The sequence below is a fragment of the Ostrinia nubilalis genome, chromosome Z (assembly GCF_963855985.1).
Source record: "Ostrinia nubilalis chromosome Z, ilOstNubi1.1, whole genome shotgun sequence".
In the NCBI taxonomy this organism is placed as follows: domain Eukaryota; kingdom Metazoa; phylum Arthropoda; class Insecta; order Lepidoptera; family Crambidae; genus Ostrinia; species Ostrinia nubilalis.
The window spans coordinates 25,364,522-26,272,425 of NC_087119.1; the positions used below are offsets into that span (position 1 = coordinate 25,364,522).

The following is a 907,904-nucleotide window of genomic DNA, read 5'->3' on the forward strand; positions in this document are numbered from 1 at the left end:
TACAGGCACTGGTTACGTTACATAACATTACAAATTGAACTTTACAATCTGCCGAAATTAAAGTTCATTTTATAATGAACAAACGACGAAATTGTATTACTTTAATCTTATCATACAAATAATACGAGAATCAAAATCTGCCTCGAATGTAAATAAAAACTACACCTAGAGTAAACCTAACATTCCCTTTTGACGTGGTTATAGTATAGAATATTGTACAAACACGTTTATACAGATCACAATCTTTTATTTATGTTCACTGGAATTTCATCTTGTTAATACTACTTTAGTTTTTGGTGGCTGCTAAATAATGTAAAAAAAACTTTAAAAATAAGAAAGAATACTTATACATAGAGGTAGTTTGCTGATGTTTCATAACTGCCATTCAAGCGCATTAGGACCAGTGGCGGGTAAATTTAACTTGCTCACGTTTCAACACACGAAATAACACGATGCGATAAGACCCTGCTACTTTCAATTTGGAAGACTGATATCATTTAGTCCACAACTGAAAAATTGATACCTACATCGCTTCATGTTGGTATTAAGCCATGTATTCATTAGGCAACATTTGTTGATAAACACTGTTTATAAACTGCTCATAAACAATGTTTCATAATGTTTAATCATCTCTATAAACAGTTTATAAACAGTCCATAAACATAGGTGATGAAACATTGTTTATGACACATGTTGCCGTGCTCCCCGCTATGAGCGGAGAGCAAGTGTGGACGGCCAAGTTTCAGAAACCTGTGTTTATGGTAAACTTGTTTCGCACTAGTCATAAACAGTTTATCAACAAATGTTGCCTAATGAATACATGGCTTTATTTTCATTGGTGGATTTTATAAAATGCATCACTGGGGGGTGGAGGTGTAGTACATATTCTAATACTTATTCACCATAAAATTATGTGTGTGGTAAAACCTTGTATTTTTACGACAGGTTTTAGGAAGTGGTAATGCACCGGCAATATTTCGTGTTTGAACGATGAACGATAATTTGTATTATTATAACATTGTCCGGTATAAATGCACCATAATTTTAACTATTGACGATTAATTATTAAGTATAAAATACATGTGTCATTATTATCTTAATATTGTTTACACACCAATTAACATTATTTGTATCAATTCTGATTATTATTCATTATATCATTTAATAATATGAAAGGGAAGATTCATTATTATCCTAATTATGCTTGCACGCTAATAAAGCGACTAATATATTTAGATAATTCAGATTATTCAGTATAAATAATAAATTGAACTATTGACGATTATTCATACGATCGATACGATCTATTATTACTATAAAATGCTCGCGTATAACTATAATAATGTAAGCATGCCAAATGTACCCGCACCTGGTCACTCAGATCAAAACAACTAAAAATATCTATCACAATTAATTTGAATACAGTATCCTAAAATTGTGCATGACAAGCGGTTGTTGATCGCCGTTAACTTAGTGCTATGAGATCTAAAAATACGTTCTGATTATGGCAAAGACGCCGAGCGCAGATGTCTGCGAGGCAGCCGAGCGACGCGTGCTAAGGCGTTTCGTCATTTGTGGACAGTACCTAGTCGGTTTAGTCTTCTTCTTCTTCTTTTATTTTGGCGACGGCTTGGTTTTGAGAACCATGATTTAAGAATGTCCAATTTGCAAAATGTCAAGTGGTAGCAAAATGTCAAAGTCTCAAAACGTCCAAGTCGCAAAATGTCCAATTATAAAAATGTCCAAGTTGCGAAATGGCCAAGTCTTAAAAGTTCAAAGTTTCTAAAAGAGTTTTACATTTCATAATTGCTTATGAAACTTTGAACTTTTGAGACTTGGACATTTCGCAACTTGGACATTTTGAGACTGACATTTTGCTACCACTTGACATTTTGCAAATTGGACACTCTGAGACTAAAGGGCACCTAGTTGCGGCTAGGCTAGTAAACAGTCGAGTATTAAGTAATTAAGTAGCCAACTGTGCAACGAACACTTCGTAGTCGATCAGAGGGTTTAGTACGAGTTTACATCAAACGTCGTCACCAGTGACTGCGTAAAAAATTACATTAAATGTATGACGGCTTGTATAGCGCCCCTAGCGCAAACTTTCAAGAACTAAAATGTTCATATATTTTTTTACCGCGCTCACTAGTGAGGACGTTTGATGTAAACTCACACTAAGCCCTCTGAAAGTATTTAGTCAATGTTCTATTATTATGTAGACTTAGAGCGAGTGACGCACCCCACTCCAAGAAAACTTATCGTTAGGTCGAATTTATTAGCTGCCGCAAAATGCTGCTTATTGACTTTATATGTTGCAACACGTTCATTTTGCAAAACATTGACTATAGACACTTGTATACCTTTTTGTCAAGGCCTATTTTAGTTACTTAAGTACTCTCCACTAAACTGAATCACTAACTTAGTGCGAACCAAGCAAAAAGAATCGAGGACGAAATTTTCCACCTCAATCCGTACTCGTCCCAAGTAAGGAAACGCGTTAGCAAACGGGTGATATCCGATCTCTTATCTATTTAACTGAAGGCATGTCATTCTTCTTTCTTCCACAGTAAATCGGTAAAGTAATATCAAACAATCTGTGTATGTTGATACTTGCACAAAATGTTGATCAATATTAATTCTGAAATTGTTATGAGACTAAGACGGTTATCACACTGCGCCGCGCTCCGCCGCGGAGCGCGGGGCGACAGATTTAATCATAGTATGCATGTACCTCAGTTTGTATGGAAAACACGCGCGGCACTTCACACTGACAACGCGTCCGCTTCATATAAAAAATCACGCGCTCCGCGGCGGAGCGCGGCGCAGTGTGATAACCGCCTTATGCCCGTTTTCACCATCAATCCCTAATTTTTAAGTGACCCCTTTGAAAACAAAATTCCTGTTAAGTGTTACCATAGAGGTCACTTAAAAATTAGGGATTGATGATGATAACGAGCATTAGTTTGACAGCTGTATCCTGATTTCTGATTTTCTTGGAAGAATGAGAGATATGCTATCAAGTTCTAGAGATAATGATTCGGAAGCGAATTGTTATTCCCGTATTCATAAACATATTTTTGTTTGGGCAAAAATAAGTTATCAATACTGGACCAGTCGCCGAACAAAAATATACAAATCCACAAAGCGCGTCTCAGGTACCTCAGACATGGACGTATGTTATTTACGGTGCAAAAACTACACGATTGGCTCCCAGCGAAAGTTAAGAAACACACATAAGAAACTGTTTTTAAGGCACTATATAAGTTTAATGCTTCCAGGCCCGAACAGGTATCTTTTTAAAAATAATTATACAAAATATGTTATTATTCAAATATTACTACAGACAACAGTTATAAATAACTTGTAAACTGTAAATAAAAAATGTGATGTACAAGCTAATACTATATGATATTTTAATGTTACTTAGTATTCGATAAATACGTGCCTATATTCAATAATTTACTTTAAACAAGTTGTGTTGGTATTTTGAGACCAACACAACAAATATAGTCTTACTTGAGTTTCTAATTTTATTGCGAGCGTTTAAGTCTCAACTTAGCTGCGAGGGGGTTCTGGTGTAGCCTTTGCATCGCAAACTGCGGCTCGGTATTCACAATAACACGATTGCTATAATACGCCTTGGGAATAAACAACTTTTCAAGCCATTTAGATGAAGCACGCCTTGCGAGCGAAACCAATAATTTACTTTAATCAAGTTCAACACATAGCACCGTTTTTTCTGGAGCTGATTTATTACAAACAGTGATATTGATTTGATTGTGGAGACACATGTTAGGGCTTCCGTACCACAACGAAAACTATCCACTGTCCATCTGCAAGCCGGCTGTACATATCTCATGAACAGTCATAGATAAACAGTAATTTTTTTCACAATTTGTATCAATTTACTAACCATGTGGATCATTGTTATCTTTAAATAAATCAATTGAATTGAATTACTCTTTCTTCTAATGAAAATGAAAAGGAATTTTAACGGAAGAACGTGATTTTTTTGTTATTCTTCAAGTTAAAAATTTTAATCAATATACTAAAAATATGGAAGTAAAGTTGTACGGAACCCTTCATGTACGAGTCTGACTCGCACTTGACTGGTTTTTTTTATGAAAATGTTAAATATTGCATCCTCGAACTAACGACTACCAAATGTATAAAAATACACGTCTATTCTTAGGCGTTTATAATAATCATCATACTGCAAATACACGCGTCAGTATAAACAACACGGTAAGTACAAAGCAGCCATGCTAGACCGGGCGGCGGGCATCCGGTAATAGAAATTTATTTACAGTGTAAATGCTCAAAAGTACCGTTAGCGTTACACGTTTCAATTAAATTCCATACAAATGCAAGATACTTTTGAACACTGTGATATTTTTATATCACTATACTCAGTACGAGTTGGCAATGAACTTGATGTGTTCAAATAACCATCATTCTGCTTTAAAAAAAAATTTTGATCTCGAACCAGCGAGACGTATGTAATCAAACTCTTTTCAGAGGAATATCAGTTTCTGATAGAAAGTCCACGCCGAACTTGCCACAAGTTCACAGCGATTTAGTTCTCCCATCGCCCGGTCTATACTGAGTGTTGGTTCAACTCACGACTTAATTTCACTCGTAAAACTAATCGTCAGTTAACCGATGTCGGAATGACGTTCCTGGGCGAGTCTAGTTTGACATCAACTATTGTACATCAGCTGTAACCGAACTTTCAAGGAAATAATAATTTTCTCAGTCGCTGCTAAATGCTAATCGAGACGCGAACGAATAATTTTGTAAATAAAATTAATTATTAAAACCCTCGGCGCCAAAAAAATCGCACCTGCAATCGCTTAAATAATTTTTAGGCGTTTATTTGGCTCTGACGTAGTACGAGAGCCGACATCAAATTTTCGTACCTATCTGATACCACGATGAAGTGCACAATGGTATCCCATAAAAGTTCTGCTGAGTCCGGATCAAATTGTCGCCACGGATAAACTTGCCGGAAGTATGAATGATTCCGTATGTTCGGTGCGAGAAAAGAGTTTTTTACTTTACCCATCTGATACCGAGATAATAGTTAAGGCACGAGTTAGAAATTTACTGATAGATGCAGAAAAACAATGTCTGCCAGTATATCGTTTTGCCGGAAGTACTTGGGAGACGCTCTCAAAGGGGTCTGTGGTACCCATAAATGGACCCACCATGAAACTAATTCCAGTCAGTAGTTATGAACTGACTCTCTTAGGTGTCGACTCACGTCCGAGTATCACATGGGACTAACGGGAATGGAAATCCCAGCAGTCCCATGATAGATACATTGCAATCTTCCGTAGAATATTACGTACGAAATTAATTTCTTGGCGCTATACCGTTGCATGGACTCCAATTCTGTGAGCTGCAGCCGATAATGCGGCCCAATATCTCGGTCTCTTTGTATCCGTTTTTTATAATGCTTATATGCCTTTTTGGCACAAAATATGCATGTATAGTTTTAAGTTCATTTGTTCTGTTTTTTATTTTCTTTTTGTGTCAAATAAAGTTTTTCTTATTCTTATCAACTATGGTACTGTTTTTAGGCTCTGCCTATTCGTTCCCTCCTGGTTTGATGGCGTTGCAGGTTGCTGTAATTGCGTCACCTCTTTTGGTTCCGTGAATCTGACTCTTTTGGGTGGTGGTGTCAATTCTTCGTCGCCGTTTTCGCATTATCCATTGCGCTGTATTCCTTCGCCGCTGTCTTCGCTTACTTGTGACATATACCTCCTTCTAATGTTTACTTCTATTATATCATTTACTTCAGTCACTTCTGTTTCTTAGCTGACGGAGCTGCTACTAGTGTCAACAAGTTTCATGCAAAAATGTAAACAGGTGGTAGTTAGGTAGGACGGGAATTAGTTTCATGGCGGTATCAAATGGGTCCCGAAAAAAAATTATACTGGCGGACATTGTTTTTCTGCATCTACCAGTAAATTTCTAACTGGTGCCATAACTAGTACCTCGGTATCAGATGGGTAAAGTAACACCCCTTTTTTCGCACCGAAAATACGGAATTTTTCATACTTCCGGCAAATTCCGCCGAGGCGACAATTTTACCCGGACTCAGCAGAACTTTTATGGGATACCATTGTGCATTTCATCGCGGTATCAGATAGTACGCACATTTACGGTCGGCTTTTGTACTACAGTCCTTAACCATAACGGTGTCATTTGAAAGTCCAATTATTAAACTTTATTTGTGTGTTAACTTTGGGCTAAACGCTTAACATTATTTTCGCGGAAGTGCGATTTTTTTGACGCCGAAGGCATAAATTTCGCATTAAGAAATCTTAAATTAATTCAAAAATGAAATCATAATATAGAATCAAATAGACATTCGAAATACATAAAATAAATTAGTGGAATTATTTATGATTCTCTAGTCTCCCGGACTATAATAAAAGCCTACTAAAACGTAAAACGATTCGTCCACGAACGTCTAAAGCACACATCGCTGCTTTTGATTGCCAGAAATAGTTCATGCTTGCATCATGACTCGGTACGAAACAATGAAAAATATTTTACACTTCATTGGAGAATAAGTAGGCATTAAGTTCTCGACGTCTAAATTTTCGCACCTCCGCGAAAATAGCTTTGTGTAGGTACACACATCTATTCCCAGTCTCCACCAACATTGGTGTCATTTGTGGGCCCAATATGCAGTTTAATTTCATTAAATAAAAAACATTGCCGTCCTTCTGGCGCAGTCGGGTAAAAAAAGTTGTTATGTACCACAAATGTGACTAAAAACTAATATTGCTCATTTAAAGGACAGTTTGGTGAAGTGGATGGAATTTTGTACAAGTTAATGTATTGGGCATTCAAATGACACCAATATTGATTAGGACTGGGGACACATGCGTGTAGTTGCTACAGTCTGGTCTGCGAGCACGTAGAATTTTGTCCAATGACCCCAAGCTACCCATCCTTATCGCTCGCGCGTAATTATATTGCTGTCGCGACTGTGCGACGGGCGCCCGCAGTGAGTGTGCGAGCGCGACAGCAACATAATTACGCGCGAGCGATAAGGATGGGTAGCTAGGGGTCATTGGACAAAATTCTACGTGTTCACGGACCGGGCTTTAAACGTTTAAAGTTATTTTCACGGAGGTGCGATTTTTCAAACGGTCCGACGCATTCCTGGCGATCAAAGCTAGAGCGTATGCCCGACCACTCGGGCTGCGGTAACTATATACAGGGCTACAACGACATCTGCATGTAGACGTCATAGCGCGGCTGCGGGCGCGAGGGGGGCGGGGCGGGCGGGGCGCACTCCCCGCCCCACTCATGTCACAACGAGTACGACTCGTGCTCCCCCGGCCCGCAAGCCGCGTTCTATTGCATCGTATTAAAGTTCACCCCTAAAATGTTGAGGGGCGAGTTGTGAGGCACGCCCTGGAGAGGAAAATCGATCGGTCGCGAGTCGATGAACGACACCGGCACGGGGTGCGGCGGGCACAGCAGCGCCATCTGCTGCTCGGGCTGCGGCAGCTCCTCCTTGTGCTCGGGCGGCGGCGTGGTGTGCTCGCGCTTGATGCGGCTCTTGATGCTCGGCCGGTTGTTGGGGTAGCCCTTCTTCTTGTACTCGAGCCAGAGCGTCCGGTTGTTGACGCCGAACATTCGCGCCGCCTTGCAGAAGCCGATGCCGCCGAAGCGCACGGCCTCGAGCGCTCGCTGGAAGTTCTCCTCGGACTGCGGGTTGGTGGTGCGGCGGCGGCGCGGCTGCGGCTGCGGCGCGGGCTCCTGCGGCGTCGGCGCCTCGGCCGCGCACGCGCCGGGCGACGGGCCCGCCACGCCCAGCCCCTGGCTGTAGTCCGCCAGCTCCCCGTCCATGTGCGGGTTCATCACGTTGTTCATGTACGACGACATGCCCGGGTCCGGTTGAAGGCCGCCGACGCACGCGTTGGAGTATCGCGGATACGTGTGCTCCATCATACTCCATTGGCCTCCTGGGAAGAGAGATAAATGGTTTTGTAGTACCCGATCATATAAGACATTCGTTTAAGCAGGCGATACTAATGGCTTTATAGAAAACCTAATGATCTCCCTTCCCTGGAAAGTAAAACATGCAACAAGATGCGGGAAAATAGTAAGGTATATTCACATGATTACATAGCGACAACGGGCTGCCCTTACGTGTGCATTCGTATGAGACCGCGGCGAGACCCGCACACACGCCAAGACCGTCTCATACGTCACACGTTCGGGCCGCACGCCAATGTGAACATACCTTAATGTGCCTACACATTTACTCGATTTTATTTATCGCCTTTTGATTAAAATCGAATAAGTGTGGAAGCAACGGACAATCAACGTCAAATTTTAATATCAATAGCCATTGTGAATCGATTTATTTTTGTGGATCAAAATAAAAGTAAAAAGGTTAAACGTTAAATAGTAACCATTTGATTTTTTATAAATCAATATAGTAATCGAGAAAATGAAATCTGTAAACTGTAACTTTATTGATCCACAAAAGATATGGTATCGATCGACAACAGTAAAGTAACAAATCAAGTAAATATGAATTCATCTTTAATATTAAAGATGTGTACACATTTTTTCGAACTTTGTACGTTTATCACGCACAGCAATGTGTATATTATAAATATTCACATTTCTTTAATGCATTATAATAAATATAAAAAATGAAGCCACGATAGCCGAACGGTGAAGGGGTCGGGCTGGCCAACCCGTGATCCGAGGAACTCGGGTTCGAACCCCGCCGCCGCTCGACTATTGTGGTGAGCCTACTCGTAACAAGCATATTTAGCTTACCACGAGGGGTTAACGGGATTATTAGTAATGTATTTACAAATTGAAAACATACTTTTAAAAAGAATGCTTATACTAAGCATAAAGAATTCGTCGCTTGCCTCGCTGACGTATCTGACATTTTTTTTCGAAACTGAGTTATCTACACCATCTTAATCAATTTTTCAAGACGAATCGGTCTGTCTGATCGCCCGAAAATTTTGCTAAATGTCAGTTACGTCAGTTAGAGAGGCAAGCGACGAATTAAACTAGCTGATCAATCCTTTTTGATATTAGAAATGTGACGTAACAGTTTAAAACTAGCTAGCATCACCTAGCATGCAGCACGCATTCATAAAACTTCTTTGATACCATCGTTAGGACCAAAACAGTGTTATCACAAAAAACTTAAACGGACGTTAAACACGTGTTTAAAATGGCATTTCCATACTAAATGTCAATTTAAAAAAGTGTTCAACGCCCGTTTAACTTTTTGTAATAAGCCCCTTAAGGTTTCCATTAAGATGAGTATAGACTAGCTAGAGCATTAACCTGTAACAGAACAACGAGCCGAATACGAACCAAACTGAGCTTTTATGTGTATTGTAAGAACTTGTACCATTCTTAATGCTTCAACCACACTTATGGGTGCAGATCGCCATTGCGCCGGCGCTATCACGGCGCGATCAAAGGCGAATGACAGGTCGCGTGAACTGTCATAGGTCGCGCGACCTGTCATTGGCCTTTGATCACGCCGGCGCGGATGGCGATCTGCACCCGTTGGTGTTGTTGAAGCCTTAGAACGTTACATTGCCTACATAGAAATGCTCGAGGTAATTTTCTAGTCTATACTCGCCTTTATTTAAGTATTACTATTATAACACGATATAAATATAATGCTTTCGATATACATGCATTCCAGTATATTATTATAGTAGACCTTAAAAGAGATCTTAATACTATTAAACATATCGTCCATTTGCGACGACAGTGTGACATCTTCAATTAGATTAACACAGAAGATGTCACGTTGTCGTCGCAAATGGACGATATTGAATACAAAAATTTGCGAACCCACACCGACATATTTTAGGGCTATAAACTTTCCTAGCCTATACCAGCGCATATTGTCAATTTTATCGGTAAAAACATCTCAAATCTTTCATTTTTTTCTTTTCAGTATTCACCTCTTCCTTCAAAAACAATACCTTTTATGACAGTCTGATATGAACCAAATGGCTTTACTTGACTGACACTTTAGAAGCAGATTTTATAGCTTATTTATTTATACTTAAGGTGTCTTAAAGCGGGTATAACAAATTTTGTGGGAACCAGATTACGAAAACTGTTAAAATAAATTTTCGTAGTCAGGTCCCCACAAAATGTGTAATATGCACCTTCATTAGAAATAAAATAAATTAGCTACAAAATGAGGCTTCAAAGGTGTCAATACGAGAAGTTTAAAACATGAAATTTTTAATTTAATAAGTATTAAGTACATTAATTATATTATTAAAGACAACACCCAGACGAATACAAATAGATATGTTCATATGCACAAATTTAAAAATATACTGTTTAAGCTGTTCGGGATCGAATCCGCGACCATTGGCGTGTTATAAGATTCACGTTCCATTTCGACTTAAATAGAAAGACACGGGTCTTAACGCGACATTTATTATTGAGTTACATTATGTATGCAAACGATTGTCATGTACGGTACTTATGTTTCAACGAGTAAGATAACGAGTAAGAATGTACAAGATAATCAGTATGTATTTACAAGAAATTAAATAAAATTCTTAATAATCCCTAGAGCGACGCATAAATGAGAGAAACAGAACATTATCCTATAGTAGCCAATATGATCGAAGTTGATAATGAATTATCTATATATATAAAAGAAAGTCGTGTTAGTTACTCCACTTATAACTCAAGAACGGCTGAACCGATTTAGCTGAAAATTGTCAGGGAGGTAGTTTAGAGCCAGGAGAAGGACATAGGATACTTTTTATCCCGTTCGAAATAAAAAAAAAGTCTGCTTATTCATTGCCATTAAGGCGGAACAAAGTTCGCTGGGTCAGCTAGTTATAACTAAAAGTGCTAAGAACTAAGTTAATTGATAAGAAACGGTTAAATAATAGTAGCTGATCAACCAAGTGACTAGAATAGACCATAGTACCAACATGATGCATTAAACTTTTATGACTATGACTAGTTTTAACCAATACCGCTAAAGAAGAACGGTCATCTGTGACCCAGGCCCGACAGAAACGAGACATACCTCAGTTTTTTTGTCATGTCTTAATTAGTTAAATTATATATTTTTTATATTCGAAATCTATGTATAACACCAAAATATTACCCTTTGTTTTTGTTCAGGCGTTATACAAAAACTAATACAAAATGCCTATTTATCACCAAAATTGGTAAATGTATGTACCTAAATGTCTATTACAGCTGCTATGGAATGTATGTAGGTGACCTGGAGATACAGCCGGATTATACAGGGTGGAAACGAGAAGTTACAAAATCCAAAAATTCAATGTTACCAGCTTCCATAATCTGTAACCTATTATTGGTACCATTTGAAAGAGCTCGTGAAGCACTTTCAGAATCAGTAACTAGTTTTTCGATATCTTGTATAGTTTAGAAATATTCGAATGAGATCACTTATCGTTCCATAATTATGTATAACCACCCTGTATAATCCGGCTGTATCTCCAGGTCACCTAGATACATTCCATAGCAGCTGTAAAAGACATTTAGGTACATACATTTACCAATTTTGGTGATAAATAGGCATTTTGTATTAGTTTTTGTATAACGCCTGAACAAAAACAAAGGGTAATATTTTGGTGTTATACATAGATTTCGAATATAAAAAATATATAATTTAACTAATTAAGACACGACAAGAAAACTGAGGTATGTCTCGTTTCTGTCGGGTCTGGGTTTTTTTTGTATGGGGCGTGACCGTTCTTCTTTAGTGAAAATAATAACTATTGAAAAAATTCAAAGCTAGTCAAAATTTATTTACGATTAAAAACTAATGAGGGTTTTCGCTAATGAAAAATCCGCCAGATGGCAATACGTAGACGCGAGGTCCAAATGCTGCTTGATTGGTTATTTTTGACATGACATTGACAGATATGTCAAATTCCACCAATCACGCAGCAGTCAGACCCCACATCCACGTCCCGCCATTTAGCGGATCTTTCATTCGCGAAAACCCTCATTACTTAGGGCCCCTCGCCCACGGCGACTTTTTAACCGACTTCAACAAAATGTTCTCAAGTCGGTTGTTATTTTTGGAGTCAGTGCCGGTAAAGTTAGTACGTTTCTTGAGCTTGGCATTTGGCAGACTGGCACCTACTCTGAGAATATCAATCATGGTCATAATATATTTCGTCGGCGTCGTCGAACAACGACGTATCTGCAAAATGTTAAGTTTCCAGGAGAGCGTTTTGAAGTTTTGGAACCGGTTTTTTGTGTCTACAAAAAAAACTACTTGGCTGATCGGTTTCAAATTTGGGGATGTTATAAACATAAAGATGTTATTTTATATAAACTATGTACCCATCTCCAAATATACTTAGTTTTTTGTAAAAATCACATGCGTCATTGTTCTATGGACAATTTGAGGATGTATGTGATAAATCGTCGTTGTACTGCGAATTTTTTTAATCAAATATATGACGTATGTCACTTTTAGTCATTATTCTACGGAACTTCTGCCATGAGTACCCGTCGGATGATGAAGAAAGTTGGAGGAAATAAATATAAAACATTGTTTATTAGGTTTCATTATTAATTAATTTATAAATAAAGACAATGGGTATCAAAGAAAATTAACAAAAATCAAGGATAGATAAACCACATCCATATACTGCGGCAGGTTATGCAGAAGATCGAAGAGTATAACTTGCCACTATGCTTGGAGTTCGTGGACTATGAGAAGGCCTTCGATTTGATCGAGATTTGGGCAGTGCTGCAATCTCTCCCTGCACCGCGGCCGTATTGACTCTCGTTACATCGAGGTACTGAAGTACTTCTACATGACATGAACGCACCAATCCGGCCCGAATACAGAAGCAGAGCACGAGCGCGATTCCACTACAGCGAGGCGTAAGGCTAGGAGATTTTATACCTATTTCCAAAACTGTTCACCTGTCCAACTCCTTGAATGAAAGGATTCGGCATAAATATCAACGACGAGTACAACACTCACCTTAGGTATGCCGACGATAATATTATGGTCATGGCAGAATCTTTGGAAGACCTCGACACAATATTAAAGACCTTAATCGAGTATCCCAACGGGGCCTTTGGATGAACATGGAAAAAATGAGCTTATGTCGAATGTCCATGTTGCACCCTACCCAACTTCGGTTGGGATCTCAATTCTTGAGATTGTTGACAAGTAGGATGTCTACCTTGGACAAAAGATTTAGCTAGGTAGGTCCAACTTCGAGAAAGAGGTCACTCGACGAATCTACCTCGACTGGGCAGTATCCGGAAAACTAGACATCTTTTCGTCCAAAATCCTAAAGTGCCTAAAGACGAGAGTCTACCATCAGTGTGTGTTACCCTATTATAGGTCCAAAACGTTGGCTCTCAAAGAAGCTCAAAGTTGCACGGCGTGCTATAGCAAGGGTTATGTCAGTGTTTCTTTACGAGATCAAATCATAAATGAGGGAGGTCCGTAAACAAACTAAAGTCGATGACATATCCCGACAGATTAACATGCTGAGTGACAATAGGCAGGACACATAGTACGCAAAACTTACTGTCAATGGGGCACCAAGGTTCTGGAGTAGGCTGCATACCGAAAAACGAAGCGTGCGACATCCACCCACAAACCAAGGCGGAACGATAATCTCATAAAGGTAGCATTAAGGCACTGGATGCAAAAACTATCACCTATAAGATCTTGCATTTTTTGAATAATGTTGGGATCTGCTTGAAAGGGTAAAGGGGGCATTGATTTGACGGTGTAAGTGCTACTTAGAAATGAATAAAATAAATAAGTATAAAATTTAACTTAGACGAAAAGCTTTCTAAGCATACCTATACTTACAGGGTGACGTGTAATAAGTGAACATCCTTGTAAGGGATAAGAGGTTATTGTAACCAATTTATTTATGTAGGTATATGACTAGGCAAAAGTCAAGCATTTCTCAGTTTTAATAGGGACATCCTAACATGGTGTTCCGATAAAAATTGAGCGGGCGCCCCTTTATCACACTTTTTTCTTTTATTTTATTACTTTTATGTTTTACTGTGTGTTTAATAAAGTCTTTTATTATTTTTATTATTTATAGTTTGGGCTTTTTCTACCTTAGCTTAAAAGCAGGAAAATTTAAAATCAGCTACGGGATATTAATTATTATTATTTAGATTTTTTGTATGGAAAAATTACATTGTGTTTTGCGTAGGCAAATACTTATCCAATTTGATTGCAAATGACATGCACTATAATCCTTTACAAGGATGTTCACTCATTACAAGATGTCATCCTGTATACGCAAAAAAAAAACTTTATTTTTAACACAATGTTTATTTGGAGTAACAAATCATCAAAAAGAAACACATTAAAATCGAATTATTGTAGTCTCAAATTTTTATTTTATTTTTTAAGCAATTTAAAAAATAGAACAAAGACGCAATTGGAATACCCGTCCCTAGTACAAAGTCGGTTGTGTATATCCGACGTCAAAATTACCAAACTTTACCGAAGTACAACGATGGTTCTGATCAAACGTCAAACAAAAGTCCTTAGAACAATGTAAGTTCAGTACATCCGCCACCAAAAACAATTATTTTGTACCAAACATTCTTAATGTTTATACTCGTCAATCTACCTACAAATACCATAAAATAAAAACAAAAGGACACTGTTTCTTTTATTTTCAAACTTTCTAGTACAACGACGGGTGTGTACGTACGTCACAGTTTTTTTTTCTCTGACTTCCCTAGTAAAGAGATGGTTGTGACTTTCAGTCATCAAAACGATAAAGTGTCCAAACTTATAGATATAAAGACGAAATTCGAGATACATTCAATATCAATAAGAATACAAATGTATAAGCTATTCCAACAAACGATGTGCAGTCTTCCGAAGTACAATGACGCTTGCACAAACACGTCTCTGTACTGCGTTTGAATAATCACATCCGTCGGTGTTCGATTCTGTATCTTCGATATTATTACGAATTTTGAAAAATTAAAAAATTTGTTTATAAAGGGGCTATTTTAGAGTAGTTTAATGCAAAAAAACAGATTTTGACGGTTGCGATCATACGACGTTGTTCGACGACGCCGACGATTTGTCCTAATTAAATAACGTAAATATTTTGTACTTTTTGAAACGGCTTAGTTTTAATCTTTTTTTTTATGCTAGACAAGGCAGGTATTTGACCGCAATCGCACCTGGTGTTAAGTGAGATGCAGTCTAGGATGGTACATATCTGCCCTGTAAGTGCCTATTTACTCTCGCCTTGATAACGCCCGGATTACGGAAACGGTCGTTTTTTAAATGCAGTTCTTTTTGTAGCGATGCAGTTGCGATTCTGTCACGTTTTCGCATCGATACAGTCGCCATGCGGTCTTCTGTCGCGCTTTCTAAATACAACGCGCGTTAGTAGCGATGCTGTCGGTCCTTCACGAAACGCGCGACAGCATTACTACAAAAAGACGAGGGGCCTTAAGTTTTTGGGCTAAAAATTATGGTTTTTTAGAGAAGTTTTGTCTGAATTAATTGTTTAAGCTGCCAAATGTCCGATACAATATTACGTCATCAGTTGACATATTTGAAATAAATACGGCAGCATTGTCGTCAGTCCGTGCACATGTGTGGGTGTATAAGAAGCAGAGCAAAAGCAACATCAGCCCACGCGTCTAAATGAAACATTCCTACGACTAGAAAAAAGTATTTGAAAGAAAGCCGTTATTTATTTTCGCATAATTAAATATGTTATATCATGTATTATTATTTGATTACGAAATCCGTAGAAATATGAATCCAGTGTAATCAACTGAAACGGCAATCGAGGTTTTTTGTATTGATATATTTGATAATGGTAGTGATGGTGATAATAAACTTACGTTCAACCAAATAACGTGATTTGGTTGAATGCATATTTTTAAATCGAACACGAGGTGTATTCGAATTACAAACACCATTTGAACAGCGGTACTGACTTAAAATGACCATGATTTAAAATTTCAAAAAAGCGATTTCAGTCGGATTTTCGGATGATTTAACTGAAGACAGTTTTATAAATTTTAGCACCTTTTCACGAATTCACAAAACATTAAATATTGTAGCTGAAATGTTAATAAGTTAGGTCGTTATATCGGAAAATGTGTTCGGAGTTAGAATGTGTGTGTATTGTGTTAGTAGCAAGAGTACATTCTGTGTGTGTGTCACGCATGCGTCGACTCACCCTGCGTGAGAGCCGCGCCCGCCTGACTGGTGTCTATCGCCATCGGCTCCACATTCATGTGTGGTTCGGGATTCTGTTGACACGAAAAAAAAACGTCCATGTTTAATATTGTAATATTAACTCACTTGTTGCTGCTTTCCGGCTTGGGCTGGTGAATGGTAGCAGACCTCGGGGCGCCTTAGGTCGGGTTATGTAGGACCGAACGGAAGGACAATATCGGGTATTCTTATGGATGTGGTGTATGCGTTCCTCAAGGATCCTTGTGTTAAGACATTCACACAGAACAAGAGAGTTCCTGGTGACGGTCAAATGCACTCAGGCCGGCTAAACCAAGCCAGAGAGCAGCGTTAGTACTGCAGATCGTCATGGAATATAATGTTGATATTGTATCGACGATACCACATCGCTAAACACTGTCGCATCTTTGTAGTTTTGATAAGTGCTGCTTGCAGCTTGCAGCATACTCAGCCTGCTGGTAAATCCGCCACTGATTGGGAGTAGCATAGCCCGACGGATTAGCAAGCTGAAGTGGCAATGGGCAGGGCACATAGTACGCAGAACTGACGGCCGATGGGGCAGCAAGGTTCTGGAGTGGAGGCCGCGTACCGGAAACGCGGCGTGGGACGTCCACCCACAAGGTGGACCGACGACATCATAAGGGTAGCAGGAAGGCGCTGGACGCAGGCCGCTACCAACCGGGCAACATGGAAAGCATTGGGGGAGGCCTATGTTCAGCAGTGGACGTCCTATGGCTGAGATGATGATGGATTGGGGTTACGGGCATACTAACTACAAATGAGTAGGTCATTCGGCGCAACCACGACTGGGTCCCCGCTAATCCACGCTAAATTTTGTCAGTGTGTGCGTGCGCGCCGCATACATATTGGCGCGCTCACATACAAACCGCGCCCGGTGCGTTTCTATGAAGATAACCTACTTATTTGTATTTAGGTACTCTGGTACGGGTTAGTATTGAGTACGGGAACAGAATAATAATAAGTACTACGTACAGAAGTTTTACTTCGCGAAAGTATTTAAAAAAATGTATGCTCAATGTCATTAACAATATGGTGTAATTTAGCTTGTCTCAAGAGTCAAGCACTATTTTGTTGACAAACGTCAGTGATCGGCACTGCGCCGATGCTATAGGGCTGACTTCGGTAAAATGATGTGACGTGAGGTGCCAAACTGCAGAAAATGGCGGAGGAAATACATGATTTAGCATGAATTATCATGAATAATATTAACTACTTATTTACCTCTCAGTGTCTTGAGGCAACTTAAAAAAGTACATTATGTGTTTTATTATTATTTAGGCAGTTAAATACTGCACAGTATTTAGTAACCATTTTCTTTATTTTTTCCATCATACACAAGAATACGCGTGCGTGAGTCAATGTTCGCTCGTATGTGAGGCCTTGTCGAATAGTAATCCTGTAGGTGGCCATCGTGCGTGTTTTGTTTTCGATGTAAACTCGCGGAGATGAACAGGCCTGGTAGGGTGAGTTGGGGGCGACCGAACCATGGATACCTGGTGGGCGTCTGGCGGGCGCTCGTCGTATTCGCGCCGGCGCTGCGGCGGCAGGCTGCTGAGCGTGATGCTCTCGCCGCGGATGAGGTCCACCGACGGCCCGTCCTCCTGCCGGTTGTCGTCGCCGACCATGTTCACCGACGTCGACCCGGTCGAACTCTTCCTCCTTCTGCGAAAAAGCGACCGGAGTGTAGTTGGCTGGTTACCGCGGCACTGTCCACAGCGGCGCAACGCACTAGATGCGTACACCAAGCGTACAAAGACAAATACGCGTCTAGTACGCTCCGCCGCCGTGAACGGTGACGCGTCGTTGAAAACGTCTAAAGCCTGGTCCGTGAGCACGTAGAATCCCGTCCAATGACCCCAAGCTGCCCATCCTTGTCGCTCGCACGTAATTATGTTGCTGTCGCGCTCGCACACTCACTGCGGGCGCGCGTCGCACAGTCGCGATAGCAATATAATTATGCACACGGACGAGGCTTTAGAAACGTCGTTTGTAATTTTGGAAGTAGATAAAAGGCATGAACGTTTGAACGGCTCGGAACGGAACACACCGAATATACGGCTCAGAAACGTGGCCTCTCACTATGGGCATTATAAATAAGCTCAAAGTTGCACAGCGTGCTATAGAGAGGGCTATGCTCGGTGTTACTTTACGTGATCGAATCAGATATGAGGAGATCCGTAAACGAACTATAGTTGCTAACATAGCCCAACGGATAAGCAAGCTGAAGTGGCAATGGGCAGGGCACATGTACGCAAAACTGACGGCCGAAGGGGCAGCAATGTTCTGGAGTGAAGGCCACGTACTGGAAAGCGCAGCGTAGGACACAAGGTGGACCGACAACTCATAAAGGTAGCAGCAGAAAGGCGCTGGCCGCTATCAACCGGTCATTATAGAAATCATTGGGGGAGGCCTATGTTTAGCAGTGGACATCCTATGGCTTAAATGATGATGATGAACGTTTGATATTAACACGACTGGCGAAATTCATTAGAGTGGTCATTTGGGCCGCCATATCCCAGGCCTGAGGTGGAATTGTGTAAAGCAATCGTAATCATTTGACAGTTCATAACGTACGATTATTCTGTCAAACGCTTTGTATAACTGACATTATAGTACGTTATGAACTGTCAAATGATTACGATTGCTTTACACAATTCCACCTCTGGTCATAAACAAAATAAGAAGCATGAACGATGTGTATTGTAGCGTTACATATCACCTTTTGATATGCACAGAACAAGTCGTGGGTAGTTAATATTAACTAAATAATATAAAGACAAGCTTCCGATCGATTGTAACCAGAATAAGAAAAACACAGCCTACAGAGGGCACATTAGCCTCTCAGTCCGATCGCGTCATGTAGGACTGACTGACTGACTGACTCACTAATCACGAAATCTCAGAAACTATAAGTGGAGTACTAGGAGTCTCAAATTTTGCATGGTTCATTTTAGAACGTAGGTGCTCACTAAGACGGGATTTTACAAAATTCAACCCGTAAGGGGATAAAACGGGGTCCACGCGTACGAAGTCGCGGGCGGCCGCTAGTAGCTTATAATGTACATAAGTATTGACCTCCACTTAGTATAAATAATGGGACGGACTTCACCTCTTTTTCCCATTGCTGCGACTCATGCATAGCCAAGATCTACAGTACCTCTAATGAAACACAACCAATGAAGGTGAATGAAGGTGAATGAACATTAAACATACAAGGTATATAAAAATGAATGAAGTTGGAACGTGGCACTTACACGAACCTTTTTCGCTTGTTATTGTTGGGCGAGGCGGCGGGCGAGGCCGAGTGTCTCTGCGAGTCGGGCTCGCCTGGCGACTGGAAGTCGGCCGAGGTGCCTTGCGAGCGAGTCAACGAAGTCGTCTCCGGCATTTCTGTGAGTCCTTTGATTTTCAGGAGCTTCGCTGTATCCAGAACCTAAAAGAATTACAAATAGTCAAGCGGCTGTGGGGAAGCTCAATACATGCACAGACAACACCAATTGACAGGGTAACCAATAGGCGTGACGACAGTATAAAAAAATCGTCAATTTAATATTTGCTTTTGGGGAAAATTAGTATTTAAAAAAAACTCCGCTGTCGATACTGTCATTCACTGTGTTTTGCTACTAATTACCCATTTGGATTGAGTTTTTATTAGTTTACGTGTGGGGTTCTATATCCCTTTATCCCTAAAGTCGAATTACCAGTTAAATATCATACTTGGAACGAAACTTCTCCTGAGTGCTAACAGGCAAATGGTTTGCTCAGTTTTCAACCTCATGATCTTACCAACCATTGCAATTTGGGGCCGTAAAAACAATGTTTAGCAGCATCACTAACAATGAGAGAGTTGCCACTTTCAATAGTGTAAATAATCTTTTAAACTTACCTCTTATAAACACTATCAGATGTAGCAAATGAAAAAAAGAAATTATTAATTTTTCATAATATTACAACTTTCATTTTATGTATATTACCAATTCATCAATAAGTCAGGATTTTGTGACCGTATCGATGTGATGTGACGCGTTTTTATTTTAGGAGTCCGGAAAACAGTTGATCGAGAGCGTCAGAAAGGCGACTTTTATACTGCGATTGGCGGTGTCTTAACGAATGTAGATAGCACGAAATTACTAAAAGTCTATGTACATATTTGGTCTGTCTATAAGCCCCTGAGGTTAGTTGTAGCTATGTAGATCTCCATATAAAATTTCTTAAGATAGTAAATTATCTATATCAGTTTAAAGCTTTCAAGAATTTGAGGAACCCTCTAACATTGTAAAAGATGGCATAGCGAATTAAAACTTGTTTAATAACCAAAGCAAAGCACAGATGTCATTTGCCAATGCCATCTATTCCAATAGATTACTAAAGCCAAAGTTGGCATACAAAGCTCAGTTCTTGAGTTGCGTCTGATAAAATCCTTAAGAGTAGGCGCACACCGTTGATTTTTAGTTGGCCGATAGTTGTGCCCGATATTAATTTGTATGAAGAATCAGCCAAATCGAATCGGCGTAGTGTGCGCACTCCCATACATGCCCATACTGATCAACTGCCCGACTAAACTATCGGCCGACGAAAAATCAACGGTGTGCGCCTACTCTAAGACTGCATCATTATCTTTAGCAAATGTAAAAAAAACTTACAACATTAATGTCACACACCTCCTCCTACCACCTACCTCGAAGTCAATTTGAAAAACTATATTTACTAGTTATAGCCCGACCAGGAACATAAAAACCCTCGCCATGTTGCGGAAAACTAATGGTACTAATTTCCGCAGAATACCAGTGGTCGTGACGTGCTCTCTGCCGTCACGGCTTATACTGAGCAGATGCCATTTTGGTGCGTGTACTCTGTTTTTAGTGTTTAAGTTGTTATTTATTTGTAACGCTTTTAATACTCGCATCAAATAAACACTTTCTTTCTTTCTTTCTTTCTTTTAATGGCAACAGTAACTGAAAACTTCATTGACATGTCACCTTGCATGTCAGTCTATTGCTGTCAAAGTGTAAACAAACTTTATTTTAAATGTGCGCAATTGATATTGTTAATTAAATTGCTAAAATCTTTTTATAGTCGTGAAAGAAAAGTGGTTCACAATGTGCTAAAGTATTTGTCGAAGAGAAATACTAAGGGTTCGGACAATATTTTCATTGAATAATGTTTCCGACAAAGGTTGTCAAATTGACTGACATGTTTATCGTATAGTACAGTCCACTATGAAAATTAGCTGTGGTTTGTTTCAACTACCTATTTTAAAGATTTTTGTCACTTTCTAAGTGTTGAATTTTATGGAATTGGGAAAGAAGTACCGAGTTTGAAGCGTTCATGAGCATACATTGCAGTTGAATATTCAAGTTCTGAGTTTGATTATTGATGAATAATAAAATAAATCCTACTAGCTCGATTGATGGTTTCATTTAATTTATTTAAACCAGGTTACCTTTAATAATATTTTTTCGTTAATTTATGAAAATATCAAATTAGCCCATAATCCTGAATCCTGATACATAAAGTTAGCCTATTAATTTAACACAGGTACGACTGTACTCAGTGTTGCACTATCAAATGCAATTGACGCGCCTCTATGCCAGGGTTTTTATGTTCCTGGTCAGGCTATACTACATTATTATACTATGCCACTACTAAGGCTGGGTTTCACAATCTTACTTTAACTTTGATAAACGTCAAAAATCTGTCAAACTCCATACAAAAAGCACCGGTTATCGTCATAGATACCGTTATACTTAGGTGGTACAACTCAGCCTAAGTTCAGTACTCAAGTAACATCAGATAACTTTTGTTGACTATGATCCAGTCACAAAATATCTATAATAATAGAAACACACACACATACATAATATCTCCAGTTTTCATTTAAATCAAAGCTTTAACATTTAAATAAACAAACAGCTCCTTATATCAGTCTGTAACCGAACGCTGGCATGCCCAAATCAGTACTAAAGCAGCATCAGATGATTTCAAATGAGTGCAGTTAGGTAGATAGATCTTTCATTACAGTAACTAAATACTGTCATGTAACTTATTATTCCATTTATGGATAGACTAGCTTTCCGCCCGCGGCTTCGCCCGCGTGGAATTTTGTCTGTCACAGAAACACTTAATCGCGCGCGTCCCTGTTTCAAAAACCTGGATAAAAACTATCCTATGTCCTTAACCAGGACTAAAACTATCTCTATGCCAAATTTCATCAAAATCGGTTCAGTGGTTTAGACGTGAAAGCAAGACAGACAGACAGAGTTACTTTCGCATTTATAATATTACTAGTAGGTATAGACTATAGAAGTATAGATATTAGTATAGAAGTATAGATCAAGAGGTCAATCTAAAAACTAACATTGGTATTACTAAGCCGAGTACTAAAGTAGCACCTGATACATTTTTTTTTTAATATTACCTACATATTTTAAATAAAAAGAACTACATATAATAACTTCATACTCATACACTTTGCTCCCTGTTTTTATTTTAACCACAATCATAAGAAATGAACAGTTCCATAGGATAATCCACAGCTCTACGCTGGCCTGTTCAACTCAGTACGTACTAGGCAACGTCTAACCCTATGTGTACAGTTAAGCAGACATTATCTTTAATAATGGTAAGTAACCCACAAACATCACTTCAAACCAACAGCCCTATAGGCCACTTGCAAGCCAACGCCTACTACTCTAAGTATTTGATACAGATGCTGATTAAAAGAGTCGTTAGGTTACAGATATGTTTAAAAACAGCATCAGTATAATACTGATCTAGAATTCACACTTCACTTCTGAACTATTTTAACTTCACACAGATACTCACACATTGCTCCCTAATTTTATTTAGCATATAAACCATTCTTCAGTGCTAACCGTCTTAGCTCAGTATTAATGGTGCATCTGATTTCTATAAAACAAGTGTGTTTAGTAATCATTGCACCACATTGTAACACTTTTTATTTCAATTTACTATACAATTTACAATAGTGGGGATACACCCATTTAACTGCCTAGCTCGCATCAATACTATGACTATGTATATTTAAAGACTGTAAACCCTTGAAAAGGAGGCTGACAACAGTGACTGAGTTTCTTGCGTTGCTATTTCTCAGAACTTGTCCATTTATTGTCCCGGAGCAGTGGTAGGGTTAATACTAGGATATGTAAAAGTGCTTTTTAAAAGCCTATTTGCAAAAATAAATGAGTTTTATCTGTTTTTAATTAAATTAAAACCTTACCTGGGGCAACTGTTCCTCTGTTACATTGACTTCTCCGTAGTACATGAAGTCTACCATCGTACGGAGGTCGGCGAAGGTTACATCTTTCAAGATGACGATGGGGTGACGCGATGGGTTATCGACGAAAAGCGCCTGAAACAAAAAAGCTTTAAATAAAACTGGCACTGTACAAATATACATGTAAAGAGGAATAAGGGCCATCAAAAGCAACAATCACCCATATGGTGTGATTCAACAACACATAGAAATGTGTAAGTGGTGTGGATATAAATAAACGAAATAATAATTAGATAATTTTATTTACAATCATTACTCATGAATATCTTGAGATCTCTTTTTACTGAGACTGTAATTGAACTTGCAATGCAAATGGCGTTTTAATTAAAAATCGATAATGTGCACAATTCTATGCTACTATTATAAAATTGGAGAACAAGCTGTGAAAACACTTGAAAAATTAATCTAATCACTACTAGAAATGTACATCATTGGTAGATGAACCTTAAATACGCATAATGTAGTCCACACAGGCGAAGCCGGGGCAGAAAGCAGAATCTAGTACACATACAGACCTGAAAATAAGTGCTACAAGCCGAGAGCACCACTTTGTGTGCCAATAAGTGCTTGCCTTCCGCAGCCAGGGTGACGTCGACCAACGTCTGCGTGTTGAGGAGCGTCGTGAACATTGAGATGAAGTTCGGCTGGTGGTTGTTCCACCGCAGACTGTACTGCTGCGACATCCCGGCTATCTGCGGGGAAACAGTACACAAACAACTTACCAATAGAAGCACAAAAGCCACGAAGCCTCCCACGAATCCACTAGTGCACAAATGAATCACTGTAGATATCATGAGTTTGTAATAACTTTGACACACGCCGTTAATTAATCTGCCGGGGTACGCGTACAAAATGTCTGACTGCACGCATCGATCGAAGCCGCCCGGCGACCTCAGTTCGTCCGAACTGTCAATCAGACAGTACGCGGCACTTTTGAACTGCCTAGTGGATGAGGCTTTATGTCTCATGTAAACAAGCTACCTGTTGCAGCATTAAGACACCAATCTTTTCTCAATATCTACGGCGCAATTTACGAGTCGGTTGGATTCGAAACACTGTAAATTACGTATTCTCTAACCATTCGAATCAAATCTGCATAATCACGATAGGTAAATTATTTCGTAAAACGGAACATGGATTAAAAAGTTAACGTAAATAGATAACATGGATGTTATGGATATCCGCAACCGTAACCGAAACTTTCGGATACCCGAAATAAAAAAATATCCGAAACCGTAACCGATTCAAAAGTTTCGGATAGTTTCGGATGTAGGCAGTTTAAATTGTTTTGTATAGCATTTTATGTAAAGGCTTAACAGCCTGATTTACCTTTATTATAATGCCATCTAGTATGTGGCCATGAATGAACCGTGTAGGACAACTATTGCAAATTGCATTCTAAAGCACAGATATCCGTAACCGAAACTTTCGGATATCCGAAATCAAAAAATATCCGCAACCGTATCCGGTATAACATTATTCCTATATCCGTAACCGTATCCATAACCGAAACTACATAGTACATATTATCCATAACATCCTAATAGATAACAGTTTGAAAGTTCAGTCGTTCAGTGATTAGAATCAAAATTTTAATAAAAAACTAGCTGACCCGGCGAACTTTGTTCCGCCTTAATGGCAATAAATAAGCAGACTTTTTTTTTAATTTCGAACGGGATAAAAAGTATCCTATGTCCTTCTCCTGGCTCTAAACTACCTCCCTGACAATTTTCAGCTAAATCGGTTCAGCCGTTCTCGAGTTATAAGTGGAGTAACTAACACGACATATATATACAGGGTGTTAGGTAAATGGGTATATGAGCCGACACTAGCCCATGTTAACATGGGTATATAAATGGTATGGTGAAGTCAGAAAATTGATATCTTCATTTTAATTATTTTAATTTTCATACAAATCGGATTTTATAAAATTAATTTTGTATGTAAATAAAAAAAAATTAAATGATGATATCAAATTTCTGACTTCACCATACCATTTATATGTCCATGTTAACATGGGCTAGTGTCGGCTCATATACCCATTTACCTAACACCCTGTATAAGATGTTTTGTTTTTAAAGAAATCAATGACAATGTTGAACATTACCCTCTGCTTTCTATTTTGTTAAAACTACCTACATTATTTAAAGTTTTACGACCAAAATGACGTGATGTCTGCATAATAAATTGTATAATAAGGAAGATGCAAATTATGTAATATTTATGTACGAAAAATAATAGACATAAAAGAAATGCATGCAAATATTAACACAAAGCCTAACTGGCAGAGATTGCCTTATTTCATTAAGTTTAAGCCCTATGTACCGATTTATATGGCATCAATGATTAAAGAAATAAATAAATACATGAAATTACAAGCATTTGCTAATTCTTTTTATAATCTAGTTTTTTAAAATAAAGCTGACCATTTCAGCCATAAGAAAATTGGTCTGATTGTACCAAGAAATAGGTAACAACTTTTTATTATGTCATTTTGACTTCTATATTATGTACTGCTGTCGGATAAATCGCAAATTACACATGCAACCAGGCTTACTTGCTACATAACAGACCAGATAATAATAGTAAATGGAACTCTTTATTGCACAATTTGCACACCACAACAAGATTATGAACAAAAAAAGAAACACACGGACAAGTACAATTAGGCGGTCTTAACGCTATGAAGCAATCTCTTCCAGACAACCTATGGAGAGGACAGATTTTAGGTAGTTATCATAAATTATGTTCTTCAAGACATTACAACTTAAAATATGATATGACAGGAAATGTTCAAAATAGCTAGAAAATAACCATGGTGATTATTTGCAGCCATGAAGTTGCTCTTTTCAGCAGAAACTTATTGCAGGAATTTGCCCAATCATCAAAACCAATTGTAAATTGTATAGTAAGCGCGATACGACGCCGAGAGGGAAAACTAATTTGTAAATGCCAATAAATTCACTTTAATGAAGAGGATGAGATTACAGGAAAGAGAAATGCATATTTAAGGAGCTGATGTGTTTTTCACTATGCTTAAAGGCAAAATGCCATGCGATCTAAAACATAAATTAGATATCTATCTTAACAGTAAATTACATACCAATATAAGTCTAGCATTCACATTTAATTGCCACAGATCACAGTATTGAATTCTATTGTCTTGATATGCTGGTACTTAAAGGGTAGTTGCACAACAAAAAAATCAAAAAATTTTTAATTGTTATTGCAAGAGAAATTTCATTGGCTTAACAATATTGTGTCCCTCATCTCATAAAAAGGATATTTAACCAAAGGGAAAGTTAATTATGATTCTAGGAACTAAATAATCTTTAAATAGGTGAGACACTTACCAGACGGGTATTGCAGTATATCTTTCAAAAACTTTAACCTCTGAGACTATTTATTCAAGACTAGCGGCCGCCCGCGACTTCGTACGCGTGGATCTCGTTTTACCCCCCCTTCATCTATCTTACGCGGTTCAGATTTTTTCATACAATTTTTTTTCCCGCTAGCTCCCGTTCCCGTGGGAATTTTGCAAAATCCTGTTGTAACTAAGCTTTAAGTTTACTAAGGTACCTGCATGCCAAATTTCAAGCGTCTATCTTACGCGGTTTAGATTTTTTCATACAAATGTTTTTTCCCGCTAACTCCCGTTCCCGTGGGAATTGTGCAATATCCTGTTGTAACTAAGCTTTAAGTTTACTAAGGTACCTGCATGCCAAATTTCAAGCGTCTAACTTAAGCGGTTTAGATTTTTCATACAAATGTTTTTTCCCGCTAACTCCCGTTCCCGTGGGAATTTTGCAATATCCTGTTGTAACTAAGCTTTAAGTTTACTAAGGTACCTGCATGCCAAATTTCAAGCGTCTAACTTAAGCGGTTTAGATTTTTCATACAAAAGGATTTTCCCGCTAATTCCCGTTCCCGTGGGAATTCCTAAGTATCCTATAACCTGCCCAGGAGTATGAAGAATAATTGTACCAAGTTTCGTTAAAATCCGTCGAGTAGTTTTTGTTTCTATAAGGAACATACAGACAGACAGACAGACAGACAGACAGACAGACAGACAAAAATTTTACTGATTGCATTTTTGGCATCAGTATCGATCACTAATCACCCCCTGATAGTTATTTTGAAAATATATTTCATGTACAGAATTGACCTCTCTACAGATTTATTATAAGTATAGATATTGAGGACACAAGTAGGTGATCTCAGTCATTCATAAATCTGAATGCTCCGGGCCAATATAATGCAAGATCTCAACAAAGAATATGGAATCGGGCCACTTAACATAATATATTTACAAGTGATTCAATTCTCGATAGTGCCAACAAAGAAAATCTCCTTTGTGGTGTGCGTTATTGTAATAAATTTGAATTCATAATGTACTGACCTTTTTTATTTGCAGACAGTTACTTGTAGAGATGATTTACTGAAAAGAAACACATAATGTATATTAAAAATTATTGTGATCAATTACATGTAATGCAAGAGGATCCTAAATGAGAAAATTCGCACTGCCACTATACACTAGCATATAGTAATCTTTTACTGCTCTTACATCAAATTAAATAAACATATTTTTCACTAAGATTTCAAAACAACACACAAGAATTAAATTAATTAATTACAAGACTTGCAAGAATTTTAAAATGACCCAAATGGCCATAATGTGATTTTTCAACCACACCCACTTGATTAGAATGTCCCATACATTCATGGGTAGCAAAAAAAATTACTATGTTATTCACACTATTTTTCGGCCACACACACTTCTCTTTATCATTTAATTTGAATATAATTTATGAGGGTTCCTAAAATTACTTCAGTCACACATCTAATTACAAAATAAACAGCCATGCAAACATTCGAATGCTTTTAAAGTTGGATAAAAAATAATTCGCAAAGCATCTGATATCAAAAGAAACAGAAACATTTTTATAAAAAATTGTTTTGATAGCATGAACATGGAATTTTAAAACGCAGTATAGCAGCCACAGCTATGAACTATGTTTTTTCTTTCTACTTTAAGATACTTTACACACTGTTTTCCCTGTTTATTATTGAGTAAGTTAACCCTTTCTGTATGGGCTCTTGGAAATAAAAGTGAGCCTCAAACTATGGGGATTTTCAAGCTGTCAAAATTTAATAACTAAATCTTTCATTAATTCAGTTTATACACACAAACAACATACTTTTATAATTAATATAATAAACCTGTGGGACTATTCACCTGTTACAATTACAGAGTACAGGTGAAAGAGGTCTAAGATATTTCAAGCTGAGAGAAGTACCTACCAATATAGCTAGGAGTAATTTGATTTGATTCCCACCAATTAACTTATTTTTAAATACCTGCATATAGGTTATCTCTTAGGTACATAGAACTGCAATCTTTCAATGATAAACAAAACAAAACAAAATTTATTTTACAAAAACGTATCGTTAATTTCTCAATTGAGCAAGACACGCAGACATATGAGGCCAAAAACATAACCATACCTCTTGAATATCAGGCTTTTACTGCTGCATACAATGGAAAGGGCTGAGCCCACTGTCTCCAATATTTAGCTTAATGTTAAACTTCCAGCCACTATTTAATTTTATTACTTAAGTCATCATTTCATTGAATCATCGCCAAGCGTCCTACTCCTCGCTCCAGCACAAAAATAATGCAGCTGCACAAATAATAAATAAAAAAATAATTCACTACTCGCACGGACGGACCACCCCGGCCCAATGACATCAATCAATAACAACGCGCAAAGAGTAGACACGTAGCACTGATTTATTAGAAACATAGGTACTCACCCATACTGCAATTTGTGTTTGTATTATTACTTTATTAGTGCACTTTTTTATTAAAAATTAATTAACAATCAACCCACGCTAACAATATTCACCAAAAACCCACGCCGACCAATGTTGCCATATAAAAAAATTAATGGCTATGTACTACACAACGCGAAATAAATATGTAATTACCCAACAGCAGAAAAAAGGACTATGTTTTACTTCCTGTTTAGTATGATAAATGAATGTATTTCTAGCAAGTTTTAATATTATATCGGTATTAAATTATTTTTGATCGAAATTATGGATTTGAGATTCATAATTATTTATGTACTGCTCGCACTGCCTGCCCCACTAGACACACAAGTGGGAAAACATGACAGTTGTAATTTCAAAATACCTTCGCTTCGGCGTTTTTTTGTAGTTACTTTTCCTCGTGAAAGAGTTTTTTTATCGACAAAAAATCAAACATTATTTGCCCACAGTGTTCTATACACAAAGTACCATCATTAACGTACTATCATTACGTTTGTGATACAAGCATAATTAACAACTCTTAGTATATAATTTTTTTGCTGTGTGCCATATTGTGCGTGTCATGAATGATGATGATGAGCCAAACTTTAACTCTTATCATTAGCTTAGAGCATTTTACATTCTACGTGAATTCTAGTCGTCCAGTTCTCTATAAACCTTAGTCAAACACTTTGGTCAAAATGAGTGGCATCCGGGCTGTTTCGTTGCTTAAATAAAGGCCCCTGACCAACACGCTTCTTCGTTTATTCTTTGACTCTCATTACTAAATCATGAAGCGTGAAGTGAAATAATTTTCCATTGCAAATAATCTGGTGGAAAATTGTAGCGTTTCTTTAACCGATATAAGTTGTGGTGGGAATAGCGCGGCGCCGACTACCTACACAGAACAAATCATCACGCCATTAATTAAGTCATTTAAAAACAATAGTTAGTAACTTATTACTTTACTTATCCCATAAATGAATAAATAATAATTATATCCTACTTGGTCGGGTAACTACTAGTCGTGAAAAATGGTGGTCCTCGTGAGTTTTAGTCATTGTTACATTTTAGAATGTCATTTTTTTTATTTCATATTCATAAAATGACAAGCAAAGCAGGGTGAAGAACTTGTATCATAGTAAAAGCTAGTCAATTTTCTGGAAAAAACCATAGCCTGTACTGAACAATGGGAAATTATTTCCCACTTTTAATTAAATTTTGCATGCTATCCCAACTATCCCAACTATCCCAACTATATCCCAACTATCCCAACTATCCCAACTATCCCAACTATCCCAACTATCCCAACTATCCCAACTATCCCAATTATCCCAACTATCCCAACTTCCCAACTAATATTATAAATGCGAAAGTAACTCTGTCTGTCTGTCTGTCTGTTACGCTTTCCCGCTTAAACCTCGCAACCGATTTTGATGAAATTTGGCATAGAGATAGTTTGAGTCCCGGGAAAGAACATAGGATAGTTTTTATCCCGGTTTTTGAAACAGGGACGCGCGCGATAAAGTTTTTCTGTGACAGACAAAATTCCACGCGGGCGAAGCCGCGGGCGGAAAGCTAGTTATGAATAAAGAGACATTATTTCCCATACAAAATCCCCCTTCCCCCCACTTTTGGTTTACGAACCGATGTAAGTTTGTTTGTTTTTAACTCTAAATTTTTTTCCATTTGAATAAGGCTTATATTATTATCTTTCTTTTATTTTGACAATAAAATGAACCTACCAAAAACATTCGTGACGGTTTTAATTTCGAAATCGCTAAAGAGCAAGTATCATAACTACTTTTGGTATAAGTAGGTACATACAAAAAAAACCGTAGAGAAGCGATTTTCAACTCAACGTCACGACCACAACGACGTTTGTTACTTTTTGGGGCTTGGTGGTGGGGGCATTCGTAAAAAAGGGTCGGGTTTTCTGTGTTGCCAGAATATTAAAGTCGCTTATTTACACGCAGAAACTGTTCTTAACATCTATCATTGAACAAAGAGCCGGATTATTGGTTTGGATTTACGGAACGCTTACTGTCAAATCATATGACGTCACTCTCGCATCAAGTCCTTGTAAATAAAAAAGTGAATTAAAAAATTCTGAGCAAAGTAGACGTGCCGATATACAAAGTGCGTGAACTTCAATTTACTTCAGGTAATTTTCACAATTTTTGTATCAAGCTACTAGACACTGACGCTCAGTGTATTCAGAGTAAGTTTATGTTATATTGTACCTTGTAGAGTCGCATTCCTTTATGTAATGTTCAGTATCTGTGAACATAGCGAAGGTATTTCTAATCGATCGCTGAATATTTTTAGGTGTTTTTGTGATTATTTTCATTCATGGCTAGTTCGTGAGGGCTTTTTGGGTTTATGTACGTCGCATGACCTTCGCGATGAAGAAGGTCGCGGTATAGAGATGTTTATATAATTGCTAGTCGTACATGTTTTGGCCACTCGATGGTGGTGTGACCGCGGCAGTGCTCGTCGGCCCCTTGTTTACAGTGTCTCGTGATATTCAACACGCCGTGTTACAGTGTTATCACAATTTTCAGTACACACTATTTTTAGACCATTGAATTACATACAAGGTGGACTTTAGCTTTCATGTGGGCGATTGCTAGTTTTAACGAGTGTTTTTACGTGAAAAAGTTTTAACCTCGCCTTATTGTTATTGGTGAGACAAAAGGTAACTCAAGAATTGATAATAAACTACATTTGGTAGGTTAATTCATTTAAAAAATCCTTTTAAAATCATTGGTCTTTTTTTTGAAAACATTATTAATCTAGGTAGAGAACAACTACGTACCTAGGCCTATTTCCTAAATATTTATTATATTGATATTGGCAATAACATAATTTGGTTAATTTATAAGGAAAATGGAAGTTTTTATGTGATCAAATGGGAACAAACAAAGAGGAAATCCAACTCTAACAAAGAAGATTTTATTCAATTGTTTCTCTTTATCAATGTAAAGAGGAACTATGTTTTCTTTGTACAAATACCTAACAAATGCTATTCCTTTATTGTTCTGTTATTTTGCCAATTGTTTTGGAATTCAGATTATTGTATGAAAGATTTTTTGATTCTAGCTTCAGAAATATCAATGATACTGTAAAATCTAGTTACTTGTAACTCTTTCATGAACAATTTGTCTATTTCCTCAAAATAATAACGTAAAAAAATAATTGTTAATAACATTTACATTGTTATCAGTGCACAAGTCCTGATAGCACTCTATTAATGAGCCAAGTGCTCTACACTCAGTATTCCACTTAAAAACACATTTGTTTTCATCAAGTTGATTGGCTCAGTATTCTGTTTCATTCTGTAGCACATCATCAGAAGATTGTACAGATGTCAGGCCATTAAGCTAAATGAGTAGAGTAATACCCCCGCCATATTTCTGCTTAAATATAGTTTTTTTTAATTAGGAATATATAATTTAAATTGTCAAATAAGTATTTATTTATTAAAATCTTTATTACAAATAAATTGAAGTAAAGGCGAACTTTATGCCGTTTGTATGTATCTACCAGTTAACCTTTGGGCCATGATAAGGCTAATAAAAGTAAAATATGAGCTAGAGTGAACTCAAATAGCAAGATGTCTAGAAAATTGTCATTGAATTGTTTCAATGAAGTTCAGAGGTGCAAATACTCCTACTGGACTCTCCATTCTCTACAATGAACCTTATTTATAAGTATTCCTTAAAGTTCCAATTCCAGAATTAGGAAGACACTCATAATTCAAGTCAATTAAAAGGTTTCTTGTATGTTGGATCTAATTTTGATCTTACATCCACTTCTGGACAAAGGCCTCCCCCAAGGATTTCCACAAAGACCAGTCCTGCGCCTCTCGCATCCAGGCACATCCCGCGACCTTCACCAGATCATCGGTCCACATAGTAGGAGGCCTGCCTACGCTACGTCTTCCGGCTCGTGATCGCCACTCAAGAACTTTTCTGCTCCTCTACGAGCTATGTGCCCCGCCCACTTGATTTTAGCGATTCTGCGGGCATTTTTCATTAATATTTTTCAATTTCACATCTTACAAAGACATAAAAACGTTTGTGTGGTACCAATACTACTGTATGCAATTTATTTGTGTATTGTTTATGAACAATTAATAGTTGCTCGTCCAACAGATAAGTTAATTATTTTCCCATCTTGCCAGGGGTCGTTTACCATGTCGGTGATAACAATCAACCCGATAACTTATCTTTACGACTTTTATGTACTGAGAATGTACTGCTGTCGGCTTAATATAGAATGATAGGTCAATATAAATAACTCCAATCGTGGTAGTGATAAACACGGCTTTTTCGGGTAATTTAAAATAGTGAGTGAGACTAGGTGTAGTAGTGATACACATAATACGATAAAACTATACCATCCGAGGCCCGTGGCAAATTCTGTGCACGGGGCCCATGGCGTATCTTAGGTCTTGGGATTAGGGTCTTGGGCCGGGGCTCCCTCGGGTCGGGGGCCCGTGGCATTCTGTCAGCCCTGCCACCCTATAGTTACGCCACTGGAGCTAGTTCTACCACCCTGTGTGGGAGAAAATGCGACAGACTAAATTCGCATATCATCTTACATCGTGTGCCTACGAAAGGGATTCATTTTAAGAACGTTCGCATTTAAAATGCATACGGATCCTTCGATAACAATGCTATAAATGAGAAATTTGCAAAAGTAACTCTGCCAATCTGATAAGTTTTCATTTAAAAGAAGAAATCAACTGAAAATAACTACTAACTTTTACAAGTCCCAGTTAATACCATTGCTTCAGTTCAAAACAATGAGGGCCAAAGAGCAGCTTCTTCTTGTCGTGTCGACAACAAACACTGGGCTGACAGTTGACACTAGCCCAAAACTTCGCTAAAATAGTGGCGTTGTCAGTAGCATTAGCATTCATTATTTTTCTGCGTGCAGTTGTTTGGGCACGGGCCACACTTTTAAAAGAGCATCTGCGCAAGAAACTCACTCAATATTGAGTAAGAAACGTTGGTCTGTCTTTTGTTGCAGAGTCAAGATGAGCAAGCTGTGCAGGCAAGTGTCGATAGAGTCGCCGGGGCCGACGCTCAAGGAGTGCGTCTTCAGCTTTGATGTCCCGGTCCCCGACGTGCCCATGTATGGCGCCAGGATCAGGGTAAGTGAAGGCCATAGAGATATAGAGAGATGCCGACTAATGCGCTGAGTTCGAAACTCAGTGTCGCATTAGAAATTCACACACACAGAGTAATCAAAATATGTGCTCATTATCCACTGCGGTATCAGCACTCAACGTTCGAATAATATTTAGTACTACGCAAGCAATGTAAACTGTGTACACTATCATTGCTTTCACGAGCAATGTGTACTGTTTTTGGGCATATTGCTGCGTCACCGGCCCGCCCCCTTGTCACATCTCCCTTTAGTTTCTGTGATCTGTGGTGAAGGCATTTTCAGCACCAAATCGAATCAAGTCTTTGTCTCGTTAATTGAAAGGAATGTAAGAGACAAAACGGTCAGTAATTACGCGTCAAGAAACTATGCCTGCGGAGTCTTTGGTGGAAACATCCGATTAGATTAAATGACATTACGTTGCTTGTTGAATTAATACAAACTCCGAAAGCAATATTGAGCTTTACTAGTTCTAAATAAGATCCTGAGATTGATTAATTTTTAACATTACATTCAGCATGGTTTTGCAACTATTCGTAATTCTTGATTGGTTACCTATTCTTCCTGGGAAACCAATGGGCTATGTGAGGCTCTATAGTCAGCGGGGCTACTTCGAAAAACGTTATCCGAAAATTCGAACGTTGCCATCCCTGTCATGCAAAGAGAAATGCCAGCATGAGCGACGGTGACAGATAGACCTGAAACTACGTAAACGGCTTTTGGGAGTAGCCCTCCAGGTATCTGCTCGCGCTTAGTGAGACAAGTCGAGAATGTCACATGTGTACCACCCAGCAACGGCCGCGAATTCGCAATGAGCTATCTAGGGACTCTCACGAATAATCTCACTCCTTACATAGAACAGCACCATAGCAATAGTATTGAGAAGCTTATGGCTATTATGATACAACTAGCGGCCTCCCGCGACTTTTTACCCCCTTCGTATTCGCTAAGAAAGGATTTTCGTACTCCACCCAGTTTCGTAAAATCCTTTCTTAGCGGATGCCTACGTCATAGCATCTATCTGCATGCCGAATTTCAGCCCGATCCATCCAGTGGTTTGGGCTGTGCGTTGATAGATCACTATGTCAGTCAGTCAGTCAGTCACCTTTGAGTTATTATATTTAGAAGATCTCCTTGACTCCTTGGACAAACTCTCGAACTGATACACAAATATTTGTCCTTAGCGAGATACCTAGCAGCTGGTGTTTTAGTCACGCGAGAATAGTATCTAAGGCCGTATGCCGTATACAGAAAGAAAGCTGGAAACTTATAAGCGCTTACCGGCGCTTGTCAGCGCTGGTCCGTTCGTTCACAAAGGAAGCAAGTTGAATGGCATTTTATATGGCAGCGTCCAGAGCTGACCAGCGCGTGTTGAAACTTGTCGGCGCCGTTCAGTGCTTATCGGCGCGCGTTCATACATTTTCCTGCGTGAGTTACCAGCGCTGTCAAGCGCCGGTAAACGCTTATAAGTTTCCAGCTTTCTTTCTGTATACGGCCTTATGTTCACAACTTAAAACTCAGGTGGTGTACGCCGGCGCCTGCTACCGCGCCAACAGGACCCGCTCTGCGTCTGTGTGCAGCACATCTTCCATCTCATCCGTCGGCAGCCTGTCGGGCGAGATGGAGAGCTTCGGCATTCACGTGGCCACTCCTGCGCACATCGGCTTACGCGATGGCGCGCTGTTCCCCGGTGAGTTTGAAGAATTTTAAAGGTCAGGTCCAGGGTTTGAAAGGATAATTTTATCAATGATAATTTGCAACATTCGCAATCAGAAATGAAACAATATGACAAAATGTGTCTTATACTGTTGATAATTATCTGATAATTATCATGAAGCGTAATTATCTTGATAATTTCGAACCCTGGTCAAAGTAAACGCAGCCCGCATCATGCACGAACAACATTGTCGGTCTCTATACATTTTGTATTGATGCATGCAATCTGATCTGACAGTGCTCATGCAAAGAACGCGAATTGTAACGTGCGGATTGCGTTCATTTGACCTGACCGCAGACCTCAGAACGCATCCAGTGTGATGCTTTAATCGTGGTTTCCAAAATCCGATTTTTGGCATATTTTAACACCAATAATTTTCACTATTGTTCTTATGACGTCACTGTTTTTTTAAGTCGACTGAATGACTAGAGATTTCTTAATTAAGTAGGTAAAGATAGACATTAAATGAAAATAAACACTTTATACGTAGATTGGCTGTTATTACTTCAATGTTACATTCCTATTTTGCAATTAATTGTAACTATAAGTGGTGTCAATATCTCTATTGACCCACATTTATTGCTGCCCACTTTAGATTTTGTATGGAATTTGTGTGCAGTGACGTAACTTTGCGCTGACGTATTGAAAAGTCAAATGAATGCACAGCGAACTGCTCTATTACACTTACAGCGAACATTCGCCATGCGAGTTTTGTTTGCGAACATTGGTATCGCGAACGTTGGTTATGTATGTTTTCTTTTATACTGGACTAGCTTTTGCCCGCGTGGATTTTAAGGCGATTAGAGTCCTCAATGACCTTGGGCGTTTGACGCGGATTGAGGACTCTAATCGCCTTAAGCTTCAACCACACCAACGCGATCAAAGGCCAATGACAGGTCGTGCGACCCATGACAGTACACACGACCTGTCATTTCCCTATGATCGCGCCGGCGATGGCGATCTGCACGCGTTGGTGTGAATGAAGCATTAGGCAATCGCGCGTGTCCCACTAGCAAAAACTGGAACACTAAGGCCCAGAAAAGACGGTGAAACGCAATTGCAACGAAACTGCAACTTTCTGATGATTCTTATGAATGAAACTGAAACTGAAAGTTTTCCAAACTGGTCGCGTCATGTGTGGTCTCTCAACGGATGCTATGACAGAAACTTAGATGCAACTCAAAAGTAACTAGCAGTTGCAGTTTCGTCGCAGTTGCGTTTCACCGTCTGTTCTGGGCCTAATCGTTTTTCCCTGTACTAACCATCAGTAATGTTCTCAGGATACGAAGTGGCTGGCGTGGTGGACGCTATTGGCAAGGCGGCGGACTGTCCCGCCGGCATGAAGGAAGGCTCCAGGATAGTGCTGTACCCTTACGAGGGCGTCCCGCACGGCTATGCGGACTACATCGTGGTGCCCGACTTCAAGTGTCTCGTCCCGGTGCCGGACATCTTGCCTCTAAGCGTGGCGGCCATGTTACCCACTGGAGCTCTGCTCGCGATGAATACTGTTTACACTGCTGGTGAATGCCTGAAGAGGGTCTTGGAGGGACCCAACCATAAGGTAAAATTGCTATTGTAGTATCGAAGTTGTTTAATTACTTGCCTTCTTTTATCTTGTAGGTTGTAAACGCTGAGGTGATAATTATAATTCAGACAGATGCAGCTTCGTTCGTTACAGCCAATGGACGTCCGTAAAGTAGCCGTTATAGATCGTTTCATCCACGAAGACGCGCCCCGCCATTCTTCCGATAATGTTTGAGTGTTATCGGTACACGCTAAATCATCCATGAGTGCACACGCACACTACAATAGTGTCGCGTGGTGGTTCTCATTTGCGAGGTACTATCATGAGCGTAAAGTTATTTAATCATCATCATCATTTCAGCCATAGGACGTCCACTGCTGGACATAGGCATCCCCCAATAATTTCCATGTCCACCTTTATGATGTCGTCGGTCCACCTTGTGGGTGGGTGGACGTCCAACGATGCATTTTCCGGTACGCGGCCTCCATTCCAGAACCTTTCTGCCCCATCGGCCGTCTGTTCTGCGTGCTATGTGCCCTGCCCATTGCCACTTCAGCTTGCTAATCCGTCGGGCTATGTCAGCGACTTTAGTTCGTTTACGGATCTCCTTATTTCTGATTCGATCTCGTAAAGAAACACCGTAACTCGTAACGTTATTTAATCTGCATTGTATTAAAAAATATTTATGGTACATTTTTTTCATTACATGTTTATATTTTTTTAGTTTTTTCATAATAAAGTTTTTTTCCGTAGGTGTAGGTACCTATAACCAAGTTATTTATAAAATGGGTTTTCAAATGGTTGGAAAATTTTCCATTACAAGTCAATATTTTTTATGCAAATGCTAAATGTATTTTTATTTGTTTCTTTTTAAGTTGAAATGATACCTAAATCATAAGATCAAAGTTATTTTAGACTCTGCCACAGTTATTATAAAAATTCGTGTCCATTTTCATCGTTGGAAAATGTTCCATTGCTATCAATATTTTATGCAAATCCTCTATTTGTTTTATTAACCATCAAATTAGTATTTTTATTTTAGTTTGAATGGCTAATAAATTATGAATACCTAATGCTACACACGTTTTATCCGCATGTCAGTAAATGCGTTGTTGCGAATAAAATGTAAACATTACGTGGGCATAAGTTATCATAAGTTGAGTTATTTGGTATACCTAATATTTATAAAGACTTATTTTATTAAATATTTGTATTGTGAGCCCGTCCCGATCTGTCCCATCAGGGAGTTTGTTCAAGCTGAAACTTAGCTCTTATAAATAGTAAGGCCAAAAGTAAATACATATATGAATATAGGCCCAGCATAGTTAAGGCTTGGTATTTCTGCTAAAGTAGGTATTTCGCGCTGTCAAAATCTGCGCGCGTAATACTTCGCCGAAGACAGCGCGCCAAAGAGCTCTCGCGGCTACACAGTATAGAAATACGCAGTTTAGAAATACGCAGTTGGTTAGGTTAGGTTGACTTCCTTCCGTTCAAGCGTCACACTCACAGCACTTTCTAATACAAATCATATCCAAGTGATACAAATTAAAACAACTTTCAAAATTTTTGGGAATATATTTTAGAATCGAATAAATATAGAATATAACTGCCAAAGTAAACACGGTTCAAAGAGGCGTGGCGTCACCCGACCTTCCGGAAGTTCCGCGCCGGCTAAAAGAATTCCAAGATTACGTCACCCGACCTATCGGTAGATCCTCGGGAGCTTGAGCGATTGGAAAAACATTTTATGATCAGTTACTCGTAGTAGCGATTATTTAGAGCTTGGATAATAAATTATAGTTGTTGCAATTCACAAAGCTTTGCATGTGGTTAATTACATTAATCAGTACACGCATCAATGTTGTTCAATCTTTTTGTTTATTAACACTAAAATTGCATACATATTTGTTTGTATTGGTCTGGGTGTTTTCTTTCCATAATTTATGTATAACGTATGTACCGGGCTCTGTATCGAAAATCACTATGAGCAATGAGCATCACACACTGTTACCTGGAGTGCATTACCGCAGCAAATTTTTTATAAATGTTGTGCTTTAGAGAGTCGAGAGTATAGCAGATAATTAGTCCATCGTGAGCAGAAATTTGTCCACTAATAGCAAAATTCGTTCAAATTATAGTTTTAAAGTTATTGGCTAGAAGATTATTTTATCTTGCAGCTTAGACCTTTAGCTACAGACCTTATACAGTATTTTTGAAACATTCTTACGCATGGTGGAGGAAGGGACGCTCGAGAGCAGTGGTTCTTAACCGTTGGTCCGCGGACCACTGGTGGTCCCTGGAGGCATTCCAAGTGGTCCACGATGTGCACTTGCACACCTTGGTCAAAACCACTTTTAACTAATTTTTGCAGTCAAACTGGTTTTGACCGATTATGAGGTGGTCCCTGACAAGACAGAAATTTGGTAAAATGGTAAGAACCACTGCTCTAGAGACTCAAAACTACAAGGATACACATGAACTCCAGTTTTAAATCCGTTGATATCTGCTGCATCTGCCATGTTTTTGGCTATAAGATTCTTCTATCTTACGGCTTAGACCTTTAGCTACAGACCTTAGACAGTATTTTTGTGAAAATTCTTACGCATGGTGGAGGAAGGGACGCTCTAGACACTCAAGTCTACAAGGAGTCACATCAACTCCAGTTTTAAATCCGTTGACATCTGCTGCATCTGCCATATTTTTGGGTAGAAGATTCTTCCATCTTGCAGCGTAGACCTTTAGCTACAGACCTTAGACAGTATTTTTTTGAAAATTCTTACGCATGGTGGAGGAAGGGACGCTCTAGACACTCAAGTCTACAAGGAGTCACATGAACTCCAGTTTTAAATCCGTTGACATCTGCTGCATCTGCCATCTTTTTGGCTAGAAGATTCTTCTATCTTGCAGCTTAGACCTTTAGCTACAGACCTTAGACAGTATTTTTGAAACATTCTTACGCATGGTGGAGGAAGGGACGCTCTAGAGACTTAAGTCTACAAGGAGTCATATGAACTCCAGTTTTAAATCCGTTGACATCTGCTACATCTGCCATCTTTTTGGCTAGAAGATTCTTCTATCTTACAGCTTAGACCTTTAGCTACAGACCTTAGACAGTATTTTTATTATTTATTTGTGTCAGTGTGCTCTTCTAAAGAGTGTAAGACGATTGTATGTAGGTACTATTAAATGTAATTTTAACTCATTGGTTTTGTCTCATATTTGAGGAATGTACTATGTATGTATCATGAGTAGAGTCTTCGTTTAAAAGGATGCGATCGATTTAAATTTCAATAGGTAGACAAAATTGATAATTCTTAATTATCAAAAATTTAAGCTTTCTCCAGTAACACTGATATTATTATACTGTGACTCATCAAAGTCATCATTGACAAAAATATTGACAAATCGCGAACTGTCACGGCCAAAAAACTGACACGCGTCCGTCCTCCGTAAGCGCTACCGCGCGACTGATTGAGATTGTCCAAGCCGTCATCGACGATTTTTTCCACATTTTTTAACATTGTAACTAAATAAGACGCAATATAAAAATTTCATCCGTTAAAAGCCCTCAAGTTATTTCTGAACTTTAGTTTAGTAAAAGATTTAGAACCTCAAATCGCTTATTTTAAAAATAAAACCATAAATAGAAAACGAATAGAGGTAACTTTGGGAATATATTCTATCGAGTCAACTTCATCAAATCGTGTTTCCATCCGTTAATAGCCCTAGAAAATATCCTCAACTATGCCCAATAAAAATCTTAGCCTTTAATTTTACTGTTTAGTACCTCAAAAATGAAAAATGAAAACCTCATTTTCGCCATTTTCTCTGCTACCCGGCCTTAATTTGCTGAACAATGACACTTTTTTAAAGTTCTTGAATCTATGGTTGAGGCTTTCCATTGATTTAATTATTCAGATCAATCACGGAAAAAATCTAAGACTAAGAAAGGGTTAATCTAGTTGTGAGCCTGGTTTTGTGTTAGAGACTTTAGTATAATACCAATTTGCGTATTCATAACTCTCTCGTATTCACAAACGATACTTGCTTAAGTGAAGCAGCAAATCGAACGCACAGCGTTGAATAGAGCACTGTGATTGGTTCGTGTGTCACCCTGTGCGTGTACGCGCACTGTGAGACCTCATAGTAATGTTTGTGAATAGTGATGTAATGTTAGAGACGCCCTCTCTCTTTCTCTTGAGACTTAGGCCCAGAACAGACGGTGAAACGCAACTGCAACGAAACTGCAACTGCTAGTTACTTTTGAGTTGCATCTAAGTTTCTGCAATAGCGTCTGTTGAGAGACCACACATGACGCGACCAGTTTGAAACTTTCAGTTTCATTCATCAGAATCATCACAAAGTTGCAGTTTCGTTGCAGTTGCGTTTCACCGTCTGTTCTGGGCCTTACTGATTGATCGATTCGTGTGTTCGATTACCTAAACAATTTAACGGTCATGTTTACGATGTCGATTGATAGAGCGTTTTCTCTTTCTCTCCTAGGATAAGGCCACAATCCTGATAGTTGGCACCGGTGGGCTTGCGTTGTGGGCCTTGAGGGTGGCCACCAACTACTTCAAGCACAGCCCCCTGCACGAGAAGATTAGTATCACCGTGGCTACTCTGAAAGACGAGGGGTTCATCTTGGCGCGGGAGTGCGATGAGTGAGTCCCAGCAGTCTTTCCTTCAAACTAGAGGCGTAAAGCCCAGAAAAACGGTGAAACGCAACTGCAACGAAACTGCAACTGCTAGTTACTTTTGAGTTGCATCTAAGTTTCTGCCATAGCGTCCGTTGAGAGACCACACATGACGCGACCAGTTTGAAACTTTCAGTTTCATTCATCAGAATCATCAGAAAGGTGCAGTTTTGTTGCAGTTGCGTTTCACCGTCTGTTCTGGGCCTAATGGCGCAAGTACACTATGCGGGAAATTGTCCGAGACTGTAGTGTGAACACCATCTCGGTTACTTTCTCCTTGCCCCAACCGTGCGTCACCCATACTTCGGTGAGCGATCTAGCGCTTCGTCTCGGTCAATTTTCCGCAGTGTACTTGCGCATAAGGGAGCGTTGCGTAGTGCCACTGTGCACCACTCAAGTTTTCATACAATGAGGGTTTTCGCGAATGAAAAATCCGCCAGATGGCAATACGTAGACGCGAGGTCCAAATGCTGCATGATTGGTTATTTTTGACATGACATTGACAGATATGTCAAAATCCACCAATCACGCAGCAGTCAGACCCCACATCCACGTCCCGCCATCTAGCGGATCTTTCATTCGCGAAAACCCTCATTTCAAAAAGCGCAATTTCATATCGATATCGATAGATCGAACTGTCACAGTGACAGGACTTCATTGGATTAGAACAGGCGCAATAAACAAAAAACAACATTACAGTATTGCGATGTATTTTAATTGCGTTGTTTATCTTCCGAAGGACTAAAAACAAAAACGAGTTTCGCATTCGACCTTCAACGGGTTTATTGCTCTTTATTATTCGTGTACCTTTTATCGTTCGGTTTAATGTAGAATTTTACGCTGTCATCTAGAAGCTACTCCGTCGTATCTGGTAGGTACTAACGTGTTAAGGACTTGCGGTCAGGTCAAAGTGAACGCAGCCCGCATTTTATACAGGGTGGAATTTTGTAATGCCACCTGGAGGGAAAGTACTCTTAAGGGTTCTTACACACGAACAGCAATTTGCTGTCGACGCATGTAACTGCAGTCGACGTCAGAAGGCGACGGCTAGCTGTCGACATGCCGCCGCCGTGCTGTCGACGCGTTCGCGGCTGCCGCCGGCAGGTGGCGACAGCTAGCCGCCTCCGCCATTTTGAAGGTCAACTGTCAGTAGTCCAGGAGCTTACACGCACACCTAATGAGTTCCGAACAAATTGATTCGGAATTGCTGAAAAATTGCTGTCAAAAACAATGAAATAATATGGAACTCGAATTTAGAAGGCTACCATAATAAAACATTAAAAAATAGAGCATGGGCGTCGGTGTGTGTAGTCTCGTTCTCTATTCAATAACATTAAACCCACAATGACCGGTTCTTTCTCTTTCGTCGACGACGACGGAGTAAAAGCAACAACAGTGTTTCTTCAATGAAATCCATTTTCATTCAACTGGCTCCTATACAAAGACGTATCCTATAATAAGACCGATACGGTCGTCGCAGCAAGCTGTCGACACGTCGACGGCAGACGTCGACGTATCGACAGCTTGCTGCGGGCACGTCGACAGCTTGCTGCGGGCACGTCGACAGCTAGCTGCCGACAAGTGACGACGACTGCGGTCGCTTTTGCTGTCCTTAAATGTGCTGCTCGTGTGTAAGAGCTCTAATATTGTAGATAGAATTTTTTTCTCAAAGAAAACATTCTATTATTTTTGGAAGATAGAAGTTCATTCAAAGATTTCCAAAAATTTGCTTGACACACCCGGGAATCGAACCAACTAAAATGTTTTAAAAATTACACCCTGTATTTTTATTACATCGATCGTTAGGGTTGAGTATAAGGATGAAATCTCTCTAACAAACTTGATAAATCAAATGAAGGGAAAACCATGAAATCTTAAATTATTTTAATTATGTTACAGAAAATTTTATGGTATGGTAAGTGAATTTTGGAAAAATCTTTGAATGCAGTTCTCTTTCTTTTCAAAAATAAAGGAATGTTTTCTTTCAGTAAAATTTTCTATCTACAGTATTAAGAGTACTTTCCCTCCAGGTGTCATTACAAAATTCCACCCTGTATGAACATAATAATATTGTCGGTCAGGGCAACGGTCAGCGGTCCGCGCAAAACAATCTGTCAGCGGTTGTGACAGGGCCGTCTGTCAGCGGTGCGACTTGCGTTCTGTGCCCGTGCGGATCGCATCGATACAAAATGTATAGAGACTGACAATGTTCACCTAAACGCTGACCGCAGAACGCATGTAGCGTGGAAAATCCTCTAGCATTAATATCGAGCAATCTAGGTAGTTTGCTATTTTCAACCGACTTCAAAAAAGGAGGAGGTTCTCAATTCGACCCGTATGTTTTTTTTTTTTTTTTTTTTTCTATGTTTGTTACGCGATAACTCCGCCAATTATGAACCGATTTGAACAAATCTTTTTTCGGCGTATAGGTAATACCTCAAGGGTGGTCCCATTTAAATTTAATAATAAAAAAAACAACCCCCAAGGGTGGAAAATTGGGGATGAACTTTTTTATACGCAATATCTCCGCCGATTATAAACCAATTTTAACGATTATTTTTTTGTTGAATAGGTATTATCAAAAGGGTGGTTTCATGCGAATTTGAAGAAAATATTTCACCCCCAAGGGTGGAAAATTGGGGATGAACTTTTTTATACGCAATATCTCCGCCGATTATGAACCAATTTTTTTGGTCTCAGTGTACTGCCTACCTTCAGTGGTAACATCAAGGTAATAATTAGTTAACTAAAAAGCAAGAAATAAGTAAAATTTTATATAAAAAAAATAAAACCGACTCCAAAAAACCTACACTAAAATGTAGAAAAATAATTACTAATTACCTACTTATTTATTAGGACGAATTATTAATATTTATGTAGGTATACCATGATTGATACTTTTGGAGTCGGTGCAGGCAAACTTTACATGTTTCATAATCTTGGCACCGACTCCAGAAGTATCAATCATGGTATACCTACATAAATATTAATAATTCGTCCTAATAAATAAGTATTTAGTAATTATTTTTCTACATTTTAGTGTAGGTTTTTTGGAGTCGGTTTTATTTTTTTTATATAAAATTTTACTTATTGTAGTTATGAAACTAGTTCAGTGATAACCAAAAAAGAAGAAACTACCAATAGCTTTAAAATATACATAACCTATATAGTAATCAGCCTGAAAGTTTTTAATAAATGAACACCCACAAAATCTCCATCTAAAACACCGCATTGCAATTGGAGTAAACCGTTAGCACGAGTTGCAAGTGCATTTCAGTAGCACTAATATAAAAAAAAACTAGTTCGGTGAGTAGCAAATGTATAATAACCTTTGCCCGCAGCTTCTCTCGCTTGAATTTCAGTCCAGTCATCCAGTATGCGTACGCGCAAACTAAATGACCTACATTGGCGTAGCAGTCATGACGTTAGTTGCCACTAAAATGTTTGAATGAAAAATTATGTTTTGTTCCACAAACCATCTAAAACAATATTTTTATGTGGCATTTCCATCCCTATACATTTATTTTATTACCAGGCGTCATGAAAAACAGTCATTTCGATAATTTGGCTGTGAAATATCGCCAGCTGCCAGTTACGTGTCCAAGGTTATTGAGTCCATCAAAGCAAATATTTGCTGTTAACTCAGGCATTTTAATTTGAAGTGTTAACTTGCTAACCGAAGCTTTTCCTACATACTTAGTGGCTAACCTCGGCCCGCGGCTTCGCTTGTGAGGATTGCTTTAATCTAGCGATCATAATTTATTATTGATTTTTTTACTATATCCTTTGAGGCATTGTCTAAATGAGAATTTATTTTGTATCCATGTCCTTCTAGGGTCCATCAATATTACCGTAAAATTGGTGTGAGCTTGTGCAAACGTAAAAGACATACTACAGAAATATGTTTCGCTATTATATTATATTTTTAGTAAATGCACACCAACGTAAACAAATATGAGACAAAATATAGCCTACTAGCGGCCGCCCGCGACTTCGTACGCGTGGATCCCGTTTTACCCCCTTCATCTATCTTACGCGGTTTAGATTTTTTCATACAAATGTTTTTTCCCGCTAACTCCCGTTCCCGTGGGAATTTTACAATATCCTGTTGTAACTAAGCTTTAAGTTTACTAAGGTACCTGCATGCCAAATTTCAAGCGTCTAACTTAAGCGGTTTAGATTTTTCATACAAAAAGATTTTCCCGCTAATTCCCGTTCACGTGGGAATTTCGGGAATTCCTTTCTTAGTGCACCTCTACGGTACCTAAGCTACGTCCCTTCCAAATTTCAAGTGCCTATGTTTAGCCGTTTAGGCTGTGCGTTGATATGTCACTCAGTCAGTCAGTTTCTCCTTTTATATTTATTATTATATATTTAGTAGATTCGTGTGGCTTGAACCCGCAAGCAAGATAATGTCCCTATCGTTGCACTCTAGAAACGGCTGATAGGTATGTGAGCCTATTTTTAAGTTTGTTTTATCATAGCAGTCTATTTGTATACAGATACTAGCTTTCCGCCCGCGGCTTCGCCCGCGTGGAATTTTGTCTGTCACAGAAAAACTTTATCGCGCGCGTCCCTGTTTCAAAAACCGGGATAAAAACTATCCTATGTTCTTTCCCGGGACTCAAACTATCTCTATGCCAAATTTCATCAAAATCGGTTGCGAGGTTTAAGGCGATTAGAGTCCTCAATGACCTTGGGCGTTTGACCTTCACGCCGCGCGAAACACCCGCGCACCCCGCACGAAAACTCCGATTTGACACCGATCAAAATTACACGGGCATAGGTAGATACAGAATAGAAGCTCTTTTTTCATGACATTACTGCCTATTATTTTAAACTTGAATTGATGAACCTTAATGTCGGTGTCATTTAACTCTGGCGTAAAGGTATTTATAGCCTGACCAGGAACATAAAAACCCTCGCCATGTTGCGGAAAACTAATGGTACTAATTTCTTTTAATGGCAACAGTAACTGAAAACTTCATTGGCATGTCACCTTGCATGTCAGTCTATTGTTGTCAAAGTGTAAACAAACTTTATTTTAAATGTGTGCAATTGATTTTATGAATTAAATTGCTAAAATATTTTTATAGTCGTGAAAGAAAAGTGGTTCACGATGTGTTAATGTATTTGTCGAAGAGAAATACTAAGGGTTCGGACAATATTTTCATTGAATAATGTTTCCGACAAAGGTTGTCAAATTGACTGACATGTTTATCGTATAGTACAGTCCACTATGAAAATTAGCTGTAGTCTGTTTCAACTACCTATTTTAAAGTTTTTTGTCACTTTCTAAGTTTTGAATTTTATGGAATTGGGAAAGAAGTATCGAGTTTGAAGCGTTCATGAGCAGACATTGCAGTTAGGGTATGCAAAACCGAAAGTTAATCAAAAACCGATTTTTTTTTCGGTTTCCAAGAAAAAAAACCGGTTTTCGGTTTTTAATCGGTTATTATCGTTCTATTTTATTTTTTTTCAATCAACTCGTAGTTACATACAGCGATTTGTTACGTCCTGTCCGTTTTGTGTTAGATTACATTATTTAATTTTAAGAGAGGGTTATAACAGTTTTGATAAATTTAGCTTATTCATTAGGCATTATAGGCACATAATACATAATGAATAAGCTAAATTTAACTCAAGGGATGGTAGTTTATCTCCATTGCAATTGTACGTAATAATTGTCAACGAATGCGTTTTTAAAATTCATTACTCTGTCGGTTTAGTATTTTGTTAATTACCACCATGTACCTACGTAATGTACATCAAAAATGTATTTGTTTACAATTACGATTGATATAAGAAATATCTTAAATTAAAAAGTAGAATAAAATGTAAAAAGCTTTATTTGTGAACGTTAGGTGGTATTTCTGTCAAATATACACTAAGTACCTATTACAGTGATAAGCTTCTGCAGATATCGCAAATAAATGAGATTCAATGTTCAAAACAATTCAGAAATAAAAACTGTTCAATTCACTCACACATAGGTTAATTATTCACTGCAATAATCACCAACTATCTGAATCGCGGGGTGGGTCATGTCAGGTGGCGGCAGTGGTCTCGAACGTCAATGAGCCAAATCGGTAGAGTTGCCAACTAAAAATCGGTACATATGTACCTAAAATCGGTATATGAAAAAAAATACAATTTTCAATCAAATTGCTATATTTACCAAAAAAAGTTCACTTATTATTGTAATATAACACCATAAAAATCAACTTATAACATAAAAAGAGAAGGTTTAACATAAAAAATAGCGTAGAGATTTGATTGGGCACAAAAAACGGAGATCTTACAAATTAAATTATTTATCATAATGTTTCGGATCGTACCAATATTCTTTGGCCATAGCCGCAGTCATTTTTAAATTAATTTCTAAGTCATAACAATTAGCATCCATGAAAAGTCGTTTTGAATGCGGTTATGCGGAAGTAGGTTAGTGATTGACTCAGTAGACAGCCTATTTCTCTGTTTTGTTTTCATTCATTCTTGCTGTAAGGTAATTCCCCGTAACATTAAACGTAAATAAAAAGGGTTGCCAGCACAATTTTGTGAAATCGGTAGAAAAATCATTGCATTTCGGTATTTCGGTAAAACGGAGTCCATTTCGGTAGAAATACCGAAAAATCGGTAGGTTCGAGACCACTGGCGGGCGCGGGCGGTATGAGCACAGTATATATATTTATCTACTGTGGTATGAGTCTTAATAAAAATTATCGGGAATTCCCCGTTCAAAGGTAAACGACGGAGTAACCAAGTGACAATGTTGCCAAGTTATAAATTGTAAAATAACCAAATATTCGTCAAATATCAAAATACCCAGGTTATCCCAACTATAATATTATAAATGCGAAAGTAACTCTGTCTGTCTGTCTGTCTGTCTGTCTGTCTGTTACGCTTTCCCGCTTAAACCTCGCAACCGATTTTGATGAAATTTGGCATAGAGATAGTTTGAGTCCCGGGAAAGAACATAGGATAGTTTTTATCCCGGTTTTTGAAACAGGGACGCGCGCGATAAAGTTTTTCTGTGACAGACAAAATTCCACGCGGGCGAAGCCGCGGGCGGAAAGCTAGTATTATAATAAAATGATATTGCTTATTTATGGAATTTGTTACCTGTATACAGAGTTACAGACAGAAAAACCGATTTAAATCCGGGTTTCGATTTTTAAAACCGGTTTTAGAATTCGTCGAAAAAGGGCGGTTTTTCCGATTTTTCGGTTTCCGATTAACCGGTTTTGCATTCCCTAATTGCAGTTGAATATTCAAGTTCTGAATTTGATTATTGATGAATAATAAAATAAATCCTAATAGCTCGATTGATGGTTTCATTTAATTTATTTAAACCAGGTTACCTTTAATAATATTTTTCGTTCATTTATGAAAATATCAAATTAGCCCGTAATCCTGAATCCTGATACATAAATTTAGACTATTATTTTAACACATGTACGACTGTACTCAGTGTTGCACTATCAAATGCAATTGAAGCGCCTCTATGCCAGGGTTTTTATGTTCCTGGTCAGGCTATAATAAAAATAACACAATCCATGAACATTTTGTACGGGATATTTTTTTTATATTTTTTCGTAAATTTTCTAATGTTTTTGTCGGTTCAGCCGTTCTCGAAATTTGAACATGTATTATGTAGGTAACTTCGGGTGGAATCTTGCAAGCTGAATTTGTTAGACCAACTTCCTGACTCGACGACAACTGTAGGTATTGGAACACATAGTAGTATTGTCTATGGTTTAAAAAAGCAAATGTTTCTTCTTTTGTCTATTGTCATTCTCTTTGTGTCACTTATGAAGAATAAACTGAAAATGTGTTTAATCTCGTCTTTTTATTAGAAATCCTTCAACAACTGATTGAGTTAAAATTTTGGATATACATGTAATTCGTATGACAATGCAATATTGTGATGACATGGAGTCGATCTGATGATAGAGCTGGAATGCCAGTGACCCCATAGCAACTCCGGGATTAAACGATTCCATCGAGTTTAGGCTCGTTTGATTTGTATTTATTTATTTATATAAATATAAGTAAGTAATATTATGTAAGTAAGCTACTGTCCAGCAGTGGACGTCATTTGGCTGAAAAGAAGAAGAAGAAGAAGCTACTTTAAAAATCACGAGTACCTACCTACTTCAATTCTTAAAGGCAAACAGGGTCTGATGATGGAGCTGGAATGTGGCCGTAGGAATAGGCTAGTTTCTTAAAAAAACACTTTTAGTCCGTCAATTACACTATCAAAAAATATTGGATACGGGATATTTTTATTTGTCAACAAACAAGTAATTACGAAGTTATTATGCGATGAAATTCCGCGTGACGTCACAAATCGCAACAATTTTAAGCACGCCTTAACGTCATGCATGGGCCTCTTCTGAACTTTGGCGCGTTTTATCTCTTTAAATTTTCATAAGTTTAAAAAAGTGAAAAATACATTTAAAGTATTTTTTTGGTAAGTTGACCGACGGACTAATTCAAACTCTTGCTTTACCCAGGAAACATCCCTATTCTTCGAAATTATTACGAGCTACATAATGAAAAATCTTTGCTACTACGCCGCAGCAAATTCCGCATCATAAATAAAAAAAAAATTAAAAGAAAAACCTTTTTTTTCAAACAAGTTTTTGTATGCTAATAATTTTAGTTTCATGATATGCTCCCAAAATTCATCATCTTATAAGAGGATTTCAGTTTTTATCGACGAAACTTTTTAATTATTATAGCCTATAGGTACGTTTCATGGTTAGGTAATTTAGGGAAGTTTATTTGCACTTAACATGAAAAATATGGTATCAATGTACTGTGTACCTATGCACCTTCAGTGGCAACAACAAGGTCTATTGATAGTCTACTAAAGGCATGAAATAAATTAATTTTCACCAAAAATTAAAAACAACTCCTAAACGAATCACCAAAAGGTAGGCTGTCACCGACTCCGAAAATATCAATCATGATATACGGGCATTTGTAATCAGTATCCACATTTTTTAATAAGCTCTATAGAACAATTTATCAATACCACTTTATCTTATTTTTTTTAACTGTGGTATTTTCGCGAAGCCTAAGTATGAAAAATATAAATTGTTTTCTTCACGTAAATCGATTAAGTTACTGATTCTGACTCGCTCCTAATTTGGATACTGATTGCAAAGGCCTAGTAAATAAATAACGGAATATATTTTCAACTTTTACTTATCTAGTGCCGTTATTTTTTGGAGTCGATTTTTTTACACTAATAGATTCTATTTAGGTAGATAATAGCGTCCGAGCATGCCTTAATTCAATCGTATCGTCTGACTGAACGTGCTCTATGAACAACTCTGACATAAAAACTATTGTCAAACAAAGACTAGGTTGCACCATCTTATTTTAAATTTGACAAAGGTCAAAAATCTGTCAAACTCCATACAAAAAAACACCGGTTATCGCCAAAGCTACGGTCAAAGTTAGGTCACGTCAGGTGGTGCAACTCAGCCAAAGAAAAAATTCATTTTGATCGCTAATGTCAGTTTGCAGCGAGTGACACAACCTCCCCGCCTGAAGGCCAGCGGCCGACTGCCGCCCGCACCCCGCGAAGGCCCCCTCAACAGCAAAACGTTCGGAATTTATCAAAAGTAAAATTTATGAATGAAAGTAATGTTCGATTGAAAAACGCAACGTGTCATTTAAAGATTAAAGAATTCCTAATCTATTCGTGCAAAAATCTTTTAAATTAACATAGCCGTTTTGGAGGAGTAGGGAATTGAAGTAAAAAATCGATGTCCCGTATTTATTTTTTTAATCCAAAACAAAGAGACGTAGCGAAAATTCAAACGTCACAAATGTAGTCCTTGAACTGTTGTATAACATATATTTTTTTCAACTATTTCTGTCCAGCAGTAAAAGAGGAGTAGGCTTTACAAAATGCCCATTTGACGCGGATTGAGGACTCTAATCGCCTTAAGCGGGAAAGCGTAACAGACAGACAGACAGACAGATAGACAGAGTTACTTTCGCATTTATAATATTAGTTGGGATATTAGTTGGGATTAGTTGGGATTGATAAAACGATGTAGCAAAAAGGTCTTTGTTTCCCAATATTTCTTAAAATAGGTAACAAATATTGTTTACGGTTGCAATATTTCATTTTTGCTGATTAAAAATTCAAAGTCTAAGGCTGAGTTGCACCACCTAACTTTAACGGTAACTATGACGATAACCGGTGCTTTTTGTATGGAGTTTGACAGATTTTTGACGTTTGTCAAAGTTAAAGTAAGATGGTGCCACCCACCCTTAGTTTTGGATTGTATTTGCGCGAACTCAAATTTTGTTTTTGTATCAGCATTCGAAAAACGTCTACGTAGGTCTCGCAAACAATTGAAAACTGACTACGTCGACAGTCGTACGATCTATTTTGTGTTAAGGTTACTGTAAACATTTACGTACGCCCGTATTCACAAACGATGCTTGCTTAAGTGAAGCAGCAAATCGAACGCACAGCGTTGAATAGAGCTATGTGATTGGTTCGTGTGTCACCCTGTGCGTGCACGCGCACTGAGACCTCATAGTAATGTTTCTGAATACGGGCGAGTCTCTACGAATAGTGAATGATGAAATGTTGCTATGAATGTGACTGCATTTTACAAGATTTTATGTAGCTTACTGTCTCATTATTATTAATTTATGAGTAAACAAACATATCCTAGAACTTAATTTAACCCTTAATTTAGCCGTTATTCAAATGCACTCTTTGTATAGTCCAGTGGTTCCCAAACTTATTTAGTCTACTGCCCACTTTGAGAATAAATTATTTTTTAGCGCCCCCCCATTTTTGTAGTCAAGAGTCGAGCTCAGTCGATGTCTAAGAGTCCTCCTAGTAGATGACGCCTCCCAAGCCTCTACACAACGTCCCGATTTTTTTTCTGGGTCTCTTACCGCCCCCCTTTAAGCCTGCAGCGCCCACAAGGGGGCGTTATCGCCCACTTTGGGAAAGACTGACTATAGTCAATTACAACTGCACAATGCAACATTAGAGTGACTTGCACAACACTACACTAAATACAATAATATTGTTTGAAATAACGTTCTATTTCTGACAACTGTATGAAGTTATTGGAAAACGAAGGATGCTTTGATTTCATTATGAACATTGTTACTAATGACTGGGCCCTAGTCGCTTCCCTATTTGTGTGGGGTTAATGTTTATTTGCTAACATGCCGATTCGTCCCACTGACAATAGTGACTGAGTTTCTTGCGCTGCTTCTTCTCAGCACTGGCCCATTTATTGTCCCGAAGCAGTGATAGGGTTAATACTGGGACGTTTAAAAGTGCTTTTTAAAAGCCTATTTGCAAAAATAAATGATTTTTTTCAGTTTTTTACTTGTAAGTTCCATACATTGAAAGTTATAAGTTTGAAATTATGCGTATCAGGTCGCCACAATGAAAAGCGGTCTATTCCACTGGTGACTGTGAAATCATCTGGGTGCCTACACTTTAGTGTCCTTTGATAATCTAGGACCTAGGTGCTCAAGGTCGACTCCATTTAAATAGGCTAGTTGCCTAAAAAAACTTAGTCCGTTATCAAAAAATATTGGACACGCGTTGAAGTTCCGCGTTACGTCACAAAGTGCTACACTTTTAAGCACGCCTTGACGTCACGGACCTCTTCTTTTGAACTTTGGCGCGCTTTATCTCTTTCAATTTTCATTAGTTTGAAAAAGTGAAAAATACGTGTCGAGTATTTTTTGATAAGTTAACTAAAAGACTAATTCAAACTCTAGCTTTTTTACCCAGGAAACATCCCTCCTTCGAAGGAAGAATTTTGAAATTCGAGATTTCTTTTGGTGATTGTTTTCTAAAATGTAAATGTAATGTTTTCTGAACATGCGTAACATTTTCGCCAGGATCAACGTAGTTCAGTGGAACGAGGATCTGTATGAGAAGCAGCTGATTGAACGCACGACCGACGCGTGCGGCGGCCCCGTCGACGTCGTCATGAACTTCGGCACCGCCTCGCGCTCGTTGCACCGCTCGCTGCAATGCCTAGCCCCGGTATGTAACAGCTCAGTATAAAGCCCGATCTGCGAGCACGTAGAATTTTGTCCAATGACCCCAAGCTACCCATCCTTATCGCTCGCGCGTAATTATATTGCTGTCGCGACTGTGCCACGGGCGCCCGCAGTGGGAGTGCGAGCGCGACAGCAACATAATGCGCGAGCGATAAGGATGGGTAGCTTGGGGTCATTGGACAAAATTCTACGTGCTCACAGACCAGACTATAGATCGTTTCATCCACGAAGACGCGCCCCACCATTTTTCCGCTCATGTTTGAGTGTTATTGGTACACGCTAAATCATCCATGAGTGCACACGCACACTACAATAACGACGCTCGGATTGCTCGGACCAAACTCCCCGCACCTCGCGCTTTCCTCAACCAAAAATTGGTGGGGCGCGTCTTCGTGGATGAAACGATCTAATATGTATAACTCAGTTACACCATGCGCGAACTTGATCGAATTATGTGAGAATTATTTGATTCACATTTAATATCTCAAAATCAACAAGATCATTTGGCCTTAACTTCGATAAAAAGAAAACAAATCGTTGTCAACATGAAAAAATGACGTCTGAATTCGAGGAAACTAATAACTAAACATTAGCAATAATTTGAATTTAAATGTTATGTGTGTATGTACGAACGGCCTGCTATATGCGAAATGATCTCACGCATCGCCTGAAGGGCGGCTCAAGGTGGTAGGAATATGCGATCAAACGATGAATATATTTTCTTATGTTTTGTTTCGTATTGACTCAATCATGTTGATCTAGATAGTGTTCCGTTTAATGCATAATTCACATGTCTGAATGTAGACTTAAGCCTCGAATACACTAGTGTGAAGAAGTAATTACCTACTTCATCTATTGTCTGGTCTGCGAGCACGTAGAATTTTGTCCAATGACCCCAAGCTACCCATCCTTATCGCTCGCGCGTAATTATGTTGCTGTCGCGCTCGCACACTCACGCGAGCGATAAGGATGAGTAGCTTGGGGTCATTGGACAAAATTCTACGTGCTCACAGACCGGGCTATATCTATCATGATAAAGTATGAACGAAGTACAACTACGGAGCCCTACACTGCGCGTGGCACGACACGCACTTGTTATACAGGGTGTCCCAGAATGGGTGAATCAAACTGATAGGGGAGGTAGCTCTACTAATGTACTATCCCTAAAAAATATGAAAAAAAAATAAAGCGCATAAGGAAATATTTTTTTTTTTTAAAAAGTGAAAATAAATCAGCTTTGCCTAAGTATCTGGCTATAATTGCTGCGGTTGGAGTTTATTTGTACTTTTTTCTTACTAATATTAATTGTACATGATCGCTTCGTTTATCTGTAAACAAACTTTTGAAAATAATGACTAGATTTTAAGATTAGAGCACTTTATTTAAAAAAAAATTCCGCACTCAATTTTTTTTCATATTTTTTAGGGATAATACATTAGTAGAGCTACCTCCCCTATCAGTTTGGTTCACCCATTCTGGGACACCCTGTAGATATGACGTTGCCTGTTGGCAGGGAGGTGTGGTCCTGGTGACGGAGGACGTGGGCGAGAAGCTGCTTCCCAAGTTCGCCAAGAAGGCCGAGGAGCTGGGCGTGAACATCGTGATCGTGCCCAACGGCTCCATCGAGCAGCTGCGCGAGCTCGTCCGCCTGGTCGCCACCGGCGAGGTGAGATCCAACTGTAATTCTTTCGTTCGTTTCAGCCAAATGACGTCCACTGCTGGACAAAGACCTCCCCCAAGGTTTTCCATTTTGAAGCCACGATAGCCGAACGGTGAAGGGGTCGGACTGGCCGACTCGTGGTCCGGGGAACGCGGATTCGGTCCCCGCCGCCGCTCGACTATTGTGGTGAGCTCACTCGTGACACAAGCATATTTAGCTTAGTACGAGGGGCTAACGGGAGTATTAGTAATTTGTGTAGTAACAAATTACTAATAATCTTTAAAAAAAAAAAAAAAAATGAACGGTCCTGCGCTGCCTGCATCTAGGCTCTTCCCGCGACCTTTACCACATCGTCGGTCCACCTAGTAAGAGGCCTGCCCACGCTACGTCTTCCAGCCCGTGGTCGCCACTCGAGAACTTTTTTGCCCCAACGGCCATCGTCTCTACGAGCTATGTGCCCCGCCCACTGCCACTTGATTTTAGCAATTCTGCGAGCTATGTCGGTCACTTTGGTTCTCCTGCGGATCTCCTCATTTCTGCTTCGATCACGCAGGGTAACTCCGAGCAAATCTCTAATTCTTTATTATTTAAAAAAATATTTTAGTAGGGGAAAGTAGTACGAGTTGATCCCCTGGGGTAAGATGATCTTTCGCGATTGTGCTGAAACCACTAACGTCATTTAGTTTCTTTCACTGGTAAAACATAGCTCTGGACACATCCCCGCCTCAGTCAAATCGTAATGGTGGCGTGAGCGATACATCGAATTTGACGAGAAAAAAGAAAAATTGTGTACTTCTGATCTAAAATAGGCATGACTTTGAGCTTATGTTACTTTTATTCAAACAATGTTAAATGTAATTACTGTTGTCGTTAGGCTTTCTATTATGTTTAATTTTAATATTTTGGCCATAAAAACGTAGCCGCGTACTTGTAGATTATTTTAGCAAATATTTAACAAAAAGTGGGACTTGGGTCAAGATGATCCCTTCCTATATGTACGAGATGATCCCTGGGAATTAAAACAAAAAAGTCAATGGAGTAGGTAAAGGGAAGTGAAATAAAAGAAAGAGAACTTCATATAACTCACCTGAGTCTGAAGGAGATGATACTGAGTGGCTGTACTGAACAGAAAAGTTTTCAAGCGATACCAAGGGTGAAGGATGGATAAAATGTTATGCATGTGGAAAATAGGGCCATAAAGCATGTGCTGGGGTAGAGGGTGATGAAGCAGGTGAATTTATTTGTAATATATTCAACACAGCTCCAGCCAAAAAGCGTTTCAATTATTTAAACGCTTTTTAGCAGGTACTAAGAAAGAATCAGTTATTTTCGTTATTTAATTCGTAAATGTTTTTCTTTTCTAACTTTTTAACGATTTGTTGGCATAATTAAGTACTCCGAAAGGAATATAACCAAAAAAGAATAGATCAATAGAACAGAATCATAGGGATCATCTTACCCCTACCTGGGGATCATCTTACCCACAGGGGTGTACAAGATGATCACTTTGTAAGGTTTTGCAAAAAATGAAATATTTTAATGAAACCTCAATTAATTTCTGGTTTTGAGTATAAGGAAAGTTGGATAGATAAATATACTAGTAGTAATCGTCTTTATTTTTGGTTTACCTTGAAAAATATGTATTTTACAGCGATTCCCGCTTAAGGGGATCATCTCGTACTACTTTCCCCTAACTAGTTTATGACAACGTCGACATAATTATAGACATACAGATCCTCGTTCCACTGAACGACGATGATCCTGGTGACAATGTTACGCATGTTTAAGCAAACATTTTAGAAAACTATCTCAAAAGCAAGTCGTTTCATATCGAAGTTCAAAATTCGTTAATATAAGATTTTTTTACTTTGGATTTGGATAAACCGGTCGTTCCAACGTTCGTTTTTCATTTGTCATAGTAATGATATTGACAGGTTAAAATGTCGTTATTAGTTACTTTAATCTGTAAAATATAAATATTATGACAGATAGCATACGAACTTGAATCGGCCTGTCGCACGGCCCGGCAGCGTGCCAACTCAGACGGCCGCGACGAAGCGTTGAACTCTACAATACCTAATTTCAATAACTTACGCCAAAATAGACGAACTCAAAATAACGTTAGAGAATTCAGAACAATTGCACGATTATGCCGGCTTTATTACTGCAATCAACGACCAGGGTGGGCCATGTCCAGATGTTTCACTGTCTCTCAAACTCAATTTTTTTTCGATTTTTTCATGAATGAAACTAAAAACTGTCAAAGTACGAGTATTTTTACGTACTCGAAAAAATGCGATAGCCTTCGAATTCAACGATAATGTGACGATCTCGACTGTTAAAATTAGTTTCGTTCTACCATTTCTCATACTGAGTTCACTTTAGGACATGTTCACAGGGGCGCTGTTAAGTTTTCATACTAAATTTTTTGATGGCGATTCGAATACACAAATGATGCGAAGTCGCAAGATTTTCGTGCTAGAGGTACTACTGTTGTCCAATGTGTCTGTTTATGCAAAACTCTCTTTGTACGTACGTATCTTTGTTCTTGGGTGACTAATAGTCATACATAACGCCCAAGTCATCCGGTGTTCACACATTTTCGACTCACACGACACATGTTTGCTCATACGTAGTATAAAATAACTGTGTACTTGCTCATTGTGTATTTAGTTCAGACAAAATCGAGTTAAATCAACTTCTTTGTTTCATGATTCACAGCTCCAAAGGCTTTCCGATAATATAGAGGGCAAGTTAAGACGTCAATTGGGTCATGTCAATCAAGTCTTTCACTATAAAATCTGAGCTCAGATAGTTTAGCTCACATAATCGATAAGTTTAAATGTTTTTTTACGAATACGTTCTGTATTTTAGGCCCTAATAACAAATAGCAGTTAAAACACCAGTCATAAGTACCTACGCGATTATAACAGTGAACATGTCTAAAAATACAACACAGTTTAACTTGCAGTTATGATTTAAAGCGGGTTACAGAAGCGAATGTTTCTAGAACACGCTGCGCCGGCGCACTGGTACTATCATATTAATCTTTATCTTTACATAGTTATAAAACAAAGTAGCTCCCGCTGTTTTTTCACTTAGATCTTTTAAACAACGCAACAGATTTTTCTATCTAGTACAATTAAAACGCAAAAGTTTGTATGGATCTGATCTTTATTGTCTAAATCCAAATATCGATTGCATTTTATCGAGTTTAATGACTCATTTACTTATTACAAGACTACCGGCCGCCCGCGACTTCGTACGCGTCGATCCCGTTTTACCCCCTTCATCTATCTTACGCGGTTTAAATTTTTTCATACAAATTATTTTTCCCGCTAACTCCCGTTCCCGTGGGAATTCCTAAGTATACTATAACCTGCCCAAGAATATGAAGAATAATTGTGCCAAGTTTCGTTAAAATCCGTCGTGTAGTTTTTGTTTCTATAAAGAACATACAGACAGACAGACAAAAATTTTACTGATTGCATTTTTGGCATCAGTATCGATCACTGATCACCCCCTGATAGTTATTTTGAAAATATATTTCATGTACAGAATTGACCTCTCTACAGATTTATTTTAAGTATAGATAGATATAGATGTTTGTTTACTGACACACTGCGACATGACAGAGACCGCTCGACCCAATTCAAGGGGTGACGCAGAAGAATGTTTAAATCCGCTCAATCAGAGGCGAACAGTGCAAAGTGGTCGGAATTGGCCACGATTGCACAAACAAAACGATTGATCCTTTAGTGGAAGGTCATGAACATGCGTACGCGGCGTACGAAACTATTTACGCGCGTAGATAGATCGTTGTACAATGATTGACTTCCCGCATTATTATAAAAACAATTATCCTACTAATATTATGAATGCGAAAGTTTGTATGGATGTTTGTTACTCTTTCACGATTATGAATAAAAAATTATCCTAATAATATTATAAATGCAAAAGTTTGTATGGATGTTTGGATGTTTATTACTCTTTCACGCAATAACTACTGAACGGATTTTGTTGAAACTTTACAGTATTATTCTTTATAATCCAAAATAACATATAGGCTATAATTTATGACGATATGTGATAAACTTTTCAATAAATAAATAAGACGTGTGTAAAAAGCGCCATCTATCGTCATTGGTTAAAGGCGCTGTAGACAGCGCTGGACAAAAATTTTGCCGTGCCGTGAAACGCCATCTATCGAGGTCCACGCGTAGGAGTCGCGGGCGGCCGCTAGTTAGGTAATAATTTTGACTCCAGTTCGTTCACTTATGCATGGCCTGTTTACCTCTTCAGATCGAGCCGCCGCCACATTCCGTGTTCCCAGCGCAAGAGGCGCAAGAGGTGGTTCGGAAACTCTGCAACTCCGAGATCAAGGGCCGGGCCATCCTGAAGTTCCACGACATCGATTAAGGCGGTGAGCTGAACCAATTGTCAGCCTCTGATCAAACTGTCAATTCGGCGTTACCTTCTTCTTGTTCAAGGCGTGATAATATACAAGGCGGACTTTTGTAATGCTACCTGTAGGCCTAAGATGTGCGCCGTGATAACTTTTATCGACGTCAAAATGTATGGGCAAAATCGATAAAATTGCGTGATAGCCGCTTATCGCGGCGCGCATCTTAGGCCTACTGGAGAGAAAGTACTGTAGATAGAAAATAGTACTCAAAGAAAACGTTCTTTTATTTTTGATAAGAAATAGAACTACCTACGTTCAAAGATTTCCAAAAATTTGCTTCTCACACCTGGGAATCGAAGCAACTAAAATGTGTTAAAAATTATAGCCTGACCAGGAACATAAAAACCCTGGCATAGAGGCGCGTCAATTGCATTTGATATTGCAACACTGAGTACAGTCGTACCTGTGTTAAATTAATAGGCTAACTTTATGTATCAGGATTCAGGATTACGTGCTAATTTGATATTTTCATAAATTAACGAATAAAGATTATACTGGTTTAAATAAATTAAATGAAACCATCAATCGAGCTAGTTGGATTTATTTTATTATTCATCAATAATCAAATTCAGAACTTGAATATATTCAACTGCAATGTCTGCTCATGAACGCTTCAAACTCGGTACTTCTTTCCCAATTCCATAAAATTCAATAGTTACAAAGGGACAAAAAGCTTTAAAATAGGTAGTTAAAACAAACCACAGTTAATTTTCATAGTGAACTGTACTATACGATAACCATGTCAGTCAATTAGTCAATTTGACAACCTTTGTCGGAAACATTATTCAATGTAAATATTGTCCGAACCCTTAGTATTTCATATCGACAAATACTTTAACACATTGTGAACCACTTTTCTTTCACGACTATAAAAAGATTTTAGCAATTTAATTCACAAAATCAATTGCACACATTTAAAATAAAGTTTGTTTACACTTTGACAGCAATAGACTGACATGCAAGGTGACATGTCAATGAAGTTTTCAGTTACTGTTGCCATTAAAAGAAATTAGTACCATTAATTTTCCGCAACATGGCGAGGGTTTTTATGTTCCTGGTCAGGCTATACACCCTGTATTTTTATTGCATCGATCGGTAGGGTTAAGTATAAGCATGAAATCTCTCTAACAAACTTGTTAAATTAAATTAAAGGAAAACCACGAAATCTTAAACTATTTACAAAAAAAAAAAATTGGTATGATGGTGATTTTCGCAAAATTTTTGGAAATCTTTGAATGCAGTTCTCCTTTTCAAAAATAAAGGATTTTTTAACATTTTCTAATAAGAGTACTTTTTCTTCAGGTAGCATTACAAAATTCCACCCTGTTTTATGGCGCTACTTTCGCTCGCTTAATATTTTACCTGTGACAACTTCATCTCATACAATAGATGGCGTTCCAATCGCGTATTAAACTAGCAATCGTCGGATTGACACTTTGACAAACAAAGAACCGTACATACGGTAGGATAGCGGCGTTTTTAAATTACAGTTTTTGTGACGGAATATTAACGTAGGTACGTTTACTACTATATACAGGGTGTTAGGTAAATGGGTATATGAGCCGACACTAGCCCATGTTAACATGGTCATATAAATGGTATGGTGAAGTCAGAAATTTGATATCATCATTTGAATTTTTTTAATGTTCATACAAAATAAATTTTATAAAATACGATTTGTATGAAAATTTAAATAATTAAAATGAAGATATCAATTTTCTGACTTCACCATACCATTTATATGACCATGTTAACATGGGCTAGTGGTCGGCTCATATACCCATTTACCTAACACCCTGTATAGTTGACGTCACAAAACGACTAATACAAAAACGCAAAGACTAGAATTGTAAATGCCTACTTGTGTTGGAGTTTACAATTCATTACAGATGGCGCTTAGTTCGTTAAATGTGAGCTTAAATGTAAGATATCACCTGGGTGATATCAAAATATATTTTAAATATGTGTATTCTTACGTAGGTATTTATGTGATTTATTTGATGTCAAGTATTCTGAACAATCGTGATTTAATTTGTTTGGATAAGATTGAATCTGTCTGCTAATCGTTTTAGCAGACCAATTTGGGGTCAGAAGTGGCCAGTGTTACCGAGACCGTGTGGCGAAAGGCAGAGAGGGACTTAAATCAATTGATACAACTCGCTTAAATAACATTTTCTATCGATTAAATTGGATTCCTTCCCCGGAAGTCTGCTTTCCCCGCAACCTCGGTTAAATGCTGTAAATGGTTTTCTTAAATACTTACCTACAATTTGCAAAGGATACGTCGGGAAATCATCGCGAGGTAACGTAGTGTAAATAACGATTCATATGCGGCTATTTATATTACGTTATGCTTATTATGTAAAAATATTTTCCTACGATACATATTATATTTAAACTTTTGCATCCTGTATGTAAGTTATATTATGTTCGTTAAAATCCACTAATCGGTTAAAAATTGTTTTTGTTAATTTGTACCCTCTAAAATATTTTTTGTTGTTGCATTGGATTTTGAAATTATAAAATATATCATAGTATGTATGTATGTAATCATAAAAATTAAGCATTAACTAGTTAGGTTAATAGGTGTAGGTGATTTTTTCGTTTTTAAAACTAGGTGTCTATGTATATCAAAGAGTTAGTGTTAAGTGTGCAGTTATTATTAAGTCGTTTAGTATGTTCATGTTATTGTTTGGATTTGTGATTTGCGGAATGGGTAACGTCAATTTCTGTACGAGGTCGTGAATAGTTACGTGATAGCAACGATAAGGCTCGTACACTGTCGTCCTGGCTTGATTAGACCAGGTGACCTTTGATAAGGCCAGGTGACCTTTGATAAGACCAGGTGACCTTGTTTGACCTTTGTACTGTTGCCACTAACTAGACTTGGGCGCGATTGATTGATATTGTGTTTTCGATTGAGATGTATCCATCCTATGATGATTGATGCGAGTGGCATAAGGACGGTTTTCTAATCATTGGGTCGTGCTGTAACACACAGCTTGCTATTTCTATGTACGTATCTACGCATGGCACTTATATAACAAGCATTTTGTCAGTTGAGTTTTGGTTTAAGAGCTGATTTCGCACGATCGCTCGAGAAATAAATGCAGTCTAGGAGCAAGGTGACACTGTCGACAACCTGGCGAGTAAAGCACGTATAATTTTGTCCAATGACCCCAAGCGCCCGCAGTGAGTGTGCGAGCCAGTCGCACAGTGGCGACAGCAGCATAATTACGCGCGAACGATAAGGATGGGTAGCTCGGGGTCATTGGACAAAATTCTACGTGCTCGCAGACCAAACTATAGTGGCGGACATGTGCGTACTCTCACGTAGGATTAAATTATCAACTGTCTTTCTATGATCTCTTGAGACAATGATACAAACTTAGTCTTGCAATATTTATGTTGAAATCTCCTTGTATTGAAGCAAATTTCTGTTGAAAATATATGGCTTCGTTTATAAAACTGCTAAAGCTTATAAATTAAGTTCCGCAACGAAAACTGTACCCCCATTAAATAGTTTTTACGAATTTAAGACCTGCCATTCAACTTTGACTTCAAGTAAGGTACAAAACGTCAGCATTGACATCAGTTCTATTGTTTTCCGTGTAAACTAAACAAGTTAGGTAGGTAATTGTTTTTATTTTATTTTCAGTAATATTCTGATGTGGTTGGCAATGGAAAATAATTAATTATGAATATATCACCCTCATGATTGTTTGCAAATTATTTACTTCTACCTACTTTGATTGAATTACAATATATGTTTGGTACGCTGTCAAAATTAGGTCAAAATACTGATTTGAAGTTTCGTCCGGTCAGGAAATTCGGTCGAAGCCCAATTCTTCTTAAAAATCGGCGTTAAGTAAACTCCTTAATAATTGTTATTTGCTATACAAACCTAATTGGATGTACTTGTTTGTTCGCGTATATCTAAAAATAGACTCGTTCAGTAACAATGCCCTCTTTCAATGTCAAATGCCCGAGAAAAGTATATTATTTTATGTCGGTAGGACTGCTTGGGCCAGCACTGTACGAGATAGTAATCTACCCTCAACATCTGCATAAAGTGTCAATACTTTACATCTACAGGGTGTCCCAGAATGGGTGAATCAAACTGCTAGGGGAGGTAGCTCTACTAATGTACTATTCCTAATATGAAAAAAAAAATTTTGGGTTCGGATTTTTTTTTTAAATAAAGTGCTCTATGTTCCATGTAGCCATTCTGACAAGTGCTGTTATGGGACTCAGCAAAGTGCTCATTTGTTGTAGGATTGCTTCAAATTTTTGTGTTTGGGCTGCAAGTATTTTTTCTATTGTATAATTTTTCGATCTTTCTGATTTTTTTTCTGTGTTCTGATTGTCATTGCTGTGTGGTTTATGTGTGTTTTCTCTATTTTCCAATTTACAGTTTTGTCGCGGGGGTAGTTTCGGCCATGCCTCCGTTTTTGCTGGATTAACTATAGCTACGTCCTTGTTAACATAGTTCACCTTGTTTTTCCTCCGTATCATATGAGAGGGGGCTGACTTCCTTGAAATAATTTCTTGGTTGAAAGTGATTGTGTTTCCATAGGCCCGCAAATATCAGAATGGACCAGCTCAAGAACCTTTTTAACTTTGGAGCCCTCATGTTTAAAAGGTAGTCGTGTCTGTTTACCTTCTTTGCAAGTTAAACATGTCACCTTCTCTGGTTTTGCCGAGAGAACTACATCTTCAGTGTTGGATATCATCTTCTTTAAACTGTAGAAGTTTAGGTGCCCCATCCGTTGATGCCATAAGTAATTATCTTGTCCTTCAACATCTGACATGCATGCATAGCCTTTTGGCATATTCAGCCGGTACATGTTGTTGATGAGACTTGCTGTGACAACAATTTGGTTCTTGCTGTTTAAAATAGTGCAGCCAGTACTATTGAATTTCACTTGGCCACCACTTTTGAATATCTGGCTCACGGACAACAAATTGGTTGCCAGATCTGGGAAATACAGTACATTAGTAAACAGTACTTTATTTTCTTGTCCTTTATGATTATAGACATCTAAGATCACTTGTCCTGCACATCTGCAGCTCTTATTTAACACCGGAAACTGTTTGAGTCAAAAACAAGTTCTTGTGTTTTGTCATGTGAGCGGACGCACCGGAATCCACATACTGGATGATTCCATAAACACAGCAGCATATGAAGACTTCGTAGAGTTCGTAGACTTCTATGCATTATTCTTTGGTTTGGATTTGCACTCGGAACTCTTGTGTCCATACTTGTTACATGTGTAACATCTAGGTCCTTTAGATTCTTTCTTGTGAAACTTCTTAAAATTTTTGTTCACCGCAAAAGCGTTTTAGGGCTTACTGGGACAATAACCTGATAAATTATAAAAAAATTATATATATATAAATTATAAATTATAAAGTCTTTATCGAGGAAATAAATGTGAATTTATTAACACCAAACAATTACATGTTAACTAGCAGTTTTCAAAGTTAGGTTGACTTTTTCTACCAACCTAACTAAGAAACTAACAAGGGTACCAACATAACAGAAAAATAGTGAGGTACCATACCCAATTGGGCATTAATCGATACATCGAACTCGATTTGATTGGACATCAATCGATACATCGAATTTTGATATCGATTTGTTCGGTATTATCGTCAAAAATATTTTATAGGTACTCTAGTGATAAAAGGAGGCAATTTAATCCAATACAGCAACGAAATAAATGAATAACATATTATAACCTGCTCTTCTAATGATGCTGTGAATGGATATTGCCTACTTTTTAAAAATAAATAGTAATGAATATTATTGAAGATTATTTAATGAAAGTCAACTATTTTGGCAGGAATACTATGCTTTCCATTTTCGGGCTGTCGATTGGGTCGATTTTCTCGGATACTTTTTATTTTTTTAGGATTGTATGTTTTGTTGCAATGTTGACGACCAAAGTTAACTTACCTTGTTTTGTATGGAGTGGCGACAGCCTGGATCAGAGAGTAGAACATAGGGCAAAGTAATACATGAGTAGAAAGGTGACAGCGCGTGGTGACAGAGTTGTCATAGACAAAATAAAAAGTAAAAATACGGTCAAGCGTGAGCCGCATGTAAAAGGTGCTAAATTTAAAAAAATGTTTTGTTGTGTCCTTATGCGCTTTATTTTTTTTTCTTCATATTTTATAGGGATAGTACATTAGTAGAGCTACATCCCCTAGCAGTATGATTCACCCATTCTGGGACACCCTGTATATACTTCGTTGTTGCATTTCCTTTTATAACGCTGTTGGTAAATAAATAATAAATGCACAGAACCTAGCGACACACCGATAGCTCTGACAGCGTATGTTCATGGGTTCGATTACAATCTGAAGCGCAAGATTTTTCAAGTGATAGATTTGTTTAGTATTGTAAATGATAGAAATTGCCTCTTCATCATGACACATAAATAGTTGCTACAATGAATGTTACTTGGAAGTTATTTCTAATTCATGATACGGCCTAAAAGGCATCTTTTACTTTAGTTTAGTTAAAGCCTGGTCCGTGAGCACGTAGAATTTTGTCCAATGACCCCAAGCTACCCATCCTTATCGCTCGCGCGAAATTATGTTGCTGTCGCGCTCGCACACTCACTGCGGGTGCCAGTCGCACAGTCGCGACAGCAATATAATTACGCGCGAGCAATAAGGATGGGTAGCTTGGGGTCATTGGACAAAATTCTACGTACTCACGGACCAGGCTTTAGTAGCCGTACTAATTCTATCTGTAAATCGTTATTCTTTCCTCCACAGGACAGGCAATGCCTAGTGTGGAGGTCTGTCTTTTAGTTATTGTATTGTTTGAATCTGGCAATAAATATTTTCATTTTCAGTTGACCAACCACTTGCTTTGATAGGAAAAAACCTTTTAGGTATTTAAGTATGTTTATGGATGACGGTGTAGTGTATTTTACTTTTAAGATTTCAAAAATAGCACAAGATTTATGCTCAAATGTTACGACACTTTTACAATAGTTTTGTGTTTAGTGCTTCTTGTTGCTGTAATGCTGTACGTATTTCTTGTATAATGTTATCTGCCATTTTAACCTCCTAGTAACTTTTGTGCTACTATGTGTTTATAACGTGATTATTTTTGATAATAGTATATTTTAGTAAAATCATGTGCGTAATTGTGTTATTCTTGAAATACATTTTGAATGTAAGTTCTTATTATATAAAAAACAGTTAGTTTTGGGGATACATATTCTGTAGAATATATTTTACTAAATAATTAGCTTAGGAATTAATGATTAATCAGTGTTTTGCCAACAAAAGCCATAATATTAATATCTAGTCAAACTCGTGAATCATTTTGGTTATATTCAAGCCACTTAAAACTTCTGAAATCGTATTATGTAGTGGTAAGAAGTCAAATATTTATTAGTTTAAGATGGTTACATTTATGTAATTTGTTTACTTACGTGTACTTTAATAAATAAACGAGATGACATTAATGGAATTGTGTATTTTAATTTATACAAACATAGCTTTACTCTTTGTTATGTTCTAACTGTCAAATTATCTTACCATTTTCTTGGAAAAAAATAATAATTTGTGTTCTTTCTAATGTAAGTGCCGTGTTATCAATCACCAATATTGATTTTTAATTTAAAGATGTTTGTTTGAAGACAAACATTACGATTTGATTTTAAATCTATTGCAATTAGGGTTGCCAGGCGTCCAGCGTAAGTAGATAACTCAGCGCAGTCTAAGCGGAGTTACCAATAGGAATAAACTTATACAGTGTTTGATTATAGGGATCGAAAACATTTCGTAACTCAATGGAACTACTTATCTGGACACAGCCGAGAAAAAATCAAACATTTCCTAACTTATTAAGCAATTTATGGATTATCTTAATTTTTAACATAGTTTAGATATTAGAATATTAGCATACAAAACCTAGTAATTTAATATTCTAAAAAATCAACTTAAAAAAACATCATTTATAAAATGAAATAAATAAAGTGCCCAATTAGTAAATAAGAAATTTCAAACTAGGTATATATCTCAATAGACCTATAAAAATGTACAAAACCTAATTTGTACCTATTTTGTACAATAAAAGTCCCAGAAGAAAACACTTAAAATGTATTTTTAATCCAAGAAGTTAAAAAATTACGATACAAAAAGAAGACACTGAAGTACACAAGATTGATATGATTTTGCTGTCAGTACCCCCTATTGTGGTGTACGGCTCTTAATTTTCCGAATAGGTATAATGATTTCAAGTTTTTTATGTCCTTTGAGAAAGGCAGCGCCTTTTTCTTCGGGGCTGGGGCTTCGTCTTTAGTTCCCCACACGTCGATCACCGAGCGGATTTCCTGGTTTGTGTCCGCGTGAAGGACTATTAGGACGGTTGATGTGCCGATGCCTCCCATCTTGATGGTAGCGCTGGCGCCGCAAGACTTGATCGCCACGTTGTCAACGTGGATGTACTTGATCGTGTATCCTGGGAAGTAGTTGTCGTACACGTACACTTGGCCTTCGGTGATGGACACAGGCTTGTTCTCGACCACAGCGGAGTCCATATGCTGAAGGTCGTGCCGCCACACGCCCACTTCTAGAGGCAGCTTGGTTTTCTCACAGAACATTCTGGCGTGAATGTGCGTTAGGAATAAGGCTAGTATAACGTACTCCATAGTCCAGGAGTTAGGTTCGATTGAGCGCAGAACAGGTGGGCCATTGTGATAACTTACAATGAGAGCGATAAGGTTTTTGTTTTGTTCACCATTATGTTAGTCGGGTGAATGTGTGCATTATTAAGTTTCAAATTAATCACTTCGCTTAAGTACTAGATCTACTACTACTCTGTGTTGTTTTGTTTAAGAAATACCCCTACGCACTAGCAGTTTTTTGTTTCTGATTTCTCATGTTGCTTTATAAAAGATACCTAGCTTTTGACTTATTACGACTTACACGTGAAATGACTTACTCGTGAAATTTAGCTGGTCACATCCATGGACCTATAAAAAAAGGCGGACGGAACTCGCGCTACAACAAAACTGTGACGCAAAATTTTGGCGTTTGTCTATTGTGTGAGTGAATTTAGGGATGCCATGTTAGCCAAAACATTTTACCCATTTATTTTAAGAAAAACATAGATCGGCAGATGGTACTTGGAAATGACAGAATTATTCCGGGCCATTTTAAAAGGATGAAAGGTGGAAGGAATGCGTTGAGGTAGGCGCGAAATTTTCAATGTTCAAATTTTCTTACTTTGATTGCAAGTCAGTGTGTCAGGGTATGTACAATATAATGTTGATCAAAAATGATTCACGCAGTTACAAATTACGAATCTTGTGTACATTATAATCATAATCTTATGCATCATCAATATACATATTATTATTACCTCTGATAGATTTTTTTTAACATACATTGAATTTCGCAGTTCCACATTTTTGGGAAGGATCAAATTTGCCTATAAAAATATTATATCCCATTAAAACACAATTATTATGATAAATTATTTTATTTCCATAGTATGCGTAATAAATAACTAAAAAGTCCTAAAATTATTATTAATTTCCCATATTTCGGGTAATTTTCCCACGTAAATAACTGAGAAAACTGGTCTTTGACGTATTATTTTTTCGAGTGAATGACGTTTGATTTCAATGAATTTCAATATTTTAATGTCGGGAAATAAGTGATTGGATTATTATTTTGCCTGTGAAATGTGATTCCTTAATTTTTGTTTGTTCGAACAGAACGGTTTTTACACAATTTCATCACACAAGACATATCGTATTCGTGTTGTTTTTTCGCTGCTTAAATGTGTCAACTGTGTGAAGTTTGCACTCGAAGTGGTGTATCAGGGTGTGAATGTGTGCGTGCCGGCCTGTACGTACAGGCAAGCTGGTGTATCCTAATGTCACAGTATTTTGTTGATGAGAATCCGTCCGACTTTTTTTATAGGTCCATGGTCACATCCTACTAATATTATAAAGGCGAAAGTTTGGATGTCTGGATGTCATGATGTCTGGATGTTTCTTACTCTTTCACGCAAAAACTACTGAATGGATTTTGTTGAAACTTTACAGTATTATTGTTTATAACCCAGATTAACATATAGGCTATAATTTATGACGATATGTGACAAATACATTTCGATAAATAAATAAGACGTGTCTAAAAACGCCTTCTATCGTCATTGGTTAAAATCTACAGGGCTGGACAAAGTACTGTTTGACGTTCGTAAATATTCATGGAGGGAGCCGTGAACGCCATCTATCAACATGATATCTAATGGGGGTAAAACGAGGTCCACGCGTACGAAGTTGCGGGCGGCCGCTAGTATAGGTAATATAACTTGCTTATTTATTACCTATATGTATTGAGTTACCTATTACTCGTAGATGCATACAACCGGTCAAAATATATTTTACTTAGTAATCATAATCGTAATCATAATAAAAGGTGGCCCAGAAGAAAATTCACTTTTGAAAATTCAAGGAAACGAAAACTATACATTTTTATAGAACTTTAACTATTGCAATTTAAAGGAAATTTAATGCAATTTATTTTTAAATTTACTTTTATTCAATTACATCGCCAAGGAGATTTCCTTGACGCTTACAACATTCGATGTAGGTATACTATTAGTATAAATTAGTGTGCGAATTGAAATTCTAGTGCACGTGTTATCAAAGACTAACAGAATTTGGAGCACGAATAAAAATCGTTCTCGTTATGTTGTGGTAAACGTCAATTTTGTATGAAAAACAAAGCAGCACTGCTACGGTTGTTTAAGGAGTTTGATTACTTAACGATTATGAGTTATTGTGCTCAGGGTCAAAACAATCTAAGTGATAATGATTTCTTGTTAGGTGATGTGTGTTTCCGTGTTGTGTGTGTATGTGTGTGTGCGTAAGGTAAAGCAGAGGTTGTTAATTTTCTCGGGTATAAGTTGAAGAAAGAAAACATTTTATTCAACGGCACAATTTATTGTAGTCTTTTGATTTACATCTGGTCCCTAATAATACAAATTTATACATTATTTATTTCAATTGGTACACCAACAATAAAATACTTCAAAAGTTACATTACGAATAGCGGTGATTCGAATTGCACAGTAAGTACCAAAGTCAATCCAAACGCAAAAGATCGATTTATTTTAAGACGAATCATCTGAAGATTCATTTGCGAATCGCGCGAGCATAGGATGGAATGAAAATAAACAGCTCTCGCTCTTACATTATGACGGACGAGCGAGACAGCCGATACTTTTCAGTCCTATCCTGCGCCTGCGCCGCTTGTACATTACTTTCCGAAGTTCTTTGGTGTTTAATGTTCACAAGATCGAAATGATATTACATGAAAATTACAAATTAATTAAATACGACACTACAAAATAATATTTTATATATAATATCACCTATATTCGTATAAAATACCTTAACTAATTCAACCGAAGCATGATTCTGGTCAAGCGTGCACTCCGTACACTCAAATCCGTCATAGCTAGTCCCGTAAGGCAATTTTCTTAATAAATGTATTCAAAAAGAGCATTCAAAATGAATGATCATCGGATTACGTCATTACACTATAAACAACAATAATATTATCAAAACCTCATTAAAATTATCATCAATCACGATGCTTATTGATAGGGACGGACAAAACTATGCAATAATCGAAAATCTCATGCGACCCAGTGACATAGATATATAAATTATAAACATTTTGAAATATATATTTTTAAATGCTGCAGTACGCGCGCATAAGCAATATTTACTTTTATTGACCCACGGAACTTCAAGGCACTAATATTCATATTTATAATTTTCAGTTCATTCATAAAGTAATAATATAATTTTGTATAGAAAGATCATTAGTTCAATATTGACTTTTAAGACGCCGTTGATGTATGACGTACGCTTGGATATTAAAATTGGAAGTCAGCAGTCATTAAGTCGAGGTTACAGTCAACATCATAATTTTACAGAATCAGACTAAACTTGGGTTCTCGGCAATTGGATTTAAGGCTTGATTTCCTCCTACGCTGACGTCGGTCACCGATGTCAGCCTAAAAGGAAATCAAGCCTAAGTTTTATTGCATCAGAAAGTTTGATAGCTGCCTATGCATATTATGCTAGCTATACCTTCATTTGTCTTGAATTCGATATATTTCCAGCGGTAACAAACAAGATTGCGTTAGTTCTGGCTCGCATTTGATAAGGGAACTTGAATAGATACGGCCAAAAAGACGGCAGTCTCTGTTTCACCGAAAGAAAATGCAATGGACGAAACTTACAACAGTTGAGTTTAGACTATGCGTGCCAGAACCAACGCCACCGCAGAAATGTCTAGTCCGGGGTCACACCAGACGTAAACGTAAACTTACACATTAACTAACAAATATTCGCCAATAGCGTGGTTCGTAGTTGGTAGCAAACAAAATAATATTGAATAAAAAAATTACTGTTGCGTCTGCATGTGAACTCAGACCTATAGTCAATATTGAACTTTGTAGAAATGATTTGTTTGTTAACAAGCGTAAATAAATGATTACAAATATAAAAATGCAAAATATTTTTATAGAATATACATAGATTTAATCGATTTAAGTAGAGATCAAAAATTTTCTACATAATATATTAATATAATTTCACACATACGAACTATTGCACACTTACGAACGCACAGACTTGACCGCAGTTGTACATTGACCTTTAATCCCTACTCACGCTGCTGGTGGGCGCTCTAATACTTATATTAGTACGAGAGCCGACCGCAAATATTCATACCTCGATGAAGTGCACAATGGTATCCCATAAAAGTTCTGCTGAGTCCGGATCAAAGTGTCACCACGGCGAAACTTCGGTGCGAAAAATGGGGTGTTACTTTACCAATCTGATACCGAGATAATAGAAATTTACTGTTAGATACAGAAAACTAACTTATTGACAAATGTTACTAAATGAATACTTTACGGACATATACAATAAATTCTCTTAACTCTTAGAAGACTTAACGCAATTTTTCTTCGCCCTCCTGGTTTGAATGCAATGCAGCTTGCTGTGATTGCGTCACCTTTGTTGGATCCGACGAACTGAATCTGACTGAGGCTCTTATAGTTTTAAAATTAACCATATTATTTAAAAAATTGCGTTATGACTCTCATCTCTCTGCACTAAACTGCACCATTACTAATCAAACGAGCCCAAACTCGATGGGGTTGTCATTTTATAGCAGTTCCTATGGTGAGCTGCATGTCATCGTAATATTGCATTGTCACAGGGACAGGTGAAACTAAACAAAACTCACCTGTAGATATTTTTATCACACATAGAACTTCATAAGCCTTGGCAGACATATCGCACCATGAGAATAAAAGCGACTCATTTAAAAAGTAAGTACAAACAAAAGTAACAACCCTTTTTCCTCACCAAAAATACAGAATTATTCATACTAACCGGCAAGTTCCGTCGTGGCGACAATTTGATCCGGACTCAGCATAACTTTTATGAGATACAATAGTGCATTTCATCGCGGTATCAGATAGGTACGAAAATATGCGATCTGCTCTCGTACTATCTAAGCTGATTCAATAGAACTCGTCATTTATTACATTTGTAGTTGTGTCAAAAATAAAAAGTCATATTTGCATTAAATTTTTCGTACCACCGAAAAAAATGTTAATTGACATTTGACACAATGGTCGTATTTGTTAATTGACAAAACAAGACCGAGGGCAATTAAAAAGCAATTGTCATAAAATCATATTGTTAAAGTTTTATAGCATTATTTTTTCTATAAATGCCATTATGTTATTGACCCACCAGCGGCAAATCTTTCTATTCGCACACTTGTTCCTTTTCGACGTACCCAGATATGTTTTAATTGATTTCGTTGAAAATTAATATTAGTTTAATAAAATAAATGCCTAAATGGAATATGTATTGTTGAGGCACTATCATTTCACCCTCATTAAAGGTGTTTTTTGCGAGGAAGAGATAGCGGGCGGTGTGTACCGCGTGACAAAAAGGTATGAAGCAGACGAAAGCACCGGAGGCCAAAGGGGTTGGTGAGGCTTGATGTTCCCTAATGCAGCATAATTATCATCGACAGCCGGTTCAGAAACACTTTCTGCAGTAATTAGTGATATCCAAATTACTAGAGGAGGCTAGGGCTTGAAGCTTCCCTGACCAACAGGTCCGTAACCCGTACTTACAGGACCAGAACACGGGTCCACCCGAACCATCCAAGGCAGTTGGTAATTTCGTTATTAACCGACCAACTAGATGATTGAGTAATAAAAAATAGTATACTTTCATCTGCTGTATTCATACTGATTCGTCACACGTATTACGTTCATTTATACTAGTGAAAAATGATAACGAAGCACTTAACATAGGGTGATAAAAATCTTATATCGAAGGTGAGATTTTTTTTTACAAAATATGTTGGTACAGTAAAATTCAATAATCGTTACAAAATCGTGCATTTGGAATGGTTAAGGCTGGGTTGCACCATCTTACTTTAACTTTGACAAACGTCAAAAATCTGTCAAAACCCATACAAAAAGCACCGGTTATCGTTAAAGTTACGGTAAAAAATAGGTGGTGCAACTCGGCCTAAGACACGTTAGCACACACATTCTATTTTGAACTTCAATTAACAGTTACCATTAATTTATCAAGATTGACCTTTTAGAATTGTCTGCATTATGGTAGTAGATCGTAATTGTACACGGTGAAGGTAAATACTGAATATTATTTACCCGGTTGTGATCAGGTAATACCCAGTACTACGATATATAATTGAATATGGTTGAGTTTACCGTGGTCTGGGTACGCGACTGCGGCGTGCGTTACATGTGGATGGTGGCGGCGGTGTATCGCGCCTCGCCGCGGCGCCAGCTCCATTGCGATGGCCGGTACTGCGGACATAATACCACAATTAGGGCTCGATTCAACAGGTATTCATTCGGTTTTACATAATAAACTATGTGTAATAAAAGGTTAAGGTTAAGGACCGATGTATAAAAAGGTTGCTAGTTACTTTCTGAGATATCAGAGACCTGTGAGATCGAAAGTAGTAGTTTAAATACTTATCAGGGATTGGGACTTATCAGATTATTTAGTCCAAGCTGAAACAGGCTCTTAGTTAAGTTCTTACAACGTGTCTCAATAGCTTCTCTCTATTTTCAAAGTTCTTAAAACGCTGACGGCGCCGCCGACGGCTGAGTGGTTTCGTGCTGTGCTGTGGGTGTACCTTGATGAGCAGCTGGCCGCTGCGAGTGTACCTTGAGGAGCGGCTGGCCGCTGCGAGTGTGCGGGTGTACCTTGATGTGCGGCTGGCCGCTGCGAGTGTGCGAGTGTACCTTGATGAGCGGCTGGCCGCTGCGAGTGTGCGAGTGTACCTTGATGAGCGGCTGGCCGCTGCGAGTGTGCGAGTGTACCTTGATGAGCGGCTGGCCGCTGCGAGTGTGCGAGTGTACCTTGATGAGCGGCTGGCCGCTGCGAGTGTGCGAGTGTACCTTGATGAGCGGCTGGCCGCTGCGAGTGTGCGAGTGTACCTTGATGAGCGGCTGGCCGCTGCGAGTGTGCGAGTGTACCTTGATGAGCGGCTGGCCGCTGCGAGTGTGCGAGTGTACCTTGATGAGCGGCTGGCCGCTGCGAGTGTGCGAGTGTACCTTGATGAGCGTCTGGCCGCTGCGAGTGTGCGAGTGTACCTTGATGAGCGGCTGGCCGCTGCGAGTGTGCGAGTGTACCTTGATGAGCGGCTGGCCGCTGCGAGTGTGCGAGTGTACCTTGATGAGCGGCTGGCCGCTGCGAGTGTGCGAGTGTACCTTGATGAGCGGCTGGCCGCTGCGAGTGTGCGAGTGTACCTTGATGAGCGGCTGGCCGCTGCGAGTGTGCGAGTGTACCTTGATGAGCGGCTGGCCGCTGCGAGTGTGCGAGTGTACCTTGATGAGCGTCTGGCCGCTGCGAGTGTGCGAGTGTACCTTGATGAGCGGCTGGCCGCTGCGAGTGTACCTTGATGAGCGGCTGGCCGCTGCGAGTGTACCTTGATGAGCGGCTGGCCGCTGCGAGTGTACCTTGATGAGCGGCTGGCCGCTGCGAGTGTACCTTGATGAGCGGCTGGCCGCTGCGAGTGTACCTTGATGAGCGGCTGGCCGCTGCGAGTGTACCTTGATGAGCGGCTGGCCGCTGCGAGTGTACCTTGATGAGCGGCTGGCCGCTGCGAGTGTACCTTGATGAGCAGTTGGCCGCTGCGAGTGTACCTTGATGAGCAGCCGGCCGCTGCGAGTGTACCTTGATGAGCAGCTGGCCGCTGCGAGTGTACCTTGATGAGCAGCTGCCCGCTGCGAGTGTACCTTGATGAGCAGCTGGCCGCTGCGAGTGTACCTTGATGAGCAGCTGGCCGCTGCGAGTGTACCTTGATGAGCGGCTGGCCGCTGCGAGTGTACCTTGATGAGCGGCTGGCCGCTGCGAGTGTACCTTGATGAGCGGCTGGCCGCTGCGAGTGTACCTTGATGAGCGGCTGGCCGCTGCGAGTGTACCTTGATGAGCGGCTGGCCGCTGCGAGTGTACCTTGATGAGCAGCTGGCCGCTGCGAGTGTACCTTGATGAGCAGCCGGCCGCTGCGAGTGTACCTTGATGAGCAGCTGGCGGCTGCGAGTGTACCTTGATGAGCAGCTGGCCGCTGCGAGTGTACCTTGATGAGCAGCCGGCCGCTGCGAGTGTACCTTGATGAGCAGCCGGCCGCTGCGAGTGTACCTTGATGAGCAGCTGGCGGCTGCGAGTGTACCTTGATGAGCAGCTGGCCGCTGCGAGTGTACCTTGATGAGCAGCCGGCCGCTGCGAGTGTACCTTGATGAGCAGCCGGCCGCTGCGAGTGTACCTTGATGAGCAGCCGGCCGCTGCGAGTGTACCTTGATGAGCAGCTGGCGGCTGCGAGTGTACCTTGATGAGCAGCTGGCCGCTGCGAGTGTACCTTGATGAGCAGCCGGCCGCTGCGAGTGTACCTTGATGAGCAGCCGGCCGCTGCGAGTGTACCTTGATGAGCAGCTGGCGGCTGCGAGTGTACCTTGATGAGCAGCTGGCCGCTGAGAGTGTACGAGTGTACCTTGATGAGCGGCTGGCCGCTGCGAGTGTGCGGGTGTACCTTGATGAGCAACCCAGAAGCCTGCCTGAAGCAGAACTTGGCGTAGGTTAGGTTAGGTAGGGGCTGTGGTAGAGAAAGCTTTGTCCGGAAACCCACAGTCTCCTCCCACTTATGGCGAGTGACGGAGCACCGGGGTCTTTTTAGTGGGTATGCCCCGTCCTTCTGACTTGGTGAGCCCCACATAACCTACCCTGTCCCCGCAGGGTAGGTATGCGATTCAACGCATTTTTTCCCCGTAAAAAAAAAGGTTAGGTGACCCCCCGATCCCGAAACCTCCGAGGCTCCTCGATTGGCTCAGTGTGCTCCGAATACGATCTGTGGGACGGCTGGCATACCTCAAAGGTGATGAGGCGATGGTCAGAAGTGCTGGCCTCCACTCTCCATTTGGAGATGCGTACTCCTCTTGTGGACAAAGTGAGGTCCACGTTTGACTCACCATTAGCAGTGCTAAATGTAGCAGGTTGGTCACTTGTGTTGTGCAGTAAAGCCCGGTCCGTGAGCACGTAGAATCCCGTCCAATGACCCCAAGCTACCCATCCCTATCGCTCGCGCGTAATTGCGACGGGCGCCCGCAGTGAGTGTGCGAGCGCGACAGCAACATAATTACGCGCGAGCGATAGTGATGGGTAGCTTGGGGTCATTGGACGGGATTCTACGTGCTCACGGACCAGGCTTTAGCAGTTCAGTACCTTGATGAGCAGCTGCCCGCTGCGAGTGTGCGGGTTCTTGAAGGCGTACAGCGTCCAGGCGGCGAGCGCGCAAACGATCGTGACCACGAGAATGGCGCTGACGGCGCCGCCGATGGCCGAGTGCGTGTCTTCGTCCTTCGCCGGCTCGCGAACCGGCGCCATGAAGGGAGAATTCTCGGCGCCGCTTTTCGGCGGCGGCAGCTTGGGGGTAGACGGCTCGTTTGCAGGCACTGGGGATTTAATATAAATCAAATGCAAAGCTTGTCAAACGACAATTTACCATTTTTACCAAGAAACTGTTTATACAGGGTGTTTCCTGTAAGGTGTCAAGCAGGCGCGGGGTGATAGGTGAGGATACTAAGGTGTGGATACTTATCGATTAACCCCCATGTAATTTGAAAAAGTTACAGAATTTATGTTAACTCCTAAATTGACGCCTTACAGGAAACATGCGCTGAGTTCGAAACTCAGTGTCGCATTAGAAATTCACACAGACAAAGTAATCAAAATAATGTGCTCATTATCCACTGCGGTATCAGTACTCAACGATCGAATAATCTTTAGCACTACACAAGCAATGTTTACATTATGACGTCGCTGCTGTCATCATTGCTTTCACGAGCAATGTGTTCTGTTTTTGGGCATATTGCTGCGACACCGGCCACGCCCCCTTGTCACATCTCCCTTCTTCTTCTTTTCGTGTCGACAACAAACCTACACACTGTCAGCCCAAAACTCCGCCACAAGAGTGGCGTTGTCAGCAGCACTCATCAAATCCTCCTGAGTGCAGTTGCTTGGGCACTCAGGGCACGACATCAGGTGCTTCATCGACTGGGGAGCAAAACCGCACCTGCACATCTCCCTTTAGTTTCTGTGATCTGTGGGAAACACCCAGTATAATAGAAGTGGAGAGGGCTATGCTTGGTGTTTCTTTGCGAGATCGAATCAGAAATGAGGAAATCCGTAAACGAACTAAAGTCGCTGACATAGCCCGACGGATTAGCAAGCTGAAGTGGCAATGGGCAGGGCACATAGTACGCAGAACTGACGGCTGATGGGGCAGCAAGGTTCTGGAATGGAGGCCGCGTACCGGAAGGCGCAGCGTGGGACGTCCACCTACAAGGAGGACCGACGACATCGTAAAGGTAGCAGGGAAGCGCTGGACGCAGGCCGCTACCAATCGATCAACGTGGAAAGCACTAGGGGAGGCCTATGTTCAGCCATTCTGGGAGTGGGTAGTCAATGCGAAAAAACGCTCAACGGTTGGAATGTGCAGGTGTCAAAATGTCCATACGGACCGGCTGTTAGTGTGGCAAAAAGTATGAACGTCAAAAAGTCCCAGTGTCAAAATGTACATTATTACCATGGTTACAATGGTTTAGTGACAAATGGTACACATCACAAAATACAAGTACAACAAAAGGTGTGATAGATAAAATGATCAACTGATATATTTGTGCTCATGATTAAATTAATAAAATTAAATGTCAAAATGTTCAATGTTCTTGTAGTCCAGTCATAGAGTTTTTTTTTGACATTTTTACCTTGATGCATTTAAGCACGTATTCACGTTAGCTATTATACAATAAGACGCTTGTTCGAATAAACCCGAAGACATTTTAACTTCAGATCATTTTAACCATTGCTCATTTCGACGTTCATACTTTTTGCCACACTAACAGCCGGTCCGTATGGACATTTTGACACCCGCACATTCAAACCGTTGAGCGTTTTTTCGCATTGACTACCCACTCCCAGAATGTGTTCAGCAGTGGACGTCCTATGGCTGACATGATGATGATGATGAGAGGTATACTCACGCGTGTTGACGACAGCCTGGTGGCGGCCGCTGGATTGCGCGTCGGTGACGTAGGTCGACCCGTCTTGCGCGGGCGCCGGCGCGCTCGCTGGGCACATGCTTGCGTTCGTGAACAGCGACTTGTCGCAATCTGAGGCGGGACACGATTGGTTACTCTTTAACCTTTTCAACGCCAATGACCGTAATGACATAAGTGGGCTGAGTGTGTTTAAAAAATGTATGAAAATTTTAATTTTTGAACGTTTCCCGCTAAGGGCGCAGTACAATCCGTCATACATTTAGAGTAGGCGCACGCCGTTGATTTTTAGTTGGCCGATAGTTGTGCCCGATTTTAAGAGTAGGCGCACACTGTTGATTTTTAGTTGGCCGACAGTTGTGCCCGATTTTAATTTGTATGAAGAATCGGCCAGATCGAATCGGCGTAGTGTGCGCACTCCCATACATGCCCATACTGATCAACTGCCCGACTAAACTATCGGCCGACGAAAAATCAACGGTGTGCGCCTACTCTTAATGTCATTTTTTGACGCGCTCACTAGTGAGAGCGTTTGATGTAAACTCACACTAGGCCCTCAGGTTGACCGCCAACGACGGATTAATCCGCCTTAAAAATGATGTCAGTAATAGGCTAATTGAGTATTATGTAAACTGAATAATAATGAATACAATTAAATATTGATATCATTATTTATCAAGCGTGGCGTCAGAGTGATGGTTTTTGTATTTGACGTGGCGCTGAAAAGGTTAATACTTTAGTCAAACCCTCAGGGCAGAAACTGCGTTATGCGGGCGCCCGCGCGGTTTCATACAAAGTGCCCGACTTTCATATGAAACCGGTTTTAGACCTAAGGCCTATGTGCACTTCATTTTTAAACGCGTCGACGACGCGTGTTTGTAGCGATACAGACGCGTGTGTGTGTATCGTTCCGAATTCCAACTTTGCGACCTCTTGTGATTGCCGCGTTCGCCACCATATTGGAAAATTAATTATGCAGAAACAAATAAGACAAAATTTCCTGCATTTGATGATTACATAACTGTTTTGTGAAATCAATAGTTTAGGAGCAGGAGCATGTATGGCCTGCTTTGCACAGAGCCGTTCGATTAAATATTCAAAATACGCAAATGCGTAACTACGCGCAACTAAATAGAAGCAAAAGCACTTACTTCTGAGCTGCCAATCTTGCTTGTTGCGATCCGTGCCACTCGAGCATTTCATAAGATTTTCACACCACGAACACTGCAAACAAACATATCTAAGTTAGAGGATGCATCTCTTTAAATACGACATAGGGAAGGAGGCTAAAGTCTAAACTATCGCGATCAGTAGACACGCACGAAAGAAAACGACCACGTGACAGCTTCATTTAAACGAAGGTCAGGCACCTAATGCAGATCAAAAAAACCTAAGCCAGAACACAGAAGACCACGAGCACAGATGGCACGTGCTTTAACGGCACGTGGTTTTCATAAAGACCGGTCTTCTATAGATTAGGCAAGAGCACAAATTTTCATAAGGCGTGCATTAAAAGCGATGACAATTGAAAATTACCTAAAAATAAACGTGCGAAATCGGATGGAAAAAGCAGTGATGAAATTTGAAGGTAGTACAAAAATCTAGCTTTACAAATAATTCTAGAAGTTATTCATGCACGTGTTCATTAAAGAATGCGGTTCTACAAAAAGAGGCAGCGCCGTCAGCCGCAGCACCGTGTAGTTTTCGATCATTGAGGTACTCACGTCGAAGCCGTTGTTGTGGTTGAGGTACTCACGTCGAAGCCGGTGTTGTGGTTGAGGTACTCACGTCGAAGCCGGTGTTGTGGTTGAGGTACTCACGTCGAAGCCGGTGTTGTGGTTGAGGTACTCACGTCGAAGCCGGTGTTGTGGTTGAGGTACTCACGTCGAAGCCGGTGTTGTGGTTGAGGTACTCACGTCGAAGCCGGTGTTGTGGTTGAGGTACTCACGTCGAAGCCGGTGTTGTGGTTGAGGCACTCACGTCGAAGCCGGTGTTGTGGTTGAGGCACTCACGTCGAAGCCGGTGTTGTGGTTGAGGCACTCACGTCGAAGCCGGTGTTGTGGTTGAGGCACTCACGTCGAAGCCGGTGTTGTGGTTGAGGCACTCACGTCGAAGCCGGTGTTGTGGTTGAGGCACTCACGTCGAAGCCGGTGTTGTGGTTGAGGCACTCACGTCGAAGCCGGTGTTGTGGTTGAGGCACTCACGTCGAAGCCGGTGTTGTGGTTGAGGCACTCACGTCGAAGCCGGTGTTGTGGTTGAGGTACTCACGTCGAAGCCGGTGTTGTGGTTGAGGTACTCACGTCGAAGCTGGTGTTGTGGTTGAGGTACTCACGTCGAAGCCGGTGTTGTGGTTGAGGTACTCACATCGAAGCTGGTGTTGTGGTTGAGGTACTCACGTCGAAGCCGGTGTTGTGGTTGAGGTACTCACGTCGAAACTGGTGTTGTGGTTGAGGCAGCCGTCGCAGGTGCTGTACTGGAGGCAGGTGGGCAGCGCTGTCAGTCGCAGCACAGTGTTGTTGCCGATCTCGTAGTGCTTGAACGTGACGCGGTGGTACTCGTAGATGGTCTTGCGGCGGACGTCTAAAGAACATATTTTGTTTGTAACACACTTTATCTGTACTCGGAATAGTAGGGTACAACAAACTAGAAGTTAGACGGGATCTAAGCCTGGCTACGTATTTGTTCAAATTAGTACGGGGCGGTTATGCAACCAGGTCATACTGCAGTCGATAAGGCTTTGTGTGCCGGACCGGTACGTATGGACGTACATTTTTCACAGCTTCAAGGGATGCTATTTGACGTTAATTACGAGCTGATACAGACAGAAAGAAGGACAGAAAAATGATACTGGGAGTACAATTTTTTCTTCTGAGTGGTAACGAAACCCTAAAAAGGGATTGGGAAGGAGTGGTACTCACAGAATATGACCCTATCAGTGAGATAGGCGTCGCTGATTCCAATCTTGACAGGATGCGCCGAGTCGTCGATGTCTTGCACGCGAAGTGGAATGGCCTTGTATGCAAACACTATATCCCCGTTCTTGTACAACGTCACGGCGAATGTAAACGGCTTGTCTGGACTCTCACGCAGCGTAACGTTCTCCCAGAAGGCAGTGAATTTCTCCCCTGTGGACAAGGTGATTGGGTTTATAGTTGCTTGCTAGAATGATCACTGCATTAGGATAGACATCGTCATCATATCAAATCAAATATATTTTATACAATTTAGACCACTGGTGGCACTTATGAACGTCAAATATAGTAAATAAAAAAAAAAGTAGCCCTTATGGGGCACTTTACATGTCTCCTTATCTTTTGGGTCCTACCACCGCTTCGAGACAAACATATGGCAAGTGCTGAGAAGAAACGCCGGAATAAACTCAGTCATCATCATCATCTCAGCCATAGGACGTCCACTGCTGAACATAGGCCCCCCCAATGCTTTCCATGTTGCCCGGTTGGTAGCGGCCTGCGTCCAGCGCCTTTCTGCTACCTTTGCGATGTCATCGGTCCACCTTGTGGGAGGACATCAAATGCTGCGTTTTCCGGTACGCAATTAGGATAGACATACTGTTCCAACAACTCAACCAAAGTCAAAATTTATAGTGCTTACAAATCGTCAAATATTTTGCTCTTAAGGAGCCTCTACATGTCTAATAATCTTTATACCCTACCAGGGCCTCGAGACCAACATTTGGCAAGAGCTGAGAAGAAGTCAAACCATTTTATTAAGTGTCTATAGAATTAAAAAAGTTATGTTCGACTAAGTTACATGCACTAAATAATTTGAATTTACTAAAAAAATAGCTTAATTAGTAAGCGACTCTATTCCTACTTTTTTCAATACTCAATCGTTTATTGCATGACCACATTAGCACATTCACATTAGGTCTTACAATTTAGACAAACAATAAGTTGTAACTAACTAAGAGTACAGAATATAATAATTCACTGTTTATTTTATTCAACGAAAAAATTGAAACATTTATTGTAAAGGGTAAACACAAATCACCTACAGTCATCAGTCATTAAAATAAAATTGGTTCATAAAAATTCATAAAATTAAAATAAAAATAAAAATTAAAATAAACGTGACTTGATATCAACGCATCACAATAATTATATAGGTTATCAGATCTATGTCAAATATAATCCAAAATGTTGAAATTTCCAGAAATGGTTACGCTTTTCCGAATAAAACATATCCAAACCCATATCAGTGCATTTACTATTTACGGTCTAACAATATGTTACGGACAAACTAACTCCTGGTATGTTATTAGTTAGGCAGTGCATTATTAGCTATCATGGCGATAGTATCAATTTGGGTTGGTAACAACACTTTGTCCATTACATTTTATGCCACTGTGATGGGTCCTACCAAGAATGCGGCGGTCCAATTGCAGTTCGTTGAACTATTGGACTGCCAATTTAGTATTGATGGGTATGCCAGCGTAATCAATAGCTGTGCGCCGCAAATTGAGTTTGCTATCGTGTAGCAAAGGATTGGCGAGGCCGCATTTTATTCGATAAATTCATACAATAATTCGAACACTACAGGGTGTTGATTTCAATCCTCGCCATATTTATTTAGATGATCTATTATCTACACTTCTACACTAATATTATAAAGAGGAAAACTTTGTTTGTTTGTTTGGTTGTAATGAATAGGCTCTGTGGTGGACTGCAGTGGACTGTATGCGTTTGTGTGTGTTCGAGAGCGCTGACCGGACGATGATGACTGCCGTTGAGAGCTTGCCCTTACTATGTCAGGCGTAGTGGGTGCTACTTGCAGGAATAAAACCACTATTTCACTTGCTGAGACTTCTCGCGTTTATTATTCGCTTCCTTTTCTCAGTTCTTGCTTCTTCAGATCACTTGTTGCTTGCTCAACTTTAGGCTCAAAAACTATTGGACCGTTTTTAAAAATTCTTTCACCATTCGAAAGCTACATTATCCACGAGTAACATAGGCTAAATTTTATTTTAGAAAATAACAGGGTTCCGTAAAATATGTAGATAATGTAGTCCACGCGCGCGAAGCCGCGGGCGGAAAGCTAGTAACTTATATAAACGAATTTTCCACCACCAAGCTTATAGCAGAAAAAAAGAGGAATAAATTCCATGAGCGATTATTATTAATTTAGATTATTTTTTCCGTTTTAGTACAACTGCATTTTAGAATAAAAGCTTGTTTTTAAAAACAGTTTTTTTTTCTTGGCGCTTGTGCTAAAAGCAGTGGTGTTGTCGAAAAAAACACGAACGGAAATATTAATGTCTCCACATGAAAATTATACCATTCATCAGACAATTCGCTCCACATAGCACTAAAATGTATATGTGTATTTACACACTGAATTATGTATTTGAACACATGTTTTCACGGCCAATTTAGTAGGTAGCATAATACTTTTTACTTTAAAAATACGCTCGTATGAAATACAACGAAACGCTTGAGTAACCTCGTAGCAAATAGCAATAATCATGTTATTACGTAATAATATGTATTACAAACAACTGTATGATACTTTACGAGGCGTCAAGCAGTAATTTATAAAATAGGAACAATTTTCATTATTTATAAGTATACTTACATTGTTTCATTGTTATATGAAATGGGACGCGGTAAATTGTAAATACATACGATGAAAATATTATTTACTTTCTGTGAGAATTCATACTCCCACATATTTAAAACTTTAAGGTGTCTTCAAGGATGTGCCTATATACCGAATGTATAATATGGGGCAGCAAACAAGGCTCAACGTAAGAACTCACGCCCGTATTCACAAACGTTACTATGAGGTCTCACAGTGCGCGTGGATGCACATGGTGACACATGAACCAATCACAGAGCTCTATTCAACGCTGTGCGTTCGATTTGCTGCTTCACTTAAGCAAGTATCGTTTGTGAATACGGGCGTCAGTCAGTACAGCAGCTTTACAGTGAATTCATGTTCACTCTACAGTCAATATTATAGCTTCACATCGACAGTTCGACAAGGGTGCTGTTATTCACTAGCTAATAAGCTTTGACAGCATAGTTGCGCCTACAAAGTTAGTTCCCGCCCGTGATTACCGTGATATTGTGTATGCAAGATGGGCCCGCCCGTGGCTGCCGTGATGTTCTGTATGCAGTCACTCGCGACGTGTGCCTGTAGACAGCGACTCACCGTCGTCCGACAGCTTGACGATGCCGTCGTTGTTGAGCGAGGTGTCGAAGTTGGCCATGAGCGGCGCGATGTACTGCGTGGCGGCCAGCCAGGCGTGCGTGTGCTCGCCCGTGAAGATGAGCCCGCCCGTGGCTTCCGTGATGTTCTGTATGCAGTCACTAGCGACGTGTGCCTGTGGACAGCGACTCACCGTCGTCCGACAGCTTGACGATGCTGTCGTTGTTGAGCGAGGTGTCGAAGTTGGCCATGAGCGGCGCGATGTACTGCGTGGCGGCCAGCCAGGCGTGCGTGTGCTCGCCCGTGAAGATGAGCCCGCCCGTGGCTGCCGTGATGTTCTGTATGCAGTCACTCGCGACGTGTGCCTGTGGACAGCGACTCACCGTCGTCCGACAGCTTGACGATGCTGTCGTTGTTGAGCGAGGTGTCGAAGTTGGCCATGAGCGGCGCGATGTACTGCGTGGCGGCCAGCCAGGCGTGCGTGTGCTCGCCCGTGAAGATGAGCCCGCCCGTGGCTGCCGTGATGTTCTGTATGCAGTCACTCGCGACGTGTGCCTGTGGACAGCGACTCACCGTCGTCCGACAGCTTGACGATGCTGTCGTTGTTGAGCGAGGTGTCGAAGTTGGCCATGAGCGGCGCGATGTACTGCGTGGCGGCCAGCCAGGCGTGCGTGTGCTCGCCCGTGAAGATGAGCCCGCCCGTGGCTGCCGTGATGTTCTGTATGCAGTCACTCGCGACGTGTGCCTGTAGACAGCGACTCACCGTCGTCCGACAGCTTGACGATGCTGTCGTTGTTGAGCGAGGTGTCGAAGTTGGCCATGAGCGGCGCGATGTACTGCGTGGCGGCCAGCCAGGCGTGCGTGTGCTCGCCCGTGAAGATGAGCCCGCCCGTGGCTGCCGTGATGTTCTGTATGCAGTCACTCGCGACGTGTGCCTGTATGCAGCGACTCACCGTCGTCCGACAGCTTGACGATGCTGTCGTTGTTGAGCGAGGTGTCGAAGTTAGCCATGAGCGGCGCGATGTACTGCGTGGCGGCCAGCCAGGCGTGCGTGTGCTCGCCCGTGAAGATGAACCCGCCTGTGGCTACCGTGATGTTCTGGATCCAGTTGCCGTAGAACGGGAATTGGAAGCTGAGCTGCACCGTCTGCGGATAAGGGAAAACATTGGCTTGTTAGCTTAAGCTCATTCGTCGACTTTCTTTTTAGCCAAATGACGTCCACAGCTAGACAAAGCGATAAGGCGATTATCACACTGCACCGCGCTCCGCCGCGGTCCGCGTGGCTACATATAAAGAATTCCGCGCGCAGACGCGTTGTCAGTGTGTTGTGCCGCGCGTGTTTTCTATACAAACTGAGGTATTTGCATACAATGATTAAATCTGTCGTCCCGCGTACCGCGGCGGAGCGCGGTGCAGTGTAATCGCCTAACGTCGCCACTCGATAACTTTTCTGCTCATTACGAAGAAGTTATTATTCATCATCAGGTCAGTCAGGTCCTTTAGTTTCCACTACAGGAGGATGACAAACCGCAAAAATACTTGTTATTAGGCTCTGTCATTTGCACAACATCAGATTAGTAAGTAGCAGATAATGGGAGTAATATGCATAGGGTAGGTACGAGTACACACCCACTTTGAATTCTTCTTCTTGATGTACAGACATAATATGTTTTTATCTTTACCATACATTTTTATTTTTATTGATAGTGACAGCACTTACCGCTAAAAGAACGCCATTTTTTTTTGCTATTGCGCTGGCGCTATTTTTCCGACAGGCGCCCCCATTTATTATTGTTTGATTTGAATTTATTTCATAATTTTTGTTCCTAATTTATCGACTACAACGCCCCCTATTGCGCGCCCTTATTGCCAGTAGACTGACCTAGCTCACTGTGACATCAGATTGTAACTCGCCTTTAAACCTGTCTGACACTGTCTGATCAAATTGTCTCGACCACAGGTCTCGACCAGAAGGGCCCGCAACACTCATCACGCATTGGTTCCCGCGAAAACCAGCTTCTCGGCATGACGTTTGTGTCATGTCGCATATTATTTTATTTATTGTTTATGTTTACAAGAGTAAAGCAAGAGCTTTGTATACCATATATTGTGCTGAATAAAGAGATTCTTATTCTTATTTTACAGTTATGCTGAACTATTTAAGCTCAGTGTCCAGTTTGGTATGACGTACAAGGTACACAGCAGAGTGTGCCTTTGTTTTCAGCCTCGTGATCTCACCGTAGCCCTGCTTCTTCTGCGTGGATCTTGGACTTGGAAGATGGTGATGTTGGCCCAATATTTAGCCAAAATAATATGGTTGAACTACTTAGTTCCTTGCAACGCAACGCCTGTAAACCTTAGGTTTGCCCAGCTTTTAAGTTAATGGAACCATGCCATTTCCTGGAATTGTGAGGTACATAGCACGATGTCTAGGTTTTTAGCTTGGTGATCTTACCGTGGATCTGCAGTAGGAGTTGGAATTGAAGTGGATGATATTGGCCCAATATTTGGCGAAGAACGTCTGGTAGAACAGTATACCTCTTCGATAATACCAGTAAACCTGTAGCTTGCCTAGTTTCGCGTATTAATGAGGTTTTACCAAGGCTTGCAAATGCGAGTGCACATATTCTGTGCGTATTATATTGATCGTTTTATCCACGAAGACGCGCCCCACTATTCATCCGCTAATGTTTGAGTGTTATCGGTACACGCTAAATCATCCATGAGTGCACACGCACACTACAATAATGACGCTCGGATTGCTCGGACCAAACTCCCCGCACCTCGCGCTTCCCTCGACCAAAATTGGTGGGGCGCGTCTTCGTGGATGAAACGATCTATAGCAGTACATTTAACTGTGTTTAAGTCTATAGTCTGGTCCGGGAGCACGTAGAATTTTGTCCAATGACCCCTAGCTACCCATCTTTATCGCTCGCGCGTAATTATGTTGCTGTCGCGCTCGCACACTCACTGCGGGCGCCCGTCGCACATTCGCGACAGCAATATAATTACGCGCGAGCGATAAGGATGGGTAGCTTGGGGTCATTGGAATAAATTCTACGTGCTCCCGGACCAGACTATAGCTATCTTACCGTGGCTCTGCGGTGGGAGTTGCTGAGCATTTGGTGGACGTCGGACTTGGAACCGGTGATGTTGGTCCAGTGTTCTGCGAAGTACGTCTGGTTGCTGATGAACGAGCTGTTGTAGAAGTCGTGGTCTTCATTCTGATGGCAAAAATAAAACTGTTTTAAAAGAAGTCCGAGACATTTTGTTGGAGCTCATTAGTCTTGTCTAAAATGTTCCTAGTTTCGAGGCCGTAAGAACCCTGATGTATTTATTTATCTTCTTTCTAAATAAAGATTCGGGCCTAAGGCTGGTTTTAGTGTCACGCGGACCGTCCGGTGCGGACCCGCTCCGCACGGCCAATCTGTATGAACTTCTAGGGAGCGTTTTAAAGTAATGCGGTCCGGAGGAACCGCTCCGCTCCCTAGCAGTTCATACAGATCGGCTGTGCGGAGCGATCCGCACAGCCGTTATAATAATATTCTTGAAATTAATCTCGTTACATTAATATGGCTAATTACAATGGCTGGAGTTGTAAAAAATAGTAAAAATGAAAATAGCTCAACGGTATCGATGTCGGATTGCCGATTACAGGATCGTAGTGTGATCCCAGCCGACAGCTGGACTCTCGTGAATCCCATATTTGTCTTATATGGAATTTCAAAGTTCAAAATTTACTTATACCTAAAAACAAGGAAGGTGTTTGTATTTTTTTAATTATGAGTCTATAAAAAACTTACATAAGTCAAATTGCCTAAATGGAACTGGCTGTTGATCTGCTCCGGAGTCTCGAAGGCGTCAGTATTGATATCTGAAAAAAGATATTAGTAAATTAGTAGAAATCCATCTGAGAAAGCATAATCACACGAATTAGTATTTAAAAATTACACGCCTTATAAATCCTTTAGCCCTTAGACAACGCTCTGATCAAATCTCTAGTTTGCTATGGCCGCAACTGTAGTATCAAACTATTTGTGCTACTATCAAACTAAAGATGGTTTAATCAAGCTAGAGCGTCTTAAACAAAAGTTTACGACTTTAATATGTCTTAACCAAGTGTTTAAGTAGGAGCGTAAATGTTCTGCTCAAAATGTCACATTACACACGCAATCGCTAACAGTCGGTTCGAACTCATGCGTCATTAACGAGCGTATAATTATCCATCGGGATTACGAGCCGACCATATAACAGTTGGATACGCTTCGCATTATTACTATAAACCGTGAAAAACGAACTTGACTTTGCTGGTTATATAAGTGTTATATTGAGAATGGAAGGTTTCGTTGATTTTTACCCGTCTGCGCCAGAAGGAGGGTTTTGTTTTTTATATAAAGAATCCCTATTAACGAGCAATCAGCCTGTGTGTAAGGCCCAGTACACACGGTGAAACGCAAACGGTCGCGTCATGTGTGGTCTCTCAACGGAATCTATGGCAGAAACTTAGATGCAACTCAAAAGTAACTAGAACTTGCAGTTTCGTTGCAATTGCGTTTCACCGTGTGTTCTGGGCCTAACGCGAAGATTTCAATTGAAATCATTTCGCTGTAATTGTTTCGCGGCTGTGTGTTACAGGCGTTATAATTATTTCCTAGATCAATTCGAAAATACAACAACAGACTTGCCAATTAATGCGGAATTATGAAATACGACTGAAAATAATTACGTGCACGACTTAATTTATTATTAAAAAAATAAATTTCACTTTAAATGTTTTATAATATTCTGTTATGTACGTCAATAAATATTGTTTGTTACAGGTCATATTTGGAGTTGGTAATTCAAATATTGGAATTCTAATGAAAATGATAAGTACTCAGGTAATAATCTCAAAACAATGCCAAGGTTTGACCTTTGCATTAACCTGGATTAGAAAGGAATAATTTCATGCTTGGGAGTGTTGTAATAAAACCATTATAAATATAACCACCTACACACTACTCGACATTAGGCAGTATCATAAAAACAGTTGCATGTACTTAGGAAGTCAATCCCCCAATGCAATGGTCTGACACCAGGATTTGTTTTGGGACACAAAACAGAAGAAACTGTGTGTAGTGAGCTTTCCACTAGGTGTACCGACGATCTGGTGAAAGTCGCCGGAAGTACCTGCATATGGACAGCGCAGGACCGGTCGCTTGGAAATCCTTGGAAGGCCTTTGTCCAGCAGTGGACGTCATTTGGCTGAAACTAACGAACGACAGAAGAATCAGAAGAAGGGGCAGATTTTTCTGTTCGGTTTGGTTGGTGGTAGGGCTTGTTCTTAGTCCGCCTGGCTAGCTACCACCATCTTACCTACGTCTGTCGCCATAACAACAATATTAACAGCATTGTTGTGTTCCGACAGAGGTAAGATAGCCAGTTCCTCCGTGGTTGAGGATTCCGGGTGAAGCTCGTTTCCACCTTCGGCCTGATCAAAGTCAAAGTCAAAATTTCTTTATTTGTATAGACTATTAAATAGTTCTTACAAATCGTCAAATATTTTGCTCTTAAGGAGCCTCTACATGTCTCATAATCTTTTTACCCTACCAGCGCTTCGAGACCAACATTTGGCAAGATCATCACTTACCATCAGGTGAGATACAGGCCAAGAGCTTCCTCGTTGTGGATAAAAAAAATCTCTGAAGCTGTGTAGATCAGGAAGTGTTTTTGTTGGTGTCATAGCAAAGCGCGCGTGACACTCCGCGAATCAATCATGATGAACTAGGCAAATAAGTGAGCTACCTTCATTAGCCGCAAGCAAGCCAAAAGGGACTTTATTTCATGATGAACAACACCTAAAGTGCGTAGAGGATTTGAATTAATGTTTTCCGATGTTTGACACGGCATGATTACAGTGGTATAGTGAAAGTTTGCTTATTTTACGCAAATCAGAAACGCTTATCGTTGTGAGTACAGTCGACAGCATTTATTATGCATTTTTGTTGTAAAGTAGCACATATCTAAATATACTATAACCACAGTGTACTACGCTATAACTCAAAAGTGACTGACTGACATAGTAATCTATCAACGCACAGCCCAAACCACTGGACGGATCGGGCTGAAATTTGGCATGCAGGTAGATGTTATGACGTAGGCATCTGCTAAGAAAGGATTTTAGAAACTGCACTCCTAAGGGGGTAAAACGGGATCCACGCGTACGAAGTCGCGGGCGGCCGCTAGTAATATAATAGATACAATTTTAAGCAGAACTAGCTGCAAACGAATGTTTTTTCTGCGTGCCTTCATGTCTGAACAAACTGTATTAATTTATAATAATGACTGCTGCCATTTCATACAAACGTTTATTTTGTCAACAAACTACATTTTTATATTCTGTTCGTGTCAACGTGAACGAGCAATTAGCGGATCGTGTAACATCATTGTTAACTTTATTCGCATAAATTCGTATAAAACTCAACAACTTCGTTCGTTCGTTCGTTTTCAGCCAAATGACGTCCACTGCTGGACAAAGGAATTGCCAAAATCAAGTGGCAGTGGGCGGGGCACATAGCTCGTAGAGACGATGGCCGTTGGGGCAGGAAAGTTCTCGAGTGGCGACCACGGGCTGGAAGACGTAGCGTGGGCAGGCCTCCTACTAGGTGGACCGACGATCAACAACTTAATCGGTATAAAATATGAGATCAGAGGAGTGTTTTATTAAGTTTATTATATGTATATTATAATAATCAAAATCCATCAAAAATGTAATAGACAGACAGAGTACTCATATTTTAAACATTCAAAGATTCAAAGTCAAAGTCAAATTTTCCTTATTTGTATTATAGTGCTTACAAATCGTCAAATATTTTGCTCTTAAGGAGCCTCTACATGTCTCATAATCTTTTTACCCTACCAGCGCTTCGAGACCAACATTTGGCAAGTGCTGAGAAGAAGCGCCGCAACAAACTCAGTCACCACTATCTGCCGGTTAATATAAATAAATAGAAAAAGCAGTAGTAGGTACATTTGATTCAGGAGCAGTTCACTGAATATACCACGCATTCTTGTATTGTATCTTATAAGAATGGATATTAGCATAGAGCCATTAATGCTTATCTTGCATGACTGTTGGTTACTGCATAACACTTTTAATTGATCGTGATGCCAGCAAGGACAGACTACGGTTCTTGACCTCTGATGTCCGATTCAATCGTAAACATGCTAACTATGCAAATAAAGTGGACGCGATTTCGGCACGAAGGTAAACAAAGCAAATTATGATAATCTGCTTTTATACATTTATAATTAAAAACTCGAACTTTGCAACTAAAAATAATGAAATCGACGTGATTTATAAATATTAAAATAATATTCAGTCCAAATGCTTTCCTGGTGTAATTTCCTTCATGAGTTTAGAATATAAGCTACTTTATGCGAATTGAGCAAACCGGTATGCAATTTACGATTCCATTGCTACAAAAATGCGTGTCGTTTCATCCCACGTTTCGCTTCGAGCTCCGCGTTAGCACGACCGTGACGTAGGCGCCATTTTACGTACACAAAATAGTTACTTACTGTCATCAGCTGATATGGGGTCGCTGACCTTCGGCGTGTTGGTCGCGTTGGCCCACCGCTGGCCGGTGCCGTTGGCCCCCAGAATGGGCACTTGCGTTACGGTAGCCGTGTGGTTGATGGGAGCTGGAAAACAACAACATAATATTATGTGAGGACATCCAAAGATCTCAATTACGAGTAACTATAGTAAACATTTGAGAAAGGTGTGATTCAACAGCGCAAACGATATCAGTATAACATAAAGATGCTGCGGTATTACCCGCGGCATAAAATAATATGCGGCATGAAATATTCCTAAAATGCTTGCCGAAAAACAGCGTTTTTTAAAGTTTCGGCTTAAAAGCATAAGGTCAACAACGCAAAATGACAAGTACTTAGATCTTCTAAACGCCTACAGCTCGCCTCGGAATAAAACAGAATGGTCGTCTGACATCTCGTAAAATAAGGAAGTAGTTCCTTACTTCGAAACTAATGGGAAAGATGTGATGTGCGTTTATTTATTTACTTAAATGTTGAAGTAATAAAAAATTATAATACAGGTTACAGGATAGTATGAATTCGCGCCGGCGCCATTTAGCTAATAAAATTCATGAATATTGTAAAATAAAAAACATTTTCTTTGTAAACGCATTTAACAACATGTTACAGTTCGGCACTTTTAACTGTAGTATATTTATGATATTGATGCTATTATTACTGTTTGTTACACAAGCGAAAGTAACATTCTTGATAATTTAATACACAAGAGAGAATAATGAAATATTATCTAATTTAAAAACAATAAAAAAGTAAATCAGGAAATATGTAGTTCGCTATTAGCTCATTATAAACGCGTTACTTACAAAGATGTTACCAAGCAATTAAATTATAATAAAAAATAATTAAAACCACACGTCATTAACGTGAATGCAACTCAAATTAAGCAGACAGCATACAACTAAAGTAAGTAAAATAATACAATTATAATAATTGAAAATAATAAACATTGTTCGTTCGTTCGTTTCAGCCGGATGACGTCCACAGCTGGACAAAGGCTTCCCCGAGTCGTTGTCAGCTAATAATAAAATAGTTCGAACTTAAAATACGTTTATTGCTTCATATAATAACACTCGGTATATTCTTAGACTGTTGATTTCAAAGCTTATGTTAGTCGCAATTGGAGTGGAAAAGTTCCTACTTCAGCTAGTTGCCAATCAGCCAATAACTATTGTAGCCTGTGCTTGCGCATCCAACACAATATGTCAATCTGGGATAATTTGTATTGTGCGAATGAATGGATGAATACTACTCTTCCATGCCGTTGATTTGGCAACAATGCAATAGTCGTTGCATTCAGTTGCACATCCTCATAATCCTGCCCGGTGCAATGTACGATAATCGGAACTTAGCTAACTGCCACTTAGCTCGGTCAGTGACTTGTTAACTGCTCTCACTGGCACTATCACCAGAATTAAAGCCAAACATTTTTATAACATTATCAAGTAAGTTGCGAGGTTTAATCGGTCGGATATGCACTGCAGGCAGCTGCGCAAAGGCGAAGTGTGGAAGATTTTTCTAAAAGCCTGTATTTTAAAATAATAATCATTAGCATAATGACGTACGTACATAATCGTATCGAATCTAAAATACATACAACCCTCCATTTTGCTTTGGAACTAGTGGAACAAACAGAAATGCAATTTAAATAAATACAAGAGACTTCAATAACAGATATTGTCATTTAAATACAAAATCAATGTTATAAACTCGGAAGTCGGAATTAACAAGTGAAGTAATATATTATAATTCTGTTTTACTAATATAAAGTTATTCACGATATTATTCCAAGTTTTTTCTCCACTTTCAGTGAATTAATACTTCGAGGATGAACGCGCAGTTAATCACATCCGATTGCTGCGCAGTTGACTATCTTGTTAACAGCTCATCAGCCAATCGCAGCAGTGAATGCGTTGTTAACATAACAATTGCTTAACGAGGCGTCGTTAAAACTGCTCGCCGCCTGACCCGGTGGTTCATGGATCGGCCTGTCAGTTATGGTTGCTAGTTCGAATCCCGCTGGGATGAGCATAGGGTTGCCAGGGGTTTGGCTTTAGTCAGACATACATATTTAGCTTTTTACGGACTTTCCGGCTTTTGTTAGCCTTTTTATGTGGCTGCCGCGCCAGTCGAAAGTAGAGCAACAGAATAATATATAGCACAAATCGTCGTACCCGACGAAAACTGCCCTAATTGCAAAACAGCAACTTTTCAGGAGAGACATTTTTGTGTTTATTTTATAAAGTAATCACGGTAATGATAATTTTTCGATATGATAGTGTGTATGGACCTCTTATTGACTTGTTAGAACTAAAGTATTGTAATAATTATTTTTATTTTAACTATGGCGAATTATTTTGTATAAAAAATAAGTCGAAAAAATTCGTAATTCTTTGAAGTAATCCTATTATACCCTAGAGTTCCACGAAATCAAAAAGAGCAATTTGTATACAAATAGAGTAAAAAACTAATTCAATTACAACTAACGCCATTGTGGCTCCTTGTTTTCCATACATCGAAAAAATCGAGCGCCAATTATTTCCCTGGAATATGGCCCCATAAGGGCCATATTCAGGTTGTGGCTTTTTTCCACGGGAGATTTTGTAGGTATGAGATTGTGGCTTTTGCATAAAGTCGAATATCTAAATAAGTATTGAACTTTTTAATACAATTGTTTTACTGAAAGGTGTATTAAGGAATGTAGTATTTAATAATGAAATAAAAGAAAAAAGCCCTAATGATCATTGGGGCAGTCTTCGTCGGGTACGACGAAATGGGCGTATCAGGATGTTGGGCTAACGATTCGAAGATGATAGTCACTCATGGCGCTCACTCATGAGGTGTGATAATATCATACTAATTGCACATTGCAAAAGATATGTCCGGCTTTTAAGGTTAAATGTCAGGCCAAATTATGCACCTAGTAATTGGGAGATATGGACGTTTATTGATAATACCTACATTAATTATAATTTGTTGTCTCGTCACCTAGACTAGATAAGAAATCATTTTAGTAGCAATAATAGGCAAACTTGCAAATTACTCGCGACCTACAATGATACCGACTTTATTGACCCCAATAATGTAATGTGATTAAATATTTCAACTTTTTTATTTGGTTTTCCATACGTTTCGCTGAATTTCTCTGAAATACGAGTATAACATATGAGACATAACACACTAGTATTGTTAATTTTAAATGGCAGATCCAAAAAAAAGATGAAAAAATTTAATCACTCATTTATTTTGACAAAACCAGACAGCTCAATTTTTGCGGTAAAACAACCATAATAAAATTAGTCACTCCCGACTGTTTTCTTTTATTGCAAGTATTCGTCATATAAAAACAATATTCGTTCTGAATTATGATTTACGTCAATAAGACCATCCACATTAGTTTCTAGCGAAACATTTTCATTTGTGTAGGTAATTTTAAAATAATTAATTCAAGTGCCATCGACTACTGTTATCCTGCGATTAGAACACTAATGAAGAATGTTCACTAATTTTGTTTTTTAGCTTTCTGTATTATCTGTTAAAAATAAAAAATACACGTGAAAGAATTATTTCGATACGTCAATTACTTTCCAAGATATTGAATTTTAAAAGTGCGGGCGGCAGCCAGCCCGCCATTTTATGCGCGTGACGTCATATTACAGTGACTGGCTCATATTTGTATGGGTGGAATCTTGCAAGCTGAATTAAGACCCACTTCCAGGCAACCGATTAAGCTGAAATTTCGCAAACACATGTGATTTGGATGACCATGCAATATTATGATGACATGGAGCTGATCTGATGATGGAGCTGGAAGGTGGCCATAGGAACTCTATAATAAAACGACTTAAATCCATCGAGTTTGGGCTCGTTCGTTTTGTATTGATGAGTACTTTAATTCTATATAGTAATCAGGGTCTAATGATGGAGCTGGAAGGTAATTCGCAAAAACACGACACAATCGCATCAAGTTTGGATTTGGTTCAATTTTAATTTCTGTGATGGGTCTGGGTGTTAATATGTATAATAAGTTTGTATTTACAAAAAAAAATGTATTTAAGTATGTTTATATCCGTGTTCTAGTGAGTGGACACTGTGAATGTACGTCACGCGGGGTCACGTGACCGTCGGCGCGACTCAATATTTAAGCGAACTTTGAATGCCTATAAAATCATAACTACTGGGTATTTTTGAATGAAATAAAAACTAATGTATTTGTAAATGTAAAAGCTTAACTGTAACATAGGTTTCAAGTGATTTTGCATACCTAGTAACATTCTCAAATTACCGCCGGAACGCAAACACGAGTGTTATTCTCGATTTAAACGATAATCGATGAAACTGTAAACTTTTTATCTTTACATTCGAAACTTTATCGATTTAAAATGCGTAATCGAATGGATGTCTACACCTACGGGGTCACAAATACGATCCAGACGGCCCTCAATGGGAATGCTCGACGTTCTTCGCAATGAGTGTGTTTGTGGACGCTGGAAGTTTCGATTGGAAAATGTACAGCTACACCGAAAAAAATCCGTTTTTATTTGTTATGGGATAAAAGACATTATTATCCACTTGATCCGAAGCCCCACGAGTGTCAGCTAGTGATATGGTGCGGGTACACCATGCGGGAAATTGACCAAGCCAAGTCAATTTGAACACATAGTTGATAAGAACTCGACAAGTGCGCCCAAGTCAACTTGGCGAACTCCGCGCTACCAGCTACTGAGTTATTTGCCAAGTTGTCCAAGAGTGGAAACAATATTATAGTCATCATGTCATTGTATACGGTTCTATGGATGACATGGATTTCGTCCAAAAATATTTTTACTAAAGGGACATAAAGGAATTAAGACTGACATTGTGAAAATGAATTTGCTCGTTTGTGTAAACTTTAGTTACGTTCCCTTTTTCTTACTATATTGTTCGTTCCATCAATGAAACTTCCAAAGGTTCTGTTTAATTCAAGGTTTATGAATAGGTAAATCACTTCTATGAATAATTGAATAATTAGAACTGAAATTTGACGCCACGCGCAAAACAAAATTCTGCTGCTCCTAAATTAACGTGTTTGTGAAAATTTAAGTAAATATTTACGTACGACTCTTCTGAATGGCCTTGTATATTATTTAGCGCAGAATGATGTGACACACAATATTTTTTTGTTGAAAAATAGGTCTTATTATTATTAGCCATATAATAAGATAGTGTTTAGGTTGATATACCGTCGTTGGAATTGTTGGCGCAAAAGGTGATTCAGTGCGCAGGGATGTCATAAGTATGAGTAATTCCATAGTTTTGTTTATCAACCGGCGAAACAAAAGACTGTTTTTCCCAACGAATAAATTCAGCTGCTTGTTTTCTATTATAATAGATTTTACAAAAGTAAAAAAAATGAATAATCAATATTGAAAAAATGTTTTTTATAACTTGCTCGCTGCTGTCAGATAAAAATTAGAACGCATCACATAAACGTGCTGATGCTGTTCTGATTTTTCTGATGCAAATAGGTAAAGTTTTAAGAAAGTTCCTATTAGCTGGATTTATGAAAAGTACAACAAAATAACAGTTTATGTACCTAGGAGCCAAATCCCTCTAATATTGAGCAAAGTGGCTTCATGCTGGCATGTGATGATGTGACGTAGACAAACGTTTAAGACGTGTGTCGATGATATCATGAGCCGATGGATACTGATGAATCGGTAGATTATTATGTATCGATGCAATCATGCAATTGCATTTAGGATGATGATGACGTCGTTGCTAATTCGTAATCGTATAGGTTTCAATAAGATGGCAATATTAATTAGTATTAGAGTAGGCGCACACCGTTGATTTTTCGTCGGCCGATAGTTTAGTCGGGCAGTTGATCAGTATGGGCATGTATGGGAGTGCGCACACTACGCCGATTCGATTTGGCCGATTCTTCATACAAATTAAAATCGGGCACAACTATCGGCCAACTAAAAATCAACGGTGTGCGCATACTCTTAGCCTAGGCGCAGACCATCGATTTTTCGTCGGCCGATAGTTTAGTCGGGCAGTTGATCAGTATGGGCATGTATGGAAGTGCGCACATTACACCGATTCGATTTGGCCGATTCTTCATACAATTAAAAATCGGGCGCAACTATCGGCCAACTAAAAATCGGTGGTCTGCGCCTGGGCTTAAAGTAACAAATTGTACATTATTATGAGATCATAAAATTTGTTTAACAGCTTTAGTTTTGCGAGTGTCATTGCTGATTACCAAGTTTTTTGCGTCAGTTAAAATAATCCACATCCTAAACCCACTCCATCCGTTGTAATCAAAATAACCTTGGAAGTTTGTTAATATTTGCGTTTTGAGAGCTCATAAAACACACGAATGTTGGACATCCAACATACAACATTTCTATAACAGGTTCTTCCCTACTGGCATATCGCACTTCCCAAAAGTAAACAAAAGCACAGCGAGACATAACAATGTAATTAAATTCGCAAAGATATACATACATAAAGCATATATCAACATTAGCAATATAAACATTTAGTTGAAGTCGTTTCTTTTCTCAGTCAAGGTCAAACGAAGGAGATAGATAACACAATCGCAAGATGTGAACACGACAAGATAAATAAAAAACAGCATATAAAAATAGCGTGTAATCTAGCTAAAAAGATCGTTTAATCATAGCAGTTGATAGCCTGCCAGACTGGCATCATCATAACTTCGAAGTAACGAAGTTTATCCTGTCTGAGACGGCATCATACAGATTTCTGGCGGGGGCGGTTCTCTGCACACCAATTTGCTAAATTGACCAGTTCAGGAATCGAACCGGACTACATCTTTACCGTCTGCGTAAACCACATTCATCGTCACATCCTCCAACGCTCCTGGAATGTGGACTCAGCAAATAGTGGAATTTTCATGTCTTCAAGTGTGCTATTGTCAAGCATTATAGTCAAACTAACTTTATGTAAGACTAGCTTTCCGCCCGCGGCTTCGACAGAAAAACTTTATCGCACGCATTCCTGTTTCAAAAACCGGGATATAAACTATTCTGTTCTTTCCCGGGACTCTATGCCAAATTTCACCAAAATCGGTCAGTGGTTTAGGCGTGAAAGCGACACAGACAGACAGACAGAGTTACTTTCGCATTTATTATATTATGTATTAGTATTCGACAAATTCGCCACAGCAGTAACAATGCAATATTATGAACACTTATGATGTGCCAATGACACTGTAGACTTAACAAATAAAGACAACAGTATACACAAGTTTATTCGCAATGCAAAATCAAATGGCACAAGATTGTAAGAGAAGGCGCACACCGTTGATTTTTCGTCGGCCGATAGTTTAGTCGGGCAGTTGATCAGTATGGGCATGTAAGGGAGAGCGCACACTAGGCCGATTCGATTTGGCCGATTCGTCATACAAATTAAAATCGAGCACAACTATCGGCCAACTAAAAATCAACGGTGTGCGCCTACTCTTACAGCTTACGTTGCTGTAACTTCGTACGTGTGACATTTACATTTTAATGTTCACCCTTAAGATATACAAAAACAACTCCAATCGATAATAGGAAATCCCCGAACGGTAAGGGGAGGCCCCTTCATTCAACCAACATACGTACTTTTGATTCTACGAACGGCAATACAAAACCATGTTATGTCTATCACGATAATAATTAAAAACTGTGTTCAAGATAATAATTATTATAAAAGAAAGATGACATGTTGGCTTCAGAGCAGTATAATACGACTCGAGTTGTGTATAGTAGAAAAATAAATAACTAATGCCCGTTTTCACCATCAATCCCTAATTTTTAAGTGACCTCTATGGTAACACATCCGCACATCCGGAAAACGCAGCGTGGGACGTCCACCCACAAGGTGGACCGACGACCTGATAAAGGTAGCGGGAAGGCGCTGGATGCAGGCCGCTACCAACCGTGCGATGTGGAAGTCATTGGGGGAGGCCTATGTTCAGCAGTGGACGACCTGTGGCTGAAATGATGATGATGATGGTAACACATAACAGGAATTTTGTTTTCATAGGGGTCACTTAAAAATTAGGAATTGATGGTGAAAACGGGCATATGTCTATTGTCTATCAAGAATGATGTATGGCATGAGATGACTTGCATTATTTTCCATTTTCTAAGACAAGACAGCAATGGCCTTGCCTTTTTCAGTTCGGTATGATCACTTTAATTTGTAAGTTTATTAATAATAAACGTCAAGTAGCAGTTACGTTAACCACAAGATAAAAGCCATTACGATAACGAATGCTATCGATTTTCAATTGTGTCCCTACACGAATGTCCTTTAATAATGTAACACCCTAATTAATTAGCGCTGTGATAGTCACGTGGAAATGTTGTCATAATAGTGATGTTTCCTGGGTAAAAAAAGCAAGAGTTTGAATTAGTCCGTCGGTTAACTTATCAAATAAACGAAATAAAACCGACTTCAAATGCGTGAACACAAAAAAAACTAAAAATTAAAAATATTGCGTATAGAGATGGGCCGACTAGTCGCCGACTAGTCGGGAAAGCCGACTATTCGGCATCATTTGTAGTCGGCCGACTAGTGACGACTATTCGGCAAAACATGCCGATTATAATCGGCGCATTACAAAATTAAATATGTGAATGAAATAAACTGATAATCACCAAGATAATTATGAGGTAGAACAAGGGCGTTTATTTAAACCACTTTTAACTGCATAAAAACATTAAAAAGTGGTTTCACCTGATTTAAAATTTTGGTAATCAGTCTAAATTCATACAAAGTTAAGATTAGTTAAAATTACCAGAAAATCATCAAAAACGTGTAAAGTTTATGTAATTTGTCCAATGTCCATATAAAATTATTATGACACTTTTATTTTGGGGAAAAAATGCATGGAATTGCATACCTATCCCGTGGGAAAGTAGTAGATTATGTGGGGCTCCTCTCATCGGAAGGATGAGGAATAGTGTGAAGAACTATGGGAATCCGGACAAAGCCATCAACTATCACAGTCCGTCCCGCCAATTGCCCACCTGCATGGCGAGCCCTGCCTATCCGACGGTGGTGGTAGTCCGTGCTATTCAGGCGGGGTACCCCCACGCCCCCAGCTCGCTGATCATCACCGTGGAGGGTGGAGAGGAATCAGTGGGCCATTTTTCCCATACATTTTGATATCGATAGGTAAGTAAGAATAATATCCCGGCGCGCATCCTAGCCCAGCAGGAGGCGATCATATTGTCACCTCCGCCGTCGAAAATTATGACATCTACCTTAGGTACCTGTTAGGTGAATGTAATGTTGCTTTTTATTTTTTCTCATATTAAAGAAATCTCATTTCTCAAGAAGTTATATTTATCTCTTTAGAAATCTGGATATTCATATTTCTTTGAGAAAATCTAGATATTATTCTTCGGACAAGTAGGTATTAGAATGATCGGCATTGCCGATTAGTCGGCCGACTAATCGGCAATTTGAAAACCGATTAGTCGGCTAGTCGGTTAGTCGGCAAAGACCATAGTCGGCCCATCACTAATTGCGTATAAAAAAGTTCATCCCCAATTTTCCACCCTTGGGGGTGAAATATTTTCTTCAAATTCGCATGAAACCGCCCTTTTGATAATACCTATTCAACAAAAAAATAATCGTTCAAATTAATTTATAATCGGCGGAGATATTGCGTATAAAAAAGTTCATCCCCAATTTTCCACCCTTGGGGGTTGTTTTTTCTATTATTAAATTTAAATGGGACCACCCTTGAGGTATTACCTATACGCCGAAAAAAGATTTGTTCAAATCGGTTCATAATTGGCGGAGTTATCGCGTAACAAACATAGAAAAAAAAAAAAAAAAACATACGGGTCGAATTGAGAACCTCCTCCTTTTTTGAAGTCGGTTGAAAATACTCGACACGTATTTTTCACTTTTTCAAACAAATGAAAATTTTAAGAGATTAAGTGTGCAAAGTTCATAAAAAGAGGCCCGTGATGTCAAGGCGTGCTTAAAAGTGTACTTTGTGACGTCACATCTTGAGACAAGTACTCGTAGGTATACGAGTAAATTGCAATAGTGATAATTAAATGCCATATACAATTTGTCACGTTTTTTAGCATGCCAGGCGCTAATAACCCCTCGAATGTTGTTTCAAACAAGCGTCACTAATGAGAATGCAAACACGTACAGTTGTAAATGTTACAGTCGTAGTATCTTCTAAATATATCTAATATATAAAAGGAGAAACTGACTCACTGACATGTCAACGCACAGCCTAAACGGCTAAACGTAGGCACTTGAAATTTGGAAGGGACGTAGCTTAGGTACCGTAGAGGTGCACTAAGAAAGGAATTCCCGAAATTCCCACGGGAACGGGAATTACCGGGAAAATCCTTTTGTATGAAAAATCTAAACCGTTTAAGTTGGCATGCAGGTACCTTAGTAAACTTAAAGCTTAGTTACAACAGGATATTGCAAAATTCCCATGGGAACGGGAGTTAGCGGGAAAAAACATTTGTATGAAAAATTCTAAACCGCGTAAGATAGATGAAGGGGGTAAAACGGGATCCACGCGAACGAAGTCGCGGGCGGCCGCTAGTTAAGTCTTATTTTATTCTGGATGGGAGTTTAGTATAAGAATAGCAACGTACAAAAGAAATCACACGTATTCTTTGCTTTTCTCTCTCTCTCTATCGCATGATCTTATAATTACACAATATTGCCAAATTCTATTTATACTGCTTATAATATCACTTCTACCACTTTACTGTTAAAATATTAACCCCATGGGTCAAACAATAAAAATCGATAGACCTCGTTTGTATATTATCCAATTCATGACGAAATATTAATTACTATCCCCGAACTAGCAAACGATCGTTCTTTCTTTATAAACGTTTAGCTATTAGTTGATGGTAAAGTCCAATTTTAAACCAAACCGGTAAAACACTATTTAAGATAATTAGTAAGTGACTCAACCACGAGTGGATTAAAATGGACTAAAGTTGCTCATTAAAAATACAGTTATGTACTGTACATATTTTCCTTTTTGTACCTATACAACTGTTGAAACAGAACCGGCAAGTTACATTGATAAGCATACAAATACGTACACACAAACGGTATTCCAAAAATATTATACGGTGGACATTACTTTGATAAAACGTCATCGCATTTGCCATACAAAAGCCACCTTACAAAACGAAATACTATGTAATGAATCATATAAAATGTAGATAATAAACAATAATATCATTGTTTAATACTTAAGATGGGATGTGTGTTGAGTGTTTTATAAACACCGTCGCCTTTCTCTCGTCATGCCATTTCAAATAACATTTACGTAACGTCATCGCATCGCAGTTGTGTCATATGATGAACTAAGGAATAACGTTCTGGGAATCAAATGCAATAAGGCCGCGTCTACGCGTGCGCAGCTGAAAACTGGACTGAAAGAGGTACTCGTTCGCACTTTAAACCAGGGTTCGAAAATATCCTTATGATATACATTATATCCGATATATATCGGGTGACGTTGAATTACGGGACACCCTGTATATCTGATAAATATCAGATATTTTCGAACCCTGCTTTAAACTGGACCCGTGAGATGAATTTTACAGAATTTTATATTGTCAAATGAGTCTGAAGTCATAGGGAAAAAAATTGTCAGAATTTACAAACGGGTGACGTGCCCCTGGTGGCATGCATCTAGGAAGTCTCTTATTATTATTATTTTGTTACTTTCTTTTTGTTGTTTTTGGTTTAAATTCAAAGTTGTAATTAGGTAGGTGCTATATTATGTTATTGTATTGTGTAAAGTTCACGGGTTGCTCACATTATAATATTATGCATGCTGTGGTTATCGTTTGTGTGGGAGCAGTTAGCTAGAGACCTTTGGCTTTAATTGTGTTTAATGCTGTATCTCATGTTGATAGCCCAATAAAATAAATAAATGCAAGTACTTTTACAAGACTACAAACTGTAGATATTGGCTGTACAGAAGTTGCAGTGTTGGGAAAAGGTGGGAGTATTCCCGTAGTACCTCTTATTAATGAAAATGTTCAATATTATTTTCAAAGAAAAGAGACAAAGCTGTTTTTAGCAACAGCTAGTGAAATTCAGTTTCGCGTCGCATTTTGAGCACCAATCTGAGTGTGTGAACGCAACCTAAGGTTTGATGCGAACTTTTCGCCTTAAATCGTGAGAAAGATATTTTTTCCACGAAATTCGATATGAGGAATATGTATAAAGAAGCATTATGAACCACATGCGAAACTAAATAATGTGAAACCAGTTTAGGTATGTCTGGTAGTATTTTTAGTTTCCTACTTTTTTATATTTTTAAACCGGCAGACAGTGGTGACTGAGTTTGTTGCGGCGCTTCTTCTCAGCACTTGCCAAATGTTTGTCTCGAAGCGCTGGTAGGGAAAAAAAGAATGAGACATGTATAGGCTCCTTAAGAGCATTTGACGATTTGCAAGAACTAATTTAATTAAGAAAATTTTGATTTTGATTTTAGTCACTTTGAAATAAAATATTGCCTACTAGCTTTTGCCCGCGGCTTCAGCCGCGTGAGATTCAGTGTGTCACATATTTAATCGTCATAAATTATAGCCTATAAGTTATTCTGAGTTATAAACAATAATACTGTAGAGTTTCATCAAAATACATTCAGTAAGTTTTTGCGTGAAAGAGACAAACATAGCATACACCCAACAGACATCCATCCATCATCCAAACTTTCGCATTTATGATATTAGTATTGCAGTGATGTTGTCTTTTATTGCTGTACAAAAGAGGTACTCCTGGGAATTGCGTTTTGACAGTTCCTGAAAATACGTTAATTATGTACTTTGATTTAATTTCATGTGAGATCCGATTCACGAACCAATCTTGAATCCGATTAACCGATACATTAAAAACGAAACGCAAATGCAACTAATTAAGCAATGCTAATGCGTTATTCTTCCATGTGCGTGACGGATTGGTTGTTATTTAAGCATTACTTATAAAAATGCATATAATCGCTTCAACCGAAGGTCGACTAACAAAGAAGCGCGTTATGTACCTACCCGTCTCACACGGGTGGTATGTATTATGTATTATGTATTATTGTCTCAAGCAAGTATAAAGAAGTAAATAAATATGCGATGTATGATGAATGACTGAGTTTCTTGCGCTGCTTCTTCTCAGCACTGGCCCATTTATTGTCCCTAAGCAGTGGTAGGGTTAATATGGGACGTAAAAGTGCTTTTTAAAAGCCTATTTGCAAAAATAAATTACTTTTATGACTTTTTATGACGGTATTCGTATTGACTCCAAGTAATAGTCTTGTAACCAATACACCAATGTGTAGATCGGTCTTTTGGACTTATTAATGAATGTCTAAAGATACGATTACGTTTTGTATTTGAATTTTATCAAAAACTAGCTGTGACCGCGACTTCGAACGCGTGAAAACCCGTTTTTGCAACATTTTTCATTGTTGCTCTGCTCCTATTGATCGTAGCGTGATGTTGTATAGCCTATAGCCTTCCTCGATAAATGGGCTATCTAACACTGAAAGAATTTTTCAAATCGGATCAGTAGTTCCGGAGATTAGCGCGTTCAAGTAAACAAACTCTTCAGCTTTATAATATTAAGTATAGATAAACGAATACCTTTGTGATTTTGTCAGTTATGGGGTATGGATGGACACTCGATCATCGAAATGTTGATTGTAACGGACGATGAACGGTTTCGGAAACCGCGTAGAATCGCCATTGTTGTGACATGGGCGAGTGAAAAGCGCCATTTCACTTGCCACTTGCCCCATACGTCACGGCGGAACTGCGCGTGAGTGGTCACCCAGTGAGTCATTGCAACGATTGCGCGCTTCGATGTACAGACGACAGTATGACCAGCTAAACACAGTGGCCTCTTATGAGCTAAGTAATAGAGGCTATTTTAAAATGTATGGTTTGATGCTGTCGTCTGTAATCAACAACACATCTGACTATTTTTGTTGCAAAATCGTACCTGTTACAGCGATATAAGATGCTACTGTATTTAGCTTCATGTGCTGTTTGCTGTCAGTGCTCGTATATGGTCGCCTCATGCGCAACTCCATCCGTCACTTGTCGGATGAATAGGTTTTCCATGTTAAGTTTGTTAATGCATTTTATATACAAACAATGGGTTCTTTTCAGACCTACTATGTACTAGTTCATAGAGGAACACAAATCGCGAGTAATTCACCAACTCAGACCACAAGTGCCACAAGCCTACGGCCCATTCGGGACGAGTTGCGGAAAATCAAAATTATTTAATATTTCATTCGTCAACTCGTCCCATTTACTTTTTTCGTAAAACTTTAAACTTTATCAACGTCTGTGATTGAAAAATATCTTTAAAAAAACACATTTTCTTAAACAATTTTACTTCTGATTGTATCTACCTTTATTTATATCGATAGTAACGTGGGACGAGTTGATGAATGAAATATTAAATAATTTTGATTTTCCGCAACTCGTCTCAAATGGGCCGTAGGCTGGTGGCCCGAGTTAGTGAATTACTCCATATCGTCGTTCATATTGCAATTTGTTCAATGACAAAAAATTCAAAATTAAAAAACAAAAAGTTCAATGAAAAAAATAATTAAAAAAACATAAATTATTTATGGAGACTTTTATATTTATATTAAAAAGAACAAACTGCTTAGGAAACATTAGTTAAAAAACTCAGATCATAGAAAAAACATTTTGGTGTCTTAAAAGATTTTTTTCCCGTACGCTGTTTTTTTACTCTCCTGTAAACTTGTCATTTTTGACATAGGACAAATTGCAATATGAACGACGATATAGCATATACGGTACCATAACGTATGTGCGATAGGTATTTTAAATTAAAAAATGTTACACACTATAAGCAGACAAATTGCACTATCAGGTCTGCACTTCCTAAGAGTCAAGGGCAAGGCCAATGCAGTTGCTGGGACGAGACTCGTTTCGTCCAATCACATCAGTTACAATAATTGGTCAGCTACAATGTGAAGTTGGATAACAGGATAGAGAAGAATTAAAGGAGCGCAATTCTTAAAATCATTTATGAAACGACTTTGTACGTATTAGCCCAGCCTTTCCCAAAGTGGGGCGGGGGGCCAACTTGATTAGAGAGCAAGGTAGACTTAAGATCTACAGTTTACTAACGAAACCCTGGGCGATCTACCACTTACATACTTCTTGAAATCTTAAATGAAACAGTTTAGTTTAGTACACAATCATGTAGTATTTTTTGCCTTGCCACGATCGACTGGACTGATAGTCGCGATCGACCGGTTTGCCACCCCTGGCGTAGAGACTTGGGAGGCGATTTGTAATTTAATCTACCAAGTGGACTCTTAGCACCGACTGAGCTCTCGACGTGTGTCGACTCTCAATACAGGGGTTACTAGGGACTACAAATGGGGGCGCTAAAATTATTCCCAAAGGGGGCAGTAGACAAAATAAGTGTGGGAACCCCTGTGTTGGGCGATAACCAATGAGCTTACGCATTTGCATCAGATCAGTCATATACCAACTACTAGTATGTTTCTAAATGCAATGGAGAGGCGCGGAAAGGATAGGTACATCTAACGTATTTACTATTATCAGAGGGTGTTTAGTGTCAGTTTACATCAAACTAGTGACTGCGTAAAAAAGTGACAATAAATGTATGACGGATTGTACAGCGCCCCTAGCGGAAACTTTCAGGAACTAAAATTTTAATACATATTTTTAACGCAGTCGAAGTCGAATGCGTTTGATGTAAACTCACACTACGCCCACAGAACATACGAGTCATTTTAACCATTAGACTTATCCATATCTTATCTATTGCTGAAAGAAATGTCTTTGGATGCTCAACATATTTTCGGTATCTTGTCGCGGAAAAACTGTTAGGACATAGACGAATAGTTCATTTAATTAGTGTTACCATTATTATTCTGTGGCCAAACACCGAGTATCAGCCGATGTGTCATTTTAGCTTAAACATACTTTAGCGGTCTACAGCGGTTCTTTGAAAACATCCTACTTAATATTATAAATGCGAAAGTTTGGATGTCTGGATGTTTGTTACTCTTTCACGCAGAAACGACTGAACGGATTTTGATGAAACTTTACAATATTATTGTTTATAACCCAGAATAACATATTATAGGCTATAATTTATGACGATCTGTGACAAATTAAATTTCACGCGGGTGAAGCCAAGGGCAAAAAGTCTATAATTTTTATGACGATCTGTGACAAACTAAACACGCGGGTGAAGCCGCGGGCAAAAGCTAGTATTTCATAAATAAATGTCGTACCTTTGATGCTCGGTTCGTATTTTTATTAATTTCCTGTCAAAGTTTGCCTCTAATGGTGCGTCCAGACTGGGCGAATGGACTCGCGCGGCAAACTCAACATCCTGCTCACTCAAGAGCAGAGTGAGCAGGATGACAAACGTGCCGTGCGAGCACATTCGCCCAGTGTGGACGCACCATAACAGCATCGACTGTTGCGTGCGCGTAAACAGAAACGGATATTTTAGTGGAGACGAACGATATAAATAAAACAAACTTTTCCAAGGCAAACAGCGACGTCGCGCGGATGATCTTCCATCGAAATAAATAAATCTTCCATCATAGGGACAAGAAGAAGAAGTTAGGACTTGATAAAACTAAAAAATACATAACCCTCCTTCTGGCGCAGTCGGGTAAAAAGTATAATCTATTCAAGCTCTTTTGTCTGGCTCACACCGTGCGTGCTCATTAGAAAAGATAAATAATTATTTGTGGTTAGTAATTTTCCTGTCATTGACCGCAATATTATTTCTTATTTAAAAACTAATTAATGTGACCATTTAGAAACTTTGGTGCGAATATTGATATCGCTGCAACAACGTGCAAGAATTCTCATGGGAAAAAATTCTGTATAAATGAAAAAATAAGTCTGAAATTTTTCAAATTGACTTTATTGAATTCAACCTAGGATTAACTTACATTATGTCGCATAAGTGGGGTGTAAAAAAAGCTGCAATCATAGAAACGACTCCATTGACGATATAATGGACCTGCATAATTATTATTGCGACTACAAATACAGTGGAAATTGATAGAACCCTACAGAACTTCCATTGACTTCATTATGAACCACAGGTATGTAGCAGCAAGTAAGTACTTATTCTTTAGTAAGCGACTTAAAATACATATAACCGAGGTTTTATCACATTCGGGTGGGTGGAACCAGAGTGAGAGATACAGCTTGACCTCACCGTAGTACTAACCTATATTAATGAAGAGGTCATTTAAAATTATGGTTGCAAGCATAGGCTGTACTGCCATAAAAACTATTGTGGACAAAATCTACCTTAAAAATATCATCTGGAGGTTCACCTAGAAGATATTCCAGCCAGCTCTCCGTACAGTATGAGGTAACGCATCCGACACTGGTTATTGCTAATAGCCTAAGTTTAAACCTGCAAACTTCGATTATGAAACCTGTCCCGGACTGGTTTGGAACGCTGTTGACAGGTTTTAGCATATAGGCATATGATGAATACAGGCAGTAGGCCCGTTGTCTGATATCGGTATAGTTTCTGATGATAGATACTGCAAAAGGGGCAATTTATACGAAGGCAAAACATTATGTTACTAAACAAAGGCATAAAGGTAACTGCTGACACTCCTAAAACTGACTATATACGTTGAGATCCTAATATCAACTGCTAAAAGAAACAGACTTAGATTACGGGCGCTTTTTTTTTTGAGAGAGAGTGGAATAGTTTCTCGCAATTTTGGCAAACTGTAAGGTACGTGAGACAATATTTACAAAAATGATGATGATGATGAACCAATACACTGAACTGTCTCACCTGTGACATTGACAGGGGAGCGCCACCGTCAATACCGGATCGCTGGTTCCGATTTTTGCCATGTTGGAAACTATACATATAGTTGAACGATGGTGGCGCCCCCCTTTGAATGAGTTTGGTGAGACAGTTCAGTGTAGGTCATCTATATTTAGACCAGCCCCCCTAGACAAAACGCACTTTTTGATCGAATCGAAAATCGAATCCGTCAAAACTCCATACAAAAAAGGGGCTTTTCGACCACTTTTCGACTGGTTTGCGATTATAATTTGCACTTTGTCTAGACCCACAGACGTTATCAGTAGCAGCCATCTGACAAGGATGTCAGGCTACTGGCTAAGATCTCTTTGCTTAATGATCCTACCGTATTCAAGCCTTTTTGCCCACACAAAAGATGGGATTTTTTGTAGGTTTTGTTTTGCGGTGGACAACTTTTTGTGATGAAAGCAGGATTTGCAAATAAACTGATTAGGTATAAAAAGGCTCAATGACTGCAAGATATATTTTTTTGATAACATAGTTAGTACTTGGTTGACTTTAATTACTTCGTTAATACAGTTTAGTTAATTGTAGGCAATCAAATTACTATAATCATGTTAATATCTACAATTAGACTTGTTGGACAAGAAAATAAATCCTCGAGTAAGTGAATCCTGTGCGTTTTTGTAGCTACGTGCTGGATTTTTACATGAGATGTGGCCTCAGGTACACACATCATAGAATATACCTGTATGTTCACATTGTACCTACCTACGAAATGAGTGTTGCGTGCCTTTTTGAAAAATAATCTAAATGACATACGAGTATTAACAACGCTACTTAAAGCGACGCTACTTCGCCACAAACGATTACTTTAAAGAGCGTACTCCTATACAGGCAAATTATTATTAAATATTCTGTCGAAGAGTGCAAACTAGCGAGAATTCTTGAATTATAATTAGCAACAACTGTATCTACATAATGGAAAAAGATAAAGTATTCTCAACATTCTCAACATCATACAATTTAATTTTTCGGGTTTGGAATTTTCGTGTGAAATTGCATCGTTGCACAACAGTCACGCCTTATTTTGTCTGATGCCACGTCATGTGGTTGAGGATTCTTAGTAAAGTTCGCTTTCACTTTTGGCCTGATCATCACTATTAGGCGAGATGCAGGCCAAGAGTGTGCCAAGAGCTTCATCGTGGGTGAAAAATAGAACGTCATGATGACAGTTGACACCGAAGAAGTGAACCGTTTCATTCAGCCATTGGAGATTCCTACTGACTGAACTTATCCATTGTGGCGCGTATGCGCATATTGCCGGAGTGTGTTCTTTGTTCCTAATACGTTGAGGTTATCATTTTAACCCGAAATCGCATGCAAGGCATTATACCTACAATCATATACAAAGTGCTTGCTAATACAATAGATGCATGCAATGCACATAATTATTGTAAGCTCACGTAGAATGGATGAGTGGATCGATTCTCGCTTTTAGTTTAGGGTTACTCCGCATGAGTTCAAATTTCATACATACCTCAATCATATTGCATCATTTATTTATCATATCGGTAAAGAATAAGATAAAAACAGCACATACATAATTCCACCGCGCCCATCATGCGTTTAGCATAAAAATAGGTAGGTATTAGGACAAATCAATAACATGATGTTAATTTCAATCTACCACTAATCATACAATTCTAGTCATTAACTAAATAATAATTAACTTCATTTACATTGAATAGTGTTGCCGATAAAATATTATTCATTTATGTTAATTAAATAAAGTTATCGTAAGCGAATGCGTCAGATAGAACATCATCATCAACACAATCATAACTTGACTGCCACCTAAACAGTGATCACGGGGATGAACAAAGGCATGTTCGTTCATATTACTTGTGCGAAGGATGATCCAGGATTCTAATAAATCGGTGATGGCCAGCGGGCCGGGGGCGTGGGGGCGCCCCCGCCTGCATTGCACAGGCCACCACCACCGTCGGACGGGAACAGCTGTGTGCTTCCAGTTGCTCCTGTCGCCCCCCGTCCTGGGGGGGGGGGGGGGGGGGGGGGCTTGTAGGCAATCGCCGGGAGGGGCTGTAGTAGAGAAGGCTTTGTCCGGAAACCCACAGTTTCCTCCCACTTATGGCGAGTGACGAAGCACCGGGGTCTTTTTAGTGGGTATGCCTCGTCCTTCTGACTTGGTGAGCCCCACATAACCTACCCTGTCCCCGCAGGGTAGGTATGCGATTCAACGCATTTTTTCCCCGCAAAAAAAAAGGATTCTAATAAATGATGTAATGTAACAATACCTAAATTAAACTATCTTATAAGTGGCAACGTCACCAATTCTCAATTTAGCCTAAGCGCAGACCACCGATAATTGGGTTGGGCTGTTAATCAGTATGGACAACAGCGCACATTACACCGATTTGGTATCGGCTGATTCTTCATCCAAAATTAAATCGGGCCCAATTAACTATCAGCCAACTAAAGTCGGTGGTTTGCGCCTAGGCTTAGACTGCTTTGACAGTAAAGGGAAATTAAATTAGATAAAGTACATCAATGCTTTCTACAGCTGATGGGGTAACTAAAGAATTTGTTAATGTATATTTTGTTAACTTGAAACTCAAGTTCGTCAAACATTATTAAAGTCAAAGTCAAAATTTCTTTATTTGTTTAGACTATAAATAGTTCTTACAAATCGTCATTTTGCTCTTAAGGAGCCTCTACATGTCTCATAATCTTTTTACCCTACCAGCGCTTCCAGACCAACATTTGGCAAGTGCTGAGAAGAAGCGCCGCAACAAACTCAGTCACCACTGTCTGCCGGTTAATATAATATTAGGATAGGAAGTAGGTATTAATAATTCACCGTAGCAATGACAGTTCCAATCTTGTCGGTGTCAACCGTCATCCGATGACCTTATCCGGAATATATCATCATTACCGTCAAGCATACGACTATAAATAAATGTGGTCAGCATATTTAATGTCATTTTTATCGCGGCGGATCAAAATGTCGTGTCAAATTAAACGCTCGGGTCAAACAATGGTCTGATAACAATGGCGTCGATTCCGAGTTTCACTCTTACTAAAATAACTTCCAGAAGTAACTTGTTCTCAGGAAATGTAAAGTGTAGGTCAGACAGATCGTTTCATCCACGAAGACGCGCCCCACCAATTTTTGGTCGAGCGAAGCGGGGAGTTTGATCCGAGCAATCCGAGCGTCATTAATGTAGTGTGCGTGTGCACTCAAGGATAATTTAGCGTGTACCGTTAACACTGAAACATTAGCGGAAGAATGGTGGGGCGCGTCTTCGTGGATGAAACGATCTATAGTATCTTTGCCTCTGTTAATCCTTTTTTCCTGTGACGCAGATTTCGGCACGCATGCGGATCTCGTCTCTTTAAAATGCTTGTAGCTCGCGTAATAGAAAAAACATGTATGAAATAATGAAATGGGGACCATCACAGGTCACTTAAATTGCATAAATCCAACTCTTGTCTCATTCTTACGGTCCCTTAACATGGCACATGTCAATTATTTTCTAAGAAGACTCACTGAATAATAAATAATACAAGTAATACTAATAAAAAGAACAATATTTTTCTTACGTAGATACTACAGAAACATGTTGGAATAGACGATATATCTTATGTATTGTTGCTTCGTGTAAACAGTATGTAAATGCGAGATATTGTTAACGTGCCCAGCTTGAACAGGTGTAACCAATAGCTACCACAAGCTATACATGCAAGTATACCTCAAAACTTAACATTAAAAATGTAAAAAAATTGTGAATTTGCGATGTATCTGCTTGGTTACCAACTATTTTGGTAAGAAATGTGGATGAAAAGTTGCTGGAATATGCGTACTTATAATATTTGAATAATGCATCAAATAAATATGACTCCAGTTTACATTGCGCGCATATTTATAAATAGTTCAAACAAATAAATAACGTCATTTTATAATTATCTCCTTACTTAACCGGTCAAATGTTAAGTTAATTTCAACTTTTATCGTTAAATAACGTATTTTAGACGTTCAGTAACTTAAAAATCGGTTATCATACTCGTAAATAAAATACATCTTTAGACAATTTCACACAGCGCCAGCTAGCTCTAAAGAAACTCATATGCTTGGGTTATGGGTGCTAGTTTAACGGATATAACTACTTGTATATATTTTTTTTAAATACATACATATTATACATAGTAACACCCAGACCCGTCTCAGAAATTAAAATTCATCATTTCAATTGTTGAAACAACATTTAAAAGTTTGGATAATACCTATGATTTTATTTACAGTTACCAGCGATGGTGACGAATCTCAATTTAATAATGATTAATGCAATTAATATGCGGTCATACCGCATTATTTGTTTAAATAAACAACTCGGCATCGGCTTCTTGGAATGCATCCGAAATAACTTGGTAAAAACAACATTTCATAATAATAAGAAATATGCTTGATAATATAATAGGTACATAACTAGAAACGCGAAACTTTGTGCGCTGAACTGACATGGATACGGGACTATTCCAACCGCTGCAACTCCTGTGTAGCCAGGTCCAGGATCTACAGCTTGACCGCCAATAAAAACCCAACCAGTGAAGGCCAAGTTTGTCCCGGGGGAAAGTTAAACTGTCATAGGACCCGCAACGAAATCAATCAGAAGAACATTAGGAGGAGTTCGAAGTAAAGGTGAACTGACCGATGCTACAACCACTCCGACTACTTCTACACCTGGTATCATAAATGAAATATTCTTTGGTATAAGTATCATTGCCGGCCACCGTGTACAAAAAGGAAAATATGATCCTAATGTCTTAAAGTTTTATCTTGGGTTATCCCCAAGTGCTTATCGTTGAACTGGTTTGTCCGACAAAGAAATCGAACGTGTGACTCAGGCATGTTGTCTTGAACCTTAGTCTTCGATCAACAACCAACTAGATATCGTGTCATCGCAAAAAATACGTCTCGGAAAATAAGAGCGCACTTGAGAAGTTATTTTATTGTAATTCATCTCCTTTTTCGTCTGCCATCAATTTAAGTTAATATTTTACAGCCTGTATAATTCCCAGCTCCACCCCGCTACTAACTGTGAGTTGGCGTTAATTAAGTAAGAAATCACTTTCAAGTGCGCTGTTATTTCGAACTATACTCCCGATTCTTAAAACTATTTGTTCAGAATCAGTAATAGAATCCATCGCAATATTTTTTATATCATTTTTTTATGTGACAGGCAGACGGATCACCTGATGATAAGTGATTACCGTCGCCCATAGACAAACTTAACAAACATTGCGTTGTCAACACTCGCGTGCGGATAATGGGACAACAAAAAAAGCTTGGAACTTCGTGAGTTTTCAAGGTATCATTTTAAATTTTTTTATACTGATTCTAAAGATTGAAATACGTGACACGTGTTTCGGCTTTCGTGTATACAAAAAATAATTATGTAGAATTGTTTTTATGTTTTTAAATAAAAATAAAGTAAAATGAAATTAAGTGAACTTATTCATATGATTTCATTTGTTTTGTTTGTTGTAGAGCGAGTAACATCAAAACTACTTTTATGATATCTAAATCATACGAGTTGTTATTAATTATATTTATTAGTTACTAGAAGTTTGATGTGACAATAAATATGAAACAATCAGTTAATACCAATGTTCGCTATTAAAGAAATAATGTATGTTAATTGACTCATTAGTAAATCAATATTCGATTAAAAATTGATTAAAAACGGATTTCCTACAGTTCACAGACTTTCAACAAGATTAACAATGTTAATAATAAATCATTTAACAATTATATTGTATAACTTTTACGTTGTGTGCTTGGTTCTGTGTAGTCGAGAAATATTAGTTTTATTTTAGACACCTTCATAAATAATCCGAAGGCTACACGAAATCCGGATACAGGCCGATCAGTGCATATAATATCCGGCTTAGCTGGTCTTAACTCAATACGGACTGATATTTAAAGAAGAAAGAAAGAAATATTTATTACGATGAACATCACTTAGAGAACAAAGAAAGTATACGGAAAAAAAGACAGATATTTCAAATCATTTACTACTTACCGTCCTAAAAACATCCCAATAGTAGGCGCAAAAAGATAAGGAGACATGTAAAGTACCCCTAAAGGACTAGCTCTTATTTAATTATTTTTGACGTAAAAAAGTGCCAAAATACAGGTCAAAATAGAATAAATATTTTTAATTTTGAATAGCGTAAATATAGACCTGCCCCAATATTATCTACCACAGCATTTCATATGAATAATTTCCACGATTTCGATTGTTGTTCCCATAAGTTGCTGTGTATCAGGTGTTAATTACGATGTTTCAAGGACTTGGCGTGTACTGTACACCCTGCATAATTAAATATGAGGTCAAGGAATACCATATATCGGGAGAAAGGTCACTGACTGACTCACTCATTACGAAATATCAGAAACTATAACACCTACAATCTTGAAATATGGCAGGTAGGTTCCTCATAGGGTGTGTAGACATCCACAGGCCTGGCTCACTCCGCGCGGTACATCCGATAATTACCTACAGCGAAGCGCCCCGCCGGCGGGTATTATATTAGTCGAGTGTCACGCGCGCGCCCGTCAGGACGCTGGCGTGCGTTGTAGTACCTAATTCTATGATCGAAGTATTATTTAAAAATGGACATAAAGAGAAAGAAATATTATTGTGCGGCGTTCGGGTGTTTAAATTCGAAAATAAATCTACCGGATTTATCATTTTTTTCGCTTCCCAAAGATGCTGAAAGGTATGTTGGCCATGTAGGTAATCAATAATTCTTAGGATAGTATACGAACCTAACCTACCATGACTACTGCTCAGAATGCGTTCGTTCGTTTCAGCCAATTAATGACGTCCACTGCTGGACAAAGGCCTCTCCCAAGGTTTTCCATAATGAATGCGTACTTACCTACATACGTACCTCATTACAAATAAGTAGATTAATTATTTTTTTACTAGACACTCCTAGACAGCAACCCTAACAGCGTAAGAAGAGTTCAGAGGCACGCGATAGAAAGAGACAAAACTTGTAGGTGAATAAAATTGTAGGTACGTAGTGCTGTGCGAGCTGAATTCCACTGTATCGCGTCGTAGCAAGACTCGCATTTATTTAAATCGTCTAGCGGAGTAATCCTTCTGTACCTGTACTATTACTTATTCTGTGACATCCACTAAGAACGGATTTTACGTTCGACTACAAAAGAGGGTACTCGTACGTTAGCATTGATCATGTATAATCCAATTAATTTGACCTCATTTAAAAGTATAATCTGTTTCTCTATTAGACGTGAGTTTTTAACGATTTGGATAATTATGTCGACATTTCGACAATATGTCGACAGGTAAATGATAATAAATTATTTTAGAATTTTTTCCTAAAATTCAAAGATAATATGCTCGACGTCGTATAAGTTTTATTTAGAAAGTAAATTATTATGACTTGACGATTTATCTTTAATTTGTTATTGTTCTTGTTGTGGTGTCACAATAAAGTAGTGTGCAATAAAGAGTTTTTTTTATTATGTTCCTGCTCCGTAGTGCCCAAACTATTTCTATAATGTATAAAAGACCTTTAGTAATCATTAGATGACGAGATAGAAATGTTTCGTGAATCGCATTTTGTGGTCGTTCGTAGAATCGTATGAAAATCCAACACATCGGCTACAATTTTTAACTATCAGTTGTTACTTACCTGACACGTTCGTAGTCCTGTTATCCGCATCAGGGGGCACCGGGGTAGATTGGTTGGAGGCTGCGGCCGAATCAGGGGTCGCGGGGGGCGCAGCGGGCGAGGGGGGCACAGCGGGCGAGGGGGGCACGGGGGCCACGGGGTCGGCGGCCCCGCGCCTCACCCTGGCGTGGTCGAGCGTCACAATGTGGGGCCGCAGCCCGCTGAACGATTGCGCATCCATCACATATTCTGGCTGGTGGGCTGGAAACAAGGTCGCTGGTTAGGAAACTGGCACTTGATAACGGTTTTGTCTCATTAACTAGATGCGCGGTGTTGCCCGCGGTAAAACGTAGCCTATGTGTTAGCCTCCAAATTTTATTAAAATCGCTCCAGCCGTTTAGACGTAGTGTGATTAGAGGATTTCCAAAACCTGATACAAGTAGAGTCACAGAATAAGTAATATGTAGTACCAAGTAGTCTGGTATATTGTACCGGCTGCTAAATAGTACTATATTGGGACGTGTAAAAGTGCTTTTTAAAAGCCTATTTGCAAAAATAAATGAGTTTTATGAGTTTTTTTTATGACTGACATAAACGAAATTAGTTATGTATCGCTGTGTCGCCGTGTTGCAACAATGTAAAGAATATTCCAGGAAATATTATGGTGGTGCCATTTAGCAGCCGGTCCAATATACCCGACTTTCCCCTACGAATCAAGAACGAGACAAGACAATATTGTTTAATTTTTAAATGCATCTACTTATTTATGTTTATTAGACGTTTAGTCGCCATAATTGCGAGCTTAAATCCCGGTCTGTGAGCACGTAGAATTTTGTCCAATGACCCCAAGCTACCCATCCTTATCGCTCGCGCGTAATTTGGGGTCATTGGACAAAATTCTACGTGCTCGCAGACCAGACTATAGTAAATTATATCAAGGAATAATCTTCAGAGAAAAACCGGTCTGATAATAACTGTCCGCTATCTAGGAGAACCCGAATGCTCGCAAAGTTTAGTATTGCGTGCAGTTCTGGGATACGATCGTCAGAGTACAGTCAGCGTCAAATAGTTCGTGACACCAGAGTAAATACAAATGAGTATGTCATCTTCATAGAAACGCACGGGCGCGGTTTGTATGTGAGCGCGCCAACACATATGCGGCGCGCACGCACACACTGACAAAATTTAGCGGGGATTTAGCGGGGAGCCAGTCGTGGTTGCGCCGAATTTTGTCAGCGTGTGCGTGCGCGCCGCATACGTATTGGCGCGCTCACATACAAACCGCGCTCGGTGCGTTTCTATGAAGATGACCTACTCATTTGTATTTACTCTGGTGACACCCAAAGTAGCCAATAAGTTCGCAATCGCACGTCTTTGTTACAATTGGAATAAGATTGTCAACTTCTTGGCCGCTTTGGGAGTCACGAACTAATTTGACGCTGACTGTAGGTACTACGTTCACAAGATTGCTAAATTCGAGCTGGCAGGAGCTTTCGCAACGCAGGTTGTGGATTACCGCAAAATGTACGTGGTATGATTAACACTAACATATTATATTGCTATAACTTTCTTCACGTTTAAAGGATAAGCAGCAAGTATTAGAATCATCTGCTTTTAAGAACAAACGTCGCTCTGTGGGTCATGATGGGCACCAAGACAGTTAGCACTTTCGGATCTTTTCTGTAGGTCAATCAAATATGGTTTTAATGTCAGTAGCCAACCCTCAAATTCACACGACTTAAAAGTTATGCAAGTCATAAAGACATTTTCCTAAGTTTTTTTGTAAATGTGTTATCTATTTTCCTAACTAAATAGATTTTCCGAAAATGATATAATTTCCGAGTATGCTAAGTTCGATAAAAAATTAATTACTATACTATGTAGATTGTTGGATCCTTATAATGAAAATGCGACAAATCGCAGCCATTTACTTGAAGCTAAACAACGAGCTAAAATCATCATGAACTCCATGCTCATTGAATTACGGCTTAGTTTGCTTGACGGTTACAAAAAGTAGTCTGTAGAGACGATAATAGAACTGTGAACGTAACGAATAGTGTCGTATGCGTTACTACATCAATCAACACTCGTCACAATAACGATGGTTATTGGATTGTTGCTACTCGTATATTCGTTACTTTGATACAATCGAGAAGTAGGTACGTACATCGAGTGAGTGGAGCAGCTGAAGTCACGTCTCAAAAGTTCCTAAGTCGTATCGTTTGTAATTAGTAACTTTGTAGGGTTTATGTGCAAGTTCACCAATACCAGCCTGTTCCAGTTTGTAGTTTCGAGTTATAGGTCAGTTCTAAACTACACAGGGTGGAATTTTGTAATGCCACCTGAAGGGAAAGTGCTCTCAATATAGTGTACGTACAATACGTACATATTTTCTATCTACAGTATTAAGGGTACTTTCCTCCAGGTGGCATTACAAAATTCCACCCTGTATAAAATGAATATCAAAAGAGCAGTGCTTTGTTCAGAGTTGGAATACTCAAGTATGACGGTAAGTGTAATGCCCTAGTTACTGCGCAAAACACTGAACAAAAGGACAAAATGGTGTCGCGCAAACATCGGGTCGTTGATGCCTCTGTCTATTCTATCGAAGTAACAGTAAACGATACGAGATGAAACAGATGTGAGGTTACGGGCTACTGGGACCGCAATTAACTGGGACCGCGGTCCCATTCGCTGGATACATAAAAATTTAATATTTTTCTTCCAGCGACTAGGACCACTCATAGATAACTTAGAAAAATATATTCAAGCTAAAATCGGTACAGTACTAAAATGTTAGTGGTCCCAGTCGCCAGAAGAAAATTTTTTATTTTTTACGGATCCGGCGATTGGGACCGCGGTTCTAGTTAATTGCAGTCCCAGTCGCCGGAAGCCTCCATATGTTAGTACTATGTTTTTACATTCGGTGTTCAATGCGCGTTGTCACACAAAAGTACCTACTTTTAATAATAATTAATCATACATAGTAGTAAAAAAATATCTTTATATGTCTGTGTTTTGGTTCCCACCATCACTATCGCACGTGTTAGAATCACGCTATGAGTAAGAAAGATAGATAGCCTCGAAAATACAGCGTCAGGGATTGACCAGATGAGTTCATAAACATTCATGAGATAAAGAGAGAATGTGACTTCTCTGAATCAATTTGAGGAAGACCGATAAATAATAATTTTATTATCACACTAGCTTTCCGCCCGCGGCTTCGCGCGCGTGGACTACATTATCTACATATTTTACAGAACCCTATTTTTTTCCAAAATAAAATTTAGCCTATGTTACTCGTGGATAATGTAGCTTTCGAATGGTGAAAGAATTTTTAAAAACGGTCCAGTAGTTTTTGAGCCTATTCATTACAAACAAACAAACAAAGTTTTCCTCTTTATAATATTAGTGTACAAAACATAATTGTCGGAATTTTCCCGTATGCCTTCATCAATCTTATCACAGAAATCCTCAGCTCAGAAAAGATTTTATTTTGGTAACCCAAATTATTACAAAATTATTGAAGTTTTATTTTTTCTTACATTTTATTCAGATCAGTAAATATACTCGTAGTTTGACCTCGGTACGGGAGTATTCTCACCTCTCGTTCCCACCGCTGCAACTCCTGTGTAGCCAGGATCTACAGCTTGACTGCCAATAAAAACCCAACCAGTGAAGGTCAAGGTTGTCCCGGGGGAAAGTTTAATTGTAATCAGATGTACTTAGGAATTCGAAGTTAGGGTCCAGTGTCCTCCAGAGTCCAGTGCAAAGCGGTAGTAGACCTCGATAGTGGACCCAGTTCCACATAAACAGAGGTCTTCGTTAACTGGCCGATTGACTGGCAAACGATCGGTGTACGTTGTTATGTAGCGTTTATTTAACGTGAGCACGACGAAGTCTCTGCGCGAATATTCGTATTTTTACTTTTACAACTATTCGTATTTTTACTTTTACAACTAAGTTTATATTTAGTGCAGCGAGTGAGCGACGAGTTCACACGGTTTGCTCTAAAAATAAAGTCAATTCTCGCTGTGACACTTTCTTCAACAGATATTAACACTTCAAAGGTCGAATTGGAACAGTTTTATTTTTTGATACACAATGAGTGCATCTTATTTCTATTGGGGCCTAGGTAGACCGTAAACTAGAACAAAATGGACGCAATCTCATACAAATATAAAATCATCGAGAAAAATTGTTTACAATACACGTAATTAAACGTCAATCGATTGAAGAAAAACAATTTCGTTTATCATCCGAGTGGGTTATTGTAGTGACCAATTAATACAGGAATGGGGAATGGGGATGCCCCCCAACGTCAATCGTTGAAGAAAAACAATGCGGCGAATCGTCCAATTTGGTGGGTGGCAAATGGCGACCAATACTGCAATGGCGACGGTAACGTCAACTTCTAACCTTTCCAAGGCGCGTGGCCTCTAATTTTCCTGTCAACTAAAGGCACGTTTTTGGGGGCTTTACATCTTGCGACACGATTTACCTTTTGAATCCTTGGTTTTGTTACATTTTAAAATAAAACCCTTTCAACAAACGAAGCTCTTGTTCGTCCTAATTTATAGATTCTCCTTCAAAAATCAAATTCAAATTCATTTATTCACAGAAATACACGTCCATTAGATGTTTGTAAATAATCAATTTCGTTACAGTGTACCTTGCCATGACTGGCATGTGAAAGTTAATTAGGAGAACATGTCAAAATATTAATAATCTTATGAAAAGTCATTTGATAAAATCATAACAATGTCAACAATCCAATTATACTAATCATTACAATTAAATGTCAATTACATAAAATAACACAACCAATATTAATACATAAAATTTCACAATTATTTAATTCTAAAAAAACTCATTTACAGAGTAGAAACATTTATCGAGCAGCCACTTGTGCAATACATTTCTAAATTCAGGCATAGAAGCTCCCTGTATATAAGCTGGCAGTTTATTGAAAACTCTTATAGCCATACAAAATACATTTCTTTTATATAACGTTAAATTAATTTTAGGCAAATACAATCAATTTTTAAAGGTTAAAAAATATACAAATGTCTTTCTTTACGACAATTTGTGTAATGGAGTTTGACTTCACTCCTGCTCTCTCGCTCCACAATCGCTTTATCCAAAAATATTTTACATAATCTGTCTAAAAACAAAACGAAAAATTTACTTTTTAGTTGATATTGGCTAAACAATTTGAGTCCATGAATGACAAAGAATTAATGATTTCTATTTTTGTTTAATTAATGTTTTGGGCTGACACTGTGTAGGTTTGTTGTCGACACGAAAAGAAGAAGAAGAATGATTTCTATTAAATCATCGATACCATCACAGTTGCTATCATCACAGTAATTGAAGAAACTAATCGTGACTGAGCTATAAAAAGAGCCTTATCTTTGCTCTTCTGACAAAATGAGTGAATTGGCAAAGCCCTGCAAATACAGACAGTAATCAATGTCATGGAATACCAACCAATCATGTCTTACGTAATATCAATCTCTGGTATAGTCAGCTTCAAATAAAAAAAAAATCAATCTCATAACATTTTGATTGCTTTGAATAATCGATAAATAACTAATACATACTTATTGACCTCCATTTACGTTTACGGCGAAATATAAATCGCACCGTGTAAATACCGGACAGCTAAGCCTACCTCAGTCACGTACTCATTGTGATACCTGACTACAGCATATTTATTAGCTTTTGTCCACTGCTGCATGCACTCATGTGGAAAATGTGCCGTGGTACTCGTACGTTACTACGTAATTTGAATTTTCATTCATTAGATTTTAACAAAGGCGCATTTAAGCTTATTGCATTTATAATGAAAAATATTATTAATATTATTATGTAAGTACATAAAACATAATTTCTCATACATATATAATAGTCCAATAAAATAAACTTTGGGCTTCACAGGTCTTGGATAGATATACCTGGGTACTAGCCTCGTAAGACCGAAGAGTAAATTGTGTCGACTTCTAAGTATCGCCGAATGTGCTTTCAGAAGAACGAATAATTTGAAGTAGTAAACGCCGAGCACTTCGAGTAAAAAAATTTCTATGTTAGAGATTTTCTTTTGCATTCATATTTTCAGGGGCTCTATATAATAGTGCATAGAGCTTATTTTAGGTGAAAAATAATAAAAAAATGTTTTCTCTTAAAAGAACATTCGGTATTACAGACTTTAAAAAGGAAAAGTAAATAAATTGTATTTTATACTTTAAAGTAAAACATAAATGTAACCTTCTTAATAAATTAATACTACATAAAGATACAATAACGATATTAATAAATGTAACTGAAAAGGAACAACGGTTTTAATTTTATTTAATGTTTCATAATTAGTACTTTTAAAAGTACTATCGGTTTTATAACATACACTAATGATAGGTTAAAATGTACAAGAAGTAAAGTGAATATTCATGTTAATTATAATATATACTAAACTAAAAATCAGAACGTTCTTATGGTAAATTTTCTCAATCATATCATAATTTTAAAAGACCAATACTCAATGCCATCTCAATAGAAAAAATATACAAAAATAAAACTTTCACCATCAAGACCGAATGTTCCTTGCAAAGAACTTTTATTTTCAAACGAAAAAAAATCTTACAAAACTACTTCAAATTGGGAAAAATAATTTTTTTGCTTGTTTAGCAGTATTTTAACTTAAATTATACTGGTCAGTTTTGCAACTAAACTACGTTTACGTGAAGAAAAAAAATTAATCGTACATCATGTCTTCTCGGACGAACCACCTTGTCAAAGAAAAATGATAATTTGACAGAGACATTTTGTTTTTTTTATATAAATAAGTTCGGATACCTGATTTTAAATACTTTAAGCCATAGACTATCACTCTTTTTTTTCGATAGGCGCGAATTTTCGAACTTAAATTTATCGCTAAAGTTTTAGTTCCTCTGAAGGCACATCCGGCGATACTTCGAAATCACCTCCGAAAATGTCTCGGCGTTACTGACTACAAAGTTTCAGTTCCTTCTGAGGCACATCCGGGCTTACGAGGCTAGGGTAGATGAGTCATTCTGAAGTTATCTTATCAGTAACTTATGTTTGTTAGATAAGTATCTATTGTTACATGACCGCGTATTTATCAGAAACTGGGAACTAAAAATGTTGAAAATTAAGATATTTTTGATGATAAAGAAAGCCTATTAAAGTCTACTCGATTGTCATTGATTGCAGAGTAAATACAAATGAGTAGGTCATCTTCATTTACTCATTTGTATTTACTCTGCAATCAATTCTGGCATGTCGTGCAACAATAGTAATGTTATAGTGTTTAAATTAATGCCCCACTTGCATGTATAAAGACAATTAGGCCCGATTCTCACGAGCGTTAAACCCGTATTATAGCGTTGACATGTTTTATTGTTAACCGCTTTAGGTTAACGAGATAAATTCATCTATACTAATATTATAAAGCTGAAGAGTTTGTTTGTTTGTTTACTTGAACGCGCTAATCTCCGGAACAACTGGTCCGATTTGAAAAATTCTTTCAGTGTTAGATAGCCTATTTATCGAGGAAGGCTATACAACATCACACTACGATCAATAGGAGCAGAGCAATAATGAAAAATGTGCGAAAACGGGTTTTCACGCGTACGAAGTCGGGCACAGCTAGTTTAAGTGATATTATTCAACTTGAGCGAGGATTAGACTAGCAAATGACACTTGCAGAAGTTGACTTCTGCAAGCTATCATCACTATGTAAAATGTAAATCTTGCAGAAGTTGGCTTGCCACAGCTATTTGTGGTTAACAGCTTGCGGAAGTCAACTTCTGTAAGTTTTATTGCTAGTCTAAACCTCGCATTGTAATTATTCTAAATAGTATCGCTGAAAAATAATTAGACAGACACCGCTTTTTTCCAATTGGCTATTTATTTTTTAATTAGGTAAATAATAATAAGAGCCCTACGTCAGCATTACCGACTTCCGCCATCGGGATACGACAAGGATATGTAAAAAATCATGCAATCTAGTTAATTAATTTGACATGTATCATTTTACTGTTTCGGGTACCATGTCACATTTTTATTCTTAGGATAAAAATGAAATGGCCATAGAAAAAAACAGAAGTTGTAATTTTGGCCAATCCGAATTTTGAATCGCATACAATATTTATTTTCCCAATTCGCATAATAATTTTTATTACTTCCTATGCGCATGATGATATGAATTGAAATTCTAATGAACTAATAAATACGTGCAAACGACTGCACATCAGACTATATTATATTTGTTGCAAATTCGCCCGTATTACAAAAAGATAAGAAGCCCCGGTGTTTAGCCGTCATGAATTTTTTACTCAAATGTCTTTCATTATTAAAATGATGCCATTTTAATTGATTTATAAATATACATCCTGAACGACCTTCCCACTTGAAGTTCTAAAATTAGCGTCTACCCACATTTTACCCTAAACACACGCTAGTAAAAGGCAGCTTAGTAAGACTCGGTTTCCACCAGGGTTGCATGATTTAAATCACGATTTTTATTACATGATTTTTAAAAAAAAAATCACTGATTTAAACCAATGACCGAAATTGGAATTAATGAAAGGCTTGGGAGTTTATTTTTTATATTATTCAACTGCAATGTTCGAAAACAATGTTAATATTAGGTATGAAATTGTCGTTTTGTATGGAGAATCAGAAAAATTAATTTTTTCATACAATCATAATTCCAGCTTTTAACCCATATAGATAACCACATAAATTTTTTTGGCGGTTTTGCCAGCTCTATACATCAATTCTACGTAAATAATACACTAGATTAACTTTTAAAAAAAATAAAACCGACTTCAAATGCGTGAACACAAAAAAAAACTAAAAATTAAAAATATTGCGTATAAAAAAGTTCATCCCCAATTTTCCACCCTTGGGGGTGAAATATTTTCTTCAAATTCGCATGAAACCACCCTTTTGATAATACCTATTCAACAAAAAAATAATCGTTCAAATTGATTTATAATCGGCGGAGATATTGCGTATAAAAAAGTTCATCCCCAATTTTCCACCCTTGGGGGTTGTTTTTTCTATTATTAAATTTAAATGGGACCACCCTTGAGGTATTACCTATACGCCGAAAAAAGATTTGTTCAAATCGGTTCGTAATTGGCGGAGTTATCGCGTAACAAACATAGAAAAAAAAAAAAACATACGGGTCGAATTGAGAACCTCCTCCTTTTTTGAAGTCGGTTGAAAATACAAATGTTTTCCGTACCAAAAAGTAAAGAAATGATCGCAAAATGTAATAAAAATCAAATTAATAAAAAAATCTGATTATTTTGATTAAAATAAAAAAACATGTTTTTTTTCCACCCTGATTTCCACCAAGGCGGAGCGGAGCGGATCAGAGCGGAGAAGTGCCTTGGTGGAAACCGGCCCTAAGACTGACAAATTGTTGAGGATGTCTATGTCAGCCAGCTATTAAGCCGGTCACTCATGATTATTTTTAATTGAAATGCAGGAAATAACCGTTCAGTGTACTGGCAATTCGCTGTATGGACCAGTGGCACTAGGAGGCAGTCGCGGGTTCGATTCCCTTCAGGAGCTGCGCTTATCTAACCAGAGTCGTGGTATTAAAGTACTCATAAAAACTCATTAAACTCATTTATTTCTGCAAATAGGCTTTAAAAAAGCACTTTTACACGTCCCAGTATTAACTCTACCACTACCTTCAGGACAATAAATGGACCAGTGCTGAGAAGAAGCAGCGCAAGAAACTCAGTCACTAATGATTCATGCAGCATTCATAATATTTTCATACGGTATTTCGGTTGACGTTAGACTTTATGGGATTTCATAAAATGTGTGAAACTTTTTAAGATACCAATCTTGATGATGGAGTTATAAATATTTTACAATAAAAGTGCCTATTAAGTATCATATAAAGTAACATTTTAAAAACACCCTAAAACCTATTTATAGTACACTAGCTTTCCGCCCGCGGCTTCGCCCGCGTGGACTAACTACATATTTTTTTCCAAAATAAAATGTAGCCTATGTTACTCGTGGATAATGTAGCTTTCGAATGGTGAAAGAATTTTTAAAAACGGTCCAGTAGTTTTTGAGCCTATTTATTACAACCAAACAAACAAAGTTTTCCTCTTTATAATATTAGTGTAGAGGTAGACAAATTGATGTAAACATGTAAACTAATGAGATTTCAACTTAATTTATATTATGATTATAATTTTTACTGACTTGATAAAAAGGGAATTTTTACGTTTAGGTAAATTGTAAACTTCACAACTTTAGTTACATGTAAATACGTTTGATATTTAATTTCGTCGGATGGGCAATTTAGCTAGGAATCGAATACAATTGTAATTTAAAAACAATTTGATGCCGTTTTTTGCTCATTGCAACAATAGCATTTGTTTCTTGTTTGCGAATTGCAATTTAACACCATGAGAACAATTTTTACCCTACTGCAGAAACGAGGGTCATGTTTGTTTGTTCTGAACTTGTGAGGATGAAATATCAAATATTTAGTGACGTTCTGATTAAAATAGGGCTGGGAATTTACAAAGTATATAATTAGTGGATTTAACAACACCGTATCTGATTTTAACTTCCAATAATAGTGTGTTTCGTGTGCGTTGATAAATATATTATGTAATATGACAGTCATTCGGAATACATGTTTTACCTATCAATACCTAAGCATAAAGAACTACATAATATGTAGTTTATTAATCGTAGATAGCTTGTCAATGAGACTCCAAACAAACATATTTGTCTTTTTTATTTGACGTGTACTGTACACTGCTTATCTGGTCAATATATTATGACATTGGACGTAAATACGTACTTCTGTTCGCGCACGAGCGAGCGATATTGATACTACTGTTCAATGATAATTCTATACCAATATAAAATGCCTGCAATTCTGTCTATTACGTATACGCATAAACAGTTGAACCATTGATTAATTGGTATCAAATTACCGTGAACGTTGTCACAATTTATACAATAACACTCAATATTCTTATTGATTTTCGGAGTCCGTTAAGCAATTGACAGTTGAAGATCAGTTAGCTACATACAGACAGATATAGCTAAGCAAAATACCTAAAATTTGTGACTTTCAAAGTTCCAGAGGTAACTGTCCTCCATACCACACCAAGGGCTGACCTTCCACCAACCTTCGAAAGGCACTAATTAGATTCCTGATCTGTGACACTAAAAACTTCTTCCAATTGCAACGATTAACGCCAGATCCCACAGTGTACATGGACACGGTAAGCTTATCTTTTAAAAAAGTAAGACGTTGGATATAGTCTGGTCTGTGAGCACGTAGAATTTTGTCCAATGACTCCAAGCTACCCATCCTTATCGCTCGCGCGTAATTATGTTGCTAACAATTCGACGTGCTCACAGACCGGGCTTTAGATGATTAAACTTTATTGAAAGGTAATAAGGTATCTAATTCAGCAAAATGAGGCTAAATTGGGTTTCGGAGAAAGTGGTCTACCTAATGATATCGAAAATATTCTCGAGTTCCACAAAGCTAAGAAGTAGCAAACAAAACAAACTCAGTCAGTGGCAGTGCAAAGTGTCATTTCAAGATGTTAGGTACAGGAAATGTATGGTACGATGTCAGTTAAAATAAATAAATATATTATATTAAATATGCTTTGGTGGCCTTTTTGAGTCGGTCACAAAACCGGTTAAAAATACACAAAAGATATTTAACTGGAATAGTGTAACTATTTAGATTTAAAATGGCAATAGTATATTTTGTTTTATCAAAGAAAGCCATATTACATATTTTTAAATTAAGAGATGCAAATCTAATCGTTGTGTACCTACGCACATTTAAGACTGGACCTACTCCATCAACTTCAACTGTGTACTAAACAGGAAAACAACATAAGAATCCAACGCAATCAGGTTTTATTGTTGACGCATTTCAAATAATCAACTTTTTTTGCATCAACAAAAAACTTACACCAGTTTTTGCAAGAATGCAAAGTTGTAACTTAACAATTTAGTCTCAGATAAGTGAGAGCTAGCGAAATATTATGAGTTTACAAACTTAACAACACGCTAGGCAAATATATGGTTTATCACTTTGTCAAAGTCTCAATTTTATGCCCGAAGTCTAAACAAACTGAGATACAGCCGCTCGGGCGTGCGGAAATAAGAAAATATCTTCGGTTTAAAATGAAGATGTATTTCTGCGTTAAATGCCCAGACGGCTATCAAAACATAATTATGTACCTACTTCCAAAGTAAAAACAAAAGGTAAAAAAGGCAAAAAGAGTATGAAAACATAGACAAAAATATCAAAACCGGTTCCTAACATCCTCCAATTTTTGGTTATGAATCGAAACTCAAGTAAGTATAACCACACATCACCCATGATTATCCCTTGAGAATTGGTTCAAGCCAGTGTACCTATTTATCTCGAGATGGAATCGAGAGGGAAGACCCATTTTCAGCAGTGGCAGTAAAGTTACAAGTTGGTATGGCCGATAATTATGAAGTTCAAAGGTCACACTTTGCCATGAGGTGAACACGCAAGTACCTACCTACCTAAAAAACTTGAGACGATATCAAAAAAGTGATGTCTACGACTCCAGAAATAGTTATCTGTAAGCGATAATTCATCCAACAATCACCAGAAACGCCCCTTACTTAGCTACTGTGTGGACACTAGATAACGGGCAAACATTCTGAAGTAGGTACCTACATTAAGTGACTCAATACAAAAACTTTCCCTTATCAGAGCCCTTAATGGGTCGCGATTTGCTACTGATAAGTGGAGGTATGTACAAGTTCGATAAGTACGAGATTCTTTTCTTTGGGGGTACCGATAAGTTATCTATATCTGAAAGAAAATAGATGGTCTCAAAATTTATCTGTAATAATACAGATAAATTTAAGGTATCCGATACATGTATAATCCTGGTAAAATTTGGGACAAAAGCTTTGTTATTGTGAAGCTAAGTTTGGGAAATAATGAACTGAAAATTCTTTGTACTTTTCTAGATGCGTCCCCCAGACTGGACTTCTTGTCTTTATTGCAATACTGGTGATACTGGTTTCGATACTTAGTTTTCAAACGTATGTATGTAATGCGTATGTTAAGGTCGTAAAGATATCGAACGAAACCGTCTCCATTATGTTGTTTTATTTTTATGAACTTGTAATGTCGCGGTTTAAGTAACCACCTTAAAGGTCGAACCAGACGGATGATCTTGGCGTAAAGCCCATAAGGAAAATAAGTCGGAAAGCCTTAAGACTCTATTACATAGGTTGGTGAACAAGCACGAGTATATAAAGCACTATTTATGTCTCAGATTTACTTTGCTCACCGCCCCGGAACAACTATACCGCTGCTAGTGTGGAGAAGCAACACAATTATTTAGTTGCTTATAAGTGCATTTCATTCGATATTCTCGAATTGTCGGGTTGCCAAGTCCAAAAATACGAAAGCCGGACTCTGTCTGTGCTTCATTTGGCCGGACATTTTACAATAAAAGCAATTAGTGACGTAGTTCACGAGAGAGTACTATCATCTCATTATCGGTTGCCCAACCAACATCCTGATGCGTGCCGCCTAATATTATTCTGTAGCTCGACTTCTGCCTGGCGCGGTAGCCACATAAAAAGCTTAACAAAAGCCGGACAGGCCGGACAAGACAATATTTGGCCAGACCAGACCGGCCAAAGCCGGACACCCGGCAACGCTATTCTCGAACTTATGAAAGTGAAAAGTCACTGATAAGTTAAAAGAATAAACTTAATCAGACGATCATAAATGGTACGTAGGTAGTGTAAACTTGGGTAGGAGTCCTCTGTGGTTGAGGATTCCGGGTGAAGCTCGCTTCTACCTTCGACCTGATCGTCACTTACCATCAGGTGAGACACAAGCCAAGAGCTTAGTCGTTGTGGATATAAAAAAAAAGAAAAGAAGTAGGAGACCATGATAGCGCGACTGCGCGAGCTTACCCAGAAGACCTGACTAGTATTCACTCTTCACCATATGGTTTTATCGCCCGTATACACCAACATTACTATGAGGTCTAACAGTGCGCGTGGACTCACAGGGTGACACACGAACCAATCACAGAGCTCTATTCAACGCTGTGCGATCGATTTGCTGCTTCACTTAACCAAGCATAGTTTGTGAATACGGGCGTATGAATTCATATAAACAGGCAGGGACTACCATTCCTTGACTGGGCATTGGCGCTCGACTCAAATAGCTACTTTAACCAACATAATCATGAGATCTAAAATGTAGACCAGTCAAACTAGATTTCGATTCCAATTAAGTTTTCGCCATGTTATAACGGTGACAGATTCTGATGTGAATGCTTTCTAAATTTGTGATGATGCTATGCATGGTTGGCTTCATGCTGCTACATCCGTCGAGGAGTCTGTCGTCTGACATACAAATTACAGTGGAATTTTTGTTTTAGTGATCTTGTTTTCGTTCCATATTGATGGGAAGTACGATAACCCGCAGAAAATATAGTCCACGCAAACAGAAAGACTAACATTAGTAATATTAATACAGGTCTGTCTATATCCCCGTTGAATAAAACTCTAGATTGCAAAGCGATGCAGTATAACATCATGAAGCATCTCTATGACAGTTCTTTATCAGTTCTTAGTTAGCTTACTTACATAATTACCTTAAAAGTCCATAGATAAGAGCTGTAGTTTGTTCTTTTAGTGCCCGAGAGTTAAATCCTCTGCCTACACAACTACATAATTATAAAAAACTAGCAGCCGCCCGCGACTTCGTACGCGTGTATCCCACCCCTAGGTGGAGTTTCGTAAAATCCTTTCTTAGCGGATGCCTACGTCATAACATCTACCTGTATGCCAAATTTCAGCCCGATCCGTCCAGTGGTTTGGGCTATGCGTTGATAGATCACTATGTCAGTCAGTCACCTTTGAGTTATTTTAGATTTGATGCGTGTATCTTCATTCCTGAGTAAAATAGGGAACAAAGGCCAGTCAATACGACAATTGGTGCGTAGCCTCATCAATGCGTAACCATTTATGTTTTGATACACAAGGGCCCAACATTTCGTAACAACGCATTGTCACGGGCGTAGTTCCGAGAACACATCATTATGTACAGACACATCTGACTATACACATTTTTGTTGCAAAATAGCCCGTATTGCAAAGGGGTAAGACAACACTGGGTTTAGGTTGATGTGCTGCCTGCACATGGCATGTATAGAGCGGTAACCCAACCACAATAATTAAGAGCTGTGAGCATGTGACGTGTTAACGAAGCTATTACCCATTCGGAAACAATGTTCTAAGCGGACTGGATGGGTTAATTGATAGTTATCCAGTAAGTACATGCTTACTAGCTAGTTAAAATGAAAAACTTGATGAAGATTACCAACCAACTAGGGTTCCGTTCCGGTAAAGTACAATGGATGCTCGTCGTCATCAATAAAGGGAGCAAAAATAGTTATCTGACTATACTATGATCCTTTCAGTAAATAAACACTACTGTCACGGGAACTGCATAGCCTTTCGATCCAAAAACACGATTTGTGTAACAAAATGTAATTATGAGCTTTAGTTATAACTGAGTCTGATTGCAAGCCTGACCTTCAGTAACCGTTTCATTAGTCTTATCTTTTAGCTAGATTATAATAATTAAAACAAACGGTCGTGTTTGTAACCGAATTCAATGTTAAATTCTCGCCATCTCGACGAACCCCGTTGGACAAAGGCTCGAACAATTGTTCTAGAAAACAGAAGATATTGGGATATTGGTTTCAAGCATTGTAAAACTAAAACGAAAGATAGCGTGACGATTTCAATGATAGTACAAGGTTATATTTTCTAAATTGGCTTGCCTACGTCAAATCCTATCAACGAATTCAATGTTGTCGAGGTGCCGATAGTCATTGATGGCGCAGTGATCAATGAGAGTTTAACTTTTCGTAAATAAGGCGGGAAAGCATCAAAAGCTGAGACAGTAGAAACCACAACCGCCTGCACCAATGGCATCAATCTTAGATGAAAAAAAAAAATTTTTGCATTTATGTATTCATTTCATTGTGTTTGAGTCTACATAGTGCATCATTTAGATCGTTTCCTATTACTATAAAAAAAAATAACTATAAATACTTTCTATTCTAATGAAAAATGGGCGTGTTCTGTTCCCTTCTGTAGCAGAACGTGGGAACAGGGAAGTTCCTTGATACTTAATAAAATTAGTCTTTAAATAATAGAGAAAAGATGACCTATTTGGAGTAATTTTGCTGTCTTGGACCTCATAACACAAAATCCAATTTAAACAACTAAAAAGCATTAAAAGCTGTTTTAGCGGCTGCAATATGTATTAGCGGCGAATAATTAAGTAATTAATGGAAATCCGATCTAGATTTATTTTCTAGTCTAGCAAAGTCGCCGCGCGCGTCTAATAGGCTAATCTTTAAAACCTGATTTTACACGGCTTTTCACAAATTCATTGATTTACGAATTTTACGAGAAGTTTCGTAATATTACGTATCTGAGGGAAAGCCAATGATTTGTCATACCTACCGTAAAATATACGAACATCGTGAAAAACCATTAAGCCATTAATGCTTAAAAATTTATAGGACCACGATTATACAAATTAGATGAATAGAAACTAACTTTAAAAACAGACCAGACTAGTCTTACAGAATATTAGTATCAAGGATCATTTAAATTACCACAACTAAGATAAAAGGGTAAAATACTCTTTCCTTCATTATAATACTATGATTATATCATGAAATATGATGATGGTCGTTTTGGACAATATTTCGGACATCATATCTAACTAAACCAATGAATGATCAACTCAACCCCTCGTAAAGATAATTTAAATATCAATGAAGCAGCGTAAGTTAGATGGACATTTTTACACCTAATGTTTATGTCAGCTCACAGAAAATGTGGGTGCAGTTTGATATTAAGTTATGCCAGCTGATTAGAATGTTCAGATTCATTATTAAAATTAGTTTAAATGAATGAATACAATGAAAAATTAAATATAAAATGTCTAAGGATAAGGTATTATTAATGAGTTTATCATCTATTAAACTTAGTTCTTGAGAAATAAAACTTTATTATTTTCTCTTGCACCTCTAAGGCTTGTAAGTTTATGCTTTTCATTATATTCTTTCCATTATTTTTTTATTGCCATGTTAACTAACACAGATGATTCATAATGAATGAATTATGTTTACTTAAGAGAAACTGTCATGACATGATTTCTACGAACACTAAGGGCATGGGGTTAAATGTTAGTAGGAGTACATAACCCTTGATAAGATAGGATAATGCGGTGAAGTGATTGTCACCGTGTCACGAAACAATGATAAAACCATATCAAAAATAGTGTGTTATAAAGGCATAAAGTTTTAACATAGGTGTCTTAGTTAATTCTTTGTTGCAATTATTTTTTTCTGTTAATAAATAATGTAAGAAATATACTAACTACAGACAATCACTAAAAAAAATACTGTAGTGTTTAATTTACACCCAGATGTGGAAATGATTGAAAAATCACACAGCAATTTACCACAGTTAATCACATTATGAATGTGTATTCCACTATTCCAAGAATTGCATTAAAAATCAATGAATCATATCAATAAGTTGGAGAATTACTAAAACTAGTTTAAAACTTTAAAAAAGTTGCCTTGCATGACTTTGACTTTTAATTTAACTGCAAGATGAACACACAATTTGAATAAAACAGATGTTTCTTATATTATCTGAATATCATAGGATCTAGAACCATCTTTAGTAAGTAACAGATGTGTACTACACCTAGAGGTAAATGTAAAGTTCACAAACTGAGTTGCAAAATAACTAGTTTTGAACTTATACTAGAAAATGGGGTAATCTAATAATTATGAAATATTCCATAACGACTTTTACAGATACGAAGGCTGTGCAAACAAAAGAGCAAGCATACGTGATTATAAAATATAGCAACGGGTATGTGGCGCGATTCGTGGTACTCTAGCCAAAACATATTTACTTACAGATAGTACTTAGAACTTTTTATAGAAAACAAGTCGTGACCTAGAAATATTTTGTAAGGTTGCTAGGCTTCGAGAAAACTCGAACAACAGCCTTAAGTCCACGCTAATTGTTAAACTGATTATTTCTTCATACACATCTCACGATCCTACGTCATCGCCGAGTAAAAGCCAAGTTTTAATAGGGCTCAACTTCCAAGACTGTCTCTGGGAAAACGATACTTTGTTTTTAATGCGTGTGGGTTAAACTCACCTTCTGAGCTGAAGCTAAAATAAACTAGCAAAATAACTGCGACCTGCAACGATTTCATCTTCATTTTCACACGAAAGATATCCATGGCACTGTCTTTGAACAAAAACTAACTTAGTTTCGCGTACAAATTACAAGTCACTCAAATGACGAGCACGGTTTATGTTGAGCGGACAGCGAACGAACGAACGAACGAAGCAACGGTTCCACACTGCCCCACACGTTTCTTCCACATCTATTCGCCGCCGCGCTGTTCAAGTGTAGTGTTTGTGTTCGCGGCGAGCTAAAGGGTTAACGGGTAATGGCAACACAATGCAATAATATTTAATTAAAGCTGCGTGTACATTCATACAAAGCTATCGAATAGAATCGAATACTATTAAATAACATACCTACTATACAGTGTCTCCGGTCATCAGTGTCCGACACGTTAGGGCGCAGTAATATGATCAATGTTTTTGACAAATCCACTGGAATAAAACATTTTATCCCTACTATTAAAAAATTATAGCTATTTTAGTTTTCTGAGTCCGGATGGATTAATTTATTTAGCAAAGTTGACATCAAAAAGTTTACCAAAAGCTCCTATTTAAATATCTCATAAACACTTGAAACATAAAAAATAAAGTAAGAAATTATGCTTCTTTTTAAATTTACAAAACAAAACAAAACCGGTCTAGTTTTTTTATGAAAAATAAAAAAAAAACATCATTTTTATGTTAAAAGCATAGGTTAAAAGTGTTTCATAAAGATTTTAATGGGAGTTTTTGGTACTACTACGAGTAGGGTAGGAGGGCCACCTTTGAATGAAGTTCTATTAAAATTAAAAAATAAAGGAATATTTTCTTCGAGTAAAATTTTCCATCTACAGTATTATGAGCACTTTCCCTTTATAGCCAGAGCCCCGATTACTGTAACTTTTAACGTCTACAATCCAGACACGCTTCTCGATTCTGCGATACGATTGGTCGTTCAACAGCGTACGTCAGCTGTTTTGACCAATCGTATCGCAGAATCGATGAAGCGTGTCTGGATTGTAGACGTTAAAAGTTACCGTAATCGGGGCTCTGACCAGGAACATAAAAACCCTGGCATAGAGGCGCGTCAATTGCATTTGATAGTGCAACACTGAGTACAGTCGTACCTGTGTTAAATTAATAAGCTAACTTTATGTATCAGAATTCAGGATTACGGGCTAATTTGATATTTTCATAAATTAACCAAAAAATATTATTATAGGTAACTTGGTTTAAATAAATTAAATGAAACCATCAATCGAGCTAGTAGGATTTATTTTATTATTCATCAATAATCAAATTCAGAGTTTGAACATTCAAATGCAATGTTTGCTCATGAACGCTTCAAACTCGGTACTTCTTTCCCAATTCCATAAAATTCAACACTTAAAATAGGTAGTTGAAACAAACCACAGCTAATTTTCATAGTGGACTGTACTATGCGATAAACATGTCAGTCAATTTGACAACCTTTGTCGGAAACATTATTCAATGAAAATATTGTCCAAACCCTTAGTATTTCTCTTCGAAAAATACTTTAACACATTGTGAACCACTTTTCTTTCACGACTATAAAAAGATTTTAGCTATTTAATTCACAAAATCAATTGCGCACATTTAAAATAAAGTTTGTTTACACTTTGACAGCAATAGACTGACATGCAAGGTGACATGTCAATGAAGTTTTCAGTTACTGTTGCCATTAAAAGAAATTAGTACCATTAGTTTTCCGCAACATGGCGAGGGTTTTTATGTTCCTGGTCGGGCTATAAGTGGCATTACAAAATTGAGAATGTTACTAGGTATGCAAAATCACTTGAAACCTATGTTACAGTTAAGCTTTTACATTTACAAATACATTAGTTTTTATTTCATTCAAAAATACCCAGTAGTTATGATTTTATAGGCATTCAAAGTTCGCTTAAATATTGAGTCCCGCCGACGGTCACGTGACCCCGTGTGACGTACATTCACAGCGTCCGCTCACTAGAAAACGGATATAAACATACTTAAATATTTTTTTTTTGTAAATACAAACTTATTATACATATTAACACCCAGACCCATCACGGAAATTAAAATTGAACCAAACCCAAACTTGATGCGATTGTGTCGTTTTATTGCGAATTACCTTCCAGCTCCATCATTAGACCCCGATTACTATATAGAATTAAAATACTCATCAATACAAAACGAACGAGCCCAAACTCGATGGATTTAAGTCGTTTTATTATAGAGTTCCTATGGCCACCTTCCAGCTCCATCATCAGATCAGCTCCATGTCATCATAATATTGCATGGTCATCCAAATCACATGTGTTTGCGAAATTTCAGCTTAATCGGTTGCCTGGAAGTGGGTCTTAATTCAGTTTGCAAGATTCCACCCATACAAATATGAGCCAGTCGTTGTAATATGACGTCACGCGCATAAAATGGCGGGCCGGCCGCCGCCCGCACTTTTAAAATTCAATATCTTGGAAACTAATTGACGTATCGAAATAATTCTTTCACGTGTATTTTTTATTTTTAACAGAGAATACAGAAAGCTAAAAAACAAAATTAGTGAACATTCTTCATTTCACCCTCAAAAAACTACACCTTCCTGTGAGAGTCAAATTTGTCAAAATTTGACTCTCACAGGAATCTCGGTTAAAAAGAGTATAGTTCCAAAATACTGGACTGTCCTGTCGATGACATTGACAGTGGGGCGCCACCGTCAATACCGGATCGCTGGTTCAGATTTTTGCCATGTTGGAAACCATATAGTTGAACGATGGTAGCGCCCCCCTGTCATTGAGTTTGGCGGGACAGTTCAGCGTGGGTCATCTATAATAAAATTTTGTAATACACGCGTTAGAGAACCGGCTTAAGTTTGCAATGTTCATCGAAAATATCGATAAAAATTATCTCAAGATAAAAGTTTCATGTCTGTCGTGTCCTGGAGCATCACTAGTTAATGACACTGTAATCTGTGGTCATGAAGCTATAGATAAAAATGGAGGCCACACTCCGAATACCTACTTGAAGCACAAACTATGTATCACTATCTCGCTCTCTGTGGGCAGACTCTCTTTCTAAATAAACAAAAAATATAAATTTGCTCAAATTCAATGAAACTCAATGTAAAATCTTTATTTCTTGACATAGGTATCATTAAATGATAAGTGTAAATACTGGTAAAACGTTTTAGGAAGAAATTACTGTAAAAAATATGAAAAATGTTTACAATGTCGGAAATCACGAAATAAACACTTACGCGTGGAATCTTATGTCACTTCCAGGACACCACGTACTACCGCAACCACGCACTACAAAATTTTGCACCATTTCTTGTGATAAAACAATGATTATTTCCTGTAAACAATCTCAAACGAAATTAACTGCATAATGAACAAAATAGTAAACAACGCCATGATGGGCCGGATTGGGCCGATGTTGCCACATGTTACCGATTCCCCAGGAATTGGGATTGTAATTCCCTGATTCGCCAACACATTAAACCTAAACGGCCGACAATTTTGTGATTTTTAATTCAACTAGGTAATCGTAGTTCAAATATTTAATTATTTATTTGTTTAACTTCTGATTTGGTTAGTGAATTGGCTATTTCGAAGAATTTACTAGGAGATTTAAATCAGGAGATAGCAATACTACAGTCCACACTAAAAAGAGAGGTCGGCCTACAGAGAGCGAGATAGAGATAAGTAGGTATTTGACTCAAGTTTTTGTTCCAAGTCTGGCCTCCATTTTTATCTTTAGCTTCATGTCTGTGGTTGTTAGTAGTAGTGACACTGACTTTATATGGAAAAAAAAAATAGTGACACTGACAGATGATGTTGTCAAAATTAAAAAGAAAAGTCAATTTCTGAATTTCTCTTCTTCAGCTTTTGTTGATTGACTGACTGATTGACTGTGCGTCTGTGCGTGCAGACATTAGAAACAAAGTTTTGGCCGAATATTTTCCATACAGTAAACTGCTTACGCAGTCACAAACCCTCAAGCTGTTGACAGAAAATGTCTGAAGACGAAGTGGAAAAATGGACGAGGGAGGTGAGGACCAAAGGTAGATAAAACCCATCTTATGGTTGAAGAATCCTTTGCTTGAATAGTTTGCTCCTAGGTATTTACTTTTATTTAGGTATTTAGGTACCTACTTACAAACTGCTGGTAATGGTGTTAATGACAAACTTACACGTAAACAAAACTTGTAGACTCAATACATACCTTAAACATATTCAAAAATAATATGTTTATACATATAGGTCTTTAAAAATGAATATGTGAACGCGAAATTGTGAACTTCGTCAGTTTATAATATAACTCGTGAGATTGTAAACTAACAGTGGGTTAGGTTAGGTTAGATTGTAATTTAACTACGTTAGATTATAATCTGACGGAATTCACAATATTATGGTGACAAATATATGCTATAATTTATGACGATCTGTGACAAATGAAATTTTATGCGGGTGAAGCCACGGGCATAAGCTAGCTGAATATATTTGATTAAAAATTAAATTTTGAATGGCACAATTGGTTGTGTCACAGGGATTTAATAGTATGTATCAGTGCTACTGGATGATATTGATGGAGAGCTTAATTATTTGTCTTTAATTTTGTTCATAAAGGCATACAAAATCAGTATTCATTTTCTTCTAATTCGTAATGCCATTTCTGATCACTTACTATGGTATAAAATACAATGTTAATAAATTGACTTGGTAAATAATAATAAAAGAAATGTTTATATGTAATTTTTTAAAAGTTAAGTTCATTTAGAAGTAATTTAGCATTCTTTGAAAATGTTATTATGTGTTTTTCCAGAGATACAAATGTCGCCAAGTTGTTCGAGCTTTGAAGTCTTGGACCCACACGACCCCATCATCAGTCGGCTTGCAACGCAGCTGTTCAAGCGCACCAATGACTACTTGCAAGGAGAAATGTCTGCTGGACAGGTACGGAATTAAATGTTTAGCCATGACTGTAGAATATCAGTTGAAGCGAAAAATACTTGTAAATCAGTTCACAGGGTTCATGATTTAAATATAATTATGTATTTCAGCATTGGATTCGCGAATATCAATAAGTACTCTTTGTAATCTCCTTAATGCTGAGGTTAGACACATCGTAACTTTTACCAAAGTAATAAATTGTCTGCCATATGGTTTCCCAAAAGATGTTTTATGCTTAATAAATAAAATAAAAATGAGCAATTTATTAAATAATAATTAATTGATAATTATTGTTAGGAACACTACAACTTGTTGGAGGACATCAACAGGCTGACCATCACCAAGTACACTGACCTCAGGAACTTGGCAGTCAACCTGAACAAAACTCTCACGGAGTACAACGAGATGTGTGAGTTGAAGTTTTATTATAAAAGTTAATTCTTTGCATATCTTCGTCTTCGTATCAGCCCAAAATGTTTTTTTAAACCAAAAGATAATAAAGGTTTGCCCATGAGAAAGTGGTGCATAAATGGTCATAAGCGAACACAGACCATAATACATAAAGGCCTCTCACTCGATAGAGCCATGTGGAGGATCGGATTCAGGATTGTGGCCTTAAAGCCAGCAGTGGCCATCTTTTGGTTAAAAGTTGAACAAATAAAAAAAACTTAAGCAAACTTAAGCTTAATTTTTAAATAAGTGGACAGTGATGCTAAGTGAAATCTATTTCTATCTATAAAAGCGAAAGGTCACTGATTGACTGACTCACTCACTCATCACGAAATCTCAGAAACTACAAGTGCTAGGAGTCTCAAATTTTGCATGGGGGTTCCTTTTAGAACGTAGGTGCTCATTACGACGGGATTTTGTAAAGTTCAACCCCTAAGAGAGTAAAACGGGAGCCACGCGTACGAAATCGCGGGCAGCCGCTAGTAATTCATAAAATCGATTTTATATGCACTATCTATTATTTTATTACCCAATTTTAAATTTCAGATCAACAGCAGATCAAGCCGCTCCTCATGCAGATTGACCAGATCGACGCTCAAGTGTCGCAGTTCGAGGTGACCGCTTACCGGCTTGACAGTTACACCAAACAGCTGAAGGCCCGATTCAAGGAGGAGGAGAAGTAATGATCAAGCATTCGTCACACAGGATGCGGTTAAAGGTAGCCTTTCGAACTAAGCGTCACAGACGCAGTCTTTAGCTTTGGTCTTGTGCCACCAACGCCGCGTCACTAACTCGCTTCCAAAGGCTACCTTTAAGACCAAAGCTAAAGACGCTGCGTCTGTGACGCTTAGTTCGAAAGGCTACCTTAAGTGGCGTAGTGTGAGTTTACGTAAACGCATTCGATGTCGACTGCGTAAAAAGTGAAGTAAAGGGAAAAAGTGAAAGCGCCCCTAGCGGAAACATTCAAGAACTAAAATATTCATATATTTTTTAACGCGCTCGCTAAACTCACACTAAACCCTTAGGTCAATGAACGTCATCATCATGAAATGAAGTCTATGCTATGTTATATACCTAAGGCCTCAGCCTCGAATTTAGCGGGCAGTCGAGCGGGGCGGGCAACGCAGACCCGTTCTCGAAACAAGCGGGCAGCTCGCGCGGCGCTTTAGCGGCGAAGTGTTGTGTTCGGGGTTGTGTTGTCGAGATATTTGTTTTTATTCGCAAATGAAATGTCTGAACAACGGCGACAATTTTATTTCGATTCAAATTTATTCCTAACGCTCGATTTATTGTGGGCAAAACAAGGAGTGCGCTGCCCGCTCGTTGCCCGCTCCCGCGCCGCTGCCCGCTCGTTGCCCGCTCCCGCGCCACTGTTTTCGAGAACCGGTCTATTTGATTTTACGCATAAGATCCTGCCGCTACCGCCGCCGCCCCGCTACCCGCTAAATTCGAGGCTGAGGCCTAAAGGTTCAGTCAAACCAACGCGATCACACGCGATCAGCCGGCGTGCAGCGATGGCGATCAATGCATTGTAAGTCTCTTCGCTGGTTTTGTTTACAGCTCGTGGTTGTTGCTCTATTCCAAAGGAATATTAAGTTTATGAGCTAAATACTGAGGCACCATAAGTAGTTGCAATGGGTGCGATGTTGCAATAAAACTTAATAGTCTGACGTGCTGTTGACTGTTTTCGAGAGCTATTAATTAGGTACTCGAAGCGTGTGCAATTCTCTATAATGTATTAGAGCTGGTCCAGATGCAAAACATCTTGTAATTTTATAGGCAAAACGCGGGACTATATGTGAATAGAATGTATGAACCTCTACTCGTCGTATCACAATAATAATATCGTGCGAGTAAAAATGCGTCAGATCCAAAGCACACGATGCGTAAGGCCTCAGCCTCGAACTTAGCGGGCAGCGGGGCGGGAGCGGCGGCGGCGCGGGCGCGGGGCGGGCAACGCAGACCCGTTCTCGAAACAAGCGGGCAGCTCGCGCGGCGCTTTAGCGGCGAAGTGTTGTGTTCGGGGTTGTGTTGTCGAGATATTTGTTTTTATTCGCAAACGAAATGTCTGAACAACGGCGACAATTTTATTTCGATTCAAATTTATTCCTAACGCTCGATTTATTGTGGGCAAAAGAAGGAGTGCGCTGCCCGCTCGTTGCCCGCTCCCTCGCCGCTGCCCGCTCGTTGCCCGCTGCCGCCCCGCTGCCGCGCCGCTGTTTTCGAGAACCGGTCTATTTGATTTTACGCATAAGATCCTGCCGCTCCCGCGCCGCCGCCGCCGCCGCCCCGCTGCCCGCTAAGTTCGAGGCTGAGGCCTTACGGTCCCGGAGCGACGAAGGAGCGATGTCGCTGCGTCGTCTTACATAGAAATATCTGTGGCTCACATTTAGACCAGTTCTTAGAATAAGTAGTAAATCGTTTAACCATTCCTTGTTAATGTAAAATCACTGTTAAATACAGAGCAAGTACATCAAGCTAAATAAGCATCTTTGTATTTGTAACATATTATGTTATTTGCAATAAAAAGTGTAGTTTAATGTGCTTGTGTATAGTTGTAATCAAATCAATCCACAAATGAAGTAGAGTAGTTATATACACTCGGCGTCAAATTAATCGCACCTCCCGCGACAAACACTTTCGAACGTATGCATCCCCACTTTCCACCAATATTGGTACCATTTGAAAGCCCAGTTCTAAACTCATTTCATTAAAGGAAAGGTTTTTTTTACCCCAAAAATGAGTCTTTAGAAGGATCCAGAGTCTCTTCTAAAAGCGACAGGTAGTTACGTTTGAGCCAACTTTTATGGTTATAAAACTGTTAAATTGGGATTAATCGCTATCCATCTGTTAAAGAGGACATGTGAGATCATTATTTGGTATTATAACCCCAAAAATTGGTCTAATTGGTCCCAGATGTGATCCCCAACATTGGATTTTTAGGGTTCCGTAGCCAAATGGCAAAAAACAGAACCCTTATAGATTTGCCATGTCGGTCTGTCTGTCCGTCCGTATGTCACAGCCACTTTTCCGCAACTATAAAAACTATACTGTTGATACTTGGTATGTATGTAGATGTATTCTGTGAACTGAATTAAGATTTTTACACAAAAATATAAAAAAGTAAAGCAATAAATTTTGGGGGTTCTCCATACATAGAACTGATTTCATCATTTCGACTTTTTCACGTGGATAGGTCTTCAAAAGGTTCCTAATATCATTTTTTTCTAAACTGAATAGTTTGAGCGAGAGACGCTTCCAAAGTGGTAAAATGTAGTCTAAAAATTGGTTTGAACGAGATCTAGTAAGTAGTTTAAAAAAAAAGTTACTACCCCTCAAATACACAGGTCTATTCTATAGTACTACCTTTAAGTTGTAACAAAATCAAAGTTATATACCTACAGGTTTGTACGGAACCCTCGGTGCGCGAATCCGACTCGCACTTGGCCGGTTTTTCAAGTCAAATTTATGGTACCTGTTAATTGTTTATAAAAAATTGCATGTGTTTTTCTTTAAGTTTATTTATTGGGCTTTTTAAAATAACACGAATATTGGTGGAGCACCATAATTGTGTCAGAAGAAAATCTTCAAATTATTGTCGCGGGAGGTGCGATTTCTTTGACGCCGAGTGTATTTTCAAATATTTCACAAATATTTAAATAATGAAATATTATTTCAATCAATAAATTGTTATAGGTATACACATTTTTTAAGTTAAGATGCATTTTATAAATACAAATAAATGAAATAATATTAATATTTTATTTTATTCAAATAAAATAAATAATATGTATTACAAACCCTACTATCCTTTTTTCCTATCCTACTATCCTACCTTCCTACTTTCATATTTTGGATGTCGGGATGTCTGGATGTTTGTTATTCTTTCACGCAAAAACTTCTTGACGGATTTTATGAAACTGCAGTATTATTGTTTATAAATAAATAAAATAAATAAAAATCATTTTTTTCAGACAAAAGTAGTCCATAGTTTATATTATAACCCAGAATAACATATTATAGGCTATAATTTGTGACGATACTTTTGCCCGCGGTTTGAAATTTAGTTTGTCACAGATTGTCGTAAGATAGCCTATTTATGTTATTCTGGGTTATAAACAACAATACTAAAGTTTCATCAAAATCCGTTCAGTAGTTTTTGCGTGAAAGAGTAACAAACATCCAAACTTTCGCATTTATAATATTAGTAGGATGTGACAACTAAAGAATTTTGAGTTGCATCTAAGTTTTTGCCATAGCGTCCGTTGAGAGACCACATGACGCGACCAGTTTGAAACTCTCAGTTTCAGTTTCATTCATCAGAATCATCAGAAAGTTGCAGTTGCATCTAAGTTTCTGCCATAGCGTCCGTTGAGAGACCACACATGACGCGACCAGTTTGAAAGTTTCAAACTGAGCCCCGATTACGGTAACTTTTAACGTTTCCAATCCAGACACGCTTCTCGATTCTGCGATACGATTGGTCGTTCAACAGCGTACGTCAGCTGTTTTGACCAATCGTATTGCAGAATCAGAAACGCGTCTGGATTGGAAACGTTAAAAGTTACCGTAATCGGGGCTCTGGTCGATCACGGATTGATTATTAATCGATAGTGACTAACGATTTATCGATTAACGATTCGTTTAATTTATTTTATTGATTACCAATCATTACTTTTTTTTTATTGTTAGTTTGATTCCTTATTTTCAGCAATATCATCTATTATTGCAATCGAATAATAATCGATTATGATTTATTCGGTATACCTACCTACCTACCTACATGTATTACCATAGAGTTATTAATAACTCTATGTGTATTACCCACTTACTTAATCGATAGAATCGATAATAAGATATGATACAATACTATCAATATAATCGATACAAGTAATTTTATTGATATGTACTATTTTTATTGCCCTACCATGAAAACTTTGCATATTCAATGACCTCTATCTCCGTATCCCCGCGTGTTTCAGGATTGTTGTCATACTATGAAATTAACTAGTAAGTACCTAGGTATTAAGCTTTAATTTTAGTATAGGTACTTTTTAACGCCCAATATTCTTTCACTAAATAAATATTGATGTATTTTACTACCAGCAGCACTAACCTTACTATGTGGCTGAGTTGTTGCACCATCTTACTTTAACTTTGACAAACGTCAAAAATCTGTCAAACTCCATACAAAAAGCACCGGTTATCGTTATAGTTACCGTTAAAGTTAAGTGGTGCAACTCAGCCTAAGTAGTTAAAATAATAGAACAGACAGAATTTAGACTCATTTAATCGAAAATCATAATCAAGAAATGATACACACAATTAATATTCATAATAATAACAAAATGAAATTTTAAAATTAAGATTAGCATTAGTATTACATTCAGGTACCTAATTGTTTTAATAAATCATTAATAGAATGACCCAATGAGTTTAATTTAGCCCATTTGACTAATATTAAGGAATACACAGAGTACACAAAGGAGATGTCCCAATTTCGGCCCAGAGGTTGTACGCCATATCAAAAATCAAGAAAAATCTACTGATTAAGGGAAAAATATAAATAACTAAATCTAGCATATAATTTAGCCGCTCAAAATCAAAAACTATTCATGAATTATCATTCTCAAATGCATACACAAGATGGCGTATGGCGTCAGATAAAAAAAAAAAGATGAACCATAGACTAACTAAACGTCAGTCGCTGTCAGATTTCATCTGTCACTCTCCACCAAGATATAGTTCCAAAATACTGAACTGTCCTGTGCATGACATTGACAGTGGGGCGCCACCGTCAATACCGAATCGCTAGTTCCGATTTTTGCCATGTTGGAAACCATATAGTTGAACGATGGTAGCGCCCCCCTGTCATTGAGTTTGGCGGGACAGTTCAGCGTGGGTCATCTATACGACTTAATGTCAAAAGTGACAGATGTCATCAAAATGACATTCGTCCACCATGATGGTTTTTGTGGTTGAGTATTGCTATTTTCTTAACAATCTTTTGTTTTAAGCGAATAAACTAAACCATTTAAAAGAAATTGAATAATAAGAAACTGTTGTACATTTAAAAGCCCTTCTTTTTGGTAGGTGTACAGGTTGTGGGCCTAGGCTCCATACATTTTGGGACAACTCCTTTTAAACATAAAACAGGTGAAGTAGCGCCCTCTATCGACAAGTAGTTGTAACAGCAATTATAATAATTTTATTTTAACGAAAGCAAAATTTTTATTACAAAAAAAATGGGCAGTTTTAGAATCACATTTCAAAATATACCAAAACAATTATGTTAGTTTTTTTTGCTGTTACAATAAAAGAAACTTAATATAATTACTTAAAACGCTATAAAACACTGGCTTGTAAGGCGACTTTCACTCTAAATAGTGAGTATTTCGAATTAAAAAAGACAATGTCCGGTAGTTTAATAATAGACATTCGCTTCCTTACCTCATCTCACATCGAGTGAGACGGCGGCTTACATGCTAGTGCACCCCCATATTCTTAGTAGGTATTTGGTATATAGCTGTAGCAACTGATGACAACAACAAAATTAAAGTAAAAAGAAGCTGAACATTATTATACAAATGGTGCAATGAAAACTATTTTTAATTTAATTTATTTCCTGTTTGAACTTCCCAAAAGTGATCTAATTGATTTACCGACTAAAATAATGGAACAATTTGACGTGCACTAAGTCTTTGCTAAGGGATCGTCTAAAAATACGGAGGTAAGTTAAGGGTGAACTGATAAGAGAGGATTTGTTATTTGGCCCAGTCGATGGAGTTGTCCACCTTGGATAGCAAAAAATGCTCTGTGTGGCACTGCGATGGTTTCTGGATGGTGTAACGTTGACACACTAGAAATAAATATACAAATCGTTACAGACAAAATACAACTTTTATACAGGCTGTTCTAAAAAGGAGTATCAATTCTGTGCCCAGAGGTAGAGCAACACTAGGGCTTGATAGTTTTCGAGTTACCTACAGAATTTTTAACGTTTTTAGTTTACAATCGTGTTAGTTATTATAAAAAAAAACAGGCATGTAACTTGACTATTCGCGCTTCAGTGACCAAAAAAGGGGTCCGTGGCCGAGTCCCCCAGTATTCGACGCACCCGTGGTTGAAGCCCCCGATTTAAATAAATTTAATATCATATTTTTTTCGGCTTTTGCACTAAGTACAGTCAACGAAACCCATGCATGATTGACGCTATTTAAAATGATGTATTTAATTTTTTGTTAAAAATACTTAAAACTTTTATTTGTAGTTAGTTAAATGTAGAGAGAGTAGAGTTATTTTAAAGACTGATTGTTACAATTATTTTGATTAGGTAAAACGATTTACATGTTATTATAGGTAAATAAAACCTATGATAAAATATGATAGGTTAAAATTAAACCTATTATATTTTTAGGTATCACTATGGTAAAAATTAATATTTAACATTTATTTGTACGATCAGTATAAATATTTATTCGTTTAATGTACAGTCAACATTTTATTAAAAATTGCAGGGGGACTCGGCCACGGACCCAAAAACGTGCCTAAGCACAGAAAAACAATCATAACTCGAAAACTATTAAAAATTGCGGAACATACATAGGGGTGATTCGGGTAGCCCTACAGTTGCTCTACCTCTGGGCTTTAACTTGACACTACTTTTTGGGTCACCTATATCAATCTTCGATTTTTTTATAAATACTTTACTAATCTTTAGCAGTACATGAGCTTGTGTCGCCCTCTAGTAAGGAGTAATTATTATTCAAGAATTAAGACTACCACGCCATCTAAGTAAATAGCTAGAACTAGCATTTGAAAGTTTTTACTGCCACCTTGTAGTGAGTAGTATAACTAAGTACTAATGACAGAGCAAAATCTAGCGGCTATGATTGAAACTAGTGGTGGTGCACATCATGGTGGGTACTAGGTAAGGTATGCAAATAGCGCCATCTATTGTTTAGTGGTAAAGCTACATTGTTTAGTAAGTGCCATCTAGCGATACATCTTAAAACTCTTTGATTGATAAGTATTTTGGAACGCCATCTAGTATTAAGTAGTACGTGAGTTTTGTTAAGGGTGCCATCTAGCAGCAACTAAAAAATATGAAAAGAATAAATAGTCCAGTAGAACTAGATTTTAAATCGGAAATAATTCCTACAAAAGATTTTATTGCTTTAATGGATTCATTGATTGCCCATTAAGACTCTTCTAGGTTTTCGACTTCGACGGAGTTGTGCTTAAGTGGTGGGGGCCCCCGAAAGGGGCGCTTTTTAGGTTTTCCGGTTACACCGCGTAAAGGACTTACTCTATCGAAAAGTGGTCTTCCTGACGGTTGAAGGGCATTTAATCCTGCATTAAATAAGACCAAATTCATATGTTTTGGACAAACCGTTCTCGTGCAAATGTTCGGCAAAATAGAAAATATGTGTATAATAATTAATGACCCTCTCCACGTCCTATAGCTCGCCTCCCGTAAGCTCCCAAGCCTTCTAAAGGGTCGCCTTAACCAGCGTATCCCTGTCAAGGCTCACGAGTTGGATTCGCTTATCCTTGTTCGTCCCAGCCGTTCCTTAACTGCGGTTGCTGCACCTCTCCCTGGCACTCTCCTGAACGACTCTGTGTTACCTAATGTGGCCGCCCCTCTTCCTTGTACCCTCCTGTACGATTGCATTGCTTAGCCATATGCCTGGTCCAAGGTTAGACGCCACAAAATCAACTTCGTACGCGTGAAAATAGTTTAAATCTGGGGGCACGGCAGTGCCCCCACCAAGTCGAGCAAAAAAGCGGCATACTATTTTCCGTGCTTGCAACATTTTTCTTTACTGCTTCGCCTCTATTAGTCGTAGAGTGATTGTATATACCCTATAGCCTTCCTCAATTTATGAGCTATTCAACACAAAAATAATTATTTCAATCAAACTAGTAATTCTTGAGATTAGGGCGTTCAAACAAACAAACAAAAAACTCTTCAGTGTTTTAATATGAACTTGTTGTTGTTGATTTTTGGCGTCGAACCTTAGACCAGGCATACGGCTAGGCAATGTAGTCGTGCAGGAGGATACAAGGATGAGGGGCAGCCACAGTAGGTAACACAGAGTCGTTCAGGTAAGTGCTAGGAAGAGGTGCAGCAACCGCAGTTAAGGAACGGCTGGGACGAACAAGGATAGGCGCATCCAGCTCGTAAGCCTTGATAGGGTTACACTGGTTGAGGCGCTCCTTTTCAAGACTTGGAAGCCTGCGGGTAACGAGCCTTTGGACGTGGAGAGGGTAATTAATTATACACATATTTTCTACTTTGCCGAACATTTGCACGAGAACGGTTTGTTCAAAACATATGAATTTGGTCTTATTTAATGCATGATTAAATTCCCTTCAACCGTCAGGAAGACCACTCTTCGATAGGGTAAGTCCTTTACGCGTTATAACCGGAAAACCAAAAAAGCGCCCCTTTCGGGGGCCCCCACTACTTAAGCACAACTCCGTCGAAGTCGAAAACCTAGGAGAGTCTTTATGGGCAACTAATGAAGCCATTAAAGCACTAAAATCTTTAGTAGGAATTATTTCCGATTTAATTCATTTTTGTGTTTAATTCTACTGGCCTAAAACTGAGATCCTAATTTTATAGTTTTCACATTTCTAAAAAAAAGTATCGGCAAAAAAGTTTTACTTACCCCATTTATACCAGGGGTTGAGATTTGAGTCAAACGCCCCACACCTCTGCAGTAATGCACACCACACGCACTGAAAAAAGGAGAATGCACCACTAAAATATTTGTAGGTTTCGGAACTGCAACGAAAAGTATAAAATAATAATTTGAGAAGTTTACTCATGGTTACTCGATGAGGTTAATTCGATTGTGCATTGCATTGACTAGTAAAATTAAATAATAAATAATAAATAAATAATATTATCATCCTGGGCGAGCTACTAAAAGAGCAGTTTATTACTAGACTACACATGGTTGGACGTATGTACCTATAAGGTACGAGTATATTCTAAGGTAAAAAAAACTTGGGAGTTAGAAGGTTATTGAACCACTCGCTTCTTCCTCCTCCCTGGTGGTGGTTGGAGGCGTGAGGGATGCTTCTCCTGCATTGCATATGTCACTACCGTCGGACAGTCCCGGCTAATCCCGGCTAATCCCGTCGGCCCCCATTCGTTGAGGGGGGCGTTGTCCTGGCACTAACTAATACTTAAGGCGCCGACCACTAACTGGCATAGGGAATACCCTAGGTTTTTAGTGAGTTACACATAATACCCTCCCCCTCCCCCCCGGTATTAGTCTCGAATCGCTGGTAGGGCCCAAAGGATTAAGGAGACAGTCATGTAAAAAGGGCTACCTTTTAGTTTCAATATGTCTGTCTATCTGTCTGTCTGTCTGTCCGAGGTTTTGCTTGGAAACTGTTGGCACTAGAGAGCTGTAATTTTGTGGAGGTACTTATGTTTTTACTAAGTACTTACGTTCAAGTTAGAGTCAGCACTGACGCAGCTTCGGCAGTCGGAGTGATCACTGCAAGTTGGAAGCCGTTCCAGTTTGATGACAGTCTTGTTCTTGATGTCGTAGTTGATGAAGGAAATGCTGTTGTACGTTGTGTCTGTAGAATCATCGGCTGTAAAAAAAATACTATTTAAAAAAAAACGATAATTGACGTTGCAAGTTCCTCTGTGCTTAAGGATTCCGTGTGAAGCTTGCTTCTATTATCATCTGGTGAGATGTCTGCCAAGAGCTTCCTCGTTGTAGATAAAAAAAATTAAAAAACGGAGATACCTACTATAGGTAAAGGTACCTTATCACATCTTGTTTGCTGAAGATGTTCCTAACATTAACTATTTTGAAGGTTCTTGAGGATTATTTGACTTAAAAATCACAAAACTTATTGGACAAGCATCAAAATTGTTTAATCTACTTACACTTGGGATTCTCGAAGTAGGCGGTAAACGCGTCGCTGAGTCCGACTTTGACTGGTGATGTTGCAATAGATTTAATTGGCTTGGGAACCTCTTTGTAAGAAAAAGCAATGTCATCGTTGTCGTAGAGAGTGATTGCAAATAAAAACTGGGTGTTCGGATCATCCGGGGTAGCCATGTCCAGCCACACAGCGGTGAACTTCTTTTCTGAAAGAATAGTAAAAAAATGCAAGTGATGAAGCAGCAAAAAAGATTCTGTAGCTACCTAGGGACTTTATGATTTTGATTGTAAAATCTTTTGTTGGCAGTTCCTGTCTTGGCAGGAAGCTTAAAAAGCTTGTTTTTGCAGCAACTGCTATGTTTTACTTAATTTAAGGGAAACGATGAAAAAAATTAAAATTGATGATTGATATGGTTGGTCACCATGATTGTAGTAACGGTGCGTCCAGACTGGGCGAACGGGCTCGCGCGGCACGCTGGTCATCCTGCTCACCCTGCTCTTGAGTGAACTGGATGTCGAGTTTGCCGCGCGAGCCCGTTCGCCCAGCCTGGACGCACCATAAGTCTAGTGTGTTGTATTCACCTCCGTTGCAAATGTAGTATCTCCTTGGACCCTCGAAGGGGGCCATAAGGGGTGCTGCGTACTGCGTGGCGGCGGGGTTAGCCAGTCGATCCTTGCCGATGCTGAGGAAGCCGTGCGGCGACACGTGGACTTGCGAATAGCTCCGGCCGAAGAAAGTGAAGTTGAATTTAAGGTGGAAGGGCTGGAAGATAATTACGTAGAACAAATTACACCGAAAATCTGTGAATTTGTTATTTAGGTAGGTAATTCTTGGCCGTTTGCTCTGCCTTGGGCAGTATATTGGTGTGTCTAGACTGGGCGTACGGGCTCACGCGGAAAACTCAACATCCTGCTCACTCAAGAGCAGGGTGAGCAGGATGACCAGCGTGCCGCGTGAGCCCGTGCGCCCTGTCTGGACGCACCATATCACAAACCTATAAGGAGGCTAACATGGGAGCTGTTTTTTGTTTGAATTGGTTTATTAATTGACTGAAGGTCACGGGAAGCACCTGGATGCGGGCAGCGCAAGACCGGTCGAGGAAATCGAGGCCCTTTTTGTCCAGCAATGGACGTCCTTTGGTTGAAACAATACGATGACTGAGAATTAAGAATTTAGTTGATATGTCAAAAGTGATTCTGTCAGATCCTGAATTAATGAACAATATGGCAACAAAATTAAATAATAGACTTACGGGATCGAGTCCACTGTCCTTGGTGACTATGAGCGGGAAATAGCCGCAAAGACTGTTCCAATGCTTGTCGAAGTACTCGTCGTTTCCAATGAAAGAACTCCTGTAGAATCCATGATCAGCCTGCAGGAGTAAAATAATAACAGAAAATGATGACAACAAGACAGGTTTACTTCTTCAAATTGCTTGGGAATTTTATTAAATTAGTGAATTAAAAATAATACTCACGTATTCAATGTTGTTGACATCAGGCTGAGGGCTTCTTGTGGTTTCTGCAATATAGAAACCAATCATAAGCATCATTACCCAAACCATGAAGTCACTGCAGCAGACCCTGTCTAATTCCACAGGGAATGGAGGACAAAATAGAAAATATTTATGAAAAAAATACCTAGGTACTGTTGCTAAAGCACACCTTAGGTACCTCTACCATGTTTGAATATCATAAACGCATTAAAATCATTTATGATGACCACCATCTGATGATGGTTGTTGTTATAAAAACAACAGAAGTCATTCAAGGTTTGAATAAGACATTACTAAACGGGTTTGCAACGCGGTACTCCTCAATACGATTCAAACGAGTCCAAACTCGATGGTATTGCATCGTTTCGTTACTGAGTTACTATGGCCACCTTCCAGCTCCGTCATCAGACCCTGGTTACCATATATTATCAAAGCTCTCGTCAATACGATTCAAACGAGCCCAAACTCGATGGAGCTGCACGTTTCATTACGGACTTCCTATGGCCAACTTCTAGCTCCATCATCAGACCCTGGTTACCACTTAAGAACAAAGTACTCGTCAAGTTCGATATAACGCACATAGGTAGCCCTTAGTTGGGTAGTAGGGGTATCATATGGGATGATTACGTCAGCAAACAGAATGATCGCTTTGCACTTGAAGGTAGTTAATTTTTCCCACTGTTCCATTAAAGGTAGTTGACTTTTTCCCAAGATATGCGATTAGCCCATGATGGTAACTTATTTTTTTTTTGCCAAAAGTGCGTGAAAATAATTTGAATAATATTTCCCATTTTTGCAACATTTTTCTTTACTGCTCCCCTATTGGTTTTAGGGTGATGTTATATAGCCTAAAACCTTCCTCGATAAATGGGCTATCCAACACAAAGGCTAATATTTCAAATCGGACCAGTAGTTCCTGAGATTAGCACGTTGAAGCAAACAAACAAACTCTTCAGCTTTATAAGCAAGAAGCAGAAGAAAAAGATGATCCAGGAACCAGAGCAGAAGTGGAAATCTTCCGCGTTGCAGGCAAGCAAATCTCGGACTAGGTCTAGAGCAGTCTTTCCCAAAGTGGGCGATAACGCCCCCTTGTGGGCGCTGCAGGATTAAAGAGGGGCGGTAAGAGACCCAGAAAAAAAATCGGGACGTTGTGTAGAGGCTTGGGAGGCGTCATCTACTAGGAGGACTCTTAGACACCGACTGAGCTCGACTCTTGACTATAAAAATGGGGGGCGCTAAAAATAATTTATTCTCAAAGTGGGCAGTAGACAAATAAGTTTGGGAACCACTGGTCTAGAGGTTCACTCAGTCAGTGCTTGAGGTATAGGAGCGGCACGGAAGGGGTGACATTGAGAGGATTCCGTCAACTGGGACCGCAATTAACTGGGACCGCGGTCCCAGTCGCCGGATGCGTAAAAATTAAACAATTTTCTTCCGGCGACTGGGACCACTCATGGATTTTAGTACTGTACCGATTTTGGATTGAATAATATTTTCTTTTCAGTTATCTATGAGTGGTCCCAGTCGCCGGAAGAAAAAATTTTTTTTTTATGGATCCGGCGACTGGGACCGCGGTCCTAGTTAATTGCGGTCCCAGTCGCCAGAAGCCTCACATTGACATTATTATGATGTGAACAATTACGAGTAATTAATATGATGCATATTTGAAGTCTCGCTGGCGTTTGAAGTTCCCTAACACCCTCTCGTGCCTACCGATAGGTATAAAATGAATTCGATATCTTGTAATTGATTAAGTACCTTTTGCTCTACTTCGTGGATGCGACCCCACGTGTAAGCGATATATTTGTATATCTTATTTACATGGCTGCCAGGTTATCTTCGGCCAGGTCAGGGCTCGAGACGTTAATTTATAAATAAACAAGGAAATTTAGATCTGTTTACTTTGTATCAGTGTTTGTTTGCAAATTATATCAGTAACTTACGCGACTCTAATTTCAATTAATTAAGTTGGGTATACCTGAACATGATCTTATAGCTGAAATGACGATGATGATGGGTATAGGCTAGATTTGTAAAGAATCTGAAAGATTCTTTTTCTGCAGAACATTAACTCGTCCTATCTACTCGTTTTTGTACAACTTTTCTTGATCAGAGTGATTTGGTTCGTTGGTTCCGAATGACGTCCACTGCTGGACAAAGGCCCTCCCCAAGGATTTCCACAAGGACCGTTCTGGGCCGCCCGCATCCAGGCACCTCTCGCGATCTTCACTAGATCGTCGGTCCACCTAGTGGCCTGCCCACACTACGTCTTCCGGCTCGTGGTCGCCACTCGAGAACTTTTCTGTCCCAGCGGCCAACAGCTCTGCGAGCTATGTGCCCCGCCACTTGGGCTATGTAAGTCACTTTGGTTCTCCTGCGGATCTCCTCATGTCTGATTCGATCACGCAGAGAAATTCCGAGCATAGCATCGCCATCCTCCTCTATCGCTGTTTGGGTGACCTTGAGCCTTCTTACGAGGCCCGTAGCAAGCGACCACGTCTCAGATCCTTGAGTGATTTGATAAAGACATAATTTTTCCTCTTAGAACTGACCTATATTATCAAGCAGTGGGGGGTAAAGTGTGCATGGGACGAGTGTTGTTGAGCTTATCTAGACTTTCGTCTTAAAGACGAGTACCTACTAAGTAAGTACTTACACTATCAATGGTAGGTATTCGTTATCGGCCAAGCCTTCGGAAAGACAACTTGGTAATCAGCTTTATATGTGTCGCATTATTCTATTTTAAGCTGTAATTGGCTATTAATTTAGATAAAACGTTGATGAAATTAATGTCTTTAAATGATTAAAATGCTAGATTGTCTAGGTTCTCTTGAAGGTCGTCTGGAACTGTACAGACATCAGACTATACCTACATTTTTATCGGAAAATAGCCTGTATTACAACGAGATAAGATGCTACCTAATGTTTGTCTAGACGAGTTTTTTTATCTCTCAGTATAATGGCAACGGAGACTAAGGGCTTTTATGTATTATAATAAAGTATGCCATCATGGTCTCCCCGCTATACAGGGTGTTAGGTAAATGGGTATATGAGCCGACACTAGCCCATGTTAACATGGGCATATAAATGGTATGGTGAAGTCACAAAAGTGATATCTTCATTTTAATTATTTTAATTTTCATACAAATCGGATCTCATTAAAATTATTTTGCATGAAAATTAAAAAAATTAAAATGCTGATATCAAATTTCTGACTTCACCATTCGATGGCTCCTACGTATAAAGGCGAAACTGCCGTTTACGCCTTTTTCCAATTTTAAGCAATGATTTCCCTTTGCTCTAATCTATAACATCAGCAAGAAAAAAAATTTTTTTTCCATTAGATACAAAATAAAATTTTAGGCAAATAGGCGTATGTGCAAAAATACGCAACGTATAAAGCCCGATCATTCGATTCTCCCATCTATTCGAGTAGTTGCTTACATAAATATATATTTTTTATAATCTTAATCTTAAATAAAGCCATGAAAATATTTAGCAAATTGTTTTATTTATAAATTATGACACATTATATAGTTATTTAATTTTTAGCGTTAAGAGTCGCATCTCAAAGTAATTTGAAAATTATAAATAACTTAAAAAAATCGAACTGCCTAAGGCATCGTGGGTTCAATTCCCGCCTTAGGCAGTTCGATTTTTTCAAGTTATTTATAATTTTTAAAAATATGACACATTATGTTAAAAGACCTAACTAAATCTCGAACACAGTATATGGGTGTATTTGCGTTAAAACGTAATAACGATACATTAAACAACTTTTTCTAACTGATTTATTATTGATAATAGCACATGATAACAATAAAACAATTACATGCATAAATAAAGAGGGTAATCGCTTAAAATAATTATATTTACGTTGTCATTTAAGTCTCTTTACGTTGAACAATAAATAAAATAAAAGTGCCAATGTGTAAAATCTCAAAATATACAAAAAAATTATATAAATTGATAACAGCAGTAGCAAAAGCATAACATGTTAAGACTAAATGTGAAATTTCATTAAATTCGTTTTAGTAGGTCAGAAGATAATTATGACCGAAAAATATGGTTCTGGCTACTTAAATGGCTCTCCTGTAAAATCTATTTTTTTCACTTACGCCAGTATACGTAGGAGCCATCGATTTATAATATATGCCCATGTTAACATGGGCTAGTGTCGGCTCATATACCCATTTACCTAACACCCTGTATACGCGTATCTTTACCGTGCTTCGTATTTTTATACCCCTTTTAAAAATCGGGATAACATTATCCTGTTTTTTCCTGGTTCTCTACACATCTCCACACTTTTCGTCTTAGGCCCGATTCGACCAAACTTTTATCCGAGAATAAGTAACTCCTGGTATAACTGACACATTGACAGTTTCAGTATGGGAAATAATTATGTCAAAATGACAAGTTTATTCTGAGATTAATATTTACTCTTGTTTGGTCGAATCCACCCTTAATCAGTTTAGGCGCGATTCGACCAAACTTTTATCCGAAAATAACTCCTGGTATAACTGGCACTGACGGTTTCAGTATGGGAAATATGTCAAAATGTCGAATAACTGACGATTTATTATCAGTTTCGTAGTTTCGTTATCGTAAAAGAGATTTTTTTATTTTATTTAATAATTCATACAGAGATTTACATATTAAGTAGGTACATGCATTTTTATATTTTACCTTTATCCTAAGCTTTTTAGTCCAGTCAATAAAGCATTATAGATGGAAATCCGTGGAACACAATTTTTGACTTCGGGACTTTATTTAGACTACTTAGGAGGTGAACATAGTAAAAGTCCCCGCCCTTAGCCCTTGAGCCGGCGGGGAGAAGGGGGTTTAAAGGTACCACTTTTCGTTTTTCGCTTAATCCTCGGAAACTATGCGTCCTAGTGACATGACTACTATGAACCAAAAAAAGCTTATTTAATTTGCTACAGGTGAGATAGTCAAGTTTTTCTATATCTTGTATAGTTTTCGCGGCATCTGCTCTAGAAGGTCTGTAATATTGGAAATTTTATTTTTGTCTTACATGTTTCCATCAGGATAAAATCGACTAAATCAACATTGAGCTAATATTCTAGACATGCGGGAGCATGTTAAGCCTAGTTCCAGGGAGGGGACTGCAACGTGCGTATATTTAGACGAACCAATTGGAGCCACTTTTGACTCCTCATCACTCAAAAAGTACTGTGCATTAACACTTCAAATTTGGCTCATGTGTTGAGACTAGCAAGATAAACATCAGCTTTAAATTTCATAAATATACCTCAAACGGTTCTTTAGGTATTGACGTCTAAAAATGTACATGGCTGACCTATAAGACCAAATTCTAACCACTTCCAGATGACCTTGAAGGTTCAAATTTGGCATCCAGATAGGTAGCTGTGTAAATACAAAGGAACAAATAAAAAACCAGTAAATTTTAACATTTCACAGGTGATAGATAGATTTTAGTGTCCTGAATGTCGATTTTTGAACGTCAATACCTAAATAACCGTTTGAGGTATATTTATGAAATTTGAAGCTGATGTTTATCTTGCTAGTCTCAACACATGAGCCAAATTTGAAGTGTTAATGCACAGTACTTTTTGAGTGATGAGGAGTCGAAAGTGGCTCCAATTGGTTCGTCTAAATATACGCACGATGCAGTCCCCTCCCTGGAACTAGGCTTAACATGCTCTCGCATGTCTATAATGTTTGCTCAATGTTGATTTACTCGATTTTCTCCTGATGGGAACATGTAAGACAAAATTAAATTTTTCAAAATTACAGACTTTCTAGAGCAGATGCCGCGAAAACTATACAAGATATAGAAAAACTTGACTGTCTCACCTGTAGCAAATTGAATAAGCTTTTTTTGGTTCATAGTAGCCATGTCACTAGGACGCATAGTTACCGAGGATTAAGCGAAAAACCGAAAAGTGATACCTTTAAACCCCCCTCTCCCCGCCGGCTCAAGGGCTAAGGGCGGGGACTTTTGCTATGTTCACCTCCTAACTAGTCTAAATAAAGTCCCGAGGTCAGAAATTGTGTTCCAGGGATTTCTTTCTACACCGTCGTTAAAGCATTCATTGACTGGACTATTTGTATGTTCTCTTGCACACGTTTCTCGTGAGTTTTCTTTTAGAAATAGTGTTAATAAGACTGACCACTTAAGTTTCTTACATACAATCAAGTTTACTAAGCAAAGTAACTGATGGCTGGTTTACACGTATTAAGTAGTTAAGTAAGTAAGTAACTTTAATTTAATTTTAAGGGATCAAATTGCATCGTAAGCCTAGGCGCAGACCATCGATTTTACGTCGGCCGATAGTTTAGTCGGGCAGTTGATCTGTATGGGCATGTATGGGAGTGCGCACATTACACCGATTTGATTTGGCCGATTCTTAATACAAATTAAAATCGGGTCCAAATATCGGCCAACTAAAAATCGGTGGTCTGCGCCTAGTCTATCTAAATTTTAATGTAAGTCCAAACGTCAAGCTTTTGTTTACTATGAAACTGCTTGTCAAACAAAACGTGTCAAGTGGCAAGCCCCGCCCACCAACTTGACAGAAAAATCAAGTAAATATTTAGTTACCTACTTATGTACATAACACGTGTAAATCTAAATATAAAAATAACTTCATGGACTCTTCTAAATAAACTGTTGCTCAGTCTTCTAATGTTAAGCTTTGCCTGGGTTTTGGAACTAAAAATTCGTAGCTACTTAGGGTGGGTTGCACCATCTTACTTTTACTTAACAAACGTTAGAAAATCTGTCAAATTCCTTACAAAAAGCACCGGTATTCGTTATAGTTACGGTCAAAGTTAGGTGGTGCAACTCAGCCATACTGCTAAACAAAATTAACTCATGTATCGGTAGTACGTACCTTAATTAAAGAAAAAGCTCAGTCTGGATTGTTTTTACTTGCGATTCATTTTATTCTGCTATTTATTTGTATTCTATACTATATTTTTAAGTAGGTAATCCGATAAGAATATTTAATTAAATAACCAAATTGATAAATATTAAATATTCCACACTCATTCATTGCACACTCACTTTTCTTTGTAAACAAAATACAGAGATATGACACTATCAAAAATGCATTCCGATGCCCCAATTACCAATATCTATAAATACATCAGTCCGTGCTTGACTCACGGCGTAAAGTCAAATTAATAATGCTGGTCGTACAGCGGAAATATGTACCTATTTTATCAAATTCGGAATCAAAATAACATCTTTTATGCAGATTAATAAGACAAAGAATAAATATAAAACAACACAACATTTAAAAAAATAAATACTGATCCTACTGATAATTTGAAAATAATCACACTTATTTACTACGTACGTCCTAGACCTACTTACGAGGACATGGATATTTTATATTAATGAACACTCCTATAAATGGTTTAGAATAAATACCGTTTCGCTAAGGAACCAGATATATTTTTAAAGTATTTTAAAATCCGCAGCAGAGCTTTTAAAATAAAACTTAAAATAAATTCTCGCTTTGCCTTCCTAACACAAAATAAATCTAAGATTCCAGCCTTTGTCAACTTAAAAAGCTTATCTAATAAGATTAGAACCAAATACTTTTTCGTGGATCCAACAAAGACAATAAAATGTGTTTCAAATGTACCAAACACAGTGAAAATAGGACAATATTGGCATATTTTGTTGTATTTGCAGATGTTTAAATGGAAATTAAATCAAAAATACATACCTTTCCCGAGGCTGGCCCCAAGGAAGACGCAGAGGAGCGCAATCAAAACAAATACGTTCATCTTGGTTGATGCAATTACTCAATCGGACGTCACTCGTTGCTGGCCGTCCAGAGACTGGGACAATGGAAGGGCTGCCTCCTCTTATATACCCCAATAATTTATCTAATTCGATCCGACGGATGGGTCAAAGAGGCTCTATCTACCAACGCAGGTCGACGGGTCGGATACGTAGGTACTTAGCAAAGTAAACTTTTCCTATAATCGCAAGTAGGTAAGCTATGGTGATCAGACAGCGGGTAGACATACAAATGGTACTGTTATCATCCCATAGTTTTGTCTTTTGCGGGATTCGAACCCGTATGGCGTGGTGGTAGCTGAGTCAACCAATTTCGGAAGCTGCAATCACATATAAATCTTAGTCCGATATCTAAATGTACGACCTACTCTTTTTATGCTATTTTACTAATAATAAGTATTAATGTAAAGTTTGTGAGCAAGAATGGATGTTTGTAACTGTTTCACGCAAAAACTACCCAAGTAACATTTTACTCCATTTAAGAGTTCACATTTAGTTCCAATGTGTACTTAAAGCATTAGTACAGTTCACTCGTGATGTATAAGCTGTATTATTGCAATTAATTACACCTATACCTGTCTAAGGGACTTATTGGAGTGTAGACTAGTGTAGAGTTATACTTTTATACGATTGTTGGTGTTATAATACTCTAACAACTATCCTTTAGTCAGCCATCTGACTAAGAGCATTATAGGAGGGTAGAGATACGGCAACCGCTGTTTAACGGCCTACTTGTACGATGTTATAGAGCTAGCATTTTAATAGAACACACGTGGTCATTTATAAAGCCAAAGGCTGTTATGTTTACTTGTTTTAGACTGTTATACAGCTAGTAGCTGTAGTAGGACTTGTTTGTGATAATTAAAATAACCTTTTTTTACTATCTGTACAAAAGTGTTTCAATGGTTCGCATGTACACTGTAGGCTGTTAAAAGGACTATATGTGTTGTCCATTAACATCAATAGCAGTTTATTTGTCCACAAGTACTACTCTTATTTGCTTTAAGCTGAACACGAATGTGAATGTGATATTCTATTACACATTTCCCCAAGCCTGTTTTTAGTTGTTCATGGTGGTTCTGTACATGATGCAGAGGAAAATATTATGCCTGAACCTGAAATTTCCCTTCAAAATATACCAGATATCAGAGTGTGATGATTGCAGTTCTTGTGATAGTGAATACCATTTTGATTTGGACAATTATTTAACCTTTCGCAAAAAAAAATAAGAACATGGGCTATTGAAAATCGTATTCCTCATTCCGCTTTGAATAAATTATCAAGCATAATAAACGAATTTAAACCGGGAACACTACCGTCTGATGCTTTAGGTATTTATACTTGACTATTAGTACCTGGGCTAGGCGATTTAACGGACATTAATAATTTTTATTGCGGATCTCTAAAATTTCAGTATTTGAAAGAATTAAAGATACACAATTGACCTGAACTAGGTACATCTTAAAGCTGTACATAAGTTCACATTAGAATAAATTTATAGACATTAGCGCTGTAGTGGTACAAATGTGGAACTTCATATAGATAACAGCATTCTAACAGAACACCATGTGAACCTAATATACGCTCACCGCATTAAATTGGAGTTATAACAGTTCACATAGCCGTATTTCATTTCCACCATTTTGTTCTACATAACCTAAAATATTTACCAAATAAATCTCCAAAATTAATGCAGATTTATCACAAAATTCGCAGATAGAGCGATTGAGTTTTGGTTTCATGTTATAATTAATTACCGTAATATAATTATAAAGCCAATCCAATATCAAAAACTGAAAATTGTAGATTTCCTCTCAGCCAGTTTTAAATATTTTAAAATGAATATCGCGTTTTTACAGAGGCGCGTAAATATTTTAGCTGTAAATATGTATAAATTTCACGATAAAGTTGCATTCCCAATGGCATTAACATTATTAAGTATTTAAAACCCGTGTTATTATTTGCATAAATGATTATCCGCCCGAGTTGTTTCCCTCTTGGCACTCACGTACAAATACCAAACTAATATTAAAATGTGGAAATAATTTAAGACACACGTGAACTTTAGGTAGCATTGGAGTACTTTTGTCGGACTTTATAACTTTGAAAGCTGTGCATTTAGCTACTTGTTACTCTTTATTGTCCTCACGTACGTTGTATGGTTCACACTGCGTCCCATATAGTGCCGTAAGTCAGCCTTAAGTACGATGTTACTACTTAAACTGCTATTATAATGCTATTATACTGCTAATGTACAGCCATAGTGAACTTAAAGCTGTCTAATTTGTGCCCAAACTGGTTCTATAAAAGCATTATAGCAAGCTATACAGCTCGTATACAGCTGACATACACAGCTTGTGGAGTACATGTGAACGACTATTGAACTCTTAAATGGAGTAAAATGTTACTTGGGTACAGATACAATTTTGATGAAACTTTGCAGTATTATTGTTTACTAGCTTTCCGCCCGCGGCTTCGCCCGCGTGGAATTTTTTATGTCACAGAAAAACTTCATCGCGCGCGTCCCTGTTTCAAAAACCGGGATAAAAACTATTCTATGTCCTTTCCCGGGACTCAACCTATCTCTATGCCAAATTTCATCAAAATCGGTTCAGTGGTTTAGGCGTGAAAGGTAGGCAGACAGACAGATCGACAGAGTTACTTTCGCATTTATAATATTAGTATAGAAAATATAGTATTAGTAAGATACATTAGGAGTAGCATTATAGGCTTGCTATTTCAAAGTCAAAATTTCTTTTTGTATAGAATATTTAAATAGTACTTACAAATCGACAAATATTTTGCTCTTAAGAGCGTTTACGCCGTTTGGCGCAAAAACAGTACTTTTTCAACTCGTTACAATCATTAACCAGTAATACTACAAATATGTTATAGGCATAAATAGTTAGGCAATTTCGTCGTCTAAATAGTTAATTGAGAAAATATTGCGATTAGTTTAGTATTTAAGAATTCTATCAAGATAAGTCCACACAGGTTTTGTAAATTTCCACTTTAGCTTCAGTTTACAAGCTGAAATTTTTATAAAAATACTGTGAATACGATTTAACAAACATTTATATCCTATAGCATAGATCCTTGGGCAAATAGTTATCAGAGAAAATTTTTAGATTTAAGCATTTTACAATAAGAAATCACAAATTAAAAGAACGTGAAATACCCAAAAATCAAAGTGATTTTTTCACCAACATTCTTCCTTTATCTATATATATAAAAGAAAGTCGTGTTAGTTACTCCACTTATAACTCAAGAACGGCTGAACCGATTTAGCTGAAAATTGTCAGGGAGGTAGTTTACAGCCAGGAGATGGACATAGGATACTTTTTATCCCGTTCGAATTAAAAAAGAAGTCTGCTTATTTATTGCCATTAAGGCGGAACAAAGTTCGCCGGGTCAGCTAGTTCAACATAAAAATAGCTTAATATAATAAAACAACATCTTCTTTAAAATATTTACTTTGAAACGATATTTAATTCATTGTTATTGTTTTGCTATAAACATTTGAAAACTATTAAAAAACGCCGCGCGCGAATCATTTCCAATGATGCCCCTTGAAACGCCGCGCTTCGCGTAAACGCTCTTAAGAAGCCTCTACATGTATCATGTAAAAGTCGCGGAAAGAGCCTGGATGCGGGCAGCGCAGGACCGTTCATTATGGAAAATATTGGGGGAGGCCTTTGTCCAGCAGTGGACGTCATTTGGCTGAAACGAACGAACGAACGAACATGTCTCATATTCTTTTTACCCTACCAGCGCTTCGATACCAACATTTAGCAAGTGCTGAGAAGAAGCGCCGCAACAAACTCTGCCACTGTCTGCCGATAAATAAATAGAATAGCAGTAGTAGGTACATTATTGATTCAGGAGCAGTTCTCTGAATTACCATGCATTCTTGTATGGTGTATCTTAAACAAAAATGGGTAATACAAGATTGCGTAGTTTATTAAACAAGGCAGTGACGTGCTGATATCTAGACTTACAGATATTTGTCGAAAAAGCACCTGAAAATGCCACCAAAAACATTTGCATGCAAAATCCTGCTCCGACAAGACCATAATGGCTTGCATTGTGAGCCAGTTGTAGATCTCACGTAGCCCAGCTTCTAAATCTAGACGCCCTAACTCTGCTTGGCCTAGTTAGTTAACAAACTACACCTTAGGGCTCGTTCGTACGATCCTGTTTTGTGCTATCCAGTAAGTAGTCCAGGATTCCGTAAAACTGGACAGTCGTGTGAACACACGGCATGTGTTTGAAATTAAAACAAATTCGAACAGACCGGTTTTTTCCGGGAAAATGCAACCTGGATATTCATGTGAACGTTAATATTATAACACGGATATTATTAAACGGGATCCTGCAAAAAGAGTTCCTGAAAAAAACGGGATGTCTTCGTAGGAACACTTAGGGCATAGCTGTTAAAATCGGATGTTTTGGGATAATAAATACTAGGATAGTTTTGAAAATGTGACAGACTACGAGTAATTTAGTCTACACACCAAACCCATCGACTCGCCGACATGAGTCGCCGACTATTGATCGACGGTTGTCGGTGAGCTTTAGTCCAGTCAATGAATTAGAGATTTTTATAAAACTCTATCTTTCACTAGTAAAATGTTAAAACTTACTGGTTTTTTATTTGTTCCTTTGTATTCACACAACTTAGGTAGTTAGTTGTGAGCTTTCTAGGTCATCTGGAAGTGGTTAACATACTCCCGCATGTCTAGAATGCTTGCTCAGTGTTGATTTAGTCGATTTCTTCATGATGGGAACATGTGAGACAAACATGATTTTTTCCATATTACAGGCCTTCTAGAGCAGATGTGTCGAAAACTATACAAGATATAGAAAAACTTGACTAATGCCCGTTTTCACCATCAATCCTTAATTTTTAAGTGACCATTATGAACACAAAATTCCTGTTAAGTATTGCCATAGGGGTATCTTAAAAATTAGGGATTGATGGTGAAAACGGACATAAGTCACCTGTAGCTTTAATTAGCTTTATATGGTTCATAGTGGTCATGTGTCTAGCTCGCACCGAAAAATGGGACTTTTAAACCCCCCTCTCCCCGCCGGCTCAAGGGCTTATTTCGGGCGGGGACTTTTGATATGTTCACCTCCCCCTAACTAGTCTAAATAAAGTCACGAAGTCAGAAATTGTGTTCGCCATATTTCTCTCTATAAAACTTTATTAACTAAGTCGGCCGTTTGGTGTAGTGGTTCAGAACGGACTACTATGCCGAGAGGTCCCGGGTTCGATTCTCGGCCGGGCAGTAATTGAAATGATTTTAATTTATGTGACGGGTCTGGGTGTTTTCTATGTATAATATGTATGTATTTACAAAAAAAAAGTATTTAAGTATGTTTATATTCGTCGTCTAGTACCCATAGTACAAGCTTTGCTTAGTTTGGGACTAGAGGCGCAGTGTAAAATGTCCAAGGATATCTATTATTTATTTATTGACTGGACTGCTTGGTGTGTAGAGTTCTTAATAAAAGAGACAATTCTCTGCGCTCAATTGACTAAACCTTCAACCTTGGATGCTGCGCCATTCATCATCATCAACACAATTTCAGCCAGAGGTGCACTACTATGTATGTGGACATAGGTTTCCCTTATGATTTTCAGATTGGCTGGTTGGAATTGGAACCAGCCTGGGACCAGCTGAATTGTCAATGATCAGGGTTTAAAAGTAACTAAAGTAAAGTAAAGTAAAGTAAAGTAATGTTTATTTTTCACCAACATAACAGATAATATTATGATAACAAACAATCAGGAAAAACAAAGTAAGAATGTTGGTGGGTTGATACCTGAACTAGGAAGATTCCTGTGTCTCAGGTTACCAACCCTCCACCCCATACAATGGTCTATGTTATAAAGGTTTTAGAAACCCTTTAGTTTGGACCATTTCGTAGCCAGATTTCGTAGCTGGCTACAAAAAGTTCCATTAAAAGAGATTATTATCTAAAAAATTATCATTTCGAAGCGTAGTGAGGGAAATGTATCTATTATGTGCAATAAATAAATAAATAAATAAATCCACCAATAATAAAGATCGAGAGGCCTCAATTTTATTAGGCCTCTTATGCCTCTCAATCATAAACATGATATGTAGTCCAGTCAATAAAGCATTATAGATGGAAAACTGTAGAACACAATTTCTGACTTCAGGACTTTATTTAGACTAGTAGGAGGTGAACATAGCAAAAGTCCCCGTCCTTAGCCCTTGAGCCGGCGGGGAGAGGGGGGGTTTAAAGGTACCACTTTTCGGTTTTTCGCTTATTCCTCGGAAACTATGCGTCCTAGTGACATGACTACTCTCCCTGCCGGCTCAAGGGCTAAGGACGGGGACTTTTGCTATGTTCACCACCTAACTAGGCTAAAGTCCCGAGGTCAGAAATTGTGTTCCACGGATTTCTCTCTACACCGTCGTTAAGGCATTCATTGACTGGACTAATGAGGTCTCACAGTGCGCGTGGACGCACAGGGTGACACATGAACCAATCACAGAGCTCTATTTAGCGCTGTGCGTTCGATTTACTGCTTAACTTAATTAAGCATCGTTTGTGAATACGGGCCTAATATTCTCTTTCTTTAGGTACTTACCCTACAATGCCTCGTTCATAGGCATATTTTCCTCATTATACTTTTTTATTGTTTACAAAAGAATAATACATAAATACATAAAAATATACTTGCCAAGTTAACTTATGAGTAGCCCGTATTTACAAACAATGCTTGCTTAAGTGAGGCAGCAAATCGAACGCACAGCGTGGAATAGGACTCTGGTCTCTGTGATTGGTTCGTGTCACCCTGTGTTGTGCTCTGTGCGTCCACGCGCACTGTGAGACCTCATAGTAATGTTTGTGAATACGGGCGTTACTAGCCATCTCTTGCAGCCAAATGGAAGCTTTTTGGTTATTCGTGCTCAGGGTCCGTATCATTACAGAGATAAAGGTGCATCCAGATTGCTAACTTTGACAACTATCAATATCGAGCCTAGAAGGTAAGTCTCTGTGTCCCGATATTCCTCAGAATATTCAAGGAATTCATTAGAGTAGTCCTTTAGTAATCAAAGCCTTATTTAAACGAATGCTAATTAATATTTTCGGGGTATTAGTAGTTCAACATACTCGTAGTCGTAGATAAGAACTGCGAATTTCGTGTATAGTATAAAAAAGTAGGTAGTAAATTAGTTCAATGCTACAGTCCCACACAATACATTATTTTGAAAATATTATACGCTCATTATTACAAAAACATACATATAACCTCCTCCTTTTTTGAAGTCGGTTAAAAATGAATGAAATGGTCAGCACAATATAAAATAGACGATTAAAACGGTAGGTATTATTTTATTACATCGCAGCTTCATACTTACTTATCCGATTGCGCCAGAAAGGAGGGTTATGTTATTGTTACCTAGTAGGTAAAGTCCACTCACAAGGTGGACTGACGACCTCATGAAGGTAGCGGGAAAGCGTTGGATGCAGGCCGCCACCAACCGGCCATGGTGGAAATCATTGGGAGAGGCCTATGTTCAGCAGTGGACGTCCTATGGCTGAAATGATGATGATGATGAGGTAAAGTAATGCGCGATACCACCCTGAGAATCTAATCTTTTCAATTGTTGTCTAATAAATAATCAGTGCCTTATATATTATTTTATCGTATTTGAGATTGACCTAAAAAAAAATTACTAATTTGTCCCATTATAACTTAAATTAAATTATGTACGAGTGTATGTATGCTTGTGTTATGATTGGTAACACACAATAGTCCAGTAGCGGCGAGATTCGAACCCGCGTTCGGGACTCGGCAAGTCTGATCCATTGGACATAGTCTATTGTAAAAAAAAAACACTATATCCACATTGAAACGTCTTTTTAATCTCGCTAGGTGAGACAGGTCAAATAGTATCTCAAATGACAAAATGTTGTTCAAGTAACATCAGCTTCGCTTTGTGTGCTTAATGCTTATCAGTAATTGGTACTTTCGCCGATAGATCCAGTGATTCTGAGAACTGCAAAGTGCAGTCCACCGGTGACCTTGATGTTTTATTGCGGACTTTGAAGACGAGTTGTAAACATCCGATAGGATAGAGGTGAAAGAATAGTACCTACAGACATACAGTACCCTGATTGTGAGTTAAAACAAAGTAGGTACCGACTAGTAGTTATCTGATCTCACACAAGTTGCATCAGTACATTGCAGATGACTGCATGGATTCAATATCCTTATCAGAAAAGACAGCGGCGGTTTCTAATTTTTGTGTAACTAGTGGCCGCCCGCGACTTCGTACGCGTGGATTCCGTTTTACCCCTTTAGGGGTGGAGTTTCGTAAAATCCTTTCTTAGCGGATGCCTACGTCATACATAATATCTACCTGCATGCCAAATTTCAGCTCGTCCAGTGGTTTGGGCTGTGCGTTGATAGATCACTATGTCAGTCAGTCAGTCAGTCACCCTTGAGTTATATAGATTTAGATTAATCAGGTTCTAATCTGTGGACAACGTACTCGTAGGTACCTACTAACTACGTAGGTACTCGCAGAAATCGCATGACGTCCTTCGGATCCAATATAACAACGGGTTCAGGGCGCTATTGGGCTTGCTCAGTGTGTTGAAATTGCTCAGTCGCATACTTTGATGTACTTGAATTTGGTTATAGGTACTTTTTTTAATAATGACTAGATATTAGTGATGACTGAGTTTATTCTGGCGTTTCTTCTTAGAACTGGTCTGTCATAATATGTTTGTCTCGAAGCGCTGTGGTAGGGCCTAAAAGATAAGAAGACCTGTGAAGTGCCGCTTTAGGGCTAGCTTTTTTTAAACTACAAGTATTTTTGGTCTGATACTGGTCAAAACTGAATAAATATTTTTTTGATTTGAATTGATTGACTGATGGCATCTTTGCACCTACGCAAAAAGACTTCCTCGTTGCTCTGTAGCATATGAGCGAGCTCCAACAGCATCTTGAAGACTGGTGGAAAGGTACGACTCTCCCATTATCTGTTTCATTACATTTCTATCGGTTTCTGACCACACAGGCTGGATAAGTATTTACTACAATTAGGATTGGATATCCTACTAACATAGTTCTTTAATGGCATTTAGTAACCTTATTGTGATCTTTAAATAAAGAAATTGAATTGAATTAGGTCAGGCTTGTGCTCTACTGCCCCTTTAGCACTCAATTTTAAAGGCTGAGGATAAGGCTTTAGTCTATACTGTAGGGTGTGCAATTGAAAAAAAGGATTCAGGAATAAAAGAGTGAATTAAATCAAGGCGTTTATTTTTATAGAAACAAAGTAAAAACCAATGCTTTTTGAGCCATCCGACCGATTTCGGCCATGGCGACCACTCCGAATCCTAGTTGTCTTGGCGGCGCTGGTGTGCTCGAAGATGGCTTACGTAGCCGATCTTCGCGGAAGACCCCCTCGCACATTGAGGGCATCTGAGCACGCCGCCAACTTAGTTATAGTGAATGGCGGCAGATGGACGGGCCTCTTCATAATTTCCCGCCATTCTGGACGCAGTGCTGCCAAACCTTCCCACTGAGAGGGCTGTGGCTACATTACATATACAATAACAATATATTATAGAGTTCAATAACAGCATAACAGTTTTTATTGTGGTTTAAATACTTCAAGGGCCTAATTTCCGAATTGTGCGTTGAGTACAATTTATACATCGTTTTCAAAATCAAAATCAAAATCAAAATTATCTTTATTTGTTTAGACTAATTAAATTAGTTCTTGCAAATCGTCAAATGCTCTTAAGGAGCCTATACATGTCTCATTCTTTTTTTGCCCTACCAGCGCTTCGAGACAAACATTTGGCAAGTGCTGAGAAGAAGCGCCGCAACAAACTCAGTCACCACTGTCTGCCGGTTTAAAAATATAAAAAAATATAAAAAAGTAGGAAGTTACATACATTCAGAAGCAAGTTACTTACCACGCGCTCCCGTTGATAGAAGGTGGCCTTTAAGACGCCCATCTAGCACGAGACCGCGTGGCAGTTTTGAATATATTTCTTTAGTGCCGTGCTAATTTCTAGGTTATTGTTGCGTTTTGATACATGCGTTTTGAAAATTACATCACATTTCAAAAAAATATACAGTGTGTTAGGTAAATGGGTATATGAGCCGACACTAGCCCATGTTAACATAGTCATATAAATGGTATGGTGAAGTCACAAATTTGATATCATCATTTTAATTTTTTTAATTTTCATACAAAATAAATTTTTATAAAATCCGATTTAATATTAATATTACAATAAAGTGAAACATTTTCTTAATAAGTCAATAAATTTTAAACAATTGCAATAATTAAAGTATTAACAGGTTTAAAACAACGGAGATTCACTCCCTCTCCTGTAGAAATGAGTTAAGATGTAATTTAAATAGAATATTTGAAAACACGAAGAGGGGAGTGATTCTACCACTGCTAATTCTGTACTGTGGCTCAATTAGAGTGGATATTTATAAATACTGACCGCACATCTAAATAATCCATATCCCTTATCAATTTTCAATTAAACAAATTGACATTTTAGCCTTTGTTATTATTAAACGGAATATTTTTATATAATTTTTAATGCATGGTTACAATCATAAAATTACTAAATAACAAAATTTTATCTCCACAAGCCCACATCTAACATTGTCAAACTTTTTATTGCTAAGATACAATAGCATTAATATAATAACAACACAATGCATACTATCAAGAAGAAAATAAACTTAACATGAAAAACAATTTGCACGGGCGTTTAAAAACTCCTCCAGCGTTTTATTGCTATCCTCATAAAATACACATAGTCGCTTTGCAAAGAAAGTCGAGATTTGACAAATCTATAATAATATTTGCCCGTGCTAAGTGACATAAGAAAAACTGTTTACAAAGTTATGCCTACCTACATGAAAAGAAGAAACAAAGCAACAACCTTGCCGCAACTCAAAAACCCTCAAAAAATTTGGTCCAGAAAATTACAACAATTTGTCAATCTCTTACACGTTCGTATCTAAACTTCTGAACAATCGAATACAAATCGATATAATCAAAGACTAATACCTAATACGGATTGTTGTTTCAATCGAGGTATATCGATGCACTTAATGACCTTGGGTCTGCAGAAGCGCTGCTTTATCGATGTTATTGTGAACTCTAGAGCTCACCTCACTATCTTTTTATAGGTGTAAAAGCTATTAAATATGTTAATTTAATATATTCTGGTGTAAAAGTATTCCTCGATGCTTTTGGCGTATTATATACCTAGAGGTAACTCGGCTTCCTCCTACTGACCGGTTTGGTTATTGGATTACTATTTATGGTCAGGGTATCTATCTTTTCACATTACTGCATAATTATTTGTACTAAATATCAAGTCCATTACACTATTTATTAGAATTGCTTGTGAAATACGGTAAATTTGATAAAACGTGCCTGATCCTGCCGTGTAAGACGTGGCGTAGTAATATATTTGAATATTTGCGTTCGAAATATTAATTCTAGAAAATAATGTAAGAACAATAAGGCTCGGCGCAATGGGTCACCTTAATTGGCCTTGACTTAGTTACTTGAAACATTTTTTAATAATTTATTTCAGTTGTGCAATTGTTTTTAGCACGACAAATCTCAAACATTTAACGTCTAGCAGAACAATAGGTGTCAAACCTTTGTTATATAAAATTGAACAACACCCATAATATTAAGAAATATTGAAAAGAAAAAAAGAATATTAGAAAATACAGAAAAATATGTACGAGAATATGAAACCTCACCTACGTCAGGCGCAGGAAAAATACGGCCCACGAATGACGATCGCAGCCATAGAATGATAACGCCTCTATAAAAAGGATAGGTCCATGAACGGATGAAACTAATCTAGATATGAACATATTAATAATATTCAGCAGCCCACGAAGGACCATTGTGAAACACTTTAGCGACCAAATGCAAGAATGCTTAGCTCGCCCATTCGCGGAATGGGTCAGAACGAGCTCAAAGCGAGCATAATGGCGAATGTAGTAGTTATCGAAATCTTGGAAATTGGACATTATATCGAAATGTCCACAAGCAAGACCGAAAAGCATCAATAATAGTAACAAGAATGTGAGATAATATTACAGCACAAAATATTTCAACTTGATCCTAAGCTGTACATATTCTTAGCTCACACGATAAATGTGAGACAGAATACATAAGTAACATAGTAAAAAGATTGTAAGACATGTAAAGGCTCCTTAAGAGCAAAACTTTAAGGTGTTTTATCAGTGTTTTTATAATAAAAAAAGTTTGATGACTTCATAATTTCATCAATTAAATGAGTGACACTTTGGCAACCAAATGCAAGAATGCTTAGCTCGCCCATTCGCGGAATGGGTCAGAATGAGCTCAAAGCGAGCATAATGGCGCCTCATTGTCAAGATCGCACAGTCTGCATTACAAAGCGAGAACCGCGACTTAATAAACACTATGCATAGTTTGATGACGTCATTTCATCAATTAAATAAGTGACACTTTAGCGACCAAATGCAAGAATGCTTAGCTCGCCCATTCGCGGAATGGGTCAGAATGAGCTCAAAGCGAGCATAATGGTGCCTCATTGTCAAGATCGCGCAGTCTGCATTACAATGCGACACCCACGACTTAATAAACACTATGCATAGTTTGATGACGCCATTTCATCAATAAAATGAGTGACACTTTAGCGACCAAATGCAAGAATGCTTAGCTCACCCATTCGCGGACAATAAGGCTCGGCGCTAATGGGCCACCTTACTTGGCCTTGACTTTGTTACTTGAAATATTTTTTTAAAATTTATATCATTACACCCAGATGTTCAACATAATTATCCGATTAAAGAAATAGATTGTTAGACATGTAAAGGCTCCTTAAGAGCAAAACTTTAAGGTGTTTTATCAGTGTTTTTTTATAATAAAAATAGTTTGATGACTTCATAATTTCATCAATTAAATGAGTGACACTTTGGCAACCAAATGCAAGAATGCTTAGCTCGCCCATTCGCGGAATGGGTCAGAACGAGCTCAAAGCGAGCATAATGGCGCCTTAGTGTCAAGTCCAACAATGGGACCAAATATTATAACAGATAATAATTCATCAGCGAATAATTCCAACTTGAGCCATCATTTCCTCGCGGCTTCGGCCGCGCAACAACGACCAATTGCCTGTGTGATAAATGTGAGACAGAATACATAAGTAACATAGTAAAAAGATTGTAAGACATGTAAAGGCTCCTTAAGAGCAAAACTTTAAGGTGTTTTATCAGTGTTTTTATAATAAAAAATGTTTGATGACTTCATAATTTCATCAATTAAATGAGTGACACTTTGGCAACCAAATGCAAGAATGCTTAGCTCGCCCATTCGCGGAATGGGTCAGAATGAGCTCAAAGCGAGCATAATGGCGCCTCATTGTCAAGATCGCACAGTCTGCATTACAAAGCGACAACCGCGACTTAATAAACACTATGCATAGTTTGATGACGTCATTTCATCAATTAAATAAGTGACACTTTAGCGACCAAATGCAAGAATGCTTAGCTCGCCCATTCGCGGAATGGGTCAGAATGAGCTCAAAGCGAGCATAATGGCGCCTCATTGTTAAGATCGCACAGTCTGCATTACAATGCGACACCCGCGACTTAATAAACACTATGCATAGTTTGATGACGTCATTTCATCAATAAAATGAGTGACACTTTAGCGACCAAATGCAAGAATGCTTAGCTCACCCATTCGCGGACAATAAGGCTCGGCGCTAATGGGCCACCTTACTTGGCCTTGACTTTGTTACTTGAAATATTTTTTTATAATTTATATCATTACACCCAGATATTCAATATAATTATCCGATTAAAGAAATAGATTGTTAGACATGTAAAGGCTCCTTAAGAGCAAAACTTTAAGGTGTTTTATCAGTGTTTTTTATAATAAAAATAGTTTGATGACTTCATAATTTCATCAAATTAATGAGTGACACCTCGGCAACCAAATGCAAGAATGCTTAGCTCGCCCATTCGCGGAATGGGTCAGAACGAGCTCAAAGCGAGCATAATGGCGCCTTAGTGTCAAGTCCAACAATGGGACCAAATATTATAACAGATAATAATTCATCAGCGAATAATTCCAACTTGAGCCATCACTTCCTCGCGGCTTCGGCCGCGCAACAACGACCAATTGCCTGTGTGATAAATGCGAAACCGACAACATAAGTAACATAGTAAAAAGATTGTAAGACATGTAAAGGCTCCTTAAGAGCAAAATTTTAAGGTGTTTTATCAGTGCTTTTTGCAATAAAAATAGTTTGATGACTTCATAATTTCATCAATTAAAATGAGTGACACTTTGGCAACCAAATGCAAGAATGCTTAGCTCGCCCATTCGCGGAATGGGTCAGAATGAGCTCAAAGCGAGCATAATGGCGCCTCATTGTCAAGATCGCACAGTCTGCATTACAAAGCGACAACCGCGACTTAATAAACACTATGCATAGTTTGATGACGTCATTTCATCAATTAAATAAGTGACACTTTAGCGACCAAATGCAAGAATGCTTAGCTCGCCCATTCGCGGAATGGGTCAGAATGAGCTCAAAGCGAGCATAATGGCGCCTCATTGTCAAGATTGCACAGTCTGCATTATAATGCGATACCCGCGACTTAATAAACACTATGCATAGTTTGATGACGTCATTTCATCAATAAAATGAGTGACTCTTTAGCGACCAAATGCAAGAATGCTTAGCTCGCCCATTCGCGGACAATAAGGCTCGGCGCTAATGGGCCGCCTTACTTGGCCTTGACTTTGTTACTTGAAAGTTGAAATACTTTTTATAATTTTTATCACTACACCCAGGTTTTTAATATAATTATCCGATTAAAGAAATAGATTGTCAGACATGTAAAGGCTCCTGAAGAGCAAAACTTTAAGGTGTTTTATCAGTGTTTTTTTATAATAAAAAAAGTTTGATGACTTCATAATTTCATCAATTAAATGAGTGACACCTCGGCAACCAAATGCAAGAATGCTTAGCTCGCCCATTCGCGGAATGGGTCAGAATGAGCTCAAAGCGAGCATAGTGGCGCCTCATTGTCAAGATCGCACAGTCTGCATCACAGTGCAGCACCCGCGACTTAATAAACACTATGCATAGTTTGATGACGTCATTTCATTACTTAAATAAGTGACACTTTAGCGACCAAATGCAAGAATGCTTAGCTCGCCCATTCGCGGAATGGGTCAGAATGAGCTCAAAGCGAGCATAATGGTGCCTCATTGTCAAGATCGCACAGTCTGCATTACAATGCGACACCCGCGACTTAATAAACACTATGCATAGTTTGATGACGTCATTTCATCAATAAAATGAGTGACACTTTAGCGACCAAATGCAAGAATGCTTAGCTCACCCATTCGCGGACAATAAGGCTCGGCGCTAATGGGCCACCTTACTTGGCCTTGACTTTGTTACTTGAAATATTTTTTTATAATTTATACCATTACACACAGATGTTCAATATTATTATCCGATTAAAGAAATAGATTGTTAGACATGTAAAGGCTCCTTAAGAGCAAAACTTTAAGGTGTTTTATCAGTGTTTTTTTATAATAAAAATAGTTTGATGACTTCATAATTTCATCAATTAAATGAGTGACACTTTGGCAACCAAATGCATGAATGAATATAAACTTTCCGTTTTACAGAGCCTTTACATGTAAAGGCTCGCTAAGAGCAAAACTTTAAGGTTTTTTATCAGTGTTTTTTTCTTAAAACATTTGATGATTTGTAAGTATTATTTGAATAGTCAAATTTTGACTTTGAAATGTACGAGCCGCGAGCTTTGAAGCTTTGATAGCGCCTCTATAAACGGATAGACAGAAGGAAATTTAACTTCCTCAAGGGACGAGCCGCGAGTTTCAGGCCTCAGCCTCGAATTTAGCGGGCAGCGGGGCGGCGTTGGTATCGGCGCGGGAGCGGCAGGATCTTATACGTAAAATCAAATAGACCGGTTATCGAAAACTGCGGCGCGGGAGCAGGCAACGAGCGGGCAGCGCACTCCTTCTTTTGCCCACATTAAATCGAGCGTTAGGAATACATTTGAATCGAAATAAAATTTTCGCCGTTGTTCAGACATTTCGTTTGCGAATAAAAACAAATATCTCGACAACACAACCCCGAACACAACACTTCGCCGCTAAAGCGCCGCGCGAGCTTCCCGCTTGTTTCGAGAACGGGTCTGCGTTGCCCGCCCCGCTCCCGCGCCGCCGCCGCTCCCGCTCCGCTGCCCGCTAAATTCGAGGCTGAGGCCTAAGAGGCTATGAAAGCGCTTCTATCCAACGGAAACGACGGAGGCAAGGAAATGAATCAGAAGCTCTATTGAAGTCACAGTTCAGGCTCAGTACCGGCACAGTGCGAAATATTCTTTCTCATACAGTTTCTATAAACGCATCCCCACTTGTCAGTGTCAGTGACGACACAGTGCTTTCAGTGTCAGTGCCGACACCAGCAATCACGGACGTATTTTTTGTCGGATCACGGACGCCGCCGTGGCATCAAAAACAAAATAACTTACTTCATAGTCTCTGAACAAGAATATTGAAACAACTCTCTGACATTTTAAAATATTCAAAATATTTCACTGACGCAACTGATACTGAACTGAGCGGACACTGTGACGGAACTGTGGCTTCACTAATATGTGTGAATCGAGCTTTAGGGTTTTCAAACGAATAGACAGGGGCAGTCCTTGATTTGTTAAATAGTAACAGAGATGTTATATAAGCTTTGACAGGCGATTGAACGATAATATTCAAATATCAAATAAATGAATAAAAGCCCTGAAAATAGATATTTGACCAAAAGTGTAACCAAATAACCAACGTAATATTATTGGAGAAAGTAAAATTACTCAATTTAACCAGTAACAACGAATTTGTGTTTCAAAATTATGATTAAATTAACTTCAGTTTATCTTTATACATTCACTATATAATATAGAATATGGATTATAATATTCATTGCTACAGGTTACAAATTACTAGCTACTGACTCACCAATTATGAAGAGCAGACTGGACAACTGATGTTCTGAGACTTCAGTCTGGGTTGACATCCACCAGTGCAGCATAGCAGCATAGATTTCTGCAGGCTTTGCAGACCGCACACTTGGCAGCTTAAAATCTATGTCACATTCATATTACGAAAACACCGCTAGTTTTTGAGTTATGACAATGTTGTTTCTTGGATGACGATTTTTATTAATGATCATGGAATAACTTTATTATTCAAATACTAAGAAATGCATACCTGCATTATAGATATATATATAATTATAGATTATAACTTCTAATAGTATGTGAAGTGTACATCCTTATTAAAAACTAATTTATTTCATAATTTTGGGCTGATGTAATTTAAAGGCTATTTTAAAGTATTAATAAGATGAATATTCATTTGATCTGTTATTGTTATGCTTTATATAAACTAAAGACGAAACTACAAACTATTGATTGTAGAGTACACATACATTGAGTAAAGGTACGTAAATTCAAATAAACGTTACAAATATAGCTTGCCCTATCACTACTTCGAGATAACAAATTCACAAAACTACAACACCTACTTCTACTTCGGGACAATAAATGGAATAGTGTTGAGAAGAAGAAGCGGAATAGAAACTCGTCACTATTATGTGTCAATACATAATAAGCCCTTTCTGATATTAATGACACTTTTGAATGGCAAATTAAAATGCATTAATTAGTACTTCACAAAATGAGTTGCATATCTTGTCTTATAACATGTGAAGAATGCTAGAAAAATATAGATTTACTAGGTTGACCTTTTTCTTCATCATTAACCAATTCCGATTTCTATCTTCTCAGTAATATCACCATCTTCCATAATTTCTGCATGTCGGTTTATAATTATGAAATGCTTCTTGGTGTTGTTGATGACAAATCGTTGTCAGCAGTCAATGTTTCGTGGTCGAAAATACTTCCAGATGATGTGTGTGTTGATGACGTCTTGTACTTGACCCCTCAGGTTGACCCATGCTAAAGGCAGTTCAGCACAATGAATCCTCTACGCCTCTTCCCTTGTTTCTTTATCAATATCATCATCATTTCAGCCATAGGACATAGCGTAGTTCCAATCGCCCTTTTGTGGGCGATGGATGGTTCTCCAGTGAGTTGTAGTGACCTTACTCATAGGAAAGAGTGGACATTGAAGCATATTGTGAAGATATAATCAGCGTGTTGTGTCATAAACCTTTTCCATCTGTTGTAGGTGGTGACGTCACTGATTCTTCTGGGCAAGTCTTCAACGACTTTAGCTTGCTCCTTTTCAGTTTCAATCGCCCTTTTGTGGGCGATGGATGGTTCTCCAGTGAGCTGTAGTGACCTCACTCATAGGAAAGAGTGGGCATTGAAGCATATTATGAAGATATTCAGCTAGTAGTGTCTTAAACCTTTTCCATCTGTTGTAGGTGGTGACGTCACTGAATCTTCTGGGCAAGTCTTCAATGACTTTAGCTTGTTCTTTTTCAGTTTTAATCGCCCTTTTATGGGATGTCATATGGTCGACAATATTTCTTTACTGCATTGTGTCAGGTGCTTTGCTGACCACGATCTAGGCAGTTTAAGCTCGCTGTGATTTACTGTGCCATTTCCCACCTTGCTTTGTATCAGACCTTTTGTCGGCGACAGATGGTTATCCGGTGAGTTGTAGTGACCTTACTCAGTTGAAAGAGTATTATGAAGATATTCATTCAGCGCACAATATGTAGTGCGTGACTGAATTAACGACACTTGTCAACTCTTGTGGGTAGATAGTCTCATCTCTGAATTTTGCATGTAATACGCCTCAGCCGCTGCATGCCCGTCGTAGTAAAAATGACCTGGAAAAAAAGACAATAATATTTATATTATTTATTGAAACGATTGAAACGCTCAAAAAATTAATAGAGTTTAGGGATTTGCTATCAAATTGCAGTGTCTGTTCATCTCTCTACACAAACTAATTCTAGAGGCAAAATGATATCTATATTATGTAGATTGACCGTTAGTCTTGATTAATTAATAAGGCGTTGACAGTTAATTAATTTAATACTTGAACCACCACAATTGTGGATAAACGATGACTCTGATTCTGATTCAGTAACGAAAAGACATGAAGTTAAGGCTCACCTCATAATGATGCTGTCGTTGCGGCTGTTGCTGTCCCCGTGGATTGGCTGCTTTGTCTGGCTCGTCTTCGTGATTCAGGGCACCTCTCAAGGAATGGAAGAGAAGAGGTGTCCAAGTATCTTGAGTTAGCTCGTTTCTGTAGCAACTGTCTTCTATTATGGTGATCCACTTCGACTTCTTGGTGGCAATTGTCTTCAAGTTTTGTTCTTGCACCCTTACATTGTTTGCTTCACTCTTCAGGATAAAAGTTGAGTCGTACTTTGCTTACATTTGATCTAGGCAGACTTGCGCACTGAAGTTATAACAGTGACGTCTATTGTGTCACTGAATCTTCAACGACTTTAGCTTGCTCCAAAGGTTTCATTTCAGTTTCAATCGCCCTTTTGTGGGCGATGGATGGTCTCCAGTGAGTTGTAGTGACCTCACTCCTCAGAATACAGAAAAACCTCACTCATAGGAAAGAGTGGGCATTGGAGCATATTATGAAGATAAGATTCAGCACAGTTTCTTAAAACTTTTCCATCTGTTGTACGGAGTGACGTCACTGAATCTTCTTGGCCAGTCTTCAACGACTTTAGCTTGCTCCCAAGGTTTCTTTTCAGTTTCAATCGCCCTTTTGTGGGCGATGGATGGTCTCTAGTGAGTTGTAGTGACCTCACTCCTCAGAATACAGAAAAAGCTCACTCATAGGAAAGAGTGGGCATTGGAGCATATTTTGAAGATAAGATTCAGCATAGTTTCTTAAAAAATTTCCATCTGTTGTACGGAGTGACGTCACTGAATCTTCTTGGCCAGTCTTCAACGACTTTAGCTTGCTCCCAAGGTTTCTTTTCAGTTTCAATAGCCCTTTTGTGGGCGATGGATGGTCTCCAGAGAGTTGTAGTGACCTCACTCCTCAGAATACAGAAAACCTCACTTATAGGAAAGAGTGGACATTGGAACATATTATAGAAGATATTCAGCTCGTAGTGTCTTAAGCCTTTTCCATCTGTTGTACGTAGTGACGTCACTGAATCTTCTTGGCCAGTCTTCAACGACCTTAGCTTGCTCCCAAGGTTTCTTTTCAGTTTCAATCGCCCTTTTGTGGGCGATGGATGGTTCTCCAGTGAGTTGTAGTGACCTCACTCCTCAGAATACAGAAAAACCTCACTCATAGGAAAGAGTGGGCATTGGAGCATATTATGGAGATAAGATTCAGCATAGTTTCTTAAAACTTTTCCATCTGTTGTATGGAGTGACGTCACTGAATCTTCTTGGCCAGTCTTCAACGACTTTAGCTTGCTCCCAAGGTTTCTTTTCAGTTTCAATCGCCCTTTTGTGGGCGATGGATGGTCTCCAGAGAGTTGTAGTGACCTCACTCCTCAGAATACAGAAAAACCTCACTCATAGGAAAGAGTGGACATTGGAGCATACATTATAGAAGATATTCAGCTCGTAGTGTCTTAAGCCTTTTCCATCTGTTGTACGTAGTGACGTCACTGAATCTTCTTGGCCAGTCTTCAACGACCTTAGCTTGCTCCCAAGGTTTCTTTTCAGTTTCAATCGCCCTTTTGTGGGCGATGGATGGTTCTCCAGTGAGTTGTAGTAACCTCACTCCTCAGAATACAGAAAAACCTCACTCAGAGGAAAGAGTGGGCATTGGAGCATATTACGAAGATAAGATTCAGCATAGTTTCTTAAAACTTTTCCATCTGTTGTACGGAGTGACGTCACTGAATCTTCTTGGCCAGTCTTCAACGACTTTAGCTTGCTCCCAAGGTTTCTTTTCAGTTTCAATCGCCCTTTTGTGGGCGATGGATGGTCTCCAGAGAGTTGTAGTGACCTCACTCCTCAGAATACAGAAAACCTCACTTATAGGAAAGAGTGGACATTGGAACATATTATAGAAGATATTCAGCTCGTAGTGTCTTAAGCCTTTTCCATCTGTTGTACGTAGTGACGTCACTGAATCTTCTTGGCCAGTCTTCAACGACCTTAGCTTGCTCCCAAGGTTTCTTTTCAGTTTCAATCGCCCTTTTGTGGGCGATGGATGGTTCTCCAGTGAGTTGTAGTGACCTCACTCCTCAGAATACAGAAAAACCTCACTCATAGGAAAGAGTGGGCATTGGAGCGTATTATGAAAATAAGATTCAGCATAGTTTCTTAAAACTTTTCCATCTGTTGTACGGAGTGACGTCACTGAATCTTCTTGGCCAGTCTTCAACGACTTTAGCTTGCTCCCAAGGTTTCTTTTCAGTTTCAATCGCCCTTTTGTGGGCGATGGATGGTCTCCAGTGAGTTGTAGTGACCTCACTCCTCAGAATACAGAAAAACCTCACTCATAGGAAAGAGTGGGCATTGGAACATATTATAGAAGATATTCAGCTCGTAGTGTCTTAAGCCTTTTCCATCTGTTGTACGTAGTGACGTCACTGAATCTTCTTGGCCAGTCTTCAACGACCTTAGCTTGCTCCCAAGGTTTCTTTTCAGTTTCAATCGCCCTTTTGTGGGCGATGGATGGTTCTCCAGTGACTTGTAGTGACCTCACTCATAGGAAAGAGTGGGCATTGAAGCATATTATGGAGATAGTCAGCTAGTAGTGTCTTTAACCTTTTACATCTGTTGTACGTAGTGACGTCAGTGAATCTTCTTGGCTTCTTCAACGACTTTAGCTTGCTCCCAAGGTTTAAGTAAACGGCCTGCGAGCAGACGGTAGTGTAATCTGGTGCTCGAGGAGTTAGACTCATAATCTTGATGCTTTAAAGTCTTCAACCAATTTTCATCTTCAGCGCAGTCGAAACTTGTGTTCTGTGATATTATGGGTGATGTACTTTTTTATATTTCTCTGAGTTTTTTTTAACTTCTAAACTTCGAGGTAGTGTGGGAGATTCTTCTTTTCTTCTTCGATAGTGGCCTTTGGGTTGGTAGATAAATCCTTCCCAATCTTGTGGTCTTGGTAACTGTGCTATTCCCTTTCGGCGCCGATTAAGACCAGTTTGTTAAAGTAGATTGTTGCAGCTGTGTCGATCTTCCATCTGTTACAGTGGGATGAGTGGTTCCATTATCATGGCTTCTTGACTAATAATCTTGATGCTCTGTACTTTATGTTGCACCCTTGCATTGCTGGCTTGCTTCGCTCTTCAGGATAAAAGTAAATGAGTCGTACTTTGCTTACATTTGATTTAGGCAGACTTGCGCACTGAAGCTCTGTGACTTTGGTGGGTTGAAGTTATAATAGTGACGTCTATTGTCACTGAATCTTCTTGGAAAGTCTTCAACGACTTTAGCTTGCTCCAAAGGTTTCATTTCAGTTTCAATCGCCTTTTTGTGGGTGATGAAAGAAGAAAGAAAAGAAAATACATTTATTTGGCACACTATGGATGGATTGGTCGATGGATGGTTCTCCAGTGAGTGGTAGTGACCTCACTGCTCAGAATACAGAAAAACCTCACTCATAGGAAAGAGTGGGCATTGAAGCATATTATGAAGATAATCAGTGTGTACCCTTTCCATCTGTTGTGATTCTTGAGTTGCCTCGTTTCTGTAGCAACTTTCTACCATTATGGTGATCCTCTTCGTTTTCTTGGTGGTGGTGAAACTTTGCTTGTTTGCATTTCCCAAGTGTCTTCAAGTTTTGTTCTTGCACCCTTGCATTGTTTGCTTCGCTCTTCAGGGTAAAAGTTGAGTCGTACTTTGCTTACATTAAATCTAGGCAGACTTGCGCACTGAAGGTCTGTGACTTTGGTAGGTTGAAGTTATAATAGTGACGTCTATTGTGTCACTGAATCTTCTTGGCAAGTCTTCAACGACTTTAGCTTGCTTCAAAGGTTTAAGTAGACGGCCTGCGAGCAGACGGCAGTGTAATCTGGTACTCGAGGAGTTAGACTCATAATCTTGATGCTTTAAATTCTTCAACCAATTCATCTTCAGCGCAGTCGAAACTTGTGTTCTGTGATGTTACGGGTCAACACCCGTAAAATCTCAAAAAAAAAAGATTTTCTAAGAAACTTGTGAGCTTCAAGGTTGTGTGGGAGATTCTTCTATTCCTTTTCGATAGTTGGCCTTTGGGTTGGTAGACCCTTCCCAATCTTGCGGCCTTGGTAACTATGATATTCCCTTTCGGCGCCGATTAAGACCAGTTTGTTAAAGTAGATTGTTGCAGCTGTGTCGATCTTCCCTCTGTTACAGTGGGATGAGTGGTTCCATTATCATGGCTTCTTGACTGATAATCTTGATGCTCTGTTCTTTTTATTGTCATTCTTTGAGCAGTTTTCAGGTTTTATCTTCTTCAATGCAACATAATTATTGTTAAAGGTTAGACCAGACCAACGCGTGCAGCCGGCGTGCACGATGACGATGGCGATGGCGACCAGACAGCGTGTATGAAAATAATTGAGAATGTACATGTCTGCAGCTTTCTCAAAGGCCCTAGAGCAATTCTAAGTATGCCATAAATAAAAACCTAATTAGAGTCATCAATAGTCTCAGTCATTAATTTAGTGCCACTAGAAACACCTAGTTGATCAAAACTGATGTCTTTTTGTATTTTTGGGTTATTATTAAAGACAAAAAAGATATTTGGACTATTATGTACTATGTGGTTTGGGTGCATAATGTAATTTCCTTTGCCTTAAAAAAAGTAGGTAAATGTCAAGATGACTATTGCACCAAAAATGAAAATGAAAATTGATTTTGATAGATGTTGTGTTGAGTTCTGTGTAGTTTTGTGCGATTTAACGATAAGAACGACAATGGTAAAAGATAATGGGGGCAGATTTTTTCCCTCAAGGAAAAAGATGAATTGGTTATAATCTTACTTGCCCACAAGGATACTGTACGAGCACGTCAGCATCGACCGCGACCTACAACATGCTTGGCCGACTGGCCCATGAACCTGAATGAACTGTCGGTGTAGGCACTCTACACCGACGGCACATTGGACTGGACACATTGAATTGTGTACATTTACATTATGTAAATCTTGTATATAGCAATAGCATAACAGTAATAAACCAGATATCAACCATCCACGTTGTGTTTCATTTCCCCCACTGAGGCCAAGAAAGCCTTAGTGCAGTCCTCCTTCCTATCAAACCTTTCTTTAAATCTAATTAAAAGGTATTGTTAGGGCTCTAGGGACTACAAACGAAGCCAGAAATATAGCTTGGTTATGAGTAACCAATACCTACTACCTATACCGCATGTCTCATTCTATAATATATGGCCGCCTGAATAAACTTGAGTGAAAAAGTGTTTCCAGTCTCAATTGCATCAAAAGCTCCAAACAAATCATTTAATTCAGTTTCCATTTTGCCGAATAGGCGTGATTGACAATATGCGTGACAGTTGTGGTGACAGTGACAACCTGCACGCGCAGTGATCGCCATCGCGGTCGCGGCAGTGTGAAACAACTTTTGCACGCGCAGTGGTCGCCATCGCCATCGCCATCGCTGCACGCGTTGGTTTGTCCGAACCTTAAATGTAATGTGTAATGGATATTTTTCAGAGTTTCTTCTTATCAGGTTCTATCTGACGGATCCTTGTTTGCTCTGTACTCCTCGACGCAACACAACACCGTCCTCAGCGCGGTACAAGCCTGCCGGATGAGACCCACTGGGGAGGTCCAGCAGACGGCCAGCGAGCAGACGGTAGTGTAATCTGGTGCTCGAGGAGTTAGACTCATAATCTTCATGCTTTAAACTCTTCAATCGATTCATCTTCAGCATAGTCGAAACTTGAGTTCTGTGATGTTAAGGGTGATGTACTTCTTTATATTTCTATGAGTTTTTCTAAGAAACTTTGTAAACTCCGAGGTAGTGAAGGAGATTCTTCTTTTCTTCTTCGATAGCCTTGGGGTTGGTAGATCCTTTACGATCTTGTGGTCTTGGTAACTGTGATATTCGTTTTCGGCTTTGATTAAGACCAGTCTTCCAGGAGCCAGTTTGTAAAATTAGATTGTTGTAGCTGCGTCGATCTTTCATCTGTGGTTATAGTAGGATGAGTGGTTTCATTGTCATGGCTTCTTAACTGATAACCTTGATGCTTTTTTTTATTGTCATTCTTGGAGCAGTTTACAGGTTTTATCCTCTTCAATGCAACATAACACCATCTTCAGCACAGTAGAAACTTGTGATCTTCGAGAGATATGGTGCTGGATATTTTTCAGAGTTTCTTCTTATCAGGTTCTATCTGACGGTCCCTTGTTTGCTCTGTACTCCTCGACGCAACACAACACCGTCCTCAGCGCGGTACAAGCCTGCCGGATGAGACCCACTGGGGAGGTCCAGCAGACGGCCAGCGAGCAGACGGTAGTGTAATCTGGTGACGAGGAGTTAGACTCATAATCTTGATGCTTTAAACTCTTCAATCGATTCATCTTCAGCACAGTTGAAACTTGTTTTGTGATATTACGGGTGATGTACTTCTTTATATTTTTCTGAGTATTTCTAAATAACTTGTGAGCTTCAAGGTTCTGGTGCTCGAGGAGTTGTTCAAGTTCTTCTTTGACGAGTGATTCTTCGAGTGACGATAACTGTAGCTCTTGAGGCACAGGGCAAAAGGCAACGATGGCGGTTGAGTCAGAACTAAGTAGTTACTCAGCTCGTGGGTTCTTGACTTCTTGGGTTTGTTAGGTCTTCTAGCTCTTCCAGCTCTTTATGATTAAACCTGCTCAATGCAGTGGTCTTCTTCTATGATATTGATGGCGGAACCGTAGGTCTTCATGTTGTATCTTCAGTTGTTGACGGATGGTTGGCCTTCATGTCAGAGGCTGTATCTTCTATGACAATTTCTTGGTGTGTCTGAAGTATTGATAAGCCAAGCAGAACTTCGCTGCTTTGGTTTCGCAACAACGACGGCCCAATGCCTTGCAGATCACTTGCTTGACATCTGCAGTTCTTTCTCTGTCGCTCTTTTAGCTCTAGATCATTCTGCAATCATACAGTTGATAAGTTCTCTTTTACCAAATCATGGTTTTGATATTATTTTGCGTTTGTCCCCAAGTCAAGTTGTTTGTCATTAGTCAGTTCGAAAAAAAATAAACAATTTGGAAGTGTACCTATCTTATCAATATGACTTGAATTGAGATTCAATTGCAAATGTTAATGTGAAATTTTAAAATGTTACTTTTTAATTTAAATTTGAGAAAAATAAAAATTTGGCATAAATAATTAACATAATTAAAAATATACAAAACAGTAAAATATTCGACCTTAAAATCAGACCAACTCGTAAACTTATCAATGCTGTAAGATTAAACCTTAATGCATTACATAAGTCTGGTTAATGAAAATTTCTCACAGTATACTGACAATTAGATCGCATAAAGATAACAAAAGTAACAAAACATTATACTTAACCAACTTAAAATTAAAAAACATAACAATAACAAAAATAACATAATAACAAAAGTAGGTACCTAATGTACAGTGTAAAGGAGTATTTTTAACATTACATTACGAAGGCTAAAGGCTTAAAAGTTAAAAACAACATCATCAAATAAGTATTTAAACAACATCACGAGAGAGAATCACCAATTTTGTGGCCTTTTCGCTGTCCATAATGTTATAATGTTAATTTTAAATTCAATTCGAAACAATTTATAATTTTTAAACATTTATTTACTGAGTATTACATACATTATAGTGCCTAATGCATAAATTTTAAAACACGTAGAAGATTGATAGATTTGTAAAATTATAACAGTATAAAATAGTTAAACTTAAGTTACTTTTAAAAATAGTCATACAATTCCCATTTGAACTCAACGATAGTAATAAGTAGAACTCAACAGTTAGTAGTAACAGTAGTATTTAAATTAACAATACAATTCTCCAAGAAGAAGTACGATAGAAGATATATTGAGTCCTCATTATTATATTGGATTAAGCATTACAACATTGAACAGATGCACACTTGAAATAGGGGAACATACAGAATGAGGTATCTTACCAAATTTTGAAGATTATAGTCACTTTGCTTTTTCATTTTTGTTATTACCTTCCAATTACAATCCAGTTCAAATCTGCCAATGTTCAATTTAATAACTAGAATACAGTTTCAATCACAATTCTTTTTGTTTCAGTCCAATACATCTCTCTCATAGCCTGAAAGGCTCAGTCGTCTAACTCCTGCGATTAGATTTAATCTGAATTACAACACTCTTCAACAAACTATGCCGTATTCAAATTATTAAGTTTGCAAACATATTTGAAAGAGACCTAGACATGCTAAAGCAGATTTAACCTTATAGGAGCCGCTTTACCAATGATTAAATTTCTTTCATAAATGTTCGAAGTGCACTCCAAGATCATATCTTTAAAACGACAATCAACATCCATCTTTATTTCCATAACAATGAGATGGTATCAACTCTTAAACAAACCATAACGATTCCAAGCTTTAACATACTCGTACATTAAATGATCCGTTTTAAGAACAATGACAAAAGTGGTTCAGTATAAGTTCTGCCCTGACACGGTACTGCTTTACTGGATGGTTAGAACGGACAAACACAAATTCACACGAAAGTATCGCATCTTTAGCATCCATCAGATTTCCTCAGGTCTATGCCAAATCAAATCACATTCAGCTAATAAATTCGTTGCTTGATGATATCGCAACAACTTTGACAAACTCCCAACTCTCCCTTCACAACCCCTAATGCATTAAAACTCCCTACTGCCCATTTTCGACCCCGTTTTTCTGTTCATCCAATTTCCACAGACCCTCGAGAAGGGAGCTCAACCCTTAACGCATTAAAACTCTCTACTCTCCCTTCTCAACCCCTAATGCATTAAAACTCCCTACTGCCCTATTTCGACCCTGTTTTTCTGTTCATCCAATTTCCACAGACCCAGCCAGATCACACCAGATCAACGGTAACCAGTTCCCAACACACCCTCATTAGAACTCCCTGCTCTCCCATTTCGACCCCGTTTTTCGTTTCATCCAATTGCCACAGACCCAGCAAGTTCCATCTAGATTATCTGATCACCAGTTGCCCTACGTTGGATATAATCAATAAGTCCCAACACACCCCACTAGAACTCCCTACTCTCCCATTTCGACCCCGTTTTTCGTTTAATTTAATTGCCACCGATCCAGCAGATTAACTATATCACCGATCCGGCCCGGTCCGGTTGATATAGTCAATATGAGATCCGACACACCTACTGCCATGCCCTTCGCATACGCATACGAACGCACTAGGACACCCTACTCTCCCATTTCGACCCTGTTTTTCTGTTCATCCAATTTTCACAGACCCAGCAAGTTCCATTTAGATTATCTGATCACCAGTTGTCCTACGTTGGATGTAGTCAATAAGTCCCAACACACCCCACTAGAACTCCCTACTCTCCCATTTCGACCCCGTTTTTCGTTTCATTTAATTGCCACAGATCCAGCAGATTAACTATATCACCGATCCGGCCCGGCCCGGTTGATATAGTCAATATGAGATCCGACACACCCCACTAGAATTCCCTACTCTCCCATTTCGACCCCGTTTTTGTTTAATTTAATTGCCACCGATCCAGCAGATTAACTATATCACCGATCCGGCCCGGTCCGGTTGATATAGTCAATATGAGATCCGACACACCTACTGCCATGCCCTTCGCATACGCATACGAACGCACTAGGACACCCTACTCTCCCATTTCGACCCCGTTTTTTGTTTCATTTAATTGCCACCGATCCAGCAGATTAACTATATCACCGGTCCGGCCCGGCCCGGTTGATATAGTCAATATGAGATCCGACACACCCCACTAGAATTCCCTACTCTCCCATTTCGACCCCGTTTTTGTTTAATTTAATTGCCACCGATCCAGCACATTAACTATATCACCGATCCGGCCCGGTCCGGTTGATATAGTCAATATGAGATCCGACACACCCTACTAGGACACCCTACTCTCCCATTTCGACCCCGTTTTTCGTTTCATATAATTGCTACAGAGCCAGCAAGTTCCATCTAGATTATCTGATCACCAGTTGCCCTACGTTGGATGTAGTCAATAAGTCCCAACACACCCACTAGAACTCCCTACTCTCCCATTTCGACCCCGTTTTTCGTTTCATTTAATTGCCACCGATCCAGCAGATTAACTATATCACCGGTCCGGCCCGGCCCGGTTGATATAGTCAATATGAGATCCGACAAACCTCACTAGAACTCCCTACTCTCCCATTTCGACCCCGTTTTTCGTTTAATTTAATTGCCACCGATCCAGCACATTAACTATATCACCGATCCGGCCCGGTCCGGTTGATATAGTCAATATGAGATCCGACACACCCTACTAGGACACCCTACTCTCCCATTTCGACCCCGTTTTTCGTTTCATATAATTGCTACAGAGCCAGCAAGTTCCATCTAGATTATCTGATCACCAGTTGCCCTACGTTGGATGTAGTCAATAAGTCCCAACACACCCACTAGAACTCCCTACTCTCCCATTTCGACCCCGTTTTTCGTTTCATTTAATTGCCACCGATCCAGCAGATTAACTATATCACCGATCCGGCCCGGTCCGGTTGATATAGTCAATATGAGATCCGACACACCTACTGCCATGCCCTTCGCATACGCATACGAACGCACTAGGACACCCTACTCTCCCATTTCGACCCTGTTTTTCTGTTCATCCAATTTTCACAGACCCAGCAAGTTCCATCTGGATTATCTGATCACCAGTTGCCCTACGTTGGATGTGGTCAATAAGTCCCAACGCCCCCCACTAGAACTCCCTACTCTCCCATTTCGACCCCGTTTTTCGTTTAATTTAATTGCCACCGATCCAGCACATTAACTATATCACCGATCCGGCCCGGTCCGGTTGATATAGTCAATATGAGATCCGACACACCCTACTAGGACACCCTACTCTCCCATTTCGACCCCGTTTTTCGTTTCATATAATTGCTACAGAGCCAGCAAGTTCCATCTAGATTATCTGATCACCAGTTGCCCTACGTTGGATGTAGTCAATAAGTCCCAACACACCCACTAGAACTCCCTACTCTCCCATTTCGACCCCGTTTTTCGTTTCATTTAATTGCCACCGATCCAGCAGATTAACTATATCACCGATCCGGCCCGGTCCGGTTGATATAGTCAATATGAGATCCGACACACCTACTGCCATGCCCTTCGCATACGCATACGAACGCACTAGGACACCCTACTCTCCCATTTCGACCCCGTTTTTCGTTTAATTTAATTGCCACCGATCCAGCAGATTAACTATATCACCGGTCCGGCCCGGTCCGGTTGATATAGTCAATATGAGATCCGACACACCTACTGCCATGCCCTTCGCATACGCATACGAACGCACTAGGACACCCTACTCTCCCATTTCGACCCTGTTTTTCTGTTCATCCAATTTTCACAGACCCAGCAAGTTCCATCTAGATTATCTGATCACCAGTTGCCCTACGTTGGATATAATCAATAAGTCCCAACACACCCCACTAGAACTCCCTACTCTCCCATGTCGACCCCGTTTCTCGTTTCATTTAATTGCCACCGATCCAGCAGATTAACTGTATCACCGGTCCGGCCCGGTCCGGTTGATATAGTCAATATGAGATCCGACACACCTACTGCCATGCCCTTCAACCAACGTGTACAAAGACCAAGTCTCTGTACTCTTTTCTTTACACCCCTCTCGCCCAGTCTACGCCTGATGATGCAATCAAAATACGCTCTTGTTACTTCCAACGCTTCTACCGAACTTCACACAGAAGCACAGCTACTCTACGCCGTTACCCAAACCGATCCAATCAGCACTAGGTGAAATCAAACCTCATATCTTTATACCCTACGCTACACCATGCTCAATCAAGAAATAATCATTGTTGTTAACATTTCTGTCTTAGTTATTTATCCGCGGCTAAGCACGCGTTCACTACTGTTTTAAACCCCTTTCAAAATACAAATTTTCAAACCCCGTTTTCCAAAAGTTCTTTCTTCTCAGAATGTTTAAGTGGAAACATAGCCCTTGAGCCATGCGCAATTAAGACGCAATGGCTTTCCACCCATCTTCTCAAAATCAAGAGAAATAAAGTAATTGTAACTCCATAATAATAAAAATATATCCCAAAATCGGCTAGCTCACTAACAATGGACAAGTCACGAGCCTGTCCTACCCCCAACCCCCTTCTAGCCTTTTAGCAAATAAGTCGCTGTGTATAATTTAATGTTTTTGATTTGTTCGCAATCACAGCGGTCCTCATTCTAGCGGTAAGCCTGTCAATACAAGCTATAGCGCTGTCAAAATCAGTAGCTCCAAAGCTGCGTCACAAACAATATGCAGCTCAAAACCCAAACCATTTCAAACCAGTGCTTGTAATAAGCTAGTACGAGATGCAAAGAGATTCAAACATTTTTGTGCTGAAAAGTTGGCAACAGAAATGTAACTACCTCTCTGAAGCCGTGCGTTAAGATGAACCCTGACTATCTTCTTACAGCTGCAAAAATCTGCCATGGTGTTGTCCAAACGACAAACAGACAAGCTGTCTGTTTGCATTCCAAAACAATAATTCCTATCCAGTAACACAACTAGCCAAGTCCCTATCAACCGCGATCGAAACAATCACCCAAAGCCTTTCGGCTAACTTTAAGCTTGGCTACTCATTCACTCGTAAGCGTGCGGTTGAAACCCGCACTGATCCATATCGGAACGCCCATGGCTTTTCATTCGCCCACCATATCAAAGCGTAGATCTTGTCATTGCAACATGTCATTCAATCTAACCCCAAGGGCCAACCTCACTGCTTGCCTTAACCATCTTAGGACATGTTGCACCACGCTCGTCACTATTCCTACGTTACTAACCCCACACACGCTTCGCCGAAGCGTCGCGTCATTTCGTTACCAACTGAGCATCCCAGGTTGTTCAACCATCTTGTCCCAGACAAAACCGATCTTTTTGTTTCACACGTCCCTTCTCCAGACAAGAAGATCTAAGAATTGAAGCAGTTCGTCTTGATTCGATGGTCTTAGGAAAATTGGAGACTGATTCACTCTTTTTGGAACCCCGGACGTATTCCATTTGCGTTAACTTCTAAACCAAGAAAGTCATCTCTTTCATAATTTGTACATCATGTGACATTCCGATTAAGTCAAATCCGGTAATTGTTAGACATTGTCATTGACACTGTCTAAATAGGTAAGTCAAGTTTTAGAACAGTTCCAACGGATGATGATGATACAACCGTTTAAACATTTCCAATTGTTTAACTTCAGGGTGTTAACTAACATTCCACTCACACGGGCGACACATTCGCGGCAACTGTCACTGCCTTGATATTTATGATGTTATGGGGCAAGTCAAACTCTAAAGAACCACTTTTGGTACAACAGATGACACCAGCATCAAACATTTCTTTCAATCCAACAACAATTTAGTTTCATATCTAAACGACAGCTTCTTATGTCAGAGCTCCACCACAATCACATCAGATCAACGTAAAAACTGTATTCAATATTTTTTGTCCAAAAGAAAGACATTAGCAAATAGGCAAAATATCGAAATATTTTCACCCTACCTACCAATTTGAAAAATTTTACCCTACTCGTCCGTGAAAACGACGTCCTATCTACCCTTAAATACTCAGTCCATTTTTATAATAGTTTATAATACAAATAAGAAATGTTAAACAATAATAAATATTTGAAAGCCTTCCCCAAGTAAGAAATAATAAAAACAGCTTTTGTTAACCTGCATCCGTTTATACCCACATACGGTTAACATATCTACCATCGCTGATAAGATCTGATATCTAATCTAACGGTTAGCAACTTGCAAGTTGTAAAAATACCAACCGAATCTTGATATATACAATGCAAGATTTGCCCGCCGTTAGTATTATATTTCAAGCTTGGAACTTCACCTGGTAGGTGTCGGGTGATCAAAACTAATTTAATTACCAACGGTAGGGCTGTGTTTGATAATGCCTCGACAAGATATTAAGCTAAACCGTGTGACCCTGCCAGGTGAAAAACTTGTTAAAGAAAAGGTTATTAAAATGTCATTCAAAAATTAATTTAACTTTACAACCGTTCACGTGTAAGACGTCTGTCATTCTGTCAAAGTTTAGTGATATAAAAAGACAACCGAAATATAGTTACATTAGTTTTATTTTCACGATCGCGTTCCGAATATAGTACGAAATTACAAGGTCAATAGAGATATAGAGATACGACAGGTTTTGGGAATGACGGGGATAGAATAGATAGATAGGTGTGAGACTTTCTATATCGATTATATGGACACCAATTGGACACAGGGACAAGGACGCACATCGATTGGAAACAGGGATGGGGTTACATTGCAGGGACACGAGAATACATGGGGATTGTGGGGACACTGAACATTTATACGAGTAGTATTTAAGATACTACAAGGCGTGAGACGTTTAGTTGTCGTTGGGCACCTGAGCGGGTGGCTGCACCACGTGGACCTCGAGCTCGAAGGCCGGCTTCACCTTCCTCTTGGGAATGCGGATGGGGCGGCGCTTCTTGAACTCCTGCTTGCGCACGTTCTGGCCGTTCTCGTTCCCGAAGTAGGTGGGCTGGCCAGGCTTCGCCATCTTGCGCCTCTTCTCGTGGTATCGCATGAGGCCCTCGACCACTTGCATGCTGTTGATGCGGATCATGTACCTAAAAGCACGGATAGCTGTCATGCATATGCACATGAGGTAACAATGAGGGGGGGACTCTATCTCTGGATCCGCTGATGGCGGCTTCGGGATATTTCACCGGTAAAAGGGGCACTACTATTGTCTGCTAAGACTGCTAGGTTTCCAATGGGTATAGTACTTTTGCCTGGAAAAATTATCCCACGCTTGTTGTGTCAATAACTCTATCAAATCAAACCAGTGAAGGTTCGATATCTTGAAGTGTCGAAGTCATTTCTGAAAACACTGGAGTGATGACGCAGCCACGGTTCCAATGGTGTTACACATACAGTCATTTTCATCATCATTTACACTCGTCCATGATGTAAGTATGTAATATTCATGAAGGGACTCGATGAAAGTCTAATAGTAAATGTGCTTGAACAATGCTGGAAAAAATACAAATACCTACACGTAAACAGCCATGAATCTGACTCTGGCGCCTTCAACGAAAGGATGTTAACACATTGATAAACATCCGTAACCTCGGGTGCTGCTCATCCATACCCTTAATCTTCTAAGTATAATAATATAACTCAAAGGTGACTGACTGACTGACATAGTGATCTATCAACGCACAGCCCAAACCACTGGACGGATCGGGCTGAAATTTGGCATGCAGGTAGATGTTATGACGTACGCATCTGCTAAGAAAGGATTTTACGAAACTCCACCCCTAAGGAGGTAAAACGGGATCCACGCGTACGAAGTCGCGGGCGGCCGCGTGTATGAGTATAACATAGCTCTAACACCTAACCCTGGCCGGGTTTCATCGTTTCGCTACAAGTTCCCATGGCCAACTTCCAGCTCCATCATCATCTCAGCAGCTTCATGACATCATTGCGCATAAAAAAATCACGTGTGTATACAAAATTTCAGCTTAATCGGTTGCCAGGAAGTGGGTCTAATTCAGCTTGCGATATTTGACCCAATAAAAGCTTGGATTAAAAGGGTTAAATGAAAAAAATACTTACTGATCGATGTTCTGATCCTTCTGCAGCTGAACCGTGTTCAGGTACTCCATGAACTAGAATAAAAATACTGTTTAATTACAATTCAAATTAGCAGGCTTATGTGGTCCTGAAATGCGAAGGGGAAATCTAAAACAGAGTATCAATTTGATGGTAGTTCTCCAACATCATCTATAGCATCATCATCATTATCATCATCATCATCATCATCATCATCATCATCATCATCTTCACTGCAGGAGTACGACTCTCTCTAATGTACGTATGTACAAGCGGCAAATGGAGAATTTCGCCTGCCCTCCTCACGCTGGCCCTTTGGTTGGGTATTAGGCACTCCACAGCTTAAGGTATTTGTAGGTTGCACTGTTCGATGTTAAAAGGTAACATTTCTAAAATGCCTATAAATGAAATCTTCCAATTGCTCGTCACCATTCCCTGGACCGAACTAAGTAGATGTTGTACTAAGCTGTTGGTATGAAGTACCAATTTGCCTCCCATAATATTCGAACTTGCAACCTCGGCACACTGCAGTCTGCTGCAGTCATAACTCCTTCCTAAAAGTGTGAACACATCCATGATCGCTGGTAAGAAGTACCTATTAGTTTGCCTCCAACAATAGTCGAACTTGCAACCTCGGCACACTGCAGTCTGCTGCAGTCATAACTCCTTCCTAAAAGTCTGAACACCTTCATAATAGAGATTACCAGTGGAAATCACCTATCAAATTGAATGGCTGCTTATTAATATTACTCGCGCTTTAGGCCTCAGCTTTGAGTTTAGCGGGCAGCGGGCGGGAGCGGCGGCAGCGCGGGAGCGAGGCGGGCAACGCAGACCCGTTCTCGAAACGAGCGGGCAGCTCGCGCGGCGCTTTAGCGGCGAAGTGTTGTGTTCGGGGTTGTGTTGTCGAGATATTTGTTTTTATTCGCAAACGAAATGTCTGAACAACGGCGATAATTTTATTTCGATTGAAATTTATTCCAAACGCTCGATTTATTGTGGGCAAAAGAAGGAGTGCGCTGCCCGCTCGTTGCCCGCTCCCGCGCCGCTGCCCGCTCGTTGCCCACTCCAGCGCCGCTGTTTTCGAGAACCGGTCTATTTGATTTTACGCATAAGATCCTGCCGCTCCCGCGCCGCCGCCGCTCCCGCCCCGCTGCCCGCTAAACTCGAGGCTGAGGCCTTAAACCCGTCCAGAAATATGGAGTTCTGCGTAGACTGTTGGTGACTGCAACAATTATATTAATACTATGCGCGAAGTTGATCGAACACAAGCGCGAACACACGCACGGAAGTATGGACAACGCACGGCGAACTGAACTGTATATATTTCGATCAACTTCGCGCATAGTGTAACTGCGCCATGTGGAAATATTACGTACCGTCTCTACGTCGTGGGGGGCGACCCTAGACCTGGACCCAATGCGGGCCATTTCTGGGTCCACCTGTAAAGAAAGAGAAAACGTTGTTACAAGTCGAAGAAGAGACTCAGTAGCATCCCATAGATCTCGATTTGTCGACCTCTATCTTTCAAATAATGCGAATACTCGTATACTGTGATTTTTCTATTGCATGCATATAAATTATCGAAACATTTACCTGTATCGACGTTATTGTGCATAATGAGATAAGTAATTAAAACTATAATCAGGAAAACGATGGTTAAAAAGATTGTGATAAAGGACATCAAAGCTATCGATATTATTTCGGCAACCACTGCCATAATCAGGAACTTCAATCTAGCTTGGCGCCTCAGAATGTAAGAATGCGCAGTATCCATTATTCTAACGTATGGTAAGTGCTAGGAAAAAGAAATTAATAAATCAACTTGTGCACAATGTAACAATGGTAAATGTATCCAATATTACATCCTATTTTAATCGATGAAATATCGTGTTACAAGTGAGCTTTTAAACTATGTATTTTTGTCCCTTGGTAAGCCCCAACATCAAGATGTTACTGGTATTACAGAAAAGTTTAATGGAAGGCGCAGGTGATGGGAGAGAATCAATCAATCCTTTACAGGGCATGCGCGTACCTATTCCGGGCGAGTGGGCGCCATTTTTACAGTGTTAAGTCAATGTCATTGTTAAATTTTTATCACAGCAGTACGAGTAGGTATATAACAGATAAGAAGATTGAGATGAAAACGACCATTCATGTTTGACGATCCTATATTCTTAGTAAAGAACTAACACTTTTCTTAGGCTAGGCACGGGCGCCATTACAATTTGCCATCCAGTTTAATCGATGGAGCTGAACGAACATGCACGGTTGTTTCGAGTAGGGGGTTGTACTGGGTGGTGGGTGGGGGTTGGGGGTTGGGGGATCAGTCGTTTACAGCGCAGGTGCGGCACACCTGGGCAGATTTATTGATTTTCACCCGGTCCGCCATTTTGAAATCCAACTGGGATACATTATTTTGGACTTTTCACTGAAGAAAGTTAGTATGTACATTTTTATAGAGCTAAATGGTGGTCAAATACCAATCAAGCAGACTATTATCAAGACAAGAGAGACATAATTAATTTGGTAAAGATTACATACGCCATAATCAATCAGCACCTGCATGAGGCCGGGGACTGACTCTTCCTCTAATTTAACCATTATGTTCAACAACAGAACTGTTCACTTGTATTCTTAAGGAGACGACCGAACGTCGAGATGAAAACCGGAGAACTGACGCGCCCCAGCAGAGGCTGCGCGGTTGGACCGGGTGGGGGGTGGGGGGTGAGGGGATGGCTCAGACAATTATTGCGCAGGTCTGTACCCGGGCGTATTTATTGATTTTGCTATGTGGGCTGAAGACGGTCCGCCATTTTGAGAGCCATGATAAATTACAAGGAAGAATGTGGAACGTGTTAAAACTTTATTGCGCAGGTGCGACACCCGGGCAGATTTATTGATTTTCACCATATCGGTACGCCATTTTGGAAACCAACTAGGGATGACTTTATTTTTACAGCCGAATTTAACGATAAAACTAAATTTGATGGTGGAAAATGGTTGCAGAATTTGAAAAAAAAAACCATATTTTGAGCAAACAATAATAATTAATCTATTAAGACAAGATAGAAATGAATAATTTGATAAAGGTTACATACTCCATAGTCAATCAGCACCTGCATGAGGCCGGGGACCGACTCTTCTTCTAATTTAACCATTATGTTCAACAACAGAACTGTTCACTTGTATTCTTAAGGAGACGACCGAACGTCGAGATGAAAACCGGAGAACTGACGCGCCCCAGCAGAGGTTGCGCAGTTGGACCGGGTGGAGGGTGGGGGGTGAGGGTATGGCTCAGACAATTATTGCGCAGGTCTGTACCCGGGCGTAGGATTTATTGATTTTGCTATGTGGGCTGAAGACGGTCCGCCATTTTGAGAGCCATGATAAAAGGTGGGACGTGTTAAAGCTTTGTTGCACCTGGGCATTAGAATTATTGATTTGGTCTGTACCCAAACCAAAATGGTGGCAGACTTTGTTCACAAAGTTATAATAATTATTATGAGTAAACAAAAAAATCTACCGCCACCGCCATGCCGCTCCGCCGACCGCCATTTTGAGAGCCATGATAAATTACAAGGGAAGAATGTGGAACGTGTTAAAACTTTATGCGGCACCCGGGCATAATTATGATTAAATTTATTGATTTGGTCTCTAACTTATAGGTCCGCCATTTTGGGAACAAAAATGGTGGCAGAATATGCAAACACATATTTTGAGCAAACAATTAATCTATTAAGACAAGATAGAAATGAACAATTTGGTAAAGGTTACATACTCCATAATCAATCAGCACCTGCATGAGGCCGGGGACCGACTCTTCCTCTAATTTAACCATTATGTTCAACAACGGTTCACTTGTATTCTTAAGGAGACGACCGAACGTCGAGATGAAAACCGGAGAACTGACGCGCCCAAGCAGAGGCTGCGCGGCTGAACGGGGTGGGGTGTGAGGGGATTGTTCAGACACTTATTGCGCAGGTCAGAACGGCACCCGCGCTTATTTGTTGATTTTGCTATGTGGGCTGAAGACGGTCCGCCATTTTGAGAGCCGAAGCTGCGCAGGTGAACCGGGTAGGCAGTAGGGGGGTGCACGAATGGCTCGAGACACTTATTGCGCAGGTCAGAACGGCACCCGGGCGTATTTATTGATTTTGCTATGTGGGCTGAAGACGGTCCGCCATTTTGAGAGCCATGATAAATTACAAGGGAAGAATGTGGAACGTGTTAAAACTTTATGCGGCACCCGGGCATAATTATGATTTATTGATTTGGTCTCTAACTTATAGGTCCGCCATTTTGCAAACACATATTTTGAGCAAACAATTAATCTATTAAGACAAGATAGAAATGAACAATTTGGTAAAGGTTACATACGCCATAATCAATCAGCACCTGCATGAGGCCGGGGACCGACTCTTCCTCTAATTTAACCATTATGTTCAACAACTGTTCACTTGTATTCTTAAGGAGATGACCGAACGTCAAGATGAAAACCGGAGAACTGACGCACCCCAGCAGAGGCTGCGCAGTTGGACCGGGTGGGGGGTGGGGGGTGAGGGGATGGCTCAGACAATTATTGCGCAGGTCTGTACCCGGGCGTATTTATTGATTTTGCTATGTGGGCTGAAGCCGGTCCGCCATTTTGAGAGCCATGATAAATTACAAATTACAAGGGAAGAATGTGGAACGTGTTAAAACTTTATTACGCAGATGCGGCACCCAGGCATCAGATTTATTGATTTTGTCTGTACCCCGTCGGTCCGCCATTTGCCGAACCATGTACGAATAAATTTGCAAGGAAAGAATCTAATGAGTATTGGGCATTGGCACACCATAATAGGGCCATGGGTAAAATAAATATGTGACTACGGTATAGACAATGGACATGTTATTAGATCAATGACAAGTATTAATGCAACACATACCCCTTAATCAATCAACACTTGCATGAGTCCCGGCACGGACTCTTCCTCTATTTTCACCTTTATGTTCAACAACTGTTTACTTGTATTATGAGGAACCTACCAACAGTCGAGATGAAAACCAGAGAACTGACCTGCCCAACCCTGTTGGAACCCGAGGCTGCGCGGGTGAACCGGGTAGGCGGTAGGGGGTGCAGGAATGGCTCAGACACTTATTGCGCAGGTCAGAACGGCACCCGGGCTTATTTATTGATTTTGCTACGTGGGCTGAAGACGGTCCGCCATTTTGAGAGCCATGATAAATTACAAGGGAAGAAGGTGGGACGTGTTGAAACTTTATTGCGCAGGTGCGACACCCGGGCATAATATGATTTATTGATTTGGTCAGTATCTTATAGGTCTGCCATTTTAGGAACAAAAATGGTGGCAGACTATGTGAATAAATATATTGAGCAAACAATTAATCTATTAAGACAAGATAGAAATGAACAATTTGGTAAAGGTTACATACTCCATAATCAATCAGCACCTGCATGAGGCCGGGGACCGACTCTTCTTCTAATTTAACCATTATATTCAACAACAGAACTGTTCACTTGTATTCTTAAGGAGACGACCGAACGTCAAGATGAAAACCGGAGAACTGACGCGTCCAAGCAGAGGCTGCGCAGTTGGACCGGGTGGGGGGTGGGGGGTGAGGGGATGGCTCAGACAATTATTGCGCAGGTCTGTACCCGGGCGTATTTATTGATTTTGCTATGTGGGCTGAAGCCGGTCCGCCATTTTGAGAGCCATGATAAAAGGTGGGACGTGTTAAAGCTTTGTTGCACCCGGGCATTAGAATTATTGATTAGGTCTGCATCCAAACCAAAATGGTGGCAGACTTTGTTCACAAAGTTATAATATTATGAGTAAACAAAAAAATCGATTAAGACAAGATAAAATGAATAATTTGGTAAAGGTTACATACTCCATAATCAATTAGCACCTGCATGAGGCCGGGGACCGACTCTTCCTCCAATTTAACCATTATGTTCAACAACAGACAACAGAACTGTTCACTTGTATTCTTAAGGAGACGACCGAACGTCGAGATGAAAACCGGAGAACTGACGCGCCCCAGCAGAGGCTGCGCAGTTGGACCAGGTGGGGGGTGGAAGGTGAGGGGATGGCTCAGACAATTATTGCGCAGGTCTGTACCCGGGCGTATTTATTGGTTTTTCTATGTGGGCTGAAGACGGCCCGCCATTTTGAGACCCATGATAAAAGGTGGGACGTGTTAAAGCTTTGTTGCACCCGGGCATTAGAATTATTGATTTGGTCTGTACCCAAACCAAAATGGTGGCAGACTTTGTTCACAAAGTTATAACATTACGAGTAAACAAAAAAATCGATTAAGACAAGATAAAATGAATAATTTGGTAAAGATTACATACGCCATAATCAATCAGCACCTGCATGAGGCCGGGGACCGACTCTTCTTCTAATTTAACCATTATGTTCAACAACTGTTCACTTGTATTCTTAAGAAGACGACCGAACGTCGAGATGAAAACCGCACAACTGACGCGCCCAAGCAGAGGCTGCGCGGTTGCTTCGGGTAGGGGGTTGTGCTGGGTGGAGGGTGGGGGGTTGGGGGTTGGGCGGTCAATCGTTTACAGCGCAGGTGCGGCACACCCGAGCAGATTTATTGATTTTCACCCGGTCCGCCATTTTGAAATCCAACTAGGATACGTCATTATTTTGCACTTTTGACTGAATAATATAATGTCTACAGTGTTTTTTTATAGAGCAAAATGGTGGTCAAATAATCAAAAATCTATTATCAAGACAAGAGAGACATAATTAATTTGGTAAAGATTATACATACGCCATAATCAATCAGCACCTGCATGAGGCCGGGGACCGACTCTTCCTCTAATTTAACCATTATGTTCAACAACAGAACTGTTCACTTGTATTCTTAAGGAGACGACCGAACGTCGAGATGAAAACCGGAGAACTGACGCACCTAAGTGGAGGCTGCGCAGTTGGACCGGGTGCGGGGTGGGGGGAGGCGTTACAGCTTTATTGCGCAGGTGTGGCTCCCGGGGTGGGGGGTGGGGAATGGGTTAGAGCTTATGGCGCATTGCGGCACCTGGGCAGATTTATTGATTTTATGTATCCCTAGGTGCGTGGAATCGGCCCGCCATTTTGAGTACCATGTACAGATACATTTTGCAAGGAAAGACTTTACTGACAATGGCAATCACACAGCCATATTTATGGTAAAAATTCCATAACTTGAATATGATATGATAGTAACATTTGGCATAACAAAAAATCAATTAAATACAATACGTACGCCATAATCAATCAGCACCTGCATGAGGCCGGGGACCGACTCTTCCTCCAATTTAACCATTATGTTCAACAACAGAACTGTTCACTTGTATTCTTAAGGAGACGACTGAACGTCGAGATGAAAACCGGAGAACTGACGCACCTAAGTGGAGGCTGCGCAGTTGGACCGGGTGCGGGGTTGGGGGAGGCGTTACAGCTTTATTGCGCAGGTGTGGCTCCCGGGGTGGGGGGTGGGGAATGGGTTAGAGCTTATGGCGCATTGCGGCACCTGGGCAGATTTATTGATTTTATGTATCCTTAGGTGCGTGGAATTGGCCCGCCATTTTGAGTACCATGTACAGATACATTTTGCAAGGAAAGACTTTACTGACAATGGCAATTACACAGCCATATTTATGGTAAAAAATACATAACTTAAATATGATATGATAGTAACATTTGGCATTACAAAAAATCAATTAAATACAATACATACGCCATAATCAATCAGCACCTGCATGAGGCCAGGGACCGACTCTTCTTCTAATTTAACCATTATGTTCAATAACAGAACTGTTCACTTGTATTCTTAAGGAGACGACCGACAGTCGAGATGCAAGTCAGAGCACTGGAATGAGAACGGTCGGGCTCTGCGAGAGGGGGGGGGGGGGATGGGCGACCACACCCAAGCGTTAAATTATTGATGTACTCGTAACATGGGACGGACGATCCGCCATTTTATGAACTATGGAGGGATCAGTGGCGGGGCAAGACCTAAATTTGATGTGGGCAAGACAGATTTCGCGAGGCCTTGTTCTGTGGCGACCTGAAGACGGATTTTATGAAATAATAAAAAAAAACGGGTCAATGGTCTATTCATTGACAGTTTCTGATTTCTTGATTCAGTGATTATTTTTAAAGGAATTTTGCGCCAAAGAATAATGTTTGTCACTTAAAACCGTGTTGTTGCTTAATTTTGTGTCTGATTATGGCTGAATTTGTTTGGAAAAAAAAATTTTAACTACATTATTGTTTAGCTATCAATAATTTATATTTAATAGTCAATGTCTATTCGCGCATCGCTTGCAGATGGACGTGCCATCTGCTATTATTGTTTAATAAATTAATTATTACAATGCAGACAACAAAATCTGTGTTAAAATAAAACTGTGCCGGCGCATGCACTGTCATGCACTTATGACACACTTACCTAGTGCAGTGTTGTTAATTGAATTTTAATTAAAAATGGAAAGTCCCTTTAATCGAAGTACAATGACCAGCCGAAGCCCGCCTCCACCACAGAGAAGACCAACTGAAGAAGATTCTACTCCGGCGACATCAATAATTGAAGTTGTATCGACCGAAGAAATCCAGAAATGGATATCCTCCATTGAGAAATGCCTTAACGACATATGCTATACATCAGGAGAAGGTAAACTGAACACAGAACAGAAGCTGAGAATCAGCAACACAAGCAGAAACGTGTTGGGTGGTGTCTCTCAATTGGCTGTGCAATATCAGTCACTAAAACAGAAATATATCTCAGACCAATCAATGATCAAAACATTAATTGATCAAAAGGAGTCATCTACCGCACTAGGAGATCAGATCGAGGACCTAAAAGTATTTATTCGCTCTACCCCAAAGGTTGAACAACCGAATGTATCTTTTGCCGACGTGCTGAGAACCAGTAAGAGCTCTATAGTAAGACCACCAAGCACCAGTAACATTGATATTTACCCAGCTAGCAAAGATAAGACCAGTGAAGAGACTAAGAAACTTATTCAGACCATCATCAAGCCGGAAGAATTAAAACTGCATATCCGAGGGATGAGAAAAACCAGAGGTGGGGGTATTATAATCAGCGCTGAAGGCAAAGATGACCTTGAAAAATTGAAAAAATCAGAACTGCTGAAAACATCAGGTCTCAACGTAGAAGAGACCACAAAACGAAGGCCCAAAGTGATTTTGTTAGTAGTGCCCACCAACACATCTGAGAAGGATGTTTTTGAATGTCTCTACGAGCAAAACATCTCGGGTAAATATCAACACATTGACCGCAATTCTTAAGTTCTATTAAACTAAGCCACAAAACTGGCAAAAAAGACGGGCCCTACTGCAACTATGTGCTAGAACTTACTTCAGAACTGCGAAAAATTTTCATAGACCAGGAGAGAGCATACATTAATTGGACCTCCTGTCCAGTTAGAGACTATGCACTTGTTACAAGGTGTTACAAGTGTCATCAATATGGTCACTCAGCAAAATTCTGCAGAGAAACTGAATCCACTTGTGGACACTGTGGCTGTGCTGGACACACAATCAAGGAATGCTCAAAATTACTAGCACCTTCGACCTGTGCCACGTGCCGGCGCTTCAATAAACCAAGCCAGCACAATACGGGAGCAGAGAGCTGCCCTGCAAGAAAAATTGCTGAAGCAAGATACATGAGCTCAATTGATTATGAGGGCGCATAGGGCGCCGCAAAGGCCGTTTACTTAACGCAGTCCAAAGATGTGCAATTACACTCTTAGGAATATTTAGTTATATGACTCGCGATCGTATTATTTGTTTACACACAGAAACTATTTCAATTGTAATAATTATTTATTTTAAGAGTAGGTCAATGTAAAAATAATGCTTAGTAAGTAAGTAGTTAAGTATAGCAGTAAATGTAACCTACTTATTCTGAGTTTGATAATCTATTCCAATATTGTATAGTCAGCACTTTTTAAACAGATACCTAAGATACAGGCAATAAATTTTGCTTAGTTTAGGTAGGGTAAACCAGAGAGTGATTGCCCACTGGTAGTGATTGCCCACTTTAAGAATAATATTGTCAGGTGCTGACTTTGAATCACTCTAGTTAGATTTGAATTTACTAAGTAGATGGCTCCGAGATCAATGTACAGTAGATTTAAAATGTACAATAGGAAACACTAAAAAAAACAGTTATGGCAGATTTTGTCAAGACGGGTGAAAATGTTACTCAAACAGGTTAAGACTTTAACAATTTTATTAAGGAATTACTTGCTTAGAGGTAAATTCTTTTTTGTAAGTTATTTAATATTCAACTAATGGTGTATAGTCATGATGAAATTATAAGTGTTTTCTCCATTATCAATGAAAATATCTGATAAAATTTGATTTCTAACGGTCATTTTAACGGTGGGTAATAACTGTACGTAAATCTGCATATTTTTAGTTATTGCCCACCATCATTTCAGTTATTGCCATATGTTAATGTATAGTTATTGCCCAGGGCAATTATTATTAGAGTGTTGCCACCATGCAGTAGCAGTGTTTAAATTGCTCATTGCTAGACTTGTTTTGCAATTTACAGGCATAAGTATTGAAATGGCATTTAATGTTTCATTTCCAGTATGCCAAAGACACCAAAAGTTCAATATAGCAAAGAAAATTTCCAAAAAGCAATCGAAGCTGTACAAATGTATTCAACAATTTATTTACAAGATAAATTGAGGAAAAATATGGTTTGGCTTGAAAAAATTGATAAAAATTCAAACGCAAATACAAAAAATGAAAATCCTACGTTAAATCTACTAGTGAAAATGTTATTTGTAAGGAATTAGTTACAACTTTAGGGAAGAATAACCAACAGCTAATTGAACATTCTGAGCAAACACTTGAACTGTGATATCAAAGAAGATAAAAAAATAAACATATAAAATTTTCATTTTTGTGTCATCTTTATTTTGAAGTAAATGATTCTGTCTCTACTGATTCTGACTCATCAACATCAGCTCAAGAAATATTTGATAATATAGTTAATAAAGCAAAAGGTAATTTATTTTGAAATTTTGAAGACTGTACTACTAGAATTTAAGTTTAATGTTTTGTTTTGTTTATTTAAAGCCTATTTTGTCCTTTTAAAATTGATTATTTTGTTTTAAGATAATGGGCAATTACTGTGCTTTGATGTGGGCAATTAGTGTAAGTAGTGGGCAATGACTGTACTTTTTGGAGGATTTTAAATTTATTTCAATATTTTCTAAGTTATGTAAGTTTTAACTAAAAACTGTTAATATTCTGTTTAACAGTTTATTGGGTTATAAGAAAAAAGTTATAAATGGTCGACAATTAAAATACTTTCTTTAATTTTGCATGTCAAAGTGTTTGAAATCTTTAAGTGGGCAATAGCTATACGGTTTACCCTATCATTAGTTACTTACGCACACTAACCTTAATTTTATCGAAACCAAACTTGTACGTGTTTAGGCTAAGTTTTTATACAGTAATAAATTTATTCTTAATGTTTCAAAATTTTTGATGCGCGAGGCCCCTTGTTCCGCGAGGCCGTAGGCGGTGGCCCACGTCGCCTACGCCTTACGCCGCCTCTGGGAGGGATAATTTTATATTTTTGAGTATGGAATCCAACTTTTAGTATGGTGCAAGAGAGTAATAAAAGATGTCAAACGGTCATGGATAAAAGAATGAAATGGTCAATGCGTGAAGCAATAAAGAATTTGAATTTGCCACTATGTAATTTTAAATGGGGATGTTATTAAAATCATTATTATTTATCTACGTTCAAAATACCTACACACCCTTTACTCAATTAATGCTTTTCTAACACAATGTACAGTAGTCATTTCAATTTATTGAACATTATTCATTCAGTATTATTCAAAATGGCTGCCACTAATCGATATGACAATCTAGTGGCCATATTTTAAAGCAGACCGAGCATGCGCGGCTGCGCAAAATAGGGGGAGTTGGGGAAAACCTTGAAGGAAATAGTCACTGCGCATGTGCGCACCCTGGCTACAACGTTATTGATTTTTGTTTGTCCGCCATTTTATAAGCCGAGATTTTTTACAGATAGATTTCAGGCTTTGGGTAAAAGAATGTGCTAAACTGCACATTCTTTTACCCACCGCAGTGCTGTAAACTGTTGTAGGTACTGAGAGCAGAACTGCCTCGTCCAGACAGCGGACTGAGCCTGCGCGACTCTGCCGAGTGGGGTCGGGGGGTGGTTCTGAGATCTATTGCGCAGTTGCGGCGTCTTAGCCCTGATATTATTGATTTTATATGGGCCCTTTCGTGTGGACTACGGACGGTCCGCCATTTTGAGAATACTGAAGTGATTATTTTTACTTTTAAAGAATGAATAAAAACACTTTTTTTTTCGAAGACGGTAATGCTGACTTGACTATTTGATTAGGAGGACATTTTAAACAGAAAGCTCTATTATGAAGAGAGCTAAAGTAAGTATAAATGTCATCATTTCAAAAGGGGGTATTATAATTTATTTATATAGCTACTTTTGGTTAGTATAAAACTGACTTGTGTCAACTTTGACATATCAGATGGAACGTGCGTGGTGGTACGGGGTGGGTTGAGCTTTATTGCGCATGTGCACATTTGCGTAACATTATTGACTTTATGTGACCCGTCCGCCATTTTATGAGACTATTTTGTAGATGTATGGAACAATAACGATAAAACAATATGTGGAGGACATAATATTTTACTGCTTATCCATTTCAAACTATTGCGTTAGTGATACTTACTTTTATTTGACAAGCGAACTGACTTGTCATTTTTGACAACTCAGACGGAGCATGCGCAGTGGTACCGGGTGGGTCTAAGATTTATTGCGCATGTACGGAACAGGGGCATAAGATTTTTATGTTGTATATGGTGAACTGGTGACCCATCCGCCTTCTTGAGAGACAATTTTGTAGACACATAAGGTAGTTATGAAACAATAGCGATAAAACAATACGTCGAGTACATTATATTTTACTCCTTATCCATTTCAAACTGTGGTTTTAACAATTATTTACTTTCATTTCGCTAGCGAACTGACTTGTCAACTTTGACAGATCAGACAGAAGATGCGCGGTGGTACCAGGTGATTTATTGCGCATGTGCGCCCTGTCCGCCATATTGTGTCACGAAGAGACAATTTTATGCACGTATTCATAAAATTAAACGTAGAACGCAATACGATATAATACCTTTAAAATAATAAGGAGTCAGTGGCTGGTTTGTGAGTTACATTAACAATTTTAATTACTTTTATTTAGCTAGCGAACTGACAGATCAAATTTGACAGAACGGAACATGCGCGGTAGTACCGGGTGGGTCTGAGATTTATTGCGCATGTGCGGAACATTATTGAATTTGTATGTGACCCGTCCGCCATTTTGAGAGACAATTTTGTAAATATGGAACAAAAATGAATAACGGAAAAAGGTTACAACGTGAATGAAACTATTAATGGCCATCTTTTAAAGACATAAAGGGACATAAAATAGTTATGACTTGACACCTGTCACAATAGACAGAGAACGCGCGGTTGTGTTGAAATTTAATGCGCAGGTCACCACAACCGAAGTGACTTGTCAACTTTGACAAAACAGATCGAGCATGCGCGATGGTACCGGGAGGGTTTGAAATTTATTGCGCATGTGCGGCACACGGGCTTAAAAATGATTTTATGTTGCCCATCCGCCATTTTGAGAGAAAATTATGTACACATTCTTGTAAATAGATAGAAATACGACAGGATAGCACTGCTCAGTTCACTTTTTATTTCCTTGTAATATTTATGTGCTATTTCTATCTTTTTTTTCTGTATACGTTCTATGTCCTTAACTAAGTGATGTTCATCGTAATAAATGTTTCTTTTTTTCTTTCTTTCTTTCTAAATATAGTAAAAAAAAGATAAAGTAATATTATGTGCAGAGCATTATTATTTCAAACCTACTAAACCCGGTACTAAATCAACACTTTTCTTAGACCAGACATAGACTCCTTATCAATTTCTACTAAAACTATTGCTTCAACCATTTTTTCTTTTATTTAGCAAACTGACTTGTCAACTTTGACAGTTAAGACGGAGCATGCGCGATGGTACCGGGTGGGTTTGAGATTTATCGCGCATGTGCGGTACGCGGCCATAACATTATTGATTTCATACGTGACTCGTCCACCATCTTGAAAAACAATTTTGTAAACGTAGGATTAAAGAACTATAACGATAAATTAAAATAAGGACGACATACAATTTTAAGACAAAAACAATAAGTCTGTTCAGATAAGAAAGAAATGATCAGTGACCATCATTCATATTACAGATAAGTAGACACTGACTTGTCATCTGTCAGATCAGGCAGAGCAGTCGCGGTTGTAGTGAGATCTAATGCGCAGGTCACGTATTTAGCTAGCAAGCCGACTTGACAACTTTGACAGTTCAGACGGCGCATGCGCGATGGTACCGGGTGGGTCTGATGTTTATTACGCATGTGCGGTACGCGGGCTAGCATTATTGATTTTTAGTAACCGGACCGCCATTTTGAGAGGAAATTTTGTACACATTTTAAACTATGCAACGAAAACGATAAAATGTTGGACATTTTAGCAGCAAAGATTTTTTTAAGACAGTACAAAAATATCTTAATGATACGGGTAATCACTTATGGAGCATTATAAACAGTCAACCCATATCCAATCAACACGTTTCATAAGCCATTTTCATTTCAAACTATTACTTCAACAATTATTTAGCCAACGAACTGTTTTGTCAACTTTGACAGATCATGTGACAGAGCATGCGCGGTGGTACCGGGTGGGTCTGAGATTTATTGCGCATGTGCGCGCGGAACTTGGGTTTATTGATTTTATATGTGACCCGTCCGCCATTTTGTGAATCTGGAAAAGACAATATTGCATACATACTTGTAAATGTAAAAGGTAAAAAACTACATGAAAATAATGTGGAGTATATTATTTTCCGCAGACAATTAAAAATTATGAAAGGTAGCTCTTTATGGAGCATACTCAATCAACACGTCCCTTAGACCGGGCACAGACTCTTCTTCCTCTATTTTAACCATTACATTCAACAATTTAACTACTGTTTAGAAGATGATCAAGTCACAATGAACTGACAGAAGAACTAATGCAGTCGATAAAACAGCCCGAGGATGCGCGGATGCAAAGTTGGGGGTGGGGGGATGCGGCAATCCCAATACGCATGTGCTGCACCCGGGCAGCATTATTGATTTTATGCAGCGTCCGCCATTTTGTGAACCGTATGGGAAATGGGTAATTATTAACAAAGAACTTTTATGCAAAAATGATCACGATTACAATACATTTGGTAGCTCAGAAAGGCAAACTTATAAATGTAGCATTATTAATTTCGCGTAAGACGTACTTGCATTTAAAGATTTTATGAAAAAAAAAAGGATTATGATAAAGTTTTAAGAAGTGAGCATAAATCCGGACCAATTGAATCAAGAACAAGCAAGCGCGACAGAAAAGGGGTTGGGGGATGGGTCATCCGTTCAGAAAAAATATCACTGTCGATAATTTAAAATTACTTACGTTAAACGAAACGAGGACCTTCCCCTCAGGCACCACCCTGCCTGGCATTGGATGGATATACTTTATTGCTGTTCACACTATCAAAGTGGCCACCACCAATGAGGATGCGCGACGGAGGACGACTAGCGGAGTCCTCCGATTGCTACAGCGGGGTGGGAGGACTGGGGGTCGGTGGCGCAAACCCTTACTGCGCAAGTACGGGCACCCGACCCCCTGAATTTATTGATTTCACATGGTACACTGGTGTGTGGCCTGTTTTATACGCCATTTTGAGAACAGCGATTTTGCACTTTTGAGATGATAAAGAAAAATCATTTTTAGTGCAAGAAGATATTAAACTCTGTAAATTGGTATACTTGTGTATTGGTCTTGACAAAACAAGAAGGGAAAAATCTCATTGGACTGTAAATGAACAAATTTAATTACATTCGAAAGAAGAACAGGACTCTATGCTTGACCGCAAAAAGACGAGGCGTACATTGTAAAAAGGGTTACTAGCTTTCATACCCCCAGAAACTCTAATAGGTTTATGTATGGGCACAACTCCCATATTCACGGAAAAGTGGATTTAAAGTGTTGATTTTTTGATTTATTCGTTTAAGTTGTCTGAACCAATTGATATGGTAACTAAACTGCATCTGCATGGGAACCAATCGTTGCCAAGTTATTGGTTGTACAGGTTTCCATTTGTGTTTATTGATTTAAGCGCATAATATTCGCCAGGCTAGGCCGCCATTTTGTTGAGACTACTTGAGACACGCCTGAATTGTCTATGATTCGGCGAAACTCAGAAATACGAAATTATACTGCACTTTAAATCAGTAGAAAGTTAAATTAACTAAGTAGAGATCTATAATTTGTAAACAGTGTGAAAAGTCAATAAGCTATAGTATCATAATATTTGTAAAAAAAAAGAAACAAGATGTAAAAGTCAACCCTTCTGAAAGCTAAAAGCTTGATAAGAATACAATAAGAATTCCTAACAATATGAATTGGAATAGAATAAGTAGTTGCCGATAAAAAAACGAGTCTAATGACATCAATGATTGATACTTGAGAAGAAAAGTAGAGAGGATCTAATAACATTAGTGACTGGGACGAAATAATGACTAATGACAAATTGCAAATGATCGCTAAGGATTTTTAAGAATATTAGAAGTTTGATGAGTTAAAATAATAAAAGGCATAGTAATTAATTAATTACACACCCTAATGAACTCCAGTAAGTTAAGATTTTAAAATGACACTTGAAAGCTTCAATCGTAGCTTTTTTATTGAAACTTTTATTAAAATCTATAATTAACCTTGCGACGTTGAAAGCAACAGAACTACTTATGCTTGTAGGAAGAAACTGAGAAGAGAGAGTTGCTAGTCGTTCAGTAATAGTGCGCATGTGCGTTGATTCGTATTGCACATGCACAGGTCACGCTTCGGCCGACGGCCGCCATTTTGTGAAAATGCCGAAATGTTTTCATGAAAACTTTACGACGCCTTCATTTACGAAGGATAAACTACGTAATCTAGAAATTAATTATGTAACTTAGTAATATCTACGCTAATTGTAGTTCAATTGGGAATCAATTAGACCCGGTATAAGGTTAGTGGGGTGAAAATTTTAAGTTAAAGTTAACCTTTTAATCTAAGAAGTTAACGAAGACATCATTAGGTTAGGTCGAAAAATTTATAATTCAAATTCAAATTCAAAATGAGCTAAAATTAGCAAGTCTGACAGCCGAAACAAAATGGGCATGCGTAGATGTAACGAGACAAGGGGGAGGGGTGCTGCGGGAGGGGTGATTTATTGCGCATGTGCACATTGTAATAATATCGATTTAACGCCATGTTTAGGACAAAACAGGCAGCCATATTGTTTAAAATGTACCTACTTATTTTATAGTTTTTACAAGAATTCAGCAACGTCGTTTAGCAACAAAACGAATTTAACAACGACTGAGAATAATTATTATGTATTGGGTGATGGTGAGACCAATGTCAAAGGGATGAAATGGAAACGAAGGAGGTTATGTTTAGTAAGATTGAGGTTAGTTATAGAGATTCAAATTACATACCCCCAGAAACTCCAACAAGTTAAGAACACACATTTTAAGAACACTTGAAAGCTAACATAATTTAAATTGATTCCAGTTTCCAAGTCTAAAGAAACGAACACGTCTGCTAATAGGTTACAGGCGAACAAAGACAGATTTTGACATGCGTACATGTAACGAGACGCGGGGAGGGGGAGATGGCGGACCAATCAGCAAAGAGTATTTATTGCGCATGTGTATTCGATTTATTGATTTTTCATACGCGAGGTTGAGGTTAGCGTCTGTCGCCATTTTGTTATGGTGTTATGCTGGGATACAGAATTTAGAGATTCAAGAAAGATTTATTTTAAATGCATCACACGTTTAAACGATTCATTACCTATTTATTTATTTAGGTTAGCGTCTGTCGCCATTTTGTTATGGTGTTATGCTGGGATACAGAATTTAGAGATTCAAGAAAGATTTATTTTAAATGCATCACACGTTTAAACGATTCATTATCTTATTTATCGCGATCTCGTGTAGGCACAGAATGTTAGAAGTGAAGCAATAACATAAAAAAACGAAGTAGAGTTATGGGGATGTCAAATCAAATCAAGGCAATCATACACCGTTTATAAACAATCACGCTCATATGAATTCAATGTCAATTTACTGTTATATTCAAAATATTTCATCGATTAAAATGTGTTTGAATTGTTCATTGGCACAAGCAGGTACTAACATTTATAAAAATAATAGGAACAACATCATTGCACGATGCAATTGTGCCACTCAGAAATCTCTTATGGATTTTACATGCGCCTACTACTTGAATGCGTTTCTTGCGCCTGACGCCATTTTGGCTTCGATGCGCGTGGGATGCGCACAAATTTTCACCATTTTTTTTTTGCTTTTTTAGCTCCTTTAAAAACACAATAACACCTTGCCTTTGTCTTTTAATTTCGAGGCAAGTGAAACATATTACAACTCGTTTTACTTTACGGTTGGGTAACAAAGACTTCGTTGTTAATTTCATTGCATGAAATTTTCGGAAAATTAGCTGAGCACTCGTCTAAAGCTTCATCGATATTAACACTCAAAATCACTGCACTTATTGGATGCGACGTTGAGTTTACCATAAAAGGGCTTAAATTTGTATAAAAACTTAAACTGAGGTCACCAGAGGGGTTTTTAAGACTAGGATGGTAATAAATGGGAACTGAGACACTTTGGTGTTCACTGAGCAACAGGTGTGTGCCGTACTAAATGATGAGGATCGGGAGACCCGCGCAGAATCTAGGTACCCCGCGCCCCTCCAACCTAAATTTTAAGTATGGATTTTCCTGTCTGCGGGGTATGAAGGCAGGGGCATGGAAACTGGGGATGCTGCAGTATGGACCTTAAAGTTCACAATAATACGTTTTAAAAATCCATTAATGTAGGTATTTTTATTACAAAAACGATTTTTAAAAGTTTATGTAGTTTTTGTAACATGCATCGAATCGTGTGAGCATAAAATTATTACCACTAAAAACTACTTATAAGCAGTTACTATCATTAAAACCGATATATTTTATTATGTACATACATAAAATAATCGTAAAGTTGAATGTTAAAACAAGATCATTTATTAAATAATTACTTTCGCGTGTGTTCAGTTTTTAATAATGATAATTAACTATACCTAATGTACCTACTCGTATTTTGAAACTTGGAAAATCATATTATCATTTTTTTAAATCGCATATAGTTTACACATTCGTGATACTAATTTAAAAATCAGCTTTGCATTACGACACAATAAAATATTATTTTGACCTACCTACTTAATTAATGTGTTTTTATGCATTATTTGTTTTATTTTAAGTAATTAATTGAGGTGTAAACGTCAAAACCTCAAAGAAATATTTTTTCGTATTTACTTTACTTTAAATAGAAAAAATCTATGCATTTTTTTAATAACTTTTTAGTCTTCTAATTAGTTCGGTGGACACGTCATTCATTTTTCAAAAAATTTAATAAATTTTCAGTTGAAAAAAAAAACCTCGTTTAAATACAAAGCAACAAGTGTTGCATTGTTTTAACATTATTCTGATGCATAAAAAATTGGGAAATAAGACAAGGTAATAAATAACTCTTTATTTGGTGGGTTAAAATGAAACGGTTAATGCTTGTGGATATTTATTTTAGTTTTCAATAAATACAATATAAATAAATATGTTACTGTAATCTTGAATCTTCTGCTCTCGATAGGGCCAGGGTCGCCATCGCCAAAGAATTGATTCCATGTAGGTAAGTAACACATAAAATCACATATAAAAAAATATTCACCACTTTCACATCACAATAACTACCTAGATAATAATTGTAGGTATTTCAACAAACACATAAATATTACACATTGTTATCACAAAACAGTAATTAACAATAAAATTAAGTGTAAAATCACTCACTTATCACTATAAAACCGTATGTTTATTATAATAATTAAATCTACCGAACCAATTGTAGGATAAATTATTTAAACTTAATGCGCAATATTTTTAATATTTTATTTTGGTAACAATATTATTTTGTATTTAGGTAACAGGTAGGTAAGTGCTGTCGCCGTTTTGGATTAGAAAAATTACAGTATGCATAATCACAATGTAATAAAAATTAAAAGGGGGAATATAAGTACATTAAAAATTGAAAAATATTACGTATTTTAATCAATTTATTTAGCTTAAAAAAATGCAAAAAGGCTTTGGGCCAGTTGAAATAAAAACGTATATTCCCTCTTTAAAAAATAAACGTAAAAAACGACTTACCTCTAGAATTGCCGCACAGCTAGGAACGCCCTGCGCCTCATCTTCTAGATGAAAACCAAAAAAAATCCATACAACTGAACGTATTCAATTGCATGGTATTTCTTTAGTTTCCATCTAGCTGCAGGTCTTCCACGGCAGCTCTCCCCTGAAGAAATGGCCGAGTCTACTTCGTCCCTTCTTTATATAGCCTTGAGAAATCTGGAAAGATTCTGGTTTCCTAGGCGCAATCAATAAAGCTGATTCTGCGCACTAAATCATTCAATACAAGTAAGTACCAGGCAGACAAATTGGGCCTTTTCGTAGATATTCTAGTTATTTCTTATTGTTACTGGCCAGTTTTAGGTTCGTTATTGTAATTAATGTGCCTTAGAATATAGAACTTTAATTATTAATCAAAGCAATATGTATTTCTTGCAAAATAATCAATACCTCGGCCCTATACATGGGGTGGGATACCAATATTTATGTGTCCCTTTTTGGGTTAATAAGAATGTACTTATAGAGGCGTATGGCACAGAAAAAATAGTATGGTTGCTCTTTGTTCATAAAGATAATAGTTATTTTGTAAATACTTCTAAATACTGAATATTAAATCAGTTCTTTATAGCCTGTTCAGCATTACTTCGACCAGTTTAGCAATATTCTCAATCAAAATTATGTACTTTGCTTAAAACAACGTAAATCGTTAACTTTTCATGGGAATTTGCATCATGAAGTTATGGAAAAATTCCTTTGAGCATGTTACTTTACTTTTTCCATCTTTAATAAATTACGTTTTTAGAATAGTAATCTAGAAGTAATATTCACATAATAAAATTATGCTATTTCTAAAAATGGGAGGGTAGATAATGAAAATGACAAATAATTTTTAAATCATACATATTTTATTTATACAAACATATGAAAGTCAACCAACTTAAAATCTATTTTATAAAAATATTCCTTATTCATAGTATTAACTTGCAATCTCCAGTACCTACAAATTTTATCTATACTAATACAGTAAAAATAAAATTAATAACATTATAAAGAATGTTTGCGAGCTCAGTTTGTGATGATGATCCATCCGATCGATTTCGGCCATGGCGACCAGTCCGACTCCTAGCTGTCTTGGCGGCGCTGGTGTGCCCGAAGATGGCTTAGTTTGTACATAGTTACAAGCCCATTTAGAGTAAGTATGCGCACACCGTTGATTTTTCGTCGGCCGATAGTATAGTCGGGCAGTTGATCAGTATGGGCATGTATGGGAGTGCGCACACTACGCCGATTCGATTTGGCCGATTCTTCATACAAATTAAAATCGGGCACAACTATCGGCCAACTAAAAATCAACGGTGTGCGCCTACTCTTATTTTTCAAACTTAACTTGTCCAGCTTGCAATTTTTTCGACCATTTTTACCTTGCAATGACTTGATTTTATCTATATTTATACTAATAGTTCTATTACATTTTTTTATATTTGCACCTACCTACTTCCTGAACTTCTTATTGCAGGCAACGAGTGCTCAAGAAAGGTGCTGTCGTAGTGCCGTATGTCACTGTGTTCAGTAAATATTGTAAATTATTCTCTTGCTAGTATTTCAAAGCTAAATAAGGCCTTCATGTGATTGTTAATCAACAACCTTTTTTTTTGTATCTATCACATAGAAGTTTCTACGCTGCATTGTAATTGTCTGCACAAAACTTAATAGATTTAATAACTAATGCAGCGCTGCCTTCCAGTGAAGATCTGTACTGTACAGTACAGGTGATGGAATAGATGGCGCATTTCTTGTCAAACGAATCAGTTTGGCCATTCAGCGCGGAAATGTAGCCAGCATTCAGGGCACCATGTCGCGTTGTTTGGACAGCGATTTGGGACATATTTTTTATTTGTAAATATTTAGTCTATGTAGGTACGTTCATTATTTGTATTATGTAATATTCACCGTACGTTTGATGATTTGCAGAATTTTTCCAATTGGCCGGGAAAGAGAATGAAGCCGCCAAGAAAAAACCGAACACTGCCGAGCGCGCCCGATCGTCAATCTTTGGCTGCCTTCACCGCTCTTCGTTCGTTCGTATTTTTTAGGCGCGAACACTATGTTTTCTAGCTAATTCAAAACCTGCGTTAATTTTGGGTAAACATACTCGTACGAGTACACTATAATGTATATTATAATAATTATGACTCTTGCAAGCTGTATACTGATGTCTACCAACTCATTTCATGGTTTTCTTACCCTGAAATGCCCCAAATAGGGTGAAAAACCTAACAAATATGACAAATATATACAAACATACTACACTAAGTTAAACTATAATAGATCGGCGCACGGTGGTCCCGATTTAATAAAACATGGACATTGATGCTAGAAGCACGAAATTTTTTTTGATGGTTACTGCTATGATAACTAATAAGGCAAAAAAATATTACAATCCTACGACGTCTATTTCGTAGTAAAAAAAAATATATAGATATTTTTTGTATGGAAGAAATTACGTTTCTGTCAATTTTTCGAAATTCTTTTACGATGTCAAGATGCCGATCACACATGTTATAAAACAAGTGATTCTGAGTATTTCATGCGAAGATACTTGTTACTTATCTCTGCGTACTTTTGAGTTATCGAGGGTTGAAAAATCGATTTTTTTATATTAAATATTTCCACGAAACATTGCCAAAATTACAATATGGTGTATAAGGGACACCTTTGATGACACATAATAACGACTCGCACTCGCGCGCGCTCGTATGCATCAGCTTTTAATAAAATAAAATAAAAAATTAAGGGAAATACTTAATACAACGTTGTATGTATAGGTCCGCTGGCCGTCAAAAAGTAGCTTATACGAGAGGTTGCCCAATTTACAATATGTCCATCATTGATAACTCACACAAATATCATCTCTCTGTGAAGGATAACAAGTTTTTTTTGTTTCAAGAAGCTCTTGACAGGATGGAAGCCCATAAATACTCTCTGAAGTGAGAATGAATCTCAAATTGCGATATTGCCATTTTGACAAATTACATGATGTAACTAGCGCTAACGTTTATCTTCAGGTAGACACAGTTATAAGTTAAAAGATTGTCTACTATTTCACACTGTTTTTCGTTTTGGAACAGTTCTTTGATTATAGGTAGTCGCTAATTTCGTTTTGTTAGACTCTTTCGGTTTAGCACATTAAGCGTAAACTAATTCCTCCTCAGAATGATCTAAAAGTGTTAGAGAGCGCCTCTTCTTCTGCAGAAGAAGAATTTTGCATAAATCTTCAAAAGGTTTTTTATTTATACCAGAAGTCGATGGTTGCACATCTACTTCCGCAGTCTCATCAACTGGAGCGTCTTCCTCGGTGTTAACGTTGTCTATGCGTTGTGTTAACTCGGTAAAAAAACATTTTTTAAATCTATATTTTTACATTTCGGCCAGACCATTTCAGACTAAAATGACGAACGTATTGGCATTGAATTGTCTTCCGAAGATTTGAGTAATTATCAAATAATTAAGTCGTAATTTTACACATTTTTGCACCAGAATTCGCATTGGCTAGACTCTGAAATTGTCTGGCCGAATTGTAAAAATATAGATTTAAACAATGTTTTTTACCGAGTTAACACAACGCATAGACAACGTTAATACTGAGGAAGACGCTCCAGTTAATGAGACTGCGGAAGTAGATGTGCAACCATCGACTTTTAGTATAAATAAAAAACCTTTTGAAGATATATGCAAAATTCTTCTTCTGCAGAAGAAGAGGCGCTCTCTAACACTTTTAGATCATTCTGAGGAGGAATTAGTTTACGCTTTATGTGCTAAACTGAAAGAGTCTAACAAAACGAAATTAGCGACTACCTATAATCAAAGAACTGTTCCAAAATGAAGAACAGTGTGAAATAGTAGACAATCTTTTAACTTAAAACTGTGTCTACCTGAAGATAAACGTTAGCGCTAGTTACATCATGTAATTTGTCAAAATGGCAATATCGCAATTTGAGATTCATTCTCGCTTCAGAGAGTATTTATGGGCTTCCATCCTGTCAAGAGCTTCTGGAAACAAAAAAAACTTGTTATCCTTCAGAGAGAGACGATATTTGTGTGAGTTATCAATGATGGACATATTGTAAATTGGGAAACCTCTCGTATAAGCTACTTTTTGACGGCCAGCTGACCCATACATACAACGTTGTATTAAGTATTTCCCTTAATTTTTTTTTATTTTAATAAAAGTTAATGCATACGAGCGCGCGCGAGTGCGAGTCGTTATTATGTGTCATCAAAAGTGTCCCTTATACACCATATTGTAATTCTGGCAATTTTTCGTGGAAATATTTAATATAAAAAAATCGATTTTTCAACCCTCGATAACTCAAAAGTACGCAGAGATAAGTGACAAGTATCTTCGCATGAAATACTCAGAATCACTTGTTTTATAACATGTGTGATCGGCATCTTGACATCGTTAAAGAATTTCGAAAAATTGACAGAAACGTAATTTCTTCCATACAAAAAATATCTATATATTTTTTTTTACTACGAAATAGACGTCGTAGGATTGTAATATTTTTTTGCCTTATTAGTTATCATAGCAGTAACCATCAAAAAAATTTTCGTGCCTCTAGCATCAATGTCCATGTTTTATTAAATCGGGACCACTGTGCGGCGTCCCAGTTCTTGTGTTAGTCGTTCTTGCTTAGCTTTGGCTTCTTTACCTACAAAAGGTAATTATCACGTCATTTGATATTCATATGTATTATTCATCATTTGTTTTATTTTATTTTATTGTCTGAGCCAAGTTGCGCGCAAAATATGTAAGCGCTAATGCGTATAAAGCTTAGTAAATAATCTAAGTAACGTTAAAACATCCATAGTCATAGTCATAGTCATAAATGTTTATTATAATGTTTATTTATCGATATCCCTTATATCGTTTTGTTTCGCACTCTGTCCTTCGTATAGGACTTTAGTGTCAAAAACATATTATGTCCTACTTCTACTTAATATATTTAAAAACCAATAACATGTTAGAAAGAAGGAAAGAAATTGGTACATTTACATCTATAAAAGCGAAAGGTCACTGAATCACTCACTCATCACGAAATCTCAGAAACTACAATTGCTAGGAGGCCCAAATTTTGCATGGGGGTTCCTTTTAGATACGTGGGCGTTCACTAAAACGGGAAATTCAAAAATTCAACCCGTAAGAGGGTAAAACGGGATCCACGCGTACGAAGTCGCGGGCGGCCGCTAGTAAAACAATAAAAATACTACACTCGCGAGCAAAACTATGGAATCACTTACATGAAGTTGTTTCCACGCGATCTTGTGTACTAACGAATTTGTTAGTAACAAAAAAAGTGGCACCATTTTAAAGATTTAACTTTTACCTTTTAATTGATACCAAATTCATTTAAATCACACCGGTATTTAAAAAGATATCCCGGCTGATGTGAAGAAGTAAGGAAAAAGACATGTATCAACTGTTTGATACGTCGCGAGTTGCGGCCTACTTACCCCCTATAAAAACACGTGTTTTCGTATTTTTGCTTTCACACGTTGATCCATACACATCTCCGCTTTTTTTGTCACTTTACCTGCGATTCTACACCTACAGAAGCAGCACAAATCGTTGCACTATTGCAAAAAGGGCTCAGCCAGCAGGCTGTCGCACGTCAGTTCCACATTTAAGCCAGTCCTGGGTTTCGAAAGTTTTAAGACGCTTTCGGGAGACTGGTGGCTTTATCCCGAGACCAAGTTCTGAACAGCGCCGGTGCATATCGCAGAGGGATGACCGTTTTTTCATGTCAACCTCTCTATGAAATCATCATTTGAGTGGTATCGACGTCCAGCAAGAGCTCAGAAATGTTCGTAGGATAGCTGTTAGCGTGTGGACAGATCGTCTAAGATATAAGCAATAGAATTTGACTCCAAAAAGGCCTGCCACAGGCTCGAAACTGACGGCAGGTCACCGACAAGCACGCTTTCAATTAACTCGCACTTATTTTGATGGGTAGGCGAGTAATGGAGGCGAGTTTTGTTCTCCGATGAATGCAGACTGTGTTTGCAGTGCAGCAGTTGAAGAGGTCGGGTCTATAGGCAGCCTGGGGAGCGATTTGTGCAGTGCTGGTTCGCTGAAACAGTGGCTTATCGGGGTGGCTTGCTCGACTTCCCATCGAGATGTGTACGAGCAAATTGAAAGCGTGCTTATCGGTGACCTGCCGTCAGTTTCGAGCCTGTGGCAGGCCTTTTTGGAGTCAAATTCTATTGCTTATATCTTAGACGAACTGTCCACACGCTAACAGCTATCCTACGAACATTTCTGAGCTCTTGCTGGACGTCGATACCAGTCAAATGACGATTTCATAGAGAGGTTGGCATGAAAAAACGGTCATCCTTCTGTGATGTGCACTGGCGCTGTTCAGAACTTGGTCTCGAAAGCGAAAGCGTCTTAAAACTTTCGAAACCCAGGACTGGCTTATGTGGAGCTGACATGCGACAGCCCGCTGGCTGAGCCCTGCTTGCAATAGTGCAAGGATTTGTGCTGCTTCTGAAGGTGTAGAATCCCAGGTAAAGTGTCAAAAGAAGCTGAGATGTGTATGGATCAACGTGTGAAAGCAAAAATCCGAAAACACGTGCTTTTATAGGGGGTAAATGGGCCGTAACTCGCGACGTATCAGACAGTTGATACGTCATGTCTTTTTCCTTACTTCTTCACATCAGCCGCGATATCTTTTTGAATACTGGTGTGATTTAAATGAATTTGGTATCAATTTAAAATGGTGAATTTGGTATAAGTTTAATCTTTAAAATGGTGCCACTTTTTTGTACTAACAAATTCGTTAGTACACAAGATCGCGTGGAAACAACTTCATGTAAGTGATTCCATAGTTTTGCTTCCATAGGTTTATATATATTGGGTTGGGGACCTTTTTATAACTTTTATCGTTTCGTTTTCTTATTTTTTTAACTATGTTTTTCATTGCGAAATGAAATTATTTTCAATCTTCTTCTTTCTAAAAATCAAATCATTAAAAATCCTTATGTGCTCAATATGGGTCATACAGACAGTACAGTAGTTTGGAGAAGTAGGTAAATGTTTCACCTTATTGCCTACCTATCACATTAAGTATGCAAATATATTGTTTATACAGGGTGTTAGGTAAATGGGTATATGAGCCGACACTAGCCCATGTTAAGATGGGCAAATAAATGGTATGGTGAAGTCAGAAAATTGATATCTTTATTTTAATTATTTAAATTTTCATACAAATCGGATTTTATAAAATTTATTTTGTATGAAAATTAAAAAAATTAAAATGAAGCTATCAATTTTCTGACTTCACCATACCATTTATATGCCCATGTTAACATGGGCTAGTATCGGCTCATATACCCATTTACCTAACACCCTGTATAGGTATAAAAAATTACAAACATTTGAAAATTAAATATTAATTAAATCTGCACAATATTACTTACTGTTAGCAGTAGCAAACATCGGGGTAGCAATTTCCCATGAAAAGGTACTCGCTCAGTCCCTTTCTATCCGTTTCATGGAGACGAAATCGACGCGGGCGCAGACAACTCTACTCCCCCTTCGTACGCTGAAATGGGGAAAAATTGTTAGCATTTGTAGAACAAGACATAATGATAGAATGTTCACAATGTGTTTTGTTAGTTTATGTTTTATTGCTTGGAAACTGTCGAACGATCTTGTAGTTTTGTGTTTTGTTACAAAAAATGTAAAATTTTATAAAAGTTTTGTGTTTCGAGATATTGTTTTATAAAATTTCTGAGTTGTCTCACTTCGAAAGCTATCATTTGAAGGGTTTCTCTGAAAAATTCCGAACAAAGTTTGCGTAAACTTGACTAATTCTTTAAGAGTATTACAGTGAATTATTAAGGAAAGACGTAATTATTTTGCGCACAGAGTAAAGAAGAAAAATGAGACAAATCCAAATTTTAATTATCTTATTTACCTACCTATTCTTAATTTATATTTATTAAAGGGCTTAAGTTTGGGGTTAATTTTTTGGATCGTATATAAAATAAAAGTTTTGAACCTAAATCTTAAAAAATAAATAATAATATTATTGCACAATAAAGTTTTTCTTTAAAAATACATTTTTATTCACGAATCATGACCTGTTTTCGAAAAAATATTTTTTGGCTCGCGCTTCCGATGCTTTTAATTTAAAAAAAATTAAAGATAAAATTATTGCTTAAAGATGATCGCATAATCATACTAGTAACTTAAAAGTGCATTAGCTTCGTTGCACAAAACAATCTGTCAAAGTAAAATTATTTCGCTAAAGTCATACAAGTGCTAGAATAAGGGAGCGTCGCTGGCCCGATCGATATACACGCCTTAAAGCGCCACCTAGCAGGGCGGGCGTGGGCGGGCGGTTCTAAGCGCGGGTAGGTAATGCAGTATTTAATTGAAAATTTCGCTTATGCTTCAAAAACACTGCTAATTCGAAGCAATGGTAATTATTAGGCATTAATTAGCTTTGTACAACTTCAGTATCACTTTTGTATGAATAATTCGCACATACTGCCTAAAGAGACAAAGGCGCGCCATTTTGGAAATCGATACCATGACTTCAGCCGTGCAATGGTGACGCAATTCGAGTTGCATAGAATACAGATTTTTACAACAAAAAATACATTTAAGGAGCTAATATTTTATGATTTTTCAAATATGAAAACAGGTAATGATGACAAAAAATAATTCACAAAAATAAAATAAATTAAAAAATACTTACCAAGGTCTAATGCGACTGCTTATTTTTCTTTATTCTTCTTTTTCGGCAGGAATTACTGTCACTGACTTCAAAATTGTATTTTAATGGAGACATTTTGTTTAATATTTTGCTGTTACTTTGAACGTGCTCACGTATATAGAGTCAGTTAGTAACTGTGCGCGTCGTCCCCTCTCCTGCCCTTATATACCCTGGCCGACCCCCAAACTTTTGGGAACAAAGGGACGAGATGATTAGCGAGGGCTTTATGAGGGAAGTACCTTGCCCAGACAACTGTATTGATTTTTAGGGTGGTTAGACCCAAAATCCTTGGAAAGGGACAAAAGATTGAATATACTCGTTGGAGAGTCAGATAGCATGGCGGAAATTACTGAAGAAAAAATAGACATAATAAATCTGGAGATTTTTCGCGTATTAGATTTGTTAGACTATCGTATGTACATAAATCCTAAAAACAAATAACGCTACTTGTACGTGCTTGTACTCAGATAGCCGATACGGCGACGATATCTAAAGTCATTTGTTTTCAATAATACTGGACAGGGTGTTTGGCGGAAGGTTAGACAAACTTCGTGGGTGTATAGGTAAGGTCATTTTAAGAATACAAGTTCGCCCATTTGACCCTAAGTGAGCTACTGTTCTTTTAATTGATTTTTTTGTTTTTATTATATTTTTTTCCGTTTGACATGAAAACTGCTTTAATTTTTATGCTCGCATGTTTTCAACCGATTTTTTTATTTGATATTAATATCGAATAGGTCTTAAATAAAATAAAATAATTTCAGATCCAGATAATGATTGGATAGCTAATTACGATCTGTCAAAGTTTAACAAAAGTACAAACCACGATAAAAAAATCAACTTAGAATTCGTTTTAAAAAAATGAATGGTGATAATGAATTGCCAATGTTCTAAACATCTCTAGCTTCTCTTCATTCCAATGATATATGATATCATATAAAAAATGCAAGACTGGTATGTATTTGATTTCGATGACGTCATAAATAAGTGACTACAAGATCAAAAAATCAAAATCAAAAATATTTTATCAGTTTAGACTACAAGTGGCACTTATGAACGTCAAAATGTAGTAAAAAAGAAAAAAGAAAAGGTAGCCCTTATGGGGCACTTTACATGTCTCCCTATCTTTTGGGCCCTACCAGCGCTTCGAGTAGTAACTTATTAGTAACGTGTGCTACTATCTATACATAATTGACTTATAATTATTTGGATATTATGTATTTTATTACTGACTCTACTATGACTTAGTTCTTGTATCTCCAAAATATGAAATTATGAGTTTGATGTGTGATTTTTCCAACAAAAGGTAGCCTAAGTTTGTCTCTCAGAGCCAATCCATCTCTAAATTTCTAAATAATAAAATAAGGGCAGAGTTTTAAGTGATGTTTAGTATAATTGTCTGACTGAATAAGAGGGTTGTTTATTTTTAGAACAGGTGTAAAATCATAACATAATTATACAAGCAATTTTCTTTTATCTTTAAAACGAAATCGCTCATATAGCGCCCGTGCAAAGTTGCCCTGGCTCTTTAGTTTCAATTATTTAATTCTTTTTATTTTACTTTTATTTTCTGTAAATATTACTTTTGTATATAGTTTTGATTTTTTTTTATTTCACTATAGATTAATTGTAAATAACTGTAAATGTTCAAATATTAAAATGAAACATTTTTTGAAACTATTAAGTATTTTGTCAATGCGCAAGTCTACGTAAAATGTTGACCGCTGGTACACTGCAGCTGGCCTTTGACCATCTGTTCCCATGATAATAATTTGGAAACACTTATAATACCTGCATCTTTTGAAGTCTGGTCTAGAATTCAGACCCTATTTTTATGTCAGTTAGCCTTAACGGCATTCTAAGGGTCTCTTTCAATACTGGTTATAATAAAGGGTCTTTTTAAATACGTCATTGAACAAGGATTATCTCAGACATAATATTTTTTTTTATGTGATAGGAGGCAAACGAGCAGACGGATCACCTGATGGTAAGTGATTACCGTCGCCCATAGACACCCGCAGACCCAGGGGCGTTACAGGCGGTAATATCAGTGTGTTACAATGGTTATTACATTTTGTAAGGGCTCTGTGAAGTACTGGGTGAAATATTGTAGTGGAGAGTATAAAAAAAGATCTTTTGAAACTGTAATTGTACGCTTGGATGATGATTTTTAATAATCGTTTAAAGCTGCAGCCGCACTCCGCGTTTGGGATTAAGAAATATCTTTTAAATCTTTATAAATAATCCGAACAATAGATAACAAATGTTATCCCCGGAATAACTGTTTTAATCTCGACTTAAACTAGATTTAGAGCAATCGTAAATATTTTCCCTATTCATTATTATGATCTAGAATTTTAGTGATATTTTTCAAGCTCAAGTAAGTGCATAATTCTATTGTTACGGCCATCTAATTAGTTAAAATAAATAGCTGGATGAAGAAACCAGGAGACTTAAAAAAGTAATTTTCTCTACTAATCTCTACATTTACATAGACCACCTTGTCTTGATTTCTGTTCCGTAAAAATACATAATTAATGTATTGTCCTCGAAAAATCATACGCTTGTATTCACAGACATTACTATGAGGTCTCACAGTGCGCGTGGATGCACAGGGTGACAAATGAACCAATCACAGAGCTCTATTCAAAGCTGTGTGTTCGATTTGCTGCTTCACTTAAGCAAGCATCGTTTGTGAATACGTTCGATAGAGTCAGATCACAGAGTCGTCTACTACTTGTAGTAAGGCCACACCTGTGAAGATGAAACTCATAGCAAAGGTTTTAGGTTTTATACAAAAGGTTACCAATGTTGTTATTTTTGTTTTTTCCCATATGAAGTAAGTGACTATTTTCTTCCATTTTCTGATTAAAATTTAGAGATAGGTAATACATTTTTTTTAAAATTAATAATTAGAAAATTGACGGATCTGGGGACACTTTTTAAGATGATACCATTGTAACTTTTTATTTATTTGTTTTCCTTTTTTTGTAAATATTTATCTATTAATATACATTCATAGATTTAGAAAAAGCTAAATTTCTTTGTTGCGCTTCCTGCCACACCCTTAATAAGGATGATGACTGGGTAATGAAATCGAAATTCTATTCAGTCCGTCAGACAATTTTTTCCATAATCGATTATTTACAGTATTAGGTATATTGAGTTGAAATGTCGCGTGACGTCACTTCTACTCAAGCGTGACGTATCGCGCCATTTCAACTCGATGTAGCACTGGTATTATTTAATTATGAAAGAAAATAAAAAATATAGTTTAATATTTTCTAATTATCTGTATGACGGACAAATAATTGAAATTTTGTCATCTAGCCTATTATAGTGTGCGCATGCATGAAACTATTGATCCAGGTGGCTGGGTGTACCACCTAGGCTAGGTTTCAGTGTCCCATGAAGTTACATTTTTTACAAATTGTGTATTTCTGTTGCAGCCATAACATACATAATTCACGATAATATTCTATATTGGCAATGAGAATGAGATCTTCTACGATGACTGTAAATTTTAGACTCTAAACTTACTTTAGAAATCTAAAATCTTTAAGGATCTTGTACTTTGTTTTCAGGCCCCGAATAACCCACTTTTTTCTTAAAATGGACTTTCAGGCATCAAAATACATTCCTATACCTAAGTATTAATTTCTGCGAAAATTCTAAAATCTGAATTTTTAAATTGTTTACTTTGTTTTAAATACAGCCCGCCATTTTATTGCTAGAAACTTCTTCAGCCTGAAGACGCTACGCATGCGTAGGTGTGTCATAGCTTTTCGACCTTATATTAAGCGAACAAGGTTTAAATTATGGTGACAGTATTTTCGACAAAGCGCTTGTGCAAGAGTATTGATCAAGGTTGCTTGGTGAGGGTGGGTGTACTGCAGGGAAAGTCTAAAGGTGGATTTATATTAGTCTGGCGAGTTGTGTCGTGACGCATTATAACGGTAGCAGAATGCAAATGTTTAAACTAGAAGTGTTGTGTCGTGGTGGCTTCTGAAATGTATGAAACCGATTCAGTTCTGATGCGTCACGACATGACATGTCAGACAGATATAAATACACCTTAAGATCCTCATCCAGCTCCTCACCTGACACGGAGGCTTATTATGTATGGCTCGATATAATGCATGAGTTGGCAGAAACCTTTAGATCCTAGGTCTAAATATTGAAATTCAGCCTTTATCTACGGTTGAAATAAAGTAGAGTTATGTCTCGTTCTCTAATACTCACTTTAGTAGGGACCCTCCGAGCTGGTCCGCCATGCATGTGTGGATCAAATGCTCCACGCCACAGACAGGGGTTTTTTTTACGCCCTTGTTCATAAAAACTCAATTATCTTCGGTTATATTAGGATCTAAGCCATGATATTTTTACAGAATACTCTGTATTAGTTTCTTGACCTAATTTAATAAGTTTTTCCAACAGAAATGTTATAATAAAGCTTGTATACTACACCAAATAATTGCAACGATTTAAACTTAGTTTTAAGAATTATAGAAATAATAACGAATATTTGACTGTATTATGTATTTAATTTAATCCCCAACACATATTTTAACAGATCAGATACAAAAAAACCAACCCTCTTCATACAAATTTCATCAACAAAACATGTTTGAAACTTTCATAGAAAAACTCAGTACTCAGAGTACCATAAAAACTGAGCTCGACAAAAAATATTTATTTATTGGGACCAAAGCTTTAGAGTATTGAAACAGATGTTTACAGTAACTTGAGTACCTATATCAGTGGACGAGGATATAAGTGGTTCATGTGTAATCACAATGGAATTTGAATGAGAGATAAACAAAAAAGGGTTATTTTTTTGCTTACAAATCGGCAGTTACAAGACATGGATTTCTGCATGTTTAGAACTGATAGTTTAAACAAAAGTTACATTTTCCAGAAACTTGATTTAACTAGGTTTAATTTGAACATAACATCTTGCAAGGTTTCTAAGAAAATTTTTGAGATAAATGCTAACAAAAACAGACAAAAATGGCCAAAATGGGTCAAGGTAGTATGGAAATTTATTTTATTAAAAAGGGATGTTAGAAGTATATCTATTGGTATAAGTGTATTGATATAATCAGATGATCCGTCTGCTCGTTTGCCTCCTGTCACATAAAAAAAAAACTAAAAAAATATTGCGATGGATTCTATTAGGTACTGACTAGCTGACCCGGCGAACTCTGTTCCGCCTTAAAGGCAGTAAATAAGCTACCTACCCTGGACTACAACAAACACTTTAAAACCAAAATCAGCTCAATCGACCCAGCCGTTATCGAGTTGTAATCAGACTAACGAACAGCAATTTATTTTTATTTATATAGAAGATAGATAGAAGATAGATTCTGAACAAATAGTTTTAAGGTTTCGTATATACTAAAAATAACCTTGTATACTTAGTAGGTTAATAAAATGAAAATCCATCCACTAATTTATTATGATTTTTATTTATTGAAAGAAATAGTTAACATCACAGACAAGAAATATAAATCAAACATAAACAAATTCTTCAATTAAATTTTTATCAGCTTTTACCTAAGGTTTTAATGTTATTTATTCAACATCTTAAACTAAATTAAAAAACAAAGAAATACCTACTGTATTCTTCTACAACAATCTATAAATAATATTTTTTATAACATTCATAGATATTATAACAATTACAGTTAACACTTTATACAAACAAAAACAAATATTCTCCTTAGAGATTGTACCGAAAAATCAATGCATAAACAAACAAAAAAATATTAACACGCAACATGGACATAATGTAAGAACATGAACGAATATTTCTTGCCTTTAAAGTAATCTAAGAGAACCACTGGAAAAGTAAAACCAGGCCTGGCTCACTCCGCGCCGTACATCCGCTAAAAGAAGTACCTACAGCAAAGCGCCCCGCCGCGGCGGGTATTATCAGTCGAGTGTCACGCGCGCGCCCGTCGGGACTTGATGTTTTGCCTTTAATAAATAATTTCTTTTGAATACAACTTATTTTTACTGTTACGGCTAAAGATAGATGTGAACATAAACTTAAGATTAGCCGGCTAAACTTAAGTTTATCTTCGACGAGGTGTTAATGTTAGTTTCTTCTATCTTTAGCCGGCTAAACTTAAGTGTAACCGCAGGCCCTTGGCTAAAAATGTAGAAGGAAATGGAAAAGGAAACAATGTAATAATGTTTACTATTTTGACACGAAAACTTTATTAAAAAATAATCACTTTCATTACACATACTTTTATGTACCTATGTAGGTATTCAAAATTACAATTATTACAATAACAAAATATTAATTACTTAAAACAATATCTAGGTAAAATAATAAGGAACCATTTGGTCATTACAGAATCTTCTGTAGGTAGGTATTTAAAATTACAAAATAAAACTTCTTCAGTGTTAATTACTTAAAAAAATGTCTAGTCACAATTGTTAAATAATATGGAGCTATTCGTTGTCTCCCCACCGCCCCCTCAAGCCCTCCGCCGGCCTGGCGCGCCCATCGAATACATTTTTAGCCGTATCGTTTTGGCTAATGTGCACATTAGCCGGCTAAAGATGGAATATCATGACGCAAACTAACATGTTATCGAACTTTAGCTGCTTCTCGAAGCTAAACTTAAGTTTAGCCGGCTAATCTTAAGTTTATGTTCACACCTATCTTTAGCCGTAACAGATACACCAAATTACGACAAGCTAGTTCTTATACCATAATGCATAGGTACCCCAACAATATTCAGTAAAAAATAAATTGTTGCCAAAGTACAGCGAGTAACATTAGATTAAAGTGCAAAGCCAAATACAAATATGATTTTCGGGTGACGGACGCCTCTCGTTCTAGGATGTAGCCGTTTCGTGTTTGTGCAGTAAGTAGGTAGGTATGATGTAATTCTTTCTTCAGTGATAGTAGGTATGTTTAAATTATTTGTCTTATGTTAAAATAGGAATGAATCAAGACATTGTATTAAAATAAGTGGTTTTTTATCCTCAGTAGGTATATCTAAAATGTTATTTTTACAAAGGTAAAATAACACTAATACTTACCTACATACGTACCTCATTACAAATAATTAAGTAGATTAATTCTATTTTTTCACTAGACAGCATAGCAACCCTAACAGCGTAAGAAGAGTTCAGAGACACGCGATAGAAAGAGACAAAACTTGTAGGTGAATAAAATTGTAGGTACGTAGTGCTATGCGAGCTGAATAACACTGTATCGCGTGGTAGCAAGACTCATATTTATTTAAATCGTCTTGCGGAGTAATCCTTCTGTAGGTACTACTATTATTTATTCTGTGGTAAAACGCTGCTGCAATGGAAGGGGACGATTCACTACACGCTACACTTCAGTCTGCAAAAAAAAAATTACAATAAGCTTCTGTACGATAGGCCTCTTCCTTCAAATGAAATGTAAATGGAGCTATTTAAAGTATTATCAATTTATCGTTATAAAAAAAACAAAACTAACTGTGCCCACGGCTTCATACGCGTAAAGATAGTTTGAGTATTTTTTTCCGTTTACGCAACAATTTTCATTAATGCTCTGCTTCTATTGGTCGAAGCGTGATGGTAAAGTCATTCCACTATATAAAATGGGCTATCCGACAAAAAATAAATAAATCCCGAGATTTACCAACCAAACAAAACAAACTCTTCAGCTCTATAATATTAGTATATTACTACCTACATTAAATAAAAGGAGTAATAGAAAATGTATTGCAAAATCTTAAAATGTCAAAGGCTTACCCTTTTTAATAATAAATTTTGTATTCCGTCCACTTATTCTCGCCCGGCTGGCTGACCAGGCGTATTCGATGTGGCGGCTCTACAATTTGAACGTGCTCGCCGGGCTCGTCAAAATCGACGAACTCAATGGGCTCGTCGAACTCGACGGGCTCGGAGGGCTCGTCTATTCGATGTGGCGGCTCTACAATTTGAACGTGCTCGCCGGGCTCGTCAAAATCGACGAACTCAATGGGCTCGTCGAACTCGACGGGCTCGGAGGGCTCGTCTATTCGATGTGGCGGCTCTACAACTTCAACGTGCTCGCCGGGCTCGTCGAACTCGACGGGCTCAACGGGCCCGACGCGCTCAATGGGCTCAACGGGCTCGTCGGGCTCGTCGGGCTCGTCGAACTCGGCGAGATATGGCTCTGCAAAAAAACAACAATATGTAGCAAAAATATGTTGAAAAAACTTCCACTTTAAGCGTAGGCGCACACTAGGCAACAAGACAGCGACAACTCGGCGACTAAGAGTAGGCGCACACCGTTGATTTTTAGTTGGCCGATAGTTGTGCCCGATTTTAATTTGTATGAAGAATCGGCCAAATCGAATCGGCGTAGTGTGCGCACTCCCATACATGCCCATACTGATCAACTGCCCGACTAAACTATCGGCAGACGAAAAATCAACGGTGTGCGCCTATTCTTAGACGCGACGATAGGCTAATTCTAGAATAGGCGTATAGTCGCCGAGCTGTCGCTGTCGCGTGTCGTCTAGTGTGTGCCTATACTAAGCAAAAAAAGACGCTACCGTTCAAGATCGTGACGACACGGGTCCATAGCACCTCGCCCGGCCGTCTCACCGTTATCATCGTCATCCCCATGCATCTATAGCGCACTTTCATTGCGTCTCTGTAAGAAAAACCATTACGTTTACATCTACAACACATGTGATTTATTTAGAATAGAGACGTGCTCAAAGAGAATTATCATTTATTAGTCGCTCTGAAAGAAACATCAGGTTTAAACAGGTCATAGGTATAATCCTACTAATATTCAATTATAAGAGGGGTTGACTTCCAGTTTATACAGACTTAAAAAAAAAGAAAAAAATTTGTGTGCATCATGAAAGTTCTAGTACATTTAAATCAAATTGTTGAATAAACAAAAAACCCAACTGCGTAAAAATGAACTAAAAAGATAAAAACAAGACAACTCAGCCTTAGTGTTCAGAATTGCAGTCGGACGCATCAAATCTTGTTTTTATCTTTTTAGTTCATTTTAAACGCAGTTGGGTTTTTTGTTTATTCAATAATCATTTTATTTTAATATTTTTAGTTAAATAACACACATTTTTGTAAGCTACTTAAAAAGCCCTTTATTTTGATACCCCACTCGATAGGTTTTGAGATTTTTTTTGTAGGCATTATGGCCCCTAAAATCCGCCATTTTGGATTTTTTTTTTCAATTTTAAAATAGTGTTACTCTCACGATAAAGACAAATCTAACGACACCTCTTACGCTAAAAACGGTCAAGCCGTTTAGGCTGTAGGCCGTGCCAAAGAAATATACATACATACATTACACTCGAAAAACATAACTTTACAAACTTTCGGCAATAACTTGACTTTCTGCTCAACAGATGCTTAAAGATTGGCCGGGGCAAGGTCTCCTTGTTGCTGAACCATCGTTTAAAACGCACAGATTTAACTCGTCTATAAGCTCCACAAGATCATTACCAAATGAATCATTGACTGGTGCACCCCAAAGAGAATGGTGTGCATTAAAATCACCTAAAATTAACACAGGCGCAGGAAGAAATAAGATTACTTAAAATCGGAATAACAGATGAATCTTTGCAAGAAATGTATACAGACAGTACTGAAATATCCCCAATTTTTGCAGCTACTGCATTCAAGTGATTATTATTGTAGGAAGGAAGTGCTAGTGATGTAACCAAGTAATGCTTTTTAATCAGTAGAGCGGCACCACCCCACCCATCATCTCTGTCATCTCTCAAGACTGAATAACCACGAACTCTAAGGTTATAGCCTGGCTTCAGCCAGGTTTCGGAGATAGCTATGGCAAATGGCTGGTGTTGGTTAATTAATGTAATGAGTTCAATTGCTTCAGACGAAATGCTTCTACAATTCCACTGGAGGATTTGATCCATTTTTGGTAATAATAGATAGAGACTGACAAGTTGTTAATATTAAAGAAATGGCAACGAAGTACGGAATGCAGAGTTAATTACATAATTATTATAATATTAATCAATGAAGACAGTAGATTATTTAGATCCCGAGAGGAGACAGAGTGAGAGTCCCCCGCAGATGAGGGCTCAGACAAGAAACCACAACCATTTTGTGGAGATGGAATATGATCAATTAAAGACTCGTGTGCTTTCTTGTCATAGCCTGGTGGGAGCTGAGAAATCCTTTTCCTATTAAAATTTATAAACTGTCTTTTTGTATGAATTTTGTTCTGTTACAGGTTTTGAAGGTGAAGGTGATTTGGGAGAACTAGCTGTGACATCTGAGTATGACTTAGTGAATGGAAACTGTTTAGAGGCTTCTAGATATGATACTGTGTTAACTGACATAATATAATAGTTTATGTTTTTTGTCGTGTAAATTCGGGACAGGTTTGTTCATTTGCTTGATGTGTCCCTGCACAATTAATGCAGGAAACACCTGTCTCGTCGCAATTAGAGCCTGAGTTGTCCCCGGTGCATTTAAAGCACCTGGGTTTGCTTCTGCATTCAAATCATCCAAAACGACAATAGTTAAAACACTGAATTGTTGGGAATATGTACTGGTCAACAGGCAGTGAGGAAAAAAAGGAATAAATTTGGGGAGGAAGAGCTTGACCATCGAATGTAAGGACTACCGTCTGAGTGGGAAACCATTTAGGGCCTTCAAGTGATGTAACTTTGAGGCTAAGCCGGTGAGACCGAATGATTAGGCCAAAGCCTTCAGGAACTCTCAAATTTCCAACAATCTCTTCGTGCGACCATTCGCAGGGAATGCCTTTGACAATGCCCATCTTGGTGATGTTGTATGTTGGGATAGATAAAACATGTTATATAATTGTATTACACAAAAATGAGTTTGCCGCACCAGGTGTTTTGAATGTCACTGCCAATCGATTTTACCCTATTCGTTTAATGCCATCATCCAAAATATTTTTTAAATTATTTCTCAACAGAAAATTCCCAAATTTGATGGGGTGAAGAGTGGAGCCAGAGTTGGGAGTTTCTTTTTGTTGGACATGTACCAGAAAAGGACCTGCATCCTGATCCTGGTAATTGTTTCTGCCTATTTTATGGTTATTCTGTTGAGAATGTTGGATCACCGGAGCTGGAGGAGCTTTCGTGAAAATCTCTTGAAAAGCAGTGGTAATATGCATTTTAGGAGAGGATTTGGTCTTCAATAAATGTTTGTTAATTTTTTTTTGAGTCATTCTGTTTGTGACTAATTTAAATGACTCAAACTCTTTTACTTGTTGGTTAGATATGTAGAATTAGATATGAAATTGTCAGCCTCTATTAAGGTCAATAAAGGATTTTGTGGAGTGGCTGGGGGAGGATCAGGGTCAAGAGCTGGTTCCGTCTCCATACTTTATAAATAGGCAAATGGACTTACCCCTATATAATATATACACTAAACACACTATATTACTATATTTACAAGAATTTTTTACAAAATATACACAAATTAACAATAAAATACGAATTAAATAAAAACAAATAGACCGCCCTTTTCAACTTCCCGCCAAAAAGTCTCAACGTAGTCTATTCAAGGCGACAAGTAGGCAAATGGGCGGAATGAAAATAGAGTAACTTTGATGACAGATACCTTTTTATTTTCCTTCGAGGCCGTGACCAAAGCGTATGTTATTATACAGCCAGGTTCGTCAGGAACGTACTGTAAAGTACTGCCAACTAGCAGCGATACGAAAGGTCGATACGACTGTCGAGTTGACAATAGGGTTGCCAGGCGGCTTTAGCCGGACATGTTTGGCTTTGGGAGTGGGACTTGTCCTGCCAAAATTTCTCTTGTCCGGCCTGTCCGGCTTTTGTTAGGCTTTTTATGTGGTGGCCGCGCCAGTCGTCACGTCAGCACACATGCGCATTCAGGATGTTGGGCAACCAATTCGAAGATGATAGTACTCACTCATGAGCTATGACTAATTGAACCCCCCCCCCCCCCCTGTGGCATGGTAAAAAAGGCGTCCGGCTTTTGTTTTTTTGGATCTGGCAATCTTGTGTATTTGTCGTAATGTCTCGTTCTCCCGCCAAAATATGTGAAAGTCAGACGGGTTCGTCAACATTCGGATATACATTTTAGTATACCTACATAGTTGTTGCAATAAATTCACGAGTGCGAATCTGTTACTTGTCGGTTCTTATTTTATTATTTCAATATATTTAAGTCTCTATGAAAAAGAGATAAGCCTGTTTGCCATACACCGGTCACATTGAGAGGCAGAAATGTATTATTATTCTCGTTATTTAATTTAAATCTACATAAATTATAACACAATCAAAATTAAATAAAACATCTATTTTTATGGTTTGCCAGATATTTTTAAAAACTTTAATATCTACCTATTAAAAAGTTATGCACCCCTGCCATGACCATGACCATGACATTGGGTTTGTTTACATTTGGTATCGCTTCTCGTTGGCCGTACTTTAGTAATCTTAATGCAATCAAAAAAAAAATGAGCGTGTTGTGCCGCTGCAAATGTGAACCCATGTTGTGTTGGATCATATGCTCCACGCCACAGACGGGGCCATTTTGATGTTGGACCATATAGTTACAAAATACTGAACTGTCCTATCGATGAAATTGACAGTGGGGCGCCACCGTCAATACCGGATCGCTGCTTCCGATTTTTGCCATGTTGGAAACCATATAGTTGAACGATGGTAGCGCCCCCCTGTCATTGAATTTGGTGGGACAGTTCAGCGTGGGTCATTATGCTCCATGCCACAGTCAGGTGGTTGCTACTCTTACTCACCACCATATTTCATCCATAATTTTCAAACAAATGCCTTCTTTTTCTATCGTACGAAAGATATAGCTGAAGTGTTTCAGCTGAGTATTGGTTAGTCTCTATTAATGAGTTCATTTAGTTCAATCAAACTGTAGTTATTAAAATTTTCTAGCGTTAAGATTCGCATCTCCTACCGTAAGCAATTAGATTTTTTCAAGTTATTTTAAGAATGAAACTATAAACAATATAAAGTAACTTTAAATGATTTGGGAATCGAACCCATAACTTAGAAACAAAATAGAGTCACTAGGTCATGAATAAGATAGTGTTCTGATTGGTACGAGGTGTTAAATGAAACGCGATTTTGCTACTAACATTTAATCGAAACATCAAAAGACCCAAGTGGGATTAAAACGTACATACTAGAAGATATGAATGTCGTGAGCGAACATCAGACCAAGTACAAGCAGATGTTGAAACATGCCCCAAACTGTGCTAGACATGGCTAGACTCAAACTTCCCATCAAACCATTGCCTAATCTTTGCAATTTCAATTTGCTGTCCGCCCATGACTGTTAAATACATCGAAAGAGACTTTCAAACCTTAACTCGTACTTATAAATAAGCTCCAATACACTGGAATGCCCATTAGTCCAGTCATTTAAGCTTAAATTAGGTAAGAATCTCGGAATTAGAGATACCCAGCTGTAAGTCTGTAAATACTTGTATATTGACACCCTAAAAGTTGTCTCAAAACCTACATATGGTAGGGTGTAAGCAACTATTAAATTTTAAGGTCAAAGGTCACAAAAATCGGTTTTTTGCGCTTTTTTTGGAAATATCTCATTTCCTATGGGTTTTTTGCTATTTGTATTTATTATCAATATTGTAGAATACTAAATTCTCTACAAATTTTGTTTTAAAACTTTTTTTATACGGTGAACCGTTTTCGAGATAGAGGGCGGAGAGCGCGCGGTCACTGCATCACTTCAGGTCAACTTAAGCGGTTTAGGTTTTTCATACAAAAGGATTTTCCCGCTAATTCCCGTGGGAATTTCGGTAATTACTTGTTGTAAATAAGCTTTAAGTTTACTAAGGTACCTACATGCCAAATTTCAAGCGTCTAACTTCCGTTAAGCGTTTAGATTTTTCATACAAAAGGATTTTCCCGCTAATTCCTGTTCCCGTGGGAATTCCTAAGTAAACTATAACCTGCCCAGGTGTATGAAGAATAATTGTACCAAGTTTCGTTAAAATCCGTCGAGTAGTTTTTGTTTCTATAAGGAACATACAGACGGACAGACAGACAGACAAAAATTTTACTGATTGCATTTTTGGCATCAGTATCGATCACTAATCACCCCCTGATAGTTATTTTGAAAATATATTTCATGTATAGAATTCTGTCCGTCTGTATGTTCCTTATAGAAACAAAAACTACTCGACGGATTTTAACGAAACTTGGTACAATTATTCTTCATACACCTGGGCAGGTTATAGTATACTTAGGAATTCCCACGGGAACAGGAATTAGCGGGAAAATCCTTTTGTATGAAAAATCTAAACGCTTAACGGAAGTTAGACGCTTGAAATTTGGCATGTAGGTACCTTAGTAAACTCAAAGCTTAGTTACAACAAGGAATTCCCGAAATTCCCACAGGAATTAGCGGGAAAATCTTTTTGTATGAAAAATCTAAACCGCTTAAGTAGACCTGAAGTGATGCAGTGACCGCGCGCTCTCCGCCCTCTATCTCGAAAACGGTTCACCGTATAAAAAAAATTTTTAAACAAAATTTGTAGAGAATTTAGTATTCTACAATATTGATAATAAATACAAATAGCAAAAAACCCACAGGAAATGAGATATTTCTAAAAAAAGCGCAAAAAACCGATTTTTGTGACCGTTGACCTTGAAATTTAATAGTTGCTTACACCCTACCATATGTAGGTTTTGAGACAACTTTTAGGGTGTCAATATACACGTATTTACAGACTTACAGCTGGGTATCTCGAATTCCGAGGTGAACTTACTATAATGACTGGACTACATTAATGATTAATGCAAACACAACGAGATCTCACTGTACGGAGTAGCTAGAGTCATTTCAAGGTCTGCTGAAATTTCAAAAGTCCAGGTTCATTTTCAAACTCGCTTTCGTGCGTGGAGCACTACTATTCAGTACATTGAGACTACACTATGTAAGAACAGCTTATATCTAAAGGAGAACGACTAGTTGGTCGGTTTTGGCTAACCACGCTTGTCAGGGTGTTAAATGCATAGTATGTGATTTTAAAATGTACTAAGCGTGGTTAGTAGGAGGATCTTAATATTAGTGAGGGAGACACAAAGCCATCGGCGTCATTTGGTCTATAGCCGACGGACGAATAGAGAATAAAATAGATATGTATGTGTCCCATTAGCGACGCTACCGGTGCAAGTCGAGTGCATAATATAGCTGCCTCTATTGCTGCCAATGGGAGGTCCTCAACGTGGCGTTTACATGGCGTAGTTGAAGATACGGTGGAAAAAGCTGAGACGCGGCAGGGTGTCGTTATCCTCGGTGTTGTTGGAGCACTTGTTGTCGAAGTCGCAATCTGGAAATAAAGAGCGCAAGGTTTACAAAATGCACATTGCAAGGACATAGCTACGGCGTATCAACCGTATCAATAATACGGGGCCCCCAGGCCACACAATTAAAAGTAATTTGAGGCCCCCAACAAATGATTCAGGGACCGTCTACGGCACGCTTCACCACTGGCAGAATGATGATATTATAGTCATCGTCTTCAAAGTTGCAAAATATGGTAAAGGTACGATGACAGTTTTTTGCTGGCAATCAAAAAGTCGTTAAATTAACCAGAACAGGATGTGTTGTCAGGTCAGATCAGATCAAGCCGCTTGCTTTTGTAAAGCTTAAAGATCAGTTATTATCCAGTAATACTCGTATTTGGCGTGTGATCTTTTTGTGGAACCCTCTTTTCCTGAGCCAAGGTCACTATGTCTTCATTTCAGGGTCTTCTGACCCTCAAAGGGGTCAGTCAAAAAGTTAGGAGCTTTTAAAGTTCCCCTTATTGAGACTATTGTAAACCTTTGTGTTGGCCTCCAGTCTGCTGTATAACGGCCATATTATAGCCACTACAATGGGAACTGGTTGTCATGTTATGTGATTTTAGTTGTGATTTCTGATAAATACTACTTTTAAACGTCTGTTAGCTTCACAAGATCTTTATTCGATGAAATCGGCTATGACAAAAACTTTTTATACAACCCGGTCAAGTTAAACTGCGCACATAACATGGCAGCCGCAGAGAGAGCATTTCAGCAAGGTGCGCAGTTAGCTCAATGGGGTCATTCTGACTGTATCTGTGTAAATTCAATTCTAATATTATTTCTATAACTTGCAACATCTTGTATTAAATGTCCTTGAATGATGTGTGTGTATGACAATAGCATTAAAATAGTAGCCATTGTAAAGTACAAAGTTGAACCGTTCTTCTATCATTGATTCCGTTGATTGATGTACGTATATTTTTACCCGATTGCGCCAGAAGGAGGGTTATGTTTTTCGAGTGTTTGTATGTATGTGGGTATGTATGTATATTTCTTTGGCACGGCCTACAGCCTAAACGGCTTGACCAATTTTAGCGTGAGTGGTGTGAAATATTCATTGATGCCTCCGACTGCATTTGTGAACACTAAGTTGTCTTGTTTTTATCTTTTTAGTTCATTTTTACGCAGTTGGTTTTTTTGTTTATTAATTTGGTTATTAACGCCCGTATTCACAAACGATTCTCATTCTGGGAGTGGTTGCTTAAGTGAAGCAGAAATCGGGCGCAGAGCGTTGAATAGAGCTCTGTGATTTGTTCGTGTGTCACCCAGTGCGTCCACGCGCACTTTGAGATCTCATAGTAATGTTTGTGAATACGGGGCGTGTATGGAACGTGCAATTTAAGATATTATTTATTAACTTACCGGCAACATAGGGTCGGAAGAAGTCAGCGCCGCTGGTGCACTTATGCAGAGACTCGCACCAGATGCACTGAAATTACAATAGGAGGAATGTTAGTTTTGTTATTAGTAGTATTGTTAGTTTTATTAGCCTTTATTAGGAATAGACGTACTTGATCTTCATGGGCGTTTAGGAGAGTGTCCAGATCACTGTTTAATATGAGAGAATAATTTTATTAATAAAAATGAGATCCGCAAGAAAACCAAAGTGAAATGGAGCTCGCAGAATTGCTAAAATCAAGTGGCAGTGGGCGGGGTACATAGCTCGTAGAGACGATGGCCGTTGGGGCAGAAATGTTCTTGAGTGGCGACCACGGGCTGGAAGACGTAGCCCGGGAAGGCCTGCTATTAGGTGGACCGGCGATCTGGTAAAGGTAGCGGGAATAACCTTGATGCGGGCAGCGCAGGGCCGTTCCTTATGGAAAGCCTTGGGGAAGGCCTTTGTCCAGCAGTGGACGTCATTTGTCTGAAATGAACGAACGAACAAATGAATGAATGACTGACCTTGAAGGAGTCGTACTTTTCCTCGTGGGCCACGCAAGCCTCGCAGGTGTTGTACATGGGGCACGAAGGTTGGGCAATCAGCTGGAGCACGGAGCCGCTGGTGATGTTGTAGCCGTAGAACGGGATGCGGCTGTAGTTGTGAAGGGTGCGGCGGTTGACGTCTGCAAACAATCATCATCATCATCAAAAAGTCAAAATCGTTATCATCATCATCGTCACCATCAGCTATTTTGATCTCCGCAGAAATACTAATTCACTAAAAGTAAATACAGGATGGGACACATAGCTCGTAGAGCTGATGGCCGCTGGGGCAGAAAAGTTCTCGAGTGGCGACCACACGGCATGCCTCCCACTAGGTGACCGACGAGCAGATGAAGGTCGCGGGAGGTGCCTGGATGCGGGCGGCGCAGGACCGGTCTTTATGGAAAACCTTGGGGGAGGCCATCAGGAGTGGACGTCTATGAAGCGAACGAAATAGAGGATGTCACATATACTCCCCCTCCATGCTGCCAAGACAGGTTGGAATCTGCTGACGTTCGCGTATAGAGGTAGAAGAAAATGCAGGATTTGGCCTGCACCTTCCACCCTGGCTAGACGGATTGGGAAGACCTGAAGTTCGCATATTTGACTCTTAGTCCCCTTTATCGACGCGGTAGACGGGAAGAGTGGAGGTGGTCTTATTAAAGTCAACTGGAACCGCATGCCTTAACATTAACTTTTAGAATACTTAACTAATATTTTAGTCAAGTAAACGGTAAGATACTGATGATACAGGCTGCTATGCATGACTAGTCTAAAGGTTCGGCCAAACCAACGCGATCACACGCGATCAGCCGGCATGCAGCGATGGCGATCAATGCATTTAAGTCTGGTCGCCATCGCTGCACGCCGGCTGATCGCGTGTGATCACGTTGGTTTGGCCGAACCTTTAAGTTAAATTAATGATTTTTGATTGATTCACAGCTACTTTCGTATCATACTTACAGAAAGCGACCTTGTTCATGAAGTACGAATCGGCCAAGCCAATGAACACGGAAGCGCGGTCGCCAATGGACTGGATCTTCATCGGGACCTCCTTGTAGGCGAAGTAGATGTCGCCGTTCTTGTAGATGGTCACGGCGAAGGTGAACTTCAGGTTGCGGCGCTCGCGCAGCTTCATGTTCTCCCAGACGATGGTCACTTTGTCGGCTGAAAGTTTATGCGTCTATTTATTTTAAGTATCTAAAAAGTCTGCGACATTGTTTGCGACGAAATAAAAAACTAGTGAACGGATTTTCATGTGGTTTTCACCAAAAGATTTATTTAGGTTATTCATGGATTTAGTGCCACAACTGTTATGATTGTGTCCTCCTTATTTTAAATGAAAAATTAAAATGAAATATCTTTATTGCTACACTTAAACTAAATTCCATGTGGATGGGTCACGTAATTATAAAAGAAAAGATCCATTGTAAGCTTCAGCCAAACTAATGCGTGCGCAGATCACGTCTGAGATGGCGATCACTGCGCGTGCGTTGGCCAATAACAGGACGTTTTCACCAGACTGTGTTAAATCTGGTGCCCACTAGAACTACACTGCCGTGTTCTTTGTCGATTGGCTATATTACAGCTAAATTTATCAAGTAATTCGATTCTCTGACTAACTGAATTTCACGCGGACTAAACTGCGGGTAACCCCCGGAATAAACTTGACCTTCACTGGTTGGGTTTTTATTGGCGGTCAAGCTGATCCTGGCTACACAGGAGTTGCAGGGGTGGGAACGAAAGGTGGGAATAGTCCCGTATACTATTAAAGAACCCTACCTTCTTCAAACAGTACGATGCCGCTGGTCTCGTCGAGGGTCAGGTCGAAGTTGGCCATCAGCGGCGAGATGTTCTGCTGCTGAGCATACCAACGGTGGTTGCTGGGTCCAGTGAACACGTATCCTCCAGTACAGATGGTGATGTTCTTGAGGTAATGCCCATAGAACGGAAAATCGAACGGCATCCTCATCTCAAATGAAAAGTCGCGCTGCGAAGAATTATGATGTTAGGTATTAGTTTAATTGAAATAAAGGTGGGAAAAGCTATTCAGCAAAAATATTAAATGCAGCCAAGATACTTGCCTTTATAATTTTACACTTAATATATTAATTATTAAATAATGATTTGTTATAACAAACCAATCAGTCTTCATTTTTATTATTGTGTACCTATTTTGATTGACCTACAGTTTTGGTCACTGAAGACCGGGCTGAAGTAAATTCTTAAGCAGAGAAGCGAAAGTAGGTACATAATCGTACTTTATGTCACGGAGCAAACCTAGGGCTAAACTTGGAGTTTTGACCCACTCACACTCAGGAGTTAAATTTTTGTTGTTGTTCATCTTTCAATCTTTTTCTTACTTTTGTGAGTGTAATAACCCCACAATAGTGAAGTCAACTGTAATGCCTAGTAAGTTGTTTAAATGAGCCTGCTGACTGACTCTGCTCTACAATCAAATAATATTCTTAAATACTAAGCTTTTTTTCTTGCGACTCAGTCTTTAATAAGATGAATCTGAAATGTTTGTAAATTAATGATGAAAAGTCGTTGATCCGATTATTTTTGGAAGTGTGAACTGTAATAGCTCTGATTTGGAAATTCCACCTTCGAGACTGCTGTGGGCGAAAGTGTATCAAATCAAATGAAAATATTTATTTCAGACATATTTAGGTAGGTATCTATTTAGAATATCTCGATCATTCAGACTACAGTATACTTACCAATGTGCTATAAACTAAATGTAGGCTTATACATAGTACACACTCGTACATAATATGATGTTCTAAGGATACTGTCATTTATGATGCTTACGATGCTATTTCTTGACGTTGAGCCAGTGGTGATTAGAAGTAAGTAAGTTACGAGTACGAGTTAATATTAAATGCACACGGCATCAAAGATTTTTCTCATCGAAGAGATGTATGTACTCGTATATGTTTGATTGATAAAAGACTGTTCAAAGAATTGTTGAAAGTAAGATCCAGCTCTGCTAATGCGATTTGTATTTCAAAGTCTTCCCCAAAACTACTTTATACTCGAATGACCTAACGAAGGTTTAACTCTACAATAATTTTGGAAATTTAAGCGAAGGCAAAGAAAAACGTAATGAAACATTATTTTATACTTACATAGGCGTGAGGGGTGGCCATATTTTTCAGGGATGGGCGTACGATGACCCGGTTAGTGCCGTTGGTGACATTCGTCCAGTGCTCGTTGAAGTAGGTCTTGTTGTATACCAGTGCGCTTTTGTAGAAGCTATGGTCAACCTAACAAAGTACGGGGTACATCACTGCAAGTCTTTATCTTTAACCTAATTGACTATGTTTATTATGATGAATGAATATAATTTTAATAATTCCAAAAAATCTATAAGCAGCGCAAAACTTAATCACTGCCGCAAGCTTGACAATATTTTAGTGCCAAAGTTAGTGAACCTATCGCTAATAAAATCATTTTACAAAAATAAGTCGTAGTGCTAAATGAATCTAAAATAATATCTATTCCAAAATAATATAAGAGGTAGTTAATATGCTTGTGCGTTTGTAACATAATTAGAATAATAATTTGAACGTAAGCTCAGCTGCCGAGCGTCATAGAGCTTGCGCAGAAGCTTTTAAGGCCCGAGGTAAAAGCTAAATCTACGCGTGCGGAGCCGCGTTAAGAGCTAAAGCTAAAAATATGTACAAATTGAACTTAAACTATTAATTGGTAAAAGACTTAGTTGAATAAAATCTAAGTTATACACAATATTTGATCAAGTAACAACTTCGTGGAAAGGTCAAAACACAAGCAATCTTAAATGATTAGATGCAGTATTGTAGTTATTGATTTGTTAGGTCTTTTCTTATCACAGATTTAATGGTTTGTTTACAGTTTTTAAACTTTTGTGTTCAAGACATGGTGAAGGGAAGGGTGGGAAAAGATATAAAAACAAGAACATCTTACGCTAAAGAGGGTTTAGGGATAGCAGGGTGCATGACTTCTCGGTTACAAAGCAGAAGACAACCGTTAAGAAGTTTAGAGGGATAGTGTTTGGTTTTACGATTCTAGCCAATGTGTTGAAATCACTGCATTGTATAAAGTTTGGTGACAGTTCGTGCTAAATAAGACCTTTCCATAAGTACAATATAGGTGATAGTAGGTCTTAAGGTTTGCTCAAGCTGAGGCGAACCCCGCGCGAAACTCACAGAGATCTCGAGCTAGGAAACTTGAATTCTGGATTGTGTTTATTGAAATATGTTTTGTATTTTAACCTGTAATCAGTCCAATAATCTATAAAGTCCAAGTCGCGTCAATTTTATGATCTATTGAATAGTGTTACTCTCGTTTCACTCGGGTTTCGCCTCAGTTTCAACAGTGGACTCTACAAGCGGAGACTAGGCGCATATTACGAAACGTCACTCAAAACTAGATCCAGACTCAAGTATCGATTCAAGTATGCTTGGGCCAATGACTGACGTCAATTTATTCTGGAGTCAAGACTGGTTTTGTGATTTCGAAATCTGAGCCAGCGTTCATGCAAAAGAGGAGCTTGGCGAAAAATGTGTGATTAAGTGAAAAAACGTTGTTGTGGGAAAGCTTGCCTTACATTGTCACTAAATTGTGTCTGTGTAATCATGATATAATTTCTTCATTGTAATGGAAACCATCAGAACTTTACGCCATTTTCTTCTTAAGCACGAACGCTTACAGAAACAAAATAGTCCTCTCCACGTTTATTCTGGTCTCAACATGAAGACCGCATTGAAGATTAATACATTAAGATTATTTTGTCATTTACAGGAACTTAATAAAATTATCACAATTTTAGGAACATAATTAGTTAGTGTTGTGTTTGTATCTAATTACAGTATAGGATGACAGGCAATAGGCAATATTTAAGGGTAGTGCAAAGATCTTTAATTAGACCGCACTGCGTTAAGCTTGACCCAACAACACGCACACACTTGCAAAATATAATAATATACCTCAACTGATATAGTTAAAGGAAAAATCTCTTAGGAGATTTTCACAAATGTAACAGTCAACCGGAAAATGTTCAATTTTCAGAAAAAATGGCTCAAAAAGTCTGTTTAAGCTAGAGAAGCTAATTACTACTAACTACAAAATAATGTATCTAAAAGCTTGTAAATATCTACTAAGATCATTTTCCAGAAGCTATGTAGGTATTACGGGTTATGGTAGGTACTGGCGCTTACTGCCCCATCGTAAAAACGAATTTGAAAAGTAGAATTAATTGTTAAGCTACCGCTGAAGGCAGTGGACGGGCTAATAAAATAAAATAATGTTTAAATTTGATTTATTATTACAGTTTCTTGATTTGCTTCACATAATTAACGGTATCTATACAACACAAAATTCAGGATTAGTATGACCAAGTCGTAGATATTTGGACTGTTGTCCATATACATGGGCCAAGATCCAATCACCTAGCAAACCAAAAAACATTGTTATTATGCGGTAGTGGACCAGAACTTCGCTTGGTGCCACACGGGATTCGGGCAGCACGGACTTCAGCCGGGCTAGGATGCGCGCCGTGATAAGATAAAATCATATCGATGATTTTAGACGACAAATGTTTGGGCTTATCACGTAATTTCGATAAAATGGCGTGATAAACGCTTATCGCGGTGCGCATCCTAGGCCTACTGAACGCGTTTAGGGTTACCGTCCAACTAGATAAGTGGACATAATCCGATAAGTCGGGCCTTGACCGGTTTTGGTAAGAAAAATCTCCGTGATAATACGAAACTTTTGAAAGCTGTTTCTAATGGACAAAGACATAAGCTGATTTGTAGATAAGCAATATTATATATTTGTTTTATTTAAAAGGAAAATTGAAAACTTGAATCCGGTTTTCCGAGTAATTTTCATGGTAACTCTAAACGCTCCATTGGGGCATGCAGCTAGGTGCTAGGTGTCAACTGGCTGTCAAATCGCCATTTAGAAGTCGGAGAAGCATCAGCGTGGGTATTGCTATGGTAAAATATGCCTTATAGCTTGTCAACTAGCACATAACGTAGCTTTAAGCACCAAGCGAAGCTCTAATGGGATTAAAGAGCTATAAAGAATTACTTGCCGAAGTTCCTTTAGCTATTCTTATACATACCTATATCTTATTATGTATATTATCTTTATCATAAATAAAAAAATCACACTAGTTCCTTTAGAAAACTAAAAGACCTAGTACGAAAAAGAGGCTAAGGAACAACTGCGAACAATCGGAGTGGGTTACACTTCAGTGCAAAAAAACGGACTTCATTCAAAAGCCTGGGGCCGATTCATGCGGTTAATTTAAAAATAGAAAACGTCATGGTAAAGTGTAAAATTAACTGGAAGCATGCAGCGTGTGTGTGGAGTTATTAGAAAAGGTGTAAGTTATTGATATTATGTAGTTATTAACTGTTATTAATAAGTAAATTACTAATTTAATTGGTTACAAATTGAAATTGGCAATTTAATGCTCAAAGTAACACTACAGCTTTAAGGCACTAACAGGAATGCACTTCATACTTTATTTAATAATAATATGTTAAAAGCAAATTAAGTATTATTTGTAAGATATTAATAACTACTAACGCGTCAGTATTTGATTAATTATTTATAACTACTGACAGTCGATTGATTTGCACGCAAGTGGATATAAATACACGCTTTTGAAATATTTAAGAATACAGGGTGGTCCTACATAAAGTGCTATAAATTCAATTTTGTTGAAAGAAAATATCTTAGCAACCAAACTACAAGATAATTGTTTTGACAATAGTATTTTAATATTTTATCGTCGTGATGTTATTATTTTCAGTACAATTACCCTTTTTGCTTACGCACTTTATGCTGGACTTAGGTATGCTTAGAAATGAGTAAGTATTAGAAATACTTACTTCAAGTTACTGATTGAATTAAAAACATTTGAGATGACCGTCGTGATCAAAGCAAATTATTTGGTAACTCTACAGTTTTTTGCTCTAAAAAGTATGTAATTTTATGAGATTCTAGAAGTAGTACTTCTAATACTTCTAAAAATTATTTTAAAATCTTTTGAGTTAGTATTGTAGAAGAATGTCATTATTAACCCTCCGTGTACGAGGTGACTAAAAGTTACGTCCCGTACCAGGTGGGGTATAACACACCCCAATATACAAAGTGATAAAATTATCATTCAAAATTTTTTTAGGTGGAATTTAATATTTAATATTGATGATTTACGTATGCTAATTAGGTTTAAGAAATGCTCTGAGCTGAAAATATGTATTATAACATTTTTATCATAAAAAAACAAAAAGACACAATTTCCGTTGTTCTTGTAATTTAGGAATCAGTTTCCTATGTATAATTTTTAATTAGTGCCTTTAATTATGACAACCGTTTTTATTTAACAAAGTACAAGTATTTACTTATAATTTAAAAGTAAATTAAAAACTGGAAGGGTATAAATTTGTTTTGATCATCAGTTTTCAATTTACCACAATTCTGATGAAAGAAAATGAGTATGCTCAATGCATAAAATGGGAGCGTAACAATTTTATTTATTTATAAAATATGTTATTCCATTTCAGTAGCCCATAAATTGTATCACCAAGTATAAATTGTAGCCCATAAGTGAATATTCACATACATCTTCGGATCTCAGTACTAAACTTCCAGATTCGCAGTAAAAGTCATCTAATTTGACTAAAAGTGCTTGAAAATTTCAGATACCGTAAAAATCACGAAAAATAATATTTGTATTGAATTTTATTCAATTGACAAAGCTAAAATATATAAATTACACCAAAACTGTTAGATTTTTTTTTTAAACTTTTTAACAACGTCCCGTACCAGGTGGGGTGTGTGACACCCACACGCACTTTAAAGGCATGTAACTCAGTTGGTAGTCACCGCTGGACTGATTTTGCAACGCTGATCGAAGCAGCAGTGTCATAATTCCAGCTACTGAGAATTTCAAATTCAGCACTTGCAAATTTTTAAAACTGTGGCTATTTTTAAAGGACTGGGGTGTGTCACACCCCACCTCGTACAGCGAGGGTTAAACAGACATTTATTTATTCATTTAGGTGCTATTTAAACACTAAAGTTTTTTTTAAATATTATTTTCGATAAACCTCTGCAGTCAAAATGCAATACATTTTTATGTGTAATCTGTTGCAAAAAAGAGGTAAACTTATTTTTATTTCCAAATAACTAATTAATTAATTTGATGACTAAATAGAAACATATAGTAACTATACCTATCACATAATATTCAGGAGTTGTACTAGTAGGTACTTAATTACTTAAACAATAATTTAAACTTTGGCTCTATTACGGCTTTAACTTATCTTTATCATTATGTGTATTATTTAAAAGTCAATTGGAATGAAATTGACATGAGTATTTTATTTTACTACACATGCATACTGTGCATGTATTCTACTTCTAGTCACAAACATGATAATTTTTTTTTTTTATTTATTTATTTTCACCAACTTAATGATAATGATCGTAGACAAGGCAAGTACTCCGTAGTACCTTTATCTAAGATCAAATCTATGTGTTAATATTACTCATCAATGCGTCCTTTACATAAGTAAAGATCTCAAAATTTTTGTTCATAAGATATTAACGCGTATTCACAAACATTACTATGAGGTCTCACAGTGCGCGTGGGTGACATACGAACCAATCACTAGCTCTATTTACCGCTGTGCATTCAATTTACTGCTTCACTTAAGCAAGCATGTTTGTAAATACGGGCGTAAGTAGATTCTATGGAGACCTTTGTCACGGACAGTATTTCACGTTAAAATAAAAAAAACTTGCGTTTTCGTATTTTGCAACAGATTACAAAATCACTATAAACCGGTGGTCATTCTCATCTATCAATTCAATCACATTGTATATATCGAAATAAATTAGTATGTCAATAACCGTGATGAGTTCTTCGTAAAAGATTATTAGTAAGAGGATGGTGAAAGTAAAGCCACTCACATAGCTGAGCTGTTGTGGGTCTTCCTCGCCGGCCACCAGTCCATTGACCACCTTCGGCTGAGTACGGAATGGGTAAGCTAGAAAAAAATATAATTTTCAACAACAAGCATTTTCTGTTGGCTATTTCCCTGCCACTAATTGTACAGTAGTGTGGTAGTGAGAAGCAGAAGTTAGCCATATTATTTTATGTTTATTTCGTGCATCAATATTTTGTGACCCATTTACAAATATTATGTTCTCCGTGGCATTAATAACAAGTTAAATATTATGATGTCTGTTAGTTCACACCACAATACAATTTAAAATCGATTTGTGTACAGCTTGAAGACACTTGCAAATACATAGTAGTCAATTGAATTGAATACCAATAAACATTTGTGTAATTTTAAAAAATAAATGATATTGTGTGTTACATTTTAGTTATTTTTTTGGAATAGCTGGTTATGGTACTAAGTGTCATTTCAGTTCCAAACATAAATAGATAAAGAATGATCGACTTTTAACTGACAGTAGGTCTAGTAAAAATGTGTTTGAAATTGACTTACATGGTTTTGTGGGCTGTTCAGTGGTGGTCTTCGAATGGCTATTGATCTTTTCATCCACCTTGGCTGTAGAAGCAGTCGCCAAGTTATCAGGGGTCTCGGTGGTCTTGGAGGCCTTGTCTGCCTTACCATCGTTGGGGGTAGTTCCTTTGGGGGTGGTGGTTTCAGGGAGAGTCTCAGCTACTTTTCCTATCACTTCTACATGCGACCTGAGCTGGGTTTGTGCTTTTAGGTTCGTGGTTTCCACGTTCTTCAGGACGTCTTGAGGGTGGGCATACTTTTCTTTTGGGTTTTCGCCATAACAATCATCTCGCACTTCCATGTAAGGCTTTAATTTCTTCTTCGATGTTGATGTTTCTTGGCCTGCTGGAAGGAAACATGTAATATTACTAACATTCGCGTATGCAGAACTTAAAATACACACACAGAGCATAATACCGAAAAAGACTGACAGAACGCAGCGGAAAGGAATAAAAATTGTTCCTGAAATTGAGCCGATCTGCACCAACTTATTTTACCATAATTAACCGGTGCTTTTTGTATGTAGTTTGACAGATTTTTGACGTTTGTTAAAGCTAAAGTAAGATGGTGCAAGTCAGCCTTATACGAGTACGTCCAATCCCTACTAATATTATAAATGCGAAAGTAACTCTGTCTGTCTGTGTCGCTTTCACGCCTAAACCACTGAACCGATTTTGATGAAATTTAGCATAGATATAGTTTAAGGTCCGGGAAAGGACATTTTTTATCCCGAAGAAAAAATATTTATTTGGTACTAAATGATACATATTGATTAACTACAAAGATTAATGTCCTAGTTAGTAAGTCAAGCTCGTAGATCGAAGGCTAATTTTTGCTACTCTATCAATCCCAACTAGGGATTGCAAATATTCGATAGTTTTCTATTTCGAATATTCGAATATTTTTTCAGTGATATTCGAATATTATTCGAATATTCGAATACTTTCAAAAAAATAAAATGTACTTAAATTATCGATGTTTTATTGCTGGTTTTGTTGCTTTAGGTACTATATTTTAACTAATTAACAATATAGTTTTTAAAACAGTTATAAAATTCTCAACATCATCATCATTTCAGCCATAGGACGTCCAATGCTCAACATAGGCCTCCCCCAATGACTTCCATAATGACTGGTTGGCAGCGGCCTGTATCCAGCGCCTTCTCCCGCTACCTATATGAGGTCTTCGGTCCACACGGTCGGTAAAGATGTTGTATAGTTTCCCGAACGCTGCCCAGCCGAGTTGGATTCGACGATTTACCCTTTTCTCGAAATTTGATCTACCTAGCCGAATCGTTTGTCAGAGGTAGACATACTTGTCAACAGTCTCGAGAATCGAGCTCCAACCGAAACATGGACGTTGGACACTTGGACATAGGCTTCGTTTTGTCCATGTTCATCCGAAGGCCTGACTGTTGAGAGACTCGATTAAGGTCTTCGAGCATTGTGCCGAGGTCTTCAAGCGATTTTGCCATGACCAAAATATCGTCAGCAAACCGAAGCTGAGTGATGTATTCGCCATTGAAAGGTTATGCCGAATCCTTTCCATTCAAGGAGCTTGAAAGCGTCTTCCAATGTAGTGGTCAACGGTTTCGGAGATATAACATCTACCTACCTCACGCCTCGCTACATAGGTATCATCCTCGTGCTTTGCTCCTGTACTCGGACCGACATGGTAGCGTTTCTGTACAGGCATTTCAGCACCTCGATATACCGATAGTCGGAGAAACTGCAGCACTGCTTAAGTCTCGATCGAATCAAAGGCCTTCTCATAGTCCAAGTAGAGCACCACCACGCTTCTATCCCATGCCTCTGGCGTTGTGCCCTGGAGTAAGACGGAGTTTCTCTGAACGAGTTTCGGTGTTCCACCTGCGTCTAGAAGCTCCGAGGTTATTCCGTCATCACCTTGTGCCTTGTTGTTCTTTAGCTGTTTGAGAGCCTTCCTAATCTCGTATAGTCTTCCTAGCTCTTGCGTCTGTTGCTGAGCTATGAACAGGTTTAGTGGTATATAGCTGTCCATAAATCTTTTCGATCTCACCCAGAACCTCGGCTTTTGTAGACGTTACCGTCCGCCGTCTTCAGCATTAGTCAGCTGACTTTGCTCAATAGAGTTGTCTCTTTCAAGTTATTTGAAACCTTGGTTTCGCTATATTTCCTCTTTTATACTATTTGTATTAAAGATTCGAATAATAAAAATATGATTGACAAAACAAAAAACGCAACTGCGTAAAAAAGAACAGAAAAATCGAATTACATATTATAAATACAATAAAATAAAAGATAGAAACAAGACAACTTAGTCGGAAGCATCAATGACATTAGTTGGTGATATTTATTTGATGCCTCCGACTGCATTTGCAAACACTAAGTTGTCTTCTTTCTATCTTTTTTGTTTATTTTTGTAATATTCGAATATTCGAATACATGTAAATTTACTATTCGAATACTAATTTGAAATGAAAATTCGAATATTCGAATATTCGAATATTCGATTGCAACCCCTAATCCCAACTAATATTATAAATGCGAAAGTAACTCTGTCTGTCTGTCTGTCTGTCTGTCTGTCTGTCTGTCTGTTACGCTTTCCCGCTTAAACCTCGCAACCAATTTTGATGAAATTTGGCATAGAGATAGTTTGAGTCCCGGGAAAGAACATAGGATAGTTTTTATCCCGGTTTTTGAAACAGGGACGCGCGCGATAAAGTTTTTCTGTGACAGACAAAATTCCACGCGGGCGAAGCCGCGGGCGGAAAGCTAGTTCCATATAAATCCGACCCAGCTGTTTTATTCTAATAGTGTTTAAAAGATGTGTTAATATTTTTGAGAGAGATTATGCTTAACTAATAGCCCGCAGAATCGCTAAAATCAAGTGGCAGTGGGCGGGGCACATAGCTCGTAGAGCTGATGACCGCTGGGGCAGGAAAGTTCTTGATTGGCGACCACGAGCCGGAAGACGTGGCGTGGGGAGGCCTCCCACTAGGTGGACTGACGATCTGGTGAAGGTCGCGGGAGGTGCCTGGATGCGAGAGCGCTGGACCGGTCTTTGTGGAAATCCTTGGGGGACGCCTTTGTCCAGCAGTGGGCGTCTTTCGGCTGAAACGAACGAACTTTCTAGATGTTTCATTCGATCCTGGATATCATTAATGATGAAAAGTCTTTCGAATAATTCCTACCTCGCCGTGTTCTTCGTCAATTGCTTTTTCATCAATTTCTGGATTCCGTATAAAAACATTTAAATAGATCTCGAACGACGGGAGTGTGTCAGCAATTTTGGTTCCTTCATCAGACCTAATCAATGCATGTAGTGAAGAACTTTTAGAGACAACGAAGACAACTCCCAGTCAATGGGTTTGGCTCTAAACTTAACAAAGAACTCTTTTTTTAACCCTACTACGAGTATTAACTCAATTAAAAACTGGAAAACAACCTTTCGGTTCCAATTCTACAGACATGGTTGATTGTTTCATTTTATTATTGATATTAGGTCAGATGTCATGTATTGCGAAGACAACGAGACATCTGTAGTGGTGTTTACTTGGATGAGGAGACGCGACAGTAGACGACCAGCTGAATCTATGACAATGATCGAGGCAATGCTTCAAACAAAGGGGAAGGCAGGGCATCTAAGGACTCATAGAGCCGGACCCTCTAGACTGACGGAGACTGATGTATAGACCAACTTTGGTCTGTGAAAGAACAGACAGACATGACGAATCTATAAGGGTTCCCTTTTTTGCCATTTGGCTACGGAACCCTAAAAAGCGTGAAGACGCACATGAATAGACTTTTGTTAAATTTAACTGTGAATGGGGTAATTATTTGAAAGGGGTTGATGTATGAAATGACTCTACAGGATTTGCATATGAGAAACAGATGAAATATTTGGGATTTTTTTTATTTTATTAACGTGGGAAAAAATGCATTGAACTGCATACCCGTGATCATGGGTATGTGGGGCTCCCCCCTCCGGAAGGGAGAGGCCTACCCACTAAAACAACCCACGGGCAAAGGAGAATTGGATATTTACTTTGACTGTCTGCTTGCTGGTCTCTTTTGAAAATAGTTTTAGGGATGTGTGAAGCAGTTTTATAAAATTACTATTTAATCTATTTGCCGTCAGTCTAACTAAATATGTAGGCATGGAACCGAAAGGTGATTTTTACTTTTAATTTTTGAAACAATAAAATGTGTTTACTTTTTTTTTTGGCACCTTCCCCCAAGACAGCGGATTAAAGGATATTTTTTATTTTTAAGCCATGTATTTTATTTTATTTTTTAAATTAGGTTTAGTTTAGGTTAATTAAGTAGTTATCTATAAAAATGTAGTTTTAAGCCCAACAATAAAATGTGATTATGTGAATATACAAATACACGCTTTACGATATTTCGTATGAAAAACATCTTAAGTTTCAGCCAAAGCAACGCGTGCTACAGCCTGCGTGCGCGATGGCGATCAGCACCTCAGATGGTAGCGATGAATTCGTTCTGTATTGGTCGCCGCGATCTATGCACGCGCAGTGATCGCCATCGCCATCGCCGACGCGATCCGCAGGTGGACGAATTAGGTGGGACGAAAAGACTACTACCATCGTATCCTAAATTTAGAATAAAATTTAGCTTTTACATAATATAAACTTTATTTTTCCCTACGGACGATCGATACCTGCTCTACTCGTAGTATTATAGGACGATCAAATCAATTAAAAATGCTAAAGTTTTTGGATTGATCGACTGATTATATTATTGCTGTCACGAGCAATGAGAGTTTTTGGGCATATTGCTGCGACACCGGCCCCGCCCCCCTGTCACATCTTCCTTTAGTTTCTGTGAGTTCAAAACAGTGAAATAATCCTGACAACTGACACACAAATGACATCTACACTCGCGAGCAAAAGTATGGAATCACTTACATGAAGTTGTTTCCACGCGATCTTGTGTACTAACGAATTTGTTAGTAACAAAAAAAGTCACACCATTGTAAAGATTAAACTTTTAACTTTAAATTGATACCAAATTCATTTAAATCACACCAGTATTTAAAAAGATATCTCGGCTGATGTGAAGAAGTAACGAAAAATACATGGTATCAACTGTTTGATACGTCGCGAAACGTCGCGAAGCGAACAAATAAACGGAATGAAATGGTAATACATGTGAAGTCCATACGGACGAGTCGTACAGACAGAGAATATGTTACTTCTTAGTACATAGTAGTGATAGTTGTATCTTAGGTTAGAACAGTAAACAGCAACATTTTGTAGCAAAAAAAGATCCATCTTTTAATACCAGCAGTCTTAAATTATAGTATTATTAAATATAGTATATATTTTTAGCTTTTAAGTACCTAGTTCAACTCTTAGGTTCAACTAAAGTGTGAGTGGATTTTCAAACGGGAAAAATGAGGAGGTCATCAGAATTTTGGAAGCGCAGCAATTGTAGATCTAAGGTAAAAGGTGAAGTTAAAAAAATGATTTTCTTCTCTTAAGAAGAATGAAGTTGTGCCAACTATTTAAAATTCAAGACAAAGCACTGACGTATTATAACGTCAATTTCGCATAGCAAATTATAAAGTACAAACAAAATCTGCTAAAGGCAAAGTCTACTGGACCAGAATCGGAGCGTGCGCAGGGTTGTTGATTTAAGGTCATAGCACACTTAGCAACCCGGAAAGGGATTGTCAAGGACAGGAATTAATAACAAAATAAAGATGTCAGACTTTCGAACAAACGCAATACGGCTTTTTATTTTTGCTCTCTTCGTAACTTTATGAAGAGAATCAGGGATCAACGCCATATCGAATTTTGCCATGAACTTGTTCCGAGGCGAGGCGTTTACGTTACGATGCGGATAAGTGTGTGTTACGGTACGCAGTTTCATACAAAGAATACAGATCACTTCGAGTTGATACGGTTGCGATCCGTTTCCGGGCTAATAAGTGTGCTCCGCCCTATATGCAACTGTGTTCACTGCCATCCAATGATTTAAATGTAAACGGTATCAATAAAAGGTCACAAAATACGAGTAAACTGGATCTATCCGAAAGTTCAATGTTTCCAGTATCCATACATTAAAATTTACAGCCACAGAGATACTGTTTAAAATCACTGAAATAGGTACTGAAAAACATATATTATGCACTTGTTAATAATATACATAGATTCTGTGACATATAATTGACACCGTTTGATAGAGTTCGTGAAGCACTTTCAGGATCAGTAACCAGTTTTTCGATATCTTATTAGTTTAGAAATAATCGAGTGATATCACTCATCCTCCATCGTTTCCACCCTGTATTGGGTAGTTGATAAATTAAGATGCCGCTTAGAATTTAAGTAACTACCTTACGCTCGTATTCACAAACATTACTACGAGTCCTGACAGTGCGCGTGGACGCACAGGGTGACATACGAACCAATCACAGAACTCTATTCAATGCTGTGCGTTCGATTTGCTGCTTCACTAAAGCAAGAATCGTTTTTGAATACGGACGTAAAAGTGCATCGTAGGTAGTTAAATAATAAAGTATCGATATCAATGATGTATGCTGTACAACACACTAAGGCTGAGTTTCACCACCTAACTTTGACCGTAACTATAACGTCCGGTGCTTTTTGTATGGAGTTTGACAGATTTTTGACGTTTGTCAAAGTTAAAGTAAGAAGGTGCAACTCAGCCTAATAATTATAAAGGCTTTATGAGTAGGCTAGTAAGGCTTTTATGAGTGTCTTAGTGTGTACGTTTGTTACTTCTAATCTTCACGTCTAAACGGTTGGAGCGATTTTAATAAAATTTGGTATGGAGTTAGCTGACACCCTGGATTATCACATAGGCTACGTTTTACCGCGGGTGACACCGCGGGGCACAGCTAGTAAAAGATAAATAATGAATCCCCTAGCGCACTATCCGATTAAGATCCAGTAGGCTCTGCCGTATCTATGTGCAACTTAATGAAATTCTAAAATTGTGACTAAGAATAAAGCACTAAAGAATATTTACGTGCACAGGTACATGCGTCTATATTATTAATCAATTTCTTTTTAAAATATGAGTTTAGAAGTTGTAACTTTTAAATATCAGAAATTCTGAAAAATAGTCTTAAAATTTTGCACATAAAATATGAATTTAGCAGATTTTGATGTCCGTGTGAACCACGGAATGTTATATTTTAAACTCAGCAGACGATATATTTATGAATCGTTCGAATTTAAACTCGCATACGACTCTACGTTCTAGACTGCATCTACTCTATCCATTATATTAAAAATGTTATGTGAGATTTTTGTCATAAAATGATTATTGTGCAAGCAAACTCGTATGCGAATTCAAATTGAAACCTGTACCTCTAGTAGGAAAAACTTTCGAGTTCGTTTCGTTGCGTATTCAAAGTGTCATCGAAAAATTTTTTATGAAAAATTAAACAGCGCCCCCTATATTATAGCCGCCCTAGGGGGCGCTGTTTAATTTTTCATACAAAATTTTTCGATGACACTTTGAATACGCAACGAAACGAACTCGAAAGTTTTTCGTACTAGAGGTACTGTATTCAAGTCTCTATTTTTTTGTCAGAACTTATTTTTTACCGATTTATCAGACTACTTACTCTCATATTTGATGACGCGCAGCAATTTCTGAACTTAAAAGCTCATAATTAATTAAGCGCAGCATCTTAAAATTAGTTACTACGAGATTACTTCTGAGTATTTAAATCTTTAAATATTTATTTTTACTTATTTATGTAAGCACTTAGTTCTACATAAAACGCAGCTCCTTTTAAATTAGGTATAATGAATTCCCACGAATTCTATAAAAGTATTATTAGTGATATCAGTGATACTTGCACGATTTAAAAATAAATAAATATTAGCGAAATATACATATTCACTACGTATTTTTAGGCATCTTATCTTAAAAAATAATAGAAAAATTTAAAAATAAATAAAAATATGGATACTCAGCATAATAATACTACTTATTTACAAAATTTAAATAATTCTAATCGTAATGATAATAAATCAAATAATTGATGGATATTTTTAGGGTTCCGTAGTCCTGACAAGAAACCCTTGTAGTTTCGCTATATCTGTCTAGCTGTCTGTCTGTCCGAGGTTTTGCTTGGAAACTATTGGCACGAACGACGGACATGACGAAACTATAAGGGTTCCTTGTTAAGACTACGGAACCCTAAAAACTGCGTTTGGAAAAATAAGCTTCGGCCTTAAAATAAAATTTTGAAAGAGCTCTTATTCACAAAGGAAATACTTGTTTGAATAATATTCATCCAAGTGAACATCAACCATCAATGACTAGAGTCATGACTAGGACTGCCTGACTGTCACGAGCAGTAAATCCCCTCACACCACTGTCATTTAACTTAACATACGGCCAAAAGGCCTTACGATAATCAGTTTAACTTAAGAAATAATCCCCTCACACCACTGTCATCTAACTTAACATACGGCCAAAAGGCCTTACAATAATTATAATCAGTTTAACTTAAGAAAAAATCCCCTCACACCACTGTATAGGACGTAATAGGAACGAACGTCAATCCGGATGCTCTATAAAATTGATTGATGTAATGTAGCGCATGATTATGATTCCCAAAATCTAAGGGAAAAAAATTAGAAAAAATTATGGAATAGGCAAACTCCTAATTTTTAACTTGCGCTACATGGAATAAAATTTAAAATTATTTGTAATAAGCTGTCCCTATCACTATAACTTCTTCTAGCAATTTACTTTCTTAAAAGTGGGTGATTTTTTAAATTTAATACTTGGTTTTTCTGCTGAGTCTGTACCTGAAAGAAAAAAAACAACCAGGAGAATGGGTCTTCTTCTAAATATTTACTAACGAATGTTTAGAAAAATGAAAAGAAGAAAAAATAAATGGTTGCCATTTAAAAATTCGGCTATTCGGGATAATAATATCTATACTGATTTTCGATGAACTAATTAATAGATTTAAATGAGCTTACGATAATAATATGAAAACAAATCGATATTTTGACCATTTGATGTTTTGACTTTTCGATGAATACTGTTCGATAATTTGATTTTCGATCGATTGGTATTCGAAATGGCGGAGTAAACCGTAAACCCTGTTTTAAACTCTATGTTTAGCTGATGTTGCATTATTTGCAATATTGAAAGCTAAAAAAAATATGTTTTGTATCTTGTTAAATATCTTATACATTAATATATATCTGAAAAAAATCCCCTGGTTCTACTGCCTTTGACCTACTGATCGGACCACAATGAACATTTTTTTCTAGTTAGTTCGATTAATCGGAGTATAGCCCGACCAGGAACATAAAAACCCTCGCCATGTTGCGGAAAACTAATGGTACTAATTTCTTTTAATGGCAACAGTAACTGAAAACTTCATTGACATGTCACCTTGCATGTCAGTCTATTGCTGTCAAAGTGTAAACAAACTTTATTTTAAATGTACGCAACTGATTTTGTGAATTAAATTGCTAAAATCTTTTTATAGTCGTGAAAGAAAAGTGGTTCACAATGTGTTAAAATATTTGTCGAAGAGAAATACTAAGGGTTCGGACAATATTTTCATTGAATAATGTTTCCGACAAAGGTTGTCAAATTGACTGACATGTTATCGTATAGTACAGTCCACTATGAAAATTAGCTGTGGTTTGTTTCAACTACCTATTCTAAAATTTTTTGTCACTTTCTGAGTGTTGAATTTTATGGAATTGGGAAAGAAGTACCTAGTTTGAAGCGTTCATGAGCAGACATTGCAGTTGAATATTCAAGTTCTGAATTTGATTATTGATGAATAATAAAATAAATCCTATTTGCTCGATTGGTGGTTTCATTTAATTTATTTAAACCAGGTTACCTATAATAATATGTTTTCGTTAATTTATGAAAATATCAAATTAACCCGTAATCCTGAATCCTGGTACATAAAGTTGGCCTATTAATTTAACACAGGTACGACTGTACTCAGTGTTGCACTATCAAATGCAATTGACGCGCCTCTATGCCAGGGTTTTTATGTTCCTGGTCAGGCTATACAAGAAATTGTAATTCCACTTTGACATTTAACTTTGTCTGTAGAATGGTCTGTGGGCTAAGTGTGAGTTTACAAAAAAATGTATGAAAATTGTAGTTTTTGGAAGTTTACCGCTAGGGGCGCTGTACAATCCGTCATACATTTAATGTCAGTTTTTGACGCTACTCTCTCACTAGTGAGCGCGTTTGAAAAAAACTCACACTAGGCCCTCTGTAGGTTAATTTTAAAGATGCATCATATTACAAAGTGTAAGTACTCTAGTTGAACTCTAGTTGAAATTGTAATTTGTATGAAAATATCATTTTATCCAGTGTTCGTCCCGGGTTTAACTTCTCTTTGTAAACCTCGGACGCGTCGCGCATCAGGGAGGGAGGTGGAGAAGGTTCACGAAAATCAATACTGGACGCCATTTTACAAACATGGACACGCCCCTGTTACCAAGTTATGGTTCACAACCACACCGCAGATGGCGCGCCAAACGCCCAACTAGATAGTAGTTCCATAAACCACCGCAGATGGCGTTGCAGTGCAGCAAGTAGTTTCGCTAGTCAAGCTGAAAGCCACACATGCCACAGAGGGCGCGCCAAACACACAACTAGATAGCAGTTCATAAACCACCGCAGATGGCGTACCAAACAACCAAATAGATGGTAGTTTATTTTAGTACCACAGATGGCGTTGTGCTGCTCTCTCCGCTAGGCGGTAAATTTAGTACTCGACTACGAATATAGATGGCGCACTGCTGGTTCCTACTTTACCCGCTAGGGGTTCCTGTAGTTCCACCTTCGGCAGATTGGTGGCGCTCAAAGCGTTTCACTAAAATGAATTCTAGCTAGCAAGTTGCGCACTACCCGTGGCTCCCGATTGATAGTAGTTCCACCAAGTACTGCAGATGGCGCTGCAGTGTGGCAAATAGTTTCAATCCAAAGGATAGAGGGCGCTCTGCTAGTCAAACTGAAAAGTTCAACACATGCCACAGAGGGCGATAAAAACACCCAACTAGATAGTAGTTCCATAAAGCACCGCAGATGTCGCTGCAATGCTGAAAATAGTTTCAATCCAACAGATAGAAGGCGTTCTGCTAGTCAAACTGAAAGGTTCAACACACATGACACAGAGGGCGCGCAAAACACCCAACTAGATAGCAGTTTATTTTAGAACCACAGATGGCTCTCTCCGCTAGGCGGTAAATTTAGTACTCGACTACGAATATAGATGGCGCACTGCTGGTTCCTACTTTACCCGCTAGGGGTTCTTGTAGTTCCACCTTCGGCAGATTGGTGGCGCTCAAAGCGTTTCTCTAAAATTAACTCTAGCTAGTGAGTCGCGCGCTACCCGTGGATCCCGATTGATAGTAGTTCCACCAAGCACTGCAGATGGCGCTGCAGTGATAAAGGATAGAGGGCGCTCTGCTAGTCAAACTGAAAGGTTCAACACACATGGCACAGAGGGCGCGCAAAACACCCAACTAGATAGTAGTTTATTTTAGAACCACAGATGGCTCTCTCTATTTAGTACTCGACTACGAATATAGATGGCGCACTGTTGGTTCCTACTTTACCCGCTAGGGGTTCCTGTAGTTCCACCTCTTCAGATTGATGGCGCTCAAAGCGTTTCACTAAAACGTGCTCTAGCTAGCGTGTGGCGCGCCACCCGTGGCTCCCGATTGAACTACAGACCCCTACCCCACTGCCACCCGCCACCCCTTGCATTTCCGGATTGATCTACAAGTGGGTGAGGTGGGTCCCGCTATGAACCGGCAGGCACATTACAGAGGGCGCTACATGGCTCAGTTTTAGGTCATCCAGGATGCCCTTTGAACTATCAATTCAAAATGGCGGAATTTATCAATTGGCGAGAAATATGCAAATTTCTGATTTATGAGCTCAAAATTGCGAATTTACGGGATTTGATATAAGCATTTACAATTCATCGATAACAACATTGACAGTTTGATATTAAAATTTGTTTGATGGAGGGAATCTATTTATAGCTTCAAGTATTGATCTACACTAAAAGAAAATGCGCAGTAGTGACCAGATTACCAGAAAAAACAAATAAGGCTGGATTTTAAGCCCAGCAGAAGGCCAAATGACACTACTTATGATAATTGGTCTATACTATGCCCAACCATGGGCTATATGGGTTTGTGATGAAAATTGTGCATTTTAATAAAAATCATTACATGACAATCTTAGCTCAACGGCGAGCAATGAGATAGGCCCAACAATGAGCTGAAGTTATAAAAGTGCCAAATTATGAGAAAAAACGGATTTCTTAAATTTTATGATTATGCGATTAGATTACGTACAAAATAACTCGCGGTCGCGATAATCAGTCGCATTAAGCCTAATCACTTAAGAAGCCCTCCGCCTAAACATCGGAAAAAGCTAGCGCGAGCCAAGACAATCACTTACCTGCCGCCAAGCAGCCAACGGTGAGGATGAAGAAGAACACTAACTTCATCTTGAAGTGATAGTTAAGAGACATAAATTCAAATTTATGCAAATGTCGCGAAACGGGTTCAGTCAACGAGGTCTGAGCTATGACTGGGGCTCCCGTTCGATGCACAAATCTAGCTACATCTAGGCTTCCCAGATAGATGCAGGTCAATAAATTGGTACCTGCGTTCTGTGCGCCCGATCGGTGCATGTGTGTACTTGTTGCAAGCATCCCCCTGCCAGTTTAGGGGCCCGCTGAAAAACGAGTTAGCTGTGAAACGGATCTGAAATAACTTTAAAATATGAAAATTTGGTTTAGGTTCCTATTTCAATGGAAACAAGCTTCTTTTTAGCTCAGCTTTGTGCAAAGAAAATCTTTTTCCAAAATGTGCATTACAATAAATTGCATTTGAATTTGGCAGAAATATCAACCATAAGAGTTATTTCCGATTACATAATACTATCTAAAGTAATATCCCAAATAATTCTACAATTTTAAATACAGAAATAATTAGGAAAACTATTAATATTTCATTTAAAATGATATTAAATGAAATCTCGTTAATACCTCTATTGAAATTGACACAAATTCCTTAGTAAAAGAAAGTAATTTCGTCAAAAACTAAGCAAACAAAACATTCTTTCCAAACCATTAGGTCTGCCAACAATTTTTCATTTCAATCACGAAGCATAGCTCTAACACTAACAACTTAGACCCCCCGCAAGAGAAATGTCTCCCCTTACCCTTCGTCTTCAAAGTTGCCCATTAAACGGCAATAAATTTTGCACCCGATGTTACCTGAAAACGTATTCTGGAAGGTAGGAGCGAAACACACCCTATCGGCAGCAACCTATCTCTATCGAATCCTGTAAATTGGAAAGGAATAGGGCATCATTATTGCGAGGTCACCATCTGAATCAAATCCTCATGCACACATTCGCAGTGCCTAATAGATACACGCAATATACCTATCTCACTTTTCAATAGGCGTGTTCGTTGTCGGAGAGGGACGGGTAGCTCAATCTGGCCGGGGCCGGAGCGTCGATGCCACAAGTGGTTCATATCAGATAATATTTTCCTTAGGCGAATGTTTTAAAGATTGAATACATTAAAATTTGAACACGCTCTCGTGTTTTAATAGCATACTGGAATTGATGAAATCTTGGTGATTCTTGGTTGCAGCAAAAAAGTTAGTGTTGAAAATGCAATTCTCTGGAATGATTCAGTTGTTTTTGTAATTTATAATATTATTATATTAAGATCTGGTTTTCACGCCATCTACTCTCTCGAGAGTGAACTACGGAAAAATTAGTACTTAAAACTAAACCACAAGCACACAGACAAAGGCAGGTAGAATATCCAGCCATGGTTAGATGGCTCATAATTTATCTTATGGCGCAGTTACAATATGCGCGAAATTGATCAAATCAGATATTGCAATGTAAACGCACCGATTGCGCAAAAAAATTTCAACTGTAACGCGACTGGACGACGATCGAACTACAGCTGTTTGACAAATGCGTATCGCGGTGTCGTTTTGACAGCTAGTTCAAACGAGGCTGTAATGTAAACGGAACGTTACTGCGCATCTGAGTAAAAGCTGACAGAATGCTACTTTTTCTTACACGCAAGTAATTTTAGTTTAAAAAACAAGGTGTTTAGAATTTTAATGGAAAGTGCATAAATCCGTTGTTTTGTCTTTGTTTGCGCGTGAACTTTACCTTATAGCCACGATAGCCGAACGGTGAAGGGGTCGGAGTGGCCGACTCGAGATCCGAGGAACGCGGGTTCGAATCCCACCGCCACTCGACTATTGTGATGAGCCCACTCGTAACACAAGCTTATTTAGCTTAACATGAGGGGCTAATGAGTCTGAGAAATTGTTAATAATCTTTAAAAAAAATGTATTACACATAAAAGACAATAAATTATTATCTTATCTTATCTACTACGTAGCACACTAGTATTATATTATCTGTGGTAGCACGACGCGACGTGGTAATTATGAAAATGGAAACTTCACATGGTGAAAGCGCCATCTATCGTTGGGGAGGTGAACTATAACTACGAATGCTATTTAAAGCCAAAACGAAACAAAATCATCAAGTGTATTAATACCTGAAGCCGCCGGCAGATGACTCAAACTACTATAAAGTAAAACATTCCTATAGCAATTCCTATAGCATAAACGCGTCATACTAGCTAACTATTCTAAAACACACACACACACACCACACACAAACACACACACACACACACACACACACACACACATAATCGTTCGTTCTCACTACCATGTTGGATTATATAATTTTAAATAATACAATTTTTATGTTATTGTTATTAGTTTTTCCAAACCAAAGCTATGTCATGTCATTAATATTTGTTTAGAACAGTTTTATATATTTTAACACATTATAAATGTTAAGCCTATTTAACTAGTATAAACATGTCCGTCCTATTAAGACCGATGTCATTATTTTTAAGGTAATTGTTCGTATTGGCCGCTGCGATACAAGCTTTCCTGCTTAGTGCAGAGACCGCCAGAATAATTTGTACAATGTGACATCTTTTAGTAATAAATACTTTTTTACTTTTTTTTTTTTTTTTTTTTAGCAGTTTTTAATTGAGAATGTTACTAGGTATGCAAAATCACTTGAAACCTTTGTTACAGTTAAGCTTTTACATATACAAATACATTTGTTTTTATTTTATTTAAAAATACCCAGTGGTTATGATTTTATAGGCATTCAAAGTTTACTTAAATATCGAGTTCCGCCGACGGTCACGTGACCCCGCGTGACGTACATTTACAGTGTCCGCTCACTAGACAACGGATATAAACATACTTAAATACATTTGTTTTTGTAAATACATACATATTATACATATTAACACCCAGACCCATCACAGAAATTGAAATTGAACCAAACCCAAACTTGATGCGATTGTGTCGTTTTATTGCGAAGTACCTTCCAACTCCATCATCAGACCCTGATTACTATATAGAATTGAAGTACTCGTCAATACAAAACGAACAAGCCCAAACTCGATGTAGTTAAGACGTTTTATTATGGAGTTCCTATGGCCACCTTCCAGCTCCATCATCAGATCAGCTCCATGTCATCATAATATTGCATGGTCATCCAAATTACACGTGTAAGCGAAATTTCAGCTTAATCGGTTGTCCGGAAGTGGGTCTTAATTCAGCTTGCAAGATTCCACCCATACAAATTTGAGCCAGCCGCTGTAATATGACGTCACGCGCAAACAATGGCGGGCCGGCCGCCGCCCGCACCTTTAAAATTCAATATCTTGGAAAGTAATTGACGTATCGAAATAATTCTTTCACGTGTATTTTTTATTTTTAACAGAGAATACAGAAAGCTAAAAAACAAAATTAGTGAACATTCTTCATTGTTACCAAGCTATTCGAGTGCTGAAAGAAAGAAAAAAAATGTGCATCTATTTGATAGATGTGATTATATTTTTTAAATATAAGTAATTAGCATTGGTTGTTGTAGTTCATTCATTCTAAGGTAGATGGCGCTTTCTGTAAATAAGAAATATGTGCGGAAACTTTAATAAAATCTTTTAATTTAATGTCCGACAGAATATTATTTTAATCAATCCCATCGAAAACATAAAATGTGTAATGAAAGCCAAGTTTAATAACAAAGTTCAGTCCTAAGGCTTTTTGTTGATTTTCATTCATTTTCTTATGCTAGATATGAAATCATGAATAATTCGGTCAAATCATAAAATAGACTGGTTGACTGCAGCCATTAAAACTATTCATTTACCAACCGGCCTTTGTGGCAATCACGGCTAACCTCTAACCTACACCACTATGAGAAGTACTTCAGATATTCGATCTTTTGCAAATCACGGGGTCTTTTTCAATGGCCTCGTACAAACTTTACTAAATTCCTTGCTGAGTTTTACCAGCTTCTCAACTTTCCAACCAAATTACCAACAAAGCCTTAAAAAATCACAATTTGGTTTGCTTTTAAAGGTACCAACAAAAGGGCTAAGCAATGTCGTAGGTTTCTTTTTTCAGGGTTCCGTGACACACCTAATTAATGTCTTTTTAGTTTTTTAACTGCAAAGAAGATCAAACCCGCCGACCCGCCGACAAGAGTCGTCGAATTTTGACATGTTGATAAAAGTCATACAAAGAACAATTAGAGTAGGCGCACACCGTTGATTTTCGTCGGCCGATAGTTTAGTCGGGCAGTTGATCAGTATGGGCATGTATGGGAGTGCGCACACTACGCCGATTCGATTTGGCCGATTCTTCATACAATTTGAAATCGGGCACAACTATCGGCCAACTAAAAATCAACGGTGTGCGCCTACTCTTAGGCTGGGTTGCACCATCTTACTTTAACTTTGACAAACGTCAAAAATCTGCCAAACTCCATACAAAAAGCACCGGGTATCGTCATAGTTTCCGTTATAGTTAGGTGGTGCAACTCAGCCTTAGTCATCGACATGATTCTTTTGCTGTTGGAGCAAAAAGTTCTCGAGTGGAAACCACGGGCCGGAAGACGTAGCGTGAGCAGGCCTCCCACTAGGTGAACCGACGATCTGGGATGGTCGCGGGAAAAACCTGGATGCGAGGAGTGCAGGACCGGTCCAGGATGGAAAGCCTTGGGGGAGGTCTTTGTCCAGTAGTGGATATCATTTAGCTGAACCGAACGATGATTGTTTTGAAATTTATAAAGCCGCCGACACCAAGGCTGGGCTCTGGGCTTGTTGTGATTTAGATTATTATTAGAGTCCTTTAAAACGATTGATTGCGGCCAAAGAGGCATGGAAACTATGCGTAAGCCTGTAGTACGAGTACGAAACCCTCATACGCAATTGCTTCGTTGTACTAAAAATATTATTTTCGTCTACGAAGTTGTTTCACCTGTACTATACCAAGCACATTGTCAAACTTTGCTATTGTTTGACGAAGCCGTTGAAACTAATGAACAATTTCTTTACAGTGAAAAAGAAGAACGGTCATTTGTGACCCAGGCCCGACAGAAACGAGACATACCTCAGTTTTTTTGTCATGTCTTAATTAGTAAAATTATATATTTTTTATATTCGAAATCTATGTATAAAACCAAAATATTACCCTTTGTTTTTGTTCAGGCGTTATACAAAAACTAATACAAAATGCCTATTTATCACCAAAATTGGTAGTATATCATTTGAAAGGTAATTTTGTTAGCTTTCAAATGATATCGAAAAGATTTAAATAAGTTTCTTACCTAAATTTAGGAAAATATTGCAATAGGTCGAAGGATAAATGGACGAAAACTAATCTACAGGAATAGCTAATTTTGGTTTTCGTCCACCCCAGTGCTTGCTCATGACGTCATGGACGAAAACACAACAACGTTTAAAGCTGTTTTTTGTTTTCGTCCACATCTTTTTAACGGTTTTTATGGGTTTATCACTGTTAAAAAGTGGACGTAAACTAAAATGTTTAATGTAATAGCAATAAAGATCATATTGGAAGAAAAAACATTGTATTTTGTAGGTCCATTGAAGTAAAATGATTATTAAAAATATTAACTAGGTGTCAGGGTTTCCGTCCACGTGGAAGAAAACCAAAATCTTGCAAAATTGTTATGCTAGTATTAGTCCACTTAATTATCTAAGATTTCTATACAAAAACTTTAATAAACCCTTAAAATAGTGTTTATTATGCTAATAATTAGACATACGTGCCAAAAACATTACGTAAAGTAGCTAAAACAGTAATCAAACATATCATGAAAGTTCCCTACTGGCACGTTTTTTTTCTAATTTGACGACGTTTTCCATTCACTTGTGTGCAGCAGCAACTTTCGTAGATTTTTTTGGAGTTATTACTTGTCAAATTACATTTTCATGCAGACAGAACTGTTACTTAGATATTATAGATTGTAACAAGTCCAAACTTGCACGGAAAGTTAGGTTTGTATTCTAATTTTCCGTATTTGTTTGTGGCAAGTCGGTCAAATGGACGAAAACAGGAGCTGGACAGAAAACCGGCGCAATTACCCTATTAAGTATAGATTTCCTTTTCAATATGACGAAATTCCTTGCCAAATATGAACCATTAGAATTTTAAAGGCTCATGCATGAGATTTACGCCCGTATTCACAAACTTTACTATGAGGTCTCACAGTGCGCGCGTACGCAGAGAGTGACACACGAACGAATCACAGACCTCTAATCAACGCTGTGCGTTCGATTTGCTGCTTCATTTAAGCAAGCATCGTTTGTCAATACGGGCGTTAGAATACTAAGGCTGAGTTTCACCATCTAACAGTAACTTTAACAATAACCGGTGTTTGACAGATTTTGACGTTTATCAAAGTTAAAGTAAGATGGTGCAACCCAGCCTAAGTTACCAGAGTACATCAATACACTTAAAGTTAGGTCAGGTGTGGAGCGAAGTATCGCCGCCAATCATGGCTGCAATCAGGGGGCTGTTGCCAAGATTGCTTCCAGGAACCACGATTGGGAAGGGCCAGCTCACACAACACGGAGAAACAGTATTGTACTTAACATTTAAAGGAAAATTCCCAACATACACTATCAAGAGCACAAACATTACTATGAGGTCTCACAGTGCGCGTGGACAGGGTCACACACGAACCAATCACAGAGCTCTATGCAAGCATAGTTTGTGAATTACGGGTGTTTTCGTCATGTGCTTGCCAGGCCAGGCTTGGATTGAATCCGCAATTTTTAGCCTAGAAATTCAAGTCAAGTTCTATTCAAGTTGTATAAGACTAGCGGCCACCCGCGACTTCGTACGCGTGGATCCCGTTTTACCCCCCTTAGATGTGGAGTTTCGGCAAATCCTTTCTTAGTGGATGCGCTACGTCATAAGATCTACCTGCATGCCAAATTTCAGCCCGATCCGTCCAGTGGTTTGGGCCGTGCGTTGATAGATCATTAATGTCAGTCACGCCCGTATTCACAAACGATGCTTGCTTATGTGAAGCAGCAAATCAAACGCACAGCGTTGAATAGAGCTCTGTGACTGGTCCATGTGTCACTCTGTGCGCCCACGCGCACTGTGAAACCTCATAGTGATGTTTGTGAATACGGGCGTCAGTCACCTTTGATTTACATATGTATTTAGATTTATATTTTTCAAGTTAGCCTAGAAGTAAAAGACAAGGCAACACAGGGCGAGAAAAAAAAGTACTTTCTAGGTCTTGGTGTGAAGTACGCCTTACGTGGTGCATGCGAGCAAAGTTACTTGATGAGGAGTTAGCGCGGACTTAAACACACTTGGTGAGCCCCGTTAGACTTGCCGGCATGTCACGATCACGGTTCACGGTTGTAACGTGTACATGTTCGTACGTTGGAGCACATCAGAATAATATTAAGTACTTCGAAATACTGCAATAAACTAGGTCTATAACCATGTGCTATAACTATACCTAGAGGGAAGAGGGGTTTCCTCTCTCCATCATAGTAATTATTTCAGGAAGGCTACAAAGAAAACGGAATTCAAAATGAGGGTAGGCACTAAAACGATGTGTATGTAATGGAATCACGAACGATAGATTTAACACAATATTTCATGCAGTCAGATGTAGGTATACGGTTTTTAAATATTATGTAGTTATCCAGTAAATCTAACTTAAAACCGTTGGGAGTGCAGGTAGTACCTAGTATTGGATGGAGCAAAAGATTCCATATAATATCTCTATCGGTAGCTATAAGTGGAAAAAAAAATCCTAGTTTCGCTACCAGTACCAGCTACTAATGTCAGTAGGGATATGTGGAATAGGGGAATACTCGATACTCCGTCCTATCCGTAATAAGATCGATACATCTAAGCAACAGTTGCGATTTGCTAATAGCAGCTGTTCAATCGATTGCAATACTATCGATTTGCATAAAGGTGAGTACAGACTTGAGCATTTCTATGTAATGTAACGTTCTTGCGAATGGTCATTACAGGTGTTTAAGACTGTGTTTAAGATGACCTAAACTGAACTGTGCTCCCTTTTGTACCCTTTGCACCACCGGCCTGCACCACTGGTGGTGCAAAAGGTATTTTTTAATCCCTTTTGCACCACCAATAGTGCCGCCCTACCATTAACTGTAAGATGATTATCTATAATCATATAATATTAATATTATAAAGAGAAGATTTGATTGTTTGTTTGTACTGAATAGGCTCCGAAACTACTGGACAGATTTGACAACATAACATAAAAATTAATAACAACCATTCATACCTACATACAACGAATAATTCCTAAAGTACCAGGGCAACATAATCATAAAGGAGCTATATCAAATTCTTCTTGGTTGACCCGAGAAATAAACATGTATCATAAAATAGCTCCTTTATGGTTATGTTGCCCTGGTACTTTATTCGTTGTATGTAGGATGTAGGCCCGGGGTATCGTGGGTCTGAAGTGAAATGTTTATAGGCACTTACACACACACAAATTAAAACTTTTAGGTAGGTTTTGATTTATTTATAACAATTAAATTATTAAGTATTTTACAGTCTACTACTAGTTTTACAGTCGATGGTAGCACAGCACTATTTGTTGGTGGTGCAAGAGGGATTTAAAAAATTATAATAAAAAAAACTTTTTTAAAAACAAGCTTTATCTAAATGCAGATGTACTAAAACGAAAAAAATAATTGTATGCTTGGTTCAAAGAATTTCAAAAGCTTGTATCGCGCATGGAATTTATTCCTCTTTTTTCTGTTTGCGCTACAAGCTTTCGAAATTCTTTGAACCAAGCATACAATTATTTTTTTCGTTTTAGTACATCTGCATTTAGATAAAGCTTGTTTTTAAAAAAGTTTTTTTTATTATAATTTTATTTTACACTTTTTAGTTGTACCTATCTCAATCTCTGGGTCATTATTTAGCACCAAAGTGCTCGAGAAGTCGAATCCAACGAACCCAAACTCGATAAGATTCCGCCGTTAGGAGTTCCTATGGCCACCTCCTGACTCCATCATCAGGACCCTGGACATCATCTAGCCACGGCCTGAGCCGAGGTCCGAGCCTACCGTGGCGCCCTCAGGCCGCATCCGTAGTCCCCCTCGATCGGGCCCACTAGAGTGAGCCCACCGTAGGCTGGACTTTGGTCCAACACCGCGGTGGGAAACCCTCTATTTGGGTTCGCCACTGATCGGGCGCTTTATGCGCTCAATACGGCCCGATCGCGAACGTCGGTCTGCGACCGACGATCGCCAAACGGCTAGAGTACCTTCTGTACCTACTCGCCATTCTGCCCGGTAAGCTGGAAAAGCTCTTCAAGCTACCAGCGCGCGTCCCTTCAAAAAAAAATCATCTAGCACTAAACTGCTTGAAAAGACAAATCCAACGAACCCAAACTCGATGAGTTTCTGCCTTTTCCTTTAGGATTTCCTATGGCCAGCTCCCAAATCCATCATCAGGACCCTGGACATCATCTAGCACTAAACTGCTTGAAAAGACAAATCCAACGAACCCAAACTCGATGAGTTTCTGCCGTTTCATTTAGGAGTTCCTATGGCCACCTCCTGACTCCATCATCAGGAGCCTGGACATCATCTAGCACTAAACTGCTCGAAAAGAAAAATCCAACGAACCCAAACTCGATGCGATTCCGCCGTTTCGTTTAGGAGTTCCTATGGCCACCTCCCTAATCCATCATCATGACCCTGGATATCATCTAGCACTAAACTGCTCGCAAAGACAAATCCAACGAACCCAAACTCGATGCGATACCGCCGTTTCGTTTAGCAGTTCCTATGGCCACCTCCTGACTCCATCATCAGGAGCCTGGACATCATCTAGCACTAAACTGCTCGCAAAGACAAATCCAACGAACCCAAACTCGATGCGATACCGCCGTTTCGTTTAGGAGTTCCTATGGCCACCTCCTGACTCCATCATCAGGAGCCTGGACATCATCTAGCACTAAACTGCTCGAAAAGAAAAATCCAACGAACCCAAACTCGATGCGATTCCGCCGTTTCGTTTAGGAGTTCCTATGGCCACCTCCCTAATCCATCATCATGACCCTGGATATCATCTAGCACTAAACTGCTCGCAAAGACAAATCCAACGAACCCAAACTCGATGCGATACCGCCGTTTCGTTTAGCAGTTCCTATGGCCACCTCCTGACTCCATCATCAGGAGCCTGGACATCATCTAGCATTAAACTGCTCGCAAAGACAAATCCAACGAACCCAAACTCGATGCGATACCGCCGTTTCGTTTAGGAGTTCCTATGGCCACCTCCTGACACCATCATCAGGACCCTGGACATCATCTAGCACTAAACTGCTCGAAGAGAAAAATCCAACGAACCCAAACTCGATGAGTTTCTGCCGTTTCGTTTAGGAGTTCCTATGGCCACCTTCCTAATCCATCATCATGACCCTGGACATCATCTAGCACTAAACTGCTCGAAAAGACAAATCCAACGAACCCAAACTCTATGCGATTCCACCGTTTCGTTTAGGAGTTCCTATGGCCACCTCCTGACTCCATCATCAGACCAGCTCAATGGTACCATAACATTGCATTGTCATCGTACTTACATAAGTATACCAAATTTCAGCTTAATCGGTTGAGGAGAAGTGGTCTTAAATTCAGTTGCAAGATTTGTCCCACACATACTAACAAGTGAAGTCAATATAAAGCTTGTAATAAAAAATACCCTTTGCACCACCAGTGGTGCAGGCCGGTGGTGCAAAGGGTACAAAAGGCTGTCCCACTAAACTCATCGACAGGGGGACGCCACCATCGTTCAACTTTAAAGTTTCCATTATGGCAAAAATGGAACCAGCGATCCGGTATTGACCCTTCTGACCCACCGCACTACCAAACCACACTACCAGTAGTGTCGTGGGGAATATTTATTCCCTTCTGCACTACCAAGCCAGTAGTGTCGTGGGTAACATACATCTTCATTCCCATCGACACTACTACCATAACTAAATGTAAAATTTGTAAAATTTTGGATTGTTTTATAATAAATTATGTTTATATGCAACCCTAACCTCGGTACAAATTTGCAGTTTGACGGAATTTACTGAAAAAAAAATATTACCTAAAAGGGCTTATACCTATATAACTTTGCGTGAAAGAAAAACAAAAATTAAATTATTTTTACCCGACTGCGGCAAAACAAAAGGAGGGTTATGATTTTGACAGGCTATGTATGTATGTATGTTCATCTATTCCCTCGTAACTTCTAAACTACTTATCAGAATTCGAGAAATGACATATCATTAGAAGCGTCGTAATTGTCCGCTGGTTATAGGCTCTATGGGGTTTCACAAAATCTAATGTGGCGCCCTCTAGCGGACAAACCATACAGAGTAAAAAAATAAAGTTAAGATAAATATGCCGTGTTTGGTATCATTTGAAAGCGCTTTACTTGTACATTTACCGTAACATGTACATAAGCCCTTTTAGGTAATATTTTATTTTCAGTAAATTCCGTCAAACTGCAAAATTGCACAGAGGTTAGTGTTGCATATAAACATAATTTATTACAAAACAATCCAAAATTTTACAAATTTTACATTTAGTTATGGTAGTAGTGTCGATGGGAATGAAGATGTATGGCCCTTAAAAATTACCCACGACACTACTGGCTTGGTAGTGTAGAAGGGAAAAAATATTCCCCACGACACTACTGGTAGTGTGGTTTGGTAGTGCGGTGGGTCAGAAGGGGGTATTGACGGTGGCGCCCCGCTGTCAATGTCACGGTCTTAAAAATTGTATGACATTTGGTTCGTGCGTGACAGGGTGAAACAGACATTTCATAGAGCGGCTCGTTCTGTACACGTACCTAACTGCTCTAGTCTATACTCACCTTTAGAATCGATTGCAATACTTATCGATACCTACCTACATAGTTTGCAAAAGAGGGCAATGTCTAAAACCGATCGATAGCAAATTGTCCGGAACACTAGGGGATGTGTGTGAAGCGTTTTAATATTTGGCCTACTGTGAAGGGTTTAGGAGGTAAGTGTAGAAAAAACCAAATTGCAAAAGTCACTTTCAGAATTTATTTGGCAGCCACCAAACTACATTACAATCAGAATAATTAAATTCATAATAATAATAACAACATTTTAGACCTACGAGAAATGAAAAATAGTCCTAAAAATAAAACGTACAAATTGTAAAGTTAATATTCCTCGCCGCCCTCGCCCTCTCCCTCCCCGGAGTCCATCCCGACCTCCTCGTAGTCCTTCTCGAGCGCGGCCAGGTCCTCGCGCGCCTCCGAGAACTCTCCCTCCTCCATGCCCTCACCCACGTACCAGTGGACGAACGCGCGCTTGGCGTACATCAAGTCGAACTTGTGGTTCAACCGCGACCAGGCCTCCGCGATCGCCGTCGTGTTCGACAACATGCACACCGCTCGCTGCACCTTCGCCAAGTCGCCGCCCGGCACCACCGTCGGCGGCTGGTAGTTGATCCCCACCTTGAAACCCGTCGGGCACCAGTCCACAAACTGGATCGTACGCTTCGTCTTAATAGTCCCGATGGCCGCGTTCACGTCCTTCGGCACCACGTCGCCTCTGTACAGCATGCAGCACGCCATGTACTTCCCGTGCCTCGGGTCACACTTCACCATCTGGTTCGCCGGCTCGAAGCACGCGTTCGTGATCTCCGCCACAGACAGCTGCTCGTGGTACGCCTTCTCCGCCGAAATCACCGGCGCGTACGTCACCAACGGGAAATGGATGCGAGGGTACGGCACCAAGTTCGTTTGGAACTCGGTCAAGTCCACATTCAGGGCTCCGTCGAATCTCAATGAGGCAGTGATAGACGACACAATTTGCCCGATCAGTCTGTTCAAGTTAGTGTACGTCGGCCTCTCGATGTCCAAGTTACGTCTGCAGATGTCATAGATGGCCTCGTTGTCGACCATGAACGCGGCGTCGGAGTGCTCCAAGGTCGTGTGCGTGGTCAGGATAGAGTTGTAAGGCTCGACCACTGCAGTGGAGATTTGCGGGGCGGGGTAGATCGCGAACTCCAATTTGGATTTCTTGCCGTAGTCCACGGAGAGGCGCTCCATGAGCAGCGAGGCGAAGCCGGAGCCGGTGCCACCTCCGAACGAGTGGAAGATGAGGAAGCCCTGCAGGCCGGTGCACTGGTCAGCGAGTTTGCGAACTCGATCGAGCACGAGGTCGACGATTTCCTTTCCGATGGTGTAGTGACCTCTCGCATAGTTGTTTGCGGCGTCTTCCTTGCCTGTGATCAGCTGCTCCGGGTGGAAGAGCTGACGGTAGGTGCCAGTGCGCACTTCATCTACTACGGTGGGTTCTAGGTCTATAAATACAGCTCTGGGGACATGTTTGCCGGCTCCCGTCTCACTGAAGAAGGTGTTGAAGGAGTCGTCTCCGCCGCCGACGGTTTTGTCCGAGGGCATCTGTCCATCGGGCTGGATGCCATGCTCAAGGCAGTAGAGTTCCCAGCACGCGTTCCCGATTTGAACGCCGGCCTGTCCGCCGTGTATGGATATGCACTCACGCATTTTTCACTTGTCTGAACTTAAAAATAAAATATTTCTCTACAATACAAGCCGATCCAACTCGAGCAGCAACAAACTTCAAACTGAGAGCAAAACAAAAACTTCGAGAGTTCCGCGTTCCATCGTCTTAATTCAAATTTGAATTTATTTTTCACGTATGATGTTTTCCGACATGATTGCGCGGAGTCTGAAAAAAGTTTTCATTTTGATTCAGTTTGGCATTGGGATTGAGATAATTATATTTTACAAGTAAGTACCTACTTAGGTACCTAAGTATTCCTTTAATAAATGATATCCCCTAAAATCGAACTGGGACTGCAAGATTAATTATAACTATTTCTAAATAAACCGCTGTCGTTTCGTTTAGGGCATGTAATATCGGAAGGTTTTCAATTCCGATATTGATTTCCGATATTAGATCTCAATATCGGAGTTCCGATATTAATATCGGAATTGAGTTTGTGTTATAAGTTGAATACATATTTATTATTTTCGTAACATTTCTTAATTGTATACAGTAATATCTTTAATTTGGTACAAAACAGCACATCCTAAAATTATAAAATTGAAGTATTTAAAACCATTTTTGTATGTTATGGGTATCCAATTCCATTGCATTTGGTTACTGATATTAGGCCAATATGGACTAGCAAAGAATTTAAGTGTTTTTGTAAAACAGGTATCAAACAAACTTTTACTTCATCAACCAATACTGGCGGAACGATTTGTAGAGTCATTCAAGTCAAATGTTACAAAAATTTTAGGTAGTGGTAAAAAAACTTGAATATCCTTGTAATTTGTTCCTTTTTGATTATCGATGTACAACTCACAAAACCACGGGCCATCATCATCATCATCATTTCAGCCATAGGACGTGCACTGCTGAACATAGGCCTCCCCCAATAATTTTCACAATGCAAATGGTTGGTTGGTAGCGGCCTGAGGTCCACCTTGTGAATGGCAGTCCTACTCTGCGATTTCCGGTACGTGACCTCCACTCCAGAACCTTGCTGCCCCATCGGCCGTCAGTTTTGAGTACTAGTGCGGAATCGCTGGAAGACCTCGGCACAAAGCTCGAAGACCTTAATTGAATCTCCCAACAGGTGAGTTGAGATGTCGTTTTTCATCGCTAAGACCAAATACGGCAAGTATTAAAATTTTTTAGAACAAGTAAAATTAACCATAAATATTTGCAGTGGGACAAAAAGTGATGGTGAGAGACATGAGAAAATCATTAGTCTTTGCCAATCATGTGCTTTGGGCTTTGTAGCAGGTTGTGGCGCGTTTAAACGCTTTGTTTAAAATCTCAATTAAAACCTTTATCTGATTCCGATATTACGATATTGGGTCGCTCAATATCGGAATTGTAATATCGGATCTCGTACTCCGAGATTCCGATATTACGAGATTCCGAGATTCCGATATTCATGCCCTAGTTTCGTTATTAAACCAACATTTTAATAAACTCTTTTCACAAAATAAGTAAACGAATTCCGTGCAGCGTCTCCATCTTCGTTAGGATTTTTTAATGTTTTAATTACCTAATCAGTCGGTAGACATTTTCATTAAGAGTTTCACTTCATGGCTTCCTCCAGTTATTAATTTGTTAAGGCGTGTCTTGCTAGCCTCTGCGATTCCAGGGAAATTGGGGCGAGGCCCTCATGCAGGTACTATGAAAGAGAATTTTTGAAAATATTAAAGCGGCGTGTTTTAATCTGAAGCTCCGCAGTGCTAGTTACGATAGCTTTAAGCTCATAATGTTTGAAAGCTCATACAAAGGTGTAACTTAGCCGACTAAACTTTTGTATCTACACATTCGGTAGATCTGTGAAATAATAAAATATGTACACTTGTACAGGATGGCCAGATTGGCCAAGGAGTTGACGTTCAAAGCTAAAATTTAGATTTCATACATCAAGGTGTATCTAAATCACACTCGTATGGTCTAAAGAAACATCGAGCATAGCCCTGGGCAACTTTGAGCTTCTTTATGAGGCATATAGTGAGAGGCCACGTTTCGGAGCCATATGTCATCACTGGTAACATATGGTGAGCGGCCTATGATAAATAAAAAAATAAAATAAGAACTTTGACAAAATAAATGAAAAATGATAACAAGAGGTAAGGAAAATTCAGTTAAACTAACGAGCGACCTAGCAAGGTATAAAAATGCTCATTACCACACACGTTGGCGGGAACTGTTCTATGCTACCAGTGGGGGGGTGGGGTTTGGGGTGGATAGTGCAATTACTCCGCTTGTGGTATTAAGAAATTACGAGCTTGTGAAGTTTTTTGATTAACTTCCTTTGATGCACTGGAAGCAGTCTGCACAAACTGGGCCAAACGTACTTAGTAGGTTTCATATTAGGCGACGCTACTTAGTTGCACGAGTAAGTAATCTATATATCTATATATATGTTACGGTTAATGTGATAAATTTAAAATTATTAATAATAACCGGTTATTATGAATAATTACCGACAGTCGCGGTAAAAGTGATAAATTAATCACATTTAACAGTGATTATTTAATAATTCAACCTTAGTACTAACAAATTTCTTAAAAGAGAACAACATCTTGTGTACGTGCTCGTGTACAGCCAAACTTTTGAACGTTTTGATATCATATATTAATATAATTTGGCATAATGAGTTTGGAATGTTTCTTGCATAATATTACTTTTCCATGATGCCTATAACATAATGTTTTGATTTAAAGTGAAAAATAGGTTAAGGTGCGGCGGGGGTGGCCCTTGGGCCACCCCTAAGCCGCCTATTTAGTTTTATACACACATAAATGACCTCATATTAATCACATTAACCAAATCATGCGGTAATTATTCATAATAACCGGCGATTATTCATAATTTTCACATTTATCACTTTGACCGTAACATATATATCTATATATATAAAAGAAAGTCGTGTTAGTTACACCACTTATAACTCAAGAACGGCTGAACCGATTTAGCTGAAAATTGTCAGGGATGTAGTTTAGAGCCAGGAGAAGGACATAGGATACTTTTTATCCCGTTCGAAATTAAAAAAAAGTCTGCTTATTTATTGCCATTAAGGCGGAACAAAGTTCGCCGGGTCAGCTAGTAAGGGATAGAAAATAGCGAGTTTTTTCTTTAAAAAACTTAGGGTGGGTTGCACCATCTTACTTTAACTTTGACAAACGTCAAAAATCTGTCAAACTCCATACAAAAAGCACCGGTTATCGTCATAGTTACCGTTAAATTTAGGTGGTGCAACTCAGCCTTAATGTTAAATAATCCACGGAAATGAAATTTTTTATGGACTTGTTGAATTCACCCGTGTATAAAATAATTTAATTAAAAAAATTAAAAATAATGAGTAGGAACATTCCATTAACTTTCAACAGCCTGAATTTATTATAATCAATCACTGATACAATGTTTTCATGCTACAAATAGTTTTAAGTACTACAATTAAAATATTTTACGTATTATTTTCTAAAAAGCAATATAGTACCTGGGTCTACCTATATTTTTTTCTTCTCGAACATAGCCATCTACATTTTTAGAACGACGTTACAAAATAAACATTAACAAAACATGACAAAAAAAGTTTGCATTTCCACATTATTGTAACCAACATTTTCCGGAAAACACAGCTGAAAGGACAATGTAGTACCAACACCCTTCGCTAGATGGCACTACTCGTTCTGAATATCAACTCGCGAGACATAATTTCACTTTCACCCGTGCCCTTGAAATGGCTCTATGGGCAATCCAGCTTAGTTTTGTGGGCAGACGACTGCATCCCATTCTTTGAAGGAACGGTTTTTCGCGGTACGGTTTGCAAAAAAAATTATGCTGGAAACTGATTGTAGGAATACTTTTATTAAACAAGTTGTAATTAAAATGGACCCTGTTTTTACTGGTCCAGTTTAATGACAAACCTGAATCCCAAATTCGAACGGATCGGATTTTTGTGAGACATTGCAAATGGGATATTAGTGTGAATGTTTAGTATTCAAATATCTATACTGCTAAACGGGATCCTGCAAAAAACAGTACCCTGCATAAACGGAATGCCTCTATGGGAAAGTGCCCTAAGGTATAGAGGCAGGCCCTAAAAGGTCCTCAAAATGGTGTTGTTATGGAGATTATCTGTTTCCTTTACTCACAATTTTTTTTCTTTTTTTTTAAAGATTATTAGCAAAGAAGACCGGTCATCTGTGACCCAGGCCCGACAGAAAAAAGACATACCTCAGTTTTTTTGTCATGTCTTAATTAGTTAAATTATATATTTTTTATATTCGGAATCTATGTAGGTATTACATCAAAATATTACCCTTTGTTTTTGTTCAGGCGTTATACAAAAACTAATACAAAATGCCTATTTATCACCAAAAATGGTAAATGTATGTACCTAAATGTCTATTACAGCTGCTATGGAATGTATTTAGGTGACCTGGAGATACAGCCGGATTATACAGGGTGGAAACGATAAGTGATCTCACTCGATTATTTCTAAACTATACAAGATATCGAAAAACTAGTTACTGATTCTGAAAGTGCTTCACGAGTTCTTTCAAATGGTACCAATAATAGGTTACAGATTATGGAAGCTGGTAACATTGAATTTTTGGATTTTGTAACTTCTCGTTTCCACCCTGTATAATCCGGCTGTTTCTCCAGGTCACCTAGATACATTCCATAGCAGCTGTAATAGACATTTAGGTACATACATTTACCAATTTTGGTGATAAATAGGCATTTTGCATTAGTTTTTGTATAACGCCTGAACAAAAACAAAGGGTAATATTTTGGTGTTATACATAGATTTCGAATATAAAAAATATATAATTTAACTAATTAAGACATGACAAAAAAATTGAGGTAGGTGTCTCGTTTCTGTCGGGTCTGGGTTTTTTTTGTATGGGGCGTGACCGTTCTTCTTTGTAGTGCACAAATTACTAAGTCCCGTTAGCCCCTCGTGTTAAGCTAAATAAGCTTGTGTTACGAGTGGGCTCACCACAATAGTCGAGCGGCGGTGGGATTCGAACCCGCGTTCCTCGGATCTCGAGTCGGCCAGTCCGACCACTTCACCGTTGGGCTACTCTGGATTAAAATAATATTTCCATACTAAATGACAATTTATGCCAGAGTTCAACTAGGGTGTAACTATTATTAATAAGGGGGATTTTCTTAACCTGTAGTTTGAATTTGTGAATGGTGAGTGAGAGTGAAGCGGAATTTGGAAGATAATTTTGAGCGCTACAAATCAATGCTGTCGCATCACAATTTCATACTAACTTTCGAACACTTTAAATTGAAGAATCCTGTATAAAAGGTAGCAACTCAGAAACCACGGAATGAAATAAAACAAGCACCGAACAGTAAAAGTCGGGGCTTGGCTCAAAGTTTCAAGCAGTGATAAAGTAAGGAAACGACGAATATAGCCCAGTAGTTCGCTAAGTAAAGTTTAGCCAATATTTCTTCCGAGATAGTTCTGAAATGGAAGGTAGTGCAAATTAAAATCACATTGCTTTATTATTGTGGGCTCAAGAGCCGAGGCTTCTGCGGGCTGCCGGGAAGAGGCGATTGAAACGTCGTAAGTCATTTATTTTTGCAATTTAGACTTAAAGAGCTCCTTTAACAATAAGAACTGGTGAACGCCAGACCTACGTTATTTTATAAAAGCTGAAAATTTGTCAGCGTATGCTCCTAACATAGGTAAGACCGTTGATGCATCATACGCGCGATGAGCTAGTCTATACTAATATTTTAAAGAGGTAAAGTTTGTGTTTGTATATTTGTTAAATTGTAAGGGGTAATTTCGGGATCTATTGAACCGATTTTAATAATTCTTTCACCAATAGAAAGCCACATTATTGCTGCATAGGTTATACAGGGTGATTGGAACTGAACCCGCCATAGCTAATACGCGTATAGAGGAGGTCATTTGCTAATTATTGAACCTTACTTTCTATGGCTAAAGTTTTATAGTTTAGGAGATATGTAAATTTTTATACTTTTTTCAGATTTTTTCGAAATTTGACCTAAAAACTGCTTCAATTTTTTTTCTCGCGTGATTTTAACAGTTTTTTATTTGATATTAATATCGAATAAACCTTTAGTCAAATAAAATAAATTTCAGATCCAGATATTGACATAATATGTAAATAATGACATGGGTTCAGTTCCAGTCACCCTGTATAAAAAAATGAAAAATTCCACGCGGGCGTTGCCGTGGGCGGAAAGCTAGTATGGTATTAAAGTATGATATCAAATAGGCAAGTCTAATAGTGTAATATCTATTTTTCTGACTCTGTAGAGACTGAAATACGTTGGGATGTTGGGATTCCTGAAATATGGGACTTTTGGAAGTTAATTTTTATTTCCAATATTGAATCGACCTGGGTCGGAGGCTCCGAGAGTTCTTATTGAACTTTATTTTAAAACTACAGTCGGTAGGATTCTACCAACAGATGTATTTGTTATTAGTGCACACTTAGCGCGCGTATAAACAGTGCAAAGGCGCGGCGACGGCGCGGCGGCGGCGCGGTACCGGCGCGTCGTGTGCAGGAGCGCTTAGTCTTCATAATTTCAGCCATAGGACGTCCACTGCTGAACATACGCCTCTCCCAATGCTTTCCATGTTGATCGATTGGTAGCGGCTTGCAGCACACTTAATAGGTATATTTTCAATTTTGTGTCTTTTGTGTGTGGAAGGAATTTTGAGAATTAAACTCTTTTTTTTTTGGAGGAGGACTGAAATAAATGAATAAATGAAAATTCCGTTCAGTAAAATTCGTGCATACAAGATCTGTGGTCCCATTTTAACATAATAAACAATAAAATAAAAAAAATCACAACGGAAATATTTCAAAAGAGAAAATCCAGCTTTAAAATATTACAAAAAATTATTGCAAGTGGCACAAGCAGCAATTATAAAACATTTTATTTTACAATTTCAATAGGTTTTAATCAAAATCGTTTGCAGTAGCTTAAAGAATAATAGACCTTGTTTTTCACTACTGCTAAGTGTTTTTGCAGACGGCTCTTTTGTTTTGTTCCTTTTATGAAAACGTCGAGACGCCTTTTAATTGAGCTAGTCGTGCTCGTGTTAGATAATAGTCAAATAGGTGTTGCATAAAATAAAAAATAGCTCTATTTTAAACATTTTTGTGTAGAGTCACACAAAAATGTTTATTTCTTATGTGCCCGTCAAAACTGAATTTTTTGACAAAAACTAAAATTCGTTAATTTTTTTTTAAGTTTCTTGCTCATTATTTTTCATTTTTGTCTTTTTTTAATGACACATATCTTCGTCGAACTTATCTGTAAAACGAGCCCATAAGAAATACAAACAATTTTTATGTAGAGTCACATACAAAATAAATTTAAAAAACTAAGCCCCCCCCCCCCATTCCAAGAGGAGGGGGGTGGGCCCTTTTATTTATGGGGGCATTTTTGTCGATAAAATTGACATAATAACATCGCCTAAAATTTCGCTAGGCATATCCCAAACACTGTATCGCTTAAAGACTTCCTCGATATAATAACATAAGCTATCTAACACAAAAATATTTTTCTAAATCGGACCAAGTGCATGTAATTTGGTGCCAAATAAACATTTTTTCTTTCTTTCTTTCAATAGTTCCCGAGATTAGCGCTTCTTTATTAATAAGTAGGTACAGATTAAATACGCAAACCTATCTGCACTTAATATTATTATGTTGCCTCAGTGATCCATCACTGTATCACTCTAATATACTATAACAAATCACTATAATACGCTGTGTGACAGTTCTGAAACTGTAACCTTGTTGTTGGTTTTGTCTAGACAGGTAACATGTTATGCCTGTTAGTAGGCTGTATACATCGGACTAATGTCTCCCAATTTGATTTATATTTTACAAAAAGGATCAATATTCATTCATGAAAACTATTTTCCAGGAGTCTTTACCTTACTAATAGGATTTTATGCCTCTGGTCAGGCAGAAATCATGTCGTACAAGCTGAATTTGACCCACTTTCGGAGTCCAATTGAGCTGAAATATTTCGTTCATTGAATAGAAAGGAATAGAATTACGTTTATTTTGCTGCCACATGAATACACATACATACATAAGACAAACAGTCACATTACAGAATCAGTCAAAATAATTAATAATCAAGAATAATTAAAATAAATCGGATAAGTTACTTAGGCGGCGTTGCAGCAGCAAAAACGTCCCTGTCTCAGCTTGTGTCAAGTGCATACCACATGACGCTGATTTTCAGACGGCCGTGCCGCGCAGTGGATAATGAGCACATATTTTGATTATTTTGTGTGTGTAAATTCCTAATGCGACCCTGAGTTTCGAACTCAGCGCAAAAGTTGGCATCTCACTAGGTATATCTCTATTAAAACTCATAAAACTAATTTATTTCTGTAAATAGGCTTAAAAAAAGCACTTTTACACGTCCCAGTATTAACCCTGCTTCAGGACAACAAATGGGCCAGTGCTGAGTAGAAGCAGCGCAAGAAACTCAGTCACTATTAATCAAACCATACTTGCGCGGGCCACTTAAAATTATTTCGCGGGCCACACTGTGGCTCGGGGTTGAGCAGCCTTAGGGTTAAGCTATGGGGTTAAACTTTCACTTCAGTGGCTGATAAAGGTACACGTCTAACTCAATAAGGAGAGTTCTGTTGACTGCGCGTCCGAGTGAGACAGCGAGCGGATCGCAATTGCATCTCATCTGATCACCTGTTTGCACTTGTCCACTTGTTTCCTCGTTGCCTATTGCAGTTTAATATGTCACCGTAAAATTGTGAATTCCGTCAGATTATAATCTGACGTATGTAGTTAGATTACAACACAGAATAATAATAAGTACTACGTACAAAAGGTTTTCTTCGCGAAGCTATTTAAAAAAATGTATGCTCAATGTCGTTAACAATATGGTGTAATTTAGCTTGTCTCAAGAGTCGAGCACCATTTTGTTGATAAACGTCAGTGATCGGTACTGCGCCGAAGCCATAGGGCTGACTTCGGTAAATGATGTGTGACGTGAGATGCCAAACTGCGGAGGAAATACATGAATGAGCATGAATATATTTTGTGTTTCTATTATTATTCAGGAAGTTAAAATACTGCACAGTATTAATTATACCACCGTTTTTATATACATAGTTTATTGTCTTTACAATGCAAATGGGTGAAGAATACACGTGCGTGCGTCAATGCTCGCTCGTGATTGTCCTGTCGATTAGATATCTCAGGAGGTGTTGTCGCGCGTGTTTTGTTTTCGATGCAAACTCGTGGAGATGAACAGGCCTGATTACAATTTAACATATCCAAACCCACTGTTTGTTGCTTACAGTCTCACGCGTCATTTTATAAACTGACGGAGTTCACAATTTGACTTTGACATAATAGATCAACCCCTGTCCAGCACTCATAAGTGTGGGGATAAATAGAGCCTTGTAAACCTAGGTTCAAACAACAGATGTTAATTATATAAAACTAGCGACCCACCCCTGCTTCGCACAGGTACAATGTATTATACTTAAAAACCTTCCTTTTGACTCATTCTATCTATTAAAAAACGCATTAAAATCAGTTGCGTATTTTTAAATATCTAAGCTACTTTGTTTTATAATATGTAGTGATATAGAAAAAATATATAAGAGAATAAATCCTCTTTAGTTGTTTTTTGTCTTATAAATATTATATTTTTTATGTTAAAGTTAATGTCATATTTTTATCTTAAAGTTAATCCACAAACTTTCAGCTATCAGTGGCAACACTAACATAAAATATCCAAATACGTTTTCTCCTCCCTGCAGTTGTGAAGCAGCGGCATGCATAATATAACGCGAGACATTCTAATAACAACTTGAATGCGATTCGCATTACGAAGGAACGACATTATCAAAATGTAATACGAACTCTACGCCTGAACGTGTTAGCCAATATAGGCCACACCCCTCTGCCTCAGTTTATAGCGAGCGGCTACAGGCGTCCGCAAATCGAATGTATTTCCTGCTATTCTACACTAGTAGTTATAAGGCTGAAAATAGCGTGTTGTTTTACTGGTGCAGACTGTACCCGATGTTAGGATAGAGACCGATGTAACTCCAGGCTCCGGCCGTTTATAATGCATCACAATTCGAGCCGCACCTACGGTAGTGGTGTGACCGTTCACACCTGGAATCGGACGAAATCGATTAATACTCGTATGTACGATTGCATTATTGTTTAAATCTTCGCAACGCTCATACGGGGCGTTATGTGAGACTTTTCACTTTTAACGCCTATGTATTTTATACATGAAATCATTTGAATAACGGTCATTAATCGATCTTTGATTTAAACTTGATAGCATGGTCATAATGTTTTGTTGCATCTTGTTGATCATCAGTTAGATCTTTTAGTACGGTTCAGAAATATAACATAATAACAATCATTCTACCTATTTCTATTGTCAAACTACATTTTAGTGGAGCAGAGCAAAATATGGACAGACTTCAAAGAAGAACAAGTAGACAACTTTGTCCTTGGAATACAGTAAGTGCCAAATCTTGGCTGAATCTGAAAAATATTCGTAAATATCCTTTACGTCTGCAAACTCGATATCAATTCGATTCGGGAATCGATTTAGATATTACGTCATACGATACTGAAGCACTCCGCACATCACTACTGTAATAACACGAGAAATTGTTACTGTATAACCTAGATTTAGAGTAGGCGCACACCGTTGATTTTTCGTCGGCCGATAGTTTAGTCGGGCAGTTGATCAAATCCCACCACCACCCATGGCCATACCAACCTCGCGGTTATTGTGGCCGAATCTTGAGAGATGCGCGCGGAATTGCGGCTGCCTACGGCAGATTGCACTCCACCGCGCGCAATTCTTGACTCTCTACAAGTTCTTTAATCTTTGGCAGTTGATCAGTATGGGCATGTATGGGAGTGCGCACACTACGCCGATTCGATTTGGCCGATTCTTCATACAAATTAAAATCGGGCACAACTATCGGCCAACTAAAAATCAACGGTGTGCGCCTACTCTTAAGGTTGAAAATGAGACCGTGGTGATAATGAATGACCTTGTACACTTTGAAGGTAGATGTAGATTGTAGAGCGCGCCAGTAGAAAGAGACGGATGCAATTGGAGTAGGATGAAAGCTTTTGGTTGGAGCATTCGTAGCGAGCGTTGTTAGCAATGCATATTATTTCGCGAACCGAATATTTTAGTGATTTCAAACACATAGATAAACTTGACCGCTAAGGCGACAATGTCCCAACGGTTTTGTATCGGATTACCGGATCGGATATTTAAAAGGTTATGTTATTTTGTGGTGGCCATTTCTAATCATCATCATCATTTCAGCTATAGGACGTCCACTGCTGAACATAGGCCTCCCCCAATGCTTTCCATGTTGATCGATTGGTAGCGGCCTGCGTCCAGCGCTTCCCTGCCGCCTTTATGATGTTGTCTGTCGACCTTGTGGGTGGACTTCCCACGCTCCCATTTCTAATACAAGAATTATATTTAGCTTACCCTAGAGATAATTACGCGAGAGTTGACAATTAGCTTTTGTAATAAAAAATAAGAATAACAACGTGCTCGCGTCACAAACGCTCGCTCGCGAATGCTTGCAAAGCGAATGCTCGACCAACCTGTCCACAAGCCTGCCAATCTGCTTCGGCTTTGGCTCCGCATGATTTCAATTTCGGCTAATGTATTTCGCACTTGACTCGACTCGTTTGATCGGTGCCAGTTTGCATATATAGCAGTATTTGCATAAATTAATAATAATGAGCTTTTCTCTACAATACTAATTTATTGCTACGCTCTCAATGGAGTTGTGACGTTAAGTTAAGCTCGATCATGAATAATACGGGCCATGCGATTGAAGTGTTTAAAAATTAAATAGGCGTTTGTCTCAGGATAAAAGTTTCTTATTGTTTGTTTCTACTTGGTAAAAGAGCTTTCAGCATCGATTTAGAGGCTCTATTGACATCTTAAAAACAAATGTAGCTTGTTATATGTTACAGTGTGTTTGGGATAGGGCTAGCGATAACAACCCACTTGTTACTAGCGTTCTTTTAAAAGGCGCACCACTTTTACATAAATATTTTTACTAATGTGGGTAGTGTAAACAATTTTTATGTGCAACATTTGAAAGATGAGTCGTGTCGCAGTACTGTCCAAGTCTTATAAGTACACTGACGTAAATAACTATAAAGTTTTGGAGCGATTGTTTTGAGATATATTTATCATGACTGATTTAAGGTAAGTGATAAAAAAGTGAATTCCGTAAGAAGTGGGGGCGATGTTGTGATGTCAATTTTATCGACAAAAATGCCACCCTGACAAACCTACCCCCGCAAAATTTTTTAAATTTATTTTTTATGTGACTACATAAAAATTGTTTGTATTTCTTATGTGTCACAGCAGGCATGCATGCTACTTTTTTTAGCATCGGCGATAGGCGATCTTGCGACTGAATTAAAGCAGCAGCATCGCGACGACTACATGCGTTGGGAATCGCGCGTTTTAGCGACTGCGCAACTCTGTCGCGACGATAAGCTTAAAGAAATTAAACAAAATAGGCGTCTAGTTGCTGCGTCTAGTCGCCGCGTTTGGCGTTTTTAAGTCTGCGGTGTAGAATGTGTTGTCTGCTTCAGCTCCTATAAAACTGCTAAATCGCAATCGCCGATGCTATAAATAGCATGTGTGTTGTGGCTATTAAGTATTCTGCAAAATAAAGACCATTAGGAAGTCTGTTGTACTAACCACGGCCACCACAGTACAGATGAGAAACTGGAAGTTTCCAACTTCGAAGAAACCCCGAACGAAATAAGGGTGCGCGTAAGCCGAGAACATGCGACGCAACGATGAGTAATTGTGTCGCGATTTGTACCATATATCGTGGGCATAAGGTATGACTTTTAAGTCGAGGGTGCCATGGTCATGTAGATTAATTCCCCTAAGAAGTCCGGGTCAGGTTTCAGTAAAAGTGCCACATCTTTATTGAAACTACAGTGATAGGGATCCCCCCATCATCTCATGTATCTTTTCCATTATTCCATTAATTGAATATCATTTAATGCTTGACATTACGATTTTATTGATGTGAGTGAGCTATATAAGCCTATGTTAAAGCTTCAACCATACCGTGCAGATCGCCATCGCCGGCGCGATTATAGGCCAATGACAGGTCGCACCAACTGTCATGGGTCGCGCGACCTGTCTGCGTTGATGTGGTTGAAGCTTAAGAGTGTGTTCAACACGTAATGGACCAGCGGCGACGGGGTTCCGACCTTCGTTCCTCGTCAGATCTCGATTCGGCCAATCCGACACCGACACCATTGGACTATGTCATAAGTCTACACGAAAGACAGTAGAGATATTATTCTAATTGGAAACTCGCTAGTTTGTCTGGAAGAGAGCTTTATACCGATAAGACCACCTGGATTTCTTTCCTCTGCTCTATGTATTCCTTTTTTTTAAGATTATTAGCAATTTGTATTGCACAAATTACTAATAGTCCCGTTAGCCCCTCGTGTTAAGCTAAATAAGCTTCTGTTACGAGTGGGCTCACCACAATAGTAGAGCGGCGCGGTGGGATTCGAACCCGCGTTCCTCGGGTATCGTGTCGGACAGTTCGACCCACCCATTCACCGTTCGGCTATCGTGGCTATCTTTCCTTCTTGTTTTCTGTGTGTGTAAAGAGTGAAAGTGCTTTATTTATTGGTATTGTGTCACCATCTCAGCATACGCGTACCCTAAACTGAACTAAACGGAGTTGCTAAGACTTAGGCCGAGTTGCACCATCTTACTTTAACTTTGACAAACGTTAGAAATCTGTCAAACTCCATACAAAAAGCACCGGTTATTGTTATTGTTACGGTTAAAATAAGGTGGTGCAACTCAGCCTTAACCATTGAATTTCGGTGTCGTGGCAAAGTGCAGCGGTACGCTTTGAGTCTCGAGTTCCAATCTCGATGGGTCTGGGAATTCAAATCAAATCAAATAAAGTAAAACATAGTTGACGGAATACAAGTGGTACATAATAGTGATTAGAGCTCTATCATGCTAAACATTTTTATTGCAAAATCTCTTGTTGCATCTCAAACTAAATTGTAAAATAAATGACTTGAATAATTTCCCGCCTTAGGCAGTTCGAATTTTTCAAGTTATTTATAATTTACACATATAAATAGTTAAAATAACTCTCAATAATGCTAATTTTTGTAAGCTACATATAAGCTTAATTTATACAATCACTTGAAACAACAATGAATACCAATTTCCGCTTTTGCGGTAACTTATTCGTAGGTATACGCTGTCGTAAAATGATTAGAGTATTTTTTGTGCATAAAAATTTGTGTAAACCTTAGTCAAATGTCATCAAGTTTTACTTCTACAGATATCTACCAAGTATTAAAGCCAATACCAACGTGGAACGTGCCAAAGTGAGTCGCGATAAACCAAACATGGCCGGAACGCTCACCCATATTTCACAGCAGCCGATTTTATAATATGGGGTCAGTGGTCAGTTGGTCAGTGCTATAAAATAAGGGGCCGTTACACAACTTGCTGATAAGTCCCTGATAGTTTATCAGGAACTTATCTGACAGATACAGTACCACTAATAAATATGTAGTTTATTAATAAGTAGTTTTCTCGGCTTTGGATAGAAATATCTGGTAGATAAAGTCACTAGTAAATACCTTTAATTAGATTACATTATAAGTAAGCGCCAGAAAGCTATTTTTTATTAGGGTACTTCCTGATAAAGTCCCTGATAACCTATCACATGCTTATCTCTCAGATAAATCTCATCTTTCGGTTCCACAGCTCTCGAATAAAAATATTTATGCATTTGGCAGCGCAGGACCGTTCATTGTGAAAATCCTTAGGGAGGCCTTTGTCCAGCAGTGGACATCATTTGGCTGAAACAATCGAAAAAGAAATATTGAAATTTTGTGTTTTATCTACACAAGATTTTACACATTTTTTGTTCATAAACTATCCAGTATGCAGTCAAAGTATTTACTTTGTTGGAGGTTTATTTTTTATGAACAATTTATTGACTTAATTGAGTCATCTATCTCCAGCTTCCCAGGAAGTTAAATTAAGCAATCTCTCCCTTGCGCGAGAATATTTAGTGAACATCGTTTAACTGGTTTAACTGACTCTATCGGAAATCGACTCTAGGACAGCTTGGTCTCTATTCGATTACCACTGAGCTGCTGAACTGAATTTGACTCATTTAACTAATAATAACGAAATGGGCGAATTTGTATTCTTAAAATGACCTTACCTAAACACCCGCGAAGTTTTTCTAACCTTCCACCAAACACCCTGTATAATTTGAGAATTTATTATTGAAAAATTGTTTAAACACTTTAAAAACTTAATCGAAAAAATGTTCACGTTGTCCATCGTTATTTTCCTACTAACAAACAAAAAGGCTAGTTAAACAATAAAACTTTTCTTAAAAAATATTACAGCCAAGTGAGATCTGCCCCTTACTTTTAGAACAAACACAAAAACGAGAGTAGCTAGCAAATAAGATTGCTTGGAATTGTAGATTTTGTTTAAGTGGATAAGTCTAGAGACACTCTACTACATTATCTGTGTCAAACAAATAAAGTAATGTAACTTGAATATTTATAGGCATTGAGAGCGTTTGCACTCATTGGATCTATAAAGCGAGGGGACGAGACGTTTGACACGCAAATGTCCCGTCAAGCTCGCTGAGAACGCGGGTATTGAAGCCCAAGTCATAGTTACGGGACGGTTGTATTATTCCACCCTCGGTAATCATAAAATAACGGTAATTTTCCTTCCATAAATACCAAAAACGTCTCAATCGAGATCAAATCATCGACGTTATTCGTATGTCAGCAACAAAAGCCAACACAAGAACTTCAACTTTTGAAAGCATTTCAGCAGGCCCGAGCCGGAGCTGTGACGAGCGATCTTTTAAATAATTAAACGCATTAAAATTTGACAAGTGGCGAAATCGCGCGCCGATCCAGGTCAACCCCACTCGTTATAGACCCGAGAATACAAAGCAGGCAAAGAATCACGGAACGACGTGCCCTCGCGTGCTGCCCCCAGTTCGATTCGAATAATATAATTTATGATCGAGTAGCCGTGCGACGAATGCTCATGCGAACATATTTCCGAGCGAATTTAGGTTAGGCTGGCTTGTTTACCACGGGCGTTTGCGTGGCATCCAGCGCTGCGAGCGCGCTGCAGTTGCAGTTTGCGCGCGCTCAATTTTGATTATGACGTAGTGGCTGCACGTCATCATATAAATAAGGGAGCCGCGTACAGCGGGCGGTTCGCGCCGCAGCGGAGAGCGCACGCGTATCGATCGTGCGCGTGGGATGCGCACCGCGCTGGGCCCGGGGCCGCCGTTAGTCATGCGCGACTCGTGTCCACCGCAGCATCGACCGGAGTGCACGCGCTAGGCGCGCACCGAAGCGCGGCCGCTGACTCATGAGTGCACGCATCGATCGCGACATGCCCAGCCACTGACTGCCCATGAGACAGCCCTCGCGCCACTGACACACCAGGTACGTCCTTGCCGCATTCCGTAATGCACCACGAATCAGTCAGGATTTAGGAACGGGAGCAATGTGCCGCGGCTTCCGGGGCGCGAAGGTCAGCCGTCTACTGCAGGACGGCTTGAAACTTTAATGCGAGGAGACGCCGGAGGCAGCTACGGAGAGCGGCCCGCGGGACGGTTACTGTTAGTGGCTCTGCGTCGCTGTGCCCTCTAATCCTAAGCTGGCAACACTGCGAATGTTTTAATCTAGCGAAATGTATGAGGCCTTTCGGTCCGCCGTCGATGGAACCGATTTGGCATGTCACGTAACACCCTGGAGGGCCTTAACTAGGTCAGAGTATATCGCAGTGCGAATGCATAATAAGACTTTGTTTCATCATTATTTATTTTATTTGACGCTATGTATCATTAAAGCTAAGCTTCGACGACACCCGAAACGGTTATACAAAATACAGTTGATATTTCGAAAACAATGACTTCAATTTGTACGTGGCACCCACGCCACACTTTCGATCCAACACGAAAACCGCCCAAAATGCAAGTTTCTACAAGATTGAACCGATTGTACGCAAGCGAGCCTTTACGAGACACCTTTGTTTACATAACGTCCATTTGTTAAGGAATAGCTGTCTTTTCTTATCAAATATATGATCACTAATCAAATATTAACAATGTTTAATTCATGAAAAACGGCTCCGAAAGCTGGTTTTCCCAAATTCTACGCCCGCAAGAACTTAAAAGCAACTACAGCGGTCAACCCCGCTACCTTACACAAAGCGCTCTGACGTTAACCTATTTCATGTCGAACTCAATGAGAATTCTATTTAACTACTCTCAATACTAAATTCCTAATAAAATAGAAAAAAAACGGTAATCACATCGATATTTACATCCCCCAAACCATTAATTAATACGTTTAATGTACTACGAGATGAATCGTCGAAGCTTGGCTTCAAATATAATCATACTTTTGGTTATAATTTAAGGACCTAATTCACCAGCTAAAACATCCAACCACAAGTTCGTTAGTCCGTAAATATATGATGCATCCGCCAATTACCTTGTGGATAGTTTAATCAACCATGGTGGATTGGGTTCTGTCATTATTCATTTGTTTTGCTCTGTCTGTTTTTTTTAGCTATCATTTATACGCAAACAAGTAAAGTACAACCTGAACTAACAAAAACGATCTAAAATAGACTTTTCATGTCTTTTTCAAACCTTTTTATTGACTGAAGATATAAACAATTTGAAGAGTATACCAAAACGAAAGATAATCATTAGACATTTCATTGATTAAACTCAAAAACAATGTAAAATGAACTGTAAAACGCGGGCCGCCTGAAATGCACGAAACGCTGCCTCCGCTCCACTGCAGTTTCCACGGGCTAAAGACATCAACGAACTAAACCTTTCAGCACGCGGTAGTTTCATAAACACTGTAACTGAAAGTTGCATGTTACAACATGACTAAAACTTGTTTAACTGAACAATGTTAACAAAATATACCTGCGCATTGACCACACAAAATCACTGCGCACCAACTGTGTTTTTAAAGCACAGATTTTTCGCGGGCACTTGATTAACAACTCAACACATGTTGAAAAACGAAGCTAACATCAATAGACTCCGAGCTGTGGACTGTGCAACTTTCTGAATGCTGCTAGTGTCACTTGTCAAAGCTGTTGGTCGACCAAAAAAGTTAGGGGAGTTAGCAATGGCCGACGCGCGTTGAAATGTTCGTAACATCATTTTATCTCGCTTCACGCTCACCATAAATGATTCTGAAAGCAGTTTAATTTTCACTAAGCGTTTTTGGCGGGAAGTAATCTAGCTAATAAATATATCAATTTTGACACCTATCGTTCTCATAGATGTACCTACTTATCTATACTAATATTATAAAGCTGAAGAGTATGTTTGTTTGTTTACTTGAACGCGCTAATCTCAGGAACTACCGGTCCGATTGGAAAAAATATTTCAGTGTTAGATAGCCCATTTGTCGAGAAAGGCTATATATAGGCTATATACCATCACGCTAAAAGTGAATAGGTGCAGAGTAAAAATGAAAAATGTTGCGAAAACGGGTTTTCACGCGTACGAAGTCGCGGGCACAGCTAGTCCATGTATAAAACAAAAACATATTCACTCTTGATATAATTTTATGGCCACATCGTAGAAGGATAATACATATATGCCATCTCGTTTTATGATTGGGCCATTCGCTCAATAGTCCAGTCAATGAATGCCTTAACGACGGTGTAGAGAGAAATCCGTGGAACACAATTTCTGTCCTCGGGACTTTATTTAGCCTAGTTAGGTGGTGAACATAGCAAAAGTCCCCGCCCTTAGCCCTTGAGCCGGCGGGGAGAGGGGGTTTAAAGGTACCACTTTTCGGTTTTTCGCTTAATCCTCGGAAACTATGCATCCTAGTGACATGACTACTATGAACCAAAAAAAGCTTATTCAATTTGCTACAGGTGAGACCGTCAAGTTTTTCTATATCTTGTAGAGTTTTTGCGGCATCTGCTCTAGAAGGTCTGTAAAATTGGAAATTTTATTGTTGTATCTGACATCTATGTGTTTGCTGCGAGCTTGATAGACATCAGAACCTGAAATGCTAATGGCACTTTGATTATCACAGTACATAGTCAAAGCCCCTAAAGTATTTTGACAGATGTCCTTTTCCAATTGTTGAAGCCAGAGTGCTTCCTGCACAGCAGAAGCCAGAGACATATACTCAGCCTCGGTGCTGGAGAGGGCAACTGTTGTTTGCTTCTTTGAGTTCCAGCTTATACATGCGCCTTGAAAAATAAATAAATATCCAGTACAAGATCTTCTGTCTAAAGTGTCACTCGCCCAATCGGCGTCGCAGTAGCCAACCATGTTCTCATCATTCTTTTTGAAAGTTAATTTCATGTTCATTGTTCCTTTGAGATAACGGAATATTCTTTTCACAGCTGTCCAGTGTTGCATTGTAGGACTGTTATTGAATCTACTTGCAGTGTTCACCGCATATGTTATGTCTGGGCGTGTGCCTTGCGACAGATAAAGAAGGCAGCCAACAGCTTCTTGATAGGGAATATTCTGTAGAATTTCACTTTCATTTTCAGCCTTTTTTAATTGTGTTCCAGCTTCAAATGGTGTTGGTACTGGTTTGCAGTCAAACATTCGAAATCTGTGTAAGATTTTCTCAATATAAAGTGATTGATCCAAAGATATTTCATCTAAATCTTTACTTTGTGAAATTTTCAACCCAATACATTGTACAGCCTTGCCAAGATCCTTCATTTGAAATTTTTCTTGTAATTTTTCTTTCACAAATGATGCAGTTTTTTCATTATTGAAGAAGCAGAGTAAATCGTCAACATACACTGCTATAAGGAGTATATCATGTTCATTATTAAGTCTATAGTATATACAAGGATCCATAATTGATCTTTTCAATCCAATCTCCAATAGTGCAGCGTTGAGCTTTTTGTTCCATTGACGACTGGCTTGTTTTAAGCCATACAGAGCTTTGTTAAGTCTGCACACTTTGTTTTCGACTTCATAACAAGGCGGCGGCGACATGAATATTTCCTCTTCAACATCTCCCTGTAGAAAAGCTGTAATAGCATCCATTTGATGGATTTCCAGTCTGTATTTTGTTGCTAAGCCAAACAAGTATCTTAATGAAGTCAAGCGGACCACATGAGCATAAACATCGTGATAATCAATACCTTTTGTTTGTTTAAACCCCTTGATGACAAGACGAGCTTTGTATCTTACTATTTCTCCAACATCATTTCGCTTAGTTTTGAAAACCCATTTGCATGGTATTAACTTTTTGCCTGCAGGTAAGTCTACTACTGTCCAGGTGTTATTATCTAGTAATGATTGATATTCAGTATCCATAGCCATTTTCCACAGGTTAGAATCTTCTCCATTTAGTGCTTCAATGTGACTTTGTGGCTCATTATCTAAAAGACTCATGGTAGACTCAGAGTTAGAACATAAGAATGAATTAAGTTCTGTATCATTACTTTCATCCTCATGTTGTAAATTTTCTTGCAGGTTTTGTCGACGGGGTCTTAGGTTTACATGGTATGTACTTTCTGGAGAACTCAAACTATCTGAAGGTATGTAACTCTCATCTTCCAGGTCTTCGTATGTGCTTGAATCTGAGTCATTATATCTTGTTTCATTATTCAATTCTGCATTGTTAGAATTATTTTCAGGTTCAATTTGAATATGTGTACTATTAGACTCATGACAATCATTCCTCTGATTTATTTCTGCCTTATGTGTGTTTTCATTTTCATTCAATATTTTAGAATTATGAGATTCGCAAACATTCTGGCTTATACTGTTTTCAAGAAATACTGCATCTCTACTCATCACAACTTGTTTACTTTTCTTGTCAATGAAGCGATAACCTTTGGTGCAGTCACTGTATCCAATAAAAATCAACTCACGAGATTTGGGATCTAATTTCTGACGTTTTTCCTTTGGTATATGTACCATTGCTCGGCATCCAAATATTTTCAGGTGGCTGAGGTCAGGCTTGCATCCAGTCCAACGCTCTTCAGGAGTGACATGTGGCAGTGATCGATTTGGCGAACGGTTGACGATGTAGGCAGCAGTTGCTATGGCTTCTGCCCAATACTCCTTCTGCAAAGAGGCATTGAATATCATACACTTAGCCTTTTCAACTAAAGTACGGTTCATTCTTTCACTTACACCGTTTTGTTCAGGTGTGTATGGAGTACTTGTCTCATGTTTTATGCCAAAATGCTTCAGACATTTATCAAACTTATGATTTTTGTATTCTGTCCCATTGTCACTTCTTAATGTTTTAATTTTACAGTCCAATTCATTTTCAACTTTATTTTTAAATTCTATAAATTTCTCAAAAACCTCTGATTTTTGCTTCAAAAAATAGACAAACACCTTTTTGGAATAATCGTCAATAAATGTTAAAAAATACCTTGCGCCTCCGATAGACTGGTTCTCCATTGGCCCACATACATCGCTGTGGATTAACTCCAATAATTTTGATGCTCGGGAACCTTCATGCTTGAATGGTTGTCTGGTCAGCTTGGCTTGCAGACATGGAGTACATGTCACATCTTTATTGTCTTGAGATAGTTTCACACCCAGAGTACAATTGGGGATCTTCTTCAAATCATTGAAGTTGAGATGTCCGAGTCGTTGGTGCCATATGTACCTGTCTTCAGCTATGACAGACATAGCCCTTCCACTGTTGCATGTTAATAATTTGTATGTATTATTCACTAGTTCCGCATTGGCCACTACATTTCCTTCCTTGTTTGTTACTGCACATCCATTTTCATTAAACTCAACTCGGTTTCCATTGGAAATTATTTTGCTCACTGACAGCAAATTTGTGGATAGACCCGGCACATATAAAACATCATTCACTTGAATGCAGTCCACAGTCCCAGTGTCTTCATTCTTGACTTGAATAGTGACTGTACCACAGCTCTGAACACGAAGTACTGTATTGTCAGCAATTCTGATGGTATTTACAGATGGTGCTTTTTCATTCTCAAGCCAGTGGCCATGCATTGTCATGTGAGCAGATGCCCCTGAATCCACATACCAGTTGGTGCTGTCATTCAGTAAAGAAGCAGAGAAAGCAGCAACAAAACTATTCTTTGTATCTTCATTTTCCTCCTTTTTTTATTTTTAAACCAACAATATTTGCTAACATGACCATGTTTATTACAGTTAAAACATCGGGGTCCTTTAGGCTGATTGGGTCGAGAGTAATTACTAGATTTGACATAAAAAGCAGTAGTAGTATCTGATTTAACTTCTTGTAGCAATTTGGTTTTAATCAGATCGGCACTAATCTTTATTCCACAGCTCTCAATCCCCATAATCATAGGCTTGTACTCTTCGGGGAGGCCGGCCAGCATTAAAGTGCCAAGCCACTCATCATCAACTCCGAAGCCTATGGCTCTCAACTTGTGTGCTGCTGACATTATTTTATTGATGTAATCTTCTACATTTAAACTTGAACTGAGATTTGTATTTATTAGATCTCTTAAAAGACCAACTTTACGGAGTAGGCCCGAGTCTTCAAATGCTTTAGATAACTTGTCCCATACCATTTTCGCAGTCGTGGCGTCTTGAACATGCACATAGAGCTGTGGGTCTATTGAAAGTATAATCTTGGACTTAGCTTTGATGTCTTTCTTCGTGTCTACAGAGTCCACGGAGGTTATACACTCCCACAGTTCTTCATGTTGTAGATACGCTTCCATTGCGAACTTCCACGTCGAAAAATTATCTCTTCCAGTTAGCTTTTGTATGGACAAGGTGTTCGAAGCCATATTTATTGACTTTATAGCAATATAATCTGAAATTGCTGAAAGAGAAAATGTGCTGCACGCGGTCTGTGAGGTTATGTTACTGAACTTTACTTTACTTTACTATTTACTACATTCTTACTGAAACTATTGCAGGATGGGACGGCCCATAACCTGTTGTTATAAATTAAAGCACTGATTTAGATAAATAGACTTTTATTTTTAACTAATATTACAAATCATTCGACCGATAAACGATACGTCAGAGCACAGAGAGAGGAGAGACTTCTAGGGGGCGCTGCTGTTTGCGTCAGTGCTCTGTGGTTTGCGTTTTACTCCAACAGTTGTCTTACATGTTCCTTTCAGGAGAAAATCGACTAAATCAACATTGAGCAATCATTCTATACATGCGGGAGCATGTTAAGCCTAGTTCCAGCGAGGGGACTACACCGTGCGTATATTTAGACGAATCACTTTGAGCCACTTTTGACTCCTCATCACTCAAAAACTACTGTGCATTAACACTTCAAATTTGGCTCATGTATTGAGACTTGCAAGATATACATCAGTTTCAAATTTCATAAATATGCCTCAAACGGTTCTTTAGATATTGACGTCCAAAAATCTACATGTCTGACCTATAGACCAAATTCTAACCACTTCCAGATGACCTCGAAGGTTCAAACTTGGCATCCAGAAAGGTAGTTATGTAAATACAAAGGAACAAATAAAAAAACCAGTAAATTTTAACATTTCACATGTGATAGATAGATAGTAGTGCTCTAAATATCGATTTTTGAACGTCAATACCTAAATAACCGTTTGAGGTATATTTATGAAATTTGAAACTGATGTATATCTTGCAAGTCTCAATACATGAACCAAATTTGAAGTGTTAATGCACAGTAGTTTTTGAATGATGAGGAGTCAAAAGTGGCTCTAATTGGTTCGTCTAAATATATGCACGGTGCAGTCCCCTCCATGGAACTAGGCTTAACATGCTCCCGCATGTCTATAGTGTTTGTTCAATGTTGATTTAGTCGATTTTCTCCTGAAAGGAACATGTAAGACAACAATAAAATTTCCAATATTACAGACCTTCTAGAGCAGATGCCGCGAAAACTATATAATTTATAGAAAAACTTGACTATTTCATCTGTAGCAAATTGAATATGCTTTTTTTGGTTCAAAGTAGTCATGTCACTAGGCCGCATAGTTTCCGAAGATTAAGCGAAAAACCGTAAAGTGGCACCTTTAAGCCCCCCTCTCCCCGCCGGCTCAAGGGCTAAGGGCGGGGACTTTTGCTATGTTCACCTCCTAACTAGTCTAAATAAAGTCCTGAAGTCAGAAATTGTGTTCTACAGTTTTCCATCTATAATGCTTTATTGACTGGACTACAAATGCGATTCTGACTTCACAATCCAATGGCCATTATCAAAAGTTTTAAACCTAACTTGTTAAAAGGAAAACGTAATAACATTGTCGTTTTACAGAGTATTGAACGATGGAATTTTACCGGACACAATATTCTGAAAAAAAAAAAATTACCTGTTACGACTCGGAACCAAACTTTGGACTTAGTTAAAAACGCGCCACTAAGCCATTGCAATTGCAATAGAAATGCAATTTTCATCGTTTTAATAAAAATGAAAATTGGGTAATGATTAATTACTTTTTAATTTAATTACTGTTTTGATTATGTACTCATTATGTATCTCTGGTTTCAACTTTTCTTATAACTTACGGAATATTTTAGGCCGAGTACCATCTTAATTTAACTTCAACAAAATTAAGGTGGGTTGCACCACCTAATTTTGACAGTAACTATGACGATAACCGGTGATTTTTGTATGAAGTTTGACAGATTTTTGACGTTTGTCACAGTTAAAGTAAGATGGTGCAACCCAGCCTAAATGTCAGATATGTGTCACCAACTTACTTTAACCGTAACTATAACAACATCCGGTGATTTTTGTATGGAGTTTGATAGAATTTTGACGTTTGTAAAGTAAGTTGCTGCAATCCAGCCTTAGTGTTTTATCAATTAAATTTATTGTTGCGCAACCAATCCCAGATTTCTAATTTTCGATTTATTAAAACTCCGACTTTCATCATGAAAAAACAAAGGGTACAATTTACTATGCATGCTGTAGTATCAATCAATCTAGAAACTTAATAATATACAGTTGCACTTATAAAACGTAAAAAGTACTTCAAAATATTAAAAGACAAACAAAACCAGAGATAACAGCTGACCTGGCCCATAAACCTTGAATTTCTAATAAATAATGCGCACTACTGTATGTTTATGTTTTGATAAGTGCACTTCAAAGTAAATAAATGCATTCAAATAATCGACTGCAATTAAAAACAACCTTTAAAGTACACCTACTAATGTACACTTAAAACTCACTTTCAAATTACCCCTACAAAAACTATAGAACCAAAACATACCTACAACAAAGAATAAACTTTAACCCTTAAACACCGCGGAGTACCAATAAATTCCGCGGTGTACCAATAAATTTCCCGGTGCACCATCAATTAAAATGTTGCACGATCGGGATATTTATCATGACAACTATAGACGAACTTCGCAACTAAGCGGTTACCCATCGCACAGCATGCGCTACACAAAGCAACCAATCACGACGGGGCTATTCAAACAAGTGATCGAAACGAGTTACATTTAACAGGTGAATGGAGAAATAATTTATTTTAAAGAATTGTCGAGAATTTCTCGAGTTAGTCGCCAAATGGCTCTTTGATTTGCTTTGTCGAGGGTTAAGAATGCAAAAACTAAAGGGATTCAGAATTGAGCAAATTGTATTACACTGACAATGGGACAGGTTTTAATAAAAACTTGTAAAAAAATATTAACATTTGATCTCTTACAGATAACGGGAAAGATAGAGTTTGGTGGGTAGGTAATTGATTTTTATTAGCTGCTTTTCGGTAATGACATCATCAGCAGTACCAGCTTAATCAGCTCATACAGAGACCAGCTTCATATGTCGTAGTATGCAGTTGCAGGAATTTACAGGTTGTATCATTGAAATGATGGTAGTAGCTCATAAAGCATTATTTTTCATGACAACTTGACTTTAAATTTTAAAAAGGCTACGAAGGAAACGTGATTCATTAAACTGTGGTGGGTGGTCATTTATTTGGTTTTATAGCTATGTCAGAAACTTAATCAGTCAGGTTTGCGTGTTGTTACAATTTACATGATGGAAGAATCGTTATGAGCAAAATTGGCTGTAAGACTATTCAATTATAAGTCAGTCGTATCACATACGTCGGTCTTCGTCGGACTCGTTTGATATAAATGACCTTTCGACATTAAGCCTCAGCCAAATTACCCGTTCTCCGAATTGCAAACTTAGAGTAAGTAAGAGCACTTAGCGATGCTTTAACATTTTAATTTATAATTTAATCAAATATTGCTCTTGGAATAATATTCGTAAGCAATTTAAATAGTTGTTTGAGAGGCTGGATGGAGTTCACCTTCGATTGATCTTTTGCCCTTACTTAGAGCGTTTTACGTGGGATACTTAAAAACGTAGTAAACATACTTAAAGTTAATAGCGTCTTTGAGTTTATTAGTTCAAAATAGCCTTGTTATTCGTAAGCGGATTATTACAAAGTGCGTCATTAAGGTATCAGAGATCAAACGTGGATAAAGGAATTATAGATGAAACGTTTTGGCAACGTAACTAGTAGGGGTATGTACCTTTATGTAATATGATACGCGCTTGTAATGTTACATAAGTTCTGTCTAAGTCATAGGTATTTGGGAACCATAAATTTAGACTGATAGGAAGATTCTTTTGTTTTGTTTAGTCTGCCCATGTGTGTCTATTTGTCAATGAGCAATCAAATCCTGAAATTGAATTTGATTACCAGGTCTGAAACTTTTTGAACTCGGATGACAATTCAATATCATGGTGTAGGTTAGTGTAATAGAAGGCTAGCTATACTTAAACTTTTCCTGCTCCATACATATTAATTTTAACTACTTACTAAGGTTGACTAGACCAGAAATAGAGATTAATAATTAAAAAGTATTTGACTCATTGCAAAGAGTTCGAGAAAACTATAAATTGACTTTTTGTTATACAGGGTGGCCAAAACAGTGAGGTCTAAAAGAAAAATTTAGATTCCTTACATCAAGGTGTACCTAAATCACCCCCATGTATATTATACGATTGTGCTTAGTTTAGGAGATAGAGTTAATTTTGTGATATTTTAAAATTTTATGACCTAGTAGGCTTTAAACATTTTTATCTTTTTTTCGGGTTGACTTTTTTCAGATTTCTTTTTTTCGACAGATTTGTTATGAATTGCAGATGTTTGAAAAAAATAATCACCTTTCTATCTTTGATTCAAGATACAAAAGTTTTGCTAGAAACATTAAAACTATGCTTTTATCAGAACACTATCAAATTTTCAACTTAAAAGTTTAAGTAAAAAAAAAGAACTTCCATAGGTCCAAAACCATTTTAAAAACTGCGCCGTTTCCTGAACATTCATAATAATACAAAAAAAGATCTACTTAATAGGCCACTATTTCCTGTAATCGGTCCACTAAAGTGGTAAGTCGGAGATTCCGTTACATGTTTTTGACTTTCTTAGAGTGAATTAATATTGGGAATCCTCTAAGTTTACATTACGTAGAACAGATTTAGAGCAGTAACTGGACAGAACTTGTTTTTATTCTCAACGAGGAAGCTCTTGCCCTTCATCACACCTGGTGGAAACTGATGATTATGCTGAAGGTGGAAGGGAACTTCAACTACAAAGGAACTATGGCTTCCTACCTCCAAATTCCGGAACACATTGTTATTTTAAGTAAGTTTTGATGAACATAAACCAAATATCCCTCCTTCTTCTTCTCACTGTAGTAGATATTTCAAGGGTAATAGTAAAATGTAACAACTGCCTCTGTCTCCAAGTGGTAAGAGGTAAGCTTCAGAGGTCCCGGGTTTGATTCCCAGTGGAGGTGAAATTTTCTGCTCGGTTTGGTTGGTGGTAGGGTTTGATCTAAGTCTGCCTGGCTAGCAACTCTATTTTCCTAAGTCTGTCACTATAGCAATAATGTTAAAAGCATTACTGTATTCCGGCATTTGGAGGTAGGAAGCCATAGTTCCTCTGTAGTTGAAGTTCCCTTCCACCTTCAGCCTAATCATCAATTTCCTCCAGGTGTGATGAAGGGCAAGAGCTTCCTCGTTGAGAATAAAAACATGTTCTGTCCAGTTACTGCTTTAAATCTGTTCTACGTAATGTAAACTTAGAGGATTCCCAATATTAATTCACTCTAAGAAAGTCAAAAACATGTATAGGAATCTCCGACTTACCACTTTAGTGGACCGATTACAGGAAATAGTGGCCTATTAAGTACATGTTTTTTTATATTATTATGAAAGTTCAGGAAACGGCGCAGTTTTTAAAATGGTTTTGGACCTATGGAAGCTCTTTTTTTTACTTAAACTTTTAAGTTGAAAATTTGATAGTGTTCTGATAAAAGCATTATTTTAATGTTTCTAGCAAAACTTTTGTATCTTAAATCAAAGATAGGAAGGTGATTATTTTTTTCAAACATCTGCAATTCATAACAAATCTGTCGAAAAAAAGAAATCTGAAAAAAGTCAACCCAAAAAAAAGATAAAAATGTTTAAAGCCTACTAGGTTATAAAATTTTAAAATATCACAAAATTAACTCTATCTCCTAAACTAAGCACAATCGTATAATATACATGGGGGTGATTTAGGTACACCTTGATGTAAGGAATCTAAATTTTTCTTTTAGACCTCACTGTTTTGGCCACCCTGTATAAATAAGAAGATCAGCCACCACGTTTAGTACTTAACCAATTTTTTTATCCACAACGAGGAAGCTCTTGGCCTGTATATCACCCGGAATCCTCAACCACGGAGGAACTGGCTATCTTACCTCTAACTGCCGGAATACAATAATGCTGTTAACATTGTTGTTATGGCGACAGACTTAGGTAATATGTGATGGTGGTAGCTAGCCAGGCGGACTTAGAACAAGCCCTACCACCAACCAAACCAAACAGAAAAATCTGCCCCCACTGGGAATCGAACCCGGGACCTCTGCGTCTGAAGCAGGTGGTCTAACCACTAGACCACTAGGCGGTTGTAGTTTAATAAACATAGTTTTTATTTTATCGACATTTAAATCCTCTTTCGGTGTTTCATTCAACGCGTGATCAAAACCTAGGGGCATTAGAAGAATGGAGTTAGCTGTCATAATAATCTATCGGGCTAGCAAGTTAGAAAGGGCGTGTCCTGCAGTTCTTTCAGCAAACTAATCTGCTAGAGTGTGGACAGGTACCACGAAGAGGGGGGGCGGAGGTACGGCTAGCACGAATCGTTTGCGAATCGACAAAATTCGATACTCACTCTTCGAATCAAACGATAACGTAACAATTTTGATTCTCAAAATAAGTTTCGTGCAACCATTTCTCATACTAAGTTCACTTTACGACACGTTCACAAGGGCGCTGTTGTAGTTTTCGTACTATATCTTTTGATGGCGATTCGAATACTCAAACGATTCGAACTCGAAAGTTTTTCATGCTAGCCGTACTGTCTGAAAAGTAGCCCTTCGATGTAGCTATTGGATCTGAAGGCTGAGTGTTAGCTTACATCAAAAGTCCTCACTAGTGAGCGCGTCAAAAAAAAAATGATCATTTTAGTTCTTGAAAGTTTCCGCTAGGGGCGCTGTACAATCCGTCATACATTTAATGACATTTTTAAAGACTAAGCCCACACGGGCGCGTAGTAGGAGCGGAAATGCAATCGTTTTGGCCATGTGGGTAGACGCGATTATAGCCATAGAGAGTAATATTTTAACAGATAATAATTCCAGTATCACGGAGTGAAGTAGAAAATACGTTAGGGCGTAGTGATATCACGTAGTAACTCTGTCTAGGGGGCCTGGTAGAATATTGTATTGTAGGCTATTGTAACTTGGCATGATGTTGGTGTAGTAATGCTGGTTTTCTATATTCAATCCTAATCCAAATCCGTCCGTCAACTTTCAGTTTTCTATATGTTTTTGGCCAAAACATCTACGGTTTTGGATGTTTTTACATTTACATAATATACATTGTGTCCGGTCATTTAGCGGACAATTTGTTTCGATGAAAATACTTCAAATAATCTTCTTATTCTTCAATCTTTGTGACGAATTTACAAATCGTGGTTAGATTAGCCCTAAGACTCCCCGCCACGCTGTCTTCCCTGGAGGGTAGAATAGAAGGTGTTTCAATGTCTTACAACTTCATAGTATACGCATGAGTGGGTAGTGTAATATTAATATGTTCAACGAAGTGGACCAAAATTATATCGCTTGTACACTCAGCTTCGGAATTTATGACGTTGAGGCTAACTACACTAACTAGTTACAGATTTAGTAGGTGAACGATTATCCTCTAGATAGAAGAATATTAGTTTAGTCTTATACTAGCTATGCCCGCGACTTCGTACGTGAAAACAAAGGACTTTCATACTTTCCAAACCCCGTTTATCTTCTTTATCGTAAGACAATAGAGGATAACTCTGGCATACAAAATTCGGGTACAAAGAAATTTAACGGTTTTAATTTAGTGCATCAAAATGTACAAGGCTTCTCCGGCAAAGACTTGGAAATTGAGTTATTTATCCAAGAATTGAATATTCATGTCTTATGTTTAACGGAACATTGGCTCAGGCAATATGAACTAATGCTGAGCATTAATAATTATAAGCTTATTAGTTCATTCACTAGAGAGTTAGCTATTCGTGGAGGGTCACTAATATTAATCAATGATAAATTAAAATGTAAAGAACGTAAAGATATTGTATCTCTCTCTGTCGAGCGAACTATTGAGCTGTCATGTGCAGAACTGGACGACTATGTTATTGTATGTGTATATAGACCCCCATCTAGTAACTATGAATTATTTGAAACCACAATGGAAGAGGTACTTAGAAGAGTGTGTAATAGTTCAAAGAAAGTAGTTGTATGTGGAGACTTTAATATTAATATAATAGAAGATTCCTCTCTTTCAATACGGTTTTTAAATTTATTCAAATCTTTTAACTTGTTAAATCTTTTCTCTGAACCAACTAGGGTGACTCCAACATCAGCTACTTGCTTAGACAATATATTCTGTAACTGCTTAGTGCTAGAGAAATCAATAATAAATTTTGTTAATTCTGATCATTGCGGTCAAATAGTGTCATTTCAACACCATTTTGTGCCATCGAGCAAGGAAATAGAATATAGACCAGTCACTGCATCCCAGAAAGACAAATTTAAATCTCAAATATCTAATAAGGTCCCACTTTTGCATTATTTTAACTGTAGTATAAATATTTTATATGAGCAATTATTTGAATTAATTAAAAATGAGTTCAATAAAACTTTTCCTAAGAAAACAATTATTATTAAAAACAATAAAACTAAATTCAGTGACTGGGCTACAGTAGGTATTTATATTAGTAGGAAAAAAATGTTTGAATTATATGGTAGAAAAGCCTATAGTAGCGACCCGGACTTTATAGAATATGTAAAAAAATACTCAAAAGTTTTTAAACAAGTTTGTACCATGGCAAAATCTATTTACATACGTGACAAAATTAAAAACTCTGGCAACAAAATTAAAGCTACTTGGAATTGTATTAATAAAGAAACTTGTAGAATTATATCTCGGGATGACACATTCGCATTAAAAATTGATAATAAGTATATTAAATGCAATGATAAGGTAGCAAACGCATTCGAAGGTTACTTCTCAAATGTACCAATCATAACAACAAGCAATCTTAATTCATGTTCATATCAGGCAATGTCTCTTCTCGAGGGTTGTGTTGATGTTTGCAATAGCCCATTAAAATTTAGACAAATAGACCCCATAGTTATTATAAAAACTTTCAAAGAACTAAATATAAAAAAGACAGAGGATATATGGGGCATATCAACAGACATAATAAAACCCATCATTCCTCTTATAGCTCCCCATTTAGCTCATATCTTTAATGAATGTATTAACGAAGGTCAGTTCCCTACCCTGATGAAACATAGTAAAATCATACCATTATTTAAAGCAGGAGACAAAAGTGACCCATCCAACTTTAGACCTATATCGATACTACCTGCGCTCAGTAAAATATTTGAAAAAATTATTTTCAATCAACTACTGTCTCATTTTAACTTAAATAAACTGTTTCATGAAAAACAATATGGGTTCACAAAAGGGAAAAGTACGACCGATGCAGGGGTTGCTCTTATCAAACACATTTTCGATGCTTGGCAGGAGAAAAAGGATGCTATTGGTGTATTTTGTGACTTATCGAAGGCGTTTGACTGTGTTGATCATCAAACTCTGTTATTTAAGCTAGAACATTATGGCGTATCAGGCAAGGCCTTAAGCCTATTACACTCTTACCTCTCAGACAGATTACAAAAAGTAAATATTCACGGAACTAACTCTTCGGGCGCCCCCCTAAAAATGGGAGTGCCCCAAGGCTCAATACTGGGACCATTGCTCTTTCTGATTTATATAAATGATCTACCTTTTTATTCAAAGGACCTTTGTGAGATAGTATTATTTGCTGATGACACTTCTTTAATTTTTAAAACTGACAGGCGTCAGGAAATATTTGACGACGTGAATAATGCTCTTTCCAAAGTATTAGACTGGTTTACAACTAATAATTTGCTATTAAACGCAAAAAAAACTAAATGTTTAAAATTCACTATGCCTAATGTCAAACAAGTTAATACAAATATTACAGTAAATAATGAACGCATTGAACTGATAAACTCTACTGTCTTTCTAGGTATTACCCTAGACTGTAAATTACAATGGGGCCCCCATATTGCTGCCTTGGCGGGAAGACTTAGTTCAGCTGCCTTTGCGGTGAGAAAGATCAGAAACTTGACTGATGTTGAAACAGCAAGGCTTGTATATTTTAGTTATTTTCATAGTATTATGTCTTATGGTCTTTTACTGTGGGGCTCAGCAGCAGACATAGAATCAATTTTCATTTTACAGAAAAGAGCTGTTCGGGCAATATACGGTCTTAAACCACGTGACTCGCTTAGAGAAGTTTTTAAAGAAATCAATATATTGACTGTGGCTTCGCAATACATATTTGATAACATTATGTATGTCCGTAAACATATACATTTATTTACTAAGAAAAGTGACGTCCACTCATTTAACACGAGACATAAGAATAAACTTGCTATTCCATCATTCAGGTTGCATAAGATAGGTAATTCATTCTTGGGGAAATGTATTACCATATTTAACAAAATACCACACAACCTTGTCGAATTGCCAATAAACAAATTTAAGATACATATAAAAAATACCCTTATGTCCAAAGGGTACTACAAGGTTCGAGACTATATTGATGACAAGGATGCGTGGTCAGTTCAGTCTGCACATATTTGATGTACTTAAATTTGACTATTCTTACCGTTAGATAATTCCTGGCAATAAGTGGTGACTGAGTTTGTTCCGGCGTTTCTTCTCAGCACTTGCCATATGTTTGTCTCGAAGCGCTGGTAGGGCCCAAAAGATAAGGAGACATGTAAAGTGCCCCATAAGGGCTACCTTTTCTTTTTTTTATTATTTTCTATTGACGTTCATAAGTGCCACTTGTGGTCTAAACTGAATAAATATTTTTTGATTTTGATTTTGATTTTGATTTTCTTAGGAGTGGAGTTTCATAAAATCTAAAGTTAAGTAAAATATAAAGTATTTTGGTGATATACTTTCTGAGATTTCGTGATTAATCAGTGAGTGGTAGGTATTTTGCTTTTAAAAAAAAGTATAAAACAAGATTTTCAGAATACTGAACTGAACAAAGTTGCTAATGTAGTTGCATAGTAATTTTCATGTTTGGAAAGGCGTAGTCACACGTTACATATACCTACCTACCGTAGCACTTTGACAACGCGTGACTGCGGTTTTCCAAACATGATAATTACTATGCAACTACATTAGTAACTTTGTTCAGTTCAGTATTCTGAAAATCTTGTTCCATACTTTTTCAGTGTCGTTTTTTGTCGTAGTTGGGTTTTTTACTTTTGTAAAATCCATCATCACAAACTTTTATATTTATAGGATAATAGTTGGTATTAATTGCATTTGTTGTTGCACACACATACACACGCTCAAACAATGACACTAAGTAGAATACGAGTATATAAATATTCTGTATAATCATCTATTTCAAACAAGTGTAGGTAATGTTATAAATAAATCGACAATACAAACCTAAATAGCGCCACTTAGCGTGTGAAAATATCTATAATTGCTTAGTAATAAGCGAGAAAACTCATTCGCTCACACCTGGTTGAATCTATTTTAGTACCGGCGGCACATCAAGGTGAATACTGCGGTGCCTTATGTACTTATGATAGGGTTTATTTTGCAGTAAAAATGTGTAGGCTGACGTACTCGACAGTACAAGTGCGGTGCCCCAATGTCTGCCGTAGCGCGGACGGCGTAGCCTCGTAGACAATGGACTACGGACGCCTACAGTGCTACGAATAGAACGTTTTATAAATAATCATAATCATTTTCCAACTTAATTAGAATCTACTTCGTGTACGCGCATTCTGATATTTATAAACAAATTGGCTTCTGGCAGAAAGACTAACTTACCTACTTGTCACATATCTTTATTTAACTACATTTTATTTCAATTTATGTAGCTACATATAATAATAATGAAATGTTTTCAAAAACCTTTTAAGCTTCAACCACATCAACGCGTGCAGATCGCCATCGCAGGCGCGATCATAGGTCAATGACAGGTCGCGCGACCCATGACAGTCCGTCCGTTAGAGAATGTTATAGGATCTGAGAATTAAGGGTATACTCTCAAAATAAATAATAAGCAAGTATATTACTTTGATTCCATAAAGAAACACCAATAAATTCAATAAATTCAATAAGCAAATTTTCTGTGTGGCTACCCTACGTAAATATTTCATTGTAGTAGTAGCAGATACTACGCGGCTCGTAGCCGCTGCGTCTACGATGTTTACTACGAAACAATTCTACGGAGCTACGCCGTAGCGGTGTCACTCATTGTGTAGTCCGCTTATAAATAGGCGCGAGTTGGAACCTTATCTAAGTAAGCGATCAAATTAAAACCTACCAGCCCTTTCTTTGTGTAGTAAACATTGTTCTCGTTAATAGTTTCAACGATCTTTTATTTTATTACCGTTACATATTCATTTAGTTTTACATTAGTGCTTGAAGATCCGCGTGACAACTAAAAAATAATTTTCTTAAGTTTTGAATTACCCGTGCCTAATTTTAAGTCTTTATGAATATGCCTACATCAGATTTGAAGGCTGATATCATATGATATATATGATTTTTGACCACCACCACTAGGGTTCACCACCTTAATTCACCACTGTTAATGTGAACTGTGAACTTTATTAGATATTAGCGCTAAAGTACGAGTAGAGACAAACTCTAGTTTTAGAACATTTTACGCGGAAATCATAAACACTGTCAAACAAAGTTAAAAATATTTTTCACGTTACGAGGTTATTAAGTCAATAAAGTTAGTCAAACTTCAAAACTTTTAAATACTACGTATCGGTACGCCAATCGTTCAGCAAAGCCTTTCAATTCACTAGAGCTGTCGCTTCGTTGTGGCGAATTTCAGGATTTTCTGCGTAAAACGGAAAAATACGTGTATCGACTGAAAGGTTGAATAAGACTGAGACTGAGTGGCGCCTGTGCAGTTGGGCCAGACACGTTTCAAAATCACCATTTTGGCTCACAGAATAGAGTCCAATTTTATTTGTTACCGTTTCAGTGGTGTCGGGGAATCTACTGTACAAATACATCAAAAGCTGATGTATTTGAACTGAATCTTTCTATTGGATCGACGTAAAAACCTTTTATAATTCTGACTACCAATCAGAGATTTTGTTTTCATCAATCATTTGAGTTAAATTGTAAATAAAATGAGGCATTGTTGATATTCGGTATTACAATAGAGTATGAATTTATTACCGTCAAATATCATCCATCCAATGTTACGCAAAATATCTTCACTTTCCGATGCGGGCAACGCGGATTACTGCAATTAAGTATTCAAACAAATAGGGACCGAATAACCATGGGCATAAGTTGCTTATTTCGCCGAACCGGGTTCAAGCAGCAGTCGGGCAAAATTAATACGGGTATTGGTCAGTGAAATGTGCACTGTGTGCGTAGGACATTGGGTCTTTATTTGGTTGATCAGGCGGGCACCAGGCTAGCGGGCTCTTAGGGCTGTCATCAATAATGGTAGGACTGATTGTTGCTTTCCATTTGTTGTTTCTATCGGGAGAGGCGGGAAAAAGCGGAAAAACCGTGTATGGACTAAGGCCGCATACAGAAGGAAAGCTGGAAACTTATAAGCGCTTACCATCGTTCACAAAGGAAGCAGGTTGAATGGCATTTTATATGGCAGTGTCCAGCGCTGACCAGCGCGTGTTGAAACTTGTCGGCGCCGATCAGCGCTTATCGGCGCGCGATCATATTATTTTTCTGCGCGAGTTACCAGCGCTGACAAGCGCTGGTAAGCGCTTATAAGTTTCCAGCTTTCTTTCTGTATGCGGCCTTACATACCTAGAGCAGTTAACAACAATAACAATGAAGTAAGTTAGTATTAAAAATGTTAATCCCTATTAACATTTTGTAGGACATTTTAAATCATTAAAGAAAGCATTTTTTCAATACTAATCAAATACTTCATAATTTCGAAAGTATTAATCATGGAATATTAGCTCTATCCGCGAACTTCGTACCACAATAAAAAGTTAAACAGCAAATTGTCGACTAACTTTTTTGAAAATATTTCGTTTTTTTGGAGTCTAATAGTGCAATCGCATAAAAAGTGTTAATTAGTCAGACATGCATATTATTTTAGTAAAAAAAATACTAATTAAGTGCAAAGATACATTTTTGCTCTATCAAAACAGAACGGTTTCAACGGGCCGCATATCCGATGTGATTCGCGACAGGCCTCGAGAGCGAGAGAGCACGCGTGGGACAGAGAGGCAAAGAGTGATGACGTAGAGACGGCGTCATAAATTCTAGAGCCCGCATTTGAAACGATTCTAGTATGAATTTGCTATCAAGAATAGTAATTTGTAATTGGTGTAACACTTTCATTTAACTAGTACCAAGTTTTATGTTTTAATTTAATATTAGAGATTAGAGTTTTATTTTACAACTAGCTTTTGCCCACGGCTTCGCTCGCTTGAAAATTTTTTTTTAATATTCTCCAGTCTTTTGGAAATAGTTGTTGCATTTAAGCAGAGAATCAATCCTTCTTGTTTGAACAACTATAAAAATAACACACAGTAGGTACCTAATAAGCTCGCTTCAACCTTCGGCCTGATCATCACTTACCATCAGGTGAGATACAGGCCAAGAGCTTTCTCGTTGTGGATAAAAAAAAAGACAACAACATACAGTTGAACTTTATCGCTGTTTTGTAAAACTCAAGAAACTTATTTATTTTTCGCAAGAAGGCTTTTAAAAAACACATTTACACGTACTACTTTAGCCCTACTATAGCTCGCTCTAGACAATATTCAGATAGTGCAAACACAAACGTTCACAAACGATGCTTGCTTATGTGAACCAGCGATCCAACGCACAGCGTTGATAAGAGCTCTGTGATTGGTCCATGTGTCACTCTGTGCGTCCACGCGCACTGTGAAACCTCATAGTAATGTTTGTGAATACGGGCGTAAGTCACTATTGTCAGCCGCATTTTCAAGGGTTTACAAAGCTTCTTGTTATAAAATTAATATTATTGATGCGAGCTAGGCATTTAAACATTCCAAACATTTTTATCATTTGTTCATAGCTTCAGTGGCATCACAACGTAGAGATAAACTCAATGAGGGTTTTCGCGATTGAAAAATCCGCCAGATGGCAATACGTAGACGCGAGGTATATTTGATAATAGTTATTTTTGACATGACATTGACAGATATGTCAAAATCCACCAATCACGCAGCATTTGGACCTCTTGTCTACGTTTTGCCATCTGGCGGATTTCTCAATCGCGAAAACCCTCATTGTGTTTTGTTCAAAGTTACAGAGGTCGTAGTGCGTAGCGTCGGTCGAGTTCAATAGTCTTTGGCTCGATTCTCGTTTTGCGCACCCCCTTGCCACCTAACTTCGTGGGTACAACGTTTGGCGTGAAGTGCGATTGCTTAGTTCGGAGTCCTGCCGCCAGAGGGCGCGCGCCGACGCGCCTTTTTGGCTCCTTTATACTTCTATTACGGACAAGATTTACAATTGTGATTTGGTCAATAAAGTCTGTGTTTGTATCAGTTGTGATTAAAATTTTAGTGTTTAAGTGATCATAATATGCCGCAGTTCGATATGGGTGACTTTTTCGACCACAATCAGTGATATTTATTTAAACGAAATGACTCTAGCCTCTCCAGTATTTGAACGGTACGTAATTTTATTGACATCGTCCGATATTTGACGTTATCGGTGTTGTTCGTTGAATTCTATTCGCAGGTCTAGGCGGACTAGGTCTATGACAGCTGGCGTTGTCTTGCCCCCTCCCCGGGGCTTGTAAACCTTCCCACTGGAACCGTACAGCTTGCAGTGGGTGGGACTTATTCAGGGATACCTCCGTTACTACGCTGCGCTATCAACCTCCGATCGACAAATGCCCGATTAATGAAACCATTTTCCTCAGTCTGAAATCGGTAGAAAATATTTGAAAATGCAAAAAAAATCAACATCTTCTTGCTGATGTTATAAATAACATTCAATTTACTGTCTTTATATCGCACATCTTCGTGAACAAAGAAGACTCAGCCATATTTAACCCAATCGTAGTTTCGGTAACAAACCGCCGCAAATAATGTATTTATAATGGTAATCAATTTTTATTTTTGCTATTTTGACGTTAACTCAATGGAAAAGCTATTTTTACACTTTCATGCTCCAATTTCAGTGTAATCTAAATTAAATTGCCCAGCAAACCGTACGCACGAGAAACTCGAACGCTACACCCGAACTTTCGCCCGATGCTGTGTTCGCTTGATGGGCGTCCTTGCGACCGCCCTGCCCGTTGGCGCCACTACGCATGCGCGCCCGGTGTCAATGTCAGAGGAAGAGAACTGCCCTTCGGAATTAGGCCGCGCTGTGTTTATGTTCTGTGGACGGGGCATGATAGCGTGAACTATTGCGTTAAATATTGCGTTTGTGATGCAATGGACAAGTTTCCAATTTTTTTCTTTTAATAATATAATCTTGAAAATATAAGTAAAACTAATAATAATTGTGAAAGAATCATGAAAATATCTCTACAAATACAAAAGTTACAGGGCCCTAAAGTTGCGCATAATAAATATTCGCGCCATTTTGATCGGTGTACTCACGACAGTCATTCGGAGTACAAACAGTAAATCACCTCTGGTCCAGTGCTGTTGACTGGTCTATTTTTTAAAATCTAACAGTTTTTAATCTTTCAGCCATGGTCACTCAATATTCTTTCTTAGTAAATTTTTGTAACCTTTTTTGACATATCCAAGACCTGACCATCTTCTTCTTCTTCTTCTCCTTTATGGCTACTGTGTTTCCACGTTTGCCAATGTCACGTGAGCATAGCCATTACACGGTATATGAAGTTATAAACCTTGGGGTTGAGTGCTATTAGGTATAGTCTAGCGTGCACACCTAAAACAGACAAACACAACGGCACAAATAAGACAACACAGTTAGTATATACATAATAAAATCACAAAAAAAAACACGAGAACAGACAACAAGTAAGTGAGTAGTAGGACAGAGGAAGGGAAATAAAATAGAGTTAGTGGAGAGGGGGAGACGTGAGACCTGACCATGTTTAAAAAGAAAAAGAAGACTTTGACACTATAGTGTCATTCTAGACAATGCGTTAGCGATGGTAAGCATTGTGATTAAAACTTGAACAGGTGGCCTGACGTCACGGCACCGCCTATGTTTAAGTTCCACGCGAAAATATGGAGGTAATTTAAATAATTAATTTCTCAGCCATTTGAAGGATTTCAAAAATAACTTCACCGGCTTTTTAGTTTTGGTCTATATTTTAATCACATTCAGTGAAATCTAATGTTTTCAACATCACGAAACTTCTCCATTAAACTTTCTTGATAGGTTTGATTCAATACTAACACGAAATTGCGAGGGAATCTACAATAATCTCCCTAACTATTATTCATTTAATTAGGCATACGTTTACGGTACGTTCAGCTACGGTTATTTGAATTTGAAAAATACAGACTTAATTGGAATGCTACCCACACTAACTGGGTTTTTAAATTTATTTAAAAGTGAAACATCTTATTAAATTATTATGTAATATCAATATTATTAATAATAAGTAATCTATTGTGCCCCATAAGGGCTACCTTTTCTTTTTTTATTATTTACTATATTTTGACGTTCATAAGTGCCACTTGTGGTCTAAACTGAATAAATATTTTTGATTTTGATTTTTGATTTTATTCAACCTGTTGTAATAAAACCGATGATGCCGTGCCGTGTCAATCGAGAGGTGGAGTTAATTGGCGGGTGGAGTTTAAGTTATTACAATTTTGTTGCAAAATAGCGCGTATTGCAACGTAATAAGACGCCGCTGTGCTTAGTTTGATGTGATGTCGACTGTACTTAACCTTGCTGGGTGCAAAAATAAACAAATTAAAAGAAAGAGGAAAGTGGTGAAACCTTAGATGAAATAAACAAACAACGATTACTTTAAACCGTTAAGAGTGATTGGTTAAATTCTAAACAAGTAAAATTATAAATAAACAACTTTAAAAATTGCCGCTGGGGCAGGAAAGTTCTTTAGTGGCGACCACGAGCCGGAAGACGTAGCGTGGGCAGGCCTCCCACTAGGTGGACCGACGATCTGGTGAGGGTCGTGGTCGTTTGTAGAAATCCTTGGGGGAGGCCTTTGTCCAGCTGTGGACGTCTTTCGACTGAAACGAACGAATGAACTTGAAAAAATCGTGTAAATCTTGAATCGCGGGTTCAATTTCTCGTATACTCAAACTCGATAAGATAATTTAGCTTGAGAAGCGACTCTAACGAAGTAAATATAATAAGTATTAATAAGTTATTTTTATCTTTGGTTAATATGACACACTACACTGTCTACCAATCCAGTTTTAGTTGAGAAAGAGGCTGACAAAGGTGACTGAGTTTCTTCCGCCACTTCTTCTCAGCACCAGCCCATATGTTGTCCCGAAGTGGTGGTAGGGCAAGCTATATATGGAACGTGTATAAGTGCCCTAGTGAGGGCCTATTTACTGAATAAACAATTTGAATTTGAGTTGAGATGGTGTAATTATTTGTATTATTTATGTAAAAGTTTCGAAGTTAATATGTGCTTATGGCGGCACCTATAAAACGGACTAGACGCTTTTAAATGGCTGATTCAATTATTTACTTGCTAAAAATTCAAACTTCGTGTGTTTAAGCAAAGATTTATGTTCATCTTTCATCTCTACACTAATTCTTGCCCACGGTTTTGCCCGCTTTCATACATAATTTATCACCAACAAAAGTAGTAGTCATTGATGCCTCCGACTGCATTTGTGAACATTAATTATTTCGTGAGTCTTGTTTCTATTATTTTCTGTTAATTTTTACGCAGTTGGGGTTTTTGTTTTTTAAATAATTAAACGTTAATTTTGGGTCCAGCTACGTCATAAACATAATATACAGGGTTAAATGTGAAATGGAATCAATGTGCATATAAATAAAATACAAAATGCAATCTCAATACCACATTGGGCCATCATGACACTGCTTATCAGCTGACATACTTTTATTACAGTTTGATAACAGTGTTTAATGTACGTATGTATGTATGTACATTCTATGTTTATTTAGAAAGTAAATCATAACCTACTGTTATAAATGTGAATAATTTTGGGTATGGATGGTTCTTGTTACTCTATCACGCAAAAACTGCTGAACGGATTTTGGAGATATTTTACAGTTTTTTTAACAGATTCGGGAATCAATCAATAGGCTACTGTCAATTATTATTATAAAAAAAATATTGAACACGTCCTATTTTTTAATTTGTCAATCAAACAAGTAATTACGAAGTTACAAAGCGCTATATTTTTAAACACTCCTTGACGTCACGGCACGGGCCTCTTCTTTTGAATTTTACACGCTTATTTCTTTCAATTTTACAGTCTGAAAAAGTGAAAAATACGTGTAGATTATTTTTGATAAGTTAACTGACGCAGGAAACATCCCTAGGTTTTAAAGATAAACCGAGAAAAATCGAGTGTATAATCTTATTAGATTCGAGAAATAAACGAAACCCACAAATAGAGTAGCAGTCATTGTACACAACTAATATAAGTCTAGATATTAGCACGTTACTACTTTGTTTAATATACCACGCAATTTTGTATACCCATTCTTATAAGATAGACCATACAAAAATGCGTGGTAAATTCAGTGAACTGCTCCTGAATCAAATGTACCTGCTACTGCTTTTTCTATTTATTTATATTAACCGGCAGACAGTGGTGACTGAGTTTGTTGCGGCGCTTCGTCTCAGCACTTGCCAAATGTTGGTCTCGAAGCGCTGGTAGGGTAAAAAGGTTATGAGACATGTAGAGACTCCTTAAGAGCAAAATATTTGACGATTTGTAAGAACTATTTAATAGTCTATACAAATAAAGAAATTTTGACTTTAAATTTGACAGTTATTCGCTTCTTTGAAATATTGCTAGTTTTTATTTCCGTAACTTATGGAAATAATCAACGTTTCTTAAAATAAACATACTCGGTCAAACGTCGTATTGTATTAAAATGCTCCGCAGTCCAGCTTTAAAACTTGCGATAAATCAGCTCTGTGTCGACGGAGAACTAAGAGTAAACAAGATTAATACCCTCAGCTTTAAAAATGCATGGAATTGCAAGGAACAAAAGAGTTCTGGTGCACAAACACATTATTTTTAAACGAATAGCCACCGTTAACTGTAATGTTGTAACTGCGTTTCTATTAAAGAACTTCGTACGCGTGCATCCCGTTTTACCTCCTTAGGGGTGGAGTTTCGTAAAATCCTTTCTTAGCGGATGCCTACGTCATAACATCTACCTGCATGCTAGATTTCAGCCCGATCCGTCCAGTGGTTTGGGCTGTGCGTTGATAGATCACTATGTCAGTCAGTCAGTCAGTCACCTTTGAGTTATATGCAATATTTAAATGATGAAACAAAGAGTAGTAACGTCACTATCTTAGTCAACTGATAACTTCCAATTTAATTCCCATTAACACTTGATAATTTAGAAAAACTTTCTTAAGATTAAAAAACAAACATAATAAGCATTTTGTTTTCAGTGATACTGGAACAAGTTTTGCTTTAATTACATTAATAAAATAAGTAACCAAATTAAAAACGCGGTTTTCCATCGCGTGCTGTTGTGTCACAGATTTGTTGTCAGACATTTAGAGGCGCCAGGTCGTCTGACATGGTTAAATTGGAACAATCGTTCCGAAACATGGGCTCATATTACTGGATCCAACCCCACTATTTACAAAGCATGAACAATTACTAAAAATATTATCTAGGATGATTTATTTCAGTTTCGTAATAGGAGAAAGAAAAATAGATAATAAGGTAATAAATTTATTTATTTATTTATTTATTTATTTATTTATTTATTAGGTACACCAACAAAGTCACATACATAATACAGTTCATAAATTTTAACATGGTTTAACACATGATACGTATATGACCTCAATTACAGGTATACACAGCATTTCTTTTTGCAATGTTAGGGTAATTATACACTAGTAAAAACAAAAATCAATTGAATAGAGTCTAGAGTTTAAGCACCGAACAATATAAAGGATTTAGTAATTGTTCATTTTGTTCGGTGCAATAATAATATAAAGTTAGCAAAGAATAGTTCCCAAGCTACTTTCGCGACTACAAACCGCTAATCTGTGGGATTAGCTGCGACTTCGGTGCTGCTGTGATTGTTAATTCAATTGCAAGTATAAGAATTAAGGTTACTTTCTTCATTCCTCAGTTTATTCTGACTATAAAATAATTTTTATGTAGGGATGTAGCCGAAAATAATCGTAACCGCGGGCCGGGCGTTAACATTTTGTTCAGGCGGATTTAAAATTGTTTTGATGCTAGTGAAAATAACTGTGTATTTCCTTCCAATAATACTTATTTTTTATTCCCACGCGGATTAAAATTTCCCATGATAGTCAGTTAAACTGATACGGAAAAAAGGTAAACGAAAAATCGTCGAACTTATTTTCCACGCCATGTCGACTCCCTATCATTGGATCAGCTGCAAAATTCATCATCGACGTGTAATCGAATCAGGACGCGTGAAAAATGCAGTTAGCGGTGAAAATTCAAACGAAATTTCGATTTAAACCGTTTAAAACGGCCGTGAGTGACGGTGCGCCATTTTGAGTGCTCAAAAGCAGCAAAGGTTCTACGGTCTGCCCAGTTCGATGGCGGAAATTGGCACGGGCCTTTGAGGGTTGCGTCGACACCAAAGAGTGTTTGTATGACGGTGTGTGGGGCTGGTTTGTTTGTTACCTGAACCTGAACGATTTGACGCTTGGACTTCAATTCCGATTATGAAGTGCGTGTCGATTTTGCGATGTGATGCACTCCGGTGATTTTGCTTACAATATTTGAGTATATTAGAGAGAGGAAGTGTAATGTTATTTTATTTTTGACACTATTGAACAGCCTAAACGCCCGAATTCACAAACATTACTATTAGGTCTCACAGTGCGCGTGGACGAACAGGGTGACAAACAAACCAATCACAGAGCCTATTCAATGCTGTGCGTTCGATTTGCTGCTTCACTTAAGCAAGCAACATTTGTGAATACGGGCGTAAGACACCCCACACTTTTTGCCTTTGCATTAAACGAAGGAACTGAATTACTTCCTACAAATAGATGCAACATAATAATGAGCACGTCGTCTATATTAGCTGCCGTAGGCTCCACCTAGAAGGCAGTATTAAGTTATGCATCATTTAGTTAGGGGCCCATTGGGGCGGGCAGGGCTTCTGAAACCTTATTAAGTACTGCAACCAGAGGCCTGGAGATGGGACCATTTTACGGAAAATAAATCAAATCAAGAAGCAACGAAATAGGTACAGAAACAACTCAGTTACGAGGTCTTGGAAACTAGAAAAATAGTGGAGTTAAGAGAGTTTTTTTAAAGAAATATGGTTACAAAAATATTAACTAAGTCTCCTTAATCCGTCCTACTAACATGTTATGAGTGGGTTCACTATAAAAGTCGAGAAACGTCGGGATTCGAACCAGCGGTCCTCGGATCTTGGGTATCCCTTTATGTTTCGTTCGTTTCAGCCGAAAGACGTCCACTGCTGGACAAAGGCCTCCCCCAAGGATTTCCACAAAGACCGGTCCTACGCCGCTCGCATCCAGGCACCTCCCGCGACCTTCACCAGATCGTCGGTCCATCTAGTGGGAGGCCTGCCCACGCTACGTCTTCCGGCTCGTGGTTGCCACTCAAGAACTTTCCAGCCCCAACGGCCATCAGCTCTACGAGCTATTACCCCGCCCATTGCCTTTATGTTTATAGAAGTTGGATGGTTAAAAACTGTTAAGTAAATGGCAGTAATGCCTAGCTCACATAAATATTTATAGCTATGTACATATATTTTAAAGTCTGTAAACCCTTGAAGAAGAGGCTGACAATAGTGACTGAGTTTCTTGCACTGCTTCTTCTCAGCACTGGCCCATTTATTGTCCTGAAGCAGTGGTAGAGTTAATACTGGGGCGTGTAAAAGTGCATTTTAAAAGCCTATTTGCATAAATAAATGAGTTTTATGAGTTTAACTTATTACTTTATAGTAAAATGGCCACGCCACATGTTTAAACTTACGTGTAAGTTAGGGCGAGTAGATTAAGGATGAGTTGCACCATCTTTGACAAACGTCAAAAATCTGTCAGGCTTCATACAAAAAGCACCCGTTATCGTTAAAGTTACGGCGAAAGTCAAAGTTAGGTTAACTCAGCCTAAGAAGCTTGGCTCTACACGAGATCTGATAAATTTTATCACAATGCGAACCATAAGATAACATTTTACATAAAAAATACACTTCACCACAAAGAAAACCTTTGCGATCCGGTGTACTTTTGGTAGTATTCTTAAAGACGCTATAACTACATCAAATAAATCGCACCTCCCGCGACAAGCACTTATCAAACGTATGCATCCCCACTTCCCACCAACATTGGTACCATTTGAAAGCCTAGTTCTAAACTTCATTTCATTAAAGGAAAGGTTTTTACCCCACAAATGTGTCTTTACAAGGATCCAGAGTCACTTCTTCAAAAAATAGGTAGTTACGCTATAGCCATTTTTTATGACTATAAAACTGTTAAGTTGGGATTAATCGCTATCCATCTGTTAAAGAGAACACGTGAGATCTTTATTTGGTTTTATAACCATAAAAATTGGTCTAACTGATCCCAGAGGTGAGCCCAAAGTGAGGTCTATTTTCAAGTCACATTTATGGTATATGTTAATCATTTATTTAGAAATGAAATGTATTTTTCTTTAAGGATATTTATTGGACTTTCAAATAACACCAATATTGTTGGGGTACCATGATTGTGTCAGAAAAAAATCTTTAAAGTTCGCGTCGCGGAAGGTGCGGTTTATTTGATGTTGAGTGTAGTAGGTATAGTTTCAAGCATTTAGTATAGTGTTACAGCAATATTATGTCTTACCAGCCATTCAACCTAAGCCCGGTAAAGGCCGTAAACAATGTTTTTCTGAATACAATGTTGCCATGTAGCTGGAAATTGCTTCGTTGCCTTGGCAATATTCCTTGCAGTCCCCGGTGTCGAGTGGCCGGCGAATCTAGTTAGGCCTGTGGCTCGTCGTCTTATTGGCAGGTTATTGCGTTACGGGCTAGTCTGGGAGCCGTAATAGACTTCAAGTGTGCTGGCGATGACGTGGAAGCTACTGTATTTGGAAGCTACTGTAGCTTAGTTGAAAATCACCAACCATTCTAGTCTTACATAGCCGCCGTCGTCCTAAAATAAATATAATAATAATATGACGCTATGAATCACTACATACAATAAAACCAAGGTGGTAGAAACACGTTTGTGAGTTAAATCAAAATTTACTCTAAATAAATAAATAAATAAACCTTTATTGTCACCATAACAAAAAAAAACACATTAACACAGGTTAATTATTAAGAATAAGGTGACAAGGGCATCCGGCTCAGCGCTGTACGGCGCTAGGTCCATGCAGCGCTGGTTTTCAGCCGGTGCCAGTCTTCTGCACAGTAATACAGCGTACATAGGTAGCACCTACCTAGTGATATAAAAAAGAGAAACAAAATTAAAATAAAAAACCCACTCATTTTTCATCACCAGCCACTAAGCCTCTCCCACATCGTCACACCGTCAGCTCGTTAAAAAGAAAATCAAATAAAGGAAGAATTACTTATATGCGACTTCGTTCAAAATTAATTGTTTTTGAATAAGCGATTCCTTTATGGAAGCTTTAAAACTTAGCAAACAATCTTTGCTCTACGCATTTTTATACGCTTTACACCAATAGATTTACCGTCCTCGGTTTAAGTACAAAGTTTGTTAAGAAAAATAGTGTTTATGTACTTAACTAACCGATATTTAGCGGGCAAGAGCTTGTCTACATTCTCGCTAAGTAAACATCAAATAAAAATATAGTGGCAAATCGTTAAACATGGGCTGGTCAGTTGTATCTCCTGAATCAGCAATAGCCGTATTAATGTTCGGAAATGATATGCATACAGTATTAACCTGCCAATTTCGCGTTAATAGCTACAAATTACGTGTAATATAAAACGTACTAAAACATTCATTATTTACACAACGCAAATGGATGAATTTGAACCGAAATTGTGGTATTTATTCGTCTGATTCGATGAACCGATGGATAACTCAAAATTTCAAATTATGTTTGTATTTAGACTGAATTAACTAGTGTCCGTGCGGTTAAAATTTTGTTGCAAATACGATCGACTAATACCTGGAAATTCGGGTTGTTTTCTGAGCAAGTAAAAGCGGTTCAGTAGCTTTAACATGAGTTTACATTTAACGTTATTGTTAGGGAGTACGTCTAAAATCTATGAAGATTTTAGTTCTTGAAACTAACCGCTAGGGCTATTCCGATACCGCGTCCAAACGCATAAAATCGCCAAATCGCGTTGCTGCATCGATCGATACAGTCGCAATATCGCTGATCGTCGATGCCAAAAGTACTCGTAGCATGTGTGCCGTTGCTCTAATGTAAACTCGTGGTATTAAGCACACGGTAGCGTGGCAGCTTCTATTATACGCGTCAGCTGTAGTGATGCGCTTTTTGCGTATGATCCGATTAGCATTTCATTCCGCTGGAGCGTCACCTTTCATAGGACGCGCAAAACCAATTACGTTTCATCGCATCTCCGTTCGTACCATTGCTCCATGCCGCTGTGGTAATGTGCTGACATTCTGTGACAAATCTGAAACAAAAGACAAACGGTTATGGTCGTAGTATGATTAAATCAAAACAGGACATTCGTGAATGATTTGGTAATACATGAATGATCATATTTGTTTGATTGTACAAATCATCATATAGAATTTTTCTTTTCAAAGATAGTACCGGATTTTTGGTAGGATATCTTTTCCTTTTGTGCTAAACACTGTGGTTTAGGTACGGGACTATTCCCACCTCTCGTTCCCACCACTGTAGCCAAGATCTACAGCTTGACCGCCATAAAAACCCAACCCATGAAGGTCAAGTTTAGGTAATGCATAATATGAGGAATAAGTCAATCCTTAAAATAAAAAAACAAAATAAAAATCAAAAATAATATTTAATTTTGACCACTGGTGGCACTTATCAACGTCAAATATAGTAAAAAAGGTAGCCCCTATGGGGCACTTTACATGTCTCCTAGTAGGCTGACAGTAGGTAGTGCTGGGGTTCTTTCAAATAAGGCGATACCGAGAGTTACTCGTAGCGTGCGGTCTTGCAAAAGCACGATGAAGTCTTGCGATGGGAGCCATGATGGGACATTTTCAAAACTCCGTCCGTCTCAATACGGATAAGTCGCATCCCTAGCCATATTAAATGGTACAGTTTTGGTGCGTAAAATCTGACCTATGCGGTTTGAAAATTCGCACCAAACAATTGTACCTGGTCAGATACGTGAGGGCTCAATGCTGATTATAGATCAGCAATTGGATCCCAATAATTGGTGGTTTGCGGGGAATCGAGCGAATGTAAACGAGGAAAATTAGCTAAATTAATATTAGTTGTGAATCCAATAGAGCGTGGATATTTCATTTAAATTATTATTTCGTATTCCGATAATTTCAGCTAATTATCTGCATTAATATGATATTAAAGTAGTGTTAGCATTTAGAGCTTTCTCACCCACAATTCAGTATATTGATAACAGGAACTCGAGCATAAATTCATTTGCTTAATTGTATAAGCCCAAATCATAGTGGGAAAACTGGATAATACTGGAATGTTTTTACATTTTAATGATCATTGATAGATAGATAGATAGATAGATAAAACGTTTATTTGCATAACAGAAACACACATTACAAACAGAAAGTACCAAAAGTAGGACAAAATAGTACCCTCAGGACAATATGACATGGTATGGTAAGACAGAAATAAAAAGAAAAAAAAATCATTATGACATACAATATAGGTACACACTTTATACAGAAATGTGTGTCGCAGCAATGCAAAACGGCAATAGCTCAGTAATTGGTTTACTTAAAAGCAAACCACTGATTTTCAGCTATAGCCTAAGGACGAAAGAACGCGCGTAACACGTCAACGTGACGGTTGGGGTGTGGTGAGTTTAAGTACATAAATATAACTAAATAGATTAAGATATTTATGATAAAGAGGAAAGGAGAAAATACACTGATAAAAATAATATAAAAATAAAAATTATGCAAATTATGCCAGGGTTCAACAAAACAACCACGCATGAAACCACTGGACCAGATCAGAAACCACTACCAAGGCGCAATCAGGTTACAGGTTTTTGCGACTCCAATAATGCAGATTTAAGCAGAGTCTTAAATGCATGCTTTGATTTGGCTGCTCTTATTGGAGGTGGTATATTGTTCCAACACTTAGTAGCCTGGTAGCGGAAACTGCCTGTGAAACCTACAGTTCTGTGCTTGTGCATCGCTAGGGGTACACGGGCAGATCTGGGCAGACCAGGCCCGTAACGCCTATGGAAGTCAGAAAACCTCAGTTTAGCATGCAGGTACTCGGGACTTTCTAGCGAAACGAGATCGAACATAAGGGTGGCCATATGTAGCCTTCTGCGGGATTCCATATTCATAATACATTAAATTGTAGGTACGTCTGCAATGAACAACTGTTGAAACTAACTCAATTATCTATACTAATATTATAAAGCTGAAGAGTTTGTTTGTTTGTTTACTTGAATGCGCTAATCTCAGAAACTGCTGGTCTGATTTGAAAAATGCTTTCAGTGTAAGAAAGCCCATTTATCGAGGAAGGCCCATTTTTCGAAAAATATTGCGAAAACGGGTTTTCACGCGTAAGAAGTCGCGGGCACGGCTAGTGTTTTGTATGTACACAGTATAGATAGACAAAATTCCACTCCTAAAGGGGTAAAACGTGATCCACGCGTACGAAGTCGCGGGCTGCCGCTAGTTTTAAATAAATATATTATAGGTTCTTGAGATCATCGGGTCATCTGTAGGAGGGCAACAAACATTCAATATTTGAGTTCTGAAATTGCTTATGCAATGAACTTTGCTGAAACGCAATTGATCAGAAAATAACTTTGACATAAACTTGTTTACTATCGAATAACTCAATTGAAAGTAACTGCAATCTTCGAGTCGAGTAAACAAATAAAGACCTTTTGAAATCAAAAAATATAATATAAAATGAGCCCATTTTATATTATACACTCATTCAATAAATATTACGGCTTTACCCGCGTGCGCTCAAAGACTGTGAGATACGAGTTCGCAATTGAATATTCTAGCTAAGACCTAGTAGTGCCTTTCAATTTAATTTAATTTTAATCTTAGTAAATTATGTATCGTCTCAGCCAAATGACGTCCACTGCTGGACAAAGGTTTCCCCAAGGTTTTCCACAATGAACGGTCCTGCGCTGCCCGCATCCAGGCTCTTCCCGCGACCTTTACCAGATCGTCGATCCACCTAGTAGGAGGCCTGCCCACGCTACGTCCTCCAGCCCGTGGTCGCCACTCGAGAACTTTCCTGCCCCAACGGCCATCGTCTCTACGAGCTATGTGCCCCGCCCACTGCCACTTGATTTTAGCAATTCTGCGAGCTATGTCGGTTACTTTGGTTCTCCTGCGGATCTCCTCATTTCTGATTCGATCACGCAGGGAATTATGACGTATCATTGAATGTAAAACGGTGTTTTTTGCCCAGGGCTCCACAGGCTTATGGTTTGGGTTGTTTTGGGAACTGAGAAAGTAGTACAACTACCAATGTGAGAGAAAAATACGTACTTAGTACCGAAAGGTTGATAGAGAAGGTAATTTAAATAATTAATTTCTCTGCCATTTCTTGATGGATTTAAAAAAAAACTTCACCGTATTTTTAGTTTTGGTCTATATTTTAAATCCCGTTCAGTGAAATATAATGTTTTCAACATCACGAAACTTCTTCATTGGACGCGCTCCCATTTACCGTTTACTCGTATGTATGTAAATCCCTCCTTATTTTTCAGATAAAGTGGATTTTATTATTTTAAAAAGTCTCGGATAGAGATTATTGGACATCATGCATAGCCTGATGGGCTGACTATAAAGCCTGCAATACACGTTAGCAGAGCTTAGGCCAACGCGAGCGTAGTCAAATTAATACAAGGCAAGTGATACTGCTTCGACGTTTGGCAAGTTTGTCGAATGCCAATGCAAACCGCGTAGACAAACATGTGAACACTATTGGCGGGGGCGCGCGAGCGCCTTTGATTTGTGCTGAAAAACCGACAACGTTCCGAAGTGCGGCAAGTGGTCGCGAGTGATCGCAAGTTGTATCAAGCTACGCCAAATGAGTTCTACAGGGTGTTAGGTAAATGGGTATATGAGCCGACACTAGCCCATGTTAACATGGTCATATAAATGGTATGGTGAAGTCAGAAAATTGATATCTTAATTTTATTTATTTTAATTTTCATATAAATCGGAATTTATAAAATTTATTTTGTATGAAAATTAAAAAAAATAAAATTGATTTCGTTCGCGAGACGTTCACTCGGCGACGCTCGGCCAACATGTATTGCAGGCTTTAAACTACCCGAACAAACAGATACTCATAATATTATTATATTTTGTGAATTTAAATTCCAACCACAGGCTTTGATGAACGTTTAAGTATTTAAAATTATTTCAATTTCGGGCCTCTCTGTGGTGTGTATAATATTTCACATTCGCACGTTAAAACTATGTACCTACTACCGCGGTTAATGCTAAATTAGTATAATTGCTCTCACACTGTAAACGGGATGAGCCGATATCAATATTTGGCACATGAATAAATGATTAATCAATTAGCAAGTGATATTAATACGTGCTGGTTAATGATCTAATAGTTATACCAGGCCTGTTTTAATATTTGCGAGTAGGTATGCATCGAAACAAAACACGCACGGTGTACTCTCCTGGGATGTTTAATCCACAAGGCATTCACGAGGGAGTAGTGAGTGAAGTCTAAGCGCGCGTATTCTTCACCCATTGTAAAAAAAATACTATAGAAATAAGATAAAACACGCGTGTGGTGCGCTAGATGGCGACACAGTAGCTTATTGTAACAGTCAGACCTATCGCACCGGCACTGTACCGATCAAGTCGTCACAAAGGACATTGTCAGAAATGGCCTCAAAAACCAACAAAAAACATTAACCCATAAGAGTAAACTTAATCTTTTGCCCGCTGGTTCACATGCGCTCTGCTACGGTTTTATTCCTCATCCCATTGCCATTATTAAGGCACACTGTCCGCGATCCATCAAAAACTAGGATAATTCTGTCCTTTGTCCTTTCTCGGTCAAAAGTCATTTAAATCGGTTTAGTGGTTTAGGATAACGGCAACAAACTTTCTTTCATAATAAACCTATTAAGTAAAATGTGTTGCTAGTAGACTGTGTACTAAAAAACTCACAAAAATTTTAATGTTTGGACAAATACCTAATGCTGATTTCAAAGTATTACTTGAAGTCCGAGGAAGCTTTAGATGAAGCGAAAAAACGGGAATCCTCAAAAAATAAATACCGAAATCCACGCCATGCATAATTAAAACCGTTCTCAAAATACGGATTTTCATATCGAAAATTAACAAATTAAGAAATTTCTGTTCATTATAAAGCGAGTAACAAATAATTATCGCGTTATTCGAGTCCAAAATCGTCGGTTATGTGGTTTCCACCGCAAACCAGTGCAGTTTGCCGACACCCGAAGGCGATAATTATGGAAAACACGTCCTTTGTGCTATTTAACCGAATAACCGATGGAATGCGATTTGCACAAATTCTAAATTAATGTATCTTATTTAAATGGAAGTTATCTGTAGGACTGTCAATACAAGAAGGCGTGATGTTTGATTCCCAGGAGGAGCAAACTGGATAATTTTTGTGTAGTACCTATTATAACATACTAGCTTTTGCCCGCGGCTTCACCCGCGTGATATTAATCTCATATCGTCATAAATTATAGCCTATATTATGTTATAGCTGGGTTATAAACAATAATACTTTAAAGTTTAATTAAAATCCGTTCAGTAGTTTTTGCGTGAAAGAGTAACAAACATCCAGACATCCATACAAACTTTCGCATTTATAAAATTAGTAGGATATTCTGTGCTTCGAAAAACTTTTCTAACAATAATAAGCGACTAAGGGTGGATTCGACCAAACAAGAGTTTTAATTTCAGAATAAATCGTCAGCTATTCGACATTTTGACATATTTCCCATACTAAAACTGTCAATGTGCCTGTTATACCAGAAGTTATTCTCGGATAAAAGTTTGACCGAATCGGGCCTAAGCCGAGGTGGCCAAGACGGCTCATGGATACTGACAATATGAAAGTAAATATAATGATATTATTAGAACTTTTTTCAGAGTCTCTAATGTTATCTTAACATAAAGCATCAAACTCCAACAATACTAAAAAACCATTACCTTCCTCATGTAATAATCATATTACCGGAAAAATGAGGGAAAAACCCTTGTAAGTTCACATTTTAACTTCCGTAGAAAATACCTAGAACCGAGCAGTCAAACGGCGCGGTCTGAAATCCAGTCTTTACAACCGAACGCGCCGTCGTTTCTACCACGAACCGCCACTGTACTAAGCTCTCCCACTAAAACGATTTTAAAATACGTTCCAAGAAAACGCTAGTTCAATTTTCTCTTCAATTATTACTTTAAAATATTATCGTCAGAACGGGAACTCAAGTAAATGAACAAGAAAAGATGGTAAGCGCATTATAAATAAGAAGTCAACTCTTTTCGATAAAAAGAAACATCTTGGAATATTGCAGTTGCAAAAGCTTCTTATGCACTTAGAATTAATACTGTTTTTCATTTTAGATGCCTGGATTTACTGGAAGAATTTAATAGACGTGGGGCAAACGTTTGAGGATGTTTGCACTTAAATGTGGACTTTTAAAATATAGGAAATATTTTTACGTCGGGATCTGCTTCGGGGTTTAAGTCTGAGGCGCACTTGGAGACAAACGGAGCGACTTGTTGCAGATATTGTGTAATATAGCACATTTATTCTCGACTAGCGGCCGCCCGCGACTTCGTACGCGTGGATCTCGTTTTACCCCCTTAGGGGTGGAGTTTCGTATAATCCTTTCTTAGCGGATGCCTAAGTCTTATCTACCTGCATGGCAAATTTCAGCCCGATCCATCCAGTGGTTTGTGCTGTGCGTTGGTAGATCACTTTGTCAGTCAGTCAGTCACCTTTGAGTTATAATGTTATTTTGTAAAAGTGGTCGCAATATGTTTCTCACCTCAGGCAACACTAACACTAAGACTGGGTTGCACCACCTTACTTTAACTTTGACAAATGTCAAAAATCTGTCAAACTCCATACAAAAAGCACCGGTTATTGTCAATGTTACGGTTAAAATAAAGTGGTGCAACTCAGCCTAAGCAACGCAGACTGAGCATTGCGCGTCCATTATTTTCAATAATTTCAAAAAACTCATCTCTTAACGCGTCTGATCCTCACGTAACATGCTATACAACTTTATAAGCAGCTCATTCCATACAAAGTCCGATTTTTTCTCTTCTACATCACTCGGTTTATCTAAAATTGTTTGAAACAATTAGTACGTATGCATCTAGAGACAATTTCCTACGGGTTGCCCTAGTTTTTATCTTCGTGATGTACTTATTGCTGCAATGTTGCTCAGCATCCATCAATCAGTATGTTGTGTAACATTAGCGAGATCGTGGAACAATGTTGCTAATTCCCACACCAAGAACATGGGCACGTGAGATTTATATTGTCTATGAAACATTCCACGTAGGTTTTGAGCGACATGGGTCGCAACGACTCGCTTTAATATTATGTAGTATCCAGGATATTTTTCATACCTTTTTAGTACAGTTCTCGAGGTAAATATTTTATTTGTAAAGTTCAGTTAAACAAGTTCGTATTCAAAGGAGAGGGAATTTATTATTTTTATTATGTTTTGAAGTTTTATCTTAATGTTTGGTTATATACAATGCTTGGTTCTGATCTGATAAGTGGAAATAATTATTACTTTAAAATATTTGTACTATTAGATCTATTCTCATAAACAAAACACTGAATACTCAACTTTCACATTATATTGCCATAATTTAAATACGTCAACGTCACTATGACAACAGGTCAATGGCTATAACGATACCGTTAATTTAACGTTTTAGATTTTTCACAATTAACAGTTCTTACATATTTATTCCAATTGCATTTCAATCAAAAGTCGATACAAAAATTAACTGACTATTTATAAAATATTGTTAAGAGTGAATGTACAGAGCATTTGAAAAAGAAAAAAAAAGAAATCAAAAGTAACAAGAAAAAATAAACACCGATTTAGTTAGTTAATATTAAAAATATTTTTACAGCTAAGTTCTCAAAATATATCTGCAGTAGGCGTTCAGGATTTACGCAGAATGAATCCGTATTATTCCCGTACTTATTGTGAGCACTTTTATTGCGAAGATATTTTGGTCGACACAATATTAAATTACACACTATTTTCGGCAGTACGAAAATACTTTCAATGTGATATTACGATTTTACTCATCGTTTTTATTCCACGAATAAGTTACATGCGCTCAAGTGAAACTAATCTGTTTGCTCACGTAATAAGCCTATAATATCTACGATCTAATATCTAGGGCAAACGCATCAACAGGTCACAGCATCCTATAAATATCTAGCTCCAATATTCCTGGAAGCGGCTCACAACGACAAAGCTCATTAAGTGCTTCCCGGAGCTACAAAAGCTCTATAAGCTCTATAATCTTTAAAGCTGCACTTTTAACCTTTGAAGACCAATCGGTACAAAGTGGACGCAGTAATTAAGTTCTTTATTAAGTCTCCTGTAGAGACACATTAATATTCTTTTGTAAGCTCGTACGGGGAAGCTTTTTTTCTAGCCGTTTTCGTTTTTCACAGCTTTGGTTCTTTTACGCTCCCATTTTCAATCAAACAACGCTAAGGCCGAGTTGCACCATCTTATTTTAACCGTAACAATAACCGGTGCTTTTTGTATGAAGTTTTACAGATTTTTGACGTGTGTCTAAGTTAAAGTAAGATGTTGCGACTCAGCCTAAGTGCTTAAGCCTCTGTTGACCTTCGTGCTTCATCGGCTACTATAAAGTTGATGATTATATAAAAGATAAATATGTTTGGAATGTTTAACTACCTAGCTCGCATCAATACTTATGACTATAATTTGTATATTTTAAAGACTGTAAACTCTTGAAAAGGAGGCTGACAATAGTGACTGAGTTTCTTGCGCTGCTTCTTCTCAGCACTGGCCCATTTATTGTCCCGAAGCAGTGGTAGGGTTAATACTGGGACGTGTAAAAGTGCTTTTTTAAAGCCTATTTGCAAAAATAAATGAATTTTATGGACCTGTTTGTGAATAAATCGTTTTAAATGCACCGTTATTTCAGCTAGTAGAATGCTTTAAAGGAATTGCTACTTTATGGTTAGTAATCGTTTAAAGTGCATCGATAGTATGTACTTACGAGTAATAGTCAAGGTAAACGCATTTTATGAGGACTTATTGCGACTTTTTAAATAGATAATAGGCAGTAGAGTGGGCACGAGAGTACCTAAAGGGAAAAGTAAACTACCTCCGAGTAAGCCCGATTCGACCAAACTTTTATCCTAGAATAACTCGTGGTATAACTGGCATATTTACAGTTTCAGTATGGGAAATATGTCAAAACTGACAATTTATTCTGTGATTAATATTTACTCTTGTTTGGTCAAATCCACCCTAAGTACTAGTGGTACTAATCTCTATCACACATATGTTCTAAGAACACATTATTTAGTTTAAACTTGAATGCAAAATGACTAATTTATGAATTTAATAGATTAATTTGTAACATTTTCAAAGCAAATAAATTATATTGAAAACTTATTGACTTTTTGAGACGTTGAGTTTTTTGATCTTGACGTTGTAATTTGGAAATACATAGTAGTAAGCGAATCGTGTCAAATACCCTATTGTCTGTCAGTCACCTTCAGAACTTCAATATTATATTTCAGTTCAGAGGGCCTAGTGCGAGAGTTACATTAAGGCTGAGTTGCACCACCTAACTTCGACCGTAACTATAACGATAACCGATGTATTTTGTATGGAGTTTGACATATTTTTGACGTTTGTCAAAGTTAAATTAAGATGGTGCAACCCAGTCTAAATGTATGACGGATTGTACAGCGCCCCTAGCGGAAACATTCAACTAAAGTTCCAACTAAAGTTTCATACATTTTTGAAACTCACACTCGGCCTTCAGATAAGATTCCAAACTTGACCCGACTAGAAATCGAATCTGTATTCACGAATATCACACCGACACACGAATAATCCCGTGACTTCCAGATATTGATTGCCGCATTTGCGGTGCATGCATAGGGTGTTGTAAATTGATTAATTATCGCCGACGCCGAACGCTTATTAAATCATTTCGATATCGATTTTACCGGTCCCGTGCTTCACGACTGCCTGGCTGCGGTTTTCAGAATCCCGTTTGGGATAAATAGCCGATCATTATTGTTTTTGCCCGCGTTAAATTCATAAAAGGCTCAAGTTACTTGACACCTCGTTTGTAACCGATTAACTTTAAGTTGTTCAAATTGACTTTATTTTAATTACGTGTTTAAAGTTTCGTGAAAATAATATGATAAACATACTTTTTGCGTGAATACCAACAAATCAGAGACAGATACTCGTAAAAGCGGTCCAGTCGTTCTTGAGTATAAATATTGTAACTATAGTCTGGTCCGGGAGCACGTAGAATTTTGTCCAATGACCCCAAGCTACCCATCCTTATCGCTCGCGCATAATTATATTGCTGTTGCGACTGTGGGACGGGCGCTCGCGAGCGCGACAGCAATATAATTATGCGCGAGCGATAAGGATGGGTAGCTTGGGGTCATTGGACAAAATTCTACGTGCTCCCGGACCAGACTATAGCACAGCTTTGTTTTATTTAAATTTATGTTTTTCATTATGTTCCGGCAGTTAGAGGTAAGATAGCCAGTTCCTCCGTGATTGAGGATTCCGGGTGAAGCTCGCTTCCACCTTCGGCCTGATCATCACTTATCATCAGGTGAGAGTTCTCGATTACAGCACAAAGGTCAATTCAATAGAATATCAAATGAAGCCGCGGGCAAAAGCTAGTCTTTCATATTTCCTCCAGTATCGCCCCAATCGTTAGCGTGTTGACGGTAAACTAATAAGGGCGCGCATTTGCATTGATGCAGAAACGGCGCCAAATCGATACTCGCGATTATATCGGTATTCGCTACTGAATCGATTATCGTAAGTAGCTACGGCTTTAGCGAAACGCGTAAAGGACGGCGATGTGGATTAGTTCACGGACGATTGTTTGGTAAACTTTTGACAACCAGAATACGGTTACAAGTTAATTCTAATGTGTCAAAACTGAATCAATTCTGAATCGTGATGGGCATTTAGTTTAGGGAAGTTTCGGTTATGGATACGGTTACGGATATAGGAATAATATTATTTCGGTTTCAGTTACGGTTACGGATATCTGTGCTTTAGAATGCAATTTGCAATACTTGTCCAACACGGTTCATTAATGGCTACACACTTCACATCGAATAAAATGTAATAAAAAAATAAAAATTGATACTAGATGGCATTATAAAGGTAAATCAGGCTGTTATGCCAAAAAACAATTTAAACTGCCAACATCCGAAAGTTCCGAAACCATCCGAAACTTTTAAATCGGTTACGGTTACGAATGTTTTTTTTATTTCGGATATCCGAAAGTTTCGGCTACGGTTACGGATATCCATAACATCCCTGTTTAGTATCGTTGGTACGTATAACCACACTGTAGTATAGCTATATTGGCGAAGTTGTCTCGATTTTATCGATAAAAGTCGCCGTGGACAGCTTTTGTCAGCCGTTTCTACTCTATTTTTCGAACGAGCAACACGAGCATTGTTAGCTTTTACGCTGTTTTTAGGTTCTACGAATATAAAATTTCAACGTCATTTCTTCATTAAATTGCTAGCTTTAGAAAAGTTTACTGGTATTTTTAAGCCAGCTTTTTCATTTTAAAATCAATTTGATGTGATTTCACTTTGTAGAGAATAATTCGATTGTTCTCTAAAAGTCCCATTTTATTTTTGCGCCTGAAATTTTAAAGTCTAGTGGGATGAATTAAGAAAAAACATGATACATTGTTCATTTATGTCATCAACTGAAGTGGAGGCACTTGAAATTTTTTAATTAAGTTCTTTTATAACATCGGAGTCGACACATCTTTTTAAACGGACTTGATAAATCAATCGCCAAGCGGCTCTGTACTGCTAGCACGAAAAACTTTCGAGTTCAAATCGTTTGCGTACTCGAATCGCCATCAAAAGATTTAGTAAGAAAACTACAACAGCGCCCTTGTGAACGTGTCGTAAAGTGAACTTAGTATGAGATGTGGTTGCACAAAACTTATTTTGAGAATCAAAATTGTCACGTTATCGTTTAATTTGAAGATTGAGTATCGAATTTTATCCAATACGCAAACGATTCGAAGGCGAAAGTTGTTCATGCTAGAGGTACAGGTCGTTATACACTTACTGATGTCATTGTTGGAGCGAGGGTGATCTTCCCTATCATAGGTAGTTATGCAACTTCCTCCCCCTGAATTCTATGCCTCTCGTAAAGGAAATAGGTGATATTTTTATAATAAAACAAGCTTTAGCCCGCGGCTTCACCCGCGTGAAATTTCATTTGTCACAGATCGTCATAAATTATAGCCTAGATATGTTATTCTGGGTTATAAACAATAATACTGTAAAGTTTCATCAAAATCATTTTAGTAGTTTTTGCGTGAAAGAGTAACAAACATCCAGACATCAAACTTTCGATTTACTCGTATAATATTAGTAGGATAAACGCTGGATTGCGACGGGTTCATCCAGTGTCTAAGTAACTCAGCTGGATGAGCAGTCGCCCGGCAAGCGAAAGGTCGTGGATTCGATTCCCGCCGTAAGTAGTTCAATTTTTTCAAGTTGTTTAAAATTTAAATAACTAAATGAAAAATGCTTACCTATCCTAAATTATCTATTACATTAATAAATGGATAATAGATACAAAGAATATACACCTAACTACTTTATCGTACACCACACTAAACAAATACCAAATCGTAACGGAACAATACAATCATCCGTATGAAAAATGGAAACAAATAGTACAGTGCATACAAATGGTTGTATCAATAATGCATAGCGTTGAAGCCAGCAAAGCTGGTGATTAATACAGGCCGTTCCTGTATTGACTTTTCCGCCTTTATTCACAGTTGCATAATTAAAGCAACTAGAACGCGTTGAACCTTCGGATTTCGGAATTCCCACGGCACGTATGGAGTTTATGCACTAAGAGCCAGTGAATCTACTTACATTACTTATAAGCTGATTTTTGCATTAGAGTGTCTTTTTAAGTATGGATTAAACAAAAAGGATTGATTCTAGTGGTCAAATGCAAATATTCCTCAAGAGAAGTAAGTTCAAATCTTTAAAACAACTTTTCCATACAAATTATCATCACCAAACAGCTGATTTGTATAGGGACGTCAGTATTTCTGTAGGAAAGTTGTTGCATTTGAGTAGTAGTGGTATATGTATGCAGTAGAATCAATCATTTTTGTTTCATCCATACTTAAAAATGACACCCTGTACAATATTTGGGCATTAATTCCAAGATGTTTGATCTCATCAGCTTGATAGTTTTGACAATTCGAAACCCTGGCCAGAAAAGCACCTTAGGGTAGCTGCCAAAGCCACGATGACCCAAACTTCATGATTGTCCAATTATGTTGGAAGCAAGCGCTAACAAATCAGCTTTTATGAAGATCTGGCGTTCACTGGTTCTTTCTCTAAAGGTTCAGCCAAATTAGCGCGATCACACGCGATCAGCCGGCGTGCAGCGATGGCGATTGGCGATTAAGTCTGATCGCCATCGCTGCACGCCGGCTGATCGCGTTGGTTTGGCTGAACCAACGCTTTCATCGTCCGATCGCTTGATTGGTCGGCGCGTTGGCGATTAGCCGACGTGTCGGGCGACAGATCCGGTAGTTAGTAGCGCCTGAGACGGAGACAAGACAGGTATAAACTAATTTACGCCTCCGAGGCTCCTAGCTCGGGCGAGTCCTCGGCTACCCATTAGTGCAGTCAGCTGCACAGAATGTTGTATACGTTGACAGGTGTTGAACTTTATTCAGGTTTAACGTTTCAGGGGACTGTGCAGTTATGACAGTACCAATTTTGGGCCATTCTGCTGTTATTGGATTGGATTTGAATCTCAGGCAAATACACAAATTAATTACAGTAAAATCACTCTTTACTGGAACATGTTAGAGGATGTTATTCTCATTGTAACGCTTGCAAAGTCTGTTTGAGTCATAGGTGAATACATATCGAGCTGGTCTCATAGAACATAGAAACTGATGCACTTCAAATAATTCATTTTTGACTCGTCATACACCACAGTTGCTACACTTTACGGGAATACCAAGTGTCAAATCAATTTATTTGATGTTATTGCTGTCGCATTTATTTTAAACTACTTTTGCGGCGTTCATTTTAAAATGTAAAGTAAAGAATGTCCCGCATTGCTCATTGAACCATAGTGCTCCACTGATAAAAAGAAAATAATTGGAAGCAAGCGACCGGAATACAGCTTGCAGCGGGACAACTCTAGAAGTTCAAATGATTTAAAAAGAGGTGATAGGAACTTACTTTACATTTTATTTTGTCACATTTTATTTTAAGTATTTGTGTATTTTCGCAGTTGGGGAGACCGAGGTGAGTTGTAACAGAGGAGAGTTTTTTTTTTCGGGACTATTCCCACCTCTCGTTCCCACCGCTGCAACTCCTGTGTAGCCAAGATCTACAGCTTGACTGCCAGTAAAAACACAACCAATGAAGGTCAAGTTTGTCCCGGGCTAAAGTTTAACTGTCATTGGACCCGTAACGAAATTACCAGAAGAACATAGGAGGAGTTCGAAGTTAAGGTTCGACTTCCCTCCATTGCAAAGCGGTGACAATCAAAAGTTTAATTAGTAATCTTTATGAAAAGATATGCACCACGGACAATAAACATCAATTAAGGGGACCTATCTTATGAGCTATTAGCTACTACTAATAATTATTATTGGTAGGTAACAAAGGAGAGTTGTGACATTGTCGATTTTTTTAAACTTAGTAACTACTGCAAGCCCGTATCAGTGCGCATATTTTAGTTCAAGTCTCGAGCTAACAAATGCGCACTGTTGATTAACTAGGTATCCATAAATCGACAACGTCACAACTCGCCTCTGTTACAATTCACCTTAGTCTCCCCTTCTTGAACAACTTCAAGTAATAAGCTTGCAATCAATATTAACACCGTACCAAAATAATTTGAGCCCAACCATTTAGTGCCTCTCCTGAAATTTCAATCAGTCTGGCCTCATTAATCATAATTGGACTAACACTAATTGTGACGGCCTATTCAATTGGAACACACAAAATGGAAGCGTGTTTAGATGCGCCACCATTGAGGGCGGACATGCGCGCTTGATTGACAGCGTGGACAACGGCGTTGTTCCGCCCGCTCTGGCAAGCTGGACTGAAAACTAACTGGCCATACGAATTGTCCATGTTTACCAGTTTGACGTGATTTATCAACTCTTATAAGTTGATTTGAGAGTTTTATGATTTTAATGTTTTCAAAGTAGAAATTAAAAAAATATGTAGGCTAATTTCGATCAAAAATTAGTTACTCACCTACCTAAAAGAAGTTTTCATCTTGTACCCTAGTCTTCGTTTTAGCTTTCTTTGTATATTTGACTTGACGTTTAAAAATAAAAATTTTCACAAGTAATATACGAGTATTACGTTTCATGAAATGTGAAAGCAACAGAAGTCAAAACTTTACAAGAGAAATCTGAAGTCCGCGGGGACCAAGTTGCGGGTTATCTGTAGTCAAATATGAATGCAGAATGAAATTCATTTACGGACATTGCATTTACTCCGTTCTTGGGCGGAACGAGTAGCGCCGGCGAGCGTAGTTGTTCCGCCCGCCCAATCAACTTCAGTAAGTTAGCAACCAGTTGGCGGGACTTCTCAGCATCCCAGTCTTATTTTGATGAACTTCGTATTAAAACTTACATAATAAGAGAAAATAGTCAAGAAAAACTTTATAAATATACCTATAAAACTAACAGCTAACTTGAAAGAGAAACTGCCTTGCGTTGTCTTAAAGTTCGAGACGCAGTTAAGTGAGAGCAAACAACAACACTTTATTTGATAAACAACAGAGGTATTTTTAAGAATATTCATTACTGTTCAAGCATAACAATCTTCTGAAGTCCCAGCATATTGATTATCCGTGATTTAAAAAATATTTGTCATAAACTACCCAGATTTTAATAAACTCTTTGATATCATAATGCCTCATGTGAGAACGCCACTACGGCGAATATAACTTGGATTCTGCGAATCACAGAAAAAATACTCACAATGTCTCGCAAATTAAATATCTAGAGCCAACTATTGTGATGTGGAATTCATTGTCTTATTAAGTGTACCGAAATGCGATATCCTTTGTGTGGATACGTGCGATCAAACGTACGTTAGTTACGTAACAATTTTCCCACCTCTCGTTCCCACCACTGCAACTCCTGTGTAGCCAGGATCTACAGCTTGACCGCCACAAAAACCCAACCAATGAAGGTCAAGTTTGTCCCGGGGGAAAGTTAAACTGTCATTGGACCCGCAACGAAATTAATCAGAAGAACATAGGAGGAGTTCGAAATTAAGGTTCGACTTCCCTCCATTGCAAAGCGGATGACAGGTGACAAACAAAGGTTTAAAACCTTACGTAACAATTATGAGCCGAGCGCGTTCAGCGTGCATTTGAACTGACTTTACACCTACATGCCGCCAAAAGGTAATAGGATACTGTTAGGAAATAGTTCCGCCTTCACAGAGATTGGCGTTTGTTGCCGCAGTTGCAATCAAAGCGGTCGTGTGTGGCGGTGAAATACGCTGGCAAATCAAACCCGAGCTGCGAAGCACGTAGCGCCTCTAACGCCGAGTGTGAATATGAATGTGGGTGTAATATTCTGAAACTCGGAACAAGCTTGATTTCAAATTAAGCATTTGTCTTCATTTGTTTCTGTTTTTCACCTGACTCATATGTTAAGTAGGCAGTATTAATATGAAAATAAATTGTATGACTCAAGAAATGTAGATACTTAGGCTGAGTTGCACCACCTAACTTTGACCATAACTATAACGATAACCAGTGTATTTTGTATGGAGTTTGACAGATTTTTGACGTTTGTCGAAGTTAAAGTAAGGTGCAACCCAGCCTTAGAGTTTCTGATAGGTAAATAATAAAGATCAAAGCTATCCAAAGACCGAAAAGAAAATATTTGTAAAAGCTAACGACTTTTTGACTTGTTATACAAAGTCGTATCTCTAGAGGTCGCAACTGCAGCACGTTCTTTTAATCCTACTAAATTGGCATTCGACACAAATTCTCAGAGGGTCTAACGTAATTACGGTCTGCTTAATTCGAAGCTGCATCTCCAAAACTCTGTAAATAAGCAAGGAACACGAGTGCCACTGAGAGTTCAAAACAAAAAGTAAATTTGAAAATAACTCTTTACAAATACTCGACTCTCAACTTAGAGATATGAGATCATGTTGATACTTTTGCTTAGGAATAAAATGAAATGTGAGACTTTCCAACCGATCCAGTACCTCTAGCATGAACAACTTTCGTCTTCGAATCGTTTGCGTACTCGATAAAATTCCGTACTCAATCTTCGAATTAAACGATAACGTGACAATTTTGATTCTCAAAATAAGTTTCGTGCAACCACATCTCATACTAAGTTCACTTTACGACACGTTCACAAGGGCGCTGTTGTTGTTTTCTTACTAAATCTTTTGATGACGATTTGAGTACGCAAACGATTTGAACTCGAAAGTTTTTCGTGCTAGCCGTACTGATTCATTCAGAACAAGCGGGCAGAAGATAGGAACTTGATAAAGCTAATATTTTTCAAATATAATATCAAAATATTGCAAGTCTGCATTCGGTTCAGTAAAGATGAAGATGATCCTTAGTCCAGCGAGCTTCAAGTGAACACATGGCTTGAAGGCCTTTTAAAGAAAGAATAGTCTAATGTTATACTTGCTACGTGACGATAAATATTTTTAATTTTTAAAACAATCCTTAATTTCCCCTACAGCCAGACAGTTTTGACAGTTCCAACTCCATGCCAGACAGTTTTTTTAGGGTCGCTGCCAAAGCCACGATGATCCAAACTTCATAATTCACCAACATTATATCCTATATTGGGAGCATACGCTGACAAACTTTCAGCTTTTATAAAATGACGTAGGTCTGGCGTTCACTAGCTTCGTTTATAACATTTTTATTCATATAGAAATATCAGAAGTTACCACATCACAATGTTTTTCAATACAAGCTTTATTTTTATTTATGCTGTATACACAATATAATTATCCTGTTTCTGAAATCCATTAATTTGCACTGTCTGAACCGAATAAATATACAATAGGAAATTAAAATTCATTGAATGCCAATATGCAAATAGTGCGCGTATTAAAATGTCAATGATTTATTTACGTGTTAAAAATCGACGGCGTTGTTTAAAATATCATACGGACGCGTGTTTATCACAGAGTAGCTACTGCAGCTTTACCATGAGATGCCATGACTTTGTACTTACCATGAGTTTACGTTGTATGCTCGCTAGCGAGTGCGTCAAAAATCTATGAAGATTTTATTTCTTTAAAGTAACCGCTAGGGGCGCTGTACAATCTGTCAGATATTTCATGTAATTTTTTACGCAGTCGCTAAACTCACTGTACACACGACAGCTCGTCAAGCTAATAATTGTGGCTTTTATGCAGTTGTCTTAAGTGCTATTTTGACGTATTTTCTGATGCATTCACAACTGTGCAATACTGTGCATAGCGTGGTTGGTTCATAATAACAATGCTAGTGCCAGAAGTTTTAGGTCACCATAAGCTTTTGGCATGACTGTTACGACCGAGAACTTATGCCGTCTGACGCATGTATCGTCATTTCTTTTCGGACTCACGATGATTCATGTCTGCAATGCTCTAACCAAACTAAGGATGCAAATTAGGTACATTCAGCGTCAAATAGTTTGTGACACCCAAAGTGGCCAAAAAGTTCGCAACACGTCTTTGTTATTTAGAATAAGGTTACGTACTAAACTTTATGGCCGCTTTAGGTGTCACGAAATATTTAACGCTGACTGTACTTAATTTTTTATTCGGTGGCCTGTTTAGGCACTGATCTTAGGACTTCTGAATCATCCTTTTTTGAAAACTAATTTGATTTGATCCCTTTTTATAACCACGGAGGCTTTGAGTATATTGACATAGTGTGCGCAGAGCTTGCGTGGAACGTACGCGGGGGGTTCAAAACCTCTTAAGGCCGGGTAGCAGAGAAAATGGCGAAAATGAGGTTTTCATTTTTCATTTTTGAGGTACTAAACAGTAAAATTAAAGGCTAAGATTTTTATTGGGCATAGTTGAGGATATTTTCTAGGGCTATTAACGGATGGAAACACGATTTGATGAAGTTGACTCGATAGAATAAATTCCCAAAGTTACCTCTATTCGTTTTCTATTTATGGTTTTTATTTTTAAAATATAAGCGATTTGAGATTCTAAATCTTTTACTAAATTAAAGTTCAGAAATAACTTGAGGGCTTTTAACGGATGAAATTTTTATATTGCGTCTTATTTAGTTACTATGTTAAAAAATGTGGAAAAAATTGTCCATGACGGCTTGGACAATCTCAATCAGTCGCGCGGTGGCGCTTACGGAGGACGGACGCGTGTCAGTTTTTTGGCCGTGACAGTTCGCGATTTGTCAATATTTTTGACAATAATGACTTTGATGAGTCACAGTATAATAATATCAGTGTTACTATAGAAAGCTAAAATTTTTGATAAATAAGAATTATCAATTTTGTCTACCTATTGAAATTTAAATCGTTCGCATCCTTTTAAACGAAGACTCTACTCATGATACATAGTACATTCCTCAAATATGAGACAAAACCAATGAGTTAAAATTACATTTTAATAGTACCTACATACAATCGTCTTACACTCTTTAGAAGAGCACACTGACACAAATAAATAATAAAAAATACTGTCTAAGGTCTGTAGCTAAAGGTCTAAGCTGTAAGATAGAAGAATCTTCTAGCCAAAAAGATGGCAGATGCAGCAGATGTCAACGGATTTAAAACTGGAGTTCATATGACTCCTTGTAGACTTGAGTCTCTAGAGCGTCCCTTCCTCCACCATGCGTAAGAATTTTCACAAAAATACTGTCTAAGGTCTGTAGCTAAAGGTCTAAGCTGCAAGATAGAAGAATCTTCTAGCGAAAAAGATGGCAGATGCAGCAGATGTCAACGGATTTAAAACTGGAGTTCATGTGACTCCTTGTAGACTTGAGTGTCTAGAGCGTCCCTTCCTCCACCATGCGTAAGAATTTTCACAAAATACTGTCTAAGGTCTGTTGCTAAAGGTCTAAACTGCAAGACAGAAGAATCTTCTAGCCAAAAAGATGGCAGATGCAGCAGATGTCAACGGATTTAAAACTTGGAGTTCATATGACTCCTTCTAGACTTGAGTCTCTAGAGCGTCCCTTCCTCCACCATGCGTAAAAGTTTTCCAAAAATACTGTCTGAGGTCTGTAATAAAAGTCTAAACTGCAAGATAGAAGAATCTTTTAGCCAAAAACATGGCAGATGCAGCATATATATCAACGGATTTAAGACTGGACTGGCACCACCTTGCAATGTCATCCTCTCATTGTTATCTGTAATGTAAATTATTTTTAAAATGTATTTAAAAAATAAAATGTTCGTTTTATTATTTCAATAATCTGACCTCTCAACTCAACTACACTACACAAACACCTTTGTTCGCAACTGTACTGACGAAACCTCGATATTATACCGTTCATTTAAGATGGCAAGCTTTTTGCTGCGGTAATGCACTCCAGGTAACCGTGTGTGATGCTTATTGCTCATAGTGATTTTCGATACAGAGCCCCGTACATACGTTATACATAAATTATGGAAAGAAAACACCCAGACCAATACAAACAAATATGTATGCAATTTTAGTATGATATTTTTATTTATTAATAAACAAGAAGACTGAAAAAAATTGATGCATGTACTGATTAATGCAATTAACCACATGCAAAGCTTTGTGAATTGCAACAACTATAATTTATTATCCAAGCTCAAAATAATCGCTACTACGAGTAACTGATCATAAAATGTTTTTCCAATCGCTCAAGCTCCCGAGGATCTACCGATAGGTCGGGTGACGTAATCTTGAAATTCTTTTAGCCCGCGCGGAACTTCCGGAAGGTCGGGTGACGCCACGCCTCTTTGAACCGTGTTTACTTTGGCAGTTATATTCCATATTTATTCGATTCTAAAATATATTCCCAAAAATTTTGGAAAGATGTTTTAATTTGTATCACTTGGATATGATTTGTATTAGAAAGTGCTGTGAGTGTGACGCTTGAACGGAAGGAAGTCAACCTTTTTTTTTTTTTTTTTTTTTTAAAAAAGAAGGAAGTCAACCTAACCTAACCAACTGCGTATTTCTAAGTGCGTATTTCTATACTGTGTAGCCGCGAGAGCTCTTTGGCGCGCTGTCTTCGGCGAAGTATTGCGCGCGCAGATTTTGACAGCGCGAAATACCTACTTTAGCAGAAATACCAAGCCTTAAAAAGAGGGTTAACGTGAATAAAACTTATTTGTGTGCTAGAAATTAACAATCATCATAAAACATTACCAAGTCGTAGATTGTTTTTAATTTTAATATAATAGCTTGCATTTGTCGGTGTCTCCTCAAGGGGATGCGCGATGCCAATAGCAAGGCCGTCCGCGGAAGACCAGCTTCTTGACATGCTCGTAAAAATGCTGAGCTGGGAGCCTATTCGCGCAGTGGCTTCGAAAATGAATTCAATGAAAATTATTATTTTTCTTGCTACTACTATAACTAAAACTAAATTACCATGTAGATAGGTAGATATAGACACAGGATTATAAAATAAAAAATGAAATAAAAATATAAACAAAGAAAGGTGTAGCAGGAGCAAAAGGTCCCAGTCTCAGCATAATGCTGACTTATAAGCTCAGCGCTGATTTTCAGACTGGCCCTGCTTTATAATTTTATTATTCTTTGTTTTTATTTACCTTTTATTCTCGTTGTGATGTTATTATTAATATGTTTATGTACTGTGTCAATAAAGTTTCTATCTTATATCATGTCACCTTCTTCATAAACTTTCTCAACTAATTGTACTCATTCAAAGTATATTGTTATAGGTAAAACTCAACCATTGCACCTCCATGCCAGTATAATGTAAGTCACTTTTTTATAACCTGTTTAAATCAGTTATTGTATTGTTCGCTGAAAACTGTACAGCACGTAGGTAAGCCGTACAAATGTAACAGTCGAAATGAAGCTAGAAATTCATGATTAAATTCAATACTGAAAGCAGAATGTTTCACGAAAAGGCTTAACAACACAAATACGTTCAAAATACGTTGTCGGATGTCGCATTCACGTGTATTGTACGGTTCCAGGAACTTGCAATGCATTCTGTATATTTATTCTCGTTATGCATAAATATTTTGTAAAAGCTACTTGTTTGGGCTTTGTTAGTATGTCGATGCTAAAAGCATTGAAGCATTGTACGCGAGATATTAACTCATGTTAAATTACATTATCACTACACTAGCGACCGCCCGCGACTTAATACGCGTGGATATCGTTTTACGCCTTAAGTAGGGGTGGAGTTTCGTAAAATCCTTTCTTAGCGGATGCATACGTCATAACATCTACCTGCATGCCAAATTTTAGCCCGATCCGTCCAGTGATTTGGGCTGTGCGTTGATAGATCACTATCAGTCAGTCAGTCAGTCAGTCAGTCAGTCAGTCAGTCAGTCAGTCAGTCAGTCAGTCAGTCAGTCAGTCAGTCAGTCAGTCAGTAAGTCAGTCAGTCAGTCACCTTTGAGCTATAATAATATGTATTATCACTACATATTATAAAACAAAGTCGCTTTCCTTTCTGTCTCTATGTAGTACATATGCTTAGATCTTTAAAACTACGCAACGGATTTTGATTCACTTCTTTTTAAAATATAAAGTGATGCAAGAGGAAGGTTTTAAGTATAATACATACCTGTGTGAAGCAGGGGCAGGTCGCTAGTCATATTTATAAAACTTTGCTTAATATTAGATAATTCCATGAAGATATAATCGGGGCTATTTTTAGCAAGATTTATTATAATCCTCTTACCTATTTAGTAAAGGGTCTGGATGAAATATTAATAACAAAAACAAGTAATCCGAGATTTTATAATAAGCCAATTTATTAAGAGTTCATCCGATAATTTAGACTAGATGTGCCCGTGGAGTTTACGCGTGGAAATTGTTCTCGGTACTTTGACCGCATGATATACATAAAAAACTAAATTAGTTCAAAACCAAGCCCGTAGACAAGTCTAACTATGTCTAATGATAATTCATTAAAATATGGCCCCCAAAATAAGGTTAGGTATTTTGCTGTCAAATAGTATTATAAGACTCCACTTTGTACTTCTCAAGTGTCCTGTAACAAACACCACCTACACATAAATATATTATTAATATAATAATACATTATTGTGTACCTTTTCCTCAAATATACGAAATCACAATAATTTTACTTATGTAGATTCGTTCTATTCCCATTGAATCGGCTCGTGCCCTGCCCACACAAGGTCTAAATGCGTCCTATTAAAAGCAGGGATGTTATGGATATCCGTAACCGAAACCGAAACTTTCGGATATCCGAAATAAAAAAATATCCGTAACCGTAACCGAAACCGGTATAATAATATTCCTATATCCGTAACCGTATCCATAACCGAAACTACATATTCATAACATCCCTAATTAGAAGTTATAACTCAATAAAAGGTAAAATTCTTATATTAGATATTTAATAACTCCCTTGCTCTATTAAATTGAAATATTATATCCAATTATTCATGCAGATAATAGTTTGGTTACAAACAGGTGTTAAAGTAATTGCATAAGAGTGTCATTAAAGTATTAAAGAGCTTTAAGATTCCAGCACAGACTAACTTGTTGAAAAGATGTACCTAGTCGGAGACTGGGACGAACTCTAACACGCGGTTCTATTGAAAAAATTCGTAGTTAACATTTGCCAGGTTGTACTAAACTTTGCGTCTGAAAAGCTTCTGCAGACAAAGCCGGCAGACAGTGGTGACTGAGTTTGTTGCGGCGCTTCTTCTCAGCACTTGCCAAATGTTGGTCTCGAAGCGCTGGTAGGGTAAAAAGATTATGAGACATGTAGAGGCTCCTTAAGAGCAAAATGACGATTTGTAAGAACTATTTATTAGTCTAAACAAATAAAATTTTGACTTTGACTTTGACTTTCTGCACTAAAGCTTTTGATCTGTTTACAATATGCTTCTCGTGATGAAAGTCACTTTCATCAAAATTTTTAATTTTTCAATATTTTACCCTCTTTAAGACCATTTTTTGCGACATTACGCTGACTGGGTTAATTTTAATTATTTTATAACATCATGACTGTGCTTTACTCTTATGACATTCATAGGAAGGTAGTGATGGTCCTATTCTACTCAAAGCCACACAGATCAGAATGAGCCATCAATGATCGATCAGGTGCCCCAAAAGTTTACAGCTGAGTTGCACCACCTAACGGTAACCGGTGCTTTTTGTATGGAGTTTGACAGATTTTTGACGTTTGTCAAAGTTAAAGTAAGATGGTGCAACCCAGCCACTTTGACCGTAACTATGGCGATAACCGGTTCTTTTTGTATGGAGTTTGACAGATTTTTGACGTTTGTCAAAGTTAAAGTAAGATGGTGTGTGACGCGCCCCGCGACGCATCGACAGCCCTAGCACCGAGCGCGGAGATTTTGACAACCCTACGGCTGCGCGGCCGCACGCCGCACGGACCGAGCTAATATAAGAGACGGCGGCGACCGCGGGCGCCTAGCATTCGCTCGGGAGCCATCGTAACAGCCAGACGATCGCGCGCGCGTCTACGGCTAATTACGCAAGAGTCCCTAGCGAATAGCTGCCTTCACTGTTCCCACTAACCTGGCTCGATAGGACTTTCGGCTCGCGCGGTTTCCGTGACACGAGCGAACCATCGTTGCCTGTATGTATACACGTTCCAATCCTTACCGAGTGCATGCTTTACTCAATCCCGACCTGCGGTAGCAATCCCGCTGCCACCCTTCCTGGATTCCTCCCCACTCGCCACGTAGGTCCTAAGCCTTTTTACCTTTGGTACTCGAACCCCCACTTCGTTGACCTCGGTTACCGATTTGGTGAGCGGACCGTCCTACCCCCTTAGTTTATAAGTATCCAAACTAACACTTGCTAAACCTCGCACAGGGCGCCGCCCCTCTCGCGGATTACGTAAACTAGTCTCGGGACGCGAACCGGGCGCGTCGCTATCCCTCTTGTCATAGTAGATTTGCAATTGTGGAATAACTTACTCATTGTTTAAATAATAGTAATTTAGAGTCAGTGAAACTAGAATAAGTAAACTATTGTGGAACCTGAATTATAAGTGCCATTGTGTTATTGATTGTGCGTTTCCTTGGTCGAATATCCCTGTAGGCATCCTGGATAGGTACACATCCCTCATCGCAGAAGGCGAACTGGGACTTAGTACTAAACAGCGGGGTGTCAGACTGAGCTAGCTAAGACGCCCCGTTGCAATGGCGCCCAACTAAATAACCCACGGAACCTACAGGGAACACCAGATCGCTAGACACAAGCGAAAGACCAAAAGGAAAGCAAAACTTGGCACCAAGTTGATAATCACACATGTCAGAACCGACATCTTGGATATACAAACTCAAGAAGACAGAACTTGAGAACGAGTGCAAAAGAAGAAACATAAAAACGGAGAACAGAACCGTACAAGAACTGAGACAGAACCTCACAGAAGTACTCAGAACCAAGCAGTCCCATCAACCAGTCCAGTCCGCCAGTAAGTCCGCCGAAAACAGTGAGTCAGAAACCGATTTCGAAGACACAGAGATGCACCAAGAACTAGACAACGACAAACCAAACATGTCGTACACCATGGATCAGACCGAAAACATAACATCCAGATGGAACCTAAGTTTCGACACATACAACGACCCGGTGGAGTTCCTAGAGCAACTGGACGAACTAATGTCATCGGGCGAGGTCAAGCCAGATAAAGTGCTCAAAGTGCTACCCAGATTCCTGAAAGGTAAAGCTGTGCTGTGGTATAGAAATAATAAAAACTCGTTTACTACATGGAACGAATTCATAGAACTCTTCAAGTTGACATTTGTGAGCTGTGACAGTGACTTGTTAGCTAAAATAGTGAATTATAGGCAACATTACCGCCAAAAATTCACAGACTACCTCATTGAAATACAAACACTCATGCGCAGATACGCAAAAATGTCAAAAGAGGAAGAATTAACTAGAATCTACGAAAACATGAACGCAAAATACAAGTACTATATCAAGAAATCAGAAGTCGACTCGATAAGCAAATTAATACAACTGGCAAACGACTATGAAAATGTCACAGCAGACCGTCAAACTAGCTTCATACAAAGAGAACCACGAAATGACTACCACGAAACAAGCACAAATTTTAATCAAGAACACAAGGAGACGGCATCATACATACACAATTACAACACAAATACTTGCTGCTGGAGCTGTGGAAAACACGGACACTCCATGAAAGATTGCAGAAGTAAGAAAATACTATTTTGTAACGGTTGTCGCAGGATCGGCAAAATGAGTAAACAGTGTTGTAAGAAAACAAGTGAGTACACACAGTCCATGACAATGAACACAGGTCCGCAACTTAAAGATAATCGTCCCTTCGTAGATGTATCGATACTAGGCGAAAAATATCAAGCACTCGTAGACACCGGCGCCACAAGATCATACATCAACGAACAAGTGTACAAGAAATTCGTGAAAAGAAACTTGAAACCGAAAACAGTAAGCATAACAGCTAGCATGACAGATGGGCACACAACTCGTATAAAAGAAGCACTACACTTGCAAATAAATATAAAGGGAAAAATAATTAACCACCAAGTGTTATATCATCCACAAATCAAGAGCATACTGATAGGCATGGACATATTAAATAGAATAGGAGCCAAAATAGAATGGCCCAAAGATAGTACCAAGCAAGGGGAACAAGTGGGAACAACGTCAAGAAAAACTACAGAAGCCAACATCGTACCTACATACGAAATGGCTGAAACACCGACAAGCAAGAAAAAACACAAGATCAAACTTGAACTCGCACACGAAAAACCAATCAAGAAAAAATACTATTCACGGAACCCTAAAAATCAAGAAGTAATAAATAAACACGTAACACGCTTAACACAAGAAACAAAAAAAGACTGGATCCAAAAGAAAATTCAAGAACTACAGAAAAACAGAAACAAAGATTATAAAATGTCAAATAATAGTTTATACAAGAAAATAACAAATCACGCATACGGACCGAGAACAGAAGCATCACCAGACTGGAAATTATGCATAAACAACAAAGAAAAAGACCAGATTCTCAAAGAAAACCACGATACACCAATCGCAGGCCATCTAGGAACAGCTAAAACACTGAACAAAATATCACAGAGATATTATTGGCCCGGTATGTACAGAGATGTGTCAACGTACGTCAAGAACTGCAAAACCTGTCAAGTCTACAACGCACGCAAAACCTGGAGCGTAGTGTCTACAAACCCGAGTAGACCACTACCCATATCATCAAACCGGTCCACAGACTGGACCGAAATCCTCGATGTCGACACCGTCGACCACCCACAAGACCTGGACTGGCGCGAGTCCGGCCCTGGAGAGGAGCCGACCCGAGCTAAGGACCAGACCAGGAGGCGGCCGGGGAGAAAGAAGAGGCGCGGCCAAATCCAGAACCAGCTGAACAAGGCCAGTAACATTTACTTGTAGCTTAACTTTGTACCTAAGTTAGGTTTCTAATAGATAGATACAAAATACATAGTAATTGTCTAGTCAGTTCTCGTTAAAGTAAATTCATCAATATTAAAAACAAGTCAATAATGTAAAAGTATTAATTAACATTACATAGCAACCCTGCACAATCTAGATCGTTCAGTTGTTGAATTTAATCTCGTCAAATGTCACATACCAATAACCTATAAGTATTAATTAACATTACATAGATTACCTAGTAGCCCTGTATAATTTGAATCGTTCAATTGTCCTATTTAATCTCGTTAAATAACTATTGACGCAAATCGCATTGTTATTTACTCGTAACTCGCAACCTAAACTCACATAAATAACAAACCGGTTTGCTACGCGTCAATAGTACTACCAGTTTCTCGATAACTTTTAAATAGTAAACAAACATTGTAAGAACGATTCACCGAGCGAGCTCATTTGCATATTATCAGAGAAACATGTATTTTTTCTATTCGCCACGGGCGATCAACAGCGCTCGCTTACTAGATGACTCATAACTAGATTTTACCTGCCTAATGTGTGCGCGCCGCGTCAGGCTGCATTCCATTATGAAATAATATTGTTGTAGTTAAAACTTAACCCCTTAACTGCCATTATCTTGTATAACTTTTAATAATTATAGAAATTATTAACATTAATCAGATGCCTATTCTGAGTATAGTAATTTAAATAATGAAACTAGTAAACTAGAAATATTAATAACAAGTGCCATGAATACTATTATTGTATTAAAGAAATATTTCAAGTAATACTCGTAATAACAAATTAAACAACTCGTTTAATTAGCTCATTAGTTAATTGTAAGCAAAAAAAATTAAAGGTATATTAATAACATTGTTTCAAAACTAAGCTAAAATTAGCGTTTAATTAGTTCATTGTAAGCAAAAAATTAAAGGTACCTATCATAACAACATTGTTTCAAAACTAAGTTAGCTTATATTAGCGTTTAATTAGTTCATTGTAAGCAAAAAGTTAAGGGTATCTCAATTACATTGTTTCAAGACCAAGTTAGCTAATATTATTATAAGTAAATAAATGTACTGTCATGTTTTAAATAAAGAGTTATTATTGGGCTAATGATTAAATACAAATTCAGCCATGTTTTACATTTTAATTTATACTCGTTATGAAATTACCCAAAAATAACTTATTACTGACATGAATTTTAGTTGTTCTTAAAGAACCTTTATGTACCAGACTTGTGATTTTTCCAGGTAAAAATCTCCAAAACAAGGGAGGATGTGACGCGCCCCGCGACGCATCGACAGCCCTAGCACCGAGCGCGGAGATTTTGACAACCCTACGGCTGCGCGGCCGCACGCCGCACGGACCGAGCTAATATAAGAGACGGCGGCGACCGCGGGCGCCTAGCATTCGCTCGGGAGCCATCGTAACAGCCAGACGATCGCGCGCGCGTCTACGGCTAATTACGCAAGAGTCCCTAGCGAATAGCTGCCTTCACTGTTCCCACTAACCTGGCTCGATAGGACTTTCGGCTCGCGCGGTTTCCGTGACACGAGCGAACCATCGTTGCCTGTATGTATACACGTTCCAATCCTTACCGAGTGCATGCTTTACTCAATCCCGACCTGCGGTAGCAATCCCGCTGCCACCCTTCCTGGATTCCTCCCCACTCGCCACGTAGGTCCTAAGCCTTTTTACCTTTGGTACTCGAACCCCCACTTCGTTGACCTCGGTTACCGATTTGGTGAGCGGACCGTCCTACCCCCTTAGTTTATAAGTATCCAAACTAACACTTGCTAAACCTCGCACAGGGCGCCGCCCCTCTCGCGGATTACGTAAACTAGTCTCGGGACGCGAACCGGGCGCGTCGCTATCCCTCTTGTCATAGTAGATTTGCAATTGTGGAATAACTTACTCATTGTTTAAATAATAGTAATTTAGAGTCAGTGAAACTAGAATAAGTAAACTATTGTGGAACCTGAATTATAAGTGCCATTGTGTTATTGATTGTGCGTTTCCTTGGTCGAATATCCCTGTAGGCATCCTGGATAGGTACACATCCCTCATCGCAGAAGGCGAACTGGGACTTAGTACTAAACAGCGGGGTGTCAGACTGAGCTAGCTAAGACGCCCCGTTGCAGGTGCAACCCAGCCTAAATGTACCTATACTTACTTCTGTCAGGTACTATGGTACATAATTCAAAACTGTGACTGTCGAGGTGCAACATATTCACGTTTGAAAAGCTTTACTTCAAACTTCGAGAACTCCCCGTTAGTTACCTATATTGCTCTCAGCACAATACATTTTCCAGAAACAACAACCGCTAGTGTTGTATCGGTCATACTGCACACGGCCTCACAAAGGTTGCACAGGATTTCCTGTAGAACTTTACGCAACTTCTGTATTATGAATTTCGCGCGAACATCACGGGAGCCTGCATTCAACGAAGGCTATTATTCCCGAGGATTTAAACCCACATTGTTTGGGAGCTACGAAGTTAATTCAATTTGTTGCTGCCACGTTACGTATTTCATGCAGCCAGCTCTCAATTATTGGAGCTCTTCATTTATTTAGTTTGAATACAAGTTGAGCTGTATCAGATACACGTACTAACGTGAATTTACTTGCATGAGGTACATTATAATTAAGTCAAATGTATGTTCAGCCGTTACGATACTTAATGTATTGATGGCATAATGTCGTATTACTCTTCGTAAGTCGCAGGTTCTAACTCCTTACGAGCCTGAATGAAAATAACAATTCATCATCATCATCATCATTTCAGCCATAGGACGTCCACTGCTGAACATAGGCCTCCCCCAATGCTTTCCATGTGGATCAAATCAACAATCAAATAACAATTAGTAACTAACTAAATTGGTTAGGATGTGGTGAAAAAAAGCACAACAATAGTAGATGCCTGGTAACTGCGCAGTGGCACGGGACTATTCCCTCCTCTCGTTCCCACCGCTGCAACTCCTGTGTAGCCAGGATCTACAGCTTGACCGCCAATAAAACCCAACCAGTGAAGGTCAAGTTTGTCCCGGGGGAAAGTTAAACTGTAGAAGAACATAGGAGCAGTTTGAAGTTAAGATTCGACTTCCCTCCAATGGAAAGTGGATGAAAGGTGACAAACAAAGGATTAGTAACCATTATGAAAATATGCACCACGGACAATAAACATCAATTAAGGGTGCAGCTACCAGCCAATAATATGTCTCACAAAATGGCTTAAAAGCACGGAAATGCGCTGCACTGCGCAGTGGCACTGAAAAACATTTTAAATATATATTACCTACGTAAAATGGAGCAGGTTTCTTTTCGCCTTGACTTCCGAGAAAACTGTTCCCGTGCATTTCATTATGCAGCATCCTTTAGAGTAGCAATAAGGAAATTATATTGCTTCCTTAAAAAGGCTTCCTTTTTAGTCGGCCTCAATCTACCCGCAATTGAGTCAACCCAGGAGACTGCTTATACTCATAGTTGTCGCATCTCGGGGTTTCAGTACAAAACGACTGAGAAAACTGTAACGAGCATTTAAATATGATGATTTCATGCCTTAAAAGTTTCTATGTAGGTAAATATACTCAACAGCACGTTGAATCACACATTTTAATGCAATTTACGATTTATAAGGAATATACCCAGACCCAGGCACAAAAAAGCTCGTTATAATATATGTATTTTTACAAGTAAACAGATTTTAACGAATCTTTACGTTTACAGAATAACGTGCTATAAATACCGATTGATTTTATCCAAGTTACAACTAATTAGTCAAGTAATTCGATCTTTTTGTGACATACTGAATTTCACGTGGGCAAAGCCTCGGGCAAAAACTCTTTACATCTATTTCATCATCATCATTTCAGTCATAGGACGCCCACTGCTGAACATAGGCCTCCCCCAATGGCATCCGCAATGGCCGGTTGGTGGCGTTACATTTATTTAGTTACATAATAAGTACTCCGAATTAGTGCTACGCATCAATTACATGGATGGGGAGGTTGAATGAATTACATTTGGGGGAGGTCTATGTTCAGCAGTGGACGTCCTATGGCTGAAATGATGATGACGATGATCAATTACATTTTCAGGCAGGCGCTAGATACTTTTACATGTAACAGACGGTCGTAATACGGGTCTGACTTTTCCATAATAATTATTATACTTCAACAAACTCTTCAGCATTACATTTGTAAGAAGTGCGCATTTTGCGGAGTGCTCATTTTGCGAAGTGCACATTCTGCGTCAGACCTGCCAGTACAATATTTAGCCATAAGTTAAGTAATATGCGCCACAAGCCTTTGCAATACCTCAATACTGCATATTCAAAGTCTATTTGCTTGAGGGACATATGCCGTTTGATTATCCGTAAAGCTTGCCTGGAAGCTGGTAGCATATACGTCTGACTTTGTTTAGAAGATTAGTCAGTACTTCACAAATACTAATACTAATACTAAACGAGAGGTTTAATGATTACCATCTTTAAAAGTTAAAAGATTTGTCTCCATAATATTGCAATTTATCTGAAAGTGTGTAAAAGGTGGTTGCAATAAAGGACAATCTAAGGCTGAGTTGCGCCACCTAACTTTAACGGTAACTATTACGATAACCGGTGTATTTTGTATGGAGTTTGACAGATTTTTGACGTTTGTCACAGTTAAATTTAGATGGTGCAACGTGCAACCCAACCCGAACTTCGCTAGCGCGCAGATAAAAAAGGAAACTTTAACCACTTTTCATCGGTTAAAAATCGGCAATCGTAAAACGCAGACGGTCTGCTCGCGTACAATTAAAAAAACGTACAAAACTGACAGTTATGACTGTTTGAATAAACACTTAAAAACACACGTGAAACTTCAAAAAACGGAATTGAAAGTCAACAAGGTTGTATTCCATTCCGACAGTGCTCGGTCAAGTGTAAAAAACCAAAAACCGAATGCAAACTCGCAACCGTATTAACTTGAAACGCCTAGAAAGCGGAAAGCAAAATCATACTCGATGGAGAGCTGAGTGCAAAGCGCACCGAGTTATTGGTACGAGGATCGTGGTACGAGGGCAGAGGTGCAAGCGAGGTACCTCACCCCCTCGCGGGGTGCGTCACTTCCATCGCGCCGCTCAGTCAGGGCAGACGTGTCTCGCTCGGGCCGCCTCGGTTCGCTCAATCTTTGTTGGCTCACTAGTCACTAGTTGCTGCTAAACATGGCTCGGTAAGACTTCAAAATTTTTTTTTAGCTTTAATTATTTTTGCTTTTGGATTGATGTTTAATTTATTTTTCTGGTGTTGGAGTTTCTAAAAAAAATTTTTCCGATCCATTATTAATACTTTTTTCTGAATCCGATTAACTGTTTAACTGAAATTAATTTAATTATCATGCGTTTCCCGGAACCAATTAAATCATAAATTGAGTGATTTTATACAATTTTCGTTTTGGGTGATAATTTGTTTCATGGAAGCACTTGTTGAAATAAATTGAACTGAAAAAATTCCTGGTAACGTTTTTCGATTCGTTACCAATAAATGAAAAAGTGAATTACATATTCGAATATTGTTTCCTGTTGCAATTAAAATATTTACTGGAAACGGTGTTTTACTTGGAAAATAATAATTTGGTCCGATTCCCAATTATTTTCGATAAAGCAAGAGAATGTAAATTCATAAAGCTTAATATTTCCGCACATCACTTGCCTTTGGTTCTCCGGCTTTTATTTTTGGCTTTTATTTATTATGTTAACGTTTATTTTAAAATGTGCCGTGTTTCCCGACGATGTTATAAAATCAGTATTGTTTTAAATAATGAACACGTTATTTCGCGACGTTTTTAAATACGAACTTTGAAGCAATTAAAATGGATTGTGCTATAAATTGTGATTAATTAACACGGTTTCATTATAATCTTTCAATACTTTACATTTTATATGAAGCTGTGGTGTTAATTATAGGACAAAGTGTTTTATAAAAGACTAGAATATCTAATCATTGCCATTTAAATAAATTAAATTACTTTAACCTTCTTTAGTCGCATCAAATTCCGAATTTTAAAAACATAACTAAATTAAAATCCAAACAAAATTAAAGAATAAGTAGGTAGTAAAAACTTATTTTTTTGGACTTTTGTGCTATTCTACTTTAGAACTTGTATATCATGCAGCCGCTTATTTCCTTTGGTGTTTCTATATTTTTATGCCACTCTAACAAAATGTTAATTAGTTGTCCGTTGTACATATCTTTTCATAAAGGTTACTAAACCTTTGTCATCTGTCATCCTCTTTGCAATGGAGGGATGTCGAACCTTAACTTCGAATTCCTCCTATGTTTTTCTGATTTTGGTCAGTGATGAAAAGACTTCATTGCGCGCGTTTACCTTTAAGAAATCGGGGTAAAAACTATGCTATATGTGTCCCTGGGTCACAAAACAAACTATATCTATCAGTTCCATGGTTTAAAATAACAAACAGATTCTTTTATCATTCGCTAGCTGTGCTGGCGACTTCGTACGCGTGCAATAGTTTGATTAATATTTCCCGTTTTTACATTTGTCTTTACTGCTCCGCCCCTATTGGCTGTAGGGTGATGTTATTAGCCTAAAGCCTTCCTCGATCAATGGGCTATCCAACACAAAAGTACTTTTTCAAATCGGACTAGTAGTTTCCGAGATTAGCTGGTTCAAGCAAACAAACAAAATCTTCAGTTTTATAATATGAGTACAGATTAGTATTATATAATATAAGTAGGTACGTATCTAAACATATACATATAACTCAAAGGTGACTGACTGACTGACTGACATAGTGATCTATCAACGCACAGCCCAAACCACTGGACGGATCGGGCTGAAATTTGGCATGCAGGTAGATGTAATGACGAAGGCATCCGCTAAGAAAGGATTTTACGAAACTCCACCCCTAAGGGGGTAAAACGGGATCCACGCGTACGAAGTCGCGGGCGGCCGCTAGTTTATTCATAGTGCTATGAGTATTTCGCTGTCACAAATGCCATTTTGGTGGTTAGACTCGTTCACAAATTATATTCAATTCAAAAGAGTGGTTTCATTACAGGCGGGTCGTAAAGGCATTAGTTACGGACTAGCCTGGCTTCCTTGATGTTTATTCACTCACTTTGCTATACTTTTGACACTAATTTCCTACTTGAGTCGAGTCGAGACCGCTTACTAAATTCATGGACATGTTTTAATATAAAATTTAATAAAGGGTTAACTGAAAAATAAATTTTCAAAGTCATATCTTTCGCGACTTGGAAAATTCCAACATTTTTAAGGCGAAGAAGTAAAATCCTTGCGCAAAAATTTACATGTTACACATACGAGTATTTTGGTGTCGTATCAAAAATCTATTTCGTTTATCACGTTGCGTGACTTTTGTATTCTTATGTTAGGTTGCACCATCTTGCTTTAACTTTGACAAACGTCAAAAATCTTGCAAACTCCATACAAATAACACTGGTTATCGTTATAGTTACGGTCAAAGTTAGGTGGTGCAATTAAAGCCTCAGTTAGCGTGTGGCTATGTTATAGATTTTTATTTAACAAAAACATAACGTCACTGGTACATGATCAATATCGGTATTATTAACCTGTTTTGAGACACATCAATACATTATATTCTATTCTATTATGGTAAACGTTTCACGATACATAAAAATAATTTAGAGTAACGTGTACTGTCTAAAAATAAAACTATGGCTCTTTCTTTATTTCTTAATCACCCGTTCTAGGAGTATTTCCCGTAGGCAATAACGCTCGCTCGACAAGCAAGAAACCAGTACCTCTATTACGAAAAACTTTCGAGTTCGTTTCGTTTGCGTATTCAAAGTGCCATCGAAAAATTTTGTATGAAAAATTAAACAGCGCCCCCTAGGGCGGCTATAATATAGGGGGCGCTGTTTAATTTTTCATACAAAATTTTTCGATGGCACTTTGAATACGCAACGAAACGAACTCGAAAGTTTTTCGTAATAGAGGTACAGTACACATAACAAGGATATCAATAATATGATCTTCCAAAGCAAATTCGTTTATTTCTTCGAATGTTATTCTTAGAGCATTCTTAAAAGAATTTTCTGGTTCACAGAGAAACTTATCATTTCAGTTAATAAAAGAACACACGTCAATTCAATTCAGGAATGCTCCTTGATATTTCGTTTCGTTTGAAATCTTTTGGTAGTTGCAACATGAAAATAATTTTACAGTTATTTTTAAGTCTTAAAAGATTTTTGGCGGGACTCATTGTGGACTGGATTTCTTTCTTTTGCCTGCTTTTTCGTGAAATTCTTTTTGTCGTAGAAAGACCGACTTACTTGACACTATCGTTGTATAGATGACACCAAACTCATTGGCAAGGGGCGCCACCATCGTTCAACTATATAGTTTCCAACATGGCAAAAAAGTGTATTGGGTTTATAGCACACATTGTAACAAATTTTGACTGCCGGCCAGACAGGAGGGGCGTTATATCCGTCCAAACAAGCCGTGTCAGAATACCGGCTTTTAAAGTCACCGCTGTGACCTCAGTTGTCAAACCCGGTGGATTGCAGGAAGGAAGAGTGCTTCTATTAATACAGCAGGTCTAGGCTAGCTAGCTATTATAGTTGAAAATCAGTTTCGAGACAAGCCCTGTGGCCTAATTCACGTATTTTGACAGTCAAGATCTCGCTGACGTTCAGAAGTCGGCCCATTGAAAAACAGTTCTAAATCCATATTCACGAGGGTCATTTTGATAGAACGATTACTCGATAGGATCTCAAGTCAGCGATTTGTTGTCATTGAAGTTTTGTTACGTCGTCCCATTGAAAAACAGTTCTAAATCCGTATTCACAAGGTCATTTTGATAGAACGATTACTCGATAGGATCGCAACTCAGTGTTAAGTTAAAGTAGGATGGTGCAGTGCAGTCCAGCCTTATAGTGGTATCCTCGTAATATTCTAAATAATATATAAGTGCAATAGAAATTAAATCGATCAACAAATAAAATAAGACCAATTGTGTTAAGTACACAATTGGACTGGTCAAAGTTAAATTAATACTTGATACTAATGTGGTAGCTTAAATAAATTGATAATAATAATAGTTTACCTTCTAAGAAACGTCTTTACCAACGCGATTATTAAGTATCCCTGGAAACTATTATCGCAATTTACGTGAGTAAACAAAAATTCCAACCACCACGACAATTTTCATAGATTATCTCAAATGTGTACGGCGCCCCTTAGAACCGGCAACGATTTAAATACTCACTAATTTCCTTGTAGACATCTGTATTTTAATTTCCACTCCACTTCAAAGTAAATTGAGTCGGTTTTCCAATATTTCATTTAAAACCAATATCTTGGGTCAGTTTGCATTTGCATTAAAAGTTCAAACGGAAAGTAACTTTGCTGCTGTAAAAATTGAGCTCATTTCCGTTTAATGATTTTCGCTGAGTATACTATCGGAGTTTGGTACTGTTATAAATTGTCCCTCAATTTGTTTGGGGAAGTCTTCATTAGGAGCTGGAATTAATAAAAGACTAGACTTGTGAAGCTTCCCGGAAAGGAATACCTAGTAAAGACTTCATTGCGAGAATAATGTCCGTTTTCACCATCAATCCCTAATTTTTAAGTGATCCCTATGAAAACAAGATTCCTGTTTATGTGTTACCATAGGGGTCACTTAAAAATTAGGGATTGATGGTGAAAATGGGCGTTAGTAGTTTAAAAAATTGGTTTTTGTGAGCGAGAAAGTCGCGCAAACGTCCATTCGCGCTCATGTCTTTTCGCACAAGTGTCCTTGCGCGCAAATGGCTTTTCGCGCTAGTGTCTTCGCGCAAATGTCTTTCGCGCAAGTGTACCAGAAACATGTTCGTTCATACAGACAAAAGTTTATAGTCAACGGGGTGTCTTACCTAACAAAGAACAAGATAAAACTTTCCATCATATAAATGAGAATTAAGGCTTGGTATTTCTGCTAAAGTAGGTATTTCGCGCTGTCAAAATCTGCGCGCGCAATACTTCGCCGAAGACAGCGCGCCAAAGAGCTCTCGCGGCTACACAGTATAGAAATACGCAGTTGGTTAGGTTAGGTTGACTTCCTTCCGTTCAAGCGTCACACTCACAGCACTTTCTAATACAAATCATATCCAAGTGATACAAATTAAAACAACTTTCAACATTTTTGGGAATATATTTTAGAATCGAATAAATATAGAATATAACTGCCAAAGTAAACACGGTTCAAAGAGGCGTGGCGTCACCCGACCTTCCGGAAGTTCCGCGCCGGCTAAAAGAATTTCAAGATTACGTCACCCGACCTATCGGTAGATCCTCGGGAGCTTGAGCGATTGGAAAAACATTTTATGATCAGTTATGTTACTCGTAGTAGCGATTATTTAGAGCTTGGATAATAAATTATAGTTGTTGCAATTCACAAAGCTTTGCATGTGGTTAATTACATTAATCAGTACACGCATCAATTTTGTTCAGTCTTTTTGTTTATTAATAAATAAAAATATCATAATAAAATTGCATACATATTTGTTTGTATTGGTCTGGGTGTTTTCTTTCCATAATTTATGTATAACGTATGTACGGGGCTCTGTATCGAAAATCACTATGAGCAATAAGCATCACACACGGTTACCTGGAGTGCATTACCGCAGCAAAAAGCTTGCCATCTTAAATGAACGGTATAATATCGAGGTTTCGTCAGTACAGTTGCGAACAAAGGTGTTTGTGTAGTGTAGTTGAGTTGAGAGGTCAGATTATTGAAATAATAAAACGAACATTTTATTTTTTAAATACATTTTAAAAATAATTTACATTACAGATAACAATGAGAGGATGACATTGCAAGGTGGTGCCAGTCCAGTCTTAAATCCGTTGATATATGCTGCATCTGCCATGTTTTTGGCTAAAAGATTCTTCTATCTTGCAGTTTAGACTTTTATTACAGACCTCAGACAGTATTTTTGGAAAACTTCTACGCATGGTGAGGAAGGGACGCTCTAGAGACTCAAGTCTAGAAGGAGTCACATGAACTCCAAGTTTTAAATCCGTTGACATCTGCTGCATCTGCCATCTTTTTGGCTAGAAGATTCTTCTATCTTGCAGCTTAGACCTTTAGCTACAGACCTTAGACAGTATTTTTGAAACATTCTTACGCATGGTGTAGGAAGGGACGCTCTAGAGCAGTGGTTCTTTACCGGTGGTCCGCGGACCACTGGTAGTCCCTGGAGGCATTCCAAGTGGTCCACGATGTGCACTTGCACACCTTGGTCAAAACCACTTTTAACAGATTTTTGCAGTCAAACTGGTTTTGACCGATTATGAGGTGGTCCCTGACAAGACAGAAATTTGGTAAAATGGTCCCTCATGACTTAAAGGTTAAGAACCACTGCTCTAGAGACTCAAAACTACAAGAATACACATGAACTCCAGTTTTAAATCCGTTGATATCTGCTGCAGCTGCCATGTTTTTGGCTATAAGATTCTTCTATCTTACGGCTTAGACCTTTAGCTACAGACCTTAGACAGTATTTTTGTGAAAATTCTTACGCATGGTGGAGGAAGGGACGCTCTAGACACTCAAGTCTACAAGGAGTCACATCAACTCCAGTTTTAAATCCATTGACATCTGCTGCATCTGCCATCTTTTTGGTTAGAAGATTCTTCCATCTTGCAGCGTAGACCTTTAGCTACAGACCTTAGACAGTATTTTTCTGAAAATTCTTACGCATGGTGGAGGAAGGGACGCTCTAGACACTCAAGTCTACAAGGAGTCACATGAACTCCAGTTTTAAATCCGTTGACATCTGCTGCATCTGCCATCTTTTTGGCTAGAAGATTCTTCTATCTTGCAGCTTAGACCTTTAGCTACAGACCTTAGACAGTATTTTTGTGAAAATTCTTACGCATGGTAGAGGAAGGGACGCTCTAGAGACTCAAGTCTACAAGGAGTCATATGAACTCCAGTTTTAAATCCGTTGACATCTGCTGCATCTGCCATCTTTTTGGCTAGAAGATTCTTCTATCTTACAGCTTAGACCTTTAGCTACAGACCTTAGACAGTATTTTTTATTATTTATTTGTGTCAGTGTGCTCTTCTAAAGAGTGTAAGACGATTGTATGTAGGTACTATTAAAATGTAATTTTAACTCATTGGTTTTGTCTCATATTTGAGGAATGTACTATGTATCATGAGTAGAGTCTTCGTTTAAAAGGATGCGAACGATTTAAATTTCAATAGGTAGACAAAATTGATAATTTTTAATTATCAAAAATTTAAGCTTTCTCCAGTAACACTGATATTATTATACTGTGACTCATCAAAGTCATCATTGTCAAAAATATTGACAAATCGCGAACTGTCACGGCCAAAAAACTGACACGCGTCCGTCCTCCGTAAGCGCCACCGCGCGACTGATTGAGATTGTCCAAGCCGTCATGGACGATTTTTTCCACATTTTTTAACATAGTAACTAAATAAGACGCAATATAAAAATTTCATCCGTTAAAAGCCCTCAAGTTATTTCTGAACTTTAGTTTAGTATAAGATTTAGAATCTCAAATCGCTTATTTTAAAAATAAAACCATAAATAGAAAACGAATAGAGGTAACTTTGGGAATTTATTCTATCGAGTCAACTTCATCAAATCGTGTTTCCATCCGTTAATAGCCCTCGAAAATATCCTCAACTATGCCCAATAAAAATCTTAGCCTTTAATTTTACTGTTTAGTACCTCAAAAATGAAAAATGAAAACCTCATTTTCGCCATTTTCTCTGCTACCCGGCCTTAAACTAGATTTGTTTCTATAAATTTACAGAGTGCAAATATCGCGTAACGAGTTCATTTGAACCGCTCCATAATAAAACTTTGTGTTTGCACTCATCTCGGCACCGCTTTTTCTGCTACTTAGAATTTACTTTCCGACTTCAACTTCATTGGGCTCGGACAGTCAGTTTCTGTTATTATAATAGCCTGGAGGCCATTTTATGAATTTTATAGCCACTGGACGTTTAAGTCGCGCAGCGAAAGTTGAGGCAAACGCGGTAGATATACTGATAATATTTGCATGTATAAAAACACGCACAAACATTACTCATTCAAATATTGAATACCAGTGTATTCAATGAGTTACCTAGCCACCTTTTAAGATCCACATTGATTGAAATACTCGTAAGTAAAATGAAGTAACCATCCCCAAATATTAAGTTGAATAAAATTTTGGACATGTTTAATTCTAAAATAATATCATTTATTTTTAATTAAATGGACACGAAATATCCGCTATTTCATCAAAGTTAGTGCATCAAATTCTAAGTTTATCTTGAAAAGGGGCAACTACTCGCATAGCGAAAATAGGTTATCTTAATATAACCTTGTAATTCTATCATAATGATGTTACTAGTCGAATAGGTATCACGTGGCATAAAGCATACAAAAGCAGGTGGAGATTATAAGCTTTTGCAAAGCTTTCTGCGAGGAGCTTGCTTTGTCAAGAAATACTATTGTAAAATCTTTTACGGCGCATATTTTCAGCATAAAAGCCTTTGATACTGAAGAAGTGTAGCTTTCATGGTGATAGATTCCAATCACATTTATATTTAATAAAAGATTGGAGTTTTTCAGATCGAAATGTTGTTTGCATTTGAACTATTTGAACAGTTCACTACTTTGCGAGTTTAAATTTGGTAAACAGAATAAACTAAATAAGTTTCGTGGTCGGACAGAGCAATTTCAAATGGATTTTTTCGTGGTCTGACCTTCTTTTTGTTGACTATACGTCTCAAAAGTGTTTTCTTAAGAAATTGACTGGTAATACCGAGCAAATTATTTTCGTTGAGTCAGTGCTTCACGAGTGCTAACTCGATAGTGATAAGTATAGATTACCCAGCTTTAAAGCTCGTTTTTAGGGTTCCGTAGTCCTGACAAGGAACCCTTATAGTTTCGATATGTCTGTCTGTCTGTCTGTCCGAGGTTTTGCTTGGAAACTATTGGCACTAGGGAGCTGTAATTTTGTGGAGGTATGTATATTAATCTTGCCGACAAAATGGTAAAACAAAATTTTGAAAAAAAAAATTTTTAGGGTAGCTCCCCTACATGTAAAGTGGGGATGATTTTTATTTCATCTTCCACCCCATCGTGTGGGGTAACGTTGGATAGGTATTTTAAAATGGCTTAGGGGTTTCTGAGACTATTTTTTCATTTAGGGATCTGTTTGCAAATTATTAAAGTTTAAAGTGCCAATTTTTGTTCGAGTAGGGCGTCCCCTCTAAAAACTAAACTGTTGGCTTGAAAAATCTGGAAAAATTCGTTATAATACTGCTTTTAGATAGATAAATAAAGATATCACGATTGTCACCGCCACCTACATCGGATTCTCTTTCAAAGGTTGAAATTCTAAACACAATAATTGAAGTTGATTTGCGGTGAGAGCTTTTTTATGGCACCTCTTTACTTGAACTCTAAGACTATAGACAAAACGCACTTTTTAGAAAATCGAATCCGTCAAAACTCCATACAAAAAAGGGGCTTTTCGATCACTTTTCGACTGGTTTGCGATTATAATTTGCACTTTGTCTAGACCCACAACTCACAATTGTCATGTCTTTGCTTCAGACATGACGTAATTTCAATACCGAGCTTCATGCAATTTTATTGAGACACCCACATTTTATTTGGAGCTGAAAATAGCGATGCCCGAAACACAATATCACTTGGTTAGGGGTGGCAATTTAAAAATCCTGTCTTACCTAGACATCTGCTTCATTAAGATATATCTCTGGCCGTTCTTGTAATTGGTGTTGAATTAATGAGTGAAATAGGATATTTTTCTTCTTTGTAATAGTGGAAATGGACTTCAAAATTAATGTTAGTGTTATAGGATTCGGATGACGATGATTCAAGATCTGATTGGTAATCTCACGACTGTGTTCACTCTTGTACCTAATTGATGTTATTGTGATCACAACCCACATAATAAAAAAGTTAATTAGAGCCAATTTTGTATCGTGAGTCATCAGCAACTTGTAGTTCGGAAAGAAATTCGTAGACAATACCTGGCAGGTTGTTAAGTTTATATTTTAAAATGAGTGTATGGTCTTAAAACGCCTAATTACGAATTGTCTCGATTAAATCTTGAACATAAAATCTTGCTATCGCGGTTCATCATCATCATCATCATCTCAGCCATAGGACGTCCACTGCTGAACATAGGCCTCCCCCAATGCTTTCCGTGTTGCCCGGTTGGTAGCGGCCTGCGTCCAGCGCCTTCCTGCGACCTTTATGATGTCGTCGGTCCACCTTGTGGGTGGATTATCACGTACATAGGAACTTTGACATATTATCACGTAACAGCATACAAATCTGAAGTCCGCTGACGTTTGACCGTCACAAAATTACCCCCCGAGCCGCTCCCATACCTCAGGCACTGACTGAGTGAAGCGGTAGACGTATATTTAATTAAAATTCGGGACTATTCCCACCTCTCGTTCCCACCACTGCAACTCCTGTGTAGCCAGGATCTACAGCTTGACCGCCACAAAAACCCAACCAATGAAGGTCAAGTTTGTCCCGGGGGAAAGTTAAACTGTCATTGGACCCGCAACGAAATTAATCAGAAGAACATAGGAGGAGTTCGAAATTAAGGTTCGACTTCCCTCCATTGCAAAGCGGATGACAGGTGACAAACAAAGGTTTAAAACCTATATACGAGTACGTACCTGTATACGTATATTTAATTAGGGATGTTATGGATATGTAGTTTCGGTTACGGATACAGGAATAATATTATACCCGTTTCGGTTACGGTTACGGATATTTTTTTATTTCGGATATCTGAAAGTTTCGGTTACGGTTATCTGTGCTTTAGAATGCAATTTGCAATGGTTGTCCAACACGGTTCATTCATGGCCGCACACTTTACTTTGAATAAAAAGTAATAAAAAAATTAACATTGATACTAGATGGCATTATAAAGGTAAATCAGGCTTTTATGCCTTTACATATAATGCTATACGAAAAACAATTTAAACTGCCTACATCCGAAACTATCCGAAACTTTTGAATCGGTTACGGTTTCGGATATTTTTTATTTCGGATATCCGAAAGTTTCGGTTACGGTTACGGATATCCATAACATCCCTGATATTTATCTACATTATGCGTTTTCATAACTCAATCTGATAGAATCCAAGAATCGATTTGAACCTAAGCTTTGAATCTAGGCAAGCTCCATCGAACTATGGCACGGCACGATCATTTGTTATAACTGTTCCATTCGTATTTATTCGAAGACTGTGTACACAACTGAGCTTGTGTTCAGTTACAGGGGCAGTTTGTGTGGCAATTTATATATTATTCTAGGAGCATTTACAGTTTCTTCATGATATAATCCTACTTCTACAATCTTCTAACTAATAGATATGCAAGTTTGTGATGATTTATTGTAATGCATAAAGATATTCCCCGAGTTTAAAATACCAAGAAACTACTTGCCAGTAGTTAAATTAGATATCATGGTACCTTTATAATATGAGCCGCTGGACTTGCAAATTCGTGTGACTACAACTTCAACTGCCGAAGCAGTCCGGCTGTTACTGGAAGCAAAATCAAAATCAAAAATATTTTATCCAATTTAGACCACTAGTGGCAATCGATTTTATCGATTTTGTCCATACATTTTGACGTCGATAAAAGTTATCACTTCGCATCTTAGGCCTACAGATTGCTCGTTTGTAGTTTACTAGCTTCTGCCGATGACTTTTCACGCGTGGATTTCAGGAAACTTTATCATGAGAAAAAATATGGTACAGAAAACTATCTCGGTGATTATAACCTTTGAAAAATCACACTATATTTTTATATTGTATGGACATGAATGTGTATTAAAACAACCCATTCCCACTATATTAGGTTCGCCGTAGTCGGGTGATAACAAAGCCTTCCGCTGTGCTTTTAATTACGTAGGTCATAAAGTATTAACACAGTAGATAAATCAAACAGTACGGAAGCTTCATACAAACGCTCGAAATCAGACTCACGCACACAGACGCACGCTTTACACGAGCTCTAAGCGAACCTCGCAGTCCATCGGTCGCGGGTGTCGCGCGCGTTGTGTTTTTAATAATAATTTTATTGCATGCGCTGTCCGCTGTATATTTAAAAACATGCCACGAGTGTATTGCGTAGTATACGGCTGCTTGAACTCGGCATCTTCAAAACCAGAACTTTCATTTTTTAAACTTCGTAATAATTCTGAATTGTAAAAATGATTAAATATTACTTTTTAAATAAAGTGCTTTACATCTGATTTTGTAAGAATAGAATAGAATAATCTTTATTGCCAAAACTGTGTACAATTTGTAATAGTTCTTTTTAAATTACGTAATTACGCTTTTTAACAATTTATGTGTTCTATTTGATAAAGTAATTTGCTCCCACGCTTTTGTACTAAGTGATGAACTGTATTTAAAATGAGGCTTTAGGTATGTGAAAGTAAGTATCCGGTATTTTATTTATGATAGTAGATCTTCTACCGGCCTCTAATAGTACTTAATCAATTTATTCGATTATGTATTCGATCATTATAGAACCTAATTAACAAAAGAAAGTTTTATTTTTTTGTTAACTACTTAGTCAATTAATTTATTCCATTAGGTATTTGATAATTAAAAAACCTTAATAAACGTTTTAATAAATAAGTAAGTTAGAACCTTATTAATTTTATAAAGATTACGAGTGCCAACCCTAACACTCAGTTGAAGTGTAGGTATTTAACTCGCCGAAAGGGCTAAGTTTCCGTACTGCTTTAGCTCATATATATACTGTGGTATTAACTATCTTCGTAGTAAAATTGCTACGGAGCACTACGGGCTTGCTACGAATACATTTCGTAGCGCGGCCGTAGCTGGCTGTTTGAATTTCGTAGTTCTTACTGTTTACCCATCAATATTTAGTGTTTTTTCAATATTTTATTCAGCTTTAAATTGAAAAAGTGTTTTATTTTTGTATCCAAATAATGCTTGGAGCGTTTCAGTATTTCAAAATTTAAATATTTTGTTATAAACAAACTTGAAACTTAACCAAATAGTTTATTACGTTAATGTTACCAAATATTGGATGGGATTGAAATGGATTATTTAAGCGTTGTGGTTATTTTTGTTTAATTAAATTATATGCGAATTAATGAATTGGCTTGTATATACGTAATAGGTACACAGACACAAACACACTCATCACTAAATAGATACCACAGATTCTACTTGAAATCTAAGGCTGTGTTCATCACATTAACGCGAGATCGGAACGGACTATGCTTTATAGTAAGAGTATAAAATATTTCGTTAATATCTCGGTCCTTTTGTAAGTGAATTCGAGATGATTTATATCGAACTATTCGTGATTATAATTGAAGAAAACATGTCTCGACGATCCGCAACGCAACGACTCTAGCGTGACAATCACGATTGAACTAGCATTCTTATACTGATGGCCTTCGTGCAAAGCGTTTGTCGTAGCGTCTTGTCGCGTCGCGTCGCGTAAATTGTCGCGCGACGTATCGTGTGTACTGTGAACCGGGCCTTACACCACTCAAACCACAATCGCATTGCATATCCGGAGGTCCGTCGACCAGCCCCATCAATTAATGGCAGTGGCTCTGTTTCATTATACTCTGCCTAGCCCGATTCAAGTTGTATTGATACTTGTCCTTACACACCAAAGCGTCTTATAGAACGCATTTGTAAACGTGATTGATTAAATTGAGCTTTGACATCTACAGGGTGTTAGGTAAATGGGTATATGAGCCGACACTAGCCCATGTTAACATGGTCATATAAATGGTATGGTGAAGTCAGAAATTTGATATCATCATTTTAATTTTTTTAATGTTCATACAAAATAAATTTTATAAAATCCGATTTGTCAAATCAAAAATATTTTATTCAATTTAGACCACTAGTGGCAATCGATTTTATCGATTTTGTCTATACATTTTGACGTCGATAAAAGTTATCACTTCGCATCTTAGGCCTACAGATTGCTCGTTTGTAGTTTACTAGCTTTTGCCGATGACTTTTCACGCGTGGATTTCAGGAAACTTTATCTCAAAATCATGAGAAAAAAATAGAAAACTATCTCGGTGATTATTTTGAAAAATCACACTATATTTTTATATTGTATGGATATGAATGTGTATTAAAACAACCCATTCCCATTATATTAGGTTCGCCGTAGTCGGGTGATCAAAGCCTTCCGCTGTGCTTTCAATTACGTAGGCCATAAAGTATGAACTGTCTTCGTAGTAAAATTGCTACAGAGCACTACGGGCTTGCTACGATACATTTCGTAGCGCGGCCGTAGCTGGCTGTTTGAATTTCGTAGTTCTTACTGTTTACCCATCAATATTTAGATTTTTAATGTTCATACAAAATAAATTTTATAAAATCCGATTTGTATGAAAAATAAAATAATTAAAATGAAGATATCAATTTTCTGACTTCACCATACCATTTATATGACCATGTTAACATGGGCTAGTGTCGGCTCATATACCCATTTACCTAACACCCTGTATACTAAATTATAAATGCGAAAGTAACTTTGTCTGTCTGTCTGTCTGTCACGCTTTCACGCCTAAACCACTGAAGCGATTTTGATGAAATTTGGCATGGAGATAGTTTGAGTCCCGGAAAAGGACATCTTAGGTTAGTTTTTATCCCGGTTTTTGAAACAGGGACGCGCGCGATAAGGTTTTTCTGTTACAGGCAAAATTCCACGCGGGCGAAGCCGCGGGTGGAAAGCTAGTGTAAGTATAAATCCTCCATGAGGGATGGGTTAGCTAAAGCATTGGCAACATTTTTATAATACATGGAGGGGAGCTACCCTAAAAAAAAATTTTCTACTAATTTTATTTTACTGTTTTGTCGGCGTGATTAATAATTAAAATCTCAGACGGACAGACAGACAGACGGACATAACGAAACTTAAAGGTTTTGTTATCAGGACTTCGAAACCCCAAAAATTACATGTCCTTACTTGCCTCAAGACATGTCGTCTTGTATAACATTTATTTAATAGAACCTCAAGCAATGCTTTTAAAATTTCCACCACCACGATACGGAGTATGACAGGCGACGTCACTGAAATCCAATATGGCGGCTGACGTTATACAAGATGATAGTTTTGTAAGATTTTACGCCTAAGTGGCACCAACGCAACACATCTACTTACCAATTTTTTTATAAATTTAATAAAGTGATATAAAATATCTGTAGTACACAATCTTTGGAAAATCTAGTACGGTTCACAAAGTTCTTTATTCAGTACTACACTATTTCAAAGTGACAAAGAATACTTTGTGCCTTGGTTCGATTCAAGTGAGTCCTTTGACAAAGTGAAATAATCCATTGGACTTAGAGAAAACAACTTTAGTATTTCTGCCAGGGCTTGTGTTCTTAAATAGATTTGTTAAGTAGGTATTACTTTGTCTGTTTTCTTGCCGTTAAAATGTTTTTATTTTTCTCAATTATAATGAAACTTTCGCATGTGATTACTTAAGAAATAATAGATTTTACACCATCTACTTATTCGATCAAAATTAAGAAAGATTTTAAAGGATATTTTAACCCCTCGTGGTAAGCCAAATATGCTTGTGTCACGAGTTGATTCACCACAATAGTCGAGCTGACGGACAAACTCAGTTTCAAACAGACTTCCACATGGTAATATTTATAAAGTCAGTGCTGCAGACGATAAACTGAGTTTATACTTCTCAACTTCTCATTTTATTTTCGTACATTTATATCATAAGTGTGGAAACACCCACGCGAGAATCAAGTAACGAATAACGATGTGTAATGCGTTGCCGCTCCCGTGATTTGTATTTCCGTAACGATATGTAGTTTAAACCTGAGCTCTCTAGCTCAAATATACTCGTGGTCGAGGATTTCCGCGTTCAAATTGAGACTATTTTATTTTTAGATCTCAACTTATTTTACAGTCTAAATTCTGACAAACTTGTTACAGGTCGTTATAAATTATTCTGATGAATAAATGAAATTGTGAACTCTGTCAGTTTATAATATAACGCGTTAGATTGTAAAACTAATAGTGGGTTAGGTTAGGTTAGATTGTAATTTAACTACGTCAGATTATAATCTGACGGAATTCACAATTTTACGGTGACATAAACACAACACAGCTTTTGCTTCAAAGTGCAACAAAGAACCATTTATGCGCACAAACTTTCCCATTGATATTTACATAAAAGGATCACAAGCCTAATATCAATCAACAGTCACAAATGTAGGATTATTATACTTTTATACTATGCCCTTATATTATGTGCATAAAAGTCCAAAGGATTACATACAACATACACAATTAGTATATCTAGAAAGAATGATCAAAATTACAGGCATGATACATAAAATAGACGTCGAAGGTCTACCCCATAGGTCTCTAAGCAATTCAACGCAACCCCCATTGAATATTCTCCTGCAATTTATGTAAATACCGTTTCTACTAGACAACGTTTTTCACATCAATCTGTTTTTCATAAAAAATGCATCACGAAGCATGAAACCATGCATTCTGCACATCAAATGTGGCAAATGGCTTTTTGTGTCTTTTATGTTGCTCTCAGTCTACCATTGGCCATTATTATTAAAGGTATGAATCCCATGAAATTTTCTTCAAGAATCTATGTGATTTTTGAATCAGTAAGAGTAGGCGCACACCGTTGATTTTTCGTCGGCCGATAGTTTAGTCGGGCAGTTGATCAGTATGGTCATGTATGGGAGTGGGCACACTACGCCGATTTGATTTGGCCGATTCTTCATACAAATCAAAATCGGGCACAACTATCGGCCAACTAAAAATCAACGGTGTGCGCCTACTCTTATAGCGAGTATTGTCTCGATTTACGTTTATGTAAAAAAATACATAGTTTAGTTAACTCCAAACTTGCAACTAAAATTGTCTCGTCTATTTTCTGTTCGAATTTTCATTGTACAATAGACAAAATTAACCTTATGGTTAATTTCGAACTTATTTGGTGATCGTCTACGCTAAAATAAAATTAAGCCGCCAAATTCGTTTCTAATTCTAAATTCTAACTCGAATTTAGAATCGATAAGTGCAAATCTACTCGTCCGACTCGTGTAACAGCCAGCCGCAAAACTCTAAATAATAAATAACTTCCAACTAAAAATGTCCATGCAAAGATTCGCTTGCTTCGCGATTATCGCCCTTAAGATGTTGTATAACCGTCGATACCGTGTTTTGAAGATTGAATGTAACACGGCTTTTATTTTAGATTGAAAATTAAGGGGAATGGTCGTGCTGCATGAAAGGTTGGTTTTGGCGAGTCAATTTACGAAATTGGGGCAAACAAACCTCGTGTGGATAGTGAGTTGGCCAACGTGTACGTTATTTCATAGTGGGATGTACGATATTAGCGATTGGTTTTGATGCCGCGAGGTGGCATTGGTGATCGGTGATGCAAAAACGAGTGATTAACGCATTTGGTAATTAATATTCTGTGGAGCATGAGTGTTATCTGAGTTTTTCGTAATCAATATCGAATTAATCTTTTTGATAGTCAATTAACATGACTAGATATTTTTAAGTAACGTGTTTTCGGCAACCTGTATTATGTTTCATAAGAAAGAAAGAAAAAACGGACGGTATTAGAATACAAATTTTAGGGGGTCGTTAATAAAAGCACTTACGTTTTTGTTTACTCAAAAATAAAAACATGCCCGCGAGGCAAACAGGCGCGGATGCTGGCTGCATTTCCTCACTAGATAGCAATACCATATTATTATTCTGTGGCAATACTAAGCCTTCCTTTAGGCAAGGAAAGAGCCAGCATTCATTCATATTTTCCGAAATTTTAATTAATTTAGGGGAAATGGTCCGAAACTGTATTTTTTTATTCCGTTCCTAGGTCAAACAATGTATATGTTTAATTCCGCCTTAATAAGTAATGTGGCAATAACAGTCACCAATAACTATAATTATCTATACTAATATTTACATCTTTTGTCTTTTGTGATGTCCATGGCAATAAATGTTTCTTTCTTTCTATTATAAAAAGGTAGTTTGTGTGTTTGATTGGTTAAATTGTAAGGGGTAATCTCGGGAGCTACTGAAGCGATTTTAAAAATTCTTTCACCAATAGAAAGCCACATCATTGCTAAGTGTCATAGCTTACATAAAAAACCGAAAAATTCCAAGCGGGCAAAGCCGCGGGCGGAAAACTAGTTATTTATAATACTTGTACGCGCCAGCATTAAAACCTCATACATTTCAAACTCATGTCACACTATTCTATCACTCATTCTGACAGTCCTTTTTCCTATCCTCTCCCTCCCACCTTCAGTCTCGCTCTCGCATCGCAACGCGCCGCTTCGCCTACCTATCTGGGCGTTTATTACTAAATAAGTATCCAAAATAAACCAATTCAAATAAACACAAATCGCGCGCTAAACTCATCTCAATAAAAATTCAAGTGTTTGTGAAAGTGAAAGAAGAACCAAGCTTGGACCGTCCTGTGGAGTCTGCTCAATCGAAGGTATCCCATCCCATTCCTATCCCAATCTCCTACAATACTAATTACTTAAAACTAAAAAATAAACTAGCACTTATAAGGGTCTTAATCAATCTCAATTTACCAGACCCTCAATTTTAAGAAAGATTCCCAAAACCCAAAACTTTAACCCTAGACTACGCTTTTGACCTAAACCTTAAAAATGCTTTAGTCCCTCCATTATCCCCAAACTACATGTTACTATCTAACGTGCAGTTTAACATAATTTAGATTGCATTTTATTCCGCCATTTTGGCTCTACAATTAGTCTTCATTTTAATTACCAATCAGGGAGTCATTTTACCGTACTTGATACTGAAGCTAGGAGGGATTATGCCATTTAGTCTACCCAGCCATGGCTTAATCGGGAACCGAACCTTGCACGTTATAGCAGCCGATAATTCAATTACCCTTTGGTGATAGTATTTTGTTATAAGACTCAGCAGTTTGTGTTTGAATTATAAGTGACGTTGAACATTGGTTGTTTTGTTAAAATAGACGACGTTTGACAAAATTAACCGACTGTCAGAAAAGTTTTTTTTTACTTCAGAGGGCTTTTAAATTAATTTAAAACCCTCCGACCCGCCGACATGAGTCGACACCAAAGTTCTTACTTTAAGCTTGGGGTTTAAAGTTTCTTATTTTTTAAGTTTCACAAGATATTGGTCTATGACTAAAGCAATAACAATCAGTCCAGATTTAATCATTACTCATTCCAGTTCTATCTGACTGCATAATACGACCCACGCTAACACAACTCTGCAGCGAGCGTCATTAAAAATCAGTTCCAACCCGGCATAGCGTCAATTTCGTTTAATTAATACGCCGGCACTATTGCATCGCGGCGGTCTTGTAAATACCGCGGTTAAAAACTAACCGGAAAGTTATCCAATAAACTGGGAACACAAACTTGTGTGAACGCGTGAAAGGGCGGTGACGCGCTGTGGGGCCAATTTCAACAGTGTAAACTCGCCTTTTTGAGTGGAAGTGCACACCATAATGGAATAGCGCAGTCAGTAAGCACGCTCCGCTATATTTTTTTTAAGATTATTAGTAATCATCATCATTAGTAAACAAATTAGTATACCAGTCAAGGTCTAGTAATATTTAGCAAACACAAATGCATGCAGGAGAGTGACATTTCTTGATCTATATACATGTAATGGAATCATGTAGAATATTATGTCACTATGATTCGACGTTATAAAATCACATTCCATCCAAAAACGAAGTTTACATTTTCCTTACTCGAGACATGAGTTCAATAAGTACAGATTGTTTTCATTTTCTAATTACAGTCTCAAGTACACACTCCGTTGTTCTTGATACTCGAGTTTTTCCCAAAACAAAACATATTGTTCGCAGCATCCACTTGATTCTTTTAGACGCCAATTAGCCTTCGTAAGTATAATCTTAGTAAAATATTCTGAACAATAAACATACCGTCTCTAAGCAAATAATAACCTAATGATGTACTTCAATTTAAGCTGTTTACTGATTGGGCGTTTCTTAGAACCATATTCATATGTATATGATAATATGAGTGGAATTAATTCTGTTTGTTTGTTGTTTTTGCATCTAACCGATAATGATAAATTGGTACAAATATTGACTGGGCACGAGGACATGAGATTCTCTTGTAAAAATAATGAGATTTTGATCACAAAACCGAGTCAAGTCATTCTTAATTTTCATGTTTGTTAACAATAGGGCATTTCTACGGAGACGACCGATTGACCTACTGGGGCGAAAAAAGTACCTTTAAAATTGAAGTACGGTCTTGAAAAAAATCACACGTATTTATAGGACTCTTGACTTGATGGAGAGCATATTTAAAAGACCGCCAGGTTTTACATCTCGCCTTAAAAAAATATGAAAGTTCAAAAACGGGCGAAATTTGGCTTAAAATGGAGTGTCCGGTTTCCAGAATTTACTCGTTTTTGCTTCATAACTTTTGAAATAATAACTTCCCCATTATGATACCCACATTCACAGAACAAGGGATAGTTAATAAAGCCATATATATGAGTTTCTTTATTGTAAGTCCTTGGGTTTGACTACAGTAACACATTTAAATTTTGTCCGACGTGTGTGCCTCAATTCCGTGATTTTTACTTTTGTGCTCCTATATCACTAACTACGCACAGTACGAACGCCCTCGACTGATTCCCACAAACTAGCAGTTGCGCCCGAATTTTCGAGTAGTGTAAAAGAGAGATTTGTCGCTTTGAGGAGCATTTTTCAGAGGTTTGAAATCACTAAAAAATTTTGGTCACTGGTCATTTCTCAAATCGGTGTGCGAAATTAATAATGTTCAGGAAGTATTTAATGAGATTACTGCTGAATTAATTGAGTGTTTAAGTGATATCTGCCATTACGTTTTGTAGAAATTGTTGTAATGTATAATATTTTCGAGTAATTTGATGGATTGTGATATTTCCTCAATTCCGTGGATCTCAATTCCGCGGAATATGGGGCATCGAATTGAGAAAACGTATACACCGAATTGATATTAAATGAAAATGGAGACAATAAATTGTTTGTGTATCTTAAAATGTTAATGAAATCAGTCTAACATAATAATAGGATGAACTAGCAATCATTGGGCACTACCAGTCATAAGACAGAAGACAATAAAACATTTTTATTGTGGTTTCTTCAAAAAGAATGCACTGCTACTGCTATCTTATCAAAATAATATAAAACAATAGTTCAAAAAATTTGTAAACGATGTAAGCAGAAGTTTGAAAATATGTACTTTAACTTATCGCAACGATTTTGAAAATAGAATGTTTGTCTATAACATTTTTATATTTTTTTAAAATCTATCTCATTTGCTCATTTCTTTTTATACTAAAGAGTTATTGTATTTTGTATATAATTTAATAATTATTGGTTCCACAAAACACAATAATAAGTTATTGAGTTATGGGTATTTGCTGTCCAATAATTAATAGTTTTTTGTTTGAAAACTAGATAATGGACAGGTAAAACGACAACTCTGTTCATCATAACTTAAAGAGCAAGAGGCACAAAAATAATGGGATATGTTTGAAATCGTTTTTTACTAATTGATAAAATTATTTTCTTTCAATATAATTCATTATTTTATTTTTCGTTCGTTCGTTTCAGCCAAATGACGTCCACTACTGGACTAAGGCCTCCCCAAGGATGTCCATAGCAGCCGGACGTGCGCTGTCCGCATCCAGGTTCTTACCTCGATCTTCACCAGATCGTCGGTCCACCTAGTGTGAGGCCTGCCCACTGGTCCGTGGTTTCCATTCGAGAACTTTTCAGTCCCAACAGCCATCATCTGTACGAGCTAAGTGCCCCGCCCACTGCCACTTGATTTTTGCAATTCTGCGGACTATGTCGGTCACTTTGGTTCTCTTGCCGATCTTTTCATTTCTGATTCAATCACGCAGGAAAATTCCGAGCATAGAACGCTCCATTGCCTTTTGGGCCTTCTTATTAGGCTCATAGTAAGCGACCACGTTTCACATCCATACTCCATCACTGGCAACACACACTGGTCGAAGACTTTTGTCTCGAGACACTGTGGTATTTCAGACGTGAGATCAAAGTTGGACCTACCTATCTGGACTCTTTGTCCCAGATATACACAATTGTCAACAACTTCAAGTGTAGTCTCCAACCTTCAGAGGAGTGGGTGAAACACGGACATTTGACATGATTTTTGTCTTGTCCATGTTCATTTTGAGACCCAATTGTTGAGAGGCTCTGCGGAGGCCATCGAGCATTGTGCCTAGATCTTCCAAGGTCTTAGCCATGACTACGATATCGTCCGTGAATTGGCTCCTTGGTCTTCTGTGTAATCTGCCGTAGCGTACCTGTGTGTGTACCATAATACTAAAGTCTTTTCAGAAGGCTGGAAGTCGTCGAGTCTGCGAGCGAGATGATTCGTAGGGACTCTCGAAAACAGCTTGTAAACACGCCTCAGAAGTGAGATGAGTCTATAATTTTATCACCACACTTTTGTGTCATGCCGAATGCGTTTTTCCTTCGAGGATGACGGAATTGAACTGCTTCTGTAGAGCCTTTAGTACCGGCGAAGCTCAGCCGTGATGCCGTCAACACCCGGTGCCTTGTTGTATTTCAGCTGTTTGAGAGCTATTTTAATTTTATACAAACTGACGTCCGGTATATCTTCGGTATAGTGTCAGGTCAATCTAGCTCTTGGGTTTTGCTATATTTGTTTTATGTTTAAGGTTAAGAATAAATAAACTAAGAGGAGACCCTGTGTTATGTATTTATTTTATTTAAATATAATTTTATTTTTATATAACTTTAATGAAATAAAATAATATATAAAAATTAAGAATGATTCATAGTTCCTTATTAAAAAATTAAACATATTGATTAGGATTTTTGTTTAATTCCAATGGATATTTCAGACAATTAAACCTAAAATTAACCATCTAACTAATAGACCAGCAGTCAGATATCAAAAGTTTTAGGTATTTATTATTTTGATTATTGAAATACATTATGTATTTCTACATAATGTCATCAATTCTAAGTTCACGGAGCGATTTTTAAATTTGGAGATTCATTTCTCAATTCCGTGATTCATTTTCACAATTCGGTGCTCTCTCAATTCGGTGCTTAACTATTCTCATAAACCACTTCACAATATTTAGTGACAATGCTATTTTTACATTCAGAATGGAGTAAACTTTATTTTTTTGTATTGAAACTACTTAAAAAACTAAATATAAATTTTAGCACCGAATTGAGAAAAATAACACCGTGCTGTAGAAATGCCCAATACTTATATTTGTGTTTTCATCTAATCTATAACATAGGAAGGAATTCAGTAGAGGTCATAAAATGCATTAACGTTCCACGCGACATACCTACATTATACATATTGAATCTTCGTACGCAAAATGCGCGACTCCGATGTCACAATCGAATGTTTTAGAATACGATGTATCAAATACTCGTAACAAAGTCGCCTCATTATTCAGTCTGCTGTGACAGTGCGCCGCTGGACGTAATCCGCCACTAAGCACGATCTTTGAGGTCGTCGATCCATCGAGAATTCATGGATTCAAATCACCTACCACAGCTAAAAGTAGCAAGTCTACCGCCCTGTAGTCAGTCCAATAAACCGGTAATCTGCATCGCTCTACCGTTTTTCAGACGATCCATCTTGAAAGTCACAGGCTATTCCGAGCTAAGCTCTAAGTGGGATGGCATTACGTTGTTTACCAACTTTTACAGTCTTCCCACGTTAGATTACGAGTATTACGTTTAAAATAAAGGGCAATTGATCGATCAAAGGTGACCTGCCCTCCGCAAGCGTCTCGATTACATTTTGAATGTCTTAATAAAGCGGCCATGATTGTTATGTAACGCCAATTTTTAATTATCGAAGTTTAGGAGGTGTTGATGAGAGCGATTCATCAGAAAATTACCATTTTAAACTTATTTTAATTTTACGGTCCTTAATAAGATTTATTGGTAAATGTATTATTGACTCTTTATTTGGGTCATATGGCGTACCGGAAAACGCAGCGTGGGACGTCCACCTACAAGGTGGACCGACGACATCGTAAAGGTAGCTGGGAAGCGCTGGACGCAGACCGCTGCCAATCGATCAACATGGAAAGCATTGGGGGAGGCCTATGTTCAGCAGTGGACGTCCTATGGCTGAAATGATGATGATGATGATGATTTGGGTCATAAAAACCAGCGATATTAACTTCACTACATAAAAATTGCACATTATTATCATCATCATCATCATCAACAGCCCTTTACAGTCCACTGCTGGACTATGAGCCTCCTCTACTATGGAGGGTTTTGCCATAATCTCCACGCTTGGCAGGCGGGTTGGAGATCGCAGTTTAAAAGATTGATGTTTTTCAGAGAGCGCTGCTGCCTGTTCTCTGTTTGATGTGTAGTCCCTAAGTCACCCGCGGGAAGAGTAGGGGTTGGTGACATATTATTATATCACTTCCATAACTATTTACCTATATGTTCATTCCTATACCTAATACTAAGCTTATTCCCAGAGCCGAAAAAACTTGTTAGTGCGAGAATAACAGTTCTGTATTCGCGTACAAACAACTATTCATAGTTCCAAACTAGAACAACAAACTAATAATTGAATTGAAATCCTAACCGCGTTGAAATGTCAATACCAGTTGTAATAACTTACTTTCTGGTTGACGTCACAAAAATACAAAATCCAGATTCAACCAGCGGGGTTGTTGTTGTTAATTTAAATGTCAAACATGGCATGGTTCAATTTTGTTTTTAACTACAATTTAATTTAACAAAATTTAAGGCTGTATTGCTCCATCTTACTTTAACAGTAATTATTTCAATAACCGGTGCATTTTGTATAGTTTGACAGATTTTTGACGTTTGTTAAAGTCAAAGTTAGGGATGTTATTGATATGTAGTTTCGGTTATGGATACGGTTACGGATATAGGAATAATATTATACCGGTTTCGGATACTTAGGGTGACATCGAATAAAAAGTAATAAAAAATAAAAATTAATACTAGATGGCATTATAAAGGTACATCAGGCTGTACCTGTGTGTTCCTTTACATATAATTCTATACAAAAAACAATTTAAACTGCCTACATCCGAAACTATGCGAAACTTTTGAATCGGTTATGGTTACGGTTTCGGATATTTTTTATTACGGATATCTGAAAGTTTCGGTTACGGTTACGGATATCCATAACATCCCTGGTACATAAGATGGTGCAACTCAGCTTAATACTTTTTTTAAGTTCTGGTCACTTGTCTAAGTCTAAGGCTGAGTTGCACCACCTTATTTTAACCGTGACTATAACCATAACCGGTGTTTTTTGAGTTTGACAGACTACACATTTGTGAAAGTTCAAGTAAGGTGGTGCAACCCAGCTTTAATATTTGTCTTTAGCAGTAATAATGTGAAAACTAAGTTAACTCTACCATACAAAGTAGAGAATAGGCTATCTATTTACATTTAACAAAGCTAAGAATTGCCCAAGAGACCTTTCATTTTAGGTCAATTTTAGTTAATTAACTTCTTAGCTTACATCAATTATTGTTTTAGTTCCAGAGATTTGGTAAGACGGAGTTAGAAACGGATTTACTTAGTTCTTAGTTTTCTCAGTTACATAAAGGAATGACAATAAAGACTGTTTTACACAAAATCCATTGTTTTGATCAAATATGAAAATTTTATTAAGGGCGTAAGATCATTCATTAAACTTAGCAGGAGGGTAGTAAGTTCAATTGTTGAAATCGTACGAAATGAAATTGAACATTTATACTGATAATGTAGGTACAAACATTAATCGGAACATTTATTGAACAGTCTACTAACTATTAAAAGCCTATTTGCAAAAATAAATGAGTTTTATGAATTTAATATCGAGTTTACCCAAATGCCATTTAGCGATTGTAGATGTCGACTAACTTAGTGTAGGAGATTTGGGATAGGAGTGGGATGGGACCTTCGATATAGCAGACTCCGCAGGACGGTCCACGTTTGGTCGTTTCTTTCTTTTTTCACTCCACAAACATTTGAATTCTTATTGGGTTGGTTATAGCGCGCGAGACGAGTTATTTGAATTGGTATATTTTGGATACTTATTTCGTATTAACGCCCAGATAGGTAGGCGAAGCGGCGCGTTGCATTGCGAGAGCGAGACTGAAGGTGGAAGGGAGAGGATAGGGAAAGGACTGTCAGAGTGATAGAGAATAGTGTGACATGAGTTTGAATTGTTTGATGTTTTAATACCGGCGCATACAAGATTTACTTTCTACTCGTATTTCATCAGTGAAAATGTAAGTAATTTTAACACAGTTGCAACTTTAAATGCAACTCCGAAGGTGCTGATTTTTTTTGATCTTCGATAGGAATCTAATAATAGAAACATCGACTAGAAGCAAGTATTCAGTTGAAGTAGGGCTGTTACTGATACTAATCGCATTAAAACTTGTCTGTATTCCGTTCTTTTGCTGAAAGCTCTTCGAGAGTCGATTTGTTCAACAAGCTTTAGCTAGTTAAGACAAGCTTTCCTATAAGTTCGGTTTAAAGAATCGTTATTCTCATAAGAACAGGGTAGTTCACTTACATGAGATTATAATAATTTACAACAATATTTGTCTTGTGACGAAGCATGCGCAAAGCCCACAAACAAAAAATAATGTAGGTACATAAATAATTATTAACATTATTTCGAATAAGTAAACATCAGATCTGCAACTCCGTTGACACAAAAATAATGGCCCTCAAACTAACTATCATTTACTCAGGACTAGGTAGGTGTGTAGGTTCCCATAAGTTCGAGTAGCGCGGCGAAAATCCTTCGATGCAGTGTCTCAATTTATACAGTTAATTAACTGGAACTAAGGCGTTTTGGGAGGGGTTATTAATATCATAACTAGTTGTTTAGTACATTATAACTCATATTGCTATAACGCGTCTAAATTATTACATACTCTTTTGCCCGCGGCTTCACCCGCGTGAAATTTAGTTTGTCACAGATCGACATAAATTATCTAATAGCCTTTATGTTATTCTGGGTTATACACAATAATACTGTAAAGTTTCATAAAATCCGTTTAGTAGTTTTTGCGGGAAAGAGTAACAAACATCCACCATCGCATTTATAATATTAGTAAGATTAGTAACGGCTTATGACCGCAGTCTGTGGAGGAACACTATCTGTGGTCGCGATCCTCATCAGTGAGGGAACGAGGATGAAGAAGAAGATTAGTAAGAAGTAAGAAGTGTGGTCCGGTGCATAATGCGTTTTCTGCTAGATTTCTAATCTACCCATATCATATCGAGGTTCGTCTTCGAACTTCGAACATAGGCCCCCTCTTCAACCTTCCACCGACTTCTGTCCCTGGCGGGTGGCCAGTTGGCCTCCAGTTTACTCCAGCCTGTTGCCGGATGTCGTCTGTCCACCGTTTAGACGGTCTCTTCTGCCGCGGGTGTTATTGCGGGGTCTCCAGGACCCAGGGGATTTCTAACATAAGAAGTAAAATTAAAATAGCTACCTAAATATTTTCAAATTTTATGTATACAAATATGTATCATATTGCGTAAATAAAACAGGCTGACTAAATAATACAAAATTAAATAATATTGCTATAGATTGCTTTGGTTCCCTTCAAAGTTTAAGTGAGTATCCAAACATATCACTTACAAAGTATGAAAAACAAGTTAACTCAAAATATGTACAAAGGAGATGCAACTTTGAGTGCATAATCAAAAGGTGCCAATTAGCTTTGATCGAGATCTCGCGACCGGAATTTACCGGAAGCATTCAGTGGTGCCTTAATTGGCGACGTGGTTTTGTTTCAGGACGTTCCCGGACTATTTACATTAAGGAGAGAAGCAATTAAAATTTCATAACATCGTTGATTGCAATTGAATATATGTTTTATTAAAGTAAGTAGTATTAATGGACTTACGAGTACCTACATATTTAACACACGTTATAAGTCCCAAAAAATAAAAGATAGAAATATAAAGAAACATAAATGATCGTTTGATTTCGACGAGGTGCGAAGGATTATCAAAAATCAAAATCAAAAATATTTTATTCAAGTTTAACCATTATTTCAATCTACTATAGCTCGCACCATGTTCCTAAATTAGACTTGTGTGCAGTATATTTTTCTCTTATGTAATCTATAGCCGTCAGCCGATCGTTATTGGTGAATATATGTCACTATATTCACCAATAACAGAGTAGACGAAAACAACTCGTAGTGCTTTCATTCGAGGCATACACGCGAATTCTATTGGGGACGTAACAAAGGCACGAAAAACAATACTTTTCAAATATCACTTATAAACCCCGGCGCATCGCAAAAGCTTCCAAAAATACTATTAAAAGCTCAAAGCTTTCAAAGGCGAATCCAACAATAAAACGCGGTACTTAGAATCCGGGCAAACGTTGTCGTATCAGTAAAGAGAATTAAATTCATAAAACAAAAAGGGAAAAAACTATTTTGTACCTTCATCCAAAAAAGAACAAAAGACATGCAGCGAGGATCAGGGGGTATACGATTGCACATAAACACGCTGTGTTAGTAGGAATGGACAAAGGGAAAAATTAAATAAGTTCGTCACACAGCCATAGCTGTATCTGTTAAGCCGAATGAGTCGGGGGTGACTGGGGTCGAAAGGGGGTGGCTTCCACCCTTCCTATCAAACACCGTGTTGAAGCGCTCGGGATGCAATGGGTTAGCAGTACAAAGGTACTAGGTATTAAAATACAGTATCGTTATATGAATTTTTGGATGCGAATGAATAATTTTCGAATGGAATTGGAAATTGGGAATCCTTTATTTGCATATCTCTAGAGCTCAGTGCATCTTTCATCTAGGATTAGCTCACCGGTGGCTTAAAATGTCAGTTTGTGTGCAACTCCGATAGTTTTAAGCTGGTTAGCCTTATCATTGATCAGGTTTACGAAAGCAGACTCGAGGTGTCCGGATCGTTTTGAGATCAAAACGATCCGGACACCTCGAGTCATCAAACATCTGAATATCTACTCAGATGTTTGGACTTTTCACACAACTCGTTCATACAAAAGACATTATGCGAGTAGAGTTTCAATTAACCCTAGTCATATGCATGGTAAGAGATGGACTTGGTCTTTATTGATCCGGAGATTCTGAGTTTTGTTCTCAGATCAAAAGTAGATATACTTAGGTACTACTACTAGTACTACTATCCAATTGTTTATGACATTTGATTCGAAAAGACTACCACAGTGAATAATAATAATTTACAATCACATAAGCACTTACCTACTTTAATAATTTTCTCAAATTCAGACATTTTAGAAAAAGCTCTCTAAATTTTCAATACTAGCGGCCGCCTGCGACTTCGTACGCGTGGATCCCGTTTTACACCTTTAGAGATGCCTACATCATAACATCTACCTGCATGTCTTTCAGCCCGATCCGTCCAGTGGCTTGGGCTGTGCGTTGATACATCACTATGTCAGTCAGTCAGTCAGTCACCTTTGAGTTATATACAGGGTGTTACTTTGCATTCTTGCCATATTTACAGAGTTTACTATATTACTGATACTGAACACAAATCCGTAAAAAAATAATGCCTGAAAAATTTTTTTTTTAATCTTGAGTATTTTATTTTATCGACAATCTGTTAAACACACCACTAATTATCGTAACGCATGCACATCACTTGTTGGCGATGGCGATGGAGACTTTTTTACTTTTTATTGTATTTTTAAATATCTTTTGCAATCTGTTGTCTTTAAAATGTCTTTTTGACACTTGTAAAAAACTGAGAAATCCATCAATCACAAATCACGTTATAAATATAGTCTATCCAATATAGCTTGATTAGAATGACGGCTGTCAAACGAATGTGACTAGTGATGGGTATGTTTCGTACGGTTCACATAGATGTATCGATAAGTTTTCGAAAAAATGATATGAAAAAATGCACCCAATTTTTCTTCATATATCTTTATTCATAAAAATGACAATTATGATTTAAATTTAAAGACAGTAAAATTTAAAATTCATGTCAAGGGTGTACAACCTAAGTCGTAGTCATTATCATCAGTGTTCTTCAGTGGTTTTTTCCTCTCGCTAGAGGGCGGTGGGCATCTCTTCTAGAGCAACGGTGCTATGAATACCCAAAAAATTACCGGTGATTGATTTCCGATGTTTGATTATATTATTTAAGAATGAAATATTTTTTGGTTTTTAATAGTGAACATTTAGAAAAACGCATAACTTGACTTAAATAATGTTAAAAAATGAGTTAGAAAAAAATTTTGTTAAATATGTTAAAAAAATAGTTTTAATTTAATATGACATTTGTCGATATGTCCCAACACTAACATTTTTGTAACTCGAGATAACCTTGTAGAGACGTCGTTAATACTCTAGCTTGATTTTTATAATTTCGAATTACTACTTATTGGTGTAATTTAACGCTGCATTTACACGAAATTATCATTTTTATTGGAAGCACTGTCGTCGAAAATATTGTTTGTAGGTCAGACGTGAATTATTTCTTGTCCGCCAATATTTTGCTCTCATTGATCGCTACTACAAAGTTATGTCGTTACTTTTGATGACAGCTGTCATTCTAATCAAGCTATATTGGATAGACTATAATACAAAAATGACTGAAGTGTATTCAAACAACGAATAATTTAATCAAAATGGTGCTTGGAGTGTCTGCAAGACGTCTTAGACGAAATGCTTGATGACGTACCCTTAGCGTTGCACCAAATGCTCTACTACCAGCAGGATGGTGCTCCCCCACAATAAGGACGTCAAGTGCGCGAATAATACGTTTGGTGAACAGTGGATTGGACGAGGGGTCCAGTAGCTTGGCCACCACGATCCTCGGACCTGACACCAATGGATTTTTGGAGTGACTTGAAACGACTGGTATGCGCAGAAGAGATAAACAGTGTAAACGCGTTACATGAAAGGATTGTTTTAGTGAAACTGTGATACAAAACGTTTATGTGTTGCGAAAACTAAAGCGAAAAACCTACGCTTCGCCGTGCTAGACTGTGCCTTCATCAGAACGGAGGACACTTTGAACACTTGCTTCGCAGTACGTAAACTTTGTAAGTAGGAACTTATGAATAAATAATAATTAATTGTGAATAAGGTGATTTCATTTCATACTTAATTTATTAATTTGTAAAAATAGGGTACAATGTTGTAAATTAATTGAAACCCTATTAATTATTACGTATTTTTGACGGTCCTAAGCCCGTAAAGTAGAAAGGAAAATCTGAAATCAACTGAAGAGTATTTTAAAATAGTTATTATGATTGGATAAAAAGGCTGGTACCCAAAGCCATAAAATTAAGAACTAGGCCACGCCTACTAGGTATATTCCACTTGCACCTGTAGAACGTGCGAGACAAAATTGGTTTATTCCAATTTGTACTGAAAAACCAAATTCACTAAAATCTTAGTGTACTTTCTTTATGGGAGTCTCTTGTTTATCTTAAATAATAGGTATTGTTACCTACTTTTATCTCTGTGAATATGGCAAGAATGCAAAGTAACACGGTGTATATTTAGATTGAATATCAATCTATACTTATAATAAATCTGTAGAGAGGTCAATTCTGTACATGAAATATATTTTCAAAATAACTATCAGAGGGTGATTAGTGATCGATACTGATGCCAAAAATGCAATCAGTAAAATTTTTGTCTGTCTGTCTGTCTGTATGTTCCCTATAGAAACAAAAACTACTCAACGGATTTTAACGAAACTTGGTACAATTATTCTTCATACTCCTGGGCAGGTTATAGGATACTTAGGAATTCCCACGGGAACGGGCATTAGCGGGAAAATCCTTTTGTATGAAAAATCTAAACCGCTTAAGTTAGACGCTTGAAATATGGCAAGCAGGTACCTTAGTAAACTTAAAGCTTAGTTACTACAGGATATTGCAAAATTCCTACGGGAACGGGAATTAGCGAGAAAAAACATATGTATGAAAAAATCTAAGCCACGTAAGATAGACGCTTGAAATTTGGCATGCAGGTACCTTAGTAAACTTAAAGCTTAGTTCATCATCATCATCATCATCATGTCAGCCATAGGACGTCCACTGCTGAACATAGGCCTCCCCTAATGCTTTCCACATTGATCGATTGGTAGCGGCCTGCATCCAGCGCTTCCCTGCTACCTTTACGATGTCGTCGGTCCACCTTGTAGGTGGACGTCCCACGCTGCGCCTTCCGGTACGCGGCCTCCATTCCAGAACCTTGCTGCCCCATCGGCCGTCAGTTCTGCGCACTATGTGCCCTGCCCATTGCCACTTCAGCTTGCTAATCCGTCGGGCTATGTCAGCGACTTTAGTTCGTTTACGGATTTCCTCATTTCTGATTCGATCTCGCAAAGAAACACCAAGCATAGCAAAGCTTAGTTACAACAGGATATTGTAAAATTCCCACGGGAACTGGAATTAGCGGGAAATTCCTTTTGTATGACTGACTCACTGACATACCCACGCACAGCCTAAACGGCTAAACGTAGGCACTTGAAATTTATAAGGGACGTAGCTTAGGTACCGTAGAGGTGCACTAAGAAAGGAATTCCCGAAATTCCCACAGGAACAGGAATTACCGGGAAAATCCTTTTGTATGAAAAATCTAAACCGCTTAAGTTAGACGCTTGAAATTTGGCATGCAGGTCCCTTAGTAAACTTAAAGCTTAGTTACAACAGGATAATGCGAAATTCCAACGGGAACGGGAGTTAGCGGGAAAAAACATTTGTATGAAAAAATCTAAACCGCGTAAGATAGATGAAGGGGGTAAAACGGGATCCACGCGTACGAAGTCGCGGGCGGCCGCTAGTCTAAAATAAATGTCTTTCGATATTTATCTTGTCATGGATCCCAGCCATCGCTTCACAGTACTAAACATCCAAAACGAGATACGAATTCGTGCTATTCCTCGCGGCTTCACAATTCGTGGTGAAAATTTAATATTTTTTTGGCGTCTGTCAATATTTCGTTGGGGCGCTGGTTTTTGCTTCGCCAGCCCATTGGTTTTTTTCCAAACATTGCACATCGGAAATTGAAGCGATAATTTTTAGTTTCGGCATGTTTCGAGGAACGTTCACTGTGTATTTTGGGAACTCAACATAGTTTAAAATTGGGTGGTTCAACTGGTGTTAGAAAAAGTGTAACGAAAAAAGTATTTTTGATGCCGAATAGATTCCAAATTGTTTTTATAAAAGAAAAATAGGTTAATGAAGATTAAACCTAAAACATTTGTAAGTCCATAAGATATAAAATTTTATAGCCTACTCATCTCTATCTTAATTAAAGCATAAAAATGCAAGCCTCATATCCAATAGGTACAGTAACTAAAAACTGCTGGTAGGAGTGATAGACAGAATGCAGCCAATTCAGAAAGTTATTTGAATAGTGGAAAAGAACTGTGGAAGGGAAGCCGTCCAAATGTGTCAGTTTTCTACCATTCTCTTTTTATCATCAGTCTAGCTCGTTTCAAACCATTTTTTTCAAGAACCGTACCTACCTGTTGCGTACTTGCGTTTATTCTGAATACCGAAGGATATCCAGTTTTGACGAACTAACATTTGGTCAATACAATAAAAGTAGATAGTGGTCTGCTCTCTTTTATTACCAAACTAGCGACCGCCCGCGACTTTGTACGCGTAAATCCCGTTTTACCCCCTTAGGGGTGGAGTTACGTAAAATCCTTTCTTAGCGGATGCGTACGTCATAACATCTACCTGCATGCTAAATTTCAGCCCGATCCGTCCAGTGGTTTGGGCTGTGCGTTGATAGATCACTATGTCAGTCAGTCAGTCAGTCACGTCACCTTTGAGTAATATTAAGAAACAAAAAAATAAAAAATTAAAGTAAACATTAATTGAGCTATTGACTTTTATCCTGTTTCATAAAGCTACATTGTAATTTCCGTACTAAGCTATTAATTACCACACCGTTCTACCATTAGCAGCAATATTCTCCGTTATAATGCATCGTACCACGTCTCTGTGCAACGTGGCGGTTCCCACCGCATCAAGGCTACTTTGACAATTTAAATAGAGTTGTGCCCGAGGTCAGGCATTTTTAAGAGAATTTTTGATTCATGATCACAATACAAGCTTTTTATTTTTTTCTCAGTTAAAAAATAAGTTTTAGGTTGATTCAAGAGTGAAATTTTGTGATGAAACTCTATAGTTAAATAAACCCATGTGTTTATTTGCATCAATAACGATGTGATTAATCAGGGTTTTTTTTCTTCCCTCTAATATTCGCCGAGAAAAACGTTAAACAGCTCATAACCGATTTTGTACCCCACAGCGGTACATCCAGATAGTAGCATTTTATAAAATACTTACTTAGTAATCAGTGCAATTTTGACTAAATATATATGGTCTGCAATCTGCATGTGCAATTCATATGTCCTCTTGTAATATTCTTTATCATTAGTAAAAGATGGGTACTTTTATACTTTTTAAAGTATAATTTATTTACATTTTCATCATCATCATCATCTCAGCCATAGGACGTCCACTGCTGAACATAGGCCTCCCCCAATGCTTTCCATGTTGCCCGGTTGGTAGCGGAGTGCGTCCAGCGCCTTCCTGCTACCTTTATGATGTCGTCGCTCCACCTTGTGGGTGGACATTTACATTTTAAAAATTAAAAAAGTTTCCGCCTAATTCCGCTTTCCGCCCAAGAGCGAGAACTGGTCTACAATACGTACTGACTCTATGATATAGGTACAAGTTAATAGTGTATTATCCACCATTCCCAGAACCGCCCATCATTCGTCACGTTTCACCTCATCATTATTGTAAATTGCCGCGACATATTACCATGAACTCTTGGAAAATTTCCTTATGCATTTTGTACGTCAGCGACAAAATGACGGTAGGACATCAGTCGACAATTATAAACGACGTAGACAATGACATCGTAACATATGAACCGTAATTTTCATGCCAACTGGACGTCGAAACGCAAATAGACAGTTAAAATGGAATACTTAAGTTCGTAAATCACTTTGAAATGCTTTGAAACGTTTAAAAGTTTTTACTCGTAACTGCTTCATTTGTTGACAAGTCGTAGAGCTCCCAGTTCGTAGACAAGTTACTTTTGTTTGTAATAATCTTACTTTTTGTGGTAGACAAACTTTTGCGAGTGCTACTCGTGCTAATCTACTCGAAAGTCAACATAATTATGATATAAGAAGAGGAATAAACATTGAAGAGAATCCTTAAAGGGAAAACTATATTGTGAGCAAATCTTTGACCATATTTTCATCAGGCAATGCCGTGCAGAAAAGCTAGTAAGTTACAAAAAAACATAAAAGCTGCTTCCACAAAACCTCAGCACGATCAGACAAATAAACATATTCTTGGAAATTTTTAACTGCGCCGTCCAGTTCCAAAGTAATCTAATAATCTAATACATAACACATTTTAGGTAACTATACGTAGATAAAGAAAACACCCAGATGTTTGTATTGTACGGTGATCGAACCCGCGACTTCTGGCATGGTGGCATAGCTTACACCATCTCACGAACCAATCTTCGCAGTTCCTTTTCGCCCGCACCTGATACAATATTCAAATACAATTGTAGCGTCTGTAACACACCACCCAGTCACGAAACCATGTCAGCAAAACGTTCAGTACACATCTCTATGTTTACTTGGCACTGTTGCTAACGTGGGAAAGTAAACGCAGACGTGTATTGAAATCATGGAACCGGCAATGAGCAGTCGGGATCCATAATTCGTACGACAAGTCTTTTTGTTAACATTCTTCGGCTATTCTTAGTTCGACCTATTCTAAAATTCTATAAACCGAAGCATTGTTCCTTTCAGATTATAGGCGATTGAATTTTGTATCATTTAGATGAATGAGTTTCATTGGAGTCGGAAGAAAAATGTTCTACGATGAAAGTTAGCTTATTGTTCGGTCGGTGCAGATGTTTTTTGTATTAGAAAGTTTTATTGACTCATGGTTTGTTGGGGAAACTAGATGTAATTCAGATATTTAGAAAAAAATGTATTACACGCAGCTGACTGCTTCAAGCGGTCCGTGTATTGCCGGCCTTTGATTCATTTTCGTATAAATTAGGCACACGTTGTTTTCTAAGTTCAGTCCAATGATGATGATGGTGAGCAAATAATATGTACATATTAAATCTGGTATACATATGTATAGCAAAGACAGTTAATTACTTCGCAATCACGAGTAGTGATTGCCTGGCATGTTTATTGGATCGTATTAAGGTACTCGTACGTATACCCCTCACTGTCAATACCACACCGGAAATGATGCGGGCTCTGCAACGATTTTCGAAATTAAACTGCTTTTATCAAATAATTTTTAAACAAATTCATTACTACTTTGACGTTTTCATTGTTTTTGTATAAATTGATACACAACAGAAATGTCTATAGTAGTGAACACCTTTAAAACCAACAGTCCCTTTTGTTATAATGTAAGCTCGTCATATTATTTAAAAAAACCTTAAATTACTTCACCCTAAAATACAGTTATTTATTAGGTTTTAATGTTTTATCCAGAATTTTAAATTAATGTGTGCATTTCTTTGTTTCAGACACGATGTCGTCGATTAGACTGCCATCGGTCGTAGTCAAATGACAATAACTAGATTAAAGGTAAATATCACAATTATTAATACACACTAATCAATTAGGGTTTTCGCGAATGAAAGATCCGCTAGATGGCGGGACGTGGATGTGGGGTCTGACTGCTGCGTGATTGGTGGATTTTGACATATCTGTCAATGTCATGTCAAAAATAACCAATCATGCAGCATTTGCACCTCGCGTGTACGTATTGCCATCTGGCGGATTTTTCATTCGCGAAAACCCTCATTGCACGAGCACGGTGTACCCTACTAAAAGTATCGATTTTGGCCAATGTATTTTGGTAAATTAGTATTGAAAAGTCCTTTGTCTAGCAGTGGAAGTCTTTAACTGAAACGACCGAGTATCAAAAATATTAAATCTCACATTTATAAATACTTCAGACTGAGAAATTCCTCCTCCCAGAGCTTCCTCGTTGTGGATAAAAAAAAAATATAAAGATAAATTTTATTACAATCTTTTTTTACCTATTATTAAAAAAACAGGCCGGTATATACATGGCTGAAACTGGTACTTCTACCCTTGGTTAAGACGACTTAACGAGTGTAGCTTTCTTAGCCGGTGTCTCTGCAAACAGCTAGTTTGGCTGTTTTCATTAGCTTCGATAGTCGCGTGTAGCAGCTTGTGACCCGGTGGACCGATGACCTAGTTAAGGTTCCGAGAAGCTAGTATGCAAAGATATAGAATCGTTCGCAGTGGTGTTCTTTAAGTACTGTTTATTTCTTGTAGTGAAAAGTCTAAAGATGATGATGATATTATGAAGGCGGTTAGGTTTGTTCCGGCGGTGAATGTCAGCACTTGTCAATATTTCTTTCGAAGTGGTAGACCCAGGATAGAGAGGATTGTAAAGAAACTTCATTAGTGTCAAATCTTATACAAAACTAGCTGTTCCCGCGTACAAACGCGTAAAACTAGTTCGAATAATATTTCCCGTTTTTGAAACCTTTTTCTTTACTGCTCCGCCCCTATTGGGTGTAGGATGATGTTATAGAGCCTAAAGCCATCCTGGATAAATGGGCTATCTAATACAAATATATTTTTTCAAATCGGACCAGTAGTTCCTGAGATTAGCGCGTTCAAGTAAACAAACAAACAAACAAACTCTTCAGCTTTATAATCTAAATATATAAAAGGAGAAACTGACTGACTTAGTGACATATCAACGCACAGCCTAAACGGCTAAACGTAGGCACTTGAAATTTGGAAGGGACGTAGCTTAGGTACCGTAGAGGTGCACTAAGAAAGGAATTCTCGAAATTCCCACGGGAACGGGAATTAGCGGGAACATACTTTTGTATGAAAAATCTAAACCGCTTAAGTTAGACGCTTGAAATTTGGCACGCAGGTACCTTAGTAAACTTAAAGCTTAGTTACAACATGATATTGCAAAATTCCCACGGGAACGGGAGTTAGCGGGAAAAAACATTTGTATGAAAAATCTAAACCGCGTAAGATGAAGGGGGTAAAACGGGATCCACGCGTACGAAGTCGCGGGCGGCCGCTAGTATTAGTATAGATTGAATAAAGACATTCATATTTCATGTTGCGACCCACGGTCGAGAACTAATCAGTTCTGCAGGTAACTTGAGATACAACTTAGTTTGTGTTGTATTTGGCTTTATGTACAGTTGGCCAGTCTCAGTCGTTAAGTCAAACAAGCTCAGACTGCGCTTATGAAGTCTCAAGTTATTGCTTTATTAAGGGGCCTTAGTAAGTGAAAACGGCAATATTTACTGTTTTCTATTAGCTGTTACTAATTAATTAAAATGTAATTTTTAATATATACGAGTATTGGCAGAGCGTATGTGTGATGGAAAGCTGTTTCGAAAACAAGATTAGAAAAATTTTGCTCGTTAGAAAAAACCGTGTTGTGAACTTTTTGGCTACTTTGGGTGTCACTATTTAACATTGCTAGTTTTTTGTAAAGGTACATTACAAATTCCATTGAATTTGACCTCGAGGAGTGGAGCGAGTGCAACAATACTCCCCATTGGGATTTGAACCAGCAAACCCATTGTACTTTGTGAATCACTAGGCCGCTGCTCGTCTATTGGACATAAAAAATTCTAACCATTCTGATGATTTGTTTACAAAATATGACTTAATAAATACAGAGGGCGCCGCTACTTACCGGAGATATAATTTTGTAAACGGTGTTACTTTGTTATAAGAATGTATAAATCAGCTTTTGTCCACGTCGAAAACTATTTCTACATCCATCTAAATCAGTGGTTAATCGTAAAACGAATATGGAAGATAGTTAATTTCGGATTAATTACAGTATGGATGAAAATATGATGGGATTAATATGATGAAGTTATCAATCATCACCGTTAATTTCCTGGGAAACTACACTGATTTCCAATTAAGAATCGCAGCGCGAATCCAGTTTAATTTAGTTACAGCATGTATGTACGCAGTTAACTCAATTAAACCATCATTAACGTTAATGAGAGCTTATTAATTAGAGTCTGTCCATCATGGTACGTCCGGCTCTAATTACAGCGACAGTGGATGCTTAGATGAGCTAATGTTAACACTAGTGTTGAGATGTATCTACGAGAAACACATCTCCGTACCACGTTAAGCGATGGTCTAGATCGGCGACAAACGTATTAACAAATATTGAATTAGCTTACTTTTTTGGGATGAGAAAATAAAATGGAAGATAAATTAGGAACGGAATATTACATTCTTATGAAAGAAATCGAGTAGGACGTATCACACCCACAGTCACTCACCTTGGGTTATTTTCCAAACCTTACTACTCAAAAAAGGTCACTGACTCACTCACTCGCTCATCACGAAATCTCAGAAACTACAAGTGTGGTGTCTTTAATTTTGCTTTTAGAATGTAGGTGCTCACTAAGACGGGACTAAGACTCCCACCTCTATCACAATATACATCCAGTATATTCTATACGAAAATTCAGACCGACCAGTTAGGATATCATAATGGTTCGGAAAAATATTTTACGTGCGGGTCCCCAAAAATTTGTAGCCTATGTATTCGCTTCAATTACAAATATATTAATATTGCTTTGGCAAATTGAATATCAAAAGCAAATACCAAACCAATAAAGCTTTTCGTCTATTAAAAAGGCTAGTTAATATTCCCTTTAATCAATCAGTATTGTGATACCTGTATGGCTGCTGTTTTCGACTGATATAAAACGTAAGCCGATTAGTGTGCAATCCCCGCTATACATTTTCCAAATAGCTACAAATTAAATTAAAATCATTTTCGTTGGAATAATTTAAGAATTATGGCTTTGAAATAAGGTGCTTTTAACAGACATTGTTAATTGATAAATTGTACCTACTTTTGCTGCAAACGTTAACAAAAGCTTAAAGCTTTTATAAAAGGTAATTTAATACTTTGTGAGGTATTAAGGTATTAATTTATTGACGACTTAACTGTACATTATATTTTATAATTATTATAAGTATAATTATTTTCATAAGGATCGGCCAAACCAACGCGATCAGCCTGCAATCGCGAACACGATGGCAATCAATGCGTTTAAGTCTGATCGCACGCGTTGGTATGGCTGAACCTTTACGGATTTTCGAAATTTAAGCCTTGATCACACGTACCGAGCAAACGGTGTGTGAACACTACGCCGAGTGCTCGGCCGAGCGCTTGAGTATGTGACTTGCTCACCCAACTGTCTCGACCGAGTAAACATACTGTCTCGCCCGTTTACTCGGTACGTGTGATCAAGGCTATATAATCGCGCAATCTGCCCGTTGTCACACCAATTTACCAAGCTGCATACTGGACACGGCTTGTGCATAGAGGCACTACCTAGATGGGGTATCTAGGTAGTGCCTCTATGCACAAGCCTTGCCACAACAGTGTATTCATAGACGTCCAGACAAAAGCTTGTCACCCCAGTGAGATCCGATACCGCAACCACAATTCCGATAGTCCGAATATTGGAATCACCTGTCCAGTGTCCAGCGTCTTACTTACACAAAGTAGGGCACGTAATACCTTCTGCTAAAGCTCAAAATCCTATGCAGCTGATACACATGAGAGCTCCCATTGAATAACTTCCTTAATAATTTCAATCCAAAATCCAGAGAACAGACGGATTAGTTAAGTGTTTAATCAAACGATGCATTCTTCCTTCGAATGGTCGATGGAAAAAGTTAAAGGACTGAAGTAAGAGACTTGTGACAAGGTGAATGACACAAGTCCCCCTGAGGGTTACAACTTAGCTTTGTAACCTTCAGGGGGGCTCCCCTCTATCTGGCAGAATCTCGTTACGCAGAAACTCATTTGGCATAACTAACTTGGCATAATCTTCTTTAACCGAATATTTATAAGGCATAAACATTGTTAAAAATAATCATCGTTTGGCAGAATGCTTATATACCCGAATTTTCAATGGCATACTTTTAAGATAGCAGAATTTTATTTGGCATAATTTCGATTAGCATAATGATTATTTGGCATAAATAATGGTAGGTATTCCAATGGTGGAATACGGCTAACATTTAGAGTGCCTACCCAACTTTTGGGTTTGCGTGTTTTTTTAGTGAATAGAGTCCAGCCTAGGACGTCCTTTTCTCAGTGTAAGATCGGCATGATCTAGTCTTCAAATTTACCAACGAAGGTCATTTTAAAAAACTTGTTGGACAACAAAGCTATAGGTTAGGTTAGACTTACGACCTTACACAGCGTGAAGGCGAGTGAGCGAGCGAGCGCAGCGAGCGAAGCGAACGTGTCGCGGCAGCGGCCGCCGAGCACTAAGTCTAGAATCGCATACTGAAATAGTTGATTTCCAATAAAAACTACCCAAAAACGCAACTTAACCTCAAAATTTCATTTTCAGTTTTTTCAGAAACTAATTTTTGATCTCCCCCATTCACAGGGGGAGTTCCCCTACCCCCCTCTCTCCCTCCACCTCATCCCTTAAACCCTTAATAATACGATAGAGGAATAAACATTTTACCTTTAATAGTATGCTAAAAGGCTATTCTGACTAACAACTTTCTGCGATGTGATGGTTCTGCTTTTTAATTATTCGGGATACTAAAATTATGCCTAAAGATGATTCTGCCTTACGAAATTATTAGTTTTGAATGTATACCAAATGAGTGTATGCCTAACGAATTTCTGCGTAAAGAAGATTATGCCATCCGTTGTTATGCATAGTAAAATTTTGATTAAAAAAGTTCTGCGAAAAAAGGTAGAACCCTTCAGGGGGCGTAGTGTGAGTTTACGTCAAACGCAATCGATGTCGACTGCGTAAAAAAGTGACATGGCTGGGTTGCACCATCTTACTTTAACTTTGACAAACGTCAAAAATCTGTCAAACTCCATACAAAACACACCGGTGTGTTTTGTATGGAGTTTGACAGATTGATCGTCATAGTTACTGTTAAAGTAAGGTGGTGCAACTCAGCCTTAATGTCTGGCGGATTGTACAGCGCCCCTAGCGGAAATTTTCAAGAACTAAAATCTTCATATATATTTTAACGCGCTCGCTAGTGACGACGTTCGATGTAAACTCATACTAAGCCCTCAGTTGTAACATTTTTTTTATTGACGAATGATGACATTCAGTAGCATTGAAACAACAAGCGACAATACTATAGACCAATGGTGTCGGTGTTGGACTGTCCGCATCGAGATGCGAGGAAAGCAGTTTGGAATCACACCGCCGCTGGACTATTGTTGTGAACTCACTCAAGACACAACCATAACCTGACACGAGGGGTCTATTAGTGATTTGCTTAAAAACAATAAAGCCAATAACATGGTGCTTCATCCTAAAACTAAATTGCTTTAAGTCCTACAAAGGAATTAACAAGAACTTGAAGTAATATCAGAGGTAATGTAACGATCGAATACTCCACTCGTGCGATTATAATACGCCGTGGTACCGATCGAATCCCTTTCGGAACTACCAAAACGGTGACATTCCGAATGCAAAAAAGAAAATCCCCGCCTATACACGGTGCCGTTTGATGTTCGCTTAAACGCGCAATTTGAATACGAAAGTCGAACGTAGAATTCGCCAAACGCGATGCATTAATCGAAATAATCGGTAATCGATTGTGAAACTAACGTCAAGTTTTTGTCACTGGTTTGTCCAATTAGGCAATCCATGCAGGCGACAATGACTATTCGAGGGTCGCTAGTTAAACCGTTGACCACTTAGGCTGGGTTACACCATCTTACTTTAACTTTGACAAACATCAAAAATCTGTCAAACTCCATACAAAAAACACCGGTTGTCGTTAGTTGCGGTCAAAGTTAGGTGGTGCAGTTCAGCCTTAACTTTTGTAGTAAACCCACCCCTAACACAATAGGTATTATTTAGCACAGATGGAAGGGTTTACTTTAATTAGTAATTTGATTATCAAGTCATTTTAGTCTCCATTGCAGGAGCACGACTCTCTAATTTACTTTGGATTTCACTGTGATTTCACCTACTCTCCCTAATGGTTTATTTATTTATTTTTTCTTGTTTTGAGTCGGACATCAGTCGTAGGTTAATAAGAGCGCACACATTGTAATTGAAAGAGCACATTGTCTTTTACGACATTAATCATAAAAGAACTTTTTTTTAAATACCAAGGGAGAATTCCATGTAACATCCATTCAAACTAGATGTCAGAGGTCCCGTGATTTGATTACTCACTGAGGCGACGCAGCCGTGCAGCCGACAGAGGCAATGTTAATGTTTTAACGCAATCGTACATCGTACATTGCATTTGACGTGCATTCGCACTGCAGCCATCCCAGGCGGGTGAGCGCTAACGCGGTGCGACAAGTGTCAATTTGAATCAAGAAGCTTAGTGCCCGCATCGGGTATTGTGGGGAATGACTGTGACGCATTCGAAGCTTCTCGGACTATCACGTTGATTTAATTACACTGTACCCCGTTAGAGAGACCGTTAAGTCAATAACTATCATTTAGCTTAGTATGAACGGGATTGGTAACAAACTAATAAGCAGGTTGTATTAATCTCAATTTCATAATATTGAAGTCCATTTTTTGCATGAAATGTATTCGAAACAACTCTCTTTAAATTCGTAGGATTAGATTTATTGCCTTCGAAACTTTAATACGACGTATGCACGCTATGAGTTTACGTTTTTTGCGCTCGCTAGTAAGTGCATCAAAAAAATCTATGAAGATTTTAGTTCTTGAAAGTAGCCGCTAGAGGCGCTGTACAATCTAACATACACCCCTTTGCAATCTCCAGTACCTACTACGAAAAAGTAGCCCTTACTGTCATAAATCTGCTATTAATTATTAAGCTTTCATATTTATGAGGAGGCATTCGCTGTTTCACCATAACGAATGGCTAGTACATCTGCGAACACATTACCTTCTTTTTGGCATCGAATCCGGGTCATGAGGGTAGTATGCACCCGGCAAATGTCAGTAACCCCATTTTGGGTAAGTTAATGTGCAGATTTATACAGGGCGTGTGTATTCGTTTAAAGTGGAATGGCTATTTTTAAGAATTATTCCAGTTGGTATCAGTGTTTTGCAGCTTTTTAAAATATTGTTAGTTCTTTTGGTGTTCTGTTCTGGAATTAGTACGAGTCGTACTTTGTTTACAGCTAAGTTACTGAAATATATGATATAAGTATGTATTTTAAAAAGGTATGAAAAAAATTACTTAAAAACGACAAAACCAAATCAACGAGCTACAGATGAGCTTATCTTTAAATAGTAATGTCAATAATGTGCTATCATTGACTTCAAAACTCATTATGAGGCATTAAAAAATAGTTTTGATTTCAAAACACACTTTGGTAGAGCATAAAAAAAAACAGTACCTATGGTTTGTGTTCGTGGAAGTTATATTTACATTGCATTTTAAATACATTTATTTTAGCTTGTAGATTTCATAATTTACATCACATTTCAGACACAATTTATTATTTTACAACGACGCTATTTACTACTTTATAGGTCTATCTTAGTGGAAAGACCGCTAGACTAAAATTGCGCATTTTATCATCCTTAAGAAATCACAACTTTTTACTAAAATTGCGCATTTTGTCATCCATAAGAAATAAATAGCACTTTTTACATTTTTTTTTTCTTTACTAATTAACTTGTACCTAAAACGTAAACATATCAGACATCTTAGTTTTTAAATTGAAACGTAACCACTTTTCCTTCCTCAGAATTTCTTAGATGAGGAAGTTTTGACGAGGTAGATTTTAGAACCTCCATTCAAGATGTCGCAATAAGCTAAAATGTAGGCCATCCGCCACATCAGGCGTATTTTCCGATCCAAACGGTTCAAAAGAAAGGCGTCAGTCAAGCTACACCAGCGAGAATCAACCGATGGCTGTAAGCCCCTTGTGAAAGCTCGAAACTCTATTCAAGCTCTATGCATTCAGACTTTTTGGTGGAATTCGAATATTTGGATAAATCACACGCCTGTACATGAGAGCAGGTTTTTAAAACGGACCTTTCGTTTGCAGTTATTTTATTTTTAGGTACTTTAGATACAAGTTTTTCTGGAATTAGTACCTTACACTTTGGGTTAAAAATCCATGGCCTAGACTAGATATTTTAAGGACAACATTTTGAAGGGTTCTATAAATATTTTTTGAGTAATTTTTCTATTTGAATAAGAAAACTAAGCAGTTAAAGCTCTTTTTAACTAATTGAATTGATTACTGGCTATGCAAACTTACAGAACGTAAACAAACGAAGATATTAAGATAAAATAAATAAGAACTTCATCCATTTCATGAACATTATCAGACAATATTTTTAAATTGCCAAGCAATATTTTTATACGATTGAAGGCTTGTTTTCTTTAACATGTAATTTTAATACAGGGTGTATGTTTCTCGTATTTCGGTTTTACTATATTGTGTCAATTCCACGGCATATTTTCGGTGCTGTTTTCTGCTTGTTTAAATATAATTGTCCAAATAAATAGCATTATTGTTTTAATAAGTGCACTTTTTTGGAGTAGGTTTTTTTTATGGACTGTATCATATTAGAATAAGTACGTATTATTTTATTATTGTGATATAATACAGGGTGTATTTTGTCGACAGTGTCGGGAGCGCTCATGAGACAATCGTGTCATCGGCTGCTTGAGCACCAGCAGGCCGGCGGAGACGAACCCCCCCTTTACTCACCAATCGATCAAATTTCAGGTAAAACTTACTTTTACTCACCTTCCATTACACCTCACCATTTAAATTAAATTGCAACTTGGACTTCTTAGGGGCAGAGCAGGCATGCGACTTTTAACGTCGACGATCAGCGATTATGCGACTGTATCGATTCAGCATCGCGATTTCGTGACTTCATGCGTCTGGACTAGGGATGTAATGGATATGTTGTTTCGGTTATGGATACGGTTACGGATATAGGAATAATATTATACCGGTTTCGGTTACAGTTACGGATAGTTTTTTATTTCAGATATCCGAAAGTTTCGGTTACGGTTACGGATATCTGTGCTTTAGAATGCAATTTGCAATAGTTGTCCAACACGGTTCATTCATGGCCGCACACTTTACATCGAATAAAAAGTAAATAAAAAATAATACTAGATGGCATTATAAAGGTAAATCAGGCTGTTCGGCAAAAAACAATTTAAACTGACTACCTACATCCGAAACTTTTGAATCGGTTACGGTTACGGTTTCGGATATTTTTTTATTTCGGATATCCGAAAGTTTCGGTTACGGTTACGGATATGCATAACATCCCTGGTCTGGACGAGGTATCGGAATTGCGCGTTTGATCGATTGCTGTCGCTGCGTGACGCCACATCGAACTTCTGAAAAGCGACTCACTCAATCGCCGCGTTTGACGTGTGCGGTGTTCAATCTGTGGTCACTACAATCAGTTTCTAAAAAGTAGTTATATCACCGATCGCTGATTGTAAAAGTAACATGTGTGCTCATAAAGGCCATGCCTAAATTTTGGAATGCATGTGAATTTGAATCGAATCACATCTAGCTTTTTAAAGTAATAAATTGAATTTAATGAGCTTGTAACTGGTATTTTATTTGTGACAGTGCGTATTTCACTAGACCATTCCAATGTGATAATGATCTTCTAGTTAGATGACTAATTCATATCTAGAAATGCATTATTCCAACCAGACATGGTCCTGTGTCATACGTAGGGTTATTTAATTATTTAAATGCTAATCAGTTTCTTACTAAAAAGACAAAATGCAATACAAAATATTATTCTAACTTGAAAGGGCTTAAATTCCATAATATCAATCTTAATCACATTTTAATTATTTATCACGTTTCATATCACTATCAATCAGTAGGAATATGAACTTCATAATATTAACCAAAACGAAAATTTTCACCCGGTATGCTCCCAGCAATAACTAAGCCTGCTACATCTGCTAGTAAAACGGCCATAAAATGTACAGCCTCATTGTTTTAGAATACCCCACTGACCGTATTCAGTTTACCAGAAGCTTGGCCCGCTTTTTACCCGGTCCGGATCCCTGCCAAGCGGGGACTTATCCCTAGGGTATCAAAACTTATTGCCTTAAGTTTTGGAACCTTGCCACTGGCCGTTGCATTACGTACGCTTCAATAGTACGCTTTGACCCCGTTTTGATATAAATATGACAGTTGACAGCTGGTTCGGTTTCTTAGTATTTACAAACAGAGTAATAGCTATTGACTACTCATGTGAGAAAGCTAGAAAGCTGGACATTCAACAAAAAATAAAAGAGTATGACCCGTGAATCATTAGAAAATACTCAGAAATAGATTCATTTATTTTAATAGACCATTCACAGACACAGAAACCAGAAAATTATGCAGTTATAGTTCTAAGTTTGTTTGAAGATTATTAGTGATACCTATTAGTGAAGAAAAGTCAGTACCTACTACTCATTTCATTATTGTAAGTAATAATAAATATTAATAATGTAATTATAAGTATAATATTTAATAATAACAAATATGGAAGCAATAAATTATTGAGTACATAATAAAGCCGTGAGTACATAACGTAACTCATTAATAAACGTCGCGTTAAGACCCGTGTCTTACAATTTTAGTTGAAATGGAACGCGAAAGTTTAAAATCTTATAATAAATTATTGAGTATGGTATTACAAAACAACGCCAAACATTATATTCTCTTCTAATGATTCATACCAAACAAATTAAATTTAATCGAATTTTGCGCATGGTTCAATCGCAACTAAAAGCAATTAATACCCTTTGAAAACCATTAATTACATCAATAATATTAGTTTACGGAGAACCAAAAGCGCATTGCGAAACTGTAATAGCAGGCGACGTTTGCTTATTCGTAGAATTATTTGGTCTGTTATTTAAGCTATGCATTTGTAGAAGCTATACAGAAGTAATATGGCCAATCCTTACTAATATTATAAATGCGGAAGTAACTCTGTCTGTCTGTGTCGCTTTCACGCCTAAACCACTGAACCGATTTTGATGAAAGGCATAGAGATAGTTTGAGACCTGGGCAAGGACATAGGATAGTTTTATCCCAGTTTTTGAAACAGGGACGTGCGCCATAATGCTTTTCTGTGACAGACAAAATTTCACGCGGGCGAAGCCGTGGGCGGAAAGCTAGTCAGATATAAATTGCTTATTTAAAGAACGCTTCAAGTGAGAAAGATGAACAAAATAAAAGTTCGTAAACAGCAGATGGGGTAAATACTGAACTATCGAAGTTGTTTTAGAGCCCTTTAATCCAGATTTTCGCGCAGACAGTACCTAAGCAGATTTAAATTTTACAGAAAACTTTAGTCCCATTGAACTCACGGATCCCGACTGTCTGAAAGTCTGACCCATTTACGACAATGCAGGATAAAAGATTCCCCCGGCGGACCAACTTTGTGCGTCCACACGCGATTTATTTTTATTTTCATACGCTATTACTTGCACAAATATTTAAGGCTGCATTTTGAAGAGGCTCTCTGGAGTTTAATGGTGCCTTTTTAAGATTCTGTGGACATCTGGAAAGTCCTGGAAAAATTACCTAACTCTGTCACAATTACTTGTCATTTAACTAAGAATAACCATATACAGTGAGTGCTATGTTTTATTAGTATTTTACTATACAGCCTTTATTTGGTGTAAGGATGACGTATTTTGTGTCGATCATCTTTTTTCAGTGACAGTGAACCATCAAAATTGCAAGGTTTACATTTACATTAAAAAAAATCAAAATCAAAAATATTTATTCAGTTTAGACCACAAGTGGCACTTATGAACGTCAAAAAATAGTAAATAATAAAAAAAGAAAAGGTAGCCCTTATGGGGCACTTTACATGTCTCTCCACTATATTTACACCATAAAACTGAGACGGCAAATAACAATCATAGAGCGGACTTTAAAATCAGTCTGGTTTTTACCCAACAGTCCCAGAAGGAGGAGGTTTCTATCCAATAAGTTATAACAATTTTTTTTTTTTAACTTTCGCGTTCCATTTCAACTAAAATAGAAAGACACGGGTCTTAACGCGACGTTTATTAATGAGTTACGTTATGTACTCACGGCTTAACGTTTCGGCTGTGCTATGCTGCAGCCGTGGTCACAAGCAGACTGGCGGCTCGCGGCGTCGTCCGTTCGGGCGGGCTTGAAAATTTTCAACTACCCTCATATTGTCATTTTTACACTACCACTAGTGATGTTACCACGACACACAACTCTCACAGTATCCGTATTCGTACTTGACGGGCGTTAAGACCCGTGTCTTTCTATTTAAGTTATAACAATAAGTTCTAGAGAATCCAACTTGACTTAACGCGGCGAGCATTCCCTAGTCAAAACGTGGCGGCGCTTCTTACTTAGAAACTTGTGGAATTAAACTTGTGCAATTCTATATTGCATCGAAACGCAGCTTACTTGCTGTCCCTATGGGAATTCCCTGTATTAGTTTATTCGATGAATCCGTGGAAACAAACTGGTTGCGGTTTTCCACCGCCATCACTCCACGCTAGCTTGTAGACTTATAGGATTCACTGAAATGCCATAGATTGAATATACCTATAGCTTGAAAAGGCGTAACTTTAAAACAACTCTTGCACATTTGGTAAAGTAAAATCTAACAACTATTTGAAAGTTGACATACAAAACTTGCAAGTTAGTCAACAAAAATGTATGTCGTATCCGCTGCAAATGGCACTCACAAGAATGTTCATTTAACGTAAATCGATAATGGATAAATTTAGTCAGAACAGCATCAACAAGACATTGATTAGTGCAAGCTCATTAGCTTGATCTAGGATTATTAAACGGCTAACAGGTGGTCAGGGTGCCATCTTGAGGTAATTAGACGATCTTAATTGGGGTCATCCGATCGGAAGGTGTCCGATATAGCGCGACAGAGTGGCTAAGGGAGCATCGGCTGGGCAATACGCATGTAAGGCTTTATCATCTGTTAGCATTAAGCATTAAAGATGCAATTTACTGAATTTGGTTAGCGCTTTCATGACAAAAGCATAATGAGTAAAGTTTGACCGTACATAATTAAACGAGTCACTGCATCCGATAAGTTTTTTTCGTATTATTTTACATACAATACAAAAAATACATTAGGAAGCTATGCTAGTAATAAACACCGTTTTCGGCAAGAATGACGACTTGACAGTCAGAGGAGAGCTGCGTAAACGCTCCTTAAGAGCAAATTTTCTAAACTAATTTAATTAGGGCAGACATTTTATATTGTGATTCAAATGTTGGTCCCATAAAAATGTTGTATTTTGCATTGTGCAGGCTTTTTTACATGCTGTATAAGCATTGACTAACTCGTTGTGGCTACAATACAACCTTTACTTCAGGTGGCTATTAAACAAACCGCTCCGGAAAAGGTGGCGATCACCTGCCTGATTTGGCGGAAATCCCTGTTAAGACATCGGGGAGCCATTCGAGGGAGAAATCCGTCCATCGGGGAAACCGGAAATCAATGGTCGAAACTCCCATTAGTCGTTTACCGGACGAATGATGGGCATGACATCATTCGTACTTCAAAAATCTTTAATATTTTGACAGCTAAACTAAAATGAATCAGACGTGTTTCACCCGACGTGTTTTTCACAAAGAATTTCAAAGTTGTGTTTACAATAAACAACCACTTAAAACCTACCTAAACCTCTGTAGTTAAACATTAACCAAACGAACTAACATTATTTATAATCGAAATAAAGAAGACCGACTTTACAAAACATTACAGCAATCATTAAGACTCGCCTGAATCTTTAAAACATCGGTTTTTTAAAGTCGGTTTTATTGATGGATTCTGTTTATTTAACCGATGTGTATTTGTATTCTAGATTTGCTGCCGTTATATAAGTATAAGTATGTTATATTTAGAGTAAGACCCACATTTGTGTTTATGTTCTATATATTGCACTAGTAATGCTTCTTATGTTGTCGGGTATCGCATGTTCATGCACCATCCTGCATCAATGTCCTAAGGCAGAACATTTAAATGTCATAATGAGATGTTATGGGTTTTGCCTATGATGGCATGTGTCATCCCTCCACAAAATTCAATATTAAAAATTAGGTATAACTGCAGTTTACAATGCAAAATACAGCAAATGTTGTATTTTGCATGGTGCAGTTTAGGTACTATAAAATGACTCAGTAAATCAGAGAATAGGAAAAGAAAGTAAAATTAAAAGAGACCTTTTGGCACCACTCAGTGGACACCAAACAAAGTGGTTTTAGATATGAATGCTGCTTATTATGCTCTCGGAACATTTTTTTAATTATTTACTTAGTTTAAATACAACACATAACTTACGATCATGATTGCGAGTTAATGTATATCATCTTGACTCCTTTTACACGCAATTCCGTATTACATAAATTATTGACAGCTAAAAACTAGCCTAAACTAGACTAAAAAAGGCCTATTATAAAGTTGTGGAAACTATTAGTAGGTAACAGTCTATATCAAATAAAGAAACTCCTGTAGATTTTACCCACGCAATGACAATAACGAGAGACGAAAGTGCCTTACAGATTACAATATAATTAAGCTATTTATTCCACTAAGTACCTTTTCTGAAAATGTCTTCGCAAGATATCATTAAAGTAACTCGATATTGCGTGACGTCTATTTTGAGAATAGTAACTCAATCGTCGGCGTTATATAAATCTATTTTTGATCACACAGCTCGAAGCGTGTTTCTAATATTGTATCAACTATTTTATTTTTATTACTTAGCCATGGTATCATTACAAATTAAGTAATCAACCTTGAGCCGATGACCATCAAAGAACGTTGAAGTGGAACAACAAACAATATTTATTATTAGAGTAGATCTACGAGATAGTATGCGCCTACATGAAGTTTCAGTCAGTTTTTTATGAGTGCTTTTGTAACAAACATCTTTACCGCAGATGTAACAACAGATACTAGAATAAATCTAACTCGTACGACTATTACGTAATTTCTTAGATTAGTTCCGAACAAGCCTTATCCCGCAGGCATTAAGTGGAGGGTGGCCCATGTTATCGCAGAACATCATACGCTTGCGCGCAGGTTAGATGCTATCAGAATGGACCTTTATTATCGGTATGTGCCCAGCGAACGCTTATTTTCAAAATTGGTTAGACTGCCTGTCGTGGCCATTGAAGCTAATTGGCGGAGCGGTGGAACACGGCCCGGTGTACACGGCCGAGTTTGTCCGAACATATTGACTGTACGCGAATACGCGATGTAACCGCGGTCTGGGTGCTCGGTTGCTCTGATGTATCAAAAGCTACAGCTCCGAAAAACAAACGCGGATCCCCTTTGATACAGGTTTTAAACGAAACCGAAAATCGCTATTGCATTGGAAATGTAGCGGCTACTGCAAATATAGAACGCACAGATCAAAGCCCGAAACAGGTGGCTCTACATTTTAAAAACTAGTTATATTTAGGAATATTCTCCAAAAGACCACTTAGATAGCATTTCTTATCACAGCACCAAAAGTATTTTTAAAAAACACAAAAATCACCTTAACTAACATAGAAATGATCAACGCGAGAAATTAGCAAACCCGTAATAAAATTAATGAACGAAATACATAAAAATTGTTAGAATATTAGAAGAAAAACGGTTAAAGTGAGAGACTAAAAAGAAGAGTTTTCACACAGTGGTACCTGACCATGTGGGCAGGGACACCGGAGGCAAGCTGACACGATATGCGACGACGGAGGAGGACGAGGCGACACTCAGGGAACTACTACTTAGGTACGTGATACACCCTAGAGAAACGAACGATAGCTTTCCGCCTTTAAAACCGGCTTCATTGCATTCGAATCATACGATGTGTCGATGTGTCCTTCATACACCTGGCTTGGCATCCCAAATATCTTTTATTGCAGATATGATGCGTTACTGCGGTGCTGATCATTTCTCATTTACCACCGGATTTGCACCGACTAGCATCGATGGCCATGACAAAACTATTTGCTATTTTATGAGTCATTCTTCCGCGGACGCTTGCAATTGAGTGGGAAAGAACCCACTAGGACGGGATCGGCTTGCATGTATGTGACTGTCATGTGTTTTTAAGTAGCAATAGTTAAGGTGAGAACCTTAGTCATGATACTAGATACTGTAATTAACGCCCATTAACAACTTTTCACGGTCTCACGGTTATCCATGGCGTCTATAGCACTCTGCTTCGCATCTTTGTATAACTCTATCCACTTTGTTTTATACTTATATTATTAATAATATGTATTATATTTGTGTCTTCAGTTCCGAATATTAATGTATTTTATTGTCTGACAATTCAGCATTCTGGAAAACTTCGAATGAATTTAATGATGTTGAAATATTGGAGCTCTTCTCCTCCTCTTCTAGAAACATGAAATCATTGAACACTATAATAAATGGCGAATTTTTCATATTTACCATAATATAGTGGGCGAATACGATATCATTTTGGCAAATATACTGTACAATACAATTCCATATCTCAGATACTATTATACAAAAGGCTTTTGTGCGCCAGTCACTCGATTGGAAAAGTGCTGATTATTGTATCGAGTACTCGGTATATTCATGTAGGTATAAATTCGAATTACTTTCAAGTGAATTATTCCACAAATAATAAAATGGACAGCCACCGATCTAATAATCGTATATGCCTCATTTAACTTTTTCAAATCATTGATCTGTGATAGAAGCCTTGATAAGAACTACTTATTATTTTATTTATATTTCACAGAGACATCTTGGAAAATATTTTCAACAGACAATTATATGAATAATGTTTAAATTATTGGAATTAACTTATGATAAATAATTATTTAATTTAAAACTGAGAATATAGAATACAGATTGGGAAAGTCATCTATGTAGCAAAATATTTTATAATATTTTTATCAAAATTTATTTTAGACCAAAATTTAATTGCTTAGCATTATTTACTCCATCTGACATTGAAACATATATTACTGTGTACCCAAACTAATTGGTAACATCATATAATGTTGACTCATCAGGTTGGCAGTATCTGATGATAAGCAATAGCCAAGTCGATGATTATAGCGGAAGCGATGAGGTTGGTAAAGCAAAAAGTTTTCAATCTATGTATCTGGGTTTGATGTTGTACTTCCTAAATAGGAAGATTTATATTTAAAGTTTATGTCATTAAACTTTATACTCCAAATTGATTTCCATAAATTTTTACAAGACAGTATATTTGAAATTTTAAATAAACTGGTCTGCAAATAGTTTGATAACTAAACATCTTTTTTTACTATTGATTGATTTTTGTCTTCAAAATACTTAAGCACTTGCGTGTTCTGTGCAGCCTTCAGAGACAGGTGAGCGTGATGAGTATGAACCTCTCCGCTAAGCTGGACGACCTGCAGAGGGGGGACCGGCAGCTCGAGACCACCGTCGCTCTCTGTGAGATCCGGACCCAACTCCAGGAGCTGACTAAGAGTGTGGAGTCATGCCAGAGTGAAGTCTCCGAGGTGAGTTCACTTCTGTATCATAGTATCCCAATATATTACTAGCACACTGCAATCAAACGCCTTTTGAGCTCAGAACTTCCGAAGTTCAATCAACTGTGAGCACTTTGCTAGGTACTTTAACCAAAATCGCAAAAGTGCCGAAGAAAAAGAAACCAGAATAGTGGTCGAATCAGAAATGACGAGATCCGCAGCAGAACCAAAGTCATGGCGGGGCACATAGCTTGCAGAGCTGATGGGCAATGGGGCAGAAAAATTCTCGAATGGTGACCACGGGCCGGAAGTAGACTTAGTGTGGGCAGGCTCCCCACTAGGCGAACCGACGATCTAGTGAAGGTCGCGGGAGGTGCCTGGGTGCGGGCGGCGCAGGACCGTTCGTTGTGGAAATTCTTGAGGGAGGCCTTTGTCCAGCTGTGAACGTCATTAGGCTGAAACGAACGATCCCAATATAACTAAGTTGGTCCGACAGAGTAGAATAGAACCCTCCCCACTCTATCCATGGATTTAGTAGAAGCAACTAAAGGAGAAATATGCTAACATAGAGCTCTTCCTTACCTACATGGCCTGCGTGGGGAGTGGAGATCAAATGACCTAATGATGATAATCATCATGATGATAAGAGCCCAATATAGGTACATATTTGTGCTACAGTTCTTAGTAACACAATTAGCATTATTTACTTTATCTTCTATGTATGTTCTACTATAGTGACAATCTATCCATGAGATAATCTTTCGTCTGAATAATTATTCATTTCTAAAAGAGAAATATAACTTCAATGTTTTCAAGTCACAAGCAAATAGTCAAAGCTATTATCAACAGATAAAAAGACAAATTTAAACGAAGATGAAGAAGAAGTATAACGTGCCTGTTTAAATATAATTTTAATTCCCGAATGCAATTATAGCCTGACCAGGAACATAAAAACCCTCGCCATGTTGCGGAAAACTAATGGTACTAATTTCTTTTAATGGCAACAGTAACTGAAAACTTCATTGACATGTCACCTTGCATGTCAGTCTATTGCTGTCAAAGTGTAAACAAACTTTATTTTAAATGTGCGCAATTGATTTTGTGAATTAAATTGCTAAAATCTTTTTATAGTCGTGAAATTAAAGTGGTTCACAATGTTTTCAAGTATTTGTCGAAGAGAAATAATAAGGGTTCGGACAATATTTTCATTGAATAATTTTTCCGACAAGGGTGTCAAATTGACTGACATGTTTATCGTATAGTACAGTCCACTATGAAAATTAGCTGTGGTTTGTTTCAACTACCTATTTTAAAGTTTTTTGTCACTCTCTAAGTGTTGAATTTTATGGAATTGGGAAAGAAGTACCGAGTTTGTAGCGTTCATGAGCAGACATTGCAGTTGAATATTCAAGTTCTGAATTTGATTATTGATAAATAATAAAATAAATCCTACTAATTCATGTAATTTATTTAAACCAGGTTACCTATAATAATATTTTTTTGTTAATTCATGAAAATATCAAATTAGCCCGTAATCCTGAATCCTGATGCATAAAGTTAGCCTATTAATTTAACACAGGTACGACTGTACTCAGTGTTGCACTATCAAATGCAATTGACGCGCCTCTATGCCAGGGTTTTTATGTTCCTGGTCAGGCTATAACAATGTTAATTGATTCTTGTGTCTCTGGCAGACCCTTTGTTTTAGTGTAAGATTAATTATCGATATGCCATTCCTGTATAGATAGTGCACATAACTATCTTGCAATAGATTCGCTTTGAGGAGCAGGAGCAAATCGGATTGTATGTTTGTTTATTGAATGCCGTGCTCAGTGGATTGGGTTAGCCAGCGCAACAGCATTCGTATTACGGCCGATTACCTCGCAGCATGTAATATGGATTTACCTTTGCAAATGGACACGTTTAAGCTCGTATCATATTCGGTTAATTAATATTGGTGTTAGGATGCATAATTAGCAGCCAGTTGGGTTGCAGATATCGTATGATAACAAGTAGGTAGCAAACATGATTAGGGAAACGGCTATTAATCTTCATGCTTATTACATAGAGGCTTTGATTATAAAATTGTTATCCTACTCGTATGCTATTCAACGTTGTGAGATTGTTTTGTATTAATTAAACTGTCAGTAGCAGTGGTTTAACAACTTTTAAAACTTATCTTAAAATCATCACTGCCCCTTTCACTAAATAAAAAGTCATGTATTTATTTAGTAAAACTAAATGCCAACAAAAATAAAGCATCCAGTGAATCTTTTATAAAATATTTACGATGGCACTTGTTAACCCAAGTTAATCTTGTTGCAACAGAAAAGGAGAGAAGAAGAAAATAGTAGCTTAGTTTTATTAACTGGAAGTTCAACAGGATTTCCGTCGGTGTGTCGTTAAGAATTTTATAAGACGTGTCTCGAACGAACTCCGGAAAGCGTAGGTCGGCCTGACAACCTGTCTGATAAAAGGACTAATCGAATTTTGTGCAGTAATAGATCGTTTTCATTCACGAAGACGCGCCCCACCAATTTTTTGGTCGAGGGAAGCGCGGGAGGCGGGAGATTAATTTTGGCACTTTACTGCTGTGCCCAGGAATCTAAGGGCGTTTCTGACAATGTCCTTTCCTGATATAAGTTAAATGACGGCATAAAAACACAATAGATCGTGCCATCCACGAAGACGCACCAATCTTTGGTCGAGGGCACCGCGCGGTGTGGGGAGTTTGATCCGAGCAATCTGAGCTTCATTAATACACACGCACACTACGTGCGTGTGCACTCATAGATAATTTAGCGTGTACCGATAACACTCAAACATTAGCGGCTGAATGGTGGGGCGCGTCTTCGTGGATGAAAGGATCTACAAAGTGGTTCCCTGTCTACAGGTGAAGCGAGACATGGTCGCCATCAAGCAGGAGCTGGACACGGTACAGCAGGTGAAGGAGGAGATCGAAGAGCTGAGGGAGTACGTGGACCGCTTGGAGGAGCACTCCCAGAGGAGGAAGCTGCGGTTGTTAGAACAGGTTTGTGGACTGTTGTAACTGATATCTTTACTAACTTTATAACTACTAAGGCCCAGAACAGACGGTGAAACGCAACTGCAACGAAACTGCAACTTTCTGATGATGCTGATGAATGAAACTGAAACTGAAAGTTTCAAACTGGTCGTGTCATGTGTGGTCTCTCAATAGACGCTATGGCAAAAACTTAGATGCAACTCAAAAGTAACTAGCAGTTGCAGTTTCGTTGCAGTTGCGTTGCACCGTCTGTTCTGGGCCTAACTGTGCCCGGCATATTTTATGTTCCTAATTGTAGGTATATCTTTTGGGATAGCCCAATATACGATAGGCTCACAGGTATACCCGAAAACTGTCAAAGTTTTATCACAATCTGATCAATAGTTTCGGAACGGATTTGAGGAGAAACTCACGCCCGTATTCACAAACGATGCTTGCTTAAGTGAAGCAGCAAATCGAACGCACAGCGTTGAATAGAGCTCTGTGATCGGTTCGTGTGTCACCCTGTGCGTCCACGCGCACTGTGAGACCTCATAGTATTGTTTGTGAATACGGGCGTTATACAATAAAGTTTTATTTACATAGCTATCGTATAGATAGTTAATTTTATACAGGTCACAACACAACAGATAATTAATTTAAAAAATAAGACAAATTGATGTCACAATACAGCATAGTACCTACCTAGTTGAAACGTATAATTAGTTATGTTTACTTGTACTTTCAAGCTTGCAAAACTTGGTGTCTCCCAATATTTTTCTCTTCAAATTTTAAAATATCACTAGAAATGTTTGCCACCTCAACACGGCTGCTCACATCCTCTCGATAGCCTAGCCGGAAATTCACAACTACCTACTCATCGTTCGTTTCCGGGCTGGTGCCGCCCAGTTTATACGTTCACAACCTACGAGTATATCATGAGCACTATTTTGCCGGGTGGATGTTTACGAATCTACCGACAGACTTATAGCTGCAACATGCGACAGTAATATGTGAACTTTAAATCATCCAGTACTTTTATATTTGGCAATCAATTTAGCTAAATTGTCACGGGGTAGAATGCAGTGGCAGAACAGATAAATTTATTTCAATGTAAGTTACTACCAACTGTAGTCTGATTAATAAAATATTTGAATTTGTAAACGGATTCTCCAATGATTTCCACCACGTCTCAGCTTACGTAGTGTAGGTTGCCTCCCTGCTCGATGGACGGACTATTTCAAGAACTTTAAACTTAGCAGTGGACTGTTAAACTGTCATTGATTAAAATGATGTCTATTTGATCGTCACACAAGATTTTCAATCTTACATGCCGCACAGAACCTGCCTCAGAACATAGACTTGTCGTGTTTTTTTTGTTGCTATTGTGAGTTCAAATCTCGCTGGTGGCAAGTATTAGTGCCATAAATACCTTCTATCAGGCCTCCGTCACTCGCCTATGCCGGCCGAGATAATTACCTACAGCGCGCGACAACTTCAAGTTGCAAATCAGTCAGGGCCGCCACGCGCCTGTGAGCACACGCGTATTTCTATACACGCTCGGTCGATCATCGTCGCAATCAAGGATTATTGTTCCAACAGCACTGTTATTCTTCTTTAATGGAAAATCGTAATAATAATATTTAGGAATAATAATTAACACAGTGATTTAAATAATTTAAAAAACTACACTTTTTAAATAATTTTGAAATACTTATGACAAAAAACTGTAGCAAAAAAATTATTTTAGCTAATAAAAACATTAACTTCTACTACTACTTCACCGTGTCTATTTTCCGACACTACACCTTTTAAAACTGTTTGTCCAATTTCGAATTATCGCAACACTGAAGTTTATTAATAGGTACTTTAGAGATGGTACGATTATACAAACACCACTAGATTAAAGTTTACCAATCGTATATACAATAAATGCTTCTTAAAATTAAGTTTTTATTTATTTTACTTTGCATATACAACCCTGACGCTTGAGCTGTGAGGTAGATCAATTCTGAACACAAAAAAATTGCGCTCTTGTGAGCTAGTAGTAAGGTGCGATTTCGAATGCACCATGTGCGGTGGATATTTTGCATTATTATTATTACCGTTAAAATGCCGGCATCTGATCCTACACAAAGGAGTGCAATTTCTGTTGCTACTATTATGTATTCTGTGCTTCTATCATTTAAACCGTCCACACTCACGCCAGCCGTTCGAAAGTTTGCAACCATCGTTATTTAACTTCAGCTTGTCCTGTCGCGCGTCAAACTTTTCAAACTAAGTTAGCCGAGCTTGTTGGCTTGGATCACATGTTTCCACAATGGCGTTTGCTGAGAGAATGCTATGAATATGTTGTTTCCAGACAATTATCGTGACCTTTAGTGACGGCCGATGATGTAGATAGATAGAGACGTAGAATGTGGTCTGCGGTTTGAAGGAATTCGAACACTCACTCGTACCTAATAGCTATTAGTAAACTGCTAGGTATTAAGTAATTTGTCTTTGTTTCATACAGTTAAGCTATTAACTACAATGGGTAACAGTTTGTGCTACTTCTGGTATTTTTTTTAACTCAACAGATGTAAAGAGTTGAATTAGATATAAATTCAGGTTTAAGTAGACTTTTAGAAAACGACTTAAATAGTCATGGCTACAAATATAAAACAAATCAGAAAATGAATTTACAAAAACTCGCCGAAGAAAATTAGGAATGATTTTCACGCCAAAGTATTGGAAGAAGACTTCTAAATCAGTCGCCATTAACTGAAAACAGCACGCAGTACTCATTACGTCAATTATTACGAAGCTATTAACTTATTGTTTCAATTCTGTCCGTATGCAATACATATTAATGGGTTTAACTGTAACCGGCGATTATGTTGATGTGACTGACGTGAGGGTTAACCGAAGACAATAACCGCATAATGGACCGATTACACGTAGTTTAGGAAATTTGATACATTGTACGTGGTAGCGTCGAGTTACTCGTACCTGCGCGAATATCGTGCGAGATTAGGGTTTTGTAGGAAGAACTATGGAGTATTGTATCTTAATGGAAATGAAAGGATTGTTGTGATCTGGAATGTATTAATTTATGATTTAACCAGCTGTGATTGCGGATTTAGATCCAGTGAGGTTTTGACTTGATGACGACTGACGACGATGAGTGCTGGTGACTGTTCACTTAGGCTGGGTTGCACCATCTTACTTTAACTTTGACAAACGTCAAAAATCTGTCAAACTCCATACAAAAAGCACCGGTTATTGTCATTGTTACGGTTAAAATAAGATGGTGCAACTGAGCCTTAGTTAGTTAGGGTCCGATTATTTACTCTTTTCTTAAAATATTATGTGGAGTTTCTTAGACTCTCAGAAACACACGAAGTAAAAAATACCTTTTTAATATTATTATATCAGAGAAGATCCAATTGCATCTTATAATCCTAAATGAGAATCCTATTCCAACTGCAAGTTGTTTACGGTTCAAAAGGCAGATTCCATATTCGATTTTAGAACCTTGTGCCACTGCTTGTGCTTATAGCACAACTGCAATAAGGCAAGATATGATTGCATTTTATTGAGAGGAAGTTACGAGAGCCTTCAAGGTGCATCGAGGTCCAATCTCGTCCTTAAGTAAGTATTATTGGACTCCACTACAGCAAATAAAAAACATGGAGCGTAGAACGAAAACATATTTTTCAGAGTTGATAATTTATTGCATTTCTGATCTCACCAATTACAGCCGATGGGATTTGAATTCGATTTATTCGCTGCTGTCGTTATTTAAAACGGTTTATAAGAATATTCCGAGCGCTAATCTAAGGGCTGCACTAAAGCTGTTGTTTGATTGGGTTAGCCAGGAGTGGCTTTACGTAATTCAATTTTTCTGCGCGGAATATCGATATGAAAACTACGTTATGCAACTGTGATTGAGTTTACTGTAGAAAAAGAAGAAATATTAAGTTCGATTCAACTAAGTTTTAGTAGCTAGAGTAATGAAAACAATGTTGTAACAACGTTTTACATTTTAAATGTTGTACAAAAAAAAATGGTGAGTTCAGGTAATGTTATTAAATAATTTAAAGTAAGTAATATTAGTTCAGAAGATTTGTTAGAGGAAAGATGTTGTTCGAAATGTGTGCGAGAAGTATGATGACGTCATGAAAGCTTAAATTAAAATGTTTGTCAATAATGTACCAAAATACCAAAATATTCATTTAAATATACCTACTATACCAATAAATGGGATAAAACGTAGACCGTATTCTCCAATCGGTCTGCGTTACACAATAGACCGAGAAACCTTTGTGAAAAGATACTTCACACAAATAATTGTATTTTTCCACATCTCGTACATTTCTTATGAATACTAATTTTACCAATATCACATGAAAGACATACATTAGAAGGACGGTACCACTATGGCGCTTTGTCACTCGCATTTAGTACCATTCGAGATCAATCACATATAGAATTCAATGAGTGAACGGATTTATTTCTTCAAAGACAGCTTGGGGTACAATGGCTACACAGTTAGGGGTACAATGGGTGGCATTTAAATAGTACTATCCCCTGGGCTACAACCTTCGCTGGTAAAATTTTCCGATCACTTAACGGATAATTTATATATAACTAGCTGACCCGGCGAACTTTGTTCCGCCTTAATGGCAATAAATAACGGAATAAAAAGTATCCTATGTCCTTCTCCTGGCTCTAAACTACCTCCCTGACAATTTTCAGCTAAATCGGTTCAGCCGTTCTTGAGTTATAAGTGGAGTAACTAACACGACTTTCTTTTATATAATAGATAAATAAATTAGAAAGGTTTCATTAGAGTTATAATTTTTATCTCTAATATTTAGAACAACGTGTATAAGCCATTTTTCATGGTATGAGACTAAGGAAAGAAGAAAAACCTTATTTATACCGGTTGTGAACGGAATGTGGACTGTATTAAAATTAAATATGCGTTATAAAAGATAAAGAGATGCGAGATCGAACAGAAATATATTCACGAGCTTAAGTTTTCTAAACAAGTCAAAAAGTACAAAAATTACAATGACACAGAGAATTTGGTTTCTACAAATCTATAGGCCGAAAGAGTGTAAAGGTGGAAGGCGGATCGTGCGCAACAATACCTACATTATTTCATAACTGAACTACTGACTGACTACTCGAACGAGAAATGTTACAGGAACTTACACGGGCATTTAAATTTAATTGCTATGTATTTAATTAAGTTGTGTCCAGTATAAAAATAGATACACAAACAACTGAATGACATGACTCACAAATGTGTGTGTGATGAACTATTAATCACTAGTTGTGATACTTGTACATGTATTATAATTGTGAGGGAAAATATTGCAGCAGAATAATGTTAACCATTAATTCTGATATAGTTTGTTATTTTTTTCACTCAGCCTGGGAAAAGAAATGTAAGCGTTATTGAGTATTATTGTGTCAGTTTGTGTATCACTTGTCTCACGCTAGGGCACGGGTATTGTCCAAGTTCAGAGCCGCCAAGACAATTAAGAAAATCTTGAAGCGTTTAAACTGGCCAGTCTTTTTGGGCTGTGTTCAAACAAAACAGCTGCCGACTACGAGCGAATATAGTGCAATTTTCTTCCATGCATATAAAATAATTACACGGAACCGATAACACGATATTACGCTATGCAATGTCGCTGAATTTCAGCAGAATAGACGTTTCTTGTCTTATCGACGCTTGTTAGCTTCGTAGCATCATATTGTCAATATCGCGAGAACGCGGTATGCGTTTACTTTCATGCTAGGGCTCACAGCGAGCGTATGCTCATAGTCAGCGGCTAACAATATGTTTTGTGTGAACGCTGCCTTGGCGACTTTGATATTTGTATATGTGTTTCGCTGGCTTCTTAGAACGGGTTTCACGATCAATCTGGTTTGGTTTCAGGGCCTCACCTTCTTCCTATCCTACGCTATCCTGGCTGCAGTCTTGGGGATGCTGCAGTTCGGATACAACACTGGTGTCATCAACGCTCCTGGCAAAGTAAGTCCGAAGTTCATCATCATCATTTCAGCCATAGGACGTCCACTGCTGAACATTGGCCTCCCCCAATGCTTTCCATGTTGATCGATTGGTGGCAGCCTGCGTCCAGCGCTTCCCTGCTACCTTTATGATGTCGTCGGTCCACCACACAATACAGTTCGAAGTTATTCACATACGAAAGCATAATATTCGATAACATAAAGCCAACAGATCAACAGCACATCGTTGCCTTATTGAGTTAATGCTCGTCGTCTACAAATTACTGCTCCAGACGCCGCCTCTCTGCATGATCGAGTAAATTAAATTCGGTCCTGGTGGGAAAATCGCAGCTCATCAAAATTAGAGGGTTATAAACCACCTGCAGGCGTGTAGACCTGACGCTAATTGACTCGTCACATACTCTCATCATAGTGGATGATCACTATTAGTTAACAACTTGTTACGCCTATTTGAGTATACGATATTGACGTCTATAAGTGTCTTACCAGGCCTGTTCATCTCCGCGAGTTTACATCGAAAACAAAACAAGTACGATGACACCCTACAGGATTACTATTCGGCAAGGCCTCACATACGAGCGAGCATTGACTCACGCACGCGTATTCTTGTGTATGATGAAAAAAAATAAAGAAAATGGTGTACTAAATACTGTGCAGTATTTAACTGCCTAAATAATAATAAAATCACAGAATGTACTTTTTTAAGTTGCCTAAAGACACTGAGAGGTTTTCTGCAGTTTGGCACCTCACGTCACACATCATTTTACCGAAGTCAGCCCTATGGCTTCGGCGCAGTACCGTTCACTGACGTTTGTCAATAAAATGGTGCTTGACTCTTGAGACAAGCTAAATTACACCATATTGTTAATGACATTGAGCATACATTTTTTAAATACCTTCGCGAAGTAAACCTTCTGTACGTAGTACTTATTATTATTCTGTGGTCTTACTTTATACAACTAATATAACACCAACCCGTCTGGCCAGTGTGGAGACTGTAGGCCAAATACCACATTTCCCTCTGGTAAATTAGGGAGAGTCGCCCTCCTGCAATGGAGACTAAAAGACATAATGATGATGATGATGTTTAAATAGTTTAATTGGTTCTAGCGTTTTATTCAGAAACTAGCGGCGGCCCGCGACTTCGTAAGCGTGGGTCCCGTTTTACCCCTTTAGGGGTGGAGTTTCGTAAAATCCTTTCTTAGCGGATGCTTACATCATAACATCTACCTGCATGCCAAATTTCAGCCCGATCCGTCCAGTGGTTTGGGCTGTGCGTTGATAGACACTATGTCAGTCAGTCAGTCACCCATGAGTTATATATATTTAGATAAATAAAATCGACCGAAACATGTCTTGATATCCAATAGACCGAACGTCCTTTTCACACCCCGTTCCACCTTCCAGAACATCGCCAACTTCATGAAGGACGTGTATAAGAATCGGTACGGGCTGGACCTGCATGACGACACCGTGAACAAGCTCTATTCCATCGCGGTCAGCATCTTCGCCATCGGGGGCATGCTGGGAGGCTTCTCTGGGGGGATGATTGCCAATCGGTTTGGGAGGTATGTCCTTTATAGCACCAGCTCTTAAAGACCACTTTCATCTTGTATTCAAGACCATACCATTTTCATGACCAATTGCGACTTCTTTGTCTTTACACAAGACATTGAGGATTCCATTTAACAATCTAAACGAAAATACTCGGAGTCTATTGTTCACCTATAATTTTGATGGGACCGTTGTCCTTTTGTCAATAGGAAAGGGGGTCTCTTGCTAAACAACATTCTGGGCATCAGCGGCGCGAGTCTCATGGGCTTCACAAAGATATCCCACTGCTACGAACTTCTCATCTTCGGAAGATTCATCATCGGAGTCAATTGTGGTATGTACAAGTATCTTTAGTGTCTTTCAGACAGTTAGACCAGCTTTTGACGCGACTAATGGCCGCATTATCATGACATTCATCTTTCGTTCTTTTCTAGGTCTAAACACCTCACTAGTGCCAATGTACATATCGGAGATTGCGCCGCTCAACCTTCGCGGCGGGCTGGGTACGGTCAACCAACTGGCTGTCACCGTCGGACTGCTGCTGTCCCAAGTGCTCGGAATCGAACAGATCCTCGGTACTGATGAGGGGTGGCCGATACTGCTGGGTGAGTTCATCAGTTACAACTGATATCTACTACTTCCTCACACACAGCTAGGTCCTTTTGACATTATACTTTTAATCATCAAACTAGCTCCTCAAGTAAAGCAAGGCATGACACTTTTCTATCATGTTGAACAAGAACATGATGCATAATTATCCAGATTGCTCAACTATAAACGTTCAAAATAATTTAAAACCGATCATGCTGAACCTGGTCTATTTTCCAGGCCTGGCGATCTGTCCCGCAATCCTGCAGCTGATCCTGTTACCTGCGTGCCCCGAGTCCCCACGGTACCTGCTCATCACGCGTCAGTGGGAGGAAGAGGCTCGCCGTGCTCTACGAAGACTTCGTGCTAGTAACCAGGTGAGAGTATCCTTAGATCTTCGGCCGGCAAAGGCCTAGAGCCCTTACAAAGTTTTCCTTCAATAACTTTTGATATCTTGTAGGTGGAAGAGGACATTGAAGAGATGAGGGCCGAAGAGAGGGCCCAGCAAGCCGAGGCGTCCATCTCGATGCGTGAGTTGTTGTGCTCACCCACCCTTCGAGCCCCTCTCCTCATCGGCGTGGTCATGCAACTGTCGCAGCAGCTGAGCGGTATTAATGCGGTAAGAAGTGATGCTTAGTCTCTCTATCTAAGTTGTTAACTCTAAAGGGAACCAAATACCTATAAGGTCTACTAATTAAAATTTCGAGCGTCAAATAATGTGGGGTCGAAATCAGTTGTCGAAGCGCAGTCGCGCAATGCAGGTGGGTCTAAATAAAGCGTTCCCTAGTTCCCTCAAGCCATGACACTGGTAACCCTGACGTGATCTGAACTTGAACATTGAACTGTCAGATTAGATCAGTAAAGTTTCTTTTCAGTCGTTCTTTCTGTTTGTATGATGATGTTCAAGTTCAAATGTCTTTCGCCTCCAGGTCTTCTACTACTCAACGTTCCTGTTCACCTCATCTGGCCTCACGGACGAGTCTGCCAAGTTCGCTACCATGGGCATTGGAGCCATCATGGTGGGAATGACGCTGGTCTCGCTGCCCCTCATGGATCGCACTGGAAGACGGACCTTACACCTCTACGGGCTCGGCGGGATGTTCATCTTCTCAATTTTCATCACCATCTCGTTTCTGATCAAGGTGTGTCCTATGATACAGCGGTGGGTGGAGGAGGTTCGGAATAAATAGAGTGAGAGAATGTGTGAATATGTGGTTAAGGTATACATGGAATGGTATAAGATTTATGTAGGATCGATTGTTAGATTAAAGATTTGAAGAGGTTTGGTCTCAAAATGTATGGTATCTGGTGAAAATTTGAAAGGAATAGAGAAAGAAGTTTTGTCAATGAAATGCAAGGTATCGAGTTGGAAATTGGAAACTTGGATGGATCAAGTTACATTTGGTCTCCAGTTGTTTTTGTATGAAAATAATTTATTGAGGACAGTCATAATTAATGTTATCCTTTTTGTAATATCATTCAACACAATAAGTATTTTCAGTATGTCAAAGTAATGGTTATGGATAATGATATGAGAACGACAAGAGACTAAGGATGAAAATCAGTTTCAGAGAATTCGATAATCATTTTATTAGCGGAATAAGAAAATATTTTATACAGTGATTATTTTTCTAAAATTTTGATACAGGATTAAAATTTTCAACGCCTGATAAACATACAATGAATAATCGACAGTAAAAATTGTTTAACGATTAAATTAACTTTTTTTGAGTTTTAATTTCCCGTAATTATTATTTTATCAAGAGGAGCTTTTAAGGAATGCTGACTTCCGCTCCTTTCATTTACTTTTATACCTTTTGTATTTTGTTCTTAAAACCTACTTCTATGTTAATATCATATTAAGAATTATAGTTATTCATAGTGTAATGCTCGAAATTATTGCAATTTAGTTCCAAAGTAAATTAAAATATTTCAAGCATTACATTATTATATGGTTTTGGTTGACACATTATATAATAGTAAACTTTACAAAAAATATAATTAGGTTACTATATTGTCAACCAAAACCATATTATTTAGTTAAATCTGCTTGCGCACGCTTCTATGACGCTTCCTATCACTTTTTTTATCTTTCTCATCAAACTTCGCCATTTCCATCGATACTTTAATTTGTTCTATCTCCTTTTTTCTACTTACATCAGATTGTGTTTCCAAGAACACAAGTTTCATTTCATTCTTCTAGATTTTAGTTACTACAGTAGCAAGCACAGCAACTGTTTCTTTCCCACAACTTACCATCTTTTGTTTGCTTCGCTTCCGCTAGATCCCCCCCTCAAACTCGACTTTCCTGTACCCGAATCCGGACACTCGGTAGGAAAGCTGTAAATTTTGAAGAAACAAATTCTCAAATATAAATGTTAGTGACATCACTCACACCGCACCACACGTTCTCACAGACATGAGGTTGAATTCGGACTATATCGGCGGGGATGTCTAGCGCACGCATACTTACCGATGCGATATATTTGACTCACACGAACACTGCTCAAAAGCAGAAGGCACTTTCACTATAGCATACGCCTTGATAGACGAGGGTACTTCACTCGCTACGGCACCAGGGGCGACCTGGCACTTGCAGCACGACGTGACACATACGACATGTGTGTGATGTGCATTTATGTTTGTGGGTTTTTTCTTAACCGGAGGGCTACGGGAAAGAGCGTACATGCTATCCCCTGATAGGAGTTCTTTGGCTATGTGCAGGAGATGATCGACTGGATGAGCTACTTGTCAGTGGTGTCCACACTCAGCTTCGTGGTATTCTTCGCGCTCGGCCCCGGGTCCATTCCTTGGCTGATCACCGCTGAGCTGTTCTCGCAAGGACCCCGACCTAGCGCCATGGCGATCGCCGTGTTAGTAAATTGGATGGCCAACTTCGTCGTTGGAATCGGCTTCCCTAGCATGAAGGTACGTGGTAGTGATGACCCCAAATAATATAATGCTAATGGGCCGAATTCGGAGATGTTTACTAACTTAAAAGGTTTTGTCAAATACCGTCATTGATCAATCTACGTAGATGACTCAAATTTTTAAATTAACATTCTCGGTCCCGTTATTATGTACCTACTTGCCCCAAACCAAACAATAAAACAAACGCTTTTTTTCTCAATTACAGGCACTACTGGAAAACTATACATTCCTGCCTTTTAGTGTATTCCTTGCAATTTTTTGGATATTTACGTATAAAAAAGTTCCTGAAACAAAAAATAAGACCTTCGAAGAGATTTTGGCACTGTTCAGGAATTCCAATGGGAGGTAAGAAAGGTTTTTTGTTGTTTCTATTGATTTTTTAAATTATTATTTACAAACGGCACCCGTGTGTCTGTTCACCATTGACAGTCACAGATATCATGTTTTGTCTCACGGCCATATTGCATTACCCGACAGCATAATGGCTGCTAATAGTGTCAACAAAGACTAATTTATGCCAATCCGATAATCACCCACAACTGTTGAGACTATCAACAGCCATAGCTCTATGAATACACCGTGAGCAAGTCATAACCTCATACCATAAGCACGCAAAGCACGAATCGACTTTGTATTTCCTGTATAAAGCATCTGATGAGACGTTAACTAAACAATTTACGTTAAAAGCGGGCTCAATTAATTGTTGGACACTCGCTAATGCCGACGCAAAGTTGGTAATTAATCTGACCAGAGCTAACACGGATAGTACTGTTATTCGAGTTAAATGAAATGAGCAATTATCGTATGCAACCAATGTATTCGAGCTGCGGTTTTCAGTCAGTCCAGTTTGTTGGAAGTATTTTAACGCTTTAGTTTAATTGTTCCTGCCCCGATCGGAACTAACTCGGGGACTTTTCGATGAGCGGGACGGATTCAATGAAATATCATCCCAAGGTTAAACTCGGAGTCTCTCGAGCCAGCAAGCGGAGGGCGCGGAGGAGCGGCGTTTCGGAATTCGGTGGACCGCGACCAATTGTATGTGCTGATAACAAAGCTTCAGTTCGAAGACGGCCGTTCATGATGTCGTGGTGTCAACAGGGACAGTTTTCGAGACAACCGCCTCTACGGGAGCATGATGAACTGCGTGAACGCACTGGAACAACAGCTGCCCCCGCCCCCGCCGCCCGCGCCCGTCGATGAGAAGCACGATTCACGTAAGTCGAATGCGCGGGCGCGTCAGTCACGCTGTGAGGGAGTGGCGCGTCATTTCAAACCGCCGGATTTTAAATATGGAAGCGTTAGGATGTTTTTGCGTTCGTATTTTGTTTTTCTTTTGTCTTCTTTTATAGAACTTCTCTTTACTTGGTTGCCTGTTTTTTTAATTAGGTCTTTTTTGTTTTGGACTTCGTTAAATAGTTTTCTTGCTGTGCGTATTAACAACAATGCGCTAATTAAAATGAGCATTAGGTAGAACATTGGGTACATTTGAATCCGAAAAAATACACCATACATCTGAATATAAACATAATGCATTTGTACAATATTTGCTTTTTTTGTCCTATACTCACTGTCTTGAAAACTACAGGAGTGGGGTTTTAAAAAAATACGATCGGCGTGACTGATGCAGAGGCGGACTCCATCAACGTGACTGACACTCGCGTGACAGTCATCCCAACGATTTTATAGTCACATATGTAAATATGCCGCTAGAAATGTATGTTCCTTTCAATGATCTAGTACTTTTTGAAAAAGTGTGACTATAATATCAGCAAAAGATACCTTTTCGCTATGTTCACGGCTTCATGCTGCCCACTGCCGATCATTGTCAATACGACACCCCAGCAAACACGACGCAAACACTCGAAGGCACAAATACGCTCACGATTATAACATTTTCATGTAAAATGATTACATTTACATACTTGTGATTTCTATAAAAATCTTTATTAACTTTAAAACTCGCTAAATACCTGAGTAACTACAAAGTTTGGCCAAAACTGAAACATTTAACAGGCCACTGTAGAAAACCAATGCATTTTCTCACTTTCAGGAATCAACAATTTTCCTACCTTTATCAAAATATGACATAAAATGGGTGATAGGCGAATAGGTCAAATTAAGTAAAACTAGTCAGCGGAACAGTCCGCCCAAAAAAAAACTATAACAAAACTTAAACTCACAGCATAACATGAAAACTTAGAATAAAATAACATTCCTAAGAAAAATAGGAGAGTCTGAATAAAATCCTTGGACATTAGAAAGAAAGATACCCACATTTATTATAATGGACATCACACAATAACAGGCAATTACATAGACATGACAGTAGCACATAATAATGGAAGAAGAAAAAAAAACAAGAGTAAACTGAGCAGTGCCACCCATTCACCAACAAGATGCCCACTGCAACGGGACCCCACTCAGCATATGCCGTGGCCTACGGTGACGAAGGCCACAGCGCTGGTTTTCAGTGTGCCCCATGCCGAGTGAGGGTCACGGACCATTGGTAAAAATAAATAAAATTATACAACATCTAGCCATAATCTAAGCAAAACGCTTGGACTACGGGTCTCATGAGTTCAAATGTAAACTAAACTATCATTTGAGTGTATTTGTGCCATCACACCCAACATATACTTCAAGACACCAATGTTCGTCTCGTCTATTTTATTATTTTCTTATTTGCTTGTTTAACCTCCTGACAAAAAGAAGGTATACATAAATATACAGTACATAAGACACTGTTATGATACGTAGCCTTTTGCTGTCGTACATGATTCATCTGGTCATCATCATGGCTGAGGTAGTGGAGGCTATGGCTTCTAAGTTATGTTACATGAATAATACAGAGTTACTAGTAATTTAATTGCTGAAGTAAAAACAGCCACGTATGAACGAACTTCAGCGTTCTTTCGTAAATATTTCCAACTTTATATTTTGCCAAGTTTCATTTTGTCATATAGCGAGTCAAATAAACAGATGAAAATATGTAATATTATTTGTAATATTCAATCTTTTGAATTCTTTCTAATCTAAAACTACTATGATACAAAGATACACGTAAAATTACTTATAACTCTGTAAATATCCTTAATTAACTAAATACGGCATGGTCATCTAGTGACGTAACTAGGCTTTGAACGGTTCTAAAATCGCATGACGTCATCTGAAAACGTTAGCCTTAGATTTTGTGGGAAGAGCAAGATTGACTCTGCGAGGTATTTCCCAATTTACTTCTATACTATCTTTCGTAGTCAAAGGATTTCGTCATACATACATATATAGCGTTGTTAAGATTTCTTAATGTAGGTAGATAAAGTTTTCTTGGAGTCTAATGTAAATCTGTAACGCTCCTTACGCAGGAGCATTGAGACTACTAACATTTTTATGAGTATCCTATCTAATTTATGTAATTTTTGTCGATTCCATCTTTCCTAAAGCCCGGTCTGTGAGCACGTAGAATTTTGTCCAATGACCCCAAGCTACCCATCCTTATCGCTTGCGCGTAATTATGTTGCTGTCGCGCTCGCACAAGCACTGCGGGCGCCATATAATTACGCGCGATCGACAAGGATGGTTAGCTTGGGGTCATTGGACAAAATTCTACGTGCTCACAGACCAGACTACAATTAGATTTAGATCCTTTTACCATAGAGTTTATGATGAGTGTGAGTACATGTTTGGTTTCACGTTACAGTGTCGGAACAGTCCTCGGGAGCGGGGGAGGCGGGGCGCCCCCCGCCGCCGCTGCCGCCCCCGCGCTTCCCCGCCCCCGGCAACGTCTGACAATGGCCAGTCCGTGCGCCGGCGCCTCTGGTAGCGCCGCTGAAAGCAGCCGCCAATTTTTTGTTTCGTGGACTCAGGCGCCCGGCGGCCGCTCTCGCTATTACTACCACACAACAAATGTTCTAAATTTATGTGATTAGGCTAAATAGGATAAGTCACGGCGTAATAATAGCTCTTTAGTCTGTCATTTTATGACATAATTTATCGAATGCGAATGCACCTTGTAAAGTGCTGTTGCGTTCTTGTACCCATTTTAAAATAGGTCTTCATGAATTTTCTCAGAAGTGATTTGGGGACTTAAGGCCCTTCTGAACGGTCTACTGATACTCGCTTCTGATATTATTAACGTTATTGATAAGTGCGTTGGAGGGATATTCAATATAAAAATAGTAGATATTTTATCGACTAATAGATCGGATGACATCTGATGACGCCGTCAGTTCACTGCACACGGGTTACATGCCAACTAATTCTATGTAGGGAAATTAAAGTAAAATGGGTACCATGGGAGTGTGGTGCGCCGCCCAGCGCGCGCGCCCCTCGACTTGGACGTGCTGTTCATTTATACAATTATATTATTTTACGAATGTTTTTAGTCTCTTTTACTCATAATTGTTAAACTTAATGATACTTAAAGTCATATCTAAAATGACCGAGATTCTATTATTATATTTGACTTGTAAATTATATTTATCAGATACATTTAATTGCAACCGCGGGAATTGATGAGAAATGCAAATTATTTATTGTAATTAATTGAGGATAATATAAAATAGTTTAAACTGTCTCATTTCACATTTGCTGCGTTATTTTACGGTACACTTGAGTTGTATAGTTGTTTTGTTTGTAGCGTAAGAGATAATAAAGAACATATTATCTTTTTAATTGACGATGAGATGAATAGAGTACGGTAAGTTATACAATTTTGTGAAGACTTTTAAGAATGTGAAGCTTTTAAAACTATACGCCCTAGTGGAAGATCGAGTGTTTACTAACTAATTAGGTAGGCAACTGTAGAACTACTGGATAGGAGGATACGTTCGTCCATGCATGTTTATACTGCTCAAATTTTTGATAAGGCTCGTCGACACGTCGTCCGCACTGCATGGCCTAAAATATATGCATCCAACACACTTGCGACGACTGATCGATATATCATTTAATGTAAAAAGCTCAATAAGCACATGGGTCTGATTAGGTATGGCTGTACGACAAGAGTAGAGGGCGGTCTAGGTCATTCTGTGAGTGATGGAGTAATGGGCGTGTCGCGTGCAGCGTCATTAACAGGTGGCAGGGGGCTATTCGAAATAGAAAACATTTCAAATGAAAATTCGTTGTTTGGAATAAAGTTCAAAGTTGTCTGGCGTTCGCGTAGCTCTGCGAATGAATATCAGCGCTCGATTTGTGTAACTGGTTTTCAGTAACTTTTCTATTTCAAGATGCAAGGGAATAGCCCACCGACCCCGTACCGCGGCCACGCCCCGTCGGTTCCCGCGACACTCCCACGCTCAATTAAGCTGCAAGCTTATTGTAAGCGACGTTAAATTTTGTATCGAAAGTTTCGTCAAACATTCCACGCGAGGCTTCGATACACAGGAGCGAACTATTAATGGATTGGATCGTATTCATATTGTAAACAGTTTTGGTTGATCGGTCGCTGTTTAGTTATGTTTTATGGTTTAGTTTAAGGTATTTTTATATTGGTATGTGGTTTGCGTGGGGCAAAAGATGTTTGTAAGAAGACTTGATGAGGGTCGGTGCATAGGTTCACGTACCCATGCAATGCATAGTATGCATGCTTTCCGCGGTATCATACAAATATCTCCCTGCGTATGCCATGTAAAAATGTGAATATGTCTTTAGTCATCTGTTACTGATCGATTTTCATTATTTGGGCTCTGCAAACCTTACATTTAATGACCAGATATCGTCAAGAGGCTTTCAAAAATGAGCAGTTTTGAAGAAAATTGTCACAGAATAACCTAGACCCGGTCGGCGCTGTGTTTATATGAGGAATCACGCATGAAAATGAACCAAGAAATTATTCTAAATATTTGATAAATGTCTGTAGATGTTGTCATTATACAGTTAATAAAAAGCAAGAGAAACCCGGAGTTTTAGTCGATAAGACTACGAATAGTACAGTCGTCTTATGAAATTTAGAGTAAATTCTACTTGTAGACATTTTAAAGCATTTTTGACGAAATTGTTAATAAAGTTTGCAAGCCTGAAAGCTTTGGTCACCTCACTAACGACGTATGGTAATAATGCGATGAAATTCGTTAACAATTTTGGCAAAAGTGAAGAACGATGCATAGCTTGTAGCTCACAAGCAATTGTTACATAGGTAATCAGAAAAATATTGACCGTTTAGGCGTCTCGCAAGGCTCTTACGAGTGCGCTCTCCGAAGCACAGAATCTGAACAAGACCACGACCTGAAGTCGTCAAAATTATTTTCAATTGTTCCTACCTACTGTCAAAATATTAAATACAAATATACCTAATCACATTGCAAACTTGTTTCATTTTCCAATTTCCATGAATCTAGGATGAAAGCAATTACCATTATATGGAGAAAATAATGGGATAGAAAAAATATTCTCCGTCGTACTTGTGAGCTACAAGACTTGTTAAATATTGAGTTAGTTGACGCCATTGGCTAAAAAAGCACTATAATAGTACAAGTTATTAGTATGTCTACAATGAAGATAGATCATAGATAGCTTTCCCCGCAGTCCTTGGCCTCTTCATGTTACACCGAGCAAAGCCTTCTTCAGGCTATAGTTTACCATATAAAAGCACAACACTACTAAAAACTACACTACTGTAAAATAAATAAATATTTCACAATTTTGTCAACATTCGCCGTAACTAAAAGTACTCTTAAAACCATTAGGCGATTATCACACTGCGCCGCGCTCCGCCGCGATACGCGGGACGACAGATTTAATCATTGTATGCAAGTACCTCAGTTTGTATAGAAAACACGCGCGGCACAACACACTGACAACGCGTCTGCGCGCGGGATTTTTTATATGAAATCACGCGGACCGCGGCGGAGCGCGGCGCAGTGTGATAACCGCCTTACCGATTATCTGAATTACGGTGTAGTGTAAAGAGGCTTTTTGAATACCCTCAAGTGACATTACGACTACCTACAACTTCATTCTACCTTCATTGTGGCATCTCCATGTTAACATAATTTTTGGACAGTATTTTCGCAATAATAGCACGCGATGGCTGTGAGCATAGCCTGGTGCCAATGTATGTATGTTAAATATTAGGCTGAAGGCCCATCCATCTCGTAGAAGACTAGTCTGGCTCTTTCAAAAATCGGCTTATTCCACTATTCCCCGTTGATAATCCCCATCAACGGCGATTAGTGACCTTTTTGTTCACTAATCCCCGTTATCTCCAATTGGAGCTTATAATGGGGAATAATGAACTAAAAAGTTCAATAATCCCCGTTATATTAGGATTTTATTTTTAACGTAATGGGGATTAATGAACTTTTTAGTTCATTATTCCCCATGATAATCTCCGAAACAACAATCAAAGAACAAAACAAACAAAAGTGAACAAAAAGTTCACTAATCCCCGTTAACGGGGATTGTCAACGGGTAATAGTGGAATAAGCCCAAAAATCCCCGGCTTGTAACGCCCATGAGTCACATATGATCCATGATAATTGGCTAAATCACTTACTCTATTAGAACAATGTTTGGTCCTCGAGTCACGTGGTTTTAACTTCTCTTCGCATCAGTGATTTGTAGCTATTATTGTTGTATGACAAGTTATTAAAATATTGTAACACAAATTGCGCAAAAAGACCCCACCACTTCAGAACCTAATATGATAGATGATAATCTGATAATCGTCAAATATTGTATGTGGGTATTAAAAAAATATTAAGCTACACTTATATGAAGATTTAATTGAATATTACAGATTAATCTCTAGCACAGACAACAAAACTAGAACCTACAAATACGTCAATTTTACGGTTATTTCATAATAACATGAGTGTAAAGGTTCTATAAGTTGGATCGGATGGTTCGCCCAAAATAACATTCCCATTCAAAAGACATCAACGCGTTAGCGCCGCAGCCACAGCACACGATTTAAAAATGAGCGAAGCCGAAGGTAAAAGTAAAGTTTTATAGTCTGTGTTGAGAGGATTCAACAGTTTAAGTCAAATTTAATAATTAAATTAAGACCGAAGCTGACTGGCTGACTAATATTTGAATTTATAAATGCATAAAAATCAGTAACTTATCTGGAATGAGTTCAGATTTGTAATTTTTTTTTTATATAATTATGTATCTAGACAATCATGTACATGCCATGAAATAATGAATCACATATGACTCCCAAAACAAGGTTAATAAATTCATTTACTAACCAATCGGGCATGACAGTGATGTGAAAAGTCAAAAATTACTTATTACAATGTGTAATCTTGAATATTTTGTAACATGTTCTTAAATTATTATAAAATAAAAATAAATTAATAATGTTTATTGATATTAATAATATTCATTTAACCATTATAGTTGTATAAATACCTAAACAACTGTCATGACCTCTATATTATGAAACTTAAAGCAATTTCGCCATAAACGCTTTATAAAATTAAATGTTGATTGTATACTGGGTGAGCCCGAGCGTTGATTTAATACATATCTTGGTTTACTTTATATTTGTATGCTTAAATATATAAATGTATAGTTTTAGTAAATAGGCTAGAGCAAATGTTGTTTGAAATTCGTGTTTATTACCTTGGAACTGAGACGATTTTACGCCATTACAACTTATTGCGCCATCGCTAAGCTTCCTCCATTGGCACAAACTGTCGCACAAAATTTTTACGACGCGCACAAATTTATGTTTATGCAAATACTCGTAAGCCGAAAACAACAAATTATTCACCAGAATATTCGGGTAAAATGATATCTAAAAGCCAGCAAACACTTGTGTGTTCACTATAAAGTTTTTTGTGCTTATGACCCCGTTTTTGTAACAGAGATCAAAATAAACAGAGGTGGAATTATTTAACTTTAATTGCTGTGAGAAAGAACAAAATCCTTGAAAAAGTCATCCGAAAAGCTGTTATATTTGGACTTACGAGCATTTGTGCAAAAACAACTAACTTTTAATAAGTCTATCCCCTTGACGTGACTTAATGACAATAGATGTACCGTTTATCAATAAAACACCTTTCATTGCGTGTCCGGGCACTGGACCCGCTGCAAAGATGAATACAAATCATTGACAATAGCCTTATTTTTGCTCGACCATTTGCCCTATTACGTATATCGCGAGATCTTTGACAAAATACACACACTAATGAAAAAAGTATAAATTACCTAACTGTTTCATAGAAACAATCAGTACCTACATTCTTACCAAAGAAACTATCGCAGATATACGTGAAAGGAGTATGGTATCAATAAATTAGCAAACTGCCAATATTATATGTAAATATATTTATTATTCATCATAGTACAACCAGGCACGTAATGCCGTAGGCATTAGTATCGTTTTGAATTGATAGTTTTGCATTACAATCGTTTCTCTTTCAATTTAACGAGACTCTTGATGCAATAAGTAGACTATTTAAAACTCCTTTTTTTATTATAATTTTATTGGCTATTGGAGTACAATTAAATGTGATTAAAAACACGTCTAATAACTGAACTTTGTTATTGAATACAGTACAAACATTAGAAGTAAACGATTGTGATGCAAGTCCTGAAATTCTATTGGAAAGAGGTCGCATTTTGGACGATATACATTGAGTGAAGCAAAACCACAGAGTGGTAAAAAGAACAACTTTAATATCGATATGGGAGGAATTTTACCCGAGATTCGGCTACTTTAAAGTCCCAAATGAAACTTGGTACTTAAGTATACCTACTTTACTAATACAGACAGAAACATAAGTAGTAGTTAACTTCCTCGATAAATAATAATTGAATGTACGATGATGGTGAAGTTCATCACTGAGATATTGATTAAATCAGTTTTTCAGTGACAAAATATGTAACGACATAGACATAAACAGTCATCATAAAAATAATCACACTATTAATGATTATTAACTTGTTTAAATAACCCAGATCTTAAAAAGTTTAGGCAATTGAGTAAAATTCCTCAAAACTATACCGATATAAAAGTGGACTTTCAATTTCAGGTGCGGTCCTTATATTGCGATGTATATAAATAATTTATAGTTAATGTATAAACCGGCCGGGTCACCAACGCTCCGATGTGTACATATTTAGGGCCTGTACTAAAGGATAATATCTAACAGATGACCCGGCCGCCGAGCCCATTGCTATGTACAATCATTATATCAAATGTATGTATGTAGGTATGTACGATATTGTTAAATTAATAATATTTAGATAAGCATAAAGTAATAAATATCGTGATTTAATGTGAAATTCAGATGTAACGGCATATTTACAGTATGTTGTTTAGTTAGTTGAAATATATTGTTTTGATTTGTTTATTGTTGAGGAGATATTATTTTCTTGTGCGCATTGTTGGTAAGGAGAGCCTATAACTGATCCCCAATTAGTAATATTATTTATAGTGCAATCGTCGGAAACTAGTTGTGAAATCATAGTATCCTATTCATTACGCATAATCCATTTTTCTCCAAAGAAATAATGGGAAATCATTTATGAACTGTCAACTGTTATCTGTGAATATCTACTCAATCTTTAAGGTTTAATATTATATTCGTTTGGATTCTTTTTTGTTCAGGGTTAGAACTTCGTAAAGCTCAGGACTGGTATTAATGTTTTGCCGCTTATACGAACTATATTTATATCTAGATTTCCATAAAGAGCACTTTCAATAAAATCACTATTTGGGGTGAAATCTATTTTTATTAATTCATAGTAAATATTACTTTGACCTTGTAAAGTATTCCCAAATGCCCATATCGGGTGTCAAAGTTGTTTTAACTTATGTTATATTTTTGTTTAAAATTGTTTGAAATTTATACCACCTGTTACTAGTTTATTCAATTAGTCCAAATAAGAGAATGTACCTAAAATACACAGCATTATAATCATTTGAATCGTATAATTTTATAAAAATATGAGGTGATTTTCAATGACAATGAAAAGAGAGGTTTTATTAATGTTAAAATTAATATTCAATAAGTTATTGATTATATTATCATAGTTATCGTATTTTTAGGCGGCGAATATTCTAAAATATTACGTAGTATTGTCTTAAGTTTGTAAGTATGCCTTTGCGAATGTTCGCCTCGGAATGATGGGCTATGTTGCAATAATCTAACATATTATTAAGTGAACTAATTGTAAGTGACGCAAGAATTGAGCTACTATACTAATTTCCTAATGTTACTTCGACATCAAAAGTGTAATAAATGAAATTGAAAACTCAGATTTTGTCATGCTTTGAAGTTAATCACAGTTATGTAAAGATTATTAAGATAAAGATTATTTTTTAAACAAAAGTTGAGACCTGTTAGCCGTGATGATCCCTAAGCCATCGAAGTAACTATAGTTTTCTCGTCAATTCGGTTCATTGTAAGTATCTAGCTCAATTTTTATATGCTCAAGAAACCAACTCTGACGAACCACTCACTGTTTAAAAGTCCTAAATCTCAGATCCAAAACGAAGCAATTTTAAGTGTCCATAAGTTATTTATTTTGTCAAACCATCTAAGACAATTAACGTTAAAGTTGATGACAATACAATGATAGAACAATAGGCTGTGACGATTACATCATAATATATAAAAACTAAATATATTTTTCGCAGTTTATTTGTAAATCAAATGACGTCCAAGAAATCTGAGGCAAATATAATGAAACTCTAACCTGCATCCATTTAGCGTGGGTGATTATGGCTGTGACATAATTTTACAAAGATGGCGTTATCTTTTTATATAGTGTTCTGTTCAGTTATTAAAGTGCCTCAATATTGAGTGAATCCACGCGGTATACAGTTGATTTTTCAAAACTGGCACGTCAAATTTGTGTATGGACAGTGGACACGCCCTATATCCTTGTATGTGCTTCCGTCACAAGTTCCCGTAGCATTTAACGCGTTGTTTCTTTTAACTCTAAATGTGCTTAGCGAAAGTAAATGATAAGTATGTGTCTAATTTTGCTCGCTGAACATTCTAAACACGCATCTTATATCAAAAAGTCAATTCTAAACACGCATCTTATATCAAAAAGCTTTTGCCATTTATATTGCCCTTTACTTTACTAGTTAACCAGACGGGTAACTTCTTTTAGTTAAAAACTACACGAAATGCTATTTTCTGAAAATTACTGAATATCAAAATTACGTAATTAAAGTATGGCGTCTCAATTAAATAAAGGCGCATCATTTAATTATTTAACGTTTAAGATTGTCAATTGTGTACCACTTGCAACGAGGATGTACCATATTTGACAGTCGATATGATATCGAGACTGGATTATGAACTTGACTTTACTAAGGCCCGGATTGAAGCTCAAAGTAGCGTGTAGGAATAATTTCCCATGACCATAAGTTTGTTTGCTCAAGCTAGTGAGGTCACGTCTGAGTTGGTTTCCGAATAGTCCGAGGCGAGACGAGCGATTGCATAGTGATGGGCTCGTTGAGCACTATGCATGGACGGACTACCTGTGTCCGAATAATTTCTAAGCACATCCGCAGTATGCAACTACTACCTGACGCGTTTACGTTTCGTGTCTCGGGGATTACTCCGTAATTGTACAAAAGGAACTTGTAAAATTTTATTGGAACTACTTGTTATAAAAACGGAAAAATACATAAGCGTGTTTTATTTATCGAACCCTCTCCAAACTGTAGATTGTAGAACCTAAGTCCATGTTTTTTATTATTTATTACTACTCGTAATGATTCCGTTAGAAGTTTGGAACAATGTAACGAATGTTATTTATACCTAAAATTACAGATTTGATTTCATGAACGCTCTGAACCATACCTACATTCAGTGTTCCGCAAAATTTTTGTATTCAAGGTAGGAAAACGAATTTTTTTGGAGGACACTACAAATAAAAATGAATTTTTAAGTAATTACTTACCTGTTGTTAGGCCTTACTTACTTACTAAAAATAAGTTTTACAAGATAACCTTATTTTTCCGAGGCACACCATCTAATGATCACGGTACACCAGTGTGCCACGGTGAACTCTTTGCAGAACCCTGTTATAATACCAATTATTAGGCTGAGTTGCACCACCATATTTTAACCGTGACAATAGCAATAACCGGTGTTTTTTGTATGGTATTTGACAGATTTTTGGCGTTTGTCAAAGTTAAAGTAAGATGGTGCAACTCGGCCTTAGTAATTTATCTTTTAACAAAAAGATCCAGAACTGATCCTGCAAGATTAACAGCTAAGACAGAAACAAGATTAGAATTTAAACAGTTTTAATAAAGCGTATAAAACGATTCTAATAAAATTTCTCGTTCCCTTATTCGTATAAAGAATAAAAATGACAAAAGGCAGTTAATTTAGAACACTTTGTTAGGTGGTGTGAAACTGTGAACTTGCTGAGTACCCACGCTGGATAATAATATATCGTTCTTGTTCTCTGCCATTTTCACGAGTAGGAATCTGAAAATAAGCAAATAAATAATAAGAATATCATCTGAGATAGATGCCCTAGATAAGTTATGTTACTTATACAGGGTGGATTTTTGTAATGCCACCTGGATGGAAAGTACCTACTCTTAGTACTGTAGATAGAAAATTTTACTCAAAGAAAACATTCCTTTATTTTTGAAAAGAAAGAGATTGTATTGCAACTGACAAGCGTGTCGAATAGGATATTCATAGATATTTTAGTGGTTAGGCTCCTCTCTACGGGAAAAGCCTCACACAAGTTGATAAGCACGTGAAAAGAAGCTTAAAGCTTGTTCAAGGAGAATAATTGTTACTCGGATTCAGGAGATTAGAACTCCCCTATTTTATCAGCTAACGCGAGCTATTTCATGGTCATGTCATCATCAGGTCATTTGGTTTCCACCAGGGCTGTTATGGATATCCGTAACCGTAACCGTAACCGATTCAAAAGTTTCGGATAGTTTCGGATGTAGGCAGTATAAATTGTTTTTTGTATAGCATTATACTTATGCAAAGATATAACAGCCTGATATACCTTTATAATGCCATCTAGTATCAATTTTTATTTTTTTATTGCTTTTTATTCGATGTAAAGTGTGCGGCCATGAATGAACCGTGTTGGACAACTATTACAAATTGCATTCTAAAGCACAGATATCCGTAACCGTAACCGAAACCGGTATAATGTTATTCCTTCCTATATCCGTAACCGTATCCATAACTGAAACTAGATATCCATAACATCAATACCGTGCAAGCAGCACGGACGTAATGTGTAGCGCCATCTATGGTTCTTTATATGAATTAGGTCGTTACTCATGTTAGTTCTGCAAAAAAGTAAGAAATACCATAGATGGCACTTTTCAAACTGTTTCTAGAGATGGCGCTAAACGGGGTGTTGGTTTGGAATAGCTATATTTGGGACGTGCCCTGATAAGGGACTAGTAAAGAAACAGATCGAATCAGAAATGAGGAGATCCGTCAACGAACTAAAGTCGCTGACATAGCCCGACGGATTTACAAGCTGAAGTGGCAATGGGTAGGGCACATAGTACGCCGAACTGACGGCCGATGGGGCAGCAAGGTTCTGGAGTGGAGGTCGCGTACCGGAAAACGCAGCGTGCGACGTCCACCCACAAGATGGACAGACGATAAAGGTAGCAGGAAAGCGCTGGACGCAGGCCGCTACCAACCGGGTAACATGGAAAGCATTGGGGGAGGTCTATGTTCAGCAGTGGACGTCCTATGCTGAGATGATGATGATGAAAGAAACAGATTTGATATAAACCACCGTAAATAAATAACCACCATCATAACTCACCTCCTGACCCACCTGGCCGATTGCACGAGCACCGCTGACATGTGCATGGTCATCCGCGCGAAGATCGTCAGGAACACCACGAAGTTGGCCAGCATGAAGCACATCAGCACCAGGAGATCCCTCAGAGCCTCGTTCATGCAGTTCTTCATGCGGAACCCACGGATTGGGCAGTATCTGTAAAAATATAGAATACTGACAAACACCATTAAATTCAGAGAAACATTTTTAGACTTGTCTGTCCACCTTGTGGGTGGATGTCCCACGCTGCGCTTTCCGGTACATAGCCTCCATTCTAGAACGTTGCTGCACTTGCTGCCCCATCATCCGTCAGCTCTGCGTACATAGCACCCTGCCCATTGCCACTTCTGCTTGCTAATCCGTCGTTAAATAAAGAAAACACAGCGTGGGACGTCCACCCACAAGGTGGACCGACGACATCATAAAGGTAGCAGGAAAGCGCTGGACGCAGACCGCTACCAACCGGGTAACATGGAAAGCATTGGGGGAGGCCTATGTTCAGCAGTGGACGTCCTGTGGCTGAGATGATGATGATGATGATGATTTATAAATATTATGCCTACCTCGTTTCTTTTCAACTTAAAATAATTCTCAAAGTAGCATACTTTAGGTTCACTTGCCAATTTTTTAACCCTAATAAACACTCATTGCCTAAATTAACGTTTTTGTTGCGCACACTTTAAAAATAACCCAGGTTTGGTCATTATATGGCTTTGCTTGGAACTCGGAAAGTTTGGAAGCTGCACAAACTCAACAACAGGGTAAGGCCGCACGTGGCAAGACCCGTGGCTATTGCGAAAGTTCTAGATCATTGGTTCCCAAAGTGGGGGGCGCGCCCCCCAGGGGAGGCGCAAAGACCTTTAAAGGGGGACGCGGGCCATCGTGTACTTAAGCTAAAAAAGCTTGGGACCGCTGAGAGAATGCATTCCAGACTGCTCAATACGACCAATAAATAATCTTAACTGGATTTTTTGTATGGTCGAAAGGGCGTCTCAAATAAGTTTGGGAACCAATGTTCCAGATATCTAACTTGGGACCTCTCACAGGCAAGGTTCCAACAATATTCTTGAAGTTACAAGCAACACATGCTACATCAATGCAGCTAGTAACATAGGTGTAGGTATATCTAAACAATGCTTTAGAGTGCACATTTGAACGAACGCAAATATACCTACAAACCAAACATTCTTGCTAGCACAAAAAGGTGAACTTTGAGATTATCAGTGACCACACGATTATTCCATTTTACACCCACAGGCCAATACAATTATTTCTTAATGTCGGCGCAAATGGCCCACCGACCACAGCCACCGGTGGCCGGTAAGTTCACGCGCAAACAAAGACGAAACAACAGATTTAATCACTTTCCAATAAAAGTCCGTACACCTCATTTTTTTACTAAAAAACAGCAAAATTAAATGTTTAGGAAGGCGTTTAACTTGAGCTTGAGAAAAAGTAGCTTTCTTTCAGCTTTTACACAAAGAAGCAGTTGCGTTTTGTTTTCGTTTGAACTAGCTGTCACGATACGAATTTGTGATTTTCGTTCGTCGTCGTCGTCTAGTCGCGTTGTAGTTGAAAATATTTAGCGCAATCGGGCCCTGGTCAGTCCAGCGCATGGGCGACCTGCCGCGCGCTCTTATGCCTTCAACCTGCATTATGCCTATATTTCCTATGGTGCATGGTTGAGATTAAGTTGTGGATGCTTATACTAAAATGTTTATTCTATTTGTATAGAGAACAATAGTGTCTGGACAAACCTCAAGAGGATTAAAGACATTATTTAGTCAAAGATGTAACGGTTAAATATGTATATGTAATAAATAAAAGCCGAAGCAATTTCGTAAAAAGTGTGTCCCCTCTCCTTCATGACGATCGGTCAAAAGAGAGATGCAGGTTATGACGCGAGAGGGCTGATCTCCCCTGCCCTTTTGTCCCTATGTCTGAGAGTCCCCCACCTGAACATGAGCTCCCCTGTACGGCTAGCACGAAAAACTTTCGAGTTCGAATCGTTTGCGTATTCGAATCGCCATAAAAAGATTTAGTACGAAAACTACAACAGCGCCCTTGTGAACGTGTCGTAAAGTGAACTTAGTATGAGAAATGGTTGCACGAAACTTATTTTGAGAATCACGTGACAATTTACGTTATCGTTTTAATTCGAAGGTTGAGTATCGAATTTTGTCGAATACGCAAACGATTCGAAGACGAAAGTTGTTCATGCTAGAGGTACTGGCTTACCTGGAAGTCTTTAAATAGACTTCGGACGCAGGTTGGCCGTAGTAAGGACAATCTGGTCAGGTGGGAATTCTTGGACTTAAACATTGAGTGCAGGTGCGGTTTTGTTCCCCAGTCGATGAAGCACCTGATGTCGTGCCCTGAGTACTCAAGCATCTGCACTCAGGAGGATTTGATGAGTGCTGCTGACAACGCCACTCTTGTGGCGGAGTTTTGGGCTGACATTGTGTAGGTTTGTTGTCGTCACGAAAAGAAGAAGAAGAAGAATAATATAACATATTTTACATACCTCAAGTTATAACCAGCGCACCTCTCATACACGCACTCAAAGACTCTAATGAAAATGTTGCGTTTCGGCCTCGAAGAGTGGATGCAGCATGAGCTCTCCTTCTGTGCGAGTATCATCACCCTGCTGTTGGCACCATTGGGCATCTGGAAATGATAAAAAATATAGATCACGCTATTGAGTTTTAATGTAGTAGTATAACTTCAATGGCTCAAGCGTAACTACCTGTCGCTTTAAAAAGAGACTGGATCCTTCTAATAACACATTTTGGGGTAAAAACCTTTCCTTTAATTAAATGAAGTTTAGAACTGGGCTTTCAAATGGTACCAATATTGGTGGGAAGTGGGGATGCATGCGAGTGTGTGCGTGGATCCCGTTTTACCCCCTTAGGGGTGGTTTCGTAAAATTATTTCCTAGCGGATACCTACGTCATACATCTACCTGCATGCCTTTCAGCCCGATCCGTCCAGTGGTTTGGGCTGTGCGTGCATTGATAGATCACTATGTCAGTCAGTCAGACAGTCACCTTTGAGTTATATATATTTAAGATCGCACCTGGAAACCCGTACCCAGAAACCTGCACTTGCATTTGTCATATCGAACCCCAGAGCACTTGCAGGGCATTGTGACGAACCCTGGACACTCAGCATTCCATTAGTCAACAGGGTTTACTGCTGCTGCAGGTTAACCTAATTTTCAATTTTAACTGAATGATCTATGATTTAGATTTATATTTATTTTGGTCTTTGACAGGTGATTGATAGACATTAGATGTCGGAGACAGGCCGATTCTAGTCTATGCCATTAGTGCACTGGATAAAATATATTCAGTCATTTAATTATTAAAGAAATAGCCAAGGGCGTGTCGTGCCACGCGCAGTGTAGGGTTCCGTAGTTGTCCGTCGTTACCACAATTATTTATTTCAGAAGCAAGTAATTACTTCATCTAAAGTCACATTTTATATTTTCTTCTAAGGATTTTTTATTAGGTATGAAATTTTATTACACACTAGCGGCCGCCCGCGACTTCGTACGCGTGGATCTCGTTTTACCCCCCCTCCATCTATCTTACGCGGTTCAGATTTTTTCATACAAATGTTTTTTCCCGCTAACTCCCGTTCCCGTGGGAATTTTGCAATATCCTGTTGTAACTATGCTTTAAGTTTACTAAGGTATCTGCATGCCAAATTTCAAGCGTCTATCTTACGCGGTTTAGATTTTTCATACAAATGTTTTTTCCTGCTAACTCCCGTTCCCGTGGGAATTTTGCAATATCCTGTTGTAACTAAGCTTTAAGTTTACTAAGGTACCTGCATGCCAAAATTCAAGCGTCTAACTTAAGCGGTTTAGATTTTTCATACAAATGTTTTTTCCCGCTAACTCCCGTTCCCGTGGGAATTTTGCAATATCCTGTTGTAACTAAGCTTTAAGTTTACTGAGGTACCTAAATGCCAAATTTCAAGCGTCTAGCTTAAGCGGTTTAGATGTTTCATACAAAAGGATTTCCCCGCTGATTCCCGTTCCCGTGGGAATTCCTAAGTATCCTATAACCTGCCCAGGAGTATGAAGAATAATTGTACCAAGTTTCGTTAAAATCCGTCGAGTAGTTTTTGTTTCTATAAGGAACATACAGACAGACAGACAGACAGACAGACAGACAGACAGACAAAAATTTTACTGATTGCATTTTTGGCATCAGTATCGATCACTAATCACCCCCTGATAGTTATTTTGAAAATATATTTCATGTACAGAATTGACCTCTCTACAGATTTATTATAAGTATAGATGAGTTAAACGACTATTACTCTTAAACTAACTGATCTATCTTAACTGTTATAATTTTCCTGGAAAGTTCATAAAAAGCACTATTATTATGGTTTTTTTTCAGATTTTTCAAACCAACAGTTTAGTTTTTAGAGAGGGGGGGGGACGCCCTACTCGAACTTTGGCACTTTAAACTTTAATATTTTGCAAACGGATCCCTAAATCGAAAAATAGTCTTAAAAACCCGTTAGTGCCGATAGTTTCCAAGCAAACCCTCGGACGGATAGACAGACAGACATGACGAAACTATAAGGGTTCCTTGTCAGGACTACGGAACCCTAAAAATGTACTAAAATAATACTGGCCTAATATACTTATCAACGCCGTAAAGTTCTTTCAGAAATTCCCCTTCAAAATTAGACAAAAATCAAAATCGTCAATGACAATTGTAAGCAAAAATATTTACAAAAATATATTTTTAATAAATAAGTATACAATATTGTTTTGTAGAAACTATAAAAGACATAAACATCGGAAGAAATGTAAAAGGAGCGTTTTTCTTTATCCATGAAGGTGGTCGTTGATTACCTTTATTCAGCAGGTAAGAGGCTTAAACTTAGGTGGTATACTTTTGGTACTTTAGGTAGGTACCTACTGTAAAAACAGTGGCTCCGTCCGTGACTTCTTTTCCCAAATAACTTGGTTGCAGGTAAAGCTATAATAGTTTACAATATAATTATCAACGTACCAAAAGATTTACCTATATAAAATGATGTGTAGGGAAATTATAAAGAAAGTGAAACACTTTAAGTAGAAAACTGTTTAACTTGTAGCTATTACTTGTAGAAAAATATTTGATATTATTGGATAATTACTTAAATTGGTTAACAGCATTAAACACGAGTTAAATGGTTTGCGACATCAGTAGGAAAATGAAACGTTCTATTTTAATTTAGGATTGCCCCAAGTTACGGACTATAAAAACTTACGAATCGAAATAACTAAAAATATACGTTTTTTTATGCATAACAAGACAGTTATTTGACCACAATCGCACCTGATGTTAAGTGTGATGCAGTCTGGGATGGTACATTATCTGCCCTGTAAGTGCTTATTCACTCTCGCCTTGAAAAGACCCTTATTATAGTCTTCGTGAAAGACAGCAGCAGGCAGCGAATTCCAGTCCCTAGCTGTTCGCGTTATAAAAGAGTCATCGAAACCTCAGTTCGAGCTGGTGGAATGTAACGTACTAAGCAATAGTTTGCTAATTTATACAGAGATAATAATACATAATATGTTTTTCTTTTTCAGATTGCTGAATCTGACCACAATCAAAATAATTAAAACGTATACCTTAAAAAAATATGTAAATTGAATCAACTAAAATCAATGTAAAGTATTAGTAATAAAAACATTATGGCAGACGATAGCTGGGCTTGTAAATTCACCGAACGAAAATTTTGCTACATTAAAAATACTCGTAAGCGGAACAAAGAATACAGAAGCAAAGAGCTGAAAATATTGTACACAAATGAAAAGATGAAATTTCAACCACCAACCGATTATACTATTACTGAAGAAACAGCGTACAAAAACTATGAAGAGAGTCCTTGTAATGGTTGTGAAAACGTTTGTATATACGTTCACAATAAGAAAGTTAAACACAGGAGGCGAACTAAGTACAAAGTGTACAAATATTCTAAGGAACAATTATTGCTAAATCATGTTAGCTCTTCAAAGAAATCTAGAGATTATTATAATCGCTACAGTATGCCTGATCTAAAATACAGTTGCTCGGGTAAGCCTAAGTTCATTGTAAAGGGCTCCGATATAATTAGACAAAAGTCTTACAACCCTTTTAATACAAATTTCACAGTAAATATAGTGTCTGATTATAACGTACCAGAATGCTTAAAGACGTACAATAACCCCATGATGCAAGCACGGTGGAGGGTGTACAGATGCCAATTTGGTGCTAAAGAAGAAAGTTGTTGCTGTTCGTGTAATTCTGATGCCATGTTTGAAGTAATGAAAAGTCTTTATGACTGCTATAAGAAGAAGAACTGTGATAATTGTAACTGTATACTTTGCGGTCACATGCCAAGGGAAGAAAGACGGTTAGGTGAAATAAGAAAATCCGCCGCAGCTTTAGAAACGGCTAGCGTAAGGGAACGAAAGAAAGAAATAGCTAAAAGAACCAAAGAAGCAGTTGCCGCCATGGAAGGTAAATCACCAGCAGAAAAAGAGAAAATTCTTAAAGACCTAGCGATGTCCGGAGTACCTTTGCCGGAAGCAAAAACAGACTCCGAAAGAGCTCTAATGAAAAAAGTAAGAACCGAACTTGGTTTACCGCCTGAACCACAAACTGCAGCTGAAAAAGAAAAAATGAAAAAGGCAGAGGCTGCCGGAGCTTTAATTCCATTAGAAGGTAAAACTGCAGCAGAAAAAGAAAAAATATTGAAGAAACAAGCCGAACTTGGTATTCAACTTCCAGAAGGTAGGACGCCTTCTGAAAAAGCTTTGATTCAAAAAATCAAAACGGCAGTGGGTGTAGCACCATCTGAAAAACGAGTACCGTCAGAAAAACTGCGTAAAGCTAAGGCTGCTGGCCTGTTGACGCCATTAGATGGCAAGACTAAAGAGCAAAAAGAAAAAATACTCAAAGGTTTGGCAATGGCTGGTATACCTTTACCTGAAGGAAAAACTCCGTCAGAAAAGAAGTTGATAGATAAAGTCAGAACCGAAGTTGGTTTGCCACCACAACCTAAAACGGCAGCCGAAAAAGAAAAATATAAAAAAGCCACAGCGGCTGGTATAATCACGCCACTAGAAGGAAAATCTGCAGCGGAGAAAGAGAAAATATTAAAAGCCCAACATGATATGGGTTTACCATTACCTGAAGGAAGAACGGCTTCTGAGAAAGCTCTTATAGCCAAAATAAAATCAAGAAAACCATCTGTAGCTGTTGGAACACCATCAGAAAAATTGAAAAAAGCCAAAGCTGCAGGTTTAATTACTCCATTAGAAGGTAAAACTCCAGAGCAAAAAGAAAAAATAATTAGAGGCCTCGCCATGCAAGGTTTGCCTTTACCAGAAGGAAAGACGGCGTCAGAAAAGAAACTGATTGACAAAGTCAGAGCAGACCTTGGACTGCCTCCAGAGCCAAAAACTGCTGCAGAAAAAGACAAATATAATAAAGCACTAGCTGCCGGCGTGATAGAACCACTAGAAGGAAAAACACCAGCCCAGAAAGAGAAAATTCTAAAAGCTCAACACGACATGGGAATTCCTTTGCCAGAAGGAAGAACACCTTCAGAAAAGGCCCTGATTGCAAAAATAAAAGCAACACCCCCAGGAGCACCCGTGGGTATTCCGTCTGAAAAATTACGTAAAGCTAAAGCAGAAGGATTGATCACACCACTAACAGGAAAAACACCAGAACAAAAAGAAAAGATTATAAGAGGATTGGCTATGCAAGGTTTACCATTGCCAGAGGGAAAAACGGCATCTGAAAAGAAACTTATAGATAAAGTTAGAGCAGAACTAGGACTTCCGCCTGAACCAAAAACAGCAGCAGCAAGAGATAAGTACAACAAAGCTTTGGCGGCTGGCGTCATAGTTCCACTAGAAGGCAAATCTGGTCCGGAAAAAGAAAAAATATTAAAAGCACAACATGACATGGGCATACCCCTCCCTGAAGGCCGGACACCGTCTGAAAAAGCTTTAATAGCTAAAATTAAAGCAATGCCAAGGGCACCATCCGCCGCTCCAGTAGCGATCCCATCAGAAAAAATGAAAAAAGCAAAAGCAGCTGGATTGATTACCCCACTAGCTGGGAAGACACCTGAACAAAAGGAAAAGATTATAAGAGGATTAGCCATGCAAGGTATGCCATTACCAGAGGCAAAAACAGCATCCGAGAAAAAGCTTATCGATAAAGTCAGAGCTGATCTTGGTCTTCCACCAGAACCAAAGACTGCTGCAGAAAGAGACAAATATAATAAAGCATTAGCTGCCGGCGTGATAGAACCACTAGAAGGAAAAACACCAGCCCAGAAAGAGAAAATTCTAAAAGCTCAACACGACATGGGAATTTCTTTGCCAGAAGGAAGAACACCATCAGAAAAGGCCCTGATTGCAAAAATAAAAGCAACACCCCCAGGAGCACCCGTGGGTATTCCGTCTGAAAAATTACGAAAAGCTAAAGCAGAAGGATTATTAACTCCGCTAACGGGAAAAACCCCAGAGCAAAAAGAAAAGATTTTAAGAGGGTTGGCTATGCAAGGTTTACCACTCCCAGAAGGGAAAACCGCTTCTGAAAAGAAACTTATAGACAAGGTCAGAGCTGATCTAGGACTCCCACCCGAACCGAAAACAGCTGCAGCAAGAGATAAGTACAACAAAGCTTTGGCCGCTGGCGCCATAGTTCCACTAGAAGGCAAATCCGGTCCAGAAAAGGAAAAAATATTAAGAGCACAACACGACATGGGCATACCCCTCCCTGAAGGTCGTACACCATCTGAAAAAGCTTTAATAGCTAAAATTAAAGCAATGCCAAGGGCACCATCAGCGGCTCCAGTAGCGACCCCATCAGAAAAAATGAAAAAAGCAAAAGCAGCTGGATTGATTACCCCACTAGCTGGGAAGACACCTGAACAAAAGGAAAAGATTATAAGAGGATTAGCCATGCAAGGTATGCCATTACCAGAGGCAAAAACAGCATCCGAGAAAAAACTAATCGATAAAGTCAGAGCTGATCTTGGTCTTCCACCAGAACCAAAGACTGCCGCTGAAAAAGATAAATATAATAAAGCTTTAGCTGCAGGTGTTATAGAACCGCTAGAAGGGAAAACACCAGCCCAAAAAGAGAAGATTTTGAAAGCCCAACACGATATGGGAATACCTTTACCAGAAGGAAGGACTCCCTCGGAGAAGGCTTTGATAGCGAAAATTAGAGCAACACCTCCAGGAGCACCAGTAGGAATCCCTTCAGAAAAATTACGAAAGGCAAAAGCAGCAGGATTAATCACTCCGCTAACAGGAAAAACCCCAGAGCAAAAAGAAAAGATTATAAGAGGATTGGCTATGCAAGGCTTACCACTCCCGGAAGGAAAAACCGCATCTGAGAAGAAACTTATCGACAAGGTCAGAGCTGATCTAGGACTCCCACCCGAACCGAAAACAGCGGCAGCAAGAGATAAGTACAACAAAGCTTTGGCGGCTGGCGTCATAGTTCCACTAGAAGGCAAATCCGGTCCAGAAAAGGAAAAGATATTAAAAGCACAACACGACATGGGCATACCCCTGCCTGAAGGTCGTACTCCTTCTGAAAAAGCTTTAATAGCTAAAATTAAAGCGATGCCAAGGGCACCATCAGCTGCTCCTGTAGCAATTCCATCCGAAAAACTTAGAAAAGCAAAGGCAGCTGGATTGATTACTCCTTTAGAAGGAAAAACTCCAGAACAAAAAGAAAAAATACTACGTGGATTGGCCATGTCCGGTTTACCGCTCCCAGAAGGAAAGACAGCATCTGAGAGAAAATTAATTGATAAGGTCAGGGCTGACGTTGGTCTGCCTCCTGAACCAAAGACTGCCGCTGAAAGAGATAAATATAACAAAGCTTTAGCTGCAGGTGTTATAGAACCGCTAGAAGGGAAAACACCAGCCCAAAAAGAGAAAATTTTGAAAGCCCAACACGATATGGGAATACCTTTACCAGAAGGAAGGACCGCATCAGAGAAAGCATTAATAGCGAAAATCAAAGCAGCACCTCCAGGAGCACCAGTGGGGATCCCTTCAGAAAAATTACGGAAGGCAAAAGCAGCAGGATTAATCACTCCGCTAACGGGAAAGACCCCCGAGCAAAAAGAAAAAATTATAAGAGGATTGGCTATGCAAGGCTTACCACTCCCAGAAGGAAAAACCGCTTCTGAAAAGAAACTTATTGACAAGGTCAGAGCTGATCTAGGACTCCCACCCGAACCTAAAACAGCGGCAGCAAGAGATAAGTACAACAAAGCTTTGGCGGCTGGCGTCATAGTTCCACTAGAAGGCAAATCCGGTCCAGAAAAGGAAAAGATATTAAAAGCGCAGCACGACATGGGCATACCCCTCCCTGAAGGTCGTACACCGTCTGAAAAAGCTTTGATAGCTAAAATCAAAGCAATGCCAAGGGCACCATCAGCAGCTCCTGTTGCAATCCCATCCGAAAAACTTAGAAAAGCAAAAGCAGCCGGTCTGATTACTCCATTAACGGGAAAAACTCCAGAACAAAAAGAAAAAATACTACGTGGATTAGCCATGCAAGGTTTACCGTTACCAGAAGGGAAAACACCATCTGAGAGAAAATTGATCGACAAAGTTAGGGCCGACCTTGGCCTTCCCCCCGAGCCAAAAAGTGCCGCTGAAAAAGACAAATATAATAAAGCTTTAGCTGCAGGTGTTATAGAACCGCTAGAAGGGAAAACACCAGCCCAAAAAGAGAAGATTTTGAAAGCCCAACACGATATGGGAATACCTTTGCCAGAAGGAAGGACTCCCTCGGAGAAGGCTTTGATAGCGAAAATTAAAGCAACACCTCCAGGAGCACCAGTGGGAATCCCTTCAGAAAAATTACGAAAGGCAAAAGCAGCAGGATTAATCACTCCGCTAACAGGAAAAACCCCAGAGCAAAAGGAAAAGATTATAAGGGGATTAGCTATGCAAGGCTTACCACTCCCAGAAGGAAAAACCGCATCTGAGAAGAAACTTATTGACAAGGTCAGAGCTGATCTAGGACTCCCACCTGAACCGAAAACAGCGGCAGCAAGAGATAAGTACAACAAAGCTTTGGCGGCTGGCGTCATAGTTCCACTAGAAGGCAAATCCGGTCCAGAAAAGGAAAAGATATTAAAAGCACAACACGACATGGGCATACCCCTGCCTGAAGGTCGTACTCCTTCTGAAAAAGCTTTAATAGCTAAAATTAAAGCGATGCCAAGGGCACCATCAGCTGCTCCTGTAGCAATTCCATCCGAAAAACTTAGAAAAGCAAAGGCAGCTGGATTGATTACTCCCTTAGAAGGAAAAACTCCAGAACAAAAAGAAAAAATACTACGTGGATTAGCCATGTCTGGTTTGCCGCTCCCAGAAGGAAAGACAGCTTCTGAAAGGAAATTAATTGATAAAGTCCGAGCTGATCTTGGTCTTCCACCAGAACCAAAGACTGCCGCTGAAAAAGATAAATATAATAAAGCTTTAGCTGCAGGTGTTATAGAACCGCTAGAAGGGAAAACACCAGCCCAAAAAGAGAAAATTTTGAAAGCTCAACACGATATGGGAATACCTTTACCAGAAGGAAGGACTCCCTCGGAGAAGGCTTTGATAGCGAAAATTAAAGCAGCACCTCCAGGAGCACCAGTGGGAATCCCTTCAGAAAAATTACGGAAGGCAAAAGCAGCAGGATTAATCACTCCGCTAACGGGAAAGACCCCCGAGCAAAAAGAAAAAATTATAAGAGGATTGGCTATGCAAGGCTTACCACTCCCAGAAGGAAAAACCGCTTCTGAAAAGAAACTTATAGACAAGGTCAGAGCTGATCTAGGACTCCCACCCGAACCGAAAACAGCGGCAGCAAGAGATAAGTACAACAAAGCTTTGGCGGCTGGCGTCATAGTTCCACTAGAAGGCAAATCCGGTCCAGAAAAGGAAAAAATATTAAAAGCACAGCACGACATGGGCATACCCCTCCCTGAAGGTCGTACGCCATCTGAAAAAGCTTTGATAGCTAAAATCAAAGCAATGCCGAGGGCGCCATCAGCAGCTCCTGTTGCAATCCCATCCGAAAAACTTAGAAAAGCAAAAGCAGCCGGCCTGATTACTCCATTAACGGGAAAAACTCCAGAACAAAAAGAAAAAATACTACGTGGATTAGCCATGCAAGGTTTACCATTACCAGAAGGGAAAACACCATCTGAGAGAAAATTGATCGACAAAGTTAGGGCTGACCTTGGCCTTCCCCCCGAGCCGAAAAGCGCCGCTGAAAGAGACAAATATAACAAAGCTTTAGCTGCAGGTGTTATAGAACCGCTAGAAGGGAAAACACCAGCCCAAAAAGAGAAGATTTTGAAAGCCCAACACGATATGGGAATACCTTTACCAGAAGGAAGGACTCCATCGGAAAAAGCGTTAATAGCAAAAATTAAAGCAGCACCTCCAGGAGCACCAGTGGGGATCCCTTCAGAAAAATTACGAAAAGCAAAAGCAGCAGGTTTACTAACTCCGTTAACAGGAAAAACCCCAGAGCAAAAAGAAAAGATTTTAAGAGGATTGGCTATGCAAGGTTTACCGTTGCCAGAGGGAAAAACGGCATCTGAAAAGAAACTTATAGATAAAATTAGAGCAGATCTAGGACTTCCACCTGAACCAAAAACTGCAGCAGAAAAAGATAAGTATAACAAGGCTTTGGCAGCAGGAATAATAGAACCTTTAGAAGGAAAATCAGGACCAGAAAAAGAAAAAATTCTAAAAGCACAACACGACATGGGTATCCCATTACCTGAAGGTCGAACACCATCTGAAAAAGCTTTAATTGCTAAAATTAAAGCAATGCCCCGAGTGTCATCAGAAGCTGTGGGTGTTCCATCCGAAAAACTTAGGAAAGCTAAGGCAGCTGGTCTTATCACCCCATTAGCAGGAAAATCACCCGAACAAAAAGAAAAAATTATAAGAGGTTTAGCAATGCAAGGTTTGCCTCTTCCTGAGGCTAAGACACCATCCGAGAAAAAACTAATTGACAAAGTGCGAGCCGAACTTGGCTTGCCCCCAGAACCTAAAACAGCTGCTGAAAGACAAAAGTACAATAAAGCTTTGGCAGCTGGTATAATTGCACCGTTAGAAGGAAAATCCGGTCCAGAGAAAGAAAAAATGTTAAAAGCCCAACACGACATGGGCATCCCGCTACCTGAAGGGCGCACCCCGTCTGAAAAAGCACTTATAGCCAAAATCAAAGCTACGCCAAGAGCTCCGTCAGCGGTTGGAATACCATCAGAAAAGTTACGGAAAGCTAAAGCAGCGGGACTTATTACACCTTTAGAAGGCAAAACTCCCGAGCAAAAGGAGAAAATATTAAAAGGCCTTGCCATGCAAGGTTTGCCGCTTCCAGAAGGAAAGACACCCTCAGAAAAAAAATTAATAGACAAAGTTAGAGCTGACCTGGGTCTTCCACCCGAACCAAAAACAGCGGCAGCAAAGGATAAGTATAATAAAGCTTTAGCAGCCGGAATCATTGTACCATTAGAAGGTAAATCGGGTCCAGAAAAAGAAAAAATTCTAAAAGCGCAGCACGATATGGGTATTCCACTTCCAGAAGGTCGTACACCTTCTGAAAAAGCTTTAATAGCCAAAATTAAAGCAATGCCTAAAGCTCCCTCGGCTGTAGCAATACCCTCAGAAAAGTTAAGAAAAGCTAAAGCCGCGGGATTAATTACTCCACTAACAGGAAAAACGCCAGAACAAAAAGAAAAGATCTTAAGAGGATTGGCTATGCAAGGTTTACCATTGCCAGAGGGAAAAACGGCATCTGAAAAGAAACTTATAGACAAAGTTAGAGCAGATCTAGGACTTCCACCTGAACCAAAAACCGCAGCAGCAAGAGATAAATATAACAAAGCTTTAGCAGCAGGAATAATAGAACCATTAGAAGGAAAATCTGGACCCGAAAAAGAAAAGATCTTAAAGGCTCAGCATGACATGGGCATACCACTACCCGAAGGTCGAACTCCATCAGAAAAAGCTTTAATAGCAAAAATTAAAGCTACACCGAGGGCTCCCTCGGTAGCGCCAGCTGCAATACCATCAGAAAAAATGCGAAAAGCGAAAGCAGAAGGCTTGTTGACGCCGTTAGAAGGCAAAACTCCAGATCAAAAAGAAAAAATAATAAGAGGCCTAGCTATGAAAGGTTTGCCTCTACCCGAAGGCAAGACTGCATCTGAAAAAAAATTGATTGACAAAGTTAGAGCAGACCTCGGCCTTCCGCCGGAACCAAAGACAGCCGCTGAAAAAGACAAGTATAATAAAGCTTTAGCTGCAGGTATTATAGAACCACTAGAAGGGAAAACACCAGCCCAAAAAGAGAAAATTTTGAAAGCTCAACATGACATGGGTATTCCCTTGCCCGAAGGTCGAACACCATCCGAAAAAGCTCTTATAGCTAAAATCAAAGGTCGAGCGCCGTCAGAAGCGATGGCAATACCATCTGAAAAATTACGAAAAGCTAAAGCTGCTGGACTTATCACACCATTAACAGGAAAGACTCCAGAGCAAAAGGAAAAAATTATTCGGGGGCTAGCTATGCAAGGTTTGCCACTACCCGAGGCAAAAACAGCATCCGAAAGGAAATTAATTGACAAAGTTCGAGCAGACTTAGGATTACCTCCAGAACCTAAAACACCTTCAGAAAAACAGAAATATAATAAAGCACTGGCAGCGGGAATTATAGGCCCATTAGAAGGAAAATCAGGACCAGAGAAAGAAAAAATGTTAAAAGCACAACACGACATGGGCATCCCATTGCCAGAGGGTAGAACTCCCTCTGAGAAAGCTTTGATAGCCAAAATAAAAGCCACGCCAAGAGCTCCATCTGCTGCAGGTGTCCCATCTGAAAAACTAAGAAAAGCAAAAGCAGAAGGGTTGTTAACTCCATTAGAAGGAAAAACTCCGGAACAAAAAGAAAAAATATTACGAGGTTTGGCTAAATCAGGCCTGCCTTTACCAGAAGGCAAAACACCATCAGAAAAAGAGTTGATAAAAAAAGTCAGAACAGAATTAGGATTACCACCAGAACCCAAAACGCCATCTATAAAAGAAAGAATGCGGAAAGCTCAAGCAGCTGGAATAATTACCCCTCTTGAAGGTAAGACCCCTTCACAAAAAGAAAAAATTTTAAGAGGCATGGCAGAAGCGGGAATTCCTCTGCCTGAAGGAAGGACTGCTTCGGAAAAAGCCGTAATTGCTCAAATTGAAGCTGAAAAAGGAAAACCTAAAAAGCCAGCATATGTCGGGCCACCAGCATTACCTCCTGATCAGGCCAGGGAGTTGGACCAAAAAACTGCAAAAGTAATGAAAGAAGGCAAGGGGCCTAGCGACGAATGTATATGTCCTTTGTTGACCCCAGAGGCAGAAAGAGAGCCGTCTGCCAAAGCAGCTCGACCATCTGCAAAACCTATTCCATCAGAAAAATTAAAAAAGGCAAAAGCTGCAGGTTTATTGACGCCATTAGAAGGCAAGACGCCGGCAGAAAAAGAGAAAATCATTCGAGGACTAGCACAAGCAGGCTTGCCACTTCCAGAAGGAAAGACAGCATCTGAAAAATCAATGATTCGAAAAATTCGGGGAGAAATGGGAATACCTCCTGAAGCAAAAACTCCATCCGAAAGAGAAGTTATAAAAAAAGCTAAAGCAGAAGGTTTGTTAACGCCACTCAAGGGAAAGACTCCAGAACAAAAAGAGAAAATAATAAGGGGTTTAGCAGAAGCTGGGCTACCAATACCCGAAGGGACAACCCCATCCGAAAAAGAATTAATAAAGAAAATAAGAACTGAAGTAGGTCTTCCGCCTGAAGCAACTCCTTCGGAAAAAAGAAGAGGCATTAAAACTAAAGCAAAAAAACCACCAGAATTTGGGGTAGCTCCTGAGGCTGTTACCCCTTCAGAAAAAGCAATAGTTAAAAAAGCAAAAGCTGATGGTTTAATAACACCATTAACAGGAAAGACTCCAGCTCAAAAAGAAAAAATAATAAGAGGTTTAGTTCAGGCTGGATTACCAATTCCTGAAGGCAAAACTGCATCCGAAAAGGAGTTAATAAAGAAAATACGTACTGAAGCTGGTCTTCCGCCTGAACCTACACCATCTGAAAAAAAGGGTAAAATCAGAACTAAATCAAAAAAGGTGGGAGTAGCTGGAGCTAGGAAAAGTGTTAAAGGTGTTGCTGCTGTAAAATCAAAAGTAGCAGGCATATCGGAAGAATTCCAAGATATAATAAAAACTACAACATGTGATCGAGGCTGTGGGTGTGATAAAAAGAAAATAAGATTCAAACACAGTTACGTCAAAATAAGAGTTACATCCCCAGATATATCTTCTCTTTGCCCATGCCCTGAAGAATGCGTGCCAGGAGTTAAAGGCGGGGTGTTTGTAGATAATGAAGGAATCAAGGTGACTGTTGGAAGAGCTGTAGGTGTTCCATCTTTTTCAATGGAACAATCACGAAAGAAAAGATACGAGACAGCGCAATATTATGGAAACGAAGAAAACTTAGGGTCTATTAATTTATCCCATAAGTCTATTAATAAGAGGAAGGGTATTTACTCACAACCTAAAATAAAAACACATCGCATTAGTCGGAAAAAAGATGACATAGAATATTTATTAAAGTATAATGTTAATTTTACAACTACATCAGAAGAAGATCTTTCCGAAACTTCTGAATATGTTTTTGAAGACACCTCTTTCGATGATATTTATGACTCTTACATAGATTTGCACAGACTTGAAACTGATAATACTTACATCACAGAGTCGTATGACCACTCTTACTGCTTATTTTCTGAAGGTCAAACAACACCACCCATCTTCCAAAGCCAATCGCAAACTACGATTGCTACATCTATCAGATCATCGAGCTACGAATCTATATTCATAGTAAAGACCGATTCTTCAGTGAGTTTATCTACAGGTTCTTATATCGCAGAAGAAGACACCATAAGTGTGGTTTCATTTGTCGATAGTGAATTTTCTTCAGACGCAAGTCATTATTTAATATCTGCACGTGATACGTACAGCGTGCTCACAATGGATGAATCTGGTATAATAACAGACACGCTTGACTACGACACATCGGAAACACTGAAAAGGTACTTTTTAGACAATTTTAATGACATGTTACTTATTTGATGATTTTCTAATTTGTGCTAAATTTTCAGCCACAGTTACATTCGCGATATTCTGATTATTTCCTCTGACGAGTACAATAACCAGCATTGTGAAAAACGCAAGAAAAATAATAAAGATAAAAACGACGTATTAATATTCAGATTGTCTCAAACTGATGCGCCTAAAGATGGAGCAGAAGGAAGTGAAAGCTATAATAGAAAAGACTCTGTCATGGTTATTCATGACTTCAATAGTGATCACAGCATGTTAGATGTCGTGAATGAATTGTTGTTACGAAAGAAATTGCCAGAAGATTCGTCTGTTTATTTGGTAGTGCCAACATCCGACGAATATGATACCGATAGTTCTGTTGATGGAGCAGATTCTACTATTTGCATACAAATATCCGAAAACATATCTAAATGGGACCGGAAAATGAGTCGTTATGACGGTAAGTTACATTGATACAAATAACTCGTGTTACACATAGTAGGTCATAAAATTAAAAGTATGTAGAGAGTACCTACTTTGAAATCAAAACAACATTATTGATGCTTTTACCAATAATATAATAATTCTACTAAATACCTACATAAAAATCATATTACTTGGTTTTTTTTTTCAATGGACATTATGATCAATAGTTTGCAATCGGTATACGAGATAAAGGCAGAATAACAATAAGTACTACGTAATAAAGGTTAGGTATCGATACAAAAGTTAGGTTCTACTACAAAACTTACTTTTGTATCAAAACCCAAATTTTTCCATATTTCTAGCTCCCGGAGGAATAAAACTCAGATCGAAAGGTAAAAGACCACACATTTACGGAGATATATCGAAGTTGGTTGATGAAGAAGCTTTACAGCAATGTATGGAGAAACAAATAAAAAACGATGAAATAACTAGTCACTACGCTAGCGCTACTAAAGAAACTATTACATTGAAGCCAGTAAAACAACTAAGAGCTGTAAGCGTCGATACGATCCGAGACAGACCGTGCTGTTGCACACCGAAAGAACAGAGCACAGAAATTATACCGATAATCGAAGAATGCGTTCCAAGTATTCCAACGATTGCTTCAGAATTAATTACCCCCATAATAGCAAAACAAGGAGCCGCTCAAGGTTATTACTCGGAACTTACAAACATGTCATAAGTTTCAAACACACCAACGCGTGCAAATCGCCATCACCGGTGCGATCAAAGGCCAATGGCAGGTCTTGCGACCTATGACAGTTCACACGACCTGTCATTGGCCTTAGATTTAGATCGCGCCGAAATCGCACCATGCAGCGATCTGCACGCTTTTGTGTAAATTTTTTGGTACCAAATAAATGTTTTTTCTTTCTTTCTTTCTTTCTTTCTAAAGCATTATAAAATATCAGCTTTCAATGTTATAGCATAATAATTTTTGTTTTAGGTTTACATCGTGAAGTGTACGTCAAGTGTCCTCGTAAAAGCTCAAAATCTCTGACATCATCACAGCATAGGAAATTCACCGCCCAGAAAACTCCTATAAGAGTGTGTCGTGTACCGCATAACGCAGCAACCCCTTCTCAATCACGTATGGAAAAAGCGTCACCGCACCCACCACCTCACAAGCCAACAACCTTGCATGTTAACCACCCACCAAAACAATCAGTCAGGATTGAGACATCCATGCATGACAACGGCTGCCCTGCGAGAAGCAAGGCTTGCCCCCCCAGGCTTCCTAAACCAGCACTAAAGCAACCATCAGGTGGACCCGCGTCTTGTCGTATTGCACCGTGCGCTGGGCAAGAAGTATGTCACCAGCCGATGGGCACTCAAGTATCGATCGTCCCTCGAGAGCAAGGCCGATCCGATAACTGTAAATGCGATCCAGACAAATTAAGAGAACTATTCGAAAAAGCTGCAAAGCAAATGGCGTCAATTAGTTGCGGCGACTCAAATCCGAACGCCGCTATACGCAAGCGCAAAGCAACGTTACCTTGTTCTAAAGGTAATTTTTATTATTATTTCTACCATCTAATAAAACAAATCACTCAAGAAATCTTTTGATTAATGAGTAATGATTATGACCAATATCTGATTCCTTCAGTAGGTAATTATTGGTTATACGAGGCGTATCTGTATCAAGTTAGATTGTTTAGATAGACTGATCTAAAATTTTCAATTAGTATTCAGCAGGATCTTATTATTTAATGGAGTAAATAAAATTAAAACATAGTTTTCTTCCTATTTGTTTCAGATGGTGCCAAAGAAGGAAGTAAAGCTTCCACTTGCCTTACAGCACCCAAGAGAGGTGCCTGCCTATGTGATGAGAATGATGAAAAGAAAAAGAAAAAGAAGAGGAAAAAGCAATGCCCATGTCAGCGATTCATCACAGAGTCTAAAGGCTGCCAATGCTGCATTTGCAAAGGAAAAAGTAAAGAAAAATGTGACTGTAACAAAGGAAAGAAAAATGTCTGCGAATGTCCTCCAGCCCCTGCAGATCAAGAAATACTCGACATTTCGAGTTCACCAAAAGAGTTGAAAATCGATTACGAACGACTAAAATATTTGAAAGAAGAATTTGATCAAATCGACAAGCGGGAAATGATGGAGGAACTTAAAATGAAGTCTAATATGACTCAGACCACATCAGGTTTCAGATTCAAGTTCAAGAAGAGGCCTTTACATAGAAAACTGTCATATATGGATTCTGAAGAAATGAGTTTTGAAGATGCGTTGCAGTACTTTGAGGAGCATCCGGAAGACATTCCAACTCCTGAAGAAAGCGATGCGATTCCTATTGAGGATGCTTGTAAGTGTAATGGTCCGCTGCCTCCACTCCCTCCTCCATCGAAGACTGATCCTGATTGCGTCTGCCCGCCCGACGAAACAGCAGGCGGCGCTGGTGGCGCGGGTGGCGCTGGTGGCGCCGCTGGCAAGGCAGGCACCGGAGCGGGAGAAAACACCGAAGGAGCCGGCGGCGCTGCTGCAGGTTCAGAAGCTGAAGAAGCTCTCAAAGGCTTCAAGATAGTCATTGGAGGTAAAGGATCCGGATCTAAAGGACTTACTGGAATTTGCTGTTTTGATCTCGTAGAGATACAAAATATTTCACGTACCTCGTTTAAATAAACCAATCGCCAACATAGTACCATGCCTCACAACAACAAAGCAAGTGTTCCCGACTATCGTCTGTCCATAATGTCCATGTTTGTACAAAAATAATGTTTGGTAAATATATTTTTATATCAAAGACCAACTTTTGTGATTTTCTTTAATCCAATTCTACCACCATTATCTTAGAAAATGTTAGTTTTCAAAAGATACAAGCTACGTGCACACTGTAAGTACCTACTTATATGGTCTGCTTCCATCAGGATATAGCGATGGCTCCTACGTATAAGGGCGAAACTGCCGCTTACGCCTTTTTCCAATTATTTAAGCAATGATTTCACTTTGCTCTAATCTATAACATCAGTAAGAAAAAAAAATTTTTTTTCCATTAGATACAAAATAAAACTTTAGGCAAATAGGCGGATGTGCAAAACTACGCCACGTATAAAGCCCAATCATACGATTCGTCAATCTATACGAGTAGTTGCTTACATAAACATATATTTTTTATAATCCAAATCTTAAATAAAGCCATGAAAATATTTAGCAAATTGTTTTATTTATAAATTATGACACATTATATAGTTATTTAATTTTTAGCGTTAAGAGTCGCATCTCAAACTAATTTGAAAATTATAAATAACTTGAAAAAATCGAACTGCCTAAGGCATCGTGGGTTCAATTCCCGCCTTAGGCAATTCGATTTTTTCAAGTTATTTATATTTTTTTAAAATATGACACATTATGTTAAAAGACCTAACTAAATCTCGAGCACAGTATATGGGCGTATTTGCGTTAAAACGTAAAACGGTACATTAAACGACTTTTTCTAACTGATTTATTATTGATATAGCACATGATAACAATTAAAATAATTACATGCATAAATAAAGAGAGTAATCGCTTAAAATATTATATTTACGTTGTCATTTAAGTCTCTTTACGTTGAACAATATACATGAAATTATAGAAATATGCCGACGTAAAAGGGCAATGCGTAAAATCTCAAAATATATAAGAAAAATATAAAAATTGATAACAGCAGTAGCAAAAGCATTACATGTTAAGGCTAAATGTGAAATTTCATTAAATTCGTTTTAGTAGGTCAGAAGATATGACCCAAAAATATGGTTCTGGCCACTAAAATGGCTCTCCTGTAAAATTTACTTTTTTCACTTACGCCAGTATACGTAGGAGCCATCGATTAGGGACCTTCTTGCTTACGAGTAAATATTATTTGCTTACGAGTATAAAGCTAAGCGTCCACTTGTCGGTATCGTACGCATCGGACGTATCGCACGCAACGGATCGTAGTATTATTTATATTGAAAAAAAGAAAGAAAGAAAGATACATTTATTACAATGGACATCACACAAATACAGGCAATTACATAGACATGACAGTGACACATAATAATGGAAGAAGAAAAAATAAAAACAAGAGTAAACTGAGACTGAGCAGTGCCACCCATTCACCAACAAGATGCCCACTCCAACGGGACCCCACTCTGCAATTATTATGCATATCCGTTTTGTACGATGCGTTCGTTGCGTACGATACCGACAAGTGGACGCTTAGCTTAATAGTAATAATAGGAATATAAGCAACCGGATGCAGCGGGTTTCAAATTTCCGAGATAGGCATTTAAACAAAATAGTCCTTGTTTTCAACATTTCATAATCATTCATTTGAATTAGCTTTATTAATTCGCGGCTTCGCTCGCGTGGCGTCTTTCCGTTCTATACATGGCCAGAACGCACCCATAGGAAACTGCTCGTGTATATTTCGGAGTGCCTGTTTGTAAATCTGTGACTCCAAACTATACACGAATTTTGCGTACTGATCGTGTATAGTTTGGAGGAGCTTAGTAAAAAAAGTCATCTCCAAACTATACTCGATTAGTTTCTACTACACCACTTACACTTGACTAGAGTGTGTTTAGTTGATATTGATTTAGTAAAATTCAGTAAAATATGGAACTATATTTAAAATTACATTTATTTGATATTATTACATAAAATATTATTATTTTACTGAATCTATAATAAATCTAGATTTTTAAAACTATTGTTAGTGGTTTTTGAAATTAAATTGATTAGGTAGATTTCAAATTAAATAACAATTTAATTGATATGAGAGAGAGTGAGAGAAGAAAGTTCAACGCGCATTAAATACAATATTATGCGAGACTTTAAATGCTAGGTTTGTATTGTCGGCCGTTTGGTGTAGTGGTTCGAAGTGGTAGCGGGTTCGATTCCCGCACAGTACAAACATTTGTGTGCATGAACATATTTGTTTGTATTGGACTGGGTGTTTTCTATGTATGATAAGTATGTATTTACAAAAAAAAGTATTTAATTATGTTTATATCCGTTGTCTAGTACCCATAGTACAAGCTTTGCTTAGTTTGGGACTAGAAGCGCAGTGTAAAATGTCTAAGGATATTTATTTATTATTTATTTTATTTATTAACTTTTATCTCAAGAACAAAATCATTTTGACATATTTCCATACCTACAATTGGTGAAATATCAGCCCCAAAATAAATATCTTTTCTATGGCAGAATAAGAAACACAAAAAAATCCTTTATCAAAACAATGACACGTGTCGTAAGATGATTCAATGTTTAAAGTAGACACGCAGATATGAAATAATCTATCTATATAAATAAAAATGAATTGATGTTCGTTAGTCTGATTAAAACTCGAGAACGGCTGGGCCGATTGAGCTGATTTTGGTTTTAAAATGTTTGTCGTAGTCCAGGGTAGGTCTAAACGGTGAGCAAATACGCGCGCGATATTGTTTTTCTGTAACAGACAAAATTCCACGCGAGCGAAGCCGCGGGCGAAAAGCTAGTATGTAATAGAAAGAGAGGTCAATAAGTCAAAATGACTAGCATGCAACTACTCGCGTATAAATTGTAATCACGCACTTATTACAATACATACATGATTAGTCCGTATGCGTACTGGCGATGTATATTTTGGAGGAAGATAATTGACCTAAGTCACTACAAAGTATACGCGAGCAGTACGCAGCGTATGCGTACTGGTCGTGTATAGTTTGGAGGAGCTTAGTAAAAAAAGTCATATCCAAACTATACTCGATTAGTTTCACACCCTTGCGTTCTGGCTATGTATAGAATGGAAAGACGCGCTCGCGTGTAATTCGGTTTTTCGCATACCTAGTTATAAGTTGAAGGATGTAAAATAAGTACCTACACTGTAGTTTCATCAAAATCCGTTCAGTAGTTTCTTTTTTTCGTGAAAGAGTAACAAACATTCATATATAAATCCTCACCAACTTGGGCATTTTTAATTATAAGTAGGATTATTTTTCGAAAAAATCCTTTTAGTTTTTTCTACTTTATTTACTTTAGCATACGCATCCTATTTCGTCATTTCGTCAGTGAAGTTATATTACAAGTTACAACAGTGCGTAGTTAAGTCATTTTGTTTTACAATTTTAAATTTTGATGCCATTATTGGATGAAAAAAAGTCCGCGTGCTTTTTTCCCCGACCAATCTCCTGTAAAATGCACATTTTTTACTTACGCACTGATATTACCTTGGAGAACTTTCTGAGAGGGGGGTTCATGGAACTCATGTCACGACGGAACTAAAAGTCATGGACTATGGACCAAAAATTTAAACTAAATAAGTCTAGGTTAGCGCCACCTACCCACGAGCAAATAAACTAGAACAACAAGTGTTACATGAAAAAACCAGCGCATGAAATGTAACTTAGTACTTTCAATCGCAACCAGATGGCTCTGTTCGATTTTTCGTTTATTATCATTGTTCTATGTCGTTCCAGTGAAACTGTATTTTTTTTTGTTCAAAGAAGAATAAATAAATAAATAATAAATAAATCTTTGGACAATTTCACACAGCGCCAGCTAGCCCCAAAGTAAGCAACTTAATGCTTGTGTTATGGGTGCTAGCTTAACGGATATACACTACTTATATACTTTTTTTTTTTTAAATACATAAATATTATACATAGTATAACAAGGTAACTTGTAATTAATTAGTAAACACCCTTTTAAAAGATTTTAAGGTCATTTCCAATAAAAATTATATTATAACTCAATGTGTAGGATGCCTATTAGAATGTACTTATAACTCGAGAATGGCTGGACCGATTATAATTATTATTATCTCTGGTAAGTTGGTTCTATGAAAAAAGGTTCGGACTTTCGAAAAATAACGGATCCGCAGTATTTAAAAATACTTATAAAAAATATTTCCAATGGTTTTTGTTTTTGGTACATTAAAACATACAGTTATTATAGTGTGGGCACGAGCATACACTTATTGAGATCGATAGGCTGATGATTTCTGTTCCATGCCTCAAATAATTTTGTAAGAACTTAAAAAGACTACTACCTACTATTTTAATTTTATTAAATTTAAGCTATTATATTCCACTTGAATTACATTACATCGAAAATTCAGTTACATTTATTTTTATTTGTTAATAAATTTAGCGTATTTCGATAAAAATAAGAATACCTTGAACTACCGATATCGTATAATAGTCCACGCGCGGGCGTCAAAAACTAGTCATAATTCATCATTTTAATTTTATCCATAGTCCAGCATTTTCCCGCGGCTTCACCCGCGTGTAATTTTGTCACATTATAATCTTAAATTAAAGCCTATATGTTATTCCGGGTTATAAACATTAATACTGTAAGCCTAGGTTTCATCAAAATCCGTTCAGTAGTTTATATTAGTAGGAAGTAGGATTGTTTCCGCTTCTACAACCGATGTGAAAAATGCATAACGCCTCATCGTGACCAAGACCGCTCTGCCAAGTAAGAGCGAAACAAAGTAGGTTAATATAAATAACTATGGTATAATTAATAAATAATTAATTATATATTAATGTATAACGTAACCATGACTGTTATCATTTAAATTTACCTTATCTTAATAATTACTATGGTGACGACAAATACGGTATTTTTATGCACTATCGCATCGAGGTGTTCGAATGCGGGAAGTGCTTCAAAAATTCCTTAGCCTTTTTAGGCTTAGGGAGGCCTATGTCCAGCGGACTGAAACGATGACTTGTGAAAACCGCCCCGGCATACTTATAATCCGGAAAAAATCAAAAAGAATCGCGAGTCAAGTTACAACCACCGCCATCTATGGTTAAAGTTTGACATTACATGATACGATATAACGACACAAAAGTAGGTTCGAGATATAAGAAGTGACAATTCGGCGCTTAAAAAAATGAATATGAATGATTCTGCTGAACTTACGGCCCATCTCGGCTGAACCATTTAAGAACCTAGTAAGTGCAGCGGAGCAAATTTTACAGGAGAGCGAAAAAACGCATTTTCATTTGCCCTGCTAAGATGCTTAAAGATTTGGATAACTTCCGATGTTTATATTAAAGATTAGTTACTAAAGTATACTTTATGGAATAAAAGAATATATTTAGTTAAAAATTGCAAGTTTTATGCTCTTTACTAACACTAAAAATTATTTTTGTGACAAAAGTGCCTCGTAAAAATCAAAATCAAAATCGAATATGAATCAGTACTCATGTAGTCCCCAGATTTTGATATGGTTATCGAGTGTCAGCCAACAGAACTCGAAATAATATTTAAATTACAGTAGCATTTTACCTCTAGTAAGTCACATTGACCATTTTGAAACCTAGTAAGTCCATGCACTTACTAGGTTTTAAATGGTCATTGTAACTTGCTAGGTTTTGATAATGGTTTTTGCAGATTTGAATTGGACTTACTAGGTTTTTGGCAACGCGTTTCTCCGGTGTTAAGTGTAATAGAGCGATTTCTGTCTTCACATCCTGTGGAGACCTTAATTCTAAGGTGATTTATGACAAAAAACGAAAATCTGAAAAAGTGTCCCTTACTAGGTTCTTAAATGGTTCAGCCGATCTGTATCCTTCCCCACATTGCGCAACCTTACAAAATGATACATTCAACATATTTTACTAATTAAACAAATAAAATAAAGTAGTGTGTCATTGGCAAAAATACTAGGCACAAAATCCATAATCGACTGCATAATTTATTTTTTTAATTATTCGACCAATGGCTAGCAGCAGCTAACGGCAGTAACCTAGTCATCCATTGGTTGTTAGATATTACTTGAAAGGCGTTTCCAAGCGTTCATGTGTATTATATTGTCTGTGCTCAGTGGCTGATTTTGCAAATGGTAACATTTTATAGGCAGAGGGCTAGCCTATTAAATCTCATCACCTGCACAAGAAAAAACAGGTAAGTATTTTATAGCAATAAAAAATTTGAATCACTCTGACTGAAATACGACAAAATACATAAATGAACTTATGTGATTTGACTTATTAAGTAATTTAATAAATAAGTAGGTAATGAATTAGATAAACTTAATAAAACTATTATTTTTATACTTAAACGACAACAGTCTGGACAATAAAATTTCAATGATAAAAATTACAATTTATGGTACCTACATATTATTATTATTTTTAGTTAGGCTGTTAGGCCTGGCCTGTATAATAAAATAATGTTAAATTCCATAAAAAGGTGTTCATTTTATGGTTAATAATTGGTAATTAGGAACTTTCGATGCCTCATGCCACTCCTAAAATATAAAAAGTGTGTAAAATATTCATAAAATATTAGGTACTTTCACGAACTTTATCTTACATAAATCCAAATATTTAGTAATAAAGTAAAGTAAGAGTTAAAATGTATTTATTTCTATAAGTACAATTTTAAAATAATAGCGCTCTCTGCACTAAGCGAATGCGTGTACCTATGTATCGCTGTATTCGCAGTAGCCAGACAGAAGACATCGGTCTTAACAGAACGCAAAACTGGACGTGTTAAAATAAATTGCATAAAACTACTTATTATAGATGGTTCTATAGAATCATGTACAAGAGTTTAGAATATAATATTGTCATCATCATAAAAAGATGCTGTTTTTATTTTATTTCTATGCATTAAATGACAAGTACTCAGTCTCCTGGCTCCTCAACATAATTTGAAATAGCCAATAAAATAAAAATTTGTACATAACGCATTGCTACTTTGCCATCCGATGCACGGTCCCAGTGCCGTAAAAAATGTTTTTTTTTCGCGGCATCCCTCCTTCTTGTCACTTTCGTCAATTCGTCAAACGCATAGCATCTGAATTTTTAGATAATTTTTATTAGATTCAATTATTGTTTTGTAACGGTAAGTGTGTTTTTAGTGTCTTACATTTTGTTTTAATCGGAATGTGATATCAAAGTTTTTTTTTGGTGTGTATTAATATCGTATTTATCAAAACATGCACGTGTTGGTCAGTATTTGGGATTCTTTTTTGTAGTTACCGTCTAATAATTTTGTGAGCGAGCGCGTTACGAATAATTACGTGAAGATGTAGTTTTTGTGTTACCTATTCCATTTACTTTGAGAATGTTATAGTTAACAATGTTGTAAAATGTAAAGTTTAGTCGCGGCTATTGTTTGACGAGAATAACGGTTCTCGGGTCGCTCGTGTCTCGTCACCTACACCCTGCAAAGCGAGCCTATTGTCCTATCCTTGTACCTTGATAGTAAGTAAATGTTTTCACTATTTCGTTGATCTACTTAACGTTTTTTGCATTTTATTTACAGTGCTATTCAGTGTTTGTTATTAAATCTGAATCAATAACATTTCCAATATTAAAATATTTTTTTAGACTTCCATTGGCCATGTATGTTGCAATACATGAGACTTGAACTTTGTTTGTATGTATATAAAATCAATAATTTTGTACAGCTACTGATCTATGCGAATGTGTTAAGCATGTTGAGACAAAGTAATTTTTCATGTGTTATTTAGTCATTTGTTTCATTTCAATATTATTAGTGTACCATCTCAAATTTCATTTATCTGCTGTGAGCCTGTGAGTAGCCTCATTTGATTTAGGGCATGTTATTTGATGCTTTGGTAGGAAGCATTTATATTACAGAATTTATATTTTAAAATTGCAATGTAATACAATGCAAGGGCATTGTCAATAAAATGCAACTTCACAACTTTACAAAATCATTAAAACTGCACAAGCTTCAAGTTTGAACTATCATTCATTATTGGTCAAATAGAGAAAAACTTAAATACCTACTACTTATTTTCTGTTATCGCTTCTTCACAACTGGAAAAGATTTTGTGGTACTAGGTGATAAATAGAATAGTTTTGTTTACTCTAATCAACTAGTAATGCAGTTAAATTCAAGGTTTCATAATGCAAACAAACAATCTCCTTGTTATTTGTTTGACATCTCATACAGCCTTAGTACATTAGTAGGAAACCTATTCACCAACCAACTTGCTAGGTTTCTTAATAATGTGATAGTTGATTTATTTATCTTTAATACAGAAAATTAGCAGTTTTATCCATTTCCGGGCAGGGCTTGTCTGGTTGCACATAGCTGCTAAATACTTCTGAATTTTCTTATGGGTATGCAGTTTTGTACCTACCAATTTTGCTTCACATTCTTTGTTGACTTTAGGATTTGATGTCAATGTCAATCCATCTCTATTATGCCCTGGGGTCCGAATGTGTTGATAAATCTAATTATTCCTTTAGCTCTAGTATAGCATGGTTTTTTAATGTCGTGTGATATGTCACAAAAAACTTATTTGACAGTCTTGTCGTCTGCATAAACCAAGATGAAAATGTTTCAAATATCTACACTATTTATATGTCAAAAATTAGTACTCATATTAATAGTAATGCATAAAGCGGTGTTCCTTTCTAATACCAAATACTAATACCAATAGTTTTAGTGTAAATTATTCTGGAGTGTAGAATCTAGACTGAATATGGATTTATTTTCTTTGTCCCTATTATAGTCTTTGGGAAAGATAGTAAGTTTGATACTTACTGTCTTTCCCGAAAACTATAATCCGGGCCTTTTCAAGGCGAGAGTGAATAGGCACTTACAGGGCAGATATGTACCATCCGAGACTGCATCCCACTTAACACCAGGTACAATTGTGGTCAAATACCTGCCTTGTTAAGCATAAAAAAAACAATAAGAAGATTTCAGATTGAATACCCTGTATTGTACTTAATTATGTAATCTGCCTACCTACTTATGTACTCAGGATGCATCCTGGTCCAACAATACCTTTGGACCCTATTGCAAAGCAATAAGATTGAAAATATTACAAATTCTATTTTGTTTATTGGCATGTTTGAGATGTGAAGTAGAGGAGCAAATTTGACTATGAAATTACCTACTTATGGAATTTCTGATAACATGTGGCGACAGATGGGCTCTTTCTTTTGTCCAGAGAATACTGAACATTCTATTTAAAGTTTATCTTAAATCTTCAATTAAACCTTTACTAAGTGATCATATACTATATTGGTAGATTTGTAAAATAACAATCTTACCACAATGAATGGAGGATGGTATGTAAAGAAATAATACCTTTACCAACTTTTTTTTACATTAATGAAGCAGAAAACATTCTGCATTTAGAAGCAGTTTCAAGTTTTATAAATAACTTTGAATTTTGCATTTGTTTTTTCATCATCAATAAATTTATGCGACGTTGACATATCGTTAAGAGGTCAATTGGCAGTGAAATGAAGATCAGATTTTTTAAAAGAGCAGATAAGAGGTATGAAATCTAAATTAGGCATCTTGGATTTTAGAATTGCATTTATACAGATAAAATTAATGAAAGTTAGGATCTTATTCGGAACCTAGCTACGATAGTCATACGGTACGGTGCGGTATGGATCATACCGTATGGTAGGGCCACGCCTAAGCGTAGTGTAGTCGACCTATTGGGATCTTTTATGCTTCAATGAGGGTTTTCGCGTATGAAAGATCCGCTAGATGGCGGGACGTGGATGTGGGGTTTGACTGCTGCGTGATTGGTGGATTTTGACATATCTGTCAATGTCATGTCAAAAATAACCAATCATGCAGCATTTGGACCTCGCGTCTTCGTATTGCCATCTGGCGGATTTTTCATACGCGAAAACCCTCATTCACCGTATTCCCTATCAATTCTATCATCCACAAAGCTGTGCGAGGTTTTGATGTAAATAAATAATAAATAAATGGCTGATGGCGTAGTTCTAAGGCCCGGTTTCCAAGGCGGAGCAGAGTGGAAAAGTCTTTTGAACACCCAATCAGATTTCCTTATTTCCACATCTCCACTCCACACAGAGCGGAACGGTGCAGTCGTGGTGCAGTGTTTCATACACTGCAATAGACTGATATCTGACAGCTACGCACTGCTCACATATCTCTCGTTTCGTCTCCTCTCCGCTCTTCTCCGCTCCGCTTTGGTAGAAACCGGCCTAATACGTAATTGCTAGGCATGAAATTCCACAAATGCTAATATAATAATCCTGAGGTTGACTAGAGGATAATAACGAATGGCATGCGTTCGCACATTCGTTCGTCTCCAAATGACGTCCACAGCTGGACAAAGGCCTATCCCAAGGATTTCAATAACGACCGGTCCTGCGCTGCCCGCATCCAGGCTCTTCCCGCGACCTTCACCAGATCGTCGGTCCACCTAGTGGGAGGCCTGCACACGCTACGTCTTCCGGCCCGTGGTCGTCACTCGAGAACTTATCTGCCTCAACGGCCATCGTCTATATGTGCCCCGCCCGCCAAATGGTATTAAGTCCGCCTTATGTACAGTGTTTTATGTGCATATAATTTTTAAATCTATACTAATATTATAAATGCGAAAGTAACTCTGTCTATCTGTCTGTCTGACTGTCTGTCTTGCTTTCACGACTAAACTTGCTAAACCACAAAACCGATTTTGATGGAATTTGGCATCGAGATAGTTTGAGTCCCGAGAAAAGACATAGAATAGTTTTTATCCCGGTTTTTGAAACAGGGACGCGCGCGATAAAGTTTTTCTGTGACAGACAAATTTCCACGCGCGTGAAGCCGCGGGCGGAAAGCTAGTAAATAATAAAGTAATGCTTAATGTAGGTAAAGTACGGCCAACTAGCAGCGATACAAAAGGTCGATTCGACTGTCGAACTGACAATCTATTCTGTCTCTTCCCATCTTGTGTATTTGTCGTAATGTCTCGTTCTCCCGCCAAAATATGTCAAAGTCATCCCTTAGGCTGGGTTGCACCATCTTACTTTAACTTTTACAAACGTCAAAAATCTGTCAAATTCCATACAAAAAGCACCGGTTATCGTCATAGTTACCGTTAAAGATAGGTGGTGCAACCCACCCCTACTATTCCAAATGACCATGACATTGGGTTTGTTTAAATTTGGTATCGCTTCTCGTTGGCCGTACTTTAATTAATATTTCCACTTTTCCAGCAGCATCATGTCGAGCAACGGCCGCAAGCGCGCCGCGCCAGCTTCGGGGCGAAGCGCCAAGGCACGGAAGCCACGCAAGCCGGTGTCGGAGGACGAGGACAGCAACGACTCGTCGCTGTCCGACCAACAGCCGCCGGAGCCCCCGAGGACCCCGTCGCCCATGGTCGACGAGCCCATGGTCAAGTTGCCGGAGGTAGGATTGTCATTTGTCATTGGCCTTTTATCGTTTTTTTTATCCCCATGGGGAAGCTTTTGGCCTGTATCTCACCTGGTGGTAAGTGATCATCATTATCTCAGCTATAGAACGTCCACTGCTGAACATAGGCCTCCCCCAATGCTTTGAACGATGATCGATTGGTAGCGGCCTGTGTCCAACACTTCCCTGCTACCTTTATGATGTCGTCGGTCCACCTTGTGGGTGGCAGTCCCACGCTGCGTTTTCCGGGACACGGCCTCCATTCCAGAACCTTGCTGCCCCATCGGCCGTCAGTTCTAATTGTCGGAGGTAGGATTGTCATTGGCCTATTATCGTTTTTTTTTATCCCCAATGGGGAAGCTGGCTGGCCTGTATCCTCACCTGATGGTAAGTGATGATCAGGCCGAAGGTGGAAGCGAGCTTCACCCGGAAATCTCAACCACAGGAACTGGCTATCTTACCCCTAACTGCCGGAACACAACAATGCTGTTAACATTGTTGTCATAGCGACAGACTTAGGTAAGATGGTGGTAGCTGGCTAGCTACCACCATCTTACACACACAGTGCCACTGGTCACGAGCCCAGATCTAAACTGTCTCACAATACCTCTAATCAGCAAATCAACATCAATTCAAGTGGCCAATTGCAGAAGATTAAATAATATTTAATGCCAGATACACTAAACTTGACCTAGCCCAGGACAGGCAAAAGTGGAGCAAGATGGAGGAGGCTTTCCATACAGGGTGCCACAAGAATGAACAAAGAAATATTTCTAATTAACTTCATTTATTGTAGCCAAATCTGTTTGTGGAAATAAAAGCTTTTTATAAGCCTCAAACGTTATTATTTACAGGAACTACTGCGGTCGTTTTACAAGACCCCAGGCCGGCTGATGATAGCTGGCATGGTGTCGTGGGACCTGGTCGCCAAGCGCGAGAACAACCCCACCAAGCGGAGCCACCCCAACCTCTTCACCTTCCACAAGTTCACTGATCGCCGGGTAAGTCACCATCATCATCATCATCATCATCATCATCATTTCAGCCATAGGACGTCCACTGCTGAACATAGGCCTCCCCCAATGCTTTCCACGTTGATCGATTGGTAGCGGCCTGCGTCCAGCGCTTCCCTGCTACCTTTACGATGTCGAAATAAATAATATCAAAATAAATTTTATAAAATCCGATTTGTATGAAAATTAAAATAATTAAAATGAAGATATCAATTTTCTGACTTTACCATACCATTTACAGTCGTGGTCAACTAATTAGGGACGTTACATGACTAAAACACAAGATCGTCTCTCCAGTCCGAAAAAAAAATCTTCATGAGGCATTGTAGCTTGTACCTATTAATAACAAGTAATTTGGCTAGTATTCTAAATATTTAAAGGCCAGAAAAGAAACTAGCTAGTTGCGATCAATATTTTTAAAATAAATAAATCATTGCCACCTACACATTTATTGACCTAGGGATGGACAACTAATTAGGGACACGTAACACTTTCACTGTAAATGTAAATAAATTGGAAATTATTTAAGTGTTTATTACATAAAAAGTTTTCATTAATAAATATAGAATACAAAACAAAATCATCAAACGTATTTTTATAACCAATATGGTTGGTTTTGTTGGTTATAACCATTTGACATCGGCGCGGCATGGATGCAATCAAATCATTACAGGTTTCTAAAGAAATGTTATTCCAAACACCATTAAATGCCACGAAATGCTGATTTTTAGTGCCAGTACGTTGAGCTGCAACTTTTTCCTTCGTTTCATACCATAAGCTCTGTAGGGCTTAAGTCTGAGTTGTTTTCGGGCCAATCTAGTACCGTCACTGACTGTTGCGCTAGGAACGATTAAACAGAGTACGCGGTATGTTTTGGATCGTTATCGTGTTGAAATGTTCATGAGACTGGTAAGACTTCTTCAGCATATGATAGCATCGTTTTCTCCAATATTTATTTGTATTGGAATTGCTCAAGTTTAACTTCATTTCTTTTTATAGGTTACACTCTATGTCCAGAAAAACAGCCCCAGATTTTTATATTGCCGCCTGTATGTTTCACCTGCTTCTTCGTTTACTTTGGTATCATTTCGGACTTTACAGGTCGTCGCACGTATTGTCTGTCATCGGATGAAATAAGATTTATCTTGATCTCATCAGAAAACAGCACATTTATCCATTGAGCAAAAGCCTAATGTCCATACTTTCTTGCAAACGCCAATCTTGCTTCTTTGTGTTCCATCTTCAGTAATGGAACTTTTCGAGGAACTCTTCCTACAAGCTTTGCCTCCACCAGTCGCCTTCTGACGGTCCTCGCAGATACTCCAGCAGTCGGTTCTGGTCCAAAAATCTCGCTCTTGATCAGAACGAAACCCTTAAAGGGGTCTCTCTTTGCGAGAGTGACCATTCTGCGATCATCTTGTGGGGTTGTTTTTATTGGCCTCTTCCTTCTAGGCATACTTTCTGTGGTTTCATGATTTTGAAACAAGCCACTGCATCGTAGATTCATGTTTTTGGAACATTTCAGATGATCTGCAATTTACCGGTATGACACTAAAAAACACTGATAAAGATTGATTATAACTTAGCGCATTGTTGCTTTTCTTTCAGCCCATCACCTTTAATAATTTGATGAGTTTTTAACTCGCAAGATAAGAATATCGTTTTTCAAATTGACGCCGAAATTACAAATGAACAGAATAAAAGTTATTACTTTTTATTTTTTTAATTTAGAAGGAAAAACTTAAGCGTCCCTAATTAGGTGGCCAGACCGTCCGTACCATAATTACCGATTCATGTGATTTGATTAAGATTTTTTATTAAGTTAGTAAGTTTTTTTGTTGTTATTGTATTCTGTTAAATAGAGTACTTGATAGTCAATATGTTTACAAAGTAACAGCCAGTAATATTGAATGAAGCTTACAATAATAGGATATGAACACTTAGTATTGCTTAGTATTCTATCTGTCCCTAATTAGTTGACCACGACTGTATATGACCATGTTAACATGGGCTAGTGTCGGCTCATATACCCATTTACCTAACACCCGGTATAAAGATTGTTTTTATCCACTAACTTGTAACACTTAATAACAACAACATCAAATGTATTTTCGAATTGGCAATCACTGTAAGCTCACTTACAATGTAAATAAAAAAGGTATTACGTAAGTATGTACGATAGAATATATTGGAAACTTCTCTCTCTATAACCATTTGGCGTCGTCGTCGGCCGTTTGGTGTAGTGGTTCGAAACAGACTACTATTCCGGAGGTTGCGGGTTCGGTTCCCGCACAGTACAAAAATTTGTGTGCATGAACATATTTGTTTGTATTGGACTGGGTGTTTTCTATGTATAATAGTATGTATTTACAAAAAAAAAGTATTTAAGTATGTTTATGTCCGTTGTCTAGTTACCCATAGTACAAGCTTTGCTTAGTTTGGGACTAGAAGCGCAGTGTAAAATGTCCAAGGATATTTATTATTTGTAACCGTATTCTGGCAAATAAATGATTTTATTATTATTACTCCACGAGTCAAGAAATTGTAATGAGTGCTCAGATTTGGTTATATTTTTGGAAGCGATTCTTTTTTTCGTACTAATTCCTGTAATTTTTGTTCAGTACCGACTGATAGTGAGCGGATGCAGCGCTGGTCACTCCATCCTTATTTCTGATGACGGAAAAGCTTATACATTTGGTAAGTCACCACTCACTCAGTTACTTATAATGTTCGTTTGAGAAACTTGAATTTCTGCATACAAATCCATTTTAAAATATCATTTCCTATGTGGAATGCGATGCATGATGTCGGGGAGGCTGATGATGTATGAACAATAAAAATGTATGACAGAAGAAAGCTTATTAATAGTTGCATGCTGAGGCCTGACAGACAACGTAGAGACTATAACGAGAAGCACTGTTGTTGTTAATATTTTAAAACAATATTGTGGAAATAAACCGTGATTTTTATTTCTCAATATCCCACTATATTGATTTCTAAATACTTTTCCCAGGTCGCAACAACTGCGGGCAGCTGGGTTTCGGCGACACGATAACGCGCAACGAGCCGCAGCTCGTCCCGGGCCTGATGGACCACAACATCATACACGCGGCAGTGGGCAGGAACCACTCGCTCTTCGTCACAGGTGAGACATGGCTTTGTAGCACACACCAATAGAAGCTGGCGTTATCTAGGCCGCTACAACTGCGGGCAGCTGGGCTTCGGCGACACGATAACGCGCTACGAGTCGCAGATCGTCCCGGGCCTGAGAGACCACAATATCATACACGCGGCAGTGGGCAGGAACCACTCGCTCTTCGTCACAGGTGAGACATGGCTTTGTAGCACACACCAGCTAGCTGAAGAAGCTAGAAAGCTAGAAGCTTGCGTTACCTAGGCCGCTACAACTTCGGCAGCTGGGTTTCGGCGACACGATAACGCACTACGAGTCGCAGATCGTCCCGGGCCTTAGAGACCACAATATCATACACGCGGCAGTGGGCAGGAACCACTCGCTCTTCGTCACAGGTGAGACATGGCTTTGTAGCACACACCAATAGAAGCTGGCGTTACCTAGGCTGCTACAACTGCGGGCAGCTGGGCTTCGGCGACACGATAACCCGCTACGAGTCGCAGATCATCCCGGGCCTGAGAGACCACAATATCATACACGCGGCAATGTGCAGGAACCACTCGCTTCTACAAAGCGGTCTTGGTATCTTTAAAATCACTTTACTTACAATCAAAGATGGGTTTAATCATATCGATAGATACGTAATAAGTAGCTCTGATTCAATTAATTGCAATGGCTTTTACCTCATGCATAAAAGTGATCTACGTACAACACTTACACCCGTATTCACAAACGATGCTTGCATAAGTGAAGCGGAAAATCGAACGCACAGCGTTGTATAGAGCTATGTTGTTTCATATGTCACCCTGTGCATTCATGCGCACTATGATATCTCATAGTAATGTTTGTGAATACGGGCGTTAGAAATAGTGTTTTCTTGTACCTTACATGTACCGAAGTATAATCCGGGCGTTTTCAAGGCGAGAGTGAATAGTCACTTACAGGGCAGATATGTACCATCCTAGACTGCATCCCACTTAACACCAGGTGCGATTGTGGTCAAATATCTGCCTTGTCATGCATTAAAAAAAACATTGTGTAGTAAACTCGCAGTGCTACTTATGTAACACGCGTACGTGTTGATCACCAATACCGCACTAGTGACATAATGGAAATGTAATTATAACCAGAAACGAGTTTATCTAAAAAAATAAAAGTACTTATTAGTATTTTTTGTGGAAATAAACCAACTGTGATATAGGTATAAATGAATCTAAAATCGTAAATCTTGGGTCACCCCTGGTTTTATTGATCTTATTATCTGAATAATAAAATTATGTTTCATCATTTGAGTACTTTAGGTATGAAACATAAAATCTTTATTGATTTGCTTCTGTTCTTAGTTGTAGGTATTTTTGTTTTATTGTAAAATAATCGTAAGAAGCGGTTACAAAATATTTCAATAAATGTGTCACATCTTTGAATTGAGTCAAATTGTTCTTCTTTCTTTTTAGCACTTGTCATATGTTTGTCTCGATGCGCTGATAGGGCCCAAAAGATAAGGAGACATGTTAAGTGCCCCATAAGGCTACCTTTTTTTATCTATACTTCTATATTATAAATGCCAAAGTAACTGTCTGTCTTGCTTTCACGCCTAAACCACTGAACCGATTTTGATGAAATTTGGTATAGAGAGAGTCCCGGGAAAGGACATAGGATAGTTTTTATCCCGGTTTTTGAAACAGGGACGCCGCGATGAAGTTTTTCTGTGACAGACAAAATTCCACGCGGGCGGAAAGCTAGTTTACTAAAATGTCGTCTAAATTGAATAAAATATTTTTGATTTTGATTTTGTTGTGTTAAAGTCTGTTCGCCGAGAGTTGATAAATATTATGAAATGTCTTGCAATAGCGACTGTCGCTTAATTATCGCATTCTGTATGGCGGGCGTCGTTTGTCACAACGCGCACTGAGTACCATGGTACGAGCCACGCAGCTGTCGTCAAGCGCCCCGGCCGGCGGGCCGCAATGTGTGAAACGGAATAGATTTATTTTACATAAGACCGAAATGAATAGTATGACAGTGGGCAGGGCTTTGCCCAACATTGGGATACACTATAAGCCACTTGATAGTAATGAAATACTTTTTATCCAACACATGGACGCCACGTGTTTGATCCGTATCCACGTATGCCCTAACCGGAATAATTCCCGTAAATTTAAAAGAGATAATAATGATAATCTACCAACTTTTTCATTATATAGACAAAAATAATTAGCGGGCCGCAATTTATAATGAGTTTAGAACATCTGATATTTAATTTTTTTTATCAACTCTCGGCGAACAGACTATAGACCAAAATGAATGTTTTTATTTCTTGTTTCAGACACGGGCGCGGTGTACGCGTGTGGAGACAACAAGAGCGGCCAGTGCGGCCTCGGCAGCACCGCGCCGCAGGTGCTGAAGCCGACCCGCGTGCGATACAAGTGAGACGAATATACAGTAGGGTGTCCCATAAATGGCTGAAAAAAAATTTTTTTTAGATATTGAAATGCATACCCTCTATTTCTTTTAGTACTACTCAGACATAGTTAAATACAAAATTTCATCTTCCTACGTCAACATTAACCCGTGCCGACTGAGCTCTGAAGATTTTGAAAAATGCTGATTTTATCCCTTTAGTTATGTAGCTTAATCAATTAAAATATTTAAATTTTATAAAATATTTATATAAAGAAGATATCAGACAATATATTTTCCCCCTTGGGTCCCTTTTTTACATTCTGGCTACAGATTTCCATGCTCCTGAATATTGGCCTGATTTTTGCTACACTGTGCGTAGCAAAAATAGCTTTTTCTCTTCCTTTGCAGTGATCAAACAATGAAAATCTTGCATAAGCTTTATAGCTCTCTCAGCTGTATCATTAACTACCCTTAAAGAAAGCACTTTTTTGCTTTTAAATAGGCAACATCTTCATCTCATTTAGAAATGGGTCTCAGGGGAAAATTCTTATCAATTTTCAATGGGAAAAATAAATGTATAGTCTTGACAGACACTAAATCACTCAATGGGTTTCCAGCAACAATAAATAAGGCAGTATTATTATCAATTCATTAAAAACATGATAAAAAAATTAGTACTAGTCCTATTTACCATAGAAATAATCATACCTTCTTCAGATGGAATGTATATCTTCCCAGAATCATACATACACTCTCTTTGTACTTTTACTACAGTATTGACGGTGTTTGTTCATTACCTTCATCATCAAAGAGTGATAAAACGGCAATTTCTTCTGACATGAAGTAACAAAGATGTTGACTAAACTTGCTCAAGGCTGCTTTGGAAATCAATTTGTCAACACTCTCATATACCTTTTGGAAAGTGGATGTCAAGAGTTCCTTAAGGCTTTCATCAGAGCTGGTAAGTTGGTCGTGATGATTAATTGAGAACAAATGAATACGCACCGCTACTGCCGTGCAACATGTTTCGATGCAAGTCGGCACGGGTTAGCGTACTCCAAATAAAGTAAAAATGTATTTCCGAGTGTTTTAGAGGCAAACAAACAAAACTAAGACCTATGCGTTACAAATTTAAAACTTTGAAAATTATGGGACACCCTAATATACAGGGTGGAATTTTGTAATGCCACAGAATAATAATAAGTACTTAAGGCAGTTAAATACTGCACAGTATTTAGTACACCATTTTCTTTATTTTTTTCCATCATACATAAGAATACGCATGCGTGAGTCAATGTTCGCTCGTATGTGAGGGCTTGTCGAATAGTAATCCTGTAGGGGGCCATCGTGCATGTTTTGTTTTCGATGTAAACTCGCGGAGATGAACAGGCCTGGTAATTCCACCTGAAGGGAAAGTACTCTTAATACTGTAGATAGAAAATTTTACTCAAAGAAAACATTCCTTTATTTTTTTAAAGAAATAGAACTGCATTCAACGATTTCCAAAAATTTGCTTGCTACACTCGGGAATCGAACCAACTAAAATCTGTTAAAAATTACACCCTGTATTTTTATTGCACCGATCGTTAGGGTTAAGTATAAGGATGAAATTTCTCAAACAAACTTGATAAATCAAATGAAAGGAAAAGCATGAATCTTAAATTATTGTAATTACAGAAAATTGTATGGTATGGTGGTAAATTTTTGAAAAATTTTCGAAAATCTTTGAATGCAGTAGTCTTTCTTTAAAAAAATAAAGGAATGTTTTCTTTGAGTAAAATTTTCTATCTACAGTATTAAGGGTACTTTCCCTCCAGGTGGCATTACAAAATTCCAACCTGTATGTTAACACATGGACTAATCGGTTCCCTCAGGTGGGATGTCGACCAAGCAAACGATTTTTTCAAGTTTTCAATATTTTGATCGAGATGCAACTCTTTAATTTTCTCTCCTTGTGTCTTGACACTCTTGACAGTAAGCCTAGGCGCAGACCACAGTTTTTGTCGGGCTGTTAATCAGTATGGACATGTATGAAAGTGCGCACATTACACCGATTTGGTATCGGCCGGTTCTTCATTCAAATTAAAAAAGGGCCCAACTATCGACCAACTAAAAGCTGGTGGTCTGCGCCCAGGCTTAAAAGGGCGCAAGTAGCAACTAGTCAAAATGTAAAATGATCGTATGCCAATGACAGGTCGCGTGTACGGTCATGGGTCGCGCGACCTGTCATTGGCCTATGATCGCGCCGGCGATGGCGATCGATGACGCATTGGTGTGATTGAAGCACAGGGTTCGAAATTATCAAGATAATTACGCTCCATGATAATTATCAGATAATTATCAATAGTATAAGATACGTTTGTCATATTGTTTCATAAGAAATTTTGATTCCGAATGTTGCTTTATCTTTTTGGTTGCTGATTGTTGTCAAGTTATCCATCTAGTCTCATAGAGCTTGGAAAATAGATAAACATTTTGACGCTAGATAACTAGTGATCATTGTGGAGCTAAATAGATAGATTTTATAACTTATCTATGTTGATTAACGCCCACCACTAGACACAAGTGAAATACACGTTCGAAAACTTCGAATACAGTTCATTTTCACGAGAGCATTTTTTTTGTTATTATCAACCGATAATTATCCATCTGTTATTATCACGATAATTATCATGATAATTATTCGAACCCTGTTAAAGCATAAGTTATTTTTAAATAGAATAGCACCACTTACAAATATTTGTTTTTCCAGTGGAGCTCCTATTGTGAAGGTCGGCTGCGGCGCCGAGTTCTCGATGATCCTGGACTGCAACGGGGCCCTGCACTCCTTCGGGCTACCCGAGTACGGACAACTTGGTAAGACTTCCATCTATATCTAAAGCCTGGTCCGTGAGCACGTAGAATCCCGTCCAATGACCCCAAGCTACCCATCCCTATCGCTCGCGCGTAATTATGTTGCTGTCGCGCTCGCACACTCACTGCGGGCGCCCGTCGCACAGTCGCGACAGTAACATAATTACGCGCGAGCGATAAGGATGGGTAGCTTGGGGTCATTGGACGGGATTCTACGTGCTCACGGACCAGGCTTTATAAAAGCGAAATGTCACTGACTGACTCACTCACTCATCACGAAATCTCAGAAACCACAAGTGCTAGGAGCTTAGTGAGCACCTACGTTCTAAAAGGCAAAATTTGAGGCTCCTAGCACCTAAACGGGACAATTCCCACCTCTCTTTCCCACCACTGCAACTCCTGTATAGCCAGGATCTACAGCTTGACCGCCAATAAAAACCCAACCAGTGAAGGTCAAGTTTGTCCCGGGGGAAAGTTAAACTGTCATTGGACCCGCGACGAAATTAATCAGAAGAACAGAAGGAGTTCGAAGTTAGGCCCAAAACAGACGGTGAAACGCAACTGCAACTGCTAGTTACTTTTGAGTTGCATCTAAGTTTCTGCCATAGCGTCCTTTGAGAGACCACACATGACGCGACCAGTTTGAAACTTTCAGTTTCATTCATCTGAATCATCACATAGTTGCAGTTTCGTTACAGTTGCGTTTCACCGTCTGTTCTGGGCCTTAAGGTTCGACTTCCCTCCATTGCAAAGCGGATGACAGGTGACAAAGGTTTAGTAACCTTTAAGAAAAGATATGCACCACGGACAATAAACATCATTCATGACTTCTAAAGCCGTTTTAATGTTGAACAGGCCACAACACAGACGGCAAGTACTTCGTGACGTCCACCAAGCTGTCGTATCACTTCGAGACGGTGCCGAAGCACGTGGCGCTGTTCTTTGAGAAGTCCAAGGAGGGTCACGTCTCGCCCGTAAGGGACGTCGATATTGTGGACTTCTCCTGTGGGAACAATCACACGGTAAGAACTCTAAAGGGTTTGGACTTCTGTTTCAGAAAAGCTACTGAATATGATAACATTTTTCATCATCATCATCTCAGCCATAGGACGTCCACTGCTGAACATAGGCCTCCCCCAATGCTTTCCATGCTGCCCGGTTGGTAGCGGCCTGCGTCCAGCGCCTTTCTGCTACCTTTATGATGTCGTCAGTCCATCTTGTGGGTGGACGTCCCACACGTTTTCCGGTACGCGGCCTACTTCAGAACCTAGCAGCCCCATCGGCCGTCGGTTCTGCGTACTATGTGCCCTGCCCATTGCCACTTCAGAATAGACTGTTTGACACCATTCACTCTATAGAATAATAATAAGTACTACTACGTACAAAAGATTTTCTTCGCGAAGGTATTTAAAAAAATGTATGCTCAATGTCTTTAACAATATGGTGTAATTTAGCTTGTCTCAAGAGTCGAGCACCATTTTGTTGACAAACGTCAGTGATCGGTACTGCGCTGAAGCCATAGGGCCGACTTCGGTAAAATGATGTGTGACGTGAGGTGCCAAACTGCGGAAAATGGCGGAGGAAATACATGAACCGGCATGAATTATATTGTGTTTCTATTATTATTCAGGCAGTTAAAAAATACTGCACAGTATTTACACCATCGTTTTTATTGTCTTTACAATGCAAATGGGTGAAGAATACACGTGCGTGCGTCAATACTAGCTCATGATTGTCCTGTCGATTAGGTACCGCAGGAGGAGTAGTCGCGCGTTTTTGTTTTCGATGCAAACTCGCGGAGATGAACAGGCCTGGTAAAGCCTGGTCCGTGAGCACGTAGAATCCCGTCCAATGACCCCAAGCTACCCATCCCTATCGCTCGCGCGTAATTATGTTGCCGTCGCGCTCGCACACTCACTGCGGGCGCCCGTCGCACAGTACATAGTACACAACATAATTACGCGCGAGCGATAGGGATGGGTAGCTTGGGGTCATTGGACGGGATTCTACGTGCTCACGGACCAGGCTTTAGTACTTATTATTGTTCTGTGGCAAAACTAACTAACTGAAGCTTGTGTTCCACAGGTGGCCATAGACTCCAAGAAGCGCGCCTTCAGCTGGGGCTTCGGCGGCTTCGGGCGGCTGGGGCACGCCGAGCAAAAGGACGAAAGCGTGCCGCGCCTCATCAAGTACTTCGACTCGCAGGCGCGCGGCGTGCGTTCCGTGCACTGCGGCGCCACCTACAGCCTCGCCGTCAACGAGAACGGTGAGCAAGCACACGTGCACACAAACAAGCACACGTGCACGTAAACAAGCACACGTGCACGTAAACCAGTGCACGTAAACAAGCACACGTGCACATAAACAAGCACACATGCACATAAACACGCACACGTGCACATAAACACACGTACAGACAGCGTCAAATAGTTCGTGACACCCAATTAAAGTAGCAGGGTTCGAAATTATCTAGATAATTACGATTCTAGATATTATCACCAGTATAAGGGGCCGTCCATTAATAACGTGATCTTTTTTTAAGCATTTTTTAGCCCCCTCCCCTTGGTGATACATGGTAAGGTTTAAGACTACCCCCCACCCCCCACCTGACAGATTTTAGTATCTACAGTTTTTTAGTATCTAAAAAATAATAAAAAATTAATAAATTTTTTTCACGACAAGTTTAATCCACAAGGCATTCACGAGCGAGTAGTGAATGTAATGAGGGTTTTCGCGTTTGAAAAATCCGCCAGATGGCAATACGTAGACGCGAGGTCCAAATGCTGCATGATTGGTTATTTTTGACATGACATTGACAGAAATGTTAATGTGATTTTTAAACGCGAAAACCCTCATTGTAAAAAAATATTCACTGTGGAAATAAGTTAAAAATACGCGTGTGCTGCGCTAGATGGCGACACAGTATCTTCTTGTAACAGTCAGCCCTATCGCTTCGGCACAGTACCGATCACTGACATAAGGGGCATTTCACGCGAAGCGGACAGCGAAAATCAAGTCAGGTTTTGGATTTAGTTCATATTTGGATTAAATGTACTGCTATATGACCTGAATGGATGTGCATCATTATAATTTTTTTATGATGCTTAGTTTATTTTTTATGATCGTTCAAAAAATTGGTAAAATTTTAGGAACAGATTTTTCTGAAGCTATTACTGCTATTATTACATTTGATTAAAAACAAACTGACTATTGGACTTTTGAGAACAAATAACTGTGTTTCTTACTATTTACTACAAATTTGAAATTTCTTTTTTGTTCACATAGAAAACCGGAAGTAAAGTTTTAAAATCGAATTTTACAAAACTTCGGTATTTTTAATTTTTTTTATTTTTATTTTAAAACATACCTAGTAGTCTATAAATAACGTGTGTAAAGTTGTAGAATGGAGTCTGTATTGGTTTTTGATTTAGACGCAGTACAGTGCGAGCGCGCCGCAATGAGCGTCATACTGGCTATCGACATTTGGCTACTGTATAAAAATTATTTGTTCGAAAACACCTGAAACGTTAATATTGTTGCATGCATACTCTTAAACAATTATAATTTTCACTCGGCGAACTTCGTACCGTCTAACAGACAATGATTGTTGGCATTGAGATGATGCGTATTACGTCGCGGACTACCCACATCACATCTTATTGAATAATACACTAAAAACATAATTCTTCTTTTTTAGGTAGTTGGCTCGCTACCACCATATCAAATTTCATCAAAATCTGCCGAACCGTTCTTGACTTATAAATCGTGTAACTAACACGACTTTGTTTTATGTATAAAACAAAGAACGGCTGAACAGATTTTAATGAAATTTGGCATGAAGTTAACTGGCACCCCGGACTAAGATATCCCGACTACCCAAAAAGAAGGGTAATGTTTTAATAGTATTATCCAATAAGTTGTGGGTGGTCTGCGACGTAATACCATCTCAATGCCAACAATCATTGTCTGTTAGACGGTACGAAGTTCGCCTAGTCAAAATTATAATTGTTTAAGAGTATGCATGCAACAATATTAACGTTTCAGTTGTTTTCGAACAAATAATTTTTATACAGTAGCCAAATGTCGATAGCCAGTATGACCAGGCCTGTTCATCTCCGCGAGTTTACATCGAAAACAAAACACGCACGATGGCCCACCTACAGGATACTATTCGACAAGGCCTCACATACGAGCGAACATTGACTCACGCACGCGTATTCTTGTGTATGATGGAAGAAAATAAAGAAAATGGTGTACTAAATACTGTGCAGTATTTAACTGCCTAAATAATAATAAAAACACAGAATGTACTTTTTTAAGTTGCCTCAAGACACTGAGAGGTAAATAAGTAGTTAATATTATTCATGATAATTCATGCTAAATCATGTAATTTCCTCCGCCATTTTCCGCAGTGTGGCACCTCACGTCACATCATTTTACCGAAGTCAGCCCTATAGCTTCGGCGCAGTGCCGATCACTGACGTTTGTCAACAAAATGGTGCTTGACTCTTGAGACAGGCTAAATTACACCATATCGTTAATGACATTGAGCATACATTTTTTTAAATACCTTCGCGAAGTAAAACTTCTGTACGTAGTACTTATTATTATTCTGTGGTATGACGCTCATTGCGGCGCGCTCGCACTGTACTGCGTCTAAATCAAAAACCAATACAGACTCCATTCTACAACTTTACACACGTTATTTATAGACTACTAGGTATGTTTTAAAATAAAAATAAAAAAATTTAAAAATACCGAAGTTTTGTAAAATTCGATTTTAAAACTTTACTTCCGGTTTTCTATGTGAACAAAAAAGAAATTTCAAATTTGTAGTAAATAGTAAGAAACACAGTTATTTATTCTCTAAAGTCCAATAGTCAGTTTGTTTTTAATCAAATGTAATAATAGCAGTAATAGCTTCAGAAAAATCTGTTCCTAAAATTTTACCAATTTTTTGAACGCTCATAAAAAATAAACTAAGCTTCATAAAAAAAATATAATGATGCACATCCATTCAGATTATATAGCAGTACATTTAATCCAAATATGAACAAAATCCAAAACCTGACTTGATTTTCGCTGTCCGCTTCGCGTGAAATGCCCCATAAGTCAAACGAAACGGTGCTCGACTCTGAGACAAGCTAAATTACACCGTATTGTTGACTGCATTGTGTAGACATTTTTTTCGATTTGCAATTCCAGGAGCCCTGTTTCTGTTCGGCCAGACTAAAAGGACCGGCGAAGCCAACATGTATCCAAAGCCAGTGCAGGATCTCACAGGTAATTATTATTTTCGGATTTACACATTTGAAAATACCTAATTGTGCGCCTTATTTTTACTTCTGACAGTTTCGTAATGCGGACTACAGATGTAAATTGTCAAAAACACGTCACGATGGTCAAAATATACCATATATGACCGGTTATTAACTGTCAAATTCAGTCAATTTGACTCTAATATTACTGTACTACCACCGAATAATTTATTTAATTAGGTACCTAATTTATATGCAATTTTATATTACGTTATTATGTATTAAATTAAGAGAAAATAAAACGTCATCAAATTGACGTGCGCGGCGATGCGACATTGCCATTTCACATATAATACACGAATTTACAAAATTACAAACCACTTTTTTATTTCAATTAAGATGTTGTAGACTTTTATCAATCACAAAATCTAAGAAAAACTTAAAAAATTACCAAACTATTACAGAAATCACATTGACCGTTTTTGACCAATTTGACCGTAACGTTTTTGACCAATTTGACCGTAAATGACGGTCAGTCGAATTCAGTTGCTTTTGTAATTTTCAATACTAATGGGGACCGAACACTATTCGCAGGCTGGAATATCCGCAGCGTGGGAACCAGCAACACGTCGATTGTGATCGCGGCCGACGACTCACTCATCGCATGGGGCGTATCGCCCACCTACGGCGAACTGGTAAGTGCGAACAAACGTATAAAGCCCGGTTTATGAGCACGTAGAATTTTGTCCAATGACCCCAAGCTACCCATCCTTATCGCTCGCGCGTAATTATATTGCTGTCGCGACTGTGCGACGGGCGCCCGCAGTGAGTGTGCGAGCGCGATGGCAACATAATTACGCGCGAGCGATAGGGATGGGTAGCTTGGGGTCATTGGACGAAATTCTACGTGCTCACAGACCAGACTATAGAACGTTTCATCCACGAAGACGCGCCCCACCATTCTTCCGCTAATGTTTGAGTGCTATCGGTACACGCTAAATTTTATTATCCATGAGTGCACACGCACACTACAATTATGTATGTGACGACCCCACGCTTCCCTCGACCAAAAATTGGTGGGGCGCGACTTCGTGGATGAAACGATCTATACTGGACTTACAATACCATTTTTCACCCCCTTTTTATAGCGCAATACAGGCTCTTGCAAGACTTAGACTAGGCGCAGACCATCGATTTTTAGTGTGTCCGGGCATGTAGTGATCAAACTTAAAGGGCCTGATCTGTGGACGACAAAAATACTTCAAATTGGGGCTTGACCCACCTCTCGCCAAATTACAAACAAGGATTTAAGTTTTTAATTTTTATTATTCACCTCTTCCTTCAAAAACAAGCGACAGCAGGGGCACTTTGAAAAAAATATTTATTAGTAGAAGTAGAAAACACACAAGCCCCATACCATTATAAGGGGTTTTTCGGTACACCTAAATTTTTGGCCGATATGCATTGACCGAAACTTTTAACGCACAATTATTGTTTAGCCTACCAGTTGTTTTCGCAGTGCACACCCTTTTCAAGGTTTTTTTTTTCATCAAAAAATGCATTTAATATTACGTACCATTTACATGCATTATATTCTTCATTATGTAGTGTTCTAATTAATTTCGTTGGGGGTCCAATGACAGTTTAACTTTCCCCCGGGACAAACTTGACCTTCATTGGTTGGGTTTTTATGGCGGTCAAGCTGTAGATCCTGGCTACACAGGAGTTGCAGTGGTGGGAACGAGAGGTGGGAATGGTCCCTTTACATTTGAGGATCATACCAATAGACATGTTGACACCACCAATCAATTGACGTACTTTTTAAAACTGTCAAAACGAAACTCCCATAGATTTTGTATAACACTACAAGCAAGTGACGTCACTATTTTGTCAACTCAAATACTTTTAAACTACTTTTTTCAATTACAATGCGACCAAAAATCGTAATTTACAGGTAATTTAAAATTAATTAAGTTTTTAAGACCAGAATCAAGTGTTTAGAAAAGTTGTGATCTCGAATTATTGGAGAATGGTGTCAAATTGTCGATTTCTTACCTGCAGGGTACCGGCGAGATCAACAAGTCGACCGCGCGTCCCAAGGAAGTCTCGCGGATGGACGGCCTAAACATCACCCAGGTGGCTATGGGCTACTCGCACACGCTGCTCCTGAGTGACGACACCGCCGACGAGGTCAAGGCCAAACTCGAGAGCATGCCCACCTTCAACCCTTAACCAGCTCACTAAACAGCTTTCATACGACCATGCTGCTCGAAGTTAGAACTGACGGTTAGGACCTTTTAATCCCCACTTAGATCAATGTGAATTTTCGCGAATGAAAAATCCGCCAGATGGCAATACGTAGACGCGAGGTCCAAATGCTGCACGATTGGTTATTTTTGACATGACATTGACAGATATGTCAAAATCCACCAATCACGCAGCAGTCAGACCCCACATCCACGTCCCGCCATCCAGCGGATCTTTCATTCGCGAAAATTCACATTCTCATCCACATACTATGGATCGTTTCATCCACGAAGACCCGCCATTCTTCCGCTAATGTTTGAGTGTTATCGGTACACGCTACATCATCCATGAGTGCACACGCACACTACAATAATGACGCTCGCGCTTCTCTCAACCAAAAATTGGTGGGACGCATCTTTGTGAATGAAACGATGTGAGTGAGTCACGAACAGTGTGAGTCACGTTAAAGTGTACATCTGAAAATAAATGAAACTAGACCTATTTTTATCGACAAAAAAGAGGTCAAAAAATTTTTGAGATTTTTTTTTAATTTTTTATAGATTTTTTTTCTTCCAATTACTTATTGTAAAGAAAACGTAATAACTTTTAAACTAAGCGGTATATCCTGATAAAATAAAAACAGTAATAATGCTAAATAACAGGCGATACTAAAAAAATACATAAAATACACAAAAAAGGCCAACAAATAATAAAAAATGATACTTTTTGAAAAAAATCTGCTTTTAAATTCGTGTTTTTTTGGTTATTTGATAAATTTCTCCAAAAAATGCCCCTATAACCGGTGGTTTTTATTACTTTGTATTATTCTCTATCGTATTACCTTCGTAAAACCAAAAATCGCATGTGTCTATCCCTATCACAACGTTTGCAATGATCGTTTGAACTAAGCCTCTCCGGGCGCGCCATTCAACGCTTCGTTAACAACGAAACTGAAAATGGCTCTAGATTTGTAATTTTGATGAAGACAAATTAGATTTCAAATAAAAACAAAAGATTTCGAAGTAAAATAAACATTTTAGTTAAAATTAAAATTGTCTCTACCTGTAGCGGAGAATAATGTTGTGGCAGGCCTTTGTTCAAACGATCATAGCAAATGTTGTGATAGGGATAGAGACATGCGATTTTTGTTTTTACAAAGATAATACGATCGAGAATAATACAAAGTAATAAAAACTACCAGTTATAGGGGCATTTTTTGGAGAAATTTATCAAATAACCAAAAAAACACGAATTTAAAAGCAGATTTTTTTCAAAAAGTATCATTTTTTATTATTTGTTGGCCTTTTTTGTGTATTTTATGTATTTTTTTAGTATCGCCTGTTATTTAGCATTATTACTGTTTTTATTTTATCAGGATATACCGCTTAGTTTAAAAGTTATTACGTTTTCTTTACAATAAGTAATTGGAAGAAAAAAAAATCTATAAAAAATTTAAAAAAATTCTCAAAAAAATTTTGACCTCTTTTTTGTCGATAAAAATAGGTCTAGTTTCATTTATTTTCATATGTACACTTTAACGTGACTCACACTGTATATGAGCCGACAATACCCCATGTTAACAATTATGCAGATAAATAGTATGGTGAAATCAGAAAATTAATATCATCATTTTAATTATTTTAATTTTCATACAAATGTGATTTTACAAATTTTATTTTATTATGAACATTTAAAAAATTTAAATGATGATATCAAAATTTCTGACTTCACCATACCATTTCTATGCATATGTTAACATCAGCTAGTGTCGGATCATATAACCATTTACCTAACACCCTGTATACAGTTAGCGTCAAATTCGTGACACCCAAAGTAGCCAATTAGCTCGCAACACGTCTTTTTTACAATTGGAATAAGGTTTTGTTGTAAACTTTTCGACCACTTTGGTTGTTACGGACTTTTTGATGCTGACTGTACCTTTTTGATATTGATTTTTATGAAAATAAATTAGTTGTCTGTTGGTTTGTATAAGCCCTTATATTAATAACGCCTGGATGGATAGTCCACATACAAGCGCTTCGTGTAAAGTGAGCCAAAAATCATGTCATCCAAGTTTTTACAAGTGTTTGACTGTCAAGTGTCAGTCAGAACGTATGTGTTTTTTGTCAGTTGTCTAGTTTTAATCGCCTCAGTTTTCTTGCGATTACTTAGATTCTAGGCGTTATTTCTATGTAGGTATACGCTTAAAAACCAACGACAATCCAACTAAGTTTCAATTTCAAGCGGCGTCTCGCTGTAATCATTCCCATCCAAAACACTTTACCTCAAAACCATTTTGGACTCGAAATCTGACCAATCATACAATATTTAATCGTTAATGTTAGTTTCTTTAATCTTACTTTATGTTAAGCCTAGAACTCTCAATGTAAGCAGTGGCGTATAGTGCGATAACGTGATACCTGGCGAGCGGAGTATATTTTACAATAGGGATGATGACTGGGTAATGAAATCGAAATTCTATTTAGTCCGTCAGACAGATAATTAGAATATATTAGACTCATATTTTTTATTTTTTTCCATAATCGAATAATTACAGTATTATATTGAGTTGAAATGTAGCGTGACGTCACTTTTGAGTAAAAATTCTACTCATGCGTGACGTATCGCGCCATTTCAACTCGATGTAGCACTGTTATTATTTAATTATGAAAGAAAATAAAAAATATGAGTCTAATATTTTCTAATTATCTGTCTGACGGACAAATAATTGAAGTTTGTCATCTAGCCTATTTGTTGTTTGAATAGTAAGAACTGTAGCCTCGAAACTAAACACTCGACCGCCACTGCTCCTGAGCTGTTCCTGGATACCACCAACTGTGTAAACCTATAAATTTTCTATATTTTACGCTTATTATTTAAAGCGAACACGTACATATCTTGCGCGTGTCGAACATTACATAGCAAAGCAGCGACATGCATTTTTGTCAAGTATTTCTTTACCGAAGCGTATTTTTGACGGAATAGAAACACGCCAGACATGATGTGGCGAGTGACACCATACACTTTGAACAATATAAAAGCGTGTATGTGACCGCTTTTTGCTCTTTGTGATTTTGTTCAATGATAAAGTAATATTTTAGTAGACAAATCTGTTAGCGTCCGCTATCATAATAGAATTACACGTTCCTCTAAATAGATTTTCAGTAACTTTAAATATGCACATCGAAATAACTTGATTTCTTCCCACTAATCATACTATTACTTGTAATTGAATTTTTAAAATCGTAAACTTATCGTTGTAATGTTAAAAGTAATTTGTATAATGGGAATTTAAAATATACAATTAGAATTTAATGAGAATTAACGATTAATCCATTAAAAATATCTTATCCCAATTTGGAAATATTTAGAGGACCTGTTGTTCTTCGATATCTCCGATTTCATTTTTAGGAATATTATTACTGTCGGCATAAATGTCGAACTCGAATATATTTATGTTATGACATTTCTAATGTACTTCGCCCTAATATGCATGCCTGTATACACCATTTGTCGTGCAAGGTGTAAGAAAAACACACAAAACTAAAAATATGCGGACAACATCACAAAAACTTAGGCATCAACCTGATATAAACAACAATCGCTGGATATTTTATTACTTAGCGATTGGTGAATGACATAATAGACGTGTTGACACCACCAATCAATCGACATACTTTTTAAACTTTTGACACCACAACTTTACGTCAAAGTTGTGGTGTCAAAAGATTGTGTTTTCACAATGGGTAAGGTTAAGTGTTCGGAACTGCGGACGAAAGATAAGAAGGAGCTCTTTAAACAATTAGAAGAGCTCAAAACTGGGTTAACTGATGCATCGAAACTCTCCAAAATACGAGTAGTCAGAAAAGCAATTGCCCGTGTGTATATTGTTTATCATCAGAAAATGAAGGTTAACCTACGCCACCATTATAAAAACAAGAAGTAGAAACCATTGGACTTAAGACCCAAGAAAACCCGCGCCATGCGCAAGGCTCTTACGAAGCACGAAGCCAAAATAAAAACAAGGAAAGAAATAAGAAACAAGTCTATCTTCCCACCCAGAGTGTATGCTGTGAAAGCCTGAATAAAACTGATCAGTAAAACTGTCAAAACGAGACTCCCATAGATTTTGTATGGTAATACCAGGCCTGTTCATCTCCGCGAGAAAACACGCACGATGGCCCACCTACAGGATACTATTCGACAAGGCCTCACATACGAGCGAACATTGACTCACGCACGCGTATTCTTGTGTATGATGGAAGAAAATAAAGAAAATGGTATACTGTGCAGTATTTAACTGCCTAAATAATAATAAAAACACAGAATGTACTTTTTTAAGTTGCCTCAAGACACTGAGAGGTAAATAAGTAGTTAATATTATTCATGATGATTCATGCTAAATCATGTATTTCCTCCGCCATTTTCCGCAGTTTGGCACCTCACGTCACATCATTTTACCGAAGTCAGCCCTATAGCTTCGGCGCAGTGCCGATCACTGACGTTTGTCAATAAAATGGTGCTTGACTCTTGAGACAGGCTAAGTTACACCATATTGTTAATGACATTGAGCATACATTTTTTTAAATACCTTCGCGAAGTAAAACTTCTGTACTAAAGGTTCGGACAAACCAACGCGTGCAGCGATGGCGATAGCGATGGCGACCACTGCGCGTGCAAAAGTTGTTTCACACTGCCGCGACCGCGATGGCGATCACTGCGCGTGCAGGTTGTCACTGTCACCACAATTGTCACGCATATTGTCAATCACGCCTATAGTTCCAAAATACTGGACTGTCCTGTCGATGACATTGACAGTGGGGCGCCACCGTCAATACCGGATCGCTGGTTCAGATTTTTGCCATGTTGGAAACCATATAGTTGAACGATGGTAGCGCCCCCCTGTCATTGAGTTTGGTGGGACAGTTCAGCGTGGGTCATCTATATTCGGCAAAATGGAAACTGAATTAAATGATTTGTTTGGAGCTTTTGATGCAATAATTGAGACAGTGGAAACACTTTTTCACTCAAGTTTATTCAGGCGGCCATATTATATTATTGAATGAGACAGGATTACATGCGGTATAGGTAGTAGGTATTGGTTACTCATAACCAAGCTATATTTCTGGCTTCGTTTGTAGTCCCTAGAGCCCTAACAATACCTTTTAATTAGATTTAAAGAAAGGTTTGATAGGAAGGAGGACTAAGGCTTTCTTGGCCTCAGTGGGGGAAATGAAATACAACGCGGACGGTTGATATCTGGTTTATTACTGTTATGCTATTGCTATATACAAGATTTACATAATGTACACAATTCAATGTGTCCAGTCCAATGTGCCGTCGGTGTAGAGTGCCTACGGTGCACGTTCGTTCAGGGTTCATGGGCCAGTCGGCTAGCATGTTGTAGGTCGCGGTCGATGCTGACGTGCTCGTTCAGTATCCTAGGATTTTATCCAATTCATCTTTTTCCTTGAGGGAAAAAATTTGCCCCCATTACCTTTTACCATTGTCGTTCTTATCGTTAAATCGCACAAAACTACACAGAACTCAACACAACATCTATCAAAATCAATTTTTATTTTCATTTTTGGTGCAACAGTCATCTTGACATTTACTTTTTTTAAGGCTAAGGAAATTACATTATGCACCCAAACCACAGAGTACATAATAGTCCAAATATCTTTTTTGTCTTTAATAATAACCCAAAAATACAAAAAGACATCTTTTGATCAACTAGGTGTTTCTAGTGGCACTAAATTAATGACTGAGACGTTTGATGACTTTAATTAGGTTTTTATTTATGGCATACTTAGAATTGCTCTAGGGCCTTTCAGAAAGCTGCAGACATGTACATTCTCAATTATTTTGTTCTGCAGATAATATCCCAATTTTATTTATGAAGTTGAAGAAGCAGAGGTGGAATTGTGTAAAGCAATCGTAATCATTTGACAGTTCATAACGTACGATAAAGTCAGTTAAACAAAGCGTTTGACAGAATAATCGTACGTTATGAACTGTCAAATGATTACGATTGCTTTACACAATTCCACCTCAGGTTCGTGAGAAAACTAGAATAATTTGTTTATTATAGCCTGACCAGGAACATAAAAACCCTGGCATAGAGGCGCGCCAATTGCATTTGATAGTGCAACACTGAGTACAGTCGTACCTGTGTTAAATTCATCATCATCATCATCATCATTTCAGCCACAGGACGTCCACTGCTGAACATAGGCCTCCCCCAATGACGAATGAGTGTTAAATTAATAGGCTATAATTTTATGTATCAGGATTCAGGATTACGGACTCATTTGATATTTTCATAAATTAACGAAAAAAGATTATAAGGTAACCTGGTTTAAATAAATTAAATGAAACTATCAATCGAGCTAGTAGGATTTATTTTATTTTTCATCAATAATCAAATTCAGAACTTGAATATTCAACTACAATGTCTGCTCATGAACGCTTCAAACTCGGTACTTTTTCCCAATTCCATAAAATTCAACACTTACAAAGTGACAAAAAACTTTAAAATAGGTAGTTGAAACAAACCACAGCTAATTTTCATAGTGGACTGTACTATACGATAAACATGTCAGTCAATTTGACAACCTTTGTTGGAAACATTATTCAATGAAAATATTGTCCGAACCCTTGGTATTTCTCTTCGACAAATACTTTAACACATTGTGAACCACTTTTCTTTCACGACTATAAAAAGATTTTAGCAATTTCATTCACATAATCAATTGCGCACATTTAAAATAAAGTTTGTTTACATTTTGACAGCAATAAACTGACATGCAAGGTGACATGTCAATGAAGTTTTCAGTTACTGTTGCCATTAAAAGAAATTAGTACCATTAGTTTTCCGCAACATGGCGAGGGTTTTTATGTTCCTGGTCGGGCTATACATAAAAATAAATTCTGATATTGATACTTTATTCTAAAACCTTTTTTATTATTCAAGTAGGTCAGACTAGTGGTATGTTATGAATAATTCATTTTTAATTGTGTAAAAACTTTTTAACAGATCCTACTTACTATTTATTACATCGATTTTAAAAAACAGAAACGTCACAGTGTTTAATGTCGCGATGATCGCTGATCGCTGCGTGCAGACGCTGCATAGATCGCCGCGACCAATGACAGGACGCGTTGATGTGAACTCATCGCTACAAATTCATACACGCTGTCTGGTCGCCATCGCCATCGTCATCGTGCACGCCGGCTGCACGCGTTGGTCTGGTCTAACCTTAAAGGTTCGGACAAACCAACGCGTGCAGCGATAGCGATGGCGATGGCGACCACTGCGCGTGCAAAAGTTGTTTCACACTGCCGCAACCGCGATGGCGATCACTGCGCGTGCAGGTTGTCACTGTCACCACAACTGTCACGCATATTGTCACTTTCGCTTAATGTCAATCACGCCTATTCGGCAAAATGAAAACTGAATTAAATGATTTGTTTGAAGCTTTTGATGCAATTGAGACAGTGGAAACACTTTTTCACTCAAGTTTATTCAGGCGGCCATATAGGTATTATAGAATGAGACAGGATTACATGCGGTATAGGTAGTAGGTATTGGTTACTCATAACCAAGCTATATTTCTGGCTTCGTTTGTAGTCCCTAGAGCCCTAACAATACCTTTTAATTAGATTTAAAGAAAGGTTTGATAGGAAGGAGGACTGCACTAAGGCTTTCTTGGCCTCAGTGGGGGAAATGAAACACAACGCGGACGGTTGATATCTGGTTTATTACTGTTATGCTATTGCTATGTACAAGATTTACATAATGTACACAATTCAATGTGTCCAGTCCAATGTGCCGTCGGTGTAGAGTGCCTACGGTGCACGTTCGTTCAGGGTTCATGGGCCAGTCGGCTAGTCACGGTCGATGCTGACGTGCTCGTACAGTATCCTTGTGGGCAAGTAAGATTATAACCAATTCATCTTTTTCCTTGAGGGAAAAAAATTGCCCCCATTACCTTTTACCATTGTCGTTCTTATCGAAATCGCACAAAACTACACAGAACTCAACAAAACATCTATCAAAATCAATTTTCATTTTCATTTTTGGTGCAACAGTCATCTTGACATTTACTTTTTTTAAGGCAAAGGAATTACATTATGCACCCAAACCACAGAGTACATAATAGTCCAAATATCTTTTTTGTCTTAAATAATAACTCAAAAATACAAAAAGACAACAGTTTTGGTCAACTAGGTATTTCTAGTGGCACTAAATTAATGACTGAGACGTTTGATGGCTCTAATTAGGTTTTTATTTATGGCATAGGTACTTAGAATTGCTCTAGGGCCTTTGAGAAAGCTGCAGACATGTACATTCTCAGCTATTTTGTTCTGCAGATAATATATCCCAATTTTATTTATGAAGTTGGAGAAGCAGGTTCTCGACAAAACTAGAATAATTTGTTTATTATAGCCTGACCAGGAACATAAAAACCCTCGCCATGTTGCGGAAAACTAATGGTACTAATTTCTTTTAATGGCAACAGTAACTGAAAACTTCATTGACATGTCACCTTGCATGTCAGTCTATTGCTGTCAAAGTGTAAACAAACTTTATTTTAAATGTGCGCAATTGATTTTGTGAATTAAATTGCTAAAATATTTTTATAGTCGTGAAAGAAAAGTGGTTCACAATGTGTTAAAGTATTTGTCGAAGAGAAATACTAAGGGTTCGGACAATATTTTCATTGAATAATGTTTCCGACAAAGGTTGTCAAATTGACTGACATGTTTATCGTATAGTACAGTCCACTATGAAAATTAGCTGTGGTTTGTTTCGACTACCTATTTTAAAGTTTTTTGTCACTTTCTAAGTGTTGAATTTTATGGCATTGGGAAAGAAGTACCGAGTTCGAAGCGTTCATGATCAGACATTGCAGTTGAATATTCAAATTCTGAATTTGATTATTGACGAATAATAAAATAAATCCTACTAACTCGATTGATGGTTTCATTTAATTTATTTAAACCAGGTTACCTATAATAATATTTTTTCGTTAATTTATGAAAATATCAAATTAGCCCGTAATCCAGAATCCTGATACATAAAGTTAGCCTATTAATTTAACACAGGTACGACTGTACTCAGTGTTGCACTATCAAATGCAATTGACGCGCCTCTATGCCAGGGTTTTTATGTTCCTGGTCAGGCTATACATAAAAATAAATTCTGATATTGATACTTTATTCTAAAACCTTTTTTATTATTCAAGTAGGTCAGACTAGTGGTATCATTTTTAATTGTGTAAAAAATTTTTAACAGATCCTACTTACTATTTATTACATCGATTTTAAAAAACAGAAACGCCTCAGTGACAAATGTCGCGATGATCGCTGATCGCTGCGTGCAGACACTGCATAGATCGCCGCGACCAATGACAGGACGCGTTGATGTGAACTCATCGCTACAAATTCATACACGCTGTCTGGTCGCCATCGCCATCGTCATCGTGCACGCCGGCTGCACGCGTTGGTCTGGTCTAACCTTTAGTACTTATTATTATTCTGTGGTAATACAAGCAAGTGACGTCACTATTTTGCCAACTCAATTAAACTACTTTTTTCAATTACAATGCAATCCAAAAACTTAATTTACATGTAATTTAAAATTAATTAAGTTTTTGAGACCAGAATGACGTCTTTTTATAAAATTTGTGATTTCGAATTATTGGGGAATGGTGTTAAATAGTCTATTTATATTTTGTTTGTGTGCCGCTTTTCTTACACCCTGTATGACGCAGGGCGCGTGCGCGACCCCGCCCCCCACCCGTCGTGCGACGACGCGATAGGCCGGCCACGCACTTGCGACGCGCTAGTATAATGGATAAAATACATCGAAACTCTGGCAGTTCTGTATTTATCAGATTAAGATTCATTATACCGATAGCAAAGACGATTATTTTTCTTTTATTAATTTTATCAATTATATATAGACAGTCAAGGCAAGCTTGTGTACCTTTATTTTTATTCAATAGATAAACCCCAATCATTGCCCCATATTTAACTAGCCCGATATGACAGTATCGTCCGTGCTTCAGCGTAGGTCTGTCCTGGGACTGCCTCGCAGTCGCAGATGTGCGGTCGGTCGCAAAAAAAGACTGTACAAGGAGTTAACTGCTCAATAAACTGTGTGATTCGTCGCAGTCCAAGCGTACACTCTGCCATCAAGCAACTGCTCATATCAATTAGAAACTATTTCTTTCTTTATAGGAGTAAATTAGTATTTCACAACTTTGCTGGCAGTTTGGCCTTTGGACGATTGATTGCGACTAACTTTTCCTGCTTTGACTATGTGTTTCACGTGAAGACTAATCTTATCTATGTAGTTAATGTAAGTCATGGACTCGTAGCGATCTGCAGGGCAGCTTCGCTACAGCTGTGATAGGTTCCGAAGTATTTGAGATATCCTCTAAAATCATAATTTTTACCTCCTTTACAATAGATGTATTTTACTTGCTCTGTTGAATAATAGTTCGCTCCGTTGTAATATTCATATTGTAGCTCGTGAATGTAGAACTAAATAATAATACGACTGAAGTATAAATTGGTGTCTGATTTCTTCCTGGCGTCGAGAATGTTGGCGTATTTTAAGATTTTGTACGCGGTCACAATTTTTATGAGTGGCAATTCTAACGTTTTTTACTGTAATGATTCTTCCATTAGGACTCTTCATCATTAACCCGATTTTAATACATACCTAATATTATTATATTATACTGTATGTTTAGGATAGTTTACAATAACTTTGTAATGTTAAGTTAAAATAGGTAAGTTTTATTGATATTATACATTATCACCATATTGCATCATGTATAAAAATAGACGATAATTTTCTGCATCAAATGTACAAATACTCGAGTCTCAAGCACAACGTTCATCTGTTCTCAGAACTCCGTTCCAACACATTCACATGTTCATTAGTATTTCGTCTCGGATATTCAGAGTATTTAACTAATTGTATCAACTTGATATTTTACTAATAGTGTAACATTTACTTATGAATGTAAAATTTAACGCTTATCCAACAAATATCCATGACTACGGATGCCTCGTACTTAATTATCTTACTATTATGTACCAATTTGAAGTTAGATTTTTCAATTGTCAACCAACTATGTTAACATAAAGTTACATTCAGCAAGTAAACGTTATCTGACCATTGAAAAATCGGCTCTGCTGCCTACTTTTAACACTTATGTTTTTTTTTATGTTTGTGCTGTAGATATCCACTTTTGGACGTTTCCGCCTGGTTTCAGTTGCTTTTTTTATTGCCTATATCCGTTTTATGTCGTCGATGTCATGTACAAACATGTCTTGTTTTTGTGTAGGTTGATTAGGTTAAGTTTGTGTACGTTTAATATTAGGTATGTTCAATGACCCAATACGGTTGATGATGACTCATACTATACGTACCTGCTAGAGTAAAATTAAGATCCTCTCAAACGGGCGGAGATACAGTCCGCGTTTTACATCTATCATCGACGACTTTTAATGTTGAATGTTTATTTTTTCCCATTTATACTATAAGTTGATTTTACTGATTGATTTACGTAAGTGTAGACCGCACGTATTTGATTCATGAATATAATTTGTTTGTTCTTGATTATAATATGACTTAAATGTACCAGCCCCACTGATCTCTATATTTGTTTATACTTCTCAATAATATTTATTGATTTTAATTACACAGGAATAATATTATAGGAACAGAGTTCAAAAACCAATACTTACGATAATAGAGTAAGTAACGAATTGTTTAGCAGAAGCCAGAGTTGCAGCCCACCTCCGTTCAATGTTTTAGTATACGATTTTAGATCTTAATAATTATGATAATGTAGTAAAACCGAAGAATCACTACGATTGCCAGGTTTTCATAGGTTAAGGTTTTATAGATTTTAGTTAGCAACTATCGTGCTAGTTTTATTAATTAATGTTTGTACGTAAGTGTGAAGCTGGAGGTCGCACACTGCGAAGGATTTGCATAATGTTTATTGTTATTTTATTTGCAATTCAGTTAACAAATCCATTCCGTTCGTTGGTTCGGTTGTGTCGACTTCGCTCCTCTCAGGATGCTACAATTAAAGACAGCTGATATCTACATTTTTGTTTGCGATGGTTAAAGTTCTTGCTGTTAAAAATATCTTCGCAGAGTGCGACGAGTCTTTGATATAGTATACATTCCTCAAAACTTCGGTCTGCCTGACTTTTGTATTTTGGGTTTTATATGTATAATGAAAAACGCTTTTGTATTTATCAGTTGTATATGTATAGAGCGCTATCAAAGTAAGGAACAAGTCCTCCCAGTGTTTAGTATTATGTCTCAGGACTCTGCTCGGGATAACGTTTTACTGGTTTAAGGTACAAATACTACATTTTGATTGTCATAATAATTAATTTTTGTCCTTGCCAACGATGTATGACTTGTGATTTGATAAATAAACTTTTCTTTTAACTTTGTAACGCGATTTTATTAGCATCATACCTCACACCACAAACTAAACGCTGGTCACAACAGCTCGACAAATACTCTACATTACATTCGTTCCATTGCCTGAGGCTTCCCTAGGCGTGCGATGGGTGGGCCCAATACTTCACACAACACCGAGAATACTTAGGTCACTTTACGACTGATGGGATTACTGGGAATAATGTTTTGGTAACGCACAGAATGTCGTACGTTAAGGCTCGGCGCAGATGGGCCACCGACCACAGCCACCGGTGGCTGTCGCGCGCTACCGCCAACAATTTTGCTGCTACAATTTCTAAGTGTCAGAAGCGAGCGACAGCTACCGGTGTCTGGCTGGAAGCCGCCACATTTTATAGTAGAGCAGTGCGACAGTGGCGGGTGTCGGCGTTTGTGTGGCACGTAGTGACCACTAGTGGCGAGTTGCGGACACTACTGTAGCGAGTGGCCGCCATCGAATAAACGTGTGCGGCGCGCCAAAATATATTAAAAATGTGTTAAGTCGCTGGCCACCAGTGGCTGTGGTCGGTGGCCCATTTACGCCGAGCATAATTTCAAAATAACACAAACTATAGTTCGTTCGCGTTAAGAATGCAGTGAGTGATAGACAGTGAATAAAATATGATATTTAGGACCAACTTTTAAGTATATTTTTATAAATTCATTCAACTTAATCTTTTAAAATGTAATTTGTTTGAATTTTAACACCTCTGTGAATACACATTTACCACTGATGACAGTGGCGGCGTAGCATGAGTTGGCACCCGGGGCGGTCACCCCCTCCACTTTCATTTTTTAATTTTGTCTAGTACCGACAACACTGTGCGCCGGGCAATGACATATCATAAAACATCTTAGGCGCCGGGTCGACGATCAAAAGTCCTCTTATCACCCTTACAACGGCGAACTGAAACTCCGCATCCGCTAGATGGCACTACGCTGACTTAGCTCGCGGTATAGTTTAATATTTTCCAAATAATAAATTTTTGAAAAAGGATAATAAATTTTTGGAGGCTAGCACGAGTATTTAATACTCGACATAATGCTAGTCTAAGAATATATAGCCTGACCAGGAACATAAAAACCCTGGCATAGAGGCGCGTCGATTGCATTTGATAGTACAACACTGAGTACAGTCGTACCTGTGTTAAATTAATAGGCTAACTTTATGTATCAGGATTCAGGATTACGGGCTAATTTGATATTTTCATAAATTAACGAAAAAATATTATTATAGGTAACCTGGTTTAAATAAATTAAATGAAACCATCAATCGAGCTAGTAGGATTTATTTTATTATTCATCAATAATCTAATTCAGAACATGAATATTCAACTGCAATGTCTGCTCATGAACGCTTCAAACTCGGTACCTACTTCTTTCCCAATTCCATAAAATTCAACACTTAGAAAGTGACAAAAAATTTTAAAATAGGTAGTTGAAACAAACCACAGCTAATTTTCATAGTGGACTGTACTATACGATAAACATGTCAGTCAATTTGACAACCTTTGTCAGAAACATTATTCAATGAAAATATTGTCCGAACCCTTAGTATTTCTCTTCGACAAATACTTTAACACATAGTGAACCACTTTTCCTTCACGACTATAAAAAGATTTTAGCAATTTAATTCACAAAATCAATTGCGCACATTTAAAATAAAGTTTGTTTACACTTTGACAGCAATAGACTGACATGCAAGGTGACATGTCAATGAAGTTTTCAGTTATTGTTGCCATTAAAAGAAATTAGTACCATTAGTTTTCCGCAACATGGCGAGGGTTTTTATGTTCCTGGTCGGGCTATAAATATTGACATCGCTCTATGATGTCGGTAAGTCTTATTTTCTAAGTAGGTATTATTCAGTACTACTGAATCAGTAGGCTTTCATTTACCGGTACTTAATTATTGATAACTTTCACATAATCACATTTATAGCCTGACCAGGAACATAAAAACCCTCGCCATGTTGCGGAAAATTAATGGTACTAATTTCTTTTAACCCTTATTCAAACAAAGGTAGATATATTACCACTTGGTTTACTTTTAAAAAAGGATCCTAATTTTCGATATGGTAATACTTAAAGATATCGTGGTCACTTATTTATATTTTTAAATATATTTTTTAACTTATCTATGCCATATTACTACTTTTCAACGTCATTTGTCACTGTCAGGTAATGTCAAAGTCAACCAAACGGATTTGGTGTGAAAAATTTCATGTTTTTAGCAGGCATTTTTGGTATTTTTGAAACTTTGTTCAACGAAAATTCTGATAAGTGTTTTTTCGATTCAAATTCCTAAACTATAAGATTTATTGTATAATCTCACTTATAGGCAGCGTCTGCAATTGATTTATTCATATAATTTAGACATTTTAAAGAAGTGGTAAATAGTTTACCATTGTCCGATCCCGTCTTGACAAATTTTATTGATATATAAAAAAACTGTTGTTTTTTGTATGTGAACAAATAAAACTAAATAAATATTTGAAGAAATTTTAAGTTATTTTGATAACTATTTACGTAACGTTTTGACTTTACGTAATTAGTGAATTGTTAGTGTCAGACTCAAGGTAAGCATAATAATTGTAAGCATAATAACTAATATTAATAAATATATTGTTTTATAAAAATAATAAATTTATTTCATTCCCAAAATATTTAATAAAATATAGGTAGAACCTAGAGGAAGTCACTAGTCAAGAACCAAAAATAAACCAAAACGGACAATGGTAACTATTTTACCACCAACATTTAATAATTTGTAGTCATGAATGGATAATGGTAAATTATTTACCACCCAAAAAACTACCCCTTCCCCTATTTTTTTATAAATTTTGATCAAAAATATGAAATAAGTGACCCACAATTACCCTAAATCCACTTCAACTTTGCAAAAAAAATGTATACCAGCTCGCATTTGAATAAGGGTTAATGGCAACAGTAACTGAAAACTTCATTGACATGTCACCTTACATGTCAGTCTATTGTTGTCAAAGTGTAAACAAACTTTATTTTAAATGTGCGCAATTGATTTTGTAAATTAAATTGCTAAAATATTTTTATAGTCGTGAAAGAAAAGTGGTTCACAATGTGTTAAAGTATTTGTCGAAGATAAATACTAAGGGTTCGGACAATATTTTCATTGATTAATGTTTCCGACAAAGGTTGTCAAATTGACTGACATGTTTATCGTATAGTACAGTCAACTATGAAAATTAGCTGTGGTTTGTTTCAACTACCTATTTTAAAGTTTTTTGTCACTTTGTAAGTGTTGAATTTTATGGAATTGGGAAAGAAGTACCGAGTTTGAAGCGTTCATGAGCAGACATTGTAGTTGAATATTCAAGTTTAGAATTTGATTATTGATGAATAATAATAAAATCCTACTTGCTCGATTGATGGTTTCATTTAATTTATTTAAACCAGTTTACCTGTTTTATGATATTTTTTGTTAATTATGAAAATATTAAATTAGCCCATAATCCTGAATCCTGATACATAAAGTTAGCCTATTAATTTAATACAGGTACGACTGTACCCAGTGTTGCACTATCAAATGCAATTGACGCGCCTCTATGCCAGGGTTTTTATGTTCCTGGTCAGGCTATACCATTTAGATTGTTCCCCCCCCCCCCCCCCCTGCTTTAGAGGGCTAAAAACTAAACTGTTAGCTTGAAAAATCTGGAAAAAATCGTAATAATACTGCTTCTCATGAACTTTCAAGGAAAACTATAACGGTTAAGATACATCAGTTAGAGTTTAAGGCTGAGTAATAGTCATTTATAGCCTGACCAGGAACATAAAAACCCTCGCCATGTTGCGAAAAACTAATGGTACTAATTTCTTTTAATGGCAACAGTAACTGAAAACTTCATTGACATGTCACCTTGCATGTCAGTCTATTGCTGTCAAAGTGTAAACAAACTTTATTTTAAATGTGCGCAATTGATTTTGTGAATTAAATTGCTAAAATCTTTTTATAGTCGTGAAAGAAAAGTGGTTTGCATTGTGTCAAAGTATTTGTCGAAGAGAAATACTAAGGGTTCAGACAATATTTTCATTGAATAATGTTTCCGACAAAGGTTGTCAAATTGACTGACATGTTTATCGTATAGTACAGTCCACTATGAAAATTAGCTGTGGTTTGTTTCAACTACCTATTTTAAAGATTTTTGTCTCTTTCTAAGTGTTGAATTTTATGGAATTGGGAAAGAAGTACCGAGTTTGAAGCGTTCATGAGCAGACATTGCAGTTGAATATTCAAGTTCTGAATTTGATTATTGATGAATAATAAAATAAATCGTACTAGCTCGATTGATGGTTTCATTTAATTTATTTAAACCAGGTTACCTATAATAATATTTTTTCGTTAATTTATGAAAATAACAAATTAGCCCGTAATTCTGAATCCTGATACATAAAGTTAGTCTATTAATTTAACACAGGTACGACTGTACTCAGTGTTGCACTATCAAATGCAACTGACGCGCCTCTATGCCAAGGTTTTTATGTTCCTGGTCAGGCTATAACTAATGTATTATAAAATTTCTTAACTACATAGTAAAAATTCCTTAGAAGAAAATATTTAAAGTGATTTGCTTCTGAAATATATTGTGTTAACAACGGACAACTACGGAACCCTACACTGCGCGTGGCACAACACGCACTTGACCAATTTTTTTTTAATTTGCGCCGCATTGCCACGTGCTTCTTATCTCTCGAACCTACTTTTGTGCCGTCCTATCGTGTCATGTAATGTCAAACTTTAACCATAGATGGCGGTGGTTGTAACTTGACTCGCGATTCGGTTTGATTTTTTCCAGATCTTAAGTATGCCGGGGCGGTTTATTCCAGTTATCATTTCAGTCCGCTGGACATAGGCCTCTCCAAGCCTGAAAAGGCTAAAAAATTTTTGAAGCACTTCCCGCATTTTGAACATCTCGATGCGATAGTGCACTAAAAAAATACATTAACATCGTCGCCTAAATAATTAGTTAGGGAAGATAATTTTAAATTATAACATGTTACGATTACGATAGAAAATACCTATAGTTTTAATTTTAATTTCCTACTTAAGCTGGCTTGCACCATATTACTTTAACGAACGTCAAAAATCTGTCAATCTCCATACAAAAAACTCCGGTTTTCGTTAAAGTTACGGTTAAATGAGGTGGTGCAACTCAGCCTTACTTGTTTTGCATTTTTCACTTCGGTTGTAGAGACGCACACAATACTCCGCAGGACTAGAGCACGATCCTACTTCTACTAATATTAAAAATGCGAAAGTTTGTATGGATGTTTAGATGTTAACATGTTTGTTACTCTTTCACGCAAAAAACTACTGAACGGATTTTGATGAAACCTTACAGTATTATTGTGTATAACCCCGATAACATAAAGGCTGTTTTTTTATGACAAAATATGACAAACTAAATTTCACCCGGGTCACGCCACGGACAAAGGCTGGTAAGTACTAAGGAGTGTTTTAAAAATACTGCGGATCCGTAATTTTTCGAAACCTCGAACCTGTTTTTTTTAAACGAAGAGTCAAATGGACGTTATTTTTTGCATAGAACCAACTTATCAGATATAATTAAAATCGGTCCAGCCATTCTCGAGTTATACATTAACTAATCTAGGCATCCTTCATTACATTTTTTTGTTGGAAATGACCTATAATAAAATCTCGCAAAAGGGTGTTCCTATTACAAGTTTATAAATCTTCTTTGATGTTGGTAATATTATGTCCCATGGAGCTTTGAGTATCCTTGGACTTAGGGTTTCTTACGGTCCCCCCTCGTACGATAAGCAGTGCCGTATTATCCATAAGGTACTTTAGGCCAGTGCCTAGGGGCCTACTAGGACCAGGGGCCCACTAGGACCAGGGGCCCAGCACTCCTCATTAAAAAATGAAAAAAAAAAACATACCTATGTTAAAGATGATGTATCAGAAAAGGTACATTTTCAAGAAGTTTTAAACGACTTTGTATCTAAAAAAATAGAAGGGTTAATATTTACATTAATAAATAATAACACTTCTTAATCAGTACAATATTTACATTTTTATTTTTTAAATGTTTATGTTAGTCATTCAATTTCGTAATGTAGACAGTAAAAATTTCCAAATTGGTTGTTGTGGTATGAAGAACGGGGGCCCGAAACGAGCTGTGCCTAGGGGCCCCGAGATGGTTAATTCGGCCCTGACGATAAGGTGTAGAAATGAAAAACTTTAACATAAAATATATTATTGTTTAATTAGTTCTCAAATTATCTACGCGTACAAAAGGAGGTACATTGCTTTGTGTAGAACCTTGCATTGGGTATAATCTCAAACATTATAATCTAAGACAAGAAACGTAACCTTAATGGTTTTAATAACGATGTTCTGCTTAATTAACCTAGTGTTACCACGGGAAGCAGTGAGTTCAATAATAACTAAAAATAAAGTCTATAAATCACAAAAATGTGTTTCTTGATTTATATAACAAAATTAACGTAAAAATAACTAAGAGGCTTAAATATTTATAAATTTTGCTAAACTGATACAAAATACTATACTATACCAAATACAGTGTACAAATAAATACATGTGACAAATCGAAATAACTTGTTGTCCTTAAAATAATACAAGGATAGACACGTGTACTGTTGTAACCATACATACGTATAGTGTAACAATGAAGGTGTAAAATGTAACACACACACAAAGCTACCAGTTTATCTGACCGGCTAAGAAACTGGGATCGATCCTAGTACTGTCATCAAAATGGCGAAAAAAGGTCATTCACCGCGGTCAGACAAGCAGGCGGCGCTGTGATCAACAGAAAACATTTATCAAACTTTAACAGGTTGTATGAACATAACAGAGCAATAATAGTTGCAAGAAGTCTACGATATAACAATATTTCGCGAATATGGTTTCGAATGTCAACAGAATGTTTACATGCAATTTCGAGATTATTCAAGCTAGTGCGAATGACCTCTCTTTAAAAGGAAATGCATTTTGTAACTATTAAAAGTATGCTCCATTTAATATTATCAAACCCAACTGTTTAAGATGGTAATTAAAATTCTCTATTTATTTTACTACCAGAAGTAATAGTATTATAATAAATAAAATTGGTTTGATAATAACTTAATGAATGTTTTTAAGTTTTTTAGAGCTAAGCGTAGCATATTAATGAAAATGTGTTTGGCCTGGAAACTGTACGATTTTTCAATATAGATAACTTCAATAGCTTAAGACGCACTTGGTAAATGGGAAACATTTACCGCCTTATTTTCTTGACATCCAGCTTAATTTCGGTCGTTATAAGGTAATGATGTAAACAATCTGTTAAATTACTATAGGATAAGATATTCTTTTCTGATACAAAAATAACTTAAGGTTCGGCCAAACCAACGCGATCAGCCAGCGTGCAGCGATGACGACCAGACTTAAATGCATTGATCGCCATCGCTGCACGCCGACTGATCGCGTGTGATCGCGTTGGTTTGGCCGAACCTTTACTATTGACTATACTAAAGCGTTATGTGACAATGTTATCTAGGAACGATATTATCAATTGTGGATATTGCTATTCGTTTCTGATTAAGGCTCTCGTCGCTATACTGTGTAGGCACTATTATGTAATGTAAATATTGATATACGTTATTGGTGAAGGCGTCGATTGCTATAGTACTTAGTGTATAGATCGTTTCATCCACGAAAACGCGCCCCACCATTCTTCCGCTAATGTTTGAGTGTTATCGGTACACGCTAAATTATCCATGAGTGCTCACGCACACTACAATAATGACGCTCGGATTGCTCGGATCAAACTCCCCGCACCCCGCGCGACCGAGACCAAAAATTGGTGGGGCGTGTCTTCGTGGATGAAACAATCTATAGGCAGGGTTGTTGTTAGGAATTGGGATAGAAAAGGGAAAAATGATACCCAGGCTCAAGGAAGGGAAAGCGATATAATAATAAAAAGATAAAAGGAAGATACAGGATACAGGGATAGAAGAGAGAAAAAGTGACATATAGAAAAATATAAAAGTATAAACCATAAACGCTATCAAAAGAGGCCGTTCGTAACATCTCCGATTTGCAACCTGGAGCTGCCACCGAGGATGCGCCTACCTCTGTGCATCCTGGCCGTTCCTTATCTAAGGTTGCTGCGCCTCTTCCTTCAACTCTGCTGGACGCTGCTTTATTTACGGTTGTCACGCCTCTTCCTTTCTGCACGACGCCTCATCTGTTCACCTGACTGCAAGACTCCACCACCCCCTGACCCGAAGCCAGCACATTTTGAACCACCACGTCACGTCACATAGTTCAATGAACTTTTAACTCTTTTGGTAGCCCACCTTAAGGCCGGTCGTATCAATCTCTCCCGCTCTCTCTCTTTTTTCATGATATTCTTAATCTATCATTGTTGAGAGAGAGGGAGAGATGTTACGAACGGCCTCTTTTGATAGCGTTTATGGTTTATACTTTTATATTTTTCTATATGTCACTTTTTCTCTCTTCTATCCCTGTATCCTGTATCTTCCTTTTATCTTTTTATTATTATATCGCTTTCCCTTCCTTGAGCCTGGGTATCATTTTTCCCTTTTCTATCCCAATTCCTAACAGTTGTTGTAAATTACTATAGCAACATTGTGTGACATTCTATGCGTACGTGTGTACAAAGGTAAGCAGACACGAATTTGAATTGATTTCTGATTAAGGCTTTGATTGCCTCATTACTTTTTTTTAATAGTTCGTAACACGAATATTGTATAGAATGTCATACAACGCTGAGTAGGCACGGATTTGTATTGATCGCCGTTCGTTTCCGGTTAAGGCTTTGTGTCGTGCCATACTCTGTTTAGGCACTACATTGGCTATGTGCATAATTAAATTGTACATATTGTTATGTATTTGTAATATGAATATTGCTTTAAGTTTAGTTATTCAACGGTAATTGTAATAACATTATATTTCTTTAATGATTTAGTCAACAAAGAATAAAAGTGCTTTTACGCCAAATTTACCTATAAAATGTCCAAAACAGATGAATTATCTCATTTGGTATGATATATCTTGAACTGTACAATATCTAGAAACAATACATAGTGTAAAAGTGTGCTATTAATTTAAAAGAAAATATTACAGGGTATTAAATATTTCATACTTAATTTCCTTTTAAATTTTGTAATTCAACTGTTTCAAACTTTTGTTTTATGTTTTGTGAACAGTAAAATCACACCATAAAAAGGAAGTTAAATGGTAAATAGTAAACAAATATACATATAATAATATGAAATATGCTTAGTGATTTTGGTTAGATTTCGTAGGCACTTTCTAATTATTGTTTGATGAACAAGAAAAGTAATTAAAGCTACATGTTATTATGTAAGACGGAAAATCGTGCTATGCTCCTCTCACACGTCACTATAAGAAGCGAGCGAGACATGTTTACAGTAGCCACGATTTAACACCCCAGTCCTGCGCAAGAAGTTAACATAATTTTGATACATAAAACATACAAAAAGTACCATATTACAATACAATGCAAGGTACAATTAAAGTAAATATTAGAAAAAAATTACATATTAGCAAGAAAAGCGTTCAATAGAAACTCAAACAGCTAATGAGGGTTTTCGCGAATGAAAAATCCGCCAGATGGCAATACGTAGACGCGAGGTCCAAATGCTGCATGATTGGTTATTTTTGACATGGCATTGACAGATATGTCAAAATCCACCAATCACGCAGCAGTCAGACCCCACATCCACGTCCTGCCATCTAGCGGATCTTTCATACGCGAAAACCCTCATTGAACGAATAAATTTCCAACCAGTAGTTTGTAAATTTTCTTACATTTGGCTTCTAAAGAGTTGATGACAAATATTGAAAAAGAAACAGCTACAGCATTCCTTCCGTACCACATTAAATCTGATCTGTTCTATCTTATATGTCGATTTGACGATTATGAATAAAATGTCCTCTGCATACACAACCCATTATACATCATACACATCGACATAACATGTATCTGAACAACATCGAATGGTAAATATTATTATTATTAATTATGTATAATAAAATAAGTTCTTTTATGTCTGCAATTCAGCATACTTTAAATTTGGCTGTGTATGTTTATAAACTTTTTTCTGTGTTTTATCTATGTACTCTTCAATGGCAAATGCATATACGAAAGACATTTTTATATTTAAAAATATAGCTGCCATATTCCATCATTTTTGTATACCTAGTTAATTTTTTCTCTAGTCAACTAATAAAAAAATAATGCATGCGATAACACAGTAATCTACAACAAAACACATGATTACAATTAATATTTTTCTTTGTATTAAACGACTTCATTTCGTTTCAAGAAATATGTAATCTCAGATATAAAATATACTTTTCAAACTATCAAAAATATTTACGACCCATCCTTACTACAAAGTAAATGGTGATAATCATCAAATCGACATGGAATCACGTTCTCTACACCGCTTATGCATACAAAAATATATGAAAATGTACACTTCCATATTCTTACGTCTAAAACAACATACAATATAGTATATTGCTTGTGTGAAAGGCCCGAAGTGCGCCTACCTCTCAGTGGTTACAAACATGTATACACCGAGTGTCAAACTTGAACATGCGTACTTATTTTTGGGGAAGTTTAAAGTCATGACTTACGAGGATCTCAAATTATTTCACTGTCAAATAAACAATAACTGATTTGACAGAAATAGATGTCAATTTTATTTAAAAAATCATTCGTAAGCCCTTGTCCAGAAGGGCGAATTCGCCGCGAATGTCTTCGCGCGTAGAATCATACGCACGTTGGCGAGATACCAGCAGCCAATACATTGTGTCCACAAGACACGCGCGAGTTGAAAATTCGCGCGTAAATCGCGCCATACATTACGCTCGCGTTCGCGCGAAGACATTAGCGGCGAATTCGCCCTCCTGGACAAGGCCGAAGCCTCAAGTATTTCGCTTAGTATCACGACAAACGCACGTCCACTCGTAATAAATATAAGTAACTCTAACAGCTGAAAGAAGCTACAAAAAAGTATAGTTTTAATATAAACGATAAATATAAATATGCCAATCAACAATAGTAATGTGTAAATAAACAAGGAGTCACTAAGTTAAATACAACATTCAGCAGTCTATGAGACCCTACCGTGTCCAAGGGCTGTCACAAATTAAATAATTAGTACCTTAATATATATTTTCTACGGCCAGTCAAGTCCACCAGCTGACCACGACAGGTATACAAGAGGGGCTTGTATACAAACACAAAGAAAAACAAATATAATTTATACATGTTGGCCTTCAACACGAAGCTAGATAGCGAATTCAGACAACGAGTACTTTACCTAACTCTATACATTTACAGCAGATATATAACTATACAATAAAAGTATGTAAACTCATTTGGCATATCTAGCACACCGTTCGTACCCTTTTGGGATTTTTAAATATTATTTTGTGACATTTGTATCGCCGAGTCCACCCTCTCGCGAGCGCTGCGATGACCAACTTATAAATTAAATGAGTTTAATTACATTTAACTAATCTAACGTAAAGCTTTGATTACATAATGGGGTCTGAATTTGTTGGTTCTAATTAGAGTCGTAAATGTGTCAAAAAAAAAAGAAAATACATTTTGTGATCAACATTGTCAATTAATTGTACTCGTTTGAATTAAATCATACGATTTAACAAATATGTTAAATTAACGCTGATTACTTGTCTAACAAGGATATTTCTATTTAGAACCATTTTGTTATAAAGTTATATTAGGTAAGTGATATTAATAAACTTTGAATAACAAACGTCAACGTCGTCTGCGAGTATTATAAAAAAAAATGGCATCGCGTTCCAAGTTATATGAGTGTATAAAGCTTTAAATAAAAACGTTTTTCTTACAAACTAATAAACATACGTGCAAAGGAATAAGTCACACGTGAACACGAGTTTCCACACCTATCATTTGTCAATGGAAATCAAACTTTATCATGTGGCGATAGAGCTTGTTTTCAATTTACTTACTAGGCGCGAGCACTGCACTGGACAATGAGGTACGAAAGTAATTTTTCGACAATGTATAGAAAAATTATTCGACATGCTACAAACTGAAATACGAAATATATCAAGTTTATTAGCCTTATTGATTAAATGAAATTTATAAACAATATAAATTTTGATCAGTTGTGTATAAAAGTAAAAAATAAATAAAAAATATCAAATGATTATACACATAATCGCGTCTATTTTGACAAACAATACCAATGATTGAATTCTGCGACAGCACGCCTCTTAAAAACCCAGACTAAAGATGGTCGTGTGACAATTAAACCGAACATCCCTTAAAACTACGTCATCAGTTGCAAATATACAGGGTGTACTTACAGTAGCACTTTTTTGCCCGTATTATAAAACTAAACTCTTAACTCCATTACTTGAGTATGAATCGTATTTGTGTGGTATTAGAATATGAGAACATTTTGAGCACTATATTTTTTCCGTTCTTTTTATCATGTTTCCAGAGAAAATTGTATATTAACAGCTAATCACCCAATTCCAAGGAAATACTCGTTTGACCTTCACCTCCCAAAGATAGAAGAAGCGTGTGATGTCATTGCAGATTTGTAACTATTCCTTTGCACGTACACAAAAGTATAGACTGAACTAAACATTTTAACACACCAATCGGTCATCTTAAACCACCTGGTTTATATGTCGACAGCATGACGATTCCTTCGAATATTTTTAGTTACCAGTTGCTTCTCCGTGGGTGGAGCAATCGCCTGTAGTTGGAAGATAAGAACTGGAGTCGCGGGAAAAATTGAGGGTAGTTTGAGAGAGACTTTTTAGTCGCCAACGCCATTGCCGGCGGCGCTGCGTCTTCTAGAAAGAGAGGAATTTAATTTAAAACGTGACGCCGATAAAATGACAAGAATAAATTATTTCATTTCCTATTTTCGTGTGCATGACTAAAGCCTGGTCCGTGAGCACGTAGAATCCCGTCCAATGACCCCAAGCTGCCCATCCTTGTCGCTCGCGCGTAATTATATTGCTGTCGCGACTGTGCGACGCGCGCCCGCAGTGAGTGTGCGAGCGCGACAGCAACATAATTACGTGTGAGCGACAAGGATGGGCAGCTTGGGGTTATTGGACGGGATTCTACGTGCTCCCGGACCAGGCTTTACTTATAAATAAATACACAACGTGACAAGCTATACAATAAAACTAGACAATAATAGCGCTGGTCACCTAGGTACATAACACGCAGACATAAATATTAGCAAAAATTAAGAATTTACTGGGGGTAAAATCCACTGGGTTACAACTCAGAAGCATGTAATTATCTTATCCAATAAAACTATAAGGTACTGTTAAAATTTTGGCTTTTACTGGTTGTGTATTGGCGGTAAAGCTGGATTCTTAAGGCTGGTTTTAGAGTCACGCTGACGCACGCTGACAGCCGAAATGTATGAAGCGTCAGCGCCGAGCGATCAGCGTCACTCAGGAACGTTCCCTTCAATGACATACATATTGATCTGTCAGCGCCAACGATCAGCGAGCGGTCAGCGCGATTCTAAAACCAGCCTTAGAGAAGACTTGCAGCGGTGGGAGGGAACAGGCGGTGGGTGTAGTCCCATGTTAAGGATTTTAGGCCTTAACACAAAGTTAATATTCCAGCGGAATAGAGCAACAACCACGAGCTGTCAAACGAACCGATTTTGGATGACACCGAATGTCATTTGCGTGTCAGTGGTCAGGATTGTTTCACTGTTTTGTACCATTATTCAATCACCGAACCACGTATCTGAAGCACTATTTCTCTTAAACATCCACCATTTCAGTCACAATAAATCTGAAATAATATCAGAGCTCATATTTTCAGCGTGCCAATGAGTGCTCAGGAACTAACCGTCAAATAGTTGCAAAAAGCGGTTCTGTTGACGTGACGGCGACGGCATCACGCATCTCTTTTTATCACACAGTGTTGCTGCTAGTGTCATCTCGCTCGCTCAGTTCTTTGTTGCTCTATTCCGCTAGGTATATTAACTTTGTGGGCCTAAAGCTAAACGACTTACCTGTCAGCCGCCATAAGCGCTTGGTGCGCTTCTCGCTGCGCTGACACTTGCACTAGCTCAGCCACTGTTGCTGCTTGCTGCTCAGCTGTGGAGATAAAACAAAAAACATGAGCATCATTAGAGTTTAACAACCTTATCAAATATCGTAAGTCTCTCGCTCCAGTAAAGAAAAGACATAGTATAACATTGCAACAAAATCAAAAGTATATTTTAATTCATATTTTTGTAATTTTGATAAGTAAGATGACATTACGTGATAACGAATGCGCTATGAATGATAAACACGAATAAGAAGCTACATTTAATTAGTTACGAATAAATTCTACAAAATAGACATGCGCGTAATGCTGTAAAGTGCATGGGATGTGAGTCACGATATGATTGATATATTAATATAATATTGTAATACACAACGTACCTTTTTTGTTGCTGGCTGCATTTATTTCCTTTTGCATGCTTTATTATGATGTGAATCGTAGATGATGATGTATTTTCTTGGCTGATCCATAAAAACGTAACTTACTTGGTATTGGTCAAAAGGAGACAACAGGATATCAACATAACATGTTGACCTTACCACCACACTTATTTGCTACGCCATCTGAGATGCTGTTACTAAACAATTGTTGTTTGTTGTTCGATGTGCACCTGCCCAAAGCTTCAACCACTACCAGAGCCCGTAGTGTGTGCTTAGTGCGATTTAGCATTGAACGTCATCGCTAACGAGTGCGTCAAAAAAAATCTATGAAGATTTTGTTGAAAGTATCCGCTAGGGACGCTGTACAATCCGGCATGCATTTAAGGTAATTTATTACGCAGTCGCTTGCGAAGACGTTTGATGTGAGAGTAGGCGCACACCGTTGATTTTTAGTTGGCCGATAGTTGTGCCCGATTTTAAATTGTATGAAGAATCGGCCAAATCGAATCGGCGTAGTGTGCGCATACTGATCAACTGCCCGACTAAACTATCGGCCGACGAAAAATCAACGGTGTGCGCCTACTCTAAACTCGCACCAAGTCCCTGGCAAGCTAAGTAAGAATTCACGCGACTCCATCAGCGCGAGCGCGGTTTGTATGTGAGCGCGCCAACACGTATGCGGCGCGCACGCACACACTGACAAAATTTAGCGTTGATTAGCGGGGAGGTGCCCCGAATTTTGTCAGAGTGTGCGTGCGCGCCGCATACGTATTTGCGCGCGCTCACATACAAACCGCGCTCGGAGCGTTTCTATGAAGATGACCTACTCATTTGTATTTACTCTGACTCCATCCCACCACCACCCATGGTTCTTCCTGCCTCACGGCGTGCGAACCGAATCTCGGGAGAGCGCGCGGGTACTTGCTCTGGGCTCTTTTCCCCGGGCGCTTTGACTCCATCCAAGGACCTTCCTGTGCTTCCACAAGAGTTGGGCTCTTTTCCCCGGGCGCTTTGACTCCTTCCAAGGACCTTCCTGTGCTTCCACAAGAGTTGGGCTCTTTTCCCCGGGCGCTTTGACTCCATCCAAGGACCTTCCTGTGCTTCCACAAGAGTTGGGCTCTTTTCCCCGGGCGCTTTGACTCCTTCCAAGGACCTTCCTGTGCTTCCACAAGAGTTGGGCTCTTTTCCCCGGGCGCTTTGACTCCATCCAAGGACCTTCCTGTGCTTCCACAAGAGTTGGGCTCTTTTCCCCGGGCGCTTTGACTCCTTCCAAGGACCTTCCTGTGCTTCCACAAGAGTTGGGCTCTTTTCCCCGGGCGCTTTGACTCCATCCAAGGACCTTCCTGTGCTTCCACAAGAGTTGGGCTCTTTTCCCCGGGCGCTTTGACTCCTTCCAAGGACCTTCCTGTGCTTCCACAAGAGTTGGGCTCTTTTCCCCGGGCGCTTTGACTCCATCCAAGGACCTTCCTGTGCTTCCACAAGAGTTGGGCTCTTTTCCCCGGGCGCTTTGACTCCTTCCAAGGACCTTCCTGTGCTTCCACAAGAGTTGGGCTCTTTTCCCCGGGCGCTTTGACTCCATCCAAGGACCTTCCTGTGCTTTCACAAGAGTTGGGCTCTTTTCCCCGGGCGCTTTGACTCCATCCAAGGACCTTCCTGTGCTTCCACAAGAGTTGGGCTCTTTTCCCCGGGCGCTTTGACTCCATCCAAGGACCTTCCTGTGCTTCCACAAGAGTTGGGCTCTTTTCCCCGGGCGCTTTGACTCCATCCAAGGACCTTCCTGTGCTTCCACAAGAGTTGGGCTCTTTTCCCCGGGCGCTTTGACTCCATCCAAGGACCTTCCTGTGCTTCCACAAGAGTTGGGCTCTTTTCCCCGGGCGCTTTGACTCCATCCAAGGACCTTCCTGTGCTTCCACAAGAGTTGGGCTCTTTTCCCCGGGCGCTTTGACTCCATCCAAGGACCTTCCTGTGCTTCCACAAGAGTTGGGCTCTTTTCCCCGGGCGCTTTGACTCCATCCAAGGACCTTCCTGTGCTTCCACAAGAGTTGGGCTCTTTTCCCCGGGCGCTTTGACTCCATCCAAGGACCTTCCTGTGCTTCCACAAGAGTTGGGCTCTTTTCCCCGGGCGCTTTGACTCCATCCAAGGACCTTCCTGTGCTTCCACAAGAGTTGGGCTCTTTTCCCCGGGCGCTTTGACTCCATCCAAGGACCTTCCTGTGCTTCCACAAGAGTTGGGCTCTTTTCCCCGGGCGCTTTGACTCCATCCAAGGACCTTCCTGTGCTTCCACAAGAGTTGGGCTCTTTTCCCCGGGCGCTTTGACTCCATCCAAGGACCTTCCTGTGCTTCCACAAGAGTTGGGCTCTTTTCCCCGGGCGCTTTGACTCCATCCAAGGACCTTCCTGTGCTTCCACAAGAGTTCTAACCTGACAGAGGGCGCGTCAGTCGCCTCTCAAGCCGGGCCAGGCGGCGGGCGGCGGGCTCGTCGCGCGGCTCCTCGCGGGCTCGCCGTTGGGCCACCAGCCGCGCCCAGCGGGCCTCGAACCACAACTGCATCGCGTCCCGCTCGTCGACGTCACCCGCGCTCGGCCCTAGTTAGCGCAAAGCATGCTCTACGTCAGTGTTTTTCAACCTTTTTCATGACGCGAAAAAAAATTGTTTGCGACCCCCCGACCGTTCGCTTTTTTTTCATGCCTTTTACAAAGATGTTGTAGGGAACGAATTCTTCAATCTACAGGGTGTTAGGTAAATGGGTATATGAGCCGACACTAGCCCATGTTAACATGGTCATATAAATGGTATGGTGAAGTCAGAAAATTGATATCATCATTTTATATTTTTTAATTTTCATACAAAATAAATTTTATAAAATCCGATTTGTATGAAAAATAAAATAATTAAAATGAAGATATCTATTTTCTGACTTCACCATACCATTTATATGATCATGTTAACATGGGCTAGTGTCGGCTCATATACCCATTTACCTAACACCCTGTATACAACATTTATGCATTCGCATAATTAGATTTCGGATAAATCTAGCTTTTAAACTTCTCTGGTTTTTTTACTGAGGTAGTTTTTACGACCTCTCGCAACCCACAGGTTGAAAAACACTGCTCTACGTTAACGCTAATGCGCAGCATGAGTGAGCCACATGACAATAGTGCGACTGGGTCCTTTAATGTCTTTGAAGATTGCGTAAAAAGTACACTTACTGAAATCAAGTCTCCACACACGCAAAATAGGGGGTAACAAGTAATTTACTATACATAAAGAACGCAGTCGTACTTAGGTTAAAACAATATGCGCTGGCGCATGATTATGGCAATATTTGACTGTCATACATGATATTATGACGTGCGTGACGTAAAATAATGCAATGATGCAAATGAAAATGTTAATGCTCTAAATGCAAAATGCTAATACGGATAAAATGCTAAAATGAGGTTGATTGATTTTGAGGGATTATTTGATATATAACATTTTAGACATCCTTTAGCGTGGTCTATTGTATTAATAACAAAAAGGCATAATTCATTTCAAGTGTAGTCCAATCTACAAAATATTATTATTCACGTAGCAAATGAGCAAGTTTCTTAGATTTAATTAGAACCTAAGTTGAAAGACATAAGACACATAATCCACAGATAATTCGTTTTTTTGGGAGATTAATGCGAGTACATTCATTACATAACGCGGTGTTTAGTGTTAACCTTCCTCCGACTAGTTGTAAGTAATAAATGTGTTAGTGCCCATACCTGGCATCCTATGATGGTGCCGGCGTTCTACCGGCGGGCAGTAGGCGGCCGGCGGCGGCGGGACCGGCGGCGCCTCCTGGAGCGCTCCGGTCGACTTGTGCGCGGGCAGCCGTTGCGGCGGCGGCTCCTGTACCAAACTCACACTTGACCGACGACTCTTGGTGTCAGACATCGTTAAAGCTAAAGCCCGGTCTGTGAGCACGTAGAATTTTGTCCAATGACCCCAAGCTACCCATCCTTATCGCTCGCGCGCAATTATGTCGCTGTCGCGCTCGCACACTCACTGCCGGCGCCCACCGCACAGTCGCGACAGCAATATAATTACGCGCGAGCGATAAGGATGGGTAGCTTGGGGTCATTGGACAAAATTCTACGTGCTCACGGACCGGGCTTTACCATCAAACACTATTGGTGATAGCCACCAAAGCTACATGACTCCTGAGTCCTAAGCTAGAAAGTGGATACTCGTCACATTTTAGTAAAACTATGATAAATTAAATAACCTAATAACAACTTATGAGAAAACGAGTAAGACAAAAAACCATTACTTGGTCATTCAGTTATGAACTGCAGTAACTACTAAAAGAATTGATCGAAGAATTTATTGCATGCTGTATGAATGACTATTGATACTAGCTGCACCTAAATATTGCAGATTTTGATGATTTGAACTTTCAAATTTACTTTTTATTTAAAACATATCAACGAGTAGCGGGCTATTTTTAATATTTAAACAATTTCAGTAGACTAGCATGAAGTGCACACACTACAATTTAAAAGGATTAATAAACGAGCAATGCATTTCGTTATTTCAATTCTGTCATTCACAGAATGTTTTCATCTCAAAAACTATTTTTTTTTATTTATTTGATATTATTTTTGTAGAATTGCCTACCTCCATTGAAGATTTTATAAGCCAATTTAAAATGCATAAAAACTGTAAAGCCTAGATTTCTTTAGCCAAAACAAAGATATAAAAGGAGTGTTCAAGGCGACTTCTGTTTTTTTCTAACAGGGTAAAAACTTATCCATCCAATACTGCTTACTGTATTTGCGGTCACTAGTTGTCGCCACTGGCGAATAAAGTCCTGCATTATACTCACCAGGAGGGCGCCACTGTCGAGTAGTCAGTGGCGCCATCTATAGTCTGGTCTGTGAGCACGTATAATTTTGTCCAATGACCCCAAGCTACCCATCCTTATCGCTCGCGCGTAATTATGTTGCTGTCGCGCTCGCACACTCACTGCGGGTGCCAGTCGCACAGTCGCGACAGCAATATAATTACGCGCGAGCGATAAGGATGGGTAGCTTGGGGTCATTGGACAAAATTCTACGTGCTCACAGACCGGGCTTTAGTCAACGCAAACACGGTAGCTCTCTATGTAACCAAATTATCTTTGTACATTTGAACATTCCTTTATAAAGCGATAATTACATGCATTCTCCAAGACATTCTGCTTAAAACTAAGAGACAAATGAACAGTCGGAAGATGGCAGCCTCAGGAAGTGAGATTGTCTGTGGCTAGAACGAACAGCGGCTATGTGGAGGCAATGCTAGACGACACAAGAACTGCGTTGGCTATGGATCATACTCTTGTCGTGTACTTCTTGTCGCGACAAGGAAAAATTTCCGTGCTTTTAAGCGATTTTGTGAAAAATATTATTGGCAGGTAGTTGCTAATTGCTCATAAGATAGGCCCCCTTAATTTAATTTATTGTCCGTGGTGCATAATCTTTTTCTTAAAGGTTTTAAACCTTTGTTTGTCACCTGTCATCCGCTTTGCAATGGAGGGAAGTCGAACCTTAATTTCGAACTCCTCCTATGTTCTTCTGATTAATTTCGTTGCGGGTCCAATGACAGTTTAACTTTCCCCCGGGACAAACTTGACCTTCATTGGTTGGGTTTTTGTGGCGGTCAAGCTGTAGATCCTGGCTACACAGGAGTTGCAGTGGTGGGAACGAGAGGTGGGAATAGTCCCGTTATGGATCATACTCGTGTAGATTATAAAAACTTTATTAATATCCACTGATTTGAGATATTTTGATAGATTTGTGCCATTATATAGGTAGCATAACAGTTGAGGCTAACACATACCCACACTTAAGTAATATTTAAATAGACAATTTGACACCATTCCCCAATAATTCGAAATCACAACTTTTCTAAAAAGACACTTTATTCTGGTCTTAAGAACTTAACTAATTTCAAATTACCTGTAAATTACGATTTTTGGTCGCATTGTAATTTAAAAAAGTAGTTTAATTGAGTTGATAAAATAGTGACGTCACTTGCTTGTAGTGCCATACAAAATCTATGGGAGAATTTCGTTTTGACAGTTTTAAAAAGTACGTCAATTGATTGGTGGTGTCAACATGTCTATTCAGAATATACAAATCAGTCATAATAAAAATAACAAAATATGCAAACGCGACAAGCGTATACAGATACAAATCTTTGCTTGTGTTATAGGCTCAACTCTTGCTGCGCGACCTATACTGTAGTCACAAAGCTTTCACTGAACTATTTTGAATTTGTTCTACTGTCAGTTTATCTGTCACTGTAGTAGTGACGTCTTTGCAAATCTAACAACAACAGTGTAGTGATAGATAGATATATTTTTTGTCAAAAACTATTAAAGTGGTGGGACAAAGACAAGTTCCGATCCAAAGCCAACGATCCGCATGATCGACGCGTGTGCGAGCGAGACACGTACAATAGCTGTTGTGCGGGTGCGAGGGAGATGGTAGCATGCGACTCACGACATGGTACGATTCTCTTACGTGGCGCGACACTGCTGGATCCGAGGCCCACTGAAATTTTCAACTGTTGTTAGTCTACGTTGGGTGTCCACTACGTGAATTTTGATACTATTGAATTCAGACTGTAGCAATCCATATTGATGTTAAACAATAGTTATTTGAAGCACTGCCCTCATCCCAACTGTGGGACGGTGACTGTGACCACACTCAGCTGTCTCCACTGTGGATTTATAAATTAAAAAAGGTAAATAGGAATCCAAATAGTTTTGGTGACTGTCTTTTTCTGTAAGTAATTGAATAAACTTAAATTCAGTAAGTGAAATAAAACTTTTCCTAGCAAACACAAATGAAAATGGATTGTTACAGAATCGTCAGTGCCAAACCCCAAATAAATCTGCCAACTGGACACCCCTACTTTACAAGGTATTATACAACCACCCCCGTTTTAATAACATCGTCTAACTTGGTAACAATTGTATTATTATGTACAGTATTGACATTATGCAAACGATTCATAGTGCAATGTTCATTGCTTTGAAATCAATGGTATGGTATTATGTTGAATGGTGTGCAAAATGCGTTTTTAAGCTGTAAACTTCAAAATGCACTTTGATTCACTATTTGGAAGTATAATTACCTTTTGTCGAGGTCCGAGCCGCCTGTTCAGGTAGTTGGATATGCTCTTCATGATGCTTTTGTTTCGCCTCTCTCTCGCTAGTTCGGGGTCTGAGAAGGACGGGGTGACTGGGAGCGACATGAGCGGCGGCGCCGGTCGCGGCGGCGGCGGCGGCGGCGGCGGCGTGGGTAAAGCCGGCGGCGGCGGCACCGGCGGTGGAACGTTCGACATGGGGGACACCCTGGTCCTCCGCGTCGACTTTCTACTCGTCCTGGGACCGCTGCCGAGCCGCTCCAGCACCAGGCGTCGCACCACCTCGGTCTGCTCCTCACGCTCGCGCTTCAACTCCTGCACCTTGTTGGACGTGTCCACCGGCGGGCTCACGGGCGACGCCGACCCCGAACTCATGTTGATGGTCAGCTCGATGCTCCGCGAGGGCGAGTCCGTGCTTCTAGAATTCGATCTGTTGAACGTCTCGCTCGCCGACCGACAAATCGCCGGCGAGTACAGCCGAATCGTCGGCGCGAACGCGATCGGCGAATTCGTCGAGAATAACCTAATCGTTTTCGGGGTTTCAGGTACTAAAGGCGGGGATGCGGCGTCCGTCGATTCCGATCGAACGTTTCGATCCTTCGACTCGTTGTTGGGTTCCGTGTTGTCGAGCGGCGGCGAGGAGTCCGATATGCTGAGCGACTCCATTTTGAATTGCGTAACTGCGGTGTCTTCTTTACTTTCATTTTCCACTTTGGTGGTGGTTTCGCTTTTCGTGGGGCTGTCGGTTGATTTCTCGCTGGTTTCCTGTTCGATCGATTTGAGCAGCTGGGGCGATTTGAGTTCGTCAGCGGTCGATTCTTCGATATTGGTGTCGGCGACGGGGCTGGGCTCTCGGAACCCGCCGGCGTCGAGGCTGGGCTTGAGCACGGTTTCGGAGAAGCTGCGCTCGATGAAGTTCATGGAGCGGTCGTTGCCGGGCGAGTGCGCGTCGTAGTCGTCGTCGACGAGCTCCATGTAGCCGAGGTTTCGCGGCGTGGCGGGTGCCAGCGCGGGTTGCTCGCCCTCGTCGGCGAACTCGAAGTTCTCGAAGGCGTTGGAGTACACGACGCGGTCGGGGCTGGCGCGGCCGCACACGTGTGCCGCGAGGGACACGTTTTTGGCGTCGTGAACGAGCTTGGGCCCGCTGAGAGCGCGCGGGGACCGGCGCCGGCGCTCGTCGCGGTCGTCGAGCACGCAGTCGGCCGCCCAGTCGGACAGCTCGGTCTCAGTTAGCGCGAGCGTGGTGGCGTCGCGGCCCGACTCGGACGACTCGGACTCGGCGGCGAGCACGGTCGGCGCGGTGGCGGTGGCGGTGGCACTGTCCACCAGCATGAGGCTGTCGAGCTGGATGAGCTCGCCGCCCTCGTCGTGCACTTCAACGCGCGGCACGGGCTGGTTGGGCGCCGTCTCCGTGTGCGACGAGTCGTCCTCCGACAGCGAGTCCGACTCGAGCTCCGGCTCCGGTTCCGGTTCCGGCTCCGGCTCGTTTTTCTCCTCCGTGATCGGCTCGTCGCGCCAGTCTTTCTTGCAGAGCGGAGAGTCGCCTTTCGTGAGCAAGTCGACGGGTGCGATTTCGCACAGATTTTTTATGATGTCCGGCATCGGTTGGGATTTCTTTTCGTCAGTGGTGAAGTTGAAGGTGATGGGTTTCTGGGGTTGCGGCGAGGGGGTGGGGGCGGGGTGGAGCATTTTTTGGAATTCCGTGATGGTGGATCGGAAGCTTTCCAGTTTGGTGTCGATTTGGGAGGTGGAGTCTGATTTCCTGACGGCGGGCGGGGAGGGTTCGCCGAGGAGGTACTTGCGCTTGAGTTCGAGCGCGCGCTTGGTGGCGAGGCCGCCGGCGGAGCGGGTTCGGCTGAGCGGGTAGTCACGTGCCGGGGGGGCTGTGGGCGTGGCTGTGGGCGTGGCAGGGGGCGGGGCGAGGGGCGGGGCGGGGGGCGGCGCGGTCACGAGGATGGCGGGCGGCGGCGCGGCGGCGTCCTCGCGCGCGAACTCGCTGTCGGTGGACACCTCGGTGGCCGACGACACCTCGTCGTCGCTGGACTCGCTCTCCTCCTCCGACTCCACCTGTTTGACGTTCGTTCGTTCGTTCGTTTCAACCAAATGACGTCCACTGCTGGACAAAGGCCTCCCCCAAGGTTTTCCACAATGAACGGTCCTGCGCTGCCCGCATCCAGGCTCTTCCCGCGACCTTTACCAGATCGTCGGTCCACCTAGTAGGAGGCCTGTTTGACATGTGCTCGTAGTATCGGAAGCCAGGCTTCGGATCACATCTCGGATGGGGAAAGCATGGCATTCTATAGACCGATTATGAACTGGTAATCTTGATGAAGTAACCAACAGACCGTAAAGTGCTGTGCTTTCCGCATTCAATACAAGCAAAGACAGGGTGAGAAATATTTTGAACATAACATTCGGTCATTTTCGATGGATAACATGCTTAACATTCAACTTGTAAACCTCTTTAAAATATATTACACACCTTCAACCGGTGAATGGGGAAATTATCAAACAGTAGCAGTTAAACAAATCGAGAATGACTCAGGTGCGCCAGAGTTGACTCCACACTAACTTACCGTCCGAACAATAGATGGCAGACTACTAAGCTCACCTATCTTGAATAATATCCTTTTTTCCATATACATAATATACTTGGACATAATTTGGTAACTAGCGTAAGTTGATAAAATCACACGAATGATATTTTAAAGCAATATTGAAAGTGGGACTTGGTTCTCTAATAATATGATATCACAGACAAAAAATGGATTTCGAGAGAAGGATGCTATTAATACATATAAAGGTGACAATACTTTCTTTTTTAACATTCCAAAAAGGTAATTGAATAAGTATATTATGGAATAAATTACTATTTAAATAAGTAAATAAACTAGAAAACATATCAAATTACGCTATTAAATAAAACATACGTCATATTATACATATACTTAAATATACATATTAGGAAAACACAACCCACAAAAGCAAAAAGTATTATTTACACAATATATTACATAAACATAATTATTAGAGATGGGCCGACTAGTCGCCGACTAGTCGGGAAAGCCGACTATTCGGCATCATTTGTAGTCGGCCGACTAGTGACGACTATTCGGCAAAATATGCCGATTATAATCGGCGCATTACAAAATTAAATATGTGAATGAAATAAAACTCATAATCACCAAGATGATTAAGGTAGACCAAGGGCGTTTGTCTAAACCACTTTTGACTGCAAAAAATCAGGAAAAAGTGGTTTTACCAGATTTAAAATTTTGGCAATCAGTCTAAATTCATACAAAGTTAAGATTAGTTAAAATTACCAGGAAATCATCAAAAATGTGTAAAGTTTATGTAAGGACATCATCCATTTTGGTCCAAAATCCAAAATTATGACATTTTTTTCGGGGAAAATATGCATGGAATTACATACCTATCCTGTGGGGAAGTGGTAGATTATGTAGGGCTCCTCTCATCGGAAGGATGACGAATACCCACATAAATAATAGCCCCTGAGCTCCGTCGATCGCCTTAGTGTGAAGAACTATGGGAATCCGGACAAAGCCATCAACTATCACAGTCCGTCCCGGCAATTGCCCACCTGTATGGCGAGCCCTGCCTATCCGACGGTGGTGGTAGTCCGTGCTATGCAGGCGTGCTATCACAGTGGAGGGTGGAGAGGAATCAGTGGGCCTAAGATGCGTGCCACGATAAGCGCAATTTTGCCCATTTGACGCCGATAACTCTCGAAAACATCTTTTCGTCCAAAATACCTCAGTGCCTGAAGACTAGAGTGTACAACCAATGTGAGTTACCGGTAATGACTTATGGTTCGGAAACGTGGCCTCTCACTATAAGTCTTATACAGAAGCTCAAAGTTGCACAGCGTGCTATGGAGAGGGCTATGCTCGGTGTTTCTTTACGAGATCGAATCAGAAATGAGGAGATCCGTAAACGAACTAAAGTCGCTGACATAGCCCGACGGATTAGCAAGCTGAAGTGGCAATGGGCAGGGCACATAGTACGCAGAACTGACGGCCGATAAGGCAGCAAGGTTCTGGAGTGGAGGCCGCGTACCGGAAAACGCAGCGTGGGACGTCCACCCAGAAGGTGGACCGACGACATCATAAAGGTAGCAGGAAAGCGCTGGACGCAATCCGCTACCAACCGGGTAACATGGAAAGCATTGGAGGAGGCCTATGTTCAGCAGTGGACGTCCTATGGCTGAGATGATGATGATGATGACGTCGATAAGTAAGAATAATATCACGGCGCGCATCCTAGCCCAGCAGGAGGCGATTATATTGTCACCTCCTCAAACCCCTCAGCCGTCGAAAATTATGATATCTACCTTAGGTACTGTTAGGTGATTGTAATGTTGCTTTTTATTTTTTCTCATAAAGAAATCTAATTTCTCAAAAAGTTATATTTATCTCTTTAGACATCTAGATATTCGCATTTCTTTGAGAAATCTAGATATTATTCTTCGGACAAGTAGGTTTTAGAATGATCGGCATTGCCGATTAGTCGGCCGACTAGTCGGCAATTTGAAAACCGATTAGTCGGCTAGTCGGTTAGTCGGCAAAGACCATAGTCGGCCCATCACTAATAATTATATACATTGAAGTTCTATGGCCATATACAGTGTGAGTCACGTTAAAGTGTACATATGAAAATAGATGAAACTAGACCTATTTTTATCGACAAAAAAGAGGTCAAAAATTTTTTGAGATTTTTTTTAAATTTTTTATCGAATTTTTTTTCTTCCAATTACTTATTGTAAAGAAAACGTAATAACTTTTAAACTAAGCGGTATATCCTGATAAAATAAAAACAGTAATAATGCTAAATAACAGGCGATATAAAAAAAATACATAAAATACACAAAAAAGGCCAACAAATGATAAAAAATGAAACTTTTTGAAAAAAATCTGCTTTTAAATTCGTGTTTTTTTTGGTTATTTGATAAATTTCTCCAAAAAATGCCCCTATAACCGGTGGTTTTTACTACTTTGTATTATTCTCTATCGTATTACCTTTGTAAAACCAAAAATCGCATGTCTCTATCCCTATCACAACATTTGCTATGAGCGTTTGAACAAAGGCCTGCCACAACATTATTCTCCGCTGCAGGTAGAGAAAATTTTAATTTTAAATAAAATGCTTATTTTACTTCGAAATCTTTTGTTTTTATTTGAAATTTAACTTGTCTTTATCTAAATTACAAATCTAGAGCCATTTTCAGTTTCGTTGTTAACGAAGGTTTGAATAGCGCGCCCGGAGAGGCTTAGTTCAAACGATCATTGCAAATGTTGTGATAGGGATAGAGACATGCGATTTTTGGTTTTACGAAGGTAATACGATAGAGAATAATACAAAGTAGTAAAAACCACCGGTTATAGGGGCATTTTTTGGAGAAATTTATCAAATAACCAAAAAAACACGAATTTAAAAGCAGATTTTTTTCAAAAAGTTTCATTTTTTATTATTTGTTGGCCTTTTTTGTGTATTTTATGTATTTTTTTAGTATCGCCTGTTATTTAGCATTATTACTGTTTTTATTTTATCAGGATATACCGCTTAGTTTAAAAGTTATTACGTTTTCTTTACAGTTAGTAATTGGAAGAAAAAAAATTCTATAAAAAATTAAAAAAAAATCTCAAAAATTTTTTGACCTCTTTTTTATCGATAAAAATAGGTCTAGTTTTATCTATTTTCATATGTACACTTTAATGTGACTCACACTGTATTATAGAATCAGTTGGGTCGTTATGGGGTTTGGTTATAAACGATAAAAACAGAATATATTGTTATAAATATTTAAAACAAACAAACGGAAGCGCCATCAAAGTTCCGATCGGGTTTACTGTCTTTTTTGTATGAAATTTCTGTAGCTCTTTGCATTATTGAATATTAATGTAAAATAAAAGCAAGGAGTCCTGAAAATTACTTCAGATAATTATTTATTTAAAAGGACATTTACTCATTCTTGTATTAGGTAAATCTGCCTTTATGTTCTTCGAGATCGAAATCTGAGTGCTTAGTGTTTTATCATCGTGGCTTTGGCAGCCATCCTAAAAAAACTGTCTGGCAAAACCAAACTTCATGATTCACCAACATTCTATCCTATATTGGGAGCATACGCTGACAAACTTTAAGCTTTTATAAAATGACGTAGGTCTGGCGTTCACTAGCTCATAGTCTATTAGTCCTCTGAGTAAAATTCACAACAAATAAGACAGTAAGCGCCGACAGACGATAGTTAGTGTGGGCAAATACACTCTTACCGCCGAAGTCGCCGCCCCGAGTTAGCTGCGCATTCGGGCGTGGTTAGTCCGCGAGCCACCGCCACTACCGACGAATTGAACGTTGGATGAACATGAAGCCTCAATGTGTATGTAGGGTTGCCAGGTGTCCGGCTTGAGCCGGACATGTTTGGCTTTTTACGGTCATGTCCGGCCAAATATCGGCTTGTCCGGCCTGTCCGGCTTTTTATGTGGCTGCAGCGCCAGGCTAAAGTCGAGTTACAGAATAATATCAAGCGCACGCATCAGGATGTTAGGCAATCTATGATGATAGTACTCACTCGTGAGCTATGACACTAATTCCGTTACATGTCCGGCTTTTAGGGTAAAATATCCGGCCAAATGAAGCACAGAGTCCGGCTTTTGTGTTTTTGGACCTGGCAACCCTATGTGTATGGGTAAACAATTCAATCAAAGCTGCGCAATGCTCAATGACATATTAATGAGTGAATATCAATTGATATGACATGTGTATGATCGGTGAGTTTTGCATAATATGGCTTCAATGATGTTCGACTTTGTTTTTAATTGACGAACGAATGATGATTGATCTGAAATCAACCTTCGGTCTAAGGTAATAAAGACCGAAATTGTGTACAGGTCAACTTTTAAACTGTTTTAAGAAAAATATATTTCATTCGTTCAAAACTTTATTGCATCGGAATAAAGTTTATTTAGTGGCAACTATTCTATCACCAACGGGAAAAAGACGTTCTAATATCGCGGAAATGATTGGTTGCTTTGTTGAATAATAAGGGCCATACTTCGAAAATGCTTGTTCAAAAACAAACGTCAATGAATGAATACGCGAAACGTTAATCAAACGAACGACACATTCGGTTACACGGCGAATGATTGGAAGAATCACTGAATGAATGAATGATACAGATGAATAGCTGTTATAACGCGGGGGGCGGCGATGCGGCGTTTAGGCACACCTCTTTTGTCTGCGCGTCTACGCGACTACGCAGTTCGTTGCGTCGGTTTTTTTGTTTTTCTGACGCGCGTTGGGTAATACTTGACGCGTGTCAGGTGAAACTTGATGACGCGCATCGGGTACTTGTGGACGCGCCTCGGGTACAACTGGTTCACGCTTTTGGGGTACACCTATCTCCCTTGGCTATGACAGAGAAAATAATGGGAATTTAAAATTACATTTAGTCTGCAGTTTTTATCGGGACTGGTAACATGGTAAAAATGAAATTCTTAGAGTTTCAAAAGATCACTTAATCTTTATAAGTCATGACGAAATAAATAAGATCATTACTATCCGAATCCAATGACTTGCGCGAAAATAGCAAATCAGTTACTAATCAACAGCATTCACATTATTTTATAGAAACTTGATTGATACGAGCAGTCGTCAGCTCTGTCACAGAGCGTATTTAGACAAAACACGACCGATGAAGTAAGATTTTCTTTTAAAATAGAAGTCGATCGCCAAGCTCGAGGTAGCGTTTCACTTGAATGTGGGACAACAAACAAAAGGGCGTTAATTTTAACATAGTACGCGATAAATCAGAACTCTTGGACAGTTCATAGTACAAGAAGTATTCAGTTGTGATTGTCCGATTTCGTGTCAATTTGTTTAATAGGGATGATGACTGGGTAATAAAATCGAAATTCTATTTAGTCCGTCAGACAGATAATAAAAAAATTTTCGACACATATATGATTTTTTTTCATAATCGAATAATTACAGTATTATATTGAGTTGAAATGTCGCGTGACGTCACTTTTGAGTAAAAATTCTACTCAAGCGTGACGTAACGCGCCATTTCAACTCGACGTAGCACTGTTATTATTTAATAGACGTGTTGACACCACCAATCAATTGACGTACTTTTTTAACTGTCAAAATGAAACTCTCCCATAGATTTTGTATGGCACTACAAGCAAGTGACGTCACTATTTTGTCAACTCAAACAAACTACTTTTTTCAATTAAATTGCGACCAAAAATCGTAATTTACAGGTAATTTAAAATTAATTAAGTTTTTAAGACCAGCATAAAGTGTCTTTTTTAGAAAAGTTGTGATTTCGAATTATTGGGGAATGGTGTCAAACTGTCTATTATGAAAGAAAATAAAAAATATGTGTCTAATATTTTCTGATTATCTTTCTGACGGACAAATAATTGAAATTTCGTCATCTAGCCTATTGGCGCGCGTGTGTGTGTGTGTGTGTGTGTGTGTGTGTGTGTGTGTGCGTGTGTGTGTGTGTGTGTGTGTGTGCGCGGGGCGGCGACGCGGCGCTCCGGCGCACCTATCGCGCGTCGTGTGGTCGTGTCGTGTGTGGGCGCGGTACCTCGCTGCTGTCCGTCGGCGGACGGTTGTCGGCGGGCACCTCGCGACGCCTCGCCTCGCGCGCGGCACGCATCCGCGAACACGACTCGTTGCCGGACGATTCGGCGCCTGTTGATGACATTGCATTGAAGTTTGGAGTATGGATACGGTTACGGATATTAGAATAATATTATACCGGTTTCGGTTACGGTTACCGATATGAAATCAAATTCAAATTCAAATTATTTATTTGCAGAATGTGGTACATTAGATGTTACATAATGAAATCATTTCGGATTAACCGAAAGTTTCCGATAATTTCGGTTAAGGATATTATATTATACATTAGATGGTGCCAGGGAATGCCTGACAGTAACAAATATTAAAAAGTATTAAGATTTAGACTCCGCCTCTATCCGAAACTTTTGAATCGGTTTCGGTTACGGATGTTTTTTTATATCGGATATCCGATAGTTTCGGTTACGGTTAAGGATATCCATAACATCCCTGCGGGACCACACTCACCGTCGTCCGAGTAGTCGTCGTAGCCGAAGGAGTCGTCGGATAAGTAGAGGTCGTGGAGGCGCGGCGCCGGCCGGCTCCGGCGACCCGTCCGGCGCGTCGTCGCTGTCTCCGCGTCCGGTACTCGTCCGAGCCACACTCACCGTCGTCCGAGTAGTCGTCGTAGCCGAAGGAGTCGTCGGAGAAGTAGAGGTCGTGGCGCGGCGGGCGCGGCGGCGCGGCGCCGGCCGGCTCCGGCGACCCGTCCGGCGCGTTGTTGTCTCCCGCGTCCGGACTCGTCCGAGCCACACTCACCGTCGTCCGAGTAGTCGTCGTAGCCGAAGGAGTCGTCGGAGAAGTAGAGGTAGTGGCCCGGCGGGCGGGCCGGCTCCGTGTTGTCTCCCGCGTCCGGTACGTGTCCGAGCCACACTCACCGTCGTCGGAGTAGTCGTCGTAGCCGAAGGAGTCGTCGGAGAAGTAGAGGTCGTGGCGCGGCGGGCGCGGCGGCGCGGCACCGGCCGGCTCCGGCGACCCGTCCGGCGCGTTGTCGCTGTCTCCCGCGTCCGTGTACTCGTCCGAGCTCGATTCCTCTTCGTCGCTGCGAAAGACAAGTTGACACGTTACTAGTGTTCACGTCGAACATGAGCATTGGTTCCCAAACTTATTTGAGACGCGCCTCCTTTCGACCATACAAAAAATTTCGCGCGAACAATAAATAATTTTGACTGAAGGGGCTTCAGTCAAGATTATTTATTGGTCGTATCCAGCAGTCTGGATGCATTCTCTCAGCGGTCGCAGGTTTTTTATACTTTAGCCATAGTCCGCGCCCCCCCTTTAAAGGTCTTTGCGCCTCCCCAGGGGGGCGCCCCCTCACTTTGGGAACCAATGAGTAGATGTTCAAAATTATTCCAAAACTAGCTTTCCGCCCGCGGCTTCGCCCGCGTGGAATTTTGTCTGTCACAGAAAAACTTTATCGCGCGCGTCCCTGTTTCAAAAACCGGGATAAAAACTATCCTATGTTCTTTCCCGGGACTCAAACTATCTCTATGCCAAATTTCATCAAAATCGGTTGCGAGGTTTAAGCGGGAAAGCGTAACAGACAGACAGACAGACAGACAGACAGACAGAGTTACTTTCGCATTTATAATATTAGTTGGGATGTACAATAGGCCGCGGTCTAATGTAAATTACGTCGTCTGTTATTTCCATGACAGATGACGTGCGACCTTCGGGGATGGGAATGGGGACCTCACGTAAGAGGGCCTCACGCTGGTCAACGTACCTCAGTCCCCCGGCGCCAGATGTCTCCGAGGCGAGGCAGTTCCTGTCGGTCCACTCGTCCTCGTCGATCTCCCGGGCGCGCCCGTCGCTCAGCCCCAGGCTGGCCTGGTCACGCCGCCCAACGTACCTCAGTCCCCCGGCGCCAGATGTCTCCGAGGCGAGGCAGTTCCTGTCAGTCCACTCGTCCTCGTCGATCTCCCGGGCGCGCCCGTCGCTCAGCCCCAGGCTGGCCTGGTCACGCCGCCCAACGTACCTCAGTCCCCCGGCGCCAGATGTCTCCGAGGCGAGGCAGTTCCTGTCGGTCCACTCGTCCTCGTCGATCTCCCGGGCGCGCCCGTCGCTCAGCCCCAGGCTGGCCCGCCTGTATCACGCTGGTCAACGTACCTCAGTCCCCCGGCGCCAGATGTCTCCGAGGCGAGGCAGTTCCTGTCGGTCCACTCGTCCTCGTCGATCTCCCGGGCACCCCCATCGCTCAGCTCCAGGCTGGCCTGTATCACGCTGGTCAACGTACCTCAGTCCCCCGGCGCCAGAAGTCTCCGAGGCGAGGCAGTTCCTGTCGGTCCACTCGTCCTCGTCGATCTCCCGGGCGCGCCCGTCGCTCAGCCCCAGGCTGGCCCGCCTGTATCACGCTGGTCAACGTACCTCAGTCCCCCGGCGCCAGATGTCTCCGAGGCGAGGCAGTTCCTGTCGGTCCACTCGTCCTCGTCGATCTCCCGGGCGCGCCCGTCGCTCAGCCCCAAGCTGGCCCGCCTGTATCACGCTGGTCAACGTACCTCAGTCCCCCGGCGCCAGATGTCTCCGAGGCGAGGCAGTTCCTGTCAGTCCACTCGTCCTCGTCGATCTCCCGGGCACCCCCATCGCTCAGCTCCAGGCTGATCCGTTCAGGGGTGGGGGTAGGCGCCTCGCTGCGGGGAGGGCCGGCCAGGGCTGCCACCGCGTCCGGCACACTAACTCCGGAGTGACGGAGGCAAACCAGCCGAGTGCCGTAGCGCTCCATTGTGTAGTTTCTGTAGCAGAAATGTATGGTTTGCATTAAAAATTGGTCTGCAAATTGCTTATGGTCTCTGATCACGAGTTGAGTGCAGAGCGTAAGAAGCAGAATGTTTCAAAAAGTTTGCATTCAAGTTGCACGCGAACTGTTCTTTATTTTTATCTTTTCCGCATTTAGACTCCATGACAGTCTTTTGTACGTGATAGAACTAAAGGTATCTCTTATGATGGTCAAAGATGTGTGTCAAGATGTTTGCAAATATTCACAAATATGCAAAGGTCAGTGTTAAATGCAAATATTTTGACTATGTATGTGCAAAGTTGGTCAAGCGTTTTGTTGCGGTACAAAGTTGTACTCATCCATGAAACGGTCGTCCATTATGTGTTCTGTTCTATCTTTGCAAAATCTATAACCATTTGCAAAATGTGTACGGGCAATCGAAATTTAAAAGAGTAACACTTTCCAAACACATTTTCACAAACTTGTACACATACATCTTGACACAGTATGTGACCGGCATTAATCTACATTTGGATGGTGTTAAGCATAAAACACCTACCTATCTAATATTTTTGTTAATATAAACATTACCTATTTCAATAAAATAAGAAAATATGTTCAATTTTAAAGCCTATTATTCTCTGAATTCATAATTTGTCCTTTAGAACCCTTTTGCAAAACCTCGTCTCTTTACCCTCTCAAAGTGTAGGAGCTTCACTCGCGCCCGGAAAATCGATACCACCCCTCCCGACTGTCTGGATATGTGCCGTCTGGCTGAATATTACGCTACGGTTCGTCCTGTATTCCAACCGGCTCGTTGGTCTAGTGGTATGATTCTCGCTTTGGGTGTGAGAGGTCCCGGGTTCGAATCCCGGACGAGCCCCATTCCTTTTTAGGTTTTGAATTATACCTACACAATATTGAAAAACGATATCGTTTCTTTAATACACTGCCTACTCAAGATATTGTTTTTGGTTTGAAGTGCTTGAAAAAAAGAGTAATTTAACAATTTTTAAAAAACATATTATTATTAACAATATTTGCGAAAAGGTATGAGAAATGATGACTTTTGGTGTTTTCAAGACACACCTCAATAAATAGGAATAATGTTCACCATCTTTCTTTATTACTCGAATTAATTTCATCGTATTATTTCGGTAGCATTTTAAAAACGCTGCTAGATTACTTTTTGAAAATCATTTATGGACTTCCCAAAAATGCTTTATAAAAATCGTCACGTACTTATAGGAATTTATTTGACATCTCTAATAAATATTGTTTTTCAAAATGGTTTCATAAATAAGGCTTTGATATTAAAAACTATGTGGCATTTTCATGGTATTTCTATTTTTATTTTGATACTTTTGTTTTGAGCTTGAAATTGAAATGAATCAAGCGTGAGTCATGAAACTAAAAGTTTACTTTTTTATCTGTATTTTATTATAATACCTATTCCAAAATTCTTAAAATAACAGGATCTGTTAGCATGCCTATTGGATTTGCAAAGAGTAAAACATTGCTCAAAGCTTTGTACGAATATGTGTGTATCTTGACAAATATCTGTGCTGTGACGCATCAGCGAATCACATGAGCGTATGGAATGTTGGGATTGCAGAGACTGAAACTTTGCACAAACATATAAACTAATCGTGGGTCGAATCACGAAAAGGCGTATCTAACAAAATGTTAAATACACCATGTTACTAAAAACGTGCATTTTATAACGTTACTGTTCCAAACCAATATTGTATATTTAGCGCCATCTATAAACAACTTTGTAAAGCGCCATCTATGGTTCTTCTTCCGTAAACAGAACTACTGCGATTCTAATCCAGTAAGCCAATTCCTACAAACGACCACAGATAGCGTTACACATCCGAGTGCTGCTTTATCGATTGGTCGCACGGCCATTACTTTTTAATCAAGACACCACTAAACTGCTGCGTGTGAATACAATACTTACCAACGTCTCCTGAGTTTTTCTCCAATACTCACAAAAGATCGTAAGTGTGGGCTGAGTGTGAGTTTGCATCAAACGCGCTCACTAGTGAGCAAAATGTATGAAAATTTTAGTTTTTGAACGTTTCCCGCTAGGGGCGGTGTACAATCCGTCATACATTAAATGTCATTTTTCGACGCGCTCACTAGTGAGTGCTTTTGATAAAAACTCACACTCGGCCCTCTGAATTGTTTGTCAGGAAGCCAGTATTTACAGTTAAAAAGGGCCCGAAGCCCATGTTTTTGTTTGTGACCTCTTTAAAGTCAGTCGTTTGAAATAGATTAAGAAAAAATCATGACAGTTTCTGTCATATCTGCATACATATTTTTGAACACCCTGCCAGCTCATATATAATTGAGAACAGTGTTGCTAAGATTAATTTGACTACTTTGGGTGCCACGAACAATATGCTTACTTTGACTGGTTACATGTATTTGAAATATTGAATATCAGATCATATTGGTTATCTTAAAGCCTGGTCCGTGAGCACGTAGAATCCCGTCCAATGACCCCAAGCTACCCATCCTTATCGCTCGCGCGTAATTATATTGCTGTCGCGACTGTACGACGCGCGCCCGCAGTGAGTGTGCGAGCGCGACAGCAACATAATTACGTGCGAGCGACAAGGATGGGCAGCTTGGGGTCATTGGACGGGATTCTACGTGCTCACGGACCAGGCTTTAGACGCTTCGATTAATCTGACGCTGACTGTAAATAAATGTTGCCAAAGGTAATTCCACTCACCCCGGGCGCAGCACCTGCTTGCAGACGGCGCAGCGGAAGCAGGCGCGGTGGAGCACGAGCCCGTCGGCGCCCACGCCTTCGGCGGCGAACACGCGCGTGCCGCACGCCGCGCACTGCACGCCCGTCGACATCGGCCCGCGCCAGCTCTTCTTTATCTACCACACAACAGCTGACTTGTACCACCTAACTTTAACAGTAACTAAACCCCGGTCCGTGAGCACGTAGAATTTTTTCCAATGACCCCTAGCTACCCATCCTTATCGCTCGCGCGTAATTATATTGCTGTCGCGACTGTGCGACTGGCACCCGCAGTGAGTGTGCGAGCGTGATAGCAACATAATTACGCGCGAGCCATAAGGATGATGGGTAGCTTGGGGTCATTGGACAAAATTCTACGTGCTCTCAGACTAGACTATAACGTAAAAATATCGATCGGGAGGACGGGTTTAAATTGTCACCAGTGTGTGAATCTGGTGATTATTAATCAATGTAAACCGCGGGTTTTGCCGTCAAGTACGAATACGGATATTGTGTGTTGTGTGTCGTGGTAACATCACTAGTGGTGTAACAAATAGCAATATGAGGGTAGTTGAAAATTTTCAAGCCCGCCCAAACGGAAGACGCCGTGAGCCGTCAGTCTGCTTGTGACCACGGCTGCAGCATAGCAGCCGTAACGTCAAGACGTGAGTTATATGAACTAATCGGTTTTTTTTGTATGGAGTTTGACTGACTTTTGACGTCTGTTGAAGTTAAAGTAAGATGGTGCAACTCAGCAAACATAATCTTTACTTTATTCACTTATCATAAGGTCGAAAACCAATGACAATGGTCAATATTATTATGTTGAAAAGGGTCGTTAATGTTGCGCAAATGCAAGATGAAGTTTTGGGACAGATTTTCTCAATTAAATACGTGAATTTATGAATTTTGGAGATGGAACCAGTACTGTTTTAGTTACACAAACACTTCAAATATTAGGGCTATATTTCACCGGGACACCATGGCGGCGCAATCAGTCGCCGGCTACCAACAAAATGTATGCAGCTCTATAGAGAGTTACTCACCTGGTGTCCGTTTGGTTGCGCAAAGCTGCATACATTTTGTTGGTAGCGGCGACTGGTTGCGCCGCCATGGTGTCCCGGTGAAATATAGCCCTTAAGGGGAAAGTATTATAAGATAGTTCCCTTAGGAGTAAAAAGAAACTTTTTGACATTATACCTCACTTACCTCCTCTTTGGGCAGCGGTTTCGGCGGCGCCGCTGGTTCGGCGTCTTCTTTCTTCACGAATTTCGTTGCGAGATTGGCAACCTGGAGACCAATCAAACACAAATATTGCAAATTAGGACTCAAAATGGCAGATATAGATGACCTACGCTGAACTGTCCCACCAAACTCAATGACAGGAGGGCGCTACCATCGTTCAACTATATGGTTTCCAGCATGGTAAAAATCGGAAGCAGCGATCCGGTATTGACGGTGGCGCCTCACTGTCAATGTCATGGACGGGACAGTTCAGTATTTTGAAACTATATTAAACTGCGGCAGTGGATTTCAGTCAAATAAACGGCAGTTTTGAAACCACCATAAAATCATGTCAACACTTTTGACTGTTTCGCAGGCCAATAGGGTGCCGGTTGTACAAAACCTCTTTTTGAGTTTGTCGTTGGACGAAGATTTTATATTTTTTGTTAGTTTGACAAGTGTTTAAAGCTGTCAATAAAATGTCTGCTAAAGTAAATATATCTTTCTTTAGGCCCAGAACAGACGGTGAAACGCAACTGCAACGAAACTGCAATTGCTAGTTACTTTTGAGTTGCATCTTAGTTTCTGCCATAGCGTCCGTTGAGAGACCACACTTGACGCGACCAGTTTGAAACTTTCAGTTTCAGTTTCATTCATAAGAATCATCAGAAAGTTGCAGTTTCGTTGCAGTTGCGTTTCACCGTCTGTTCTGGGCCTTACAATCCCACTTTATTTTCTACAGTCCTTACCTTTTTGGTGCCGTGGTCGGGTCGGCCGGCGTCCCTCAACTTCTGGTCGAGTTTGTTGAGGGTCTCGTCGATCTCCATCCACTTCTCCTCGTTGGCATCACCTTCCTTGAGTCGCCTTTGGCGAACCAGGAACTGAATGAACAATAAAAATTGTTTTTAGCAAAAGCACCTGCCACTGATGGGAGACAATAATGTATAGTTCCAAAATACCGAACTGTCCTATCCATGACATTGACAGTGGGGCGCCACCGTCAATACCGGATCGCTGGTTCCGATTTTTGCCATGTTGGAAAGCATATAGTTGAACGATGGTAACGCCCCCCTGTCATTGAGTTTGGTGGGACAGTTCAGTGTGGGTCATCTATAGGCTAGTGTTGAGGGGTTTGACGCAGACCGTCACATTCGCATTTCATCACAAATTAAAAATTGGTCATTCATTTTGTCCCATTCGCAAAATGGTCACACTCAGATGAAAGTGGTTTAACATTTTCAACCTTGGCTTTAACCTTTATCTGAGTGTGACTATTTTGCGAATGGGACGGTCTGCGTCAAACCCGTGCTGGGAATACACAATAACTCGTATTTCCTCCACTATAACTCATATGTAACAAGGATTTACAACTTGGCTGCTAATAGAATTCAAACCAGTAAAGGACAAGTTTGTCAACAGTTGGTTTGAAATTTAGTTTTTACGATTGAAATGATTGCCCGTTTTCACCATCAATCCCTAATTTTTATGTGACCTCCATAGTAACATAACAGGCATTTTGTTTTCATAGGGGTCACTTAAAAATTAGGGGTAGATGGTGAAAACGGGCATAACATGTGTTCTTTTAGAAAAGTTGATGCAGCTATAGTCTGGTCTGTGAGCACTTAGAATTTTGTCCAATGACCCCAAGCTACCCCATCCTTATCGCTCGCGCGTAATTATATTGCTGTCGCGACCTAGCGACGAGCGCCCGCAGTGAGTGTGCGAGCGCGACAGCGATAGGAGCGAGCGATAAGGATGGGAGCTTGGGGTCATTGGACAAAATTCTACGTGCTCACGGACCGGGCTTTAATTGAATTCTAACCTGTTCTCGGTCCCACTTGGGCACCTTCTCCGCCGCCTTGGGCCCAGGCCGGCCCAGCCGGTTCTCCATGATCTTGCGTTCGATCTCCTTAACGTTCCAGTCGTCCCTTTCTATCTTGCCCACGGAGCGCATCAGGTCCTTCGGCTTGGTGGCCTTGGGGGCCGAGGGGCCGGTGGTGCCTGACAGCTCGGCGGCCAAGCGGGCCACGCGGGCCCCGCCTCCGCTGGTGCGTCCGCCCCCGCCTACTATTCGGCCCTCCTCCTGTGGAGACGGTGGGTTAGAATTTTGTTATGGTATTGGGGATGTCGAAGAGTAAGGCCCAGAACACACGGTGAAACGCAATAGACATGTTGACACCACCAATCAATTGACGTACTTTTTAAACTCAAATAAACTACTTTTTTCAATTACATTGCGACCGAAAATCGTAATTTACAGGTAATTTAAAATTAATTAAGTTTTTAGGACAAGAATGAAGTGTCTTCTTAGAAAAGTTGTGATTTCGAATTATTGGAGAATGGTGTCAAATTGTCCATTGCAACGAAACTGCAACTTCTAGTTATATATAGTAAAAATAGATATTGTTGCAATAAATCCCGTGAAGTGATAATTTTATAACTTCTAGTTACTTTTGAGTTGCATCTAAGTTTCTGCCATAGATTCCGTTGAGACACCACACATGACGCGACCATTTCAAACCGGTTTCAAATGTAGGATCGGTTTAGTAGGCTTATGTCGTATTCTACTCATAAGACTGAAACTCCATATTTTCAAAAATATAGGGAAGGGACAGAGACAGAAGTACGAGAATCGAAGGGACCACATTTGGAGACCATGACCAATTTTTTAAATGGGCACGGAGAAATCACATTTCCTCTCTTCGAGCATCCCTTTCAGCTATCGCTAAGTTAATGTAGTATATTAATGTATCACATTTAATAAGCACATAAGTTAAATCAAGTAGTGAAAAAAGGAAAAATAAATATGTATCACTAGTAATCACAGCAGAATGTACACCTAGATTCTTATCTGTTAGTAAAAACGGTGAAGAAACTACAAACATCACGTGGTTGTTAATGTCTCACTATAAATCCATGCAAACACTGAAAAATTCGTTATTGTTATGTCATCCACGTACTGGACTTTTCAGACAAAATGAACACGCTGATATTATTATATTGAAGGAAGATAGCTAACATAGCCTTACTAAAACATTTGTATTTCAGATGACGTTCAATGTTGTCTATCCTTTCGTTCATAGACATAAATAATCTGCCATACAAAGTTTTACAGCAAGGAGCCACTCTAAAACCTCGAGTAAGTACCTCAACTCGAGCGTGAACACATCGCATGCAACACACATCCCCTCACATAGTGCTGCAGTTGTTTCTCCAGCTTCTTGACGCGCTCGCCGAAGTGTGGCGCGCTGGCGCGGTACTGCTGCAAGCCGCAGTCGTTCTCCAGGTCCACGGACGGCGCAAACTCCATCCGTGGCTCCGTCGCCAGCATCTGAAGACTCTTCTCGAAGCGCTGCCGCATTATCTCCCTTGCCGCCTTCCGTCTCCCTCCACCCTTCGAACGCTTCCCTTCAACCTTCTTCTGCATCAGGTCGGACGCGCGCTGCATGTGGAAAGACATCTCCCCCGATCCTCGGCGCTGAGCTGGCTCCAATTCTAAAGGCCGAGGCCTGCTGCCTTCGATCAGATCCACCATGCGCTGCCTCCGCATCGCCATCTCCGGATTCCCGATCGACTCCGAACGCTTGGTGCGCTCCGGACTCGGCGTGTTCCGCCGTTTGCCCTCGATTATTTCAGCCATGCGCTGCATTCGCAGTATCATTTCAGGGTTGGTCACGGATCCGGAACGCACAGACCTAGATTCGGGACTGGGGGTATGCCTACGTTTGTGGTTTTCAAATAGCTCAGCTATGCGTCGAGTGTTGGCTATTTCTGATGACCCTATTGAGTTGGATCGCGGGTGCGGTTTCAGGACCTCGGGGCTCTGGGAGTGACGTCTCTTTTGGCTGTCGATGACTTCGGACAGTCTCCTTCCTTTCTGCGGCAACGGGATGTCGGTAGATGACGTGCGTATCATCTCCTTTTTCTTGGGAACGTCCATCGACAACGACCTGGCGAACTCTTTCTTGCCGATTTCGATTGACAGCGATCTGTTCGATCTCGTTAGTTCTTTTTTCTTTCTGCTTTCTATAGGGGTGGATTTGGAGGAACTTATCAGTGGTTCTACATCGACGACTGTCGCATCAGTGTCCGCGGATTCATCTTGGAAGATATCGGAGAAGTCTGGTATTTTCATCGTGGAGGGGTCTAGTCCTTTGAGTTTCCTTTGCGGCTTGGGTTCGGTATCTGCGGGCGTGTCTTGGAAGAGATCTGAAAAGTCTGGTACTTTTATAGTGGAGGCGTCGAGGCCTTTGAGTTTGCGGGGTGGGCGAGCGGGTTTTCGTTGGGTCGGTTCGAAGAAGTTTTTGAGGGTGTTGTCGGTGTTGAGTGTTGTTTTGGCGTTTCCGTCGAGGAGTTGGGCGAGGGATTCGCGGAGGAGGGCGGGGTCGGGGGTTTCGTCGGGGTCGAGGAGGGCGAGGATCTGCCGCTGGAGGTCATCGGTCTGCGGCGCGGGCGAGCGGTCGCGGCCGCCCAACAGGCGCGCCAGCTGCGAGATGTCGTCGAGGTCGAGGCGGCCGATCTGGCGCCGTAGGTACTCCGCGGGGTCGGTACTTACTTGGGGCGTGCGAACGGAGCGCCGCTTCTTGCGGTAGCTGGAGTGAGACTTGTCAGCGTCCGCAGCGTCTGCCGATCGAAGCGAAGAGACGTTTTAAATGTTTTGAACTCCATAAATAAATGTTGTGCATGAATTGAATAATGACAAAATTGTTCAATTATGGAGGAAGCCTGACACAGAGATCAAATCAGTTTAAAATCCATGATGTAAACAAAGCACAGCGAGATCATTTATGAAGAGTCAAATGAATTATACACTTGCGTAGGACACGACATCGCTTATATGAAATCGAGATTATGGTAAATACTGTGCCACTCGTTTGATCTTTGCGTGTGCATGAATGATCATATTTCACACCCTTGTTTTGTTTTTACTGAATTAAGCGGGTATTTGCAACAATATGACAAAATAATGATATGTGTGAGTCTGCGAAGTATTTACAATTTTATGCGCACATAAAGTAAACGAAACGAACAAATTCATTTAATTTTGAGACTGTACATGATGAAAAATAAGGCAAATAAAAACGATAACATTGGTTGTAAAATTGTAATTACTTACTTGAGTACACTGAAACTGAGTGTTCCGTCGAATTTCGTACGTGTTTCTCTTTCTGTATACTTTGTTTGATCTAGAAATAAACAAAAAATATATTGAGTATTTATCTTGAAACGAGGAGATTTGTGTGATAAGTTAATGTGTTTGTGCAGACTACCAATGTGTTGCTATTTAAGTTAAGATGTAGTAATAAGTATCGCAACATTATCATTTAGTTCCATATCTGTAAGTTTTGCAAAGAGTAAGGTATCAAATATCTTTTCCATAGCACAGTGTTGCAATAATTTGCACGAACTATGAATCCGACGTTCGTCTTTGTGTATATCGTGTAACAGATTTGTTGAGAGAGTTCTAGAATGTGTTCAACCTTCATACATTGATTTCACTCCTACTGTAGAAAATTTAAGCTAATTAAGGAACTTCGTCCTTGACGCTTAAAATGCCTTTAAGAGACCAGTTACTTTTCGCGTGGCTTTTCAATATTAACGGGGCCCAGGCGTTAAGAGACTCGATTTTTTAGTAATAGCACCCACTGGGTTGTCACGTCCAGTATTTGACAAGTAAACTTGACTTACGGTTGTAGTGATTTTAAGGTTAAATATTAAGCTAATTTATTAACCTACTTTATCCTACGTGCTTTGAAATGTCTCTTATAGCCGAGTATCTTTTCAAGCGTGGATTTTCAATAATAAAGGAGCCCAGGAGGTTGTTATGTCCCGCGGTTAAAAATTAATAAACTTACGGTTTTAGTAACTTTAAGGTAGCCTCGTAGCCTGGTTTATTAAACTGCTAATGTTGCATACTAGATTGTCAACGTTCGAGACAAATACGAGAGCAAAGATAAAACTAGCCTCCAGTTCTTATGTACGAGTTTGAGGTATTGATTTTAGAAAGCCATTAGTTTATATTCATGCCGCCTGTTGTCGCTGCAGGGAGTACAAGGCTCCCCTATTTCATAGACACACACTTGGATGACCTTCAGGCCATTCACTTAAATTTCTAAGATTTTAGATCAAATTCAAATATTTTTTGAATTTGATCTAATTTAATTGATGGAAATTCTAGACTTATATTAGTTAAATGTTGGTAAGTTCTCCAAAAATGACGTTATTTCGAGCGTGAAACTGAATGTGCTGTATATCAATTTGAACACGAATCAACACCTCGTGATTTTACTATATTTTTTAACAGAATACAACTATTTTTGTACGTGAATACCATATTCGACTGGAAGAGGTTAATAGATTATCATTTCTTATTATTATAAATAGTTTGATACCTGATAAATATTTTGGGAAGAAGACGCTGGCTGCAGTGACACAGTTGATACTATTACCACTGACGACGTTAATTTTTTTTCTGCTGCAACTTATTTTATTTTTGTAGCCCGTGTTTGTGATATTATTATCACAACAGAATGTGAACAAATATCTATTATTATATTATACGAACATAGGCAAACGATCAGCAAACATCATAAAGACGTACGATAATGATAGTTAAAGTATAAATATTTGTTGTAAATCAGTAGAATTTTGGTTGATTTTAAACCATTAGCAATATAGTAGCTTTATCTTAGCACTGGCGAAGCGTAAGAATATATTATTACGAGTACGTTCGATGTTTTGATAGAAGATAATGGTAAATTATAAGGTTGGTTTTAGTATCTGTCAGTGCAACGTGCACTGACAGCTAAAATGTATGAAGCGTCAGCGCCAAGCGGTCAGCGTCACTCAAGAACGTTTCCTTCAATTATAGCCTGACCAGGAACATAAAAACCCTGGCATAGAGGCGCGTCAATTGCATTTGATAGTGCAACACTGAGTACAGTCGTACCTGTGTTAAATTAATAGGCTAACTTTATGTATCAGGATTCAGGATTAGGGGCTAATTTGATATTTTCACAAATTAACGAAAAAATATTATTATAGGTAACCTGGTTTAAATAAATTAAATGAAACCATCAATCGAGTTAGTAGGATTTATTTTATTATTCATCAATAATCAAATTCAGAACTTGAATGTTCAACTGCAATGTCTGCTCATGAACGCTTCAAACTCGGTACTTCTTTCCCAATTCCATAAAATTCAACACTTAGAAAGTGACAAAAACTTTAAAATAGGTATTTGAAACAAACCACAGCTAATTTTCATAGTGGACTGTACTATACGATAAACATGTCAGTCAATTTGACAACCTTTGTCGGAAACATTACACTGGTCAACAGTGGTTTTGGTGCCAAGGAACTGTATATATTTTTTGATTGAGGACCTTATGCTGGTTGCTTTAGTAGCAAATTTGTTGATTTCCTACGTGTGGTTTTCTAGATTTTGACGTGTATAGAAAAATACAAAATTTCACCAAAATCAGCGTTTATAATATTTTGAAATGCTTAAAAACTTTATTTTCCACGACTTTTGTGAATGAGGTGTAATGGAACTATCACGTTACATCCTCCAGCAGTAATCAGCCATCATATACCGATCCCATCTGCCTCGGTACCTCTCTTCCAATGGTTTTTAGGTCTTGATAGCATCGCTCTCCCTATTCTTAGCTATAGCATGCCATAGTGACCCAAGATTCTCTGGGAATTGGTCAAAATGACTGTGGAGGTAGTGCTCATTGATAAAAATTATGACATCCTGAGTTTTTAAGGCATTTCTCACAATTTCAGAGTAGTTACTGGACTAGTGTTTTCCGAAAAAAAAATTGTAATTTCAATTAACAAAATCTATGCAAATCGTTCCAAATAGTCCATCGAACTTAAGAAATCAGTATCTTTTATTAATATTGTTATTTATGGACCATTAAAAATTACTTAATAAATTAAGTTAAAAAAAAATTATGCTCAAACTAGGATTTTTTTTTGTTCTTTCCTCACTTTCTCCACTCTGAACTTCATGTTATGGCTTCTTTGACCATTGTAACATTGCCTTAAGTGTTCACAGAAGATTATAAAAATAATTTTGGGTATCCACGGCTTGAATACAACCACAATTTCCGACTTAAAGTAAGAAAAATAAGCACTTTTAATAAAATCTTGCCTGAATTTTTGAACTTTTTAATTGTGTACACACCACCAATGTAACAGAAATACATTTTGATTATTGAGACAACTTCTTGGCAATGTAGACATGATATTAAAATAAATGCATTTATAAAAATGTACCGAGAACACTACAAACTGTGCAACCAAAGTACCGATTAAAGCTAAATTTTAAAACTGAGGGTAGATCCAAAACTACACGTAGGAAAAAAAAAAGAAAAATATTTTTATTATTACTAATACACACCTAATAATAAACTATCAACAGAATCTCGGCACCATTTTCATTTTGATTTTTTGTTGACCAGTGTTATTCAATGAAAATATTGTCCGAACCCTTAGTATTTCTCTTCGACAAATATTTTAACACATTGTGAACCACTTTTCTTTCAAGACTATAAAAAGATTTTAGCATTTTAATTCACAAAATCAATTGCGCACATTTAAAATAAAGTTTGTTTACACTTTGACAGCAATAGACTGACATGCAAGGTGACATGTCAATGAAGTTTTCAGTTACTGTTGCCATTAAAAGAAATTAGTACCATTAGTTTTCCGCAACATGGCGAGGGTTTTTATGTTCCTGGTCAGGGTATACATACATATTGATCTATCAGCGCCGACGATCAGCGAGCGGTCAGCGCGATTCTAAATCCCGCCTAAGTGTATATGAAAAGGCATTTATACTTGATTCCGTTTTTGGTAGTAGCACTAAAATCATCCATTCGAACACTTATCATAAAAACCTGTGTTACTTAACCTGTGCAGGGAAATGTGTATAGGGTGTGAGTATCTTATCAATGCACAGAGTTTCGGAGGTAAAGTCCGGTCGCCGAGCACATAGAATTTCGTCCAATGACCCCAAGCTATTCTTCAAATATAACATCAGTGTGAGTGCGTGTCCGCCTGTTCCGTTGCGTACAGACGCAGTACAAACGCACCTGGTCGTACGCGTCGGTGGCGTGGTGGGGTGCACCTCGCCTTTGAGGGCCGCGTACACACGCAAGAGCAAAGCAGATAGTGTATTTGATATTTGAACTGTAATGTGTTGTGTTCTTCGACTATCACATCAGTGTGAGTGCGTGTCCGCCTGTTCCGTTGCGTACAGACGTAAAGCCCGGTCTGTGAGCACGTAGAATTTTGTCCAATGACCCCAAGCTCTCGCTCTCTCGCTCGCGTGTAATTATGTTGCTGTCGCGCTCGCACACTCACTGCGGGCGCCCGTCGCACAGTCGCGACAGCAATATAATTACGCGCGAGCGATAAGGATGGGTAGCTTGGGGTCATTGGACAAAATTCTACGTGCTCGCAGACCAGACTATAGTACAAACGTACCTGGTCGTACGCGTCGGTGGCGTGGTGCACGTGTGGGACCTCGCCCTTGAAGGCAGCGTACACACGCGCGAGATACGCGCGTAATTTCGCATCGGGCACGTCACGCGTGCTGCCGCCCGCTGCGAACGGCGCGATGCCTGCGAATACACAATTATTTAGGCTAAGTAAAGGGGTCGTTTTGATCTTGAATCTTACGCGCGGTTTAAAACTCCCTTAGTAATTTAAGTAAGTTGCGGTCAAACTAAGGCATTAGCAAGCTGAAGTGGCAATGGGCAGGGCATATAGTACGCATAACTGACGGCCGATGGGGCAGCAAGGTTCTGGAATGGAGGCCGCGTACCGGAAAACGCAGCGTGGGACGTCCACCTACAAGGTGGACCGACGACTTCGTAAAAGTAGCAGGGAAGCGCTGGATGCAGGCCGCTACCAATCGATCAACGTGGAAAGCATTAGGGGAGGCCTATGTTCAGCAGTGGATGGCTGAAATGATGATGATGATGATGATGATGATGATGATGATGATGATGATGCGGTCAAACTTGCGACAAAACGGCGTTGCGCCGTTCAAGTCGTGGTCAAGCGGTGGTAGGGCAAAAAAAGAATGAGACCTGTATAGGCTCCTTGAGAGCATTTGAATTAGTCTAACTAGATAGATAGATATATGGTTTATTTGCAAAACACATTGACACACAAGAAGCAAAAAGTAAGATAATAAACACAGGAGTAGCAGGAAAGATATAGTACATTACAAAGAGTAAATAATTAACTTTTTTTAAAAATTAAACCGACTTCAAATGCGTGAACACAAAAAAAAACTAAAAATTGAAAATGTTGCGTATAAAAAAGTTCATCCCCAATTTTCCACCCTTGGGGGTTGTTTTTTCTATTATTAAATTTAAATGGGACCACCCTTGAGGTATTACCTATACGCAGAAAAAAGATTTGTTCAAATCGGTTCATAATTGGCGGAGTTATCGCGTAACAAACAGAAAAAAAAAAACATACGGGTCGAATTGAGAACCTCCTCCTTTTTTGAAGTCGGTTGAAAAGAAAATCCTGCTCATTTTAGAGCAGTGTCTACACTGAGTAGAGAGCTCAGTGTAGACACTGCTCTAAAATGAGCAGAACACTGATTTACAGCTCTTGCTTGAAAAAAAGACGTACTAAACAAATAAAGATAATTTTGATTTATTTTAGAGGTCCTACCCTTATAATAAATGGTTAATGAATGTCTCACCGAACTCGTGCTGCAGCACGTGGTACACGGCGCGCGGGCTGGCGGCGGCGGGCAGCACGTCGGGCCGGTAGCGGCGCAGCAGCGACGACAGCGCGGCGGGCCCGGCGGCGGCGCGCACGCCAGGCTCTGACCAGCCCACCCATGACACCAGCACCTCGTCGCTGATGTCTGCCTCTGGAAACCACACGGGACACGTCGCCATTTCAAATCAAATTTCATTTATTTGCTTGATATGCGGTACAGCATATGTCCATATAAAAATAGTTCGCACAAATCACCACAACTGGCATGCAAAACGCAATGCTGGAAATTGGCGTCTTTTTTTTTTCGCGCGGCCATCGACCAAACTTTGTTTTTTGATTACAAAATAGTGTAATAAACCAAACTTACTATGACATGTATACCTCTAAACTCAGTCTGAACTGAGTTACGAGCATTAGAAGTTTGATGATTTTCATACTAGATTTGCTTTTTGCGCGCAAAGTTTTCTAACAAATTGCAACAAAATAGTGAGATTGTATGTGTAAAGAAACAATACCATCCATTAAAGGCTCCAGACATCAGTATGGAGCAGAATCAGCGCAATAAAAAAGTAGCGCAATATTTTGTTGCAATTTCTTACAAAACTTGCGCACAAAAAGCAAATCTAGTATGAAAATCATCAAACTTCTAATGCTCGTAACTCAGTTCAGACTGAGTTTAGAGGTATACATGCTATAGTAAGTTTGGTTTATTACACTATTTTGTAATCAAAAAACAAAGTTTGGTCGATGGCCGCGCGAAAAAAAAAAGACGCCACTTTCCATACAAAATCTGGCATTGCCATTTTGTCCAACGTTTAATCCGTGCTGCTCTATGGGTGTGAAACGTGGAAGGTCACCAAAGTCATCTCGCACCAGCTGCAGGTCTTCGTCAACCGCTGCCTTCGCCGAATTCTCGGCATATACTGGCCTGAGAAAATCTCCAACGTCGAGCTATTGGAACGCTGCCACGAAATTCCGATCGACCAGCAGATCAAGCGCCGCAAGTGGAACTGGATTGGCCACACTCTCCGAAGGGATCCCGATCACATCCCCAAGCAGGCTCTGGATTGGAACCCCCAAGGAAAACGCAAGCGTGGTCGCCCCAAGCAAACTTGGCGGTGCACTGTGGCATACGAGGCGAAGAAGATCGGCAAGACTTGGAGCGAGATCAAACACATAGCTCAAGACCGAACGCGATGGAGGACTGTTGTGGACGCCCTCTGCCCCATCTAGGGGACATAGGACCATAAGTTAAGTCGTAAGAGGCGACTTATCTTATCTTATTTAGGGCCGCGCATGGGCGCAGTGCACGTCGACAAATTGGGATCTTTTGTGCCTCCCTATACCTTTATCCCCCCTCATCCGCAAAGATCCTATCCATATAGTGAATTAAGTGCTTGGGTGAGAAGGACTTATAATATTCTGGTATCGGATAAGCCAACCCCAGGAGACCCATTCTAGTTCTAGCTAGCGCGTCGCATTCGCACAGTAGGTGTTTCATGGACTCCGCATGTTCTCCACATGCTCGACAGCTGTCGTCCGGAATTAGGCCCATTTTGTGGACGACTTAGGGACTACACATCAACAGGGAACGGGGAGCAGCGCTCTCTGAAAAACATCAATCTTTTAAACTGCGATCTCCAACCCGCCTCACAAGCGTGGAGTTTATGGCAAAACCCTCCACTATAGTGTAGGAGGCTTATAGTCCAGCAGTGGACTGTAAAGGGCTGTTGATGATGATGATGATGAATGAGGAGATCCGCAAACGAACTAAAGTTGCTGACATTGCCCAACGGATTAGTAAGCTGAAGTGGCAATGGGCAGGGCATATAGTACGCAGAACTGGCGGCCGATGGGGCAGCAAGGTTCTGGAGTGGAGGCCACGTACCGAAAAGCGCAGTGTAAGACGTCCAACTCGCAAGGTGCACCGACGAACTCTTAAAGGTAGCGAGAAGGCGCTGGATGCAGGCCGCCATCAACCGGCCATTGTGGGAATCATTGGGGGAGGCCTATGTTCAGCAGTGGACGTCCTGTGGCTGAAATGATGATGATGAATGAGGGGCATCGTTTTAATACTAACAATTAGCACCACTGGCGATTAACATGTGACATAATCTACAGAAGCGCCATCCAGGTGAGTGCAAATGCGATAGTCCTCTTACTGCTTTAGCGCTTACCAGTTGGCACCAGTGTCTTCGCTACTAGCAAGTGCCAGTAACCTTACTCTACAGTTGTGCCTACTGGAGTCTCCAGTCTGGAGAGCGCTAAAACGATAGCCCTCATTGAAACATTATTAAGACGGCAACGAGACAAGCGACCGAAAGCAGAGACCACGACCTGTACTTGACTTTAGGCACTAATACACCAGTTCTCGAGCGAGACCGAACTTCAGATACCGCAGTAACTAATGCATCGGAGCTTCACCTATAGATCAATGACCCTAGCTTTGTGTTGGCGCGTTGTAACGTCAAAACAAATTAATATGGCGGCCGCTGCTCACTCACTTTCATCTTACGTGCGCGCGCAACGGGCATCGGGCGACTTCGTCGTCTCATTCAACGTGTATAGCAGCACGTCACGACACGTCGTAGTGAGCCGTATCTGCCAAAGGTACCGGCTGCTAGTCTATAATGTTGCATTTGAAGCAAGGTCACCAACCTCATCGTCACTGATAGTCGCCGCGAAATCCGTCAATACCAGTGTCAGTAGGTCATCGACGTATCTGGGTCAACTCTTTTAACAGTGCGCGCGCAGGGTTGAGTATTGCGTTTGTTGACGTTGGTCTACGCCGATTAATACGGTCACCGTTTTTCCCTGACGGTGACCGTAACGTCGAGTAGCTCCTCCCAAGAATCGTGGAATTGCTTCACACTCCACGTCAAGGGGTCACTGAACTCACAGTGAATACCAATTGAAAGTGAGCGAACCGCTACGAGCCTTATACGAATCATGCAAAAAGGTAGATGGTGGTGTAAAATCAACCACTTCATGAACATACAAGACAGACGTCGCGACGGTGCACCCGTCATGGCGTCAAAACAATAACTTCAATATTGCCAATGGTCAATAACTTCACTTTCGCTTTTAGATAATCCGCGCATGCGCGGTCGTGTCTGTCTGCGGTCTGACCCTCGTCTTGATTCGCTAAAACTAACCGACCATCAGCTGTTTCTGCCGAAAATAGTAGCTCGAATCATCGAAAATGTATCAATAATAAAGCGTCACTGATTAAATTGTCAGTGCAGTTGCCCCCACAATGTCAATACGCTAAATATAACAGTGTCAGTAGGTCAATGATATATACAGGTCATCGCTTTTTGAAATGCGCGCGCACTGTCGTCGTCTGATAGTCACGTGACCATCACAGACGATCGTCTGTTTTACCGACTAGGTATTTTGTTTGCGGGTCACTGGCCTCGCTGTCTCGCCTCCCAGCAGACGTGGTTAAACTTGATATGATAAGCTCTTTCAGTGGATCATTTCGTTTGCTGTTTTCTTCAAAGGGTTATTACTTTAAACTGTGTGGTTTAGTAATCGCATCCGCGAATGTTTGTCACGTATTTATACCAAGCTAGCCGAGGCATCACGGCCGCGCGGTTCAGGTTCGGATAACAAGTGTATGTATGTGCCGTAGTGGCTGTGTTAGTGATCGTCAGCTGTTGCCCGCCGGCGGGGATGGGGTCACTGACCTCGTCGCCGCTTGCGCGCGGTGGGCGCGGCGTCCAGCGGCAGCGGGTCGTCGGAGTCGTAGAAGCCGGTGACGCGGTGCAGCGTCACGGCGCGCGGTTCAGGTTCGGATAACAAGTGTATGTGTGTGCTGCAGTGGCAGTGTGTGATCGTCAGCTGTTGCCCGCCGGCGGGTATGGGGTCACTGACCTCGTCGCCGCTTGCGCGCGGTGGGCGCGGCGTCCAGCGGCAGCGGGTCGTCGGAGTCGTAGAAGCCGGTGACGCGGTGCGGCGTCACGGCGCGCGGTTCAGGTTCGGATAACAAGTGTATGTGTGTGCTGCAGTGGCAGTGTGTGATCGTCAGCTGTTGCCCGCCGGCGGGGATGGGGTCACTGACCTCGTCGCCGCTTGCGCGCGGTGGGCGCGGCGTCCAGCGGCAGCGGGTCGTCGGAGTCGTAGAAGCCGGTGACGCGGTGCGGCGTCACGGCGCGCGGTTCAGGTTCGGGTAGCGAGTGTATGTGTGTGCCGTAGTGGCAGTGTATGTCATCGTCAGCTGTTGCCAGCCGGCGGGGGGTCACTGACCTCGTCGCCGCTTGCGCGCGGTGGGCGCGGCGTCCAGCGGCAGCGGGTCGTCGGAGTCGTAGAAGCCGGTGACGCGGTGCGGCGTCACGGCCGCGCGGTTCAGGTTCGGATAGCGCGTGCCCGGGTCAAGCGTGTATGCGCCAAAGTCGCGGTGCAAGTTCTCTGGGGTTGTTTGGGCTGGGGACAATGGAATCACTATTTTAATTACAAGTTATTTACGCAATATTGAGAAATAGTTTAGCATTTGTTGCTGCCACCGCGACGTGGGCATAATGCGTTTTTCGGGCTATGCTATATTTCACCGGGACACCATGGCGGCGCAACCAGTCGTCGCTACCAACAAAATGTATACAGCTCTATAGAAAGTTACTCACCTGGTGTCCGTTTGGTTGCGCAAAGCTGTATACATTTTGTTGGTAGCGGCGACTGGTTGCGCCGCCATGGTGTCCCGGTGAAATATAACCCTTAGGGCCTCCGCTAAAAATCGCGCGTGCGGTCGGCGGTAAAATAGTATGAACAGCGTGGCGAGGTTTGAGCGCACGCCGCGGGCACATGGCTTAAGATCATTATAAAGCCTGGTCCGTGAGCACGTAGAATCCCGTCCAATGACCCCAAGCTACCCATCCCTATGTCAATGACCCCAAGCTATCCATCCCGTAATTATGTTGCTGTCGCGCTCGCACATTCACTGCGGGCGCCCGTCGCACAGTCGCGACAGCAACATAATCACGCGCGAGCGATAGGGATGGGTAGCTTGGGGTCATTGGACGGGATTCTACGTGCTCACGGACCAGGCTTTAGTATATCCAACTCACCCAGCAGCCGGTATATGGACTCCCGCTCGGCGATGACCTCCAAGGGATGCGGCGGCGGGTTCTGTCCCCAAGCACGCACCGCCCACGCGGCGTCCAACGCCGATAGGAACCCGCGCGCGCAACCAGACCCGGTCGGCCAGAACGGTTCCAGCAGACTGTCGCCCACCAACTGGCAGAGGAGTCTTCGGCCGTGGCGCTCGCATACCTGGAAGAAAACGGTATACGTCACAGGATGAAGGCATGACAGGGCGACATAGTATATCGTTCGTTTCAGCCGAAAGGCAGCGTTCGGGAAGCTTCGCGATATTCTCACGTCCGAAATACCGCAGTCTCAAGTCAAAAGTATTTGACCAGTGTGTGTTGCAAGTGATGGTATACGGATCTGAGACGTGGTCGCTTACTACGGGCCTCATAAGAAGGCTCAAGGTCACCCAAAGAGCGATGGAGCGTGCTATGCTCGGAGTTTCCCTGCGTGATCGAATCAGAAATTAGGAGATATGTAGGAGAACCATATCATTCATTTCAAAATACTGTTTTACGAAAATAACATTCTGATTATGGACAGTTTCTTTAACTGACGACGACGTAGGACACCGATTTTTATTATTAAAATGTTATTTGATGTGATGTGACCCATAGCATGCTTCCATATTAAAAATCATTTATAAAATAAAATAGGTATTAGATCATCAGATACACGTTCTTTAGGTTAATTTATCGAAAAAGTAGTTTTCTAGTACCTTGTAGAATATTACATGTACTATCGCCAACAGTGTTAACTGCCCATTGAAAGTCATGTCATCTCGTTCTATCGCAAAGAATCGCCATTTGATTAGAGCGAGAGCAAAAACGGAAATTGATAGTTAACAGTGTGGGCGTGTGTACGTCTACGATTTGATGATAATGGAGATGCTTAGAAGCTTCTCGCGACCTTAACTAGGTTTAGTTACCCTACTAAAGGGCACACTTACCATGCTAGCGTTCTCCGCGGCATACATCGACGTGAAGTCGAACAGTGCCACGTCTGGTTCCCCGTAGTGGTTGAGGGCGAAGTCTCTGAGCGGCAGGCGGCCGTCGGTGGAGAACCGAGCGGCTTCCTGTGCGTACCGCATGAGAGCGCCGCGGTCTACGTTCTCCACGCTCAGTAAGCGGGAGACTTCGGCGAAATCCTGCAAGATGTGGTCGAAATAGTGGTAAGCTTGAGCAGGGAAATTGTGAACAAAGTTGGGAGTTACATTAAAAAAGGAACAGCCAACACACAGATTAAAAGCACATATTAATGACATACCTACTCATAGTAGTGCAATTTCAACTTATAGAATTTTTGAGCGTCGATTCAATATTCTAAAAATGACATTCGCTTGAATGAATGAATGAATTTTTATTTTATGAATTTTATGAATTTTTAACTCTGTTCAAACTCAAACAACCAGTTTGTGCCTGCCTGTGATTCAAACAATTTTTGAAATTATTCAACTTTTTTTTAGTAGTCCTGGAAAAGTTTCTAAAGCGATTGGAAGTGTTCTTACTCGTACTTAACTAAAATTTAATCAACATGACAAGTAATAAATTCGTCTGTCGCCAATGGGTATTTTTTCGATTACTAGATCATAAATCGATTGAAAAGAAACTTCGCATTAGCTTTTACTCCAACCTACATACCTAATTAACACATAAACAAATTCGCAGAGTTTAATTTAAAACGTGTAATAATAAATTACAAAAAAAGATTGTGCACGGCCAATGAACATGGTATGTACAAACCAGGAGCGCTATGTAAATTAATACATGTTTATTTTTAAAATGAATATAGTCCGGTCGCCGAGCACGTAGAATTTCGTCCAATGACCCCAAGCTACCCATCCTTATCGTTCGCACGTAATTGTATTGCTGTCGCACACGTACACTCACTGCTGCCGCCCGTCGCACAGTCGCGACAGCAATATAATTACGCGCGAGCGATAAGGATAGGTCATTGGACGAAATTCTACGTGCTTGGCGACCAGAATTTAGTACATAATAGTACTTACGTTTAGTAGCACCCCTTTGTCGAGCAGGCTGTGCTTCTTAGCGGTCATGACGAAGTAGTGGGTGTCGTCTTTGTAGTACACGATGTTCTCCAGGTCGATGCCTGTCACCTCGTACAGCTCCTTGAAGAACTTCTGGTTAAAAATGAACGCCACGCCGCTTATCTCTGGCACCTGGGGAAGAAAATTATTTCTTTAATTATAATTTAGCTCAAATAAAATATTTAACCTTTATATCGTCGGTCCACCTTGTGGGTGGACGTCCCACGCTACGTTTTCCGGTACGCGGCCTCCACTCCAGAACCTTAGCAGGAAAGCGCTGGACGCAGGCTGCTACCAACAGGGTAACATGGAAAGCATTGGGGGAGGCCTATGTTCAGCAGTGACGTCCTATGGCTGAGATGATGAAAAATATTTAACTGAGTGGAGATTACTGTGTGGACTTTTTCGTTTCAGCCAAATGACGTCCACTCCTGGACAGTTAGTCCCCCAAGGATTTTCATAACGACCGGTCCTGCACTGCCCGCATCCAAGTACTTCCCGCGACCTTCTCTAGATCGTTGGTCCACCTAGTAGGGAGCCTGCCCACACTGCGTCTTCAGTGGTCGCCACTCGAGAACTTTTCTGCTCCAGCGGCTTTTGTTGTTAGCAAAAAACCTTGAATCATCACAATCAAGGTCCACACAGAAAGGCAACGGCGAGTTTATTCAATTTGCTGCATCTAGCAGCTTTCCGCAACTTTAACCAGGTCATAGGTCTACTCGGTCTACCCATTTGGCGTCTTACTAATCAGTGACTACCCGAAAATCTTTTTTTAAAAGGTTATCATTTCTCTTTAAAGAACGAAAGCTAAGTCTCTCGTAAGGAATATACGCCCTTAAGCCGCACCATCATCAAATTAGTGCCAGTAAATTGGTAATGTAAGTAAATGTATATCGTACACGTCCATTACCGCATCTAAGCATATAAATTTCATTCTAAGAATACACACCGGGATATATTTAGAGTACTCGTTAGCTAGTTAATCTTATGTATTAAGTATGCTACTGTAAATTTTAAAGGATGTCGACGATCAGATCATCCTTTGCTCAATCCATGTACGCGGGTAGTACCTACTTAAGCATCACTCTCGTTGTAATCTCGTGCTACACTTCCTTGATTTTAGGCTTAAATTCGTGTGTTAAATTTTTGTTTTTACTTTCTAACCTAAGGAACTCGTAAGCCACCGAGCCGAATTTTATTTTTATGACATTCTGATGAAACATTTTCCATTTTAGAACTTGTCATATTAGTGTTTAGATCTTGAGATGATGCTTGATCCCTCTACAGAAGGTAGTCTTATTAAATGAAAGGTCTTAGCAGAGTAAATACAACCTCACCGCTAATCAACGCTAAATTTTGTCAGTGTGTGCGTGCGCGCCTCATACGTATTGGCGCGCTCACATACAAACCGCGCTCGGAAGTTTCTATGAAGATGACCTACTCATTTGTATTTACTCTGGTCTTAGTGGCTGGAATTAATATTGAGCACTCACCGAGGCCTCCTGCTCCGAATGCCGGTTGATGAAGTTGGCTGTGATGGCCATGGCGAGCTTTCCACGAAACTCTTTCCTCTTGAAGCCGCTTAAGGTGTTCCTTTTGCCGTCAGCGCCCAGGAGTACATCGAACTCGTACTGGCACACGGGGTGGTCGGCCGGCGTCACGCGCGCTCGCCATCCCAATGCTAGGAAGAAATCACTCATCAGAAATGGTTCAATACTTCAGACAGCCTGGAGACAAGAAGATTACTTCAGATGAAGACGCCGATCACTAAGGGACTCCAAAATACACTGGCCCGGATGAAGATGCGGCACTAAAGCGATTCAGACTAAATCTAAATACTGACGAGATGCAATCCTTCAAATGCGCGGGCAGCGAACGCATTATGCACTTACCGGACGAGGCTCCTACACGTCGCCGCATTATACAGTCAAACGCAAAATATGCAATACATTAGGTGTGGTCAGCGAGAATAACTGTAGGTGATAACTGACGTTTTGATTTGAATAACTTTGATGCTATGAACTATTCAACGTTTTATAATGACGGAAAACCAGTGATGTATACAAATGGCAAGATATGAAGATTTTTACGACTACATTTGCTAAACTGACTGAATACTTAGTCTATTTTTTATGAAACAGCTCAGCTTTGTCATATTGGAGTCAGCTGTAGATGACGTTAAACGCATGACAGACGCCTTAAGGTTCGGCCAAACCAACGCGATCACGCGCGAACAGCCGGCGTGCAGCAATAGCGATCAATACATTTAAGTGTGGTCGCCATCGCTGATCGCGTGTGATCGCGTTGGTTTGGGCGAACATTTAGTATGTAATATTTTTCTCAATACCAAAAGAAGGTATGTATTGAGAATAATATTTACAACAATAGCGCTGTAAGTTCGCTTCGCAAATCACCCTTCAGTCCAAGCGTCCAGGCAAGGTCAAACATGAAATTACTAATTTTATTTCGACCCCAAATCTTCTCTCTTCCTTACTTGAAATGATTGCAATCAACGAGCGGAAGTGATGAATCTCAGTGCTAATTCTAATGACCCGCAGGGCGAATCCGCAGTAAATCATTTAAGACGCAAGTGCCTAACTCGCATAATAGACTAAGAGCTGGTGAACGCCAGACCTACGTCATTTTATAAAAGCTGAAAGTTTGTCAGCGTATGCTCCCAATATAGGATATAATGTTGGTGAATTATGAAGTTTGGGTCGTGGTGGCTTTTGAAGCTACCCTAAAAAAACTGTCTGGCAAGGAGTTGGAACTGTCAAAACTGTCTGGCTGTTGGGGAAAATACTTCTAATTATTGCCAAAATATTATACATAAAAATCAGATTGTATAGTATAACGTAAGTCTAACTTTTACGGTGGCTTTTTCTGTATATTCAATAGACTGTAATTCTACTAACGTTATGCCCATGGCATGCCCCGATTAATGCTGAGCGGGCCCCTATTTGACAGCAGGGCACAATGTTTATCTTCTTTATGTAATTTATGTAAATGTCATGTCGCTCTGTTTCGTCAAATAAAACATTTTTTACTTTTTATACCATTAAATCTGATTTTTATGTATAATATTTGGACAATAATTAGAAGTATTTTCCCCAACAGCCAGACAGTTTTGACAGTTCCAACTCCTTGCCAGACAGTTTTTTTAGGGTAGCTCCCAAAGCCACCACGACCCAAACTTCATAATTCACTAACATTATATCCTATATTGGGAGCATACGCTGACAAACTTTCAACTTTTATAAAATGACGTAAGTCTGGCGTTCACTAGCTCTTAGTCTATAACGCAGGAAGATGATAGTTATTCCGCGCACGGGCACCACAATGGCGGTACCGAGTTCAAAGAACTGCGGCCTTATTTGTAACAATATTGCGGCCTGAAAAGGAACCCGGCCTTTTGGGAATGGCGTAGGAAGCAGATAGATGCCCTAGAGAATTGGTGCTGGAGAAAGATGCTCGGGATATCATGGACAGAGTTCCGTACCAATGTATCCATACTCCAGGAGCTCGGTGTCACTCAGCGTTTATCAACCGTAGTACAGTCGCGTATACTGCAATACTTCGGACATGTCTAAAGCGGAATGACAACTCCATAGAATGACTGGTCGTTCAAGGAACCCGATCGCGTAGCAGGTCACCAACGCGCTGGACCGACCAAGTTAAATCAGCAGTGGGAGGCGGCGTATGTGACTGCCCCAGACAGTCTGCCAATAGAGAGAGATGGCGGGAGATCGTGCGGAGAGTTGTATCCGCCTCTACAACCGATGTGAACAACGCCTCAACGTGACCACGACCGCTCTGCCAAGAGCGTAACGAATAAGAAGAAGTAGGAAGTAGGATTTAGCCAGCAGGTTAGATTGGGGAAGGACTAAAATTGCACTATCAGTGACAAAATTGTTAACGACGGATCTGGTAACAACGACGTTAGGCTTTCATCTTTGGGACTCTAGCCTAGCAAAGGTGTAAGTTATCTTGTTTTTGCTTAATTTCGATTACGTTGTTTTCTGTTGGACTTATTTTATAGGATCAAGATAGAATTTAGTTTTACTTTTAACAGCGTTTCTTTTCTGTAGCTAACATACATGTTTCATTGCGGGACTAACTCAACTTACAGAGCCTGTTGTGCTGTTGGGTTATATTTTAATGGCTATAAGACAGGGGTGGCCAACCAGTCGAACGCGATTATTAGTCCAGTCGATCGTGGCAAGGCAAAAAATAGTACATGATTGTGTACTAAACTATGCTGTTTCATTTAAGATTTCAAGAAGTATGTAAGTGGTAGATCACCCAGGGTTTCGTTAGTAAACAGTAGATCTTATGTCTAATCAACTTGGCCACCCCTGCTATAAGATATTGGCTTTACAGGAGATTGAGAGGTTAAAGGTACAGAGCATGACATATTTACTTTTTTGAGTGTAAGAACTATCGCTGTCAAATCACGTCATGCTGTAAAAACCAGTCAATACTGATCGGCAGTACAGTAAATAAAAAAAAAATAACTTCCCATCTCCTCCTTTTATATATTTGTTTAACAATATAACTCATTTGTCAGTCTATCTTCATTCAAGATAAATTTCAGACTGAATTATTATATCGTAAAACATCTATCAATATGATAATAGGGGTCTTGAAATCGCTTTACTAACATACTTTATGAGTTGTTCCAAAAAACGAAATCTGTTTTATCAAGGTCGTTGAATATAAAACGCGACTAAGCCGTGATCTGCCTAGTGTTTGTATTTGAATTATTTGATATATTCAAAGTAGTAGAATAGTGTTAAATATAAATACTAACTTTCTGAATTTTCTGTGACCGTCGGCTCCAACAATTCTTCGAAACTGACGCCTTCGTGAAATTCGACCCCCAGTAGTAACGCCACCTGTAGCAATATTAATTAATATAATGATTATTAATACCAATGAATCAAAGTTCTCAGCGTGGGGAGTGCAGGCCAAATCCGCTCTTTTGCTTCTGGTAAATAAGAAGGTCATATTCCTATAGTAGAGACTTAGGCTAAGAACTTACGGCGCGATTTTCACCCGCGCCCGCGGCGGTTGCGGGCCCGCAGCTTCTGTAGAAATTCTGTAGATACTTATGTAAAAACTAATGCACAACTCACGACGCGGTTTGCGCCTGCAACGTGCGCGGTTGTATGCGGGTCCCGCGGCACCGGCGGGAATAGTAGAATCGCGCGGGCCGCGGTAACCGCAGCCTCTGCGGTTTTAGGCTGCGGTTTTCGCCTGCGCGCTCTACGATCGATTGGCGGGCGACCATTTTGTACAAGTGACTTAACTGCCCGTCTTGCTGCGTAAGCTGCGTTACCGCGCAATTAACCGGTCCCGTGAGTTTTGAAATAAAACCGCAATTCCTGAAAATCGCGCCATGAGTTCTTAGCCTTAGGCCTTGTTCAGACACAGTGATAGTCGTGCGTTTGCTGGGCAGTTCTCCTACATTTGCATCAAGCCGCACGAATACCGCCGCAGTTCCTCGGCGATAAGGACCACCCAGAAACCGCGCGGTTATCGCTGTCTGAACAAGGCTTAATTTCCGAAGAACTTTTTGGCTCCTAACACCCACAGGCGCTGACGACGATGCACAGTGACCTGATGATCATGATCAGTGTTCTCACCTTGAGCAGTATGCACTGCAGCTGCCGGATGCTGATGTGGTCGATGGAGCCGGCGCAGAACTTGCCGAAGAACTTCTTGGCTCCTAACACCCGCAGGCCCTGACGACGATGCACAGTGACCTGATGATCATGATCAGTGTTCTCACCTTGAGCAGTATGCACTGCAGCTGCCGGATGCTGATGTGGTCGATGGAGCCGGCGCAGAACTTGCCGAAGAACTTCTTGGCTCCTAACACCCGCAGGCCCTGATGACGATGCACAGTGACCTGATGATCATGATCAGTGTTCTCACCTTGAGCAGTATGCACTGCAGCTGCCGGATGCTGATGTGGTCGATGGAGCCGGCGCAGAACTTGCCGAAGAACTTCTTGGCTCCTAACACCCGCAGGCCCTGATGACGATGCACAGTGACCTGATGATCATGACCAGTGTTCTCACCTTGAGCAGTATGCACTGCAGCTGCCGGATGCTGATGTGGTCGATGGAGCCGGCGCAGAACTTGCCGAAGAACTTCTTGGCTCCTAACACCCGCAGGCCCTGATGACGATGCACAGTGACCTGATGATCATGATCAGTGTTCTCACCTTGAGCAGTATGCACTGCAGCTGCCGGATGCTGATGTGGTCGATGGAGCCGGCGCAGAACTTGCCGAAGAACTTCTTGGCTCCCAGCGCCCGCAGGTCCTGAATAACGAACGGCCACAGGTGCAGAACGTTGTTGCGAGACATGCGGTCTCTTTTCTCTATCACAACCTGCGAACAAGAAATTATATTCAAGTTCTTTATAGGTATCAGAAATGAGGAGATCCGCAGGAGAACCAAAGTGACTGACAGCCCGCAGAATCGCTAAAATCAAGTGGCAGTGGGCGGGGCACATAACTCGTAGAACTGATGGCTGCTGGAGCAGAAAAGTTCTTGAGTGGCGACCACGAGGCGGAAGACGTAGCGTGGGCAGGCTTCCCACTAGGTGGACCGACGATCTGGGGAAGGTCGCGGGAGGTGCCTGGATGCGGGCGGCGCAGGACCGATCCTTGGGGGAGGCCTTTGTCCAGCAGGCCTTTTTCAGCTGAAAAACCTACCTTAGCAGGAGGGATGTGTGTAATACAAATGGCTAATAATCTTAAAAAGGTATGTTTCTGAATTTATTTTTCTTCCACAGGAAAGCTATTTTTGTCTTGTCATGTCTTGACATCCTACTTAATAGGCGAAAAAGAAAGCGAGCTTCATCTGGAATCCTCAACCACAGAAGAATTAGCTATATTACCTCTAACTGCACAAGTACAACAATGCTGAATACACAACTTAATCTCAACCGAAGGGTGCAGATGAGAATCTGCTGGAGTATCATGAAAGTACAAAGAATCACTAACTATCGGTGTTTTATAGTTGTAAGTTGGTTCTTCGGACGCGTTGAACAATAGAAATGTGAATATTTTAATGAATCACTGGCATAAACGCTAAAAATGATTTAACCACAAATACCCAGCGATTGCTCCACAGTGTCGTCGACCCAGGGTTACGTGCCAACTACGACTTTCTTTCAAATTAATTCTAAAGAAAACAACTGTGTCGTCTACGTATTCCGAAAATTTCCTGAAGCTGTGGCTACATTTTTATACATCAATCGTTTCAAGCAGAGATTTAACTAATTTTCACGTCCACTTTAAGATTCTTTGTTAAAAAATAATCATTAATTAGCAATATATCAATTAGATTAGATGTTTTATTTATAATGACTTCATTGTGCAATTATTCAACGTCGATCATATAAATGGTATTTATTGCGACGGCCTTTATATACAGGGTGTTTGGCGCATCGTGTGCCAAAATGATTTGGCGGAAATAATGGGTCATTTCCTATATTTTCAGCCCCCATAACACGTTCCATGCCAGGCGGCTACTTTTATATTAATTTTTAGTAATTTTACCAAAATACCCAAATCGCATCATTTAATTTCAATTTAAAAAAAAAACTACTAGGCGTAGCCTCAAAGTAAATATTTTGTGAAGTTTTTACCTGCTTTGAACTTATTGTAAAGTAAAAAAAAAGGTTCAAAATTCAAAATTTGAATATCAGTCCGAGTAGAGTCAATGCACTAATTTAAGGAATTTGTGAAGTTGTTGTTATTATTTAAACAAGATTAGTATACCGTTTGAATGGGGATAGACTAGAGAAGTTTCGATAAAATCCGAAGATCGCTATCTCTTTTAATTTTTTTATTATAGCCATGTAAACTTAATTGTTCAGTCCATTTTTAACTTTTCGGAAAACTTCAAAGCTGAATTAAAAAATAACTAGATGATATTTGCCAGTAAATTTAGATTTGATGCAACCCTACATCAATGCACGTCAAAACAAAATATTTACTTGGAGGCTATACCTAGTAGTTTTTTTTAAATCGAAATTAAATGATGCGATTTGGGTATTTTGGTGAAATTACTAAAATAATTCATATAAAAGTAGCCGCCTGGCATGGAACGTGTTATGGGGGCTGAAAATATAGGAAATGACCCATTCTATCCGCTAAATAATTTTGGCACACGATGCGCCAAACACCCTGTATAACTGACTCGCGCAGAAGGAAACATTATTGCGAGAATGCTATTTCCGCAGTAGTAGTTAACAATTAGTTCATGAACTCGATATTTACACTCTGTAACTTAAATAAATTGTACAGAATTTACTTTGCTGACAAATACCGACTAGTTATACTTATTTATGTAATTGGCATACTATGTGATTACTGGAACAGTTTATTTACTTACTTACACATTTATTTTATTTCAGTTAATATTTAAAATAGTCTGAAGGTTTGACTTTCAGACGATGTACTAGAACTATCAAAAATCTACCTTCACTTTGTTCAGTTCAGAATGGTGCAGTCAGAGCCCGTCACAATAATAAAACATGGGCATAAGAAGCGTAGAAGAGACCTTTCAGGCAGATATTGTGGTTCTCTCGTGAGTCTCATATAAATCATTTTTAAGTTTGTGAATACGGGCGTTGGACCCGCTACATCCGGACAGCTCGAGCAGTTAGATATTGATCAGCATACACGGACCACTCTTGCAGTCATAGTCTATATCTAATCAGATTTTTCAATCAACATGTGTACAATGTACATAGAATACTGTAGCTTGGTACTAGCTGCTTTAAGCAGTCCGGTGTATGGCTGGATTCAGATGTAACGTTTCAGTACTCAGAAGTACGCAGAACTGACGGCCGATGGGGCAGAAAGGTTCTGGAGTGGAGGCCGCGTACCGGAAAACGCAGCATGTGACGTACACCCACAAAGTGGACCGACGACTTCATAAAGGTAGCAGGAAAGCGCTGGACGCAGGCCGCTACCAACCGGGTAACATGGAAAGCATTGGGGGAGGCCTATGTTCAGCAGTGGACGTCCTATGGCTGAGATGATGTTGCAGTACTCACCACTTTAGCGCCTAGCAGCTGGCATTCAATGGCAGCTCTCAGTCCACAGGGCCCGGCGCCGATCACCAGCACCTTGCTGGTGGTAGCGGCTCGGCCCTTCCCGTAGACCTTGTGGTTCGCCCGGGCATCGAACTTCTTGAAGAGCGCCTGCGCCTTCCATGAGCTCGCAAGTTTCGCCTGTGAAGTAAAAGCGATATTTGGATAATAAATGTTCACTGAAGAAGTCACAAAATTAAGGAACTGCCAAATATTGGCATATTATTTTGATGTCTCATCAATTTTGGTCACTTTCGTTTGTCCAAAATAAGTGCAGTTTTTCTGGTTCAAACATTTTATATTGTACTTTTATATGTTCACATACAAGCTACATAGTTACGTACTACAGCGAGAAATAATGTTTTTTTACATTATCACGCGACTAACGCTAAGCGGGGAAACGTTATTACATCTTATTGTGTTCTTTGTGTAGAACTTTTTACTGCTGTGACAAGGCAATTCAGTTACACCTGAACACGAGTGCAATTAACTTGCATTGCATGTGCAGCGTAACGAGACTCGTCTGGTGTAGACGACAGATGCGTTGCGCAGTGGCATCGATTGGGTTACCACTTTTGAAAACATACGCAAGCAAAACCGGACGAAACAATGTGTTTTGTGTTATATGATCGCGGTATTTCCTTACACATGTTTTCTTTGAAACAATGTGATTCAATGTAGAATATACTGTTACTACTCCGACATGGGTACCCCCACAGGCAGTGGTAAATTAATTATAGTCGGTAAATACTAGTCACTTAGTTCTAGGACTGATTCTTTGTTAGCTTTGCTGGTAAGAAAACATTTCCAGGTCACATTAATCCAGCCTATGTAAAAGAAACAACTCGCACAGCATATTTTTATCATGAATAACTGACAGATCTGACCTAGTGGACCTACAAAGTCAGAAGTCCCGGGTTCGATGTCCACATGTGGCAAATGCCTGCACAAGGATTGTGCCAGTCATGGATGTGAAAATAAAGATAGTAGAATAATTTCGCAAGCAGTAGTAATGGAACAAATACAAAGATATAAATACATTCTCATACCGTTTTAGCAAAGGCCACTTCGCATAGCGGGATGTTTGGATAAATTCAGCAAACGGTAAACAATTGAGAGCTAAATAAAAATCGCATGCGCTGGCAATTGGAGAACAGAATATGCAACAACATTACGCTTCGGGCGTCAAGTGGTTCGATTCTCCAGATAAGTCCTGGGTTTGACTCCCAGACAGTGGTGATAAATCATTAATCATGATAGGATCTCCTGAATGAATGGGGAATTCTTATAATAATATCCTAGATGTTTTTTAAATATTTTGGTACCTAATGTATAATTGTTGCTTTTATTTATTAGGTGTTTCATTAAAGTAGTTACCTAACGCAAGCATTACGAATTTCCTACTTTCATGATCTTTCATTTGAATCACATTCACATGCCAGGCTCTCCCAACTGAGCTAGACGTACTCTGCGGAAATTTGTAGGGACTTTCGAATACAATAGAATTCTGTTCATCATCAGCCCAATAAACATCATAATCACCACCAGCACTCTCTCAAAAGCATCAAGATTGTTCGTCAGCGTCTTCTCGTTGTTATTACCGGTAAATAATACTTATATAAAAATTACGTCATCAAAAGATTTCCTTCAAAACAAGCACGCGCAAAAAGGAACAATGACACAACCAGCGTAATAACCAAAAAAAGAAACAAAAGCATAAAAAATAACATATTACAACAATCGCGTGCAAAATAGCATCGTATTAAATCATTTTACCCGGTTATTAATTGATGCTATGATAGTATCGAACGGTAACGAGGTCATAAGATATTTAAAATGTGTTTTTTGTTATTATGCACCTAATTGAGTTCCCTTTCCTTCGAGGCGTGAAGATAGAGATAGAAAACTGGAACTGGTTTACTAATTTGTTTAGTAAATGTTGGGCAATATTTTGATGCTATCTTTTTCGAAATAGCTTGATAGTTTTGATAAGTCCTTCCAGGATTGGTTTTATCAAAAAATGCATGCCAATTTACCTGATTAAGTATGTGGATTAAGGCTGAGTTGCACCACCTAACTTTAACCGTAACTTTAACGATAACCGGTGTTTTTGTATGGAGTTTGTCAAAGTTAAAATTAGATGATTCAGCAACCCCGCCTTAATCAGACGGACGAGGCATACTCACTCACTAATGGAAACTTTATTAACCCTGATTCTTCACTCGCCTAAGTGGGAAGAACAATGGGAATTGGGACAAATCTTTTAACAGAGTCCCTCCCAGGGTTGGAAGTTCTTTATTGGAGCTTGGAGAAATTTTGAAGAGTTTGTCCAACATAGTAACAACTCATATAAAAAACATTGATGAAGTGTATCATTCATCATTTGTTTTATGACTACATTCAAGATCACCATTAGATCACGATACCAAACCGCACCTCAACGCGTGAATTAATTAACAACTTGATTATATTATTAAATATGATGACAACTACGTTCATTGTGTAGTATTTGTATGGTTAGGATGTATCAGGATTTTAAATAATAAATAAATATCCTTGGCCATTTTACCATTACACTGCGCTTCTAGTCCCAAATTAAGCAAAGCTTGTACTATGGGTACTAGACAACGGATATAAACTTACTAAAATACTTTTTTTTTTGTAAATACATATTTATTATACATAGAAAACACCCAGTCCAATACAAACAAATATGTTCATGCACACAAATGTTTGTACTGTGCGGCAATCGAACCCGCTACCTCCGGAATAGTAGACCGTTTCAAACCACTACACCAAACGGTCGACAAAATAGGCAATAGTCAGACAACAAAGAAAGTTTACTGTACTTCTTCTATGACATTCATTTTTAACGTCTAGTTGTAGAGTTTAAGTGCAAATGAATGTTAAATGGATCTCCTTTCAGAATCATTGTCAGAACATTTTCGTATCAGTTGACTCTAGACTAACCCCGGAGTTGTTCAAATCAAATCAAATCATACATTTTGCGAAAATGGGTTTACATCAGTAGGTGTGACAACTTACTAGATGCATTCCTTTTGTGAATGTATGTTATACATTGTATACCGAACAGTACCTATACTTACCTTGACTCTCATACAAAAGATGTAGTGGTAACTTAGTAGTGCATTCGCATATTATTATGTACAGCCGACAGCACGTCAAGCTAAAGACTGTAGCACTTACATCGTTGTAATAGGGGCGATATTACAACAAAAATGTGTACCCTGATGTGCTGTGGCCAGTACGTGGAAAGTGTGATGCATTCACAACAAACATGAACACTTTCGCCGTTGCAAATTAGCTGGGGTAATCTTATCTCGATTCGAACGCTCAATTAATTCGATAACGTAAGGATAGCTTTATTGTTTACTTAGGCCGAGTACACACGGCCATCGTCCGTCGATGACAGTGCAGGCAGTAATGCAGTGCCTATCTACGTATACCAATAATAAAAAAACATTTTTTATGGATGACTAGCTTTCCGCCCGAGGCCGCGCCTGCGGTCACAGAAAAACTTTATCGTGCGCGTCCCTGTTTCAAAAACCGGGATAAAACTAACCTATGTCCTTTCCCGGGACTCAAACTATCTCTATGCCAAATTTCATCAAAATAGGTTCAGTGGTTTAGGCGTGACAGCAAGACAGACAGAGTTACTTTCGCATTTATAATATTAGTATAGCTATAGAGTATAGAATATAGATAGTATAGAAAATGAAATGTATTGGGTGGATTTTGACAAATTGTTTATGTTATACATATTATGCTACTTTTTATCAAAATGTACGCGGGAAAAATTGCAGGTAAAAGCTAATTGAGTAAACAGTGTTCATTGAGGAGTCATTTTGTCAAAACGTTGGCTGGCAGATAATAAGTACAATAAAGTAGCGGCCCTCCCGCGACTTTGTACGCGGGGATCCCGTTTTACCCGCTTAGGGTTAGAATTTGCAAAATCCCGTCTTAATGAGCACCTACGTTCTAAAAGAAACCCCCATGTAAAATTTGAGACTCCTAGCACTTGTAGTTTTTGAGATTTCGTGATGAGTGAGTGAGTGAGTGACCTTTCAAGAGCTATGACGCCTATGTCATCTGTCATATCAGCACTTATAAATCGATGTCGTATTATTTTACTACGATAAAATGAGAATCGACAATCATCAGGCACATGTTTGGATAGCAATAAAATGCTATGTATGATATTTTTAACTAGTAAAAGGAATTTGAATGTAAATCTAATGTAGTATGCTAATTTAACATGTCAGATATCGTGTGACCTAGCCTTTAGATCACGTCATACCAGAATCATTCCCTATTAATAAAGGATGACTCACAATGTATACTGTTGCATAATATTTATATTTATTGTTACTTTTGTGGTTATTTTAAAACGATTGTAACGAGCTTGTTTATATGATATTTTTAATTAATAACTACACAATACAATAACGCATTATCCTCCTCATCTACAGCTTGATAGTTAAATGTCCTCTTAATATCTTTTTACTTTGATTTGAACTGGTGTCATATAGGTAATTTAGCTCGTTTAGTGTATTTCAGTTTAGAAGTGAATAATTTAGTTACACAAAATGTTTCCAAAAAGGTAAAGATCCTATAAATTAATAATAATTGTTAGTAAGAAATTATTTACAGTTAGACTTAAATATATTTAATTGTTTACAACTCTATCTCCTGCAAAAGTAATAATAGAAAGCGAACAAGAAATCTATAAAAAACTCCATCACAAAAAAACTAAAACACCGGCCTAATCCAAAAGCAATCTAAATCACTTTCTAATAAGACTTGAAATAAAACACGCAGACGCATTAACTAATTAAATAATAAAAGCTAATTATTTTTATGAAATACAGATGACTGAGTTTAAAATCACATTAATAGAGTGGACCATCACAGAAACGAAATAAGAAGACCCACTCTCTAGTCCAGGGATGGCGAACCTTTTTGTATCAACGTGCCAGTTTTCGGAAAAAAAAAGGTTTGATGTAGTCATAGACGTGCCATCAAATAACACCTAATGCTATCAATGAGGGTTGAGGGGTATAGTACAAGTGGCACCACTGGCGAGTGACAGGACCTTTACTTTACAGTGACACTAACTGATAAGGGAAAATACGGTAGCCTTTATTCAAAACACATCATGTACTATTTTATTTTATAGTGGACTAGCTTTCCGCCCGCCGCACTATGTGACGAAAGGCCGATCTAGATGGACAATATTATTTGACAATATTAATTAGCTTTAAAGGCGGTATCTATTGATGATTTGACTATATATAGCAAAAACAGTCATAATTGCATTCAGTTTTGGTACATTTAACGCTATAATACATAAACCAGTATACGTTGATACACGGTTATAAAGAATTACTACCTGATAGGAGGTCAGCTTAAAATGGACCAGTTTCTGAGAAGAAAAACAAAGCTGAATTCTTTATGGCAATTGAAAATAAATAAAAAGGATGAGTGAATAAAAATATAGAATGCCATGCCAGCCACTTTCCAGCCAATTGTTACAACAAATTCGGGAAATGTTCATTTCAATATTTCATAACTCCTCCGTTACCTCGTAAGTTTCGTATTTTATCGAAATATTCATTCCGCTTATTTTTTTCATTTTTGGGATATTTTATCCATTGTTCGTAGAACTCCCTTCGGGATATAAATATTACGTATTCTGAAAAAAAAAAGAACGAAAAAAAAATTTTGGCATCAGCTTTACAAAAAAAATTGACAAGGTTCCGCACCAGTCCGCACTTTCTAATTTACTTTGAGCAATACAATATGGATGAGACTACAACATATATAAGTTGCAGCCATGGTACAACAAAGTACATGTAGTTTCTGGTCCAACAAACACAAAGTTCGCATTAAAAATGTAATATCCATCACATTCGACAGCTATGTTTTCGGCAACTGTAAAGTTATTTTCAATGTGAATGTATAAAAATTGTAGTTCTTACCATCAACTTCACGATCCATCAATTACTTTAGCACAATTAATTTTATAAACACTTTAAAATAGCGACAGACCAAATGCAGAAAAGTGAAGGATTTCTTCATGAATTCCACCCGTAATGACACTTCAAAAATATTTATTAATTTATTGGAGGGTACTTGCACAAAATTATCACCAGAATCGTGACCTCCAGATTGTCGGCTATCGATTTTGCTAGTATTATTGGAGATTTGAGTTAACCCTTTTTGTCCATCTAGCTCGGCCTTTCGTCACATAGTGCGCCGCTTCGCCCGCGTGGAATTTTGTCTGTCACAGGAAAACTATCGCACGCGTCCCTGTTTTAAAAACCGGGACTCAAACTATCTCTATGCCAAATTTCATTAAAATCGGTTTAGTGGTTTAGGCGTGAAAGCAAGACAGACAGACAGACAGAGTTACTTTCGCATTTATAATATTAGTTTTACAAATAAATGATTTGATTTGATTTAGTATAGAAGATTTGTGATTGGCGGGCGTGCCCTAAATATTGTGGCGCGTGCCATTGGTTCGCCATCCCTGCTTTAGTCTGATAGATGTGAAGTGTTTAGTTTGGTTAGATCAGGTAAAGAACATGACATGACGCCACCTTATTCCAATGTAACAAAGGGGGTTCAAACTTATTGGCTTCTTTGTGTGTCACGAACTATTTGACGCTGACTATACTTGGACAAGTGAACCGTCTCGTCACCAAGTTGCTAACGGAGCTATATTGCACAAAATATAACAGAAGGTAAACTCATGTATGTACCTCGCTTTGCATACCTCTCTCGCTCGCACGCTCGGCCGTCGCGCTAGGGTTGTCTTGTCATGTGTTGCGTTTATTTCGTTATGATAGAAAAATGTTACTCTTAATACTATGCAAGAAAGACAATAACAGATATCCACGTATACTTATTTATATTTAGTACGTTATTATAGTAATAGTTTGCAAACAAATACACGAGAAGGTAGTAGTATTTAGTTGAGTGGTTGACACTATTATCCAACTAATATTATAAATGCGAAAGTTTGGATGTCTGGATGTTTGTTGCTCTTTCACGCAAAAACTACTGAACGGATTTTGATGTAACTTTACAGTATTATTGTTTATAACCCTGAATAACATATAGGCTATAATTTATGACGATCTGTGATAAACTAAATTTCACGCGGGTGAAGCCGCGGGCAAAAGCTAGTTATCCAATAATTCCTAAAACCTCTCTAAAACAATTCGATATTCCTAATAATTGAGTTGGCTTTCAATTTCAATTGAAATTCAAATAAATAACTTACTTACCTCCCCGAATCAACTGGTAATTTAAAAAATGAAAATTCGGTATTTAATGATGAGTTTAAGCAACCAAATACCGAACAATTATAATACGACTTTTTCTGTTCACTCATTTTCGTCAATTTCGCAAAACAAAATAATATCACAGGCGGTTGACCGGCGCGTGACTCAAGCGAACCACAGCGAACGTGTGGCGAACGTCTGTCGCGCCACGTCGCGCTCGCATTCGTCCAAGACAGTCTTGCTAGAGCGGTGTCTATGTGTGCGTGGCTCGAGCGCGTTTAGTTTGGAGTTGGTCTTCTGTTATATTTTGTGTATATTGCCACTACAATTTGACACATGAATGCCAGACGAAACAAAAGTGACCATGTATGGAAAGCCTACCGCGTCCACATACACTGTGGCGCGTTTAATGCTGTTTAAATTGCAATAATTATCATTTACAATGCATAACGTACATGTTCGTATACGGTCGCCAAATTAATTGATTTCTTTCTCCAATTAGAACATTAGTGCTGCCATAACAAATTGAGCTAGCGACAGAATGTACACTCGGACACATTGTCGGACCCTGGTACTGACTTGTTGACAACCCAAAACTGAATTTTACATAAATTATAACTACGATAATAACGTTATCATGTTTCCTAAATTAAGTTACAAAAATACATTCATACGAAAAAATAATTCACAATAAAATATTAATGAGGCACGTTTATTAGGCAATTAAAGAAAATAAAAAAGTGGTATTTAGTAGGAACTGCATTGCAATGCAATATGCTGCGGTCTGACAGTTGTAGATAGATGTTAAGGAATACTTTATCATATACTAACGGGATTGGCAATTTTATTACTTTCATCAGGAATATATAAAACTTAACATTTTATTGATGAAATTAATCGTGGCGTCTAGCTCAAATACTACATAGGCCTATACTATAAATAACTACCACAGCTTTTACTAACCGGTAAGGTTTTATACACATACATACAAACAGTTCATCTCTTCATATTGTGCGATCTAGATTCTTTTTATAATTTTTACATCTATTGTTTTTATTTATTAACTTAATAAATGACGTTTATTAATGTCACTTGCCAATGTAAGTAAAAATCGCAATATACGATATTTTATTAACTTTATAATCGTTTCTCTTTGAAAGAAATGAATCAATCAGTTACAGATTACTAGTAATTTGTGATGTGACTGCTATTAACCCCTCTATTCGCGTGTTTGGGCTGGGTTCACAACAATAGTCCAGCGGTCGACTTTCGAGTAACGTGCGCTCTTAGTATTGAGCTGTTATCGAATAGTTACTGTATCTTATTGAATTGGGAAAAAAAAGATGATTTGCTGCTGCAGACATGACTAGATATCCTTGAATCGATATCCAACTGTACACGTGACGCACAGATTCCTCTCAAGCCAGCGAAGTGAGGTAGTGACTAGTGAGTCCATTCTCGTGCAATGTCACCGATCGTGATGCACCGAGAGCTGACACGAATGTGTATGACGGCGGTTATAACGATTATGCACTTATGTCTATTTGCATAGCGCGACGACAATGTATGATGATTGCGGCTCGAGTCACCCGCTACTGGGTTAATTAGGCGCTGCGCACACGTAGACTATTAATTTAATACACGCGGCAGTCGGGCCCCCGTGATAAAATCTTATCGACGATTTTAGACGACAAATAATGGGCTTATCGCGTAAAAGCTTGCAGCGCATCATAGGCCTTATAAGACGTAGTTCTTCGTTCATGAGTTTGTTTTTGTTGCTTGTTTCTCTTTACAGTTTCTAATTCCAATAGATAAATTTTTAATCTCAGTGCGTGAAGTGGATGGAGCTGGACACTAATAATGACGATGTTTGGGGCTCTGAGCTGGGACTGGTTTTATAAAAAGAAAAAAGTTATATCCAAAGACACAAAGGTGTTAACGTTTGCGCATGGCCTAAAGGAAAACGGGAGAATTCTCACTTGTCGTGTTTAATAGCCAGGATGTGACGATGAAAATACTCAACCAGTGAGTAGAATTAATGCGTCTTTATATGATTTGTTCGTAAGCGGATACTGTTGATTCAAGAATACGTCTCTGGTGGAAGGTGAAGCAAATCAGGAACTGACCACGAGCAGTCTACTAAGAGTGCAGAAGTAACGTTCTCTCCGACTATAGTTATAATCTTAGGACTAAGGCTGGGTTGCAACATCTTAACTTAAAAACAAACGTCAAAAATCTGTCAAAATCCATACAAAAATCACCGGTTATCGTTATAGTTACGGCCAAAGTTAGGTGGTGCAACTCAGCCTTAGGAGTCTTGGGTTAATATACCACTAATTTATTCTTAATCACCTATAATAGCAGGTGTCGCATGCATCTGCAAATATCTATGTGCAGATGTTGTTGAGCCTTATTTTGTCTCGAGCAGATGTACGACTGTTGGTTTATTTATAAAGGGCAATACTTTCACACAACGTGATACTTTAGAAGTAATACTGGTCGGGTAAATTAAGTATTAATTTGATACTTCATTGCCTTAGACTAAGCCCTGCGTTGCCCACAAACCGCAAATAATGGTTATGGTGCCATCAAAATTAAGACAAATGTGAAGTACTAATTAAGGCAAGCTAAAATAAATCAAACTGTATACACAAACAGATACGTTTAAATGTATTAGATACCTACATGGAACGCATCACGTAACATTTGCGCACTTGTGCTATGTCCGTTCCCAAATATCGGGCGCACTTAGGGTTGCCAGGTGTCCGACTTTAGCCGGACATGTTTGGCTTTTACGGTCTTGTCCGGCCAAATATTGTCTTGTCTGGCCTGTCCGGCTTTTTTTTTTTGGTTGCCGCGCCAGGCGAAAGTCAAGCCACAGAATAATATGAAGCGCACGCATCAGGAATCAGGATGTTGGACAACTGAGTACTCACTCGTATCGTGACTATGACACTATAATTACATGTCCTGTTTTTAGGGTAAAAGTACAAATGAAGCACAGAGTCCGGCTTTTGTGTTTTTGGACCTGGCAACCCTAGGCGCACTCCAGCGCTTCCATGCAAACAAATAAATCAGCGCCGGCCGCGTGGCGGCGCACGCGCATATGTGGAGGCAGCCCGCCAAACAGCGTGCCGGCAAATAACCAACTATACCTATTTGCGAATAGATGGGAACACACCAGCTGGAAAAAAATAATTATCCATTTACCAGCTTACTGCGCTTATCCAGGTATATGGAGCGTCTATAGTGCGAGCTATCAAAAATACCCTTATTTATTGGACACGTTACGCCCGTATTCACAAACATTACTATGAAGTCTCACAGTGTTCGTGGACTCACAGTGTGACACATGAACCAATCACAGAGCTCTATTCAACGCTGTGCATTCGATTTGCTGCTTCACCTATGCAAGCATCGTTTGTGAATACGGGCGTAAGAAATCTTTAAATGTCAAAAAGACAAGTCCAAAAATGATAGCTGTGGAGAATTGTGACTGCTGAGGTCACAGCTTGGTGGAAGACTTTATGATCAGTACTAGGCGTCTTACTCAGCTCAGCAGCTCGCTTAATGTCGTTACAATGTCTAAACAAATCTGGGAAAACACACAAAGTCCTTGTAAATAACAAGGAGGGCTCCTTGGGATTCTAATTCAGAATCTCTGAGTCCAATCATTGGAAAAAGCCGTTCGGAGTACATTCTCGTGTATTCCATTTCCCCACCTGTTGCGGTGACGTGACGCGTCTCTAAGAAAGGAGTCGTGGGTGGTGTGAACTGGTGCGATCCCGCATGCGGTGACTCACATGCCCAGTTGCCCACCCGCAAGGAAGCCGCCCGCAGTGGGTCACCGTCATCCAAACACTCATACATCCACAACACAACACATGTCATATTGCCAATTACATAATCACTATCTCAAAGATGTGAGGTGGAAAAATTTATGTGAGTTGGCAATAAGAATGCGCAAATAACAAATGAGAGGTTTTTTTAAATACGGTATTAGTGTTCATTCAGCTCCATCATCAGAACAACTTTATATGACCCAGTGAGCCACTTTAACTTCTTACTAATATTATAAACAAAAGCTAGTTAGCTAGTACATAAATAAACAAAATACTATACTACTACACAAACTCCAAGAAGTAGGTCGCTTTCAAACTCGATAACCCAAGGCAGAAGCACGTGAAACATGTGAACCTAAATAAAAGCTCGTAAAAACCATAGACGATAATCGTTACTTCAGTATTTATTGCTCGCAGCACACGCGTCTGGCATTGACCTTCCCGATCCAGTAATTTGACGCAAGCCATCGTTCATTGATGGCAAACGGCTTGGTGCCTCAAATGGTTACTCAAGTAGAACGATGGTGTACACCAGTTAATGACGGCCCCATTGAAATGGGAGGGCGTGTCAACACAAACACAGGCGGTGCGGTCGCCCCAATGTTTCATTACAGTCAACGTAAAATAGTTCGTGGCTGCCAGAGTGGCCAAAAAGTTGATAACACACACAACCTTATTCCAATTGTAACAAAGACGAGTTGCCAACTTTTTGGCTACTTCTGATGTCACAAACTACTTGACGCTGACTGTGTAAAGTTCAGCACTTGCCTATTGATCGACGGCTTATTTCGGGTAATTATTGTTGGAAAAACTTCTGTAATCGCTGATCGACGGTGTTTGGATTCCGACACAGACCAAAATAGGGCTCGGCTATTACGCGGTTACGTCGAACAATCGATCATCAAATCGATGACTTTAGTCAGCTTAATTGTATTGTTGTAAACGGAAATATTTAATTGGATGATTCTAACTTCAATAATTGTCAAACTAAGAAAGATGATTATAATTGATTGCACAACTACTTTATTTATATTGAAATAGAAATTCAATTTTAAAATAGTGAGAAGATAAACAATTAATAAAACAACGCAATCAAACAAAGCAGAAGTTGCGTTGGTGATAAATTACTGTAAAAACTTCGCGTTCTCACCTTCACCTTCAGGGATGTGTCACACAGGGTGCGTTCTGTGATCATGTTTGTTGGAACAACATTGTTAATCTTTATATATTTTGTATTGATGCGATTTAAAGTGCAAAGAACACAAACTGACAGGTGCGGGCTGCGTTCATTTGCTGTGCAATTTGGTATCGCGGTAAAGTTCACTCGCAAACAAAGACGAAACAACGGATTTAAATCATTTTCCGCTAAAAGTCGGAACATCTTATTTCTTCACTAAAACTCAGCATATTTTCGTAAAGCATTTGACCTTCGTTTGAGAAAAAGTAGCTTTCTGTCAGCTTTTACACAAAGACGCAGTTGCATTCCGTTTACGTTACATGTTTGAACTAGCTGTCAAAGCAACACCGCGATACCGATACGGATTTGTGCAAACAGCTGATTTTCGTTCGTCGTCCAGTCGCGTTGCAGTTGAATATTTTTAGCGCAATCGGGGCGCTGACCGATGACCGCATCGTGTGAGATATGTTTCAAATTCAGTGGTGACAAGTGACGATCATAAAAACTGCTTCGATAACTCACCTTTAATTTAGGGTAGAAGTCGGGCAGCCGGTTGGGTTTCAGCGTGAGCGTGTGGCAGATCTCACGGTACAACGCGAGGATCTGCTTCATGGTGCCGGCGGAGCACAGGTGGTCGAACATTTCGGCCGCCAGCGCGCACTCCGGCGGCGTCGGCTCCGCGCGCGCCCCGCGGTTCATGTCGGGCGGCTGCAACAATGGAACTTATGAGCTGCATCATAACGATCAGAATGGTGTGACTGGAAATCACATCTAGAGACGAAGAGACTTCTACACTGTACACAAGACAAGTGACGACTTGGATTCGAACGGTTCAATGGACGACTAAGTTCAGCAAGGCTTACGGAACTACTCCCACATCTGGTTCCCATCCCCGCAACTCTTATGAGTCACCAATATAAACTAAATCAAAAGCCAAGTTTCTACTTGGAAATCTGAACAAAATAAAACGGCGTCAGCATTCTCTCAAATTCTGATTGCCGGTCTGTGCTGTACTCAGTAAAATCATTTCCAGAAAGGCAGTTCAATTACAGATGTCCGTCATTAACATACCATTTGCCAGATATCTCTGCATATCCAATGAATGCCTAACATTCCTGATCTGCCTGGCAAATTCGTGCTCACAAAATTTTCGCGAAAAAATCGGTTCGGTTCGCGAAAAAATATGACTTGCGTAACCGACGCTCGCGCAACTAGAAGCGAATGCTCCCGTTCAGCAAGAGCTGTACCGTTTCTTATTATAGACTTATCGATACGCGATACTTTAAATTAAATAAAATACATTGGAAAAGTTTAACAGAACAATGAATGAAGACAATTAATAAAAATGTTAACTGACGGATATCTGAAGCAACGCAATTGTGCTACTCCAAATGTTTATCGTTCTATAAACATAAGTCTGTTTTTGCTCATGGCATGGTTTTGATTGATTTACACAATTTATGAGATATATTTTTCCCGCGGCTTATAACAATGTACGTTTTTGTCATAAATAATCGGAGTAATTTTCTATTAGTGTAATAAGAACATTTGTCGGAGTATAGGGGCATAATCAATGAGATGATGCAACGCACACTGCTGGATAAACTCAAGTTAATCACCCCATGTGTTAGTTGACTGAAGTGGCAACGAGCTGGTAGTTTGCAGAACCATTTAGATGAGTGTTGTTACGATCCAGGCTAGACAACGTGCCATTAAGCAAGTGCGTTTGCCCTCAAACAAAGAGACACCCTTACGCGAGTGATAGACGACCCAGGAGTAAGTATCAGTGAACTCAAAGTGACACCAAGGTCGTTATCTGCTATCAGAACGAACGATAATTAAACAGCTATATTAATAACACTATCATAGCAGACGGTTATTTATAACAAGCATACAAAATGTGTTAATTAAGATGATTCGTATGGTTAACCGATGAAGACGATACAAAACCAAACCATAAAGCTAAACTTCTAAAGCACACTTTCCTGAAGGTTGTTCCTAAAATAAACTTAGAAACCGTTCGCTCACATACCCCGGACTGATGTTATCAGGTGAGGGAAAAGTAAGGTATTTCAGGCGATAGATTATGCGCGAGCCCAACTGAAGACTGCCACGATGCGATACCGAGGCAGCCGGTGAGTCCACATTACAGGGTTGCCGGCAGTCGCTTATTTCACTTTAAAAACTATTTTAGTACTAATTTAAGCTTTCGATTAAACGGCAAGAAGTGAAAAAATGCGCTGCTTCGAATAAATGTTAAAGAAAATTAAGTTCAAATCAAGGTATTATTAACTTTATCGTTCAAAATTCAAATGTATTTTTATTTTTTACGGTAGTAAGTCTAAGTACGCATATCAAACGTGCCTTTCATTCTCTTGTGTCTAAGCATTGGACTAAGTTTCAGTTTCAGCTAAAAGTTCTTATCAAAGATTTGAGAAGAATCTTAAGCCCTTTTGGAAAACACTTATATTGGAATGGTTTTGAATTTTCACTCAAACAGACATTACAGTCAATGCATCGCCATACGCCATGGCGATGGCTGCTAGCCCCTAGATATTTATTCTAGCCATCCCTCACTGTTGGGTGATGTGGATCAATAGCTGGCAAGTGATATGTTCGCAGCGAACTTGGACCTTGACATTGCCGGCATGCCTAAGTCGTAGCAGTCGGACTACATTTAGCAACGTCGCTTTAGCCTCGTTTCCGAAGCTTGATGCGGCGTCCAACGGCATTTATTCAATTTCGTCCATTGGCAAGATTGAGCACTTATGGATGGCGAAATGAAGAGGTAGTTCCTCCACTTCAGACGCAGAGATAAACATGTGGAAAAAACCAAGAAGGTACATTAATCAGCCCGGTAAGGTCCAGAACACACGGTAAAACGCAAATGCAACTAAACTGGAACTTCTAGTTACTTTTGAGTTGCATCTAAGTTTCTGCCATAGATTCCGTTGAGAGACCACACATGACGCTACCAGTTTGAAACCGGTTTTAAATGGTCTATGGCAGAAACATAGATGCAACTCAAAAGTAACTAGAAGTTGCAGTTTCGTGGCAATTGCGTTTCAGTGTGGTCTGGGCTTTACTAGTTGTCAGTTGAAGATCCATGAAAACAACTTTCTGAAGAACGCCACACACATGCTATGAAGCATTCATGAAATGAAACGCGAAAATTCACAAATTCGCTACTGCGATTGAACGCAGCGAATCGGCAAAATGAAAAACGCCAAATAGCTAATCGCAAGTCTGCTATGGCTCCAATCGATAAAGATTAATTACGAATGCATCTGACCTTAGTACCCATAATTTTATGGTAGAACTCTAGCTTATTGACCGTGTGATAGACGCATCTGCCATCGCGTGGACATGCAGTCGAGTTTATATTTGACATTGGCGGAATAATGTGCCCTCAGTGGCGAAAAAACGCAAGTTCTTCGCCATAAACCAAAGAAGAAGAGTTTATATTTACGTAAAGGTTAAGGGCAGACTTATTATTTACACTCAGGTAAAGGTCAGAAAAAAGGAAGATGGAAAAAGTTTATTAATAATTTTACACTAAACTTTATATTGCATTAGTATCAGATTAAAGAAAAGGTCACTTATGAGGTTAGAAAAGTTAGAATTGGTACATATTATCTGAGAAAAGCTATATCAATTAGTCAAAAAAAAAATTTGAGAACGGAGGATGATGAACAGTAAAGGTTGGAAAGAGGCTGGAAAAAACATTCAATGTAAGAACGTGTGTCGAGTTAGCTAGTATCTTATACAAATCGAGAACCTTTTAATGGAATATATCGATTAGTCATGTCGTTGATCCTAATATCGAAAACATATCTAAAGGCCTACTGTCTGGAGTCTGGACTGAGTGCATCGAACTCTGTAGATTTTGAGCTGAAGCGCCTAATAAAGGTCGATATGACCTTGAACTTCTATTGCCCGGACGAATAAAACCCTGTCCAGCCGTTTTGGCAAATTGGAATGAACTTGACGGTCATATCACACAGAAAAATAGGGATTTTATGAAGTGGGTGGGACAGTTTAGTCTGAAGATATCACATCTTAACAAGAGTAACAAGTGACTGTTGCGATGCATAGAATTTTCTTAGGTGGTTCTTATTTCTTCTACAAAATAACCCTATTTTAACAAAGGCCAAGATGCTATTGAATTTAACATCGCGTGTTACAAAAATAACATGATACGTATTAATATTCTTACATTTTTTAGATGCAAGCACTGTCAGTGCATACTAGAGTTTTTAAGTCAGTAATCAATCATGGAATTGAAACTAATAGAAATTGCTTATATTACGATCAACAGAAATTTGAGATATCGTAAGTTTAGCAGACTCGCATTAATTGCAGATGTTATGTCAAAATTATTTATGAACAACTCAATTTCAGTAATGAGTGATGTCAGCACATGTATCAATTAGCGTCAGTGTTTTGGCGCATATTAAAAACGAAACCTGATTATGCCACACACATGGTCTGTTACGTTCGCGTGAACACCCTTGTCACACTGAAAAGAGATGCAGTGAGTTTGTTGCCACACTAAAATAATAAAAAGCCAAGTAGGTACATATTTGAGTCGCCGGCGCCTTTACTAACATATTATGGAAAGATAAGGATGTATTTCAACTAGATACAGGCGCACGCGACTTCGGCGTCGACTTTGTTCATTAACTTTAATTTGATCTGGCTCCTTTTGACAGGTGCATACGCCGCGTGCGCGCTAAGAAACCGCCGCGAGCGTGTCGCTTTTATTAATACAATTAGTAGGTAGCTAAATGAATCCATTAAATTAAATCTAACTGAAATGAACAGTCAAAGAAAAACAAATGTCTGGTAAACACTGTATTTTAATTAAAGTAATTAGATTGGTTTTGTTTGACGGCAGTTAAAAATGGTAATAAAATATAATTTCATTTAGGAATGTAGAAATTATTTTTACACGATCGAGCACTAACTTGAGACTGCCGATGTCATCTTGAGATACGGCAGTCACGATCAAGTGTTCGGCGAGCGCGCGCACGCATTCGCATCTGATACACGCTCGCGAAACGCACACGCCGGGCAAGTTGCCTACCACTAGTCCTATTCTACGGGACTATTACCACCTCTCGTTCCCACCACTGCAACTCCTGTGTAGCCAGGATCTACAGCTTGACCGCCACAAAAACCTAACCAATAGTCCTATTCTATGAGCACTCCCAAGAATTGATTAGCCTCATGGCAGGCAGGCATTCATAGGTTGAAGGAGGGAAGCCCTGAGCTTCATTATTAAGGCAGTTACAACACGATAGAGGAGGTCGCGACACGTAGGTAGCCAGCCATGGGTGGAAGGAGGAACTAGTCCTATCACTAGTGATAGTCTGATATCAGGGGAGTAAGGCTGTGGTCTCCTATAACGCCGTAGGCCACTTCACAATGCTAAATGGACACTAATGACGATAGGAGTGTCCAGGAAACCTTCTGGACACACTTTCGCTGCCCATGTGCTCGCCTGTTCGAATGCTCGAAACAAAGACGGCACTAACGAGTACCAGCGGCTGCTCCTGATTAATTGCGGTACAGTCAGCTGAATTTGTGGCTGAATGCTGATTGCTTGCGCTGAGTGTGACCTAAAATAAATTAAGCACAGGAGGGATATGTCTGATTGCACTGTACCCCAATATTTAGATCTTAATTCTGCACTGAAGTTGATGTCATTTATTTGTCAGTCATCTTTCTCAATCAAAAAGTTGGTGCATGTATTTGTGGTTTAGGTACTTTTGTTACTGAAATAGAAACGTCTTTAGACATAGTCTATCAAATGAATAACCCGACTTCGCTTATTCCATACGACTGTACTGTGAAGGCCGGCATCACGCAAGGCCGTAGCCCTCAATTACCGCCAAGTACCACAAATTGGGCCTGTTAGGGGTCAGGTGAGTGCCGACCCTAATTAGTACCGCTAATCTATGTGGGTTTGATATGGCGTACTAACCATCAAATACTAATGAAAACTTGTAATGAAAGGCAACTAAGTTTTAAAAGTTGCAAGAAAAAACGCTGCATTGTCTAGCTAGAGAGACACCGAAATTCTTTATCGCGCGTCTCCTAAATTAGTATTAAAATCACGTGAAAGCTAACTTCTTTAAATCATAATTATAAATAAACGTTTTCATATCCAAGTCCCTAACTTAAAGAAAGGCATCCCATGCGAATGTGCCCAACTCCACCCTTTTTTTGCTACTATTATAAATAGATAGATTTTTATATCAATTTTGTTTTTATTCTCTCATAATTTCTCCCTCTGAGTGTATTCCCTAGTAAAACTCACAGATATCCGGTAAATATTATATTATCTACTACACCATCAAATGTTATAAGTTTTGTTATACCTGTCTTCTCCTTTATTGTTTTATTTAGTGCAGATTATTATAGGCATAAACAGAAGAAAAGCTTGACTGACAGTCCCCAAATGATTCAAAAAGGGTGCAAACACAGATTTAGATCCGTCAGGGGAGCGACCCTTTTGCGCTAATGTACTTCCAAATCCATTAAATATGATTTCATATAGCTTTCCCTACGAAGGGGCATTAAGTACGCGCGTGTGTAGTTGAGGGACTGAGGGACAGTACGGAGTGATTAGAGAATTAGACTAGTTTCACCGGTTATAACTTTTAGATAGTTATCTGAGATTAATGCTATCTAACAAATAAATGTCGCTGGTGCCTTTATATTCCAAATATCTCGAGACCTGTGTAACCAAAAGATAATCTGTTTAAAAAGATGTTACATCTTTTTGGGGTCGAATATTTTTTCTTCACATCACAACTTACATAAATAACCATTGTCTATTTAGGTACATTCCACTTTCAGCTGCAGGATATGACGTGATTTTAATATTAAATGGACTCGGAATGCACTCGTGCGCACAATACTTCTTTAATATCACAAAAAACGGGACATTGCGGAACCAAAACAAACTAGCAATTTCTGAAGAGTACTGATAACACACAATTTCGCATTTCCGATTAGATACCGTTATCTAGTCGTTGTATTGTTCGAAAAGAATTAACGATGCTTGTAAAACTGCAGTATTCTTTAGGGCAATGCATGCTAGCACCGCTAAATACAGGGTGTTGATTTCAATCCTCGCCATATTTATTTAGGTGATCTATTATGACTTATATAAACGCATTATCCACCAAAAAAAAAATTACAAACTAAAGTAGAATTTTTAGCGAATATTTTCCGTGCGACATCAACTGTACTGTGGCTCGTAATACTGCAATACGGTTCAACTGCGGCACCCATCGAGCTACGCGGATCGCTCGCTTATCATGTCTGATAGTCTACTGAAGGAAGCCACGTAATAGGTAGTGTAAATAGGTATTTTTGTTTGACTAACTAAAGTTAAAGTTCGTTTTAAATTAGTTTGCTGTTTCCTATGTGTGTGTGTGTGTGTGTGTATTGGAGCGTACCTACGCGCTTTCCGCCACTACCTACCGCAATCGCGGGAGTATTTTGTACACAAAATTACCAGATTATTTACTCCCTACATTAAAAAAAACACATTCCTTTAAGTTTAGAACTAGGTACCTACTCACCGATGCGACTTCAGATGCGTTTCCACGTGCCCTCCCGTAACAGTAAACCATGTTTACGTACTCACGAGCACTGTACGTATGGTTTGGCATCTTCCTAACACTCACTCACTATTATTACACTCACTATCACACTTTCACACACTAAATACTCAAAACCGCACGAGAAAACAATCAAAAATCGCAAATTTGCAATTAGAAAAGTGCATTCGATGAAATACGTCCATCGAATGTCGTCGTGAATCGGTAGTTATCGTTATTCTTCATTTTCAACTACTTTACGTAATTTTTAACATCAGAAAAGTTTAATTTCGTCAGTTTAGTACAGGAAGTCTATCAACGAATGAGAATGTAAAAGCGGCGGGAAAAATACTTTGTTTAATCTTTGTGAACTAAAGATTCGTCCTATCATTAATGCTCTTAAAGCAAGCTTTCAAAACACTCAAATGCAAATGATTTGTAGATCTTTAATTACTAATCGTTATTATTAAAACGATAAGAATATCAATCAATTTTGGTAGTTATTAAAAATTACATTCATTTAAAATAATCCCGAACATGATGATGAATTATTTTATGTAAGTTATGAAGAATGGAAGTCTAACCTGAACCTAACTAACATTCGTTCAGGGTATTTAAATTAAACGCCGATAGAAATGAAATTACGTTATTACGGTAGTAGGAAGTAATAAGTACTAGAAAACAGTTATCAAGCAGAGAGGAAGAGAAAAGTTGAAGTTACAAGGCAAGAAATAAGAAAATAGCGATTGAGTACTAGGTATTCTAAATACGAGCTAGATTTCGCGGAGCGTGCGCGCGGCCTCTCTGCGTGGATAGCAAAATCGGACTGATGAACAGAGAAAATCGATGATCCACGATTGAGCGCCGGCCGCCCGATGACGCCCGAAACACGAAGATGGGGAAGTACCTATTCCGTGCGAGCCCGATGTCCGTGCCGCGCGCAAGGCGGTGGTATTATTGTATTCAATTACAAGTCACCGCTCCAAATGAAAGATATGAAATTTTCTTTTAAGATATGAAATTTTGTTTAGGTACTGAAATCAATCGAGTTTAAAAACAAAATCTTGTCTTATCTCCTATCGAAAGTGAAGGAACAAGAGTTTGCCAGTGTGTTATTTCTAGGTGTTCAGTTTGCGGTATTAAGTAAGTTAAGTTTTATTTTAATAATTACTATCGTAAAGACGTAAAAGTTATTAAGGTAGAGAGCTGGAAATGTAAGGAATAACGAACCTGTATAAAAGAGCATTATTGTCATCTGTTTACAGTACTTTTGAATGATAAGTAGGTACAAGCTTATCACACACATAAAAGCATGGTTTAATTAAAAAATAATAATAATGTAGGTTCTGTAAAAAAAATTATTTTGCGGAAGGAAGCAAATTCGTGTAAAAGGTTTTTTTATTAATTAAAGAGTACTTAATTAATTAGTTTTTAGAACAACAAATAAACTCGTAACATGATAAGGTGTAAGTAACTAATTTACTTATTACATTTTTAGGGTAGATTTGGATTAAGCTCTGTCCAGTAGTCGTCTTTGAACTCACAGCTGATTGTGGCTGATAGTTGACTGACTCATGGGCGAGCGCGGGTAGTGGGGCGCGGGACGGGGGGCGCAGCGCTTGCCCGGGTCACCGGGTGAGCGCCGCGCGCCGTTTGCGTTGGGGGACTATTCTGCACTGTAGTGGTCGATTATGGAAATCGTAGATATTTAAAAAATAATAATAAAAAATTTGGAAGTCAGTTTTTTTGCTGATTCGTGATCAGAATAAGCTACTTAATCTACTCCCTAAATATGGCGGGTATTGAAATCAACACCCTGTAGAATGTTCTTGGATAAAAAATCCAGTTTAAGCAGTAGAGGTGTGGTGTGAATCTGACGCCCTTATTCACAAAAGATGCTTGCTAAGTGAAGCAGCAAATCTCTGTGATTGATTCGTGTCACCCTGTGAGTCCACGCGCACTGTGAGACCTCATAGTAATGTTTGTGAATACAGGCATGAATCTCTCACATTTTTGGCATGAAGTTTGTGGCTGTTACAGCACAAATTAAGAACATAAAGAGATCCAAAGACGATCTCCACCGTAATCCATATTTCGGGCGAGCATTTCGCCGTAACCGCCGACTAATTATATGCATAGTAATTAATTATGCCAGTTAGACGCAGAAGGTGAAATCGTCCGCCGGCTGTAAGACACCTTGCATACTTGCTTTAAAATGCAAGTTTGTTTTAGAGTATGTACCTACTTAATTTTCCGGCTTTTCAATACGCCAATTCGCGTGGATATGGTGACTCTTAATGTTTCAAAATATTATTCTAGTAACGTCATCAGTCATTGACAATTCTTATCATATCTCATTTGCCAGGTTATCACAGTATGGTCAAATTTTTATAATATGAATCTAAGGTAACAAGAAAAGATAAGAGACAAACGATAGAACTCGTAAAATTCTGAGGTGATGTGAAGCAGCAGTAAAAAATGGTCGATGAACCGATTATTAACGCAAAACCGCAGAACAAATCGCCGACCGTTAAAATTACAATGTGTAGGGGCTCTTAACTCTTACATTTTACCCCAAGTTTTCCGTTTCAGTGACGTGTTGCGTCACGCTTACGTTACATTAAGCGGTACAACACTACGGTGGTTACGAAACTTCCTCAATTAGTTTTTTGGTGCACATCATTTGTTGAGACAATAGATTTTCTTTATCGATCACATCGCAACATGTTGCTCGATAATGTCAATATTTCCGAGCAATAAACATGTCTCGTTTTCCACGATTACTATGTACATGTAATCTCGTGATATGTAGTTGTTCATGCACATTATTATGCATGTAGCGGCTATTATCTTGATCTAAGCCGGTGATTCCCAAAGTAGTTTATATCTGTCACCGTAAAATTGTAAATTCCGTCAGATTATAATCTGACGTAGTTAAATTACGATCTAACCTAACCTAACCCACTGTTATTTTACAATCTTGACATACCCACCCCTAGGCTAGTCGATTTCGACTTCCAAAGATAATAGCGAAATAGAAAATTAGAATAACCTGTCAATTCAAAGATGGATTCATCTGTGGACCCCTTCCACCAGAAACAGTGATAGACAGTCAGAATTTCAAGCATTAAAATTCTTTTGGTACTAAAGGTAGTCTGTCATTTTCCCTTTCACTATTTATCATTTGTCCAAATCCATCAAAATAATGTATTTAGGCTTGAAAAAGATACAATCAAACAAACATTCACTTTCACATAAATGCATACATTTGCAGTTTAATTTCTCCATCAAATGGACAAAGTCCGAGAAATCACAAGATAACTCAGTGAGAGTTAAATCATCTTTCTTTATATGTAACTTGGAAAACTAGTCGATAGACTAGTTTCCTATTACAGCACTTGTCTGTCACAACTCGTTATATCTCGTGTACTAAACACCGGTGCGGGATAGTAAACACCAATCATGTTTATAAGTAGTTATTATAAATATTCCAACGATAATTTCAAAGTTTGAGTCATATGTATCATGGCTTAATTAAAGCACGTAGTCGTATACTTTCTGACAAACAATATAAAGAACATAAATCATAATTTTCTAATAGTAACCACAAATTATTACTTATTAAAAAACATGCCAGTTTTAAAACTTTAGCAAAGTATGACAATAGTGACTGAGTTTCTTGCGCTGCTTCTTCTCAGCACTGGCTCAGCAGTGGTACTGTGGTAGGGACATGTAAAAGTCCTTTTAAAGCCTACTTGCATAAATAAATTAATTTTATGAGTATAATATCCATGCAGTTGCTATTCATAGATCACAATGATAGTCCACTCAAGAAGCAATAAGCAATCAGCGTGAATTACATGTAGTGCACTGGACAATCAGTGCCTGTAACCTATGATACTTAAGAAATGAAGACCAATCAAACAATATCTAACACGTCAATTTTAATCACGCTGGAGAACTGTATGTTTATAATTTCAAATCACACGATGAAAATCATCAAAAAAGGTATACCTCCTATAAAGTGAAATCAAATGAAAGAGTGCATGTATTCAATTACCTGCATAAGTGGCACTTTTGTAAAGGCTGAACAATGGTGAATGAGTTTTTTGATGACTTTTCTATATTAGGCGATGTTGCCCCAAACAGGATTTGATAAAAAATACTGAAGTGTTTAACTTTCAGTTTCATGTAAAGTTTGACTTGAAAAAGTTTATGTTAGTTAATAAAATCTCACAGGGAAGTTCTTCAGTTATTTGTGTATGTGTATAAGACCATACTAAGAGAGGTTCCAAGATAGTAACGTTATGACCCAAAAAACTGGTCGTGCATAAAGTATTGGAGGCCAAGCTAAAGAGACCCTAGGCTAGGCAGGAACTAACTTTACGTTCAGTTTCTTTGAAGGATTCTATTTTCGTTATTGACTTTCAAAATTAACAAAAAGATCTCGTGCTTCGTATATTCGATATTCGTATACTCAAATAAGTCGTGTTTAGTGATCAAACATTAAAAAGAAGAAGTAAGTAGGTATAGAAAGAAGTTCGATGTGCACTCAACCCTGCCGCAAAGATATTGTTGTTCAAAGATCATTGGTCTTTGTCCATATTTCATTATGACAGAATAAAATTATAAAACTGGTCGTAAAACAAACAGCAGTAAACAGTAATCAACAAGAATGCAGACTGCGACAGTCTTGCATTTATTCAGTTAAATAATACTTGTCAGGGCTGTGTTGAGTGAATTGATTTATTTTCATGTATGCTTTGTGTAATAAAAAATTATTTAGAAAAGAAACCGCGCTAAGCGTGTTATAATATCGTGCGGATTTATCTCGGCGGGATTACGGGACAATATTCAAAATTGTCCCGTGTGAGTATTTCACGCATTACAATAAATACTTGTATGAAAAGGACATTTACGTGTGTCACGCATGCGTCCGTGATGAAATCAGCACGATATTAAAAACACCCCTTTTAGGACAGACAGAACCGCGTGGGCAGAAGAAAGTTATGAGCAACAAGTATCCTTTTCTAAATAAGAAAAACAGATTTCGATGTTGTTTCGATAAAGAGAGGCGAACTCTGCATAAAAGGATTTTACATTTGAGAAAATATCAAGTACAGAAAGCTACTTTTTAATCAGAGTTTATTTGCGGCAACTGAATGTATAGTTTTAAAATAAAATACAGACCAACGTGTATAGCTATTCAAGGAGTATCGTTCAATGTTGAGCAACATTCACTCCGCAACGGATGACTGGCCAACCGACGTCCATCGAGATAATAATAGATAATAGAACTATTTTATAATAAATCTTTCTATACATTCTTAATCATTGGATAAATTATTAATATGTGAAGTCTTATGTTCGGTTCGCTCACTAGCAGGTATGTCTGTTGTGAAAAGTAGAGGCAATCAAACGCATCGGCAGGTTTAAAACTGACGACGAAATTAGTCGAATTTATATTTGTCTGACGTGCTGAAGGAATCAAAGTGGATGAGAAGAGATTAGACTATGAACAAAAGACGTGTATGAGCGACTTTTCATGGTTACAATACAAACATAGTGTGGCAGAAACGATAGAAGATTCAAATACATTTATGATTTGACTGGGTTGGGACTAAGAACATCGACTGCTCAGCAGTTTTAGAATCCATACAAAATTACAGCCACAACTGACTAAAAAACACCTATGAGTATGACCTAACACACTTCAATATTTTCTAGTGAATGTAAGTACAAAATCACACTTTCTAGTTTTATTATCATTCGTTTTATTATAGACATTTTAATTTAAAACTTGTCTTACTGCATTTAGAAGTCAGAGTCAGCAAACTAAATATGGTTTCAAAGAGTTGACTCTATCTAATCATAAAACAAAAACAATAAAACGGTCGCTCTAAAACGCAGGGACCTTTACGTGTATGGTAAATAGAGATGTTTTCTGGATAAAAAGGAAAGGAAGATAAAAAGGAAGAGTTTGAATTAGCCCGTCATTAAACTTATAAAAAAATACTCGATACGTATTTTTCACTTTTTCAAACTAATGAAAATGGACAGAGATTACAGCGCGCCAAAGTTAAAACAGAGGACCATTGACGTCAAGGCGTGGTTAAAAGTGAAACATAGTGTGACGTCACGCGGAACTTCAATGCACCAAAACTTCGTAATTACTCGTTTGATTGACAAATAAAAATATACGTGTCCAATATATTTTGATAATATAATAGAAAATGAAATGAAAATAGAAATATTTATTTCCAGATCAACTAGTACAAAAACAAAAAGAAGTCCTGTGGAAGAAGGAATCACGATTTAAAGATAGTATTAGTACGGCTAAGCAGAAGTGATATCTAAGGATGCAAATGTTTCCTTAAAAAAATAATTGATGGACAGAATTATTTTAGGAAACTAACCTATTGTATTTGTTTATGTTTGTTGATTTTTATGCCGCACGCTTTGCCCATTTGGCAACGTAACTGATCGTAAGTCACTAATAAGTATTTACTTACTGTTGTTACATGAAAAACTAACTTGCAAACTTTCACATTTAATCGTTAAATACGATATAACTGCGCAACTGTGAAAACTCGATTAAATTGTTACAAACATAAGTTACACTTCGTGAGTATTAATTGTTATAATAGTTACTTTAAAAGCCAAGGTTTGGGCAATTATTTTACTTTTGCAACCTTACCTAATTAGAATAATTAGTAAATTATGTTAAATAACTAACGTAATTACTTACTTTGTGATTATAAAATGTTTGCTACCTATATTGATAGTGTTGAAGATTATGATTAATTTGAAATATAATAATAATATGTTTATTACATTTAAATATAGATGGATATAATGCGTGATATATAGCTGAAAGGTTGCGTTTCTTAAGCTTTCTTCACCCTATATGTTATGCTGTTAGTTTCAAGTCAACAATATTGATGAAAAAAAAAACGTAGCAACAAAAACTCTGATGTGCTGGTAACTGACACACAGACAACAAAAGACACTGACTATAAGAGTGAGGAATATGTTCGCAGTTTTAAAGCAAGTCTTTCTTTTCTGAAGTTTGTCCATAAAGTTAAGCGTCCACTTGTCGGTATGGTACGCAACGGACGCATCGCACGCAACGGATCGTAGTATTATTTATATAGAAACTCATATAAGTGCGTCCACCTGTCCGCATCGTACGCATCGCACATCCCATACGATCCGTTGCGTGCGATGCGTCCGTTGCGTACGATACCGACAAGTGGACGCTTAGCTTAAAGCTACACTTGTAGTACACCAGAGAGATCAAACATTCTACATGAAATTCTCAAGCAGAACTGTTGATGGCCGAATCCTAATACATTTTCTTTAATTTATCCATCAGCTCTAGTGGTGTCCACGTAATCTTCAAGGTGAGTATAGACTAAAGCATTTTCTCGAGCATTTCTATGTAATGTAACGTTCTTACGAAAATGCACCTAAGACAACAACGGCGTTTGCTTTTCAGCTCGAAATGACAACTTCTTAAAATGTCAACTTCGCTAAAAGACAACTTCTCATAATGTCTATTTCTCACAATGACAAATTCGCATTTGGTCAACTTCACACAATGACAACTCTAGAAGAACTAAAACTCTAGAAATAATGAAAATAAAATATCAACAAGTAGTTGACATTATGCGAAATAGACCAAATGCGAATTTGTCATTGTGAGAAATAGACATTATGAGAAGTTGTCTTTTAGCGAAGTTGACATTTTAAGAAGTGGACATTTTGCGCCCCGGTTGTCATTTTGAGAAGTTGTCATTCCGAGCTGAAACGGACGGACCGTTGTTTGGTTCGTGATAACGCTAGAACATAATATCATAGAGCGGCTCGTTGTTCTGTTACAAGCAAATTCTGTAGTCTACACTCACATGCCTGCCAATCGGGTTACCTACCTACACCATATCGAATTACAAATGATCGAAAATCAAAATATCGAACACGTTTCATCGAACGATCAAAATATCGAATGATCAAAATATCGAACGTTCAGAATATCGAATTTACAAATAATCAAACGACCAAAATATCGAAGGATTAGAATATAGAAAGTCGATCTTACGTTGCATAGTATAATAGGAAGATAAAGGTAAGGGTTCCTTGTTGACTATGGTACCCTAATGTGGGAAATAAAAAAAATGTGTATATGGATCTGTTTTATTTACATTAATCATATGACATTTAATTAAAACCTCTATATTGATTTTTCAATATTTTAATCATTCGATATTTTGATCGTTCGATATTTTGATCTTTCGATGAAACGTGTTCGATATTTTGATTTTCGATCATTTGCAATTCGATATAATGTAGGAAACCCCTGCCAATCGGGTACGAGCTGCAAACGAGTGTGGCACGGACCACGGCGAGATGACGGCTTCCAAGGCGGCTTTCGCCGAGGCCATTAAAGAAAATGTACTTGTAATCGCAATCACTCTCAGCTCTTTGAATTCCATACTGGTTTTAGCACCTGACTATACCGTCTTTGCTGGCTTTTGTTTTTTTTTTATTCACAACGAGGAAGCTCGTGGCCTGTATCTCACCTAGTAAGTGACGATCAGGCCGAAGGTGGAAGCGAACTTCACCCGGAATCCTCAACCACGAAGGAACTGGCTATCTTACCTCGTAACTGCCGGAACACAATAATGCTGTTAACATTGTTGTTATGGCGACAGACTTAGGTAAGACGGTGGTAGCTAGCCAGGCGAACTTAGAACAAGCCCTACCACCAACCACCAACCAAACCGAACAGAAAAATCTGCCTCCACTGAGAATCGAACCCGGGACCTCTGCGTCTGAAGCAGGTGGTCTTACCACTAGACCACAGAGGCGGTATATGATAGGTCAATGGAAATGTGAGATTTTGATTTCAGAGAATAAGAAGTTATACCTTGCAAGAATAACTTTGCCGTTTTGATTTCATGTCTTCACTTATTAGATTTTCCGTAGGTTAGTTGCCAAAGCTTAAAGGTTACTAAATCAAAATCACGTGTAAGCCACATCAGTAAAATTGGAGGAGGCCAAAGGGCTTAGGCCTAAACCAAACCCTCCAAATTGGACGTAAATACGGTCAAGCACGTTTCTTTTGAGATGCTGAACAATGCTACGGTAGTACGAGCAGAACGTTTGTCAAAGTCAAAGCTCTTATTAATATTTAGGCCATTTCCAGGGCGCTTATACAGGGTGTTAGGTAAATGGGTATATGAGCCGACACTAGCCCATGTTAACATGGTCATATAAATGGTATGGTGAAGTCAGAAATTTGATATCATCATTTTAATTTTTTTAATTTTCATACAAAATAAATTTTATAAAATCCGATTTGCATGAAAATTTAAATAATTAAAATGAAGATATCAATTTTCTGACTTCACCATACCATTTATATGACCATGTTAACATGGGCTAGTGTCGGCTCATATACCCATTTACCTAACAACCTGTATACGTCCCAAATATAGCTTGCCCTACCACCACTTCGGGACAACATATGGACTGGTGCTGAGATGTGTGTCTGCGTCTAACTACAACGTAGTTTGTATAAGCACAGACTTTTAGTTCGTCGATAGTTATGCCCGATTCTAATTTGTATGAAGAATCGGCCGATACCAAATCGGTGTAATGTGCGCACTTTCATACATCTCCATACTGATTTTTTAATTTTTTACCGATAAATACATTTTTTATTTATTTATTTATTTGATTAACAGCCCGACCCAACTATCGGCCAACTAAAAATTGGTGGTCTGCGCCTAGGCTAAACCTAAAGACGAGTGACTAATGCCGTTTCCACCATCAATTCCGTATTTTTAAGTGACCCCTATGGTGACAAATAACAGGAATTTTGTTGACATAGGGGTCACTTAAAAATTAATGATTGATGGTGAAAACGGGCATCAGTCCAATTGACAACCCTACGACACCGGCATTGCCTGTCAACGTAAATAAGGAAAAGTATGCTATAATAATTAACATTAAAATATAACCGTAAGATAGCAAAGGTCAGTACCTACACGCGAGGAATCGCCAGTAGATAACGTAAAATAACAAGACCTACTTTGTCTGTTTCTGTTATTACAAATGTTTGTTTGTTCACATATAACATGAATCTAGTCTGCACTAATATTAAAGGTTTTTTTGTTGGTTTGTATTGAATAGGCTCCGAAAGTACTGGACCGATTTGAATTGTTTCACAAATACAATCCTACAATGTTTCTTTTAGGCGGTACGAAGTTTCAATTAAATTAGCTGAAAAATCGCTTAATGTATAATTCCCTGTTTTTAAAGAAAATACATTCTCTTCCATTATTTCTTTTAAAGTAATAGAGGCGTAAGTATAGGAGTTCGGAGCACGTAACGATCTACACAGGGACTAAATTACCGCAATTTTATTCTCATCGACATACGTGGTTATAAACGCATTACTCGTATATGTGTGAAATAGTCGCAACAAGGCTACGTCAGGTTAATCAGTGGGACTACGATATTGTATTTTCGGATCTATCCGCCTCTTTCACACACCCTGAGATGGTTGATGATGTGAGCGAGAACGATAAATAGTCGATAATACGGACAGCACGGAATAGGCCTCCTGATCATTCTTTTGTTTGTAAATATAGGAGAATAACTGGCCAGTGGTGTAGTCAATGGATTTACTAACATCTACGAGAAGAGATTTATCTCTTGGGCACAATTTGCTTAGAAAAAAATACTTTAGCTGTAAGGGCTATATTTCACCGGGACACCATGGCGGCGCAACCAGTCGCCGGCTAACAACAAAATATAGAGCTTTGCGCAACCAAACGGACACCAGGTGAGTAACTCTCTATAGAGCTGTATACATTTTGTTGGTAACCGGCGACTGGTTGCGCCGCCATGGTGTCCCGGTGAAATATAGCCCTTAGGGTAGGAAAGGCAAAGCGTAAAGCTTTGTGGAGTACATTATATTGTGTCATATACATTATACAGGGTGTGGCGTAAATAATAATAATAATAATAATAAAGTGGTCCAAAGCATAGGAGTCGATACACTGTAGTACACTGAGGTACCACATACCAGTAAATACAAATACAATGTAAATTCTATTTAAAAACACTTAAGGGACTGAGCATTTTTTGATGTTATGAAGAATTGAAGTTAAATAGAGACACTTTAGAGCGGATAGAAAAGGTAAACCAACCAAAGTCAAGAAATTTCGACGTTTTAAGGAGTTTGTCGTTAAATCGAGTGACGTTATAAAGACTTTACTTGCTGCTGAGTTTATCTTGGAAATTCGACATAAAACTGGCGTAGAGAAAATCACGATACAAAACAACTACTTCGATAGAGATACGTTTATGAGCGTGGCTTTAGAAATTATTTATTTAGTTGAGACAACACTTCCCAAACCTCCGCTAGCTGAACTCTTACGTCTTCAACGTGGCCCAATTTGCGTCGGCGCACAGTACAGAACGATACCAGTAGTATCACTACTATATTTATAGAGTAAATTGTTATTATTTTCTCGCAAAATAGAACCTATTCCGAGCACATAAGATGCCATAATATTCACATTGATATGCCGTTGTAACGTACATATTTAGTTTTAAATGATAGCCAAAAGTTAAGTTGATTGACATAATACGATTAGATCATACGACTGATGGTTTAGTTAACTTCGTAAAATAATTTGTAAAGTTAGGTCTATCTAATTATTTGTTGCTAGTTACTCTCAAAACTTCTTATATTTCCTACGCCAGAATGGGTTAAATAAATCACATTATAGAAGTCAAGAGAAAGAGTAAAATGCATTTTTTCACCGATGGAATGTTACCTAACTAAGACTGTATGCACTATTAAATAATTAAACGATTAAATTTTAAATACGCACCTCCCGCGACAATAATTTTCTTCTGACACAATCATGGTGCCCCACCAATATTGGTGTTATTTGAAAGCCCAAATAAATAAACTTAAAGAAAAACACATTAAATTTTTTTATGAACAATTAATAGGTACCATACAAGTGACTTGAAAAAAGCCTCACTTGGGGCTCACCTCTGGGACCAATTTGACCAATTTTTATGGTTATAAAACCAAATAAGGATCTCACGTGTCCTTTTTAACAAATGGATAGCGATTAATCCCAATTTAACAGTTTTATAACCATGAAAGTTGTATCAAGCGTAACTACCTGTCGCTTCGAGACACTGGATCCATCTAAAGACACATTTTTGGGGTAAAATCCTTTCCTTTAATGGTTTAGAACTAGACTTTCAAATGGTACCAATATTGGTGGGAACAGTGGGAAGTGAGAATGCACACGTGTGAAAGTGCTTGTCGCAGGAGGTGCGATTTATTTGACGCCGTGTGTATGTATACCGTGTAAGCAAGCATACTACATTCCACGTGCGTTGTGCGTAGGCGGCCTGGATCGCGCGCCAGCCCGGTTGCACTACAATGCGTTGCCCCGTGTGTCACTTTTAATTCGAGATGGCTGATTTAGAACCGATGTGCGCTCGCCGATCGGTTCAAGGACGACTGCTAAGAATTCGGTTGAAGATTATAAATTCTTTTTTTTTTCTGGAACTTACTGGCACTTACTATAAAGAGTCCACCTCTATCTAGAGGTATATGATAATGTTTCATGATAACGTAATAAGAAAAAAAATCACACTATTGGGTAAATGAACTTGATTGGCCCACAATGAAACATAACGAAAGTGAACAAGACGAAGATTGTCGAAAGATCACCGGGCTCAATTCTAATCGGGACACCGTATAGTGATGTACCAACACTGATGTTCAGTGAGAAACTAAAAGGTGCGCACTTTTAGAAATTCGATTCTGGACAAATCTATGTGACTGAATCATATCATACTTAATGAGCAATCTTAATTTAATAATAATTTAAAAACCGATAAATCCATGTTATAAAAATACTGATATAAATAAACTAGCTGAATAAACAATAACTATCATACAATGTTAAATTACAGTGTCTAGAAGATTAACTTTCTACCGATTAATGTTTTATGCGCAGTATTTTACCGGATACGAAGAAAATGTAAACATAGATTTTACTTTCTAGAATCTTATTTGAGATCTAATTTCAGCGCTGGTGTCTATTTTTAAAGAGTCAAAGAACCTGTGCGCGAATGTGTATCCTATTCCTACATCTTTCGCCTGCACACAGATAGACAATTTTTTTCCATTGTACACAATAAAAGTAACTTTCACAACCGAATTAAATTACATTTCAATCTTTCCATCTTGGGAATTTTTACCCTACTGCGTGACGCAAAGGCGGGTTATGTGTTTATTACCTATCTTGTCGATTAACGTCAAACGATTTATGGAAACGAATCCTTCGGCAAAATGTATCATAAGAAATCGCAACCACTTTTTAAAGTGTAACGTGATGTGCTGTCAACGCGCTCAATCATTGCTACGAGTATCACGTTACTGGGTATATTTAACTACCTGTACGCATTTTAAGGAAGTCGTAAGAAATAAAATATTGTGTTTCAGTTAGACAGTTGGAAGCTACTGACTTACTGTGGTCCATTTGTATAAAAATAGGTAAGTTTGAACATTGGACACTTTTAATAATCAATTAACAGAAATCATAATTGTTTAGGATGATGAAACTATTACTATAAAATTCATAAATAAAATTCATAAAATTCATTTATTTTTGCAAATAGGCTTTAAAAAAGCGCTTTTACACGTCCCAATATTAACCCTACCACTGCTTCGGGACAATAAATGGGCCAGTGCTGAGAAGAAGCAGCGCAAGAAACTCAGTCACTATTGTCAGCCTCCTTTTCAAGGTTTTACAGTCTTTAAAATATACAAATTATAGTCATAAGTATTAATGCGAGCTAGGTAGTTAAACATTCCAAACATTTTTATCCTTTATATAATCATCAACTTTATAGTAGCCCTTTTTCATTAAGGTGCTTTTGATATGTGCTTTAAATTTATGAATGGGCAATTCTACAACAGTTTGTGGTAATTTATTGAAAAGTTTAATACATTTCCCCATAAATGAATTACCAATCTTGTGCAGTCTGAAATTTGGAACGGCAAGTTTATTTTTGTTTCTTGTATTGAACTTGTGTAAATCACTCTTTCTAGTAAATTGCTCTATATTTTTGCGAACATATAAAAGGTTTTCATAAATGAACTGTGAAGCTACTGTCAGTATATTAATCTCCTTAAAGAATTCTCTCAAGGAAAATCGGGGTCCAAGGTTATAAATGGCCCGCACTGCTCTCTTCTGCAGAACGAACACAGTTTCAATGTCCGCAGCTGAGCCCCACAACAATATGCCGTATGACATTATACTATGAAAATAGCTAAAATAAACTAGCCTTGCCGTTTCAATGTCAGTTAATTGCCTTATCTTTCTCACTGCAAAAGCAGCTGAACTGAGCCTTGCTGACAAGGTTTCAATATGAGGACCCCACTGAAGTTTAGAGTCTAAAGTGATTCCCAAGAATGTTGTGGAACTTATGCTATTTAATGGTTCATTCTTCACCATCAATTGTGTGGGAACCTGCCTCACATTAGGTAAGGTAAATTTAATGCACTTAGTTTTGTTTGCATTTAACAATAAGTTGTTAACAGTAAACCAATGCAAAACCTGTGAGAGTGTGTCATTTATATCATCAAGGTTTACTTTACCTCTATCAACTTTGAAAATGAGAGATTTGTCATCAGCAAATAACACAATATCACATAGATCTTTTACAAAGTAGGGAAGGTCATTAATATAAATAAGAAATAGCAAAGGTCCCAATATCGATCCCTGTGGCACACCCATGGTAAGAGGTGCTCCAGAAGACTCAGTTCCATTAATAAAAACTTTTTGCTTTCTGCCTGTGAGATACGAGTTCAACAGATCAAGTGCCTCATCCGAAACACCATAATGTCGCAATTTTTTTAGTAAGGTTTGGTGGTCTACACAATCAAACGCTTTTGAAAGGTCACAAAAAATACCAACAGCGTCTTTTTTACTCTCCCAAGCATCAAAGACGTGTTTCAGTAGTGCTACTCCAGCGTCAGTAGTACTTCTACCTTTGGTAAAACCAAATTGTTTGTTGTGAAGTAATTTGTTGAAAATAAAATGAGAAAGAAGTTGATGAAATATAATTTTCTCAAAAATTTTGCTAAGTACTGGTAAAATAGAAATCGGCCGAAAATTAGAGGGGTCACATTTATCACCAGCCTTAAACAATGGGATTATTTTACTTAATTTCATTAAACTAGGAAAGCAACCTTGATTAATGCATGTGTTAAAAATGAATGCAAGGTGAGGAGCTATGGTGTCAATAATTGTCCCAATAATACTGACAGAGATTCCCTAAAGGTCCTCGGTTTTTTTCATATTCAATTCTCTGAAGGTTTTAATTACTGTATTACAATCTATATGCCTGAACTGGAGTAGAGACTGGCACTCGGTGACATTAGATTTTAAGAGAGACTCTGCAAGAATTGGCGATGAATTCAATGCTTTAGTTGTTTCGGACGCAATGTTTGAGAAGAATGTCTCAAATGTGGTTGCAACATCTGTATCTGAATTTATAACTTCATTCCCGACTTTCAGTGAGAAGGTGTTATCCTTCGATTTATTTTTACATGTTTGTTTATTTATTATGTTCCACGTAGCCTTAGCTTTATTATTAGAATTTAAAATCATGTCTCGAAGATGATTCGATTTAGCAGCCACACAAACCTTTTTAAATATTTTCGAGTAATTTTTTACGTATTCTATAACATTCGGATCTTGCGTATCAGCTTTAAGTCTATATGTCACCGTAAAATTGTGAATTCCGTCAGATTATAATCTGACGTAGTTAAATTACAATCTAACCTAACCTAACCCACTGTTAGTTTACAATCTAACGCGTTATATTATAAACTGACAGAGTTCACAATTTCACGTTGACATATATAATGCATACATTTTATTTCTACTCTTGTGAATGCCGGTTGTAGCCCAGTCGTCAAATTTACATTTTATCGAATTTATTCGGATCTTTTTCTGTGGGAATGTGGTTTTGAACTCATCACTCACTACACTGAATAGATCCTCATACATTCGATCAACATTATTGTCATTTATTATAAGTTTATCAATACTATCACAAATGTTTTTCTTGAATTTGTCAATTCGATTAGTTGTTATTGGCCTACAAACAACATCCACTGTACTAGGGACATGATGGTGTTCAAATGTGGCCAATTGTCCACTATGATCTGAACTAAGGCAATTAATTATTGATTTACTTTGAATATTACAGTTACAAAAAATATTATCTAAGCAAGTAGCTGATGTTGGAGTGATTCTAGTAGGCTCATTGAAGAGGTTTAATAAGTTAAAAGATTTAAACAGGTTTAAGAATCTTATTTTATATTGAGTATTATCTAATAAATCTATATTAAAATCTCCACATACAACCACTTTCTTATTTGATTTAAATACCTTTTTTAAGACTTCCTCCATAGTGGATTCGAATAATTGGTAATTTGCAGATGGGGGCTTGTACACACTTATAATTATATACTGCTCTAGCTCTGCACACGCAAGCTCAATAGTTCGTTCGACTGAGAGTGAAACAATATCTTTCCTTTCTTTGCATTTAAATTGGTTATTTAATAGTATGAGTGACCCCCCTCTAATAGCCGACTCCCTGGTGAACGAACTACTACTTTATAATTACCTATACAGTGTGAGTCACGTTAAAGTGTACATATGAAAATAAATAAAACTAGACCTATTTTTATCGACAAAAAAGAGGTCAAAAAATTTTTGAGATTTTTTTATTTTTTTTTATAGAATTTCTTTTCTTCCAATTACTTATTGTAAAGAAAACGTAATAACTTTTAAACTAAGCGGTATATTCTGATAAAATAAAAACAGTAATAATGATAAATAACAGGCGATACTAAAAAAATACATAAAATACACAAAAAAGGCCAACAAATAATAAAAAATGATACTTTTTGAAAAAAAATTGCTTTTAAATTCGTGTTTTTTTGGTTATTTGATAAATTTCTCCAAAAAATGACCCTATAACCGGTGGTTTTGATTACTTTGTATTATTCTCTATCGTATTACCTTCGTAAAACCAAAAATCGCATGTCTCTATCCCTATCAAAACGTTTGCAATGACTGATTGAACTAAGCCTCTCCGGGCGCGCCATTCAACGCTTCGTTAACAACGAAACTGAAAATGTCTCTAGATTTGTAATTTTGATAAAGACCAGTTAGATTTCAAATAAAAACAAAAGATTTCGAAGTAAAATAAGCATTTTAACTAAAATTAAAATTGTCTCTACCTGTAGCGGAGAATAATGTTGTGGCAGGCCTTTGTTCAAACGATCATAGCAAATATTGTGATAGGGATAGAGACATGCGATTTTTGGTTTTACAAAGATAATACGATAGAGAATAATACAAAGTAATAAAAACCACCTGTTATAGGGGCATTTTTTGGAGGAATTTATCAAATAACCAAAAAAACACGAATTTAAAAGCAGTTTTTTTTTCAAAAAGTATCATTTTTTATTATTTGTTGGCCTTTTTTGTGTATTTTATGTATTTTTTAGTACTGCCTGTTATTTAGCATTATTACTGTTTTTATTTTATCAGGATATACCGCTTAGTTTAAAAGTTATTACGTTTTCTTTACAATAAGTAATTGGAAGAAAAAAAATTCTATAAATTTTTTTTAAAAAAATCTCATAAAATTTTTGACCTCTTTTTTGTCGATAAAAATAGGTCTAGTTTCATCTATTTTCATATGTACACTTTAACGTGACTCACACTGTATAAAACATTAATTCATATTTTTTAAGCCAATGTTCTGTTATGCATAATATGTGAACATTGTACTTTTTTAAAAACAATTCTAATTCTAATTCTTTGCCAGCCAGGCCTTGTAAATTTTGATGAACAATATTAAAACCTTTTAAAGACCTGTCTGTTGTCGTCCCTCTCAGTTTAAATCAGAGGTCGTCACAGAAATATTAGTATTTCTACTAATAATATCAAAATGTTTAACAAGTTTTGTGTTAATAACACAGTTAATATTATATGCTAACAAAGTAGCAAGTTTTAATTTCATGCTTTGGGGCAGGTGTAAAGAGCTGCCTGTCATTAAGAACTTATTATTAATAAATTTATTAGTGTCGAAAAAGACAAACTTGTCGCTATGACGAACAGTCAAATTATATAATAAAGTATTCAGTAAGTGAATACTTTTGTTATTATCTGAGGAGCCATTTTGACAGTATGGCAGGAATACTATAATATCTGTTATTGATCATCACCATTACAGGATTACTTAGTCATCACTACACTGTGTACTTAAATAAGTACTTAGTTATAAAACTAATTATGTAGTTACTATTTAGGTGTGTCCAGTGTCAGTTAAATTTAACAAAGGCTGCATGCACCACACATTGTATAAATACAATATTATGTAGTTACGAATAATAACAATAAGAAAATAAAACTATTATTATAAAATTAGAGCACATCAAGCAACTGGTGAGATTTAGGAAACGATAATAAATATAAAACATCTGTTTTGCAGCACAGATGTTTGTAGACCATTGTATAAATATAACAAGGGGATTGACCTCCGACAGAACACTTCAAAGAACTGTGTTATGATTGGCATTTAACAAATTAAAATTAATCATTAATAAAGATATTACATTGCTAATAAAAAATAAGTAAACAACAAACAATTTGTCATTTCTTTTTTAATAATACTAGCTTGAGGAAGTTGTTAAAAGTAGAAAATCAATTAAAAGTAAATAACAAATAGAAAATGAAAATATAAAAATAATTAACTGACCTTTTGGTTGTTATAACTTCAAAATCCAATTGTAAAAAGTCACATAGACTGCACTTTTGTTCATGTCATCATGACAAAACACACAGTTTCACTAAATACAAAACATCACCGTGTAAATAAGTTGTAATGAGTGTTGTGTCCGAAATATATGTGTGAGTAACCTGACTTCACAGTAACACTTGGCAGTGTGCCCAATATACCTGATGCACATAAGTAGGTTAGAACACTAGTGGCAAACGGAGTACCGAATAATACTAGATCTCTTACAATATTGGAATGTGATCCAAAATTTCATCAGTATGTGGGGGTAGGCGGTGGGAAGGGATTGCATATATGCAGATGACATTCAACTATTACGAAAAGTATTTGTTTATTATTTAAAGTAAGTAGGTTTATTAAAAATATTATTTCTAATGGAGCTAATGGTGTATTATTTTGAGTTCTAAGATAATGTTACACACAATATAAAATTACTTTGGCACAATAAAGTTGCGTGTTTGAGTAGAACAGATGTCTACTGGGACTGTTTGGAATGCCATCAATAGAGGACTGTATTAGCCAAGATTTTAATTGTAGTTTATACACACTAGGAGCACTGGTGTTTAGTGTGCAACTTGCATAATACACTTTACAACACAGATAAAACAAAGATGTTAATATTAAGATCACTTTGGAAACACTAAAGTTCACTAAACAATGACTAATGCACTGGTTCACACAGACTCAGGAACTGTAAACAAACTGTACCCAACATCTGAGTAAGCATCTTGAAAACTGCAATTTTGTGCAAATGCAAACAAAGCAGGGTCAAGCAGTTGTCAATTGTGTATTAATTGCTTATGAATGAAACATAAAGAGTTGAGTTACATTTTTAAAATTAAAATAAGTTCAAGAACAATACAACTACTCCAATCCAACATCAGATCATAAGGTGCAATATTGTGTGAAAAGAAGTTTTATGAATATAAAACCTCTATTTTTATAGTAAATTTATCTGCTTCCTAAGGCGATTCATGTGGAGCTAAATGGTTAATTTAACATCTCACTTGGTTAATGAATGAGCTCTGAATGTTTACTGCCGATACGAGAATAACAACATCCTACACGTTCTACCAAGCGATTATTGCAGGCTAGCCGTCGCTTTACGTATCAACACAAAGACCCTAAGATACCACACCTTCTACTTAGTTTAAACTTTAGTAGAGCGTGCTCGTTTGCATTACTAGCTAAATTCGTATTCGGCACGAGCGGAAAACCATAGAAAAGTGTTACACATAGGTGAATGATAGCTCACTGTGTAGGTAATTTTAGAAAAAATATTCACAACACTACTTTGACAAGCGCCGTTTACCACTTACCACCCACATCAGTACATAGCACCCGTGTAAATTACGTCCGCGGATCAACGATTAATGATGCAAAATGAATTTATGTAAATCTCTTTTGATAATTTTGATTGTACGTTCACAGAAAGTAATTTAGTTATGAACGAAACGTAAGTGAAGTCGTGTCCGTAAGCTCTTTCTGTAATGACTTTTAACGCCAGTGTACCAAAATGTACATTTAATAATCACACTTTATATGTAATACAAAAAAGTTTAATACTAATATTTACTGACCTGTATTTCACTAGAAACTTATAAAACACTCCCCTTCTAACGCGACCATTGCTAAATTGCCAGAGAATCATAGACTTTTTATTTTTTTTGGTTCGACTTCTTTTTTTGCAGGAAAACGCAGAGACATTATGCCATACAGCCAAGTCTTACTTATTTACAGTTTTTTTATAACTTGTTTTTTAAACTTAAATTAATGAACAGTGCGACACAAAAGAGTAAAAATTGATTAATTCAGTACCTACAAATCATAAAGTTAGTATATTAGAGGTGTGGTGCTGTGTGGTGTACCAGAATCTCATGGTAAATGTGGAAATTAAAATTTGTTGTGTGCAATACAAGAGTAATGGCAATACTGGGGAAAATGGATTAAACAGTCTTGATACTGTTTAATTTTTATTTTTATGATTTTATAGCCCGACCAGGAACATAAAAACCCTCGCCATGTTGCGGAAAACTAATGGTACTAATTTCTTTTAATGGCAACAGTATAGTTCCAAAGTACTGAACTGTCCTATGCATGACATTGACAGTGGGGCGCCACCGTCAATACCGGATCGCTGGTTCCGATTTTTGCCATGTTGGAAACCATATAGTTGAACGATGGTGGCGCCCCCCTGTCATTGAGTTTGGTGGGACAGTTCAGCGTGGGTCATCTATAACTGAAAACTTCATTGACATGTCACCTTGCATGTCAGTCTAAATATTGCTGTCAAAGTGTAAACAAACTTTATTTTAAATGCGCGCAATTGATTTTGTTAATTAAATTGCTAAAATCTTTTTATAGTCGTGAAAGAAAAGTGGTTCACAATGTGTTAAAGTATTTGTCGAAGAGAAATACTAAGGGTTCGGACAATATCTTCATTGAATAATTTTTTCTGACAAGGGTGTCAAATTGACTGACATGTTTATCGTATAGTACAGTCCACTATGAAAATTAGCTGTTGTTTGTTTCAACTACCTATTTTAAAGTTTTTTGTCACTTTGTGTTTAATTTTATGGAATTGGGAAAGAAGTACCGAGTTTTAAGCGTTCATGAGCAGACATTGCAGTTGAAAATTCAAGTTCTGAATTTGATTATTGATGAATAATAAAATAAATCATTTTATTTATTTAAACCAGGTTACCTATAATAATATTTTTTCGTTAATTTATCAAAATATCAAATTAGCCCGTAATCCTGAATCCTGATACATAAAGTTAGCCTATTAATTTAACACAGGTACGACTGTACTCAGTGTTGCACTATCAAATGCAATTGACGCGCCTCTATGCCAGGGTTTTTATGTTCCTGGTCAGGCTATAATATTGTTGAACATGAAGTACGAATATAAGTAATAATGTTGTTATACAGGGTGGAATTTTGTAATGCTACCTGGAGGGAAAGTACCCTTAATACTGTAGATAGAAAATGTTACTCAAAGAAAACATTGCTTTATTTTTTTAAAGAAAGAGAACTGCATTCTAAAATGTCTTGAAAAATAAGTAAATCGTATATTACTTTATGTAACACATTTTATTAGATAATATCATACTTATTACTTCATTCAGAACTAGAAAAATATTCTAAGAACTCCTCTTGCATTTTTTGTTCTTCAACAAATGATCAAGATAAAGAGGTATTTAATAAAATCACACTTCATTTATTCAATCTTGCTTGATGAAATCGCTTTCAATTTTCTTTACATGGTCATAACACTTTGCCATTCCGCTGCACCAATTTGTGAGATACATCTGAAAACCCCGATATATAGTCTAATAAATAATAATAATAATAAGACTTTGCTGGGACTGGCGTTCTACCTCAGGACTACATGGCTTGTGTCACGGAACGCATTGACTACCTAAAGCAAAAAGTTTATGCGTGGGAAAACCGTATTCGTCGCTACAAAGAACGCGTGAACAGATACTGGTAAAATCGTGTCTTTCAAAGTGACCAGAGGAAAGTATACCGGAGATGGGAGGGAGCTGATCAACAGTTCTTCCTAGCACTGAATCCTCTTAGCACTTTGTTAAAGGATTCAGGGCTTGGATATCAGCTTCCTAGAAGGGGTAAGGTCATTAGTCACCTGCTGTACATGGATGACCTCAAGTTGTTCGCACCAAAACGCCAAGACGTGGTGAAGTTGCTAAAAACCACACAGGTATTTAGCAACACCATCAGGATGGAGTTTGGTGTAGACAAGTGTGCGGTCTTACATGCGGAACAGGGGAGAGTTGTGAATTTACAACTCTCTGAGACAATGACACTCAAATCTCTCTCCGAAACTGATACCTATAAGTATCTTGGTATGTCAGAATCGTTAGGTATATCGGTAGAAGACATAAAAAAATCGGTAAAAGAACGCTTTTGTAGCCGACTGACAAAAGTTCTTAATCGTCTTTTATCTGGCGGCAACAAAGTAAGAGCTTTCAACGGTTGGATGATGCCTCTACTCTATTGATATACTCCTTCGGCATACTAAGATGGACTCAGACTGAACTTGACGCCCTGGATAGGAAGGTACGTCAGCAGCTCACACAACATCGCATGGTAAATCCGCGTTCATCTGTGATGAGACTACATTAATTCACGGACGTGGGGAGGTCGAGGCTTTTTAAATGCCAAGAACCTCAACAACCGTGAAGTGTGTTTTGGGGATTATTTCCTTGCCAATGAGTGCGGAATGCATCGCGATGTTGTGGGAGTTGACAAAGGCCTCACGCCGCTCTCCTTGGCGAACGAGAACTGGCGCAAGCCAAAGGTGCTGAGCGTCGCGGATCGGAAGGACGTATGGAAAAGCAAGGAGCTGCACGGGAGGTGCTATCGGGCCCTTACAGGTCCTGATGTGGGCCTCCTCGCCTCGGTGAACTGGCTACGCTTCGGTGACCTCTTTGGGGAAACCGAGGGTTTTGCTTGTGCAATTGCTGACGAGGTCATGATGACGAACAATTACCGAAAATATATCCTGAAGGACGGTACGGCGGTCGACATTTGTCGACTCAGGCATATAATTTCTGGTTGTTCGCATCTTGCTAATGGTGAGTATTTGCACAGGCATAACCTAGTAGCCAGAATCATCCATCAGCAACTTGCTCTTCAGTACGGCCTTCTTGAATCTGAGACGCCTTATTACCGATACCAGCCGGTGCCAGTTCTCGAAAATGGTCATGCATTGCTCTATTGGGATCGTTATATCATCACAGATAGGACTATTGTCTGTAATAAGCCTGTATATTGTGGTGGTTGACCGATCCCAACGTCGGGCAGTGCTCGTTGACATTACCATCCCGCATGACGAAAACCTCGTGAAGGCCGAGAAGAAAAAGCAAAGCAAATACCTTGACTTGGCCCACGAGGTGACCGCCATGTGGGATGTTGACTCGACGATCATTGTCCCGATAGTTGTCTCGGCAAACGGGCTAATAGCGAAGAGCTTCGACCAACATCTAAAGAAGCTCTCGCTGGATGGTTGGCTCAAGGGTCAGATACAAAAGGCGATGATTCTCAGCACGGCACGCATTGTCCGGAGGTTCCTCAGCCTGTGACCCTGACCACCGGTAGTTTGGACCCTGCTCCACTGCCAGCGGATAAACAACTTTACAGTCCTTTTTCTATAACCCAGAATAACCTAAAGGCTATAATTTATGATGATCTGTGACAAACTAATTTTCGCGCCGGTGAAGCCGCGGGTAAAAGCTAGTATTTTATATTTGTGTTAATTATTATTATGCTACTTTTTAGCTCAAAACATTAGGTGAATTTTAGGCTACTTGTCAGAAAAAAAAATATTAGGCGTTTTATGCTACTCGGTAGGAAAAAATAGGCGAATTGAGTTAGCTGATATCTGGCAACCCTGGGTAGTAGTACGATGCGAGTCGACGGCTGCTGCGTGCTTGAGTTCGAGTCGGGCTCGGGAATTTAATAAATAATGAAATAAATAGTTCGTGCTGTACGTAAAAGTAGATTATATTCTATTTGTTTAGTGTTAATTTTAATTTTGTTATGAATTAAAAACAGTAGAAAGATGTGTGTCTGCGAATTTGATGGACATAAAACTGGTTTCGGAAGCGCGTGCCGCCCGTTCCATGCGTCCCGGACATGAAGATTTATTTTCTTGAGATTTTTCACCGATTAGACCCCAAAGATGAAGCTGTAAGTATTCTTTGTTATTTTGTCAACATTTTGATTGATACTGCTCTTCCAATTTGGAAATGTCTTTGCCAGGTCGAAAGCCATTTTGTGTAATTGTTTCCTACCTACCCACTGTTCCTTGCAAAATGCAAATGCGAGTAATTACGCTTTGATTTTGAAGTGCTGCAAATGCAACGTAGTATAACTGCAATACCTCTCTAGTCCTAAAATAATGCTGAGTACACAATAAAAATATTGGCACGAAGTTTGGTGAAAAATCAATAGTTATGTCTGATACATACCTATCTATGTATAATCCAACTCATACCCTCTTTTCTGATATCCTATAAACATATTTAGATTGTCAAACTGATAACTGTCTTCTGATTGGTCGTCAAAAGGGGTACAGTATATGAGGGAGATAAAATCAATAATGTGATACATTAGGGGTTCCTGCGTAGAGGTAAATTATTTGCAAGCAAATTGGGAAGCTCTATGGAGGCACTACCTGTGAAAACATTTTTATCACATGTAAGTCATAAAACATGCCATGGCCAATATAGCTTTTGCCTTGTTTTGGCAGGGCAGGGTATGTGTATTCAAATTGGAATAGGATTTATGTGATTTTGCCAAATTATGTACCTTTGAGATAGCCATTGAGTTAGACATTAGGAGCCATTTTGATTTGAGACAGAATTGGTGAAGAAGAAACCTATCTGGTAATAATTTTCAGTTATTGCTATTTTATTTGTTTGTTTTCATTAAATGTTTGCCAAGGCAAAGTCACTTCTCAATACAGGTGGCATCTATTGTTGTTTTGGCAAAGTTTATGTATCTTTTAGCTGTATGTTTTTCAAAAGTGTTGAAATACTGTAAGCTACCTTATGAAAAAAAAGTGAAAATTTTTGTTTGAGTGATGATTAGAAGTTGTTTCCACATCAGCCAGATAGTTTTGACAGTTCCATTCCAACTCCTTGCCAGACAATTTTTTTAGGGTAACTCCCAAAGCCACAATGACCTGAACTTCATAATTCACCAACATTCCAACCTTTAATAGGAGCATACGCTGACAAACTAAGCTTTTAAAATGACGTAGGTCTGACGTTCACTAGCTCTTCGTCTATCAGTGTCTTAGATCAGTGTAAGTGTAATGCGCTGTCCACTGTATTTAAATCAATCAACTTGCCTATCTCATGACTATGAAATGCAACAGTCGTTTTAAATTTGAATAGAATAATATTTTAGTAAGTAAGTTTGAATATTTGTATTGATTTGATTTAAATTTTATTCTGCATTTGGCTTCCATTGACATTTGTCATTATGTAAATTTAGTATTGAATGAATGGTAAACTGGTTGCAATGTAGTAAAATACTGGGAACCACTACTGAAACTGTTTTTACTTCGTCTGCTTTACTATGAGCCCTGTTCTGAGCGATCTAAAAAGCGATAAAAGCATAAGCATTAATTCAAATGAGAATAAAACATACATTTTAGATCAGCTATTATTACATTACGTTATGATGAAGCCTAGCTAAAGCGAATTAATATTGTAATCTCTTTGTTTTCAACTATCATACTTGGAAAGATAATTTTTAGAGACTAACTGTAAAAATGTACATTGTACACATGTAATGTACACAAATAAAGAGTACAATGTAGTGCTCATCATGCTCTCTTTGACAAAGGGTCTCAATTGAATTGTTCGTCAAGCGAATATCTTTTGATGCTGTGCTGGTTATGATTTTGCATTGAAACAAGTAACATTTCTTATTGGACTGTGCGAGAAATCTTTTACTGTTTTTTCCATCCCGTCTTTAAGAGACTTCAAAGAAGGAGGAGATTCTCAAGTCTGACTTTTATTTTCAAGTTTTAATGGCAACTTGTACTTTTACAGGAAAGTGCACGCGCAGCGCAAGTTTGCGCAAGGCGCGTTCATACCACCAAGTGCGTCGGCCAACACCGCCGATCGACGTGTGGACGTCACACCATCCAAAGACGAGAATAAAAATGTCTACTTTAACCATATGTCTGCAGTGAGCCTCCTGGACATGGTTGCGTTCAAAAGTGAGTATTTTGGTGGCATTTACATTTTGACACACCATGCTTTTACTGTTATTATTAAATGTTACAGAAGTATGTATGTTATTTTAGTTTGTGGTGGTCGAAGCAGTCCTTCATTAATTTAGTGTTAAACACATTTTTCTCTACAAAGATGGGCGTTTTTTCAGACATGCACACGCACACCGAGCCTGTGGTGCTTTTAGAACGTCTCGAGGAGATCCAGGAGACCATTAAGGACACACCGCTGCCTGAGATCAATGGTGGTGCCAAGATAAGCCCAGGGGCCAAGAATGCTATGCTTGCCCCCCCTACCACCAGAAACAAGCCCGGAAGACCATTCCGTTACTTACAACCGAAGAGGACCGGCGGGTTGAATGTTGTTCAAAGGGTCCAGAGGCCACAGAATATGCATTTGAGGTGAGAATATTCCCAACTAGCTTAAATATCAGTATTAAACAATGTCAGCATTGTCAGCTGCTGTTGCATGTTGTATAAATCCAATGTGCCAGAATTTATGTCATTTAAAACTTATTGTATGCAGTCGCCGCATAGCTTCAGGGATAGTGAGTTGCACATCAAGTTGGTTTGGGTGGTTAGTCAGCCTCTTTTTTACAAGCTTTAATATTGACTTCGCTTGTTTGTTAGTGTGGGGCAAATCTTGCAACTGAATTTAAGACCAGTTCTTCTCAACTGATTGAGCTGAAAGGTACATACTTATGTAAGTACGATGACAATGCAATATTATGGTACCATTGAGCTGGTTTGATGATGGAGGGGGCCATAGGTACTCCTAAACCAAACGGTGGAATCTTTGGGTTCGTTGGATTTGTCTTTTCGAGCACATCAGTGCTAGATGATGATCAGGGTCCTGATGAAGGAGTCGGGAGGTGGCCATAGGAACTTCTAAACGAAACGATGGAATCTTATCGAGTTGGGGTTCGTTGGGTTTGTCTTTCCGAGCACTTTGGCGCTAAATGATGACCAGGGCCTGGGTAGTCACCAGTCTAGATCCCCAATGAAGATGTTTGGAATTCCAGTGGTACAAATTTGTCTTTTATTTCAGGTCTCGTCTGGGATCATCGTTCAAGACAAGACGTCCAGTTAAAAAGAAAAACAGGGATAAACCAAATGCGGTCACTCGCGACCTTCGGAGGCACCGCGTGCCTTCCCCGACTGAGAGTATCTATGCCACTGATGACGAAAAGCCGTTGACATATATCGCGCAAGTGCTACGTCGCACCGTAGCATTACGCAGCGATCGGAATCTACGCAAGAGAATAGGTGAGTTTCATACTTTTTCAGTTTTCCACCGTGGCATAGAGAAGATAGAAGTTTCAAGAAAAGAACAACAGCATACGTCGACTGCTGAACATAGGCCTCCCCCAATGCTTTCCATGTTGATCGATTGGTAGCGGCCTGCGTCCAGCGCTTCCCTGCTACCTTTACGATGTCGTCGGTCCACCTTGTAGGTGGACGTCCCACGCTGCGTTTTCCGGTACGCGGCCTCCATTCCAGAACCTTTCTGCCCCATCGGCCTTCAGTTCTGCGTACTATGTTCCCTGCCCATTGCCACTTCAGCTTGCTAATCCGTCGGGCTATGTCAGCGACTTTGGTTCGTTTACGGATAAACGAACAGCATACTCTCGAGGTACATTTTTGATATTTCACAGCGATACTTCACACATCGGAATACTTGGTGTGTACTTGGTATCTGAAGATTTCCTCATTTATTTTTAAATTTAGACTTCACAGAGCACAGTATTTGCTCATCATTGGTATCATCCTGACTACTTATATATTTTAAGTTGACTAACCATCTTGAAAGACTGTGTCTTTCACAAAGCTATAAGTAAACCTTCAACGTGGGACCAAGTATGTAGGGTTATGCAGTAAGTGATCTAGTGAAGCGTAGAGGTGGAGCACCCCTTCCTACCACACACATTGATGTATATTCTACACTAGGAACATGTTATCTACAGACGCTATGGAGCCTCTCATATCTGCTGATGCCACAAAGGAGTTCTGGATCATAATTAAAATACTAGGAGCCTGGACTTTTATTATCTATACTTATAATAAATCTGTAGAGAGGTCAATTCTGTACATGAAATATAACTATATTTCATATATTTTCAAAATAACTATCAGGGGGTGATTAGTGATCGATACTGATGCCAAAAATGCAATCAGTAAAATTTTTGTCTGTCTGTCTGTCTGTCTGTCTGTCTGTCTGTATGTTCCTTATAGAAACAAAAACTACTTGACGGATTTTAACGAAACTTGGTACAATTATTCTTCATACTCCTGGGCAGGTTATAGGATACTTAGGAATTCCCACGGGAACGGGCATTAGCGGGAAAATCCTTTTGTATGATAAATCTAAACCGCTTAAGTTAGACGCTTGAAATTTGGCAAGCAGGTACCTTAGTAAACTTAAAGCTTAGTTATAACAGGATATTGCAAAATTCCTACGGGAACGGGAATTAGCGAGAAAAAACATTTGTATGAAAAAATCTAAGCCACGTAAGATAGACACTTGAAATTTGGCATGCAGGTACTTTAGTAAATTTAAAGCTTAGTTACAACAGGATATTGCAAAATTCTCACGGGAACGGGAGTTAGCGGGAAAAAACATTTGTATGAAAAAATCTAAACCGCGTAAGTTGGACGCTTAAAATTTGGCATGCAGGTACCTTAGTAAACTTAAAGCTTAGTTATAACAGGATATTGCAGAATTCCTACGGGAACGGGAATTAGCGAGAAAAAACATTTGCATGAAAAAATCTAAACCGCGTAAGATAGATGAAGGGGGTAAAACGGGATCCCCGCGTACGAAGTCGCGGGCGGCCGCTAGTCCCTCATATTTCTCTAGTTTTAAATATCGCCAGGGACTGCTCAATCGTCATTGGTTGAGATTCATTAGTGGCCTGACGATTGATATTGACTCCACAAGATTTGCAAAGGTGAAGAGCCAGCGGTAGCAATAATATCGTGTAGGTACTTACTTTCCCTATCAGAGCTTAAAGGTAAATATACAACGTTTTAATTAAAAAGCGCAAAACCTCAGACACCCCAACTTATTATTATTATAAAAGAATTATGTAAAATATTAAAATAAATTTTCGCGGATTATTTACGAAGATATTCACTCTTTTTGTTTTCGCCCCGCGCACTTGTTATCTCTTTTTTACGCATTTCTGGAAACGTATTGAGATTGACCTTTCACACGCTGATTGCAAGGCATGCATGCATATGAGTAGGTTAGTAGTTTACGTAGATAGTTCATTCACCTCTGATAATAGAATAGAGTTAAGTAACACGGCGTAATTAAAATATTTTTTTGGTTAAAATTTGTTTTTTTTATTAGTGGAATCGATTCTACTCTCGATTCTGAACAAACTAATTTCAGGTTTTGCGCTTTTTCATTAACACGTTGTATAGCTAGAACACCATTTGGAAACTGGGAACATTCTGTGTCTTGTATCATCGGTCGGTCCTGCCAAATGTCTACGCACGGCAGCGGTGACGAGCGGCGGACATTCTGCGAACGAACGAGCAATGTTCAATTCGCGAGCGAACATCCATGAAGAGCACTTTATACAGTCCACTCGCTTTATTTATTCTATCACTGGAAGTACATACAGAGTCGTACGTAACAATAGGTTTAAGTGTTAATGACAGTTGTACTTTTTTCTGGACTGGGGATGACATTCTCAAGTATGGTTTAGCTAAAGACATCAGATGTTGTAAGAAATCGCAACTGGTTGGAGCTGAAAATGGTGATAAATATAATAAGATACATTATTTCCTCTCCTGGTGTTTATTATGTAATTTTATTTTGTTTCCTTGTAGGTGACGAGTTGACTTCGACATCTAAAAGTGAGTACCTACATTAGATGCGTAGCAACTACCGAGTAGCAAGTGAATTAAATTGTATCGGCTTTTAATAAAATAATCTGATACAGAAATGATAATTGATTTAAGGAAGGTTCAATAAATGTCTGAACATGTTTATAGGACGAGCACGAGTCCCCGTCCCGGCTCGGACGCCAAAAGCTACGAAAACCAGTGCACAATCAGGTCTCAATTTGTAAATGACTTTTATTTCTATTAGATAGGTGAAGGGGTAACTTATTACTTTTTCTCTTTAAAAATATGTTCAATCTCAGCATGTTATATTGGTATTCTGGCAACTCAAATAACACTTATTTTACAGTTGTATAAATTCTTAGAAAATAATTCTGAGAGATGTTAGCTTAGTAGTTGTAATAAACTGCTATTTGAACAACGGCTATAACACTGTTGTTAAGACGAAAATTAGGTCTGTTTTATCAACGCCGTTATTGTTCATCGGTAAGGAAGGTCGGGTTAATTTGTCATATTGTTGGATGATTTTATTTTTGAATAAAATAAAATAATAGGTACTAACAATTATAAAGCGTTAGCATTGCATGCTGGGCCACTTACTAAATTAACTATACATAGAACATAATATTATAGGTAATAATTTTAGATTTCCACTTGCTTTATCATGGATTTTAGGAAGTTTAGGCCAAAATAACAATTTTCCCCTTTTAAATTAGAGAGGGTTGTGCTACATGCAGTGGAGAACTAATGACGCAATAATGATGATGGTTGATATATTATGACGACTACACACTATGACAAAAGTAATGCTAATTCTTGATTAAGCGAGTGGACCTTATAGGAGATTCATCATCATCATCATCATTTCAGCCATAGGGCGTCCACTGCTGAACATAGGCCTCCCCTGATGCTTTCCACGTTGATTGATTGGTAGCGGCTTGCATCCAGCGCTTCCCTGCTACCTTTACGATGTCGTCGGTCCACCTTGTAGGTATACGTCCCACGCTGCGTTTTCCGTAGATTGTGGTTTAAAAATGTATTAATTAATATTCGTAAGTTCTGCATGTGATATAATAATACTATTGTAAAATAAATCTGGGGCTGCTTAGGCTTAATGCAGACGAAGCAATTTAACCTCCCGCTTTTAGAATTAACAAGTAGTTGTTGATGACTGTTGGTAACTATAAACAAGGTCGTAATTCATCTACCGACCTACCTAAAATAAATTAGGTTTTTTTTTTTTTATTAGGTCTGCAAAACTGGTTAATAAGGTTAATGTTGATTAAATTAATGTAAGGTTAATGTTGATTAAATTGTACTTATTTAATAAGTTGGTAACTCACGAATCTACGTCCAATTTGTCTCCAAACTTAGATTAATAAAACCTAGATGGATAGTCTTCATACAAACGCTTCGTCAAGAGTGAGGCAAAAATCTTATGTCATTAGTGTCAATTTTGTTGGGGAGTGTAGACAGTGAAGGCGATTTTCCCGAAAGGAGGGAAATTTTTAATACGTTTTTAATTATTTTATAATTAACAAAAACAAAACGCATCATGTACTTACTTATTTATTGAATTCAAAGTACTTACCTAATAACAATAATATAAATCGACTTAAAGTCTCGATTTCATAAAAAAAAGGAAGTGTATTTGTACGGCGAACAATTGGGAAATAAATTTTCTTGTTACTGGTATCATTCCCGTATTTAAATTTTGAAAGCCAAATCCAAGCAAAATACGCTTCGAATTGTAGTACTTACTTATGAAATGTAACACTGGTCACTTTCTTTCGTTTTTCTGATGTATTTTAGACACCCTTTCACAGCACAAACCGTTTTAATTAATTAAAATTCGTCGGACGTGTTTACCAATTTTTCACTTTGACAGTTCATGTGACGTTTACGGGTAAGCCGTGCCGGCTCCCTAAAAACTGCCTCACCTTTCGTGCACTGACTATCTATCTAGGTTTTATTAATCTAAGTCTCCAAAGCATCCTGTTGCCTATGGCGGTGGACAGGCTTTTCGTGTCCTCTGCCTAAATATTTATGTAAATGGGTCTAGACTGACTGCTCTCGACAGAAGCGGGCCTAATCTTGTTATTGCTCTATTTCAGGCCCGTCGTCAAAGGTCACTGACAGGAGCTCTGCTTCGGACTACGACACTGACTCTGGGTCCATACCAAGCACGCCCAAACAAAATGCGACTAAACCAGCCCCCAACCAACCGACCAAACCACCCTCCAACGCTAGCAACGGGTTCAAAGTCAATGAAGGTGAGTGAAATAATGTTTCTTATTAGGTCAAGCTGCAAGGGTTGAGGCAAGCAAAGATTCAACATAAGTAAACATTTGTATTTATTTTATTTATGAAATAAATAAAATAAAAATTTGTATTAAACATGGTATAGGTCTTTTAAAATGACTTATGCCCGTTTTCACCATCAATCCCTAATTCAATCAACTTATCCTTATGTGTACACGCAAGCAGACACGATAATCTTTCAACGATGTTTCAAAAAATGATTTTTGCTTTCGATTTATTATTGTTCCGCCTGAGCCTGAACACTTGACCTGTTTTATTATTTGATAGTACATATTTATTTCATTCTTTTAAGGAATTGAAGCAGTTAATAAGTGCCTGTCGATAAATATTGTAGGACACCAAACATGTTTATTTATTTATTACATATATTTAAAAAAAAATACTGACGGGATTGCTACCATGTACCTTAATTTTGAGTTTCCGATATTTCGGCACTGTTACTGTCACACAAGCGCCATGGTCACGGAGTAACTGAAGAAACTTGCGGGTGAGATGTTATGGGCAATGTAGCAGGGTAGACTCTACCCTCTTTCGCAATCCCGTCAGTAATAATAATTTTGTTAGTGACCAGGAAAGTTTAAAACAATATACATATATTTAACCGTTACATCTTTGATTAAATAGAGGATTTACTCTTGATTAAATGTTTTGTGTTTAGGTGCTGGCACCAGCAAACAATCGGAATCAACCCAGTCGCCCAAAGAAGTAGAAAACAAGTCTACGCTTCAGGAAATAGGTTGGTTTATTTATAATTACAAAATTACTGTATTATGTTTTCCTTAGGAATTGTTAGCGGCCATGAAGTGACGAATTATAATGTGTCAAATGGTTTTAGTAGTCCCTTTTTTGCGTAGTTTTTTCCCGTATCTAAGATCTATGGTTGGGTTGATCTAGTGAATGTGACGGTACATAAACTGTTCCCACACTTTAGAGCGTAATAGCAGGCCTGTTCATCTCCGCGAGTTTACATCGAAAACAAAACACGCACGATGGCCCACCTACAGGATACTATTCGACAAGGCCTCACATACGAGCGAACATTGAATCACGCACGCGTATTCTTGTGTATGATGGAATAAAATAAAGAAAATGGTGTACTAAATACTGTGCAGTATTTAACTGCCTAAATATTATTATTCTGTGGTAATAGTGTCTAATATTAGGTTTTATACAGTTCTTAAGTAATTTGTCTTAATTTCTCACTATTTATTTTATAAAATATGTATAAAATGTTGGGTTCATCGTTACTAAAATAACTATTTCGAATTACGACTGTACGATGTAACTGTCACCCATAAACCTTTAAAACGATTTTTAACATTAAATGATCTGTTTTTAACAGATGGCGGCACACTGAAACCAAAGCCGCTGCCTCCCGTTGCGTCCAGTCCGTCACACACACAGACAAGTAAGCTTAAATTGTCTAGTTTGTTACTTAAATATTTAATTTTTTCTCAAATAGAATCTATATTAAAAGTAGCTATTTACCCAGTAGAAAATTTAAAAAGAAATGTAGACAATTTTACATAAGCCACGTAGTAGGACACGCTGATGCGCTAACTAGTACTTTTTGTTTAAATATCAAACGCGTTCAATCATTCTCTTTTTTTTGTTGTTCAGCTATACAAACGGTATTATTTTAGTCGCTGTTAAAGATATCGCACAATGCGACAACTAGCGCTGATACTTTTACGCTTTATTCCAGCCATCTCCACACCACTGGAACTGGCAAATAATGAGCAACCAGAACAGCCTAATGCACATACAATTTTGAAACTACACAAAGAGACGTCCGAATTTAAATCACCTTTGCCTTATAAAGGTAAATTATACCTTTTGTATGTACCATCGGTACAAAAAGCCGATCTTGAATTAGAACATAGATCGAAATCATCTCATATTGTGGAAAATAAAGCATTTCCACCTAAAGAAAACGGAACAAACCAGACCTCAACTCAAAATAAAAATCTGAAAGAGGTCTCTAATAGTGAGGTTGACCATAGAACTCTCCCAAGGGATATTACCAAATCCAACCAAAATAAACTCAAGATGATTGCACGAGTTCAGTTGACACGCATTGATTGTCCTGATCGCAACCCTGACCAGGATCCTAGCAGTAAAATAATTCCACCAGTTCAAACTGAAAACAATAATAAAGAGAAAGACCAAACAAACAGCTTACGTGATCAGCCAGACGATAAAAACGACAAAAAACTAAAACTTACAGCCAAGTCTAGGGCTTCATCCATCCAACTGAATCAGTGCACTGGTATCACTAGTAGCTCGACGACGCACTCAGCGACTGATAATGGTGAACTTAGTCTTCTTACACCTGACTCGCTAGTAAAGCCGACGAAAAAAGAAACACCACATAACAATAAATGTGGCCTAAATAAACCGAAAGTAAAAACTAAGGCTCAGGCGGCAATCGGTGAAACAAGCTTGCAAGCATTCTCGACAGCTAAAAACTATGAACTAAAAAATGAGTCAAAGAAAGTACTAAGACATTCGAAGGTCAAACCAACGGCACAGTATAGAAAGAAAATTATTAACAATGACAAAAAATTAATAATACCGCACATACCTAATAGTGGAACTCAAATCTGTGTTAAAAGCACCGATTTAGAATGTAATATTGAAAATGACGACAACGGAACATTACGTTTGTCGAAAACATCCCAAGATTCATCGACCAATAATGACAAAATAGGACTTACAAAAGAATGCCCGGCAATGATACAAGATGTTCAACGACGAAAAACACAAAAACGAGTTTGCACTTATTGTTTTGTTAGGTCAAAACAACGTAACGTGCAACGTAAGAGCCGCAAACGTAAAATAAAGAAGCAAGCAGATATTATCTCTAGTAATACAAATGAACTTAATACTGGTAATAAATGTAGCTTACAGCCTAAACAAGCTATTGATCGCAAACGTACACCTGTTTCGATTGCTAAGTTAAATAAAAACAATAGTAATGGAAAAATTTGCATGTGTCAAAAAGCCAGTCTACATTATGAATTGGATTCTAATGCAAACTCTAAGGCTCAGCCTGTAACCCAAAATAATGACATTTTAAGTAAAAACACCGTGCAAACTCGCCTTATGGCAGAAGTTAATGAAGCCCGGGATATTACGCGCATTGAGTCGACTGAATGTAATGCTAACGAAAAAAATGACAATAACACTGGAATGAAGAATGGACTTAACCTCCTAGAAAAGCCCAAATCCAGATGGATTTTGTCTAGCGTAAAAGACCACAAAGAGATAAATGAAATATCCTCGGCTCAGTCTGCACTTTCAAATAATGTACCTGGTGATGGAATAATCCAGCAGGCTCACCTGCCAAGGACGAAGATGCGAGCTATCGACCTTGAGTCTAGGCCAAATGATTTTAACAATAGCTTCGCGGGGACATATTTATTTGACCAAACACCAGTTTTTTGCGATGATGCTACAGAAAGCTTTGACCTCCGTGAGCTAGAGAATAGTTCATATGATACTATACATAAGATGCTAAAATTAAAATTTCAGGGAGTTGAGTTAAGACGGTATAAAAATCCAAGTAGTAGGAACCCAAAACCTAATGCAAATACCAAGGTTCAGCTTATGACCCGAGATAAAGACAGTGGTAATGAAAATGCCTCGCCGGCGACAAAAGCCCTACCATACCCTGCACATACTTCTATAATGCAAAGTAATGAGTCTGTTGGGCGTACCAACAGAGAAACTGAGCGCTTTGAGACAGTACAAGATACTAGTGAAAGCGTAGACGATTACCTACATAGACATGCGCACATTATTTATAATGCACTAAAGAAGCGACGTGAGCTAAAACAACAAACAAGTACTTTTGGTAAGGACCAAGATCTCAGTGCCAAGTTCAATACTCAGCCTATAATCCCAGATATAGACAGTGGTAGTAAAAATTCCGCGCCAGCGACAAGAACTAGTGACCTGGAACATACAGCTGTTTTGCGCGCCGAGCCGACTACCCAAACTACCGATGACAATAAGAAGTTGTTTATTTCGACAATGGAAAGTGATGATACGACCAATAAAGGAATTAAATCGACGACACAAATCAATGATGCCAGAAAAATCTCAAAGTTTCCTCAAACAATTGAAAATAATAACAATGCTTCAGAAGTAAACTTACTTTCTCCAGCGCCAGTGACAAAACCTAGTGAGCATACTTGTAATACGGAGCAAAATCTCAATGCCAAGTGCAATACTCAGCCTATAATCCAAGACATAGACAGTGGTAGTGAAAAAGCCGCGCCGGCGACAAAAGCTAGTGACGTGGAACATACATCTGATTTGCGCGCCGAGCCGACTACCCAACCTATCAATGATAATGAGCAATTGCTTACTTCTAGAATGGAAAGTAATGATACGACCAACAGAGGAATTAAATCGACGACACAAATCAATGATGTCAGAAATAGCTTAAAGGTTACTCAAACAATTGAAAATAATAACAATGCTTCAGAAGTAAACTTACCTTCTCCAGCGCCAGCGACAAAACCTAGTGAGTATACTTGTAATACGGAGCAAAATCTCAATGCCAAGTGCAATACTCAGCCTATAATCCAAGACATAGACAGTGGTAGTGAAAATGCCGCGCCAGCGACACAAGCTAGTGACGTGGAAAATACAGCTGATTTGCACCCCGAGCCGACTACCCAAACTACCAATACTTCTACAATGGAAAGTAATGATACGACCAATAGAGGAATTAAATCGACGACACAAATCAATGATGTCAGAAATAGCTTAAAGGTTACTCAAACAATTGAAAATAATAACAATGCTTCAGAAGTAAACGTACGTGAAAGTGATACCCATGATCACAAGATAAGTTTGCGAGCTAAACTATTGCAAGGCAATGACTATATTGCGTTAGGAACGCGTTCTCGAATGTCAGATAATAAGAGGTTTAAGACAAATATGAATTCCCAATCGGTTGTAATGAATAGCGATGTTGTAATTAATAAGGATTCCAATATTTCACAAGAAATTAAATTCAAGAGTACTTATGTAGATAAAAGTACAACTCGGCGTAAAGGGGAAAATGAAATGAAAAATCTTAGAGATAAATTACCAGCCTCAGATACACACACCAAGGTCAATATTACACACAGTATGCGGTCTCACAAGAATGAAGTCGAACAAAATGTCAATTGTACTACAAAAGTTAGTTATAATGACAACGCTAATGATGATGAATTCGCAGATTCTGATTCTGAATCGCAAAGTCAGATAAATAGTATGGTAACAAATATATTAGAAAATCCTCTTGGAAATCAAATTGATTGTTCAATCGAAATCGAACGCTACGACTCAAAGCCTGCAACCAATAATGATATCGACAATATAAGTGGTTTGCAGGCTCACTCCACCAACTCTACTGAGGATTGTGAAAATAAAGGTAATTTGTTAGATGAGCCGCTGATTCAAACCAACAATGTTCATGACACAGACGTCTCTGAACATTTTATAAATGATCAAAAACCTGTCATAATCGAAAATATTGTTGTCAAACAAAACAACAACGCAGAACATACCATCAATGATCAAACACCTGGCGTGATAAACAATAATGAACAAAACAATGTTTATCATCACACAGAAAACGCGGGATCTCTGATAAATGATCAAACACCTGGCATGATAAACAATAATGAACAAAACAATGTTTATCATCACACAGAAAACGCGGGATCTCTGATAAATGATCAAACACCTGGCATGATCAACAATACTGAAGAAAACAACAATATTTATCATCATATACCACCTACTTATGAAAATAACATAGTGAACCCAAATGTAATGCTTCAAGTTAATGCTCGAACACCAGTCATAGATAATAATGTATATGTCATAACCACTCCACAAGCTCCAGGGATAGCTCAAAACCTTATTGCTAATTCGTGGGCTGGGAATTCGGTTCACAACTATGATTTCAGTCATAGATATAATTCACAATATCCACAAATCATTCAAAGCAATAATATAAATCTTAAAAGTAGCTCCTCGCCTCAGATACAGCTGGTACAAATTCCAGTGCAATTTGCTACTGAGCCAACAATCCTTCACAATGGTGGTGCTTTACTGAGACAGCCGATTGTGCAAAATAATAATTTTGATATTAACGGAAGATTGTTGGGACAACCAATAATTGTCCCAATTAATGCGAGCCCTAATGTTGGAATGCTCGGTCAGTCGACCATACAAAATATCGATCTTATCACAACTGAATCTCTTGAAAATAATGAATCTAATGTTGAATTGGTGGGTCAGACGGTCAATGACCTTGACCCTAATGAGGAATCTGGAAACCAGCTCAGTATTATAGATAATGATGAATGTGTTGACGTTTGTGAAATAAATGATCAGCCAGACAGTGAATTGCTGGGTCAGGCAGTTGGCCAAAGTAATGATGCAGACCTTAGTGGTGGATTTCTAGCAGAACCTACCATCGAAAATACTACCTCTGATGTTATTAACAGCACGCTAGAACAGCCCACGATTCAACATAGCGAACATGACTTAAGCGGCGGAGTCCTGGTTTCGTCGGTTGGTCGGCCTGTAATCCAAAATAATGGGTTTGCTCTCGGAGGCCAGTTAATAGGTCCGGTGACTTACTGTGACCCAAGAAATGTTCAGCTATTCCGTAACACAAATGGAAGACCCGCTTTGTATCCTCAATTTATTGTACAATTTATGCATATTTATGTAAAACCTAGATTACAATTTGATGCCTTTAAGCAAGGATCTATGTTCAGGTCTCTTACTACCTCTAATCGCCACCAAAATAAATCGAGGTTAATGAATCATGACTGGATAAGTCCAACAAGTCGTTACCACCCTTATCAGGGGGAGTTCTCTAGACCTCGCCCAACAATTCGGAATGATGTCCACGTTGGAGGTGGTTGGGTTTTGCGCCAGAAGTTCCTGGATGACAAGTATGACCATAGAGTTCAGATGACGCCTGGAAGGAATGCCAAAGCTCTGAACGACGATGGTCTGGACAAAAGACCCATGAAATTTGTCACAGATAATGCCGAAATCTGGCATTGTAAGTGTAAAATGATACATTGTTTACGTCGTTAGACTGCTACTTGGCTGTCGTAGTATTTTTTTTGCAAATTCCGCAGTAGATGAACGCGTAAATTGGTTGTTTTCATGTTGTAGATAGGATTTCTGATTGTTGCGATGTTTAAAGAAAATATGTCTGTTCTCTTCGATCAGACAACAGGACGCATTGTTATTTCAAAAACGTTTTCAAAAACATTATTGAAACGATTTTTTTTATTTTGAGTTTTTGCATGACCCAGTTGAAGCCTCAAATTTTTTTTTAATTTTCCGTTATATGCTTCTTTGGCGTAATATGCTAGGAATTTGGGATAGGTCGGCTAAACTTGAACAACGAATTCGTTCCACAAGTGTAATTCTACTTGTTTTCGATCAGGATTCATTGTTTATATTTCGCCAACCTGTCACTTCCTAAGTAGAGAAGTATGTTAGAAGTGTGAAGTAATATTTGGAATGCCGTACAAAATGTGTAGGCTTCTATTATGAAATGACGCTCAATTGAAGCTCGACCTAAACTCTACTTAGATTTAAGTTTGTGATTGGGTTGGGATTTAGTTTCGAGGGTGATTCCGTAATAGAAGCATTAAATTATTTTTGTAAACACGACCAATAAATTATGCTTCCTGACATTTTGTATCCCTTAGGGTTGCTATACACATAAGTGGGCGGGGAAAGTCGGTTCAGCAGTATGACGACGAAGAACTGCACTATTCGGCTTTATTTTATAAAATTTAATGTTTTTATAACTATCGGGTTAGCACATAATTTTTTAGTATTTTGTTGAACTACTAAACCGACGTGCCCAGTGTTCGGCTGGCTGAGCGATTTTTTTTTACCGAAAATGCATAAAATTAGATTTTTCCACCAATGGCCGATTAATACAAGCTCGCCTATGTGTGTAGGTACCTATACCAGTTCAATGCGGGATCGGACATTACACGTTGATAATCCTACTTGATGTTATATCCCAGACATAAATAGAGATTTTGTTTTAATAACTTTTATGTAAATTAATCAAATTCCGCAAGTGATATTTGCATTACAACTCCATCGAGGTGCATCATTTTTTAACAGCTTACAAAAATATGTCGGAAGGGATGTTGTTATATTTTTTTTATCAGACCCACGAACGGTCATACCATTGGTGCACTATGGAGCGAAATTGCGATTTATGGACATAGCGATTTTTTTCACAATTTCTATTTGAAAAAAATACCTATCGATAGGTTACGTTATTCTGATGAATAAATGCTGCGTCGTCTGAACGAATCGTCTCGCTCGCAGGCTCGACGACTTCCAGCCTCCCGAACAAGCCGGTTTCCGAAAAGGCTTTAGTACCATAGACCACATACATACGCTACGGCAGATTATACAGAAGACCGAGGAGTATAATCAGCCACTTTGTCTGGCGTTTGTGGACTATGAAAAAGCCTTCGACTCGATCGAGACCTGGGCAGTGCTACAGTCTCTCCAACGGTGCCAAATTGACTATAGATACATCGAAGCGCTGAAGGGCTTGTACGAAAACGCCACAATGTCGGTCCGCCTCCAGGATCAGAACTCGAAACCTATCCAGTTGCAGCGAGGGGTGAGACAGGGAGATGTCATATCTCCGAAACTGTTCACCACCGCCCTGGAAGATGTTTTCAAGCTTCTGGACTGGAGCGGATTCGGCATAAATATCAACGGCGAGTATATCACCCACCTTCGTTTCGCGGACGATATCGTAGTCATGGCTGAGACCGTGGAGGACCTAAACACAATGCTCGATGGCCTCAGTAGAGCCTCTCAACAAGTGGGTCTTAAAATGAACATGGACAAGACAAAAATTATGTCAAATGCCCGTGTTGTACCCACTCCTCTGAAGGTTGGAGACACTACACTCGAAGTTGTTGACAATTATGTATACCTGGGACAAACAGTCCAGTTAGGTAGGTCCAACTTCGAGAAAGAGGTTAATCGTCGAATCCAACTCGGCTGGGCAGCGTTCGGGAAGCTTCGCGAAATTCTTACGTCCGAAATACCGCAGTGTCTCAAGTCAAAAGTATTTGACCAGTGTGTGTTGCCAGTGATGGTGTATGGCTCTGAGACGTGGTCGCTTACTATGGGCCTCATAAGAAGGCTCAAGGTCACCCAAAGAGCGATGGAGCGTGCTATGCTCGGAGTTTCCCTGCGTGATCGAATCAGAAATGAGGAGATCCGTAGGAGAACCAGAGTGACTGACATAGCCCGCAGAATCGCTAAAATCAAGTGGCAGTGGGCGGGGCACATAGCTCGAAGAGCTGATGGCCGCTGGGGCAGAAAAGTTCTTGAGTGGCGACCACGAGCTGGAAGACGTAGCGTGGGCAGGCCTCCCACTAGGTGGACCGACGATCTGGTGAAGGTCGCGGGAAGTACCTGGATGCAAGCGGCGCAGGACCGGTCTTTGTGGAAATCCTTGGGGGAGGCCTTTGTCCAGCAGTGGACGTCTTTCGGCTGAAACGACGAAATGCTGCACAAGTTTTTCTCTAAAACCAATAGTTTGACTGGAAAAAAATATTTTCCATTTTCGTTGTATGGAATGAAACATAAAGTGGTCGATTTCGACTAAGCCTTGACAGATCTTGCTTTGAAACTACTTGAGCCTTGTTCTATGGCTTGTTGACTGTAATCCTACGCTATCAGCGCGCATCCAAAGTTGCCCGTTCACAAGTTATGAGGTTCTGAAAAATTAAAAAAAAGTAAGTAAAAGTGACTTTTTTTTGGAATATCTTTAAAGATTTAACAAAAATATAAAGATTTTATACGTTAATAATGTAAATTAACCTTAAATTACTGCTAAAAACACATTTTAATAAACTTAAAAGGAATTAAATCAGCGATTTATTTTTCACAATTTCTGTTTAAAAAAAATACCTGTCGATAGGGTATGTTATTCTGATGAATAAATATTATGAACGTTTTTCTCTAAAACCAATAGTTTGACTGGAAAAAAATATTTTCCATTTTCGTTGTATGGAATGAAACATAAAGTGGTCGATTTCGACTAAGCCTTGATAGATTTTGCTTTGAAACTACTTGAGCCTTGTTCTATGGCTTGTTGACTATAATCCTAGACTAACAGCGCGCGCACAAAGTTGCCCGTTCAGAAGTTATGAGGTTCCGAAAAATGAAAAGTAAAGTAAGTAAAAGGATCTTTTTTTGGGTATAAATCTTTAAAGATTCAACTAAAACATGATACACATACCCAAAAAAAGATCCTTTTACTTACTTTAATTTTCATTTTTTGGAACCTCATAACTTCTGAACGGGCAACTTTGGGCGCGCGCTGTCAGTGCAGGATTATAGCCAACAAGCCATAGAACAAGGCTCAAGTAGTTTCAAAGCAAAATCGGTTAAGGCTTAGTCGAAATCGACCACTTTATGTTTCATTCCATACAACGAAAATGGAAAATATTTTTTTCCAGCCAAACATTGGTTTTAGAGAAAAACGTTCGTAATATTTATTCATCAGAATAACATACCCTATCGATAGGTATTTTTTTTAAACAGAAATTGTAAAAAAAAAATCGCTGATTTAATTCCTTTTAAGTTTATTAAAATGTGTTTTTAGCAGTAATTTAAGGTTAATTTACATTATTAACGTATAAAATCTTTATATTTTTGTTAAATCTTTAAAGATATTCCAAAAAAAAGTCACTTTTACTTACTTTTTTTTAATTTTTCAGAACCTCATAACTTGTGAACGGGCAACTTTGGATGCGCGCTGATAGCGTAGGATTACAGTCAACAAGCCATAGAACAAGGCTCAAGTAGTTTCAAAGCAAGATCTGTCAAGGCTTAGTCGAAATCGACCACTTTATGTTTCATTCCATACAACGAAAATGGAAAATATTTTTTTCCAGTCAAACTATTGGTTTTAGAGAAAAACTTGTGCAGCATTTATTCATCAGAATAACATAACCTATCGATAGGTATTTTTTTCAAATAGAAATTGTGAAAAAAATCGCTATGTCCATAAATCGCAATTTCGCTCCATAGTGTGGTGGTTTGGTGTTCCTGTAACTAACTACTAACTCTGTCAAACTATTGTTTTAAAAAAATCCTATTTAAAAGGGAGTGTGCTTAGACACGCACGATTGAAGCCATTTTAATAAATATTTATATACCTACCTATTACTTCTATAATCTAATCTTTTGAGTCGATATTGTTTTTGAAATAACTGACCGAAATTTATAATTATTTAAGAACAGATATTGTTATTTAAAAGCTTGTTACGCACGATAAATTTATCTTCTTTCAATGATACTTCCCTGGAGTTAATTGCAATCATCCTTGTTGATTTGTGGTGTCCGGCCCCGTATTGTTGATGTCCCCTTGGTAGTAGGTATAATGACATATCACGGTGTTGTTAGAGTAATTTCATACTAGCTGACCGCGGTAATAGATATATGCCGCGACTAGCAATGACAGATGGTGGCTGTTCAACATCTATTTAAAAAAAATCGTGAATATTGGTGATATTTTAATAAATCAGTGATCAAAATTCGATCCAGCCGTTCTACGAGTTATAAATGGCGTGATTAACTGGACTTTGATTTATGCTTTAAAAATAATATTAAAAGATCTTACCCCCTATCTTCAATGCGATCAAATTCTTCAGCTTTTTCTCACTAATGCGAAACAAAGTTCAATGCATACACACAAATCAAAACAAGTGTGACGTCATAACTAAGCACACCTTATATAATATCACCAATTTCTATCATTGTTGGAAAGGTAATTCTAACACGCCAAACGAAAGATATGTCATTATGTCTTAATGCGTCCTGCATGTAGGTAGGTAAAGCCCGGTCTGCGAGCACGTAGAATTTTGTCCAATGACCCCAAGCTACCCACCCTTATCGCTCGCGCGTAATCATATTGCTGTCGCGACTGTGCGACGGGCGCCCGCAGTGAGTGTGCGAGCGCAACAGCAACATAATTACGCGCGAGCGATAAGGATGGGTAGCTTGGGGTCATTGGACAAAATTCTATGTGCTCGCAGACCTGACTATAGTACGCATTGTTGTTATAGTAATTCGTTATAGGGACGTGTAATTAGAAATACACTTAAAAGGGTTATAGAACTATGTGATATTTTAAATTGATTGTTAGAATTTGATGGCTAAGGTTTTTCCAATCGCATACTTATCGAATTTCAGCCAAACTCTTTAAATGTAATATCTAATTACAAGTTACCTTTAAATGTTTTGCAAGAACTGCGAGTGCCATAATGATAATATAATATCTTTTAGTCATCGACCATCTAAAAATTATTCACCCATGAAAGTATTTCATAAGAATCATGAAGTTTGATCTCAATTCAATATACAGGGTAAAGTTGCAAGGTGTTGCTATGGTTTTTATTTTATTTTTTTCAATAACAAAATAAAGAAAATATCTACGAGTATTTTTCTCTACGTAAATCTAATCGATTACTGATTCAGAGTCGCTTCTAAAAATTTGGTAACACTTTGCAATGTCAACCTGTATGGCTAAGCGTCACTCATATAGTATAGGGCAGACCATGTTAAAGTCGGCAATGTAGTACAACAAACGGAAGGAGCGAAATGGAATGATTCAAGATCTCAAGAAAGAAACTGTTCACCGATGCGCATTAGTAAGGCCAAAGATACAAGCAGCAAGAATGGACAGAGGAGGTACAAAACAAACAAGCAGCGAATGCTCGGTAGCCCAATACATGGTCAAAAAAGGTACGCTGTAGGATTCATGTGAAGTACCGTTCATCTGGTATGCGATATTTGATGGTCGATGTACTATAGGATAGACTATGATGACTAACCAACCACAACTATGGAAACTATACCTAGTCCGTTGTTTTAGATCCACCAAGCACAAGAGCAGACAAAAGCAAATACCAAATGAGGACCGAAGCATTATCCTCTATGAACAGAGCCACAAGGGCTGAAAGAATGATGGCCATTGCAACAGCTGAACGAGGTAAGATTAGATAAGCAAAAAGTAGTTGTACACACGCATGCTATACACACACATTACAGCAGTATTAAACGTGCTAGACAAGGAATTCAGAACAAAAGTCATTATCTGGAATGTATATCCAGAAATTTAATTACACGATTACAGTTTGCTCAAAAATCAGCAAAACGAGGAAGAAAAAAGCGACCGTTACCCTAATTTGTTTGAGTGAGCTAATATAAAATTATTCATCAACATTCACTTAAAAATTAATGCTTTAAACTCTAAACCGAATATATTTTTGTTTTGAGCATTCATTTGAGTAACGATAGGAACCCTAAAATACTTTAATTTTGCGTTATAGTAATTTAAAAAGAATTAGGAATTAGACATTGAAGGCTCTTCTTCTTCTTCTTTTATTTTGGCAACGACTTGGTTTTTGAGAACCATGATTTCGCCAATGTCAGACATTGAAGGTTTATATTGTATTTAGAGCGCCCGATGACACTCGATGACGCGCTGAGGGAGTGCGTGCTGACAGCTCAGGCTGTCACCGCCGCCGAGATGAAACGTAAGTGCTGTCTCTTGTCTGTCAACCCATTGACCGACAGCAATAGGTCACAGGGGGACAGCACTAGCCGTCATTAATGATAAACGTATCAATTAAAAAGCATTACATAATGTACAAAAAAAGATGGTATGTTTTCAATTATACATATTTTGTACATTCTTGAAAATTAAATTAATTATTTGTAAAATCAGCCAGTCGACTGTAAAACGTTTAGACAACTCACAAAAAGTACCTGAAGCAAGTGGTGGTGTTGCCCCTCTAATAGAAACATAATATTTGTTTTGAGCAAAGAATACTAATTATAATATTACGAGTTTTGTCATCATCGTAAATCCTCCGAAGTTTTCAAATTCTTGCAAGAATTTTAAAGCATAATACTTCTTTCTGTCAGTTTATGTAATTTAGTTTCTTCGGTCAATGGGTTTAATATGAGATAGCTCAGAGCGCCATAATATAATTAACATTGTGTGTTTCTTAAACAAGCGTACATAAACCGAAGGATCAAAGAGGAGTACCTTAAAGCTACGCGAAAGCGAAGATTTGACCTGATGCTGGGTGAGAACAGGGCCTTATATGCTGCGAAATTAACGCATTAAGGTTCAACCACACCAACGCGTGCATATCACCATCGCCGGCGCGATCAAAGGCCAATGACAGGTCGCGCGACCTATGACAGTTCTCGCGTCCTGTCATTAGCATTTGATCGCGCCGTTATCGCTCAGGCGATGGCGATCTGCATGCGTTGGTATGGTTGAAGCATTATTGTATAGTTGAATGATTTGTATTTGTTTTTCTTTTGTACTCGTAGAAATAAACTTTTTTACGCATTCTTTTTTATTTTCGTTCTTTTTGTGTTTTGTTTTTGTAAGCAATCTGTAATTAATTATACTCGGCGCAAAGACTCGTGGTAGGTGGTGTAATAATAAAACAGTGCATATCGCGTTTTGTCTCGCATTCACACAGAGGCACTGACACGAGTCTTTGCGTCGAGTGTAGTATATTATGAGGTAGGCACATGAATTTCATGCTTGCAAAACATGACATGGCCAAAACAAAACCGGTCTTCAACATGGCATTTAGTATGAAAATGTCATTTTAATCCAGGGTTCATCCTAGGCGTTTCTTGAGTTTCTCTGAGTTTAACCCGGCGCTTCTTGTCAGCACTTGCCATGTTTGTCCCGAAGCGCTGATAGGGCCTTTGCCTTTTTTATATTATTAGTTTTTAATGTTCATAAATGCCAAAATACTGGTCAAACCTAAATGAATATTTTTGGTTTTCTAACTATAGCCTGGTCCGTGTGCACGTAGAATTTTGTCCAATGACCCCAAGCTACCCATCCTTATCGCTCGCGCGTAATTATGTTGCTGTCACGCTCTCACACTCACTGCGGGCGCCCGTCCCACAGTCGCGACAGCAATATAATTACGCGCGAGCGATAAGGATGGGTAGCTTGGGGTCATTGGACAAAATTCTACGTGCTCACGGACCAGACTATAGTTATGACAATGACAAGAATGTATTTTTGAGCCTGGCATAATTTGGCACCATCAGGTTAAGCTTAACCATTGATAGCCTTTTGCTTCTAGATGAAGATTTATTTTTGTAGTTTCGATTTCGCTTTCCAATATTTGTTCAAATCTAAATAGATTATTATATTTGTACACGCTTTCATATTCTCAAGTAGATAAAATAGAATCTTTTATACCACCGCTACTTTTATTTTGTGCTAAGTTTTGCCCAAATTTTTGTTATTTTCTTGGCCTATGCGACCGTCATTTGTTTTTTGATAAGTCTAACACCATCTAACACCTTTTTTTCTTACAGGAACGCAAAAGCGCCAAGTTATACCGCCGAAGCCACACCAGATATCGGACACCAGTTACCCGTCGCGGCGACATGCCACGATGAAACGCGTACCACACAGTATGTTTCGTTTTTTCTTATAATAAAAATCCAGATTATTGTATGCGAAGATTAAATTCTATGCCAATGAGATTCATTGTAGGTCTAATGCAGCATTGAAATATTTACGGCTGTTGTAAAAAAAACATGTCATGAAGGCGAGTAGGTACCACGTTTCTTAACGAAAACATTTTTTTTTCTGAGTCTGAATATGTCCTGAATTATCCACAGACTATTAGAATTACGGGTCGAAACGCCACATTTTCTATGCATACATAAAGCTTTTTATTTTATCAGGATATACATCTTATTTTAAAAGTTATTACGTTATCTTTACAATAAGTAATCGGAAGAAAAAAATTTCTAAAAAATAAATAAAAATTAAAAATGTTTTGACCTCTTTTTGTCTAGTTTCACTTATTTTCATATGTGCACTTCATTGTGACTCACACTGTATGTATATATTTTATGTCCATGTCCACAAACAAATCGTGAGTCGAATCACGAAAAGGCGTAACTAATTTTTTATCAATTTTACAGGAGCGACGTTTAAAGATAATTTGAAGCATGGAAAAATGCATTTCGGGCCCTTTTTACCTGTCAATACTGGCTTCCTGAAAAATAATTCAGTTACGATCTTTTGTGAGGTTATAAAATGCTTGTTTTTTTTAATAACATGGTGTGTTTAACTCGAGTCAATATTGCAATTTTGTTAGATACGCCTTTTCGTGATTCGACCCACGAAATGCGTGTAAGTTGCTCGTGCGATTTGATGCGTTTGTCCTGTACAGAGGTGACGGTGGAGGAGCTACATCGGGCATTAGAGAAGGCCTGCCAGTCGCCGCCGCCTAGCGAGCTCGACAAGCCTGACGCGGAGGCAGGCCCGTCCAAGCTGCGCAGGAAGAACTGCTCAGAGTCACCACCAGGTCAGTAACACGCGGCGAAGCCCACAGCCAAGCATCATTTTTGTATTGAACTTGGCTCTCCTTTTTGTTTACATTTATCTTTTTGGTGGGTCATGTTCTTCTTTACCTTTTGTATTTTTTTGTTGTCACAAGGTACGCCCGAAGTTTTATAAAATCTAGATTTGCCAGTCATGGGAAAAGTCATAAAATACACACGTATGCATCCCCACTTCCCACCAATATTGGCACCATTTAAAAGCCTAGTTCTAAACTTCATTTCATCAAAGGAAAGGTTTTTACCCCAAAAATGTGTCTGTAGAAGAATCCAGAGTCACTTCTTCAAAAAATAAGTAGTTACGCTTGAGCCAACTTTTTTATGGCTATAAAACTGTTAAGTTGGGATTAATCGCTATCCATCTGTTAAAGAGGACACGTGAGATCATTATTTGGTTTTATAACCATAAAAATTGGTCTAATTGATCCCTGAGGTGAGCCCAAAGTGAGGTCTTTTTTTCAAGTCACATTTATTGTATATGTTAATCGTTTAAATCGTTTATTAAGAAATTAATATTGGGCTTTCAAATAACACCAATATTGTTGGGGCACCATGATTGTGTCAGTAGAAACGAATTTTCCTGTAAAACGTAGGTGGGCCGATTTTTGTGATGACCAGTGTATGTCATTAATTTTAGAGAATTCATCCATATTTGAATATTAAAACATGATTCCAGAAATGGGCAACCATTTCCAGCAGGTTTTACTTTTATTTTCTGTTCAATTGTCAATTGCTAAAACCTTATCTACATTAAAACCTGTGTTAAAACTCAGGAAGAAAAGCATATTTATCTTTTTTTAATATTATAAATATTCTAAACACAAAAAGGGGGTTGGGGCTCGTCCGGGACTCGAACCCGGGACCTCTCACACCCAAAGCGAGAATCATGCCGCTAGACCAACGAGCCGGTTGGAATACAGGGTGAATCGAAACATGATATTCAGCCAGACGGGAAGGGTGGTATCGATTTTCCGGTCGCGAGTGAAGTTAGGCGGTGTCCTAAGTCAGAGACGAGAGCGGGAGCGACAAGCGCGATCAAACCAATGGCATTCCTTGCTTGCGGCCTCGTGCCACATTACTTTTCCAAACTACTATTGCCCGTTTTCACCATCTATCCCAAATTTTTAAGTAACCCCTATACACATAACAGGAATTTTGTTTTCAAAGGGATCACTTAAAAATTAGCGATTTATGGTGAAAACGAGCATATGACTACTATAACACATCCTATGTCATTTACCGATTTTTTGTTTGTTAAATGTCTTCGTGATCTTAATTTTCAAACCTCGAAAGTAATAGGAAGAGTAGAGAAGAAGATATCACTGTCTCATAAATAATGCTAGTGACAGACATGTAACAAGGTTTATACACTCATTGTAATTCCGACTACCAAAGTCATATGTGATTTGCAAATATTAAAATTTATGGAACAGCTTTTGCAAAGATGGAACACAAAGGACGACAGTTTTGTTGATTTGTAATATATTGAATTAAAAACAGGTTAGGTAGGTTATATACACCGTGTTACTTTGCATTCTTGCCATATTCACAGAGATAAAAGTAGGTAACAATACCTATTATTTAAGATAAACAAGAGACTCCCATAAAGAAAGTACACTAAGATTTTAGTAAATTTGGTTTTTCAGTACAAATTGGAATAAACCAATTTTGTCTCGCACGTTCTACAGGTGCAAGTGGAATAAACCTAGTGGGCGTGGCCTAGTTCTTAATTTTATGGCTTTGGGTACCAGCCTTTTTATCCAGTCATAATAACTATTTTAAAATACTCTTCAGTTGATTTCAGATTTTCCTTTCTACTTTACGGGCTTAGGACCGTCAAAAATACGTAATAATTAATAGGGCTTCAATTAATTTACAACATTGTACCCTATTTTTACAAATTAATAAATTAAGTATGAAATGAAATCACCTTTTTCACAATTAATTATTTATTTATAAGTTTCTACTTACAAAGTTTACGTACTGCGAAGCAAGTGTTCAAAGTGTCCTCCGTTCTGATGAAGGCACAGTCTAGCACGGCGAAGCGTAGGTTTTTCGCTTTAGTTTTCGCAACACATAAACGTTTTGTATCACAGTTTCACTAAAACAATCCTTTCATGTAACGCGTTTACACTGTTTATCTCTTCTGCGCATACCAGTCGTTTCAAGTCACTCCAAAAATCCATTGGTGTCAGGTCCGAGGATCGTGGTGGCCAAGCTACTGGACCCCTCGTCCAATCCACTGTTCACCAAACGTATTATTCGCGCACTTGCCGTCCTTATTGTGGGGGAGCACCATCCTGCTGGTAGTAGAGCATTTGGTGTAACGCTAAGGGTACGTCATCAAGCATTTCGTCTAAGACGTCTTGCAGACACTCCAAGCACCATTTTGATTAAATTATTCGTTGTTTGAATACACTTCAGTCATTTTTGTATTATTTATAACGTGATTTGTGTTTGATGGATTTCTCAGTTTTTTACAAGTGTCAAAAAGACATTTTAAAGACAATAGATTGCAATAGATATTTAAAAATACAATAAAAAGTAAAAAAGTCTCCATCGCCATCGCCAACATTAGTGATGTGCATGCGTTACGATAATTAGTGGTGTGTTTAACAGATTGTCGATAAAATAAAATACTCAGGATTAAAAAAAAATTTTTTCGGCCATTATATTTTTACAGATTTGTGTTCAGTATCAGTAATATAGTAACCTCTGTAAATATGGCAAGAATGCAAAGTAACACCCTGTATAAGATTTTTTAGTATTGTAAATAATTCAAAACTTAAAAATTTCTTGGGCTCGTCCGGGATTTGAACCCGGGACCTCTCACACCCAAAGCGAGAATCATACCACTAGACCAACGAGCCGGTTGGAATACAGGACGAATCGTAGCGTAATATTCAGCCAGACGGCGCAATATCCAGCCAGACGGGAGGGGTGGTATCGATTTTCCGGGCATTTGTGTAGCTGCCTACTACGCTTTGTGGGGATTTTTAACAGACAGATATAAGGGGAGAATACACTGCTGTATTAATATCTTAACATGCCGATCACAGACATGACATGTCGAGAGGTATGTGTACATGTTTGTAGAAATGTTTTTGGAAAGTTTTACTCTTTCCAATTTCGACTTATGCTAGACTTTGACAAATAGTTTTGATACAGCTATTGCGAAGATAGGACACATAAAAAACGACAATTTAACGACTTTTTCGTCTTTCCAAACATCTTGACTTGACACATGTCTATGGCATAATTCACATACTATGCTTTTAATTAAAAACGTCAATAAGTTATCATTTTTCTCTGATCAGATAATGTATTGTTGATTTACATAAATAATCATTAATCGGTGATACTATTTAAATGATTGAATACTTTTTTTCCAGATCCAGAAAGTACTTATAACCGCAAGCCAGAGATTGAGTCTGAACCGAGGAGATTCCGATTAGAACCAACGAGACCGTCTGCGATAGCTCGGGATAAATCCGTTTCTCTTGGAGGTGAGATTGTTACTTATAATAGATATAGATAATAATATAATCTGTCTGGATGTTTGTTACTCTTTCACGCAAAAACTACTGAACGGAATTTTATAACTTCACAGTATATATTATTGTTTACTAGCTGACTCGGCGAACTCTGTTCCGCCTTAAAGGCAATCTTTAGTTATTTGCTCACCGTTTAGACCTACCCTGGACTACGACAAACATTTTAACACCAAAATCAGCTCAATCGGCCCAGCCTTTCTCGAGTTTTAATCAGACTAACGAACATCAATTCATTTTTATTTATATAGATAGATAGATAACCTAGAATGTAATTTATGACGATTTATGACAAACTAAATTTCACGCGGGTGAAGCCGCGGGAAAAAGCTAGTATACTATATTTAGGTATAAGTTACTTTATTGTACACCAAAACAAACTCATATAAAAAAAAAACTCTAAATCGAAACGACACAATTTTAGCTGGATGTTATCACAAATTAATTATTATTATTCTTAATAAGTACCTATTTATTATTCTGCACTTTATACCAATATTTCATAACCTTGTCCAACGTGGATGTGGTGGTATTCAACTAAGATGTATTTAACAACAAAAGTTAAGTGTCGTGGATCCAAAACCAATATGGATTGTTACCGTTTACCCACAGAAATGATCAAAGGCAAACGGAACTATGAAAAGTACCCGGTTCCGTTGGACACTCCGCCGCAGTTCTCAGACCCCGAACCCGGGCCGTCCAAAGTCCGCAAGAAGAAACCCTACACGACACCTGATGGTAAATTAAAGACTATTTATTTATTGATAAAGGTACTCCAACAACTTTCTTTCTTTTTTCAGCCAAATGACTTCCACTGCTGGACAAAGGCCTCCCCCAAGGTTTTCCACAATGAACGGTCCTGCGCTGCCCGCATCCAGGCTCTTCCCGCGACCTTTACCAGATCGTCGGTCCACCTAGTAGGAGGCCTGCCCACGCTACGTCTTCCAGCCCGTGGTCGCCACTCGAGAACTTTCCTGCCCCAACGGCCATCGTCTCTACGAGCTATGTGCCCCGCCCACTGCCACTTGATTTTAGCAATTCTGCGAGCTATGTCGGTTACTTTGGTTCTCCTGCGGATCTCCTCATTTCTGATTCGATCACGCAGGGAAACTCCGAGCATAGCCCGCTCCATCGCCCTTTGGGTGACCTTGAGCCTTATTATGAGGCCCATAGTAAGCGACACACCAACAACAATACACATTTAAGACATTCACAGTATAAAACACATATTGGGGTTTCGGTTTATTTATGTTCGAAATTTAATTCAGCTATTGTAGAATTTCGAGAAAGAGGTCAATCGTCGAATCCAACTTGGCTGGGCAGCGATCGGGAAACAACATCTTTTAGAGTGTGTGACGTCCACCCACAAGGTGGACCGACGACCTCATAAAAGTAAAGGTAGCAGGGCGCTAGATGCAGGCCGCCAAACGGGCGATGCGGAAATCATTGGGGGAGGCTTATGTTCAACAGTGGACGTCCTTTGCCTGAAATGATGATGATTGTATAATTACAGTATTAAAGAATCACCTCACAGATAGAGGTGTAGATACGTCTAAGGCCCAGAACAGACTGTGTAACGCAACTGCAACGAAACTGCAACTGCTAGTTACTTTTGAGTTGCATCTAAGTTTCTGCCATAGCGTCCGTTGAGAGACCACACATGACGCGACCAGTTTGAAACTTTCAGTTTCAGTTTCATTCATAAGAATCATCAGAAAGTTGCAGTTTCGTTGCAGTTGCGTTTCACCGTCTGTTCTGGGCCTAATAAGTATAAAAAACTAAGCTAGGACAGTACTCCTGTCACTAGTGTTAACTAAAGTATTTTACGTGTTCAGATATAGCATTGTTTTCCATGTCTGGTAATACGATTTGTTTTTTCTGATCTAGGTCCTGAGGAACCAATTCGGATTTCGCCGGACCGAGATTCGCCCACACCCCTTGTGCCTCCACTTCGCCGCAAGAGAACGTTATTAGGTAAACGGAATTGAAACAATAATTATAAACTATCTCTCAAATTATCTCAGTTCAATTATCGGATAGTTTATTCCTGTCATTCACTTGTTTCCAGAAGTTATCTCTTGAACAGCTCTTTTAGAAGCCTCAACGTAACGTTTGAAGTGTAACTGATGTGACAGTTTTTTCAACTTTCAAAAGCATATGTGCAGTTACTTATCAATCATATCAATCTTTATTTTACTTCCAAATTAAAAGTAGTGTTCTATGGTTTATATTAACACACAACTTTGCGTGTAGGTATGATGCGTATGCGTAAACGTATGAACACGCCGGAGCCACTACGCGACGGCCCTTTCCGCAAATCGCCTCCCAAAGAACGCAGTCTGCTAGGTAAGTCTAATGTGCCTATGCAGCTTTATTATAAAGGTTATGTAAAATAAAAAGATTTGATGAATGATACCTATTTATTAAGTTTGACCTGTCCTTATATCTCAGCCTTCAATTCCTCAGATATAAAATCTCACGACCGGCCACGCGAGCCCACTCAGCGTCAGTTGGATTCAGCGCCCCCGTCAAAATCAGTCGAGCACAAAGCAGAAACGCCCACAAAACCGACTATGTCACGTCTTGAACCGACTATCGAACCAAAGAGCAAACCAGCTGATATCGAAATCCCTGCTGACCGGATAGCGCGGTGCGCCACTTCCCGCAGACCCATCGTCGAAGGCTGGCTGAAGAACGTCTTGTACCAACAGGAAGACGAAAAGAGCCCACACTTCAAAGTCCCTCGCATTCCTGTTGCTAGAAAAAGCTTAGAGCGACGCCCTCTCAAACTCTCAGGGAACGAGAGGGAGTACAACCAAACCTCTGCTGAACCTCACCTTCCTGCCCCCATAGAAATCGAAGATGATCCGATAGAACAGCCTCCGAAACCTGCAAAATTTTTCACAGGACGACCGAGAATCCATGAATTTCCATGCAGGGAAAACCTACCAGAACCTATTATTCAGCCCAAAAACGCCTGCCTATCCAAACACTACACGACAGTACGTTCCATAGTACACGCAACTGATGGTGAATTGAATGATCGATGCCAACACTGCGTCTATTGCAATAGAGTCGACAAAATACGGAAACTGTCCAACCTGGTGCAAAACCAACGCAAGCCTGCTACAGTTCCGAACGAAGTGTACGACTTCGACGCTGATAAAGAGGACTCTCACGAAAACACTAGACTTTACAATTTCAGGCAGAATCGAAAGGCCAAAATTCTTGAACCGTCAAAAGACGGGCCGAAAGACCCCGTCTATTTAGACGTGCTCCCACCAACGAATCCTCATATAATTGAAATAACGTCTGTGCAAATGCCAAACCAAAGCAAACCTATGCTTCGAGCAAGGCTAATCCGTAAAACGGACGCTAATTTGGAGAATGAATTCTCCCTTATCGAGCACGAGAATCTTTTAGATCAGTTGTTGGAAATAAAAATCGCAAACTCTGATCAGACAGCTAAGAAAAACGTTACAGCTCCAGTTGAACAGACGGAAGAAGTGGCAGGGCCGTCGAATGCCGACGCTGTTCAAAGTGATGCGACAGACAACACAGAAGACATGGAATTGAATTACGAGACTGATGATTCAACGGAATTCCTGGCGAGGTTGCAGACGAGACTAAATACTCGAAAGAGGGCTGAGCAGTCGAATGTTCGGACAAAGTTTGGTGAGAAGTCTGGTGAGAGGTCGGTTGAAAAGTCTGGTGGGAAGTCGACTGAAAAGACCACTGAGAAGGTGACTGAAAAGCTCGCTGAAAAGTTGATTGAAAAGCTCGCTGAAAAGTTGATTGAAAAGGCAGGAGAGAAGTCTACAGAAAAGCACATCGAAAAGCCGGCCGAAAAGTCGGCTGAGAAGTCTTCAGACAAGTCGAGTGTGGCAAAGAAATTGCCACGCGCGGAGGCTAAGAAGCCTGAACCTGTGAAAAAGACCAAGACTGGACTGCGAAAGGGCCACGAAGAAACTATGCGCGTCGAGCTGCCCAAGAGCTACATCATGGATCACTTGAACCGCTGCTTCAGGGAAGCGCCGATATTTTACCCGACCGAAGACGAGTTCTTGGTAAGTATCTCTATAATTATATTCTTAATATCTGTCCGTCATTTGAGAATAATCATTCTTTTTTGGGAGAATTTACAACATATTTGTATTCCACCAGGACCCATTAGCGTACTTCGAGAAGATATACCCAGTGGCATCCCAATTCGGCCTCTGCAAGGTGGTGGCGCCCGCTGGCTTCAGGCCGAAGTGTACCATCACCGATGACATCAGATTCAACGTCGCCAACCAGTACATATCGAGGCTGTACTGCCGATGGGGGGCAGCGTCCAGGGAGATGTGCGCTATCAAGGCGTACCTGGCTGAACAGAAGGTCTTCTTCACGAGACCGCCTCTGGTAAGTGACTTATACCTTCACCGATGACATCAGATTCAACGTCGCCAACCAGTACATATCGAGGCTGTACTGCCGATGGGGGGCAGCGTCCAGGGAAATGTGCGCTATCAAGGCGTACCTGGCTGAACAGAAGGTCTTCTTCACGAGACCGCCTCTGGTAAGTGACTTATACTTTATGGCTCAGGGACGAGTTTCATTCATTTGATATATTGCCAGTGTTTCTGGAATAAAGTTGGGCACGTAAGGGCATGGTTATAGGAAAGCACCTCCCTTTTGGTCAGGATATAGGGTGAAGTCATGGTCTTATCCTGCACCTTTAAATTTTCCGAAGGTTATGAACTCAAAACTGGAAACCAAATCTTTGTGTATCGCGTGTTCAAGTGTCTTTTCGCGTTTGTAAAGTTTTTTTGCTGCCTAAGATAACAGCACAGTGTTTTCGTAGTTCTAGTTTAAAGAAAGTGTACGATAACTGATTATCATTGCCCTCAGATCGAAGGCATTGAGTTGAATTTGCCCAAGCTATACCGCACTGTGCAACGGCACGGCGGACTCAAAAAAGTGATTGAAAAGAAACGCTGGGGCCGCGTGGCAGAAGACATGCGCTTCCCGCGCGGACCGCGGTCCGCTAAACGCATCGACCAGCTCTACGTGAAACATCTATTGCCCTATGACACCTTGTCCAGTGGTAAGTCGACTTTTAAGCCTGTATACAGGGTGTTAGGTAATTGGGTATATGAGCCGACACTAGCCCATGTTAACTTAAGCATATAAATGGTATGGTGAAGTCAGAAATTTGATATCAGCATTTTAATTTTTAAAATTTTCATACAAAAACATATTTATAAAATCAGATTTGTATGAAAATTAAAATAATTAGAATGATGATATCAATTTTCTGACTTCACCATACCATTTATATGCATAATTATGTTAACATGGGCTAGTATCGGCTCATATACCCATTTACCTAACAACCTGTATAGTCTGGTCGCCGAGCACGTAGAATTTTGTCCAATGACCCCAATACAGCAATATAATTACGCGCGAGCGATAAGGATAGGTAGCTTATTCTACGTGCTCGGCGACCAGACTTTAGTTTACACTTGTCTTGAATTGATTAGATTTTCACACTAAAAATGTTGTTCTATTAGAGAAGTTTCATGTTGTTCTTTTTATATTGGATTGGAGTTATTTAGTAGCGGTTTTGGCTACCCAATCACTACTGTCATTCCATTCCATTCCTTGGTCTTTCGTAAATAAATAATATAAATTAATAAATAACAGTCATTTCGGCTTTAGTCATCTAGGTAGTTTTGACAGGGCCAGTTATCGGGTGGATATTTTAACGTCTTCTTTCCCTCTAGCCGAACGCCGGGAGCTAATGGATACAGTTGAGAATTCCTGGAACCGTAACTATAAAAAGATGCTTAACCGGGCATCGAACCCGCTGCACCGGCAGAAGCGCCTCATGGGCGAGTCTGAGTCCTCGGACGAAATGGAGGATGAAGACGCCAACTTGGCGTACGCTCTAGCGGAGGCAGAAGATTGCGTCGTCACTGGACGCTGCATGAAGCTTTCGGTCTTCAAGAAGGTAAGTTAAAGTTGACTCCATAAGATGTAATTTAATGGCTGAGGCGGCAGGTTGGGTGGATGCCGTTAAAATATTACTGGAAGTTCTGTCTGCTCGCACGACGTGTATACAACGTGTTAATGAAAAAGCGCAAAACCTGAAATTTGTTTGTTCGGAATCGAGAGTAGAATCGATTCCACTAGTTAAAAATTAGGGTTAAATTTTAACCAAAAAATATTTTAATTACGCCGTGTTACCAGTAGTGACGTCATTTGGCTGAAACAAACAAACGAACGAACGAACTTAACTCTATTATCAGAGGTGAATGAACTATCTACGTTAACTACTAACCTACTCATAGGCGTGCATGCCTTGCAATCAGCGTGTGAAAGGTCAATACGTATCCAGAAATGCGTAAAAAAGAGATAACAAGTGCACGAAAACAAAAAGAGTGAATATCTTCGTAAAAAATCCGCGAAAATTAATTTTAATAATTTACATAATTCTTTTATAATAAAAATAAGTTGGGGTGTCTGAGGTTTTGCGCTTTTTCATTAACACGTTGTAATACGCCACTGTATTCGTCAAGAGACCTTTTCAGCTCTAACAAAGGAAGTTTCTTCAAGCAAGTAATTGCTCAACTCATTGCCATAACAAGCCGTTAACTCCCCCAGGTGGCATCGAATGTGCTTTGCACGTTATTCCCCAATTCGGAGCTGCCGAGTCCCGCAGAGGTGGAAGCCGAATACTGGGCCCTAGTCGCAGGTGCCACGGAGCATGTGTGCGTCAACGCGGCTTCAATCGACACCGGCGAGGAAGGGTACGGCTTCCCGCGCGCCAAGCACGACCCGCTCTCCAGACATCCTTGGAACCTGAAGGTAGGAGACTGTTTACTTTCCCTTAGCTTCTGGAGACATCTGTACGACTCTTAATGGACAAAGGATTCTCGCGGGAAAAGCACGACCAGTACCTCTAGCACGAACAACTTTCGTCTTCGAATCGTTTGGGTATTCGATAAAATTGGATACTCAGCCTGCGAATTCAACGATAACGTGACAATATTGATTGTCAAAATTAGTTTCGTGCTACCATTTCTCATACTGAGCTCACTTTACGTCACTTTCAGAGGGGCTCTGTTTAAGTTTTCATACTAAATCTTTTGATGGCGATTCGAATAATAATATAATTCGTTTTTCGTGCTAGAGGCACAGGGGGCGTAGTGAGAGTTTACGTCAAACGCATTCGATGTCGATTGCGTAAAAAAGTGACATTAAATGTATGACGGATTGTACAGCGCCCCTAACGGAAACTTTCAAGAACTAAAATCTTCATATATTTTTTAACGCGCTCACTAGTGACGACGTTTGATGTAAACTCACACTAAGGCCCAGAACAGACAGTGAAACACAACTGCAACGAAACTGCAACTGCTAGTTACTTTTGAGTTGCATCTAAGTTTCTGCCATAGCGCCCGCGCGTGACTATGACGCGACCAGTTTGAAAGTTTCAAACTGGTCACGTCATGTGTGGTCTCTCAACGGTTTCGTTCCAGTTGCGTTTCACCGTCTGTTCTGGGCCTAAGCCCTCAGTTCTCAAGGCACCCCTGAGACATGAAGATGAGAGAATATGTACTTCTTCAAGCCTTTGGAGATTTCTGCAAGACTCCGTGCTAAAAGACCAGTAACTAGGCATCCGTGGAATCTTGAGGACTATTAATATATCTGTGAGAGAATAAATCTGTAGAATCAACCTGAGCAGACTTTCGCATGACTCTTAGATAATTGGTGAGATGCTCAGATGCTCTGCAGAAGACCCACCACCTTGAGCAGTCATGGCTAGTTCAAATTCAGTTTTACACATCCAAAATATAGCATTCTCTACCGCGACTGCCAGAAGTCAGTGGCCTAATTCACGTATTTTGTAAAAGTGAAAATGTTGTTAATGTTTAGAAGTCGTCCTATTGAAAAACAGTCTTAAATCCGTATTCACGTGTCATTTCGATAAAACGATTACTCGATAGGATCACAACTCAGCGATTTGTCATTTTTTTGGAGTTTTCACTGGCATCCGATACCAAAGTGAATACCTTGGAGGCACGATCGAATACGCATAAAAACGAAATCGAAACAAAATCGGGCGATTAATACGTTAATACGAAAAGTGACTTCAGCGATCAAATCGCTTTCATCTCGTTGAAATTTTGATACGTGAATTAGGCCACAGGTCACTGGCTAAAATAGACTAAGAGCTAGTGAACGCCAGACCTACGTCATTTTATAAAAGCTGAAAGTTTCTCAGCGTATGCTCCCAATATAGGATAGAATGTTGGTGAATCATGAAGTTTGGGTCATCGTGGCTTTGGCAGCTATCCTAAAAAACTGTCTTGCAAGGAGTTGGAACTGTTAAAACTGTCTGGCTGATGAGGAAACTACTTCTAATTATTGCCCTAATCTATACTTATAATAAATATGTAGAGAGGTCAATTCTGTACATGAAATATATTTACAAAATAACTATCAGGGCGTGATTAGTGATCGATACTGATGCCAAAAATGCAATCAGTAAAATTTTTGTCTGTCTGTCTGTATGTTCCTTATAGAAACAAAAACTGCTCGACGGATTTTAACGAAACTTGGTACAATTATTCTTCATACTCCTGGGCAGGTTATAGGATACTTAGGAACGGGAATTAGCGGGACAATCCTTGTATGAAAAATCTAAACCGCTTAAGTTAGACGCTTGAAATTTGGCATGCAGGTACCTTAGTAAACTTAAAGCTTAGTTACAACAGGATATTGCAAAATTCCCATGGGAACGGGAGTTAGCGGGAAAAAACATTTGTATGAAAAAATCTAAACCGCGTAAGATAGATGAAGGAGGTAAAACGGGATCCACGCGTACGAAGTCGCGGGCGGCCGCTAGTATTTTATATAAAAATCAGCTTTTATCGTTAAAAGTAAGCCTAACTTTATCGTAAGTCTATAACAACAGTCATCCTCCACAGATGTTCAGCCAGAACAGCGGCAACGTTCTCCGTTCGCTCGGCCCAGTGCTGGGCGTGACGGTGCCCACGCTTCACCTCGGCATGGTGTTCTCGACCAGTTGCTGGCACCGCGACCCGCACGGCTTGCCCTGGGTCGAATACATGCACCAGGGGCCAGGGAAGATATGGTCAGTCCTGCGGTGATATTTTACGCCCGTCTCCCATATTATTATTCAATCCTTGTCCAAATCCGGATTTCAACTGTCAAATTTAATTTAGTTTTAGATTAAACTAGCTGACCCGGCGAACTTTGTTCCGCCTTAATGGCAATAAATAACGGGATAAAAAGTATCCTATGTCCTTCTCCTGGCTCTAAACTACCTCCCTGACAATTTTCAGCTAAATCGGTTCAGCCGTTCTTGAGTTATAAGCGAAGTAACTAACACGACTTTCTTTTATATATATAGATATCTACAATTTTCGATGCGTTTACACTTTAATATTGTTTAAAGGCTGGTTTTTCTATCGTCAGTATCTTATAACTGAAGAATAACCTTGTCATTTTGATATATTTCCCATATTAAAACTGTCAATGTGCCAAACTTATTCTTCAGTTAAAAGTTATCCGACATTGAAAAATTAGCCTTAAATAGTTTTATAAACAATATGAAAATGTAAAAACATCGAAAACAGCAGATATTTTGACCAAAAACATATTGAAAACAGTTGACGGATTAGAATTGAATATAGAAAACCAGCATTAATGTTTTTGTTGGCTAGGGTAACAACACAAATTGATATTTCTAATTTGAATTCCAATTTAATGTTCAAATGACTTCAAAATCATCTTATCGATTAAAATCCTCGTGTCTTAAAATCACCCTTTCACTACCCTTCATTCCTTTTCTACATTACGTAAAAATATTCTATTATGATTTCACATACAAATTCCAACTTTTTAACAGTGTGATTTTGATGCAAATTAGCGCCTATCACAATATTAGACGCTAATTCTGATTTTATAATCCATGCACTGCACAGGTACGGAATCCCCGACGAGCTCAGCGCGGAGTTCCGGAAGGCAGTCGAGACATTATGCCCGACCTCATGTCAGAACAAATCAATATGGCTGCCGTCTGACATCACCATGATACCGCCGCCATTGCTGCACGCCGCACGCGTGCCGCTTTCGCGCGTGGTACAAAACCCCGGCGAGTTCATAGTGGTCTGCCCCAAAGCGTATTCTTCGTCTATAGCGACGGGGTACACTGAATCTGAAAGCGTGTACTTCGCGCCCACTCAATGGCTTACGGATGTCACAGCTGTTTTCCAGGTTAGTCTATACTAATATTATAAAGCTGAATAGTTTGTTTGTTTGTTTACTTGAACGCGCTAATCTCAGGAACTACCGGTCCGATTTGAAAAAATATTTCAGTGTTAGATAGCCCATTTATTGAGGAAGGCTATAGGCTATATACCATTACGCTACGAGTAATAGGTGCAGAGCAAAATGAAAAATATTGCGAAAACGGGATTTCACGCGTACGAAGTCGCGGGCACAGCTAGTATCAAATTCAAATACAAAAATCTTTATTGTGAATCATAGGTGTTAAGTTGTGAAGCGATGGTCCAAAAAGGGTTCTACAACAGCTGTTCTCACCGCAGGAACTCCGCGCCAGCTGCGAGCCGACCATGTTTTCTCTGGAGCAGCTGCTTCTAGCGGTGGCGCTGGACGAACGCGTGCCCGCGCACGTGTTAGCTGGCGTGCACGCAAACTTGCGCGATGTGGTCTCCACAGAGCTGGCACGCCGCGACCAGCTCATGAAGTACGGCGTTGAGCTGGCTACGCCTGAGGTAAGTGACGTCACCAGTACGGCTAAAGCCCGGTCCGTGAGCACGTAGAATTTTGTCCAATGACCCCTAGCTACCCATCCTTATCGCTCGCGCGTAATTATATTGCTGTCGCGACTGTGCGACTGGCACCCGCAGTGAGTGTGCGAGCGCGATAGCAACATTACGCGCGAGCGATAAGGATGGGTTGGAAGGGTCATTGGACAAAATTCTACGTGCTTACGGACCAGACTATAGCGCGAAAAACTTTCGAGTTCAAATCGTTTGCGTACTCGAAACGCCATCAAAAGATTTAGTAAGAAAACTACAATAGCGCCCTTGTGAACGTGTCGTAAAGTGAACTTAGTATGAGATGTGGTTGCACTAAACTTATTTTGAGAATCAAAATTGTCACGTTATCGTTTAATTCGAAGATTGAGTATCGAATTTTATCGAATACGCAAACGATTCGAAGACGAAAGTTGTTCATGCTACCTCTAGCAACAGGACACGACATCGTCAGGTCCACAGATCACAGAAACTAAAAGAAGTATATCTTCAATACAAATATGTTTTATAACTACTTGAAGTAGATAACTAAAACTCCATCATCATCATCATCTCAGCCACAGGACTTCCACTGTTGAACATAGGCCTCCCCCAATGCTTTCCATGCTGCCCGGTTGGTAGCGGCCTGCGTCCAGCGCCTTCCTGCTACCTTTATGATGTCGTCGGTCCACCTTGTGGGTGGACGTCACACGCTGCGTTTTCCGATACGCGGCCTCCACTCCAGAACCTTGCTGCCCCATCGGCCGTACTATGTGCCCTGCCCATTGCCACTTCAGCTTGCTAATCCGTCGGGCTATGTCAGCGACTTTTCGTTTACGGATCTCCTCATTTCTGATTGGATCTCGTAGAGATACACCGAGCATAGCCCTCTCCATAGCACGCTGTGCAACTTTGAGCTTCTGTATAAGGCCTCGTTTCAGCCAAATGACGTCCACTGCTGGACAAAGGCCTCCCCCAAGGTTTTCCACAATGTACGGTCCTGCGCTGCCCGCATCCACGCTCTGCCCGCGACCTTTACCAGATCGTCGGTCCACCTAGTAGGAGGCCTGCCCACGCTATATAATATCGATGGCTCCTACGTATAAGGGCGAAACTGCCGCTTACGCCTTTTTCCAATTATTTAAGCAATGATTTCACTTTGCTCTAATCTATAACATCAGTAAGAAAAAAAAATTTTTTTTCCATTAGATACAAAATAAAATTTTAGGCAAATAGGCGTATGTGCAAAACTACGCCACGTATAAAGCCCAATCATACGATTTGTCAATCTATACGAGTAGTTGCTTACATAAACATATATTTTTTATAATCCAAATCTTAAATAAAGCCATGAAAATATTTAGCAAATTGTTTTATTTATAAATTCGTCGTTTCAGCCAAATGACGTCCACTGCTGGACAAAGGCCTCCCCCAAGGTTTTCCACAATGAACGGTCCTGCGCTGCCCGCATCCAGGCTCTTCCCGCGACCTTTACCAGATCGTCGGTCCACCTAGTAGGAGGCCTGCCCACGCTACGTTTTCCAGCCCGTGGTCGCCACTCGAGAACTTTCCTGCCCCAACGGCCATCGTCTCTACGAGCTATGTGCCCCGCCCACTGCCACTTGATTTTAGCAATTCTGCGAGCTATGTCGGTTACTTTGGTTCTCCTACGGATCTCCTCATTTCTGATTCGATCACGCAGGGAAACTCCGAGCATAGCCCGCTCCATCGCCCTTTGGGTGACCTTGAGCCTTCTTATGAGGCCCATAGTAAGCGACCACGTTTCGGATCCATATGTCAACACTGGCAACACACACTGCTCGAAGACTTTCGTCTTGAGACACTGCGGTATTTCGGACATGAGTATATGGCGAAGCTTCCCGAACGCTGCCCATCCGAGTTGGATTCGACGATTGACCTCTTTCTCGAAGTTGGACCTACCTAACTGGACTGTTTGTCCCAGGTATACATAATTGTCGACAACTTCGAGTGTAGAGTCTCCAACCTTCAGAGGAGTGGGTGCAACACGGACATTAGACATGATTTTTGTCTTGTCCATGTTCATTCTGAGGCCCACTTGTTGAGAGGCTCTACTGAGGCCATCGAGCATTGTGCCTAGATCCTCCAAGGTCTCAGCCATGACTACGATATCGTCCGCGAATCGAAGGTGGGTGATGTACTCGTCGTTGATATTTATGCCAAATCCGTTCCAGTCCAGAAGCTTGAAGACATCTTCCAGGGCGGTGGTAAACAGTTTTGGAGATATGACGTCTCCCTGTCTTACCCCTCGCTGCAACTGGATAGGTTTCGAATCCCGATCCTGGAGGCGGACCGACATTGTGGCGTTTTTGTACAAACCCCTCAACACTTCGATATATCGATAGTCAATTTGGCACCTTTGGAGAGACTGTAGCACTGCCCAGGTCTCGACCGAATCGAAGGCTTTCTCATAATCCACAAACGCCAGGCAAAGTGGTTGATTATACTCCTCGGTCTTCTGTATAATCTGCCTTAGCGTATGTATGTGGTCTATGGTACTAAAGCCTTTTCGGAAACCGGCTTGTTCGGGAGGCTGGAAGTCGTCGAGCCTGCGAGCGAGACGATTCGTAATGACTCTTGAAAACAGCTTGTAGACATGGCTCAGAAGTGAGATGGGTCTATAATTCTTCAATAAGGTTTTGTCACCTTTTTTGAAGAAGAGTACCACCACACTTCTGTGCCATGTCGTAGGCGTTTTTCCTTCGAGGATGACGGAATTGAACAGCTTCTGAAGAGCCCTCAGTACCGGCGTTCCGCCTGCCTTCAAAAGCTCAGCCGTGATTCCATCATCACCCGGTGCCTTGTTGTTCTTCAGCTGTTTGAGAGCCATTCTAATCTCGTACAGACTGACGTCCGGGATATCTTCGGTATAGTGTCGGGTCAGTCTAGCTCTTGGGTCTTCGGCTAGATTTGTGACAGGTGCACGTACACTCGTGTATAATTGTCCGTAGAACTTCTCGACCTCTTCCAATATCTCCGGCCCCGACGAAATGGCTCTGCCATCCTCTGTCTTCAGCTTGGTCAGTTGACTTTGGCCAACAGACAGATCTCTTGCGAACACTTTAGAGATTTAGATTTATAAATTATGACACATTATAATAGTTATTTAATTTTTAGCGTTAAGAGTCGCAACTCAAACTAATTTGAAAATTATAAATAACTTGAAAAAATTGAACTGCCTAAGGCATCGTGGGTTCAATTCCCGCCTTAGGCAATTCGATTTTTTCAAGTTATTTATATTTTTTAAAAATATGACACATTATGTTAAAAGACCTAACTAAATCTCGAGCACAGTATATGGGCGTATTTGCGTTAAAACGTAAAACGGTACATTAAACGACTTTTTCTAACTGATTTATTATTGATATAGCACATGATAACAATTAAAATAATTACATGCATAAATAAAGAGAGTAATCGCTTAAAATATTATATTAACGTTGTCATTTAAGTCTCTTTACGTTGAACAATATACATGAAATTATAGAAATATGCCGACGTAAAAGGGCAATGCGTAAAATCTCAAAATATATAAGAAAAATATAAAAATTGATAACAGCAGTAGCAAAAGCATTACATGTTAAGGCTAAATGTGAAATTTCATTAAATTCGTTTTAGTAGGTCAGAAGATATGACCCAAAAATATGGTTCTGGCCACTAAAATGGCTCTCCTGTAAAATTTACTTTTTTCACTTACGCCAGTATACGTAGGAGCCATCGATATATGTATAAGGCCTATAGTGAGATAACTAAAACTCCAGCCGTGTTCAAATAATGTATTTGTCCTGCAGCAATACCGGCTGATGAACTGCAACCAGGCGCGGAAGCGACCGGCCGGTGCGTGGAACGTTCGCGAGCAAGACGAGTGCGAGATTTGCCGCACGACGCTGTATCTCTCGAAGGTAGTACCAGGCCTGTTCATCTCCGCGAGTTTACATCGAAAACAAAACACGCACGATTGCCCCCTACAAGAGTACTATTCGACAAGGCCTCACATACGAGCGAACATTGACTCACGCACGCGTATTCTTGTGTATGATGGAAAAAAATAAAGAAAATGGTGTACTAAATACTGTGCAGTATTTAACTGCCTAAATAATAATAAAAACACAGAATGTACTTTTTTAAGTTGCCTCAAGACACTGAGAGGTAAATAAGTAGTTAATATTATTCATGATAATTCATGCTAAATCATGTATTTCCTCCGCCATTTTCTGCAGATTGGCACCTCACGTCACATCATTTTACCGAAGTCAGCCCTATAGCTTCGGCGCAGTACCGATCACTGACGTTTGTCAACAAAACTTCTGACAAACTTGCTTGACTCTTGAGACAAGCTAAATTACACCATATTGTTAATGACATTGAGCATACATTTTTTTAAATACCTTCGCGAAGTAAAACTTCTGTACGTAGTACTTATTATTATTCTGTGGTAGTACTTATTATTATTCTGTGGTAGTACAAAGTATAGCCTGACCAGGAACATAAAAACCCTCGCCATGTTGCGGAAAACTAATGGTACTAATTTCTTTTAATGGCAACAATAACTGAAAACTTCATTGACATGTCACCTTGCATGTCAGTCTATTGTTGTCAAAGTGTAAACAAACTTTATTTTAAATGTGTGCAATTGATTTTGTGAATTAAATTGCTAAAATATTTTTATAGTCGTGAAAGAAAAGTGGTTCACAATGTGTTAATGTATTTGTCGAAGAGAAATACTAAGGGTTCGGACAATATTTTCATTGAATAATGTTTCCGACAAAGGTTGTCAAATTGACTGACATGTTTATCGTATAGTACAGTCCACTATGAAAATTAGCTGAAGTCTGTTTCAACTACCTATTTTAAAGTTTTTTGTCACTTTCTAAGTTTTGAATTTTATGGAATTGGGAAAGAAGTACCGAGTTTGAAGCGTTCATGAGCAGACATTGCAGTTGAATATTCAAGTTCTGAATTTGATTATTGATGAATAATAAAATAAATCCTACTAGCTCGATTGATGGTTTCATTTAATTTATTTAAACCAGGTTACCTTTAATCATATTTTTTCGTTAATTTATGAAAATATCAAATTAGCCCGTAATCCTGAATCCTGATACATAAATTTAGCCTATTAATTTAACACATGTACGACTGTACTCAGTGTTGCACTATCAAATGCAATTGACGCGCCTCTATGCCAGGGTTTTTATGTTCCTGGTCAGGCTATATACAGTAAAGGCACTAAAGTAGAGTCATTTTAATAAAGTACGGCCAACGAGAAGCGATACAAAAGGTCGATTCAACTTTCGAATTGACAATCTATTCTGTCTCTTCCCATCTTGTGTAATTTGTCGTAATGTCTCGTTCTCCCGCCAAAATATGTCAAAGTCAAACCATTAGGCTGGGTTGCACCATCTTACTTTAACTTTGACAACCGTCAAAAATCTGTCAAATTCCATACAAAAAGCACCGGTTATCTTCATAGTTACCGTTAAAGATAGGTGGTGCAACCCACCCCTACTATTCCAAATGACTGACATTGGGTTTGTTTTGTATCGCTTCTCGTTGGCCGTACTTTAGGTAACATTTGACGTCTGTCAGTTTTAGCTTCATAGTGAGGTGACCTGCTTAAAAACATCGATTAAAGTGAATGAATCGATACGGACTTCAAAAATATGTGAATTTTAAAAATCATCAGTCGAATCCCTGTCCAATTTATTTTTTTTCTTTCGTAAAGTTAGGAGCATGCCTTCACATTATAAAAACGCCGCTGCCGCGCTGCTGTCGCGCTTCTAACGCCCTAATGTGAAAGCGCTTTAATAATATTTTGTATAACAACTGAGTTAAGAGGTTGTATTTCTGCCAACTCATTTGACTAAGACCCAGAACAGACGGTGAAACGCAACTGCAACGAGACTGCAACTGCTCGTTACTTTTGAGTTGCATCTAAGTTTCTGCCATAGCGTCCGTTGAGAGACCACACATGACGCGACCAGTTTGAAACTTTCAGTTTCAGTTTCATTCATCAGAATCATCAGAAAGTTGCAGTTTCGTTGCAGTTGCGTTTCACCGTCTGTTCTGGGCCTAACTCTTGATCCCAAAGCTACCAATTTCCAGAGCAACATCGAGGTGTGTTGTGTTTTTGGAATTATTGTTTGTTAAAAAAGTACCCATTCTGCATAATTTGATGGTCGACCTATTTAAACATTTTTAAATGTAAAGTATCGTTTATGAAGCTATTACACTGTATAGGTGACGGGGCTGACGAGCAAGCGGTCGTCTCTCTGCCTGGAGCATGCTCTCCTGCTGTTAGACAAGGACAGAGAACGCTACTTACAAAGCGTGGATGGAGTGGTGGCTACCTTTTTCGTTCTGCACGCCGAGTTGGAAGACGCAGTGCGACGCGTCAAAGAGCGTATGGAGACTTAAAGCTACTTAAAAGTATTCGGTGTTTTATTGTCAATGGATTAAGTCACATTTTACTGTGTATCGGTATACCAAATTTAGAATCAGGTCATATAAGAGTAGTTTTAAAATCTTAAAGACTTATTAATATCGGGTGAAATTAATTTGTTGCTCAATTTTTTTTTTGTAATGTATTATTATTTTGACTTTGAACATAGTCTGACCATTATTATTTAGTTTGGTCGATATTTTTGTTTAACTGCCAATTAGAAACTTAGTCGTATTCATTATTTGAATTAGCTAGTGGACAAAATTTCTATTATTTGTCCGTTAGACAGACAATAAGAAAATATTGGACACGTATTTTTTCTTTTCTTTTAAAATTAAATAATAACAGTGCTCCATCAAGCTGAAACGGCGCGTGACGTCACGCCTAGTTAGATTTTTTACCTAGTAGTGATGTCACGTGAATTTTCAATAAAATATAATAGTGTAATTATTCGATTATGCAAAATAAATACGTGTCCAATATTTTTTTATTATCTTTCTGACGGAATAAATACAATTTAGATTCTCATACCCAGTCCACACCCCTAATGTGTAAATATAAAAAAAACTTACAAATCTGGCCGAATGTACCGTAAAATACAGGGTGACTATTTGTAAGGTACTTAGTGTACTATAGCTGCAGCATTAATTTAATGGCCATCCTGTATATACAAAGTCACTTCATCTTGCCATGTGAAATCTTAAGTTTTTTAGTTTATTGACTAATTGTATTTTTTGGATAGTACTTATACTTAACCCGTAGTTAATATGTAGTAAGTAACAGATTTCATTATTAACTAGTATGAAATTTGACTTTAAATCGTGTGTAGGTATTAGACTTATTATGTAATCATAAGGGCATGAAATAAAGAAAGTATATTTTTCCAATGAAATTCAAAAATGTAAAGAATCGGCTGATTTGAGCAGCTGAAATCAATGGCTTTAATAATACATGATGTACATTTTTGACACATGTAAAAATGTAGTTATACCAAAATTAGATATTACTGATGTTCTACTTATCCGAGTTACCAACCGCGCGGGCGTAAGCGTACATAAGCGTGACTGTAAGGCCCAGAACAGACGGTGAAACGTAACTGCAACGAAACTGCAACTGCTAGTTACTTTTGAGTTGCATCTAAGTTTCTGCCATAGCGTCCGTTGAGAGACCACACATGACGCGACCAGTTTGAAACTTTCAGTTTCAGTTTCATTCATAAGAATCATCAGAAAGTTGCAGTTTCGTTGCAGTTGCGTTTCACCGTCTGTTCTGGGCCTTAAACCACGCTCATACGGACCCACGGTCAAGCTAGTGTCATTAACAAACGGCGAGTATTCGATGCTTTATTTGGGCTAGTTATTGCCGCAGTCAAATGGATATAGTAGAACATCGCCAGTCTTAAATATTTGCGTTATTTCTAGCTTTTGCAACGTAGTTGAAGCGTATTAGGAATACATATACGTCAATTTGATGCTCAACGCCTAAACTCATGGTGCTAATGGACTATGTTCACTTGCAGTCATGTTCTATTGTAAGTCATTTTGATATGATATTATGATGCATCATTGTTGTATTTGTTAATTAACACTCTCACGAATTTCTGTTTTTATGATATCCTGAGTAATTTTAAATTTTCATATGCACCTTTGTCAACGAATATTGAAAAAAAAAGCTGCCTTACTTTTTGGTATTCATTTTAGTTTATTCTGAACATGCCAGTTAGACTGTCAAATTAGAGACACTGTCTTATTTTTTTATTACAGCTGTTCCTGTACTCGTAATTAAATTTCAACGTAACCTAAATTGTTATTAATTAGCCAATCCCTGCTTTCAAGAAGCTTAGCTTGAGCATGAGCTTAAATTATGAATGTATTACAGACTGCAAGTGGACAAAGGTGGGTCCTAAATTAAATGATATAAATGCCGATTTACACGTTTTAAGTAGTTAAGTAGGTAACTATATTTTAACTTCAAATTGCAAGTAATCACTTAAAATTAAGTTAAAATTTAGTTACCTACTTAACACGTGTAAATCAGCCTTTACATCATTGCAGAAAGTGTGTAACTTGATAGTAATGAAATTATGTAATTATTTCTTCTGACAGCTTTAATATAAAAAAAGCCAAAAATTTACATATTATCAACTAAATTTTTAGGTAGTGATTAGTATACTTTGCATTTGTATTACATAACTTATCATCTTCTCTAAAATGAAGTTAACTTATCATTTTGACGAGCTTGTTAGTGTATAATGTTTAAAATCAGTCCTGGGCGTCCTAACTTTTCAGATTGTATAAGTCAGGGGTGGCCAACTTGATTAGACATAAGATCTACTGTTTACTAACGAAACCCTGGGTGATCTACCACTTACATACTTCTTGAAATCTTAAATGAAACAGCATAGTTTAGGACACAATCATGTAGTATTTTTTGCCTTGCCACGATCGACTGGACTAATAGTCGCGATCGACCGATTGGCCACCCCTGGTATAAGTTATCCATCCAATAAGTTTATTATGTTAAGTATTTTTTTCATTTAAGTATAAAAATGTCGCATGCACTGGAATCGGGTTTGTTGCAATATTTCTCAATTTTCGTGTAACGTTGGTACAGTCAGCGTCAAATAGATCGAAGCGTCTAAGATAGCCAAAATGATCTGTTCAATATTATTGATTTTTTTCATAATCTATTTCAAACGACTGACTTCAAAGCGTACACGTGGGATGATGTTAGCTGAGACATTTAAGTTGAAATATTGTATGCCCTTATGAACAAAACATTATAAAACAAAGCAAGATAGACATAAAATATCTATTTGCTTCGTGCTAGCTCAGTTGCCTGATCGTAAAGTTAACATTTAAAACCCGCTTACAAATTGAATGATAAGCTTGTAGACTCGCCCATTGTCGACAATATAAATAAATGACAGCAGGTAGGGTACGTTGTAATGAAACCAAGAAATCCGTTCTTTTCAAAACTCGGAGCGGTCAGACTCGACTCGGGAGTTAACTTAAATGGGGCCATTTTTGGACATCCTTCCGGACGTTGCCAAGGCGAATACTGCAGAGCCAGTGGCTGTTAAATTTCTTATTGCAGAGTAGGTCACCTTGGTAACTACCCGTTACGGGGATTAGTTGTGAACCTTAGAGGGTACACCATCAAGTCGCCAAGACTTTTCGGCGCAAATGATTAATCTACTGTTTGATTTGTTTGAAACTATCTTGATCTCAGTATGCTAAACTCACTATGTTAAGTGCATTTAATTAAGTATATTTAGAGATTAAGATTAAACTTTAGGTTTATAATATATGTGTCTATAATAATATGTATATTTACATATTAGATGTTAGTAATAAATTGCTGTTTTGTACGGAGAATTTAACAAAATTCAATTTTCAAATTAGAAAAGAGTAATTTACTGTTGTTTTGAAGGAATTTATACTAATAAATTAATAATCAGCAATTTGATACTTTACCCCGTAATATAAGAATTAGTAAGACCAGCCTTAGGCAGTTCCCCCTGGCAGGGGATAAAAATTATTGTGATGTAGTTAATATGTGTTAATCTTTTTATATTAGGAAGGCACAACATAAAAATAACATGGATAATTAATGTAGAATACAAACACGGCACATCAAGTTACATAAAAGGTTGCAAAAGTGCGATTTTGCAGCAATGTGTAATCTGACGTGCTATCGACTGAACTTCAATTGTATTATAGTCTTAAAAATTACCATACTACCGAAACAGTAATCATATCAGTATTAATTTTTTTAATATACTAAAATAAGAAGCCATGCCAATTGAGAATGTTACTAGGTATGCAAAATCACTTGAAACCTATGTTACAGTTAAGCTTTTACATTTACAAATATATTAGTTTTTATTTCATTCAAAAATACCCAGTAGTTATGATTTTATAGGCATTCAAAGTTCGCTTAAATATTGAGTCCCGCCGACGGTCACGTGACCCCGTGTGACGTACATTCACAGCGTCCGCTCACAAGAAAACGGATTTAAACATACTTAAATATTTTTTTTTTGTAAATACAAACTTATTATACATATTAAGACCCAGACCCATCACAGAAATTAAAATTGAACCAAACCCAAACTTGATGCGATGGTGTCGTTTTATTGCGAATTACCTTCCAGCTCCATCATTAGACCCCGATTACTATATAGAATTAAAATACTCATCAATACAAAACGAACGAGCCCAAACTCGATGCATTTAAGTCGTTTTATTATAGAGTTCCTATGGCCACCTTCCAGCTCCATCATCAGATCAGCTCCATGTCATCATAATATTGCATGGTCATCCAAATCACATGTGTTTGCGAAATTTCAGCTTAATCGGTTGCCTGGAAGTGGGTCTTAATTCAGCTTGCAAGATTCCACCCATACAAATATGAGCCAGTCGTTGTAATATGACGTCACGCGCATAAAATGGCGGGCCGGCCGCCACCCGCACTTTTAAAATTCAATATCTTGGAAACTAATTGACGTATCGAAATAATTCTTTCACGTGTATTTTTTATTTTTAACAGAGAATACAGAAAGCTAAAAAACAAAATTAGTGAACATTCTTCAATATTATGTATTTTTATGGTTTAGTTCTAATTATACCTCCATTTACTTGTTGTCTTATGATGACATTGTTTTGCACCTAAATATTTGTATTATATTTATCATCTAAATATTTGTATTGTAGTAATAATCAGCATAAAATTATCAATCTTTCTATAAATATGGGTCCATGTTTAACATGGAATAATTTGAGATACCTAGTGAAGAAGCATACTTTACTCATAAAGACTGATTTACACGTATTAAGTAGTGAACAAAATTTTTTACTTAATTTTAAGGCCGGGTAGCAGAGAAAATGGCGAAAATGAGGTTTTCATTTTTCATTTTTGAGGTACTAAACAGTAAAATTAAAGGCTAAGATTTTTATTGGGCATAGTTGAGGATATTTTCTAGGGCTATTAACGGATGGAAACACGATTTGATGAAGTTGACTCGATAGAATAAATTCCCAAAGTTACCTCTATTCGTTTTCTATTTATGGTTTTATTTTTAGAATAAGCGATTTGAGATTCTAAATCCTTTACTAAACTAAAGTTCAGAAATAACTTGAGGGCTTTTAACGGATGAAATTTTTATATTGCGTCTTATTTAGTTACTATGTTAAAAAATGTGGAAAAAATCGTCCATGACGGCTTGGACAATCTCAATCAGTCGCGCGGTGGCGCTTACGGAGGACGGACGCGTGTCCGTTTTTTGGCCGTGACAGTTCGCGATTTGTCAATATTTTTGACAATGATGACTTTGATGAGTCACAGTATAATAATATCAGTGTTACTGGAGAAAGCTTAAATTTTTGATAATTAAGAATTATCAATTTTGTCTACCAATTGAAATTTAAATCGTTCGCATCCTTTTCAACGAAGACTCTACTCATGATACATAAGTACATTCCTCAAATATGAGACAAAACCAATGAGTTAACATTACATTTTAATAGTACCTACATACAATCGTCTTACACTCTTTAGAAGAGCACACTGACACAAATAAATAATAAAAAATACTGTCTAAGGTCTGTAGCTAAAGGTCTGTAGCTAAAGGTCTACGCTGCAAGATGGAAGAATCTTCTAACCAAAAAGATGGCAGATGCAGCAGATGTCAACGGATTTAAAACTGGAGTTGATGTGACTCCTTGTAGACTTGAGTGTCTAGAGCGTCCCTTCCTCCACCATGCGTAAGAATGTTTCAAAAATACTGTCTAAGGTCTGTAGCTAAAGGTCTAAGCTGCAAGATAGAAGAATCTTCTAGCCAAAAAGATGGCAGATGCAGCAGATGTCAACGGATTTAAAACTTGGAGTTCATGTGACTCCTATCCATGTATTTAGTTCCGGGATAGAACGACTTTCAAAAAGAAATTTTGCCAGGGTAATGTTTGAAACGTTACCCCAGCAAAATCTGTTTTTTCCTAATAACTTTAAAACTATAATTTGAACGAATTTTGCTATTAGTGGACAAATTTCTGCTCACGATGGACTAATACTCTCTCGACTCTCTAAAGCACAACATTTATAAAAAATTTGAGGCGGTAATGCACTCCAGGTAACCGTGTGTGATGCTCATTGCTCATACTGATTTTCGATACAGAGCCCCGTACATACGTTATACATAAATTATGGAAAGAAAACACCCAGACCAATACAAACAAATATGTATGCAATTTTAGTATGATATTTTTATTTGTTAATAAACAAAAAGACTGAACATAATTGATGCGTATACTGATTAATGTAATTAACCTCATGCAAAGTTTCGTGAATTGCAACAACTATAATTTATTATCCAAGCTCTAAATAATCAATAAAAATTTCCAATCGCTCAAGCTCCCGAGGATCTACCGATAGGTCGGGTGACGTAATCTTGAAATTCTTTTAGCCGGCGCGGAACTTCCGGAAGGTCGGGTGACGCCACGCCTCTTTGAACCGTGTTTACTTTGGCAGTTATATTCTATATTTATTCGATTCTAAAACATTCCCAAAAATTTTGAAAGTTGTTTTAATTTGTATCACTTGGATATGATTTGTATTAGAAAGTGCTGTGAGTGTGACGCTTGAATGGAAGGAAGTCAACCTAACCTAACCAACTGCGTATTTCTATACTGTGTAGCCGCGAGAGCTCTTTGGCGCGCTGTCTTCGGCGAAGTATTGCGCGCGCAGATTTTGACAGCGCGAAATACCTACTTTAGCAGAAATACCAAGCCTTAAGTGACTAATTGCATGTAAACACAATTTAGTAGCAAGTTAAAATTTAGTAACTAAATTTTAAGTAGCAATTTCTGTTTACATTCAATTTAATCACTTAAAATTAAGTTAAAATTTAGTTACCTACTTAACTACTTAATGCGTGTAAATCAGCCTTATGCGACATAAGATTTTGGGAACCTAATGGAAGTAAAACAAAGAGATCACGTGGTAACTAGCTCATTCATTATGATTCTCATAAAGAATACCATCAAGATATAGTCAAAGGTATTAATTTAATTTATCAATATATTCCCTCCATAGACCTCCCAAGTATGATTTGCGTAATATTCATGTTATTTAAATGTTGTGTCGTAACACGTCTTAATGCATGGAATATTATGGCTCAAGCTGTGGTATTACAAGTGTTCTGACGTCACTTACTTTAGTTACTTAGTATTGTATTAATTAAGAATTCGTAATGCTACACCAACAATTTGTATTAGAGTAGGCTCACACCGTTGATTTTTAGGGTGCAGTCCTGTTGTCCCCCCTGGTTGGCCCCCCTGGGGGAGCCAACAGGATTTCGAAATCCTGTTGTCCCCCCTGGCTAGGGGAGACAACAGGACTGGATTTTCAATCAATGATTTGAGGACTGTTGTCCCCCCTGGCAAATATTGAGTATTTAGAAGCCATATATTTTTATAACTTTTAAGATGAACTGAAAATGGAGTACCTGACTGAATGCCATACTTATTGCCAAACTAAATACCTAAACGTATGTCAAATAATAATTAACATTTTGTTAACGAAAAAAATATAAGTAGGTAGTTGGTACCGGTACTATTTCTGACTATTCCAAAATCTGATTTACTTGCTTTTAAAAAAATCTTAATGAATTATCCCTACTAAATAATATTAAGTAAATGCGAAAAACTTTATCTGTCTGTCTGTTACGAATTCACGCCTAAACCATTGAACCGATTTTGATATTTGGTAAAGAGATAGTTTTGAGTCCCGGGAAAGGACGTGGGATAGTTTTTATGCCAGTTTTTGAAACAGGAAGGCGCTCTTATATTTTTTTCTGTGACAGACAAAATTTTACGCAGACAAAACCGTGCGCAAAAGCTAAGTTAAAGGTATGCTATTCACATGTATAAAAAATATTATCTTCTGTAAAGTTTACTAAAAATCCGTTTAGTAGTTTTTATATACGTGAAAGAGTATCAAACATCCATACTCACAAACTTTGACATTTATAATATTAGTAGATAGGACGCTAAAACTGCACAATTTTAAATTAATCATAATATTCAACACTTGCTCAGTGATTCAACTAGCGGCAGCCCGCGACTTCGTATGCGTGGAGTCCGTTTTACCCCCTTATGTGTGGAATTTCGTAAAATCCTATTATATTCTTCGTATTATTTCATATCCTTAAACCTAAATAGTTAAATAAAATCCGTTCTTGGCAGATGTCTACACTCCATAAGGAACCTACCTGCCATATTTCAAGTTTGTAGGTGTCAGTATCGGCACCAACACCTTATTTTTTTCGTTATCAAAATGGTAATTATTATTTAACAAACGGTTATTCAGTTTGGCAATTTGGCATTCAGTCAAGTACTTCCAGTATTTCAAAAATTAAGGTATAAAAATATATGGCTTTTAAATCATGTTTGCCAGGGGGGACAACAGTCCTCAAATCATTGATTAAAAATCTAGTCCTGTTGTCTCCCCTAGCCTGGGGGGACAACAGGATTTCGAAATCCTGTTGGCTCCCCCAGGGGGGCCAACCAGGGGGGACAACAGGACTGCACCATTTTTAGTTGGCCCGATTTTAATTTGATGAAGAATCGGCCAAATCGAATCGGCGTAGTGTGCGCACTCCCATACATGCCCATACTGATCAACTGCTCGACTAAACTACTGAAAAATCAACGGTGTGCGCTTACTCTTACTGTGTTATACAGTAAAACTGATTACTTTTTGCCATGAAGTTTAATTTTGTCGACCAATCGTTTTCTATTTTATGTAATATGGCCAAGTCGCAAGAACACTTTATGTTAGGCATATCGGCCCTAAGGTATTTTTTGTATTCACGTAGTAACTAATCGTCAGTCTTTAGAAATAAGAACAAGCATGAGATTAAATCAATGTGTCGTCTAAAATTTGTTGTTTCTGTTATACATCCTGGTTTATCTATGAAGTGAGAATAAAACTGACTAAAATAGGGTCTATTCCGCATATCCCTACCGACATAATATCCGCACTGGTAGGGATAATTCATACCAATATTGGTACAGTCAGCGTCAGACAGATCGAAGCGTCTAAAATGATCTGATAAGCAAGGATCACCCAATCAATCCACATGCACATTGCATTGTTTTCTTTCGAAGTCGACAGTGAATCCCAACTAATATTATAAATGCGAAAGTAACTCTGTCTGTCTGTCTGTCTGTCTGTTACGCTTTCCCGCTTAAACCTCGCAACCGATTTTGATGAAATTTGGCATAGAGATAGTTTGAGTCCCGGGAAAGAACATAGGATAGTTTTTATCCCGGTTTTTGAAACAGGGACGCGCGCGATAAAGTTTTTCTGTGACAGACAAAATTCCACGCGGGCGAAGCCGCGGGCGGAAAGCTAGTGTGATAATAAAGGCCTATTCAGACCTAAGCGGTATTCGCTACCGTCTGCGGCAGAGAAAACCCAGTGGGTATGCGGTAATAATACTGTTCAGACCTAAGCGGTATTCGCTACCATCTGCCATGTACCTCTACCCACGGCGGCAGCGAATATCGCTCAGGTCGCTCTAGCCGCGATACTTGATACTAAATACCTGAGCGAAACCCGCGCGGTATGTACCTCTACCCACAGCGGCAGCGAATATCGCTCAGGATTGAATAGACCTTTAATGTGATGTGATGTGTCCCCTATTCCACCTATCTATGGCCATCCCGCCTCGGTGGGAGGAGTGGAACGAGTAGGAGGGTTCTTGCTTACTAGGCTTGGCTCTGCTTTTTGGCAGCAACACAGCATATAAAACAGCGCCCTCTTTCTCAGAATTGACGAACTAGCTTCTAAAGCAAAACCAAAAAGCACATACATTTTCCATGTGGTTGTATAAAAATTTACGTAGAGCCAACGCCCTCATGTATGTAAGCGAAGAAATAATTTAATAGGTATTCTGTAATTTAAAATCACACAACAGACACAGACATCCATATAACTAGCGCCCTCTTATTCGGATTCTAAATACTAACTTCTAGTGTAACAATTTAAAAGCACACTAATTTTGAAAATGTTTGCAGATAAGAATAAGAATAAGAATAAGAATATTTTTATTGATGTAATACACTGTAACATTTTATATTGAAACCCTGGCTCCTAAACTAGTGTAAACTGTATTTCAGGAGCCAGTGTCTTCCCAATAGGTGAATACAGACAGTTGTTAATATATATATTACACATCTCAAAGTACATAATAATTACTCGATTTTTTATTTTATTTCTTATTATGGTGAAGTTAAATTAAATTTAGCAACCCAGTGTGTGTGTGTATGGTGTGGTGTGATGTGGTGTGGTGTGGTATAGTGTGTGATGTGGTGTGGAGTGTATGTAAGTGTATAGGTATAGATTAGTATGTGTGTGTTGTTATTGATATCTAGCGCAAGGGTATTAGTAAATCTTCAATATCATGTGGATCACACTGTAGTAGATATTTAGCAACTAAGTTTTTATATGTATTATTGTTTATACTTCCGTCAATCTTAAGTTTGGTGTTAATTTTAGAATAGAGCGTTGGTGCCATAAGTGAATTTAACGCCCTCTTGAAGATAAACGAAGAAATATCTTTTATTATTATTTTTAAATATCACAACAGATGTCGCTCGGCTATATAGTGACCTATATTTTACACAGCTCCTGACGAAATCATCCGCCATTTTGTGTTTGTGTTGATCATGCATGGGCGAAAAGTGGAACATGCATGACCATCAGGCTATGCATGAAACTTTGATTTCGCCCCGGTCGACTTCATTCGGGAATCAAATCCAGGATACAAGTAGGTTCCTCTTCAGCGAGAGAACTTACAGCCCTTTAGCTACTAAAACACAGTAAAGATGGAAAATATTATCTTATCAACCAGTTTTATTTTAATTTTGTTTTGTACTGATGAGAGATTATGACAGCCTTCCTTGGCGAGATATAACACTATTAAAGTGTTGAACTTACATTAGGTGTCGTACCCACCTGGGAATCGAACGCTGAACCGCCGACTCCGAGTCGAGAGAGTCAAGCTACTCGTACTTCCCTTACTATCTAACATTGGTCAAAGGAGGTGTGTAGGTGGGTTAGGTACTCAAATGAAAAACATGCGGCAAGCTGGGAACATTTTGTTTTATTGACCAACTAAGTACAACTTGTCCTATCAGTGACTTTGACAGGGGGCCACCTTCATTGGATTTATAGATGACCCACGCTGAACTGTCCCACCAAACTCAATGACAGGGGGGCGCTACCATCGTTCAACTATATGGTTTCCAACATGGCAAAAATCGGAACCAGCGATCCGGTATTGACGGTGGCGCCCCGCTGTAAATGTCATCGATAGGACAGTTCAGTATTTTGGAACTATATCTTTTCGAGCACTTTAGCGCTAGATGATTTCCAGCGTCCTAGGTTCATTGGATTCTTTCAGTGCAGTAATAGAAGGGTGTTTTTAGTTTTTTAAACAATTAATTAATGTTATTTAATAAATAGTGATTCAAGAGGGATATTTTTAAGTATAATAATAATACATACCTGTGCGAAGGAGGGGTGGGTCGCTAGTTATTAATAAGAAGAGTCAGTTTTTATCACAAAAATACTTTATTTCTATTAGTTTCGATACAATAATTTGGACAGTCCAGTCGATGCACACGTTCTACAATATTCACTTATAAATAACTGCAAATATTAATGCTCTCTTTATGTCAAAACTTTCAGATTTGGGTCACTGTTCAAGTTTCACCGCACAGTGTTTTATTTTGGCTTAGAAGCGGACATCCCTGTTTTATTAATTAAATCGTTAGATATTACTATTATGTATACAATTGATGAAGGAACTAGTAGTTGTATTTGTTTAGTTTCGAAGAAATATTCGATTATGTGATTTTATAAAAAAAACAGTTTTAGAAGCATATTTTCTAAAAAAATTACATTAAGTCAGAATTTTGTAAATAAATTTACTTATCACTATAACGTCTACCTTTATGCAAAAATAAATGGTTATTGCTGCAGTAATTTAGGAATTATTTAATAATTTATGATTTTCAGAAAACATTTTTTTCTCCGTTGTCCTAGAAAATTGGCAGCTATATTTACTTTATACTGATGCATGATATAATTATCTATAATACCTGAAAATATTACTTGCCTATCCCGTGGAAGTTGGATGATACGACTAGAAAAATTTGTCAAAAGTAATATTGACTAAGGCCATCGGTCAAAACCACTATTAACTGAAATGTGCAGTCAAAAGTGGTTTTGATCGATTATGAGTTTTGACTGCAACATATATATCGATGTTTCGAAAACGATAGGATTTCCAATAAGCCGCCACAGGGCCAACTCTATAATTATCAAACTCGACCAGACAAATTAATAATGGTAAAAGCAATGAATTTCAATAGTTATCTAACAAAGGCATTAAAACCGTATTGTTACGGACGGTATTTAAAAAACTAAAAAATATTTAGATGACAACCCTATTTACATATAAATCTTCTAAACTCATAGAAATTAAAATATCTTCCAACTTCCACGGGATAGGCAAGTAATATTTTCAGGTATTATAGATAATTATATCATGCATCAATATAAAGTAAATATAGCTGCCAATTTTCTAGGACAACGGAGAAAAAAATGTTTTCTGAAAATCATAAATCATTAAAATAAATAATTCCTAAATTACTGCAGCAATAACCATTTATTTTTGCATAAAGGTAGACGTTATAGTGATAGGTAAATTTATTTACAAAATTCTGACTTATTGCAATTTTTTTAGAAAATATGCTTCTAAAACTGTTTTTTTTATAAAATCACAATATCGAATATTTCTTCGAAACTAAGCAAATACAACTACTAGTTCCTTAATCAATTTTATACATAATAGTAATATCTAACGATTGAATTAATAAAACAGGGATGTCCGCTTCTAAGGGAAAATAAAAGACTGTGCACCGTTACTACATAGAACGAACAACTGTATTTAAATAAATATTCAATAGAAGTATTCTTACTAAGTAGTTTCAATAAATCTTCAAAATCTTCAGGTTTTGTAGTTATTACGTTATTACGTGACCCATAATCTTTTTTGTTGAAAATTATCTCTACATATTTTGAGTATAATTAATTTTAGGTAGGTATTCAATTAAAACTCAACTTTTATGGTCAGATAACCACTAAAATTACTGATATCCGGCCTTCTTCAGGGATCAGTTTTTGCCCCGTTTCGTTTTCTAGTGCAAAACTTGAATGCTGATACTTTTTAACTTTATTAATACTTTTATTTCTATATGTGAGTTTCCATTATAAATTATAAATTACTCACGACCACAAAATAACTAATCATCTACATACACTTACGTATTTACAAATAAGAGCTAAATCGTAATAAATAACATATCTCTGGATCGACACTTCAAGTTTGCCTGTTTAATGGCACATATTCATACGTTTTGTTACCGTTTCCATCAAACGAAAGTACGGACCGGTACTCGACTTGTACTTTAAAGTACCGGTTTTAAAAATACTTTGTACCATACGTAGGGTGAGCAAATCTAGGGTGTAAGTAGAGTTCCGGGGAGGCATGGCGGGTGATTGAGAGACAATATTATAATAACTAAAGCCCGGTCTGTGAGCACGTAGAACTTTGTCCAATGACCCCAAGCTACCCATCCTTATCGCTCGCGCGTAATTATATTGCTGTCGCGACTGTGCAACGGGCGCCCGCAGTGAGTGTGCGAGTTAGTCCCTATTGGTGTTAGGCTAGTTAATAGTATATTCACTATGAAACGTTTAATTGTTTGATGTTCAAAACTGTTAAATCCAGTCTTAGTCTTTATTTGGAACCTATATTAATATACATACATACTCTACTTTTTCTGGGACTGGTGGGAAGAATGTACTGTGTATGTTTGATTTATGTACCTTAATAGATTTTTCTTACAGAAGATAGGTAGGTTCGTCCACTAAGGTAAGATGAAAATAGTTCCCGCTGATAGATAAAATATTTTTTTGAATATTAAGGACCAATAAGTAAAGTTTGTTTCAAACGACTTTGCTTCGTCTTTAGCAAAAAACTTCAACATTTCTATGGTTTTAAGATCCACTAATTTCTTCGATTCTTAATTTAAATTGATAGCTCTTTTTAAACCTACCTACTTGACTTGAATGAATTAATTTTAGTTAAAACAATATATTTCTGGAAACAATAACGCCAATCACCCGCCATCTATCAGAAGGCTGTAACACATTTAATAAAACTTCATCATTAAATACATTTTTACAACTTAAAAACTAACTAAAATAATCATGGATATAATTCACAGTCCAATAATTAATAACGTCGTAATTATAACAATTAGAATGAGACAGGAAAGTTAGAGCGCGAACAATGATTATCTTCAATCTAATCTTACGAAAAAATACATAGCAACTATGTACAACACATTATGTAACCGCTTAATTAATAACTACCTACATTTATATGAAAATCAGAATGAAAATGACGTCCCAAATATATCTAAGAAAAGATCAAGGATATCATAGTTAAAGCAATCAAGTCAAGAGTTACTGAAGATTAATAATCTTTGAAACAAAACTATCAAAGATTTATCAGTTACGAAAAATACACCGAAGAAAAAGTCCCATATAAATATCAATACGGGCTATTCTAGTTACAAGTCATGTATTTATTTATAACTACTCGAGATAATATATTTTATAGATTTAAGAATAAACATTCTCTAGACTACGAAATAAATTAAAATGGAAGCTTGCGTAGTTATTTGGTCTATTTAGCATAACACGTACAAAGCTAAATGTAATTTAAAACCACGATCAATGATTTCGATTCGAAGAGATGAAAAAAAGTATGCCGAAATAATTGTACCTACAAATCAATGGGGGTGAATTCATCAGTCATATCTCTTTCACTATAAATACTAGCGTTCAATTAATACATTCGTTGTCACTGGGTTCGGGTAATAAGGGTCCTTCACGTGGTGTCGCCCCTAATACCTGGGTTTGTGGTTGTGGGTGGTGCGGTGGGGCGCGTGCCACTCGGGGTGGCGGGGCTCCCTGTGGTGGTGGTGGTGGTGGCGCCGCTTGTCTCGGGGCGGGGCGGGGTAGACGTCGGACACGACGAGCTCTGATCCGTCCTTGGGGGCTTCCCTGTCGTGCCTCCTGTGTGGGTGCTTGGCGCCGGCGGCTTCGTGCAGCTCCTCCCAGGCCTGCCGGTAGTACCGGTTCAGGCCGCTCCGCGACTCTGAGGACGAGGAGTCGAGGGACGCCACCGTGTTGCAGTCGGGCGACACGTGGTGCCGGTACCGCTTCCCGTCGTGGTGTTTCCTGCTGAATTGGAGGGTATTGTTGAATCTGAGTTTTGGAGTTGCATCGCAAGCGGCGGGTGTAAGATAATGAGCATATTGACAGCTCTTGGAGCCAAGATTTGTCCATTCAGATGATTAGTGTGGAGGAAAATGGATGAAATTCAAGTGCCTGTAAATATGCTCTTGTCTTTGAAATACTGAAAATAGCTGAAAATGAAATACGTGGAGATAGATAAAAAGTATAATATCGGGTGATCGTGGGTGTAGGTACTTCGGTAGCATGTGCAACTGTCGCCGTGCGTTGAGTAGGTACTTATTTACAAACGTGTAGAGCACCGCAAACCTAGACTGTGTGGTGCTAAGGGTCTCCTATGCACTGTTGTCCACCATAGGCGATAGTCAACTAAAGAAGTACATACTTTGTCAAATGGTTTCTAAATTTCTCACTCATTCCAGTGAGACAGACCTCTCTCAGAGAGAATAACTAATTATCGAAACTAATTTTCCCATCCCGCGTATTAATTGCTGCATGATTACATTGATTCGGCCATGGTTCCTTATTTTAGTCTGTCGTCAATGCGAGTAGAAAACTAAATTCTTAATCACAAGTAAGTACATCAATATTTGTTATTATTTACTCAATTCACAGTCGCCTAACTAACGCATACGATGGATCAACACCAGTGAACAGGTACCCATAACGTAGAGCGTCCATTTTGTGAGTGACATCGTGAACAAGATGGCGGTGATTGTCGTGTGCCGTTTTGTTTGTGCGTGTGCGATGCGGAATGGCATAGTGGCCGTATTGACTATTATTAATATTTAAATTGCAGTTTTAATAACGTGGCAAAAAGATACCGGAAACAGCTTTAATAAACTACCCGAGCTTTTGTGACTGCTAGAAATGGTTGTTATAATTTCGTGGGAACTAATTAATGAACTCTTTAACCCTGAATCTAGCAACAAAGGATCTTTTATCAGCATTTATTAGTGTTACGGTTTAATATACGCTTTTACATTCGTAATTTTAAAAGTTGTAAATGTAGCTAATTACCTACATCTCAATTATACTTTGAACAGAAACTCCGTAACATCGCAGGGGTAGTTTTTCATACTGATATTATTATTGTGAATTGTTCTTTAACTAACTTTATTTCATTTGCTTCCGCGAATACCTGAGCGAACGTCCTGAATTAATAAAATTTAATTTGCATGCATAGCTGAGTTCCCTATCTCACCCGAATCGCTGGAAATCCTACTAATATTATAAATGCGAGTTTGGATGTCTGGATGTTTGTTACTCTTTCACACAAAAACTACTGAACGGATTTTGATGAAACTTTACAGTATTATTGTTTATAACCCACAATAACATATAGGCTATAATTTATGACGATGTGTGACAAACTAAATTTAATATAAAAACAAATTACTTTTAACTGAAACTGATTTTTAAAGTTTGCCTTGGCGACCCAAGCTTTTCGTCCATCCTATTTTTTTTCAAGCGATAAACCTAATCGACTAATTGTATAGATAGAGTAGAGTACCTACTTGGTATGTAATTAATTTTTCATGAGATTCTTTGCGTAACTTTATATTACCTATTTACATTATTATTCTGTGCTATTACAAAAATACTTATCTTATCAGGTGGAAATGTCTTTTAGATAATATAATGCGTTTTAAGAATTTGGATAGCTTTTGGGTTTTAATACTTCAAAAACTGGATTTCCATGCATCAGCTCCAGATCCAAAGGTTGATTGGGAAAAATGGAATCTATGGTAATTCAAATTATATTCATGTAGGTACTAGGCAATTTCCGTACTTTAACTTCTTAATACTAACACGAGCGCTTCATAATTAACGTTGTACCGTAGACGTGCATCACAGCCTATTCGTTTCGCTCCACTCGTCTCATTCGGGAATCGAATCTACAATCTTTACAGCCACAACGCCACCCGCTTGTACCTCAAAATATAAACGCACGCTATAACGGGTTGGAGAAATGTCCGGCACGATGCGTCTGGCGGTGCGTGCGCGCAAACTCGCGCCTCCCGACTTGCTGATCCGGGAACGGGAGTGCGAGCAGAGTGTACCACCGCGAGGGTAGCTCGCGCACCGCCGGTGGTCGCTTTTGACCGCCGCTGACGTCATCAAAACGTGTTAATTTGGGGGATTTTGACTTCTAGACTAAGAGCTAGTGAACGCCAGACCTACGTCATTTTATAAAAGCTGAAAGTTTGTCAGCATATGCTCCCAATATAGGATAGAATGTTGGTGAATCGTGAAGATTGGGGCATCGTGGCTTTGGCAGCTATCCTAAAAAACTGTCTGGCAAGGAGTTGGAACTGTCAAAACTGTCTGGCTGATGAGGAAACTACTTCTAATTGTTGCCCTAATATTTTATTTAAAAATCAGCTTTTATGGTATAACGTAAGCCTAACTTTTACGGTGGCTTTTTCTGTATATTCAATAGACTGTAATTCTACTTACGTTAAACCTTATAATCTGATTTTTATGTATAATATTTGGGCAATGATCAGAAGATATTTCCACATCAGCCAGACAGTTTTGGCAGTTCCAACTCCTTGCCAGACAGTTTTTTTAGGATAGCTTCCAAAGCCACGCTGACCCAAACTTCATGATTCACCAGCATTCTATCCTATATTGGGAGCATACGCTGACAAACGTTCAGCTTTTATAAAATGACGTAGATCTGGCGTTCACCAGCTCTTAGTCTATTCTTCTCGATTGTTTTCTATTGTGTCTACTTTGTGGGCAGTGTCATGTGGGCAGTTGGTATTGTGGAGATTATGTGAGAACCTACCTAAACTTTTCTGAATACTGCGGTGTTTAGGTTTGAATTTAAATGCAGAAAGTGTGATTCAAAAGCGAGCACGTAAATATTATGTAAACGGAATTCTAATAAATATTTTTTGAATGTTTTCGATCATCTAGGAATTAGATAGGTAGGTATTAGGAAACTATAATGAAAATGATTTAGCTCTGAAATTAGTTGTGAATTTTTTACGTTCAACCGTGTTTGATTCCTGTTGATGATTCTGGACCGTGTAGGCAGATCGATTCTGAGTAGGCTGTTTGATAGTAACGCCGCCTGTATTCACAAACGATGTTTGCTTATGTGAAGCACCAAATCGAACTAACTAATATAGAAAAGAGCTCTGTGATTAGTTCTTGTGTCACCCTGTGCGTCCACGCGCACTTTAAAGGATCATAGTAGGTAATGTTTGTGAATACGGGCGTAAGTATAGTGTGTTCTAGCTTCTGCGTAATATAATTATTATTATTTTAATGACCTTATTGTATTGGAAATTAGAGCCATTAATGTGTGCTGCAATCTGATAGTGTAATCCTGTTGAACAATACCATTTAATGCATTGGAGTCTATGTGTGTAGTTTAATAGAATTAATTTTGGAATTAAGCTCTGATAATTAAACTAAAGGGTACAGTTAGTAATTAATTATGTTATTGATGATGTGTTTATAGGATAAGATATCTATGTGAAGTATTATAGGCTTACACAATACATTAACATAACAATGGAGAGTAATTTTGGAAACAGTTAATAATTGAAGTTGGATTTGTTTATGAAAGCGTCAGAGGAAGCATTTATATTTTAAGGTACTTTCATACCATAAGAACCTTGGTAAATGAATTAGGGTAATGAGTCTACAATGGATAAAATAAGATGCATAAAGTGTACGGACAATTTTGAGTTGGAGGTTGTATTTTATAGTGTTTATCGGCCATGAAGTGCTGTCTTAGACCTCACCACTTACCGTAAGATTAAGGTCAACCGAATCAGTACCCCGTGAAAGAATTACACAATATACTCAAGTATATTGTGTAGAGGTGTGTGTGTAGAGGTCAACCTCTAACTCAAAAATTTACATACCCTGAACTTCAATATCAACCTTACTTCTTGATAAAAAAATGGACACCAAGAACACTTGAGTTGTATTCCGAGGGTTTATTGCAGTTTATCTTTATGAGAAGGAACCCATAATCTCACCTTCTGGTCGTGATGATGGCGATGACTGAGAATACCAACGCCCCAAGGATATAAGATGCGAAATATTGGACAATTTTGTGTCTCATATCCCAGCCTTTGCTACATTAGTGGATATTCTGCACAATCTTACCTTCTACACTATAAAAAATGGTGATAGTGATAGTAACCACGACTCACGTTCCAAGAACCCCTAGAGCGACCAATATCAATTGGAGTGCTGAGGATTTATCAATGTCTATTCTTAAAACGAAGATATCCTCAACAATCAACAGTCTTACCTTCTGACTAAAGACAATATTAGTGATGATGGCGACCAGGAACACCAGGGCCCCAAAGGCCCCCATAGCGACTACGGCTCAAGAACCTCCAGAGCGACCAACATCGATTGCCTAGGGCCCGTTGCAGCCTAGACCATTGGTTCCCAAACTTATTGTTCGTATCGAGCAGTCTAAAATACATTCAGCGGTCGCAGGTTTCTTACAGATGGCCCGCACCCCCCTTTAAAGGTTTTTGCGCCCCTCACTTTGGGAACCAATGGCCTAGACTGTATAAGAAGACGTCCTCAGCAATCAGTCTTACCTCCTGACTAAGATGACAATAGTAGTGATGATGGCCACCAGGAACACCAGGGCCCCAAAAGCCCCCATAGCGACTACGGCTCAAGAACCTCCAGAGCGACCAACATCGATTGGCTTGCCCAGGGCCCGTTGCATCCTAGACTATATAGGAAGGCGACCTCAGCCAGCAATCAACAGTCTTACCTCCTGACTAAGATGACAATAGTAGTGATATTGGTGACCAGGAACACCAGGGCCCCTAAGGCCCCCAGAGCGACTACGGCTCAAGAACCTCCAGAGCGACCAACTTCGATTGGTTTGCCCAGGGCCCGTTGCAGACTAGACTGTAAAGGAAGGCGTCCTCAGCAATCAACAGTCTTACCTCCTGACTAAGATGACAATTGTGGTGATGATGGCGACCAGGAACACCAGGGCCCCAAAAGCCCCCATAGCGACTACGGCTCAAGAACCTCCAGAGCGACCAACATCGATTGGCTTGCCCAGGGCCCGTTGCATCCTAGACTATATAGGAAGGCGACCTCAGCCAGCAATCAACAGTCTTACCTCCTGACTAAAGACAATAGTAGTGATGATGGTGACCAGGAACACCAGGGCCCCGAAGTCCCCCAGAGCGACTACGGCTCAAGAACCTCCAGAGCGACCAACTTCGATTGCCTAGGGCCCGTTGCAGCCTAGACCATTGGTTCCCAAACTTATTGTTCGTATCGAGCAGTCTAAAATACATTCAGCGGTCGCAGGTTTCTTACAGATGGCCCGCACCCCCCTTTAAAGGTTTTTGGGCCCCTCACCTTGGGAACCAATGGCCTAGACTGTATAAGAAGACGTCCTCAGCAATCAGTCTTACCTCCTGACTAAGATGACCATAGTGGTGATGATGGCGACCAGGAACACCAGGGCCCCAAAAGCCCCCATAGCGTCTACGGCTCAAGAACCTCCAGAGCGACCCACATCGATTGGCTTGCCCAGGGCCCGTTGCATCCTAGACTATATAGGAAGGTGACCTCAGCCAGCAATCAACAGTCTTACCTCCGGACTAAGATGACAATAGTAGTGATATTGGTGACCAGGAACACCAGGGCCCCTAAGGCCCCCAGAGCGACTACGGCTCAAGAACCTCCAGAGCGACCAACTTCGATTGGTTTGCCCAGGGCCCGTTGCAGACTAGACCGTAAAGGAAGGCGTCCTCAGCAATCAACAGTCTTACCTCCTGACTAAGATGACAATTGTGGTGATGATGGCGACCAGGAACACCAGGGCCCCAAAAGCCCCCATAGCGACTACGGCTCAAGAACCTCCAGAGCGACCAACTTCGATTGGTTTGCCCAGGGCCCGTTGCAGCCTAGACTATAAAGGAAGGCGTCCTCAACAATCAACAGTCTTACCTCCGGACTAAGATGACAATAGTGGTGATGATGGCGACCAGGAACACCAGAGCCCCGAAGGCCCCCAGAGCGACTACGGCTCCTATGTTGAGCCGCGCCCCCAGAGTCTCCCGCCTCTCGCCGTCCACAGACAAAGGCACGTTCACACGCGGCGTCTGTTCTGCTCGGATATTGTTGCCGCTGCCGAGGATCTAGGGAAAGAACAAATTAATCAGTTATTTGTGGCAACCATGGGCTGGAAGACATCGCGTGGTCAAGCCTTCTACTAGGTGGACCGATGAAGGTCGCTCTGGTGAAGGTCGCAGGAAGAACCTGGTCGTTATGGAAATCCTTGGGGGAGGCCTTTGTCCAGCAGTGGACGTCAGGTGGTTGAAACCACAGAATAATAATAAGTAGGTACCTACTCTGAAACGAACAAACGAACGATTCAGTTATTTTTGAAAAATGTGGGTTATTTTATGATAAAGGAGAAACTCTTTCTCCTGTTACGAAAGCTCGTAGACTGCTGGACTTGAAAGTTGCTTTGGATTGTACCGGACACGGCAGGGTATACTATACCCTTGCAGTCAGCCCTAGCTAGTATACCCTACATAAGTAGAGCCTACTTTTAGACTTCAGTATCCGACTTTGCTAAACTTGGAAGTGATGCTTTACCTTAAGGGTAAAAACCTTTCCTTTAATGAAATGAAGTTTAGAACTAGGCTTTTAAATGGTAACATAGTATAGTAATAATGGTGGGAAGTGGGGATGCATACGTTTGAAAGTGCTTGTCGCGGGTGGGTCGATTTTTATGATGACCAGTGTATTATGCCGATCGAACTATTGCGGTAGTCTACAACGGACTTAGAGATTAGCATCTAATTATGTAGTTTCATAACTTTGTTTTCCTTTACAGCCAGTATAATGAAGGAAGCACAACGCTGAAAGCCAGTTACAACATAACAGAATGAATATGCACAAAAAATATCGTGCAGCCTTATTACTAAAAAGACGCCGCTGACAACGTGTTAACATCGTTAACAAAAGTGAAACGGTTTAACTCCTTTTATTCTCCCATATTTGGAAAGTAAAAAGTATCCATTATGACGAGTAAGTACGCAACTATCCGTAAAGTAATACCACGGTCACGTATTTAAGTAAACATCATTACAAGTAGGTATACCTAGTAGAGACGAGGGTTCAGTAGGTTCGCGACCCAGTGAAGTTTTATTGCACACAAAAAAAAGAAATGCAGTACAAAAGGCGAACTTAATGCCTTATGGCATTCTCTCCCAGGTGTTTTGTTTTTTTGTAAATCGTCTGAGCTAGAGGTACCTATTAACTAAATTGCACAAATCATAGCTAGGTATATTGTTCTTATTTTACTTGCAATTTGTGATCTATTGTAAGCTACAGTCAGTAGGTAGTAATCCATTCTTTTACTACCGCGCGAGCGTCTGCGCGAGTAAACGCATATTTGTTCGATCCGTGTTTATCTGCCTCAAACGTGTGTAAAAGTCTCGAGTTGCACAGTGAAGTTACACCATCTTGAAGCTTGAGCTGCGAACTTTAAAGTGAGGTGTTCTGTTCTCAAATCGCTCGATTTTTACGCGAGTTCTGAGCCAAATTAGTTCAAAAGTAAATCTATAACGGCCGTGAACGTGACCTACCTCAACAAGGACACTGGTAACGCTCAGCTGTTGACTGCACCCGACTTGACCCGATTGACCGCCGAGCGCGCCCGAGGTTCTGACGCATCGATCGACTCCGGCGCGAGACCCGAGTAGCCGACACAATATTCCGTCCCGATCAACCACGGAGGTTGCCGAATCGATAAGGTCAGTGACCGCTGTTGTAAACTAGATATCGGCTACTATGGCAACGAAATCTATCGTATGTGCGGGATGTCGCAACGAAATTACAAGCAGGAGATATTTAATCTGCAGTATTTGCACTCTGCCGTATGATATTATATGCGCCAATGTGGCTGAAAAGCTGTTTTATAACATGACCAAGGAACATAAAAACGTGTGGAAATGCCCACAATGTATTTGTAAGCAGCCCAAAGTGGGCAACGTAAACACACCACTAAGCACTGCCCATTGTTCCAAAAGGACTGCACGTACCGAGAAACTGAAGGACGCCGTTCCTGTGTCGTGTGACGTCAGTGGCTTTGCCCGTATTGACAGCCCATCGGGGGGCCCTGAGTACGTAAACACAAAGCGGGGCAGTAAAACAAATACTTTTGAGGAGTCATTGGCGGATGATACTTATTGTCTTGATAGCATTCGGTTAATAATGCGAGAGGAACTTCTTAGGGCCTTGGATGAACGCCTGCCAGAACTTACTAGCAAAATTGTCAAGGAGCTGACTGCACCAATGTGTCAGGCGATCACTGAGTTGACCGAAAAAGTTGGAAAGTTGGAATCAAAGGTACATTTATTGGAAAATAAAATTACAAATACTGTTGATGTAGCCGCTCCTGTGCCTATGAGGACCGGAAAACCACCTTCTGTCGCCGGGCGAAGCCGCGTCGGGGCCACGTCTGCCCCTCTGAAGGCAACAGGGCAGCACTTACCAACTGGGAGAGACTCCAATCAAGTCGCTGCGCAAGTTACTTCGGCGGAGCCTACGGATGTTGCTTCTGGCACACTTCCATTGAGCCAAGGCGACGAGGTTTGGACAGAGGTAACTAGAAGACCCATTCGCGTGTCTCGCGTTACACGTGGTACTGCCAGCCCTGGTTCAACCGGGCTTGAACCATCTGAGCGTCGCCGATTTGTGCACCTGTTTTACGTGAAGGCTGGCACCACTGAGGCGCAGGTGCGCGAACATTTGACGTCAGTTTGTGGAGCGGACGTGTGCACCGTAGAAGTACTACAGCCTAGGGGCGACTATGCGTCATTCAAGCTGAGTGTTCCATCAAGACTGGCCGATACTGTCATGTCTCCTGCAAACTGGGCAGAAGATATTTGTGTTAACCCCTGGAGGCAGAATTTTCGTTCCAAACCCAAGGATAACTAAGCGTCAAGTATTAAATCTAGGCGTATATTATCAGAACGTTAGAGGCCTTAGAAGTAAAACTGAGACCTTTTATAATAATATTTGTTCATCAAGCGGTTTTGACTTAATTGCATTAACGGAAACATTTCTTAATAGCTCAGTTGTCAATTCTGAATTGTTTCCTCAGGGATATCTCGTATTCAGGAAAGATCGATTAGGAGATGCTGGCTGGGGGGGAGTTATGCTTGCTGTAAGTGAAACATGCTCAGCTAAATTAGTTACTGACCTTGATGGCCTCACTTGTGATAAAGAATTGCTTTTTGTCTTAGTTAACCGCAAAAATATTAAAATTTTGGTCTGTGTAGTATATTTACCACCTAATTGTAGTGAAGAGCAATATTTGAATGTTTTGTCGTGTATAGAAAACGCTACGTGTAAATACTCTGCTTTAAATCTTTTAATATTGGGCGATTTTAATTTATACTCATGTAATAACTCTGTAAGAAGGCAATTTGAATGTTTTTTAAATTTTTGTAACTTACGTCAACTTAACCCAGTTCTAAATTGTAATGGTCGCGCCTTAGATCTAGTGCTGTCCAATTTGAGGCCTGAGGAGCTGGTGGTGTCTGGTGATGTCGAGCCACTGGTGCCGCCGGACACCCAACACCCACCTCTTGAGATCACTCTAACCATGCCCTGTGGCTCGTTCCCTTGTGGCGCTAGTAATACCGTCCCACTACATACCTGCCCTGCGCCCGAGTGGGATTTCCGTAAAGCCGATTTTCCCAAACTCTATGATAACATCTGTAACATTGACTGGACCCACATGCTAGCGCAAACAAACGTTGATTATGCCACAGAATGTATGTACGATGTGCTCGGGAGGGTTTTAGCCAGTAGTGTACCATTAAAAAATCATAAAAGGTCTCCTCTGAGGTACTACCCTCCGTGGTATACACCAGAGATAAAATATAAATTAAAAATAAAATACTTCCATCACCGTAAATATAAACAATTAGGATTGCAATTTAATCTTGAGGTATTTCAATATTATAGGAGTCATATAAAGACACTCATTCGCGAAGCGTACCTAAGATATAAGCAATCAATTGAAGCCGGTATAAGATCAGACCCAAAAAAATTCTGGAAGTTCGTTGGCGAAAGACGTGCGAGCGGGCGGCAGTATTATAACGATTATCAATATCAAGGTGTCACTATTGCTGGCCAGGATGTAGCTTCTACGTTTGCAAAATATTTCCATTCAGTGTTTTCGAAGGACACTCCGTTGCTTGACGCGGACGCCGCGTCCGCTGTTTGCGGTGCCGGAGGTCAATGTGATTCGGCGAGAATAAATGTTTATCGCATAACTTTAGCTGACTTAAAGTATGCTGTACGTCGACTAAAACCCACGTCCGCCGTTGGTCCTGACCGTTTGCCCGCTTTTCTTGTTAGGGATTGCGCCACGGCTCTTGAGTTGCCTTTGCTCCATTTGTTCAATCTCTGCATAGGAAACTGTAGCTACCCTCTGCAGTGGAAGGTATCCAGGGTAACCCCTGTTTCAAAGAGTGGACAATCGAACGATATCGCTGATTTTAGACCCATAGCTGTTTTGTCAACCTTCGCAAAAATATTTGAGTCAATACTTAATAGACAGATAACTCAACAGCTGAAGGTTTATTTTGACGAATCCCAGCATGGCTTTAGGTCAGCACGATCGACAACTACAAACCATATAGTATTCCTCGACTACATAGTGCCTAAATTGGACCAACATCTGCAGGTTGACGCGGCTTATTTTGATTTTAGGAAAGCGTTCGATGTGGTTAATAACGACGTTCTCTTAAATAAGCTCTCTCTGGTCGGTTTTACTCCGAAGTTGTTGCATTTCTTTGCCAACTATCTTAAAGATCGCAGACAGTACGTTCAAATGAACGGCCAACAATCTGAAGAGTACTATACAAGGTCGGGAGTGAGTCAGGGCAGTACTCTTGGGCCGACCTTGTTTCTGATCATGATAAATGATCTACCCAAAAGGCTCCGACACGCTAATTGCCTAATGTTTGCAGATGATTTAAAACTCTACTTGAAAGTTAGCGAGGAAAGGGATTGCGTATTACTGCAGCAGGACATTCAAGCTGTGCTTGAGTGGAGTGTAGAAAATAAATTGGACCTAAACGTATCTAAGAGCAAAGTTATTACTTTCTCAAGACTTCATGACACCTTGTTTTACTCATATGCCTTAGGAGATCGGCCTCTGGAGAGGGTAGCCCAGATCAGAGACTTGGGTTTGATGATGGACACTGCACTGAATTTTCGCGAGCATATTGTTGCAACTTGCAAAAGTGCTAACAGAGTGTTGGGGTTCATAATGAGGACAGCGTCTCAGTTTAGAACTGTTGGTCTGGCTGTGATGCTATATAACGCTTACGTCCGTAGCAAGTTGGAGTATGGGGCAGTGGTCTGGTCTCCTCGAGAGAAAAAGTATTCAGAAATGTTAGAGAAAGTCCAACGTAAGTTTTCCAGATATCTTTACAAACGAACTTTTGGGTATTACCCGTTTCTGTTTCCCTCCCTTTTTGTATCTGGCATGGTTGGTCTTGATACTCTTGAGCTGAGGCGTAAAGTGTCGGTAGCAATTCACTACTACTTATTGCTACGTAGCAAAATAGAAAATCCTGTCGTGCTTCGTAGTATTAGTTTATTTGTTCCAAATAATTACACACGTACGGGTCGTCGTCAGCACCGCCTGTTCTGTGCCCCCGATGGCCTGCGCACACTGCATGCTAACAACACACCGACTCCCAGGGCACTCTGTCTTTTGAACATGTTTACGCAAACCGTCCAAGACGTCGACATCTTTGCCAACTCCTTAGAATGTTTTGTAAAAAAATTAAGATTGTATTTGTCTACTAACCATAAATAGATATAAGTACTTACTAACATTAAATGTAATTTCAAATTGGCAATGTGAGCGCTTTGGATATAAATCTGTAAGCTCACTTGCATGTTAATTAAATAAATAAATAAATAAATAAATAAATAAATAAATTCTGACACTATAATTCGTGTCGCTATCGCACAAAAAGCGATTAAAAAGTAAACAAAACTGAACTTAATTGCAATAAATTAAAGACTTGTGACTAATCTTCTCATTATTTGTTTAATTTCACACGATCTTTATTTGAAAACGGCCTTTTATCACGCTTTTATTTAATTTCACTTTGGCTATCATGCTGTGTCATCTTGCCTGTTAATTGGGCCGTCTACATCCATATCATTGTGTGTGACATAACCAAGACATAACACGGAAGGTCAGAATAAGAAGAAAATCTTTATAACGGAGATTTTTTTTATTTACAACGAGGAAGCTCTTGGCCTGTATCTCACCTGATGGTAAGTGATGATCAGGCCGAAGGTGGAAGCGAGCTTCACCCGGAATCTTCAACCACGGAGGATCTGGCTATCTTACCTCTAACTGCCGGAAGCTAACCAGGCGGACTTTAAACAAGCCCTACCACCAACCAAACCGAACAGAAAAATCTGCCCCCACTGGGAATCGAACCCGGGACCTCTGCGTCTGAAGCAGGTGGTCTTACCACTAGACCACAGAGGCGGTTAACGTTTAATAACGGAGATGGTGGGGTTTCTGTGTGTTACTTGTTTGTGGTTCTACTTTCTCCCCGAGGTCAACCAAGCCCAATGGGGGATGAGTTGGCCATTTTGTCGCATTGTCGGATTTGATTTGGTGAATAGATCTCGCTTTCGTTCTACTGTGTCGACTATTTACGACAAAGTGATTGCCAATTTTACTTTCATCTTATTTTTCATTAGATCGTTTAAGATAGTTCTGTTGAAGTAAGTTAGTTCGTCCAAATGCATCCACTGCTGGACAAAGGCCTCTGTCGATTCCAGCTGGTAGGGTAAAAAGATTATGAGTCATGTAGAGGCTCCTTAAGAGCAAAATGACGATTTGTAAGAACTATTTATTAGTCTAAACCAATAAAGAAATTTTGACTTTGACTTTGACCAGGTAATTCCTGCAACTTGGTCTCCATTCCAACAGTACAACTTAGATAGGGTTACCAGAGGATAGTGGAGGATTTAACCTGGACTCCTCACCCTGGCCATTTATACGTTGGGCTTGGGGAGTCCAGCAGGGGAGGCCCACACCGCTGTGGGCCAGATGAGTCGAGTTTAGGAAGGCCAGATGTTTACGTGTTTGTCGAGAAGGTCATTCATGAATAAAGAAGAGTGTGTTCACCACAGAGAAGTTCATCCATGGATAAAGAAAGAGTGTGTTCAGCACAAACCACACTAAAAATGACAGTAAGTTAGTAATATTCACCTGATTTTCTCTCGGGTGGCTGGCCACGATGATATGCGGCACGTGGCTGGTCGGCGACTCCTGCGCATCGCCCACCGTCACAGTCTTCCTTTCCGGCGGCCGTTCGTACGCTCGCGTCGTCACTCGCTCGGTGGTCGTCTTCGGGCGCGGACGTCTGGTGGTCTCGGGAGGAGAGAACGGCGTTGGCGACGAGGGCCGAGGCGCAGGACGAGGTCGCGTGGGCAGCAAGCGGGGGGTGGTGGGGAGGGAAGGAGAGGGTAAGAGGGGAGTGGTGGTCGGCAGAGGTGAGGGAGCAGGCGTGGTCGTCGTCGACGTTGTGGTGGTCGTTGAACGTTCTTCAGCTGGAAAGGAAAACCTTTTAGAACTTCTGACCACACATGAGAAATTCTGCGTCTTATCAATTATTACCCCCTTACGTTAATAAAACTTAAACGCTTGTTGAACAGTGTTCGAAAGTGACGTTTAGTATGGAAATGTCATTTTAAAATAGTGTTCAACAAGTGTGTAACTTTTTATTGGTAAGGGGGTTAGAGTTTACTATAACTACTCGTATTACAGATTTAGAGAATTACTTTGCAAATGCATGTATTCCATACTGTCCACACAAATTATTTTATCACTTGCCATGACAGCAAAATCTTCCTCCAAGCCAGTAGCAAAATCAACAGTACTGGCAGCATCTTTACCACACGTCAGTTTTCTACATTTCTGTTGCAAAGTACCAATTACCACTACATAAGCTTGGTATGGTTTCTGACAAGAAGTACCATTTAAAGTCTGTTGCTTACGATGACAGTGGGGGGTGGGGTTGTCCCACAGGCCGGTCGCGAGGCAGGACAGAACCCTGGCGCCGAGCAGCTTATAACCGCGCGCGCAAGCGTATTCAGCCGTAGCGCCGAAGGTAGACGCGTTCTGCACGAGAGTGACTCGCCCGTTCGCAATCTGCAGCGGCGGCTCGCATTGCACCACTGTGGAAAAATAGATATTTTAAAACTTTGTTGATAGACGATGAGTTAACAACAAGTTGACGTTTATTAACATGCGTTCGTTTCAAGACGTCTACTGCTGGACAAAGGCCTCCCCCAAGGATTTCCACAAATACCGGTCCTGCGCCGCTCGCATCCAGGCACCTCCCGCGACCTTCACCAGATCGTCGGTCCATCTAGTGGGAAGCCTGCCCACGCTACGTCTTCCGGCTCGTGCTCGCCACTCAAGAACTTAACATATTAACATGCGTAAAACTGCAAAAAGTTAGGATAAAGTCTAATCTAATCTAAGGAAATTGAGTAATAAAGACAGCACGATAAGAAAAACATGTGGCAATGTGGCATTGTATTTTACTCGTAGTTAGTTATTGTAAATTAGTTGAATCAGCGTGTTTTGTACAGGTGCAAATGAATTTATAATTTATCATCCTCCAACTTCTGTGTTGCCAGAATAAGCTAGATTGCCAATTACCATCCCTACATTGTGGACATTCCACCAGCTCGCACTACGTTTCGATAATTCTTTTATAGTGCGAACAGCTAGGGACTGGAATTCGCTGCCTGCTGCTGTCTTTCCTGAACACTATAATCCGTGCCTTTTCAAGGCGAGAGTGAATAGGCACTTACAGGGCAGATATGTACCTACCATCCTAGACTGCATCTCACTTAACACCAGGTGCGATTGCGGTCAAACACCTGCCTTGTCATGCATAAAAAAAAACAACTAGAAAACCGTTGGCCTAAAACCAAACTATCATAAAATAGGCTTTTGAAAACAAGAGTCGATTTAGCACTTCCTCCTATTCGTAACTACGTCATTAACTTCTCAAACTTCAATTCTAAGTTCAAGTAGGTACGTAGTACTTATTACACTGCGGAACAAAAAAAATAAAAAAATCTGCGGCATCTATTTTGTTAATGGTTTTTGTAAACACATGTATTAGACATAAATGGTGTGTATTTACTTTCTTTGGATTGACTCTGGTTCTTGAGATAAACGAGACGCAAGAAATCAATGAAAAAAATTAAACGACCCTCCCTAAACTTATATTAATTTGATTATACCCCACTAAGTTTTATTTTCTACTCATGTATTAGTGTAGTTGTAGTTACAACAATTTAGTAATCAGCTACTAGACCTTGAAATTATCAGTTTGTGTCTTTTTAATTATTTTTTAAAGAGCTTTTTGTCTCAAAAAATATGAGTTCATTATGAAAACTTTACGTTTACAACCCCAACAGTTTTTGTTAATATTTGGCTTGTAAACTTACAAAAGCAAAGAAATAAGATCACGGAGGTAGTGATAAAAACCTACCAAGCATACCTAGGTATAAAACTTCCATAAAATTATAAATATTGGGGGTCCAATATCGTCTGCAAGCCTTGTGTAGACTCTTTGCCATACTGGAGCCAAGCTGGACGTAAAGGACTTCAATTTGGAAGGCCAAAGATATGAACTGAGCTTTCTATTCACTAAAATGATCAAAAGTCAGCCAAATTAAAGTCCTTTACGTCCTGAAACGTCCGTTTGAATACGGAAAAAATAAATTGAATTGGCCGCAAATCCGTACTCTTATAGAAGACACTGTATTTGTAAACCACATAAGACAAATTGAATCTGAAGCATGGCTAAGCTTTGTTTTAGTAGTCAAACAATATTTGGGGAGGCATAGAGCACCAGACTTTTCACAATTGGTTGCTAAATTGTTTTAAAAAATTTACACATAAGGAGCTAGTTTGAGTATTAATATTTTTTTTACAATAACCATTTGGACAGGTTCTCCCATAATCTGGGTGATTACAGTGAGGAATAAGCAGAACGGTTCTACCAGAACATCAGGATAGTGGAAGAATGATATCCACGGTCAATGGGACCGTCAGATGATGGCTGATTACTGTTGCCATAATTATGGAATTTTCCTGACCAAAACCATAACATAAAAGCTTACAGAAAAAGCTTTTTGTAGTTTTTTTTTCTATTATTTGATGAAAAACAAATATATTTTTAATTTTTATATCGTTCTTAAATAGGATCTTAGTGTAAATATTTTTTTTATACAGATTGGTATTTTTATTTTGGTTTTTTCATATAAATAGTTAATAGTATTTATCTCAAGATCTAGAGTCAATTTGACAAATCTAATATTTTTCTAGTATTCAGCACACTAGTCGCATACAGAATTGACTCTAAACTACCATGCCGCAAAATTACTGTTCCCCAGTGTTATTATTCTGTGGTTCAAGTATCATTTACTAAGCTTCAATCCTGACCGACAAAGACTTTAGTCTTGGCGGTGGGAACGAAAGGTGATAATTATCTCCATAAGCGATTACTTCATAACACTAAAACTGGTAATGCTTAAGAAATCCTTTTCTTTGTGACTCACTGAAAGTTTCTGAATGAAAACATAAACGCGCACATCTTAATGGACGCAGTTCCCACGGAGAGAAATGGTGATTATGTAATGCTACTTAAGCTTACGCCGACTTAACTATTTTTGAGTCTAGAATAGTCAAAGAAATTGTTAACTAATTGTTGTGGATTTGTGTACATCTTTGATAGATAGATACCACATTAGATACGATGATTAAAAGTGTCTAGCTCGATCTCAACTTTCTTAAAGAACACATCGGATTGTTATAATTTGAAACCAAATAGTTTATCATAATATGATAGGCCCGATTCGACCAAACTTTTATCCGAGAATAACTCCTCGTATAACTGGCACATTGACAGTTTCAGTATGGGAAATATGTCAAAACTGACGATTTATTCTGAGATTAATATTTACTCTTGTTTGGTCGAATCCACCCTTTAATCAATGAGGGTTTTCGCGAATGAAAGATCCGCTAGATGGCGAGACGTGGATGTGGGGTCTGACTGCTGTGTGATTGGTGGATTTTGACATATCTGTCAATGTCATGTCAAAAATAACCAATCATGCAGCATTTGGACCTCGCGTCTACGTATTGCCATCTGGCGGATTTTTCATACGCGAAAACCCTCATTAAAAATAACGGCAATATTATACTGATTAGGTAACAACTTTGTGTAGGTTCACAGAGGTTTGGTACTATGAAAAAAAACTTGTTTAGTACAATTTTTGGGCCAGTCTTTCCTACTCGACCAAAATGGCGATGTCCATAAAATATCAATGTCATCTTCACTGCTAAGTACTTGTTACAGCAGTTGACCCAAATGCCAAGTAGACGATAGAAAGCTCAGTTACCACTGTTGCACGTGGAAACCAGTCATTGTTTGTTTCTGTTCACACGAGAGATAGCACGTAATTGTAGCTAATTGTCAGTGGAAAAGCGACGGATAGCATCTGCCGCTCTTACCTATAAGAAAGTTTCCTGCGGGGTCTATGGTACGCTCTATGGTATATGGAATTGTTGTCAAGGGAGGTTTATGTGGTGTTGCCATAGAAATACTATTACTTTGTTACTCAAGCGAGATGTAAATGTAACAATACGAATAATTTAATATCAAATGTTCCTGATTGAAGTTAAATGACGGCATAAAAACACAATAAATAGTGCCATCCACGAAGACGCGCCCCACCAATTTTTGGTCTCGGTCGCGAGGGGTGTGGGGAGTTTGATCCGAGCAATCCGAGCGTCATTATTGTAGTGTGCGTGTGCACTCATGAATAAAATTAGCGTGGACCGATAACACTCAAAAATTAGCGGAAGAATGGTGGGGCGCGTCTTCGTGGATGGCACGATCTAATTTGCCAAAAGCGGTAAAAAAACTAGTAGGTACATCTACCCTACCTAGATTTTTGAATCAACTTTTTGGTGCACAAGGTCGATTTGAAGACACTAGGTGGGCAAATCCTATTAATATAAATCAGAGTCGACTCATTTAATAATCGGACTGTGCGCTCAGAAACTCAAAACCTACCTACGACAGACGAACACGGACAAAATGGATTTTTCCTTTCAAATTGGTCATACATTTCTTTCTTTGTCTTGACAAAACTGTTAGAATTACAACGCTTTATGTGTCGTGTCTTTAACTTAATCTACAATATTTTCTCGTGACTTACGAGTACAAGTAGTAAGCTAATCACAGCGAGGTGCGCGGGCGCAGCGCACCATGACAACGGGCAATTATCACCTGCTAACGCTTCGAGACTTTTCATTAAGACATTACAAACTATTCATTATTTCCAATAACATGTTTTAAATTACCATATTAAATTACAGATATTTTATGTGACAGGAATGTATGTTAGGTCTGTTATTAGTGCAAATCTCATTCTTAGGCTGAGTTGCCCCACCTAATTTTAACGGTAACTATGACGATTACCGGTGATTTTCGTATGGAGTTTGACAGCTTTTTGACGTTTGTCAAATTTAAAGTAAGATGGTGCAACCCACCCTTAGACTGGCTTGCACCATATTACTTTAACTTTAACAAACGTTTGAAGTCTGTCAAACTCTTGAAACACACCGGTTATCGTTACAGTTACGGTTAAAGTTAGGTGGTGCAACTCAACCTTAGATTCTGTTTATGTTTGTTTAGTTGCTCGTATTTTCTGTTGTATCCTGTCAATATTACTTTCATTCGTTGCAATTCTGCAGTTATCCCCTGAGATATTTCTAATTTTCTTGCTAGGCTTTCATTGGACGTCACAGATGTAGATCCAAGCTATAAATAGGTTATGAGTTTTATGTGATTTTCAATAAGTTGCTAAAACTTGTCTTGTGGGCGAACATGCATGCATTGTTATAGCTAAAAACTAAAATAATCTATACAGTATAAGATTCAATATTCAGGGTTACACCCTGTAGCAATATACCTACATATTGCATTTTTGGCGGAATAAAGGTTTAGCCAAACCAACGCGATCACACGCGATCAGCCGGCGTGTAGCGATGGCGACCAGACTTAAATGCATTGATCGCCATTGCTGCATCAATCAATGCGGCTATTCGTTTGTTTTCACATTCTCCCTTTAGTTTTTGTGATCTGTAGTAATATGGCAATTTTTGCTAAAATACTAAATTATTCCTGATATACATACCGTCACATCTCGGCGGCGGTCCGTTCCACCGCTCGTCGATATCGCAAACCAGTCGTGACCGTCCCACCATCTCGTAGCCCGAGTCGCACGAGTACTGCACATGGGAGAGGTACGAGACGGATCCGTTGATTAGCTCGTACGAGCCGTGCTGGATGTCCGCAGGGTAGCCGCATTCAATTCCTGGAATAGGCGAGGGTTGTGAGAGATGTTTTAGCAACTAAGTGGGGGCATGATGGGTCCCGCCGCGTAGGGAGGGACGTCCGCGGAAGGCGCCTTGATCGTTTTTATACCCAAGGCGCCGACCACTATGCGGCAGAGGGAACACTCCAGGTTTTTATTTGGTTCGAGCCCCACATAACCTCATAACGAGCTGTCCCTCGGCGGTAGGTATGGAGGTCATTTACCTGGGTAAAAAGAGATTGTTGCTGTTCTTTCTTACTTAGCCATCGGTTAATAACTTTCTAGGATTTAGGTGGCTGGTTTCTGAACAACAGAGGACAGATCCTCTATTGATGAGTACCAGTAGCTAGCTATTGTTTCCACTGATAGTTAGGTTTAAAAATAAGGTAGGTGGGTTAGGCAGTAACTTTTTGCCACTCTCTCTTCCTCCCTTTTGCATTCAAGAAACTTGATGTCGTGAATTCGTTCCCCGAATGACCTCTAGCGGTCCAGCAATGGCTCATATAAGCGGACTGTCGTAACAATGACTAATACTACAGATATTCTTACTTGGCTACTATTTTCAGGACAACTATGCTACATTTACCTCCTCATAGACTTACGTTTGCATACAGGCGGGAACTCATCGTAGAACCCTGTGTCTAGACAGGTCCTGACGGTGGGTCCGACCAGCAGGTGGCCTTCGTCGCAGGAGTACTCCACGGAGGCCCCGACCTCGAAGCTCTCCGCTGTCATGGTGGAATTCGGGGGCTGTTCTGGCCTGCCACATGCCTTAGGCTCTGCGGGACAACACAGGGGGTAAATAAGGGGAAGATAAGGGAGTATTGGTGACTGGAAGGTAGCATTTGAAGATGCAGTTTATTAGGGTTCATGGCCTTTTCAAATTATGGAGAGAAGTGTTTCGTAGTCAGATCAGTTAATAAAAAGTTATGATAGATGACGGAAGATGACGTCAGCGCTTTGCATTTCATAAACTACCTTCCAGCATCAGCCAAGTGACACATCATTCGCATAGCAGCACTCGCTTGGCAAAAAAATTTCGCTTGGCATAAAACAAAAGTGAACTTACGGTGCTGGCAAATATAGTTCAGTCTGGCTTGGCAGTCGGTGTCGGCCCACAGCCAGCCCTTGCTGCCGTCGAATCGTGCGCAGCCCTCGGTGCCTCCGGGGGCGTTCCAGAACGACACCGTGACGTCATTCCCATTCACCCACTTCCAGTTGGATGAGTCCTGGGGGTCCCGGACTGCCCCCATCCAGTACTGACTACTGCTGTCACTGCTGCAATACAGTCATCTGTGAGTAACGCCGCGGAACAAAGCATAGGGTACGGGAGAATCTGGCGCTATAGATCTTTGAAAAGTCTGTTTAATTTTTTTCGAAAATTACAAACTGCCTTTTTATGAGACTTTTTTTATTGGCATATGACTTACCAACCTACTCGTATATGTGTAGACATAGCTGAATATAGTAGCTATAATATATTGTAATTGTTTTGGATATTTGGCAAAATAAGTTTAAAAAAAATTGAATAATGTTTCACACTAAGCAATGGCAGTGGCATATTAATAACTGATATATGTAGTTTGATAAGTACTTTATTATGTAGCCTACTTTATATGAAAATTTATGGGGCTTCTGTGGACTACGTGTATTTGTGCACACAGCTAATACAATCTCCATCTCTTCAACTAAAATATTTTAGGAACACTTTCGCATTGCAAATTCTGCAAGAGTTAAGTTTAGCGTTAGTCTTAGTAAAATAAAGTAAAATAAATAAAGTTGTACCTATCATCCATCACACATAGCTGGCTCAAAAACATTAGTTTTTACAACCCTGTGCCTAAGTATTGACATTGATTTCGGTTTCGATTCGAAATCGATCACATCACTAGTCATCACCAGCACATCTGAGAATGAACTTAAATTGCAAAATAACATGTATTACAACAGGCCAAGATGTATACCTCCTTATCTATACTTATAATAAATCTGTAGAGAGGTCAATTCTGTACAAGAAATATATTTTCAAAATAACTATCAGGGGGTGATTAGTGATCGATACTGATGCCAAAAATGCAAGCAGTAAAATTTTTGTCTGTTTGTCTGTCCGTCTGTCTGTATGTTCCTTATGGAACGGGAGTTAGCGGGAAAACATTTGTATGAAAAAATCTAAGTCGGGAAAAACGGGGTAAAACGGGATCCACGTGTACGAAGTCGCGGGCAGCCGCTAGTTATTCATATCCTTCATTTTCATACTAAATGACAATTTAAGCCAGAGTTTAACTAGGGTGTAACTTTTATTAATAAGGGGGCAAATGTTTTTAAGAACCAGAGATCAAAATCTTTCTACCAGTAGATCGATGTGCTGTTGTAGTGTTGACTGTACGTGCATGCATGCAATCATAATTAAATTAGAAAATCAAAGCATATTCGCGCAGCAAATATTTTAAAATAAAAAAATATTAGTTGAAGCCGAAATTTTTTCGGCCTACACATGCCTATTAAGTAGGCATTCATATCGATATTTACAAAAGAGTTGGATGAAATGTTTACTGTATGTACAGTTCGGGCAATAATCAAATTAGGTAATTTGCCTTTCGTTGAAATATTTCCCTTTGAAATCGGCATTTTTTCTTCACGATTACAAATTATTATATCAGTCAAGTATCAATATTTCGACCCTAAGAGTACCTACCTACCCAAATAATAATACGGTAGTTACGCCATTTTCACTCGCACGTCTGAATACTTACACGCACCTAAAATAAAATATCCCCTTTCATCCATTTTTCCCTCAAAATACAACAGCTAATACTACCAAAATAGTTAAGTACCTACCTACCTACCAAAACCTCACCGATTTGTTTGTTATAAAACTAAACACAGAGCTGACCGTAATCATCCGTATTCATTTACAAATACCCACGAATACTCAAACAGAAATCCATTTCAACAACTTCCGCACGTCCGCTATAGTGACCATTCTTTTGGTCGAGCCGATGTTGGTTGGGACAACGTTGTAGGGGAGACAGAGGTGGGTTGTAATAGAGGTGGGTTGTAATAGAGGTGGGTTGTAATAGAGGTGGGTTGTAATAGAGGTGGGTTGTAATAGAGGTGGGTTGTAATAGAGGTGGGTTGTAATAGAGGTGGATTGTAATAGAGGTGGGTTGTAATAGAGGTGGGTTGTAGGGTTGTAACAGAGGTGGGTTGTAACAAAGTCAGTTTCACTGAACCTAAGTTTATAGAGCAAGCAACTTCGCGGATTCGTTGCTCATTCGAGGCTCCACAGTTTGCGTTAAAACTTCAGCTCGCTAACTATCATAGGCGCAGAGAAATCGGCTTTGTGACAACTCACCCTGTTACAACTCTCCTCGGTCTCTATTCCGCATACTATTCTATTCATATATTCAACATAGCTTAGGGGAAAGCTATGCTGATTAGTTGTCAACCGAAGAACGCCTCAAAAATCTCTCCCACAGATAATAATAATAAATCTTTAGACAATTTCACACATCGCCAGCTAGCCCCAAAGTAAGCAACTTAATGCTTGTGTTATGGGTGCTAGCTTAACGGATATACTACTTATATACTTTTTTTTTAAATACATACATATTATACATAGTAACACCCAGACCCGTCACAGAAATTAAAATTCAGCATTTCAATTTCTGCCCGGCCGGGAATCGAACCCGGGACCTCTTGCTTGGCATAGTAGCACGTTCTGAACCACTACACCAAACGGCCGACACAGTACACAGATCACAGAAACTAAAAGGAGATGTGACAAGGGGGCGGGGCCGGTGTCGCAGCAATATGCCCAAAACCAATGATGACAGCAGCGACGTCATAATGTAAACAGTTTACATTGCTTGCGTAGTACTAAATATTATTCGAACGTTGAGTACTGATACCGCAGTGGATAATGAGCACATATTTTGATTTCTTTGTGTGTGTGAATTTCTAATGCGACAGTGAGTTTCGAACTCAGCGCATTAGTTGGCATCTCTCTAATATATCTCTATGGTCTCTCCCAAGGATTACCATAGTCACTAGTGCAACGCTGTCAACATCCAGTTACTTTTCACTCACTATAGCATAATATAGGACTATGTATTTTATAAGATGAAATGTTTTCAGGAACAAATCACGTGGACCTAGAATACAATGCATACCTTATAGACAAGATCGTCATCGAAAGAGGCAAGAAACTATGAAATTAATTAAATTGCCGTCGTCGAAACAAAACGTTTTTAGGTACCTCCTCTTCGTGTTCAGTCTATTAATGTCATAATTTTTTTTACTCAATTTACTTGCACTAAAAGTCTTGCTATTATTCCTATTTGTTTTTCAAGCTTGGACAACCCCCAACTTTACAGCACTGTCGGTATGAAATGTGGAGGTCTCTGAAATTTTATGCCAATCCAATCACGCGTCACTGTCGGGCAGCTAATTGAATGGAAAGTGCATCACGTAGGTGCTCGGAAGCCCCAGGGCAAGCCAGTTAGTCCACAAATGAATTGTATACAGACGTAAAGCCTAATTGTTTGTGAAATAAAAAGGTCCTATTCTACGATTCTATGTCGAAATAGGTACCAGTTTAGTTTAGTTTAGTTTCTATCAGTTTCCAGTCGAGTCACAGAAATGGATGCAAATGGCCAATACTGTGATAGGGTTGCGGAATAGTCCCCAGGATTGTATTGATGAATCGAATTAACAGACTCAGAGAGCACATGGTTAATCCAGGCGTGTCAGTGTATATCTATAAATCCTCTGGAACGAGAGATACACAGAATGCGTGTGACAGAAACCTCCATCCAGCCAGTGGGGGCCAGATAATATAATTATCAGTTCCAGATTAGTCGAAAAGGCAAGCACACACCAGGCAACCAGTAGTCGCCGCTAGTGGTCGCCACACCACCACGCATATTATTCTTGGTACATCTAACATGATGTTAATGGCTGAGAATTTGGCGACCTGGCGTGTACGGAGGCCCTAAGGCTCAACCTATCATCTGTAATTAGATCTGCTACAGAGCTGGCACTACCTGTGGGGTGACAAAAACTGCTTGCTGGTGTTGGATTAACAACCATATTTTATGTAGTTGTAGGAGCTATTTTGCTACAGAAATCTAGACTCTACACGTTTTTATAAACTGATGCACAAAATAACGAAGATATAGCGCAAAGTTAGTAAAGGGTTGGAGAAGACAAAATGAAGATCATTGGTGTTTGTTAAGATCTATCCACCAATTTGTAGTCCTGAAAATCGAGTTAGTTTTAAATATTCTAGCCCTTCAAGTAGGTACCAGTGAATCGAGATACAATATAAATAAATTATTACCACGGTCTCATGAGACCACCTAGGGTTCTACGAGGTAATTCGATTTTTAGTGGCTTTGCAATAAATTAACAGTTCAGTCCCTCTTTTTTAATCAATATAAAGATTCAATGAAAAGTTTGTCAATTGCCTAGGGTGTCCACTAATTTATTCCTCCGTGGAAAAAATCTTTGTACAGCAGTGAACTGGACGAAGTGACAGCTATGGTATGTAACATGTAACAGAATACTCAGCTATGGTAATAGTCTATGATCTATGTCTATGAATGTAGATCGAGTATCGCCACTTGCGGTGCATCTCAACCGTTGTTTAAAACGCTGAGTGTTCGGTTCGATCCCGTTTGAGCCAGGGCTGTCAGTAGCAACTTTTTAAAAGTTTGCAACTATGATGGGTTGATGCGAATCGCATTTCATATTCTTAACAATATGTACTTTATAATAAGTCGTATTAATTTAAGATCATTGTATTTCTTGCTTTATTTAGGAACATAGCTTTTCCTAAACAAAGCAAGAAATACAATTTATAGAAAGAGCGAGTCAAAAATGCGACAATTATGTACTTAAATTCATTTATCATTTTGTTTTAAAGCCATACCTGTCGGACTCAACACTACTTTCAAACAATCAGGTGATAAGTTCTCAATATTATATCCACAAATCTTGAAAATGATTTACACCCAATCGAACCTTGAACCAATGGATAATTCAATTATTTAGATCACTATAGCCAAGGTCTTTCAACTTATAGATCGTGTCATCCACGAAGACGCGTCCCACCAATTTTTGGACGAGGGAAGCGCGGGGTACGAGGAGTTTGATCCGAGCAATCCGAGCGTCATTATTGTAGTGTGCGTGTGCACTCATGGATAATATAGCTTGTACAGATAACACTCAAACATTAGCGGAAGAATGGTGGGACGCGTCTTCGTGGATGAAACGATCTATACAGGGTGTCCCAGAATGGGTGAATCAAACTTATAGGGGAGGTAGCTCTACTAATGTACTATCCCTAAAAAATATGAAAAAAAAGTGCATAAGGAAACAAAAAAAAAAATTAAAAGTGAAAATAAATCAGCTTTGCCTATGTATCTGGCTATAATTGCAGCGTTTAGAGTTCATTTGTACTTTTTTCTTACTAATATTAATTGTACATGATCGCTTCGTTTATCTGTAAACAAACTTTTGAAAATAATGACCAGATTTCGAGTTTAGAGCACTTTATTTAAAAAAAAATAGAACTTAATTTTTTTTTTCATATTTTTAGGGATAGTAAGTACATTAGTAGAGCTACCTCCCTATCAGTTTGATTCACCCATTCTGGGACACCCTGTGCAATTAGCGACTATATTTTGGCACACCCCTAGTCAAACATATCGAGCTAGCTGAAATGTTACATCGAGTAACGGTGAGTAATAGAGACGGCATATGGCACTGCACCACCATAATAACATGGCGAAATTGAACGGAATCCGTTGCATTATGGGCGCGGTATTAGACTGTGAAACTACCTAGGATAAAATGATGACGGTGTTTAGTGATGTGAACTCAAAATCAAAATCAAAATAAATAGGTTTTGGGACCAAAGTCTATGCACTAAAACTCATAAAACTAAGTTTATTTTGCAAGTAGGCTTTTAAAAACACTTAGGCTGAGTTGCACCACCTAACTTTGACCGCAACTATAACGATAACCAGTGTTTCTTGTATGGAGTTTGACAGATTTTTGACATTTGTCAAAGTAAGATAGTGCAACCCGGCCTTACTGCTTAACATTTTACTGGTTTATTTATTTGCAATTTCTAAAGGTAGGTAGTTATTTTCATTCATGAATTACGCGTGCTTTAGTATTTTATTTATTTATTTTATTTTATTTTATTTTGTTTTATTTAGAAAACAAAGAGCTTACAAATATATAAATTGCATAGATACAATGTAGTTGTTATGTAATAATTTAAATTATTCGTATCTATTTTTAGATCCTAGTCACAATAAATAATGTGAATTCGCATGTCATTGACTCATTCACGTAAGATGAAATAATCTGTGAAATTAATTAATAAGTTGTTAGAAAGTTGACGTTTGGTTGCATGGAAGTTTTATAGATTTCCTTTAGTTGGATTATGCAACTGATTTTATAACTTTTCTTTTTCTGTATTATGATAGAATTTTATAACTTAGGGGTATACCTAGATAGGTACAGTCACAAAATACTTAACTGTAGTTATGGTTTAAATATCACTGTCAACTTAATTTTTTTGACGGTAGGTAAGTATCTATAGATCATAGTACTCATACATAATATTAATTTGATGTTTTACTATTTAAACTCTAAACTTTGAGCATTGTTTTGAGTTTTCTTTACTATAATTTGCATGCTTAATTCTCTGGCTAAACATGTCTGAAACATTATAAATATTCCATCTTTGTATACCATGTTTACTGGCAAATAAAGATTTATTATTATTATTATGTTTGTACGCTTTGGAGCTCACGGGTCAAAAGTGGCCCGGTCCTTTATAAGGCTTGCGTGGGGATACAGATCCAACACGTAGAGGCCGTTTTAAGCGCAAAATAATCGACAAAAGTGAAAGTGGTGCACATGCTGGATCTAGTCTCTGACTACATCATGGGATGTAGCCAGAGACCATCCCCAGCCTGTGCACAGGAGCTATTGCAGTTATTGAAGAATGGACTAGGGCTATGGATGAAGGATGGAGGGACTGGTTACTGGGCTATGGATGGAGACTACGGGACACCTGCCTGGTTCATAGTCTCTGACTGAAAAAATGGCAGGCGGTGACTAGCCAGCGACTAAATGGGCCCCCCCTGGCGTCATGAGTCGTATAGACCGGACTGAGGGGCAACATTGGCGTCTGCCAGCTCAGGGGTGTAGAGAGGTGTGCTGCGCTTTCTCCGAGGTTACTCGCGGCGTTATGCCCTTTAACACTTCCACCCCTGGAGCATATAGCTCTAGCGACTCCACTCTGGCCGGCCGGTTAAGGCAAGCCAGAGGTGAAAGTCCTGCAGACCCTCTCGGATTCCACTTCGGCAAGCCGAAGACGAGGGTCTTGACCGACTCTCGGGAGCACTCGGGTTAACAACTGGCCCCGTGGTGTCGCTACTCACCAACAGCTCGCCACAAAGCTGCCCTTATTATTATTATTACGTATGCAATTTTATGTATTTATATAGAATAGGTTACATAATTATATTTACAGTACCTGCTCATATTGCTTCTAATCTATAAACATCTAATAAATTATTTACCTTTGTGGTACCTACTCTAAAAATTATCTCACTATTTGATATAACGTTATATTATAATACTTAATAAGTTTTATTGGATAATGAATAAAACTCCAAACATCACATAAAGTATTTTTAACTGTAATTCTATACCCAGGTAGATAGCGAAGGCTTATTTATTTATTGAAAAACAAATCAAAACTCAACGGACTACGCGAAAATATCAGATTGCATTGAAACCTAAAAACTGGCCAAGTGCGAGTCGGACTCCGCAGCAAGGGTTCCGTACAAAAGATATACAAAATTCGCCATTTTTCTTTTATCTGTGCTATAAGACGTTGCTTGGTACAAAATTTCAAGATTCTGAGTTCACGGGCTACCCTGTTAGGTTTTGATTTCCTTGCCAGTTTCGAAAAGTTGCGGCATAAATGACTGTATCTTATTGCGTTGGCTTAGAATTTAGATTGTTTCACAGCTCCAAGGGGCAGTATACCTGAGTATTTGATGAATTACATCTTGATATCACCACACGTTCCTGAGAAAAAGATCTTGACAGACAGACAACTAAGTCATCCTATGATAGCAAGTAACAATTTTGGGGACTGTTTGCACGTATCTGCTGTTGGTATTTGATCTTGTGCCTTGTTATTCTCATTTTCATGTTTGGTGTTTCTGCTTTAATTAAACCTCAGTTGCGTCTTGATTTTTAAATGTTTACCTGCGCGTCTCCACCACTACAATCAGGCGACCACTGAAAACCAGAGTCGTGGTGCACGCACTGTGGCATTATGCTGAGTGTAAGCCTATTTGGCATAATTTAAAATTTTTTTTTTTTAACGTATTAATTCTTCTGTAATTTGTTGTTCTAGTGTGCCAAATAATTTTCTTTTTTTCTTTCTTTCTTCTTCTTTCTTTCCTATAAGAGTTCCGTTTTTTCCTTTTGAGTTACGAGACCCTAAAAAGAAGCCGTACCTATTCGAGCTAGTTCGCAAAATTGAATAATATTGGTGGATTCCAATGATGGGTGTTTGTTTGGTCAAAACGAAAACGTTGATATGCCCTGAGGATAGACGGATGTTGTATGCAGTACGGCTAGTACGAAAATCTTTCGAGTTAGAATCGTTTGCGTATTCGAATCGCCATCAAAAGATTTAATACGAAAACTACAACAGCGCCCTTGTGAACGTGTCGTAAAGTGAACTTTATATGAGAAATGGTTGCACGAAACTTATTTTGATAATCAAAATTGTCACGTTATCGTTTAATTCGAAGGTTGAGTATCGAATTTTGTCGAATACGATTCGAAGACGAAAGTTGTTCATGCTAGAAGTGCAGGATAATGCTCCTTCAATGCGGTGGACGAAATTATTGGTATCCTCTGACAGGATTAGAGAGGGCAGGCTGGGGCTGGAATACAGTAATTTACAGGTTTCAAAGCGACTGAAATTTACAGTTGTAGTGTAGTGTAATTAATTATACTGATACTGATAATGAAAGGCTTAAAGTAGGACGTAAAAAGTTGTGCCTTGAAATGGTGGCAAAGATTTGCGACAATTTCGGTGTGCAATTCATGCAAAAAATAAATTACATAATTCAATTTTAAAATTATGGATAAATTTTAAGAGTACCTAGCCGTACCTACTCTTATAATTTTTCCCAATCAGGAGCTAGCAGCGATTTAAGTTGTATGTAATAAAATTATCTTTTACGAAATTACAATTAACAATTCGCATATGCAATGAAAGTCAATTAGCACAGAGTTTAGTTTACACAGCATAGAGTTCAAAATGTACCTAGCTAGGTACAACGATATCGGCACTGATCGTTATTAAAATTTTATAGCGAATTGAGTCGCTTCTCAAACTAAATTTTAAATAAACAGCTTGAAAAAATCGAACTGCCTAAGGCGGGACTCGAACCCACGACCTTCCGCTGGCCGGGCGACTGCTCTTCCAATTAGACAGTTCGATTTTTTCAAGTTGTTTATTTAAAACTGGCACTGATGTTTTGGTATGGCATAGTACGAGCATAACTGATGATTTTCTGCTGATGGCACAGTTAATGTTATTAATAGAATTATGCAAAAATACTTTGTTATTAAAATAACATCCGTTTTTGTACTTAAAATAAGAGTTGTAAATTAATGAGAAATCCGATGAAGCTGAGGGCCATTGAGAAAGATGGGTTCCAAGTAGAACTCTTAGCTATTATCTCCCTACAACATTATTGATTGAGTGGGTTTAGACGTCCTCAAATATGGGAATAATTATCTCACAAGGAAAATACCGCTCCCCTCATGCTTTTAATATTCTTAACTAGGTAATTGATTTAAAAATTGATTTTAAATTCAGGTTCAAAAATAGTCTCGTACATAAACAGTCAGAAAACAGGTTTTTTTTCATAACATGGTATTTCTTTAAGACGTCATTACATTAGCTACCATCGGATTTCCCATCAGTAATCTCAAGCATAAAAGTGTCAACTCACCGATGCCTCCTCCAAAGTTCCCAGCTTATGAAGCCCTGTAGCGCCGGGTTGCTCTCATCCACCAGGGAGCCTCCTCGAGACCGGCAGAAGCCCAAGGAATCCCTGAAGTTGGCCGGCTGTCTGTCGTAGAAGATGTAGCATTTGCCATTGTACGTGGCTGTGCTGCCAGGGGGCTGGTCTCTGAACTGCGGGCACCGTTCTATAGGCAACGCTTGGTCCGTGTACACAAAAGCTTCGCAAATGGACAACTGGCTCGGGCTTGACGCTTCTAAGTGCACGCTGACGAAAGCACCGGGCATTGGAGGGTTGCAAGGCAAGAAGAGGGGCTGGCCTTCTTCTAGGAAGCCGGTGAAACGGTTGCAGATCGGGTTCGTTCCAAGGTCTGGCCGGTTGTTGCCCACGCGCACCACTATCACAGCTGGCTTGTTGGCGCCTGAAAAAAAACGGAGCTTGAAAATGTATCCACAAAAAACTAATAATAATCTCAAGTCTAGTATTCCCATAGTGTTCCAGCCAAGCGGACCTAGGGCGCGGCGCTCCCCTACGACGATACAAGATTATGCATTAAATGTGCTCCGGTACCAACATACAGATTTAATAGAGAGATGCCAACTAATGCGCTGAGTTCGAAACTCAGTGTCGCCGTGGTGTCGCATTAGAAATTCACACACACACAAAGTACCTAATCAAAATAAAAACTACATCGCGAAGAGTGTGTGTCATGCACACATCGCATTCAGATCTACTATTCGTTCGCTTCGTTCATTTATTTATTTATTTAATAGGACAAACAACAAGACTGTGCAGTCAATGGCCCTGCCGGAACAGGCCGATTGCAGCACTCTGGTTCGCTCGCCCACCACCAATAAACAACCACTTACCGGTGGGAGCAGGCTTTTCTTCCACGTACGAGTGGACAGGGTGGTTTCTTCTGATCCTCTTTTGAAATCTAGCGAGTGCGGTCTGCAGCCACGCGGTTTTCACGCGCAGGTCGGATCCCAGCTGGTAGTCTTCGGATTCAGGTGCAAACGATGGGGCACAGAGATAATTCACCCAGAACACACCACAACACTTCTCAGACGGAAATACAGTCTAAATCTAGCGAAATTGAAAATATTTGCAACAGCAATTTAAACGCTGCAGCTCGCGACGAGGACGGCCATCACACTCGTTTTTTCAGCCAATCAGGATCGACTCCCATCGATATGCTCGTAGGAATCGAGCGTTGCTATTGGTTGATTAGAACGAGCGAAACGAATGAAGTTTTAAACGAATGTTGGCGCGGCATGATTTGAAATAGTTACGTTTACTGTACATACCGCCCACCAAAATACAGCTGGTATTTTCCAGATAAATAACGAAAAGACTATGATAAAATACCGAAGACGACTAACATTGAAATTTATGACGTATAAAAAAAAACGCATGAGTATTAATTACTTCCTACCAATAACTAATGTTAAACTAAGCATATGGGGTTTTTTTTTTTTTTTTTTTTAAATAACGAATTAAATGTCTATGGGAAGAGGACACAGTTTAACAAGCGGTCGCTTGATAATACTGTCTTTAGTTTTAATAGTTGCTACTCGAATGGTTCCATCAGGACCAGGGTGTAACTCGCATACTCTTCCCAAGGACCATTGCAAAGGTGCACGATTGTCATCTTTGATGACTACGATAGAATTAACGGATAACGGATCGGAGACTTTTGTCCATTTCATACGTTGAGTTAAAGAAGTTAGGTATTCGTTCTTCCAACGAGTCCAAAAGCTTTGAACGAAAGATTGAATTAGCTGCCAACGATTAAGTCGGTACAGCGCAACAGAGGAGTAATCCTCGTCAGGAACGCTTGTAAGTGGTTCCAGCGTTAAGAAATGACCCGGGGTCAGTACGTTTAAATCGTTTGGATCAGTGCTTAATGCGCACAACGGTCGCGAATTCAAAACAGATTCTATTTGAACAAATAAAGTGCTAAGTTCTTCAAACGTTAAAACTTGATTTCCTACTATACGATACAGATGCGATTTTGCAGCCTTAATCTGGATCTCCCACACTCCACCAAAATGTGGGGCTGAGGGAGGATTAAAGTCGAATTTAATTTGCTCGAGATGCGAGGCTTGCTCTAGCAATGACAAATAATTGCTGGCACCGACAAAGTTCGTTCCACAGTCCGCATGAATTATACTACATCGTCCGCGACGACCAACGAAGCGACGCAATGCAGCTATAAAACCATCCGTGGAAAGAGTGGACACCACCTCGAGATGGACTGCTTTCGTCGCTAAGCAGACGAACAGACAGAGATAAGCCTTGTCCATCTTTGCACCGCGATGGGTCCCGAGCTTGATTCGGAAAGGTCCGCCAAAGTCTACGCCCACTACTGAAAACGGCTTTACTTGATTTAAACGATAAGAAGGTAGGTCGCTCATAAACGGTTCTAATGGTTTTGGTTTGGTTCGATAACATCGTATGCATTTAGAGAGACAGCGGCGAATGGCGCGTTTTGCGGAGAGAATCCAAAACTGTTGTAAAAGTAAATACTGAGTGGTATTTTGACCTGTGTGACAGTGTTTTCGATGAACAGACTCGATAAGCTTGTCAGTAAATGGGTGCTCACAAGGTAAGAGCGCTGGATGCTTTTGATCAAACTCGAGACCCGCGCGTGAGAGGCGACCGCCCACCCTGAGGATACCTATCTCATCCATAAACGGATTCAATTTTTGGAACGGTTTAGGTAACGATTTATTGGATTTGATATGTTTTATCTCATTACTAAATGATGAATTTTGAACCGATTTTACAATGAGTAGTAACGATTGATGATTTTCGTTTTCAGTTAGAATTGAGCTGCTGAGACGTTGACTCGGATCTTTTGAACGAATGTTATGTAGAAATCTACGGATGTAGGAAACGATACGAGTTATTTTCTCTAACGATGAGAAACGTTTTAATAACATGTCAAAAATTGAGTACTGTTGTTCATCAGTTTTTTGGTTGGTCATCAGTACAATTGAATGGCGCTCCTCAGTACGCACAACTTGCTCCTCACTACATGTCGGAAACCTGCCTTTGGGCCAACAATTAGCTGGTTGTGACAGCCAGGATGGACCTGACCACCACAGTGAATTATGAAGCAGATCGTGGGGAAATTGTCCACGAGAACACACATCCGCAGGATTGTCACCAGATGCGACATGATGCCAGGACTCCGCAGGAATCGTATCCTGAATGCGGCTGACGCGATTTGCGACGAACGTGGTCCAGCGCGAAGAGTGCGACCGAAGCCAAGATAGAACAACAGTCGAATCGGACCAAAGGTGAACTGAATCGATAGGTATTTTGGCCTGATACGTGTCAAGAATGAGTTGTGTGAGGTCTGCGAGCGTTACAGCTCCACAGAGCTCAAGTCGAGGCAAAGAAAGTCTTTTAAGCGGAGCTACACGAGCCTTGGCGCATAACAGCCGAGTATGAATAGATCCGTCAGCGCATAGGATGCGTAGATAAATAACTGCTCCGTAAGCGAGTTCCGAGCTATCACAAAAACCGTGCAGTTCGTATGATATGACATCATCAAAAGTGAGACGACGTGGAATGTTGAGCTCCTTGATTGATGATAGCTGTTGACAGAAAGTCTCCCATAGGTTGATGATTCCTTCGGGAGGTTGCTCATCCCAGGAAATTCCGAGAAGCCAGAGTCTTTGTAACAAACATTTGACTTGAATCGTGAGAGGTGATAGGAAGCCCAACGGGTCGAATATTTTAGCGATCTCACTAAGAATAATCCGCTTAGTGCACGGTCGATTGGATGAGCTCACATCGAATAAAAATGAGTCGGATACTGGATTCCATTTGAGTCCAAGTACCTTGAGTGTAGGATATTGCTCATCAGAGAACGATTTAGAATCCAGAAGACACTCCTCCTGGGAAAGATCTGAAAGCAATCCCGGCGAATTACTAGCCCATTTCCTAAGTTCAAAATGACCTAGTTCGAATAATTTAACGATTTGTGATTTAGCTTCTAACGCAGTGGTCAAGCTTTCACAACCAGTGACGATATCGTCAACGTATATATCGGATGAGATAATTTGTTTGGCTAGAGGGAAACGATTACCTTCGTCCTCTGCCAATTGTTGAATTGTTCTACACGCCAGAAACGGTGCGGATGAAACGCCATACGTTACAGTGTTGAGTCGATACTCTTTAAGCGATTGATCAGGGCCAGACCTCCAAAAGATTCTCTGGTAATCTCTATGATCATCAGAGACCAGAATTTGTCTATACATCTGACGTATGTCAGCCATAAAAACAACCGCGTGAAGTCGATAATGAAGGAGGATCCCAATGATATTGGACTGTAATTTAGGTCCCGTTAGCAAGGTATCATTTAATGAAATTCCTTTAATGTCCTTTGCAGAAGCATCAAAGACGACGCGCAATTTTGTTGTGACGCTATCTGGCCGCAACACGCAATGGTGCGGAATGTAAAATTTACCCTGGTTGAGCTCTGCAGCGTTAACTAACGACATGTGGCCGGATTTCTCATAGTCATCCATGAATTCGCAATATTGTTGGTGTACTATAGGATCACGTGACAAGCGACGTTCGATTGCATGGAATCGCCTTAATGCAACATCACGAGAACCATGAAAGACCGGTTCCACCGTGTCCTTGAAGGGAAGACGAACTCCATACCTACCACGCACATCGCGATAGTGGTCAGCCGCGTAAAGTTGCTCACACAAAATCTCCTCATTTGTGAGAGGTGATGCTTGAGGAACACTGTCCACCTCCCAGAAACGCTGTACGATCGAGGCTAACTCGCTGTCAGCCCTCGAAGAGACTTGTACCAAAGATGAGGTTACAAGTGGCGTTCTACCTAACAGAAGCCAACCAAAGACCGAATTAATTGCTAGTGGCTGATTTGAATTATCGCCCTTTATACGCTGAGAAAGAAGCGACTCAGCAAAAACGTCTGCGCCGAGCAAAACATCGATAGGTCCAGGGATGTCAAAACCTGGATCGGCTAACGGTAACGCATTAATATGAGTCCAACCCGACGTGTTGAGTTTAGCTAAAGGTTGCTCACCACAGATGTGGGTTATAACGTGCATATCTAAATCGAATAACGGGCGATTATTTGACGCAACCGAACAGCGAACAATGCTGGTGACGTCAGCCGCTACACCTCCCAAACCGTTTATATTAGTTGTAAATGAAACTGGATTAAGTTTCAAGAAACCAACTGCCTTTTGGGTAATAAAATTGTTTTGGCTACCGGTATCGAATAATGCGCGAATAGAATGATAATTACCGTCCGAGTCTTGTATTTGTATTATCGCCGTAGCCAACAATACAGTCGTATTTAAGTTATTTATTGAAGGTTTTGAATTCTCTCCTTTAACAAACAGAGAAACCGATTGAGAGTCAGTGGAGCCTTTGTCAACACCAGGTTTGTCCGTACGTTCCCTATGCAATAACGTGTGATGTTTATGTTTACATTTTAAACAACGAAAAATAGATTTACAATCCCTTAATTGATGGGACGACTTGAGACAGTTGTAACACAATTTCGCCTCTGTTGTGTATGACATACGGTCGTCTACGGATTTAGCGAGAAACGATTTACAACGTGTTATTGAATGACAATCAGAACACAATGTGCACTTCAAAACCGGTTTGTTATTATTTTCAGACGTTTCACTTTGACTCCGGTTAGAGTTATTCGTTAATAAAGTATGAGTCACATTGGCGCGCTTTGAATAATTATTAAAAGTCGGCTTTGATGTTAAACGTGTATCTTTGGCCGAGTTAATGGGTTTTGAACTATCAGAGAAATGACTATCACGCAATAATGATTCACACTTTGAATGTAAAAAGTCCTTTAGTTGTAAATACTCAGGAATCTCCGTGTTGACGTATTTTTCTTCGAATTCACGACGCAGTTTTGAGTCTAATTTAGATAAAATGTGATAAACGAGGATAAAGTCCCAATTATGAACAGGAAGATCTTGCTTACGTAAGATGCTTAAGTTTTCGTCAATGCAATCTAACGATCGACGAAACTCAGTTGCGTTATTAAATTTGAAAGAAACGTTTAAAATATCTTTCCAGCAGGTGAAAGATAATTCACGTTTATGTTGATAACGGGCGACTAAGGCCGCGTACGCATCCGAGTAATAATCACCTGTTATAGGAAATTTGCGAATAAGCAGCAGTGGATCGTCGGTTAATGTTGACACTAAATATTGAAATTTCTCCACATCGGTAAGGGAATGACAGTCATGGATCAACGCGTTAAACGTATTGAAATATTCAGGCCATAATTTTATATTACCTGAAAAGGTAGGTAATTGAATTTTAGGTAGCTTTATATGAGATCTAGATGATGAAGACTCTGCCTTAGAATGACTTCTCATGACGTTTGCTTCTGCCTTTTGCAATTGTTTTGCTATTGACATAACTTTGAAGTAAGCATCATCAAAACGCGTTCGAATGTCGTCATCGTCACACTGTTCATCATCATCACTAGACGAGTTCAATAATTCAAGTATTGAATAGTGTGCGAGTTCAAAGTCTGACCTTATATTTTCAACGTCATCGCAATAAGAAAGAAAAAGATCGCATAAACTATCATCTGATTCGGTTTGTGTTGAAATACCGACCTCTAATGCCTTCAACATACGGTTCAAAGCGATAGTACGCTTACGACGTAATGACGGTAAATCGTGTATCGTATACTCTGAACTAGGTTTCGATTTAGATTTGCTAACTTGGCTAAGTCTGCGAGTAGGACGCTTCGGTTTGTAAGACATGATTACAAGTTTAACTACTTGTATCAACAACAATTAAATACGTGTGATTTACTACCAAACCACGTTAAATAGAAAGCTCGAATTAAATAAAACGATTACGCTTCGAGCGAGTGATGCGTACCGATAAGAACGTAAACAACTGCAGAGTAGGTATCTGCAAGTCGCAACAGCTGGCGTATTTTACGTCACAACTTGTAGGTATTTCGCTTCACGCAGGTGAAGGAACCGACTAAAGAAACGTTTGAAAGACGAATAAATATCGATTAATTGGAGTGTGAAACGAATAATTGTCGATATTACAGCCGAATAAATTATACTAAACACTTTGCTTAAGTATGATCTGTAATATAAACAAACGAGTAACACTTGTGTTGTTGTCACAGCCGAATAAATTATAAATACAAGACAAAGTTTATGTTTGTACCTATGATCCGCGACAAAACAACAAGTGGTCAAATCAGAATACGAAATAAACTGAAACACGAATAAGCGAGTGCATAAATTAATGTTGCAAATAAACGAATAAAACTGACAACAGATTGTTTGTTGACAGCTGTTGAGTGAGTTACAAAGGAACGAATGAAATGAACCATACAATTTGACGTCTGAGTGAGTGAAACGTTAACGTAACGAGTGAATATTTTAAATGGAACGAATGAACTCAAAGTACAAAATGGACGAATAATTTTATGGAATGCGCTAGAAGTTTTCACTACCCGAAAATATTAATAAAATTGCAAGTTCACGATTTCGATGATATAATGTTAGAAATGTATTGTAAATTGAACCTAATGTCTTGAGCAACGTTACGAGTTATTATTTGTATGATTTTACGGTAAATATTAGGTAGAAATATTACGGAAAATTCCCAAAAAATACCAGCTATGTTTACGGGTCGGATTTTAGATATCAAAATTAGATCAGGAGCCACCTGTCCCGGGTTTCGGCACCATAAAGATGTGCAGTCAATGGCCCTGCCGGAACAGGCCGATTGCAGCACTCTGGGTCAGAACCCCTGAAAGGAGCCCTGCCAACAAATTTACGAATCGCGGTTCGCTCGCCCACCACCAATAAACAACCACTTACCGGTGGGAGCAGGCTTTTCTTCCACGTACGAGTGGACAGGGTGGTTTCTTCTGATCCTCTTTTGAAATCTAGCGAGTGCGGTCTGCAGCCACGCGGTTTTCACGCGCAGGTCGGATCCCAGCTGGTAGTCTTCGGATTCAGGTGCAAACGATGGGGCACAGAGATAATTCACCCAGAACACACCACAACACTTCTCAGACGGAAATACAGTCTAAATCTAGCGAAATTGAAAATATTTGCAACAGCAATTTAAACGCTGCAGCTCGCGACGAGGACGGCCATCACACTCGTTTTTTCAGCCAATCAGGATCGACTCCCATCGATATGCTCGTAGGAATCGAGCGTTGCTATTGGTTGATTAGAACGAGCGAAACGAATGAAGTTTTAAACGAATGTTGGCGCGGCATGATTTGAAATAGTTACGTTTACTGTACAAAGACATACACTAAAACAATCTTTACAACGTTTTTGACTTAATCTAAGTGCTGCCTTAATTATAGGTTGCCATGGTATGCAATAGTGGACTTTTAATTTAGTAGGAATCGAATCTGCACTAAGTATGTCATCATCGGAGAGTCCACCAAAAATACTGAGCGAGCATCAAACTAGAACAAAGTTCACGACTCCACAATCGTAAAAATCATCGATAATATAAAATACAGTTCTCGATTAGCACAGATTTTCTAATAATTGATTAGGTTTCCGGATTTATGCGCCGTTAGCCATACTGTACCGTATTTATAGCCCATAATTAATTCTTTAATGAGCCATTTAAAAGCCGTTCTATAAAATCATAGAATGTCAATGGCGAAAACGAGAACGGACTGAGGTTACACTTATGATATTCGTTTCAAATTAAAACCGCAACAAATAAAGCCTTTAACATACGGTAAACAGCAGGTTTTGGTTGAGAACTTGAGACTGGGTTTACGGTATTACGCCAGGGGCCGTGAGTTCGATCCCCGCACGGGACAAATACCTACTTATTTGCATGTGTTTTATATATCATTCGATTTAGTAAAATTATACCGGTTGTAACTATGCGGATGTTTATCCACGAAGACGCGCCCCACCATTCTTCCGCTAATGTTTGAGTGTTATCGGTACACGCTACATCATCCATGAGTGCACACGCACATACAATATGACGGATTACTCGGGTCAAACTCCTCGCACCTCGCGCTTCCCTCGACCAAAAAATAGTGGGGAGCGTCTTCGTGGATGAAACGATCTATACTTTTTTATGAAGGTGTAAGAATAACTCACGGGCATATTCCAAGTGAGTATTACCCAATGTGAGTATGTTTGGACTTATCACCAGTCTCCAGTATTGTCAGCCGTGCAGAACAAAGGTACGAGTGCACACTGTAGTAACGTCTCGATGTCGGAAACTCACTTTCTTGTTCAGTCCGACTTTCACTCGTAGGTACTTATTTGAGATCGAGCGGTTTGTCTGCAAGCGCTTGTAATGGCGCTGAGGGTTTGAGCACAATGGAGTCACGGCAGTAGGGCCGCTGAGGCCCGGTATCCACCACAGATCACAGAAACTAAAGGGAGATGTGACAAGGGGGCGGGGCCGGTGTCGCAGCAATATGCCCAAAAACAGAACACATTGCTCGTGAAAGCAATGATGACAGCAGCGACGTCATAATGTAAACAGTTTACATTGCTTGCGTAGTACAAAACATTATACGAACGTTGAGTACTGGTACCGCAGTGGATAATGAGCATATATTTTGATTTCTTTGTGTGTGTGAATTTCTAACGCGACACTGAGTTTCGAACTCAGCGCATTAGTTGGCATCTCTCTGTGTCTCTATGATTTCCACCAAGGCAGAGCGAAGTGCGAATGATTCGGCCAAACTTTTATCCGAGAATAACTGATGGTATAACTGGCACATTGACAGTTTCAGTATAGGAAATATGTCAAAATGACAAGTTTATTTTGAGATTATTATTTACTCTTGTTTGGTTGAATACACCCTTAAAGTCAAATTATGTGGTACGGTCATTTCGCTACCATCACATGGCCATGAATGCATGGGCTTAAGGTGAAAAATTCACTGTTCTATACTTTTCTGTTATTTGTATAGTTCTTGAAGTAACAAAACGGCCAATCTCCACTTCAACCTCACTGCTCCTTAGTTAACTATATTTTAGATGCTATTAATATCATGGAAAGCTGTCTGCGATGCTTCACTGCATTTTTATTAGCGGGTTTGACTGTTTGCGGTAATTTCAGAGATTACCGTTCGACACTTTCCGACAATTTTGTAAAGTATGCCGGAATGGAATTTTCTCGCGTTTAGGTTATTGTAGGTACTTGTGCAATTTTCTAAGAGGCCTAGTTCGATGACTTGGAATAAAGTGGTGATGCGGTAACAATTGCCTTTAGCTCAGGGCTTTAGCGAGATTTGAGCTGTTCGTTTCAGCCGAATTATGTCCACTGCTGGACAAAGGCCTCCCCCAATTATTTCCACAAAGACCGGTCCTGCGCCGCCCGCATCCAGGCACCTCAAGCTTCGCGCGATGTTCTCACGTCCGAAATACCGCAGTGTCTCAAGACAAAAGCCTTTGACCAGTGTGTGTTGCCAGTGATGGCTTATAGATCTGAGACGTGGTCGCTTACTATGAGCTTCATAAAAAGGATTTTTTTTAATGCATAACAAGGCAGTTATTTGATCACAATCGCACCTGGTGTTAAGTGGGATGCGGTCTAGGATGGTACATAACTGCCCTGGTGCCTATTCACTCTCGCCTTGAAAAGGCCCGGATTATATCCGTCTATAGTCTTCGGGAAAGACAGCAGCAGGCAGTGAATCCCAGTCCCTAGCTGTTCGCATTATAAAAGAGTCATCGAAACGCTTAGTGCGAGCTGGTGGAATGTCAACAATATAGGGATGGTACGCTAACCTGCGTCTGGTTCCCCGATGTAGGAAGGGGGCTTTGTGCTGTACTCTGAAATTTCCTAGTTTGTTCAATATTACCAGAGGGGACGTGAATATGTGTGAGCTTTACGTGAGACATCTAAAGATGTGCTGTTCCCAGAAATGCTTCTCAGGTTGGGAATATTTTGGTTAGAATCCCGTTAATGTTTCTAATTAGGGTTTTGCATGTAGAGGTAGGGAATAATTAGTAATATTTTATTGAATGATTAAATGTTCTTGACGTGATTAGCATCCAAACCACGGTGTCCCATTACATCAAAGATAGGAAACAATGATCCCATGTCGCTCTCTTTGACGCTTTCCTAATACTTGAAAGGCTTCAGTGTGAAAAGAATTCCTGGGATCATCCCCATTCCTGTGATTCCTGTCTTTCGTGCGCGCACGCACTAAAGAAATCATAAGGTAAAATGGTGCTGATTAAAAATATTGGAAAGCTTTCTAAATAAAGTCTCAATATACGGTAGGGTGGTAAGAGGGAGGTAATCATCATCCACCAGCGGAGGCCACTCCAGCGGCCATAGCGGAACCATACATAACACCATACACTACTAATCTGTTGCAGAAGCATGACGATGTACGTATTTTCGTACTTCTATTTCTTTCACTCACATTCAGTTGCTATTATGGGTGACAATAACAAATAGTCACCAATGCAAAAGTCTCAAAAGATGGACTATATATCTGTGTCTCATTTACTCTTAACAGAATGCTCGTATGCGTGAGCGAGAAGAGTAGAAGTATCCCAGTCACCTAACCTAGGTATCAAACATAAATTCACGCAGATAAAGTCGTGGGCAGAGACTAGTTATCTGAAATGTAGAAATTAATATGATCGTATCCAGCATTTAATTGGTGACCTAGACATTATTAATACCTATTGATATATTCAAGTGTATTGAAAAAAATTACAATTTTCCATACATTTTTATCCTAATTGCATCTATAAAAAATATGATAAGGTCAATTTCAAGATTAATATTGGCGTATACATTTTTTATTATCTTCTGTACGCTTTCACATTTATTTGTTACCTTGAAAACTACACATCGGACTGTTGTTTTATCGGCACTTCATGGTAATAAAAAACCTAAATGTGTAATTCCGATTATTTCTAAATATTTTAAAAGCTTAATTTTTCTTCTTTTATAGAGTTCATAGTTGACTGGACACTTAAGGTGAACACGGTGGGAGCAAGGTAAGTAAGTACATAGTTAAGAGTGACAGATAAATTAGAGAAAACAGTCAAAATGACGTCTACTGCTGGAAAAAGGCCTCCCCAAAGATTTTCATAAAGACGGGTTCTGTACAGCCCGAATCCAGGTATTTCTCGCGACCTTCATCAGGTCGTCGGTCCGCCTAGGAGGGAGGCCTGACACTACGTCTGGCGGCTCGTGGTCGCCATTCCAGAACTTTTCTACCCCAGCGGCTGGTATTACTCAAAATAATTTAAAAATACGTAGATAATAAGTACAAGTACTAATTCTGTAGCTCTCCACGCTGGTCACGGATGGTAAGTCAAAAACAATGGGTTTCCTTTGAAGCAACTGCAATTTAGACTCAGTCCTTATAGATTAGTCATGTTGTTTCCTTCGAATGACGTCATTATTTAGTCATTAGGACGATTTGGAGGTGAAATAATGTGATTCAAATGTGCATGCAGTGTTGTAATTTGGAAACTATGAGCAGATCAGACTGGACAGTTTTGTTGCGATATAGCCTCTGTCACCGTGTTATAAGATACCACTGTATTGTTACCGTAAATTGCATTTATATTGAGTAACTAGCGGCCGCCGCCAGCGACTTCGTACGCGTGGATCCCGTTTTACCCCCTTAGGGGTGGATTTTCGTAAAATCCTTTCTTAGCGGATGCCTACGTCATAACATCTACCTGCATGCCAAATTTCAGCCCGATCCGTCCAGTGGTTTGGGCTGTGCGTTGATAGATCACTATGTCAGTCAGTCAGTCAGTCAGTCAGTTACCTTTGAGTTATATTTAGATGGTGTAACAAATATCAACCATCACCGGGGAACCAGACGGTTAGCGTAGTTACCATCCCTATATTGTCGACATTCCATCAGCTCGCACTACGCGGTTCGATAACTCTTTTATAATGCGAACAGCTAGGGACTGGAATTCGCTGCCTGCTGCTTTCTTTTCTGAACACTTTCCGGGCCTTTTTAGGCGAGAGCATATAGGCACTTACAGGGCTATCCAACCTAGACTGCTCACTTAACACCAGGTGCGATTGCGGTCAAATACCTGCCTTGTTATGCATAAAAACATGCGTAACATAAATCTGCCATTTGCCTTAAGAAAAGGAAAAAAAAAAACGTAAAGAGTTCTGTAACATTTAGAGCAGAGTTAAGAGCGCTGAAAACCACACAAGATCAGTGTTTCCAGTCAAACAAACATTCAGAATCGAGATGGAAGCTGTGATTTACAGAACATGTCAAATAGGCCTACTGTACGCGCCAGCATTAAAACCTCATACATTTCAAACTCATGTCACACTATTCTATCACTCATTCTGACAGTCCTTTTCCTATCCTCTCCCTCCCACCTTCAGTCTCGCTCTCGCATCGCAACGCGCCGCTTCGCCTACCTATCTGGGCGTTAATACTAAATAAGTATCCAAAATAAACCAATTCAAATAAACTCAAATCGCGCGCTAAACTCATCTCAATAAAAATTCAAGTGTTTGTGAAAGTGAAAGAAGAACCAAGCTTGGACCGTCCTGTGGAGTCTGCTCAATCGAAGGTATCCCATCCCGTTCCTATCCCAATCTCCTACAACTCCTTTCTGGTCCTACCGAGCCGCATGGTTCATTTCCTATCCTTTACACTTACAGAAAATCACAACTACACATTTTCACGCATCCGTCATTTTGACAACTCTCTAGAAAATTCTAGAAAATTCGCTCGTTTGACACATTCTTTCTGGAAAGTTCGATTCGTTTGACATTTGACACATTCTAGAAATTACTATTCGCTCAAACGTCAACTCGTTGTTTGTAAACACGTGTATTTTTTAAATTCAATCTTTTAAAATTTTATTTCAATTCAATTTCAAATTCGCTTACATACGCTACGCATTTTATTTTCCTACTGGATTATAAATAAATACGCACAACTCAACTCATTTTTTAACGCTAGCTCTCGTGCGTGTGTTTGCTCACCTACAATACAATGGAGGGAGTAAAACGCAAAATTAATTTGCTTGAAGCTAAAAAAGAAGCGCTTTTTCAGAGGGTTCAGGAATTATACGACCTCAGCCTAAAGGTCTCCGACCCTCAGATTGAACAAATTTTCATGTCTCGCATGCATTCGATTGAAAAAACAAGATCGGATTTTCTTGATACTATTGACGAACTTAATTTGTGTTATATGAAAAATGATGAGGAACTCAAACCTACATTTGCCGCACTCAACTTGTTTGACGATTTGTACTGTAACATCCTTTCGGTGCAAAGCTCCATCGCACAACTAAAGGCCAACACAGAGCGTCGCAAACAGGATTTCGTAAAAAAATTACCGCCTTTAGAACTAGTCTCTTTCGACGGAGCCCCTTCCAAGTGGCCCGTTTTCTACCAAAATTTTAAAACGCTTATTCATGAGAACACTGGTTTGTCTCCAGGTGAAAAGGCTCAATACCTTATAGGAAAACTTTCCGGAAAAGCACTTACAATTTGCTCGGGTATTCCACCTACTGGTGAGAACTATTACATAATTTGGAACAACCTATTAGAAAAATACCAAGACATAAGAGTACAAGCCTCTATGTATTTGGAACAATTAATAAACTTCAAATCGCAATCTTTAGATGAATTTTTGGAACAGTATTGCTCAGCTGAAGGTGCCTTACGACGTTTACAGATTGATGACCTTTCCGATTTCATTTTGACTCATATTGCTCTCAGTAAATTAGACAAAGACACTCTAAATTTATTTGAACAATCCATTAAGCACGTAAAAATGCCTACGTTTAATGATCTCAAGACTTTTATAAAAGAACAGAATAAAATCCATACTTTACGCTTATGTTTTACGCAGAATAAGCCGTACGTTAATAATAAAACGAATTTCGCATCGCAGTCTAAAAACTCGAAACCGACACAGTCGTTTGTTTCTAATACAGCTTTTGGAGTAAAACCCAATCAACATTACTTCCAATCTCAACCGAATTCGCAAGGCTCATACACTCCATCCGCTGTACGCAAGAATTGTCAACTTTGTAAGACGGAACCTGAACATGCCCTGTTCAAATGCAGTTATTTTCGCTCGAAAAATGCGCCAACTCGCTACTCTCTAGTGAAAAAATGTAACTTTTGCCTCAATTGTTTAGGCTTTCATAATGTTAAATATTGCAAATCTCAAAATCGTTGCTCAGTTTGCCAACGGAAACATCACACTCTTATTCATATAGATAACTTTAACGTGAATAGACCTATGACGTCACAACAGCTGACTTGCAGCGCGACGCTTTCGCCGACCGACGCGTCCATGTCCGCGCCCGGTCCGGTCACGCCGCCGTTGCAATCGATGCCAACCAACAATGTATCTCTCTCTGCAGTCACGCCGTCGATCGCTGATGAATCTAGTACCACGGTCTTATTACCCACCGCGTCAGTGTATACTTATGACAATAATAAGACGTGTCAAAAATTACGCGTGTTTCTAGACACAGGTTCGATGATCAACTTTATCACAAATAAATGTTGTGCGCGACTGAACTTAAAAGTCAATCCGCTACCTACCACTATTAAGGGCATAGGTCAGTCTGAAAGTGTGTCGCTAGGATATGTATCTTTCACAATTGCCTCACGCTTTGATCCCAGGTGTAAATACACTATTAACGCACGCGTCATTGATACAATAACCGATTATTTACCTAATGTAAAGGTTGACATAACCCAGTTATCACATTTACAAGGTCTTCCTATGGCTGATGACAGCTTCGATATCCCTGCTGAAATCGATTGTTTGTTAGGCAATGAGATATTCCCGCTTCTTTTAGGTAGTAATAAAATAACTTCACCGCAATCCTCTGTCATCGCTATCGAAACCACGCTCGGATATCTCGCTATGGGACGCGCTCAGTGTTACTCAGCTCATTCACGCAATGATAATAAAGCATTCTTTTGCAATGTAGACTCGCACTCATTAGAATCACTCACGCAACGCTTTTGGGAGCTTGAAAGTGTACCTACTAAGAGACACATCAGCCCTGACGACGAAATATGTGAAAACATTTTCCAATCAACTCATTCTCGCGACGACTCTGGGACGTATACCGTTTCTTTGCCATTTAAACTCGACCCATCAGAACTCGGCGATTCTTACTTTACTGCTAGGCGTCGCTTCTATAACTTAGAGAAAAAGTTAGACTCAACTCCGGGCTTACGCACTAACTATAATGAAAATATTCAAGACTGTATCGATCGCGGTTTTCTGTCAAAAGTCGAAAACGCATCGAATTCAGAGGAAAATACTCCAAATTATTATATACCTCATCATGCAGTATACCGACCAGATAAACTCACTTCAAAAACTCGAGTCGTTTTAGATGCAAGTTGTAAAACAACCTCTGGAAAGTCGTTAAATGATGTTCTTTACACTGGCCCAAACTTACAAAGTAATATTTTTGATCTTTTAATTAACTTACGCATTTTCTCAGTCGCTTTATCTGCTGATATTGAAAAGATGTATTTCTGTGTGAAGCTTGATCAAAATCACCACCCGTTTCAACGCATATTATTTCGATTTGATCCTGAATCACCGATTGATACTTATCAATACAATAGGGTTTCTTTTGGCGTTTCTAGCTCGCCTTACCTCGCTATGCGTGTCGTTCGCCAACTCGCTGAGGACGAGCGCGCGAATTATCCTATCGCCGCGTCTGAAGCTCAATCCTGTATGTATATGGACGATTATGTCTCATCGATGGACGGGTTAGAAAAAGCTGAACAATCTTACCATCAAATGGTTAAGATGTTCATGGCCGGGGTTTTAAAATGGTTAAGTGGATCTCGAACAACCCTGAGCTTATAAATAAGATTCCCGATTCGCATAAAAATCCACAGCTCGTCGATTTTGACACTGACTCAGAAATTACGACAAAAATCATAGGCATGCAGTGGCTTCCTAATGATGACGTTTTTCTTTACAAAATTAACTCTACTAACTCTGACCAATGCACCAAACGCACGATTCTCTCCGCAACCGCTAGATTATTCGACCCTTTGGGTTTGCTAGGCCCTGTGACAGCGTTTCTCAAACTTTTAATTCAAGAATGCTGGCAGCGCGAACTTGAATGGGATCAGCCAGTTCCAGACTCAATAAAAAATAAATGGAATCGGTTTGATAGTGAGATTAACTATTTATCGCAATTAAAAATATCTCGTCATATAGGAATCACCGCGGGTTGTCACGTCACTATCATGGGCTTCGCGGACGCCAGCGAAGTATGCTACGGAGCTGTAGTTTATGTGCGCGTGAGCTCTGATGCAGATTCACCCGGTGAAGTCTTTCTTATCGCATCCAAATCGCGCGTCGCGCCTTTAAAGAAAATATCTCTTGCGCGGCTTGAACTGTGCGCAGCGCTGCTCTTAACAAATCTTTTGTTATCGGTTCGCGATAGTATAGAGAATCGTTATCCTGTTAACTCAATTTACGCATTTTCGGACTCGACTGTCACTCTCACGTGGATACATTCTCCCGCGTACAAATTTCACACATTTGTTGCGAATAGAATTACTGAAATTAATTCGAAACTCAACGCCAAAATTTGGTATCATGTTAATGGAAATGAAAATCCTGCAGATGTAATATCGCGACCTGTAACTCCTAAAGCATTATTAAATCAATTAAATTGGTTTCACTCTCCTCAATGGACAGCTCAGCCAATCTCGCAATGGCCTATCGAGCCATTTCAAGTTTCATCTAACAGTGTTCGACTGGAAGAGAAAACTATCGCTCTTGTTTCAGAGACAAACTCTCAATCGAACTCTCACTTTTTCGATCGATTAATTGATCGCATTTCCACGTACCCAAAATTATTACGCGCTACTGTGTACGTGTTACGCTTCGCTAAAATACTACGTTCAAACGGAGTGGTTACATCCTCTGATTTAGAACTCGCTGAACTCTATTTAGTACGCCATATACAGGCACTATTTTTTACTCAAGATATGCACGCAATTAAAAATAATAAACCCTTTAACAAATCGCTTCTTAAACTTAACCCTTTCATTGACTCTGATAATATACTTCGTGTCGGAGGTCGACTCACTCACTCTCAACTCAACTATGGACAAAAGCATCCAATCATTCTATCGCCTAAACATCGCTTCACTCAACTTTTAGTTGATTACTTTCATGTATGTAATTTACATACTGGTCCTTCACTTCTACTCAGTCTGCTTAGACAGAAATTTTGGATACTTTCCGCACGTAACTTAGTACGTCAAAGAGTGCATCAATGCAATATCTGTTTTCGTTTAAACCCTAAATCTACAAACCCTCTTATGGGCGACTTGCCATCATTTCGCGTTTCAGAAGCTAAAGCCTTTGTGTATACATCGGTCGATTATGCAGGTCCCTTCTTTATTACTCACATTCGCCGCAGAGGTGTTAAAAGCCAGAAGGCTTATATTTGTTTATTTTGCTGTCTTACAACTAAGGCTCTACACATAGAGTTAGTTTCAGACTTAAGCTCTGATCTATTTCTCGCCGCTTTTCGTCGATTCATTTGTAGAAGAGGCCCCGTTTCCATGATATATAGCGACGGAGGTACTAACTTCATTGGCGCTAAACGCAAGCTTGACGAAATTTACGCTCTTTTGGAATCTGACTCTCACAAAAATTATTTAAGTTCACATTTGGCTGAACAACGCATTAAGTTTCTTCATAGTCCACCATATGGTCCGCACTTTAACGGCATCACAGAGATAAATGTTCGTTATGTAAAAACGCATCTTTATAAAGTTATTGGTCTTCAAGTGTTAACATACGAAGAGTTCAACACTGTACTTGTACAAATAGAAGGCTTATTGAATAGTAGACCATTGTGTGTTCTTAGCTCTGACCCATCTGATATATCCGCTCTCACTCCCAATCACTTTCTCAATATAACTCCACTGAAATTCTTACCAGTAGAGAATGTCTCTGATATTTCTGACAATCGGTTAACGCGTTATCAGTTAGTCAATAAATTAGTGCAAAGCTTTTGGCGTCGCTGGAGTCAGGAGTATTTAACTTCTCTACAACGCCGTGAAAAGTGGAATACGGTGACCAAACCGATAGATGTGGGCTCTGTTGTTGTTATAAAAGATGACAATGCACATCCTCTTTGTTGGCCATTGGGTGTGGTTGTGGAAGTATATCCCGGAAAGGACAAAATCATTCGCACCTTAAAGATTCGCACTGCAACCGGTACTTATGTTCGGCCTGTAGTTAGAGTTTGTCCTCTTCCTTTACAGTAACTCAAATAATGTTCTTAACTTTATTTTAACCTTAACTTTAATTTAACACAACTTTAACGCTAATTTAACTCGTTTAGTTCTCTCTAACGCATGTTTTTTTACGTTTTTAACTTTTTTTTTTTACAAACGCTACTCAATCTAGAGGAAGACCTCTAGGCCGGGGGAGTTGTACGCGCCAGCATTAAAACCTCATACATTTCAAACTCATGTCACACTATTCTATCACTCATTCTGACAGTCCTTTTCCTATCCTCTCCCTCCCACCTTCAGTCTCGCTCTCGCATCGCAACGCGCCGCTTCGCCTACCTATCTGGGCGTTAATACTAAATAAGTATCCAAAATAAACCAATTCAAATAAACTCAAATCGCGCGCTAAACTCATCTCAATAAAAATTCAAGTGTTTGTGAAAGTGAAAGAAGAACCAAGCTTGGACCGTCCTGTGGAGTCTGCTCAATCGAAGGTATCCCATCCCGTTCCTATCCCAATCTCCTACAACTCCATCAAAGGACTTCAGTATCCGCCGTCACAGGGGGGGTTAGTCCCAACGGCCCCGGTGGATCAGCCCCGTCAACGGGGTGGATGGGAAAAAGTGTTTCAACGACCCCGGTAGTCATAGTCTTAGCGTTCAACGGGGTGGATGGAACACATCAAGTGTCAACCACCCCGGTATATCGTTTAACGGGGCGGATGGATCAAATCAAGTTTCAACCACCCCGGTATTTCACTAAACGTGACGGATGAAACAGATCTAAAAGATTCCACCTCGGTATTGCATACCGAGGTGGAATCTTTTACAAAATAAAACCTGTTAATTAAATAAAAAAATAATATGTAAATAATAATCAATTTTATTTAACAGTCACTGTTTAAAAAATCTTCAGCATAAAAGTAAGTTTAATTGTCACAAAATATTATGGTCATAAACCTATAGTAACTACGCGCATCTGTGATTCTAAAACTAATAATCATAATTTGTTACCATGATATTTTTATGTCAATTTTAGAATACTTTTTTTCGTTATTAATGATTTATTTAATTAGTAGTTTAAGTACTATTGTTAATCAACACCTGATTAATGTAACTACGTATCTGTGATTCTTAAATAATAATTATGTTATGTAACAATTTTAGATTTCCTTGTTATTATTTGTTAGTGAGGAGTTTTAGAGTTACTTTTTATCACATTAGACTATTAGAGTGTTATTAATATTGACTGATTAATGCAATTGCGCATTTGTGATTATAAAAGTAATCTATAGGTTTATTACCATAATATTTTGTGACAATGAAACTTACTTTTATGCTGAAGATTTTTTAAACAGTGACTGTTCAATAAAATTGATTATTATTTTTTATTTAATTAACAGGTTTTATTTTCGGTATGCAATACCGAGGTGGAACCTTTTAGATCTGTGTTATCCGTCACGTTTAGTGAAATACCGGGGTGGTTGAAACTTGATTTGGTCCATCCGCCCCGTTAAACGATATACCGGGGTGGTTGACACTTGATGTGTTCCATCCACCCCGTTGAACGCTAAGACTATGACTACCGGGGTCGTTGAAACACTTTTTCCCATCCACCCCGTTGACGGGGCAGATCCACCGGGGCCGTTGAGACTAACCCCACAGGGGACACAGGGTATACAGGGTGTCACAAAATTAATACACTGACACTGGAGGTAGATGGGTCTAAGACGCATCGAATAAGTCTAGTATGGCCATAGAAAAGTTTCATAAGTTTTGAGGTACCAATTTGAGTTATTAATGTCCATAGAACAGTTTGATGAGTTTTGAATATGACTGATATTAGTAATGTTAAAAAGTGAATAGATCAAACAATGATGCATCTTAGGCTCATCTACCTCTGATATCAGTGTGCCGCGCTAATTTTGGGACAGCCTTATACAAAAGTTTGTTGCACCTATTACCACAGAATAATAATAAGTACTACGTACAGAAGTTTTACTTCGGGAAGGTATTTAAAAAAATGTATGCTCAATGTCATTAACAATATGGTGTAATTTAGCCTGTCTCAAGAGTCAAGCACCATTTTGTTGACAAACGTCAGTGATCGGCACTGCGCCGAAGCTATAGGGCTGACTTCGGTAAAATGATGTGACGTGAGGTGCCAAACTGCGGAAAATGGCGGAGGAAATACATGATTTAGCATGAATTATCATGAATAATATTAACTACTTATTTACCTCTCAGTGTCTTGAGGCAACTTAAAAAAGTACATTCTGTGTTTTTATTATTATTTAGGCAGTATTTAGTACACCATTTTCTTTATTTTCTTCCATCATACACAAGAATACGTGTGCGTGAGTCAATGTTCGCTCGTATGTGAGGCCTTGTCGAATAGTATCCTGTAGGTGAGCCATCGTGCGTGTTTTGTTTTCGATGTAAACTCGCGGAGATGAACAGGCCTGCTATTACATATATGTATGTCGAAGTGGTCAGATTCGGGTAAATTGCTCTTGTGAATAACGTACCTATTTGATAGACATTCCAGGTATTCTGTAAGCCGTGGGTTCCCTTAATGTAATACTCGTATATTACTGCTGAATTGCATTTCCCTCGAAGGAAGCGTTTTACTGGAATTCACAGACTTGCCTGAATAATGTTTCACGTAAATTCGTTCTTAATGAAACGTGTTGAGTGCTAGCAGAGTTTGAATAGTCCGCTGATGGACTATGGTAAACTCATATGACTATTTTACATTGACACCGAACTTAAATGGTCATAAAATGTGACAAAAATTTCAAGTATTTTTGATTACAAAATTTCTAAAGTAATGATGGCAGAGACAATATCTGTTTCAGTAAATTTTCATAACCTACATTTTCTAAAACCTTATTTTTTTACTTATTTCTCCGTCCACATGCATTTTTTCTGTTTTTTAATTGCCATTGCCGATTACTTCACTGTTATGCGATAGATTTCCAATATATTCTCTAGTTAAACATAACCTCTTTAATTTATTTCGCACTGTGACCAATAAGCGATCAAGCTTTTCAGTCTTAACCTTCTATCCATATTATACTCATCGTATTTTCATCGTTAAATCAAATCATTTAGTCAGTACTTAAGCCCTTTTCAGGACCAAAAATATAGTTTGCCCTACCACCACTTCGGGTCAACATACAGGCTGATGCTGAGAAGAAATGGCGGAAGAAACTCAAGCACCTTTGTCGTGCGTGGAAACTTTAAAGAAAACGACAAAATGGCGGCTTGTGGATATGCCAGCTTTCATAGAGAAGTCCTTTGGGTCTAGGTCAACCAGTGAAGGTAAAGTTGAGGATAATGACAAAGACTTACCGCAGCATGGTTTCCCGAAGTCCAGCCTGACCAGCTGCACCATATAAGGCTCCAGCAGGTTCACGTACCACCAGGGCACGCGCTCAGCCTTGGTTAAGGTGCAGGTCTCAGGGCTGAAGGTGGAGGCTGAGCTTCCATCCAGCGCCTTCTGGGGCACCCCGCCGTCTTCCGTGGACGCCTGCATGGGCGCCTTGCCGGCTGCCACGTTTAGGACTGCAACAAAAATGTGGCTTAGAAAATCGTTCATCAGGACAAATCCACTGCAGGAGACTGAGGCAAATAGAGAATTTGGCCAACACTCTCACACTTCCCACACTGGTCAAACGGGTTGCGGAGGCTTGATGTTCGCATTTACGAAATCAAACCGAATTTTGGTGACCATCGTTTGATGGTGTCGGCATTGGATTACGTAATCAAGGCTCAATAGTTCGATCCATAGACTTTTGTGGTGGTGGACTCCTAACTAAAGCATATACTTAGGTATTTAGCTGGAGGGCCTAACATTATCAAAAATAACTACATAGTAATCTTTATACAAAACATTACTCACTAGTAATGTTTTGTAATTACTTTTTCCATTTGTACATACGAGTATGAGTCACTACTCATATTTACAAATGGAAAAAGGATTACTAGCGTATTGTGATCAGCCTTTTCAAATGTAACAAAGAGCTTTAAAACAATGCACTCGTAACAATAACCCATCATTTATAGATCTTCTTCATCTATTGGCCGGACCGAATAAGACGTCGAATTTTCGACATGTTCTATGCACATTTTTTCATCAATTTTTCAACCATAATGTACACTATCAGAAGCAATACTTAATGCAAAGTGATTCCTATTTGTGCCTTTCGAATTAAGACAAAGTCGTTTATTATTAGGCACCTACCTACGTACTACCCAATCTATGGATTAAGCTTTATGTTTATAAAAGGTTGTGTCTTTTATTTTGTGTGTAGGCTTGTTAAGGTAGATCAGGTTAACAGCCCGTCTCAATATACATTTTAATCCGTCCTAAGTAGCAATTAGAAAAGATCGCGTTACTGCCTCAAGCTTAAAAGAGGGTGGGCACTTAGCCGATTTTATCTGAAAATAACGTCGATTTTGTTATTACGCCTTATCAGATTCTACTAAGCTGCTTAGCAAAGGAAAATTCGCAATTACGAGCACAACAAGTTGGAATTCAAGGAATGATTTTGTTATGATGCTTAAATTCAGGGAATCGTTCATAAAGCAGATAGCAGTATTTGTAATGCGCTTTAAACAGAATCTGTAATATAAGTCGTTTAATGGAAAATATTGCTTTCAGGGCATTATATTAAATTCATTTCCTTTGTCCATATACATATGTGATGCAGGAAATTCATAGGAAAAGTAATAAACGTACAAGAAAGTGGAGTATAAAGTGGGTAAAGTGGAACATCAAGTCCAGTAGTTCGTGGATTTCTGTTCGAAAAGATTATAAAGCACGAGCTGAGCGCAAGCCGCCCTACTCAAGGTGTCAAATGTGGACATACGACGAAAACTAGCCTAGTACAACAATCACGACCGTATTCACAAACATTACTATGAGGTCTCACAGTGCGCGTGGACCCACAGGGTGACACACGAACCAATCACAGAGCTCTATTCAACGCTGTGAGTTCGATTTGATGCTTCACTTAAGTAAGCATAGTTTGTGAATACGGGCGTCACTCTCCTCGGACATAGTAGAGCGTTCGTGGTGCTTGGCTCTAGCATAGACTCACCTTTAGAATCATTTTTGTTATCCAGTTAAGTAGTTTGGTTTCTTTCAGAGTTCGGGGCAGGAGTTTTGATAGCTTGGCTATTGGTTTGATAACTTACAAGTATTTTACAACAACTGCAGCATTGTATCTAATAACTTGGTTATTGGCGTTTCCTTTGGTTGTCGGGAAGAAATCGCTTTATAGCGATTTAGGCCGGCAATACACGGACCGCTTGAAGCAGTCAGGGTCGACAGCTTCAAGTTGCGACTGCACAGTGAACTGCAGAGTTCTATGGACGCACATACACGAACCGCTCGAGCAGTTGTAACTGATTCGGGCGGTCGACAACAAGTGAATTTTCATCGTGCGGTCAAGCAGTCGCCAGCCATACACTGACTGCTCGAGCTGTCGACAGCTCTCGCGCAGTTACCTCCGCCCACTTTCTTCATTCCACGGCGCGCGCGCTTGTGATTTGTTGAGCAGTTATCACTGGCAGCTTCAAGCTGTTGACTCTTGACTGCAAGAGCGGTCCGTGTATGTTGATCACTGACTGACTGCTCGAGCTGTCCGTGTATTGCCGGCCAATGGTGCCGTCTACTTTGTGTATTTCTTTCTTTTGTTTTGTGTGGTGTACTTTATGTTTATCTATCTATCTATCAATCGAAATGTGTCACAATTTTATTAAATCAGTCTGCTGGCGCTTCGTCCATCGACAAGCGAGATGCGTAGTGCGGTGCCGTTAGCGCGGTGACCGTGACAGACGAATTTGCATTCAATTATCGACAGTTATCGAGCGCACATCACTGGCGACACCGTTAGCTAGGGCTGCCACAACGACAGGTGGACGTGACATATTTATTGATCTCGGTGACTTACGCCCGTTTTCACCATCAATCCCTAATTTTGATGTGAGTGAGTGACCCCTATGGTGATACATAACAGGCATTTTGTTTTCATAGGGGTCACTTTAAAATTAGGGATTGATGGTGAAAACGGGCAATAGACGTTGGGTCATTGATGATTTGGTGTTATGAAGCTCTATAGCGTTTAACGTTTATTCCCTAAATTCAGTTTGATTGTTGGACACCACCAATCTATTGAAATAATTAAAGGAACTGTCAACTGCGATAGAATTCTTTTCTAATCTTTTTCAAATTAGAAGTCACTTGTTTGTTGAGTTAGTTGATTGACTATACAGGGTGTCCCGTAATGCAACGTCAAGCCGGAACTGGGTGTTGAGGCAAGTTATGCTGGTTATCAGAAAAATATAAAAAAAAATCTATGTAACATATTTTCAAAATAATAGGCATTTAAAAAAAATATAAAAAATCTACTCCCGGTGACGGTCTTTTTACTCCTTTTGCTACAAATACCTATTCACTTTTTCCAAAAATTTTTTTTGTTATGTAACCCTGAATAATGCTTCTCTAAATTGTTATCAAAATTACAAAACCAGCTGCTCCAGCTTGGATGAAAAAAATACATTATTCCCAAAAAAATTTTCAAGTACAAAATTATTCTCAAAGGAAACAATCCTTTATTTTTTAAAAGAAAGAGAGCTGCATTCAAAGGATTTTCGAAAATTTACTACCTTAATATCACACCATTTTTTGGAAATAAATAACATAATTTAAGATTTCATCGTTTTCTTTTCATTTGATTTATAAAATGATTAGAGAGATTTTATTCTTATACTTTAATCCTGACGGTCGATGCAATAAAAATTAAGGGTGTAAATTTTAACAGATTTTAGTTGGGTCGATTCCTGGGAGGGGCAAGAACATTTTTGGAAATCTCTGAATGTAGTTCTATTTCTTTTCAAAAATAAAAAAATGTTTTCTTTGTGCAAAATTTTATATCTACAGTATTAAGTGTACTTTTCCTCCAGGTGGGATTACAAAATTCCATCCTGTATATTCTTCCAGACTGGCAACCCTACAAGTCGTGGGCAGACCACGTGCTGAACGGGACATCGCCCTACCCGCAGATTTGCTAGTTCTTCTAATCCCTTCGGTGTGTTCCACTGTCGATTCGAAATTATACGTTTGCGATTAAACGACGCATGCCATACGAATGATTAACTGTCTACTGCGTTATTATTCTACAGTAATTAATGCCCGCCTGTGTGGTTTAAAATTGATTGACGGATACAAAGTAATTTGTTGCTCTATCTAAATAATTATCGAGCCTCAATGTAGTGCTTGGTCATTAGATTAACAGATAAACTCAAAATAAATATAATGATTGTAATTTATGCAAAGAATTGTATGCTACTAGACAGTTTAGAATAAAATTGTGTCAAAGCACGGGTGAACAAATAACAAAAAAAGTTATAAATCTGTTAGGTTTACTTAGTGGCAGGGGTAGTTCTTACACATTCGTGGGATATGAACCTGTAACCCAGTGAGCACGGCACTCGAGCCACTGCGTCTGACAGTGGTCTAAGCGCAACATTACGCGAAGGTAGTCAACATTTTTACCAGCGCAAAGGTTTTCAAGAACTTGGTTAAGTGCGAGTACCTTTAGGCGGAGGAGTTGCACCAGCTTACTTTATACGTAACTACATATAAACAATAACCGGTGTTTTTGTATGGAGCTAAACAGATTTTTGACAATTAAAAAAGTAGAGAAACACGGGTCTTCTCAACACGACATTCAACGTCAATGCGACGTCAAGCCGTAAGTACTTTAAGTACATGATGTAACTCATATAAAACATGGCGCGTTCAGACCCGTGTTTCTCTATTTTAGATGAAATGGAACACTAAAGTTTAAAACCTAAGATTTAGAATATACGAGTAGATAAGAAGAATCTAAGATACTGCAACTCAGCCTAAATTTATGAAATGGGTGTTAGGTTAGCGTGTTTGCTTATTTCTCTTGTTTTGCAAAAACTAATTATCAAAACCTCATTGCTAAAGCAGTTTTGTAGAAAAAAATTTCGCTGTAAATCATTTTACAAATAGGTTCTGTATAAGTTATAACGGTCTTATTTTTTTTTAATAATTATCCTGTATTAATGTTTTGATTTACCGTTTAAATAAAGTACAAAAATTTCCTGTAAAATGAGTTTTCATGAAACTCACTGTTAAAGAGCTATTATAATGGTATGAATGCTTTAACCAAATCAGGTGTAGGTACTATTACGTAATAATTAATATGCCGAGCAAATAACTTGTATTATTTGGCTCAAATCATTGCATTTAATAATTGGATCTCGAACATCGGACCACCCGTGTTCCTTTTTAAGGCTGAGTTGCACCACCTAACTTTCCCCGTAACTATAACGATAACCAGTGTATTTTGTATGGAGTTTGACAGATTTTTGACGTTTGTCAAAGTTAAAGTAAGATGGTGCAACCCAGCCTTAGTGTAATGCGAACGGATTGCAACGCGAGAACAAAACGAGGCAGTAAGATTAATAATTCCTGGAATTTTGTTAGATGCGCTTTGTCACTGCGAGAGAGGAACTGCAGGTTTTATTTCTATGTAAGTCGACTGGATTTTTCAAAGAGAAATATCATGTTTTGAAAACACCTTAATTAAATATTTCGTTTCAGTTTTTCCTGTTAAAATTGAATGAGAGCTTATTTTTATGAGAGCTTTTCTAAATTTTTCGTTCATTGGCTTCCAAAAACCAAAAAAGGAGAGGAACTAAAATATTTTCTAATAACCGTGCTTTAACGTAGTACTGGTATCAATTATGTGCTTTAATTCCGCTTGAATTGACAAAGGCGAAGGAAATATCAAGAATTGCTTTCACTCAACTACGTGCTACTTTGATAATTGTCGTCATCAAAATTGCATGCAGTTATGGCCGGTTGTTAAGGAAATTGTAGGGCTTTGCATTTTACATTCGTAGATTTGCTGCTAAACATGCTACGTCGGCCCACCCTGTGGGCGTGGGATGTGGGCCATGTCAAAGAGAATGACAGCGTGTTTTCCTTATAAAGCGATTATTGGCAGCTTTTGTGTTGAGTAATTACATTAAATGGCTGTTAATTGCTGTCGTTTATTTACTCTATAAGGGCTTATTCATACAGAGACATTCCGTTTTTTGCAGGAACTGTTTTTTTCAGCATCTCGTTTAGCAGTAGGTACCGCCGACTTCGTTCGCGTGGATCCCGTTTTACCCCCTTCATCTATCTTACGCGGTTTAGATTTTTTCATACAAATGTTTTTTCCCGCTAACTCCCGTTCCCGTGGGAATTTTGCAATATCCTGTTGTAACTAAGCTTTAAGTTTACTAAGGTACCTGCATGCCAAATTTCAAGCGTCTAACTTAAGCGGTTTAGATTTTTCATACAAAAGGATTTTCCCGCTAATTCCCGTTCCCGTGGGAATTTCGGGAGTTTCTTTCTTAGTGCACCTCTACGGTACCTAAGCTACGTCCCTTCCAAATTTCAAGTGCCTACGTTTAGCCGTTTAGCCTGTGCGTTGATATGTCAGTGAGTCAGTCAGTTTCTGCTTTTATACATAAATTTAGATTAACGTTCACACGTTCATCCCGTTTGCATTTGCAAAAACCGATTCATTCGATTTTTTAATTAATTTGATTCGAATCTCAATCACATATGTTTGTGCACATGACAGTGCGTTTTACGGGATCCAGCATCACTGTATTCTACAAAACTGGATTACCGTAGGGATGAGTCCTAAGATGCTGGCATGAGGAGGGTGACAGGCTACACTTAAGCAGAAGGGTTGAGGCACTCATGGGAAGAAGTATGAAGGTCATAGGAATAATGGATGAAGAAGATCAAATGAGGATCTACGTTTAGTACAGCTGATAAAGCTATAGTAAGCTTTTGGGGTGATACGAAATAAAGTTGTAATTTGTAACTTTTAAGAGTAATTAATGGTCGACTCATGTGAGCTTTACGCATCCGAATATTAATTTAAGTAAAGTTAAAAAATTACATTATTAAGTTCATTTATTTTGTGATTACTTCTTTAGCAATAAACCAAAAATAAATAATGTTTTCTTTACATTTACGAGGTTTATTCCGCAAACATAACGACGACGCATACGCATCGCGACTTCTCACAACAAATCGTTGTTTGAACAAGTTCAAGAAGGAAACCAAAATCTACATTTTTTTGTAATTCCAAGCCTAAATCAGAGAGCCAACGTCCGTGACCACGGCACGCCCCGAAAGCGCAAGACGGAAAGTGTTCGCAAGCGTTTGAGCGGAGCGAGGGACGTGACTGTTATGCTACTGAATTAAATTAGAAGCAAACAGTGTTTTTGTTGACTCTATACTTAAAATACACTAGGTATGGTAGAATACCGCAGATAAAACGCAGCGTGGGACGTCCAACAAGGTGGACCGATGACATCATAAAGGCAGCAGGGATGCGCTGGACGATAAACATCTGAACACATCCTTTGAATGATACTGCATAAAGGAAATGATATGTGGCAATATGGATATTTTTCAATAGAAAACTATTGTTTTACTCCATCGAGGACCTGTTATTGATATTTATGTCACAGGTATTGCCATCTGGAGGCAAAGGTACAAATGAAATGATACGTGGCAATATGGATATTTTTCAATAGAAAACTATTGTTTTATCGCGGGATTGTTCAGGAGCTGTTATTGATGTTAAAGTTAATAGTATTGTCATCTGAATGCAATATTTACCTTACAAGTAAACCAATCAACTTATTTCCGCTGCAAGAGTTTACAAGAGCACTAGTCGTTACGATTACGTTGGAATGCATATGAATTTCATCAGAATGAAAGTATTAATATTTTTCAATACCTATTACACTGTTACTGGTCTTGCTGTTTGGTGAAGTTTAAAATATACTCGTACCTAGGTGTCATTGTCGTGAAATATTTTAATTATTTGAGAAGTTTTTGGATAATAACAACAAAAAAGATTTTTGATTTGTTGACTTGCATGCCTACTCGTATTTTACCAGTAAAGTTACTTATTGATAAACCAAAGAAGGAATATACTCTCATTGCAAAACATTATGTATTTAATGTAATGGTTAAGTAGGCTAAAGGGTTTATGTTACGTCCAGTGCAATTCATTGTTTGTTTTTTTACGTAACAATAACAAAGCAACAACAACATTTATCGTCAATAACACTTCATTTTGAAAGCTTCAGAATTTACCGTTGTATGTAATTACACCCCCAGCGTCCCATGTTAGGTAACGCTAAATATTACGAGTAGCTGCACTTGGCTGTCAATCAGTCTGACTGACAAATTGTACTGTACAGGCAATACCGCATCTTGACGATAAATATTTTTTTTGAAAATATATCCTATTTCATTTGAATAAGATACCATATTTTGCCTTGATGCGACTTCGTCTGTACGTTACGTTTTATGGATTCTCCCATTGATATAATAGCTTTGTAAGCGTTTTATCAATGTTTTCTTCAAAAAGTATACATCAAGGGATAAACAGAAAACATTTTACTATAATATTTTTGAAGAATATACAGATTTTGCTGTTTGAAGTGGTGGTAGTCGTTCTAAGTCCGCCCGGCTAGCTACCACCGTCTTGTTAGTCTCTCGCTATAACAACAATGTTAGCAGCATTGTTGTGTTCCGGCAGTTAGAGGCAACTAGCTAGTTCCTTTGAGGTTGAGGATTCCGGGTGAAGCTCGCTTCCACCTTCGGCCTGATCATCACTTTCCATCAGGTGCGAAGATGAAGGCAAAAGCTTTATCGTGGTTATCATCTTCTACAGTTTGATCATTCTAAGTTTTATAGTCCAGTTTTTGTAAAACTCGTTTAAACGGTACAAACGACGCAATGTAAGTAAGTTTTAGAAATATGACGGCACTTTAAAGATCGCGATGACATTGTATACGAACAGAATAGTCATCCGCGAAATTGGATAACCCTCAACAGCCGCGGGCGTTGACCCTGCGCCAGCGCACATCCTTAGAAAGGGAGAGTTATCTCACAAAAGCCGATGAAAGTGCCACGTCTTTGTTCATCCTCGCTTTATGCCACTAATAGATTTGCCACACTGAAAGTGATTTCAATTATAAGGCACAATCGAGTGAGCTTTTGTTTTCATTAAGTGTTATTGCCAATTCAGTAAGTATCCGGTTTGGAATCACTTTAATACGTACATAATAAGTTGAAAATTAATGATGTATTATAACAATGATGACAGACGGCGGTGACTGAGTTTGTTTGCCTTTTATTAAAACGGAAGACAGTGGTGACTGAGTTTGTTGAGGCGCTTCTTTTCAGAACTTGCCAAATGTTTGTCTCAAAGCGTTGGTAGGGTAAAAAAAGAATGAGACATGTATAGGCTCCTTAAGAGCATTTGATAATTTGTAAGTACTAATTTCTGATTTGGTCTCGTAAAAAAACACCGAGCATAGCCCTTTCCATAGCACGCAGTGCAACTTTAAGCTTCTTTATGAAGCCTATGGTGAGCTTGAGGTGCGATGTGGAAGTCATTGGGGGAGGCCTATGTTCAGTAGTGGACGTCCTATGGCTGAAATGATGATGACTAATTTAATTAGTCTATGCGAATAAAGATGATTTAGATTTTTTATCATATGACTTGCCAGTTGTTTGACAAAAAGCGCAATTATAGAAAAAAAAGATAATGAGGCTCTAACTACATTATAACCTTTTTGTAGTATTAGCTATTTTAGTGTTCCAAAGTATCTTTACAAGGAACCCACTAAAATCAGTGTCTTGGCAGCTATGCTGTCAAGATGGTACTGATCTGACCTGACCAGCCACTGAAAAAAATAGTTTGGTTACTGCTTTCACAACTGAGTGACTAGCGAACTTTAGGTTACTATTAACAGGTATTTTGTGTAAATTAAACAAACTATTTTGTAGTGAGCTAAATCTGGTTTGGTTATAGGTTAACACTCAGTTCGCTAGTCACTCATTTGTGTAAACAGTAACGAAACATTTTTTTCAGTGATGATGGTAACTTTTTAAAATTGTGTATACACCATCACGTTCAAGATGTTTCAACGCAGATTTTTGAGGTTCCTAAATAATAATTGTATGATAAAAACATAGGGAAAAAATGTCCAGGCAAAGTCGCGGAAAAATCTAGTCTTGTCCTATTACCGTTTTTTAATAATCGCCTATTCCCACATTACAAGTGTGGGCTGCACCACTGGTTTATTTACGGCGTATTCCGTAATACCGTCCTGCAAAATAGAAAATTAAATGCTACATTAAAGACATTGCATGTGAAACTACCAGTTGTCTTTTTGTAGGGTTCCTAGGCCTCACAGTTTAAGCTGGACAGTCCTACGACGATATCTGCAAGTATTTCACAAACGAGGCTTGCTTAATCAGCAGATCGAACGCACAGCGTTGAATAGAGCTTTGTGATTGGTCGTGTGTGACGCTGTGCGTCCACGCGCACTGTGGAACCTCATAATAATGTTTGTGAATACGGGCGTTAATTAAGTAACAGGTACCAAGTAAAAAGTCACGGGACGTGCGTATTGTAAAAAGCAACTAAGGAACAAATGTGTGAACATCAGTTCGAATAATGTAAACTGTTTACACATAATAACGTCAACTGCATGGCACATTGCTGTCACGAGCAGTGTGTTCTGTTTTTGGGCATATTGCTGCGACACCGGCCCCGCCCCCTTTTCACATCTCCCTTTAGTTTTTGTGATCTGTGTTCTAGACTAACTTATCTTAGCCTTTGATCAGAATTTGAATCAGAGAGTTGTGTACTGCAGTGGAGACTTATTAATGCTAAAGAAGAAAAATAAAGAAATTGGCTGGAGTGCCGAAAATAGTAGCGTTTTTGTCCGAATTTGATAATGGCAATAGGAAATCATGTTACAAGGTACGGAACTCTACGTGTGCGAGTCCGACTCGCCCTTGACCGGACTGTTTAGGGTTCGCAATGAGTATTACCGGGACCACTTAAGAAACCGCTTCTCACGTGTTAAGAATGAAACGATTTAAATACACTTAAACGCGTTGGCGACGACTTATTTGGAAGATAACTGTGAATACTTTCCATAGATGATGAATGGTCAAATGATGATGACGTAATTTCGGTCATTGCCGCGTTTATCTAAAAGTTGAAGTATTTTTCAAATATATTTATCTACTTTGTAGAGAAACACATTATAAAATACTCTTTCTTTCTATTATTTTATTAGATCTACGAGAGACGTGATAATTTTCAAAGGTAAAAAAATGTAATGCGAATTACCTGTAAGAAGAACGGTCATCTGTGACCCAGGCCCGACAGAAACGAGACATACCTCAGTTTTTTTGTCATGTCTTAATTAGTTAAATTATATATTTTTTATATTCGAAATTTATATATAACACCAACATATTACCCTTTGTTTTTGTTCAGGCGTTATACAAAAACTAATACAAAATGCCTTTTTATCACCAAAATTGGTAAATGTATGTACCTAAATGTCTATTACTGCTGCTATGGAATGTATCTAGGTGACCTGGAGATACATCCGGATTATACAGGGTGGAAACGATGAAGTTACAAAATCCAAAAATTCAATGTTACCAGCTTCCATAATCTGTAACCTATTATTGGTACCATTTGAAAGAGCTCGTGAAGCACTTTCAGAATCAGTAACTCGTTTTTCGATATCTTGTATAGTTTAGAAATAATCAAGTGAGATCACTTATCGTTCCATATGTATAACCACCCTGTATAATCCGGCTGCATCTCCAGGTCACCTAGATACATTCCATAGCAGCTGTAATAGACATTTAGGTACATACATTTACCAATTTTGGTGATAAATAGGCATTTTGTATTAGTTTTTGTATAACACCTGAACAAAAACAAAGGGTAATATTTTGGTGTTATACATAGATTTCGAATATAAAAAATATATAATTTAACTAATTAAGACATGACAAAAAAACTGACGTATGTCTCGTTTCTGTCGGGTCTGGGTTTTTTTTGTATGGGGCGTGACCGTTCTTCTTTGTTCGAATTCTGTCAATAAAAGTGGAACAAAAACTAAATTAAACAGCATTTGGGTCCTGTAAGCGTAGCTACAGGCCTCCCACTCGGTGGACCGATGACCCAGATTCTAGATCGAAATTACTAGACAAACGACCTAGGTGTGCTGTTTTGAAACGTCTATGTCCAGCTGTGGACATAGACTACTCTAAAAGTCTCTAGATGGCTTCTGAACTGACGAAATTGAATGAACAAAATTGAACTAAAGAAGTAAATTAAGTAATACGTGATAAAGAGGCAAGGGTGTTGCTTGCAATTTCTAGCTGGATACTTAACTTTTACATTAGGATAGCCGCTACCAACCGTGCGATGTGGAAGTCATTGGGGGAGGCCTATGTTCAGCAGTCAGGACGTCCTGTGGCTGAAATGACGATGATGATGATGAAGGAAAGGGCCATTATTTGTATTTTCTCAAATATACTTGACGTCATTATCATTTTAATAGGTCGAAGTCTTGTCCTAAGGACCCCAAACGATTGGAAGCCCTACACGAAGAAGTATTAAGACGCCACTACAAATAGTCCCGTCCGGCAGACACAGACCAGTTATACCATGAACAGCACCACCAGTTTCGGCAAGCCGGAAGATATCATTCAGGTGCGCTCTTACAGAATTTTTATTTCCAAAGCATTTTTCTTAGAGCAGCGAACGAGTCTAAGAAACATCGAATTTAGGCTTTTTTGTGAAAAGAAATAATATTCCAGTAAAAAAGGTAGAAGGTTTTAATTTAATAATTTTCTTCAGATATTCTCGCAGACATTAATATTGCAAAATATTCCGGGCCGTTTTAAAATACGTGGGCAGATATCATTAACCTACGTTTTTTTTTATAATTTTCATTCAAAATTAATCGAGTGATGCGGACACTGTTAGAAAAAAAAACTTCAAATAAGGTAAGTACTTATTTAGTTAAAAGTGTTTTAAAAAGTAGGTATATTAAAATAAAAAAAACCCGTTCGATCTCTGAAAAATGTAGAAATTAATTAACGTTACAATTTTAGAGCATTAATTGTTACTTGCTTAGGTTTTTATGTTTGGTGAAAAACTATTAATGACTTCCGAGCGATTCTGCACGAGTTGCGCAACTACATTTAAACTGTTTTACAGTTGTTTTACACATTTATGTAGTGTTCTGAAAATTGTATTAAAATGAAAAACATTAACTTCTTTAAACAGTTTCAAATCTAAATATAAATAACTCAAAGGTGACTGACTGACTAACTGACTGACTGACATAGTGATCTATCAACGCACAGCCCAAACCACTGGACGGATCGGGCTGAAATTTGGCATGCAGGTAGATGTTATGACGTAGGCATCCGCTAAGAAAGGATTTTACGAAACTCCACCCCAAAGTGGGTAAAACGGGATCCACACGTACGAAGTCGCGGGCGGCCGCTAGTAAATTATAAAATGAAACGTTTTTTTTTTGTTAAAGAGTAGAAGTTCTATCCTGAAATAAATATCTTTTCCCCTTTTCCGATGAAATTACTCAAATGAAACCTTATGAAGAAGGTTGAAAGAAAAATGTTTTTTAATTGATAAAGAAATTATGAAATGAAGCGTCTCATATTTTATGCATTACCTATTAAAATATGTGCTTTGGTATTGCTAAAAGTTATCTAGCTATTCAACTTTGCAAAGCGAAGGTAAAGTACATAATATTAAAGTTGAATTGAAAACATTGTGCTATTTTGCTACTGCGAAATATGATTATTTACGAAACTAAATTCAATTTTGATCTGTGGGCTAATTCAAATGCATTTATTGAGAGTAGAAATCGTCTGTCAAATAATTTTCTAGTAATCAATTTTGAACTGATTGTCAAGGTAATACAGTTGAAAATTGAATATCAAAGCCAGACTACGCCTAATGTCAGATCAGCCGATGGTAGATGCCAAATTTCCAATATCGCGTACGAAGACGGAGAACTTTGTCAATATAGTGGTACATAAGGGTCATAATTAGTGGATGCCGACGATTTTCGCGCTGTCATCTCAACGACTGCCCACCCTTGTCGTTAGAGCAGTCGACTGGATAGAAAGCATGGAAATAACATGGTGATTGATAAACTAGGTGCAAATAAACATATTTTATAAACACAGAATGCTTTTTGCTTAAATTTGAGCATAAATTTACCATAATATAACTTATTACACTTATGTCTGGATTTGTAAGCAGAAATATGGATAGGTACCTACTGGATGGAGTGGATGACATAGTGGATGGAGTGTTTTGTAAAACTGCAAAAAAACTTTACCACTAGCTGCTACTAACTGTAACTTACACAAACTTCTGCCGTTCACCGCTAGGGGCGCTGTGCAATCTGCCATACATTTTGTACGCACTTGGTAAGGTTAAACTTATGGTAGAGCTACAGTACTTTCATATAATAAATTATCATGCGCAAAAATTAGTCTGTTTGGGCCCGCCATACACGGACAGTTCGAGCAATTAGCCAGTGGTCAACATAAAGGCACGGACCGCTTTTGCAGCCAGTCAACAGCTTGAATCTACCATTGATAACTGCTGGAGTAGTTGGTAGTGAAACTGCTCAACAGGTCACAATTTCATTTTCATTCAAATCAGTAGCAACATTGATTTTGAGGAAGAGGAACCACTGCTACTTTGTAATATTTGCTCGAGCAGTCAGTATAAAATATACCTGGCAACTGAAATTTCACCGTGCCGAAGTAGTCACAACTGCTCGAGCAGTAGGGTAGACCGGGGACAATAGTACCACTTTTTGGAAATTGTTCAATATTGAGAAATCTAATGAAATATAACTAATTCTGTTAGGATGCTGTAAAAGCTAGACTCTTAAGCTACAAATTTAAGCATGCAGAGTTGAACTATTCTTTCGAATACTTAATGAAAAATGAATTTGAACTGTACGATGTCTCATGTTACAATTGACCCCTACAACGGGTCAATTGTACCAATAATATATGAGGCAATAAAAGTAGTTATGTTTATCTAATCATCACCTTTATTGGTATTCTGTACTCTTCATCTCCTACAATCATCCTACAATCAAGAGATCGAAAATATTTAGGAACAAGTATGAAAAATCAACACTTAAGTTTAAAAACAAAACAATAACTTTCCTTCCATAAAAACGAAAAAACTAACTGTTTCTACATATTATGCCATCTATTTGGCTCGGATGTTGCTTCTGAAACAACAATAAGCTTAATAACAATGATAGAAATATCAAAACTGAAAAATCTATTTTTGTATGAGGGTACAATTATTGACCCCTGGTACAATTGACCCTGATTATTTTTACCTACTACTGCTTCGACCTTTTAAGATTTTTTCATAAGCCTGTTCATAAAGGAATAGATCCGTTAATCCGCAATCCGTACTTTTGACTCTAAAGCGAGGCATCTAAAACAAAACGTTCAAATACTTAGTTACTTACTGAATTAAGCTAAAATGTACATATTCAGAAGGGTTTTAGAAACCTATATTAAAATATTTTAAGTAGGCATTTAGGTTCTTATATCACCTTTTTATCGACATCTATCTACTTATTTAATAAAACACATTATTAAGTATGTATCTAATTAATGCTTAATGTATGCAACTATGAATGAGCCTAGACTATTATTTCAGTAGGTAGGTATGCCTATAATAGTAAAAATAATAACCACGTGAATGTTTTACTTATTTTATTATAAGTATAGGTACTTTAAAACTAAATTAAAATATTATGTAGTAAGTATAAAATAAGGTTCCGGGGGTTAATTGTACCACGGGGTTGATTGTACCGCTACAATTGACCCCATGGAGACTGGTACAATTGTTCCAAGTAGGTAGTCAAGAGAACTTCACCTGAAATTCAGTCATTTTCACAATGAATGCCAATAATTCGCTGTCGATACTAAGTTTAGAGCCTGAATAAACTATAGACAACAATACCTTGGTAACTAATAGCATATTAGGCAACTTATGGGCTCATATATTTGACGTAAAAACTTACCGCGGCTAGGCAAAAAACAAAAATCCTTCCTGTACACCTTCATTTCTCAGCGCAAGCGCCGCCGACTGGTGAGCGGATGGAAACACAAAAAACGCATATTCTGACGCTATGCACACAACCTAACGTCGCTTGTATGAAGAAATATCGCCGATGGTACTATTGACCCGTGGTACTATTGTACCCGGTCTCCCCTACCGTGTATGTGTGTATGTAGAAAACAGTTGTCAGTATGCAGTTGCAGCTAGAAGCTGTCGTAATTGTGTAAGAGTGCCTAAAATGATTTGTGTCTTAGTTTTACTGCTATAAATTTATACTACCCATACCAATATTATAAATGCAAAAGGAACTCTGTCTGTCTTGCTTTCAACCGATTTTGATGAAATTTGGCATAGAGATCGTTTAACTCCCGGGAAAGGACATAGATAGTTTTTATCCCGGTTTTTGAAACAGGGACGCGCACGGTAATGTATTTCGGTGACAGACAAAATTCCACGCGGGCGAAGCCGCGGGCGGAAAGCTAGTATAAGTATTATAACCCTTTGTTTGATGTGCTTGTAGCTTAATGATTTTTAATGCTTAGAAAGGCACGATAAATGTTGGTCTGGGCTAATATCTCTTTTCGTCATTTTCAAAGGCTTTACAACAGTTTTTAACTGTATTATCACATTGTAACACCTATATTACTATTATGGAAGCAATAAACGTATTGAGTATTGAGTATTTGATAAAATCTAACATTAAGATTGACCCTTTCCCTCGCACACCCACATCTCTCCACCTAGATTAAGTTATTGTCATTATTTACTGTGTTCATTTGATTTGGTGCATAATCTGAAAACCATTTAAAGATTTAACCATTTACAATGAAAATAATTAGCTCGAATTCGTACAGTTTTTTTATTTGTCATTTTTGACAATTAGTGTATTGTTTTAAATAAGACCGAAAATCAAAGAATATATTTACTCTGACGAGAAGAACGGCGACTCCCTAAAAAAAAAATGTGGCCTTTCCTTAACGCCATCTAGTGAGTGACTTTGGTACTAACTTATTATCATGACATAAAATCAATGACATAATATTATGTCATTGATTTTATGTTCTACCATTATTTTTAATTAATGCAAAAACTTTTCAGAGGTAACTAAGCCCGTCAATAAGATGAAGAAAATGATACTCAAAACAATTAGAAACACATTATTCTCTTTATTAAATATGATGTCTCGTGACTTAAACTAAAACACTAGATAAAAAGTCACTGTCTCCAAACTTAAATACCTACTAGAGCACTACTGAGTCTGTATCTCACAATCATACTAGACAATATCTCCAACAGGATGATAAAACATTATTATCACAATAGATAAAGATTAACACGAAAATCTTTGAATAGCCGTTTTTATATTTTGAAAGTTGTGACAAATTAATCACCGACAAACTGACAAATGACTTAAGTGTTGTCGTTTGAGAAAATCCTTATTAGAATTTTTTTTTGATCGGGGAACACACTTAGCAGCCCACCTAAATAAAGTCCACGGCGCTGCCTACAAAGTCGGTCGGGCCGAAAATGATACGATTTTCTTTATGGTTTTTGTATTAGTTTGTTTTTAAAATTCACTTTATAGTAAATTACAGATAAATCCAGATTTAATCACAGTGTTATTTATTAAATATACCTATATATAAAAATGTCTTCATTAAAGTAAATATATTATGTAATTTTAACAGAGGGACTTATATTAGGCTGTCTTTACATAACTAAATTATTATTTTATAGCTCTAATGTAAACTTTCATCAATCATTCCTCCCTCCAATCCAATGACATATAAAAACATCTTAAAGATGACCTAAACTCTATGCCTAAACTGAACTGTCCCACCAAACTCATTGATAAGGGGGCGCTACCGTCGTTCAACTAGGTATATAGTTTCCAACATGGCAAAAATCGGAACCAGCGATCCGGTATTGACGGTGGCCCCCGCTGCCAATGTCAAGGTTTTATTTCTATCATATTTTTTTTACCACCAAAACTGTCAGATGCTATTTTTCAAATAGCCCTATCCTACTATTTGATACAAAATCTAACGAAATGAATACTTTACATTTCTTGTGGGCTGCCCACAGGGAAGAATTGCGGAGAAGGCGAAAAATGCGAGAATTAGCCAGAATATATGAAGAAAATTTTGAAGACATGCCAGAGCTTCTGTTCAGGCAACGTTACAGGTGGTTACAGGCTTAACAAAGGCCAATTTCAGGAGCTTTGTCATATATTGAAACAGGAAACCTCTTTGCGGGGAAATACAATAATTTCTCTGGAATCCAAGGTTTAATATCTTACATAATATTATTTAAATGCGAAAGTGTGTCTGAATGTATGTTTATGCGAGTATAAAGATAGATACATTTATTTGTTCAAACATGTGTAGGTACCTACATAAGGTGTTAAGTCAGCATTTAAAATGGTATCAACATGTCTTACCTTTGCGGTGTACAAATTAAAATTAAATTAAAAGAGTATTATGAATGTTACTCTTTCACGCAAAAACTACTGAAGGGATTTTGTTGAAACTTTATAGTATTATTGTATAAACGTCATAATAACATCCTACTAATATTATAAATGCGAAAGTTTGGATGTCTGGATGTCCGTATGGATGTTTGAGTTTGTTACTCTTTCACGCAAAAACTACTTAACGGATTTTAATGAAACCTTACAGTATTATTTTTTATAACACAGAATAACATTATAGGCTATAGGGTTAAAACAGGGTCCACGCATACAAAGTCACGGGCGGCCGCTAGTGCCCAATATATTGTTTGGATAACTTATCTATCAAATTATTATCTTTTTAGTTTCTTCTCCCTTTTCTTTATTTTAAGAAATGCTGTCAAAATATCTGATTACTTAACTAAAACTTGTAATATTGTTTTAGATGAGCTGCCTGCAGGATCTGTTGCAACAGCCACTTTTCTGGAGCATTTTAACAATTTATTTGATTTACTTAATGCGCATGCATTCACCAGACTGGCAAAAAGGGAAGCAATCAGTGTGTATAATATTAATTAAAAGATTTTGTTTAATAGAGAACAGAAGGTTCTCCACTGAATCTGCCTAGTAAAGGCTGCCAAAAAAAAAAATATATTAAAAAAATCATACCTCCTTGTTTTATTGAAGCAGCTCTATAATGTACATTTGTTTAGTTTTGAGCAAGTTAGAGCAGTTAAGCCATAAAATTTGTTTCTTCATAACTTCTTGCTTTAAATTAAATGAATGAATGAATAAATAAAACTTGAATAATTGTGAAAGAACTGCGCTGCCCAGACAGTAGATTTATTAAATTAGTTATAGCTTTCGATGTTTAGGTTTCACAAATTGAATACCTTACTATGAAGTTTTCACAGTTATATCCTAAATCCTCTCAAAATTTGGTTGTGTTGGATGAGTTTTTTGAAAAGATCACTCTGTCCAGGGATATCCGTAACCGAAACTTTCGGTTATCCGAAACCGTAACCGATTTAAAAGTTTCGGATGTAGGCAGTTTTAATTGTTTTTGTATAGCATTATGTGTAAAGGCAAAACAGTCTGATTTACCTTTATAATGCCATCTAGTATAAATTTATATTATTTATTACTTTTTATTCGATGTAAAGTGTGCGGCCATGAATGAACCGAAAAAAATATCCGTAACCGAAACCGGTATAATATTATTCCTATATCCGTAACCGTATCCATAACCGAAACTACATATCCATAACAGCCCTAAGTAACTCAGTCCACACGCACATGGCTCAAGGGTATAGGTATTTACAGCTTAATTAGGTACTATCCGTTCGCTTTAAGTTTGCCGCTGGCGATATGACGTCACTCGAAGGGAATCGTCTATAACTATAACAAACTATATTTAGAATGTTTTTTATTTATTAATATTGATAAGAATTGTGTATTTGCATAAAATAAGACACATTAATTGCGTTTAATCACTAACCGATTGCCTTTAATCGCGGTTGGGGGAGGGGACGCGCGTTTAGTTATGGAGTAGTGTCGATGGGAATGAAGATGTATGGTCTTTATAAATAACCCACGACACTACTGGCTTGGTAGTGTAGAAGGGAAAAAATATTCCCCACGACACTACTGGTAGTGTGGTTTGTTGGTGCGGTCGGTCAGAAGGGCGGCAAACTTAGCGCGAACGGGTAGTATGTGAGCCATTCCACACATACATAGGTACGAGTAGTACCTATGGCATGCTATGCTAATAATAATTATTGTTGTCTTTGCAACACGTCTAGCATAAATATGAAGGGTATACCTACTAGGTAAAAATAGGTGATTTATTGTAGGGCTTTTGTTCACACGGAAAAAATGACAAAGTTTTTAGTTACTTATCAAATAGGTAGTAGTAACATATATGTAGAAAACAGGAACTTAGATGCCAACGAAAGAAAATAGGCTATCAAATGTTGTTTTGGGGACTTACCTTTATAAAAATATCACATTTAAAAATTCATACCATTTGTTGTTATTTAAAAAACAATGTCAATTTTGACGATTAACTGAAAGTCTATTATCTATGAATATAGTAGCGATATATGGTATCCAGCGGCAATGGCAGTGCAAAATTTTGACAATGACTGTAGTTATCATACTTCGAGTTTGTCCATGGAGACGGCAAAAGTCCTTTAGTTGACCATAAAGTAAACTTAACGAAAAATGTTACTTAATTGATACCGAGGCGCAACCTGGAAGCATTGCTAAGTGTGCTCCTCGTTACTGGTTCATCGGTCGTCATCGTCATTGTTTGTAAAAACCGGGTCGCGGCAGGCAAATAATAAAAATAGTCTTATGTCTTCTCCCTTATTAACTTCGATGGATAAATAGCTAAACCTCCTTGCGCGTAACTGACGTTTGTTGGAAAACCGATTTTTTCAGGCCATCGGATTTTAATTTCAAAAGTCATTGACCAATCCCAGTTCATATAATAACTATTATGACGTTTTCTATTGGCCAAAAGATTTAACTCTCTAAAAATCCGCGTGCAACCATATCCTGCTTAAATATTGTGCACTTTATTGAGCACAGATTAAACAAGCTAAATGACAAATAGAATAGATTGAAATGACAGATTGCACTTGAATTACCCTACTGCTTACCTATTGCAATGTTAAATAGGTGGAAACGATGGCGATTATCGCAAACCTACTTTGCTATGAGTGTATATTTAGTACTAGAGCGGCCGCCCGCGACTTCGTAGGCGTGGATCCCGTTTTATCCCCTTAGGAGTTGAATTTTGCAAAACCCCGTCTTAGTAAGCACCTACGTTCCTGACTCCTAGCACTTGTAGTTTCTGAGATTTCGTGTTGTTGGTATTATCTTAATTAAAACAACGCTACAAACAGCAGGTTAATTTGAAGTTGTCAGAAACACCCGGTATAAGCTAAACTATACTACGGATACCTTACACGAACTTCTTAACAAAACATAAGTATGACAGTAAAAGCGCTTTTAAAAGCCTTACTTATTGCAAAAAAATAAATGAGTTTTTTTTAGTAAGCGACTTTAAAAAAGTGTCAGTGACGATAGGCAACACTCATACAAAATAATATCGATTTTCCACCACTTAAGCTCGCGTATGAACGAACGATCGGGCCAGTTCCGACCTCCATTGATGCCAACCGTTCGTAGTAAACAATCCGCGGCGCGCGCGCATAACTCTCTAGGGCTGTCGATCCGCGATCGATATCAGTTTATTGTTTCATTATCACTCCTTGCCATCGGCGCTTGTGACTCAGCTGCAATACCGCGGAAGTTTGCTGTTGCACCATTTCAATTATTTGAACCTATTCAATAAGGGAATATGCATTGCTTTTAATAGTTAATAAAATATTTATTTAAATACTTTAGTTCATCATCATCATCATCATTTCAGCCATAGGACGTCCACTGGTAAACATAGGCCTCCCCCAATGCTTTCCATGTTGATCGATTGGTAGCGGCCTGCGTCCAGCGCTTCCCAGCTACCTTTACGATGTCGTCGGTCCATCTTGTAGGTGGACCCCACTACAATACTTTATTATTTATTTATTTTAAACTTATATGCACATAGAACGGTGTACATAAGGTGTACTTTAGTTAAATCATAGAACTTTTTTATATTTTTTTATATTAGGGAAACAAACAATGTTGATATACAGACAAATAATATAATACAAGGTGGGTTCGGCTGCTGCTTCTGCAGAGGACCTCAAGCGGCGCAAATATGTAAATCTCAATGAGACTTACATATTTGAGCCGTTTGGAGTTGAAACTGTTTCGTAAGATATCTCAGCGCTTAGTTGAGACATCTTACGATACAAAGGCTGGCCTTTACCTTGGCCAACGCATCAGCCTTGCCATCCAGCGTGGCAATGTGGCCAGCCTTTTGGGCACCTTCCCCCAAGGTAGCGATTTAGATGAAATTTTTTATTTATAAAGCTTGTATATACATAATTTTAATTTTTACCCTTTTTTTATTTAGTTATAGTTTAGTTTAGTAGTTATTTGTTACCATTTTGTTGTATATATGTATGTATAGATTATTGTTAGACTTAAACACGATAAAAAACTTGAAATTGATTAAAAAGACTGAATAAAAAAAAAACTTAATAATCACACAAAAAATAGGACAGAAATCAGCAAACTTTGACAAACAAATATTGACATTCGGCTGGGAACAAAAAAAGACAAGTGTTTAAACTTTGAGGGCGTTTGGCGGAAAAAAGCGCTTGTAAGCAAAATGGCGATCACTACGCGGCAGTTGTTCTAACATGGCCAGTGACGTCTCGAGACAATTTTTTGAGATTTTGGTTATCGAAAAACACTGAAAAAAAAAACTACTGAAATATGAGAATTTGTTCATTGCTCACTTGAAACCATCCAACAATATTTTAACGAGTAATTACGGGAGATTTTAGTGTAAAAGTCTGATGTGCTGTCAACTCTACATAAATACAAATCTTTTTAAGAATTTTAAAGTGAAGTTTAAATAATTGAAAATAAATCTCGAAAATCCTAGGGTGGGAATTAGATTTTTTCAGTTTATTTAAAATTATGCTGAGATGAGATTCTTAAAATTACAAAATTTTAAAGTATTAGCTTTTTCTATAAAATTTTCCGGCTTTCCTGTAAAATGTAACCGTCATGATAAAATAAATCCGGAGTGTTTGACAGCCCTTATAACGGCGCGCGAGAAGTATGCCAGTACTTGTCGCTAACGGCGCCCGCGCAGCGATAACAGGTCTCGCGAGCGGCGCCCGGGCCTTGTCGCTAGTCGCTGGCGACTGTAGAAACGACACATTGGGGTCAATATCTCCGATTGGATAGGTTTTCAGTGATAGTTTTTTTTTCTTTTTTTATCCACAACGAGGAAGCTCTTGGCCTGATGATAAGTGACGATCTGGCCGAAGGTGGAAGCGAGCTTTACCCGAAATCCTCCACCACAGAGGAACTGGCTATCTTACCTCTAACTGCCGGAACACAACAATGCTGTTAACATTGTCGTTATGGCGACAGACTTAGATAAGATGGTGGTAGTTAGCCAGGCGGACTTAGAACCAACCCTACCACCAACCAAACCGAACAGAAAAATCTGCCCCCACTGGGAATCGAACCCGGGATCTCTGCGTCTGAAGCAGGTGGTCTTACCACTAGACCACAGAGGCGGTTACGTTTGCTTTTGTGATGGCTTTATTTAGGTATATATGTTCCTTCTCTTTGGCAAGCATTCGTACCTTTTAAATATTTTTTTTTATGTTTTTGTTAAATAGACTACAATATCAGGTGTGTTTTAAATTGGTCTGTCTATTGAATTTGAAACATCCTAATATCTACATAATGATTTTCTTTATAGAGTGGAAGTTGCTTTTCCAGAGAAAGTTAAAAATGCTTATGAATCCTATTCGAAGTAAACCTATGTAAAACAGTTGTATTATATTCTCACAGGTACATACATTATTATGTTGTTAGTTTTATAAACGAGGTACTTTAAGAGTTTTCATAAAATATAAAATAGTAGAGACGCAGCGACGTTGTCTAATCTATAATATCTATACTTCTACAGGGTGTTAGGTAAATGGGTATATGAGCCGACACTAGCCCATGTTAACATGGTCATATAAATGGTATGGTGAAGTCAGAAATTTGATATCATCATTTATTTTTTTTTAATATTCATACAAAATAAATTTTATAAAATCCGATTTGTATGAAAATTAAAATAATTAAAATGAAGATATCAATTTTCTGACTTCACCATACCATTTATATGACCATGTTAACATGGGCTAGTGTCGGCTCATATACCCATTTACCTAACACCCTGTATACTAATATTATAAATGCGAAAGTAACTCTGTCTGTCTGTCTTGCTTTATCGCCTAAACCACTGAACCGATTTTCATGAAATTTGGCATAGAGATAGTTTGAGTCCCGGGAATGTACATAGGATAGTTTATATCCCAGTTTTTGAAACAGGGACGCGCGCGATAATGTTTTTCTGTGACAGACAAAATTCCACGCGGGCGAAGCCGCGGGCGGAAAGCTAGTAAAAATTAAATCGTTTAAAAAGTGAAATGTGCTGGAATTCTTATATTTTCGGAGCGTAGTCAATAACACGTGTGGCATGCAAATCTTGGAATACGGTAAATCGTTTATTACATAACGGACTGATGAATAGCTGATGTCATGTTATTAGGCGATGACTCTATGTATTCTAGCGGTTAGAATGATGTGGAATGTGGTTCTATTCTCTTATATTTTGCAAGATTGACAAAATTACAGACAGAGATATTCTCAGTGGATTTAACCATGGAATTGTCTTCACCAAACTATGATATACACAAAAAGATCGAAAGAAGAACAAGAACCTTCTAGAGTGTTTAAGAAGAGAATATAGCGTTTCTAACTTATGAAAATCATAAAAAAGGAAAAGCTTTTTCACATTATACGGAGCACACGGCGACGGGCCATCTAGCTAAGTAGTGCATTTTGGTTTAACTAAGTTAAGTAACCCTTTTGAAAAATATGGGCCCGGTGCTGAGAAGAAGCAGCACAAGAAAGTCAGTCACTGTTAGCCTATATTTTAATTAGTTTACAAGATTAATCCTGTAATATCTCATCATCATCATATCAGCCATAGGACGTCCACTGCTGAACATAGGCCTCCCCCAATGCTTTCCATGCTGCCCTTCATGCTATCTTTATGATGTCGTCGGTCCACCTTGTGGGGGTGGACGTCCCGCGGTGCGTTTCCCGGTACGCGGCCTCCACTCCAGAACCTTGCTGCCCCATCGGCCGTCAGTTCTGCGTACTATGTGTGCTGCCAATTGTCACTTCAGCTTGCTAATCCGTCGGGCTATGTCAGCGACTTTGTTGTGCGACTGTGTTTGTCGTTTACGAATCTCCTCTTTTTCTGATTCGATCTCGTAAAGAAACACTGAGCATAGCCCTTTCCATAGCACGCTGTGTAACTTTGAGCTTCTGTATAAGGCCTATAGTATAATCGCTATGCTTATTGAAATATGTCAGATGCTGAAATGTTTTATTGAGTCAGATACCAGATTTGTGACCTATAATTTACAACTCAAACGATAGAAGATCACATCATTTACCATCAAGTGTCTTTGAGGTCATACGCAACAAAATGGCATGTAATAATAACGTATTAATTACGCTACAACTATTTATCTTTCGGCTTTCATCTATCGCCTTTAATCTAATCCCATTCAGTACAAATGACAGCCACCGTTTGTCCGTCGATCGCGCACCTGGCGTGCGCGTGCGACTCAAGCATTGCAGCCTACTTATTGACAGGCGTTTTGTCGTGGGAAGACAGACAGTAATTAATGATAACTGTTTTGTTGTAAGCATGGATGCTGATCGTAATGAGTTGGTAGAGTGATGAGGCTAGAAAGTGTATATTGATGGTTGGATTTTTATGATATTTTTGATAGTTCAAGCAATTCATTAGTGAATATTGTGGAGAATTGTAAGTTTGCGGATTCATTTGCGTGGATTTTGACATGTCAAAAAACTTTGCTCAAATTCAATCAGTATAAGTCGTATGCTTTAAGAAAAATAGGTACCAACATTAACATGGGCACTAATAACAAATTATTCTAAGGGAAGAATCCCCACTCATTCGTTTTTTGTCAACATACAGGTATTCTTCTACTTGTAAGAACGAATCAAACCAAACATTATCTAAACTAAAGATATCTTGTATTTTTTTAGCTCCACCCGTTCCTTAAAAGACTGGTTATTGACCTCTACGAAAAAGGCCTGTGGGTCACTGTGACACACACCTGCAAATAAATCGTGTTTTGATACCAACTTGGCTCTATATTGTATGTTAAACGCGACAACACTTGGATCATATGGCCAAGTATGTTAACACAATGCGTATTGTTCATAAAAAATACTTGGCTTAACTCCATAGGCGAAATTGGTTAAATAAAATATATTTTTTTATTAATAGAACGGTAGAACCAATTGCATTATTTATAAAAATACTGAATCAAAGTTCAATCTGAACTCAATGAATCAAATTCTCGTTTAAAGTGAGTGAGTAGAGTGAGTAAATATTTTTGTTCCTAAAAGCTTCATATTAATAAGTGTTGGTAGAGTTTGACTCTTTTGATCCCAATTTTTAGGCTCAATACATTATCAGGATTGAACCAACCAGGAAATACATAATCCTTGTATAATGTTACATCAACGCTCATAATCGGTCAAAACCACTTTTGACTGCAAAATATTAGTCAAAGTAATTTCGTCTGATTTAAAATCATACCAATCAGCCAAAATTCATACAAAGTTATGATTAGTGAAAATTAATCTAAAATCACCAAAAATGTGTTATAAAACCATTGTAAAGTGTCAAGTTTTTGTCATTTGTGCATACAAATTGATCACACTTAATTTGGGTGCTACAGTAATTTTGCTTTTTATATTTTTTCATCATTTTTTAGAAGTCAAGGTAATCAGATATAGGATTATTAATTTTGACAGATTTTGATTGACTAACGCCCTTAGTTAAAAACCACTTTTTACTGGAAAAATCAGTAAAAGTGTTATTGACCGATTATAAGTTTTGACTGGAACACATGCTTTACAAACGATCATAAAAACCGTTTAGACGGTCGGGTAAAAAATGCTTCAATCAAATCGGGCCAGCGGTTTACTTTCGATATTATGTTGCTAGAACAACAGTTAGAATATTTTGCCTCGCGTCCACGTCACATTGACACCTGCGCGTACGCTCGTATAATATTGTAAAACCGTCATAATTAATGGAAGGCGATGGAGCGCCCTACATTTGGTACCGTTACGCTCGACTTGTGGGAGACCCGGCTTAGCAGCCATTTTTTAGGGTTCCGTACGTAATCTTGACGAGGAACCCTTATAGTTTCGTCATATCCGTCCGTCTGTCTGTCCGTCCAAGGTTTTTCTTGGAGACTGTTGGCACTAGTGAACTTTAATTCAAGTAATAAAATGGCTAAGGCTATAATTCGATCTAGAGATCCGTTTGATCAATATTAAAATTTAAAGTGCCAATTTTTGTTCGAGTAGGGCGTCCCCATTTAAAAACTAAACTGTTGGCTTGAAAAATCTGGAAATAATAGTAATATTCATGAAATTTCAAGGAAAACTTTAAGATAGATCGTTTAACTTCATGTATTAGAAAATGTCTTACCTAATAAAAAATCTTTAGAAGAAAACATTAAAAGTGACTTTAGATGAAGTAATTGCTTGCTTCTGAAATATATTGTGGTAATGACGGGCAACTACGGAACCCTACACTGCGCGTGGCACGACACGCACTTTGTTAACTGGTTTACATGTCTGATCTAGCTTCAAAAAGTGATTTAAATTGGATTGAAATATTTTGTCTACGTGTGTACAGGTGGCTGTTTAAATAAGTAATTTTGTAAGTAAAACGTATCAAAGTATTACATTGAATCATCATCATCATCATCATCATCTCAGCCATAGGACGTCCACAGCTGAACATAGGCCTCCCCCAATGCTTTCCATGTTGCCCGGTTGGTTTGACCTTGACCTTAATAATCTTTTTCCCTACTATTGCTAATATAAGATTGGATCCTATGAATGACACAATTTAACATTAGGTACTGTAAAACTATGTTCAACTCCAGTAGCATTATAACTTGCAAATCAAGCTGGTTACTCATTGTGTTATTATTTCCAAAAATTTAATAATAATTATTGCGGACAATTTTATTAATAGAAAAAATGGGAACTTCTCCATTAGACAACAATTTACAAATAAATTGATGCAGGCAAAGCCGCCGGAAAAATAGTGTAACGTTATTTTAAACATTTATTGTCGATAGTCAAGAATAATAAATTTTAAATAAACGTTTTAAATTATGATAAACAAAAGTGACAAACATTCAATTTTCTCATTAAACAACAGTTTTAATTGAAAATGAGAAAAAAAATGGGGGGGAAGCCGTGGCATGGTCTTGGTGGTAATCGCTGACGTAGTGAGGTCAGCATTGCCTACAAAATGCCAAGAAGCCCTCTGCTGTGTTAAGTAGTGGAACACCGATGTAGCAGAACCCCGGCCAGTCCGCGTCATCCACGTCCTCGTCGTCCACCCTGGGACCTGCTGCAGCCACGCTCTGCGTGCCCACTACCTAGACTTGCAGCTGAGCTGAGGATGCAGGGCAAAAGGCGAGTATTCTGCGCCTGAAAACAGAATCTCATCACTAGGGAGGATACCCGAAAAAAAATTGAGTTAGTCCAGAAGCTCTGAGGTGGCAGCCCCACCACCGGACTAGGGTACAGCGGGTTAATCACCCACTTGCCCGAAAATAGTCGATTAACGAAACGTAGGTACATAACAAGAAGTTAATTGAAAATGTAATTGTTTGATGAAATATTTCTAAATAGTGTCACAAAGTTAATGAAAGCCCATTTAGTAATACCTACCTACATAGAAATCTTACGCCTGTATTCACAAATATTACTATGAGGTCTCACATTGCGCGTGGACGCACAGGGTGACATGAGAACCAATTACAGAGCTCTATTTAATTCTGTATGTTCGATTTATTGTTTGACTTAAGCAAGCATCGTTTGTGAATACGGGAGTTAGTAACGCACTAGAAAGACTCGCATTATAACAAGACTTTCATGCTCGTTACCGACATCATAGAGAGATGTCAATATTATGTTCTTAGACTAGCAGTAGTCGAGTATTTAATACTCGTGCTAGCCTCCAAAAATTAATTTGAAAGTGGTTATGTTTTGCCGTCCAGTATAGGTTTCACTATTGAGAGCTGAGAATGGCCAGAGTATAAGTTTGGAAAAAATCAAACGATATTGCGGGCTAAGTCAGCACAGTGCCATCTAGCGGATGCGGAGTTTCAGCCCGCCGTTGTAAGGGAGGGATTTTGATCGTCGACCCGGCGCGGGGTGGTGTTTCGCAGTTGGGATATGAACGAAAGTATCAATTGGATTTGGCGTTCGCGTTCTCGTATTTGAATGTAAAAATAATGTGTCTTTAAAATATTACTTACTAGCGGCCGCCCGCGACTTCGTACGCGTGGATCCCGTTTTACCCCCTTCATCTATCTTACGCGGTTTAAATTGTTTCATACAAATGTTTTTTCCCGCTAACTCCCGTTCCCGTGGGAATTTTGCAATATCCTGTTGTAACTAAGCTTTAAGTTTACTAAGGTTTACTAAAGCCAAATTTCAAGCGTCTAACTTAAGCGGTTTAGCTTTTTCATACAAAAGGATTTTCCCGCTAATTCCCGTTCCCAAGGGAATTCCTAAGTATACTATAACCTGCCCAGGAGTATGAAGAATAATTGTACCAAGTTTCGTTAAAATCCGTGGAGTAGTTTTTGTTTCTATAAGGAACACACAGACAGACAGACCGACAGACAGACAGACAAAAATTTTACTGATTGCATTTTTGGCATCAGTATCGATCACTAATCACCCCCTGATAGTTATTTTGAAAATATATTTCATGTACAGAATTGACCTCTCTACAGATTTATTATAAGTAGGTATAGAATAGATGATCTTATCCTCTTTACTTTTGTAAGGATTTAATGTTATGTGTTTTACGATGTAACATTATTGCATATTAAACCTATTTATTTAATCAGTCTATCTGGAAAGGTTTCAAAATTCTAGATCTATTTCCAACTAAAGTGATTAAAATTGATTAAGTTGTACAAGAGTGAAAATGTAACTTAAATAGAGTTATTTTATCGATTAGAAAAAATATCATGTTATTTTAAGTTATAAAATAAATATAGACAAAAACATACTTTGTAGTTGTTGTTGTGCAGCGGTAATTTTATATTATTAAGCGATCTGATTAAAGTGATTTTGCTTCAACAAATAATTTTGTAAACTGTTTTGGTATAAGATATTAATTTGTTTTAACGAATGTTTACTCGTATTTATAGTTTTGTTTACAATCCTATTTATAGATAAACATACATCTTAGGATATCGTTATTCCTGCAGTTGTTAGAATAAATGCTTGTTATGAAATCGTGATTATTATTAGTCATTTACAGACTTGAAAACTAGTATTTAATTCTAAAAATCTTGCCTGTGAAATTATAGGGCTTTTTATTCGACTGCGCCAGAAGAACGGTTATGTTTTTAGTATTAAAAGTTTCCGAGAGGGATTCTGCATACCTACTTACAAATATTTCTAAATATTATTTATACCAAACAATGTAAGACCGGTTTGGTTTTGTTTGGGTTGTTTTTTTGGGTATTTAAGGATTGCTTGCTTGTGGATAGGAAAGAAGTTAGGAGGATTATTTAATTCCTCTTAAGTTAGTAACCAAAGTCACTGGAAGACTCTACAGACTTTAATGATTTTCTAAACACCAAATCAAACCAACAAAAAAATACTCTAGAATCTTAGAATGGGCCCAGTTGCTGGAAGAAATAATATTAAAACATTCAATCCCTAAATCCGTTGATCAAGCTAAAAGTGGGCCAATTCATTTGCAAGACTCAATGGTATGCCTTGTATTTCTGACGAGTAAGACGTAGTGGGAAAGGAGGTATGCAGTTTTTACATAATACAGGGTGTCCCAAACAGTAGTGTCAAGCCAAAGCCCAGAGGTAGATCATAACTAGGGCTATTCGAATCACCCCCAAGTATGTTCCGCGATTTTTGATAGTTTTTGAGTTATGATTGTTTTAAATTTCTATGCTTAGGCACTTTTTTGTTCACTGTGGCGCAAATAGATAAGGTACCTACATGTTTTTATTTTTTTATTATTATTAGATGAATACAAAGCCTATCTGATTCAGAAGTATTTACATCCATAACAAGTATGTAAAACAAAAAAGTTAAAAATCCTATATGCTGTAAAAAAATCATAACTCTAAAACTATCTAAAGTCGCGGTGATTCCTGTAGCCCTAGTGATGCTTTACCTCTGGGTTTCGGCTTGACACAACTTTTTGGGACACCCTGTATTTTTAAGGTTTGATTTACCCTGACTCTCTTGTTAGAATTGAGTTAGTCAAGCTTCAAAGCTTCGTATAAACCACCTTAATTTACACAAAAGCGTTAATAGTTGCGAGTGGTTGTATCATACTTTGTCACTATCCCATCCGCTTTTCTCGGAGCGGAGCCATTATGTCATTCGCGTGTGCATACTAATTCATGCTATAGGTAGGCTGGACATGCGAGCTTCCGGCATCAACTTCCGGTATCAAGTCACGTGTATGGATGCATGAGGCTGTTTTAAGCTGATTGCTATTGCATAACAGATATGTGAGAGCCGTTTCAGAGGTTACTGAGAAGATTTGCTGAAATTACTCTATGTTGGTAGCCAGGGGTATAATGGCTTGGGGTGTGATGGTGAGGGACCTCCACGTGGTGCACCCTGGGCAACGTCCGCGTGTTCTGTCACGCGGGCGGCTGACTCTTCACCTGCGCGGCAGGTTACGTCAACTCGGCGGGCCTGTCGGGCAACCCGTAACCCCCCAACGGAGGGGGGCCGGGGGTCCCGGCTACGGAAGCTGGGGCCAAGACAAGGAAAAGTCTCTAAAACCCTCAAACGCCAAGGTGTGGAGCGGGCCGAAGAGCGATATTGGGTCTTCATAGGCTCGATATGGTCAGCGGAGTAACGTCGGCCATTACCGCTCCCGGGAGTAAGGTGGGGCAGCTGCGCCCGCAAGCAGAGTTATATAATGGACAGTGCTCAAATGAATAATGTTACCCGGGCGGGTCCCAGCCAAGCTGGGGAATCCCGTGGCTGCCCTCAGGGTAGTCGGCCTCATGTATACGGGGAGGCCAAGCCTGTTCTACAGTCCTCTGTGGCTGCTTATGTAAATAGTTTAAAGGAGAAGGAGAGCGGCAATGCCGATATAAATATTGTAAATAGTACTGTAAATAGTGGTAGTGTAAATATGGAAGTTTGTACAAACACTGTACATAAAGACGAATGCGGTGATGCCGCAGACCTAAACAAAGGTGGAATCGACTCCCGATTTTTCGCGAGTCGTAATTACATAGAGGATACTGACCAAGAGGGCAACGCTTCTGACACATCATTTGCGTCGATCGCGTCAGCCTCATCTCGGCCCATTTCACAGGCTAGTTCGCGCACTTGCTCAAGGTCGTCGTTGAGACCTAAGCTGCAGCGAGCAGCAAAAAAGCGGAGAGAAGAAGATGAGACACAAGGCTCTGACTCTGTTGCTTCGCCAGCAAAAGTAGCGAAAACGCCAAACACAGCCCGCAGAGGGCCAGGCAGGCCGGCAAAGACAGGTGCGAGCGCATCACGCGCGTTCGCTGATGATCAGGTGGTGCAAGAGCGTAAACGCCCGAAATATATGGAGGCAGATGAAGAAGCGGAAATCTGGACCAAAAAGTTGATTCAGATGCGCTCCCAAGCGGAGTACAAGGCCAGCCAACTGTCGACGGAGGAAGTGTTGGAGCACATTCGTACCAGCGCGGATGCCGTCGTATTTGCGTACAAAAGGTGCGAAAACATATCAGGCCCCTTCAAAAGGACATTCAAAGAGTCCGCTACTAACATTGCGGGGGCCATTGCCGCACTTCTGGAAAGATCATCTCCAAATGACGAGATAAGACAGCTAACAGCTGCCAATAAAAAGATGAAACAGGAGCTTGAGGAACTCCGCAAGGAATTCCAAGCCCTGAAAGAGCGTAGCACCGGCAGTAATTCCGGTTCCACTCTAACACAAACTCAACCGGACCGGGAAGAGCTGACTCGTGACATAATGGTTCAAGTTGGAACCATGGTGAATGCGCGCATTGAGGCGTTGCAGCCTCGGCTTATGCCGGAAGAGCGTCTCCGGCCCCCACTTGCGGCAGACAGACGCAGGAAGGCAGACTTTCCACCCCTTTCATCCAAATCAGTGACGGCCCCATTGGTGGTACCTATAGCAGCTCCAAAGGCTGCCTCAAAAACACCCAAAGTCGTAGCGAATAACTCGAAGGCAGTTCCCCCTAAACCTGCACCCAGAAAAGCCTCAACAGCCAAAACTGGGACGGCTGCGAATGCGAAAGACACTCCGGTGACAGTGTCTGAACCTGTCACTGTAGAACCCACCCCCACCACAAGGAGGGACAAGAAAAGGAGGGGAGCCGTACGTCAGGCCCCAAAACTCGTACAGGAACCGCGTCCGCTTCCACCCCCTCCTGTGTCGATGGATGAAGGATGGACCACTGTGGTAAAGCGTGGGAAGCGTAATGCTCAGCCGCAACCTCAACAGCAGCAGCAGAGCCAGAGGCCCAAGAGTAGGCCGAACCCAAAACTCCGCCCACCGAGCTCAGCAGCTATTATGTTGACGTTGCAACCCGGAGCAGAAGAAAGAGGTGCGTCGTATGACACTTTGATCCGAGACGCGAAGGCTCGTATTAATATAGAAGAGCTAGGGATTTCTGGTGTTCGTTTTCGTAAAGCCAGAACGGGAGCAAAGTTGCTTGAGGTCCCAGGGGCATCAAGTGGGAGCAAAGCGGATGCCCTCGCGGAGAAACTCCGTGAGGTACTACCAGAAAGTGACATACGGGTCTCCAGGCCCATCAGAACCGTAGACGTGCGGATTTCGGGCTTGGATGACTCAGCGACGAAGGAAGAGGTAGCAGCCGCGATCGCCAAAGTCGGTAACTGTACTACAGACAGCATCCGTGTAGGCTCGATTCGAGAATCTTTCATGGGGACTGGGGCCACCGTAGTGAAGGTGCCAGTGTCGGTAGCCAATTTGATCTCGCAGGGCCGGCTTCTGGTTGGATGGGTGTCGGCCCAGGTAAGAATCCTACCAGCGAAGCCCCAGCGATGCTACCGCTGTCTGGAGAAGGGGCATGTTAGCGCCATGTGCTCAGCCGAAATTGATCGCAGCGGTCTATGTTATCGCTGCGGAAAGCCCGGTCACCAGAGCAGGGACTGTTCTGCAGCGCCGCACTGTCCCTTATGTGCTGAGGCGGGTGCTCCCTCGGAGCACAAAGTGGGGAGTAAGAGCTGTTCTCCACCAAAAAGCAGAGACGGAAAGGGCAAACGGGGGACCAATAATATGGACCCAGCCGCTACGCCCACGCCCCAGCTAGGCACGATGTAGGAGATGGAAATCGCTGCATAAGAATGGCCATACGCTTTCTTCAGGCGAATATCAACCACTGTGCTAGGGCTCAAGATCTTCTTAATCAGAGCATCACACAGTGGTCGACTCAGGTCTGTATAGTTACAGAGCCATACCTCGTCTATGATCGTGACGATTGGGCAGGGGACGTGGAAGAAAAGGCCGCCATTATCACAAACATAGCAGCAAACTCACCCCCTTTCGGCAACATCAGAAGAGGTCGTGGATGCGTGGCAGGGCTGGTTGGAGACATACTTGTCATTGGGGTGTATTTTTCACCAAATAGGTCACTCGCGGAGTTCGAGACCTTCATGGCGGAAGTCAGTGTTCTGCTATCAGGGTGGAGCCGCCCCCGTGGTGTCGTTGTTGCTGGGGACTTAAATGCAAAGTCCACCGCATGGGGATCTCGTTTTACAGACGCTCGAGGTCGGTTTGTGGAGGAATGGCTGATCACCAACAGCTTGGTCGTTGTCAACCGCGGGACGGTAGAGACATGTGTGCGTATGCAGGGCGGTTCTGTCGTAGACATCACGTTTGCAAGTCCCGCCCTGGAGAGCCGAATCTGGAACTGGGAGGTTCTGGAAGGGGTTGAGACACTGTCGGACCACAGGTATGTGTGCTTCGACATCTCCCCCGTTCAGCCTGCCCTTAGCAGCCCGAGCCGACTCCCTGAAGTTATCGGCCCAAGATGGGCAATCAAGAAACTGGATAGGGAGAGCCTCATTCTAGCATCGGAAATCGAAAGCTGGGCTCGATGCCCCGAAACAGTGGAGCCGTCTAGAGAAGCTGAGTGGTTCCGGGAAGCCATGTCGCATGTGTGCGACTCGGCGATGCCTAGAGTCAAGGCATTACCATCTCGCACAGCAGTGCATTGGTGGTCTCCGGAGCTGGCCCAGTTGAGGGATGACTGCGTTGAGGCCAGACGCCGATACTCTCGGCATCGCAGGCGCCGTCAAAGAGATGAGGCGCAGGACGCCCCTCTATATGAACAATACCAGCGGGCAAAAAAGGAACTACGGGGTGCGATAGGGGCGGCTAAACAAGCCGCCTGGGAGGAGCTCCTCTCCACCCTTAACCAGGATCCGTGGGGGAGGCCCTACAAGCTCGTCATGAGCAAACTTCGCTCTTGGGCTCCCCCTATCACCACCACAATGGATTCTGGCCTTCTGCGCAGCGTAGTCGAGGCTCTGTTCCCAGCCAGGCTGGACTTCACGCCGCCTGTCACATACAGTGCAGCCGGATCCTGCACAGGAGAGGCGCCCGTCGTAACGGAGGGAGAACTAGGGGCGGCAATTTTACGACTCCGAGCCAAAAACACTGCTCCCGGGCCTGATGGGGTGCCTGGGAAAGCTTTAGTGTTGGCTCTAAATAACGGATTAGAACCGCGATTCCGTGCCCTACTTACAGCGTGTTTACGCGAAGGAGTCTTTCCTCAGAGATGGAAAACGGGAAAACTCGTCCTACTCAGGAAGCAGGGACGTCCAGTAGACTCGCCGTCAGCTTATAGGCCTATCGTCCTTCTTGACGAAGCAGCGAAACTCTTTGAGCGGGTTATCGCTGCCCGTCTCAACAAACATCTCGGAGACATAGGCCCGGACCTGGCAAATAACCAGTATGGCTTTCGGCGAGGCAGGTCTACCATCGACGCGATTTTACAAGTAAAGGAGCTAGCCGGAAGAGAAGTGGCACGAGGGGGATGTGTAGTGGCGGTGTCTCTAGACATCGCCAATGCCTTTAATACTCTACCCCACCAATGTATTGAAGAGGCTCTGAAACATCATAAGGTTCCTCAATACCTGCGGCAAATCATAACCGCTTACCTTCGAGAGAGAGAAGTGGTTTTCCCAACAAGCGACGGCTGGGGCAGGAGGCCAGTGGAGTGCGGTGTCCCGCAGGGGTCGGTCCTAGGGCCGCTCCTGTGGAACATTGGCTACGACTGGGCCATCCGAGACCCAGGAATGCCTGGCGTGGATGTTGTGTGCTATGCCGACGATACCCTAGTCACGGCAAAGGGAAACACTTTTAGGGAGGCGGCCATTGTAGCGACAACTGGAGCTGCGCATATTGTAAGTCGCATTCGGCGACTTGGGCTTAGGGTAGCACTAGAAAAGTCGGAAGCAATTTGCTTCCATGGGCCACGGAAGAGACCGCCAGTGGGGTCGGAACTTGTTGTGAGTGGCGTCTCCATCGGTGTCCGGGGTACCATGAAGTACTTAGGATTGGTCCTTGACAGCCGGTGGAACTTTAAGGCCCACTTTAAAGCTCTCGCACCCAAGCTACTGAGGGCATCCGGTGCCTTGAGTAGGATTATGCCCAATTTGGCAGGCCCACGCACGGGGTGTCGCCGCCTTTTTGCAGGGGTTATTAGATCTATGGCCCTATACGGCGCCCCCATTTGGGTTGACGCATTAGGGCGCGACAATTAGGGATGTTCCGATACCACCTAAGTATCGATACCTACTCATTTCGATAATACTCAAATCTTTTTTCGATACTACTTAAATAAGTACTCCTAAAGTATCGATAGTTACTGATATCGATACTTTTTGGAACTTTTATTTTGTTTTATTATTTTGAGGGTGCTATCAATGAACGTTGAAGGACAATAATTTAAACAAAATTTAGAAAAAAACATCTCTTTTATCTCTATCAGCTTTCGGCTCGGGCTCGGCTGAAGTCGGACGAATTCGGCTGGCCCAGCGCGAGACAACGCGTCACTCACGCCGCCACGCGACGAATATCGGTAATTCGGTAACCGATTAAAGCTGATTAGCTGACTGTTTTTGCTCTCTCAGTTCTGTATGATGCGTTCTCGGTTTTTTTTATTGTTTTCGGTTGTTTTGCTGATTCGATTCGATACCAAGTATTTTTGTTTCGATACCGATTATGTATCGCAAAATTGATTCGATACAATAAATACTTGGTATCGAATCAAAAGTATCGAGTACCTACTCGTATTTATTAGTATCGGAATATCCCTAGCGACAATACCACAACACTGAGGAGGCCGCAAAGAACAATGGCACAGAGGATAGCACGGGCATACCGCACGACCTCAAGGGAAGCAGCATGTGCACTCGCGGGCACTCCACCGTGGGAGCTCGAGGCCAAGGTGCTGTCAGAGGTATATTACCGAACCGCTGCCGCTAGGCGCGATGGTAACCCTCCTGCCCCCCGCGAAATCGAGCACTGGCGAGACGAGGCCCGTGTTTTGATGTTAGATGAGTGGGCAGAATGGCTGGAGGAGCCCAGTGCTGGGCATCGAACAGTCGCCGCTCTACAACCTTGTTTACGACAGTGGGTAGAGAGGGGCAGTGGTTCTCTCACATATCGCATGGTGCAGGTGTTGACCGGGCATGGTTGCTTCGGGAAATACCTGCACCGTATTGGTCGGGAGAGGACACCTCAATGTCACCATTGTGGCGCCGATGTCGATACAGCGGAGCACACCTTGGAAGACTGCCCGGAATGGACACAACAAAGAGCTGCGCTATGCGCAAATATCGGACTGGATTTAACACTGCCGGCGGTGGTTAGAGCCATGGTCGGCAGTGACAACGGATGGGACGCCGTGAAAGTCTTTTGCGAGAACGTTATGTCGGCAAAAGAGGAAGCCGAGAGAGCCAGAGAGGTAGATCCCCTCGCTGACCCTGCTCGGCGGAGAAGGTTGGGCCGGAGGCGACGTGCTTTTGCGCGTCGTCTCTGACACCTAGTCAAATACTAGTCATAGCGTAAGGTCCATTATGAGTGCCGGCGGATAGACCTTTTACACCTACCCGCTGGCCTCCATTGTATATTATGTAAATATAGATAAGCACTTTGTACATTTGTATATATCATTTGTATATAGTTGTATATCTCAGAGTGGTCAGTTGCAGTACAACAAACTGTAACTATAAAAATCAAAGATGGCGTGGTCGAAGTTGGAGTCCGCACGCATAGCAGACGGTCTGCGCATAGGTGGAACATGTCGGGAAAGGCCTCGCTACACCGGCTCCCACCTGTGCTCAGCGAGACGGAGATGGTGGATTTTTAGTGGGTAGGCCCCTCCCTTCTGGAGGGGAGAGCCCCACATAACCCGCCGCCTGACCACAGTGGCGGGTATGCAACTCAATGCATTTTTACCACCGAAAAAAAAAAAAAAAAAAAAAAAAAAAAAAAGGGGTATAATGGCTTGTTGATTAAGCCTTTAAAGGTGTATTGATACTGATAACAGTGTAACAAAGGCCTGATGTAGTAAGCTGGAGAAATAAGCCTAACATAATAGAGAAATTACAGATTGCATATTGTTCGATATTTCGATACGTGCAGTGGACGCTATAATCATATTAAACTTGAAGTCGAAGATCAATCATCATCATCAATCATCAACAGCTCTTTACAGTCCACTGCTGGACTATGAGCCTCCTCTACTATGGAGGGTTTTGCCATAATCCCCACGCTTGGCAGGCGGGTTGGAGATCGCAGTTTAAAAGATTGATGTTTTTCACAGTGCGCTGCTGCCCGTTCTCTGTTTGATGTGTAGTCCCTAAGTCGCCTCTTACGACACCCGCGGGAAGAGTAGGGGTTGGTGACAAATGTATTCTACTCTGCCGTCACCACACGGCTTCGAAGTCGAAGATCTTTAAAGAATTTTATTTAATTCTGATTAAATCTTAGTTATTTTAGTTAGATATCGTTATGTGTTGCATATTACATAATTTTAAGTATTCTCTGGGCTTAATAAAAAACGCCGTAATTTCTCACAGATGAGTTGTGTTAATAAATGTTGTCTCTGAAACATTTTTCTTTAAGCACTGATCAGGTTTAACATTTTGTTGCATTCTATTACAACTAAATGACGTCACAAAGTACAGCTTGAAGTGCCGCTGTCCGTACATTTAACAGTTTACCTATTTACTCGTACGCTCGTGTTCACAAACATTCCTATGAGGTCTCACAGTACGCGTAGACAACAGAGTGACACATGAACCAATCACAGAGCTTTATTCAACGCTGTGCGTTCGATTTGCTGCTTGGCTTAACCAAGCATCGTATGTGAATACGGGCGTTACTCACTAATTATTTAACTTTCAACGCTAACAATACCCTGATTAAGCATAACTAAGTTTTTGAGTCGTAACGTATCGCGACACACTTTTACTTTCATCACGAAGATTCTCAAGCGCGTGAAAGACTATTAAAGATCGGAAGCCATTGTGTGGCGCTCTCAACGCTCTCTACGAGAAAGTAATTATCTGAGAAGTTTGCCCTTGAGCGTGCAGCGTAATGTAATGAAACCTGCATTTATTGAGCCATAGGCATAGCCATAGACATAAAGTCGCTGACAAAGCCCGACAGATTAGCAAGCTGAAGTGGCAGTGGGCAGGGCACATAGTAAGCAGAACTGACGGCCGATATGGCAGCAAGGTTCTGGAATGGAGGCCGCGTACCGGAAAACTCAGGGTGGGACGTCCACCCACAAGGTGGACCAACGACCTGATAAAGGTAGCAGGAAGGCGCTGGATGCAGGCCGCTACCAACCGTGCGATGCGGAAGTCATTGGGGGAGGCCTATGTTCAGCAGTGGACGTCCTGTGGCTGAAATGATGATGATGATGATGAGGCATAACCTCAAACCAATCGGCTCAAAGCTTGTCTGGGCTTGCTTATTTATTTACCCGCATACAGTGACTGAGTTTGTTGCAGCGCCCCTTCTCCTACTTGTTGGTATCGAAGCGCAGTGATATTGAGCACTCGAATCACGTCACTGACAGTTCAAGTTTTAGATCTGAGCTCACTATTTTTATCACGACATAGTATAAAACAAAGTCTATAGTTTTTGCGTGAAAGAGTAACAGACATGTTATCATCCAGACATCCATACAAACTTTCGCATTTATAATATTAGTAAGAAAGTAAGATACAATATTAGTAAGATACCATACGTTAAATCCACATACCATCCATGATATTGCTTGAACGAGTTTATCTCTCGATATCCACATATTTCATGTCGCGGTAATAAAATTATATAAGTAGAAATGGGTGTATTTTAATATTCAGTGATACTAATGTAACAGAAATAAATTGTAACCATTTTATAGCACTTTGTGGAAAAGCTATTTATGTTTGCCATAAAGATTTTCTTCGGAATAAGAATAAGGAAAATATACTGAGCCATAATATTACGCTATTTTAAGAAGGTAAAAAAGTTATTTGTTGAACATACTTGAGTCTTCCAAGACCTTCGCACCATTACGAGTGTCAGATTATTGGCATATATGATGACAAATAAGTAAATAACCGATTTGCCGTCTACTCGAGAAAAGATGTAATATTGTATGTCTCCCTCTTCTTTACGTAAAACTGTGACTGACTGACTGACAGATTGACAGACAACACATGGTCGACAGCACATCACACTATTGTTGCAAATAACATCACTATAGCCAAGTCGCTGCGCTCTGTCTGTCCATAATATGTATGCTTAGAACTTTAAAACTACGCAACGGATTTTGATGCGTTTTTTTTAAATAGATAGAGTGATTCAAAAGGAAGATTATTCCTACCGTTAGATAATTCCTGGCAATTAGTGGTGACTGAGTTTGTTCCGGCGTTTCTTTTCAGCACTTGCCATATGTTTGTCTCGAAGCGCTGGTAGGGCCCAAAAGATAAGGAGACATGTAAAGTGCCCCATAAGGGCTACCTTTTCTTTTTTTATTATTTTCTATAATAATATTTTGACGTTCATATGCCACTTGTGGTCTAAACTGAATAAATACTTTTGATTTTGATTTTTATTTTAGATTTTTAAGTAGGAATTGTACCTGTGCAAAGCAGGGGCGGGTCGCTAGTTTAGATACATAAGATGCTATAGTGTCCAGCATGAGAAGTTGTTATCTATCCATGATAACCGGGGTACATCTGGTGATCTGAAGAGTATTTTCTACCCTATCCGCGGAACTGAAAGCTTAAAAACCTCTACAGTGCCTGGGTTCCTGTCGCGAAGAGTGAAGCGCTAATTTGGTGCGCTAAAGTATATTAGCCACAAGAGTATTTCAAGGAATTCTATGAGGATAGCACGGTCTAAAATTGAGGTATAATAACAAACACTCACCACAAAATGGTATCCCATCCGGCGTCCATTTCCCATTGGTCCCGCATATCCTCCTCGCCGGGCCCAGTAGCTCGAAGCCTCTTTCGCAGGCGTAGGTTGCAATCGTCCCCTCTGAAAGGGCGTCGTCCGAAAACGCGACTTTGGAGTGCGCCGGCGCACCCGGGAAGCGGCACGTGGCTGCAGCGTACCCTGGGGACAAAGAAAGTTTGGTTAAATTGGAACCGTAATGTAAGGATGTCTGCTTTGCTTCGTCATGAAGTTTATAAAGATGGACGGATGTTATTCCTTTACATAAAATCTGTTAAATAGATTTTGATAAACTTTTATATTACCATGGCTTGTCGGCTCAAACATAACGAAATTATTAATTATAAACTGCATTAAACGGGTGCACGATTTCCTTTGATGCCTAATAGAACAGGCTATTCTACATAAAACACCAGATATGCAAAACTCAATTTGTACACTCTCAAAGCCGTAAATCATTAAAAAAATAAAGAATCTAAGATAGATAACGTCAATTATTATTTGTTTACATTTGCAACAACTTAGTTTTTAGTTCATTTTAGTTTATTTATTACCATAGCCTATTTAATCCGATGGCGAGTCCTCAGGATTCGGAAGCCGCAAAAACGTTTGACCATCATAGCAAGGGGTTCACCCTGGTTCTCCGCCTCATAACCCTGGTGATACTGGTGACCCTGTTGACCTTCCATGTGAGGTCTATGAGGGTGTTTAGGTGGGAGCAGTCTGTGAGTGGGGGGTTGCTCGTGACTTATGTCGTGGCCGTTTTGGGGTTAGCTTTGGGCGCTGGGCTGCAGCAGGGAGCTGGGATGGTGTTTCAGGTGGGGGATTTTAATGACTGGTATGATTCCTATGTTATAATATATAAAATACTAGCGGTCTCCCACGATTTAATACGTTTGGATCCCGTTTTACCCCCTTAGGGATGGAGTTTCGTAAAATCCGTTCTCAGTGAGCACCTACGTTCTAAAAGGAACCCCCATGCAAAATTTGAGACTCTTAGCACTTGTAGTTTCTGAGATTTCGTGATGAGTGAGTCAGTCAATGAGTGAACTTTCGCTTTTACAGATATAGATAGATTTTTTAAATCATGCTATTTGTTTAACCTCGCACGCACTGGGGCCCATATCCATATTATTATATCGCTAGGATTAAGATCGTGGCATTTAGCCCATATAAAAATAACTTTGGGTTTACTGACTATATTTTGACAGCAACATTGTGCAGTAAAGTTTGTAGCAAATACTTGAAACGATCTGCTGTTTCTATTCTACATCGAATGCAAGTTTCACTGCATGTATCACAAGTGGAATTTCAGATAAATGTGCCCGACCCCAGAGAGCCGTCGTGGCGAGATATGTTTTAGTTTTAATATTTAAGATCCAAATATACCAACATGATGCAATAAACATATATGACTATGACTATGACTACCCCTTATGCCCCAGTGCGGACGAGGAATATTCCGACCGATTCCGTAGAGCCAACGAAGCCGAAGGTGGGTTATTCAAGCAAAAGTTGTGTTTGAATGCTTCTCTTTTTTATAGCTTTGCGGTGTGACGGTAGAAAGAGGGATGGATAAGAGCTACGTAGGCTTTTTAACAAAATAGACAGAGGCTCTCTACAGTTGATCTACATAAGGCAGCTTTGCGTCTTAAACACGGGACACTTCCCGCACATCCATCATTTATTTGTCAATTGTTGCGTTATCATATTTCCATTATTTATCTGTTTAATTTAGAGTAAAATATCCAAGATTACTGTCGTTAAAGAGCTATCAAACCTGCCCTTACAAAGTCTGGCGCAAGCCATAATTGGGATACGTAAAGGGGTATACTAATATAATTATTTTGATTTGTCCACAGGCCTACATCTGTTCGACAGGAGTGATCTTTTTCTGTATCAACGCGGCAGTTATTTTCCAAAGATGGCGCAGGGCTGGACAGCTAACTCGCGTCGTTGCCGAGCTCCTTGGTCTCCTGGGGGTGCCGCTCCGGAGGCAGGTAATCAGGCCCCATCTAAAGCCCGGTCTGTGAGCACGTAGAATTTTGTCCAATGACCCCAAGCTACCCATCCTTATCGCTGGCGCGTAATTATATTGCTGTCGCGACTGTGCAACGGGCGCCCGCAGTGAGTGTGCGTGCGCGATAGCAACATAATTACGCGCGGGCGATAAGGATGGGTAGCTTGGGGTCATTGGACAAAATTCTACGTGCTCGCAGACCAGACTATAGTGAAACAGCTTGTATCAAGGTACTTTCTTACATCAGGATGTCCCACGCCTGGTATGCTCTTTCGGTCAGGCCTATTTAGAACCAACTCCTTAATTTTAATTATTGAAGATATTAACTAGTAGCAATGATGATTACATGAGCTGTGGAAAGGTATACCAGTCGTATGGAGAACTTTGAATTCGTTCGTTCGTTTCAGCCAAATGACGTCCACTGCTGGATAAAGGCCTCCTCCAATGTTTTCCACAATGTACGGTCCTGCGCTGCCCACATCCAGGCTCTTCCCGCGACCTTTACCAGATCGTCGGTCCACCTAGTAGGAGGCCTGCCCACGCAACGTCTTCCAGCCCGTAGTCGTCACTCGAGAACTTTTCTGCCCCATCGGCCATCGTCTCTACGAGCTATGTGCCCCGCCCAGTGCCACTTGGTTTTTGCAATTCTGCGAGCTATGTCGGTCACTTTGGTTCTCCTGCAGATCTCCTATTTCTGATTCGATCACGAAGAACGCTTATTCAAAATTGAGCATAGCTGAAATGGTGTTTTAGTAAACGAGATGTCTTCAACCTGGGACGAATAATTGGTAATTTCGTCCAAGGCTTCAACAGTCTTTATTCAAGTCTTCAATTCAATGATATTAATTAAAATGATGATCATTATATTTATCTTACATACAACTGTGTCTGTGTTACAAAGACTGAGGACAAGTGGGAATGGAATCCTGGAAATGATTGCTGAGAGGCTGGACTCAGCCGTCTATGGTCGCTTTGTTGACACATTAGGCATGTGAAGCAATAGAGCGTCCATAGATAAAGAGTCAATATGGTTTATCAAACCCCATGCTGTACTAACATACGTCTAAGAACATTGTTACTAACTCTACTAACATAGTATCTAAGATCAAATTGTTACTAACCAAACTATGGACTGCTTTTGTCTGAAAATAAATGATTTTTATTTATATTTTTATTTATTACAGGTTACAATAAAGGTGGCGCTAAGCGCCGCGGCCGCCGCAATCTTGCTAATAGACCTGGCGATCGGGATAACTATAGTATCAAAATAAACATCAAGAAGAAATGCATGACCGTCATGGGGATGTTCTCTTTCCTTCTTAATAAGGCAAAGAGGATGGTCCAGCATCAAGATAATGGGACAATCATTCCTTTCATTTACGCACAAGAAATAGACGACAATGGTGTTATATACACATATGTTAACTAAAGCCTGTGTTCTATTCACTTTAGAGTGAATATAAATAAGAACCTGGGTAGAGAAGTTTGCTTTTAACACGATTCACGATCTTTTGCTAATTAAATCACTGTGTTGTTAAAGTTTGATTGCAAGTGTCTTCTGTATAACATTTTTCAATTCAAGCTCAAATTCCACGTCAAAGCTGCAGAGAAACCAAGTTTCGGTCTGATTGATGTAACAATGTAACGTTTTTTATCCAACATCGCAAAGGCAGACTGCAAATTGCAGACACATTAGGTACTAACAAGAGACGCTAAAAAGAATGCAGGCATCAGGAAATTTTCGGGTCGGCGATTGACACTACTAAGACATTCTAATGTAACATTTTCACTGGTGTTTCTTTGTTACATTGAATGTCTACTGTCACAGACCTGAAAATCTCTTGATGCCTATCACTGAAAAAATGTTTGGTTACTGCTTACACAACAAAAGTGACCACCGAATTAAGTGTTAACTATAACCAAACTAAGTCTAGCTCACTACAGAATTATTTGTTTAATTTACACAACATTTTGTTCCTCATAACCAAAGTGTTCGGTGGTCACTTTTGTTGTGTAAGCAGTATCCAAACAGTGCAGACAGTGGTGACTGAGTTTGTTGCGGCGCTTCTTCTCAGCACTTGCCAAATGTTGGTCTCGAAGCGCTGGTAGGGTAAAAAGATTATGAGACATGTAGAGGCTCCTTAAGAGCAAAATGACGATTTGTAAGAACTATTTATTAGTCTAAACAAATGAAGAAATTTTGACTTTGACTTTGACAAACATTTTTTTCAGTGTACATTCTTTAGCGCCTTGTTAGTAATTTTTCAATTCAGTAACAGTAGCATCACTTAACTATCAAATTCGGGCCGATTAAATCATTAACATCAGAAAGTCGTGAGTGCTCTGGCTATTCCAACTAGCCGTCTCTGCCCGGAAATAATTCCAAATTTATAACGATCCATGACGTGAACCAGTTAAGGGGAAAGCGGGGTCGAATGCCCTCGGCAAAATTTAACCATACTTTTAGTAAAACAAAACAATAACCGCCAAGTTAACCGCGAATGACGAGATTGGATACATCTGGTAAGTGGCATACGTATACTTAGGACGATTGGCTTCATCTGGTAGAAGGTATATTAAGTATACTTCAGAGAAAGAGGACTTAGTAGATTTTATCCAAATTAAAGTCTAAACTCAGTCTTGGGAAATGTGTGCTGTTAAGGACCTGTTTCCACAAGGTGAAGCGGAGCGGAAAATGTTTGGAACCAATCAGATTTAATTCTCCAAATAATTAATGAATAAATAAATAAATCTTTGGACAATTTCACACAGCGCCAGCTAGCCTCAAAGTAAGCAACTTAATGCTTGTGTTATAGGTGCTAGCTTAACGGATATACTACTTAATACTTTTTTTTACATATTTACATACATATTATTATACATAGTAACACCCAGACCCGTCACAGAAATTAAAATTCATCATTTCAATTTCTGCCCAGCCGGGTAGAAATCGAACCCCAGGACCGACCAATGCCGAGAGGCATTGTAGTCCGTTCTGAACCACTACACCAAACGGCCGACAAATGAATGAAGAATAAAATCTGATTGGTACTTAATTCGAAATATTTCTCCGCTCCCCCTTGGCGGAAACCCGTGTACCTACCATGAGTTTACGTTAGGTGTGCTCGCTAGCGAGTACGTCAAAAATCTCTATGAAGATTTTGTTTCTTGAAAGTAGCCGCTAGGGGCGCTGCTCAATATGTCATACAATTAATGTCATTTTTTTACGCAGTCGCTAGCGAGCACACCTAACGTAAACTCATTGTAGGCACACAGGTTAGCAGAACGATGGCTCACCCTTTCTACCTCTCTCTTCTTAACCTCATCACTGCTATTGAGAGAGCCAGTCAGGAACAGGGCTGGTGGCTGACATAATTGCTTCACGTAACAGAACGTTTCGCCATTCGCCATGCTTTATTCCAAATTTTAAAGATCGATGTTATTTTCACTATTTGACGCATCGGCCGTGCGTGCCCCTTTCAATTTGGGCCGGTCTTGGAACATTAAGGCTATTTTTATTGTGATCGAGTTTGGGTTTAATTTGAAGATGTCGACGCAGTAACAGTTGCAATAACTATTTGGACGTTGTTGTGTTCTACAAACGCACTAAATAACTCTACATTTAACGCAATTAATATTTAGATGTTTTTATTAATTTCACTTTTGTCTCGTGAGGACTTTATATTAATATCTATTTGTTTAAAAATAAATTATTTATTCAAATATGTGTTTTATTTAGTAAAAAAAATGTGCTGCTTCTGGTCTTTTGTCGCTTGTTGAATCGACATGAACTGTGGCATAAGTTTCATACATGAACATATAGACATTAATTGACACGATGGCACTACGCTCGTATTACTCGTGATGCCTTGATCACACGTACCGAGCAAACGGGCGAGACAGTGCTCTCGGTGTGTATGAACATTACGCCGAGTACGCTCGGCCGAATTTTTTGGCGAGACAGCTACTCGACGACTCACCCAACTCTCTCGGCCTAGTATCATTTTACTGTCTCGCCCTCCACTCGGTAGGTTCAAGGCTTATATGACATGAAATATTAAAACACTAGCTTTTGGCTTCATCCGCGTGAAATTTAGTTTGTCACAGATATCGTCATAAATTATAGCCTATATGTTATTCTGGGTTATAAACAATAATACTGTAAAGTTTCATCAAAATCGGTTCAGTAGTTTTTGCGTGAAAGAGTAACAAACATCCAGACATCCAAACTTTCGAATTTATAATATTAGTAAGATAGTAGGATAACGTGATCATTAGATTAACTATCTATTAGAAAATCTGGTCATCTTGATTCTAATGTCCAAACCTATCTAGTGACATGGTGTTGTAGGCCCAGAACACACGGTGAAACGCAGTTGCAACGAAACTGCAACTCAAAAGTAACTAGAAGTTGCAGTTTGCAATTGCGTTTCACCGTGTGTTCTGGGCCTTAGCAAATCAACTACCTACCTACTAAGTGATCTGCTATCTTTAAAATAAGACCTCAATTTACTTGTTATTATTCTGTGCCTCAACTAGCTTAATAAGGTCAACGTACCAATAATCGTCTATTCTGAATGAGAAGGCCTTGATCGTGACACTCGCCCGCGATCCGTCACAATGGCCTGATAGCATTGTGTTTGAAGCGATTTAAACGATTCATTTATGCTGATTATCATAGATTTAAATCATCATCATTATTTCAATATTCAATATGTTTATTGTCTTCATAATGTTGTTGATTGACTTTTGCCTTTAATTTTGGCATTAAAGTATTATACAGGGTGTACCAGAATGGGATAGTACATTAGTAGAGCTACCTCCCCTAGCAGTTTGATTCACCCATTCTGGGACACCCTGTATAAATAAATTCTTACCATTACGGAACTCTACGCCCCTTTATGGCTTTGTCATAAAAATGCATGACCTCTCTGAAACTTAAATATTTTCAAATGCGGTACAGTAATAAAATATCATTATGGACCTTCATCATCATCACAATCTACCACTTCAGTTTAATTTCAAACAGTTGCCCCTGGGTTGTCTGGAAGAGATCTCTTCCTACCGATAGGCATAACCGCCTAAATTGTACTTAAAAAACTTATTTTTCTTGTAATTCTAAGTTTTGTTAAAGTACACACAACGAATACGTTTTTTGTATTGTCTATCTACAGAAAAACAGATTACGTAAAGTGGCACACTCCCTAAAACAAAGCCTTTAGTATTTTTTTCACTAAAGTTCAACTTAACTCACTGACTACTGTAGACCCCAAGGAAAACGCAAACGTGGTCGCCCCAAGCAAACTTGGCGACGCACTGTAGCAGACGAGGCGAAGAAAATCGGCAAGACCTGGTGCGAGATCAAGCGCGAAGCTCAAGACCGAACGCGATGGAGGACTGCTGTGGACGCTCTCTGCCCATCTAGGGGACATAGGACCTTAAGTAAAGTAAGTCACTGTAGAGACGAAAATAGGAAAAACTATCAAAAACGTTTTTTTTTACTTAACATCTTTTCTAACACTGCCAATTTTTTGCTCGACCGCAAAAAGCGTGACCACCTGTTTAAGTTCACGACCGTAGTGTCACTTTCGTTCGACCCGCGGGCAGCGGTCATGCGCGTGCGCTGCCCAGGCAACGTAAAAGCGAACGCGCCATTGTTTGTAGAGGTTACTAACTTACTACGTAGAAAGGATGGCTGTTCTACTAGTGTGATGCAGGTAAGTGAAGGCTAAGTGCCGGATTAAGGCTACTCGATGCTTGGCCCGGTTACCACCGAAACGGTGCGGTGCTGAGCGGAGCAGCGAAGTTTTTTGAATAACCAATCAGATTCATTATTTGCATACGCTTTGGTGGAAATGGATCGAGCGGAGAAGAGCGAAGAAGTGTCGGGTGCCCTATGGAATTTGAGAATTGCGGAGAAGAGCAGAGTGGTGCGGAGATGTGCGGAGCGGTACGGTGTTTCATAGATAGCTTTAGATTACACTGACAGCTGACAGTTACGCGCAGCTCACAGATCTCCTTTCGTTTCTGCACCGTTCCGCTTTGGTGGAAATAGCCTGCCAGCTTCTCCGCATATCTCCTCTCGTCTCCGCATCGCTCCGTTATAATCCCAGAATAACATATAGGCTTATAATTTATGACGATCTGTGACAAACTAAATTTCACGCGGGTGAAGCCGCGGGCAAAAGCTAGTAATTCATGATACATTTATTCAGTAGTACATTTCCATCACAAATACAATTTGCTCCTATAAAGATTCAAACCCGGAACCGCAATGTTTAGTCGGTACGCAAACCAGGCTTATCTACTACAGCTTTTGCTCACATAGTACAGTAAACATTGGAAAGCTGAAGCACCGTGGGAGCTAACGTGTTAACTGGTTTTCCCTCTAGGCACTGGATCTGCCCAAGTATAGTCGGTTTCTAATTTAGCTAACTATAGGTGTTGTCACAATTAAGGGTATAACTTATAACACACTAATCAACCCGGAAAGGGATCGTAACCGTATCAACTCGAGGCGGTCAGTATTCTTTGTATGAAACTCCATACTGCAACGCACACTTAACCGTACCGTAACGTAAACACCTCACCTCGGGCAGGGTACTCACCTGCCATGTAGCACGTAACGTAGCATGTAACGTAACCAACCTTCAAGTGAGTACGGCTCGTCCACGGTCATAGCGTATCTGGCTGCGAGCTCTTGGATCCTACTGCGAGCCGCCTTTGTGGTCGCAGTGATACCGCCACTCGGCGGGTCGCTGCGATCTCCCTGCGAACCACGCGCGAGCAGCTCGCAGCGGGCTCGTGCCTATGCACTCACTTGATACAGTATCTGATACATTACATGCTATTCTCTACCTCGGCCATTTGGCGAGGAAAAGCACATTTCATTAGCTTTTAGTCTTTTGTAAAGTTTAGTACGGTTTATACTAACGATAATTTTATTATGAGTTAAATGTCCTAATTTTAATACTTTATACTGACTAAGTGATCATCTACGTATAGAAGTCGAAAGAAAAAGTCGTCGAAAAGGCTCATTTTGTAACTTTAACTTTGTTGTTGAATTTAAAAATTAAAAAGATGATTAACGACTTATTTTAGTATTCATTGTATTAATTTGTGCATCAATTCATATGATTAATAAACATCTTTAAATAATGCAACAGTAATTAATAGTCAACTAGCGGCCACCCGCGACTTCGTACGCGTGGATCCCGTTTTACCCCCTTAGGGGTGGAGTTTCGTAAATTTCTTTCTTAGCGGATGCCTACGTCATAACGTCTACCTGCATGCCAAATTTAAGCCCGATCCGTCCAGTGGTTTGGGCTGTGCGTTGATAGATCACTATATCAGTCAGTCAGTCAGTCAGTCACCTTTGAGTTATATAATTTAGATAACGGCAGTATGTTATTGTATAATTATTTGTATGTCGAGTATAAACAAATATTTTGACTACCATAACAATGTCTAAGTGTCTTATTTTTATCGTCTCTCAAGTGCCGTTGAAAGAGAAATATTTCCATTTTATTTTACAAGAAAATCTTTTTCGATAAGAAAGTATGTGTAAAACATTTTTCATTTCAGAGGAAAATGTGTTCAGCACAATAAAGAAAAACGTATTGAGTCCCACATAGGTTCTACGCTTTATTAAATTATATTTCCAGTGACAAAAGAGAAGCTATATTTAGGGCCTTACGAGCTTGAAAAGAACCACCAAAGTCATTTGAATAATTTTATAATTTTTAGATAGTTTTATCTATACTATCTATATTAGGTATAAATGCGAAAGTAACTCTGTGTGTTTGTCTTGCTTTCATGCCTAAACCACTGAATCGATTTTGATGAAATTTGGCATAGAGATAGTTTGAGTCCCGGGAAAGGTCATAGGATAGTTTTTATCCCGGTTTTTGAAACAGGGACGCGCGCGATAAAGGTTTTCTGTGACTGACAAAATTCCACGCGGGTGAAGCCGCGGGCGGAAAGCTAGTATTCCATGTTTTATAGAAATAGTGTATAAAACATGTGTGGTATAAGTGGTACACCTAATAGTCCAGTCGAGTCTTCCTTGGCCCACTTTTAGCTTGGTTCACGGGCCAAGTCGCTTGATTGAATTACTATCAACAAAAATCTACTCTAGAATCTTAGGCTGACTTTGGCCGTAACTATAACGATAACCGGTGCTTTTTGTATGGAGTTTGATATATTTTTGATGTTTGTCAAAGTTAAAGTAAGTTGGTGCAACCAAGCCTTAGAATGGGCCCAATTGCTGGAAGAAAAAAATGTTAAAAATTCAATTCAGCGACTTGGCCCGTGGACCAAGTGAAAAGTGGGACAAGTCAATGGAAGAATCGTCCAGTCTGTATAGACACAATTAAAGGCAAACACTACAAACGCGACCTTCACCAGATCGTCGGTCCATCTAGTGGGAGGCCTGGCCACGCTACGTCTTCCGGCTCGTGGTCGCCACTCAAGAACTTTCCTGCCTGGTACCTAGATGCGAGCGGCGCAGGACCGGTCTTTGTGGAAATCCTTGGGGGAGGCCTTTGTCCAGCAGTGGGCGTCTTTCGGCTGAAACGACGACGACGACTACAAACGCGCATGTATTGACTACGTTTTGAGAGCTGTTTACACGCAAGATTGCACGCACGAACACTATACGAACCGGGCCTTTTCAAGGCGAGAGTGAATAGGCACTTACAGGGCAGATATGTACCCTAGACTGTAACTCACCTAACACCAGGTGCGATAGCGATCAAATAATTATCTGGCTTAAAAAAAAATTGGCAGTTGTTTCGCTTTTTGGCTCTAAATCTCTCTAGTTCACACTCTCAACATTCACATTGGTAAAATTTTAACTAACAAATTACAAATCTCAATTATTACAATCTCTTCGTACCTCTTCTTACTCAAAGTTAAACCATAAAGGTGAACAGATTCGCATCGTTGTTGTGACGTCATATCATAATCAAGCCCCTAACAGCTGAGTCCGGGAAAATCGATATGTAGGTCAGTGACCGGATCCGGGTTACACGGGCCCGGATACCTGCTTCCGGACTATGACGTAGCATTTGATTAAACTTATCTAAATAGGTATATAAAAGGAGAAACTGACTGACTGACATATCAACGCACAGCCTAAACGGCTAAACGTAGGAACTTGAAATTTGGAAGGGACGTAGCTTAGGTACCGTAGAGGTGCACTAAGAAAGGAATTCCCGAAATTCAAACGGAAACGGGAATTAGCAGGAAAATCCTTTTGTCTGAAAAATCTAAACCGCTTAAGTTAGACGCTTGATATTTGGCATGCAGGTACCTTAGTAAACTTAAAGCTTAGTTACAACAGGATATTACAAAATTCCCACGGGAACGGGAGTTAACGGGAAAAAACATTTGTATGAAAAAATCTAAACCGCGTAAGATAGATGAAGGGGGTAAAACGGGATCCACGCGTACGAAGTCGCGGGCGGCCGCTAGTCGCTGTATAAGTTTGAGTGTGAAAGCAAGTCCACCAAGAACAATGGTAAGTAAAACCTATTCTGATAACAGATGGCGCTGTGCTCCTTTATCTCGCGCTAACATTTGTTTTTTCTTGCCTTTATATACCTCCTGGAAATGTATGCCCACCCAGGTTCTACTATTAGCTAGTTTGAATCTCAATAAATGATGCTATTGCCTGTAAAATAAATTTCATTTTCCTATGCACACCTCGCTAACGTAGGGTTGTACAATCGCTACTTCAATAATGCTTTTTAAATAAGTATTTAACAGACAAATATAATTATACTGACATAGTGGATATTACTCGTATAATCATCGCATAACTTTTAACTTAAGAATAAGTTTGGCAAATTGACAGTTTCAGTATTGTGGGAAATATGTCAAAATAACATATCTGACTATTGAAAAATCAGCCCTAAGGCGGTTATCACACTGCGCCGCGCTCCGCCGCGGAGCGCGTGATTTCATATAAAAAATCACGCGCGCGGACGCGTTATCAGTGTGAAGTGCCGCGCGTGTTTTCCATACAAACTGAGGTACTTGCATACAATTATTAAATCTGTCGCCCCGCGCTCCGCGGCGGAGCGCGGCGCAGTGTGATAACCGCCTAAGTGCATTATTAGTTGAATTAGTACCTACCGTCTGCCAAATGTACAGACGAGGAGATGTCACAGTAGAAAACAATATCATAATAACTGCACTTAGTCAGCGAGCTTGGGCGGCCATTATCGGAGCAAGAAAGCGTGGTGACCTCACATATTTTACTCGCTCAGAATCATAACTTTTATTACCTTACCACTAAGGGTCACAATCGACCCCGGTGTGCCCCTCGCGGATTTATCAGCAGGTTGGGTATTCAATTTTAGGATTTATATCACGGTGATAGAGTCGAGACACAAGCTTCAAGTAATTGAGTAGATGAGCGTTGAAAGTTTAGACAAAGACATTATTGTAGTAATATAATGTTTGGCTGCTCTGTTAGCTTGTGCGAAGTGGTTAATGGGATGGTTAGTGAAATCGAGAAGGTCAGGTACTTACATCTAAATATTTAAAAGGAGAAACTGACTGACTGACTGACATAAAATATCAACGCACAGCCTAAACGGCTAAACGTAGGCACTTGAAATTTGGAAGGGACGTAGCTTAGGTATCGTAGAGGGCACTAAGAAAGGAATTCCCGAAATTCCCACGGGAACGGGAATTAGCGGGAAAATCCTTTTGTATGAAAAATCTAAACCGCTTAAGTTAGACGCTTGAAATTTGGCATGCAGATACCTTAGTAAACTTAAAGCTTAGTTACAACAGGATATTGCAAAATTCCCACGGCAACGGGAGATAGCGGGAAAAAACATTTGTATGAAAAAATCTAAACCGCGTAAGTTAGATGAAGGGGGTAAAACGGGAACCACGCGTACGAAGTCGCGGGCGGCCGCTAGTGTAGGTATATTGCAAAAAAGTCTTCTTTGTATGCTCGCCTCTAGTTTCTCTCACAGTATCACGTCTTCCAATGTTTTTATAAAAAAAAACTAATTGCACTACTTTAAAATATTCAAAATCAATCTCATCTTAAAGCCAATGGATTATAAGTAAAGTGGATCGGGATAGTTTCGAAGGTAACGTTTTTAGGAAAATGTGGTTTATTGTTTTTATTTTGTTTATGACCAAATTGTTACAGATTGGGAAAGAATATTTCGATTTTCTATCGCAATGTAGAGTAAAAATATAGGTTTTTGGAGATGTTCCGATAACTGGTTTGGACCCACGATATACAAAATAAACAACTTTAGAGCTCAGATCTTAAGTAAATATCGAAACGCAATGTATTAACTCAACGCTTTCCGTATTCTGTTATTTAAAACAATATAAAGCTTGTAAAAAACATTTAAGGTCATTCTAATTAGTGAACCTGCGATCGGGTATCACAACCCCCGAAGAAAATTGGTGTAAAAGCTTGACGCGAAATGCGATGTCAACGCGCGAAGGGCGATACGGTGTTGGTCCCTTTCCGAGTTGATAAATCTGCTATGAGCATAAGAGCGGTTTCGCATCGGCTTTTACGATCTGAATCCGTGAAAATGCGCTCTGAAGTAGTCGTAGAACTGCGTTTACGCACCAATTTACGTCATCTAGATCAGTATTTTATTTGAAACTTTCAAACTGGTCGCGTCATGTGTGGTCTCTCAACGGACGCTATGGCAGAAACTTAGATGAAACTCAAAAGTTGCAGTTACGTTGCAGTTGCGTTTCACCGTCTGTTCTGGGCCTAACAGGGTTGGATCGCTGTCAGATTGGACTTGTGTGAAACGGCTCTAAAAGCTTCGTTGTATGGAAGATTGGATTAGAAGGGCCTGTGATGCTGAAAACAGTGTATTTTTAGTACCATAGTTTTATTTATAACTAGCGGCCGCCCGCGACTTCGTACGCGTGGACCACGTTTTACTCCCTTAAGAGTTGAATTTTGTAAATCCCGTCTTAGTGAGCACCCACGTAAAATTTGAGATTCCTGGCACTTGTAGGTTTTGTGATGAGTGAGTGAATCATTAAAAGTGACCTTTCGATTTTATAGATAGCTGTAAAACAGTATGATACAGTTTTAACAGCAGTTGGCAGCCCTGCGCGAATATTTGAAAAGGGAAAAATGAAATTGACTGAACCACTTTTACTGTCAGCTGCTCTGTGATTGGAAATTCAGTTTATTTAAATATGTAAGCATTCAATTAGTTTCAGTACAAACTGCGTAGTTCGAGTCAGTGAAATAACATCTCAGTTACTCTTTAATATAAATGATTGCCTATCAAACGAATGTTGTGTGAGTCAAAATAAAAATGTAAACAAATTATTCAATTAAATTAGTTTGGTTGATTGTAAAACTATATATTATTATTATGTATGTTTAACTTCTTTAGTGTGTATTTTTTCGTTCTATATTTATAACCAACTTCAACAAGGAGGTTTTCAATTCAATTGGTAGGTATGTTTTTCGGGGAGCAGTGTTGAACTTGTAATACAGGAAATAGATGTAGCAATTTCTCTCCCTAACTTTTGCTAGCCAATGCTACACTTGGTAAATTCTGATAAACGAGGTTACAGGCAAACGCCAAGAATGCTTGGCCTGTAACCTGGCTTGTTCCCAACGAATCTAAAGCTTACAGTAAGAAAATACAGGTTAACGAGTATAGGTGTCACTGGATGGCTTTTTATTTCCCAACGAGTAACAGGGTTATTGTTATACTGTATTTTGGGCGAGCGAAAGGGTGTGTTACTTATATGCGTTTAACGCTGTAACGCTGCCAATTCGCTCATTGCACGGTCTGTCCCGGCCGCTTGCTTTGGTGTTGGCCTTGAGGGAGAGCGCTGGTTGTGTAGATCCTCAAGGCAAGCCTGACTGTTATCCTTCTCGTGGTTGCCGCCTGTTTTTGGTCTGGTTCCTTATGAAACAGACGTAACGGAAATGGTCAGACGCATCCCATGCTCCTTAACACCCTTTTCCTACCCCAATCCTGCTTTGCTTTTGCATTTCCTTCCTCTCCTAGGGATACCACAAACCTTGAGGTCCTTAGCCTCCTCAAAAAGTGTGGTCATGGCTACCTTGGGAAAGTACCATGGACGATTTCCCCCTAATTCAAGGTGTGATGCGAACCGTGCCGATGAACGCGTGGCTGAGAGGGAGCTCAGTCTTGAACGGTGCCTGCCCGAGACCAGAGCGATTCGGTGCAGTATTCAGCTCTTCCCTGGGCATGCGGGGCTCTGCCGAGGGTGACCGATTACTTCCCTAGCTACTCGTGGGAACTTTTATGAATACCTTTTCCATAAAAACACCCAAAACTCCTCCCTTAGGGGAACAATTGGACAGGCCTGACGGAGAGCCTTCATTGACCTCCAAATCGCCTTGCTCCAAAATTTCGGAGAGTCTCTCGGCTATGTCTGTGGGGGGCACTAGTGCTGAACCACAAACAGAGTCGACAAAGACCCCGAAGGACACAAAGCGTGCCAGGCTTTGTGGTGCGGCCAGGAAGAGGTTCCGGAGGCTGATTGCAGCGGAACTTGGTGCTGAACAAGCCCTTGCTCTCTGCAGGAAGCCCTGGGATCAAATTCCGGTCGACAATCCTCCTCCCGATCCAAAGGCGAAAAAACGCCTACGTTCGGAGGAAGAATCCCCGCGGGAACAGCCGAAGAAAACCTCTAGGCTGGACGTCACGGCAACCCCCCTCCCTAAGGTACAATACAGCGTTGTAGCTGGCGCCGTGCGAGTGGGTGTCCGAAATTCGGCCCCCATGAGCGAGGACCAGATGCGACTGCTGCATGACGCCCTTCTCGAGTCCATCGCCAAGATGGCCGGGAAGAAGGGAGTCCCGCGACCAAGATTTGCTGGTTTCTCCTACAAGACGGGGTGGGTCCTGGTTAACTGTGAGAACCAGGAAAGCCATGACTGGCTTGTAGGAGAGATCAGGCAAATCAAACCGTGGCCTGAGGCGGAACTCTCGACCATACCCGAGAGCGAACTGCCTAGGCCACAGGTGGGGACCACTTTCATACCCATCAGCGAGGCGGCAACGGTCGAAAAGGCTTTGCCGCTGCTGGAGGCGCAGAATGATGGTCTCAACCCGGGGCTATGGCGAGTTCTCCATAAGCGGGCCGAGGCGGGAGGGACTGTGGTGACCTTCTCGTTGGACGATCCGTCGGCGGAGACTCTCCGTGCAAATAACGGCAGAGCTGGCCTTGGCTTTAAATATGTAATATTTAATGTCAGGGGGGGCTCTGCCGCGGAACAGCCCAACGTGGAAACACCTAGGCCGTCGACTTCTGCTGGAGTGCAAGAGGCAAAGAGGAGCCCTGCGGGGACCTCGCGCCAAAGGCCTCCGCTGAGGTCGACCAAAGGCCGGGGTGGAGCCACGAGGGGCGGCACAAGTCGTAGGGGGGTAAGAGGTGGCGGAGGGAATAGAGGACGTCCACGTCCCCTACCCAAGAAGCCTCACACACCCGCCCTACGCTAAGTCAATGGCTCCCTACAACAGCAGAGCGAGGATCTTGCAGGGTAACCTCCATCATGCAGCAGCTGCGACTGCGGTGGTGGAGTGTTGCTTTGCCAAACAGAACATAGACCTCGCTCTGATCCAAGAACCTTGGATATCCAACGGCAACATCCAGGGGCTAGGGGCCGCCGGTAAGATTCTCTTCAATAATGGTGGCTATAGACCCAGGGCGTGCATCGTTCATAACAAAAATATTGACCTTTTACCTGTTCCAGAGCTTTGCAATGACGACCTGGTCGCAGGATACATCAATCTCCAAGGGTGGAGTGGGGCTAGAGTAATCGTCTGCTCAGCCTACCTCCCCGGTGATAAGCCCAATCCCACAGAAGACCTGGTGAACGTTGTGGCCTACGCACAAAGACACAACGCCGACCTGCTTGTGGGATGCGATGCCAATGCCCACCACACCTCGTGGGGGAGCACCGACATCAACAAAAGAGGTGAGTTACTTTATGACTTCCTTCTATCTAACAATCTGCATACACTTAACCTAGGATGCACACCGACCTTTGTAACGTGTAACAGACAAGAAGTTCTTGACATAACTTTCGCAACGAATGCCTTAGCCAGGCACGTCATCGACTGGCAGGTAAGTAATGAAAACTCTATGTCAGATCACCGACACATTCGATTTAACCTGGAAGCATCGCTGCCAAGGCGAATCGAAACCTACAGGGATCCAAGGGCTACTGACTGGGACCATTTCAGGGACCAGTTAAAAACCAACCTTGATGTGATCCCAAAAATCATCAGAACTGTGGAGTGCTTGGAATTAGCAGTGGAGGTAGTCACAGTAGGAATAACCAAAGCCTACGAGGACAGCTGCCCTGTGAAAACCAAAGCATCCACAAGTAAAGTCTCATGGTGGAACTCTAAGCTGCAAAAGCTACGAGAAGAAACCAGGAGACTCTTTAATAGAGCTAAAAAATCCCATGAATGGGACACATATAAGAAAGCTCTAACCAAATATAACACTGAGATCAGGAAAGCAAAGAGAGCATCGTGGAGGAAACTGTGCGAGGATGTCGAAAGTCTTCCTCGAGCAGCAAGACTCCAAAAAATGATCTCCAAAACTCCTGTTAGGCAGATTGGGCTTCTGAAAAGACCCGATGGAACTTTCACTTCATGTGAAAACGACACATTGGAGCTGCTGGCAGCAACCCACTTCCCTGGATCGGTGGGCAGCAATTGCTCGGCGACTACACATAGCAACCTTCGCAGGCCGAAGAATGACGACTGGCGGAGGGCTGCTATAATCATAAGACCCAACCAGGTAAAATGGGCCATCAGCTCCTTTAAACCATATAAAGCGTGTGGCGAGGACAACATATTCCCTGCTCAACTGAAGGAGGGGATGGAAATCCTCACTCCACATCTGGTCAAAATCTTCAGAGCCAGCTTGGCCTGGGGACATATACCGGAACGATGGACCACAGTAAAAGTCATATTCATTCCAAAGGCTGGCAGAAAGGACTACGCCTTGCCAAAGTCCTTTAGGCCAATAAGCCTCTCATCCTTCCTTATGAAGGTTATGGAAAAGGTAATTGACATCTATATTAGGGACGTAGCACTAAAAACTAAACCTATTCACCACACACAGCATGCCTACCGCAGAGGTAAATCTACGGAAACAGCCCTGATCAGCCTGATTGACAGGGTCGAAAAGGCACTGGAAGACAAGGAAATCGCGCTTTGCGCATTTCTAGACATAGAGGGAGCTTTTGACAACACTCCTACTACACTGCTGGTCGAAGGTCTGGTTGCAAAAAGCCTTGACCTGACGACCACGAGATGGGTGGAGTCGATGCTCTCCAACAGGAGAGCTATGGTATCTCTGCTTCAAACCACTATGGAAGTTACAACCACCAGAGGATGCCCGCAAGGGGGCGTGCTTTCGCCCCTTCTCTGGACTCTGGCGGTTGATACACTACTGTATAAAATGGCCGACCTCAACATTGACACTCAAGGGTACGCTGACGACCTTGTTGTCATAGTAAGGGGCTTCTGCCAAAGTACAATATCTTCCATAATGCAAAGAGCGCTAAACACCATAGGTGGGTGGTGCAAAAGAAACAGTTTATCAGTTAACGCTGATAAAACTGTCATTATTCCATTTACCAGGCGTAGACAGTTGAACAAACTAGTCAAACCCTCTCTAAATGGAAAAGAGATCGAGTTTTCCACGGAAGTCAAATATCTGGGCGTCACTATCGACCAGAAACTAACATGGAATACTCACCTTAATAACATCATACAAAAGGCAAAAATTGCCTTAGGCTCCTGTAGCCGCATGATGGGCAACAATTGGGGCTTGAATCCCCGATCTGTCTTATGGCTGTATACCACTATCGTGAGGCCGACTATATCGTACGCCTCTGTAGTGTGGTATCACAAAACCAGCCAAAAGACAGTAACAGTTAAACTAGGTAGTCTGCAAAGGCTTGCCTGTCTCATGGCAACTGGGGCAATGTCAACCGCACCTGGGGCGGCCCTGAACGCACTACTGTGCCTAACGCCCCTAAGTATGCACATTGCTAAGGAGGCGGAGGCAAGTGCCTACAGGATAGACGCTCAGGGGGGCTTCCATTGCATATCCCAGAGAATGAGAACATTACTCGAGGCTATAAAGAGCACACCTACTCTTTGCATGACTTCTGACATCATGGTTCCAAGTTGTAGCTTCCAAAAGAACTACAAAGTGGAAATACCACACAGGGAGGACTGGCTGAACAAGCAAGTCACCTGTGAGAAGGGCAGCCTTATATGGTTTACTGATGGGTCAAAAATGGGCCCTAACGTAGGCTTTGGCGTGTATGGAGAGCAGCCGAAGCTTAGGCTATCTCAAAGCCTGGGCAAATTCGCCTTTATCTTTCAGGCAGAAGTCTACGCCATTATTGAATGTGCGGAAGCTAACCTGCGAAAAAATTATGCCAACCACATAATTTACATTAACTCAGACAGTCAGGCCGCGCTGCTGGCCTTAAACTCCAACTTAATCACCTCAAAGTTGGTAGAAAACTGCATGACTCGACTAAATACTCTAGGAGAACGAAACAGAGTAACGCTGAGATGGGTTCCAGGTCATGCGGGAATCGAGGGCAATGAAAATGCCGACGAACTAGCCAGAGCGGGAGCGGAGGGAACACAATATGGTCCAGAACCCTTTTGTGGTGTTCCCAAAAGTCTCGCTCGAATGACCCTGGAGAACATCTATTTAAACAAATCCTTTATGGCATGGTCAGACACGCCAGGATTAACTCATTCCAAAGCTCTCATAAAAGCCTATGATCGAAAAAGCTCTAAGCAGATCATAGGACTGAGTAGGACCAAAATGCGCATCTTAGTTCGAGCCATCACTGGACACTGCAGCTTAAACAAGCACTTGTCCACTATGGGACTGTCCGAAACAAGAACGTGCAGGATGTGCCAAGAGGCAGATGAAACGCCACTACACATTCTCACGGACTGCGGACCTCTGATGCGCAAGCGGAGCTTACACCTGGGCAAACACATCCTAAGCCCACAAGATGTAAAACATATCGCCCCCCAAAAGATACTGCACTTCCTAATGGATGCAGGACTCGGAGGCGAACTGTAAGGAAAACAGCGGCGATCACAATAGATCGATAACGGTCGCAGTGATACTAGGACTTTATTGAACTAGAATAGCCGCTCAACACAAATAAAAAAAAAAAAAATGTACTGTATTTCTTATTGTAAGCTTTAGATTGCTTAATATTTTGTTTTTTTATGTATTTCGTACCATTGAGTTATAATGTACTACGTACTAGAGAAGACATGTCAACGAGATTGTTTCTGGCACGCAAATAGGTCCGTGGACCGAATTTCAATTAGTATGTGCTCAGCGGTTGCTGTGACAACACGCTTGGGTGCAGTTTTGTTTTTTGAAAATATACCATCCTATACACGAAAATACTGTTCAAATAACTCCAGAAACATATTAAATAAAAATCAAGGAATGACTTTTTACCATTATGTTGTACATTTATGCACTTTAAAACACTAATTTAATTTTAATTTGTCAATTACAAGGCGGCACCGCGGCGGCAGCCATTTTACGAAAATTTCAAAGATTAAAAATCGCAGACTTGACACTGACTCATAAATTACTATACGAAAGGAAGGTTAAAATAAAGCAATAAAAAGATTTTTTTAACGATTATTAGCAATTTGTATTGCACAAATTACTAATAGTCCCGTCCAGCCCCTCGTGTTAAGCTAAATAAGCTTGGGTTACGAGTGGGCTCACACAATAGTCGTGCGGCATCATGGATCAAACTTGTTCGAATCTCACTGCTGTTGTTCGTATGCGACTGGTTAGTTAGTAAATCACCCTAATTATTGACACCTAGCTCACGAGATAGGCTAAAATTATAATAATTATACAGTGTGTCTGGTCACCAGTGTCCGACCCGTTAGGGCGCAGTAATATGATCAATTTTATCGACAAATCTATTGATAAAACATTTTATCCCTACTATTTAAAAATTACAGCTATTTTAATGTTTTTATTTCTGAGTCCGGATGGATTCTTTTATTTAGCAAAATCTACCGATGTACACGACCTATAAATATAAAAGTGAATTCGTTCGACAGCTGAAAAAGTAAGCAATACGTTGTCATCAAAAAGTTTACCAAAAGCTCCCATTTAAATGGCAATGCCAGATTTTGTATGGAAAGTGGCGTCTTTTTTTTTCGCGCGGCCATCGACCAAACTTTGTTTTTTGATTACAAAATAGTGTAATAAACCAAACTTACTATGTCATGTATACCTCTAAACTCAGTCTGAACTGAGTTACGAGCATTAGAAGTTTGATGATTTTCATACTAGATTTGCTTTTTGTGCGCAAGTTTTGTAAGAAATTGCAACAAAATATTGCGCTATTTTTTTATTGCGCTGATTCTGCTCCATACTGATGTCTGGAGCCTTTAATGGATGGTATTGTTTGTTTACTACAATCTCACTATTTTGCTGCAATTTCTTACAAAACTTTGCGCGCAAAAAGTAAATCTAGTATGAAAATCATCAAACTTCTAATGCTCGTAACTCAGTTCAGACTGAGTTTAGACGTATACATGTCATATAGTTCCAAAATACTGGACTGTCCTGTCGATGACATTGACAGTGGGGCGCCACCGTCAACACCGGATCGCTGGTTCAGATTTTTGCCATGTTGGAAACCATATAGTTGAACGATGGTAGCGCCCCCCTGTCATTGAGTTTGGTGGGACAGTTCAGCGTGGGTCATCTATAGTAAGTTTGGTTTATTACACTATTTTGTAATCAAAAAACAAAGTTTGGTCGATGGCCGCGTGAAAAAAAAAAGACGCCAATTTCCGGCATTGTCTTTTCTTAGGAACACTTGAACGTTAAAAAAAATGATGCTTCTTTTTAGATTTCAATACTCAATACGTTTATTGCTTCCATAATAGTAATATAGGATTTTTCAATGTTACAAAAAAAATTAGAAAGTGAACTTACCTTTTTTCTATTTTTAGATGCACTAAGTCATTACCTAAAAACTGATATAATACCTTGGCTTTAAATCAACTAATCTAGGTGCTAGCTACACAGGAGATGCAGCGGTGGAAAGGAGAGGTGGGAATAGTCCCGTAACTTCTACCTCACTTATAGAATTGAGGTACAGCTATTATACGAGTACTCAACCGCTGAGGAGCTCAATAGTTAACAATAGTGACAATAAAATAACTGAACGTCAGAAAGGTTCCGGAGTGGAGGCGTGGGTCATCCCTAGCTTTGTCCCTACCGTGACGAGTGGGAATTTTTCTAAAATCTCAAGATGGACTGATTAAAGATAGCAGGAAGACGCTGTGTGCAGGCCACTATCAACTTGGCGACGTGAAAATCATTGGAGGAGGCCTTTGTTCAGAAGTGGACGTCCAGTAGCTAAAATGATGATGACGATGTTTCCTTACAGTATCCAATTCAATAGGCAGAAACTAAACGTAAACGAAGTGTCGCCTCTGTAATGGTATCATTATCTATAACTCATGATATTTCGTGCGCTGTTGGATGACAGTTTTAAACTAGAGATGGGTAATTTTTTTATCGAATTAGAAAATACCAGTTAACGATTCTCAAGGTGATTGTCGATTACATTAGATTTTAATCGGGAAGAAAAATTATTAAAGGCTTAAGCATCAGTATGAAGCCCATACGTACTTGTAGCACAAGTAACACGATTAGCCACAATCCCCTCAGTTGTGAATTCGGAATCGCCAGTTGTAATTTTAAATTCGTATCACAGAGTGAAGTAACTAACACCAAAAAACGGCAGAGCGAAGTGATTTCGTTTCAACTGCCACGTTTTGTCACTTGTCTAGGAGGGCTAATATTAGTTTAAGGGAGGGGCGCTTAGATTAAGTACATTACAGGAAACGCACAATATAATAAAAGAAAATAATGTAAGTAGCTGAACATTTTTGCTATTGAGCACCATGAAAATTATAAATAACACAATTTAGTCGATTTGTTTATTTTCACAATCAATTCAAAATGTCTATGATGAGGCGACCGCAGGAACGTCACTATTCGCGCAATCCTAGCAATGAAGTACGACATTTTCTGGTGCAGATTTTATCGCCATAAATTATGAAACTTGATAGTCATGGATTTGACTGACAGCTGTCCGTCAAATTCCCGCCCCGCACCCCGCACTACACATATTTTGTTCGCGATGTCTGTTCTATACGTAGTAATATTACTTCAATGTTTCGTACATTGTTTCCATAAAATGAAAGCTCATATCTGATATTAAAGGTATTTCATGTTTATGATCAGTACCAGTGTGACTCGATGTTCGAGTTAACTTGTATCCAAGAATCTCGACAAACGAGCTCACAAATCACTACAACAATCGACGAACTGGCCGAACAATCAGTGAAGCATACAGCTAATGCAGACCCGCGTTTAGCTGCACTGGCCAGTTCCTTATGGCCGCTTAATCATCTTTAGGATATTGATTGACTGAACCACTTCAAGCGTGAAAAGTGTAGTCTAGGGATGTAACTAATATTCATACTCGCATTCGCACATATAAAGAAATAGGACATATTGTACGCGTAAGAAAAGATGGGAATGGTTTAGACAAAAAGGAATAACGACATACCTATTAATGTTTGTTTTTAATTACTCAACTAATAGTCTCACTTATCATCAGGTGTGACTGAAGTACCTACCTGCTTTATGCTGCAAAAATGATGTTCGATTAATCGGTGTCTGTTCGACTAATGTCTGTCCTTATAAACATGGAATGTCAAGCTACTCGTACACATTTTTCCATCTATTGGAACGCCAAATTTCGCTTTTGCATTCGTGAATACAAAAATTTTTCGCATTCGTATTTGCACTTCGCATTCGCGTCACATCCCTAGTCTACTCATTAGATAAAATAAGCATCTATAGAACTGTCGATCAATCAAGCAATAACGTTTATTTTCTCAGTTAAAGGTAAGATCCAGTATCGGTTTTATTGGTTTTTTCAATAATAACGCTAAATCTAACGATGATTAACGAAGAACACGCGAATTTATAAAAAAGGTTTATTATTACAACCATCAAGCAAGAGTTTCCGTCTTTAAACTAGTCTTTTTTATAAGTATTGAAGTTTAATTTCTTCCTCTTGAATTAAGAATAGAACAGAATAATCTTTATTGCCAAAACCGTGTACAATTTTCTGGTCACAATGCAAAACTATGAACAACATTACCCGTAAGGGCATGCAATAGTTAAAATACATTAATAAAGTTAGACGACTACATAATAATAATATAATAATTATACGAATAAAACATAAAGTATGTTAATGTGGAATCCCACCACAAACATTTTATTATTAACTAGCTGACCCGGCGAACTTTGTTCCGCCTTAATGGCAATAAATAAGCAGACTTTTTTTTTAATTTCGAACGAGATAAAAAGTATCCTATGTCCTTCTCCTGGCTCTAAACTACCTACTGACAATTTTCAGCTAAATCGGTTCAGCCGTTCTTGAGTTATAAGTGGTGTAACTAACACGACTTTCTTTTATATATATAGATAAAATCTTGCTGTTTTGTTGTTTTCTACGATAATATGATAGTTTTCTACAAGTACTTACACCTACATATTATGTAGGTACGAGTAGGTATGTACTCAGCAAAATAAATTTTCCATTTTGGACGAAGTTTGGCAAGCAATGTACCAAAACGAAAGATTTGTGTTCAAGCTTTTTTAGCGACAGGTGAAGCTAAAAAAGCTTGTTTATTTAATGCTGCATTAAATTATTTTGTGTGTTTAGAGCCAGATGGTTAAAAAAGGTGGGGTGTTCTGAGAATACCTGTGGCACCCTATGTCACAACATGTGCCAACTGTGGAAACGGAGTTTGTAAAGGGAGTGGTGTTTTATAATAAAAATATGTCTTATAATAATACCTACACACATTTTAGACAATAATTGATGATTTTTACAGCCTGCTACTAAGGCTGAGTTGCACCACCTAACTTTGACCGTAACTATAACGATAACCGGTGTTTTTTGTATGGAGTTTGACAGATTTTTGACGTTTGTTAAAATTAAAAGCTGGAGTACCTAAACGAACGCATAGGTATTTATTAACGCCAACACATCTATATTCTTCTTCTTCTTTATTATCTAAAGTCTGTTCGCGGAGAGTTGATAAATATTATGAAATGTCTTGCAATAGCGACTGTCGCTTAATTATCGCATTCTGTATGGCGGGCGTCGTTTGTCACAACGCGCACTGAGTACCATGGTACGAGCCACGCAGCTGTCGTCAAGTGCCCCGGCCGGCGGCGGGCGGCAGCGGCCACAGCGTGACCACTTTTAGTAGATTTCTACTTTTTTGGTAGATTTGAGGCAAAGAGAACGATGATTTAGTAGTGCGAAATCATTTAGTAGATTTTGGTAGAATTGGTATTTTTAGAACATTCTTATAAATGGTAGTCCAAAATTAAATTGTAACCGAGCCGAGAATCCAGGCCAAAAAAAAAGGCCAGGCCAAATAATCTACCAACTTTTTCATTATATCGACAAAAATAATTAGCGGGCCGCAATTTATAATGAGTTTAGAACCTCTGATATTTAATTTTTTTTATCAACTCTCGGCGACCAGACTTTATATTTATAAACGCGAAATACCACTCAAATTCAAATTCAATGAATAATAAATTATGAAATCTCATAACTATAACACCTGCAAACTTGAAATTTTGCAGGTAATTTTCCATAAATGGTGAAGTAAACATCCACTAAGAATGGATTTCACAAAACTCCACCCCTAAGGGGGTAAAAGGGGGTCCACGTGTACAAAAGTAGTGGGCGGCCGCTATCTAAGATGTAAGAATATTAAATACAACTATTTTTCATGTCCAATAAATAAAACGATATTTACATCTAAACCAGCACAATATAAATGAACCAGACCGTAACTAAATAATATGTGGCGTAAAAAGCCTCATAGAAAAGATGTCTCAGAATGCGTAGGTTCTTAAACGAATGATTTCATATTATATTTTGTGCCAAAAGCGACTTTCTACCCTCGAGCTACGTGTTAAATATATATAAAAAAAGTCGTCCAGTAGGCCAGTATACCAACTGTCGGTCGATGAGTCAGCTGAAACGGCATGTTTTTAAGCTATGGGATTTAAAAAACAGAGGTCACGGGTTACATTTGAGTACGTCATTCAACCTAAACAAACATAATAACTATCCTTGGAATTCACTTCGAAGTTTTCTATGTAAAGCTTGTACTATGGTAACTAGAGTACGGACATAAATGAAGTAAAATTAAATACTTTTTTGCTTAATTTACGCAATACTTTTGCTTTTGTTTCTTCAAATGTAAAAGATTTCGAGATCAAATACTCAAACTCTTTTGGCAAATGTGAAGTTTAATTGGAATGCTGTTTGTTTTCCTAACAATAAAATAAATAAATAAATATACGTAGGAATCGAGCTTTATAATAAGCGTTGTATCGACTAGATTATCAAAATCAAAATTATCTTTAATTGTGTAGATTAATTAAATTAGTACCTACAAATCGTCAAATGCTCTTAAAGAGCCTATACATGTCTCATTTTTTTTGCCCTACCAGCGCTTCGAGACAAAAATTTGGAAAGTGCTGAGAAGAAGCACCGCAACAAACTCAGTCACCACTGTCTGCCGGTTTAAAAATATATTTTGCAAAAAGCCGCGTGAATCCGACAGTGTAGAATAAGACTACCCCCGCTTTTCTGTAAATATCTTATGAGACGATCAAGGAAGAAATATGCGAAAATCATGCCTCCCCAACATGTCTGCCAAATACTCAATTTTCTTCTAGTAAATTAAAGAGAGACGACTTCTTGGAGTAGACTAAAAATAGGTAGGTATGTCATTTGATGATGATTATGATGATAGGTAAAACTGTTGCTTTAATCGAAAGAACATTGGATAAATACTAGTACCACATAATAAAAATAAATACTAGTAGCTACTGCGATAATATGTACTTAAAAGTTCTTCTATCAATCTATAAAAGCGAAAGGTGACACTGACTCACTCACTCATCACGAAATCTCAGAAACTACAAGTGCTAGGAGTCTCAAATTTTGCATGGAGGTTCCTTTTAGAACGTAGGTGCTCACTAAGACGGGATTTTGCAAAATTCAACCCTTAAAGAGGTAAAACGGGAACCACGCGTACGAAGTCGCGGGCGGCCGCTAGTTCATAATAAGACTAAAGATGCGCATGAGTTGGTAGAAGAGGTCACCGACCGATACGCTCACTTTAATCTCTAATCTAGGTCACTTCCTACTCTGATAATAAAATAAGAATAAGACTGCTCTAGGCAAAGCAAGAATTTATTGATCTCAGTGATTATAATTACCTACTAAAGTAAATGAACATATTTTTTGCTTACAATCAAATCGATGTTGTGAATACCTACCTACTTCAAAAAGTAAGCCGCCCATACCTACAGAACATTTTTTGTGTCTCTTTTGGTCACTGTTGGATTTGTTGGTTGGATCGATGATTGATGTGTTTTTTTACGCATACTTACTACAACTATTTTCATGTTAAAGTTACAATAAAAGTTACAGTCAAGTCCGCATCCACTCAAATGTAAACTGGATGCGGAATTGAATGGTTGATTGGAAAATTATTTTCACAAAAAATAATTAAAGGACAATGCTAATTGTAGTTGAAAGGAAAATCTTTATGTCAATAACAAAAGAGGTTGTTTTTGATTAAATTGTTAATGGAAACTGAGTCTTAGGCCCAGAACAGACGGTGAAAAGCAACTGCAACGAAACTGCAACTTTCTGATGATTCTGATGAATGAAACTGAAACTGAAAGTTTCAAACTGGTCGCGTCATGTGTGGTCTCTCAAGGGACGCTATGGCAGAAACTAAGATGCAACTCAAAAGTAACTAGCAGTTGCAGTTTCGTTGCAGTTGCGTTTCACCGTCTGTTCTGGGCCTTAGCATTTGTCATAAATTTTCGATTGAAACCATCCTTCCTCCACCATTCATCATCTCACCATTCAGCGCTTTCTCCGCCACACAAATGAGTCAATTAAACGTTTTCAAAAAAACCACTTAGAAATTCTTCACTGTCGCAATATTGACGTAATCTGTACTATCTGAGAGAAATTCTCTATGACTCACACCACCCACCTTATTGCCTCAGCCATAGAGTTCTGAATCAGAACACTAAATACAGGGTGTCCGTATTCAGCCGGTTCCGTATTTGTCATTTTCCATGTGGAGTCATTGGGACCACGGGCAGTCCCCAAGTCGGTCAAAGTGCGTAATGAATGACACCTTTAACTGACTTTTACTCGAAAATTGTCATTTAATCTCCGCTTTCTCCGATAGTGGGGCATGACTATATTTTACGCTTAATCGGGACCTTAATGTTTTGATAAAAATTGGTGATTTGTCACTTTAATGAACCATCAGGTTTACTCGAATGTAAATGTGAGGGTTAGGTGTTTCATCTGTATGTCATTTTGGTCTCCAAATCTTGTCTTGCTTTTAATATTAATGTGCATTATTATTTCTTAGTTGATAGAATACTACATAAACACGGTAGTATTTTGTATTAATACCTACATACGTATGTTTAGTCATTAAATGTTATTCGTTAATGAAGATATACATATTTTTTTTTCAAAAAATGTATTTAAAGTTTCGTAGTTTCCGCCCAAAAACGTAAAATCGTCATTTTTTGCTGGTTTTCCGATGGATCTTTGCAAGTTTGATTCTAAGAAAAAATAAAACACCTAATTGGCCGAATCAAAGCAAACGCGATGAAATCAATTAGGGTCTTGGTCGGCGGCCGTTACGGCTCTGGCTTTGGCTGGACTTTTGGTTTTTATTGTGCTAAGGCGAGTACAGACTAGAGCGTTTCTATGGAACGTAACGCTCTATGTTCTTACAAATGTTACAATTAACGCCGGATTTCCGGGCCCAGCCAGTTTAGGGTCCCTCAGTGGCGAAACCTTCACAAAATATTATGCATAGTAAGGCTGGGTTGCACCATCTTACTTTAACTGAGACAAACGTCAAATATCTGTCAAACTCCATACAAAAAAAACACCGGTTATCGTCTTAGTTACGGTCAAAGTTAGGTGGTGCAACTCAGCCTAAGTATGCATATAGTATTTAAAAAGTTCTTGATCGTTTTATAAAATCGACGAACTAACTGTTTGACATGTACTCGTACTAATTCACATTGATTAATTTGTAATTATTATTAATTTATTATTTAGTATTTGACATTGATTTGTACGCATTATTTAATTAATCATTATTATTGAATGCCATTTTGACGTGTTTTCTGAATTTATTACATTATTAATAAATTCTTATCTTATCATGAATCGTAGAAAATGACAGATAAGTATGTCTTAAATAAGTGCAGTCTTTTAAAAATCACGTTTGTTAAAAAACACGATTCACTCTATTTTTAACACGCTTTTATTGGGTCGTCGTGTATGTAACTAAATATGTAATGGAATCTAAGAATCTGAATTACACGCACTTCTAATTCTTGTATCATCATGAAACTTGGCAATTATATGTCGATTATTATAGATGAAAATACAATATTATGGTACCATCGAGCTGGTCTGATGATGGGACTGGAAGGTGGCCACTGGCCATCATAGGATCTCCTAAAAGAAACGGCGGATTCGCATCGAGTTTGGGTTCGTTGGATTTGTCTTTTCGAGCACTGCTAGATGATGTCCAGGGTCCTGATGATGCAGTCGAGAGATGGTCATAAGAACTCTAAACTAAGAGCGTGGTTTTAGTTTTTTAAACTATTGATTTTTTGTCGGTAGTTTACGGATCCGTTTGCAATTTGACGATATCCGTCAACGATATAACGACGAATCGTTTGATGGATCCTATGTGAGTGCACCCTTACCGATACGGTCGATGGACCAGTTGCCCGATGGATCGGTGGGTGGGTCGCACGTTCGATTTCTAAACCATACACCGGCAGTTTCCGTTATGTATGTACTTGTTATATGGATTTATCTTTTGGTTGTGATGTTCCTTGATTGTTTGAGGTTGTTAATTGATTAAGACTGAATTTTAACATAACAGCATGTCCAGTTAAAACGCTAGTCAGTGGAAAAAATATGGAATTATCAACATTTTTTTGCACCTAGCATATTTTATTTTCAAGCGTTTTTAAATTGATAGAGATGGTATGGGAGTAAGGCATAATTAAATTCAATACTTACTTTATAACGTAATTTTTAACGCACTCACAAATTTGTGTTTCTCAAACCTAAGTGACAGTACACAGTATGCAAATAAACAATTTGAATTTGAATATTTAGAAAATTCTTACCGCAGTAAAATTTCTGATGTTTGAAACACTTGGGACAAGTTGTTCCACCTTATTTTAACCATAAACGGTGTTTTTACATGGAGTTTGACAGACTTGACGTTTGTTAAAGTTGAAGTAAGATGTGCACCATCTTACTTTAACTTTAACTAAAACCCAGCCTTAAAATCGCTAATAGTTTCATCAAGGTAGAGCCGCAAACAACTTAATTATTCAAACCTCCTCGTAATCAACAAACAATTACAAACGGTTAATTGCGTCTTTGGTATACAAACATTGTCCATTTTGTATCGGGGATATTAAAACTAGGTCGAGTCTACAGTAACGCAGAGCGGAGGGTGTAGCGGAGAGCGGAGCGGTAAGCGGACAAGATGTAGGAGCAAGGTTTCCTACTATCCTACTAATATTATAAATGCGAAAGTTTTTATGTCTGGATGTTTGTTACTCTTTCACGCAAAAACTAATGAACGGATTTTGATGAAACTTTACAGTATTATTGTTTATAACCCAGAATAACATATCGGCTATTTATGACGATCTGTGACAAACTAAATTTCACGCGGGTGAAGCCGCGGGCAAAAGCTAGTGTTGTATAAGTGGTTACGAGTAAACCTGTAAAACTAGATATATCACTGGAACTAATTGAGGAATGGGCATTGTTACAAATGAGTTACATGATAATTGAAGTGTGTGTTTTTGTAAATAACCCAAAATGTTTTTGCTACGGGTGGTGCCGTGTGAGGCGGGTCATTACATTCCCTACATAACGGCTGAGTCAAGCGATGGCTGGATGGCTTAATTATTTGTAAGTTGTATTCGATAGTATGATAGCTAGACCTACTAATAAATAATAGTTAAGTCCTACAAATTTTATAAATGCGAAAGTTTGTATGGATGTCTGGATGTTATCATGTTTGTCACTCTTTCACGCAAAAATTACTGAACGGATTTCGATGAAACTTTACAGTATTGTTGTTTATAACCCAGAATGAGATATGGGCTATAATTTATGACGATTTGTGACAAACTAAATTTCACGCGGGTGAAACCGCGGGCACTAGTTGGGCATTAAAATGGGAACTTACACATAACTAAATAAATACTTTTTAAAAATAGATGGAGATATTGACGTCATATACTTAACGCTTTATAGGTACGATTAACAATTGAAGATACTGCAAAAAATTTTTTAGCAGCTACAACGGCGTCTTTACATTTCACGCTAAGCGCCCCGTAATCGCGCCTTTACAAAGCATGTTGTGCAAGTTTTATCAGACGACTTGTATCGACTATTAGAACCGATATAGCGAAATTACTGAAAATTATACACTCCCTGTGAAAAAAGGAGTAAATGACAGATGTACCAATGACGCTAGCATGGATATAGAATCGTAGTTAAGTTATTACATATTCAGAGCAAATTGCTATCGAAGGTTTGATATCACTATTTTTCAATGTACTATTCATCATCACTATTTATTGACAACAATGTGCGACACTGTCTTTTTATACCGTGCAGTTCGTTCGTTCGTTTCAACCAAATGACGTCCACTGCTGGACAAAGGCCTCCCCCAAGGTTTTCCACAATGAACGGTCCTGCGCTGCCCGCATCCAGGCTCTTCCCGCGACCTTGCAGTAAAGAGGTATAAATAAATATCCTTGGACATTTTACACTGCGCCTCTAGTCCCAAATTAAGCAAAGCAAAGTACTAGACAACAGATTTTAAACATACTTAAATCATTTTTTTTTGTAAATATTGTACATATTAAGTATAAATAGAAAACAGCCAGTTCAATACACACAAATGTGTTCATTTACACAAGCTGTGGGGAATCAAACCCGCGACCTCTCGGCGTTGCGAACCGCACTACACCAAACGGCCGACGTTTAAAATGAAAAAACTTTACTGTTTTATACATATTTAATTTGCTTAAATGTTGTTTTGAGACAACAAGCAACGTCTGCATTCTTCAAATAATGGACGCAATATTATTGAAAGCTTTTAAAATAAACTACAATAAAGAGGCTTTTTACATGTTTTAAATTCATTTCACTTCGAAGACGTTTTAAAAGCCGAGCAGAAAGACGCACCGTAACACTCACTTACATTAAAGTTAATATAAAAATAATATAAAAATAGAGTATACCTATTAATACATCAGCATATTGAATGCTGTAAGCTCTTGTGTTAGTTAAAGTGAAGTATCTTTTAAGAGCACTATCGTCTGGGATATAATACATTTTTCTATCCCGTAAGTATGCGATACTCATTATTATACTATGCCTTAAGTGTCTATGGACACATAATAATATTTCAGTATATGATTGCGGGCAGAGCTTTTAGACACATAATACAGGATGATTTTGTTATCAGTATCGAAATATTTAGGAGGGACTCAGAATCAGTAAACTTAATCGATATACGTAAAAAAAATTTTTTGTTTCATATTTAATTAATTAATTTATTTATTTATTTATTTGAACACCAACAAGGTTACATTGAGGCTTCACAAAAGTAACTATAAAAAATGACACTTGTTAAATGCAAACTTAATTATAGGTGAAAACATCATGCGTTAGAGACTAAAGCAACAGCAATTAGGGATTAAAAACTAAAAATACTTATTTAATATGGTGTAAAGAAGTCCCTATGCTTGTTCAAATCGGTGAGATTTGTCCAAGCATGTGGACTTGTATTTACGTAAACTAAGGAAAAAAATATCAACATTAACATTATTGGACCTAGACAGGGCATTGTATTGATTAAACATTCTATTTAAAGGGGAAAACAGACCTAGATTTGATTTGGAGCTCCTGGTCGCAAACAAGTTGTATCGGGATATCCTAGGCAACTTATAGGGAACGTTTAGATTAACTTTTAAGAGCAGGTTAGGGCAGTCAAAAGCACCGTTGACCAATTTGTATAAAAACGAATTATCAAGCACACAGCGGCGTTCCTGAAGAGTATTTAACTTGAAGTAACGTAATCTATCTTGATAGTGGGGTAATTTTTTTGCCAGGTTGACACTGAATGCCAGATGCCATAAAAACCTTTTTTGGATGCGCTCAAGTTTTTTTATATAAACGTCGTAATGTGGATTCCACACTACACTACAATATTCTAGACCACTTCGCACGAGTGCGTTGTATAAAACTATTTTAGTTCGTGGCTTCTTGAACTCTTTACAGTTTCGCAACACAAATCCAAGTAATTTATAACTCTTATTTACAATGTTATCTATATGAATATTAAATCGCAGTTTATTATCAAGAGTCACTCCCAGGTCACGAATACAATTTAATTCCATAAGTCTGTCAGGTCCTATAGTATAATCTCTAGCGATGGACGTTTTGTTACGGGTAAAATTAATTACAAAACATTTTTTCGCGTTTAGAGACATGCCGTTTACCTCGCACCATTCAACCAGACTATCCAAATCCTCCTGTAGTAGTTTAGTATCACTTATGTCCTCAATTTGCCTCAGAATCTTGAGGTCATCGGCAAACAAGTAAATGTTAGAATTTTTAAAGCAAAGGTGAATATCATTATTATTTTTATCCGCTGCGCGCGGTTTCGAAATTGTCACACGTGGATAATTTGCTTCGTTCATAGAAAAATACATATACACAGTTAACTGCAAAGCTTAATAGACATAATGGTGCGGCAAAATAAGCCATAACCTTTAAAAAATAAGATATGGGTTGGGTACCTACTCGCGAATTAGACTTTCAATATTTTTTTTCGCGAAAAATACCACGATTAAAAAAAAAATTAGATAAAGTTGTATTGTTAAATTGTTCTATAGAGCTTATTAAAAAATTTGGATACTGATAACAAAATCGCCCTGTATTTTTGTAACATTCCCTAATTTTAAACTTCACTGGCCCTAAAATGGCAACTTTTTTGTATAAAAATATATTTTGTTTGTATTGTATTGTATTTTGTCAGTGATCGCCATCGCCAACGCGATCTGCACGCGGTGGTTTGGCTGAAGCTTAAAACAGGAAATATAATCCTACACTTTCCTTTGACCTCAACCGCGGGTTCAAGTTCAGGAGGTCAGTAACCTACTTAACCTGTTAGCGGTGGAGATCGCTGATTTTAAATCATTGCAATTAAATAAACATAAGGATGTTTAAGTTTATGAATGCCATTCGAAAGGTTAAGAGGACTGCCCTAGAATTTGAAGAAATGTTACTGAGGTTTTATTAATAATCCTACTAATTCTATCCTACTAACATTATAAATGCGGAAGTTTGGATGTCTGGATGTTTGTTACTCTTTCACGCAAAAACTACTGAACAGATTTTGATGAAACTTTACAGTATTATTGTTTATAACCCAGAATGACATATAGGCTATAATTTATGACGATCTTTCACGCGGGTGAAACGCGGGCAGAAGCTATCTCAATATAAAAGGAATGGAATTACTTTATGTTTAAAGTAATTTACTTTAAATTTACAAGTAAAAACAATTTAAACAACGACCAAAGAAATAGGTCATCCATCTTTTAAAGCTGACTTGCATTGCACCACCAAACTTTGGCCGTAACTTGAACGTTAACATAATTTTAACGTGTGTTACAGTCAAGGTAAGGTGGTGCAACTCAACCTAAGACTTCGTAGACTTCGTAACCAAACAATAACCTCCTCTTTGAAGTCGGAAGTCACTGATATCTTATTATAACGTGTCAAACTAGTCTAGCCTAGGCTTTTCTCCACAAACAGCCAGCCATATCCATATCCAGGTGTGCCATCAGATCGTCTCGCTCCGTTTGCCGCCAAATTCCAAGCAAGATCACCATGCGGATGCATCGCGTGACCCACATCCATCGAGGAGCAGGTTCGGCGTGACCCGCTTGGGGGGCAGGTTGCGCCGCAATGCATGCGTAACGGTGAAGGAATGTAGCCCGCTAGTTGCCAGCATATTTATGAGGCAAACCGTGCGCGGGTTACTGCTAATCCGCTGCCCTCAAATCTTTGGGTTATCGAGGAAATTTACAATTGACTACTTCTTAGCATATAAATACGCAATAAGCAGAATTTGTAAACTTTCGTGATCGTCGTTAACACTGGAATTTTACTCGTACCTATTCATGACTGTGGTGAATGCAACTATGATACCAGAATCAGATACATCTGGTTTAAGAATTTATTTCTCAAAAGAAATTGTACAATTCACTTACGGCCGAATACTGAAACGCTACTCAAATCTTTCACTCAGCTGACGGGCTCCTAAATTTAAGTATCCTTCAATTTTAAATGGTATTCTCAAACGCCACTCAACGGATTTGAAGCCGTGATCAGCTAAGCAGCTCTCAAATGTTTACATAATGGCAACATTTACCAAAAAAAGTATGTTTTCATTTACACAAATGATAACTTTACGTTTTTTATCCATTACACGCAGCATCGTTTGGTTATGTATTGTCTTTTATGGAAATATACTCAATCAACTTAACATAGAACAGTTTATTTTTAGTTTCTATTATATATAAATCTCGTTTTGTCATATAAAAAAATTAATGCTTGCATTTTTATTTAATTAAAAAAATAATTTTAAAGGTGATACTTTTTATTGTTGAAATCTATTAAGTGGCGATCGTGGACCGAAACGTAACCACAATTGACATTTATCATTGTTGACAGAGCATCAAATTGACAAATCAACAACTCTTGGAAATGCTGCTATGCGATGTCTCCTTAATCCTCAGAAATAGGCATGTTTATGTAAAGCGATTTCATAGCAGCTATTTTAGTTGTTACTTCGTGCACTATACGATGCACAGTTGGCTGTTAGATGTGGAAGATATCACCTAGTACACGTTCATAACTTCCCGTTGCGTAGAACAGTAGGGTTATAATAAGTATTTGGTCCACTGGTTGTATGGCATTTGGTGAGGGGTTTCAAAGAGCTTCCAAATTATGAATCCAGAAACAACACCGTTTCTTTAGAGACGCGGAACCTCGCTCGAAATTGCATGTCATTATAATAATATTTTTCAATAGCGTTCAGCCTTATTGCGTTCCTGCGATTAGATCTAGGTATTTCCTCGAGGCTCGAAAGAAATGATAACGATGACACACATTATTTACCACTATTTAGGTCGATTTAGGTATAAGAATAGGATTTTTTAAGATACCGCGCAAGCACTCTCAAATTTAACAGCTGCTTAAGACGATTTGACAGTTGTTTGAGTAATGCTTAGCGTTGAATGGCGTTTCAGTATGCGAAAATTCATTTAAGTGGCGTTTGAGTGCAACTTAATTTGAGAGGTGCTTAAAAATTGAGAACTGCTCAGATATTGTTTTGAGTATGCGAAATGTAAGTTTAGGAGCTGCTTAACTATTTGAGAAGCCGTCAAATATTTAAATGGCGTTTCAGTATTCGGACGGCCGAATACTGAAACGCTACTCAAATCTTTCACTCAGCTGACGGGCTCCTAAATTTAAGTATCCTTCAATTTTAAATGGTATTCTCAAACGCCACTCAACGGATTTGAAGCCGTGATCAGCTAAGCAGCTCTCAAATGTTTACATAATGGCAACATTTACCAAAAAAAGTATGTTTTCATTTACACAAATGATAACTTTACGTTTTTTATCCATTACACGCAGCATCGTTTGGTTATGTATTGTCTTTTATGGAAATATACTCAATCAACTTAACATAGAACAGTTTATTTTTAGTTTCTATTATATATAAATCTCGTTTTGTCATATAAAAAAATTAATGCTTGCATTTTTATTTAATTAAAAAAATAATTTTAAAGGTGATACTTTTTATTGTTGAAATCTATTAAGTGGCGATCGTGGACCGAAACGTAACCACAATTGACATTTATCATTGTTGACAGAGCATCAAATTGACAAATCAACAACTCTTGGAAATGCTGCTATGCGATGTCTCCTTAATCCTCAGAAATAGGCATGTTTATGTAAAGCGATTTCATAGCAGCTATTTTAGTTGTTACTTCGTGCACTATACGATGCACAGTTGGCTGTTAGATGTGGAAGATATCACCTAGTACACGTTCATAACTTCCCGTTGCGTAGAACAGTAGGGTTATAATAAGTATTTGGTCCACTGGTTGTATGGCATTTGGTGAGGGGTTTCAAAGAGCTTCCAAATTATGAATCCAGAAACAACACCGTTTCTTTAGAGACGCGGAACCTCGCTCGAAATTGCATGTCATTATAATAATATTTTTCAATAGCGTTCAGCCTTATTGCGTTCCTGCGATTAGATCTAGGTATTTCCTCGAGGCTCGAAAGAAATGATAACGATGACACACATTATTTACCACTATTTAGGTCGATTTAGGTATAAGAATAGGATTTTTTAAGATACCGCGCAAGCACTCTCAAATTTAACAGCTGCTTAAGACGATTTGACAGTTGTTTGAGTAATGCTTAGCGTTGAATGGCGTTTCAGTATGCGAAAATTCATTTAAGTGGCGTTTGAGTGCAACTTAATTTGAGAGGTGCTTAAAAATTGAGAACTGCTCAGATATTGTTTTGAGTATGCGAAATGTAAGTTTAGGAGCTGCTTAACTATTTGAGAAGCCGTCAAATATTTAAATGGCGTTTCAGTATTCGGCCGTTAACCACCATAATCATAGTGAAATAGATTTATTTAATCTCTCAAAGCGCTCATTAAAACTACAAATAGTTCAGGCATAATAATATGGATTTGGATGAAGCCTAATCATTACCATTGTATGAGTTGGATATGACATAATTATGACACTATTGAACAGATATCCAAACATCACACCTTCGTTGCTATCGTATAAAGTATAAAGTATTTCCCGTTATCTAGAAGCGATGTAAGCCAAGCGCCAGCTATACATCTTGTTTTTTTATTTACATTATTGTTTATTTTTGAAACTTAAAATAACTACCTACTACATTTATTAACTGTTGTTCCTACACACTTAAATTAACTGTGAGACTCTGTAATTGGCTATAGTTTTATAATGTACTAACGTAAATGCGCCTATTACCGCCAGTTTAAGCTGACTTCGGATAAACGTTAGAAAATTAGATATAAGACGTGGTAATAGAAAAGACATTTTAATTTATTTATAACAATGATGAAGTAATCTTTGAATTCAAGTAGTAACAATGAGTATTCAATCACACAATAATTAATAAATAGCAATTTAATCTGAAAAAGCAGTTGTTTCTATTACCGACCTATAGACGAGGTGTGTTTCTATTAACGTTTTTTCTGTTTCTATTACCGACCGCTAAGAATATTGCTCTTCAATTGGATATATTCCCACTATACCCACTTGATTTTTTCAAGTTAAATTTGTTTTGCTTTTCGTTTTAGTTATTTGTTTTTTTTTTCAAGTTATTATTTTTTTATTATTAAAAGAGAAAAGGCACGCTTCTCGAAAATAAATAAATAATCAAGCAAAAATAGTAGAATAATAAATTCCTCTATTATACTTAATTACGCGGAACCCGGTATTCTAGTGAGTAGTGAGGGTCATTATTTAAACTATATTTGAGTTTTAATAAAAATTAATTTTCATTTAATATTTTATTGTTATTTTTAATTTGACTATAATTTTAAATTAGTTTTTGACCTATGTTTTTTGATTTTAATTGTGTGTAATTGTGTATTTTAATTTAAACTATGGACAATTGGAAACTGTCTGTATAATTATTTTAAATATTTTTTTTTATTATTCAAAAGATCTGAAAAAGTTACATAGTAGTTGTGATAATGCATGATTGGTTTGGTGTCATGTCATAAATGTTAGTTATATACAAAATACAGGCTTATAAGTCTTCGTAGGTGGCGTTATAGTTATGAGGCGGTAATAGAATTAAGTATGAATATTACTTTATTCTATTAGCGACCGTAAAAAAAAACAGTAACCAGCTAAAATATCTACTTTAAAGAAGACGTAATCAGTGAAGTATCATTTTTATTAGGTTTATTTTATATCAAATAGGTACTAATTAGAATTTAACAGGTTTTTATAAAATCTATTGTCATACATTATTAGAGATATTCCTTAATGTTCATTGCAGTTTTATGCCAAAACTATGTCAATTAACGTATGGCGTTAATTGATTTAATTATGTGAAATATTCTTATGAATCGATCAAGACAACAAAATGGAGGTTAAATGCGTAATTAAAGATATAAATACTAAAACAAAAAACTTTATCAAAATTCTAACAACGCCATGGGTCGTTATTAGGAACAAAATTATGAAAAGTGTTTCTATTACCGCCCTTATTTAAAATTGTATTTAAGCCACAAAAATACAGCCAGAGGGCTATATTGAGGGTTTATTAAGGAAACTAAAGTACGAATTAATATTGTTATGCAAAAACATGTTGGTATACTAATTTTGAATGTGTTAAAATCGCTAATTACTAACAAGGTGCACCTTAAGTAGCTGGGAGCGCGTCAGTATGAAAAGTGCGTCCGTTGCGGGCGCGTCCCATTTAATGTCAAATAACTCCGTTTACTGGTTATTTAAGAATACAAACTTTAATCGTTTTGATAGTCAATAAACATATCTAGATATTTTTTAGGTAACGTGTTTTCTGGGACCTGTTATTATGTCTTTTATGAAAGAAAGAAAAATAGGGCGGTAATAGGATACAAATTTTGGGGGGTCGTTAATAGGCGCACTTACGTTAGTCTGTAATATGTATTTTCGACAAACCTGTTGAGTTTCCAAATAAATAAATAAAATGAGAAACAAGGTATTTCACTTAGAAAATAAACGTAGGTAGATCTCAAGCTAAGGGCGTACTTATCAAATTGTTTACTAAAAACAAAACACTCGTCGGTAGACGTGGAAAAACAAGACACATTATCCTTGTTATTGTTATATGTATTGAATAAACCACGAATACTCTCGGCGCACTTAAGGGACTCTTATCTAGCTATAAATAAGACGTCAATATGTAGGTGACAATTTAATGCTTGTTATGTCAAAACACTCCAGGGTATATTATATGTATAATAGGGGTAAAAAATCTGGCCACTGCGGTACAGTTTTTCGCATCTCAAAGTGCAGTGACATCTATCGGCAACTAATTGTAACAACTTTCATGGAAGGTTTATCCATGTATCACTTTTTGACTCAAGTGTAGAAGGCGATCACTTGCCATCAGACATGCGAAATTTTCAGGATGTAGAACTTTAATATCTTTTTGAAGGGTTAGTTAGTAGTTTCACACGATTTTCCTTCGCACGAATGTGCGAAACGTCCCCTTTCAATATTATTTTTTTTTCGTAGGCGTTTCGCCCGGATGTGTCAAAAGTAATAAAAATGGATGCGAATCGACCCCTTTGAGAACTAGTAATCGCATACTACTAATAGTACTTATTATTACAACATTACCCGCTACATTACTTATTTATACGGGTTAGTAGTAGTTTCGCACGATTTTCCTTCGCACGAATGTGCGAAACGTTCAATAATAATTTTTTTTAGTAGGCGTTTCGCCCGGATGTATTAAAAGTATTAAAATCGCGTGCGAATCGACTCTTTTTTGAACTAGTAGTATGCGATTACTAGTTCTCAAAGGGGTCGATTCGCACCCGTTTTTAATACTTTTGATAGATCCGGGCGAAATGCCTACTAAAAAAAAATATTATTGAAAGGAAAATCGTGCGAAACTACTACTAACCCATTTATACCGATTTAACATAAATATTACTATTCATACTGATGTAATCTACTGAGATTATGTTTCACCATCAAAGTTGTGCGATAGTTTAGCAAAGTAGAAGCTAATAAGGCTGGATTGCACTGCACCATCCAACTTTGACCGTAACTTGACGATAACCGGTGCTTTTTGTGTGGATTTTGACAGCTTTTTGACGATTGTCAAAGTTAAAGTACGATGGATGGTGCAAGCCAGCCTATTTAGTAAATAACTGAAGCTGTGTCAACCCTAGTAGCACCTAAACTACAAACGCATTCTAACTCCGTCCATCAGTTTTTATCTTTAGGATGATAGGTAAGCTTTTAAAGCTTTTAGCGATAATCTGAAAGAATGTTTGTTTATCCCTCGTCAATAGATAAGGGGCGCTTAATGAGCGCTTGACTTGTAAACAATATTGCAAGTCCTCGGAAAATAATGGACTTGTTTTTCGGATCCGATTACAGAAAGGGTTACTTAACTTAGTTTGCTTCTAATATTGTCTACAAGTAACATGCATTCTTATTCTTAAAATATTTACCATATCAGGAACAGTTCCACAATTTTTTTAATGATTTGTGAGCGAGAAATAAAAGCTCTTTGAAACAATTTCAATAAGCAAAGTTATTATAAAATAAGCAAAATTGGACAGCAACGGTTTCAAAATATCCATGAATAAAGGTAGGTACCTACGAATACTTAGGTTATATTTATTTTATTCCATTTTTAGTATTTGTTGTTGTAGCGGTAATAGAAATACATCATCTGTGAAAATTTCAACCCTGAAAACGATGTTTGATATTTTCCAAAAGTTAGGCTGTTTAAATAATTATCTTATGAGTTTCTATAAATTGCCTTGGCTTGTAGCTACTCTTTTAGATATAAAAAATCCAGGGAATCTCACTATGGGTGTGCTATTTGTAAGTTTGAACACAAAGTGGCGAGACTTTCTTAGCCCATACGCTGACCCCAGGCCCGTGACCTTATTACTTTCACTGCCAATTTCGTGCTGGGTTTGCGCGTTTGCAACGCACCACCTTTTTATACTAACGACCATATTCACAAACATTACTGTGAGGTCTCACAGTGCTCGTGGACGCACAGGGTCACACACGAACCAATCACATGTTTGTTCATTCATTTTTACTTATTACACAATAAAAACGAAAGTTTTTCTTACTAATATCCTATCCACAATTTATTCCTATACAACACCACAATAATAACCGGCCATTTCACGGAGGTTTCCAAATAAGGCCCTCCTATTTTGTAGACCATCGTGAATTGTACCTTACACCCGTATTCACAAACGATGTTTGCTTAAGTGAAGCAGCAAAACGAATGCACAGCGTTGAATAGAGCTCTGTGATTGGTTCGTGTGTGACCCTGCGCGTCCACGCGCACTGTGAGACCTCATAGTAATGTTTGTGAATTGCCTTAAACTAGTCTACATTGGTCGGTAAGCCTTGTCCGCGGTACATCCTGAGTCCTTGGCCGGCGCAGGCGCGGGCAATTAGAATTATCTACGCGATCGGTTTCTTCACAGCCGTGTTTTCTAAGGGACGTTGCCAAAGCATGTATTTAGGTTGAAGGGTTGGCGATTGTGTGTAATATAGGATGTAACTTATTTTGTTGTTAATAAAGATATTTTTAAAATGTTTAACACAAAAACAGACCTACATTAGGCCGACGCAATTGAAAGTTTCAAACTGGGCGCGTCATGTGTGGTCTCTCAACGGACGTTATGGCAGAAACTTAGATGCAACTCAAAAGTAACTAGCAGTTGCAGTTTCGTTGCAGTTGCGTTTCACCGTCTGTTCTGGGCCTTAGAGTAACAGCCAAAAAAGAAATTCATTTTCTGCAACCGGCTTTTGAATAGCGTTTTCAGTAACTTTTCCATTGGTTAGGTGAGGTTATGCTGCTGGTTAGTTTTCATGATGATGTATTTTGGTAGGTACCTATATGTATAGTCATAGAACACTTCTGAAAACTGGAGAAATTAGGTAAGTTTAAATGGAGATAATAATATTTTATCATTATATCGCGTTGCTTATTGTCTTCTAGACTGCCACAAACATACTTTTACAGCGTGACTTTTATCCTGGACTTGCCCTATGATATTTAACTATATTAAACGACAAAAGTCAAACTCCATACAAAAATGTCGGCTATGGTTAAAGTTAAGGTGCTGCAAAGTAAGGCCGAGTTGCACCATCTTACTTTAATTCTCCATGGACGCAGGCCGCTACCAACCGAGTAACATGGAAAGCATTGGGGGAGGCCTATGTTCAGCACTGGACGTCCTATGGCTGAGATGATGATGATGTCAAACTCCATGCAAAAAACGTCGTATATGGTTATAGTTACGGTTAAAGTTAAGGTGATGCAGCTAAGGCTAGGTGTATGAATGAGTGACAGCCCTAGCAGGTGGCGACGCGTGAAAATCGATAAAGTGTTTGATTATTAACGCAACTACAGCACTAAATACCTTTCAGGTATTCTGTAAACCTTAATTTCAGTAAACACAATTCTTTCTCATGAGTGAAAGAGAAACTCGACCTATTCCTTGAAAAGGCTTATCAATCATCATCATTTCAGCCACAGGACGTCCACTGCTGAACATAGGCCTCCCCTAATGACTTCCACATCGCACGGTTGGTAGCGGCCTATATCCAGCGCCTTCCTGCTACCTTTAAATCAGGTCGTTGGTCCAGCTTGTGGGTGGATGGGTGGGTGAAGTTATTCGATTTCATCCCTTTCAAGGAATTGGTCGAGTTTTCTGTCACGATGTATGTTTATAATACTTATAGATTGTATCCAAAAAGTGTGAGTGAATTAGAAATATACCTACTCCTTACCACAACGATTTATGCTCGCACGAGGGCTTGTTTCCACGGTGACGCCCCGATTTTTGCAGAAAGATTGAGGAAGTATCCAGTTTAACAGAATACACGTGTTTTAGTATATTTTATGTTCACACAAATATCCAGTTTGCAGTATTTACATGACGATCCAGTTCTGCGGGATCTCTTAAAACTGGATTGGCTCTAAAGGCTGATTTACACGTATTAATTAGTTAATAAATTCCAAACGTCAAGCTCTTGTTTACTATGAAACTGCTGGCCAAACGTGTCAAGTGATAAGCCCCGCCCACCAACTTGACAGAAATATAAAGTTAAGATTTAGTTACCTACTTAAAATACGTGTAAATCAGCCTTAACGCGATGTTACAGCTATAAACGTCAAATATTTAAATAAATAACAGAGAAAAATTTTTGTTGTTTAGGATTCATTATAAGATTGAACAATTAGATGTAACGTGCCCCGATGGCTCGGAATTTCACATAAACGTATTACAAAATTACAAATAACAGTTAATTAGTTTTAGTGCGAATTATGTGCCACTTTCACCCACGAGCTACGTTTTACTTTTACTTCTCGGCCGTCGACGTAAAAATTATCATTTTCCTCTTTCGCTATAGAGTTTGCACCAAAGGGTTTTTTTAGCGATGCGATTAGTTATTTTAGAGAGAAGATTGTACTTTTTTCTTATTGGATTTCCGGCCACGGATTCGCCCGCGCGGAATTTTGTCTGTGACAGAAATTTTTTTTCGCGCGCGCCCCTGTTTCAAAGCCAGGATAAAAACTCTAATCCTATGTCCTTTCCCGGGACTCAAACTATCTCTATGCAAAATTTCATCAAAATCGTTTTAGTGGTTAGGGCGTGAAAGCGGTACAGACAGACAGACAAGAGTTACTCTCAGATTACCTTTGGATGATATTGATATCATCATTTTATCACAATAACGATCCAGCAATTTTATTTCTATTAGTTCTCTTTGGCTAAATCGAGTAGTGCACTATTGCAGCAAATATGTAATGGAGGGAAGTCGAACCTTAATTTCAAACTCCTCCTATGTTCAGTTTACCTTTCTCCCGGGACAAACTTGAACTTCATTGGTTGGGTTTTTATGGCGGTCAAGCTGTAGATCCTGGTTACACAGGAGTTGCAGTGGTGGGAACGAGAGGTGGGAATAGTCCCGTATTGCAGCAAACATAAGACTGCCAAGTACGAATGCATTTTGACACAGTATGCGGTAATATCCTCGAAGGCGTCTTCGAGTTGTATCCATATTTCTGCATGAAAGCCTTTCATAAGACCACCGAGAGGGTCGTAGTTGCTGCACAGTAGTAATAAGACAATGTTTTAGTGGGCTATGGACTGATTCTATGAAATATACAGGGTGTCCCAAAAACAATGGATAACCCTGTAACCATCGATAGACCTCGCCATGGTCTCCCTAACGTCCAATTTTGACCCCAATAAAAATATCACCGTTTTCAAGATTTTTAAGTTTTTGTGCATTTTTAGAAAATTGCCACCTGCGATTACTTTTTCTTATGCCATTTCTACAAATGAGGATACTTTTCAATCTAGTTTCTTTCCTTATCACAAGGGATAGCTGGGCTATCAAAAGAAAAGATTAAAGTTCAACAAACTAGTTTAAAAGTATGAAAATTTTAAGAAATTGCAGAAAAGAAGGAAAAATTAATTCACTGTCTTGCACTTTTGATCAGCCATCGTGTAAAAAAAATGTAGGAAGACCATCGTGCCCATTAGCTTAAAAACTTCCTTAGTTAATTGAGATTCTAAAAAGGTATCACAAGCCTATGTATTCTGTATTATTTTTATCTTATGGCTACTTGAATAGCAACTAGTATGAAAACTGCAAAAATGAGTTTTTCTCGTAATAGTTAAACTAGGACTGCATAGTGGCATTAAATACAAATGCAAATCTTTAGCGTAGGAATTTTAATGAAGCAACATTAATTTATCATCATCATCATCATCATTTCAGCCATAAGACGTCCACTGCTGAACATATGCCTGTACCCCAATGATTTTCATAATGACCGCTTGGTAGCGGCCTGCATCCACCACCTTCCTGCTTACCTTTATGAGGTCGTCGGTCCACTTTGTAGGTGGACGTCCTACGATTCGCTTTTCGGTACGTAGCCTCCACTTGAATCCTGCTGCCTCAGTTCTGCGAACTACTGTGCCCTGCCCATTGCCACTTCAGCTTGCTGATCCGTCGGGCTATGTCAACGACTTTAGTTCGTTTACGGATTTCCTCATTTCTGATTCGGTTTCGTAAAGAAACCCGAGCATAGCCCCTTCCACAGCACGCTGTGCAAAAAATCCACGTTTCCGAGCCGTGTATCATCACGGGTATCTGTCTATAGGCACATTTATAAGGTTTAAAACAAAAAATAAGTAATCACAAAAACGCAGAACTGACGGCCGATGGGGCAACAGGGTTCAAGTGGAGGCTACGTACCGGAAAGCGCAAGCGCATCGTAGGACGTCCACCTACAAAGTGGACCGACGACCTCATAAAGGTAAGCAGGAAGGTGCTGGATGCAGGCTGCTACCAAGCGGTCATTATTAAAATCATTGGGGTACAGGCCTATGTTCAGCAGTGGACGTCCTATGGCTGAAATGATGATGCTGATGATGATAAAATGTTGCTTTATTAAAAATTCCTACGCTAAAAATTATCCATTTGTATTTAATACCACTATGCAGTCCTAGTTTAACAATTACGAGAAAAACTCATTTTTGCAGTTTTCACACTAGTTGCTATTCAAGTAGCCATAAGATAAAAATAATACAGAATACATAGGCTTGTGATACCTTTTTAGAATCTCAATTAACTAAGAAAGTTTTTAAGCTAATGGGCACGATGGTCTTCCTACATTTTTTTTACACGATGGCTGATCAAAAGTGCAAGACAGTGAATTAATTTTTCCTTCTTTTCTGCAATTTCTTAAAATTTTCATACTTTTAAACTAGTCTGCTGAACTTTAATCTTTTCTTTTGATAGCCCAACTATCCCTTGTGATAAAGAAAAAAACTAGATTGAAAAGTATCCTCATTTGTAGAAATGGCATGAGAAAAAGTAATCGCAGGTTGCAATTTTCTAAAAATGCACAAAAACTTAAAAATCTTGAAAACGGTGATATTTTTACAAGGGTCAAAATTGGACGTTAGGAAGACCATGGCGAGGTCTATCGATGGTTACAGGGTTATCCATTGTTTTTGGGACACCCTGTATAATAATTATATGGAGAAATGTATTGTTCGAGTCCCGTGAAAGCTTATTTCCCACTGGAAGTAAGTATACAGGGTGAAATTTTGTAATGCCACCTGGAGGGAAAATACTCTTAATACTGTAGATAGAAAATTTTACTGAAAGAAAACATTCCTTTATTTTTGAAAAGAAAGAATTGCATTCAAAGATTTTCGAAACCTTCCTAAAACAAATGTATGGAAAAACCCCTTTGCTTATATCTGTGTACATATTTGTTTGGAAAGTATGTTTATTACATTATTCATCCTTGATTACGTTATGTGAACATTTCAGCATCAATTTTTTATGTTCTTTTCGTTTTTGGTTTCGGCTGAAATGTTTGGACTTTAAAATAAAGATGACTCACGGATTCAAATTGCTCGTCAAATCAGTGGAATGGAAACAACGTATGTGTGTGCCCAACCTAACTCAAACTTAGCGAAGACCGGGGTCAACGACATTGTATTAATAACAGTGTACAATGTACATATCACTTAACACATGTATACTTTTGTATGATTTTTTATTCATACATCACATTTACTTACGGTATCTTTTTTAGTTAGATTTAAATAAGTTTTGAGGTTCTTTGAATCAGGATGAAAAATAAATGATGATGAATAAAATATCGACTCGCAATTTTATAAAAATTAAGTCTCATGTTAATTTTTCCCTGTCTTATGGCCCTTTATGCTATTGACCCATTATCTTGACTTTAATTGAGCTGAAACATCTAAATATATGTATAACTCAAAGGTGACTGACTGACTGACTGACATAGTGATCTATCAACGCACAGCCCAAACCACTGGACGGATCGGGCTGAAATTTGGCACGCAGGTAGATGATATGACGTAGGCATCCGCTAAGAAAGTATTTTACGAAACTCCACCCCTAAGGGGGTAAAACGGGATCCATGCGTACGAAGTCGCGGGCGGCCGCTAGTGTCTAATAAATACAAGTATCAAGATGATGATGATGATTTTGTAAACTGTGCGGGTGACGAAGACTGATGCTAAAGAGGTGTAGGGAGATAAATGATGATACAGAACCCTTAGTGCGCGAGTCTAACTCGCACTTGACCGTTTTTTTTACCTACTGCGGTCTGGAATGATACCGCCCTTCCGACATTTACTCGTACCTGGCTTCAACCGCACCATGTCAGTGAATAATTTGTTTAGTTTAAACAACAAACATAATATTGCTAATCAGAATATTGGTTCAATGAATGTTAGTCTGAATCTAAACTCCAAATGATTTGATTTTACTAAATTAATTGAAACATTTTATCTATTTAGTATTTGTTGACATTATATTAATTGAATTTATTACACTATTAATATTAACATTATCATAATTGAATTTATTGGACCACTCATATTTACGTTGTTTTACTTAATTGTTTTTGTTGTCACAATTTAATTATTGTGTGTATTGATCGAATAAAATAACAAAAATGTTGTTTGATAATGTTTGTAGAAGATAACTTTGATAATATAATGTATGAGCGTTATGAATACTCTCTGTTCCTCCGCGATATGAATTAGTGTATTTGTAACGCAGTAAACATTACGTTTGTCTTTGTTATTAAAGAAGGTCCCCAAAAGATACTCATTTCAAGGGACGCAGTTTAGCAATAAGGATCCAAACCACACCATGTTACATTTGTCACTTTTTGCTAAATGGTAATATAGATCGTAATGACCACTTTGGTATACTTCACTCATTTTCGACGACTTTGTGGGTTGGATCCTTTTTGCTAAACTACGTCAATATGCGGAACATGGCGACACAATTCTTCTATACGTCACGGTGATCTACCCATCCACATTCTTCTTTGATCCACCGCATCGGATGTCTTCGGGTATCTCCGACATTTCTCGGCGACTTTTTGTTGACCGGTGTATTCGTGAACCCCGACAAAAAACGGACGAGTGTGCACGTGGAATGCGGGTCCCGTAGCTTTCGAGTGTTAGATAAGTGCACGGATGAGTCAGCTGTTGTCAGTGTCAGTGGAGATATCACGTTATTTAAAAGTAGGTATCACTGTTACGACGGTACATACGCTGTCATTTTGAATGGAGAACGCACCGGAGATATTTTTCCCGTTAAAATTATGGTTTATAGGAGTCTAATGACAGGTGACTCGTGGAAATGTTGTGATAACGAGAAATGCGACCAAAGTTAAATGGAAACCAGAATATGCAATGGACGCATCCTGAAGTAAAATGTTTTTCACAACACAGGATGCCTGAATATGCGCGTGCACAGAAACTATTTTGAAACAGCTCGAATTGATTAGACAATATTTATGGATCAAAATAAATGGTATTGTTGAAATTTTTTGAAACGTCAAACGCAAAATCGGAAATAGTAACCCAGCATCGATTGCTATCGATGATGAATAAGGGCGCTGCTGCGCCCTCCTGCAAATGACATTTCAGTGTTTTGCAACGTGGCAAAAATGGAAACCCACACTCCAGCATTGACAGTAGCGGGGGTCGATATCACAGGGACTTCATTTTATCATCCTCTCGCACAATAACAATGTATTTATTATGAACTTCATTTCTTTTTGTAATCAACATTACTTCCATGATTTGTGGGTTTTTACATTGTATCTTCCTCTAACGGATCTCTAAAACGCATTCCATGGGTAAGCAACAGACAGTGATAATCGTCGCTATGGCAGCCGAAGGTGCCTTTTTTGTGTAGTTTTTTTTTATCCATGGAGAGGCCTACCATAGGATGCGTGGTCAGAGGAATTTTTGTGTTTAGTGCACTTTTAGCGCTTCATAATGTATGGTATGTCACTTATGTAGCGATTTTACAGTCTGACCAATGGAAGACAGATTATTTTATTTAAAAAATAAGTTTTTATAGGGTTACAAATGCCAAAGCTTGGCAACGGGCAAGGCATGATGGAATAATATGTAAAGCCTGTGGCCTTATGATGTGGTGAACTGATGAAAGGTTAATGATGATGATGAGGCTAGAAATAACCTTTCTGAACGAATATATTTATGTAATCCCACATGTTAATATTAAAGTATCACACCTAATGAGTCACCAACGCCAGACAGCGACTATTCATTGTAAAAACAAGCAACAAGTCCTGCGACGAGCAGGAAGGAAGCCTCGGATGACTTCCTATTCGATGAATGAACCTTATGCAATACGTTATGAAAGGTAATACTTTTTGTTTTTGCCGGTTCATTAATGGATACTTACGTTGCTTATTGGATACATAAAAATGACTTATCATATGAGTTTGGTATGTTACGTGCGTCTGAAAAATGAAGCTATTCTTTACGTTATACTAAATCATGAAATTGTCATATAGAAAGAAAGAAAGAAAATACATTTATTTGGCACACTAAAAACAACAAATTACAGAAATTAATATGTTAAAAAATCTAATATTTTATTTTTGGAGAATAGTATTAATGTAAATTAATGTTACATTTTTTTTGCAGTACGAACACTTGTAGGGTCACAAAATTTAATTATTGAAAAAAAAAAGAGCGGAAATTTTGGACCCAATAGCCTTAAGATCTTATAAAATAACTTGAATTGAGCGAAAATTTGATGGTGAATTAAGTATGCGAAAGTGTTCCAAGTAAGAATGATAGTTACCAACAAAAAAGTATTTGTGCAAGTAAGTGCCTATCTTTCCAAAGATACTGGAGTGAATAATTTAATTGTCTTCTCACATATCCCAAGGTGTCTTGGAAAGAAAATAATAATGAAACCATTGTTCAATTTTCGTAATGATTATTCTGAATCGCGTGACTGTTTAAACATTCGCCACCACGCTTCATTTAACAATTATCTCATTATGTTAAAAAGAAACACATAATAATTCATAACGCATCATTTATTGTTTGACTACCGTCCACTCGCACATTTATTTCAGATCAGAATCAGTGCCGGATATACAAGTAACTTTATTTTAGTGTTTGTGAGTTGTAACATTTCTGAGACTTTAACTCCTAGGTTTTAAAATTTACTTTTGAAGGGAGAGTCACAAATCATCTTTGTTTTCAATATCTTCATAACTATAAATTTTAGGAGTTTAGAAACATATACTTCTGAATTATACTTTTCAGGCGGTTTCAGGTATTTTACTGTCTTAAATGATAATTTAGACTACATGAATGATACATATTATTATAGTGATGAAATATGATAATAGAATCAAGAATACTTAGGCTGAGTTGCACCACCTAACTTTGACTGTAACTATGACGATAACCGGTGTTTTTTGTATGGAGTTTGACAGATTTTGACGTTTGTCAAAGTTAAAGTAAGATGGTGCAACCCAGCCTTAATAGATTGTCAACAACTGACACGATTGTTGCACCATCTTACTTTAACTTTGACAAACGTCAAAAATCTGTCAAACTCCATACAAAAAACACCGGTTATCGTTAAAGTTACGATCAAAGTTAGGTGGTGCAACTCAGCCTTACAATTTATTAGGATTGCATCTTACATTTTTTAAATCATAATATTTTTGAATTGAAAATACGCAGAGAACATCGTGTGAAAATCTTTGATATATAAAATAAGCAGTTTAACATTAAACAAACAATATAAGATTCTAACTATGATAAGTTAGATTTTTTCACTTACTGCTATAAGAAACAACTATAGAGAAATAAGATGATCTAATGTGAGTTTTGTTTAGACGCATTATTAGAAAGAGAGCGATGAAAGAAAAGACATGTAAGATACTATATTTTTACTTGTTTTCATATCTCTATTCTATTGAATACATTAATTGAAATACTAAGACCTACTTTGATTTTATTATTTTCTTGGATTAATATTTATATTAAATTCCATCAATACTAACACCAATATTAGTACAGATTTAAAAGGAAGTGAAAATGATGTTTTATTAAATGTTTATACTTAATAATGCCTACAATATTCGAAATGCCATCAAACATTATTCCTCAGTCAATATTGCAGTTTCTGAGAACAGTCGTCACTTCCGAGGCTGCGTACGAGTTGATAACGCCGAGAAAGTTTTAGAGAAATTTATGACATAGCTTCCAGTTCAATTCCAACGCGGGCCTCTATAATGCCACTTTCATACATTTACGGTTTTTGTTTTGTCAACTGGTTTTACGATATAATTTTAAACGTAAAATTTTAGTTTTATGTGTAATACATATCATTGAAGCGCCAAACATTTTGAAATATTGACAGTTTCACAAAAACTAACGGTGATTCCATGATGTTTAACTTTTTCTAACCATAACTTCAAAATAAGAATCTCACTTGATCACTTCTCTAATCAAACAAGTTATTGCCCATTATTTGCTCGTCATTCAGCAAATAGCAGCGTAAAAAAGAAGAAATCTATGAAAATGGGTCGCCAGTCGATTGTTGTAGCGGCTTAAACAAAAAGAAGCCCCGTCTTCGTTGACCTAGATATCAGACTCACTGGGAAAAGCAATGTGTGTAAGAAATTGTTTGACTTTCGCATTTGTTATCATCTTATTTCACGAACACTTTCTTCTCTTGATTTTTGTTACAACATACGAGTAACCAAAAAGCCGTTAAAATAAACGAAAACAATTGCTAAAAACTGTAAATTAAAACGAAAAAAATTATAAAAAAAAGACTTACTCGTACCTTGGAAAAGGAGGAAGAAAGCACAAAAATATAGCACATCCATTGTAAAGTTCACAAAACGTTTACGACACTCGCGAAGCAGTTACACTGTGCGGCATGGCGCGTGCGTGTCTCGCGGCGGTCGGCGGGCGACTGGCGGCGACAGGTGCGCCGGCGCATCGCCCCCGCACCGCGACCGAATCACAAACAGAGTAAATACAAATGAGTAGGTCATCTTCATAGAAACGCACCGAGCGCGGTTTGTATGTGAGCGCGCCAACACGTATGCGGCGCGCACGCACACACTGACAAAATTCGGCGCACCTCACCGCTAATCGACGCTAAATTTTGTCAGTGTGTGCGTGCGCGCCGCATACGTATTGGCGCGCTCACATACAAACCGCGCCCGTGCGTTCCTATGAAGATGACCTACTCATTTGTATTTACTCTGTCACAAATTTCTCGCACTCCTGACTTACGTGTTTTGCATTTGCCTCGTATATGGGTTAGTGGGCAAAAATTAATGCGACTAGTGGGTTAAGACAAGACAATAGCCGAACCTTTTATGGGGTCGCTTACGTGCCCTAAGCATCGGTATTATGGGAAATCAGAACGGGTCAAATGTCAAAATGGGACTACGTGCTAATACGATGTGTGTGAATATTTTTTTCTGTCGTAGAAAAGCCACTGCTTATGAAAGGTGCTGAGCAGATCGAAAAGGCTTTAATTTTTGTTGAAATGTTAAAATCAAAATATTGATTATTCATTTTTATTTCATATTATTCATTAAATCATTTGATTAAATTAAATCAAATTAAAAGCCTCTAAATCTTTTTGCACAATTTTAATTATCCGCGCAAATCTTGTTTTCTTCCTTCCTTTACAAACTTAATTTCGTGACATGTTAGCATAAAAAATACTTTCTTACTTGATTGTATAAAAAAATCGGATTTGAAACAAAAATCTTAGAATTCGTCAACGAAAAGTTCTAAGACGGTCAATGAAAATAAAGTTCTAACGCGTTGATGTCTTTTTACCCACTTCAGTTATGAAAAGTGGATTAGGATTTTAAACTTGTACAGGGTGTCCCAGAATGGGTGAATCAAACTGCTAGGGGAGGTAGCTCTACTAATGTACAATTTAATGCTGTTGAAACATTGTTAAACAAATAAAAAAAAAAAAAAAAAAAGTACTATCCCTAAAAAAAAAAATGAAAAAAAAATTTTTGAGTTCGGAATTTATTTTTAAATAATGTGCTCTAAACTCGAAATCTAGTCATTATTTTCAAAAGTTTGTTTACAGATAAACGAAGCGATCATGTACAATTAATATTAGTAAGAGAAAAGTACAAATAAACTCCAAACGCAGCAATTATAGCCAGATACTTAGGCAAAGCTGATTTATTTTCACTTTTACAAAAAAATATTTTTTTGTGTCCTTATGCGCTTTATATTTTTTTTTCATAGTTTTTAGGGATAGTACATTAGGAGTAGAGCTACCTCCCCTATCAGTTTGATTCACCCATTCTGGGACACCCTGTATGTATGTAATTCAAGTTAAACTTCAAGAACCGCTGAAAGGAAGCATTTGACATACGAGTATGTAATTACGAGTACGACGTATCGTGTGATCACGGGTAACATGACACTACATCACGAACCACATGCTCCACAAAATGGACGGACGACAGCCGTCGAGCGAGCATGTGGAGAACATGCTGAGTCCATGAAACACCTACTGTGCGAATGCGACGTGCTAGCTAGAACTAGAATGGGTCTCCCCGTTTAGGCGCGATTGGTCCAATTCGCAATAAAATTGGTTCAATCGTGAAAAATTTACAAATACGCGATTAGTCCAATTCGTGATTGGTCCAATTCGCGATTGGGCCAATTCGCTATTGGTCCAATTCGTAATTGGTCCAAAATAAAGTATATCCAAAATAAAAAAAATAAGGAGGTTAATCAACTTTTACTACTATATGCAGACAAAAGCGAATTGGTCCAATAGAGAATTGGACTAATCGCGAATTTGTAAATTTTTCACGATTGGACCAATTGCGAATTGGACCAATCGCGCCTAAACGGGGCTCCCTATCTATATGGGGTCAGCCTGTAGGCTATATGGCACCAGAAGAATATAGGTCTCTCTCACCCAAGCACTTGATTCACTTTATGGATAGGATTTTTGCGGATGAGGGGGAATGAAGGCATTAAGTCCGCCTTATGTACACTGTTCTATGTGCGTGTAAGTTTCAAATAAATAAATAAATGAAGGTAAAGGCAAAAAAGACCCTGATCGACGTGTACTGCGCTCATGCGCGACCCTAAATCCTACTCCTACTAATATTATAAATGCGAAAGTTTGAGTGGATGTCTGGATGTTTGTTACTCTTTCACGCAAAAACTACTCAACGGATTTTGATGAAACATTACAGTATTATTGTTTATAACCCAGAATAACATATAGGCTATAATTTATGACGATCTGTGACAAACTAAATTTCACGCGGGTGAAGCCGCGGGCAAAAGCTGGTAAGATATAAAATAGTTCCGAGTATCTGAATCAAACTGTCTATTATCTATTATCTCAAGCACATGCAGAGAGTTCATAGTGTTTCATCCTCATCATAGAAAAATCGGCAGTTTGTTCAATAAACTACATAGTTTAATTTATGAAGCTACGCCTCTATATTGGCATACCTACCGACAACGTAAATCATAAATTGTTCCTATTTTCTTTGTACTCTGGAAGATACATAAAATTAGTCTGCTTTAGTTGCTTTCTGAATAGTAAAACCTACAGGGCCTTATTACAAAAAGTTAAACCCGGGACGAATTTTGGTTTAAAATGACATTTCCATACTAAGGCTGAGTTTGTTGCACCACCTAACTTTGACCGTAAATATAACGATAACCGGTGCATTTTGTATGAAGTTTGACAGATTTTTAACGTTTGTCAAAGTTAGAGTAGGCGCACACCGTTGATTTTTAGTTGGCCGATAGTTGTGCGCGAATTGTATGAAGAATCGGCCAAATCGAATCGGCGTAGTGTGCGCACTCCCATACATGCCCATACTGATCAACTGCCCGACTAAACTATCGGCCGAAAAATCAACGGTGTGACAGAGTCTCATAAGTTCTGACACCAATGCCCATTTTCACCATCAATCCCTAATTTTTAAGTGACCTCTATGGTAACAAATAACAGGAATTTTGTTGTCAAAGGGTCACTTAAAAATTATAAGCATAAGATCTTTAGTTGTTTAAATCACAATGCTACAACAAGTCACAGAGAGAGCGTTGTCGTCTATTGGAATTTAAGGAAGAAATGTTACAGTAAAATAGAAAGTAGATATCTATGAGCAAGCACTTAGTCATCTATTCGAAGAAACTGTCACTAGGATATGACTCTCACAGGATGAAATAATTTAATTACGTATACAGGTCACATTCTTATTATACACTAGCGGCCGCCCACGACTTCGTTTCGTAAAATCCTTTCTTAGCGGATGCCTACGTCATAACATCTACCTGCATGCCAAATTTCAGCCCAATCCGTCCAGTGGTTTGGACTGTGCGTTGATCACTATGTCAGTCAGTCAGTCACTTTTGAGTTATACATATATTTAGATATGTATAGTTGTTGTAATTCACGAAGGCGAGTGAGCTTTACACGTGTGGTGGCTCGCTACTGTTCCTTTTTCAAAAGTTGCGATACAAAAAAAATCATGACATTACACTATCGTTATGTGCATGTACACGTACAATCACAAGTAAAACTCACTCGCCTTCGTGAGTTGCAAGAACTACCTATAGCAGGGATGGCGAACCTTTAAGTTTGAAAGTGCCACTATTTAAAAAAAAATTGAAGTAGTCATAGACACGTGCCATTAAATTAACACCTTATAACTCTATGCCTAATGCTATCAAGTGGCACCACTCTGGTGAGTGACCCGACCTTACTCTACAGTGGCACTAACTGATGACGACAAATACGATAGCTCATAATCAAAACACATTATTTACTATTGAATTACTGAATTTGTGATTGGTGGCGTGCCCAAAATATTATGTCGCGTGCCATCATTGGCACGCGTGCCATTGGTTCGCCAACCCTGCTATAGTGTGTCCGGGCATGTAGTGATCAAACTTTAAGTGCGTAATCTATGGACAATTTTATCGATGAAAATACTTCTGGGGCTTGACCGATTTCTCGCAAAATTACAAGGATTTAAGTTTTTAATTTTTAGTTTTCACCTATTCCTTCAAAACCAGAACCAGTAGAAAATAGCTCCATGAAAAATACCAAATACTAGTCAGTAATACCAACCTTTAAGTAGGAATATCTTGAAAAGGGTTAAATAAGGACGGTAGGTCTCATAGTGATATTTGCCAGAATAACCTAGACTACCTGCGCTGTGTTGTTGTCCAAAGTATTACTAGGAATTGCTATAGATGTATGTTTAGATTGCGTCCACGAAGACGCGCCCCACCAATTTTTGGCTGATGGAAGCGCGGGGTGCGGGGAGTTTGCATCCGAGCAATCCGAGCGTCATTATTGTAGCGTGCGTGTGCACTCATGGATAATTTAGCATGTACCGATAACACTCAAACATTAGCGGAAGAATGGTGGGGCGCGTCTTCGTGGATGACACGATCTATACATTTAGTTTGGATGACAATTTGTGACGACGGAGATTATACTGTCGTGAATATTTAAGTAAGTGCTTATCTTGTAACGATATACAGTTTTTTAGATATATGTATTTGTAAGAAAGACACTGAGTTTGAAGAACATGGCTATGAATAATTCTAGTAAAACTAAAAAATAGAGATTTATTTTCAAAATGTAGCTAATTATACAAAACCTGTAATAAAACATTAATAATACCCATAACACTCCATTAGATCCCTCGTAAAATTATCGATTTACATTTTGTCCCAGTGACCTTGATTCTCTAAACTGAGAGGTTGCCTTTAGGGTCACCACCCGGAAGTTTTAAGACCGGACAAAACCCGGACAAAATCCCGGACGTTTTCTCATGGGAGAGTGTTTTCCGAAGACTTAGGCTGAGTTGCACCACCTAACTTTAACGGTAACCGTGACGATAAACGGTGCATTTTGTATGGAGTTTGACAGATTTTTGACGTTTGTCAAAGTTAAAGTAAGATAGTGCAACAAAGCCTTACAAGTCTTTATTAAAAGAAGTCTGCGAGATATCAATGCAGGCTTGAGTTTGTGTTACATGTGTAAACAAAAAAAATAGAGCCTGTTTTGATAGGTTAACTAGAAACAAACTAATAGCAATTTAACATAAATAAACTATGACTATGGATGCGGGCAGCGCAGGGCCGTTCATTGTGGAAAACCTTGGGGGAGGCCTTTGTCCAGCAGTGGACGTCATTTGGCTGAAACGAACGAACGAAACTATGACATCTTGACATCGAATGGGTCCTACTTGTACTTTGTGTCAAAAAGTGACTGAACGCAAACAATATCCATCAACAAAGTTGAAGCATTATAGTCAAACTAAGTTTTGTCTACACTAATATTATAAAGAGGCAAACTTTGTTTGTTTGGTTGTAATGAATAGGATCGAAAACTACTAGACCGTTTTTAAAAATTCTTTCACCATTCGAAAGCTACATTATCCACGAGTAACATAGGCTACATTTTATTTTGGAAAAAAATATGTAGGCACGCGGACGGAGCCGAGGGCGGAAAGCTAGTACTTAATGAATTATTAATTACAAACAAACAAACAAAGTTTTCCTCTTTATAATATTAGTGTAGATTATTATTAGCTAACATTCGCTAAAGAAACAACTGGTAGGGCCCAAAAGATAAGGAGACATGTAAAGTGCCCCATAAGGGCTACCTTTTATTTTTTTATTTTTTTGACGTTCATAAGTGCCACTTGTGGTCTAAACTGAATAAATGATTTTGATTTTGAGTTTGACTCTGGCAATTGACACAGTCCGGTTTCAATGCAGGTTGTCTAATTAAAAGTTTAGAACGCCAAAATTCCGTTCAAAGCTGGACGCATGGTAACAATACTCCAGGAACACCATCTGCCAGACACTCTGGTATAAACATAGCTACACATTCATAGAGCGTGAGATAGGTTTGTGTTTAACTTGTGATACTTTTGAGCAAAAGAGGTTTTGAAAAGCTCTAGCTCTCTAGTAGCAAGCATAAAGAGACATCAGTTTTATACACGATGTTTGGCGGAAGGTTAGACAAACTTCGTGGGCATATAGGTAAGGTCATTTTAAGAATACAAGTTCACCCAGTTGACCCTAAGTGAGCTACATTTTATTGATTGATATTTTTGTTTTTATTTTTTTTTTCTCGTGTATTTTCAACAATTTTTTTTATTTGGTATTAATATCAAATACCTCTTTAGTCAAATAAAATAAATTTCAGATCCAGATAATGATTGAATAGCTAGTTACGAGCCGCCAAAGTTTAACAAAAGTAAAAACCACGATAAAAATTCAACTCACAATTCGATTTATAAAAATGAATGGTGATAATGGATTGCCAATGAACTTAAAAACATATCTAGCTTCTCTTCTTTCTAATGATATATCACTTGTTATCAATAGAGGAAAATGTTGATTGTTTATAAAATAAATATGAATAAATGTAAGGGACAAATAAATTGTCCATGTTCCGTAAATATTTTTTTCTTTGTTTCAAAAAATGGTTCAGGCAACTTAATGAAAAAGTTTTCTTACCTTACCTAAGAGTACAATCTTTATCACATCGATATTTAAACCTGATCCCAGTAACTCTATTTTTTTATTTTTTTATCCACAACGAGGAAGCTCTTGGCCTGTATCTCACCTGATGGTAAGTGACGATTAGGCCGAAGGTGGAAGCGAGCTTCACCCGGAATCCTCAACCACGGAGGAACTGGCTATCTTACCTCTAACTGCCGGAACACAACAATGCTGTTAACATTGTTGTTATGGCGACAGACTTAGGTAAGATGGTGGTAGCTAGCCAGGCGGACTTAGAACAAGCCCTACCACCAACCAAAACGAACAGAAAAATCTTCCCCCACTGGGAATCGAACCCGGGACATCTGCATCTGAAGCAGGTGGTCTTACCACTAGACCACAGAGGCGGTTAACTTAATAATGTTGCAAGGAGAGAAGTTCTTTTTTGTGTTTTAAAAGCCAATTTGGAGAAATTATATAACTAACTTTTATGACTTTATCTTGAGTAAACATCATCATTCGTTGGACAATCTTGTTTTACCTACTCTATGTCAAAATCAATACACCGTCTCCTGCCTGAAACCCAATACTGTCTACAGACAGAGACGGCCGACAAGTATCGAAGGGGTATTTATCACAGACAGGCTTAAAATAACTCCATACCGTCTGCGCGGCTACAAGCACACCAATGCTTATTTATACAGGGTGACAGGGGAATTTGAATAATTTCGGCGTAAGGTATTGGAAGTTTATCTGTAATCCATGTAATTTGACACTACTTATGAATTTTGACTGATTGATATAATTTTCAAACAGGCAAAACCTTTTTTTGCACTTACAAGTGGTTTTGACTAACGCCCTTGGTCAAAACCAATTTTGAATGGAAAAATCAGTCAAAAGTGATATTGACCAGGGGCATGATTTTTTCACCGACTCATTTTTTCAGTCAAAAGTGTACGTACATAAATGTACGTCCGAATCCGACCTGTAGTTATCACAAAAGCTTCAAGCTCCACCGAAGCCGCGCTGTAAGCTTAGCACTGCGTTGAAACGTACACACATTGTTAGCTATATTAATTTGAAACCAGCAGTTTTGGTAGAAATAGAATAACCAAAGTATTGTGCGAGTGGGTGATATTTTGAGATTATTGAGAGATACTACAGAATGATAAACTATTGTATCTTTCCTATGTGCTGTCGTGTGTACCTAATATCTGTCAATTATTGTCTTAATACCTAAGCCCATTGTGAAGAAAATTTTTTTTTATTACTTCGTTACCAACTTCTATCTTAATTTTGATGTTGAGTTACACTTTAGTTATGTTGTAAAAAAAGTAGCCAGACTGAATTTAGTAATATCAACTTCGCATCAATCGCAGCTTGGGTGGAAAAACGTTTTCCAAAAATACCAATAGTTAAATAAATACAAATTTTGTGTCCAGCTCTAGAGTAAATAGGACATTTTAATATGTACAGAAATTACGGTCGAATGCTCATAAAAATATAAAATATCTCTCATAGTCTGGTGAAACATAATAGGTACCTATTATATGAAAAATAGCGGCCGCCCGCGACTTCGTACGCGTGGATCACTGAGGGAGAAACGCTCGTAGCTGGTGACAAACTAATATAGGTACATACAACAATACCTCTTGGTAACTATGCTCGTACATGTAACACATGGCAACAAAAGTCCCGCGAATCGAGTCCACGGATACTGCCCACGCAAGGACGTGGAAAGGAGATAACCATATTTAGTATTCTATGATGTCGAAGAAATAATTGAGAGTTAGGAATAAAATCTTATTTGTAATCATTTATCTTATTGAAAGTAGTAAAGGTAGGAGTACAAAAGGAACGCTTATTGGCCTCTCACTATAGGCCTTATACAGTAGCTCAAAGTTACACAGCGTGCTATGGAGAGGGCTATGCTTGGTGTTTCTTTGCGAGATCGAATCAGAAATGAGGAAATCCGTAAACGAACTAAAGTCGCTGACATAGCCCGACGGATTAGCAAGCTGAAGTGGCAATGGGCCGGGCAGGCAGAACTGACGGCCGATGGGTCAGCAAGGTTCTGGAATGGAGGCCGCGTACCGGAAAAATCAGCGTGGGACGTCCACCTATAAGGTGGACCGACGACATCGTAAAGGTAGCAGGGAAGCGCTGGATGTAGAATTAGGGGAGGCCTATGTTCAGCAGTGGACGTCCTATGGCTGAAATGATGATGATGATTTCAATTTTTACGTCACACAAAGAAAAAAAGGTACCTACGTTAAAAGACCTCGATATTAGCGCTTAAGAAGAAAGCGCTTAAAAGTGTATAATACCCGTTGCTATGGAACTCCTCCGCATATGCCGTGACCCACGGTGACAAAGGCTGAATGACCCTGGTTTTCAGTGTGTCCCGAGTGAGAGTCACGTACTATAATTTTATGTATTTTTTAAATTATTATTTTGAGGGTATATTTAGAAATATATATTTCAGTCAACGGAGATAAATTAAAACCTACTTTATTCTAAACACCATGTGACCCACTTTTCGTTGTATTTCGTTGTTGTGGTACAAATAGACTATTTTTAACCGTTATGGTGTTTATTTGTAAATAAATAACGTAAATTAATTTCCACAGATTCCAGATTTTTTGGGGTCAGTATCATTTTTTTTTATTTCTGTTGTTTTTTTGGCGTTGCGCTACACCGAATCTTAATAACCACTCATTGTGTGGTTTTTTCTTATAGAAACTAAATAAACAACAATAATAAATGAAGGGCCGACTGTTTATAATTTCATCTCTACCAACCGTGAACTGGGCCGTTAGAGAAAGAACTAATTTAAAACTAAAATTTGACACTTTCTCTGAAATCGATTATTATCGATCGACCAGAGCGATCTGTTCGCGGCTAAAACAACGGAGATCAGTGGTGTAGTTTTCTCATTTAAATCCCTATGTAATTTTATAATAGATCGAAGATCGGGTGAAGGTTGCGGGAAGTTTAACCGCCTCTGTGGTCTAGTGGTAAGACACCTGCTTCAGACGCAGGATCCCGGGTTCGATTCCCAGTGGGGGCAGATTTTTCTGTTCGGTTTGGTTGGTGGTAGGGCTTGTTCTTAGTCCGCCTGGCTAGCTACGACCATCTTACCTAAGTCTGCCGCCATAACAACAATGTTAACAGCATTGTTGTGGTCCGGCAGTTAGAGGTAAGATAGCCAGTTCCTCCGTGGTTGAGGATTCCGGGTGAAGCTCGCTTCCACCTTCGGCCTGATCGTCACTTACCATCAGGTGAGATACAGGCCAAGAGCTTCCTCGTAGTGGATAAAAAAATGTACCTGGATGCGGGCAGTGTAGGACCGGTCGTCGTGGAAAGCCTTTGGGCAGGTCTTTGTCCAGCAGTAGACGTCATTTGACTGAAACGAACGAAGAAAATCTAAATATACTCAACATCAAATAAACCGCACCTTCCGTGACGCGAACTTTAACGATTTTCTTCTGACACAATCATGGTGCCCCAACAATATTGGTGTTATTTGAAAGCCCAATAAATATCCTTAAAGAAAAACACATTTAATTTCTTAATAAATGATTAAAATATACCATAAATGTGACTTGAAAAAATACCTCACTTTGGGCCCACCTATGGGATCAATTAGACCAATTTTTATGGTTATAAAACCAAATAATGATTTCACGTGTCCTCTTTAACAGATGGATAGCGATTAATCCCAACTTAACAGTTTTATAGCCATAAAAGTTGGCTCTAGCGTAACTACCTATTTTTTGAAGAAGTGACTCTGGATCCTTTTAAAGACACATTTTTGGGTTAAAAACCTTTCCTTTAATGAAATGAAGGTTAGAACTAGGCTTTTAAATGGTGCCAATATTGTTGGGAAGTGGGCATGCATACGTTTGAAAATGCTTGTCGCGGGAGGTGCGATTTATTTGATGTCGAGTGTATATAAAAGGAGAAACTGACTGACTGACATATCAACGCACAGCCTAAACGGCTAAACGTAGGCACTTGAAATTTGGAAGGGACGTAGCTTAGATACCGTAGAGGTGCACTAAGAAAGGAATTCCCGAAATTCCCACGGGAACGGGAATTAGCGGGAAAATCCATTTGTATGAAAAATCTAAACCGCTTAAGTTAGCCGCTTGAAATTTGGCATGCAGGTACCTTAGTAAACTTAAAGCTTAGTTACAACAGGATATGGCAAAATTCCCACGGGAACGGGAGTTAGCGGGAAAAAACATTTGTATGAAAAAATCTAAACCGCGTAAGATAGATGAAGGGGGGTAAAACGGGATCCACGCGTACGAAGTCGCGGGCGGCCGCTAGTAGCTCATATTTATAATTCCATAACACGCAACAGTGTTTTGATTTATTTGACGTTGTTAGTCAACGGTTCTTTGACTTGTATGTGCTCCTTTTGTCAGCAGACTGTTCAGAAATTGGAACCTCAACGGTTTTTTATTTTATTACATAAATATTCTTAATCAATCTTGAAATTCACATTTTACAATATCTAAGGTACAAAATTGCAAAACCATTGTAATACAAGTACGTGCGATTTTTCTACAAAAATGGTTAAAGTCATAGTTTTTATTAAAAAACATGTTTACACGTATAAGTCCACTAAACAACAAGCTTTTTAAGCATTTGAAAGAGTTTCATTAAGTTGCAATTTTCAAACCTTTCTTTGACGGTTAGAAGTGAAGCACATATTGAGAGCCAGGCAGAAATTAAACAGAGCACTCAAAACTCGAATAAACTACTATGAAATATGCGAGTTACACAGGGAAATGGCGGTCCCGTGATTTGGGTTAATTTTTGTCGTGTAATAACATCCAACAGCAATACATTGGCAATACTCGGTTAAAACGACTCGGGCACCAACTGTATTTATTAAAAAATATTTACAAAAATGTTAAGCGAAACGGCTACATTTCGCTTTGATGATACCGCATTCGGTTATGAAATACGAATGTCGCGACCACCTTTTTATAAACCTTTCACATACTTTTTTGTAACATAGATTATCCTAAGATTAACCTAATAAGAAAAATAATAAACCAGTGTAAAACGAGCTATTGATTGTTTCACTCACAACGAGTAAAGTTGATTTTGAAGTTGATATTATACCGTGTGTTTTGTTTTAACGTAGTTGTGGTCATTCAGTATTTTAATTTAGTTGGCCCTTTAAGATTGATTTTGCAAATTGGTTCTATACTTTCCGTAAAAGTATGAAAACTTATTTATTTTTGTAACAAGGCTTTTAAAAAGCAATTTTACACGTCCCAGTATTGATCTTACCACTGCTTCGGGACTGTTTGTAAAGTGATTCGTAATTTAATATTTGCATTAAAAATATGGTTAGGTAGGTACCATTGAAATAAAATTTAAATGTTTTTTGTGATTCTTTTAAAAATGCCTACTGTATTTTTTTCTATTGTTTTAAGCGTAGTCCGCAAATCGATTAATTGATTGCATAATTATTTAGGCAGGTTGTACGAAGCTTAGTTAGCGATGGATGATTGACAATTAACTGAGCAAAAAAAAGTGGATATACAATTTTAGGAGATAGAGAATAAATAAATAATGACGATTTTTGGACCTCATGTTTATCTTGTAAGTCTCAACACACGAGCTAAATTTTACGCGTTAATGTAAAATAGTTTTTGAGTGATAAGAGGTCAAAAGTGGGTCCAAGAGGTTCGTCTAATTATACACACGGTTCAGTCCTTTCGCTGAAAATTGGCTTTACACGCTCCCGCGTGTCTAGAATCTTTTGATTTAGTCGATGTCCTCATGATGGGAACATCACAAAAACATGTTTTTATCCAAATTTTTATATCCAAAAAAAAAAAAAAAAAATTACATGCCTTCTAGAGCAGATATGTCGAAAATTATACAAGACAGCAAAACCTGACTAATGCCCGTTTTCACCATCAATACCTAATTTTTAAGTGACCCCTATGGTAACACATAACAGTCATTTTGATTTCAAAGGGGTCACTTAAAAATTAGGGATTGATGGTGAAAACGGGCATAAGTCACCTGTAGCCAATTTAAACAGCTTTTTTTGGTTCATAGTGGTCATGTCTTTATGTCGCATAGTTTGCGAGAACATTAGGCGAAAAACTGAAAAATGGGATCTTCAAACCCCCAAATTTACTTCACAACGATAATGAACTAGAGCATAGACAAAGAACAAACATATTATGGTTCTTACTCATACATGTGAAGTAGGTATATTTTCTTACACGGGTTCTGATGTCGTTAAACAGGAAATTAAGGTAACACAAATAAGTATCTAGGTGAAAGGGAATAGAGCCAAAATGTTGGAGGGGAAAGGGGAAGTAGTCTGGCGTCAAATATTCCTGAAAACATGATAACAATATCGCTAGCTTCTACAATAACACCCAGAAGTGGTAAATAACACCCACAAGACTGATTTAGATTTATTTTATTACTAGCTTTTCGCCCGTGGTTTTCCCGGAAATTATTCGATTTTTTCTCGCCGTAAAAACCATCTTTGAACTTCAACGAACATTTCATATAGAAGATTATAGTATACGTACTAGTACGCCGACAAGGCTGAACACGGCTTGAACACATTTTTCTTTTGTACACCATACCTACTAACATGACGTGTTCCACAATCCACTAATAGATTATTTTTATTTTATTTTGTTCGTAACACATACTTACCTACAGTGAAACAATAACAGACTAATATCTATACAATACATGTTTTCACATAATAAAATTATGTGTAACAATAAAAGCCAATTCGCTTACATGAGAGAATTAAGATACCTATTAGGTACGAGATGGTCGGACGCGGTGAGGAAGACGGTGGGCGGGAGTTTGCATCGTGCGGTCCACACAGCTTATGACCGTAGTCTGTGGAGGAACACTATCTGTGGTCGCGATCCTCATCAGTGAGGGACCGAGGAAGAAGAAGAATTAGGTACTAGCAGTTGATGAACCGTGGAACCAAGATTTGGTTTCGAGTTAAACATATCGAGTTGTATGTGTTTCTATTGTAAAACCTATTTTGATACTTCTCGCTTATGTTTCATATCGAAGAATTGAATGAAATACTTCCTTCGAAGTTAAACAAGCTTATTGCTTTCCATCTACGATACTATTTACACGAACTTTGAAGTTTTTTTGAAACAATTTTCTAAGTAGCATGCAGAATATTCCACAAAACTTACAAGATCGTTTTGTTATTTAAACTTATCAGAACATTAAGCTGTGACAGGTGGGAATTATAGCGTGCTTGTGAAGCTGTCGTCCAGCGAAGAATGTTCGAGGAATCAATGAAGAATTTAATACCGATTGGCTTTTTATAGCTTCAATTAACACCGCTCTTGAAGAAACCTTTTGATTAAGATTAATAAGTTGATAACGCAACCTTTTCCTATAGTGACAAAGACGTGATGGGAATTTTTAGGCTACTTTGGGTGTCTCACGAACTATTTGACGCTGAATGTACCTGTAATAGTAATTATTATTAGAAAAATATTTAGACTTCCCTATTTAATATTAAAACTTTAAACTTTCGCGCGTGTCATTACAATTTAATCTTAGGTAATTTTATAAAATGTGTTGCATTGAGACCCGTGATTTTCTATTTTAATTATTTCGAACAAGTCATATGACCTTTCTGTCACGTACTGAAACGTACTAAAACTGTTGGAAAGCCAATCTATCCAACACTTGGCAGCACTGAGTGAGCGTTGGACACGCGCTAATCAAATAAAAGGATAATTGAAAGTGCTTTCGAACTCCTTAACCCTTTAACGAACGAGGCTAACGCTGCTGAGGTGGCATGGCATGAATATGCACGTGTTGCGGTGTGCTCACGGAAGTTAACTGTAGCGATTATAGATTTACTAGCGACCGCCCGCGACGACTTAGGTGACATTTCATCCGTAAAAATCTCATCCGCGGATGAGTTTATTTATTTATTTATTTAAACTTTAATGACAAAATAAATTTGTACATAAGGCGAACTTAATGCACTAAAGCATTCTCGACCAGTTTACCTTTGGGTTGAGCAGAAAAGAAATTTGTTTGGCGGTACTTCTAGTGCAGGAAAGAAAAACAAAAACAAATATGCTACATACATTATATAAAATATAAATAAATACATACATACATAAAATAGATGATTGAGTTAAACTGAAATTACAATTCGTGAAGATGAAATCATTTGGAGGAAGTGATTATGAACAGATTTTTTAAAAGAAAACTTACTAGACGCTTGCCTGGTCTCCTCAGGCAGAGAGTTCCAGAGCCTTATGGCCTAGAGACGGAAGGAGTCGGAGAGAATGAGTTGTCTCCCTTTAAAATTTTTTAGGTGTCGAATCATCCGCAAAATATTTATCTTCGGATGAAATGTCACCTTAGTCCATAGAAAGTCCATAGAAGACGTTAATAGGTGACGTTTTATCCGAAAAAATCTCATCCGCGGATTTTTGATTATTTTAACCGTAACAATCGGTGCTTTTTGTATGGAGTTTGACAGATTTTTGACGTTTGTCAAATAGTCCTACGCCCGTATGATACATATGAAGCAGCATTTTGAACGAACGCACAGCGTTGAGTAGAGCTCTGTGATTGGTTCGTGTGTCACCCTGTGCGTCCACGCGCACTGTGAGACCTCAAAGTAATGTTTGAGAATACGGTCGCCTATACCTAAGTGGGGTGTCGATTTAGTTTAAAAGCAGATTGATGCTATCTTATGATAAGCTGAAGGCAGAGCATTATGGCATACTGAAATGCTTATTTTCAGATGACACTAACGTTCTAAATTTTTGTAAACTATTTTATTAATGATCAAATGAAAGGGTAAAATTACTCAACAAAGTAATAATCATTAAATTACCTTAGTAACAGTCGACGTTTGAAGATGCCACTAAGCAGTATTTAAATATTGCTGCCGAACTGTTCTTGTTTCTACGAGTATATTAAAAAGATTTCAAGTTACCAGTGCGATCCGAGATTGAGCGGAAGATCCTCGGATTTTTTTCCTTTAGGCCAATTTCCTTTCTTACATACAAACTTTGATAATAAAGCAGAGTATCTATTAGTGAAAACCATAACAAAATATATCATTCAGTTTCTGAGATATGGCAATTAACACATAAATGGGCACGGTTTCAACCCGGACGATTTAAATTTTTTAGGAAATAAATATCTACACTCTAATTCACAGGCTTATTATTGCTAGTATACTATAATTATTATTTTGCCTTTCTTTGGAATATACTTACATCGCAAATGTTGGCGAGCGCAGCCCAACCACAAGGTGGATCGACGACATAAGGCGTAAGGCGCTGGACGCAGGTCACTACCAACCAATCAACACGGAAATCATAGGCCATGTTCAGCAGTTTCCTATGGCTGAAATGATGAAAATTATGATGATGAAACAACTGGCTGCATTTCTATGCTGTATGGCCAAACTAACGGGTTGGTCAATAAATGCATCTGCCGTGCTAGGATGCGCACCGTGATAACTTTTATCGACGTCAAAATGTATGGGGAAAATCGATAAAATGGCGTGATAACCGCTGATCGCGGCGCGCATCTTAGGCCTACAGCACACGACGCCGCCACCGCGAGGCCTATATACAGCCTGTCTCACATCACCGGCCAACACAGTCAATCAACCACTTGGTTAATTCCCAGTCCATTTGTGCATCAGATAAAGAATTAGTTTTTCCTTTGTTTCTTTCGCTTTTAAAATCCTACATGTATCTAGGTTTCCGCTACTCAATCACCCCGCTAACCGCTGCCACAGTGTACATCGGCGTCTAACATCATTAGTACCTAAATGGCAGTAATACAGCCACAATACAGATTATGCAGCCTTTATGGCGAACAACGTGCGCACGCGTCACTACGCCGGCGATTTTCTACTCGTTAGACACAGGAAATAGCTTTCACTAAGACTAATACGAATAACAGGGTAACATGGAAAGCATTGGGGGAGGCCTATGTTCAGCAGTGGACGTCCTATGGCTGAGATGATGATGATGATGATAATGATGAAGAATAATAGGAATTTAGGAAGGCACGCGAAAAGGTGTATTAATTATACGACTAATAACTGCATTTCTGTACTTTCATGCGTAATAGGAGTACTTAGGCCGAGTTGAACCGTCTTACTTTAACTTTAATAAACGTCAAAAAACTGTCAAACTCCATACAAAAAACACCGGTTATTGTAATTATAATTATAAGTTCATCATTTGTTCGAATCAGTGTACTGTGGTCTAATTAAAACATCGCTAATTAAGTGTAATTTAAATATTAGTCCAGTCAATGAATGCCTTAACGACGGTGTAGAGAGAAATCCGTGGAACACAATTTCTGACCACGGGACTTTATTTAGACTAGTTAGGAGGTGAACATAGCAAAAGTCCCCGCCCTTAGCCCTTGAGCCGGCGGGGAGAGGGAGGTTTAAAGGTACCACTTTTCGGTTTTTCGCTTAATCCTCGGAAACTATGCGTCCTAGTGACATGACTACTATGAACCAAAAAAAGCTTATTCAGTTTGCTACAGGTGAGACCGTCAAGTTTTTCTATATCTTGTATAGTTTTTGCGGCATCTGCTCTAGAAGGTCTGTAAAATTGGAAATTTTATTGTTGTCTTACACGTTCCTTTCAGGAGAAAATCGACTAAATCAACATTGAGCAAACACTATAGACATGCGGGAGCATGTTAAGCCTAGTTCCATGGAGGGGACTGCACCGTGCGTATATTTAGACGAACCAATTAGACCCACTTTTGACTCCTCATCATTCAAAAACTACTGTGCATTAACACTTCAAATTTGGCTCATGTATTGAGACTTGCAAGATGTACATCAGCTTCAAATTTCATAAATATACCTCAAACGGTTATTTAGGTATTGACGTTCAAAAATCGATATTTAGAGCACTACTATCTATCTATCACATGTGAAATGTTAAAATTTACTGGTTTTTTATTTGTTCCTTTGTATTTACATAACTACCTTTCTGGATGCCAAATTTGAACCTTCGAGGTCATTTGGAAGTGGTTAGAATTTGGTCTATAGGTCAGACATGTAGATTTTTGGACGTCAATATCTAAAGAACCGTTTGAGGTATATTTATGAAATTTGAAACTGATGTATATCTTGTAAGTCTCAACACATGAGCCAAATTTGAAGTGTTAATGCCCAGTAGTTTTTGAGTGATGAGGATTCAAAAGTGGCTCAAAGTGATTCGTCTAAATATACGCACAGTGTAGTCCCCTCGCTGGAACTAGGCTTAACATGCTCCCGCATGTCTAGAATGATTGCTCAATGTTGATTTAGTCGATTTTCTCCTGATGGGAACATGTAAGACAAAAATAAAATTTCCAATATTACAGACCTTCTAGAGCAGATGCCGCGAAAACTATACAATTTATAGAAAAACTTGTCAATCTCATCTGTAGCAAATTGAATATGCTTTTTTTGGTTCAAAGTAGTCATGTCACTAGGACGCATAGTTTCCGAGGATTAAGTGAAAAACCGAAAAGTGGCACCTTTAAACCCCCCTCTCCCCGCCGGCTCAAGGGCTAAGGACGGGGACTTTTGCTATGTTCACCTCCTAACTAGTCTAAACAAAGTCCTGAAGTCAGAAATTGTGTTCTACAGTTTTCCATCTATAATGCTTTATTGACTGGACTATATTGACAGTTCACTTAGCACGGCCCAATATAAAACAACTGAACAAAATAGAGTTACATATCGAGACTAGAGTCGACTATTGCTAAATATATCAATAACTTATCGATATTTTCCCTACTACCTACCTCAACAAGATCGATTCTGTGTTTTATGATATACCTACAAAAGAAAGTGCTTGTACATAAATTAATATCGAAACTACTATAAGAGTTCCTTGTCAAGACTACGGAATTCTAAAAAGTATCCGAATACGTCACAGCGAGCAAGGATATTACAATAGTATATTACTATGTTTTTAGTTTTAATTGAAATTGTATTAGGCCTGTATGAATTCAGGTTTGATTATAATATTATTATTAATTCATTTGTATTTATAATCCGGGCCTCTCCAATAGGCACTTACAAGGCAAGTATGTACCATCCTAGACTGCATCTCATTTAACATCAGGTGTGTGAAATACCTGTTTTGTTCAGCGTAAAAAATACATCTACCTACAATCTACATTGTTTCTGATGTTCAACGTAAGAAGAAACCACACTATCGACAGCAAAACTACCGACAGCTGCGCAACCCTAAATAATAGCACCGATCATTTTCCAAATTTTCAGCCAGTGCTGCTTACTGATCATTTTGTAACCGTGTCGGCGGTTTCAGGCAAACATAGACCAATAGCAAACAATATCGTCAGACATAATTATCCACTATACGTAACGGTACGTGAAACGTGGCCTCTCACTATAGGCCTTATACAGAAGCTCAAAGTTGCACAGCATGCTATGTAGAGGGCTATTCTCGGTGTTTTTTTACGAGATCGAATCAGAAATGAGGAGATCCGTAAACGAACTAAAGTCGCTGACATAGCCCGACAGATTAGCAAGCTGAAGTGGCAGTGGGCAGGGCACATAGTACGCAGAACTAACAGCCGATGGGACAGCAAGGTTCGGAAGTGGAGGCCGCGTACCGGAAAACGCGGCGTGGGACGTCCCCCACAAGATGGACCGACGACATCATAAAGGTAGCAGGAAGGCGCTGGACGCCGGCCGCTACCAACCGGGCAACATGGAAAACATTAGGGGAGGCCTATGTTCAGCAGTGGACGTCCTATTGCTGAGATGATGATGATGATGATGTCCACTATAGACTGAGTTTAGCTTGTGATAATTCAATGCACAGCTCTGCTGTTTTAACCTCGATAATAGCAGATTTAGATTAAAACAGGGACTGGTGGCTTACACAGCGATTTTAACATTATAATTTGTTGTACAATAAAGGTTTACGCCCGTATTCACAAACGATGCACGATGCTTTTTGGCACAAAAATATGCGTGTATAGTTTTAAGTCCCTTTGTTCTGTTTTTTATTTTTTTCCTTTTTTGTGTCAAATAAAGTTTTTCTTATTCTTATTCTTATTCTTATTATATTTATAAAAAAATCTCTCCGAATACGCGAAAAAGCTTAAAGCTATTTTAAACATTAAAATGCCATGGTTGGAGCACTCAACATCATGCCATACTTTACTGTTAATCACGTAGCAGTGCTTTTAATTGAATCCATTAAGGCTTGGTATTTCTGCTAAAGTAGGTATTTCGCGCTGTCAAAATCTGCGCGCGCAATACTTCGCCGAAGACAGCGCGCCAAAGAGCTCTCGCGGCTACACAGTATAGAAATACGCAGTTTGGAAATACGCAGTTGGTTAGGTTAGGTTGACTTCCTTCCGTTCAAGCGTCACACTCACAGCACTTTCTAATACAAATCATATCCAAGTGATACAAATTAAATCAACTTTCAAAATTTTTGGGAATACATTTTAGAATCGAATAAACATAGAATATAACTGCCAAAGTAAACACGGTTCAAAGAGGCGTGGCGTCACCCGACCTTCCGGAAGTTCCGCGCCGGCTAAAAGAATTTCAAGATTACGTCACCCGACCTATCGGTAGATCCTCGGGAGCTTGAGCGATTGGAAAAACATTTTATGATCAGTTACTCGTAGTAGCGATTATTTAGAGCTTGGATAATAAATTATAGTTGTTGCAATTCACAAAGCTTTGCATGTGGTTAATTACATTAATCAGTACACGCATCAATTTTGTTCAGTCTTTTTGTTTATTAATAAATAAAAATATCATACTAAAATTGCATACATATTTGTTTGTATTGGTCTGGGTGTTTTCTTTCCATAATTTATGTATAACGTATGTACGGGGCTCTGTATCGAAAATCACTATGAGCAATAAGCATCACACACGGTTACCTGGCAATTGGCAATGTGAGCGCTTTGGATATAAATCTGTAAGCTCACTTGCATTTTAACTAAATAAATAAATAAACCTGGAGTGAACTGAACCATCTTAAATGAACGGTATAATATGGAGGTTTCGTCAGTACAGTTGCGAACAAAGGTGTTTGTGTAGTGTAGTTGAGTTGAGAGGTCAGATTATTGAAATAATAAAACGAACATTTTATTTTTTAAATACATTTTAAAAATAATTTACATTACAGATAACAATGAGAGGATGACATTGCAAGGTGGTGCTAGTCCAGTCTTAAATCCGTTGATATATGCTGCATCTTCCATGTTTTTGGCTAAAAGATTCTTCTATCTTGCAGTTTAAACTTTTATTACAGACCTCAGACAGTATTTTTGGAAAACTTTTACGCATGGTGGAGGAAGGGACGCTCTAGAGACTCAAGTCTAGAAGGAGTCACATGAACTCCAAGTTTTAAATCCGTTGACATCTGCTGCATCTGCCATCTTTTTGGCTAGAAGATTCTTCTATCTTGCAGCTTAGACCTTTAGATACAGACCTTAGACAGTATTTTTGAAACATTCTTACGCATGGTGGAGGAAGGGACGCTCTAGAGCAGTGGTTCTTAACCGGTGGTCCGCGGACCACTGGTAGTCCCTGGAGGCATTCCAAGTGGTCCATGATGTGCACTTGCACACCTTGGTCAAAACCACTTTTAACTGATCTTTGCAGTCAAACTGGTTTTGACCGATTATGAGGTGGTCCCTGACAAGACAGAAATTTGGTAAAATGGTCCCTCATGACTTAAGAACCACTGCTCTAGAGACTCAAAACTACAAGGATACACATGAACTCCAGCTCTAAATCCGTTGATATCTGCTGCATCTGCCATGTTTTTGGCTATAAGATTCTTCTATCTTACGGCTTAGACCTTTAGCTACAGACCTTAGACAGTATTTTTGTGAAAATTCTTACGCATGGTGGAGGAAGGGACGCTCTAGAGACTCAAGTCTACAAGGAGTCATATGAACTCCAGTTTTAAATCCGTTGACATCTGCTGCATCTGCCATCTTTTTGGCTTGAAGATTCTTCTATCTTACAGCTTAGACCTTTAGCTACAGACCTTAGACAGTATTTTTTATTATTTATTTGTGTCAGTGTGCTCTTCTAAAGAGTGTAAGACGATTGTATGTAGGTACTATTCAAATGTAATTTTAACTCATTGGTTTTGTCTCATATTTGAGGAATGTACTATGTATCATGAGTAGAGTCTTCGTTTAAAAGGATGCGAACGATTTAAATTTCAATAGGTAGACAAAATTGAATTGAATTTAAGCTTTCTCCAGTAACACTGATATTATTATACTGTGACTCATCAAAGTCATCATTGTCAAAAATATTGACAAATCGCGAACTGTCACAGCCCAAAAACTGACACGCGTCCGTCCTCCGTAAGCGCCACCGCGCGACTGATTGAGATTGTCCAAGCCGTCATGGACGATTTTTTCCACATTTTTTAACATTGTAACTAAATAAGACGCAATATAAAAATTTCATCCGTTAAAAGCCCTCAAGTTATTTCTGAACTTTAGTTTAGTAAAAGATTTAGAATCTCAAATCGCTTATTTTAAAAATAAAACCATAAATAGAAAACGAATAGAGGTAACTTTGGGAATTTATTCTATCGAGTCAACTTCATCAAATCGTGTTTCCATCCGTTAATAGCCCTAGAAAATATCCTCAACTATGCCCAATAAAAATCTTAGCCTTTAATTTTACTGTTTAGTACCTCAAAAATGAAAAATGAAAACCTCATTTTCGCCATTTTCTCTGCTACCCGGCCTTAAGAGCGAAAGTATAGCCTATCAATTATTTAATAACAACGTGTATTACACCTATATGTGCATTAAAAACTACAAGTAGGTAGTTTGGGGCTGATTATAAAAAAGTTTGTAATGCTCCAAGCTCGCAAGCTCCTAGTTAGATTCTTAGAACTTTTTTTTTATCCACAACGAGGAAGCTCTTGGCCTGTATCTCACCTGATGGTAAGTGATGATCAGGCCGAAGGTGAAAGCGAGCTTCACCCGGAATCCTCAACCACGGAGGAACTGGCTATCTTACCTCTAACTGCCGGAACACAACAATGCTCTTAACATTGTTGTTATGCCGTTGCAGCGTTGTAACTTGAATATCACTGAAACACTCTCCCGTGTCGCTCCCATAAAGTGCTAGACCTCCAAGTACCTTACGTATACAATGGTAACCAGACAACGAACAAACTTAAATAAGTACTTATTGTAGCAAAACATTTTTAAGCACCCAGACCGAGGCATAAATGTCCATGCACGCAAAAGTTCGTGTTGTGTGGGTTATGAATAATAAACTGAAACAGTATCTAGGTATATGATGTTTATTGAGTCTTTGTAACAAGTGTGAAAGGTTCGCAGCGAGCGTAAGCCGTGTATTGTTCTGCTTTAAAATATTTTAAAATGTCTGTGGACTGATTTTAGGGATCCGCAAGCAAATACTCATGGCGAATTGAATAGGTTACTTTACCAAGGATGGGACTTTTCACTTAGAATCTGCTTAACGAGTGGACTTTGAGAGACTTTGAGAATAAAAAAACGAGAAATTGGAGCTGATGGAAACTAGAAGTGGTATTATCTATACTTATAATAAATCTGTAGAGAGGACAATTCTGTACATGAAATATATTTTCAAAATAATTATCAGGGGGTGATTAGTGATCGATACTGATGCCAAAAATGCAATCAGTAAAATTTTTGTCTGTCTGTTTGTATGTTCCTTATAGAAACAAAAACTACTCGACGGATTTTAACGAAACTTGGTACAATTATTCTTCATACTCCTGGGCAGGTTATAGTATACTTAGGAATTCCCACGGGTACAGGAATAAGCGGGAAAATCCTTTTGTATGAAAAATCTAAACCGCTTAAGTTAGACGCTTGAAATTTGGCATGCAGGTATCTTAGTAAACTTAAAGCTTAGTTACAACAGGATATTGCAAAATTCCCACGAGAACGGGAGTTGCGGGAAAAGTATTTGTATAAAAAATCTAAACCGCGTAAGATATGAAGGGGGTAAAACGGGATCCACGCGTACGAAGTCGCGGGCGGCCGCTAGTAGGTAATAATATTATTTAAACAAGCACTGAAGAGTAACAATAAAATCTATCTTAGCCAGTTTACAATGGCTACTATCAGAGCAAAAAAAAAAAATGAAAATGCTTGGTTTTCCTCTGTGGTGGCGCGGAAGTACAGAACCCATCGTGGGCAAGTCGAATCGCTCTTGATCGGACAGATAATATGTTTATTGTTAAAATTTTGCATCCATATGAATATTGTTTGAATAGGGTGCTGCGTTCAATAATGACGAATTTTTATATGGTGTCGATCGCTTTTACCGATATGCATCATGCAAAGAATTTAATTGGAAGGTTTTTTAAAAGTTGTTAATTAAGAATAGTTTAAAAGAGTTCGTTATCAATTGTGTTATCAAAATAATTTTTCTTTTTAAATTAATTTGATACTATAGAACCCAACTTCGTACGCGTATTTAAATGGAAGTTAAACTGATATACAGTAATTTCCCCTTTTTCAATTTTAGTTAAAAATACTTATAAGATAATACTTGCCACTTATAATTAGGAAATATTTAGAAGGTTTCTGAGATGAAAAGTATTGAAAATGACAGTGTCTAAAGAACCCTTTGCTTTGTCATTGCACTCCCGGCTGTTGTTGATTATTTTGTGATGCATTTATGTATTTCAGGGTGTTGTGGATAAGAAAATATCCTAATTTTATCCAGAATTTAGTAACAGTAAGTTCCGTAAATATTTTAAAACTTCTATGTTGTTGATTTAATGTAGGGTAGACCGGGGACAATAGTACCATTTTTTGGAAATTGTTCAATATTGAGAAATCTAATGAAATACAGGGTGGAAACGATAAGTGATCTCACTCGATTATTTCTAAACTATACAAGATATCGAAAAACTGGTTACTGATCCTGAAAGTGCATCACGAGCTCTTTCAAACGGTACCAATAATAGGTTACAAAATAAACTGGAACTATCCGAAAATTCAATGTTTCTATCTTCCATACATTTGGTAAAGTTACACAATATTAAAAATTACAGACGATATCGCAAAACTAGTTACTGATCCTAAAAGTGCTTTACGAGCTCTATCCAACGGTACCAACAATAGCTTACAGAGTAAATTGGATCTATCCAAAAATTCAATGTTTACATCTTCCATACATTAAGTACTATCACAGTCATGGCACTCATCTCTTGATATTATTATAGCAAGTAAAGCCTAAAAATAATGTAGTCCACAAATAATTATAAATAAGATGCAAGTTACGAGTTTATTTAACCGACTTTTTAAGTTTATTATTTAGCAAAAAATAAATTCCACTTCTAATATTGTGTGGTTGGCATACATTTAGTATGGAAGCTAGAAACATTGAATTTTCGGATAGTTCCAGTTTATTCTGTAACCTATTATTGGTACCGTTTGAAAGAGCTCGTGAAGCTCTTTCAGGATCAGTAACCAGTTTTTCGATATCTTGTATAGTTTAGAAATAATCGAGTGAGATCACTTATCGTTTCCACCCTGTATAACTAATTCTGTTAGGATGCTGTAAAAGCTAGACTCTTAAGCTACAAATTTAAGCATGCAGAGTTGAACTTTTCTTTCGAATACTTAATGAAAATCGAATTTGAACTGTACGATGTCTCATGTTACAATTGACCCCTACAACGGGTCAATTGTACCAATAATATATGAGGCAATAAAAGCAGTAATGTTTATCTAATCATCACCTTTATTGCTATTCTGTACTCTTAATCTCCTACAATCATCAGTCTTTATTAATTGAGATCGAAAATATTTAGGAACAAGTATGAAAAATCAACACTTAAGTTTAAAAACAAAACAATAACTTTTCTTCCATAAAAACGAAAAAACTAAATGTTTCTACATAATATGTCATCTATTTGGCTCGGATATTGCTTCTGAAACAACAATAAGCATAATAACAATGATATAAATATCAAAACTGAAAAATCTATTTTTGTATGAGGGTACAATTGACCCCTGGTACAATTGACCCTGATTATTTCTACCTACTAGGTAGGGTCAGATGTTCAACAATGAAACAATGGTACACAATAAAACACTGCAATATTTCTTAAATGCTGCGTTGCCATATCGTGCACTATATCGCGTAAGGATACTTTCGACAATACCCCGCCGCACCTCAGTTCGTGTCCGCGCCACGTGTGAGAAGACGTGTCTGTGGAGCATTATTTATTTTTTTCACCAAAATGTAAAATTTTTGTCGTTATTAAAAGATTTTTGATAAAAATATGGTTGATAAATTTATATTTTTCATGATTACCTAGCATTACACATATATCATAGACTAAGTGGAACTAAATTATATGTTAAAAGTGTTACAAATTAGTGATTTTTTTTTGGGTTATTAAAATAAACCCTATGTAGTCAACAATGAAACAGTTGCATGATGGACACAATGAAACATTGTTTCATTTAGGAGATAATATAAAAAAATATAATAGTAAATAGTAAGGAGTTATCATAACTAGATATAGGTAATCTGATGAGTCTGATTAAATTTCAATTATTAATAAAACCTTTTGATTGGACTCGGGCATTTTTTTTTATTCACTTACTTCATAAATTCAATAAATATGAATCAATCACTCAATTATAATGTCCCATTGTTGAAATTGTAGTGTTTCATTGTGCACATCAGAACGGATACAATGAAACATTTCCAATATGCTTGTTTTTATTGTATTGCTAATTGATTACAAATTTATTAAAAAAAACATAAATGACATCCGATACCAACCCAACTAAGTTAACTATGTAGCTTCAAAAAATTAGACTTGTATCTGTAAAAACAAAAGGTGTACGAGATATTGAATTGTTAGTGTTTCATTGTTGACACACAATTAATTATTATGTTTCATTGTTGAATTTGAGGTGTTTCAATGTGTACACAACAGTGGACACAATGAAACATTTCCAATTTATGTGAATTTATTTTTTTGCTGATTGATTAAACATCAATTAAAAAAAACATTAATGCCATCCTATACCCAATAAAATTGCCTACATACCTGTCAAAAATTAGACTTCTATCTATGAAAATAAGAGTTTTATGAGACTTTGAAATTTTAGTGTTTCATTGTTGAACACATGACCCTACTGCTTCGACCTTTTAAGATTTTTTCATAAGCCTGTTCATAAAGGAATAGATCCGTTAATCCGCGATCCGTACTTTGGACTCTAAACCGAGGCATCTAAAACAAAACGTTCAAATACTTAGTTACTTACTGAATTAAGCTAAAATGTACATATTCAGAAGGGTTTTAGAAACCTATATTAAAATATTTGAAGTAGGCATTTAGGTACTTATATTACCTTTTTATCGACATCTACCTACTTATTTAATAAAACACATTAAGTATGTATCTAATTAATGCTTAATGTATGCAACTATGAATGAGCCTAGACTATTATTTCAGTAGGTAGGTATGCCTATAATAGTAAAAATAATAACCACGTGAATGTTTTATAATAACTTATTTTATTATAAGTATAGGTACTTTAAAACCAATTTAAAATATGTATTATGTAGTAAGTATAAATAAGGTTCCGGGGGATAATTGTACCACGGGGTTGATTGTAGCGCTACAATTGACCCCATGGAGACTGCTACAATTGTTCCAAGTAGGTAGTCAAGAGAACTTCACCTAAAATTCAGTCATTTTCACAGTGAATGCCAATAATTCGCTGGCGATACAAAGTTTAGAGCCTGAATAAACTATTGACAACAATACCTTGGTAACTAATAGCATATTAGGCAACTTATGGGCTCATATATTTGACGTAAAAACTTACCGCGGCTGGGCAAAAAACAAAAATCCTTCCTGTACACCTTCGTTTCTCAGCGTAAGCGCCGCCGACTGGTGAGCGGATGGAAACACAAAAAGCGCATATTCTGACGCTATGCACACAACCTAACGTCGCTTGTATGAAGAAATATCGCCGATGGTACTATTGACCCGTGGTACTATTGTACCCGGTCTACCCTACGAATAAATAATAATTTGATAACTCAAAATAATATACAAAACAATAGACAGCTTGCGACTCAAATTCCTTAATTCTGCTACTACGAGTATTGTGTGCGGTGTAAAAGCTACAAACCCTGTCAGAGGATTTAAAACTTCCATGTTTTCATAAAATCGAAACCGCTTACACTTTACAGTTTTCAGTTGCATTGTGTCCGGAAAAATTTGGGCGCAGAGGGCGGAGGTGTGGAGGCTGAAACGAGAGCTCGCTGTTTGCGGGCGGGCGGTTTTGCCCAACCGTCTAATTTGTAAAAGCTTCATATTGATTGCGCTTCCGTTTCCATCGCTCTGAAAGCTGCATGGTATATTGAAATATTAGTTTGCGTTTAATAATTGACTCAACTACTCGTTTCGTATTTTTATTACGTACTTTGAAGGGATGTGTAAGAGAAGTTTCTTAGTAGACCACAACCCTTCCGGTAAAGGAGTAACTTCAGACGGGGTTTTATGAAAATTTCCTACGTCTTGCCTTTTTTATGCCATCACTCTTATAATGCTATTATTAAAAAAAATTGTAACACAAAGAATGACGTTGCGTCGTGAAATTGTAGGTATATTGAGTGCCCATAGCACATACCTTTAAACGTAACTAATCGTAACGTTATAGTTGTAACTATAACGATGACCGGTGTTTTTTTATGGCGTTTACCTGCATGCCTTTCAGCCCGATCCGTCCAGAGGTTTGGGCTGTGCGTGCGATCACTATGTCAGACAGTCAGTCACCTTTGAGTTATATACAATTTAGATGGACTACTTTTCGTGCCACGGAATCCATTAGGGTCCTTTGTCTCCGGCTCCAGACATCGAAACAAGTAAACAATGTGTTTACGCCGTCTATTTTTGCGTAGGTTGCTAATTAGCATGGCATATTGATTACTAATGGCCCACTCAGACTTTTTGTCGGACGATATCGTATAATCCGCTCGAGTTGCTCATTATTTTTGTTATGTTGAATCATTATGTTTTTTCTAATTATTGGGGTCAAAAAAGAGCTATATACACAGATCACAGAAACTAAAGGGAGATGTGACAACGGGGCGGGGCCGTGTCGCAGCAATATGCCCAAAAACAGAACACATTGCTCGTGAAAGCAATGATGACAGCAGCGACGTCATAACGTAAACAGTTTACATTGCTTGCGTAGTACTAAAGATTTATTCGAACGTTTAGTACTACTGATAACGCAGTTGATAGTGAGCACATATTTTGATTACTTTGTGTGTGTGAATTTCTAATGCGACACTGAGTTTCGAACTCAGCGCATTAGTTGGCATCTCTCTATATCTCTATGGCTGTATACAATGCTGAAACCAACATCCACATTATGAACAAGTGATGTTGACTGTGAAGTGATAATGATTCCTCATAAAAATGAGAACTCAACCAAACTATCGGCCAGCAAAAAGTCTTAGCCTGTTTGGGATGTCGAGTGGACACTATTAGCTGCCATCGTGACTAATATTTAATTTTATTAAAAAAAAAACAAATTTTAAATCATTAAACTGAAATTTAACTACAAAACAAAGTGAATGAAGACGTGTCTGTTGAGGACAGTGAGGGATCAGAGGTTAGGCCGTGCAAGAGTGAAAAATTTGCAAATAAATTTACTTCGCGTTTATTTCGTACCGTTGCTAAGACACTACAAACAAGACATCAATCAAACAGAATTCTTAAAGAAAAATAAAAAATATCAAAAACAAAGAGGTTCGGTTTGACACAGTGTCCTTAAGAGTAGGCGCACACCGTTGATTTCTAGTTGGCCGATAGTTGTGCCCGATTTTAAATTGTATGAAGAATCGGCCAAATCGAATCGGAGTAGTGTGCGCACTCCCATACATTCCCATACTGATCAACTGCCCGACTAAACTATCGGCCGACGAAATCAACGGTGTGCGCCTACTCTAAGGCGAGAATCCGTAGAACTGAAATCATTTTATGCTAATTATGTTACAGTATTTTTATTTTATTTTATTTTGTTTTATTAGGAATAGAAAACAATTGTAAAACAAAATGTCTTACAGATACATCTTAACCAGCACCGTTATCCACGAAAATACTAAATAGAACAGCTAGTAAGGTCGCATACATTTGAAAGAATTATTTAATTTTTAAGTTTATAACAATAAATTACATGTAAAATTTCAGTTTGTAACGTTAAAATTGACAAATTCTAAGACAAAAGATAGGAAACAACCGTACTACTTAAGTTGGCTTAGTGCTATACATTTAATATGTACAAGTAAGAAATACGTGAAACTTAAAAAAAAGTATGGTTAAGTTGAGAAAACGAAAACCTCTTCGTTACCTACACAAACACTACACTGCTGTAATAAAAACAAAAGTTTCCATCCATTTAAGTCTGTAACCCTATCTTCATTTACACTAAGTGCTAGTTACAATTACATCTGAAGGAAAAACATGTGACTAATTGAATGATATTAGCTAGATTTCCACCCACTCACGAATGAAACCCTAAACACATCAATTAGTGTACACCCTTAGGGCACAATAATACTCGTAGCTTAAGTTCTCTCTTCGCATGTTTAAGTATAATGTTTCTTGCGATGTAACCAGGGCCGTCTTTAACCTACTAGGGGCCCTGGGCATTTAAGGATTAAGGGGGGGCCCTTATATGGTTGCCAGGTCCTAAAACACAAAAGCCGGACTCTGTGCTTCATTTGGCCGGACATTTTATCCTAAAAGCCAGATATGTCACCGAGGGGGTGAAATTAGTGTCATAGCTTACGAGTGAATTCTATCATCATCGGTTGCCCAACATCCTGATGCGTGCGCTTGATATTATTCTGTAGCTCGCCTTTCGCCTGGCGCGGCAACCACATAAAAAGCCTCACAAAAGTCGGACAGGTCGGACAAGACAATTTTAGGCCAGACACGACCGTAAAAACCCAAACATGTCCGGTTAAGGCCCGACACCTGGCAACCCTAGGCCCTTATCATCTGGAAAAAGGTCTTATTAGCAGATGGGGGCCCCCTCGGTCGCGGGGGTCCCAGTGGGAAAGTGGGGCCTGGAGTAACTTGTATCTTCGAAGATAATTGTTGAAATGACGTCAATTAGTTAAAATGTTACCTATTATGACGACTGGATTTTACGAATAAAGATTTTAAGCGAATGGTTTTTTTTTTATTTTTATGCTACATTACACAGGTTTTAATGTATGACGCTTTCCGGTCATTTAATACAAGTACGGAATGTTCGCGGTGGGAAATACAGTAAAGTATACAGGGTGTTGATTTCAATCCTCGCCATATTTAAGGAGTTAATTAAGTACCTAATTCTGATCACGAATCAGTAAATAAAATTGACCACGAAAAAAAAAAATATTTATAACTTTAGTTAGTCAAAGAAAAATACCTAAGTATTTACACTACTTACTTTACGTGGCTACCTTCAGTAGGCTATCCGACATGATAAGCGAGCGCAATCCGCATAGCTCGATGGTGCCGCAGTGTAAACGTATTGCAGTATTGCGAGCCATAGCACAGAATAATAATAAGTACTACGTACAGAAGTTTTACTTCGCGAAGGTATTTAAAAAATTGTATGCTCAATGTCATTAACAATATGGTGTAATTTAGCCTGTCTCAAGAGTCAAGCACCATTTTGTTGACAAACGTCAGTGATCGGCACTGCGCCGAAGCTATAGGGCTGACTTCGGTAAAATGATGTGACGTGAGGTGCCAAACTGCGGAAAATGGCGGAGGAAATACATGATTTAGCATGAATTATCATGAATAATATTAACTACTTATTTACCTCTCAGTGTCTTGAGGCAACTTAAACGAGTACATTCTGTGTTTTTATTATTATTTAGGCAGTTAAATACTGCACAGTATTTAGTACACCATTTTCTTCCATCATACACATGAATACGCGTGCGTGAGTCAATGTTCGCTCGTATGTGACGCCTTGTTGAATAGTATCCTGTAGGTGGGCCATCGTGCGTGTTTTGTTTTCGATGTAAACTCGCGGAGATGAACAGGCCTGGCCATAGTACAGTTGATGTCGCATGGAAAATATTAGCCAAAAATTCCACTTTCGTTTGTATTTTTTTTTTGGTTAATATCATAATAGATCACCTAAATAAATATGGCGAGGATTGAAATAAACACCCTGTATAGTTGTTGCAATTCACGAAGGCGAGTGAGCTTCACATGTGTGGTGTTGTAGGAGGACAGCAACACAGGAGTTGCAGCGGTGGGTACGAGAGGAATAGTCCCGTTAGCGGAAACAAGCGGGAATAATTAACCGAGAATGTTCTGAAAGCTCAGTAGAGTCGCGGTAGATTTTTTCAACGGGTTTTATGGTCACCTGATGGTAAGAAAAGTTATGGTGACTTGAGTGTAGTAACTATTTTTGAGACTCGTGAAGTCCAGGTGCCAAATTGTGCGTTTATACTAAAAAAGGCACCATTTTTGTAACAACACAATAAGTAATGACTGATTTTCTGTCAAATGAACTCTTCAACATAATCTATACTTATAATAAATCTGTAGAGAGGTCAATTCTGTACATGAAATATATTTTCAAAATAACTATCAGGGGGTGATTAGTGATCGATACTGGTGCCAAATATGCAATCAGTAAAATTTTTGTCTGTCTGTCTGTATGTTCCATAGAAACAAAAACTACTCGACGGATTTTAACGAAACTTGGTACAATTATTCTTCATACTCCTGGGCAGGTTATAGTATAACTAGGAATTCCCGCGGGAACGGGAATTAGCGGGAAAATTCCATTGTATGAAAAATCTAAACCGCTTAAGTTAGACGCTTGAAAGGCATGCAGCAGGTACCTTAGTAACTTAAAGCTTAGTTACAACAGGATATTGCAAAATTCCCACAGGAACGGGAGTTAGCGGGAAACATTTGTATGAAAAAATCTAAACCGCGTAGGGGGTAAAACGGGATCCACGCGTACGAAGTCGCGGGCGGCTGCTAGTTATAAAATAAGACTGAGTTGCACCACCTATGTAATGGTAACTATGACTATAACCAGTGCTTTTTGTATGAAGTTTGACAGATTTTGACGTTTGTTAAAGTTAAAGTAAGATGGGCCCAGCCTTAATAAAAGCGGTGTATCATAACCGCGCGTCGATGTAACGCCTGTGAGAAAGAATTATATCTACGCATAGCTTCAATCTGTGAATTGTCACTATTACAAAATGATAGGCGTTTGCGGATTTACCTAACAACGGGTACTTTACTTGATAAATTACTTTCTAAGGGCTGATTTTTCAATCGTTGGATAACTTTTAACTGAAGAATAAGTTTGGCATATTGACAGTTTCAGTATGGGAAATATGTCAAAATGACAAATTTATTTGCCAGTTAAAAGTTATTTGATGATTGAAAAATCAGCCCTTAATATCATTAACTGAGCTGTACGGATTACGAAAAATAGATTATCAACAAGATAATTTTAATGCACGCTACATTTCGTCATAGGGCCATTTTACAAATCTATACTAGTACTAGCTTTCCCCGCGGCTTCGACCGCGTTGAATTTCGTTTGTTAAATTTTCCTGAATTTTCTTTGCTATAAACCTCACGGAGCCCGAGACCTTTCCAACGAATGCAAAACCGTGGAAATCGGTTCGTGCGTTCTGGAGTTATAGCGTCAGGAAGGAAAACCAAATTTATTTTTATACAGGGTGACTGGAACTGAACCCGCCATAGCTAATACGCGTATAGAGGAGATCATTTGCTAATTATTGAACCTTACTTTCTATGACTAAAGTTTTATAGTTTAGGAGATATGTCAATTTTTATACTTTTTTCAGATTTTTCCGAAATTTAACCTAATGCTTTAACCTTTGCTTAGGATAATTTTCGTATTATTACTCCATTTTCTTCCATAAACTTTGAATTTTTAATAAACTTCAATATCTAATTACTACGTGTGATATATCATTGGAAAGAAGAGAAGGTAGAGATATTTTTAAGATCATTGGCAATCCATTATCACCGTTAGTTTTTATTTAAATCGAATCCGAATTTGATTTTTTATCGTGGTTTGTACTTTTGTTGAACTTTGGCGGCTCGTAACTAGTTATTCAATCATTATCTGGATCTGAAATGTATTTTATTTGACTAAAGGTTTATTCGATATTAGTATCAAATAAAAAAATCGGTTAAAATCATGCGAGAAAAAAAAAAGTAGTTTTTAGGTCAAATTTCGGAAAAATCTGAAAAAAGTATAAAAATTGACATATCTCCTAAACTTTAGTCAAAGAAAGTAAGGTTCAATAATTAGGAAATGACCTTCCTCTATACGCGTATCAGGTATGGCGGGTTCAGTTCCAGTCACCCTGTATAGTAATTGTTAAATTGTAAGGGGTAATCTCGGGATCTACTGAACCGATTTTAAAAATTCTTTCACCAATAGAATGCTACATTATTGCTGAGTGTCATAGGTTATATAAAAAACCGAAAAATAAAAACTGCGGGCGAAGCCGCGGCCGTAAATCTAGTTAGTAATAAAATAGTATGTTTTAAAAGAAGGGTAAGAAAATGCTATGCTACGATAATCAGAAAGTTTTCTAAAGTGACTATTGGCATTCCGATACAAATTAGTGACTAGTTCACTGATCAACCTTGTTTTTAGGGTTCCGAACCTCAAAAGTAAAAAACGGAACCCTTAAAGGATGTTTGTTGTCCGTCCGTCAGTCTGTCAAGACCCTTTTTCTCAGGAACACGTGGAGGTATCAAGCTAAAATTTATACTGAATACTCGGTTCTACTGTTCCTTCGAGCTGTGAAAAAATAAAACTTCTAAACCAACGCAATCAAAAGATACAGCCGTTCATGCCGCTAATTTTCCGTGCACTCAGAATCTTGAAATTTGGTACGAAGCAACGTCTTATAGCACAGAATAAGGAAAAATTGCAAAGACCGTAATTTTTTTGTTACATCTTATAATAACAATATTTTAAATAATTTTAAACTTAGTACCCCTTTCCTCATGAAAAGGGATGTTAAATTGAAATTCATATAAAAACTCAGGGCTGTAACAAAATCAAAGTTATATACCTACAGGTTTGTACGAAACCCTGGGTGCGCGACTCGCACTTGGCCGGTTTTTTTAATTATATTCACCAAAGATAGAGATAGATAGATTCTATGAAGATAGAGTCACCAAAGTCAAACTGCAAGCCGCATTCTATAATAAATAACTACACTCAGCGTCAAATAAATAGCACCTCCCGCGACAAGCACTTTCAAACGTATGCATCCCCACTTCCCACCAATATTGGTATCATTTGAAAGCCTAGTTCTAAACTTAATTTAATTAAAGGAAAGGTTTTTACCCCAAAAATGTGTCTTTAGAAGGATCCAGAGTCTCTTCTTAAAGCGACAGGTAGTTATGCTTGAACCAACTTTTATGACTATAAAACTGGGATTAATCGCTATCCATCTGTTAAAGGGGACACGTGAGATCATTATTTGGTTTTATAACAAAAAATTGTCTAATTGGTGCCAGAGGTGAGCCCCAAGTGAGGCTTTTTTCAAGTCACATTTACGGTACCTTTTATTGTATATAAAAAAAATTTAATGTATTTTTTTTAAGTTTATTTAATGGGCTTTCAAATAACACCAATATTGTTGGGGCACCATGATTGTGTCAGAAGAAAATCTTTAAAGTTATTGTCTCGGGAGGTGCGACTTATTTCACGTAGAGTGTATATCCCAATGGCATTTATTGCAAACATCCTACAGCAGACAAAGACCGGCTAGTTAATTTTCAGCCACCTCCAATCGCACTGACGCGCTTTTGATAAAGTTCGACGTAACTACCCCATGTTTGGGGTGAGAGTACACTGTAACAAATTGGCGTCACAAGTAAAATTTCACCTAATTCACTGCGGAAGTGGCTAGGCATTGGGGGAGGCCTATATTCAGCAGTGGACGTCCTATGGCTGAGATGATGATGATGATGATGAAGTGGCTAAGACTAAAAACCTACATAAACCCACAGGGGTAGTTCACGCGAGTTCGATTCCCGCACAGTAAAATCAAATCATTTGTGTGCATGAACATAATATTTTTTTTACTGGTCTCGGTGTTTTTCTATCTATCATTGAATAGCTTTATTGATATAAATACACTGTAACATTTTATATTGAACAAACCTACAGGTTTGTATGAACCCTCGGTGCACGAGTCCGACTCGCACTTTTTTTCGGTTTTTTTCTTAGTCTTATGAGATTTTGATTGATACCTGTAAATAATGAATTTTTGTTATGCAACGGTCACCACTTAGAACATTAAATATTTTATTCTAGTGAAACAAAAACCCTTGATAACTAATTTAAATTTTTCACTCAATTTAATTCTGAGATATTATCTTAATCTTAAATAATGTATCCTAAAATCTCTCGAAAGATTCTGTGCGTCGAAGAGAGATTAATATTTTATTAATATTTTGCTTCGATTTAAATTGTAAAAGAAAATTATATGTAGGATACATAAATTAAATGTGTTAAATTAAAAAGCAACCAGTAATCCTTTTGTGTCTCAAAATAAATTCCCACATTTTCAATGCGATAACTAAACGTATTTCTAAATTGACTTCAACGAAAGTCGAAGACGGGACCTACGATCAAGGCTTGAACGCGGGACTAATCCCTCAAGGAGTCCCCCTTCGATTCCTGTCATACGTCTCTGGCACACTTCTTGTCTATTCCTTCCTTTGTTACAATGAGCATAGGAAAAGCCCTAAGACTTTTTAACAATATTTTTCTTATTTCCTTATGGTAAAAATAATGTTCAGAACAAAGCATGACCCTTATGCACACCTGAATGAAATCTAGGGCTCGCTATTGATTTTACAGCCGAAAATGGCCGCCCGTCTATGCAAATGTGTGCGTGTAAAATGTACTCAAAAATAGGAATTTAAGATGTTTTTCCAGGAAAAATCCCCCGCTCTAACAATGCATCCCGGACGGCTCCACCCCCAGCTAAACACCGCAAACTACAAAGGACTGTAAAGACATTTTATTCATCACTACAAAAAAATCACATAACTTTTTTCTGAACGAAATTTAGAATGTCGCTGTCAAAATATCAATCAAAACTGTTTTCGTCAACCGAAAAGCTACTTGAAAACATTTTTTTTGTAATAATTATCAATGCATGAAAAGGCATGAATAATTAATTAAACAAAAAAGCATGGAAGGATTATATTCGCTTGGCCTATGTGACGATTTGTGGGGCGTGGTTTCAGTGCTATGTACCAATGGACCTTTATAGTTGCTATTTAGGACCTCAGTAGATCTGGCTCAGTGCTCGCGGGAATTTCAAAGAGAGCGCAAGCTCCCGTGTAGTTTCTGCCGCGCGGTCCGACAGAGTGGTTGAAAAGTAGTGCTCTCCTTAATAGTGATGAAATACTAAATAAAATATCAAATAATAAAATACAGTGTGTCGGAACGCTCGCTGGCCGCGAAAAATTTTCCGGGGTCATAATATAAATAAAAAAATTTAAATAATAATTTTCAAAACGATAAATCCGTGCGCTCTATGAACTTTTAAAAAGAAGACGTGCATTGGTGATCGTGTTAAAACGTAAGTTTTCTCAACTTTTTACTTTATTAAAATTTATTTTATTACTTTATATTGCTTTTTAAGTCTCCTATATTAAGTTTATTAATAAATATGCTTGTTTTAAGAGTTTTATGTTTGATTAGTGGATTCCTTTTGCTGTTTCAAACATTTGAGTAAAAGTTTTTCGCCACGGTCGTAAAAAGTTTGTCGCGACGGTTCCGCGAGAACTTCAGAAAGTTCAGTCGTCATATTACTTCATCGCCGGGTTCTTTGTTAGCTTTCATAATTTTATTTGGTACTTCTTTATCTCTTCTTTGTGAATTTCGTTCAGTTTCTTTATTAAGATTTAAATTGCAATTGAAATAAAATTGCGGATAGTTTTTTTAATTATAATTCGATTTCCGACGGCATGATACGACCAGGCCTTTTTATAATTTTTATTTTAGTAACTTCCAAGTTTTCAAATGTAATTAAACTTAAAATACTTTCATTTTAAATTATTTAGATTTAAGTTGCAATTTAATACGAGCTTTATTTAGTTAATTTCTATACTTCTTGTACTTTTAGTTGTTTTTGTCTTTAGTAATTAGTTTAAGTGTACTATAACGGTTTTATAATATATTTAAGATAGTATTAACACCAATATTACTTATAAAACCTCACCTGTCGGTATAAAATCCATGTAAACCGCATTTTAACGAGATTTCACCGCGCAAACTTCACGCGTGAATTTGCTATCACAACCAAACCATTTTAAAGATCACGGCAAAATTTACGGCACTGCACATTCACTAAAACGATTCCGTAGGCACTTCACGACACATTTTATAGAACACTACCGATTTTAGAACACAAATTGAGCTTTTTTTGAAAGCTTCGCAAAGTTTCGCGTTGAACGATTGACATTTTCGTAACGTTGAACTGGATTTCATCCCGGAAAATCGACTTTGCTGGTCCACGGACGCGGGGAAACTGAGTGAACACCCTGTTGGGCTTTGTTCGCTTCCTGTACCGTTTCAAGCACATATAGAGCTTTTAAAACGTATGCCGTTTTGTGAGAACAGTATTGAAATGTTGCAAAACAGTTTAAGCGCTCGTCACTTTTGTAGAGAGGGAACTGACTGAGTAGATTGTAAAATAATCGACGGACAATGAGAAAAATAGTTAAAATAGATATTAATATTATTGAGAGGGAAAATAAGAAGGTTTTAAGAAAAAAACGAATTTTTATTTGCAAAAAGAAGTAAATGCATGTTTTTGACACTTCGATTTAAGGCAATAATTGTAAAAATCTTATTAACGATGAAATGTCCCTTTTGTGATAGTAGAAAATAATTTAACTCAAAATCTATAAATTATATACTTATTTAAGGTGCACATATAGAGTATGTGTAGCAATTTGGCTTCAAGATATAATTCCCGGTAGTCTTACACATGAAAAAAAACGATTTTAAATTAAAAAAAAACTCATTTGAGTGTTTTGGAAAAATCCGCCGCTTACAAAAACATTTTGTAAGTGTCCGCGCATAAAATATAACATTCCCAGTCGCTTCATTGATTTCTCAATAGATTTAATAACATCAAAGGCTAGATTTAACGAAGAAGGAGCTAAAATCTTTAGAAGTAGAAGATCCAATGTGAAGCTAAAAAATTTTTGTATAGAATTTTAATGCGGTTCACAGAATACATCTACATAGGTATCATGTATCAGTATTAGTATATTAATTATATCTCTTATGGTTACGGAAAAAAGTTGCTGTGACATACAGACGGAGATAGACATAACGAATCTATAAGGGTTCCGTTTTTTGCCATTTGGCTACGGAACCCTAAAAAAGACAAAATAAATTAAAAGTACGAAAAATACGATTGAAAGAAAAGAAAACAGTAAAAAAATTTTATATGTAATAGATCCCGCATGTAAAAAACAGTTTGAAAACTCATTTCAAGAATATTGGGAGAAGTGACCGCTTAAAAAAATATTTTTGCATAAAATATAATATTCATCGATTTCTCATTAGATTTAATAACATCAAAGGCTAGATTTATGGAAGAAGGAGCTAAAATCTTTAGAATAGACGATCCGATGTGAAGCTATTCCAATAAAATAGTTCAAGACACGGCAAAGTATTCTCACTCTTTCCTATTAGGAAGTACTTATGACCACTACGCCTGCATACATACTTTCGAACATCCTGACAGCTCATATAAAATTGAGAACAGTGTTGTTAACATACAATATTGACTACTTTGGGTGCCTCAAACAATATGCTTACTTTGACTGGTTACATTATAGTGGAGTCCTGCACTATAGTGGAGGAGGCTCATAGTCCAGCAGTGGACTGTGAAGGGCTGTTGATGATGATGATAATGACTGGTTACATTAATATGAAATATTGAATATCAGATCATTTTGAGTATTTAAGCTGGGTAAAGATATATTTATACAGTAAGAAGTTAACGGAAGTTTCATATTAATAATTAAAATACTGTAGGTAAGTTATAAAGTAAAAAGAGACTTACTCTAGGATTCATTAAAATTAAAGGCCGCATTAAAGCGTCAATACAAAAAAAAAGACAAAAGAAAGTAGAAAATACGAAAAAAACTATAAAAAGAAAAGTAAACAACAAAACAATCCTATTAGGAACTAGGTTTTTCATATTTACTGTAGAAAACATGTTTTGCTTGATATCGTCACTAAAAAGGTATGAATCTATATATATTAAAAGAAAGTCGTGTTAGTTACACCACTTATAACTAAAGAACGGCTGAACCGATTTAGCTGAAAATTGTCAGGGAGGTAGTTTAGAGCCAGGAGAAGGACATAGGATACTTTTTATCCCGTTCGAAATAAAAAAAAAGTCTGCTTATTTATTGCCATTAAGGCGGAACAAAGTTCGCCGGGTCAGCTAGTCTATAATATAAAAGAAAGTCGTGTTAGTTACTCCACTTATAACTCAAGAACGGCTGAACCGATTTAGCTGAAAATTCTCAGGGAGGTAGTTTAGAGCCAGGAGAAGGACATAGGATACTTTTTATCCCGTTCGAAATAAAAAAAGTCTGCTTCTTTATTGCCATTAAGGCGGAACAAAGTTCGCCGGGTCAGCTAGTAAAATATAATTTCAAGAGAATGTTAGAAAAAAAGCAAATTTAGTTAATCAAAGAATTTAGAAAAAAAGCTATGTTAATCATATTAGTCTGGTGGCGACGGGGTTCGAACTCCGGACCCTCGGGAAGTTCGGAATCGCAGTCCGACACCGACGCCATTAGGCTATCGCTTCATGAGGGTGTAGTCACAACTTTTTTGATCTAAAAAAATACCAAAATTACCCAGTAATCCAGTTCTAGATTATTCTAAGACCGTCTTTAGAGCCGCCTTAGATAAAAACCAAGCAACAAGTGTCAAACTCCACGGAAGCTAAATGTAACAAGTTGATAACTATAGACCATCTATGACTACGTTCGCTCTGAAACGAAGCTTTGGGCGAAGCTTAAAATAAAAAAGCTTATTTTAGACAGCATTGAGTAAACTACTCAATATGTTGTTCAATGAAAGCCCGAGTTACGATCATATAAAATGTTTTCTGAAAATCATAAATTATTAAATAATTCCTAAATTACTGCAGCAATAACCATTTATTTCTGCATAAAGGTAGACGTTATAGTGATAGGTAAATTTATTTACAAAATTCTGCCTTAATGTAATTTTTTTAGAAAATATGCTTCTAAACCTGTTTTTTTTTATAAAATCACAATATCGAATATTTCTTCGAAACTAAGCAAATACAACTACTAGTTCCTTCATCAATTTTATACATAATAGTAATATCTAACGATTGCATTAATAAAACAGGGATGTCCGCTTCTAAGGGAAAATAAAAGACTGTGCAGTGTAATTAAAAGATTTCAGAAAATCAGATAGAACGGATTTGTGAGTAAACCAGTACTCTTACAATCGAATAAAAAGGTGTAGCATGTACCCTTGGTACACCTTTATAACCACAGTAAATATAAATGATGTGGCTTTGCGCAAAAGAGAGATTTCAAGAAATATAATTTATTTTAACAGTCTTACTTTCGTGGCCGAATACGCGATTCCCTTATAACAAGGGAACATAACATACAATGGACAAATTAAAATGTTCCTTGAATAAGCTATCCTGTTAATTTCAGCTTTATATTACGACTTATAAGAAAGTTATCGAACTGCAAAAAAATACCAGGAATTCTTCTATAAGCCGACCAAATTATAAAGGTTACAAAAAAGCGACCGTTCCATACATAAGGCTTGCCATCTTAAATGAACGGTATAATATCGAGGTTTCGTCAGTACAGTTGCGAACAAAGGTGTTTGTGTAGTGTAGTTGAGTTGAGAGGTCAGATTATTGAAATAATAAAACGAACATTTTATTTTTTAAATACATTTTAAAAATAATTTACATTACAGATAACAATGAGAGGATGACATTGCAAGGTGGTGCCAGTCCAGTCTTATATCCGTTGATATATGCTGCATCTGCCATGTTTTTGGCTAAAAGATTCTTCTATCTTGCAGTTTAGACTTTTATTACAGACCTCAGACAGTATTTTTGGAAAACTTTTACGCATAGTGGAGGAAAGGACGCTCTAGAGACTCAAAACTACAACGATACACATGAACTCCAGTTTTAAATCCGTTGACATCTGCTGCATCTGCCATCTTTTTGGGTAGAAGATTCTTCCATCTTGCAGCGTAGACCTTTAGCTACAGACCTTAGACAGTATTTTTTTGGAAATTCTTACGCATGGTGGAGGAAGGGACGCTCTAGACACTCAAGTCTACAAGGAGTCACATCAACTCCAGTTTTAAATCCGTTGACATCTGCTGCATCTGCCATCTTTTTGGGTAGAAGATTCTTCCATCTTGCAGCGTAGACCTTTAGCTACAGACCTTAGACAGTATTTTTTTGGAAATTCTTACGCATGGTGGAGGAAGGGACGCTCTAGACACTCAAGTCTACAAGGAGTCATATGAACTCCAGTTTTAAATCCGTTGACATCTGCTGCATCTGCCATCTTTTTGGGTAGAAGATTCTTCCATCTTGCAGCTTAGACCTTTAGCTACAGACCTTAGACAGTATTTTTGAAACATTCTTACTCATGGTGGAGGAAGGGACACTCTAGAGACTCAAGTCTACAAGGAGTCATATGAACTCCAGTTTTAAATCCGTTAACATCTGCTGCATCTGCCATCTTTTTGGCTAGAAGATTCTTCTATCTTACAGCTTAGACCTTTAGCTACAGACCTTAGACAGCATTTTTTATTATTTATTTGTGTCAGTGTGCTCTTCTAAAGAGTGTAAGACGATTGTATGTAGGTACTATTAAAATGTAATTTTAACTCATTGGTTTTGTCTCATATTTGAGGAATGTACTATGTATCATGAGTAGGTAGAGTCTTCGTTTAAAAGGATGCGAACGATTTAAATTTCAATAGGTAGACAAAATTGATAATTCTTAATTATCAAAAATTTAAGCTTTCTCCAGTAACACTGATATTATTATACTGTGACTCATCAAAGTCATCATTGTCAAAAATATTGACAAATCGCGAACTGTCACGGCCAAAAAACTGACACGCGTCCGTCCTCCGTAAGCGCCACCGCGCGACTGATTGAGATTGTCCAAGCCGTCATGGACGATTTTTTCCACATTTTTTAACATAGTAACTAAATAAGACGCAATATAAAAATTTCATCCGTTAAAAGCCCTCAAGTTATTTCTGAACTTTAGTTTAGTAAAATATTTAGAATCTCAAATCGCTTATTTTAAAAATAAAACCATAAATAGAAAACGAATAGAGGTAACTTTGGGAATTTATTCTATCGAGTCAACTTCATCAAATCGTGTTTCCATCCGTTAATAGCCCTAGAAAATATCCTCAACTATGCCCAATAAAAATCTTAGCCTTTAATTTTACTGTTTAGTACCTCAAAAATGAAAAATTAAAACCTCATTTTCGCCATTTTCTCTGCTACCCGGCCTTAAGTTTAAAGTGTTTCTTAACAGTAAGAACTTGGAAACAAATCGTCCAAGAAAAGAAGAGAAGGGTTGGTGATCCCGTCTGCTATTATGATGAGGTCACACAGAACGCGTGCGCTTTGCTTAGTTTGCTGCTTCATTTAACCCTTAACCACTGACGTGTCATTTTGTTACACTAACACTGACGTACGTACGGCATACGTAAGTAACTTTGAAGACCTCCTGATGTATCAATAGAGAGTAACTTTGGTGAAATTTGAATTTCAATTATTTACACATGTTTAAATTAAACAGAGATAGTAAAAAAAAACATAGTAACATTAATAGAATAGTATGATATTGGTGAATAATTTTAACTATTTTAATTTTCATACGAATCTGATTTTATAAATTTTATTTTGTATGAACATTTAAAAAATTAAAATGATGATATCAAATTTCTGACTTCACCATACCATTTATATGCATATGTTAACATGGGTTAGTGTCGGCTCATATACCCATTTACCTAACACCCTGTATACAGGATGTTACTTTGCATTCTTGCCATATTTACAGAGGTAACTATATTACTGATACTGAACACAAATCCGTTAAAAAATAATGCCCGAAAATTTTGATTGTCAATTTTGAGTATTTTATTTTATCGACAATCTGTTAAACACATCACTAATTATCGTAACGCATGCACATCACTACTTGTTAGCGATGGCGATGGAGACTTTTTTACTTTTTATTGTATTTTTAAAAATCTATTGCAATCTATTGTCTTTAAAATGTCTTTTTGACACTTGTAAAAAAACTGAGAAATCCATCAATCACAAATCACGTTATAAATAATACAAAAATGACTGAAGTGTATTCAAACAACGAATAATTTAATCAAAATGGTGCTTGGAGTGTCTGCAAGACGTCTTAGACGGAATGCTCGATGACGTACCCTTAGCGTTACACCAAATGCTCTACTACCAGCAGGATGGTGCTCCCCCACAATAAGGACGTCAAGTGCGCGAATAATACGTTTAGTGAACAGTGGATTGGACGAGGGGGTCCAGTAGCTTGGCCACCACGATCCTCAGACCTAACACCAATGGACTTGAAATGACCTGGTATGCGCAGAAGAGATAAATAGTGTAAACGTGTTACGTGAAAGTATTGTTTCAGCGAAACTGTGAGACAAAACGTTTATGTGTTGCGAAAACTAAAGCGAAATACCTACTCTTCGCCGTGCTAGACTGTGCCTTCATCAGAACGGAGGACACTTTGAACACTTGCTTCGCAGTACGTAAACTTTGTAAGTAGGAACTTATAAAATTAAATAATTAATTGTGAATAAGGTGATTTCATTTCATACTTAATTTATTAATTTATAAAAATAGAGAACAATGTTATAAATTAATTAAAAGCCTAATAATTATTACGTATTTTTGACGGTCCTAATCCCGTAAAGTAGAAAGGAAAATCTAAAATCAACTGAAGAGTATTTTAAAATAATTATTATGACTGGATAAAAAGGCTGGTACCCAGAGCCAAAAAACATCACAGATTAATAAGAACTAGGCCACGCCCACTAGGTTTATTCCACTTGCACCTGTAGAACGTGCAAGACAAAATTGGTTTATTCTAATTTGTACTGCAAAACCAAATTTACTAAAAACTCAGTGTACTTTCTTTATGGGAGTCTCTTGTTTATCTTAAATTATAGGTATTGTTCCCTACTTTTATCTCTGTGAATATGGCAAGAATGCAAAGTAACACGGTGTATATTATTAAAGGCCGGTCGATCTATTCTCATAAATAAAACACTGGATACTCATCTTTCACATTATATTGCCTTAATTTAGATACAATTCATCACTTAGCACAAAAGCGCGCGGAGTCGTCTCCGCGCGTCCCTCTATTCTCACGTTTGATTCTCGTGTGACATTGACAATACGTCAATGTCACTATGACAGCAGCTCATTGGCTATAACGATACCGCTATTTTAACGTTTTAGATTTTTCATAATTAACAGTTCGGCCTTCCTGCAATTCCTTCGCCCTCGAAGGTCTTCTCTACTCAAGGCACACTTGACGCCTCGTATTGGGACCTTGCTAGGTCCACTCTGCCATCTCCACCACCTTTCGCACCACACGCGCGCCCTGCTGCTCCACCACGCGCGCACCGGCTCCGCCCGCGCGTTCCTGCTGCACGCGCGGCACCTGCTGGACTCCTGCTGCGCCGACCGCGCCGCGCACCAAGCTGCGCTCGCCGCGCTGGCGCCGGTCGTGGCACGCCGCGCTGCCGCCGGCGCCCGGCTGCACCGCCTGCCCGCGCACCCGCTGGCGCGCGACCTGCTGCGCGCCGAGCGCGCGCCGTTGCCGCTGCTACACGCGCTTTAGGCGCTGGCTGCGCTGCGCCCGCGTTGACCGCGCTGCTGCCCGAAGCGCCCGCGCTGATCGCGCTGCTGCCCGAAGCTCGCGCGCTGACCGCGCTGCTGCTGCCCGATGCACGCGCGCTGACCGCGCTGCTGCTGCCCGATGCGCGCGCGCTGAACGCGCTGCTGCGCGAAGCACCAGCGCTGACCGCGCCAAATATAGTTCATGATGTCACACAGACATCCCACACAGAATGACAATATCCACATAGTTTCATGACAATGTCACATGTCCATAGTTCATGATGTCTCCCACACAAGGCACGACATCTTCACAATTCCTGATGTCACACAGACATCCCACACAGCTTGTCATGACATGTCTCACATAGCTTGTCATAACATGTTACACATAGCTGGTGGCACCCGCTGGACACGCGGCAGGAGCAGCCGCATGCCGACCGCGCCGCGCGCCACGCCGCACTGCACCGAGCTGGCTGTCGCGCCGCTGCAGCCCGCCGCGCTTGAGCCGCCACCGCCGCCCACGCGCGGGCACCTGCAGCTGGCGCCGCTAGGCGCGCTGCACTCCACGCACCTTTGCACGCTGACTACTTTCGGCTCTGCTGACACAAGAAATCATCATACAGTACATCTATACACCATCATACAGTACATCTAATGTCATCATCCTAAATGATTTATGGGATTAGTTAGGGTTCTTTGAACATTTTCACTTAAAACCCACACAGATTAGGCCATTCCACATAGCTTGTCATGTCATGCCACATGTTCTCACACAGATATCAGGACATCTCACGCAGAATGACAATGTCCGCCCAGCTTCATGACAATGTCCACTGGTGTATGATCAACAAGTACATCATATTATACATTATTATTATTATTATTTTCAAACCATTCCCATAACCACAACATTATCAAAATATTAAGATGAATAACACAACTACATAAATCATCACCGACAACAAAACAATGCAAGTGAAACATATTGATGCTTAAAATTGTGTTTGGGTGAACACCAAGTTGCTTAACACACAAATGCAACTTTATCAAAATAAACTTCTTGTTATTATCTTAGGTAACAGCACAATTGCAAATACTTCAATGAAGTTACCATTCTCAAAGCATTCACAAGAAATTTAAATAACTTTTTGCTTAAGGCTGCTAGCGGCAGTTGGGAAGTTCTAAAGTCTAGCAGTAGACTGTAGCTAATTAATTATTAAAATCTTTTCACACTAAAGTTAATTGTATGCAATTTCATGCCAATGACAAGAATAAGCACAGTTAAACAACCAAGCCGCAGTGGCACTGCTAGTCTCAGCCCAACCCTTGCAATAAAACATTAATTCAACTCACCAAATATCACAGCTGATTCCTTTTGTATTGCATTTTCACTCACCAAATATCACAGCTGATTCCTTTTGTATTGCATTTTCACTCACCAAATATCACAGCTGATGCCCTTTGTATTGCATTACCTTCTGTCCAACTCCAAATCACTTATGTGGTTGCTCAGTGTTCAGCTTCACTCTGCTGCCGTCCGATCACTATAACGCCGTTAAGTGCAAAAACCACTTTCGGAGAAAAACGAGTTTAAAGATCACGAATTAAAAAAAAATCGCTGTTTCAAAAGTAAAAGAGTAATTTGTAATTTAAATATATCATTTTAAAGGTATTTTTAAGAGCTACAATTGACACAAACTCTCACGACGCTACATATTATAGATTTTGAAATATTTTAATTTATACATTTTAACTCAGTATTATTGAAATAATATCTCAAAATATACACAACTAAAACGCCGGTATGGCTACCTTAACGGCGTTTAAGTTTTGGATCTTGAATAACTTTGATACATTTGTAAAATGAGTTTCTAACTAATAATTCTACTAAACTTTAATGCCGTTAAATAGTTTAACGACGTTTTAGCTCGGTAAAACTATTATTTTTTAACGTGAAAATACTTGCCTTAAATGCAGCTAATGTTAGCTAACGTCATTTAAGTCTAGTATTAACACATAAATTACGAAACTATTGGTATGCCTGTTTGATTCGTTTTGATTACAAGACTAAAATGCAGTTAAAAACAAAACTTTTCACCATAACGGCATTTAAGCTAAGTACTAGCTACTTAATACACTTGCGAGCAAAAGTATGGAATCACTTACATGAAGTTGTTTCCACGCGATCTTGTGTACTAACCAATTTGTAAGTAACAAAAAAAGTAGCACCATTTTAAAGATTAAACTTTTAACTTTAAATTGATACCAAATTCATTTAAATCACACCAGTATTTAAAAAGATATCCCGGCTGATGTGAAGAAGTAAGAAAAAAGACATGTACCAACTGTTTGATACGTCGCGAGTTGCGGCCTATTTACCCCCTATAAAAGCACGTGTTTTCGGATTTTTGCGTTCACACGTTGATCCATACACATCTCGGCTTCTTTTGACACTTTACCTGGGATTCTACACCTACAGATGCAGCACAAATCGTTGCACTGTTGCAAGAAGGGCTCAGCCAGCGGGCTGTCGCACGTCAGCTCCACATAAGCCAGTCCTGGGTTTCGAAAGTTTTAAGACGCTTTTGGGAGACTGGTGGCTTTATCCCGAGACCAAGTTCTCAACAGCGCCGGTGCACATCGCAGAGGGATGACCGTTTTTTCATGTCAACCTCTCTATGAAATCGTCATTTGACTGGTATCGACGTCCAGCAAGAGCTCAGAAATGTTCGTAGGATAGCTGTTAGCGAGTGGACAGTTCGTCTAAGATATGAGCAATAAAATTTGACTTCAAATTGGCCTGCCATAGGCTGGAAACTGACGGCAGGTCACCGACAAGCACGCTTTCAATTAGCTCGCACTCGGAAGGCGAGTAATGGAGGCGAGTTTTGTTCTCCGATGAATGCAGACTGTTTTTGCAGTGCAGCAGTCGAAGAGGTCGGGTCTATAGACGGCCTGGGGAGTGATTTGTGCAGTGCTGGTTCGCTAAAACATTGGCTTATGGGGGTGGCTTGTTCGACTTCCCATCGAGATGTGTAGGAGCAAATTGAAAGCGTGCTTATCGGTGACCTGCCGTCAGTTTCAAGTCTGTGGCAGGCCTTTTTGGAGTCAAATTCTATTGTTTATATCTTAGACGAACTGTCCACTTGCTAACAGCTATCCTACGAACATTTCTGAGCTCTTGCTGGACGTTGATACCAGTCAAATGACGATTTCGTAGAGAAGTTGACATGAAAAAACGGTCATCCCTCTGCGATGTGCACCGGCGCTGTTGAGAACTTGGTCTCGGGATAAAGCCACCAGTCTCCCAAAAGCGTCTTAAAACTTTCGAAACCCAGGACTGGCTTATGTGGAGCTGACGTGCGACAGCCCGCTGGCTGAGCCCTTCTTGCAATAGTGCAACGATTTGTGCTGCTTCTGAAGGTGTAGAATCCCAGATAAAGAGTCAAAAGAAGCGGAGATGTGTATGGATCAACGTGTGAAAGCAAAAATCCGAAAACACTTGCTTTTATGGGGGGTAAATAGGCCGCAACTCGCGACGTATCAAACAGTTGGTACATGTCTTTTTCCTTACTTTTTCACATCAGCCGGGATATCTTTTTAAATACTGGTGTGATTTAAATGAATTTGGTATCAATTTAAAGTTAAAAGTTTAATCTTTAAAATGGTGCTACTTTTTTTGTTACTAATAAATTGGTTAGTACACAAGATCGCGTGGAAACAACTTCATGTAAGTGATTCCATACTTTTGCTCGCAAGTGTAGTTCAGGAAATAAAGAAAATTGCATTTATGTCAAAAATAACAAAACCTGTTTTAGTGTTGAAAAATATTGATTTAAAAAAAATCAAGTCTTTACTATTTTTAGCATTCGTTGATATCAATCATACGTTTTATTATGATAATTTTTTAAATTTACCACTTTAAAAAAGTAGATACTCATAAAAGACAACACGAAATAAAATCTTTACATTTTCATTATTTGAGATCAATTAAAACCAACTATTGAAAGTTCTCAAACTTAGCAGTTTCACAATAATAAAAATAATAAGTGACGACACTTTATTACCAATGCCGCAATATATTTATATTATTTTGCCTGTTTACTGAAACAGGTTACAACTACAATATTTTGTAGATATATAAAAATTGAGATCTATTTATTTAATTCAATAATAATGTGTACAACGCGGCAAGCCTTACCTAATAAATTAATTTCACGCTGCTTATAATAATCACCTAGTTAGTGAGAATGGTGAGAATCATGTTTATCAAATGGAAATAAACTACAATTCTTAAGTAAAATAGTATCAAATTAAGTCGACATATAGATAGGTAAGTGGTTCACGGTAATATTCTCAATATAACTACACCTTTACTAAATTTAATTTTTTCTTCGTGAAATGTTGTTTTAATGACAGAAATGTCTTTTTACACGTAATTACATAATGTTACTGTCCATTTGTTCGTTTTTTGACATTAAGGGCATATTTCACAATCGCTTAGTAAGGGCCTGTTTCACGACTTCTGAATAAGTTGTGGATAGCCTATGTGACGGATCATTTGACACATTTTTATAGAAAATACGTGCTAGCTAGATTGACCCGACACTTGCCGAATATATCCCGTATATTAGTTTGTACGAGATTAGAATGGTTCTCAAATAGCTAAAAATCAACAAGGCACCTGGTGATGATGTAATCACAGCTGAGCTTCTGAAAGCAGGCGGAACGCCGGTACAAGGCTTTTCAGAAGCTGTTTGATTCCGTCATCCTCAAGGGAAAAACGCCTACGGCATTGCAAAGAAGTATGGTGGTACTCCTCTTCAAAAAAGGGTTGTATAAAAACGGCATAATGTCAGTCCATCTCCAGGATTAGGTCTCGAAACCTATCTAGTTGCACCGAGGGGTGAGACAGGGAGACGTAATAATTATCTCCGAAACTGTTTACCACCGCCCTGGAAGATGTTTTCAAGCTTCTGGGCTGGAGAGGATTCAGCATAAATATCAACGGCGAGTTCATCACCCACCTTCGATTTGCAGACGATATCGTAGTTGTGGCAGATCTAGGCACAATGCTCGATGGCCTCAGTAGAGCCTCGCAACAAGTGGGTCTCAAAATGAACATGGACAAGACAAAAATCATGTCAAATGTCCGTGTTGTACCCACTCCTCTGAAAGTTGGAGACTACACTCGAAGTTGTTGACAATTATGTATACCTGAGACAAACCATCCAGTTAGGTAGGTCCAACTTTGAGAGAGACGTCGATCGTCGAATCCAGCTCGGCTGGGCAGCGTTCGGGAAGCTTCACGATATTTTCACGTCCGAAATACCGCAGTGTCTTAAGACAAAAGTCTGTGACCAGTGTGTGTTGCCAGTGATAGTATACGGATTTGAGATGTGGTCGCTTACTATGGGCCTCATAAAAAGGCTCAAGGTCACCCAAAGGGCGATGGAGCGTGCTATGCCAAGCATAGTTTCCCTGCGTGCTCGAATCAGAAATGAGGAGATCCGTAGAAAAACCAAAGTGACCGACATAACCCGCAGACTTGCTAAAATCAAGTGGCAGAGCTGAATATGGCCGATGGGGTAGAAAAATTCTCGAGTGGCGACCACGAGCCTGAAGACGTAGTGTGGGCAGGCAGGCCCCTTACTAGATGGATCGACGATCTGGTAAAGGTCAGAAGAGGTGCCTGGATGCGGGCGGCGCAGGACCGATCGTTGTGGAAATCCTTGAGGAGACCTTTGTCCAGCCGTTGAACGACATTTGCCTGAAACAAACGAACGTTATGTCTTCGTCTAACATAGAAGATGTAAAACAAAATGAACAAGTAAAATGATCGAACACCAGGATTCTTTTACTAATTTTTAAAATTAGAAAACAAAACGCAACGTGTTCTTATCATTTAAAACTCAGAGGCACACTGATGCTCAATTACCGCGCTGCCGTGTCCTAAAGTTTCAGTGCGCATTAGCCACGAAAATAGTGACAAGACAGCAATATCTCACTAACACGTTTCATACCTTGTTTATAACGACTAGTCTTAGATAATAAAACATAGAAACATTGCACATCACATATTAATAAACAACAAACATAAAATTAAAACTAAATTTATTTTGTTGAGAATGCTAGGAATATTTCCGGGAGCGTTATCAGCGGCACATCAGTAACTCTGACTGAGCTGAGTGATCGACGCACGCAACGACGCTTAGAAGTACTTAGAACACTTCATTCAACTTTTTGAACATAGCCGCATTATAGTTTAGAAATGTAGGTTAACGGCATTTAAGTCTTGTAAAAATGTAAAAAACACATAGATTGTTACATTTGGTTAGCCTTAATGGTGAATTTACTAGTGCAATTTTAATAAATAAATTCATGTAATACAAAGCTATAATGCCGTTATTGGACCTTTGTTGCGTTTAAGTCTAATAATTTTACTTAACGGCGTTTTAGTCTTGAGGAGTCTATTAAAGCTTTGCAAAGAGCAGCTTAGCAATATTGTCGTTAAAGTACCTTAACGGCTGTATTGACTAGAAATTGTAAATAACGGCAATAAAGCTTTGTAATTTTTCTTAAATTTTTAATTCTAATAACAATTAAAGACGCTTAACCGCGTTTAAGCTAAGAAATGTAATGTAACTGCATTTTAGTTATGTAATCTTGCAGAGGCGAAGCAGTTAGCGGCTTTCTTATTTTTTTTATCTCAGGAACTAAACAAGATATAAAAATTTCGATAATAGTGCTTTATGCATTTTTTTCTGATTCGGATGGTATTCAAAAGTCAAAATTGACCAATTGTGGGTTAACGGCATTATAGTGATTGGACGGCAGACTGGTATTGTGCTTGACTGACTTGCTCACCACAGGGCCAACCCGCAGAAAGATAGGTCACCACATCTAAAACTCAAGTCAAATCTAAAAATATGCACACACAACATGCTACAACCAGTAACCTTTTTATTAAACAGCTAACAGATAACCTCAAGATTAAAAATAATCATTTTCACCATGCGAGAATAATTAACAATAATGGCTGGTACACAAGAATACCTTTAATGTACCACATTCTATATCTTTTATGTAATATCAGAATTGGATAAATTTTGGTCACCCACACTTATTTTCAATGTTAGTAATACAATCCAAATGACTACTGGCATTATAAATTAATTGATAAGTTGGAGAAATTCAATATTAACATTATCTTTACTCAAATATAGCATCATGTAACATAATGTGTCTTGCATCTACAGTAACCAGGAGTACACCATAATTATGTTTAACAATTAATTGAAGTATCAATCATTATAAGAATACCAAAAATATATCACATGTTCAACGGTATAACTGGCTGCTTTACTTAATTTCAATTAGATAAATATTTTAAGCTATCTCATCTTGTAGTACTTACTCAACATCAAGAAAGAAACATCATGATACTAAAACTGGTTTGCACAACACAGGCCTTAGCTTCAATTTACTTGAATAAAACTAATTATTAATTCTTCTCCAAAATAATGCCAAGAGGTTACTCGGGCATGATTACTTTAATTAAACTTATTTTAATTAATCTGACCATATTCTTTCTATTCTTTATAGATTTTAAATCTCAACAGGTTATTCTTCGCAGAATGTAAACATGAACAAATGAACACCACACCGTTCAATTAAATTTACTTTACTAAAATAGTTTATTAGGCATTGCAATTAAAGTGAGCACATACCATAGCTTTCACACACATTCCTGGCATTATCAGTAAAGACTGACAATACCTATAACATTTGATGCATCATTCACTTCCATGCATTATTTTGCTCAAAAAGGAAATGTGTTAATATTGTTGCTGTTGGAATAATCGATAATAATAATAAATCATACCTGCTCTGGGGCCATCGTTAGTCAAATTGTTCACCACTTACGTGACCACAAGCCAAGTTACGGAGGGAGTATCTTCATAATTTGCGTCATCATTTCTCGTACTTAAATACTTTTCTGCATCTCACATAGTTGTCAGCGTGGTTTCCATGACATTCTCTCTTCATCATATTCATTTGTAATCATGGAATCGTGGGCGTTTTGTGATAACATTCGTGACAAATAACACAAAACATTGGTCACCTGGAACACTTTGAAATCACGTTACTATCATAGGTTTCAGATCTCACTTCTGAACTATTAAAGGCCGGTCGATCTATTCTCATAAATAAAACACTGGATACTCATCTTTCACATTATATTGCCTTAATTTAGATACAATTCATCACTTAGCACAAAAGCGCGCGGAGTCGTCTCCGCGCGTCCCTCTATTCTCACCACAGATTATAGAGTTTAGAGCACAGATAAAGATAGATGCAGCATGTGAAAAAATTTGTATGAAGCCGAGCGTGCCACTTTTTAAACGTCATTAGTGTCATTTTAGCGAATTTTAGTGATTGCCGCAACGTAAAAATAATCGTATCATCGTACTGCATTCGCAAAGTCATCGAAAGATATCGTGTGACTCGATTCGACAATTAATTAATTCCTATAAAACTGATAATTTCTTAAATACAAAACCAAAAACATCTTTATTTACCTTTTTAAATAAATTAATTCTTACAAATCGTCAAATCTCGTTATTTTTTTTACCCTACCAGCATTTCAGGACAAAAATTAGTCAAGTGCATGAATACATGGATCAGTGTGTGTCTTATTGTTATAAAAGTAAGTACGGTTCCTTGTGATCGGTATGAGTGCACCACATACACGGACCATGGTTTTAACTCTTAGAGTACATCGCAGGATATGTATTAAAAACAATGCTACTTTATACTTCTTCTACTGCTACTTTATTCTAATTAATTATTTGTTACTTGTGCTGTTAATTACAATTCTCAATCCGTAAATAATTTCTTCTTTCTACCGTGTTCGTACTACTGTCCTCGTAAAATCATCGTAACCGATTGTTGTAATCGGATTACATGAACATCACTCGACCATGTATGTCCATTTGGACATATCGGAATGGCACGCTTTGACGATCAACTTGCTGCATCTACTCTAATCCATATCTGTGGTTTAGAGAGTATGTCTAAAGACAGATAGGAAACGGCCCTAGTATTGGTTAAACGATAAACAAACTGGTACCGAGCTAGATTGTCCAGTAGGTGGCGCTGAATACAATATGGCGTCTGCCGCCCACAGATTAAATATACCTGTCATACTTTTTTATATTCCGTTCCTTTTCATGTATTGCGGTTAAAAATAAAACTATTGAAGTATGAAATGAAACTTTATTGATGAAATATAACATGAAATATTTTGTTTACGAAAATCAATAAGCATTAAAACTATTGGATTTTAAAAGATTACAGTTACTGTTGTGATTACAGTACATTGTTTTAGTTTTTACATAATGTACTCACGGCTTGACATTTGTATGTAACTCATACAAAATAAGTTGCGTTATGACTTATAGTAAAATAGTTTTTAATGTTCTCCATAAATTCACACGTTCACTCTCACTTTGGTTCTGTCCAATCCAATAGCCACTGTAAGCAGGCCAGATCTACACGTTTCTCACCACCTGTAAAATATATGAAATATTTGTAAATTTAGAGCAAAAAGATGCAAATGTCACCGTAAGACTGTAATCTCCTACATCATCTACATTCTGCACTAATATTATGAAGAGTACAGCAGATGAACAAGTGATCTGTCTTATCTACCACACCTACTTACTGTCTGTTTTGTTTCTAGATTTGCACTACTTTGTTAAATAAAATTAATTTACCTTGTCAAATGGTGTACTTGTCAATCAATTACATGTACATTCACAGAATCTGGATTCCACCAATCTGTAATTAAATAATTAACTTTTATTTGATCCTAGTCGAAAAGCGTCAGAGGATAAGGTTAGAATCATTTTGAGGGTGTTTTAAATTTTAAAGGTACTTACCAAATGTTCTTTTATAAACAGAAGTTGTTTTAATTGTTATCTGGGTAATTCATCTAATACAAATCTTCCTAATTTAATGCATTTATGTCATGGCATAACTTGCAAATGAAATGAGTTCATCGTTTGTAATCAAGCATTCTTGGTCTGGTTTTATTGCTTATATAGGTTTCTTCTAAACTTATTTGAATAGGAAGTAAAGGTTGGTTCATCTGGATTTTAAGTAACAGTTGACAATAATGATCAGCACCGGTGATTCCATAGCAAGCACTTTTATTGTAATTGCAGCTTAACACCTTATAAGTTCGATATTAACCTGAAACAAATAGGTACTTGGATTCACTGTATAAAACACGTATCATTCACTGTGTCCTGCAATCTATGCCTACAATGTACCTACGTGTATTGTATTTTGGGTCCAAACTCCAAAGTATGTTGTTACTCCATGAAACGATCCATATTTAGTTTCCATTGATTTAAATGGAGTTATGAATGATATTGTAATGAAGATTTAATCCTTTGTGTGGTTCAATACTTGATAACACATGATGTTGCTGCAAGCTGAAATAACCTTTCTCGAGTGGATATCTTACTTGAGAGAAATTTCTTCTTAAAACAAACATCAATCCAACTGGCAATCCATGCACATGTAGTTCTTATTAATATTGATTGAGAAATTATTGATTTTAATTAGATAAAATTTGTTAGAAAAACACGTTTTTTCGATGAAAATTTTTGACGTTTTTTTTTTTTAATAATGTCACAATAAAATTGTAGACTTGAGACGGAACTAAATTGATTAAAGTGAAAATTACGACTTTGAATTAATATACTTTTAAAAAATCATTTCATTTATAGAATGCAAATAGATTCAATAAAATAATTTATAAATAAAAGTTGAAGTTGTAATTCGAAAATGTTTACTAACTTGATTCCAGACACGCAAAAGACCATTGTCGCATAAAGAACAACTATAAAAAAAGTCACTTCCTCTCGGAACTGTCAAAAAAATTCACTCTCTATGGAGCTGTCAAACTCTATGGCGTTTCCACCCCGTGATTCTCACGTTTGATTCTCGTGTGACATTGACAATACGTCAATGTCACTATGACAGCAGCTCATTGGCTATAACGATACCGCTATTTTAACGTTTTAGATTTTTCATAATTAACAATATAAAAATGAAACCCGTTTTCCGTTGTCACGACATAACATGAAAACGGCTTGACCGATTTGGCTGATTTTTTTTTGTAGTTTTCTAATACTCTGTACAAGGTTTTTACGGAAAAAAATATAAAGAAAATCTCTACGCTAAGGCGGTACGAAGTTCGCCAGGCCAGCTATTTGTAATAATTTTTGACGTAAATAAGGTTTTTTGTAATATAGACGGCCAAGTAAATAAATTAGACTACTAACAATTAATTTTATCTATGGACCAACATACAAAAGCGATCTTGAAAAAGTTACACTAACACTGACGTTACGTACCACATACGTCGGGTGGTCTAGCTCTCCTACTTAGGGACGTGCTACCCATTTATTTTCTCCCGTCGCACACACATCTCTGGCCACTAGGAAACTACCAAAAAGGACACGCAAAAATTCCCGCACAAAATGAAGTTTTGAACGAAAAACCGTTTGACCGACGTACCACGTACCTACGTACGTCAGTGGTTTAGGGTTAAGCAAGCATCGTTTGTGAATACAGGCGTTAGCATAAGTGATCATTACGGGCTTCAGAAACATCAAACTCCAACATGCTACAGCAAGAAAAAAGAAGATAATTTGTCCATGAACAATAGAAAGTTTTTTGAAGATTGAAGAAAATTGTGATCCCGTCTGCTCATGCTTTAAAAAGATTTTCTCGTTGATTGTATATCGAGAGGTTTTTTCATTTAATAGCAGAAGTGGTCAATTTGACCGTCATCGCGTCACAGAACGAAAAAGGCATTAAAAATCATCAATCATCATCAAAAACGATAAATTATGATGATGAACAAAGATGAAACACACTTGATCATCCTTCCCGCTAGTAAATGGCGTTACCATCATAGTTCATGCCTGAAAGCCTGCCATTATTAGCAGTGATCATCTTAATCATCCTGAAGATTGTCAATGAAGATATCACAGACGTGCCCGGGCGTTTGTGGTCACTATCTCATCACAATCAAGTAATTATTATTCCTCGTGATATCACCAATTTGTTACTATTAACATACTCGTATTTTTAACATTATCGAGTGTCTCCTTTATGTGACGTAGTTACTAATAAATAAAATAAATATCCTTGGACATTTTACACTGCGCTTCTAGTCCCAAACTAAGCAAAGCTTGTACTATGGGTACTAGACAACGGATATAAACATACTTAAATACTTTTTTTTTTGTAAATACATACCTACTTATTATACATAGAAAACACCCAGTCCAATACAAACAAATATCGTCACCGTCGTGGCAGAATTAAATAACTGACACTTTTGGCAAAAATAACTTTTTCCACTTTTTGTATAGTAGAAAGTGTTACCTATATTTTGGTCTTACACTCGTGGCAATATCTATGATATTTCCAAAGATATCTTCAGTTTAGTGAAACTATTGACCATAAATTACAACTCTGTTTGTTGTAAAATTTACCTGGCAAAACTGAATAAGTGACTTTATTTAATTCTGCCACAACTCACTGCAAAACATTGCTTCAAAATACTTGTACTAAGAAAGTCAATAAGTGACTTTATTTAATTCTGCCACAACTCAATCCCAAACATTGCTTCAAAATACTCGTACAATTGTGTTTATGATTTATTTCATTTTTGTAACATTACGTTAAATGTTACTTTTAATTTCAATGTTCATTACTCAGATGTTAAACCTTCATCATCATCATCATTTCAGCCATATAGGACGTCCACTGCCGGACATAGGCCTCCCCCAATGATTTCCAATATGACCGGCTGGTAGCGGTCTGCATCCAGTGCTTTCCTGCTACCTTTATGAAGTCCACGTTGTGCTTTTCGGTACGTGCCCTCCACTCCAGAACCTTGCTGCCCCATCGTCTGTCAGTTCTGCGTACTATGTGCCCTGTCTCTTGTACAGAAAAACTGAGCATAGCCCTCTTCAAAGCACGCTGTGCAACTTGAGTAAGAGGCCGCGTTCCCGAGCCGTCATCAGTGGTAACACATACAGATTGTAGATTTTTGTCTTTAGGCACTGAGATATTTTGGACGAAAGGATGTTGTGTAGTTTCCCGAATGCTTCCCAGCCGAGTTGGATTCGACCTCTTTCTCTACCTAGCTAAAACGTTTGTCCGAGGTAGACATACTTGTCAACAATCTCAAGATTCGAGCTCCTAACCAACAAAAGCATCGTTTTTTGGGAGACTAAGGTCTTCGAGCATTGTGCCGAGGTCTTCCAGTGATTTTGCCATGACCACACAATATCGTCGGCAAACCGAAGCTGAATGATGTACTCGTCGTTGATTTTGTGCCGAATCCTTTCTATTCAAGGAGTTTGAAAGCGTCTTCCAATGCAGCGGTGAATAGTTTCGGAGATCCGGAGATATAACATCTCCCTCATGCCTCGCTGCAGAGGAATCGCCCTCGTACTCCACTCCTGTACTCGGACCAACATGGTGGCGTTTCTGTACAAGCACTTCAGCACCTCGATATGTACCGACACTTTTCAGAAACCGGCTTGTTCGGGAGGCTAGAAGTCATCGAACCTACGCGCGAGATCATTCGTGATAACTTTCGCAAACAGCTTGTAGACATGACTCAGAAGCGAGATGGGTCAGTAATTCTTCAGCAAGGTTTTCTCCCCTTTCTTGAAGAAGAGTACCACCACGCTTCTGTTCCATGCCTCTGGCGTTGTTCCCTGGAGTAAGACGAAGTTAAATAGTCTCTGAAGGACCGAGGTTATCCCGTCATGACCGTCGTGCCTTGTTGTTCTTTAGGTGTTTGAGAGCCATCCTAATCTCGTATAGGCTGATAATGCTGATATCCACAATATCTTCGTCGAGGTATATAGCTGTCCATAAAACTTTTCAATCTCACCCAGAACCTCGGCTTTTGTTGGCGTTACACCACCTTCCGCAGTCTTCAGCTTCGTCAGCTAGCTTCGCCCAATAGAGTTGTCTCTAGCGAACACTTTTGAGCCTTGGTTCCGCTCTATCGCCTCTTTAATACTATTTGTATTAAAGTTGCGAACATCATGTCGCAAGGACTTCCATGTCTGTCTATTGAGCTGCCGATGTGCCTTAGCGTCAACGGAGATCTGCAGTGACATTGAACGTCGTTCTGCCATGACGTTGAGGGTAAGGGATCCCTATGGATCCCTAGGGAGATATCCCTATTACAATTTTATTGTTTTTGGATTACTTTAATTTTGATATTGATTTTGATGTTGGTTCTTTCAATTTAATTTCAATGTTATAGGAATCTGATGTTGATGGTTACCATACCAATTTGTTAAACATTTATAAGTATTTAATAAGTAGGTATATTCTAGTATTATTTAACAATTTTACAGATTTTGACTAAAATCGCATTAACAAAACAAATAAAATAAAATGAATAAATCAACATTTAGGTCAATAAAAGTGTGGCAAAATTAAACAAGTGTACTTATTCAATGGAAATATTCGTTTTTGTAATACCTTGGTTGTGGCAAAACTAAATAAGTGACATGCAAAAACTAAATAACTGCAACTTAGTTGTAAAATACGGTTGTGGCAAAACTAAATAATTACAAATTTTTATTTTTTTTATTTAAAATAATACAAAATAACATCATCGAAGAATATTGATTTAATAAAGGTAAATTTGCTGTATAAAATATCAAAAGACCGACAAAAAAATATTTTTACCCTTAAAAGTTATCGCCATTTTTAACGAAAAAAATCACAAAAACGTGAATATCTCGCAACTTTGGTTTTGTCAGTTATTTAATTCTGCCACGACGGTGACGATATGTTCATGCACACAAATGTTTGTACTGTGCGGGAAAACCCGCTACCTCCGGAATAGTAGGTAGTCCGTTTCGAACCACTTCACCAAACGGCCGACTAAGTACTCATTTATTCATATTTCTGCTGTTAAAAGGTTACTTTATCAATATAGTATTATTGTAGATAAGGTTTGTTATATATTTTTATTCTCGGTAGATTTATGACTACTGCTGACTACATGATTGCCGCTTCTTGTTGTTTATCAAGACGATGCATTCATGTAGTTAGCATGTGGTCATTACGTACTTCAACATCATCAAGCAGCTGCAAGAATAAAGAAAATAATGACGATCCATGAACCTAAAAGAAGATTTTAGAAGAATGAAGATAATTATGATGATCCCGTCTGCCTTTACATGACTGTGATTTCTAGTTGTCAATGATCTTACGGACGTGTGAAGGCGTTTGTGGTCACTATCTCATCACAATCAAGTAATTCCTCGTGATATCACCAATTTGTTACTATTAACATACTCGTATTTTTAACATTATCGAGTGTCTCCTTTATGTGACGTAGTTCCTAATAAATAAAATAAATATCCTTGGACATTTTACACTGCGCTTCTAGTCCCAAACTAAGCAAAGCTTGTACTATGGGTACTAGACAACGGATATAAACATACTTAAATACTTTTTTTTGTAAATACATACCTACTTATTATACATAGAAAACACCCAGTCCAATACAAACAAATATGTTCATGCACACAAATGTTTGTACTGTGCGGGAAAACCCGCTACCTCCGGAATAGTAGGTAGTCCGTTTCGAACCACTTCACCAAACGGCCGACTAAGTACTCATTTATTCATATTTCTGCTGTTAAAAGGTTACTTTATTAATATAGTATTATTGTAGATAAGGTTTGTTATATATTTTTATTCTCGGTAGATTTATGACTACTGCTGACTACATGATTGCCGCTTCTTGTTGTTTATCAAGACGATGCATTCATGTAGTTAGCATGTGGTCATTACGTACTTCAACATCATCAAGCAGCTGCAAGAATAAAGAAAATAATGACGATCCATGAACCTAAAAGAAGATTTTAGAAGAATGAAGATAATTATGATGATCCCGTCTGCCTTTACATGACTGTGATTTCTAGTTGTCAATGATCTTACGGACGTGTGAAGGCGTTTGTGGTCACTATCTCATCACAATCAAGTAATTCCTCGTGATATCACCAATTTGTTACTATTAACATACTCGTATTTTTAACATTATCGAGTGTCTCCTTTATGTGACGTAGTTACTAATAAATAAAATAAATATCCTTGGACATTTTACACTGCGCTTCTAGTCCCAAACTAAGCAAAGCTTGTACTATGGGTACTATACAACGGATATAAACATACTTTTTTTTTAAATACATACCTACTTATTATACATAGAAAACACCCAGTCCAATACAAACAAATATGTTCATGCACAAATGTTTGTACTGTGCGGGAAACCCCGCTACCTCCGGAATAGTAGGTAGGTAGTCCGTTTCGAACCACTTCACCAAACGGCCGACTAAGTACTCATTTATTCATATTAATTTCTGCTGTTAAAAGGTTACTTTATTAATATAGTATTATTGTAGATAAGGTTTGTTATATATTTTTACTAGCGGCCGCCCGCGACTTCTTACGCGGATCTCGTTTTACCCCCTTCATCTATCTTACGCGGTTTAGATTTTTTCATACAAAAGTTTTTTCCCGCTCACTCCCGTTTCCGTGGGAATTTTGCAATATCCTGTTGTGACTGAGCTTTAAGTTTACTAAGGTACCTGCATGCTAAATTTCAAGCGTCTAACTTAAGCGGTTTAGATTTTTCATACAAAAGGATTTTCCCGCTCACACCCGTTGCCGTGGGAGTTTTGCAATATCCTGTTGTGACTAAGCTTTAAATTTACTAAGGTACCTGCATGCCAAATTTCAAGGGTCTATCTTAATCGGTTTAGATTTTTTCATACAAATGTTTTTTCCCGCTAATTCTCGTTTTCGTGGGAATTTTGCATTATCCTGTTGTACCTAAGCTTTAAGTTTACTAAGGTACCTGCACACCAAATTTCAAGATTCTAACTTAAGCGGTTTAGATTTTTCATACAAAAGAATTTTTACGCTAATTCCCGTTCCTGTGGGAATTTCGGGAATTCCTTTCTTAGTGCACCTCTACGGTACCTAAGCTACGTCCTTGCCAAATTTCAAGTGCCTACGTGTAATGAAAGTGATTATTTTTTAATAAAGTTTTCGTGTCAAAATAGTAAACATTATTACATTGTTTCCTTTTCCATTTCCTTCTACATTTTTAGCCAAGGGCCTGCGGTTACACTTAAGTTTAGCCGGCTAAAGATAGAAGAAACTAACATTAACACCTCATCGAAGATAAACTTAAGTTTAGCCGGCTAATCTTAAGTTTATTTTCACACCTATCTTTAGCCGTAACATATACAGGGTGTTACTTTGCATTCTTGCCATATTTACAGAGGTAACTATATTACTGATACTGAACACAAATCCGTAAAAAAATAATGCCCGAAAATTAGATTTTTTAATCTTGAATATTTTATTTTATCGACAATCTGTTAAACACATCACTAATTATCGTAACGCATGCACATCACTTGTTGGCGATGGTGATGAAGACTTTTTTACTTTTTATTGTATTTTTAAATATCTATTGCAATCTATTGTCTTTAAAATGTCTTTTTGACACTTGTAAAAAACTGAGAAATCCATCAATCACAAATCACGTTATAAATAATACAAAAATGACTGAAGTGTATTCAAACAACGAATAATTTATCAAAATGGTGTTTGGAGTGTCTGCAAGACGTCTTACGTAGACGACAAGCTTGATGACGTACCCATAGCGTTACACCAAATGCTCTACTACCAGCAGGATGGTGCTTCCTCACAATAAGGACGTCAAATGCGCGAATAATACGTTTGGTGAACAGTGGATTGGACGAGGGGGTCCAGTAGCTTGGCCACCACGACCCTCGGACCTAACACCAATGGACTAAGAGTGACTTGAAACGACTGGTATGCGCAGAAGAGATAAACAGTGTAAACGTGTTACATGAAAGGATTGTTTCAGCGAAACTGTGAGACAAAACGTTTATGTGTTGTGAAAACTAAAGCGAAATACCAACGCTTCGCCGTGCTAGACTGTGCCTTCATTAGAACGGAGGACACTTTGAACATTTGCTTCGCAGTACGTAAACTTTGTAAGTAGGAACTTATAAATAAATAATTAATTGTGAATAAGGTGATTTCATTTCATACTTAATTTATTAATTTGCAAAAATAGGGAACAATGTTATAAATTAATTAAAACCCTAATAATTATTACGTATTTTTGACGGTCATAAGCCCGTAAAGTAGAAAGGAAAATCTGAAATCAACTGAAGAGTATTTAAAATAATTATTATGACTGGATAAAAAGGCTGGTACCCAGAGCCATAAAACATCACAGATTAATAAGAACTAGGCCACGCCCACTAGGTTTATTCCAATTGCACCTGTAGAACGTGCGAGACAAAATTGGTTTATTCCAATTTGTACTGAAAAACCAAATTTACTAAAAACTTAGTGTACTTTCTTTATGGGAGTCTCTTGTTTATCTTAAATAATAGGTATTGTTCCCTACTTTTATCTCTGTGAATATGGCAAGAATGCAAAGTAACACGGTGTATATAGATTCTCGGTAGATTTATGACTACTGCTGACTACATGATTGCCGCTTCTTGTTGTTTATCAAGACGTTGCAGTCATGTAGTTAGCATGTGGTCATTACGTACTTCAACATCATCAAGCAGCTGCAAGAATAAAGAAAATAATGACGATCCATGAACCTAAAAGAAGATTTTAGAAGAATGAAGATAATTATGATGATCCCGTCTGACTGTGATTTCTAGTTGTCAATGATCTTACGGACGTGTGAAGGCGTTTGTGGTCACTATCTCATCACAATCAAGTAATTCCTCGTCATAATACAGGGTGGCCCAGAAAGAAATTCACTTTTGAAAATTCAGGGAAAAAAATTTTGTGTAATTTTGTAGAACTTTATTCATTACAATAAAAAAAAATGAAAGGACAGTGCCAATCCATGTATGGAAGTTGGACCAAGTGCTGCCCAGAATGAAACCATAGTGCATTTTGTTCCTCAGGCCAATACTAATTTGTCAACCGGAGCGCATTTAAATATAACCCTGGAGTTAAGAGAAAAAAAGAGTTTTGTTTTGAAATATTTACATACAAAATATCATCGATGTTTACGTACTACGCATAATATTTCGCGATTTTGGCATTAAATAACACTCGCTATGTTGAACTTAACCATACTGCATCCGTACACCTTACTTTAGTACGACTTCGACATTCTTTATAAGCGATCAAGCGCTGTTGCAGTAGTTTGGTTAGTTGACAGAAATTAATTATTTCCAAAATGGAGCAAGAAGTTTTAGCTTACAATAACTGCAATAATCGATTGTAATACACCAATAAATGGATTTTTTGCAAGGATAGAGAACTAAAACTTCTTGATTCATTTTTGGAAATAATGAATTTCTGTCAACTTACCAAACAATTAAAACAGCGCTAGATCGTTTATAAAGAATGTCTAAATCGCACTAAAGTAACGTGTACAGATGCAATATGGTTTAGTTCAACATAGCGAGTGTTATTTAATACCATAGTCGCGAAATCTTATGCGTAGTACGTATACATCGATGATATTTTGTATGTAAATAATTCAAAACAAAACTCTTTTTTTCTCTTAACTCCAGGGATAGATTTCAGTGCGCTTCGGTTTACACAATAGTACAGGCCTGAGGATCAAAATGCACTATGGGCTGATTCTGGGCAACACTTGGTCCAGACCCTGGCACTATCCTTTATTTTTAAAACCTTCATTAAATTACATCGTCCAGGAGATTTCCTTGACGCTTACAACATTCGATCAACATACATCAAAATCTTGAAATGCGTTCGTTAGAATTACTTCGAAACCTATTTTCCATTTTTTGCCGAATGTTCAGCTTCAGTTGCTGCATGGTTGTTGGAATATAAAAGTATACTCTATTCTTAAGGTAATGCCACAAAAAAGAGTTTTCTGAAGTGAGATCAGGGCTTCCTGGTGGTCAAGAGATGTCACCCCTGCCTGAAATTATTTTTTTGTGAGAACATGTCTCTTACCATCTAAATGCTCTCATTTGAATTGTGACACGTAGCCTCATCTTGATGAAACCAAGTGCTCCTGTCATAGCCTTGTGAAATATGCCACTTTGAAATCAAAAAGCTTTTCAGCATGTCAGTATAGCGCTCTCAAAAATTAATCATCCTTTCGATGCAACAAACCAACTAAGCAGGGGTGAAATCTCATTGCTACAAAGAAGCCCTAATCTCATTCCAGCAGACTTCTTTTTGTGGGGTTACATTATGAGCAGAGTGTACTCTAAAAATCCAAAAACTCTGCAGTATTCATCCATCCTGAATCCATTTCAAGGTAACTCTTACGAAAGTTTTCCAAAATGTTTTCTGTATGTTGACCGAATGTTGTAAACGTCAAGGGAATCACATGTACGATCAAATTTAAAAAAGAAAGTTCATTTAAAAATAAATTGTATGAAATTTCCTTTAAATTACGATAGTTAAAGTTCTACAAAAATTTACAGTTTTCGTTTCCTTAAATTTTCAAAAGTGAACTTTCTTCTGGGCCACCCTGTATTACCAATTTGTTATTTTTAACATACTCATATTTTTACTGTTGAGTACATTATTGCCGCTTCTTGTTGTTAATCAAGACAGGGTAGTCATGTAGTTAGCATGTGTTCATTATGTACTTCACCATCTTCAAGCAGCTGCAAGAATAAAGAAAATAATGACGATCCATGCGTCAACTGATTGCAAGAAGTCATTAACTACAAAAAGTCATTAAGTGTCCATACTAGCATGGCGATATTGGCCGCGACTTATACTATATTATGCAAAAATCACCAAATGGATATCTGCCGTACTTTGGAAGATATAATTTTGTAAAACTTGATAAATCCAGTTTCGTCAATTTTTATAGCATTAAAGTAATTATTGTCCATTAATGATTTTGTGTCGTAACATAGTCGATACACACTCTGTTTTGATTGACTAACTGCCAGAACTTAATAAAGATTTATAATGACTTTTTGTGTAAAAAACTTTGGCCCCAAATTAGTGATAAAACACATGACGTGCTTTACTGACTTCTGCCCAAAAAAGTTGCCATTTCAAATAATTTACATTACTTTAGTCACTTTTACAAATTTATCCTCAGACACTACACAATCTATTTATTGTGACAATAAATCATAGAAACAATTAACGCTTCACAAAGGAAGCCAACAAAGAAATATACTTACACAGATAAGCAAGATTAGGATATGAAAATTTGTGTATAGGTATGGTTTCAAATAACTATCGTCCTTTCAATCTAATCTTACCAACAGAGACAGTGCAGTGTGGATGACATAGAAAAGACAACACATGAGATGTTTTCTTCATGAAAATTTTCTACACGGTAGTGTCTGAGGGAGGATTATTTTGTGCTCGTGTATACCCTATTTTTATCTAGCAATTAGCATCGGTTATGTAAGAATTCGTAGCTACAGATTTACAAAATTATGTCATCTGTAGTTGCGAAAACTATGTCATCCACACTGCACTGTTTCTGTTGGCAAGATTAGATTGAAAGGACGATATAACGATAGTTATTTAAAACCATACCTATACATAAATATTCCTATCCTAAACTTGCTTAACTGTGTAAGTATATTTCTTTGTTGGCTTCCTTTGTGAAGCTTTAATTGTTTCTATGATTTATTGTCACCATAAATAGATTTAATGTCCAATCAAGTGAATGTTAAAAACGCAAGTAGGTAGCTAGGTACTTATCAAGCAATGCTGTTAATTCCATTACAGGAAGACAATTTCTTTAATGACATCTTGATTGCCTGCTGCTATGCGGCCATTGTTTAGGCCACTTCGCAAATGGGTCAGTACACGCATTTTGAGCAGCTTGTGACATAGCCTACTAGAGTTTAAAAACAGTAGAATGATCATAAAGAATAATAAGAATAACCGAGAGGTTCCGACAGAGCAGTGTAAACTCTACACTCTTAACGCTGGTATGTAATACGACTGGTATCTACTCGTATGTCTCATAGGTACGAGACATACAGTAACGAACGTTTGAATATTCAAACGTTCAAAGACAAACTACAGTTTCCAAAATACAACATCATGAAATTTAATTTATTTTTTCAAAAAGTATATTTTTTTTATTATTTTTTAGCATTTTCTGACTATTTTATGTATTTTTTTTAGTATCGCCTGTTTTATTACTGTTTTTACGGGATATACCTCTTAGTTTAGAAGTTATTACGTTTTCTTTGCAATCAGTAATCTGAAGAAAAAAAATTATAAAAAATAAAAAACAAAAAAAAACCTCTTTTGTCGATAAAAATAGGTCTAGTAGTAGTCTATTTTCGTACACTCTATCGTGACTCACATTGTATTATTTATAAGGGGCTATAATAATATACCAAACACTTTTTATGCCAAATTAATAATGTTACAAAGATATTTTGTTTCAATTTATTGATTGTATTATTTTTGTTTGAGACTGAATTTTTTGTTTAGAATGTGACCCAGAAGATGACAGGTCATACATAATAATATTTAGTTATTATGATTGTTTATTATATTATTTTAAACGTAATTTAACTTGATTTAACATGTATCACGGTAATCCGATAAAGTAAAAAGTAATTACTTCTTGGTTTGTTATAGTTGGCCGTCAGTCATCATCATCATCAACAGCCCTTTACAGTCCACTGCTGGACTATGAGCCTCCTCCACTATACTGGAGGGTTTTGCCATAATCTCCACGCTTGGCAGGCGGGTTGGAGATCGCAGTTTAAAAGATTGATGTTTTTCAGAGAGCGCTGCTGCCCGTTCTCTGTTTGATATGTAGTCCCTAAGTCGCCACCTACGACACCCGCGGGAAGAGTAGGGGTTGGTGACAAATGTATTCTACTCTGCCGTCACCACACGGCCGTCAGTCAAAAGACATTAACTTCATATTTTGATTGTTTTAAATACTGTGTACGTTATTTTGAAATGCCAGTAACTAAAAATGATTACTAAGACTTATTTCGCGGACGCGGTTTCCCCCCAACAGGGGGACCACAAGGGGCGCACATCCGCCCAGAGGAAGGGGGCAGCACAGAGGACCGTACCGAGGGCGGCGGGGCACACAAGGGCGCCGCGGCTCCCAAGCACAATAGTCCCCACCAACCTCAACGCCCAAAGGGGATGGCGATACTACAGGCCAACCTACACCACGCTATCGCAGCCTCTGCGGTCATAGAAAAGATCTTCAGCGAAGGTGGCCTGGACATCGCCCTCATTCAAGAACCATGGATAAACGCCGACTCCATGGTAGCCGGTCTGAACAACGCTGGTAAGATTCTTGTATGCGAAAAAGGCCGCAAACCTAGGGCTTGTATCGTGTTTAACAAAAATACTAACTTCTTACCTGTTCCAGAACTTTGCAGCGAAGATACTGTCACCGCGTACGTAGAAGTCAAAGGGCCGAACAGGTCCAAAGTACTCTTCTGCTCGGCATATCTTCCTGGAGATAAGCAAGATCCCACTGAAGAACTGACTAACGTCCTAGAATACTCTAGAAGACAAAAGTCGGAACTGATAGTGGGATGCGATGCTAACGCCCACCATACCATCTGGGGAAGCTCGGATACCAACATAAGAGGTGAGTTACTATCCGATTTTCTTCTATCTAACTGTCTACAGGTGCTGAACAATGGCCACACGCCAACATTCGTAACAAAAACCAGACAGGAAGTAATAGATATAACATTCGCAACAGAAAATGTGTCAAAATGTATAACAAAATGGCACGTCAGCAGCGAGAACTCAATGTCTGATCATAGACATATACGTTTTGATATTTCAGGGCTGGTAGAAGCTCAATATCCAAGAGTAAGAAATCCAAAAGACACCTCCTGGGATATGTATATAACCCTGCTCAGTGAGAATCTAAAGGATATACCCAAAACTATCAAAACACCGGACTCTCTTAATGCCGCGGTCAAAATGCTCAATAATGGCATAATCAATGCCTACGAACGAAGCTGCCCCGAAAAAGAAGTAAAATCTAACAAATCACCAATGTGGTGGAACAAGAAGCTAGAAAAGCTCAGAGCCATCACACGTCGTATATTCAACCGTGCCAAACCGTGCGACTGGGACAAGTACGGAAAGGCCCTAACAGAATATAACAAACAAATCAGAAAAGCCAAAAGAGCCTCTTGGCGACGCTTCTGTGAAGAAATTGCACAAACTAACAAAGGAGCAAGAATTCACAAAATCCTCGCTAAGACCCCAAACAACTATCTTGGACTACTAAAGAAGCCAGATAACTCATTTACGAACACCGAGATGGAGACTCTAGATCTCCTTAGGTCTTCACACTTTCCGGGTTCGTACCAAATCAATACACAAAGCAATACCCAAAGGAATGATGAACTCCATAGGGCTAAATGCTCAGACTGGAATAAGGCCTCCAATATCTTTAGGCCTAACCAGATTAGATGGGCTTTGGAAAAGTTTAAACCATTTAAATCAGCGGGAGAAGATGGCATCTTTCCTGCTCTTCTACAAAAAGGTAATAACTTACTTCTCCCGCATCTGGTAAAAATATTCAGAGCAAGTTACGCCTGGGGTATTATACCAGAACCATGGAATTGGGTCAAAGTTCGTTTTATACCCAAAACGGGGAAAAGGGACTACTCACAACCCAAATCCTTCAGACCCATAAGTCTGACATCCTTCCTGATGAAGGCCATGGAAAGGATAATAGACCAGCATATTAGAGCCAAATATTCAGTGAAGAGACCACTAAGCATCAACCAACATGCATACCAAAAGGGAAAATCTACTGAAACAGCCCTGCTCGATCTGGTCGATAAGGTGCAAAAATCCCTAGAGGATAAGCAAACGGCCCTATGTGCTTTTCTCGATGTTGAAGGTGCATTTGACAATACCCCTATAGAAACCATTCTAAAAGGAATGGAGGCAAAAGGGATTGATATAAGCACCATCAGATGGGTAAAAAACATGCTCTCCAACCGAGTAGTAAACATAACCCTCAATGCTGCAAAGCTTGAATTTCTTGCCATAAGAGGATGTCCACAAGGAGGCGTACTATCCCCACTTTTATGGACACTAGCAGTAGATCAACTTCTTACTAAGATGGCAGAAAAAGACTATGATACTCAAGGCTATGCTGATGACCTAGTGGTTATCATCAGAGGTCCCTGCCTGAGCACAATTTCAAGTCTAATGCAAGGCGCTCTCAACACCATAAGTAGGTGGTGTAGAGAAAACGAATTATCTATTAATGCGGATAAAACAGTGATAATACCATTCACGAGGAAGAGAAAACTGGAAAAATTTGCAAATCTGCAGTTAAACGGAAAAACTCTTCCTTTCTCAAGCGAAACCAAGTATCTAGGGGTAACTTTTGACCAAAAGCTTACTTGGAATTCGCACCTAAACAACATCATTCAAAAAGCCAAAATGGCTCTGTGGAGTTGTTGTCGAATGGCAGGGTCAAGATGGGGACTAAAACCCGCAATCGCCCTATGGCTGTACACAGCGGTCGTGAGACCTATAATAACCTATGCCTCTGCCGTCTGGTGCAGCAAAGTCAACCAAGTGACAACAATACAGAAACTGAGCAGCCTACAACGGCTAGCCTGCATCACAGCAACCGGAGCACTATCAACGACACCAGGGGCTGCATTAAATGCTCTGCTGGATCTTATACCACTGCATATGCATGTGCAAAAAGAAGCCAAGCAGAGCACATATAGAATCTGCACCCGCACGAAAGTCAGATGGGCTTCTCAAAATCTGATAAGACTCAAGGAATCAGTACTTGAAAACAAACTTGTGTGCATGCCCAGTGACGACATGCATACGGAATGTAACTTCACCAAACTATATTCCGTAAACATTACCTCCTAGAGACAAATGGCTAGAAGGCCAAATGTCATTTAAGGAAGGTAGTCACGTCTGGTACACGGACGGATCCAAAAAGGAAAATGATGTAGGTTGCGGGATCTACGGAGAGAGGCCTAAGCTCAAAGTTAGCCTAAACATGGGGACTGAAGCCTCAATCTTCCAAGCCGAGGTCTTTGCCATAAACAAATGTGCAGAGATAAACTTGGAAAGGAGGCTCCGGGATCAACACATCTACATCAACTCAGACAGCCAAGCAGCACTGCTGGCCTTCGAATACACGTCAAAATTGGTGCAAACATGCACCGAGACACTGAATGCACTGGGAAATACCAACAAAGTAACGCTTACATGGGTACCAGGACATTCGAATATAGAAGGAAATGAAGTAGCAGATGAACTCGCCAGAGATGGAGCCAATAACCCTCAAATCGGCGTAGAACCGTTCTGTGGCATCACCAAACAACGAGCCACCACGCTACTAACCGCCCTCTGCAAACAAGAGGCTATTGAGTGGTGGAAGTCTACATCGGGACAAAAACACTCAAAAGCACTCATTCAGGGATATAGCAACAAAGTAACTAAGGAACTGCTAAAGTTCAAAAGATACAAAGCCTGTGCAGTGACTAGAATACTAACCGGCCACTGCAAACTAAACAAACACAAATCAAACATGAACATGACTGAGGAAACTCTGTGCAGATTCTGCCACACAGAAGAAGAAACGGCCATGCATGTTCTTTGCTCATGCGGCCCGCTTATGAGCAAAAGAAGTATCCATCTCGGGCGACACATCATGCACCCGGATGAGATAGCAGATATCACGCTCCAAAGAATCTGGAAATTTATAGACTCAACGGGACTAAGCAGTGAACTCTAAAGACAAGGGCTGCCACAATAGATCAAACCTGGTCGAGATGGCGCAAATGAAGGCCCAAAACCAATAATAATAATAATAAGACTTATTTTTATATATCGGCATTTTCATTGCGGCGCTACCTATTACATATTTTTTTTTAAATGGCTTTTTGTCTCTCCAAACTTCATTAAGCTATTTCTCGAAATCATGTTTCTGCTAGTTAATGACTTCTTGCAATCAACCGACGCATGAACCTGAAAGAAGGTTTTAGAAGAATGAAGATAATTATGATGATCCCGTCTGCCTTTACATGACTGTGATTTCTAGTTGTCAATGATCTTACGGACGTGTGAAGGCGTTTGTGGTCACTATCTCATCACAATCAACTAATTCCTCAAGATATCACCAATTTGTTACTATTAACATTAAGTGCTCGTATTTTTAACATTATCAATTATTGTCTTCTTTATGTGACGAACTCATTTGTTCATATTTCTGCTGTTTAAAGGTTACTTTGATTAAAAAGTATTATTGTAGTTAAGGTTTGTTATATTTTATTCTCGGTAGATGTATGATGTGTTATTATGACCCCGTTTGCTAACTACATGATTGACTCTTCTTGTTTTTTATCAAGAAAGACAGTCCTGTATTAGCTTAGGTGCTCATTACGTACTTCAACTTCATCAAGCAGCTGCAAGAATAAAGAAGATAATGACGATCCAAGAACGTAATGGAAGATTTTATAAGAATGAAGATATTAAATGATGATCCCGTCTGCCTTTACATGACTGTGATTTCTAGCTTCACTATCAAAAAACGAAGTTCATAATTTGACTGAAATCTGTTTATTTTAAGCTGTAATGATAATTTAACACCTTGTAACTCTGCCATTGCCGGTCCCAAGCCCGGATTAGAAAAGAGGAGGGTGGGCACGGAACGAACTAAGGAGGCGTACTGTAAAAAGGTTAACGCTAAAGAAGCGGTTAAAAATCCAGAAAACCTGCACATTGCGCAGAAGCAATTGCTGTGAACGAGAAAAATACAGATTCTCAAGTGCTGATTAGAGAAATAAAGGATCAATGGGAGTGGGCAGAGTGCAAAATCGTTTAGAATGGATCGTTTCCTACGGCTGGACAAGAAAATCTCCTGTAACTTCCCGTGTACACCTTAACCATCCATAATGTATTTTAAATATTAGAAAGTGATCATCTGTAGTATCCAGAAGAAAAAGAAAACTTGAACAACCAAAAAAGAAATCAGTACTGAACACGGTTTGGATACTCTGTTTCTTTTGAGACATGAATAAAAAGAAAGAATTTAGAAGACTGAAGATAGTAATTATGATCCCGTCTGCCTTTAAATGACTGTGATTACTGGTTGTCAATGAAGATATCACAGCTGTCTAAAGGCATTTGTGGTCGGACCATTTCATACAATCTGAACGTTTGTCAGCGTACATACTCCCAACTTAGGATAAAACGTTGGACGATCATTAAGTTCCGATTTTGGGTTTGGGGTTCACAAGCTTTGGCTTTATTTGCTTTGGTATTAATTATTGTGGTTTAATTTTTCATCTTTTGTATAAAATATTGTGTGACTGATATTTTTGATAATAGTGCATTGATTTTTATAATGTTGTATGTGTGTATATTTCATCTTAACTTTAAAGTATTTCCTAACATTAAAAACTTGGACGTCCACTGCTGAACATAGGCCTCCCCCAATGCTTTCTATGTTGCTTGGGGTAGTCTTATTTTCAGCAGTGGACGTCCTATGGCTGAGCTGGCTGATGATGATTGTGATTGTGATGAAGAACTTGGAAACAAATCGTCCAAAGAAAGAAGAGAAGAGTTGGTGATCCCGGCTGCTATTATAATGATGGTGGTATTCTTATTTATAATGAAAGCACCTTAATTTAATAGCAAAAGTGGTCACTATGAACGTCAGAGGCAGAAGAACCACAGCCCTCAGAGAAGAGAAGAAGGAGATTGCTTGAAGATTTTTAGAACTTGTGTGCTCATGATGTTCAAATATCTTTGTGTACATTCATTTCAAATACCTAGGGTCAGTGATCAGTAATAATGCGTCAATAGGCACTGATGTCACCCATCGCATAAATACTGGGTGGATGAAATGGAGAGAACTATCCGGCGTGCTATGCGATACCCGAATGCCCGTGCGCATAAAGGGACGAGTATACAGAGCAGCCGTCAGACCAGCCATGACATACGGAGCCGAATGTTGGCCGATCAAAAAGCAGTATTCAAATTCAAATTATTTATATGCAGAATGTGGTACATTAGATGTTACATAATGAAATGGAATGTATGAAAACCAATTGCACTGCGCTGAGATGAAGATGCTCAGATGGGCAGGTGGTGTAACTAGGCTGGACCATGTAAGAAACACACACATAAGAGGCACCTTCAAAGTGAGACCTATCCCAGCTATATTGCAGGAGAGCCGTCTGCGGTGGTACGGACACGTCATGAGGCGACCACCCGACCATATGACCAGAAAAGTGCTAGACATCCAAACTAAGCCCCGCGGACGAGGAAGACCCCGAATAACATGGATGTCCGTAATCAATAACGACCTTAAAGAAGCCCAAGTTAACAGTAAGACAACCCAAGACCGAGCCGCCTGGAGACGCATGACGCCGAGGGCCGACCCCAAATAAAATGGGAATGGGCCAGGCAAAGTAGTTTGTATAAAATATTGTGTGAGTGATATTTTTGATTATACTGCATTGTTTTTTATAATGTTGTATGTGTGTATTTTTCATCATAACTTTAAAGTATTTCCTAACATTAAGAACTTGGACATCCACTGCTGAACATAGGCCTTCCCCAATGCTTTCTATGTTGCTTGCGTGAGTCTTATTTTCAGTAGTGGACGTCCTATGGCTGAGATAATGATGATGGTGATGAAGAACTTGGAAACAAATCGTCCAAAGAAAGAAGAGAAGAGTTGGTGATCCCGGCTGCTATTATAATGATGGTGGTATTCTTATTTATAATGAAACCACAATTAATATAATAGCAAACGTGGTCATTATGAACGTCAGAGGCAGAAGAACCACAGCCCTCAGAGAAGAGAAGAAGAAGAAGATCTAATAAGAAGATAACCTAATTTACGTGGCAATTTCTCACAGGTCGTGCACATGTCGATCCACTGACAGTTTTTTTTTTACTCTTTCAATCTTTTTTCTGGCATTGACATTGCATAACTAACTTGTGACTTTATGGTTATGGCCACATGTAAATAATGGTGTCTTTTCATTTAACTATTGTAATTTGTATTTTTTTTCTTTTTATTATTATTTTAATTCTTATTTTAATTTGCATTATATTGAAATGAATTTCGTTAGCTGCAACCGGAGGTTCCAAGAAAAAGCAAACTTTATTTAATTAAATTTAATTTAAAAGAAAGATATTACAATTAAACTAAAATTAGCCTAGCCTAGTGATACCGTCTCGAAGTATGAAACGAATATGATTATAAAATAATTAGTAAAATTAATGAAACGTCGCCGCTGTCGTCATGAGAGGCGCATTTTGCTGATGCTGCTCCTCGCGGTCCATAGTGCAGTTGCAATGTTGATTTGGGTAAACTGGGTCAGCGTCGATGCAGCGATCTTCATAGATTAGGCGTACGTAACACCTCCCCCCGAAGAACAGCCACCACCGAAGAATTTCGTAGTGAATTGAGGTGGGGGTTGGCTTGTCCTTGTCTTTGGCTCTGGTACAGCGTATATTGTCCTTTGTGTCTGAGTTTCCCTTGGTTGGCTCTAGACAGAGTCTAATTTCTTGTAGTACTTGTTGTATAGTATGACGCTGATGAGTACAGATGCACCGATTAATACCATGTACAATGGGATGGTAGTATGGTATATACTGTAATCTACGTTCTTCTCAAGATTTAACTTTGGATGCTGGGAAATCTTCATGTTGGTGGTGAGAAGATGATCCAGATTCATAGAGTTTAGTTTGACTGTAGAAATATCGTACTCTGGTTCCTTCGGTAGATTCGTGATTGTCAGCACATGTCCTTTCAGTCGATCTTTGAGGTTGGAGATGGTCAACTGAGATGTTTCCATGTGGAATTTGTGTGGGATGATTGCGAGATAGCTGCCTCGATACTCCTTGTTGATGTTGAAAGATCTTGCCCGCAGGACAGATGTACCTTCGTAGAAGTAGGGAAGTTGATGACGTAGTGGCGGTCGTCTCGTTGTTCTTATGCTGGTTGATTTAGTGTGACAGTAATTGGGCTGAAGTTTGGCTTTGGAGACTTCGTGTTTCTTCACATAAGAACCATTTGTTGGTCTTCGGGCATTCAGCCTCTATGTGCTTGAAATCTTTCTCATGGATAGCTAGGAATGGGGATGATGGAACAAGGATTTCGTGATTTACATTAGGGACAATAGATAATTTGTATATTAGGTCGTATGTATAAGGAGTAAAGATTGGGAACTTGTACACTATTACTATTTCATTATCGACGTAAAATGAACTTAACTTAATCAAGTTTAATATAATTAGGATTAGGAAGGTGAGGACTTGAAAGATTCAAGGACTTACATCATTGCTTTCTTCTGGACGAATCGATGGCTTGATTCACCTCTGGACTGCAGCTCCCGTAGGTTCGGATATTCGAAGCGCGACTTGATAGCCACTCGGAGGGCTCGGTGAACGGAAATCTTCATACGCGACCCGGGCCTAACCACGAATATCCTACCGACTGCGCCAATTTCGTTAGCTGCAACCGGAGGTACCAAGAAAAAGCAAACTTTATTTAATTAAATTTAATTTAAAAGAAAGATATTACAATTAAACTAAAATTAGCCTAGCCTAGTGATACCGTCTCGAAGTATGAAACGAATATGATTATAAAATAATTAGTAAAATTAATGAAACGTCGCCGCTGTCGTCATGAGAGGCGCATTTTGCTGATGCTGCTCCTCGCGGTCCATAGTGCAGTTGCAATGTTGATTTGGGTAAACTGGGTCAGCGTCGATGCAGCGATCTTCATAGATTAGGCGTACGTAACAAATGTGTTTTAATTTTTAATTTAATTAGGTAATCATTAATTTTGAATGTGAATGTTTAAAAGTCAATAATTTTAATTTTAAATAAATGTTTTGGTTATGTAAATGAATAATTAAAATCTAATTTTAATAAAATTGAATTTCAATGTAAATTTAATTGTTATGGTGTTTTTTGTTTGTTTACTCTACTGTTTGTTTACTGTATGATTGCCCTGTTTTTCTTCTTCTTTTTCTATACATTGCGCCCCCCTACTGACAACAGAGGGCCCCCGCTGAAAATCAGTTTCGAGACAAGCCCTGGCGCGGTCTTGATGTATGCTGAGCGGGTGCCTTTTTGTCAGAGGGGCACAAGCAGCTATCTGTACATTAATTTGTGTATCTCCTTCATTGTGTATCTATGTTTTTGCTTGTATGTCTTTCTTTCAAATAAAAAAATATTCTATTCTATTCTATTCTATTCTATTCTATTCTATTCTAAGATTGCTTGAAGATTTTTAGAACTTGTCTGCTCACGATGTTCAAATATCTTTGTGTACGGTCGCAAGAAAAATATAAATAAATAAATAAGCCATTTATTCCTAAGATTCAAGATTATTCAATTTACATTAGGTTTCTTGATTACGGTTACGGTAGGTTACGTTATTTAGAGTAGGCGCACACCGTTGATTTTTCGTCGGCCGATAGTTTAGTCGGGCAGTTGATCAGTATGGGCATGTATGGGAGTGCGCACACTACGCCGATTCGATTTGGCCGATTCTTCATACAATTTAAAATCGAGCACAACTATCGGCCAACTAAAAATCAACGGTGAGCGCCTACTCTTATGCTTCACTATTACATTTATATTTAGACTTTTATTATTTAATCATTCAGTACTTCCTTACAGTTAACATGCATTTATCTTAGGCACCCATTTACGAGTGTAGGCCTCCTCCATCTTTTGCCAGCATTTTCGGTCGTTGGCGAGCCTCGTCCAGGTCGGGCTGGCCAGATCCGCCATGTTGTCCTGCCGATTTGCGGATGATATCGTATTGCTTAGCAACAACCACCAAGACCTACAATACATGGTTAGCACGCTTGACGAAAAAAGCCGATAAAGCGGACTACAGATGAATCCTGACAAGGCATGTCTGATGACAAACAGAACGGAGATAGCACTGACTGAAGGTCAGAATCAGCCGGTCAAATAAGTAAATAACTAACTACACTGGTCATCACAAAAATCGACCCTCCCGCGACAAGCATTTTCAAACGTATGCATCCCCACTTCCCACCAATATTGGCACCATTTAAAAGCCTAGTTCTAAGCTTCATTTCATTAAAGGAAAGGTTTTTAACCCAAAAATGTGTCTGTAGAAGAATCCAGAGTCACTTCTTCAAAATATAGGTAGTTACGCTTGAGCCAACTTTTATGGCTATAAAACTGTTAAATTGGGATTAATCGCTATCCATCTGTTAAAGAGGACACGTGAGATCATTATTTGGTTTTATAACCATAAAAATTGGTCTGATTGATCCCAGTGGTGAGCCCAAAGTGAGGTCTTTTTTCAAGTCAGATTTATTGTATACCTATGTCAATCGTTTATTAAGAAATGAAATGTGTTTTTCTTTAAGGATATTTATTAAGCTTTCAAATAACACCAATATTGTTGGGGTACCATGATTGTGTCAGTAGAAACGAGGTTTCCTGTAAAACGTAGGTGGGCCGATTTTTGTGATGACCAGTATATATTTATCTTGGACAAAATGTATCTTTTCAAGACTCAACTCCTGAAGAAGTAGAGAGAAGGATAAAAATAAGCTGGAATAAATAATGGTCAATGAAGAATATATTCAAATCAAAATTACCACATAGTAAACTAAAGAGAAAGGCATTCGAGTAACTATCATACTTACACTACTGTATGTGGTGTGTATGTTATAGGAAATGTACGAAGGGAACGCACATTGAATTCCAGGAATTGTATACTATTTCAAAGCCATTTAGGAAATGTATAAAATATTGCTTCAAAGATTTTTTAATACGCACCTGTCCTAGGAAATGTATACTTTTCCTAGGAATTTTATAGAATTCCAATAATGTATTAGGAAATGTATGTTATCATTATTGCAAATGGTATTTTATATTGTTTAATTTGTATGTTGTGTGAATAATAAAAATATGATCTCGTCTACAACTACATGGTTCATGATACTTTTTGTTGTATATCAACTCTTCTACCCTGAAGTTGTGAAAGGCTTCAGAAATGTTTAGAAGACTGAAGATTATTATGATGACCCCGTCTGCCTTTAAATGACTGTGATTTCTTGTCAAAGAAGACATCACAGCTGTTTACAGGTATTTGTGGTCACTATGTCATCTTTTATCGTAGTAGGTATTGTAGGAGTATTCTTTATTGTAATCATTTTGCTCGTTAGATGTATTGTATGTGTAAATATGTTCCTGTCTGCAACTATAAATGGTCGATGATACTTCTTGTTGTATATCAAATCCTCAACCCTGTTGTTGTAAAAGTCTTCAGAAATGTATCAAAATCATCAAACGACAGCAAGAACAAAGAAGAATTATGACGATACACGAATAAAAAGAAAGAGTTTAGAAAACTGAAGATATTATGATGATCCCGTCTGCCTTTAAATGACTGTGATTTCTTGTCAAAGAAGACATCACAGCTGTTTACAGGTATTTGTGGTCACTATGTCATCTATTATCGTAGTATTGTAGAATTATTCTTTATTGTAATGTTTAATATTTTATATTGTACGTTCGTTACATGTATTGTATGATGTTTAAATATGATCCCGTCTGCAACTATATGGTCGAGGATACTTCTTGTTGTATGTCAAATCCTCAACCCTGTTGTTGTAAATGTCTTCAGAAATGTATCAAAATCATCAAACGACAGCAAGAAACAAGAAGAATTATGACGATATACGAATAAAAAGAAAGAGTTTAGAAAACTGAAGATATTATGATGATCCCGTCTGCCTTTAAATGACTGTGATTTCTTGTCAAAGAAGACATCACAGCTGTTTACAGGTATTTGTGGTCACTATGTCATCTATTATCGTAGTATTGTAGAATTATTCTTTATTGTAATGTTTAATATTTTATATTGTACGTTCGTTACATGTATTGTATGATGTTTAAATATGATCCCGTCTGCAACTATATGGTCGATGATACTTCTTGTTGTATGTCAAATCCTCAACCCTGTTGTTGTAAAAGTCTTCAGAAATGAATCAAAATCATCAAATGACAGCAAGAACAAAGAAAAATTATGACGATTCACGAATAAAAAGAACGAGTTTAGAAGACTGAAGATTATTATGGTGATCCCGTCTGCCTTTAAATGACTGTGATTTCTTGTCAAAGAAGACATCACAGCTGTTTACAGGTATTTGTGGTCACTAATACTATGTCATCTATTATCGTAGTATTGTAGGAGTATTATTTATTGTAATGTTTAATATTTTATACTGTACGCTCGTTAGATGTATTGTATGTGTAAATATGATCCCGTCTGCAACTATATGGTCGAGGATACTTCTTGTTGTATGTCAAATCCTCAACCCTGTTGTTGTAAATGTCTTCAGAAATGTATCAAAATCATCAAACGACAGCAAGAAACAAGAAGAATTATGACGATATACGAATAAAAAGAAAGAGTTTAGAAAACGGCAGCTAAAACAAAGAAGATAAAATGACGATCCATGGATAAAAAGAAAGAATTTAGAAGACTGAAGAAATAGATGATCCCGTCTGCCTTTCAATGACTGTGATTTCTAGTTGTCAATGAGGACATCACCGCTGTTTAAAGGTATTTGTGGTCACTATGACATCACAATCAAGATATTCAAGCGGTATTTTATCTTTTATACTCGTATTGTATGATGTGTAAATATGATCCTGTCTACAACTACATGGTCGATGATACTATGCTTTCAAATAGACACTATAAGGAGTGAAGAGAAAGACCTGCTTGTTTAAATTATAAAATGAATTAATCATTGTCTTTTTCCATTCATGTACAGAGCATGTATTTTCATAAAATACTTTATTGGTTTCATCGGTAATACACAACCGGGTCCGCCGGGCCCGGCCGGGTTGGCGACAAATGCAACCGGGCCCGGCCGGGTTGAGGAACATACCGGGTTGCAATCTCTAATATTAACTCCTCAACCCTGTAATTGTAAAAGTCTTCAGAAATATATCAAAATCATTAAACGGCTGCAAGAACCAAGAAGATAACGTCATGACGATCCATGGATAAAAAGAAAGAATTTAGAAGACTGAAGAAAAAGATGATCCCGTCTGCCTTTAAATGACTGTGATTTCTAGTTATCAATGAGGACATCACCGCTGTTTAAAGGTATAAAATTTGTGGTCACTATGACATCACAATCAAGATAATATTCAAGTGGTATCACATTTCTTACGTGAACGAGGAACGAACATACGAGTACATACCTACATGTTTTTGAAATTCGAATTACAGATTCGAACGGATAGTTTTTTGTGCGACATGTCGCAAACGGGATGTTCGAGGGACTACGGGACGAGTTCGTGGGAACGAGACATTATTTTTCAAGACTATCTTTTGTCCTTCTGATTTCTACTGATAAAATGTTGAATATTAATATATTTGATGTTCAAAGTCTTTACCACATTATAGCTATAAGTATGTATTGATGTTGTTAGAATTAACAAGTAGGTAAGCTACTTTTTGTACTCATGTTAATGACGAAGTCGTTTTCTGAAATATTTGTCCCTACATATAGTCACAGATATAGTTCACAGTCAGTGAGACTACTTCAAATGTTATGATTTATCCTTAACAAAATGAAAGATTGAATTCATTTTATATGATTGGTCAGTTTTGTTGAGTAAGGGGAGACCGAGGTAAGTTGTAACAGAGGAGAGTTGTGACATTGTTGATCTTTGGAAACCTATTAATTATTAGCGAGCTCGCAACAGCGCGTATTTGTTAACTCGAGACTTGAAGAAAAACGCGCACTTGCTAGTGGTTAATCTATATAAATAAAAATGAATTGATGTTCGTTAGTCTGATTAAAACTCGAGAACGGCTGGGCCGATTGAGCTGATTTTAGTTTTAAAATGTTGGTCGTAGTCCAGGATAGGTCTAAACGGTGAGCAAATACGCGCGCGATATTGTTTTTCTGTGACAGACAAAATACCACGCGGGCGAAGCCGCGGGCGTAAAGCTAGTAGGTAATAAAAGTTGATAATGTCACAACTCCCCGTAACAACTCACCTCGGTCTCCTCTCTGTCCAACTTACCTGTCACTTGATAGCAGAAGAGGTTAATTTGGGCAACCGCAGCGACAGAAAGAACAAAGAAGAAGAACCTATGAACAAAATTAGAAGACTGAAGATAGTAAGATGATCCCGTCTGCCTCCAAATGACTGTGATTTCTAGTGTTCAATGAAGATATCACTTTTATTTGCGGGCCTTTGTGGTCATTATGTCATCTATGTTGACGGAAATTCCTCGTGATTTTTATCTGTATTATTTTGCATAGATTGTGTTTTTTTAACTGACGCAATTATTTTTTCACACTTCTGCTGTTACAATGTTTTGATGTTTAATCATTACGACGTCATTACTATTCAGTAGTACTTTTTCTTTTTCATAGTTGAGGCTCGACTACGAAAAAGGCTAGCATTTAACCATCAAAAATTTTCATCCTCCTCGTTAATGACCTCGCTCATTTCGCGGTCGAGCCCTGGCTTTAGGCTAAATAATAACTTAAATTATATAACCGGTGATTTTGTGTGGAGTTTACAGCCTTATTACGTTTGCTAAATTTTATGTCAGATTGTGCAACTAAGGGTTAGAGCTAAAGCACACGACGCTTTGCGGTGCAGCACAGCCATATAGCGTGACGCTGCACTGCTCCTGTGTCCGCCACAGATATTCCTACATGACGATGCGACACCGCTCCGTCGTCGCACCGCCGCCGCAACGCATCGTGTGCTTTGGCTCGTAGTGCTTCATTTGTTGACTGTAAGTACACCTTGTAACTCTGCCATTGCCGGTCCCAAGCCCGGATGCGAAAAGAGGAGGGTTGGTACACTGAAAAAAATGTTTGGTTACTGCTTACACAACAAAAGTGACCACCGAACTAATTGTTAACTATAACCAAACTAAGTCTAGCTCACTACAGAATTATTTGTTTAATTTACACAACATTTTTTTCCTCATAACCAAAATGTTCGGTGGTCACTTTTGTTGTGTAAGCACTAATCAAACATTTTTTTCAGTGTAGTTGGTACGAAAGATCTAAATTTTGTAAAAAGGCTAAAGTAGAATAAGCTTAAAAATTACTTGTTGTCTGTAATACATATTAATAATTTCTTTACTGTCTGAAAAAGTACCTATTATAATAGGTAATCTATACTAATATTATAAATGCAAAAGTAACTCTGTCTGTCTGTCTGTGTCTCTTTCACGAAAGATGAAATTTGGCATAGAGATTGTTTGAGTCCCGGGAAAGGACATAATAATATGACAGTTTTTATCCCGGTTTTTGAAACAGGGACGCGCGCGATAAAATTTTTCTGTGACAGACAAAATTCCACGCGAGCGAAGCCGCGGGCGGAAAGCTAGTTACCAATATTTGTCAAAGTTTGTTACAGTGCATAGCCCTTAACTTGGATTTAATAATTGAAAATACAAATACAGACGTAGATACAGTCACAGCTGTCATCAAACTAACATAATTGTTAAACATACATTATAATTGTCCCGAATTGTTGCTTAAGAACTAAG

The 907,904-nt window shown here is 38.6% G+C and overlaps 15 protein-coding genes, 2 long non-coding RNA genes, 4 other non-coding genes and 1 pseudogene across 33 annotated transcripts; 10 read left to right on the forward strand and 12 right to left on the reverse strand.

The window, feature by feature from the left end:
* Window positions 1-7,124: 7,124 nt before the first annotated feature.
* Window positions 7,125-29,499, reverse strand: LOC135087211 (longitudinals lacking protein, isoforms H/M/V-like). The gene is made up of 8 exons (XM_063982051.1): window positions 29,397-29,499; window positions 27,979-28,017; window positions 24,095-24,271; window positions 23,523-23,654; window positions 19,537-19,715; window positions 17,776-17,944; window positions 16,245-16,317; window positions 7,125-7,991 (listed from the first exon to the last, which is right to left on the reverse strand). Exons 3-8 carry the CDS (start codon window positions 24,260-24,262, stop codon window positions 7,378-7,380), a joined length of 1,335 nt encoding a protein of 444 aa, XP_063838121.1. The 5' UTR covers window positions 24,263-24,271; window positions 27,979-28,017; window positions 29,397-29,499; the 3' UTR covers window positions 7,125-7,377.
* A 1,929-nt stretch (window positions 29,500-31,428) lies between these two features.
* On the forward strand, window positions 31,429-60,944 carry LOC135086963 (uncharacterized). Of its 2 annotated transcripts, none has more exons than XM_063981809.1 (8): window positions 31,429-31,557; window positions 34,431-34,554; window positions 36,090-36,258; window positions 37,566-37,846; window positions 42,314-42,474; window positions 54,412-54,559; window positions 56,090-56,242; window positions 60,539-60,944. In XM_063981809.1, the coding sequence occupies exons 2-8, from the start codon at window positions 34,438-34,440 to the stop codon at window positions 60,653-60,655; spliced, it is 1,146 nt and encodes a 381-aa protein (XP_063837879.1). In that variant the 5' UTR covers window positions 31,429-31,557; window positions 34,431-34,437; the 3' UTR covers window positions 60,656-60,944. The 2 variants fall into 2 exon arrangements, with proteins under 2 accessions (XP_063837879.1, XP_063837880.1); XM_063981810.1 differs by lacking the exon at window positions 31,429-31,557 and adding an exon at window positions 31,792-32,091.
* A 10,718-nt stretch (window positions 60,945-71,662) lies between these two features.
* On the reverse strand, window positions 71,663-138,293 carry LOC135086978 (plexin domain-containing protein 2-like). The gene is made up of 12 exons (XM_063981832.1): window positions 138,022-138,293; window positions 119,731-119,970; window positions 94,105-94,227; window positions 90,348-90,418; window positions 89,637-89,768; window positions 87,498-87,690; window positions 83,295-83,501; window positions 82,805-82,956; window positions 81,528-81,600; window positions 80,362-80,490; window positions 78,542-78,771; window positions 71,663-75,621 (listed from the first exon to the last, which is right to left on the reverse strand). Exons 1-12 carry the CDS (start codon window positions 138,104-138,106, stop codon window positions 75,553-75,555), a joined length of 1,704 nt encoding a protein of 567 aa, XP_063837902.1. The 5' UTR covers window positions 138,107-138,293; the 3' UTR covers window positions 71,663-75,552.
* A 3,582-nt stretch (window positions 138,294-141,875) lies between these two features.
* LOC135086971 (biogenesis of lysosome-related organelles complex 1 subunit 2) lies at window positions 141,876-236,167 on the forward strand. 2 transcript variants are annotated; one of them, XR_010260650.1, is made up of 5 exons: window positions 141,876-142,098; window positions 142,860-142,990; window positions 143,285-143,396; window positions 143,984-144,306; window positions 236,003-236,167. XR_010260650.1 is itself a non-coding variant. In XM_063981819.1 (4 exons), the coding sequence occupies exons 1-4, from the start codon at window positions 142,050-142,052 to the stop codon at window positions 144,118-144,120; spliced, it is 429 nt and encodes a 142-aa protein (XP_063837889.1). In that variant the 5' UTR covers window positions 141,876-142,049; the 3' UTR covers window positions 144,121-144,672. The 2 variants fall into 2 exon arrangements, 1 of the variants encoding a protein (XP_063837889.1); XM_063981819.1 differs by lacking the exon at window positions 236,003-236,167 and having other exon boundaries at window positions 143,984-144,672.
* On the reverse strand, window positions 149,583-163,683 carry LOC135086968 (plexin domain-containing protein 1-like). The gene is made up of 8 exons (XM_063981815.1): window positions 163,571-163,683; window positions 155,829-155,872; window positions 155,604-155,723; window positions 154,933-155,113; window positions 154,353-154,556; window positions 153,903-154,051; window positions 153,112-153,181; window positions 149,583-150,296 (listed from the first exon to the last, which is right to left on the reverse strand). The coding sequence occupies exons 1-8, from the start codon at window positions 163,629-163,631 to the stop codon at window positions 150,202-150,204; spliced, it is 924 nt and encodes a 307-aa protein (XP_063837885.1). The 5' UTR covers window positions 163,632-163,683; the 3' UTR covers window positions 149,583-150,201.
* On the reverse strand, window positions 190,458-193,093 carry LOC135086979 (uncharacterized). The gene is made up of 2 exons (XR_010260651.1): window positions 192,700-193,093; window positions 190,458-192,572 (listed from the first exon to the last, which is right to left on the reverse strand). It is a non-coding gene; the product is annotated as an uncharacterized LOC135086979 (long non-coding RNA).
* LOC135086972 (uncharacterized) lies at window positions 196,995-219,122 on the reverse strand. 8 transcript variants are annotated; one of them, XM_063981827.1, is made up of 4 exons: window positions 218,968-219,122; window positions 199,899-199,961; window positions 198,526-198,578; window positions 196,995-197,534 (listed from the first exon to the last, which is right to left on the reverse strand). In XM_063981827.1, exons 2-4 carry the CDS (start codon window positions 199,947-199,949, stop codon window positions 197,291-197,293), a joined length of 348 nt encoding a protein of 115 aa, XP_063837897.1. In that variant the 5' UTR covers window positions 199,950-199,961; window positions 218,968-219,122; the 3' UTR covers window positions 196,995-197,290. The 8 variants fall into 8 exon arrangements, with proteins under 8 accessions (XP_063837897.1, XP_063837896.1, XP_063837898.1 ...); XM_063981826.1 differs by lacking the exon at window positions 218,968-219,122 and adding an exon at window positions 216,197-216,320; XM_063981828.1 differs by lacking the exon at window positions 218,968-219,122 and adding an exon at window positions 214,635-214,638.
* Window positions 236,168-242,524: 6,357 nt separating the features above from the next.
* LOC135087215 (plexin domain-containing protein 2-like) lies at window positions 242,525-267,148 on the reverse strand. Its single transcript, XM_063982057.1, has 10 exons — window positions 266,994-267,148; window positions 263,315-263,338; window positions 254,524-254,886; window positions 253,979-254,055; window positions 248,137-248,274; window positions 246,788-246,995; window positions 245,969-246,172; window positions 244,985-245,145; window positions 244,445-244,511; window positions 242,525-243,066 (listed from the first exon to the last, which is right to left on the reverse strand). Exons 1-10 carry the CDS (start codon window positions 267,064-267,066, stop codon window positions 242,969-242,971), a joined length of 1,413 nt encoding a protein of 470 aa, XP_063838127.1. The 5' UTR covers window positions 267,067-267,148; the 3' UTR covers window positions 242,525-242,968.
* An 11,891-nt stretch (window positions 267,149-279,039) lies between these two features.
* LOC135087147 (tubulin alpha-1 chain-like) lies at window positions 279,040-280,640 on the reverse strand. The gene has a single exon (XM_063981985.1). The coding sequence runs from the start codon at window positions 280,535-280,537 to the stop codon at window positions 279,185-279,187; it is 1,353 nt and encodes a 450-aa protein (XP_063838055.1). The 5' UTR covers window positions 280,538-280,640; the 3' UTR covers window positions 279,040-279,184.
* Window positions 280,641-296,966: 16,326 nt separating this feature from the next.
* LOC135086957 (glucose transporter type 1) lies at window positions 296,967-434,018 on the forward strand. The gene is made up of 17 exons (XM_063981793.1): window positions 296,967-297,100; window positions 398,157-398,217; window positions 407,261-407,362; window positions 414,320-414,416; window positions 415,990-416,155; window positions 419,019-419,156; window positions 425,065-425,160; window positions 426,567-426,727; window positions 426,923-427,047; window positions 427,148-427,318; window positions 427,542-427,678; window positions 427,762-427,920; window positions 428,231-428,443; window positions 430,005-430,229; window positions 430,438-430,577; window positions 431,331-431,446; window positions 433,930-434,018. The coding sequence occupies exons 3-17, from the start codon at window positions 407,275-407,277 to the stop codon at window positions 434,016-434,018; spliced, it is 2,121 nt and encodes a 706-aa protein (XP_063837863.1). The 5' UTR covers window positions 296,967-297,100; window positions 398,157-398,217; window positions 407,261-407,274.
* Window positions 434,019-443,434: 9,416 nt separating this feature from the next.
* Window positions 443,435-448,236, reverse strand: LOC135086948 (uncharacterized). Its single transcript, XM_063981772.1, has 4 exons — window positions 448,063-448,236; window positions 447,511-447,653; window positions 444,969-445,142; window positions 443,435-443,638 (listed from the first exon to the last, which is right to left on the reverse strand). The coding sequence occupies exons 1-4, from the start codon at window positions 448,129-448,131 to the stop codon at window positions 443,536-443,538; spliced, it is 489 nt and encodes a 162-aa protein (XP_063837842.1). The 5' UTR covers window positions 448,132-448,236; the 3' UTR covers window positions 443,435-443,535.
* A 1,476-nt stretch (window positions 448,237-449,712) lies between these two features.
* Window positions 449,713-465,559, forward strand: LOC135086460 (titin-like). Its single transcript, XM_063981185.1, has 7 exons — window positions 449,713-449,875; window positions 450,586-462,164; window positions 462,234-462,634; window positions 462,963-463,310; window positions 463,607-464,167; window positions 464,417-465,199; window positions 465,534-465,559. Exons 2-7 carry the CDS (start codon window positions 450,691-450,693, stop codon window positions 465,557-465,559), a joined length of 13,593 nt encoding a protein of 4,530 aa, XP_063837255.1. The 5' UTR covers window positions 449,713-449,875; window positions 450,586-450,690.
* Window positions 465,560-472,350: 6,791 nt separating this feature from the next.
* LOC135086958 (protein RCC2) lies at window positions 472,351-494,118 on the forward strand. Of its 2 annotated transcripts, none has more exons than XM_063981794.1 (12): window positions 472,351-472,476; window positions 476,589-476,781; window positions 477,639-477,785; window positions 480,419-480,494; window positions 480,811-480,942; window positions 483,257-483,356; window positions 486,086-486,189; window positions 487,042-487,208; window positions 488,272-488,452; window positions 491,392-491,469; window positions 492,039-492,139; window positions 493,506-494,118. In XM_063981794.1, the coding sequence occupies exons 2-12, from the start codon at window positions 476,596-476,598 to the stop codon at window positions 493,674-493,676; spliced, it is 1,443 nt and encodes a 480-aa protein (XP_063837864.1). In that variant the 5' UTR covers window positions 472,351-472,476; window positions 476,589-476,595; the 3' UTR covers window positions 493,677-494,118. The 2 variants fall into 2 exon arrangements, with proteins under 2 accessions (XP_063837864.1, XP_063837865.1); XM_063981795.1 differs by having other exon boundaries at window positions 476,592-476,781.
* Window positions 494,119-496,304: 2,186 nt separating this feature from the next.
* Window positions 496,305-498,297, forward strand: LOC135086974 (large ribosomal subunit protein uL29-like; annotated as a pseudogene).
* Window positions 498,298-512,433: 14,136 nt separating this feature from the next.
* Window positions 512,434-610,603, reverse strand: LOC135086461 (F-actin-monooxygenase Mical-like). Its single transcript, XM_063981186.1, has 33 exons — window positions 610,414-610,603; window positions 583,077-583,262; window positions 570,193-570,369; window positions 567,345-567,512; window positions 565,926-566,010; window positions 562,609-562,796; window positions 561,077-561,247; window positions 560,018-560,215; window positions 559,047-559,251; window positions 558,247-558,408; window positions 558,043-558,202; window positions 557,856-557,987; window positions 557,673-557,800; window positions 553,961-554,134; window positions 552,724-552,860; window positions 548,345-548,414; window positions 547,784-547,851; window positions 545,051-545,311; window positions 543,978-544,109; window positions 543,205-543,294; window positions 541,987-542,141; window positions 539,026-539,259; window positions 538,764-538,871; window positions 538,506-538,613; window positions 537,136-537,266; window positions 536,996-537,097; window positions 536,493-536,599; window positions 527,870-529,948; window positions 527,233-527,283; window positions 524,473-524,599; window positions 523,138-523,302; window positions 520,299-520,383; window positions 512,434-519,105 (listed from the first exon to the last, which is right to left on the reverse strand). Exons 1-33 carry the CDS (start codon window positions 610,420-610,422, stop codon window positions 519,069-519,071), a joined length of 6,390 nt encoding a protein of 2,129 aa, XP_063837256.1. The 5' UTR covers window positions 610,423-610,603; the 3' UTR covers window positions 512,434-519,068.
* On the forward strand, window positions 540,055-540,126 carry Trnap-ugg (transfer RNA proline (anticodon UGG)). Its single transcript has one exon. It is a non-coding gene; the product is annotated as a tRNA-Pro (tRNA).
* A 3,979-nt stretch (window positions 610,604-614,582) lies between the features above and the next one.
* Window positions 614,583-662,359, forward strand: LOC135086977 (uncharacterized). Its single transcript, XM_063981831.1, has 26 exons — window positions 614,583-614,806; window positions 616,681-616,850; window positions 617,015-617,264; window positions 617,911-618,128; window positions 620,700-620,726; window positions 620,865-620,927; window positions 622,829-622,987; window positions 623,695-623,772; window positions 624,379-624,444; window positions 636,004-636,120; window positions 638,493-638,591; window positions 639,362-639,496; window positions 642,923-643,036; window positions 643,694-643,819; window positions 644,969-645,055; window positions 645,335-645,427; window positions 645,548-647,148; window positions 647,246-647,482; window positions 647,972-648,167; window positions 648,847-649,073; window positions 649,727-649,930; window positions 652,057-652,223; window positions 653,077-653,368; window positions 653,701-653,889; window positions 657,744-657,854; window positions 660,193-662,359. The coding sequence occupies exons 1-26, from the start codon at window positions 614,799-614,801 to the stop codon at window positions 660,367-660,369; spliced, it is 5,211 nt and encodes a 1,736-aa protein (XP_063837901.1). The 5' UTR covers window positions 614,583-614,798; the 3' UTR covers window positions 660,370-662,359.
* On the reverse strand, window positions 640,366-640,437 carry Trnap-ugg (transfer RNA proline (anticodon UGG)). Its single transcript has one exon. It is a non-coding gene; the product is annotated as a tRNA-Pro (tRNA).
* Window positions 642,329-642,400, reverse strand: Trnap-ugg (transfer RNA proline (anticodon UGG)). The gene has a single exon. It is a non-coding gene; the product is annotated as a tRNA-Pro (tRNA).
* Window positions 662,360-674,172: 11,813 nt separating the features above from the next.
* Window positions 674,173-823,489, reverse strand: LOC135086955 (sushi, von Willebrand factor type A, EGF and pentraxin domain-containing protein 1). Of its 3 annotated transcripts, none has more exons than XM_063981792.1 (11): window positions 823,370-823,489; window positions 770,440-770,628; window positions 728,994-729,206; window positions 706,348-706,780; window positions 696,348-696,556; window positions 695,881-696,057; window positions 695,099-695,278; window positions 689,867-690,046; window positions 689,079-689,419; window positions 681,752-681,942; window positions 674,173-675,778 (listed from the first exon to the last, which is right to left on the reverse strand). In XM_063981792.1, exons 1-11 carry the CDS (start codon window positions 823,410-823,412, stop codon window positions 675,439-675,441), a joined length of 2,496 nt encoding a protein of 831 aa, XP_063837862.1. In that variant the 5' UTR covers window positions 823,413-823,489; the 3' UTR covers window positions 674,173-675,438. The 3 variants fall into 3 exon arrangements, with proteins under 3 accessions (XP_063837862.1, XP_063837861.1, XP_063837860.1); XM_063981791.1 differs by having other exon boundaries at window positions 674,173-675,775; window positions 689,846-690,046; XM_063981790.1 differs by having other exon boundaries at window positions 689,846-690,046.
* Window positions 771,895-774,001, forward strand: LOC135086982 (uncharacterized). Its single transcript, XR_010260654.1, has 3 exons — window positions 771,895-771,961; window positions 772,329-772,466; window positions 773,671-774,001. It is a non-coding gene; the product is annotated as an uncharacterized LOC135086982 (long non-coding RNA).
* A 9,584-nt stretch (window positions 823,490-833,073) lies between the features above and the next one.
* Trnal-cag (transfer RNA leucine (anticodon CAG)) lies at window positions 833,074-833,143 on the forward strand. Its single transcript has one exon. It is a non-coding gene; the product is annotated as a tRNA-Leu (tRNA).
* The last annotated feature ends 74,761 nt before the right edge of the window (window positions 833,144-907,904 follow it).

Coding starts and splice junctions, on each gene's coding strand:
- LOC135086958 (XM_063981794.1), top strand. CDS start 476,596: ATGTCGAGCAACGGCCGCAAGCGCGCCGCGCCAGCTTCGGGGCGAAGC. Junction 486,190..487,041: donor ACCCGAGTACGGACAACTTG/GTAAGACTTCCA, acceptor AATGTTGAACAG/GCCACAACACAGACGGCAAG. Junction 491,470..492,038: donor GCCAGTGCAGGATCTCACAG/GTAATTATTATT, acceptor CACTATTCGCAG/GCTGGAATATCCGCAGCGTG.
- LOC135086978 (XM_063981832.1), bottom strand. CDS start 138,106: ATGGATATCTTTCGTGTGAAAATGAAGATGAAATCGTTGCAGGTCGCA. Junction 89,769..90,347: donor ATTTAGGCAATTTGACTTAT/GTAAGTTTTTTA, acceptor TTTTGCCATCAG/AATGAAGACCACGACTTCTA. Junction 81,601..82,804: donor ACCACAACACCAGTTTCGAC/GTGAGTACCTCA, acceptor GTTTGTTTGCAG/TGTTCGTGGTGTGAAAATCT.
- LOC135086955 (XM_063981790.1), bottom strand. CDS start 823,412: ATGGATGTGCTATATTTTTGTGCTTTCTTCCTCCTTTTCCAAG. Junction 729,207..770,439: donor GGATGGGATACCATTTTGTG/GTGAGTGTTTGT, acceptor TTTTTGTTGCAG/TCCTAAACGTGGCAGCCGGC. Junction 695,279..695,880: donor GTTCCCGCCTGTATGCAAAC/GTAAGTCTATGA, acceptor CGCCTATTCCAG/GAATTGAATGCGGCTACCCT.
- LOC135086963 (XM_063981809.1), top strand. CDS start 34,438: ATGAGCAAGCTGTGCAGGCAAGTGTCGATAGAGTCGCCGGGGCCGACG. Junction 34,555..36,089: donor TGTATGGCGCCAGGATCAGG/GTAAGTGAAGGC, acceptor CTTAAAACTCAG/GTGGTGTACGCCGGCGCCTG. Junction 37,847..42,313: donor TGGAGGGACCCAACCATAAG/GTAAAATTGCTA, acceptor TTTCTCTCCTAG/GATAAGGCCACAATCCTGAT.
- LOC135086977 (XM_063981831.1), top strand. Junction 623,773..624,378: donor GTCTACGCTTCAGGAAATAG/GTTGGTTTATTT, acceptor TGTTTTTAACAG/ATGGCGGCACACTGAAACCA. Junction 652,224..653,076: donor CAGGGGCCAGGGAAGATATG/GTCAGTCCTGCG, acceptor TGCACTGCACAG/GTACGGAATCCCCGACGAGC.
- LOC135086460 (XM_063981185.1), top strand. CDS start 450,691: ATGGCAGACGATAGCTGGGCTTGTAAATTCACCGAACGAAAATTTTGC. Junction 462,635..462,962: donor GAAAATGAGTCGTTATGACG/GTAAGTTACATT, acceptor CCATATTTCTAG/CTCCCGGAGGAATAAAACTC. Junction 464,168..464,416: donor AACGTTACCTTGTTCTAAAG/GTAATTTTTATT, acceptor TATTTGTTTCAG/ATGGTGCCAAAGAAGGAAGT.
- LOC135086957 (XM_063981793.1), top strand. CDS start 407,275: ATGAGACAATCGTGTCATCGGCTGCTTGAGCACCAGCAGGCCGGCGGA. Junction 428,444..430,004: donor CCATCTCGTTTCTGATCAAG/GTGTGTCCTATG, acceptor ATCCCCTGATAG/GAGTTCTTTGGCTATGTGCA. Junction 430,230..430,437: donor TCGGCTTCCCTAGCATGAAG/GTACGTGGTAGT, acceptor TCTCAATTACAG/GCACTACTGGAAAACTATAC.
- LOC135086461 (XM_063981186.1), bottom strand. Junction 537,267..538,505: donor TCTGGCGCCGGGGGACTGAG/GTACGTTGGGCG, acceptor GGCTCGGACGAG/TCCGGACGCGGGAGACAACA. Junction 536,600..536,995: donor CGACGACTACTCGGACGACG/GTGAGTGTGGTC, acceptor TGTCATCAACAG/GCGCCGAATCGTCCGGCAAC.
- LOC135086968 (XM_063981815.1), bottom strand. CDS start 163,631: ATGAACGTATTTGTTTTGATTGCGCTCCTCTGCGTCTTCCTTGGGGCC. Junction 154,557..154,932: donor ATACTACATTTGCAACGGAG/GTGAATACAACA, acceptor CTATTCTTTCAG/AAAAGAAGTTCACCGCTGTG. Junction 153,182..153,902: donor GTGCTGACTCTAACTTGAAC/GTAAGTACTTAG, acceptor TCCTTTTTTCAG/TGCGTGTGGTGTGCATTACT.
- LOC135087147 (XM_063981985.1), bottom strand. CDS start 280,537: ATGCGTGAGTGCATATCCATACACGGCGGACAGGCCGGCGTTCAAATC.
- LOC135086971 (XM_063981819.1), top strand. CDS start 142,050: ATGTCTGAAGACGAAGTGGAAAAATGGACGAGGGAGGTGAGGACCAAA. Junction 142,099..142,859: donor GAGGGAGGTGAGGACCAAAG/GTAGATAAAACC, acceptor GTGTTTTTCCAG/AGATACAAATGTCGCCAAGT. Junction 143,397..143,983: donor CACGGAGTACAACGAGATGT/GTGAGTTGAAGT, acceptor TTTAAATTTCAG/ATCAACAGCAGATCAAGCCG.
- LOC135086948 (XM_063981772.1), bottom strand. CDS start 448,131: ATGCCCTGCAAGTGCTCTGGGGTTCGATATGACAAATGCAAGTGCAGG. Junction 447,654..448,062: donor TTCTGGGTACGGGTTTCCAG/GTGCGATCTTAA, acceptor TATCATTTCCAG/ATGCCCAATGGTGCCAACAG. Junction 443,639..444,968: donor TCGGCCAGGTGGGTCAGGAG/GTGAGTTATGAT, acceptor GCTTATTTTCAG/ATTCCTACTCGTGAAAATGG.
- LOC135086972 (XM_063981823.1), bottom strand. CDS start 205,851: ATGGTTAAATTGGAGGAAGAGTCGGTCCCCGGCCTCATGCAGGTGCTG. Junction 199,962..205,791: donor AGGTGCTGATTGATTATGGC/GTACGTATTGTA, acceptor CTTTCTTTACAG/GTGGACCCAGAAATGGCCCG. Junction 198,579..199,898: donor CCCCCCACGACGTAGAGACG/GTACGTAATATT, acceptor TTTTTATTCTAG/TTCATGGAGTACCTGAACAC.
- LOC135087211 (XM_063982051.1), bottom strand. CDS start 24,262: ATGTCGCAGCAGTACAGTCTGCGGTGGAACAACCACCAGCCGAACTTC. Junction 23,655..24,094: donor CTTGTAGCACTTATTTTCAG/GTCTGTATGTGT, acceptor TTTTTGTTTCAG/GCGCTTTTCGTCGATAACCC. Junction 16,318..17,775: donor GCCCGCCAGACGCCCACCAG/GTATCCATGGTT, acceptor TCGTGTCAACAG/AATCCCGAACCACACATGAA.
- LOC135087215 (XM_063982057.1), bottom strand. CDS start 267,066: ATGTCTCTTAACTATCACTTCAAGATGAAGTTAGTGTTCTTCTTCATC. Junction 254,056..254,523: donor TGAACAGCCCACAAAACCAT/GTAAGTCAATTT, acceptor ATTTTTTTCTAG/CTTACCCATTCCGTACTCAG. Junction 246,996..248,136: donor TGGCCACCCCTCACGCCTAT/GTAAGTATAAAA, acceptor AATTCTTCGCAG/CGCGACTTTTCATTTGAGAT.